Genomic DNA, 1,111,507 nt, shown 5'->3' with positions numbered 1-1,111,507 from the left:
TTTTTTGCCGCTATAATAAGAAATAATATACAAAAGACATTATTAAAAACCACTAGTATACAAAAAAAAAAATTTTGTTTTTATTGTATCCCTGTACTGCCGCCAGTAAAAGGGCGCAAGTAAAGGTGTGTAAAAGGGCGCCGCAATTGTCATTTGATTTTTATAAAACTATAAAAAAGATTTACAAAGATATTTACTGTACTCGTACATATAATAAAGTTTAAAAAAAATCATAATTCATGCTTATAAACACTTAAACGTTTCGCTTTTTTATCTTCAGAAGTACCTATAGAATACAAAAGGTATTGTTGCATGTTACCAGGCCGCGTAGCCAACGTGCCAATCGTTAACGCTCCGTAGCGTATCGTAGTCATATCTCTTTATCATTCTTCCATATAAGTGTAACAGTGACAGTTGCGTTTAATTCGCTGCGGAGCGTTGACGATTGGTACGTTGGCTACGCGGGCAGGCCATTTACGCCTTTTCTATTTTGGTTATTATCCTCGCAAGGGCCAAGAGGACTTATTCAGTTCGATGAAACTTAAATGATATTCAATTGGAACAGAGTTTTATTTGTTTTGTTTCGTTCAATTTTCACGCAAAATAAAATCATCCGTGCACTAAAGGTTCAAATTTCAGGGGCAAATTTAGAATATTTCATTTGTATGGCTGGGCCTTAGAAGGCTATGATAGATGCGTCGGATTTAAACTCGTTGTTGTAGTGACGGGCCAAATTGTAAAGGCGTAAGTTTATTACATCGATTATTTTTTGCATACACCATACATACTTATATGAACTGTTACGTTTTTTGACAAACTGGTTAGGTAAATGGGTTTTTTAAATAAACTTTTATTAAGAAACATGTGCACATGCACATAACTACTTCCTTTTCACTTATTGTAACTTCTTTTCTAAAACCAAACAGAAAATGCATTTTAACGTTGGTGAAAATAGGGGGAGGTGGGGGTGACACCGATAGTTAAGGAAATTATATAATTATTAATTATTTTGGATCGATATATTAACAAAAATATCGAAATCGCGCTATCATTTGGCACAAACTCGATAAGATCTAATCATTTTATTACTTATGAAATATATCAACAATTACTACAATTTAACAGATCCGATTCCAGCTCTTGTATGCGGGAGAAACTGACCCATAAATTTTTCATTTTGAATAGGTACAAACACAAAATATTTACTACCTATTATTTGTATCTCCTTGGATTTCACGGGCCTATAAATCCCGGTATTTTGATCCAATGAAGGCAAGCCAGAGTTGAAAGTCGTGCGGGTCCACTCCGACCGACGAAAACACGCCGGAGACGGATACCCTGACCGACTCTCGGGAGTACTCGGGTCCATAGGGTTGTTACTATGTAGCGCTTTCACCAAAAATTAAGCCTCAAATGCTTCAGGTTTTAAAAAAATGCAAAAAAAAGATAAAAGAGTTTTATTCTATTACAGCCAAAGTACTGATCCGATTTCTTTGTAATTTGGGTATGTTGTATATACAATTAAGGTCGTTTTCTGAACAAATATATATTGAATTATCTCTTGAAAAAGTAGTATAAATTTGAGTTGAAAATTTTCAGAAAAAATAAAAAATTACGTGCGAGACTGCGATAGCTATCAATTATATATATTTCATGTAGAATTTAATAATGTGTAACATTTTTTTTTTCAAAAATTAAATTCGGGATTAATAGTGTGAAAAACTCTAAATGAAATATGTAAATTTGATAACTGTCACAATCTCGCACGTAATTTTTTCATTTTCCTGAAAAAATTCAATTCAATTTTTTACTATTTTTTCAAGAGATAATTCGATTTTTTTTTAGAAAACGACCTTAATTGTTTATACAACATACCCAAATTACAAAGAAATCGGATTAGTACTTTGGCTGTTATTAATTTTTTTTTCTTTTTTTGGATTTTTTTTTAACCCTGAAGCATTTGAGGCTTAATTTTTGGTGAAAGCACTACATATATATATATATATAGGTTAATAATCTTGTAAAAGAAAATTGTATTTTTCGCTGCGGGCAGTTTGGCCATGCTTACCCGGCTAACCGGCTATACCCTTTGTCCCTAGTTGAAACGACCGAAAGTTGAATAAACTATATATTAAAATGAAGTACACAAAATCAGGAATTACATATGACAATATCATTCAAAATGGCCTCCTCTGGCCTTGACATAGGCCCTCAAACGACGAGGCCAGTCATCAATAGCGGCACGCACGATTGTCATGTCTAATTCCGTCACTGTCTATGGCCCGCTTGAGGGAGTCAACATTTGTGTGGGGTTTAGCACAGGCTTTCACCTCAATAAGGCATAATCCAGGGGGTTAAGGTCCGGGCTGGAGCACGGCCAGTCTTCGTGAGCAATAAAGTCAATTTTGTTCCTTCGAAACCAGGCTTGAGTTGTTTTTGCCTTATGTGCAGGAGCTGAGTCCTGTTGAAAGACCCATGGCTGGTTTTGAAATAGTGTGTGGCTTAAGGGCTTCACTATTGGTTCGAGAACGGTCTCCTGGTAAACTTTGGCCCCAGTTTTCACAGAAATGAACCTGAGTATGACACACCCAGCCAAATCATCACATAAGAGGGATAATGACTTCGTTGCACTCTCGGAACAGCCGCAATCGCCTCTTGACTGTTTTTTGCATACACTCTGTCATTTTGGCGGTTACAACATCCTTCAATGGTAAAAAAAATTTCATCTGTAAATAGTATTTTTCGGTGGCCATTTTGTGCGTACCGCTTCAATAGCACGTGACTTCTCTCTAGCCTCATAGTATTTAATCGTTCATTAAGCAAATGACCTTTTTGTCTGCGGTAAGCGTGTAGTCCAAGGTCTTCATTGATAACTATTTTTAGGGAGCTTCTCTTCACAGACATCTGTATTGCCAACAACTTTTGCTTCCGGATGGGGTTTCTTGCAATTCTCGCCTTTACTGCCTTTATTAGAGCTGGGGTCCGAACGGTGCGTGGTCTACCAGACCTCTTGCGGTCATCGAAGCTCTGAGTACTATAGTATCTATTAATTGTGCGATAAACAAATTGTTTGTTGATTTTTAGGTTTTCAAGCAACTTCAAAATCATGTTTGGCGAGTGCCTACATTTGTGCAACGCAATTACTGCGATATAATTCTCTTTTAGGCCCCAATTCATTATAGATACGACGAGATAAGCGTTATGTGTGGTATATAATTATAGCTCACAAATCCACCACAATATGTCATTTTTTATTTTTTCGGTAGCATTTGTTTTAACGGAAATAAAGTGGTTGCAAGTCGAGTAACAGAACTTAGTAACCAACTAGGTATTTTGCAAGAGTGGCGAAATATTTTTTTTATTTTAGTAAATAATAATAATAATAATAAGTCTAAGAATTAAGAGAAATAAAGGAAATAATAATAAACCCCCAGGGCAGCTTGTGGCGAGCTGAATGGGAAGTGACGTCCCTTGGGTCCCATGCCCCCGAGAGTCGGTCAGGCCCCTCTCTCCGGCTTGCCTTGATTGGCCGGCTGGAGTGAACACTGAGCAGGGGCCGCAGGACTCTCACCTCTGACTTGCCTTTACCGGCCGTCCAGAGTGGGGTGTCAGAGCTATATGCTCGCAGGGTGGAAGTGAAATATGCATTAGACGCGAGTTGGCACAGTGGCTGCTGACAGCCACTGGGTAGAAAGCGGCGCACACCTCTCCACACCCTGAGCCGCTCACGCAATGTTGTCCCCTTGTCGCTCTGTGCGAGCGGCCGTTTTCGGGGACCCATATTGTGAGTTGGCGAGTCACCACCTGTCCATTTTTTCGTGTTTTTTAACATATGATCAGGGCAGGTGCCATAGTCACCTCCATAGTCTCGGTTACCAGTCCACTGGCAACTCAACCCAATAGCCCGGTTTCTTTTTGTACCTTTTTCTTACAATAGTCCTACACTAACCGGGGCTTGTCCTTGGGTGCACTGCTATAGTGTGAACAGGGATAATCGTCGGTTGGTGTCACATTACTTTTAGAGTAAATTGTCTTATTACAAGGGGCCTCTACGTGTTGGCTTCGGCCCCACGCACGCCTTCAAAATGCCCGGGACCCCATGGTCCCGAGAATTTGTAAGAGACATACAAATAATAATAATAAAACTTCATTTTAAATAAAGGTGAACTTTATATGCCTCACTTAGTATAAATACAAAATAATAATACACTCCTTTTTAGTGCAGTCGTGTAAAAATACATTAGTATCATCTTTTCCGTAGTACCTTTGACGAGGGGATTATATAATTATTAAAGATTTACGTTATAAGGTTTCGGTTTTAGTTTAATCGTATTGCATTCTAAATATACGTGGTCATAAGGTCACAACACTAAGTAACACGAAACACTAATAGTTATACCAGATCTGTAGTTAAGAACAGCTTTTGTTATGATTGGTCATTAAACGTAGATACCTTCAAATTTGTCTGTTTATTAAGTTACGTAAATATGCTTTATCTTCCTGAAACTTTGCTACTACAGCTTACTCGTATAGCACAACACAACTTACTTTTAAACACCTTTACTAGTAGTAGCTCTAGTTTATCCAATACAAATTATTTCTTACTTGTCTTGCTATAAAATTAAATATATACATATAAATTTATATAACATACTTACTCCTTAATTACCCACTTAATCTTCACAGCTGTACTATTAGGTAACAATTTAAAACAATACAATATCAAGGACTCTATGCTTGCTAAGTAATATTTAACTCGTTAACAATAAGCCTAGCCTATCATTACAATCACTAACAACATTCATACCTCCATTATGAAAATTGGCTGTTGCGACAGCTATGTCCTAGATAACGGGTCGGCAAACAAATCGATCGATTGACGTCTAAATCGATAGGCTGACGAGTAAATCGATGTGAATTGCCAATTTAAGTATCCACTTTTGCAAATTTCTTAGGTAGACTAAAACGCAATGTTTGAAAGGAAAAAAAATGGGCCCTTCTCGCATTCGATTTACGAACTAAAAGTTACTGTTTTTCCCTAAATTGGCGATTGCGCATACTCGTAATCTACGGGTTTCAAATACCTGTCTGTGGTTAGTGGCGTTATATCGACACGTTATTAGCTAAATTAAACTTTTTTCCTACACAAGTCGTATTAACTTTGAAATGAATGTTACTTAACATAAATCTTTAATTTTTTTTTAAATAATAAACTACGTATTGAAATTTGTAATACTAAGAAAACTTAGAAATTAAAATGTAGAAAAGTAACGGGGATCCAGATTGTTTTGTCTAGTATACTTTAAGCAAAACCGGATGCTAATTGTCTTATTACCCTATTGTAAAAGAGCCTATGGATTGGATATGTCAATGATAAAAGTGACATTTTTGTTTGAAGAAACATCGATTTTGGCACTGGCATATAGAATAGATTTTCTTATATTCGTCAACACAAACAGTCAATAGACATACATAAAAGAGAACTTAGTGAGAATAAAGTGTCACGAAATAGACTTATCTCAGCATGTTGCTGGCGACTTCCAGCGCTGATCTTCCGATGAGACCATCAACATCATATCTAATCTATATCGTATCCTTATCGAATGTTTGACATATCTTACAGTTTGAATCGGGCCGATGGTCATCACATGATGATATTCAACATTATTACATATTAAATTTTAAATATATATATTTTTAAATATAATTTTTAATATTTGCGATGCTAGACTATTACTGGCATCCTTTTATCTGCCAAGTCGCCTAAATTTTTTTAGTACTAACGTCTTCGCACTGAATTTGTTTATTACCTACCCAATGCGGAGCAAAACAAGCCTTTTGTTAGGAGATTAATAAATTCTAATAACTACAAAACGGATGTATTATAAGCTTTAGGTAAACGTAATTCTCAGCATAGATAGCAACAGGACCTGACGGTAACTTGAGCGCCCCGGAACTGTTAACGGATCAATCATTCGGTTAACTTATATTAGAAGGTTATTACTATCACCAAACGCAATTTATGGAATTTTGCAACTTGTAAGATCGTCTTATTATTATATTGGAACGAAGTTCCTTCTCGAACGGTTGACGGATATTGGCTAGGTGAAAAAAAGTGTAAGATTTTTCCGTCACAGCCGCGTTGTTTAAATTCTTTAACAAACAATTTGACAGATTCGATTTGTAAATATTGTAACTCGGTATGCTTTTTCGCATTGACCAACCTGAGCTACCTACCACCTTTGTCATTATCAATTTGGCATAGCATGCTTAATTGACAGAAGGTTTACTAGTCATGCGTAGAATGGCCTTCTCATTTATTTATTTGGTTGTGTCGTCACATATGAACTCGAGTTAGATATAAGGAACTATCAAGGACTGCTATTAATTATAGTTCGTGTGGTTATGGACCACAAACTCTTAATTAGCTCAGGTTTGGCCGCCCATTGTATTTCTGAAGTCAATTTTAATATTACCCGCCTACAATTGCTTGATATATTGATCAGAGTTAACAAAGAAACTGAAGGAATTTCCAGATGAGCCGTAAGTGGTCAGTCATTTTATGATTCACATCTTCATTCAAATATAGTTAATAATAAACCTGGGTGGAAGCAAAGTCTAGTAAATAAAGAGTGTAAGTATATTAAAGCACTAATCGAAGTACCTAGTACCTACTACAGAATGACATTAAGGGAGAAAGCGTAGGTACCTATGTTCCTTAAATATACCCATTTGCCGTTTGATGTACTCTTGATTTATGACATTTGAGATGATAAATATTTAATCATCATATTATATTTATACATCATCATTTGCTTACCCTTTTCCCATCACTCGGGGTCGGCGCAGCGTGTCTTTTTCTACCATACCTCTCTGTCGTTCGTCTTCTCATCATATATAGTCATTATTCACCTGGTTTATTTTCATATCGTCTCTCACACAATCAATCCATCTTTCCTTAGTTTTCCTTTCCTCTTACATCCCTCCACATTCATTCCTAATATCTTTCGCGTCACATGGCTTTCATCTCTCTGAATCACAATACGTGTCCGTACCACCACAGTACCACGCTAGGCGATTTGATCTTAGTTTTTTTTGTTATGGGTGCAACTTTCAGGCTTCGTCTTATATATTCATTCCTTATTCGATCCATTATTTATACTTACCATTTCCATTCCCAAAATTAATGTGAACTTAAGTTGGCAACAAAAAAATCCGCTAATTCTGGCCTTCCCCGATGTAGGGGGGGGGGCAGCGGGCGAGAGGTAGTCCGATCCATCAGCGCTGTCACTTGCCATTAGAGGCCTGTGGGGATGGCAGCAGGAAAGTACAGTACAATTATTTGGATAGGTTATGACTATTGTTTGATTTGTTTGCCCCGCCATTTATGTTAACAGGAAGTAATATTGCAAAATCAGTTTTAAAAAACCAAATTTATTATTACAATTGCTAAACATTTGAATGAGTTTTCGAATTTGCATGATATTCGAAATCTTATGTATTTAACTGAAACAATTGAATCCCGACTTTACTAATGTAATACCACCACCAGTACATGTCATCTTCAGATTCAGACTTAAGCCACTGTCAATAGAGATGACAGCAGAGCATCATCTATTGGGCGTTAGCATGTCGAACGCTAGGACGTTTACCTTTCATACCTTGTAATCCACATGCAGTATTATTAAAAATACATACTGATATACTGATACATACCTACTATAAAAACATGGAATATGAATAATCAAAATCATACATGTTGCAAAATTTGCTCTACTAAGCATAATTTAGATATTAGTTCCCGTGCAGTAACCGCTAATGCAACCTCTTAGTAAAGTTTAATTTAACTCCGCCTTTAGGGGTCATGAGAAAGCTGGTCTGGTACTGAAACTTTTTCAGTGACTGACTACACGGCTCCACACGAAAAGTAGAGAGTAGCTTAACTAATCCAACACGAGACTGGAGTTGGGCAAAGCGCCAGCCTGGAAAATAAAGAAAATCGATCACGAAACTGGGGGACTGTGCACTTATTTTTTTAATTTATAAAGGAGGACACAAAACATTCACTATATTTTATGTAATTAAATTCTACAACAAGGCACTGTTGTATTATTTACTGGATCATCAAACTACATTCAGGTTTCAATAAACTCAATATATTATATTATTACGTACAATGCGGTCACTGTACAGCCGAGGTACCTTTTTTTTTTAATTTATTGAATAAACGAACAATTTACACTCTAGAATTTAATACAAAAAACCCATCGTAGGCAAAACCTTGAGGAGGTTTGTGTGCCGTTGGGGAGTTCAGAGAACAGAGAAAGAAAACATTGTAGGATTTTTAGTATAAGTAGCTTGTGTCGTTTGATGTCAATAAGTGCATTTTAATTACTTTTTTTATATGTTTACCATTTAAGTACTTTACACGAACATCTTCTGGCAAATCGTTTAATATTTTAGGTAATATATATGTATACAGCCTAGTGCCATATATGTTATTATATTTGGGTTTACAATATTTGTCTAACCTAACCTAACCGCCTAAACTAAACAATCCATACATTTGTAAGTTATTGCTCCGACTATTATACTTAGTGGACGGCGTACGAGCCCAAATCCAAAAAAACCCGCAAATCGATGTACAGTTTTGCCATTTAGCACACGCATACTAAAGGTTAAAACAATTTTTAGGGTTCCGTAGCCAAATGGTAAAAAACGGAACCCTTATAGAAACGGACAGACAGAACCCTGTCTGTCCGTTTATGTCACAGCCACTTTTTTCCGAAACTATAAGAGCTATACTGTTCAAACTTGGTAAGTAGATGTATTCTATGAGCATGATGAGCATTTAGATTTTTACACAAAAATAGAAAAAAATAACCGGCCAAGAGCATGTCGGGCCACGCTCAGTGTAGGGTTCCGTAGTTACTCTTCCGTCACAATAAGCTAAACTGGAGCTTAAAGTATAGTAAATTGTTAACCAAGGGATGAAACGGTACCTTTCACCCGAGTTAAACAAATAGGCAAATTTGCATAATCAGTACCTAATTAAAGTAAGTCTTTTTACTATGAAGGGAAAACTTTTTGCGATAACTCAAAAACAGCTAAACTGATCATGTCCGCTATAGTTTTCATTTAATGTCTTTCTTAAGCTCTACTTCCACGATTTTTTTCATATTTTTTGGACCTATGGTTCAAAAGTTAGAGGGGGGAGGGGCACATTTTTCTTTTTCTTTCGGAGCGATTATCTCCGAATTTATTCACTTTATCAAAAAATGTTTCTTGAAAACCCCTATTAGTTTTGAAAGACCCTTCCAACGATACCCCACACTCTAGGGTTGAAGCGAAACAAAAAATCACCCCCACTTTACGTGTAGGAGAGGTACCCTAAAAAAAATTTAATTTTTAGATTTTATTGTACGACTTTGTCGGCTTTATTGATTTATATATCCATGCCAAATTTCAGCTTTCTAGCACTAACGACCACGGAGCAAAGCCTCGGACAGACAGACAGACAGACAGACAGACAGACAGACAGACGGACATGGCGAAACTATAAGGGTTCCGTTTTATGCCATTTGGCTACGGAACCCTAAAAACGATAAATTTTGGGGGTTCCCCCTACTTAGAACTGAAACTCAAAAAATATTTTTTCATCAAACCCATACGAGTGGGGTATAATAAATATTATAGGACATTATAATATTTCTAAACTGAATAGTTTGCGCGAGAGACACTTCCAAAGTGGTAAAATGTGTCCCCCCCCCCCCGTAATTTCTAAAATAACAGAATGAAAAATATAAAAAAATATATGATATACATTGCCATGCAAACTTCCACCGAAAATTGGTTTGAACGAGATCGAGTAAGTAGTTTTTTTTTAATACGTCATAAAATAAAAAAATAAAAACATCAAACCAATACGTGTGGGGTATCTATGGATAGGTCTTCAAAAATGATATTTAGGTTTCTAATATAATTTTTTTCTAAACTGAATAGTTTGCGCGAGAGACACTTCCAAAGTGAAAAAATGTGTCCCCCCCCCTGTAACTTCTAAAATAATAGAATTAAAAATCTAAAAAAATATATGATATTATACATTACCATGCAAACTTCCACCGAAAATTGGTTTGAACGAGATCTAGTAAGTAGTTTTTTTTAATAAGTCATAAATGGTACGGAACCCTTCATGGGCGAGTCCGACTCTCACTTGGCCGCTTTTTTGACTTGCAGTTCTTTAATAAAAATCAACTTGGGAGGTATTGAGATTTTTTTTTGTATGGGATTATTTTTTTTAAAACTTATCGCGTCTGGTATCCTATGTAAGGCGATTCAAAAAATATACCATATCATTACATTTGAGCCATTTTTTAAATTATACTAACATAATTTTCAAAACTACATACTACAGCTACAACATTGTGCAATTTTTAGTTAGAGTTTCGTTATTTCTGACATTTGTATGCCGACCGGCGAAACATAGTGTTCAAATGTAATATACCTAAGACCTATTTATACCTGTTTTACAAATAAAGCATTCTGATCTGATTCGAAAAACATACCAAGTCTGGGTTCCTCCAGATACAATATGGCTGATTTTTATTTTGTACTGTTCAATATATCACAAATGATACGTGATATCCTATCTAGGCTCCAAGGAAGCAATTTTGAAAATAATTTCATTTAGATATTTTTTCAATTTTACAAAGCGACACAGCTTCAGTAAGTACCTATTTTACGAGACTTATGGAACTGTATTGCAGATACGGTACATATTAATCATAAATTGATACTAGTCCTAGCGGTACAGCCCGATATTCAGTTAAATGATGAAAATTGTGTTAAAAGTATGAAAATCGGTACAATTGATCTTTAGTTCATTTGAATCAATTTGACCCGTACAACCAAAAAATATAAAAATAAAAAAAGGAGAGGAGTTAGTCTAGTGTATCACCCGGTATAAGTATTTTTTTAAATATAGTTTATTCATGTAGGCCTAGCAAGAAGCACTTATGAATAGTAAGACAGGTATCTTAAGCTAATTATCAGAGCAATTTATTGATGTTAATATTTTTCCATAATAGTATTGAATTATTATACAGATCAAATTTAATACTAAGAATTTCACATAAGATCGTCAAACAAAAAAAATGTATAAAAAATACTAGTCTATGTATACAAAATATCTAGTGTAGAATAAATTCTAAATGTCAAACAAATAAAGTTAACAGGTAACAAGACTCCGCTGACCCGGACACCTGGAGAGGGCGAGAGAGGATCGAGCTGTGGGAAGAGCGTATGTGGGGCACCTGGATGGAAAACGTCCGTCCGTGCGTCCCAGAGTTGTAAAGTCGTACGGAAGTGTGACAGGGAGACAACACGTCGAACGTGGTTCGCGGTAGGCCCTCAGATACCGCTGGAGTGACGAAGCCCTAAAAGACCTGTCCGCCCTGGGCGTGAAGTAGCGCAAAATAGCGCAGAGTGACGTTTTCTTGTGTCATAGGCCAATACTTATACCTTTTTTGGGTCAAGGAACCGGTGAAGAAAAGTAAAAGTAAAGCAAAGTAAGTACGTACCAATACAATGTCTAGGTCCAAGTCCAAAGGACAAGTAAGCACACGAATGTCTCGATGCTACGTTTTCAGGTGAGAATCGGTCTGGGTCGAATACTGTAGGATCAGGATAGTTGTTAGGATCCATGTGCACCGCAGGAATTGGGATTATAAATATCTGTCCCTTTTTCACTGTCAAATCTGTGCCGGGTACTCTGTAGTCATTTAAAGCGCGTCGTCTAAGGTGATCTGTCACCGGATGAAGCCTCAATGTTTCGTCGAACACTTGACCCATATATTTGAGGTTGGAGACAGCTTCATACGTCAACTTTCCTTCGTTTTTTTTCAACACTTGCTTTATTTCTGTGACAACTTTTTCTTGGATACCTGGGTTCCTTGCTAAGTAGTGTAATATGTAAGACATCGTAAGAGCACTAGTTTGATAGCCTGCTGCATAAAATATAAACATCATACCGGCCATAATATCATCAGTTATGTCCACTGTCGTTTCAGCATCAGTTCCTTTAACTGGGAAAGAAATTTGTTTCGCTTTCCTAAGACTCAACATCAAATCTACAAAATCGTTCCTATCACTTGGATTACCATTCCTTTGAGATATGACATCTTTTGTTAAACGAAAGAAGAAATCACTTACTTCCTGGGATCCAATAGACAGTTTTAGACGTTTTAATATACCGGGATACATCATTTCGAGCTCAAGCCTGTAGTTAGTAGAAAAAATTTTAGGCTCAAGTTTTTCAAATATATCAAATTTACTATCAAATGTGTCAATATCAAGACCGAAGGCACAAGAGGTAATGCAACCTTGAGTATACTTTCTAACGATTCCATGAACTTCCTGATCCGGTTGTTCTTTCGATATTTTCTCAATATAGTCTATAAGTTTGTCCCCACGTTCCGTGATAAGATACATCATATTTTTTAGCTTTCGAGATGTGAAAATGGAGGTACAATGTTGTCGCAGTGCTCGCCAGGTATTGCCGTTGAAAGAGAACAGATTTGCATCAATTCCTTCCTCTGCGAAGTCCACGTCACGGTCCGTAAAGTTTTCAAAATCTTTTATTAAGATATGCTTTATGATCTCGACGTCTTTCACCAATAAAGTTGGAGACCTCATTCTAAATATTCCTAAGACTTTTTCATTCGGATATTTGTCATAAATGTCGGTATATACTTCAATGGCTGATCTTCTCTTTAATGCAAGGTCTTTTATGTTTCCGAAGAAAAATGTTGGCTCTGGCCCAGCAACATTTCTTTCTTTCCAGTAATTATTATATTTAGCGAAATGGTGGTAAAATAATGAAACGGCTACGATACATATTGCCAAAACCACCAACATCTCCTACGTGTAACTGATATTATAATACTAATCGAATTTAAATACGGTTATACATTCAGTCAGCACTCAGCAGTGAATATCATTCCTTATTTACTCAGATGCGAACTTGTAAATATATAAAGTATTCAAAGCAGTAACTTTGACGCCTGTTTACATAAATGTACCAAAATAAAAACACCTCGTCTTACTTTTAACGAGTAAATTCTTTATATATGTTCCATGTTGCGACTGCAACTTATTATTATATAAAAATCAATGCAGTAGCTAAACGCAGCCGTCGGGCTCGGCTAGTATTCGGAGGCTTTTTAAAAGCACCAATAGGAGCGCTCCACATAATCTGTATCGCGGCCAATTGGAAGCATTTAAATCTAAACTTTTTGTACTGATCAAATCAAATATTGCAAATCACTCTTTCATCATCCTCCATACTATCAGCACCCACTTTCTACATTGAACCGTTTTGGCAAGAACCCTTGTAAACCAGTACCTTTGGGAAGATTATACTTCACTTCATTATAAATCGAAGTTTTATTTAAGTCGTCGAGATCCTGACCTGCACGGCGGCTACATTCCACATAACCAAATGTTACTTTGTACTCAACTACGAAATACGGAAGGATTATGTTCGGGTACGTTTGTGTCATGTGTTGAGCAGAACTCAGTAATAAGCCGATTTTAGTGAGTGAATCAGAATAGAATTTAACCGAGATTATGACACTTGAATAAATGACTACATAAAACCTGTACTTTCAACGAGCCGTGCAGGTTTCATGTTTCGCGCACCTACACTGAATATCTCGTAGCTGGGCCCAACGCACGATAACATACATAGGTACAGTCACGTCTGAAAATATCGATACGAAAAATGTGCCAAAAATATGTATACACTACCAGTGGATCAGTTTTTCAAAAACACACAAATAAGGCCTGTACCGAAAAATAACTAAATTTCAAGTCGCTGTAATTTTGATTCTAAGTAAGATGACTACGGCATTCTTACCGCGATAAAAAGTCTTATTATTGACCGAAGCGTAGCGAAGGTCTAAGTTTTGACTCTGGCAATCTACTTTCGTATGTCCGGATGTTCTCCTCTACAGGTCGCAATTCTCAACCGATTCGCGTGAAATTTTGGTCAAGGAGACGGACAGTTGCGCAGACGAAAACGGGTGCGACGAAGGTGTGTAGGGGTCTATGTTTAAAAAATTTCGGAGAAGTTTTTCCACTTAGATTAATTTATCAACGGACGTCGCGGACAGAAGTTTAAACTTAAATGTATGTTAAATTAAATTTCCAAAATTATTTTACGAAAATGAATATCATAGCTGAAAGAGGGAAACTGTTGTCTCACATTTTTCCTGCCTGCTATCGCGGCCTACTATAGATCTTGCCTACAAAAATGCAGGGCACAAATTTACAGGAACACAGTGTTCCGACGATTTATTATAAATCTCCTGTTGATATTTTAAGAAAGCTATTCGATGTTGCAAAATGTGATTTAGCGAATTAAATTACCAAATCCTATAGAGAAAAAACACTACAGACTAAAGACTTTTCTAAAAGAAGTACCTAGTAGCTAGTAAGTGAAAATCTCTTACATTAGTAGCAAATGTAAACTTAAAAGTTCTCACTCCATACACGACCTTTTTACAGAATAATAATAATATTCATAATTTGTATGGGAAGTATCTTCTTCTTTCTTTTCATCCTGTTACCCCCTGCTGGGGTGTAGGGCTTGAACCATTTTCTTCCACTGACTCCGGTCCTGGGCAGCTTGGGTAACCTCCTCCCACCCCGTCCCCAATACACCCAACTCTTGCTCCACGGAACGGCGCCAAGTAGATTTAGGGCGACCATGTTTCCGTTTTCCGAGCATCTTCCAGCAGGTCAGGGCCACCTTGGATAGGTGGGTGTCAGGCTTCCTGAGGATATGCCCAATCCAATGCCATTTGCGCGTTTGGATGTCCTTATGTACGGGTGCTTGTCCGGCTATTCTCCATAAGTGAGCGTTTGTGATCCATTTAGGCCAAAAGATGTGCAGAATTTGCCTTAAGCATTTGTTCACAAACACTTGGAGTTTTGTCATTAGGTCTTTGCGGACAAACCAGGTTTCGCACCCGTACAGTAACACGGTCTTTACATTGGAATTGAAAATCCTCACTTTAGTTCTTCTCGTCAGGGTAGAGGAGTTCCACACAGGTTTAAGCTGGCTGAATGCGGCTCGGGCTTTGTTTATTCGTGTTTCAATGTCAGCTTCCGTTCCTCCACTCTGATCGACAATACTGCCCAGTTAACAAAAGCTAGCCACTTGTTCAATCTGATTTCCCTTGATCAGCATTGGGGTTGAATCGGTGGTGTTATGGCGCATTTACTTTGTTTTATTGTAGTTAATGCGCAATCCTTCCTTTTCAGCCTCTTCTGCTAGATCTTCTGCCTTGTCTTGGAGTTGCTCACGCGTGGTTGCTATAAGGCAGAGGTCATCTGCCAAGTCGATATCCTCGAGGTCGTTTTCAGATGTCCAAGGCAAGCGTCTTCGACCTCTGCTGGTAACCCTGCACATCACGTCGTCAAGCACCATCAGAAACAGCAGTGGAAAGCAAACAACCCTGCTTGACACCTGCTGTGACATCTATACTCTCAGTGAGTTTTCCCTTGTGAAGTACTCTACACGAAGATCCATGATAGAGTGCTTTGATAATGTTGATCAGCTTATCTGGCACACCGTTAAGCTTCAGAACCCTCCATATGCTTGCCCATTTTACCCTATCGAATGCTTTTTCAAAGTCAACGAATAGAGCAAAAACCTTATACTGCATCTCCCGACATTGTTCTAGGACCATTCGCAAGAGGTTGAATGTATGGGAAGTATGGTAAAACTTATTATTAGAGTCTGTGCGGAAAGAGAAAAGTCGTGAAATGTAAGGGAACCCATACATTCTACGCCTCTTCGCTTTAAACTCGTTTAAGTTTTAAACTCGCTTATGACTTAATACTTATTTAGATGAATTGTATTATAAATAAGTTCTAACAAAGCTCGCTTTAACTTATTATAAAAAATTGTTTTTTTTTTGGAGTGAGCACTTTAAGCTTTCTTATTTCTCTACTAGCGAGTAGCGACCCGCCCCTGCTTCACACGGGTTACACAAAACCTTAACAAATTATACATATAAAACTTCCCTTAAGAATCACTCTATTGATAGGCAAAAACCGCATGAAAATCCGTTCAGTCGTTTTTGAGTTTATCGCGAGCATAGAAACAAAGAAAGACAGACACGGCGGGGACTTTGTTTTTAAGATGTAGTGATAGTGATGGTACGATTAGCCTGTGAATCTTTAAAAGTCCAATTAACAAGTAAACAATAAGTACAACGGAGCCGTGAGTGCCGACACACCACTAAACTGTTGGTACAACTTTTGTCAGAGGACTCGCAAAGTTTTGATGGATTAGCGTCTCACAAAACAGCGAAATAAGCTAAGCGAGCGGAACTGTCGAGAACAGGAAAATGTGCTGGAACTACGACCAAACTTGACAACTAATGGTATACCTACATTATTTTGATAAAATATATTGCAAGAGAAAAATAACATATTATCTTGTCAAGCTCTTGTTTTCATTTGAGTTTCGCCTTCGGTAACTAACAAATCAAAAACTGATTGAAACACTCTCCTCTGAACGGAAATATCAGGTGCGCTTTCTAGCATTTCAGGTCGAAGTCAAAGAGGGGATTTTGGATTACTCAAACGCGTCAGATTAACATATGGGGGATACCCTGCAACTTACTGAGTACCTCTACATGAACTCTACATACAATTACAAACCTACCTGTACAAAACATGCGTGCGTATGCAGCTATTAAAATTACTTTAAACAAAATCGATAAGTAGTTAAAATTTACTCTACTGCATCAGGATAAAAATCTGGCGAGCTTGAGAATGAAAAAGTGATATTTTCATAGCCACAGCCGCTATTGCTATGCTATGCTAATGGTAAGATTAATTTAAACGAGGATGATACATATTTATAACTAAGTATGACGTACTAAACGAGACTTGGTGAGCCTAACTGTCTAAATATCCGCCAAGGACAGCAATGGGAGTAAAAAATATGGATGCCTATTTTTTTTTTCAGGATTTATTATTTTCGCAAAATACTTATCAACGTCCCAATTTCGTCAGGAAAAAAATAACGAAAATGTCAATCTTCAATATAGGTAGGAATAAAATATAATGCGGGCCTTGCCGATCCATCACGGCGCAGACAGATTTGGAGAACCTACTGTGCACGTGTACGTAATAATACGAAATTCGACATGGAATTCCGAGATACGTTATTTATAAAATTCGTCAGCTCCCTAGTTACACGTTTAGTTTTCTAACCAAAGTCACATCACATGTATTGTTTCTTGCCACAGCTATAGGTAGAAAAAAACGGCCACTAGTAAGGTAGGTTTGCTGCTGAGTTGGCATTTTACAGAGTCGTTAGATTAGATTCAACTGTAAGAAGGAATGAGCGATCTTTGTATTCACTTAGGCAGGTACCTACTATTTGAAATAAACCAGTACATAAACAAGGCCAATTGTCGCATACGGACCTACATATTTATAATATTATAGTGCGTACAGAGACGACTGAACTAATAATTGCGGCACTGGTATTGTATGTAATGTATACGAACCCAAGGTCAGAGACTGAATGAAGCACGAAAAGTGTAAAATACTTAGATACCTACTAAGTCAAAGTTATTAGCGCATCGAGCTCTTCCACATTAGGTTTTTTGGCTCAAGGACGCATGAGGACAAATACCTAGGTAGGTACTTACATAACAATTGAGAATAGATAAAATAAATACATGTATGCTGGTTTTCCTTAGGACTTCAGTTTTGACACAGTAAGTCAATAGGTGCGTGATAAAATAGCAGGGTAGTTAGTCGGTATGTTAGTATTGTATAGGTAATATTTGTAATGTAATTATCTATTAGGTACTTTTCAGAGATCACTTAGAGATGTAAACATTGGTTTCCTTCGACACATACAAGTACCTAATTATGTAGAAGTAAACACATTACATAATACGATTGCGGCTATTCCATTCTTGCGATAAAAACAAATATCGTGAGAAACAGCTATTTACCATCGTCCCCGAAATCTCAATTCCCGGGTCCCCACTACAATACACAAGTGGTCGCGATCCATCATTCTGTCGCCGCCGTCGCGGCGGGCCCGTAAGGGACGGCATTGTTTCCGCAGCTCAATGGACATGATTTGTGGATTTTTGGAAATTGTTTTTTCGGATTGACTTATCCATTTCGTGAAACTGTCACGAGATGACAGGTAAATAGCGTCTCCGTTAATGCAAGTAGCTGGCTAATATAATTATCAACTGAAGCGGCATACGCGGAAACTCGGTGGCGACAGCGGCAACTGACGGTTATATTCAATACGACATACTTACGACGCGTTGCGACAACAAAGACATACAAATAAGTACCTACGACATAGAAGACAAATAAAAATACAGCTATCACCTACTATCACGATTTGTAGATCTTTACCAATACACAGGGCTAGCTGCTGCCTGCGACTTCGTACGCGTGAATTTGTAAATAGGTTGGTGATTATAAATTTGGACCCGGGCACGTCCTTAAACTACGTCCAAAAGAGATATATAGGCATTGTGAATGTCTCGCTTTGTGTGGTAGGACACAGCCAGTGGATGTCATTCCAGATCTAGAGCAGAGCCCAACTGGGGAAGTACCTCCACGTTACAGAAAACAGCAGCCAAATAACACTAGACCCTACTCATAGTGTTGTGTTCCTGCCGGTGAGTAAGGTTGCCAGAGCTCAACGAGGGGGGGGGGGGCGAGTTTCGGGTGGGCAACGCGCATGTAACACCTCTGGAGTTGCAGGCGTACAAGGCTACGGAGACTGCTTACCGTCAGGCGAGTCGTATGCTTGTTTGCCACCGACATAGTATAAAAAATAAAAAATCTACATGAGCATAGAACATTATGCATAGAGCAAAATCGAATTTTGCTCACTGAGTGAGACAAAATAACATTCAAGTGACCTTTATATTCGAATGTCATTTCAACGTGCGGGGCCTAATACAAATTCGAAATATTTGGATTCTAATGTCTTTGTTCCTTTCACGTCATTAGCAAAAAGAAAGAGACAAAAATAAGTGCATACGTAATTTAACGGTATATTGACGGTTGATATTAGACCCCCGAAATAAGTCAGACCGTATCGTTCCAAAACACCCTACGAGTCCTCAATCATAATAATGAATTAATGAAATTAAAGTTTAAAATTTAATAAAAACACCATATTTTACGTATTTTATTATACCATCAAAACAATGAACTTAAAAAAAAACGCAATTGTTAGTAAATAATTCTACTTTTAACGATCTCTACTTTAGTTGACAAATTGTTGTATCCGCAATTCGGACCGTATCTTTTTAGGGTTTCGTAGTCACCTAGAAACCCTTATAGTTTCGCCATGTCCGTCTGTCCGTCCGTCCGCGTCTGTGCTCCGTGATAGTTAGTACTAGAAAGATGCAATTTGGCATGGATACATCAATCATGCATGGCAACAGAACCTCCCAATTTAAATGATATTTTTAGGATTCCTTACCCAGAGGGTAAAACCGGACCCTATTACTAAGACTCCACTGTCCGTCCGTTTGTCTGTATGTCACCAGGCTGTATCTCATAAACTGTTATTATAGTTAAGTGTCTGTTGCCGCTATAACAACATATACTAAAAAGTACAGAATCCTCGGCGGACAAGTTTGACTCGCACTTGTCTTTTTTTATATTTTTTGTGCATATAAGTGCAATAGTGATAAAGTTAATAATTTCGGAAATATTCGTCGAATTTCGTACTTTTTAGTATATTTGTTGTTATAGCGGCAACAGAAAATTTCAACTGTCTAACTATCTCGGTTCGTGAGATACGGCCTAGTGACAAACGGAATGACGGACAGACGGACGGACGGCCGGACAGTGGAGTCTTAGTAATATAGGGTCCCGTTTTACCCTTTGGGTACGGAACCCTAAAAACAGCTACGCTTATTCAAAACTCTGCTGGCTACACCTACTGCACTTACTTTAAGAGGCAAGACTAGTGGACATTTCTCCATACAAACGTAATAGACTGTTTCCTCCTTGGTGTTTGACCCGAGAGGGCCGAGAGCAATGATTTTTTTCAACGCATATATTATCAATATCTGTGTGGGACTGTTTTGCTGTATTTCATATTTTTGTTTTTTAAGCGCTAGAGAACTTCAAACATCGCAAAAATGGCCTAATTGACTGTGCCGCAAGAAAAGCACAGTATTTAAAACTGAATATCAATTAGCCCAAAAGGCAAAACAGTCCGACACAGATAATTTGATTGCCATTTACATGTCTTACTTTGGTTTAATTATTCTTTTACTTATTTTCGGTACAAAGTATCCGTTGGAATCTAATAGATCTACGAGATTGTAAAAAATATGATTAAACTTATCGTGTATAAGCATGCTTATCGAATCCAAGGTCAAATTCGGCATGATCCGGTTGGTTAAGTTTTGAATGAGGAAACAGTCGAGTACGATTTTTACGCAGGATTTTTCACCTAAGCTGTAGTTGTCCTTATCGCACTAATTTTAGGAGCCGCCAGCATCAGCGCGACAGAGATGTTCGCCTAAAATTGGCTTCAGCTGGCCTTTCCTGTTAAGAAGCTAAATACCAACGCAAATAATAAAGGTCGGTATTTACAACTTGAGTTCTCAAGACTGACAGTTTTATAAGTCTTCCCAGAAGAAGGGATAGAATGATAGCATGCTAGTGAAGATAAGACATAGGCGGGCAATGAAATCGAATATCAAATAATAAAAATAAATATTTGCACATTTTATTTAAATAGCGATTTAAACGGTAGGCATTACAGTTTCAATTTTCACTCTACATTACTTCGATGATGTTCATTTGTAGGTACAGGAAAGCTAGCAAAATGAATCCATCCGGTAAAGGAAATAATGGAACGACATGAACACAAATGGTCCATATGGCAGTCGGCATAGTTAAACCACGTTAAACTATGTAGTTCAAAGTGCCAGTAATGGTCTGAGCCCCGAGTAGTGTAAATTTATTCGATTTCGTGAAGTGAAGAACACGTTTGCGTTAAGTCCCATTTAGTATGGCATTTAGAAACAGCGTGCCAAGCGGAACGTTTTGGAAACTCAAAATCCCATACAAAATGAGACTTAACGCAAACGCGTACGTCACATTACGCCGTCAAATAAATTTACACTAGGGGTACTGATCGTTACTTACTTAGGTAATGGTCGTATAGGGAAACCTTTTTCCCCCAAAAGTTCCGCTAAAGGCCGTGCCGTTCCGATTAAAACTATTAACTACATGAAAAAGTAACAAATTGCAATTTGTTCTGTAAAATCGTCATTGATAGGTTCATAGGTTGAATTGAACTGTTTTAATTTTTCAGGTTTCCAATAGTTTTACAGGCTGTCATTATATAAAGTCCTAAAATTAAATCTTTCCACTTCCATGCAGTGCTTCTGCGGGCGGTGGTCCTTCAGGCCCCTCAGAGTCCTTTCTTCCTTTTTTAGCCACTGCAAAGAAAAAACATAAAATAATAAAGAACTCGGTAGGCACTTTATATACAAAGTAAGAATATTTACATATTTGTTTGACAATGGAGCAAAGCAGCGAAAAAAGTGTAATTTTGAGCGTGTCGAGCTGGCAAGTTTATTCAGCTCAAAACAGAATTGTAAATTTGGTGGTTTCGTGATATTGAGTCGACGTAGTCTCGTCAAGAAGGAAATATAGTCATTTGTTTTACAAGGGGGCAAAGTTGTTGTTTCACCGCTCGTGCTAATATTGATACCCGAGCAAGCAAAAGATTCCAAAATTGAACCACAAGCCTAGCGAGTGGTTCGAGAAGTGGAATTTTGAGCGTTTCGAGGGTTTCAAGGCACGAGGGTTAAACAAACTTCGTCCAAGTGAAACACAAAAATTTTCACCACACCAATGCGAGGAAAATAATAACTATGAAACACCAATAAAAATTAAACCAAATGACATCCAAAGGAACGTAATAAAAATTTGAAGACCGGTCCGGCCTAGTGGGTAGTGACCCTGCCTATGAAGCCGATGGTCCTGGGTTCGAATCCCGTGTTTTCTATGTATTTAAGTACCTATTTGTTTATTACATATATCGTTGTCTGATTACCCGCAACACAAGCCGTCTTGAGCTTACCGTGGGACTTAGTCAATCAGTGTAAGAATGTCCTATAATATTTATTTTATTTATTTATCATTCAAAATTATCATTTAACAGTCAAGTCTATTAGCTAATATAAGGAAACAACTCAAAATTAGCATCTGATTACTTTGCCCCACATGTTTCATTCGTTTTTGAACAATCAAGAGGGCCAGTTAGTGTGGTGAAAAAAGTTATACTTACTACATGCTTGTGCGGTGATACATTTGTTTTGGTAATTTCTGTAAAAACCATGTTTGCACCGGCATTGAGGTGTGCAACAATCTAGCTCGTTACATGGTTTTTTGTTCCATAAGTTTTCGCATTTTTCAGTCGGAGGACAAGTTGGAGGACACTCGTCAAATACTTCATTCTCTCCGGTACATGTGCGTGGAGCTGCAAAAAGTTTTAACCAATGTTTGAGATGACGTTGAGGGCGGTTAGTGGTTATGCCTATCAATTAATAGTAAATGATCCAGTAACTACCTACTTACGAACGTAAATCACGCCTATTTAGTGAGTCAAGACACACACACACATTACTGCATATATAAGTACTTACACCTTAAAGGTAGGTAACTAACCTAGACTTAAATGTTACTTGACATTAAGTAAAACTTACGACATTGGTCCTGGGTAGGTAAACATGAGCGGTTTGGTGCCCAGATGGTACCGTTAGCGCAGGAGTAACCTTCGACATCTCAGTCTTTGCAAGTACCTGGCTCCCCAGGAGTCCTGAGTCAAGACTCGCATGTTCTGAGATATTAAGCCAAACTTATGACATAGGCCCAATGATACGCATGAGCTGTTTGTTGCCCCGTTGTCGCCATTAGCGCGTGCCCTGGGTGCTTGCCAACGTGCCAATCGTTAACGCTCCGTAGCATACCGTAGTCATCTCTCTCTATCACTCTTCCATTGTAACGTAATACGTTACATGTTTAATAAATAGACCTTAAAACCTACTACTTATCTAATTAAAAATATATTTACAACTCTAAACTATATTACACACTAATATATACAACAATACTGTCTTAAAACTATGTATTTAGGATTATAAAACCATCTTCACGCTGATTAATTTGAATATGTCGCGCCATAGTTATTACATTCACTCACAATAATGTTCACATTCACATTCGCGAGTGCTTGAATGAAGTGCACTGATCGGTGCGCTGTGTCATCGCGCGCCGCCGCTCGCTCGTTCATTCGACATTCGTTATGATGGTCCAGGACAAGCCATCGCCTTTGTGTGTACAGGAGGGAATGCATAGTAGGTATATATAATGGCGGACGATTGGCCATAGTGGCGCGCAATCGGGAAGTTGTCGGATTTATGGGCGTAGCGTGGCCTGTGGTATTCACACAATCGCCCATTGTTTAGTTTGTAACCGGCCTTTTGACATTTGTTGTGGATTGTCAACATCCACCACAGTCTTTTGCGCCCTTTGTTGCGCTTACTTGTATATATCTTGTCATTCACCAAGACGCGTGCCTTGACTCGTATTGTCATGTTATTAAAGGTACGTCGGCGTCTAGTCAACTCTATGGCTGCCGCTCGAAGCAACGTTGGCGCAACTGCGCATCGACGCCATTTTCCATAGAGCTGAGTAGACCCGAAGAGGCATGCCTATCCACGGCTGAGGCCGAAGGTCGAGCTTTGGAAGGTTAGTGCTCAAACAAAGAACAATATTATAGTAGAAGTGTCTGAATTCGATGTCCGAAAGCCGAGCCCCGCGTAAATCTTAAGGCCTGGAGCGTCTGATCTGTACATACTTCCTAAAATTTCACAAGTATTGTCCAGGAGAGGCACGCCTACACGCGATCTGTGGGAGATTAGTGCTTAAACACAGAATAATGGTCAAAGTATCCGAAGGCCGAGCACCGCGTACGGCTGAAGGCCAGAAGCACCCGAGAGAGGCGCGCCTTTAGGTTCAAGCGCGAGTCAGACTGAAGAAAAAATGTGACTAGGCTGTATCTGGCATACAGCCGCAATGGTACTTGTACTATTGTTCCATGTTAGAACACTACATTCCAGAAACTCTCTCTTTTCACCCTTACGGGGTGATTTTGGGGTTGAAAACTATTGTATATCCTTCCCCATAACAAAAACTATCGGCATACCTCAACTAAATTCAGCGGTTATTGATTCCCCATACAAAATTCCACCCCCCTTTGTACCCCCTAGGGGCAAAAAATCTCAAGTTTTTTTAATTTTTTGATTGTTTGTGTACTAATACTATCCTACATACCAAATTTCAGCTTCTTAGGATATCAGGAAGTACCTACCCTAAGGATTTTGATGATCATCAATGAGTGAGTCAGTGACGAAATCGGGGTGTCGAAATCTTAAGTCTGAGAGCTATGCAATTGAAATTTTTATGCTTAATAAGTCCACTGTTGACATTATATCCAAAGAATTTTGTTTATCTGGTATAATCCAAACCCAAGTTTTTAGGGTTCAAAAAAACGACGAAGCGCTTCGATAAAAGGTAGGTAGTGGCCTGGATACAAAAGCCAACCATCGCGCCATAACACTTTCCGTTACATCTGGTTTTTGATACGACCGATTCGGGGTTTTCAAGATGGCTCACCCATTCACCATGGTTTCACGTACAAAAAAAAAAACAATATTAAAAATTGTGTGATGTACGGAACCCTTGAAACGCGAGTCCGACTCGCACTTGACCGGTTGTTTTCCCTCTGACAACTACGCTGTCTATGCCGCTAGCAAAATGGAAGTAGCATATTTGCAGCGATATTTGTACCTGAGTCATGGATGTTTTCTATGTATCTAAGTATTTATAAATATTAATACATTATGTATATCGTTGTCTAAGTACTCACAATACAAACCTACACATTTTCTTGTCGGATGACGAAGCGTGTGCGATCGATCTTGCACATTAATTAGGAGGATTTCGCTGCGAAACGGTCATCTTGACGGTCTACCATCTTCGAATCCACCGCGTCGTGTGAGGAAAACCGCCTCGCTATATTAGACGTAAAACCCCAACTACGCAAGGAAAGGCCTAAGCCCTCCTACGTGTACACATAGGTATAATACAACACGGCCGGTCAACTCTACAGCAGCTGTGAATGTGAAAGGGTGTTTAAGAGCAAGTTTTGCCTCGCCAGCCACATAAGAGCTCATAAGAGTTAACACCGTTGATTGCTGGTGTCGCCGTCATCGAAATCGATGTGAAGGACTATACGATGTAGGTGGGTATAGTAGTTTTTGCAGCTAACTAGCTGGGTGTACATTTTGTACATGTCAGTTTTGCTTTAGAGCGTATTAGAAACGAAAATTATAGTTTCAAATATTCGTATAATAAAATAAAATTAATAATTATTAAATTAGTAATAATGTTGTAATAATAACAATTAACTTGTTAATTGAATTCATTTATTTTTCTCAAATGTATGAATCTTCTATACTTATCTATATTGAAGTAAGTTACCTATATCAAAGAGAATTTGAAATAGAGGTGGATTGTCAAAGAAAACTGTGTAGCCACAGTAAATTTACTACAATCTTTCGACACATGATTAAAACTTTTAGAACGCCATTTGACTTTGATTCTTATTCTTTCACTGACGTGTGTTAAATTGATTAAAGATCAAAAAGTGGCGCCATCTAATAGATCAAAGGTAATGGCGGCATCGTTTCTAGCGGTGTCACCACAATCTTTAGCCTAAGCCCGGTTAGGTTAGGTTAGGCGCCACTTTTAGATATTTTTTAAAAACATTTATTTTCTTTCGGAGCGATTATTTCCTAAAATATTAACTATATCAAAAAGATGTTTCGGAGACCTTTATTCGTTTTAAAAGACCTAGCCAACAATACCCACACTATTGTCGAAGAAAAAAAATTTTTTTTCAAATATAATTTGTATGTAAGGTAGGTACCCTAAAAAGATTATTTTTAAGCTTTTATTTTACCGTTTATCTCCATGCTCCATGCATGGTTTATATATCCATGCCAAATTGTAGCTTTCTAGCTCTAACAATCACGGAGCAAAGCCGTTGATGGACGGACAGACGTACATGGCGAAACTATTAAGGGTTTCTATGTGACTACAAAAGCCTAAAAAAGCGACTTAATGCCATGTGGAATTCTCTACCAGCCAACCTTAGGGTAAAGCAGAAAAGATTATAGGCTACAAAGGAGATGAATTTACCTTAGTGATCAAACCTGTTTAACAAGGAAAAGTTTACTTATTACTGGGGTTATTGGGGGGTATTGTCCCAGTGCAGTTTTTATTGGACTGTCCGGTGCTTCATAAAAACTTTTTTAATTTATTTTGAAATATAAACAGTTTTTTCAAATATGTCTTACATAAATGAACTAAGAATAGGCCTAAAGCTTCCCACGTTACTAAGAAAAGTTAACAGTATAAAAGCAATTTCTTGTAGCCATTTAGTCAGTTCTATCCTAAATTAATTTCCACGCAACATTCTCAATTCATGAGGGAGCTTATTACACAAAACAATACACACACACACACACACACACACATTACACAAACAATACACGCATTTTTCCTATAGATATCGCATTTACATGCTGGCTATATTCATATCGCATTGGCTCGTAGCTCTCTTGCAAACATGTCTTCTCGCTTTTTAAAATATCCAGTCAGCGGCAGTAGTGCAGTCGGCAGTAATGTCGTGCTACAAATACTACGACAGTAGTGCAGCTGCGGTCGGGAATCCGTAAGTTACCTTAACAGACTTGCTTAGAGTGGTGGTCGACATTGGGTATCTTGCTGTAGGTTGTTTATACGTTGTGCTGTCTCGGGTTCAATGTCTTAATAAAATTATCCTAAAGCCTTCTAAATTCTAATTTGGATCGAAATAAATGTCAATTGACATGTCGTTTAGTTATCGATCATTTAAAGATTTTTCCAAGATCTTAAACGTGTCTTAATCATGCTTCGAATCGAGCCGTATGAAACTCCTTATATTGCGACTTGAGGACTTCGAGGAGGAAAAAATACTGAAAAGTCTGGCAAACCAAACAAACCGATGCGCACGAAGCATCTCGGTTAAACAGCTTTCAGGCCACTTTCGAACGTACACTGACATCAGAATGCACGAATATGAACCATTTTATTTAGTTATCTTGCGTCTCGCTTGCGCCAATACATGTAAGTAGTTCAAGCGAAATGCATGATAACTGAATGACATCTTTTAGATGGTAATAACACTAATAACATCACTGTACGTTCGGATCGGATTGGCCTGTGAGGCAAACATTGTTTAGTATGTCCATCTGTTCTACGCCGATTCTAAACTGATTTCCGTGAAATTTGGGTAGGTTCGATAATAGGGTGGTCCAAAAATATAAAGTAATGAAAATTCCTTCTCAATGTAGGTTTTTTATTCCAATATACGTAAAAAAGTATCCTTAGCAAAATTTTGAGCAATTAAACATCATTCAGAGGTCGCTATAAATGAAACAATTCTGCCATACAAAATTGCATGAAAATTATACCCATCAAACTTTGGAAATATCTTTAAGGACTCATTATACGTTTTATTCATTACTTATGTATAAGTACGTTAAAAATATGGTGGTCATTTTTTTTTACTTTTAGGTTATTTTGTATTTTTTTAATTGTATGAGGATATTGCAAATCACAAAATAATAGCGAGTACAGCGACCACTAATGATTGCAAATGAGTTTGGCATATAGATTACTATTCCATAATATAATACAGGAACTTATATTCGACAATTATATATGTTTGTCAATTTAGTTTTTATAAATACTTCTAAACAGTACAGACATACATTTATTCACTTTTAAGCTATGCTCGCGAGGTCTACAGCTCACAGAGCTACTAGTAATAATAATGTTTGTGGTAAGGTCGAAAATAAAATGGCTTAATCCAGACTGTTAATCACAGACTGCAACGCAGGAATGCAACGTTAAAATCTCTCGTAATGCGTGAGCACCTTGTATCTATAAATAAACACCTGTGAACACTGAATCGTCTCCATATCATCGTAATGTTTTGACATAAAATACTATTGGAATACAATATTTTTAATTGATGGTACTGAGTAAAAGGAAGAAACGTCTCATAGACTTTGTTTCATAGATGTGTTATTTTTTACACTCTATAATACTACGATATCCTCATGTGCACTTTATTTTTTTTCAAATAACACCTGGCCTAATATTTTACACTCTTTTTTTACGTAGTTACTAAAATGTACACGGTTCGTTTGGCCAACTTACTACGGAATCATTCTGCATTTTTACTTTTGTGGTTGCACAAATTGAATTGGGGTAATCGAACTGTATTTCTACGAGTAGTAAAAGCAGAGTAAAAGGGTTAGCAGTGCCTATTGGGTCAGGACAAATGTCCACCACATCAAATACCAATAACCTTGCCTGTTAGAAATTTTAGTTCACCAAATAAGGCATATTTGGTTCCGCTTTGAATCTTCATTAATAAATAATAACACAACATTTCCTAACAGATTTCTTTAATAACATTATCTAAATTCTCCATTCACAGTTCATACATTGCTCAGATACATCTCAGATTGCAGGAGGCAGTGAACGCCACATTTTGAAAATAAGTAAAAAATAAATAATAAAATATAATTATTTACAATAAAAGCCGCAGTGGAGTATGGTCGAGATTACCCGATTACTGGCTGGCTGCTTGAGATATTCTGAAAAAAAAAGGATCCTGTTATGTAGTCTGTAAACGTGTAGGTATTGAAGAAAAAATAATTTAATGCATTTGCAGAACCTTTACAACATGCTTTGGGGCATAACAAACACAAAATGAGCAATATATTTACCCCCTTATTTTAACAAATTGACAAACCTCTGGCTACTGCACTCACTTGTTCTGCAGCACGGCGGACACGGCGCCCACGACGCTGTCGGGGCGGGGCAGCGCGAGCAGCTCGAGGCTGCGCGTGTAGGGCATGGGCACGTGCAGGGGGAGTTGGCTACTGCACTCACTTGTTCTGCAGCACGGCGGACACGGCGCCCACGAAGCTGTCGGGGCGGGGCAGCGCGAGCAGCTCGAGGCTGCGCGTGTAGGGCATGGGCACGTGCAGGGGGAGTTGGCTACTGCACTCACTTGTTCTGCAGCACGGCGGACACGGCGCCCACGACGCTGTCGGGGCGGGGCAGCGCGAGCAGCTCGAGGCTGCGCGTGTAGGGCATGGGCACGTGCAGGGGGAGTTGGCTACTGCACTCACTTGTTCTGCAGCACGGCGGACACGGCGCCCACGACGCTGTCGGGGCGGGGCAGCGCGAGCAGCTCGAGGCTGCGCGTGTAGGGCATGGGCACGTGCAGGGGGAGTTGGCTACTGCACTCACTTGTTCTGCAGCACGGCGGACACGGCGCCCACGACGCTGTCGGGGCGGGGCAGCGCGAGCAGCTCGAGGCTGCGCGTGTAGGGCATGGGCACGTGCAGGGGGAGTTGGCTACTGCACTCACTTGTTCTGCAGCACGGCGGACACGGCGCCCACGACGCTGTCGGGGCGGGGCAGCGCGAGCAGCTCGAGGCTGCGCGTGTAGGGCATGGGCACGTGCAGGGGGAGTTGGCTACTGCACTCACTTGTTCTGCAGCACGGCGGACACGGCGCCCACGACGCTGTCGGGGCGGGGCAGCGCGAGCAGCTCGAGGCTGCGCGTGTAGGGCATGGGCACGTGCAGGGGGAGTTGGCTACTGCACTCACTTGTTCTGCAGCACGGCGGACACGGCGCCCACGACGCTGTCGGGGCGGGGCAGCGCGAGCAGCTCGAGGCTGCGCGTGTAGGGCATGGGCACGTGCAGGGGGAGTTGGCTACTGCACTCACTTGTTCTGCAGCACGGCGGACACGGCGCCCACGGCGCTGTCGGGGCGGGGCAGCGCGAGCAGCTCGAGGCTGCGCGTGTAGGGCATGGGCACGTGCAGGGGGAGTTGGCTACTGCACTCACTTGTTCTGCAGCACGGCGGACACGGCGCCCACGACGCTGTCGGGGCGGGGCAGCGCGAGCAGCTCGAGGCTGCGCGTGTAGGGCATGGGCACGTGCAGGGGGAGTTGGCTACTGCACTCACTTGTTCTGCAGCACGGCGGACACGGCGCCCACGACGCTGTCGGGGCGGGGCAGCGCGAGCAGCTCGAGGCTGCGCGTGTAGGGCATGGGCACGTGCAGGGGGAGTTGGCTACTGCACTCACTTGTTCTGCAGCACGGCGGACACGGCGCCCACGACGCTGTCGGGGCGGGGCAGCGCGAGCAGCTCGAGGCTGCGCGTGTAGGGCATGGGCACGTGCAGGGGGAGTTGGCTACTGCACTCACTTGTTCTGCAGCACGTCGGACACGGCGCCCACGACGCTGTCGGGGCGGGGCAGCGCGAGCAGCTCGAGGCTGCGCGTGTAGGGCATGGGCACGTGCAGGGGGAGTTGGCTACTGCACTCACTTGTTCTGCAGCACGGCGGACACGGCGCCCACGACGCTGTCGGGGCGGGGCAGCGCGAGCAGCTCGAGGCTGCGCGTGTAGGGCATGGGCACGTGCAGGGGGAGTTGGCTACTGCACTCACTTGTTCTGCAGCACGGCGGACACGGCGCCCACGACGCTGTCGGGGCGGGGCAGCGCGAGCAACTCGAGGCTGCGCGTGTAGGGCATGGGCACGTGCAGGGGGAGTTGGCTACTGCACTCACTTGTTCTGCAGCACGGCGGACACGGCGCCCACGACGCTGTCGGGGCGGGGCAGCGCGAGCAGCTCGAGGCTGCGCGTGTAGGGCATGGGCACGTGCAGGGGGAGTTGGCTACTGCACTCACTTGTTCTGCAGCACGGCGGACACGGCGCCCACGACGCTGTCGGGGCGGGGCAGCGCGAGCAGCTCGAGGCTGCGCGTGTAGGGCATGGGCACGTGCAGGGGGAGTTGGCTACTGCACTCACTTGTTCTGCAGCACGGCGGACACGGCGCCCACGACGCTGTCGGGGCGGGGCAGCGCGAGCAGCTCGAGGCTGCGCGTGTAGGGCATGGGCACGTGCAGGGGGAGTTGGCTACTGCACTCACTTGTTCTGCAGCACGGCGGACACGGCGCCCACGACGCTGTCGGGGCGGGGCAGCGCGAGCAGCTCGAGGCTGCGCGTGTAGGGCATGGGCACGTGCAGGGGGAGTTGGCTACTGCACTCACTTGTTCTGCAGCACGGCGGACACGGCGCCCACGACGCTGTCGGGGCGGGGCAGCGCGAGCAGCTCGAGGCTGCGCGTGTAGGGCATGGGCACGTGCAGGGGGAGTTGGCTACTGAACTCACTTGTTCTGCAGCACGGCGGACACGGCGCCCACGACGCTGTCGGGGCGGGGCAGCGCGAGCAGCTCGAGGCTGCGCGTGTAGGGCATGGGCACGTGCAGGGGGAGTTGGCTACTGCACTCACTTGTTCTGCAGCACGGCGGACACGGCGCCCACGACGCTGTCGGGGCGGGGCAGCGCGAGCAGCTCGAGGCTGCGCGTGTAGGGCATGGGCACGTGCAGGGGGAGTTGGCTACTGCACTCACTTGTTCTGCAGCACGTCGGACACGGCGCCCACGACGCTGTCGGGGTGGGGCAGCGCGAGCAGCTCGAGGCTGCGCGTGTAGGGCATGGGCACGTGCAGGGGGAGTTGGCTACTGCACTCACTTGTTCTGCAGCACGGCGGACACGGCGCCCACGACGCTGTCGGGGCGGGGCAGCGCGAGCAGCTCGAGGCTGCGCGTGTAGGGCATGGGCACGTGCAGGGGGAGTTGGCTACTGCACTCACTTGTTCTGCAGCACGGCGGACACGGCGCCCACGACGCTGTCGGGGCGGGGCAGCGCGAGCAGCTCGAGGCTGCGCGTGTAGGGCATGGGCACGTGCAGGGGGAGTTGGCTACTGCACTCACTTGTTCTGCAGCACGGCGGACACGGCGCCCACGGCGCTGTCGGGGCGGGGCAGCGCGAGCAGCTCGAGGCTGCGCGTGTAGGGCATGGGCACGTGCAGGGGGAGTTGGCTACTGCACTCACTTGTTCTGCAGCACGGCGGACACGGCGCCCACGACGCTGTCGGGGCGGGGCAGCGCGAGCAGCTCGAGGCTGCGCGTGTAGGGCATGGGCACGTCGGCGCCCGTCACGCGCCACGCCGGCGCGTCCAGCTCGAAGAACGTGGGCGACTCCATCACGCGCGCGCAGATCTCCGCGCCGATGCCTGCATATTATACCCAATAATAGAACATTACTACAGAGGCCGGGGCAACCCCATATTTCCCGCCGAGGTATGTATAGTGCTTTTCTCAAACATGCAATGAAATAAACAACAAAAAAAATCAAAGTTTTATTTTTAAAGAAATTATAAGTAAACAAGACGAACCGAAAACTAACGTGTGTATATTACTATTTCGCTATATTTTAACTCGGTTTGCATAGAAAACAGATACTTCATACATTTATATATATTATCATGTTAAAAGTAGTTAAGTAGAATTATTTACTGCGTAAGAATTGCGTAAATTTGTATAAGTTCATTGTTTTCATTGTATAATAAAATACGGTATTTATATTATTGGAACGATGCGGTCTGACTTATTTACCCCTTATATATTTATAAGGTTTATAATAGACCCCTATTATAAACCGTCAATATACCGTTGAATTACGTATGCATGTATTTTTGTCTTTCTTTTTGCTAATGACGTGAAAGGGACAAAGACAATAGAATCCAAATATTTCGAACTTCTATTAGGCCCCGCACGTTGAAATGTCATTCGAATATAAAATAAACAAAGGTCACTTGAATGTTATTGCGCAAATTAAATCTCAGTGAGCAAAATGCGATTTTGCTCACTGTTTTTAAGCAGCAAATTACCCTTGTTCGAGCTGCTGCTGACGTCAAAAATCATTGTCTGCCTGTCTCTTGCATATTCGAGCGATAGAGTAAAGCAGTTCGATGTAGGCGATAAGTTCCGGTAGACGTGATCGGCTCAGTCCCATTGGAGCCCAGCGGTTTCTTCGCCTACATCAGCAATGCGGGTTTTAGAGCGCAGAAGACAATGATATATTATTTACAGTACATATGGGGCTACTTTATAGCACTAGTGCGAGAAGTAGCATATTACGTTACTGTGTCGAACATTTAAAGGGCCATATGTACTGTAAAACGTTGTACGATACATGTGCGAATAGGTAATTCGCAACTCGTGTCGATTTAAAACACTCCCTTCGGTCGTGTTTTAATTTATCGCCACTCGTTTCGAATTTCCTATTTTTCGCACTTGTATCGTAATGTACTATTATATGAGTGAATAGTACTCTTATTAGTGAGTTACGTAATACACACCGCTTTGTGGCCAGCCCTGCTCGACGGTGACGAGGTGGTGCGTCTTGGCGACGGACTGCGCGATCGTGTCGAAGTCCAGCGGCCGCAGGGATCGCAGGTTGATCACTTCGCACTCCACACCTGAAACAAACTATCACTGGTTAGGTATTCGCATTTACTATTTTATGGGTACATCTCATTCATACATTGAGATATCAGGTTTAAAACGCAAAAAGGTATGAAAGGTATGCAAACACAGTGATAAGACGAGGACCAAATGACTTGCGTTGTTTTTTATTAGGTTTTAATTCTTTATTTCAGATCCATTTTATCCATATAATTGTTAGTATGGCTTATGGCTACGTTAGTAACTTAACTACTACATTATTTATTTCTAATTAATTCTACCCAAAATTTTTAGAAGGTACAATTCACCCTCACAACTATGACCTTGAGTATGCTGTTGTGACTGCCCCGCACCCGGCACAACAGAAACGCTATTCGATTACGTCTAATGGCATAGAAATCATCAGTTCGTTCCGCGGCGAACATCCCTGAAGCGCTGCAGTAACGAGGCAGTCCCAACAGCATTTTGAATTTGTACATTTTATATTGGTCTTGTACAGCACTATGAGTCAATGTCAAGTGCATGCAAGTACTTACTACTGGCAATTTACGTCATTCATAAAAGGCTTTAAAGGACGATATTTGCGACGTGCCAACTGACCTTTATTTTCTTTGCCGGCGTACACACTAGCGTGATGAAACGGCCTTCGTGCTCGACCTTTACATAAGGTTCCTAAAGGCGATTTTGCGAGCATGCTAACTCACCTTTGGTAACGAGTTTAGCGATAGCTTACAACGTGTTATCAGTGGCTTTGCCAGTGCATAACACCATGACACTAATGCCACCTTCACCTGCATGCTAACTGAGCTTTGATGGCGACATCAGCGGCGGCCTGCAGTGCGGTGTCGGTGGCTTAGCCAGCACATACCAGCATAATATCTAACTACTTTCAAGTTCGACCTTAACATATGGCGTTATTTGTGAACATGCAAGCTGACCTTTGGAGGCGAGCTCAGCGGCGGCCTGCAGCGCGGTGTCGGTGGCTTTGCCGGCGCACACCAGCGTAATGTGGCTTCCTTCACGCTCAATCTTAGCCTTGCCTGTAAATCAAAACATTTTTTCAATTCAATTCATGACTTACGGTCACCTAAAACCCCTCCCAAACCAAAATCTTGGATCCGAATCTGATAAATTCTACTGTAATTAGCTTTTGTTTTTAAAAGTTTGCTGTTCCATTAAAACATGGATCACTTTGTGCCTAATAACTGTTGTGGGCACTTTAGCGAAATGCGCCGGAAATGTATTTATGAAAATGGATTGAAAAATTCGCGGCCTGAATATTAAAAACAAAACAGAGGTTATTTAATTTATTTTTATTTTTCTACATAGTCCCCGTAGAGTTGAATGCACTTGTTCCATCTGGATTCCAGAGCCATTACACCACTTTTGAAGAAGCTTTCCTCGAGACCTTCAAAATAGGCATCCACCTCAGCTTGGACCTCGGCGTTGCTTGAAAATTTCATACCACCCATGTTTTTTTTTTTAAATTGGGGAACAGATGAAAGTCCGATGATGCTAAATCGGGTGAATAGGGTTGGTGGGGCAATAATTCAAATCCACATTTGGCAATTTGTGAACACGTGCATTGTCCTGATGGAAGATAACTTTCTTTGTCAACATTCCAGGTCTTTTTATCGCAATAATAGTCGGAATTTATAGTTTTACCTCTCTGGAGATAGTCAACCATTATTATTCCCTTTGCATCCCAGAAAACAGATGCCATGACTTTATTGGCCGACAAAATTGCTTTGGCTTTTTTGGGAGGCGGAGATCCAGGACGAACCCACTGCTTCGATTGCTGTTTGGTCTCTGGTGTATAGTGGTAGACCCACGTCTCGTCCATAGTTGCAAATCTGTCCAAAAAGTCTTGAGTATCGTATCGGCAGGTCACATTCACGTGAATTAGTACGGCGAGCGATTTTTTGTTCCACTCAAAGAAGCCTCGGGACCCATCTCGCCGACACCTTGGAAAAACCTAATTCGTTGAATATTTTGAGTTATTTCATAAGAGATGCCTACGATGTCAGCTATTTCCCGCACCTTTAATCGCCGGTCTTTCATTATCATTTCGCATATAATTGCCACATTGTCCGTGTCAGTCACCGTTGTTGGCCTCCCGGGACGAGGGTCATCTGCGATACTATATCGTCCACGTTTGAATTCAGCTGCCCATTTTTTCACCATCGTATATGATGGACAGGATTGCCCTAATGTACTTTGCATATCATCATAAATTTGCTTCGGAGTCAATCCTTTTTTATGCAGGTATTTAATCACAGCACGCTGCTCTAATTTCACTATTTTCACGATATCTACCGACACGTAACTTTAAATATGCCGTAAAATTGCTTTTGAATATAGACGACAATTGAAATTTCGCGGGAAGACAGTTGAATAATGACAGTTCAAAATGGCGGCAGAAAAAAGAAAAAAGTTTTTTTTTGGATTGGCCAGGCCGCGAATTTTTCAATCAACCCTCGTATCCACAAAATTTTCGGCCAAATGCAAGTTCACTTTGTACATTTAACTTACAGTTTATAAATGGTTTTCTAAGTTGAATTTCAACTTTTTTTTTAGTAAGCCCTAAATACCTCGGCTAAGATAGGAATTACCGGCTATGGGTTACTAAATCGGTCGTTCGGTATTTTATACCACATAATTAGCAATTATTACGAAACTGTTTCGTAGTTTGCCCTTACTTACCGAATGGTAAGACAAAATCTGGCGACAGTGCTTCGTCAGACATGGGGAACTGCATACCATACAAGATCTCGTCTTCTAGTACTACAACTGGGTCGGGGTCGCGAATAGCGGCTTTCAGGAGACCTGGGAAATAAATATTTTTAAATAAACTGATTATAATATTTATAACCAATTGATAGATAAATAGGACATATAATGGCAAAATAAAAATTCTCCGTTTCGACGTACTTAAGGCTTATAATGAAATTCCTCTTTTTAAACGATTTCAAAATTCCAAAAAGAAGGAAGTTCAGGTTCACAATTTGGTTGTTTTAATTTGGAAAATTATTTTATGATTTTATGATATTTTATGTCAAACTTTCAATAAGTATGTATTTCTCATAATATATGAGAAATCGAGGGAACGATTTTTTATTTCAATCTAAACACCAAGCATTTGCAATGAAACAGTGCTATTTGGTGAAATGGAACTGCCCATGATGACCGGAATGGAACTCCACATCAAGTTTTTTTGGTCTTGGGGCTAATTGTGATTGTTATGAGATGCACTATGGTTTTAAATAGGTAATTTTAAAGTGCATTTCAAACTGTTGTGTAGTTGGTTTATTTCTATTATTTTATTAAAGATTATAGAATGGTTATATGTTGTTAGGTTTGGCTGCTGCATTGTATGTTGTCTTGAAGTTACCTTTAGCGTCCTCGGCACTGTACGGCATGACGACCTTGAGGCCGGGGCAGTGGCTGAACCACGCGCCGAAGCACTGCGAGTGCTGCGCGGCCACGCCGGCCGCCGCGCCGTTGGGCCCGCGGAACACGATCGGCACCGGCACGTTGCCCGCTGACATGTAGAACGTTTTCGCGGCTGAGTTGATGATCTGGAAAAAATAGGGCAGTGTATTGATTAGACAGAACCACAAAGCTGTCAAGACAGGATAAGCTAGGCAAAACAGCTAAGACATTCGCGTTCGCCATAAAAGCAGGTGTATATCACAAGAATTCGACGTCGGAAAAACCCTCCACACACTCAAAGGAAAGTATCCCAAACAATGCCCCATGCGTTATCCAAATAAGGTGATGGTAATAAATGAAAACAGGAGATAGGTAGTTTATAAATCAATAAAAATCCATTGATGCGTATTCGGGTAAAAATGTAAGACCACTTGTTATTATAATTTAGAAAAAAAAAGAATTTCTCCAGACAAATAAAATTCATTTTCATTTTCTTTTGAATCACTTGCTATCACTATCAGTTATCAATATGTAGTTATTATATTACTGTTTTAGGTTGACCAAAGTTACAAGTTTATTTTTCAACAACTAATTTGGCAAAATTGAATTTATGTTAATGTAGCATGCCGAGCAGCATGATTTAGTCATACTTTCAGCAGTGTTAAAATAAGTGTCACTTAAAGACCACATGATTGAAAGAGACTGATACTGTCCTTATCACACTGTTATGTAGCCAAAGCGGCCATCATATCCATATACATGCACACACATTTAATAGTTCTAACTCACATGATCAATAGCCTGCATGGAAAAGTTAAAGGTCATGAACTCGCAGATGGGTTTGAGGCCAGCAAATGCAGCACCCACAGCCAGGCCAGCAAAGCCAGCCTCCGTGATGGGCGTATCCAGGACTCTTTTGTCTCCATACTTTTTCCATAGGCCTCTGTAATGAAAAGCTTAAGAATAAAATGCTTGTTTTCATTTCTTTCTTTTGTATTTATATTATATATTGGTAGGCTTGGGCTATTGTATGATTTTCATTCATAATGGGGTGAATCATCTTTCATCTTTTAGGGTAGATGTTGCTCAGCGCCTCCCTAAGGCGTATATGAAGGATAGGGTGGAAATATTTGCTGTCATGGTAAGTCTCGCTAGCTCAGTCAATAAAGCTGTTTGTCTCGGGAAGTTCAGACATTGACTACAATGAGCTCTACTTCTGACATACTTGACAAGCTATTGGATGGCCACTCTTTGCCAAAGTTAAACAATAAAATACCCCTTACATAGATCCTTTATATTTATAACAACCTACTCAACGTTAGCAACTTAGAAATGAATATATAAAGTATACACAAAATTCACTAAATACAATAATGTTTATTAGATAGGTAATCCATTTCTGTATGGTGTGTAAGTGGCATGGCATGTATCAATAATATTGAAATGTCATTTCTTCTTCTTCCTCGCGTTGTCTCAGCATTTTGCCACAGCTCATGGGAGCCTGGGATCCGCTTGGCAAGTAATCCTGAGAATTGGCATAGGCACTAGTTTTATGAAAGCGACTGCCATCTGACCCCAACCCAGGGAGTAAACTAGGCCTTATTGGGTTTAGTCCGGTTTCCTCACAATGTTTTCCTACACCGAAAAGTGACTGGTAAATATCAAATGATATTTTGTACATATGTTCCGAAAAACTCATTGGTACGAGCCGGGGCTTGAACCCATGACCTCCGGATTGCAAGGCGCACACTCCATTTTAAGTTTGTTTATTATTTAAATACTTGATCTAGTTTAGTTTTAGCCTTGTATTGTAAGGCCCCCATACAATACAAAGATTTTCTACTTTTAAGTTGAACCTTTTTGTACAGTAAATTGGTATTAATTTTGTTTGTTTGAGAAAGCAATGAAACAAAAGAAATTCTACTTTGTTTGGTTTATGAAAGGTACTAATCAGATTGCAACGGAGTGTACATTGTGATGCACATATTTCACTGTCTTGTCCATCGTAAAAGCGTAAAAATCGCATCTCACCTCTAGCATTATATTTTTACTTATTATTTTTATCCATCTGTGCACACATGTTTAGAGTTATAGTCCAGATCTGAACTGAAAGTTAATACTGTAATTTCTGCAATTGCCTATAAGTAGCTTGTTATGTGAGTCAGATAAATAAATAAAAACATAAAACCATCACATCATACTTACAAGGAAGTAACAACTGTAATTGAGTTTACTTTTTATTTTATTGAATAGGATATTCAGTTTAGACAACTGCTAATTTTGCAAACAATACAATTTTTCAATCATTTCTATGCTTTTTTCTGAATAGCATTTCTCATTATTAAATGGCAGACTTAATTTTGAATTTTATAAGGCCTTACAAACCATGTCCTTGAGCATGACATTAGTATAACCAGTCATTTCAAAAATTGCACGGCCTCTAGATAATAACATGAACTTGATCTGTCAACAAACTGGGTTACATAACATATCCCATCTCAATGAAACTACATATGTACTTTTATCTTTCCCCTAATAAAGTTAGTTCAATAAATGATAAAAAGCTTGGATGGAGCTCAATAATTATAAAAAACTTTCATTAAGCGACTTAATTTCACAAAGAAAACTTACCGAGTAACTTTGTATGCGCCATCATATTGAGCAACTTCTTCGCCCAAAACAAAGACTTTTTCGTCCCGTTCCATCTCCTCGTCAATGGCCTGGTTCAAGGCATCACGAACGGTCATAGGCTTTGCCGAAAGAGCCTTTGAAGTCGAAAAACTACGCCTCGAAAGGCGCCCGATCATTGCGAACAGTACCGGTGTAGATTTCAACGCCATTTTCAATTATAATTATTTATGATACACTTACTAGCTAAGCGTAAAACACTTATAAGCCCAGTTTGAGCTTTTCCAGTGGAAAAATATTTAAATTTATTTGAAAATAGTGTTAAAATCGAGACCGCACAAGTATCGAAGGATGAATGGAGGTCGAAATATGTGATGTTACTGTTCTCGCTGATGTCACATGGAAATGTCACTAAATTCGAACGAATAATATCACAAGATTCTTGACACGGTTGCGCAGTGATTGGTTGATACACTTTACTGACAATCACAACGATCAATTAAAACAAAGGGCTCGATTGTGTAGCACGTGTCAGTGTCAAGTTGACTTATAGTTTGTCGACCGTTTCCTGCGAGTGCCGTTTGAGAAGACTCTATCATACTCGTTTCATAAGGCCTCTACATACCTGGACATAAATCGATTGCGATTTTATATAATTGCTGGCTAAAGGTGCAAGATTTCAATCGATCTACCAAATGACGTAATGTAACGCAAAGAGCATATAATCACTACGTTTATGTAACGCAAATCGCAAGTAAGGAGTGTAGATTCAAACAATTTAATTCCGGGGTTGTTTCTAATTTTTTGAAACGCTTGTAATAAGTTATATATTAAGCAAACGTTGCCCTAAAATTTAACTTTTACCCTAAAACGGCTTTAAATATGTTAAATTAACAAAATATATTTTGGCCCATGCTTTCGCGCCCAAAACGCTCTTTGAAAATTGTATGACGTCACACAACACATAACTATAATTATGTACATACCAAAGAGTAAAGTAAGTATATAGGTACATATACACGTAACACCAAGGCCCCCCGTTATCTATTCGCTTTGTGCACGACTGTCACGCAACCTAGTGTCCGCAAGTCTAGGGGAAAACGTCAATTCACTACATCTTCTATAACGACTCCAAAACTAAACAGTACTGAACGTATTTTCATACGACTTTCATTTATCAATAGAGTGATTCTTGAGGTAGGTTGTTAAAGTTTTGTGTAAATTGGTTGAAATATAACGATGTTGTTGGAAAAAATCAGATAGTCCGGGAGTTGTGGGGTGAAATCGTCGGTCGCCGCTGATGACCGCTGGTGGCGATTCCGGCTGTCCTTGTCGCAAGCTTAGAACCGTTACCTTGAGTCATCCAACTTAGACCACGGATTTTCCACTTCACGGATGTGCACGGCGTCCTTCGGCTACACAACACTGATACTAAATATGTACTAATAATGTTACTTTGCTACTGATTTGGGTCAACGCGAATATAATAACGAGAATAGCGGAACGATGTGATCTAGTGGTAGGTTTGTGACACACTGGCTCTGTCAACTGTATGACAGGGCAACAGTTTATTTTTTGAATATTTGAATGTCAACTGTGGCATGGTGTTGCCACAATGAATACAGAAAGTATATTATTAAGGCGTAACTGAACATTCCGCCCACCAAAATACACTAGTATTTTGACTAAGCGAAAAAGAACAATGAAAGTGGAACGAGTGCGATAATATTAAAACTAAACGAGGAATGGACAACACAAATGTAGCGCACTAAAGTGACTACGCAGGTAGTGGACACAGCTTGACCACAGTTCGTTTGTACAACCTTGTGGCAGTGCGCACAGTAACCACACGACAGATCCGTCGGACCCGGGGTGTGTATCGATAATGCGACCCAGAGGCCACTTCATTGGGCTCGTCTGCTCGTTCACAACGAGCACAAGTGCGCCAACTTCGACGTTACGATGTCTGTCATGCCCCTTCATCCGCTGCTGGAGAGTATGCATATACTCCTTCGACCATTTGTTCCAGAAGTCCTGGTGTATCTTCTGAAGCAACTTCCAGCGTTGGAGAGGGTTAACCCGAACGTCTGAGAAGTCTTCCTCAGGCACGACCGATAAGGGTTCCGTGGTGAGGAAATGACCCGGTGTCAAGGCCGACAGGTCGTTGGGATCAGTGCTGAGTGGAGTAAAGCCTCGACTTGGGCTAAGATCGTCGAAAATTCCTCATATGTCAACCTTTGGTTCCCGACGACACGCGACAAGTGTGTTTTTACAGCCTTGATACCGGCCTCCGCGAGACCTGAGAAGTGAGGGCTGCCTGGCGGATTAAATTCGAATTTAATCTCGCTATGCGTAGCAGCATCTCCTACGAGACGTTGCAAAATGTTACTCGCACCGACGAAATTTTTCCCCTGGTCGGACACCAATCTATTACACCGACCACGACGTGCGACGAAGCGTCGAAGCGCGGCGAGAAACGCGTCTGAGGACAGTTCAGTGACGAGCTCCGTGTGTATAGCCTTTGTCGAGGTGCAGACGAAGACGCAAATATAAGCCTTGTAAGTTTTGTTTCCCCGTCCGCGACCCAGTCGAAAGGTCCTCCGAAGTCGATAGCAGCACTCAAGAACGCCTTGAGCTGAGCCAGCCGATAAGATGGCAAATCACCCATGAATGGCGCTGGAGCACCGAGTGGTCGGACACGGAAGCATTAACGTAAACTGCAAAAACTTATAATGAACTGTATAAACCGGCTTTTTACACTTTTTATGCAGTTAACTTGACAAAATATCGTTACGAACACGCTCGGAATACGTTCCCCTTGCCGTGGAGACGCCTGGGTGCTAGTGCGCGAAGGCAAAATCTTTTCTCAGGGAACTGGGGCGTCGTCTGCAGGAGAGGGGTCTTGCCACTCTTGACCCCAGCTCGGGGTCGTTCCTAGCGCAAAGGTTGTCTATCGCGGTTTAACGCGGAAACGCAGCAAGCGTGATGGGCACCTTAGCGTCGGGAGCGATGCGGAATGGGTTGTTCAAATAGTTTTTATATGTTGATGTAAGTTTAGTTTTATTCATATTCTAGTTAAGTTTATTGATAGATTATTTCTTACTAAAATATTTCTCAATGATTGTATTTTACCTACAAAATTACAGGTTATGATTTTTATTATCATACTTACCTTATATTTCTTGATCAAATGATCAGACTCGACGACGTCGAATCTATTGCAATGGAACAATCTGAACGCGAACATTATTGCCCTTGCAGGGCGTCACATGTATACCTTCTAAAATGTACCACCTTTAACAATTTATGTAATGTGACATGCAATAAATATTCATTCGTTAATTCATTCATATTATGTAGTATCCCCGTTCACATATTTATAATCTGTAGCCTAAAACTATTTAAGTTTTAAATCAAAATTACTCTTAGCTAGGGTTTGCAGCGCAAGTGCAAAATGGATCGTTGTGCAAACTTTACTGTACTACACTCTAACGTAGGAACCTATTTCGAAACGTCAATCTACATATTCAATGCGTACCTAGGTTAATCAGAGTTTTGTTTTAACCTACCTTGTTAAAAGAAACTACTGATGAATAGTGGTGCCTGTGCCCATTCAGACGGCAATTAATTTCCCTTGCTGGGTACATGACTTCTCTGATGTTCTAGACTTAAGACTAGAAACATTGGTCTACACATAGTGGCTCACACCACACTAGATCAATTAGAAGACTTTGCATAGGCCTTAAAATTTCCTTCACTTAAGACGAAAGTGGAGGACCCGCGGTAAATCACCTGTTCATACAAACGTAGTCCTCATTTTTCTTTCTGGATATTAACATTATTGAAAATATTTTGACACAGTTTGTTGTATATGAACAACAACTATGCCCTTACGTTTATTTTTTATTATTACAAGAGTTAGAAGCATTTAAAATCTTGTATGAAATTTGTTTGTCGCTCCTAATTTTTATAATAATACATAAATCTATAAAAACTCAAACGTACGCATAGCCATGGTTAATATACATCAAATTCTGTGAAAACATTTTCCAAAATGTCAGAGAGGAAAATGGGGACTACGTTTGTATGGAGAATCGGCCGTCCTCTTTCCGCTTAATAGCTAGTGTTAAACCTAAAATGATACCTTGGACAATAAGTTCCATAAAAAAAAACAATATAATCCTAAGTTAGTTTTGATCCATACCACTATCGGTTTGATAGCCGCTCGCAGCCTAAACCTATACCGGCTGTATACATCACCAAATCAATGCGCTCCATGCAAAATTCCAACGGGAAATGGAACGTAAAATAGACACTTTATTCAAATAATAAAAAGATTACGACTTCGCAATAACATTTATCTGAGAAAAAGCCTTGATTTTGCCACTAAACCATGTTTTATAGCGACACCAAATTACTTTTACCGGTGACGAAATTCGGAACTAACGGAAATCTATATATTTTCATGCTTTCCTTTAGATAGTAGCGACATTGTAGCAGTGTTGGCTAAGGCGGCGTCTGGAATACGTTGCGGTTAAGGCAAACAACCTATTCAATTTGGATTAATTGTGACCGTGAGGGTATATTAAGCGTGTGGTAATAGGACCCATTATTATCCTGGGGTTTACTGCTGGCTGCTTGCGTTTTATGCCTGTACAAGTACCTAACGTTTTGCCTTGCTTGTTTGAATTGAAAGGACGAGGCGGCTGGGTCGGGATAGGCATAGTTTAAAACAGAGGGCCTATCGCGAACTATGTTCGACGTGTTGCTGTTGCCTCTCTGTCGCACTCGTAAATTCGTAAGTAAGTGTGACAGGGAGGCAACACGTTGAACGTGGTTAGGCGTTGGTTGAGCTACACCCCCAATAGAGCGCCTACCGCGAACACCGAAGTTCGCAAATTACGGGCTTCTTTCTTTTTTACTCTAATTAAGGCGTAATAAGAGTGACAGAGAAAGATGCCCGCAATTTGCGAATTTTTGTGTTTGGTTATAGCCCAGATCTTTAGCAACTTACTATTTGTGATCATTTCCATAAGCAATAATATGAAACAAAAAAAATTAAGCTACTTCAGAACCGTAGTGCATCTAAGAAAAATCAGCCTAAAGAAGTAAAATAGTTACCTACTTATTGAAGAGAAGTTCCATTATAGTGTTCGGACCAGTACCCCTAGTGTAAATAAATTCGATTTCGAAACGTGACGTACGCAAACGCGTTTAGTCTCATTTTGTATTGGATTTAGAAAGAGCGCGCCAAGCGGGACGTTTTGGAAACTCAAAATCCTATACAAAATGAGACTTAACGCAAACGCGTTCGTCACGTTATGATGTCGATCAAATTTACACTAGGGGTACAGTTCTATTTCACCAAATATCACATGTAAGTGAAATACTAATGCTTGATTGTCAATCGACAATCGCGATTGATCAAGAACTTGTACTCTGGAAAACCCCACGAGTCATATTTTTTTATAAATTTGCCGTCTTTTTTTACTGACTGAAATGGCTTGCCAAATTATAGCAAGTTTTAAGTAAGAACCTTACCTATAAAGGGCTTATTACATCCATTTCTATTCAACAAGTATTTTGACACAATTTTTTGTATATCAATCACAGCTATGCCCCTACGTTTGATTTTTTTCCAATTTATAATCTTATACCTACCTTTAAACGAGCAATTCTTGTATATATATATATATATATATATATATATATATATATATATATATATATATATATATTTCTGTGATCTCAGAAACGGCTCTAACGATTTCGCTGAAATTTGGTATATGGGGGTTTTTGGGGGTATACAATCGATCTAGATTAGTCTTATCTTTGGGAAAACGCGTGTTTTCGAGTTTTCGTGCGTTTTTCTTTCGACGCAGAATATGGTCGCTAATTTCGTGTTGCCGGCCACTGTCCGTCTGGTCCAGCGGGTTAAGACGCGGACGGCTAGAAACGAGTGTCACGGGTTGGAATCTCGCCCGGTGATTAACTTTTGTTTTTTTTTTATATGTTCAAGTTTATATATATATTTTTAGGGTTCCGTAGCCAAATGGCAAAAAACGGAACCCTTATAGATTCGTCATGTATTGTCCGTCTGTCTGTCCGATTATGCCACAGCCACTTTTTTCCGAAACTATAAGAGCTATACTGTTCAAACTTAGTAAGTGGATGTATTCTATGAACCGCATTAAGATGTTCACACAAAAATAGAAAAAAAAAACAATAAATTTTGGGGGTTCCCCATACTTAGAACTGAAACTCAAAAAATCTTTTTTCATCAAACCCATACGTGTGGGGTAAGTATTAAAAATGATATTGAGGTTTCTAATATCATTTTTTTCTAAACTGAATAGTTTGCGCGAGAGACACTTCCAAAGTGGAAAAATGTGTCCCCCCCCCCCGTAACTTCTAAAATAACAGAATGAAAATCTAACAAAAATATATGATATACATTGCCATGCAAACTTCCACCGAAAATTGGTTTGAACGAGATCTAGTAAGTAGTTTTTTTTTAATACGTCATAAAATTTAAAAAAAAAATTTTTTCATCAGACCCATACGTGTGGGGTATAGGGATAGGTCTTCAAAAATGATATTTAGGTTTCTAATATCATTTTTTTCTAAACTGAATAGTTTGCGCGAGAGACACTTCCAAAGTGAAAAAAGTGTCCCCCCCCTGTAACTTCTAAAATAACATAATGAAAAATCTAAAAAAAAAATATGATATACATTACCATGCAAACTTCCACCGAAAATTGGTTTGAACGAGATCTAGTAAGTAGTTTTTTTTTACGTCATAAAATTAAAAAAAAAAATTTTTTTTCATCAAACCCATACGTGTGGGATATCGACGGATAGGTCTTCAAAAATGATATTTAGGTTTCTAATATCATTTTTTTCTAAACTGAATAGTTTGCGCGAGAGACACTTTCAAAGTGAAAAAAAGTGTGTCCCCCCCCCTGTAACTTCTAAAATAACATTATGAAAAATCAAAAAAAAAATATGATATACATTACCATGCAAACTTCCACCGAAAATTGGTTTGAACCAGATCTAGTAAGTAGTTTTTTTTAATACGTCATAAATGGTACGGAACCCTTCATGGGCGAGTCCGACTCGCACTTGGCCGCTTTTTTTAATTTTTATTGTTTTAGACAAGTTTAATTTAGTAAAAAAATGTAGTTAAGATTATCACCTATACACCACCATATTACAATAAATAGTTATAACCGAGCAAAGCTCGGTCGCCCAGGTATTTTTATTATTATAAAAGTAAGATCATTTAAAAATTTGTATGAAATCTGTCCTTCGCTCCTCTCCAAATTTTAAAAATAATTGAAAATTTAAAAATTTCAAACGTAGGGGCATAAGTAGCTATGGTTAATATACATCAGATTATGTAAAAATATTTTCCAAAATGTCAATATTAAGAGAGGAAAATTGGGACTACGTTTGTATCGAGAAACAGCCGCTCCCTTTCCTCTTAACTTAGACAAGACTTAAAAATGTATAATTAGGTCTACTTAAACCTACAATTAACCGTTTGAATACAAATGACGTTGTTATGGAAATATAATGGACCATATAAAAGCCCCTTGGAGCAACATAACCATCGTTTCGTAACCTGTTTAATGGATTCGTTTCAGGAAAAGAGAACATTTTGTTGGGCAGAGACCTCATTTTAAGGATTCCTTTCAGTCCGATTTTGTGCAAATTGGCTATAAATTGGTACTTATTTTGGGTATAGTATTATTTTTTGTAGCTAACAAAGTCCACAGCTGCATGCCAAAACATGTTTTCTACTCCGACGGCCCGATTTGAAGAATGAGATACGATAACGATAAGTTCTGGTTTAGATAATTTCTCATTTAGATATCGTTTGTATGTCGCATAATTGACAGAAGCAGCTCGATTCGGGAACCAATGTCACTTGGACGTTAGAAATATCGTAGATAGATGTTATTGGGATCATAGCGGAATCGAAATAAACGTCAATTTTGACATGTCGTTTAGTTATCGATCTTTTAAAGATCTTTCCAAGATTTTAAGCGTGTCTTAATCATTCTTCGAATCGGGCCGCGATTGTTTGCTAAACGTACCGGTTCACTCAAACGACGATTTTGCAAGCATTACAAAGACGGATTTAATATCGCGATCAGTATTCTTTTCTTCAGGTCGATGCATCACATATTCACTCTTGTGTTTAAGTATACATTATTTTGCTACTTTAAGAATGTATAGATATGGCAATATGTTAGAATTTTAAATTCGCGGATATACTCTTTACTCGGAGTAAATGGCTGCACTCCAGACGACATTCCAACAGCCCTCTTCTGCAGGTAACGGATATGATTTCAACAAGTATAATTCTAAAACCAGTTTGAGGAAATTATGACGTTTAAAATAAATCTTGCACAGCCTGTGCTACCTATCAAAAGCGCTGCCAACTTAGGTTGGTCTATCTAACTCTAGAAGTTAAACTATCAAAAAGTAGAACTTGATTACTAAGAAAATTATTGATTATTTTCAAGTAACGAAGTATTGCCAAAGGACAAATAAAAGTTGAATACGAGAAGTTTTATTTTTAGAAAAACAACTCATGAATGGCTTCTTTTTTACGGTTTTTCAGCTGGTAAGTACTACACTGCTTTTTTATTGTCAGTGCACCTTTGGCAATAATTTTAAACGACAAAATTTCATAGAAGTTCAAACTTTTAAAATAACACTCACAGTCTGTGCTATCAAAATCTCTGCCAACTTAGCTTGGTCTAATTTTACTCTGTAACTCGCCTTTGGAAACTGTCTGTAATGCGAAAACTTGGATTGTCTGATTCGGCTGAAACCTTACCCTGGCAACTAGGTACCTCGTTAGGTTAGCAATTAGCTTTGTTTTCCGGTCCTCGCACTATTTGTGCACGTGTGAACGTGTGCTCGCGCGTACCTAAAAGTGACATTTTTCCTTGTTCATAATGGGAGATTTTTGATCATAAGCATAGCAATGAAGATATTAACCTTTTGCGAATATATCTATACCGTTTTTTTTTCATTCAAACACAAAAAGCATCAGGTATATGAATACCTAGGCGTTTAATACCCCATAATTCATATTAGCACTCACTGAAATTCTTAACGCGAACAAACGAAACCCTTCCTAAATAAACAAGGCCCATACAGGTCATTAAATCTTTACGGCCGACCTTGGCCCACTTGCAACATCTGTAGGCTAATAAAACACTTGAGAAAACTTAGTGGCTGTGGAGATCGTTGTGAATGTATGTCAACGGGTAATAGACATAAGCGGTTTAATGGAAGCCCTGCCTTTTTGCAAAAGGGAAACGTTTTACAACCTTGGGTAAGCTAGCATAGGTACATCCCTGAATTTCAGGGCTTGGAAAAGCAATGTACGAGGGTCGGCTTGAAAGTTATTAGCTGTCCCGGCTTTACTCATCCGATTCGAATATTAATTGGATTGCGTTACTTATGTAATATTGAATTAAACGACAACGTCGAAAAAAAAGTTATGAATGCAGATATATTATATTTTAGACATGATGAACTATACAGGTTGTAACAAAAATAGTGGGGATCAGCTTAAAAAGTCCGAGAAAAAAAAAGAAAATATGTTTGGCCTTTGGGGTTGGCTGACTTGGACGACCTTCCTTAAAAAAAATCACGTCAAAAATGTTTTTCTTCTACTTTTTCCTAATCAGAACATGATATATATAGATCTATAGTTAGGTATATTTTATACAATAATTTATATTACCTGATTATATAAGGGGATGAATTAAAAGATATGAGAATGAGTTAAAAATAATCACGAACCAAAGTTACTTTGCAAAATACTCTACAACTTGTAATCCCAACAACGAATTAAACACTCACAATTTTGTGATCAATTAATCCGTTAATGTTTAGTATTCCACTAAACTGGGGTATCTTTCCGTAACGCCCTCTATACAGCATTTGTGTTCTCATTTGTGAGCCTTTACCAGTGTGCGGGTGCGTTTTATCAGAGATTCTGTTTATGGCATCGGTAATATACATAATATATTACCTCGCTTCAAGGACGAACCCTGCTACCAAATTCACAAAACTTCGTCTCGGTTATATGAGCTCATCGCCAGTATACCTTGCTCTCGAAACCTGTACCAACTATTCGAAAAGAAAGATCACATTACAACGAATTTCATAGGTAATAAATTTGGTAAACGTTATGGGTAACGTAACAACCATGACGCGGGATCCCATGTTATAGCGAAAAGCATTTCAAAATACCTTTAGTAACTAAATGCGTGGAAGTTAATATTGAAGTTTATAATGTTTTATACGGATACTGAGGAACTTTTGTAGGTATCCTTGCAAGAGGGGCTCAACTATACTGATTAAAATTATTTGGTTTGGCACAAAACGCACAATGTATAGAGTCTATGCGGAAAGAGAAGAGTCGTGGCAGAAACGGGAACTAAAATTATCTATTTTATATGGCAATGTGTCTGTCCGTCTCATTGAACTTTAACGGCTGAAAAAGAGTTCAGACAAAAAAAACTGAAATGAATGCGCTTAGCTCGCGCTTCGCGCTCGCTTGATCAATCAACAATACGAGATTTAAGTTAAAAAAAATACTAAATGTTACAATTCAGGGGATAGATCCAGGGGAGGATCCTCTCTCTCCCTGCTAGAAAGCTTAGTCAATCAAAAATAGGAAATTAAAGTGCAAAAAAATAAAAACAAAAAAGAATTCTATTTTCGGGTTTGGAACCCAGAACCTCGTCATTGCAAAGCGAGCGTATTCCAACTGAGCCACGAATGGATATATATGACATATTGAAATAAGGCTACTTATTCTCTAGTACAATCTAAATACGCTACGTTATGCTTCGGTCAAGAACGTGACTGGCATGGTGACAAATGACAAAGAGCCGACCATATATTACTCCTACAGCAGTGGCAGCATGGTTCCATTTTTATCACTTATCACTATGCCAGTCACTTTCGCGCTTACATACTTGTTAGAACGTGACAGGCATAGTGACAAATGATAAAGAGTCGACCATCTTAGCCCTACTGGTTTGTTATGCGGGCTATACTAAAACAACATTGACATAATATCTAATTAATGAAATAAGTTAGAAGGCGGCGTTATATTTCATACTTGGCAAAAGATAATCAAAATAGAACCCAATACATATCAGAAATAAGCGTACAGTGTATTTCGGAGCAACATTGAAATTTTTCTATCGCAAAATTGATAGAAAGACGATTAAAAACTCAAAAGCTATGAGTCAACTTGCAAATTTTATTAGCGTCTTGTCTTGTTCAAATACCAGAAAACCTATTTAGGTAAGGTCGGTACAGTACTCATATGTCTCGTATGTTTTATACAATTACGCATTATGTGTAGCGAAGAATGAAATACGATAGCGATAAGTTCTGGTTTCGATAAGTTTTCATTCAGATATCGTTTGTATGTTGTGTAATTGACAGAAGCAGTTCGATTCGGGCAACCAATGTCACTTTGACGCTAGAAATATCGTAGATAGATCTTATTGGGATCACAGCGGAATCGAAATAAACGTCAATTTTGACATGTTGTTTAGTTATCGATCTTTTAAAGATATTTCCAAGATCTTAAACGTCTCTTAATCATTCTTCGAATCGGGCTCGTAGTATTATGTAAAAACCTTATTGAGGCACATTTAATATTAAGGCATGTAATCTACATATATCAAGATATTTTACATGTCATACAGCGATGATTGTTAAGTATTGACTCAGACAAAATGTGTATTGACTCATGCAACGAAAATGTATAATAATATAATCAGTGAACAAAACTAACGAGCGCCAAGAAGTCCAGCTATAAAACCTATAAAACATACTCGCCCTAAACTTGTTATCGGACCATTTTATTATCGACAATGTAGTTGAGTAGGTATTCTAAGCTCATAAACCTCATCTGTATACAAGATGTAACAAAAATAGTGGAGATCCGTTTAAGACCATATTCAGTATTGTGTTGTGAGTAGGAAAAGTATGTACCTTTTTGGTACGGAAGCCTAAAACACTTACAGTATACATAATAGTTTTGCAGCACTAAAACCTACGTCTAGTTTAAGTTTGTGGTAATATCAAAAATACACACTTATAAGAATACATTTCATAAAAATACAAAATTCAGCAAAGAACTATACAGCGCTAAGTTTTGCATGGTTCCATTTAAAATGTTACCCTATAATGATTTTATTTTACTGAATGGAAGCTCCGTATTACTTTTGGTGGTACTTACATGTGACATATCTCTTTGTCATTTCACGAGGCAGCAAATGTGCTAAATCAAATAAGGGAGCGGGTCGTCAGCCTCAGCACTCGGCTTGCTAAGAGGCTTGTCATTAGGAACTTAGCTGCTGAAAGTTGGGAATACTGAATACAGTATAGCTACTTTGCGTACGTTTTATTATTTATTAGGACGGTGTCTATAAAATAAAGTTATATACCGCAAATTAATACAAGCTGCCAAGTGAGCTTTTTTATAAGATATATCATTGAAGACCTGATTCTCGCAGATTCTAGTGTTCTTGGGTTATTTTCTTTCAATTTGGAATCACTAGCATATTCAATCCTGGTGTTAAAAAAAATGTTCCAAAAATATATAAGTATGAAAATCGTAGTTTCCATTACGTCTTGCACATTGAAAAAATTGTTCACACTAAAACATGACACAATGGAATGGATACTTTGGGAAATCTTTTTTAATGGAAGGATTGAGAATGCTGTCGATTCTGAGTAGAATGAGCCCAAGAATATCCAGATATGTAAGGATCAGGTTTTCCATATTTAGGTATTTTAGAAAATGCCCAAATAATGCTGTGTTGTGTGTTTTATTACTGTAAAATTATATTTGATGTAATAAAGCACAGAATGTGTGTTAAGCACAGACGTTACATTTATGTATAATACATAATGAAAACATAATATTATATTATAATACAATTAACGCACAAAATTGCATTAAAAAATATCTCAATAATTTACTGTTTTAAACAGTAACTAGTTTACTAGTCAACGATGGTTTAAAAAATAAAAGAAATGTAAAATACAATGTTTTTTACGCTTTTTGTAAATGTTTTGGTAGGTATTCTCTAAATTAAAACAGAACTGTAGGTATTGAGTAAACAAAATGAACACGACCGTGTTGTTCGTTTTATTTTTATATTATTACGGACTTAATTAAAATGAAACGACTAAATATTATAAATCAGAAGCAATTACTCGATATTAATTTCCATCCAAGTAAATAAACAAATTCAGCACATCTGGCAGCTGGTCGTAGCGTAGCACGGTTATTAAATAGCAAGGTTGCGAGTTCCAATCCCGTGTGCGACCGAATTTCTCTTTTGTGACTTTTCTGTTTTTCTGTAATAGGTGGGGGTGCATCCATCCGCTGTTAAAATTAGACGCGCCTGTGCTAGAATGATTTAGATTATATTACAACGTTCGGGATAAGTTTTATCGTATTTGTTTAAAAAAATGCTTTCGAAATATAGGTACCTACTTCATATATCCATATCCTTTTATTACCATGTGCAGCATTACGCTTTGGAAGAAACCTTTTTTGTAGGTTGATTCCCGAGAGTTTGGTTTGACAATTGCCAAAATAATAAGAAAAGAGGAAGAATGTGTCATCGTGAGATCATATTTGATCACATCTTTCAAAAGGGAATAAAATTAATTTTGCTCATCGGTGCCTTTGTTATTGTTGATAACGATTGTCGCGTTATAAATTGGGAAAACCGCTCTTTGTCGCGGTTTTTCTTTCCGGGGAAGCATATTTTTACTATTGCGTTTAAGGACGCGGACTAAGGCGCCTACCACGAAACCCGGCTTAGTTCGTCCGGGATAGCTACCTACAGCACCGACGTCAGCCTGAACGTTGGGGGTGCCTATTGTGCTAACGCGGTGCATCATAGGCCTAAGCCTATTTTTTTCTACGCAGCTGTCTCTCTCAAGGGAAGTGTCCAATTATTATTTTTTTGATTAATACAACCAGATGAACTATTTTTAGCAAACACTCATTCAACGGTTTTTTTCTGTGTATTTTATACATTAAATTCTGTAATATTTTTATGCTATGTAGACTTTACTCCTGGCCGTTCCTTACTGGTACCAATAGGGAACAAGAAAGATTTAGCCAGTATTTTTTTCATTTCATAAGTTTTATTTCTGTGGCACGTTTCTTCTTAAAGTTAACTGGATGTATTTCTGATTTCGGTGGCAGATACTTTTTATTTATTACTTGTGTTTGATTTCCGTGGCACGTGTTAGATGGATAACATTTATAGGATTTGTATAATTTAGTGTGAATTAAATGTTTATCTGTAGATTCCTGCGGTGATCCCAATTTTTTTTAATGTTCTTTTTTTTATGTCTAAATTTAAAATAAACGTTTATTTCTCGTAGCGAGTAAACCAGTCTTTCTCTTATTTCTTGCTACACATGACAATATTTATTTGTTTTACAAGAGGGCAAAGTTGTTGTTTGACCTCTCGTGCTAATAATGATATTCGAACAAGCGAAAGACTCCAAAACTTGGAAAGTGAAATCATAAGCGTTGTGAGGGTTTCAGACACGAGCGTACAACAAACTTTGCTATCGAGTGTAACCGAGATTTTTTCACCACAACAACACGAATGAAATACTAGCTGTAAAACATTACAAAACAATCCAAATGAACGCTATTAAATATTTATGATAAAAAATCAAAAGTCAGTTCTACCAGCCAACACGAGGAAATAGCTCAAAATTTGTATGAAATTACTTTACCACTCTTGTGGATAAAATGAAACTTTTTCGTCAGTTTTGGAAAGGTTGAGAGAACTTATAGAAGCTGATATAGAGCGTTGGTAGCCTGGCGATAAGAGCTTGCGACTTTTAATTCGGAGGTCGCGGCAAACAGCTGGGACACAGCAAGGAGTATGACCTTTGGACCCGGGTATGAGAATGGTATATCGCTTTGTGTATGTAGTAGGGCACAGCGGATGTCATTCCAGATCTAGAGCAGTGCCCAATTGGGGAAGTACCTCCACCTTACAGAAAACCGCAGCCAAATAACACTAGACCCTACTCAAAGTGTTGTGTTCCTGCCGGTGAGCAAGGTTGCCAGAGCTCAACGAGGGTGCGGAGTGTTAGGGTCGGCAACGCGCATGTAACTCCTCTGGAGTTCCAAGCATACATACAGGCCGACAACGGAGACTGCTTACCATCAGGCGGGCCGTATGCTTGTTTGCCACCAACGTAGTATTAAAAAAAGAAGATAATATGTGCTGGTGTGGTGAAAAATGCTTTCTTGATCAAACGAGCGAGTGGAGCGAAGTTTCTTATATTCACCTTTGTACACCTGTCAGCAAGTGGTAACTGTTTCCCGAAAACCTAAAATTACCTAAAATATTGTGTTTTTAATATATAGGGAAAGTTTTTACCTAGGAAAAGGATTCCTGCTGTATACAGAACAGCGGTGGCAGTATTATGCTTCCATTTTTATCACTAGTCACTATGCTCATCAATTTCGCACTTACATACCTATACTTGTTAGAACGTGACAGGCATGTTGACAAATGGTAAAGAGCCGACCATCTTAGACCTACAGGAGAGTATACAGGGTTCTGTCTCTATAAATTAAGCACCGTATGGAGTTTGGAAGCGCCATCTGCAATTAGCTTTCATCGGCTTTTCCATTTCCATTATCAGTAATTTTAAACCTCCAAATCGACATCAGTCACAACAAAAAATCAGTAAGAGCGATTATTGATAGTTTATTTGATTAAATATTTACTTATTATATAATAATGAGGGCAATGAAACCCTTAAACCAAATAATATAAAAGAAACCCAATAAAAGTGTACCTATACTAATAAAATGTAATTTTCCTGAGCAAAGAATTTATTGTTCGGCAGTAAGACATGCCATGGGGAGGCACCAGCAAACAGACAATGTATTTTTACGATAGCAAATGTTTGCGATGTAACTCGTCTCCTTTGTGCTGGTAAACACGAGGAAATGTATGTCACATTTTACTGTATTTTAGACAACGTGGGATTGCTAATTAAGTCACTTTCATTATAAGTTTATTCTAGAAAGTGCTCAGTTTGAAAGGTTAATGCCCTAACAAACCCTTTTTATTTTTAACATTCTGGGCCAGTGTTTACACGGGTATTGTACCTTTATTAATAGAATACAGATGAATTATTTGCCTTTACCATTTGAAATATTTTTTCCTCTTTGATGTGATTCATAAGTATTGTATTTAAATTTATAAGAAAAAGCAATTTCATAAATGTAAATCACCAGCATATTTATTAAAATAAAAAGTTACTATATGTTAATTTTTTAAATTTAATATAACTAAATGCGAACGATTATCTGAATAAAATAAAATCTTAATTACTGGGGATATTAGTGATACAAAATCGTAGTATAAATAACACATAAATGTGTCTTTAATTACATATAAGGCTGTATACCAGAACTTAAATTAAGCTACTTCCTTAAAGACACCGGTAATCTAATTAACTCCATTTCGGGGATAATAAAAAAATCAATAAGGCCCCTATGAACGTGTACACTTGCACAAGGGCTTGTTTACATATTGATTAGTATTTAGTATGAGTTTAAGCATTTGCTACTAAACGCAAACTGTACTATCATTGAGTATATTGAATAGTAGGGTGAGTACTATCTCGGACGATTGACGGTCCAAATTATATTGATATGTCAAAGTTTTCAATTGTTTGGTTAAGTTAAATAGCATGTCCAAGTTACATATATATGCAGCATTTAATTTACCGCTACATATATTTATTACAAAAAAAATAACAATGAAATTCAATTAACTTAAATAAGCTATACCCCGAAGTTAAGGGCCTACTAAAGCCGCGAATACCGGTTCGTAAGCCATGCCCGCTAGCTTCCTCCCTCCCCGCTAGCACGCACACATGGAAGCGCTCCGCGGCGCACGTGAAGGTGAAAGCTCCGTCTAACGTTACAAAAGTTAACTACCTACTATTATACGCGGTCGGCCAGAAACATAAATTCGGAGAAAATAGAAAAAGATGGCGTTATTACTTGCTAATAGCAAATAAAAAATTATATTGTTGTAAATTGTAATAAACCTGAGACTACAATATAGCCAATTTTTATTATTGATTTTTGGAAGATGTTAAGAGTATAGTTAATCCCACCAAAAACATTCTGTAAAAAACTAGCCAAGTCTCGATGGAGCTGCTTGTTTATCTCTAAAAAGTAATGAAATCTAGACAAAGTCGTGCCAAGTCTAAGGTTCCTTACTGCGATTTCTTTATTATTATAGTTAATGTTGTGTGACTTGGCCGTTAAAGGGTACACAAGGGTACAAAACCACGTGCTCCATGACACCATTGCACCAAAAATTATTTCCAGTATAGACGGACTTCTATTAAAGATTAGAAGTCCGTCTGTACTGGAAATAATTTTTTATACTGTTTGTTTCAGCATCGCCTATTAACAGGGCTGGATTTAGGGGAGGGCAACCGGGGCTACTGCCCCGGGCCTCCACAAAAGAGGGGCCCCCACAATAGAGAATTCGGATAATTTACCATTTTATTTGGAAAAAATTTGGGGCCAGGGGGCCTCCACTCCTTTATTGCCCGAGGCCTCCAGACCTCTAAATCCGGCATTGTGCCTATACATAAGTATTGTTGAAATACGCAGCTTTATCAAGCCTACAATTGACTGGTTATTGAATCAACGTTTCCCAACTGGCAATTTTCCATCGACAATGAGTAGCAATATGAGTAGCGGTTCTGGCAACAGATTGGTTATACTGGCGTTTTTTGTTGAATTCTTAAAATCAAAAATGAGAATAAATCAGTCGGTATAAGATAATAAGTTAATATTTAGTTGCATGAAGTTTAAGACGAGATGAAAACCTTTACTTTAAAGTGGATTATGCTAGATGAAGATGTGTTTTATAAATAAATAAATAAATAAATAAATAAGCATTTGTGTTTCGACTGGTATCATATCTCTTATCATATAGTCAAGATACATATATCCGAAAATCACGTCTGTCTGTTTCCGGGGCTAGCCACTACCACGCTTCAAAGATCCCGTTATTTTTCGATGCAGGGCCTTAACGGAGTTAAAAAAATATACGGTTTATTATTATAGTCTTATTCGGGTCGGAAAAGTAAACGAAGTAGTTTCAATACAGTCCCGAATCCAGAAGGTCAAGTACGAGCCTTGGAAAGAATAATAAAAAACTTAATTTTCTCAAACATGGAAATTATATATTGGTGTATATTTTCATGTAAAGTAAAAGAGAAGAAAGAGTATTATAGTCTCGTCTTGGCAACACTTTACACGAAAATGTTTTTGGTGGGACTCTTCTTTTGTAAGTTTCTTATGCCAAATATTATATTGTTCATTTTTTCTTTCTTCTTCTGCGGTGAATTTCTTTCAAATCAGTGCCTGTTTTCATAGCCCACTTTCAATCTTTGCATCTCATAGTGAATGCAATCCCGACTCGGGATTGCAAATTCGAGATCCCGCGGGATTAGAAATATCAATCCCGCGGGATCCCGGAATTTTCGGGATCCCGAGTAGATTTAAAAAAAAGTAAAATTCGAATGAATTAAAACGATAATAACGGCATGTTTGTGATGGTGACGTTAATTAAAATAACGTATTAATAGACAGAAAACAAAAACCTTTATTCTTTAATATTATTAACCAAATCATCATCAGTTTTCCTTGGAAATTAACACAGGTAATCAAAACAATAAGTATAACTGTAATAAGAATCAAAACAACAAGGAATTAGAGAGTATTACAAGTGATTTTGAAAGTGACTTCTTAAAAAGCAAAGGGTATTAAGAGTGTTATCTGCTAAACGGCATCTTACATCCGTTGCAATGTACTCAGCTGCTGAGAATGCCCTCTCCGACTCAACACTGGTTGGCAACAGCGTGTCGAAGCAATTATATGAAAAAAGCAAAAATCTCCCCCTTGTTCCTCCACACTCAAATAAATCCATTTCCTTTTTTATGACAGCTCGGCTCGGCTCAGTCTAAGCTCGTGGATACACGTGTAAAGGGACTTTTAGATGCACGCAAATTTTGTTCTAATTCCTCTTTAAGTGACATATTAGTTTGTACAGCAGTAGCACGTAAATTCAAATCTTCTGCAATCATTGAAAGAGGCAAGTCATCTTCGTTTAATACTGCCGTATTAATCTCTGCTTAGTTCGGTTACATCGCTGACGACTGCCGCCCAATCCCGTCAATCCCAAACGGGATCCCGTCATATTATGCGTCGGGATTGATCTCGAAAAATTACACGGGATCTCGCGAGATCGGGATCCCGCGGGATCGGGATTGCATTCCCTAGCATCTCATCTCTTATTTTATCTACCTAGCATGAAATAAAGTTTGTATGGGGAAACCCATTCAAACTTCCATCCTATAAATCGTGAAATAAGTATTCGAACAAGGCGTCCCTACATCAATTTTCAGCCCTCTAGCATCAAAATTTCTGGAAGTCTTATATAAACTTCCTTCCCCTAGTTAAAGGGATTGGGGATTGGGGATAAAGGTTCCATATTTTGGGATTATTTTTGTTGTTTGTATACTAATACTAGCTTACATACCAAATTTCAGGAAGTATTTTGATGATGAGTAAGCGAGTGAGTCAGTGATGAAATGCGGGTTTTTTAGATATCAATAAAATCTAAAGTATGTATTTGAAATTTTTTATGTTCAGTAAGTCCACTATTGACATCATGAGAATTTTTGTTTATCTGGTATAATCTAAACTCAAGTTATGAGGGTTCAAAAAAACGACGAATTGCTTCGAAAAAAGGTAGGTAGAGTCAGACCAAGCTAAGTTGGCAGTGATTTTGATAGCCCAGACGGTGTAAGTGTTAACTAAACGTCATAATTTCAAAGAAGTTTGACGTTTAAATTAACACTTGGACCGTCTGGGCTATCAAAATCGCTGTCAACTTATCTTGGTCTGACTCTAAGGGCACTAGAGTCAGACCAAGATAAGTTGACAGCGATTTTGATGCCTCGCATTCTAGTTTGGTATTCTAGTCTTCTAGAGCCCCCTGATACAATATAAACATTTCCCAGGAAATACTTCTAAGAAAAATATAACATTAGGTACGGGAAGACCCGTTCAAGCCGTTATTTTGCAGGGAGTGGCCTGTATGAAACTTTATTACTTACTATAATTATGATATAATAATTATATGTATAATTGCTTAATGTTTTTTTTTTGCTTACATAAAATGGTTGGAAAATGTTTAAGTCTAAAGACGTGATTCCAATATTATGAGTGATTAAAACATTTAAATTTAAGCAGCATTACTTACATTTTTATCTTTTGTAAGATAGGAGCTACAATCTTCCCAGTTGCCTTAATCTGAACATTTTTTCTTGGTGACAAAAAATACCCAAGTGTAAAAGGATGATTACAAAGTGAAAATTGCCCTATTTTTAATTCCAGCTTTTCCCGTTCCAGACTGCCACACGAATATTGAATTACTATTACACCTTATATTAGAGTTATTCCATAAACGGAGTACGTAATGCAAATATTATATCATTAATTACGTAATACTGATATAATTGGTCTGAGGGCCATGTTTATTATCTGATATCAAGCTTGTGTGGCAGTTGGTTAGCAGTAGATATGTGTCAATATGTTAGCTGTGTTTGTTGTTGATTTATTTCCTATTGTGAGTGTATCTTAACTAATAAGTATACCTCGAGAATTATTTTTACCAGTAATTTTCGAATTATGCGTAAGTTCGAGGATTTTTAGTATTTTAGCAAAGAAGTTTGAAACTGGCTGTGTAACACGTAACAGTGGCGATTAGTTATTTATCAGTTACAGATGGAGGACAGTAGGTATTAATGAAAATATGTATCCAGGATAGTTCACATTATTGTCTCGCCAAGCGCGTTGTTCACTTCCAGACACGCCACACATAGCCAGTAAAAGTAATCTTGTCTATACCAGCGGTTGCAAAAGCAAAGTAGAAAAGGCTCCTTAAGATGTGCGATAGCCTTGAAACTGAACCGAAGTTGTTATCAGAAACATTCATTCCTTTCATTACCCAGCGGGTTTTCGAAGGTCGAAGAAGGCCGACGAAGGCCATTTGCATTGTTAAAAGATTCCGCAGCCGCCCAAATGCTTGAAGCATTTTTATTTGTATAGACATTCTAATAGCCGTCTAGCATATGCAATATATTACGTTATATCTTTCTATAGTAGCTTTTGCTTACGTAGGTTTAAAGCAATTTAAAGCATAGATTTTAAAATAAACTACATATATTATGTATATGTATACATGCTATAATATATAAATTTTCAGGTACCAAATCGGATAGCAAGATGAATTGGGCGTATTAAATTTTTTATACCTAATATAAATTCAAATTTTATTGAAACACCGAAATCCGCTTAAGGTATGTGATTAATCAAAGGATAATCCCTTTCATCTTTTTCTATTTTTATCTCATCCGAAAATATATACTCGTACTCGTCTTCAGGAATATTAAATATCAGACATCGCGTATACAGCGATTCAAAATCAGAGACATTGTGAGACATTTGATAGCACATACTTATAATATTTATCGTAGACATATATTGCAGCTTACAAAAGAGATCGAACATTAAGTACTTGTTAAAGGCCATTTTTTTTTGTCCAGATTAGAAATTTTATAACCTCAAAAGTAGTGGTAACTTTTTCCCCAAACTTACCTAAATCTGAATTCGAACTATGCGCTGAATTGTAAATATGTAAATGTAGGGTACCAAAGTATTTTTGATGGTCATTATAACTGTAGATTTGTAGCCAATGTAAAAGACCTCATTCAATTATAATAAAACTAGCTTTTTTAATACTTTTTTAGTACTTTTTTTTCTCTGTTTAGTTTTATCTGTATTATGTTAACCTGTTTATATGCAATAAAGTGACATACATACAAGCATGTATGCTAACGAATAAATAAAAAATTATTTATTTTATTTATTACATACTAGCTTCTGCCCGCGACTTCCTCTGCGTAGAATTATGACTAATTATGAATAACAAATATCCTATGTCCTTCCCCGGGCCTAAAACTATATTTAATTCAAATTTCGAAATTAACCTTTTTTTTATTTATTTAGAAAACAAACAGCCTTTTACAAATATGTCTAAAATAAATGAACTAAAAATAGGCCTAAAGCTTCCTACGTTACTAAGAAAACTATTACATAGAATTGTAAATTACGCATACACGTAAGTAAAGTAACAAAACATACAAAACTATGAAAAATTATGACTGGAACCAATTGATCAATTTCTAGAAAACAAAATTTGCCGAACTTTGTTCTTGAACACGGACAAACTATGAACAAAAATATATATATCGTTAAGAGATTCACATACTTCTTTCGTGAAACGTAGTCAGTCTGTCAGTGAAATTTTGGATACGAGGGTGGTAATTCCTGACAGACGCAGGCTAGGAAATCAAAGAACCGAGTTTACAAATATTCTTACGGAGTTACACACAATGTTATTCATCACACTTGCGAAGAAAAAACTAAATTTTAAGCTAAGCAATTCTTAAATACGGTGACATATCAAACATTCGTCTGCCATTTTGTAATTTCTTGACAGGTTAGGCATCGAAGGCACAGACCTATTCGGCAATCAGCTACGATTGTAAATTATGTAAAAAAACTTTAAACGGCTCTTAAATTAATCCAATTACATAATTTTAAACGTAAACAAAAATATAAAATTATAAACGTCAGTATTTTAAAAGTAAAACTCATTTATCCTGCTTTTTTGAACGAATAAGTAAAAAAAAAGGTATAACTCCCTAGGGAGTTGTCGCTTTTTTCACGTGTGATGAAAAAATATGTAAATATCACGGTCACACGCACTTGACTTTTTTCGTCGCTATTGTAAAAGTCAAGTGAGTGTAACGGTGATATTGAAATATGTCAAATTTCATCTAAATCGGTCAAGCATAAAAAGCCAGCCAGAGACAGTAGGGATACTAAGAATAGTAATATTAGGGATAATAGATATTAGTAGGGATTATGTGTAAAATCCAAACTTTCCGATATTAGATGCCTGAAAGTTTCGAAATTATCGGACCATGATTGGTACGAGTAACTGATTAAGTAATTAATATCGTCTTTTGGCAATAAAAGGTCTCGTTGGATCTCATCTCTGCTTTCAGGGTCAAAAAGCATTTTGTTCAATTAAAACCCGAATTTCTAGTAACACTAATATAATTATCATGATTTTTCCATTATATTTCTTTATTGTAGGAACATTGCGTTTATACACTTTATTTAAATTAGGCTTGGGTCTTTTGACGTGATAACGTCTTATAAATTCATGAACACCGGTAGCCTGCACGAAAAAGTGTCAAGAGCGACTCGAATTGTCGACTGCCAGCGTATTTCGTATCGGCTTGACTCCTTGGCGCAGCGTAGAGATTTTGTATCGCATGTATAACGGGGAATGCTCCGAGGAATTGATCGGATTAATCCCTGCCGCTTCTTTTTGCCATCGCGCCCTACGCGAAAACATTTCCATCCTCACCGCTTAGATGGTTGGCAGTCCTCAACTGTGCGTTTCTCCAGAAACTTCCTGCCTCGCACAGCTAAACTGTGGAATGAACTGTCGCCTGCGGACCGATACGACCTTCTAGAAAAGAGCGTACTCCCATCTTACGAGCCGGCAACGCACTTGCAACCCCTGTGGTGTTGCAGGTTTCCATGGGCGGCGGTAATCCCTTACCATCAGGTGACCCGTCTGCTCTTTTGCCTCCTGTATCATAAAAAAAAACTTTGTGGACAGATATCTATGGTAACGTTACGGCCGCGTTGTGGACAGATCTCCATGGTAACTCCTTCTTTGTATTATACAAAATAATGATAATTCAGTGATAATAATTCACGCCGGATCAGCTTCTCTCCCTATACCAAGCACAGGTCCGCTCGAGCATGAAATACTGCTGCCACCTATGGGACGGTTCCGCCAAATATAAGCTGGCGGCCCTGGACTCGATAGAGCGCCGGGCTCATAGACTTTTTGGCGATGACCCATCTATCAAGTCAAAATTACAGAGCCTTGAGCATCGCCGTCGAGTCGCTAGCCTATCGGTGTTCTATCGGATACATTTCGGGGAGTACGCACAGGAACTGCACGATCTGATCCCACCTTCCCCTTTCCATCATCGGACATCCAGGCATGGGGAGCGAATGCACCCGTTCGTGGTAAACATTCCATTTGTTCGCACTAAACGGTTTCCCTCCTCTTTTTTGTTACGGACGGCTAAAGAATGGAATGCGCTCCCGCCATCTGTATTCCCCGATAAATATGACCTCGGTCTCTTTAAAGCAAGAGTGAATAGGCTACTACTGAACCGGTGAGCGCCATCTTAGGCCCTGTCTTCACTTTCCATCAGGCGTGACTAGAGCCAAACGCCGATCAGTTTTTAATAAAAAAAAAGAATTCATAAATAAAAGTACCTATGCAATTTTTCATCAATGTTTTCTTATGACGTTAACACGCTAAACCGATTTTACAGACAACGATTTTTTTAAATACAATAAGAGAAACGATCGTACATACTATTCTAAGATAGGAACTCAAAATATATCAGCCAAACAACCAAAGTTCGTTGCACTCTGGTATATTAGGGTGTCGTCACAGATTTTATTACTGCCGACTACCTGGATGTTAATGGCCTTGGAGGCGTATTCTGATTATAATAACAGGTTACGAATTTGATCTGGATTTGTTATAGATATCATCTGTCAGAAAAGTGACGTTTCTGGTGGAAGAAATATCACTTTTAACACTGGCAGATTTGCCTTAACAAATCTAGATCAAATGTATGACCTGTTATTACAATCAGAATACGCCTCCTGGCTAATGTCACTAATCAGTGCTGTATGTTGATTTCGGACTTATCGCTCTTATGGTGGTGTTCCGTAATTACCTTCCTTATCTTTTAATGGATGAATACTTAAAATAGATTCGACTTTAAGGTGGCATGGCACTAGGATGGCGTAGTAGTAGTTATTTGCGCCTGACCCGAACGTTAGTTTCAGATTGATGTATTGTAGGTACTACATTATTTTCTTGTTTATCCGAGCCTATATAGGTAAAGGTAGGTTTAGGCTTTTAGGAAAAAAAAATGCAAAGTCAGAGCTGATTTTGCGATTTAATTGACTATAGAGGCTAATTAATTAAATCGTGTATCGAGTTCCATAGATTTGTAAAACATTTCGGTAGCAAACAAGCATACGGCACGCCTTGTGGTAAGCAGTATTTTTAAATAAATTGTTGCCTTTTCAAGAAGTTAATTTTTCCAACACATATTATTATTTCCCCTTACTCTGAACCTACTTCACCTTTACTTATTTTTAGGGTTCCGTAACCAAACGTAGGCAAAACAGAACTCTTATAATTTCGTCATGTCCGTCTGTCCGTATGTCACAGCCATTTTTAGGGTTCCGTAATAAGGTAATGGCAAAAAGATGTATTATATGAACCGCATTAAGATTTTTACACAAAAATAGAAAAAAAAAACAATAAATTTTGGGGGTTCCCCATACTTAGAACTGCAACTCAAAAAATCTTTTTTTAACAAACCCATACGTGTGGGGTATCTATGGATAGTTATTTAAAAATGATATTGAGGTTTCTAATATCATTTTTTTCTAAACTGAATAGATTGCGCGAGAGACACTTCCAAAGTGGTAAAATGTGTGCCCCCCCCCCCCCTGTAACCTCTAAAATAACAGAATGAAAAATCTAAAAAAATATATTTAATATACATTGCCATACAAACTTCCACCGAAAATTGGTTTGAACGAGATCTAGTAAGTAGTTTTTTTTAATACGTCATAAATGGTACGGAACCCTTCATGGGCGAGTCCGACTCGCACTTGGCCGCTTTTTCTTAAATATTATAAGCTAAGTATATTTGAATGAAATTTGGAACATGTAGGTGTATTGGCCGGGTGCAAAGGGCTTGGCGGGAAAGCAAAAACAATCGCAGCGCTTGATGTGGCCAAAAATGGCGAAAACCTTCGCGATGTTTCGGTACTTCTTAGTTCGTATGTTAGCGATAAACTCAAAAACTACTAAACGGATTTTCATGTGCTTTTCACTTATCAATAGAGTGATTATTAAGGAATATTAATATAATGTAATTTGTTAAGGTTTTGTGTAAACTGGTTGAACTGCTGACTAATGATGTCCTGTGCTAGGAGCTTTAATCGAAAACGTTGCCCAATCTCTTGCCAAGTCTCTCTTTTATTGGTCTACAAAAAAGTCCGCCATGGTATATATTTATCTTTTAAGGATAACTTACTATACCCATTCTTAACTTCAAAAAAAGATCTACCATCAGGTACCATCAGCCGGGCCGTATTCTTGTTTGCCACCGGCGTGGTATAAAAAAATAAATATAAAGAACGTAACGGCTACACATTTTATCTATCATATGGCAACACAGATTTATTGTACTAACATTATATGATGATAATTATAATAGTTGTTGACAGTTGTTGAAAGACCGTCAAAAGCATACTTTTAGCGCGTAGGGCCGATAGAGTTAGACCAAGCTAAGTTGGTAGCGATTTTGATACACCCTGTGCACGTGTTATTTTGAACGTCAATCTTCTATGAAATTATGAATTATCTCCTCAACTTCATTCTATCGTCTGGCAAGTCAAGCGTATGGCCGACAAACGAGATAACATAGTCGTAATGTAGATATAAGTTGCTGTTTAAAATCTATAAAAAGAAAAACGTTTTTATAATTGAAAGCATCATAGGTATTGCCTAGAAGAAGATCACGAGGTGTGCTATCAAAACATAATAAAAGTTACATTTTTTTTCCTTTAATTTGTAACAAAAGAACAACGAAGATAATTGACATAATAATATTGAATATACAGATAATTCTTACTATTTCCAGTAAAGCTAAAAACCAAATGTGCTTTACATTAGAAACGAATAGATTTCGAGCAGTAACCTGCATTATAAAAAAATAATTTTATAATGCAGGTTACTGCGTGTGCTTAATAGAATAATCTTTATTTTGTTGCGCTTATTATTCGTGAGCGCCTACAAAGTTGCCAACGCTAGGCGGCGCTGCCATCGTGCACCCGGCCAATTATGCACATTCTTTCATTTAGAAGTTAAATAAAAAATAGAAGGAAGCATTCCATAAATATGTAACTAAAATTGAAAAAAAATCAACGTGTGGAACATCATTGGATACTTGGATAGGTCTTTAAACAGAACTTTAAGGTTTCTCAATAAGTTTTTTATTAATTGAAAACTTTTGAAAATAGTCACGCGATAAGTCATAAAATCTGTCCCGTCTTCTAATTTTAAACCGAGCGTTCAAAAATTTTAGGAAAATATATATATAGGTAGCTTAATAAAACCTTTCCATGAAAATTGTTTAGAAATATTAATGAGTTCTAAGCTTACTTACACTTAGAAAAAAAAACAATTTAAAACAATTGAAATTGCATTAACGTTTAATGTTTTAGTATGCGCCTATAGAACAAAACAGTAAATTTTACTGTTTTGAGTAGCTAAAATGTAATCAAATGACTGTTCTTTATTTTCATCGTTTTTATTACAAGCTTTTATTTAGTTTCACCTGTCCCGTTGTCTGTCGGTCTGTAATCAAATCTTGCAAGTTAAATTTGACCCACTTCCCGGTTTCCAATGAAGCTGAAAATTTGCATACATACTCGTATGTAAGTCGGGTGACAATAGTATGGAACCATGGAGCTGATCTGATGATGGAGACATGAGGTAGCCACAGGAACTTTGTGATAAAACAACGCAATCTAATTGTGTTTGGGGTTTTTAGAATTGTCTGTCTGAGTATTAGTTGCCTGTGGAAAGAAAGGTACAGTCAGCGATAAAAGCTTGGACCATAAATGAAATTTTAGACAAAAACTTATTTCAATATATAGAAATTCTGAAACATTTAACGTTACTGTTTCGTATTTAACTGTATTTCAAACATTTGTTGATAATGTATAAAGCATCTGGGGGCACGGCAGTGCCCCCACCAAGTCGAGCAAAAAAAAAGCATCACGGCCGTACCATCCTTTTCTCGAAGCAATTCAGACCAATTTCGACCCCCTGTAACTTCGTTGTGGATAAAACTAGAAGACTGAAATTTTCAGTAACCATGCAGGCATTGTAAAGACACGGTATATTTCAAATTTCATTCAATTTGAACTAGTATTTTAAGAATTATAACGGGTCAAATTTCTTAATTTTGTCACTCACTGACTCACCGATCATCAAAATTCTAAGGCACTTCTAGCAGACCTAGAAGCTTCAAATTTGGAATATAAGTAGTGTTTGGTGTATGAATCAAGGAAAAACTAAAAAATCTAGAAAAGACCGCAAAGAAAATTAAGCCCATACAGCCAAGTCTTCAGTTAAATTGTTCAACATTGGCTTTATTCGTAACGATGTTTTATTTATGTTTTACGGCAGTTATTATTATTGCGTGCGAAGCCGCGGGTTTAAGCTAGTCCCATATAAATATAGGCGCATGGTAGTGCCCCTGCCAAATCGAGCAAAAAATGGGTATTCCCGTCATGAAAAAAAGTTCATAAGTCAGAGAGAGGGCTTTAAGAAAAATCGTTGCTGGTAGATATACATATATACAATAAGTAGAAGGTACCGAAAAGGAAAAAAGTAGAACTGTCTACAAAATACAAAAAGACATGAGATCCCATCAAAAACAATACTTGTCAAAAAAACTAAGTCTCGCAACTCAGTTGTTCTGCGGTAAAAAGTTGTGAGATCCATGTAATAGCAAGTCGGTTATTAATTTATTCAGTCTCTACTTAAGCGACTTTCTGTCTTAATACGTCCAGTCTCTAAGACCACGATCGTGGTCCATAACAATTGAAAATCAATTGTGTCTGGAATCTCCGTACTCGAAGCATTAAGTTGTTACGTAATAATTAACAGTATCTTATAGTGACGCATATCAATATTAAAATTCTTTAATGTTTTATATAAATATATTGAGACACAATTGATTTTCAATTGTTATGGACCACGATCGTGGTCTTAGAGACTGGACGTATTAAGACAGAAAGTCGCTTAAGTAGAGACTGAATAAATTAATAACCGACTTGGTATTACATGGATCTCACAACTTTTTACCGCAGAACAACTGAGTTGCGAGACTTGGTTTTTTTGACAAGTATTGTTTTTGAAGGGATTAAATTTTAATGAAAATCACTTAAATGTGTGCTCGATAGTACACATTTTTTTCAGTGTATTTCTCTATGATATTAATTACCATAAAACCTTACGACATTGTCCGCTTTTTGAGATCTTTTACCTTTCTTTTTAGTTTAGTGTTCCGTATTGTATACATTATTTATCTGTGGAACTCACACATTGACATACTTTTCTTTGTGTAAGTGAGAAGACTACAATGAAATTAAGTTTCAGTACTCTAGAACCTGGATCTTAAACAGGTTGACATAAAAAAGAAAGCAAAAAAAGCGAAATTGCCCACATTTGCATGCATTGTCTTAACTTTAGAATTATCAATTTTATGGTCATGACTCTGAAAGAATATAATTTAATAGGTATGGCAAAAAACTTATCGTATTGAAAATCTTCTTAATATTTCACCTCTAAGTAACATGTGGGCAAAGCCTTCAAAAAATTGTGAAACATTGATACAAATTCCTAAGTATGGTAGGGTTCTTAATATGTCAACATAACAAAATGAATATGGCATGTTTTGGGAGTTTTTATTTTTACTTTAAAATCTTTAAATACCGTTTGTGTGGAAAATGCCTACCCCTCAAGTCAATCTATCTATATATAAATGCGTGTGTAATTCCAGACTGACTCATCAACGCAGAGCTGAAACTACAAATGCTAGAAAGTTGAAATTTGCACATCACATTACATTTATAATGTGTGCAAGAGGTAAGAAGCGATTCTGGGAAATTCAATCCATATAGGGGCTTAAAAGGGGATGAAAGTTTGTATGGAGTTCAAGTTTTATTTCAAGCTAGGAACTTGATACTTTGTAGAAACGTAGTATATTAAAATAGAAGAAAACTCATTTGAGCGTTTAGAAAAGTAAGTAAGAAACTTCATAGTCACAACAACCAAATCTCATGTGTTGTATAACCATTAGACATCCCTACTGCTATCTTTTGCTGCATGATGCTCATGTAGAATCTCTCGCTCGTATAACCACCAACATACAAATCCACGCGTACGAAGTCGCGGGAAATAGCTATTGTAACATACGAGTGATAACCTTAAGGGTAGAATTGGGCTGGGAAAAATCGTAAAATGTCGTAGGTACCCAAATATGTTTATGGCATTGCCTATGACCATAATTATAAAAGTAATACAAATGAGGTGTTGAGATTTCGTCTACGTCGTTTGTAAACTGCATTAAAGTTACAATTAAAATTAGGTACATAGGTGTACCTACTTTCCTAGACCGATATCCTACCACCAAAGTTTTTAGGTCCTCTTTGGCCCACCAAATAACACATTCGCACTCACAGCCGGCTCACGCGTGATTAAAGTTTAAACGTGTAACTTGTGAACTTGTATGTGTTTTAACCAGGGCTATCATTTTGATGTCAACTTTTAGCCGATATTGTGTACTATCATTTAACAATAAAAAAAGTACAGGGCAATGACCTCGTTTTCGAAAAAAAAATGAAATGTGAAAAAAAGTAAATTTTTGATGACAATTTTTATCTTTGTTATTAATTATCGTGTAATTGTGGATAATTCTCTAAGTAACATTTATGCCCTAACTCATAAGCTATTGAATGATTATTATTATTTTTAATTGCGATAGGTAAATGGATAGATAATGAGACATTAACCAAGTGCAGTCGTGTTAGGCGCCATAAAACTTAGAAAGGGTGCACTTTTAAAATGGTTGAGAAAAAACATAGGTATAGGGGGTGATTTGTCGATAAAATCCATCGTACTATACGTGGTTAACGGCTCCACTATACATGCACAAACACATTGTATGCCTACTCGTACTACTTTCAGTTTCAAAACCCAAGACACGATATTACAGCAACTGCGTATGTGTTTCGTAACATTATTTATTATTATACGTTAATTTACAACTAAAACAAATAAATCGAACATATGCTAACACAAAACAACTTAAAACTAAAAACTAAATATCTCTCCCCCAAATCACTTCCTTCCGGCATGGTCGCAAGAACGCTGGCGGCGTTATCCCTCTGCACCGCCAGGCTTAGCCTCTGGGCAAAGAAAGCGCCAGCCCTATGATCGCCCGAGATGCCTATCAGCCGAACTGACACTTCTCTGACAAAATTTTTGGTGTCGGACGACCACGGGCCTAGCGTTTCCATTGCAAGCGCCGCAAACTCATACTCATTCGACAAGAACGCGTATTTGCGGCGCTTGGCGGTCTGGGCCTGGTCCACAGCAGTCCCAGGCTTCCGAGCCGACCCTTCCACGTAAGACGGAGCCAGCGTGTCAACGCAGGTGGCGTCCCACCTTATGTATGTATGTGTTTTGATTTAATTAGAAAACTAAACTCTTGTAAACAGTACTCGTTCACTAGAACTTTGTTTTTAAAATGATACTACGTGGTGAACTTCGCAGATCAAAGATTGCAACATTTTATTATAGCTACCTGTTTTGAATAATAAGTATGTAGTACAGAACTTATACTCTTTATGTGACTTACCTTAGGAACCTTAGGTTAACTAGTTAAGTAGGCCTATATGATTAATCTACATAAATAGTTAACCTAGTCCCTTGAATAGTCCCACGACTAACCGCATGTCAATGTGATTTGGTACACTGAGTTTGATGGCTTCTACTTTGATACTAAACCTGTCTAATTGTTTAACACTAAACTCGAAATGAAGCAGAATTCACGAGAGATTACGGAGAAGGGTTGTACTCATTTATTTTCTTAGAATCAAGGTCAAGGTTATACTGTAATCCTGTGACCCTAATCTCATTGAAAGGTTTTGACAGACCCTTTTGTACATCTTTTATTCAACGGGGTATTTTAATTGCAGGTCGGCAAAAGCTTGGTAAGGGCTTTGGCGTGAATTCGTTTGAATTAGTATTTTTATTCACAAAGCCAAATTAAACTTAATCTCATTTTTCCAAGATTGTCATACAAAAAGTAAAATAACAAATTAAAAAAATCTTTTTATTTCTTGCAGGTAGAATACGATGTCAGCATATATTGAAAGGAATATACATAATTATGGTAGCTAAAATGTCATTTTTACATGAGCTAAATTAAAATTACACACTAAGTAAGAAACTCTTCTCGGGTAAAGGCCCCCAGAGAGAGCCAGTTAGAACTGTCTTGTGCTAAGTCCACTTTGGGCCACAGATTATTGCAATGTCGTCCGACCATCGCATGTAAGGTCTTCCTTCTTTGCGTTTGCATATTAGTCCGGGCCACATAGTCATCAGGTTTGTCCATATTTTGTCTACTTCCATTTCAACTTTGCTGCATAATTTAGTGCGTCTACCACATTTGTTTTTTTCCTAATAGGTGTATGTTTAATTTTTTGTATTTTCTTTATATTTGTAATAATCCATGCTTCTCTGACAAGTTTTTATTTTGTTCTTTACATTATTCGAGAATTTCTAAGTTTGTGAACCATGTGTGATGGGAGCAGACACGTATACATATTAATTTCTCTTTTAAAATTAATCGGTAATTTACTTTCGAATACTTCTTTATGACTTCAAAATGTATTCCACGCAACCTATCCTTCTCTCTTCTCTCAATTGTTACTTCTGTCCCAATAAATTTGTTTGCCAAGGTAAATGATTTCATTTAGGTATGTACCCGAGACAGAATTGTTTCGATACCTGAAGTGGAATTTTACTGCTATTTGGCACGATTTTTGTCTTATTAAATTGATTTTAAGTCCTGTCTCTCTGCTAGCTGTCTGTAAAGTACGTATCATGTTATGTATTTCCGAGAACCTTTCAGAAACGTGCAGGATGATATCAACAAATCTAAGGTGGTGAAGATATTTGCCATTGAAGGCCTGTGCACATCGGGTGCATGTGCGTTGCGTGCACGTGCACGTGCGTGTTGTAATATACAGATCCATATTAGAGACGACACACCACTTGCGTGACGTGTGCGTGCGCGGCTCTAACATTTTAGTGCACTTTCAAGTCACTGATTGGTTCAAACTCAACCAATCTCAGGGCACCAAGTTCATTAAGTAATTTAATACGAAATTGTTCAATACATGAAACTTACAATATTACGAAGCTAGCTGAAGTTGAGAAACAACAAGAACAATTTTAACAAGGGCTCCTCATAAAACGACTTAATACTAAGTAACTAAACTGTATAAGCAATACTTGCAAAATGATTTACTTGCATATTAAACAATTTAGAGGAGGACATTTTAACATAAGCATAAACTTTGTATTAGCTCTAGTTTGGCCAGGGACTGTCAGGTCAATTCGAACGTGCACCTGACAACAAACCGATATTTCAATCACATTCGAATCATATCAGCAACGGTATCATGGTCGTGTTTTTGTCACTTGTCATATCATGCATCACTTTCACACTCACATATTTGTTAGAGCGTGACAGGTATGGTGACAAATGATAGACAGCCGTCCATCTTAGCCCTGCAGTTAGCTGTCATTTGCACGGGCCTATCGCTCGCACTAATACATGTACGGACAAGTCAGAGCAAAATGGAAGCGCGAAAGACAGGAAACTGATATTATTAATTTATTGTTTTAATAAAAGGAGAAAACATATAAGTACATAATCTAACATGTTTAGATATTTTGTTTAGATAAACATGTTAGTGGCCTCACTTGTTATCCGGATCCTATGTATGCCCTAACTGACTAAAAACTTAGGAACTTGAAACGTCGTAAAAAGGTATTTTATTGAAATACAATAAATATGTTAAACAATAATGGCCCTAAGTTAGACCCCTATGGTATACCAGTATTAGAATATTACACAAAAAAAGTAATATCAGCATTTAGAAAATGCATCCCGTAAGGGGGTTGAAAAGGGGTTGAAAGTTTGTATCAGGTGCAAATACTTTGAAACTTCTTAGAGAGACATAATATAAGAAAACAAGAAAAGTGATTTCAGCGTTTTTGAAAATTTGTCTCCAAACAGGGTGAAAAAGGGGTTAAAAATTTGTATTGGGATTGAAACTTTGTAAAATAAAATGGCATGTCATTAAAATACACGGAAAACAATTTCGACGTTCATGATAATTCATTCTCCAAGGGTTTGAAAAAAGGAGTTGAAAGTTTGTACCGGGTGCGAATACTTTTTGAGTGCGAGATTATGACAGAGAAATGTCATGCTTTGTAAAATTATTAACAAATTATAGATAGATAGATAGATAGATAAATCATTTATTTGGCAGCTGCAAAAACACACAATATAAAGTTTAAATCATCATAAAGAACACAAATTATTACAGGAACAAAATAAAAATAGCACAAAAGAAAATTGAGACAACAAAATAGGCATAATTAATAAACAATAAAATAAAATAAAAGTACCTACCTACATACTGTGTGCGTTGCAGCAGGACAAAAGGGTCACGGCTCAGTGATACTCTTCACCAGGGGTCGTACAAAAAGTGCGGATGACGTCAAACCACTTATAGGATGATTTCAAATAGTATTTTTGATTTTCATAAACAATTATCACTTATCATTTATCAACCTCTTTATTAAACGATATCGCCACTTGAAATGAGTAAGTACGTTTTTGACTGACACATTGTCAATCAGATGATCAATAAATTGACTTCGTTATTGTTTAGCTGTTGTCTTCACGATTATATTTAGCTAAAATTTATATTTACTAATGTATAAGAAAACGCTCTAAAATGTCATCTTTACTCGAATATTGTGGCAATTTTCCGTTTTTGGAGGTACGTGACAAACACTTATACTGCTCTTACTGTAACCAAGATATACCAACGAAGGTAAGCAATATTAAAAGACATTTGGAGACAACCATCCGACATGTTGGAAACGTAGAAAAAAAAGGGCAAAGTGAATTTAATATGAACCTTACAAATTTTATGATGTCAGCAAACATAACATCAAATTATCTTTTTTTTATTTTTACTAATCTTACCTACTGTTCCTACTTTTGACTATTAAACCTATTTATCTGAGGATCCCAAAGACTTTTCTAACTAATTTCAAATAATTATACATTATGGTAACAAGTTTCGTGAAATTTATTTTATTCACTACATCACCCTACCACCTGTATTATTAATTCCATGGATTAATTTACGATTATTTTGTTACTTCATTAATACTACTTTGTTACTACATGTCACACGGAAGTTTAAATACAAACTGAAACATCATCCTGTGTGCAAGATTACGTCATTTTTACGTCATCCGCACTTTTTGTCCGACCCCTGCTCTTCACTCTTTCGAGTAAAGCACTGGTTTTCTGCTGGAACCCAGGTCATAGCAGATGTATAAAATGAGGGTATGTGTGTGTTACATGTTTATAATATATAAGTCGTATGTGATAATAAATAAGTCGGCAGGGGTGTGAACAGTGTGTCTGCCTGCCATCTCCACCATATTAGATTCTGAAATCTGCGACCAAAAAGCCGTATGGAAGACCAGCGGTTTGTTTATCGAGGAGAATCTTTTTAAAACTATGTTTAAATTTTTTTTTTTTTTTTTACATGGATACATGGGTGACTTGCAATTTATAACACCGAAGAGAAGACAGGCAAGGTGTAAATGTCTGCGTGATACCATATTCAAAGTCGAAGACTTGTTCAAAAACGGCGTGATATGGCTCCTTGGAGGAATTGTGTAGCAATATCGATGACACGCATTTTGAACTCACTGTATTAGTCGACGAGTTTTCTGTTGCAGACGAGGCCCGTACACCACATCGCCGTAGTTCAACTTTGACAGTATGAGCGATTCGCATAAGGTCAAGCGAACTTTTTCGTTTAGAAGGTTTCTTACTTGATACAAAATTTTCAGTCTAAAAAAACAAGATTTGGCTAACTCTGCTACGTGTTTTTCAAACCTTAACTGGTTGCCCATTATTATACCAAGATTTCTAGCCTCTTCTACTCTCTCTATCAATGAGCCTCCCACCTTATGAACCCTACTGCTATCTTTTACTACACAGTGCTATATGCTCATGTAGAATATATAAGTAACAACAAACATACAAATCTACGTACACGAAGTTGCGGGCAACAGCTAATATTAAATATACGCGTGAATGCCAAATTCCTTCTCGGGGTCCGCAGAATTATTGCGTTTCGTGCTAACACCAGATGTCGTTACTGCATGTTTATGAGTTTGTGCACCTTGGTATTAACGTTTTGCTTTTTCGTCTGCCCTATAGGAAAGTTATATCGATTGCAATGGGGTTGGGGAAGCGTTTACCTATTATCACTTTTGCATATTTTCCTAGGGATTTGAAAAAATATGTTGTCTGGCAACTATACAACTACGTAAGTTAAGTACATCAATTTGTGTAGGTAGTTGTTATCTTTGCCTTTTATCCTAAAATATTAGTAATGAGAACTTTGTTGCCAAGAATTGAAGAAGTGATGTCTTATTTATATAAACGATAAATTGAGAAACTCAGAGCTGATACGGCATGGGTAATTATTATATTTTTATAGTTCGATGTCTTCTTAACAATAATCTTGTCCCTTAAATATACATTGTGTCCTGTCGCAACGTGACACTTATGCACGTATTCAATAATAATTATTATAAAACCTACGAAATACATCAATATTGTTTTTCTACTCATCGACTGTAATGGCTGAATTAAGATTTCGTATAGCAAACTATAATTGCGTACGTTTCATGTATGGGCTCCCAACTCAACTTTATAATTTCTCTCGATACGCTGTAGTCAACTATAATAGTACATTACGATACAAGTGCGAAAAATAGGAAATTCGAAACGAGTGGCGATAAATTAAAACACGACCGAAGGGAGTGTTTTAAATCGACACGAGTTGCGAATTACCTATTCGCACATGTATCGTACAACGTTTTACAGTACATATGGCCCTTTAAATGTTCGACACAGTAACGTAATATGCTACTTCTCGCACTAGTGCTATAAAGTAGCCCCATATGTACTGTAAAATAAATTGCCAATCACGTTCCGCTGCGCTCCCATAGAACGGGGGACGGGCGGACGGAGGCTCGTGCGTTTATTTATGTCTTTTTGTCTACTTATATACTCAGCAAGCTTCGTTGCCTAAACACGGTACTCGACTGAAAAGCTCTCTATTATATCACGATTGTATAAAATACTATTTTCTACTCACTCACTGTAATGGTTGAATTAAGATTTCGTATACCAAACTATAATTCCTGTATGGGCTCCCAACTCAACTATAATATTCATTTCGATACGCTGTAGTCAACTTTAAAAAAAATGACCAATCACGTGCCGCCGCGCTTCTATAGAAAAGACTAAACGGGCGCGGTGCGGGAGTATATAGTCGCGTGTTTATGTCTTTTGTACTACATTTTTGTCTCCTGAGATACTTACCAGCAGGCTTCATTACCTAAACACGGTAGTCGACTGAAAAACTATCTGTTATATCACGATTGTATAAAATACTATTCAACTTTGCTACATAATTACTTCTTTCAACACGATGTAACCATTTTCATATCAAGTAAGTGTGGACTGAACTCCAGAAAGTATCTTTTAACTGTGTATTGAGCAGGTCCAACAAAAAAGAGCACTAAACGACCCCTTCACAAGGTAAATTGCATTTTTCACAGTTTTCTTTTTCACAACCATGACTACGATAATACGACTTGTGCTCCATTTGACCTTTTCAAAATGAACTAATCTGTCTGCACATCTGTGGTCACAATCAGAATAATATTTGGTGAGCCCACATCCATTGCCCTGATTTGACAGTGACGCGGCTATTATCTTATGGGAGGATACTCGTGCGTTGTAAATTACTTGTATATTTCATTATTGCCATTTTGCAAAACTTAAATTTATCAACATGACGTACCTACGAGTACATTTTCAATAAATAAAAGAAAACTAGGTACCCCTGTAAAGTTCGTATTTGCAATTGCGTAATTTATGGTCTGTGGAGGTTCAATATCTAAGTTATAAATATCAAAGGCGACACTGGACATACCACAGTAGAAAAAGGTCTTAAATCGTTTTAATAGGAGACCAGTCTTCTACAACGATATTGCATTTTCTCTTTCATGATTCATGCTCCATTGCCCACTTGTCATCAGTATTTACTACCACTTGGTAATGAAAGACAAAACGAATAAAAGCCACCATCGAGTTGAATTGAAACCACGTTTCCTTTTCAACGTTATCGGTTAAAGTATTAGTCTGTCACGGTCCCGTTAATAATTGCATAAAACGTGCCGTATTTAAATTGTCGTCAATAAAATTTGGACCATTTATAGTGCATCCATGAATTGCTACCTAAACGGAGTAAAGCGGTACAGATGAGCCGTTTGTCTCGTAAGAAAGTGGATTCATTCGTCCATATCACATTACTAGTACTCACAAAGATTAGTTTTAATTTTAGTGGCATTGTCTCAAAAACTGATCACGATTGTCTCGTGGAACATGGCTTGTACTTTGAGAAAATTATAGAATGTTTTTTTTTTCTATTTTTTAAGACTTTTGTACTGTTCGGTGATTAACCTTGGGGTTACGACCGATCTACTTTTCAGGTGCTGGTCGTAGGTCGTTGCTGAAAACGACGCATGATTCGTTCTTGCAACGCCAGTCTAACATTAAATGCCGCCCCCGGGCCGTCTGCAGCTTGTACTGCTCCAGTCACTGGATCGTTGTTCCGCACGCGTTGCACGCCATTGATGATGTCTCGGCCGTTGGCTGGATGCCTTCGTTCAGGACATCGTTCGCGGTGCAACTTTAGAGCTCGGTGTGCGTTCCCTCTAGGTTCACCGTAAGAATCCTTTCTGTAGCTACTGTAGAATCATTTCACACAATTCGTGAATCGTAATTTGTTCTTGGCATTTTGGATTACTAATAATTTCTGTTTTGCTTTCTTGACATTGTCAACGTACCGTAACGTACAACGTAAATATTTTTATAATAATCAAATCGAGTCAGTGTGACTAGACTTAAATCGACCGGGATATGAACCCACACCGCAGATATGATGATATGAATCATTCAAAACTGTTTGAAGCAGTGTGGTCAATTTATGGTAGTTTGCGATAGTAATTACAAATAGGGTTTCAAAAATAAAGGCTATGGTCAATACACTAAGAAAAAGATATTAAGATTAGCTAAATCTCTCCCCATTTTCAAAAATCAGCTGAAACTATACTTTCTATCTCTACCTTAAGTTGCCATTTATATATTGTATATGTGTAAGTATAAATAAATATATATATATTGTATTATATTATATTGTATATTTATTAGTATATTAGGTAATGTTTTAATACTTATATAAGTAGTATGTGTGTTTGTATTTAATAGTCTCCATATTTAGCTCCTTGCACTACCTGTTGACTTTTGTATGAGTTCGAAATTTCCTGCTAAGGTTGTCTGGAAGAGATCGCTTTTTAGCGATAAGACCGCCTGTTGTTACCTGGTTCTATTTTCCTTTAAAATTCATTTGTAGTTTTACATGTATGTAAAATGTATAATTGTTGGTGCAATAAAGAATATTTACTTACTTACTTACTTACTTACTACTAGATAGGTACTACTGCAGATCTAAAGATACTGTCCAAATGCTCGGTACCAAGACATCTTACGACTGTATAGCGACAATAACGCAATGTGAAAATTTAAGCACTATGACCACTGTATAATAACTGTGGATACTTTAAGGAATCTTTGTTTTAGTTTTTTGCTTTAGTTACAGGCCCCACCCTGAATAAGTTTGCTTCTGCATATTATAATTTATTTATGTTACTGTGTCTCAGGTGAACAAAGTAGTTATTGAAATGTAAGAGTAGTTAAATATAATAATTAATCATGCTTTTATCTAAGGCAAGGAAAAGTAAAAAACAGCACATTAGCACTACTTTAATTACTTTTTTCTACTTGGGTTACTACTACTTTAATTCAGCTACGTTGAAACAAGACAAAACTAACAGGCCCGCCAATTCTAGTTTTAGTTGTTAGATCTGTTTTCAATATTACATTGACATGATACTGATCTGTCAGTGTCAAAAATGACGCTTTTGGTTGAAGAAATGTCACTTTTGATACTGACAGATCAGTATCATATTGGAAACAGATCTCATAAATAAAATTAGAATTGGCTTGAATATCTTTAGAATTATAATCAATTTAGAACGTATAAAGTTCTGAAAAATTAAATTAGAATGTAAACGAAAACTATTTTAGTGTGTCTACTGGAGAATAAACAACTCGATAAAAGGCCATGGCTACTCGTGTGTATAATTCAATTATTTTTATTATACAAAAGGGCAAGGTTCGCATGAAGGGGCTGCATCTCTTGCATCCAAGTATTTATATGTAAATAGGTAGATTAAGGGTGTTTGTAAAGTCTTACTTCCATTCAACAAGAATTAAGTAGGTAAGTTTATAAAGGAATAATTTGAAGGTAAAAGGCGTGGGTATAGACATTTAAAGGGCACGGAGGAATAATGTAAATAAAATTATCCACTCATGCGACTACAAAAACATCTAGGTATCTTTTTTAGGGTTCCGTACCAAAAAGGTACAAAAGGAACCCTTGTGTTGCGCTGCAACTCTGTCCGTCCGTCCGACCGTCTGTCTGTCTGTCTGTCTGTAACATCGCTAAATAGCTCGAGAACCACTTAAGCTATCAACAACAACGCTAACCCAGATACATTGAAAGTATTTTTTTTTTACTATGAGAAACGCCCAATATGAAGAAGGGGGCCAAATTTTAGACTAGATCAAGTTGGGTGTCATTTCAAAAAGCTCAAATTGTATATTCCAAAAAATATTTTCTTTTATTTTCATAGTAAAATAGTACATTACGATACAAGTGCGAAAAATAGGAAATTCGAAACGAGTGGCGATAAATTAAAACACGACCGAAGGGAGTGTTTTAAATCGACACGAGTTGCGAATTACCTATTCGCACATGTATCGTACAACGTTTTACAGTACATATGGCCCTTTAAATGTGCGACACAGTAACATAATATGCTACTTCTCGCACTAGTGCTATAAAGTAGCCCCATATGTACTGTAAAAGTATTTCTGAAGGAAAATGTGAAAATAAAAACCAACCGTCCACCCCTTTTATCTCCGAAGTTTACCATAGAAAAATTATGTTTTTTTACATAATCTTAACATTTACTATAAATTTTACAGAAGTAATACAATCAGACCTCTATCTTGATACCTTTTTTTAAATAAATAAAAAAAACATTCCCCAATTCAGTTTGCTATTTAATCAACTTTACGTGTGTTTAATACACTTGAAATTTCTACGAGATTACATTAAAGACACATTCTTTCAAATAAAAGATCAACTTTTGAAATCGGTTCATATAATAGACAATTTTCCTCGAAAAACCAACATACGTGCAAATATAGCGCAAATTAGTTAGACTGTTTGCCGATACATGGCGCTGTATACAATTATGCTTAATATAGGTACTTTTCATTTAAAGTCTTTCGACCTTAGGTATACATAGTTACAGGAGATAATTCAAAGTTTGTACGGAACCCTCGGTGCGCGAGTGAAACGAACTTGCACTTGACCGGTTTTTTATTTTTGCTGGTTTTTTTCTTATTTGTTTCATCAAACTGTTAAGAATATAATAGTTCAAAGCTAAAATACAGAGTTCTCCCAATGTAATAAGCACAATTTTATGTAGGTTGACCAAGATCATACATAATGAAATCCAAACGTTAACCTTTAAATGTATTTTAGTGCTTCGTTGAAGCCAAATTGTTCTATCTTTAGCCCGCGTAGCCAACATGCCAATCGTTGACGTTCCGTAGCGTAGCGTATCATATCTCTCTATCACTCAGATCACTCTTCATATTAGTGCGAAAGTGACAGTTGCGTTTCGTTCGCTACGGAGCTATTGGCAATGTTGGCTACGCGGGCAGATGTGCGCGCGGATGACCATTGAACGCCAGATCGCTGAAATTAAAAATTATGATGTATTAATCTATATTTATTCCTATTCTAAGCTTAGTCCTACAATTACAATTACTGTAAATGACAAAAAAGGTAAGTTTAGGTTAAGCGGGCCCTACGCGGGTAAGCTAAAACAACCGTCAATAAATCTACGATTTCATAGTACTAAAGTAGCGAGTATGCTGTCATTAGTTAGAAAATTTATCGAACTTCCATGTATAACATAGTTTTTTAAGTTTCCATTTAAAATCTTCACACAATAAAAGAAAAGCAAAGGGTCTGCTAAAACCCGCTTTGCCCTGACTTGGATTGGACCTAAAATGGGTTAGTGCTTTGAGCAAAACGGGTAGTTGTTGGTCAAAACAGGTATTTTAAAAATTATACTTATATTTAAGCTAAATATATAATCACAAAATTGTTACATAAACAATATACTATAATTCTCACTACCAATCGGTAACATGAAATGAAATTTAACGTCATTGAATGTCCCAAAAGTACTATCTTTTGGAATTTTGATTTGTGTGAGAAAAATAAATAATACTAAACTTAATATAAAAGTAATCTGCTAAGATATCTCACTAATCAGACTGTTGTCTGATTAGTGAGATATCTTAGCAGATTACTTTTATATTAAGTTTAGTATTATTTATTTTTAGATTTATGTTCTATAGTTTAGTTATATAGGTAATTGAATTTGTATAATATTGTAATAGACACGCATACTATTAAAACTAGGTAAAATACAATAAAGTAACTTGAACCTGTTAAAGATTTGCTTTAAAATCTCACACAAATCAAAATTCCAAAAGATAGTACTTTTGGGACATTCAATGACGTTAAATTTCATTTCATGTTACCGATTGGTAGTGAGAATTATAGTATATTGTTTATGTAACAATTTTGTGATTATATATTTAGCTTAAATATAAGTATAATTTTTAAAATACCTGTTTTGACCAACAACTACCCGTTTTGCTCAAAGCACTAACCCATTTTAGGTCCAATCCAAGTCAGGGCAAACTATAATAGGACACTTTATTATTTACAATAACAATATACATAATGGATATATACAGATGATTACTATAACTAGGTTAAATCTAAAATAGGCCCTTGAGGCATTGTACCAAGGATGCTGGCGGCATTTCCTCGTTGTATCGCAATACTGATACGTTGTGCGAAGAAGCCGCCAGCTCTTCGGTCACCAGTTACGTCAACCAGACGTTTCGCGATTTCTTCAAAAAACTTGTGCGCGCTGGGACCCCATGGACCTAGAGTTTCAACGCCAAATGGTACAAAATGGTACTCTCTACCGAGGCTCTTATATTTATTACGTTTCAAAATTTCGGCGCTTTCCGCCGCTGCGCCCGCTTTTACCTTAGTCCGTTGGAGGTGGGACGGTGCCAGTGTGTCTACGCAGGTAGCATCCCACACTAACATCCGTCCCAAGCTCCAAGGAACCAAGGACACCCCATCAGGCCTCTTGCCATCATCCCTGATAATGCCAGTCGGCTCAAGAAGAGCAGGGCCCTATTTAATAAACATTACAATCCAACAATTTTGTAAAAAAGTGACAAATTTGTTAAATTTTACTTACAAGTGCTGTTTAATAAACCCTACAAATAAGTAAAAAAATACAAATAAATAACTTACAATTTTCACATTTTTAAACGCTGTTTAATAAACGTTTACATATGTTAAAAATGCCTGTAGCTTTTGATGACAATATTGTGTTTACAAAATTGTAATGGTGAGATTGGTAAGGTACAATTTACATAAAATGTAAGCTTTTGCCACAAGTATTTAATAACCGAGGGTAGACTTCTTGCTTTTTAATTTATAATTTTATTAGGTATCTCACGCAATACATTTCATGTTGTGTTGAAGTTCTTGTCCAATTTTTATTAACAAATATTCGACGGTAGTCTTACATACTCGAAATTTTTCGTTAAACGTGAAATCTGTCACATTAAAAGCAAAATGTAATCCTTTTACGAAAAACTCTTCGTCTTCGTTCAATTACATATTCATTATCACTATCGTCACTATTGCTGTCACTACTCGTTGTTAGAACCATTTTTTATTCTTAATTAGATTGTCCGGCACACCTCATCAAGTTTTTACACATCATGAGAGCGCCTGTCAGAATTATACTACAATTTACAAAATATGTAAATTTGTAATTACTATTATGTGTTCAATAAAGTAGTTTTCCATACAAAATTGTAAAATTGTACCTGTGAAGTGAAAATGTTTATTGAACCAAATTATGTAATATTGTAGATATAATTGTACAATTATGTAAGTTTTCCACCATGACAAATTTGTAAGTCACATTTTTTATTAAACAGGAACTTGTAGACTTGTAACCTGTCACCTACAACTTACAATTTAAAATTTGTAACATTTATTAAACGGGGCCCAGGCACATTGTTGGTGGCAAGAGATCGGCGGATTATGTCATTAAGCGACGCATGTCTTGAAAAACGACCTGCACTTTTTTGACAAGATAATCCATGGTGTCCCAGTCGGTTCACGTCCGTGCCACAAGAGCATATATGTGGCACAACACTTATCTTGATATTTTGTTAACATGAAGGATTTGCCACACTGGATGCGTTCTGCGGGCTGAGGTCAGGTCAAATTGAACGCAGCTCGCATTATGTATGATCAACATTGTCGGTCAGGGCAGTCTGTCAGCGGTCCGGGCAGGGAAACCGGTCAGCGAACCGGGCGATGCGGGCAGGGCATCAGTATGACCTATATATTCAAGTCATAAAACATTGCAGGTCATTAAAAAAACAATCGTGTGTATAGGCAGAATATGAGCGGTTGTTATAACTGTTTCGCCTTTGGCTATTAGCTACGCTTATTCTTTAGTTCAGTGAGAGACGTCAAACGCCGAAAATGGCGAATAAAAGTTGTTCTAGGTCAATTTATCTTGGTATACATAAATCAATGTTATGAGCCCATGGCATTTTGAAATTTTGTGAAATTAGTGAAGTAGGCATTATGCAAATTAGGTGGAATAAGTCATCTCATTATAACAAACGATTCGGTAGACTTTATTTTTGGAAATTGTTGTGTTGTGTCTGTACAATGCAAGCATCGCACATTTCTCGCCTCAGCGTTAAAATTAAATATAATGACTTTATAATAATTGCTGTATTTGTGATTACGCCATACATCGATTTATGAATTAGTTTACGTTTATACGTGCTCCTAGCTAGTACTCATATACCTTGTTATCAATAAATACATATACCAAAATCAGTGTTTCCATCAAGACTACAATCAACCATCAAGAATCATATCAGCTCAGATGTACGACCCGTACAGTGTCAATTCATGCTGTTTTCAGTTAGAAGTAGATGTATGTAGGAAGTAGGAACGTCAAACTGACAGTGACCGCCGCCCGCCACCCGCTTGCTCGTCTGCCCGCCTCCCGCTGCCCGCCTACCTACCCGAACGCATCCTTCCGTTCCTTCCGCGTGCTCGCACGGTCACATCGCATATCTATACAAAATATATAGAGACCGACAATGTTGTTCATACATAATGCGGGCTGCGTTTAATTTGACCTGACCGCAGCCCGCAGAACGCATCCAGTGTGGCAAATCCTTGAACACCAGAAAACTTTAACATCATACAGCCAGGCGTCCGTCCTCTGCATAGTGCCGATTGCTGGGACCTAATTGAATTGAAACCCATTGGCGGTTGGTCTCTTTATCTCTTATGGCGCATGCATACATTCATAATACTGTTACATACAGCGATGTATAGGCACCTACCCGCCTTTGGCCTGGTTACCCTACCTATCTTTTAGGAAATATAATATTTTCTTTTTATGCCGTTTAGTACCTAACGTTTTGATGTTTATCGTTCCCCAACTCTTCCTCAATTGCTCAAAGGTTAACTGGAAGAGATCCCTGAAAAAGAGAAGTTCGCCTTTGTACAAATGACGTGTGTTTTTTACTGTTTTATGTTTCTTTTTGTACAATAAAGTCTTTTACTACTGCTACTAAAAAGTACGGAAGTAAAAATAGTAGTCGAATCCGGGGATTAATTGACTCAAGTAGATACTTATTCTTTTATCATTTTTATTTTTTATGTTTGGAAGTGGCTTCACCCTGTACAATGATTGGAATACTAGAGGCTTTTGTTTAATCAACCGTGTTAAAACTCGTGACCGTGTGCCCTTCGGGTATAAATATCGGAAAAGGTGCGGGGTTAAACATTATTTTTCAGATATTTATCCTAATAATTTTATTTGTTTACAAACTTTAGATTTATATACGAGGGTTGATTGAAAAATTCACGGCCTGGTCAATTTAAAAAAAAACTTTTTACTTTTATCTGCCGCCATTTTGAACTGTCATTATTGAACTGTCTTCCCGCGTAATTTCAATTGGTGTCTATATTTAAAAGCAATTTTACGGCATATTTAAAGTTACGTGTCGGTAGATATCGTGAAAATGGAGAAATTAGAGCAGCGTGCTGTGATTAAATACCTGCATAAAAAAGGATTGACACCGAAGCAAATTTATGATGATATGCAAAGTACATTAGGGCAATCCTGTCCATCATATACGATGGTGACAAAATGGGCAGCTGAATTCAAGCGTGGACGAGATAGTATCGCAGATGACCCTCGTCCCGGGAGGCCAACAACGGTGACTAACACGGACAATGTGGCAATTATATGCGAAATGATAATGAAAGACCGGCGATTAAAGGTGCGGGAAATAGCTGACATCGTAGGCATCTCTTATGAAAGAACTCAAAATATTATAGTCAACGAATTAGGTTTTACCAAGGTGTCGGCGAGATGGGTCCCGAGGCTTCTTTCAGTGGAACAAAAAATCGCTCGCCGTACTAATTCACGTGAATGTCTAGACCTGTATGAAGCCGATACTCAACACTTTTTGGACAGATTTGTAACTATGGACGAGACGTGGGTCCACCACTATACACCAGAGACCAAACAGCAATCGAAGCAGTGGCTTCGTCCTGGATCTCCGCCTCCCAAAAAAGCCAAAACAATTTTGTCGGCCAATAAAGTCATGGCATCTGTTTTCTGGGATGCAAAGAGAATAATAATGGTTGACTATCTCCAAAGAGGTAAAACTATAAATTCCGACTATTATTGCGAGTTATTACGCAGAATACGCGAGGCTCTGAAGACAAAAAGACCTGGAATGTTGACAAAGAATGTTATCTTCCATCCAGGACAATGCACGTGTTCACACGTCACTAAAATCGATGGCGGAGATTGCTAAATGTGGGTTTGAATTATTGCCCCACCCACCCTATTCACCCGATTTAGCACCATCGGACTTTCATCTGTTCCTCAATTTAAAAAAAACATATGGGTGGTTTGAAATTTTCAAGCAACGCCGAGGTCCAAGCTGAGGTGGATGCCTATTTTGAAGGTCTCGAGGAAAGCTTCTTCAAAAGTGGTGTAATGGCTCTGGAACCCAGATGAAACAAGTGCAATCAACTCGATGGGCACTATGTAGAAAAATAAAAATAAATTAAAAAAACCTGTGTATTGTTTTTAATATTCAGGCCGCGAATTTTTCAATCCACCCTCGTAGCTAATTGTAATGGTTTAATAAGTATTTTGTATTCTTCTGTACTAAACGCAAACCGTGCATCTGACCTGCCCGCGTAGCCAACGTGCATATCGTTCACGCTCCGTGGCGAACGAAACGCAACTGTCACAGTCGCACTAATATGGAAGAGTGATAGAGAGAGACGAGTACGCTACGCTACAGAGCGTTAACGATTGTAACGTTGGCTACGGGGCCTGTTGGGTTCTGTTAAGTCTGTTTGAATGCAATTCTCTGTCATAGAAAAAGTATTGTATGCAACTCTATACATAAATGCCGTATAACGTTTTTGACGTACGCCTCGCTTCTAATAAGTAATATATAACATTATTTTCGTTAAAGTATGATTTTTGTATTTAGGTAGGCTGAGGTAAAACGAATTTAATTTTGGTCACCGTGATTGTTTTATTTAGTTAAATGATTGACTTGTTTGCTTGCTCTAAATTAAATCCTAGTATTAGCTTAGGATTTGTTAGGGCCTAACTTTATGAATGTTGTACTACTGTAACTTTTTGATTAATGTGACGAAATAAAAGGAGCAAGGAGTTCGTCAGTGTTATGGATTAGATATTTTTTTGCTTTTCGTTTGAAATGAGTAAAACTACTACAAGATTTTTTCAGGCTTAAATCTGTTTTAAATAGTGTTTTTTGGCGAAAGAGAGTTAGTATCGTAAGTAATTTTTGTCCCTGTATTAATTTATTGAACAGATTTTTTTTTTTACGTAAGTATCACCCGCGCGGCATGTTTCTCTCTTCTGCGCCACGTGGCGGGACCAGTTACACTTATTGGCGGTCAGCTCTCGGTAACTCATAACCAAAACAAGATCGTTTTTCTTACTGAAATATTTATATTGTAAAATAAGTTACTCTAAAAATGTAATCTTTTTACGTTGAGAACACCATAGCTTGATTTCTGTGAGGCAATATAAATATAAAATTCCTTGAAAAGCTGTGCTATATTCCCAAATTATTTAGATACTTACTATCGTTTGTGCTACTGGCTCAAAGCGTTTTTCTACGCGTGTTTCTCAAGATGTGACTCCGAGGTCGATTAGAATCGTGTAATCAACCGACTTCCTTCTTTGTCGTACCTGTACTCACTTACACGGCTGCCGTCAGGTGCTTCACGGGTATGAAATAGGGTCATTGGGGAATAATTCAACTCTTAATTGCCTTAAGATGGGGATATTTATACTCCGTATCTTTAGGTATTTTAATAAAAGTAAACGAATAATTTTTACATTTTCGGGTAGTTATAACATTTATTGGATAACCAAATACAGAAACGCCTTCCCGGCCATAATTGTTTAAAAAAACCGCCTGGATCTGTCACTAAACGATCAGACTTTAACCTAAATTATTTAGTCATATTATGTTTTCATCTACCCTCAAAAAGTTTAAGTAACCATTTGAGGGTAGATTTTGTTTACTTTTATTTAAAAATCTAAAAATTCAGAGCATAAGTAAGCACATAATGTATTTTAGATTTTTGTATTTAGGAGTGAATTATTTTCGTTGGATTTTGATTATTACAAAGCTTAGTCAAATCTTACAAAAGAACATTTTATACAGTGATGACACATTTTATATAGGTGCTGTGCCTTTTTAAATATTTTATAGACTTATAACATTAATTTCGAGTTTTTGTCACAAATCTGGTTTTGAATATACCTCACTTTTGAAACCTAAATGCAGCAGGCCTCTGTAATTGAATCTTACAAAAATGAAAATACATACTTTGTTTCTAATATAAGTACTACGTATATGAAAAACACAAAGTACTCTAATTTTAATTCCAAAATAATCAAATTAAAGAAAAACGTACATTATTAAAAATCATTTCGATTAATTACGCTTGAAGCTTCATCATCAAATATAAGTAAGTATATAAAATTCCGTTATCGATACACTATCGAAACCACATATTCATCTATATAGGTATCGTTCAATAGTAAATATAGCCGATTCTTAACCCCAAGATCTAGATTAGCTTATCAGCCAAAATACCCTTCACAGTGATAGATGTTTGCGACACTACGAGGATTTACCCTCTAACTATATTCAAATCGTCGTCTAGACATACCATTTGTATGGGATTGTTTAATGTTATGTGAGATTTTCTAAAGCCTGGAGTCGCTTTTATGGTTTTATGCTAGATGTGCTAGGCAGTTTATTATCACCTATTTAAATAAATAAATATTCGGAGACAATTTTACACAGATTGACCTAGCCCCAAACTAAGTAAAGCTTGTACTATGGGTACTAGGTGTTTAACTTATTTGTGACTATAAATATGTAATTATTGTATATAATATTCTATATATTTGTTATCCTATTACTTCTATTTTTTTTAAGTAGGTAATTTATTTTTTTCGCCCTTTTTTATAATTTTATTGACTTTCCTCTCGTCTATTGTACTCAGTGCTATATTTGTCTACCATTCTTCATCAACTCTCATCTACTCAAAGGTTGACTGGAAGAAATCCCTTAAAGGGATAAGTTCGCCTTTGTACTGCTTATCCTGTGCCATATTTATATTTTGCCTTTTGTACAATAAAGAGTTTATACATACATACTAGGCGACGATATACATACGTATATCTATAAATACATACTTACATTATATAAATAGAAAACACCCATGAATCAGGAACAAATATCTGTATTCATTACCCGAATAAATGCCTTTACTGGGATTCGAACTCAGGACCACCGGCTTCATAGGCAGGGTACCAACTAGGCCACATTACGAATTATATTAGGTACTGTGCTCTCCCGCCGGTCACCACACATGTTTTTTTTTCTATTTGTCGTTGAATTGCGATTTGGAAGAAAACTTATAGGTAGGTTAATGCAAACTATTATCGATACTTAAGTATTGTTAAAAACTTGTAAAATCTAAAAAAAAAGAGCAGAATTGCCTGGAACTGGATAACTTTAACTTGGATGTTTTTAAATCGAGAGTGAATCGACATCTTTAAGGTAAGCGTGTTCCATCCTAAACCGCATCTGCACTTACCATCAGGTGAGATTGTGGTCAAATACTTAACTTAAAAAAAAAACTTAATGTAGGGTAAGGTCACATAAATGTCATGGTTTAGACTACCTAAAAGGATAATAATTAAAAACAGTTTTAAAATAAATAAAGAATGCGTATCAAATAAAATATTTATTTTGTTACAAAGTTTTTAGTTAATGGCCAATAGTTAACTACCTAGTTATTTCAATAGTGTTTAATAGTTAACGTTTAGTACCTTGTCTTTTTATAATTATTGTGGAAGTAATTCGTTTCTGTAATTATGCAATCCTTTTATTCTAAGTTTGCGTTAGTTTTTTGTTTATTTTCTTTGTATGGCTACTTTGATCCTACTTTTTGATGAGTATTGTTTTTTGTCACCTTCTATGTGACAAAAAACGCGTATAAGAAACCGGTGTAGTCTATGTTTACGTAAAACGAAAACCCCTTGTAGTTCTATGTTTATGTACTTTATATAATAGGTACTAATTTCATAATATCTACTGTATCAGATGAGAAGCTTGTTATGAAATGGATATTTGAGTAGTTAATCAAGCAGAAACTGCGTCGTGTCGTGACGACGCATGACACACATTGTACGACGCAGTTGCCGAATGGGTCAGAAATGCAAACAACGCTACTTTGTTTGGCTAGGCTTCTATTTCTCCTCCCCCCAATGTCTCTCAGTTTTAGGTAATACAATAATAACATCGGCAGAGTACTAAACATTACGTCAAAGTTTCATCTCTAAGATTATAAAATACCTGAATCATCTCTGATGAATTACTACGAAATACGCTCATAATTTGGTTGATCAAATTACAAAGCTTTACGATCATAAAAAACAATAAAGAGAGATATTTATCTTCATTTTCCGAAGTTTATGAATTTGTGGTACAAATCAGCAATGCTATTAATCATATAAATAAATACCTTACAAAACGTTATTGAAATAGTCTCTCATAACAGTCATAACGGAAATTAACTTTGTGCTCCTAATTATAAAAGTAAAAAAAATTTAAACATAATAAATTAAAATATTTTTAAGGATCACGGAAGTGAGGTAGACGAAAATACTAATAATTTATTGCAGGGGAGAATATTCGCTCGTTTATTTATCACCTATTTTATTATGCAAGCTTATCAATCACTTCGTCTCGCCTGTCGATGAGAGTGCGCGCCGGGTCAACGAACTCGATCTCAAACCTGTCATATATCGGTATGTCCCTATGTGCGTTAGAGGTTACATGTTATTGTTTAAATTAACCACATGGGGGATTATCAGAAAACTTACTAGCAGTCGGAAATTGCAAAACTATGAGGGTTCCTTATTGACTAAAGCGGCGACTAAATTGGTCATCTAAAGTTTATGTCGCTACAAGTATTCTTTATTTTACATTAGTTATGCATATGAAGCATAACTTAGTATGATTATAAGTGATTTTTGTTGCACAACCGTTTCGCCTTTGTAGTTTTGAATTGTATCTTATAATATCGCAACGGTATATGTGACTCTAACTTAAGATCGCAAAGCCAATATTGAATGGGACCCAGGGAAAACATGAGTTATCGAGGTATCGTGTGAAATATTGTTCAAAAATGACAAACCAAACAAATTTTCACTTATTAGTTTTAAGAAACATTGAACCTAAATATTCCGGACGGTACTCCAACATGATTCCTTTGGCGATTAATCTTTAGTTAAATCATTGTTCTCTTGCTTTTGCTAATGACTATGTAAGTTAGCACTTTACGAATAATAGATGTTAGTGATAAAATTAATGAATGAACCGATTATCTTAGCACCCCTGCATAAAAATACATATGTACGTGATATATAATCGTTTAGTTGACTATACATAGTATATACCTACTGAACGATTATAGCGTATTTTACGCTTATGAGCATAATGAGTTTTAGGTTTATGATCAAATATAATAGTTTTTGTTATTTTTGCTGTAAATAAGTTTTTATGTCACAAGTTGAATAAGCTGTATTAAATTTGTGTAATAATAAGAACTTAGTAATTTTATATCTTTTTTAATGTTATACATTATATAGGTTTAAATCAATTTGACCACCACACAAAACCTTCTATTTGACCACAAAACACAGAATAAATGCCGGACGTTAGCTTGTCTTACCATTAACACGTTCACTGTCCGCGAGAGCTACGCGCTACGAGCGTAGCCAATAACACGTGATTCCCGCCTTGTAGCAAAAAGCGCCTACGTACAGTCAACCCGCCTAGCGGTTCGTTGGCAGTGAATCTACTAAATCAGCCGTAGTGAAGAAGATACGAAAGTGAATGGTATACCGGTCATGAGAAGAATGCCATATAGAATGAAATATAATGTGGTGATACAAATTTCCTACAATTTCATGGCATAGAAGTTATAGCTCGAGATTTCCCCTCAATGCTCCGTTTGGATTGATCACCTTGCCACCACGCATTTACCCTCGTTAAAACTTGTTTCCATATTGACTCCGTGAAAACGCCTTTTCACTGGTTAAAACTGGTTTTCGCAAAGTGCCTTGGTGAAAATTATTTTCAACTAGAATCCATTTTTCAGTGTTTTGGAGAAACCTTTTTTCATTTATTGTTAAATAATCGTTTTTAGTGAACTCTAGTTTTGAAAAAACGATACACACAACACAAAAAAGTTTTTGTTTTCTATATTAACATGATAAAAAATATATAAACTCGGTTACGACGGACCCGGGTACGTCCTTAAACTACGTCCATAAGAGAGGTATGGGCATTGTGAATGTTGTCTAGCTTCGTGTGTTAGGGCACAGCACAGCGGATGTCATTCCAGATCTAGAGCAGAGCCTCTGGGGAAGTACCTCCACCTTACAGAAAACCGCAGCCAAATAAAACTAGACCCTACTCATAGTGTTGTGTTCCTGCTAGTGAGTAAGGTTGCCAGAGCTCAACGAGGGGAGGGAGGGTTATTAGGGTCGGCAACGCGCATGTAACTCCTCTGGAGTTGCACGCGTATATAGGCTACGGAGACTGCTTACCACCAGGCGGGCTGTTTGCTTGTTTGCCACCGACGTAGTATTAAAAAAAAACGCTCGAACGCCGTTGCCGCGGTAGGCTCGCTTCTCTAACTCGACTTCACGCGCTGTTTTGTTACGGTCAACTTAACACAATCCACCTCGCTTCGCTCCTTTCTTTTGACTTAAGCAGAATACTGTGAAAACTAGTAAAAACGCGTCTTCCCTAGTCAAAACAAGGTTTAACTAAAATTATTATATATTTTGGTAGCCTAATAACTAAGTCCCACTGCTGTGCAAAGGCTTCCCTCTCTTTCGTCCAAGCGTCTCGGTTTATGGCATCTAAAACGAATGATTACTACAATTAATTATGAATTATTAGTGAAAACTAGTTTTCACCAAGGTACTTTGCAAGAACTAGCTTCAACTGATAAATCTAATCTAATCTAAATATTTCGAACTTGTATTAGGCCCCGCAAGTTGAAATGACATTCGAATCGAAAGGTCACTTGAATGTTATTTTGTCTCACTCGGTGAGCAAAATGCGATTTTGCTCACTGTTTTTAAGCAGCAAATTACCCTTGTTCGAGCTGCTGACGTGAAAACTAGTTTTAACTAGGCAAAAGGCATTTTTACTAAAAATGGGTTTTTACGGTAACATTATAAAATATCACTGTTATTATTGCCAACTCTGTGTTTCTATGCACTTAATATAACGCGCTGACTGCATTCTGCGAGGCTTAAATTTGATTACAGGTCACTGTGATTAAAATTCATGAAATGCTAACAGTTTTCCATGCATTTGCGACCTTCTGAGCCTAAAGGCGTTAAATTGAAGAAAATAAACTCTATGACGTGTCGAATAGAGGTGATCTACAATCCTTAATATCGTTGGTTGGTATTCAGCCAAAATGCACATGCGTCGTTTCCGAGCGGGCCTACGCCGTAGAGGCTACGCTCAGACGGCGCTCGACCGCCGCTACACACGCGCGTAGACCCTCTACGACCCAACGCGCGAACACTTCGAAACTTTCGTATTTTTCTATGACATAGAATTTTCGTTAAGTGCTGTGAAGTTTCTTTACTGACGTTCGGTGTGTTTTATAAGATATGACTTAATTTAAAATATGGCTCCTTTAAGAATACCATCAGGTGATTTCTTTACGAACAATGTAAGCGAGTTCTTCAACTTCTCGACTCAGCATCCAAGTCACGAGACTCGCCACGGCCGACATAGGAATCACTCTCACCCACATCATTCAAAAAATCATATTGTGGACGTTCTATCAAATTCTATAATGGAAGTTTTAAATACTAAATTTGTGCCAGAGAATAGTGTGCTACCGGACCTGGAGCCGTTATCCAATCATATGGACATCGACCATCACCATCCATTGAAGATGAACATTACGATGAACAGGTCTGATTTCGGTGTAATGAATGAGGAGGTGATGTATCGCCACAACGGAATAATGACAGCAGTGTACTGTGCCGCGTATTTGCTCGTGTTCGTGGTTGGGTTGGTCGGGAACTGTTTCGTGATCGCGGTGGTGTACCGCTCGCCGCGGATGAGAACTGTCACCAACTTCTTTATCGTGAACTTGGCCGTGGCTGATATTCTGGTGATCGTGTTTTGTCTACCCGCTACGCTGATGTCCAACATTTTTGTTCGTGAGTATTCTTCATTATATTTTTTAACATTCGTTATTCATTTTTAGTATAAACAGTGTTGAATTTATTAGAAGTTTTCTTTTGCTATTTATAGTGTTTATTTTTGTTTTGTGTTCGAGTAGGTTTGTCGAACAGGCGCAAGGTAAATTAGAATACAAAATGACAAGGTAAGTTGTGTTTTTTTTCTTTAACTATTTACCCCAATCAGCACTAACCGCAAAACTACTACGCTAGCTACGTAACACTATGAGTGTAGCTTAGCAGAGTTAACCAACTGTTTTGCATAACTTGATAACGGGAATAAAAAAGATCAAGCGCAAAGACCTAACCATTTTTAGTCTTATTTTAGCTTTGCTCTCACGTAATAATATGTTAATTTGAAGCGTTTGACGAAATTTTTCCAATAATGGAGCATTTATTCTCGAATATTTTGTTCCGTTGCCAACAGGATATTAAATTGATTCATTTTTTGTGTAAATTGAAAATGATCATTTTTTTTAGCCCAACGAGATACTGACAGACCACGCGTAAAGCTATTTATAGTATGACTCTACAATATTTGAAAAATACTATTCATATTTAAAAAAATATGAATAGTATTTTTCAAATATTGTAGAGTTCCACTAGCAAAGGGCTTATTGAATTTCAACCCGGGGCTTTTTTATGACTTCTGCTTAGAGGAAGTTGCGGGTGGAGACTAGAATATTACATGGTTTATACAGGTATATAAAAACAAACATTTAGTACATTGTTTTGTGTTCATATTTTCACATTTGTAATTTCTTTTTAATAATGCTATGGTTAAAAAAGGTATTGTCAAGAGAGGCATTATCAAACCATTTATAATAAGTAATATGGACATACATATAGCGCTTGGGGCTCCACTCGTATTTACATACATTAAAGAGATTGCGTCGGGCTTGTCAGGGGCGGTTAGAAATAATTTCTACATTTATGTAAATGTTGTTACTAAGATTTAATTCCGTATGACATTACAATTTATTATTCAGTCTTCTCAAATACGGCGTATTAAATTTGGTGTACTAAATAAATACTAATTAAATACATTATTGCATATATTAAATTCAATATTTAGCGAGAGTATAATATTTAATAGAGAGAAGTGCTGGTCTAAACAAAGTTAAATTTATACATTAAAAGATTAGTTCACAATGTAAGTTGACAAGTTTTGTTACGTATTCTGGGTAAATATAATGTATACTAAATGAAGTACCTTCGAAACAGTGCAATCGACTTGCCGAAACAAAAGAGTTCTCATTTACGACTAGACAATCAAAGATGCGGTATGCCTTTGGGACAGAAAACCAATTAGTGTTATAGGTATATATAGGGTTACATGTAGTTTATAAATATAAATACTATATTTATAACGCTAAGTTAACGACTCGGTTTAATAACCGATTTCAGTCGTTTGAACATTGTGGTTTTTACAAGTTTTTCTTTAACTTGCCTTGTTATATATGTTAGTTAATGTGGGTGAAATCTTGGAAGTTAAATTACACCCACTGATTTCCGGTCGAGCAGAAATTTTGCATATATAATTATGTAAATCAGATGACAATGCAATATTGTGATGACATGGAGCTGATCAGATGATGGAGACAGGAGGTGGCCATGGGAACTCTGTGATAAAACAACGCAAACTATTTGTGTTTTGGGGTTATTATAATTGTCTTGATTAGTACTAGTTGCCTGATGAAAGAAAAGTACAGTCAGCTACAAAATCTTGTATCAAAAATGAAATTTTTGACATACAAACTTATGATATTAATTTTGATACACACTTTAGGTTTATTTAATTGTTTTTATACACTACATACTAACATTAACATTTATCACAAAAAGTCTAAATCGAATAATGTGTATTTTTTATTTTTAATAGGCAAGCGGGCATATAAAAATATGTCACAAAACATTCTGAAGCGTAATAAAAACAGGTCTAATTTGAAACTTAGTAATTGTTACACAAATCGATCTTGTCCCACAATAAGCTCAATAGGGTTTGTGTTGTTGGTGCTGAATGATCGTGTACTTGCGTAAAATATACTTAAATAAACAACGCAGCAACGCAACGCTGTCAGTGGCATGGGGATTTTTGGGCCGGCTACGATCCGGTGAGGGGACTTGGCCTAATTTAATTCAGTGTTAAGATTGACAAAGCCTGTTACGGTTTATATCATTTATTAGTTGGTGAAGCCTGTAGATGATTTGTTTTTGTAAGCACTTGACGAAGCCTGCGTTGCTGATCACGAACTATATGTAGACACAAATAAATACCAATATTATTTGTGATAAGTTACTGGTTAAATAAATACTTTTGTAAACTAAGAATATATTTAAAATCTCATAAAAACCTTTTTGGTCAGTGAACCAAATTGGAAAAACGGAATTTAGATTATTTTACAATTTGTAATAATCTTATAATAATCATGTTTCTTAACATTTTCTTTGCTTAAATGAACGGAGGATGTTAATTACAATGGACACTTACATACCGTTAAAGCACTCTAAGTGATGAGTTAGCCTGCATTTTCCACTAAAATCTACTAAAACGGTCGAAATGTGATTAAACTTCCAGTAACTTAGTTATATAGTAGAATTTAGTCTACTCGTAGTCTTGTTGGGAATTTCATATCCACGAACATGACTATTTATTGATATTTCGAGAAAACTCATTAAATGTCTTGTAATCACTTTCTTGATTTTTTACATTGTATTCGTGCCAAAAGGTAATGACAAAAACTGTAGTTACTTAGGTACGTTCTTTATTTACACCTTGTAAATAAAGAACATAAGTAGGTACATATGTTTAACGCCTTCCAAGATATAAAATAAAAAGGGTGTTAAAGAATATGACAGGTCGATTGAAACTGCTCCCTGGAGTGGAATTGTGAGATAGGCGAGTTGTTTGCATTGCATTGGTAGGTTTTTACTTGAATCAGGTTCATACTTTGTCGATTTGAGCCAATTAGATTCATTTATAACCATTTTATTACTGTACAGTGTGAGTGTAATATCCGGTTAAATGTTAAATTAAAAGTCCTAAATTAAAGTATAAAAATGCCTTACAGATAATTTTCAGCATGGATATATAGTAACACTAATAATAATTATTACATTTCTCTAGACCATTCCAAGTTTTATAGAGATGTTGCAGAAATGGTAAGAAAAATCTCGCAAATTGCAACAATAGTACCCTTACAGAACGGACGAAGTCCGTAATGAATTCAGTCTACAAGTAGCGAGATGGCGAGAGCGTTTTATGTGGTATGAATGGCAGACACACTTACAATCCTTCAATTGGACTATTGAGTATTTAAATGATAAAGTTTAATTCTTGTACAAAGTTTTATTCAATTTAAATTGTTCGTGCTCACTTATCAAATCTTGTTAAGTGAGCACGAGCAATTTAAAATAAAGACGACGTTGGGATTCCCGCTGCACCAGCATTACTGCTGCAGTATTGCAGCGCGACAATACTTCTGACTGCCGCCGCCAGAATTTTCGACAGCAGCATTTGCGGCAGCAAGGTCTCTATTGTTTCCCATATAATTTTAAGTTATAATGTATTGTTTGTTCACATTTTCGTTAGCCATAATTTGGTTACTCTCAGAAACGCGTAACTTTTTAGGATTGTCATTTAAAAAAATCTAACCTAACCTAACCTATCTATAGGATAACCTAAGGAAATTGAATTGAATTGAATTTATTTATTTCATAAACATCATATTACATAGATTTCCTTAAATTAGAAACTCTGCTTCCTAAATAGGTATAACCTGTACTTTAGGGTAAACAGCGCTCCTCCCCAAAAATTTAGTTGCAGGAAATGTTTTATTTATATTTTTAGATAAAAATTAATAAACTTTAGTATCATTAATACTGAGAAATTTAACTTATAAATCTAAACATGTGTATGTGTGTGTATGTGTATGTATGTGTGTGTTTGTGTGTGTATGCAAAAAGAGAAAATGAATATGCAGAAATGTTCAAAAGATAGTTAAGTAATTATGTTCATAATATCTTCAGTGTTTTCGTATTTTTGATGTAAAAGCCAGTCTGTAACAATATTTTTGCATTCTCTTTTAGTTTTGTCGTAAATATTTAGTGTTTTATTAAGTTTATTATAAATATTGAAAAGTTAACGGTTTCAGAGTTATGACTAATGATAATATGACTATCTTTACATTATGACTTTCAATAATTATGCCAAACAAAGGGATCCGGCGGCAGCAATCTAGTCGGCGGTAATGTCGCGCTGCGATGCTGCAGCAGTGATGCTGGTGCAGTCTGAATCCAAACGTCACCTTAAATTGTAAATCAACGTTACAAATCCAGTAATTCGATTAAATCGGTATCTGGTAAATATATAGGTAAATATAATATAGAATAGAATAGAATAGAATAGAATATTTTTTATTCGTAGACACAAACAAGACACATTAAATTACATGATATAACAAAAACAAAGGAAGAAGAATACTAACATAATAATACTCAAACAAGTATGGCATAACAGGAGTGGTGAACTATTGCTATGCAGAAGGAACAAAAACTTGTGGTAAGCGTAAGTAAAAGCGTACAAACTACAGGCAACTAGTATATAAGTACTAGTTAGTTAGTTTCTCAGGGCCTTTTCCGCAACTCGACATCCATTGTGCCTATTTTGCGTGAAAAACGGGGTAGCGCTACTCTAGCCACCCCAGCTCCTCTACAAAACCTAACAGTGTTTTCAGGTTGTTAAATACCTCTTTCAGTGTGTTCGGCGTTCCTAGGTATTTGTTCCTGTATACTTCTACCTGTTTGCATTCTAGAAGAATATGTTTTGCTGTTTTCTCCTCCTCCATGCACCCTCTGCATATGGGGCTGTCAGTCTTAGCTATATTATGCAGGTGTTTGTTTAGTGTGTTATGTACTGTAATTAATCCTACTATTTTGCGTACTTGTTGTCTGGGTGTTTTCAGTAGTGTTTTGGTGAGCTTGTAGTTCAGTTTCGGGAGGGTTTCTTTCGCTTGTCGTCATGTGTGCAATTTATACCAGTATTTATTGTGTAGTTCTTTGTGGTGTTTTTCCTGTTGATCCTTGGTTTCGGATATCCATTCGATTATGAGTGGGTTGGTTCCATGTCTTTGTTATGCTTTTTGAATGCTGCTAAAATTGGTCTTATCAAAAGCTCCCTCTATGTCGATAAAGGTGCCAAGGCAGGAGTTTTTCCTCTCTAGCGCATTCTCTATGTTGCTTACTACAGCGTGGAGAGCTAAGTCAGTTGATTTACCTTGACTGTTGGCGTGTTGGTTTGGGTGAATGTCTATGCTTTTTAAAGCCGTGTCCTTCAGTTCTCTGTCGCAGAGTCTTTCTAGCGTTTTTAGCATGAAGGATGTAAGGCTGATTGGTCTAAAGGACTTAGGGTCCGAGTAGTCTGTATTACCTGGTTTGGGTAGGAAAATTACCTTTACCTCCCTCCATTTTTGTGGTATATATGAAAATGAAAATAATGAAATTAATGAAAATAATATCTAAAGGCTATGCAGCTGCATAGTAGATTCGATTGATGTTTCATTAATTTATAGCCTCCACATTTTAGAAGGGCAGTATAAAGTCCGTCTATTCCAGGCGATTTGAAGTTATCAAAACTATTTACCGCCCAGGTCGTTTTGTTAATTTCTGTTATTTGTTCTGCTATTTTCCATTCGCTTGTAGTTGGATTATAGTTCATTGCTTGTTGTTCTGATTCCCGTTCATTTACTACTCTGCATCCTGGGAAGTGGGTCTCCGCCAGCAGCCTTTCTGTTTCTGCTGGGCAGTTGGTGGGGTGCCGTCTTGTCTTCTCAGGGTGCCTAGCAGTTGTCTTGGTTGGTCTGTAAGGATTTTCCTTGTTCTGTTTGCGTGAGTTACTGTACATATGTTGTCACAGAAGTTCGGCCATGAGGCCGATTTTCTCTATCTTATTCTTTTCTTGTAATCTGACTTAGCTGTTAGGTACTTGTCCCAGTCCTCATCAGCTCTTGTGTTCATCGCTCTGTTAAGTAATTTTCTCATTTTTGTTCTCATTCTTTCCAACTCCGGGACCCACCAGCTATTGTTGTTGTTTTTCTTCCTAGTTGATGGGGCCGAAAGCACATGCTTTCGAAACTGTTGGTTATGTTTTTATTAAGTGTGTTTACCTGTTCCTCTAACTCCATTGTGTCCTTGGGCCTGTGTGTTTGTGTGCTATTGTCTAGTTTACCTTCTAGGAGCTCCCGGTACGCCGGTATATCCGTGCGTCTCGAATTTCTACTGGGTGTCGGTGTGTGGATGTCGGCTGCCAGGTCATAACGAATCCATCTGTGGTCGGAGCAGGATAACTCGTCCGACACATGCCAGTTGGATACGTGTTGAGCTGCCGGTCCTGTGCTTAGAGTAATATCAATTATAGTTTTACATCTACGAATGACAAAAATTGGTTTAGATCCTGTGTTTAATATATAGGTTAGTAGACATAAGGTATTCAACGAGATCGTTACCTAATATAAGTACTGGTATAAAGGTGTAATACCTAATATTAGTCTAGTATTACTTAGTTATTAGTACGGTCTTTGGAAGATGTATGGAATGGACCTTAGGGCCCGGACACAAAAATAAATAATTATTTGTTCTTCCATTAATATTTAATTGTAAACAGATTATTAGAATAACTACCAACAACCAACCAACATCAATAGTGAAAGACCTTATTTATTATAACTTACACGTGTAACTTAAGGGTAGGAGAGTAACCCTTTTAATGCCTATTAACAGGGTAGGTACGTGTCTTCTGGGCAAATCAGTTTCTTTTTTCGAACTGTCACAACGATTAGCCTTCATTTGGCCACTATGGAATTTATACGAAAACAGAACATATTACTTTAAGTTCAAATTACATACTATTTTATAGTTCTATCTCAATGATTAAAAATAAATATTTTGAGTCAAAAAAACTGCTGTCAACATTTTTCTGATTCTTTATTTCGTGCATGAAGCGAAATAATGTATTTGAAATACAGGCTACATCAAATAATCATCATTAAAAAATGAGTATCTGGGTCATTTTCTGAGCGCGTTTTTTTTTTTGTGTCCGAGATGAAAGTCGAAAGGTAGCATCAGATAATACGTACCATTTTTTAGGGTCCCGTAGCCAAATGGCAAAAAACGGAACCCTTATGGTTTCGTCATGTCCATCTGTCTGTCCGTTTATAGTCTGGAGGCAACAGGCCTTTTTTGAGAAAAGTCGTCGATATCTCTTCTAAATACCTAAAACTGGTATGGTAAACATTAATTGCGGTAAACTTATAATTTAATGAGTTAGAAGCATGTTTTTTCAGTACTTATGCCATTCATGCATGGTAAAAAATCATATATTTTCAAATATTTTGTAAACGACTACAGCTATGACTACGGTTATTATGAAATAATAATAGTATGTTTAATGTTCTTTCAAACAACACATCACACGAATTAATTAATAAAATGTAACACAAGAAATAACGGAAAGTCGACGACGGTCGGCCGCCATTTATATGACGGTACGTAGTGACCCATTCAGAATAAAATTCATCATTACTTTGTTATGTAATATCATACACCAATAAAACGTATATATTTGGAAAGCTAATGAAATTTACCGTATATTTTGTCATAACATTAATTGCGGTAAACTTATAATTTAATGAGTTAGAAGCATGTTTTTTCAGTACTTATGCCATCCTTGCACGGTAAAAAATCATATATTTTCAAATATTTTGTAAACGACTACAGTCATGACTACAGTTATCAACAACAAATAATAGTACGTTTAATTATCTTTCAAACGACACCTCACACGAACCGATCGGTCCCATAGCACTCAAAATGTGAAAAAATATCAATGATGGTCGGTCGCCATCTGTCCCCTCCTTTATTTCGCTCTGTCCCCATCTCCATAAACTAAAACCAGTCAATTCATATTCTGGAGATAACGAGGAACACATCCATACCAGTTTTAGAAGAGATGTCTACGAAAATCGTGAAACAGACGACTTGTGGTTAATTTGACTATAATCGATTATGTCATAGCCACTTTTTTCCGAAACTATAAGAACTATACTGTTCAAACTTGGTAAGTAGATGTATTCTATGAACCGTATTAAGATTTTCACACAAAAATAGAAAAAAAAACAAAGTTTGTACAATGTTTGGGGGTTCCCCATACTTAAAACTGAAACTCAATTTTTTTTTTCAACAAACCCATACGTGTGGGGTGTCCATGGATAGGTCTTCAAAAATGATATTGAAGTTTCTAATATCATGTTTTTCTTAAAATATATATGATGTACATTACCATGCAAACTTCCACCGAAAATTGGTTTGAATGAGATCTAGTAAGTAGTTTTTTTAATACGCCATAAAAAAAAATCAAACCCATGCGTGTGGGGTATCTATGGATAGTTCTTCAAAAATAGAAAAAAAAAACAATAAAGTTTGGGGGTTCCCCATACTTAAAACTGAAACTCAATTTTTTTTTCAACAAACCCATACGTGTGGGGTGTCCATGGATAGGTCTTCAAAAATGATATTGAAGTTTCTAATATCATGTTTTTCTTAAAATATATATGATGTACATTACCATGCAAACTTCCACCGAAAATTGGTTTGAATGAGATCTAGTAAGTAAGTAGTTTTTTTTAATACGTCAAAAAAAAATCAAACCCATGCGTGTGGGGTATCTATGGATAGTTCTTCAAAAATGATATGAAGGTTTCTAATATTTTTTTTCTAAATTGAATAGTTTGCGCGAGAGACATTTCCAAAGTGGTAAAATGTGTCCCTTCCCTGTAACTTCTAAAATAACAGAATGATAAAACTAAAAAAAAATATATGATATACATTGCCATGCAAACTTCCACCGAAAAATGGTTTGAACGAGATCTAATAAGTAGTTTTTTCTTAATACGTCATAAATGGTACGGAACCCTTCATGGGCGAGTCCGACTCGCACTTGGCCGCTTTTTTCATAAAGAAGTCACACTTCCACGCCGAGGTCAATATAAATTCACAGAATAATTTGTTTTTAGAGCACACTTAAAAATACTTAAAGGCTCAAATTACTACTCCCGTGCCCTGTCCGGAATCTGTTTTTGAGAATAATGAGAATTCCTACTATCACGGACCATAAAACATTAACTTCTCTGTGGTAAATAACTCGTGATCTATGTTTAAATTTAATCGGAGATCGAAAGTAAATTATTGTCGAAAAATGTCAAAGCCAATCAACGTCACACGTGAAGCCGTGTCTCATACTGCACTTCCCTTTTCTTGTTCTGTCATAGATATGTCTTCTAACACATAATATAGGTAGGAATTTGACAAGTCACTGAAGTTTCTAGAAATTTACGACAGAACTATAAAAACGGGTAGGGCGACAATTTTTATCTAATTTCCATGGCCACAATAATGTATACATTTTAAATATATTTTCGTTATCGAGCACTAGTTTGACATAGCTCGTTTTTATCTTAACATTGAGGATAAAATAGAATTTCTGTAATATGTGCGTGCCTCGTTTTTTAGGCACGGGAATTTGAAATTATCATTTATTTTATTAATTAAATACTATTAATATGCATATTATATGTCTTTCAGCGTTATTTAAGTCATATATCGTGAACCAATTACAGCTGGGCTATGTATTATACGAATTTTAATGAATAAATAGTGAATATCACTATTTTATTAGTTCGCTGCAAATTCATGAATGCTAAATAATTCTACCGTTAAAGCTTACGATTCTAATACTTAGACTCATAAAATTACCAAACAATATAAATTATTCATAAATACCAGTGATAGACTACTCTTAAACAAACCTACAGAAAGGCTGTCCAAAATCATAAGTTTTATTAGTATGATGCTTTAAAAACATGAAGTAGGTCCTTAATAATCCTATAAGTTTATTATTTTACTATTGATCAATGATAAAACATAGTTTGAATAGGAATAATTCTTAGAAAACCAATTCCCTTACCAGCAACATGAAACATAAAAATTCCCGTGCCCGTATCGAATTTCCAAAATTAAATATATTTCAAAATTTCATGAAAAAGCAATATTGCCTTTATTTTATTTTTCTACAAATTATTACGTTAATATGTATTCTATTAAATCAATATTTCAAAATTACATGGAAATTAGAAAAAAAAAATGTTTTGGTGAAATTTACCTACCTACTTACCTAAATCAATCGGAGAAGTGTAAGTTGTGATTATAATGTGAGTGCATCAAATTCTTCTTTGCTTCTTGTTACTTACAGGCCCATTCAAATGTATACTGACATCAGAATATCTAAATGATGTCATTTAGTTATGGTGCTTGTCCGTAGCGAGATGCATGATACCTAAATTACATCATTTAGAAATCATTCTGCCAGTATACGATCGAATTGGTCTGTGTGCCCACACGCGGTAACCTAGATATATTTGTAGTAAACTTCGATTATTTACAAAAATAAAACTATTTTGAAGCTATAATACACATGGTACGTGTTTTGTTTTTAAGTCATCAAGTTTTTGACACAACCTTGAACTAAATTTTTCATAAGTAAACAGGGCTTTAGCAAGAAAAATAGATTAGGACGGCAATTAAAATTTACAATATATCCGTGCGTCTCGGTCGCGCCACTACATTTACGAACAAGAACGAGCATAATGCACGCGCGCCTGATATCATTCTGATTTTTGTAGTTTGGCAGTATAGGTCAGGCAACGAATGCTCAAAAAAGTTATAGAGGGATGCTTGGAACATAATTTTTGACTTCGTAACTTTGTTTGGACTAGTTAGGAGGTGATCATATCAAAAGTCCCCGGCCGTAGCCCTTGAGCCTTGAGTTTGAAGGTCCCATTTTTCGGTTTTTCGATTATGTATATCTCGGAAACTATGCGTTTTAGCGACTTATAAGAAATAGTGCTATTTTCGGTAGTATACTGCTTATGAACCGGATGGTCCTGGGTTCGAATCCCGGTAAGGGCATTTATTTGTTTGAAGAGCACAGATATTTGTTCCTGAGTCATGGGTGTGTTATATGTATTTAAGTTTTTATATATTACATATATCGTGGTCTATGAGTACTTACACAAGACAAACCTTATTAAGCTTACAGTGAGGCTTAGAAAATTTGTGTAAGAATGTCCTGTTTTATATTTATTTATTTTATAATATACCCTCTTTAAAATAAACCCTCTCAACCCTCTTATAGGAAGTATTTTCCAAATTACTAACATTATTTTAATTGTATTAAGTATAAAGTACCTATCTCGGAAGTAAAAAATAATTTCAGACCCCATTTTGTTAATTAAGGAATGAAAGGTCAGTCAGTCAGGATATATGCATTTGTATATGTATACATATAAAATATAGTACCTGGGCGACCGAGCTTTGCTCGGTTATAACTATTTATTGTAATATGGTGGTCTATAGGTGATAATCTTAACTACATTTTTTTACTAAATTAAACTTGTCTAAAACAATATAAATTAAAAAATTATATATAAACTTGAACATATAAAAAAAAACAAAAGTTATTCACCGGGCGAGATTCGAACCCGTAACACTCGTTTAGCAGTCCGCGTCTTAACCCGCTGGACCAGACGGACAGTGGCCGGTAACACGAAATTAGCGACCATATTCTGCGTCGAAAGAAAAACGCATGAAAACTCGAAAACACGCGTTTTCCCAAACATAAGACTAATCTAGATCGATTGTATACCCCCAAAAACCCCTATATACCAAATTTCAGCGAAAACGTTAGAGCCGTTTCCGAGATCACAGAAATATATATATTTTTTATATATACAAGAATTGCTCGTTTAAAGGTATAAGATATTGGGACCGTGCGAAGTGCGTGGTGGGGGTAAGTAAAGCGATCCCAGCGCATAAGGTGGTAAAAATTTGAACTAACTGCGGATAGCGTCTTTAACATTTCGTACAATTATATGGCTCGAAATGAAACTTTGATTTACGATTACTCCTGAAATATTCATTTAAATTGTATGGTGTAAGGGACCATTGTAATCTGTATGAAATGCTTAATATAACTAACGTATTTATTTTGATAATTGTTAATAATGTATCCATGTAAATAGCTTAGCAAATGCCACATATTACGTGATCTTTTTCTAGAAGTTAAGAATGGATATAGTAAGTTATCCTTAAAAGATAGACATTTCACATCGCGGACTTTTTTGTAGACCTATGAATGAGAAACAACCCCACCATACATTGTGTTGTTATAGCTCAAACGGATTAGGCAGCGTTTTCGATTAAAGCTCCTAGCCAGCGTGATTTTTTCCGACAACATCGTTATATTTCAAACAATTTACACAAAACCTTAACAAGTTATATACTTAAGCCTTCCTCAAGAATCACTCTATTGATAGATCAAAGTCGTATGAAAATCCGTTCAGTAGTTTTTAGTTTTGGAGTAGTTTTATAAGATGTAGTGAATTGACGTTTTCCCCTAGAATTGCGGACACTAGGTTGCGTGACAGTGGTGCACGCTCCCAATATCCATTATTTCACTTTTAAATGTAATGTCTTTAACCTTTTATGTGTGTGGTGGTCAAAAATTGCAGGCAGGGCAGAAAATAACGTTCTCGAAAATAAATGCAAAACGATGACTAAAATTCGGTCAAAATCCTTAAATATTACATACACAGACAACGGCTTTATGCTTTCTTAAAGAACACTCCTAAATACACTTAGCGACGATACACGAAAGCCGCGTTGTGGTGTAAATAAATATCATTATAATTAGTCTAACGATCTGTTAGGACGACTTCAAAGTCTAAACGAAATTTTCGAATAATTGTGCTCAAATGACTTTAATTCTAATGTCATTATACGAGGTACTGGCCCCAATTTGCTCACCTTTGTGAGAGACGTTAATTGTGAGTATTCACTTCACGTTGATAACATATTTTAACATCTTATTTTAGAAAGATACTCATTATTTACAAGACGAAAAAGCTTTTTGACGGTTGTTACTAATAAATTGGATGAATATCTTTATCAGTTAGTTATTTTATTTTATACTGTACAAGCTTCCTGTACCTATTATCATTCTCAGATATTCGCCTAAACTGGATTTTCATCAAATAACAGTGGATTTTATTGAAAGCAGTTTTAGGGCCGAAGCCAATATGACAATCGTTTATCGGCAAACACAAATATATCCACATACATACTGCTAAAATCATTACAATTGAAGAGATAAAATAAATTATCATTTGCAGTATGCTGATCAAAATAGATAGGTTTTAACGATGCCGTGAAAGTTGCCTGGAATTTCTTTGAGACGTATGAGTATAAATGTATTTATAATGTAGTCGTCACCATTCGATTTCAACAAGAAGTTAGCTGTCAAATGTAAATAAGAAATCACCATACAAACCAGATTCCTTACTAAACGTACCGCAGCTTTATATCCAGTTAATCTTTCAAAGAAACTCCTTGAACGTCTCATTCCCCGGTCTAGACGTAATATGTTAGTTTTTCTACCATTCGTCTACTGCATCCGTCCCGCTCAAACACAGCTGTTAAGTATATCTGTCGCGGGCCATTTGATGTGATGATGTCTTTCTTGCTCGATATTTATTGTTTTGTCATAGAAATTACATACAAGCAGATAATTAGAAGCTTTTTTAAATTTTTATGAATAAACCTACCTATTTAGTTTATCCATTTAGTTAGTGGTAAAATCATACGTCACGTCAGTGAATGTGAAATTTAATTGCTGTCAATAAGTTGGTGCCGTCAAGACACTTAGTAGCAGCATATAGGTTAATTTCAGACGATAACGGTCGACCGCTTCTCCATATAAATGTTGTCCCCATTTTCCTCCCTGGACATGTGATGTGTCCAAAGTGATGAACCGCTCAAATATCTAATTACGAGTTTGCTTTCTTATACCTCTGCACAGGTGCTTATTCGTTTATTTAGGTACTTTTTATAACAGATAAATGCAACGAAATTAGGGGAAATTTTCAATCAATCGGTTTAATTGATATTAACAATTTCAAAAGATTATAGTTAAATGGCTAACTTTAAAAGTATAGCGAAGTATATAAATCGAAGAACGTAAGTTGTCGTTATTACAAAAATAAAAATGTAAGTTACATCGAACTTATCGATGCAGGATATTATTATTTAAAAAAAAAAAATATTACTAAGATTCCCAAGCTACCTATAAATTGCGTCGTTAGGTACAGATACGTTTCGCTGGTTCCGCATCTCTACCAATAAAGAACAAGAGTTTATTGCAAGGCAATAAATGGTGGTTTACATTATAAAACGACGGGAAATAAGCTTTACAACTGCAATAACATTGATGAAAAGAGACTACTTTGACGACGAAAAGTTATTGGATGTGTCTGAGCTGAGCAAATAAATGGAATTAAAAATTACAAGTAGTACATCATTCGAAATAACATTAGACTCTAGAAGAACACAAGTAGAAATATTTTCTTCTCCGGAACCTATTTATTTACAATTAAGTTTTGAGTGTATTAATTAATTTTTACATTAGTGCAGATTTTTAAGACGCGGTTATTCAAGACTCCTGTCCTGAAAATGAAGGCAAGGCAATATTTACATAAAGAGGAATATTCTTAAATTTTCAGGATTCGACACATTAAATCACTGTTGTTGAAAGCTTATGTTACTAATAAGCGTAACAAGTAATCAATTTACAGCTACTTCAAACTTTACTCGACACAGTTACTTGATTATTATATAATTGAACATTAAAACCGCCACTTTGGTAGTTAAATAGTAACGGGTGACGTAGGATTACTATTGTTAGAAGCAATTTTATAGTCAGTTTTATAGGTACAGTTTAAAAATAAAGAGTAAAACAGCTGCAGCGTTGACGCGGACGAAGTCTTTGTCAATCTTCTTGATAAAATGAGCCACAGAATGAACGTTCTAATCGCGACGGCAATATGGCAACTACAGCACCGCGATTTAATTCTGATTCGACACAGAAGCTTAAAATTTACCAAATACTGAAAATAATATCCTACTCACACCCCCTGAAATGAAAAAGAAGCAAGATTTTAGTAGGTGACAAATCAATCATTCTCACCATGTCATCTGTTCTTGATCAATAAAGAATTACAAAAAATGTGAAACTAATTTTTCACCGGTTTTTGCTACCACACCTTTATTGCCGGGGATGGATTTGGGCTATAATTTATTATGTACATCTTAGGGCCGTATACCTACTTTTTTTGTGGGAAGCGTGGGACGGGATGCTGATTCTCATTTAACAATTTATTGCGGGTTTGATCTTGTTTTGACACGACCTTGAAGATCACTGACGCTGAACCTAGAATCGGCCTAGGTCGCTAGTTTTTTTGAATAATGAGCCTTAACCTCGAGACATTCGGCCATTCACTTTAAACTAGTTGTTAAAGATGTTGAAGTAGCGAAGTAAATTGAAAAGTCGTTTTTGAGTGAATAGAAAATAATTTAAAGACTAATTTATCTAGGATAAATACACCTACCAGTGGATAAATACACCTAGGTAGGTACCAGTATTTCACTTTTTATTATTTAAGCTATAAAATGTTCGAGTACTCAGACTGAATATAAAACAAAAGATTATGAGGTGTAACATCAAATTCCCATTTGATTTAGAAAATATTAACTCCTATACTTCAAAAGTTATTTAAAGTACCTGATTTAAGTAAGTGCTAAGTTACTGATGTTTTTTTCATCGCTGTGTCTTTGATTTTATTGACATTGATATACTTATTTTATGTTTTCGAAGTAATTTGTTGTGTACCTACGGTTCTTGCAATTTAGAAGATTAGAAGAGGAATGTAAGGAATGAAGAATCAATTGACACATGATACGGGTAGATAATGGAATAGAGTGCAAAACCTATCCTAAGTAAAAATGTACAAGACAATATTTAATAAAATAAATGTAATACAATAACATTTAAAAGTAATCATTATGTATGGTTTAATTTATTTCTCGACATTTAAGCGAGTAGATTTCCTGTTACTTATTCCGGAATTATAGATTCGTCAAATCTGAAACAAATTTTTACCTGACTGTTGAGAGAAGATTTTTTTTTGTTATTTATTTATCTGTAGGTTATATGTTTTATCTTAGGATCGTGAGATTTTTCAGTCCTATCCTGGTACGAGTATAGCGTCCTTCCGTTTCTCCTCAGCGCAGTCACACAAAGTGTACGGAAAATGCTCGTTATTAGTTCAAAAATTAATTTTGCAATTTAAGTTACTCAAAGATCGATAAATCTGTGCCACAAATGACTGCTATACTTTAAGATTTTTTTCGCTCCTCGTAGCAACTGTATATTTGAGTAAGGCGGATAACAACTTCCCGAGGGCCACTAATTCACTGAGCGACTTTGCATCTTATGTCGATTACCATACATTTATTTTTCAGTGATCTACCGCCAGCGTCAACGTCAGTCACGTTCGTTTAAAACGTATTTTTCGTGGGCGAGGCATTAGATGAAGTTTGTCTCTGCCGACCCTTCAGGCTTGTATTAAATTTTACTCACGTCTCTTTTCACTGAAGCTTGTAAAAACAGATTACAGACGAGATTTCTTTGTCTTAAAGATTTTTAAGCTTTGCTAGACAATTTGTCTTAGTCTAATAAGTGTATTCTAGAGAATAATTAATTGGCCATTCTATGAGAATAAACATGTACCCCATTTAATAAATTATTCGTTTTCACGTCATTTTCAGAAAATCAATTAATGCCTTACCTGCAATACCGTTCATTGCGATTACATTTATGTGTTATGCAAAGCAAACATAAAATTAGCCATGCTAAAAACGTACTTGTGTAATGTATATTAGAAACGAATTTCTTCACAAAAATATATCAGTATAGGTACACCATCTCGCTGTACATAATACATGAACAGGCTTTTGGCCAGCGAAAACAAAATACTTACTTGATTTCTTGAACTAATAAAAAAAATATTTTAACTGCATCAGCAGGACAATTTCGATGAAAATATCTATATAAAAACCCCTAATATAACACTAAAACTTAATAAAACATTAAAAACTTAGACAATAATGTAGAAAAACATCGAGGTTCCTAATAAAATAAATGAGTTCGTTCGCGAAATTGCATCTTTCATGAGACACTTTGTATCCCACTATGTATGTTTCCAAAACCGGAATAAAGACTTCACAACTTAGCCCATTTAACAGACGAAGTAAAAACGCATATAAATAATAGAAAAAAATGTTATATAGTCCTCCTCATCGTTTTCGATGACGGCGACCCCAAATAATCACATTATGGACGTTTTTTTTTTTTTATTAAAAAAACTGATCGGCGATTGGCTCTAGTCACACCTGATAGAAAGTGAAGACAGGGCCTAAGTTGGAGCTCACCGATTCAGTAGTAGCCTATTCACTCTTGCTTTAAAGAGACCGAGGTCATATTTATCAGGGAATACAGAGGGCGGGAGCGCATTCCATTCTTTAGCCGTCCGTAACAAAAAAGAGGAGGCAAACCGTTTAGTGCGAACAAATGGAATGTGTACCACGAACGAGTGCATTCGCTCCCCACGCCTGGAAGTCCGATGATGGAAAGGGGAAGGTGGGATCAGATCGTGCAGTTCCTGTGCACACTCCCCGAAACGTTGTCTAGCATGAGCCCTAATGTGGCTGGCCAGGCCGAACTTGCTCTTAAATACTCTATTGCACGCGTGACAATAAAGTTGGCCAGCTGCGTTGAACGTGTACACGTAGGAGGGCTTAGGTCTCTCTTTCCGTAACTGGCGTTTAAAGTCAGTTCCTATACAACTTCTGAACAACTCTCAGTAGCCTTCGGTTGTGTATCACCTGCCTAGATAGATACTCCCTATTGCCCTCTCTCTACGTTTTCCAAAAGTTAATTGGTAGGTATAACATGATATTAACATTTCAGGACAAATTCAGTAAAGTTTAATACACATATATGATGACATGCTTAAATAATATCTGATCAATCTAATGTCTTCAATTCACAATCATCGTCGCATTAAGTTTTATGAGATATTCTTATAAGTTTTTTTCAGAAAAAAGTTCAAAATTGAATCAATTTTCGATTGACTTCAAACGTTTATTCCCATCGTTATTCCCTTGCCGATAGCGTAATTACTAGTTGTCTATAAATTGGAATGTACAAGTCCCCTGTCAAGCGCACTATGTTCAGTGGCAGACAGGGCAGCGGGTCAACAGCATCTTTGAAATTGCCATGGGACTGACTTGTTGGTTAAGTAAACTTTGCTTTATTTACTCGTATTTTAATCTAGTAATTTAACAATCTGAGCTGCCGTAATTTAACAACTATTTCAATATAGGATCAGGAGGCGTATTCTGATTGTAATAACAGGTTATGCAGTTGATCTGGATTTGTTACGCATAAGATTTGCCAGTATCAAAGGTGACATTTCTTTCCATCCCTAACAAAGCAAGATTCGCCTCGCCTCCTTGTCTATGTTTTTAGCGATAACTGTTAGCATTCTTGTTATAGTGTATACACTACTACCGTAAACCCATGTTAAGTGAAAATGCAACCAGGTGCTTTGGTACCTAATAATTACTTTTTACTAGGTAATTGTTAACGTTTAATATTGTACAAATCTAAAAAAGTACTCTGACTAGGCGAGACTTTCTGCATCGGGGCTCGTAAGTGAAGAAAATTTTTTGATTTGAAATCAGTCTGAATAAGTGGTAAGAACAGATTTTTAGATCCCCATCTCTACATCTATTTATAAATCTACATAATGTCTGGTTAGGAAGCGTGATGTTGTCAATATTGACTGAGCTGTAAGTCCCACATATGGGTCGACAATTTCGATCTATCCGCCTCACTCGCAAAAACTCCGAAACTGGGCCGCCTTAATTGGTACTTGTTCCGCACCTGGCCATCAATCAGGTTTTTAGAACTAGTGTAGTAATTAGATACTTCCACAGTATAAGATAGGAGTTCTGGGATTTTATTAATTATTACTATCTAGAAGCACTGGTGGCCTAGCGGTAAGAGCATGTGACTTTCAATCCGGAGGTGGCGTTTTGAAACCTCAGCTCGTAACAATGAGTTTTTCGGAAGTCATGTATGAAATATAGGATGTTGTTTTTGCCAGTCGCTTTTCGCTGAAGGAAAACATCGTAAGGAAACTGAACTAATCACAATAAGGTCTAGTTTACCCTCTGGGTTAGAAGGTCAGATGGCAGTCGTTTCCGTAAAAACTAGTGCCTACGCCAATTCTTGGAATTAGTTGCTAAGCGGATCCCAGGCTCCCATCAGCCGTGTCAAAAAGCCGGAATAACGCGAGAAAGATGGATGGATAATGATGATGATTATTGTCTGGATGGATTCACGCATAAAGCTTACATATATAAACGCTCTAATAGAGCTTGACCTCGCAAATGCTTGTTGCGAGAAGCACTTAGTTAGATCCATTTGAATACCACAACTATAAATCAGAGAAACAGTTTCCAAGTTCAGAAGTGACATATATAACAAATTAATTAATTTGGTTTTCATTGCTTTTACACAGAAGTAATTAACGAGCGTCGGCTCAGGTTTATAATTATTAAAGGTGACATTACTGTGCTGCGGCGTTGTTGCCGCCGCTGTATAGGTAAATTTGCTTGATAATATGAGTGACTATGGCCGCCGCATAATTGTCCCGATTATGACTGTCACTCATCATCTATCAAGGATATTGACAGAAAGGGGCGGCATGAACGCAACAATAATGCAGCTACAGTTGACATCCGAATATGAACAAGCCTATATGGAAATTCACAAGTAATAAAATCGAGTTTTCTATTTATTCTAATTTAACTCATATAGAAAGTAAGATTATTTAATATTTGAATATAGCCATAATAATACCGCCCCAGTACGAAAATTAGGGAACAGCCGGTATTACGGCAGTTATGACCTGCCCCACTGGTCCACTGCTCGGCCGTTTACACCGCCCCTGCTATGTATGTCGGAACTTCCTCAGCAATTGGCCCAGTTTGACCAAATATTTGGCTAGTCTGAACTTTGTTGTAAAATATACGTAATAATACTAATAATATAAGAACTTCGATTCTTATTAATTATTATATATATTTTAATATTAACAAAGATCAATATACATATATATTAGTATATTCTCTCTTCTCTCTCATTCAGTATTACGATACAACTAGGAAATGCCGTCAGCATCCTTGGTACAATGCCTCAAGGGCCTATTTTGGATATAAGCTAGTTATAGTAATCCTCTGCACATATCCATTATGTATATTGTTATTGTAAATAAAGAATTTCAGTATATTTTCCTTTTTATGATTCTGTTTTGTATAATTTTCTATTTTGTGTTTATGCTTACGAATAAATTATTTATATTTTATTCTATTCTATATAAGTCCGTACAATCAATATACCTGTAGTTTTCCGTAAAGATTTAAAATAGGACGACATTGCTATGAACTTAAGTGTAAACAAAAGTGCCATTGTAAGTGGGCGAGTGTGAAGTCAGGTGTCTAATATGTTTGAGGGAACTTCTTCGGACTCGCCTTGGAAAATATCGGTGGTTTTGTTAAAAGATATTATGTGACACTAAAGCAGGTCACCTGTCAGTCCGGTAAGCGATTCTGTAAGGGTTTGCTTCTCACATCACAGCGTTTCGTCTGTATAATAATGTTTACGTTTTGTCTCTCTGTAAGACCTTTTAAGACTGGGATTTTGTAGTCCAAATAATTTTCGCAAAGTGCCCTGGTTTTGATTTGAAAAATTGTTCAAATATTTATTTCAGTGATAACTAGTTATGACTAGACTGTACATATAAAAAAAGTCTTTTTTCTAAGTTAACATTATAAAATATATAGAGTCAGTTCATCGGCATTCGGTTCAACAGTGTGTAGACACTTTTAAAATTTGGCTTGGCACTGAATTCGAACATATCAGTTGCTATCGCATATAAAAGGAATAATATTTTGTTAATCCTTTTTAAAGTTAGCTTCAATATTTTTTTAAATAGCCCTAGCTTTATAAGGCTTACTGCATTTTATCTTGGCTGTTCGATGTACTAGCAAAGCGGTTTTTTACGAAAGTAAAGTAGGTTGCCTCAATATTATTCACAGCAAAAGTGACTTGCCTTTTCTATTCAGCTCGCGCAGAGCTTTTAAGCGGTCATGGGTTCAATTCCCGGTCACCTACTTAGTAGTTTTGGCCCCAAATAAGTTAGGAACGGATATCCGTAATATCCCTTACGCGAAGGTTTGATTTCTTTGTCAAGTTTGTTTGGGTCGTACGTCTCTATGGGATTTTTAGAGCTTCCGTTTTGATAGCGCAATATGTTGACATACTCTAGTGGACGTTTCGATTTCACTCAAGTTATTTTTACTGTTTTGCAGACTTTCTATAACATCTTCTTAATAGAAGATGTTATAGATGTTGAGATCGACTCAATTTAGAATGAATGTATTGGCTACTTTACTGTTTTACATCTCAATTGGAATCTACGTGTCAATAGATTAACTTCGAACGTAGAGCTAAGAAAGTAAGCTTTAAAAAAATAATTAAAAATTTCACACACGAATCCATAATCAACTTAATACTACATTATAAAACGATAATTTTTAATTGAAATGATATTCCACTTAGTAGGTAGCCCATGTGCATACGGGATGCAGTTATGTATTGCAGAAATACCTGTGCTGCGCTACGAGCACACCTCTTGACCGGTCATCGACCGAAGGTACAAGCGGAACGAAAACTCCTAGTTTGACACTTTTGTTTTATTTCGTATCGTTAACTTTTATGGAGTTTGATTTAGTGGTTCTTCTGACTGAGCGTATATTTCTTCATATCTCGCCGTTCGTCTAATATTCTAGCTATTTAGATACGACTATGGACAATATTAAAATAATTATGTTGTATATTTTTATTTCTTTGATAGTTTAAATTCTAAGAAATATTAAATACGTTGCGATACCTAAATAATAAAAGATTATAATATATTTGTCATTTCTTTACGGGTAAAGATTTTCTTTTCGCGAGTCAAACTATCCATTCGTTATAAGCATTTCTCATTTTTATTGGGGTAATAATGTACCAGTGCTAATGATTAATTATATATGTCGATGTAATATCAGTAGGTACGACGCAATTTCTAAATCATAATAACAAATGTGACTCCTTGAAGTAAACATGATTAATTAAGAGTGGTAGCTCTTACTTTCTTTACTTTTCACTTATTCTTATCGCAACTATAAATATCCGATACGAGTATCTTATACTGACTCGAGTCATAATAACAATTTTAAAGTTACATAAAATAATAATCATGTTCGTTTTATTATAAACACAATTATAATATTTTAGCATTATATAACGATGATTACATAACGGTATGAATGTCATAACTTTATCGATATCAACTTAAGACGGAAAGGGACGGCCGCTTCTTCAAACAAACGTAGGCCCCATTTTCCTCTCTGGATTGGACATTAGCTACGCCTCTTTTAGAAGTTTGACTTTTTTAGATTTTTGTAAAAAATAAGAGCGAAAAACAGATTTTATATAAATTTTTAAATATTCCTAACTCTTATACTAATAAAAAAAAAAGAAAAAAATCAAACGTAGGGGCATAGCTGTGGTTAATATACAACAAATTGTATCAAAATATTTTCAATAATGTGAATATCCAGAGGGGAAAAAGAGGATTACGTTTGTACAAAAAGGCAATTTCTCCACTTTCGTCTCAAGTTTTAGTTGTCCTCGCAGTATTTAAACATCAGATCAAATTGCCCCCGTCAAATCGGTGTATGTTTATTAGTATTTACCTATAAATAGTCTGGCCTATCTATCACAAAGGCTTTGACTAAAAATTGTTAAATAGTTTAAAACTTATTTGACATTGGTTTACGAGGGATATAAAATCCTGAAATGTAAAAGTTGTAATAATACTCTAAGTAAACTCTCTCACTTCTGTACTTAACCGTACTTCCGCCAAGTATTCACACTACTCGTTGCTAGCTCAATCTTACGTTTTAAATCGTAAAGCTTAGTTTACAATAGCAAATTATAGTGGCTTATCGCTTGAGTAAACTGAAAGCCACACAGTTAATAGGAGTTCTAATAGAGTTACAACTGAAAATCAATCAATAGAGGTTCCCTCCTTTTATGTCGGAAGTATAATTGAGAAAATTGAATCTGTATTGTGGCCGGGAGTTAAAACGGGGGAGTTAACTTCTAGGTATATTATTTGTGAAACGTTAAACAAAGATGGTGGGACGGACGGAAAGTGTCGGTGAGTTTGTTTTAGGGCATTGACATTTTGTGAGGCAAATGAAACAGAAAATATAATCTTACATGCCCTTGTCTCATGTGTTAATAGCTGCTCCCTATATATATCACTCTGCTCTTTTTTATCGTGTAAAAATATTTCATCAGCTATGAAATCATTAAATTTTAACTTTGAATATCATAAAACATTAATATTTTGAAAGTAAGACCCACTTGAAGCTTGATTTTAAATAAATGTTTCTTATTAGTTCATGTGACTTTCATTAGAGTCATAATAATAAAAAAATACCACCCATATTTTTCTAGGGATTTTTTTCCTTTACTTCCGCTAAACTTGCGAGAAATACAACCCTTTATGAGCAAGTGTGGTGAAAAATATATGAAAATAAAATGGTTTATTTCGGATAATCGGTATCCAAGCCTAAAGGTTAGCTAACAAAAAAAATGCAAAAATGAAAAAATGTATAACAAAAACACAGACATAAAACTACTTACAAACATTTTTGGGTTACTTGTCCCTCGCTATACTCACATCAACCCAATATTTTATTAGCGGGCAGTCCAGACGCTCGGCCATACTGCCATACAGCTCAACAGCATCCTGAGGATGTTGTTGTATTGTAGACGTATTGAATTGTAGGCTCTTTGTGAAAATTTTACCCTTAGGCTGCACGTGTAAAATGTTTGACAATAAGCTTTAAAATACGTCAGTTTCACCTGTTCGTTACACCGTGCAAACCTGCGTGCAAAGTTTACAAAATGAAGGAAGGTAGATGAGATGGGGTGAGAATAACATATGACGATTAATATAGTGTTATTCTTGCCCCGTTGTTCGTCTTATCCAATATCACCTTATACTAATATTTTCTGGTAGGTACGTACCGAGTTGCGGTCAGCTTTTCTTATTCGTTTGACGAATTAATGACTAAAAACAAGCTTGATTAATCTGAAATATTTTTTTATAAGTAGGTAATCTAAATCTTGAACAAAAATAGCCTATTTACCTGGGACAAAAGTTGTATATGAGAAAAAATGTTACATTTCTTAATGGTCCATGAAAAAAAAATCTGAGTACCAAAAAATCCCACGGGACACGATCGCTGTTTGATTGAAGAAAGGAAAAACGTGATATTATTTTAAAAGGAACGTTTTTAGGGTTCCTTCCATACCCGAAGGTTGCAACAGGAGCCCTATTGCCGTCTGTTCACAGACACGAGATTATCACACAGCTAACAGATAGGAATGTCATATAATCAACTCACTATATGGCGTTGTGACAAGTAAGGGCTCTTACATTACCCGATACCCGAACCATTACACCGTATCATACCATGACCGTACTGTGAACGTATCAGGCATGGAATGATATGCGACGCGGGCTACTACGCCTACAAGAACGTGTCAACATTGTTTTATAACCGTGCATAACGTGTTTAGAGACCGTAGTAAACGCATCTCCGTAACATCCGTCTATAATACCTAGAGCATCCGTGTTTCATCCCCTTAGTACCCGCGTTTTATTCGCGAGAGCCACACTCAGAAAGAGTGAGAGACTAGTTATCAGACTGGCAAGAGCGAGCAACGGATACGGCAACGTGCTTATAACGGGCTTAGAACGATCACCATACGCGTTTATAACCCATATGCTCACCGTTTTGCCGTCTGCATACACCGATCCGGGAATCTCGCGTGCCGTGCACGGAGTGTTTCGGCACCGGCAAAATGTTCTTATCGACAATTTTGACGTTCCGTGCATGGCAAAGGTGTCGGTGACAAAGGGCTAGTGGGCATAGTCCCATACTTTTTAATTCAAAGCATATTATTACATTTTTGTCTGACACGTTCCTACTACGGTCACGATATGATACGGTGCAGTGAGCAGAGACCTTTAAGCTTATAACTACCTAACTAATTTGTAATAGTAACGTACTTTTTAACAATAAATAATCCATCCACGTAAATATTAATGACGATTATAATATAAATTCATGTAGATTAGTTTAGCATAATTTATAGTGTAATTTTATATTCTTCTTCTTCCTCGCGTTATCCCGGCAACGGCATATTGCCACGGCTCATGGGAGCCTGGGCTCCGCTTGATAACTAATCCCAAGATTTGGCGTAGGCACTAGTTTTTACGAAAGCGACTGTCATCTGACCTTCCAACCCAGAGGGTAAAACTAGGCCTTGTGGGGATTAGTCCGGTTTCCTGACGATGTTTTCCTTCACCGAAAAGCGACTGGTAAATATCAAATGATATTTCGTACATAAGTTCCGAAAAACTCATTGGTACGAGCCGGGGTTTGAACCTGCGACCTCCGGATTGCAAGTCGCACGCTCTTACCGCTAGGCCACCAGCGCTTTATCGTGTAATTTTATATTATGAGAATAAAAATCTAAATCATATATGCGCAGATCTGTTTTAAGTTTTCCAGTCGGTATAAAACGACCCGATGAAATAAGTATTACATATGATAAATATTTCTCAAGCGACCAGTCTTTTAAAAAAAAAGCGATGTAAAAAAGTAGGGTCGCTCTATGTCTGAGTATCAACTCGCACTTGGCCTTTTTTCAGCATAATGGATTATATTGATTTGATTACAGTAGTCTTAACGATTTGTATTTTTTTCTTCTCCCTGGCTGTCCTTGGCAAAGTCGTAGGCATCTAATCCTAAGGCAGACAACATCATATTATGTAACTTTTTACATCTTTATATTTTCGACGAGTATACCGAGTGATTCATGGGACTTGAGCAGGACTAAACGTACACACTCAGTAAATGTTAATGATAGCAATTTGATTATGAATAAAAATTGTCACAATTAAGTGAGATACGATTTCTAAAAAGTAGCCAGAGACTGATGGATGACATTCAATTTAATAATTGACATGGATAAAGCAAAGAATATCGGTATTTGATGAAAGTATTCGAATTGTAGGGTGTCCATGCATGTTGTCAATAAATTAAAACTTCTCCATCCGTCCATGTATACTAGAAAAAAATTGGTCATGAGCATGTCGGGCCATGCTCAGTGTAGGATTCCGTACCGATATATTAGTGAGTATCATGTACATTGCAAGCATGAGAGACTACCATCGCAGAGTTTTGTACGTCTTTTTAATAAGCAGAGAAGACTTTTGCAATAAGTCAAAAACACCTGGACGCTATAGTTTTCATTCAAAATAGTAATAAAGTTTTTGTTTTACGATTTTTTTTTAAATAATTTTGGAACCATGGTTCAAAAGTTAGAGGGGGGGACACATTTTTTTTTCTATCGGAGCGATTATTTCCGCAAATATTTACTTTATCAAAAATGGTTGTTAGAGACCCTTCTTCGTTTTGAAATACCTATCCAACGATACTCCATACCATGGCCCCCTCAGTTATAATAAGATTTGACCATGTAGGTACAGGGGGCTTTTACTCTCATTAAGACGTAATTCGAATGACAGAGAAAAATGCCCGCAATTGACGAACTTCGATTTTCGCGGTAAGCCCACAGGTAGGACTGTTATGAAATACTTATTATTAAATAATTAAGACTTCTATAACCGAATGTAATATGACATAAATTTTACCTATACCCAAATGAAATTATGAGGCCAAAAGTAATATCATTATATAGCCATTCAAATATTTTCATTCTTACAACTTTCTGCAACATAGGTATCCCAAAAACTACGAACACAATAAGAAGCAACCTTCACGTGAAGCCGTCTGAAAAAACCTCAGTGAGACACACATCACAGACTTAGGATTGCTAGAAACAGCAATGTGACATGCATAATGTAATTATATAAACAGTAACACAATCAGTTGCAGATTAAAAATATTATATGAAAACAGTGTAGTAATTTATTCGTCATGGTCTCACGGTATTAAAAAATATGATATACATAATATTTAAAACTACCTATCATGGGAAAGGGTATCAGAGATTTAAGGATGACTTCTTATTATAATTTCCTTTATTTATCTTTCTTCTTAAGTTGGGTTTTTTACAATATGTATAATGCAAAAGACATAAACATATTATCAGAGATAGAAATCACAACTATCCACGCCGTGTCCAAGATCACCGCCTTCTTCATCTGACCCTTGATCCAGCCACCTAGCGAGAGTCTCCCAGACTGTTCGCTAAAACGACCATCGGGACAATGATCGTCGAATCAACATGCCACTTATTATCCTTTATTAATACTTGTAAAGACTCTAAAGGAGAATATCTCCTGCAGTGCTGCATCACTAACTCAATAAGTGGGTAATTCTTAAATCGTTATTGTCCAGATGTTTTTTAAAAAATGAAAACATTTTTTTGACTTATAATTTGTTTCGAAAATAAACCTATCCATTAAGCATATTTTTCGTGCATTTAGATAGGTGCATATGAATTCATTCATAATTTCTCCACGCAATTTCGCAGCTCACTGTACATATAAGCAATAGTAATTAGATTATACTTATATGCTCGAAAACCCCTTTTCTTTCTCAATAGGCAATTTAAAGAACTGATGAAACTATTACTGATGAAAGTATCTTGTGAGTGAGTTCTTAATTAAGTAACTCTGGTAGAAAATTGTATTTCCAGTTATCTTGATTCTTGTTCCGCCCCATTTTTGATCTAGTTGGGCTTTGAATCGTCGTGTTTTTCATCTTTTCAGAGCTAGGCCTTTAGTACGAAGCTTTTGAATCTGTCGTTAAAAAGAAATATGCTTGGAGAAGGACATACGGTCAAGGCCTTAAGAAGTCCGAAGAGACTTGAAACCTACTGAATTAATTGACACACTTTTGCAATCGATTGATCTCTTCACGACAAACACGATGCTACTGATTTTATCATATTGGCAGATATGTAGGCACTTGTTAAGCCAAATCTCATTTCGCGAGCATACTACAAAGTAGGCGATTATATCATGGATAGGGATGTTTGGCAATGATAACGTCCTGTATTAGCAATCTAGTGCATCAAAGGGCGTGGCGTAATAGTTTTTCGGCCTGATTTTTAGGGTTCCGTAGTCAACTAGGAACCCTTATAGTTTCGCCATGTCCGTCTGTCCGTCTGTCTGTCTGTCTGTCTGTCTGTCTGTCTGTCTGTCTGTCTGTCTGTCCGAGGCTTTGTTAGTGCTAGAAAGCTGAAATTTGGCATGGATATATAAATCAATAAAGCCGACAAAGTCGTGCAATAAAATCTAAAAATATTTTTTTTTAGGGTACCTCCCCTACACGTAAAGTGGGGGTGAACATTTTTGTTTGCTTCAACCGTACAGTGTGGGATATCGTTGGAAAGGTCTTTCAAAACTAATAGGGGTCTTCAACAAACATTTCTTGATAAAGTGAATATATTCGGAGATAATTGCTCCGAAAGAAAAAAAAATGTGTTCCCCCCTTCTAACTTTTGAACCATAGGTCCAAGGTTAACAATCTACCATACTTTAAGCTCCAGTTTAGCTTATTGTGACGGAAGAGTAACTATGGAACCCTATTCTGAGCATGGCCCGACATGGCCGTTTTTTTTATTCAACATTCGCCTTTTCTTAATTTTGAATAAACGTACTGTAAGTGTACGATGCCACAAATCAAAAGCAAATTATAATCTGATTTTAAACGTTCAATTCTGCTTTCCGACTCGCGTTTGTTAATTAAATATTTTAGTGGAATCATTAATTAACTTTAAATATTAAGATTGTTTTAGCATATGAAGAGCATCTACGTGGTGACGGTGTCATTATACGCTGTGTCAAAGTCATTGCTCATTAACGATAACGACCCAAAACTTAATTTTCTGCTGTTTACTTTATGGCCAGAACTATTCTAATTGGCGTAACGGCCAAAGTTTTCTCTATTGACACGCGACGAGTTACCCAACTTGCCCAAGTTACGTGGTCTCTTGTTTGCAAGTCTAAAATAATGAAAAATTAGCAGCTTTTGAGAAAGAGCCATGCACCAATGACTGGAACTATCAAGTCGTCTTTATCATTTTATTTCATATAAATGACAGTGTACTTAGTACATACAAGTACAAGTAAATTTTATTTTTCATATCGCCTAAATAAACCTTATCATCTATGTTACTACCTATCTCACTAATATGGAAAAGTGATAGAGAGACACAAAGCAAGACTGTACGTTATGGAGGAGCGGGGCATCCTGATACAGGTTCATTCTCCTAAAAGAAAATCTTTTTTTTTTCAATTTTCAAAGCGTTTCGTTGTCGTAGCGCAAGCGATTGTCGCCTTGGTTACGCACCTCGTCAACGAATTAATTGTCGTGTTTGTCAAATTGCTTCATTCTGCTCGTTTCCCAAATTTGGCTCTGTACGTACTAACATTGACATCATATAAATAAATACACAAATTCACTAAGTCCCACAGTAAGCTCAATAAGGCTTTGTGCTGTGGGTATTTAGAAGGTAATTGTGGATTCTAATAGTAGATTGCAGAAAAATATGACTGCCCAATCCTTATCCACTGGATTGGACAAATCAGGCAGGTAGCACTCAGTCCCCCCATTTAAGTATGCGTAAATATTGTTAACTAACATAGCTTTTAAGTACATTTATAACTAACACTTTTCGAGTCTCAGTGCTTCGAAATAAATAATTTATTATCTTATACCTTTAAACGAGCAATTCTTGTATATATATTTCTGTGATCTCGGAAACGGCTCTAACGATTTCGCTGAAATTTGGTATATGGGGGTTTTTGGGGGTATACAATCTTTAGTATTAGACAAGGATATCTGTCTGCATAACTACCGTAACACCGTAAGTGACACTGGACAGTCAGTGTATTTGTGTAGTATCCGGTAAACGGTAAGAATGTCACGGTAGACGTGCAGTGTGATCATAATATTCATAATCTATATAATATAATCTGGGTGATCATAATTTGTAAATAAAAGATTATTTTATTTTTAAAAAGAAACAAAACTGCATTATACAATTTAAAATTCGCTTGTCTCGCTCGGGAACCGAACCTACTAAAAATTCAAAAAATAAAAATTCGCTCTTTTATTCCACTATCAATGTGAATTCAGCTAATTTTAATGTTAAAATTTCTCAAATTAACATCTAAAATCGAAAATTTTGTGCTCAAAAATATTTTTAGATTAGTGAATTGCAAAAAAATATTTAAAAAAAGTTTGTTTCTTTTTATAAATCAATAAAATGTTTCCTTTAGTAATGTTTAGTAATGAGCTAACTTAAGGGTTTAAGGTACTTTCCCTCCAGGGTCCATTTATTTTTGCCAACCTGCATATAAGGCATTTATTTTTGCAGTAGATACATGAGGGATATCGTAAGATTTGCGGCCGCAGTAGCACTGTTTTGTGACTTGCATGGCGTTTAGCATTTCACCTTGTCGTGGTCCATTTATGGGGACAATCTCAACGCAGCGCATCACAGCAAAGGACGCGTCTTTCTTTTTCGACAAGATTAAGATGTTTTCGGTTAGCTGAACTACGCATAAAAATTCATATAGCAAATGTTCATTTAACTAAACACGTAGTTCTTACTAGGTGCACACGTAGCACTTACTACGTAGGTACAAATAATGAATTACAATGAATCTAACATTACACCTACCATCAAAAATCCAAATGCTAATTGCGTACCTACCCTAGTATACCTGGTGATTCATAAGTCGTGTTTCTTAATCTGTATATTTAGTATTAACACTTGTACGAATGAATGTTAAAAAATCTCTCAACGTATTTTGTTATAATTAGTTAATATTTTTATTTTTAACTTACAGTTACTGAGTCTCGTGGTTACACTACCTTGTGACATAGAACTGTCACGAACTCATGGTATATTAATCGCATTATTTAATTCAACCTCTTTGTATTTGCTATTTTGCTGACTGGAACAGTTAAAAAGTAATATTGACAACGGCAAATTTCATAAGTCATAAGTGTCATAACATTTACGTTGTTTACAATGCAATAAAGTCATGTGACTAGTAGGGCAACCATGAATGTTGATAAATAGGAATATTTTTTGAAATAGTTAATTTATTAAGGAGCTAACTAGTTGTCATTTGAATTAACGTTCCGTGTTAGTTTAAGGAAGTTTTATTGGGAAATAATGAATGAGTGAATGAATGAGAAATACTTATTTCAGATTAATAAATTTTTTTTTGTTAAAAACATTGGTTAGTAAACAGTTTCAAAATACAATAAATTTAAATAATTTCATAAGCATGGAAGATGGGACGGGTGCTGGTGTGGGACGCCACATGTGTAGACACTCTAGCCCCGTCTCATCTCCACGGCACAACTGCAAAACCCGGCGCGGCGGCAGAGGCGGCCGAAAAATTAAAAAAGATCAAATATAGGGGTCTCGGCCCCCAATACGATTTCGTACCTTTTGGCGTCGAGACCCTTGGCCCGTGGGGTCCGAATGCATCTACACTATTTAAGGAATTAGCCAAAAAAATAGAAGACGCTACCGGTGATCGTAGAGCTGGCAGCTTCCTCGCACAGAGAATAAGTATTGCGATACAACGAGGAAATGCTGCCAGCATCTACGGCACCATGCCGCAGGGGGATAGTTTTTAATTATTGATTTTAAGATTAGTTTTATTTATTTTTAGATTTAGATTTTAAGTTTTATATGTATTATGTTGTTATTCCCAGATAAAATAAAGATTTGTTATCATAGGTGTACCCAAAAGGTACATAACATATACTATTAGTCAATAAAATATTTCATAAAATTATTCAATTGAATAAATATTTAGCATAATTAATTAAATTAAATTAAAAATAATAATAACCATAACACTATACATTACTTACTAAATACAATACATTCGTAACGTAATACAACTCGATATTGTATGATTTCATCCAAAAAAAAAATAGAATAGGGTCGTCCCTTCTCTTAGCAATGACTTTCAGGAAGCCGTTGGTGTTGTTCCATACCCTGTGCATCAAGGAGACGACTCGTTTACGGATTATTGTATAAAAACAATCCGTCCGTAATAAGGTTACTTTTTACGACTTAAGAATCAACCTGTATTAGTAGTAATTGAATTACTTTGTGTCTAACGGAATTACTTCACGTATTGTTATTGGCAAGGCAACCCACGCTCAAACGAATGGTCCAAAGAAGTTAGCCCATTCTTACTTATCCATACTTTTACGATCTATGGAGATGGTGTGTATGTGCCTAGTAATGGACTGATTTCGGCGCCTGGGCGATTAACATCGTCTTTGGAGGTCGAAATGTCGAGTTCATATATTATTATTTTTATCACATTAACGATAAAAAATATAAGAATGTTGTTTTACTTTCTATGAGTGAATACTTAAAAAAAACAACGGGTAATTAAACGTAACTAGACCGATTTCTCACTTACGTGAACTTAAATTACATCGACATCAATAAATAACATTGATTGATCTAAATATAAATCGAACATCATAGTTCAAATATCATATCCGGGCGAGATATTTCGGGATAACGTTTGAACATCATTCATTCAAGGTGTTAATTAGGAAAACGTGCCTGGAATATTTCTGTTATATTGAATTATAGGATCTCCTAAGTTCGTTTGTTTTCCGGGTTTCTTACGAGTAGGTACATGTATGAGATAGTCCTATTTATACTAATATACATCGGTATTATATTTTTTGTTAGTTTGACTTAATTTTTACTTAGAATTGGAAAAAAAGATTATGTCTAAATTTTCACCTATGCTTTAAACTGTGCCTCCACAGCACCTTGTAGCACAATTCTGGAGATGAGCCGGATCAACACAGTAAATTTTAATGTATCGTTCACCGATCACCGATCGTATTTAAGTTAAACAACCCCAACTTTTTAGTTTTCCTTTTTGACTGGTAGAAAATGCTTATTGGCATTAAGTCCGCCTGTTGTACTCTTTTTTATGTGCAATAAAGTTTAAATAAATGAATAAGTAGGTACCGTAACATGTGCCAACTTTGCTCCAGAATTTACTCCAAAATTCGAAATATAAATGATTGTATTGTAATAGGTTTAGATACAATGTGATATGCAATAAAGATTATGAGTATGAGTATGAGTATGCTGATTTAAAGTAGATCATCACTACTAACTAAATAATTTTGAAACACTTAAATGAGGTACATATGTATTCTTTAAACATTATTAGAAAACAATGCCTTGTGGGAAGCCAAGTAGGTGTAGGCACATTTTACGGTAAATATTTTATTTCTCTATAACCATGGTCAGCCTACGACAGCTAATTAATAATTATACTTTTCACGTCAGCAGCTGGAACAAGGGTAATTTGCTGCTTAAGAACAGTGAGCAAAATCGCATTTTGCTCACTGAGTGAGACAAAATAACATTCAAGTGACCTTCATATTCGAATGTCATTTCAACGTGCGGGGCCTAATACAAGTTCGAAGTATTTGGATTCTATTGTCTTTAGATAAGATACGATAAGATAAGACTTTTAACGATCTATACTATAGTTGACAAATAGTAGTATCCGCAATTCGGACCGTAACTTACAAAGTTTTATTTAACAAAAAAAGTTCACGATTTAACTGTCAATTGATTTTCGTTAATTCATTATTTTCGTATCATTTTATTGTAATTTCTTTCGTTTTGTTTTATTGCGGTAATTAAAGTTAATTCTTAGAATACCTTCAGAAAACATGAGTGAAATAGTGATGAAGACGGATTATATTTTTTCAGGTTGTATTTTTTGATGGCTGACTGACGTGAAAATTTTTGTGTACTACACGAGATCAAAGTTATTTACATCTCGTGCAATTTTGAGTCCCTTACCACGCGCAAGATTCTAAATTAGATTCACTCGCGACGCTCGTGAATCTACTATAGAATCTTTCGCTTGCACGGGACTCAAAACAAGCACTCGAAGAAATATCAAACTTTGCTCTCTTGTTGTACAAATAACTATTTATCTTTAATATTTACATGTTAATGACAGCACTTTTACTATGTAACTTAGAATTTACTGAATCTTTAGGGTCGATTAATATTTACATAGTATGGCAAATCGAAGAAGTGAATAAATCTATCAAAGGTAAAATGTAAATGTAAACTCAATTTTATTTACTTATAACGTGAATGATTATTATGATTTTATACGGAAATCAGCCTGAATATTAAAGCATAAAATACAGTTCGATAGTGGTACCTACCTACTGAGTAACAGACATCGGTTACGTTGTCAAAACTATGTATTTATTTTACAAATCTCGTAGTCTAGGTTATACAACAAAGACTCAAATTCAGGACCTCCCAGTATCATTAGGTCGATTAGACTTAAAGTGACACAATGACACGACATCTTCAGACCAGTCGCGTGGCAACACCGTGACCTGGTGACCTAGCCGCGGAGTGCTGTCAAGCACTGCGATAAGAGCGTTCTCAAGATGGGACGAACAGTTGTTTCAAAACCTCCTTTTGCCTTCGGAATATGCGAGAATGACGGACCATCAAGTTATTTGAAGGCTTAGTGTCCCACAATCCTGTTCATTTATGTCTACTACTCGGCTGTTGAGTCTCAGGACTCTCAGCCTATTAAATAAATATTACACATAATAATGATAACGTAGTAATAGTGACTAAAATAATGATCACAAAGCATATTCAAAGCTAACCTACATCCAAATTCACGAATCAATAAGGTTCCAAGAAAGTAAATACTGAAAAGAATCGATCGCTGCAGCAACGGAACCGGGTCAGTGGTTCAATGAACCACGTAACCTCGCCTTGCTAGTGCAGAATGTTGGAACCAACACACCAACGTGCTTCGCCAATCCGGAGTTTGCGTTAAACGATTATGATGCGTTTTCAGTGCTCATAATTGTGTCAGGAACCTTTTTTGCTGTTTATCAATCCTTTCCTGTAGTAATTGTTAAGGTGACATTCGGTTTGCAACTGCAGTAGCGTTACTTACTGCAGCAGCGTCACTGGTACAGTGTTAGTACTGCTACGGCAGCTGGCGGGCGGGTATATGGGGATGTAATTGTCAATGTCCTTAATAGTAACGGATTATGGCAAAACTAAGATTATTAAAGAAATTGACATCTTCTATTTTCCTTCACAGTCGCTATCCGAATGTAACATTTACACTTACTCAACGTCTACCTGTAAGCACTTATTTTGCTGATCAAATTAATATGGCTCTCTAAATCATTGCCTGCCGTTGCACCTATCTTGTCTCTGTCAAATGACTAGACATTATCGTATTACATTTTTTTAGGGTTCCGTAGCCAAATGGCATAAAACGGAACCCTTATAGTTTCGCCATGTCCGTCTGTCTGTCTGTCTGTCTGTCCGCGGCTTTGCTCCGTGGTCGTTAGTGCTAGAAAGCTGAAATTTGGCATGGATATATAAATCAATAAAGCCGACAAAGTAGTACAATAAAATCTAAAAATTTAATTTTTTTTAGGGTACCTCCCCTACACGTAAAGTGGGGGTGATTTTTTTTTTCGCTTCAACCCTAGAGTGTGGGGTAACGTTGGAAAGGTCTTTCAAAACTAATAGGGGTTTTCAAGAAACATTTTTTGATAAAGTGAAAAAATTCGGAGATAATCGCTCCAAAAGAAAAAAAAATTGTCCCCCCCCCCTCTAACTTTTGAACCATAGGTCCAAAAAATATGAAAAAAAATCGTGGAAGTAGAGCTTAAGAAAGACATTAAATGAAAACTATAGCGGACATGATCAGTTTAGCTGTTTTTGAGTTATCGCAAAAAGTTTTCCCTTCATAGTAAAAAGACTTACTTTAATTAGGTACTGATTATGCAAATTTGCCTATTTGTTTAACTCGGGTGAAAGGTACCGTTTCATCCCTTGGTTAACAATTTACTATACTTTAAGCTCCAGGTTAGCTTATTGTGACGGAAGAGTAACTACGGAACCCTACACTGAGCGTGGCCCGACATGCTCTTGGCCGGTTTTAACCAAATGAATGATTTGGTAATAGAAATACTTAAGGGGCTCCCCGCGGTTTTCATCGATTTTTGACAAGTTTTGAGTCGTTACTACTACAGATAGAATTACAAGACAAACAAACGGCTATCGGTTCTTCAATCTTTTGTCTTCATTCTGTACCCCTAGTATAAATTTAATCGACATCATAATGTGACGAACGCGTTTGCGTTAAGTCTCATTTTGTATAGGATTTTGAGTTTCCAAAACGTCCCGCTTGGCGCGCTCTTTCTAAATCACATACAAAATGAGACTAAACGCAAACTCGTACGTCACGTTTCGAAATCGAATTTATTTACACTAGGGGTACTGGTCTGCCGGATTTTGAAAGAAATTAATACTTGTTTTTTCATTATTGTTTTAAACATTGTCTAAAACACACTTTTTAGGGTTCCGTAACCAAATGGCAAAAAACGGAACCCTTATAGATTCGTCATGTCCGTCTGTCTGTCCGTTTATGTCACAGCCACTTTTTTCCGAAACTATAAGAGCTATACTGTTCAAACTCGGTAAGTAGATGTATTCTATGAACCGCATTAAGATTTTTACACAAAAATAGAAAAAAAAAACGATAAATTTTGGGGGTTCCCCATACTTAGAACTGAAACTCATTTTTTCATCAAACCCATACTCGTGGGGTATCTATGGATAGGTCTTCAAAAATGATATTTAGGTTTGTAATATCATTTTTTTCTAAACTGAATAGTTTGCGCGAGAGACACTTCCAAAGTGGAAAAATTTGCCCCCCCCCCCCCTGTAACTTCTAAAATAACAGAATGAAAAATCTAAAAAAATATATGATATACATTATGCAAACTTCCACCGAAAATTGGTTTGAACGAGATCTAGTAAGTAGTTTTTTTAATACGTCCTAAATGGTACGGAACCCTTCATGGGCGAGTCCAACTCGCACTTGGCCGCTTTTTTAGTTACTCGGTTGCTGTGAAGGATCTTACATATACGAAATATACATATCTTTCTTCTTCGTTCGTCTTTGACGTCTTTAAAAACAAGTCAGAGATTTAAATTTCAAACTAATTAACACAAAAGTTATGGCCAGAAAACCAGGTTTTGGCCTAAAATTGTTCAACTTTGATGCCAAATATCTCGAAGACAATGCACTTTGAAGTAAACATGGGATAGTATATCGCTTAAAACAGTTACTGTTAATATGATAAGCTACAAAAAACATTAGAAAACTAAGGGATTCAGATCGAAGGTCATTGGCGCCAGGGAGCCCTTTAATAATAATTCTACCAAGTAACACGTTGTCATAATGAAAGTTTCACGAATGTTGGTTAGCAAGTGAAATTTGGTCAATAAAACTTCGGCGAAAAGACAGAACACTGACTAATATTTATATATTAAATAGAAATAACGATTGAAGAGTGCGACAGTCATCTCTTAATCACTTTAAACCTGTTGTAACAATTTTTATTTTATTTTATACGAGTAAATAACAATATTCGTAATTACATTTATTTTTTAGCTCTTAAGATTAGCTAGAACATAAAATTAATCAGAATTTTTCTATTGGGAATTGTCTAATTAGTTAAGAGTTAGCTCTAGATTTGTATTCAACGTTTCAACATTTCTTGTACATCTAAAATGCGCGCCAGCTTTCGTGAATTTACCTGTATCTATTAGGCTACGGTCGTACTGCACACGCCGCACGCAGCCGACAACGTCCCGTCGCATGATGGAAGACGCTGGACGCAGCCGACAGCGGGTGTTTTGGTCGTTTTGAGACCGTAGCCGCAGCGGCAGTTTCCGAGAGTTTTTGTAGCGAAAGGACGTGTGTGTGTAGTATTACGATGGAAAAAACTCTAGCGTATTTACTGCTTAATGAGGAAGATGATGAGGACATTTTATTTATGATATCAAGGAAGCAAAAGAAAAAGAAGAACAATAGATTTAAAGCTTATCACGTGTATCGTACAAAATACTATTCGACTTTACTAACTCAATCAATAACTCGTCTTTTTCTTTCGTAAATTTCTCCATTTCGAGCTAGCGTCCAGCCGCAGCAATGCTCCAAAATGACTAAAGACGCGACGGCCAGCGGGCGGCTGCAGCGGGCGGCGGGGGGACGCCGCACGCAGCGAGCGAAAACGACCACTCCCGAGCATTCTCGAACACACCATTCAGACGCTGCGTGCGACGTGACGTTGTCGGCTGCGTGCGGCGTGTGCAGTACGACCGTAGCCTTAGATTTGGTGCACCAATTATCGAAAATGGTCTTAATTTATCAATGACAAACTTTAATCGTTTAAGTAAAACGATTTAGCCATAGTCACGCGTTACGAAAGTGTTCTTAAACGTAAAATTTATAGCTAAAAGATATAAAACATATATTTTAAAGAGAATTTTAAAACTCAATCTAAAATGTGTAAAAAGTACAATGTAAATTTTCAGCGGATCTTGTCACGTTGTCTTGACACGATTTGCATTAATCTAAATATATTTAGCGCACCTAGACATATTTTGGCGAACGTGTAGACTTAGGTACACAACTTACTATTACTTGGCGAAGATTTATTTACCTAACAAATATCGTAAATTATTATCTTTTAGATGCTTTATTCCTTACACTTATTAATTAGATTTAGATACAGTAAAAGTAAAATTGAGATGTAAAACCAAGTATATTTTAATCTAAGTAATCTTTCTACCTAAATAAGCCCCTTCTAGCTCGATACACTTAGCTAATGTTTCACTCCATTTATCCAACCACTAATAAAAGTAAAATGAAGATGTAATACCAAATGTATTCTAATCTGATTAATCAATGCGCCTAAATAGAGTTTCTATAGCTGGATACACTTAGCTAATGTGTCTCTCCGTTTATCCGACCATTATTTCGTTTTCATAACAGAAGGTGTCGCAGAAAGCAAATCGGGACTGGAACCTCAGGTGGCATGAGCTTTCTCTGCCAAAAATGTGGGAGGTCATGCCGCTCACGCATCGGCCTCCACAGTCACCAAACCCGTTGTCTAAACAGCAATGCTTAAATCGTCTGCAATAGACGCAAAGGCCTGTGATGATTTCGTTTTCATAAAAGATTCTGTAGATATTCTTAAATATTAACGACATCAATTAATTTTGTATCGGTGGAAAATTTTAGTCACCTTAGGCATTGATTAAAATTTGGGAAAGAATGGATGTCTCAGGAGGAGGGAAGAAGCGCATCTCTCAAATTACAAACACTAGGCGTGTGAACCATTGTGTGTGGTTATAGACGATAGGTACTATAAAAGCCAAAGATAAAAAATTAATATTGGCTCCTCTTTCTAAAATGATCAAAGGGTGCTAAATTCGTTTAAAAATAAAATTGTATTAAACGTCCATTGTAGATTTGTAGCTGATTTATACGTAGGTATATAACGTATAATGTGTATTAAACATAATTATGTTTAATATAATTTTATAATTATGTTTCTATGACTTGCTCTTTATATTCATGAACAAACATGCAGAGCTCAACTACATACAGGCAAGCATCCGTTAAATATAGTGATGTCTGAAAATACATGTTTCAGCAAAATGTTTACATTGTCTTCCATTAGGTTACATTCTGATTGCGACTGCAGCAGCATTGCTGATAGGTACACCGTTACTACTGAAGGCAGCTTTGCACTCGGGAAACTAAATTCTGCAAAACTACCCACATACAAAGTAATAATTTTACAGTCTGCCTACTGCCAAAGTTTTTACACGAGTGGTCTATGGGTCAGTTTTACGCAGCGGGCGTACAGAGCACTAAGGGTCGGTTGCACCAAACCGTCTGTCACCATTAAAGAGTTCGCTAAATTTTAGTGTATAGGAAGTTTTCTACTTCACTGCTGAGTTGTCGTTGATCAGTCTGCTAAATGTGGTTGGTACAACTGGGCCTAAGAGTGCAATATAATAACTCGTTCAGGGCCCTGTTGAGGCTCCCTCGCTATTGCAGCGCGTCAGGCATGTTTGCTCACGCGGCCGTCGACGATTTTTAAATAACGAATAGAATCACACACGCAAATACACACACACACACTTAGTCACTCACTAATTATCTCAAATTATTGGATTGTTATCTATTTCGTACACTAGTCACAGTACATAACTGGTTTTGCTCTATTATACAATAGTACATTACGATACAAGTGCGAAAAATAGGAAATTCGAAACGAGTGCCGATAAATTAAAACATGACCGAAAGGAGTGTTTTAATTCGACACGAGTTGCGAATTACCTATTCGCACAGTCCTGTAATTAGTTCATATAGCTCCAGTTTAAAGAACAAGCGAAATGGAGCAAAAACAGATTCGCATTTTTTTTAAACTATGGTATCTGAAGTTACATAAACTAATTACTCGTACAGGACTAGATATATCTTATTCCATTAGTATAAAGTTTCAGAGCAATCTAGCTAGTTGTTTTATGGAGAACCGAGCTTGCTGGGGACTCTTAACACGGTACTCAACTGAAAATCTCTCCATTATATTACGATTGTATAATGTTTATATGTATATATTTAGTTAATCATAAAGTGTAACTTTAACGGGTATCCATTAAATATCGTCGCTCGTTGAAGCTTCCAACTACCGCGATTACATAAGTTAACTCGATAGAAAATTGAATTGAGATCTCACTCAACGACTTGAGTGGGCGTATATTTCACTACATATTGAAGGCGAGATATGTCCAGATCGATTTCGTAGATTTTCGGTCTGATATTTAAGGATTTTAGCTAGCTAAGAACGGAATGTTGGAAAACTAGACCTTTTCCAAATGAAAGTGCCTTTTCTTACATTCCTAAAGCCAATTTTTGATTTTGAGTGGCGATCAATTCCAGTGTTGGACCAAATCTAGAAACAATTGACAATTTTTATTTTATTCTCTCGAATAAGAAAAAAATGGCTTTATTGTTATTAACCCGTAAATGCATGTTTTTTTGCCAATAGGCGAATCTTTATTGAAGTGTGTACTCTCTGATTTGTAATGTCTCAAAAAAATTACTATGAGTAGGTAACTTTCTGGTGGTGTAAATGGTATGTGAGTATTATAACTTTTTTAATAGGCACTTTTTGTCGGATTCCACGCATATAGTAAAAACGTGTTTTCCCTATTAAAAGCTAGTTTTCCTTATCGCCTCAGTGGAAACGCGCTTTCACTAATTAAAACTAGTATTCTTCGGAATACGGTGTTTCGACGCCTTATCGAAAACTAATTTTAAATAGTAAAGTCGGGTTTTTACGTCTGCGGGTAGGGTTCGGATTGTTATAAAGGTGAACTCACCAATACGCGGAGAAACTACCTTCTTTTAAATCATATTGATGATTCAGAAATATCAGCACGTAAAAAGAATCAAATAATCAACATTCATCATACAGCGCCATTTCTTAAAAATTACATATTTTGATTCTTAAATGAATTTCCATATTATTACTTAGTCATACATTAAAGTCGGTTGTATAACAAAAATTGCGATAGTTTGAAAATGTGGAGGACTTTTGTTCGTGCGTTGTCTTATTATTGCCTTGGATGTATTGCGGTGCGGTGCAGGGTTCAAGGTGACATTTCATCTTGCTACTTGGTAGTTAGGCCAGCCGGTCTGATAGCTCGCATTTGGGGTAAATAGAAGATACTCGCAAAATAGATTGTGCGTCCCTTATTTATACCCAACTCGTGCTTCGAACCCACTCAGGCACATGATACAATAATAACAATAATACGTAGGAAAGTGAAGACCCCATCGTCTACAATGTAGACATATTTCTTTTTTATTAGGTACCTACTACTTACTACTATGTAGACTCCATATAGTAGTATGTAGTACCTAATAAAAATACATCCTTTGACCAAATTACACATTCCTCGCCAGGCGTCGGTTTCAACTTTATGTAAGAATAAGGTATTATAATTTAAAAGCATTGTAATTAGCCTGGTTATCGTCTAAAGGCCCATTTGCTTATCTTGGCTCTAAATAACCGCCTACGTTTCTTGAAAACATTTTCTTAATCTACTTAGACTTAGAGTCCAAGAATTTCTCTTTACGCTTAACCAGAAGCAGTAGCTACCTATTCAATTATTCTAAAGGAAAAGTTTATCACAAGTGGATGCCCAAAAGACTTATCCTTTGATGCAATTAGGAAGTATTTTGAGGGTTGTAAAGTGGTGGATTGAAGAAAAAGTAAAGTTTTAAGGTTCATAAATAATTTACGTTAAGTTGTGTGTCGTTCATATCTCATCGTTTTACTGGTAGCAGTAAAATATTTTGAAAAGCTGACCTTGCTTTGATATTTGTATGATACGAATTTGATACGACTCGCAATGCATCTTGCTCGAGCTTATTGGAGCGCGGTATTATTATTCTAATATTTTTAATTTATTTGTACATTATATATTATATGATACCTACGACCTTTACAAGACTCGCGAGAACAAATGTCCGGAACGCCATCGTCCCGTGATGGGAAAGAGGTAATATTACTTATTCTGTGCCACTATGAACTACATATTTTAATATACAAGAGCTTCCATCGGCCATCGCGTTACTTCTATTATATTTGTAGGTAACACTTACTTTGCAACGTCAAAATTTCCTTAAACGTAAAAAACGTTATTGTAGCTGTTTCCTTTAACATACAATTCTTGATGATGTTTGTTTTAAATCTCCTTATGGCGCCGTAGGTTCGTGGTCTTCTCTCACTCTCACTGAGCGTAATCGTGAGCGAGATGGATGTGCGTTATCATATTTTTAGCTTTTGTGCATATATTTTTACAATTTTTTAAAGTGGGTTCTAGACCTATTTTCGTTATTGATTTTTATCGAGCGAAAGTAAAAAAAATCGAGATTCGACTCGCTGAAGTCCCTAGAGAAAATCTTCAAGATTGATCATTAAATTTTGGGCACCTGTATTTTTATCTAAAAACGCAGTACGAATTTTTCAGAACTTAAACTTTGGAACTTTGGTTTCGGGGCCTAAGTGCTCTCCAAGGCCTTATAGTTTCGGGCCCTGGATGTCATCTGAACCTTGAAACTTACTTTACTTTATTCACGGTTGTACCCTCCTGACGAAGCCTGCGTTGCGGATATGAATTTGTCATTATTTTATTAATGCTTGATTTTAATTAAATGACCTTGAAACTTATGTTTTGAAGTAAGAAGTTACCTGAAACGTTGTGTGTAAAAAAAAGACAGCACTAAGAGGTTTTGGTTTCGAGCTTGGAGTATTGTATTCTACCAAATGTAAAAACAGTAAATATCACACACACGCACACATACAATAACTAGCATCCACTGAGTGAAATGAGAACAACACACTCACAGTAGTTCATTTGCTTTATCATTTAATTTTCGCTCCCATGCCGCTCGTCTACAGTGGATGAAGTCCGCGTAGCCAACGTGCCAATCGTGCTCCGTAGCGAACGTAACGCAACTATCACTATCGCAATAATATAGAAGAGTGATAGAGAGAGATAACAACGATATGCTACGCTACTGACAGCACCTTAATAGGTTACATAGTTTCATCTATTTCGCGACCGCATTAATTAACCGTCGACGTAACGCTTTAAATAATTTTGTGTGATTGATTATAATATTTTTACTCAAATATGATACAGTGTAATTCATATCGTAATTCATGTCATAAGTCCTGATCAGAAATATATGTTTCTTACTCTGTATGTTTAGTATAAACACTTGTACGTAAGATTGTTAAAAAAATGTAAACGTATTATGTTTTAATTAATTAATATTTTAACTTACATTTAATTCCTGGTTACCTTACCTTGTTACATAGAACTATCGCGGACTCATGACATATTAATTACATTATTTAATTCAACCTCTTTGTATTTGCTATTTTGCGGACTGAAAACCTTTGACAACGACAAATTTCATAACATTACGTTGTCAACATTGCAATTAAGTCGCGTGACTAGTAGGGCGACCCTATTCATTTGAATTAGCGTTCCGCGTCAGTTTAAGGATTTTTTATCGGGAAATGTGGTTAATGTTCACGACTTAAGAATCACCCTTTATATAATTATTACCTTCAGTATCTTTTTTCAAACAAAATGTATATCTTCAGTAAGTGGTATTTAATAAATAAACTTGTAACAAAAAAATATTTTATGTAATTTAAGTTCGTAAGAGATTTACATTCAAGCGTAGCTATTAATTACTATTTTTACAACTACTATTATTTAACACATAACAAATGAAAAACAGACAATGCACTATGTAGTTTTCTTTTTACTGGTATTTTTTTCTAACCTGATATTAGGGGATCTGAGTGAAAAAGAAGCCGGCATGTTATACCACGGACACTTGGCATCTAATTGCCAAGCCATTTCTATAGCGATATCTCCGCCCCGAAAAGAAAAACTTGAACAAAATATGTGAAACGTATGTGTTATAATTATATATGTCTCAGGGTCGACATAAATAGGTGAAAATTTATAGATCTATGTGAAGCCATATTCCAGGAAAAATCAAGCGAGAAAATAGACCTTTAGTAATAAAATCATATAAAATATAAATAAAATTATTCATATATAAAGTACATACCTTGAACTTGCACGTGAAAAGATGCGAATCATAATAATAACACACGATAACAAAAACAAAGCGATTAAGTTGCCGTGACACAAACGTACTGGTAATTAGGGTGGAGATGCGGTTACTTTTGTTCTACAAAAGTAAATAATAACTTACTTCAATAACTTTCCTCTTTATTGTATTTAGTAGGTTGGGTCCTAGTGACTAATTTTAGTAAACATGCAGACCCGGATACGATCATGACTTTTTTGGATTTATGGCCTACGGGGGAATCACCGTGATTTCATTTTATTTATAGTATTATCATTTAGTTTTAAATATCTTTAATTAAGTATCTCTAACTGTTTCTGTTTCCTACAAGAGTTTATCTTATCCCAACTATATGCAATTTGTTACATGGCAAGTATTATAATATGATATGACAAATTTTGCCATATCTCTCTTCGAGTTTTTATAACAAAATGCATTATTAGAACAAGAAACTTCGACAGTTCTTCGGTGAAATCATCGTAGTTACATGGTCGCTTTTATCAGGAGCTTTTGGTAAAATAAAATTGTAGTATTTTCTCCGATTTTTTTTATACACGAGGACAAAAGTATCGGACATTTTTCAAAGAGCAAAAAATATTAAATTTCGTAATAAATTGAAAAGTAGGCACTCTTTTGTGAAAACGCCTACATTACATAATAAATCATAAGAAGTACCCCTTTAACAGCTAGGCGATGATATGACAAAAACTCCGAAAATACTCAAGGTCCGAGACCCTTTCACTGCCACTTTTAACCTTGTACCATGAAAGCGCTCAATTTGACAACGGGCATATCATCCCAAGGGTGGACCGCGGTTTATCCCTCGTCCGATTGACTGACCTTCGGAGTCTATTGTCCGTGGAATCATTGAAATATGATCAGCTGATAGGGTGTAGATATCTTCAATAGGAAATTACTGATGAATTGATAAGACGTTACGCAATTTAAAGGCGCCGGCCGAGATGATATTAGAATTACATTATAAATAATTATTCTTGGAGTTTATTATGTACTTATCCTAAATGTGAATGGTGCTTATAATCATGCATTGATCTTATTCGGCGTTTATAATTCGGTACCTATTGGTATTTATAAAGGTACAATTTAATTCGATTGTGCTTACCTACCTAAGAACTACGAGGTTGAAAATATACGGCTGTAGATTTTTAGGTAAGTTTGATAATTTAATGGTAGATTACCCTTGTTTACACAATAAAAAAAATACGTATTAGGAATATTTATTTTAACGTTGAAGCCTAATTTAAGAGAAATACTTTTTTATCTTTACATCAAAGACCATTTCATTATGTATTTCACGTTTCAAACTACAAAATAAAGTCAATGATATTTCGAAGACTCTAGTCTACGAGTATGTTCAGCCGTAATTTAAACTGATAGAAACAGACAGGGGTTGCCAACCTTTAACTAAACACTTAAAACTTTGCAAACCTGGCAATGAAACTTTTTGTACAATTTTAATGTATTTTTCGTCTTCACACTTGGAAATTTGATTAGAACAAAGTAATTGCATTTATCGGGGGAAATGATTTATTATGTTTATCGCCGTGGTTTCCATATTCTCGATAGGATTTCTATAATTTTATTATTTTATGGTTGCTATTGTGGGACTTTTATTATGATTCCATTGCAATTTTCGTTGTTGCAATTGGTGAGTACCTATGTGAATTGTCAAATTTTCTGGAAAGAAATGCGAAAAACTTTTGTGGGTATAATTGTCAGGGCTTAATTTCAGTTCTCAAAAATCGAGCACATGTAGGAATTTATAAGCGCAGTTACAATTTGTACCTGTAACCGCGGTCAGGCAAGTCCACCTTTATTTTCCGAAGTAATCAATATCAGACGCACCCAACTACAGGTCCCAATTTATAGTTTTATGCCGTAAGGCTATTATTTCTGCTCTGTCGTCGTAATGAGTAATAATTACTTAACAATGTTAAATACTGCTAGTTTTCAACCGTCTTCAATTTCATAGAAGGAGGAGGTTCTGTATTCGACTGTGGCTATGTTTTTTTACGTATGTACACCGATTACTCCGACACCCGTGCTCCGATTTGAGTAATTCTTTTTTTGTTTGAAAGAAGTTACCTCCAAGGTGGTCCCATTATATTTTTGGTTCTGATCTGAAGATGGAATCCACGGGGAATTGAGGGAAGTCCTCAATTTTTAAAGGCACATGTATGGTGATTAGACTGTATTCGTAAGCAACTCAAGCATTTCCTCTCGTAAACTACCAATTTGATGTAGTGCAACTGTAGCCTTACCACGAGTTTGACTCTATATATTGACTGACGTGTTCGTAACTTACTTTCTATACATCTCGCTCGCACTAATAGGATGCCAGTACGAGCGAGATGCATAGAAAATAAGTTACGCAGTATAAATATGTCAGTATCAAACTCGTGGTAAGTCTACTTACTGATTATGAAGACCACGTGCGATATGTGGAACTTACCTGTTATAATTGGGTGTACTTTTATTGTAATAATAGTAATTTATATATAAGCGCTGGTGGCCTAGCGGTAAGAGCGTGCGACTTGCAATCCGGAGGTCGCGGGTTCAAACCCCGGCTCGTACCAATGAGTTTTTCGGAACTTATGTACGAAATATCATTTGATATTTACCAGTCGCTTTTCGGTGAAGGAAAACATCGTGAGGAAACCGGACTAATCCCAACAAGGCCTAGTTTATCCTCTGGGTTGGAAGGTCTGATGGCAGTCGCTTTCGTAAAAACTAGTGCCTACGCCAAATCTTGGGATTAGTTGTCAAGCGGACCCCAGGCTCCCATGAGCCGTGGCAAATGCCGGGACAACGCGAGGAAGAAGAATAGTAATTTATATAAGTTTTTTTTTTAATAACTCTTGTTATTATTTATAATAAATGTAATGGGTGTATTATGATTTTTGATGTAGGCAGTGTTGGAAATAAGAGGTGAGGGGTAGGTGCGAGAGGTATGTGAGGTAGACGGTGGTGGTAAAGGTAGACGGGGGTTTGAGGTTGGGGTTTGGGCTTGACCAGTCGAGGGGGTGGTGATTTGATGGGTCGGAGACTAAGGGGTTGGGAGTTGAGGAATTGGGAGGTAGGAATTGAGTGTTCGGGGTTAGAAGTTGAGGAATTGGGGGTTAGGATTAGGAGTTAAAGGGTCTGGGGTTGTGGGGTCGGGGAATAGCGGTTAAAGGTTTAGTGTTGGTGGTTCAGGGTCAAGGGTTTCAGTGATCAGGGGCTGATGTGCTGTGAGGTTGAGTGATCGGAAGGTTGAGGGATTGGGCCAGTGGCGGGGCGGAGGATAGATTTAGAGTAGCGGCAGGAATGATTTCCCAGACGCACTCGAGGAAAATCCTGATTATTTATTAAAGTTAACGAATTTAGTGTTAAACATGATTGTGTTTTTCATTTATGCATCACGCGTTACTCGTAAGCTCTTAACAATGCCTTATAACCAAAAATGGAAAAAAAATCTTTTTACAAAAAAAAAAGTAAACCGAGTTCAAAAAGGATAAAATAAAATATTATCCTTTTTTAAGTATATGTGTTACCAAATTGTAACAATACATGTCAAAAATAATCAGCTTTATGTCTAAGCACATTACAACTGTAGTAATAGGTATTATAAACGGAAAATTAATTCTGTCTGTCTCTTTGTTACCTTTTCACGGCTAAATATCTGAATCGATTTAGGTGAAATTTGGCATAAAACAATTCCAGGACCGCCTGGAATTGTTTTATATTTTGAAATGAAGTTTCCTGGATAAGGGACTGAAAATAACTTAGTCTCAATTCCATACTTGCGTGCTATGAACAGTTCGAAAATTAGCTAATATAGCTCTTTAAAAATTACGACGGTAAATAAACGCATTGGATTTATACTTATATACCGACAAACATATGGTATGGACTGAGCTAAGAAGGTTCGACCGTGTGTTCCTAGGTACTTACCTACAGAAAGTATGTTCATTGCTGTCGTGTAAGGCAATCCAACGTATTGTATTTACATATTAATATAGCCGCATCCTTGTCGAATCGCACCAAAATCATGGTATGCTTCAAAGTTTGGCTTGGCACCGACTTCAAACATATCAGTTGGTAACACATATACTTAAAAAAGGATAATATTTTATTTTATCCTTTTTGATGTCGGTTTACTTTTTTTTGTAAAAAGTTTTTATTAAGTTATAGATAAGTAATTAAATAGTTACAAACAACCACTGTTTATTATGGAGGAGCGGGACTTCCAGACACAGGTATTTCTTATCTACTAGGAAGACCCAACCTTGTTGTCATAAATATGTGCATTTAACATTTATGAAATAAATCATTTTCATTTTCAAAGGGACATTTTTCATACTTAGGCACTCAAACGCAAACATAGCAAAACCTACAACAATATCAAAGCATACGGTATTATAAAGAGATTAATAATAATAAATTTTTCTTTATTTAGATAACTAGGATCCATTGGGGTTAGGTACATAGTGACTTAAAATCTATTGTTAATATTTAAAAATAAATAAATAAATTAAATTGAAATTCACATATTATAAATAAAGTAACTTAAAATTCACAATAAAATAACTAAATTAAATTAAAATTCAAATTAAAATTCACGCAAATTCACGCAATTAAACTACCCATGATCATTAATTTATTAATATCTTTGTGCATGGGAGAATCAGGCTTTCCTACAAACATTTTCAGGATGCCGTTAGAGCTGCTTCGCATCCTATTCACTAGCGAGGCAGTTCTTTTGCGTATGATGGCGTGAAAACCGTCTGTGCGCGCCTCCGAAAACATTTTTGAAGCACTACAGAAGCGGGGCAGCTTCAACAACGCCCGATAGCCGTTATTATATTGAATCCTCAGGGCACTGAGCGACTTCTGAGTGCAGTTGAACCACAGGCTGCTCGTATAGAAGCTCTGACAGAGCGCTTTAAATAGCGTGATTTTGACTTGATTCGAGTAACGAGCAAACCTGCGGGCCAACATGTTACTCCTCACCGCCAGCGCCCTGCGTTCTCTTTCAATATCTAAATGATCTTTAAGGTCGTCGGTTAGATAATGCCCAAGATATTTAAAACTAAAAACTCTCTGTAATGGTGCACCGTTGAGACAAATGACCGGCACATCAAGAGGCGGCATTTCCGGTCTCTTACCGGCGGCCTTAAAGATCATGTATTCACTTTTTTTTACATTATATTGTAATCCGTGACTGCTCGCATAGGATTCGCAAATACTCAGGAGCCTTCTCAGTGCCTTCACCGATGGGCTCAACAACACCATGTCGTCTGCGTAGGTAGCTGATGTTGTTTACACAGACACCGTCCACGTGACACCCCACATGCGTGTTGCTGAGCTCAGATATAAGCCGGTCCACATACAAATTAAAGAGCTTTGGCGAAGACAACCCTCCCTGTCTTACGCCGCACTCTAAACCGAACTCACACTCTGAACGAGCACCAGCCCATCGTACACTATTGCGCTGATTAGCGTACCAATACTGAAATATGCTAGTCAATTCCGTAGGTATATTCCTATCCCTCATCTTCTGCCATAAGACGTCGTATGAAACTAAGTCAAAGGCTTTAGAGAGGTCTAGGAAACATGCGTAGACAGTAGTGCTACGTTCAGTGTAATACCGGACAGCATGCTTAAGACTCAAAATGGCAGTTTCAGTTGAGAGGCCAGGTCTAAATCCAAATTGTCCGTCCTGAAATTGTAAGTAGTGGTCAAGTTGAGCGTTAAGCATGCTATCCAATACTTTGGCGAGTACAGTCATTTGCGAGAGAGATTAGTCTATAGTTGGTTTTGGTTTCACTATGGGTACAACAATGGTATTCATTAACTCCTCTGGTAAGTACGCATGGCTCAGACAAAATGAATAGAACATAGACAAAACTCTCGGCAAATGAATCCCTGCATATTTTAAGTGCTCGATACTGAGGCAGTCATTACCCGGGGATTTGCCTCTAGTCATGTCTCTAATAACGCTTGCTACTTGTTTAGCAGTGATATGAATTTTTGTCCTGTCATAACTAGTCTCAGCATCGATCACCTGTCGTGAAGGACCTAAAGGTAATTTCACTGTAAAATGCTTCCTAAATACTTCCGCAATTCCCTTAGGCTCACTTAGGCCTGCAACGCTCACGGGTAGGCTAGGCTTTATATTTAGCTTGTTTGTAGCTTTACAGAATTTAGTGAAGTTTTTAGTTTCCCTATGCGACGCAATGATGTCCATCTTAATTTGTTCTTGGTGTTTTAAGCACCACTTCAGTTTACTTTTAAATACTTTACGAGTTTCACACATTTCATCATATATTTTTCCTTTACTAGGTTTATTACAATAAAGCCACATTTTGTATTTAAGTCGAGCCTCCCCGTGCGCACTACGAACATGTTTATTCCAGCCACAGACACGTTTATCTCTTCTGGAACAGGTCACATTCGCCACATGAGTTTGAATAGCAGCATCAGACAAAATATGCACAATATTGTTATACATTTTATTTATTATAATCTTGTGTTCTTTACAATGGCAAAGAGCACCACAACAGTTAGTAAGTTCTCGAGGAAAATCTATATTCTTTAATTTACTGTTACATATATTATGATACATATCTATTTGCTCCTCATTCCTGACCCCCCAAATAACCTTACTACTTTCTTGCAAAAAATGGTTAGTTTTAGTTCCTATTATGTTAAAATTACACTCCACACTAAGAGGCAAATGGTCAGAACAATAAACGTTATAATCTATATAAATATGAGTCACAGTACTCCAGGCGCACTGTGTAACCACACAATGGTCCAGCCACCTTTTGCTTCCATGCGCGTCGCTTACAAAGGTATGGACATCAGAGTTTGATTTTAAAAATTCTAGGTCTGCACATAACCAAGATTGGTCCGTACAAAAGTTAAGCAACTCATTACAAAAAAGTTCACCTGGGTGAGCGTTGAGGTCACCCAAAATGTACACTGCCTCTATGTCACTACTTTCCACTATAGCACTGATTTCACTTAGGCACTCCGTGAAAATTGGTAGGTTATCTAACGACGCGGTCGGCATATACACGCTGAAAACTAAGATTGAACGTTCACCTAAGGTCGCTTTAATGGCCGATATACGAGAACTATTACATTCCAGAACTGAGACTGATTCGAACAGCCCCTTCCGCCACAGTAATGCCACTCCACCAAAGGGTCTGCCTCTCAGTACTCCTGTTGAGAGGTCAACGGCTGATTTTCCAAAATATTCAAAGTCTTGATCAATGGTTCCCAGAAATGGAATATCAAACGGAAGTAACCAATGTTCTTGGAGGGCAATAACATCCGACTTTTTACACAGATAACGTATATTTTCAATTGAAGTCTTTACTGACTTGCAATTAAAACTAGTAAACACAAGCCTTTGTTGTTTATTATGCGGACTTTCCATTAATTGTTATTGTTATTATTACTTTCCAGGCGAACCGAGCCGCGTACTTCTTTATCCTTGTGGATTCGTTTTGAAAAACGTCTGTATGTAACCCCCTTTAATACTATTGATTTTTTTTTTAAAACAATTCAATGATTTATTGAGGTGCAACAATGTTTACACTTTGTTAATAATTCGACTACATTGTTAAATAAAAACGTTAAAATCAAATCATTAATTTTTTTTTTGTCGAAGCAAGCAAAAGTACCTACAAACAGAAGTAACTCAATATAGGTTCCTGTAGTAAGATATTATGAAGATTAATTGTATTATTATGATTAAAATGTACTGACAAAATAAAACTAGACATGCTGAGCGTTGTAATTTGCTAATATGATAATAATACTTGCCATAATAAGAAGAAACCCTGTTCCAGACGCCAATTAATATTTAGGTAGCAGTAGCCTTAAAAAATCTTCTCACCCCCCTCTCAATCCTTCTCACCCCATTCGTCATCCACCTCTCCCCGCGAAACCTACTCACCCCGAATTACGGTACTGTGTTCAGTATTGTGTACTATGAAATATTACCTCGCCACCCACAAAACAACGAGATACATTTAAAAAATTTGACAATACAAAACTTGCGAAGTGTAAGGTTGCCGACTTGCCGTTTGAAATCTCGCGATGGAAAAATCTCATTATTTATTTGTTAGGATAATGAAAAGACGACTAAAAGCTAAAAAATATACTATAAATTCTATTAATAGAACATTATTACAGAGGCCGGGATGAAAGGGGTTGCCGGACGAATGCATATAGTTATGAGGCAGGCAACCTTTTTTCACGCCTAGGTATGTATAGTGCTTCTCTCAAACTAGCAATGAAATTAAAAACAACTATTATAATGCAGGTTCGAATATAGAAACCACCACGGCAGAGTTCGAGACGTTTATTGTCAAGAAAATCGCACCACAGTAAATATTACAGGAACAGTATGACAAGCGTTAGCTAAAACTAAGAAATTACAAAACTAAAAGAAATGAAATGAATGTATCACAGAAAATGTTGTGAAAACAGTACGGCAAGCTAGTACTAAAAGTAAGAAATAACAAACCTAAACAGTAAGCAACAAGCGTAAATTATTATTGTGCAAACATTAACATTAGACAAGGCTAGCGTTTAAGAAAACTAAAAGTTTACAATGAAAAATAATAGTGCAGAGCAAGCGAAACTAAAATAATGCTAAGCGTTTAGAAAATCAAACATATGCAAAACAAGTCAACAGAGTTTATGTTAAGATTTTAACTTTAACAAATAAGCGGCAAGCTAGAACTTAGCGTATGAAACTATTTAAAGGCACAACATAACAAAAGAGACTTATTAAATGTTACAACTTACGATTTACTTAACCTAACATGCATACGAAACGTAGTGCAATGCCAAAAAGATATCCCGTGCTACGGAAGTATCGATTAGCGCAACTACTCCTAAGTACAAAGTGTACGTCCTAGCAGTTAGATAAGTGCGTCGCGGCTGACTGGCACTGTACCGTGCTACGGAAGCAATACCGGGCGGTCGCGATGCTTTGCTCGTCAAGTCAGCTACTCCGTCCCATGTCAATGTGATCGGATCGCTGCGCGAGACAAACTGGGCGAGCCGGGGCCGCGCTGTGCCTTATAAAGGCCAGGCGCGGGCGACCGTGCGGGCTGCGCGCGCGCGGGGTAAGGCGGGTGCCTACGATACCGGGCGCATCAAATAGCACGTATGACTAATATTATTACTCCGCGCGGTGGTTTCTTTTACGTTGCATTACACTATTAAATAAGAAATATTGTTTTCAATTATTTTTTTCATTTCTGAATGTCATGATGCTGTGTTCCTATATCTGTGAAATGAAAATTAAAAAATAGTACTTAGTCGGCCTAGGCCTTTAATTTAATTGCCGGCTTCTTAGATGTGCTCCGCCCGAAACGAAATGTTTGAAGCCGAACAGAATGACAATATTTCATTGCATGCTTGAGAAAATGATATTGCGTAGAATTAAGATTGTGCGAGATTGCGAACAGGGAGAATCGCTAATGTGCACAAATAATGACTGTGCACAGTAGCGACTGTGATGAAATGCCGTTGTGTAGAATTCAGATTGTGCAGAATTGCGAAAAGGCTGAATCGCTAATGTGCACAAATAATGACTGTGCACAGTAGCGACTGTGGTGAAATGCCGTTGTGTAGAATTCAGATTGTGCAGAATTGCGAAAAGGCTGAATCGCTACTGTACACAAATAATGACTGTGCACAATAGCGAATGTGGTTAAATACTTACTGTGAGGAATTTAGACTGTGTAGAATTGCGAATAGGAAGAAATGATATTGGCATGAATGTCGATTAATTCAATGACAATAGTAAACTTAATAAGCATAAAAAAAATCAATTGCAGTGCTCATACTTTATATTTTATTAATATCTATAAAACACGATTTCGTCACTGACTCACTCACTCACTGATGATCATTAAAACCCTTAGGGAACTTCCTGAAGTCTTAGGAAGCGGAAATTTGGTATATACTCGTAAGATAATATTAGTACACAAAGAACAAAAAAATTCAAAAACTTTAAATTTTTAGCTCCTAAGGGGGTAAAAAGGAAGGCTCGAATTTTATAGGTATTGGGAATCAACAACCGCTGAACCGATTTAGTAGAAAGGTATGTAGATAGTTTTTGTTATGGGGAAGGATATAGAAAAGTTTTCAACCCCAAAATAACCCCGTAAGGGTGAAAGGGGAAGGAAAAGGGTGTTGGGAAAAAGCGGTTGAAGTTTGTATAAGGAATCATTAAAAAAAGCAGATTGTATTAAGTATGCCCCCAGATACGTATTTCAGGATTTTTAATAGTAAATCACCCCCAAGCCTATAAATTAGTGAATGAAAGATTGTCATAAGCAACTTACAAAAACAAGTGAAATCCCAACAAAAACATTTTCATGTAAAATGTTGACAAGACGAAACCATAACGCAAGCACTGTCATAAAGTTATTAGATCTCTTTTAGAGCCAAGCTTCTATTTCTACAAGCCCTAACTTCACAAACTCTACACCTTTGTTAAAATATGTGGCTTGGCCGTTTCGTTACAACAAGAAGTATTGTATAGTAAAAAATAATGAACAGTGAATATATTTTTCACCTTACGCCCACGGTAGCAAACCTGACAAGCCATATATTTTGACTAAGGTGGAGAGTTTATGAAGATGGGCCTTGTAGAGTTATATAGAAGCTTAGGTCTTCAAGAGATCGGATAACTTTTAGACAGTGTAAATTTTATGGTTTCGTCTTGGCAACATTTTACATGAAAATGTTTTTGATGGGATCGATATTATGCCAACCGGTGTTTGCGTTGAACCAATTTTTTAATAAAATATTTCTGCCATAAAATGTGATTTCTCTCGGTTAGTTTTGTAATAATTTTATTTATAACTAGCCTCGCGATATCATCAACATAGAAGTCTTTAAATTTTTAACCCTAAAACCCACTAAAATTTTAATATAAGAACTCAATTTAAAAAATCGATTTACTTTTGGACATTTTTCGAAATGAGGGTTTGCGAGGCCTGTAGGCTCACTATGTATTATAGAATAGAGTATTAAGCTCTTGAAACTTCTAGAGCATTTTTAGGTTAAATTAATCAATCTACCGAATTGGACAAATAATGATTTCATACGTAATTCCGTTTAAAAGGAACAAATAGGTAGGTTTCAGAAGTAACTGTCGTGTCGTCTTCTAGATAAGCTCTAAGGACTGCGACTTGTGAGATATCGGATCCAATATCGTAGAAGGCCGGGGCTTGTATTAATCTTGTGCAATGGTTTGAACGACGCGAAGGTTGCATCGGCTTATTGGAATTTCGGCTCGCTTGTCTGTCATTGAGGATGAATGATTAATGTTGTGGAAATTGAAGGAACATCAGTAAACGTACATATGTTAATATGGTTGGTAGCAAACAAGGAAGTAATAACTTCCTGCCGTTTGTAAAAGCAATATTACCATCATCTTTCTTAACATCTCACGCTTGTGGAATCACGACCTTTTTCTACTCATACTCGAGTCTGGTAAACAACCACTTATTTCGTGGAAACTTGGGAAAAGTTGTTTAAACAGGGACTAAACTTGCTTGACTAAATTAGTTAGGTAACTTTTACAACTAACATAAAACCTTTACAGAGAAATTAGGTATTTCATTGCCGAGTAATCAAAGTTTATGATTAAGGTTTTACTCAAGAAATTATATTTTAAAATTTATTTTCTATTTTGTCATAACACTCTTATTCATAAAATAAGTCTGTTTTTTTTCTTATTACGAAAACATTCCAGTGGTCGTAAGTTTTCTTTTCAAGATAAGATTATCTAGTGATTTATCGTTTGCTTTTGTATACGGGCTCAGCGTAATTAATTCATTAGTTACTCGGGTTGCTGCGCGGTTCTTGAGCTTTCTCCGTTTTTTGATCCGGGATTCAAAGCTAGCATGTGCGGAAAAAAAAAGTAAAAAAAAAAAAAACATTTTCATTTCTCATGCTCTGAAAGTGGGTCATTGTTGTTCTCCAAAGCGCAGAAAGTAATACGTTTCTGCACCAGAGCATTATACGTTCCAAGTACGTTTTTAGGGGTCCGTACCCAAAGGGTAAAACGGGACCCTATTACTAAGACTCCGCTGTCCGTCCCTCAGTCTGTCCGGTTGCCACCAATATAAACCATGACAGCTAGAAAGTTGAAATTTTCACAGATGATGTATTTCTGTTGCCGCTATAATAACAACAAATAATAAAAAGTACGGAACCCTCGGTGGGCGAGACCGACTCGCACTTGTCCGATTTTTTTATGTTAAACGCTTTAGATGGCATAACACATAAAAATATCCCGTAACTTATTGCATAATTATATTATATTAACTGGCGCGAATGACTATAAAATATCGGATTTTTTAAATATAATAATACTCGATAAAAGACACGTTTTCAATACTGATTTTTGCCGTGGAAATTCTGGCCTGTGATTTGTACATTTGAACTATTGAAGGAGCTTAGAAACTTCGCGTTGTTTCCAATCGCTATATGTCTGGCAATTTGCTTGGCGCCATTTCATATATTTTAAATATCACGCCCAGTCACGGGCGTAATCTAATCAGTTTGAAAATTTATTAAACGTTAAAAGCGCCATATGAAGATGACGGCACTTTCATGGATCGTAAAGAACATCGGAACATACTATCGCCAGAATTACGACAGAGTGCATAAAATATCTACTAAATTCAAATAGTTTTAGAGTTTTACAATCTTAGGGTAGTTTTTACGGTTTTTAGAACATGTAAAAAATATCAAAATTGCAATGCTATAAAACCCTGGTTTAAATAGTGACACACGATAATCAAAAAACATGGCAAGAGTGACAGCTAAGCGTTAAGGCCATAAAAGTAGCCCTAATATAATTAACACTTTTTAGTGATGGTTCCATTGTAGCTTATTACGAGGTGAGGCATTGGCAGTTAGCCTAGATATAGCGAAAGCGTCCGATCGGGTCTGGCATCGGGGTCTCCTGTCGAAGTTACCTAAGTTCACCGCTAAGAAAACCCCATTTACTGTGGCCCCGCATTTCCAAGGCACAGCCTTTACCATGTCAGGGAGTATTGGGATCCTCGGTGTCGACATCTCCAGTGACGTCCAATTCCGTAGCCACCTGGAAGGGAAGGCTGCGCTAGCATCCAAAAAACTCGGTGTGCTCAATAAAGCGAGGCGATATTTTACTCCGGGGCAAAGACTGCTGCTATATAAATAGCAAGTCAGACCCCATATGGAGTATTGCTGTCACCTTTGGGCAGGAGCACCTGCATGCCAGCTCGGACCCTTTGACTCAGTCTAAAGGCGCGCTGTGCGAATCGTTAACGATCCCAAACTCAGAAGCGGTATTGAACCTTTAAGGAGAGACTTTGCCTCCTTGTGTGTGTTCTACTGCTTGTACAATGGGCTGTGCTCTGAGGAATTTTTTGACATGATGCCAACGGCCACTTTCTATCACCGCACCGCTCGCCGTCGGCAGGGTGTTCATCCTCACACCTTAGAACCTAAATGGTCGCGTACTGTGCGGTTCAAGAGGAATTTCCTCCCGCGGACGCTCCGGCTGTGGAATAAGCTCCCTTCCGAGGTTTTCCCGTGGGTCTACAGTATGGGGTTCTTCAAAAAAGGAGTGTATAGGTTTTTAAAGGGTCGGCAACGCGCATGTAACACCTCTGGAGTTGCAGGCGTCCATAGGCTGCGGTAACTGCTTACCATCAGGCGGGCCGTATGCTTGTTTACCACCGTCGTGGTATAAAAAAAAAAGATACGTTGCTGCTATGAAAACACATCTTATCTTAACTCGGTTAGGCTAGGCGAGAAGTAGGGCGATGCGAGCCAATATTTTAGTTCCGCCACCCAATTTATCAGCCCATAGAGGAAATCACTTAGCCGCCTTAGGATTTGGGGACACTAGGTTATATATGGTAATTAAAATAATTGAGGTCTACTTTTACTGTTAATCAAATCTTTTATACCCTTAGGGGTCGAATTTCAAAGAATTCTTTGTCTCTATTTGTTTTTTTTTTTTATAATATTTAATTAATAATATTAGAATTTTATTTTCTAGTATTTTGTATTTTTTGTTCTAACACTAACTCAGTTAAATAAATATAATAATAATAGATATCTACACATAAACCGGTTTCTGCAGGCATTTGAGACTATTGTAGATAAATGGAAAGAGTCCTGGTCTATAGTTTAAATTTGGGTGGAAAATAAGACTGGGTTATTGCTAAGAATTCCAGACACCTGCTATAACATTGTGATATACAGTGTTATCGAGGCAGGCGGTGAATCGCCACTCCCTAGATGGGCACCTGATGATTAGATTAGATTAGATGGCCAGGCGCAACACCGGCGTGAGCGGCTCAGGGCTGTCGCGAGGTGTGCTGCGCTTTCTCCGAAGTTACTCGCGGCGTAATGCCAACCATTAACACTTCCACCCCTGAAGCATATAGCTAACGTCTCCCCTCTGGACGGTCCATTAAGGCAAGCCAGAGCTAAGAGTCCTATGGGTCCCCTTGGGGTTTCACTTCAACCGACGAAGACAGGCCGGAGACGGAGACCCTTACCGACTCTCTGGAGCACTCGGGCCCGTGGGGTCGTTACTCCTTAACAGCTCGCCACAAGCTGCCCTGCGGGCTTATTATTATTATTTGTATGTCGCTTACAAATTCTCGGGACCATGCGGTCCTGGGCATTTGGAAGGCGTGCGTGGGGCCGAAGCCCACACGTAGAAGCCACTTGTAATAAGACAATTTACTCTAAAAGTAATGTGACACCAACAGACGATTACCCCTGTTTGCACTATAGTAGTGCACCCAAGGACAAGCCCCGGTTAGTGTAAATAGGAGTATTATTGTAAGAAAAAGGTACAAAGAAAAACCGGGCTATTGGGTTGAGTAGCTAGTGGACTGGTAACCGAGACTATGGAGGAGACTATGACACCTGCCCTGATCATATGTTAAAAAACACAAAAAAAATGGACAGGTGATGACTCGCCAATTCACAATATGGGTCCCCGAAAACGGCCGCTCGCACAACATTGCGTGAGCGGCTCAGGGTGTGGAGAGGTATGCGCCGCTTTCTACCCAGTGGCTGTAAGCAGTCACTGTGCCAGCTCGCGTCTTATGCATATTTAACTTCCACCCTGCGAACATATAGCTCTGACACCCCACTCTGGACGGCCGGTAAAGGCAAACCAGAGGTGGGAGTCCTGCACAGGTAGCTTAATTTATAGCTGATACGTGCACATCAATGTCCTCCACTTGTGTTTTGTCCATTTCTAAAATGTTTATCGAGTCTGTTTTTAAAAGAGGTGTTAGTGCATTGATTACGGATTCGGGCGAGGAAACACTTTCACTACACGGTTAGACAGGAAGTCTAGGGTTGCTACTACTCTACGTCTGTGTCAGCTTCAGAGAATGTCCTCTCAGTCTGTGACACGAGTATTCCGAGTGAAAATATCACTCAATGCGGACACATTTGTAGTGTCCTGTAAGTATTTTGTATGTTTCTATTAAGTCACCGCGTTGCCTTCGCTACTCCAAGGTTGTCAAGCCCAATTCCTTTAACATATCTTCGTATGGTCGGTGGCGGAGAGATGAAACCAGTTTTGTTACTCTTCTTTAGAAATAGGTACAATTTTAATCAAACTTTTTCACAGCTCATTTGTCGTAAAAACGGCATAAACCCTTGTCTTCGTTTATCTTAAAAGTGAAATTTATGAATTTATGATAATTACTTTAATAGGTTTAGCAGGAATATTCGGACAATTCTGAAATGTTAATGGCAAATTTTATTTCTAAAACTTTAATTTAATTTGCCTGTGGCAAAAGTTTGGACAATAGGTATTTTAGGCCTTGAAGAGTGCTGGCTTATAGGCCCTGGAGGGAAAGTGCTTTAAAACCTTAAGTTAACTCATAGGAAACATTTTTTTTTATTTAAAAAAAGAAACAAAACTCCATTTACTCGTAATGATTTTATTTAATGCTCGCTATTTCATTCTATTAGTCGATACAGCTCATGTTAATATTAAAATATCTCCAAGAAACATTAGGTCTTATACTCGTCTGTCGTATGAAATAAGCATAAAATCAAATATTTAGTATTTTTGGAATTTTTGGTTGTGAATGCTTGTGAAGTACAGTGGCAGCCATTAGTATAGGTGGATTTGTAATTGAGTTGAAGATACAAAAAAAAAGTTATAACTATTGCTTACCTATTGATTTAAACGGTGCGCTCCTCAATATACCGTCCCTCTTTATAGTACACAACTACATGAAAGACAAGTTTTACTTAAGTTGTTTGTCGACACTTGAATCGGAATAATTTTGTTATAATTATCGTGTTTGGGACAGGGTAACAAAAAAGGGACAATGGCATTCAGAAACAGTTTACGTGTACCCAAGCCCTAATTCCGAGCCAAAGAAGCCAGGCGCGTATATCGTTACCGAAATTGTGTTACTCGAACAACGCTGAAAAAAGCGTGAACAGATTACTCACGATACGTCACACAGGCTCATGAAATGTATCATACTAGCATTTTTATTTGAAGAAACGTCACTTTGCACTTGGCACTGACATATGCGATCCATATCGTATCGATTTGACGTATCTTAAAGTTCGAATCGGGCAGTAGGATCTATATTAGAGGAGCCATCACTTATGGTTGAAATTTCTTTCTTGTGAAAAAGTAGATACAGTCATATTAATACGGGTTTGTTCAATGTACGTCAACTGTGTCTAAGCAAGATGTTTTACTTAATTACTTTGTCTCTAAGGCAATGGATGAGGGCCCATCAAGTGGATGTAATGATGCTTATAAGTAATAATGTGTTAACCCACATTCATTTTGTATGTCAACTCAAAAAAATGTATGCTTAAAGTGGGGTCTTATTGCTATATGATGTCGGTTGAGCTTGAGACATTATTGCTTATCAGAATCCCTATACAAATTAAAGCTTTTGATCGGATTGATCGCAATATTCTAATATTTAAGATTGACTTCATTGGTATATAGGTGATCTTTTAAGATTTGAACCAATCATACATAAAAAACGATCATGTTCGATACCGTATAACTTGCGCACCGAGGGTTCCGAACAAACAATTATGTCATGTTAAAATAATAAATAAAACTAACTACAGTTACATCAAATCAATGCGGCTTCACTAGTGGAGTAGGCACGATAGACGCTATCCATACTGTTCGAATCCTTCTTGAGAAATACAAGGGGCTGAAAAAGGACCTCCATCTAGTCTTTATAGATCTCGAAAAGGCATTCGATCGTGTCCCAAGAGAGCTAATATGGCAAGCGTTACGAGTACAACTAGTTCCTGAACACTACATCAAAATTCTTAAGGACATGTACTACAGTATCAAGACCAGAACTCTCTGTCCGGCTGGTATTGGCCCAGAATTTGAGTTGAATGTAGGGGTCCATCAGGGCTCTACTCTTAGCCCGCTGCTCTTTAACATAGTCATGAACTATGTCACTGAAGACCTTCAAAAACCTGCTCCCTGGTCTCTTTTATATGCTGATGACATAGTTCTCATAGCAGAAACATTGCCAGAAATCCAAACCGACTTAACGGTATGGTGCACAGCACTGGAGCGCAGAGGGTTACGAGTAAGTCGAAGCAAAACTGAATATATGTACTGCAACTTTTCCGGAAAAGTATCACCTACCAATGCGATGCAGCAACCATACCTTGACCACACTCCATTAAAGCAAGTTGATCACTTTAAATATCTAGGATCTGTCCTAACATCTACAGCCTCCATTGACAAAGATATCGAAAACCGCAAAGCGACTGCTTGGTTAAAGTGGAGATCTTTAACAGGAGTTCTGTGTGACGTAAAGATGCCTATAGAAGTCAAAGGAAACATATATAAGAGAGCAGTAAGACCAGCTTTAATGTATGGATCCGAATGCTGGGCCACGCGAAAATCTGACGAACAAAAACTCCATGTCACAGAAATGAAGATGCTAAGGTGGTCTGGCGGTGTAACGCTCAAAGATAGAGTCAGGAACGAGCACATAAGGGGAACTTTTAAAGTAGCGTGTATCACTGACAAACTCCAGGAAAATCGCCTACGATGGTACGGTCATGTCATGAGGCGAAATAAAGAGCACATGACAAGAGTCGTCATGGAAATCGAAGAACCAAAAAGAGGTCCAGGTCGCCGTCCGACGACCTGGATGGGAACCATTTCCAAGGATATGAAGACGACGGATTTAAAACCCGAAATTGCACAAAAACGCCCAGAATGGCGTCTTAGGACTAGGAGGGAGGGAGAAGAAGAAGATGTCATGTTAAAATAAATATGTACGAAAAGCTTTTGACCTGAAGTATACTAATTATAATTGTGAACAGTGCCATCTATCGGTAAATCGGCTAACTAATTTCTGCGACCTGTGTATAATGTTGTTTTTTGGGATAATTCTTTATTACGTGAACCGATTTAAAAAAATATATTTTATTAAAAAAATGGTATTTAAATGCAATCTAGTAGAAATTCCAAGTATAATAAAAACCCGCAAAGTAACTTAAATGGCAAATAAAAGTAGAAATCGTTTATTCATAATAGAAAAGTTATCAATTATATTTTTTATGTAATATTTATGATAATGTTATCGTTATGTAAGAAAATCATAATTTTTCTTTGGTAAACTTCAGAGATAAGAGGGGGGGGGGGGGGGTCATTTTTCCACTATTAAAAAAACCTGGTTTTTGAATATTCAATTGATTTTGAGCTCTTTCTAACGATATCCACTTTACCTAGTAAGTAGGCTTTAAAATTTCCCCTCTTAATATTGGGCATTTTCCATAATAAAAAATAAAAAAAATACTTTCAATATGTTTGGGTTAGCGTTGTTAATAACTGTTTTAAATTTCTAATTGATAGCGTAAGTAGTTCTCGAGATATTTAGCAATGCAATAAAATTGTTATTTAATAAAATATTTTATTTTAAGCTGTGTGAAAAGCATCACTTATCTAATTTCACTTGTTAAAAGCCGTGAAATTGCGGACTTATTTATTGTTTTTAGTAGATTTAGAGGAGCGGATGGTCCTAGTTTACCTAGTAAAACCTCTTTTACTGTTCCTACGAGGAGGTTTAGGCACTTTTGTCCCATTGGTATTAACCAGGCTTCCATTAAATATAGTAAAACTAGTTTTTTGGGCAGAACAGGCATCAGTTTAAAAAAAGTTTTACTTAATTTATGATTTAGATATATTATATTTAGCGATAGGATATCAGTAATATGAAAAAAGTAATTATTTTTTATGGGTGATACTTTTAGCGCAGGGTCAGGCTCGGCTTACTAAAGCTATACTAAAAGTATATATGTACATATATGTATATATTTTTAGTCTAATATAATTGGTCTCAATATAAACTCTTTCAATCCCCTTAGAAGAATTTTCCAAAACACGGAAATTATTTTATTGTATTTCCAGTATAATGGCTTTTTATAATTTCAAAATATTTCGTTAAAAACATATTTTCAACCCTATTTTATTCATCAAGGGATTAATTAAAGGATGAATGTTCAATAACTGAAATATCTTTTCTTGTTCTCTAAGAAATTTCAAGTCCCTCACTCAAATAACTAATAAAAATAATATAAAGATTATGATTTACACATAGATTGATTATCAAGAGTTATTTTACATTTACAATACGAGGCATATGCAGCCAAACACAAGATATGTACGTGGTTCTGCAACAAGTCTGCGGCCCCGATCAGCCGCTGACCCACTTTCCCGGCCAGGGACCGCTGAACCTGCCAGGACGCGAGCCGATGTTTACTATTCCTTACTTTAAACGTACACAACTCTTACATGTGTACATACAGCCACTGGAAATAGGTAGAGTAGATGACTGTGCTGTCACATTGTGAGTACGCTGCGTCTCAAGGCAATGTGCTTTTGTTTCTGGGATAAAAAAGAAGCCTGTCACACTTCCACTCATTGGTGCAATGTTAGAACTTATTTGTACCTCACAAAAATAAGCTTTAATTTGTACCCTTCCGAACTTGAATTTAAAATTATGATGAACTTTGATAAGATGTACCTATAAAAATCAGATGTACCTATAGAAAACTACCTAATAGAGAGCTTAAAATACGTCTTTACAATTAAATAATTTAGTCGTACCTTATCTTAATACATAATTATATTATGGTAACAGATCAAATCAAAGGTCACATATTGCTCATACGTTCGGCTCTGTATTAAGAATTAAGCATTTAGTTAACTTATAAAGAAAATTGCTCGACTACGTACTTGCTGCACTTATTTAAAATTATTAAGAAGATTGCGCAACAGACTGTGCAAGAGAGCATATTGTAATATTTTCTAAGATGTTTTCAATAAAGACTTCGTACCATAAGTTTATTTATCAAAATCTGGGTGATTTAGCTAGGTAGGGGCGGGCTGATGTAAGCTTATCTTGTCACTGAGTTAAAATACACAATTTACAATTTTTATTTATTTTTAATATATATAAAAGAGTTTCTTGCTTGCTACATTGGAACCACATTCAAACGGTTATTCTAAATATAATAACTATAACACAGATATTATTATGCTTATAACTGTTTAAGTATGTAAAAAGCTTACAGTACCTATATGAATATGGTACATATAGGTATTAAGTAAGTATTTGTTATTGTTCTGTTCCGTTTCTTACATAACTTATTATACTTACATAATATACTTAATCGATGGATATGGATAAAAGTTATGTTTTGGAGATAAAATAAACGCCTTAGTTTAGAAAAGACCAACATCTCTGTTAATATGTGCTAGGTATATTTATTGAAACGAATGTCTGCTAAAGGAACTTCTGTGAAATTTTACATGAACAAGTTTTTACAGCAAATAAGATTTCTGTTTTTGTAAGACGAATAAAATAACGCAAAACGTTTTGGTTTATTAAAATTTCAACTTGGTTTGGTATTTCTAAGTATTCACTTGAGACTTCTTCATAGCTTTGTTGCTGAATTGATATCAGATTACGTCATTTGGCGTATTAACAAATGGCGTATTAACATTTATAAGGATGAAATAATAATAAAAAAAGTATACATGCATACTAATTTCACAACTCATAAATCGTTACTCATTATGCGTGTGCCTTCGACAATCTCCACATGCTTAGGCAGTTGCGTATTACAAATAAAAAATAATTATTTCGTGTGTGAATTATCTTCATACCAACCAGGTATTAATCACTAACCTTAAGGGAGCCTTCCCTTAAGTTATTAATTTCTTTCTAGAAAATATAACTTTGCGAATTGTTTTATTTTGATTTATTTCAATCCCTTGGGTTTCAGTTATATGTAACTAGCTGTTGTCCACGACTTCGTTCGAGTGGGTTATTTCAGATGTTAGGTATGTTGGTTGTTGTTATGCTACTTAAATACTGTGCTGTGAAACATGACACTTTCAACCCTGTCTCAACCTGCTTTGAGACAGCAAAATAATGCCTTTTCACGATATTCCAAGACATTCACTTGAAAAAAAATACTCCTATTTATTCCCTTGTAAGACGATCTTTCAAAAACGCTTTAGTTTTTATGTTTATTTTTTTATAATGTGTTTTTTTATAAAGTTTCAAGTTCTTCACTCAAAATAATTTTTCGCCGCCTTAGGAGATTATTTAGAACGCTAAAATTACTTTTCTTGTTCTCTAATACTGCCTTTCTAAAAAGTTTAAAGACTCACTAAATACAATTCGTTTAAACCCTGAAATCAATTTTCTTCTGTTTTAGTAAAATCCCCGTCTAAGAATTTTCAAGTTCTCAGCTCAAAAATAAAACTTGTATCACATACAAACTTTCATCCCCCTTTTAACTCCCTTAGGGGTTGAATCTTTCAAATTCACGTCATAAATTTGTAGATAGTAGGTACCTACTTCGCTCCGTAGAAAACGAAATCTAGACACCTCTAAGTATTATTAAATAAGTATCAATAAGTAAAGCGTCATTAATTTCGGAATAATATTGTTAAAAAGCGCTCTTACTCTTCGGCACAAAAAGACGTCCGCCTCTAATCCGCAAAAACGAACCAGGCAGATGTACAAAGCTCCATAAATTACGCGAAAACAGTGTAAATTTTGGCAACATCGCGTGAACCCGCTATAAATTCCCTGGGGTGGCCAGCTCAAATGGCTGAAAAGCAATAAATAATATGTAGTGGGCGTCGGCGATATTGTATTTCCGCATAACCGGATTTCAAGGACAGGGCTCGCGGTCGTCCGGTTCCCGGGCAGTAGATACCTACGATATTGAAAAACGTAGGAAAAGAAATACAATGAATATTTGAATCGACATAAATTCTAATAATAAAATATACCTAAACACTGTTTTAGTTAAAACTTATATATCATTTTTGACAGCCATCTTGTTTTTCACATTTATTGGGTATGATTGTACAGTCAGCGTCAAATACTTTGTAGCAGTCAAAGTGGCCAAATAGTTCGGTACACCATACTAAATATATGGTGTACCGAACTATTTGGCCACTTTGACTGCTACAAAGTATTTGATGCTGACTGTACTTGTGTCGAAGTATTTTTCTTTATACAGTCATGATTTAAGTTTTTCTGGCTTAATGAAATGAAATTAAGTAATCATTTAATTCAGGCATAGCCCATTGTTCGTAATATGACAACCTTAAATATTAATGTTAAACATGACTATTACAATTTTGTAGAGCCTGCCATGCAACACGTATACTTAGGGCTAGGACAATACAATACCGGGTGAGCAATATATACACTTTGATAAACTAAAATTAATAGGTATGTTTTACTTAAATAGTCTTTTTCTTTTTAGACACTATATAACAAGAAATGTCACTTCTGACACTGACAGATCATATCGATAACAAATCTAGATCAAATTCATAACGTGTGATTACTATTAGAATGTGCCTCCATGTCATTCTTAATTTTAATCGATCATAGATTGTAATTCATAATATATAATATACATATACGAACATTGATTTAAATGTTACCTGTACTTGTTTGTAACAATCGGTTATTTTATTGGATGTCAACTTTCATGTCAAGGTTAAAAATATAGGTTATAAAAAACAAATCACAGGCAGCTGTATCATTAGACCCAAATCAGATTCATTATTAACTAAGTTAAATCGATACAGCCAAAACGGTTGCATTTCGCCTTACAAGGAAATCGCGACTCTACCTCGCCCGTCTACGATACAAAATTAATTGAAGACGTTCTGTCATTTCCAACTTTTGTATTGTAATGTGCCGTGATGGGACAAGGCCAACCGAAAGAGAAGAAATAGGTGGTATTTGTGAGTGTGAGTGAAAGGGAAGATTGCAAGGCTGCGGGTCACAGGTAGTACAGTGACCTGGCCCAGTTTTAGATGCAGGGCGGCGTGTAAATATTGATTTGGTGACCTGTGCCAACTTGTTGCTTGGGTTCTGTAAAGATGCTAGGTGTTCTGTTTTTTCATAAAGAATTTTTAATGACCTATACTTTCAATCGGAATTAGGCTATATTGCCAAATTCTATTCGATTTCTTTGCGGAAATAGTGACAACTATGTAGTTGGCTGATGAGAGTACCAAGGTATGAAATATAATACATCTTAAAACTTAATTTTACAAATCACATTATGGTTGCGATGCATTACGCAACCCCGCAGTATCAGGGAGCCTATGTATGTATGAGGAGGGAACTTACGTATTTTACAAACGGTATATACGATAAAAATGTTGGTAAGGGGGGCGCAACACTTGATTAACTAAATAAGTTGCTACAGTTGATAGACTGTTGGTGACGTGACTTATAAAATATCATTATTAATATTAATATAGGTGTACGATGGACAAAGATCACTGGTCAATCTCCAATTTTCTATTATCTTGTACTGACGCAATGATAATAATTAAATATAGCTAGTTGAATTTAGTGCCTACATAATTATTACCAAGCTGTTTTGTGTAGGTAGCCACGTACATTATGATATAATATTACTAAGTGCCTATTATGTATATAATAAAACCTGTTGTATTACACCTTACGCCTACTTATTCTCACAAGCGTAACTAACGGTGGATGAAATAGCATTAATACTTTTATAAGGCTCTGAAATATTGAAGCAAAAATAAACATCAATAAATTGATTTCATAAGTACCTACTATTTAATTTTCTAGATGAGATTAATTTAATACTTTTATTAGGGCAAAACTCTGTATTTTTCTTTAACTCTCACCCCTAAATTTCATCCTACCTACTAATATAATAATTAGTAAGTAATTACATAATTTGAGAATTTTTGTTACGTTTTTATTGCGATGTGTGATATTGATTTGGGTTGCTTAATATGTTCCATGACAATATATACCTATTTAATAATTTATGTGACTGCTACATAATAAAAAGCGTCATTTACGATAATATCGCCTTTGTTTAATTTCACAAATTTTCAAATAAACCTACCTTTATGTAGGTAAGTAGGTAGGTAAATTAATAAATATAGATTTAAAAAATCTAGTGTTGTCTACCTATATACGAGTAAGTACATCATTTTAAAGTTTGAGAGTAAAAAAATATCGCTTTTCTTTTACAAATTTTCAAACGTCGGTAGCGAAGCGATCCCTAAATATCAATTTTCAACTCACTTGCTCAAAACGACGTTTTTATTCCACCGATTTTTGGCTCATAATCCTAGATATTAAACACGCGTGCTTTTTCAGTATATTATAACACTCGTGCTTGTTCATTATATTATCCGTCTGAGTTGAGAAGGTAACTGATTGCTAATAATATGCATGGAAACGGAGACTTCTTAATTTGGTCGAGTAATACATTTTTTTTAACCAACTATTAGGTTTTAAATGTTAGTTCAAAGAGGTTTTATCACATCAAATATAATTTATAGATTAAATTATCTTGTAAATTTAGGTAATAATATTTTTATTGACAATAACAATATACATAATGGATATATACAGATGATTACTATAACTAGCTTATATCTAAAATAGGCCCTTGAGGCATTGTACCAAGGATGCTGGCGGAAATGCTGCTCATTGTAAATTATATTAATGACTATACAAAACATTTTATCAATTTGATATCCATCCGTCGAATACAAATACGAAAAAATTAGCTTTTTTACATTTTATAAATTTTTATAAATTGGCTGTTTGTCGATTTCGTACGCGTCTTTGCCTTGCGCGCGCATTGGAATCGTGCGTAAATAGAAAATAACGCGCCAGCCATTTTCCGTAATTGTCATAATATTTGAATAGTGTTGCATGTAGTTAGTTTAGTTTAGTTATAATATTGACGAAAATGACATTTTCAAGCATTGAAAATGAAGAATACATAAAATGGACGCTGCCAGTAATACTAGCTGAGAGCTGAGAAAGATAGCCTTTTTCCATCAAAATCGGGTGAAAAATAATTGGCGGCATATGAAACATTTATTCAATGGAAAATCAGCAAATACGCCCAGTCATTCTTGGAAAACGTGTTGGTAGCTTACTTCAATGAACGGCAAATAAGTGCCTTCAAGCTCAGCACGCTTTGGTGAAATTATTCGATGTTAAAACTGTAAGCCACCATTTTGAAAATTGTACTTTTACTGTTTTGACAAAAAAAGTATTGTTTTTTCCTCGCAAGTGTGTTGAAAAACGTCATAATGAAACCCGTGTGCATTGGTCATTACCCACATCGGCTTTCTTATTGCGCGCTCGCTTACAGCTCGCGCGCACAATATCGCCTCGTGTGTAATGACCAACTTAGGTGCCTAGTGCTAAGTACATGTTGCACCTTTCTCTCTCTATTTCTAATGCCACGATGATTTTGGCTCCACAATAGCAACGCCGAACCGACAACATAGATTGAACGCGTGTTGTTTTTGTTCGCAGCATGGGTGCTGGGATGGCTCATGTGCAAGACGGTGCCCTACGTGCAGGGCCTGTCTGTAGCCGCTTCCGTCTACAGCCTCGTCGCAGTCTCCCTAGACAGGTCAGTAGATTCAAGTCACTTCATTTATATATAAAGTATCTGGGTGCGCCTACTATTTATTATAGGTACAAATCTACATATAGGACGAAGATATATTTTGAGTCTTGTCATTTTAATCAGTTTATGTTTCCGATTCCGGCCACAGGACGGCAGACTCCCATCACAGACAGACAGTGTCATCATAAGTAGCATATTTTGAAATGCCTAGAATTAAAAAATACTACGGAGGCAGTATTTGAAAAAAAAAACTACTTACTACCCAAATCTATGTACATGCAACATGTTTTGGTAATGTAGTACGATCGACCACCTCAGTGTAGGCGAGCGCTCATATTATTCCATAGATTTGAACCTCTATACCTATACAATCGCTATACAGTTGCGTTTTAAAAGACACTGTTGCTTTGCCACGTACCTAACCGGGAGCTGACCACTCGCATACAAGAAACAATAGCTTTTGTTTAACAGATAAGGTTCTGAGTCCAAAAAAAATTAAAAAAAAATCAACTATACTAATAAGGGTTGAAACCACATCACGCTTAACAATATCGAAAATAAAACAGTCACATAAATATTTCGCAAAAATGTAAATGAAATGCTTTTTTGTGGAGGCAAGGAAAATTTTCTTGAAATAAAATGCAAAAAGCGAAATATACATTACAAGTATCAACCTTTTTTAACCAATGGTACCGATGTAAAGGGTATAACAATATTTGGATGGCGAAACTGCCTTTAACGAGAAAATGGTTTTCCTTTTGCTCGGATAATTATATTTATATGTGTTGTAATTTCACCAAATATCAGCCCCAAAATCGTCGTGATTATAGAGAAAAAAAAAAGGAAAAGCGTTTTTATTTATGATCTACTAAAGTAGTAGTTCAATTTTTTTGAAATTTGTATATATTATGTATATAACTAAGAACTTTTTACAAAAAAAAATTATTGCTATGAAATTTTATATTTAAGTAGGTAACGAAAATGATTTTTTAATATTACAAAAAAAAAAAATTACTTGTAAGGCGACACATACCAATATTAAATATTTTATGAACCATTTAACACTCTACCGCATATATTATTTCTAAAAAATATCACTTGGATCAACAGGTTGAAAAAAGCGAATTTGTAACCTCCCATACATAGGTTTCCCTTTACTGCGTACGTAGGTTACAATAACAGTAATTGAGGTAGTCTATGTACTGATAAATGTCCGTGAACCTTACTCGAACTTTCTTTATATATTATAATGGGTAGAAATAAAAACGGTGAAATATAACATCCTTCACATTACTACTAATAGCTCCCTATTAGCCTCAAATAACTACCTTCTAGCCCAGCGGGCGGGTATATAGTGACGCTGCGTGAGGGCATTTACATATTTGTGTGTTTATCACACATATTTATTCCTGATATATTGGTGTCACCATGCAAGTAAAGTAAAAACCCTTTTTTTTACTTAAATATAAAATTTCATAGTAATTTTTTTTTTGTAAAAAGTCCTTAGATATTTACATAATATATACAAATTTTAAAAAAATCGGGCTACTACTTTAGTAGATAATAAATAAAAACGATTTTCCTTTTTTTTATTATCTCAAAAATCACGACGATTTTGGGGCTGATATTTGGTGAAATTACAACATATATAAAGATAATTATCCGAGCAAAAGGAAAACCATTTTCTCGTCAAAGGCAGTTTCGCAATCCAAACACGGTTATACCCTTTCATACAGAGTCCTGCCCGGAGGCAATCATGACTGCAACCTACCCGAGCCCTTATTGTGAGAAATTGCGCGATTGTGTCCAACTTGCATTGTCCCGAAAAAAGCCGAAGGTCGCATCTGAAATGCGCCCTAAATCTTTGGGTCCTCGCACCTTGACCTGGTAGTGATAGACGCTATTATAATATATCGGTGCGTGTTGACAATTGAGCAGCCCCTGCATTCCAAGCTTTGACCTCGCGTGCCGAAAATTTATCAACGGGAACCTCGGATTAATTTAAAAATTTGATCGATGGACACCTTTTGCTGCAATTTATTAAACCAAGCTCCCGAAATGTTTTGTTAAATTCCGGACGGTTCAGGAAAAGATAACCATTTAAGGTTATAGATTTTATTTATTAAAAACACATATTTATTTACAAGTTTTTACTTGCTTATTTAAAGGTGTTGTAGGGGAAAGGGGAGTGAAACCAGATGGCGGGTAAACCAGATAGCTCTCTCTCTCTTTTTCACATCCTAACTGTCGCTGACTCGCTCTGGCAAGTTAGATGCTCGTACTTAGCGCAGACGGAGGACAGTCACTAAGCAATCTAAGCAGGCAAAGGTTGGATCGTGTTGTCTTTCGTTTAACAGTTGTGTTTTAGAAATAGAAATACAAAGGTGTATGATCTAATTTTATTACTATTTTTATCACCTATCAAATCAGTACCTGTTTGAGGATATGCATACTAATTATTTACGTCAAAACAGTGCCTGTTTAAGTAATAAAATAAAATAAATAAATTAAATATCATTTATTTTCAGGCAACTAAGGTCCATACATACATCCATAGTAATCTTTTTTATTTCCGTTCCTCACTTTAACCGTAAAACTTTTGATTTGTAAAAATAAAATGTATAGAAGTAGACGGGATATTCATGAAAGTTTAAGCTTAAGAAAGCTCGTAAATACTTAGACATGTCTTGTAAAATACACATGTACCATACCTATTTTGTCTTCCTTTAATAAAAATGTAAAATAGTGTTTAACATTTATGTATCCGGTTTCACCCGCATACGAGGGTTGAAATTGGATTAGAAAGAAATTGTATTGCAAAAGTTCGATTGTATCGAAAACACGAAACTTTTACTAGACCTATGCCGGTGTCGGTGGTTAGAAGGTTATCCATTAATTACACCCATTATATATGCGTAATTTGTACCTGAATGAGACAAAGAGCTTAACAAGATGATTGAGTACTTATATGAATCTAGCCAATTTACCTGAAAATTCATTTAAAGTGAGCACACATGTAAGGGTTGTCAACATTACACGTGTTAGCTTCTGGTGACGTTGGAAGCGCTTTATTTAAAGGTCATGACTCAGGATATGTTTTGGTTCATTGTTTAGACATTTCAAATTTCCTGCAAATTTTGTTTCTTCATGTCTGGTGGCTCAAGTTAAAGGAGTAATACATATCATTATTCATATTTGCGCCGTTTAGTGTCGAAACTCTGGGACCGTGCGAGGCCCCTATTCAAAGACCAGCGGGCTGACACGCTGGCAGCCACTTCGGCCAGAGACTAAATCTGGCCATCCAAAGAGGTAACGCTGCCAATCTTCTGGGCACCACAACACATGATAGCGATCTTGGGGGGCATTTTTTATTTGTAAGCTTATTAATATGTTTGTTAGAATACATGTACTTAGTTTAGTTTTATTGGTTAGTTAGTTTACTATCTCTAACAACTTGTCTGGCCTAGTGGGTAGTGATCCTGCCTATGAAGCCAATGGTCCCGGGTTCAAATCCTGGTAAGGGCTTTTATTTGTGTGTTGAGCATATACAGGGTGATTCATGAGACGTGAGCTGGACTAAGCCTACACAATCAGTAAATGTTAATAAATCGTTCACCATCATATTTAAGTAAAACAATCACGCTTTTTATTTGTTATTTAACTTTTTCTTAAGGACAAATTTTATTATCTACAATCATGGCCACCCTACAACACTTAATTAACAAAGATAAAACCTCTTTAACCGTTATGACAGCACTTTGATTATGAAGAAAATAAAATGTCACACTTGAGAGAGATACGATTTTATAAAAGTAACCACACTCTGTTGACATTCAATTTGTCACTTATTATCTGCTTATTATGGATAAAACAAAGAGAGTATAGACCATAAATATCGTTAATAAAATAAAACTCTTTTTTTTTGAACAGTAAAAATTAAATAAACGTTAATCTCACAAATACTGGTACGAAACAGTTGCTGATAATTTACCGAATATGCAGGCTTGATCCTGCTCACGTCTCCTGAATCATCCTGTATATATTTGTTCCTGAATAATGGGTGTTTTCTATGTGTTTAAGTTTTTAAAAGGGAGGCCGCTTATCATTTGGTGGACAATCGTTACCAAAGACATGGAACGGGCGCAGATCAACACCCAGTCAACCCAGGACAGGAAAACCTGGCGCCTTCGAACGAGGAAGGCCGACCCCAAGATAACGGGACAAAACAAAGAAGAAGAAGAAGTTGTCAAAGTACCCCTAACCCACAACACAAGACTTACCTATATGAAGCTTTCTGTGGGACTTAGTCAATTTGCGTTGGAATGTCTTAATACTTATTTTACTTATTTAATTTTATATTTTACCGTATAGTGTCATTTTATGTCCCCTTTATAGTACATTACGATACAAGTGCGAAAAATAGGAAATTCGAAACGAGTGACGATAAATTAAAACACGACCGAAGGGAGTGTTTTAAATCGACACGAGTTGCGAATTACCTATTCGCACATGTATCGTACAACATTTTACAGTACATATGGCCCTTCAAATGTTCGACATAGTAACGTAATATGCTAATTTTCGCACTAGTGCGGTAAAGTAGCACCATATGTACTGTAAAATATATTAAATAATTATTTATATTTTCACGGTGAAACCGAAAAGTGTAATGCAATATACAGTCTGTTACCAGTTAGTGTTTTTTTTTAAATACAGTATAGTAATATAGTTCTTTAACTTAACCAAGACCTTAATTTTAATAATTAAACTAAAATTCAGACTCGCACAAGGGGACTGTGGGGTGTAATTTTTGCACCTTTAAAAACTTGAAGAGATGTTTCCTATTCCTTTTTAATCTTATACACAGGTTTGTTACTAGTACTGAACATTCAACCAGTAATACGAGGAAGTACTTGACGCTGGTACCTGTCTGAAGCAGGGCTCGGAACCGGTTTATTTTTAAATCCCGAAATAGCTCAATATTTTTAATTATTTTATATTCTTTACGTAGGACTGGATCATGTATTTAGGCAACAACTTCGCATTAACAGATAATCCCATTAAAAATGAAATAATAAACCAAAGAACGAAAAAGAACGTAATAATACCGGTATTTTTTGCATGAAGAATAAACCGGTTCCGAGCCTTGGTCTGAAGTGCTCGAGAATCCTTTCTTCAACTTGCACTGGCACGATCCCTTTCATGGCCCTTTCAGGCTGACCAGGGGCGATTGGCCTATTCTCACGAACTCGATGAAAAGCCGCTGTTATCAATCGAGCATTGTGTGGATGTCGTCGACTCGGGGCTCGTCTCGTGTCTCGGCCACAGCTTGTAAGCTCCAAGAGGTAATCAATTTTAAACATAAGCGGCATGGTATAAGGTTTGTAACCAAATGAAAAACCGAACAAGAATGTAAACAGCAAGCGCGCGTCCCCTGCGAGCCCCTTTGACTCGTGCCCAAAAAATCGCTCCGGCCGCGAGCCCGGCGAGCGGCGAACCGAGCCACGAGAGAGCCACGAGCCCACCGTTTACATACGCATCTCGTGGCGCGGCTCGCGGCTCGGCTCGCTACTCGCTCGCGAATGTAAATGCGCCATCCAATAAAGCCGAGCTGTATTTCCAAGTGTTTCTAATTTATGTTTTTAAATTTGACTACCCGATTTTTGCCGATGTCAACACTTTTAAAATTGTCATGTCAAAATTTACAAAAAACTCTTTAAATGAAATCCTCCATACATGAACGCAATGATAAGGATGACAACGATTTTGTGATAGCTGTGTCAGTTTTTTACCGCATGTACAACGACATGCCTTGTACTTGCTTGTATAATATTATACCAAGAGCAGTATGGCTCTTCTATGCAATGGGCCATTATACTGGCCCACTAAGAGGGGGTAGTGGTCTCGGATGGCTTATGTCGGTTTTTCGTTCGCACATGAAAGGTAGTGAGCCAGCGGCGGTGCGTACGCATCTGTGGCCCATTCCATAGTGCGTGCTCTCAACCATCGCATGGCCATCTCGCTGGTCCAGCGTTGGGCAATCGTGTAGAGGAGCCATCACCATCGCATGGCCATCTCGCTGGTCCAGCGCTGGGTCATCGTGTAGAGGTGCCATTAGCAATATGAGTAACGACAATTACGTAGCACACCCACTACATTTAATTAATATACGGTTTCCATAAATGTAATTGTGCAGTTAATTCACATCATTATGATTTTCTAATTCACGAAAACAATTTCTAATCTATCATAATTATTACAATAAGTTTTAATAAATGCCCGCATGCATGTAACTCACTATATTTGCACAAGTTTTCTAAACCTCTGCAAGCAAGACCACAGCGCAGCGTAGGTTAATAATTTGGCAAGAGTACTAATGCATCAGAGGGTCGAATAATGATATGCAAATAGTTTTTATTAACCAGAAGAATTTACAGGGCAATGCAAAGTATATTATATATATTTAATACCTCAGTACACCGTGTGAACAGTATATGAGCTTAAACAAAAACAATTAATACCTCCATTTACTAAATACCTACAGCCGTGTGAAAGTGTTTACAGTCTATAAAAAGAAACAATTTTTTAACTGTTAAAACGAAAGGAGACTACCTCCCGACATCTCCTTTTCATACACACGTAGTCCCCATAGACCGCGAGCCAGGAACAGATTTTCATGACCAATCGCCTCCCGGGCGAAAACTCGTATAGTGGTTAATGGCTATGTATGACCTTTTGGACGTCAGCTGCCGTTCCGTTAGTGGGTTCAGGAATGAGAAAGCCACCGAAACCCGTAAAAAAATTGTCGTCGCCTCCCGTTTGATACTTTGTTAGATGATAGTTTAGATGCTATTGTTATTTAAAAAAACTCGCCTGCCGGTCATATCGCGATGGTAAGAGCGTTAGCTAGTCCCATGAACATGTAAAAAATAAGCGCTTTACCTTTTTATGACAGCAATAAGAAATCATGAAACGTTGTGTGTAGCATTTAATCAGGTGAAACGCCTGAAGCGTCATAAATGGATTAGGCAATTTACACATTACGTATACTTTGCGGACATGAAGTGGTAAGGCGCGTCTTTTTCACATGTACATTTTACAGCTGACGGTCTGTCCGCCGACGATCCGCTGACGCTGTTTTTTTTTTAAATTTAAAACACCATCTAAACTATCATCTGACAAAGTATCAGCCGGGAGGCGATGACTGACGAAATATGCTCCTGGCCCGCGGTCAACCATTTTCCTCTATGAATATTGACATTAAAGAAAATATTATTACACAATTTGATGTTGCAGCGAAATTGCATGAAGAAATTATGAACGAATTCATTGATAAAGTCGCCATGCACTTTTATTGATGACATAAGCCATAAAAGCTATACAAAGCTATGGTTAATGTACGTACATTGACCATACATAGCTTTGCCCCTTAATGATTTTATATGTTTATTATTATGATAGTTAGGAGCATTTAAACATTTGTAATTTGCAAACTTTTACTAACTTGGAATTACATCAGAACTTTAATAATATTTTTTTTAAATCAAGGAAAAGTTCATTTGTATAGAGAAGGAAACATCCACTATCATCTTAAAAAAATAATTTAGATATGCAGCCAACTGCAAAGAAGCGTAACGTGTTTACAAGATGTCATATTTTTAGTTTCCAAAAATACAAACATTCCACAATCAAGTAGAATGAATAAAGTTGCCTCTGCTTCTAATTTGAAGCTATCCAGAGATGTGATTTTAGCTGACTATTATACGCGTATTCCGGGGACGTGACTAACGTGACAAGTAATAATTATTACACCTAAAATATTTGGCCATGAGCCCAAGGATTGCACAAATCTGTGTGTAATGACTTTGATACAACCTTCGCTAAACCCTCTAATAGGCAACATTATGTCAATATTGGAGTTGAAATATTAGATAATGATCGAAAGCTTGTAACTTTCTGATTGATCTTCGACCATTCGAATAATATTAATTCCAATGGACGCAAAGTAATTGTTCAAGATTACGGATTATAGTTTCGGAGAAGCAATAATATGAAATTATGAATGCCTGTATAGTAATACATATTATTGAGCGTCTGACTTTAAACTCGTACTTTAATACGTGTCATAGGGCGCAGGTATAAATATTTACCTAGGTATCTATCAAATTTTATGAAAAAAGATAACAATTTTTTTTTTGTTCAAACCAGGGCAAAATAGTTGCAGTTTTTTTTATATTTTTTACTCTCCTTTAACTCTAAGTTATAAAATATTGAATAACTAAGTGTATAGAAATATTATTTTCACGTCAGCAGCTGGAACAAGGGTAATTTGCTGCTTACAAACAGTGAGCAAAATTGCATTTTACTTTTCACTGAGTGAGACAAAATAACATTCAAGTTACCTTTATATTCGAATGTCATTTCAACGTGTGGGGCCTAATTCAAGTTCAAATATTTGGATTCTATTGTCTTTGTCCATTTCACGTCATTAGCAAAAAGAAAGAGGCAAAAATAAGTGCATACGTAATTCAACGGTATATTGACGGTTTATATTAGACCCCCGAATTAGTTGGACTGCGTCGTTCCAAAACACTCTACGAGTCCTGAATCGTAATAATGAATTAATGAAATAAAAGTTTAAAATTTAATAAAAACACACTATTTTACGTATTTTATTATACAATCAAAACAATGAACTTAAAAAAATACACAATTGTTACGCAAAGTAAATAATTCTACTTTTAACGATGTTGACAAATAGTTGTGTCCGCAATTCGGACCGTATCTTACAAAGTTTTGTTTTACAAAAAAAAGTCTTCGATTGAACTGTCAATTGATGTTCGTTACTTCATTATTTCCGTATTATTTTATTGAAATTTCTTTCGTTTTGTTTGATTGAGGTAATTAAACTTAATTGTTAGAATACCTTAAGAAAACATGAGTGAATAGTGATGAAGACCGATTAGATGTTTTTGAGGTTGTATTTTTACCTTTCAAATATGTTCACACTGCAGTGCTGTCGTGCAAATAAGCACTCGAAGAAATATCAAACTTTGCTCTCTTGTTGTACAAATAACTATTCCCTCTATACTTTTTACCCAGAGAATTCGTGAAGAAACTTTTCCGCTGTTCTATAATTAATATAGATTTTTTTTTGACCGGGAATTTAGACGCCTTTGTTCCATTTGGCAAAGTGCCTTTTTTTAAAGTTATTGGTGAACCATTACGATTAGGCTTTCAAAACTGTATGAAATCTGCCTTCACAATACAGCATTCTGGAGGATAGCCCGATACTGAAATGGTGCTTTTGATCCGAGTTAAACACTCCACTTTTCATTTCAAATACTTGGAAAGTAAAATACATGCGGATTCAAAAAAAAGGCTTAGTATTTCATCCGTACTTCTTGAGGGTTCTTTGAATTAACAATTTAGGTAATAATATCGTTGTTTATGGAATGGTAAGTTAATTATCACATTGGAAACTGTACAACAGAACCATTTAAAATCAAATTTTCAATTGCTTATCGTAAAAAAAGAGAAAAAAAACGTACTTAAAATGTATGGTGCTCTAAAGCAGAAACGTATCATTCTCTGCACACTTTAGAACAACAAGGACCCACTTTCAGGGCATGAGTAATGAAAAGTATTAAAGACGTTGGATAGAAAATACAGTAACTAGTATAATCTGGGAAAATGCGTCTTTAATGTGTTGACGTATTTACCCAAACCTAATTATGAGATGTTGTAAATCATTTTCGTTGATCAAAAGACGGAGATAAAAGAAATGTTTAGAGGGGTTTTATTTTTACCTTTATCACTAACATACTTACCAGGTAAATTAATTAAATAGGTAGTTAATTTCCTAATGGCAGTGTACGGTCAAATTGGCCTGTAAGTTCTAAAATGGTTGACAACTCCATGTTACAAATGTTGCCCTTCAAGTAGTTCAGAGTTTATCTCTAGATGATGGGAGCTGTAGTAACTAACGTTGTTTATAAAAATAACCCAAATATACATAATAATCCTATACCTAGTGGCATTTACCCCGGATAATTTTCATTACATTTACCATATCTGGATATGGTAAATGAATATAATGGAATATTTGGATATTCCCCATAAAAAATGCTACCAAGAATAAATTAGTGGGTTCGTATAAGTAATATATATATAAATGGGTTTTGCATAAACTAGATTACCACAATTATGCACTTGTACAAATGCATGTAGGTACTCGTACTAAAATCATAAAATTAATATCCTGTAGTCATTAAATTGAAAAAAAAAAACAAGTATTAGATACAATTCTAAGGATTGACAGGGCTGGCTATGCTCGCGCCACCTGTTAAAAACTTCTACCGGCCAACCCCATTGGGTGTGGGCTCTACGTATACTAATAGCCAGTAAAAAAAGTCAGTTACGTGTTTTTCAATACACTCACATGTTTGTTTATATTCTGTATCGATGCGAAAATGCTGTCCAAGGACTATTCACCACTTCATAAATCCAAATCTCCACTTGCCAACCCCAATGGGACCAATAACATTCCTCCTTGGCATTTTCACTGCTTACTGAGTACTCAGCTTGCACAAATACCAATAAGTTTGGCCTCTAGTTCCGTAGAAACTATTAATAATCAGATATCACTCATATACTGGTTGGCCTGAGGCTAGTACTCGGTAAGTGATGAATATATTAGGAGTTACCATAATTCTGGTCACGTCTCTCATGGTTAGTTATAGTCCTACTGGCCTACTCGGATTCTTCACACGTAAACAATTAAATCATGGGAAATATGTGGACCAAGGGTAGCTCATCGATACGAGAAAGGTAAACTATTCGATTGGAATGTCACAACTAACAAATTAAAACGACGCGGTAAATTAATTTTAAAGCATTTCAAGATTAAAAATAGTTACTGAACTTATACTTAAACAAAACATGGTACCGACTTAATAGCCTGCTTGTTTTTAATTTTAAAATTAGTTAATAAGATGGTGTTACCTATATTTATACCTACCTATTTTAATGTGATGCATCGAGGATGAAATACTTCGTCTTATTTAAAAAAATGTATAACTTATTTACGGTAGAAGCATCCTAAACTTACAAACAATACATTTGATATTATTAGTAGGCTTAGCACAGGAACGTCGTGACAGAATCTCGCTTTCGAGTTAGACTACCCATACCTCTCTCAATAATACAGGTAAATAAATTGTGTGATGTTTGATGTGGCAAAGGTCACATAAAACATAACATAAATACAAATACAAATTACTTTTTACAGCTGTTCTTAAGTATAAGTGTTAGCTAGTAAAGAAGTCCACGATAACGATTCGAATAAAATGGATAAAAATATATTGAAATAAAAATATGAAAAAGCCGTTATCGAAAGCGTCGTCGTGTTTTTTTGTCATAAAATCAGAATAAATCTCATGTGTTGTGACCAGCCAACATTCTTGGGTAGACTTTCAGTAAAAATATTATTGACGTAAATTTAAAGTTTGTGATTTATTTTTACAAGTTTTTTCCTACTCCAGCACTCTTGTTTGTCAATGAAATGCTAGTGAGATCGAAATCTACTTCATAAGAAGCGCGGAGCGTGGCCCCGGTGGCGGAGGGCCCCGGTGCCCCTATCTATAGGATTCTAAAAGCAGTGTTCTTAGGAATATTATACAACTGTGCTTTTTTTAATTCTGACTTTTAGGCAAAGATGAAACCAATATTTATTTTAATTTCATTTATTTTGGGTGTTTGCTGTCTTACAAAAAATATTGTGTGCAAAATTCTCAGCCTGACTTTACAAAACTCAACTTCGTTTCCTTTTGTAACTTCGGCCCTTGAATTTTAACTACCCTTATAATGTACCTGTTGCACAAAATACTATTATTTAACTTGCCCTGTTAGTATGTTAGTGTGGGTCAAATCTTGGAAGCTAAATTCCCACTTCACGATTTCCAATTGAGCTGAAATGTTGTATATTATATATGTGAATTGGATGACAATACAATTTTATGATGACATGGTGCTGATCTGATGATGGAGACAGGAGGTGGCCTGTTGACCCTTGATACGTGTAGACGCATTTATTTCAGAATATTAATTTTGATTATCTAATTAGTGATTTTGATTATAGATTTAGCAAAAGGAAATATAATTGCACAAAAGTCAATAAACAACACACTAATGTTGTTTATTGACTTTTGTGCAGTTATATTGTGACTGTTGAATCTAGACTGTTTTTATTATCTCGAGGAACCCTTGAACTACTTAGCCATTACGATGCCTACAGATAATCTAACAATAATCTAATTATACAGACCATTCTGCGACAATCTTGGCTTTTAGTACTTTTAGTAAAGTCTTGCTATCTCTTTACTTATAGCAAATACTGACAAACGTCATGCTCTACGAGCACACTTAAAAGTTACTACTGAACAAGGACACTTGACACTGGCAAAATCATCATAAATTTGATGGTGTCCATGTTGTAAAAGAAAAAGGTTATAATTATATACCTGTATATATTTTTTCATAAAAGTTACGAGTGTTTCTTAAAAATGAAAACGCAGCCCATGGGTGAAAATTGCTAAAATATACTGAATGCAACAATATCCGCCAAGGCTTCTCAATGGAACCTTGAATTACGAATCAACCGTAACAGCGACTTAAGCAATATACGCAGCCTCAAAAACGTGACAAAATTTCCTCTCATGGCCGTTCGTATCTATCGCCCTAAAAATTACAAACGATGTATCATGCAAATCTCTCGCGACCGCTTTAACATAATATGCCTTGCAATTTCCTGAGTCCTGACACGACAAATCTCGACTGCGTCCTTGGCTGCGTTCTGGCACATTATACAGAATAGGCATGTTATGAAATATCTGCATGACTTTCAGCTTGCGTAATGGTTAGGCTAATTTGGTTTATTTCGGCTGTAGTAACATTTGTCTTGTTGTTTGATGAGCTTCGTTGGTTGCTCGCTTTTGCAAAAATAAGTTCGTAATAAGGCTTTTTTTGCAATCATACATTCTTCTATGTCTCGGAGACCCAGCCGTATTGCAAACAGCACAGAAATTTGTTTTTTACAATTGTCAAACGAATGAAATAAATGTGCAATTTCTTTGGGCAAATATTTGTGGCCAATATCTAACGCAAAAGTACTAAATTGAATAAAATGAAATATTCCTAATCTCCCTAGTTCTTAGTTCTTGCTTCCCTTGCTATGGTAATATTACAGGTGTACTGCGACGTCGACATGACGAATGGGGTGCGGTACGTCTGACCTTGACTGAGATTGCTTCCCTGCCATTGTCTCGGGCGAGTATGTAAATCAAAATTTGAATTAATGGCAAACAATCGAAACGGGACGGCAGTTGAAATGTTCAAAGGACTTTGTTAACTGTTTGGACTTTGAACAAGTCCTTAATGGAATGCAATACCTACGCTAAAATGTATCTAAAATCAACAATTAAATTCTATACAGGTATGTATTGAGTGGGTCCACACCCGTACGTAATTGTTTTCGTCATACGTATGACACATTATACTCCTGAAATCAACAAGGTTGTATCGGCGGTTAAAAGTGTAAACCTGCTAAATCCATTTTTGAAATGTATATTTTAACTTTAATGTCTATAAAAATAGGTAAGTACACATTTCTCTGTTTTCAAGAATGGATTTGGCAGGTCTACACTCGTAACCGACGGTATGACATAAATAGTGTTCATCTTTAAAAAAACCCAAAGTTTCTCCTTTACAAAAAAACTTTAAATTTATTTTTAAAGAAACAGTAGTTTAGATTTGTTTCATAGAAATTCAACTGAGAAAATATTGAATTTTATTTTTATTACGCATTAAAATAAATAGCTTACATTGTTTCTAAAATTACATTAATTTTCATTAGAGTATCCTAAAAGCTTTCATAATTTCCTGAAGTGAATTGGCCTCAACAGTTACTACCAACCCAAGGACAAACCTTTTACTTAACAACAAAACACCTATTTACAGGAGATCTCATGTGCCTATGGTGCCGTTAGGGACTCTATATCTGTGCGAAGGTTTAAGGGAGCAATCTTTTAGTGAATTTGAATGTTTAGGACCAAGGACGAGGGTTAAATGCATAGCTTTTGCGATAAGTGTACCTATGATAGTAAGTATATGTTACGATTATTTGCTTTATGGCAATTTTTGGCGTACCAATATATTTTTTATATTTGATGTGATCATACTCGTAACAGTGTATGCCTACCTAAATATTTAAATAATTACTTCACTTAATTTTCTGTATTTTCTGTATTTGCGCAAATAAGGTAAAATGTTTTGCCGATTTGAAAGTGACTAAGTATCATTCATAATATTATATTATGATCATAAATGTCGATGAGCATCTAGGATAACTGCATATCTTGATTATCAATGGGTATATACTTAGCTGGACAGCGAGCTGCAAGATTGCATGGACACATTATGAATGCATTCATTCATAAAGTGACCATGGAGTTTTACGGCTGGGTGTACAATTATCAAAGGTATCGATTAATCAGTTAACTTACATAGTTCATATTTAATCTAATTTAAACTAATGAGAGACAGATTTAGATTTTAGATATTTATTCTCATAATATAAATTTACACTATAAATTATGCTAAACTAATCTCATAATTTATATTGTGATCGTCATTAATATTTACATAATATTATTTAATAAAATGGATAATATTCAAAACATGTCCTAAAAATAATATTAAATCTTATGTCAACAATTTTATCATTTATGTCAAAACAAAGTACGGGAATAAAATAACTAAGTCCAAGTATCTCCGAATAATCATCATGTTCTAAAATAAAAGCCGCCAAGTGCGAGTCGGACTCGCCCATGAAGGGTTCCGTACCATTTATGACGTATTAAAAAACTACTTACTAGATCTCGTTCAAACCAATTTTCCGTGGAAGTTTGCATGGTAATGTATATGCATGTTTGACGACCGGTTTGGCCTAGTGGGTAGTGGCCCTGCCTACGAAACTGATGGTCCCGGGTTCAAATCCTGGTAAGGGCATTTATTCGTGTGATGAGCATGGATATTGGTTCCTGAATCATGGGTGTTTTCTATGTATTTAAGTATTTATAAATATTTATATATTATATATATCGTTGTCTAAGTACCCTCAACACAAGCCTTATTGAGCTTACTGTGGGACTTAGTCAATTTGTGTAATAATGTCCTATAATATTTATTTATTATATCATAAATTTTTTTTAGATTTTTCATTCTGTCATTTTAGAAGTTACAGGGGGGGGGGGGGACACACATTTTTCCACTTTGGAAGTGTCTCTCGCGCAAACTATTCAGTTTAGATAAAAAATGATATTAGAAACCTAAATATCATTTTTGAAGACCTATCCATAGATACCCCACACGTATGATGAAAAAAGATTTTTTGAGTTTCAGTTCTAAGTATGGGGAACCCCCAAAATTTATTGTTTTTTTTTTCTATTTTTGTGTAAAAATCTTAATGCGGTTCATAGAATACATCTACTTACCAAGTTTGAACAGTATAGCTCTTATAGTTTCGGAAAAAAGTGGCTGTGACATAATCGGACAGATAGACGGACATGACGAATCTATAAGGGTTCCGTTTTTTGCCATTTGGCTTCGGAACCCTAAAAACTAGATACAAATTACAAAAAAAAAACAAAAAACGAGAATATGTCAAATTTACACAATTCAATTCAATTCTTACTAACATTAAATCAATTTTACATTTACAATCTGTTAAAATTTGAGTCAATTAATTTCTAAGAAACAAAACGAACCTTGATTGATTTATGTTTGTTGTGTAAGGGATGGGTTGTTCCTCTCGTCAAGTTAACAACCCCTTTTATACACCTGTCAGCACGAGCTGAAGTAAACTCTTAGATTGGAATAGTTTGATAATGGCATTTGTCTGCTCCAAGAGCGTGTAAATCTCGTCCTTGCCTGTATAAGAACTTTGTTTATCTACACAGGATGTGTGTTTATAGTAGCGCATATCGCGGGAGAATGGCAAAATAAAGCGCCGGTCTTTTATCGTCTAACGATGTCAGAACCTGACGTTTGGTCTTGTGGTTATTGTCACGGTTGCGTAACAATAATAGGCGCGTAGTTCGATAACTATACAAAATTTATAATTAATGTGAAGAACAAGGATCTCATTAGGCTTAACCTTTCATAATTATGTGTGTGTTCGTCAAATATGTGGGTTCAAACCTCAGTTGTGCTCACAGAAAACCGCCTAGGGGTTGGTCTGTGCTTGTGCTCAGCTCTACAAAGCAGAAAGAAATCGTTCTCGAAAAAATGCAAAAAGATGACTTAAAAATTAAGTGAGGATCCTTATCATACACTCAAGAGGTTAATTGTTAATTTAGACACATATCGAAACAGTTCATTTTATACAACTCGACGTTTAACAAGACTATAAACCTACCTAAGTACCAACAATTAGTAATTAAAAGGTAAGAACCGCTCAGTAAATTAAAATCGAATCGTTTCAACTACATAATTCTAATCGGGGCTACCCTTAAAATCCATGAATTAAATGTGTAGGTACGATCCTTTCCCAAAGGCCAGTAAATCCAAAGTTAATTCAACAATGCTTCGTTCACGTCACATTTAACCAAAGGACCAAGGTTGTCAAAAATGTGTGTTACGTGTAGGGGTGTATTTTTGCCCAACCCCTTGGGGCTCGTTATTCGCCCATAGTAATTATCCTTGAAGCTTCCCGGAGGAGCAGCGCTACGCAATGGGTCCCTTACGATTATGTGTCTTCTGGAAGGTCATGGGTATGGTTTTGTTTAAAATATTTAAATGTTGCGACTCGTGTATTAAACTATATTTTACGATTTTCTTGTTCTACTTACGTTAGTTTTTTTTTATAAATAAATATTGGACAATCTTACACAAATCTACTTACTCCCGCGGTAAGCTAAACAAGGCTTGCGTTGTGGGCACTAGTTTATGATATACATTGTAATACGAGTATATACATTTATAAACACAGAAAACATCCATAACTCAGGAACTAATATTCGCAATTAACACACAAATATGATTCGAATCCGGGACCTCCAGCTTCGTAGAACTATATACCTACGTACCTATATACTTGCCTCCGCCCGTGACTTCATCTGCGTAGAGGTTGTTAAAAACTTTCAAACCCATTTTCTCCCCCTTACGGTTTAAATTTCATAAAATCCTTTCTTAACCGAGTTGGACAGTATCATACTAATTATTGATTGAAAGGTGTCAGTATTTACTCGTAATTTTGAAAGCGAATGCATTATTATAATTATGTATTCTTATGACAATAATTTTACTATATCAACTAATATATACTAAGCGCTGGTGGCCTAGCGGTAAGAGCGTGCTTGCAATCCGGAGGTCGCGGGTTCAAACCCCGGCTCGTACCAATGAGTTTTTCGGAACTTATGTACGAAATATCATTTGATATTTACCAGTCGCTTTTCGGTGAAGGAAAACATCGTGAGGAAACCGGACTAATCCCAACAAGGCCTAGTTTACCCTCTGGGTTGGAAGGTCAGATGGCAGTCGCTTTCGTAAAAACTAGTGCCTATGCCAAATCTTGGGATTAGTTGTCAAGCGGACCCCAGGTTCCCATGAGCCGTGGCAAAATGCCGGGACAACGCGAGGAAGAAGAGAATAATTTTACTATATCACAGAGACTGAAAATTATTTTTAATTTATTAACAATTTTAATTTAATCCTAAATTAAACGTAATAAACAAATTTAAGTAACAAGTATTGTTACTTGGTTGACCCGAATTCAAAAGCTAATTTGTTATTTTTCATGTTTCAATACCTCGTATTTTATACTTTATTAGAAGAGTAGCTCGGTTTATGTGTAGACTGCCTATCCATAAACCTGGCCCTGAATCTGAACTGACAGCCTTGTTTGTAATACTATCAAGTTCACAATTTGTTGATATAAGACACAACTTAGGTACACAAAAGCGAAGTGAAGCCATGGAATTTTTATACATAATGTTTTTGTTGAGTGTTTGAAATGAAACTTCGATTAAAAATAACTATTAACACATATTTCATATTTTTTTAACAAAGCAACGTGAAAACAAATTAGAGCATCAATTATTAACTACAACGATAGGCGATGTGTTCTTTCTGAATAAGTACTTGATTTTTCTGTTATTCTATAATGACGACCTGGGAGCCGATTTTTGAATTTCGAGCGCTCGATTTCGTCACCCTAAAATCTGTGGAAAACGGTGAATTGATATTTTTGTAATACGAGCAATAGAAATTGGTAATCTAGTGGTATTAACTACTCGTTTTCAATTCTATTAGTAAAATTTAAAGGCCTAGAAGTGGAGATATAATGAAGGCAGCCACAAAAAATCGAGCGCTCGAAATTAAAAAATCGGGCCCCAGCCTGGCCTAATTTTGTTTGATTCATGGGTGTGTTATACGTACTAAAATATTTATATATTAGGTACATTTGTCCTTATCTACGTACCCAAAACACAAGCCTTTTGAACTTGTCTACTGTGAAGCTTATTCATTTTGTGTAATAATTCAAATAAAAATCGTCCTATTTTTGTTTATTATAAATTTAAATCATGGCTATCATACAATATAAAATTATAAAACAAATAAAAAAACAAGTCGATCATATTTAATTAAATAGAAGTTTTGCCCTCTTAAATCTTTATCTCACATTTGATCCGCTTTTAATTGACACCATTAAAACAATGCTTATTTGTAGTGTGTGTGTGCTACACAGAATAATACATTTATATAGTTAACATATCTTCATAATTAAATATTCCTTTTAATTTATCTAAGTTAACGAAACAAATGGTCTATCAACTGTATTAATTTTGAGCTATTTAATTCGGGTACTTCCTCCTTAAAATTAATGATGAACAGCGATGATGGGCGCATGGTGCCTGACAACTGGTACAACGGGTGCGGCGTGGACGACCGGGACGGGGTGGACCAGTGGCGCTGCATGCACGATAGGGTGCCCGTGGTGCACCACGGAGCTCGTGTGAGACACTGCCACGGGGTGGGCCACCACAGGGGCCACGTGAGCAACAGGGACCACGGGTGCGATCACGCCGGCTTGCGCAACCGCAATAAAGGCGACAATAAGCGTCTGAAAACGTTATCCATATTATACACATATATATAACCTATCGTACAAATTGCGAAATCAATTTGAAAACTCAAACGACATTTCGACAGATTTGAAAGCATTAACTCAGTAAAAAATGGACCCTTTAAATCATTTGTCATGTCGTCTACCAGATTAAAAATTTGTCCTTTATATTTGACTTACGGGTGTCAGAAAATTTTGAATCAAAATTGTTTTTTTACCCGAAGTATTTTTCACCAAATATTTTTGATTATTGAGAGATTATAAAATAAGACTTTATCGCAAATTGAGTCAATATATCCGATGCTGATAAAATAACAACAAAATAAATAATCATTATAAAGCTAACCTTATTTTTTTTTCTATGAATTTACTTGAATTTCGCTTTAATAACAATAAAATATTATTAGTTCGTCGTCTGGTAGCCACATTATAAGCCTTTCTGTGCGACTGGGTTGACTTGTGGAAATTTATCAATATTTATTTATTTAATTAGTTGAGAATCTACTTGTTCAGCGAATCTTCAAAAAAATCTTCAGCGTTTCTCGGTTACAATATTTCCATATTATGGACATATTGTAACCGACACATCCGACAAAATCGTTTAAGAATCTCCAGGCAAAAATGTCGGTTGTACTATTTCTGAGGTTTCCTCAAGTATTTTCTTATTTTTACTTATGCACATTTTTAGAGTATCTAAAAATAGTAACTATTCCCAAATTTTATAAGTTAATATCATAATTTGTCAATTTTATAGAGTCAAAACCTGTTTGCAAAACTTTGATTGGCTCTGCTGGAAAGTAGTCATTTTGCAGATCCGACAGTGTTACTTGGGACCGTCGATAATATGAACACTGAAATCGTACATTTTGACAATTACGGTAGCAATTTCTAGAAGTAAAACTGTATAAATTCATTATGAAGTTTAAGTAAATTTTCCCAAGAAAAGTAGGTACGTGAACAAATAACACGATTTTTCTGTTCTCTCCTGTAAACTTTAGAAATTCTTTTAGCGTTAATTAATGTGCTTCATAATGAAATTGATTATAACCCAGTGTAAGATGACCATAAATAATGAACATAAAATTTTAGGACTAGTATGTTTCGATTTAATCGTAACTATTTATGCTGTTACATCTAATTTTAAATGGCTTTAACGCTAAACACTTTTTATATCAAACCTAATCGTGATGAGTGGCGGAAGAAAGGGGAGGCCTTTGCCCAGCAGTGGGACACTAATTAGGCTATTAATATATATATATATATATATATATATATATATATATATATATTATGTTTCAATTTAACATTAAGTCAAAGTACGTACGCATGTAATATTTTACTTTTGAAATTGCAGAAAAATCCCACGATTTTTTAAAGTTTAAATCTCTTTTAGATTAGTCACATAGTAACAATTGAAACTGACAACTTACTATTGGACAATTAACGTTATTAAAGAAGGTATAATCCCCAAGAATCTTTTTTGATTGACAAAGCTTTATTATCTTATTTACTTTAAAAAAAATGTTATATTGCATTCACAATAAGTACATTTTCACTAACTTTGAAATACTCGTCTTATCAGCGAACCAAATTGTTTTGAAAATAAGTAATTACATTTCTAACTTGAGAGAAGTTTCACCTGAGTTTGTTATTGAAGAATTTGATATCTTCAAGGTCACTTGAAATTGTTATGGAAACGTTAAATGTACTGGAAAGGAACGCAAGAATAATTTTCAAAACGCTGTGTCTTCACAAGCGTATACTTCGTTTACATATTTAGCTACGCTTATTTTAAGATTCTTTGATTTAGAATTACTAAGTCCATGCATACAGATGGATAGAAATGCGACATTAAAGGTAAAAAATGAATATTATTTATTAAAACAAATAAATTACAAGTATTATATCTACATATTATTATTTTCCCATATTAAAATTCATATAACTATAATTGAGTTAATCGGTATGCTAGTAATTTTTTAACTATAACGAATGTTAATGTATGAAGATATTTTTTTGTGACCATCAAAACACATGCACATTAATTAATGTCTCACCAGTTTGAACATTGTTAGGTTGTTTGTAGCTTAGATCTTCTAATGGAGACTGGACGGGGTAGGCTAAGACCTGTCCTTTTATAGCGCCTTCATGTCCTACGGTCTAGGCTATGCATCTAGTTGTAATAAATCTTGTTCGTTTGGCAATATGCAACGTGAGCGCACAATTGTATAGTCTGGACGTTTAATAATGGTTAGTGTTTTCATATGGCTGATTAATGATTAAACTTATTTAGGTAAGTACATCATTTACCTCTAATTCATGATTAATTTCTAACATAATTAATTTCAGGCACCAACCGATGTTTATTGAGTATAACTTGAAGTAAATAGCAAAACAAGATAATTTGTTTCTGTTTGTTGCTTACCTGTGCACATAAATCGCTTGAAGAGAAAGTGCGGGTAAAATGTTGCCAAGACGAAACCATAAGGCTCGCACATTCAAAAAGTTATTAGATCTCATGATGTAGAGTTTCTACTACAAAATCTACACCTTCGTTACTACAAGAACTGTTGAATGGCATAATATAATGTAATAATTTTTCACCATACGACCATGTGAAGGTAGCGAAACGGCCAAGCCACATATTATGACCAAGGTGAATTAGAAGCTTGGCTCTACATGAGATCTGATAACTTTTTGGCACTGCGAGCCTTATGGTTTCGTGTTGGAAACATTTTACATGAAAATGTTTTTGGTAGGATTTCACTTCTTTTTATAAGTTGATTATGACAATCTACCGTCCACTAATTTAAAGGGTCGGAGGTGCTTTACAAAAAAAATGAAATTATTTATAAAAAGGATATCAGTTTTCAGATTTCTAGCATCAAAATTTGCGTGTCTCCTACAAACTTTCATTCTTTACTTTAAAAGGTTGGAGGGTATAAGTTCCAAGTTTAAGATTTTTTTTTGTTATTTGTATACTAATAGTTGCTTACATACCAAATTTCAGCTTTCTAGGGCTTGAAGAATTTAGATGATCAGACGATCACGATGTGAGTGAGTGATAAATCGGGGTTTATTAGATATCAATAAAATCTAAAGTATAAGAGCTATGCAATAGAAAATGTATATGTATAATAAGTACATTATTAATATTATATCCCGAGAATTTTGTATATCTGGTTTATACCAGATACCCAAGTTATGAGGGTTGAAAAACGACGAAGCGCTTAGGTAGGTAGTAGTACCCTTGCGCTTCGCTCGACTCGTCTTGACGGGGGTACTACTGTGCCACCAGATTTCCCAGTTCAGTTCAGCAGTCTTCAAGATGTCCCGAAAAAACCCAAGAATTAAGAACCCGCTCCTTCGAGATTTTGAAGTGGGCAAAAACGCACGAACCATTTTAAAACACTATTTCTATACATTTAATGCCACCGTATGAGTCAGGTTTCGAGCCACGATCAACGCTAAATAAATGTGTTTAAATTACCGATAATCAATGTTTATTTAGATTTGATCACTGAAAGCAGTTTATGTAGCTACCTATTTTCATACTTTTTGCTAGGTGTATACAGAACTCATCTCGAAGTTAGCCTTACCCGTATAGGTGGGAGTTTTCAGAAAATAGTGTACTTACCTAATTAGAGTGATTAGTTAAGAAAAGTTAATCGCTGTCAGTTTTGTGACGACAATGAAGCGTGAAATCTCCATGGCAATCAACTTTTTGCCTTTTTTATATCGTAATATCCTTTTTTTTATACTACGTCAGTGTCAAACAAGCATATGGCCCTCCTGATGGTAAACGGTTACCGTAGCCTATGGACGCCTGCAACTCTAGAGGTGTTCCATGTGCGTTGCCGACCCTAACACCCCGCACCCTCGTTGAGTATCGCTTATAGTTTATGAAATGAATACCAAAACCAAGTTTTTATTGAAATTTAATGCTTAATTATCGTCACAAAAGTAATTAAGTTTTCTTAACAAGCCACGCTAATTGGATACACTATTTTCTGAAAACTCCCAGTACAGTAACCTTATTAAATTCTCCTTCAATTTTAAGTCTGTTAAAAATAGCAACAATAGTGTGAAGTTATGTTCCAACGAAATTGAGAAAAATAAACTGCAAGTATACCTATTTGCAGTATTTAAATATTAATATTTCAAATGTATTGTATAGTATTCCAAATGTCTTTTAAAAATTACTAAATCCACGCAAAAAGTAAGCGTAAGAAAAAAATTATTTAAAAAACAGGCACTATATTATTTAACATTTCCTGTGATGTTTATTTATTTATAAGGTGATACCGGAACGTTAATTTCCAATGCGGATGGTGGGCACATATCGAGCGAGCAAGGTTATGCTAAACATCCGGCAAATGCTAGGCAATAAAGGCAATTAAATACATAAAGGCCGGTAGCTAACAAAATAGCAAAATGGGCTCATTTTATATTTTATGCAACACTTTTTTTTACGGATTTTGACGACCGGTCTGGCCTAGTGAGTGACACCGATGGTTCAAATCCTGGTAAGGGCATTTATTTCTGTGTTTCTAAGTTGTGGATATTGTCTATGTATAAAATTACTACTGTTGCCTGCGACTTTGTACGCGTAGATTTTTATGTTGGTTTTTGTATAATCTGCATTAAAATGGTGAAGCAAAACATAGCCATTGGATAATAAATTGTGCAGCAAAAGCAAAGAGAATTTAAAATAGACGTGGATTTTCAGAGAAAATTTTGTAGCCAGAGTAAACTTACTGCTATTAATTGACGTATGATTAAAATTTTATAACTCCTATATTTTTTAACAACCCTTAGCCAATGCCCGGTGAGATGGCGCCACTTTTGGATATTTAACAAATTTAACACATATTAGTGAAAGAATAAGGGTCAAAGTCTAATGGCGTTCTAAAAGTGTAAATCATGTGTCGACAAAATGGCAGTAAATTTACTGTGGCTACAAAGTTTTCTTTAACAATCAACCTCTATTTCAAATTAGATTTGGCAAAAGATAGCATTAAGGTAATTTGTTAATTTGACAACACGATACATTTGTCTGTCACAATGTGTTTCTACTCAGTTTCTAATTCGTCACTCAAAAGAATGTTCTCGATACAAATACTCTCAACCCAAAACGATAAAATATTTTTTTATTGTATTACAGTAGAATAACTTTTTTTGAAATAAAGTAGGTCCCTCGTTTAAAACAAAAATATTTTCCAGCCCATTTTATTAAATAAGAGATTTATTAATTAAGGGATGCATCTTCAATAACTCTGATATTACTCTTCCTGTTTTAAAATATATTGTGATTTTCAAAGAAGTTTTAGGTCCCTCACTCAAAATACTATTTGTGCCAGATACAAACTTGCAACCCTTTTATAACTCCTTAGAGAATACATTTTTACAATCGCTGGGAAATATCCCTTGTGTGCATTTCTAATATTATGTCTCTACGGAGTTTCCATTTCCTTGCTCAAAAATTTGAGGGATGAGTTTTCATAAATGCTGAAACCATTTTACTTGTTATCTAATTTAGTGTTTAATTACAAAGTTTCATATTCCTTAGTACAAAAATGTTGCTCCCAATACAAATTTCCACCCCTCTTTTAACTCCTCAGGGGAAGAATTTTGAATAATATTGAAATTACTTTTCTTGTATTCCACTTACATCTTGTCTTCTATTATATTAACATGGTCTATCAATAACGGATTTATTTCATCGTGTTGAGATACATAAAAGCAAATTGTCTGCTTGAAAGTTCTATTATTTTACCGTCAATGAAAAGTAGGCCCAATTTACCTCGGTCTACCCTAATATTACTATGAAAACTACCGTTAATATATTTTCATGCCATTCGCAAATATCCTCGTTTCTCATAATTAACGTACTACTAAGTGCTAGTAGTTTGCCATAATTACATTTTGCAAGCCATTAACCGTGAACTATCAGCACTTGAGAATAGGGTTACTGAACTTCACTCCATTACTATTTAATATCTGGGAGACCGAGCTTTGCTCGGAAAACATTTAAAAACTCAAAAATGCGCGTGTTGCCAGAGATAAGACCTAGCTAGATCGATTGCTAGCCCCCGAAAACCCCCAAATGGCCCTAATATTATCATCGAAATCATTAGAGACGTTTTCGGGATCCCCGAAATATATAAATATTTATATATAAAAAAAGAATTGCTCGTTTAAAGATATAAGATAGATTTATAACTTGTTAAAACAGATTTTTGAAGTTTAAACTGTATATTCTAACTGGTACTGTCAGGCCAAAATAAGAGTAGATATAAATTGGTGTGTTAATAATCTATATAAGTATGCATATAGTCGCTTATTACCCAAAGTAGGTACAAGCTTAGTTCATTTGAGGCTAGGCCAATCTGTATATGGTTTTTGTAGAAAACCGAATTACTTTTTATATCACTTAGGTAAACCATCTTTTACCACTGTCAAATACATTTTTAGTAACTTTACGTTTATCAAATGAATTCTTCTTTGTTATCTTCGATACTTAATAGTAGTTTATGTATAGTAACTACTACACATTAAAAGGTATTAAAATACACGAGTGTGGGCGAACGAACGAACAAAGTGAATTTCTTAAAAGGATCACACGAGTGTTTCAATGCCTAATTAAGTACAATTACATACACTATTTTATCTACACACATATTATAAACTTTCTATGATATATTCACTAACCCAAATCAGCCAACGTTGGGGCATCGTTGCTCTCTTGGCGGAACTCGCGGATATGTGGTGGCGTCACCGAAATATTTTTATCGCTCATTTTATACGAAACTTTTTCTATAGTTACTTTAAAAACGACAAAAATATTTTCATTTTATACTTAAAACGAATTAAAAGATAAACTGTACGTCAAATGTGGCGTGAGTAAACAAAGCGATAGCTGGTTTCCTTCTCATATTATATTACTCCCAGCACTGTGCTGCCCCACCAGACATGATGACAGCATTTTACTCTGCCAAACCAGATCGAACATGTGCTCGTATTTTATTTCGCGAGAATACGGTAAACAATTGAATACATCTTCAAATGGCGAGCCAGAAAAGATAGCTTGAACCTTTATTGTAATAATATACAGGATAATTCATGAGACGTGAGCAGAACCAACCCTATACACACAATAAATGTTAATGGATCGTTCACTAACATATTTAAGTGAAACAGTCACACATTTTTCCTTTATTAACCGAGTTCAAGATTTCAAAAGGAGGAGGTTATCAATCCGGTGTATGTTTTTTTTGTTCTTTTTTTTAATGTTTGTTACTTCATAACTTCGTCATTTCTGAACCGATTTTGAAAAATATTTTTTTGCTTGAATCTATATATATATATACAGATTGGTCCCGTTTTTGTCAACCATGAGGAATCGAGGGAACTCTTCAAATGTGAAGAGCATACATATAGTGGATTTAATATTTTCATCAATAGATCAAGCATTTACATTTAAAAAGTGATATTTGATGAAGTGGAACTGCTGATGATGATTAGAATGGAACTCTTCAACGACGCATAGTTCACGTTTAGCGATTTGTCCTCTTCGCTGTGTTTGTGAAGCAAATTAGATTTTTAAGACAAATTTTTGTCAAGTTTGAGTTCTGACGATGGGCTCCAAGAGGCATCGAGGGAACTCCTCAAATGTTAAAGGCTCTTAGTATTTTCATCATCTAATCAAGCATTTACATTTGTAAAAGTGACATTTGATGAAGCGGAACTGCTGATGATGAACAGGATGGAACTCTTCAACGCCGCATAGTTCACGTTTGGCAATTTGTTCTCTTTGCATATTTGTGAAGCAGTTAGGTTTTCAAGGTACATTTTTGTCAAGCTTGAGTTTTGATTATGGATTCCATGAGGATACTTCTCAACTCTTTTAAGCAAACTTACAGCATTTTTTAATATTATTTCATGCATGGTGTAAAATAATATAGTCGAATGCTATTGAGGGTATTTTACCAGTCTTTTAAATTTCATTGTATGAAACCCAAAATCAACAATAATCTTTTTTTCACCGGTCTCCCTCATTGAAGTCGGTTTTTTTTCCTTAAAAATTATTTACCTTTCAATGCGCTACGAGTACAATAAAGGTCATTATATCAACTAATAAATAAAGACACAACCTCTTACTTCTTCAACAGTTTATAACAGAACTTTGATTATGAAGAAATGAAATGGTCACAATTGAGTGAGATACGATCTCACAAAAGTAACAGACTCTGATATTAGACTGACATTCAATTTGATATTAGTCACGGATAAAGCAAAGAGTATTTGACAAACGTAAGTATACTAAATGTTGATAGGAGGCGTGCATAAACTAGACGGCAGCACGGAAGCCCCCTTTATGTCAAGTTTCCATTTTTAGATTTAAAACACTAGATGGCAGATCCTATTATGCGAAATAAAGCCAGCGTGAAGTGTGCGGGGTAGCACCTGCTTATAGGATAAATTGTTTTCGCTTTCGATTCAGATCACGAGATGGCAGACCCAACAACACGCACAGTCTCTATTGACCATTCATCTTGTAAACAATTTAAACCTTTTTTTTACATTGAAAAAGAAAATAAACGTAGAAACAGTTGCTTAAGATTTACTGAATCATCTACGGATTCCTAATCACGTCTCCTCAATCAGCATATAAATCGTCTTCAAGGATGATTGTAGTTACTCGTCTGGATGGACTACTGGCAAATGTTGCTGCGCTGATGCGCCGACTAGTGCGTAGAAAGGGTGGTACTCTTTGTAATAGGTACACATGTTTGAATTATTATATTAAAATGAAACAATAATGTAACAATGTATTTATTATACTATCAAATTTTATCTACCGAATAAAGAATAATGGGTTTTCACTTTATACGCAACAGGTTGTACATAAGAATGGTGGTACGCTACTGGCACAGGGTGTACCACTGGCGCGACAATCGGTTCGTGGTAGGCGTAAGTCTCGTGGTACACGGGGACGTGGTGAACCACCGGCGGAGGAACATACGCTGATGCATGTATATGGATACCCGGAGACGGCGCTGCCGAGGCTAGCATTGCAACTGCGAGAATCTGAAAACCGAATTACTTATTATCTCACTTAGGTAAACCATCTTTTACCACTGTCAAATACATTTTTTGTAACTTTACGTTTATCAAATGAATTCTTCTTTGTTATCTTCGATACTTAATAGTAGTTTATGTATTGTAACTACTACATAATAAAATGCATTAAAATACACGAGTGTCGGCGAACGAACGAACAAAGTGAATTTCTTAAAAGGATCACATGAGTATTTCAATGCCTAATTATGTACAATTTACACTATTTTATCTACACATATTATAAACTTTCTATGATATATTCAATAACCCAAATCAGCCAACGTTGGGGCATCGTTGCTCTCTTGGCGGAACTCGCGGATATGTGGTGGCGCCACCGAAATATTTTTATCGCTCATTTTATACGAAACTTTTTCTATAGTTACTTTAAAAACGACAAAACATTTTTATTTTATACTTAAAACGAATTAAAAGATAAACTGTACGTCAAATGACGGTAAATGAAAACTTTTTTCACGCATGTCACGCATTCGTAGTTTGTTTTTTTTTATTTAGAGACAAACTAGACTCGCGGGCCTATTTCTGATCATTCAATACAAACTAACATGCGAGATATGTCAAAATTGTATGTAATTGACATTTCATTTCGAACAAAAAAGCATCTCGACTGATATTAGAATAGAGGTCAAACCGAATTCCTTTTTTTTTCAGAGATGCTCCAAATTTGAATGTCATAACTAAATCGATTTTGATGTAGTTATGAAGCAATTACAACATTATCACAGATAAGAAATTTGTTGTAACAAAACAGTTTATCGTAATGTTGGCCATTATTTACAGATTTTGAAGGCATCATAGAGGGTTTATGATAATTATTATGTGTGTAGATAAAATACCTAATGTAGAAGTAAACCCCTTCATGTACAGTCAGCATCAAAAGTAGCGGATCAAACAATGCGTCAAAATTATCTACCATTCTGTAATAGCTTAAAAAAAGTGATATTATGTAGATTAATTAAGACTGTAAAAGATATACTTTGACGTGAATTTTAGAGATTTATCGATATTTAGAAAACTTATCCGGTTTCATCCGCTAATTTTGATGGTGACTGTACAAATTATTTACTTACTAATTATTAAAAAAATCCCGTTCATTGAGTTATTATAACTATATATTATGACATGTAACCATGACAACTGTATACCTATGTTCAGGCATCGCAATCGCGACCAGTATCACGTGACCAAAACGTCGGAAGCGCCGTGAAATTCTTGGCGCTTACGCGTTTAGGTCGCGAGATTCACGTTCCGCATCCTGAGTTTGGAATTTTTGGTTTTCTGTGCCTGTTCTGTACGTAGTAAAAATAGTTCAATGATCCCGTTATGTTCCGTGCTGTGTTAGTGTCTGTTCGCTGACTTGATTTATAAAGGACAGCTTCAGCGCGTCATGTTACATATTTATAGCCTCATTAAGGAAAATCCAGGAACATGTGATTTAGATGGACTTAAACTGGAAACATAATAATTAGCTCGAGTATTTTAGCAACTAAATGAAAGAAAGTACCCTCTCGAGCACTGGTCATAAACTTCAAAACTTTACGTGGTAAGTGCTCTGGTAATGAGTCGCGTTTCAATAGCCGAATTCACCTATCGAGCTTTTTCAAATTAACTCAGTTTAAAAGGTTTATTCTTACCGAAGATCTTTAAAGAATTTCTCAGTACGTTTGTAATAATTTTGAGAGAAGGACTTGATGAAAAGCTGTCACCGGCTGTCGCTTTTTGTCGAATGCAAGTTTTAAAAAATACAGGTTGTAAATCCAATGCGGGCGATAAATTAAACCAGATATATAATTTATTCGTGTAATCAGTAGTTAGGTTAGTTAGGAAGTTTTTTTAAGTTACACTTAATTAGGAACCTGTAATTAATTTTTGAAATTTTACCGAGCAGAAATGTACTGCAAACATGACGAGACAATATGCTAACCACCGTTAAAATATTCCCCCGAATCGAATTTACACACTGTATTTTGGTTATCATTAGACGCATAATAAATTGAACTTTTTTTTTCGAAATATACCTATATAAAGGCCGTGGTAGGATAAGGGAACACCTTGTGCCTTATTAGTTTTTCTGACTGATTTTTTTTCGGATGATGTGCCACGCAAATAGTAGGTGCTATACAAAATTACACAGTTCGCCTCTTCTTATTTTTGAGTACCACGGGTAAAGCACAAAATACTCGTAATTCGTTCCATTGAAACGAAAATATTCAGACTTTTATTTAAAAATAAGAAGAGGCGAATGCTGAAATTTGACGACGTGGCACATCATCAGAAAAAAATTAGGCCGAAAAGCTATTAAGGCACAAGATGCCACGGTCTTTGGGATAGTTTTATTTTTTTGCACTAAAACTTTCATGTCCCTACTGAAGGTGACGTATCCTAACTAAATTTGTAGGTATTAAATAAATAATCTTACCACGAGCACTTTTATAGTTGACATGTTGTTCACAGACCTGAATTGAATGACACACGCTTGTATCACAGCCCTACCTATTTATAAGTTGTTTTCATAGACCTAAGGACAATAGAACTGACGTCAAGTTGACCCGTATTACCTGATGGACCATCTGTTATATTGACTGAGAGATATTTCCTTGTATAGCAATACCAATTAAGTCTATTGTTTCAGTCTTATTATCTGTGGAAGTTTACGTAATAAAGCATCTCATATCTAATTACGTAGGCACATAGGTTTTTGCTATCATTAAATTATCACTTTACATATATGAACTGTGTAAGATATGACCTACTTTAAGTGAAACTGCGTTGTCACAGAATAAAAGGACAACCTTCCTTAAAAGTAACGGACGGGACGTAGGATATATGCGGGCATCGCCTATAGTAGTAGTGACTCGATGGAACAATAGTTATTTGTGGCCCAAGGGAAGAAAAGTAGGACATTGCGTGCCGCGTGTAAAATTGTACCAAGCACGCGGAATGGAATGTCCTAAGATTCCTCCCGTGGTGCGCATACTATTTTTCTGTTCGACGGAGGCAGAAAGCGGCAACTTCATCTAGCGCAGCGGGAGCAAAGTTGACGCTTGCCGCCCGGAGGGCAGAAAACGCCATTGTTAACACTGTTCGATAGAAAGACTCCTTATCGTGTCATCCTAGCCTAGTCAGTAGAGACGTGACCTGCCTACGAAGCTGAATGGTCTGGGTCCGGGTCCCGGTAAGGGCATTTATTTGTGTGTATGGCGTATTGTATTCCTGAGTTATGGATGGTATTCAGATACATACTTATAAGCAGGGGTCGGACAAAAAGTGCGGATGACGTCAAACCACTTATAGGATGATTTCAAATAGTATTTTTGATTTTCATAAACAATTATCACGTATCATTTATCAACCTCTTTATTGACCTCTTTATTAAACGATATCGCCACTTGAAATGAGTAAGTACGTTTTTGACTGACACATTGTCAATCAGATGAACAATAAATTGACTTCGTTATTGTTTAGCTATTGTATCCTCACGATTATATTTAGCTAAAATTTATATTTACTAATGTATAAGAAAACGCTCTAAAATTTCATCTTTACTCGAATATTGTGGCAATTTTCCGTTTTTGGAGGTACGTGACAAACACGTATACTGCTAATCTTACCTACTGTTCCCACTTTTGACTATTAAACCTATTTATCTGAGGATCCCACAGACTTGTTCTAACTAATTTCAAATAATTATACCTTATGGTAACAAGTTTCATGAAATTTATTTTATTCACTACATCACCCTACCACCTGTATTATTAATTCCATTGATTTATTTACGATTATTTTGTTACTTCATTAATACTACTTTGTTACTACATGTCACACGGAAGTTTAAATACAAACTCAAACATCATCCTGTGTGCAAGATTAAGTACGTCATTTTTATGTCATCCGCACTTTTTGTCCGACCCCTGCTTATAAGTATGAATTTATCTGTTTAAATATCAAGAAGCTTTGTATATAGGACGGTCAGCGCGACACTGATACCTGCCTAAGATCTCTTGTTACTTGGAATTACGCAACAAGCCTGGTACGATTCACCAGCAGTACTGAACTACTGACTGTCTATGCCCTTTTGATTAGAAACGTGATAGCCTCACGCTGTATAGGTACAGTTAGCATCAAAAGTACCTGGCTGATAAAATAACGTTCCAAACGCAGCTGCCATCCTGCGGCTGCGGTCACATTTTATCACTTATTGTCACTATGCCTAGTATTTTGGAAAAAATATGAATTAACCTCTGAATTAAACCCCGCCAAGGTTTATTAAAACTAAGATTATTCGGGGAGCATAATTATGTTTTATTGTAACAGTTGTATGATACTTCTTATTTGTAACAGATATACATTTATGTCGTTATTCATAAACGTCTGTTAAATTTAAAATGCCTTTGATGATCGTTTGTCCCTTTCTGCAATATTGACATTTGTGTTTGTTAGAAAGTGGGAAAATTTAACAGAGATTTTCTAAGTTTTATGAATAATGGGTAACCCCGTTTGCAAATTTGTCAATAAATGATATGATTGTATTAATAATTGTATTTTTTCATCCACATATTTGCAAACTATCACACTTCTCGTATGGGCATAGATTAAGATAACACTTTTGATTTTTAATGTGCAGTTGCATAAACATCCATTAAACCAACAAACAACTAACCAAATCAAACTGTTTTACGTTTGGCGAAGCTTTAATTATAGATACATTGTATATTGTCATTTGTGAAAAAAAGGAGGTATTATATCGGAAGGAAGGAATATCTTCTACAAACTATCATACTTCTCGTATGGGCATATACTAAGGCTGATAGCACTTTTGAGTTTTAATTTCACTTCGAGTAAAAAACACCGATAAAATTGCATACCAACTTGACAAACATACTTTAGATTACTTGAACTTACGTCAAAAAAATTGACGCGCTGTTTGGTCATAGACTAAGGTTGATAGCACTTTTGATATTTAATTTTACTTCGGGTAAAAAATCACGGATAAAACAGCATACCAACATGACGAACAGAATTTGGACTACTTAACCTTGTAGATGTGTAGCGAAACCAACCGAAAGTTGCCGAAAATGGCCGATCGTCGTAAAATGAAGACTTATGAAAATTTCTTTAGCTGATTGTGAAGTAAATACACAGCGAAAACAGAAATTATTATGCTTTTGTTCTATTAACTACTATCTCATACTTAAACAATAGATTTGCATAGTTTTTTCTCATGATACGTGAGCCGTATTCGAGAAACGTAAAACGTCACCTAAATTCCAAAAAAATTGTAATGCGCCATCTCGCTCCGTCCTTCGTTTTATTTCCTTTCAAGCATTTTAAATTTTATATAGTAGATTAGAACATACACGTAACCGTCACCTTTCGCACGATTATAAAAGATAAAGCTAAAAGTGTATTAAACTAAGAACATACTAAACTAATGAATTTATTATCCCCAATGGAGACCAGAGCAAACAGCAGTTTTAGTTTTTACAAAAAGCCTATAAGTTTTATGCATGTTGTCCAAAAGTGCAGTTATGTGGGTAAAGTGCAGTTTTATGTAAAGCCGGGTGTGCGCGGACGACGCCTCAATGTCGCCCGGTGCGAGTAACGCGGTCACGAGCTCACGAGCGAATTCACTACAGGTACTCGCTTATTCACGTACTGGTAACATCTCAAATGTTAAGCTTATTCTGAAGAAAAAAATAAATGCTTACTTAACGTTTGTAAATACATTCAGATAATCAATGTATTATGTATTGAATGAATAACTAATGGAATATAAATAAATGACTGTTATCTTGTGTAAAACATGTAAAAGAAAGATTAATGTACATAGCTACCTACAAGTACAAGGTAGAAGGTATTTCAGTTTAACAATTGTATTTACCTGTATAAGAGAAAATTAGTTTTTACTTTCATAAAAAATCGCGGAGCAGTACTCAGTTTGCACGTATTATATTACAATATTTTAACGTGTTTGTATTTGTATGTACCAGTTACAGTACCTACATCGTTTTACTAGGCTTTTTGGGGTTCCGTATCTCAAAAGGATAAAAACGGAACCCTTATATGATCACTCGTGCGTCTGTCTGTCTTTTCCTCTGTCACAGCTTGTTTGCTCCGAAACTACAACAGCTACAGCGGACATGCAACGTAAATAAATGAATTCTAAAAATTGGGGCACATTTGGGGTGTAAATAAGAAAAAAAAGTTTTGCAAACTATATCTCAAATATATCAAAAATTGTGTGACATACGAAACCCTTGGAACGCGCGCACTTGACCGAGTTTTCTATATTATACGTTCTGAGAATTCGTTTCCTAGATTACTTAACATGAAATATGTGTACTTGTGTAGTAACTATTTCATTCGTAGAAACGGGACATCGTTTACTCGTGCCTAAAGAAGTAAATCCGCTCACGCATTTTTATACTTATGAAAATATCAAATGTCAAGAAAAATGAATAAAAAACGTGCTTAGAATTATTGTAATTTAGGTATAACCTCACGACAATGATAATATTTATATTCAAGTAGCAAAATATTGAGTATAATTCGAAATTTACCTGACTTTAGTAAGTGTATTCTTTAAGGCATATGCTCCTATGATTTATGTGGATATCTACAGAACGGCGTAATAAATATGGTATGTGATTAAAAGACAAATGTGAATGTCGTTACCTTGGCACCCGTTAGAGAAAACGACTGTTTAGCACTTGACTTGTGAGCAGTGACTTATTACATACTTTATTTACTAAAATAGCCTATTTAAAGTCTGTCAAGCCATTTCCGCCAGTAGAATAAGCGGCAAATTTAAAAATGTAGGTGAGTAAAGTTATCATCCCAAAATTTGAATTTTTCGCCTTTTTCTACTACAAAGTAGACCGGCTGTAATTGATACATTCCTCCATGCATTAAATAAGGGTTGGCTGAATTTTTATATGTTAATAGTGACACAATGTTCATGTTAAATTCATATTTTTGACCTCAAAAGCCAACCAAGTCAAATACTTATTAATTTTGATTAATAATTTGAATTTCTGATAATATTAATTTTGATTTAATAATTTGGAAACTTTTCTCTACTAAATATTTATTTGAAGGCAGAAGACACTAAGGAAAGTTTTAAGCAGATTAGTTTGCTCCTCAGTGGGTAATTATGCTCCAGCTGTTTTTATAATTATATTAAAACTACATCTAAACCACATTTAAGTGTTAAATACAAATACATGATAGATAAGGGAGATACATAAGATAATTTAAAAATTTAAGTTAAATTTCTAATTTTGGAGCAAAGAAGGCACATTTTACGGTAGAGTATCTCCCGAAGCAGTACCGTAGATGCTGCCAGCATAGAAGTTGATATTATTCTTATAATTTTTTTAACATACTATGTGAAGAAGGCCAGCGTTTAAATTGCAATATGCAGGAAATTTAATTTGGCAATACCTCGTCGACGAAGGAAGGCAACGCGAGGAAACCGGTCTATACCCTATGGGGTATGGGGGGGCCTACTTTCCATCCTGGGTGGGAAGGTCAGAATGCAGTCGATTTATATGTCGATTGATATATGTATAATTAGTGCCTGCGCCAAATTTTGGGATTAGACCTACGCGGACATTAAACTCCTTTAGGGATCAAAGGGAAAATCGCTTCTAAGGAATGTTATTCAGTGTTCCCGTGGGTATTCTTTATATATAGGTACGTGAGTGCTTCTTGAGTAAATTAACGTTTTATATTTACTTTAAAGTTTTTAAAACGTTACCAGTACTTAAATAATTCTATCATTTCATATTTATATCAGTTTCTTGATTACACATCACCTGGGTACATAAAATAAAATAAATTTGAATATTGTAAATTGCTTTATTTTTATATCACACATCCATTTTGAGTAGCTGTTACTATATTGCATCAACTTCCGTTTAAATTTACGTAGTTTAAATAAGTAATGTAAAATCCCGTACAAAACAAAAGGAACTCAACGCAATTTTGAACAAATCGACTTTTAACTTGCACCTTTTGTATTTTATCAATTAAATTAGTATAAGTTTGACATCTAAACGATTTATGAATGTTAGGTACTGTTAATAAATATAAATACTTTTTATTAAGTAAAACTCTCAAACTTTTTTTAAAACAATGGAATTATTGCTTAACTGGCAGCACATTTTGACACTAACTCTCGTTAAACTAAATTAATTCTTTATACGTACAATACAAATCTAATTCGTTATACAAATCCACGAGTTTAACACACCAAATTGGTCTAGTGTCAAAAAGGAGCGAATACTGTTACAGTTAAAAAACAATTCTGTAAAATTTTGCATACATATAAAAATTGCATATTGCTTAAGCGATACACGTACCTAATGAGGGCATTACATGACAATCGGCGCAAGTATTAGAACTTAGAAGAGAGGCGGTACAATTGGAGCGGCTGGTACAGGCAGGACGCGGTACGGCGAGTAAGGCAGCACCGGGTGGTGGTTCAGTAAGGTGCTGACATGAGACACCGCCACGGGGGCGGGGTAGTGAAGCGGCGCCGGGTACACGGGAGGATGGTACACCGGCGGGTGGTAAACGGCTGGCGGGTACACTACCACCGGCTTGGGGGCGGGAGCGGCCGACACTGCCGCTAGGACAGTAAGAATTGTAAACTGGAAAATAAACAATTATCAAATGTAAATATGAATGAGTTGGGGGTTACATTATGCGGGTCAAGATCAAGCGAGACTGTTATTGGAGGGTATCGCGTGAACTACCATTGTGGGGATCCTTGGGGGAAGCATTTGTCATTTGGCATTTGCATTTCGATTTCGATGATGAGGGTTATTGTTTATGTTATGCGGACTTATTATACTATTGTGTAAACATAAGTATTTAGGTATTTAGGTTCCTAGACAAAGAGTGAACATATTTAGGAAAAATATATATATCAAGGCAATTAAATTATATAATAAGATTCCAAATTACATAAAATCACTAGATATAAATAACTGTCAGAAAAAAATGTTTGATTGGTTACTTGAAATGTGTTTTTATTCCATTAACGAGTTCCTTAATTATTAATAAACTAATTATTTTAATGTTGTAATATAAGTTAAATTGCTGCATAAGTTGTATAAACTGTATTGTAACTGAAACCTGACTACTAATGTATTGTGCATTGGCACAAGTACAAATACAAAAAGTACAAATGTTTATTTCTTAGAATATGGTACAAAGATAGTCAATTCATAATAAGTGCGTAATATTCTGCCTCTATCGGCCTAGAAACATTATAAATTAGGTTGCTATACCTATATAAAATTATTGCTAACATGCATACCTATATATCATAATATTTACAGATCCAGTATTTATAATTCTTATAATTACCTACCTAAGTCAGACTTTGTACCATATTCTAAGAAATAAACATTTGTACTTGTATTTTTATTTAACAGTTTCAATTCAATATGAAGTCGCACTGCCAACATTTTATCGGCTTTTTCGACTGGTAGAAAATATTTTATAGTATTAGAACCGCCTTTCGTGCGATTTCTTTTCTTTTGTGCACGATTATACGTACGCACCGTATATGTCCTTTTGTAATTTTGTTGAATAGAAATCCGCAAAAGGGGAGGATTCTCAGAATAATACTGAAACGTAATATAAGTACTAACTCTCTCAGTCCTTTCTTTTGTTGCTTTCAATTGTATGTCCTTAAACTACGTCCAAAAGAAAGGTATGGGCACTGTGAATGTTATCTCGCTTTATGTGGTAGGTCAGATCTAGAGCAGAGCCCAACTGGGTAAGTACCTCCACCTTACAAAAAAACCGCAGCCAAATAACACTAGACTCATAGTGTTGTGTTCTTGCCGGTAAGGTTGCCAAAGCTCAACGAGGGTGCGGAGTGTAAAGGTCGGCTACACGCATGTAACATCTCTGGAGTTGCAGGCGTCCTCAGGCTACGGAGACTGATTACCATCAGGCGGACCGTATGCTTGTTTGCCACCACCGTAGTATATTAAAAAAAATGTGAAATTAGCTAAACTTAGAACAGCCTAATTTACTCACCAGACGATACATTTTTGCTACTTCTTTTTTCTTCAAACCAAAGAGCTATCGCGTTAGTGGCCAACTAACTTACTAGGCGCCATGTCTTCAATTTATAGTGTTCTAAGTATTTGAGTTACCAAACGACTTATGGCCAAGAATTTTCCTAATACTTCTCATATTATGTGAGGGCCAGTGAACATGCTTAATCAATTTCAAGAGACTATGCTTAAGTTAAATTTAATCGGGGCCTATTTAATTTTAAATATATTATAAAGTTTGTGTACTAGTATCACAGATAAATTGTTCCTGGGTATGGAAGTTTTCTATGTATTTAACTATTTATCTATATATATTTATTATATATATCATCGTCTAGTACCTACAACACAAGTTTTATTGAGCTTATGTGAGAATAGGTTGATTTGCGTAAGATTTATCTATGTCTGTTAAAACATTATGCTGCCTTTTAACGCATTATTACCTAAAAGGTTTCAAAACACCCACGCTACTTCAGAACTCCCACTATCAAGACTTTGATATATACTACAAGTCGTTTTTCTGTTGGTATTAGAAGCAGAGCTCCCGTTATAATTGAACGATACGCCTACATAAAACTAATAGCATTAAAGCACTGCAAGTATTCAAAATAACTATGATGAGGCTTTGTCTTAAGTCCAATAAAAATCTGTTGCAGAAATACTGAACATGAACAATGGAACACACAAGACACAAGCAGTGAATTTTCACCCTTGCTATTTATTATAATATTATTCACATAGCTTGGCTACGGTTACGGTGTACTGATGAGCTGTCGTCTCCTGGATTCGAGGTCTCCCTAAATTGTATTGAGATGACAGTCATCGTACCCAAGCTATGTGAAAAGTACAGATAGTGTGTATATACTTACAGAAACGGCCAATTATACATATATCACCTCCATGTTTTTATAGAAGTTTATTTTATATATACATATAATCATCTTCATTTTTTATTAGAGCCTTTTTTAGTATTATGCCTCTTTTAGTCTCCTATTGTTATTCACAGTATTTCATTACAGTGTTCATCATATGTTTATCTAAAATGACTAGTAGGATATGCAATTTACAAATTAATCTATATTGTTTACTCTATACATGTTCAAACAAAAAAACACAAAGGTGATATTTTGTTGGCCGTTACTGTATATACTTAAGTACTAAACGATGAAATGAATGTATCTTTTAACGACTACGTCGCTAAAACGCTATCGCAAATCTGTAAAGCGCCTTGTGCTTGAGCTCGTGTCATTTATAAACTAAATTATTCCATGAGGGGAGTAATTTAGTCTTGATGGGTAATGACAAAAACTGTAATAATGTAATGCGTGAATAAAATCTGTAAATTGTACGATAAAATATAATACAATACTTTTTTTTGCATGCCTCACACAGTTTACAATACATGTACAGAAACAAAAAAGACAATAAGATAGAGGTAACGACAGGCGCTCTTATAGTTTGAGAACAATCTCTTACAGAGAACCGAATAATTATCAATATAATAATTTTGGAGGAATATTTTTATGTTTTCCTTATTTAATGTTTTCTAAAGTACCAAGTGGTCACCCTACTCGCCCGTAGTAAGTCGGCGTCAGTTTTCCGTCAGCAACTCACTCTCGACATGATTCGCATGCCTCGACATAGAGTATGCACCGAAGACAGAGATTAATGCCGATGACAAATTACCAATCCTATGACATTTTACACAATGAATTTAATGTACATTTTGTTATTCTCTTAGAAAAAGCAGTAGGTATTCAACTATTACGCTTATTCACGTATTTACCTCATATTTAATAAATAAAATTTATTTTAAGCTTACAAACTAACAGTTTCTCATAAATTTCAACTTGAGATAGGTTACGTTTAAGAACGCTAAAGTTAGATAACGTCAAACGTTAAGATATTTTCACCCTAAAATGAACGCCATTACAAGTGTAATAAATCCTATTAAATCTCTTTAGAACATTTGCAGTAAACTTTTCCTTTAGCAGAGCTATTAAACCTGAAATCTGTTAATTTATGTGTCTCCTAGATCAGCTTATACGGGTCAGCAGGTCCTAATGTGCGGTTTATATGGGCCTTACTATCGTCAATTAATTGGATTTTTAATTACATACCTATTCCGGAAAAGTGCACTGAACTCGGAGTTACTAATGTAACGGGCGGGATAAATGTTATGGAGATTTTTACTGATAACGTGCTGTGAAATACAAATGATAATTTAGGTACCTATGTTATGTTAAGGTAACTATTTATGTACTTATACTCACAAATGTACCCTCTGTGCCCACGTCAACTGCAGCGAGTAAGGCGAGGTTGACATTAAACATAACAGATAACTATACTCGCAGAATCTGGCACGCGCAAGATGCGCTCGCGCCATGACCCGGCTCCTTAAAAGACACGCTATTTGTCTCAGCATTTATCTTGAATTATTTACTTTGCGATTTCTTTTCGTAATTTTAATCTGTCCCCTATCGTCCTGGCTTCAACATATTTTCATGTTTTGTAACTTTTGAACTACTATCCACAGATATGTAGAGAATTCGTCTCGTTTCATTACTATGCTTCCTTTTTAACCGACTTCAAGATTTCAAAAGGAGGAGGTAATCAATTCGGGTGTATTTTTTTTAAATGTTTGTTACTCCATAACTCCGTCATTTCTCAACCGATTTAAAAAAATATTTTTTTGTTTCAATTAATATATATACAGATTGGTCTCGTTTTTGTCAAAACTCAGTTCTGATGATGGGATCTATGAGGAATTGAGGGAACTCTTCAAATGTGAAAGGCATATATACAGTGATTTTTATATTTTCTTCAACAAATCAAGCATTTACATTAAAAAAAGTAACATTTGATGAAGTGGAACTGCTGATGATGATCAGAATGGAACTCTTCAACGACGCATAGTACACGTTTGGCGATTTGTCCTCTTCGCTGTGTTTGTTAAGTAAATTAGATTTTCAAGACAAATTTTTGTCAAGTTCGAGTTCTGATGATGGGGTCCATGAGGAATCGAGGGAACTCTTCAAATGTGAAAGGCATGCATATAGTGATTTTAGTATTTTCTTTAACAAATCGGGCATTTACATTTAAAAAGTGACATTTGATGAAGTGGAACTGCTGATGATGATCAGAATGGAACTCTTCAACGACGTATAGTACACGTTTGGCGATTTATTCTTTTCGCTGTGTTTGTTAAGCAAATTAGACTTTCAAGACAAATTTTTGTCAAGTTCGAGTTCTGAAGATGGGGTCCATGAGGAATCGAGGGAACTCCTCTAATATTAAAGGCATATATATAGTGATCTTAGTATTTTCATGAACAAATCAAGTATTTACATTTGTAGAAGTGACATTTGATGAAATGGAACTGCTGATGATGAACAGAAGGGAACTCATCAACGATGCATAGTTCACGTTTGGCAATTTGTTCTCTTTGCATGTTTGTCAAGCAGTTAATTTTCAAGGTATATTTGTATGTTTCTATCCTATTTCGTTTTTTTTTTTCAAATAATTATCTGGTGCTTTATTTCATGCATGGTGTGAAATAATTTATCTTAAATACAGTCAAATACCCTGTTGCCGATATCTTACCAGTCAACCATATTATTTATAGCTTCTTTCCATTCTGGTTGTCTTGCAGCTTCTTCAAATATGTCAGGTATTAGGTGTGTTAGGCATTTAGACAAATAACTATATTTGTTTCAAAATCACTTAAATACCTAGGGCGTTTAACTGCTCTCCCAGATCGTGTAGCTTCTTCTTGTCTTTCACCATTCATTACTTGGATCTCGCATGAATGCCTTCTTGCTTCGTCTATTTGCTGTGGTTCATTTTCTTTAGGTGGTTCTGTTTCTTCTTCTCTGATTTCTTGTCTTACTTGTTCTTCTATATATTACATTATCTTCTTCTTTTTCTTCTTTATATATTGTATCAGTCTCATCGAATATAAAATCTCGCGAAATTATGATGAAATTATCTTCTGGATTCCATAATCTATAACCTACACTGTTATAACCAACCATTCTTGTTTCTTTACCTCATTTACTTAATTTGTCCTTTCTTGGTATAATTGTGGCCCATGCTTTACAGCCAAAAACTCTTAGTTTTGATAGATCTGTTTCACCATATCTCATGTAACAGGGTGTCTCATAGTTTATTGCCCATGACGGAGATCTGTTAAGTTGATAAGCTGCACACTGAATTGCTTCACACCATAGAAATTTGGGCAGCTTAGTTTCTGCAAATAAAGTTCTTGTTTTGTCACACGGGGTACGATTTAGGCGTTCTGCGCAACCTGATTCTTGAGATGTGTAAGGTATCGTATATTGAAGGTTAATTCCTTTTCTTCTAAAAAAGTCTTTGATTTTATTTGCGGTGTATTCTGCACCATTATCAGTACGAATTCTTCTTACTTTATTACCTGTTTCGTTTTCTATTCTCAATATGTAGTTAATTAGCTTCTCTCATGCTTCTGATTTGTTAACAAGTGGGTATACCACACAGAAATGAGAATAATCATCAAGTATAGTCATGAAGTATTTTTCACCGTTTAGTCCACAGTCCTTGATGGGTCCTGCGATGTCTGAATGTAGCATCTCGGCGACATAGGTTGACTTCGGTCTTGGAGTTTGTTTGAAAGGTGCTCTGGTTGCTTTTCCTTCTAAGCAGGGGCTGCAAATTTTATTAGAAACTGGTCAATTCATCATACCTAGCGATTTCCTATTCAGATGACCAAGACGCTTATGCCAAAGAACATCACCAAGATCATTAACTTTACTTATGTTACAGGTTTCTTTGCATATGTTTGCACGTGACTTATAAAGTTTACCTTCTAGTATGCCTGCAATAAATGCATTATTTCCTTTAATAGTTACTCTATGATTATTAAATAGAATACTATATCCTGCCTCAGCTATCTTCTTGACTGACAGTAAGTTATACGAAATATTTTCGACAATCAATGCTTCTATATTTATTTTACGTTTTTCATTATATATTGTTTTAAATTTTCCTACTTTATTATACTCACCATTAGCAACTTATATTCTGACAGTTTTTTCTAATTTTCTGACGTTTGATATTTCATATGCAAATTTGCTACTTACAATGTGCTGAGTACATCCCGAATCAATAATAAATGTTATGTCATAGTCTTTGTCCTTTTCACTAGCACCACTTAACGCGATTTCACTTGCGATGAAGCTTATATCCTCTTCTATCATATCTTCTTCTGTTGTCAACAATGCTCCTTGACTCTGAAATCTGCCATTTCCTTTGCGAAGTCCTCGTCCTCGTCCTCTGCGACTCTGCCCGAAGAATCGTCCTAGTGGGCCGAATGAGTGGGCTCCTCTATATTCTCCTCTTGAGGTTTCTTGTTCTTTCTTGTTACAATTTTCATATTTTCCATTTGTTTTGCGTTGCTGGAATCTCGAACTAAATGCTGCTTCCGATTCTTGACTTGTGCCTTCCTCGTTAATTTTTGTTTCAGCATCCAAAATAAGGCAATCGCGGTCCGTAGGATCGCTTAAGGGGCAGTTAAAGAAGCTGTGGCTATCTGACCAGATTTAACTTATTTCTAACTATAAATATATAATTATTGTATATAATATAGGTATTATATATATTTGTTATACTATTACTATTTATTTTTTTCATTTAATTGTTTTTTTTTCGCCCTCTTTTATAATTTTATTGATTTTCCTCTAGTCTATTGTACTCAGTGCTATATTTGTCTACCATTCTTCATCAATTCTCATCTACTCAAAGGTTAACTGGAAGAAACCCCTTAAAGGGATAAGTTCGCCTTTGTACTGCTTATCCTGTTCCATATTTATATTTTGTCTTTTGTACAATAAAGAGTTTATACATTCATACATATAAAAGTCTAGCTTTGACAAAGTCAAAATTCAACTTCTTCTCAGTTGCCATTGTTTCGATTGACGTGATGACATGATCGTAATTCTTAGGTAATAACGATAATAGGTAGCATATTTGATCTTCTTCGTCTACTTTAACATCTATAGCGCTTAAGTCGCTAATTATTGAGCTAAATTTTATTAAATGCGCCTGTAGAGGCTCATTGCATTTCAATGTGATGAGTTTTCTTTTTAGATAAAATCTATTATACACGCTCTTTCTCTCAAATAAGTTTTCTAGTAATGTCATCATTTCATTCGCTGTTTCGCCGTTTTGAATTATTTCTATATATTTATCAGACACTGCTTGGGCTATGACGGAATTTGCTTTCGCGTTATCTTTTTTCTTCTTGGTCGTATCTATTTTCTCTTTTTCTAGATTAAGCACGTAGGCGATTTGTTTTTCTTCTAAAATTAGTTTTAATCGGAATTTCTATGTACTGAAATTACTATTTTCATTTAAAATCGGTAGTTGTGTTGACGAAATTGTTGTAGCGGTCGTCATTTTTCTTTTCTTGTTAAAATTTTCTTATTTTATTTCCATGAATCGTTACCCGAAATATATTTATTTTCTATCGATCGGCTACCATGTTGATGTTTACGGGTTATTTTGAATTAAAGATTTATGACTCCGCACTTGGTTTTATTTTGTAATATTTATATAAATCGTACATGCTTCTCTGTTAATTCGAGAATGGAGTGAGTGACGGCTGTTAGCTCATTCGTTTGTTTTATTCAATCATAGACTATAACCATAGACAATCTCAACATCCATATCGCTTATATTCTTCCTAATGCTTTAACACGAATTATAGGGTCATGTAATAACAAATATTACAAAACTAAAATACTATTGATAAATCAAATCGACCCGATATATTCCTATTGGCAAAATAGCACAATTTTAACAGCTTTATTATTACGTTGAGTAAGTATATTACGTTGTAAAATATTCTGTATCTTAGGTAAGTTTGTTTTGTCACATCGAGTTAAATTAATAGACTTGAATATTCTTGTCTAATAACATATTATATTGTTTTTTTTTGTTGTTCAATTTTTGAACATTAACTACAATTTAAGGTACCATTTTGTTTGATTATTGATCTCACCTACGACTCCTATGCGTCTGATTTGTAATAATGCAAAAAAAAAATTAAAAGTTATGGTGTTTTTTAAAACTTTCAATATTTCTCGAGATACTCGAGAAATCCTGGACGAGAATTCCCGTGCCTCGAGAAATAAAAAAATGTCGAGAAACCAGAAACCCTAGTTCAAAATTATACTTCTGACTTAATGATTACCTACGTAATTACTATGATGACATGTGATTTTAAAAGAAATATATTTTAATACAGGGTGGACAAATAAGAATGATACACTTTGTTTTTAAATTTTAATTACATTAAGTGGAAATTTTATTGAATATTTTTTCATAATTATATTATTCAGGGTTGGCAATTGTATACGGAAGATAATTTCTGCCAAATGTATACCACTAGCAGCAAGCAATTTTATCTCAAATGTTTCTGTTGTTTAAAACACGTTGTTTGCTCGATTAATTTTGAAAAAAAGTGACAGTGATTGGCACCCAAATTCTCCAAATTTTGTAGCTCTTGACTTATTTCTGTGGGGCTATCTAAAATAACGTGTCTATGCTAACGAGCTGATGAAATTTAAACAGTTAAAACAGACTATTCGACACAAATGTACTAAGATAATGCCAAAAATGTGCGAATAGATGCTGAACAATGGGATGATAAGGGCTTACATTTGCCGGCTGTTAGAGGTGGACATATGTCAGACATTATGTTTCGCATGAATTTGCCAACCCTGAAGAATATATATTTAAAACAATACCTAATAATTTTTGAACTTAATACAGTTAAAATTTAAAAACAAAATGTATACTTCTTATTTGCCCATCCTGTACTATTATCATCCGCCTATGATAGCGAAGAATAAGTTTGTCTTTACATCCCTTAAATCTTATTATTATTTAACCCTTATATGCAAAATTTCAACTAAATCTGATTAACGCGCTAAGGTTGTGCAATTTTTTTACATTGATTTTAATAGGATAAATGTACAAGCTTCATTAAATTGTTAACTGGCGTAGCGTTTTCGATCTAGAAGAAATTCTTCACATTGCTGTCTATACATGTAATTGCACGCGGGTCGTCATGCAGTTATTCAACTGATGCAACCAGGATCTTGGAATATTTAGATAACTTCTACATTTAACACCAAAATGATGCATTGGACAACATATTTAACTTACTGAAATTAAGTTCACGAATTTACACACCTACATTTTATGTATTTTATTAAAAGGCAGGTCAACGAGATAATTCACGGAGCTTTATGTGGCCGTTATTTGTACAAATGGCCCTCAGATATGACTACTGTTTCATATTACGAATGTGCTTTTTTATTAAGTAACAACAGTTTGCTAAAATTGCTCTTAAAAAAGGTTACTGACAGGCTTTCGTAACATATTTTCTCCCGTATTGGATTATTTATTTAAGTAATTTAATTTTTAACTTTTACGGTACGGTTAGGTACGGTCCAGTCCACAAACATCTTTACAAGTTTAAGTACTTTGAAACGGTGGCTAAAAATAAATTTACACGGCCTCATTGTCAGTATCTAAAAGGAGTGTAAATATATTTTTGGAACACTGGCTTATAAATAAATATACGTATGTTTCTGAACTCGCCTGTACCTCCTTTGCGTCTTTCGATCTATAAAAAAATTGTAGGTTTCAATAAAAGGTATCTTCAATTTCCCAAGAGAAATCGCCAAGGATTACGGTAACATATTTTAAAGAACTATCTTATATTGCTCACGAGTATTTTTGCCTTAAAAAGAGAAGTAGCCGGTTTCATATATTAAACGATTAAACGCGCTTGACTGTATTTTATTTACTTCTTATTATACTTGTGCGTAAGTATAAACAACAAACATAAATAATCGAGAGATTATTTTAAACAAACCTGTTATTGTCAATAAGTGTCGCTATTTGTTTGGGTTATTTCGTTAATAGTGGTATTGGCATGCTTGCTTACAAAATAAATGACGGTCAACATGAAATATAATAGTACTGTGTAAACTGATTTTTTATGAGGGTATTCTGTCCCACCCCATTTAAGAACCGTATTTGAAATTGGAAATATGCTATTCCAGTCTGAACTTATACTTTATGCGTAATGAGTTTTCTATCTACACAATTTATCTGCGTTTTGTACCTTAATAAAACCTAACAAATCGGATTTGGGATACAGGGCAACTTATTTTTCTCAAACTTGCAATGACATGCTGACATGGCATACTTCAAATTAGGTCCAGAAATACTACAATGCAGCAGAAATACTACAGTGCAATGAGTGAAGATGATATATAAAGGAATTTCACACAGCCTTACACACCTAGGCCTGTAAAGCAACCTTCTTTTCTCTTCAAACGTCCAATTGTGACACAACGTCTTGGCATTCAACCATTAAATATACATCAAATAGTAGTAGGTATATTTATTTTTAGCTGTACGAATAAAACAAATTGACTCCATTTTTTTTTAATTCATTTCAAGTTTGAGAAAAGCACTATACAAATCTCGGCGAGAAACGGGGTTGCCAGCCTCGTATCACTAACCGATTTTGCTTCGCTCGGCCGTCTACTTGGCATGCAACCCTTCGTTTTCCGGCCTCTATAGTAATGTAGTATTTATTCACCAAGAGCTAATTATATTATTGTTGTCATTTTTTCCAAAGTCTCTGGCAGGTAACAGTAATCTAGAACGATTCTCTGAACTAAATGATATTGACTTCTGTTACGTCAATTAACAGAAATGACATTTTATCGTTTCACTAAATTTCTGTTTACTGGTTGCTCCAGATTGATATAATTTATATATGCCTGATTAGGTGAAGCTAGTTTAGAATGTGCTTAGTAAAATTAAAGCATTTTAAATACGGCGATGTTTCATTCCATTGCAAGAAACCTTATAAGAGGAAACGTTTTATCGTGGGAAAATTTACCTACCTACCACATATTAGTTGACTAGTTTTTATTTTACCTCTGTTTAGTAAGGATTGAAAATTCACTCTAGTGTAAGGAGAAAATAAGCCAGGATATGTGTAACTTGGTTTGGCTAGGGAGATTCCGGTACATATAATATAGAGATTTTCTGAGGTTTTGTATTCTCACGGAGTGCCATCTAAAAAAATCAACAATATTGTATGTCATGTTTTGTACAAACGATTTTCAGATATTGGTTGGCGAAATTAAAAGAAATAGGTAATTTATGGAATGGCAATGCATACATGTTTTTATCCATCAATTGATTGTGATACTCGTGCACAAATCATTTAGAAAATATTGATAGTTTAATTTCACGATAGAAACTTTTTTCAGAAATAGAGTAGAACAATTAATATAATTATATATAAAGCGGTTTGCCTATATCAATACATTATGATTTTGATTGACCTCTCCTCAAGTTCCATAATTTAATTTATTCAAATTTCAAGTACGCATTGCAAAGTCATTGTCAGTTTCGGCCAGTATAAATACCCCGGTACTCTAACTATTTCTTAGACAACTTCTTAAGTTCGAGTAGTAAACTTCTTACAAGTAAAAAAAAAATCAATATGCAGAAACTCGTAAGTGTTTGTTGAATATTAAAAATTACACCATTATGTATCGCTAGACTTCGTGTCATCCACTATGACGCGCAGATTTGTCAAACCTAACCTTTAATAATATGACATTACGAATCAAGGTACACGTCTTCGTTAATGATACGATCTATAAAGTTATACTTGATAAAGATGATGAGGTTCTCGGCTGCTATTAATGTAACTACTGCTTCACAATCCTAAGTGTAGATAACGTTACTACTAGCTAAAGCTATATTTTTATGACTCATTGATCTGGTTATCGAATCAGTAATAGATAAAGTGAAAAATATACTTTTCACACTGTAGTTTTTTTGTTATGTCGTGGGTACCATGGGTTTCATGATTTTTTTATATGTTATGATTATTTTAGTGATGCAGTATTATTTATATGATATGATTATTTTAGATCGCTTTTACTGCCTTCCTGGCCTGCGCCGTCGCCGCTCCAGGGCTCTTAGTCGCCCACGAGGCTCCCGTTGTCCACTCCGTGCACGCCATCCCCGTGGTGGGCTCCAAGACCACCATCACCAAGAGCAGTCAGGTCGTAAACCACGGCAACCCCGTTGTGCACGCCGTTCACACCCCGGTCGTGCACGCTGCGCCCGTTGTGTCCGTACACTCTACTCCTATCGTCCACGCCGCACCCGTGGTGCACGCCGCTCCCGTTGTCCATGCCGTCCACGCCGCTCCCGTCGTGCACGCCGCTCCACTAGTCGTGAAGACTGCTCCCGCCGCCATCGCTCACAGCAGCTCAGTTGTTCACCACGGACATGTCGTCAAGTCCGTCCCCCTGATCGCTGTCCATCATTAATTAGATATTTAGAATAAAATACTTGATTAATTTAATTAATTAAATAAAATTAGATTATATTTTATTTTGTCGTTATTTCTTTATTGGATCACATAAATTTTCCGAAACAAAACAAGATATTTTATAACAGAGTTGATCAAATAGTATTTTGTGCAACAGTTACAGAAGGGTAAATAATTGAATTTTTAACTCAAAGGCTGAACAAGAACAGGCAAAAATGTAAGACCTAATAATTATGTACCGCTGCACATATTTTTGTTTCTAAGACAGCATCAAACAGCTCAAATGATAAAATAAATCGTAGCAGGTAAATACCTATACGATAGTAAATCAATTTTGTTTTGGTTTCTTCTAGGATCTAGCTAGCAGTTAGCATTTAAAAAAATACAACATTTGTACAATAATATTTACAAGGAAAAATAACTTTCGTTTGAGCTTTTATTATTCCAGTTAAATTTATGTACGAGGACATACTCGTGTAACGCGTCACGATGACTAATGAAAAGAAATTCATTGGATTAATAAGATTGCATATTCTGAAAATATGTGTTATCATGTTCAGCGGCGGTAGCACGGTCACTTTTTTATCGTCTGTCACCATGCCTGTCACGTTCTAAAAAAATTGTAAGTGCGAAAGTGACAGGCATAGTGACCGGCGATAAAAATGGAACCTCTGGTCTGTTCCTTTGTGTATTAGTTCTGTTAGAAGTATAATCCGTTGAACGTTTATTAGAGATTGGCATACAGTGTATATACAATCAACTGGTGTGTAATTAGCTAGACGGAGGTGCATATTACTTTTTTAGATATGGCCTAAATAATACATTCTACCAAAATAAAAGTGAATACTAAACTAAAACTATAAATAACTTTAAAGTCAAAAAATAAACAAATAATTATAAATATGAAAATACAAATATCTGTGTAACCGACCTAGTTAGTCCATAATGATTCACTTATTCCATACAATCTTGCCGTGAGAGATCTCATTTTTTTATTATTAAATCACCTGATAATAACAAAATATTTTTTTATGAAATCACTTTAATATAAGTAAATATGTCGTCTTTATCCGCTAGAGCAATCTTCCGGCAAGCATCATCATTATGACCTCATTAATGTTTCCTCTTTTGAAATCGAACCGTGTATATTTTTTGTTATAAAATAAATTTATTACTTCAACCTTTTAATAATTGGTTAAAAGGTATTTCCTACTTCTATGATAGTTTTTAAACTACCGACGCGGGCAAGCGATTGAAAGCCTCCCAATGGGACGTAGTTGATATAGCCTATGAATGGTTACAGTCCCCAGAGTGTTACATGTGTGATAAAAGCCTCGCGATCCTAGAATTTCCTAAATATTGCAATAAGTACGAACGAATAATTAGAACGAAATTTGAATAAAGGCAACTGGTATTATTAGATAGATATATAACCTGCGTTACCGTTTTTAGGTTTTTTGGTGTAATTAGTACAAAATAATGACCGACCACTAAGAACTTAAAAATACTTTAAATCAAAAGGAAAAACAGCTTTTGATTGGCCATACGTTTTCAAACGTGGCGTTGGCGAAGGGTGGAACGGATTTGTTAGCTAGAAAGGGAGTAGAATGAAGAGGTTTCGAAAATGAAAAAAAAAATGTTTTATATAAAATAGAGAAGATAATTTGGCATCTAATACAATACAACCTTGTGCTTAAACATTTAGGAGGGCAAGAAAATATTACAAAAAAGTGAAGGATATAATTGCTGCTATGTCCTACTAAGAAATCAAGAGAATGGTGATTACTCTACCGACAAAAATACAGCTCAATAGTTTTGGTAACGACGAACCGAATTGAAGATAATGATATAGTCATTTATGTTATTTACTCAAGTATGTCCTAATTTTAAAACACATAATATTCAATGAATATAGCATTAAACCATACTCTATAATTCTGAGTTCCCGATTTGCCAATTCTAGGCCTAACACTGTTTTAATCCGTGAAATATAAAAGTGAAAACTTAGAAACACTAGCGTATGTGACATTACAACAAAACACGCCTATCTGTTTGTATTTTTTGGTTTAAACTTGCGACTCGGACTCGTGATGGGAGGGTTCCCAAATATCAGATCATCACATATTTTTGAAATTAAAATTTAATACCGAGTCTCCATTAAGCGGTTTTTATTATTTGTTGTTATGCAGTATATTAAAAAAAATCCATTTCTTAGTGAGTTTGTGAAAGTGTAAAGTTAGCAATATGTAGGTAATAAAATGAAAGAAAGTAGTTTTAAAAAGTACTAAAGTATTTTATTCTAAATATCCGATTAATGATGGACAGCAATCAGGGGGACGGACTTGACAACATGTCCGTGGTGAACAACTGAGCTGCTGTGAGCGATGGCGGCGGGAGCGGTCTTCACGACAAGAGGAGCGGCGTGCACGACGGGAGCGGCGTGGACGGCATGGACAACGGGGGCGGCGTGCACCACGGGCGCGGCGTGGACAATGGGAGAAGAGTGCACGGACACAACGGGCGCAGCATGCACGACCGGGGTGTGGACGGTGTGCACGACAGGGCTGCCGTGGTTGACGACCTGGCTGCTCTTGGTGATGGTGGTCTTGGAGCCCACCACGGGGATGGCGTGCACGGAGTGGACGACGGGAGCCTCGTGGGCGACTAGGAGGCCGGGAGCGGCAGCGGCGCAAGCCAGGAAGGCGGTGAAAATGATCTGAAATAGTCAAATTAGAATAATGAATATACGAAATACTTGACTTTTTTTGTGTATGATTTGAAAGCAATTTGTACTCTCACGTATGTCACCCATATTAACCCATAATTATAATTTCATTAATTTAATTGATTGATTAAGCAACTCAACAATAAAATCAATCGTAGGTAGGTGTTTTCTGTTATTTTTACTTGTCCTACGATCAAATTGTGGCTTCTAATTTCTCAACAACGACTTGCTTTTTTTTTAAGTAACCCAGTATCTCAATCATTTTATATATTGGACACTTACGAGTTTCTGCATATTGATTTTTTAAGTTGTTAGTAGTTTACTACTCGAACTTTGGAAGTTGTCTATAACAATCAGGTAGAGCACCGAGGTATTTATACTGGCCGAAACTGACAATGACTGTGCAATGCGTACTTGAGCAGTGAATAAATTAAAGAGCTACGAGCTTTTGGAGAGGTCATTCATCAAGATACTACTTAAAGCATTCATAAGACCTTATGTTCCCGAGCAGTGCTGTATAAAAAAAGATCTTACATGACCCTACATAAGGATTTTATTTCATATAACTGTACATAAAATATACGAGCTACCAATATTTTTTGAGAAATTTGTTATGACCAAATTTGTGAAACTACACTTAATGGTGTACATTTACATAGCCATATATTAAAATCTAGTGATGCCCTTTTAAATGATTAACTAATTGCTTTATTAAAAAAAATACAAATCCGTGCATCATAATTCAATGCATCATAATTGTATTCGTACATCTTTGAAAAGTTTGAGAAAATACATTTACCATCATATACATTATTTTAACGAAATGATGTACTTAATATCGAGCCATATTTGAACGATAAATAAAAATATGTGAGGCTCGAGTTACTCCTAGGTATATTAAAAACGTAGGACCCTTCCGCCTAAAGTTGCCGCATCCATAAGCTATCATTAATTACCCGGTCTTGTACAAATAGCCCCAAGCTATTCTTAAAACATTGAATAAATACATAAACAAGCAGGCATTTCGGTCATGTAGGTTGATGCCAAGTTCAGAATAATTTCTCTTATGTAACTTGATTATAGTTTGTTTACAATAGACTACACTACCAATTTATATAAAGGGGTGACGAAAAGCAGAACTTTGAATACCACCTAGTAATGATTCGTTCGTTGTTGGATGAGAGCGACGGTTTCATCAGCAAATATAAGTTTGTGTTCTGGCAAAGAGCTTGCATTCGATTTGAGGTTAAGCTTTTGTTTTCCATTTTGTCAAGTCATGTTCAGTTGAGTAATAGTAGGAGATATGTTGTAAGGAATATCTACCCTCATCTGTTATTTATTTGTGACAAGAAATATCTCCTAGCTAAATTTGGTTAATTAGGCAACCATAAACCAACTGTTTAATAAGACAACCCATTACAGTTAAAATATATATAAAATAAGCTTACATTTAAAATATACGATTAAATAACAAAAAAGAGGAAGTAAAAAAAACTAATTTTCTGTCCGGTCGCAATTTTATGTGAACATTATCTGTCATTTATTTCTTATCACAAATATACAACAGATGAGGGTAGAAATTCCTTATAACGTATCTTAGACTATGATAGTTTATAGTATTTTTTATTGTTATTCCCAAAAGTATTGGCTGCATTTTGACTCTCTATTTGATGATATTATTAATTTTACAAGTACAGACCGCGTAGCCAACATGCCAATCGTTAACGCTACGTAGCGAAGCGTAGTCATTTCTCTTTATCACTCTTCCATATTAGCGCGACAGTGACAGTTGCGTTTCGTTCGCTACGCAGCGTTAACGATTGGCATGTTGGCTACGCGGGCCGGTTATATGACCTTGTATTTAACTATTTAGTTGCAATGTTAATAAGCCAAAAATAAGAAAACAAACAATGTTCATTAAGAAGATTTGGGCGACATGATTTATGAAACTTAAATTAAGTCTCAAATAACTCTGGCTTATTAATGTTGAGTAAGTCTTGACAGATCTAATCAAATCCAAGACATAATAAGCTTCACAAATCATCTGGCTCATTATTAATTAGTCCATTATATGTGACAGTAACATGATAAATAACGAATAATATTCTTGAGAAAATTAATGTTAAATATTAAGTTTTGCGGCCGCATTCAGAAAATAATATAAATCGTGTCATTCACGAAGACGCGTGCCTTGTCTCGTAATATCACGTTATTAAAGGTTAGACTTGACAAATCTACGCGTCAACGTGGATGACACGAACTATAATAGTTATAGTGCTACGGAAAACTGTAGAAATGAAATAAAATTTCAATCCAATAAAACTTTGAAAATACTTTACTTTTCGTTTGTAAGATCCATATTAGACTTCGGTAGTGTTGTATGGAGCCCTTACTTTCAGTGCCATAAATCTAGAATAGAGAAAGTCCAAAAGAAATTTATTAAAATACTCAACTATCGCAATTTTCGTATTAACTCAAGTTACCAGGAATCCCTACAACACTACCAACTTCTATCTCTAGAAAATAGACGCAAACTGACTGATACGACTACTTTATTCAAAATTATAAATAATTTTATCGATTCTCCTACTTTGCTATCTAAAATAAGGCTTTCGTGTAGTAATCGTCCAGCTCGCTCCTCACGTAAAAAATATCTATTTTCACCCCCCCACTTGAAGAAAAAATACACAAAAAATTGTTTTCTCTCCCGTGCGCCTGAAATGTATAATAATCAATTTTTGCATATAAACCCTTTTAATGTATCCACTTTAACTTTTAAAAACGAAATACGTAATTGCTTATTGAAATCCCCGATAATTTGAACATTGAATATTGTAAAACCTAAATGATATACATATATATGTGTGTGTGTGTTGTATCAGAAGGATAAAGATTGTAAGAAATCATTTAATATTTCCTATTTACTGTCATTTAATTACACTGTTAACCGGATTACTTCGGCAACTTAACTGACAGCGGAAGGCTTCCAATATAAATATATTATATACATATATGTATATAAAGAAATGCTGTAAACCTGTCTGTTGTGTTGCACGATCAATCTATTTACCACTCAGTATCAACTCCTATGTTTCCACAATATAACTTGAAAAATGTTTCGGCACTGTTTGTCTTCTCCGTAGTCCATTTATTGTATCTTTTCATGTAATGACTGTTTGTTGCCATAATAAAAAAAAAAAAAAAAAAAAAAATAAAAAAAAAATAAAAAAAAAAAAAATAAAAAATAAAATGGAATAAAGGCGAAACACAGTGGCAACACCAGGGGCCTATTTCTCGTACGTTACAAGTTCACAAGTCTACAAGCTTACATTTAAAATTTCATTGTACAAGTGTGTTTTAATTCTGTTTCTCGTAGGAATGATTACTACAAGTGCTACATGGTGCTTCATTACTAAGTGCTGAATTTAAGTGACAATCAATCTCATCAACTCGTCCTCAACAAAATGGCTGACTTGTGTTTTCGGAATATACAAGCGTATAATAATACAAGTAGTAATGAAAAGCGTTTCTCAAAAATATCAATTACAAGTGTAAACTCAAACTCAGTTTCGTCAGTCACTCTATGAATGTTTACAAGCTTCAGGGTGGGTCAGTTTTTTTTATAATACGGGTGAATTCGTTACAAAATTATTATGTTATTAGTCATTTACTGGTTCTTTCCCAATTATAATAATTTCATAGGAATGAGTTTACTGTTTTTTTTTTGGAGAATAAAAGCTAAATTTAAATAATATTACTGATTTTAACGAAGTGCATACAAAACTTACACGTTTGAGATCTTAAAAATGCAATATCTTCATTTATTTATTAATCGATTTTTACCAAAAACGCATATTAGCAGTTTATAGAGACTCCTCATTATTTCGTGATAAGTCACAAGCTACAAGTATAAAGTACAGCTTTTGAGAAACAAAATTACTATTTTAGTATATAATATCTACTAGTGTTTGTCAACTTGTGAAACAACAACACTTGTGAAAACTCTTTTAATATCCCCGCTCTTGTAACAATTATACATTTACGTGAAACGGAAACTTGTAAAAAATATTGAAATACAAGCGTTACCATAGATACACACTTGTATTACAAGACTTGTAACGTACGAGAAATAGGCCCCAGTTGACTTGTCATAACAGTCACTTTATGACATTTCAATGTAAACAATATTTCTGTGTTAGATTAAAACAAATTGCAGGTACCAAAATGAATACAAGAAAACGTAGTTGAACTTTTAGCTCAAGAAAATTATTAAAATCTGTACCTCTAGGGTAAATGTATTCGATGGCATAACGTGACATACGCGATTGCGTTAAGTCTAATTTTGTATGGGATTTTGAGTTTCCAAAACGTTCCGCTTGGGGCGCTGTTTCTAAATCCCATACTAAATGAGACTTAACGCAAACGCGTACGGCACGTCACGAAATCGAATAAATTTACACTAGGGGCTCAGGAGAAATGATTCGTGTAGTTTTGAAAATTGGTATTGTTTATACCTTGTGGTCTCCAGGTAAACATATTAAAAGTCTTCGAGGGTGGTGGTTGTGCAGAAGGTACCTTTTTCAGATTATTGCTCATATCTTGAATATCTGTACAAATAACGTTATTATTACTTCGGACAAATTTTTTACAAAATACAATATTTCCTACTTTGGTTATGTTTATTTTTACTCTACAATCAATACTTTAGGAGCTACAGGGTTAGTAAGTTAACGAAGAGAAAAAAAATAGTCGATTTAAGAAAACGTCGTCTTTTCGTAATTATTTTTTATGACTATTTTTGGTTTTATTTAGAATAAGCAAGCTTAGTCACATATTAACTAAAGATAAAAAACCGGCCAAGAGCATGTCGGGCCGTGCTCAGTGTAGGGTTCCGTAGTTACCCGTTCGTCAACGTACACTTTTTTGCAAAAACTCTAAAACGGTTTGACCGACCAGGTTCGCTATAGTTTTCCTTAAAAGTTTTTACTAAGCTTTACTTTCTCGATTTTTTTCATATTTTTTGGACCCATGGTTCAGAAGTTAGGGGAAGTAGAGGGGGAAACCTATTCTTTTTTTCTTTCAGAGCGGTTATTTCGGAAAATATTACGTTTATCAAAAAACGGTTTAGGAAGACCCGTATTCGTTTTAAAAGACCTATCCAACAACACCCCACATTATAGGGTTATTACCCACACCCCATATTTGGGTTAATTTTCTTGAGCTATCTGAAGATAACATTAAACTTGATTAAACGTGTTTTAACGCAGTTGGCCTCAATTTCAACACGTCTAATTGTGACCTGATTTAAAGATATGTATGAATAATCTGCTGATATGACAGGTAAGTATCCCATCATAAAGAACTTTATTTATTTTTCATACCAGCGGTAGCATCATGGTTCCATTTTTATCACTTGTCACTATGCCTATCACTTTCGCGCTTACATACTTGTTAGAACGGGACAGGCATGGTGACAAATGATAAAGAGCCAACCATCTTAGCCCTACAGACTGCAATGTCACCCTATAAGATGATCATATATTTCTGGTCGGGCTTTACCACTATATGTTATTTTTTAATACTAACGATATGAAATCATGTAAAGTAAACAATGAAAAGCGGTGACTGTACCTACCCCACTATGATATTTTAATATTTTTGAATGGTGAAGAAGGTATAAATGTTTCCTCAAATTACTAACTTTATCGTTTATTAACTGAGAGATTTTGCTTTCCAAGCATGAAAAATCTAACTGCAGTTTCTATAAATAGTTTATCTAGAATCTGTATGTTTACAATTACAGCAGTGAAGGTACCTTAACCTAAAGTGTAGTTATATATCGAGTAATAATACACAGCAGACGTGCGTGAAACTTAATATCCGACATATCTGCTCCGGTGAGCATTAATGACTTAATTTAAAGGCGAATTAACTCGACGTTTAATGTCGCTCAACGTTTATAACGCTCATGGATCGGTTCATGAAAATTGATCGAAAATCATCTATTTACATTTTGATAAATCAAACATATTTAGGGGGAGTCTGGGAAACATGCAATGGTCCTGAAAAGCTATCGTACGGTGATATTGGAGAGCTTATGAAATAAATATTTTGATTATAGGACTTTTTTAAATCTTCATTCATCATCATCATTTTTAGCTTCCAATCGCCCACTGCTGAGCATAGGCCTCTCTTCGTGTACGCCACTTATCCCGGTCCTGGGCTATTCGCATCCAGAAGTGTCCCGCAATTTTTGAAGGTCATCCACCCAACGAGCCAACTGACGCCAGGCGCTTCTTTCATCCGAAAGCGGCCACCAATCTGTCAACATTTTAGTCGTTTTTTTTAAATAAAATGTTTCAAGTGACCAAGTTTCCAGAACTCTCTAGACTTTGATATATTCTGAAATAGGTTTTGTGCAATATTATTTGATTTAGTACTACCGAGTTTTAATCGGACAATGCACAAACACCCAAAGGCTTAGTTTTAATTGATATAATGAAATGCAATCGTTCTTCTCTATAAACTTAAAAACGGACATCTGCACAATTGCATAGGGAGCGTGCATGATGATGATGCAACTGTACGAGTAGGAGGCAGCACAGAAGCCGTCAGATTTTTGGCGCGAGGCGTAAATGTGGTGTTTTTTGTTCCGATGTAGCCCACAAGGTGGCAGAACCTACTATGCACAAGAAAACACGTGACGTGTACATGTCCATGTTTATGGCTCCGATTCAGGCCACAAGATGGCAGACCCTCCAACGCGCACGGTCCCTATAGGCTGTCTCAATAAGAGTGTACGAGTTATCGTACATATGTGTCAATTCTGAAATTTGACAGCTGCCACCTATGATTGAACCGATTAATAATAAAACCGGCCAAGAGCATGTCGGGCCACGCTCAGTGTAGGGTTCCGTAGTTACTCTTCCGTCACAATTAGCTAAACTGGAGCTTAAAGTATAGTAAATTGTTAACCAAGGGATGAAACGGTACCTTTCACGCGAGTTAAACAAATAGGCAAATTTGCATAATCAGTACCTAATTAAAGTAAATCTTTTTACTATGGGAGCAACTTTTTGCGATAACTCAAAAACAGCTAAACTGATCATGTCCGCTATAGTTTTCATTTAATGTCTTTCTTAAGCTCTACTTCCACGATTTTTTTCATATTTTTTGGACCTATGGTTCAAAAGTTAGAGGGGGGGGACACATTTTTTTTCTCTTTCGGAGCGATTATCTCCGAATCTATTCACTTTATCAAAAAATGTTTGTTGAAGCAAAAAAAAATTCACCCCCACTTTACGTGTAGGGGAGGTACCCTCCAAAAAATTATTATTTTATATTTTATTGTACGACTTTGTCGCCTTTATTGATTTATATATCCATGCCGAATTTCAGCTTTCTAGCACTAACGACCACGGAGCAAAGCCTCGGACAGACAGACAGACAGACAGACAGACAGACAGACGGACATGGCGAAACTATAAGGGCGAAATATATAGTTGACTACGGAACCCTAAAAATGGAGCATTACACAAAAGAAGAACGTGTTATAATATAATCGTAAAAACGTCCATGAAATAATTCGTTAATTGCAGCAACATTTCCGGACCGAATCATCTCACGAAATTCAGATGTCAAATGGCCACCAAAATCATGTGATTTAAAACTCCATGCGATTTCTTTCTTTGGGATTTTGTGAAATCTCGGGTTTATGTAAATAAACCAAAAACTATTTCTGAGCTCAAAGCCAAGATCCATCGCGTTGTGAGATAGTCACATCTTTCTCCAAAAATCATCGAATATTTCATGAAAAGAAAGAATGGCCCGTCATCAGAGCCGTGGAGGCCATTTGCCAGATATTTTATTCCATATATAATCTGAATATGTCTTCTTTATAATGCAATATAATTATCACAAAAAAAAACGTGTTTTTATCCTTAAGCGAAAAAGTGCACTCTTATTGAGACACCCTTTATTTAACTCCCAGCACGGCAACACATTTCATTTTGAGAACAATAATAACTGCATCAATAAATTGCTCGGATACTCGTATTTAGATTAAGATGATATTTGTAAAATTTGACGATTTAAAATGCTTGTTGCTTGTTGCTAGGCCTATTTGAATAAAGAATATATCGACTTTGACTTTGACATTGACATACTCGTATTGTAGGGCTGCAGTAGAAACATGTTTTTGTTAAAAAATTCACTTAGATACAAGCTTTTGTCGCTGACTGTAACAGGTACTTTTCTTACCACAGGCAACTAATACTCATCGAGAATATTCTAAAAACCCAAAACAAAATTAGGTTGCGTTGTTTCATTATGAAGTTCCTATGGCCACCTCCTGTCTCCAGCGTCAGATGAGCTCGATGGTACCATAATATTGCGTTGCCATCCGACTTACATATGCATGAAAATTTTCAGCTCAATCGAAAAACGGGAAGCAGGTCAAATTTAGCTTCCATGATTTGACGCACATTAACAAAATAACATACATTCACACTAACAGGGCAAGTTAAATAATAAACTTGTAAAAAAGTTGGTATTGTTCATGCCAGACGGTTTATAAATGTAGGATTTTCAAATTATTAGGTTTTTGTGAGTAAACAACAAAGTTGTAAAGTTAAAAAAAGCTGACATAAACTAAAAATGCTACAAGGTCAAATGTCACGATACTAAAAGAGCAACTACGGATTTTATTTTAAAAGAGCAAACTAGAACGAGCTAAAACGATTTAGTATAACTATATACTGGTAGCAGTTTACTTAGAGAAACTTTATATTCCAGGCTGATGGTTTTTTCTCTCTAGTTTGCAATATTGACTACGGGTACCGAACAGCCCGCCCTAGGGGCAGGATCACTTCTATTGTATCCAACACTAGCTTTGATAGTTCATTCACACTTGTAGAAAGCAATTAAGTAGTAAAGACTTTATTAAATTTTACAATTACTTGACGTTGAATTGAATTATAGGTATTGTTTTGTTTAAGTAAACATTTTTTATTTTAATTTGAGGCCCAGTAGGTTCGTATTCTTCTCTTACTCTCACTTAGGGTAAGCGTGAGCAACATTAGATGTGCGTGCTCTGGACGGTAGATGTCTTTGTTTTAGAGTTTTTTTTTTTGGAGAGATGAAGTGCAAAAAGATCTTAGCGAACTCGGCGCCATCGACTGGACAGAAACGGCTTTGGACGAAAGAGAAGCATGGCGGTCTTTGGTGTCGGAGAAGATCTACTTCGGCTCGCTACGCCACAGCAGTAAGTAAGTATTTTTTGAAGAAGAATTATCAGAATTCGAATCGAATCAATGAACCCCAAGAGAAAATTCTCAATAAGGTTGCTAATTAAAATTTTTGTAGCCGTATTGTGATTTACAAAAGCGACGTTTAGGGTTTTGAAAGGCATATCAGTGGGTTCTATCTTAAGAACCATTATATGTTATTGTCGCTATAGCAACAAATAATATTATTAAAAATAAAATGAATAATAGATTTAACTAAAAATTGAGCAGGCAGGATATTCTAAATTAAAAACAGATAAAAACAAATATTAATTTATTAAAAACAAATTGTGCCTAAGCGCAAATCAATGGTGCACAGCAATTAAAGAAAGAGGTTCAGTCTTGTGAACAGTTGAGCTGTGATGAGATATAGCAGCGTCGCCAACCCTTCCTAAAACTGGAGAAGAGTGTACCACATGCACCGGTTGAGCGTGATGAGTCTCGAGTACATGAGTTTTCACTGGTACAGCGTGTACTAAAACCGAAGCCGTATGCACCACTGGTGCATGCACTACATGAGTGCTACCGTGATTTACAGATAATTGACTCTTGGTCACAGTTGTTTTCTTAGGTTCAGCATGCAAAATATGTACAGGCGAAGTATGCACTAATGGTACAGTGTTAACCAAATGCGTACTACCATGGTTTATGGACAAATTGCTCTTGGTTATTGTAGTTTTCTTGGGTTCGGCGTGCAAAATATGAATCGGGTGGACTGGTACCACTGGCACACTGTGAACTGCTGGTACGCTAGCAACCACGTCACCTCCATGATTGATTGCTACACTGCTTTGAGTGATAGTTGTTTTGGATGGCAGAGTAATGTGAACATCTTCGGCCACATACAATGGAGCAGCAGCCACACAGGTCAAAACAGCAAACAGCACCTAAGGATAACGTCATTATATTAATAATAATAAAACATTTGTATATATACACAATAGCAGTCTAAAACATTTTTCTGTGGTTGATCAATCAATACCAGATTTATGGTCAGTTATTCATACTGATCAACGACACAATTTTTTTAACGTTAGATTTTAAACTTAAAAATTTTAAACTTACTAAGAATTTCATTTTTGAAGTTGCAACTGATATGTCCAGAACAAGACTGATGGTGTATAATCACCAAGGCTTTTTATATATATACCGCGTCGAAAATTGCCAAATGCCCCAGTTTACGACTTATTGGGGCGCGTTCTTGAATTTCGCGAATCACACAAACCATTGCGACACAAGTAAGATTATTTGTTTTTTATACCTTGTATAGACAAAAACTATCAAATTGACATGTCAACCGATCGAACATGACGTACCCGTTATCGCAAACCGCAGCTTTGACATTCTAATTGACAGTTAGTGGCAGTTCAGTGAATTGTGCTTAATGGTTTTATTTTTTCTTGAAAACTTTTGCTTGTGTATATTTTACTGAAAGTACTTTTAGACCAAGCTAACTTGGCAGCGATTTTGATAGCACAGTGTTCAAGTTTTATTTTTAAAGTCATAATATCATAGCTCATCCATCATAGGTATCATAGGTCATCAATGGAGCGCAGTATTATTGGTGTCAAACTGACTGACAGAATCAGAAATTCCAACTCGCGCTTCAAAACCCAAGTAGCCGACATAGCCCAGACAGCCGCTTAGCTTAAATAAGACTGGGCCGGACACATCTGCCGTATGCCAAACGACTTGTAGGCCAAGCAAACTACCGAGTGGACACCAAACATAGTGCGACGTCACGGCAAACCTCGAAGGAAATGGCGGCACGATCTGGACGTCTATTGGAAGGATTGGCCTAATACTGTCATAGACTGAGATGCGTGAAATAAAGAGAGGGAGGCCTTTACTCAGCAGTGGGACACAACAGGCTAACATATAAAAAATAAAATAAAATATCATAGAAATATGCACACACAGTCTGTGCTATGAAAATCGCTGCCAATTTAACGTGGTATAACGCTAACATTTTTCACATGTATCATATACGGGTACGATGTACAATAAAAGTTATGGTAACTTAAATTATAAATATCGCCTTAATACATATATTGTTTTGTGTATAGCTTTTTTCTTTCAATTAATATTTACTACGTCTTGTTCATTTATTAGCTTCTGAAAACCAATTTGATTACACCTACGCATTTTTGGCGCTCGAAATTTTAGACTGTGATGGGATAAGGTCGTACTTGTAATCAATTTTACTGTATTTTTATAATAAGCAGAAATATTTCATCCCCTGGTCTCAATATTAAAAACAAATACTAAATTAATTAATTATCAACAAGCAGAAACGTCTGCGATCGATGCTATTAAGCTTGGAATAAATTTAAAAGTGGAAAAATTACTGCCTTGGGTGAGACTTGAACTAACGGCCTCTGGATCGATAATCCAGCGCTCTGCCATCTGAGCCACCAAGACCTCATCCATAGGCAGCAAACTTTCCCACCATCTCCGTCTGGGCCTATTAATATTTAGCTTAGAATAAATTTAAAAGTGGAAAAATTACTGCCTTGGATGAGACTTGAACTCACGGCCTCTGGATCGATACTCCAGCGCTCTGCCATCTGAGCCACCAAGGCCTCATCCATAGGCAGCAAATTTTCCCACCATATGGGTCTAGGGGATCCTAGCGACATCTACCGTAAGAACATTGTATTTCTTAGACGGCTACCGGAGTTCCAAGTTATATTGAAAATTCACCAGAGCGCTGGAATATATAGACCCATATGGAGGGAAAGTTTGCTGCCTATGGATGAGGCCTTGGTGGCTCAGATGGCTGAGCGCTGGAGTATCGATCCAGAGGCCGTGAGTTCAAGTCTCACCCAAGGCAGTAATTTTTCCACTTTAAAATTTATTCTAAGCTAAATATTAATAGGCCCAGACGGAGATGGCGGGACGACCTAGACACCTTCATCAGTAACTGGCCAGAAATAGCACAACATCGGAAGCTGTGGAGATCACGGGGAGAGGCTTTCGCCCAGCAGTGGGACACTATATCGAGCTAAGAATTTTTTTTTAAATAGACGATACTAAACCCCAAGCATTATTTTGAAAGAACTGAAACTTTTTAAGAATTCTCTCAAACTAGGTATATTGACATTTTCATTTTAATGTCTGGTGGAAGGTAAGCTTAAAATAATAGTCTATAATGTAGTTTGTATTGAACATTACCCATTTTAAAAGTGGAGCTTTATACGCTCGTGTGTCAGCAAGAGTGAAATATCTTATCTGCAGCCTTACCCGTTAGTTTTACTCGACTTTAAGAATGCCCGGCAATTGTTTTAAGAATTACGAGTAAAATTTAATGTAGTGTATCCTTATCCCCAAAGAATGCTTCAAGTAATAAATAACCTTGTATTATGTAAAGCTCAAAGCCCAAGTTTTTTAAATAATTAAAATATTCAATCAGTTTAAGTGCAAATTTTCTTTATAAAATCGTTTCATTTATTTTTTTAGTGTCAATTTGTAAAATTTCGTAAGGTTTAATCAGCAAAGTGTCCATCTAGCTAGATGGGTGATGGTCCTAAAGATTAAAACCAAGAGCGAGTCTTTCTGTTAGCCAACAGTTTAGACGTTACGTTCAGATAGACGCTCAGACAGATTATCTTACTCAGATAAGAACAAAACCCCGTCTGAGCCTAACTGACCTTCACCCGACCTGCCTGTTGTAACAGAACAAATAAAAAATAAAATCTTAAGTTTAATAAAAAAAACTGGCCTAGGGCATGTCATGCCATGCTTATTGTAGGGTTCCGTAGTTACCCGTTCGTCACAATAAATAATGTATAATGTATGCCTTTTGTGACGTATTTTGCTCCGCATTATAAAAAGGTTTTATTTATGGTTTAGTTTTCTTGTATTTTTTTTCTATTTGGTTTTAGAACTATGACACAGTAAAATAGAATAATTTAAAATGTATGTAACCATGGCAGTCTGAAAATATCGTCGTAACAGCAATGATCTATTAATTGTAATTCTTCTAGCACTTAAAATCACAGAGCAAAGCCTCGGATGGACAGACAGACGGACATGCCAAAACTCTTCTGAATTTCTTTCTAAAATTATCCGTAGTTGTAGTAGGTAGTATCTAAATTATGAATAAACAGAGTTTTTTCAACTGAAAATTTTAAATTATACATCTAGAATATAATATATATATAGGGCTCATTAAAATTATCCTCCTGCGCTTTTTCATTTTTTGTATTCGTTATTTGCAATGAAACATTGAATGGGTAAAATCTGAAACACGAGTACGAAGCTGAGCTCGTTAAAATGCGTTCGTAGATATTCTTTGTTCTTAATTATCCGTCTCAATTTGAATATGGTTCGTAAATCCTGAAGTACCCATAATTTATTTATTTAAACTTTATTGCACAAAATACAAAAAATTTAATCCAAATGGCGGACTTAATGCCTAATGGCATTCTCTACCAGTCAACCATCGGGCTAAACAGAGACATATGGAACAAAAATGGTGCAAGTAGAAATAAAGATGATATTTATTAGAACTATCAAAAACAACTGAAAAACTTGATACAATACATATAAAATACACAAATAAAATCTAAAATATATCGAAATATTTTAGATTTTATTTTATACATATTTTTTTTAATATTATACTTAATTTTTTACTATTATATTATTTATTTTAAAATGAAAAGGTTACCTAATTAACACTAGTTTTTCGCTTTAAATTAATGTAAAGAAATTTAGTAAATGAATAAAATGTGGAGGAAACGACATACAAAATATAAATTTAATGATATAACCCTTTACTAAAAAATTACTGGATGAATATAATTAAAGCATAATATGGAAATTCATTTTATTGTAAGTACCTATTTGTTGTAGGTGTGCATCACAATAATAGTAAAAATGCAAACTTCTAACTTTGATTAATAATAAAGGAAAATATACTGCATGGCAATAAATCAAAAACTAGTCAAGCGTAAATTGATCTTAAGGGAAAAATTAAAACATTATGAAAATTGTGTGATGGCAGCGAACCCTTATGGCGCTAGTTTAACTCACAGCAGTTTCTTCAGTTCGGCAGTTTCTTTTTTTATTTTAGCTTGCAGTTTTTTTTATCTACACGTAAGTTCCGATAAAAAATCTAAGAAACATTTAAACATCGCCAAATAAATTTACTCAACCTCTCAACCCAATAAAGGACGGTTGGCAACAGATGTTACAACAATTAAAAAACTGAGTTGTTTATAATTTTTAACAATCAAAAATATAATCTAACAATCAAGAAGTAATTGTATAAATGTAGACGTAGCCTTGTTGGGCGCTGGGCATAACACCTACAGAGAAGCTGAGTTAAACCTTGAAGTACAAAGGTCAGGGCACGATCATACACTATTTGTTGTATGCTGGATGTGTACTGAGGAAACTAACTTATATATGTTGTAATCGCGGATTTTAAAATAATTACTGACCTTTTTGTATTGCTAATTTAATTTAGCCAAAGTTCTAAATTAGTTGAAACTATTAATACCCGGAATGAAACGATCCCGTCGATGGACATCCGGCCATTAAAGCGACGTTGTTTCCAATTTCCTCTTATATTTAATTAAACTGTCGCTGTTCTAATATACTAACTGACTAAAAGCTTATGTAATACTTTAAAAGGGTTACGTATAGACCAGGATCTCTATAACGATGTCGTATACATAATTATTAGACCGCAGTTTGATTTCTGATTCTTGTAGTGGTGCTCCTAGACTACATTATACTTGAACAGTTTAACTCATCTTCTTTTTAATGAATTGCCATTATTCTATGTTGTCATTTTTATATTTAAAATTTAGACATTTTTTATACCGCGTCATTTTCCTTATAGACATTAATCGACTAATTAGTTGAGTAATCTGTGAAAAATTTGTGATGTTTTCGATGGCGAATGTATGAGAATTGTAAGGGGGAAATTCAAAGGGCTGTAACGGGTAACCTAACTTTTTAGCCTGCAACATCGGGTTTCTTCATGTCTAGGAAAACCACTAGAAGGATCAGAAGTCAAACTGCGGTTTTATAACTACACAGACGATACAGTGCTCCTCCTCCTCGTCTAGTACAAAAACAAGATTACGTTCAGAGTCCTCCTAGATTACGTTCACACTATTCCTGACATCTAAATCAAATTTATAAAAACGATTCTTATTAAGTAGATAATTATAATATACTTCGCAACATATATAAGTACGAGTACCAATAAAATTAATCAATATTCTCTTCTACCAGCTAAGCAGAAATATAAAAATTAAAATATAATAAAAACAATCGAATACGCTCACCTTGTTCAAACAAAAACATCATAAAATAAGGAAAATATCTCGAGAGGACATTGGCTTAACAAACATAATCTACTCGATCCGACTTGAAATGAAACCTGTTAATCTTTTTTTCCAGCTAAAGTTCTATAATGTTTGATCAAGAGTATTCAAGAGATTTCTAAAATAGGAGTTAAAGTAAAAAGAGTATTAAGAAATGAAGACGATAGTGTATCGAGTAGATATGGGGTATTTTCTATGTATAAGTATGTATTTATCTATATACGTATGTATATAGTTGCCTAGTACCCATAGTACAAGCTTTGCTTAGTTTGGGGCTTGGTCGATTTGTGTAAGAATGTCCCCAAATTTTATTTTTTTAGTAGCTTATTTTGTGTCCCACTGCTGGGTAAAATCCTCCCCTTTCTTCCGCCACTCATCACGGTTTGGTTCATGTTCCTGCCAGTCGCTGCAATTATTAATTAACAGCATAAACAATTATTAATTAAATCAATAATCGGCGCAATAATATTTCGGTTCTTATTCGGTTTCAGGTCTTATACGAGTAGTACCTCTTCGAAAATCTAGGGGTCTTGACATTGCCGGGCGAACACGTGTACCAGGTGGCGATATTAACTCACTTGAATTTACATTTGTTCAAAAAACGCGGCACGAACAAGAGTCATGCGCTTCGTAGTAACAAATTTAATTACCAACTTGTTACTCCTAAACACAAGCTTTCAAAGTCAGAGCGTTCCCCGTACATTATGGGCCCGTCCGTTTATAACAGACTACCCGCAGCGGTTAGAGATGCAGCATCCACCGATATATTTAAACGTAGACTGCGAAAGTGGCTACTAACTTTATCTTTGTACAGTGTCGATGAGTTTTTTAAACTTCCGTACACATAAGTTTCAATGTGCTTACACACTGTGTTAACTTATGTTTAGTGTAATAATCGCATTGAATAATAATCTGTATGAATAATTTGGTTTACTATTGTACCTATTATTATTGTCAAACCTTTTGATTTTGTGACTTGTAACTTTGGCGTTATAAATAAAGATTTGTATTTGTATTTGTAGTATATACTTAATACTATACATAATTAATAAAATCTCTACGGCTACCACCAGTTTGACACTGACATATTCACCAATATGCGAGTACGAGCGAGATGCATATAATAGTACATTATGATACAAGTGTGCTAAGTTGGTCATTACACACGAGGCGATATTGTGCGCGCGAGCTGCAAGCGAGCGCGTAATAAGAAAGCCGATGTGTGTAATGACCATAGCACACGCGTCTCATACGACGTTTTTCAACACACTTGCGAGGCAAAAAACAAAACGTATAACTTAGATTTATTTTGTCAATACAGTAAAAGTACGTACAATTTTCAAAATGGTGGCTTACAGTTTTAACATCGAATAATTGCACCAAAGCGTGCTGGGCTTGTAAGCACTTATTCACCAGTTCATTAAAATAAGCTACCAACACGTTTTCCAAGAAAGACTGAGCGTTTTTGCTGATTTTCCATTGAACAAAAGTTTCATATGCCGCCAATTATTTTTCAGCCGATTTTGATGGTAAAAGGCTATCATCGTTCTCGGCTCTTGACTCTATTAGTATTACTGGCAGCGTCAATTTTATGTGTTGTTCATTTCCAATGCTTGAAAATGACATTTTCGTCAATCATAAACTAAAAACATGCAAAACTATTCCAATTTTATGACAAATACGGAAAATGGCTGGCGCCTTATTTTTTTACGCACGATACCAATGCGCGCGCAAGGCAAAGGCGCAAACGAAATCAACACACAGCCAATTGAAAAATGTAAAATAGCTAATATTTTCTTATTTCTATTCGACCGATGGAGATCAAATTGATAAAATGTTATGTTTATTCATTAATGAAATTTACGAGATAATTTAATCTATAAATTATGTTTGGTGTGATAAAACCTCTTTGAACTAACATTTGAAAAACCTAATAGTTGGTTAAAAAAAAATGTATTACTCAACCAAATTAAGAAGGCTCCGTTTCCATGCATATTATTAGCAATCAGCTACCTTCTTAATTCAGTCGGATATTATAATGAAAAAGCACGAGTGTTATTATATAAGTACTGAAAAAGCACGCATGTTTAATTTCTAGGATTACGAGCCAAAAATCGTTGGAATAAAAACGTCGTTTTGAGCAAGTGTGTTGAAAAGTAAGTTACGCACACGTTAGCGGATATGTAAGTTTGATGCATTGCAGTGTAAGATCGTAGTAAGGCTACACGTCATAAAAGTTAAAAAAAAAACTTTTTTAAGTTAACAAAACATAAAAAATCAAGGTAAATTTGTAAAATATTATAAACGAAATATCATTATTTTTTCAACTTAAAATAAATAACGTGATAAATAACGCGATTGACCTAAATAATAATCCCGCAGAAGTACCTGAATACAACTATTTTTATTGAATTGAACTTGTAGCAGATGAAACCTTGGCATTCTAATTTATGCGACCTAAGGAACGATTCTAAGCTTTACATATTTACCATGTTGTTTTCATTGTCATTTATAAATAAGATGATGAAATTAGGCATACTATTGCATGAATACGATTAAAATAGATAAAATATAACTATAGCGGATTATTATTATTACTGTACTTGTGAAAAGCGTAATGGAACATACATTTTTGTTAAACACATTCGTTGAAAGTTCAGTAATAAGAGTGCTTGAACATGCACTGACATACTTACTTGTGATCAGATATTTGTGAGCACCTTGTTTGCTTCAATATATTATATAAACAGCTTATGTGCCGAACTAATAAACTATGAATTATTAGTAAAATAACTACAGTAGTTTAGAACTAGGATAAAAGTGATCTTATATAGTAGTCAAGGCTTGCGTATGTAGTAGTAAGCAAATCTACTTGCCTGTAAAATTGTTGTTGGGTGTAAATTATTCTTATAATATTATTTTTAACTATGTATGTATGTGGAATATATTTATACTGGTTCAGGTTATACTCACAATAATATAAAGTGAGCTTTATGCAGAAAACGTTGTTTAAGATTTTAAATTATTAAATACTAACAAAACTTCCGTGAGACACAGACATATTATAGTACATTTACGATACAAGTGCGAAAAATAGGGAATTCGAAACGAGTGGCGATAAATTAAAACACGACCGATAAATTAAATAGACACGAGTTGCGAATTACCTATTCGCACATGTATAGTACAACGTTTTACAGTACATATGGCAATTTAAACGTTTGACACAGTAACGTAATATGCTAATTTTCGCACTAGTGTGGTAAAGTAGCACCATTTGTACTGTAAAATATGTTCTCTCGGTACTGAGTGAAACATGTCGAGCGTTTTCGACTTAAAGTACGCGAGTGACCTGTTTTAACATACTTAAAATCTTACATACTATGCATAGATAGCTATTATATTAATGTACAAATAATAATTTCTAAACATTTATCACCCATACTGAAGTATTACCTACATATATTATTTATTTAATATTTGCGCTGCGAAAGGATAATGTGTGAGTAAGAAACAAAATAGACCGCTAGTATGACAAAATAAGATTTGTACACAATATTATTTTTATAAGCAGTATCGCGTGCATATGATTACTCCTTACATAATCTGTAATAACAAGATTTAAGGCCAATGTCACGTTCAACGTCATTTACTTTTAACACGACCGTCTGACAAATTGTGGCGCCAAATTGTTCGAACGCGGCGGTTTGCTTTCAAGTACTACTATCCTAAACTGCTGCTGCTTGAAATTTAAACTTTATGCCTCCCAAATACCGCTTAACTTACTATAACACTATGCAATTAAATACGAGTCTCATATACGAACCAACTGGAATAATGGAAATTAAACTTTCTCACTGTATTCCGGTGTCCGTAACCAATGCTTATGAACTTCATTGAATGTATCTTAAGGTTAATAATTCAATGTACCTTACCGTTTTAATAACCAGTAAAACTGCAATTCGTTGGTGAGTACGTATATACTCCATTTACATTGATTGATGTATTTTACCCGTAAATGGAATTTGGGTTAATTATAGTGTGCAGTGTCGAAGGGTCTAATTAACTGAATATATTTATTTTGCGAACATACAAGGACCACACCATCAGGCATATTAAAACAAAACTCATATTTTGGTGTCTGGAAAAGTATTATTTAAATTAATTCGATATATAAAGTACGAGCAATCAGCAACCGTGCATATATTTTTTATTGGCACCTGCCTACTAGTACCTATAAAAGGTACTTTAGGTAAGCTTTAATCGTGACTTGTTCATTAATGTAGGGCAATGATTGAATTCTGCCGATTAATGTTAATTTTAGAATAAATCGTCATAAATTAGTTAAAAGTTATAACAATTAAATGTAAGTAGGTCATTGGTTATGTCTCAAAATGAAGCTTCAAACATAAATTAAATGCACTCAAAGGGTACAGGTACGTAATTGATTGGTCTGAAATGTAATATGCTTATCAAAGTTGCGCGACCTCTTATAACTTTATTTTTACAATAATAAAGTAATTGACATGGCTTATTTTAGCGCAATCATATATATTAGGCTTTTATAACTATATTGTTTCAAACGAGATATAGTAAGTAAGTAAGTAAGTAAATATTCTTTATTGTGCACCATACATTTAAAAATAGACAGGAAATGAAAAAACGCGTAAAAGTTAGGTAACAACAGGCGGTCTTATCGCTAAGAAGCGATCTCTTCCAGACAACCTTTGGGTAGCAGGAAACTATGAACTTACAACATTGAACGGGTAGTGCCGATATACATATAATTCAACAAAATGAAGACGCAAACAATATAATACATACCTACATACTAATAAAATAAATACATATATACATACATACATTATATATTATACAATCATAAATAAAGGCAAGTTAAGGCAGCGAAAGGTAAAAAAGGAAGGAAAGGAAGGAAGGAAGGTAAGGATATACCAATAGCAATAACATATCTGTAGCAGGAGATTAGCCTCTAGGGTAAGACACTTATAGGGAAAATGTAGAAGAAAGGTGCTCATTTTTTAAGTGTCCTAAATAGAGCAAAATTATTAAATAGCTATGATAATTCTATACAATGTGTAAATCCCATACGGGCCAGTGCCCGTACCTCCTTTGTCAAATAACAGTAAAAACTTCTTAATTCATGATTACACGGGTAAATTCTAGTACTCAGACATATAATTTACCCGTGTAATCATGCATTAAGAAGTTTTTTAAAGTTATACTTAATTAGGACCCCGTAATTCATTTTTGAAAATTTACCGAGCAGCAGTGTACTGCAAACATTACGAGACATAAAATTACATGACATTATGAGATATGAGTTTTTTTATAGTAGGGAACTGACAACAAGCGTTGACGCTTGAAAATTACTATAAAATGCTCGTATCTCGTAATTCGATTATTGCTTAATATTGCGGACTGTACTATTTTGTATGGTTAATGTTTTCATTGTATTTCTAAGCAAAAGTTATCTCAATATACTTCTTAGGTTTTAAACGGTGGTTACGTTTAATAGTTTGCCTATATTGAATATGATTTTAATAATGGTTGTCGTCCAACCCCGGCCATTGTCCTTGAACCCCCACTGGGTGTAGTGGTGAATTGATGCTCTATATTGTCGACACATTGAGGTAGCTAGTTAAAATAAGTTTTAATTAGTGACTCGAAAATGTACACTCATTAAGCAGAGTTTGGCTTCGTACCTTGTTAAACCTGATATACTGAAACCTTTGGAAAGATACCAGGAATATATATTACAAGTAGGTAAACACAGTGAGCTTGCAATGTCCTGTCGTTCAATTTGTAAGTGCACATTTCGCATAATTGCGAAATTAAAGTAAAAAGCATGCTTGGTTAGCTATCTGATTCATTATCGTTCAGTTATTTTATCAAAATTTTATAATGTACCTAATAATCCTGTACTTTTTTTAATGTCCTTGTTGTGTCTGGTAGCGGAGCTATATCAAATTAATCACATTGCACCTCATTATCGTGATAAGCTACAAGACTGCAGGTCGTGGCACGTCAAGGCAGATCAGTTTTGTCGGTAGCAAAATAACTAAGTAAATAAGAGAAATAACCCTCCTTTCGGTAGTCATGTGGTCCTATACATTTGATACTTATACACTCAACGGTTCATTGGCTCGCTTGCAGCGATTTCGTCTCAAATATCAAAATCTCTCTCCATTCAAATTCAACAACAAAAGATTGAGAATAGAGGGCCGCATAGCGCTACACAACCGAGTAGCATTTCTTTTAATAAGTTTAATATAAATTTAATAAGTCATATAGGCAATTCAATTATCAAATAACAGTAATGTGTTTGTTACGCAATTTTAATTTAAAATGGAAGTAAAACTTATTGGAATTGTTAGTTTCATTTTGCGTGAATAAAATATCTAATGATAAAGAGGCTAGTAAATAATATATCTATTGAATTACATTTTTAAAAACCCCCTACGCTATCATCTGACTCGCGCTGTCCTGGCTTTTTGCCACGGCTAATGGGAGCCTGGGGTCCGCTTGGCAATTAATCCCGAGAAATGACGTAGGCACTAGTTTTTACGAAAGCGACTGCCATCTGACATTCCAGCTTTTGCCGTTTTGGAAAGTCAAAAATCTCATACAAAATGACACTTAACGCAAACGCGTACGTCACGTTTCGCTGTCGAAAATATTTACACTAGGGGTACAGTATTCCCAAATGCTTTCATTGCACTTTGGTACCTATGATAGCGCTTATATGTGTGAGATTTTATACTAACAAATCTAAAATGCAATAATAGTGCATAGCTGACGAGGCACGCGGTGCAGTTATTATCTTTCTTATTTATTAACCTCTGGTATTATTATAAATTTGTTTGCAACATTATCAAAACATGGGTAATATTTGCATACGGCCTCCGTTACGGCCCTTCAACTACCGGTTCCGCTTGTTTGTAATACACTGCGTATGATTAATTTACGATAACACTATGTATTAGGTACCTAATGGTATGTAATCGACGGTAACACTATGTTTTGGTAGCAAATAGACACGAGCAAAAACCACGGTGCTTCAATAAAATTAAGAGTAATACATGTTGTTCTAGTTTTACAAGAACAACATGTAATTTTACTAAATAAAACACTTCTGGCCTAAAAATTGCTACACAGCCTTTATTAACCGAAGCGTAGCGAAGGTCTCCGTTGTAAATCAGGCATTTTGCTTTCGTATGTCCGTATTTTCTCCTCTACCGGTACAAATTCTAGTGAAATTTTGTAACCAGATTCTATGATTATATAGTTTTTTTAGTCGATCCAGTTTTTGGAAAATTTTCAAGATGTAGAAATTGAAATGAAAGATGTGGCATAATAGTACATTACTACAGAACCCGGGACGAAAGGGGTTGCCGGCCGAAGACATATAGTAGACGGCCGAACGAAGCGAGACCGGATAGGTCTGAGGCCGGCAACCCCATATTTCCCGCCGAGGTACGTATATGTATAGTACTTTTCTCAAACATGCAATGAAATAAACAACAAAAAAATCAAAGTTTTATTTCTAAATAAATTATAAGTAAACAAGACAAAAACTAAAACTAACGTGTGTATATTAGGTACTATTTCGCTATATTTTAACTCTGTTTTAATAGAAAACAGATACTTAGGTACTTCATACATTTATATTTATTATCATGTTACTTCAAAAAAGTACGAAAGCACGTGTCTGAACGAACCTTTACAATTGAGAAAATTAAATTATAACCTCTTCTCAATCTCAATAATCAATCAGAACTCAATAGCAATAGGTACTTGTCGCTAGATATGTAGATAAACTAAACTTTATATATATTAAGCGTTGTAGTCTAAACTGTCGAGTTAAAGTTTAAAATACTAATAAGTTTTTGGCAAAAATTTCATTTTTGGTACAAGCTTTTATCGCTGACTGTACTTTTCTTTCCACAAGTAACTAATACTCATCGAGACAATTCTAAAAACCCCAAACACAATTAGGTTACGTTGTTTTATCACAGAGTTCCTATGGCCACCTCCTGTCTCCATCATCAGATCATCTCGATGGTATTCCATTGTCACCCGACTTACAGATGCATACAAATTTTCAGCTTCATCGGAAACCGGGAAGTGGGTCAAATTTAACTTGCAAGATTTAATTACAAACAGACAACGGTCAGGTGAAAGTAAATAAAAGCTTGTAATAAAATACAATGCATTTCGGGTTAAAAGATGCTTGTAGAGTACAATTCCCACAATGTTGAAGACTTTTTAGTTTCTGCCAGTTCTTTAAAATATGGCAAAACACGTGTTCTGAGAAACTGCGGGCTTTTTTTTTGGTTTTCCAATTTATAAAATTGTCATAAGTAACCATATATTTCGCCTTTGATTTTACCGGCAGCAAGTTCTGTATAGCCAATTCTGCTTCGGCTCTTAATTTAGGTGAGGTGCAATCAATAATCCGAACTCATATTAAATTATTTATAACAAATAAGATTACAAATAACAAAATTAAATCCGATAAAACAGAATTACAGCGAAAAATTATCAAGTTTCCCGCCAAACCTTTTTTTTTCTATACGGTGAGAGACATGTTTGAGTAGACATTTTTATCGCTACCTAATATTTAGTTGAAATATTAATATTTCAATGTGTATATGTATAGTTAAGAAATTTTTTTTATAATAATGAGTTATTTGTTTTGTTCATGTGGATTTATTATATAAATAAAACTGCACTAAGTACATACCAACTCGTTTATTGTTTTTTTTTAATACGCATAGTGGCAGAATGTCATGATCCCTGTGCCACAAATTTATGAGGAATGGAAATTAAAAAAGAGGACTTTGCCGGCCTATGCCTGCAAGACTATATGAAATTCCATTTACGACCTCTTGTCCTAGCCGCACCTGAAACGTAATACTTCGCAGCCTATTATAAGGATCATAACATCAATATTTCATTACATGTTTGAGAAAAGGACTCAATAGCGTTTTTGGCGCTTAAGACCATTGCGAGTTCCCTGCGATAACGATTCAGCGAATAATTTTTTACTTTTACATTTTCTAAGCTTAACGCGAGGTCTACCTACAGTTCACAGAGCCACTATTAGTGCAGCGTATTTTAGTTTTATTGTATGCCATTCTGACATTTCTGACACAGAATAGGAGGTCTCCGAGAAAGTGGGCGCAAGCGAAAGGGCCCTTATTTTGGGCCTATAATAAAGAAGGCACTAATATGCACGTATATAGGTAGGTTGCTACGTTGCTAGTTATTACTCTAAGCCAATTATATTCAACAGTTATATATTAATTGAAACATTCTCATGAAATCGTATTAGAGCCCAGCATTATTATAATTGTAATAGCTTAATTTAACGAAAACCATTGTTTGGAAGTATTACACTACGGGGTTAATTGTCACACCTTTTGAACCTTGGTTCCTGTATCTAAGCATTAATTAACCAATTACACATAGGTTGACCTCTAAGTTTAGGTTATACTAACTTAGTCAATTTATACTTAATTATTTTTTTAATTTCTGAAAATCTCTAGACACTCGCATAAGAAGGCACTCACTGTGTTTCAACAAAAAAACGTTGAAAAGACAAATAATAAGTAAAAAAAACTGAATCCGCGGCACTTACATTGCAATAATAAAAATCACTTAACCGTAGGTCTTAGACCTGGGAAACCAATAATAAACTAATATGACTGGGTTATCTGACATATGTGTATGGTTTGTCCTTTACGATAAGATTTATTTTTCATCTTGGAAAAAAAGAAGATAAGCCTAGGTTTAGTAGAATTGTTGAGGAAATCCGGTAAAATACCTTCATACACGTGTTTGAGAGACCGAAAAATATTTACCTCTTAAGGAGAGTATGTCTGTTATTTCGAGCTTTTGCAGGATACAGTTTGGAATTACAGAAATACGAAATTACATTGTACTTTGCTGGCTCGCTCACTCATGCCAACGCGTTTTCAAATATCGTTGGTGTACTTGTTCCAAATACCATTGATGTTGTACAGTCAAATTTAAAGTAAATAAAAGTGTTCAATAGTTTTCGGGGTATGTTTACAGTTTCTGAAAATTGAGCACGTCATGTCGGAATATATAAGTGCAGCGACGTTATTTTAGTTATCGATTAAGGACCAAAATGTATTTTCAAATGAGCAATGGTATTTATAACTATTGTAATTAGATTGGAAACTTTAATCAAAATTATGGACAAATACGACGCACGTATTAAAAGATGGATACTAGTAATTTTAATGGTTGAATAACGGCCCAAATCAAATCGGACCGTAATTTTGTAACCGTTTAGACAATCAGTTCAAAACTGACAATATTCAGATTTCAGGTTCGCTGTGTAGGTAATCATGGAAACATGAAACGAAGCACAATGTAAGTGTCTAAATTTAGCTTTGCTGCCTATTCAACATTGTTATTCTAAGATATATTAGGACAGGTCACAATATATTGAATACTTTTGAATATCTCAGAGTCCCACGGAAGTTTCATATCCAGGTTGTTTTTTTTAATGACCTGCAATAATTTACAGGGTAAACATATAGACCACACTGAGCAACTTATACTACGGGACCAACCCCGAAATCGCGTAAAAATTGTTTAGTGCAAGTCATTAAAAAACACCTTGTATATTCAAATTTATTTTCTTTGGATTTTAATTAGATCTTTAAACTTATGGTTAGTAAGTAAGGTAAAGTGGTTTTCAAGACACTTTGTAGATATTCTGATCCGTCTGTACTAATTTTCAATGATACCTAATTCGTCGTAAATATACTTTTGTGTTAATGAGTTAGAAATGTTTATACGAATAATCTTATAAGTATTTTTTCTCAGATTATAATTATCAGGTCTAGATACGATATGAATCATTTTTGTTTGAAGAAACGTCAATTTTGATACTGACATATCAGATCCATGTCGTATCTAGAACTAATATTTTACGTATCTTAAAGTTCGAATCGGGCCGTAGGTGCCATATCGTTTTATTTAGAGACAATTTTATTAAGTGTTTTTGTAAATTTATTCACGTGTATACAGCATTTCATATTTTTCTACGTGTACCCATTAAACACATACATATCTTGAATTAAAAGTAAAAAGTGTAAAGGCATTTGAACCCGACGGCCATTTTGTATTTGGGATCAATCTGCCCAGCCATAAAATAGGTTATAAATAATAGAGCTGCTGCTTAAACCGTTATTTGCCAGTAATTTGCATAACCCCAAAGGGTCGGAAAATCGTAACAAAAAGTTTAATTTCAACTTCTTATTGTGTCTTTTATGCTCCTGTTTCGTAGGCAACTGGGCAACCGAGATAGCAGGACTATTTTTTTTTGGGATTTTGTAAAACGATAATGCCTTGAACGCTGCCTTCGAACCAGACGAACCAATTATTTCGCAAGACTGACTAGTTACTTACGCCCAGTTGGTCTAATTTTTTTTCCAGTTAATATCCTAGTTGTTATTTAACTTTCAAAGAACGTGGTTTAGCTCCTAATTAAGAAGAATGTGAATGCAAAATATAGGTAGCTATTATCTTATAGCTTTAAACGAGCAATTCTATATATTTTTTTAATCTCTCTATATTTTTTATATATTTTGGGGATCTCGGAAACGGCTCTAACGATTTCGATGAAATTTGCTATATGGGGGGTAATTCCACGAGACTGTAACGTCAGATACCAATTCTTTCGTGTGTTCTTACATTAATTAAGCAAATTTAAGTGTCTGTATGTCTGGCGTAGCCCTATAAGTAGATATCTGCATACTACAATAAAATCTAAAAAAAAAATATTTTAGATTTTATTGTACGACTTTGTCGGCTTTATTGATTTATATATCCATGCCAAATTTCAGCTTTCTAGCACTAACGACCACGGAGCAAAGCCTCGGACAGACAGACAGACAGACGGATATGGCGAAACTATAAGGGTTCCTAGTTGACTACGGAACCCTAAAAAGGGTTCGAAAATAAGGTGGCAAAGCAAAATAGGAAATCAGTAAAAGTAACAAATATTAAAAAACATTATGGATACACATATAGTTATAAAGATAAACCATGTTACATTTTGTCCAAAAAATGCTAGTACCAGTTTTCAAATAAACAGCACTGATTAACTTTACATGTTTTCAACAAACTTATTTTTCTTTTATTTGTTTCAGATTCCTTGCCATCTGGTGGCCTTTGAAATGCCAAATCACCAAGCGCCGTGCACGTCTAATGATCGTGTTCATCTGGATCTTCGCCGTCCTGGTCACCACTCCTTGGGTCTTCTTTTTCGATCTGGTGGTGGTGTTTGAAGACAATCCTCATGTTCTCCTGTGTCTCGACGTTTGGCCGAATCCCTTGAGCGAAATCCTATACTTTGTGATCGGAAATCTAATTTTTTGTTATATCTTACCAATGCTTCTCATTACCATGTGCTACATACTCATCTGGATTAAAGTCTGGAGAAGATCTATCCCAACGGATACCCAAGACGCTCACATGGAAAACATGCAGCAGAAATCCAAAGTAAAGGTCGTAAAAATGCTTGTCGCCGTTGTGATTCTGTTCGTTTTGTCCTGGTTCCCGCTTTACCTCATATTCGCAAGAATAAAACTTGGCGGACCAATTCAAAAGTGGGAAGAAGAAATGTTCCCTGTTGTAACACCACTCGCACAGTGGCTGGGATCATCAAATTCTTGCATCAATCCCATCTTATACGCGTTCTTCAATAAAAAATATAGAAAGGGATTTGTTGCTATTATCAAAAGTAGAAAATGTTGCGGCAGATTACGTTACTATGAAACTATTGCGTTGCAATCATCGAGTACGTCAACGAGAAAGTCATGGCATTACAACAATAACAATCATCCATCAATAACACGAAGATCACCACCCGTTGACAAGAATGCTGTATCGTTCATATTCAACCACACGGGAGTATAAGATAGATGTAAGCTGTTGTTCTGGAACCAGTCTGCAACGCCATCATGTTGGCACGCGCTGTGTTGGCGCATCGTACCTATCAGCATATCGAAAAATACGACTTATGTTAAGTAAAGTTTTGAGTTCGGCAGTTTGATGTTGTCCGTGCTGGTGACTACTCCATAACATACTCGTAGGTAACAAGAACATAATCAGTTGATGTTTTAGTACTGTGTAACTTTTATACGTAAGTCGTCTAAAGTATAAAGTGTTAAGAAGATTATTTTTACACTGATTGTACTTTTGTATCGCGGAAACTGCGAAACGCACATATAGCACAAAGTGTTAAAAATATGTATAAAAATAATATTATAAAGCTGTTTATGCTTACATTCATAGTCGAGGACCCATAAATTGATATTTTTTTCAACGTGATTTTACTTTAGAATTTGTAGGCACCTGGTAAATAAAAGACGTTATTACTCGTATCTGATTTGTTTCATGAGATAATTCTTATATAATCACCCTAAAATTTATTTCAATACGTATAGTCGTATAACATATAAATGACACTAAATTAATAGTTAATATTGCAGTACAAATACTGGTAGAAAATAAGTTTTGGAAAGTGGTTGGTAATAATAAAATATTAAAGTAAATACGAATATAACAAATTTCGTAGTATGTTAATGAATATTTCAACGTAATAATTAATTAAGCGACATTATACTAGTATGTTAGTCAATACAATTTAAAATATTGAATAAAAGATTCACTTTTAATTTCTTTGAAACTTGTATCGCTAAATATTTTAAATTTACGAATCAATGTTTGTGTTGCAGTTATATACATTATTTTTTATTTATGTAGTATTGCTATAATTCATTATACCTTTTAGTCTAAAAGTTATAATATTTTATTTTAATCACAAGGTAGTCAAACGTTGTAATTGTTTTTATTTAATATAAAATGCATGGTGATAAATTAGTAACAATAAATGAGAAGTACTCTGATCAGTACCTACTTAAAATGACTAAGGTACTTTTGCGATGACGACTAATCACGTTATGACGACTAATTTTGAACATGTAATATATGCACAAATAACCAGTTCAATAACTTGACTTCTATAACATATAACTTCTTTAAGCGTTTAATTGTAAATAGTAGATTTATAATGAGGGTCATCAAAATCTTGGAAAGGCTTTGAAAATATTGAAAGATATAGCGAAACGAATCCTCCGTGTTGAAAAAAATTTATTTATTAAGTTACCTGTCTCCAAGTTCCAAAAATTAAATTTTAATTATGAACTAGATTTTTTTTATACTATGTCGGTGGCAAACAAGTATACGGCCTGCCTGGTGGTAAGCAGTCTCCGTAGCCTATGGACGCCTGTAACTCCACTCTGCATCCTCGTTGAGCTCTGGCAACTTTACTTACCGGCAGGAACACAACACTATGAGTGGAGGTACTTCCCCAGTTGGGCTCCGCTCTAGATCTGGAATGACATCCGCTATGCTATGCCCTACCACAAAAACCGAGATGACATTCATAATACCCACAGAGGTGCACGGAACTACGTCAAAAAGAGAGCTTTTGGACGTAGTTTAAGGACATACCCGGGTCCATTTTAATTTAATTTCACTTTTCTTTCCTATTTTCGAAACCTTCGCTATTTTTATGATCCATGACGTAGACTCAGGGCTTCGCCCTTAAGCCGCTTAGAATGCACAAAATAAAATAAATAATATTAAATGCCTTTGAGAATTAAATAAATCTCAAAGTTTATATAAGTACCTATACGTAAAATTATGCGATATTTTTATTCCTCATGGCGCCTTACGTAAGTTGACTTAGTTGATAGTATAAATAAAGCTGTTAAAAAGTAAACTTGTTCTGGGTTAACCAACAAACAGGATTGTTTTCGATTATATGTGAATAATATATATGCAGAACATATTTTCTAGGGTAGGTAATTAAAACGCTTTCCTTGTTACACATTTGAGCGAAAACCTCAAAAGTAAATTTGGGCATAAAAACTGTTCATACAAAATTCACTCTCTTCTTCACTTCACTTCTCTTACGTGTACCTACCCTAAGTTACTTGATTTAAAAGACCTGAGCAAGATTAACCCTATGCATTCAGTAGATTATAAGTTATATTTTATAACAACGGTTTGGAACCAATATTACTAGGTATGATAAACCTTTTTTTTAGTTAATTGAAAATGAGTACATGCTTAAATATGTTCGTCAAATGCCGATAGTCTTTGCTTCATCCATAACAAGTGTCAAGTTGAATTTCATCAGACACTGTTTACTTTTGAAAAGTTGTATCTCACTCAACTGTGAAAAAATATTTTCTTCATAATCAACGTGCTGTCATAACGGTTAAATATGTTTTTCACGTCAGCAGTTCGAACAAGGGTAATTTGCTGCTTAAAAACAGTGAGCAAAATCGCATTTTGCTCACTGAGTGAGACAAAATAACATTCAAGTGACCTTTATATTCGAATGTCATTTCAACGTGCGGGGCCAATACAAGTTCGAAGTATTTGGATTGTATTGTCTTTGTCCCTTTCACGTCATTTTCAAAAAGAAAGAGACAAAAAAAGTGCATAGGTAATTCAACGGTATATTGACGGTTTATAATAGACCCCCCAAATAAGTCAGACCGCATCGTTCCAAAATACCCTACGAGTCTTCATTCGTAATAATTAATTAATGAAATAAACGTTTAAAATTTAATAAAAACACCATATTTTACGTATTTTATTATACAATCAAAACAATGAACTTATAAAAATTTACGCATTTGTTACGCAGTAAATAATTCTACTTAACTACTTTTGACGATCTCTTTAATATAGTTGACAAATAGTAGTATCCGCAATTCGGACCGTATCTTACAAAGTTTTTTTTTACACAAAAAAAGTTTTCGTTTGAACTGTCAATTGATGTTCGTTAATTCATTATTTTCGTATTATTTTATAGAAATTTCTTTCGTTTTGTTTTATTGCGGTAATTAAAGTTAATTGTTAGAATACCTTCAGAAAACATGAGTGAAATAGCGATGAAGACGGATTACAATTTTTTCAGGTTTTATTTTTTGATGGCTGACTGACGTGAAAAATTTTGTGTACTACACGAGATCAAAGTTATTTACATCTGGTGCGCTTAAGAGGCCCTTACTACGCTCAAAATTCTAAATTAGATTCACGAGCGTAGCGAGTCTATTATAGAATCTTTCGCTTGTACGGGACTCAAAACAAACACTCGAAGAAATATCAAACTTTGCTCTCTTGTTGTACAAATAACTATTATCTTAATTATACCTCACGCGCCGAATGTTGATTCTTATTACAGTTCTTCCAATTCCCTTTTGGTTAGACTAAATTAAAAAAAATAATTAAAGAAACATGTATTTACCGTATTTTTATTCCTTAAATGTTAATATGTTTCTAAATAAATTAATGTGCTAGACTTCCAAAAAATTAATTCATACATTTTACGTGACAGGTACTCCATATTAAAATGAACTATCATAGATAACAAAAAGGTAAAAAAACATTAAAAGAGTATATTTTTTACACTTAAATCCACGGGAGATGAACCATTAATATTTACTGAATGGGGTTGGTCAGCCTGCTCGCGTCTTGTGAATCACTCTGTATAAGTCACTCTGTGTAAGAAGACGCGTTTTAAATACCAACTTATTTCTGTTACTTAATGATACCAATTGGATATTACCTCTTGGCAGGCCGCCGATGTCAGCCAGTCAGAACACGGCGGCCTCACTTATTTCGAATTTAAACTAACAAAGTGTGGCAATTATATCATTAATGTCTTATTTTGAAAATATAATATGAAAATTTGACGTTTATAATGACACCCCTCACTTTGTTTTGTTCAAGTCGTTGAAAAGTTAGCTTAGGCGGCCTCTAGACGATTAAAGGTTGCGCAGAACAGACTGTCAAGTTGCCTGTAAGAGTTGGCAAAAAATATATACATATACTCTTTACTAGGTATATTATGAAAGTTACCACAACAATAAATCATTGTAGCTTCATGTTTGGTAGGTACTTTAAAACTTGGGTCTTCTCAAAGAAATGACTACTTGTTACATACTTACTAATGAATATCGTAATGTATTTATAAAGTTTTCAAATATAATCATAAAAAAAAATCATAACATGAATAAAAATATTTGAGTCGTTATTAAGAAACTTATAACAGTTGATAACAAGAAATATAGTGAGTGAGAAGATGCTGGCAAACATTGTCTGAATTTGTCTAAAAAAGTACATTCAAAGTATCATTATTAATAATTATGATGTTTTACTGTTATCTATTATTGTAAAAACACACCTTAAGTTATCTAAATTATTAAAATATTGTTTATTGTATGGCTTTAATTTCGTTAATTGTAAATTTATGTATGTATGTGCGTGTCTATGTGATGTACTATATCATTGACAAAGTCGACGCTTGGAAGACTGAATTACTTGCATTATTCCTTGTAAAGGATTTGTAATATAATAAATGGATTATAAATTCAGCTATTTTTATAAGCATTAAAAAATAAACCACAGCTCATATTTTTTTCAATATCTGGATAAATTATACCATTTACTTATTAAAACTAATCATTATTTCCATTCCTTTATAGATATGATTTGCAGCAAAATAAATGAAGCGAAAATAAACGTGAAAAAATTTAAGTTTCATATAAATTCTCCTAGGTATAGGTATAATACACTGACGTATGATGAGTATGAAATATGTAACTATTTACGATATATGTATCTCAACTACCATTGACCTTTATTCGCTGACATAAACTATTACATTTAATAAGCAATAAGTTTATAAAAGTTTAAAGGTTTATAAACTACCAAATTACCTACTACATAATACGTAACTGTGTATAACATACTTATGTACCTACATTATTTTAGTTGAGGTATGAATGAATGTAGGATAATCACGGGAGCATAAATACTTTGTCATCAATGTTTTGTATTCACATTAATTAAGGTTTGGCCACATATGTTGCGCGACACCAGCGGGAGGCGTTAATTGCGTGATGCGTGCGGTTACTCATAACACATCCGCATCGCGCTGGCTTTGCGCGCCTTGCCCGCCCGTGGACGCTCGCAGCGTGCGTTTCGTGGACGAGGCGTTTCCGTTTATTCAATTTGCCCCTTACCACGCATCACGCACACTGTGCGTCCCGCTGATGCCACACAGCCTCTGTGGCGTAGCCTTCACAGTTATAGAAATGATACATTTCACTACTAATATTTATAAAATAATTGTAAATAACAACATAATCATGTTTGACATTTAATAGTTATGAACAATAATCGTAGTGGATTTATAAATTATGTTGAATGATGCATTTCTGTATCATATTGCTGTTCCTTGTTTGCAGTGTTTGGTGTTAGAGATAGTTAATATACAAATAAATTGTGAGATTCCTATTATTTCATTTAAATGTTTAGGGTAAACATAAGTTTTAGTAAATCATATAAATGAATGTTCCCTTTTCAATGGCAAAACTGTAAATTTATTCGAAATAATAGTTTGATGTTTTATAAATATTAAAATGTTATTTCCTTGGAATTTAGCTGTAACAATTATAGTTATGTAGGCCACACTATGTTGACGGCTTGTAGTTTAGTAGTTAGATAATGATTGTAAAAATTGTAACATAAATTTAATTGTAAAACGACAAGTAGAATATCGATGTTTAAGCAATGTTAATTAGGGAATTTTTTAGGGATTTTAATATTTTATCGAACATTTTTACCGATTTATGCCCCTCGTCATATATTTGGTTATAGTTGAATTATTACAAAGCGAAAGTAGTAAAAGCAATTTTAAAAAGCAATAGTTTTTTTGGCTTTGTTTTTTACATTTGTATTGTTTTTATAAATATAACACTAACTTAGATGTTATAATTTTTTTATATTTTTAAAATAGGTATGTATTGAATATTTTGTAGACTGAAACAATGTAATTTCAGTCATTAATAATAGCATTAACATTTTTTTCAAAATCAACCCTATTTATAATGTCATGATTTCTGGCAATCCCGTTTTCTGGTTGGGTTGATATGTTCGTGTAGGATTATCATTTTAACCACCGTGCATTCAATAAAAAATTTCAATCTATTTATTTATAGAATAATAATTTTACACGTCACATTATCATAATTGAAATTATACTGTATATTATATGTAAAACAATAATTTAATATTATCAATAAAATTCATAGGTATATTCCGCTTGCACTCATATATTTGTGCGAGGAATACGCGCCGATATTTAAATCAAATAACATTATCAATAGTTTGAGTATGACTTAATTGCCTTTTTAATTCGTTAGTTTAATAGATAGTGGGTTTGCCAGTAAGTATGACATTTTCAATTCTGTGTACAACTCCACATATCAAAAAAGTTTTACATCCTTGTTTACAACTTTTAAACAATTTAGAAGGTATTATACAAAATTTTGTATTTTTATTGCATCTTAACAACGATTTGCATTATAAACATTTTTTCTACCTTCGTTTCGGAGTCCATCATAAGGGAAACGACGTTTAAAAAGCCATTTATGATAGTTTAAAATGTAAGGGAGAGACATTTTTACTATTTTCAATTTTTTATTATTCATTTTTACTGTATTAACTTTATTTCATTTAGTCATATTATATTTACAGTTTGTTTGTAATAATAATAATATTAATATTAGCCACATTTTATAGGATTAAGAATTGAAATTATGAAACCTTGAAAATAACAATACTACTGGAAAATGTGCACAAAAGTATAGGTAGTTGAAGTTTATTTAACTGCTTGCTCTGCATTGGGATTAAGAAAATAGATATTCATATAATTATTTACAAAAGTACAAAGTTCAACACAAATTAAAATATTAATTAATTTCTTAAATCTTATGATTGTTTTATTTGTGAGGCTGAATGCACGACTAGGTAAGTACTTAAAATCGCATTTAGTAATCTGCGTCATTTGAAAGTTTCTTAGCCGTTTTCACTTGTTATCTTTGGTTAATATTGGTCCCCGTACTTCTAAGCCCTCACTTAATTCATTACGTACCTAAATTTAAATATTTATGTATTTCTTGGAGGTTTTCGTTACATGTTTGCTGATTATGACGTAATGTCATTATGTAAATCTTGTAAACTCACTTGGACAATCCAGGTTTTAACTTTAAATGATGAGAAGATAATTTAGAACATCTAAATCAACATTTATTTTTTTATCAATACCTACCCATACGTATCTAACACTGTCGAACAGTTTGAAACGATGTCTGGCCTAAATGTTTAAAGGAGTAACATTGCGAGTAGGTACTTTGCTGTAATTCCTGTGTGGATCTAGAGTCGAAACTGTTTTCATATAGGATAGACCTTACTCACGGGTGGATGGATACTAATGTATAGTTCTATCGATACCAACCTACCGGGAGTAAGGCACTTCCTACTTACTCTACTAATTTCCTGACAGCAGAAACTATTGTACTTAAATAAATTGTAAAACTTTAACTAAGCATTTTATTGACCTAATTTTTATTTCCTTCCTTTCTTGTTCTAACTTTTCCACAGTAAGTTGGTGAATGAATATAAAACCCAGCTCCCAATATAAGATATATTACAATTTATTTTATTTTCTTTGTTATCAACCGGCATGGGACTGAAGATTAAAGCTATATAAACGCCTCCTTTAGAAATCTACTTGAATGACCATATTCTTGACTTGAGAAGTTGTTTTTCAACTTCAACAAAAGTAACACAAAGAAAGGGTTGCAGTTAAGGTGTCAACACAGGGAGGTTACATTGCGTGCGCACTTAGGGATCATGAGGTGAGTTATGTGCTTGGTAACAATCATCATGACATCAAAAGGTAAACAACTTCGTCTGTCAACTCAATACCTTAACCTTAGGCGGGGTTAACAGATACCCTGGGGCAAGGTAAACACTTGTAGGCAAAATAAACAGAGATATTTAAAATATTGAAAACTACATTAAATGATAATACTAAAAATAAAACTGTTGCATAAATAAAATTAACTTAAAATACTTCGTAATACTATAGAGGCCGGGAAACGAAGGGTGTAGCGAGGTTAGGGATACGCGGCCGCAACCCCGTTTCTCGCTGAGATTTGTATAGAATACGCATTTTAATACGCAAAATTGTCATAATATTGTGGGTAATTGAAACGGGAATTAGAAATACATAATAAAATAGTAGTTTATGTGACTGCTACATAATATAACCGGCCAAGAGCATGTCGGGCCACGCTCAGTGTAGGGTTCCGTAGTAACTCTTCCGTCACAATAAGCTAAACTGGAGCTTAAAGTATAGTAAATTGTTAACCAAGGGATGAAACGGTACCTTTCACCTGAGTTAAACAAATTGGCAAATTTGCATAATCAGTACCTAATTAAAATAAGTCTTTTTACTATGAAGGGAAAACTTTTTGCGATAACTCAAAATCAGCTTAACTGATCATGTCCGCTATAGTTTTCATTTAATGTCTTTTTTAAGCTCTACTTCCACGATTTTTTTCATATTTTTTGGACCTATGGTTCAAAAGTTAGAGGGGGGGGGACACATTTTTTTTTTCATTCGGAGCGATTATCTCCGAATATATTCACTCTATCAAAAAATGTTTCTTGAAAACCCCTATTCGTTTTGAAAGACCTTTCCAACGATACCCCACACTCTAGGGTTGAAGCGAAAAAAAAATTTCACCCCCACTTTACGTGTAGGGGAGGTACCCTAAAAAAAAATATTTTTTTAGATTTTATTTTACGACTTTGTCGGCTTTATTGATTTATATATCCATGCCAAATTTCAGCTTTCTAGCACTAACGACCACGGAGCAAAGCCTCGGACAGACAGACAGACAGACAGACAGACAGACAGACAGACAGACGGACATGGCGAAACTATAAGGGTTCCGTTTTATGCCATTTGGCTACGGAACCCTAAAAAGGCATTAAAATACACGAGTGTGGGTTTAAGAAACGAACGAAGTGAGTTTCTTAAAAAGATCACACAAGTGTTTTAATGCCTAATTATGTACAGTTACATACACTATTTTATCTACACATATATTATAAATTTTCTATGAAATATTCACTAACCCAAATTACAGCCGCCGTATCGGGCCAAATCGTTGCTCTCTTGGCTATAGTTACCTTAAAAACAACAAAACATATTCATTTTATACTTAAAACTAATTAAAAGATAAACTGTACATCAATAGCGGTAAATGAAAACTTTTTTCACGCATGTAGTTTTTTTTAATTCAAAGACAAACTAGAGTTGGGGGCCTATTTCCGTATCATTCGATACAAACTAACATGCCAGATATGTCAAAATTGTATGCAATTGAGATTTCATTTCGAACAAAGAGGCATCTCGACTGATGTTATAATATAGGTCAAATCGAATTGCTTTTTTTTTAGAGATATTCCAAATTTGAATGTATAACCAAATCGATTTTTATGTAGCAATGAAGCTATAACTACATTATCACAGATAAGAAATTTGTTGTAACAAAATAGTGTATCGTAATTTTGGCCATTATTTACGGATTTTGAAGGCATCATAGAGGGTTTATGATAACACATATCATAAACCCTCTATGGTGCCTTCAATATCTACACACGTAGATAAAGACATTTAATTGTTCTTTTCCGCAATTCAATACATTTCATTGAAATAATGCGTAAGGAGGATACTTAAATCGGTTAAGATACATTTTCTACAGATATAGCAACAAAAGCGTTGCCGTTGTCAATGTCTTTATGGCATTGACATAAGGTTTAACTTGACCTGAACGTTTTTCACTAAGGAACTATATTCTCTTTGGGTCTCATTTAAGCGATCTGCAAAAAAATCTAATTTTAATGAATAAATATATATATTTAATTAGCCAATATGTATATTTAGTCAGCAACTTATGGTTAGCAAGTATTTCTAAACCAGTTCACAATTAATGTCATACTGAGCTGCGCTAAATTGATTTGGTTGGCAAATTAATCAATTGAGCGACAGTAAGCAATCCACCATTAATCAAATTTTGATAAGCAAACAGTGGGTAAGCGGATTAATACATTTTGGATTACAATTTACCTGATCCGCAAAAACTGATAACCTGAAAACTCTCAAAATTCCCGTTTTTTCGTGATTTTTCGTGATTCAAAAAGGAGATGTTGCTACATTGCTACTGCACTACAAGTTTTATAAGTAGGTACATTTGTTTTATAGAGAATTTATTTATACGACTTAGTTTTGAATTATTTATTTAGGAAATGTGATGTGTGAATATTGGATATTCATATATACTTGTAGTAAAAGTAACTTTTTTTTATTATCATTATCTTCTTGTGCAATTTGTACTGTAAACTTATATATTTACCTATATAGGTATGTTATTCAATTTTCTATGCTTCATACAACGCTTTTCTATCAAACTTGCCGGATAAGTCGTAAAAACCATGCGTAAACATCTACAGTCACGTATCTTAATGTAACACCTTGAATGTAATCGTTACAACTTAACACATTAAATAAACGTTACATGTCTAAAATATCGAGGCATTACTATCGTACGTGATAAGAGTACTTAAAATATCTAAATGATAACTTATAACACTTATAATCCTACGGATTCTATAACTAAGGTCTCTTTGTAACGAAGTTTAGAAAATAATTATTTTTTCCTATTTCAAGGACACGACAAAGACACTATAGGTGCAGTAGGTTTGGAAAAATTAGAAAATGGATTTTTAAATTTTTGCTCGATAGAATAAATTACGAACATACGTCTAAAATGCACTTGAAATAAAATCTTTTTACAAAAAAAAGTAAACCGACTTTAAAAAGGATAAAACAAAATATTATCCTTTTTTAAATATATGTGTTACCAACTGATATGTTTGAAGTCGGTGCCAAGCCAAACTTTGAAGCATACCATGATTTTGGTGCGATTCGATAAGAATGCGGCTATATAAATATGTAAATACAATACGTTGGATACAGACAGACAGAATGAATTTTTCGTTTATAATACATATTACTACAGTTGTAATGTGTGTAGACATAAAGCTGATTATTTTTGACATGCATTGTTACAATTTGGCTTGGCACCGAATTCAAACATATCCGTTGGTAACACATATACTTAAAAAAGGATAATATTTTATTTTATCCTTCTTGAAGTCGGTTTACTTTTTATTGTAAAAAGAATTTATTTTTCCATTTTTAGTTATAAGCCATTGTTAAGAGCTTACAAGTAACGCGTGACACGTAAATGAAAAACACAATCATGTGTAACACTAAATTCGTTAACTTTAATAAATAATTAGGATTTCCCTCGAGTGCGTCTGGGAAATCATTCCTGTCACTACTCTAAATCTATCGTCCGCCCCGCCACTGGCCCAATCCCTCAACCTTCCGATCATTCAACCCCACAGCACATCAACCCCTGATCACTGAAACCCTTGACCCTGAACCACCAACACCAAACTTTCAACCGCTATTCCCCGACCCCTCAACCCCAGACCCTTTAACTCCTAATCCTAACCCCCAATTCCTCAACTTCCAACCCCCGACCACTCAACTCCTACCTCACGATTCCTCAACTGCCAACCCCTTAGTCTCCGACCCATCAATCAAGCCCAAACCCCTCAAACCCCTACCTCAGACCCCCATCTACCTACACCACCCCCGTCTACCTCACATACCACTTACACCTACCCCTCACCTCTTATTGCCAACACTGCCTACATCAAACATGGCTACATACACCCATTACATTTATTTATATTATCATATACAACTTAAATAATAAAAGTTATTCCAAAAACAACTTATATAAATCACTATTATATTAACAAAAAAATTCACCCAATTATAACAGGTAAGTTCCACATATCGCCCGTGGTCTTCATAATCAATAAGTAGACTTACAGCGAGTTTGACTGACTGACATATTTACTATAGCGTTACTTATTTTCTATGCATCTCGTATAGAAAGTAAGTTACGAACACGTCTGTTAATATGTAGAGTCAAACTCGTGGTAAAGCTACAGTTGCACTGCATCAAATTAGTAGTTTACGAGAGGAAATGCTTGAGTTGCTTAAGAATACAGTCAAATCACCATACATGTGTCTTTAAAAATTGAGGAGTTCCCTCAATTCCTCGTGGATTCCATCATCAGATCAGAACTAAAAATATTATGGGACCACATTGGAGGTGACTCCTTTCAAACAAAAAAATAATTACTCAAATCGGAGCACGGGTGTCGGAGTAATCGGTGAACATATTACATTAAAAAAAATCATCATCATTGTCATCAAAAAATCATCATCATCAGATCCACTTCATCAATTTGATGGTTTTTGAGAGAAAATGCTCGGTTTGCTTAAGAAAACACCCAAATCACCATACACGTGCCTTTAAAAAATGAGGAGTTCCCTCAACTCCTCATGGATTCCATCATCAGATCAGAACCCAATCAAAATGGGATCAACTTGGAGGTAACTCCTTTCAAACAAAAAAAGAATTACTTACTCAAAACGGAGCACGGGTGTCGGAGTAATCGGTGAACATATTACATTTAAATAAATCATCATCATTATCATCAAAAAATCATCATCATAAGATCCACTTGATCAAGTTGATGGTTTTTGAGAGAAAATGCTCGGTTTGCTTAAGAAAGCACCCAAATCACCCTACACGTGCCTTTAAAAAATGAGGAGCTCCCTCAACTCCTCATGGATTCCATCATCAGATCAGAACCCAATTAAAATAGGACCAACATGGAGGTAACTCCTTTCAAACAAAAAAAGAATCACTCAAATCGGACTACAGGTGTCGAAGTAATCGGTGTACATACATAAAATAAAAATAGCCACAACCGAATACAGAACCTCAGTTAAAAATAATGATGAATTTTACACAAAAGCTAAACGTATGAAAAATATTTTTAAAATGAGCAATATTACGCCTGAAGCAACTCAGCGATTACTTTTTTATTTTTAAAACACTCAAAATAATAAAATAAAATTCTAGAACATGATATCCCAACGCTCAGTGAGAGTGAGAGAAGAACACTAACATGCTGCACCTTAAAAGGACGTAATTGTGCGTTATGTACATTTTTTGTTTTAAAAAGCAAAAAGAACACTTCTGATGCAAATAAGGCTAATAAAAATATTAGTACTAAACTAAAACCCACATAATCTGAGCATCATGTTTTAGCACTATTCATTAAGTTTACAATCGTTTTTAACTTATAACTTCTATTACCTACATGCATTTATTAGTAAATGAAAATAAACTGATTTATGAAAATTTAAATAAATTATATTTACTTATAAAACAAAAGCTATGTATGAGGCTATGTATGTAGTTTTAAAATACCGAATATACCTATTTCTTATAAATATTTTGGATTCTTTAAGAGATTCTGAATGTGTTGTGTAATATGTCAACTTTGTCGATATATTTTAATTATAGAATGTTCGAATTTTCCTTCATTAAACTTTGTAAGTACGTGCTTAAGTTTGGTATACCAATCAGGTGGAAAGACAGTTTCCTCGTCTTTCACCAAGTCACTGGCCTTAGCGACGTTACAGTTATAATGACATCACTTACAGAAAATTATGATGTCTGTCACGGCTCATTTTGTAAAAGAGAGACGTATCTCTCGGGCCGTAGCCCGATTCGAACTTTAAGATACGTCAAATATTAGGTCTAGATACGATATGGATAGGATATGTCAGAATCAAATGTGACGTTTTGCTTTGACTGCAATGTTGGCGTGCAGTTCCCATACAAGTTGCAGTCGGGTTGCAGTCCTTTTGTACCGGCCCTTACAGTTCTATCCGTTTATTAAATATAAATTGTTTAAAAATAAATCCTGTCTTCGTATTTCTAATAATTACCTGCTGCTTTATTTCGTACACGGTGACAATTACAGAAAATGAAGGAAGGTATGAAGGTTTTTGTGTAATTGTGTTTTTATTTCTATGTACAATAAAGTATATACATACATACAAGCCTTTTTGGCTTACCGTGGGACTTAGTTTTCTGTAAGAATGTCCCTTTAATATTAAAGGGACATTAAAGGGATATTTTTTTATTATTTTTTTATATTACAAGCATACGAGAGTACCTTCGCAGCGCTTAGTACGGCTTTATTATCGATTATTCTGAAGATTTTGAAATTCTCAAAAACGGTTAGACCGATCATGTTCGCTACAGTTTTAATTTAAAGTTTTTACTAAGCTTTTGTTTTACGATTTTTTTCATATTTTTAGGACCCATGTGACCCACTCCATCATTTCGGAGCGATTATTTCTTAAAATATTAACTTTATCAAAAAATTGTTGCAGGAAACCCGTAATCGTTTTAAAAGACCTATACAACGATACCCCACAATATTGAGTCAAAACAAAAAAAAAAAACATTAAGGAGATGCACAAAAAAAAATTATTTTTTCATTTTTTCCGTTCTGTTGCCATGTATCCATGCCAAATTGCAGCTCTCTAGCCCTAACGTTCACAGAGCAAAGCCGAGGACGGCGAAACCATAAAAATAATGAATAGTGAATACATTTTTCACCTTACGCCCTTGCGACGGTAGCGCGTGCACAATCACATTTCAATAGCGTGAGAGCATGTAATCACATACAAAATATTACATAATCTCACACTAAACGCATATACCGTTTCCATTCCGTCGTAACTCGTGGGCACATACTACATAGCAATATAGGTAACATCTAATTATTTAAATATGTGTTTGCATTGTGAGGGTTGGAAAATAACATAATAATTATTAATCTGCACGTATTCGCCGTTCACGTACGTACCTAGAGTAGCTACACGTATTGCGCATGATAAGAACATACTTATTTTTATAGACAGTACCTACGTAATTTGGATAGCCCAGCGAAGCTTTATCTGAGAGTTCTGAGACCATTAATTTATATTCCAAACTTTGCAAAGTATCTAACTTTAGCAATCTCATGTTTGCTGGTTATGTTAAACGGATACTGAATTAGCTCATAGTCTACTGAGCTTGGATAAATTTTACGTAAGTAGATAAACGGATCCCGAGTCTCAGGAGAATTTGATAACTACAGAGATCGATTATTCTGGCGCTTAGAAAACTTGCTGATGCACTGTTAACTTTATGCAGCCAATTAATATACCTTAGGCCCATATAACCCTACAGATTTTAACCCCGCATTCTTGAAGGCATAAAGAGCAAAAAATGTACTATGACTTTTGGTCGAATTCGTCATTTTTTTTAATTAACAGATACATTTTGAAAGTTTCCTTTAAAAGTTTAATGTTTGTCAGTACATAGTTATGTCTAAATAAAGGCACATAGTGGCAGCGTCGGAGCCAAAAAGGCGTTTTCACTGAGTTTTTACAGAAACAAATTTTCGCAAGAATTGTCATTATCTCTAAAACAAAACCGATTTCAGAAAACTTTGACATACATCTTTAAAATCCATCCAGTTGGGCCCACGGTGTACACTTTGGTACCGGGTATTATGCTTAAATAAATCCAACGTGTAATAAAGGATGCCGACTGTATAAATGATGTTGTTAGATAAATGTTTATCAGTACGTAGATACTATGCGAGGTAGATAAATATGTATGTATTGTCACAATATTGAGTCAAAACAAAAAAAAAAATCATTAAGGAGATGCACTAAAAAAAATATTTTTAAATTTTTGCAGTTGCAGCAGTTTCTATGGAACTAACCTGATTTCCCTGTTATTCGGGAATTGAATAAATGAATGAATAATATTTGTTCACACATTTTGGATGATCAAAGGTTGAAGGACGTTTTCGAGATGTTAAGTATTATAGCGCCGAAGCTATGATTTCTTATTGAATCCTCTTGCAAGAAGCCGCTATGGCATATTTTATTAAGTTTTTCATGTACTTACCTAAATAACAATTTTCTATTAGAAGCAATTCTGTCTGCAGCTCGTGCCATATTTTTAACATTTTCGTTATTCCTTAAGTGCAGCAGGAAGTAGTCGTAAAGTCGGTCGTAAATTTTCCGACCATTGGTGAAACCGCTAAAAGTGCTACTTTTAAGCATTGGGATAAAGCTTTTATATAAATTGTATGTAGTCTGATAGCCATTGTGTAGGTGTAGAAGGATAATACGATCACGCTGATGCAATTATCTAACGGGTATTCGTATTTCACTGTACCTTGTTAATATAATGGTCTATTGTTAGTAACTGAAAACCAAGTATACATTTATTTTACATAACTGGTGACCGAAGAGCTGGCGTCTCCCTCGAACGACGTGTCTTTATTGCGATACAACGAGGAAATGCCGCCAGCATCCTTGGTAGAATGCCTGAAGGGCCCATTTTAGATTTAAGCTAGTTATAATAATCCTCTATTTATATCCATTATGTATATAGTTATTATAAATTTATTTTTATGTATTTATGTGTGTGTAGGTATAATTGTTTAATCGGAATTCAATTACGTTCTGCTAAAGGCCCTGAAATCCTAGGTAAATAAAAGCGGCTCGACTCAATGCCACAGCCTTGCACCGATGACCTAAAAACGGCGCGGTGGCTACTAATGTGGGTAGAATCTTATTCTATTAAAATGCCTAAATTAAATCTTATTTATTTCCTATGTAACCGTAACGACAGATTATATTTTAAACAGAAGCAAGATGGTTCAAAAAGTATTACTTTAAAGGATGACTCACGCTAGACCGGGCCGGGGCAGGGTCGGAGCTTCCAGCGCTTCGTTTCACCACGAACGAAGCACCACGTGATCAGTGTGCTCACCGATCAGCCGTCTTTGAAAATGACGTGTCGGACGCCCCGGCCCACGCCCGGGCCGGTCTAGCGTGAGTCACCCTTATATATCAAAATATGTCAATAGTGTCCGCCCCGTGCCCGTGTGCATAGATTATTATGATGAAACCTGTTTTCAGTAACTTCGTACATGCCGTTTATCTGGCATAGATCCTTAATGGATCGTTTGTCCGATTAATAGAGCAGACCAAACTATAGTATAGATAAGACACGCCGAATTTCTTTATAATGCTCACAATTTGTCATGGTGAAATGTTTTAAAAATTTACAGAGCTCACTGAACTGAGAAATAGATTTCTGCTGTAAATATCCATCAATCGTTCAGTCTTGTATCTAAATCCTATAAGTTGTTATTGGGAGCCTGGATCTGAACAGTCGATACTATCTGGACAGCGCAGGCTTGCTTCGGCTGTGACCTTCACACACTTGCAATTCTTGCATGAACTGCATCACAGCTGACCCGGCAAGGCCGTGGCCTAAAACGATGTATTTCCTGTTGCATTCCTGTGTGGACATATGCTATTTCACTTGCTGGTTCAATATATTCCTAATGGAGTCACTAACTGATAAAAACAATACTTTTTGCTCACGAGATTTAGATATACTCGTACACAGGTTTAATAGGTGGTCACTGTTTTTTAACCCTGGCAATGTTTTGAAAACTTACAACGGAACGTTGAGAAAATTTATGATAAGCAAATATGAGAGAATTGCGTATCATTTGATAACTAACCTAAACTAATATTTAGATTCAGTTTATTTTTACAATCATTAATAATTTAACACATATTTTAAATTCAAATTAAATGTGTACTTTTCAAAGTTTAGTGTCCAATTTGTTGATGGAATGTGCGTTATTATGGAATAATAAAGGTGAATTGCTTTGTTTACACTGTTTTACAGCGGGCTGTACCTAGTTAAAAAAAAAGAACGTGAAAAAATATTTTTAGAAATCGTTTAAATAACGTTCATATTAAAGATATAAAGAATAAAGTATCTTTAAAAACTTACATGGAAGTCAGACAATTATTATCTAACAATCTTTTACAATTAGGATGTTTGTAACGACAGTAAATAAGGCAGCATTGATCGGGTTAGTGGCAGATGTGCGCTGCGCCCTAGTTTCGGTGCAGCGGTTCAAGGGCGATGCACGGGCACGGGCCACGGCACAGCTTTCAATCAATACGGCGTGCCAAACTGGAGATAATCGTTTTAATTACGTCGATGCTGTCACAGGGATAATATATACAGAATGTTTATATCCGAATCTGATACTATCACTTCTTAGTACAGCACACAAATTTTGTTAATAATATAACTTCAGTAAAACGTTATTTGTACGTTTTATATATTTATTTATTCAGGTAGGTAAATAAGATTACACACTCAAGACGAGTCACTTACTGGAAATTTCTCCACAAACTGACCCGATTAAATTGCTACTCATGAGAGATAAATTTTATTGTAAAACTTGTAATTTAAGGATTAATAATTGAATACTCATTACCAGACCTCCTCGTACTCGTAGTCCGGATGTGTGCCGTTAAGCCCGCGACCCAGTTTTGATGCAGCGGTTCACGGCCAACGTCACCCGCTTTCAGAAACTTACCAAGAAAAACTAGAAATCACATGTTTTCTTTCTTAGGTCTATCGAGGCGGTTGGTGACTAGTTATGGTTGATCATATGGATTAAATTTTGGCTGCTTGAAACTGATTTGTATTATTTTTAGAAATAAAAATCGGCTATTCTTTATTCTCTTCTGCTTCTTTACTCTCATCTTCGGTTTCCTCACGATGTTAGGAAATAGCACAAACCCACAACAAATATTATAAACGATAATTGACGATTGCACTTCCGCCGCATTAAAAAAAGCAGAATTCCTTTAAAAAGAAGTGGAAAATTCTAAAATAACAAGAATCTCGAGCGTATTGAGAGCTTTATGTCCTCTCCCAACTAGGGTTAATTTTGCTATTTTAATAATATTTCATATAAAATAAAAATATGCATTGTGGATATATGTCCACGGTTTGCAACCATTTCTTCATACATATTTAACGTTAGTTACCTTCCCGCTACTTAGAACTTATAAATACTATATGTAGGTACTGTGATTCCGTATTGGGTGCCAGTGCCCTAGTTTTTGTGCAGCAGTTCATGGCCAACGTCCAACCGCTAAGGACTCGATACGGCATTGCATAGCTTGCGGTATTTATTTTAAATATAAAGAATTAATTATGATATATATATTTTAGTACTTTTATTTGTTTATTTTATACGTATTGTATCAAGTTTTTCAGTTGTTTTCGATAGTTGTAATGAATATCATCTTTCTTTCTCTTTGCACCATTTTTACTTGTCTCTGTTAGCCCGATGGTTGACTGATAGAGAATGCCATTAGGCATTAAGTCCGCCATTTGTAAACCCAAGGAAACTTTTACAAGTCTGTAGACGCTTTCCTGATCGATGTAAAAGAAAACGTTATATAACCTTTTTATCTTCCTATCATCTTATATTTCGATCCCAATAGGTGTCTACGACGCTCGATTAACTACACATTTACCATCGCCGGCTCGCCAGCTACAATATTACTAAAATAAAAATACATTGAAGAGGACATTGAACTATTACTACGTATAGAACCGGCACAGAGAACCAGTATTTTGCGCCATGAGTTGTGTTGTCAGCCGACAATGGAACTATGAAAGCGGTGCATGAAGTTCACGGCGCTAACTACGTTTTGGTGGCGTGGTACAAGTTGCGATTGCAACAATTGTTTGGAATGGCTTCTCTCTAGTAATAATAACTAAATCTTAAAGGACAGATTTAAAAAATTACCTAAAAATGCCTTTTATATTATAGCTCTGAAAAAAAAATGGGTAACTGGTTATTTATGTAGATACATAAATGGCAGCGTTTAACCTGAAATAAAACTCATAATAAAATATTTACCTCAATGGAAGGCTGGAAGCTTGATAATTGAGAAAACATATCTCTTTTCGTCGAATTATCACCAGTTTAGTGCTTTATTTGACTTTTGTTTCCAGCGACAGTGGCAGCACCTGGTGGACCGCGCCATTTATACACTAGGTAAAAGACATAACGGTTTGTCATTGGCTCAATTTCACCAGGCAGAAATGGAATGAAAGCTTCCAGTGAGGTACCTATGTAAGTATTTTAATACATGCCTATGCGTTTTATTACAGGTAAACCGCTGCTATTAAATTAATTGACCGTCACTGGAAGCTTTAAAATTTAGACCTTTTTGTTATCGCCTGGTGTCGCCACACATTAAAATACTGAAATATCAATTTCAATTATTTTATTTTTCAAACACAACTTTACACTTAGATAAGATAAGATAAGATAAGATAATTCTTTATTGTACAACCGTGTTACAGAGGTGTTATTTAATTACATGTGTAAGTTTCAACGGTAACCCAATTCGGGTATACAATATACACTTAAAACTAACTTAAAAGTAAGAAACACATTTCCGTTAAAAACATCATATCAATCTATACAGAGTATACGGTATCATGACGAATATAATTCAAAGAAATCCTTTAGAGAGTAGAATTCATTCTTAATAAGCCATTTTTTTAAACTACGTATAAATTCCATGTCATCTAACATTTTTAATTCATCTGGAAGCTGATTAAAGACTCGAATCGCAGTAATATATGTGCTTTTATCGTAAGTTTTATTTCTGACTAGAGGCAGTTTTAAATTGTACTTATATTGAGAGCGAAGGTTATCGCGGAGGGAAGCTAATGTTGTAAAGTAATTCTTGTTACTCTTAAGAAATTTACAGAGTTCGTATATATATATATCAGTTAAAGTTAGAAAACCTTTGTTCTTGAAAACATTTCTCAGTGATTGTCCGTGGTTAATACGATAGAGACTTAGTATTTGAAATGTAATGATTTATATTAACTTACTATAATTTATTTATGTATTTATTTTAGTTGTATAATGTTGCCTAAACGATTAGGTACAATGATTACAGCCAGGCACAGTATTTGAAAAATCAAATGTATTTAACTATATTATTTATATCAATAACCGTAATACCTATAAAGGATTAAACAATTGTGTGACATTTGTAGAAGGAGTACTTGTTCTTGCTACCTCTATAAAATAGCTGGAAATGTGTTAGCTGATTGCCAGTTTCTATAATGCCATCAAGGGAATGATTTTCTCACCAACTTTTTTAAGCTTCAGCTGATCTAATCTAGGTACCTGAATCAGCTGCTTTTTCCCTTCTTAAAACAAAGTTTTTATCCATGCTGCGGCAGAAGTGTCATGAGCAAATTAAATGTCATTACATCGATAATTTAGAAGTGATATGGTTCCTTCTATCCAAAAAAGGGGATTTAGCATACTATTTGTTTACAGTTGGCGCATTCGGCAAATCTAACCTTTAATAACATGGCATTACGAGTCAAGGCACGCGTCGTCGTGAATGACACGATCTATATTAGGATCACCACCAGAAGATACAATTCACATACTATAATGTACATACTAAAATATAACATTTATGTTAAAACTCCAACTAGGAGCTTAGTATTAATTAGAATGAGTACAAATTATACTAATTATCAAAACAGGGACTCCCTGTGGTCGCATAACAACTTTTGTCATATTTTTAATTGCCATTTATTTTTTTTTTTATTGATATTTAGGACAACAGCCGTAAATAAAAGTTTTACATATGAGTGATTACATAACAGATGGCCAATGGAAGTTATCCACTAATTACATTTTACTTAGAATAACGTAAGTCATATCTAGGTATTATTATAATAAACAGTTTAAAAAAGACAGTGTGCTCATCATTAATTATGAGTTTATGATTCTATACAAATATATAAATTTTAGCCAAGACGGATACGTCAACAAGTTCGAGACGTAAAGATCTGATGTAACTTTATTATACGTATGTAAAAATATTGTTAATTTTATTTAAGTGCATATGCCTCAATAAATCTGCAGTTCATAGTTTTTTTTTTAGTATGTCAATATTACACAATTGTATGACTTTACACCAGTTGATTAGAAATATTAAACATAAATTAAAAAGAAGAGTTGCATGTTAATACTCATAGAAGTACAGTAAATTTAATGCATAAATATACATAATTGTGTGTGTCCGACGGACAGGCCAAATAGACTGGTGAATAATTTAATCTTAATTTTACTTTTATTTGTATTTTTCAGAAAGTGTCTTGTAGATATTGATCATATATTTATTCTTAGATCCGAGAAAGGGGTCCGCAGAATAGAATTCCATGTAATATAAGCGAGGGATACGAGATAACACTGCATTGTCACCATACTTAGTCACGTGAAAAGGAACATGAAATAGGGCGGTATGTCTAGTGCGACGCGACGCTTTGGGGCTCGAAATGATAGACCAGATAACAGTTCTGGGCAATCGATGCGACCATTAATTATATCAAAGAGAAACCTCATGTCTGAAAGTTTACGTCTGTCTTCTAGTGTTAAGAGATTATATTGTCGACATTTATCAGTGTAGGAGGTAGATGCTATAGTTTTATTGAATTTGTGATTTAACACTTTATACATAAAATTGTCATAAGTCATAAAAAAAATTAGTCAGAATTTTTCCTGAGCATAACTGAGTTTTTGTCATAAATGAGTTATGTCATAATCTTTAGTCATAAATTTTATTCGCATAATATTTTAGATTAAATACATGACAACTGCTATGTAGGTATGTCATCAAATATTATGGCGAAAAATGTATGACACAATATAATATGACTTTTCATTTGTATGCGCAATGATGATTAGGACACATATGTTGTTATGCATATCAAAGATATGACTTAAACTTTTATGCAACCCAATATAGACCCATCAAAACACTTATCTAATACTAAGAATAAATTTTCCGCACAAAAGTAGCTAAGCCGAGTTAGTCAACAGATATTAATTTGTTTTAAATGAGGCTTCACTGTCGATGTCGTGAAACACATCCAATTTTATTATTTTACTAAATACATACACATTATTAGCATGCTAGTTGTATAGTCGAGCCAAGCGAAGCAAAGGGGAGTGAGCTACTAGGTTAGTCCAACTACTACGACGCTCATAGAGTAAGGCACAAGGGTAACGATAACGTGGCAAACGAGACGGTACTTTCAGCCCTATCTGACTAACCATATCCAATAATATGCATGCAATCAAACTTGTCGTTTAGAAGTTTGTGCAAGAACATTAGTTCCAGCATAATACGCCTACTACTAAGAGAAATTAGTTTAAATTGTTTAAGTCTATAAGTCTAGTGTTATATACATGGCTGTCTGTTCTACAGCGATAAGCAAGATATCTAGTAAGCCCTTTTTGCAACCGTGCAATCCTTTCAATATGTATTTCAAAACTAGGATTCCAGATAGGGCTACAGTATTCTAATTTACTCCCTACAAAACAATCAAAAAAGGTCACTATTGTAGAACATTCCTTAAACTCTCTAGCACATTTTAACTCAAACCCTAGATATTTAAAGGCAGCATTTTATTGCCTTATGTATGTGACTTACAAAGCGTAGTCTGTTGTCCATTGTGACACCCATTCAGTCATTTCCTTGACTGGGGAAGATGCTAACCCTATCGACGTGTCGGAGATATTTTTCCGCACGTTCCTCAAAGCAAGTGGACTTGCTAGCGCTCGGGCTTCGAAATCTGCTCGCCAGAACAATATCTTCGAGCGAGGCACTACCACCAGAAATATCCCGGTCGATTGATTCAAGTGCCCGTGCCCGGAATACTGAACGCGTCGTGTTACACCGCTTGATGTCTCTCAGGTCTCGGGGTACATAATTGTGTACCAGGTGGGCTATTGCCGAGATGAATAGATCTACCACCGGTAGTTCCAACTTTGCAGAAACTGTCTCCACGCAAGGGCAGTAAGTACCATTCCGGCGGTAGGCAACAAAGCGATAAGTGATCGGCTTGACAATTATACTTCCCCGGTGTATAATGTACGCTGAAATGTATTTGATTTTGATCTACATAGAACGTTTAGAATCCGATGGGTTATATTTACCATTTCCTTAGATTGGCTACGGCCGTCCTGTTGTCGCATTGTATAAGCATTGAACTGTGATGCAACAGGTGAGTTACGCTCACCTCTCTTGAAGAACATGAAGGATAGCTAACATTTCCTTCTGATTATCGAATTTAAACTGACGTGAGACATACTAACATTAAACTAATTCTACGGATTCCACTCAACGTGTTTTTGTCACTCGCGCGTGAACGCTGCTCGCGCTGTTAGTGCTTGAGAAAGGAGACCTAGGCTCTCCGAAACATGTCGCGCGAGTGACTAAAAACACGTGAGTAGAATCCGTAGAGTTAGTTTAATTTCCTTCTGATTACAATAAAGGTTCTGTTCTTCTCGTGACCAAGCTCCCGAAAGAGCTAGGTCGTTCAACTACGCCGCCCAAGCTTGATCCGATGCATCAGTTGTTAGAAAATTGGTAGGGGGGAGGGTGATATAGAGTTTTTGACAGACAATTTTGTACCTACCAATTGCATTCGCTCGACATACTTTCCGTATCGGGAATGATGTGGTCGATAGGTCTGGCAGGGAGTTTAGAAACATTAGAGTCATCGATGATTGAGCGGACCCCTTGGAACGACAAAACTTGCGAAATTCAGAGATCCTACTATTCTCTGATTGTTTTTCAAGGTCAGTCTTCATTGAATAAGAACTTCTTCTAGTTTGTGATGAAGTTGCTTTTTCTTTTGATAAGGATTGTAAGTTGTCCCTAGTTTTACGAAATTTACTTTCTGTCCGAGACTTATGAGGGTTCAAATAGTGATTTTGACATGATCTCGTAGTATGGCTTCATTTTGATGGGCAATCAGAAAATCGTCTAGGTAAACCACAATTCTGGTAATCCATTGTTGCCGCAAGGTTTGAGCTACCCAATTTGTGAGTATTGAGGACATTTTCGGAGATGTGCTTAGCCCGAACGGCAAGCACCTCATTTCTAGCAATTCTCCGTTGTAAACTAGGCGTAGAAAGCGTCTGTGTGCCTCGCCTACTTTCACGTGAAAGTTCGCTTGGCATATATCGACCTTGCACATCCAGTCGTTTGGTTGGAGGAAGTCAGGAATCCAATGCCTGTTTATAAGGTTTTGTTATAAGTATAAGTTCCACGGTTAGCTTGTGTTGTTGGTAATTAGACAAAGATATATATAATATATAAATATTTACAAATACTTAAATACATAGAACACACCTATTACTCGGGAACAAATATTTATGCGAAATAAATGCACTTACCAGGATTTGAACCCCATTACACCACCATTACACCATTGGCTTCATAGGGAGGGTCACTACCTACTAGGCCAGACAGGTCGTCAAACTTATATTACCGTTTGGCGAACTGCTCAAAAAGAATCCTCTGTAATCGTTTAGCGCATTCAAGTTGAAAATTGGTCGAGCTGATCCGTCCGGTTTGGGCACAAGGAAAAAAGGAGAAACTAGGATTAGGACGGTTGCGCTACACTTGGAACACCTTTAGCTTTCATTTTGTGTACAATTGATACAGGGACCAAATTGGTGTGAAACGGGCTCGATTACCTTTAATGCTATTTCTGGTGCTCTCATTTCCTTCCACTGTGTAAGGAAGTACACTAACCGACCTGCTTGAAACGGTTTCGAGTCACGGTTTCTGCCGTTTATGATTTACCTTTATAACCTCTACCGAAATTTCCTCGTCCTTTCGTATTTACCTCAAATTTCGGACCACGAGCCTCAATTTTGAAACAACCCTCTTCCACTCCACTCCACTCAACTTCCACTCCTTCCTCCACTCCTCCTCCTTTCTTCCACTTGTGTGGTAAGCGAGATGATTATGTGAAGGTTGAGTTACTCACGGGTAAGTCGGTTGTTGACAATGACATACACCCCGCGAGGGTGCGTTATTAACTTGTTACAGGTTTATGGCGGCTGTTAGGCTGATTTGCTTTGCTAATAGTATTATGTTTAAGAGGCCAAAACGTATTTCGAACTCCTTCTGCCTTTACAAGAGCTGATATGAAAGGACCAGCATCAAAAAGGTTAGTTGTGGGAGGGGGATTTTGTTTACTAATGCGTTGACAAGTGGTTCTTTAATTAGGATTGTAATGGCCTCTCTGCACATTTCAATAGCTTTTTTAATAATATAGCTTCCAGTGACGGTCAAGTTATATAATAAACATATTTAGTACCATTTTGTTTCAAAATTTATTTTTGCGTGGCAGTAAAATTTTAAATGGTCGATAATGCGAATGTAACATCGCCAGAGTTGGGCTACAGTAAGTGCTTGCCATCAGGCTGGTTGTATGCGAGCACATGGTATTAAAAATACTTCTATACATTTATTTTTGTTTTATTTCAAATCCGTTTAGATCAAGAATTTCCGTTACCCGTGTGAGCAAATCACTGAGGGCGTGTTGACCTCTTGTAACCCCAAGCGTGGGCTTGGGATTTCCTTTCGGATATCAAAGCGTTTATTTTAGTTACCGTGTTTCAAGAGGCTGTTAATATAGGTAGGTACAGATACTAGTGTGTAAAAGAACTGAACTTGAAGTACCTACTGGGTACAGGGATGTGAAATTGATCACTTATGGCGTTATTCATAAAATCGTTACAAGCCTCAATTAGTTATCTATCGTTTGCTTTATTATTAAACATAAATTAACTAATTGTGCCTTCCAAACTTTTATGAATAAGGTAACACTCTAGAATTAATACTTAAAAAGTCTTGAAACAAAAAGTTCGGAATTTTATTTTTTGCTATGATTGTTTAATTAGCTATCTAAAGCAAAATTGTCTCTACAAGTATTTGAGACATAGTAATAATTGTTAATTGTCTTTTAAATTCCAATAAAACCTCGTTCTTCCAGATAAATTGTCAGGAAGAGATAGATAGGTGACACAGGTAGCAATTACAGACGGCCTAGATGCAATAGCTGACCCCGTTACCTAGATTCCAAGGCTCGTACATCCTGGATGTAAACAGGGACGAACCAACTTTATTATTTCTCTCTAGGTACCTACCGTAAACTAATAGAGTACCAATCCAAACTTATAGTAAAGGTACAATAAAAAAGAAAAAAAAAGAAAGGAAGGTATAGGTAGGTAGGTAGGTTAGGTAGTAACCTAACGTTTCGGTTGAGAGTTATAGTAACATTGTTTTTAATTTTTGTAAATGGATTAAAAATGAGATTTTATTAATTATTAAAGTATCAATTCGAACGATTAAAATATGTATTGTCGACATTACATACAGTCAACAACAGCAACGACAACAATGTCGCCAACATTTTAATACGTAGCTATCTATATATAGCTAATTGGGTTGTTGCGTGGTAAAACCTAAATTGTATTTTTGTATAATTTTACAGCCAATTACAATTATTTTCTCTAATGACTTTATTGATTCGAATCCTGATTACTTGACTTTCACTCGATAGGATAAAAATACGAGCATAGGTATAAAACGCACTTAAAAAATTGTAACAAAAGCTAAAAATATGAAAATTGCTTAAGTTATGCACAATTTTATTTTTGAGGGAACTGGTCGATTACTTTTTTCGTTATAATTTACAACCTACAACAAAATTAAATTCTAAAACATGATATCCGCGGTCCCGAGCACGCTCATCCATCTCGCTCAGTCTTACGGTCAGTGAGAGTGAGAGAGGAGCGTGTTCTTCTCTTAAGGTTTGTGAACCTACGTAGACTTAACTAGCATTAAATCATAACACCACTATAACTTGTTTCATAGTAACTCGACATTTAGAAATAAGTATTCGTATTATTTTGACGTGTAGCAAACTTAGATAATATTAGAATTGTATATTTTTTATTTAATGTAATTTTTACGCAGCTCTATTTATTTTGAATGTTATAACTAGTTAGATATTTATTTCTTGGAAAATTATTACCTAGGTACTTGAATTTATATGTATATATACATATATATATACTACGACAGTGGCAAATTAGTATACGGCCCGCCTGATGGTAACATGGTAAGCAGGTTTTACTTGGGTGAAGTTGGGCACCAACGATGAAGTTAGGGTTCCCTACGGTAGAAATGTTTGTCAACCCTTATTTTCAATTAATTTTGACATTAGTAACGGGATTTGAACTTAAAGTGGTTATACATATATTTTTTCGTTTTGTTTATAATATTGGGTTTGGTATAATTATATTGATGAATTAAATAATATGAGAAAAACAAATGTGTTCAATCAGAGACCCGGACGCCTCTTCAAACTTTCTTATCATTCGCACGCATTTCGCTTGTACTTGTTCTTATATGTATTGGCGCGAGCTCGGCGTACTGGCAAATAATAACAAAATTACATAATTTCAACGGCATTAAGATATCAAAATGTATGTAACATATTAGAAAAAAATCATTTATTAACATCATAATTTGTACAAACATTTGACACAAAGTTGTATCAATAGTTGTGTACATCATAATTTGTTAAGCTTTACAACGCAAATTTTCGTTAGAGTCAAATTTCGACCTCTTGTTTCGTAATTTGCTAATGAAGTAGCGAAATTAGATTAGCAATCTTTTGCTAAGTAACCATAACTTAAGGTGCAGTAGGTTCAGAAAACGGATTTAAAAAAGTCATAGCGCTTTCTTGGATAAGATCTAATACGGCTGCCATAAATTTAATTAGCAATCTTGAGCCCTATCTCTAAGGACTTCAGTGATTCGATTCCTGAATTTTTAACTTTCACTCGATAGAAACAATCACGAACATAAGTCTAAAATGTACTCTAAAAAATATAATAAATTTGCACAAAAACTACATGAAATAATTTCTAAAATTAAGCTTGAGGGAACCCAGCGATTACTTTTTTCATTTTTAAAACGCACCAAAAACTAAAATTAAAAAATATGATAACCGCGCTCCCGGGCACGCACTTCCATCTCGCTCACACTTATGATCAGTGAGAGTGAGAGAAGAACACGAACTTACTCCGCCTTAAATACTTACTAAATTTTTACATATAAATTTAAATACATGGATTTATTTACTGACTAGGTCCATAATTTAACTTTTTAATAATAATTAATTACTTGATCCTTCTCGACAATGGAAATGAATCTATTGAATCTCTTCTTGCCATATGTCTAAGTCACACACCCAAATTTATATCCAAGTAACTTGCATAATAGATCGAGAGGTCAGTACGGAGCCAGTACTCGCGCGAGTACTATGCTAGGCCCGGCGCACTTGACCTACTTATGTGTCCCAGATTTAACAATATGCAACACTTTATAAGCATCGTTAAAAAGTCTTATGGAAGCTCTCGAAGCTTTAAACTTTTAAATCCGGGTGCTTTAGGGAATTTTAAAAGGACCAGGTAAAAGTAAATAAGTATTTAGTGTTAGGTTCCGTTTTTTGAGTTTTAAGATAATTTTTGGAGGATAGATATTAAGGGAGGACTAAAAATTACTGTAGTTTCTATGTTGAATTTTCACACATTTTAACCAAGGGCCATGAAAAAATTCACACAAAAACTAAACTATATTTGCAAGAACGACTCCAACCAAACCCTCAAAAGGATAAAGTTGGCTCGATAAAAAAAAACTGGACAAGTGCGAGTTGGACTCGCCCAGCGAGGGTTCCGTACTTTTTAGTATCTATTTTTTGTTATAGCGGCAGAAATACATCATTTGTGAAAAAACTGTTTAGCTATCAATCACGGTTCATGAGATAAAGACAGACGGACGGACAGTAGAGTCTTAGTAATAGGGTCCCGTTTTACCCTTTGGGTACGGAACCCTAAAAATCACGAGAACCTCTCTAATTTTAATTTATATTCGATTGTACAGTCGAGTACACAGATATCTTTACAACCCAACATTTCAAATATATGTCAACGCGACCTTAAAGTCAGTGTCATAGAGGCGTGTAAATATATTATTGGCATGTTGGCTTGTAAAGACGTTGGTGACGTCGACTGTACAGTCAGCATCATTTGACCGACCGGTCAGGCCTAGTGGGTAGTGACCCTGCCTGTGAAGCCGATGGTCCCGGGTTCGAATTCCGGTAAGGGCATTTATTTGTGTGATGAACACAGATATTCAAAGGGTAGTTATAGTTTAGGCTGTACCTAATTAACACGCTCTCATAGGTTTTGTACAGAAAAGACGAGTTTTATTTTTCCATATAAATAATAATAATACAGCAAGCAATGATCAAAACTTATTAGTTTTAACTCACAACTTCGCATGTAATGACGCGACGTCACAGCTGCCACAAGTGCCTATACATAGTGTACAAAATACATTACCGGTCAAAAAAAAAATCTAAAATTAATTATGTTCTAATAGTTCAGCTAAAATAAAATAAATCTTTCAGAATTGTTTAATAGCACTAAACCCTACTTCTAGTTTAAGTTTTCGGTTAGGTATATCAAAAAACACACTGTATACGTATGTATTTATCTATATACGTATGGAAATATGTAAATACATACTTATATACGTATTATGTAGTGTATCATCTTAGAAAACACACATTAAAATAATTTCCAGAAACTGCTTTGATTTGTTTCTAACAATTTAATATATCGTCTTCTTATTATCAGAGATTTATTGTGTACATTTGACATATTCGACAAGTAAATATTAATATATGTATGTTAGCGTTTGAATAAGGCACAGTAATTTAAAACCCCGAAGTAAAAAGACGGGTGTCATACTTTCAACGCCAATGTCTGTGTCTCTCTGTGGCATCATAGCTCTCAAACGGATGGACCGATTTTGATGCGGTTGTTTTACGTGAAAGTTTTATGTTCAATTTCATATTCTTTCAAGAGACTCGTTAAACTTTTCTTTTTATCTGTTTCATAATATCTTCATCTGTTTCATTTTCTCTATAGCTGGAATTGTTACGTGTATATTAATATGTGTATTTATATTTATTTTAAACGTATTTTTTTTCTTTGTATTATTATTCTCACTTACATAGGTACCTGAACTCAAGAAAAATATGGAACGGACGTTTTTTACGAGACGAGAACGAATGCAACTTTCAAATTAACAAATCCAGTCACGGACTTCTGTCCGTCCGTCCGTCTGTATGTGTTTGCTAGTAGAAATATGATCATCTATTAGTTATCTCACTAAGCATAACTTAAATACATCAGCATATACATAAGTTGTGTGAACAGTAGCAAACAAAACAGACTTGAATAAGAAATACGGCCTAGGATAACAACAAAGTGCGTAACGCAAGGGTCAAGCAGAAATTGATTGCGAATGAAAATTGGACTGTGCGATCACATCTTCAACCCAGACAAATAAATAAGAGAAGCCTCTATTGTTTCTCATAAAATTTAGCATGGAACGTGATTTGAAAACATGTATTTTTCGTTGCGATGTGACTTGATACCTAAAAGGAGTGTACAACGCACATGTTTGCTCCTGTTTCTCTTTTCGTTTCAGTAAAAACATGCGTAGGTGTTTACATTTTCATAATTTAATATTGCTACAAAAAATATTCATACCAAATAGGTACCATTCTCCCTTATTACGAAATTTTAACATCGTTACGTTTTACTCAGTTCGCTAGTTATCAGTGTATATCTTATTCGTCGCTAACTCTATACAATAATGAATTGAATTTAGCGTAAGGCTATCGCTTGATACCGATTTTTGTTAGATAAAAGCGCTAAAACGTTGTAGATTTTACGCAATATCTCTTGATATGCGATTCTATTTTGGTTGTATAAAGATTTTGGTGTTCGATTACGTTGGAGTTGAATTGCTTCTCAACGATATTGCAGTGGATTTTATGAAATGATATACTCAAGCTTGATCCTTTTGAATACCTACTGTTTTCCAAATTCTATAATGAAAATTAAGCTATTTTGACGTTCATTTGGTAGGTACTCTACTAAAAGAAATGCGATATCAAACACAATAAAAATACGAGTACGAACAGGGTAATAAAATTATGAATAACATTTGCGACAACTTGTCTGGCCTAGTCGGTAGTGACACTGCCTATGAAGCCGATGGTTCCGGGTTCAAATACTTCAAATCCGGGTATGGGCATTTATTCGTGAGATGAGCACGGATATGTTCCTGAGTCATGGGTATTTTCTATGTATTTAACTATTTATATGTTTATTATATCGTTTTTAAGTACTCAAAACACAAGCCTTATTGAGCTTATTGTGGGACTTAGTCAATTTGTGTGAAATAATGTCCTATAATATTTATTAATTTAAATAATTTCACATTATACTTACTGAATATTTATACATATACGGACTTCAAAATAACAAAGGTTTTTGTATTAAAGGGTTTAAGTTTTATAGCAGGGCTATAACCGCGAAAATCGAAATTCGTCAATTGCGGGCATTTTTCTCTGTCACTCTAATTACGTCTTAGACAGAGTAAAAGAGAAAGATCCCCGCAATTTGCGAATTTCGATTTTCGCGGTAGGCCCTCTGGTCCCCTTTTTTTAACCGGACTACGGTTAAATTCGATTAAAAATATCGACTTCTTTCAAAGTCGGTTAATAGGGAGTATTACTACAATGTACTGCCGCCAGAGTGCAGCATTAGCACCTTCCGTCAACCGTAGAGTAACTTATACATACTGTGCCTTAAACTGTTTTTGACAAGTGTTCACAGATAATAAAGATAGTTTATTATTCAAGTAGGCATATAATAATGCGTTTATGAACGTCAAATAAAACTACACCGGCTCTAACCCTACACCTCTGACCCGAGAAGATTTAAATACCCCCTCAATTGGAGGAGGGTATCCCAATATGGACCGGCAAGAAACTCGGCGGGACACATCTTTTCAAAACATTACATCTTATAATTATCATAAAAAAAATATGACAATGATGCATCAAGGCGGTTTGTTTACAAAGGGCTTACCGGGAAACGCGAAAATTGATTTAGCTACCTGCCTCTTCATCGCTCGAATATGCAAGAGTGATAGAGAGGTTAGATAACGAAATTTCGTGATAGACCCTCAGAATGTGAGGGATTGTGGTATTGGCGCCCCCTACGCAGAGTTTCGCGTAATATTTCCTATTAGCCCCATGTGAGCCGTTTCATAACAAAACTATTCCAATGACACCTCACTCACACTACGCACCGCAACGCACTCCATCTCCATCTGCTCATGCATACGGATAAATAAATCTTTTAAGCAATTCGTTTTAATATGAAAATTTTGATATTGCTCGTTCATGAACTGACATTGATGACAGCATTATAGACTTTTGATACATAATTATGCTAGAGTCTATGCGGAAAGAGAAGAGTCGTGGAATGTATGGGCCCAATACATTTTACGACTCTTCTCCTTCCGAACAGACTCTAACCGGCTAGACCCCACTGGCAACCAAGCTTGCGGCCGAGATGACCTTGATAGTTTCCAACCGTGTAGAAAATGTAGATGGTGGTTTTCCACTAAATTATATTGCATCCCGACCAAGGTCGGAAGTATTTTCGGGCGTCAGAAGCGTAGCAAAATATTTTTCTTTTAATGATTACCGATACCGAAAACTCTTTTTAAGGTTCCGTGGCTAAAAAGGAATAAAACAACTCGTGCGTCAGTCAGTTCAATCCTAAAATGTCAGTGAAAAATCTCATATCACGCATAATCCCATTTCTAATATTTAGTAAGATCTATCAAAAGATATCACTTTTCTAAATATCCGTCCATGGACTTTTATGTAATCACGAAATAATCATGATATGGGTAATTTTAGTTCCCAATCCGTCGTTTCTAGCGCAAGATCAGCGCTAAATCTGTCAACGGTATACTCAATACCGAGTAGCTTAATGGCTTATTTTCTCTAAAAATTGATATTGTTCAAACCCTTCTTCAAGACATTTCACGCCAAAAAAACATTGTTCGAAATTCTGTGATGCAACCTAATAGTCTACCTTAATACCATTCAGTTTCTAGCTCACCTGGAAGTGGGTGAGTTTTTTGACCTAAAAGTCTTATTTAACCTAATAATTATCAATATATGTTTTTTCAATCGAATTATCAATCAATTTTCAGTTATCAGATATTTTCCTCCATATAAACCTATTAGTCTACTTTGATGCCAAATATCAAGTTGCTAGGTCATCTGGAAGTGGGTTAGGTTATTGACCAATAAATTCAAAAATTCTTATTTAATCTAATAATTATCAATTCATGTCTTTTTCCTTTCAATTATCAATCAACTTCAGTTTTTAGATTTTTTTCCTCTATATACACCTAATAATCTATCTTGATGCCAAATATTAAGTTTCTGGGTCATCTGGAAGTGGGTTAGGTTTTTGATCTACATATAAGTCTTAATTTAATTTAATAATTATCAATATATGATTATTTCCATGGAATTATCAATGAATTAATCAGTTTTTTTTATATACACTTAATAGACTACCTTGATGCCAAATATCAAGTTTCTAGGTCGTCTAGAAGTGGGTTTGGTTTTTGACAGGTTTTTGATTTACAAGTCAGTCAGTCGCAAAAATGCCGGTTTTTAGGGTTCCGTAGCCAAATGGCACAAAATGGAACCCTTATAGTTTCGCCATGTCCGTCTGTCTGTCTGTCTGTCCGAGGCTTTGCTCCGTGGTCGTTACTGCTAGAAAGCTGAAATTTGGCATGGATATATAAATCAATAAAGCCGACAAAGTCGTACAATAAAATTAAAAATTTTTAGGGTACCTCCCCTACACGTAAAGTGGGGGTGAATTTTTTTTTTCGCTTCAACCCTAGAGTGTGGGGTATCGTTAGAAAGGTCTTTCAAAACTAATAGGGGTTTACACGAAACATTTTTTGATAAAGTGAATATATTCGGAGATAATCGCTCCGAAAGAAAAAAAAAATGTGTCCCCCCCCCCTCTAACTTTTGAACCATAGGTCCAAAAAATATGAAAAAAATCGTGGAAGTAGAGCTTATGAAAGACATTAAATGAAAGTATAGCGGACATGATCAGTTCAGCTGTTTTTGAGTTATCGCAAAAAGTTTTCCCTTCATAGTAAAAAGACTTACTTTAATTAGGTACTGATTATGCAAATTTGCCTATTTGTTTAACTCGGGTGAAAGGTACCGTGTCATCCCTTGGTTAACAATTTACTATACTTTAAGCTCCAGTTTAGCTTATTGTGACGGAAGAGTAACTACGGAGCCCTACACTGAGCGTGGCCCGACATGCTCTTGGCCGGTTATTAATCATTAATTTATCAATAACCGATTGAGCTACGTCTATTATGTTTTGTATTCTAGACAAGTTAACGGGGTAAGGGAGTTCTTGTAATATTACACACGGTTACTGCGCCGCCAGTTCCTTTTTCTTTGAACTTGGCTAAACACGCTACCGCGTGTCTAAAACTTCTAAGTTGACGTAAAAAAAGGTACGATCGTTTATGCCGCAAAAACGTATATTTGGATACTCTTAAATCTCTTCTTCTTCCTCGTGTTATCCCGGAATTTTGCCACGGCTCACGGGAGCCTGGGGTCCGCTTAGCAAGTATTCCCAATTACGAAGTTATTAATTACGAAAGCGACTGCCATCTGACCTTCCGACCCAGAGGGTAAACTATAGACCTTATTGGTATTAGTCCGGTTACCTCACGATATTTTCCTTCACCGAAAAGCGACTGGTAAATATCAAATGATATTTCGTACATAAGTTCCGAAAAACTCATTGCCGTTCCGAAAAACACACGAGCCGGAGTTTGAGCCCGCAACCTCCGGATTGAAAGTCACACGCTCTTTCCGCTAGACCACCAGCGCTTATCGCTTTGACATTCTCAAAAGAAATCAAAATTTATAGGGTACTTTCAGTTGACCTTAAACTATGAAATTTGGCAAGTAATATCGTCTTATACCACAAGTACAGGAAAATTCTGAAAACTATACATTTGAACCTACTTACCTACCTACTTTGTACGGAGACTCGGTGGGCGAGTCCGACTCGCACTCTTCTGGGTTTTTTTCTTTCGAAGCGATTATTTCTATAAATATTAATTTTACCAAAAAATGTTTGTTACAGACCCCTCCAATTCGTGTTAATGGACTTATCCCACGACACTTCAAACTAACAAAAAAAACTGGTTTTTATTTTTATAATTTACAAATGTCATTCGTAATAAGTCAAAAGAATATAAATCATTACAGATTTACGAACTGTAACTTATTTATTGTTAAATAAATCGGTGTGCGGCTCTTCATAAAAGGAGTGTACATGTTTTTAAACGGTGACGGTTTGTAAGTATCCATAGGTTACGGTAGCCGCATATAATCAGGCGAGATGTATGCTTCTTTGCCACCGAGTTGTTATAAAACCGGTAATGACGCAGTATCTGTAATGTTTAGACGACCGGTTTGGCCTAGTGGGTAGTGACCCTGCCTACGAAGCTGATGGTCCCGGGTTCGAATCCTGGTAAGGGCATGTATTTGTGTGATGAGCATGGATATTTGTTCCTGAGTCATGGGTGTTTTCTATGTATTTAAGTATTTATAAATATTTATATATTATATATATCGTTGTCTAAGTACCTCAACACAAGCCTTATTGAGCTTACTGTGGGACTTAGTCAATTTGTGTAATAATGTCCTATAATATTTATTTATTTATTTATTTATTTATCTGTGGTCCCATCATCATCATCGTCTCCTAGCCGTTTTCGGCCACAGCAACTGCTTTCTACCGCTGAGAGTGTCGCTGGTGCGCTCTCAGGTGACTGACGTAGCCAATCTTAGCAGCGAATGTGCGGCCACACTCACTGCAGGTCAGCACCCCTCCGACGTAATTATATGTTATGGCCATAGGTGGTCTGGCCTTTAGCTCGTCACGCTTATCGTCAAGTTCTGTGCGTCGCCTGGCTTCGAAGTCACGCACCTGCGTCTGCACAATATGCCTCCACTGTGGACGGTCACCAGCTAGACTCTCCCATGTTGTTGTCTCTATATGAGCTCTCTTCATATGCCGCTTCAACACATCTTTGAACCGCAGAAACTGGCCGCCTCGCTTTCGCTTACCATTTTGCAGTTCGCAGTGGATGCGTTTCGCGACTCGGTCCTGGGACATCCGGGTCTGGTCCCATACACCACTTGTAGAAGGATGATAAAGACAAAAGTAAGTTGAATGCGAAAAAATCATATTTTAATTTAATTATTTAGAATTTATCATCCAAATCGGAAAGAAAAAATACGTATAGTATGTACGAGTACTTAATGTGCTTTCAAAGTTGGAGCTTATCTACACCCATGTTGAAACATCATTATTTATTCAACGCCCATGTGGATACTTACTAACACGCAATAATGTGTACATGAGCGCGACAGAATACTGATTATATTAAATTCAATTGGTATCATATTGAAAGCTCTCCCCGTTACGCCTTTTGCGTTCCAACCTAATTCATATCGGAAAAATTAAAACAGCTGCTGGAACCATCTGTTAGAAGTTTATCGGTAGTATACCGACTGGTAGCGGGGAGCAGATATTACAATAATGTATATTAAAGACATTGTGGGGCAGTAAATCGTGTCATTATTAAAGACGCGTGCCTTTTTACATTTGACAAATCTGCGCATCATGTGGATGACACGACCTATAAACGTTCCAATTCCAACTTATTTGGTATAGCGCCACATAGAAGCTATTAGCCGGTGCGGATTCGGAATACCACCCAAAAACTTTTTATTTGAAGCATTAAAAAATACTAAAAAATAACAATGATATCCTGAGCCTGCGACCTGAACTCACGGCGCCATAATATTTCTACGCAAGAATCGCTTACAGAAACTCTTGTCGCTGGCAGTTGTCCACAAAGGTCGACACCCCCGAATATTCATTAGCTAACTGCTATCGGTGTTTTTTCTCGTCTTCAATTAAGACTAGCCTTTTAATATTATGTTCTAATTTTCAGTTTGCCAACTTCAAATTTCAAGCTTCAGGTGAACACAGAATCATTTCGAAACACGTGTCTTATTAAGAGGCTGTCAACACCCAATGTCCTTGAAATTGATGTTACTTAAACAGTTTTTTAAGAAAGACTATTTGTTTTAGTCAAGTAAGAAAAATATATGTTCAAATTAATTATATTTCAAAGACCGTGGTTGTACTCGATACATGATTGAACGAAATCGGCTCGATAGAAAATAATTGCAAATATTGGTCTTAAAATCACAATTAAACGGTTTTATGTCTTTATTGCTTTTACTTATGGGTCTGCAATTAAAATCACAATTTCAAAACATTTATATCTAAACCGTGGTTGAGTAAAATATTACACTAATAATCCACTTTTTTTTATTTAAATATTTTTCTTATTATTCCCTTGCCCAGGCCCAGTAACATGCGACAGTGCTATCTCATTTACTCCGATACAAATAGACAGTGTGCGCGCTTTAGGTATTGACAGCCTCTTAATTTTTTGTTAAAATTATCTATTAATGACGTGCTAATAAAGTTGATACCTACTACGTGAAAACCGGCCAAGTGCGAGTATGGCTCACGCAACATGGGTTCCTTACCATCACACAATTTCTTACAATTGTTAAGTATAGGCCTCACATCACTTACTTTTAGTGATCGACCGAAACATGTTATTTTGCCGAAACCGAAACCGAACCTTTTATAAAAAAAAAGTCCTTAAAAAGTCGAAAAAATGTTAGTAAGCCCGTTTTTTTCTAAAATTAATATCTCGCCGACCTATAATTACAGGTTTCTACTTTCAAAGATTTATCACAATGAAATTTCAGCACAGTTACAGAGGTTCTGTTTGAAAATTTAACTACCCTATAAAGTGAAAAAAAATAAACATTATTTGTAACACAAAGTTAGCGATTTTTTAATGGTGGTATAAAATAAAACAAATTTATTATTAAAATATGATGCTCATATATTATGTTTATTTATTTTCAGTTACTTACATTTTAATTATACTCACAAATATCACAATCAGTTAGCCTCGAATGGCTAATTCAAATATAATGATAACGACCTGTTACACAGTTTACAGGCAGCTTTCGAAACGTCAGCTGTAGATTTCTCAAAAAATTGCCAAATCGGATGTCTTTCCTTTTGTGACATTTTTTACCTAAAACAATAAAATTATTCATTAATTAAAACAATTTATTTTATCGGATTAATCGCGTTTACTATTAATTATGTGTACAACCAAACCCAGAAGCCCAACACTAACCCTAAGCGTACGTTACTCGTAAATCGTCAAAATACCTACTCACACCATTACATTACTCGCAACATTACATTAACATTACACGTCTATATTAAATGTAAATTAATAACTATTCACCTTTCATTTTATTGCATAGGCAGGTACCTACAATCGTTATTACATTACACGTACACGCAACTAAGATGAATTTTAAACTTTAATGAAGCAGGTACTTAACCTTGGCACTTACACCTTTAAAATTAAATATATTCGTCAATAGGTTAGCAAACTATTAAAATAAAGCGTTAAATATTAACTATGACATGACGAATTCACAACAAAAACAAACTAAAATACTTGATCAAACTACTTACCATTATTCGCGGAACAAACACAACACGTATTGACACGTCTACACGAGCAAAGCGCACTGATTTAGGTAGTTGCCGGCGGAGTCAGGCGAGCGACGCCATATTGCCAGCCGTGCCGAGCGCGCCCGACGTTAGCCGAGCGCGACCCGAAGGTACGATGTTGTAAGTTTCGGCGCGGCCGAAGGGTTCGGCCGTTTTTGGCCGAAACCGAAACTCGGGCCGAAACTTGATTTTTTGGCCGAAACTGGCCGAAACTGAAACCGAAACCGAAATTTCGGTCGGACACTACTTACTTTATTATAATGTTAAAGAATAGTAAGTAAATGCTACCTATAATTCTCTTTGAATAGGTCCTAGATAGTATGTATATTTCCACATACTACAGTACATAGGTATTACATATTCCACGAATTAATTAAATTACGAATACAGAGAGATACCTATCTAGAGAATTCTTAAAATTTTAGTACATTAACATATTTCAATCAGATCGTTGTTCTCCATTATTGTGGCAAACTTTGACATTTACAGCTTATTTATCGTATCTAAACCGCGTAGTTTACATAAAGTTGTATTTAATAGAACTTTCCTTCGAAACTAGATGGCTACAGGTACTTATGTTATTACAGGTTATTGTTGTTGTTTGTTCAATTAACAGGTAGATAACTAGAGTATTTATGCTTATTTAGTCTATAATTATCAATCTTAGTACAGTTAACACACCAAAAGTCTACTACCCTGGAATGCTTTTTTTTCAAAATGGGTTATATCTCTACAGTTCGCGTTCATAAGTTTCTGTCACAATCTAATTGTCCTACATACAGAGACATGTATATAAAAAAATAATAAAAAAATAAAATATAAGGATTATTTTTACGCAGCGACCTTGCCCCACAGTAATCCCAATTAGTCTTGTGTTATGAGAACTAGACGACGATATACATATATAATATATAGTTATATAAAAATACTTATATATGTTACTGTAAAAGCCCGAAGTGCGGTAAAACCTAGGATATACCGGTAAGACCTAGGTTTTACCGATGCCGATCGGTAAAAGCCCGAAATGTGATATAATTATTGTTCACTTCGGGCTTTTACCGACATGGATTTGGTAAATACTAGGTCTTACCACGGCGACCGGTAAAGGTTGAATCATGCACTGGTTCTTGACATAATTAGATGAAAATCTTGTATCAGTGTAAGGGGCGTTACATGTAGCGCCATTTAGAGTGATGCTTCGTATTGTTTCGGCTATTTTACTAGTCATATAGATCTAGGTCTTTCGGTTTTGCTGAAGGTGAGAGTGAACTTTACTCACTGCAAATTCGAATGCCGTGAGCAGGGATGTAGAAGTCCTGAGAGTAGAGTAATGTACAGTGTGTTACATACGCTCTGTAAGCAATATGCCCAGTTGGTGGCATATTGCTTACAGAGCGAACCGCGAGAGAATTTTCGGGCTGTAGCTAGCCGCTGTAATGGGTAACAGAAACGAGTTCCGTATGTGCTTCGCTTTCCAGATGACTAGGGTGCACTGCATAATGCAGAGATTATCGTATCGCGAACGATTTGCATCTTAACTAGGTACCAAGGTTTAGGTATAGTTTACAGTAAAAACAAATTAGGTATCTATTAATAGTTCTCGCTTGTTAAAGCGATCAAATGACACCCAGACGCTTTCAATTAAATCAGCTCTCTCTCAGATCAGAGTTAAAGAGAAAAATAAAAATAAGAACTCTCTTAAGATGTGTGGAGAGTAACGGCGCAAGTTGCCATACTCTATTTCGCTCTCCCTGTTAATGGTAGGCACTGGCGCGAGGAATGAAAAGCAGGAGTAAACTTGACAATGAAACTTTTATTTTAACTTTCGGATACAGGGTCGAGTTAAACCGATCGCGTCTAGCAGCGGACTGCCGCCGGCGCATAGCAACGTAGTGCACATTACTTGCATAACATGTCATACAATTTTGAACCTTAAGTATTAGTAACTAAGTATGTATTTAACATGGCAACTTTTCCTTAAAAATAAACTTTAACTAGTTACATATGTACCTATAGTGAGCGCATCGCTAACACTCCCCACCCCAGTGCTGACTCAGCACTCTAAACTTACGGGAATAGGAGCGATGCGAGCCGCGGACCTCCGGTAAGTCCCGGTAGCCGTCCTCACCTCCACTAAACGGATCCGTCCGTCTGCGCCAGGAATTACCTGCGTGATCAATCCCTTCGGCCACATATTGCGGGGAGAGTTGGGATCTACCACCAGAACGAGGTCCCCTACTTTTAGCGGCTTCCGCTCCTCTAGCCATTTTGTCCTAGGCACGAGGGTGGGTAAGATTTCTCTTAGCCACCTCTGCCAGAATATGTCAGCGAGCCTCTGCGCCTTCCGCCATAGTTTTCTCAAGTAGAGATCAGAATCATCGAACTCTCCTACAAGAGGGAGTCGCGATGATGACCCTAAAAGGAAATGATTAGGAGTAAGAGACTCACCGTCAGCAGGATCGACAGACACGTGCACCAATGGACGACCGTTGACCATGTTCTCAACTTCTGCCATTAATGTGGTCAAAACTTCGTCCCTTGGTGCTCGTTCTTTTAAAACGACTTTGAGAGCCGCCTTTACTGAACGTATTAAACGTTCCCACGCCCCACCCCAATGGGGGCTGGCGGGGGGAATAAAAGTCCAATCCATGTTGTTATTAACCCCCTCAGCTTTTAGAACGTCCATATCTAGCGCCTCCATTGACCGACGCAACTCTGTGTCGGCGCCCCTCAGATTAGTACCGTTGTCCGAGTACAGATGGCGCGGCCAGCCGCGCCGCGCCGCCATGCGTCGCAACGCCATGATAAGCGAGTCGGTTGTAAGGGAGGCAACCAGCTCGATATGAATCGCCCGCACTGTGAGGCATGTGAATAGAACACCATATCTTTTCTCTCTGCGGCGACCCACCGCGACCTCCATTGGCCCAAAAAGGTCCAACCCACAGTGAAAAAAGGGTCGCTGATGGTGTTCTATTCTGGCCTGTGGTAAATCGCCCATGCGAGGTACCTGAGGTTTGCTCTTCATTATCCTGCACAGCATGCACCTTGACGTCACGAGTTTTACAGTAGGTCGAAGTCTAAGTACCCAATACCTTTGCTTTATTTCGTTTACCACCATCTCCTGACTTCCGTGGGCCGCTTTCACATGGTAATGCCGGACGATTAAGCGTGCTACCTGATGACGGCCGTCCAGGATCACGGGTCTCTTGACGTCCAGAGGCACATCTGATGCGGCGTCAATGCGCCCGCCCACGCGAAGTAGTTCATGTTCGTCTAAAATGGGTGATAATTTTAATAACTTACTTGCGCGATGTAAAGCCCCGTGCGCCTTAATTCTGGCTAAGTCTTCCCCAAAAGACTCGTTTTGCGCGTGTTTTAGTAAAAGTATCTCAGCGCGCTCCATCATTGCGCAATCGATCTCGACCGCCTGACCTTTGCACCTAGCGATGAACTTTAGCACTGCCGCCGTGGCACGGGTGAGACGAAGCCACGAAGAGAAGCGCTGTGGGTCCGGCACTGGTATGCATGCAGGTTCGTCACGCACCTGGACGACTGCTACGCATTCCCCTGTCTCCTCCTCGTTACAGGTCGGTATTATATCCTTTGGCCATAGACTTTCGTCAGCGTATAAAAAAGAAGGACCTTTAAACCACTCGCTCTGTAGGGCTAGATCAAACGAGTCCCGCGTCGCTAAATCGGCAACATTTAGTTTCGTAGGAATGTACCGCCACTCGTCAACGCGGGTAAGGTCGTCAATCTCCCCCAAGCGATTTGCTTCAAAGGCCTTATACGTACGATTTTTGTTGAGAATCCAATGTAATACAGTTGAGGAGTCACACCAGAAGTAACGCCTCGTTGACGTCAGTTTGTGCTCCCTTCCAATTGCATTGGCTAGTCTTGCAGACAACAATGCAGCTTGCAGCTCAGCCTTCGGTATAGTCAGCTGTTTTATCGGCATAACTTTGCTTTTGCTGGCAATAAATGCAACATAAATAGTGCCGTTATCCTCCCAGCGCCAATAGCCCACAGCTGACATCGCCTGAGAAGATGCATCGCTAAAAAAATGCATTTGTAAATTATTATAATATGAGTACTTACTACTCGATGCGGTCGTAGCAGATGTAGATGCCGCTACGCCCTCGTAGCATTTCGTAGCACTGTGCGTAGGTGCGTGGGTCGCAGGGGGAGAGGTAGGTGCCGTTGCGACGAGATCCACACAATCTTGCATTTCGCTCGCACGCGCTGTAGCCGATTGGCTGTCCCTTACCGCATTGCGCGCGGCTGTGCAGTACCACCTAGGTATACGGATATCTTTAATTACCTTCAAAAGGTCGACCCATTTACGCCACTTGTGATAAATTTGGTCTGGAATGTAATCCTCCCAATCCACCTGTAAGCGCCAAGCCTCTTGAAGCATAATTCGGCCTTGAATCGTGAAGGGTGCTAAAAAACCTAGTACATCAAATATTGACATAATTACTCTTAACATTAAACGTTTCGTAGGCCTATTCTCACCTTCAAGTACGTCGCTCGGTATACGTTTTAATGACAGATCGAAGCCCAATATGTCATCAGCAGGGTACCAAATGAGACCTAAGGTACGCTCGCTCTCATGTTGCTGGCCGACTTTGAACCTTACAGCAGCAGTGCCTAAGGTCTCCTTTGGCACGCTGTTTAAAACTGCGACGCTGTTGCTCGTCCAATTTCTTATTTCAAAGCCGCCCGCCCTGTGGATATAACTGACATTTTTTACCATTTCGATCGCTGTCGCCTCGTCGGGCAGGCTGTCGATGTAGTCGTCCATGTAGTGCGAGTTGACGATGGCATCGACGGCGGCGGGAAATGACGATTCAAATCGCTGGGCGTTTTTATTTTTTACAAATTGCGCGACAAATGGAGCACAATTTGCGCCGAAAATAAGTGACGTCATCGCGTACGTCTTCATATTTTCTGTGGGGTTGTTTCTCCACAGAAACCTCAGCGCGTCCTGGTCATCTTGATGGATCTTGACTCTCAAGAACATGTCTCTAATGTCACCTGTTACTGCAATTGGATGTTCCCGAAAGCGCAGCATTATACCTAAAAGTGATGACAATAGGTCGGGTCCTGTGAGCAAATAATCGTTCAGGGAGCTACCACTTACCTGACTTGCAGCATCAAAGACCAGACGAAGTTTTTGCTTATCGGGGTTGTCTACGCCGAAATGAGGTAAGTAATAAGTCTTCGGCGTGACCTCGGTGTTAATTAGTTCCATAGCGTAATCATTTTTTAACAAATGATTGACCCTTTCACGGTACCTTTCGGCGAAACCTGGATTCTTACCCATTTTGCGCTCAATACCCTTCATCCTGGTAAGCGCGTTTGGGCGGGAGTCGGGCATGGGGCGGTGTTCGTCCTTCCACGGAAGGCCGACGTACCAACGCCCATCGATGAGCTCGGCGGAGCGCTCCAGCTGCGCGACGGCGCGGGCGTCGTCGGCCTTTTGCCGCACGTGCGTCGTCACGCCCATGGAATCTAGCAAAAATGAGCGCCTAACATCTTCGTGGATTTCCCTTAGGAGGCACTCATCTGATGTGGTATCGTGATCTGCTCCGCTATCTGCAATAAAAAGGTTAGTATGCACAGCGACAGATGGCGGGCCCCTGGACGGACGGACAGTCCGCGGCACGCACACTTTCCCATGGACACTCCAGCCGAGGCGGGTGAGTGTAGCTGATGGCTTATTATATTTGCCCTCCCGTATTTGAATAGGTATTACAACATGTAAGTTATCTTGACCTAATAATAATTCAGGTTCTGAATCAGCGGTGCAAAATTTATGTTTTATATCAGCTAAGTGAGAGTAATTAACTAATTTTAAAACAGACAATGTTTGTATTGGCAAACTCAATTCTTCAACACAACGCAATTTAACATTATAAACCTTATTGTCCATACCTTTAAGGTCGACATTCACTTTTGTCGATTTGTACTCAAGTTCGTTATCTTTAAACGCACCGTGAACTCGCAATGTCTGTGAATTACCACGTAGACCGACGCGTCGCGCGAGATTAGCACTTATTAACGAGACGGAAGATCCATCGTCCAATAGCGCGGTGCTATTTACCATACCGTTAGGTCCCTGTACACGCACTGGTACTACTTTTAACAACACTCTGCTGTCGGTCGCTTTTATATGAGTTAAAGTTTCCGTCACTGGCTTGAACGCGGGATCGCGCGGCGCGGCTTCTTTTATCGCGGTACTATTATTCGGTACACTTGCACTCGGCAGCGGTGCGGGCGCCGCCGTGACGTCACGCGCACTGTTGTTTACCGGATAATGTAGTAGGCGATGATGTGGAGCTCCGCAGCCGTCCTTGTCGCACGCAGGGGCCTTGCAAGTATCGCGTTCATGCTTGGAGATAATGCATTTGTAGCATAAACCATGTTTTTTTACATGTTGCCATCGTATTTTTCGCAACGCCTTCTTAAATGGTTTGCATTCCGTTATCTTATGCACAGCTGTTCGGCAAAATAAACATTTTAAATCGCCTTCTTCAGTTTGTAGTAAAACAGTTTGTGTACGGGAAGAATAATGTTCGCTAGATTTGTTTTTATACATATCGCTGCGCGTAGTTGTTAAAAAACTTGCAGTTGTAGAAATCTTTAATGCTTCGTCATTAAGAAAATCCGATAGAATGACTAACCTCGATTTCTGGGCATCTTGGAGAAGTTTAAAACTGTAGTCCGACCATTTGGAGATAAGCACAGTGGGCAGCTTGGATAGGATGATGGAGACGATATTCATGCCATGTAGGTACTCCTCGCGTCCTACTGCTCGCACAGCTTCTACGAAATTTTGAACCTTCACTGCGAACATAACTATATCCTTATGATATTCGAGTTGCAAAGGCTGTAGCTTCTTGATGTCTTGCAGAACACGAGAAATGATGCTGTCGGGGTTTCCAAAACGTAGCTCCAAGGTCGACATTACCCGGTCGGGCGACGTGGCGCTGATAAATAATGCAGTGACAGCATCACGTGCGGCTCCTTTAAGACATTTACGAAGCCTCCATAAATTTTCTTTATCTGTAAATCTACAGACCTCAGTAGACTCCTGGTACGCCTGTTTGAACTGAAGCCATTCTAATTGGTCACCAGAAAATTCAGGTAGGTCCTTAGGCGTGCTAATGCGGCTGAGTAAACTGGCGTTAGGCACTTGATTGCTAGCGGTCGATAGGTCTTTTAGTGCGCCGGCTAATAATTGCACTGTTTGGTTGAGCGCACTGACGGTACCTTCGGGCGCAGGCGGCGCTGCCGGCATGAAGCCATCGGCGGCGGCGCGCGGCGCTAAGCTAGACGCTGGCCTCGGCTGAGCTTGCTCGGTGAATGCAGAGGGTATCACAGGTGCAGGCATCTGTGCTGGAACTGAAATGTGCAGCGCGTCCGTTGTGACTCCATTGTCGAGGGCTTGCTGCTCCTCAGGTAGTTCCGTGTGGATGCTTTGGTGCTCAACCCACGCATTGATATCTTTGCGAAGAGGTGCATTGCCATCGAATTGTGAACTGTATTCTTCTAGGTCCTCTTCGTCACTATTAAGAGCTGCAAGTTGCGCGTCTAAGGTTTTATTAATTAGATCCATTTGAATCGCAGCCTTTTCCTTTGCGGCGTCCAAAATTAATTGCTTTCGCCTGGCTTCTTTAGAGGCTGACGATCTTCGTGAGCCCTTGCTGCTCGGGACGACACCCACATGTGACGCGGCAGGCTTTATGTCGGGAATTGGCTTAAATTGCTGCATTGGTTCCGACTTTATGCTGCTTGTCGCATTTAATTTGTATTGTAGAAACTTCTTGACCATCGGATCCAAAGGTTTCTCGATTTTTTCGGGCGTAGTTTCATTGCACGGCGGTATAACCTCACTTTTTCTTTGTTCTTGCTCGCGCGACATGTGTTCCGCGTGCTCCCGACGTGCCTTCGCACTACGCGTTTCCATTTTTGAAGGCGTTCGGTGTATCGGCATTATCCGGTTCGAAGACCACTTTGTTAATGGTAGGCACTGGCGCGAGGAATGAAAAGCAGGAGTAAACTTGACAATGAAACTTTTATTTTAACTTTCGGATACAGGGTCGAGTTAAACCGATCGCGTCTAGCAGCGGACTGCCGCCGGCGCATAGCAACGTAGTGCACATTACTTGCATAACATGTCATACAATTTTGAACCTTAAGTATTAGTAACTAAGTATGTATTTAACATGGCAACTTTTCCTTAAAAATAAACTTTAACTAGTTACATATGTACCTATAGTGAGCGCATCGCTAACACTCCCAATTGCCACCTCCACCCAAAACTTTATAACGGGGCAGTCGAGGTGCTCAACCAACACCTTGAGTAAACTGTTGCTGCTGCCGCGCACCCGTCTCAGCATGGAGGCGATTCTTTTCCGCCTGGTGGCAAAAAGTCATCTACTTGCGCCTCAGCGAACATGCCGGACGCGCTGCAGTGCTTCGGCAGCCGCAACAGCATCCTCAAGATGTTATTATATTGAACGCGCAATGCGCTATAGGCTCGTTGTGTAAACTTCACCCACAGGCTGCACGTGTAGAAAGTCTGACAGTGAACTCTAAAGAGCGTCAATTTTACTGATGTGTTACACCGTGCGAACCTGCGGGCAAGCATATTGCCTCTCACTGCCATCGCTCTTTTCTCCCTTTCCAGATCCAGATCGTCATTCAATTCAGTTGTAAGCATATGCTCCAGATACTTAAAGCGATCTACAACTTTTAGGGGTACGCCACACAACATGATCCTCGGCTCTGTAGACGAGTTATACTTACTTATAACAAGCTGACTTTGGGCCGTATTGTATTTTAGACCATGCTGCCCGGCGTATTCCTCACAAATATTGATGAGCTGTCGTACCGCGTCAGCCGAAGGCCCCAGCAACGCCATGTTGTCAGCCTAACTTATATTATTAAAACACACATCACTTGTATGGCAACCGACATGTGCCCTGCTGAGTGCCTCGATCAACTCGTTGAGATTGTAGAGGTTGAAAAGGAGAGGGGATGTTAGCCCTCCCTGTCTCACTCCACATTGTAGTTTGTACTCGTCAGACTCGTCTCCCGCCCATCTCAGTCGGTTGACCTGGCTGTTGTACCAATGTTTAAGCAACGCGACATATTCAATGGAATCTCCCGTTTTTGTAAGCTTGTACCATAGCTTGTCGTACACAACCAGGTGAAACGCCTTTGACAAGTCCAGAAAGCACGCATAGATCGGCATGTTCCTGTCCTTGTAGTACCTACCTGACAGCTTGCTTAAGACACAAAATCGCAGATACCTATAGTAATCGTACCAATAGTTCCTAGGGACACAGAGGCCTCCACATCAGCTGTCCACGCGTGCTTAAAGACGTGCGCGGCGCTTAAAGACGTTCCTGGCTAACCAGGAACGGCCCTCGGTACGACCAACTAGCATGACAGGGGAGTACCAACATACCACGGAACCAGACAGGCTTATTTTTCTCCCTTACGAACCACTACCATGACCCATGCTTGGCAAAAGGTTTTTTACTTAAAATAAAATTATTTAATTGAAAGCATTTGGGTGTCATTTGATTACCCAGCCATAGTCGCTTCAACAGGCGAGAACTATTAATAGATACCTAATTTGTTTTTACTGTAAACTATACCATTTTGGTACCTAGTCAAGATGCCAATCGTTCGCGATATGATAATCTCTGCATTATGCAGTGCACCCTAGTCATCTGGAAAGCGAAGCACATATGGAACGCGTTTCTGTTACCCATTACAGCGGCTAGCTACAGCCCGAAAATTCCCACCAACTGGGCATATTGCTTACAAAGGGTATGTGACACACTGTACATTACTCTGCTCTCAGGACTTCTACATCCCTGTTCACGGCGTTCGAATTTGCAGTGAGTAGAGTTCACTCTCACCTTCAGCAAAACCGAAAGACCTAGATCTATATGACTAGTAAAATAGCCGAAACAATACGAAGCATCACTTTAAATGGCGCTACATGTAACGCCCCTTACACTGATACAAGATTTTCATTTAATAATGTCAAGAACCAGTGCATGATTCAACCTTTACCGGTCGACGTGGTAAGACCTAGGATTTACCAAATCCATGTCGGTAAAAGCCCGAAGTGAACAATAATTATATCACATTTCGGGCTTTTACCGATCGGCATCGGTAAAACCTAGGTCTTACCGGCATATCCTAGGTTTTACCGTACTTCGGGCTTTTACAGTAACATATACATAGAAAACACCCATAAATCAGGAACTAATATTTGAGATAAACACACAAATAAATGCACTTACCAGGATTCGAACCCGGGATCTCCTGTTTATCATACCTTTTTATTGAGTTATTAGAGAATGGTAGATCCTTTGACGTGTAGTCTGATCTGCTATTTTTGATGCTGACTGTACCTAGCTAGTATTTGTACCTAGTGTACAATTAATTAATAATTTGAATCGGTTTCTTCTTATACTGTGGCACGCAAATACCTATAATAAAAATACTATTAATTAACGGCAATAGAATCTCAAACACCGCATTCGGTTGAGTTTTTAGCTTCACATTGAGTAATTAAATGTTCCCTTCATGCATTTAGACAAGGCCGTTCAACCGTTTATACTTGGTCGAGCGTTATGTATTAATCGCCTAAGGGCTTGATTTGCCGCTCGACGCTCCACGCACCGCTTGCGTCTAGTTCACGGCCTTAAGGTAAATAAATGCCTTAAGTACATGGAGAGGGGGCATTGGCAGCAGCTTCAATTCACTTCGTTAATCATGAGTGGTTTGATATAATTAGCATAGCCGTTAATGTTTAGGTATGTAATGAGTGTATTAAATGTGGTGATAAAACAACGTAAACGTGCCGTAGGCGGCATGTTGGTTGCATTCAGTAGACAGCGGGTTGGAAGAATGTCTGAGGGCTCCTCTACAGGGGACTGAGGGGTCCCTTGGACTGGCCTGCGCTGGGTCATCGTATAGAGGAGCCATGAGACAGCTTGGCCTGAGACCACCTTTCCGTACTAGAATACTAAAAAAGACTTCCAAATATCGATGTACGTATCCATACAGATACAGATACAGATACTGTGTGATACGTGTCTGTTTCGTGACTCGCTTGTTTACAGTCTAATCTCCGGGTATTCATATGTATAATCCAAGAGGCCAATTCAAAAGTCGCCTGTGCGTCTCGCTCGCGCCACACATGTACGGACAAGTACGAGCGAAATGCATACGCGACTGACATCATTTAGATATCATTTTGATGCCATAACGTAAGTTTGAATTGACCTCCTAGCCTCCAGTTGTGGGTGTTAGCATTTGTTTAAAAACCTTTGATAGTGTTGCACTTGATGAGGCATACAATTTAGTTGCTGCCTAAAAACCAACAGCCCTGACCACTTTATATACCTACTTGATGTCATGATAAACCTTCAAAATTTAACAATTTTTAATTATTCATATTCTAATAATAATAAATGCATTAATATGCAGACACAGTTGAACATATTACAAGTTCTTAACATTTGTTTTTGCGAATTAGCTCAAATTAATTCAGCCAGTCCACCACAAGTACCACAGTCCAGCTCATGTCTCCAGTTCATTCAGTTAGTATATTTCATCACTACGACTATGCCGACTACCAAATACCACGAATCTAAGGAACTAGGCCATGCCCCAGTGGCAGCCGGACGTCGATACACCTACATAGCTCAGCTAGTATCTCCTCCATTTCCTGGCGACACTAAAGGCCTAAGCTGTGTAGAATTTAGTTTCTGTATTTTAGATTCCATTTTTTTTATTACAACTCACTAGCGATACAAAATGCATTTAAGCTAAAAATAGGTAATTTACGTAGACACAAATGGCTAAAAACGTGTTAGCAAGCAAATTCTGATTCTCAAGATAATTATGACTTCAAATCAATATCAAAATAAATAAATATTATAGGACATTATTACACAAATTGGCTAAGTCCTGCGGTAAGCTCAATAAGGCTTGTGTAGGTACAAAATAAGAGTTGGAATGCGCCTGTTTAAAAACCTGAAATATATATATTTTTTTTTTATTCAGAAACAATCATTAAAATTTATGATATATCGATATGCATCTTCAGTATGTACAATGTGAAACATTACCAGAAAACTTGTATCTTTATCTTATTTCAGCCTAATTGTGGAAAAATAATAAACTTTGCAAAGATAATGGTTTGAAGTTACATAATGTCTCATGGAAAATATCTATTGTTTGAAATATTTCGTCATGAAGCCTGCACGCTCTTCTAATGAAAACGTCGTTTGCATGAAGAACGACTACGGGGGATATGAAAGAAGGATATTTTTCTTCAAGTTCGGTCTAAAAGTCAGGGTACTCTAAAATAAAGTGAGTGTAGTGACGAAGGGGCACAGATTATGTTATCAATAATTTTGTACTGAATCAAGACATCAATACTAGAACATAATAACGACAAAATAAGTACTACACTTATTTTGTCGTTTCATGGAGTAGGTAAATAAATGAGTAACACTCTTGTATAATTATGAGGGACGAATAGCTTTGCGATCCTAACGAAATAACGGTACGTTTTCTATGAAGTTTCCATTTCGGGAGAAAACGGTTTCCACTAACTAAATATTTAACACATTAGGCACTTTGATTTAGATGTCGATCGCTTTATATATTTCATCATACTAACTGGTAAAAACCCTCTTCGTTGTTCAAAAACTAATGAGAAAGTTGCATTTTATCCACACGAGGGGCAAATTAATCAGATCAGATGCAAATTTTGAGTTGTTTCTTATGTTAGCTGGTGGAATTGAATTTTTAACCGACTTCCAGAGGTCAAATTGTTTTTTTTTTTTTAATGTTTGTTATTCCATAACTCCGTTATTTCTGAACCGATTTTAAAAATTGTTTTTTTGTTTGAATTTATATATATACAGATTGATCCCGTTTTTGTCAAAACTCAATTCTGATGATGGAATCCATGAGGAATCGAGGGAACTCTTCAAATGTAAAAGGCATACATATAGTGATTTTTGTATTTTCTGTAACAAATTAAGTAGTTATATTTGAAAAAGTGACATTTGATGAAGTGAAACTGCTGATGATGATTAGAATGGAACTCTGCAACGACGCATAGTACACGTTTGGCGATTTCTCCTCTTCGCTGTGTTTGTCAAGTAAATTAAATTTTCAAAACAATTTTTGTCAAGTTCGAGTTCTGACGATGGGGTCCATGAGGAATCGAGGGAACTCTTCAAATATGAAAGTCATACATATAGTGATTTTTGTATTTTCTTTGATAAATCAAGCAATTACATTTAAAACAGTGACATTTGATTAAGTGGAACTGCTGATGATGATCAGAATGGAACTCTTCAACGACGGATAGTAGGTACACCTTTGGCGATTTCTCCTCTTCGCTTTGTTTGTTAAGTAAATTAGATTTTCAAGACAAATTTTTGTCAGGTTCGAGTTCTGACGATGGGGTCCATGAGGAATCGAGTGAACTCTTCAAATATGAAAGGCATACATATAGTGTTTTTTGTATTTTCTTTAACAAATCATGCATTTACATTTTAAAAAGTAATATTTGATGAAGTGGAACTGCTGATGATGATCAGAATGTTACTCTGCAACGACGCATAGTACACGTTTGGCGATTTGTCCTCCTCGCTGTGTTTGTTAAGCAAATTAGATTTTCAAGACAATTTTTTGTCATGTTCGAGTTCTGACGATGGGGTCCATGAGGACTCGAGGGAACTCCTCAAATGTTAAAGGCATATATGTAGTGATTTTAGTATTTTCATGAACAAATCAAGTATTTACATTTGTAGAAGTGACATTTGATGAAGTGGAACTGCTGATGATGAAAAGAACGGAACTCTTCAATGATGCATAGTTCACGTTTGGCAATTTGTTCTTTGGCAGAGCAGCAGCAAGCAGTTAGGTTTTCCAGGCACATTTTTATATTTCTATCCTATTTAGTTTTTCTATCTGGTACTTTATTTCATGCATGGTGTGAAATAATTTATCTTAAATACAGTCGAATACCCTATTGCGGGTATCTTACCAGTGGGTGCAGTGGCAAAAAAAAAAAAACATGTTATAGGTAAAAAACTTAACTAAGTCACCTGTTGTATGTAGTTGTGACGTGTTCGAATAGACAATACATGTTTAAAAGACACACACAAACAAAACAAACGTCTATTCGAACACGTCACAACTACATACAACTGGTGACTTACTTAAGTTTTTTACCTATACCTCCTTTTCTACATAATTAGTCTTTTTAATTTCATTGTATATAATCTAAAATCAACAATAATCGTTCTTTCACCGGTCTCCCTCAATGAAGTCGGTTTTTTTTCTTAAAAATTATAAACGATGATTTTGAAAGATACATTTTTATTACGTTTTGATTTGTTTAGATTTTTTTGGTATTTCATAGTTAATACTTTCCTCGCGTTGGTTTGTTTAACCGCTCGTGCTAATATTGATACCCGAGGAAGCGAAAGATTCCAAATTTGAACCATGAGCGTAGCGAGTAGCGCGAAACAAATAACTATTATAAGTTCATAGATTTGCTTTAAAAAATTGTGTTACAAATTTTGGAAAAAAGGAAAACCTATAAACCTAGTAACATTGTATCAATAACATACTACAAAATCATGGAGAATGGAAAATATATAAAAGTGTAAAAAACATTTTCCATTTTCGCATGGACGAGTACGTGGTATACTTCCCTCTTAAGTAAGTCCTTGGAAGGCAGGTACTGGCTACCAATGCCCAAAATAAGACATTTTATGTTAGTAGCCTGAGATATAAATCACGTAAGAAACTTTGACATAACCTTGATATGATCCTGTCATAAGCAGACTTATAAGTTCGTGTAATTAATGGGTCTTCTTATCGATAAGTATCTTATCCAAGGCTTGTTAACTTCCCTAGAACGATAGAACCTCTTATTGTTGTTGCGGATGCGTGCGCCAAGGTGCTTCTACATACTTATATGTGTGCAGTTACTAACAAAGAACCGGCCAAGTGCGAGTCGGACTAGCATTCCAAAAAAAATGAAAACTGGAATTGATTGTAATATAAACAAAGTATGAAAGTACAGGTAAATTATATATCCATACTAATTAAGTAAAGTGATAGTGAAGTGACAGTAAAGTTTACCTTTAGTGGAGTGAAGGTGAAGCGAAAGTGAAAAAGATGTGAATTGATATGTTAGTGAAGTGACCTATAACAATAATCATAATAATTAAAATTATGACAATAATCAGTCCTTACTGATGGTGATGAACGGATCCATTACGCACGTAAAATTACAATCCAATTTAACCATAAGTTAATTGACGCAATACTCCATATGCTTGGCATATGCTATTACTATCCACAAATCACAAGGCCTTAGTCTTGACAGCGCTCTTCTTTATACAGGCTCCTGAATATTTAGCAAAGAGCAGACTGACGTAGCACGATAGAGTTAAAACTTTACACAGAGTATATCTTATCAATCTAGATCCAAGTCAAATCAAGGCACAAGAAAGTTTTATAGTAGAATACAAGTAATACATCCGCCTAGGCACGTTATACCGCCCCGATTTGGCCAAAATAAAAATAAACAGAAAACGTGTTATACTTAAATATTGCAGAATGAATGGGCAATTTCATCGTAATATTTTGAAGGTACAAGAATATATTATATAGAAAATAACACAAAAAAGAAAACTATACAGCGTAAACGTAGAAAACAGAGTAATTTCATAAATAATATATATGTATATATATAAAAAAAATATTCAAAATCGGTCAGGAAATGATAAATTAATAGTAAAATAAGAACAATTTGATAATGACAAATTGACTGTTTTCCCAGGCATATTTATATTAGAGATTGTCTGAGAAACCTGGGTCTCTTGTATATTATCTTCAGTTGTTTTGATGGTAATTTTTGTAAATTCTATGCTTCGGCATGCGCCGCATATTCCAAATATAAGGACAACCTGAAACATCATAATTTAGTTTTATTTACGATTTATTTTAATTTTAGTTGTAATTTTATATACAATGAATGAATTAATTAATAATTATAATAACAACTTTTGTATATAAATAGGCACCTATATTTTGATTTTTTATTCATATTCTATATTAAACACACTTTAGTTGCTAAATATATTTCATCGGGAGCGTCGTTTAAGAATCTCTCAACCTCTTCAGTAGTGAAAATCTTTCATTTCTTGCTTTTAATGTTTTCCAGTCGTCTTTTTAAAAATTCTAACAAGTTCGTAAAATTCTTCAAATAAACTTGATGTTTGTTATGAATAGTTGATTTAGGCATGGAATATGTGCTCCAAAGTGTAGATGTAATGTCTTCGATATTTCTGCGAAATATGCCAGAAACACGGTTTTGCGACAGCGACTTTACTTTCTTAGCGCTTCTCCAGTTTATAAAGTGGTCGTATGCCTTCGTGTATCTCTCCTTAGAACATTCCGGTAACAAACTATCGATCGCCGTTTTTGCCTCTACTTTTATCGATTCGGGAGTTGAATTAATTTCTTCGTCGCTGGAATCGCACGATAAATCCATTTTTAATTAGAACTGAACAATTTTCTTGTTTTATCCGTTATTCCCGCCTTTTCTATGATTTTGTTTCCAATTAAAAAGTTTCAGTGTAATGGGCTCTACTCTATATACAACAAACAAAACACATGCAACAAATCGCAAACGATTTTTGATACAATCCCGATAAATTCGGTACGAATTCATTCTATAAAACCAATTATTCAATCATTTCATTCATTCAATTGCTAAATTGTCTATGGTTTCAGACATTTTAATGCCTATTTTTTTAAAGAAACAGAATGTGATAGCAATAGTTATATGTACCGCCTTAAATGAATGAAAGTACAGACACTGGGTCTATTTTAGTTTATTTTATATGGCATATGCTTGCTCATCATAACTTAAAAAAATACCATAGGGTGGAAAAAGCTATTTTTCACCCGGCTATCTGCTCATGAAAATCACACTTTTCGAATAGGAGAAATGAAAAATGATTTCGTTCATTAAAGCATGAAAAAGTAAAGTATAACAATAAGTCCTACACATAATGCATCGTACATGAGTGCAATAAACGAATATGAATATAAAATGAGCGGGATTGCCTCTTACTTTTTAATTTTTACTCTTTTGTTCTAAAACTCAACAGTCAACGGCTTTACTCATACAGCCAATGAAACTGTTTTAGACAAATTAAATATGAAATAAAAATAGAATAAGTAAAATAAGCAAATTTTAGCTCATTTATATGAATAGTGCCAAATAACTTTAACAACCCATTTAATGTCGTAATAACGTTTAACTATCCAAGTTTCCAAGTACGTCTACTTACTATGAAGGTGAAACTTTTTGCGATAACTCAAAAACAGCTAGACAGATCATGTCCGGTATAGTTTTAATTTAATGTATTTTTTAAGCTCTACTTCCACGATTTTTTTCATATTTTTTGGACCTATGGTTCAAAAGTTAGAGTTAGACATTTTTTTCTTTCGGAGCGATTATCTCCGAATATATTCACTTTATCAAAAAATGTTTGTTGAAGACCCCTATTAGTTTTGAAATACCTTTCCAAAGATATCCCACACTGTAGGGCAAAAAAACACCGCCACTTTACGTGTAGGGAAGGTTAAAAAAAAATAATTTTTCAGATTATATTGTACGACTTTGTCGTCTTTATTGATTTAAATGTCCATGCCAAATTTGATCTTTCTAGCACTAACGACCACGGAGCAAAGCCTCGGACAGACAGACAGACAGAAGGACATGGCGAAACTATAAGGGTTCCTAGTTGACTACGGAACCCTAAAAAATAGTTTAATACAGTTTTTTAAGACACAAATATGGTGGTTTGTGTGGAGATGGGAAAGCAAGTGTAGGGAGCTGAAGGCTCCAGCGATATGTGTCGTAAGGATGCGGAGCTGTGATTGGGTAATACCTATATACTTCTCACGCAATATTTAGGTGTTATGATAGGGTGCGGCCTGATACAATGCAAATATGTACTCTGTGTGATAGAATTAGAGTAAACGTATAATAAAGTAGTAAATGCAGCATATTTAGGGAATTTGCCTGTTACATAATATGACAAACTAAAAAAACTTCATGAACTTTGGAGACCACACTTTGTTTAGAGCTATTTCGATTTAGGTACTAAATATTATCTATTCAGTCTTCGGCATTAACAAAATTCTTTCACGCGTAAAGTTTTAAAGGTTTTCCCCTTTTGCGAGTAGGTTCTTTAAAATTTGATAAGGTTTCAGAAATCAATCTGTTTATCTCGGAGGCTTGATAGAGTTCGATAAACGTGCAAGTCCCGAGTTCATTGTCTGGTAAACAAACGAGCCTACAAACTAAACATCTCGATACACAAGTATCCTTTCAGTAATGGATTTGGATCTACACTGAAATAAACACTGTTGGGATAATTTGTGAATGAGATTTCAATCGCCAGATAAACATTATGAAACCGTTAATTATAGCTAATATACCTAATAGTATATTATGATACAAGTGTCCTACGTTGGTAATTACACACGAGGCGATATTGTGCGTGCGATCGAGCTGGAAGCGAGAGAAAGAATCAGAAATCCAATGAGTGTCATGACCATCGTAGCACACCTGAATCCTGAATCACAATGTTTTTTTTTTCAAAGGATAAAGGTAGCAGTGGTCAGCTTTTTAATAAAATTTCTTCGTACAAAATCATCTAATTGGAGTCAGACCAAGCTAACTCGGCAGCGATTTTGATAGCACAGACTATGCAAGTGTTATTATAAACGTCATTAGTTTATAGAAGCTTGACGTTTTAAAAAATACTTGCACGGTCCATGCTAGCAAAATCGCTGCCAGTTAGCTTGGTCTGACTCTAATTGGCTCACAAATTGACCAAATAGAATGATTGCTGTTCAAGAATTTATTTCACATACTTTACCTGATTTTGGTAAAGAATGAAACGTTATAATATTATGAAATGGTGTTTTCGTCAATTATCGGCCCCCTATGTACCCATGGTCAGCCTTTAAATACCCAAAGTCCAGCCATAACGTTTTAGTGTTTTGCGATCTCAATTTCTAGTGGTCAGCCACATTACAAAATAACTTAAAGAATGGCTGGCTACTAAGGATTTAATTTATTTTAATCAGATAAACTCATAATTAGGACATTTCATTTAAAAATAATAAAAAAATACTTAAATCCTTTGGTCAGCCTCCCCGGCTAAATTCTAGGTTTACGACCGACCCCAACCCAGAAGTCAGCCAGGGTAAGCAGAATATAAGATTTTTTACAAAAAGTAGTTCCCAGTAGTCAGCCGCCGTCTTAAAAATGTTAGTTTAATATGGATTTATATTTATTTTTAACTTTTTTCAGATAGTATTAATTATACATATTTAGGAGTCGAAAAGGTTTAAAAAGAAATAATAATATTTTGGCTACTTACGTGTTGTCTATAAAAAAAGTCACCTATCATAGAAGATAAAACTGCAGGTTTAAAAATTATACAACTGTTCAACCAATGATTTATAATATTCCTATAAAAGTAATTTAACTATTCCTATAAGACTAATTGTAACATTTCATTAATTGAAAAACAAAACACATTAGGTAAACATGATAAAACTTCATTAAACTCAAATTAAAAACCAAGGAATACAAAAATGGCCCTAAGTCTTGATCGCGTAGTAGGGTGCCCAGAAGGCTGGCCGCATTACCCCTCTGGATAGTAATGGTAATCTGCTGAGCGAAAAATGCTGCGCAAGGGTGTCTGTGCATGTAGCAACCCAAACAAGAGGCCGGCCCATACTCCAAGGCACCAACGTAATTCTGTCAAGCCTATCGCCATCGACCCTAGCCAAACGATAGGCCTTAAGGACCGCTGGCACCTTGGCACTGACAAGGGCCATTCGGATGACGTCGTTGATACTGGCGTGCCGAAGCATCCTCCCACTCCCAGCACTCTAGCAACATGAAAGGCCGTGATGCTCCGTACTGGCACCGGTGAGGCACGTTTGTTGATGCGTGTACCTACTTGTAACATGACAATTACATACTTTAATAATTACAACCAATAATAGGCAAGAAAAGCTGACCACTGGAACTTGTAACCAATATTTGAAAAAAGAATGAATAACTGATTAACAACTTCTTTCTTATAATAAGAGAAATTGTAGTATTTGTATCTTTGTCTGTTTATAGATTCAAAACTCGTTATTTTGACTTGATAAAGTATAAAAACAATCACCACGAACCTTCACGGCTGTATCCGGCCGCAATCATAGCTCATTTCCATCACAATGGAAACCTGGGCCTGGGCAATCAAACCCGAGCTATCACGCTCTTAGCCCGACCACCAATATTGACGATTGCATTTACCCGAGCCAACGACCGATGGTTAAACAATACAAAAGCTTGAGATGTTTTAACTACTTCCAAAATTATAAAGATACTTTTTAGGGTTCCTGACATAAAGAATGAATATTGAAATCCTATTAACTAAGGCCTGAACCGTTAGGAATCTGCCAAATTGAAAATGGTTGTATTGGGGTGGGGCAATTTTCAAAAGAGTAAGGCCTGTAATGCAAAAAAAACTGTAAATTTCAAGCCGCTGTATTTTGTTTCTAAGCAAGATGACTACGGTTTTCTTACCGCGATAAAAAAAAATATTATTACATTATATATTGCAATATAAATAATTCTGGTTTTACGCTGTTCGACTTTCTTACATGCCTGATTTCGAAACAATTAAAATTACCTCGAAATTTCGTGCGTTTCATAATAAATAACTAATTTAGTATGTTGTCTCTTGAACAGAGGCCTCGAAGCGGCAGATCTCTAGGAACAAGTGACCCTGGACCCATCACAAAGATTGCTAATAGAATTTGCGAAAACGAAGCATACCTGTCATAATTATCGTAAAAACTGGGGTAGATATGCGGCTAAAATGCAACGAAGTACGATGAAAGTCACTTCAGTTCTTTGTAAGAAGGTTAGGATAGCTAAAGTTACAGAAAATGTGTGTTACTTAAGTCTAGGCCAAGTCGAACATCATACAATTCCCTTCGTACAAAATTCGCATTTGGTAGTTGACATAGAATAGAGTAAGAGCTCCAAACGTCCTGCAGTGCCGTTCTCTCAATTATTATTGGGCACAAAAGTGTATTAAATGAGACGAATGAAACAGCCAAAAAACATTAACAATTCCAGCAGGTGATGGGCTGATGCAGGCAAATATGAAAAACGGGTCCGTAAAAAGCTGCCACTGATTGTGCTAGGAAAAAGCTGCTTAACACTCCTATAGAAAAATTAATAAATAAAAAACTGACAATTATCTAAATTAAAACTTGCTTTTTATTGTAGTTATTCTAAAAACCTTAGTTTGTTCTTAATCACATCAGTTTATTTCATTTGAAGTTTACAGTTTTTTTCGGTACACCCCTTATATATAGTTCAAAAGGCTAAAATTACAAGTACATTGAACGAACAGTATTGCTATGTGTAGATTTACATTACGAGTATATATAAATGTTATAAAATAAAATAATAAAATACTAATGTTATACCAACTTGGTCTGACTCAGCACTATATTCATTGTTATTAAAAATCCCTCCTTACACAATCGTTACGTTACGAATCCACATCGGGTTCCGTTGATTTGGCATGGCAGAACTGTTGGTTTCGACGAATATAAAAATGAAAGAAAGCGTCTGTTTGTAATGGGAAGTAATAAAATGAACACTGTAAAGGGAAACATAAACAAACGACGAACAGTTGCGCCCCAACCACCACTACTAACGCCATCTAGCAGGGAGTAGCAGAAACAACCCTCCGACGAGGACCTACTGGCAGCCTCCAACGACGAATAGTGAACCTAGTAGTAACCGAATATCCCGGTAGATATCGCTTATACGGCTCCGCGCTATTCGTAGATCGCGGTGTTAAGATTTTTCCTGATTTGGTTAGGTCCGCCGACCGAAAATAATTTTGTATCGAATCTTAGGCAAAGATTATTGCTACCTATAGCCCCCTGCTTCCCCGGTGGAACTACGCGCTATAGCTAGTTATCGTCTTTGATAAACGTGCTTCCGTTCCGGCCTCTTACTCCTTGCCGGTTGGGGAACGCGTCGTGTTCGTCATCGTTGTACTACGCTGAATATAAGTCTATTCATTACGACGCATCTGGTTTCCCTTCTCTCCCCGCATGCACCCCCGCTACATCTGGCGCCCAACGTTAGGCGTAGCGAGCTCACGCACTCATTGCTGGAGGTGCCGTCGTAACCTATGAAGGAAGAAGGAAATCCGGAGGTGTCCACACCGCCATCCAAGTCTGTCTCACCGAAGCGCAGATCTTCAGGGCCCAGACTAGTAACCAAACCAGCGCGGGCAGTACGGAAACCGAGGAAGCCCGCGAATATGGCAGTGTCACTGACGGAGGAACAGTTTGAACGTATGATGGCAGCCATGGCACCGAAGCCTGGGTCCCTGACACGCTGCACACTCACATACGACGGAACGAAGGAAACCGACGTCGTGGAGGCATTTTTGGCTGCCGTCAACACGTATAAACGAGCTGAGCGCATATCGGATGAAGACGCCCTCACAGGGCTTCCACTCCTCCTTAAGGGTGCCGCAGCGACATGGTGGCAGGGTATGCGAGACAAGATCGTCACATGGGACGACTTCCAAGAGCGCCTGCGTAGGACCTTCGCACCTAAGAAGCCGGCGTACCTCATATGCATGGAGATTACGAGCGTCAAACAAAAAACCGATGAGACAACAGAGGCTTTCGTGTCTAAAAAGCGGATGCTGTTTTCACTACTACCGCGCCCAGAATTACTAGAGACCCAGCAGCTGGACCTCATTTACGGTCTCCTAATGCCGTATATTCAAGAGAAGGTCCCGAGAACGTCGTTCACTACGTATGACAAGTTTCTGGAGGATGCGGTAGCTGCAGAGCGACTGCGGGACACCTGGAAAAATGGCAACCCCACCTCTGCCTCGACTGCTGCCTCGACTGCTGCTTCAGCGTCATCTGCGTTGCCGGAGGCTGCGCACGTTCCAGTCTCTTCGCAAAGAAAACCGAGACAACGCTGCCGGTACTGCAAGCTGCCCGGCCATTCACTGGAAGAATGCCGGAGGAAGCAAAAGGCGGATGAACATGCCAAGGCCACGTCCAACGCACCTGCTGGCACCGATAAGCAGACATCAGCACCACCGAGTTCCTCTTCCGCCGCTCTCGTAGCACCCAAGTTTTCTTGCTATGGGTGTGGCGCTCCCGGAGTCGTCCGAAGCAACTGCTCTACATGTCACAAGACGAGGGGAAGCGCCTCTATTGGAACCAGCTTTAGTGCACTCGGTGTGCAACTGGATACCCGTGAGAGGCCGCTAGTTTTCATCTCGACCAAAGGGAAAACAGAGGGAGCCCTAGTGGACACAGGTGCCAAATCGAGCCTCGCGTCTCCAGAATTGTTCCGCCACCTACGGCAGGCAGGGTGTACCTTCGCTTCGCAACGAGCCATCGTCACACTGGGTGATGGGATACCCCAGTCGCGACCCGTCCTGACGACTGTCGTCGACGTCGAGCTGGGGGGCCGAACAATCCCGACTATGTTCCTAGCCCTACCAGAATCCAGATCACACCGAACACTCTTAGGAGTAGGCTTCATCCAGGATGGACTCATAGTCCTGGATCTGCCTCAATTCACCTGGCATTTTAAGGGTGAGGAAATGAATCCGAACGAACTGTACAGCGAAGACTTCGCCACTTTTGGACCAGCACCTGCATATCAACCTACCGTATGGGAGATTCCGGCAAAGCCCGAAGCAAGCCGAACGGGTCAAGACAACCAGATCTATGGACCTCTATACAGGATTGATCTTGCGCCAACTAAAAGGAAAACTTATGACGAAAGAAACGTCATAACCTTCGACGGGCATCGCCTGGTAGAAGAAGCTCTCTTTGACGATGCGTGCCGTCAAATAGAAGAACAAACAGTTACGTTGTCGCCTGATTCCGCGAACTTATTTCCAGACTCGTCGATCTGCGCATTCGACGCTGCTCCGGATTCCGCCTCCGAGGAGAAGGTGCAAGCACTCATCGAGGCCAATGCAAGCGTTTTTGTGCCAAACGGAAAACCGACGACTCAGACGGAACACATTATAGACACTGGCACCCATGGTCCCGTTGCGGTACCCCCGTATCGTCTTTCACCTACTAAGACGCAAGTCCTGCGGGAAGAGGTTACCAAGATGCTGGCCGAAGGAATAATATCGCCATGTACCTCACCCTGGTCGGCCCCGGTAGTACTTGTCCCCAAAAAAGATGGCACCACCAGAGTTTGTGTGGACTACCGACAGCTGAACTCCATTACCACTCCGGACAACTACCCTCTGCCACGCATTGACGACCTACTACACACTGCCAAGCGAACTCCGTTTATGTCCACACTCGACCTCAAGTCCGGCTACTGGCAGATCAAAGTAAGGGAAGAGGACCAGCCTAAAACTTGCTGCATCACTCCGTTCGGGACATACGCCTTCAATCGCATGCCATTCGGGTTACGAAACGCCCCGGCGACATTTCAGCGCCTCATGGACCGATTCCGCATCCAGCTAAGCAACATCAAGCTGATAGTTTATCTGGATGATCTCATCGTCTTGTCCCCGACCTTAGAGGCTCACTTATCTGACCTGCAGGAGGTTTTCTCCCTGCTAAAAGAATACAACCTTACAGTCAATAAAGAGAAGTGCCGGTTCTGCTGCGCCAAGGTCAAGTATCTAGGCCACTACATAACGCCCTCAGGTCTGGAAACTGACCCCGACAAAGTAAGCGCCATTACCAGCTTACCGCCACCACGCAGCATGAAGCACTTGCTCTCGTTCCTCCAAATGTGCTCCTGGTACAGGAGATTCATCCCGAACTTTGCCAAAATAGCCGAGCCACTAACTCGACTCACGAAGAAAAACATGAAGTGGGACTGGAAGGAAGCGCAAGACCACGCCTTCAATAAGCTACGGGAGCTCCTGGCGACAAGTCCTGTGCTCGCCCAAGCCGACGAAACCAGACCGTACCTAATCAAAACAGACGCCAGTAGCTATGCTATCGGAGCCGTCCTGGTGCAGGGGGAGCAAGAGGACGAGCACCCGGTGGAATACGCCAGCCGCCTACTGAAATCTGCAGAGCGAAACTACACCACCACAGAGCGGGAAGCCTTGGCGGTAGTATGGGCCGTGGGCAAATTCCGAGGGTACATAGACGGGTGCCATACCACCGTGCTGACAGACCACCAAGCTCTTAGGTGGTTGATGTCCTTGAAATCCCCCACTGGTCGACTAGCAAGATGGGCTCTGCAGTTACAGGCTCAAGACCTCACTATTAAATATATAAAGGGAAGAACTAACGTAGTTGCAGACGCTTTGTCACGACCACACTGCGACCCGGGAGCCGCAGAAGAATGCGGAATATGCGCAGTGGCGGTCGACATACCAACAGTGCCCGCAGAGGAGATTCGGAGCAAGCAGGGGCATGACGAATCGCTTGCCAAAATAACCTCAGCGTTAGAGAGTGGTAACGAGGAAGATGCCAAGTATTGGTCTAAGAAGGGGTATTACCTAAGCAATGGGCTGCTATATCGTTACAACCCCTTTGCTGATAACGAAGATGGACAACTGGTCGTACCCGTAGCGGAACAGAAGAATATCATCGTTGTCTATCATGATCAGCCCACGGCCGGCCATTACGGGGCACAGAAAACGATTGACCGCATAACCAGACGTTATTACTGGAAAGGGATGCGTACGCAAATCGAAGCCTATGTCAAGAATTGCATACAATGCCAGCGATATAAACCCTCTAATGCTAAGCCTGCCGGTCTAGTCCAGACAACGGCGATCAATCAGCGCTTTGAGGTCATCGCCTTTGACCTCTTCGGACCATTACCAGAAACCAAGGAGGGCTACCACTGGATCCTTATAGTGGAAGATGTCGCAACCCGTTGGGTAGAGCTGTTCCCCCTAAAGCAAGCCAGCGCGGAAGAGTGCACGAATACCTTGCTAAACGAGGTAATTCTGAGATACGGCACGCCGCGCCGATTCATAAGCGACAACGGAACCCAGTTCGTTAGCCATGTCATGCAGTTAATGACTCACTGCCTGAAGATCCACCATGGTTTCACGCCGCTCTACCACCCAGAAGCCAATCCTGTGGAGAGAAGGAACAGGGATCTAAAGGTACAGCTAGCGATCCTAGTGGAAAACGATCATACCACCTGGGCAGCCATGCTTCCAAGCGTGAGGTTCGCTATGAACACCGCCTGCAATGCTACGGGTCATACACCTGCGTACCTGACGTTTGCGAGGGAACTACGTACGCCTGACGATGTGCAGCACGATTTTAAGCACATCATACAGAACGAAAGCTTTTTACCGGAAATAACCCCTAGACTGCTACTAATAGCTGACACTCTTGAAAAGGCTAGGGAAGTGCAGGAGATGACCGAGGAAAGGCGCAAAGAGCACTTGGACCAGAAACGGAGAGCGTGCCCAAAGTACCAGCCAGGCGATTTGGTGATGGTTGAACTACATCCGTTAAGCAAAGCTAGCTTAGGTTATAGCGCCAAGTTCGCTCCTCGACGAGATGGACCGTACGTGGTCAAATAGCGACACGGACCAAGTTCATTCCAGCTTACAAGCCCTAGGGACCAGAACCGCATCATCGGGGTATACCACGCCTCCGCCCTCCAACCCTATAAAGGAACTGACCCTGCGGAGCTACCAGAGCCGGTACGGCCGATTCGCAAAAGAGGAAGACCACGCAAAGAAAACGGAACGCGGTTCTCTTCGTCGGGTCGCCTTCAGGAACCGAGGGGGAGTCTGTAAAGGGAAACATAAACAAACGACGAACAGTTGCGCCCCAACCACCACTACTAACGCCATCTAGCAGGGAGTAGCAGAAACAACCCTCCGACGAGGACCTACTGGCAGCCTCCAACGACGAATAGTGAACCTAGTAGTAACCGAATATCCCGGTAGATGTCGCTTATACGGCTCCGCGCTATTCGTAGATCGCGGTGTTAAGATTTTTCCTGATTTGGTTAGGTCCGCCGACCGAAAATAATTTTGTATCGAATCTTAGGCAAAGATTATTGCTACCTATAGCCCCCTGCTTCCCCGGTGGAACTACGCGCTATAGCTAGTTATCGTCTTTGATAAACGTGCTTCCGTTCCGGCCTCTTACTCCTTGCCGGTTGGGGAACGCGTCGTGTTCGTCATCGTTGTACTACGCTGAATATAAGTCTATTCATTACGACGCATCTGGTTTCCCTTCTCTCCCCGCATGCACCCCCGCTACAACACCCGTTTTAAAAAATGATTTGCATAAAAATACCCATTAAATCAAAAGGTCGCCAAAATGTCAAGGGCATCTAAAACCGAATCAGAGCATCAACGTGGTCTTGTCTGTTCTACCCCTAGAGAGCAATTGCGAAAACAAAGGCATGGAGGGAAGGCGACCAGCAAGCCGAAGCTGCGGAGCCGAGTGTTAGTGACCGTGCTTCGTCACGCGAGGGCGGAAGGGCTGCTCTTCCGCAGCACCGGAGCTACCCACATCCAACAGCTTCATGTAGTCATAAATTACGAAACATTTGGCAAATTTATTTCTGCCAAAATAATCGGCTTACAAACATATATGACTCTTGCAAGTATACAAAACTTTTCTATGCCATAAGATTTTACACTTGTAGTAGTTTATGCTTAATAGCGAATTATGAAAAAATAAATTATTACAAATAAAATTATGTTAAATGAAACATGTCTCAATTTCGGCATAAATTGTATGTCAAAAGATACTTCGATCAATAAAAATTATGCGTAGAGTACGTATGCGCAACTATCCAGTACCGAGTGAGTTTATGCTAACAGTGTATTATGCCTGAAGTTATTATGCAGATTACAAACAAAATACGCCAGAGATAGGGGAACAATCCACACCATTTAACACTATGATATCAACGTTCTATGTCATACTTGTTCCCTTAATACAAGGCGGTATAGAAAAGCCATCTTCCCTATTAAAGTTTGGATATTTCTTAATCTCATTGGCCTTACGCAACAAATTCACTACACAAGAAATCATTCAATAATCTTAAATTTATCATACGCTATCTGTTAACATAGTTTTAATTCACGATTAGGGGAGAGTGGGGGCTTTACGGCGGGTATTTTGAAACAGTGAGATAAATAGTACTCCTAATTGCACAAAAACACCCCAGGTGTTTTCAAGTTTACAAAAAATACAATCATGAGTGATAGATATTAAATACTTGGGGTAATCAGGAACTAGGGAAGTGAGAATGTTTCCTATTGTCCCTTGCATTCTTAATTACTCCTATTAGATACTAATTGAAAGATCAATATTTTGTTATTTTGCTAATTGTTATGTATTTGCCTTTAGGTAAAAAAGAAACTAGAAAAGTAATACTAGATTGAAAATCTTCAGTGTTTCCATTTCCCCCGTGTACCGTTTCCAATTACTCCATACGGTTTCGGGTAAATAAGAACGGAAATGTTTTTAATTTCGTCCAAATTTAAAAACATTTTTTTATTAAATTAGGTAGACAAATAACCAAACTAACGGTAAGTGATAAAAATGGTTCGGATTGTACCATTTTTATATCTTTTTATAGCGTTTGAAATTAAGTGTTCCCAATCCCCCCACTTCCCCTAACTATCGCAATAACCAAAGGCAATATTATTATTATGTTACTATCTTTTTAATAAAGTTAAGGAATTCTAAGGATAAACATCTATTAGCATCGATATTAATATATTTCCAAGCAAGTGAACGCCCTAACGAAATGAGTTTTGTCTTTGTATAACCACAAAGTCAAATATTCAACACGTCTTGATACTGGTGTGCATGATCATAACTTCCCACCGTCTCCGGGTCATCGCTCTGCAAGATGAATCCCGAAACTTCCTTAATTTGCTTAGTCAACGTTGGAAAAGTCCTTGTTTGTTAAAGAAAATTAGATTTATTCCCGTCCTGGTGTTTCCGAGTACTATGATAAAAAAATTGGTTGGAGGCGTGAGATTGAGTTAATGTACAAATGTTCGTAATGATTGTTGTTGGCTGTTTCAATTACGACTTCGTTGAGCCTCACTTTATTAAGTTCATAAGTCGTTTTGTAACTTAATGTTCAGGAATTTAGTTCCGCAGAGAAGGCGCTATGTAAATTTTGTTAAATGAAATTCAATTTGGTGTGCTAATGACATCTGTGATGCAGAGGCATACAAAATTTTATAGTCACGTGTAATGGATAGGTGTGGGAAAATAATTAGAACGAGAGATTTTTTTTATACCACAACGGTGGCAAACAAGCATACGGCCCACCTGATGGTAAGCAGTCACCGTAGCCTATGGACGCCTGCAACATCAGAGGTATTACATGCGCGTACATTACAAATGGTATGAGAGTCAATGTTAAACAACAAAGAGAATGACAAGATAACGGTCTGGGTGACAGAGAGCAACAAACAGAGGTAGGTAATGACGCCTGTGAAGGAAGAGACATGATCAAAAAACCCAAATATTGGATGGAAAAAATGTATGGAAGAAAGATAGGGAAAGGATATTGACATTTTGGCCGACATCCTAGTTAGTGTTAATAATAGGCCTTTTCATCTATGTCAGATATTTACAGCAACATCCTGGTAACGACACTTGCTGTATGTCCTATACGAGAGATGATGACGAGATGAGAGATAATGATGATTGATGTTAAAAAATATAAATATTTCAAACAAATAAATGAAACAGACAAAGTAATATTATGCAAAATATTTATTATATTGTTGTATATGAAGGTTCTTTCATAACATGGCAAAAATATTTTTTTTTAACAATTGAGGCTAAGTCAATTACATGCATAAAAATAATAAATGTAAAATAAGTTTTCGGTTTGTTGGAAGCTACCAAATAAATTCAGAAATAAAATTACACAAACGAAACGAATTGCAGGATTAGCTTCAAATAAAGATAATAATTTATTCAGTAGATGTGTCGAATATAAGTAGTGGAAATAAAACATTTCATCTTAATTAATGGCGAGCTTTTTATCAGGTTCCTTGGATAACTTTTCTACAATATGTTCCGCAGAAAATCATTTCATTTTAATTTATTTATATTCATCCATTTTAATATCTATAAGCTTACTGAAAGGAAAATATAATTATTATTTTTGCATTTTACAATACGTTTATACATAAATTGCTGCTCTTCTTATTTAATAAATTCTCCTGTCAAGACCAAAAAATATAGATTAATATTAATTATTTTAAAACTCTCTCTCTCTCTCCGCAGCATTATTATTCCCATCTGATTGTGGGGTCTGCTTTCCTTATCATTTCTTTCCACTTCGCGCGATCGGACGTGTCGTCCACAGTAACGTCGCAGGCACTCATGTCTTTTGCTATGGTATCTGTCCATCTCATCTTGGGTCTTCCTCTTCCTCGGGACCCAGCGATGTTCAGACCCATAGCAACATTCCCGATGAAATCAGGAGGTCTTCTCTTTACGTGTCCAAACCATCTCAGTCGACTCTCTTGAAGTTTATCAGCGATATTACGTACTCAGAGGCTACCTCGAACGTACTCGTTGCGAATCTTGTCGAGTCTCGTTATTATTTTCAAACATAAAGTCTTAACGCAATGGTAAGAACTAGATTTAAAAATCGGTTCGAATCCATCTAAGCGACAAAGTGTTACAGTGCCACAATAAATGTCATATTTTCATATAAATTTGACGCTAAGAATAGAATCGAAATCACTTATTCAGACAACGAGTAAATGAAACAGAAATAAGGAAGTGAACCCGAAATGGTCTCCACTCAGCGATGCAGCTCGTACAAGTAGCGTGCTCAACGGCTCTGGTTTCTGTGGAGCCAGCGGTGGCGTGTGGGGCAATAGTACATTAAGATACAAGTGCGAAAAATAGGAAATTCGAAACGAGTGGCGATAAATTAAAACACGACCGAAGGGAGTGTTTTAAATCGACACGAGTTGCGAAATATCTATTCGCACATGTATCGTACAACGTTTTACAGTACATGTGGCCCTTTAAATGTTTGACACAGTAACGTAATATGCTTATTTGCACACTAGTGCGCTAAAGTAGCACCATATGTACTGTAATTAAATATTATGATATATACCTAATTGGCTATAGTCAAATTGACCGCCCAAATCTTTGTCATTGGAAAGTCTGTGCAGATTTAACTTGATTATAAGTTTGACTAGGCTTTCAGGTTCTGAAAACATTGTTATTATTATAATTACTGTGGGCACTAACACACACTTTCAACTTTTGTCACTAAGCAGTAAGCATCTGAGGATCGAATGTTTTGTTTAATATTATGTAAAGCATAAATAACTTAATATGGAAGATTAAATATCGCAGAGATGTCTTGTTTATAATTCGACGAACCAGAAGTTAGTCAGATGAGAGACTGTTAAATATTTATCAAAATAAATATTATGTAGATCCTGCGTACGTTACCGAACCATCATTCAACTTTTACGCGCGATACTTCAAAGGTCCTTAGCCTCATGTGTCAAGAACGGGGATTCGATATTAGCGGAATAGATATCGGAGATATTGTAGAGCCTTTCGAATACAAAGTGCTGCCTAGAGGCACGAACGTGATGTTTGGGACTTTTTATGCTACATATACTTAGAAATGTGCAATAGTACATTTCGACGCTAGTGCGGAAAGAATGACATTTCCGCACGTGTATCGAACGACGTTTTTTTAATACAGTTGAGAAAAAAGAAGAAAAATAATAAGTATTTTTTTATGCATTTTCTATAAGGCAGAAACAATTGTAAATATAAAACGATTATTTGTGTATCTTATATTTAAATTGTATAAAAATAAAATCGAATGTTGCCTTTGGAAACTTAAAACATTCTTGCAGTAAGAAAAAACGCCTCTGCTTTGACAGGCGTTTCGGCAGCTATTCCGTTCCATTCAGACAACTTATTAAGAACGTTTTTTCAATATTCAATATTAAAAAATAAACGTGTTATAATGATGAAGAGGTAAGTAATAAAATATGAAATATGCTTATATTATTATTTTTACATTTACAGTTGATTTTTATGTTGATTACGACTCTTAAAGGAAACTAACATGAATTAGAACAAGTGGAAAAGTAAAAAGCACTAGTTCGCGAAAACCAACTTTCCGCACACTAAACAGCTACGAAAAGTAGCACTTTTTGAGCAACTGTATTAAAAAGATATTATTGAAATTTATTTGATAAGTGTTAACTGGATACACACGTATAGCCTGACAAGATTCTACTTATTTGGCCTTCCCCATGTTAGGGATTAGGGGGAAGAACTACTTTTTGACAACAGACGTTGAAAGTCGAATACTTATCTTCTTGTTTAAATTGAAGTTTTCGAAATTATGCTGAAAGAGATTCCCAAAGTTGCAAGAAAAAATATTTACATCAGAACAAAATCTTGCCAGGCTTAAAAAAAAGTTTGTAAAAATAAAAGTTTAACTGTTAGCCCACTGCTGGACAAAGACCTCTTCTGTGGCTCGCCACTGAGCGTAGTTCTAAGCTATTCGCCTCTAATCTCTGCCCGTTGCCATGCGAATACCGTCGCTCTTCTTAACTGTAGAATGTCCTACGCTGTGTGTGCCCATAAAACAAATAGTCTCCATTTAAGACTTAGTCGTTGGTTCTATGGTATTTGTGATCTGCGTACATTCTCGCCCGCTTGCTTATTCGCTGAGCTATTTTGGTAGCCTTGGTTTTTTTAGTAATAACTCTTCTATTCTAAAACCTTTTTACTTAAAATTGGTCCCTAAAAATAAAAAAAATGTTTTTATGATTTCCAAGCTATGTATCAAGACCGCCGTAGCATTTTTAGGTATGGGCGGAGTATATCGGGGTGCTTGCTAATTGTAAAGCTTGATATTATATTTTTCACGTTTATAATATTAGTACAGGTGTATTGTGATTTTTAGACATTAATGCTAATTATTATTCACTGGTAGCATTGTAACTATGTGGCTTGGCACCGACTTCAAACATATCCGTTACTAACGCATATACTTAATGTAGTATAATACTTTATTTTACCCATTTAGAAGTCAGTTTTCGTTTTTTTGTAGCTTTTTTTATGTTTTTTTAATATGTATAGGTAATCTTTTGTATCTAAGTAACAAAATAAAATTGATCTACACGTACATTAAAAAATAAAATAATGCCGCCCTCCTATTGGCTAACAGTGGAATAAGAAAGCCCTCAAAAAACCCCTGTGTTACTCAATAAGTTCGTGAAAAAATCTCAGCTCCCTCCAGCTATTTACCGCAAGCAGAGAAGAAAACGTATTAAGGATTAAAATTTCTTCACCAAAAAAAGTGTAATAAATCAATCTTCACATTTTTATTCTAGCGATGTATGTCAATACCGGCGTGCATGCAAGGTGCCCTGTGCAGTGACGCGCCAAGTAGTAAACTTCAGTCTACCGCCGACCCTGCAGGTATTGACAGGTGCATACATAAAATGCATAGGTACGATACTATGTTTCACAATTCAGTTTCCTCGAATGTTGATGTTAATTATTGTACAAACTAATAATTGTAAAAGAGTAATTCTCAAAAAAGGGGCACTTTAACCCTAATATACTTACTTTACTCTTTAATCTTAACACAGGTTATTTACACCGATCAATGTGGTCGATGACAGCAACGAGTTTTTGAATGTATGCTTGTTTATTCTTTTTCGTGTGAAACAAAATATGTTTACAGATAAACAAAAACAATTTTTATAGACGCCAAGCGATTCTTTCTATTTAAATTCAATTCTTGTATTTAAAAAAAATAAAGAGTACCACTTTTCACTGTAACCTGTCTTGTCCAAATGCATCACTCTTCCAGTTTTAGTTTTGTAGATTTTATAAGCACCAATTTATGTTAATAAAATATCATGGTATGTAATAACATAAACAATAGCTTTTAATACGTATGTTGCGCGAGTCTTATATCTTATATATTATTAACAGAAGCGTAGCGAAGGTCTACGTTTTGACTCAGGCAATTTGCTTTCGTATATCCGGATGTTCTACTCTACAGGTCGCAATTCTCAACTGATTCGCGTGAAATTTTGTGACCATATTCTATGATTACTTAAATAGATTTTTTTTGTCGATCCAGTTTATGGATTTTTTTTATAATGGCGGAGCCATGGTACGTCGCGCCTAGTTTTTTCCTTGTGAGACCTGTTTACAGAGTGATTTGCGAAAAATTCAGATATTTTAGAACGCCGGTTTTTAGATATTTAGGTTTTACTCGAGAATAAGTAGCCTAATTTCACCATGCCTCATATGTCCATTCGTGGCTCAGTTGGAATACAATACACTCGTTTTGCAATGATGAGGTTCCGGATTCCAACCCCAAACAATGTTTTTTTTTTGCACTTTAATTTCCTATTTCTGATTGTCTAAGCTTTGTAGCAGGGAGAGGGAGGTCCCTGGATCTATCCCCTGAATAAATTAATAACTTTTAGTATTTTTTTAGCATTTAAATTTCGTATTGTTGATTGATCAAGCGAGCGCGAAGCGCGAGCGAAGCGTATTCGTTTCAGTTTTTTTGTCTGAACACTCTAAATAATCAATTAAATACTACGTACTTTTTCCTAATCAGAACATGATACCGAATATGCTCTGAAACGAATTCCGACTATTATGTTCACCTTGTATAATAAAATCTTCTTAGTAAGTTAAAGGCAGAGTCGCTCAATTGAATATTGGGTTACACAGGGTGTTTATTTAGTCACCTGCAATAATTTACGGGGTGAATATATAGGCCATACTGAGCAACTTTTAGACCAACCCCGAAATCGCGATTTTTTTTTTAGCTATTTCATACATTTCGGCTGTCTGACCTTGACATTTTCTATGGGAGAGTTTTTTTTTTTTGGAATTTCCAAGTTGAAAGTTTTAGTCTTTAAAAGCAGTGTGTCAATCAGTCCTCTATAGAATGTAAATTCTTTGTTGTTTCCTCATGTTAACCGGTTGAATGGACTTAGGTGATGGCTTTTAATTTAACAGTCATTTTTTAAAAGCATTAATGTAGATATAAAGATACTGTTTTACAGCTAGTGTATGCCTCTCGTTGGTGTGGTGAAAATGACTCGTTTGTGTTTCACCAGGACAGAAAAGTTTGTTCACCTATTATGCCTTGAGACCCTTGCAATGCTCAAGATTCCATATTTTTAACACTCGCTACGCTTGTGTTCATGTGCGGCGTTACTAAACAGATTAACCAAAAAATGAGAGAGTTGCAAGGATCGTAACGTCAGAATGGATTGTAAGTCCTACCTACTAAAAAGTATTTTGTATTTTGAAAATAGAAAAAAGGTCCTAAAAACTATTTCAAATAAAATAGGTACAAAATAGTTTTCTTCAAAAGGTATTTAATACAAAATAAGTATTTTGCATTTTGTATTTGCATTTTAAATACATATTTCAAATAAGTCACATCTCTGGCCACCGCTATGACCAGCCCATGACTACGCCATTACTAAACACATGACGGCGATGACCAACCCTATGACCACAACATGACCAACCCAAATGACCACCCCATGACCAAAAGCATGACTATAGTAAACCGTCACTGTCATTTTTCTAATTTCTATCATTCGTATACTAAAAATACCTTTCATTGTCTTAAGTCAAAATCATCATCAAAAGCCCAGTTCCAGTCCAAGTCAAAGTGAGTTCTCTTAGAACCTATTGTTTTACATTTGAAGGTTACTTTTTAATGAGACAGTTGTCTGTTAAAAACAGAATACGGGGGGTTAAGGATGTCCTATACTTACCTTATTAATTTCGTTTTTCAAATAATAATTAACTTTTACTATACCTTACGTTTTACTAAAGTACTGAAGTTTAAGGTGACTTTCGAACCAAACTTAGGTATATAAAAAAGCTAAAAAAAATGAGACAAGGTTTGGCAATATCAAAAGAGACCTGTCTAAATTTAGCGTGGCATTTATCGTAAATGGAGCCGGCAGGTGGCAGATTTTCCAAATATTTCCGGTTTCGGTTACTGGCCTCATTTTCGGGTTCTTCGCTAGACTTCGTATTTTTCGGGTCTTTTATTCGAAATTTTATTTATCATGCAATTTACGCATTACTAAAAAATATACTATATATATACTATCTGCATAGACTAAATTTTTTACAAATTCCTAAATATTTTTACCATTAAACGTACGCTTGTCAGTGGTCGGTGTATTGTATGTGCTAAGTGCATAGTGGAGAATACAAACGAGATTAACACACGGCAAAGGAATAATATGAACTTTCCTTAGACGACACCGACATTTTCATGCTATTTCAAAGCTGTCAACTGTCAGATAACTAATGGGTCCCATAACTAATGTGTTCCACCGTCAATGCCGTTGTCATGTTCAGAGCAAATAAAAAAAAAATCGTACATATTACATCACATTTATTACCCCGAACTACATTCTAGGTTTTGAATGTAACACCTGAGATGAAATACTTACGACGTACATAGATGTTTCATTCGGGGGATTGATGATCGATAAAGGTATACATATAGTTATATATTATGATCAGGACCCGTACATTTCATGCCGTTGACGGAAAAATGACGCCACACTGCATAGCGTATGATTCCAATTAGTATTTTCGTGATAATTAATCATTTGTCTACCTCTTTAGTTAACTGATATAGATACTTGACAATCAGTACAGAAACGTCTGACTTTCATTTTATTGCCAATCAACTAAATAAAAGATTATAGGTCATTAAATAATACGTACTTTTGATATTTGATATTGTATTTTACGAGTACATTAAAAGTATTTATTTTTCTACGTGTCAACAGGTAAGTTATCTAAATTTGTAATGAGAAAAAAACTTCCTGTAAATGTACGGGCCCTGATTATGATAGTATAATCTATCATAATCAGGACCCGTACATTTGTACGGTACTCCGTGTACTAACAAATTCCTTTTAAACAAATTTGACATAAGAAGCAATATGTAAGAGAAGGTGATTTATACCTAATGTGACTAAGGTCGATCATCAAAGTAATTCGTTTTATCGCCGAGCTTAAAGATTTTCAATTAAAGTTTCTTACCTCACATCGCCCGAAAAAAAGAACCCTATGAGCACACTATATGTTACACCTCTTCATTCGTGTTGCGTTTGCCTCTTGTAAGATTTCGTTAACACAATTTATCATCTTACAGGTAGCAATATCTGGCTCGAGTCGGAAACGCGTGACAGACGGACGCGTCGACGTAAAGCAGCTGCGGCCGACGACCTCCTGTTCATATTCATATTTCGGCGCTTGTTCGTATTGGGATGCAGAAAAAATATAAAGGTGTGATTAGAACACTTCTAATGGACCAGTCAGGTCAGGATATAAGGTCAAAATACATCTTCATCGTCGCACTACTACTAGCGCTAGTTATAAGTAATTGAAGTAGTCATTCCAGGCACATCTTTAGTAGCGAGTTCTTACTCATTTGTAAATAAAAACTGTAACAAGTGCTCTTGATGCAGTTGGTCCCTTATAGATATTTGATCCTGTACGAGTCCAGTACAAGATGGTAAAGCAGTATATAATTTTAAACGCGTTATACAAATTAGGCATTGCTGACTCTTGAAATATTTCTAACGTCATTCCGTGTTATCTTCTAATCTGAATAGACAAGTCTCTCCGGAATTTAGTGATAGTGATAAAGTGGTATACCTACTGCTTTTACTCCCTCCACGGTTAGGCAACGACCGAGTATAAGCAGGACTAAATATAGCCAGGCCCATTCAAACTGACTAAAGGATATCAGTTATATGCTTAGTTTTATTCCCTTCAATAAATGTACATAGTTTGTCAACCTGATTTCAGATCGCCTATTAGGATATATGTTTTTTTTTTCATTTACGAATAAATTATATTTTTAGCTAAAGCAAGAATAAACCATTACGTTTAAATATTTAATGTCAAGCTACATAATTAGGCATAAATTAGATTATTGTCAGTGGAATTTTGTGACCATATACATCCGACCACTTTAAAAGTAAACCAAATAAAATATTTAGGTACTTATTTGATTATTTTAAACGTACTAATATAATGAAGTAAATTAATAAGTAGGTACACAACGCTGTCTACGCCTACGGCGTCGGTCCGGGGTGGCACCTAGTTTAATTTAGTGGTTAAAATTAAGAGATCCTGTTGCGGTTTACATCATTTGTTAGTTGGTGACGAAGCCTGTAGCTAATTCGTTTTTTGTTCACTTCAAGCCTGCTTTGCTCATTATGGAGTATGGATTGATGACTTGTTTATTAATAAATAAATGTTAAATAGTACATTAAATAAATAAACATTATTATTATTTATTTTATTTATTATTTATTACGAGCCTATTGTGTCCCACTGCTGGGCAAAGGCCTCCCCCCTCTTCTTCCACTCATCTCGGTTTTGAGCTACGACATTATTACACAAATTGACTAAGTCCCACAGTAAGCTCAATAAGGCTTGTGTTGAGGGTACTTGGACAACGATATAATATATATATATATATATATATATAATATATATAAATATTTCTAAATAATTAAATACATAGAAAACACCCATGACTCTGGAACAAATATTCATGCTCATCACACGAATAAATGCCCTTACCAGGATTTGAACCCGGGACATTAAAGGTATATTTCATTGAATAGAGAAAAAGAGGTGGCCAAATGATGTGTAAAAATATATCTGCCTATGACCTACAACTAAATATTATATATGTACATAGTTTTTTTACTTATGTTTTTGTTACACGTCCACGACGTAGTAGAGATAAAAAAATAAAACAAAAGCTCGAATGCGTAATAAAGACATTCACTAGCCGAATAATATTTGTCTTCGTGCAAATAAAACATGTTGTTGTTGTCTTAGGTCGCTTTTGTGCTTGGGTATTAAATCTACTAGTTTTTGGGCTACAAATCCCTGCATATGACTTTTGCCCTTAGCATACAATGCTAAAACCCTGGCAATGTTTAAGAAATATTTATGAAAGTTGTTTAAACATAATTTTTCTCTGAAAGTAGGTTATAAATTATCGCACTTTACCTTTTTTAAACACCTTGTCTGAGAAAACATTGGAGGGCAGTCTAGTTTTTTCAATATATCGTATAAAGACAAACTAAAGATTTTTAGGTTTTTTCTTTAATTATTTAGACAATGAGAAGCATTTAGAAGTTTAGAATTTACTATGGAATAAGTACTAGTAATACTTTACCTTTAATGTACTATTTTTTTTTAGGGTTCGTACTGAAACTACCTATCGAAAGGAAAAAAATGGAACACTTATAGGATTTTTGTTATCCGTCTGACTGTCCGTCCGTTCATCCGTCTGTCTGGTCAAGACCCTTCATCTCGGGAACGCGATGAGGTATCGTGTTGAAATTAAAACTGTGAAAAAATCAAACTTCTAAATGAAGATACTAAATATACGACTAGTTATGCCACAAAAAACGTATAATATATGATTATATTACGTATATTCAACATTCTCAAGAGAATCAAAATTTATAGGGTACTTTTCGTTGACCTAGAACTATGAAATTTGGCAAGTAATATCAATAATGGCATGGAAAAATCAGAAAATTATAAATGTGTAAAAATTAAAACAAAAATAGTTTTTCAACACACTTTTTCAAAACGGCGTTTTTAATCCACCGATTTTCGGCTCATAATCCTAGATATTAAACACGCGTGCTTTTTCAGTATATTATAACACTCGTGCTTTTTCATTATACTATCTGACTGAGTTAAGAAGGTAACTGATTCCTAATAACATGCATGGAAACGGAGCGTTCTTAATTTGGTCGAGTTATCTTTTTTTTTACCAACTATTAGGTTCCAAATGTTAGTTCAAAGAGGTTTTATCACACCAAACATAATTTATAGATTAAATTATCTCGTAAATTACAATAATGAATAAACATAACATTTTATCGATTTGATCTCCATCCGTCAAATAGAAATACGAAAATATTAACTTTTTACATTTTTTCAATTGGCTGTTTGTCGATTTCGTTCGCGCCTTTGCCTTGCGCGCGCATTGGAATCGTGCGTAATAAAATAACGCGCCAGCCATTTTCCGTATTTGTCATAAAATTTGAATAGTTTTGCATGTTTTTAGTTTATATATTGACGAAAGTGTCATTTTCAAGCATTGAAAATGCAGAACACATAAAATTGTCGCTGCCAGTAGATAATACTAATAGAGGCAAGAGCCGAGAACGATCGCCTTTTACCATCAAAATCGGGTGAAAAATAACTGGCGGCATTTTAAACTTTTATTCAATGGAAAATCAGCAAAAGCGCTCGGTCTTTCTTGGAAAACGTTTTGCTAGCCTACTTCAATGAACTGGCGAATAAGTGTGTTGAAAAACGTCGTATGAAACGCGTGTGCATTGGTCATTACCCACATCGGCTTTCTTATTGCGCGCTCGCTTACAGCTCGCGCGCACAATATCGCCAGCTTCGCACACTTGTATCATAATGTACTTAAATACGCCACTCTCGGTGGGCGAGTCAGAGTCGTACTTATCCGATTTTTTTTTACTTTTTTTCTACATTTTATGGTAGATATTTTATTGCTCATGTGTTGCCGACCGAAAAGTCCAAACGATGTATGGCACAAATCTAACAAACGCACATTAACACACAAGTCGGGACGCACACGTTGTGCTAAATAAATATTTTTACGTAATACGAACACGTACCACTCTTACGTATAATTACTTATCAACTAATATTCCTTTACCTTATTTTTTCTTCATATCAGCCAGGTTTATTTTCTGACCTAGTTACCTACTAACAAATATTTTGTTAAGTACTGCTCCCTAGATGATCTTTTTTATATATTACAGAATTTGATAGGTATATAATAGTATTTTATGCAACAGTTGTATAAGAAGGGTCAAAAAAAGCGAGTGGCGTGAGTTACAATGTGAGCCGGAGCCGAAGGCGCAGGCGAACATTGTAAAGGAATACGCCACGAGCATTTTTTGACCTACTTATACAACGTTGCATACAATATTTTTCCTACGAGTCAACAAAAATAAATCTTAATTTAGGTAAACAAATTACAGCAAAAGTATATAGCCAAGACGCGCGAGTATACCTTGTTACGCGCCCAGCCCGCCCCGGGCCGCGGCCGGCCGGTCAGCGACACCTCGTAACTCATGAGGCCCTGGTACTTGCTACTTGCTAAATTAAATTTTTGGACAGTTTTTTCTCAATTTTGGCCACCGTAGCCTACGGAGACTAACAAGCAACGCTAAGCGGTCTTCGTAGTCTATGGGTGTTGCTATATTACGGGTGTCACATGCGTGTTTCTGACTTATGAAGTAATTATTTTTACTATGCAACCAAATGAATATTCTGTAAGTTGGCAGCAATGCACTTAGTTTAAAACTGTATTCGTTTTGGTTTTGTTAGGTTGGTAGCCATTAATCGCAGTAACGTTATAGCGATTAAAAGCACAAGAGCTATTATGAGGAATAGACAATATAGACTTTTCTTGAAACCTTTTATGTATGTTCTTATATTCGTGTTAATGAATGCATAAATGACAGATAGCAGTAGAGGAGTAGGAAAAATACAATAACGCATAAATGCCGAGAAACTAAAAGGTGCATGAAGCTCTTTAAACGGTCAAGTTATAAAACACATGACAGATGGCTAAGCATTATCTACCTATTACAAGTAGGTATGAGGGGAATGAAAATTTTTTATAAGCTTAGTATTTAAATGCAGGACTCATGATAAGTTAGTGCTTACCCACTAATGGAAAAAATGTCCTAGCTTTAGGGTTTTGTAGTAAAACATAAACCTAGTTTCGCCATCCCTCTGTCTGTTGGTCCTTTCGACCTTAGCAATGCCCAGTGACCTTCATTGAAAGCTGTAATTTATTTTTCGACAAAAAGTAAAATAAAATTTTCAAAGTGGTTTTAGGTAACTTGTCTTAGTCGTATTTAAAGCGGAAATTAAGTTTTGATTTCTTTTCAACCCCTTTTATCCCCATAAATAATATTTATTATAATATTTAGAAGAATCCTTTAAAAACTAAATGGTTCTTCCAAAACCTATGTGGGACTTACGAGTATTTAATTTTTTATTAAGTTTTGTGTATAACTCAATGTATGACGAATGGTAAATTACAAAATTGATTCATTTGAATCAAAGACTAAAAATATAAATTGACGTCATTTAGCCATTTTATACTCTTACTCGCTTTTACCTGCGGCTTCGTCTGCGTGAAGTTAGTAATTTGGGTAGCTTATTTTTTTATCCAATTTGCTTCTTATTGATTCCTTATACAAAATCCTTATTTGAGACACAATTATAACGCCTTGAAAAAGTGTAAAGGCTGATTGCCTTTACACTTTTTCAATTTGATAATCCAATGGATGCATAAATTATCTCACATTCGGGTTGGAAGTGAGATAAAAACTATTCTATGTTCTTCCCGGGGACTCAAACTATCTCTATAATACCAAATTACGACGAAATCGGTTCAGCGATTTAAGCGTGATGAAGTGACAGACAGACGGACATACAAACACACTTTTGCATTTATAATATTAGTATTACATAGTGATTGTTAAAAATCCTCCGAAAACTACTTTGAGTTATTTATGATCCTTGTATATTTTTAATCTATTTTCACGCTGTCGTTTTTCGACGGGGCAACACGATATCTTTCAAACTCTTTTCTTACAAATTTGTTGGCAAGTTATTATCGGATGGGTCGTTCAACCCTATGGTTGTAATGTAAACAAAACATGCCAAAATAAGGATTGCTAGTGTAGGAAGATTAGTAACGCTCTGTGAGCAGACATTCAACTGTCAACAATTATATTACCTGTCAAATAATATGAATGGCTTCTCGCATGTTACCATTTTTCTCACGCTGCGACAACTTGAATTTATTCTAGGGCGCACTTTGCACAGTCTTATAACCATGAAGTAAGTAAAACAAACATTATTTTTCACCGCAACAGCTCGTAAATGCTCTATATATTTTTCAGAAACTGATGAGAAATATTAATTTTATCCACAAGAGTAGCAAAGTAATGCAAATTATGAGTTGTTTCCTCCTGTTAGCTGAAGCAATGATTTTGAATGATTAATATTTAATAGCATTTATTTGGATTTGATTAATAATGTGTTATAGGTAGTATTTAATATTTTCCTCGCGTTGGTGTAGTGCAAAATGTTGTGTTTCACTCGGCAACAAAGTAGAGGCAGCAAAAAAATAGGTAGTTATTTGTTTTACAAAGGGGCAAAGTTTTTGTTTAAACTCTCGTGCTTGTATTAATACTCGAGCAAGCGAAAGATCCTTAAATTGAAGCACGAGCGTAGCGAGTGGTTTGAAAAATGGAATCTTGAGCGTTGCGAGGGTTTCAAGGCACGTTAGTTAAACAAATTTTGCCACCGAGTGAACGACAAAAAATTTCACCACACCACACAAGGAAAATCCTAACTGTAAAATATCAAATAAAATCAAAGCCAAACAATTCAAAATGAAATCATTAAATATTTATCATTCAGGATCATCCTAAGTCAATTCTACCAGCCAACATAAGGAAACAACTCAAACTTTGCATTTGATTACATTGCCCCACATGTAGATAAAATGCAACTTTCTCATCAGTTTTGGAACAATCAACAGTTGGTGAAAATAAATATTAAACTAGCGCGCAGTATAATACCGTTTGAGATATTTTCTGATAAATATAAGGTAACAGTTGTTTTTATTTAATTAACAACAAACGTCTTGCAGCATTTAACTATTAGTGCACTATACCTGACGCGGTCAATGATGATCCCTATGACAGTTCCTCGAATTCGCTTTTGGATAGACATAATTTAAAGAATAATTGTAGAAATAAGTTTTTACCGTATTTTTATTACCTAATTGTCATATTTCTAAATAAAATAAAAACTTCTTCTTCGCCGCGTCAAGTATAATAGTCTAAGCAATATTTAGATTAAAATTAAATAATCAAAATGATAGTATCAACTGAGATCTATTTACGTCCGAATGTAAAAGTGGACATTTTGGCATCGAGTCAGCAATCCGATTACAATAAATGACGGCAATGGGAAGTTTAGATTGAAAGATAAGGGTATTGTTTTCTTTATGGAAGTTTCATTTTACCATTAAATATAATATTTTTATATCAGTTAAGCAACATTGTATTCACTAGTCTAATATTTATTTATTTATTTTTACCTATTCGTTAATTAATAGCGATGATTCTTATTCTATGGTATTTTATTTTAAATTAGGTATACATGATACGCAAATATACCAGATATCGAGGACCATACAAGCTCTCTACTGGACCTCCTGCTGACCACACGTCCGGACGGATATTCCGTTTCAGTGAACGCGCCTCTCGGTTCATCCGATCACTGTCTCGTCCAGACTCGGGTACCATGCGCGCGGCCCGATCCACCACGGCCAACTAGCTCGCGACGCGTGTGGCAGTATAAGTCAGCAGATTGGGATGGATTGCGTGAATTCTACGCGTCGTACCCGTGGAGGCAGCTCTGTTTCACATCAGAAGATCCTGACTCCTGCGCAGCCAGTGTCGCCGAGACAATACTGATGGGAATGGATTGTTTCATTCCCAACTCGGTAATAGCTGCGGGAGCGAAGAGACGTCCTTGGTTTAATCGGCCCTGTAAAGAAGCTACAGTTCGCAAGCAAGCCGCCTACAGGGCTTGGACCAAGGCCGTAGCTAATAAGGATCCGAACGTTTCTGATGTGAAACGCAAATTAAACGCTGCCTCGAGGTCCAGTAAGAGAGCCATTGCCAGGGCTAAATACGATTTCGTCGGCAGAATTGGTGAGAAACTAGCGGGCTACCCCACTGGGAGTCGCGCGTTCTGGTCGCTTGCCAAAGCTGCCGAGGGAAATTTTTGTCAGTCGTCCTTACCACCACTGCGGAAAGCTGATGGTGATCTGGCCCATAGTGCAAAGGAGAAAGCCGATCTTCTTGGTACTCTCTTTGCCTCAAACTCGACCCTGAGCGACGACGGTAGCGCCGTGCCGCCCACCATCCCGCGGTGCGTATACTCCATGCCAGAGATCTCATTCACGCAGAGGGATATTCGGCGGGAGTTGCTATCGCTGGACGTTCATAAGTCGAGCGGGCCAGACGGCATACCAGCGATTGTACTTAAGCAGTGTGCTCCTGAGTTGTGTCCCGTGTTGGCGCGCCTTTTCACACTCTCTAGCAAGAAACGGCATGTTCCATCTTCGTGGAAGACGGCCCTTGTGCACCCTGTGCCTAAAAAGGGCGACAGATCGGACCCATCGAATTACAGGCCTATCGCTATTACCTCTCTTCTCTCAAAGGTCATGGAGCGTATAATTAACGCAAAGCTCCTGAGATACCTAGAAGAACACGACCTGATCAGCGACCGCCAGTATGGTTTCCGCCACGGTCGCTCGACTGGTGATCTTCTAGTGTATCTCACACACCGCTGGGCTTCGGCCATTGAGAGTCAAGGTGAGGCATTGGCAGTTAGCCTAGATATAGCGAAGGCGTTCGATCGGGTCTGCCATAGGGGTATCCTATCGAAGTTACCATCTTATGGACTGCCGGAGGGACTATGCAAATGGATCGCTAGCTTTTTGTCCGGCAGACGCATACGAGCCGTAGTAGACGGAAGCTGCTCCGATAGCATGGACATTAACGCTGGCGTTCCGCAAGGTTCTGTGCTATCCCCAACGCTGTTTTTGCTGCACATCAATGACATGTTGTCTAACGACGACATTCATTGCTATGCGGACGACAGTACTGGGGATGCCTATTACACAGGCCGTGCCAATATCCCTCGTTCTGTGGTGCTGGAGAGTCGTGAAAAGCTTGTGTCGGACATTGAGAGCACTCTATCCAGAGTTTCGGTGTGGGGTCGGGACAATCTAGTCCGATTCAACCCCACCAAGACAAAAGTTTGCGCGTTTACCGCTAAGAAAACCCCATTTACTGTGGTCCCACAGTTCCAAGGCTCAGTTCTTACCATATCAGGGAGTATTGGGATCCTCGGTGTCGACATTTCCAGTGACGTCCAATTCCGTAGCCACCTGGAAGGAAAGGCTGCGCTGGCATCCAAAAAACTGGGTGTGCTCAATAAAGCGAGGCGATACTTTACTCCGGGGCAAAGACTGCTGCTTTATAAATCGCAAGTCAGACCCCATATGGAGTATTGCTGTCACCTTTGGGCGGGAGCACCTGCATGCCAGCTTGGACCATTCGACTCAGTCCAAAGGCGCGCTGTACGAATCGTCGACGATCCCAAACTCACAAGCGGTATTGAACCTTTAAGTCTAAGGAGAGACTTTGCCTCCTTGTGTGTGTTCTACCGCTTGTACAATGGGCTGTGCTCTGAAGAATTGTTTGACATGATGCCAACGGCCGCTTTCTATCACCGCACCGCTCGCCATCGGCAGGGTGTTCATCCTCACACCCTAGAACCTAAATGGTCGCGTACTGTGCGGTTTAAGAGGAATTTCCTCCCGCGAACGCTTCGGCTGTGGAATGAGCTTCCTGCCGAGGTTTTCCCGAGGGGCTACAGTATGGGGTTCTTCAAAAAAGGAGTGTACAGGTTTTTAAAGGGTCGGCAACGCGCATGTGATGCCTCTGGTGTTGCAGGCGTCCATAGGCTACGGTGACTGCTTACCATCAGGCGGGCCGTATGCTTGTTTGCCACCGTCGTGGTATAAAAAAAAAAATACTTTACTTTAATACTTTGCTATTAATGCAAATACTATGTTATAAGTTTAACATGTGTGTGTGTCTTATTGTGGAATCGTATTGCCGAAACAAACGTTTCCTGACTTCACCGACAGTGTTCTTAACTACCCTAAGTTTGGTAATAATGGGAAGTATTAGAACAAATTAAATAATTTTACCTAAATATTTAATGTCTTATTTCAAGTAGAAACCTACTACATATATAAATTATAAGCTTAGATGCTGGTTAGATTCCAGCCCTGGGCAGTGGGCACTGAAGGCCTTGGCCACTTTTTCTTCGTATAGTATATGACATTTATTTTCGGTTTGATAAAAATGGGTTTGGCTTTTTAAATCCTGATACCTTCCAAAGTCATTGCAAGTACCTAGTGATGCTGCAGCAACTCCTGAAATCTGCAAGATACCCAACTTCTCACTAAGTTACATCAACAATCGTATTTAAGCTCACAGCAATGTTCTCAATGAATAACATATAAAATCTCCTCTCAAATTACGAAGAAAAAACACTTTTCGCCAGTTCGTTTTTCATTCAGATACAGAGTTCACTAACCCGGCCATTTAACTACTGATAAGCATCTTATCACATTACATAGAAAGTCTTTTACCCCAAGGGTCATAAAACGTCATAAACCTAAAAAAGAGACCGTAAATTAATATAGGAGCCGTCCTATTAAATTATATGGCTACCTATAAACATGGCAGTTCCTTGTGGCCACTTGATTACGATTACAAAGAATGGCAGTTTGCTTTAAGGTAGTAAATAAGATTTTGACTACAATAACATTGTTTACAGTACATATGGTGCTACTTTACCGCACTAGTGCGAAAATTAGCATATTACGTTACTGTGTCGAACATTTAAAGAGCCATATGTACTGTAAAACGTTGTACGATACATGTGCGAATAGGTAATTCGCAACTCGTGTCGATTTAAAACAATCCCTTCGATCGTGTTTTAATTTATCGCCACTCGTTTCGTATTTCCTATTTTTCGCACTTGTATCGTAATGTACTATTCAAACATGGATCAGAACAACTTAAACGTAACATTTGTGGGCATAGACTGCGAAGCTGTTCATGTTTCTGGCGCTTATGAGTCGCGCTGGCAATGCAGCTACATACAACATTGGCGGCCTAAGGCCAGCAAAACGGTAACGAACTTGTACATTACGTGCATACCACTGCTCCACTAGAGTATGCACAACAGGGACGAGAAAAAGTAAAACGTGTCAATAATAAGAGATATAAGTAAAGATCAGTCCAAATTGTCATTTAAGTAATATGTGTCTATTACATATTTCGATTGTTGTTTAAATTGAGACTCTTTTTGATATTTAAAATATAGACATGTGGGACTGAACATAACACAATACTCCATCTGCCCGCCTGTACTCAGAATATACGTACATAATGTTCTACACAGGCATTTTACCATCCCACTTTAGAGCATTAATTGAAAGCTTATGCGAGCTTTCTGGCCCCAGCTGAGTTGGGTCTATTTTTAGCCGAAACACCTGACAAAGCCCGTTTGATAATAATGTAGACAATGGAGAAGGCTCATATCCTAAGCGAGATGACTTTATTAAACAAAGCTTTTACTGGCAGATACATGTATGCGTGTTGAAAACGAATTACGAGTATATTTAATTATTTAATAATGTTGAATGCTGAAGACAAGGTATGTTAAATTATAACATAATCAACGTAGGCATTCAATACATTTTCCTACTTTGAACACATCAAGGACCGATCTAAAAAATATTGGCTGATGTATTTTCAAGAGGTGTTGTTAGAACTCAATCAAGCTACATAATAGTTAAACTTATTACCTAACTCATTATTGCATTTAACATCATCATATTCATAATGGTATCTAACTGAATATAAACAAACTAATTTTATAATGTAGGTAAAAAAACATTTACCTTGTTTCACATTCAATTTTAATAGGTTTATCAAAAGCAAATAAATCAAACTTTGCATCTAATATCAATTTGGCTCATGTGATCGCCTTATATCAGCAGTAAAACATAAATTTCATAGGGATGAGGGCTCCAAATATCGGAGGGGTCTAACGGCCCGTAAAATTTGAATGTACTTGCCCGACTATGTCACCAGATAAATGAGCTTCACTTTGACCTTGTATCACGTTTCGTGGTTTTACTACTTTGGCGTATGTAGTACTTTTACGTACATCAAATGAGACATTATTTCAGAAAGCAATATCCATGAATATTCATGATATAGGCTCAAATAAATGGAATCGTTAAAAGGACTTCCTACGACAAATTAATGTCCAAAAATGACATGTTGGCAAGTGGTTATTGTCATCAACGTTCATAAATTCCACACTTACGTAGCTTACGCAGTTTCTCGTTTGAATAAACCAGCTTACGACATTGCATAAATTGTTCCACAAATTTAATGTAACAACTTTAATTAATGTACCATGGTTGATAATAAACGATTTTATTCTATTCTATTCAAAATTTATTAACTCAGCGCCTGTATATTATTTATACAACATTAAAATACTGTTTGCTAAGACATTTCTTGCAGGCGCTTAGTTGTTTATTGTTATGATGTCGTATTTAAATATATTACATTCAAAACATGAGAGACTGTGTAACATAAGTTAAAGTAGAACTATTATTTGATGTTATATGTGTAAGTACATTTATCTCTGCAGCTTACTGTACTTACGAGTAGGTATATGGTCATTCACAGACGCGTGGCTAAACTCGTATTATTCTGTTAATAAAGGTTAAATTTGACAAATTTGCGCGTCATCCTCGTAATAAAATCCTCAAAGGCTATATTATTTAAATCCACGTAAAGTAATGGATGGGAAATGACACTGACGGAATCCTATGGGGGCAAGGGAAAGGTAGTGGCTTGTTAGCCCTAGTGGTACGATTTTAAAGCGTGTCTATTCAGTCCCTGCTTCTGTCCCTGATGTTACCTCCGTCAAAAGAGTATTGACCTCGCGAATGGGGCACAGTGACCGCGCGGCGAGCAGGACTAGTCCCGTCCCGTAGGCTGAACAAGGGCCGGATAAGCTGGGACACAATTAATGACTCTTCTTAATGTCTCAAATTTAAAATAAACAAGCTAATTTTGTCTTAAAAGTTTATAGAAACGTTTAGTTACTACCAAGATGGTAAACTCTATAGAAAGATTGATAGATTCTCGCTAAAAGTAAAACCATTCACTTTTAATAGGGCTAACGCACGTTTTAATTAAAAGCCAATGCCGTTATAGTATTTTATGCATCAGTTGTATAAGAAGGGTCAAAAAAGGCGAGTGGCGTGAGTTACAATGTGAGCCGGAGCCGAAGGCGTAGGCGAACATTGTAAAGGAATACGCCACGAGCATTTTTTGACCTACTTATACAACGTTGCATACAATATTTTTCCTACGAGTCAACAAAAATAAATCTTAATTTAGGTAAACAAATTACAGCAAAAGTATATAGCCAAGATGCGCGAGCATACCTTGTTACGCGCCCGGCCCGCCTCGGGCCGCGGCCGGCCGGTCGGCGACACCTCCTCGTAACTCATGAGGCCCTGGTACTTGCTACTTGCTAAATTAATTTTTTGGACAGTTTTTTCTCAATTTTGGCCACCGTAGCCTACGGAGACTAACAAGCAACGCTAAGCGGTCTTCGTAGTCTATGGGTGTTGCTATATTACGGTCACATGCGTGTTTCTGACTTATGAAGTAATTATTTTTAGTATGCAACCAAATGAATATTTTGTAAATTGGCATCAATGCACTTAGTTTAAAACTGTATTCGTTTTGGTTTTGTTAGGTTGGTAGCCATTAATCGCAGTAACATTATAGCTTATAAAAGCACAAGAGCTTTTATGAGGAATAGACAATATAGACTTTTCTTGAAATCTTTTATGTATGTTCTTATATTCGTGTTAATGAATGCATAAATAACAGATAACAGTAGAGGAGTAGGAAAAAAAATTAACATGGAAGCTAAATTATATTTTTATCACACTTGCTCGAAAAAAATCTTATTTCATGCAGGTGTACTGAAGGACAAAGGTCTATATTGTTCACGGGGGAGTTATGGATTGTAAAAAAAGCTATAACTCCCTAGAGAGTTATAACTTTTTTATTGTGTCATTTATTCATACAAACCAAGTAGCATAAATGAGTTTTACTTTTAAAATACTGACGTTTATAATTTAATGTTTTTGTTTAAGTTTATAATTATTTAATTAGATTAAACAGCCGTTTCAAATATTTTTACATAATTTTCAATCGTGGCTGAATGTCGAATGTATACTTACTCGTAACATAAATGTAGTATTGCAAGAACAGTAGAAATTAAATTAAAAAATAGTTCGAATTGAATTTTAATATTCGCGGTAGCCGTTCTTACGTTATTATGGTTATTCGATAATATGTTTTTTTTATAGTACGTATAAATAAGCGAAATTTATTTCGTATTGGTCTAGTCTAGTGTCACACGTCTAAAATTCCTCTAATGTTAATGTATTGTTCTTCACCAAATCTATGTCCACACCAACACCATTTTAAAATAATATTAGCTTCAAACAATTATATCTACCTACATTAAAAGATTAAAACCTCGACAAAATACCATTCTACAAAGTTTCAGCTTAGAACAATAAAAAAGGATCATATTTAATAAGTGGAGCTTAATGAGTGTTAGAAGTTCAGACTTGTGGATTTAGATAAGTTTTTAGCTTCGTTTTTTTATAGTTTTGTAGGTACCTATCGAAGTGCTATTTAATGGTAAATGTATAGCCAAACGTGTAATAGAAAATAGTAAAACTAGATAATAATAGTACATTACTATAGAGGCCGGGAAACGTAGGGTTGCAGGCCAAGTAGATATAGACCAACCCCGTTTCTCGCCGAGATTTGTATAGTGCTTTTCTCAAACTTGCAATTAAAATAAAAAATGTAGTTAATTTGTTTTGTGGCGACCTACTCGGCTCGCCACTCTACCAGCGGTGCCCGGCTCGCGGACTCGCCGTTGCTTAGCAACGAATATGCCCAACAACGGTGATTTGTTGTGCATATTCGTTGCTAAGCAACGGTAGCGTACCTATATTTGTTGATGATGTCGTGTCACAATTTGACGTTAAAAAACAAAAGAAGGTTGCTTTACAGTCCTAGGTGTGTAAGGCTGTATGAAATTCCTTTACATATCATCTTCACTCATCGCACCTGATATGTAGTATTTCTGGACCTAATTTGACGTAAGTCATGTCATCATTTCATAGCAAGTTTGAGAAAAATATGTTATCGTAATATTTGTATATGTTATAAATAATAAATAAATAAATAAATATGATAGGACATTATCACACAAATTGACTAAGTCCCACAGTAAGCTCAATAAGGCTTGTATTGAGGGTACTTAGACAACGATATATATAATATTTAAATATGTATAAATACTTAAATACATAGGAAACACCCATGACTCAGGAACAAATTTCCATGCTCATCACACGAATAAATGCCCTTACCAGGATTTGAACCCGGGACCATCAGCTTCGTAGGCAGGGTCACTACCCACTAGGCCAAACCGGTCGTCAAAATGATAAGTTAGCATTATACAAACATTGTAATTGAAAAATATGTAAGTATATAAAAAATACTGTAAAATTTGAACGTCAACTTAAAATATTAAAAGAAATGTGTAATCCCCTTTATTTACCCGTATTACAAAGTTAAATAAAGAAACACAAACATAAGAATAGAGTAGGACACAGCAGTTGGGCATCTCACCCAAATCAAGAAACAAAAGATATGAAGGATGAGAGAAAGACATTTGTATGAAGGATAAAAGTACGAGAGGCATAAATGCGAGAACTAGTACGAAAGAGAGATCCCGTAAAAATAGGCTCCGAACATGTTGGAGGAAGGAGTTAAAAAAAAAAAAACAATATTATACGTAATATTATTATATTGACAATTTCAAATGAAAGGGGTCGTTATACCTTATTGTATTTTTAATGAAATGATAAGCAAAAAGGCAAAAAGACAGTGTTTAACCCGACAAACTACATATTTTTATCCCGGAATTTATTATTTAATAGAGTGAAAAGGAGCTTGAAAGTTAGTACGGATGATGAATGAGGGGGGGGGGGGAGGGACGGAGGGTTTAACGGGTTTTATGCGAATGAAATTCCGGGAACAGGCTATTTTATTACATATCCTACGGAGTTCCTTCACCTCAACTAACAAAATGTGTGTTTAAAGTTCTTCGTTTGGGATTTGTTTACATAATTGTTAGTAGTGTGGTGTACCTACACCTACAAGTCGGCGTATCCGCAAAACGGTCGGCAAATATTGCCTGCCCCGCTTATCGTTATATATTGCCACGATTCTTTATACTGCCACAATAACTTCGCTCATCGGTCCATTTACTAACCTTAGTTACAGCTTAGCTCAAAAAAGATATGTTGTTAGCAGAAATAGAATTATAGTGATCCAAACTTAAAAAATATAAAAATTAGTCATAAGTGATTTGTTCCTTGGAACGCTTTTAATTCCAAAGTAACAGATTTTATAAATTTTCCTAAAAACATAAGTGAAATCGCCCTCATCGTGATAAGTTACCGGAGTCCGCGAACTGGCGGCATTCGTCGCCTATAGTATCAACTTACCATTAGGAGTGCCTCTGATCTCTACCTTTTTATTATCCGTTCGTTTCCTATAGATAAAATTACATCCCCTTGTTCCTAAAATTCCACTCTAAAACAAAATCCAACATGTTTTTGCGCTTTCAATTATTTTTAAAATGAACTAAATCGTATTTAAAGACGATGGATTCATTGTGATGTTTGTGTCTTATACTAAATTTGTAATTTTTCGATATGACCGCATAACCCATGGGTAGTTAGTTTAGGGTTTAATGAACACATTTTCATAGGTTTTATAAAAAACAGACGACTTTTATTTTTCCATATAAAATAATTCAGCAAACAATGTATTACTACTTAGTTTTAACTCAAAACGTCGCATTTAATGAATCGACGTCACAACTGTCACTAAGGCTGAAGAGCCTGTGATGTACGAAATACATTGCCGCTCGAAAAATTATCAAAAATTAATTATGCTCTAGTAGTTGAGACTAAATTTAAAAAAAAGTTTTTAGAATCGTTTCATAGCACTAAAATCTACGTCTAGTTTACGTATGCGGTTATATCAAAAATACACACTTCTTAATTTGTAAATAGCTGATTTGAACCTGCTGCTTGCATTTCTGTTGTCCACATTGTTATTGCTGTATTGACTCGAATGGGCTATGAGATGCGAAGCTTTATTGTCTTCAGACGATAAATTATTTTTACTAAAATTGCCAATAAAAAATGTATTAAGCAAATGTCCTTGAAATTGATGTTACTTAAACAGTTTTTTAAGAAAGACTATTTGTTTTAGTCAAGTAAGAAAAATATATGTTCATATTAATTATATTTCAAAGACCGTGGTTTTACTCGATACACGATTGAACGAAATCGGCTCGATAGAAAATAATTGCAAAGATTGGTCTTAAAATTGTTTTGACTTATGGGTCTGCAATTAGAATCATAATTTCAAAACATTTATATCTAAACCGTGGTTGAGTAAAATATTACACTAATAATCCACTTTTTTTATTTAAATATTTTTCTTATTATTCCCTTGCCCAGGCCCAGTAACATGCGACAGTGCTATCTCATTTACTCCGATACAAATAGACAGTGTGCGCGCTTTAGGTATTGACAGCCTCTTAATATGTTGGTTAACTTCAAAAATACTTTTTATATTTTTTTGTATTCATGATTTATGGCCTACATTAAGTGACACATCATGATGCTTATTAATGTGACCACAAAAACCTACTACAAATTAATTCGAATTTAATGACATTTCAATTTTGTATTCCGTTGTCAATGCATCCTCATTTTCTACTAATGGCCACAACGTCGTGTTGTGATCTTTCATAAGTCAGAACCTATACCTAGGTACCTTATATTTATTGATTTCGTAATAATAAGCGGCTCGTCACAAGAATTTATTGATTTAACCCATTTTGAACAACATGTTAGCTTGAATTTCGCTGAATCGCAGTGATAATCGAAACTATGTTATTATTAATTGTAAGTCTTTCCATATCTCGGGACCATGGGGTCCCGGACCTTTGGGAGGCATGCGTGGGGCCGAAGCTAACATAGCAGAGGCCTTTTAAGACAAGTTTGATGTCATATAGAACGTCTGCTGGAACCCATTCATGGGTACAGCAATAGATACCCGTGAACTGGTCTCGGCAGGCATTGGGCCATATTGCAACAAAAATAGAAAGAGTTCAGGGCTTTAGTTAAAGTTTGGCTAGAGCTTTAAAATAATGCTATTTTAAAGAGGTCCGAACTACTGCCATAACAATGCTAACGCACGTTATCGAGGCAGGCGGTGACTTGCCGCTGACTAGATAGACCTCTGAAACTGCCGTCGTAAAGACGACCAGGAGCAACACCGGTGTGAGCGGCTCAGGGGTGTCGAGAGGAGTGCGCCGCTTCCTACCCAGCGGCTGTTAACAGCCACTGTGCCAACTCGCGTCTGCCTTGAGGACTTATGACAAGTGCTAATATAATATTAATATTATTATAATTCATTATTATTATTAATGAACTTGTTAAGTTTTAAAAAATAAATTCAATAAATTATAAAAAATAAATATAATACTAATATATTGTAACAGCCTTTTTAGTGTAGGAGTTTTCCAATATCATTTTAGTGCGAAACATTCTGATTCAGATTGTGTGATCCGAAAAGCGCTGATTCGCAAATTCTTATCAGAAAATCCGAACTGACGATTTGCGTAAATCATCGCAATACAGCGGGCGCCGACCCCGACGCGTATTCAGATTTTAGCAGCGCAACGTCGATCTCATTCAGAGCATGAATTCCGAAAAAAATCCGGAATATCAGACCGATTTATACAATATTTGAAAACAAGGATTAAAGTGGACTAAAGTCTAAATGCCGTTTAATTTAAAAAAAAATACGTATATTTAGTTAAATAAAACTGTTCTATTAGTGTTCTGTCTAGATTACGTTAAAAACTTGTATGTGTATAACAAAACATGAAAATTGGACCATTTTCATTGTTATTTAACAGATTTTACATTTAAAAAGTTTTCTAAATGGTCATCTTCATTAGCGGTATTGAGAATATCTTTCGTTAGTACGAATTTAATGCACCGAGACGAATGTCATGTTGTCATAATATTTCTTAAATCTGAATATGCCTGCCCGTTGACAAATACCAGCATACATCTGTGTATTACGATTAGGCATAGGAAATGGGTTTGCGATGTTTTTACGGTTGTGTGCATTTGAACGGTAAAAATAACGCAATAATGAAATACGATAACGTAGAGAGAGGCGCCGTCATTGATACATGAATATTAATAAAGATTGATTATCAAATCAAAATTTTAGATTCCATTTTCTTAAAAAAACAAATAGTACCTATATAAAAGCAGCACAATGCAGTGCAACTTTATTACCAATGAATGACATAGTTTGATTCTACGTTTTTTACGTTAGTGTGATGAGTATATGGCAACATCAAAATTGCAGCCTTTGAAAGCAGAGAAGTGAATCGAAATGTGTCATCGGGAAGTTAATGCGATCTAATTCAAATAATTCTTGTTTTTATTTGGAAATTATGTAGAACGTTGAATAATTTCATTGCATTAAGTATGTTTTATGAGAGTTAGATTTGGGTGGTTTCCAAATTGTAACCCTTAATTTAATGATAAAATTACAAACAATCAAACTCATAATCGAAAATGTGAAATACTGAGTTCTATATTATATTCGTTGATCATTAGGAGATCGTAGCCGCAAGAGTGATGCGACAGTATATGATAGACGCGCCCTTGAGATAGACTAGGTACCCGTCTTTATCTCACACTCACTGTATTAATTACAGAGGGATAGGTAGTCTATTATCTTACGGATACTGTCGCGCCACTCCTGTGCCAGGCTTGCAGGTAGAAATAAGCAGTCAGGATCAGATGAAATTAAGAGTAGTTCTTAGTTAGTAATATCGCGGGAAACAGGAAGTTCATTCAAGTGGTAAATGGTCTTTCTACTTCCTATTAGAAATCTGAGTTCAATATAGAGTAGACGTATACAGAGTAGTCACTATTCAATCATAATTGTTGGATAATATCAATTTAAATATACCTATCTGTGTAATTTAAGTATAATTTAACATTTTATTCTCCTTCTCTCGCTGCCACCCTTTGCCTGTTTGCGTATACCTATGTAATTCCTACAACGTCGAAGGCTCATATTTCCTGTTATCAAAAAATTACTAACTCCTTGGCGCTGCGTAGAGATGTATAGTTTCTATTTTTCTCCGTGAGCTTCTACGGATTATCGTCTTATCTATTGTTTAAAAACCGCAAAGGCGCGTGCCACTATGAAAAAATGGTCAAGCCGCATAGGTAGCGTTTATTGAATTACTACTCTATTGAGCACGGAATAAGATTCATTATCAACTAATACAGAATTCTAACATAATAGCTGTCTGATCTCTATTGGTGCGTCTAAGGTAGGCGACTAAACGCTCTCAAACCAGCTTAACTTGTGACACTGCGATCCGAAACAAAGATACGTATTCGAAGACCTCGCTTGCACTGGTAATGCGAGCGCACGGCTAGCTAGCGCCAAGGAAGCAATGTTATGTTTCTCGAGGAGCAGGTAAAAAACAGGGCCGGATTTTCACACAAATATATTTGGGTGGTTTTACGAAATAACGCTAACTCTTCAGACTTCTAACAAACTGACACTGTTTGTATGGTTTGCTTGAAAGAGTTAGCGTGATTTGACTCTAAACGATATGCATATTTTGTTTTATATTTATTTATTTTATGCATACACTATTATGTATATGTTACTTATTTTTTTTGTTGACTCATAATATAAAATTGTATAAATGTTTTACTAAATGTGTACTCTATTGTAAATAATATCTTTATTTTAGTGTACATAATTATACCCTTATACCCTTGCTCTGCATTTTTTATCACATGTGTAACGGTGAATTCGGTTGTTCTGTGCCTTCGATGAACCTGTCAAAGAATGACAATATGACGGACGAATGTTTGAAATGTCACCATGTTTAAGAATTATTTTTCTTGAAATTTCGATTTTTCTTCGCAAGTGTGATGAAAAGCATCGTGTATAACTCCGGGGGTAAGAACATTGTTAGGTACTCGAGTCTTTAATTCACTCCAGCCTGCGGCTGTCGTGAATATATAGACTTTCGTACTATATTTCAGTTACCCCCCCCTCGTTGCACAATGTACTATTGTTTCACCTAATTGCAAAGCAGTAAGTACAAGCAAGCGTAAACTTATAATTTACTGTACTTATCTTTAATTTCTAAAATATCATCATTTTACTTAAAGGAAACATTATTTTATTTTTTTAAAGAAACATTTTCCATCCAGGGCCCATTAATTTTTCCACCCTATATGTATAGTTCGGAAAATAAAATAAAGAATTCAGTGGATGCAAGCAATATGTAATCAATAAGCCACTGATTATTTTAGTTTTTAGTCAATTGCAATTAAATTAATAAAACAATGGTAATAATCAAAAAAATATTTATACCTTAAAACTTATTTGATAGGTATTTACAGTATCAAACATTTTTACATAGAAATTATATTAACAAAGAATGTTACATTAAAGGTGGTTCAGGATAGTAGGTATGTTTACAAGTCTTCAGTCACACCAAATGGCACTCTTTAAATAACAGGAAATCATAAATTTTCAACAAAGGTTTTAACATGATAATAGCATCATTCAATGAACACTATTGTGTATTTGTATTTTGTGTAGCGCTTTTTCATTTCTTTAAAAATTACCGAAACTCAAATGGAGTTCTGTACCCCTAGTGTAAATTTAATGGACATCATAACGTGACGAACGCGTTTGCGTTAAGTCTCATTTTGTATAGGATTTTGAGTTTCCAAAACGTCCCGCTTGGCGCGCTCTTTCTAAATCCAATACAAAATGAGACTAAACGCAAACGCGTACGTCACGTTTCGAAATCGAATTTATTTACACTAGGGGTACTGGTTCGTAGTATGGTTACATTCGGATTTAGACTGCACCAGAGCGTAACCTCCAATCCGGATGTAACCTTTATCGTTAACACTTTGTCGTGCAGTCTCTTTTTTCGCGTCTTCTTTAGTTATTTAGGTAGGTACTATGTAAATAATCTCTTAGAAGTTATTCTCATTTAAATTATCCATCGAATTGACAAGAAATACAGTAATAAATAGAAGATAAAAATCCTTGCAAAACAATAGATTTGACATTGCTTCAACAATGTAAAGTATTGCGTATTCGTAGCAAGTAAAGCTCACGGTTACACAAATGTCTCCAAAGACACGAATAACCTGTAGTTATAGCACTTTGGCAACAGTAAAAAATTTCACATTATCATATCACAAATTCAATTTCAGCACCAATAGTCTGTCTATAACTTCACTATAAAGGCCTTGCAAACATTAGTCTTTCACTGCCTTGCCGTCTAATTATCTCCGCCGCAGCTGGCGTTGCCACAAAAACTGCAGCTTGTCCTCCTAATTCCATAAACTTCCCCCTTTTAGCCTTACTCGGTCTTCTGTCGATTCTCGTATCGAAAACGTCATCATCACTTTGATCGTAATCTATCATTGGTTCATTTAAAGCTTCTTTTCTTTTGAAACTTTTATTCATAAAATATGACTGAGGGAGATTAGATACGTTGGGCGACGATATCTGCCTCGTCATTCTGCTATTTGCAGACATTCTCTCAAATGGTGGATAGAGTCTTTGCATGTTTTCTGAAAACGACTGTCGTCCATAATTTGTTCTTCGTTGTTGGAAGGGCTGATGGCCAAAAGATGCCCGACGAGGAAACCTTTGATCAGATTCTGGCCGCAAATCCCGATGGTAAGGTTTTCGCTCTTGGTTATGGTTGGATTTTAAGGAGTCTTCATAACTGCACCTGTAAATTCATCAATGATTAATATAAGTAATACATATAAATTTTATGAATTGCTTGTATCTGTGAAAATGTTAATTTCGATATTAATTCATTCTACCACCAATATTACTAGGTAGGAATGGTTTTGATTTACTTTTAACTTACTCTTCATTCATAGTTTTAAGGTCGTACGTTTAGAAGTTTTAAGGCCGTACGTTTAAAATTAATAAATAACTGACCAGCGATGTAATGAACCTTGTTCGAAATGAACCTTTCTTAGAATAATGAATAAGTTTTTGGCAAAAAATTCATTTTTGGTGCAAGCTTTTATCGCTGACTGTACTTTTCTTTCCACAAGTCACTAATACTCATCGAGACAATTCTAAAAACCCCAAACACAATTAGGTTACGTTGTTTTATCACAGAATTCCTATGGCCACCTCCTGTCTCCATCATCAGATCATCTCGATGGTACCATAATATTGCATTGTCACCCGACTTACATATGTTTGCAAATTTTCATCTTCATCGGAAACCGGGAAGTGGGTCAAATTTAACGTGCAAGATTTGATTACAAACAGACAACGGTCAGGTGAAAGTAAATAAAAGCTTGTAAAAACTGAATTTATTCAATTTAAGATAAAAGTTTACATAATTATATATTATTATTACAGTAGGGCTAAGATGGTCGCTTTTTTATCATCTGTCATCATGCTTGTCACGTTCTAACAAGTCGTAAGTGCGAAAGTGACGCATGACATGACAAGTGATAAAAAGCGACCATGATAATGCCGCTGGATACATTATATTTTACAATAAAGTTTATTATGTCCATTAGTATGAATTGTTTTTGAAACTTCAAATACCTCGCCAAAAATAAGTTTAAAACCCCCAAACAAACCAAAATTTATCCACAAGACTTACTTGTATAAGCAGAAAGATAGACACCCAGCCTAATATAAATTTGTACAGCACCATAAAAAAAGTCATGAATGTTACGTATCTCTTTAGGATCGCTTCATAAAGGAATTAGGTATACAAATGATACAAATAATAGAAACATTACATACCCACTGCTTTCCTCCGATGTGTGGACACTGGATTGGCCACATGGACACCGTACAGCTTCGGCGATTCCAGAGTCTTGTCCACTAGAATTTACTGACGTTATCGAGTTGTCATGACCTTTCCTAGGTGAATGATGTGTGTGTTAAATATGTTAATTATGGAATGGAATTTGGTAATGATAATTATAGAGAACCTATAATGTATTGCCAATCTATAACGCTTAGAACGAACTAAAATGGAAATTTCAGGCATCTCAATAAACCTAGGTGCTATTATCAATTTGTTTTCGTTTTTAGTTAGATTATGTTTGTTATGATTGCACAATGTTAATGTTTAGTATATTTGTGAATTTTCAAAATAGGTTAATATGTCCATTTTAAAATAATAAGCACATCAGCAAATTCAATACTCTTACCTTTTTTGGAGCGGTCGTTGGTTGTACTTGATACAGAGTTTCTCGTGTTTTTGATTAAAATCCGAAGTATGTTCACCAAATTGATTTTTTATACATTTTTGGTGGGCTTTTCCAAATTCTTCTACAGTGTTTCCGTGGGGACATATTTTTTTAGTAACGTTGTGATTGATGACGTCTATATACGAGTCTGCCTCGCTGATTGATTGGTGAAGTTCCTGACACTGGTTTCCTCCAGATGGAAAGAGACCTCCGTATTTAGTTAGGTGCTCAGTGGAGAAAGCGTTAAGACGTTGCTGGGAATATGGTTTGTGACGATTTCTGTTAGGGCAAAGATAGAAGAAGAGTCAATCAAAAGAAGAATATGGTTATCAACAAAAGATTGTAAAAAGTTACGTGCAAAAAGGAATGAAAAATAAAAGACGTGCACGTACAGTAAATAGTAACGAAGATTATGCAGTTCGAAATTAACAAAGACAGTTTCTTTTCATCGGTTGATTTATTCTTAAAACAGTTGGTTTTAAAAAGGTAAGTAAAATAAATTACAAGTACAATCAACAAAGATTAACAACTACCAAATGTATCACAATAGTTATAACAACCATGCACTAGGAATAGAGTTAAGCTATAAATATATCTATATAAAGTAATGTGTCACATGCTTTCGTTTGTGGTGATGACGATGTCTGAAAAGGTAAGGTAAAAAATGAAACTTCGCTTACCTCTTGGTGTAGCTAGAATCAAATTCAATGCGTTAAAGTGTTCTAGTCAGGAAGGCATGAGTGACGTTACAATTTTGTATGCAAAAGACATAAAATTAGAAGTTATGAGGGAACAGATGAACATACATACATACCCACATACATACCGGTCAGAATCATAACCCTCCTTTGGCTTTTCCGTAGTCGGGGAATAAAGTTACATCAGGTTTTTTTTAATAAACTATGCCCTTGAAGTACTAGGAAAGTGTTTTTAGAAACAATTTAGGCTAAATGGCGTTTCAGTATAATTATATTCACGCCTTAATGTTATTATTAGGTAAAAAAAACTTTTTTTGTAATAATTTATTAAATTGGTTGTATTTAACAGGCAGGTGGCAGTGTTAATGGGTAATTCGACCGAAATGAGAATGGGATTGGTAAGTACAGTTAGCGCACATAATAATAATTATATTCATTGGTAAATCAATGCTACCTTGTTAAATGTGAATATAAAAAGTATTTAATGGTTTCGGTTTCACACCATGTTGGTGGCAAATAAGCTACAGCCCGCCTGATGGTTAGCGGTCACTGTAGCTTATGGACGCTTGCAGCATGCGCGTTGCCGACCCTTATAAACCTTTATTTTGCGTGTACATACAGTTCTGACGACGACACGATGTTGTTATGTTATGATTGGTATGTTTTCGTTTTATTTCTGATAGTTTAATATAGCATTTGTATTTTGATTATTTAATGTAATTTTTTCACTGTTTGTCGACCAGTCAGGTTCAAATCCTGGTAAGGGCATTTAATTTTGTGATGAGCACGGATATTTTTTTCCTCAGTCATGGGTGTTTTATATGTATTTAAGTATACCTATATTATATCGTTGTCTAAGTACCTACAACACAAGCTATAAGCTATATAAGCTTTACTGAGGGACTTGGTCAATTTGTGTTATAATGAACTATAACATTTATTTATTTATGTTATATCTTTTTTCCCTAGTTTTAGAACGACACTGATTGTGAAATAAGTAACTTCATTTATCTGCGCCCTCTACCACTGACAGTTACAATTTATGTTATATGACTTATATGTGTTGTATCCCATTCTAATATCGGTTTATATTATTTTCAACCAACGATAAAAAAGAAAAACACGGTCCCAATATTTTTAAATCAATTATTTATAAAATAAGTATAAATTGCCATTTATCGCTACTATTAAGTACCTATATAATATTAATAAATTATACGTAAAAAAAAAAACAAAAACAACAAATTAAAGCCTTTTACGTATCAATCTACTCCACTAAAGCAAAGATTCAATGCTAAAACGTTTTTCGTACGACAAGTTTTGATAACAAAATTTTGCTAACAAGTGGTAAAACACGATAATAGACATATTACCTTCTGCTTCTTAAACATTTTATAGCAATCGTTGTTGTAAGGGTTGCCGCAAAAACAATGCAACCAAGTGCGACTGCGCTTATTTCCATAGTTCCAAGTAGCCTTGCGCCTCTTGGTTGTGCCATGGAGGCATCTCCTACTTCGAGTATTTTAAAACCAGCAAGATTCTGGCGCAATTCGGGACCTCTTTTTAATAATGACCTGAACAAATGTGTTGGCGTTAGAAACTTACAAAGAAACACACTTTAAAATGTTACATTAACAGTTAATAATATTGAATCAATATCAAGTATTAAAAAATACTTACGTTTGGAGGACATCCATATCAATGATTGTATTTGACATTGGGTCAATAGCATAAATGAACATATCAGTGCTGTAAAAAATCACAATACATTAGGTAAGTCTCTTTAGGACATTCTCACTATTTTCATTAAGTAAATAATATTGCAAACGTAACTCACGCGTATCCATCCATAGCGACTCTATTATTAGTTTCCAGACGCCTGATTCTTACGTCATAACCAGTCATAGTCGTCAAAGTCCTAGTTATATTTTCGATTTCTTTTTCAACTTCCATTGGCTTGCCACCGAGCACAAGTAGCAGTTGTTTGTTGTCATCAAGAACATACACCTAAATCGAGTTGATATGTAAATTGTAAAATATATGACCAGAGGTATGGTACGTAAATTTTATGCCTTCACGTTGTCTTTAAATTGATACTTACAAACACATTAGCAATAGCAGATTTTCCATCATCGGCGCCTTTCTTATCTGTGGCTTTAACATCAAATCCAAAGACACGCCCTGCGTCTCGTGCAAATGCGGCTACAGCACGTACGCGACCTGTTACTGGATCAATAGCAAATCGCTGCGATTGCTCGTTGAGTATCTGGTAGCGAATGTCGGCATTAGCCCCAAGATCAGCATCTGTTGCCTGGATAAATTAAGTTAAAACAAATAATTAAATAATTATGTGAAATGAAGGTATATAGAGTTTATAAATTAAGCCTGTAACTAAATATTTTTACCTGTAACTGTATAACTTGATAACCAAATGCTGCTGTTGTAGGTATCGCAGTCACCATTGGTCGGCCTCCATTAATAAACTTCGGCGCATTGTCATTTACATCTTTAATTCTTAAAATTACTTTCACATCGAATTTACTCATACCCTCCAATACGTCATCCGATACGGGATATATCATATGGGGAAGCTCCCTACTTATCTTTTGTCTTTCAGCTCTGATTATAATCTCATAAACGTCTCTTACTTCACGATCCGGACTTTTCACTAAATACAAAGTGCCATTTCTTGGATCTATTACAAATGTTCTTTTAACATCTGAATCATTCTCATTTAGAATAAAGTATTTCATTTTAAAATTCTCATAAAACTCTGTTAGATTAAGAGTAAGCAGTTCTACTGGAGTTCTAGTATTTTCTTCTATTTCTAGTTCGTAGTAACGTGAAATAAACACTGGTTTATCAGATACTTCTACATCGTCGGGGACATCTGTTACAGTGAGCATTAAAATAGCTGTTGAGCTTAAACTAGGCGAGCCTAAATCAGATGCTATTATCGTGACATTATGAACTGATTGACTTTCATAATCGAGCCTGCCAGTTGTAGTAATAATTCCTTCTTTTGAATCTATAGCAAAAAGACTTAATTTATTTTTCCGTTGAGGTAGACTGTATAGGATTAAACCATTCCCATTGCCAATGAAATCTGAGTCGTTTGCATATACTCTTGCAACTGTAGATCCTATTGGAGCGTTTTCTTCTAATGTCGCTTTGTATACAGGTATCATCATTACGGATTCAAAGTTATGATTTGTCAATTCCCCGGCTTCAGGGTGTTTCCACTCTAGCAAATCATCGTACGCAAAAAACTTTGGTGCATTATCATTCACATCTAATACTTGAACTTCAACGCTTACAGATGATGAAAGCTTTTTTTCTGGCCCATTATCTCTTGCTACGACAGTTAATATATATTTATCTTCTCGTTCCCTGTCAAGTTCACCATGAACACTAAAAACACCGCTAAGGGGAGCAATTTCAAAGGGCAAATCTTTACTGGACGGTTCTATATAATACGTTAAATTTGCATTTTGACCAAAGTCTGCATCTGTTGCATCAATTTTTCCTAATATTCTCCTTGTGTATTGCGCTTCTTCAACATTGAAATTGTACCATGATTTTTTGAACATTGGGAAATGATCGTTAACATCTTTAATGAAAAATCGTATTGCAATATGATCGCTTAAACCTCCACCATCAATAGCCGATATGTTTAATCTGAATTCAGATTCTGGTGGTAGTGCCCTTGCAACTATAATATGGCCATGTCTTTCATTGATCACAAAGTATCGTTTTACGTTCATTGCATTAGATGATATGACATACGGAGGCATAAAAACTTCCGAAATAAACTCATATCTTAATTGTCCATTAACTCCACTATCCATATCAACAGCATTAACTTTCAGAATTGTGGAACCGATGGCAACATTTTCTGGAACAGAGAACATAGAGCCAACTGCATTAATAAATGTAAATTTATTTCTTGGTTTAGCCTCAACGTTAATAATTACTCCACTGAGTTCATTCTTTTTTTCACGATATATTTTGATATCCGTCTTTTCATCGACTTCAAGCAGGTCAATGTTCTCCCCTACAGGTATTGTAATGTGATTGTATTTTGGTTCACAATCATTTTCATCTATAACTGTTATAGTTAATTTAGCTTCAGAGCTTAAACTTCCTTTATCTCTTGCTACTATTTTTAGAAGATACACACTTTTTTCTTCTCTATCTAGTTTGCTTCCAACATACGATACAACGCCAGAATTTTCATCGACGTCAAACAATTCATGCCCATCCCCAAACAATGTATACATAAATTCTGCATTCAATCCTGCATCCGCGTCACTTGCTTTAATTTTGTCGGTCATTTTAACTTCTGTGCCTTTTTTAGCGTTTTCAGTTATAAATCCTTCATAAACAAGAGAATCAAATATTGGCGGGTTATCGTTTTCATCAGTTACGTGTATATTGACTTGATAAATGCCAGCCCCAGATATCATACCCTTATTAAATTCTGCAATAACAGTCATTCTATACACCTCTCTTTTTTCTCTATCGAGAGGTTTTTGGGCATATATTGTACCATCATGTCCTGGAAAAAAAGAACTCATCTGAAAACTTGCAGCCACAGGATACACCTCTAAATTTAATTTAATTTTGGAACATCTTATATGTATAATTACCTATAGCGATATCATCGCTAATGTCTTGGTGGTTAGCTATAATGAAATGAATATTGCCTGTTACGTTGACAGGTAAATTGCTTATATTTACAGGAAATATTTGTCCAATTGTAGCTCCAGCAATATTTTCTTTGACATGAAACACAAGCGGAGAATTAGCGCCCCTAAAAAAATAAACATTGTTGTTATTGTGTTTAAAAATGTCATCATTAAAATGGGCCTATAAGTGAATTCCTATTACTTTAATAATACTCCTCTTTCGTCGTGCACATCAACAACATGAACTGTTGTATTTGTGGTAATCGTTACGTTAGCACTTTCTTGTGTTGCTACTGCTTCAAAATCATACATTGGTCGATTAAACCGTGACAGTTCTTCAATTACAGTTATTACGCCTGAACTTTCTTCTACTGCAAAAGGTACTGAAAACAAATGAAATAATTTAAGTTCAAAGTCTCGGATAGTGTACAGGCTTTGAAAGCCTATATTAAAAATGGAGTGTTAAGTGAGTGTTGTGAACTTTGCGTAAACCAATCGGCAGGCGTTTACAGTACATGGAACAATTTTAATTGTCATCGCTCACTTCAAATACGAGCTCTGTACAAGTTACACCTTTTTTTTATTAAATTAATTTTGCATCTATATGGGCATTTGATTTACACCATCATATCCTCTAAAGATATGACAGATAGTATTTCAGTTCTTATCATAGATAAAATACACACCTCCATCTTCATATCCATGTAGTAAGTCATAAGAAACATCAGTCTTTTCCATCGCTTCATTTATGCGTATTTGTCCTACACTAGTGCCAATACCGACATTAGATCCAACCCAAAATTCATATGGAGCTCCTATAAAACCTGGTTTATCGGGCTTTGTTCCTGTAAATCAGAATAATTATTAAGTAAGGTTACAGGTAAGTGTGGCATAGGGATAATTGTGGCTGGGCTTCATATTGAGGCCTGTTTACACATTAATTTGCTACTTACTACTTGCGTTTAGTGGCAATTAAAACACTAATTAAAGGGAAAATAGGCGTTAATGTGAAAACCTTATCTCTTTTTCAAGAAAATTGCATAATATAATAAAATATGTGTACGTAAAAAATCATAACGATATGAAAATAAATGCAACACTTGTGTCAGAAAACGTACCCTTACTTGACTTTATAACGTCGATTGTAACAACAGCTAACGAATATCTTCTTTCACTGGGGTTAGCTGGCTGGTCCGAAGCTTCAATAAATAAAGCGTGCCTGCCTTCAGTGACTGGTGTTTCAGCTAAACTAATTACACCGGTTTCCGCATCTACTTGAAATGGTGATGTTATTGTTAAATTACTGGTTCTCTGGAGGTCAAACAATATCATTCCATTTCGTCCCAAATCTGGATCAACTGCTTTTACTTTTCCAATATATGTCCCAACGTTAGAATTAGACTTTATCACAAATTCGTATAAATTGCTAGGCACAAAAACAGGATTGTTATCGTTTGCATCTAACAAAGTCACTTCGACCGTAACATATGACATTAACTGATGCAGGTCTTCAAAATATTCCACGTTTTCATTTTTTGTACCCGTTTTATCAGGAAATATATATGTTGTTTTATCTCTATAAGCTGATCGAGGTGTTGTTTGAGTTCGTCTATATTTTGATAATCTTTGTTTATCTAAAAATGTACCCACAACACTTGGGCTCTTTTCTTTAGCATATACCTTCATTTTCAACGATGAATGTCTTTCTCTATCTAGAACAGTCTGAAAACAATTTTTTTCACTTAATTGTTTTTATAGTATAAACTTACGCTCTACTAGAAAAAAATGTAGGAAGAGTACCTGATTTCGAACAGTTAGCCACCCAGTTCGGGGGTCGATAACAAACGCTCCTTCAGGATCGCTAAGTTGATATGTAAATTCTCCGTTATCTCCCTGATCTTTATCTGTTGCCATTACTTGAAGTACACTGAACCCTGTGAATAATTAAAATTTGTAACTAGTGAAAAAAAAAATTAAAGTTACTTATAACATATTTACAAACAGAATAAAGTAACTAAAACAACTTTGAAACTAAATCGGTGGTTTTCTATACAAAATATATAAACAAAAATTTTCTGGTGGTGGGTTATACCGACCAGAACTATTCACAATTCACAACGTGGTTATAAGCTATACCAAACTAGTCAACGTTTGAACAGAAAATACATATTAGAACCTAAGGATTGACTTATACATGCTATTTAAAACAAACTGTACTTGATTTCTGCAATTGACATAATAACGCGGGCCTAGTCGCACCAGTGAAAGACTAACCGTACCACCACCACCACCACACCGTTTTCTAATTCCTATTGTACAAAAGAAGATATTATGTCGTGCGAATTGCGACTTGACATATAGTCTTCCTAGCCGCACATATACCTACGGAAAGAACACTTTTTTACCATTGGGAAGATTTTCCACGATGCTTATATTATAGAAGTCCACTTCAAACTCCGGTAGGTTATCGTTTAAGTCAATTACTTCAACTTCAACTCTAGCTTGGGCAGTTTTTAGCGGATTATCTACCTGGGCAGCTTGGATTTGCATCACGAACGTATTTCCTAAAACAAACACATTTACTATTTTATCAGCCGACTTCTAGCTATTTTACTCAAAGCCTCCTTAATATAACACCCCTCTTTTGCGCTGGGGGTTAAAAATGATGTACAATACAACTCGAAACTTTGTTGAAGTATAAAACTGATGTAGTATAAAATAGTGTAGAATACTCAGTTGTACCACTCGCAGCAAAGCATTTTACAGGGTAAATTTACTATGATGATCGTGATCATGATAAATAAAGTATTTATAAAGTCATATTGCGATGTCTGTGTTGTTTGTTGTGTGGTCAAAGCTTTTTTTTTCCACTAAGAGTATTCGAGCACCTGATAATCCACTTTCAGCATCCAAATCAATTTCTTTGTCAAGGAATAGTGTTCCGTTGATGATATTTAGTGAAAACAGTTTTCTTTCGTTCCCGGAGACTAAATCGTAGCGAACCGGTGCCTTGACGCCGAGATCTTGATCAAACGCACGAATCGGATCGTCGAAGATAAGTTCCCTGTGTATGCGTTTATCCTGTGAAATAAGAATAAAATATCTAAGCAAAATATACATGAAACCTAAATGTAAACGAAATTCAAACGTATCAAAAATATGGATTGAATCTTAAAATAATATACAATTGCATTAATTCATTTCACGGTTTGGCTTAAAGTGCTTCAAATTGTGAATTAATAAATGTCCTATAATTTGAGGTCTCGGACCGGGTTGTAAAAGGGGATTAGATTAAGCAGTCCCAATATGTACCCTCCCGGTATGAATTAGATGTGAATTCTGAATACGAATTGGCTATCAAGAAAATTTTCCACTCAAACTATGATAATTTTCGATGACGTTTTTGGGATTTTATATATTGTCAATATTAAGTTATTGCGTTAATTCTGGATTGAATGGAAGAATGCGGTACATTAGATAGATAGATAGATAGATAGCATTTATTGGTAAAAAATAATATTTTACATGTCAAGTAGCAAAAAAATACATTAGTTTTATTTAAAAGTAATTACATTACTAAAAATTACATTTTATAAGTTATTAAGTTTTCAGGTAAACCCATTTCACATATAATAATAATATATTTAAGGAAGTACCTACTTTAATCAAAAAAAAGTCATATACTTGTAGACATGGATAAAATTAACAAGAAAGTATGTCATATTATATAATTGTGGTACAGTATTAATTTATATCGTTACAAATAGGTACAAATGCAATTACAATTGAAAAAATCAGTCTACATGTTGGTTGTTCCCTGTGAGGAATTCGTCAATAGTGTAATAAGCTTTTTCTATGAGTAGCTTTTTTAAATTACGCGTAAATATTTGGTCACTGGCAGAATCAACTATTGGTTTGGGTAGTGAATTATATAATTTAGGTCCCATGACACCGAGCGACTTTCCAAACTTTGCTAGCCTGTACCTTGGAACAAGTAACAGGTTTTGTCGGCGAGTACTTCTAACAGAAGCTCGATTGAGAATTATATGATTAAGCATATTTTCCCTTACATGTGTGCAAGCAGTTTGTATATAAATACTTGGTAACGTGAGTATTTTATGTTTTTTGAATAATTCTTGTGCCGGGTAATCTAAGGGTTTGTTATCAATTAGGCGTACTGCGCGTTTTTGTAATTTAAAAAGTTTGTTTCGGTCGGCTGCTGTTCCCCATAGGTCCACGCCTTGAATAAGTATGGAATGAAAATAGCCATAGTAAGCCTTTTTCAGGTTTTCAGTTGAAAGGCTGTTCACAAGCCTGGAGAGTGCGTAATTGGCCGAGGCCAGTTTGTCGCAGCGCGCGTCAATGTGCGCACTCCACGTCAGGCCAGCGTCAATAATGAAGCCTAGGTACTTCACTTGACTTACTTGAGGGACCATTACATCATTTACTTGTATATTTAACCCATCAGTAGAAGTAGTGCGTAGCTGGAAGTGAATTAAATTGGTTTTTTTCGATGTTCAAAAGCATGCCGTTGGCTGTAAACCATTTGGTTACTTCGAGCATTGCTTTGTTCACATTATGTTCCAAATTTGTTACATTTTCGGCATTAACAATGACACAAGTGTCGTCTGCAAACATGACATACTCAAGCTCGGGGCAGGCTATTGTAATATCGTTTACTAGAATTAAAAAAAGATTATTCCCCATGGTGGACCCCTGAGGAACAGAACAACCGCCGATAGTTTCAGGTTTAGATTTTGAATTTAAAACGTAGGTTGTTTGTTTTCGATTTGTTAAAAACGAATCAATTGTGTCATATATTTTGCCTTTAAAACCGTAGCGTTCGAGCTTCCTAAGTAGCAGCGAGTGGTCAATCATCTCGAAGGCGCGCGAGAGGTCACAGAATATTGCTGCGACTTGCCGCCCCCCCTCGAGGTGCGTGAGCACCCGCTCCACCAGGTCACGCGCCGCGTGCGTTGTTGAGCGCCCCGCTTGGTATGCAAATTGCTGTTTGTTCAATAAATTGTTTGAAACGAAGTGTTTCATTATCTGGAGACTTAACATGTATTCAAAAACTTTAGAAATTATAGGTATTAACGATATGGGTCGAAAACATTTAGGTAGATGCATTTCACCTTTACCTTTGTAGATTGGTTGAATCTTTACTAATTTTAGGACATCGGGATACACACCTACATTAATGCATTTATTAAACATATTAAGTAATATCGAAATAACAACAGGCGGAAGATAATCAAGAACATGTGTCGACATTTCATTGATATCTTTTGATTGTTTTCGTTTGATGTTTTTAAGTGCGCTTATTATATCTGACAATGTGAAGTTTTCGAAATGAAACGTTGGGGATAGCGATATAAGGTGTCGTTCTAAGTACGCGAGAGCGGTGTTTACACAGGGCTTTGTATTGTTATCGCTCGTGTGCGCGTAGTACCGGTTTAGCTGGTCGGCCGCAGAGGATGCGCGCGCGCCTTCGCATTCGCCAGCCGACACGCTCACGAGAACATCAATCGCACTACTTTTGTCTTTTTTAGATTTACACGTCTCGGACGAAATGACACGCCAGACGCGGCGGCTCATGTCCTCTTGGCTGTTGGATATCTGATTGTTAATATATTCGCTTCGCGCATCTTTTAACGCAGTCCAAAATTTTGATTCTAACAATAGTAGGTTATTACAAAGTTGCTCGGTGGCATTAGGGGTTTGTGTTAATTTGGTTTTTATTCTACCAATGTCGTAGCGTAACTGACGAATATTGTCATTGACCCATACATTTACATTGTGTCTTATTTGAGTTTTTTTTAATGGAAAATAAATGTTAAAGTAATGTTTTATTACATTTACTAAAAGTTCAATTGTTTTTGCAGGACATTGACATTTGTTTAAAAAGGAGTCCCAGTCATAAGAGTCTAAGCCGAGATAGAAATTTTTGATATTTTGTTGGGAAAATATACGTTTAAATGTATGCGTGCAAGTTGTTATTTTAGGAATTTTTAATGTCACACATGTACTTAAATGATCGGAAACATGGAAATCCTCACAGGTCATATTACATATATCTACTTTAGGTACATTTGTGTAGACATGGTCAATACATGTTTTAGACAATTTAGATATTCTAGTTGGAGTAGTTACTAATTGTATGTAACCAAACTGTTTAATTGTATACAACAAATTTTTGGAATTATTGCATGTAGTTAACAAATCGATATTTATATCACCCACAACGATCACTTTATAATTTTGAAGGGCAGGTAGGCTTAATAGTTGGGATAATTTAGTAAAGAAAATGGGTACGTCACCGTTTGGAGGTCTGTACACACACACCACAATCAGGTTCAGGCCAACGCATTCAACTGCACAGGTTTCGAATTGGGACTCTTCGGACAGGCTGCAGACTTCATTTCGCACGATGGTCACTAGTCCCGACTTGACGTAGATGCAGGCACCTCCTCCCAGCTTGGTGGTTCTGCAGTACTGGGCGCGTAGCTCGTAGTTCAGGATGTTGACGGATGTTATCTGTGTCGTCTGGAGCCAGTGCTCTGTCAGGCACAGTACGTCGATCTGGTCTTGCTGGAGTTGCAATTCGCATTCCAATTTAGATGTTTTATTTCCGAGGCGGTTAATGTTCTGGTGCACTACACGTATGTAAGTGGGTATGTCCGCGATTTTTATTGTTGATTTTTTATTAGGGAGATTTCTTCTCCCTCGGGCGGAGAAAGGGCTGCCATTCTGAAATGCTTGTATTAAGAGGCCATACATCTGTATTTAAGAAGTCTTCATACACGGCTATTGGAATGCCAATTTTGAACGAATTATACGTGTCGTGCTTTGATTTTATTAATTCGACTGTGAATTGAACATCATCACGAATTGTTTTTAAGTGTTTGATAACACTGTCAGGGGATGTGTCTTTTTCAAAGTAACATCCGTGAAAATACTTCAATACCTGAACTCCGCCTATTTCTGTGTTCTTAGCTGTGCCTTTAATAGTTAGAGATGGCTTATAGTTGCGTCGGCGGTGATGACGGGTTTGAAATGTGTGCCAGTCATTTTCGTTGTTATCAAATTTATTTACTGTAGTTAAGTCTATGTTCTCGTCATTTGACTGGGGTAGGTCATATATTATGTCTTGAGTCAAGGAATGTGGTTCATTTTGGTCAATTTTGATATAATTGTCTTGTTTAGTCTCAAGTTTCGTGTTGGCGGAGGGTGGTTGGGCGAGCTCCGTCTTGGCTGTGCGCCTGTTTGTCTCTCGCTTCGGCGGTGGCTTTCGTTGAGCTGCGAGTCGTTCCTTAGAACGGGTTGCAGCGCTGCGTACAGGCCGGGTGGGAGCGTGCGTAAGAGCGGGACGGCTAGTAGGCGTTGAGGCATTGCTCGATGCACCGGGAGTCGATGTTACACTGGTCTGGTTCTTCGGGCCAGCGGGCTTTGTTGGTTTAATTTGTTGATTTGTAGGTCCTTCACTTTTTGTCACAGTTGAAACGGTTTTTAGATCACTTATTTCGTTTGATATATCGTCTAGTTTCTTAAATATAGATGTGATTTTTTGTTCAATAGGTTGTAAAACACTTTGAAGAATGTTTTTTATTAGTTCACTGTCAATTTTCGACATTTTAAATATTTTTTGCAATAATCGTTTGCGTTAAAGTAACTGTGACGCGCCGCCTACTGCGCAAGACTGACGATATAGTGTATTTTTTTTTAAATCCAAACGTGATTCTTAATTAGTCTTTAGTTACGCGATGCGAAATATCATCATATAATAAAAAAAACCTAGATATATTAAAGGTTAAACTTGGTATTGAAAGTATGTAAGCACGCAGATAAATTTCAAGATGATTATTGAGGAGCTTTTTATTGATGTTTATTGTATTTTGAGCTACTAACATTACCCATATTAAGAGTCGCCAGTACAGAGCCGCCGTATTTACCTTTTCATACAGTTGAAGTTACGCTCTCATTTTATAAGGACATGATGGAATAACATGAAACTTGGCATGCACATTGAAGTAACATTTATGCCTAAAGTTCGCTTTCCTTGTAGTGCTAGCGGTATGCCAAAAAACGCTGCAAATTGTGTTAAAAGCATGAAAATCGGTACGATTGATCTTTAGGCCATTTAAATCAATTTGACCCGTAAAACCAAAAAAAATGAAGAGGAGTTATGACGTCATCTTTGTATGGAAAAAAACATGTTCAGAAACCTATCGGGTGTGGTATTAAATGAAAGGGCTTTTTGAGCCAAATCTAAAAATATACCACTTCAATACATTTCAGTATTTATTTTTATTAGATTTAAAATACCTACCAAGTTTGGACTTCTCCAGATACGATACCGTTCATTTTTTTTTTGTAAATATCCTCAAATTATACCTAGTGATTACATTTTAGTTTTTTTTTTAAATTTTCATTATTAACAAGTCTTCTGTAACAGTTAGACTGTTTAGTTAAAAGTAATCTAGAATCCGTCCTAAATATTCAGCTAAGCGAATAGTCTTGGACCCCAGGATCCCTTACCATCCGGCATGGTGGGTTAGTGATTCGCAAAATTTCCAGTGTGGAGTTACCAGCATTTTTATCGTACCTCATCCAGTCTCATAGGAAAAATCCTATGAACAAACTGTGAAGCTACGGGCTTGGCTGACGCCAAAAATGCTTGGTTATTTTGCTTGCCCCGGTCAAAATTTTCCCGAACACACGAACACACATTTTATGTAAATCTCTATCTTCCTTACTAAACCAATCCGACACTTCATCACACATCTTCATCTTCATCTTCATCGATTAATCGACACTGAGGGACGAGCCAGATTCCTAGCTGCAGGAACCAGGGAAGCAGGATACTGGCTCCATGCGTTTTTTTTTTTTTCGCTCCGCAAGTTTTATATATTTCCTTTAGTTTCCGTATTAAGTTTATTCAATTCCCTCTCGTTCATAAATCATGTTTACCGCCTTTAATTATATAATTATTAATACAGTGTACCTACTATTGCTTTTCAATACGTTTATTATGTAGGTAGATAATAATATATAAATTTAATTACTATTTCTTTTCATTTCAAAATCGATTTTACCTAATCGCGTTAGAAAATTGCAGTGTATATCACTAATCGTACATTGGAGAGCAAAAAATAACAAATTACCGATGAAAGGAAATACCAGGATTAATAGCTCCAACTTTATTTGTGGTGTTTGAACAATTAATTATTGAAGAAAAATTATAAATAATATGATAATAAAGCCTGACCAGTAATATATGATCACGCGCTATATTGCGGAATTTCATTGGAACTAATTTTTTCATACTAAACTGAACTGTCACCCCATACATGAGAATAGCAGCGCCCTCTTGACAATGATCATATATTTCTGGTCGGGCTTTAAAAAAAATATTGAAGAAATCGTCATTCATTTTGAAATCTGACGTTTCACGCGAAAAACGGTCGGGAGCCGATTGATGTTTGCGGCGAGCATAGGAGCCGCGCGGCGACTTTTTTGCATGCACCGGGACATACACTCTTTCCTTCTATCTCGATATAGTTCTGTGGGAAATACATATTTTCAAAATTGTTTTCTTGGGGTTAGGTAGGAGGATATAACTTGTTATTAGTATTATTTGAGATATATTTTATATAAAAAAATTGAACGATATTGTATCTGGAAGAGCCCAAACTTGGAGTTTTGATAATTATAATTTTTCTAATTTTTAAAATGTGACTGAAATATAACGATGATATATATTTATTTTGAGAATTGTCTTAAAAGCCCTTTCATTTGAAACCATACACTATCGGTTTCTGAACAAAAAAAAAACCATACAAAAAAAAAGATGTCGTCATTACTCCTGTCCTTTTTTTTCTTTTTTCTACGGTTCAAATTAATCGATCGTACCGATTTTCATATTTTCAACACCATTTGCAGCATTTTATAGACAGTACCAAATAAAAAAAATGGCGTTATTCATAAACGCGTTACTGGTCTGAATTAGCTATGAATCGTTTGTCGTTATCTGTCATTTTGTCTTATATATTTGTATGTTTTACATAATTTAACTAAATCAGGCCCGTAAAATTTTTAACTAAGGGGGATAGGCAATATACATCAAATTATATAAAAATATTTTCCATAATGTCAATATCCAGAGAGAAAAATGGGGACTACGTTTGTATGGAGAAGCGGCCGTCCCCTTTCCTCTTAATATTTAATTGTCCGTCTCTAAACAATCAGCCAATTTAAATCGAAAAAGTTTTAATAATTTCATGTTTCAGTCCCATTTTTCAATTAGTATAACTTACAAAGAAAGGATAAAACTCTGGTATTTGAGTTTTGTAGACATCTTGAGTGAATTTAGGCGGCAAGTCATCGTTGTCTTGGACTGTAACGTGAACTGTCGCATTTGTGCTTCTGGCTGGAGAACCGCGGTCCTGAAAAATTAAACAAATATATATTATTATTTTATTTGCAATTGACTTACTGACTTCATTAATTCTACAACGCACAACCAGGTAAGTAGAGGCGATGTGGCAAAAATATGATTCAATGTGACAACATTTCAAAAAGTATGGTTTAATCCCAAAATATAGAATACGAGTATATTCCTCAGTTAAAATATCTTTAAAATTGCGTAATGTCCGGTAAATCGTATGAAATAAATTAGATATTTCATCTCAAAAACCAAATCAGTTTGCTAGTGAAAAAGTCGTTTTTGACTTTTAACATAAATACAATATATAATTATGGTCCTCGTGTTACTTATGTTAATATTCCTAAAAAAACTAGTACTGTAGCAGGTAGGTAATACTAGTACAAGTATTTTAATAGTGACTGCGTCAAAATTATTACACGGGGCAGGCAATTATTATATTTCTAATTTTACGAGTATTTGATCTTTACAGTTTCAAACAAAGAAATTAAAAAGTAAGTAAAGATTAAATAAGTGCTCTTGAATTAGTGAGCGTTTGGCGAGACTCCAATGCAAATAGCTCTAAAGTCCAGCCCTGCGTTATTTTCAAACTGTTTTCAATGAACCTCTTTCGTCTTTAAGTATAATAAGATTATATTAATTGAAGTATTTTTTTCTTGGTTACAAAAATAAATAAATAGAGTGGATGCGTTCGAATTTGTAAGTATTAAATAAATAAGAAAATATTGGTTTTCTCTCACTGGTCTCGAGTTAAGAATAATGACACTTGTTTGTTGTATACCAATTAATATATCAGTCTCAATGTCTCACGATAGTTGATACTTAAATAATTAATGGCAGTCTTAGATTGACATGAGATTTCACAAGGTGTTTAGCAGAATACTTAGTAAGGAGCAATGTTTATACCAAATAGTTTTTTTATTTTATGTGTTTACTAACCGATGCAGTGATTACTATGTTGAATTCCTTATCACCGGCATCATAATCCACAGGCCTCCGCAACACGAGGGCCGGTTTGTGCGAGCTCTCGAGGCCGAAGTGGCCGGCCTCGTCACCGGCGCTGATCGTGTACTGCACGTCGGAGTTGGGAGTGTTCGGCTTGTCGCGGTCGAACGCGTGGATGCCCTTGAAGATTGTGAGGCCTAAAAAAATATATTTCTTACAAGAGTCAATGTTTTTATGCAATTGACAGAAGGGCCGTTAATCAACCTGCATTAAAGTGACTTGCGGTTGATTGCGGTTTATAATGCAGAGCGCTGCCGTAGTTGAAACCGATTCACTCACAATTTTCAATACCTAAATCATAACTCCTCGGATAAACTCATCCAGGAAACGCTGAAATTTCGTTACAAATAATAAAATTAAACAAAAGGATTTCATTCGGTTTCTGAGAATATCCACCAAACGAAGTCGCTTTTGAGCACTACAGAAATGAGTGCTAGAGGTTTCTGGAATGGAATGGTATGGTCTCGGTTTTTGCTTGCTGTTGAAAGTATTTTGATTTGATCTTTGAAATGGGTCACACCCATGATTTGTTTGAAATCGGAAACTCTTTACAATACTTCTTGTAGCAAACAATATTAAGAGGCAGCTAACGCTAAATTGTTGTATTTATTTTTTATTTAACTACTTAATTATTGAATTACTACACATTTTTACAAAGACAATTGCTATGATAAAATTCACTCGGAAACTAAACTAGATTATATTTGCCTAAGCAAATCCTTACTCAATTGCAAAAAATCACGAAACAATGAGCATGACTAATTTTCATTTTATTTCAATTGTAAGTATTGTTACCCTGCATACCACAGCAGTATAATTTAAGTATAAAATAGCTAATGATGTAGACGAGGGACGCGATGAGCAAAATTTTAAACAAAAGTATATTTTCAGAGTCATACAAGTAATAACGGTGAAACCCGCGCGATGCTCATACCTCCCGTCGCAAGTTTTGCACGGCGCGCCACATTTTTTGTTCCCTTCTAATTTTCTGGCATACGCTCCATCTTAATCGTATTATATTAGGTCATAAATTTTGGGATATAGTTATAACGTATTACCAATAGGCGTTAGTTCATCAACAGTAACACGGTATGGCGTGTCCAGGAATTTTGGTGAATTGTCGTTGACATCTTCGATGTAAACCGTCACCGACAAGTATGCGGATATCTGCAAATGAAAATTAGCTAGCTTTAGTACCAAAAAAAATGATATAAAGATATAAAACAGCAACATTCTTAGCACAACCAGCTGGGCTAAGATGGTCGGCTCTTTATCATTTGTCACCATGCCTGTCACGTTCTAACAAATATGTAAGCGCGAAAGTGACGGATATAGTGACAAGTGATAAAAATGGAACCATAATACCGCCGCAGTAGAGCTAAGATGGTCGGCTCTTCATCATTTGTCACCATGACTGTCACGTTCTAACAAGTATGTAAGTGCGAAAGTGACGAGCATAGTGACAAGTGATAAAAATGGAACCATACTGCTAACGCTGTAGGGCTAAGATGGTCGGCTCTTTATCATTTGTCACCCTGCCTGTCACGTTCTAACAAGTATATAAGCGCGAAAGTGACGGGCATAGTGACAAGTTATAAAAGTGGAACCAAGCTGCCACAGCAGCAAGCGTATTATTGTTACTTTATAATGCATGATATGATACAACATACGTCACTTTTTGACACAGTGAATAGTAAGTGAAGGTCGAATGGTAACGCCATACTTATATATTATCATGACATGCCATAAGCGCGGCTAAAATACGCGTGCGGGTGTTATGAAAACGTTTATTCTTATAATAACATGGACAATACTAGGAAGAAACAGATTATGTTAGCTATAGGCAAAACTCCTAATTACGATTCCTACTGGAAACGTATCGCAACATGTCAAATTAATTTTGAATATATTTGAGTGTTTAAAAAAACGTTATAGTTCTAGGAGATAAAATAAAGTTCAGCTCAAGGTACAAGTCTAGCGGCTTCGTATAAACAGCTCTTCAGGAGCATAAAAATGATCCACGGCAAAATGGGTTAAGGTCGGAAGCGGTATCACAGAGGTATAGAGAAAATCAGTACGGAAAAACAAAAATACAACATATAACTCACTTATTTACTTTTCATTGCACAACCTCAAAATACACAATAAGGTTGCGTTGTTCTATCATAGAGTAGGTACCTTTTTCCTAGATTAGATTAGTACTTGAAATCTCACTCGAACAAAACTTAACAAAAGACAAATACTCAACAAGGCACCAATCATCACGGTGTAAAAAGAACATTCTAACACTCACATTAGACGTCAGAGGGCTTACCGCGAACCACGTTCGACGTGTTGCCACCCTGTCACACTTACGTACGAATTTACAAGTGCGACAGAGAGGTAACACGTCGAACGTGGTTCGCGGTAGGCCCTCAGATGTCGAGTGATTTTGCAAACACTGATGTCACAGCCGGTAGCCGATAATAATGTACAATTCGTCAATATTTTGAATGCAATCTTAAAGTAATGAATAAATTAACCGTAATTTAAACACACAGATTAAAAATTATAGTCAAGTTTACCGAAACGTGATTATAATTTTTAATCTGTACGTTCTTAAAAATGACGCTCCATCTTTTTGTGTTAATTGTTACGTTATTTTTACTCTGCGAATCTATACTTAATAATTGAGTTTTGGTATCTTCCGTAGAAATTACTTCATTCGTATCTTTGGATTGGGCTTTACTATAATACAATACACGATTAATTGTGTTATACGGTGTTTAATTATCATCTAATCTAATTTGTGTCGTCTAATTAATACATTTATCTATACGTCACTTATTCATAATTTCGGTTTTTCATAATGCGAAACATTTCAGAACACTGTTCCTTTTGCTGTATTTACTGTCGCAAAGAAGAGGTAACTTCACTGGTAGAAACTTTTTGCCGCGCCGTTTAACTCACAAAACGTTTTATGAATCATATTTTCCGACACATTCAGTTCTATTTCTACGACTTTATGGTTTACATTTATCTGCACCTTGATAGCTAGTTTTAGCAAAAAAGCCCAACGGTTGGATTAACTTATCTTTTCATTACTAGTCGTTTTCATTATGACAGATATAGCCGTAAGTAAGAAAGGTGTACTTTGTCCCAGTTTTCTGAAGAAGATTTTAATTGTCCTTTTGGCCTTCGTTGTTAATAGTTCCATTTCCAACGAAAGTGATTGGTAGAAAAGAGGTCATCCTTGATGCTGTTATCTTTGTAACAAAGTATTTTGTTTAATTAAAAAGTTGTATTGTGGTAGTATAGGAATAGGATATATCAAGGAAGTATATTTATACATGAAATTATATTGCATATTTCCAGTTTCTCTTTCCAAAACAAAATAAAATATTCAATAAAGTTACTACCTAATAATAGTTATAATATTTATCGACTTGTGAAACAATGAAAATTAACTAATATTATTTAGGCTTTTTGTTCTTGCTAATTGCATTAGATACCTTTGACCTTACCTGACGTTTACCTGGAATTGACACAAGAATTTGGATAAGTCTAACATTGTTATCCTATAGTTTTATTCGTAAAAACAACTATGTTATTATATTAACTAAGTAAACGATAAATAATTGTTTTAGTAACTATCAGCCTTCTGTGTACGCGTTGATCAAATCAAATCGTGACAGAAAGGATAAAATCTTATAAATAATCATGAGCACTTGTGTAAGATTTTACTCTAACACTGTATTTTATTCACTATACGAGTATACACTCGGCGTCACGGAAATCGCACACCCACGCGGATTTTCGTTTCAAGCCGTTATAAACCTTATGTTGTTGGAGGTAAAGTATAAGTGTGTGGGTTCATTTTAAAGAGGATTTAACCCTTCATTAAAAAAAAATGCAACAGTTACTGAAGAGTAAAAAAGGTATGTGATGTTGTTATATTATGTTGTTATGTTATGTCGCAAACCATATTATTTGTTTGGATACGACTAAGTAGAGCTCTGTTTTCATTGGTATATCACATTACGTGGTTAAGGTGCAGTAGGCTCAGTGAACGGAGTTTTTGAAAAGTTATAGCGCTTTTTCAAATCACAAATTAATTAGCAATCTTGAATCCTTTCTCTAGGGACTTCGGCGATTAGAATCCTGAGTTTTTGACTTTCGCTTGATGGAAAAAAATCACGAATAAAGGTCTAAAATGTATTTTAAAAATGATAATAAATTTTGCACAAAAACGAAAAATATTAAATATTATTTCTGAAAATAACTTGAGGCCAACTCAGCGATTAGTTATTTATTATTAAAACACACAAATAATTAAAATTCAAAACCATGATATCCGCGGTCCCGAGCATGCACATCCATCTCGCTTACGCTTACGCTCAGTGAGAGCGAGAGAAGAACTCGAATCTATTGGGCCTTAAAAGAGCACATTTTCAAACGGTGAGAAAAACTACCAAAGTCAATTTTGCAAGGCGTAGCTAAGTTAGAAAACAGTGTTTTGTACTTGAGAGCTGCTAGATGTAAACGTACCTACATTACTAAAGCTTTTCTAATGTCATTGGCGATCTTTGTTTACGCTAAAACTTATAGCCTTACCACGACTGCCTTGGCAGTGTCAAACTGACGTGTCGCTAACGTCTACGTAACTAATATGCGAGTACCTACAAGTGAGACGCATATAAAAGTGAGTTAAGCACACGCTAGCGAATATGTCGTAGTCAAACTGATGGTTGCCGTATAGCTATATAGAGCACAGTGCTTGATAGGACATTGTACTAGATTAGGATTTGGTATAAATATGTAGTACCGACGAGTAAGTTCGAAAACCACGAATTTTTACAAGACCTTTAAGTCTATTTTCTGAAACAGCTTAAGGTACCCTGTCGGTGATTAGAAGGTTGTCCATTAATTATCGGACACCCGGTATATGCATTCAAATTTATGAAAATTATTAAGTTATTAACATTTCGATGTTTCAAGTTAGACACGGGCTTTATTAGACTTGGGCTTAGGGCCTGTTTCACAATGTCCAAAGTTTTGGATAGCTAACTAACAAAGAAATTAACTGCCAGATGAAAATATCTAAAGTTGTAAAGGAGTTCGTGTCATCCTCGATGAAGCGCAGATTTGTCAAATCTAACCTTTAATAACATGACAAAACGAGTCAAGGCACGCGTTGTCGTGAATTAGTTAAATGTGGTTAAATGAGACGATCATTTATTTTCACCACACCAACCAAACGTTGCATTTTATCCACTTGTGGGGCAAAGTAATCAGATGCAAATTGTTAGTTGTCCTTATGGTATACATGGTAGAATTTACTTATAAATAATGATTTTGAATGATACATTTTTGATTACATTCATTTGTATTTGATTTGGTTTGATGTTTTTGGTACCTATTTCATTCATAGTTAGTATTTTCAACATGTTGGCGTGGTGAAAAATTTTGTGATTCATTGGGAGGCAAAGCTTGCTTAACCCTCGACACACTCAAAATTCCAGGTCGCGTCAGGTCACGTGACCGTCAGTCGCGTCAGGTCACGTGACCGTCAGTCGTGTCAGGTCACGTGACCGTCAGATTGAAAATTCGTTAGACGGACACGTGACATCATGGTGACGTGCAAATTGAATGTCATCGAAGCCTGGTTACTTTTGAAAAATCGTATCTCATTCAAGTGTGACATTTTATTTTCTCCATAATTAAAGTGTCAAGTGTCATAACGGTTAAAGAGGTTTAATCTTTGTTAATTGAGTTGTATTATATCTTTGTGTTGTTGGGTGTCCATGATTGTAGATACTCAAATTGTTTCTTACCAAAAAGTTAAATAACAGAAAAGAAGCGTGATTGTTTTACTTAATATTATGATGGTGAACGATTCATTAATATTTACTGATTGTGTCGGTTGTAGTCCTGCTCACGTCTCATGAATTACTCTGTGTATGTTATATATTAACACTAAAATTCGCATTTCAAAATATCTTCCACACTCAAATTTATTTACGTAGGTAGGTACGAGTATAATAGAGAATTATCTCTTTTTTATAAAACTGCTACTCAATTTCTCCAAAATATCAAAAATGCACAACGTTAATATTCAAGTTTTCACTTCTGCCGGCACTCCCGGAGTGCAACCCGTTGTTTTTTTTAATACTACGACGGTGGCAAACAAGCATACCCGCCTTATGGCAAGCCTGAGCTATGGTAAGCATTCACCGTAGCTTATGCACGCCTGCAAGGCAGGTTTTATTTCATAACATAAGTAAATATAAAACATTTCAGTTTTGAATCATGACATACTTTATTGTTGGCAAATATATTTTTATTTAAGATGCTTAATATTACTTTACTTTCTTTTTTATTTTATCTCAGAATCTTGAAGGTGCTCAGAATATGAATATCGAATGTAAATAACAATACATCAGAACGATCCAAGTGCAAATTATGCAAATAATGTCGGTAAAGACGAGTTCACACAGTTCATCGCCTCCACTCAAGTTTATGGTGAGACCTTTACACTGCCACAGATTTACGAGATTGTATCGCGCACGACTTTTACGTTCTTCTATTTTTAGACATTTTTGGTTTCACAGACCGGAAAAATACAAGTGCTATTATCATTGTACTCTTGTACAGGGTTTTATTTAGTTTCGTCTTTACTGGTGTCTTCATAATCGACCCATTTTTAGGGTTTCGTAGTCACCTAGAAACCCTTATAGTTTCGCCATGTCCATCTGTCCATCCGTCCTCGGCTTTGCTCCGTGATCGTTAGTGCTACAGAGCTGCAATTAAGCATGGAATCAAAATGGTAAAATAAAAACTTAAAAAATATATTTACAGTACATATGGGGCTACTTTATAGCACTAGTGCGAGAAGTAGCATATTATGTTACTGTGTCGAACATTTAAAGGGCCATATGTACTGTAAAACGTTGTACGATACATGTGCGAATAGGTAATTCGCAACTCGTGTCGATTTAAAACACTCCCTTCGGTCGTGTTTTAATTTATCGCCACTCGTTTCGAATTTCCTATTTTTCGCACTTGTATCGTAATGTACTATTTTAGGTACCTCCCAGACAAAATGTTTTTTTTTTGTTTTGACCCTATAGAGTAACGTTGGATAGGTATTTGAAAACGAATACGCGTGTACAACAACCATTTTTTGATAAAGTTAATATTTTAGGAAATAATCGCTCCGAAAGACAAAAAATGTGTCCCCCCCCCCTCTAACATTTGAACCATGGGTCAAAAAAATATGAAAAAAATCGTGAAACAAAAGCTTAGTTTATAATTTCAATAAAACTAAAAACAATAAAACTATAGCGAACATGATCGGTCTAGCCGTTTTTGAGTTATTGCAAAAATCTTCTCGTCTTAGTAAAAAGATGTAAGTACAAAGCGCTGCGAAGGTACTTCCTTATGCTTGTTATTTACATGATATTTATTTATTAATAGCCCTCGTTCGGCCTGTTCTGACAGAATGGTAACTACGAAATCTTTGAAAATGTGCATACCAATGTCTGGTGACAATGTTTAATTATCATAATTATTCAAATATCAAATATCAAACATTTATTCAGCAAATAGGCCACAGGGGCACTTTTACATGTCCATTTTTACAAACAAAAATTAAAAAAAAACAATTACAAATATCGAATCTATGAAATAATAAATACTTTATTAGAGATGTACTTATACTGTCTCTAAATGTCAAACAACACAAAAAAAAACTATGATAAAAAAATAAAACCATAAAATACTAAAATTCTTTAGAGATGTATAAGTCTCTAAGTGTCAGAGATAAAATATAAAAAATATATTAAATTATCCTTAGAGATGTAGAGGGTCGCCAAGGCTTGAATTCTTATATAAATAATTAAAAGACAAAAAAAATAAAACAGACAAGAACCGAATGAAGTGTCTCACGTTAATGTCACTCAAAAGTAAAGTTACATACTTTAACATAACCTGTACTCCGTGTAAGCTTAAACAGACCGGTCTCCACAAACAGCACCCGTTCACGAGTATGACGTGTATCTCAGCCAGCCATATTCATTGACTTTTTTCTCTCTCTGCACCAATTGTAAGTGTCTCTGTTTGGCCCTATGGTTGACTGGTAGAGAATGCCATTTGGCATTAAGTCCGCCATTTGTGCAATAAAGTTGTAATAAATAAATAAATAATATACTCGTAGAGAATCCGATGTTGGTCGATGGTTGGTGTGTCCGACTGAAATTTACTAGGTATTTGATACTATATAAAACGACCCGATTCGAAAATTAAGACACGTCTAAAATTTCCTAAAGATACGATATGGATTGGATATCTCAGTGTCAAAAGTGGCGTTTTGTTTTAAGAAACTTCACTTTTGACACAGACATAGGTATCTAATCCATACAGTATCTTTAGCAAATGTTTGACGCATCCTAAAGTTCGAATCGGGCCGATAGTCTTAATAACATTTTCCAAAAATTAACAAAGCACTTAGTTAAATGTTACAAAATACGATAAGTTTCTGGACACATTTTAGAAATGTTTTGTAACAATCTACGCAATAGAAGCTGATCTTAAAAGTTTTTTTTTTAATTTATATGGAAACCAATCAGTCATAAAAACATATCAATAAACGGACAGACAGACGGACAAGACGAATCTATAAGGGTTCCGTTTTTTTGCCATTTGGCTACGGAACCCTAAAAATGCAATACAAATGATGTACCACTACAAAAGGAAAATACAACAAAAAGATCTGGAGGTTCATAAATTCTAAATTATGTGAACTGAAATAAATATAGTTATAGCTAATGCAAATTTTTGTATCGGATAGAAAAATAACTGATATCTGTGCTTATGTACTAAAACAACTTACGTTTAACTATATTTTTTAGACTAGCCAACGAACACAAATATGGATGCCTCAAGGTGACTACGACCGCTCTGTCAAGCTAAGAAGAAGAACGACTTTGAAAGTAATCTACTTCGAATAGATGTTTATTATAGTAACTAGGAACTCGTCTGAAAAAGGTATACCTGGAATAGTTTTTAACTGAAAAACTAATACGAAACAGCGATCGAGGGCGTAAGGGGGTGATGCGGACACAGATTATTAACTGTCCTAGTCTACTAAGATTAGCAACAGAAAGTAGCTAATCTTAGTAGACTAGGACAGTTAATAATATTTTTTAGAATTTTAAACAAAAACATAACGTCTAAGTATATCCTGTATAAGCACCTGTTCTATAACTTAACGATTTTAAGAAAATGTTTTGAATTTCAGTATTATTATATTTCCTTGGATTTCACGGGCCTATAAATCCCGGTCTTTTGATAGGCTTGCGTGGGGATATAGATCCAACACGTAGAGGCCCCTTGGAGAGCTTTAATGTCATGTAGAACGCCTGCTGGAACCCGTTCACAGGCGCAACAATAGACACCCATGAACCGGTCGCAGCAGGCATTGGGACTATTGTAGTAAAAATGAACAGTATAACAGTCTATGGATTGAAGTTTGGGAGGACAATGAGACTGGGTTATTGCAAAGACGTCCGGACACCTGCCATACCAATGTTTCCACTAGTTATCAAGGCAGGCGGTGACTCGCCGCCCACTAGATGGGCCCCTGAAAATGCCATCGTGAAGACGACCAGGAGCAACACCGGTGTGAGCGGCTCAGGGGTGTCGAGAGGTGTACGCCGCTTTCTACCCAGTGGCTGATAACAGCCACTGTGCCAACTCGCGTCTTATGCAAGTTTTCACTTCCACCCTTGGAGCATTTAGCTCTAACGACTCCTCTCTGGACGGCCAATGAAGGCAAGCCAGAGCTGAGAGTCCTGCGGGTCCCCTTGGGGTCCACTCCGACCGACGAAGACACGCCGGAGACGGAGACCCTGACCGACTCTCGGGAGTACTCGGGTCCGTGGGGTCGTTACTCCCCAACAGCTCGCCACAAGCTAATTATATTATTATTAATATTATTATAATTATATTATTATTAATATTATTATTTATTATTAATAATAGTATGTATCGTATTCATGTAGACTTAGTAGGTACTTGATTGCTACCAACCCCGTCTGCAGCACATTATCGTCAATCAACCCACATTAGGGCCCACATCACTTTACCACTCAGACCCGGATTCACTAAATTAAAATCAGGCTAGATTTGGGAGTTAACTAAATTGTACGAGGTAATTTGGAATACCGTTATTTTGCAATAGCTAAAAACAAATTGTAATTGTGTATACATTGGATTAGTATTCGTTACCCTTACGTGTTACGAAATATGCTGTAATTTGCAAGCAAGTTAGCGCAAATTGTAAATTGAAATCCTCCAAAAATTCAGGCAGTGAAAAATATTATACCTTCTCATAAAATTGAAATATAACGTAATACTGTTTGCAGCAACACGATAAATAGAGCATGATTAATTCATTTTATTTGTTGTTAACGTTGTTTACGGACACTATGTAGAGTTAATAAATTCTACATTATATTTTGACATTTTGTATGTTAAGGTCAAAATTTGAAAGCTTTTCGATAAGCACAGTCGTCCTCCGGATAATATTTTGTAACCATTAGATGCGTTTTTTCACGAGTTAAATGTATCTTAGTTGTTTCGAAATACTAATACCTAACTAATTTGGAGTTAACGCATTGGTGGGATTGGATTATTCAATGCTAAAAAGGAGGCTTAATGCGTCCATCACAGTGATACCTTAAGGCTCAGCTGAATCTGGTCTACCTACACCTGATTAAGATAAATTTCAAAACTTGCTTTAATAAGACCAGGCTTAGATCTACATATTTTAGCATATCAAAGGTAGAGATAGTCCGAGCTAATTTCAGTCGCATTAAGTAAGTAATCTTAGTGACACTTATCCAACAATAATTATGTCGTTCACAAATTCAAGGTAAACAAAACGAGTTGAGATAAAATGTTATACTTGTTGCCTGCGATTTTGTTTACTTGAAAAATTATCGTAGTTATTTTAATTCTACTAAATAAATAGTCTATAGAGGAAGTTTGAAGTCTTCCACAATTTATTTTCGTGAACATACATAGGGGCAAATCGGTAATCCATGAGCGAATAACTCGCGAACGCGAAGCGGCGCGGGTGAATTCAATCCTTTGATACCTACGGAAGTGTCCTACGTGGGCGATCTCGTTGTGAACGCGAATGCCGTTGGCACGCCGCGCCGCGCCGCACCGAGTTTTTCGCTAACGTAAGCCACTGCGAGGACCTCTTTCATTGGCCTTCGTTTGGTTTGTACTGAACGCATCACCAATACGCCACGAGCCAAAAATACATTGACAAAGAATTTTTAGGAATATTTATGTTACTTACACGTCTTTACAAACATTTAATCAAAAAGAAAAATATTCTCCTTCTCTTTAGCTTTGATAGGCAAACGCGCACGTTTTTTTATGATATAGGAGGCAAACGTGCAGCGATTCATCTGCATCTGATGGTAAACAATAAAATTACCGTCGCCCATTTATGAATAATATGATTGAATATAATTTAATGTGAATTCCTACTTAGCTTATTTTTTTTATGTAACTTAGTTTTGGCCAATATTTATTATTTGAATATATTTGTTAGCATGTTGGCACTACATAGATATAAGAAGTAAGGCGATTTATAACGAAGCATAATTTGAACGAGTCTCGCTGTCTCCAAATGTCCCCTACCACATCATTAAAGGCGCGGCCAGACAACCAACTCACGCACTGTGATTGGCCAAACCGCGCGGTGTAGGAGCCTAGAGCGGCGGCACTAGAAGGAGGACAATTCGATAGAGCTATCGATATTTTATATGTTCAGAACATGACCTTAGAGTTTTACCATTTTTGTTTTAAGTAATAATTGCCATTAACTTAATTTATATTCCTTTAAATATTTGACCTTATTTGCGAGCTAAGAATTTTAAGGTACGTGTAAGGTATATTAGATTGATCCATAAGTTCTCCACAAAGTTTTTTACTGATAAAATGTAATACAAAGTTTTTAATAAATAAATAAAAAACATGTACCATGATGCGAAAGCTTGTTTATGCTAAACTCATCAAATTGGTTTAAATTTTAGTCATTATTTAATGTAATGTTTGTTTAAATTGTTTACTTTGGGCTTGTCGTTAGACGCGAGCGCTCGCCTGGATTGTACTTCACAAAACGGAGTAAAAATCAGTGTTACATTAAAAAAATTGTTTCAGTTTATTATAGCATATTTCTTCACCAATTGAAAGCAATTCCAGCATGTTACATAGAGTTATGAAGAACTGCGAAAGCAAATTATAGTAAATTATATTGTAATTATAATGCACCATTAAATAAGCTTTTAAATCATATGTACTTACGAATAATAAGGAAACAGTAATCATAATTATCAGTAAAAATCTTTCTGATAGAACTTTTGGATCGACTAAGTATACAATATACTATTATTTTAAACATATTTATATTCAATCGTTATATGTGTCAGTGCATCTGGAAAGGTACCTAGTCACGACATTTAGTTCCCGAGTTACATGAGTTTTTGTGGAAGTTGGTGAAAAAGTGCCAAAATGGGTTTGTGTTATAATTAGGTTATTTACATCCTAAGGAACACGTGTGTATAAGAATATCAGTAAAATTATGTTTTTTTAGTATATTTCTCCGACTATAAAGTTTAGTAGTCAGGGTACCTTGTCACGCCATGTCTTAAAAGCCTTTAAATTTTGAATAATTTTGTCAATATTTCCATCGCGGGTAGTAACTACCTCTTTCTAAGATAGGGTATAGGATCGATCTATAGCAAAATAATTGTTTGAACAAAAAAAAAATACTTAATGTTTTTTTATAAGAAAACATTCAACTTGCATGACTCTTGTATGAAATAACTATTTATTTTAATTTAATACGTTTGCCATTACTTCGATCAGAGATGCTGAAGGTGAAGGTGCCGAGGGGCTGGGGGATGGGGCGGGGAAGGGGAATGTGACGCGACTCGTGCGCCGCGCGCCGTGCGCGATATTAGTCTGCAGTCGGCTGCCGTTGTGTTATATTAAAAAAATCCAATAATTCTATCATTACAGACCTCGACATTACATTTACTTATTTTATTTTGTTTTGTACTAAAACAAAGTATTTTGATTTAAATAACCATGCCCGGAATATTTCACCAAGCCTATTTCATCGATATCGATACAGAATTGCACCTTCACTATCGTGTGTTGTCCATGCTGAGGATAGATTGAGGGAAAATACCGATTAGGTATATTTCTCCTACTAAAACCACACCAAGGTCGCGTCACGAGGTGTATAATAATTAATTTGTTGATCTCGAATTTAGTCAATGAAAAATTGAGCCGTGATTTTAGTTGTTTGACGTTTAATTAGTATTATAATATTGATCGAAAGACTGATAAATCATAAATTAGGTGCAGTTATGTACACAATTGAGTTATTTTTTCTAGTTTTACTCCATTTATGTAAGATAATGACTTAGCGTGACAAGGTACCCAGTTTAGTAAAATGCTAAACTTTATCTCTTACACGACTAAAACAGAAGTTTTTATAAATAAGAATACATTTATTTCCGCTATAATTATCCTAAATAACATTTTGTTACAGATATTTCTTGCATTATAGGTACTAAAATAGTGATCTTCGAGTTTAAGTTACTAAAGTTTAGTAAATGTCGTGACAAGGTACCCTAGTTACGTTTCCATACAAAAGTTTCAACCGAGTCACTAAACTTTATTGTTAAAAAAAACTGCTTTAACACCATTTCTATTATACCATTGTGGTACACCACGCTCGATACCATTTGATCTTGTGATATAGCATGAATTTACTAATTATTTTGTTGATTTTTAATATTATTAGTGATCTTTTTTGTAATTGTTAAAAATGCGGTAATTATTAAATTTCTTTATGATTATGGAGTTTTCTTTCATTCAATTGTCCCAAAATGCCATAGAATATGTAACTATGATGAGAAACTAACAGTTTTAATCTCATTATTTTATGAATTGGGTATAATTAACACTTTCGTGTTTCTTCCACCCTACATGTTCTGTGTGACACCCTGGCATGTTCAACCTAAGGAATCAGAATAATTAACATGTATTTTTAGACAATTCACCTTTATTATCATTCTTTAACATCCAAAGATTATGATTATACCCTTCACTATGTAACTTCGAAGTAGAAGTGTGTTTTTTGCCACTATAAACTTTAAATGCAATTTTCTCAACTTGTGCATTTCGGAAGTCGTAAATTCAAAAATTTATATAAAAATAGTGGTTCCACCTACAGTCATTATTCTTTTTTGTATTGATAGCAAATTTCATCTACTTTTTGGAACTATGCATAACTCAATACCTGCAACAAGGTACTTTTCCATGTGCACTGACACATATAAATGAGGCGAAGTGTAATAGGAAATGATCTTGAAAATGATCCGAACAGATAACACTTTTCTCGCTCGGAAACCAGTTAGGGCCTCTACCTGTAGCATCTATCTATTTTTCTTTAATACTGAAATTTTTCGGGAAACTGAAAAAAAAATGCAATCATGAACATATTTGATTATACCTAGTGCAGTTATTCGAGTCGTTGCTAAGAACCTGAATAAAATATACTTATAGGTATAAACTATAATGTAATAAATAAATTGTACTTAATTAAAACAGTTTATTTTTAGACGTACCTATTCGATTTTTAATCCAAATTAATAAGTATTAAATTAAACATTAAGTGCATATAAAATAATTGTAAAATTTTACTTGAAAAATGATTAATTTCATACACACTATATCCAAACATTTTTATCGATAACGCTCAAAGATCAATTATGCACGAGCACCACTCTATTTCGCGGCGTCAATGAAGGGAGCGGTTGCCGGTCGTACAGTCAGCATCAAAAGTAGCGGATGAAACAACGCTCCAAAACTATGTGATATTCCGTATAACTTTTCCAAATGTTAGATATTTATCTAAAATTCCCGTTCAAAAATAAATCTTTTACAGTCTTAGTTGTTCTATATTAAAGACATCACTTTTTGTTAAGCAGATACTTATGAAGCGTTATTTGAGCCGCTACTTTTGATGTTGACTGTACCAAGAAACAATAATGCCCCTGTGAATATCGTTAGCGGTTTAATGCATTGCGCCGTTGCTTAGGATACTACAAATAATTTTCCATGCAAAAGCGTCAATGTAGAATGCTTAGACAAATTGCCACGCGTTTGTATGACAACATGGTCTGACTCAGAAAAATCTTATGTCACTGGATTTATTTGTTAAAATGTGTGCTTTTATTGACTAATACGTGAAAAAAAAAATGTACTCACATGTGGTATGTAACTCCATGATTCTTATAGTTATTGGAAGCACTCCTATTTCAACATAAAACAACGCTATAATTCGGCATTTCAATAAAATTGACGCGCACATTGTTTAATATGTTTAATGACAACTAATTTGCTACTGTCTTATGGCGGGCCGGTATGGCCACGATGTGGCCATGTCGCGGCGACACGCGCCACGCCTCCGTCAGCCATCTAATACCTTCTATGATCTGAGGTACTCACAGTCGTCTACTCGTCTCCCGCGTCCGGAACAGCGCCATTCGCCTTTGTTTGATCCAAACTGAATGCGACATAACTATATTATTCTGTCAGACCACGTTGACCACTATTCTATCCTTTGCAGCCAGTCTGTAAAGTTATAAAATCTAATTAAAAGTACTTACTAAGTCGTCTCCCGCGTCGTAGTCGCATCCCAGCCGGAACTTGACGACGTTCTGCGGCGAGTCGCTGTCGACCAGCGCGTCGACCGGCTGCGCGAGCACAACCGCCACGTGCGTCCGGTTCACGTCGCGGTAAGTGAATAATGCGGCATCCTCCTCCCGGTCTACGGGCTGCAGGCTGAGGTTTTTTCTGAAAGGATGAGACAAGCTGTTGAGTCATTTGATATGAAAAAGACATTCTGTCTTTTATCCACGACGATCATAAATAGGTCCTACATAAGGTGACCTTCGTTTGCCTCAGAATAGCCAAACTTACTTAAACAATACATTTCTAACAACATACCAAAAACAACCTACGTAATTTAGTCGGGTTCTTTGTTGCCTACCAAGTTTTGGTTTGGTGGGTACACTGCTTGCGTGACGTGTGCGTACACGGCTCCAACCAAAACACAGGGCACACGTGCACGTACGCTCACGCAATCGGTGTGCTCTGGTCTTAGAACTTCAAGATCTTTTCAAATAAGGTTGACTTATCTTGCAGCCTTCTTTTTTCCACACCCTAATAGGTACTTTTATTTTAGAAAGTTTTCCGATCATTTGTTTTATTCGTGAATTTTATTATTTCATATCATAACAAAGTTTAATCTTAAGTTACTTAGTAATTGGATACCTAATATCGAGTTTGTTGGGAAAAATATTGACTTTGAGTATAATTTGTTCCAATTTCTTGTTTGTTTGGATAACTTACCTACCCACACATCAAAGTTGTTTACAAGTGGTGGGTAGTGGTTCCGTTGGTGGTTACACTATAAAGAGAGATACGAGTACTCATCAAAGACTATAATGAATAGTAAGTACTAGAGTGTGCGGAAAGAGAAAAGTCATACAATGTATTGGTTCCCTTATATTCCACGACTTATCTCTTTCCGCAGATACTCTTATAGGAGACACTCATCGTCCTCGTTAATAAGGAGATATTGAAAACCTCTTTGGTCGACTTTATTGACCCGAACATTACGCTGCCGTATAGAAGAAAAAATGCTGCAATGTCAATCTGTCATCATCAAAACAAAACAATAACCTACATAAAATTGTAAGTACCTATAATATTGTCATATTGCTGTGAAAAACTAGTAAAGTGAAGTGAAATGCATAATTCACATATTTGTTTTAACAACTTATCAGTGCGTGTCAGAGCTCCCGAAAATAAAGTTTAGGACTTGGACGCAGGCTACCTTTATTATTTATGATTCCTGTGGGGCAATGAGGTGGATTCCCGACGCAAACAAAAGTAAAACTGGTAAATTCCTAACTCTGTTGTACTGGGACTTATGAAACCTCAGCTAAAAAAATCAAAAAAAATCAAAATTTGTGCCGAAGGTCAAAATTTGTGGTGAAAGTGTGTACGGTCAGGTCAAGTTGACAAACATCTTGACACGCCATCAAAGTTCCAAAAATATATTTCAAAGACCATATAATAATATTATTGTCAGTGTCTCAGAGTCATGTAAGTAAATAGATTTTTGAAACGTTGAAGACATCTGTATTCAGCTGCAAAAAAATGTATCGAGAGAATCGTCTCATAAATGTGGTACTACAGTTATTACACTGGAATAAGATGCTATGGGACATAATTATTTTTGAGTAAGGTGTGTACACCCATATTTTTACACTTGACTGTACATCAAATTTAGCTTGAGGTTCTAAATATTACAGCCTACATTTCTTTAGTAGGAGCTACTTACTGCAGCTAAACTCGTAAAATATCTAACATATTATAACATCTCCGTTACTCGGGTCAAAGTATAATCCTTATGGAAATAACAAAAAAAAACGGTATAATATGAACCGTCCATTTTTTTTACCTAGACCATGGACTAATTAATCTACTAGACACTTTGTGGTTTGTTGACTATTTTATCTACAGCGACATCTAACGGATTGTGTGCAGGCTAATATTCAGAGAAGAAAGCGAGTGCCAACCGTGGTTGCATATTCTGTTCTGGTGGCCTAGCGCTTCAATGGATCACGACTAGATGGCGCTTAACATAAACCTTTGCTAGTCATCAGATTGAGCTAAAATAAGTTTATTCGAAATGAACGTGGTTTATTATTATATTGTATTATATTTGTCTCCTTGTTAAATTTAGATATTAAATCATCATTGATAATCCATTACCATAAACACAGTCCGCAGTCGTCATAATATTACAAAAAAATAAATGAATGCGGGAAACTCTGTGCACGCGTACAATACGAGTACCTAATACAGGCTCGCGGTCGCGCTCGTTACATCGTTGACAAAAAAGAAAATTAATCAGTCGAAAAAAAAACCGCCCAGCAGGCTCCGCAATTTTGCCTTTATGATGAATATTTATTCGATTTTTACTTAATTCCTGAGAGTGTGGACTATATTCGTTTTGTGCTTAAGCTTCAAGGACATCAGTGTAGTGACAGAAACCAGCTTTATTTGTTTAGTTGATGTGTGTGTTTTATTTGAATCTGAACATTGAAGCGGAAAACGGGATAAGTGCATTAAGTATGTAAGTATGTATCTTTCATTGCAATATTTAATTGATAATGTGACTTATCTTATGATTATACGTTATACGGCCTTTAGATAAGTTACTTATACTATACACTCGTACGTATAAGTTTTATCAAGGTCTTTTTTTTGTTGCCGTATCCAGTCGCCATCAGATATATCGGAGGGGCCCAGGTGCTCACAAATATCGGAACACGTCTCTACTCTCTATGTCAAGGCGTTACAGTGCGTGGTCAGGGGGCCTACCGCGAAAACCGAAATTCGTCAATTGCGGGCATTTTCTCTGTCACTCCAAATACGACTTAGTGAGAGTAAAAAAGAAAGATCCCCGCAATTTGCGAACATCGGTTTTCGCGGTAGGCCCCCAGATATTTTTGAGCACCTTGACCGCTCCGATATATCTGATGGCGACTGTCCAATGTTCCTTTTCTTTTCTGAGTAAGTACCTATGCAAATTTGTTAAACAGATTTAAGGATATTGAATAAATATGGCTAGGAAAACAGTCAATTTGTCATTATCAAATTGCTCTAATTTTACTTAAATTTTATTATTAAACAAATATAAATTTTTAATTTTTAGTAAGTAGTGGTTCTTTCTTTGGTTTAATAAATTAGTTTTATGAAATGAAATTGTGGTCTTTTACTTTCCTCATAGTCGATATGAAAAGTAGAGTGTTTAACTCGGTTGAAAGTGACCCATTTCACCATTCGAACTTATTCGAAATATCTTAGGTGAAATGGGTCACTTTCAACCCTTGGTTAACAATCTACTATTTATCCACATGTGGGGCTAAGTAATCAGATGCAAATGTTGAGCTGTTTCCTTTTGTTAGCTGGTAGAATTGACTTTTAAATTATATTTTATTATTACGTTTATTTGGATTTGATTTGATTTCTGTGGTATTTCATAGTTACTATTTTCCTCGCGTTGGTGTGGTGAAAATTTTTGTGTTTCTCTCGGAGGCAGTTTGTTTAACTCTCGTGTCTTGAAACTCTCGCAACGCTCCAGATTTAATTTCGGAATCTTTCGCTTGCTCGGGTATCAATATTAGCAGGAGCGGATAAACAACAACTTTGCCCCCTTGTAAAACAAATAACTATTACATAATCTAATGTGTTTTAATCAAAGCTAGCGCTCGGGCCTCGGGCCGTTTGATTTTTGAATTTTTTTCAATATTATAAGAATTAGGAGCATTTAATTTTTTTTATGAAACCTGGTTTTCGCTCCTTAACTACCTTACATATAGAATAATAAAGAAAAAAAACGAAAAAAATCAAACATTTTATTATTTAAAAATATCAATATTCACGGTTACCCTAAAATTAACTCAGTTAATAGGTACCTAAAAACAGTATAGGGTGACAAGCTAAGATGCCAATACTTTGCTCCTACGCCGTAGTGAACGAAACGCTAATGTCTCTGTCGCACCTATTTGAAAGAGTGATAGAAATACATTTACCGTTTCGTTCACTACGGCGCCAGGGGGTAGCCAAGATGATAATCGCTTGCAGAAAATGCAGAGAACGAAAGGAAACGCTAAAATTAATGTAAGTAAATAATGTATGGAAATGATAGGGTTTCGACTGTTATCTTGGCTAGGCCCCCAGGTACTCTAATCATATTTAGTTCTTAGCAACTTTGTGGTATTTACTTTTTTATAAATAAAATTCGAAATTCGAACCTTAGCCCTGTTTTATCAGTGTCTGTCAAACGAACATATTCGCGAACGTCTGCGTAACTTACTTTCTATACATCTCACTCGCACTAATATGCTAGTATGAGCGAGAAAAGTTTTTCTCGCTCATACTAGCATATCAGTGCGAGTAAGATGTTGCCAGCGAATATATAATTTACGGTTTCATCGTCCATAATTACGCTTAATATGGTAACATATGTAACTGTAATATTACATGAATGCAACTTTCTTCGACATAAACTTTATTATGCATCGTTATGCATAATTAAATGATTTATGTGTCCATCACTACGTAATAAAAGCTTTTTTAATAGTGTTACATAATATTGGATTAGAGAGACATATTTGATCTAGGTTATGCATACGGTTGGATGAATTTGATATTTAAAATAAGAATGGATTTCAGATTATTAGATTGCGTCATGATGATACACAAACGCATGTAATAGTACCGTTGAAAGTAGTTTTTTGACCTCGCCTCCCGAATGTGTTCAGATCAGATCTTTGTTTTTTTCGGCATTTTCTCTCCTTTAGTGATACCGGGTGTAAATGGTAAACTTTTTCTGCTTAAGGAGGTCAATCGTCGCATTTGGCAAAGACTAATTCAAATTTACCGAGAAACGTATTAATCGATGACAATCTGAACGATGATTATGATCGGATTTACTAGTTTTAGTTTGCTGGCTCCACCCGCGTGGCATTCGGTCTGTCATTTTCTTCCGATAGCGCGCAACATCTGTGGATGTTAAAAATAAATGTAAGAAGGTGGGGGTAATATCAATAATTTGGGACTAATTGAGAGACCGCGCGAAAAAAAAAACCCGATCTTAGTACGTATCAGATTCTAGAAATGTGGTGTAAATCGTTAAATAATAACCATTTGCAGAAATCGCGAAGCGTTTGGTTGACGTAACTGGTGACCGAAGAGCTGGCGGCTTCTTCGTACAACGTATCAGTATTGCGATACAACGAAGAAATGCCGCCAGCATCCTTGGTACAATGCCTCAAGGGCCTATTTTAGATTTAAGCTAGTTATAGTAATCCTCTATATATATCCATTATATATACATTGTTATTGTAAATAAATGTTTTGGCGTTTTTCTTGTAACCATAGTTTAGGCCTGAATATTGGCAACCTTCAATATTTATTCAACCGTTTCAGTTTTGTACCAGGGTAATGATGAGTCATACTTTTATTCAAGGGTAATGAAGAATTTGTCATCACGGGTTAGTTAGTTAGTTACTGCTTCTGGGCATTTTCCGCAAATCGACAACCATCGTGCCTATTTTGCGTGAAACGAGGTAACGCTACTCAACCACCCCAGCTCCTCCACGAAGCCTAGCAAAGTTTTCAGGTTGCTAACTGCCTCTCCTAGTGTGCACGGAGTCCCTAGGTATTTGTTCCTGTATACTTCTACCTGTTTGCAGTCTAGGAGAATATGTTTTGTTGTTTCTTCTTCTTCCATGCACGCTCTGCACAGGGGGCTGTCTGTTTTACCCATATTGTGTAGGTGTTTGTTACGTGTGTTATGTTGTGTAATTAATCCTATTATTTTACGTAGTAGGTGTCCAGGTGTTTTCAGTAGTATTTTGGTGAGCTTGTGGTTCAGTTCCGGTAAAATATCCTTGGTCTGCCTGCATGTGTCCATTTTATTCCAGTATTTATTGTGGAGTTGTCTGTGATGTAGGTCTAGCTGGTTGTGTATATAGGATATTGGTAGGGGTATGATGGGCTCGGGTCTATATGCCGGCGTTTCTGAACCTTTCCTGGCCAGTTCGTCCGCTCCATCGTTTCCTCTTGATCCACTATGCCCCTTTATCCATTGAATTGTTACTTTGTTGCCTTCTTTGCTCACTTCCGTGAGGCTTCGATGACATTCGAGTATGAGCTCTGAATTAAGTTTGTCGCTGCATAGCGCTTGTAGTACTGATTTACTGTCTGACAGTATTAGTATATTTTCGTGTTTCACTTGTCGTCTTGTTATAGCACTGCAAGCTTCTATTATTCCTACACATTTAGCTTGGAATACCGTGTTATATTCTCCCAGGGGTTTTGAGATGTGTATGTTCAGGTCCTCCGAGAAGACACCACATCCTGTCCCTTCATATGTTTTTGAGCCATCTGTGAATATTCTTAGGTTTGTTTGGTCTAACCCTTCTTTCGGATCTTCTGTTAATGATATGGCGTATTCTTTCCAGAAGATCATAGTTTTTAGTGTTTTGTCGATGGGCGCCTCCAGCATGGGTAGTTTTGAGATCATATTTTCATAGATCTTCTTGTGCGATGAGCTGAAGGATGTCCATAGGTTTAGCTTTTTCAACCGGAGAGCCGTGGCAGCCGCTCCTTTCTGTTTGTATATGTGTAATGGTAGGAATCCTATCATTATTTCTAGCGCCGCAGTCGGAATAGTTCTCATACAGCCCGTCGCAGCCACACATGCTAGTCTTTGTGTTTCATCGCGGGTTAACATCGGATCGAGAAAAATAAAACGCTCCGAATGATCAGATAATAATAAGGTATTCAAAAGCATATCTATCCGAATTATAATCTCCTCGGACGTATATAAATTGCAGCCATTAATAACTAAAAACTTAAAAGTTGTGATCAAATGTTTATTTTTTTTTGTATTTTTGCATCCGATCTTGACCCACATACGAGAATTTGGTATGTCTGTGGCTCTCAAATTTTGACGTATATAGAAACATTATCCTATGTAATACACGAATACATCATACACTGCTAAAATAAAAATCTTTTTCTTTTGAATTACCGTCCTCGAAAAAAAATAATTAAGGTATGTTGGGATAAGAACGGATCGGGTCAAGATCGGTTAATTCAATTTTCTACTAAACTAGAAGAGATTTTCGATTGCTGGCAACACACCTGCCTAGGCCATCTTGTTGCGTTGCTGTTTACTATAAAAACAGAATTATTACAGTCATAAAAATTTAAATTTTGAGAATCACTGCTGTATTTTTAAATGGGTAAAGATGCTTTCCAATCTGTCCACAGCAGTCCTAGGTCTGTTTTTATTGAATTAATTTAACCCTTAAATGCATAGTGTTGCCAAATGTCTACAAAGCATTAGACAGCTCACAGATTTAAAAAATGTACTTAATGATAATTTTTAGTCCTTTATTATTATTTTGATCGTGTAAATGAATACAGTTTCAGATGTTTTATTCAAATCTGCGCAGTTTTTTAGTTTTAAAAAATTAGATTAGTTTGGACGACATGGCGGAAAATTGAAAAAAAAATCTCGAAAAGTAGGTGATTTTTAGTATGTGATTTAGGCGGTTTTTTTCGGGGTTTGCAATTATTTTATATTTAAAATCATTATCATAAGTATGTCACAAATAGTGTACCTTTCTGATATCTCTTACTGAAAGTTATATATTAACATAAATATGATTTAGCCTATATAAATTCTAACACTGAATTAGCAGTAAAATCGATGTTTTATTATTTTTCCCAGATCAAATATCAAATATCAAACATTTATTCAGCAAATAGGCCACAGGGGCACTTTTACATGTCCATTTTTACAAACAATAAATTAAAAAAAAAACAATTACAAATATCGAATCTATGAAATAATAAATACTTTATTAGAGATGTATACTGTCTCTAAATGTCAAATTACACAAAAAAAACTATGATAAAAAAATAAAACCATAAAATACTAAAATTCTTTAGAGATGTATAAGTCTCTAAGTGTCAGAGATAAAATATAAAAATATATATTAAATTATCCTTAGAGATGTAGAGGGTCGCCAAGGCTTGAATTCTTATATAAATAATTAAAAGACAAAAAAATTAAAACAGACAAGAACCGAATGAAGTGTCTCACGTTAATGTCACTCAAAAGTAAAGTTACATACTTTAACATAACCTGTACCCCGCGTAAGCTTAAACAGACCGGTCTCCACAAACAGCACCCGTTCACGAGTATGACGTGTATCTCAGCCATCGCCTCCCTCAACCTTCATTCGGGAAAGTGGCGACCCGATCAACGACGCCACCGTAAGTAAAGACTTTTAAGCGAGCATGACATGTTCAAGCTGCCGGGTTGTATTAATATAAATATAATAAAAAAAATTGTGAGATACAACATTTGTGCTTGTAAGTTACATTAAAGACGGAATAGCGCCACATAAACGCGACTACATATTATTCATAAGGAGTGCCTACCTATAAAACTAAATTATAAATTTAAATTGACTCAGTAAACACCACCAGAATCAGTAAACAATTATGTAACACATATATTAATTTCAGGCAAAAAGAAAAAATCATGCATTTTTATCGTTAACCCTTAAGGTTAACGATAAACCTTTAAAACGAAATTTTACATTAACTAAATCACAAAAACAACCACAGTTTCATCGCAATACACGACACAAATTACAGGGCGAAACCTACTCTATGTAATAGGAGGTTGAGCACTCTACGCCCAGTTTTACGTAGATCGTGCGTGGCTAAAAGTCGTTTACGGGTCGGAGAGCCTACCGCGAACAACGAACTTTTGTTATCTGCCTCTCTATCGCTCTTATAAATTGGATTGATAAAGAGGCAGATAAAGGAAAACAGAATGTCGCCATAGACCCTCAGTAGTTGCTTAAAAGCGCAGACAGTATAGCGCTAGTCAGTGGTCACTAAGTACGCACTACGGACGACGTTAGAATCAAAACCAGAGAGCCAACCGCGAAACACGAAAATCTTAATTTCGTTACGCCTCTTTATCGCTTTGATATGGAAGAGTGATGGAGAGTCAATTTCGATTTTCGTGTTTGCGGTCGGCCATTAGACTCCGAAAACGACAGCGTTGATTGGGTGCCATAAATCTTTGCTGGCTAAGTAAAAAAAAACACAGACGTCTACCACTAAGTAAGTATCTAATATAACTCTTAATTTACATAACAAATAAGTAATAAAATAAACGTTGGGAGAAAGTGCTTAAGTACCTATTACAAAGCTATTAGTGATAAATTTCCTGATAGTAATGAAACCATAGACTAATATCTCACAGACACGACATTATGAAGCATTTACAGAGATCGCAATAACCACATAATTATGTTATTATGGGCGCTATTTAAAATGTAAACCATTAAGGAGCGCCTAGCTTAGCACTTATTTCCAATCTTGGATCATACACCATATGAATTAAGTTCCGGCGGTTCCGCAATGCATCGCAGCCATAACGTGATTTGTAATATTAAGATATATTGTTTATAAATATGTACGCTAGTTTTAAGGTATTTATGGGCCACTAGTTTCCTGAAACAATAACATTTGATACATACATATACTAATTAAAGAAATGATATGGACCAATGTGGGGTCATGGGGTGTCATAAAACCATATAATGTTCCTTCTAATGGGGAAGTAATCTGCCTGCGACTCAAACAATAGAGAAACCGCAAGCTTGATGCAACTGATAACTGCAATGTTCACTTAAGAGGCTGTCAACACCCAATGTCCTTGAAATTGATGTTACTTAAACAGTTTTTTAAGAAAGACTATTTGTTTTAGTCAAGTAAGAAAAATATATGTTCATATTAATTATATTTCAAAGACCGTGGTTGTACTCGATACATGATTGAACGAAATCGGCTCGATAGAAAATAATTGCAAAGTTTGGTCTTAAAATCACAATTAAACGGTTTTATGTCTTTATTGTTATGATTATGACTTATGGGTCTGCAATTAAAATCACAATTTCAAAACATTTATATCTAAACCGCTGTTGAGTAAAATATTACACTAATAATCCACTTTTTTTTATTTAAATATTTTTCTTATTATTCTCTTGCCCAGGCCCAGTAACATGCGACAATGCTATCTCATTTACTCCGATACAAATAGACAGTGTGCGCGCTTTAGGTATTGACAGCCTCTTAAACAACTATATACCCACAAAAGTACAATAAATATTGTTATAAATATACTCCAAGGCACATATTAGATTATCTTGTTTGAGTGGAACATCGTATTTCATTGAAAGCCCTCGTCATCCACTGTTGAAGGTTCTGATGTGATGTCTTTAGTATGATACGCCCATGATTCCCGACAGGTGGTCTACCAACTATCTGCACTAATTGACCGAGCGTTAACGATGGTCCCCATTTCACCTTGGAAAAAAAAAATGCTTTCGTATGTCCAGATGTTCTCATCTACAGGTCGCAATTATTAACCGATTCTAGTGAAATTTAAACACTCAGCCTAAACCTCGTACTGTCCGTCCGTCTGTCGTGCTGTCACTGTCAGAGATCATGAAGTATTGCCCTATATTTCATGATCTGTAATAGTCAGTTGAAATGTTGACAGAGTTTATTATCGCAATAGTATAGCAGTAAGTAAGAAACATAAAATAAATTAAACAAAAATAAATCAAACATATGAAACTTCATTTTCCATGGTCTGACACGCACTTAACCGGATTTTATATTACAATATAAGCAACTGAAGCTTTCATTTCTACAAATCTCCATATTAATATCCTTAGCAGAATTTTCTTGAGCAATAACAAGAAATAGACGGAAACACTACAACTGTCGTTAGAAACATACATATTTATATATAAAGTATCAGTTATGCTGCAATCCAGGTTGTTGACAAATACGACAACGTAACAAGTTGATATAAGGAAGCTACGCGGAATAGGAAATGCATAATATTATAAGTTTTATGATGGATTGTCGCTGATTGAAGCCTGGGGTATAGATGAACACCGCATCGGTAGATACGTGCGATGAGTTATTAGACGGTTTCTAAAGCCTACCACTTATTTCAGGTGATTGGTAGTTAAAGAAGTTACTCTGCGATTTTCTAGTGGAAGATAGCTAAGTTTTGGGATTAAAACTAGTTTACATATAACTTTACTTTAAAGTCCTGTAGGTTTTCTTCTCTCGCTCTCACTGAGCGTAAGCGTTGAAGTGAACACAGACAGCTGGATATAGACTGAATTATATATTTTTTTAAACCTACCCATACCAATACATATTTATGAATATACTACATCTCCCTCTTAATGAATTGATGAAGTAATCTAATTATTACAAGTTTTAACCGATTTGGATTACAGTAATTATGCTAGTCCTTACAGTATATAATTATAGCTAGTATATTTTATGAAGAGCCTTGATTTTCACTTTTATTATTATGTTATCAAAGTCTAATTTCGCTAAACAGCTTACCTTCGTGAGATGCAGTATCTATAATCTTAATCTTACATATTGGCCGCACAGTTATGAACATAACATACTAATTTATAATGTTTATGAATATACTACAAGCGTGACAGAGATGGTTGCGCGCGTTAGGGACCGAGGTTTTATAAATTTATATTGTTGTAAGTTTTAACAAAAAAGTAATCAATTATTTCCCTCTAAAATATAATTGTGCATTTTTAGAAACAATTTTCATATGTTTAGCTTTTGTGCATAAATTGTTGTTGTTACCTACTTTTTTTAAAGTTTGACCTAAATGTTTATATTTTCCTTTTAATTCGCTTCGTTTACTTTAAAGTGCAAATAGATCTCATCTTATTTAGGTTTGTTGATAATTTTAAGTATTTTAATATAAAAATGTCGAGTTTATAGCAGGCGTATCTATAGGCATGCACTATTAACTAAAATGACGTGTCTATTAATTTAATGTACACTAGTTAAACAAGAAACTTGGTAAAGTTATATGCGTGGTTACGCTCGTTGAGCGTCTGTGACCGCAAATTACCAAACATCAGTCAGTACCAACTAGTGACGTCCAAATTGAGCACAAGCATATTAATTTGACAGAAATATTGCCATTATATTTGAAAAGTACTTACTAAATGTTGGGCTCGGCTCAGTAGATACATTCAAGATTTTACGATCTACATAAGTACTAGAAGAGTTTAGTATGTTACTTGTTAAACTAGCTAGTAACAGTGCATATAGCTACTTATTTCTAGAGTGTAGTTACCTTTCTATTTAAATCTGTTAACAATGTTCAAGTTTTTTACATCCGAACACGCCCGATCGGCTAAAATCACGCAAGCCTGCTCAGAACGTTGTCTACTATAAAAACAGGCTTAACTAGGGGCAGCATCATAATGAACTTTTTCATGGCCCGCTTGACGAGTATCAGTTTTTCACATTGCAGCCACTAACCCCATTCAGACTTAACCCTAACGCAACATACTGGTTTAAGACCGTTATCGTATATGATATTACGATAACTACTTTCGCAGTGTAAATTCTGCTTATATGTATAGATTCTATGTTATGATAGTTTAAAGTCAAGGTAATTGGTAGTTTTTTTAGCCCAGGAATGCCGCGACAATATCTAACGGTAGCCTATCTTGCGGGTGAGATACTTTCGCGGTTCTCCTGTTCTAATTTTTTACGTTAGGTTTCTTCTTGTCTTCAGTAATCAAGACAATAAAAATGTAAAGTATTTAAATCTTGCAGCTCATTAAAAAAGTAAATGCTGAAAATTTTAAAATCAAATTTAAGAGTTATCGTTTTATCGTTGATTATGGTATACTGGTATAGGTTCAATACGTTTTTCTGTTCATTGAATCAAAATATGAGATTATTACTTACGACCTTTCCTATTATAATTCATGACATCTTAAATAATTATAATTTCATACTTTTACAATACCACATACCACGAATTTCAATGAGGCCATTGTTCTCAAAGATGCAGCAAGCGACCAACTCCCATTGTAATTCAAAACACATACTTACCAATACGAATCCAAATCCATGTCAATTAAGAAGAAAAATGGCTCATGTTGTCCTAAAGCTAAATACAAAGCATGAGAACTCGTATTGCTAGAGTAATAAAGATTAGACTAGTTATATACAGCCCGGTATGGAGATGGTAATCCGAATATCTCGATCCTTTCTCACGACAAAGGACTCGTGAAGTAAATTCTAAGCAAACTAGACCCTAAAATGAAGATGGTAAATTTCGTAATGCACTTGTATATACACAGAATTAGGTCAGTTTTGCAAGCGGTCATTAAGATTTGTGACGGATTTGTTGTCCAGTCTAACTTAGTCCTAATGGGTTTTGGATTGCTATATAGGTACATTGTTGGGGTGTAGGGGGGAGTAGTCACGCGGGTTCAGGTGTGCGGCGCTGAGCCAGCGGGCTCACTCCCTCAAGTCTATCATACGCGTCCCCGTCGTCTATGGCTCTGCCGCCGCAGGCCATGGACGAACCCATCCCACTTGTGGGGTGGGTCGCACACCCTGGTAATGCTGGTGGTCGGTCGGGCGTCGCACGTTCCATCTGCCCCGGACCACCAGTAGCCGAGTATGAAGGCGACGTCATAACCCACGAGGACCTAAAAACCCGAAGGGGGTATGACACACTCTGGAGTTTCCTGTAGAACATGGCTGGCAATTTGGTTTCGATCTAATTGGCAGCTATGCTTTATGGATCTCCCGGTTCCGCTTAGGGAGTAGGTGACCTAGGCGGACTACACTCACCTACCTGCGTTTGTCCTGCGCAGTAGAGCGCCGTCAGCGGGGATGCAGGAGTCCTAGGGGCCGAGGCCCGCAGGGGGTCGGGGTTAGTTATCCCCTGTGGGCCAATATGCCCTTTTTGGTCCGAATTTCCGGCGAAACGGTGGCCCTGCAACTAGCCACTGCAGGGTAATGGACACGCGTCCCGTACGGTCGAGGTGGTACGGTCCGCAGGCGAGGTGTGGGGAGGGGCGTCCTCTGGGAGGATGCCTGGGGCTCGGCCATGCTGACGGGGCAAGGGCGCGTGGAACCACTGGAGGAGATGGGATCGTCTCTTCCAGCCACGTGTCTGCAGCTCCCGATGTCGCGCAGGAGAACCAACTCAACACACCTATACCTCTTGGGTATTCCTGGTGTCCAAAGTGACATCCCCAAAGGTGCGGGCTCCATGGAGGGTGGGAAGCTCGAGAGGTGAAAACAAGCAAAAGGAACAATGGATAAACCAAGATCCCAAACCCCAACACCGGAGGGAGACGGAGCAGCTTCGGCTGTACCGGGAACCTCCACCCAACACACCACACCACAGGGTCAAGGAGCTGTTTCGACAGTTCCTCCCTCCTTAACACGTGCCTACAGGGAGGCACAAGCAACCCTGGCAGGCAACAACACACACGATGGTGGAGCTGTTCCGACAGTTCCGCCACACACCACACCACACAAAACACACACACACCGTGGCGGCGCAGTCTCGACAGTACCGCCATGCAAGGGACAGTCCGCACCAGGTGGGAGAGCCGCCGGGAAACCGAAGGCACGTAAACCTGATGCGTTGACGCCCAAAGCAGCAGGCCCGGTGCTCCAGAGTACTGCGCCTCCACTACCGACACCGGGGACATCCAAGGGTGCCATACCGAAGGGAGGGAAACCCCCCGCCAAGGTAAAGCGCACCCAGCCCCTACTACCAACACCGGGGACATCCACGGGTACCATTCCAACGGGAGGGAAACCCCCCGTATCGGAAAAGCGTACCCGGCCCCTACCTCCAGCACCGGGGACATCCAGGGGTGCTGTTCCAACAGGGGGAAAACCCCCTGTTACGGAGCAGGACCCGGTGATTGAACCGGTGCAGGTGGTGTTGGACCCTATCTCTGCCCAGCTGGAGGCTGGCTGGACCGTACACGAGTCCAGGAAGGCGCGGAAGCGAAAGCCCGGTAAACGGGCTGAACTTCCTGTGCCCCCGCCTCCACCTGTTACAGCCGCGGCTAAGCCGCACAAGCGTAACAGGAAGCAACGGCAGAGATACAGAAGGGCCCAAGCGGCCCTGAACAACACCGCCCCGGAGCCCCAACAAGGCGCCCCTGGAAAGGATGGGGAGCGGGCAGCAGCTGGCCCACCAGCAGCAAACCGCGCCCCCCTCCAGGGGAAAGGGGCGAAAGGAACCAGGGCCGAGGGTGGGAGTAACCAAGGGGCCCGGTCGTCTGCCAAGAGGGCTCGTCTTGACGAGACCATATCCCCCAGGGGCGAGCCTAAGAGGCAGAAGACTGGACCGCGAGGTGAAACCCCCCATGCCGACTATGCGGAGGCTGCAAAGGCGGACCTACTGATGGCAGTGACCACTGCCACCTCGGGACACCTGAGCCCGCAACAGTCGGAGGAGGTCCAGAGGCAACTGCTAGCCCTGCTCTCACAGGAGGCAAAGCAGCCGACCGAAAGCCTTCCCGCGGGACCGATCTTCAGGGGCAAGCCTACCTGGGCTAATGGCTCCTTGAGATTGTGGTGCGAGGATCAGGCTACGCTAGCATGGCTCAAGCGCAGCGTGGCCACCATCACCCTCGATAAGGGGGAGAAGGTGGTGGTCAGGCGCCTCAGCGAGGTGCCAAAGCGAGTACGATGCGGCATCCTGTTCCCGGGCGTCTGGAAGGACTTTGGCGAAGTAGGCCGAGCCCTTCGGTACCAGAACCCGTGGGCGGAAATAGACCGCTGGCTACTCAACCGGCGCGAGGTGCAGGGAACGGAAACGTTCGCTGTCGTCAGCGTGCCGGAGACAGTGGTGCAACCCTTGGTGGACCGCGGGCGCCGACTTGGCTTTATGCTGGGGTCGGTGTACGTGAAGTTCGAGGGGGCACGAGGAAAATTCAGGGAGCAGCCGCCCCCTGTTAGCACTGTCGCCACTGGTGGCGAAGCCGCTGCACCGTCCGAGCCCATGGACACTTCCGGGGCGACGCAGGAACCCATGGACGAAGTCCAGGTGCCTGAGTCGCAAGCTCCAGCACAACCTCCCTCCGTCTCCGAGGAGAACGAAGAAGAACTTCTTCGTGACTCCTCGGAGAGTGAGGGGGAATGCGCGCAGGGGCTAGGGAAGTTGGCCATCGACAAGGAGGAGGAGGAGCCGATGTCGGCGGAGGAGGGTGATCCTTGTGAAGGAACTCCCTTCGCCCATTGGTAAATTCCTCCAAGCCAACCTCCACCACAGCGAAACGGCGACGGCGCAGATCCGGAAGTGGTTGGAGGACAACACAACAGCCGTAATTCTGATCCAGGAGCCGTGGGTCAGAAGGGGCTCTGTCTGCGGACTCCGCAACTTAGGAGGTAAGCTAACAGTCTACTCGGGCCCGGACAACCCCCGGGCTTGCATCTACACAACCAATAACATACATGCGCAACCTCTAACGAGCTTCTGTTCCAGAGACCTGTGCGCTATAAAACTGCACGGGGCGCAAGACTCCAGCCTGCAGGAGGTGGTAGTAGCCTCTGTGTATATGCCGGAGGCTGAAGAACCACCACCGCACGACATGGCAAGGCTGGTCAACTACTGCGAAGAGGCAGGGCTCGAGCTCATCGTGGCCACCGACTCGAACGCGCATCACCCCCTATGGGGGATGGAAGCAGGTAACGAGAGAGGTAAGAAGCTCGTCGAGTACCTATTCACTACAAACCTCAACCTCCTTAACACAGGTTCAGAACCGACATTTGTAAACAGACGCAGCAGGACAATCATTGACCTGACCCTAGCAACCGAAAAAGCATCGAGACTAATCTCGGGCTGGCATGTATCGAAGGAGGTATCGTGCTCAGACCACAAGTGGATTCGATTTGACATTCAGGTAGAAACACAAGCAGCAGTGCCCAGGCGGAACCCACGCAAGATGAATCGTGACCTTTACACGGTGCGATTGTCTACAACATTGAAACAGCTGGAGGGTCCCCCTAGAATAGAAGGCACAGCGGGCATAGAGGAACAGGTAAGCATTCTCACGAGCACCATTCTGGATTGCTACCATCAAGCATGCCCCTTATCGACCCCACCGACCAGAAGCAGAGGGAAAAACAACTGGTGGGGACCTGAGCTGGAGAGACTCAGGGGCAAGATGAGGAGGCAACTGAACAGAGCTATGAACACAGGCGCTGACGAGGACTGGGACAACTATAAGTCCACCAAGGCCAAGTACAAAAAACGTCTCAGGTACAGAAGCACAAACTCTTGGCGCAAATTCTGTACAGACATCGAGACCACCACGCAGGCCAACAGGGTAAGGAAGGTCCTCTCTACCAACTCGACCATAACCTTAGGATCCCTGCGTAAGCCAGACAACTCTCTCACAAACTCACCGGAGGAGGCGGAACGGGTCCTAGTGCAAACGCACTTCCCGGACTGCGTGATATCGCACCCAGTAAGTTGGAACGAGATGGAGACAACCACCCCGACGGAAGGCGAGTGGCTACAGACATATGAGGTAATCAGCCCGCAGCGCACGCAGTGGGCCCTAAACAGCTTTGACTCCTTCAAATCTCCAGGTATGGATGGGATCTTCCCTGCGCTTCTTAAATGGGGCGGGAAGCATCTCACTCTGAAGCTGACCATCGTTCTGCGCGCCTGTCTGGCACACAGATACGTGCCGAAGCAATGGAGGGAGGTCAAGGTTATCTTCATACCGAAACCAGGTAAAAGCGACTACTCGGACCCCAAATCCTTCAGGCCCATCAGTCTGACCTCTTTCATGCTGAAAACATTAGAGAGGTTGTGTGACAGGTACCTTAGGGAGAGGGTGCTAATTAATGTGCCCTTGCATCCAAACCAACATGCCTATAGCCCTGGCAAATCTACAGAATCGGCACTTCATGCAGTGGTAAGTAAGATTGAGGTGGCGATCAAGAACAGATCCATGTGCTTAGGAACCTTCATAGACATAGAAGGGGCTTTCGACAGGACCAGGTTCAGCAGCATTACAGCAGCACTGGTAAGACATGGCGCGAATGCAGTTATGACAGAATGGATAAACAACATGTTGAGCCAGCGAACCATCAAACTCGGGACGGGCGAAACACAACAAGCATTAGTGGCAAAAGGATGCCCCCAAGGAGGAGTCCTATCACCACTACTATGGAACCTGGTGGTGAATGACCTGATCACCACACTAAACAACAATCACTATTACACAATCGGCTATGCTGACGATATAGTGATACTGACGAGCGGCAATCATTCAGGTACGGTATGCGATGTTACCCGCTCTGCACTAGCCATCGTGGAGCGCTGGTGTATTAACAACGAACTCTCAGTCAATCCCAACAAAACTGAGCTGGTTATGTTCACCAACAAACGCAACTTGGGAAACTTCTGCCTTCCCAAACTGTTCAACACTGAACTCCAACTATCTGCAGAGGTAAAGTATTTAGGGGTAATACTTGACAGCAAATTGAATTGGAGTAATCACTTAAACGGCAAAATTGACAAAGCCACGGTCGTATTCTGGCAATGTCGTAGAATGGTGGGTAGAACCTGGGGGCTAACCCCCAAGATCACTCTATGGCTTTACCAGGCAGTCATACGACCAATAATAAGCTACGGTGCAATAGTTTGGTGGCCACGCACCAAACTATCCACAGTTGAAGCTAAACTACAACGACTCCAGAGGTTGGCCTGTTTGGCGACTACGGGCTGCATGAGGACAACACCAACCGCGGCCCTGGAAGCTTTACTGGGCCTGCCGCCGCTGCACCTCTTTATACAACAGGAAGCGCTAGCTTCGGCGGTACGTCTCAAAAAATCGAATCTCTGGAGACCACCCAGGGTACCACACACCGAGATCCTCTACGAGGCGATAGGTAAGGAACCGCTAATAGAAGCGGTGACTGACAGGATACCCAGGCAATACATCTTCGACAAGAAATACAAGATACAGTTACACGAAGAACCTCGTGAAGGACTTAACCCGAGAGAGCTGAGAATCTTCACGGATGGATCAAAGACAAGGTCAGGCACTGGCGCGGGAGTATTCTCAGAGGACCTAAACATACATATCTCAACACCACTAGGCGCCCACAACACAGTCTTCCAGGCGGAATGTATGGGCATCATAATGGCAGCACACGCAATCGTCTCAAGGAAAGTAGAGGACTACCCCATCCGCATACTCTCCGACAGTCGGTCAGTACTGCAAGCTCTGCAAAGTTATACTTTGACCTCAGGGCTAATCTACGAATGCCACAAGGCTCTGTCAGAGGTAAGCACCACCACCAGCGTAACTCTGCAGTGGATTAAGGGACACAGCAACTCGCGAGGGAACGATGCAGCCGACATATTGGCGAGAGGTGGCTCGGAACTGAGGGTGGCAGGACCGGAGCCAATCATACCTCTGCCTTATGCCTGGCTCCGGAACATGCTGAGACGCAACACCAAGGTAAAACACCAACAGTACTGGTCTAACCTAGGCACGTGCAGGCAGGCGAAGGAGGCCCTCCCGACAATCGACCCCGGTTTGTCGAGGAGGCTGAGACAGCTGAAGAGGCCACAGCTCCGGCTTTTGACTGGGGCCATAACCGGCCACGCCCCACTAAACAAACACCTATTAACCCTACGTGTTACAGATAGCCCCCTCTGCAGAGCGTGCATGGAGGAGGAGGAGACAGCCGCCCACGTCATTCTTGAATGCCCAGGGGTGGCAGAATACCGGGCACAATACCTCGGTTCCCCGGGCTCTCTCCCAGAAGTCGTCGGCAACATCAAGGGTCTGCTAGGCTTCCTGGTAGAGTTGGGTTGGCAGGAGTAGTGCCGTCAACCCACCATCACGCAAAATAGGCGCGAATTGCGACGTCGAGTTGCGGAAACCCAGCCCGCGAATACGAATAACGAATAACGAATAGGTACATTGTTTTGTCTTGACCAATATCTATTTATCATCACGTACTTGACCGACATATTTGTTTAGATACATCAAAAAATACCATCACCATATTTCATTAACTTGTAACACTGATATACAAGATACATTAGGTCTATTTTATAATAATCCAGAACTAACCTTGGATGAACTTCCACTTTTAAAACTTCATCACCCACTTGTAGATTCTCCGGTATTCTGACAAATTTCAGATACTCGCCAACGGGGTAGAAATTGCAACCTGAAACAATGAAGATTTTATACATAATCGTCTTTCTACACACATTCTAATATATCAATAGAGATTCTCCCATACCTACAATAACCAAATACCCTGATATGTCTAGCGACGTTAGAATAGGCCATTGAAAGCGTTGTGTGAAAATATTTCGCAAGTATCTGGACCCGTTCGAATTGTGTTAGGATGGGAATAGGTCCATTGTCTCGTTGATACTATTGTCACTTAGCCACTGATTTACTTATTTGGCCTTGTAGTTATCCCTATCTTCTTATAGACAATTCCTATTGGGGTTACGGTTTTGGTTTAAATTCTTCTTTACGACTAGGTTTAATAAGAACATAAGTCGAATTAATTCTATGTCATGAGTATTTTAATACGGCTCAATATTAATATATAAATATTAAAAATAAAACGAGAAACTTTGTTTCTCATATACTTAGATAACAAAGTTTCCAATTGCTATACTTACTTTAAATTAAATAAATAAAGATAATTGATTTATACAGGATGATTCAGGAGACGTGAGCAGGATCAAGCCTGCATATTCGGTAAATTATCAGCAACTGTTTCGTACCAGTATTTGTAAGATTAACGTTAATTTAATTTTTACTGTTCAAAAAAAAGAGTTTTATTTTATTTACGATATTTATGGACACCCTCTTTGTTTTATCCATAATAAGTGACAAATTGAATGTCATCGGAGTCTGGTTACTTTCATAAAATCGTATCTCACTCAAGTGTGACATTTTATTTTCTTCATAATCAAAGTGCTGTCATAACGGTTAAAGAGGTTTTATCTTTGTTAATTAAGTGTTGTAGGGTGTCCATGATTGTAGATAATCAAATTTGTCTTTAAGAAAAAGTTAAATAACAGATAAAAAGCGTGATTGTTTTACTTAAATATGATGATGAACGATTCATTAACATTTACTGATTGTGTAGGCTTAGTCCAGCTCACGTCTCATGAATCACCCTGTATTTTGATACATCTTTTCCAAATTGGAGTAAGTCCGAGGATCCGATCGTTTTCTTCGTCGGTTATAATTCCAAATTTGCATACTCATTTTTACTGCATACTCATTCATCATCATCATCATCAAGGGCTCTTAAACTAGTCAATACAACATAACATCGTGAAGAAACCGGAACCTTGGACTAATAATACTACGGACGTAGTTTTGGTAATACACAACTAGGATTCCATCATCCACCAATTGTCTTCTACTTACGCGCGACACACACACATTGAGCTATCATCCACCAGTCTGCCGTCAGTCGGATCTAGACGTCTCATTGGAGTGAATTGTAGAAAGAAAAAAAATGCAGGCATGCGTGGTTAAATGTTGTAAAAAATGTTCCAAGCGGAAGAAAAAAAGAGACAGAATAACTGTTCATAGGTAAGTTATTAGTTTATTACGTTAACGTGCGTAAAATCAAGTTATTTCATGCAAAACAGGAGTGTGGCCAGTAAGTTCAATAGGATAATTTCCTGAAAATTAGGATAACTAATGCCCTTCTTATTAAATCATTATGTATATAGAGACTAATTAGGTAAATGGCTAAATTATTGTTTGTGCATTTCAAAAAACATGGTTATGGTAATTTCCCGCGAATAAGGAGATTAAAAAAAGCGGCCAAGTGCGAGTCGGACTCGCGCATGAAGGGTTCCGTACAATTTAAGACGTATTAAAAAAAATCTTCTTATTAGATCTTGTTCAACATTTTCCCACTTTGGACACACATTTTACCACTTTGGAAGTGTCTCTCGCGGAAACTATTCAGTTTAGAAAAAAATGATATTAGGAACCTAAATATCATTTTTGAAGACCTATTCATAGATACCCCACACGTATATGTTTAATGAAAAAATTTTTTTTTTAATTTTATGACGTATTAAAAAAAACTACTTACTAGATCTCGTTCAAACCAATTTTCGGTGGAAGTTTGCATGGTAATGTATATTATATATTTTTTTTAGATTTTTCATTCTGTTATTTTAGAAGTTACAGGGGGGGGGGGGGACACTTTTTTTCACTTTGGAAGGTTCTCTCGCGCAAACTATTCAGTTTAGAAAAAAATGATATTAGAAACCTTAATATCATTTTTGAAGACCTATCCATAGATACCCCACACGTATGGGTATGATGAAATAATTTTTTTTTTTTTAATTTCATGACGTATTAAAAAAAAAACTACTTACTAGATCTCGTTCAAACCAATTTTCGGTGGAAGTTTGCATGGCAATGTATATCATATATTTTTTTTAGATTTTTCATTCCGTTATTTTAGAAGTTACAGGGGGGGGGGACACACTTTTTTTCACTTTGGAAGTGTCTCTCGCGCAAACTATTCAGTTTAGAAAAAATGATATTAGAAACCTAAATATCATTTTTGAAGACCTATCCATAGATACCCCACACGTATGGGTCTGATGAAAAAAAATTTTTTTTTTAAATTTTATGACGTATTAAAAAAAAACTACTTACTAGATCTCGTTCAAACTAATTTTCGGTGGAAGTTTGCATGGCAATGTATATCATATATTTTTTTTAGATTTTTCATTCTGTTATTTTAGAAATTACGGGGGGGGGGGACACACATTTTTCCACTTTGGAAGTGTCTCTCGCGCAAACTATTCAGTTTAGAAAAAAATTATATTAGAAACCTCAATATCATTTTTAAAGACCTATCCATAGATACCCCACACGTATGGGTTTGATGAAAAAAGATTTTTTGAGTTTCAGTTCTAAGTATGGGGAGCCCCCAAAATTTATTGTTTTTTTTCCTATTTTTGTGTAAACATCCTAATGCGGTTCACAGAATACATCTACTTACCAAGTTTGAACAGTATAGCTCTTATAGTTTCGGAAAAAAGTGGCTGTGACAGAATCGGACAGACAGACGGACATGACGAATCTATAAGGGTTCCGTTTTTTGCCATTTGGCTACGGAACCTTGAAGACCTATTCATAGATACCCCACACGTATATGTTTAATGAAAAAAATTTTTTTTTAATTTTATGACGTATTAAAAAAAAACTACTTACTAGATCTCGTTCAAACCAATTTTCGGTGGAAGTTTGCATGGTAATGTATATTATATATTTTTTTTAGATTTTTCATTCTGTTATTTTAGAAGTTACAGGGGGGGGGGACACACTTTTTTTCACTTTGGAAGGTTCTCTCGCGCAAACTATTCAGTTTAGAAAAAAATGATATTAGAAACCTTAATATCATTTTTGAAGACCTATCCATAGATACCCCACACGTATGGGTATGATGAAATAATTTTTTTTTTTTTAATTTCATGACGTATTAAAAAAAAACTACTTACTAGATCTCGTTCAAACCAATTTTCGGTGGAAGTTTGCATGGCAATGTATATCATATATTTTTTTTAGATTTTTCATTCCGTTATTTTAGAAGTTACAGGGGGGGGGGGACACACTTTTTTTCACTTTGGAAGTGTCTCTCGCGCAAACTATTCAGTTTAGAAAAAAATGATATTAGAAACCTAAATATCATTTTTGAAGACCTATCCATAGATACCCCACACGTATGGGTCTGATGAAAAAAAATTTTTTTTTTAAATTTTATGACGTATTAAAAAAAAACTACTTACTAGATCTCGTTCAAACTAATTTTCGGTGGAAGTTTGCATGGCAATGTATATCATATATTTTTTTTAGATTTTTCATTCTGTTATTTTAGAAATTACGGGGGGGGGGCACACATTTTTCCACTTTGGAAGTGTCTCTCGCGCAAACTATTCAGTTTAGAAAAAAATTATATTAAAAACCTCAATATCATTTTTAAAGACCTATCCATAGATACCCCACACGTATGGGTTTGATGAAAAAAGATTTTTTGAGTTTCAGTTCTAAGTATGGGGAGCCCCCAAAATTTATTGTTTTTTTTCTATTTTTGTGTAAACATCCTAATGCGGTTCACAGAATACATCTACTTACCAAGTTTGAACAGTATAGCTCTTATAGTTTCGGAAAAAAGTGGCTGTGACAGAATCGGACAGACAGACGGACATGACGAATCTATAAGGGTTCCGTTTTTTGCCATTTGGCTACGGAACCCTAAAAACGCTTTGATTCCACGCTTTGACAGTGCTGTTTTTTATTTAAAAATAACTCGCCTACACGCACGCTTTCAACCGTCCGCCATTGCATTGTCACAGTTTGTCATACTCGTAAGTCAAATTCTTTCTGTCAATTTTAACTCTATGACCGGAACACTAACTTTTGGACCCGGGTACGTCCTTAAACTACGTCCAAAAGAGAGGTATGGGCATTGTGAATATCATCTCGCTTTGTGTGGTAGGGCACAACCAGTGGATGTCATTCCAGATCTAGAGCAGAGCCCAACTGGGGAAGTACCTCCACCTTACAGAAAACAGCAGCCAAATAACACTAGACCCTACTCATAGTGTTGGATATGGGTCAGCGAATCTATGTAAATTTAGTGCCTCAGAGTCAGACAATAATTGGGGTGCATAAGCTTGCCGAGTGGACTTTGGACTTAGTATGCTAATATGCTTCGGGAGATTGTGCTAAGATGAGGATATTTGAATAAATATTTGTATTTGGTTTTAAATTTATGATGCAATGTTATAGTTTGCGATCAATTATTTTGCAGTGTCCAAACTGAGCGATCTTCAAACAAATACCTATTGCATCCGTTCACTAAATTTACATAGATTCGCTGACCCATATCCAACGTTGAGATTTTATTACCTCTCAGAACTAGAGCCCAAGTTTGCGCAAGTCAACGGACAGTCAACAGAGGTTCCGCGACAAATCTGGTGACGACACCGGTTATGGCGAATTTCCCATCGGCATCGAGTTTCCCAACCCTTAAACCTAATGGCTTTATTACCAATTCAGCTTCGGGATGTGCAATCATTGTTTGCATTAGCAGTTTCTCTTTTCACTATTTGACAGCGAGCCATTGCAAGTGACTCACTTTCTTATGATGATTTATTTGGCAATTCGTTTTTGTTCCCTCGAAACTTAAACGTATGGTAGTATTAAACTCGCCTAATTAGCCTTGAGAAAATCGCAGGCGTCCGCCGTAAATACTTTTGAAGTCACCCTGACTCTACTTCAATAGAAACGTCTAGCAATATTCCAATTATATATTAGGTACAGCATAATGATGCTATAGTACACGAAACTAAGAACTCGTATGTTTTAAGTAGCTTCAATAACTAGAGCGGTATACATAGGTACTCGTAGTTGATACACTATCGTATGCCGTTTTCCAGGGCTAGCTTATATTTATTCTATTACTTATGGCCCGATCCGAACTTTAAGATACGTCAAAACATTTCCTAAAGATACGATATGGATTCGATATGTCACTGTCAAAAGTGACGTTTTTGTTTGAACAAATGTCACATTTGACACTGACTTATCTAATCCATATCGTATCTTTAGCAAATGTTTGACGTATTTTAAAGTTTAAACCGGGTCGTTAGACATATTAACCATAAATAAAAACGATACCCAAGACACATAAATAAAATAAATACGATTACTAATTTCAAACTGGTTTGTCACTTCAAAATTTCTCTTCGTAGAATGTTTTGGATTTTTATTCTTGATAAATACGGGAAATGACGCAACCCACGCCATAATCGATTTGACACTGATTTAACTCACTGTTTTGTTGCAGGATTATTAACAATTTAGTCAGCGGATTAGCTACTTTCATTTTCTATTTAATTCAGTTGATAGAAAAGGCATAAAACCCGTATTGTAGAATAAAATATAGTAATTACTTTATATAACGTACATTACGAGTATCTCATAGAAAGTACTTTTCATAGGTACAATTTATAACAAAGGCATATATTTTGTATTAATTATAGAATTCCGAATAAAGAAAGTAAACGAACAAAGAAAAGCGAAACTTATTTTAATTATAATTGATGACTACAGTTAATCTCACTGTTCATTTAAATGATATAATGATTACAGGTGATATGGATTGTAGTAAGAATGACTTTGATAATTTCCCACGATCGGCTTAAATTGTACTGGTAGCGACATATTACGTCACGTTAACTGGAAAGGCATCTAACGTCGAGCTTCAAACAAAAGGTACACAATTAGGGATTGCAAACCGGATTGATTTTCAATCCGGCCGGATTTTGGCCATAACCCGGCCGGATCCGGCCGGACCGGATCCGATTTGGTATAGGGATATCAAAGTTAATTAAATGACATATTTTTATAGTTTTTTGCGTAATACGTATTCCTAAATCTATAATTTGAAGTTAATAAATAACTTCTTAACAATAAAATAACCCTTAGTAGTAAAAAGTGTGACATTGTCAATATCACTTAAAAACCAAAATATGAAATTGGTCATTTATTATATATAACCATTCACAAGTGCTCAAATTTTCGTTTACAATTATAAATTTGATTAGTTTCCAAAGCCCGGTAATGGGATGTGAGGTGGGAATTGGAACTCCTTGAAAAGACAAGGTTTTGTAACTGTTCCTTGATTGAATTCTTTGTAACGTTGACATCCATTCTAGTAAGAAAATAAGATATTTTACTATTAACCAAAATGATATTAAATTTTCCCTCATTTTTTGCCCAAGAAAGTAGTAGATTGTATGATTTAAAAAAATTAACTTTTTTTTTAATTTACAGAAAATTATATTGGTCAAATTATAGGGAATGGAACACGACACGAAGATCTCATACGAAAAATAATAGAGCGTAGGATTGAAATCTATCGCGGAAAGGGACTCCCTAAGAAAGCTTGGCTAGACGTACAGTAGCATGTACCATGAAGGAAATTGCATAAGATTGGATGAAATTGTAAATACAAAAGATTCTCTCTCAAATTTGAATAGAAAATAAACAATATTTTATCATATATATATATATATAAAATCGAAGCAAACTAAAGATTATCAATGTTATCATTTCATTTCATACATTCATTTTCAATACAAACTTACAATCATATATTCATTCACACATGTAACACAGATTGATTAGCCCAATTCTAGTCGGTTGAGTACCGCCGACTTAATCCTGCTCATTTGTTTACTTTTAATCTCCTATCACAACATTATGACACTCTTTTCTTCTCTTTAGCATAAATTACAAATGCCTTCCATGGCATCTCCATCGTTTAATTTTTCCTTCAATTACAGTATTTATGTAATCGTCGTATCGTGCCACCAACATGAAAGGCAACTTCTGTTCCCAGTCATCGTCATAATAAATATATTTTTATTTAACAAAATTTAAACTTTTTCATTCGTTTTATGCTCTGTTCAACTTCATACCTCTCATCCGTCGCCTTTTCCTCATCTAAACCGCACAGTGCGTGCCGTATTTAGGCGTTCTTTTTATTTGACCGGATCCGGTCCAGATCCGGTGATTTTTACCGGATCCGGTAGCTCCTGAAAAGTGCCGGATCTGGCCGGATTACCGGATCCGCCGGACCGGATTGCAATCCCTATACACAATATCGTATTAGTTAACGTGCATCGATGTGATATTGAGTTATGTGGTTCCTTTAAGTTAACATTTAACAACTAATCGATTATAATTTATAATATACATTCTCATTAGTAGCAGGCGTATTCTAGTTTTGTTATGGATATGGTCTGTAATGATTTTCCAACTAGAAACGTCACTTTTTACACTGGAAGAACACATCTGTAACAAATGAAGATCAAAGACACCTGTTATTCTAATCAGAATACGCTTCTAGGTTATTTCAACTTTTGCAGTCTAAGAACAAAATATCTTAAGAATTTGTGTCAAAAATAGTACAATGTCTTAATGTCAATTTAATTTCAAAATTGGAAAAAGAGACTTATAATGGTTGATCACACTGACGCCAATACATGTGTCTAGGAAATTGATTGAAATCGATAGCGATCACCACTCTCGCACATTACTTTACGCAGACGACCGGAAGCTCATACGTTGCATAAATAACTCCACGGACTGTTACCTATCCTCCTAAGTCCCAGCTTTTTTTAAACGTACATAATAAATATTTGCTGTCAGCCCTGAACAGATTTTACCTTGTAGCATCAAAATTAGAAAAGTTTTAGGTTTGGGATCATTTTTATGTGTATGTACGGTATGTAAAGAGCGCGATAACATAAATTAAACCGTCCTATCTTTTGTACAAATAAATGTGATGATGATGTCCTCCCAGACGTATCCGTCGACGGCGACATCCTGATAAGTTATTTTTATTTTTTTTATTAATATTGTTTTTAAATATTATTTATTAACTATTACGCGCATGGGCGCGAGCGTGACTTGCAAATCCAAATTTAGTCTTAAAAGTTCGGCTGCACGGAGCACAGTAGAGCTGTCCAGATGAGTTGTATGTATAGTTGTAGGAGGGCTTGGGCCGCGTTTTTCGGAGCTGACGTTTGGCGTCAAGATCTTCAAGCCGGGTGCGTTCAAAGTTGTCAAGACCCGTACTGACAGCAGCTCGCCAGTCTGATCTCCTAGTCGCAAGCTCCTCCCACGACTCGCAAGATATGCCGGTGGCCAACAGATGGCGTTTTACGACACGAAAAAAATAAATGTACATGTAAATGTACATTGGGCTCGAGTTACATCTCGGGTCTTACATTTAGTAAAGAAAAATAATAGGCAGATATCAGAGACACGCTTGTTTTAATTATAATATTATATAAAAAATAAATTAGAAACAATGTTTCTATAAAATTTCAGCATAAACTGCAATAGAAAAAATAAATTCTTATAAAATTATCAGTCCTTTCTTCTTTATTCAGTAATCACATGACAGTTCTCAACAATTATTCCTAAAAACATACTTATCAAAATGTTTAGCTTAATTAGAATCAAATGTGTAACATACTTGAATGTCAAACCAAAAACAAAACTTTTCATTGGTACGCTTAGCAAAAAAATAAAAGTCTTCTTTTATAATTCAATATTGAGATCCATTATTAAACATAATTATGAAACCAACGTATTAGTTTTTAATCTTGCTTATTTAGCATTTCAAAATGAGATCAAAATTACTTGAAATAGTATACATTATTGATGAAATAACATATAGCAATTGCGATTAGATGTACAACACATCTAACACATCTTCCGATGAAGAACTACTCGAAGTTTCGAAATCCATTCGATTAACAGGAACGAAATAGTCATCTGTACCATCATCATCATAATCACCATCGTCGTCGTCATATTCGGAATTGTCAAGACATTCAAGTATATCTTGATCTTTCAGAACTGCAATAAACATCAGAAAACATTAAAATCGTCAAAAAAATAAACTTGTAATTGAGTCTAGAAGTGCAAAAAATTGTACAAAAACATTTTTCTGTCGAGCAATACGTCTATTTACTTTCAATCCTTAAAAGTATCCATTTATTTTAAGTTTCCATCTTTAATTTACACGCTGTTCACAAAACGACAGTAAAAACAACAAATATTCGCAAGATTTATTAAGATTAAACTTACCTTTACGTCGTGCACCCGCCATTGTTAAATTTTCACTCGAGTGGTTTTAACAGCTATGTCTACTTTGATAGTTGACAGCTGCCAAATGATTAAAAAGAGTATTTAACAACTCTATGGATTGTCGGAATACTCCCGCGATTCAAATTTGAAATCGGGGCAACTAAACATTTTGTACCGAAATATGTACTATCGGTGTTTATTACTATAGTAATTTACTCAATGCTAGGACTGAAGGGTGACTTTTATTATGTACAAAATTTGGTACCGCAGGACTTAGGAGGCTATTACAGCAAGATATTGATTCTCTGCTCTGCTGGAGTAAAAAAAAATGTGCATACAGATGCAGGGAAGAAATAAATTGTACTTTATCGGCTCGCACGCAGCTGTCTTCCTAAGTTTCCAGGCAAAATTATCGATCTTATTTAAATATACTGTTATTGTTATAAACTCAACACTGGATAATAATTTATCCAATTACTGTTAGTGCCACGTATTTGAAGCAAAATTATATATTCTATTTCCGCTCATTTAAATTACAAATCTGACCCTAGCCTTAATGATTACACAATAATTACATTAGTTACTGTAAACTAGAACTCTTCACTGTTTTAGATCGTTATAAGTTATACTTGAATGGAACCCTAACACCAATCATGCTATCACACTGATCGCAACAGAGCAGACAGAGAGGTTCTCATAACTCCCATAATACCGGTGGCCTGTAGATGGATCAAAGATAAAATACCGCAACTTTTACTCAGAGTAACACAGCGAGTTCACTTGTCACATGATTGAGAAAACATTTCAACTTGACAGCTCCGCGACTTCACAAAAGGCTTTTTACGTGTGACATTTTTTTAAAGTAGGTAATGACAACGATATAAAATACAATGGATATTATACTTATAGTTTAGTTTTTTTTTTTTTTTAATACTACGTCGGTGGCAAACAAGCATACGGCCTGCCTGATGGTAAGCAGTCTCCGTAGCCTATGTACACCTGCAACTCCAGAGGAGTTACATGCGCGTTGCCGACCCTAACCCCACCCCCCTCGTTGAGCTCTGGCAACCTTACTCACCGGCAGGAACACAACACTATGAGTAGGGTCTAGTGTTATTTGGCTGCGGTTTTCTGTAAGGTGGAGGTACTTCCCCAGTTGGGCTCTGCTCTAGATCTGGAATGACATCTGCTGTGCTGTGCCCTACCACACAAGGCGAGATGACATTCACATTGCCCATACCTCTCTTTTGGACGTAGTTTAAGGACATACCCGGGTCATATACCCGGGTGCATACAATCTACGAATACAATGCAATACAACTACATTTTTATAAAAAAGGAAACGTTATTCAATTAAATAACTTGTTACTACTTGTTTATCTTTTTTTATCATGACAATCCAGACTAATATTATAAATGCGAAAGTGTGTCTATTACTTCTTCACTCTTAAACCGCTCAACTGATTTCGATAAAATTTGGTATATTTTGGGTCCCGGGAAAGGACATAGGGTAGGTTTTATCCCAGAAATCATCTCTTAAGGGGGTGAAAAGGAGGATGGAAGTTTGTCTGGGGAATCAATAAATTCTTAAGCAGAGAATTAAAAAAAATACTAATTCCACGCAGACGAAGTCGCGGGCAAAAGCTACTAGTCGTAATTTCTGCTTGTTCTGTTCTGTACCTTCGGGGTATATGGAATATATGTCGCTTATGTGCACTATATTTATTTCCAAGTTTTATATCAAGGACGACGTTATTATAAGCTGTGAGTTGTACAACCGCGAAGAATCACAATTACTCAAGCTCTAAAACTATACCAGGAATCTAATCTTCCGTTCACAAGTCTTCGGGTACAGTCGACTTCCAAAAATATAATACATATATAATAGATAAAGAAGAGCTCCCTAATATCTGAACAGATTAGACGGTCAAACATATTAATTAAAATTTTATTCCAATTACTAAGTCACACACGAGTCTTAATGGTGCGTTTTATGACAGTAATAATAAACCCATGAATAAATTAATAAATATAATCAATGATCGGTACTCATGGTAGGAATGGAAAGAAGTCATGATAAGAATCGCGGCATTCAATGATCCCGCACCTCGCAGCTCAATAGCGCTTATCAAAGCGTAGTTTACATTCTAAGCACGCTTTATTATAGTCTAGAAACAGGCCATAACGGTTTCAAGGGCTTTCTACAAATTACATTGTAAGAGAGAAATACCAAAAATTGCTTGTTGCAAAATATGTTTGAGAATAAGATTATCAGTACAATAAGAAGGCACACAACCTATCCGGCATTAAATGAAAAAAAAAAAAAACTTTAAACATAAACAGAAATATTTAATTATAAACGTCAGTATGTTAAAAGTAAAACTCATTTACGCTACTTGGTTTGTATGAATTAGTGACATGATTTAAAAAAAGGTATAACTCCTTAGGGAGTTATAGCTTTTTTTCACAATCCACAACTCCCGCGGGAACAATGTAGGCCTTTGTCCTTCAATACACCTTCATGAAATAAGATATTTTTCACCACACCAACTGGTAAAGGCCCTCTTGTTTGTTTAAAAACTAATGAGAAAGTTGCATTTTATCCACATGTGGCGCAAAGTAATCAGATGCAAATTTTGAGTCGTTTCCTGATGTTAGCTGGTAGAATTGACTTTTAAATGATGATTTTAGATGATAAATTTTTAATTAAGTTCATTTGGATTTAATTTTGTTTGATTTTTTTTTGGTATTTCATAGTTAGTAGTTTTACTCGGAGGCAAAGTTTGTTTAACCCTCGTGCCTTGAAACCCTCGCAACGCTCAAGATTCCACTTCTCGAACCACTCGCTACGCTCGTGGTTCAATTTTGGAATCTTTCGCTTACTCGGGTATCAATATTAGCACGAGCGGTTAAACAACAACTTTGCTTCTTTGTAAAACAAATAACTATTTCGAGCAAGTGTGATGAAAAATATAATTCTAAATATAGCATCCACTAACAATATGTGAGGAAGCGTCCGCGGGCTCGTCACTGCCCCAGTGTATCTTTAAACTTTCTTTATTGTCAATAGAGATCACCGCAGGGTGCCGTCAACTGGGGTGTTATCATATTGACATGTAGGACGTTTACCTTACAAATAACTAAAGTCAAACCAAGATAACTTTTGGACCCGGGTACGTCCTTAAACTACGTCCAAAAGAGAGGTATGGGCATTGTGAATGTCATCTCGCTTTGTGTGGTAGGGCACAGCCAGCGGATGTCATTCCAGATCTAGAGCAGAGCCCAACTGGGGAAGTACCTCCAGCTTACAGAATACCGCAGCTAAATAACACTAGACCCTACTCATAGTGTTGTGTTCCTGCCGGTGGGTAAGGTTGCCAGAGCTCAACGAGGGGGGGGGGGGGGATGCTAGGGTCGGCAACGCGCATGTTACTACTCTGGAGTTGCAGGCGTACATAGGCTACGGAGACTGCTTACCATCAGACGGGCCGTATGCTTGTTTGCCACCGACGTAGTATAAAAAAAAAGGTTGGCAGCGTTTTTGATAGCCCAGACGGTGCACGAGTTATTTTAAACGTGAAACTTCTATGAAATTATGACGTTTACCACTTGCACTGTTTGGGCTATCAAAATCGCTGCCAACTTATGTTGGTCTGACTCTACTACCTATGCCGAAAATAAAAATATTTGCAATTAAAAATGAATTTCACTTTTTTATCTGAGATATCGAACTTAAATCAGTTATAATTTAGAAAGTGATTAGTGGATTTGATTCTTATAATTACACCATTGGTGTATTGTGGGAAGTAAAAGTTAAATTAGCGTGACTGTACATTCTCACGTTTTACATATTAGTAAAACCTTGAATGTTACTCTCGTATTGTATTGGAATTTAAGTAAGCTGTGCTGAAATAAAAAGTGGGTTGTGATAGTAAGGGGTCATCCATTAATTTTATTACATCGCACGTTTAGGGGGCGGGAGGGGGTCAAGAAAATGTGACATGTTGTGAGAAGGGGGACGGGGAAGTCACAAACTTTGTAACGTCACTTTAACATTATCAAGCTGCGTAGACAAGATGCCAATGGTTCACGCTCCGTAGTTATCTCTCTCTATCACTCTTCCATATTTGTGCGACACAGACAGTTGAGTTTCGTTCGCTACAGAGCGTTAACGGTTGGCATCTTGTCCACGCAGCCAAGTAACCGAATCTTTTCTTAAAAAAATTATTCTTTAAGTTAAATAACGAGTTTTGGAACGATAATCGCGGTTTATATTAGTTTAATTTTATTTCCTAATCGGTTTTGCGTTATAAAACTTATAAATTACTAATATTTCTTTTAGCAAAAATAAAACTACTCAGTTGTTGCCATAATGAGATAATCTTATAGATTTTTCTACTAAACATAAGTTGTAAGTTGAATTCATTGCAATGAAAGTGAGGATGGAAAGCAACGTGCGCAACTAAGTTTAAATTTTGCTAGTGACGCCATCGACATTATCTTTGTGCCCCATTCAAATTTAAATTTTGACATCAAAATGATATCATTTTCTCTTGCGTCTCGATCGCGTCAATACAAGTACGAGTGAAATGCACGCGCGAATGATAACTAAATGACATTATTTAGATGTAAAAATGTAAGTTTGAATTGGCCTCTTTATCATTAATTCACGATTACTGATTCACTTCGTTTTCTAATCTGGCGAGAGTTTTAATGTACCTACCTAAGAACGCTTAACTAACTAGGCTGATAACGCTAAAGTAGCCGATACATCAATATTTAAGAAAGCATATTTTGCTGATCCTTGATGCCTAATCTGATATTTAAGGGAACAGTTAATGACAATTATATTCCAGGATATTTATTGATATTAGATAAAGCTTATTTATTATTAGAACCAGCCGAAGCTTCCATGTAGTTTTTATACACTTTACGGTCCACCACCTACCTGTTGAAAAACATAAAGACGGAGCTTTTGGAGCCTTTCTTGTAACATCGTAGTAGGTACATATTTGACTTTCGCTGGTTTTTCGCTGTCAGTTTCGGTTTGACAAGTAGGCGTTAGAATAGTATTTACTTATTAATATTAGTAGGTATGATATGATATGATGCTATTTGAAGCAACAACCAGTCAATCTCTGATACCAATTAGGTGAACATTTTAATCTCTTGGTCGATTATTGATCAATTAAGCTGGCATTGGCATTGGTGGGTGACTATTTTGTTTTTGGAAAAGTCCTACAGCTCGTATACACTCATTGATATTAATTGGCACTAGATACTTGTACTGGTAGCTACTTATGTTGACTTGTGTGTACATATAATTAGGAACGTTTTACAACGTCACGTGCAGCTGATATCCCACTACTCTATAATCATACATGAGATTGACAGTTAACGCGCTGGCTAAGTGTGGATGAAAAACTGAAAGATGACATTGTAAGTATAAAGGGAATCGTTTTTTTTTTGCAACATTTTAAATTATGGGAAAAAAATTAGATAAGTATAAAAGTAAAGTTGGTTCTTTCTTGTCATAACAGCACACACTATTGATTGCACCTGGTAGTCCTTAAGATTGCTATTGTCATGAGAGAAGTTTAATGGTGTTTTGTGACAAAAGAATACTAGGTCCGTGCACGCCGACGCGAAGCTAGCTGTGATAAACATGAATCGGTCAATGAACTCCAAGTTAGATCCTCGGTCATCTCCCGCATTCCCTTAAACTTGCTTTCTATAATGTTTACATAATGTGATTTCTCCAAGGTCGACTGCGCGGACCGGTCGCAGGCGCATGACCTACGCCGGTTTCGATTTCTACGGCTCCATTAGAAAATGTTAGTTTTGATTGGGATCTTAATCGATTTCTTGAAATCACGACCCTGCTTATATTCTATAATTAAATGTTTACTATGCGAGGAGGCCAGCTATGTCGTTAGAAATTTGCATTTGTAGGTACACTTTGTATTGCCATCTATTTTGAAAATAATAATTAATCACAATAAAGCGTTTAAAATAAATATACCTATCATAAAGAGAGATATTAAGAAATTTGTAAACAGTATTATAAGAACCAATTACTTACTTACTGAAAACACTTTATTGCACATTTAAATTTGCAATTTGTACACATACTAATTGGATTTGTACATTGGTATTAAGCTAAGTTAGATGCTTACTTGATTTATGATAAGGGTTGTTAATTCCGCTAATGTTTGAGCAACTGAAAAACGCTAACATTACAAGACCTCCAAACTTTATAACGTAAACTTAGTGTCGTAATGTAAGGCGCTCAGTACCCCTAGTGTAAATTTATTCGATAACGAAACATGACGTACGCGTTTGCGTTAAGTGTCATTTTGAGTTTCCAAAACGTTCCGTTTGGTGCGCTGTGTCTAAATCCCATACTAAATGAGACTTAACGCAAACGCGTATGTCACGTTTCGAAATCGAATAAATTTACATTAGGGGCTCTATTACGTTTGCTTTTGGTCTTTGATGGTATATCTGGCTGGCTGGATGGATAGATTCGTTAGGTTACATCAGATGCCTGATGGCCAAACTGACCAGAAATACTACGTGGGGCTCCGTCGACTCAGGGAACGAGGCAAAGATTTTCACGTTTCACGATACGCCTAGGATTTTTACGATCTGCTTGATCTTACGATCGGCGGGCGACGTATCTAATGCGCGAGTATTAAAGGACGACTGGTAATTAACAAGGTACATTAACGGCCCGATTCGAACTTTAAGATAGATCGAATATATCCGATGTATCATTAGCAATTTTTGACGTATCTTAAAGTCGAATTGGGCCGTAAGTATTTTATACTGTGGCGTGTCTGAAAGGATTCAACACACACGCTATAGTTTACCATTACTGCCGACATAAAATCTCAAAATAATGTTTGCACATTACATTGAGTAGCACCAACGCTTTAAAAGTAGTTGGGTTTTTACTTTTTATATTTTGTTATTTAAAAGTTACTCGCGAATGTACATATATCACACATTTGATAAACCCCACGAATTCTTATTTTGCAATGAAAAAGTGGGTTCAAGTTCAATAACACTTGTTTTTATGAAAAAATAAGGCACTTACTTCATTTCACTTTTGTTGATAAAAAAGCAAAAGAAACGGATTGAAAAGAAACGTGAGTTACGAAACTCTAAGAACACGTTTGGTCGCAATCGGATAACATCTTAGCATATTATAAAATGTTACATTTCTATGAAAACCGAAAGTGGACTAACTAGTCGGTCGGAATAGATGAGTTTATTATAATTATAGATATTATGCGTATGTTTCGTGACCAGTATTGAACTTCTATCAGAAATTACTTTATGATGATGAGTACCTGTTGACCAACATATTATGAAAAATAATAATAAATTGTGTATTAATGAACATGACAAACGTAAGTGAAATCCGGGAACTTGAAGTTGTAGGCCATGATTGTATTTTGTGGGTCATCAACTTATCAGTTCTGGTCGCTTGATTTATCATGTTTTTGAAGTATACTTAGTCTATCTATATAAAACTGGGTCAAAAACTCGGGAAAACGCGTGTCGCTGTGAACATTATATGAAGTATAAGTTAACGATTTGGGGTACATTATACTAAGACATCATAACATAGCTCTTAAGAAATATAAAGTTTGAACATGCCTATAATGCAAGAAAATAAGGCTTTAAAGTCCATTTGTTTTATGATGTTTACAGGAAACACACATAACCTTAACTAACAAGTACTACAAAAGCTTTTGACCTAACTTCAAATACAATGGGCCCTATAAAGATAACAGGAAGTACATAAACTTTATAAATGATTCCTGTTCATAGTTGGTTTTTATCAGCCGTGATGAATGGAACGCGGAACCCAATGAAGTTTACGGTTTTTGCCACGAGTCACAATAATTCCCACGACAGATGTGAAGACGCGCCAGTTTATTGCTATGGGTGAGGAAATAATAATGACTACCCGTGTTACAAAGTAGGTAAAAATAAATATAATGGTTTAATTGCGAAACCTACTAGGTACATCATACATTTTATTTATTAGTTTCTTAACACAGTTAGGATTCTTATTTTTTTAAATAAAAGCTTTTTTAAGTACAAAATTACATTCTGAAGTGGATCTTATAGTATTTGTGTGGGTAACTGGGACAACAAACAGTCATATTCAATGATCTTATCTGTAAAGTGTGTTTAAGGAAAGCTCGGAGAAAGGGTTGCAAAGAAATAGAAAATCGAATTACATACCTAAGTACCTTATAAGTTACGCGCATATAATGGCATTTCCTGATTTTAAACGCTTGCTGAATTTATAAAAAGTTGTCAATACTCAAAGTTGTCGATACGTACATAAATTGTTTGTTATTAAGTTTTTTGGACACATAGTGGCGTGATTTTGTAAGCTGGTAAGGTAAGCTGTACGCAAGCGTATAAAAAGCGTAAAATAAGAATACGCATTTGTACAATTGTTGCAAATCACTCGGGTATATATACACGAAACCGGCTAGGCTAAGAGGAGACGAACTTATAAATTGTAGTTTATATTTAATTTTTACACGTTTTAATTAAGGGAATAAACCATGAAAAAATGCACATGGAAACTAGACTATATTTGCATGGGCCGAATTCAACCAAAAGGTTAAAGTTGACTCTATAGAAAAAAACTCGTTAACTTTCAGTAGCCTTACCACGCCTGCCTTATTAGCGTAAATCGGGGTTTTTGGTGCGGGAATGTTTTCGTGTATTTATAACTTTGTTTATTGTAAAATTATTACCGAACTATGAATTAAAAATAGACAGTAAGCTCCAAATGCCCTTAGAAATATTAATATAGCACTAATATGCAAGTACGCGCGAGATGCATAGAAAGTAAGTTACGCAGACGTAGCGAGTATGTCAGTGTCAAACTGGTGGTAGCCGTGCCTATCTTGTATGTCGTTACCCTGCTAACCATAGCAGTATAATGTTGGTATAAAATAGGTTGTACATACCCTAGTATTCTTAGGGTAATTGAGATAAAAGGCAAACTTCCTTTGTGACGACCATATCTTCTGTCACAATTTCGCGCAGCACGCCATATCTTTTATTTCTTCCTAATATCCTGGCTTTCCGACCCTTCTTAAACACCGGGTGTGTACAGCAAGCTGCTAAATAACATGGACATGTGAATGGCATACAGCTGGGTGTACAAATTGTTATGAAAAATCCCATAAGTAGCTGTAGATATAGTTATTCAAATAAATCTTAGCAGCTAACCCATTAGTTCGTATTTAATACGTATTTTCTCATGGCTTAACTATTAACAACCAACCAACAATAGCTGGTTTCACTTAAACTTTATTCTCTTTCCAAATGATCCAAAATATTGGGAACAGATTGCTAAAAAATGGACAGTGATTTAGTATTGCGCCCACTAAGAGATTTATTTTAAATATACACGAAATAGATGTTTTGATAGTTCACGTGTTATACAAAATAAACACACAATAATTTCGAGACTTTTTACATATATTAAACCCATAATAAGCTGGCACATATTTTATGTTCCACGGGTAAAGGATCTTATGGGAGCTAGGCTAGCGCGCGTCCGCTATTAGCAACGACGCTCCAATTGCCTTTATCTGTGGAACGTCACATTGTTGGTATTAACTACATACAACTTTCTATTGATTAAATTTTTTAAATAGATATGTCCCGCTCAGTAATTTGCCAAGCGCGTAGGACTAAGCGAATGTTATAAATAAGTACAGAATATTTCGTAAAATATACAAATAAAGCTAAAGACTTGCTTACTGACTTGGTGACTAACATCATTGAGTACTATAAGACACGCAACGCAGTGCCGACATGTGGTGAACGCACACGCACATTAAATGCTCTAGACACATGGTCAGTAGCAAAGCAGCATAGCTGCAGTTCCGACTTGTTGAGGCCAATGGCCCGATCTAGCGGTATGGGGATACTGTAGGTCCGTGAATATCGATGGATCATTTCTTTATTTCATATCATGTTGTACTTTTATAAGCTTAGTTTACTTAAGAGGGAAGAATAGCTTTGCGATCCTAACGAAATAACGGTTAACTTTTTCTATGAAATTCCATTTTGAGAGAAAATGGTTTCCTCTTTAAGATTTAGTAATCTTAACAAATGATTTTTATTTTGATGTCTATCGTTCATATTCTAGGTTTCGATTTAAAATAAGTATATAATTTTATTTGTTTTGCAAATTTTGAAAAAAAAACTACTAAAAATTCATGGAGAATGGAAAATATTTAGAATTGGAAAAAGTTTTCTCTTTTTGTATGGACGAGCACGTGGTATACTTCCCTCTTATAATATAAATTAATAGTGAGGTAAAGCGACGTTTACAATCGTAGTTAACGTGGCTCGCTTTCGATTGACGCGAGGACAGATCATCGAGTCATATTAATTTTATTGACTGTTTGATTCGCGTATTTTTAGTCACTCGCGCGATATGTACTTACGAGTAGGTCACCAATTTCAAACAACCTTGTTGGTTCACGTTAACAGGGCGCGTTAAAGTACAACATTTTTAATACGTTTTCGTGTCACTCCAACCTCGTTATTATATAAGGAGGCGTCTTTGCAGTTGCACAAGTAAGCATAAACTAAAATTCGGTTAAAAATCAGAACTTGTTTGTAGGTACGAGTATATATTACCGGACGTATACTTTCTGAGCAAACAAGTTACATTAAGTAACGCTTCCGTTTAAATATTCTATCTCCTTTAAAACTTAAATAGGTAAATCAGAGCCTTCAGATCAAATTTCCGGTCGATACCTTCCTTTGACAAGCGCGAAACACACGGATCGATGTAATATTGCAAGACATTCATTACTCGTATAACTTTAAAGAGTATAGAAATTGACTAGTTTTCACTGACTTTACTTATAATGAAGAAGGTTGTTGTTATGACAATACTTTGTTGCTTACCAGTAAATTTTACGGGGTAAAATAAATATACGATCATATTAGCGCGGCCAAAGTCCTCAAAAAAATCTGAACTCGCAGATACCTTTGAGGGCATCACCAGTATAATACATCACGGCTATAACACCTCACACATGCCCCGCGCTTAGTACGCTATTGTCACAGAATAAATAATATGTAGTACTACGTACTATTGGTTCTTTACATTTATTGTGCGGAAGGTAACATATGTTGTAAGTTGATACTAACAAATATGGACTATATTAATTGTCTGCGAATAAATAATTTATATTTTTTTTTTTTTTTTTTTTTAATTTTATTTATTATTTTAATTACAAACTTTTGAGACGCTCCATTTGCAAGGCGCCGCCTTACGACCCCGTGTGATCTGTTCATCAGAAACGGAAAAACTTGGTGCGCTTTATTGCACGCTACCAGCTTTCGTTGCTGCGCAGACACCGAGATTATATGGTTAGCGACCTTTATGAGCTTTCCCTACTTCCTCTTTTCCTTGAACTGTTTATCGTTGGTGTTAGTTTAAAAGTGCTTAAACATCAAATCCGTGATTTGATATGTAAAGTAATTATTGAAAATAATAGGTATTTTGAATATTACGACTTGCGGAAAATTTCTGCTATTTGCAAGATAAACTTTTTAAATTTGTGAACTAGAGAGAAATTTTACAAAGGGTTCTCCGGGTGACATAAACTATGGAATTCTATGCGAAGCACTTTAAATATTTTTGTATCATTTAATTATTGAGTATCAGTTTTCTTTTACCGGTCGTGTTAGCTAATGTGCGCTAATAGGTGCAGGTTCTGCCCTTCACTGAACCATTGCAAAAGCGGCTAGAATTTAGATCACAATTTTAATACTGGTTTTGAATGAATAGATAGAGAATTGCATGCTTATCGATTTTACTCACCTAGATTTAAATGTACTTACAGGTAAATATAACATAGCTGGACATTAATACATGCTAATATCATCATCTACCTCGCGTTGTACCGGCATTTTGCCACGGCTCATGGGAGCCTGTTAGATTTAGATAAAGTAATGTGTATACACTTTATTACTTATATATGAACTTGTTTAATACTGGCTTACGATGATATAGCATGTCTATGATAATATATTTGAATTTTATATTTCGCCTAATGTTCAAATTTTGTCTGCTTGACATCATCATGTCTCTTGATCTGTTTATTTACGCTGAGATACACGTTATTCAATATATATATTAATATGCTTAAATAGTGCCGTATTATTTAACCACTGAGCGCTCAGGGAGCTCCGCTTCAGAGCCAGGGGTCCGCTTCACAACTAATCCCAAGAATCGGCGTAGGCACTAGACGAAAGCGATTGCCATTTGACCTTCCAACCCAGAGGGCAAACTAAGCCTTGTTGGGATTTGTCCGGTTTCCTCACGATGTTTTCCTTCCCCGAAAAACGTCGTCAAATGATATTTCGTAAATAAATAAAAAAAAACTCATTGGTATGAGCCGGGTTTGAAGCCGCTTTTTATTTCTAATTGTGTATTTAAACTTCTTTTCTAAAGCTAAATTTATCTCTTTACAGGTTGGAACTCAAGGAATTTTATAACGGATGAAACAGGTAAATCTAACCGCATCCACGAACACTATTACCTATTATTATTATAGTCTTGCAAGATAAAATTATTAAGAAAACTATAAACATGTTTGTGTAGGTGTTTAGTACATATATCTGAGAAATTAAGTGTACATGCTTGAAACGAAAAAGCTTATCAGCTTAAGGCCTTGTCCATTAAAAACAAATTATGAACTCTCTGATAGTCATGAATGCTATTCACTTGCATTGCCCTTTAAATAATATAATTTTACTTATTTAGTTTTATCCGCAGAAGCCAATACCTAAAATTGTTTTAAAGATATTCAAATTATAAATGAATAACTCATAAGTAACATTCTGATACATAAATTCGTAATGTGGTTAGAACTTATAAGTTGAATCAAGTTCATTATATTATCCGGACTTTAGTTATTATTTAGGTACAAATAATAAAATACAAACTAAAATGAATCGCCAAAATGACGAAATTACGGTATATATATATATATATATGTATATGTGTAATACATACATAATAAATGATAATAAATAAATAAATATTATAGAATATTATTACACAAATTGACTAACTCCCACAGTAAGCTCAATAAGGCTTGTGTTGAGGGAATTTAGACAACGATATATATAATATATAAATATTTATAAATACTTAAATACATAGAAAACACCCATGACTCAGGAACAAATAACCATACTCATCACACGAATAAATGCCCTTACCAGGATTTCAACCTGGGACCATCGGCTTCGTAGGCAGGGTCACTACCCACTAGGCCAGACCAGGTGGGTCGGTCGGCAGGCCAGGTCGGTCGGATGTAATATATGGGTATAAATAACTCTTTGTAAATGAACTGGCCTTGACTGCTCAGCTTATGGCTGAAGAGAACTCAAAACTCCCATGGATTTCTCTAAGCCAAGCAAATTAATTAGCCGAGAAAACTAAAGGCGATGTCATCGCCGACATTACGGCATACAAAACTAGGCTAAACTACATCATCATAACACGTGATCTAGCAAATATAAACCTTATTGGCAAGAATTTAAGCACTACAACAACTGCAAAATATAATGCTTATAATGCAAAGTTACAAGAATTTTAAGTTAGCCGAATGTCAACTTTATGATGAAGTGTTTAAGACAGAGCTAAACGCGATTCCATTATACGAATTGGAGCTTAACTCGGTCGTGGGATGCCTTACTTGCTTTGAACAATACTCAAGAAATGCTTATAAACGCTGTTTCCGATTTCTTTTACGTTTATTTGTTTGTCATAATGTTTACAATTGAATTTCCTAGTTTTCATAAAGCACTCGATTTGTTACGTATGCTGTGTAACATTTGATCCGTCTCTATTAATTTATAGTCAAATGATTTTACATACATACATACATATAATCACGCCTATTTCCCGAAGGGGTAGGCAGAGACCACGGATTTCCACTTGCTACGATCCTGACATACCTCTATCGCTTCCTTCACTTTCATGACATTCCTCATACACATATGATTAATTCCTCATATGATTTTGTATGATCATATAAGAACGGTTCGATTAATTTATATGAAAAATCAAAAATATTATAATCAACGCACATTGAGTATTCTTAATTTTATAAGAAATTTATATAGTAACGCCAGCTGATACTTAATTATGCATATGTCATTTCTTTAGATAGTTTTAACGCCCTTGTAATACAAAAGGTTTATGGCGTTATTCATAAACATTTGTCAAATCTAAAACAACGTTGATATTCGTGATTTTGACATTTCAATTAGTTAGAAAGAGACAAAATTTTACGGAGGTTCGCAAGAGGTTGCTAAGTTTTATGAATCAGGGGGCTACTTTCTAAGATCTACTAAATATGTAGTGACAAAGTCAGGATCTCAGGATCGACTTCTAAGCCGAAGGAAAATTGAACATCTATTTGATTTCTTCTAAATTACAACCATTCTTCCATTGATCTAGATTTAAGAGCCTAATTAGCTTAGTGTTACGATGATCAAAACACAATTACTACCTACTTACTTAAAACACTGCGTAAAGCTTAAAGTCTTAAAAAAGATATAAAGGAGAAAGTACACATACTAAATTGGAAGTGACCTTGTTGTGCATTACTTTCAATTTCGAGCTATCATTTCTGAGACAATATGTTTCATTTCCTAAAATGTGAATGTAGGAGACGACTGTCGATAATAAAAAAGTGTAGGTCATATTGGTAAAGTAAATATAATATAGACTGTCTACATTTTTTTACCGAACGAGGAAGCTATCAACAAGATTTTACTTGCTACACAAATACTCAAATTCGAAACTTCTATTTGTCTGCCATTAACATGTTATGTATTTGATAAATTTGATTTGAATTTGTTATGAATTCTTGATCCAGAAAACTGACAGATCGTAGCCATAACAAATCCAAATCAACATATTAACCTATTATTTATCAGAATACGCCTCCCTGTCTGTGTCTATTACGTCATTAGCAATATTAACATCGCAATTTAACCAGTAGCATAGAAAATTATTATAAGGCTTTGACGTGATTATTAACATCTACAGATTATGCAGTCCTACATCAGTCTACAAAAATAAACAACAACTCATACGCTGAAATCTGTAAAGTAATGGCTGCAATGCACCACAACAAAATAGTTAAGGAGTCAATGCAAAGCTGCACTTCAGAATCGTGTAAAACAAAACCTGCACTACAAAAATAAATAAAAACTATAACAGATGTACGTGTGACGCCGTCAAGGTGAGGTTTTCGAGTTGAGAGTGAAGAATCGTGTGATTTTAAGATAAGGGTGAAACTGTTACCGTGTAACGGGACACGACAATTTAATTTTGTATAATGTCGTGCTGAGAACCTGTAATTCGTGAACACTAGTATTGTAGCATGCGAAATATTGCTTAATTTTAAGAAAATAGTTGCGGTAAAAATGAATATTTTCTTTCATGTAAATCCAAAAAGCATTTGTGCAAAGAATAGTATAAAAAAAATTAAGTTGCAGAGGTCGGGAAAGGGCAATTCGTGGATGAGTTTCGATTTTCCGACAAAGAAGACGAATTCACGAATTGCTCTTGCTGCCGCGGCATATATAGTGCTTTTCTCCAAACGTGCGTGGAAATCAAGTAAAATAATCATAATTTAAACATCAACCAGCACTCAAATCGAACCTTCACATCAAAAACGTCAAAAACAATTTCCCTCTTTAATTATTTTTTAAAAATTAAAGGCACAACTATTCTGCCATTCACTACCATTCAATATTCACTCCCATTCAATATTCACTCATTCAATATAATTATGCAATATAAGCTGTATTTGCACGCATAAGATCCTTAAAAAAATATAAAAGTTACATAGTCTTGGATTTTATTAAGCAATATTCGCACGATCTTACACGACGGTTTTACACGACACGACTCTATCCTATAGCTTGAAATGAAACTGACTGGGTCGTGTAGACGCAGCCTGCGGCTGTATTAATTGGCTGTTTGCGTTTGTCTTAGTGGATACATGTTTTTAAAAAGTAAAAAACAATACAGTAATAACTTTCCCGTCCGCTAAAACACGACAATAATGGTTTGAATGTTTTTAATTTGAGTTAGACCATAACGAAGAACTTCCCGTACTATTTTCGCTACAATAAGGTAAACATTTCCGAGCATATTGGAGAAATAGTACATTATTGGAGAGGCCGGGAAATGGCAATTCGTGGATGAGTTTCGATTTTGTTGGACGACGCGTAGCCAAGTCAATCTAAAAGCGATTGCCAAGTCAATCTATTTATTTAAAACATAAAAGATTTTTAATATTGATATGGTCTCTATGAGATATTGTTAGGTTAGCTAATTACTTAATAACTTAAAACAGAAGGTCCTTTAAGTAGGGGACTGAATTAACCGATTTGGTATTACATGGATTGATGGATTTCACAACTTTTTACAAGTTATGTTTTTGATGACATTAAATATTCAATTAAAATTTTGGAAAAAAAATATGTTGAATTTTCAACATGTCAAAGAATGTAATGTTAAAATCTTATTTTAAAGTTTTTTTTTTTCAACAAGTTAGAGGGTTAATTAACACATTTTTCTCGAAGTTTCGTGCATACCTACTTATTGTAAATACTTTTTTTTAATTGGTGTAAAAATATTTCGCCTGGTGGAGCCCTTCTTATATACAAACATAATATGATCACGTCATAAAAGTTAAGACTTAGGTAGTTAATGCTGGGCATTTTCCGCAAGTCGACAACCAATGTGGATGTGCCTATTTTGCGTAAAAACGAGGTAGCGCTACTCTAGCCACTCCAGCTTCTCCACGAAACCTGGCAGTGTCTTCAGGTTGCTAACTGCCTCCTTTAGTATGCACGGAGTCCCTAGGTGTTTGTTCCTGTATATTTCTACCTGTGTATAGTCTAGGCGAATACGTTTCGCTGTTTCCTCTTCTTCCATGCACGCTCTGCATATGGGGCTGTCTGTTTTACCCATATTATGCAGGTGTTTGTTTGTGTCTTGAGTGTTTTCAGTAGTATTTTGGGGAGCTTGTAGTTTTGTTCCGGTAGAATATCTTTGGTCTGCTTACATGTGTTCCAGTACTTATTGCGCAGTATATATTTAAATAATAGTGAAAATTAAAAAAAAATAAAACAATATTAAAACCAAAGTATTAATTTTTATAATCTTTTATAACGTGAACTTGTTAAGCATGTGTATAAAAGAAGGGCATTACGAAACTGAACAAAAATAATACTATGATTTAACCTTTTTTTAGTTTACAATAAAGAATAAGGAAATAAGAGAAATTTTTGTTAATTAACTTGCCTAACTAAGTTTTTAGATTTCATTCCAACGGCAATATGTTAAGTGTTCAGAATATGCCTTAATTGATGTTTTTTTTTATTCAACAATTAGTACATTTAAAAAATATTTCATGTGACATACTTGCATCTTACGCCACGCACGTATACCTGTAATGACTCACGGATACCTGATTAATGGAGATACAGTTCTGCAAGTGAAGATTTTATTATTGGAATTATCATCCTTTTTAATAATATTCAATTTCATAAATATAAAAAAAAAATGTGATATGGAAAAAAGAAATGACGTCTTTATTCCGCCTTTTTGTCTATAACTTTTGTTTTTTTTTGTGCGAATAAAAGCCCTTTGAGACACAATTTGCTATACATTATTCCGAATCCATCGAGGTATCACACGTATTCTAAGGAGTAGTATCCCTACTTCCCACCATTTTGAACTTGTCGACTAGATTATAGCGCCAAATATGTGCAGTGTTTAAATATAATAGGAACGAATGCAGGCAACTGCACAAAATTGGCGCATGATGTATTACATGTCTAGCGATTAACTGATTGAAATCTCCATGCTCTGAATAATATTAAATCGTGTCGTCTGTAACTGGGCACGCAGCGAGTGTGTTCCACTTTTAACTCACTGGTCTTCGTAGTTATTTTAGTTTTTACAGTACATATGGTGCTACTTTACCGCACTAGTGCGAAAATGAGCATATTACGTTACTGTGTCGAACATTCAAAGGGCCATATGTACTGTAAAACGTTGTACGATACATGTGCGAATAGGTAATTCGCAACACGTGTCGATTTAGAACACTCCCTTCGGTCGTGTTTTAATTTATCGCCACTCGTTTCGAATTTCCTATTTTTCGCACTTGTATCGTAATGTACTATTAACATACAGTTATGTGGTTTTTGACATATATGTATTACCTATCTACCTAACTATAGGTACCTGCAGTTTTACCTTGCCATCAATTTGACTACATTGTTACTATACGAGTAAGTTTCTGTCCTCTAGTAGTTTTTTATTCGCGATTTTTTTTGTTTTTTTTTTTTTTATATTATACCTAATTTGTCTAATTGATATTTCCTAATATATCCTTATATAATATCCTCGACTATAAAGTTTCTAGACTACAAACTTCGGGTAATTAATGGAAAACAAAGTTGGAAATCTGTAAATTCTACTAACGAGTGTTTGGAGTGTAAAGTGACTTTATTTATTATTGTCTTGCAATATTTTACATATAACTTATACATTAATAATTTTATTAACATCAAGCTTATTTTTTCCCACATGTCGCCTATTATGTAACTGATAATTTGACTGTAACTGATATTTTGGTTCATAGAGATACTACAAATGAGTACATTTTGTTCGCAAGATGAATACACTTGCATTTCACTCCGGTTTAGATCTGCGTACTCGTATAGTAGAGCTAAACGCCAGGTGATTATATCGAATATAGTTTGCTATACTTATTGAACACACTTAAGCACCATCGACATACAGCGTCATTACCGGGTAGCAGTCAAGATTCCTATTGAACGATTAACAATTATGATACAATAAACTTCGCTATCAGATGGCCAGACATACAGGAACATTTGTTATCATTGACCAAACTCCGAGGGATGAATATGTAGGTCATACTGAACAACTTTTACTATGGGGCCAACCACGAAATCCCGAAAATTATTGTACTAAAAGTTATTTGAACGGAGAATGTAAGTTCAACAAAATAAGCTTACTCAACCAGACAGTGAAAATATATTATGATAGGCCTCTCATTCCTTTTGATGCAGAGTAAAGAAGAATAGTATTACCTTATAATTTCAGTTGCGTAGGTTCACTTTCCATCATGATTTTGAAATTACACGCACGTTTTAAATAGCATTCCTTTTATCAACTCCGACGAGTCTTATACTCGTCAGATCTACGACAACATTACCATACATGGATTTCAAAACAATTGCGAATGCGTAGTCGTGCAACAATTAATTACAAATACAGTGCAAATTTTCTAGAAACAATAAAGTAGACATTAGAATAAAAGAAACTTTAACTCTCAGTGTTTTAGCTAAATACGAATTCGGGCTGAAACTAATAACCAATAACAATAAACTGCCAAAGAAAGTTACGGTCATTCTAAGTGTTTCAAGAGATGTATTACTGACACACTCCCAACTTTCATGTAATAAATTAACATATGTTGAATATGTACTGTCTATTCTTGTCAATTACTTAAGTAAAATGTCGTTCCTACTAATATTCTTACAGCGGCACTGAGAAACCTCCACAAAGCTGCGAGGCGTAGCGCAGCGCATATGTTTTGTAAGTAACTTATCTTAATATACAGTCCGGCGCGGTCAATCTTTTATTTTAAATGGCATTATCTCACAATCAGTTTAAAGTAGAGTAAAATGTTAATAATTTGGTGAACGCTGCAGTGGTGGTGAAAGCGCGGGAAAGCGAGCGACCTTCTGCCCCGGTGTGTCAATAATTTGATCGTAATAACTTAATTAACTTTACCTCTGACAATTTTTGTGCATAAGTGCACGAAGATTTGTACCCGACTAGGTACAAAAAAGCTAAAAGGAAACCTTGACTAAGTAGTCTATTGTATAGTATGAGGGTAATAAATGTTTGTTGTGTATCTAGACGAAACCACCGTAGGGCCGAAATTACGAAGCCGACTTTTATGAACGAGCTGTCTATCGATTCATTTTTGCGGTTAGAGTGACATAGGATTCTTGTTATTCATTGATATAAAATTACATGCGCGTTGCCGACCCTTTAAAAACCTGTACACTCCGTTTTAGGGTTCCGTAGCCAAATGGCAAAAAAACGGAACCCTTATTTGAAGAACCCCATACTGTATACCCTCGGGAGAATACTACTACTATACTATTGTTGTATAGCCAAAATTATTTATGATCGATATCTGTAAAACATCTTTAGTTTTGATTGTAATAAACACATATAGCACGTAAAGAGTAATATATTAAGGTATCTGTAAAATAATAATAAGGTAACAGAATGCAGTTACAATGAGAATTTCATATTTGAAAGTTCCGTTCGTATCGACGTTCCTTCTAAGATGCCATTTTACAACATTATTACGTAAAAAGCTAAAGACATAATAAAGCGCATAGTTAAGTTTTATTAAATGTTAAAAGCCAGTAGAGTATAAAAATAAATGTAGGTATGTTTAAAAGCATTGCGTCTATGAAATAAGGTTCAGAATAGATCATAAATACATTGAGACGTGACCATATTATATGTCCAGTGAAATGTACCGGGTAATTTGACATCATTTGCGCAACATGCAACATAAGAGTGACGTGTTAATATATCATTTATTCGCATGTTTGTATATGTCACGTAGGATTATAAACTTTATTACCGTTTTAAAAGTTGTAGACCGTATATAACTGTACCTGTTTATTTAGGTCAACTTGCGATGGCTAATTATACCTCCTCTAGTGTAAATAAAGTACTTACTGATGAAACGCAGCTAATATTACGAGATGATTATGTCAGTTTTGGTGTTAGTAATACTAATTTTGTGTTAGTAAATATGTCGAATGTCGGATATTTCCCGACGATCACAATATATTTAAATATATATGTAGACGGCTGATAGTAAGATCAGGCAGATCGTGAAATTCCTAGCCTTATAGTAAAACTAGGAAAATCATTGCCTCTTTCCCTGTCGGCGTCGACTGCAAACTGTTCAGGGCTCCTATTTCTGGACAATTTGCCCTTTTGGGCATCTGAAGCAAGCTAACGAACCTATCCTATTTATTGATTTAATGGTGACTACCGTCAAAACATTACACGGTAACGATCTGCCTGATTTAACGATCGGCCGCCGACATATACTTATAACGCTTAGAATTATTAGTATAGGTGATACTCACAGTTAGTCCTCTGCAGCAGAGCCGCTGCACATATCACCAGCAGCGCCCGCGCACACATCGTGTTGACTCGTTACACAGACTCTCTCACACACGATTTAGCCATGGCTTTGATCTACTCATTGCTTTTCCGAGTTCTGTAACAAACAAAATAAATTATTAAATCATTGATTCTTTCGTTATTTAAGTAGTTAAATTATGAATTAATATTCTGAGAAAAAACCGGCCAAATGCGGTTTTGACTCGCGTTAACGTGCCGTATTATATAATTATAGATAAACATTTTGTCAACAAACCGGATACCTGGTATAAGTATCATTTTATTTAGATGTAAAAGCATAATATCCACTATATTTTATGCAAATGATCATTTATCTTATCCTTATTCTACATATAACCCAAAGGCCTCAAGCCATTCACACAGGTTAGGCACAGGCAGGCAACAGCCGACCATTGTGGTATATAGTCGTGAGCATTTATCCTACATTATTATTACACTTGCGAGTATTTCCTGGCGCAGTAATGGCAATAATCGATCGTTCCCATAGTCGCAACAAAGCCTGAGGGAGCGCGCGGGTAACGGGGCTCGGTCCCCGTTACTCGACGGTTCATTGGGCAAATTAATTATACTTGCAGAGCTTTTTCTGGCTTTTAGAGCATGTTCGTTACTGAATCTAGTTATATTAAACATCTCAAAAAAATTGTTGTCTTATGGTACTCCAGAGTACCATGAGCTAACTCAATTTTTTTTTCTTCCGTTTAGAAATTAATATATTTTGTAAAATATACGAGAAAACTCGCTTTTTTATTACGATGCTTTTACGTCGTCCGGTGTTTGTGCGTTTGCCTGTAAGCTGTGGCTTACGTACTCGTATTTGCGGTGACGGAGCAATATTATAGTTGCATCAAGGTTCAATTTTGTATAATTAATAGATGAAAGCAAATTTTTTCAGCTAAATATCCATGTGAAGTTAATTTAAGGCACCAAAATTTACACGTAGCATAATTTAAACAAGAAAAAAATTATAACAGCATGATTTCAGGGCACGAAACTTTAACTAGGCATTCGTAAACTTTATTGCAATGCTTAATACAATCAACATCACTTTCTAAATGATTGTTAGATACAGTATTTATTAAATTAAGCACACAGTTATTGATAGTGAGCCGTAAATATAACTCGTGTACAAATACTTAAATACCTAGAAAACATCCATGACAAAGGAAAAAATATCTGTGCTTATCACACAAATAGATGCCCTTGTCGGGATTCGAACCCAGGACCATCGGCTTATAGGCAGGGCCACTACCCACTAGGCAAGACCGGTCGTCGAACACTACCCCACTATATATTACTACTTATAGAGGCTTCAACTATCTTTCTTCCGTCCCGTGTGCAGAGACGTCTTTTTGCTCCGCCATCTTCTTCATAATTTTTATACTACGTCATTTTATAATAATATTTATTTAACTCTTTTACTTTTCGAGCTATGCATATGTAGTGCACGATAATACTCATGTCTGGTTCGAGACCGCATGAGGATACTAAAAATAAGTAAACTTTAGTAACGTCACATTCTATATTGCCGGTGTACAATGTAAGTGCTTGTAACGCATGCACTTTTTGTTTCTAACTCATCGTGAAACAATCGTGGATACTTACTTAGTAGTCTACCATTATACGTATTCGTTGTTATATGAACGTAATTATGTGTATCAAAAAATGTTTCTTTTACATTAATTCGACTGCATAATCATTTCCTCGAGCCAAATATGGCAGAAAATGTTACAATTAACAATTACCGAGACTGATTCCACACTAGCGCTACCGTTTGATGTGTATTTCATTACTGACGATATTTATGATTATAATCGCGGGTAACCAAATAATGTAGAGAGAAACACGATTGTTAGTGAATCAATAGATTTGTTAGTTGTGCGTCCAATACGTAGTTTGTACAAGTGATATTTCAATTCGCATTTCGTCCAACACGTATTTGGTCAAACATGCATTTCATCCAATGCGCATTATACAGTGTGGAAAGATAAGTCGGGCCCTGGAGGGAAACTAGCTTAAATCCTTAAGCTGGCTCATTTTACTTAAAGGAGACATTCCTTTATTTTTAAAAAGAAACAAAACTGCATTCAAAGATTTTCTAAAACTCGCTAGCCTCGCCCGGGACTCGAACCAACTAAAATTAAAAAAAACAAACACTCCCTATTTTATTATACTAATCGATAGTATTATTATTCAGGATAACACTTCTCTAACAAATATTTGGTTACTGTTCCCTTTCAACAAGTAAAAGACACGTTCTCTTATCCATTCTGTGTTCGTGAAACGAACAATCAGGTCAGGTTTTCGTTTAATGTTTGGCGTGGAATCAAAAGTAATATGGTTGTTTTGGTGCCCATTTACGAAGGACATCTGAATGCCGCAAAATACATTGAAATATTGGAGCTTCTACAAAATCAATTAAACCTTCTACCGGAAGAGGAACGAAATAATATCATTTTTCAACAACCTGCCCACAACAGCAGCATTGCCAGGGCTTACGTAAATGAAAATTTCAATGCCTGGACAGGTACAAACAGGGCGATTAGATGGCCTGCAAGAAGTCCAGACCTGACGCTCATGGACTTCTTTTTATGGGGTCATGTAAAAATACAGTAAAAAATGTTATTTATGAAATTTGCTATGAAACCGTTCAAGAGCTAATGGTTGCGGTGGAAAATGTTATTAGGGGCATACACCACAACACTTTCCTGATGGCTACAAGAAATGAATTTCAACGGCGACTAATTTTGTGTAGCCGGAACGTCATTTCGAACAATTTATCAGTTAATTAATTTAAGTGTAACAAATTGATAGTAAAATTGTTAGATTTAACGACCATTTTTATTTTTATGACCAAATGTTTGTTAGAGAAATTTTATCCTGAATAATAATACTATCGATTAGTATAATAAAATAGGGAATGATTGTTTTTTTAATTTTAGTTGGTTCGAGTCCCGGGCGCGGCAAGCGAGTTTTAGAAAATCTTTGAATGCAGTTTTGTTACTTTAAAAAAATAAAAGAATGTCTTCTTTAAGTAAAATGAGCCAGCTTAAGGATTTAAGCTAGTTTCCCTCCAGGGCCCGACTTATCTTTCCACACTGTATATCCAGTGTACACTATACAATTTCAGTGCCTGTGCCTTAATTATTCCTAAATTAATTGCTTCGTTTACCGTTAATCAACACATATCAACGATTTTCGGCTTCATTATATCACTCAAGTTAAGTTTTGGACCCGGGTATGTCCTTAAACTACGTCCACAAGAGAGGTATGGGCATTGTGAATGTCATCTCGCTCTGGTGGTAGGGCACAGCACAGCGGATGTCATTCCAGATCTAGAGCAGAGCCGAACTGGGGAAGTACCTCCACCTTACAGAAAATCGCAGCCAAATAAAACTAGACCCTACTCATAGTGTTATGTTCCTGCCGGTGAGTAAGGTTGCCAGAGCTCAACGAGGGTGGGAGGGGGTTAGGGTCGGCAACGCGCATGTAACTCCTCTGGAGTTGCAGGCATACATAGGCTACGGATACTGCTTACCATCAGGCAGGCCGTATGCTTGTTTGCCACTGACGTAGTATAAAAAAAAAGTCAAGTTATTTTAAATGTACATACTAATTGTATATGAAACTTCTTTCATGTGGAATTTCATTTTTTTATATTATGCTAGGTTTGTGGTCAAGTTGGGTATAATTTTCATGTAAATCAAGGATGCTTTATTCATATCAGCTATTTATTTAATATCTAAAGTTTGGATAAAAAAAAAAACAGAAATTCTATGTTGAATTTTTTTCGGCAGTGAAAAATCCAACTTCTCCACGTAATCTAAAGGATACATATATACCGCGGGCCAGGATCATATTTCGTCAGTCATCGTCTTCTGGCTGATACTTTGTCAGATAGTTTAGATGCTGTTTTAAACTAAAAAAACCGCCAGTCGGTTCTATCGCGGTGGAATGACCGTCAGCTGTAAAATGAACATGTAAACAATATGCGCCATAAAGCAAATGCCATGTAGCAAAAGTAAAGGAATAGGCCGAAAACCGTAAATTTGTATGTTACATTACAAAACAATTACTTTTTGCGATTATACATATTTGGAGTTTGTAAACTAACCACGATCTATGTAGAACAGCTTTCCAGTGGCATAGTTAAGTTTGTCCCTCAGTACAGTTTATCCTTTAGTTAAAGAATCTGAAATCGCAACTATTCACAGGTAGGTTTGTATGGCACCCTCGGTGCGCGAGTCCGACTCGCACTTGAACGGTAATTTACTTGCACACTTTATATGCGCAAATTTCAAATTTAAGGAGGAAAAGCTCAAAGGAGAACTGTAAAAAACTTTATGCGCCCTAAACATATCACTGTTTTTGATAAATTGTAAGTAGGTATAAAAAACTTTTACATACACCTGTAATCAGAAATAATACCTTAACGTTTAAGGTACAGCATAATCAAATACAAAAAAAAACGAATTATTACCAGGCCATACGATTAAATTAATACCCATAATAAAATTGTGGTTAAGCATGACTGTAAGTACGTAATGAATTTCCACAAAATATTTATTGGTACCAACGCTAATAATACGCCCAATTTCAATTTACGGTACACGATAGTAATGAATTGCATAAATAGAGAAAAAAGAGTGTTACAGTAATGCTACCTAGTGTTATTAAATCTAACAAAACTATGCGTCAGATAATCTGAATTACATTAGTACTGTTGTCTTACTGTTTATATAATTGTGATAAATTTATTATGCGCTGCGTCGTGTGGTAAATGAATGAAATTCAACAGCCTTTTATTTATCTTCATAAAACAAATTCTGTATGACTCTAAGCACTGGTGGCCAAGGGGTAAGGGGCGCAGATCGCGGGCTCAAACCCCGGCTCGTATCAATGAGTTTTTCGGAACTTGTGTACGAAGTATCATTTGATATTTACCAGTCACTTTTCGGTGAAGGAAGACACAAGATGAAGATGATGAGGCAGTTCTAATTTTTTTTTAATACAAAGTATAACTTACCTATATTTTGTTTTATTCCATTCATGATTTCAAAACTCCAACTGTTAAAAGGCAACACATAGGTAATTTCTTCATACAAACCTACTCGACTGTTTCCTCCGTGATTTTTTAAGCTAGAGCAAGGATTTTTTTCAACTCAGATTATTATTATTAATATCTGTGTCGAACTGTTTTGCTTTTTCTGATATTTTTGTTTCTTACGGCACCAGTGCACTTCAAATATTCGCAAAAGCGGTCTAATTTACTAAGCCCAAAGAGAAGCATGGTATTCAAAACTGTCATCAATTAGTCTAAAAAGCAAAAGAGTCAGACACAGATAATTTCATTACCATTTAAAATTTCGTTGCATTTGGTTATGTTTTGGAGGAGGAAACAGTAGAGTACGAAACATCGTTTTTTGAAATTTTTATGCAGGATTTTTCACCTAACCTGGCGTTGCCCTTATTGCACTATTGCACGGATATATTCACCTAAAATATTTAAATCTCAGCTCCCGTATCTTCTTCAGTTATTGATTCACTGACTGACAATTATGTTTGCTAACACTGAATATGCACAAAAATTAATGATTGGAATTTTAAGAAAATAAAAATACTATTTAACATTTTAGATTTACTATTGCGTGATTAACGGCACAAAAAGAGATAAAAGTATGAGGTAATTATAATTTTGCATTCTGCGGTCGGTACGTGGCGGAAAAAATTGCGCACGTTTCTTCAAACCGAGCAATACACTTACATACCGTGCTTGTTTTTCGTCATCATTAACTTATAAATTCAACGGACTTATAACCACTTGCTTTTTGCCTGAAAGTTGATTGAAGTACTGCTCGTCAGCCAATGGTCTTAGAAATAGAATTCAATTGCTTAACGCAAATTTTCTTTTAGTCGTACTTACTAGATAGGTACATTTCTTGGACCGTAAGAGCAAAAAGTTAATTTCGCTACCCGCGCTGTAATAAAATTGAGTCACTCAAATTAAAATCGGGAGCCAAATAGTATTTGTGTATTAAGGGCGGTAAACAAGACTTTATTAACGCGTGTGAACCGAATCCAGAAGTGAAGGCGAGGCACACACAATGTTTTTCATCATATTTGTGAGGAAAATGAAGGGAAATAAATAAAACTTCTCCCTAATTTCGGACGTACATTACAGCCCTCGAAATTAAGGATTTACGGACCGCATCGCCTAGCAATTGGGATGAAAAAATAGTTTGCAGCCATAGGTCGAAATTTATGATTTATGGACCACAACGCCTACTAGTAATGACACCTTTTACGAGTAAGTGTGATGAAAATATAAAATGTAATTTGACCCTGTTGTAATATTGTCATACAAATAGTTGGAATAATATTTGTCAATAACATAAATCTATCAATTATTTTTTGCTGCTCTCGAGGTGGTGTGACCACGCAACAGGTTTACATTCCTAGGTAATCTTGGTGTTCTAATAACTAGATCGATATCTCGTTCTACCTGGGCCTGCAAGTAAGATTAGTCTGTTTCTTAAGGACAGTTAACCTAAGTCGTCGCCGTTCTGGATCTCGGTCTTGTAACGGACACTGTCTGATATCGTTAAGAACTGTTTATTTATTAGTAACTTACAACCCTATTTGGTTATAGGTGCCTTCTATAAATATGTCACTGTAAAATTTCAAGCACCCGTCGGTTCACAATCTCGCAAGTTATATTATAGACTGACGATAGGGAGATTACAAACTAACCTAATCTAAGATAGATGTGAACTAACGGTTTTATAATCTTACTCTGTCGTATACAAAGTGTTTTTTTTTGTCTCAAGCTATAACAGTGAGCAATAACACGGATGGCTACAAGTGTTTAGTTTCTAAGTTCTTTGTTGATTAATTTATGGTCTTCATAAAGAGTTTTACTTCACCAAATGGGGCGGTAAGAATATTTTAAGTTGGTCCAGCCGTCATCGAGAAATCAGGTACATAATGTAAAATAAACTCCATTTTAATGTCTGTTAAAAAAGAGCCATTTCAATAAAATAATGAAGTAGTTCAAATTATGAATATATCAATTATGATTTTTTTTCATGTAAATCATAGCATAGAAATTAATTTCCATTTATTTTACTGGGGAGAGATTAAAAAAAAACACTCAACTGTGCATACTTAGTTAAATAGCGTCCATAGGCTACGGAGACCGCTTACCATCAGGCGGGCCGTATGCTTGTTTGCCACCGACGTAGTATAAAATAATAGCATTGAAATGTATTATTAACCCTAACTCGGTTAAAATCTTATCTCGCTATCTACTATTTAATATCATTGAGCGGCTATTTTGTTTACTTTTTTGCGGTCTTGTAGAAATTGTATTAGTATCGGAACTTTCACTGTTATTAAGTGAAATGCTGTTTTATCCGAGAACATAAATGAATGCTAATGGATTAAGTATCGTGCCCTGTGTGACGCCATTCGAAATTTGGCAGCAAACCAGTTTTGGGCTGATATTGGTTTGGATAAATTCTGAACCGTTATTATAAATAAAATTGAATTTAGTAGATGTATGATCTTAATAAAGGTAAATTAACCCTATGTTAATGGTAACTCTTATAGGTGTACAATGTTAACGACATTGACAAGATTTTTTCTAATAAGAACTTTTAAAGTTGTTTCAGAAAAACTCTTACTTTGACCTACATTACAAATATAGCTAAAAAAAGTAATAAATAGAGACTCCTTTTAATCCTTTTTAAGCATACTTTATTTTAAACGTACACATATATGTATCTATTTTATTTATTTTGAGGTATTGCACTTAAAAATGGGGATGTGTTTTGTTTATAAATATATTTTCACCACACCAACTCGCAAAGGTAGTCTTGATTGTTCAAAAAATGATGAGAGAATTTTATTCACATGTATGGCAAAGTCATTTGATGCTAATTTTGTGTTGTATCCTTATGTTATGTAGGCAGGTAGAATTGACTTTTAAATGATGATTTTGAATGATAAATATTTAATAACGTTCATTTGGAATTTTTTTTGTTTGATGTTTTGCAGTTCCTCGTGTTGGTGTGGTGAAAAATATTCTGTATCACTCGGTGGTACAATTTGTTTAACTATCCTGGCTTGATACCCTCGCAACGCTCAATATTCCACTTTTTGAATTTTATTTTAATTTTATGTTCTTTCGCTTGCTCGGGTATCAATATTAGCACGAGCGGTTATACAGCAACTTTGCGCCCTTGTAAAACAAATAACTAGTCAAAAAATTCTATTTTTGGCTCGAACTGTCTACAATACCTAAAGGTGTTATGTTATTGGTAAGGTTCCGTAATAAACAACTAAAAATTGTAAAATATGATATAAATACCCTTTTAGTTTCGTCATGTATGTCCGTCTGCCCGCCTTACTATCCATCCGTATGTCCTAGCAATTTGATACGGAAATTATGAGTATGTATAGTGCATAATAGGTACGGTATAATAGGTGCAAAATTGACTTGTTTGAAAGCATGTTATTAAAAAACACCGAATATAAAACAACATAACAAACATGAAATAGTTTTAAGAACCGTTTTATAATCTGATTATGTGTTTCTTCAGAAACAATCGCCAATGGTCTAAATAAGTTTTATTTTCTCTTAACTTTTAGTTCCCTCCATTTTACGTAGTTCAACACGCACTCGCTCAGTGTTTTTGTTTATGTTGTTTCATTATTTCTTATTGTAATGGAGTTCCTATAATTATTATATGAAACTAAATTTTCTCACCATCACACAAAAATTCATCCAAAAATCAACACAGCACTTAAAATCCCACACAACGTTTGAATTTGTCGACGCTTATGTTGCCGACACGGTCGTCGAAAGCACTTTCACCGGCGTGCGCGGGCATCAGCGGCTGGAGCCACACTGCGCGGACGCTGCCCACACCATGGCGTCCCAACCATCTTCATGGTTTATGATTTAGCAATATTGCACAGGCTTTTTTGTAACTGAGCCTTCATAGGTCTCACTGGGGTACTCCTCTTACCATAGCGCCAATAATTCACGAAGACACCGATATGGGCTCACTGTCTCAACTGCTCTTACCGTAGCGATTATACCATTTTCATGGTTTAATTTATGGTTTGATGATACTTGTCGTTTACGCATCGATGATTTGATAGGTGGGATGCTTAGTGAATAGAGACTAATTAATTTGCACGACCCAATTCAGCAAATTGGTTTTGTTGCAATATTTGGTATTCCATGATGTAAGTGCTAAAAAAAATCAAATTGATCAATTGTTAAATCATAATGATTTATTTATAAAAAAACGTCGACGGATAATAACTTACTTGCTTCTGTGTTTGTAAGATTCTGTGTTTCTTCTGTTTCTACTTCGCAATTTTACTATAGTTGAAATATATAAAAATATTACGCATAGCAAAAAAAAATCAAGTCCTTAGTGTGGCACAATTAACTACGATTCTATTAACTTTCTACATTTTATAACAAAAAGCTGTTATGCACTAAGTGTTATGTGAAAAATATTGATTTCATATATTTTAATTGACCATGGAAAGAACATGAGTGAGTCAAATAAATGAGTTTGGTAGGTTCTGCAGAAATATACGTAGGTACAATATCAATGTTCAATTTTATATTAGTAGCTAAGGTAAATACCTCAAATGACTATGAGGTTTGTTCATTGAGCCAATTAAAGGATTTTATACTTTATTGAAATGTAATTTTAAGAGAAAAAAAAAATGCCATTAAGTAACGTATGGTAACGTTATCATTCGGTGACTTTTTATCTCAAAACAACCAGAGCGCGAATCGAATTATCGCCTTATAGACTTTCTACAGAAAATTCGCTGAAATTAAAGGAAATCTGTTAATTATACAGACTGTAAGTAATTAAAATACAGGATAATTTTATATTAACGATAGATATTGACGTACCTACGCACAGTATTGTTATATTGCAAAGAGTAATACTGCAGAAACTCGAAAAGCTCATTATATTAAGAAGAATATTAAATTTGGCGTTTCCTGCAGCAGTAACTCAAGTTAAAACTTTACGCATCCTTAAAACCCAAAATAAATTAACGTTTACGTGTGTGTTACGTAATATTCTTTTTTTTATACTACGTCGGTGGTAAACAAGCATACGGCCCGCCTGATGGTAAGCAGTCTCCGTAGGCTATGTACGCTTGCAACTCCAGAGGAGTTACATGCGCGTTGCCGTCCCTAACACTCTGCACCCTCGTTGAGCTCTGGCAACCTTAATCACCGGCATGAGGCTCGATATATTCCCAAAAAAATAAGTCTACATCAAGATGACGTTATTACATTTTCTTACACGAAGCTATTAACACTCCCGTTACCAGTCCATCACGTAAAACGGCTGCAGAACCACGTCGCGCACGGCCGCAGCCTGCGGTCACCAATGTTTATCAAGCCTCAACCGTAACAACGGTTGTTCTCCAAATCTCTGCAAATTATAGTGATGCGCCGCGGCCTGAAGTAATAGAGATCGCTGGCTTTGATATCTTGCAAATAATAGAGAGAGTTTAAGAGCTATTGAGAAACAACGTGTAGTGTAGACTTGCTTGTAAAATAAGCTGGATATAAAAATGAAGCTCAAGCAAAAGCCTAACTGAAAGTTCAATTATTTAAACCCTGGACAACTTAGATATTTACAGTCGCCTGAAAATCGCCTGCAAATAGTATACAACGATCACTTCTGTCCTTAGTGTCCGTGTATTTATTTTTAAATATATGTACTTCTTTAACTATGCGTCAAAAATATATACCGTTCTCAAGTAGGTTAACAAAAAGAGATATATTTCCATATGTAGAATAAAAAGACTGTGACAGATATCCCTATTTGGGAAAGCTTACCAGGGTGGCAGATACTTTTGGCTTTTTAGGGTTCCGTACCAAAAAGGTACAAAAGGAATCCTTATGGTGCGACTCTGTCCGTCCGTCTGTCTGTCACATCGCTAAATATCTCGAGAACTACTTAAGCTATCGATTTCTAAGGGTCTAGCAGGCTAAGGAAGGAGAAGTGGCCCCTGTGACGAACAACGCTAACCCAAACATATTGAAAGTATTATTATTTTATTTTATTTTTAATAACTATGGGAAATGCCCAATAAAGAAGAGGCTGGCAAAATTTCAAAGTCTAGTGACTAGGTCAAATGGGGTATTTGAAAGAGCTCAAATTGACCATTCCAAAACTTTTTTTTATTATTTTTTAGTAGTGGAAAAAAAAAAACGATTAATTAATTAAAATGTGAAATGTGAGTTAATGAATATTGAAAAACTAAATGTTTAAAAGATTGATTCTTGATAAACAAAAAAGAAATCGATTATGTTACGTAATTAATTATGTGTCCAAGATAATATCAAACCAGAGGTGTTAGAAAACTCATTTGCTTAAATGATTTTTTTAAATGTAAGCAAAGTAACGGAAGTCGTATGTTTGACGAGATTTTGAACATGATTATAAAAGCTAAGGCCATACTCATTGATATGAGGCCGAAATTGCCTAACTTTGATAAGAAGGTGATCCTCAGTAACAAAATTCGGTTTTCTGGCATAAACAAGTGATTGACATGATTAAAACATTGACATATGTACTACTGATGAGTACCTAAACGTCATAAAAATACTAATAGTACATTATTGTACAAATCCCTTATCTCCCTCTTTTAGTTGTTGGCAATGTATGTAAGTTAAGTAAATATTCTTAATTGCTCCACATACAAAACAAATTCAAGCAAGATTTACAATATAAATAAAAGTAGCAACAGGCGGTCTTATCGCTGTAAGCGATCTTTTGCAGACAACCTTAGAGTAGCAGGCTAAGAAAAACAAGACTTTTAAAACAGGTAGCGCACGAATAAATGTATACATATTATATTAATGTACTTAGTTATAGCCTAATGCACCTGCGTCATAGAAACTAATCGGTCGAATCGTTTGTTTCATTCCAAAATGGGCACAATAGGCCCCTTCTAAAACAAGTTTCGATCAGAATTAACGAAGAAAAACCGAATACCCTTATATGGCTTATATAAGTATACCACAAGTGCATTAGGTGCCTGTAAATATCTATAATATAGTGTAATATAATGGACATTATATGCACAACCACATTGCGTAAGCGACGCCACTGATGACGTCGCTTGATGCAACGCTGATGTCCACGCCGTTACTGATGGCATCCACAATTCCACATGTAGATACGGCGGTCGGAAATTACGAATTCGTTTTAATTGACTTCCCGCAAACACTACGTTGGTGATAAAAAGGATTATTTACGGATCATTATGCTGGTGGATATGCGGTTGTAACCTGTAAATACTTGTCTGCTTGCACAGACTTGTCACATGATTTATAGCTCTTTTCTATTTTTGACATTATTTGTAGTTCTATAAAATTTCTTTGTTGACATTCTTTAATATTTTATTGTGCGCATATCTAACAGGAAGAGTGCGAAAGCTAATATATATATTTAAAAATGTGAGACATATCGCTGATAATAAAACGTATTTATTTTGCATTGTGTCAATCGCTAATATCGTACTGTATCTCAGCTTGGGGAGGTGCTCCCAAAATAACTCTTATACATCTGGAAAGAGCACAACGCTTCGTACCTAAAGTTATGCACTCTCTGCCTTTCTTAACTCCTACAGAATACTTATATAAAACTGCAGAAGTCCTATCAGTAAGACAACTATTTATTCTAAGCGTCCTCAAATACCACTCAACACTTGACTATAATAGACAACATGTAAGAAATAATTGTCGTAGAGCGTTCTATGTTGGGAAAAGATCCAAAAAATTTAACACAGCTTTTAGCAGAATATTCTTTGATGTCAATGTACCGTACAACGCACGCACGCAAGAACGCACGCACGCACGCACGCACGCACGCACGCACGCACGTAAGCACGCAAGCACGCACGCACGCACGCACGCACACACACACACACACACACACACACACACACACACATACACACACACACACACACACTTACACATGTTGAGATATATAAGTTAAATTTTTCAGTATTAATGATGATACTAAATGTTTTTCAGTTTTTATCTAAAAATGTATAAATAAAACAACTGCAACTAAATTTTTAGGGAGGAGCGCTGTTTACCCTAAAGTACAGGTTATACCTATTTAGGAAGCAGTCTCTAATTTAAGTAAATCTATGTAATTTGATGTTTATGAAAATAAATTCATTCAAAAAATGTATTGTTTTTGTGAGTTATCTTTTTTGTAATTGATTTTAGTAATGAAGCATGAATTACCTTAGACCTGTGCATGTTTACTTAATTTTATATATAAACAAATTCGTACGCCAAGCGGCACAACATAGTATTCGCAATATGCTTTACTTTTAAGACCAATAAAATGTACTAAGTTATAACGAATAAATACATTAATCAATCAAATGAGCGTGTTATATTTATGTTGTTATGATATTTGGATTTAATTATTTTTAACCGGCTTTAATGCATATTTCAAAATAAGGAGGTTATCAGTTCGGTAGTATGTTCTGTGTATCTTTATATTTAAGAATCAAGGAAACCCTTGAAATCGTATAGGCATATATGTAGCGAATTTTTTATTTTCCATGCCATTTGATAAAGTGATTATACAGTGGAACTGCTGATAAAGACAGAATGGACCTCTGTTCTTTCAGTTCACGGTGTTTCCCATCAAACACAACTACCTACATTCAACGCTACTATACTTTTATTTGCATCTACCTACATGTACTCGTACACTAATGTGACCTAGGTAATAGGTGGTCTATCTGCCTTTTATACCTTCCTGTATAAAAGGCAGATAGATCATTCGAGTAATGAGTGACAACACAAGTTCCACGACACGTGCTTGCTTAGATTACTATGTATACGAGTACGTACTTGATATTAGTTTTATGATAGGTTAAAAAAATGGTACTAAATACTTATTACATGTTAACGTTATTCTTAACTTTATGACGACCGATCTGGCCTAGTGGGTAGTGACCCTGCCTATGAAGCCGATAGTCCCGGGTTCAAATCCTGGTAAGGACATTTATTCGTGTGATGAGTCATGGGTGTTTTCTATGTATTGAGGTATTTATAAATGTTTATATATTATATATATCGTTGTCTAAGTACCCTCAACACAAGCCTTATTGAGCTTATTGTGGGACATAGTCAATTTGTGTAATAATGTACTGTAATATTTATATATTTATGTAATTATGTAGGTGCGTTTCAGTTCACCATTGAAAGTTCATTTTAATAAAAATTAATGAAAATTACCTTCAATATCTCCGAATCCTTGTCTTCCGGTAAAGTAATTAGTGCAAAAGTTTTTGGACTTCCCTAAATACTTTTATACCCACCAGTGTTTTTTGGTAAGATCTCCTGAATTGATTTCGATAAATAGACTGACCTGTATCGATACCAACAAAACACAATACCAAAAGGAACAATTGAATTAAATTGACTATTGGTTTTGAATTAGTGTTATATCTACTATCTATTCTAGGTACTGCTTCTTGTGTCGAATGATGGTTCCATTGTGTGCTTTCCTTTGGAGTCTAGTACTATTCTATTCTTTTCTAAATAACAAAAGCCAGAATACAACGTGATTAAATAATTTAATGTATAATTTATAACATTTATGGTTACAATAAATGGTATTTTGAAGAACATTTTAATTGAGTATGATTTCTCGGTGCTAGGCTTAGCTCTCATAAATTATATAGGCAACTATAGCTTATTACAGTTATAACTATTTATGTCTAATTGTTGATTAATATGTAACTACCTGGCTTCTTTATTGTAGGTATACATAAATTACAGTAACTGTCGATAATATAATCTTTCTATGATTTTCAAAAAGGGAGAAGGTAAAAAAATATATCCAAGAGGGGGACTTTTTAAAATTTATTCATGTATTAAAAATTTATTCTCTCGTGTTACACAAAAGGTTTTATATTTTACTATCACAAAGGGTGAATAAGTGTATAAAACATTTTAAATGGCGGTCAAATTAATTAACTAGGTACGGTTTTTTTTATATAGTCCAGTAGTAAATGAATTATAAATAATGTACCTCTAGGTATAGACATATTTTAAATCTTATTTTTAGCTTCTATACCGTTAAGATTTATTTATTAATTCATGTATTCATAATTATTATGACACCCCAATGCAGACATGTTTTGTTTAATCGTCTAAATAAATAAAAATGAGGAACGCGTAGGTACATAAAAACACATTTCTGGTTGAAGAAATGTCACTTTTGACTACGGATATCCATAACTAATCCAGATCTAATCCATAACCTGTTATTAAAATCAGAATATACCTGTTATAGTCATTGATGATGTTATTGATATACATTTGTGTATACCTACTTGTATTAGTGACTGTTACTATACAACATGGCCACATAAGTATTTAAACGCGGCAGTAAATTTTTCTGCGCTTTGCCTGCCGTGTAATTATTACATTTTATAACAAATCAGGCCCCTAATAGAAAAACGAATGATTTAACAACACTGGTATAATTCTAATTTAATGAATCAAATGAGACATCACTTAATTTCAAGCATCTAATTTCTATAGATATTAGATAGCTACCTTACATATGTCTGACATAGATACATGAAAATAAAATGTTATAACATCACTTTGGCGTCTCATTTTTTTAGGATGCCTGTTACACGAAATGTATGACCTCTCCTCGTATGTATGGCACAGTGTCGAAAAATCATACCCAGTTTTGTTACATTCAAATTTTATTCGATATTTTTAGACTTCTTCACGCATGTTGAGTTGAACATAAAAGCTGTGACACACCAACACGGCGTAAAAGTTTATACCTGCAATAAAAATGGAAGTCATAAGTTCACTCCTACTTTTACAAAATAAAACAGTTGTTAAATAGCTTAAGTTACATAAAAGGCGATTCCTATTACAAGACCAAGCGGAAGCATCCGAAAGGTTCAGTGAACTTGTCTAATTGTTAACTTAATATCATGACACAGCCTTGCATTTTTTGATCTAAGGCTTCGGCTATTAGAACTTGGTTACCAATTAAAATAATAGGTACTACAGACTTTTAACATTTCCACGAATAGAAGATTACAATAAACTTTTGACCTAGCACTTTGACATACAATTTGATTCTACTTATATATGCGCCTGAATTCCTGATACTACCCGAGGTCAGAGCGGTTTATGAGCGACAGTCAGCAGCAATACTAATGGCGAGTGACCAAACGTAGAAGTTCGATATAAATTCCCTGTCGGATGGATTTTTCCGAAATTTTCAACAATCATATATTCATCGTTAAACCAATTTACGTGAAACATTAATAAATTTTACATTTATAATCGAGTAACTTTGTCGTCTTTTGTAATGGAGTTCGTTTGCGTCAAAACCGGTAGTTCTGATTTTTTGCAGATTTGTTTATGATGTTGACTCAATGAATAATACAAATTTGTGACCTCGAGTACCGAACGCAACTTTGTCAAAAAACTAAAAAATCGCGAAAATTTCGGTTTTTTTTATTTATGTGGGCGATTATAACCTCAAACGACTAGTTTTTAGGGTTCCGTAGCCAAATGGCAAAAAACGGAACCCTTATTGATATTACCTTCTCGGGATATTTTTAAGGTAGACTAAATTTGGAAAAAAAACCGATTAGAATTGCCAATCTAATCTAATAACCTAATAGTTTCCGAGATAAAGCCTTTCCTCGATTTTTGAGAAAGTTGCGTTCGGCGCTCAAACTCACAAACTTGGATTTGAAATTGGGCCAATATCATAAACAAGTCTGCAAAAAATCAGAACTACCGAATTTGACGCAAACGATAATTGAGAAAGTTACTTTGTTTGGTAACTAATATTACTAATATGAAAAAAAAAATACTTACAGAGGTAGACCCCTTCAGTCAAGAGCGTCTTCACACCCCAGTACTTCCAATTGAGGAAGAAAGTGAACGTGGAAAGTATCATGAATACTGTCCACATGATGTAGTATGCTTTAATAATGCCTTTCCGTTCCTGAAAGCAAAACGATATACAGCTGTGATTTCAAAATTTCTTGCAGTGTTACACTATTACGTATAATGCGTACCTATTTGATCATTGCTTATTGTTAATGGGCGGCTGACAGATGCAAATTACGTAATAATAATTCCGAACGATATACGTAATATCGATATGACTACAGTGGATTTAGAAAAAGAGAACCTAATTGCAAAAATGAAATAGACAGTCGTAATTTTTTTCTATATTAGACATTTTCAGTTCTACTTTTATAGTTAACTATCCACTTATATAGGCAAAATGACCTCTCTACATCTGCAGATGTAAGAGGTGTGTATTCATTAAGTGATACTTCAACATTATTTGGAACTTAATCACTCTCACTCACAGGATGTAGCAAGATAGCCTTTCAAAAATTGACCCCAGATATTTTTGCTGAAAACGATTACCAGGTGATGCCACGTGAGGAGACAATATTTCATACACATTTTAACCCTCTACTGGCCACTGGAACCTCACGGCATCCATTTAACCCGAAAACGTTTTTATTTATTTTTTCTTAAACTATGTAACTATCGGATTTCATATTTTCTACAAATATTACTTTAACCTAAAGGAATTGTTAAAAAAATAAGAGCCTTCTAAGCCTTTTCCTTCCATTCCACCATTTTTTTTTAATGTGAACCAACATCTCATCTACATCATATTCAAGTTTCATCAACCTAATAAAGGTGGAACACTGCGTAAAAAAAGTAAGTTTTAGTAGGTACTACTGACCTACATGGATAAATACATTGCATAAAAATGTTTTTTTTTTTCTTCTAATAATATCTATTGCAAGCTTTACGGGTTACATGAAAGAAGGTACCAAGGAAATTTTTCGCAGTGTTTCACATTTACTAGGTTGATGAAACTTGAATATTATGTAGATGAGATGTTGGTTCACATAAAAAAAATGATGTTAGTACGATAACCGAACTTGTTATACAGGCTGCAATGTTTTTTAATTTATTTTTTTTCAAGAAGGAAAAGGTTTAGAAGGCTCTTATTTTTTTCAACAATACCTAAAGGTATAAGGTAAGGTTGAAGTAATATTTGTACGGAATATGAAATCCGTCCGGTACATAGTTTAGGAGAAAATAAATAAAAACGTTATATGGTTAAATGGATGCCGTGAGGTTCCAGTGGGCAGTAAAGGGTTAAAAATTTGTATGAAATATTGTCTCCTCACAGGGTGGCGGGTAATAATTTGAACAAAAATTTCTGGGGGCAATTTTTCAAAGGCTATCCTACTACATCCTTTATAAAATTAGCTATAGATTCATTAATATATCGAAGAATATAGAAATAAATAAAAAATATTATTACTGTTACTGAGTGATTTAATATAGTTACTATATTTTCTTACTCGTTAAGGATTATGGAATATGTCATAAACTGTTGATTACATATTCCTCCTCTACACTCATTTATTAACTAATCCGCTGTAACAACAACCACAAGACGAAAAGAACCAAATGAACAAGTCATTACTTGCAACCGTGCCTACCCGGCGATCTCAACACCTAGTATTTGATAAGTAGGTAGGTAATTGGCTTAAAATGTGGGTACGAAAGCAATCAAAATCACAAAAAAGTCACACCAACCGGGCGATGCACCCAACGGGGTGGCTTAGAAACGATAAATTCAAATTCACCAATGATAACTCATTGCCCAGCATCAGTCTCGGCTCGATGTTTGGCCGAGAATGCCAAGACCGAGACCGAGATTTCGGTCGGACCTTACATAAACATCTCTTTATTTAGAATTTTATACGATAACATTATGCTGACGATACACAACATGAAAATTTATATAATTTAGTGGGGTATTGGTACTCCTATTAGGTATTATCAATTCTGTATAAAATACTAGCTCCTGCCTGCGACTTTGTCTGCGTGTAACGGTACCTAATTATGATCGATAAAAAATATTTTTATGTCCCCCGGGTCTCAATTTATCTCCATACTAAATTTCATCTAAATCGGTTCAGCGCTTTAGTTACGAAGAGGCAACAGAGAGACGGTTATTTGCACATTTATAAATTTTATAATCGAAGGGGTGGTAATCAAGGATTCACTTATTGAGTTGTTACATAATTTTTTTGCCACTTCAGAATTTTCTTGATATTTTTAGTAGTCTCGGGAATAGTCTAGAATAAATGTAGTATGTAGTAGAATTTCTCGAATCTTTCACGTGGGGCATTCGAAAAAATGGACCAACATCATCTTCGAGCGATTTACTTATATGAACACAAATTGGGAACCAGTTCGAGGGAAACTGCAAATAAGATTAACACTGCTTTTGACCCAAACACTACTACCGATCGCACAGTACGAAATTGGTTCCAGCGCTTTAATGAAGGAGACACAAGTCTAATAGACATTCCTCATACTGGCCGCCCCGTCACTTTTGACGAAGAAGCATTGCGGCGCGAGCTTGAGTTGCATCCGGATTCCACCACCAGGGATTTAGAGAAAACTCTGAACTAACACTACACTACCATAGATCACCATCTGCAGTCGATGGGTTACCGTAAAGTTTTGTCAAGATGGATGCCTCATGTTTTGACCGATGCTCAACGTGCATTACGTGTCAACATTTGTGAAATCCTGCTGCTGCGCCCCCAAAGAAAGAGCTTCTTGGAATCAATCATCACTGGAGATGAGTCCTGGGTCTTGTATTAGAACGTTACACGAAAAGCATTTTGGATGCCTTCCGATAAACGGCCACCAACACAGCCGAAAAGCAGTGCGCATGGCCAGAAACTTCTCCTGTCAGTTTTCTGGGATTCGCAAGGAATGTTGGTGTGGGAGTTACTGGAGCACCATTAGACTATCAATGCCAACGTGAATCAACTACAAAAGTTGGCGAACGCTGTTAGAGAAAAAAGGCCAAAACGTCTTGCAGTATCATTACTTCATGATAATGCACGACCACATACGGCGAAAATAACCTGTAAATTTCCTTATAGCCCAGATCTAGCACCTTCCGACTATCATCTTTTTCGGGCTTTGAAACAGCATCTTCGTAAAAAAAAATCGAAAATTCTGGCGACTTAAAACATTACCTTGCCAACTTCTTTGCCTCTCAGCCACTATCATTTTGGGCCAAGGGTATTGAAATTTTGCCTAGCAGATGGTCACATGTTCTAGATAATTATGGTGATTATATTGTCGATTGATTGTTTCAATAAATAAATATTACAAAATAAATAGGCTTATTTAAAAGTGGGAAAATAATTATGCAACAACCCTATAGATTACATACATGCATTTATATGTCAAACATAACAAAATGATTGTTTCGTACCATTATCACGCCAATGACGAAAAACACGTCGAACAAAAGCTTAGCCAGGAACATGAACACCAATACAACTGCGATTGCGTACAGTCCGCTGAGCTCGGCATCTAGTAAGATTGCTCCACCTGCTTCGCCTGCTTCGCCGTCCTTGAACAATCCTAGTTCAATGGCTGTATCTCTTTGCAAAGTGCGAATTTCAACAGCAGCCACTATCATTATCACGAAGAGGCAAAACGACAAGAACTGAAAATAAAATTTTTAGTTTTTCTAAAAAAATTCGTGAACATTAAAACCTTCAAAAGTCCCAAGAAATAAAAGTAACAACAACAGGTATTTCAAAATGTAGGTTGTGCTTGACAGATGGTTTTATTTTTTCATATTCTAGATAAAAAAGTTAAAAAACCCACCAATCGTATGATGTTTGTAATGTCGGTTGTGTAATTAATAATTATTACAACAAGATAGAAAAAAATATTAATAAAAAACTACCTTGTCAAGCTCAAAATTAACTGTGCGTGTGCGGTTGTTTTATGCGGTAAACTCAGCATTTTACATTTTTGATAATCTTATCAACAACAGAGAAAATTTGTTATTTGTTTGAGTGCTCATTTTGAGCCCCGTGCAAGCGAAAGGTTCTATAATCTAATGTATGTGTGATCGCATGAGCCTTACGATGCGATCTCCGCACAAAACAACCGAACGGTTTTATTTAAATTATAATATTAATTCGGTATGGTTTTTCTTTTCATTCTGGAGAAAAGGTAATCGGCTTTTTGCATTTTGTTTTTATATAGAGGCTAGTAAATAATGAAGGCCGACGATCACCGTTCTCTGCGTACCCCATCACTATTGTAGCTGTTTACTAGATTTCCATTTAATTTTTTTGTGTGTCAATTTTAGTAGTATAGTACCATTGATGTTATATTTCTTTCAACTTAAGCAAGTATTAAGTAGGCATTTTTATGAGTATTTTAATAATCAAGAACTGTGTTTACCAAAGTAGTCACCTATTATTATTGCGGTTCTAATGTGTTCATTTGTCCCTATGCTGGGCAAACCCTTCATCTTTCACTCGACCCGGTTTTAGGCTTCATCTGGCTAGTCTTTCAAAGTGGAATTATCGTCGAGGTCTGCTGAATCCCCGGTTTGACTCGCGGGGTTATCTTGGCCCTCAAGTCATTCAGCAATGTGGAAGATATGACCAGCCCCAGAAACACTTTAACTTGCCCGCTTTTCGAGTTACATATGTTTGAGTTTTAAAGAGTAGCGCGCAGCGTTGTGTTCTGTATGTGATCCCTCAGTTTCACACCTAATATGCTACGCTTCATAGCTCTCTGGTAAACCCCGACATTTTACATTTAGCTACCAAAAGATACTATAGTATAAAGTAGACTTTTCAGTGAAATTGTATTACTTACAGCATTGATACATCCTAATATAATATTTCCAGTCTGCAAATCAAAAAAACAACAACATCTTTCCAAACGTGGGAGACCCATTGTAGCTGAAAACAGAAATTTAGTTTTAATTCACCCTCAAAATACAGAACACGCTTACAATTATCAATATAAAACTACAATTAAATTGACTAAGTACATCATAATTAAATACAATAAAACTGAAAATCGAGTCCTTTAAATTTAAACAAAATTACTACACAAAATAGTACTCGATTTTTAGTCAATGCCAATTGTAAATTGTTTGTTAACAGTCTTACTTCACCAAATGTTGCTTTCCGAGAGGAAATACAGTACTTACTGAGAAAAAATACTTGGATTTTATTAATTGTGTAATTGTGTTTACTATAACAGAATTCTTAAAATTAATTAAAAAATACATTCATACTGAAGCGGCTGTAACTGTTTGCCTTCAATATATATTTACAACTTATTAGCTATGCTAGTAAAAATCACGGATCTCCCCTATTATGGTATAACCGTTTAAAAAGTACGCTGGTACTATTCTACACAGTGTTCTTTTTTTAAACTCCGTTCACTTCGGGGTATATGGCTAAGTACATTGAAGGAAAATGAATGGCATAGTTAATTATTATTTTTTCGTAAACAGTAACTAATAGCGTTGTTATAACACTGACATTCTATTTAAAGACCCCAAACAATTGAAAACTATGACATATCAATGACATTTCGAATATCGATCGTCCGAGATAGTACTTGCGTTACGTAGCAAATGTATAAACTCATACTAAACACTAATCAATATGTAAGCAGGCCCTAAGGCAAGTGCATATGCTCGTAGGGCCCTTATCAGATAAAAATAAATCATTATCCAAATTAGAGTACCGGTTTCTCTGATAAAGTAACTTAATTTTAGCTCAGAACGCACCCTTAAAATATGTGAACGCACTTTAAAAAAATACCGTGTATAAGAAAAGATAAAGTAGAAAAAAATCCTCTTGTACATACAAATTAATAATGCTTAAAAATAATCCTCTTAGAATAATTCTAAGAGATTTTTCTTATAATAGAGCATGGTTTCTTTTGAAGGATAATAAAAATGCTTTTAAACCATATTGAAATACTCATTATTTTTTTAATATTATAGGGATATTAAAATATACATACTTACGTGACAAATTATTAATTCCCTACTTTAAATCACTTTCACTGTTCACCAAACACTGCGAGGCTGCGGCGACACCGAAGGGAACAATTGTAACTACTACCATATCTTCAGTAGGACAAAGATTAAACATATATATACTGCCTAAAAGTTTATAAAGTTTTTATATTAAAGAAAAAAATAGAAAAATTAAGACGAAAGTACGCGCCTTTTCATACAAACGTAGTCCTCATTTTCCTCTCTGGATATTTACATTATTGAAAATATTTTTGCCCAATTAGATGTATTTTGATCATAGCTATACCTGACTGTTTTATTTTTATCCCTTAAACCTGTTTTTCGCTCCTAACTCTTATAATTTATAAAAAAATTGAAAAAAATCAAACCGACCGTCACAGCTATGACTAAAATACATCAAATTGTGTAAAGATATTTTCCATTATGTCAATATCAAGGGAGGAAAATGAGGACTACGTTTGTATGGATAATCGATCGTCAACTTTCCTCTTAACGCTTTCGGCAGGACTTGAACCCGCGACCTCTGGAATTCGTGCATCGCTATTAACCAACTGAGCTACGGAAGCCGATCAGAAATTCGCAAATCTTTCCATTCCTTCTTTTATGTATACATATGCCTTGGGGTAGCGTAAAGCGACATCTACCGAAATACTATTCAATCTTTTAACGGCACCGGAGTCTCAAATTGCACTGAGAATTCATCAGTAACTATGTGCTATCTAATACTAAACCATTTTTTTATCAAGCAGGTTCGTCTGCGAGCGATACTATAAATATTTATATTAAAGGAAACAATGCCATACCACCACCGCCCCAGTGCGTTAGTGTCAGAATTTATGACTAGACTTGGTATATTACACACCGTGGGCTGTACTGGTAATACCAGATAAATTTTAACCACGCATTCCTGAGGTCGTAAGGAGCAAAAAATGTCGAGAAAAAAAAAATCTTTACACGACGCTTTATTTCTTTTTACATCTTGGAGAAAAAAAAACATTACATCGAATAAGTAAAGTTTTCTTTAATTTACCTATATCTGTCAGGTAAGTTACCTATAGGTAAGTCTAAACCAAGTCACATAGTGGCAGCGGCGCAGCCAGAAAGGCGTTTTAAGCGTTTTAGGCGTCACGAAGTTAGTGCTTCTGAGTATTTTCCGCAAGTCGACAACCATTGTGGCACTATTTTGTGTGGAACGAGTAGAGGTAGCGCTACTACCTATATAACCACCCTAGCTCCTCCACGAAGCCCAGCAAAGTTTTTAGGTTGCTTACTGCCTCTTTTACTATGCACAGAGTTCCTAGGCATTTGCACCTGTATACTTCTACCTGTTTACAGTCTAGGAGAATGTGTTTTGCTGCTTCCTCTTCTTCCATGCACGCTCTGCACATGAGGCTGTCTGTTTTACCCATATGTGTAGGTGTTTGTAGTTTTATTTTGGTGAGCTTGTAGTTTAGTTCCGATAAATATCCTTGGTCTAGCATGTGTCCATTTCATTCTAGTACTTAGTGTGCAGTTGTCTGTTAAGTAGGTCTAGCTGTAGGGTTGTGTATGTAAGATATTGGTAGGCTCGGTTTTATATGTCGGTATTTCTGAAGCCAGTTCATGCACCGCATCGTTTCCTCTTAATCCACTATGCCCCTTCATCCATTGAACTGTTACTTTGTTGCTTCTTTGTTCAGTGAGGCTTCGATGACATTCGAGTCGTTAAGGTTTGTTTGGTCTAGTTCTTTTTTCTGTTCTGTTCTGTCTGGTCTAGTTCTTTAAGTTATTTGATGGCACGCAAAGGAACAAAAATTTTAAGATTCCAATATCTTCCTTCTGAACGTTTTTATTCTTTGCCATATTAGGCGACAAGGAGTCTGCAAAATAAGTCGATACGCTGGGCGCTAGAATGGCGTCCTTTCTGACGCAGATCCTCTAGGTCTGCCAATATATAAAAAAAATCTCTAGCGGTCGACTATACAAGAAAAAAATAAGTAAAATTTAATTCAATGGTATTCAAAAATAGAATTTTATTTATTTTGTTTTAAAATCGAACGAAAAGAATGGACGGGGAGACAGGGGTAATAATGACTTTATTTATAATTATTTATGTACGACTCACTGAGTACGAGGCTTTCGTCTACTAGAGAGTTAATTAGTGTCTTTAAAAAAAGTTTTTTTTTGTTTATACGAGTCAGTTGACTTTTACTGGGTAGAGCTTTCAAATAGACACGATATTTATTTCAAAATACAAAAGACATAGTACAAACAGATTAAACTTTATTTAATATTTAATAACATGTTATGGTTTTATAATTAAATAGTTTACCATAAATGTAACAGCTGTACATAATTGAATTCTTCATTTACCCTATTATTTATATACCTGCCTATAATATTAATCATATATAGCTACTAATATGATTTTTTGTGTTATACTTTTTAAAATATATCCTTGGATATTCTATAGTTATAAACGGTTAACTCTGAGTTTATAAAAACTACCCCGATTTAATGTTTTTTTTTATCATTTAGATATAACCTAAACTTTAAACAATACACCTAATAAAAGCAATATTAGAAATAATATACCATAGCTAAAATAGTATAGATGTATATGTTGTGTTAACTATTTGAGGAGTGTCTTTTCAGAAGGGCTTATTTCCATTTTTCTTTTTTTATTACTATCAATTCAGTTCTAAAATTACGCATTTCATCATGATTTAAGTTCTAAAATGTATCTTCTTCCTCTTCTCTAAAAAAGGGTTCAAATTTCGAAGTTCGGATCGAAAGGGCTTATTTCATCCTTTTATGTGTGATTGCACTTTGGTTATCTTCTGATTCCGTACATACGTAATAATACGTTGTTAACATGTTTATTCAATATAAAGGTTTATTTTAACCAAATAAATCATCAAAAATTGCACTTTGTATTGCACGATGATACTGACAGATGGTCATGACGGAATTATAAGGGTTCCGAATTGCCACTTTTGCTACGGAACCCAAAAAACAGACTTATATGTAATTCGCATCCAAGTCCTATATAATAATGATTGTCACAACAACTACCTACATTACTATTCATAATTGACACGGTATTTTAAACTTCTTCGCGCATATTAAGCTGCACATAAAAGCTGTGACACACCAACATAGCGTACACGTTTATACCTGGAAATAAAGTAATCAATCAGTTCATTCTATATAATTTTGTAAGTATTTTCATCAGAGCTAAAGGTGTAATATATCACCAGACCAGCTCGTTAAAATTCTATTTATAGCTACTTCAACAAATGATGAGAAAGTTGCATTTTATCCACATGTGTGGCAAAGTAATCTGATGCTAATGTTGAATTGTAGTTTGCTCATTGGCTGATAGAATTGAATTTGAGTGATTGATTTGATAACGTTCATACATTTTGTAATATTCCTCGCTTTGGTGTGGTGAAAAATTCTGTGTTTCACTCGGGAGCACAGTTATTGTGCCTTGAAACGCAAAACTCAAGATTCCACTATTTCAATTTTAGAATCTGCTCGAGAAGTAAAGTAATATTAGTACGAAGGGATAAACAACAACTTTGTAAAACAAATACATAACTTTTTATAATTGTATATTCAAAAAACTAAAGCCCAAAGGTCCACTGTTGTAACTGTGACCTTAGGTTTTCTATAAACTACTAACGAAGGAGACAAAAGAAAAAAAAACCAATTTAGGTAGGTACACTTAAACGCTTGTGCTTTGGACTCAATTCGCAGATGGAGTAGGAATAAGTGTTGTTAACATAGGGCTTTACTGCTCTTTAATAGCATAGTCATTCAAATAATGTTCGTGGTAATTACACGTACACGTTTTTGCAAAGCTCTCACATGACAGAAGGTAAAAGTCAAAGCTTGTTGTAGTCCGTTAACTTCTGACATTTCTTGATTTTACAAATATTATCAGCTACGAGTAGTATTAAAATGCAAGTCAGCAGGTTACACCTGACGTCTGACTTATGTAAGTAAGTACGTACCTAAAGTAAATTTTTACGTACATGTAAACGATAACCGATTTAATAACGAATACAATGCAAACTTACTGAGGTAGATCACTTCAGTGATGATTGTCTTCACACCCCAATACTCGCAATTGAGGAAGAAAGTGAACATAGAAAGTAACATGAATACGGTCCACATGATGAAGTAGGCTTTGATAATGCCTTTCCGTTCCTAAAAAAAAATAACTATGGTAGTATAATAAATATAATTATATTTACTAAATACCCTGCATTAGATGAGACTAGACTAGATGATAGAAAATAATGATGAACATATAAAGTTATCGAAATAGAAAAATATTAGGGTACATTTTTATTTATTAATCCTATTTGCAGAACAGTACTAGCTTTCAATATATTCGTCTATGCCTGTTTTTTTTTGCATTAGAAAAAAGTAAACAAACTTGACTAGACTTTTTATCAAAAACCGCTTTTATAAAAAGCAAATATTACTTAGGAAACCGAAAGAGCTTAAATATATGCTATAATACATTTGTTACATATTTGCTGTGACTTATTGTTCAAGTGTTTTTCAATAAAAATACATGTCAAGATTGTTTACGATGTTTCTAATGCTAAACACGAGGTATGCATAATACAGCGAAGTTTTCTAGCAAAATAACTTCCATCTCTGATTAAAAGGGACCTAGTGTATAGTTAAGCTTTAAAAAAAAATATTTCGATAAATTGAGAGACTTCTATTTTATGCTTTGTTACATTAGCATTAATTGGACTTAATTAATCACTTAATAAGTAATATGTTTATAACCAAAGTAACAGTACCATTATCACGCCGATGATGAAAAACACGTCGAATAGGAGCTTCGCCAGAAACATGAGCACCAATATAATTGACATAGCGTACAGTCCGCTGAGCCTGGCATCGATTTCGATTGCTTCGACGCTTTTAAATATTTCCAATTCCTTTGCCGTATCTTTTTCCATGGCGCCAAATTCACATGCAGCCACTATCATAGCCACGAATAGGCAAAATGATAAGAACTGAAAAAAATAAATTTATGAACTTACTATAGCTATTTCAGTTTATTTGGATTACAAGGGGGCAAAGTTGTGCTTTGACCTCTCATGCTAATATTGATACCCGAGCCAGTGAAAGATTTCAAAATTATACTACAAGCAGTACGAGTGGTTCGAAAAGTGGAATCTTGAACACGCACGAGGGTTAAATAAACTTTGCTACCGAGTGAAACACACATGTAGCCAATTCAATATTCACAATATTTGTCAAGTTAATAATTACTATGCCACTATTAATGATGGGTAAAATGCAACTTGGTTATCAGTTTTTGAAGAAGAAAGATTTTTATGTTGTTGTGATGAAAAAATAATTACTTTAATACCCCCCTGATAGTTAAAATGTATTTTTTGGAGACACAAGCTAATGTGAAAGTGACAGACTATAATTATATCTAAAATAACGATCAGCGTTTATGGAATCAGAACACGCCTGTGTTCTGATTTGGTTATGAATTCTTTAATTTATCAATTAGTATGTGCGAATATGAAGCTCTTCAGTTTTGTAATTATTAAAGAAATACTAGCTTCATAAACGAGGACAACATATGTACACTGTCCAGTGGGGATACTTAATACTTACAGCATTAATACATCCCAATATGATATTCCCAGTCTTCAAGTCAAAGAAGCAGCAACATTTTTCAAAACGCGGGAGTCCCATTGTTGCTGAAAAATCAAATAGCGGCTTAATTTATTCATATAAATAGAAATGTAATAGACGTTAGGTACAAATCTTTCTACTTGAACGATTAAATCTAGTCATCATTAGATTTATTTATGTAATATTTAATCACCCGACTAGGTACAATTTTACTAATTTAAAAGGCTTATTTAAATAGTTACGTGTAATAATATTGTTTCGTTTTTTTAGAATTACAAAACGGGTGAACAATCTTGAAGTGTCTTTTTATTGAAAAACGCTTTCAAAAAAGTAATAACTTACTTATGACATGAAACTAGAAGAATGTAAATCATCGTATATGCTATATAATTGTTCCATACTTGTTGTGGCTTATTTTTCAAAAGTGATTTTTAATAAAAGACACGTCAAGATCGCTCGGCTTTCCTTCTTTCTAATGCTAAAAAACGAAGTATTGTGGAAGGATTTTTTTTCTGAAGATCTATTCTTTAAACGAAATAAATTTAACTTACAAAAAAAAATATGCTTATATATGTATATTAGTGTAAAAATAAAAGCTGTAATTAAAATTCGACATGTAAACGTTTTTTATGTCCAACAACTTATTTTGGCCTCTAAAACTTAAAATATGAAGATTAGACACACTTGCGAAATGACTAATTTCGTAGTTTAAATCACATTCACTGATCACCGCACACTGCACTGGGTCGCTGCAACGGCGACGCTTGCAACAATTTAACTTCTGCAACGGACAAAGATTATACATATGTACGAGTAAGGAGCAATTTTATTCTGCCTAAAAACATATTTGGGGCAGGGTAGTGCCCCCGCCAAGACGACCCAAGCGAAGCACTACCTGCCTATTCTCGAAGCGCTACATCGTTTTTTTGAACCCTCATAGCTTGGGTTAAAATTATCCCAGATGAAAAATAAATCTTGATATATGATGTCAATAGTGGACCTATTAAACATAAAAAGTTTTAATTGCATACTTTAGATTTTAATTAGATAGATAGATTTTAAATTTTATCTTAGATGCTAGAGGTGCTGAAAATTGATACACGGACTTCATGTTATAAATAATCAAATAAATATTTCAGGATTTTTAGTAAATCACCCCCCAACCATAAATAATCAAATAAATATTTCAGGATTTTTAGTAAATCACCCCCACACTTTAAATTAGGGGACGGAACGACGAACACTACACAGTCAAAAAATGTGTCTTAGCCGTCTCGCTACGCTAAAAGTGAGTTGGCTCTACATGAGATATAACAATTTTTTGATAGTGCGAGCCATATGTTCTCGTCTTGGCAACATTTTTAAACGAAAATGTTTTTGGTGGGATTTACTTTTATAAATATTAAGTACGAGTAAATAAGTTGTCTTCAATATCACCTTTTTAGGCAAAACCCCATCACTGATATACTGATCTGACATCACTGACAGTCATAAGTTATTTGGTCTTTTCGAAAGACTAGTTATGCATTGAATGGACGTTTCCCTCTTGATTTTTTATTCTTCTTTGCCATAGCGCCATGGAGTCTGCAAAATGAGTCGATACGATACGCGAGGCGCTAGGATGTCGCCCATTCAGATTCACTAGGAACTGCGTAACACACACATAAGTTTATGGGTCACACATACACAGAAGAAAAATTGTGTCTCCGTTTTTGATACAAGCTGTAAGTATAGGCCATTGTAAAGCTACATGTCACCTTGCATTAAATAAGGGTTGGCTAATTTATATTTCAGTTAATTAGAATTAAATGTAGGAGGTAAAAGTTAAGACAAAAATATTATTTAGAACCAAAGGTTAATCTAATAATAGATACTTGAAAACTAACAGCACAGATTGCTCCGGTAAATAGACTCGACACCTACCTCGCCCCCGATTTATTAGCCCATTTTTTTTTATTGGTATTCAGGACAACAACAGCCGTATATATACAATTTACATAGGTATTTTTACATGGTATTAGGCAAATAACAGTTATCCGTTGGTTGCAAAATAATATACAAATATATTATTAGTAAAACAAAGTAATTAATATTTAAAGTGAAACTGTGCAAGCCCACAGTAACAGTAACAGTACGTGATAATCAACATGAAAATTGAAGTTAGAGGTAGGTACACATGCTTGCATAAAGTTAATAGGTGTGCATGAACGTTAATAGTTGTTTTAATTTATTTATATTGCACTTGTAAATAATTTAAGTGATCACGCTTTTACCCAAAGACCACTATTTAGCGCTCCTGTAAAGTAACTGTTTTACTTACTACATTTTATGTAATGTGCTTGGTTAGGGACCATCCCTTGCATAAGATACCAAAATATGTTTTAAGCCAAGACGCCAATGATGAGTACTCCTACAGTATAATATAGGATAACATTTACAACAGTATTTGGTAAATCTTTAGAATCTATTAAAACACTAAATAGTTATTATATTCACCTTTTTTTGTTAAGTAATATATCTAATACGTCATTTTTAAACTTATTTTTAGGGCCATTAAAAGGATACGTTGAGTTAAGTTCTTGATTGTAAAGATGGGGAATGCGAGATAGTACGGCATTTGCGCCGTAGTTAGTGGAGTGTAGTGGGAGTGGGACTTGAAAAAGGGTGGTATACCTGGTGCGACGTTTAGGAACCCGAAATAATATGCCAGACAGTAGCTCAGGGCAATCAAGACGGTTTCGAACGATATCAAAAAGGAGGTTCATGTCTGCCAACTTCCGTCTATTTTCAAGTGTAAGAAGATTGTATTCATGGCAGCTGTTAGAATAAGAAGCAAATTAATTATTAAATTTGTAATTTAAATGGTTAATAAACTTTTTCTGGACTCGTTCTATGCAGTCTTTGTGGGTGGCATAGCAGACTGACCAAACAGGGGAAGCGTACTCAAGAACGCAGCGTACAGCGTATTTAATAGCTACATTCCTCCTTGCATTAGATTAGGGTCTGCATGTTTTTTATTAATGTTACTAGTGACTAAATGTTGGAAGTTTCTGACCTTGACAGCCCACCGACACCATAAGCCATGAAATTTTCGGATCTTTTGATCTTGTCTATTGTCTCTACTTAAAACTTGTATTACCTTCGACAAAAGTTACTCAGTTTTAAACAGAGCTGTGCATCAAATTGAATCCGATTTGGTCTACATACATAGACATAGACCTTATAGGTCTTGCAATACAGGTAACCTCAAAGTTGCTTGATTTTTTCAATATTAGTAGTATATGATACCTGATTAAACGTAGTTCAGACCTGGTAACTAGAACCGGCTTTTAATATTTTGTTACCTACGCATGGTACCCAGTCCGCAAATAGTTTCAAAGAGACAATTTTCTGAGTAATGACGTCATCAATTTCTTGTTGCCTTATTACAAACAGTCCGAATTGCATCCAAACAGTTGAGAAACAAATAAAATATTGGTGTTTTTCAATAGTTTATTTTTAATACAATCCTATTTTCTTCAGGGTGGCATGAAACTTAGAAAAGTTATTGAGCGTAGAAGCTACCCGAGATGATTCCGTTTCTTAACTCTCGAGTGTACATGACTACATACAATTAGAGCCAACGTACCTACATTATAATCTCCCCCTCTGAATAACTAATAGACATCTATAGTTGTTCAAAAGCATTCTTCGGAACGCTATTAACATGAAATGTTATGTATTACCGACGTCGAATAACGTGGTAATGTGTTAACGTGTTCAGCCGACTTGAAAAATTTATTAAGAACAAATGTTTCTTTCTAAAATTTATGTTTAATTATAAAAGTGCTCCATTATATGTTTTAACGAGCGTTCCAATCCAAGTATTTCTTTTGTCAAATGAAGAAATTCTGACACAATTACAGGGCACTATAATTGAGTTTTTGGCACCCTGTTTTATCTTTTGAGTTTTGTGTAGGCAACAAAGCATTGATTTTGGGTCGCTAACTCGCGATGGCGTTAACAAAATAAAAGAACAACCATATCTAAATTAAGCAACAAATAATTCGGCTGAATTATCGGAACATCAAACAAATTGCATCATTTTAAGAAGACGCTATGAAATGATAGGAAACAAACTATTAGTTTGGAACGGAATGGGTGCTGATTCGTCAAGCTTTCATAACGTAACAACTTAATAAATATTGGCACAGCAAAGGGGGCCATATGAAAAATATTTGTTTTAACGAATTTAAAATAGAAGGGTAAGTTTGTAGTATAGGTAAAAAGTCTATCTAGCCTACATTCAGAATTAAAAACGTTGGTATAGTCACTTTACTTCATTTTTTGAGCATTATAAAAAGGGTAAACAAACTTGATATGTCTTTTTATTGAAAATGCTATTAAAATAATATTAAATATTATTTGTTATATTAGGCAAAAGTCCGCCTATTGTACGTTATACTTGTAATTGTGCAGTAAAGTTTAAAATAAATAAATAAAATAAAGTAAGTATTACTTATGAAAACCAAAAGAATGTAAATGATCATATATGCTAGAATGTGTACTATTTCCAGACTAGCATGTTCTTATCTATAAAAAAATATTAATTTATAATATATGAAGTATCATTTCGATTCCATGTGAATATATTCGTATTTTGCAAACAGTATTTCTTTTAGGAATGCCAAACTAAACCTACCTTAAATTTATAGCTACCGTAATTTTTTGAGGCCTTACTAGGAACGAGGACGGCCGCTTCTCCATACAAACGTAGTCTTCATATTCCTCTCTGGATATTGACATAATGAAAAATATATTTACATAAGATGGTGTTATAGTAACCATGGCTATGCCCTACGTTTGACTTTTTTAGATTTCTTGATTATTGCAAAAAACCGGAGAAACAGAGTTCATACATTTTTTTAATGCCTCTAACTCATGTAATATTTAAAAAACCTAAAAAAAAACAAATTAGAGGCATAGCTGCTGTTGATGATATACAACAATTTCTGTGTCAAAATATTTTCAATAATGTTAATATCCAGAGAGGAAAATAAGGACCACGTTTGTATAAATAGGCAATTTCGCGCGGATGTGCACTTTCGTCTTAATAATCATATTTCGACACGTACGGTAACTATTAGGCAATTATATAATGACTCTCCGACGAAAGGGCTTCGTCTAAATCAATATCAACTCTAAAATTTGCCACGGTTTTGAGACTTCGGAGCGGATTGTACTGGTACTTCTTCCGATATTGGACGCGCTTAGATTGCTTGTAACAATTGTGAAACAACACTATTTTTTATACCACATCGGTGGTAAACAAGCTTACGGCCGCTTAATGGTAAGCGGTTACTGTAATTTATGGACATGTGCAACTGTAGGGGGTATCATCAGCATATCACCAGTTTGAAGTAGGCACATGCCCTACTTTTTCTTTAATTTATTGTATATAATGAATTATTTATACCATTACTAAGTATATATGTAATTGCAATTATATAAGGTGCTAACAAATTTGTTGCCAATATTTTTACAGCTGATAGTACTCGGCTCCTATGTGGCTACCACCAGTTCGGCACTGACATAAACACTATCGAGAACGTAGCTTACTTTCTATGCAGCTCCCTCGTACTCGCATATAAGTGCGAGCGAGATGTATAGAAAGCAAATTACGTTCTCGATAGCGTAGATATATGTCAGTTTTGACACTGTCAGTGATTCATGGTACTATATAATAGGTTTCATGATGTTTTTTTGGAGATAATTGGAAAACAAATTAGCTACGCAAAAACACCCTGTTAATGAGATAATTAAATGAGACGTCACTGAACAGATTCTAGAACCTCTTTTACCTAACTCTTAACTGGTGACAATGACATTTAAGACAAACAATTATTGACATGACAGAAAGTGTTAAATATCTTGTCAGTTAATTGCACATGATGATTATTATTAGATAGGTTAATTATTTTTTAAATCGGTAAATGAAAACAAAAAATGTGAAAAGTTGTCTCAATTTATATTTAGAATTAATTGTTTTAATGTAATGCTCTCTCTTAAAATATCGCTTACTTATTTGTTAGCACCTTATTTATCCAATATTATCTTACTCATTTTCGTAAATTTATTAAATTATTTTCTAGACTTAACATTACTTAAAATATAATTAGGTAGAAAACAATATTCTACTCGTTAATTACAAAAGGGCATGATAGCATGTCTGGATCGGGAGATAAATAAAAAAAGTAGGCTAAAACTATCTTTGCAATTAAAAGACAATAAAATTGCAAAAGCAATCTGCCATCTTGGGAAACGATGGAAGTGAGTACTGTGGCGTTTCCGGGAAGTCGAAACTTGATAATAGTTGTTAACACTTATAACATAGCGTTGCGTCGGAAACTATCGTAGATATGTTTTACGCAGATTAACTTTTAGGTTAATACTGTAATCCAAGGTTGGAAGCTGAACTGAGGGCCTCGTTGTACTCATAGTCATAAACTGAGGCTTTGTAAAATAAGTAGATACAAGATTATGAATTCAGAATAGATAGTAAGCTCAAAATGTGCTTAGAAATGTTAAAAGAGTTTCTGTTTTTACAATTTTTACCTATATTTCGGCTAATGTAAAGCATTCCTAAAACACGAGGTATGCCCATAATAAAAACAAATCATGATGGAACCTCCGTATGACCACTTCAGAGTAATTTTGTAGAAGTTTCAACTGTGAGCTTAATTTTTAGCTGTCTATTTAGGGCTTAGGGACTCTCCAAAGAAAATCAACAAAATGTGAGAGATGAGATAGTATATATGTATGTAAACAGTTTATTGTTCACGAGACAGGTGGAAATTATTATTAGTTCAAAACTTAATCTGATGATCTCGTAAATGGTCAAGTCTATTACTGTCTGACTGCACATATGTGCCAAAATATCCTCTGCGTTCATATTTAAGATTCCTGAACACCCGTTGCATCTTAAACCCATTAGCTTCTACTTCAGTTACGTCGTTTCATCCTATTAAATTGTAACCGAAACACTTTCCGCTTGACTATTGTACACTTAGCACGAAACTGTCCATTTAATTGAACAATCACTTGCTGTGTAATCCACTCGTTAGACATTTATTCAGTTCAATAGACATATTGAAGTGACCAAATGTTGCATTAGCTTTCACTTATGTAGGTATGTCGTAATTTGAGTTGGGAGGTGGATGTACAATTGGATAATTTCGCAATATTTGTCAATATTCATCTTTTAAGGGTAAAAGTGGCCTCTAATTTAATTATGAAAACAAATTATATAATGTAATTAAATGTTGCATATAGCGTTGTTGTAACTTGGACATTACATTCAATTAAACCAAACAATTGAAAACTGTGACGTATCAATGTTATTTCGAACATCAATCGTCCGAGATAGTATTTACGTTTAGTAGCAAATGTACACACTCGTACTAAACACTAATCAATATGTAAACAGGCCATACACAAGTGCATACGCTCGTAAGGGCCTTAGAAGATAAAAATAAATTATTGATTATCTCCGAAATTGAGATAATTAGCATACCGGTATCTTTGAGAAAATTACTTAATTTAAGCTCAGGAATGCACCCTTGAAATTAACGGAAATAAAAAAAACACGGTGTATATTTATAGACTTAATAGTTATATTATTATATACATGTATGTATATGTATTTTGTATTTTTTTTATTGTTGTTGAAATAGCACCGCCCTCAATCTCTCTGCTTTGCCTAAAGGCTGACTGGTAGAGAATTCCTTGTGCCATGAAGTCCGCCTCTTGCATTCTAAGATTTTGATTTTGTGCAATACATACATACATACATATAATCACGCCTATTTCCCGATGGGGTAGGCAGAGACCACGGATTTCCACTTGCTACGATCCTGACATACCTCTTTCGCTTCCTTCACTTAAAAAATAAAAGATAAATAAAGCAAATAAAATAAAGTATAAATTAATTAATTAATACATATTCAGGGTGTACGAAACATTTATAAAAAGCTACCTAACCTGTAAATTGGTTGTCCCGATTAACAATATTTAAAGAGATACCTACCCACATTGCTTGGGGTTTTTTACCCAATACCTATCGTAATATACCTACGAGTATCCTCTATTGAGCACATTGACAATTTGTGACTTATATGGAAACATGTTTTTTTTCTAAAACTTATAATTACTAAATAAGTTGTTTCTAATAATAGTAACCAAAACCAATTACTATAATTTCTAAGAAAAACGTCTGTGACTTGTTACATAGGTACAGACAGACATGAGGAAACTATAGTGTTAATTTTGGCTACGTAACCTTAAAATAACAAACCATGTTATTTTTCTTGAAAAATAAGACTCTCTCTATTTAGTTGTTTATGCCATCTATTGGAAGGTTCTATCACTAGCTTCTATAATTCAACGTAAATAACCGGATGAGTTCTTACCATGTTGTGCTCTTAACAGTTACTACGTGTTTTAATAGATGGCGCTATTTTTAAATTTATTTATTAGAGGAACCCTTAAGTTTTTTAACGGGGATAAAGAAAGAATGTTTGAATATAATAATAAAATAAATATGTATTTAGAAAAGAATATGGTTAATTATAAAGTATGTGTGTCAAGGTATAAAATATCGACACGGACGAAGCGCCAAATATATGTATTGTATACATATTTTTGTCAATTTGTCTTCACTCACACTCTTTATAACTAACCATATTCTCTTCTAAATACTGACTATACATACTCGATAACTAAGCCCTTCCTCTTCGTCGACGCCGTGAGTAAACAGTTAGATCAGGGGTTCCCAATCTTTTTCAACATGCGGCGCAGTTACAAATTTAGTATTTTGCAACGGCGCCCTTGTAAATTTAAAATCACGGTCGAAAAAGAGTGACACGACGCTATATTATTTATCGATGCGAGCGCCCAAATAGGTACCCGCGAATATTTGTGGTTTCGGATAATGATAGAACTCACGGCGCCCCTCTTTACTTTCTACGGCGCACCAGGGCGCCGCGGCGCACACTTTGGGAACCCCTGAGTTACATAGTAATACTACTAGGTGGCGCATTTTCCTTATGTAATTATAAAGCTTTAAGTATTTTGAAATTTTACATTTGTATGTTAGCTACATTTTCGTTTAATAATTTCACATTATCGTAACAACCTGCTCTTCACATTTTACTTTATCTATGCATATATTATTAATTTTAAACAGAATACATTGAAATAGTGACTTGCCGCTAGATGACACTTTTTAAAACCACACTAGCTAACGAAGTTTCTCTGTAGAATCATGTTGTCCACATGTTCGTCACTTGTGCGAAATGATAGTTTTGATATCATATAAGTATCGTTCTCAGATAGGGAGGTAACGAATGTATGAAGAAAATGAAAAAAGCCAAGAACAAAACATGCGATGACACTATTACGGCCTCATCCTTAGGCCACAAAACAATCTCAAAAGAACTTGGAGTATTCATTGATACCCATTTCAGAAGGTACGAGAAATCATTCTAAGCAATTGAATTCGCTGTAGCCTTTATATTAGGTATTGAACAAAATATGTTTCGCAGATCCCGTTCAATTTCTTTGCAACATTCCTCGTCCGAAGCACCTACAACACAAATAATAAATAACGATCTTAATCAAGACAATGACGATGCATCAATACAAAAGCGTCCATTAGTTTTTAAAACTTTGGAAATATTAAAACAAAAACAAGAAAATGTAATTGATTTAACTAAGGACTAACCGACAATAAACGTACATAATTAATTTCAAAAAATCATTGGTGTTGTCATTATAATATAATTTAGTTTAAACTTATTTGTATCTATGGAATTTTTATTAATATTTCAGTGATAAAAAATTGTGTCAGTGAAGGAAAATAATATTTTGATTGTCGGTTTGACTTGAGTTGCTTATTTAGTATTCGTTAGCTAAAGTTATTGCATAATATTGTTTTTACAAGATCAGGTACTTACATACAATTTGACGACTTGTCTGGCCTAGTGGGTAGTGTCCTAGTGACCCTGCCTATGAAGGTGATGGTCCCTGGTTCAAATCTTGGTAAGGGCATTTATTCGTGTTATGTGCACAGATATTTGTTCCTGAGTCATGAACTCATGACATGACCCATGGGTGTTTTTGTATGATTTTAAGTATTTGAGATATTTATATATTATATACAATGTGTCTCTACTCTCTGGATATTGACTGAGATTCCGAGTAGAGTTCCTTCTCAGGAAGGTTCTAATATGGTAAATTAATATTATTAATTAATTAATATTAATTTGATTAGATAAACATTAATATTTTTTTAAAGTTAAATTAAATCAAATAAATCATCAATAAATAGGAGCATACTGTAAAAGTCGTTCACAATGACGATAAGATTAAAGTGACACTAGTGACATGACATAGGTACTCTTTAATTAGCTTGTGTCTTTGAAACTTTGTATATAGGTTAGAAATACCCTAGTCGACACGTTCTATTCCATCCATCCAGTATCCAGAGGGTAGAGACACGTTGTATATCGTTGGCTAATTACCCACGACACAAGCTTATTGAGCTAACTGTGGGACGTAGTAAATTTGTGTAATAATATCCTATAATATTTAATTATTTAGTTAAACGTGTTTTGTTTGCCACATAAATTACATAATTTGAAATATATTTCCTGAGCTAACGAAAATAATTTCATTACAATATATGCAATCTGTAATTTTCCTATACACATTAATACAGAACCAGTTTCTTTCCTTATTATTATTATTGTAAATAACTTATTTACCCAGAACCCCCGTAGAGGTAAATCTCAATTTCTGCGAATCATTGAATAAATTGCGTCTTAATCTCACCCCTTGACGTTGATTGATCTGCACCTTAACTAGCTCTTGTATATAATCACATCCCACGTGGAATCCCACGTACCTAGGTATATCCTCTGATTTGATATTGTCAGACAATCCTGTTTATCCCTTAGGTACAGTAGGTGCAGCCTATCTTGTCTTATGGCGTCCATGGCGGATTTCTGGATAGGTGATAGTTTTGGAAAGTAAGTTATGCAGTCGGTCCGGGATGATTCTTATGAACTTTTATTTTATTTACCCCACATTTTCCCTTTGAAATGTAAATGGCAAATGAATGAAATGTAATGAATAGATATTTAATATAGACACATTCTATAACTGGATTAGTAAAATGCAAGTTTGTTTGCTTTAGCTCATATAATGAAATCGAGTGACAAAGTGCTTTGGTCTCGGACCGTCTAGAACGCAAAATTACTAGTGTAATATTTTGCCTATATCCCTTTTAGTCTACATCGCAAACGGTCTAGAACACAAAATGACCACTTATAGGTAGGTTAGGTTAGTTAGTTATCTTTTAATGGCCGAAGGCTAAACCGCACAGAAATAGGAGCCCCGCGGTAGCGGGGCTCCGTCGACATCACTAACGTAAAGGTAAATCGACGATACGTAGATAAATAAAGGTCTAAATAATTGTAGTCATTTTGTGTTCTAGACCGTTTGCGATGTAGACTAAAAGGGATATAGGCAAAATATTACACTAGTTATTTAGTGTTCTAGACAGTCCGAGACCAACCCGACAAAGTTGATGTGGTTAGAGGCAAGAATTTTATATTCAGCAAGCTTCTGCCCACGACTACACCCGTGAAGTATTCGTTAATCTCTATTCATCTCATTTGCATCCCTAATAGCACATCCTTAGAGGATAACCTTCATGAATCATGATAAAAAGTATTACAGGCTATTTAAAAGATAACGCACTTACAACCTCTCTGGTGTTGCAGGTGTCCATGGGTGGCGGTAATCGCTTACCATCAGGTGATCCGTCTGCTCGTTTGCCTCCTCTATCATAAAAAATTGTTTAGTCATTTTTGCGTGAAGGAGAAATTTTCGTATATCCAAACATAACATTTTCATATGTATAATATTAACAGGTTTCTTATATCGAGCATAATGCAGTTGATACAAGATTACATTCGGCATCAATTGAAATCAATTTCGTATTAGCTGCACATAGAAGTCTTAACTTAATACATTACATTTCAACATGAATTTCATCCGTCGTCATTGACACATAGTTATCCAACTACGTAAGGGGTAGAAGCCGTGCTATTCCAAAATTTACCTAATTAGCGACCGTTAAAACTCCAATTACACGACCGACTGATGTACGGGCAAATTGCTTTCGGCACTAATCTGCAGATTTAAATGTTTAAAACTTGAAGGATGGCAATTTATTAAATAGAAGTTGGTTTTAAAATTAATTTAATGGGAAGGGACATGGATAGTGCTTACACACATTGTATATAAATGTATAATTGATATTATGAATTATGATATCGATTTAATTGCACTTGTTCATACTCGTACCATCTTAATCTTATGAAACGCTTTTTGTTATTACAATTATTATGTATTTTCTTTTTTGAGTCATATGAAAGAAGATATGCAGACTCTTACCTGCAGGCAAACTGTAATGTAAATACAGTTTTGCAGGGATCTGTTTAAATTTATGCTCTGTATGGTTTGCTAATAATTCTAATAATTAATAAATAAACAAAATAAAGGTTAGCCGCCATTGTGTTTGGCCCTCACTCTTGGCTGGTTTGTCTCTTCTTAAAACTATTTTTAAAATATTCTCCGAATAAAGAAAAATGGTTCCGTTGTAGGACTATCCAGAGGTGATTTAATATGTAACTATGTACAAATGTTTTACCTACTAATGTGTTTCGGTATTGCGTTCTCGTGTAAACAAACACTTTGCAGTCATCGCTGAAAGCAATGCCGTGTCGTGTAGAGTGCAGAAACAATTAAATTTTCGCTTTCTTTTCTCGGTGGTAATACTTTTCATGGGCCGAGTGTACACTGCTATTGACAAAACTTATTTTTTTTTTTTTAATTTATAAGTTAAAATAAGGACACGTTGATTAGCTGCATAAGGTACATTAATATGACAGACAGTTTAGAAAAGCTATATGTTTGTGTATAAATGGTACCTAATAATTATAATTCTAACAAAATAGCATAATAATAATAATAAATTCATTTATTTCGACCAATTTAGGATCATATTACATTTAAATTATTTTTAATATAATAATTTAAATGTAATATGATCCTAAATTGGTCGAAATAAATGAATTTATTATTATACGTAAGATTAAAGTTTAACTTAAACTAAATTAAATTAATTTAAGTCATATATACTCATATTTTAACTTAGTCTAGAGAGGCTTGGACACCAGTACGTGAATGATATGACAGTGATTCAGGCACTGGCAGTCAAACCTCTCCGCAAACACCCTCAAGATGCCGTTGGAACTAGCCCGCACTCTGCGCACCAGGAATGTGCAGCGTTTCCTCATTGTAGTGTAGATACAGTCTGTCCTGGCCTCCGCGAACATCCCCGACGCACTACAAAACCGAGGTAATCCCATCAGCACCCTGAAAGCGTTGTTATACTGTATACGAAGAGCGTTGTACTGTTTTTGCGTATAGCACGCCCACAGACTAGAAGTGTAAAAGGTTGTACAGAATGCTCTAAAAAGAATCTTTTTCACCTTTAGAGCAACTAACAAATCTGCGGGCCCCCATATTCGCTCTAACACACAACGCTCTCCGTTCCCTTTCAATGCCAGCATCGTCTTTCAAGTCAGACGTTACTACATGCCCAAGGTATTTGAATTGGTTCACCCTATTCAGTGGAGTTCCGTTTAACTTAATAGGTAGTACTGGTGGCAGTTATTTCCCTCTAACTTGAAAGACCATGCATTCACTCTTCTTGACATTATACGTCAATGACTGAGTGCATATTTCTCACATGTATTTAAGCTTCGCCAGACCACAAGGTGCGGCACTCAGCAGCACCATATCGTCTGCATAGCTAATATTATTCTGACAAGTATCGCCAATGTGGCATCCAATAGTAGTACTGCTAAGCTCCTCTAAAAGCTCATTGACATACAGGTTGAAGAGCTTGGGCGAGGTCACTCCTCCCTGTCTCACCCCACACTCCAACCTGTATGGCTCCGAATAAGTGCTCGACCATCGTACTACATTCCTCTGGTTAAGGTACCAGTATTTAAATATTCTACGCAGCTCAACCGGCATTTTCGTATTCTTTAACTTCCGCCAGAGGACATCGTAGTTGACGAGGTCAAACGCCTTCGTATGTGGAGAAAGCATGCATAAATATACGTGCCTCTCTCTGTGTAGTGCTTGACAGTTTCCTTAAGACACAATATGGCGGTTTCCGTAGATAGTCCAGGCCGGAAGGCGAATTGATTTTGATGTATATCGAGGTATTTGTCCAATTGTGTACTAAGCAAACTACCACTTTAGCTACCACTTTCGCTAGCGAGATCGGTCTGTAATTGGTTTTATCACTTACATCACCACCCTTATCCTTGACAATTGGTACTACCACAGTCCTCATCATTGCCTCAGGTAAGTACGCGTGACTAATGCAGAGGTTGTACAACAGAGCGAGCACCCTCGCCAAGTGAGGGCCAGCATACCTCAGGTGTTCAATACTGAGGCCATCGGGACCAGGAGATTATCCACATGCCATATATTTTAATACCGCGGTAACATCTTTCGCTGTAAATCTAAGTTTGATCTCCTGGTCACTCAACTCCTCCTCCAGTAATGAACACTTCAACCTTAAGGGTGAAGCCACAGGATAAAGGATAAATATAATAATAATACGAATAGTAATTTAACCATCCTCAATTAGCCATTAGTATTTGTACTTGTAAGATTTGGGAATACCTCCGTACACCAATCATCATACAGTTAGTTATTTGTTTTAAAACCCCTCGTCCTAATTTTGATACCAGAGCAAGCGCAAGATTCAAAAATTGAACCACAAGCATAGCGAGTGTTTCGAAAAGTGGAATCTTGAACGTTGCGAAGGCGTTGTCGGTTAAACAAACTTTGCTACCGAGCAAATCACAACATTTAGCGATGAAAATATTTACTGTAAAACATTAAAAAAACTTTTTTTTTTATTTATCATTCAAAATCATCACTTAAAGAATTCAATCCACCAGCCAACATGAGAAAACAACTCAAAAACCTGCATCGAATAGTTTTGCCACTCTTGTTGATAATTTTTTTATTATAATGTTTTTATCTAAACTTTAACATTTTAACTATTATGGAATACAGTATTTTGTTTCTTTCATGTAAAAATACGGCAGTGTGACGTTACCTTTACTCAAGCAGCGTAATGTTTCACTAGCACTGACCCCTGCCCTGCCTGACGTACACTTCACTTTTGAATGTTACAGTTTACACACGGCCCAAATGATTGCATTTGTGATAGTTGACTTGTTACTTGTAAGTTTTTTTTTGTTGGTTATGATACTTATGATGTTGGTTAAGTGTACAGTTTGAAATGGTATTAAAACTTGTTTTGCATTTTTTTTTAAGTCTTTTTAATCCGTTCTAACGTATAGAAATTTAAGTGAAATATGTCGTTTCAAAGTTATTAGTATTAATGAATTGTTGTTATGGTTGTTACAACAGGATGTGCTTTTGTCGAACAAACTTTTTGAGAGTAAACTAAATTATAGTTGTACGATGTCAAGTATTCAAATAGGTACTTTATTGCGATTTGGTTTTTTTTAGGTCAGTTCTATATTGGCAAGTGACGATGCGTATTTTGCTAACGGATGGATACCCGTTCCCAGGTCATTTGTGTTCAACCAAATGAGTAAAAGTTATACTGGAACAAGAGACTGGAAACCATTTCAAGGCATTGATCATAGTAACATCGATTATGTCAAGGAAGATGCCATCCAAATAATAGCTCCAGAGCAAGAACGAACATTGCCGAATGAGAAAATCGTTAATGCATGGCCACCATCCGCAGTAGCTGCTGCAATACCTACACCAAGTGACAATTTAAGCCAAAGAGGTAAGCGTTGTATTACGAGTGTGTTGTAAAATACGAAGCAGTTATAATGTTAAGAAAATATGTATAATTAATTTATTTTCAGCTACGACAGAATTAAATAAAAACGAAAACCAAATACTGCTGAAATCAAAACCGAGCGATGAATTTAATAAAAGGTCGGTAAAAAGTAACATAAATCGAAGGGCATCAAAGTTAATTTGGGATGCCAGCTCGACCAAGAATTTGATTTTGAATGCTCCGACTACGCCACAACCAGTTATCAAAAGAGCGGAGACGGAAAATTCAATAAATTACAGAAATGTAACTAGTGACAATTACGAAGTAACGGAACCGTCAAATGTGCAGGAATTGGAACTAGAAGCGTATGACGTACGTAATGAATATACAAATAAGTTCGTTCATCTTCTTTCAAAATATAGTATCAAAAATGTTGACAGGTTGAACAATTATGCGAAATCTGTGCTGCGTCAAAAGAAAATGCTATATCCATCATCTAACGTATCTCCGGTATCTTTGATACCAGTCCGCTACAATAGTTTGAATCATCTCCCAGTGGATCCATTGCTAGCAGTTTTGCTTTCAAATTATGGATTCTACCTGCATGGATTTTATGGGTTGCAAAATAACTACAAGAATTTGTATGGATATTCCGCTTCTAATAATATCCATAATAATAAACCCTTTGGTTCATATAAGATTTACTCTGATACTGATTCTTCAAATTGAGTGTTCGTTTAGCTGTGTTGTGATTTATTGTAATTTATGTCCAGGGATATGTATATATTTTTGTACATACCTGTACCCCTAGTGTAAATTTAGTCGATAGCGAAACGTGACGTACGCGTTTGCGTTAAGTCTCATTTTGTATGGGTTTTTGAACAGCGCGCCAAGCGGGACGTTTTGGAAAGTCAAAAATATCATACAAAATGACACTTAACGCAAACGTGTACGTCACGTTTCGCTGTCGAAAATATTTACACTAGGGGTACTGATTAGATAAAATTATGTAGCATAATGTTAGTTAATAATGTTTATTTTGGAAGGCTAAAAGCACTTTATATTCTTAGGTATTTTTCGCTTTATATTCGCACCAATATAAGGTACAATATCATTTTGATAATGCATCGCCGAATTTCGTTTTTTAGACTTCTGTTTGTGCTGTTGATGACCGAAATAAATAAAGTAAAACCTTGTCCAATTTTCATAATATCCCGGCCGTACCCTGTCCAACCTAATATCTCTTAAAAAAGGGGAAAAAAGTTGTTAATTTTTAAGCCAACGAGCTGAGCTGGCCCTAGTGGCTTTAGGATTTGGAGAGAATCCAAGTGGCCTAACCCGACAGTTTCACGGGCTCTCTGAAAAGTGGCCTTTGTTGGCAACTCTTTTACTTTTAGTTTTTTGGCCATAATTATTAAACCCAGCTTCTTTAGTTGGCAGCGTAAACCGGAGATTGCTCTAATTTCCTTATTTACAAGTTTGATTAATTTAAACGGCCGTAAATACTAGCTCTAAATGTAAAAACTAATAGTTTTTTTTTCAGTCAGTAACTAAGCGCTGTCTCTCCAACAAACCGCATAAGCAGTTTGGAGAGTAACTTTAAAATTGATTATGTATATGTGCCTTTGAAAAATTTAAGAGCCCAGCTATTGTCGGTGGATAGTAATTATTATATTAATTAAATCTGAGAGAACATTTTGCCAGTCTAGGTCAACCTCGTCATCAGTACTATAGTCTGTTCTTTAACTTTCGGAAAAGATTGTTTGTAATTTTATATCTGAAAATGTAGCTGGAGGCGTTCTTCTGATTGAAATAACAGGTTATGAATTTGATCTGGATTTAAATATTTTTTAGAATCAGGAGTTACATTGCGGGAATTCGTGTTATTTAAAATGAAAATATAGCTTTGCTAATCCATGAAAATAATAACGTGCCAATCAATCATTGCTAATCCGTTATATTTACCTACATACTTGCATGCAATTAATGTTACCATCCTTCTACCGCTAAAATAAATAACAAACCACAACAAACCACTACCAAACCACCTAAAAACTTATAACAAACCACCAAAAGTACAAAAACTCGACACGTGTCTTGCCTCTCTACTTACGAGGCATCAAAGCAAGCCACGTCCATCAGCCAAGCCATTGCTCTTCCAAGAGTACCTACCTATTACACGGTAAACTCGAATTACGTAGTCGAGCCCTATGTAATGGACGCTCTTAATAAATTGTAAAATTTGTCTAGATTCAAATTTCATAGCACCCCACCATAAGCAGTATGGGATGGATGAAAATAATAATTAAAATTCGTATCGAATCGCAATTAGATTGCAATTTAATTAAGTCAAGCAGAATGATAACCAAGCAGATGCCTGGTTTATTCATGTGCACATCCCAACACGCTCAATAAACTGCTGATAAAACTCCACCACACTCGCCCCGTTTACTTTTAGTCGTGCCCAAGCCATGACCGACATATTTTTATTTTTTATTTGGTATTTAGGGTTCAACTTTAAACTGTTTGTTTAAATTTTATCAAACACGCTCGAAAATGATACGAGCATATTGTTTACAAATCGACCAAGTGCCAAATTTATATCTTTACATATTTAAGAAGTTAAAACACGGCTGACAATAATAAGAAGAGAGAATATAAGTAGTCCGCTACGTTAACTTGATAATTCCCATAATGCACATAGTCATACAAAATCGCAAAACCTATGGAGAGTACACTCGTACATACAGCCAACAAACTCCCTCCTCAAGCGTAACAATTTTCTAACATCATTTATTTTTGGTCTTAGGCTAGGTCATTTATAATATGAATATAAAAGTAAAATATAAAAACACTTACAAAACAATACAAAATACATATAAACACATTATAAAAAACCTAACCTAGGGTGCCGCCAGCAGCGGGGCAGGGCCCAAGCTACCGGTGGTCAGGGCCGCAGAGAGAGGAACCGGCGGACTATCCGCGCCGTGTCCAAGATCACCGCCTTCTGCATCTGACCCTTAATCCAACCACCTAGCGAGAGTCTCTCAAGGTGTTGGTCGAGACTCTTCGCTATGAGACCATTCGTTGAAACGACTATCGGGACAATGATCGTCGAATCAACATCCCACATGGCGGTTATCTCGTGAGCCAAGTCTAGGTACTTACTGGACTTGTCCTTCTCGTCTTTCACGAGATTCTCATCATGGGGGATGGTGATGTCGACGAGCACGGCCCGGCGTTGCGATCGATCTATTATCACGATGTCAGGCTTATTGGCTACAATAGTCCTGTCAGTAATAATAGATCGATCCCAATCATTTATTTATTATTAGGGATAGAAGGAAAGAACTTAAAAATTTAAAACGCGTTTACTCGCTCGGCTTCGCACGCTGCTAACCTAAGGGCATCAGCACACGGCATGTAAGCGTAAGAGACGCGTAAGCGCGTTGAACGAGAACCCTACGAGCACGTACAAGTTCAAATAAGTTCCTGCACGAAGCGTCGTCGTAGTTAAGCGTATGAGATTTCTCTCGTCATGACGACAGGCGTAAAAAACAAAACTTCTGTCATGATCAAACAATAATAAATCTTCATGTGACGAGAGAGTATGATCGTCGATACATTCGCCGAAAACATCTGACACCAGTAACGCCATGATTTTTTAACTAATAGGATTTCACTCATAACACTGCCGCGCCGCCGCTGGCCGCGTACCCAACGTGAATATCGTTCGTGCTCCGTGGCGAACGAAACGCAACTGTTACAGTCGCACTAATATGGAAGAGTGATAGAAATAGCTACGATACGCTACGGAGCGTGAACGATTGTAACGTTGGCTACGCGGCCGGCTCGTACTCGTAACGTTTTTACGATACCCTTACGCGACGCCTGAGCCGACGCTCCTAACTCGCTTTGCTCGTCGTTGCACCTATCTTTCGACGCTAGGAGTTTACCGTGAAAACTAGTTTTTTAACTAGTTAAAACACCTTTGCACTGGTCATGTTGAATAATTAGTGAAAAGTAGTTTTCACCAAGGGACTTTGCGAAAACTATTTTTGACTGGAAAATCCCAGCTAACACTAATTTTCACCGAGGCCTTATGGAAAACGGGTTTTCACCAAGACGATACGGAAAGCTAGTGTTAACTAGGGAAAACGCGTTTTCACTAAAAACGGGTCTTTACGGTAGGTAACAGTGAGAAAATGAACCATTTAGTAAATGGAAGGTTATGCATTAGATTCATACCTGTAGCTTTTTTTTTTCATATTCCGCCAAGTTGTATGTTCAAACCTACAAATCGATTCTATAAGTTTATATGTCAAATCTTGCTACCAGATGAGTTATGTTATGGTTGACAACGGCCTCCTTTTATTCTAAGAACGTGCTAAAGTCTATCTACCTACCAGCTGCTGTGATCGAAAAACTATTCATATTGGTAAATTTTTGTTGTTCATTGCCACACTATTTATTAAGAACATATAAGTTCGAAATCAACATTCGTGTACATACATAATTAGTAATTATAAAATGTTCATTGCGCCAGTTTTTAGTGATATTTGCCGACCTATTATTATAGGCGAATCCTGCCAGTCCGACTCCTCAAGGAATCCTATCAAACCGCTCTGCTGCATTCCAGCACCACGTGAGAGGCTGTTTCTTCTATCTCCATGCACCCTCGGAATAGGCGACTGTCTGTATAACACCTGATATACTCGTTGATTAAAAAGATATTTGTCAATGACCTGTCATGACACTGGTTTCCACGATTAGCAACTAAGTAACGAATATATATAATATCAAATAATATCTAATTATTTTAGATGAAGGTAAGCTAAGCAATAGAAATTATATAATAGCATGAAATAGTAAATATCGTTAACGCTTTGAAAATTCTTAATTTAGCGAGCCAGAATTTTATATCGCTGATTTTGTAACTTAGGACAAACATAGCAAACTTATTTCTTCCTCTTCGGTGAAAACTTGAGATTTCTTTCTTTTATGGCTCTGGAAGTTGCGCTGTGGCCGACTTTAATGAGTTTGATGAATCGTTTATATGTGGTCGTTACGTTCGTTAGCTGAAAAACTCTAGGACAAAGAACTTTTACTAAAGGTTGATATTGAATAAATTTAATTGAGCTAAAATTTGATTCCCTCATTTTTTAATGAAGTAGAATTTTGGTTTGAAAATGTAATTATATAGAAACAAGTATGCTGAATTGCAAATAGTGTAGTGTCTTCTTATTTGAAGTCAATAAATAATAACAATGTTACTTTGATTTTCATCAATCAACACTTAAAATTCTAAAAGATCCAGGTAATCCAAGGTACTCTTCATTACATTTATTATTTCTCCTTAGGTTTTCATCAGTACATGCATGTCTCATTTCCATCATGTGCAATATATGACTTTCTGAAGAAAGCTCTTCAATATTTTCATCTGAAAATCAAAGTTGTATCTTTTATATATGCATGTTTTAAGTATAATAAATTATTTTTGTAAATAGTAAACTAATGGTTAATATAAATACTACCGAAGAGTTCCAACATAGATTTCTGCTCCCCCCCTAAGTATTTTGGTAGCAAGCATTTAGGGAAAACTTCATGTAATGATTCTGGCGATTTTACAACATTGATCCTTTGAGCAATTTTAGCACTAATAAACTGCTTCACAATTTTTACAAGTGCATCAATTGTTTTAGAAGAAGATATTAGGTATATACCCTTTATTCTTATTCCGTAGCCGTCCTGAAATGAACAAGTTACTTGTTTATGTGAAATACACTTTTATTGCTGACTGTACTTCTCCTTATTTGCATGTCTATCAAGTAATTTTTGAGACCCTTCTAATGAACCTTAACGTCGATGTATTTGTCTGTTTACATCGAGAACTTATTTTAACCAAAGGAATCTACCTTTCGACTGCATCATCAGATCTGCTCCATTTTAAGTATGAACGAGGGTGCTAAGTGTTAGGATCAGCAACACGCAAGTAACTCCTATGAAGTTGCGGCGGTACATAGGCTACGGAGACTGCTTACCATCAGACGGGCTGTATGCTTGTTTGTCACTGACGTAGTTTACATTGTTTTTGCATATTATCGCATTGTCATCGGAATTACGGATTCAGACACCGGGTAGTGGTTCTAATTTAAGTTACGAGATTTGAAGCATATACTTACACACACGCATATATATCATATACGCATTTACGCAGTGAAGCTAAATAAAAGTCAATCTAAAAATGCTTTGCAATTTTAATATCTGCCTTATAGATCGTAATGCTTATCGCATTCAATATAACAAAAACAAATTGGTTTATAAACTACAATAAAATACTTACAATAATTACTGTGAGGATATTACGGAAGTCACTCAACTTCAAATTAATCCTTTATATTAATGTCGTTGAGATCCACAACTAAGTAGTAACCTTGAGCATAATCATGCAGTTTTAAATATACAGTTAACTGCAATATAATGTCAATTGTAAAATATTATCAGTTTATGTGTTATTAATAAAATTAGATCGTCGATTTTCTTAAGCGTCTGGGCCCCCTCGTAAAGTTGCAGATATATATGTAATATAAACAGGAAATTAATCATCATTTGAAAGAACTCAAATTGTACATTCCAAAACATTTTCTTTTTCATAGTGAAAATCTACGAAATTTCCCAACGAAAAATTATGAAATTTTTACATATCCGTAATAGTTTTCATAAATATTATCACACCTATAAGTGTGAAAGGGAAAATATAATCACACCTCCATCCTGGTAACTTTTATAATTATTCAATTATACTTGAAATTCGTTTAAGATTACACTAAAACTACCTTTTATCAAATAAAATGAAAATTATTTAAATCGGTACACATTTGATACAGAATTATCCTTAAAAAACCAACATACATATAGGTCGTGCAAATTAGTTAGCTAATTGCTGATAGATGGCGCTGTACACAATTTTGCTTAGTACCCATACTTCTGGTGAAGTATTTCGTAATTAAAGTTAAGTATTAAGTAAATTTTGTCACTTTTAAATATATCCCATTGCGAATACTCATAAAATTCATACACATATAAGCGGCTGGAAACGCGAATGAGACTTCTAGAATCGCATGCTCTAAGGTGCCCGGCCATGGCGCTTTACCGTCGTAGTACTAAGCGTAGTATTAAACGAACATCTATAAACTTGGAAAAATATTAAAACAGCTAGAGCTAGATAGACTCCGAGTTTGCCACGTGGTTCGCGTATCCGGCAGACCGGAAAATACAGGTGCGCTAGTACGAGTACAGTGCCGCCATCCTCTTTTTGCTTATTGGGTCATGCCAGCTGATTTGATTGACGTTTGTTTTGACAAATAATTTGGAAGGTAACTGTTTTAGCATTTTAGAACTGGGTTTATTTTTTAGAAAACTTAAGTGACATTCAGATGACGACTGTAGGAGCATTAACTATTATTTTAGTGACGTCAGTCATATGACCTGGCTATGACTTACGATTTACATATTCACGTCGTAAAAAAACCTTGTTCAAATCAAATACGGAAAGGACTGTCTGTGTATGATTTTCCTTGATCCTGGATCTCTTATTAATAAATTCGCGTAATGACAGGGGAAATACGAATTTTTTAAGTTACTGGGGAACTTCTCCTGAATATTTATGTCCTTGGAATTAATATTTCCGCTTCGTGGAAGGAGAAATTTTTCTGCACGTAAAATTTTGCCGCGGCCGAGTGGATATGACGTCCGACTTTCAATGCGGAGGTCGCGGGTTCAAATCCTGGCTCGTACCAATGAGTTTTTCGAAACTTATGTATGAAATATCATTTGATATTTACGACTAGCTAAGTAAGCGCTGGTGGCCTAGCGGTAAGAGCGTGCGACTTGCAATCCGGAGGTCGCGGGTTCAAACCCCGGCTCGTACCAATGAGTTTTTCGGAACTTATGTACGAAATATCATTTGATATTTACCAGTCGTTTTTCGGTGAAGGAAAACATCGTGAGCAAACCGGACTAATCCCAACAAGGCCTAGTTTATCCTCTGGGTTGGAAGGTCTGATGGCAGTCGCTTTCGTAAAAACTAGTGCCTACGCCAAATCTTGGGATTAGTTGTCAAGCGGACCCCAGGCTCCCATGAGCCGTGGCAAATGCCGGGACAACGCGAGGAAGAAGAAGAAGAAGATTTACGACTAGCTTTTCTGTGAAGGAAAACATTGTGAGCAAACCTGCATACATCTGCGAAGAAATTCAAAGGTGTATGTGAAGTCCCCAATCCACATTGGGCTAGCGTGGGGACTATAGCCCGAGCCCTCTCGCGCATGAGAAGAGGCCTGTGCCCAGCAGTGGGACGTATATAGGCTGAATTATTATTATTAAAAAATTTGCCATGTAAAAGAAAAGTACCTTTTTTGCATGAAACTGAACGGATATTTTCACTTAAAAGTGTAGCATTTTTTTGCACTTTTCATATAGTTTGGGGTTACTCATAATTACGAGGAATATCGATTTAAAACGGAAAAAAGTGTCTCAATAAAATTACAGTTTTGTGACACATTTTCACATAATACATTTTGTATGGACCGTTACAAAACTTGACACCCAAAATCTGTATGAAAGACTAGTGAAAGTTTTTCTTCTTCCAATCAATAGTCTTACAGACTTGAAAAACTCTATCTCTCTATTCTGTGAATAGTCCTCGTGATTCTGAGTTGAAATAAACAAAACATTTATAGTTTTTCGTTTTTATAAACTCAAACGACGCTAATAAAAATGAAATAATAAGGACGTTCGAAAACTGTAGCCCTGGTATCAGAATCATAGAAAAAGACTCTCTACCTCCTAGGCGCACCTGTTTTCGACTACGCTATTCCAGAATTTATCAACAGAAATATTGATATCCAGCGAGGAAACGCGACCAGTGTTATGGGCTCATTACCAAATGGCAGCGGCGTAGCAGATATCTGTAGATATAATTTAGACCCCATAGGTTAACAAAGGTTTACTTTAGTTTTAGTTTCAATTTGTAAACGTGTGTATTACTGTGATTTATTTAATTGTATACTTTTCGTACACTTTTTTCTAAAAAAATCTCAAAAATTACAGTCCCTATTCGTTAAGAATGTACAGTAGAAATATTCGCCATTGCTTAGGTACCTATTTAACCTAGCAATACAATTCACTGAAACTTTATGCGAAGATTAAACTGAAAGTTTTTATAATAGAGAAAGTTGAACTAATTAGCCCGCCACTGTTTATTTTAATGCGTGTTGTAACTCTTTCCGATCACGCGTACTTCATTGGGATAAGATTACCCTGAAGTGCACACTGCTTATTCCGGTCTTCCAATGGCTTTTATGTCTGACGAGTTTAGTTATTCGGAGATTTTGTATGAAATTCATGAGGTAGGTACCCATCGGGATTAAGTTTTTTAACTACGGAGGGATGTCAGAAACTGATATACAGTTTTTTGCCAAAGTCTTTTATTAACTGCGCAACTGCGATGTAAACTTTAGACATCACTCTTGAATGCGTGCTTCTCTAAGATCATCCATTAAAGAACTACAAAAGAAAATTGAAAATTTAAGAATAATTTTATGATTAGTCTTTATTATGAAAATATAACTGGAGCTTATTGTAAATCTATTGCTGGCTGAGCCCACAATCAAAATCTTTATAAATAAATAATAATAATTCAGCCTATATACGTCCCACGGCTGGGCACAGGCCTCCTCTCATGTGCGAGAGGGCTCGGGCTATAGTCCCCACGCTAGACCAATGCGGATTGGGGACTTCACATACACCTATGAATTTCTTCGCAGATGTATGCAGGTGGTTTCCTCACGATGTTTTCTTTTACCGAAAAGCTGGTGGTAAATATCAAATAACATTTCGTACATAAGTTCCAAAAAACTCATTGGTACGAGCCAGGATTTGAACCCGCGACCTCCGGATTGAAAGTCGAACGTCATATCCACTTGGCCACCACCGCTTCTCAATACCGTTTAAAATAGTGACACGAAAAACTTTTGGGTCGAAATTGGAATAACGCTCGACGTACAATTTTCAAATTGTCACAATTAACGAACAAATGGCATGTATTTTCCTCAAAATAATTATAAAGAGTTATATTTTCATAAATAATATGCCTCTTTTTGTTATATAATCTCTAAGAAGTCTTTTCTGAGAAGTTTTAGTGTTGCCCTCGTACTAGACTTTATTATGTCTACATACTCGTATACTCGTAAAGCTATGTATTAGCTTTAGCTTAGTGCCGAAACTCTCAAACCTTATCGAATTACTTATTACGAGCGCGCGACACTCTGCAAAATGGATCTCATTTGCGAACTAGTAAATATTTCGGTCACAGCACTCTCGAAACAGTAAATAAAAATGTTCAATCAAAACCCCACATTTTGTATGGGATTTAGAAACAGCGCGCCAAGCGGGACGTTTTATGAACTCAAAATCCCATAGAAAATAAGACTTAACGCAAACGCGTACGTCACGTTACGCTATCAAATAAATACACTAGCAGCTCAGATTAGGTAACGTGTAATAGTACATTACGATACAAGTGCGAAAAATAGGAAATTCGAAACGAGTGGCGATAAATTAAAACACGACCGAAGGGAGTGTTTTAAATCGACACGAGTTGCGAATTACCTATTTGCACATGTATCGTACAACGTTTTACAGTACATATGGCCCTTTAAATGTTCGACACAGTAACGTAATAATATGCTAATTTTCGCACTAGTGCGGTAAAGTAGTACCATATGTACTGTAAATATATATACTTAGTACCTAAGTTATTATATAGAAGGTAGTTACATATAGTGTGTACATACCTGTGTACTGTATTAGTTAAATTTACCATTTAAAATGTCATGTTTAACACACAGCCAAATATCGTTTTAAATTTTCATTATAATCGTAATTTTTATCACCATCTTTTCTAACAGTTCAAGTCACGCAGGTATAAAACTAAGTAGTCACTGCATGATTTAGATTATATCACCGCCCGTCGCAATTTCATATTGCTCACATTGCTTTGACTCAAAATTATCCCTAATCATTTTCGAATTTTCATTTACATTGCTGTACTGTCTCAATTCTGTAGACTTATGCGAGACTAATTCCCGTCGCTTGGCCAATTAATTTGTTAATTAGCCGATCGCAGCGCCACCCACGGCGTAAGAGCATTATTAAGATTGCATTAGAGTGCCTCCGCTAAATGACAGTCGCATGGTCTCGTTTTGAAGAGAATAATGTCTGCTGATTTAATCAATCGTGATTTGAAGATGATATAAAATGATTTATTCATAAATTGAACTGGATGAAGATATTACAAAGATTGCTGCCTATGCAGTCCATTTTATTATCGTAAGCTCGGAAAATGGTTGCCGGAATCAGTCACGACTAATTTCCCAATCGCCATAATTATCATTAAGTATACATATAAAAAATCTACAACATGTCAATTTGATCTTGAGTTTTAGTCAGTGATGAAAAAAATACAAGCCTCTTAGGCGCCTTTAAAGAAATAAGCGGCAATGACGCAGAGTCGCGCGAAATACATTGCTTTACATACTCCCGCAATACTGTATAAATTATTTACTCGTAGTATACTCTCGATGCAATATGGTTGCGTTTATGCCACTGTTGCAGCTATTGCCACCTTTACGAATGATCTCTTTGACGACCTGTTTGGCCTAGTGGATAGTGACCCTGCATATGAAGCCGATGGTCCTGGGTTTTTTATGAGGTCACAGTTACTACCCCTACCATTTTTGCGCTTGTCATCTCATATATTTTTATTTAGGCACCATACTGAATCCATTGATGCCATATATCAACATATCCGAGAAGACTTATGACCAAATTCTAGAAGATTTTTGGATCAATGAACGATCCTAAATACTTATTATTTTACTAAACTTTGTGTACCTACCTTTCACAGTTATTAACTTTTTTTAAACTACGCCAAATACTTAAAGTTCCGTTTTCTTTCATTTTAGTCACATTTTATCCAACCCTTGGTCAGCAGATGAATCTCCAGCGTAAGGGGAATTATGTACGCTGACAATAGCCGTACTAAATAAATGACCGTATGTACGATAGACGTCAAAAATATATTATGTGCTCTTCTGCACCTTATTCCATTGTAACAAGACGATCAATGCGTGCATATCTTTTACGCCGTGCAGTGCTTCGCTGTAAACATAAGGATGTCGGGTGGCCAAAGTAAACGAAGTCGGTTTTGGGATCTGGATCGACTGACTTTGATAGTTAAGACTACGTAATTGGGGGTTGGATTGTGAGATTTCCTTAATGTTTTATAAGGACTGGAGACTGGGAAGGACTGTTATTTCGCAGTGTTATTTTCGTAAAGAATGATCTTTTTATTATTATTTCAATACGTAAAAAAATTATGAGGGTGGGGGAGGTTGTTGGGGATAAACATTAAGGCTTTCATTTATGTAATTACATTTAACTTCAAGGTAATCAAGGTCGGTATTTTTAATTATATGATAGTTGTATTTTATCCTAGCGAGGCGTAAGCCGGTGTAAAGGCATTTCCCACTTGTGGGCGATATGATTTGTCAACATCGTCATAACTTTGTATAAAGGGGACCACATACTTAGTTATCTCGATACACTCTCACATGTTGTATTACCAAAGCTAATCGATCGATCGCGTCATATTTGCTTTCTGCTTTCTTGAAAATAGCGGTAAATTTAGTTACGTCGATGTTGCCGGTTTGGTCGCTAAGTTACAATGCCTTGCCATGCCAGTAGAATACTGTGACTTTTACGTTCAGGCAAGCTAAATTCTTGAGCTCTTCTATGATTCCAGCCCAGTGGTAGTGTTGATGCGCCGCGGCCATGACTGCTCACTACTGGTTAGCTTGATGAACGCTTGGTCAGCGAGCGGAACAACATCCCTGGACATAATTCACAATAAACTAGCCTACGCCACGGCGTCGTCTGCCATAGGGCTATTAGCTGATCGTAAATCCATATTAAAAGTGCATTCGGTGCACTCGCTGATTTATAGTGCAGTGCACAGGGTGATTTAAGATAGACAAAATACGTGCGTTGGTACTTTTTGAAATGGAAATTTAATGTTTGGGCTAGTAATACTTCGAGTTTCAACAGGCTAATTTATATCTTTATCACTCATTTTGTATAAAATATTCCAATCAGTGATCTATATTCATTGTTCTTGAGTGTATTTGAATAATGTTCAGTATTGCCCACTGTTAATTATGCTAAATTTATTTCAGTATAAATACTGTATTGTGTTTACAAGCTGGAATATTAAATATGAGACAACGTATTTTCCAGCAGTGTTGGCCGAAACGTTAATGCAATTAAAAATTATTGGCAATTATAAATTGAGCCGTATACTGTAACCGTCCGTTACGGTTACGGTTCAATTTATAATGGTTAATTGCAATTAACGTTCGGCCAACACTGTTTTCCAGCTTCATTGCTAAGTTTGAACTAAGCATCGTAATTTCTCTTACGGAACCTTTTCCGTGCGAATAAAACTCGGATTTGTCCAGTGTTTTAACCTGGGTAGCAGACATGCCAGGTCGTGGCCGCCAGACCGGATAATGCCGATTAAGGCGTTTTTATCCGGCTTTGAGCAGTGTTTGTTAACCTATTACACTGGTTTGTACGTTTTTTCAGTCGTAATTGAATTTGATTTACCTGCGTTTTGATTGGATTGAAAGGGAGAGTCGTTGTTTTTATTTGCCAAATCTGATAGAGGTACGAACACTCGGGTTTCGAAAATAAACAAGATTATACAACAGCTCGTAAAGAAGCAAATCAATAAGAGTTATGGTGATATATTTTAAAAGATAGGTTCCGTCAAATTGTTGCCGTACCGTACCGTCACTTTGCTTTCACTCGTGAGAGTTGTTGGGATAATTCATAAGTTATGTCACACGTCATTGGAGAGGGAGGCGGTCAACTAAGTGTAACTTCGTAAAGTTTTGATTTACACACTACTTCTCTACTCGAGAAATTCGGACAACGCTACCAAGGGCGGATTTTATCTAGATTACTACATATAAGATATTTAAATAAACAGAATTCTGTATTGTGAATTGGCCAATCGAAATCCTAAAACTTCGCCCTCACTAAATTGGACATGTGGGTCAACGCGGGAAAGGAAATGAATCGAATTTCCGATGAAGGACACCCCAACGAATGACATTTATGTATGTATCCGCTGACCATGTACCCTAGAGGGATTCAGATCTATTTCTATTTAGCCAGTAAAATTATAGCTTTCTATATAATACTATATATTTACAAAGTTTAGCAGGGTCTCAGTTTGTTATATTATATGTGATGATGTTCTAGCACCAATGGTCACTGAGCTTAGCCGTGGTCGGATGGACAGACCAGCAGACAAGTAGACATAGCAAATCAATAAAGCTTTTCTAAAAAATATTTGACAAATAATACAAAACAAAATTAAGAACTATAAAGTTTCAAAATTTTACCTGGCCACGGATTTATTCCGTATTTACCTACTTTTTTTTCCAACAGGCCATCGAAATGGAACGATTGACATCTCATTTAAAATACAGAAGTAATAAGTAAAGTTGTTTCAAATACATTCATTTGTCAATTTAACGTAAAGCCACCCAAATACACGTACACAATAACTACTCTAAACTTATAACTTTATGATCTGGTTTCTAAGATTGAAAGATGACTTGACTATTTGATCCTGCAATACAAAACAAACAAAAAGTTTAGGTTAATCAAACACTGAAGTAATCCAGGTGTTTAGATTTAATTAACATAAAAGGCTAAACCTCGAAGATGTTTTGGAAATTAAATGAAATGTGATGTAATAAAATCTTGTTTCCCTACGTCCCAGGTACCATATAAATTACGTTTACACCTAAGTCAGTGTCAACACGGACAAGAAAATTCAAAATTGTTTTGCAAAATATGCAATCCAATGACCGCTTGCAACACAAAACGAATTTTACTTCATAATAAAAACCCGCAATGTAGACGCGTCATCGAGACAGTATAAAGAAGAAACAGGGTTGTAGGAAGCAGGACAAGGGTGACTCTACTTGGTATAAACTCAGGAATTTTAATTTACCCTTGTTAGAGACATGTTTAGAGACACCCTGCACTGCGTGTCCCGTTACACAGGGGAATGATGGCTACAATAATGTCAGCTGAACTGTGAAAGCGGATAGTTTTGTCCCGAAGAATTTAAACAGTCGTGTGTTCACTGTATTCTTGTGGTTTAAAATAAGAAAATGCGTGACTAATTGAAAACAAGGCGGAACTTTTCACTATACTTTAAGATTCTTAGTTGAGGTGTAAAAGTATGACTGTTATTTTTTCCGTGTAAACTGAAGCATAATTTTTTAACGAGTAAAGTTGTAGATTTATAATTTCAGTGTTTCAAGATTTCTAAAAAACAGAATTCCTTGTTGAAAAAAAGAGAACCCTGTGTACAGATGTAGTGCATAATTATTTTCTATCGTATTTTCACAGAGTCTTACAAACGAGACTTATTTAAGTCAGTCTCGGTACAAAAAGTACTGACATTGACTGAACTAGCATGACAAATATGAACGTTTCCGAGAAAATATAATGGAAAACAATTATGTACCATATCTGTAAGATAGTCGTAATCTCAATGTACTACTGTCTAGATGTTAAGAATGGTGGAGAAGAGAATCCTCGGTGCAAGACAAATGTAGGAAGATTGACTTTTGAATTTACATTTTTATCCCTAGCTACCCCCTGACATTAGTCTTCATGTAAAACAGGTTTAATCGCTGATTGGGGACAATACATGCAATATAAATGCAAATTATTTGAATGTCTTATTGCAACGACAGTATTTTTTTGTACTTGAGAGATTCTTTTGTTCTATTTGAAAAGGTATATAGATTCGAAAAGTATTCAATTACGTAATTATTTATATTTTTTATGATTTTAGTCTAAACTTTTATGATTTAGTATAAAATATCAGGTACATACATTTTGCCATGTATATTTTCAAGTAAATATCCTCATCTGTAAACAGTGGAATATTTGAAGTTAACTATGTAACAAAAAACATCCGGAACCAGCATCCGCGCCCGTTCATCAAGTTCGGAAGGGTACTCGAGCAATCGACACAACGAGAAGGGCAGTTAACCGACTTCCTTTCCCGAGGGATCGCACGCGCAGGCCCCAGTCCCGCGCCGTGCCCAAACCGGGCCACACGAACTTCTGACCTTCCAAGGTTCAGCCATTACTGACCTGAACACTCATTACGAAACCTCATTAGTGACGGAACATGATTGGCAATTTTATGTCGAGCTGACAACAATTGCTTGAACAGTAATGGATATAGCGTTAAAGCCTAAATGTGAGTGTAATTAGATCAGTTTATTAGAATCATTCGATTGTCACGATGGCATACCCTAACAAAAGAACTGAAATCGATAGAAACGCTCTAAACAGTGTTGTGCTATGGTGTTTGTGCGTGTTTGCTCTGATTATTAGTGGCTACAGCTTGTACAGACAGCATATTTTGGAACAAAAACTGATGGCACTGGAAGAACAAAATTGGGAGCTGAGGAGTTGGGTGCAGAAGCGGGAAAAGTCCAGAGAAACAGTCAAAATTGAACCAGATAAGCTGCTGAAAAGAGAAACCAGGGATGCTAACGATTGCATCTGTCCTGCAGGTAACCTTTTACTGCGCCAGCTAAATTATTAATAATAGTATCGAGATAAATTACATGTTATATATTACCATACCATAAGTATTTAAGGTGCTAACAAATTACCTACCGATATTTTTACAGCTGATAGTACATCGCTCCTGAAGTGTATTTAAGTATGAAACATATGATAGGCTTTATGATGTTTTTTGTAGAAAATTACACACTGCCACCATAAACACACTGTTAATGAAATAATTAGATGAGACCTAATTGGACAGATTCTAGAACCTCTTTTACCTAACACTTAACTGGCCACTTCACGTCTATAAATCAAATGACATGCTGACAATGACATTTAAGACAAACAACTGTGCCGTTTTCCTCAAAATAATAACTAAAGCATAGAAGCCGGGCAAAAATGCTTCGCAAACATGTATACCCGTCCTTTACTTCCTTACGAATTAGATAATGTGCCGAAAAGAGATGCATATATGTTTGTTATTCCTCATTTACGTAGGGTGTCACAAGTTTTGTGCTTTGCTATGGATGTTCTGTGTCGACTTTTCATATCGAAAAATTATGCGCTTATGTGCTATGTTTAAAAAAATATCACGAAATCGGTACATTACTAATGGTAACAAGATATACAAGGCAGTATACATATTACATATACATCATCAGAGATGTACGAGATACCCTGTAAATTATCTAACATACAAGATACTAGTAAGTCAAATATTTAATATCAGCACGTTTTCCAACAATCTTTCAGGAACAGCAGAAATATAATTAAAATTCTGCAATATGACCGGTGAAATTCCGCGAAATCTTTCAACTAATAAAAACGACTATGTAAAGTTGGCACATATTCACACTCTACTGTGAAATAACAGACATATATTTAATTTGGCTGTATTATATAGTACATCCAATTAGATCCATTTGACATTTTGCTTTGTTCATTTTAGTGACAATCCTAGAAAAAACGAAAGTTATAGCGAATTTTTTTCTTATTCACTCATAGGCTAAATGTAATAGTGTATTATGAATAAGATATATTTAACCGAGCTCTTATTTTTGCCCGGCTTCTATGCTTTAGTTATTATTCTGAGGCGTTTTCAACCAAACGGGTACTCATTGTCGGTTATCTGTAATACGCTATTTCCATGAAGCTTTTTAGTTGAAAACGTCACAATTGTTGACATGACAATCATGACAAAGTGTTAAAAACATCTTGTCAGTTAAATGCACTTTGATGATTATTTTTACATTTAATTATAATTCATTAATTTTGTTCAATAAATGAAAACAAAAAAATTATATATATATGAAAAGCGTTCTTAATTTCTATTTAATGTTAATTGTTTTATATTGAAGTACCATCTCTTAAAATATTGGTATCTAATTTGTTTTAAACTTAAACAATTCATAAATATAGTCAAGATTCTAGTTTAAACCTTAGCTGTTCAGGCTAAAAATATATTCTTCAGCGGAGTTATTTATAGTCCAAGTGTCTTCAAACACTTGAGAACCATGTTTCTGAATATTTCATTCAGAGAGTTGTTGCAATAAAATGTTCATATTGACTGGGTTAACAGAAAAATGATGACACATTGAATATTCCTCTATAAATGTCATTTAAGCTTTGTATCACTTTTTGTAGTCAATTGAAATTTCGATGAAGGTGAGAATTTATCGGCTTTTCATTACAGCCAGTTACAGAGCTATGTTTAGCTCTAATTCTCTTCGATACGAGTACTGCCGCTACATCAATGCTTCCATCGCGCGGCTCGACCACTTTATAATATCCGGCCATAAACTCAATTGGGCAGCTCTCGTATGCACCCGAAAAACAACCTTCCCACAACAAACAGAGGACCCACATTGTCTTCCGCGAGGAAGTCCCTGCCTAATACTACGACGAGACAAATTGTAATGCTCTATTGTCACAACCATTAGACGTAATGGTTCAATAAGGAGTATTGAAAACGCTCTTTCAGTGCGTGAGGCCTACAAATCAGCTTTTATCCAATTTAGGCGCAGGGCCGTGTGAAGGGATGTTGACCTGTAGCGGATATTGAAAATGGCCCTTCAAATTGCTGTAAAGATCAGCTATCGGCAGCACATTGGTTATTTCCGTTTCAAAAGTCCAATAAAATATCTTCTTAATAATAAATAGATTAAGATTGGATGTGATAAACAATCGAAACGTCTTGAGTATTTTGAAAATTGGAATGCCAATTCGTCTGGGATTTGTTAATTGGATGTCATTGCTTTAAGACGGATAAAGGTTTTAATTATTTGAACTTTTCAAACCATGCAAATTTTCCCTTGGAAATTGAATGAAAATCGTCAAGAAGATTCACTAGAATTTACGCCTCGGCTGCGTTGCTTACGGTAAAGAGATTCGAATCTTGCGAAATCGAAATGCTGATTGGTATTTAATTTTTCATCAACAATATACTTGCGTCCTTTATTCGGCGTAAGGTTTGATTATGCAATGTAACAATGACTTAATAATAAAATATATATTGTAATATTTAACTTCTAATTATGGTGTCTAATATGATAAAGCTAAATATCCTTTAAAAAAGTATGTAAAGATAAAAAATATAAAAGATTTGTCCTGTTTATTTATTTATTTCATTGTTATTTATTTTGTTATATCATAGTTATCTTGAATCTTTTATTTCGTTCGTTGTGCTTTCATATAAAAATATACACCATAGTCACGTGCTGAAATATACACGTGCTGAACTCGTCGGCCCAATATATCCTGTGTAATTGTTTCCTTTACCACATGCTTCTGCTGTTATTGCTGAACTTCATCGATAGGTATCACTGTATATAGTAGGATCTTTCTTTTTAGTTCAGTAGCAAGGTCACAATTTATTAAGTATGAATTTATTGCCTAAGTACGTACTTATTTTCTATTTTAATACCAAATGAGACTAATAAGTTTTAAGAACCTTTATAGAATAGAAGAACTTGTTATGATTATAACCCAATTAAAGATTACGAGTTAAATAATTACTGAATAAAACTTCAATTTCGTGTGTAGCCCAAAACGACTAACATGTCCCAAAAAGCAGTATACTTAGCACCTAATGCCAAAATCGCCAAACAGTAGCTTATTGTGCCAAACCTTATTTTTCTACAATCCGTAATTAGTAGCATAGCTTAATTTGAAATGTATTAATATTGTCAGTACTTTGTTATACCTACGCGAATTATTCACTTACACATAAAGGTTTAAATTGGAAACAGGCCATCAAGAATCAATATTTTATTCACTTGGACGTACAAATGTTTATAAAACCCATACAACGTTAATATCCATGGAACTTGTGTCCCAAACTTAATTTAACTCGCAAACGTAAACTTCAACATGACCTTTTACTGCCCTGTGAAATTGCGGAGTTTAAAGTTAAACAACTTGTTTAGGACAATTTTATGTTTCAAGTAGTTACTTAAGAACTTGGCTGTAAGTTTGGCTGTAAGTGGTGTAAATGGCTGAACTTTGAGACTATTTGATTTCTTGGCTTCTTAAGCTAAAATTAATTCAAATTTGTAATTGCCTAATAATCAGTATAAGTCGATGTGTGCGTAGGAAGTATGCTGACAGAATCGGACTGGTGGTCACATTGAATGTGTGGGAAATTTTGAGTGATATGGTGTTAAATATTTGAGTAATCAAAAAACCTTTCTTTTTAAGTTTGTCGTCTTTAAAAGTATTAACTTTATTTTTTTGTATATGAGTAATGTATAACATAAGTAAGTTGGCAACTGTTGGTCTATGAAATTAATTCTTAAAAAAGTTATATTAATATACATTATAAAAATTTCGTGATTTGTCTGACAGACACTAAAGTAAGTGAGTGACATAATTGTTCCGTGATAATATTGATAATAATATTATGAGATATTGGTCATTAACTATAAAAGAGCCCATATCGTGTTGCGCATTCTTATGAGTATATTAATTTAAAAATAATACGGTGCTTTGGCACTGTGAGTCAAATAAATCGTTTACGTCTCATTTATTTTTTACAAGTATGCTTAAGACACTGAATCTGTCAAAACGGTTTAAAAATAAGTACATTAACTGTTCGGTTCACTGAATTGTTGGTCCATTTCATTATCGCAAAAAAGAAGACGCTTAAGGCGCAAAATTTCCACTCTAACTCACTTTAATTTACGAAAATATTTAATTTATATATAAAAAATCCTTTAGTATCCGGTATAATTACCCTCGCGTAACAAGGTTTACTGAAAAATTATACGCCTAATAAATTAATGGAAACAGAGGGCTCACCTTTGTAAGCGAAAATGTTTCCATAGAACTTGGAAACATTTGTGTTATTTAACTAATAATAATCGTATCAAGTGATCATAAAAGTAATCGCCGTCAAAGTAATTAGGTAAAGAGAAACAGGGATTTTATTTCTGACGCCTCGGAAAGCCAAAGCCTTTGGAACTTAACTGATAAGAAAATTCGATTTTTTGCTTTCCTATTAAACTTTGTATAAATGCTTATATTGCTAGAATAAAATTACAACACATAAATAACTTATCATATAATTAGGTAAAAGCGAACACGTCTAAAAAATGGCGTATCGAAACATAACATGGAAATATGCCCGTTTTAAGGGTCGGCATTATTTGCTCGAAGGTGTACGGAACGTTACCTGAGCAACGTCAAATTAATATTACTCTTATTTATGTTATACCAACATCTCAATATAATTATATATTGTTTTATTAAAAACTAATATTTTCAACTGCATTTAAACTATCAAAATATGCCCTTAAATGTATGAATAAATAAAAAAAAAAAATATAATGTAGATAATGTTTGCTTGTGAAACTTGAGACTTCTTGTGTGTTTGTTCCGGTGTCCTACTTGTTCATAATTTATTACCGATGCACATTCCTGAAACAAAATCTAGGTATGGCAGTACCCGAATACCTGTGACTGTCACTCACCCGTACATTTCGTACCTATCTACTTATGTAATAAATACCGAACGCGCTATTATTTATTTCACTTGAGGCCACTTGCACGTTTCAGGGTTAGCCAACTAACTCGGAGTTAATTGTTTAAACTCAGAGTTAACAGTATAGTTTAACACTGTATAAACGGTTAAATCCGAGTAAGTTGTCTAACCCTGGAACGCGCAAGTACATTCGCGATTTATACTCATGAAAATCATGATACAATTCTGACCCTTTTCCTTAGGAAACGTATAAAGTTAGACCAAGCTAAGTTGTCAGCGATTTTGATAGCAGAGACGATGCAAGTGTTATTTTAAACGTCATAATCTCATAGAAGTGTGACGTTTAAAATAATTTTATTTTATTAACACATTATCCACATCTTCAGTTGTTTGCCATATTCGCAATAGATTTACGACAGTAGCTGCATGTTACTTGACAAATGAGATGTGCTTGCTTAAGATATAGAAATACCAAAATTTAAGTCTTCATTTTGCTTCATGCACGAACTCAATATTCTAAGCGCTAAAGTTTCATTTCGCTCGTTTCTTAATTTGCAAGCTGTAGATATAAAACAGTAAGAATACGAGAGCTCTTATAAATTCATCCGTCAACTGCAAAATAATGAGGCAGCGAATGAATGATTATTTGAATGCCTTTCTTGTTTTTCAGATATTTCAATTCAATTTCATCCTTGCTGAATTTAAAAGGACTGACTGTACGAGTGTACGATGTACGTGTATGGATATATGTATGTTGCTCTTGTATATGATCATTCAAATAAGTGTCATAGTATGTGTGCTTAATTTTTTATGCTAAACAAATGGGGGCCAAACCTAATTGATAAGTTGATAACATTTCGAATTTTTTTATAAGGCAAAAAATGCCATCGCGTCTAAAAATATTGTCAAACCGATAATCACTGGAAAGGTAGATTGCAACCAAGAGCAGCAAGTCCCATATGCTGGTTCGACCAGGTTTCGAAGTATCAGCTTTAGTACTCTGACATTGGGGACCTTTTACATCTCCAGATATAATGTGTTTTTAACCATAGAGACTATACATCTCTATTGTATTGTAGTAATTGTTTATTTTAAGATTATAATGTAATGTTTACCCAGGTATTGGCTGTTGTATTTATAAATGTTGTTATGTATTTTTCATGTCACTATATGATGTTACTATAAATGTTGTATTGACTTTTAAAAGAGCCCTTGAGGCCTACTTGCAGAATAAATTTTTGAATTTTGACATTTAGGTGCCGATGCGATAGGCTAATATCCATCGGCCCGATTCGAAGAATGATTAAGACACCTTTAAGATCTTGGAAAGATCTTTAAAAGATCGATAACTAAACGACATGTCAAAATTTACGTTTATTTCGATTCCGCTGTGATCCCAATAAGATCTATCTACGATATTTCTAACGACAAAGTGACATTGGTTGCCCGCATCGAGCTGCTTCTGTTACTTATAAGACATACAAACTATATCTAAATGAGAATTTATTTAGATAAGTGCTGGTTTAGACCAGAACTTATCGTTATAGTATCTCTTTCTTCGAATCGGGCCGCATGAAGATAAAGACTGCAATAAATGAAAAAGACCAGCTATTACAACGCTTTCATTGAAGTCATGATCCTGAGCAATTAATGAAAAACTGACTAAAGTCCCATTTAGACGGTTCAAGAACTTGCATGCAATATTCGACAGGTACATTGCTAACTACAGAGTACGTGAAAATCATTGTCTCGTTCCCTAAGTACGGAGCTCCGTCCTATTTCTGGAAATGCATCTGAAGCAACCTAACGGACCTATCGTACCTATCGTTTAGTTTAATCTGACTACCGTCAAAACATTCAGGAATTTTTCGATCTGGCGGATATTAAGATCGGCCGCCAACAGATCGACCAAATACCGCTATGTTACTAAATTTGCATGCAAGTTCTTGAATCGTCAAAATGGGGCTTTAAGGACTAAGTAACGTGTGCAATTTAAATTAATTATATCTGTGACCTGACTAATTAAAAAAACTAACTTTGCACCGACTTGAACAGAACAAAGTGAGTAGGTGTCATTATAAACGTCATATTTTCATATAAATTTGACATTAATTGTGACATCCCGCCCTTTGTATTTGCTAATGCATTAAGAGTTCGTTTGGTCAGACTCTATTCATGTATTGTTATTTGTTACGTCCATTTGACGTAGTAAGACTTGTACCGGTGCCGCTATGTTAAAAAAATAGGTATAACTAATATAGCCATTTAAATTTACTTTTTAAATACTTACGATTGCGGTTATAAATATTTTATTAATTTATGTACCTACACACACAAAAATATAAGTAGGCATAGGACGTTACCTACATTTATTTAAATGCTCGTAGTTTTCTACTAGCGTCACGTTGAATATTACCAGAATCATTCGTACCAGTTATTATCCATACAAATATGTTTTTAATGGGAACAAGTAAGTATGAACGTCTATTTAAGAAATAAATTGGCTCTCGAGAGCGGTTTTCTGGAAGTTTATAAGAGTTGATATGCAGTGATTTATTGGTTTAGTTTTATTCCGTTTAAATCGTTGGAGTTCGTGTTTAAAGTTTCCTTAAGAGTTCATGATATAGTTGTGTATAACAAATAAGTACTGCCTTAGGGTCACGCTTAAACTAAAAACTATCAAAGCTATTATAATTATGTACACTCACATACCTACTGTAAATATTAGAATAGAATTATTTTAATTTGTAAACACAAACGATTTTTGAGGATTTTTCTCAGCCTTTTAAAGAGTTAATGATGACATGACCATACTTTGTCATTGCAAATGCCATGGTGAGTTAGCTTGGTCCTATTCTACACGCGTTTTGAGATGATGGCACTTTTTGATTTTGACTACGTATATAATCTAATCAATCAGATTGATTGTCGTATGTTGCCCGTTATAGATAGCCCATAGAGTCGCCCATTGTTAGAGAGAATAACGGGAAGCGATTAAGGGATGCTACAGGAGATCCTCGCGCGTGCAGTTTTCTCGCGCAAACTCGCTATTACGATATAGTGCGGGAATGCTGCCTTCGTGATGGCTGATGGGTAGTTTGCCAGGAGGCCAAACGCCAGGAGGTGAAACAGGACCCTAAGACTGTGCTGTCCGTCCGTCTGTCTGTATGTCCGTCTGTCACCAGACTGTATCTCATGAACCGTGATAGCTCGACAGTTGAAATTTTTACAGATGATGTATTTCTGTTGCGGCTATAACAACAAATACTAAAAAGTACGGAACCCTCGGTGGGCGAGTCTGACTCGCACTTGTCCGGTTTTTTTTACTTGGGTTTAGTGATATTAGTTCTATTTTATAAATTATTCTTGTACCTTAAATTTAGTTTCTATGTACATTATTGAATAATAAATGTTTACTTTATTTATTTAAAAAAGGAAATTACTTAATATTTTCGTTTATACGTTTCAACTCACATGTTTTTTTATATACGGCAAAGTAGAAAAGTGAAGGGCAAGTTTCATACTTAGCGATTTAAATCCAGTTTCTAGAGGAGAGCTCATCAAAATAAGCAATAAATTTCTAATATGTTCATTATTCATAGTTCCTAATTTTTCTTAGCTAAATACAATTGCGATAAGTGACAAAGCCAGTCGCTGCAATACAATACTTATGTATGTCATTTTTTTTACTTAAAATCAACCTAATTCTGTTAATACATAAGACATCCTTGGAAACAATATTAGATTTGTACTTATATTAATATTTTATTCAACGAAACTTGCATTTATTTGCTTGTAAAATAAATATCAAAGAAACTAGTCCGAAGGCACACATTTGGGTAACAAAATGTGGGCAAAACTGCATAATTTGTAGCCCTGTGTCTTTTTCTTGATTGGATTTTTAATCGTTGTAGAGAAAAAAAATACATTTATCGTATAAAAGACCTCTTTATCTTAAAATGTACATTAATTTTATTATTTGTTGTACAGTACAGTCAAATAGGTAGTGAAGGCCAAATATGTATATCACAATGGACCTTTGTTGCCATAGAAATAAGGACGTGTCCCCCGATATATTTATTTTGGCCGACACTGTCTATTTGTCTATTTTTTTTTTTCAAATATAGTTGTACAGCATAAGAGTATATACTAAGTCACTGTAAAACTACAAACAAATTAAAAACAAAAATAGGTGTATAAGTAATAATATTATGTACAATTACTAATTAGGCATCGACTGTTTCTAGGCAACTTACCACACTAAGATATAACAAGAGCACATTCAAACTGTTGAAGGACATGCATCCATCCTCTCATGGTACCTCAACAATTCATCTCGCACTTCGCTCCACCTGCCAGCAAATAAATCACACTCGGGCGCTGATGCTAAGAGCGCATTCAGGAGGGGTAAAGGGCGAACAAGTGGGGATTTTCTATGAGACACGGTTCGCGAAATCGGGCCTACAAGTAGACCATGGTCACGAGTCCGGAAATTGACTTTGGTCGGCGTAGGGACAAAAAGACGCAGTAATTGCGCCACCAGTTCGGCACAGTCCGATTCACCTCGCAGCTTAAAATTAAAGCTCAAAATTTCGTCTTACCTCCAAAGAGTTCAAGCCTAAAGAACCTAGTAAGTATTTTGTTGGGTATATATAAACGGGTAATACCCGAATATTTTTTTATACATATAGGAGAAATACTTTTTGCACTCCAAAAGCAAGACGTAGCATACCTCATTAGGATTCCAAACAATGGCAGCTGACTCAAGCTTGCTTCTGACTAAAGATGTGTACAGAAGCTTTATAGTACCAGAGTCCTGAAAATCTCTCGCGGTCCTAATAATAAACTCTTATAGCAGTCACGAGCTAGCGATAACATGTGTTCATGGAAGTTTAGGTGGGTATCAAGAATGATTCTAAGATCCCGAATAGTGTTGACCCGGGATAATAGTTCCGATCCTAGATGATATTCGTAGTATAATGGATGACGAACCCTACTGAAAGTCATGACGGCACACTTAGTGGCATTAAATGAAAACTTATTTTTATGTCTTATATCATATCATATAATATTATATCACTTATTCAGCAATAGTCATAGTTTGTCATTTATATACTTAATTATTAAATCAATTTTATTTATAAGTATAACTTAATTATTAAGTTTTAGAGTCAAATAAAAATAAAAAATGATATCCATCCGCATTTCAGTATTTATAATGTATATTTTCTAACATAAAAGAGAATTTCTTGCCAAAAAATATTCATCATTTATTACGCATCTATTTCCACTAACATTAATGTTAACTTTATTTTTAAGATTTTTCTTGTTATTTTACTAACACAGTCTTGTAGACAAAAATATGGATACTTGGTGTCTGAATTAAATATTTTCATTTTCATTTTTTCATTTCATTTAAAATTAAGCCATGCCACACGTCAGTTTTGTGAACTGTCAATGTGCCTGTTCTTTGTATCCAACATTTTGTTGTCAAGTTTGGTACCTTAATGTCAAAAATATATATATATATATATATATATATATATATCTCTGAAGACTAGAAATATCATCTAAATGTTTTTTGTGAATTTGCGATGAAATTAAACAAACAAATGCCAACAATTCCGCCTAAGTCATGCAAATGCAGTACTTGAAGAAGCTATCCAATTTGGAACCAAATCCCTCAGGATACTGATGCACCACAGTTTTAATTTGAACGCCAGAATATTCAAAATTACGTCGTATTTTCTTTTTGTTTAAGTTCAAGTTTAAGCTAAGTTTTTGAGTTTCGTATTCCAGAAAAGTTAAATATGTGTTTAAGTAATATATATTGAGCTTCAAGCTATCTCACGAAATGTTAGGAAAAGTAAGGTATAAACAAAATTAAAGGAAACAAGTAACTGCTGGATTATGATTTCAGTTTCAGAAAAGGGAAAAAGCTGGTTAACGTAATGTAGTGTCTAGTAAGTCATTATAAAATAAAATAAACTGTGGCCCTAGTGAAAAAGGGTACAAGTCTCTGGCAGTTTAGGTGTATAAGGGCATAAGTGTTACGTGGAACTTACACCCCTTTACACCTGCGCTGCCAGAGACTTGTACCCTTTTTCACTAGGGCCACAGTATTAGAGTTGTGACACTTGCGATGAATAAAAACTTAACTTGATTTAAAATCAATTGTAGGTTTCTATCGTTATCTGAAGTGCATTTTTTTTCGTTGCCAGGAAAATGATAAAAATATACTGTGAGAATGTTTCGTTTGCCCGTGGCTCAAAATTAGAATTCGAAGCAAAAACGACGTTTGACCTCTAGTTGCACAAGTATAACTTACCTACAACAAGCATTCACGTGAAACTCTATAATCAAGATACTTTAAAACACCAGTTTTTACATTTTACTTATCCTACATCCATGGATTTTAAGTAATTTGGGCACTCTGTTGTCAGAAACATAATTTTACATTGTAATGACCATTATCTTATACCTTTAAACAAGCAATGCTTGTATATATATTTCCGGGATCTCGGAAACGGCTCTAACGATTTTGCTGAAATTTGGTATATGAGGGTTTTTGGGGGTAAACAATCGATCTAGATTAGTCTTATGTTTGGGAAAACGCGTGTTTTCGAGTTTTCATGCGTTTTTCTTTCGACGCAGAATATGGTCGCTAATTTCGTGTTACCGGCCACTGTCCGTCTGGTCCAGCGGGTTAAGACGCAGACGGCTAGAAACGAGTGTTACGGGTTCGAATCTCGCCCGGTGATTAATTTTTTTTTTATATGTTCAAGTTTATATATAATTTTTGAATTTTTATTGTTTTAGACAAGTTTAATTTAGTAAAAAAATGTAGTTAAGATTATCACCTATACACCACCATATTACAATAAATAGTTATAACCGAGCAAAGCTCGGTCGCCCAGGTACTGTATACATATGAGGTCACAAATTAAATTATCTTAATGAAAATATTTTTACTTGTGTTGTTTTAAGTAGAACCGTTATTAATAGGTATAAGTAAATTATAAACTGAAATAAATGTCATTTTTAAAAGAAAAAGTGAGAGGCCTACAGGTGCCCAAGGCTGGAATCGAACCAGCGTCCTACAGATTGCAGAGATGCCGCGATTGCAGAGGACGCTGGTACGATTCCAGCCTTGGTCACTTTTTCTTTATTATACGACATATATTTCAGTTTACCGTATGAATGTATTCATTGTTATTGCAATTAAACATTTTGTTTCTTCCATATGATTTTACCTGCTATTTCCAGTACAGAAAGATCCATATCTAGAACCAAAGCGCAAATTTTTAAAGGCCAAGGAAGACTGGCCGCGTAGCAAGTAAATAATAGGTTCAGTGGGTAGCGGTTACCAGTTAAAACGTATTGTGCTGCAGATAAGGTGAATATTTGAATATGGTTAGATGTCTGGGAGTTAGGGAGTAAGGCTACGCGGGAACGTAAGATAATATAGCGATTTTGTTATGCATATCTACAATTATTTTGTAATATAAAATAACGCTACATGACAGACGTAAAGCGGGTTGCAACCGTAATAAATCGGCAATCGTAATAAAGATTGCATAAATCTCATTGAATGAGAATTTACCTCTGGATTGAGTTATATTAAAGCGGTATATGTCTGTACCTATGTCAATTGTGGTTGTTGTTCCAAGTGGGTTTTAGTATTTTTTAATAAAAATCTGTTCAATACGACGTGAGTTACTGTATTTATTTTTAGGGCTTACAAGCCCTACTGGAGGCTACAGCCTAGGTCTATCGAGTCTAATTTCATTGTGGTTTTATTATAATTTAGAATCATAGATTTAATCCCTATATTCAAATTATTAATAGTATATGACATAAAGAGATAACATTAGAACAGCATATGAATAGGTTAATATATGTATAGGCTTATTTTATAGGTAGGAACCTATAATAGTACTTATTCAGTTCAATGAAATTTAAATAATTTTCAACAGAGCTACATTTGTTTTGTACGAGGGCCACATTGACATTTTTACGTTACTTTTGAAAAAAAAAAACAATTTATAACCATAATAATACATTTACTGCTTCTGAAAGTACCTTACAGTCTATGCACATATTGACTCGCTCGATCTATTTTTGTGGGCCTACTGTCACCTTCAAAGACTCATTCACTGAACTGTTGCCTTTTTTTCGGATCGAAGCAGTAAATCCAGGTTTATTCTCCTGTAACGATTTTGTATACAGCATTAGAACGCCCTTGCTTATACTTAAGCAGCATTTTTCGGCACCAGTCAACACGTGCCTGTTTTTGGACTAAAGTTTATTTGTGATTAATCTACCGACAACAAAGTTTCCTGACTTTTCAATATTCTTTTAAAATAGTTTGTATTTGATTCATACCTATCCCCAATCGTCCTCAAGGGATCCCTTTCTTTCCCATATTCTTATTGTTCCGAATTTCGATAGTCAGAAATTGATATCCATATAATTAAAGAACATAAAGATCAATAGTCATAATTTTTGCTAAGCATAACGTTTAATAGTTCGAACATTATCATTCTATAATATTAAATACTATAATCGCAAAAGTTATAAAATTGATTAGTATAACATTCTAAGGCCTATGCATTATTATTCAGAAATATTTTAAGGCATACATTTTAACGGACTAATGGTTATTATTCATATAGTTTTAATTACTAAAGTGAATTACGTCTAAGAAATCATATCTATACCACTTTATACACCTACATATATTTACTCAGAAAAGTTTAAAGACATACTTTTGAAGGTGCTTCTTTTTATAATTATGCCTTTCGATAATGTCTTGTTAAAATTATGCTGTAAAATAAGAATAAAATAAACTTATGTATTTAGATAGGTTCGTTAGTTACTTTGTGTTCCTCAGAGTGAAAATAGGAGTCCCGTGAAGCGAGGTTTCCTCGACTCGTTAGCGGCACAAAATGCATTAGTAAGCTACATTACATGAAATTTAGGAAACGGCATGGTAGTCAGTAAGCCAAACAAAAAAAATACCTTTTCCCCAGGTAGGTTCGTTAGTTACCTTGTGTCCCTCAAAGCGAAAACAGGAGTCCCGCGAAGCGGGGCTCCGTCAGCTCGTTGGCGGCACGAAATGGATTAATAATCTACACGAAAAATAGGAAACGGCGCAAAAGTCAGTAAGCCAAACAAAACAAAAACCTGTTTCGTCAGGTAGGTTCGTTAGTTACCTTGTGTCCCTCAGAGCGAAAACAGAAGTCCCGCGAAGCGGGGCTCCGTCAACTCGTTGGCGGCACGAAATGGATTAATAAGTTACATGACATATAGGAAACGGAGGTAAAGTCAGTAAGCCAAACAAAAAATCATGTTTCCTCAGGTAGGTTCGTTAGTTACCTTGTGTCCCTCAGAGCGAAAATAGGAGTCCCGCGAAGCGGGGCTCCGTCGACTCGTTGGCGGCACGAAATGGATTAATAAGTTACATGAAATATGGGTAACGGACGTAAAGTCAGTAAGCCAAACAAAAAATCATGTTTCCCCAGGTAGGTTCGTTAGTTACCTTGTGTCCCTCAGAGCGAAAATAGGAGTCCCGCGAAGCGGGGCTCCGTCGACTCGTTGGCGGCATGAAATGTATTAATAAGTTACATGAAATATAGGAAACGGAGGTAAAGTCAGTAAGCCAAACAAAAAATCATGTTTCCCCAGGTAGGTTCGTTAATTACCTTGTGTCCCTCAGAGCGAAAATAGGAGTCCCGCGAAGCGGGGCTCCGTCGACTCGTTGGCGGCACGAAATGTATTAATAAGTTACATGAAATATAGGAAACGGAGGTAAAGTCAGTAAGCCAAACAAAAAATCATGTTTCCCCAGGTAGGTTCGTTAGTTACCTTGTGTCCCTCAGAGCGAAAATAGGAGTCCCGCGAAGCGGGGCTCTGTCGACTCGTTGGCGGCACGAAATGGATTAATAAGTTACATGAAATATAGGAAACGGAGGTAAAGTCAGTAAGCCAAACAAAAAATCATGTTTCCCCAGGTAGGTTCGTTAGTTACCTTGTGTCCCTCAGAGCGAAAATAGGAGTCGACTCCATGCTACATAAAAAATAGCATGTAATAAGCTACATGAAAAATCTTATAAATTATAATTATTACGAGTGTTTTTTATTGAATGCGACATTATGAAGTCTGGCAACACCAGAACATTGAATTGTATTAGTAACTAATCAAGTGAATATCGATCATTATACCTTGCGAAAATAGACCTTACGCCAATTATTATAAACAAGTTTATTACCTTCTACATTATGTAATGATATAGAATCTGAGCTTTGAATATTATGACCGACTAATATTATGACTAACAATAATGATGACCTGCAAAAATTGGATCTACAATTCATGTCGTTTAATTTTATGACTATTAACAATATGACTAATAAAAATTATGGTAGAAAACGTTATGGACTGAGAAAATCGGAACTAAAAATTTATGGGAACCAATAGAGACCCCGTCCTCAAATTTCGACATAGGTGATTCGTCGGTTTTCTTCAATCAGTCGACTCACAGCAGCCACGTTTTCTTCAGTGACCGCGATCGACGGTCGATTTTTACGAAAGTCATCATTAAGAGTAACACGGCTTCTACTAAGTTCAGCATACCAACGTCTCACGGTGCTCAGGTGTGGTTCTTCAAGCTCAAATGCATTTCGAAGGCGAGCACTACACTCTTGCGGAGTAAGGGAACTTTCAAAATTATACAAAATCATAGCTCTAAAAATTTTTCGAGTAAAAGCCATGTTTAATGTAAGTTATTTACTCTGACAAGCCATTAAAAGAAACACGATCAATTTTCCGCCAAAATTTATCACATTCCAAAAACAAAACCTTGTTTTGTTAAATATACGATTTTTATTTAAATGTTTACGGTTGGCTAGTAGTGCAAAACATTCAGTGTGGCCTATGTTTCGTTCGAATATTGAACAAAAGTAAATCAATTTGACTTCTATCATAATATGTTAGATATCACTTGTAAATTTTTGATTTTTTCATTCAAAGTCAATATATTCTTCATTCAAATAGGCCTAGCAACAAGAACTTTTAAATTGTCAAATTTTACAAATATCATCTTAATCTAAATATTAGCGCAATTTATTGATGCAGTTAGTATACTTATTATTGATCTAAAAAAACATTGAATTATTATAGATATGTCAAACTTAATAATAACAATTTCACAAAAGGATCGTCAAACACCAAAATTTGTATTGCTGGACCTTAGGCCTGATATTTAAAAAAAAACCCGTTATCTAATCGCGCTACTCCTGTTGTTTATACCGACCATAGCCTGAATACGGTCAAATGCTCTTAGATCCACACCATCGCTCAAAAAAGCACTTTAAATTCACGGCATATGATGCAAGTTTGTGTAAAAGCGTCAGATGCATGCTAATTCCCAAGTCGGATCTACTACGAGTTTTGGACTATCTCCTCTAGACGGTTAGACGGTCATTTTAGTTTCAATTCTCAGTGGGATTAGATGCTTTATATTATAAATGTGCAGAGGAATGTTCGCGAATGTTGCAAACTTTAGAAAAAGCGATAAAAGTTTAATATTTATACGTTTAGATATATGAACGTGCTACGTAGGATATCATTTCTGAAAATACAAAATTACATAAAGTTTAGGTTACTGGTAGCCAAGCAGGCAACAATGGTCCTATAATCAAGCCCAACATTTCTTAAGTCGTATTTCAGGCCAACTTTACATTTCCTTAAATTATTTTCTCAAATTTGAAGGGTTCCGCTAACAAGCGATTAATTTGGCGTTGAATTGCAAATGGGGCCTCGGATTAAAATATTGAATTCGCCAGTAAATAATAAATATTCTGCATACAATTAACATTTCATTTATTTTTCAATGTTTAAGAATTTGAGGATTCTGCCGACGGTAAAATTTCATATTTTTAGCAAACTGAAAATATGAAGTAATAAATAAAATAAATTATAGATAATAATATTATATAATTGTATAAGATAGTTTACGATCAATCAAAATTATTCTCGATTCGTAAATAATATGTAGTAAAATTTTATTTGCGTACTTACCTATCTAAGCGGTATATGATAATATATTCTGACATATAAAAAAGCTCTAATTAACTTTTTCCCTTTTACGTGCTTACTAATGCGAGCTCGTCCGCAAACGATTATAACGTCATCTAGAATGCACTGCACGATTCGCATAACGTGCCGGACTTAAAAACGTGGAGAAAATATTAAAACAAGTTAGAAACAAGAAAAAATACTGTACCTTTATATGCGTGGTAGCATAATATTGTAAGTGAATAAATGAATGAATGAATGAATGAATGAATGAATTATGCTTTTATCCGAAACACATATACACAACAATATTAAAATAGGCTTAAATCTAGGTAACTAAATTAGAAATTACAGTGCTGCGGGGTGGTGGTTCCAGAAAAGGATAACACTCAGCATGTGTCGGAGCACATGAGTAGTGTTACCGCGCTGATTTTCAGTGTACCCATTGACACGTAAAACAAACACAAAACAACACGGAACATAAAAACAGAACCGAAGCAGAATAGGTAGATATTACTGCAATGTTCTGCCGCCAGAGAGCAGCACTATCACATCACTTAAAGAGTAACTTATACATACTAAGCCTTAAACATTTTTTTGAGAAGTTCTTACTATGACATTGATACATCAAAGCGGTTTGTTTACAGAGGTCTACAGTGAAACACGATAATCGAAATTTCGTTATCTGGCCTCTTTATCGTTCGAATATGCAAGAGTGATAGAGAGACAGCTAGATAACGAAATTTCGATTTTCGTGTTTCATGGTAAGCCCTCAGAATGTGGTATTGGCGCCATCTACGCAGAGTTTTGCGTAATATCCCCTATACTTACAACAGAATGTGTAGTTGACATTGTAATTTTAGTAGTACCTATGTCATATTTTAGGGATAGGAAAAAGGAGACAGGGTGTTTCGCAACATTTGGCTTAGTTTATTAATAATATTGATTCCGCATAGTATCCTAGTTTTTACTATACCTATGTTTACTATATACAGAACAACTCTTACAAGGGAAATAATTAAAAAAGAAAAAAAACTTATGCGATAGTGGTTAAAATTAGTAATTAAAGACTTTGTTTACTTTCTATTACTTTGACGACCGGTCTGGCCTAGTGGGTAGTGACCCTGCCTACGAAGCCGATGGTCTCGGGTTCAAATCCTGGTAAGGGCATTTATTCGTGTGATGAGCATGGATATTTGTTCCTGAGTCATGGGTGTTTTCTATGTATTTAAGTATTTATAAATATTTATATATTATATATATCGTTGTGTAAGTACCCTCAACACAAGCCTTATTGAGCTTACTGTGGGACTTAGTCAATTTGTGTAAAAATGTCCTATAATATTTATTTATTTATTTATTACTACCAATTTAAACTTTTATTTAAAAAGTTGTAAAAGTACTTTGGAAAGGTATTTATTTGATGGTGGCGCCGACGTTCCTACAACTATTTTTTAGATGTTTCTTATTAAAACTGTAAGCGATTTCCAATATATCTAAAATAATATTATAACGTATATCTATCGTCCAAAAGGGCAGGGATGTCAATAAATCTGAAAAAGATGGCCCATTACACCAATCCATAATGGATCCTATCTCATAGTCTATTTAGCTCCTTTATTTTTTCAGGGTTCTGCCTGGCCTACAGCCTATGTATTACACAATTAAAATTGTTAGCACTTAGTTGTTTCTAAATTATATATTTTTATTTTAAAGTAAAACAATTTCTGAATATGGTACTAGATTAAACAACACAACAATACAACAGACAATAATAAATGAATCATCACTAGCCTAACCTAACCTTACCTGACTTTGTTTGATGTGAATAATTATTATATATAATATAGTTCCAGGGTTCCATGCTCTGAGGGTGTTCGCATCCGCTATCGCATGGACGGAAACATTTTCAACCTGGCCAGGTTTAAAGCACGTACAAAAGTCTCATACACAGTGATCACAGAGATCATGTATGCAGACGACTTGTGCTTTGTGACTGAGTCAGACAGCTCATGTCCAGTTTCGACGAGTCCTGTCGCAGGTTTGGGCTCAAGATCAGTGTCAAGAAGACTGAGGTGATGTCGCTGGACGTTGTCAGTCAACAGACACTGGTCGTTAGACTCGGCGAGGACCAGCTGAAGCAGGTAGACAAGTTCCGCTACCTGGGGAGCACATTAACATCCAAGTGCGACCTTGATGCTGAAATTAACAGCAGGATCGGGGCTGCGGCTGCAGCTTTTGGCAAGTTAGATCACAAGGTTCTCAGCTCACACGACTTAGAACTGGCAGTATATCTGTTTATATGGCAGTCGTGCTGCCTAACCTTCTATACTCCGCCGAAACGTGGACCGTTTATCGCCGCCATATTCGCATGCTGGACCGATTCCACCTCAGATGCCTACGCAAAATACTGAAGATCCGATGGTCTGATCGTGTTCGGAATACCGAAGTGCTGCGTAGAGCAAATGTGGGTGGTATCGAGGTATACCTCATGCGACGTCAGCTTCGTTGGTGCGGTCACGTTTCACGGATGAACGACCAGCGTGTGGCTAGGCGCATCTTTTATTCTGAGCTTGAGGAGGGCAAGCGGAAACAGGGTGGCCAATTCCTCAGGTACAAAGATATGCTTAAGCGGCACATGAAAAAGTGTCGTATAGAGCCCTCGAGATGGGAGCAGCAGGCAGCCATACGAATGGAGTGGCGGGCCACTATAAATGCCATAGTAGGTGATTTCGAAGCTCGTCGGCGCTCAGAGCTGGATGCCAAGCGCGACGATATAAAAGCCAGACCACCCGCGGCTATGCACTATAATTACGCAAATGGTGTGCTCACATGCCCGCAATGTTCGCGGACTTTTGGTAGCAAGATCGGCTACATCAGTCACTTGCGAGCACACCAGAGACAGCAACGGAGTTGATAGCAGTCACCGTGGCCGAATCGGCTGTGGAGTTATTATTATTAGTTCCAGGGTCCAACCCCGAAATTGTGAAAAACATTGGCTGCCCCATCTCGCAAAATATTGCCGGTAATTTAAAAAAATACCAAGAGTATGTCGGGCGACGCTCAGTGTAGGGTTCCGTAGTTACCCGTCCGTCAAAATAGGTTACCTGGAATGAGGACTATAAGTGGGTGTCCTGTACATAACAAGCAAAAGGGCGTACCTTTGTAGCACTTTTACTAAGAAGAGAGAACCGATCTTGTTCGCTATAATTTTCCTTGAGAGTCTTTACTAAGCTTTGCTTTCACTTTTTTTTTTCTGAGCGATCATTTCCTAAAATATGTTTATCAAAAAATGGTTCTACACCTACCTCACTAATGGTTACCTTACCTACACCTTGTACCTAAGATGGACTACTTACCTACCTAATACATATTTGTACCTATGAACTGCTGTAAAAAGTAATGAAATAAACGTATTTGTATTGTATTGTATTGTTCTTTAAGACCACTATTCGTTTTAAGACCTAGACAACGACACCCCACGACATAGGGTTGAAGTGAAAAAAAAAAATAACTCCTACTCTACGTGTAGTGGAAGTACCTAACCTAAAATTTGTTGTTTTCTAGATTTTATTTTACCTCATTGTCGGCATAATTGACTTATATTATATCCATGCCGATTTGCAGCTCTGAAGACCACCGAGCAAAGCTGCGGACGGACAGTCGGACATAGCGAAAATATAAGGGTTCCTAGTTGACTACGGAACCCTAAAAATAATTTGTATATCGTTTTCATTAATATAATGTTTTCCAAACTAACAGGCCAATTAGAATATGCACCCACTGACATAAAACCGACATTAGAATGATATTGGAAATATATCAGTTAGCGTGTGATTAGTGTGGGCTTCTCGCTTGCACTAATACTTGTGCTGACAAGTCTGAGCGAAATAAACGCGCGAATGACAGCTAGCTGGTATGACTCCAATATATCATTCTAATATCGGTTTGATGTCAGTGCACGTTGGAATTGGCCTATAAGATGTCCTTGATATGAATGATATAATTTCAGAGTATTTATTATGCAAGAGTCAGACCAAGTTTAGTTGTGGCAGCGATTTTAAAAGCCCAGAAAGTGCAAGTGTTAAGTAAACGTCATAATTTCATAGATTTTTGACGTTTAAAATAACACTTGCACCGTCTGGGCTATCAAAATCGATGTCAACTTATCTTGGTCTGACTCTACAAGTATTAGGCTACAACATGTTTTTTACTCTCTCAAATGTGACGTGCATCTTATAAATTGCAAACAAAAGTAAAAACCGTTAATTTGGTGGATTGCATGGGGTCAGAAGCAATAAAGCGAATAATATCATCGACGTGAGATTTACGGTTCTGAACCGTTTCGACACTGTTCCAATAAACGTTTAACTTTTGTAGGGTCCCTTTAGGAAGTTGGTTGACTGGAAAAGTTGATTCTTGAGTGACAAACCGCATGTTCCACCATAGGTTATATTATATCCTACCTTCCGAGTTCTTGAAGATAATGCATGTTACTTTAAAAATATAAACTAACTGAATGTAAGGTCTAACCATGTGTAAATTCTGCTCAATACGTCGTTGCTGAAATTCTAAATTTGATTAGTTATACATTGTATTTTTTAAGTAAAATAAGTATGATCCTAATGATTTTCACCAAAATGTAACTAAAATATATATATATCATAGCAAACAAAATTCCTCCTAATACATCTAGCTAATAAATCTTATAATTACATTTCCCACAGAACCCTTCAAGTTTCTAAACATTCCTTGTTCCCATTTTTATGTGTGGTGCAAAAAGTAGCGGGGCGCAGGAGGGTCCAAGATATATCGCGCAATAAAGCGCGCCATAACTGTCGTCCGCCTACCTTGACGGTAAATTGCTGGCCGTTTTTGTACAGAGTAATTACTGTAGAAGCAAGGAAAAGTAAAAATTTAGACGAATATGAGTTACCCGGCCTTCGGCTCGGTCTCTACAGTTCACGTTAAACTAAAGTTAATACCTACCGATGTAGTATTTCTTACCTCAACGGATTAAGGTACAGACATGAAACAAATCTTTGTTCTCGATCATAAAGATACATGCTTACACGGCCTCAGTAACGTGCCTCTATTTATCCCGGCCGGTTTCTTCAGTTACCTTTATGCCTAGATTGCCTTTGTCAATGGACCAAACATGTACAAATTGGGAAATTCTGGCCTACCAAAAAACGCCGCTAAATAGCACCAAATTTACGACGCAATAAAAACGATATCACGCTATATTGCACATCTAAAAACAAAGTGCAGCCGAGCAAAAAGACAACACAAGAAATTATTGTATCTTAACAAAATAAATGGGGCAAGTAGTGGAGATACGCCCCCTCCCTGCTTGAATGTTAGGCCGGGAGCCAAAAATCTTACTAAACTTGTAGATAAAGTTCAGAATAAATCCGAAACAAAAACGTGGTTTGCAAACGTAAAACGTGGCAGGAGTTTCCAGCACAAGTACATTTTAATAGAACTCCTCACGGGCTGAGCACAAATGAACATGGCTTTGGGTATTCCTCTAAAAAAAGAAATAAAGAAAAAAAAATGTATGTATTTATTTTTCCCTGCCATATTTTTGGTTTCAAATATTACTTAAGTTCTTGAAAATAAAATTTGTTATTGATTTCTTGTTATGGGTGGCAAAATGGTATATTGTTAAATTGTACAGCTAAATAAAATTAAAAAATACCTACAAATATCTACGATAAATATATAAAAGGAATTCTGTTCCATCTCCTGGTTGCGTCATCGTCAAGGCTATCTCTATCGCTCGACTTTTATCAGTATTTTCATCCGATATTATTTCACGGGCTGCTATTGCACCCCATCTCAACTAAATGATGCTATGAGATTGGATCCTGAAGGGATGCTATTTTTCAAGTGGAAATTTTACATGAAATATTCATTTATAGTGCAGTTTGGAGGTACCCTGAAAATTTAAAAGGTGCTTTAGAAATTTGAATCTTGTGTATGTTTACATGTTAGGTCAAAATGTCTTTAACTTTAATTTATCTTACAACTACTCTATAATTTTTTGGATTTTTCATTGTCATGGGTTCGGTAAAAATATATTTAGGTACAACTAGCCTCTGCTTGCAATTATGTCTGATCTTCAGGTAACTATTATGTTCCAAGATTTATCCCGTTTTACAAACATCTAAACTTTCAAACATTTTACAATATTAGAAGGAGAAATAAACTCGCTTTTACTTCCCTCCCAATACATTTTAATTAAATGCTAAGAACTTTGTTTTTTAACTGTAGCTGATCTTGCTTATTCCGTTAAGGTTACGATTGTCAGGGTAACGCTTAATTATGTCCAATTTGGACTTGACAAAGTGGATTTTTATTAAATCTTCACGACTGTTTAGAATTAAATACTTACAATAAACCGAGTCGCAATAGGTAAAGCGAGCCGTTAAGTCGACACCCCACCGCGGACCACCGGCGCGGGGTCGCTGGTTCAATTCTGACACGGTTCGGGCGGAACTGTCACGTTTGACACGTGCCAGTTAAATAAATGTACACCTTATATTCATTGTTTTGATTAAAGTTTTCTAATACCAACATGAACCGCTAGCTGCACGGCGACAATTTCATACTTAAGTAGGAACGAGCACGAAACTCGGTAACGCTGGGAATCAACGCGATAGATTAAGTGGCAGACATAAGAGACTACAAGATTTATAAAATAAATAATAGTATAAAACATATTAATTATTCTTTTCGATTCTTAGTTATGATTATCGTTGTAAATGTGTTGCGACGATTTTTTTGTAAATGCATTTTATTTTGACATGTACAATATAATGTACATTTTCAATGAGAAATAATATATATAATAATCGAATCTAACCAAAAATATAATCAATAATCAATAATAAGCATAATAATCTAATCTAATACAGACTACTTGGTAGTATCGACTTTTATTCAATAGCCACTTAAGTAAGGCGACGTGCGGATTCAGACTTCACCAGCATTACTTCTGCATTATTTCAGTACGTCACTACTGCAGACTGCATTACTGCTGGAAATGTTAAAATTCCGTGCAGCAAAATTGATTTTGATATTTGCGGCAGTAACGTCGCGATGCAAAACTGATGTAGTTATGCTGGGTGCAGTTTCAATCTGAACGTCACATTTACCCTTAATAACCAAGACGAATCAGGGTAATGGGTTATAGGTATTCATATTGTTACATTTTATTAGAATTTTAACATTAAATACTCAAAGAACCTTCATGATTTAGGAAGGTATTCCAATATTATCATAGACAGAGCCTGTTCGGCAACTTAATCCAAGGAATTGACAAGGCAAAATGAAATGTAATAAAATGACAATAAAGGCGACTTCATACAATCTTGGGAAATTTAAAATAATACGATTTCCAACCAATTGTAAGAACAGCTAAAACCACAAACCGAATACTGTTTGTTAAGAAAACCGGCGATTATCATAAAGCACGAGTCAGCAAGCAATCCAATCCGATGGAAAGATTGAGCGCGCTGTTTCTACGGGCAAAGCTCCAACCGCCAACAGCCTTGCGGCAAACCTACTTTTCGTTTTGATACCTACTTCAGACTGTTGGTTAAATAAGATGATGTCACTGACATATCCGATCCATATCTAGACCTACTCGTACTAGACAAGATATGGATATTTGATGTATTCGAATCGGGCCGTAACGTTCTTTAAACTTCCTATTTTTCAAATTTAACATTATCTTCAATTTACGCTCTCATCAGTGTAAATGACGTTGCTTGTCACGCTTTAAATGTAACAAATTTCGCAATACATTAAGTCTTAGACTAAACTTTAAAGAGTTCTAAAAATCAAATTATTATTATAACGAGCCCATTGTGTCCCACTGCTGGGCAAAGGCCTCCCCCCTCTAAACACAATGTTATTTTTAAAAGTCGCTGAACAAATGTTGGTCAGTTTGAGGAGTTCAGCTTAGGATTTTTTTTGCTCCCGTTACCCGGTATTAATACTATTAAAAACTGGATCTTTACCATGTAGATTTATTTTATGAGCTTTCGATGGTCGGCTCTCTCTTTTGGCGCATTATTTCATCCGCTACTATTGATACTGACTGTACATTACTTGTGAAGTAACAATTACTTCCATTGTTATTTATTATCAATTTAGCAATATAGGCATGATTGAAACATTTATTTACTTTTCATCACACTTGCTCGAAAAAGGTCTTATTTCATGCAGGTATACTGAAGGACAAAGGTATGTATTGTTCCCGGGGGAGTTATAGTATAAGTAGGTATAAATGAGTTTTATTTTAAAAATACTGACGTTTATAATTTATTTTTATTGTCCAAGGGACAACAGTGGCACAGTTTGTTTGAAGAGACGTTGTATGCCATTCTATTAACATGCTTAGTAGGGGGCCCATTATGGACATTGGTTATAACGACCACAAAAACGCAAGTTTGATACATTTAAGTACCATAAAATCAGTATTTCAATGAACGTTTGTCCCCTGGACAACTAATCGTAACCATGGCAACGAGTGACGCTAAAAAGTTGATTCTCCCAAATAATAATTTGATTAATATAATAGCCGTTTTTTATATTTTTCTTGAATTTTTAATCGTGGCTGAATGCCGGATAGGTCTGTGCCTTCGATGCCTAACCAAAGAATGACAATATAGCGAAATGTTTGAAACGTCACCGTGTTTAAGAATTATTTCGCTTAAAATTTTGTATTTTCTTCGTAAGTGTGATGAGAAACATTATTTGTAACTCCAGTAAGGTACGAATATTGCCATCTCGAGTCCTAATGCACTCCATCCTGTGGCTGTCTTGCATCTAAAGACCTCGGTTGCAAAAAAAATCTTACCCGCCTCGTTGTACAATGTACCATTACTAATTTTGGTTTATGCGGTACTATGCTGAGCGGGGATCCTATTTTTTATGCCTGCATGCCTTCTTTTTTTATGTACTATCTATGCTGTGGCTATGCAAATTGCCAACCAAGTTCAAGACTCGTTAATCAAATACACTCAAAATCATTAAAATGTACGTGTCTTTAAATTTACGTTTCCTTTTAAAAGTAACGTGACCCACGTTTGCTTTTACCAAAAGGTTTATTAAATTTAACTTCTTTACCTATCTCCGAAAGGCTAATTATAAACATGTGCTCGCTAAATGATTAAATTTATTTTGAGTTCGTTAATCCAGTTATCTGCTCCCCACCTAGCGTTGGTAACTTTATTTCGGTAATTTTTGGGTCAGGGTCCTGCTTAGAATTAAAAGCTTAGTCTTGTCTGACCTAGTAATTGGACGTTTGCTTAATTAGTCTGAATTGAATGAAGTTTTTTTACGTCTCTAATTTACGGTACGTACCTATTTAAAAGCGTATTTTTACACCGTGTATTCTTAAATTGTTACCTGTAGGTAATTCATTTGATATTAGGCAGCGACATGTCAAAAATTAAATGGTAAAGAATTGTAGGTTGTTCACCAAGGGATGAAAGGCACTCATTTGTCGAGGTAGTTTGGCCAATAGTCCCAGACTGAAATGATACCTTTCACTTAAGTGAAACACTCTACTTTTCATTTCGAATACATGTGTATTAAAAAAAACCGGCCAAATGCGAGTCGGACTCGCACAGGAAGGGTTCCGTACCATTATCTATAAAAACGATTACCCATCCAAGTACTGACCCCGCACGACGTTACTTAACTTCGGTGATTGGATGAGAACCTCGAGATTGGAAAGAAATATTTATTTTATTCTGTTTTTAGTAATTGTTGTTATAGCGGCAACAGAAATACATAATCTGTAGAAATTTCAACTGGCTAACTATCACGGTTCATGAGATACAGCCTGGTGACAGACGGACGGACGGACGGACGGACAGCGGAGTCTCAGTAATAGGGTCCCGTTTGACCCTTTGGGTACGGAACTCTACAAACATGACTAAGTATAAATGTACACAGTACTTCTTAAGGGTACTTTCAATTAACAATTTAGGTAAATTATCGTTATTTATAGAATGGGGAGTTAATTATCAGAATGGAAATTATAAAAGAATTCCATTTAATATCAAATTTTAATTGCTTATCGTAATATAAATAAAAAAAGTACTGGTAAAGTTAAATGTTATAATGCAGAAACGTATCACTTTCTGCACACTTTTTAGAACAACAACTTACCCACTTTCAGAGCGTGAGAAATAAAAACGTTTGTAAACATTTTACCTATAAGGCAAACAAGAAATTTAACATGATTCTAAAATGTAAGGCTACACGAAATCCCCTGACAGGCATTTTTCACAAGTCAGTTCCAGTAGGTATCTAAAGAAATCCGGATTATTCCGGTTATTGTCGAGATAGCGGTCGAGACACCGTGAAGACAAATCGCCGCGACACGTGGCGACGCCCTTCCCAACACTCGCTGTAACGCCCGTGGACTCGACTCACACAGTTTTGAATAATTATTTGGGATGTTAGTGAAAAATAAACTGAAACTAGGAACTCAGGAAAGTGTTGATGGAAAAAAAAAAACATTTGATCAAATAAAATTATTCCAGGAAAAAAAAACCACAAAAGTATGCCTGTTTCGCTTATTTAAATAAATGCGAAGTCGAAACCACATACCTATATATATACATATATATGTATATATCACATCATATCTATCAAGTGTTATCTATTCTTTGTAAGTTTGGTGTGGATTGTTCTGTAGTTAGTTACATACTGTTGTTGCGTACTATTTATAAATCAAGTTTCAAAATTGCCCGAATTTCATGAAACGATCAAATTTAGTACAGAAAGTATCCCGAAAAATATTGATTACAATTTCATACAAAAGTAAGTGACTAATAAAAAAACATGGAAAAATTGCATTTGATATGGTCAAATACATCGGCATCAACAGGACATCACGAACTGACATTACGAGAAAAACTAGCGTAATATGAGTTGGTGCGAATTGGTCGCAGGTGCGTTTTACGAGCGTGCGATATTGCATGCATCGCGCTTTGCAACTCGTGTGCTCACGGCTTTAGTCGCAGATTTGAGAGCTAGAAGTGAGAAAACTGCTAGGTTATTGTTACAAGTTGACAGTTGTTTGGAGTGTAGTTCTGAGCTCTCGTTGAAATTGAAATATTCCATTCGAATAGGTGCTATTAAATTGCTGTTGCTGAATTACAATTGGAATATTAAAAAATAGTACCTATAATATTTTAAGTTCACGCTCGAGGACTTTTCAGCAAGGTGTTAATAACACTGTATCCAAATAAATAAATATTACAGGACATTATTACACAAATTGATTAAGTCCCACAGTAAGCTCAATAATTAAATAATATATGTAGACACATAAAATATCTTCTCACAGGTAAGTAGAATAAAAATGTAAGAGTTGTCTTTTACAACTGTTCGACTACTTTTTTACGAGCCCTTGAAGAATACATTTTTTTAATTTTGAAAGACTAGCTTTTTCATATGCAGCTGTTAAAATTGATAGATCCAGAGGAATATGTTTAAAATCGTGTATACCAGGTGTGTTCGAAATATGTTGCAGGAATTCAATTCAATTCTTTATTACAGATCTTTTAATAATATTTTTTTTGTTTTTTTAGTTGCTTTTATCATTTTGAAATTTATTAAAGGAAAAACTGAAATCTGATATGGCTGAAGAATATGAGTACTAATTTAATTTTATCGTTAAAGGTAACGTGATTGGAATAAAATTATACAAAATAAAATATGATACCAAATAAAAGGACCCCAAAACAGTTTTTTTTTGTATTTGAAAAATAAGTTTCTGATATAAACGCAAATGCATTATACCGTTCGCATAATATTTCAGCATTAGTAAGGTCGGCAGTTAATGTGGTAAGCGCAGTCTGCTGCCGGAGATAGCTGGCTTACGACAGTTACGAATATAAGTAAGTACTTTACTGTACACCGGCCTATATATAAATAATGCGATAACACGTTTTTTTTTTTGCGTAACAACCCAGAATGTTGTTGATAATAACGGCTGGTGGTGTTTTGTAATGCGCCCTATTTTTGTCGTTCTGAATATCATAAGTATATAAAGGACAGAAGTTTATGTAAATAAACATTCTTATTTGTCGGCAATGTGCTCGAGTATCTACTGCTTTTTAACACTGGATGTCAAGCCATTTTTAAGCAATGTAATATAATTTTCGTACCAAGGTACTTGCTTAAAAATGTAGCGAACCTACAAAAAATATAAGGCAAAAAACCTAATCGATTTAAACTCACACCTCATTTCAGACCAATCCCCCAAACTTCATGCAAACTCTTCGGCACCTATCAAAGTTTTTTCGCAAGAAATGCGTACGGCCGTAAACACGTGTCGAACTTTGCTGATGACACTTAAATGGATTTTTGAACCGAGCCTTTCTTTGTGTGGAATAGAAATCGTGACGTACTTTTTCCATCATGTTTTATTTATATTTTGAAAACATATAGCCTTTTACTGTACGTTTTGTAGTATAGTAAAAGGTACTGAAAGGCACTCACTATGCATACTCTTAGTGTTTGATCCTTTCGCATTTTCTCAAAGGTTAGCTGGAAGAGATCCCTTTTAGGGATAAGTTCGCCTTTGTACATAACATTTGTTGTTCTTGTTTAATTTTGTCTTTTTTATGTTAACCTGTTTATGTGCAATAAAGTGACATACATACATACATATATACGCAAGAATCGCAAGAGACATTGCAAACCTGACACTGCCATATTATCATTTTTTAAATAAAGGGTTCGAATCAGCGGTAGCAGCATGGTTGCATTTTTATAGCTTGTCACTATGCCTGTCACTTTCGCACTTACTCGCTTGTTAGAACGTGATAGGCATGGTGACAGGCGATAATAATGCGACCGTGCTTCAGACGCAGATTTTTTTACATACATTGTGTCTGACAACTCTTTGTTGATGATGAGAAATCGTGATTAATGTTAAAAAGACATTTACGTAAAGCTGTTTTTTTTTCATGATCAATTTTTTTAACCTGGAGGAATCAAAAAAAACACTGAAATTATTTGCACTTATTTTACGCACGATGTTTTGTAATACCATTCTATTCTATCTGTGAGATATTTTGTTTAACAGATTCATTGCTTACCTATACTAAAAACCTAAATTTCTAACAAAACTGGGCGCTTAGATTTGTTACCGACTCAATCATCTTAATACCATACCCAATCCATATGAACTTTAGGTATCTGTTGCGATGCATCAAAAAGCTGCTATCAATGACTTTAAAAAAAGTTGAATTTTCTTACTCTCTATTATTTCCCATAAATTTTGAAGTAATTATGTATTGTTTGTCCGCATTTTCGTTAGCCATAATTTGGTGTTTTCTCAGAAACGCGTAACTTTTCAGGATTGCCATAAAATAAACATAACCTAACCTAACCTATCTATAGCATAACCTACGGAAATTCCTGAAAAGTAAAAGGCTTAGTCTTATGACTTATGATAATATGACTATCATTACATTATGATTTTTAATAATTATGCCAAACAAAGGGATTCGACAGGTAGTAATAGGACAGAAGTGGTATTGCATATGATCCAAATTTAAACGAGTTAATCTATGAGTATTCACTACTGACAATCTTTTACAATTGTTAAAATAAATATTATAGGTTAGTACCTACTAGGTAACATTAGTTGGTATGTTACCTAACAAATGAAACTTATACTTAATGGCTCTCTTACATTACAACAATTGTGTACCCTGTATTCCAGTAACCTGATATACTTACACTTTTGCTAGTTCTGTAAAATACTCTGTGTTAGTCTGGCATATCGCATATCACTTAAAGTGCTTGCTTGCACGTTTGTAAGTTAAGACTGTGTGGGTTTCATTTCTTTTGTATCCTGCATTTTCTGCATATTGATAATATTGACATTGAGACAACAAAATAGGGAATATGGAATAATTAATGAAAAATAAAATAAAATAAATGTACCTACCTACATAATTACTGTGTGTGTTGCAGCAGGACAAAAGGGTCACGGCTCAGTGATACTCTTCACTCTTTCAAGTAAAGCACTGGTTTTCTGCCGGAACCCAAGGTCACAACAGATGTACTTTAAATAAAATGAGGGTATGTGTGTGTTACATGTTTTATTTAATAAATATGTACATATATTATATAATACTGAGATAATAGATGAGTCGGCAAGGGTGTGAACAGTGTGTAGGCCTCCTAGTCAATCACTTTCCGAATACGCCCCCAGTTCACTGAATAATCCTAGTTGCAGTAATATCCTAATATCAATACAATTTATATATCCCAAACTACCGAGTCACAAAGCTCGCTCGTAAACATTTAACAGCCAATCACAGCGTGGCAATTAATGAGTGACGGAGACAGCGTTTGTTGACTTGGGATAATTGACCCGATGTTTGCCGAGTGCCTGTTTTATTGACTAGGGCTGTCACAACGCGTGTGTCAAAATGAGTCAGGGCAGGGTTGACTTAATTGTTGGGAAGTCACTGTTTTCCATCTATATTTACTTACGTTACGCTACAGTGGTGTCTTATTAAATAGACATATATCGATTTTACCCGATTTTAAAAATAGGATCATTCCTATTTCTAAACTCGAGAAAAATCCCATGTTTTCCCTCGAATAACGAAACTTCAAAAGTCTCGAAAAATATGTACATTTTGTATGTATAATCACGCCTATTTCCCGGTGGGGTAGGCAGAGACCACGGATTTCCACTTGCTACGATCCTGACATACCTCTTTCGCTTCCTTCACTTTCATAACATTCCTTATAAACGACCTGGCCTTTCTTCAGGATTTCCTCGATTTGATCAGAGAAAGTCCGCCGAGGTCTACCCCTTCCAGCTCCCTCTTCTACTTCTCCCTTATACACTCTCTTTGTTAACCTTCTTTCAGTCATTCTTTCCACGTGTCCAAACTATCTCAACAAGCCAAAAAGCTAAAAAAAAATGCTCGGTAAACCTGTAATATAATAGTTTTTGTTTTACAAAGAGAGCAAACTTGTTATTTAACTCCTTGTGCTAATATTGATTCCCGAGCAAGAGAAAGACTCAAAAATTGGTTGTAAAGTGAAATCTTGAGCGTTGCGAAGGTTTCAAGACACGAGAGTTAAATAAATTTTGCTACCTAGAGAGACACCAACGCAAGGAAAAAACATTAGAGATCAAATCCACCAGCCAACATGAGGAACCAACTCAAAATTTGCATTAAGTCACTTTGTCAAGGTGTTTCGGCAGGAAAAGCCTTGACAGACTTATTTATATATCCCTGAAATGAGGGTTCATACCTAACGATTGGAATTGGTTTCATGGTGGTATCAGATGGATATGTAGGGGTACCGATGGTGACCTTGCTTACTTAATCTCGTCTGTCAAGATGTTTCGGCAGAAAAACCATTGGTAGACTTATATATTCCTGAAATGAGGGTTCTAAGCTCCCGACTGGAATTGGTTTCATGGTGGTATTAGATGGGTATATTTTGGGTTCCCCATGCTCACCTTTGAGAGCGTCTGCCAAGTAAATTTCTAACTGCTGCCATAAGTATTATTTCGGTATCAGATGGGTTCAATCAGCTACCCTTTTTCGCACCGGAAGTGGCCTTCTTTTTTGTAATTTCAGCATGTCCCGCCGTGGCAGACAATCAAATTCGGACTGAGCGTCACTTTTATAAAAAACCATTGAGCATTTCATAGCGGTATCAAATCGGTACGAAATTTTGCAGTCGGCTCTTCTACCAAAAAGTCGTCGCGTAGGTATATGTTTATCCATAACATACACACGACCCAGTTCGAAGAATGAGATACGATAACGATAAGTTCTGGTTTAAATAAGTTCTCATTTAGATATCGTTTCTACGTCGTATAATTGACAGAAGCAGCTCGATTCGGGCAACCAATGTCACTTTGACGTTAGAAGTATCGGAGATAGATCTTATTGGGATCACAGCGGAATCGAAATAAACGTCAATTTTGACATGTCGTTTATTTATTGATCTTTTAAAGATCTTTCCAAGATCTTAAACGTGTCTTAATCATTCTTCGAATCGGTCCGACGGTGCTTTTTTAAAATTCCGTTATCTTCGGGGTGTGGCAAAGTACATTTAATTTTAAGAGCAATTCTTAGCTGTGCAACTTTTCAAATTTTGATTTTTTTAAGCTATGTTTCTATCGCGCTGCGGTGGGCGGGAGTGCGTGCGTGGGATAAGGACAACTGCAGCTCGGACTAAAATTCTCACGCAAAAAACTGTAAAATCGAGGTTTCGCTCTCGACTGTTTCCTTCTCCAAAACGCAACTAATCAGTATGAAATTTTGGAAAATGCAAGAGGAAGAAATAATGTATGCCGGTATGTTTTGATTTTTTGGATATTGGTTATCATATTTGTATACTGCGCCTTTTTTTGAAGCCAATTCAATTGAGCCGTTTTTGCGATTTTGGAGGCGCTGTAAGTTTCTTCAAAATAAAATAGTCCAAAAAAGCAAAACATACCGAGCGGCACAGATATTGATGATATTGATCTGATTAGAAAAAAATCATTGCTCTAGGTTAAAAAGTCGAGTCGAGAGCGTTTGTATGAAAAAATGGCAACTAGGCATTCCTCTTAAGGAAAAAATGAAATGAATGGCATACTCGTACTTAATTTTTTTTCGGTAAAAGTAATTACATAATAGCTTTGTTGTAACACGAACATTGTATTTAAATCCACCAAACATATATATAACATTTCGAATATCGATCGTCCGAGACAGTACCTACTTGCGTTTAGTAGCGAATGTATAAACTCCTACTTTACTTAGCAATATGTAAGCAGGCCCTAAGGCAAATGTAGCAAACGGTCGTAGGGGCCTTATCAAATAAAAATAAATCAATTCAATTCAATTCAAATATATTTTATTCATGTAGGCCTAGCAACAAGCACTTATGAATAGTAAGACAGTATTACATATAATTATCTTAATCTAATTATCAGAGCAATTTATTGATGTTGTAAATATTATTCCATATATAATACTAATGAATATAATTCATAGATCAAATTTAATACTAAAACTTTCACAAAATACAGTCATACAAAAAAAAAATGTAAAATCATTGATTGATCTTCAAAATAGAGTTAATTAGAATATCAGTTTCATTGAGAAAGTTACTTAATATATAAGTATGCTCAGGAATGAACCCTTGATATTAACGGACTTTAAAAAACACCGTGTTTTTAGTATTTTTTCCTAAACTGAATAGATTGCGCGAGAGACACTTCCAAAGTGGTAAAATGTGTACCCCCCTCCCCCCCCTGTAACTTCTAAAATAAGAGAATGATAAACCTAAAAAAAATATATGATGTACATTACCATGCAAACTTCCACCGAAAATTGGTTTGAACGAGATCTAGTAAGGAGTTCTTTTTTAATACCAAAATTAAAAATATTTTTTTTTTCATCAAACCCATACGTGTGGGGTATCTATGGATAGGTCTTCAAAAATGATATTGAGGTTTCTAATATCATTTTTTTCTAAACTGAATAGTTTGCGCGAGAGACACTTCCAAAGTGGTAAAATGTGTCCCCTCCCTCCCTGTAACTTCTAAAATAACAGAATGATAAAACTAAAAAAAAATAATGATATACATTACCATGCAAACTTCCACCGAAAATTGGTTTGAACGAGATAGTAAGTAGTTTTTTTTTTAATACGTCATAAATGGTACGGAACCCTTCATGGGCGAGTCCGACTCGCACTTGGCCGCTTTTTATTGTGTACTGGTCTTACTACGGATATTTTTAGCGCGTCCGGAAAGATCTCTTCTGAAAATTATTGGTTTATTAAGAGCGTGTATGGAATAGCTAAATTAATGGCACAATTTTTTATAACAGTGGGAGGAATTTTATCAATGCCGGAGGATAGTTTATTTTTTAGATTCTTTATTATTGAAATTCTTTCATCAGGTTCTATAGGCCTTAAGAAAAACGAGGTATTTACTGCGTTATTTATGGGGATTTTTTTCGTATAGGTAGAGTGGGCATTTGCAATGGAGGAGAAAAACGTATTGAAGATATTTGCCAGTAATTTAGGATCATTTTCTAGGCTACCATCAGCCTTTTTAATTTAAATGTTATGACAAATGACAATTTAATTTGTTTTTATTTGTCTCTCTATTTTGTATTTGACCAATTCATTTAGTTTCGTTTTGGGCTTTTTCAAATTATTGTTTATTATAGAGTTTTTTGCAGTTGTACATGGCTTTCCGTAGAGTTTTACAGTACGTTTTATAGTGTTTTCTTAACACCTCACTTTTTGACTGTGACACGAGTAACTTTAGGAGTCTTTTGTTACGGCAGGAGGTCTTTAGCCCTTTTGTTAAGTCTGATTTTTTGGGTTTAATAACAGTTTTTTCTGGGTGATGGCTTGTGATATATTTATAATGATTGTTTCTGTTGGTCTATGTTGTTTTGGGTTGCTCGTACCTCGCTTTGTGTGTCTCTTTTTGGATTCTCGATGCTTTCGTCTGTGTTCTGGTCCAGCTTTGGCTGAGCTTCAATTTCGTTATTTACGGGGCTGTTATGTATGACACTATTTTGGCCATGTTTGACAATTTGGGCATATCCATTCTGCTTTTAATTGTAACTGATGTTCTCTGTACACTGTCGATGTTATATTAACGCAGCTGTAGTGGTACCACCCTTTGCATTTGGTGCAAAAAAGACGCTCCATCCTATCTACTCTATCATCACAGCCTGGACAAATCATTTTTAAAGTTCTCACGGTTAATTGTTTTATCACATAAAGCTGTCTTCGTAAACTCAATAGTAATTTGAACGTAGCTTTGCGCTATTTTGATATGGCAACACTTATGGTGCCTGTCAGGTTAGGTTGGCGCACTGTCAGTGTCAGTACTGTCAGTCGTAACTCCAATACCGGTATTTATTTTTTGAAATATGTTGTGAATGGAAAGTTGCGGTTCAAAATTAGTGAAGTAACGGTTAAATAGTTCTTCTCACCGTTCTGTTTTGTGTCCAGTGTGCGCCGGTTGGAATGTTTGACACATTAAATCCATAGTAGGTGTAGCACTGCTCTCGTTCGTCACAAATTCTTCTCGTTTATCAAGTTTTATACGAATTTAGATATAATAAATTAACGTAGCTCTTGTATGCAATGTTTACATGGCTCGGGTTGCCAGGCTCCAGTGTGGGTTCCCTTCCATTATTTTTTGAACATGTAAACTGCTTCATTGAGAGCAAACGCACATTCACCTTAACGAACTGCTAACTACCATACGGTCTATCATTTGCATCACTAATTAAATTAACTTAGACCGCATTGTCTTGTTTGAACTAACTAACATAGTGCATTGAAAACTAAAGCTTAGCTAAGCTTGTGATAAAATTTCAACCTTAATTCAAGTAACCTACTTCTTTGTTTAAAAAAAAACTAAATCGTTAAGAAAACTGCCTGGTGCGAGTCGTTCTCGTGAACCGAGACTGTGTACTATCACACATTTTTTAAACCTTTGAACTTTCATAAAAACTGACTATTATTGTTTTTTTTTCAGTATGTGTTTCTTCATTATCAGACCAAATTTGACTTTACTATTCTTAGAGATTATGTTTCGTACACTGAAATACATCTAGGACTTCTAAACTATGCTGCCTACTTATATTTGAAAGTACTGTTTAGGTTGTTTATCTGCGTAAGTGCGTAGGTGAGCCCACGGATTTAATGAACGATACAATGATTCTCCGTATACATAACAACATAAATTAATATTTATGAAGCCTTAATACGAATGATACCGTATACTTATTTGAATTTTCAACTCTGTTTTTTTCTTGATTGAACGAGTTGTAACTGTTAAATTGCTCATTCCAATTTATATAGTTTCCCGTGTTAATACATTACCATATCTGTCATTGTCATTTATTGTATATTTATTTTTAATCATTAATTTGTATAGTGCCTTAGATTTTAATGTAATGGTATACAAATGCGTAATTAACGATAAAAAAACTGTAACATTACCTTATCGAATTACCTTAGGCCTTACCTTCTACTATATGTATGCTATGTAACCAAAGTTTGATATACATTTACACAGTACGAGTAATGGTAATGTTGAAGGATGCGGCCTGGCCTTGAATGAGACTGCAGTCGGCTACTGTTAAATACTGAGAACTTACAATCTTTTAAAAATATATCACGGGCTACCATCGCAACACAAATTTAAACTCTATTCATAAAAACACTGTCATCTCATAAAAATCTTTCATTAAAATCCTCATACATCAAATAAATGCTTGAAATTAAATTATTGTACATTGTGTATTCACTTATACTTATATATTTGTGTACCACTGTTTATCTCGAATTCTTTTCAATAATTATTACATACAACAATACGTAGGTAGATAAAACAAAAATGACGTCAGAAGGGAGGTTAAAATCTAGAAAAATCGGGGTGCAACAAATAGACTTAAGTATGAAAACTCAAAAATCGTTAATGTTTCCTTAACAGTAGTACCAAAGTGTGTCTCGGGAAAACAAGTAAAAATTCCTCTAAGCCGTATTTTCTTTTGTGACTGAATGAGCATAAAGCCCTAGTAATTAATCGAGTGACCGCAGCACTTGCCCTAACGAGCTTATTAAGGTGGTGTACACAGAGTGCATGTAATCTTTTTTGTGTTAAATTAATAACGTATATACAACACATATGTAAGTAATGGTAGGATGTAGATTATTCTTTTTCTTTTTAATTGTGTCCTTATTAAGAGTTTCTTTTTGACAATAATAAGGATTCATGTAAATTGATGAAATAAAGAAATCTTAATCTATGTCATTATCTTTACGTAATTATTAATAATCATATAATAACTCATAACATCATTCATCGGCAAAGCCCTTCTCTACTTTTACTATGTACAGAAAACAAGAAACTAAAATTGTTTGATATTCAGTTAAAGTAACCACAGTCATCAAGTAGCCTTTTTATATTTGGCGAACTTGGAGTGCCTTTTAAATACCCTTCCATTACTCTTAAAGCTGCACAGGAACCATTGCCAAAAAAAACGTTTTACTAACCAGACATTCCGTGATGAGTCAGGCCAAGTTCGAAAATAAATCTGAGCGAAGCTTCATCCTTTAAGTCAATTTTTGTTACCCGACAACCTACTTTCCTCAGTGAAATTTGGAATTCGTTTTGTACTAATTATAGTAGATACAATGTGGTTCATTATAATAATGTACTATTGCCGTATATTGTTTGCTTTTGAAAACTGCGTATTTATTGTGGAGCCCTGCGTATAAAGATACAGAGTGATAAAGAATATAATTATTTAACAAATGTAAACTGCGAGTTCAAAAACGCCTTAACATTTGGAACTACGAGAGATATTAAAATTTATTCTTAAACTATATTAAGGACTTAAAACATATCATAATACTTTGAAATTTTTAATTCAAATTTATAAAACTTTCATCCAAATTTTGCGATTGAGTCAAATATATTCTAAATAGTTTCTAGTTTTCTAGATAGTTTCGTACATTGACTCGCCTGTTGCTATTTATATTGCACGCGCATAATTATATATGGCTGCCCCATCTGGATAGCTTTACCACACATATTGGTAAAAAAAACTTGGCCTATTTTTTACATTCGTATTTTGGTGAGATCGAACTTTACTCTTCGCCCCTCTTGCTGCGCCCCGTCTCCGCAGTGCACTGTGTCTAATTAAAACTCATTCCTGTGCAGTCATTTAAATATTTAATTGCACCGCCTCCGACCGACGTGAGTGAATTAAAAATCTGTGTGATCACAGTAGGATAACGAGGTACCGCACAATTGAAAGTATTATTTGAAGTAGATCGTGATGGCATAATTACTCGAGGACGATATACATATTAATAATAATTTAATACTACTACTTTATTTTTAAGAGAAAAAAGATAAATAAAGGATTTAATACTACTACTAGTTACGGTATTACATATACCTAATGATAATTACCCATATACGTCGACGTTCGAATGAACAAATTAATCTTGTTTACATGTACCTAGATAGTAAATTCCTTTTATTTCTTAAATAGTTTTTTTTTAATCATATCAGCGGGAAAACATCATCTGTTGCATATGCTTCCCACAAGGATCTACACTACGACAGCAACATTCGGATTGCAACTGCGGCAACGTTAATTTCCTTGATTGAATGAAATGGTGCCTTTCACCCATGTTAAATAATAATAATTAAATTAAAATATAGTCAATATTTTATTTCCTTGATATAAGTCGATGACGGATTGAAAGATTTTTCATGGAAATTGTGTGATATAACTCGCATCAACGGTGCAGCAATAAAGTTGCAACAATAACGCGTACAGAAAACCTACAGGTTGCTGCTGCAATCGCTATCCAAATGTCACCTTATGGTTGTTTCGCTTGTAGGACTTTTGACTGTGATAGTTTATAATAGATGATGCATTCAAAGATTTTTTTTATTATAAAACCTATGTTTAACCTTAGCTGAATAATAAATTCAATCTGAATCTCATTCAAAGTCAAAACAAAACAAAAAAATACTTAGTTATTTCAATTTTATCTTGGCTATCCTATCCATCCTCCACTTCAACCCACATACTAATACAAATGCCTACGCGGATGCCTGTGCGTTAAGATAAGATTTACTTAACAGGGAACACACCATCCCTTCCGCAACATCAACCCCGGGCGGTATAAAAACACATTGCCAAGCCGAAATCCGGAAAAATCCGGATATGTCCGGCAAGAGCCGCGCGGAACTGGTTATTTCCTATCTTGAGATTAAGATGACCAACCCATCTCTTTCTCACAAGAGGGTACTACGAGAGGGAACGTTGAGGAATTATTAAGCGGGGAGTATAGTTTTGGCCGCCGGATTTGCCAGTGGACAATAATGAGAACCTATGGTGCAATTTAGAATATTTATTACATTAAATTTCCCTGATTAATTTATTTTGAAAGTGCATTCGTTTCTTTTAGATGAATCGAAATACTATATAGGTATGAAATGAAAATAATTTAGATCAACTTAGGTAAACTTAGATATTAGACGTAACTAATCGTTGATATTCATATTCTTTATTTGTATCGATCATACATTGTCATAGATGTCATTTACACTATTATATACAACAATGGGTTATACGAAAATAATCATCCCCCAATCAATTGTGTTCTAATAGGTACATACAAGCATCTCAATTGGAGTAAAAGAGAAAAAATCCCGAAATTTACTAACTTCTGTGGTCGCGGTAGGCCCTCAGGGCTGCCCTCTAGGCCTCTTTTTCATTCGAATGTAGAGGAAACACAGTCTCAAAAAGGCATATACATATTTAGCAGTTTATTCTTAGTATTCTAATAAGTAGGTTCCTGTATACCAAGTTTTATTTACACAAAGCCCCCTTTATAACGACCAGAGGCAACCGAATCTAGAAAGCCATTATATTTTTATGGACCATAATAAAATATTGTGAAAACATCTAAAACCGAATAAACCACACACACAGACCGACCCTCGAATCAATTTTATTACATACGAGGATATCACATCAACACTTGAGTCTGATTAAATGGGGGTAGGCTCGTTAGGCTCTGCGGAAATTTGTTCTGCCCGCCTCTTCCAGATTTCTGGGCAAATAGTGTCGATTATGGGGATAGTCGTTATGGGGTCTGGCCGTTATGGGAAGCACAGGGTTGCCGATGGGAATATACGATGCTTTGTGTCCTTCGGGAGCTTCGCGTGTTTTATCTAATTTAGCGAAATTGAACATTAATAAATACAATAAAGTATTTATAATTTATAATATGGGAGTTATTCGTTATAAGGAACTTGTGTTTCATATTTCAAGTTATTTGTATCATATGTGGTTAGATTATACACTAATATCATAACTACAGAGTTGGTATCGCACGTGTGTTCCTTTGGAAGATAACATAGACTTTGGTATCATCTTAATTTTTTATGATTGTTTTCAAACCTTTAAACCAACTATGACGATTCCTGATCGTCCAAACTTCTGTTGGTATTTATTTTCTAGTTCTTAGCTGCTAAAATAAATATGTCTCATTACTGTCGTTTAAATTACTATTATTAATATAATTATAGTAATCTTTGAACAACTTCATAGTCTTTACAACGTTTTGGAGTTGCTAGCCCTACGCTATGGGGGTTCGAGCTCTCATTGATTCGGGCAGTTTTGTGCACGCGGCGTTTTTCAAAGGGTTTGCTTTCGCTCGGAATTTTAAACAGTGCCGTTTGTTTGCGAAGCTTTTTGTCTACCAGTCCGGAGTCGATGTTTTTGTTATTGAAGTCGATTCAAATATAATGAAGCTTTACGCTTGATAACAGGCTACTCAGGACAAGTGGTTGCAGTAGTCTGAATTACATATCGAATATTTACCTCTTAAATGCTTATGGCGATGGTGTTATTCGTAAATCCTTGTCAAGTTCAACATTAGGTAAGTTCGGACAAAGAAATTAAAAAAAAAAACAATGAATTAAGATTGAATTTGAATTGCATTGCATACAGTCATGACTACTTAACATATATTTTTTTGGCCAAAGCTATACTTTTAGTAAAGAAAAAGCGCAGTTTTACCTGTTTTCCTAAAAGGAAGTTTCAACATCGTATTAATTGATTTAGTAGGTACGTTCGGTTGGCTTATCGTCATAATTATCCTCCGCCGTATCTATAATCGCCGCTTGACGGCCCTAATAAACATAAAACGCCTTTAACTGCTGAAGGGCGAGACAATTGCCTTCTCATGGTGGTAAAGTGGGTTTCGATTAATTGTACGACCCGGGTCAGATCAGGTAACGAGCAACGCCTTTCATGGACTTAAGTACCTACTGATTATATTTTTAATAGGTAGTAAAAGATTTAAACAAAATATCTGTCTATCTTCTATCATAATCAGTATTTAAAACTATGCATCTATGATAACCTGAGACAGACATAATTGAGAAACATTATGTGGTCATTCAAAATACCTTCGTTATTTTTTAAAATATTTTTCTATCAGCTTTTTTCCCGATGGAAAGAGATGGTATATAATATGCATTGAGGGTGAGACTGTTTATTTCTATTGGCACACAAATAAATATTCCCATTTGTCACTCAAACGGTTTGACCGATTTGCCATTTTGGGTGATGCATTTATGATGCACCGGCGATGGTTTTTACGTAGTTTTTGATTCACGAGATACCGCTAATATCATTGTCTGAAGATTTTTAATTCAATACTTTAGGCGTGCTGTGTTCGTGCGAAATCGCGATCAAAGGATAGTGTTTTTTTTTTATCTCATGATATAAGAGGCAAACGAGCAGACGAATTGTTACTGCTACCTGTTTTTATTAGCTATATAAACATACCTCCTTAGTAACGGTTAGACAAAGAACCAGCTTAGCTAACACGCTCATTACTCGAGTGGGTTTAACGTCTGCTATAAAATTTTAAGCTCATTTCAATAACAATAACTCTGTGGGAAATCCAGTTGAAGCGCCTTAATGGTTTTTATATTTACTTTAAACTGGGATGGCAGACCATGGACTTCATATGGGATATAATTTCATTACCTTTACACGACACATAAAACTGTAATTAAAACGACAAAGATAAACTAATGTTTTCTTTTTAACCGTAACTTTATACATCCAGCTTCGAGGTCGATTCCGATTTAACAATTTGTAACAGTTTTGATCTTGTTTTGATATAACCTTGACGAGAGCTCATCTTGACTGTTACGAACGAAATACACTCAAATTCCTGTCATTAGGAATGTCCCTCGCGCTTATTGTTGCGCGTGAGATGCAATGTGAGTCGTGTCATCATGACAAGATCAAAGCCACCCAAAACAAATTGGTTAGTCATAATCTGCTTCTTGGGCAGTGGCATTAATTGTATTGGTTGATTTCAGGTCATGTATTTGGTCTTAACTCTTTACTCTTAACCTTGTAGAAAGAAATAAACGAAAACTTGAATAATTTTGTACGTTTCAAACATTTTTAACCGTACGAAGATACCTACTCCAACCAGAAAAGTAGTAGTAGTTTCTAAATAAAGAAAAGAAAATAAAAATAAATAATAGTTAGGTAAATAATTCGATTAATTTGATAACTGCCTTAAATATTTATTATATAATCGAAAAATATAAAAGGTGACCATAGCTTTTAGTTACCTATATACTTATGCAGATATGACCCTTGTACAAATATTCCTGCTGTATATTTAAGTACTCTCCTTTAATTGAAAAAAAAAAGAAAAGAAAAAAAGCGTATTTATAATAATTCGTATTCAGTACAAAAGATTAGCTGCAGCAGATTAGTCGTCCAAAAAAAAGAGTCCAATCTCATAAAACTTTTTATAAAATGACAATGATTCGCTGTAATCCAGCCCATAACCAACCCATTAAGCCCTCCAATATGTATATAGGTAATGATTTATGTTCAAAATGCCGCGGCGCGATTTTGCCGCGCGATAAATAACGCGACACGTGTTTGCGGTATGCAAATTTGAGTGTCCCCGTTGATTTATAAATTACCCGACTGCCGAGAGCTAGAAGCGGATACCTACATGCTTCATATATTTGTACTGGAATTGGCTGTGGTTCATGGGTAAAGAGATTAGTGTCGATCAGCCTAAATCGAGCGTGCACCTGACATCCAAACTATATTTTAATCATATTGGAAGCATATTTAGCCGTCATTCGCGCGCTCTTTTCGTTCGGACTTGTCCGTACTCTTGTACCGCCCGCGCGAATGACGGCTACTAATATGATTCCAATATTGTTTTGATGTCAAGTGCACGTTGGAAGTGGCCTTTAAGTTTTATTTAAAAAAAATAGTGTCTTAAGTATCGTTTCGTGTAAAAATAAATATACGCCGTAATCTGTTGTTTGATATATTGAGTAATAGGGTGATAAATTGATTAAAGGTTTCCCATTATTATAACCTAATTTTTTTTTTTTGTATATTTTTATCGTAATTACTAATGAACATATGGAACTCTAGTAAAGAGAAACTTATAATATATAAGTAGCAATAATATAAAATACTCTTTTTCTACTCCTCAACTGTAATGATTATAAAACATTTCGTATTACCAACTATAATTGCGTATTTTCATGTATACTCAACTATAAGATTAATTTCGATACGCTGTAGTGAACTATAAAAAACTGACAAGTCACGTGCCGACGTGCCGCCGCGCTCCCAGAGAAAAGACTAAATGGGAAAACGGGCGCGGAGCAGCGGGCGGGAGTCGCGCGTTTATATCTTTTGTACTACATTATTGTCTACGGAGATACTTACCAATTTTCATTAATTATTTAGCTTTTATTATAGTATTGTATACAATAGTGATATAATCAAGTTTTTCAATCTCTTACCTTACTTAGGTAACTCAGCAAGCCTCGTTGCCTAAACACGGTACTCGACTGAAATATTCTCTATTATATTACGATTTTATAAAATACTTCTATAAATCTAAATAATTTTGCGTGTGATTCTTGAAATATTTATATTTCTTACTGGCCGGTCCTGGCGACTGCCGAAGCTGCATGAAGGACTCTTCACGGCAAATCATTCCTGCTCAACAGAAAAACAAATTTCATATATGTAGGTAACTTTTGTTTCTTTTAGTAAAAAAATATTAATTAATCAGCTATCATTCTCCCTTTTCTATAAATGAAAATATATTAACGATCGTAACAAAGTTATTAAATTATTTAAATTTATATATCATGTCTAGCAACTACCCGGTTATGACACGAGTTAAGCACCGGTGTAGTAAAAAGGTAGGTAATTCCGCGAACCGGGACAATCGTCCGGGGATCACTTCGATGTTAACCGCTTTTTAGAATAACCGCTGAATTTGGTCATATACATATGTTGTAAATGTCGAAATATGTTGCCTTATCGATCATTTCTTTGAAAAATAAAATGAAATTTGTTATTTATGTATCTTATGTATTTTCTAATATGTTTGAAAATTTGATATTTGAATGTAAATTGCTCAATGTTTGTACGAGGCCTTCTACATATATTTATAATAAGCCCCAGGTTCAAGAATTAAAACAATATAAAACCAATCGAATTAATTTGCTATTTGTTCGTAATGAGGTACAGTCAGCAAAACTAGTAGCTTAGCACTCCTGCATACAGATGTGTATGCATATGCCATGCTAATAAATAGCTTTGCTGACTGTACATACATATAAAATATACAATGAATAACGTAAATAAAATACAATAAGAGAAAGTTTACATCACAAATATATAACATATATGTCATAAGCTTAGAAACGAAGAGAGTACACGAAAATAAGGTGAATATTGAGGGACTGCTCCCTCGACACAACCTATCAGGTTTTAATTTGACGTCGAAATTGAGCAAAAGGCTGCTTTAATCATGAAATTTATGAGCAATAATAGTATATCTTATACCTTTAAATGAGCAATTCTTGTATATATATATTTCGGGGATCTCGGAAACGGCTCTAAGTGTATTAAGGGCGGTAAACGGACAAGTGATAATTTAAAGCCCGAAGCCGAAGACGAGTGGCATTTCAAACATTCATTCTTTCAAATTAAATATTTGTAAACATATACAAAAAAAATAAATATAAACGTCACTATTTTAAAAGCAAAACTCATTTATACCAACTTGAAAAACTATTATGCCCAATATGGCCATGGGCTTAATGAAAAAAAAAATCATAATATAGCTCATTCAACCTCAGTAGGTATGGTAACATACAATAACACCGTTTACGAGCAAGTGTGATTAAAATACAGAAATTACTTTTATATCTAAGTGTATAAATAAGTCTTCTCCTATCTATCCATTCTTATTGGTTCAAATATGTTGTTCTCCATGTCCATCAATGCCAAAAAGACAGTCGTATTAGTGCAGGGCAGTGCGGAAACACCCAGAATACTGGTGGATGGCACCGCTCTGGAAGTCGTCAATAAGTTTTGCTACCTTGGGTCGACTGTGTCAAACAATCTCTCGCTTGATGCAGAGATCGATATTCGTATTGGCAAAGCAGCGACCATGTTCGGGAGGCTACGTTCAAGGGTATGGTGTAACAAACACCTCACTGTTAGAACCAAGATGATAGTATACCAGACTTGCGTTCTAAGTATACTCTTGTACGGAGCAGAAACCTGGACGACGTATGCAAAACAGGAGCGACGGCTCAACACTTTTCACATGCGCTGTCTACGCAACATTTTAGGCATAACTTGGCAGGACAAAGTGACAAATCAGAGGGTTCTTGAAAAAGCGCAGCTGCCCAGTCTTGCCGCTCTTCTCAAACAGAGACGCTTGCGGTGGCTGGGGCATGTGCACCGGATGGAATCCTTTAGAATACCTCGACGTGTCTTGCTTGGTGCAGTTGCGTATGCTAAAAGGAACGTTGGAAGACCGATGCTGCGCTTTAAAGACTGTGTTAAGCGAGACATGTCAGCATTTGAAATCGACCACCATGCCTGGGAAACTTTAGCTGAAGACCGTGATGGATGGCGCAAGAGTGTTGTGGAGGGGAGAAAGCTATGCGACCAAGCCTGGTTTACTACGTTAGATAGCAGAAGGTGTCGCAGAAAGCAAATCGGGACTGGAACCTCAGGTGGCATGAGCTTTTTCTGCCAAAAATGTGGGAGGTCGTGCCGCTCACGCATCGGCCTCCACAGTCACCAAACCCGCTGTCTAAACAGCAATGCTTAAATCGTCTGCAATAGACGCAAAGGCCTGTGATGAAATATGTCAAGAGACTCATTTACTCAACTCATTATTTTTAAAGTATTTTCTAGGAAGGGAATTGAAACGAATGAATGAAAGCTCAAGTAGCTTTCACTCCATTAGGTCCTTGGATGCTTTCAGAGAATGAAACTATGGTACACGCAACTTTTTTCAATCTCTTTTCATTACGGTGTGTACTGAGGGCTTATTCCTCGTGAAAATGTATATTTTCCCTATAGACAAGGTGACCGCTATACCCAGTTTTAGCGGAAATAAATGCGCAGTGTACAATCGTATTTTTTCTACTTACACTTTTAGATTATGTTTTCATAGATCAACTGGCCTTTTTTGTATATTTATAAATAATACCTTCACAATATTATTTCACAATTGTCTTTTTTATGCCATTAGGGTTACATTGGGCAATATGTGAAGTCCCCCGGGCAAAGGTACCTTATGACGGAGGGTTAATATTTTCAAGTCCTGAAAACCCGCAAATCCCTTCGGTCACTTGTAAAAAAATGTGTGTAATTTCAAGTAACTCAGCGTGCAAACTTTACGTAAAGCACTTACTAGGAAATCTGTAGCATCATGTTAATAATACTTAAGTCTTCAGCAAATCGCTCCGCAGGAGTTCCATGCGTTCCGCTTGCACTCAGCTAGTACACCCATAGAGACTACAGTGAATCACAGAGGTCATTAGAGCCAATCAAATAAAGTGGATCCCGGGGGAGCGTACTAGCGGCCGTGCTTAGTGACAACAACTCCGAACTATATATGTAGAACTTTTTTTTTAATAAAAAAAAAACAACTATTTATTGAATATGTAAACCTATTTATATCGGGACTATTTACAATAGTTGTCACTGTTATTTAAAAATAAAGGGAAATAAGGTATTGACATATTTTAATTACAAGGATAATTCGGGATTCACTTTCAATAGTACCCCAGTAGCAGCGTCATCCTGACAACGGGTGCTGATTTGAGAACGAGTCTGAAAGGATTATTTTGCTAAAAGAATTTTCTTCAGTGTCACTAACTCTGGTTTCCACAACACTTTGATAATTTGTAACTGCTTTAGGTGAGAACGGCATCAGCAGAAAAAAATCACGTTTTTAAAAACCTTTAATCATTAAAGGGTGTAAAAAAAAATTATGCATTAAAGTTTAATGCATTATATGCGATGAGACTGCAGTCTCATCGCATATTACGTATAAGCTAATAAGAAAACACAATTATTTATTCACATTGTGGAAATTGGTTTGTTGGTTTATAACTTTATATTTATCAAATAATAATCAATACAATATATCTCCAGCAATGTTCCGATAAAAGACATTCCCTCAAGTAAATTTTATTATTTCATATTTTCTGTCGGCGGGGAGCGGAGGTGGTCCCACGAGTGTAGTGATTATGAAGGGCTGTAATGCGGAAATATTACATTTTACCCCCGACGCACTTTAGGTTAAGCCGTACTTACACTTGCGCAATTCGGTGTTTAGTATGTTAAATTGTGCTTTTACTTAAAAAAAAAAGATGTAATGCGGGTTTCGAGTCGTAGTCACATTGGTGTCCCATTTTAAAAACTGATATTCTAAATTGGTTTTGCTGTCGAAATTCTTTTCTTATAAGGGTTATAGTTATTGTGCAAACGGGATAATTGCCTGGCGTTGTTCCTCGATCAATGCAAAAGGATTTCCTTATATAATGATCCATTTTCATTGGTCTTGAGTTTAGGCAATATCCAATTAATTACCAATAATAGTAAACTGATCTTATCCGTCAGGGTTATTTTTGAACTGAATGTTTTTAATTAAGAGCGTCAGCTTTTTTATTACCTACTATTTTAGTGGCGCTGTCTTGTGTCGGAGGCCAAGTCTCATTTTGGGTCGCTGAGCCAACGGAGTAAGTAAGTAAGTACTTGCAAATCGTATGAATTATTTTTTATCGATACTATAAAATATCTACATCTGAGATTGATTTAAGTCATTTTGACAAAAGTTTAAAATTACATTTCGTGCCTATTATTCAGTTGCTGTTATTATTTTCAGGATTATAATGTTTTATATATTACACAACGATGGTCTGATTATCGATATCCGCTTATAATTAAAGTAACTTTCATTTGCTCTCGTACTACTTAATATAAAACTGGCATTGCCCCCGTCCGTCAGATTGAATACCCCGGTCGTATCCCGCATATGACAAATGATTAATTTGGTAAATTGTGTAAAGGTTCCTTTATCTTGCAGGGAGATTCGTCGTCTTAATGCGCACAGTGCTTAGCGGCGAGAGCACATGTTATTTGCGAAGTGTAATATGCTAAAGTATAAATAAGAAAATTTCCGCTCTGTGATTACTGAATATACCTATGACATTCAAAAAAGGGTCGTTCATCATATCAGCCAAAAGACGTTTCTTGCAAGACATAGGCTTTCCCAAAGGTATCTTCGCATTGACTCCCCCATTGCATTCGCATTGACATTGATGGTCCCGGGTTCAAATCCTGGTAAGGGCATTTATTCGTGTGTTGAGTATGGATATATGTTCCTGAGTCATGGATGCTTTCTATGTATTTAAGTATTTATAAATATTTATATATTATATATATCATTGTCTAAGTACCCTCAACACAAGCCTTATTGAGCTTACCGTGGGACTTAGTCAATTTGTGTAATAATGTCCTATAATATTTATTTATTTATTTTATTTATTTATTTATTGACTGGTCGTGCTCTGCTATCACCTAAAGGTTCCTTGCGATCTAGATCAAATTGTAGGCCTAACCTTAACTTTCTTTGTACAATACGGTTTCTGGTTTTGAAGTCGCCAGTCAGCGACCGACCGTCGGTTCTACCTACTACCTACCTATGATCAATGGGCACTGGTATTTAAGTTGGCAACTCTCTTCGCTGTATATAACGATTTGGATCTTCTCATCTCTAAATTGGTCTTGCTTGCTTAATTTCAGGTTGAGTGACTTTGAGCCTTTTAATGGTCTTGTACCGTATGTTATCACTGTAAACTTAGCACACGAGCGTCGTGATAGTATCTCGCCCGCGAGATAAACTACCAGTACCCACATTTTTCTAAGACCATTTTGGCATAGCAGCATAGGATTTTGTAGCTGCCCTCAGTGCCTCATTACATATATTATATGTGAAGAGGGCTATCGGAAATCAATTCAGCGAGTGATCTTTTTGAAGTTTGCTCTTGTAAATTGGCTTAGTTGAAATAATTGTTCCAAATATAAGTAGTTCTAGTACGAAGTGATCTTTCAGGCTAAACAAGGCAAAGCAATAACCGAAAGAAACAAAACCCGCTACCAACAAACCAAGGTTCTCGTTAAAACTCACCTGTTTGTTCGGAACCATTGAAAGTATTGGGTTAGCAAATTTAATTTTGTAGCACCCGAAAACCTCAATGCTCCAGTATTGGACAGTTTTAAAAACATTTTGTGTTTTCAATTTGTTAGGTTTTGGCGTCAGTGTTTTTCTATTAGTTTTGTGGGAGACAGATTTGGTTTTAAAATTCTTATATCCTATTAGTTAAATATACTCACCAAAAATATTTTCATGTAAAATATTGCCAAAACGAAACCAGAAGGCTCGCAATGTCAAAAAGTAATCAGATCACATGTAGAGCCAAGCTTCTAACTCTACAAACCCTAACTTCACCAACTCTACACCTTGGTTAAAAATGTGTGACTATCGGCTCGATTCGAAACATGAGATACGATAACGATAAGTTCTCATTTAGATATCATTTGTATGTCGTATAACTGACAGAAACAGCTCGATTTGGGCAACCAATGTCACTTTGACGTTAAAAATATCTTATTGGGATCACAGCGGAATCGAAATAAACGTCAATTTTGACATGTCGTTTAGTTATCGATCTTTTAAAGATCCTTCCAAGATCTTAAACGTGTCTTAATCATTCTTGGAATCGGGCCGTTGGCTGTTACGTTACTACAAGAACTATTGTCAGAAAAGTAATGAACAGGGGATACATTTTTCATCTTACGCGCATGAGATGGTAGCGAAACGGCCAAGCCACTATTTGATGATCAACAGTGAGTGAGTGAGTGACGAAATCGGGGGTTTTTTAGATATCAATAAAATCTAAAGAATAAAAGTTATGCAATTGGCTACTTGACAGTTTTTTGTAAATTATGTCTATCGATCTTGATTTTCCTGTTGATCAAATGTCTTCATAAGTCTTTATAGAACTCATTCTATAAAGACATGCATTTAAGCAACACAAATGTCAGAAATTAGTTATGAGTCTGACCCTCGCACTCGACGATTGAAACACCTTAGTCGACGTCACATTAGTGCTTGCCTGAAATAAAACCAATGTATTAGTCTGTCCTAAATGTTCGGATAATCAAGTAAATTGCTAATTGCTATTTTGACACGCGATTTTAGCGTTTATGTATATAGTTGTCATACAATTTATTTTTCAATAAAATGTAGGGAATCGAATAGTATCATTTTCTTTTTGATAGTTAATAAATATTTTTTTTTGTGACTGGAGCTTTGTATTGTTTTTAGGTTCCGTACCCAAAGGGTCAAACGGGACTTCGCTGTCCGTCCGTCCGTCCGTCCGTCTGTCACCAGGCTGTATCTTATGAACCGTGATAGCTAGACAGTTGAAATTTTCACAGTTGATGTATTTCTGTTGCCGCTATAACAACAAATACTAAAAACAGAATACAATAAATATTTAAGGGGGGCTCCCATACAACAAACATTTTTTTTTTCCGTTTTTATAAATAATGGTACGGAATGGTGGGCGAGTCCGACTCGCACTTGCCCGGTTTTTTTAAATCTCAATATGGCTTTTTAAATTCCACTTTTTTTGTAATGGATGGCTCATTTTCTATCAATTTAGTTAAATTTTGTTATAATATTCAACATGTGTCAAGTACCCATCTGAAACTTCTTATGTTTAATAAGTCCACCATTGACATGATATCCTGAGAATTTGGCTTATCTGGTATAAACCAAAGCGCTTCAATAAAAGGTAGGTAGTGCCCTTACGTTTCGCTTGGCTTGTCTTCTCAGATATGTTCGATTACTATATTTACTATTTAGTCTTGTATGAATATCTAAATTTCCAAACGGAGTTTTAAAAAATGGATTATATTCTTTCTAGGCACAACATTAGCACAAAGCACAACAGAGTACTTGAAGTTTTGCAAGCGGCTGATCTTTCTTAAATCAAACCATGGATATACAATAAAATGCCGCATTGTTCCGCAAACCGCAATCCCAGAAGATACGTAAGACACTTTGCTACGTGCACATTATAGACTACAGTTAGCCACTTATTCAGCATACACTCCACGTCTTTCTATTTACCTAAGAGAGCCGTCCGCCGCTGCGCCTCAACCTGCGGTCAGCAAGTGAGGTCAAAAATATATTTCAGTATTTTTTATAACGTTTTAGATCGGGAGTTGATCATAGTAAATTGTTGAGTTTTTTTTACTGATGCGCCTTACAAAATATTTTGTACACAGTGACCAGTGACAATTATTAAAGTTGCTTATAATCTGTTTTCAATCGATTTGAAAGTTTCGAAGTCATAGCTTTTTAATTAGATGGAATCTACGATTTTGTATAAATAAACTGACATTTACAACTGTTTTTTATGTGACAATTATTTTACTTGCTTAAGCTAATCCTCGCATATGATCCGCGAGACTTTGTTTACTTATGCATAACTTGCTTATTGAAACTTTTATGAAATTCTGTATACAATAATTTCTGTTCTTTTATAGTAAAGTGTTTGCTTAGTTGCTGGTGTTAACATGTCATTATGATTATTATTTATAGTTCATTCACTAGTTTATTATTTACACTTGTTGATATAAATTGGTTGTTCACATTTGTGTATGTTGTTGTTATTACATCAATTTATCTTTACTTGCCCATGGCGCCGTACTGCAATTTTGAATGCACACTTTCCGCATAATTATTTTGCAATATTTGGCAAACGTTTCATTGGTGGATATACCGACTAGTAAAATGTCAATAGTAGATTGTTAACCAAGGATTGTTAACCATTTCAATCTCGAACTATTGAAACTACCTCGACAAAAATGGGTGCCTTTCACCCGAGTTAAATACTCTACTTTTCATTTCAAATACGAGAACAGTAAAATACATATGCATTGAAAAGCACGCCTAATTATAAACTTCAGTAGTATTTTTTTAGTGGAATTGGGTGAATCAACTTTTTTGTTTTGTTATCCTGTCCCGTTGTCCAAGGGACAACAGTGGCACAGTTTGTTTGAAGAGACGTTGTATGCTGTTCTATTAACATGCTTAGTAGGGGGCCCATTATGGACATTGGTTATAACGACCACAAAAACGCAAGTTTGATACATTTAAGTACCATAAAATCAGTATTTAAACTTTTGTCCCCTGGATAACTAATCGTAACCATGGCAACGAGTGACGCTAAAAAGTTGATTCTCCCAATTTCAATAAATAGTTTATGTAAAAATATCGTTATTCATGGAATGGGGAGTTAATTATCAGAATTTAAACTGTACGACAAATCCATTTAAAACCATAATTTTAATTTCTTATCGTAAAAAAGAGAAAAAAAAACGTACTTAGAAATTTTAGTGAGCTCTAGAGCAGAAACGTATCATTTTTTGCACACTTTTTGGAACAACAACGACCCACTTTCAGAGTATTAGGAATGAAATTTAGCTTTCGTTATTTTTTCTTTTAATTTCGTTGTTCAGTTATATTTCTTCAAAGCGTGGACATTATGTGAGTATAATTATGGTCTCTACCATACTAGGGTCACATGGATGTGACGGGCTGTTTTTCAATTTAATCGAATCCATACTTGAAGTCGCGCTAGTACCTATGGAAGAATAGTACATTTCGTTGCTAGTGTAGTGTAGAGAACGACGTTTTTTAATACAGTTGCGAAAAAATAAGTAAAACAACAAGAACTTTTTTTATGCATGTTCTATAAGACAGAAACAATTGTAAATATAAAATATTATACTATCATTACCTAAGTATCGTTATTTACGATTATTTGTGTATCGTATATTTAAATTGTATGAAAACAATATCGAATGTTGCCTTTGGAAACTTAAAACATTCTTGTGGTAAGAAAAAACGCCTTTGCTTTGACAGGCGTTTCGGCAGCTATTCCGTTCCATTCAGAAAACTTATTAAGAACGGTTTTTCAATATTAAAAAATAAACGTGTTAAAATGATGAAGAAGTAAGTAATAAAATATGAAATATGCTTACATTTATTATTTTTACATTAACAGTAGGTTTTTATGTTGATTACGACTTTTAAAGGAAACTAACATTAATATTCATCAATAAGTAGTTCGCGAAATCCAACTTTCCGCACGCTAAATAGCTACGTAAAGTAGCACTTTTTGATCAACTGTATTAAAAATTTGTTTTTCTGTTAGTTTTTTGAGTCTTACGTATGTCTTTAGTCATTTATTGCTTAGAGTAAGTAAATAGTAGATTGTTAACCAAGGGTGCAAAGTGAACCACATCACCCGAGATGTGAGGGTGAGATGGTTACTTTTACCCGAGTTAGACACTATTTTTCATTTTGACTATGAGGAAAGTCAAACACAAACAAGAAATGTAGATTATGCATAACTCATAAACTGCAGGAATTGGTACCATTTACATTTTGATCGGAAAAAAATCTAAAACCGGATTTTAGAGTGGATTGTCTATATTCAATCTTAAATTGGGATGTGTCTGAAATGGCCTTAAAGTATACGCGCATTATTTTATAACCAATATTTTAAACATTCATCGTGATTTTATATGGATTTTTTTAACAAATATTTTCTTAATATGCAATGCCATTGACATTTAATTTCGATAAACTTGGTATGAAAATGCGGAAGCTAAAATGAGGGCTTTAAACTGAACAATATGGAATATATGGCTGTTAGCCGTAGCTCGATGTACAAATACATCACTACATCACTATGCCATGTACTAGAACGAACGCCTACCCTATAATTTATTTCGCCTTGTATGACGACTGACTGACTGTTTAGGTACCGATAATTTAAATAATTTATTTGTTATTGTAGTTTTTAATTGATTAATAATTATAGCGTTATTATAGCGTTTAATTTTTTCCTTATTATTTGTTATTATTTTTTCCTGCACCAACATACACAAATGTCTCTGTTTGACCCAATGGTTGACTGGTAGAGAATGCCTTTTGGCATTAAGTTCGCCATTTGTACATTTTTCTTTATGTGTGCAATAAAGTTTAAATAAATAAATAAATAAATATAGCCTTATGATATTTACTTGACACTTTTGTACTTAAATATATATAATTTTGTACTTTAGCGTGTAGCTACACTCTCTAGGAAATGTTTCCATGGAAGACCAGCGTCGAGATCCTTAGCTGGTATCTTGACATTAAGCTGAGTGGAGACCTTTTCAGTGACGCTTAATAATAAATTGATTCTGTCGTCTCATGTATTACCTATACTTAAGCGTTTTCTGAATAAATTTCTTCTATTCTATTCTATTCTAAATAAAAAAAATTACTTTCCACCCTAGGGTGGGAAATGCGATTTTCCACCCAGCTATCAGCCTATGAAAGTTGAACTATCCGATTAGGACAGATGAAAAATATTTTTTCTGAAACGTTTCCGACTAAAATATCTACCAAGCTTCTCCACCTTATATTGCAACACTCCTTATTAAATTAACCTTATTCAATAACCACTTCCTCTCTGCGTTTGCGCCGGGCGTGCCACTCCATATTTCACTCGCCTGATAAATACATCAACTTAATAACTGGCCTGAAGTAATTATAAATAACACTATGACAAATCATATTTCTCAATACAACGTGTAATTTTGTAGTTAATTTAAATGTCGCATGCAGTTTATAAGGATATAAGTCAAGTGTACCTACTATTAATTCTGAGTAGTATTACATTTCATAATATGTATTTAGAATACATCTTATATTAACTAGTAGTAGATTATTTTTCGTAATATTAGATTTTGAACCAAGAGATGAAAGGCACCAATTCCTTACGAGGAATAGTGTGGTATGGCGATATTCCGAGTCAGAATGGATTAGATAGTTTTCACCCGAGTTAAACACTCTACTTTTCATTTGGTATACGAGAAAAGTAAGACATTTATTCGAAACGTGACTAATCTATATAAAAAAAAAATGTATTATTCTTTAGGGTACTTTCAAATAACAATTTAGGTAAAAGTGTCGTTATTTGTGTAGTTCGAAGTTAAATATCAGAATGGACGATCTGTTCGGTCTAGTCGGTAGTGATAGTCTAGCTAGTGTAGATATATCACTGTCTAAGTACCTACTACACAAGATTTGTTAAGATTACTGTGGGACTTACAAGGAAAGGTACCCAACTGTCCGGTTCCGATTTGATTTATATTTATGTAAGTTATAGAGTAGTCTAAAATAACAGACACGTATTTTTATTAGCTTCCCAAACTCAACCTATTGGGAGAAATTTTCCTCTAAAGTACTAAAAGTTACTAAATCTAACTCCTACAGAAAGTGATGCTCAAGCAACTTGCTAGTTAATGGCTGGTTTGAGTATATGTTTGAAAGCAGCAAAAAAAATAATGAGCACGTGTTTTGTTATATAGGCTAAAACTCATTTTTTCCTAAAAAAATCGACATTCGAAGTTTTATAATATCTTATCGCTAAAGTTACACATAAAGACGGGTGTTTTTTTAGGAAAACTTCAGTTTAAGCAGATATAACAAAACACGTGTACATTATTTTTTCCTGTTCTCAAACAAGCCATAAACTAGCAAGTTGCTTGAGCATTACTTTCTATAGGAGTTAGAAGATTTAGTAACTTGTTAGTACTTTGAAGGATAATTTCTCCCAATAGGTTGAGTTTGAGCAGCTAAAAAAAATACGTGTCCGTTATTTTAGACTAGGTACTCTATAACATATATAAATATAAATCAAACTCAGAACCGGACATTGTTAGTAAATTTGTATAATAATGTCCTATAATATTTATTTTATTTATTAATTTATCATTGAAAATTATCCATTTGTAACAGAATTTTCATTGCTAATCGAAAAATTAAATAAAACGTACTTGGAAAGTAAAACGCCCTGGGGCTGAAACGTTTCACTTTCAACCCGCTTCATATATAAACAGCCAATTTCAGAAACCATGGGAAATCAAAAACGTATATTGAACCTTTACACGTAAGCACACATCGGCTTTTAGGGGGCAAAATTATCTGAATGATAGGGTGGAAGTTCCTATAAACTAAATTATCGATGCTCATAACTAGTGATCGTTCCAAGTTTTTTTGTAGAAATATAATTTTGTGAAAAATATAGAAATGAAATAAAATCATAGCTCAATTCTCTTCTTTTTTATGTTGAAAGGGTAGCCAGTACACATAACCTAGCGGTCATTTAAATTTTGCTATGTGTAAACTTATTCTAATGCTAAATACCTATGTTAAAACGGGTCATTCACGTATTTTAAGTCGAAAACATATTTAATATGTCTGTGTCTCACGGAAGTTTTGTTAATCCAATGCCTTGACAATAGAGGCATGTTCATGTATTTGTGAGCACTTTGGCCGCATATAGTATAATATTAGAAAAAAAACAATTACTCAGCTTAATGCTAGAGTTTAAATTTTAGATTTCCGATAAAATCTTTGAAAGTTCTGCATAAAATCCTAAAAAGCGCTAACAGTTCTTCATACAATGCGCTCATACTAAATGCAAAACCCAGACCGTTGTTTTTTTAATCGAGGTGTTTGCGCAATAACAAAAATTCCAGTTTCACAGTACATAGTACTGCGCAGTATTGAATAGGGAAAGCCATTTGTGACTCAGACCAAATTAAGTGAATAACTGCAGCGTGTAGATATACTAATGTATCTGTCGATAGTCTCGATTATAACAAAACTAGTTTTCTTAACTTAATTTTGAATTTACAGTTGCTTAGTTTAAACGCATTCGATAAAATTGTCGGGCTGTTCATTATTAAACCGTCAAACAAACTAGTAATTTGGTTGATAAATGCAAAGGAGATACAAGTTACTTAGAATTGACATTTTCGGAGCACTTATAGTATTATGGTTATGTTTATTATTATTAGATTTGATTCGTTTGCTTTCCAATATTGGTTTTGCAAAGGTAAGCAAGTAGAAAAATATTGTGTGTATAAAAAAAAAAGAATCACCTAGGAGCGATGAAACAAAGCATAGGTAATACTCAATCGTCTGTCGCATGTATGCAAATATTTTACAATAATACATGTAGGCGTTTGTTTAACAAGGAATATCGAGCAGCGAGTGATTCATAATTCATAAATCCGCGAGCTTAATTTTGCTGTACTAAAAAAGCGCTTTTTTATTTTATAATAAGTATTAACAAACTCCGAGTTGCATCCGCAGTGTCTATCGTGTTCTGGTTTGCTAAGCCGTGAAATGGCATAATTTCTCAAATTACCATACCCACAAACCGTACAACCATTAGCAGCAAACTACATTCAATTACCAATATCGCAAACAATAACTCTTGTCTGCAGACCTGCGCGCACGCAATTACAATATATCAAACACACGGACACGCGGACACGTTGCGTACTAGTTAGATTATTCGGCTTTGCATCTAATTTCTAATTCTTATAACGTAATAATTTATTGGTATGATTGTTTCTGATTTCTCTAAATATTTTTCGAGAATGTAATTTTGCTGCGTCTTTTCTATATGATGTATGTATGATATAGGTAGGCACCTCATAAACGTGCAAACACGTACGTGTACGTACGTGTAGTGTACGTGTGTAGTTAAGCAAAGATCAGAGAGAAAAGATCCCGTCCCCACCCTGGACGCCATAAATCGCGTTCAAATTGATTCGGATTGCATAAGTTATCTCTAATCACAAGCAAATTTGCAATTTGATATCTTTACACTAAAACGTTGAATTTAATAACAAAACCAAAGCACCCTTAACGCGTCGTTTTCAGATTAATTATTGATTATAATTAAATCACACGATCTTCAAATTTATAAGCCGACGACATAACCGGTAATAATTAACCAATTTGTGTCGTTGACAAGAGGAGAGAGGATAAATTAATGTATGAATTATAAATGGGTACGTTGATGAGCCTGATGTACGCAAGTTTGATTTAACCGATGGGACCAAGTGAAATTCTATCCTTAGTTGATTGAATTATATTTGCAGGGCGAAACTATAGAAAAATAAAAGTACTACCGATTATTTAACTATTTATCACTATTTTTTACTTCTCATGCTCTGAAAGTGGGTCATTGTTGCTCTATGAATCGTGAAGAAATTGATACGTTGCTGCACTGGAGCATTTTACATTGCAAAGTCCGTTTTTTTATTTATTTTTAACGATAAGCGATTAATGTTTGGTTTAAATGGATTTGTTGCACACTTTCCATTCTATCAATAATGATACTTTTACTAGTAAGTTTATATTTAGTCATGTTTTGTTAATACACATGTATTTTACTTTATTCCTCGTATTCGAAATGAAGAGTAGAGTGTTTAACTTGGACAGAAATGAGTGCTTTTCATCCCTGTTTTAACAATCTACAATTTTAAAACGGAGTAGATATTTACAGTGTATCTATTTGTTTTGTTGAGTCTCTGACATTTTGGCACTATTGCAAATGCCATTTTTACGAACAACAACTTAACACCACGTTCATGGTAATTACACCATATTTATTTGTATTTTTTGTAGTTATTATGTAAATAAATAAATAAAAAGTCATTTATTATACATAAATGTGTGTAAGTGATCTATGTTAGTTTGAATATTTTTAACAACCTGTTTCTATATTATCTATACGCAAAATTCAAGATCATTAAAAAAATAGTTTTACTGCCTCAACTAAACTTGCCAACCAAAGCTGCTACGCCGTTTCTCTTTATGTGTGTGAATATAAAATATGAGAAATAATAATTTTATTTGGTTTTTTTCTCTAAACTGAAACGAAACTAGGAAAAATCTGTGAACATGAAAGCATCACGTATCAATCGTCAACTACCCTCTGCTTTTACCCTTTTACCACACGTTTAATAAAACGCGTGTTGTCGCTGCGTCATAAATCGTTGCGCCGAAAGTTTAGCATTTTCCGCGCACGACGTATGCGCCATGAATAAGGCATGAGGCAATTATCCTGAAGGGGCGTAGACTAACCGATAAACAGAACAGAGTGGTCTAGATTTAATGTAGATACAATTCCTAGTTTGCTTCTAATTTGGTCCATAACAATTACCAACTGAGTTACTACTCCAGTCTCATATTTTTATTTATAAACTTTTCTAAATCTACGTGTTTACTGATCGTTTAGCCTTTTGCTTGCGATATTTTCGCCAAATATGTTTACATTTAGGAAATTTTCAAAAACATTTGATGTTCATGCTGTCCGTTTTGCAGTTAAACGCATATTGACACTGGCTATGGGCAATTTTTAAGTTATGTGTATCTCATTAAAATTATTTTTATAAAATTATTAGAACTTAACACTACTTTCCCATAAATGTACGTCTAGTATCTAACTAATCTTTGACCAATACTTAATGTCCCTGTGACTGCGGAGCAATCTAATGGTTCAGAGCTTTAACAACTAGTTCATGGGGCAAGCTTAGCCAGCTCGATCTAGAACTTATTTCACAAGCATTATCGAGCGCATCTCAGAAGTACCAGTATAAGTGTGACATTCGGTTTCAAATGCATGTTACGAATCTTGAGGTCAAAATATATTAGGGAAAGTATAAAGCAAATATGGAAGGTTTTATGAATTAGGTGGCCAGATCTCTTAGTTCATTCTATTCAGGATTAGAAAATCGAAGTTGTGACTAAAATTCGGAGAGATTTGCAGTTGGACGTCATAGATTCCGGGTGTGGTTTTGTGAATTTATGCGACATACAAATTCGCTTTAATTAAGCTAGTCGAAGGTTTAAAAGCCAAAGTTTTATTTTACTTTATAAGAAGCTAAAGCAAATAAGTTGAGTACTTTATGTGAGCCAGATATACGAATAATTATTTTATTGCGTGACTACTAGTTACAATTTAAAGGGTTACTTCGTACGTCTTACTCTGTTTCGTAGTAATAATAAAAATAAGGGTGCTCGGAAAATTAAACCAAATACGTGATATAGCGGCATAATCAAAAAGCAATCTTCTCCGGAATCCTTAAGAAAATGAATTTGAATATAAATAGCCCGTTTCGTGACGTGTGCTCCTTATAAGAGTTTTTGCATAAGTTATGTAGGTAGGTACCTTTCGCTTATTCTAGCAGTTTTCTTTGAAAACATGTATGGTTCGATTAAGGCTACATCATTGTTTTGTACATGGGAGTAATCTAAAGTCTCGTTTAAAATATTGCAAAGAAGAAGTAGAAACGCATTTAATGAGGTAGCTTTTGATTGTTGTTAAACTATGATCATAATAGTTATTTATCATACAAGTGCGAAAAACGTGTATCGAACAGTTTACAGTACATATGACCCTTCAAATTTTCGACATAGTTACATAATGTACTAATTTACGCACTAGTATGGAAAAGTAGCACCATATGTACTGTAAAATTTATTTTCACATTAACATTATAAGCTACCTCTGCGTATCTACCGGATTATTTTACAGCGATTATTTTTAATGAGATTTTGTTATTTTTGTAAACATGAAAGATTCAACGAAATAGGTACAAGCAATGTATTTTTTTATTCGCAAGATATGTTTAGTACCTAAAGAATAAGAATGGCCATTAATGTCTAATGTTGTTTTTATGGCACACAAATTCATAAATATCTACACAGCTTCAGCAGCCAACAAAATGCTGGGAATTGTTTTTGCTCGTTCTGATGATTACCTTAAAGCCTTTAGATATGGAAATGTTAATCTTATTAATTACATGTAGTTTACCAAACGGAGATCTCGCGATGCACTATGCGAGTGAAAATTGGATTAGCAATTACTCAAGATGTAGTTTTAGATTTTTTTCCTTTCTAGTGCTCAAAAAAAAAGATGTAGGTCATTGTTGTTTATAAAGTGTGAAGGTAAGTTATAGGTTTCTGCTCTAAAGCATTTTACTTTCCAGGTACGTTTTTTAAATTTTATTTTACGATAAGCAATTAAAATTTGGTCCCATTCTGATATTTATCTCTCATTCCATCCTTTGAAAGGCACCATTATTCTATCGAGTTTCTATTGAAATATAGCGTGATTACCTGCCTTCCAAAGATTACATACATACATACATATAATCACGCCTATTTCCCGAAGGGGTAGGCAGAGACCACGGATTTCCACTTGCTACGATCCTGACATACCTCTTTAGCTTCCTTCACTTTCATGACATTCCTCATACACGCTCGTTGGTTTAGGGTGCTCTTGACTTTCTTCAGGAGTTCCCCGATTTGATCAGAGAAAGTCCGCCGAGTTCTACCCCTTCCAGCTCCCTCTTCTACTTCTCCCTTATACACTCTCTTTGTTAACCTTCTTTCACTCATTCTTTCCACGTGTCCAAACCATCTCAACATACCTTTCTCAATTTTTGTCACTACATCTTCGTTCAGTCCACACTTTTCCCTTATCACACTGTTCCTAATTCTATCTTGTAATTTTACACCACACACACTTCTCAAAGCTCTCATTTCCACTGCATTCACTTGACTCTGATGTTTCTTCTGCCATACCCAACTTTCGCTACCATACATAAGTGTAGGCACCAACACCTCTCTATGCACAACCAACCGTGCTTTTAGCGACACCTTCTGGCTGCTCATAAAAGCGTTGAGTGCCCCATTCACACGATTTCCAGCATTCACTCTCCTTTCAATGTCTTCATCACGTTTACCGTCCCTAGTGAACAAGATTCCCAGATACACAAACTCTTTCACTTGTTCAACTCTTTCTATACCAATCAAACTTCACAGTTTGTCATACTTTCTCCCTTTTCAAATACCATTATTTCCAAAGATTATTCGGTAAATAATTGAAATATCTGATGGTGTAGTATTTTTGTTTAGAGATCTACGTTTTTTTCCTCAAACTGACTAACCTATAATCTTATATATATATACAATATATCGTATCAGTAAAGTATTAACAATGCTTCTGTGCCACCAATGAAGATTCAAGCACCCGGATCATAACTATTTTGAGTACTGCAATAAATCATTCTTATTCTTATAACTGAAATGTGTACGTACCATCAAGTGGGTCTTGTGCTTGTTTGCCATCAACGTGATATTAAAATAACTTGCGCAAAATACGTCTAACGCATCTACCTGACAGTCCATCTAGCAGCATAGTTCGGTATCTTGGTAATTAGGGACACCTGAGTCAGATAAACGCCTTTAATTACCTCCCCCTACCACTTTCACAACCTTTGTACCTCCTCACCACCTCGCGCGCCTGATTGCAGCGTTTTAAGATTACGCAGACTTTAAGCGTTTTCGGAAGACCTGAAAACATTAAATATTATTGGTTATTATATGTTGCTACAGCTGTTTTAAATTTTATTGATAGCTAAGATATGAATTTTCTAGTTAATTACCTCGATTATTGTGATTGTTCAAACCAACTTATTTTAGTGTATTGTCAGAAAAAGTTAAAGAATAGGTATTTAAGAAGTATAAATTATAAAGCGGTGGTGGCCGAGTGGCATCCGACTTTCAATCCGGAGGTCGCGGGTTCAAATCCTGGCTCGTACCAATGAGTTTTTCGGAACTTATGTACGAAATATCATTTGATATTTACCACTAGCTTTTCGGTGAAGGAAAACATCCTGTATACATCTGCGTAGAAATTCATAGGTGTATGTGAAGTCCCCAATCCGCATTGGGCTAGCGTGGGGACTATAGCCCGAGCCCTCTCGCGCACGAGAGGAGGCCTGTGCCCAGCATTAGGACGTATACATATAGGCTGAATTATTATTATTGTATCTCCTTGGATTTCACGGGCCAATAAATCCCGGTCTTTTGATAGGCTTGCGCGGGGATATACATCCAACACCTCGATATGAACTTTAAAATATGCTTTATCAGCATTAACATCTGATATATTTTACTGTATGTTCTTTTTTCTTTCGAACTTTGAGACCTCAATTATTCTGGGCGCTAATGAACTAAGTGTTTCCGAACCTAGGGTCTATTTTAATGGCTTCTATGTATTTTCATTTTCAATTGTGTTTTTTTTTTCTCACTTTGTACGCATGTGTGTGTGCGTCAGTGTTAGCATTTTTTAAAATATACTTTGTAATTACTTGTGAGTTCCTGTAATTGGCTCTCTGTATTAATCTTGTTGTTCTATTGTAAGTTTAAAGCTGTTGGTTCTCCTGAACATAAATAAATAAATAAATAAACACGTAGAGGCCTCTTGGAGAGCTTTAATGTCATTTAGAATGCCTGCTGGAACCCGTTCACGGGCGCAACAATAGACACCCAATGAACCGGTCGCAACAGGCATTGGGACTATTGTAGTAAAGTGAACAGTATAAGGGTCTATGGATTGAAGTTTAGGAGGACAATGAGACGACTGGGTTATTGCAAAGACGTCAGGACACCTGCCATAACAATGTTTTCACTAGTTATCGAGGCAGGCGGTGACTCGCCGCCCATTAGATGGGCCCCTGAAAATGCCCTCGTGAAGCTACACTGGCGTGAGCGGCTCAGGGGTGTCGAGAGGTGTACGCCGCTTTCTACCCAGTGGCTGATAACAGCCACTGTGCCAACTCGCGTCTTATGCAAGTTTTCACTTCCACCCCTGGAGCTTATAGCTCTAACGACTCCACTCTGGCCGGCCGGCTAAGGCAAGCCAGAGGCAGAGAATCCTGTCCCACCCACCCTCCTTGCGGGTAACAGAACTCCCCAGGAGCACTCGGGTACGTGAGGTCGCTACTCCCCTCTCTCCGCTCCCCGCTCGCCACAAGCTGCCCAGCGTTGACTGATTGGACTGGTAAAACCAGCGGGCGATGGGGTCGTCACATCCCTACGCCTTTTCACATCCCTACGCCTTTAATTATTATTATTTAATTATACTATTACCTAAATTGAGTCTTATTTTAATGTAATCTTATAATCAATTTATACCTCTTTTAAGGAGATTTCTAACGTTAAAAGAACGTTTATTGAAAACAACTACAAAGTATAAATAAAGGCATTTTAATCATCTTTCCCCTAAATTCGCAGATTGACGAAAAACCCAAGTTGCTCCAAAAAAACTTTAATTACAACGTGTTTCCTTGTTTTTTTTTTCACTCTCACGTTAACCACAAATTACGTTAGGGAGCATTTATGAGATAGATTATTCTATCAGACGGAAGGTTTTTATATAAAATATATATATATATATATATATTTAGCTCTTCCAAAACTCCAATTTTACCGTAGGTAGTACTTATATTTGATAAGTTTCTTTAATATTGATTCTAGATTTTCTAGGAGTGTAAGATAGATGCTCCCATGGCATCATATATGAGTATTATAGCTTTTACTTAAAATTTGCACCCCATTCGACGTATAAAAAGAGTAAATATGCAGTAACTAGCACTTCTAACGTGCTCGGCCGCACGTGAGGTATGTATCTAGTTATAAAAATATTTAATAAAGTGAATGCAAATATTTAAAAGAATTTATTCCAATCCCTTAATTTAGAAACGTTTAGTACCTAAATACAATTACTGTTGCGTAAACGTTAACTGTTGAAAATTGGATTGGAATTGGATTCAAGTACATAAATATTTCCGATTATGAGTAATCTCGTTGTTCCTCTCTGCCCATAATATTTACAGAGAGTGGGAAAACAAAACAACAAGCGCACCCGTAACTGCTGTCAGTATAAATAAATATATTTAAGTAATGTAACGTTTTCCACACAATACTTAAGCCGCCGCACTCATATTGTTTTAGAAAATTTTCTGTTAAGTATACTTTTGTAACCTTATTCAGTCTGCTAAACTTATTAGTTTGTTCACACGTTATCAATATTATAAGTCGGGGGCGAGCTAAATAGGGTATTGAGTCCATTTACAGGAGCAGCCTGTGTTGTTAGAAATTTCTTCAGCTATTATTAGACTGACCTTTTGTTCCGAATAATATTTTTATGAACAGTCTTAATTTTTACCTCCTACGTTTGATTTTACGTTCCGAAAATGTTTTAAGCCTTCAAGTTAAAATAATATAGACCAAATTTGTTGACGATCGGTCTAGCCTAGTGGGTAGTGACCCTGTCTATGATGCCGATGGTCCTGGGTTCGAATCCCCGTAAGGGCATGTATTTGTGTGATGAGCACAGATATTTGTTCCTGAGTCATGATGTTTTCTATGTATTTAAGTATTTGTATATTATAAATAAATATCGTTGTTGTCTGAGTACCCACAACACAAGCCTTCTTGAGTTTACCTTGGGACATGGTCAATTTGTGTGAGAATGTCCCTATAATATTTATTTATATTTAAATATAAATACCTAAACAGAACATCACGCATATAAACATACCTACCCTATATCTCGCGTGTTCCGCGCCATTGGCGTTTCCAGCCATCGACTCGGTTACAAAATATTGCCGTTTTGTATCTTAATACAGTTTACACTCGCAACTTCAACACACTTTCATAAAGCAGTAAGCTACTAAGGAATTTATGTTCATACGAATCTAACACTAAGCATGCTAAGCGTGAAAACGAGAATGATAGCAGTTTCTATCGAATTATTTTTGTTTAAATAATATACAAACTAGTATATACAAATTTCTTGATTTTACCTATAAATTATGTCGGATAATAATACATATGCTAGAAAAGTCAGCCCCAAATGGTTTCAAGTCAAGGTGTAAAATACGAACTTCGATATACCTAATAACTATGTTGAATAATGAAGGTTTTTCAAACTCGACCCGAAACCAAAGAAACAGTGTAGGTAATATTTTCATCCAAATCTTCATAATTCCTCAAAAGGCCGACCTTTCTATATTTCGTTAGTTCCTTTTTATGCAAAAAGATCCAATTTCGGGTCTCAATCGGGATAATACGAGGAATGATCCGAATTGAATTCGTTTTGCGACAAGCGAGGCTTAGGCCTCGACGAGCGTCCAAAGGGCTGGAGGATACAATTCAGCGTTTTCTTGCTCCGTTAGCCTCCTACGATTTTTATTAAATTTGCCGCGACAGTGCGTTCGAAGATGAAGGTGGTGTTGTAGACAGACTTTGGTACTGTATCGAAACTAATACATTACTCCCCAAGGATAGTCAAAACGACAAGTAAGTTGAACATAAGTAAGTTACATAATTCATACGTTATAGTACCTACTGGAGGGCTATTCGAACTTTATAATCTTGTCGGTTATGGTAAGGTTATGATCTTCAACCAGAAATGTCATTGTGACAGCTGCTATTCGTTTTCCCTTCCCATACATACTTAAGTTATTTAAAAATTACGTTTTAATAGGTACATCGTTCATCGAATAAAACGAAACGTACTTAGGTGTAAACAACATATTTATATTGTATAGCCGTACATTAGTTATCTTGAATTTTTTCTTTATTATTGTAATGAAAAACCTTTATTTTACAAATACAAAAATCGAACATGGATCCTGCTAGGGTGAAACAAACGCTTTTTTACTGGAATAATAGAAACTAAACTAAACTAGCCCACTATAACACCATTGGACACTATTGCGCACTTTGCTTGATTGCCTCCGAAAAAAAAACTAAATTAGCTCACTATAACACTATTGTAGTGCTCTACGATTCACACAATATTAAGTTGCTTTACCTTATAATTTATTCCTTACTCCTCGCCAGTAAGACTCGGGACATCGCTACGATCGAATATCTCCATCCGCGGCTGACCCTTTGTCTCCGGATTATTTCGTTATGTTGCGTTCGTGTGGTCATGGCCCGAATGTCGACGAATCCCTTGAATTTCTTGATAACGTCATAAGGAACTAAGTTTGTGCTGAAATGGTCTATACTGAAGTAAATATTTATCTTAGTAATTGTATACGTATCAACTTACAGATATGACATTTTGTCTTGTACTTCTGAATACAATCAACTCATGAAACCAAAAATCCACGAAATTAAAGTAACTATACATAGAATTTCCATAACACTATTTAAATTAAACAAGCCCTTTAAGGGTGACAAAAACCGAGTCCGATTTTTGTTGCAAATGAGGATCGTATCGTTAATTACGAAGACAAGTAAAATTGGTATCATTTATGTTAACATATTATGCCACTGAAAAATATTAAACTATGCAATTCTTGTATCTTTAAATATTGGTTCCTTTCTGACAATGAAAGTATTACTTTTGTTAGATTATGTGCAATAATGTAAGCGTAGTACAATTGGAAACGATACCGGTAGCAAGCCGAGTATCGCAAAGCATCCGCAATAATCGCGGATATCTGACGCTCTAGATACCGATGTATCAAGATCAATAAGGGAAACCCATACGCCGATGCTCATTTCCTTGCAAAATTCGTGTAGGGCGTCACGTATTTGAGCCTGTTTTGTTAGCATAGCTTAAACGCCAAAAAAGAGTATTATAGAGTAGTGTAAGAGTATTATTAGAGTTATTACTGTCAGTGTATACTGACCGTAATAAAACTTATTTTTATATGTTAACACATGCGTTATCAGCGTGCTAAAATCACCACTGCGACCAAACTGCCACCTAGAAATGCGACCTATAGAGGAGAACATCCGGACATACGAAAGCATTTTTGTCCAAGCTGAAACGGAGGACTTCGCTAATGCTCGGTCAATAATCTATTTATCTCATCACACATAATTAGTTTGAACTTGATAAGCATTGTTGTTGCGACGCCAAGCCGCTAAATACCTACTGGTTGCAATCGGTGGCATGCAATCTGATCTAACGTGTTGTTCACCAAGTGAGAGCATCGGAAATCAGAAAGTCATGGCGCGATGTGATTCGTGCAAAACTTAGGGCCTATAAGTACATATATTGTAATTCACAACCTGACATTCCGTGAAGATAAAATATATGATTTAAGCAGTTTTCAGAAAACCGGAATATCCTTGTCATTTATTTTTACTGCCTTGGCTTTTATTATTTTTGCTAGATTATATGTCTTTGCATAGTATGTATACGCGCATAACTGTAGTCCCTGAAGGTTTTTAATGGTTTGTGAGTACCTATAGTCAACAGTGAGACGGATGGATTTCACTTTGTGGAGCTAATGCATTCGGGGCCGATGCACTACGAGTGATAAGTGAATTGTCCCGCAAAAGTGACATGTTTGTTTGGGATTTGATGTATTGCAGGAATCATCAATACTTGGTTTCTTTAAAATGTCTAGTCAGTATAGTTGACTGACGCCTGAAAATAATACGAGTAGATTGTTAACCAAGGGATGATATATACTATATGAATAAACTTCAGTAGTAATAAATAAAGTAACTTGAAGCTTACGTCAGTAGTACTAATAAAGAAATATCTTAAGATTACTTCTTGGATACTTTCAATTAAAAATGTAGGTAAAATTATTGTTATTTATAGTTAATTATCAGAATGGAAATTGTACAACAAATCCATTTAAACCCATGATTTTAATTGCTTATCGTAAAATGAAAAAAAAAATACTTAGAATGTACAGTGCTCTTGAGCAGAAACGTATCATTTTCTGCACACTTTTTAGAACAACAACGATCCCCTTTCAGAGAATGAGAAAAGAAAAGTCATGACAAGGATAAATAATATTAGTAAGCTCTAGGAAATCTTATGAAATCAATATATAACAGCTTTACAATTTGCTTAGCAACTTTGCTTGTAATGCGAGTTTATTACGCAAGCGGAGACAATTTGAATACATTTTTTCAAGCGTAAACAACAATGTAGGTTGTAGAAATTCCATATTAATACATGCTCTAAAGGTTTAAAAATGATCTCATGTTTCTTTCATTTGCAGGTAAATAATAAAGACACCTATAACATCGAGTTATAAACAAGTAAGTAAACAAACATAATTAAAGTGATTGCGGCGAGGTAACAGCTATTTCATAATGTAGGTATATGCGGTATACATATAAACGCATATATACCGGATCGAGAGAGGTAAATTTTGTTAAAATTCAAAGTGGGAGAATCAATAAGCCCTCCAAGGTTGAGATAGCTCGATTTGCTTAAACGATAGACAAACTATATGAATAGAAATATTTAAAAAAAAAACTTTTATCCATGTAATGTTAGCCTGACACGATTTTATTTATGAGGTCGCTGCAAACAGCTTCAATTTCAATTTCAATTTTATTTATTTCATGTAGTACGTCATGTATAGTAAAATAAAATCTCAGTGCCCGTCATGTCAACGACCAATTTCAAAAGATTGTTTATTAGAATGCTGCGCAATCCTTCGTCCTTTATTAATGTAAATATTTTATTGTTTTAAAAACATTTTTCTTGCAACTTTGGAAATCTTTTTTGGTAAATTTTCGTCTTGTTTACATCGGGACTTCGATGACTTTCAACGTCTGCTAGTCAAGAGTACTCCTTACCAGAAATAAATTCTGAAAATCCGCAATAGAATCTTGTCAGGCTATAATTGAATGAATATCTTTTTGGAGTTTACTCCTTATTTATTGTTATTCATATGTGTCCCCCAGAATGGAAATCTTATTAGGAGTTTTATAGAAGCGTTAACAAACAGCGCTATGTTTTTCTGCCTACAGACCGTGTAGCCAACAACATAGTTAACGCTCCGTAGGGAACGAAACGCAACTGTCACTGTCGCACTAATATATAAGAGCAATAGAGAGAGATACTACGCTACGCTACGAAGCGTTAACGATTGGCATGTTGCCTACGCGGGTAGGACAGCTTGACGACTCATTGACTAGGCGAGGATTATTTGTGCCCAGCGCAGCGAGGCAATGTCTATTCAAATGTTGAAACAACTTGTTTTGAATGTCCGCGTGTTGAATACTGTGGCGATATATGAGCATCATACTTTTACCCCGTAAGCTTTCACCAGTTCCAGTTTCACTAGATCTATTTGTCGCACAGTCAGATCGCAAACATTTGGAAAGTCAACAAAGACAATCCCTGCTTTAGCCGGTGTTGCGTGTTTGCTCTCGTTTGAATGAACCAATGATTAGTGTTCGATTTGTTCGAGGCAATACCGTATAAATTAAAGTATTTAAAAATCTCCGGCAAGCTTGACCGAATTTCACCTTCCCATACAAACGAAGATTCGTTATAATTTTAAAACTACGTCTTGGATTGTAATAGAACTTTGCATATATAACGGCATGAGGTAGATTTAGTCCTGTAATTAGTTTATATAGCTCTAACTTACAAAACAAACGAAAGAGAGCAAAAACAAATTTTGTATGAAATACTTAAATTCGCTGTATTTTTTTAATAATGGTATCTAAAGCTAAATAAACTAATTACAGGACTAGATATACCTTATCTTATTACCTACGTTATATTACCTTAGTTTCAGAGAAATCTAGCTAGTCATTTTAAAATGAGAGCGTAACTACGTTTATATGGAGAATCGAGCTTGCTGGAGACCCTTAATTAACAATATAACCACAAAATGTGTTTGTTAATCCTTGACATTATTGTACATTTAACCTGTAGAAAAATGAACAAAAATGTCCTTCTGAAAAGAACCGTTCAATACTCTACGTCTACATGGTATCGTCTTTCCTCGCTCGCACAACTGTTCTGTGGTTTAAGGAAAACTACCACTCTGTCATTTCGCAACTCAAATTGAACGTTTTTTATTTAAATTACTTTGGAACGCATCGTCTATTTTGTTGGACCGCTTGTGTTTGTACGCACCATTGGACAGCGATGGGGGATAAATAAATAGTTAATTTATTTGTAAGTACAAGTATGATAATTCGAAAAGGGTTCCGTTTTATTACAATGAATTTCTTCTCACATTGTGCTTACCTGTATCCTTACCACGAAATAGACGTGACATTGACATATCATCTAGCGACTGCTTAAACTACCTAACTAAAAAAACCCCACAATGCATGCCCCGCGTACTGACATTGGTGCAAGCAAGATACACTGAGTTGACACAGTCGCTAGCGTTTAAGGCTGCGTAAAACTTATGGTGAGGGTATTAATTTTTTTTATTTAACACCACATTGAAAAATGTTCACAGGCAATGCTACAAAACATTACAAGCCTTAAAATGAAACTTAAGTAGGCACAAATTAATGTTTACATGTAGATATAAAAAACTTTTAAAATTATGATGCTAAAAAGAAGCGAACCATGCTGCATGCATGAGCTGCATGTGTTGCAGCAGGCTTACCTACTACAACGCTGGTTTTCAGGCCGACCCTTCGTAGTCGTACAATACGAATTTGCTTGCTGCTTGTCGGAAACTGTATGGCTGTTTTAGTTTGTGTAGAAAATAATATAGGTTTGCATATATACTCGTATATTTATGTTTGTGGATATATTTATAAGATTATACTGTATGATACTATGACATATGTGAAGGTAGGTTTAATGTTTAGGCTAAATAAATACGTTGGGTAATAAAGTATATATTGAGGAAATAAATAACATGAATGTAATAATTTTACTAAAAGTAGGTACCGAGATTAACAAAGTTGAATGGCGCATAAGAACGATTTCGACCACTACAGATACGACGGTAGCGGGCTTTGAAATTCTAGAAGTTGTTGTTTGAGTTTTAATTTAAAAGTACTAATTGTAATCTTAGACATTGAGCTGAAAACCGTTGTATTAATACTGAAAATTTAATGAGTTACTTAGAGATGACTCAGTGACAGAAAAGATTTATTGTTTGAAAATCTCTTTTACAATTTAATGAGGTACAATTTATTTCAGTGGGATGATGATAAGTTGTTTAGGAATGCTGGCTGTTTGAAAATTGTATGTCATCCGTTTTTATAATTTTAACTAAAAAAAAATCGTATTAGAATATTATACAACTTTCAATGTGCCCTCAGTCGACAAAAAGTTTATACTAAAGGTATATGAATATAAAAAGGTCACATATCAGCAGATTCAGACAACCTTGACTACCAAACCTTAACCAAATAAGACAAGTAAAAAAAGTCCTCATGTACGCGTATTACGTCAGAAAACATGAAAAACAAAATCGCTGAAAGCCCAAATATTCATTAAAAAAGTGGCTAACGAAAAATGGGCCGTGTACTTTTCAGGATCATCCTATAGTATAGAAAATGTGTACGCATTGTCAGAAATAGTTTCATATCTATTACAGTTTTTGAGGTTATAGAAACTTTATGACCTAAATATGACGGTATGACCTAAATAATATTGTGTCTAAAGATTTTGTTTCCACTATGTGGGTTAATGCTACAGTGATAGAGTCAAACCTAAATAAGTTGGCAGCGATTTTAACAGCCCAGACAGTGCAAGAGTTACTCTAAACGTCAAATTTCTATGAAACTATGACGTTTACTTTAACACTTGCACAGGCTGGGCTATCGAAATCGTTACCAACTTACCTTAGTCTGACTCTAGGTCCGTTACACGGCAGCGAGTTAACTTTCCGCGAAACTTTGTAAACGTACTTTAAAAGATTACATAATAAAAAATGTAGTTATTGTTTGCGAAAAATACAAAACTGACGGCTGTTTGTGCTCGGTACCCTAAAGAACAAATAATATTTTCATTGAAAATACGGCGTTTCACGAACAATTTCACTTGCTTTTGATGTGAGGGCAGCGGGGCGGGAAATGAGGAAAATATAGCGTTGCCGCGTGATCTGGCGGCCACTTCATCGTTGTCGTTGATGTTGAACGCAACTACAAAGTCAGATGTGGGGTTTGTGTTTCATGCTATTTTATTTCAGTTTTCAATAATTATTATAATTATTATATTAATATATATTTAATATAAATTTTAATTAATATTAATAATAATAATATAATAAATAATATTTTTTAGTCGACACCGGCAAAGACTAAACTCCGGGAAAGAGCGAACGGTAAACGTCCGAATATGTGTATCTTGTTTTTTTTCGCCGTAGCCTCAAAGCTACGAAGCCATTTTTAATTTCACTTATCAACGGATATTCAACTATTTAATTATTTAGAATTAAATAAAATTCATATCTAATATTAACGTTATCTACGTAGAACTTTTTATTGATATAAAAGCTCATTTATTTGCTTCATGTGTTATCGTTAGCGATCAGAGAAGTCGAGCAGGAAATAGGTTATAGACTGAATCAATGGTTATTTTGACGGCCTTTTGAACAAATGAAGGTTTTGACGAGAAAAGCTCTTATGTCCTGTGTTAGGACCACCTGTTGTTTACCTGTATTGTTTTCATTTATTGAGGTGTTAAATAAAGAGTACTTGTATTGTATTATGTCACCGAGTCACATACGGCCATTTTGAATAACTAATTCTAATAGAGAGTAATCTTATAGGTAATTATAGCATCATTTTTTTTTAAACAAGGTTTAGGACAAATATAAACATGGATATTTTGTAGAGAAAATTTATATGCAAGTTTCCACTTAGAAACTTGCTGTTCAGATTAGGGATTATTACTCAATGTTCTTAATTGTAGTCGACCGTTTTATTTAACATTTACGTCATTCATTGGCATCTATTTCATAAGTCATAGAAACCGAAACTATGTATTTAAGTATAATAAGGTTTGTGCTAAAAACGTGCAGAAAAAAATAACGAAAACATTTCAAGAGATTTTGCAAGTTTTGAAATCCTTTTTGGCACATTCTACTAAAACATAATAGTATATACGTATTCTCGTATGTATGTAGCAAACGACATAAAACATGAAATGTTACGTTTAAAATGGGCCCCTGAAAATAAAATTGTCAAGAGTTTTCGCTTTAGGAATACTTTTGAAAACCCTTTTAATTTCCTGTTCATTTAAAACACACCCGGTTCATTTGCAAAATCTGTTTATGACAAGACTGACACATTTTATTTGCATCAGTCGAATATTTTATAGGAAAAATTATATTTTAGGCCAAAATATGGACAAATTGCCTGGACGGTTTCAAAGCGGTGAAGAAATTAATTCATTTATAACCAAGGCATTTACATATATACTAAGACTTAATTTTTTTAAACACTTACCTACTGTAAAGTAGATTTAACGACTAAAAGCGTTATTTACTTATGTATTTAATATTTTACGTTATAGACTGACATTGACACACATATACATTCTATAAACTTAAAACTGAACACTATGTAGGCGACAAAACGGCGTGGCCCTATTGATCTTGTGTGAAGAACTAGAGCAGAGCCCAACTGGGGAAGTACTTCCACCTTACAGAAAACTGCAGCCAAATAACACTAGACCCTACTCATAGTGTTGTGCCTACTCATAGTGTCCTGCCGGTGAGTAAGGTTGCCAGAGCTCAACGAGGGTGCGGAGTGTTAGGGTCGGCAACGTGCATGTAACTCCTCTGGAGCTGGAGATGCAGGCGTACATAAGCTACGAAGACTGCTTACCATCAGGCGGGCCGTATGCTTGTTTGCCACCGACGTAGTATAAAAAATGAAGAATTCGGCAGTTAGCCCCGAAACTTCCGAAGCATGATACCCTTCAGCCAGAAGTCGATGCACATCGGTCAGACAGTCGGTCGATGATCCTCTGCAACGGTCGCGTTTCGCGCACCACAAAAGAGTTGAAGTGCACGTGGCCACTAAGTACTCAAATTTGTAAGAATTTTTTTTTAAGTGGGAAACTCCATACATGTAACTAATTGTCACAAAAAAATCTGGAACCACCAACGTGTTACATCATTAAATGGGTCTTGAAAAAATCGCAATTTAACGGGGAAATGCGGCCAGCCTACTGGGCACACTGCCTGCTGGTGGCGAGTTTAGAGGGTGCTTTTAGGGTTCCAAAGGGTAGCCAAATGGCAAAAAACGGAACCCTTATAGATTCGTCATGTCCGTCTGTCTGTCCGTTTATGTCACAGCCACTTTTTTCCGAAACTATAAGAGCTATACTGTTCAAACTTGGTAAGTAGATGTATTCTATGAACCGCATTAAGATGTTCACACAAAAATAGAAAAAAAAACAATAAATTTTGGGGGTTCCCCTTAGAACTGAAACTCAAAAAATCTTTTTTCATCAAACCCATACGTGTGGCGTATCTATGGATAGGTCTTCAAAAACGATATTAAGGTTTCTACTATCATTTTTTTTCTAAACTGAATAGTTTCATGGGCGAGTCCGACTCGCACTTGCCGGTTTTTATTTGTAGGGTTTTTTGTTATGTATACTTTTAGACTAAGTTGACGGTGCCTGTTGCAGATTTTACCGTTGTATTGTATTGTGACGACGCCTGTAGCTGATTCGGAGTTTGTGTTCACCTGACGAAGCCTGCGTTGCGGATATACAATTATGGTCCCTGAATAAATGTATTCTTACTTGAATGTTGCTAATTTTTTTTAATTTTTTTTTATATATGAATACTTTTGGAAAAAACCTCTTTCTAAAGGCCGATATAATGTTTATCCCTCTTTAACATTCAAACCAAAGTTCAAAAAAATATGAAAAAATATCAGGATTTTAGCCGTAGCCGTAGGTCGAGCCATTTTTGAGTTTTCTTTAAAAAAACCCTTAATAAAAGGTCAAGTGCAGCGAAAACACGCACTTTTGCGCGACATGCAGTTTTTTTAATATATATATCACGTTGGTGGCAAACAAGCATACAGCCCGCCTGATGGTAAGCAGTAACCGTAGCCTATGGACGCCTGCAACTCCAGAGGTGTTACATGCGCGTTGCTGACCCTTTAAAACCTGTACACTCCTCTTTTGAAGAATGCCATACTGTATACCCTCGGGAAAACCTCGGCAGGGAGCTCATTCCACAGCCGGAGGAAATTCCTCTTAAACCGCAGAGTGCGCGACCATTTAGGCTCTAGGGTATAAGGATGAACACCCTGCCGACGGCGACTGGTGCGGTGATAGAAAGTGGCCGTTGGCATCATGTCAAACAATTCTTCAGAGTACAGCCCATTGTACAAGCGGTAGAACACACACAAGGAGGCAAAGTCTCTCCTTAGACTTAAAGGTTCAATGCCGCTTGTGAATTTGGGATCGTCGACGATTCGTACAGCGCGCTTTTGGACTGAGTCGAAGGGTCCAAGCTGGCATCCAGGTGCTCCTGCCCAAAGGTGACAGCAGTACTCCATGTGGGGTCTGACTTGCGATTTATATAGTAGCAGTCTTTGCCCCGGAGTAAAGTATCGCCTCGCTTTATTGAGCACAGCGAGTTTTTTTGGATGCAAGCTTAGCTGTCCCTTCCAGGTGGCTACGAAATTGGACGTCATTGGAAATGTCGACACCAAGGATCCCAATACTCCCTGACATGGTAAGAGCTGTGCCTTGGAACTGTGGGACCACAGTAAATGGGGTTTCCTTAGCTGGAAACGCGCAAACTTGTGTCTTGGTGGGGTTGAATCGGACTAAATTGTCCCGACCACACACCGAAACTCTGGATAGAGTGCTCTCAATATCGGACACAAGCTTTTCACGGCTCTCCAGCACCTCAGAACGAGGGATGTTGGCACGGTCTGTGTAATAGGCATCCCCAGTACTGTCGTCCGCATAGCAATTAATGTCGCCGATAGATAACATGTCATTGATGTGCAACAAAAACAGCGTTGGGGATAGCACAGAGCCTTGTGGAACGCCATCGTTAATGTCCATGCTATCGGAGCAGCTACCGTCTACTACGGCACGTATGCATCTGCCAGACAAAAAGCTAGCAATCCATTTGCACAGTCCTTCGGGAAGTCCATAAGATGGCAACTTCGACAGGAGATCGCGATCCCAGACCCGATCGAACGCCTTCGCTATATCCAGGCTAACTGCCAATGCCTCACCTTGACTCTCAATGGTCGAAGCCCAGCGGTGTGTGAGATACACTAGAAGATCGAACGACCGTGGCGAAAGCCATACTGGCGGTCGCTGATCAGATCGTGTTCTTCTAGGTATCTCAGGAGCTTTGCATTAATTATAGGCTCCATGACCTTAGAGAGAAGGGAGGTAATAGCGATAGACCTGTATATTGATTTAAACCAACAAGATTTTCGTTCATAGTATAAACGTAAGATTACGCGATTAAGTCCCGTATTCGTTTTAAAACAATGATAGACCTGTAATTCGATGGGTCCGATCTATCGCCCTTTTTAGGCATAAGGTGCACAAGGGCCGTCATCCACGAAGATGGAACATGCCGTTTGGTGCTAGAAAGTGTGAAAAGGCGCGCTAACACGGGACACATCTCGGGAGCATACTGCTTGAGTACAACTGCTGGTATACCGTCTGGCCCGCTCGACTTATGAACGTTTATGGATAGCAACTCCCGCCGAATATCCCTCTGCGTGATCGAAATTTCTGGTATACAGTATGCGCACTGCGGGATGGTGGGCGGCACGGCACTACCGTCGTCGTTCATGGTCGAGATCGAGGCAAAAAGAGTACCTAGAAGATCGGCTTTCTCTTTTGCACTATGGGCCAGATCACCATCAGTTTTTCGCAGTGGTGGTAAAGACGATTGACAAAAATTTCCCTCGGCAGCCTTGGCAAATGACCAAAATGCGCGACTTCCAGTGGGGTAGCCCGCTAGCTTCTCACCAATTCTGCCGACGAAATCGTACTTAGCCCTGGCAATGCCTTTCTTACTGGACCTCAAGGCAGCGTTTAATTTGCGTTTCACATCAGAGACGTTCGGATCCTTATTAGCTACAACCTTGGTCCAAGCCTTGTACGCAGCCTGCTTGCGAACTGTAGCTTCTTTTCAGGGCTAATTAAACCAAGGACGTCTCTTTGCTCCCGCAGCTATTACTGAGTTGGGAATGAAACTCCATTCCCACTAGTATTGTCTCAGCGACACTGGATGCGCAGGAGTCAGGATCATCTGATGTGAAACAGAGCTGCCTCCACGGGTACGACGCGTAGAATTCACGCAGTCCGTTCCAGTCTGCTGACTTATATTGCCACACACGTCGCGAGCTGGTTGGCCGTGGTGGATCGGTCTGCGCGCAGGGTGTCAGTGTCTGGACGAGGCAGTGATCGGACGAACCGAGAGGTGCGTTCACTGAGACGGAATATTCGTCCGGACGTGTGGTCAGCAGGAGATCCAGTAGCGAGCTCGTATGATCCTCGATATCTAGTATTATCATGGGAGAATGTACCAGTTGCGGGAATCCATAGGCCAGGGAAAATACTTGAGCAGACCTCTCCGCGTGGTCGGTGGACAGGGAACCAAGCCACTCAACTTGGTGGGCGTTGAAATCCCCTAAAATCACCAGTTCTGCGCAAGGGTACTGCTCCAGGATTCTGTCAGTCGTCAATTGTAGGTGTTCGAAGAGCCGGGTTGTCTCCGTGTTTCCGCCATGAGACCTGTACAGGCACGCGTAGACACGAGTGTGGCACACACGCACCCACAGAACATGGAGGCGGCGACAGCAGACATTGTGCAGGGCAAACATGCATACACCAGCGTGTCTCATGAACTTGTGTTCGAGTGTATAGCCGGGATATAACAGGTATGAAGTGTCCGCCGGGCAGGATATCTGCGTATCCGTCAGAAATACGATGGTCGGCTGCGCAAATTCCAGGTGGTAATGGACTGCGCTCAAATTTTTGTGCAGTCCCCTGATGTTGCAAAAGACTACTTGCGTGGAAAAGGATGCCGCTGAGAAACCATTTCTTTTTCTAATTTTGCTTGCCATTTTTTGGTGATGAGTGTACAAAGAGGGTTCGGGGTGTTGACGGCTTAAAGGACAAGACAACGGAACAGATCTGTCAAAGGGATATATGCGGCATGATGCATGGATGCAGCATGTGCGGTTTACAGGCGCGGCGTAGGGAAGGGCCCCCGGTCCCCTCCTGTTGCAGCAGCCGGGTCCACTCCGGTCTGCTTCTCCGGCACGACTACTACAACAGGGATTTTACGTGAGGTTGATGGTTCAGTCTCCCAGGGCGGAAATTAAGTGATCCCTGGGTTCGGGAACCCTACTGACCTGCGGATGGCCAGCAGACAGCCGCTTCACCGGGTCTCCCTGATAGCCGCACCTGTACTCCGCGTCCATACAAACCAAAGGCAGTATCATAAGTTCCGTAGGTCCCTCGTTGTCAACACACAGCACCCTCGCTGACCTCTGGCAACCTTACTCACCGGCAGGAAAATAACACTATGAGTAGGGTCTAGTGCTATTTGGCTGCGGTTTTCTGTAAGGTTAAGGTAACCCCAGTTGGACTCTGTTCAGGATTTGGAATGACATCCGCTGTGCTGTGCCCTACCACACAAGGCCAGATGACATTCACAGTGCCCATACTTATCTTTTGGACGTAGTTTAAGGACATACTCGGGTGCATGCAGTTATAAAGAACATCGATAGAAGTCCCATATTTTTAATATTACCTTCATATTATCACAAATTGCCTCTAATTAATGATTACTCTTTTTTATTATGTAAATATTGTTAATATACGTTGACACTCTTCAATAAAAAAAAACAATTTAGTTCTTAAATCTCCCTTGTATTAATATTTTATTAGAAATCGTTTTATTCACTAAATGAGTAAATAAGAGTATTTATCGGACCCCACCTCTACCCATCCCTAAGTGGCACGATCGAAGTTGGAACACCATCAACGTATAGTAACCGGTCTTCTGGTGTACATATTCCCCCAATTCACCAGCCGTGGCGGTGTAATGAAGTCGCGAGCCATACAGCGTCTTACTCGGTGTAGCAATCCGGAAGCCAGAATTAGCCGGTTCGGCGATACCACACTGAGTCTTACGAGGCGCCATTCTTGACACCAGTCTGAAATCCTCCTCATCCACATTGGCACCAAGCTTCTCCTTGGGAGCCGCTCGCTCTTTAGTACCTACCCTTTAACGGCACACTAACATTTAGTACCTATACCTACTCACTTATATCATGCTAGTTGGCTAAATGAAAATATCATTTCATTAACGGTAATATGAGTAAATATGATTGCTACATAAAAGTAGGGCTAAATACCAACGCATTCACTGAGAGCACCCAAGCACGCGGCCAAACATGACCTCACGTAATGATTTGTGTCTGTCACGCGGTTGGGTCACACTTATCATGTACCGACATTATTTTAATTTATAGAGACATTGCTCAGCTGGAAGTAACTCTAACTCATGTTCTATGAATATTACAAAACTAACTTAAAATATGCTAGCAAATATGAATTTGTCATGAGACCAGTATTTTTGTATGAGCATTTGTTTTAAAACTTGGGCTCAATTTAATTGGGTTTGTGACCATTATGTACGAGTACAATAGCAACTTTCATGTAAAGTGGCGGTGTTATCAGTTAACTAATAAATATAAAGTTATAACGAAAACTGTAATCATGAATGAACGTAAGTTTAATGAAACTTGTTAGTCGATGTCATCTTTTAATTACCCTGTAATAAAATAAAAGCCTCCGTAATATTTGTACGCATACTATGTTAATATATATATATATATATATATATATATATATATATTTACTACAAAACGATAAGATACAGTTTTATGAAATAAGGAAGAAGTAAAAAAAAAAAAAACATTTTTTTATTTGGTAACGTTCTCCGTTTCGGCAGCCGGTTAAAAATATACCCGAATCACCTAACCATAAACGAATCAATTACTTAACACATACTCGTATATGTATACGTATTCGTATCAGGGATAGGAACCGGTTTTTTGCAAAAACTACGAATTAATAATAATATATTTCGGAAAAACGAAAAAATACCGTTTTCCATCCCATACAAAAAAACACCGGTTTCCGATCCCTGACTCGTATTTCTAATGGTAAACTCATAATATTGGGCGTTGCCGTCGTAGTGGAAAATGGATTTCCGAACTGACTTACTCGTAGAGAGGTTATATAGGAAACTCGAAATGTTTTGATTTTACCATTGCACCAATCACTATTCGACTACCTACCGGTACCTTATCGTTCATTTTACCATCAATGTATCATCTAGTTCGGTAGTATCACACAGAGTGCGGTCAGTAAATCACGCAATGAATGGAGAAGATACAACCGAGTGCTATTGTAGCGGAGTGATTTACTGCGCGCCTGTGGTTTATCGCGGATGAAGTATGTTTTTCTTCTCTATTCGTGAATTAAGTGATGTTGGTACGTCTGTATGTTGGCGCAAAGTGCTTTCTTATTTTACTCGTACATATGAATTTTATGTTTGTTGATAAATATACTTAACAGATAGCATACGCTCGTTTGAAGAACCTTAAGTTAACATTTAGTTACAGTACAGTACCCCTAGTGTAAATAAATTCGATTTTGAAACGTGACGTACGCGTTTGCGTTTAGTCTCATTTTGTATTGGATTTAGAAAGAGCGCGCCAAGCGGGACGTTTTGGAAACTCAAAATCCTATACAAAATGAGACTTAATGCAAACGCGTTCGTCACGTTATGATGTCGATCAAAACTACACTAGGGGTACGGAACCCCTAGTGTAAATTTATTCGATAGCGTGACGTGACGAACGCGTATTCGTTAAGTCTAATTTTGTATGGAATTTAGAAACAGCGCGCCAAGCGGTACGTTTTGGAAACTCAAAATCCCATACAAAATGAGACTTAACGCAAACGCGTACGTCACGTTTCGCTATCGAATAAATTTACACTAGGGGTAACAGTACTGTCGCTTCGTTGAATAAGTAGTAAATTTAATGTGTTTGCTAGAGCAAGGGACCACTAGCAACTAATGTAAATGTTTTGTATAATAATAATATTGATTTGATATGTCAATTGCTCATTTGCGAATAAGAAAAAGTGAATCTACTCAAAATAATACAATTCTTTTAATCTTTATCCCTTCTGAAAAATAAACCTATGTACCTACGCTCAACAATATAAGGTAAAAAATTATTCACATACAAAAGTTCTTATTGAGGAGAATCTTTACTGCTATCTACTGCAAAAACGGCAGAAATCATGCAGAATAATATTTCGTAGAAACTGGGATATCGCTAGCACAAGCAATATCGTGTATCTTCGCTAAATCTGAAAAAGCGCTCTGTACCCGCAACCGTCGACGCACTCGTAAACTTATATTTCGTAAATATGAGGTTAGTTTTCTTCCAAACAATAAAGCGGTAGCTACACCCGCATACAAAATAGAGTATTATTTTAGTACTTATGGTTATGATGGCTACAGAAAATACTGTTATTTTGGTTTTGTAAGCTATCTACAACTTTTAGAAATTTTGTAAGAAATAGTACACTGGTTAGATCATGTTGCTTATTTTTATGAAATAGTAGATTGTGTCACATATTTACGACGTGGGCGTACATTGAATTCTGAACGAGACGAATTATTGTATGATTAAATCCCGAGCGTAGCGGAAGGTCCTAAATTAGACTCCTGAGCGTAGTGAGGAATTCAAGTGTTAACACCCAAGGTGGAAAAAAATTTGCTACCATGTGACACATACTGCTTTTCATTCTGCTAGGAGGAAATTATTATGTTTCAAAATATTATTAAAGCTAAAAAAATAGTATGAAAAAAGTAAAAAAAATGTGTCATAGAACAAAAAAGTGTTACCTTGATCGCTCCTAGCAGGGAAGAAAAGTGCCACTTCGATCCCTCAAAGCAGGAAAGAAAAAGTATTTTTCCGAATAGGCTTAACTATTCAGAAAACGGCTTTTTCTTCCCTGCCGGAGGCATCAACGTGGCATTTTTTTGCATTATTTTTCTGTTCTAGGGCACTATTTTTGTTTTTGATCGGATACTATTGTTTTTAGCTTCAGTTGTCTGAAAATGAAGATTTTTTTTATTCCTTCATTTCATTAAAGCCCAATTACCTATCTCGTGGGTATCTTATTATTGTATTTAAAAACTTGCTTTAAATATCTTCCTTATTATGTGGGCGCAAGTTTCTTTTTTTTTCTGTACACTGTTTCTGTCCTATTGGATTCATAGGGTTCCAACAAATATCAGCATTTGTTGGAGTATGAGCATAGGCTCATCTCCCGACTATCTAGAAAATAAAGACCTATTTTTTTGGTGTTACTTAAGTCCTCTCCGTATTTTCTTTGTCATAAATACTATCTTGGCATTATTTTCACTATAGCGACCGTCGAAAAAGAATCTGGCGCTGCCTGTGGCACGATCTGTAGCGCGATATTACCGCGGTCGAAACGTGGCATAACATAAGCACCGCCAAGTTGTATAAAATAAAGTCTTGGCGCGTCCGCAGTTACGGTAACACAGACAAACCGACAGTAAAGCGCGGTTATTGGAATACAAATGCGTAAAACGTTGCGCAGTCTGTGAAAACGCCTTTTTTGTGCTGCTATAAAATGTTATAACGCTGTTTTAGAGATCTGTGGTGAAATTGTTCTTTCTAACATATCATTTCTTTATAATTAAGAACAAAACTTTTTGTGGAGTTCATAACTGATTGTTTTGTGGTTAAGCAAGGACGTTGCCAGCTACAACTTCTCTCGCTAGAGTTCAAGTATTACTTAAATATTAAATAAATATTATAGGACATTATTACACAAATTGACTAAGTCCCACAGTAAGCTCAATAAGGCTTGTGTTGAGGGTACTTAGACAACGATATAATATATAATATATAAATATTTATAAATACTTAAATACATAGAAAACATCCATGACTCAGGAACAAATATCCATGCTCATCACCCGAATAAATGCCCTTACCAGGATTTGAACCCGGGACCATCAGCTTCGTAGGCAGGGTCACTACCCACTAGACCAAACCGGTCGTCAAAACACACAATATATGCCCTTCCGATATGCCCTGTCTTCGGCGATATCAAATTTCACACGTACCTTATTAGGTATTTACATTTCTTTTTATCTCAAGATTTGTTTAATCCCACCTGCCAAAACCTCTGCTTGACTTTTGAGAAATATATCTCTGTCAAAAGAACAAAGAATACACAACATCTCATTAAAGGTTATGTGTTATACGGAACCGTTCTAAAAATACCTCATTAACATATAGAGCTATAATAATCCCCCCAAAAGGCTCATGCTTGTACTGTTCACGTTTTACCATATTTTTTTGGAACGATGAGTTAATACTGATGTACAGTCAGCTGCAAAATTATTTGACAAGACAAGTATTATATATAGTCTGCCAGTAATCTGCCATTAGTACAAAAGTTATGAAACAGACAGGGCCGAAGGTTTATAAAAAAAAACCGAACAAGTGCGAGTCGGATTCACCCAACGGGGGTTCCGTACAATTTGTTTATTTATTTTTTACAAATTTATAGTTTTCAGATTTATCCCTGTATTTATAGTGTAAGACGATATTACTTGCTAAATTTCCTAGTTCTAGGTCAACGAGAAGTGCCCTATAAACTTTGATTCCTTCAGAGTTTCGAAATATACGTTTATTGTGGCATAAACGGACGTATCTTTTTTACGTTCACTTAGATGTTTGATTTTTACATATCTTCAAGGGAATGTAGATCTGAGTATTTGGTTTTAATTTCAACTCGATACCTCCACGCGTTTCCGAGATAAAAGGTCTTGAGAGTCAGACAGACGAACGTACAGGCGTACGGATAACAAATGATCCTATAAGGGCTCCGCTTTTTCCTTTTGAGGTACAGAACCTTAAAAATAAGAATTATTAGCAGATAATTTTGAAGTGTTGCCTTTACTGAATTTTTCATTATAATACTATTTAATTTTAAATACCTACTGTTGTAGCTGACCGTACCTAATAGGGGTCACAAAACCGGTTTCACCGAAACCGAAAAAACCGGAAAAACCGGGTTTTTCGTCGATTGAGAAAACCGGCTTTCAAATTTGAAAAAACCGGTTTTTCGAGTTTTTCGGTTTTACACTTAAATACTTGATAGTTGTAAGTATTACTTTGATTATCAGTTTATTACTACTTATAACTTCTTCTTTTATTTGTAATTTCTACTTTTTAGTTTATCAGTAAATATAGAACATATAATTGAATTAATAAAAATTAGCTAATTGCCATACCCTACGTATAGTGATGATACATTAGACATTCTCTCTATCCTAAGATCCCATTATCAATTCGTAAAGAAAAACCAAAAATAATCGCTTGCCTTGATAGTTGATTTAGCCTACCAATTAGTAAAGTTATTAGCAATAGTCTAATACTAGCAGTCGAACTTTTTATTGTACGAACCACAAGGTAAATGCAAACTATGAAAAATTGAAAATTATATGTGTGCAAACAAATGTGAACTTATCCCTGAACATATCTCTATATGTGGGTTATTATAATGATTTATTCTTAATTGCCTGGCTGAAAGAAGGCGAGAAGAGGGATCATAATTACATTTTTTTTTTTCACTGATCTCCAATTTAGTAACTTAACCTATGAAAACAATTAATATTGATCTCAAATGTTAAGTGTATTTAATAAGTATTTACTTTCGTAAAAGGAATATACGATGTTTTGCGTTTTGTCTTATTATGATAACTATTTGTAGTAAATTTTGCGTTCCAGAAGTGCATGGAGGTTATTATTTTAGTTATTTTGTTTTTAATTTTTGTTCCTAATAATTATAAGATATAAAAAAGGTTTTATATCCATTGTTAAATGACTGAATATTAAAGTTTAAATTCATAAAATGCAGTTTTTTTCACTTTTTATATGTAAAACCGAAAAATCACCGAAAACCCGGTTTTGTAATCTACAAAAACCGAAAAACCGGTTTTCAAAAATACTAGCGGTTTTGTGACCCCTAGTACCTAAGTTAACCAAGTTACGAGTAGGTACATATTATAGGTATAGATGAAATTGGTACCGCATTACTTTGTTGATTGCATCAACGTTGTATTTAAGAAAACACGTCAAGGTAAAACAAAAGCAACTTAAAAGGCTATAAAATGAAGTAAGATATTTTATGCAAAATGTACCTACATAATAAGGGTTCTTAAAATTTAAGGGTCGAAGTTGCACAACGCGGCGTAGCCGAGTCTTGTGATAAAATACAGAAAAAAAAAAGATCGAATTACCGTTGTATACAATTTGTTTTATATGAAATAATTTACTTTAGTAAAAATGGCGTTACTATAAAAAAATATTTTTATTTCAGAATATTAAAATTCCATAAAATATTTATTTATTTTTATTGCACAATACATCACAAACGGCGGACTTAATGCTTTAAGGCATTCTCTACCAGTCAACCAGTGGGTTAAACCAGAAAGATTAAGTAGATGCAGTGTCTTTTAAAGTAAATAAATTGTAAAATATTGTAAGTACCATGTCATTATCGCTACATGTTAGTAAGTACATTCAAACTAAAATAAAATTGACTAGAATGTTACAAAATATAACACAATTTACTGTAGTTACTATACTACTGTAAGTGTGTTGTTGTAACTACTCATATTTACTGTTGTTGTTACTATGCCTCTCATAAAAAAGTAACAATGAATTAAGTATATATGGCACTTATACCAAAATAATACAAGTATTTAATGCTGCTGTCATTCATTTATTGAGAGCATGTAGTTTCTAAGTAGAAAAACATATCTGAAATTCCCAGTCTGCAAATCAAATATGCTCAGCGCAGGAAACGCATTAGCAGGGGAAGAGCTTCAAGAGCATTTGTCACGAAAAGTAAAATTTTAAAATTTCAGTGAAAACGTTTGCATTGCGTTTTCTAACGAAAAAGGTACAAAACATAGTATAATATTAAAGCCCGAGGATTGAGGATTAAAAAAATGCCTATAATGTTGTTACAGACCATGATACTATATTCTACCTTTAGGCGTAACTATCGGAAACATAAGGGATAGCTTTTGATTTCGATTGTGTCTGTAATAATATTACAAACAAGTACTTCTCGTAGTATTACTTAGCATTCTGAAAAATAAAGGAACACGAAGATAGGATCTTATTTTACGAAACATAATTGTGTTTGTAAATCTTGTAGCAGAAGGTCTTGCTTCATATTTACAACGCGAGCATTTGCTTGGGTCATAAATTCGACACATTGTTCTCCAGCTCTTTCTCGAAACCTTAACTTATCCCTGAATACGAATTAGTTTAACGATTTGAATCTTGCTCTGGTACACAAATTTGTTAACAACACTAACATCAACTCAGAAATTTAAATCAAATGCAACAACTACAAACAATGATAGAACAATATTTTAGACTTTGGACTTTTATCATGGTTTTGAAGGTTACGTAACAGAAAATGGAACATAACAAATTTAAAAGCGGAAGTGTTTGCATACGTTTCTGCTTAATACAAAATTAATTAAAGATAAAGATAGTTTATTTTTCAAGTAGACATTGCAATGTGCTTATATAATCAGAGCTATCAGAAATGAAACCTCTGACGACATGTTTGATCGCCGACTTAAAAAACTGCTATTATCGATGTCACTGCAGATACTTTAGTAAAAGACTACAATAAACAAAACAAATATTAATATTTTATTTTAAAATTGACTTTAAATTGAATTGACGTATTTTATTATTGCAAGTACTGAGTTTTTGACATTGCCCTATGACTTTTTGACATTATTTTAACTATGAAACCCTAGTATTACATGCAATATTGACATTACATATTTAAATTAAGTAAATTTAGGACATTTCAATTTTTAGTTTAATCATTTTATTTCTTTTTGTTGGCATTATGGTTTTTATGATTATCTTGTTTCTTGTTTTTTGCTAATTATTGTTGTTGACGATCTTTTATTATTACTTTTAATAACATGTAATTTCTAATTAAAAATAAATATGTCTAATATAATCTGATCTTTATGAACGTCAAATAAAGTTACACCCTAAACATCAGCCAGAGAAGATGTAAGTCCCTCCTCAATTGGAGGAGGGTATCCCAATATGGGATCCCGACCCGAGTGTCAACCTAGAGAAGCTCATAGCCTCATCTGACCAGATCCGCACTGGTATTAGCTCCAGAAATTTCACGGCCCTCGACGCCGCCAGAGAAAAAATGAAGAAAAGATGAAGAAAGATAGTACGAGAGAAAATGATGCAAAAGGGAGGTTTCGATTCGACCCTCAATACTGAGGAATACGACGCAAGGAGGAGGATCACCGGCAACAAATGCGGCGGGACACATCTTTTGAAAACATTACATGTTACAATTAATATGCAGTTATATTAAAAAATACATTATAGAAATGTAAATATAAAATAATTCCGTCCCGATTACAATGTAAGGTTACAATGTAGACACTTTATAATAAAAATACTTTATATAATATTTAATTTAGAGAAAGAGACTTGACAAACATGAGAAACTAGGATGTGTGTGAACACGCGCGTGAGTGAGTATTATGTGTGTGTGATTCTGTGTGCTTACGGGCGTGTGTGACTGATTATTTTAGTATAAACTGTTATATAAAACTGTGTATCTTGAGGTAGTCAAATAAAAGTATACGATCAATTTGTACATTTTCGGGTAATTATAACATTTATTGGTTAACTTACCAAATACAAAACCACCACACCACCACCTCACTACACCACTGTTAGATATCTTGTACAACGAAGTAAGTATATGTTTGAATTAGTTTTCCGATGTCACATAAGTACGGTAAAATAAAATTATTGTACTCGTAGATCGAATAACAGAATACGAGTACTAACATCAATTTGTTCAATTAATTAGGATACGCAGCATAATACAGCAATACATGTACAAACTATTGCTGACTATACACGTACGGTAGGAGCAATTGCAAATCTAGTTTTTGCTATTTTCCGCTACGTCGATATTTCCAGAAACAGGTTCACGGTAGCAAATCATAATCCTATTGTTTCACAAGATATAGTGAAGCATGTATGTAAAAGGCGTTACCGGAACGATTTATCTAGCCCCCAAGGGTAATGCTGAGCTTTGCTCCAATATGGGCTCTTATCGAATACCGAGGTCAAAACGGCATAAGTGACAAAACCATAAAAACATTCAAAATATAATTCACTACGAGTATAAAACTAGAGGTGACTCAAATTTACGAAACCTAAGTTGTATGAATCATCTTTAGTTTACGCTTTTTTGTTTCTTCGTTTGATGCGATGAAGCTATCAGAGGGCGTGTGTATCTCGTATATTAACTGCCTATAGTGATTTATATATTATCATAATGGTCCGCCCTCTAGCTCGATATTTATATTTCCCATGGGGTTTTATGGAGGATCGAAGCTATTTTGTTTTAGATCAATTTAAAAAGTAGGATGATTTTCGGAAGCAACGCTGAAAATGCTGGTAGTTTATTAAACTTAATTTTTTGTTTCCGTACCCAAAATGTGCCACGGTCCCGCTGTCCGTCGATCTGTCAACGGGTTGAATTCCTTGAAACTGAAAGAGCGTGAATTTCTGTTGTCGCTGTGTGTAACAACAAATAATAAAACATAAACATAAATACATACAAAGTTCGAATTCGAAAATACATATAAATCGAATCTTTATTCAATTACTTTTCTGCCAAGAGTTTTTGTAATAATTTTAATTACCTTAGGTACCTTAATATAATGTGATAATATGTTTTTCAACACACTTGCTCAAAATAACGTTTTTATTCCACCGATTTTTGACCGCGTGCTTTGTCAGCACATTATAACACTCGTGCTTTTTCATTACATTATCAGACTGAGTTAAGAAGGTAACTGATTGCTAATAATATGTTAGTTTGATCGAGTAATACATTTTTAAAAATCAATTATTAGGTTTCAAATGTTAGTTCGAAGAGGTTTTATCACACCAAACATAATATATAGATTAAATTATCTCGTAAATTACATTAATGAATAAACATAACTTTTTTTTATCGATTTGATCTCCATCCATCGAATAGAAATATGAAAATATTAGCTTTTTAAATTTTCTTAATTATCGATTTCGTTCGCGCCTTTGCGCTTTGCCTTGCGCGCGCATTGGAATTGTGCGTAAAAAAAATAACGCGCCAGCCATTTTCCGTACCTATTTGTCATAAAATTGGAAAAGGTTTGCATGTTTTTAGTTTATATATTGACGAAAATGTCATTTTCAAGCATTGAAAATGAAGGACACATAAAATTGATGCTACCAGTAATACTAATAGAGGCAAGAGCCGAGAATGATAGCCTTTTACCATCAAAATCGGGTGAAAAGTAATTGCCTGCATATGAAACTTTTATTCAATGGAAAATCAGCAAAAACGCCCAGTCTTTCTTGGAAAACATGTTGGTAGCTTACTTCAATAAACTGGCGAATAAGTGCCTACAAGCCCAGCACGCTTTGGTGCAATTATTCGATTTTAAACTGTAAGCCACCATTTTGAAAATTGTACTTTTACTGTTTTGACAAAAAAAATAATAATTTATAAGTTTTATTTTTTCCTCGCAAGTGTGTTGAAAAACGTGGTATGAAACGCGTGTGCATTGGTCATTACTCACATCGGCTTTCTTATTGCGCGCTCGCTTACAGCTCGCGCGCACAATATCGCCTCGTGTGTAATGACCAACTTAGCACACTTGTATCATAATGTACTAATATTAAACTTACCTAAGCAGAAGGCCAATCAAACTGTACTTACGATTGATTTAACCTCTACAATGTTCTTCATACTTTTCATTCATCTACAACAACAACATAATCACAATAAATAAGGCAGTATAAAAGGTTATTTTCTAAATGAAAAAAAAATGCGACGTAATAACCCAGGTCTCAATACTCGCTGTTGTAAGGATAAATTGGAAGAAGAGCTGGTGGCGTTTATAGTTATTTACACTCGTAGAATAAATTATGAAAACTTACGAGTACCCCTGTTAGTTTAAGCCCTGCGATCTCCCATACCTAACGTCGTTTATTCAGCTTACGTGGTACTAGATCGATTTTGTAAGGTTTTTATGTACCTATACGAAAAAGTACTTATTGAAACTTAAAATCATCAGTAATAGTGACTACAAGATTGTTTTCCGGTTCTTTTTTGAAGCAAATATAAAGTAGCATTGATATATCGCTGACATGTGTACTGGCCTGTGTGGGTGTTTTCATCATGAAATTCAAATTTGCTTGTAGCCATTGTGTTGGAAGATTTATTTCATGTGTTGAGTCGTATTGGCCATCTATATTTAGTAGATAATTGCCACCGATATGTTTTTAGCCATTTTTAAGAGCGATATAAAAATTTTATTAATCCAAATTTCATAAACGACGAATAGTTGCTACTACAAAATATTACAGTTATATTTTGCAAAAACTGAATAAAATGGAATGCTTAATATTCTTTTAAATAAAATAAAAAACTGGTCAAAATCCCAATGCTCCACTACGAGTATAAGTAATTACATTCATAACATTACACAATTTACTTGAGTAAATAAACACTAGCATCGATATTAATTTCTATAGGCACAGTCGTAAAAGCGTCTGGATTCAAGTAATGCAAATAGTATTTGGACAGAGCTGATGCCTGGCAAGTAAAATTATTTACACAGCACTTACACAATTACACATGAATATTGTTTGATCACACAAGGGTCCATACTAATAATAGCGATTATATAAATAGTGAACTCTTCAATCCTTATGACCATGTAACGAGACAACTTAAGTAAGGACACACTTGTGATGGCCACAGAAACAGCGAGAGATTAACAAAATTTAACTAGTAAGTAGTACTTATTAATTACCATCACACTCATGATGGTAAATAATAAGTACTACTTACTAGTTGTATACTTGGTATTGCTTGGATTGTCATTATTTTTAATAAGTATCTTGTCTTTCATGTAGCTGTATTTTTGATACGACCGCATAACCAAAGGGAGTTCGTTTAGGCTTTAATGAACACACTTTCATAGGTTTTATAAAAACAGACGACTATTATTTTTCCATATAAAATAATTCAGCAAGCAAAGTATCACTACTTTGTTTTACTGAACTGAATGAAAGTGAATTGAACTCAAAACGTCACATTCAATGACGCGACGTCACAACTATCACAAGTGACCATGATGTACGAAATACATTGCCGCTCGAAATATTTTCAAAAAATAATTATGCTCTGGTAGTTAAGATTAAATTAAATTTTTGGTTATATCACAAACACACACTGTATACTCGTAGTATTTATTGTAACTATGACCATTGCGACACGGAGGTTGGTTGTACTTAACTTAACGTAACGGCTGCAGTGTTGACGCGGGTGATGTCACTGTTAATCTCGTTGATAAAATGCGTGACGACTTGTATGTAAGTCTAAAATTTTGAAAAATAAGTAGATTACAGGAAAATTTTTGAGAATATCAAGTTTAGTCTTTGTAGTTTAGTACCAAAATATCTTAAGAAGGTACGGAACCTTCTATTATGTGTGATTCGAACGGACTTGACCGATTATTTAGTATGATTGACTAGTGTCTTCAGCTATAAATAAACAGAATATTTGAATAATATTTGCATGTGGCGCTTACACATATACGTTCGAGCAAAGTGCCAAGGGCATAATATCATATTTTAACGTTTCTAAATAAATCTATGCATCTCTGCCTATCGCCCGCTGCCTGGCCCCGCACGCGCAATGGGTTCGATTCTCGCGGCGAGTAAATATTTGAAGTGTGCGGCTCACGTAAACTGTCTGTATGTGCGGGGCTAGTATTGATCAGGCAAATACCGTGGCTTTGCTTCCACGCGCACTAAATCGAGAAAAATAAACTTGGAAACTATAAAGTATAATTTGGTCGAGATTGCGGCAGGCTAATATTAATATTATGTCGTAGTGTAGTAACGTAACTACCAATATATATAAAACATTTTTATGGAGTCGCAGTAAGCACTTATATCAGACCGGCTCAAAAAAGTTCGTGTTAACGAGGTTTTGTCTGATAGCGGGTATCAACTGAGAGAGGTTTTTGTAGGTTACTAGCTTTAGCCCGCGGCTTGGCCCGCGTAAACCAATAAAAAGATGTATGTTTGTCCGCGATTATTAGATTTAGAATCATGTTCTGAAATATGCATGAAGTATTCCACAACTTTATACTTGTTAAAGTATATGTACTTCCTTATGAACAACATAAATTTTTAGCCATGTTTGAAAGTGGTAGCAATAGAACCAAACTTTGAGGTGAACTTACACGGGAGCACGCCACATAGAACTGACCGTGGGAGAAACAGTCCTGTCGTAGTATCTATTAGGATAACGCGGGTCTCGTTCCATACCTCAAAAACAAAAAAATAACCCTTATAGGATCACGTGTGCCTGTCAATCAATCTGTTACAACCAATTTGCTGCGAAACTACTGGACCGATTGAATTGCAATTTGGCAAAAATACTTTCAACATTTTTCATGTCCACAATATTAAATTTTAAAATTATTCAATGCCATTTTTAGACTTTGTCACCATATTTCCTCCTTTTAGGGGTTGAATTCTCAAAAAACCTGAAACACGTGTTCTCATTTATCGTTAGGAATACTCTTGTAAAGTTTCGAATAAAATAGTCTAACTAATCTCGTTTCCCCATACAAACTTTGGACCCCCATTTCACCTTCTTAGGGGGTGAATTGTGAAAAATCCTTTCTTAGTGCACCCCTAGACCTTGAAAAGAACCTACGTGCCAAATTTCGAATCTCTAAAACCAGTGGTTTAGGCTGCGCGTTGATATGTCAGTCAGTCAGTCAGTCAGTAAGTTTCTTCTTTTATATATTTAGATGTGTTTGCGTTGAAGAGGTTTTGATTTGTTTTAAATCATTTCGAGTTACAGGTAAAGCCGACAAACAATTGTATTATAGAGGTAAACATGTAGAGTAAGTACTAGTTTTATTGTTTTCTTTGAGTCATCTGTAGATGTTTTTCGTACCAAAAAGGTACAAAAGGAACTCTTATGGCCAGGTGCGACTCTGTCGATCTGACACATTGCTAAATATCTCGAGAATTACTTAAGCTATCGATTTGAAATTTGGCACAGTTACGAACAGCGCCAACCCAGACGCAAAGAAAGTATTATTTTTTAATTAACTATGGAAAATGTCCACTATGAAGAGTGGGTAAAATTTCGAAGTCTAGTAACTAGTTCAAGTGAAGTGGTCATTTGAAGATTGGACATGCCAAAACATTATTTTTTTCATAGAGAAAAATAATGATTAATTTTAAAAAATGTGAAAAAATACCATTCCCTAACGTACCATAAGGGTATCTCCGAAGTTTAGTACTGAACGGAATCCGCGGTGCGCGAGTTAAACTGACTCGCACTTGACCGGTTTTTTTTTGTTAATAACTTTACGTCGAACTCGATTTTTCTAATTACGGAGGTAAAAATTGTACTGGTAATTGGAATTACCGTGAAGGGAATCGTTGGATACTTTACCTTAACGAGATTAAGTATTTTGAGTACTTAGTAGAGGTTTTAGGCTTTAAAGGGAAAATAATATCATTTTATTTCGTGTCAATGAGTATTTCGCCTTATCGAGTTTCGAGTTATCGAGGTTCCACTGTTTATAATACATTGTCAGGTAACAGAACAAAACTCACTGCATGCAAACAATAATCAAACAAACAAAGACCTTGTTTTGGTACTAAGTACAGTCAGCAGGAGAAGTTGCTAAGCAGGCGAGGAGTTCAAAATGAAATGAACACAACTTTATTGTTAAGAGAATAAGAGTGTGTAAAGTTCATTTTAAAAGCAGTGCTGACTTCCTGTTTAGGATGCCCGATTTATATATTTAATATTATTTATTGACAAAAATAAGTAGATAACGTAATCATTTAAGGAAGGAAGATTTGTAATAATTTCAAACTGTAAAAACAAAGGACAAATCCAAATACTACAACTAAAATAAATAAATAAATAGAAGAATGTTACTAAACGTAACTTTAAGTAAAACACTTTGAGAAAGTTACACGGGCAGTAAAGGTTACTTGATCTAACCTATAACTCCTCCCACGCCGCCCACCTCTTAATTACCGCAGGATTGAACCTGCACCATAAACCACAATCACTCGCCACCGCACGCAGACACAATATTTAAACAAGTAGTGAACTGTATTGTTCGAGGACAGGAGATTATTTTGATATGGTAAATTATTTGGCATTATATTTCGTTTATTTGACATCACTGCTTATACGCTGATGACGTCTGTATTTTATATCACAGTTCTATGAAAAGGTGTTAATAGAAAATAAATTATAAAACTGAAAATCATAACTATAGTTAACAATATATTTATTTATTTATTGAGAAGTTCTACAGCGTTTACAATGAATAATATACAAAAAAACATGAATATTTATAAGCATAGCCAATAACAGAACTCCCTGGAATTTACACAAAATAAAATATCATATATGCAATTTTGCTCTATATCTATTAACTTGCTTATTGAAATAGTAGATTGTGTCAAAAGTCACAAGGGAGAATAATGACATTCTTACGGCGTGGGCGTACATTAAATCCTGAACGAATCGAAGGATTCTAAATAGAATTTCTGCGCGTATTGAGAGATTCAACAGTTAACGCCCAAGGTGGAAATAATTATGCTACCATGTGACACTTACTGCTTTTTACATCACCTATGAGCAAATTATTATGTTTCAAAATTTAATCCTAAAAAATTGTATGGATTATGTGCGGTAATAAAAAAATGGAATTGAGGAAGTGCATATTATTTTCATGTTTAATTGCGTTGACATTTTATTTATACTGGCAATAATGTCCGACGTAAAAAGAAAATCAGGACGACCACGAAAGCGATGGAGCGACGACATAGTAGCCACGGCCGGTCAAAGATGGCTAAATAAGGCAAAGGACAGAGACGAATGGAACAAATTGGAGGAGGCCATTACCCAATAAAGTGGGGTTCCTATCAACTTTTAGTTTGAAAGAAAAAAAAAACATTAAATTAAGTTGAAATATACTAACCATAATAAGTTTAATTAATAGTATGTACCTAAATGATACCAAGTGTGTAAGTAGTTGATAAGAAAATAAAGAGGCTTTTTATTATTATTATTATTATATGCAATTTTGCTCTATAAATTCTATTAACTTGCTTATTGAAATAGTAGATCGTGTCAAAAGTCACAAGGGAGAATAATGACATTCTTACGGCGTGGGCGTACATTAAATCCTGAACGAATCGAAGGATTCTAAATAGAATTTCTGCGCGTAGTGAGAGATTCAACAGTTAACGCCCAAGGTGGAAATAATTATGCTACCATGTGACACTTACTGCTTTTTACATCACCTATGAGCAAATTATTATGTTTCAAAATTTAATCCTAAAAAATTGTATGGATTACGTGCGGTAATAAAAAAATGGAATTGAGGAAGTGCATATTATTTTCATGTTTAATTGCGTTGACATTTTATTTATACTGGCAATAATGTGTCCTAGAATAGAAAAGTGCCCTCCTAGAAGGAAAAAAAGCCGTTTTCCGAATAAGTGATGTGAAAACATTTTTTTACTTGTTTGATGTGCTGTAAATTTTAACAGCAGAACACTGCTTTACCTAAATTGACACTGCACTTGACACTGCTATTTTTCACAAATATATCCCGCGCTATCATCAAAACAACTGGAATATGGCTGCGGTACAAAATGACCGGGTCACCGCCCACGCCGCGCCCGCGCAGCAGCCAGCGCATTGTTGCACCTCACAATAGTGGGGTCAGTGCCGGCCCTGATTGTCTGCTGGTCATTTTACATGACAAGGGCATGGGATACATTCGCCAGGTTTCGATATTTGCTCTTTATAATAACAATATGTAATTGGTATTTTACTTGTTTTTTTTTAAATTAAATAGGTAATGTACATGTAGTCGGCGGACAATTAATGTTGTAGTAACGTAAATATAGGCGGCCGATCGTAAGATCAGGCAGATCGTAAGATCAGGCAGATCGTAATGTTCCTTGTGTAATGTTTTGACGGTAGTCACATTAAACCATTATATATGTAGTAGGTAGGATAGGTTTGTTAGGTTGCTTCAGATATCCTAATGGTAAACTGTTCAAAAACAGGAGGTAGCGGGCTCCGTCGTCTCAAGGAATGAGACAGATTTTCACGTTCCAAGATATGCCTAGAAATTTCACGATCTGCCTATTCTTTTGATCGGCCGCCGAGATATATAAGCTAATATATATATATGAGTATTTCATTAGACACAGCCTTGTAGGATGAATGTCTTAGCGTCAGCTGGTGGCGAGGGCGTCAAAATGCAGTTAACAGCCGCTGCTGTTGACCACGAAGAGGGGTTTTTGTTCAAGAAACTTTGAGAGCTCAGCTAACTATCGCTGACGAAACTAATGCGTACTGTAATTTATATAGGTACATACAGTCTGTTACCGGCAAACGGGCTTTTATTAAAGAAGAGTAAAGTAACATAGTTCTTTAACTTAAACATGACTTTAATTTAATTAATATACTAAAATTCAGACTTAATAAACATTCTAGCAAAAGTTAAATTGCCAGCAATGTACAGCAAAGTAAATTGACAAGTAAGTGTAAGTGACAACACTTCATACTTTGATTATTATGACTTTTAACGTCATCAAGATTACCTATCTCAAGAGTTAGCGATACCAGTACCCCTAGTGTAAATAAATTCGATTTCGAAACGTGACGTACGCGTTTGCGTTTAGTCTCATTTTGTATTGGATTTAGAAAGAGCGCGCCAAGCGGGACGTTTTGGAAACTCAAAATCCTATACAAAATGAGACTTAACGCAAACGCGTTCGTCACGTTATGATGTCGATCAAATTTACACTAGGGGTACTGTATTAATACCTACACTTAAGATAATTACGGCAAATTAAAAGCATTGGTCTCATTGATAAACACTTTATTACTGACTAAATAAAACTTAAATATACACGCCGCATTTTAATTAAATAAATTCTCACATATACACTCGTTCTGACATATTGAACTCTGTGTTCAATATGTCAGCCATCGTGATTACGACACAATTCATAATTATCGTCTCCTGATTGAATTACGAATTGTTTCAAAATCCGTATTTTCCTCCAGTTTACGAAAAGCTGCTGTAATTTTGTTTTTCATAAAATCTGCAGTTTCACTATCGGTAGCATACACTTCATTTTTGATAGCAACCCAGAAAAAAAAATCCAGAGGGGTTAGAACAGGGCTCCTGGGTGGCCAGTGCCTGTGCCCAATGCGTCTGATCCATCGTTGGCCGAAAATCTCGTTCAACCTTTCCGGCACAACTATGGTTGAATGTGCGGGAGCCCCGTCCAGCTGATACCATGCTTCGCGATGATCCTCTTCTGGAAGTGTATTTAAATAGTACACGAATGGACCATTTATTAAATCTAAAAACCTGTTGTGGTGAATAGCTGTCCACACGTTAATTGTCCACCGGTACTGATGGGCAGTCTCTCGGAACACATGGGAATTGTTTTCTTTATCTTCCCAGTAATGTGTGTTTCTGCGGTTCCACATTCCGTTTCGAGATAAAGTCCTTCGTAAGTCGTCGGTCCATATTACTTTTTGTTGAAAATCGTTTTCTTCTTCGCAATTTTATAAAAACCAGTCGCAGTAATATTGCCTTATTGGCAAATCCCTAGGGAGTAATTTTTGAACCTTTAAAAACTTGAAAGGATGTTTACGATTCCTTTTTAAAATCTTGTGCAAAGTTTTGCTGCTATTACCGAACATTCGACCAGCAACACGAGTACTTGACGTTGGGACCTGCCTAAAGTGCTCGATAATCCTTTCTTCTGCTTGCACTGGCACGATCCTGTTCATGGCCCTTTCAGGCTGACCAGGGACAATCGGCCTATTATCACGAACTCGCTGAAGAGGCCCTGTTATCACTCGAGCGTTGTGAAGATGTCATCTATTCGGGAACCGTTCTCGATAAATCCTTAAGGCACGAGCTCAATTTCCGCGTGTTTCACCGTAAATTAAAAGCATTTCAGATAATTCTTGTGCATCGTAAGCCATTTTACAGGGATACAAATACCAGTTGTGATATTTTTTTTTGGTTTGTAATTGGATAATCCGCCGTCAACTTTTTTGAAATTATCATGTCAAAGTTTACAGAAAACTCTTTAATCAATATATTTAACCCTCCACACATGGACGCAATGATAAGGACGACAATAATTTTGTGATAGTTGTCTCAATTTTATACCCCCGTACCACGACATGCCTTGTACCATGCGTTAGCGATATGAGTAACGGCAATTACGTAGTACACCCACTACATTGAATGTGCGGATTTCGGAATTTTAGTTGAGCAGTTAATTCACATAATTATAATTTGCTAATAACCGAAAACGATTGCTAATGGATCATATTATTATCAGTTTTAATAAATGCCCACATGCCGGTAACACACTGTATATTTTGCAATGCAATATAGAAATTAAGCAATTTAGAGAACTTCAAGGTTTGAAGTTAAAAATTGTAGTCGATGCTTCAGATTATTCAAGACATTGATTAGTACCAATGTGTTTTATAAATACACAAGACATAAGTATTAAGTACCCTGAAGGCCTATTCAGATACTACTTTCTTGTGATCAATCTGTTACGGATATGATAACTACAACAAATTGATAATAAGAAAATTTCTTACTCTAATTATGTTAGGATTGAGATACTCTTCTTATTTAATAACCATCTGAATAGATCTTCTTTTTGTCATACTCTGCTTTAGAGCATCGAAAAACATGTAAGACTCTTGTACCAATAATTATGTACCTACGATAATTATTTATAAAATCTTCATCAGTAATCCTCTCCTCAGTATGAATTTATCTTTGAGTTTGAAGGCATTATTTAACCACTAAACACTTTAAAGCCACATCTTACGATGAATTTCTTCAAACACTTCCACGTACAGAAGATACTTAAGAGCAGAACCTACAATGCAACAAAAAACCACAAAAGCAACAAAAATTTTCTATATCAATAAAACTAAATCACAAAGGCACGTGTTTGGAGATACGAAATAAACGAACGCACCACAACGAGCTCGGCAAATTTACACTGCACTCCACTCGCAACACTGACTGTTTCACTCATACTCCTTTACAAATTAAACACGCAGCCGGGGACAGAAAACACATGCAAATTCAGTCTGTAAATGAATCGCTCTAAAGCCTGATTTAAAATTACAAAGTTGCAATTTTAAATTTGTTTTTTGAATTCACTTCTCCAAATTCGGTAACTATTACTTTACTAACAAATGTGAGCTTTATTTACATGGTGGTAAAAACGATTATGACAGCAAGATTAGGGATTGAGGCGTGGGCAGGACTTAAAGGGTGAACGAGAAATTTATGAAGTGCTCGCATGTAAATGATGAGTTTTGGTTTTCATTTTTCTTGACTATCGCATTGTTTGTTTATCGCCTCTGTTTGTTACTTAATAATGAATATACCGTCATTTTCATTATTTAATTATTTGTGTAATTTTTATCGAATTATAAATAGAACATACAACCGTAATGCTTACGTCCTATGTTTTAATTACTGGACACACGAATTATTAAAAAAAAAAAACATACTTCAGCGTGATGCGACAGTGATATGATAATAGATTAAATTAATTTAATATTTTCAAGATACCAAATCATATCTCAGTATTATTATTTATTAAAACCCTTTCCTTGACAACGTATCTTACAAGATACATAATTTTACACGCTCTTTAAGTATTTTTCGTAAAGCATTTTTACTCTATCAAGCGTAAATGATGCTTGAACTCGCGAGTTTTTAAACTTGTCAAAGTATATAAGGTTAACGAAAGTAGTATTGTAATAACAGATCGTTTTTAATATTACAGATACGAAATGGTTTTTTGAAACTCAATGCAGTAACTAGGGTAAAGTAAGAATAAGCCCAGTTAGTGAAGTTCAATAAAACTATCTCGGGAACGCTCGGACGGCGATATTCGATAGCGCCAGAAGTTTCGTAATGAACCGATGCAAGGAGAAAGAGCTGAGCTGCAAATATTACTTCTGTGAGATGAAGTTTTATATATGTGCTGTAGAACCCGTTCATCAACCTCGCGGCTACGCGCCGCATGGCGCGAAAATTTTAAATATTGCTTTGCTGCCCGACGGGTTAAGGGACGACGCTATATTGCGTATCACAGGAGAAACATGTTTGATGACATGTCTCTTTCAGTAAAATGATTTTCTAAAAAGTAAGAATAAAAATTTAATCATCAAATTGGGTTCATGAAATAAAAAGCATGTCAATCAAATCAATCACGTGATGGATAATTATTGAGATTGAGCAACCTGTTCATATTTTTACGTATCTTAGCAGTGGTTTCAAATCAGAGATAAAGACATGTTACCTATTAATCGCCCGAAGTCTCATTTTGCGCCGCGACTCGAGCTAATGTTAACAACAGCGTTGCGTGTCTTACCAAGAATTATAAGTTCCACTGTTTCATAAGCCCCTGTTTGTTTAATAGTCCAGGCAGATTAAATGCCCTAATAGGTACTTAGTTTGGAATCTAGTTTAAGGGCTGGTTAAATCCCGAGCACGTTAATTTGATTACAGATTAAAATTCACGTATAGGTATGTAGCGTAGAAATAGAACCTTGAGTGACTATAACGTCAGTGAATATTTAAAGCATTATACTAGAAAAGGAAAATATATAATTTTAATATTAAGTATTTATATAAACCGTTTAAATAAAGCATGTTTGCAAAAATTTCTACTTAATTTCCCTATTCAAGCGCAAGCATTACAATAATGAATTAACTACTTACATAAAATACTTTTATATAAATATTGCGGTTATAAAACTACATTTTAAAAAGTTTATTTTAAAATTAAATAGTAAACTCATTGATCAAAAATAAGCCTGCCACATTCATATTATGTACCAGAAATAGCAGCTCAATTACTGTGGGACCAAACCGATGGCCGGTTTCCTTTGTTTGCACTCAGTGAATTATACAAGCTGTGGGGTAGTTTGGACTTAACGTTTTATACATGAAAATGCACGTATTTTTCATGCTACTCAGTTTGTGAAATGCAATAACGCACTGATTTTGAATCGCAAAACTGCTCGTTTAATGTATTTAGTGTTTATATTATAAATATATAGCGTGTATTTTTAATACGACTGCATATTCAGACGATAGTTAAGTAGTTTAGGCTTTAATGAACACAGTTTCATAGGTTTTATAAAAAAATAGATGACTTTAGTATTTCCATATAAAATAATTCAGCTAGCAATGTATCACTACTTTGCTTAAACTCAAAATGTCGCATTTAACGACGCGACGTTACAACTGTCACAAGTATCTATGATGTAAGAAATACATTGCTGCCCTAAAAATGTTCAATAAGCGTTCATGCTCTGGTAGTTAAGACTAAATTAAAAAATCTTTAAGGGTTGTTTTATAGCACTAAAACCTATGTCTTGTTTAAGTTTGCGTTTATTTATATCAAAAATACATACTGTATACTTAGTTTAATGAAATTTTAAATAATACTAGATAGGTACACACTGTAATTAAAAAAAAAAAACATGTGGATAATGTATGCAAAAAAGTTAACAAATTCATATTTGTACTATGGCGACTTAAAGAAATCGTTTCAAAAAACAGCCCTTATAACATACCATGCCTATATTAAAACGGTATTCTTCTATGGGGAAACTCAGTGGAAGTAGATCGAATTCAAAAAAATTGCATACGGGTGATTTGTTGCAAAAATCGAAGAGAACATTGCCGATCTATTTTTACTGAGTAAAAACTGCTAACACTCCCATGTCTGTATATATATTTAAGGCAGCTGTATTTCTAAAACAAAATTTATAACTTTTCCATCATTTAATAATTTGACGAATAGATCACTCAGGCAATATCAAATGACACTACCTCCCTGCAAGTTAAAACTAAGAAAGAAAAGTGCCTACTATAATGTATGTGTGCATACTAAATGTATAAGAATTTTCAATAATATTCCCGCATCTATTAAGACACTTCCAGATATATAGTTTAAAAATAAGTTTAAAAACATATTATCTAACGCATGCTTCTATAAGGTTTACGAATATTTTAGCTATACATTTTATTAATTATTTATATTATTTTATATCCATTTTCACATGCCATATGGCAGAAAATATTAGGGGTCAACTATGTAGATGTTTATAACATCTACTGTACTATACCATATGGTCTTGTGAATAGACTTTCATTCATTCATTCATAATAATGGCAATACCGTGGTCATTGAATCATAGTAATGATAAAACAGAACGAATTTATTCGTTTTTGATTGAAGTCAATATCACTAAATAGCTTTACATCTCTAACTTTAAAGAAAAAGCTAAGGTAAGAAAAACATCATCAGTCGTCCATATTTAGTCATATACATGTATTTCAATAAATTTACCGTATTACTTGACTCCCGTCAAACGTTCATTATTCTGTTCTCAAATCTCATTATTAACAACTTAACGATCACTTGTATTACTGTCATTAGAGACTGTATCACAGGCGTTTCTGGATGTAATCACTACTGTTCACCAAGCGCATAATATCTAGCCAGCGTAAGTGTAAATTTAAATTTTGTATTACCTATGTGTCATCGAAGATCATTCATACAGTGGTTACCCCGAGACTTGCTTAATAACGGACACGATGGCAATAAGAGCCCTGCATTTCTTATGCAGGGGTGGCGCTGACAGTTTCATAAGGGTTGCAGGGATTGTTTCATAATTATCGGGTTGTTCTTTTGAAAGGGCTGTGTCCCTTTTGTTGTGTTGTACGAGCCGGGGTTTTAAAATTATTATTGTGACAGAATCCAGTCTGGTAATTGAAAATCGGTAGCATACAATCTGAGGAAACTAAATAGTGAAAACCTAAGATTCCTCGAGCTTTTAGCTTTGAGGAATAGAAAAAACCTTGAGAAATACTGTTAACCAAGTGCTGAAAACAATATCTCATGTCTTTCATTACGTACCAATATTTGCTGATGAAGTAAATACGAAATTATATTGAAAATCCATATTGCTAAAAATTTGAAGAAATCCTTATACTTTTTTATCAGCTGTGACCCGAATAAGCATCATTATATTTACGCTTGTAGCGACAAATTTGTCAAGTTCATTGATCCGGACTATTAGGGCAGTCGTCCACAATGCGGCATCCGTTCTCGGAAGGCGGATGTCGTGGATTGCCTCTCACAGATTCCGCATTATATAGCATTTACGGAGATTCCACTTACTCTTACACAAATTTGTCGTACATGTTTACGCTAGAATTTAGTTTTTGGATGTTTGTAATAATTGTAATTTAGGTCGTTAAAGTGGACGTAACGCAACTGGATTTCACAGTTGTGCTCTAATACAGAATTATACGTCTCTCGCTTGATGGACACGATCCATGTAAAATGATTACATGTAATATTAGGGTTGAAAGTTTGGTTGTGTAAGTACAAAATGCTCAGTAGCCAAGAGAAAAAATAACAAACTCACTGCGCAACTATACCGCAAGAATCGTCTGAAATAAGAAGTGCTTTACGAGTAGTAGGTACTAGGTACTTATGGGACCGCCAATTTGTATATATCGCGTATTGCGACATGACCCGCGCATTCGATTTATGTAATCACGAGGTCTTAGCGGGGAAACTCCACCATGCCGGCATTCGCGGTACAACACATAGACTTATGATCGATTTTCTAAAACAGCGAAAGCAGGTGGTGGCCTTGAACCGCGGCCAGGCACAATCGGAGTACGGGGGGGTCGACATTTGGTGTACCTCAAGGATCGTCGCTTGCTTTCCGATACAGGTTGACGACCTTCCTGCTAACGTACTAGGTTATATGTAAGGTTGGAAACCTTCATAGGCTCTTGATAGATAACTGGCAACGATTATTTGAATTCAGAACTATCGACCTGCTGAAGGAATAAAGATCTGCAGGCGATTTCATTCAGAAAGTCACAAGCATCTGAGTTAGTCGATATTGATGTTATTCGTTGTTGAAGAAAAAAGATCAGAATATATTATCAGAAACATAACAAAGGACATCAAGCGAATGCAAAACTGGTTCTCCCTCAATGGCCTAGTCCTTAACCTTGTAAAACACAAGTATTGGACATAAACTTAGGTGGTGGCCATTATCAATTCACATTAACCACACACACATAGAACAAGTTCAACACACAAAATTCCTGGGGCTGATCCCAAACTCCGCCCTCAAATGGAACCAACACACAGACAACTTTTGTAAGAAGCTCTCCGGTGCATGCTTCACTTTGGGAAAGCTCGATCACGTACTACCTTACAAGGTATAGGTACGCTAGACCTACTTCTCATTCTTCCATTCTAAAATGTGCTATGGCTTGGAACTATGGGGCACAGCGGCAGAAAACGTGCCCTAAGAATAATAGCTAGAGCTGCACCAGGTACGTCAGCTAAACATCTATTCGCAGACATGAAGATACTCACATTACCCACACAATTCATATTCACGATAGCTAAACACGTACACACCCACAAACACACTTTTGCTACCAACAAACTCACACGCACCCGTTTAGGAAGCACTGCTACCAGCACCCCACAGACTAAGCAAGTCTTCGAGGACCATGCATGTCTTAAGTCCTAAAATGTATAATGCGCTGCCTAATGACATCAAAATATTAGATAGTAACAATATGTTTATTAGCATTATTGATAAGACTTTATACTAAAGTTGACATTATGTTGTTGTTATGTTAAATTTTAATACCATACTATAACTATGTGCAGACATGATATTTTTAAAAATCTTGACACAATATTTCAATTGTAATTTTATATTAATGAACAAAATGATTATTGTAATTTTAATTATAGACATACTTCCTTATTACTGTCAATTGTGTGATGATAATAATATATTTTCTGATGTTGACATGTAATATTTTAAGAATAATATAAATAAATGAGTATGAGTATCACAGGTGGTTTAGTATGCTCCGTCTAGAGAGCAGTCAAGTGATCTGTGGCGGATGTACACGAGACTATTCTTGTAATGGACTCCGTCCATTAGCCATAGATTTATGTCTCGTCTAGACGCTGGCCAATTGATCTCATCTCTTGCGTTTATAAAGAAAACATGGCTTTATTGGGAAAACGTATTGTGTTACAACTTTATATCCCATTTCATGTAGGTGGTATGAGAAAGTGCTCTATAAATACAGTTTAACATTATTATTTCATAGACAAATATAAACAACATTTAAATTTATTTTACTTATTTGTGAATCGAAACTGTTTAAATTTTAACCATAAAAAAAGAAAACAAATGGGTTATCATCACAAAAGTATCGCAAATCAAAGTCTGCATTTTTCATGCAGACTTTGATTTGCGTAACTTTAATTTGAGAACTCCCATTTTCAAATTTAAAGTAAAATCGGTCCATAAATTAAGGTATGTGATAAATTAGTCCTGTGGTAATTTGTGACCTTTTGTTTGATATTCTCTCATCCGGACTGCATGGATGTATCCTGAATCAAGTCAACAATGATGCCAAAGAACTAAAAGTGACTTAACATTTCATGTCTCTTTATGCTCTAATACTGTACCCCTAGTGTAAATTTAGTCGATAGCGAAACGTGACGTACGCGTTTGCGTTAAGTCTCATTTTGTATGGGTTTTTGACAACGCGCCAAGCGGGACGTTTTGGAAAGTCAAAAATCTCATACAAAATGAGTCGAAAATATTTACACTAGGGGTACTGATTTAGATGGTCTGCAACCTTTCGGTCAGGGCGGTTTCAGATTAGTGTTTGTTACGAGCGTTTAAGCTCGTTTTTAGAAGCGCGCGTAGGAGCATATACGCTCGCGTTCCATTCGTACAAGTGTTATCGCGCTAATAAGCTCGTACAAGCTCGTGCCGTGCGAGCTGCTACGCACTGGTTCGAGCGCACACGCCGGTGTGAGCTGGCGTACGAGCGTAAAAATACGCTGGTCTGAAACTGCTCTAACCACTCCGTAGTCATAGTAAACCACTGGTGGTTGGAAAAAATAAAATGTATAAATTTAGCAAACATAAAACTGTCTATAAATTCCGCGAATTAGTGCTCTTCCAGATTATATACGGTTTTTTTTTATGACTACAAGGTACTATAGGTAAAAAAGTTAGCTGAAGCCCCTCTTACATGTAGTTGTGTAGAGTTTGCAAAAACGTGTTATATACATTACTTAGAAGTGACAACTATTTATCTTTAACCTTTATGAAAAATATTTTTTTTTAACAATGTTGGAATTCAATGAAAATAAGGGTTTGCGAAACTAAATAGTTTTTATGGTATGTATGTATTTAAATTTTAGGATGTTATTTAATTTGATTTAATTTAATTTTAATTTTATTTAATTCTTATTAAATATAGAATTAAGTACTAAACAGCCATGAAGGCCAATGATACAAGTTATTCGAAGTTATACTAAAATTATGATGTAATGTTAGTTCAGGCGAAGTTATGTACTTACCTACTAAAGGCCAATTTAGGGTACTAATTTTCGCCAACCCTTATTTTCAATGAATTACAACATTGATATTTAATGAGTTAGATCAAAAAAAATTTTTATTTATGAGTAAATAATTAATCTGCAAACCTTACTTCATATTACAAATCTTAATATGGATCTAAATATGGAGTCCAAGTCTGTCAATACACATATTACTCACACAAGCGAAATGGGCTTAAGCTAAGTTTTTTCCTACACAATGTTACGTTATTTTTATGAATATGAGTACTAGCCAATTAGGTACTTTAATTTGAAGAAAATGTTATACATTTCAAGATTTTACCTTCAACAGTTTAGGCTGTAATAGTAATCGGAAATGGGATCGGCGAAACTATTATATATATCTACTTGATTTTACTACTTTTTAAATTATCAAAAAGTTAACCCATATACGTTCGTTTTCGACCCACTGGTAAAAACTCGCTCTTACTCATTAAAATGTTTATGAGATAATTCTAAACTCAACAAGTTAATATTAGTTCTTGGCATATTTCATATCCGAGTTCATAAAACAATATCATTTATACCGATTCGCTTTGTAGTAGTAGTTTTTCATCAAATTATTTTTTGTCAACCATAAAAGCTTAATCAAAAATTACATAGTAAATTTGTGTTTTTAAAAACATACCGTGGATTTTCATATCCAGCAGCGTTAAGGTTGCACACAGCGCGTCCGGGGTCTATCCGCCGGAACTGCCCCGTTACGGCGGCACCGTTATTTGTTCACCGTTGTCACCCCTGTTGGCCCTGTTGCTACGCTGCGAGTCTTCCTCTAATTGCTCTTTTGGCAATTACTGATTTTACTTGTCCGCGTCTTAAAATATTCTGTACTCAAATTGTGTTAAACTAGTTTCGTGACTATGGTGACTTAAATAACTTTCTAACCTACCTACTTCTAAATTCCAAAAATAGGAGTTTCTCAATTCGGTTTCATGTTTTTTTTATGTGTTACCTCAGAAATCCGTAATTTTTCAGCTGATTTATTAAAAATAGATTTTTTTATTACAATTATATACCTACAGTTAGGTCCCATTTTTGTCAAAATCTATTACTGATGATGCGATTCATGAAGAATCGAGGTAACTCCTGAATTAGGCACGCATATATATGTGGTGGACTGCTGATGGCCGAGGACGGAACACCTCAACGACACGTACTTTACATGTGGCGATTTCTGTTTCTTCTTCGTTAAGTTCGTTCAGCAAACTGGAATACAATGTGTTTGTACACGTATAGTGGAGGCGGACTCGTGTAACTTGTGAACTGTTTTAACTAGCGCTATCATTTTGATGTCAACTTTTAGTTGGTATCCTGTATTATCATTTAACAATAAAAGAGTACAGGTCAACCACCTGTAAAATGTAAAAAAAGTAAATTTTTTAAGATTTATTCTTTTTGATGAATTATTCTATTTGTTATTAATTCTCGAGTAATTCTTTGTGACATTTATGGTTGAAATTTATGCCCAAATCCATAATTCATAAGCTATCGAATGATATGTTTCCTTTAAATATGCGACATGTATTTTACATCTTGGTGCCAATTGTAATTGTTATGAGATTTTCTATAATTGTAAATAATTTGAATGACATTTGAAAATGTTTTGAGAAGTCAGAGTCATCATCAAACCTGATTTGATAATCCGACCGAGTGTGATATGAAATAACTGACAGTACCACTTTACAAACTACATGTACTTAAATATTGCTGCTAGAATTACAAAAGTGTGCTCAGTGAATCAGTAACAAAATAGGTAAATAAAAAAAACTGTTTCTTCCGCGTTTGACATACTCGTATAGGGCTGGCAATGCTGGTATAATACTAATAGTAACTGGGCTTATAACTTTACTCAAATTTTATGATTTTAAATATATTCTGAAAGTAATTTGAAAGACTGTTTAAAAAATATTATTATATAATATTATTTAATAATGTAGTATAAAAACAAAAAATAAAAATATTATACATTCCTTATCAAAGGTCAAATTACAGCAATTGTGACCTTTTCAAGCTGGCTCAATTCGCCTGATTATATATTATTACTCTGAGTGCTCGTATAAATTAGACATTGCTTGTTTACACATTTAATATTTTCTCATCTCATAAATCTCACAGCAATTATTTTGTGTCGCCACTATGACAGCAATTTTATAAATTCAAATTTAGCTAATAGAGGCTGGGTTGTAATTTATCGCACAAAAGTGGCTCGTTAAATATTTCGCAAATTGGTGTACGGACACGATTCAATTACTTTGCAATAGTTTATCATATTATATTATAGATAGGTTTTATTTGCCAGAAGCTCATAAATTAAATATATTATCCCAACATCATTCAATCGGAAACCATATTTTAGAGTTTGATTACAACGATTTTGTTACACCGCCAATGATCATAATATTTGGTGACCTGGTCAAATGATAGTATCATAACACAAATGGAAAAAATACATTAGTATTAAATCCGGGTATATTCTCCATCAAATAAATTTGAGTAAACAAGTTATTCACAAATATCGGTACTTCAGTGAATTCTTTATATTACAAATGTTTATGCGGCAACTGTACATTAAAACCGCATTTCCACCCGTGAAGCCTCAATTCATTTTGGCAGTACTCGCACGCACCAATTAGTATTATCGAGATGCATGCGAATTATATAGATTTTGAAAGGCCTCCGTGGGATGTCATTCGCGATAACATGGCTACTGAAGGAGGATATATGGACTATACGAGTATGTTAGTGAAAAACGATACTCTGTGATCGGTTACTCATTTTTTGCACCAGGCGGCTCGTATAGTAACTCCTGAGCTTAATACCTACCATTTTTAATAAATTCAAGTTACTATTCGTGCCATTACACACGATAAGGTTGAACGACCCAGCGCGCAGATACCGCAGGATTAAGATGCGGCCCACTTCCCGTAAATTAGCCCTTATCAGGACATTTTTCAACAATTATGCGCTCCCGGGTAAGAAGTTGGGACCAGGGGTAATTTGTTGTGGTTTTATTTAATTAGCTGTTCACTTAAATTTGTTTTTGGCTAATTTCGAATCTCGATGTGCGGGTTTCTTTTTGATTTCCCCGATCGAGGTGCACGAGTAAAGTCGCGGACAGGGTCCAGAAAAGCTAAAGACGCAACAGCAGGAGAAACGACTTCGATACTGTTAGGAAACCAAAATACATAATTTAAAGTCAACATCGGTGAAGACGGATAAGTAATTTTGTATTAATAATAATTTATATTAAGTATATTATTTAATTCAAAATATGTATATATTTTTTCATCTTTGCTGAAACTAATTATTTATGTAAATTAAAACGTATCAACCCTATAGCGCTACGCATTTCCGTGCGCCAAAACACTTCCCGTACTTGAAGCTTCCCGGATCTTAACACTTACACTAGCCAAGCTAATGTGGTCTCTCGTTAACATTCATACAAATGAGCATCAAATATCAGCTTATATTGGTCTCTATATACTAAGCAGACGCAAGCACGGAAATTTTCGGTAAATGTAATTTTACTAAAAGTGATATAGTGTGATTAAATTAGTTAAGATACAAGATTGGATTCCATGCTCCCTTTTTTACCTTGTAAAACTTTGGCATAAAAACCTAGTTCCTAACTACTAAACATAGGCACCAAACAAAACAAGTAGACTAGGTGGATACTTTTAAATAATGTTTGACATGGATATACATTACTGTCAAGTTTTAAATCTATAAATGGACGAATAAAATGTACACTTAAAATATGTTTATAGTGCCAAGTGCTCGGTGACTATTTTTCCCAATAATTAAAAAAAAAACGATATCAGCATTTAAAACTACAATGAATGTAGTCGGTGAATGTGAATAATATCGTTCTATTGAAGCTATGCCATTCCAATCATTCATCGCCCACTTATTGAATTCACTCATTCAATGCGATAGTGATAAATCTCATTCATTCACTTCACCACCAGATAAATACGTTCTCCGGGAACAAAGCGACAGCCCATAATACCGCATAATACTGCATAATGCCGTATAATCCCGAATAATTCAAGCGAAACTTCGCCTGTACAAATCCAGTATCGGTTGATACTATTGCCAGAGTCAAAAGACATTTCCATTTTAGTGTAGCCATCCGTACGGATGTTAAGCTAAGGTGTACTAGGTTCACTGGAACAAAACTATAAATTAAGCAAAATATGAGGCGCAAATGAAGCTTGCCAGTCCTGGATTTTAAATGGTGCATTTTTTAATACTGAACATGCACATTTCACGACTGAAAGCGTTCTGTGACTAATGACGTCAACTTTAGCACTATTTAAGTCACACGAACCCAGTCGTTGACATTCAATCGAGGTTACGCTTTCATTTTTAAAAATAAATTCTTAAATACCATGAAATTTGACATGAACATTCAAGTGACATATTGTGTCTAGGTATAAATCGTGTGCACGACGACGCGTGCCTTGACTCGTATTGTCTTGTTATTAAGGTTAAAATTTTACAAATCTGCACGTCATCGTGGATGACACAAACTATCCCTGTTTTCGTTACTAGTAATTGTACCACTACCTAATTACCAAGAAACTATAGCAAGTTGAAGTTTTACTTACAAAGTATCGTACTAGCTCTATTTTCTTTACTTAACTAGACCCGACATAGATATCTATTACGTAAATTCATGCCAAGTTTCATGTAATTTAAACGTGTCGTGTTAAGAGGAAATGTAGCCGCATACAAACGTAGTCTCCATTTTCCTCTATGCCCCGACGTTTGACTTTTATCGTGTTTTTTTTTATATTCTTAACATAAGTGTATAGCTGTGGTTGCTATACAACAAATTGTGTCAAAATATTTTCAATAGTGTTAAAAGGAAAAAGGAGAACTTAGTTTGTATGAAGAGGCCATTTCGTGTGGGTTGTCTACTTCTGTCTTAAAATAAGGGCATATCATCGATTGTATGGGAGCGGCTTTTTAGCGGCTGGTTCGTGTGACTTTTAAACGAATTGAAGTTTTAAATTTCTTGTTATTACACCTCTTCTGCTCATGGCTGTCTTTATACAGATAGGGCACACGTATGTACAGCAGATTGTATGTGTATATGTTTTTTGGCCCAAAACAGGTAAAGTAAATAATTAGGTACATATTTGGAATTATAGTTACCTTACCAGCCGCTAAAATGTTCCTTTAATACCTTCAAAAATTTTCAGTTAAACGATTCGTCGAAACGTTTCAAGCCGCCAGGGTTTCTGTGCTTAGAATTAGATTAGAAAGATGGATGGAATCGTTCCCGAAAAGCGATTAAGCCTTTGACCTTTTAAGGCCTTCTTATACTTAAATTCAATTTGGCTACAAATAGGAATTTTTAAATCATATTATTTTACTTAGTGTTTATTTTAGTCAGCATACTAAGATTATTCCTAGATTAATTCACAAATGCTTAACATTTAATCATTTACCTTTTTAATTCCGCGTTGGGCTTAGAACGCACCGCATTTGTTTCTTGCGTTTTCAGTCTAATTTCTTGCGGTTTCAGACTTGCAAGTGCGTGCGCTTATGAAGCATGCCTAACAGTTTTTGTGATTCTGAAACTACAAGAAATTAATCGCAGGGTGTTTCTTCTAAGCGTTACTGGCAGATAGTACGAGTACCTACTTATTTAGCCTGTTTCCGGTGTAACTATATATTAGTTGCTGAGTTTCCCATGAATTGTAGAATTAGTAGGCACCTGCCTACTAGGTATAATGAGATACCGGGTATATGCTTGATATATAAAAAAAAAAGTATTTTTGGTTATTTTTAAGTTAGTATTCTGGAAATATGGTATTATCCGAACGAGTGGTTTCATATTTAGGTTTTTGTCCCAGTATGACGCCATCGCTGCTTAAATACAGTCACCCTGTCACCTTCTACAGAAATGTCGTTTGTATCATAACCGACTTCCAAATTTCGATATAAAGACTAAATTCCAACCATTTGAGAACAATGGTTGGAATATTGTTGTTTTTTAGGTATGTGCCCTGATTTCTCGAAGACTATTTGGAAAATATTTTTTGTTTAAAACAATTTATTAGTTACCTACTTTTTTAGTGATCTCACTTTTGTAATTCTAGCAGCAATATTAAGTAGTAAGTAAAGTGGGTGTGTTTTTTCATATAAGTACCGACATTCCCTATTATTTCTCAATTGGCTTTATTATTTTGAAGCGGCATTTTCCACGAAACCCCTGCAGTAACCATTCTACTGCACTACTAAATATAATAAATATAAATGTTAACGTATTTTCAGTGCGAGATGTTTTTATTCCCAATACTTAATATAACTGAGAGATATGTAATTTCCAAGCTGTTACAAATTTTAGGCTTGCTGATGAATGAGATTTTATTACAGCAATGTGTTTAAATTCTTACTTAAAACATAAATCTGTTTTGAGCCTAAAATTTACATATGCAGTAACTATAATTGCTGAAGACATGATCTGAAGATAGGGATCGTATAAAAAGTGGGAAAGTGCGGAATAGGCGTTTCGCGAAAAAACCTTGCGGCCGAATGGTGGGGGGAAACTCAGATTTATTTCCGCACTCGTCCCTTGAGGGGTCCCTTATCGACTTGCCTCATGTTGATGTATGACCCTTGCTAGGAAAATCTGCTTAAAGATATTTCATTTAGATTATCCACTAGTATTCGAATTGGATTAATTGCTTGTAGGGGATTTGTGCCCTAATTATAAGCAATGTTGTTTGTGGAGAACGAGACTAGGTAGAGAATCGTAGCGAGAGAAAAGTCCCTAATTTTCCTTAATTAGATCAATTGGTGACATGGTAAAGATATTTTTTCTGAACATTTGGGTTTGAACTTACCTAACTATAAGGCTGATATCTACACTTATACAATCAAAGGGATAGAACACTGGTTTAAGACAATAAGAATAAAGGGTGATATACAAAATATATAAAACATAAAATTTCTAATATGTAAATGTCTAGTCTACGCCTAAATTTTTTTTTCTGATTTTAATGTTACAAAATTAATGTGATTTACATTAACCTGATTGTGTTAAAAATTGACATACATGCCACACGTTGCTCCAAAATACGTAGGATAATTCCAAGATAGATGCCCCAGTGGGATAGATGCCTCGATTTTAATTTCCATTAGTAGTAGAACTGTGGGACTAAAACTCAACTACATAATAGCAAGCCTCAGTTCCACTGTGAACGCAAGAGCAAGCGTTTCATCCATGAGTGCCAAAACCATGCGCGGCTAGACTTTGAAGCGCGTTAAAAAAAATTGTAAGTACATACCTACATACAAATTTGTTTTCGAATAACTTTTTGTCTCGATTATAATTCTTGTTTTTTACTAATTGATTTAAGTGCACTAAAGCTTAGGCTGCATGGATTAATATATTATCTTCTAATTTTAATATTACATACTTTGTTTTTTTAAATGGCATCCATCCTCTGCGAACAGTACACGGTGTAACAAGAGGAAACCGAAAGTGTATTTATTCCTGATCACCTTTAGAGATTAAAATGTCATATAAACTTCTATGGATTTCTAGTTTCAGAGTTAACACCAATTAAAAAAAACACCTTCTTATTGTATCTTAGTGCAAAATGCCTTTTTGATGGCGATGATGCCATTATGGTACGTAGTCTAAATATCCTTATTGATAGATGTCGTTTTATATACAACCCGGACCCGGGTATATCCTTAAACTACGTCCAAAAGAGAGGTATGGGCAATGTGAATGTCATCTCGCCTTGTGTGGTAGGGCACAGCACAACAGATGTCATTCCAGATCTAGAGCAGAGCCCAACTGGGGAAGTACTTCCACCTTACAGAAAACCGCAGCCAAATAACACTTGACCCTACTCATAGTGTTGTGTTCCTGCCGGTGAGTAAGGTTGCCAGAGCTCAACGAGGGGGGTGGGGTTAGGGTCGGCAACGCGCATGTAACTCCTCTGGAGTTGCAGGTGTACATAGGCTACGGAGACTGCTTACCATCAGGTAGGCCGTATGCTTGTTTGCCACCGACGTAGTATTAAAAAAAAATGTACAAATACAAAGAAAAAAAAATATTTTTTGTTTTATATTACATTTTTTCCTTCTTTTGGCCTGGCCTCAGAAGTGCGGGGTTAAAATCTTTCGGGTTCCTCGTGTTACACGGTGTGTAGTTGCCCTGTTTTTGATGGCCATAAATGCCCTAAGGGCATCAATCGTTAACTTGTTTCTGATAATTTTTATGTTGTAGAATGGCTCGTAAATATAAGAGGAAACAGAAGGTTGTCCCGCGTAGCATCGCTTGGTCTGAAGAAGGCAGGAAATGAAGAAGGGAGAGAAAGGAATCAAAGAAATTACCGGAACATGTGGAATACCATCTACGAGTAGAACACTACTACAACGTTTTTGAAATTATAAATATAAAAGACTGATAACTTTTAATTTAGCTAGTTTGCGACGAGTCGTCTTAATACATGTGTAAAAGTCATTATAAGATGGTTTTTACTAGGAAGTCACTATGGAAATTGAGGTTCAATTAACTATCAAAATTTAATTACAAAAAGCAGTACAGATGGAAATGAAACGAAATAAAAAAAATTGAAGAATCTAAGTTTCGTCGTAGACTGTTTACCAATATTTATTTACTACTGGTACTCGTAGAAGCATGGCAGTTTAAACATTATTTATTTATATCTCCATATCATAACCTCCTTATAATATATTCAGACACGATAAGCTAATGGTCTATATTAACAAACATGTATCCGTGGGTGCATCGTAATTTTCACTTTAATGTATAGATGACCGATACCTAAATTACATTAAAAAAACATCTGAGAAACAAAGAAATTCGATTTGACCGCTATTCTAATGTCAGTCGAGATGACGTTTTATTCAAAATGAAGTGCCAGTTGCAAAAAAAATTGACAAATGTCGCATGTTACTTGATATCGAACGATATGGTAGGCGGCCCCGAATAGATTGTCTCAGAATTAAAAAAAAAAAAGTCGGATGCGTGACATGCGCTAACAAGTTTGCATTACTGCCATTTGACTTTCAGTTTGTATTTTAATTAGTTTGTAAGTATAAAATTACTTTGTTTTGTTGAAGTTTGTAACTGAAGTGTATGAAACTGTACATAGCTAGGCATTAAAATACTGGTGTGATCCTTATATCGTCGCTGGGCCTGCAAAAGTCGCTATGTGTTTTATACCAATTTTTCAGGAGCAACAAAAAACAAGTTTTCTCAGTATGCATTGAAAGCAAGTAAAAAAGAAAAAAAAGGGTAACAGAGTTTTATTTTTTACGTAATTTAAGAATATTTTTAAAATTACATAATGGAAAGCAAATTTTATATTTCAAAAAAAAACTTAATTTTGCACATAGCGACAAATATTTGGGTTCCAAAATAACCTCCATGTGCATAATTAGTACATAGCGACTTCAAATTGTTGCTGAGGCACTCTGAATTGTGCTTCAAATTGCACATAGTTATTTTTGCAAAGAGGACGCTCAGGTAATAAAACAGAATATAAAATAGGCAAAAAAATGTAATTAAATAAAAATGGTCTTCTCCACATTCCTTAAATTAAATTAATCAATTGCACTTAACAAAAAAGTAATCTTGAACTGTATGTTCATTATCGACCTACTCAAAATTTACTTAAAATATCTAAATTTTAACTTGTTCAAAAGTAAGAGAAACAGACCTAATGAGATCCTTAAAAACAAAATATAAAACAAGCTCAAATTTATTTCTTCTTAAAAAAACTTACTTAATCGTCGATATAATAATAATTACTACAAAATTAAAATTAAATAACTTGAGATCAGAATTAATGAGGTAAATTATCATAGAAAGAATGATAGTCTCGGTGCATGTATTTTTTTAGACTTTGTAAATGGTTAAATTTAGTATTGTCGATTTTAACAGGAGAGTTGTACAGTCTTATCACTTCCTTATTTTCAGAGGTGGGATTTCTTCTTTGTGGTAAAGTGGTCCAGTCATCTGAGTGACGGAGCTTGTATTTTACGTCGCCGTCGACATAGAGCAGCCCTCTTATGTCTGTTACAGTTGGATCACCGATTTTCTTACCAGGCCTTATACTATTCGTTAGTTAAGTTGTTAAGTACCAAAAAGTTATGATTCTAAACAAACATCATTTAAACACACCTTAAGCTTAACTGATACCCTTTGACATGCAGATGCGGCCGCGGAAATAACATTTATTATTAAAAAGTATTTATGAAAACCGATTACCACCGTATTAACCGAGAATTAAAGAAAAAACTCAGTACTAAACCAAACATTTCCACCAGTAGTCATTTTTAACTCTAATCAGTAATATTTAATATTAACAGCACTTCCTTTTACTTAAATAAATAGTTAAATTACTTACCCCGTCACACTTTACTCGCATTAACACATTAACTTATTAAATAATCACGATCTTAACTAAAACGATGTTGCCACAAGAAACGCCAAAACATCAATGAACACTTTACTTTAATAAATACGCATGTGTCAGTTCATCGGATCCTAACGCGAAGTGCGACAGGTCATAACTTGTACTAAAATGTCGCTATGTGCCGAAAATCACATCGCAGGCGCAAACGACCCGATCAAACTAGTACGAATAATTTGCTATGTGCTTCAAAGCACATAGCGAATTATTCGTACACATATCGGCCACAATTTTGCTTTAATAGTATTATACCGATGACACAGTTATGTGATTACTGAAACTTAGCTATTTTCTAAGGCACTTTTAATGTATGAACTTCACATGCTTATTTTTAGCATGGCCAGAAATAATAATGTTAGCTTATCGCTGTTTTTGGACCATATGAGTATTGACGTAAGGTTCAAAATGGTGCCAAAAACGAAAAAATGAAAAAATGCACATAGCGACTTTTGCAGGCCCAGCGACGATATGCAACTCATTTCATTCGTTTCATAAACCCACACTCATATTTTAATGCCTTGTATTATGTATCAGTTCTATAAACTAATAAACCTATTATAAAAAACAACGTTGCATACTAAACTTGTACTGGAGCAGCATTATCAGTTTTATTTCAAAGTGAGTTAAGGAATTTGTCGGACTGAATCACTATCCGCATCTGCTCGCTATGGAGTAATTCTAAAACTTTCTGCATTCAAGAACTGGTCAGTAACGGCGGCTCTACAAATATGTATCTTAATCTATTCAAGACAGGGTTCAGTGCATTAAAAGTCCACAACGTTGGTTCAGAGTAGGCCAAAACTTTGCTAAGGGTGCAAAAAACTTTCAAAGCCAAAAAGGGTTCACTGTCATTAACTTTCGTAAAAAAGATGACTATCGTAAAAAAATAATATATTTTTAATATCTTCCTTATTCCTTCCTTATATACACGTGCAGCAAAAAACGTTTAATTTTAAATTGTTTAATATCATTGAAATAGTCTAGGTTTATGTTTACAACTAGAACTAATGGAGGTAGGATAATCGATATTAAAATAATAATAATAAAATATTTAAATTTATTTCGTTACACATTACCAGTTACTCATTACCTTTGGTAGATGGCGTTGCGTAGGATCGCTCCATGATTTTTTATGAATAACGAGTTATTTTTATTTATTTGCCAAATCCTTCCTTTTTGGGAATTTAACTAATTAGTGTAGTGTTGTTTGGAACATGTTTCCAAAAACTACATATACATCTTACGTGTAACGCAGGGTGAGCGTATTTGTATTCTGAGTTGTCAGTTGTCATTTTCATATCGGAGGACATGCAGTGAAGGACGAATTCGATTTCTTCCATGGACTCCATCAGTTCCATGGCCAGTGAACCACCTTGTTCTAAATCGTGGCTTAAACAGCTTAATCGTAAGTGATTTTCTTGATCTACGAAACAAATTGTTTGGGATGTGTTCAGTGCTAATTGTTTTTTTTTTCAGGGATATAACTTTTTCTTATCATAACCTCTGAGGGCCCCATGCATAGACATTACTGCATTACACGCGGGCTTCTTGTCTGCATTGGGTAAGTTGCTCAACCTCCTTTCAAGATTTTAACCCTCGTCGATGATCCGCAAAGCCATGTACTTACTGTTTGTATACCCCATTTTATTTACCATGGCGGGATACACAAAACTTACGGTTGACTGGTAGGTAATGCCATTAGGCATTAAGTCCGCCATGTGAATATTTTTTTGGATATTGCGCAATAAAGTTTAAAAATTATTCCAATATATAAATACAATTGTATGGGCTAGTGTTCTGTCCACGATGCTCGAAGGTGTTATCTGTTGTCCATAACTAGTCTTTTATCTCCTCTTGTTTCTTTTCTTAGCTAATATTGGACAAGCTTAGAACTTTTTGCTCTACGTTTCGTTTTACAAACTTTAACAAAGCCGTGTACGGAGATAAATAAGTTTGGGTTTTTTAATATATTGTGACACAAGGGAGCAAAATGACATTAGCTACTATTAACGACGTGGGTATACATTGAATCCTGAACGAAGCGAACGGAATTACAAAATTAGAAGCGTAGCGAGGGTCGAGGTCTAAAATAGAATCCTGAGCGTCGTGAGGTATTCAAGTGTACGCCACGATTTATATTCATTTTTATTCACTACAACGGCCTTAATCGCGTAAAATCATGTTTAAATTTATCTCCGAGCCTCCGGCATTTCGAGGATGGCGTTGTTCTCGTAGATGGAGAAGACTGGCTAAAGTTGACATTCAACATCTACTAGCCCTGCGAGTTTTTCAAACTACCCGCACTTGGTCTTGTTTATGAACTAGAACGTTTTGCTCACAAAGGATGTCACCGGGTTGACACGACACTCGCCATGTTCGGTTTTCCAACCTGCGCTATTTAGTATATTTTAGGAAAACAAATATCGCAGGTTGAAAAACGAAAGAGGTGATATCAACTTTAGCCAGTCTGCTCCGAGACCACGGGGACAACGCCGCCCTCTAAACGTCGGAGGTAAATTTAAAACATAATTTTACGCGATTAAGTCCCGTCGTACTAAATAATAATGGAAATAATTTTGATATCATGTGACACATACTGCTTTTCACATAACCTTTGAAGAAATTAATATGTATCAAAATATTATTTAGACAGTAAAAATAGTATGCACGTTATCAATTGTAAAGAAATTGTAATCGACAATGTGCATACTATTTGCATATTTCACTGTGTTAATATTTTATACTAATAAGAAACTGTCCTAGACCAGAAAAGTGCCACTTTGTTCACATCTAACAAGGCACATAAAGCAATTTTTCGAATACTTGATGGAAAAAAAAGATTCAGTGTTTACATAATCTTAACTGTTGTATATTACCTGTGTCATGCGTTTCACGAAATCAAATCAATCGACTTCAAAATGAGCTTAGTGGTTTCGTCGCTGCGGCGAAATACACGACACAAACCCGTTTTTATTTTATACTACGTCGATGGCAAACAAGCATAAGGCCCGCCTGACCAAAACACACATACACACATGTACTTGTATGTGTTACATATGGACTTGGGTAAAAGTACCCAATAAGAACTGGGTGGAAGCAAAAAAATCTGAATGAATTAAATAAATACATATCGAAAGATTTTTAAATATTTGGACCGGCTGAGGTGAATGTTTATACGTTACTAGAAAAGACAAATTCTAAAACACCAAATCTAAATGTAAAGTAGGAAATATGCAAAATAACGTGGCTTTACGTGCCAAAAATGCCAATGCTCTCAGGGCTCGATTACTTCGAAGACATTCTAAAAGACGCCGTTTAAGCCAAATTGCTCGGCCTACGACACGACTCCATTTGCAAATTAGACAACAACTTGCATACTTATGAAACGATATTTTAACGCTACCAGGAAATTACAAAAAATGTTTTAAGATGATGATCACAAGACGAGATTTATTTTGCTTTTATTATTAGATTTAAACATAATAATATGAGGTGAAGTAAGTTCCTTTAAGAATGAATAACTTTGTAAACTTTATTGACATCATTTAATCTGTAATCTTTCCAAATATTGAACTGTTTTTTATTCAAAACTTACAAATATATATTGTTTAATCGTGTAGTATTAAAATTAAGAAAGTGCCCTGTCTGCACTAAGCTAATAGTAATATTAAAAACTTACAAAACATTTAAGGAACAATAAGATCCAATGTCGATTGTTCATTCATTTATTTAGAATTATTTCATTTATTTATATATTGTTTCTTTAATTACGTTTTCAAAATTATACGTCCGATAACCGTAATCAGTACAAACGAATTAGTGAAGCCGAAATGATATCTGACCCGTCCGACGCCAATCAATCAACCTGATCCCGCTAAACACCGCATTCTGATCTCCAAGCGCCAAAATAGCTTCACAAAAATGAACCTAACGTCAAAACCGATAAGGTTTTTATAGCTTTGATACTTATAGACACGTTTAGTTTTCACATTGACGTGATTAATGAAATAGATCGAGCGGTACACGGGAAAGTGTCTAATCGGTACATTGATGTATAGGCCGAAATAATGGCGGCACAAAGGAAATAAAAACGTTTATATAATGAAGATCGCTCAATGGTGACATTTGATACTAATGGGTCTTTATGTTTCTTCGTGCTCAGCTTTATGGATACCATACATAATACACAACAACATTTCAGTTTTTAGGGTTTTGTACCCGAAGGATGACAATATTATTGATCGTGTCATTCACGACTATACATGCCTAGTCGTATTGTCGTGTTATTAATCTAACCTTTAAAGGTTATATTTGAAAAATCTGCGCGTCATCGTGGCTGACACGAACTATACTATATCTACAGTCATATGTAGGTCTATCTTTCTGTCCCACTTTATTATAATAAAATATCTGGATAACTGTAACAAATGATTGACGACTAAAATGTTGAAACAATTTGTCCAAGAAGGTGAAATGTCTCATGTTCTATCAAAAGCAAAATGTTTGCGTCATTGATACCGTGATGAATAAATAATATGTCATGTAAGATATGTCAGTGTCAAAAGTGCCGTTTCTTTAAACGAAAATGTCACTATTGACACTGATATATCCAACCAATGTCGTATCATTAGGAAATTTTTGACGTATCTTAAAGTTTGAATCGGGCTGTAAGACATTTTATACCATAGTTTGGAACCATAGTAATGATGTCTTAATCGACAAACTTTAGAGCAAAAATGGTCTATTTAGCGACAGATATAATATTGTAAATTGGTTAATTGCAATTTAATCGTACCAAAGTATACATTTTGTAATAATTATTGGATTGCGATTGTATAGCGTAGGATTAAATTGTGTAGGTGTGACTTCACACGGCGCCGAATGCATTAAGGTAAGCGTCCACACATCAATCAGTATCACAGGGCAGGTTAAATAATCGTATTATATTTCAATGCACGTCATGGAGTTTTAATGTATCAATTTTATTTAATCCGTTCAAACAGTTGTAGTAATCTTATTAAGCGAATAAGCTCACTTTGGTGTTTATTAAAAATATAAGTATAAAATACCTACTATGCACAACACAAAAATATTAAAATGTAGGAAGGTGTGGTTGATTTCCTACTCTGTGCCTCTTATTTATTATTGTCATACTCGTATTGTGTTGTGCCATCGTGTGCCTCATATTATTGTCATATTGTGCCATCGGCAATTTCTCAAAACTTTTCGAGTTATACAACTAAAACGATGCCAATAAGTTCCTTTCAGTTGGGAAATCAGAGGCAGTAGTTGTTTTCGTTTAAGGCCCCGTAGATTCGTGTTCTTCTCTCACTCTCAATGAGCGTAAGCGTGAGTGAGATGGATGTGCGTGCTCGGGACCGCGTATATCACGTTTTTGAATTTTAATTTGTTGTAAGTCTTAAAAACAAAACAGTAATCAATGAGTTCCCTCAAAATTAAAATTGCACATTTTTAGACGAAAAAAAATTAGACCTATGTTCGTGATTTTTTTTCTAGTGAAAGCAAAAAATCAGGAGTCAAATCGATGAAGTCTCAGAGAAAATCCTCAAGATTGCTAATTAAATTTTTGGGTGTTGTGATCTAAAGCGGTATGACTTACCAAAAATTCCGCTTGCTGAACCTAGGGCACCTTTAACAGCACTGTGATGTCCTTTGGGACAGTTCTAAGATGTATTAACGATAACATTTTAGTTTTCATAAGGCTAATTTTCGTTTCTTTATAAGGGCTGTAGTAGTACACGCTTACCCTTATCGAGGGATATTACGCTACGGGATTGATGGATGGAGCGGAGCGCCTTTATCAACTATTTACGAAACTATTAAAGCCTCCAACAAAAACATCTCCGCATTCGCCGACGCATTAACAAGAGAGGTATTTGCATAAATTTGCGTTAAGTTAATGGGGTCCCCTGACAAGTTTAATCTTGTCTTTAGAATTTATTGCCGTCTACTGTCGACTGCAACCTCCTGGCCTTTGCATTGGCTGAATAAATATTGGGCTTTACTCTAAACCCAGCAGTCAGAGCAATAATTTTGGGAACTCACGTAGGGTGAATGGTGAAATTACGAGAATTCAAATACGTACATTTGAAAAGAACGGATGCAAACGGTACGGAATTATTCCCATGCCTCTGAAACATGAATTCTGAGGAGAGATTAAAAGTTTCACTAGAAAATGTTTTTCTCAAATATGTTCGGCAAGGTTCAGTTTGCTGGAAAACTAATTGACAAAGAGTTTCTGGTCAATCATAAGTTAAAAAGTAAAACAAAATAGGCTCGATTTCCGCGAAAAAAAAGTTACGTGATCTATGGCCGAGCGCAAAAAAATGGATATGTCAAAACAAATTTCTTTGTTTTTTTTTGTTGTCAAATTCAAATTGACAGAAAATCGTAACCGCCATTTGTGCGTTTCTCCTGCTAAAAATATCTGTTTTACCAAAAAAAAAATCGTTAAATGCTATGTGGTGTAATGTTTTGGTTGCATATAAGACAATGTGTGTGTAGTATGCCATTATTTATAACAGTTATTGTTTTTTGTATATTATTCGTTCTGAAAGTGTGGTTCGTATTTTGACCTCTGCCCGTTCGGGATCCTATGTATGTGGCCACTGCTTGTCCTGCCTTAGATACATGTAAAATGCCCTTATTGACATGATATTTAAGGATTACCCCCATTACTATGAATGAATCGATTTTATTATAAGTAACTTTAGTTTTCCAACTTGATACTTCCACGCGTTCCCGAGATAAAGGGTCTTGACAGACAGACGGACGGGCGGACAAAATAGCGATCGTATATGTGTTTCGTTTTTTTTCCTTTTGAGGTACGGAACCCTAAAAACGTCAGTTTTATTTATTTAAACCTTTTGGAAACAAACGGGCAAAAACAATACACAAAGTAAATCAGGTTACACATACACATTCACAAGCCCCACAGTTTCCACTAATGAATAATAACAATTATGTTGCTCAGAAACTAACACCAATACAATTAATAACATGCAAAATTCAAATTGATAAAAAAAATTTTAGCATTAGAAAGTTCTCCGCAGAAGTAAGCTTGTGGTTCCAAATCGAGCACTTTTTGCGATAATGATACAAGATAATTTAGATATTTTTAACAATTAAAGAAATTGATAAAACTGCACTGCACTGACAAAACTGCATCTAATGCTAAAAAAAACAAAGTATACCTATTTCTTGCATTCGTAGTACGCCCAAAGTTAATTGCAAAAGGTTCGTTTTATAACTCTGCAATTTCCCATACAGTACAATTCAGTCCATGTTGTATAATAAAGTAAGACAAATTACGACTGTTGTGTTGGGTAAAGATAAGCGGTGAGTGCCAGTCGCGACTAAGACGGCTGGAAACGTTTTCTTGATGCGAAAAGTTACAGGAAATTTTCTATGAGAGGAAATCCGCTGACCGTTGAGTTAAAAGCTTATGTGTACTAAGTCATGAGAGATTGATCATTTTTTAAATGTTAAGCATGTTTTTTTTATATGCATGTGACAAACATTTTAAGGTTATTGAATTTCAAACCCGGACGAATAATGCAGTCCACTTCTTGCAATTTTTCTTTTTTTTTGTAGATTTACAGAGTTTGTATTACAATATTGTACATATTAGTTCCAACGTGTACAACAGTTATAAATTCAGTGTTATTTTGTTATGAAAATATAAAAACCTGATTGAATCCCAGTTTTATGACCATTTCTCATAACTTCTTCCAAACGTTGTCTAGCAACTCGCAATTGTATCGCGGGTCGTAAGCTCGACCCCTGAACTGAGCTGCACCGGGCAACTTTACAAGCCGCTGGATACTTCAAATGTGAAAACTTCTAAACTACCCCCTTCCTAATCGTGTTTCCACTTGTTTTGAAAGGTGAATGTTGGGTTATTTTGTTAAAAATCATTATACACATGCTAAACTTCTTTCCGTTTTGCTCTATGGTTGACTGGTAGAGAATGCTTTAAGGCATTAAGTCCGCCATTTGCACTTATTTTTATTGTGCAATAAAGTTTAAATAAATAATTAAATAAACCTTGTTTAAATTTATTTAGACTCCAGAAGAAAACACGTGTTATTATAATCAGCAGCAGAAGTAGCTTCGTCGCTGATAGTCGGTTTATGCAGCCGGGCAGTTTATTTGAGAAAAGTCTGTTCTTCGCTATATTTCGCTGTCTTCCTAAAATCTCGAAATCTTATCCTGGGTTTATTAACCAACTTGGAGATTTCAAAAGGAGGAGGTTATTAACCGACTTCAAGATTTGAAAAGGAGGAGGTTATCAATTCGGTGTGTATGCTTTTTTTAAATGTTTGTTACTTCATAACTCCGTCATTTCTGAACCGATTTAAAAAAAAAAATTGTTTGAATCTATATATATACAGATTGGTCCCGTTTTTGTCAAAACTCAGTTCTGATGATGGGATCTATGAGGAATCGAGGGAACTCTTCAAATGTAAACTGCATACATATAGTGATTTTTGTATTTTCATCAACAAATCAAGCATTTACATTTAAAAAGTGACATTTGATGAAGTGGAACTGCTGATGATGATCAGAATGAAACTCTTCAACGACGTATAGTTCAAGTTTGGCGATTTGTCCTCTTCGCTGTGTTTATGAAACAAATTCCATTTTTAAGACGAATTTTTTTCAAGTTTGAGTTCTGACGGTGGGGTCCATGAGGCATCGAGGGAACTCCTCAAATGTTCAAGGCATATATATAGTGATCTTAGTATTTTCATCATCAAATCAAGCATTTACATTTGTAGATGTGACATTTGATGAAGCGAAACTGCTGATGATGAACAGAATGGAACTCTTCAACGCCGCATAGTTCACGTTTGGCAATTTGCTCTCTTCGCATGTTTGTGAAGCAATTAGGTTTTCAAGGTACATCTTTGTCAAGCTTGTTTTGACGATGGATTCCACGAGGAATTGAGAGTACTTCTCAACTCTTTTAAGCAAATTTGTAGCCATTTTTAATATTATTTCATGCATGGTGTGAAATAATTTATTTTTCAATATAGTCGAATACCCTATTGCGGGTATTATACCAGTCTTTTTAATTTCATTGTATGAAATCCAAAATCAACAATAATCTTTCTTGCACCGGTCTCCGGATCATTGAAGTTTGATTATTTTGATATTCGTCTAAGTCCACACGTAGCGCAGGCCTGTGCCAAACTACAGGTACACTGGTACACACTTATAAGTACTAAAGGCGTGTCATAGATCAGGCTTGCCGCGACGCTACTGCGGCGTCTGTAATCTAAAGATTAAGCTGATTAATGAAAAATTCTATAAATTGTGATATCGACATATATAATGATAGCATAGCAGTAATAAAAAATAAATTAATTAGACACTTCATGGGTGACAATAATTCTGGCGCAGGACAAGGCTCGGTGCATTGTTGAATATGTACTCACAGGATTTAACTACTTTTTCTTTTTTTAATTTATTTTTTGTAAAAATGAATCATATATATATATAGATCTGTTCTTATGCTGTAGGAACTGTATGTGTATGTGTAAATTAAGATGGGCAAAAACTTTTTATAATTTATTGTATTTTTATAAGTGAGAACCTGTAATTGGCTCTGTAATTCTATTGGAAGTTCTAGATATATATAGCGCTGTTGGTTTTCCATGTACTAAAATAAAATAAAATAAAATAAAATAATGCAAACCAGGCAGTTAAATTAAATGGCATTAGATGAATTACCTGGTAATTTTGGTTTGCAGTACTAATTATGTTTATATTTGCATTAAATTAAAACAGGATACATTAAAGCCATTGATGCTAGTATCGCCTTATGAGCACATTAGTAAGGCAATAAATTTTACTAGGTATTATATAAAACGCAGACGTGGCTACGTTTAAATGGAAAAGTGATTACTACTTGAAACGTATTTTTTATCAAAGTACTGGATCCTGTAATAGCAACTTCTAACACAGACCATCAACCAGGCGGTTTTCTGTGTTATGATTAATATAATATGACACATTTTATTTTGCTATTCAAATTACACTAAATAGAAATATTTACTGTGAGTGAGTTGGAATTTCGTTATATCTAAGCTGTTGAAGTACATCGTCTCTAAAATAATGGCAGGAATCAAACGTCGTCGTCTAGAAACTGAACCCTCTGCTTGACACTTCAGCTCTCTTAAGAACTGGAACTGATATTAATTCACCACGGAAAGCACTAGACTCGCGGTTGTGCGGTCGCTTTGATATGCGTTACCAACACACCATACGTTACAGAAATGTCACTTAATTGCAAACCGCAAGTACTACTGTTTGCTTATAACCGACAACGAATTGCTTAAGCTGTGTATTACGGACGACCAATTTTGTACTGAATGAAAATTTACACGGGTAGGTAATTTCATATTTAAATATCTTATTTTTATGAGAAATCAAGTGATATTATTGACCGAAGCGTTAGCGAAGGTTAAAACGGAAACCTTCGGGCCTTTTGCTTTCATATGTCCGGATGTTCTCCTCTAAAGGTCACAATTCTTAACCGATTCTCGTGAAATTTACTGATTTTTGCGTCGAAAATTTTTCGACATGCAGAAATTTGCATAAAGGACTAAAGCGCCAATAGCGTCTATGACACTTATGACTATTGTGAGTTCACTGTGATAACGACTCAATGAACTAAGAAGTATTTTTCGCTTTAACAATTTTTAAACTTAACGCGAGGTCCTCATAGAACCACTAGTTAACCTGCTTATTTGTCAAAACAACCAATCTAGTTACTGTTTGTCATTGTCATTGATCACTTTAAGTTAGGATTCAACCATAAATAAATATTTTATGTATTGAAATTATACAGCATGTATTTTTGATACGACCGCATAATAAAACACCAGTTAGTTTAGACTTTAATGAACAAACTTTCATAGATTTTATAAAAAAAATGACCGACTTTTATTTTTCCCTATAAATAAATTAAGCAAGCATTGTATCACTACTTTATTTTAACTCACAACGCAACGTCATAACTGTCACAAGTGACCATGATGTACGAAATACATTGCCGCTCGAAAAAAAAAATTATGATACTCTGGTACGTAGTTGTGACTAGATTAAAAAATCGTTTTATAGCATTAAAAATTACGTCTAGTTTAATTTTTTCAAACAATCAAGCATACGGCCCGCCTGATAGTAAGCAGTCTCCGTAGCCTATGCTATGTGGTTTGCGGTTATATCAATTTCTTGAATGAATGAATTCCTTTTGATGGTCACCCTCTCATATTCTTAGTATTCTGTACGTATTCGTGAGTGAATAATGTTATATTCGTATAACTTAGCTTGAGGTTGTTAGGCGATTGATTTAATCACAGATGTATACTCGTGATAATATACATTGTCATTGTAACCAGTATTGAATTTCAAATATAATAACTTCAATGATATTAATTAAATTGTTTTACATGAGTTATCTTATTGTGTATTAAAAATATTTTGCTGCTCCTTAGATATGAATAATTATAATAGGTCTGAAATGAAACAAATTTGATTACATAGTGTGTGAAGTGTGTCAATAAAAAAGGACACAGTAAAAAATCAAATTCGTTTATTACCTAGAATGGGTTAGACTGAGAAATTTAATTAAGATTAATAAAGTTAGTTATATATTTAATATGATGGCGTCGAATAAAACCTTTTATTCCATTCATGACTTACGACAAATTCTCAGATCGATTGTAGCATCAAAGTTTACATATTTGTCTATGTACCTACCCCTATTGTGCAAAGCAGCACCTGAATAACAGCTTAATAAATATTAGGTGGTTTGTATAACACGTATTGTTTTGAAACTAAAATAGCCCAAAATTGTGTCAAGTAATTTATTTCAACAATGACTCAACTGTGCCCCGCTCTCAGTAGCCGCATTACCCTTTTCTTTTACTTCTTCATCCCTTTGTGATGGTATAAAACACGGGGTTGATTCTATTGTGCAGTTATCCCAGGGCTTTCACAATGGGCCTAAAAACTGTCGACCCTTGGAACCCGTCCCGGTGCCAACATATGATTTATGCACATGCTGTTGGAACAATTTGCGTCCGGCGGTCAATGATAAGTTAAATTTGACCCACTTCCTAGTTTTCAATTGAGTTGAAATAGAGCATCTATTTTACGTCTATGACGATGCAAAGTTATCAAACTGTGGACAAAAACACTGACATAAAAGGATTTTTATTTATTTATTAAAAACTGATCGGCGATTGGCTCTAGTCACACCTGATGGAAAGTGAAGACAGGGCCTAAGATGGAGCTCACCGGTTCAGTAGTAACCTATTCACTCTTGCTTTAAAGAGACCGAGGTCATATTTATCAGGGAATACAGAGTACGGGAGCGCATCCCCTTCTTTAGCCGTCCGTAACAAAAAAGAGGAGGCTTCATTCTTAAGCACTAAAGCAGTCAAACCGAAGGTCCACATAAATCAATTTTATGATCCTTCACCGAACACCACAATTTATAACGCCAGAACCGTTCTTTTCGTTTAAACGCAAATTTTTGGCGGGATTCATTCACAAGTCATTCAATGAACGTCGTGCAAAGGAAGCTTATAATGAACTGTAAAGTATTCAATAGTACATTATATTGCAGAGGCCGGTAAAGGGCAATTCGCGGATGAGTTTTGATTTTGAAGACGAATCCACGAATCGCTGTTCCTGTCGAGGTACTGAATAATAGTGAATACACCTTTAACTTTTTTTTAAATAATGAGATGAGAGGGAATGTTTTTGATGTGAAGGTTGGATTTGAGTGATGGCTGATGCTTAAATTATGATAATTTTACCTTATTTCCTCGCATGTTTGAAGAATAAGTCCTTTTTAAGGTTATACTTTGCAAAATAGCAATAGTCTGAAATCACGTAATTGTATTACTTAATTATGGTAAATTTGACAGAAAAGAATTGACAATCATACTTTCCAGATTACTTTCAAGCATCTGAACCCCTAGTGTAAATTTATTCGATAGCGTTACGTGACGTACGCGTTTGCGTTAAGTCTCATTTTGTATGGAATTTAGAAACAGCGCGCCAAGCGGGACGTTTTGGAAACTCAAAATCCCATACAAAATGAGACTTAACGCAAACGCGTACGTCACGTTTCGCTATCGAATAAATTTACACTAGGGGTACTGAAAACAATATAAATACGTATATATTTAGGTACATTTCACACATTTGCTGTGAAATGATGAAAAGTACAAATATTGTAACAAAATTTGTGGACCTCTAACGGAAATCCCCTTTTCCATAAGAGCACGAAAGCTTGTTTACGAAGCTTTTTGGCATAAAAACATTTCACAAACATGTAGATATCGGCTTCCGTCGACATTTAGGATATTTCTTTACAGAAAAAAATACTGCAAAGCCTTCGTAAAGCAAAACGAAGCACAATGCTAACGTTTCAACATCATCAAAGTAATTTTTAAGTATAAATAGGTGTTTTGTGTGTGTACGTTTTATGCATAGCCTTTACACCGATAACACAGAAAACCGCATATAGAAGCCTAATATTGTCCATTTTGTTCGCGACGCAAATCACCAAACCGTGAGGTGCGGGACGGGTGCTCACGGCATTGCGATTGGCCGTTCCAAACATGGCGCGCTGTCACGTGTATGCGTAGGGATGGGATATGTTCATTACGGGAAGTGGTACTGGTATCAGTGATACCGTAATTTATCGTGGTAATATATTTTGGTAAAATTGTTATCAATAAAGTGTACAGAAAAAAATACTTAATAAAATAAAAACAATACAATGTTTAATTAAGTACTTTAAAAATGTATCTAAAAGATTTAGTTTGCATATTAATGGGATAAGACTTTAAACATAAAATAATAAGAGTCCCAGAAAATATATATGATATTGAATACTCGATGTTGCATACATTTTGTGGTGAAATTCACATTCATGATTCATTTACACAGGATGTACAGTCAAGTGTTAAAATTTGGGTGTACACATCTTACTCAAAAATATGTCCCATAGCATCTTACTTCAGTGTAATAAGAGCGTAGTACCATATTTATAAGACGATAGATATAACTCGTTTATTTGCATTTCTCTCGCTAATAATTGCTGTTATAATGAAAATCGTGTTCATACATTTTATTATAAAAATAAAACAATCAATGAGTTTTTTTTAACGTGTAATCAATATTCAAAAGTATAATTTTCACACAATATATACATATCACAAACCAACCCGAGACCTGACTGCTCACCAAGAGGTTTCTTAAAAAATCCACACAACATATGCATATCACAAACCAACACCGAGTGCCCTCACACATCTTCGAAGTTCATCATCAAGTCCATCTTGTGAAACTAGACCGTACAGTATACTAATGGCCGTATACTAAAGTGACGTTTTTGGTTAACTAAATGTCACTTTTGACACTGAAAGATTGGTATTGTATCGCTGTGACATATTATACTCATTATTAATATACGGCTGTAAGATGTTCGCAATGCAAATTTTCTTGATTTATAAATGAATCATGTTTTAGAATTTCAAAAATATACGTATGTTTATACCTCGTCACATTAGTGGCAATCGCAGCCTTTGGACGTTTGCTACTAGGAGAATGTCACATGGGCGTTCCCGTCTCTAAAAGCCTGCTAAAAATTGGATTTTTTATTTCATTTCTTATTTTGATAATGATCATTCTACTAAGATAAACTACCAACTAAATAACTAAACTACATATTAATTATTCTCAATAAAAATTAAAAAAGAGTCACAGTTTTCTGTTATATTTTTTAAAATAACACATTATGGTACGAACGAAAGCGCGAACTTTCCGCAACTGATGAAACCATCATCGTCACATCACTATTCGTTTACGTGAAAGGGATAGCACATTGCATTTTCAAGTTGACGAAAACGGACGGGCGTACTTCGTTCCCGCTCAGTACAACCATATTTTCCAGTATAACATGAACCCCGCGGACAAGGAACAATTTTCAACAAAATAATGAATTTGACTTACCTATGGAATGGTATTCCATCTGTTTTGTATCTGGAAGTCTTAGACGACTTGCCACGCCTATTTTACGCTGCAAATACCATTATTAGGGAACGAATTCAAATTACGATTTATTTTCGTACAGACGGGCACACTGCTAACAGCTCGTAAATTTGGGCGCAAGTAATCGGAGCGGCGCGCGTGCTATCTTATATGGTCCTCTAAAAACCATACGGAAAGTGAGGTGACTGCGAGTCGTCCTATAAGCTCAATCTATAGGGGTTTGTCTGTGTAACATAAACAATTTTAAACTTAAAATTCTTTTATACTACGTTTGAGGCAAAGAATTACTTCGCATGGCCCGATGCGAACTTTAAGATAATACGTCAAATATTAAAGTTAGTTATTAAAGTTCGAATCCGGCCGAAATTCTCTAAAATAGTTCCGTGAGTGTGAGGATAAAAAAGATAAAAGTAAAGTCCAAAGTAAATAGTTTTATTTTTGCACTCAGACGAATTAGCCAAACTGTTTCAACCCAAGCAGCGCTACTCGCTTATAATAGCTACGTTACTTCACTCTTGCGATATGGACTTGTAGTTTGGGAAAACTGTATTGAGAAGGTCGCAATATTTATAACACAGAAGCGTTGTATCAGAGCCATATTTGGCATAAACTATATGGGCTAATGCCGCATTTATTTTATAGAAAACAACGTTACTCACTTTCCCTAGTATGTATATTTTCGAAATGTGTGTTTTTGTACACAAGTATAAATACCTACTTGTTTGTGGAATTCCAAACCATGGGTCCCCGCGCGACAAGACCACAGTATAAGTTTACTTTAGATAAACCTTCTGTTAATTTGGCACTTTCCTCGAGAAAGTCGTATATTATGTGTATTCGCATTTATAATAAATTACTTGACATTTTTAAGAATAATAATTGCTTGGCTAATGCCGAGATGTTTTTATAGTATTAATAATATATATAATAGTGTTAAATTAAATTAAAGTGAATCATGTCTCTAGAGTATAAAGAGGAGGCCCGGGCAAGGGGGGGGGGGGGGGGGTCGTCAAAAATCTTCTAAAATATCACATGCAGCCCCCTGACAGGGGACCAATACGAGTATCCGTAATAAATACACAAATAAATGTCCTTACCAGGATTTGAAGCCGGAACCTTCAAGAGTTTCATAGGCAGGGTCACTACCGAGTCTACCAACAAGTTAAGAGGGCGTTAGAATGTATTAATTATACAATGAGCTACGCATTTGCATGGAGAAATTACATATATATATCTCTATACATCTACAAAAAAAAAAAACAAAAAACTTAAAAGCAATCTCTCAAACAAAATATAGTGACAAACATGATGCAAACCCGCCACAACAAGCTTCATGGTACATTTGTCATATACATGTGTTCGTTTCTTATCTTTTTATTTATAAGTATAAGCTATTCATTGCCTTTTCAAACATTAATCAAAACCTACGCGGCTAATTAAAAATCAAAAGCTTGGAAATGACTATAAAATAACACAATCATTACCAATCATTACACACCGGCAACAAGACCTTATGTTTCTTCGATTAACATAATCGAATCTGTTAATAAAAAAACTTACATATGACTATTATTTGCCTGAATCGGGTTTTATTACATGGACCTACGTTTTAATTTTAGATGAAAGTTTTAAAACTGTTATAACGTTTGATTATTGAGGTATCTTTTAACGTAATCGTTACCACTCTCATTAAGTTTCTTCACACGAATAGCTTTTATTTTGTTTTTATGTCTTCATTATACGATTCAATTTTTGTTAATGATATTTATAAATATGATTCGAAAGTAAAAGGGAAGTGTTTTATTTGACGATTGTTTCCCTTTAATAACCGTATCCTATTGAACTACTATTTACCCATAAATAATGGGAAGAATGTATGTAAAAATATAACGCAAATATGTCGCGCCTTCTTTTTGGGGTTTCGTACCAAAATGGTCCAAAGGGAACCCTTATGTTGAGACTCTGTCCGTCCGTCTGTCTCTTTGTCTGTCACATCGCTAAATATATCAAGAACGACTTAAGCTATTAATTTGAAATAGTTATGAACAACGTTTACCCAGACACATTGAAAAAAAATAAAAACTATTTATTTAAGACAAGTGACAATTGAAAGTATTTTTTTTATTAACTATGGAAATTTACTACTGAAAAGGGAGCAAAATTTCAAATACTAGTAACTAGATTAAGTGGGTATCACGTGAAAGAGCACAAATTATACATTCCGAAAAAAAGATTCCGAAAATTGTAAATTTCTTAGTAAAAAGAAATGATTTATGAAGGAAAATAAGAATAAAATTACCATTAATACATAAATTCAAAGTTTGTATGGAACCCTCGGTGCGCGAGTAAAATGCTCGCACGTGACCGGTTTTTTATTCTTCTTCTTCAAAACCTATTAAATGACTGACGTGAACTTACATCTGTCTGACTCACACGGAACGTCAGCCCAAAATATTTTCTTCTTGCCGTATAAGTAACGATCAGATAATAATTTACATATTATACAAATAAAATAATAACTGTATATTCCAACAAAATGATCCCCCACGCGTGTCCCGCGCTATGCGCCGCGAGATGAATGGCTCCTTAATAGTTTTAAATAACTAATAAATACCAAATTATCCGCCTCTTTGGTATTTGCGTGGTATAAGTTTATCTATTTATTACACAAATCTTGTGTAAGTTATCTATTTTAATGGCTTCGTGATTATAAATACGAATACTCGTACTTAATGATTCCTTAGAACACTCAATCTGCTTCATAAGCTTGGAATAGGTAAGAAGTGATTTAGTTCATAGTTAAAAACTTAAAGGGTTCCCTATACACGATATTAAACGTTATTTGGTGCAGGTATCATTAATTACTCTCAAGTGGGGTAACTGGGCTAATTTAAATTATGGATCGTTGCATCTTCTATTAGTCTCCTCCTCAGATACATTAGTACGTGGGCCCGTACGTGGGAGCCACACCATTTCACTGATTGACACTTTTTAAAATGGCCGCTGAGTTAATGACGTAACATTAGGGTTATCACGGTTAAAACGTATCGCTTTCTACAGTTGTTTTTCTCGTATGTTGTAAAGAATATTAAGTATCCAAATGGTTGAAATTAAATGAGATATCACTAGTCATGACGACGATAATGTCTTAATGGATCAATTTATTAACGCACGGGGACAGAACTCGTTGCTTATCCAGTGCGTTGCATACTGATTTATACATAACTAGAGTCTGTGCGGAATGAGAGGAGTCGTAGAATGTATGGGTTCCCTCACATTCCACGACTCTTTCCGCACAGAATCGACCGTACAACATGGTCAAAAAATTTCACGGGACTGGAATTTTCATTTCACGTCTTTGTAGTGTCGTATGCTCACATGACCGCGTTTTAAACATATAGGTTTATAAAAACAGGTAGTTCTCCACCAGGTAGTCAAATTATCAAAGAACTGGGCTGCAGGGAGAAAACGAGTAGTTCGATATTGTTACGATCTCCAGATATGAGAAACCGACTAAAAAGATATGTTTTGTTTAATTTTCTCTAAGTGACCTACTTAGATATCTTATTATTATTTATAAATTGTAAATAAAGAAATGCAAAAGTAAAGATTATTGTCGGAACCCGTGCAAGCTTCCAAGCTTACCCACTCCGTTTTAGATATATCTCTTAAACGTACATTTGTTGTAGTTTCTGAATTAACTATCCAATAATCGGTATGTCGGCAGCAGATCGGGCAGATCGAGATGTGCCTAGGTATATCATAAAACGCTTTTTATGATCAGACTATGATACGATATGCCTTATAAAAAAGGCGGCAGATCGATAAGAGAAATGTATTCGTCGATGACGGGCTGCGTGTCCGCCAGTTCACAAAAACATATTAATGATGATTATATATTTTCAGAATGATAAATACAATAGTTTAAATATCACATTGAAAACTTGACTTAATATTTGTTCCTAGGTTAGACCAAGACTTGGCAGCGATTTTGATAGCCCAGAGCAAGTGTCGAGTAAACGTTATAATTTTATACAAGTTTGACGTTTAAAATAACCCGTGCACTGGACGTGGTTAAATGTCTTCCGGTTCGAGCGCTACATTGATAGTCACGCCTCGCGATAATTGCTTTGTTTTTTGCTCATTAATATTGTTTACAGTGTAATATAGATTTCAGTGTTGAGACTACTAGGCTCAAATGGGACTGGGCCAGTTACGTCTGCCGCATGCATCCAGACAGATGGGCTAGTGTAGCTACCAAGTAGATGCCACAAGAAGGGCGCGGACGCGGCAGGCCCAGGCGGAGATGGCGGGACGACTTGGATATATTTCTCAACGACTGGCAGGAGGAGGCACTAAATCGGGGGTTGTGGAATACTAGGGGAGAGGCCTTTGCCCAGAAGTGGGACACCATAATAGGCTAGTATAATAATAATAAAAAGTGTAATAGCGATAGCTTATTTATACAGTAAACTAAACTGGTAGTATGCAGTGAATGGAGAATTAATCTTGAAACGCGTTTAACCACCATTTTGGAGTCAACGGCCGGTGGTCTACGTGCCCTTTGTAAAGTCCAGCTATCGCTTTACAAGAGCTGATAAAATCACCGTTCACTGTCTTGTAGTAACCGTACAATTTTAGTCGTATTTAAAGCTCCTAAGACACCGACCGATACCGGCGTTGATACCGGCGAAATAGTCCCATTGGACATAATTTTAAAAAAGAAGAAGAAGGTAGTTAAATTATGTAGGTAACTATTTGCTTATTTCATAAATATTTTATCTTATTCTTATCAATTGTTTTCATTTGCTACAATTTAGGACAAACTACATAATCGATATGCCTAAATGTTGAGGTTTGCATGTAATGGCTGGTGGTGGTTAGTCAGATTATGAACTGGCGGTGTTTCATGATCTGCCTAGGAACATTACACCTTGAGATTTGCACGATATGGCTGGTGGTCCCAAGGTAGAATGGCAGCGTTTCATGATGTGCCTGGGAATATCATACACTACTTATTCGATATGTCTAAAGTTTAAACGTCGCAAGGGAAATAGTCAAACCTTGAGCTTTGAACGACATGGCTGTTAGTCGCCAGTTAGTTTCATGATAACTATGTCTATGAATATCTCGATCCCCCGTTTTGACGATCTGCTGCCGACATATATATGACCAATCGATGAAGTAGGTACTGAATGTTTGTTTTTTTATTCGAATTGGAGCTCTGTAAACTTTTGCAAATTTCCACGTCGCATAGTTTGAAAATAAGTCGTCCAAACTTTGGACTCAAAGACCTTTAATGAGCTTATTGGAAAAAGAGTAGTTCTACATACTTTACATTTTAATACTAAATACACTCGGTAATTTTTAGATTGTCTCTAAAAATTGATGCCCATGATTTTTGTGACCCAGACTTTCAGTTTTATCCGAACATGTTTATGAGATGATGATTAAGGTTATTTCATAGGATTCAGCTTATAAGCGCCCATAAAAAGCGAATAAACGAGTACGTGTGTTAAAAATAACAGTTCTATTAGTTAATTCATTGTAAAAAATTAAAATTAAAGTTAAATCACTGATATAAGGCAACCACGAAAGTTGGTAAAAGTACCCATCATTTGTTAGAGATAAAGGCGCTAATAGAAGTTCTCCCAAAGTAAAGGGTTGTAGGTAATTTGATTTCGGCGTGAAGTTTGTCCGAAAGGGTGTTGTTCAAGCGGCAATTTTGGCAACTTGAACTTTGCCCCGAGTTGGTGGTTCAGAATTTACGGAGCTTAGGCAACTTTTTGCTGTGAAACGCCTTGTTGTGTTGTGTAGTTGGTTATTTTGAACTTAAAATACTTAATTACTTAGTAAGTATGTGTTTAATTAAGAATCCAAGAACCAAAGAGCCAAATATATAATATGTATAAGAATTATATTCAGTTATACGATAGTTTTCAGTTTTTAATTCCCGAGTCTTTCCGAGTATTCAAAAAACCGCCGTTGTTACGTTTGCCAAAGAATCGATTGCAATTTATTTGAGTAGACTCATTGTCCCATCATGCCAACAGCTACAAAATAGGTGTAATTCATCGGAACCACGGATTACGTCTATAAGCCGGTAACCAGTGTAAACCGCCGATACGACGTATTGTGCGAGCGGCGCTCGGACACGCGTTGTGGGTCCATTATCACAGTTTACGGTTTTATTTCGCCCACCATTATCGATTGACATTATAGTTAGAATATCAAATAATGTTTTTTGTAGAGAATCTTTTCATCCAAAATTCAGTCAATGATACAAATTTCGTAATGATGACTAATTTATAGACTTTCGATGGCTGTTCATTACGAGAACGCTCAAGAAACTGAAAATTTTTCATAGATAACCCTGGCCGTCTTATCTGATCACCATCTGCGAGATTTCTACATATGGTCTTCCACTTGGGTAGTAGCTACAATTTATTTTGTTGTCGTACCGTTTTTTGGAAAATGTTCAAATTGGTGGAAATTGGCATAAAGAACTTAAGTGCCATTACAGTCTATAGTCTATGGCACTTAAGAAAATTGTGAGTACGCTCTGGGAATGACTCAACAAAGTAAGTATATTTTTGTTTTTAAATGTTTTTAGCTTATTGATTTTATCGCGAGGTTTACAGCTCACAGAGCCACTAGTTAATAGTATTTATATCCCATTTAAAATTTAAATTTTAGTCAGCAAATGAAAAGCTATAAATTTTGCGTATTCCAATTTCACCAAATTGCATCTAATTCGCCGTCCAATTTGGTGTGAATTCGTATTGATTCGGTTTTGTCGGACAATGAGCAGTCGTCGTTTGTTCGGCTTATTTGCTGTCGGTGGTGGAATGGGGCGCAATTAACGTAGGACGGTTCCGCGGGATATAGTCCAATAAAATCTACTGCGAGTGCCAAACTTCAGTTTAGCTGTTGATAGAACTTGGTGAAGTGACAAACGTAAAGCTGCCATATACCTAATGTTATATACCCACGCGAGCCATGTATTAGCAGTGAGCACTTAAAGCAAAACTAAATTAAAAAGTGACTTGCTAGAGAGGGACCTGTCCGCATATTCTTGCAGGAGTATGTGTAAACAGTATTGCTCTTATAATGGAAACATACAATACCATTGGCATTATACTGTGTAAACGTGATTCTTGCTTTTCACTTACAAGTAGGTATTATTTTTGACTGATACGCATACGCTCATTACATTTCTAAATGTTTTTGTCCGTCTGTTACCCTTTCACCGCTAAGCTACTAAGCCGATTTTCATGAAATTATGCATGAACATAGATTTAACTTCGGAAATGAAAATAATTGCTTACTTTAAAATAGTTTGGGGGTAAGAGGGCATATTTTCACATATCGTGAATCTGTATCATCACAGACAGATTCCTATACCTGCTTATCTGCTCATTCATTCAGTCTCAACGTTCTGCATGTTCGTGGGATTGTAAAGTTTCATTCTTCTAAAGTAACAGCAATCCACATAATAAATCTCCGCGCAACCCTCTCAAAACTTTGTCGATTCCAAAGAACATCAAAGCAAATTACATTGTTTACCGGCAGCGTCGTTGGCACTTAACACCGCCAGCACCCCGGCTGCAGCGCCCTCTAACGAAGCCGCATCTCATGCACACAAATTACACACAATTACTAGCTGCACCACCACCAATAAAACCAGACCTCCCCACCCTCTACAATTACAAACAAACGCAGACGACAAAAGAAATCAACAGTAACGTATCAAAGATCACGTTATATAAGCCGTCGGCACTAGCTTTTGTAATGTCGATGAGGTAAATTAAACTTAAAGTGTTGTTTGTAAAGTTGTCATTTGTTTGCAACTGAGCACCGTGGATTCAGTCGGAGCAATACAAATTGATCCCATCAGAGACATCGGCTCTTGGTACTACCCCGTTTAAGAACGCTACAATGCTTGAATAGTTCCTGAAATCTCACTATTTATTAGAACATTACAGCAGAGTCTAGTGAGACAGTCTTTTGCAATAATTTTACATAGAGTTGAAGGGAATTTTTAATAAGTGCAATAATTTTCACAACCAGTACCTAATAAAAAAAATCACGTTTACAATAGGTTTACATACCAAACGACAATCCGCAAATTAATTAAGGTAAGTACCTATTCAATCTGCTTTACTAAAGGTTGACTAGCTTAAAATGCTGCCCTAAGTTAGCGTTTTTTACGGAATCTTTTCTTTTAGAAACATCTTAAAGTATCCTAAGGAAATGTTTTCATTAAAATTACTTATCAATCATGAATAACTACAGCAGTAGTAGTACCTTACTTTTACCATCTGGTTCCATAAGCAGCTTTAATATACAGCTACGTAGTAGCATTTCTCCTGCTGCGTAGTAAAAACGGCTTCTTTCTGATTTCTCTAGCGGTCGAAGATTATTTCTGCGGATGTATCCGAAACAAGCTCTTGTTGATTCAGACTGATGTATAGTGGATTTGACTCTGAGCCGAGATTAGCTATGATTTGTTGCATGATACTGAATACCGATGGATTGCTTCCTTATGCACTAAATAGTTAACACGCAACTGTATTTAAATATTGATAACTTTAAACTATAACCCTATTTTTACCCTACGCCTATACCTAATGAAATATATTTCTGTATAACGTCTTTATTATATCACCAAAAATTAAGTAATACAAAAAATATAAAAACATTCAAAAAGCAACAAATCAGACACATGACTAGCATACAATATCAAAATTAACTTAAATAATCAAACTCATATATAATTCATCTATCAACCCCTAACGAATTAACACAGACAACAAATCGAAAACAAATTCAATCAGCATTGTATTCAAATTGGTGGATAATTCCAAGTGTCAGCGTTTCGTTGTTCGTCGTGTCGATCAAATTGTGATACGATCTGTCGTGATCGTCAGAGAGAATACGGGTGACGCGATCGCGAGTTGTAAACCAAAGTGGGAAAGATTTGTCGGTGTTCCAAAAATATACTGGAGCAAATACGTTATGGAGCCACTGTAAACCAACTCGTAAATGATTTTATATTTTGTTTAAAATATTTTACTGACCTAAAATTTATTTTAAAAACATTATTAATCGATGGATATCTGATAGAACGGCTTATTTTAGTTCTGGCAGCAATGTTACACAAATAGAATCGTTTTGTTGGATGAAGCAGCTTCGCTGTTTCTTATCATTTCTGTGACATCAGCTTATCTCGCCACATAAATTATTGACAATTTGCTGATGGTAGATAAACTGTCTGTTTCGACAATTTGTCACGTCGATCCGTTGATTGTAATTCGTTTTAAATCCGGGGGAAAGTAAAGTTTGTTTAAAATGCTACTGTCAGTAAAAAGCTTAAGCAAGTAAAAGTAAAACAAAATAAACATGTTTTTGAATCTGCAACTCAAGCTCTTTCATATGCTTTACTATCCCATAAAATCAATAAAATACCACTAAAACTAACATTTAATTGTACATTGTACAACGAGGAGGGTAAGTGAAATATTGTACAAGAGTATATATTCACGACAGCCGCAGATACTTACGAAGAAAAAACTAAATTTTTCGAACATTCGTCCGCCATATTATCATGTTATAGCTCTTTTTCATAATCCATAACTCCCGGGGGAATAATATAGGCCTTTGTCCTTCAGTAAACCCGCATGAAATGAGATCTTTTTCGAGCTAGTGTGATAAAAAAAAATTAAATTTGTGTATTGTAATTGAACATACATACTAAGAGTATTACTCGCAACCTAACAAAATTATAACATGGATCTGATAGTTGTACGGATTCCATTCTTCGCAGCACGCTGCAGGCATGTAGTAGTGTGGCATCGTTCAGGTTATTTAATCCCAAGCAATAATTAATCTGTCTTCTAACTACTGCAATATCAAGCATAATTAGCTTGTTTTCACTGACGAGAAAAACAATTCTTTATGGCTCTTTTTGTTCAATGCACATTAGCAAATGTACCTATTTATACTTATGTTATATTTATATATATACGCATTATTTTATGGTTATTTTTCTATCTATGTATATATGTGTCAATGTGTATTCAAAACGTGCATTTCATTAATTTCAGTGATTGTACACTTTTGTTTGTGTTTGTCATTCATTCATCGTTACTTCTGTTCTACTCATTTCCTCAAAGGTTAATTGGAAGAGATCCCATACAGGGATAAGTTCGCCTTTGTTGTATTTAATTGACTCTGTAACTGTGTTTTTCGTGTTTTTATTTCTGTGTTCAATAAAGTATGTTCATACTAGTAGATGTGTGAGCTGTAGACCTTGCAAACCCCCATGGCTCCGCTTTTTTTGAACATTCCAAAACCTGAATCAACAATAGTACATTACGATACAAGTGCGAAAAATAGGAAATTCGAAACGAGTGGCGATAAATTAAAACACGACCGAAGGGAGTGTTTTAAATCGACACGAGTTGCGAATTACCTATTCGCACATGTATCGTACAACGTTTTACAGTACATATGGCCCTTTAAATGTTCGACACAGTAACGTAATATGCTACTTCTCGCACTAGTGCTATAAAGTAGCCCCATATGTACTGTAAAATATATTTCAACGTGTCCGGACATACAAAACCATTTTTACCCATGCCGAATCGAAGACTGGCTTCACTCGGTCGGTAATGAAGTAAAATCATCATCATCATCATATCAGCCCTTTATCGCCCACTACTGAGCATAATAGGCCTCTCTTCCAGTACGCCACTTATCCCGGTCCTGAGCTAATCTCATCCAGAACTGACCCGCAATCTTCCGAATCATACATAGGTCAAGCTCGTTACGGTTAAATCAAAATCAGACGTAAAATGTCTTGCTTATGCTTAGTCTAATCTAACATCTACTGTGAAGCCAGGTTTTGCTCGTGCGTGCTCTATCGAATCGGGACATCAAGATGGAGATAATAACGACACAATTATAGTACGAGTATTGTGATTGAAAATGCTGATTTAATTGTTTAGGCTAGGGATGCTGGTGGATGAAATCAATAATACCGGTAAATATTGGACGAATTCTCAGGTACTAACTACTGCATGAATAATTACTTACTAACTCGTAAGTAGGCACCTATTTTATTAAGTAGCCCATTTTGATCTGAAATAGTTTTGTAAATTACTAACTAACTAATTATGTATTACCTAAACGAGTACCACGCAAAGGCCACGAAGCTTGCCAATAGTATATATTACAGATTCGTGTATGGACTCTGTCAAATAAACACGCGACGAGGGAAGCCAATACCTATGGCAAAAAGTGAGGTTTGCGGTAAGAGAACACAGTCCGCCATTACCATTTGTAACGCGGCGCAGGAGTTAAGGCTTCGTTTGTTTTTTTTTCGAACTTAAAAGTAGATAATTGTACTGTAGTCTTTTTATTTATTTATTTTGATTTTATTGTACAGTAAAAAATATACAAAAGACGGACTTAATGCCACACGACATATTTTTCTAAAATCTAAAATTGTATCAGGCATCAGGTAAGCGTAGTACTTACAAGGAAAGGTACCCAACTTTCCGGTTCCGATTTGATTTATATTTATATATGTTATAGAGCAGTCTAAAATAACGGACACGTATTTTTTCTTGCTGCCCAAACTCAACCTATTGGGAGAAATTGTCCTCCAAAAAAGTACTAAAAAGTTACTAAATCTTCTAACTCCTATAGAAAGTGATGCTCAAGCAACTTGCTATATAGTTAATGGCTTGTTTGAGTATATGTTTGAGAACAGGAAAAAATAATGTACACGTGTTTTGTTATATCTGCTTAAACTCAAGTTTTCCTAAAAAAACACCCGTCTTTATGTGTAGCGATAAGATATTATAAAACTTCGAATGTCGATTTATTTAGGAAAAAATGAGTTTTAGTCAATATAACAAAACACGTGCTCATTATTTTTTGCTGCTTTCAAACATATACTCAAACCAGCCATTAACTAGCAAGTTGCTTGAGCATCACTTTCTATAGGAGTTAGAAGATTTAGTAATTTTTTAGTACTTTGGAGGACAATTTCTCCCAACAGGTTGAGTTTGGGGAGCTAAAAAAAATACGTGTCCGTTATTTAAGACTACTTTATAACATATATAAATATAAATCAAATCGGAACCGGGCAGTTGGGTACCTTTCCTTGTTAGTAAATATACTTGTCTATTGTGATTTATACGTATGTTAACGTACTTACGTGTAATTACTCATTTTATTATAACCTAACATTTACTAACAAACGTGGCAGTGGGCTAGCAGCGCAGTTTGTGATGGGGCTGGTCGATCAATGGAATTTAATAAAAGAATATTTTTTAGCTGGTATTTATTATTATTTATGGAATAGAGAACGCCAATAAACGTTTTTAGGAGTTTTCAATATCGCTTAAAGACCGCGGGCCAGGAGTATATTTCGTCAGTCATCAGATGATAGTTTAGATGTTGCTTTAATTTAAAAAAAATCGTCAGCTGGTTGTATCGCGATGGAAAGACCGTCAGCTGTAAAATGAACATGTAAAAAATATGCGCCTTACCACTTTATATGCGGCAAAGTATGCGTAATGTGTAAATTGCGTAATCCGCTGATGGCTTTTCAGGCGTTACGCCTGATGAAATACTACATGCAAAGTTTCATGATATGTTTTTGCTATCATAAAAAGGTATAGCGCTTATTTTTTACATGTTCATGCGACCAGATGATGTTCTTAACACCGCGATATAACCGGCTGCCGATTTTTTTAACTAACAATAGCATCTGGACTATCATTTGACAAAGTATCAAACGGGAGGCGATGACAATTTTTTTTGTTTTAAGTGTTTCGGTGGCTGTCATTCCTCTACCTACCAACTGAGCGGCAGCTGACGTCCACGAGAGTTCATCATACCTAGCCGTTAACCACTACACGAGTTTTCCTAGCTCGCGGTCTATTATTAATTATAGTGCAGACGTTCGTTACTCAAAAGACATTCCAAAATTATGTTAAAAAGTCTATTTTTTTCAAGGCAAGTTGAACATATTGTATGTGACATTTGTTACTTGAGAACAATCTGCTGATTTTTAATACGAAAAACAAAAAAAATGTCTGATGATGTTTTGTCTCAAATATTTAAATGTATCGACTTCAGCTATATGTCACTATCTTGGTATTACAAAGCGGAATTTCTTGAACTCAAATGTGCTCAATATGCCCCGCAACTTCATATAAAGTGTATTTCAATAGAAATTACAAATAATGTAAACAAATATGACAGATTTTGTTCGCATTTGACATGTAACCTAACATTTTAACGAAGGCTATTTTACCAGAATAAATATCATATATTTTAAGTAGAAATGTATACATAAAAGATTTACGTGTATAAACTGTTGATAGGATCATGATTTTCCTAACAGATTGCGAGATTACGAAATAATGAAAGTAAATTGGATTCTTTACATTATTCGCAATTTCAATTGAACTCCACTTTGTTTAGTTTATTTTATTTCCAACTAGGACTCGTCCGCATAGACGTTGTTAAGCCACAAAACCTCCCGTTAACTTGAAAAAAGGATGGAATTCCATTATATATATAAAATATCCTATAGGTAATACTTCAAAATAATGTTTACTCGTAAAAAAATCATCGAATCCCGTTTAGCCGTTTTTGGTCAGGGAGAAACAATCATCCAAAGATACTTAACTTTCACATTTACATAAAAAAATAGTAGGACATTACTCGTAATGGCAAGATATATTACTTACATCATGTCATCGCAATATATTTAGCGTATCCAGAAAACAAACTTTGAATAAAAACACCCCAATGAATCATAGGTGTAGTGTATTCTTATTAATATACAGTCAACTGAATGCTCCCATTGGTTATCTTGGCGTAAAGTATCGACATCACCCAATGTGTATTCAAAGACAAACGGCTCAATCCTCATGTTTGTACAGGATGCTGTGTTTTCCTTTGTTTGCATAGGGTGTTTAGTTTGACAGGAGAATAAAATGTGTGATCAACGTTTTGAAGGGTTACTGAGATGGGGCTGAAGCTGTTATTCCAATTTATTAAGCGTTAACTGAAGAAATTATTACGGCGTGTAAACCACAACTTATCTCGTTGGAATTTTCGCATTAGATACTATTTTACGCATCCATCTTTGTAATTTAGTTTTGGACTAAATGTTTCGCTGATTATCTCTTATTTCTTGTACATATTTATATTATTTTATTTCAAATAAGAACATTGCTGAAATTGTAGACTTAATATTGTATATGGCTATTATATATGTATATAGTAATAATATTTTACAAGAATATACATAATTATTTCGGCTTAGTCCATCGAGGTTTAATTTCAAAAATATTTTTCAGCAATGAATTATGTCTGAAAGTCGTTGCAGATGCAAATCTTGGGCTGACGAAGAGTTAATATGTTAATCAGGTTCAATTTAATTGTTTGCAAAACAAAAGAAGTTTGCGAAACGTAAGTGGTTAATGTGGTAAAGAGAAATGATTTAAATTACAAAGCAGAATGAAGATGGAGAATAAGTCTGGTTTGTGCCTTGGTATTTTGAAAATGTATACACTCGTTTTTAATTAAACTCTGGAATAAGAGATATATTGACGAATTCGAATTGACAATTATAATATGAATGTACAACTGTACAATATGTGTATAAGATTACGCGAACAAAAAAAATGTGTCTAGTAAATAAAGTAATTGGTAAATTGGTATTGGTGATTGTCATTTTAGTTTTTAGAATTATAAGTCCGACCTGTACTGTGACCAAACAATGCCCGCTAGTATGATTTCCTTAGCTCCTATTTCATCATGTGTTCAAGTTAAATCCAGCATGAATTCCAAACGGAACCCCCTGTGAAACGGAACCGGTCTACGAGGGTGCTGCAATATGCGGTGTTCAGCTTAACGTGTTGCACACGAATAACATTCTGATCATTCAGATGTGATCTGTGAGCTGTTTAAAAATATGTTACAAGAGAAAATAATAACATTATGCTTAATTTTATGACAATAATAATAATTATTATTAATTAATTAATAACATGGTTCTTATTTAAGTAATTTAGCTGAGTGCAAATTTAGATACCAATACGTATGCCTATAGCTGTTCTAGTCACTGGTGCTTGCATAGTACCTAAAGAAGCAAATCTAAGATTTTCTTATGCTCGAAAATCATTTGAATTGTTCCAAGTAAAGCCTTAACAATACTGCTTCGTTGAGCAACCAAAATATGTAGACTGGAGTTTGTCCATATCTAAATACAAACACACCTCATTTACACGTAATTCCATTTCCTTACCCCTTTGAGGATTGCAGTCCCTATCACCCTTTAAATTTTACATTAAGATCCCGTCCACAGGCCCGATTGTTTGCCCAAACATTACACGACACATGCTACCATGAATTATGGGCCGTTATATACCAATACACTGTATAAGTATATTATATGCAGCACGGGAAGGTACGATTAGCAATAAGCAAGTAAACTTCTATGGCAAAGAGCTGCTGACTATGGGGCATTCAGTCCGATTATTTTATTCAACGTTTGGAATAATAACACCCGTACATTCCAAAAATATTAACTGTCCGCGGCGCCATTTGCACATTTCCAACGTTGACGATTTTTTCCATACCACATTTCAGTTTTAGTAATGCTCTGAAGGCATTGCAGACTGAATCATTCACATTTCTGGGAAATAATTTAAGTAATCCCCACGTTGAGTGCTGATGTTGAGACATTACGCTAGCAGATGGCATAGTTGGGTTCATTTAGCTCTCAAGCTATTTGTCATAGAAGCGATGATGGCCGTTATTTAGTACAGTTTCTGACGGATTTATGCGTTTGGGAAATATGCGGGGGCGACTAGTTTCGTGAGGACTAATTTACATGCTATTTATAATACAATTAACACATTACAAGCGGCTTTATTTTAAAACTTCTGGCGAATCCATTTAATTTTTATAGGCTTTTAATACTATTACTATAAGGGTGAATTCTATCTTATTGCGTCTAGTAAATATCTTTTTTTACTAGCCTCTGGTAATAACTATACTAAACTGCTTTATATACTTCTGCTTTATCGATGTAAATGGTCCTCGTAGCAATAGCTTCAATTGGAAAAACGCAATCTCAGCTCATTTGATGCTCTGAAAATTGCAGTCTTTTTCATTCTGAAACTTGATGATAAATGGAAGTTTGGTTTCACGCCACAAAGTTGGATAAAGCATTTTATATATGAATCTTTATCTGGTTGTAAGTTAATTAACTTTTTCTATGAAATTATGTAATTTATGTCCATAATCTTTCTTAACTCTGATTTAAATAAATCATGGAGGACTAATAATAATGTGATATTTTTTTAATAAAACCAAATGAATTGCCTGATGTAGTATTTAGCTGTAATTACGACAACAAGATTAGATCACAGCACGCGCGAGCTATGGTCCGTTTTATGGAAATTTGTATGTTAGGTATAATACGCACGTGAGCATCTTTTTAACTCATTTGAATAGACAGACACTTCCACTCGTATTACAAACTGTAAGTCTAGATGAAACGGGCCCCTCTTGAATTCTATGTGTGACAAAATAATTTGTTTTATTTTCTTGTCTCGGTTTCTAGCGGTGCTAAGTTGCCAATGCTTTAGAAGCCACCATCGGATGTCTATTTTTGTAACTGTTCATTTAGCTCTTATACCTAAATACATACGCTTTTTGTGAAAAGATAAATTACACTTCAAAGGATCAGTAGCCTTAATAACGCAGCTAGAGCAATTAAAAAGGTACTTAGCTTCCGTATGACTGTTCTATTAAAAGAAGCACTCCTCTTGACTTTTCCCGAGAACAACATTCAGTTCATTAAAACCTTTTTCTACTAATAATTTGGGTACCGATATTATATTATTTGACCTATTATCCACTAATTTCGAAATTTCGCCACACACAGACAGTTGGCACGCAAACTTAGTCTCAAGCGCACATGAATGAGGGGTCTGATAAAAGAAATTCCGCCGAGATCAAACGGAGGGAAATAAATTGTCGGAAGCGTTGCCCCCGACTTGGCGAGCTAAGAAATAACAGTTCACGCAATTAGACACGCATTTGTTATTGCGAGTTTATACATATTATATAAACACTTGTTTTATTTTTTGAAAAATATTCTAAGTAAATAAATCAGTTGAAAACAAAAAAAAAACAGATTATGTATGTAGAAAATAAGGCGTTTTCGAGACCGTTTTCTTTTTACTATATAAGAACTATTCGCGAACGAGAACGTTTCCGATACACAACGAAGAACGTTCTCGAGAACTCTTAATGTGTGTAACTGTGCACTCTTTTAGAATGTACTCAACCTACTTTTGAAGAGACTACATATTTTATTTTTGTAGAACTTTTTAATTGGGTATTCTCCACTTTTTGTCTTTCTCAGTGTGCCACCCGTACCTTTTTACTGTACCTTCTGACTTCTACTTATCTGTGCCAGTCCTTGGGCAGTGAGCAAGAAATCTTTCGGCAAATCGGATCTCCTCTGTTGGGATGTTCGCATGACGTTTTATTATTCGCTACCTCAGCTTTATCTATCATTGTCACACGCCCACAACGCCGTTAACGTATTCGTATTGTCCTTTTTATTAACTTTTTTAACAGGGGCGTGTTTGTGTGTGAGTGCATAGTAGGTATATCATACAAGTAACCTAGTGGATATGTGTGCGTGTGAGGGTGCGCAGTCGATGCGTTTAGGCTGTCAGCGCTTATTTTTATTTCCCTCAGTTTATGTGCACTATTAGTCTGTGGGCTGGTCACGTCTGCCGAATGAGTTGTAGGACAAAGTCACTACAGAATGGGAGACCGAAAATTCGAATCGGGGATATGGCAGACCTCACCGGCGATAACGGGATGAACTGGACTCCTTCTTAAAGGAGTGGCCAGACGCAGCACTGGACAGAGATCAGTGGAGAGATTGGGAAGAGGCCTTTGCCCAACAATGGGGCACGACAGGCTCCAAATTAGTCTATTATCAAAACCTTTTCATTATCGAATCGTACCTAATCCCTCATTATTTTATGATACTTTAAACTTATTAAATAACTAGTTAATGTTTAAAGACCAAACTAGTTAGTGAATAAGTACAATACTACGAGTATCTACTGAAAAATTAGCAAAAATATTTTGTTGTTTTATCGATCGCTAAATGCTCTGCGGGTCCAATACAACGATGCCTTCAGGGTGCTGTTGCGGCTGCCGCGATACTGTAGCGCGTCCGGGATGTTTGCGGATGCGAGCGTGGACGGTTTCCATGCCACGCTCCGCAAGCGTTGCGCCACGATGCTTAGCAGGGTGCGTGACAGCCGCCACAGCCTCCTGGCCACAGTGGCAAATAGATGGGACAGTGGCCTTTTGAGGCACTGGTCCTCCCTGCATGTCAGTTTTAACAGGAAATTTAATTTAATGTAATGCTAGTTATTATTTATTAATATTTAATTTTAATTTTTTATTTATTCAAGTCTAATAGTATTTAATTTATATAATTGTATGTTAATGTTATTTAATTTTAGTTCTAATTAATTAACTTTATAAATTATGGATTGTCAATTGTCTGAAATATTTTTTTTTTTTATAAGCGGTGGTGGCCGAGTGGATATGACGTCCGACTTTCAATCCGAAGGTCGCGGGTTCAAATCCTGGCTCGTACTAATAAGTTTTTCGGAACTTATGTACGAAATATCATTTGATATTTACCCCTAGCTTTTCGGTGAAAGAAAACATCGAGAGGAAACCTGCATACATCTGCGAAGAAATTCACTGGTGTATGTGAAGTCCCCAATCCGCATTGGGCTAGCGTGGGGACTATAGCCCGAGCCCTCTCGCACATAAGAGGAGGCCTGTGCCCAGCAGTGGGACGTATATAGGCTGAATTATTATTATGTTATGTTATTATTTTTAAACCGTTTAATAATTACAAAAGAAAGAAAGGCGGCATGTTATTATCAAATTAGGGAATATTATTTCTTCTCTTTCCGGGAGACTCAAACTAAGATTAAACATTTTCATCAAAACATGTACATTTTCCTATTCACCAGGATCCTAATTACTTTCCACAGGAAAGTACCTATACAACATAAAACAACATAAAGGGGGAGTTATCTTTGCCCACATGAACAGGCGCGGACAAAGTCCGCGTAGTGCAGTGGATGGTTAGCGTACTAAATAATGGTAAAATGGGGTCCGTATGTTTTTCTAGGTAGCTACTTATTTTAACTGCGAATAAATTCGATGTATGATGTGTGTGTCTATATATGTACGAAGTGAGTAATTGCACATAAACATTAATTCTCAAAAAAAATGTCTGCGGTCTAATACTTGCCGCGATCCATACAAAATGTACGAAAAGAGTCGTGTCAATTAGACCCAACCACAGACATATTGTCAGAGACTTACTCAAAATAGCAATTAAAAATAGGCAAGACCATCTTTGAAAAAGACGAATTTACCCTTAAAAGAGATATTTCCAGCGGATCATATATATATAGAATATTATTTATTGGCACACCTCTGTAAAAGATACAGCTTAAAGAAAAACAATTGATTAATGATACAGGCAGACAACAGGCGGTCTTATCGCTAAAGAGCGATGTCTTCCAGACAACCTTTGGGTGGCGGAAACAAAAGAATTAATCGAAAAAGTCTGAGTTACCACGTACTTATTTATGTACCTGTGATGAACGAATAAAGAATAGAATAGAATTGAATTGAATTGAAAAGAGTAAGTGTTGCAAATAACGTTATGAAGCCTACTTTCATACACACAATTTAGCCACACAGTCACACACACACACACACACATATAATAAGCACTATGTATATATTATTTACAGAACATATGGTGCTACTTTGCCGCATGCATTCCCGAATGAGCACATTCCGTGCATAATTATGTCGAAACTTTAAAGAGCCATATGTACTGTAAAATGTTGTACGATACACGTGCGAATAGGTAATTCGCAACTCGTGTCGATTTAAAACACTCCCTTCGGTCGTGTTTTAATTGATCACCACTCGTTACGATTTTCCTACTTTCTGCACTTGTATCGTAAATACTTTTTAACTGTATTACACGAAACGGAAATCTTAACATAATAAAGACGGAATTAATGGTAATAGGCATTATTTGCCAATCTATAGGAAAACTGGCATTGAAAACTATGTACGATTTTATCCTATAACTGGAAATAATGTAGCTATAATATAATAATAACATTATTAGTATTCCTTCTTCCACTATACAATTCTTTCTTCCACACCACATCCATTCAGTATTATTTCGCTCTGTTGAGAGATTCATTAATAAAAACTTAAATATCTCATACCAATAAGCAGCTAAAGTTTTGTATTTGTTACTGAAAACAGTTTTCAACGGTATCAACTAACTTTATTGACTCCAGAACCCTAAAAGTCATCGCATTATCAGCGTTGTGCTCCATTAACTTTTAATCAGATTAATTTTCATCACAATAAATGCAGGATGGACGACGGAGATAAAGTAATTCATTACGAACAAATTTGACTCTTTGTCACTAATTCATTTTGTAAATAATATAAATACATATTGAGTGTTGTTGCGAAATATCTCTTTAAAATCATGGAATTATGATATCTTGCACTTTTGTATTATTTTTTAATCACAAAATTATCAACAGTAGAAGTATCATCCGTATAACTAGGAAACAAATCAAATTATTTTATTAATTATTGTTTGATTTGCATTTTTAAATATACACACTACTATTATATAAATTATAAACTGAAATAGATGTCATGCACTAAAGAAAAAATCTCCCTTATTATCTTATGACTTTATTTTGTAATTTTTGAGCTTTTATTTTCGCAGGAATGCTGCAGACATACTTGAAACAGATTCACAAATTTTTAAATTGTGTAACTAAGGTATCTATTAGTGAATCAATTTTATTGAAATTGTTTAGTAGATACGTAACATTTAAGGATTATTCTTGTTGTGTATTTTTAAGTTTTGTAAGCGCAAAAAAAAAACATGTTTAACTGACATTAATTTGATATTTTATCGAAACAAATGTTGAAACAATGAATTAATACACAATTACAAATTTAATTTATTCTATTTCCTTCTTAAATCAATTTGTTAACTAATTTAACAATATCAATTTACGAACTGATATTATAACTAGGCAGTAATTAAATCGAGCCTTACTTCATATTGATTCCTTGAGGTAAGGTGGCGACGATAATTACATTATAATAATGGGTTAATTTGGTTTATACGAGTGATTAACACATTTCACTTAGATGCTCCTTGTTATGATCATGACAGATGAATTTAATCAGGATTTCATAAAAAAACATGTGATAACAATAAGTGTTAGGGCAATAAAAGTAGGTGATCTATGATGGTCACATAAATATGCTTGCATGTTATGCGTCTTGCGGAAAACGTTTTGTACCAAGAAAGTAAAATTAGTTTTAACTAATAAAATAGTAAATTTTAGCCCAAAGCTCTTTAGAGTAAGTGACAACTTGTCATGCATCTTCAACAAAGTTTATAATTATTATCACCTAACTGCGCCCAAGTTTTCCATTACCGTTTAAACTTACAAAGAAACTTATATGCGTGTGTGTCACGATAACAACTTGAGGAAATTAAGGCGATCCACAAACGTCGCGCGCAACTCTTCGTGGACCGGTATATGGAGAGCTTTTGCCTCTTTGAGCTCCAGATGTAGATATACATCATAAAGATATATCAATGGAGACAACAATTTTCATACCATAATACCTATTAAGTCGTCAAACGACCAAACATTGCAAAATATCCTATCAACGCACTAAGTACTATTAATAGGGTTGTTTGGCAGAATTGTATCCCAATAAATTCTTATGGATTATAAGAACATGTTAAACTACCTCTAATGAGCATATTTTTGTAAATATTGAATTTAAAATATCTTTTAACACAGTCACGTGACCCAAGTCGAAACGACATTGAAGATTCTGATGACGTCACAACTCTCGGTTTGACAGTTCGATCAACCAACCTCAGTACAAAATTTAATACTCAAGCCGTAGCCATTTTGGTGGTGGGCAAGCGGTGTATGTGTGCGTATAGGTAAATGTGTGTGAACAAACCTTGGTGTTACGTGTGTATGTACATAGTTGTGTCAAATCGTAAACTGTGACGTCACACAATTTTCATACAGCGTTTAGGGCGCGAAAGCATCTATCCAAATTGTTAATTTAACATATTTAAAGCCGTTTTTAGGGTAAAAGTTGAATTTTAGGACAACGTTTGGTTAAACGTTTTACAAGCGTTTCAAAAAATTGGAAACAACCCTATCATCCCCAAATAAGAAAGTACTACAGGCGTAAGTGAGTTATGATAAATAAATACATCCAAAATATTACTCTACCTTTTAAAAGGTTACACATAACCTTTATACATATACATCCAACAGGAAACTATTGTAAGATATATCGAAAATGGACGAATGGCATGTGTATAATGAAGTCCACATTGATTTTCTCGCGAAAAGTTTTAAAGTGGTTAGATATCTAGGAAAAAATTGCTTTTTCATTCCAGACCTATCTTTTTTAATGATCGACAAATATACGGTTGGTAACACTTAGGAATTCATATAATTAAAAGTACTTTGGAGTCAATTCAGGCTTGCCTTAGTTATTATCTTCGCTGGCCAGACACTACCACTTTTGCGATTTATAGTCAAATATGCAAGAATTATATATATATATATATATATATATATATATATATATATATATATATATATATATATATATATATAGTAGAAACTGGTACATTTTCTGTACTAAAATGACTTTCTGTGTGTCCCTTTTCCCACGTGTAAGTTAGAATTTTTAAAATGTTAAACACGTTTCTTGTTTCGACTCCAGTCTAACAAAAACAAATGTTTGAAGAAATAAAAAATATGAAATTCAAGAATCTCAAAAGAAATAGCAACAACTTTATTAACAGCATTTTTTGTTTATGTAGACAGTTTTGTTTATAAGTCTACAGAAAATCATTTAATATAATAATTATTGATTTTATTTTATTTTAAATAAAAATTAAGGTGTTATGACCTTATGACTAGTATTTACATTTTTCAGTGATGTGGCTTTTCTACAGCAGTGTGTAATAGACAAAAGGTCGCAGCTCTTGTTGGATGGCACCAAATTTTCTACCAGTTGTTACCACACCGTCCTAAACACACACCGCGATAATTTGTTCTAACTCCGCAACTTCCTGATTCGCTGTTTCTTTATCACTATATCAAGGGACTTTCGGGTTGGTTATTTCTGGAGAGATCAGTTGTGCACGTTTGATACTATACACTCAAGGCTCACTTTGTAACAACACATTCTAGGAAAATTACTCGTCTCATTACTCTGGAGTGCATTACTTTATAAAACATGTTTATTTTTGATCCACCTAGGTGATATTATAATTGAAACTCTTAGAACTTCTTAAATTGCCAGATTCAATATGTAAAAAATCTACTTAGTTTTATTAATCTAAGTTAAAAATTTAAAAAGGTTGAAATTTTGCGTAGAGGAACATAACCCCAGTTGTAAAAACTTTCGGCAAAAAATCCTTTTTGGTACAAACGTTTATAGCTGACAGCATTTCGTTTTCCACAGGCAACTAATACTCATCGAGGCAATTCTAAAAACACCAAACACAATTAGGTTGCGTTGTTTTATCACAGAGTTCCCATGGCCACCTCTTGTCTCCATCATCAAATCAGCTCGATGGTACCATAATATTTCATTGTCACCCGACATATGTAATGTATGCAAAATTTCAGCTCAAGCGGAAAATGGGAAGTGGGTCAAATTTACGAGTAGCTCCCAAGATTTGACCTTCACAAAAATACATACATACTAACAGGGCAAGTTAGATATATACTTAATCTTATTAATCTACGTTAAAATTTTAAAAAGGTTGGAGTTTTGGGTATAGGAACAAAACCCTAAAAGTAATAAGTTTTCGGCAAAAGAATCATTTTTGGTACAAACTTTTATCGCTGACTGCACTTTTCCTTCCACAGGCAACTAATACTACCAAACACAAGTAGGTTGCGTTGTTTTATCACAGAGTTCCCATGGCCACCTCCTGTCTCCATCATCAGATCAGCTCGTTGGTACCATAATATTCCATTGTCAGCCGACATATGTAATGTATGCAAAATTTCAGCTGAATCGGAAACTGCGAAGTGGATCAAATTTAGCTCCCCAGATTTGACCTACACAAACATACAATACATACTAACAGTTAAATAAAAGCTTGTAAAAATATAATAAAGCTTATGATTTTAATCAAATTCAAATTACAAGAACTTTAATGATACTTATTTTAACACCTTACTGTTTCTATTTGTGGTAAATAAAGATGAATATATGGGGGTTGAAAGCATAATAAGAAACCATTTTGCCTAAAACTTTGTTAACAATGGCATTGTACTAATTACACACAACTTTTCAATTTCCAGCACAATGGAGTCTGTCACGTCCATCACGACGTAAATATTAATAATTCATGCACTTCAGAACTTTATGAAAGAAGCCGCATAATTATCTAGAACGACGGGAATCGAATGCAATTAAGTTATTTCTTCAGATGAAAGTAGTTAGCGAGAGGGTCAACTTCATTGTTTCTGAAAGCCAGGACATTAGAAAAAGATAAAAGATATGGCGCACCACGTGAAGCTTGCGAGGGATGGTTTGGCGGATGCGCGGGTTTTAACGATTTGTAACTCTGAAAGTGAAGTATACTTGATTAAAATTTTGGTAGTCAAATCTCTTAGCTATACTAAAACTATACTAAACCTAACCTAACTTTGCTATACTAAAATTATATTGCTGTGGTATGCAGGGTAACGTGGCTGGAGTCTCCCATGCATCTTTCAAATATAGTTTCCATGTGATTTTTTTCATGGCGTTAATTAGCCCTTGATTAAAACGTACAAAAATAATTATAAAAACTACAATTTTGCGTTAGCAGTTAAGTAAGATCGTTCAAGTAACACTTTTAAAAATTTAATTTTTTGGTATGTAATAAGCACATGGTTTTGTTTCAGGTATGTTTCAAGAATAGCGATATTAATTTGATACATCTATCATCTTCAAGATCAGCTAAAGCAAACAACAATGGCACTGAATTTTGAAAATAATACTGATAAGTAAATATTAGTTATGACTGGAAGCCCACGGTACTTATTGAAAAGGAGTCCATATTTTTATCGAATTTTGATCTCAATAGTAGAAATAATATTTAAAATTTTAGGGTTATCTTAAAGTAAAAATACTCAACACTAATTACAAAACTACTTATTTCGTAGCGGTAGGTATCATAAGTAAATGTATCATCGTCAAAATGAGGTCGTAGTTATATTCACCGCAACAGGCGCCAACTTCAGGAGCTATATGTGTGATTTATCACTGTTGTGACTGCTTGTGTATGTGGCCAATTCTAACTTCAACATCAGAATGATATCTGAAAGATGTCATTTAGTTATCGTACGTCTCGCTCGCGCCAATACATCTACGAGAGGAATGCACGATTACTAAATGACATCAATCAGATATTGGCCTCATTGGCCTCTGAGACTTGGTGCCTTCTTAGCTTTACTAAGAAACTACAGCAAACTATATCATAAATATATTATGATATATCTTGCTGAAGTAGTTTGATAAGAGTATATAAACAAAAAGTTCGCTGTTTGACTTAAATATTTTAAATTCGACTAACCATATTTCCCAGAAAATATACATATGTCAACTGCAGCATCATCACTGCTGCGGTGTTGACGAGAGAGATTACACTCTCAATTTGCTTCAGATTTACAGTAATACCGCCCGTGTGAAGGATCCAGCAGTAACGTTGCAAGGACCTCTTACTATAGTTGTGCCGTTCTCGAGAACGTTCCCTGTTTTATATGTATAACGTTCTCGCTCAAATATATTCCCCTGAATAAACGGAGAATGTTCTCGAAAATGCTATAACTCTACCTCTAACCCATACTTGTATTGAATAGACTCAGTTGTCCATGGTGTATTCTGACTGACGGTGCTAAGATAAATCTAGAAAAGAAACTACGGCCTAATTGTAAAATTCATTTTCTACTTCTGTCTTCCGCACTTGCAGTACATTATTGAGAAGTTTTAAAAGAAATTTTAAACAGTCATAAATCATGTACAGCTTTCAACAAATGAATCGCAGTTTTAATTTTAACAAAACCATTTATCTTTAAGTATCTTTGGCGTCGGAAACAATTAGACGGGGGACGAGGGCAGAAAGGCGAGTGATTAAAACATCACGCGTGGATGAGGACTGTTTGAAGGGCCTGGGTCAAGCACAGTGGAACTATTGCTACTTCAGTATGATAAAAGAATTCTTCAAAAGTTATAACACCTAGTCAAAAAAAGTTCGATTTTCAAGATTTAAATACGAAATTCGTTTAACGGTGACAAAATTTCCAGTTTAGAGTTAAAAATTAATTTAGTACGTAGTTTTTTTTATACGTCATAAATGGTACGGAACCCTTCATGGGCGAGTCCGACTCGCACTTGGCCGCTTTTTTGTCATCATCACAGGAGCATAAGAGATTCATGAATCCCACAGTTTCATACCTATGACTATTTTTATAGTCACATGTATGTCATACTGTTTTTGAAATGGTTAATGTGAGGGCTCCAAACTACATCCCCATCGGAATTTGAAATTCAGATCTGAACGGTCTGTCTAATTGCTATCGGTTCACTCTTCGCATGCTGATGTCGGGTTATATGAGTGTTATAACTTAAGATGAGATTAATAAATTTGAGAGTTGGATAATTTATTGGATTGACGACCGGTTTGGCCTAGTGGGTAGTGACCCTGCCTACGAAGCTGATGGTCCCGGGTTCAAATCCTGGTAAGGACATTTATTCGTGTGATGAACATGGATATTTGTTCCTGAGTCATGGGTGTTTTCTATGTATTTAAGTATTTATAAATATTTATATATTATATATATCGTTGTCTAAGTACCCTCAACACAAGCCTTATTGAGCTTACTGTGGGACTTAGTCGATTTGTGTAATAATGTCCTATAGTAGTTATTGGATTCCTTAAAAAAAATTTTACAAGGGGTCTAGTTGTTAACTCCTCGTACTAATATTGATACCAAACCAGATGAAATATTCCAAAATTGAACCACAAGCGTAGCGAGTGGCTCGAAAAGTGAATCATTGAGCGTTGCGAGGGTTACAAGGTTGAACAAACTGCTACCGAGTGAAACACAATCATTTTCATAAATTCTAAATGTAAAACATTACAAATTAAATCCAAATAACCGCTATTAAATATTTATCATTCAAAATCACTTAAAAGTCACATTGGGAAAAAAGTCACATAGGCAACATGAGGAAATAACTCAAAATTTGCATCAAATTAATTGCCACTCTTGTCCTAAATTGCTACTTTCTCATAAATTTTTGAAGAAGGTGAGCTTTTCCGAACTGATGTGGTGACTTATTTCTATTTAAAATTATCTATATCAGACGGCAGGAACATATTAACCTGAAATCATTAAGAGGAAATACCAGCTGAGCCCCGTCTCAGATTTGAGAATTTTAAGTAAATATCTCCGTCGCGCTGACGGGGCGGCTCCTAAAATTAGTGCGATAAGGACAACTAGCTTAGGCGAAAAACTCTGAGTAAAAGTCTTAGAAATCGAGGTTTCTTCTCCATAACATAACCAATCGTTATATAAATTTTGGGAACGGAATGAGGAAGAAATTATCTGTGTCTGACTGATTTGATTTTTGCGTTTATTGTTGCCGATTTTGTATGGTGGCGTCTATTTACGGTCCAAAAAAGCAAAGTACGGACACACTTACTGGCAATATTGAGCTCACAAAAAAACTATTAATAAGGGCCGAATTCGAGAGAGAAAAATATCAAGAATGTTTGTATGGAAAAATGAGCACTTAAGGTTTCCTCTTAAGGTGAAATGTTGTAACTCAAACTTAGTTTTTTTTACAGCACGACGGTGGCAAAGAAGCATACGGCCCGCCTTAAAGTCACCAAAGTAAGAAAAAAAAGCGAAGTAAGCAGTCACCGCCGCCTATGGACGCCTGTAACTCCAGACGTGTTACCAGCGCATTGCCAACCCTTTTAAACCCTTTAGTAATCAAAAAAGGATCATTAAATTCCTTACATTAAAATAATAACCCGTGAAGTTGCTTAAACCGCAACAACAACAAACATATTCAGCAAAATTAAGAAACTTACGGTCGACCTACACTTCGACTCAAAGTAGGGACAAGTTACTAGCAGCGAGTGGCATGCAGCTAGAGGCAAGTAGCAAGTTGCCAATGGGTGGCTGGGCTGCCATAATTCACACAGAATAGGAAGTGGCTCAATTTACGCTCCCTACTTGCCTGTAAAGAACGGAAATGTTCAAATTTTGTTTCTGGAACACAAGTTTTTTACTTATTTCGGTCGACATAAACCTGGAATTTATTTATTTATTGAATAAGTTACATTTGTGTACCATCGTCTGTAATAGAATATTTAGAGCAAGTGTGCAGCTTTTTATTCAAAACTTGCATAACAATGTATAAACAAAATAAGAAAACATCAAATAAAAAAATAGGAGTTGAACTCAACACTCACACTCAGGATGGACACGATAATGATATATTGATCGATAATAAAGAATGACAAAAAGTTAAAGTCTAGTAAGTACTTAGTACCCTAAGGTTGTCGGGAAGGAATTGCTCACGGCGATAAGAGCGCCTGTTGCTACCTTTATTTACAATGTAAATCTGTTATTGAATATTTCTTTTGTGGTGCAATAAAGTATATTTACTAACTTAGTACCCATAAGAAGGGTATATAGTATAGGTATTGTTTTTTTTACTGTTCAATGATTCAGTAAAATTGATGTAAAGGAAGTGAAGTAAATTTAATATTCATACAATATAGAAGGTTCAGGAATGGAAAATACATTAAAGTGACTATGTTGGGTTTTATGGCAACAACTTTTACGATTGTTCGGGACACAAGTAGGCACCATGCGGCTCCGGATTTCCCCTGGTAGTCGTTCCCCGTAATCGCAGTACAAAGTTTTAGTTTTACTTTATTCACGACTAAGAACCAAGTTAGCGAATCCTATTCAATTATTTAAGAGTTCAGTGGATTAAATTAAAAAAAAAGCTATCAACGCGAGGGTAAAACTGCGTTTGACGAAGTAGAAAAGTTTAAATTAAATTCAAACAAGACTGGGATCCGCACACGCTCTCTGGTAAATAACGACAAACTAGTTTTAATTGCTATCATTTATCCGCTATTTGTCCGGCTGCAGATTTCCTGGTTATAACATATTAATGAAGAGAGATCGTTAAACTCACAAGTACACTTAATCTGCTCGGATGCTTGATATTTAGTGTTTGTTTTTATGAATTTAAATTAACCTGCGGTCGCCAGAGACAGCTTTAACACTGAAATTAAACTTCAAGCGACCATTAAGCAACTGATACAGGCTTGAGGCGTATAGTGCGTTTTTTTTTAAATGCTTTTGATGCGCTCTTATCACTGCTATCTATTATTTTTACTCTATGGTTTATTACGAAGGTCGGGTTGGGACTTTATGCCGGCGCTTGCGGCTGCCACTCCGTTTTTAATGACTCTATTAAAGAGATTAATAGGGTCTATCGTTTAAAAAACATCTCTCCTTTTTCTTTTCGTACAAATTTAATTAATGTTTGATACAGATCTCGTAGGCGCGTTGATGTTTAGGGTTATGTTTATTCGTTTACCATTTTATTTCTTATTGAAATATGATATTTCAATCGTTAGCTTTATATCAGTCTTTGATCTTAAGAAAATTGTTGTTTTTATGTAGGTAACCAACCGATAAAGATACGAATTCAGTTTTACTGGAATTTCGTTATTGCTTTTCCGTCAATTAATTATATGTACTTATCGATTAAAATTCCGGATAGTAAATTTTAAAATATAAAAATAGCTAAATATCTTATAAACTATCTGTGATACGGTAAAACGTTTTATTTTTTACCGTATTCACATTATATTACCGGATATGCCACACGTATGTCCTTGGAGCCAACCAACAAATCTTTTTTGGAAAAACTGTATTACTTACCCTACTTCGAACGTTTAACTCGCAATGACGTCTACTTACCCAAAGCAAAACAGTTTAGTATCGATCAGTCTGATCACAGCAAGCTAAACGGATTGATCATCCTTGCCGTCCCTATCTACATTACCGCATGCTCATTACATGTATCTATCCTGTTCATTCTTAATAGTAAAGAAGGAGAGGAAGCCATCGCTTGTCGTATTTGGTTGCTATACGAAGGTTTGTATTACGAGGCGGGTCCCCTCGGTCCTTCTACATGAGCTACCACCCAATTTGGCGTCGTGCGCCTGCAGGTTTTTGCACGCATTCCCTTAATAAGGGACTTCAGACGTACGTAATGCTATCTAGTGAATGCGTTGCTATTTAGATGGAAAATATCTTGGGTTTACCAGATTAGCTGCTGTTCAAGTTCGCCCAAATGGAAACCGTTTTATTATAAACAGATCAAATTTTTATATTTTCTATATTATTTGCCATCGTCTGTGATATCTAACCATTTAATATTACCTCTAAGGCAAATTGGAGCGGTATTAAGACTGTTACAATACGTAAGATAGATTAGATAGAGATTATTTATATATTATTATTTGTTGGCACATTTCGTTCGCACCAATATGTAATAACATAAGAATATAATTTGCAAAATGCTCTTATATAACTTATGAGTATTTTATGTATGTGCACCTCCTAGTTTTAAGTTAGTTCTAAGAAATGCTTGCTGTGCCCTAACAGGGTTCTTTGTGAGCCTACCCTACCTAATGTTACACCTATTTTGTACCACATAATATTATGCAATAAATGAATTATGAATTAATAATATAATATATAAAATAAAAGCGATTCACCAGATGCCAGATGAGTAAATGTCAATGATACAGATTAACATAAAGTTGTATGTTCAAATCAACGGCCTCTAGAACAAGATCCCTAAAATCAGGAGTTTATGATCATCTATGTATTAAGCATTTTAGTTCCAAAACATAGCACTAAGCATTAGTTAGCTTTGCGATATGGTAGAGTATATGAATTTTACTGTAAAAATGTGAAATTCATTTTATGTTGGCTTACATAACCCGCAATGCATCCCGTACCCCGCTCCCATCAACTTAGGTAAGTATATTTTGAGGGTAAATTAGTACAAGCGAGATGCACTCCGAGGACTTAATCAAATTTATATGAGATTTATAAACTTCTAAGAGCTTTTGTCGATTTTTTAAAAAACACTCAAAAATATTTATCCAAATAATAATATATACGTTTTATTCATATAACTGAGTCCCGTCCCGCGTGTCGTCTTAAGCTGAACTTGCTCCAGCCGTCAGTGGCGCTCCGTCAGCCGAGTCGGGAGCACGTCCGTACGCCGCGCTACATTCAACCCACGATCTTAAATACGATCGCACTAAAGCGATTCACGATATTCATCGCAAACTCTTCAGTCCTATGTTATTTATGTGCCGCATCTAGTGTTTTCGTTTATCCATATTTGTGTTCTGTGTGTTTTGTTTTATTTGAAATCGAAGGTACGCAAGTACCGGACGCAACTATTGTGATACAATGTCCATTCAACGGCCGTTAACGTGGTGAAGATGCCTCTAATAGACCATAACTCCATTTCATGAGGGTACATTGAGCAGCATGATTTTAAAGATAGGAGGGAAGCCTCCCGCAAAAGCACCGGCACCTGCTAAGGTGGAGAAAGAAGTGAAGAAGACGAAATGTGATGACAAATGTCCAGGAGATCCTTGGATGTACTGTGTGGTGTTATGGTGTGCGTGTGCCATGAGCCTGATATCGAGCGGGTATAGTCTGTACAAGCAGCAGGGCCTGCAGGAGAGGTTGGCAGTGTTGGAAGAGCAGCACTTTGCGTTAAGGAGTGCGGTGCTGGAGCCGCAGCAGCCGCTGGTGGAGAGGTTACGGCGGGAGGTGCTAGCGCGGCCGCCGCCTAACTGGAGGGCGAGGAGGAGCATCAGAGATTATGGACAGTGTGGATGCCCAGCAGGTAAAACAGTTCCTCTATAATAATCTTAATTTTATCTAGGCAGGTAGATCTGTAACAGGTACATTAGTTACTTTGATAAAACATTGTACCTGCCTAGTAAGGTTTACCCAACAGACCGAATTAGGTAAGTAGGCACTGTAACAGTATAAAAGTTCAAAGTTTTTCTTGACGACGGCATTTTTCCGAATAGAGCTTAATAGATGTTCCTGATTTTATGTATCCTCAACTAAAAGGTCGGTCAAATTAAACAAACTGCAATGCAGTTTGGCAGATAAATACCTAAATTATGATCTTTCTTGTACCTAATATTTTTTGGATTCCATAAATAAAAATAAAATAAAAACATCCTCTAATTGGTACTTCAAATTCAACATTTTTGTTACTATCAATATTTATAACCGTAATTGTATGCTGACATAACTAATTACAGGGAAGGCTCCTATTTTTAATTCTTTCTTCCGATATAGGTAGATAAGGACGGAACACATAAGTATGCATACCCTCGGTATATGTCTGTCCTTCTGTCACTGGCTCTTTTCGTTTAGAGTCAGACCAAGATAAGTTGACAGCAATTTTGACAGCCTAGACAGTTTAAGTATTATCTAAAACGTCAAACTTATATGAAATTAGTAATAATAATTTACTTAACACTTGCACAAGCTGGGCTATCAAAATCGCTGCCAACTTAGCTTGGTCTGACTCTAGTACTATGTTGATTTAGGTAAGTATATTATGTTGTTAGTAAAAAAAAATTAAGCTTCGTTGTTTTTTTTAAATTATTATTAATTAAACATACCGTACACAACGAATTTGTTATATCAAATTTGTAGATTGCAATTAAGTATAGGATAACTCTTCAATTCATATGTAGTTACTCATTGTGGCGTTATTGAAACACCCTAGAGCGATTGGCACAGGGAAATCAAATTACTGCGTCATTATTCTATCTATATATTTTCATTGGAAATTAGTCGCAATTTACAAATTTCCTGTCATTGTTTGACATGTTAATCGTTCCTATTTCCAACATGACAGTAGAAACTACCTATTTAAGTAAAACACACCCATCGGTAAAAGGGCATGACCACTTTATGAAGGATTTCACTTCATAATAATGTGTCCTATAGTCCATTCAATTTTGCAGCTCGCTGTACATGCGTAGGTTGAAATTATAATTCCCAAGTGAAAGAATAAGTCATAAGTATAAGTGACGCTACACCACTTGCGTGACGTGTGCGTGCACGGCTCAAACATTTTAGTGCACGCGCACGTGTTTTTCTACGGTCTACGCACACGCAGCCGGTGTGCTCTGGCCTTTATATTCGGGTAAAAATACGAACTGCTTCAGACGGTTTCTTTTTACCACCCTTTTAATACATTTCATTCATCGCTGCAATTCAAAGTCAGCCGTCTTTAATTTTCTCCTCCACCAAACTTCGGTCAACTAACAAAGCATGTAACTAACACTCGCGGAGGCTGGAAAGCTATTAAATTTTTTTCTCGCCACAACTCCAAGTTAATCCGGGGTTGAAAGCTGTCACCCGGGCGTCTGATCGAAAAAATGATAAACGCGGAGGGTGACACTCGCGAGGGTTACGAGTTTTGGACTTCACAGCAGGGAAGTAAGTACCCGAATGGTAGAATGAAAAAATGTACAAGATACGGTCTGAAATTGACTGTCTCTGAGTGTTAACAGTGTTATTAAGGTTTTTAGATTCGATAATATGATGTTCCGAATATTTCAATAATTAAATGCTCTAGCAAATTACATGAAGGTACTGGGGTAGATAAATTACACATAATAGGTGATAAATAAAAAAACAGCTAACAAAAGCTATGTTAACTAACACTATTTATCTTAAATTGTTCCTTTCCTATTGTCATCTACTCCAAAAGAGTCAATGATACTACTAGCAGGGTAGCATTGACTAGGGATGCTGCGGAGATTTTTAGACATCGGATGCGGAAATTGAAAGTTTCACATCCGCGGATGCGGATATCAAGAAGAGGGACATAAAAAAGTCAATTTTAACATTATAGTAATAAAAAAAACGAAACTTGGTATTTGAACAAGAAAATAGGTTATATATTCGCTATGTGCACGACTGTCACGCAACCTAGCATCCGCAAGTCTAGGGGAAAATGACAATGCACTACATCTGATAAAACTACTCCAAAACTAAAAACTACTTAACAGATTTTCATACAACTTTCATGTATCAATAGAGTGATTCTTGAGGAAGGTTTAGGTATATAACTTGTTAAAGTATTGTGTAAATTGTTTGAAATGTAACGATGTTGTTAGAAAAAATCACGCTAGCTAGGAGCTTTAATCGAAAACGCTGCCTAATCCGTTTGAGTTATACCTACACAATGTATGCTGGGGTTGTCTCTCTTTCATGGGTCTACAAAAAAAGTCCGTGATGTTGAATGTCTATCTTTTAAGGATAACATACTATACCCATTCTTAACTTCTAGAAAAATATCACATAGTATGTGGCATTTGCAAAGCTACTTACACGGATACAGTATTAATCATTATCAAATTAAATACGTTAGTTATATTAAGCATTTCATACAGATTACAATACACCATACAATTTAAATGACTATTTTAGGAGAAATCGTAAATTAAAGTTTTATTACGAGCCATATAACTTGTACGAAATGTTAAGATGCTATCCGCAGTTAGTTCTAATTTTTACCACCTAATGCGCTGGGATCGCTTTACTTACCCCCACCATGCACTTCGCACGGTCCCAATAATAAACAGTGACTTGGCAGACTATTCTGGATCTAGACGATTACATTATACGTGAAATAACTATTTTCATTCGAAACACTTGCTCAAAACGACGTCCTCCAATTTTTGGCTCATAATAGATATTAAAACACGCGTGCTTTTTCAGTATATTATCCGACTGAGTTAAGAAGGTAACTGATTGCTAATAGTATGCATCGAAACAGAGCCTTCTTAATTTGGTCGAGTAATACATTTTTTTTAAACCAACTTCAAATGTTCGTTCAAAGAGGTTTTATCACACCAAACATAATTTATAGATTAAATTATCTAATATTAATGAACAAACATAATATTTTATCGATTTGATCTCCATCCGTCGAATAGAAATACGAAAATATTAGCTTTTTACATTTTTTTCATTGACTGTTTGTCGATTTCATTCGTTCCTTTGCCTTGCTCGCGCATTGGAATCGTGTTTTAAAAATATAACGCGCCAGCCATTTTCCGTATTTGTCATAAAATTGGAATAGTTTTGCATGTTTTTAGTTTATATATTGACGAAAATGTCATTTTAAAGCATTGAAAATGAAGAACACATAAAATTGACGCTGCCAGTAATACTAATAGAGGCAAGAGCCGAAAACGATAGCCTTTTACCATCAAAATCGGGTGAAAAATAATTGGCGGCATATAGAACTTTTATTCAATGGAAAATCAGCAAAAACGCCCAGTGTTTCTTGGAAAACGTGTTGGTAGCTTACTTCAATGAACTGGCGAATAAGAGCCTACACGCCCAGCACGCGTTGGTGCACTTAATGGATGTTTAAACTGTATAGTTTTCAAAATGGTGGCTTTTAAAAATTGTACTTTTACTGTTTTGACAAAAGAAAAACGAATTTATAAGTTTTGTTTTTTTCTCGCAAGTTTGTTGGAAAACGTCGTATGAAACGCGTGTGTATAGGTCATTACCCACATCGGCTTTATATACAATATCGCCTCGTGTGTAATGACCAACTTAGCACACTTGTATCATAATGTAATTACTGAACTATACTTGTAAATAGATACATATTATAATACAATACTTGTAATAGTTCTACACTATTCAAATAATAAATAAATATATCCAAATAAAAATAACTGAGATGTCTGTTTTTTCTTGCACCGCCACTGGTGAACAAGTTGAACTGATCCGGGTGCATAGAATAATGGTGTTTTTTTATGAAGTATTTGTATTCTTCCAGTAATATGATAATACATTGAGCTTTTTCACGATCATGTCGTTCTTGTATAAAATAAGTTCAAATCGCACTTTGCGCTGGCGCTGCCATTGGTTTTATAAATTCACTTGAAGCAAGACACTTACAACAAAACTGAATATTCGCAATTAACAATATCTATTCATAACGAAATTACCTACATAATTGCCCGCTTACCGACTTGTTCTACATCCGCATTAAGCTTCGCATAGATTTGATGCGGATGCGGATCTTGAAAATAAGCGAAAGTTCCGCGGTTGCTGATGCGGATGCGAATATTCGTAACATCCCTGCATTGCACGCAAGTGCGATTTGTTGAACCAATACTTTAAAATAATAAGTAGTACATAACGATACATACGAACTGCGAAAAATAGGAATTACGATACATGTGCGAATTATCTATTCGCACATGTATCGTACAACCTTTTACAGTACATACAATAAAATAAATAAAACATACACAATAATAGGCCCTTTAATTTTTGACATAGTTATGTAATGTGCTAATTTTCGCACTAGTGCGGTATATGTACTGTCAAATAGATTTCAGCCTGTATATTAGCACAATATATGTGTTACACGAAAATAAACGCTCCTTTATTTAAACTTATAAGAACTTTGCACAATCCTCATATACTTTATGTTCGTAAACTGTGGGTAATCTTAGTAGTACAGCTTATTGGAGCTTGAGCTTACAATCGAAAACTTTTAACGATAAGATGTTGATTGTACGATTTGCGAGCTTTAGAAATAGGAAAGCAATATATTTGCGAAAATTTTGTTATTGCAATTTGATTTAGTGTTCCTGGTCTCTATTTCGGATCAAGTTAGCTGACGGGCCTGCCTTACCTTTATAGTTGTAAAGTTATAGGTTTAAGATTGCGTGGAAATTTCACCAGGTGCCGGCTATTTTGAATGATTGGTGGCTAAAGTGCAGCATGAAGTATAATCGTTCAATTGCGGAGAGCATTTAAGGTTGAAATTCATTCCATATTATTTTCCTAAATACTAATTCATTCTGCGTAGTGACGCAGATGAATGATTTGTTGATGTGCGTCTTCTTGGTGCGGTCGCGAATGCAAAACGTAACATTAGGAGGCCAGTGCTTCGCTTTAAAGATTGCGCAAAGAGGGACATGATTGCCTTCCATATCGACCACCGAGACTGAGAGAGGCAGAACACGGGTCGCAAGTTTTGTGATGAGACCTGGTTCGCAGCACTCGCTGACAAGAGGCAAAAACGACGACAAGGCGTCTCGGTACCGTTTTCGCAATTTTCCCTTGTTAGGTCTGTGGTAGACCATGTCAGTCTCACATCGGTCTATTCAGCCACCAAAAACGGTGTCTCTCCGGCGTTACACCATAAATCGTCTGCAATAGACGCAAAAGCCAATGATGATGATGTGATGTGCTTGATAAGAGAAGTGTCTCTTAGTATAGAAAAGCTAAACAAAATACATGACTAATACAGAACCGTATTTGTGTAAATAATGTTAAGTGAATTTTCAGCAATTCGAATTTTCCATTTAGTGCAGTCAGCATCAAATAGTTAGTGGCAGCTAAAGTGGAAAAATATATCGCGACATCCTTTTTCGCTGGCAAGAAAGATGTGTTATAAAATATGTGGCCCTTTTGGCCGTCACTTGCTTTGAAGTTGACTGTACGAGTCAGCGCAAAAGTACTTAACAATACCTATGTTTCCATTACAGCATTTAATCAATACATGGTGTATTGCATTTAATAAAACCAGTGTTCAACAATACATACCTATACGTTTAGTACACGCAATATTGCAGAGCTCAAAATCGCATGAGAGAATAAACATTTATACAAACAAATAAACGGTCACCATGTAATTTCCAATTAATGTCGTAAATAATGTGAGAACCAAATAAAAGAGTGGCGATATCGCAGGCGATAAAATGTCGCGTGCGACTGACGCGGTCGCCCTCGTTGTTTATTTGGATTATTGGAAGCTTAGCGGGGTCAGGCTGAGCGCATACATGCGATTGAAGTGACAATTTTGTATTTAGTTAGGTACTCTTAGTCGGTTCTTCGAGATACCATAGAAAACCTTGGCAGGTACTCAAACGGTTGGCTAAAGTTGATTAGGAAAACACCCCTTTGTTGTATACATCAATTCATTTATATTCTAATTGTAATATTACGATAATCTGTTCATCGTCGCTTAATATACTTATTCGACTGGTGGTTAACTATTTAATGTGCAAATAATTATTTTTGTAACCATAGACCAACCAATTGGATACATAAATAATAGTACATTACGATACAAGTGCGAAAAATAGGAAATTTGAAACGAGTGGCGATAAATTAAAGCACGACCGAAGGGAGTGTTTTAAATCGACATGAGTTGCGAATTTCCTATTCGCACATGTGTCGTACAACGTTTTACAGTACATATGGCCCTTTAAATGTTCGACACAGTAACGTAATATGCTAATTTTCGCACTAGTGCTATAAAGTAGCATCATATGTACTGTAAACCTAATTTTAAACAGTCATAATTAAGACGGATAACTGCGTTAGTTTTAACCGCGTTTGGTTGTAAACAGGCCTGCCGCATGGAAGTACAATTGTAAGTACGTATTTCGGGGGTTGAACGGATCATTGACGTCATCATTGTAACTGTCGCTAATGGTGACGATCCTGACAACAACTCGTTAGCCTCTATTCTATTAGATCCCTTGGTTGCCCGACGGAACATTATTAGGCTTTATTGATTAACCTTGTTAAATTAATAAAACTGTTGAGAGTTTTGGTCTAATTTATTGGTTCCAAGATAACTATTACATATAAATATAATTTCTAAATATGAAAGAAAAACATCTAACACTGTCTACATTGTTACATTTTGTCCCTTTCTCACAAACAAAAATATCAAAATGACAAACAAGGACAAATGATTATCAACGGCTTGTTAGACTTGACAAACATTAATAACGCCAAAAATCTACCCCTTTTTCGCGAATAACCTAATACAGTAGACTTCTATTTAAAAGCTTTGAAAACGTGTCGAACTCCGTTCTCCAGTTACAGACTTATTCTATTATCAAACCCTTCAACAAAACCATGTCATTCCCACAGCTTAATCGCTATTCCATGACCATCTGCCAGTTCAATTGATAAGTGGTCACTATTGTTAGTTACCACTCGTATAATGGTTATTTTTGTCCCATCGCCCACGTAACTTGAAATCGATGAACTGGTCATATAACACGGAATGGGAGGCGTTTACTTGAATGATTCAGCGTAAATTGTGTTGCGTGCTATTTCTATTTTCGTACTGGGAACTTACGTGGGGACACTGCTTTTAATAATAGTGTTATTGCATTTTGTAAATTTCATAGAGTTAGTCATACTATTTTAACTGACATGGGATTTAAAAAAACCACCTTTTGATACAAAATAATATAATAATCTTAGTGGCTTTTTATAGTACATTGTGCGACCCCCTCGTTAGTGAAATTTTGGAAACGATAGCCTCAGGAATACCCGAGATTACAATATTCTTACCCCCGGAGCTACACACAATGTTTTTCATCACACTTGCTCAGAAAAAACTAAGTAATATATTATAATTTAGGCATCGAAGGCACAGACCTATTCGGCACTCAGCCACGATTGAAAATTGTGTAAAAATATTTGAAACGGTTATTAAAGTAATCAAATTAAATCGTGTTAAATATAAATAAAAATATTAAATTATAAACGTCAGTATCAGGGATCGGAAACCGGTATTTTTTGTATGGGAACGAAAACGGTATTTTTTCGTTCTTTGTTAATTACTTCATTTCTAATTAGGCAATCTAATAATACGAAGTCGTTATCTGAAAACACAACTGAGTCCTACATTTAGAGTATAAAATAAACCGAAATATATGGTTATTTCGATGTTTTTGCAAAAAACCGGTTCCGATCCCTGGTCAGTATTTTAAAAGTTAAGCTTATTTACTTCCTTCTACTAAATTCCTTGTTTTGTATGAATTAGTGACATAATGTTAAACAAAGGTATAACTCTTTAGGGAGTACATTTTTTTTTTACAATCCGTAACTCCCATGGGTACAATGTAGGCCTATGTCCTTCAGTAGACCTGCATGAAATACGATCTTTTTCGAGCAAGTGTGATGAAAAAAACATAAATATGAAAATTACATGCTGATGTTAGAAAGTAGTAGTTCTTACTGAAAAAATATTAATGAAATTAGTTACTAATTAAGATATTCTTTAATTTGAATCTTAAAATAGTTAGGGTTAAAGCTGTTACAGAGCTAAGCCATGCGGACATACGGACAGACATGGCGAAACGAAATGGCCCTTCAAAATACATACGAATGTATTAATTTATAATAACTACCTATGTACTTAAGTATCTTCTAAACAGACTAAGAAAACAGCTTTTTATTTTAATAACACGTACGGCTGAAAGGAAGCGCTACCTTACCTATAGTATAATATAGACAACCAGTCTAATTATATGGTTTTGTTCCACCGGCGCTAGTTCGCACCATTGTTCTGCAACTTGGTGTCTAACTTAATCTCGTCTGGTAGTTATGCCTGGATTCTAGATTTTGGATGTAAATGGTATTACTATGAAATCAATCGTCTTGAAACTATGACTAGCTAACTGTATGAGATAGATAAAAGTACTCGTATACATATATTGTTCAGCGGAGATATAGTGGCTGATTCAGTTGTTGCTGGGCGAAGAATAGAAAGCCGTATTGATGGTCACATATTATAGTTTATTATATAAAAATAAGCATGATCATTACTATTATTATATTATTATTTTTCTACTAAGAGGTTGACTGGAAGAGATCCCGTATAGCGATTAGTTTGCCTTTGTTTGTAACTATGTTTCTCGTATTTGTTCCTCTATGTACAATAAAGAAAATACATATATACATACATTATGTTATAAGCTACGAGCACAAAATTGATATGTATGTTATGTTATATGGTTTACATAGCAGCCAATTAAATTAAAAACGAGAGCATGGAACAATTAATAAAATGAGTTCAATTGTGTTGAATATGCTAACATATATTTATAGAAAAAAAGTAGGTGTATTATGATGAAGAAAGGTACACAAAAAACACGCGAACCCAATTAAGATGATCTTGAAAACACGCAAGCTCATATTCGTGCAAAATTGCTCCCGGCCTGAGGGAAATATTTCATGTTACGCCTTCCCTGATACCTTGAGTAACTATTTGCTGAACAGAATTATGTTTGCCCCCACAGGGCCAGGCTAACAATTCCGATGGCTAATCAAAACAAAGCAAGGGTTCAGATATTGTACCAAAGATCTATATTGATCACTGGTCCTTAAATTAATTTTGCCCAGTTCAAAGATTACACATTTATTTAACTAGCCACTGTTTATTAGATAGGTGCTGACTGCTGAGATGTGTTTTTATTTTCTAATTACTTAAAATAACGAATCATCGGCACCATCAGGTTCACTTAGCTCTTTAAACAAAAGCCTAGTAAAGTTTTTTTTCCCGATTACGGGTTATGATTTGACACAAGTATATTGTTACATATTTCATATCTTACACCGAAGTATGCTGAGAATATATGGTATTTAAACCAAATTAACATTTGGATTGGACCAAATTAAAAAAAAAATAGTTCCAAACAATAGTCCGTACACATTCAAACTAGAACAACTTAAAGAACGTGAGTGATCCGTTTTTATTAATTTAATTAGTCAACAATAAAATAATAATAATACCTACATTAATTTTTATAAACTACAAATCTCATCCATGCCCACATACCACATAAGAGAAAACTTCCAAACTCTCCAAATGAATACGTAAGCAACATCGATTATCTGTAACTTCTTTCGACCCTGGGATAGTTTCAGCCAAAAGTTGTTTATTAATTTAGAATTTCATTTTGATCTTGCGAACTTGGTAATTTTGTTAGCATCGGGTTTGGTAGGTATTGCCTTCGCTAGATGTTTCGGCATTAGTGTGGTTTTGCTTCAGTCAACAAGATTGTCGAGATGCTTAATGATGACTGGTGTCCATAATTTTATCACTTGAAATAAAAATAAGCTTGCTATTAGAGACAGTTTTATGTCCATAAAGTACAAAAGTCATTGGTGGGGCAAAACCATTCATTTTATAACAAGGTACCTGAAGATGCTTGAACTTGACCCTTTCCAGCTTAGTTACTTGAAAAAGTCTTTGATGTCGAATGTTTATTACAAAGTCGAGGACTAGTCCAAACCAGAACCTATGACAACATCGGGTAGCAATTAAATCATTGTATTAAGTATGTCGAGGAGACTAGAATAAGTTGTTACTTATGTTCACACAGTTGAAGTGAGAACGCATATTAAATATATTAGCACCGGTCGGTATCTTCTTGGGGCTGTAGTGTAGAGTTAGAACCGGTGGTAGTTTTTGACATGACAAGTGCGTTGTAATATGCCTTTATTGAAGAATAAAGACTCTCACTAAGCATTGCGTTTTATTATTATGTTTTATTTATTAAATTAAACATGTATACTTAAGTACTTTATAAATAAATCTTAGTTAGGTACTTAATCAAAAATCGGTTACAGAAGTGTTTAAATTGAGTATGTTAATTCCATGTTAAACGAATACAAACGTATTTTTGGAAGCTCGCCTTTGAGACCCTACACTAAAGCATGCAGTACTATCCTTAAACTACTTACATTCCCAATTTTAATGTACATGTCAATGTCTCAATTAATCAATTACGAGCTAGGATCTGTGTGGGTCGTCAAAAGAAAACCTCGGGTCAAACGCCTAATTGTCTGTTTGCTCGATGGAGACGTCGTTCAGGCCCTATTCACATGCAAATAAATACATGAGCAACACAAGCGATTACAAAACCTACTCACAACGTTTTAAGATCCTTATTTGATTAAAATAAAACATTTCAAGTAAAGGGAGAAATAAATTGAGCAAATTGTGGGACTTTTTCTGTAGATTTATTTCGATTCTAATTGGAGTGTACGTTGTTTCAATTTAGATCGCGCCTGTAAACAAATGCGGGTAGATTTCAATTGCTTTACTTGATTGGACACATATTCTGCTTCTTACGGGTTGCTTACTGGACGGATGTTCTATGATCGGCTTGTATACCCGATATTAAACTTAACGTATAAGGAGAAGAAATCAGTTTTAAATAAAATAGGCTTATTTCATTGATTATTGAATATTACCATGATACCATATTCATGTACACACATAGATATGACATTAAATATAGAATATACACGAATAATCTTGATGACTTTAATAATGGAAAAAAAGTCTTAAAAACATACATACAGTTTGAAAGTAAATCGTCGATTTCCTTAGTCCGCTAAAACATTTCCATTTACTTTTAAGTTCCATTTCTCCACTTCATTAAACCGGGATTGATTTAGAGTACAGTAAATCTCTAAGAGCTCCGATGTGGTGAAAACAATCAGAGAAATGGGCTGTTGGTTAAATTAAACGTGACCGTTGACAGGACGGATGGCGCCGATCCATTAGGAGGCGGGAATCGAACCCGGGCCCCAGTCGGCACGTAATGATCTGTTTCGCTTAGCTATCTCTGTAAATTCTCTTTGTGCCCCAACTTACACCTATTATAAGTTATTATGTTCTAAATAAATGCTTGAAGTGAATAATATCTTGTCCCAGTTTCAACGATCAGTTCTTATTGCATAAGTAGTCCAAGGATTATTTGATGAAGATTGCAGTGCTACGACGTCGTTTCCTTGAATAAAGTCCTACTGTTATCAATTAATGAAGAAAATAAAGCACTTGTGACGATTTTGCAGTTTTCTCTTAGTAATCGGACTTTTCGCTTGTTATGTAAGGGTATGTTATATATGAATGTAGTTGTAGTTGTAATATGATTGACTATTATAAAATATTAGCCGCTCATTGATTAATAAATTATATCAAAGTCATCATCTTAGTATGATGTTGTTCTATCTACCTTTACAGCATATGCAAACTTGTTCGAAACTATAATCTTATGGAAACTATAGCGTTAAATCTACGCGGTTATCCTAGCGGCCTTAAGACAGGTCCCTGAGGAACACCAGAAGCCTCGCTGGCGTAAGTTACGCTTGAACTCTGGAATCAGACGCAAGGCTTAAGCGAATAGCTTAATTATAAAGTTTCTGAGTAAACTATCAAAAATTTCAGTGAATAAAAAATTGTAAACTTACACGTTGAATATGTTTAAAATCCTTTATTTACAGAAACATTCTTTTGGAGTTAAACGGCTTCTACCCATGTTTTTATTATATTTTATCAAACTCTACATTTATTAAACAACACTACATAGATATTCACTGAGTTTAGATCGAGTCCTTTCATTGGTTTAGACGTCTTTTCTATGTTGTCTATTCCGACACCCAGAAAGCCGACTCAAGAGTGGTGTTACAAAGAGGGTAGGAAGTTGACGGAAGCTGCGTATTTACCCAGCAAGGGCTCTAGGGTGTTTGGCTTGAGATAAAAGAATTGAAAGTAAAACAGGGGTAGATCAAAGAGTGTGAATTTGTTCAATTTTCTTATTGAATGCCTATCTCAATTTGTTTAAAATACATTGTGGTTGTGGAAATGTAATGTACTTTGATGTTCAGTTTCACTTTAATGCCTTAGGCTTCACTGATTTCTGATGAATTAAAAACCGGCCAAGTGCAAGTCGGACTCGCGCACCGAGGGTTCCGTACAAACCTGTAGGTATATATTATTATATGATGTAACAAAAATTTACGGTTTTCGCAATTTTTCCTTTATCTGTCCTATAAGACGTTGCTTCGTAACAAATTTCAAGATTCTGAGTTCATGGGAAGTACCCTGTAGGTTTTGATTCCCTTGCGAGTGTCGAAAATTTGCGGCATGAACGGCTGTATCTTTGACTTAGAAGTTTGATTTTTTCACAGCTCCAAGGGACTGTAGAGCTGAGTATTTGATATCTCCACGCGTTCCTAAGAAAAAGGGTCTTGAAATACAGACAGACGGACGAATGGACAACAAAGTGATCCTATAAGGGTTCCGTTTTTTCCTTTCGAGGTACGGAATCCTAAAAATGAGCACCCTTAGCTGCAATATTTTCGTACAAATACATTTAAAGCAAAGTTCGGGTTTAAAGGTAACAATAATAAAAGTTGATAAAACAAATACATGCACATTATCAAATAAATAAAGATCAGTACCCCTAGTGTAACTTTGATCGATATTATAACGTGACGAACGCGTTTGCGTTAAGTCTCATTTTGTATAGGATTTTGAGTTTCCAAAACGTCCCGCTTGGCGCGCTCTTTCGAAATCCAATACAAAATGAGACTAAACGCAAACGCGTACGTCAAGTTTGGAAATCGAATTTATTTACACTAGGGGTACTGTACCTCTAGTGTAAATAAATTCGATTTCCAAACGTGACGTACGCGTTTGCGTTTAGTCTCATTTTGTATTGGATTTCGAAAGAGCGCGCCAAGCGGGACGTTTTGGAACCTCAAAATCCTATACAAAATGAGACTTAACGCAAACGCGTTCGTCACGTTATGATGTCGATCAAAGTTACACTAGGGGTACTGATCGAACTTATTCAGCGGATGATTGTCGATCTATAGGTTAACTCGTAAAAATATTATTCGTTAAGATGTGCAGTAAAGTTCATTTTACGCTATCGCCCTGTTCTACGACTTAGTTCCAAATCTCTAGGCGATGTTAATGGCGTCTAATTGATACGCCACGCGAACTAACAGAATCGCTGACTTACTAATACTTGACTAATTTTGGAACAGCGGCGAGGGAATGTGTTCGTGATGCCTCCGAATTTATAAGAATTTGTGGCGTTAATGGTTTACCAAAAGGCAAGAAATAGACTTTTAAAAATGTCGACGTAAGGAGTGGATTTATTGTAAATTTTAAGTAAATATTAAGCCGAAAAAATTGGTCCGAATAATGCAGCAATAATTTATTAATTGCATTTAGACATGACACGCAAACATCGCAACGCGCTATTACTTGTAACTGCATAAACGCATATGAAAATGCACACATTATCTCGGGTTAAAGTTAAACTTGCTTAAAGGGGCACAGTCGTGCAGTTATGCTAATTTGTTTACTTGTTTCGATAGGCGAGAGAATCACATGAATGCTTGCAATTAATGTCAGAAATGTTTACCTGTTTGGAGATACAACTGGATATAATACTTCCCGACTACCTACTCAGAAACGCTATTTGGCTGATTACTTTTATCTTAATCGAATTAAAGCTCTAGTGAGTCATGTGAACACTAAAATTTAATTGTCGTGTTTCACTTCAAAAGTGTGGACACTTGAAAAGACATTAGTGTGGACAACGCGCTGTGGAGTGACTAGAATTAAATATGTTTGTAAACTCTTAAACTAAAATATTATAAATTTCTGTATCAAAAAATATAATCCAATCACATATCAATTTCTTTATCAATAAACCGTTCGGTAACAATACAGTTATTCCCGTAAAGAGTTAAACGAAATTCCAACGCTTAACAAACCAATCATAACCCAGGTAAAACAAACAAGCCAGCCGGTTTACGCCGTCTTGACAATCGGAGTTTACTGTTTCAATTAGATAGGTTTTTAAAGAGGCGTGAGCTTTCACAGGATGGTCAAACAAAGACATTTCCTTGTGTTAATATTCACGTTTTTAAATACCTACTCATGGTGTTTACATGCCTTGTAAGGGTCTGCGCCCACTAGAAGCAGCAGTGCAGACGCTTTTTTTAGACTAATAATAATCAAATATGTTAAATACAATATTAAACTAACATAATTAATTTTCTTATTAAAGTTCAGGTACCTTAAACGAGAAAATCATTATTTATTTTTTATTTTATTTTTTTCCCATATAGGTATACAAGATACACTTATGTCCGTCAATGTACATTATTGTTACTTATCAGTATGTAGTAATTAACACTTATACATATTTAGTATCTACTCTTTACGTTACAATGTCACATCACAATCTTCCCACACATTTTTATCTGTTAAATAATCTGATACTTTATAGTAGGCTTTCTTAGTTAAATTGGTTTTTATAACTCTTTTAAACATATGGTATGGTAAATCTGTTATGTAACTAGGTATTTTGTTGTAAAAATGGATCGATTGATTACATTATCTATAATGTTTTAAAACTAAGTATTAAATAACAGTAAAAAATATAGTTAAAGTCTAGTTCTGCTCAATTGTGCATTTAAACTTTGGCTAGCAATAACAGGAAATGAAAGTGTTCCAATACACATCTATTGAAATTTCGGATCATCTATGCTGTGGGCAGTGAGACGTGGGCTGGTCGTAGTTGAGCGTTCAGTCCATCACAATACCACGCGTGATAATTAGTAACATTTTTGCTCCCGTAAATAGTAACGTCTTGTTCGTCTTTTAAAACAAACGAGTTTTTGTGCAGGTGGATAACGCTCAACCCTAGTTTTTAACGTCGACACTATTGAGTATAATTTTAATGTAAATTTTTCTTTTATGATGTCCCACTAGACGCTAAAACTTTTCCGCGTACCCACCGATGTGGTGCGTGTTGGATTTGAAATTTGTAAGTACCCATGCTCCGCCTAATAGTAAGCGGTCTTGTGGATATCAACCTGCCTGTGGACTTCTAAGGGCTTCGTAACTTCTCTCTCTCTCTTAATAGTATACTAGAAGTCTTGATCCATTTTTTGAAAAACTTGATAGTCCTTTTGGGTGAACCTATGAGTATGACAAAGCACTATTATTTTCTTTGCCGACAGCGACAGTAGGTACACTTTTTCGTAAGCTTACTGAATGCTTAGGTTTATCAGTAATCGATCGCATCGTTTGACCTTGCATTGGTTAGGTAGCCCTGAAGGTCGCTGGGTCATTGTTCGCGTTTCGTTAATATGAATATAACTAATACTAAAGAAAACTGATAAGCAATTGGTCACTATTTTAACAACGAATAAATTGTAAGTGATTATAGCCGTAGCTCGCTACGTACATACGTCCACTTAATTTTTTTTTTTTCATATTTTATGAAAGTTCAAAAGACTCCAAATCTTGACTAGAATGAGAGAATACCTTAATGTTTTGGACCATTTGTATGTGTAATTTATTTTCCTATAGGTTTAATTATATGTGACACAATGTATGAGTAAAAGAGATGTACTGAATTACTCATCCCTAAAGCCCTTCAACTTGTTATTCGTAATTTACCTTACTAGTAAATAGATCCCGTTAGTAACTATAGGTAAGCTGTACATCATTTGTAAAGGAGCTTTATTCTAAATAGTGCATTCGACAGATCAAAATTATAAGGAACACGTTGTGAGTCCGCCGCACTGATATTCGTATCCATTTACAAATTGAAATATATATTCACGTAGAAAATATGTAATAGAATTGCTAATAAGCGACCTAAATCTAGCTCAAAATAATGCTCTGACTTTGTCTCAGCGGGTTGAGGTTATTTTCTATGATGGCAGCAACTGTGATGAAGCCATGTGCTGGGGATATGAGGTATGTTGTAGATTTTTCTTTTTCTGTAATAATTTCATGTGTTGACACAAATTGGAATTGCGTAAAATCAATGGTACATACAAGCTTACTATAAACTTAAATATATCTAAATTATTATGAATAAATAGTTCATTATCAGCAACCCAAGCTTCGTCAAGTGAACAAATAACAAATCATTGGAATTGTATTTATATTGAATGTTTACTTCTGAATACGGCAAAAGCTAAGTCAATTAACACGCGAGCTTCTCAAGCTCAATGCTCGATGAAGTCGTTAGCTGTGTTGATATTTCTTATTTGTACATTTAACTTTAACTTGCGTTTAACGGTATGCTCGTTGCTCGCTAGATAGGAAAAACTGAATTGAGTGGTTTGATTAAGTATTGATACGTCGGTCTACTAACTTGAAGCTTTTTTTCTATTTCAATGAGTTGTGATAATGTTATTCCTAACGGATATGGCTGCGGACGGGTACTATAAGTCCACCCCTTCTCATCCTTATATTAAGAGGGTTACCAAATTTAAGTAAACATTCTCCTCTACGTAAGAAAAACGCGAGTTTAAAGTAAATCAGTGAAAGATCAGATGAATCAGATAAGGATTGGCTATTATTGTTATCCAGTTATTTTGCATTATTCAAATACATAATATTCTCGTCCTATAGACAGATACTATAAATGGTCTCTAAGTAATATACTTAGAGACCATTTATAGTATCTGTCTAGGCGCATTTTAACTACTTAACCACTCGTGTTATTTGTTAGTCATGCAATCACACCCGCTTAAAGTTTCGAGAACATAATATAAAACTATAAATAGTAAGTAACGAATCTAAAATTAAAATGCGACCCCGAGTCACTTTACTGCCTTTGACTTTTAAATCTTCGAGCCAATAACTTACACATTTATACAGTTTTATTATTCTTAACACAATAAACAACTGAGGTTGTAAACAAACAATCAGACATGATATAACTCAGCATTAAAACCGTCCTTATTACCACTACGTAACGGCTAACTTCTACATTAGGTCTTAAAGTTCAGTACTCTGAAATCAGTCTTATGTCCAAAGAATAAGCTGCATATAAGAATGTATTACGATGTGAAGTCAAGCGTGTTAAGTGTAGCCCGTATTGTAATGGGCCCTTTTATTTTTATTGCCTTTTTACTGAGACAATATGCGAAGGACAATGATGATGTATCCTGTACTTAAGAAAAAGCATTTCTTTCTCACACGAACACTGGAATTAATGTAGGTACGTATAACATATTATGTAAGACATAATGCTCATAATATATACATCCACATACAAGAAAATAAATAACATGTTACCGACTATTTTGTGACATTGAGTTTGTCAAAAACTTAGCAATTCTGTCACTTTTTCAAGTCACATTCGACCTATTATTTTGTTTATCATATATAAAACACCTATGTATGTTCATCATATGTATATTCGGCGCCGTTAACCATTTTTTTTAATATCACGTTAATTGATGATATAATTGGCTTCTTTAATGTGTTTATTTTACTGGACATTCACCTCTACTTAGCTTCTACTTTAAGCTCTATTATATTCTCAAAAACAACTGCTTAGGATTTGTAAGTACCTCAGACACATTAATTGCTCCATCCATCATGACGTTCCCGTAGTGTCATCTATAATCAGACAGCACACAATAAATAGCTAATGACTCTTTGTTAGCGCATGATGAATTATCCGGGTAAAAAATCTATTACAAGGGGACAATCAGAAGGATCAGTGCGGATTACTCTGTTATGATAATGCTTAAACAGAATAACATAGAACAATATTCATTGGTTTCGATACAATAGCTTTAGAAGTAATCTAACTATTGAATGTTTAGTTTTGGCACAATTGGTAGGTACAGTCAGCATCAAAAGTAGCGGATCAAACAAGGTTTCAAAAGTATCTACCATTCTGAAACAGCTTAACAAAATGTGGTGGTTCTATATGTAGAAAAATTAAGACGGGAAAAGATATACTTCTGAATGTAAATTTTAGAGATTTATCTATATTTGGATAAGTTATCCGGAATATCAGATACTTTTGGTGCGTTGTTTCATCCGCTACTATTGATGCTGACTGTACCTGTACCATACAACTATGTAGGTACATAGCATTTTTTTTCGGGTCCTACAAATATTATGATTAACTTGTAAATATTTATAATCTGATATCTGTTCGTGCTGCTCTTCTACAGAGAGTAAAAGAGCAGCAACAGCAGCAATAGCAGGAGCAGCAGAGAGCAAGTAGGAAAGTCAATGAAGTTTAAAGTCTTTAATAGTAAATTGTTAACTAAGGTATGAAAGCCACCTATTTTTGTCGAGATATTTTGGGCACACGCAGTGAGAGCACCAATAGTCCGAGACTGAAATGGTGCCTTTCACCCGAGTTTTTTTATACAACGTCGGTGGCAAACAAGTATACACACAATGACCTCTCTTTTGGACGTAGTTTAAGGACGTACCCGGGTCAGGTAGTATTTATTGAGGGTTCAGTTAACAATGTAATGGTGAGTTAATTATCAGAATAGAAATTGTACAATAATTTTTTTTTTTTTTTTTTTTATACCACGACGGTGGCAAACAAGCATACGGCCCGCCTGATGGTAAGCAGTCACCGCAGCCTATGGACGCCTGCAACACCAGAGGCATTACATGCGCGTTGCCGACCCTTTAAAAACCTGTACACTCCTTTTTTGAAGAACCCCATACTGTAGCCCCTCGGGAAAACCTCGGCAGGAAGCTGATTCCACAGCCGAAGCGTTCGCGGGAGGAAATTCCTCTTAAACCGCACAGTACGCGACCATTTAGGTTCTAGGGTGTGAGGATGAACACCCTGCCGACGGCGAGCGGTGCGGTGATAGAAAGCGGCCGTTGGCATCATGTCAAACAATTCTTCAGAGCACAGCCCATTGTACAAGCGGTAGAACACACACAAGGAGGCAAAGTCTCTCCTTAGACTTAAAGGTTCAATACCGCTTGTGAGTTTGGGATCGTCGACGATTCGTACAGCGCGCCTTTGGACTGAGTCGAATGGTCCAAGCTGGCATGCAGGTGCTCCTGCCCAAAGGTGACAGCAATACTCCATATGGGGTCTGACTTGCGATTTATAAAGCAGCAGTCTTTGCCCCGGAGTAAAGTATCGCCTCGCTTTATTGAGCACACCCAGTTTTTTGGATGCCAGCGCAGCCTTTCCTTCCAGGTGGCTACGGAATTGGACGTCACTGGAAATGTCGACACCGAGGATCCCAATACTCCCTGATATGGTAAGGACTGAGCCCTGGAACTGTGGGACCACAGTAAATGGGGTTTTCTTAGCGGTAAACGCGCAAACTTGTGTCTTGGTGGGGTTGAATCGGACTAGATTGTCCCGACCCCACACCGAAACTCTGGATAGAGTGCTCTCAATGTCCGACACAAGCTTTTCACGACTCTCCAGCACCACAGAACGAGGGATATTGGCACGGCCTGTGTAATAGGCATCCCCAGTACTGTCGTCCGCATAGCAATGAATGTCGTCGTTAGACAACATGTCATTGATGTGCAGCAAAAACAGCGTTGGGGATAGCACAGAACCTTGCGGAACGCCAGCGTTAATGTCCATGCTATCGGAGCAGCTTCCGTCTACTACGGCTCGTATGCGTCTGCCGGACAAAAAGCTAGCGATCCATTTGCATAGTCCCTCCGGCAGTCCATAAGATGGTAACTTCGATAGGAGACCCCTATGCCAGACCCGATCGAACGCCTTCGCTATATCTAGGCTAACTGCCAATGCCTCACCTTGACTCTCAATGGCCGAAGCCCAGCGGTGTGTGAGATACACTAGAAGATCACCAGTCGAGCGACCGTGGCGGAAACCATACTGGCGGTCGCTGATCAGGTCGTGTTCTTCTAGGTATCTCAGGAGCTTTGCGTTAATTATACGCTCCATGACCTTTGAGAGAAGAGAGGTAATAGCGATAGGCCTGTAATTCGATGGGTCCGATCTGTCGCCCTTTTTAGGCACAGGGTGCACAAGGGCCGTCTTCCACGAAGATGGAACATGCCGTTTCTTGCTAGAGAGTGTGAAAAGGCGCGCCAACACGGGACACAACTCAGGAGCACACTGCTTAAGTACAATCGCTGGTATGCCGTCTGGCCCGCTCGACTTATGAACGTCCAGCGATAGCAACTCCCGCCGAATATCCCTCTGCGTGAATGAGATCTCTGGCATGGAGTATACGCACCGCGGGATGGTGGGCGGCACGGCGCTACCGTCGTCGCTCAGGGTCGAGTTTGAGGCAAAGAGAGTACCAAGAAGATCGGCTTTCTCCTTTGCACTATGGGCCAGATCACCATCAGCTTTCCGCAGTGGTGGTAAGGACGACTGACAAAAATTTCCCTCGGCAGCTTTGGCAAGCGACCAGAACGCGCGACTCCCAGTGGGGTAGCCCGCTAGTTTCTCACCAATTCTGCCGACGAAATCGTATTTAGCCCTGGCAATGGCTCTCTTACTGGACCTCGAGGCAGCGTTTAATTTGCGTTTCACATCAGAAACGTTCGGATCCTTATTAGCTACGGCCTTGGTCCAAGCCCTGTAAGCGGCTTGCTTGCGAACTGTAGCTTCTTTACAGGGCCGATTAAACCAAGGACGTCTCTTCGCTCCCGCAGCTATTACTGAGTTGGGAATGAAACAATCCATTCCCATCAGTATTGTCTCGGCGACATTGGCTGCGCAGGAGTCAGGATCTTCTGATGTGAAACAGAGCTGCCTCCACGGGTACGACGCGTAGAATTCACGCAATCCATCCCAATCTGCTGACTTATACTGCCACACGCGTCGCGAGCTAGTTGGCCGTGGTGGATCGGGCCGCGCGCATGGTACCCGAGTCTGGACGAGACAGTGATCGGATGAACCGAGAGGCGCGTTCACTGAAACGGAATATCCGTCCGGACGTGTGGTCAGCAGGAGGTCCAGTAGAGAGCTTGTATGGTCCTCGATATCTGGTATTCTCGTGGGAGAACGTACCAGTTGCGAGAGTCCATAGGCCAGAGAAAATTCGTGAGCAGACCTTCCCGCGTGGTCAGTGGACCGGGAACCAAGCCACTCAATGTGGTGGGCGTTAAAGTCCCCCAAAATCACGAGCTCTGCGGAAGGGTACTGCTCGAGAAGTCTGTCAGCCGTTAATTGTAGGTGCTCGAAGAGCCGAGTCGTCTCCGTGTTGCCGCTGTGAGACCTGTACAGGCACGCGTAGACACGAGTGTGGCCGCTGTAGTCCACACGCACCCAAAGAACCGACAGGTCCCTGTCTTCATAGGCATGAAGGCGGCGACAGCAGACATCCTGCCGGGCGTACATACACACACCGGCGTGTCTCATGAACTTGTGTTCCAGTGTATAGCCGGGGTACAATAGGTATGAAATGTCCGCCGGGCAGGATATCTGTGTCTCCGTTAGAAAAAGAATGGTCGGCTGCGCAGATTCTAGGTGGTGATGGACTGCGCTTAAATTTGAATGCAGTCCCCTGATATTACAGAAATCCACTTGCGTGGAAGGGGATGCCGCCGAGAAACCGTTTCTTTTTTTAATCTTATTTGCCATTTTTTTTTTGTGTACAATGACGATTCGGCGTGTTGACGGCTTAGAGGACAAGAGAATGGAACAAATCTGCCAAAAGGTTATGTAGGGTATTGCGGTCCACAGGCGCGGCGTACGGAAGGGCCCCCGGTCCCCCCCTGTTACAGCAGCCGGGTCCACTCCGGTCTCCTTCTCCGGCACGACTACTACAACAGGGATTTTGCGCGAGGTTGGTAGTTCAGCCTCCCAGGGCGGAGATTAAGTAGTCCCTGGGTTCGGGAACCCTACTGACCTGCGGGCGGCCAGCGGACAGCCGTTTCACCGGGTCTCCCTGATAGCCGCGCCTGTACTCCGCGCCCACACATACCAATTGCAGTATTAGGAGTTCTGTAGGTCCCCCGTCGTCAACACGCCACATCCTCGTTGAGCTCTGGCAACCTTACTCACCGGCAGGAACACAACACTATGAGTAGGGTCTAGTGTTATTTGGCTGCGATTTTCTGTAAGGAGGAGGTACTTCCCCAGTTGGGCTCTGCTCTGGAATAGAAGTGGCATCCGCTGAACTGTGCCCTACCACACAAAGCTGGATGACAATTACTGTGCCCATACCTCTCTTTTGGACGTAGTTTAAGGACATACCCGGGTCCAAAAATACATTTCAACCCAAAATTTAAATTGTAATAATTGCTCATCGTAATAAAAGAGAAAAAAAATGTACTTAGAAAGTACAGTGCTCTAGAAACGTACCATTTTCTGCACATATTTTAGAACAACGACGACCTTTCATGCATGAGAAATGAAAAATATGTATGCAGCTTCTTTAAGGGAAATTGTTTTGTGTAATGTTAACGTGCATCTTGAGGTAAATGCATATTTAGGTTTTATCTTATCACTAAGGAAGAAAAAAATAAATGTGATAAATGCGGTTTGGAGTTGACTGTGAGCCATATTTTAGTTGAGTGTTTAGCATATAAGAAAGAAAAAGATATCTGTAAGTTGCCTAACACCTTAAGTGATTGTTTAAATAATGGATATTTACATGTACTCAGGTTTATAAAATTAATCGATATATATAAAAAATTGTAATTCTCTTGTGGTCGCTAATGACCTTTGTTGTTAAAAAGCGACCTTAAATAAATTAAAAAAAAAAAAAAAAAAAAAAAACGTTACAATGGGCTTTACAAAGATTTAGTTTCCCTGTTTTCCCACGGACCTCCAAATAGCAATAACCGTTTCGAATGTTTATTTTCGTTGGTCACCGAATGGGGCATAAAGCACCCGAAGCCGTTGACCCCGTGAATCACGCCCTACAAAAAACCGGGGGTGCGGTCAACCCTTTTGCTTTATAATCGTATAGCAGTTCTAATCGGGCCTATATGCAGATTGGTTTGCGAGTAATTGGGTAATAATAAAATGTTTTTACCAGTTAAGATCTAATTGTGTTTTTGTTTTGTTATTTAGCCTCCAAGGTATTGGTTTCAGACTGGCGGGTCGAAACTCTTTTATTGCGTTATACTCGTACTATATTTTTTATCTACGTCGACGTCGGGTGAACATCTAATATGTTACGTATTTTTCGCAGTACGCTTGATATGAACTTGCCCAGTAGCCATTATATGCATCTGCTCCTGCTCTCTTTGGAGGCATAGTTTGATATAACCCAATTTTAAAGGTATTCAAATGGATTACACGTATTCATAGTTGTCATGGTGTATTGAAAGAACACACGCTATGGCTGACTCAAAACCCTAAATTAAGCGGTTCACAGTTGATTGCACAACCTGCAACGCAGCTGTTCGCACACGCGTCGTAGGTATCCAGGGTTGAATATTTTATATTTCCTGTTATTAGGTAACTTAGTAAGAAGCAGTCAATTAACCTAATCAGTGTACTATTTTATTACTGCACTATAGAGTAGCTGCACAAGTCCGATTTTGCAATACACATTCTATAATAAAGAAAAAATCATATATACACATTATCACGCAATTATATGGCTGTAATAATCTAGTTTTTTTTATTTTATTAACAATAAAATGTGTGATTATTTATGACTTTCTTTAATTCTACTGACATGAAATATTAGTCACTTTTATATGTATATATATATATATATATATATATATATATATATAATTTATCGCTGAATTTTATAGGATAGGACTGAGAGCTGAGAGTAAGTGTATTTATGAGTAATAATATTTGGATTGAAAACTGTAATCGTCAGGACAGGATGTTAGGGCGGCAACACTACTGCCAAGTAATAGCCATAACGTTTTGTCAGCCATGTGTCAAATGCAATTTGGCATGGTGTCAAATGAAATACTCGTGCATTAGGTTAACGACACAAAGCAAAAATTACAATGCTGATAGTTGACACATTGCCAAAATTGACACAGCTTAGTAGTTAAAAGCTTTGTCTACGCTTTTCATTATCATAAAATGTTTCAATAGTTAGGCTTTCCCCCACGAACTTAAACTTATTGGTATTTATATTTATAACGTTACGTTACGTATTTACGTACGTAAGTAATATACGTAATATATGTATGCTTTCATTTGTATACTTACTTACTGCTGTGGCGCAGCGACCCGAAGTGGATCTTGGCCTCCGACACCAAAGACCGCCATACTTCTCTGTCCAAAGCCGTTTCTGTCCAGTCGACGGCGCCGAGGTGTCCGAGTTTGTATGAAAACAAATAATAGTAATAATATGGAAAAAAGGCAACTTCGTCAGACAAGTTTGAAGATTGGTTCAGATTTAATGTATTTTTACATAAAAATCTCCAAATTTAATGTATTTTTAACCATAGAGACTATACATCTCTATTGTATTGTAGTAATTATTTATTTTAAGATTATCATAATGTAATGTTTACCCAGGTATTGGCTGTTGTATTTATAAATGTTGTTATGTCTTTTTCATGTCACTATAATGTTTTACTGACTTTTAAAAGAGTCCTTGAGGCCTACTTGCAGATAAATTTTTTGAATTTTGTAATTTTGAATTTTGGTTAAATTATGTATCCCAATATAGTTTATTAAATTACCATGTATAGTAAAATATATAGTTATCGTTGGACCGTAACGCATGCTAACAATATTCATGTTTGTTACAGGTACCTATGTTTAAAAAAAATATATCTGCAATTCGTACGTATTCAATAAAATACAATAGGCAGCGTGCTGCAAATTAACAAGTAGTATTTATTCAGTAGGCAGGTACGTTTAATATCCTAAGATAAAAAAGACATCCAAAACCTGTTACATCACAACAATTTTTTTTTTTTCAATTTTGTTAAGTCTATTGATAAAATTGTACGGTGACCATACCAAACACATCGGTTACGCATATATTATGCCCAATGAGCCGTAACGTCACGTCTATTCAATGCTATTAGTTTTTAACAAGTTATTTGTGCATGTTACTCTCTCCATAGTTGTAAATAAGCGAAATTCTGCTTCTATGTTTTTGTACTCTTCAATTTTGGTTTGGTTACGGTTCAACGACGCTCAGCTAGACGCTAGACAGGAGTGTGGCGAATCAAATGCATCTAATGGATGAACTATCGTGTCACACAATACTAGAAGCGTAAAAGACATTACTCGTTCGTTGTCGCAATTGGTTTTACAATGCATAATACTAACAATTACTAGATATTATACTAAAAATGTACGAGTATAGTGCCTACGACTTAAGTGTCGGATAGTAATTTCAATCATTTCAAACGTGCAATTAGGGCCAGTTGCACCCACCACATTTAGCGGACTGATCAACGTCAGAGAGCAGTGAGGTATGAAACATCCCATACAATAAAATTTAGCGAACGCTTTAACGGTGACAGACAGTTTGGTGCAACCGACCCTAAATCTTGTTAATAGTACTTACCTACGATAAAATTAACAAATTGTATATATAATATAAACCTGTTAGTTAACTGCGAAGCTAGTTTTCAACTACATTTTTATGGTCTGGTAAGTATAGTTTAGAATTGCAATAATTTTTCATTTCACCAACGTAAACTAACCTAAAGTCAGACCAAGATAAGTTGGCAGTGATTTTGACAGCCCATACTGTCGCGAACGTATTGCGAACCGGCTAATATTTGCCAACATCATGGAGTAGATGGCGCTAGTAGTCACGTTTAAGTTAAGTAACCGCTTCTAGATTATTGGGATTTTTAGGCTGAAGTTGAGAGGGTAGATGAGAACGACAGTAGGAAAAAGGAGGTTGTGTGCGAACAAATCTACGGCGGAGTGATATTTGCTTTTAGATCAAGTCAAGGACGTTCTTATGGTGTTATTAGAATAATGATGTGTCTCTTGTACATTGTGACCAACGTTATCAGTACTCAGAGTGAACAGTGATCCAGTGAGGCTAATATGAACTTAAGGTAAACTTTGTGTGAGGAAAGGGGTCGCTATAAGGGGAGGTTTGGAGGCGACTATTAAGCTCAAGAAACCAGGTGGATAATCATGTGAAACTCATTTACATGCAGGTAATAAAGTCGGACACCAGCACAACTCATATCGTCATCTCACTAACGTCCAGGCCTCGTATAGGTATGTAGTATGTTTACATATCGCTTTCCAGTATCCGTAAAAGCATTAGCTCATTCGATGGGTAATAAGTATGGTGAGCTTGACGACACATACAGTGCAAGTGTTATTTTAAAAGTCACTTCTACGAAATTATGGCGTTTACTTAACATTTGCACAGGCCGGGCTATTAAAATCACTGCCAACTTATCTAGGTCTAACTCTATTAGAAATTTCAAATTTACGGCAGAGTTTATAGTGAGCTAAAATTTTAAAACCATCACGATTTGATTACGATAGCACTATAAAATCTCGTTTATTATAGCTCAGCATCAAGAGCCAACTAAAATATGAAGTAAACTCCATTCAAAGTGCAGTTTATCCTCTAAAATGGCTCCGACTGCCCGCGCCGCAGATGTAAATAGTCCTTATCCATTTTATTGTCAAGCACACAATACCAGCTTTTTGCTCGATAAATACTAGAGCTTGGCAGAACTTTGCTAAAATGCACTTTAGTGGCTTTGGCTGATCGTTAGTTTTAATGCATAGCTTTTGTAAGAATAAGTCGTTAGAATGCCAAAAGTGCTTTTATAAAATACAGTCACAACTATTAAACCATACAATAAAACGGAATCTAACAGAAATAATAACTATAGGTTGATATTGATAGAAGCTTATTTTTCTCGATAATCGGAGAACTTGTGAATCATCCACGTTTTATATACATACGAAGTTATAAAAATGAAATCAGCTGAGCTCCTTCTCAAATTTGGGAATTTAAGGTAAATATCTACATCGCGCTGAAATTGGGGGCGGCTCCTATAGTTAGTGCGATAAGGACAACTGCAGATTAGGCGAAAAACCCTGCGTGACAATCTCAGATATTAAGGTTTCGTTCTCGACATTTTCCTCCTCCAAAACTTAACCAATTGTAATCATAAACAAATTTTGGGAACGAAATGACAAATAAATTATCTGTGTCTTACCGTTTTGATTTTTGCGTTTATGGTTGCCGATTTTGTAACATGCTAGGCGTCTGTTTACGGGGCATATCATATAATTTTTTTATTCATTTTAGCGCTGTTTGAAGTAACCTTAGTTCTTATAAAAAAAGAATATAAAAAAAATGCAAAACGTACAGACACAAGTAATGGTAATATTGAACTCATATAAAAAAAATATTCATCTAGGATCAAAATCAAGAAAGAGAAAATGTCGAGAATGTCTGTATGGAAAAATTACCACTAATGTTTCGTCTTAATGCAATATCAACAACTGCTACTTCATTTTCTCACCGGATATTGATTCAGGATCATGGAAATCCGTAAATATAAAATCAATTTTATATCCTAAGCAGAAGTGATGTAAGTAGGAATAATAATGTTCCAGAATACAGTTTACTTGCCCCCTTGTAACGAGATATTAACTCAATTACGTGAAGCGAGGGGATCCGAATTTGATTTGCTTTTGAAGAGAAAAACGATGTTAAAAACGCGATAATTGAAAGAGAGCCGCTAAATAGTGCCCTTGAGCTGTTTTGATGTCAAAATGTTTCGAAATTTTACTTAGTTGTTACTTCTATTTATTTTCAGTTTGTGTCTAATCGGTTGTAAAAAAATCTTTCTGGAGTAAACGTATTACTATTTTTGTCTAAAAGATATAGTTTACACTCACAGCACGCAACAAAATCGCATTTTCACCCGCCGTCTCCCATTTTCCGAATATCGGGGCGACATGTCAGCTTCCCTTTCACACCGCGGGACGTTTATTGCCCGCGGACCCTGCGGGGGGCAGGGAGGGCTAGAGCGGGGGGAGTGGGAGTCGCGTCGAGATAACACGACCTTTGTTTGCTTGAATATTAATGAATGTGTTTGAATTTTGCTTTTTCGAGGATACGTAGCTTCATTGGGTGGCGTGTAGCAGTCAGTTTAAAGGGAGAAGTTCAAAGTTGCTATGCATTTCAAAATGTTGACTTTAACGTTTTCATTCGTTTGGAGAATGTTATTGTATGATTAAAATTATCTTCACCGTTGGGTAAATTTATATCTAAACCGTAACCTGATTTTAAGAAAATTTTGTAATGTTGAAAGCCATCGTTGTCAATATCATCATCATCAGGATTTTTATAAGAATGCCGACCAAGTAACGCGTTACTATATTTTGCTCCAAATTTACTTTGAATTGATTAACAATAATGTACAGTATAAATAACACATAAAGTTAACAGCAACCTATGCAGACGTAAACCTGTGTCTGAGGGTTGTCATTTATTTTTCCTTTAATTTAATTTCTAACTCACGTTCAATGTAGTATAAAGTAATTTGCAAAGGACCAATTTTATACAAGATAAACAAAAAAAAAACATCAAAGGGCCTTCTTAAAAGAGCTTTATACTCGCACATTATAAACACGTTTTCAATTTGTCGGTTTGTCTGCAAAGTTTGTTTAGGTATTCAAATATTATGAATAAATTAACATTTCATTAAAATAGCGTACAAATGATAAAATACGGCGAGGAAAAATATTAAGCCCACGAATATTTATTGTTATTGGTGTTCCTTGATGCTACCATACTTAATGAAAGTATTTCTGATTCCTAATAGAAATAATAATTTTGCAACATGTAACGTTTTACGGCAATTTGAGAACTTGCATGAATAATACATATTATATTATGTTTGTTTATTAAACTCATTCAACAACACCAAATTAATGTACAGCGGTGGCAGTATGGTTCCATCATCACTTGTCACTATGCCCGTCACTTTCGCGCTTAAATACTTGTTAGAAAGAACGTGACAGACATGGTGACAAATGATAAAGAGCCGACCATCTTAGCCCTACAGGTACATATGTACTTATATGAAATCTAACGTTTTTGAAAGTTTTTAGGGCAGGGCCATTTGAAACACTTGAATTTCACAAGACATTTCTTAAACAACAGCATACGCCTAAACTAGAGTACCTTTCACACCATAAACAAAGTTAGTGTTTGCCGTTTCTATTTTTGGTAAATAAACACAAGCGTAAATGAAGCGTCAGCGAATGTGATGACAGCTGCGAAATTTGGCGTCACGGCTACGCCTCGTTGATGCTCTTCAAAGTTTGTCTCTAACTAATAACTAAAACAGGACGCGACTGGTTTCAGATGGGGATGCTGCAAATGCGTCTTAAGAGTCACGTACGGGGTACAGGTCATGCGTATCCATATAAAAAATCATATAAGTTGTCTTTGAAAATGTTAAAAATTAAACGTACTACTGCAGTTGTAAATGATTTACTGTCTAAAGTAAATAGCATTTAGACTGCATTATTTTACTATTATTTACGTAGGTATGGTATACACTATATGCTTGGATACTCCTGACATGAATGTTGAAATAACTGCGGTTGAATTGGCAATAATACTAGAATTAGCCAGCCACAAACTTGTTATTAGTGGTGCAAATGATAAATATATTATTACCGTGTGGGATGACGAATTGGGTAACCAGCGCCATTTGATACGTATTAAATATTTTCATTACAGGTAAAGAATATTTTAACTAATAAGGTGAAGCATTATTATTCACTGTAGCAGATTTTAAGTACTATATCGCGTGGAGAAAAGGACAGGTACGTACTTGTACCTTATTTTATCCTAAGTACTACTACTTACTTATAGGTAATTCTTATGGGATGCAAACCATCAGCGATACATATCTACAAATGTTAAAAATTTTAAACAGTGGGTAATATTCCTTATTTGTCTGTCCAGTACCTGATATGTCAGATAGACGAACTAAAGATTGGAGGAAATAAGATGACTATGAACAAGATACCTAGGTTTGATTTGTTTTTTTACGTAGTCACACTACTATATATAAATTATAAACTGAAATAGATACCATATACTAAATAAATAAAAAGTGACCAAGTCCACCAGTGGTCGAAGCGGAAATTGAACCCGAACAACGAACTGGTGGACTTGGCCACATTTTCTGTTGTGTATGTTATCTATTTCAGTTTATAAGATATCTAGATAGCTGCCAATAGACTGCTAACCCTGTTCTGGTCAGTTTCTCGTTACATTCAAAATCATATCTAAATAGCTCGGCAATTAATTGTCGGCTGGTGGTCCCGGGTTCATTTCCGAGTGGAAGCGGTTAATTTCTGGCGACGTTAGGGCCCTTTAATTTCCGGCAATCACCTGTCAGTGGGGAGTTTTGACGCCATTTTGCATGTGCGCTTCCGGTTTGGTAATTACTATCGAGTTGAATTAGGTTAAGTAGGTAGTGTGTGTGATAAAGTAAGGGTTAAAAACGGAGTGATAGATTGTGTAGGCGAGGTACTCACGTATTTTTTATTATTATACGTAACTTCAATAAATACTTATGGGTAAAGTGCAAAATACCCCTTTTCTCATAATATGTCAGTTTTTAATTGATATAAAAACTTAATAACCAAAAATTATACCTCCTATAAACGTAGTAATTTGATAATTGAATTAATTAAATTAAAAAATATCACAGTTTAGTTTTTAGCTTTTAAAACCTTGAATGGCTTAGTATTTGATATTGGTAGGCGCTGTCAGAATCTTTTACATTCTAGAAACAAAAACTACGAGTGGTTCGATGAAGACACTGAGTTGAACGACCAATGAAATTTAAATAAAAGGCGTTAAGTTATAAATATTATGATCATACTCGTATTGCGGCAATAAACCAACCAATAAAATTATTATTTTATTCGGGTTTAGTTTCACTCTGCTTTAAAATAATATTACTTCACACCGGAGTTAGGTACCCGGCATTTTATAAGTAAGGTCTTAACTACAGTTTATATGAGTAAAATCGTTCCTTTTTCCTTTAGTCCGAAAAGTTGAAGATGATCATAAACTCGTTATTGAAGTGTGATGATTGAGGTTGTAATTTATGAAAATTTCCTATTACACTGTTGTATCATATGTTATTCTTCATAACTATTTGAAAATTAGTGTAATTGTGCCTATAAAATGCTGGATTTAAATTTTGGATTGAAATAAATACTTTTACGCCAACTATGCTGTGAAGTTTATTTTTTTGTGCATATATGTAGATTCAAATTGACAGTAGTTTGACCCTTCGTTTAGAATCCCTTTATGTAGAAGTGCATTATCTATACTCTCCAAAATCCCTAGACAACGAGTCTTGCATCCACAAGGGACATTATGAAGTTAACATTATCTCAAATGTCAGTTAGTACGGTATAGGAGGCGAATGTGACGTGTAAAAAGCCCAGAAACATGGCTGCTGAATAAATGATTCGACCTGATTTGATTACGGTAGCAAAGTGACTGCTCAGCTTCGGGACGGGAGCACTGCTGGCGCACGTTGTTCAGTTTACTTTGTGAAAACAAAACTATTCAGCGATTACCTAACTGTTTTGGCTATTTTAAGAAGAATCTTTGCCTCCGATTATACGTTTTGTTAAAATGATTTGACTATACTTTCTGCCTACTTTAAGATCACCATGAATGCCATTGTTGCTAGAAGATCCTGTATATTAATCTAGTCTGACGAAGAGCCGCGTCATTATTAAATAATAAAACCATGCGAAGCAAGTGAGTTTAAAAGTTATTCTGATTGTTCGTTTTTTAGGGTTCCGTAGTCAACTAGGAACCCTTATAGTTTCGCCATGTCCGTCTGTCTGTCTGTCTGTCCGAGGCTTTGCTCCGTGGTCGTTAGTGCTAGAAAGCTGAAATTCGGCATGGATATATAAATCAATAAAGCCGACAAAGTGGTACAATAAAATCTAAAAATTTAATTTTTTTGAGGGTACCTCCCCTACACGTAAAGTGGGGATGAATTTTTTTTTTGCTTCAACTCTACAGTGTGGGGTATCGTTGGAAAGGTCTTTCAAAACAAATAGGGGTCTTCAAAAAACATTTTTTGATAAAGTGTATATATTCGGAGATAATCGCTCCGAAAGAAAAAGAAAATGTCCCCTTTAACTTTTGAACCATAAGCACAAAAAATATGAAAAAAATCGTGGAAGTAGAGCTTAAAAAAGAAATTAAATGAAAACTATAGCGGACATGATTAGTTTAGCTGTTTTTGAGTTATCGCAAAAAGTTTCCCCTTCATAGTAAAAAGACTTACTTTAATTAGGTACTGATTATGCAAATTTGCCTATTTGTTTAACTCGCGTGAAAGGTACCGTTTCGTCCCTTGGTTAACAATTTACTATACTTTAAGCTCCAGTTTAGCTTATTGTGCCGGAAGAGTAACTACGGAACCCTACACTGAGCGTAGCCCGACATGCTCTTGGCCGGTTTTTTATAATGTTGATCCGTTTGAATTCAAGCTATAAGCTATACACACATTTCAAAACTGCAAAAAAATTCAAAATTGAAAAATATATTCTGCAAGTAGGCTTCAGGGGCTCTTTTACAAGTCAATACAACATATATAGTACGAGTAACATCATATAGTGACATGAAAAATACATAACAACATTTATAAATACAACAGCCAATACCTGGGTAAACATCATTATATTAATCTTAAAATAAATAAGTACTACAATACAATAGAGATGTATAATCACTATGGTTAAAAATACATCTGGAGATGTAAAAGGTCCCCAATGTCAGAGTACTAATACTAATAAGATTTGGAGGTGTAAAGACTCTCCAAGTGTCAAAATAAAATTTATACTAAATAAATAAATCGCGTCTGGACTGTTAAGCTAGCAGTCTCATAAACTAATGCTACAGAATACATAACTAGTATGTACCAAGTCAAGAATATTATACAATATTACAGAGACGTATAGTCTCCACGGTTTATACATTAAGTTTGGAGATGTATAAGGTCCCCACGGTCTGAGAAAGATAATAATAATGACATTAATAAGATGATAATATTTTATTGGTTTATTATCTGGCAAAATCTTGTACTTGAGTCCTTTGGACCATGAGAGAAGCCTTTTGCTCTGCATTTGGACTTTAATGTTGATGGTTAAAAAAATATAAATTTGGAACTTTCTCTATAGCGAGGTCTATAGCGAATTAGAGCTATTATCATCATTTGGCCTCTGCGTCTGCGATAGACTCAAATGATATGATAGCGAATTTAATTTAGTGCCTTTATTTACGGTCACGGCTAACTCTACCTACGTTCTCTACTTCTTTTTAGATTACAATATCACTGATTAGCCAAATCCCCACCTTTCACGAATAAATGTGTCTTTCTTTAGAAACCACATTGTGCTTTAATGTTTCACTTAGTTCTAAATGGAGCCTTCATTTAGTTTACCAGCAACCCAAAGTATATTCATATATATTCGAGCTAAGCCGGTGCACGGTGCACATGCAAATGGCTGTCTGTTTTCACTTATCCAATTTACGCTCGAGGCGCGCGCCGCGTGTTAATTGAGTCCATGCTTGTTTTGTATGGATTAACCTTGTACGTGACCTTTGAAAATTGCGATATCTTTAGACGATAATAGCTTGGTTCGGAAAATTAAGCAAGATTAATGCAAGGGGTGATTGCAGTTTTTTATGTATACACCCCGACAGGAGAGGGGTTTTAAAAGTTTAACACGTGTTTCTGACATCGTAGTTCCTAAACAGGTGAATTGATTTAAGTACGGTTGTTAAGAGAGGGTATGGGGTACTGGTAATGGTCTTAGGTTTTAGTTGACTAGATTGCGCTGTACTAATTAATGTATCTTGGTTTTTTGTCGTATGTTTTCAATCATCCAATATAAAACAACAAAAATAAAACTTAAAATTTATGCAGTAGATAGTTATATTTTCAAGAATTCAACAAAGCACGCTAATGTTTTCCCCAAAAATAATAAAAACAGTCGTACATTTTGGATCCTGATTATATTTCGACGACCGGTCTAGCCTAATGGGTAGTCACCCTGCCTATGAAGCTGATGGTCCCGGGTTCGAATCCCGGTAAGGGCATTTATTTGTGTGATGAACACAGATATTTGTTCCTGAGTCATTCTATGTATATAAGTATGTATTTATCTATATACATATGTATATCTTCGACGGCCTTATCTCCGAAGATATTAAAGTTCTCGCGGGAGTCAGACAAGGCTGCCTACTATCTCCATTGCTGTTCATCATCGTGTTGGACGGAATTATGCACAGCGTAAATGATGGTAAACGTCGAGGCATAGAGTGGGGGTTAACCGGTCAGCTGGATAACCTAGACTACGCTGATGACATCTGCCTGCTTAGTAACAAACACGCAGATATGCAAGCGAAACTAGACGACTTACAGCAAGAGGCTAGGACTGATGGGCTAAAAATCAAATCCCGGAAGATCCATGAAATGCGTACGAAGGGGGGAAACTCGCTAGCGCTGAATCTTGGCGCTGGGCAGATAGAGCTAGTTGATAAATTTACCTAGCTACCTGGACAGCGTTGTGTCAAAAACCCGAGGAACTGAAGAGGACATCGCTTTTAGGATAACCAAAGCTAAGGCAACCTTCGCACAGCTTCGTCCTATATGGTGGTCTCGAAAACTGACGAGAAGAGTAAAATTGAAAATTTTCCGATCGAACGTGAAAACCACGCTGCTATATGAATGCGAGAAGTGGAGGGTCACGCGGCGGATTCAAGTGTTTGTTAACCGGTGCCTTCGACAGATTCTCGGGATATACTGGCCCTAGAGAATATCTATGAAGTTCTCAAGCAAAAGGTACCACATTGTCGCTTACCATAAGGACGAAATTTGCTCGTATCTTTATACGAATAACCTGTCAGAGCGTACTAATGGCAAGCGACAACGTAATGAACGCCTATTACCTGGATCGGTCACATTCTTAGAAGGGATCCCGACCCCATCCCTAGGCAAGCCCTAGAATGGACCCCGCAAGGCAAGAGAGGATTAGGTCGTCCCAAACATCCTGGCGACGCTGAGTGGCATCCGAGTTGACAGCAATCTGGCTATAATGGCCAGGGGCGAAGCACGCAGCCCAAGACAAAACGAGATGGCGGCGCACTGTGGACGCCCTCTGCTCCACCTAGGGGACGTAGGACTTTAAGTCAAGTAAGTCAAAATCGTCCCCTAGTACCCATAGTACAAGCTTTTCTTAGTTTGGGGTGGTTTGGGCCGAGGTCGATCTGTGTAAGATTGTCCCCAAATATTTTATTTTTATTTAGGAAATTTCAATACCTACCATATAGTTACACAGGGTGAAGACTTTTTATCCCGAAACCTTTCTCCCCGTAAACACCGCGACGCGTAATATGACAGTATTCAGCGAGTATTTATGCGCGCTTCGCTTCCGGGTCATTTATCCCCTCGCTCATCCTGCAATAAAAGTACGACGTCACTGACGGAAATAATAATGCTGTCAACTATGGGGTTACATTTTTTGTCGCGCTTTACGATGCCGCGATGGAAGATGAGCGATAAGATCCAATAACAGTGAATGTAATGGTGGATGAGTCTTGAATAATATTATAGAATTAATAGTGAAGAGGGTTTGAAGATTTAAGAAACGTGCTATATCATTAATGTATTTTTTTAAAACTATTATGTAACCTTATTCCCCTATGTACTTGTATGTGGCAATAAATGATTCTTATTCTTATTCTTAAATGTCACTAGTATGCCGCAAAATGCCCTTTTAATAGGAAGATTAGTATTATTGTAGGCACCAGTTATACATGGGTATATCTAATAAAAATAATTTAGTCTATAGTACTGAAAAGGAAAATAATTTACTATTACATAATTTCACCTAATAAGAATTATATTACTCGCACTAGAGCTGTGTAATAGTCGCAATGAACATAACGAGCATCACAGTCATGTCATGTGATGTGCTACATTTTCATAACAAGCAAATTATCGAATTGCCTGTGACGCTTGACTTTGAACTGTGGGTCAGAGTCAGAGGCCTGGGTTTATTACATGTTACATTTTACCTTTCTTTGTATTAATTAAATGCGTGGGTGAAAAACTGTTTTGGTAGGAGTTGCGTTATACGTTTTTCCTGTGGACATCATATATGTAGTACCTAACAGAGTCGGACCAAGCTAACTCAGACCCGACTTTGACGTGACAAAGTATGGAAATAGCATAATAAAGGTTTGACGGTGTCATAACAATTTCACCCTTTGCTATTGCAAAATCTGTGCAGCTACCTGGTCTGACTCTACGGATGCTGAACCTCTTGAATCTGCAGTAAAATTCTTTAACACATCTTTTGCACATTTTATTTCGATAATCTTGTGTGAATAGAACAAAGTGCTGTATTATAGTAGCAGCATCTGGCATAGATCGCATAGCGCGCGTTGGCCGCGAGCCAGCGGCGTCGTCACCAACGTCGTTAGCTCGATATCCGCAGGAAACACTATACTATCACTGCCTTACTGTGCGGCCGTTACAAGGAGTCAAGTGATTATTGTCGAGTTACGGGTAATGTTGCTCTTGGCGGTACCACGTGTCTCGTTACGCTTTTTACATAACTCCTGGCACTGAAGCCAGCAAAAGGCGGTACATGTAATTATGCTTATACGATTATAAAATATAAGATAACCATTTGTTTTAGTCAGATTTCATTATGCTGTTTAAAACGGTGAACATATTTTATTTCACATTTAACCATTTCTTTTCTTGATTCATGGTTTCTGAAAATGTTATCGTGTATCGTGTATGTATAAGTTTTTGTTATAAAAATAATAAGGTTTCAGAAAAAAGCGTTTTGCCTTGAGATAAAATATCTACGATAAAGAAGGCTCGCGCGAGACTGATATACCTTACTAAATTATAAAATGCCCCTGCACCAACTAAATGTTTCAGTTTAACCCATGCTTTACTGGTAGAGAATGCCTGTACTTTCTTGTACCTATTGTGCAATAATGTTTAAATAAATAAAATACATAATACTATTCTATACTTTGTTATCGTTGGACTATATATTATATACATTTTACTTTCTACTATTAATAAAATCTATAGGCGAATTAAGCATAGTCATTAAAATCTCCTTAGCATCTTTAAACTTTGCATCGGTTTCACACCGTCTGTCGACAAAGCCTAAGAGGAACCTATAACGTTGCGCGAGGGCGTCGAGTGCTAGTCTAGACGCCCTAACTCGAGCCTCCAATAGGTTTAACACCTTTGAGCGCACGATGTAACACCATTTTTCACCACCAGCTTGAAAAGATTGTATGCATGAACCTTATACTAATATATGTAACTTTGCTCTCGTTGTATATACTTATTGATCGTTTTTTTTCTCATTTCATTTAAACTCACGTTAAAAATGTATTGATACAGTCGATGTCAATAATATACCTACATGTATACAAGGAAAAATATGTGTACTTAAGCATATTTTCAACGTTAACTGTACCACCTACACAATTTTGTGTTGTTTGCACCTACACTGTGAACATAAATCGCAGTGACGCCTATTACCTAGTAAATCACGTCGAGATAATAAGGGGCGATACGAGATGAAATCTTAAACGGAGTGTACTTGAGTAAGAAGGCTGACTGTTTCGTTTAAACTGACGCACGTCTTAATGGGTTTGCAGGCAAATTAAGTAAGGTTTAACATGATTGTTTTTGTTACCTTAATTTGAAACGGCGTTGTGGCGTGTGGTGTGAGACGTTAGTTGAAAAATATACGTACATTTTAGATGAAATGAGTAAATGAACTCCTGATCAGATATACTACGAATGTTTTTTTGGGCTCAAACCTGCTGTTAAAGAAAAGGCATTATTTCTTTTGTGCACCGCGATGGCTACCTATTTTTTATTAGTGAGTCCATTTAAAAGACAATTTTAGCGTTTTACTTATATGGTTCAAATTCATGTAACATTTTTTGAGGCCAAAGCCAAGGCCACGTTCATGTGCTTATACTCGTTTTTATACGTCCTTTTCTTCCTCGCTTTGTTCCGATATTTTGCCACGGCTCATGGGAGCCTGGAGTCTGCTTGGCAACTAATCCCTATGGGGATTGGCGTAGGCACTAGTTTTTATGAAAGCGACTGCCATCTCTGACCTTCCAACCCAGAGGGTAAACTAGGCCTTCTTGGGATTACGATCACGTTGTTTTTCTTCACCGAAAATCGACTGGTAAATATCACATGATATTTCGTACATAAGTTTCGAAAAACTCGTTGATACGAGCCGGGGTTTGAATCCGCGACCTCCGGATTAAAAGTCGCACGCTCTTACCGCTAGGCCACCATCGCTTTTATACGTATAAAATTAATTTATCAAGTTAATATTATGGAACATAATAAACTTGACATCACCAGTGAAATTCATTATCTTGACTTATTAGTTCAGCCGAATCTTCTATTGAACGTTATATTAATATTATGATTTTAATATTACGCCAAAATTAAAATTTATTTATGACAACAAACGCTTTCTAAATAGTCTGTGAGAAAGCCCGTGGCTTCCATATTAAATCTGTCGAGTTAATACAGTAGGTACAGTAGGTACCGCTATTATTTTATTCAATATTATCTATTATTGTTTTACAAGCCATAATTTTAAGTCTTCATACAAAATCAATTTACTAAGCCATTTAAATTTAGTTGCTTTCAGTTCTAAATTTAGATAAACCCGTGACGAAAATCTCGATGTAATTCACAGATTATCTGGACAACACAGCCAAAATGAAACAATTATCTAAATTAGTTTAGTTACAGTACGGATGGTTGAACTTTTATCGTGTATGTGCGCCGTGCGTCACTCTCGCACTTATAACGCGTCACTCACGTATTTTCAGTAGAAAAACGCTCGACATGTTTAAATACATACCGAGGACTCCATGTCGTTTTTAATATATTTTATATGTCTGTGTCTCACGAAAGTTTCATTACTCTCTTCCTTACATTAGAAAGTGACGGCTACGTTCACATACGATAAATTTAGCACGGGCAGCACGGTTAATATAGGCCATCTGTATCGCATAATATCACTACACCTTATACAACAGTCCCCCGCCGCGTCTGTGTCTACCTGTCTGTATGTCTGTATATTTGCGATAAACTCAAAAACTACTGAGCGGATTTTCATGCGGTTGCCATCTATCAATAGAGTGATTCTTGAGGAAGGTTAAGGTGTATAATTTCACGACAATTTTGATGACCGATCTGGTCTAGTAGGTAGTGACCCTGACTATGAAGCCGATGGTTCCGGGTTCAAATCCTGGTAAGGGCATATATTCGTGTGATGAACATGGATATTTGTTCCTGAGTCATGGGTGTTTTCTATGTATTTAAGTATTTATAAATATTTATATATTATATATGTCGTTGTCTAAGTACCCTCAACACAAGCCTTATTGAGCTTACTGTGGGACTTAGTCAATTTGTGTAATAATGTCCTATAATAATATAAAAAATAAAAATTTCAGAGTGTACATTTCTCTATGCAAACGTACTCGACTGTTTCTTCCGTGGTTTTTAAGCTAAAGCAATGATTTTTTCAACACAGATTTATGAATAATATCTGTGTCGGACTGTTTTGCTTTTTTTGATATTTTTGTTTCTTAAGGCGCTAGTGCCGCTAGTAGACTTCAAATATTCGCAGAAACGGCCTAATTTACTGGGTCGCAAGGAGAAGCATGGCATTAAAAACTGACACATCAATTAGCCTAAAAAGCGATACAGTCCGACACAGATAATTTCATTACCGTTTAGATCTCAATATTTCGTTACATTTGGTTAAGTTTTGTTGGAGAAAATCGTCGAGTACTAAACATTTGAGATTTTCACGCGGGTTTTTTTCGCCTAACCTAGCGTTGTCATTATCGGACTAGTTTTAGGAGCCACCTAAAGCATCTCAGCTCCCGTACCTATCCTCTTAAGGTATATCCATGTGAAGTTGGGGCGAATTGCTAGTATACCCCATTTCATTTACCATGGCGGGATTCCACTTGAGACGGTCATTAGGCGTAAACAATACGAGTAGTGACAATCACCCGTAAAACGTTTTTTGCGGCGTCATTTCTTACATGTTGGCTTTGAAGAACAGAGCTCGTAAAGCAATTGTTAAACATTAGATTAATATTATGGTTCTCTTTGTGCAGTTCCAAGTGGAATCCCGCCATGGTAAATGAAATGGGGCTCCTAAATAATAGCCATTACGTTTGGCAATATTTCTACTTTAACTGTTTTACAGCTTTAGCCAGTAATGGAGGCCACTAGCCAATAGCTGGCATATTTCCAGTCGAATCGAATTAACCTTCAGTAGGTAGTCATGTTCTCTCTTGGCCATAAAACTTGCCCTTCCGCGCCAAGATTGATAAACGAGAGTTAAGTATAATATCGCTTACCACCACCGCAATAGCGGTAATTAAAATGTTAATAGTTTCTGATGCCACGTCTCTGCCGAGGCCCTCATGAATATTGAGCGTTAAGGTTCCGTAGCCACAGATTAATTAAATATAGTTCACATTAATTTGATATACATTTTATGATAGAGTTCTAATTACCTATGTTGAGTATCTTCTTGCGGCCGTTATACTAACAATACGTCTAAAACGTATACTTCTGTTAAGTTTGGTCTTAAAGTTTTCAGCTATATGGCTGCCCTATATTATATACTCGCCGCAAAACTAAGTGGCGAGTCAGGTCATAATGCTATCTCATTCACTCTTGGTTGATCTTAACAAGAGTAAAGGAGATAGCATTATGTTCTCAGTCGCCAGTGAGTTTTGCGGCATGTATAGCTTAAAAAATCCTAGCTTGGAATAAGGCCCATGTAAGGCCCGGCCCACCTTTTTTTTATTATAAACACAAAATAGAAGTATGAATTTTAAGAAAAAAACAAGATCATGTGTTTAATTATTTATTGAATCATTGACGTATTAAGAGTAGCTTTAGCTTAGAACACAATATTTAATATGAACTGTAACCGTTTTCGTAAAAAGGATCCAATATTTTAAAGTTGGCTTTGTTAGATATTGGGCCTTTCATGAGTCAGGTACCGTACCGTATCTGTTTTATGAAGGTGTTTATATGTGAGACTAAATATTTCTAATATTTACAATAATACATAAAGAATCTGTGGATGGATTGGGTTTAATTAAAAGCGGCTGAGTAGATGCCAAATAATGACAAGTAAAAAAAGTTCAGTATAACGTTTAGTTTTAAATTATTGTGAACAACCGTCTGATAAATCCAAATTTAAAAACACTGCAAATCTTTACTCGTGGCAAACGTAGATCCAAAAATGTTTAGTTATTCTTGGCCATCGATCAATATTATCTTAATAGTTACAAGGTTAATTACAGTGGACGAGAGTGGCAGTTAACTGCGAGTAATTGAAACCGTACATCTTTGATACGCCGCGGCATACAATTACCGCGGTAATAAGCTACTGGGTGAAAACTCCTTTATTTTTGCAGCAACTGGCTATAAAATGCCGTGTAACTGGATGTTTTATGAGAATTCTTATGGCAATATCGTTATTTTGCTCCCTTTGCGTTATTACTATGAATTAATTTTGTTACGTCGCCAACAATTTATGGAAAATCTGCACGCGTAGCAACTATTTTACCGTGATGAAATTTATGTCATGTCATAACGAATAACGGTACAGTAATTAGGTAGCGCTATTTAATCACATTTTAAAACGTTTATATTTTTATCTTATTATTACGTATTTCTTTATCAATCATGGAAAAATGGTATTCTGGACATTTGGGAGGCGTGCGCGGAGCTCAAGCCAGCACGTAGAGCTCTTTTGACACTTTAATAGGTGTAAGGGGTACACCGAGCGGATGATGCCTTTGACCGTGTAATGGGACGCATCACGCAGAGGCAGCACCCTCTAGGATGTACAGACTATTGAGAGGTCCTTTAATCCTTTACAACATCCTAATTGCCCCCGAGTACCACTAAAAAGAATAATATTTGCAAGTACACCCATCCGCAAAACTGCATAACCACTTCTTGAATGAATTCACTCATGATATGTCCATATCCATACAGTTTTATAGCTCGCTGTGTAGGTACCTTAATTATGATGTATTTAAATTACTCAAACGTCTAAATAATATTCTGCGCATCAAGACGATTTCAATCATCTAGCCCTTAACTGAGATGATAATCAAGTTAAAAGACCTATCTAACGAAATCAAATCGCTCAAACCTGTCCCGCTAACTCACTATTAAGTTGTCACAACCAGGATACCTTTCTACCTACCTTCGATATATCAATCCGCGACATCTGATAACGATTATAATGAAACTGGGGATCGGGTGATTCTATGAAATATAATAATAGAAGAAGCATGAATTTTACAGAAATATATAACCTTTATACCTGTGTGGTTTGTAGCCATTGATGGCTACCACATTGGTCACAATTACAAGCACGGACAATAGCGAAATATAACTCGTGTTTGCTTACACGCACAAACCTGGTTATAACAAACTTACTTTCTACTCCACTTAGTCGTATATACTTACGTTACTTACTATATTTAGTCGTATTTTAGTATGGTCATTTTCGTTTTAAGTTATAAATTTAATGCTTACAGTAATTTTGTAACTATCTATCTAACTATTACTCCATAAATCTTAATATTCCTATAATTATGTTTTTAAGTTCCAGAGATTTCTGACGTCCGCCGTCTTATCAGACAATCAATTAAAAAAAGATTTCTTATGAAAACTAGAAGGATTCACCCAACTACGAGACCACACACGAAAGACAAGACCGCAATGCGTCTCCATTTTGTATCGAAGATCTGATTCGTAGAATTGCAAAAGGTAGAATTTAATAAAGTATTGTTAATTATTTTCATCAGAAGACTATTGAATATCTATTTCGATATTTCTGCATTTGGGACGTAGTGATAAAAATTAATAAAACTTAACGGGCGAATTTAGTAAAATTATGTTTTATACCTTTCTTACAAATACATAAGTCAAAATGACAGATAAAGACAAACGATTCAATGCAAATTCAGGCCAGTAACGCGTTTATGAATAACGTCATACTATAACTACATTCTTTGGTGGCGTTCGAATCTCAAATTGATTAGTAATTACGTATTCTAACATCGTAACGCGCGAGTTACTTACGTTAATGTTACGATATGAAGCCGTATTAATATTATTTAACGACTAGTGTAGATGTGGAGATATGCGTAATGTTTTCAGTAATTAATCTTCATTCCCTGGGGCCCGCCTTCTTCGATAAAATTAGTAAATTAAATTTATATAGATGTGAAGATATAGTAAAGTGTGATAATGTATAATTCTGATTTACGGCTGTTTCACCTCGCTTCACCTATGGTATAAACACGGAGAAATATTAAGTAAGTTACGTTCATTTAAATCTGACAGTATGAGACGCAAGATATTTTTTGAGATCAATGGCTGCTCTTGTCATGATATTATATGTATGCATATCGTTTTGGATAATAAGAACAAAAGCAGAATCCTCATGTCCGTATGACAAGTAAATAAACATCACGGATTGTAGGTGTAGAATGTAGATCCAGGCGTTATCGGGAGAGACAGGGCCACTTCGGCCTGATATCAATATTCCGGGCTATTTCTTACAAGATCCGACGTAAATTTGTTGGATACCGTCAGTGGATAACGTTAAAGCAAGACGTTGCTTTCCTCTATATTTTTTATCTGTTTGAAAACTGATCTTGTCCAAAATACATTTGCGTAGGCATTTGACTCGGCTATCAAATGTCTTATTTACCTATACATACAATAGAAAGCTATGTTTTGTTTCTACAATAGCTTTGAAAGACAAGTTAAACACTTTTCGAGTATATTACGATGACAATGATCAAACAAAATATTATATAAAACGTCCTACTAGGACAAGGCTTTGCTCTTAGTTGAGATAAGCGATACTGATCGACGAAATGCCTGAACCGGGTCGTCTAGGTTTCCGATGTTTTATAAATATGTTTGTGGAGAAATACAATGTAAAAAAATGTTCAACAACTGTTTAGAGACCTAAAAAAATATTTAAACCCCACAGTTTTAATTTCAAATTATCTTATTCTCTTCTATTTTAAGCTATGTACTTCAAATAAAGTTTACTTTAGACCCAAATGTCGTATAATTTCATTAAATTCACGGCTTTGTAATGAAATTTGACGCAAGTAAATCCTTTTAGGTAAACGGCTTTATTAAATTTGTTACAACCCTTTCAGCCTTATTTCCTTTGACATCTACTTATAAGGTATTACATAGTTGTTTAAACCAAATTATTCAAAAAATTATGATTATATGACTTTTCCTATTAAATAATTTTGTATACTTGGGTGATTATGACCTTAATTGTACCCCACCATCCCTAGCCTAAATACGAACCACTACTGATCGCCTGATCCTGTCATTGTGTAAGGTTAATTAGATATGCAAATTTACTCAATATTTTTTTGTCATATCAGTTGACTGAAAGTGAAAGAAACATTAAAGAACGAAACTAATTAAAATTTAAACATAGTTTAATACAAGAAAGTGGTTACCCTTATTACATCATGCACGTTAATAGTCTAATAAAAGCTCAATGAAAGACACGCGACTAAAGTAAACAGAGATCAGATTTCGCCCTTCATCATATTGTTTACACTACAGTTTTTGTCCTCCTCCCACAACGGGCAGGCTAATAAAAACGCTACCGACTCGCAGACTTCGGTGAGACAAAAAACAGACAAATGATGTCTTGAAAGGTTTTTGTTCGTGTTGTTGGATAATTTTTGTTTTGAAAATAAAGATGGACGTTGTTATTTTAAGAATGATATTTTAGATAAAAAACCGGATAAGTGCGAGTCGGACTACTACCGAGGATTCCGTACTTTTTAGTATTTGTTGTTATAGCGGCAACAGAAATACATCATCTGTGAAAATTGCGAATATTTTTTTTTATACTACGTCGGTGGCAAACAAGCATACGGCCCGCCTGATAGTAAGCGGTCTCCGTAGCCTATGTACGCCTGCAACTCCAGAGGCGTTACATGCGCGTTGCCGACCCTATACCCACCCTCCCCTCGTTGAGTCCGTTAATATCACGGTTCATGAGATACAGCCTGGTGACAGACAGACAGTCGGACGGACCGATAGCGGAGTCTAACTAATAGGGTCCCGTTTTACCCTTTGAGTACGGAACCCTAAAAAAGTAATTTGAATTATGAAGGAGTTTGCGTAATTTTCATATTGAAGCACGTGAATAATAAAGTAGTATTTTCGTTTGTAAATTATAATCACGTATGATTCTCCTTAAGTTGCAGTAGGTTCATAAAACCGAGCTATTAAAAAGTCGTAGCGCTTTCTTGGAGCACAATATGGCTGCCATGAATTTGATTAGCAATCTTGAGAACTTTCTTGAGGGACTGTATTGATTCGAATCCTGAGTTTTTTACAAATATAAAATTTGATACAAATTATGCACAATAGCTAAAAATATTAAAATTATATATAATATTAATTGCTCCAAAAATAGGCATTATCATGTTTGAGAGAACGTATCGATTACTTTTTTATTTTATGCACTTCCATCTCGGTCATGCTTACGTCAGTGAGAATGAGAGAAGAACACAAACTTGCTGGGCCTTAAGCGTGGTCTAATAACTTAAAGCTTTCTATGAGTACCTACTATATAGTTTTAATTTATTTTACAATTGTTTACTATCAATACATGTCATTTTCTTGTTATGTAGATATGACGTCGGTAGGCAATCAAAAATATTACAAGACACCATAACAAAAAAACATCGCCGACAATACTAACATTACTAACGCTCTTACCTCCCAAGTACCCTTAAACGACTTTTGCTATAAAGGTGCAGCCCGCGGGCTTCCAGTTTCTCAGTATGACATCCAACCTATACATTGTAGGGGCAAAACAATAGGGGCTGATAATAATCTCAAACTGGGACCGTAGTATGGTGGAAGCCAGCTGCCCAAAATAGCAAACCTCTATGCGTAAATGCTTACTAAAATCTTATTGTGACTGTTCATGTCCGCAAGAGTCCGCAGAACCAACTGGATTAGGAATAGCGAACTGCACTCTAGAACTGGTATCTCGGATGTCGGTATGAGTGATGAAAAAGGGCAAGCCTTTGCCCAGCGGTGGAACAAATTATAGATTGCGTAAAAAGTATATCAATAAACAGAAACAACTTTATCGAGTTGTTATACTGGAATATATGTCTTTTCGACTCATAAATATTAGTTTTCCCACTACGATATATGCACACAAATCATCACACTCAAAAAATATGTTTTCACAAAACGACTCACTTTCTCTTAAACAAAATTATCGTCATTTTTATAAATAAGTCGTTATTATTATTTATTTGTTTTGGGGGTATAATAGTTTCCATAGGTCACAGCGTGTGGTCCACCTCGGTGGTCCGATCGGTAGGGGGTGCGTTGCAAAGACGTTTCATTTTTTTGTAGAAAATAGGTTTTTGATTACTTTCATTTATTCGTGCTTATATGATGTCTAGTTTACCGTATGGCATACTTAGAGCTACTCACATTGATACTGATGTTATAATTATTTATATATTATTAATATGGAAATATGTATTCAATGCGTAAAAAAATAACATGGATAAAAAAAAAGTTAGAAAATTATTTATGGACTCGTAACTCTAAATTGGGTTTTTGGCTAACTATTTATTTATAAACCAAACGATAACCAAACATGTCACGTAAACTTTAAATCAACATTATTCTCCTTACACACGTCATGTTATGAAAATCACAACTAGTTTGGAAGCAATTCGCTTGCTATCTGCAGGCACTAAAATAACTATTTTCCCCTTGGGATCAATATAATCCCTTTCTTTAGTTTATCTCAAGTTCCACCCCTCACAAACATTGCAACGCCCTTTACAAAGATGATCCTAAAACTTTGGCAATACAGCGTAATGTTTCTCTTGGTACAGTTGGTACGACAATACCGGATACTGTTTATTGATTAGCATCCTAGTAAACGTGAATTGAGCATTCAGTAATAAAACAGTTCATTACAGTATCTTTATTAGAAACTATGACGTCATCGACATTCCGATCTTTAGATGCAGTAACAACTTCATTAAGACTGCGTGTTTAAACTAAATTGATCTATATTATATTGGAAATAAGGTTGGTTATTCACTGGAAAAACAATTGGAGTTAATGGAGTTCTTATGATAGTTTAGCTTTGACACAGTTCTCGATCCACAGTTCAGGAAGTGTCAAGTGCAATTAGCGTGCATTTTAATTTATTGGCTTTCTATTGTAATGCGCTTTAAATAATTTGTGTGATATAATCCTTTTACGACTTTGTTACGCATAGTGGTGCATCATTAATGAATAAAGTCTTTTTAATATCATAACTTCGATTATCTTATTTAATTATTATTGCTACAATTACAGTACATTTATTAAACTTTTACTTAACTTACACCCATAAATCGTATAATAACACAAATATTGTTTCAAATATGTAAATAAAGCATTAATTAGCTTTATGGCACAGCTTTGTTAAAAATCAATACGGTAAGCAGGGCTCAGGACTTAATCCGATTATCTATTTTTAAAAGGATCACGTAGGTATTAAGTTTGTTTTATTTTAGTGCCACCTTGGCCTCCGAATTATTTTATATTCCTTTTAGTCTTATTAACGCAAAATAGATCAAGATTCAAAATTAGATTTTTTTACTATCATTTGCGGATGATGTTCTCATTTCCATCTATCTACCGGGCAAACATTTTATTCCACTGTGATTCGGTAGCTAGTTTAATTTTCTTAGTAAATATCAAGTAAAACATAAGTGGGTATATTTCCCGGATTTCCACCAATACACTCCGTACTCTTGTCACATCATGAACATGCGAGTATTGTCACACCAGGACAACACAAATAGCCACAATTAGTTAATTGTCCATCGCGTGTCGTGTTTCGTTTGCTAACGGGCTTCTATTTTCTGTAATTGCTCGGAATGTGACATATTTTGTTCGATTGAACGAATGTTACCTGTAATCGTAACCATTAATTATTAAATAATTGTTACACGACCATCGTCACGTTATGGACCTATTCTTTACCATAGTTATATTATATATCAAAGCAGATATCCTGCTATTTATAATTCTAAAAACTTTTTATTCCTTTTTTACCGTAAACATAGACCGGTAACTCGCGAGTGATACAAAACATCACAATACACTTCGATATCAATATCTAAGAGTAGACTACAAGTTACGGTTGACGACGGTATCTGGACTAAACAAAAGTTTGGTGTTTGGTGAATCCAAGAGTAAAGCGTTATCTTAAAGTTAGAAACATGTCGAAGGACTTGATTTATTCTTGGGTGTTCAAGTTACTGTCAATATAACATAAGATCTCCTGTAAGTAATTGACAGATAACAGGTAATTGCACATTATTTATCATATTCAATTAATTGTAGCAACACCTGCGTCATGTCAGCGCAAGTATAACTTTATATTTTGTATCTTTGTGTGCATTCGCATTTAAGAAAACCGCAATTAAAACAAAAGCTCTTCTTGATTAAATAGTCTCTGTATACTCGTATTTGTATGTATTTCATATTTGTAAACGAAACTTATTATAAACTCCAATACACTCTAAGCTATTTATAGTAACTATTTATACCCGTATGTATATGATTCTAATGTATTTCTTCTGTCGCTAAGTAAATGTACATCCATCATGTGGGATCATCCACTGCGTATATTTTTATTTATCGCCACGGCTCTGGAGAGTAAAAAAGAAATTTCATTACTTTCCGCTAAAAGATTTCATTTACTTTCAGGTCGACGAAATTTAATATTGTTTTTGAAACGATTGGTCGGCGGTGTCGTCCGATTTTTAATATCATATTGAGTTGGGCGCGAAAAGGGGCTAACATTGTTTTGCTGAAAAAAAGTTTAATCGATCTCACGCGATTGACAGCTGACGAACGTTATTGTGTATTTAAAAAAAAAAATACAACAAATATTTAATGTTCTGGACACATTTATATCATATAACAGTATAACTTGTAAAATTAAAAAAAGTCACTTGTGTCAGCATAACTGTTTCTAAAATGTACTTTTCCATAAAATACTTGTACTTCTCACGTCTAAGTTTTGTTTCTACGCTCACGTTGCGTGTTCAAATATATTTTAGTGTACAACATATTTTTTGTCGCTGCATCTCATTGAACTGTTCACCATGTTTATATATTCTTTTTTATGTCACCACAAACACTCACAATGTTGTTTCTTATGTTTCAGGTATGTGACAATGTCTACAACTTCATCCGACGGTATGGTTAAAAAAATTAGAAACCTGTCAATGTATTCTTGTTCTGGCAAACAATGACATGACAATCTAACAACATTGTTTTGCTTTGGCACCGTTAAACTTTAAACTTTATTACCGTTGTAATAAAACTGCGTGGTTTAAAATTAGGTTGAAAACAATGTTTTATAGAAGTGTAGTTCGTTGTTTAAAAGAAAGGGTTCCATGACGTTGTTAATTGTTTAAATATAAAATTATTGCAAAGACAGCAGCTGTCTGCTGCTATCAACATTAAAAGTTGCATTTTATTAAATACTAATACACTTTACATCGTTCCGCCAAATATAAATATATAGAAAAAAAATGGATTGCTTGTACCGAGATACTAAAATAGTTGGAAGGTTCACTACAATAGTATATTTCATCAGATAAAACTATGTTTTTGGGTCTTTATCTCTGCCATATATAAATAAGTTTTTATCTCAAAAGGGACCCTAAAAGATAGTAACAACAAGTTTGTTGCATTTGATTGCTTTCAAGCCCGACAAAAAGACTTGTTAAACTTGTCGAACAGACTGTCGGATATGTTCCATTTATGTATGAGTAGGAGGGTATCAATGGGATTGAAAATTGATTTTGTTATCGCCGAGATATTAAAATAGGCAGCGGGTGTTGTATTTATCCGGGTATTCACCGACCACAAAGCCGGTGACTAACCTAACCTATAAGTATAAGCAGGTCACTCAAGTAATATTATATGGATACGCTCATCTATTCATTTCTCACACAAGCACCGTGCAGTAAGTATTAACCCGACTGAAAAAGATAGTATCGATATTATGTGAAATTTACGGGCCGTTCGGTTGATATTGCGATAGGTAGGCTGGTATCGAATGTAAGTACGAGTACTGTAGTACAAGAATAGAATATTCCGTATATAATGTCAGTAGATTAAGGTAAAGCAATCACAGTGCCTCATCTAACATTATTAGCTATTTGCTCTTCTTTTACTCTTATGCAATATAAATAAATATTATAGGACATTATTACACAAATGGACTAAATCCCAGAGTAAGCTCAATAAGGCTTGTGTTGAGGGTATTTAGACAACGATATATATAATATATAAATATTTACAAATACTTAAATACATAGAAAACACCCATGACTCGGGAACAAATATCCATGCTCATCACACGAATAAATGCCCTTACCAGGATCTTATCTTTTGATTTTTATTGCCAAACACTAATTAGTTATTAGAGGGTTTTATGTAACTTAACAAGTACCAGTGTCCGTAAGCGTAGACATTACTTACGTAGGAACTTCACGTTTAGTATGTATTGTAATACCATAGAGAATACGTTATGCTGTAATTCTGTTACTGGAAATAACCGCGGTGCTGTTAGTTGAAAATTATTGCAATGTTTTTATTTTGCGTCTATTGCGTTCTCATGGACTTTTATTGCTGTTGTTTACAAATTTATTAAAACATATTGCAGTGTAAAATGTAGAACTTATTTCAAACATGAAACAAGCTTTTAAAACGAAAGATATCATATAATTTTACATCGATCATGATATTCATGATAAATAATCAAAGTACTAAACTTAAGTAGTTTCTAATCCAGAAGGCCTATTATTTCGTAGCTGGTTTTGGATGAATAACTCGACGATGTATGATTAATACTAATAAACGAATACGAACATTAATTCTTATACGACACCAGCAAACTAGAGTTGTTGCAGAAAGTAGTATTAAAATCGGCCAAGTGCGAGTCGGACTCGCACAGGAAGAGTTCCGTACCATTATGTATAAAAACGGTCACCCATCCAAGTACTGACCCTTTTTTTTTTTTTTCTTTTTTTTTCTAGGGGGGAAAATGCATTCCGCATACCACCCGGGTGCGGGGGGTGACCCGAGTGGTTATGTGGGACTCCCGTCTAGGCTAATGAGGCCCACGGTATACCCACTAAAAACCCCCCATATGCCACCTCGCCGCCTTATTGGTGGGGTTACGGGAACACTCGCGTACTCATCCGCGACCCCACCGGCGGCAGCCGCCCGCGAGCGGCTCCTTCGCGGATGCCCGAAGGCCCTTCACGCGAGGCGCGCCAGATGGTTCGACGCGCCTTCCTCCTCGGCCTCCGTCCTGCAGTGTAGCGGACCCCCCCGAGCCCGCTACAAGGAGGCCACGGGCGCCAGAAAACTCCCCAGCGCCCGGCGGCAGATGAGGTCCATGGTTCTGCCGCAAACCACAACTCGGCTGCAGAGGACAGGGAGAACGGCACACCGTAACACCGACACTCCTCTTCCTCTGCAGCCCCACCAACGCCGCTACAGCGGAACGGCCCCGCCAAGGTCGCAGGGGATAGGGAGAGTGGCGCATCGTGATACCATCACGCCTCTTCCCCTGCGATCCCACCTCGGCCGTCGAGGATAGGGAGAACGGCTAACCGCAATACCGACACTCCTCTTCCTCAACGGTCCACCTCCAACGCGTCACAAGCGGGCTTATCAAGCCCACTTGGAGCGTCCTCCTCGGGCCAGCCAGCACCTCAAACAGGCCGGCCCTGGTTGCCTCTTCGCTTCACCGTGGGAGACCAAGCCACGGCTACTAAGCCCCTCCACCACGACAAGGTGGGCAACCCGCGGGGGGATCCAAGTACTGACCCCGTCCAACGTTGCTTAACTTCAGTGATTGGATAAGAACCTCGAGATTGGAAAGAAATATTTATTTTATTCTGTTTTTAGTATTTGTTGTTATAGCGGCAACAGAAATAAATAATCTGTAGAAATTTCAACTGGCTAACTATCACACTTCATGAGATACAGCCTGGTGACAGACGGACGGACGGACGGATAGCGGAGTCTCAGTAATAGGGACCCGTTTGACCCTTTGTGTACGGAACCCTTAAAACACAATCATTTAATGTGACATAAATTTGATTTTATAATTTTTTGTGATTTACCAACCGAAATTTTAACCCTATAGTCCGCCAGCATTGTGCACAGTACCTATGTTCTGTGGCAGGTTTTGCGTCGTCTGGCAGGCTGCTTTTTACGACTCATAAACAACTGGAGTTGTGTCTTGTTCTTCTTCAGTAACTTTGTTTTGCATTTTTTCTTCAGAAAGCATTAATATTTTTTATAACTTCATTATTATTATTTTTTACTGAATGGATTTGTTTGGTCTTTTGCTCAACAATTTGCTATTGTGTAGACAGAGGTTTTACTCTTTTACATTCTGAAGCAATTAACGCGCGACGTGAGGCAACACATTGATAAAAACAATGGGAAAGACAGCTTTGAATTTAAAGGTTATAGTCTAAATGCGACAGCAGTACTACAGCAATCAGTACTAAGTTTTAAGATCATAGTCGTAGCCAAGATGACAATCGTTAAACCACAAACTCCAATCGAAAAGTAAAAATGTATCGGAATGACAGATGCGACGAATAGTTAATTGTAAATTTTCAGACCTTGTTTAAGTTTCGATTCGAGTTTCCTACAAAACGATTATCACTCTAGATATATGTCCCGATAAGACAAAAAATCATCGGATAAAATTGTGGCACATAACATTTATGGTTACATTACAACTACCCACGTGCATAGGCAGCCTTCTGGCACAAAGGAGTATTAAATCTGACCTTTATGTAAAGTATGTGTATTTTTTTTCGTTCGTTCATATTTGCTTCATAAGGGAAGTTTTTGCATGCACTGTATTGTATGTCATTGAATTTTTTACTGTTAACCCTTCTTCTTTCATACTACTCTTTGCACCATTACTATATGTACAAATATAAATAGTTTTATAATGAAACTCGTCAAGATTGATTAGTAATAGACATACATAGCCAAATTGTAGAATAAGAGTGAATAATTCACATCGTCCTTTAGTACAAAAGCATGTTTGTAAAAACTGTCTTATGCATGGGCGCATCTTAACACAACGAAAAGAGCTAAAGAAATCAAACAAAATTGTTTTTGAATTGAACATCTCCCCCTTTGCTTAATATTAAAATAATATCAGTAAAGGGAGTAAAAGTTGCAGTTACTTAGCTGATGAATTGCTTACTTTTTATCGTTCGACGTTCCCTCGTATTATACAGGACGCAAAACAACTCTGCGTAAAACTTTAACTTCTCCTAAAAGTTGTCGACACTGTTAGCAAATATCAAAACATTCCTCTTAGTGAATATAAGTCTTGTTTCTTAATTATTAAGGTTCAAATCTGAATAGCCAAAAATGTAATTTTATGCTTAAATTTCGTTTGCAGCTGTTGTAATTCTATTTACAAGGGTATTGTAGACAATTTCTTTCTTTAGTCGTGAAGTTTTGTAAGCGAGCGATGTTCGCAGAGAGATGTTTCTTGCTGTCTGTGGATTATGGAAATTATGACAAAATGTCTTGCAGATACCATTATTTTATGCGCTGTCTAAAACCACTTAAAGTCAGAAACGTTTCGGTAAGTCCATAGTACGAGTAGGTTCAAAGCGTAATTGTTTGATCAAACTGTGTTTTTAGACCCGAGTTGAATTGTCTCAAAAGCACAATATTGACGTTATGTGAACAGCAAATTGAGTCTTTGTGCTAGTTTATGTAACTTTACCGCGCTATTGTATAAAATATTTCCAGTGAAATGTCCATGTAGGTAGGTAATATCGGTTTATAACTGAAGAGTGTATGCGATTCTGATACTTATGTAACTACATTTTCTTGACTAATATCTACGACTAGTTAAGGACGTGTCTGCGGATGATAATTATTTGTCACGGTCTAAAGTAACGTACCTATAATTAATATTAAATCTGTTTTTTCGCTTCATGGGTCAAAAACGTTTGAGAAAAGCCATCTTCTGTAGACAATATATAAAAATGCAGCAACGATGGTATCATCATAAAAAATTGCTTTTGATTCTTGTAATTTAGCGATGTCTACAAAAAAAACGTGAACAAGCAAAGCATCCAATACAATGAGACCCTTATGAAGCTTTAAGAACTAGAGTCTGGCTACCGAAATATTACACAAATTTTTAGCGGGAAATTAAAAAAATCTTAGGCTGGTCACACTTTGTGTAGTAGGAATTATAGTTTTGATACTAGAACATATTTTTGATTTTCTGTGCACACGTAAGGTACCTAAGAAAATCAGTTAAATATACGTTGACGTGCACTTAAAGTCAGCTCACATAATTTCTACCATTATGTAAAATACAAAGACATAATATAGACATGTTTCGCCAAGATATTTCTATATATTTATATTGTTAAATCAAATTACTACTGACCAGACTTTACAGATTTCTTCTAAATATTGGTTTTCAGTAACTCGTTACGTTCCAATGTTTGGATTTTATTGATATTTTCCAGGGGGCCTACCGCGAAAACCGAAATTCTCAAATTGCGGGGATCTTTCTCTTTTACTCTCACTAAGACGTACCTAATTAGAGTGACAGAGAAAAATACGCGCAATTGGCGAACTTCTATTTTCACGGTTATACATAGCCCAGAACTTCCAGTTTATCCGTTTTTTTACACACTTGTCCTGTTCATGAGATTCAGGTGTTAATCAATTCACGTACTTACTTAAAGTTATAGGCAAATGTTAGAACTAGTACTTAATGTATTAAAATAGTAATAGAACACTAGCCTACTAAATTGTTTACGACTTGTAAACATAGTAGCTTTTCGTTATACAACGCTTCACGTCAATTTGCACATTGTGGTAATTATTTACGAGCTTAAATAATAGTTTGCGGACCCCACTCGGTATAGTCATTATTAATATTATTTAAAATAAACCCCTTATAATCCGCGAACAATTTGAATGAATGACATAAATTGACAACAGCCTTTCGGTTTTTTTTTTAATCATAGACAATTGGTGATACAACAAGGAAAAACTGTCAACAATATTTGGCTAGCCAGACTCTATTCACTGAGATAGAGCTGTTGGTATCACAATGACAAAATAAATCAAGTTTCAATACTATAATTCCAAATCTATTAATTTATTTTTAAGCGTTTTAATTTATGAATACCTTCTTTGATACACAATCAGTTGCCTCTTTCTTAGTATGATTTTGATTACTTTTTATTTTCTTCATTTTCGTTTCCATACCGATTTTTTAGATTTCTTGTCGTTATATTATACTAACATATAATAATTACATTTGTACCGGTGGCCTTACTCTTCTTAGGCATATTTATTAATCAGCCTGTCACATCAACTTAAGTGAGCACTTACTGCACGATTATTAATACAATTTGTAGCAGCGCACGCGACGCTTCCGAAACATTTTGAACACGCGAAATATTTTGTTCGCGAGACAGGGGTTATATTTAATATATTTGTCACATCTAAGCTTGATACAAGACTTGGTATTATATGTTATCCTCTTAGTTGTTTTATTTTTTAAAATAGTGATTTAGTGAACAGAAAATCTCAAAGTCACATACATGGTGATGGCTGTGATGAGTTTTCGTATATGGTCCCGATGATAAATTAATTGTGACTATGAAAGCCTCGCCCTATTCATTTGTTGCTTAATTTCTTATAATATAAATATAATGTTTGTCGTTTCATATTATTTGTAGAATTTTAGCAGTTTGTATACTAAATTCACAAAAACTGACATACAAACCACAACAGCTCCTGATTTCTGGCACAGAACACAATACCCGCAGCAGAGGAACGTGTTACGGTAACAATGAGTATGTTTGCGTGGCTCAAACAAGTTTTTTGAAATTTCACTTCTGCGTTTGCATTATTTGTCCTTATTGATTTCAAACGGGTATATAACATAACTATAGTTTCATAACTCTTGAAAATATTAAAATAGTACCATCAAGATTAATATTTTAGTTGAGTATAAAACCGTGTAGGCCAGGTACCTATAAATGGTATAAATAAATTATATGTATATGCGCAACTCATTACCTAGTTGGTAACTAAATTCTGTTACTGCAATAATCTTTATCTACATAAAATATACGAACGAAAGTTGAATAAACTATATATTAAAATGAAGTACACAAAATCAGGAATTACATATGACAATATCATTCAAAATGGCCTCCTCTGACTTTGACACAGGCCCTCAAACGACGAGGCCAGTCATCAATAGCGGCACACACGATTGTCATGTCTAATTCCGTCACTCTCTTAACTATGGCCCGCTTGAGGGAGTCAAGATTTGTGTGGGGCTAAGCACAGGCTTTCTCCTCAATAAGCTGCCATATGGCATAATCCAGGGGGTTAAGCTCCGGGCTGGAGGACGGCCAGTCTTCGTGGGCAATAAAGTCAATTTTGTTCCTTCGAATCCAGGCTTGAGTTGTTTTTGCCTTATGTGCAGGAGCTGAATCCTGTTGAAAGACCCATGGCTGGTCTTGAAATAAGGTGTGGCTTAAGGGCTTCACTCAATAGTGAAGCCTAAGGGCTTAGCCACACCTTATTTCAACGGTTTCGAGAACGGTTTCCTGGTAAACTTTGGCCCCAGTTTTCACACCTTTTTCACAGAAATGAACTTGTGTTAGCCCTGAGTATGACACACCCAGCAAAATCATCACATAAGAGGGATGATGGCCTCGCTGCACTCTCGGAACAGCCGCAATCGCCTCTTGACTGTTTTTTGCATACACTCTGTCATTCTGGCGGTTACATTCTTCAATGGTAAACATTTTTTCATCTATATATAGTATTTTTCGGTGGCCATTTTGTGCATACCGCTTCAATAGCACGCGACTTCTCTCTAGCCTTATAGTATTTAATCGTCCATTAAGCAAACCTTTTTGTCTGCGGTAATCGTGTAGTCCAAGGTCTTCATTGATAACTTTTTTTAGGGAGCTTCTCTTCACAGACATCTGTATTGCCAACAAATTTTGCTTCTGGACGGCGTTTCTCGCAATTCTCGCCTTCACTGCCTTTATTAGAGCTGGTGTCCGAACGGTGCGTGGTCTTCCAGACCTCTTACGGTCTTCGAAGCTCTGAGTACTATTGTAACTATTAATTGTGCGATAAACAAATTGTTTGTTGATTTTTAGGTTTTCAAGCAACTTCAAAATCGTGTTTGGCGGGTATCCACATTTGTGCAACGCAATTACAACGAGATAAGCGTTGTGTGGTATATAATTATAGCACACAAATCCACCACATTATGTCATTTTTTATTTTGTCGGTAGCATTTGTTTTAACGGAAATAAAGAGGTTGCAAATCGAGTAACAGAACTTAGTAACCAACTTGGTAATTCATATTCTTCATACATGTAGGTTTTACAATTTTATTACATTAATACAACTTGCTCAATCATCAAATACGAATGGCATAAAAATTACTTTTTCATCACACTTGCTCGAAAAAGATCTTATTTCATGCAGGTGTACTGAAGGACAAAGGCCTATTTTGTTACCACGGGAGTTATGGATTGTGAAAAAGAAAGCTATAACGCCCTAGGGAGTTATATATATTTTTAATTTATTTTGTCAGTTATTCCTACAAACCAAGTGAGTTTTACTTTAAAAATACTGACGTTTATAATTTAATATTTTTGTATATGTTTAAAATTATTTAATTTGATTAATTTAACAGCTGTAAAAATATTTTTACATAATTTTCAATCGTGGCTGAATGCCGAACAAGTATGTGCCTTCGATGCCTAACCTGTCATTGACGTGTCACCTATTTAAAAATTATTTCGCTTAATATTAGTTTTTTCTTCGCAAATGTGATGAAAATCATTAATTTAACAGCTGTAAAAATATTTATACATAATTTTCAATCGTGGCTGAATGCCGAACAAGTCTGTGCCTTCGATGCCTAACCTGTCATTGACGTGTCACCTATTTAAAAATTATTTCGCTTAATATTTAGTTTTTTCTTCGCAAATGTGATGAAAATCATTTTGTGTAACTCGGGGGGGGGGGGGGGAAGTATTCAGGTCAAATGATTACTTACCCTCCTCGTTGCACAATGTACTTTTAAACAAAACCAATACTCTGACAATGAAATTTAGTTTTGCCTGTTTGATTTTGATTTGACTTTGTATACCTCTATAAATAAACAATAAATAATAAAATAAAAATAAAAATACTTTTATTCAGTAACTATGATTTGGTATACAGTAGCTGTGCTGGTGCCTCTTTGTAAGTATTTAAGATACTTGTGTTAAGAGAACACCGCTCTTCCACAGGATGTTTTGCTTACAATATAACATGTTCGTATAGGTACATATATTATCTTTCATTTTATATTGCATTTTAGCATTTTACTTAATAAAAACATGACAATGAAACTCATTTTACGTTTTTATTTCATTTTAAATTTGTATGCCTCTAAAACAACCTTTATAATTAAAACAACTTTGTATTTTGAAAATGCTACCTGGGGTTTGTGAAAAAATAAGTGATTATTCTTATAATACTCGTATGAAATCCGCATTGACAAATTCTTAAATATAATTTGCAAAATACTTAAACGTACCTATAAAGCATTTGACAAGTTGACAGATAGATACTACCAACGGTACAAGCAATATTTGATTACAGAATGACTTTTGTCAAACGCCAGCCCGCTTGCACACAAGTATATGAGACAATACGTCGACACGGTCGGCTTAAGAGAAATTCAACTCTATTCTAAACATGATGCCTGCCGACTGCCTGGCGATTGTTAGAAACTTTGTTGTGTCAATATTTGTTGATAAGTGCGCAGCCTTTTGTTGACCCTCGCGTCTTTGACATAACGGGATGGGATGGATGCATTGTCTTCAGTAAAACTATGCAAAACTTAGGTTGGGTGGCTAATTTGGCAAAATAATTTGTAGCTTGCAAATTGTGTTTTCATATTACTGAAATATAACGTTAATTATTATTTATAGTATTTTTATAAAGGAATATGTTTAGTTTGTTTATCGTTTATGGCAACGATAAAATCACCGTTCCTACTCATTTTTTCAATAAATTATAAATACATATAATGGCCGAGTCAAATATTTTTTGAAGTTACCTATAATTTGAAGGGTAGTTGATCATACCGAGCACTGTTTGGTTAAAGCTATACTTAAAAATTAGGAAAAACAGGGAAAGCTTTTTTGAATTTGCAAGACTGACGAATAATTCAGTAAATCATAACAATTTAGTTACATACAATGCAATATAAATGTTAAAGATACATTCATATTGCATTGTATATAACTTAATTGTTATGAATTTCTATATACATCAATGCGTTGCGTTTTTAAACAGCAGCGGTTGTGCCAAATGTGCTCTGAATTAAACAGATACTGCGAATAAGGCCTATGAAGCCGATGGTCCTGGGTTCGAATCCCGGTAAACGCGTTTATTTCTGTGATGAGCACAGATATTTTTTTCCTGAGCCTGGAAGTTTTTTTTATATACTACGTCGGTGGTGAACAAGCATACGGCCCGCCTCATGGTAAGCAGTCTCCGTAGCCTATGTACGCCTGCAACTCTAGAGGAGTTACATGCGCGTTGCCTACCCTAACACTCCGCACTCTCGTTGAGCTCTGGCAACCTTACTCACCGGCAGGAACACAACACTATGAGTAGGGTCTAGTGTTATTTGGCTGCGGTTTTCTGTAAGGTGGAAGTACTTCCCCAGTTGGGCTCTGCTCTAGATCTGGAATGACATCCACTGTGCTGTGCCCTACCACACAAAGCGAGATGACATTCACAATGCCCATACCTCTCTTTTGGCCGTAGTTTAAGGACGTACCCGGGTCGAAAAACTAGTTTTCTATGTATTTAAGTGTTTATTATATATACCTATATATCGTTTTCTGAGTACCCACAACACAAGCCTTCTTGTAATCTTGGCTTACCGTTGGACTTAGTCAATTTATGAGAATGTCCCTATAATATTTATTTATTTATAAGGACGTGATGATATAGTTTCACACATCTATTTAGATATTCTGTACCAAAGCCTTTTCTCTCTCGTCCTTTTATTACAGGAGCTTTTAAAACAATATTCATAAAAGTGCTGAACACGTTATCATCGTACGACAAAGGCAATTGGTGAGTTTTACTGGTTGTAAAGTTTTATCCGTCATCTGCTTGGGTTTATTGACTCGCTCGTAGAACAGAAGGGTCTCATATACTAACAATTTATTGTGATGGTTAGAACCTAATATTGACGGTAATAGGTAATTTGCGAGAAAAAGTTTAGGAAAGGAGCTTTTTAAAGGAGATACCGTCAAAAAAGTTTAGCAGTTTGGCTGCTGTCTTATTGAATCAACTTGAAGTCTACTGTTAACTTATATATTGTGTTTTCAGTCATCGGTCGGTTGCTTTGGTTCTAATAACTCAAATAGGTAGACAAACGGTTAGGTACTCTGACAAAGTTTCTTACCGGTTTTGTCTTAGGGAGTGGGTACCTACTTTTTAGGGTTCCGTAGCCAAATGGCAAAAAATGGAACCCTTATAGATTCGTCATGTCCGTCTGTCTGTCCGATTCTGTCACAGCCACTTTTTTCCGAAACTATAAAAGCTATACTGTTCAAACTTGGTAAGTAGATGTATTCTATGAACCGCATTATGATGTTTACACAAAAATAGAAAAAAAACAATAAATTTTGGGGGTTCCCCATACTTAGAACTGAAACTCAAAAAATCTTTTTTCATCAAACCCATACGTGTGGGGTATCTATGGATAGGTCTTTAAAAATGATATTGAGGTTTCTAATATCATTTTTTTCTAAACTGAATAGTTTGCGCGAGAGACACTTCCAAAGTGGTAAAAAGTGTGTCCCCCCCCGTAACTTCTAAAAGAACAGAATGAAAAATCAAAAAAAAATATATGATATACATTGCCATGCAAACTTACACCGAAAATTGGTTCGAACGAGATCTAGTAAGTAGTTTTTTTTATACGTCTTAAAATAAAAAATAAAAAAATTTCATCAAACTCATACGTGTGGGGTATCTATGGATAGGTCTTCAAAAATGATATTTAGGTTCCTAATATAATTTTTTTCTAAACTGAATAGTTTGCGCGAGAGACACTTCCAAAGTGGTAAAATGTGTGTCCAAAGTGGTAAAATGTTGAACAAGATCTAGTAAGTAGATTTTTTTTTAATACGTCTTAAATGGTACGGAACCCTTCATGCGCGGGTCCGACTCGCACTTGGCCGCTTTTTAACGACGCCGCTGGATGATTAATAAACCAGTGTTTGTTATATTTCATGACGAAAAATGATTTAGATTTCGTTCATTAATTGGTTTTTCACCTCAGCAGCTCGAACCAGGATGCTTTGATACTTAAAAACAGTACCTAAAATTCTATTTTGCTCACTGAGTGAGACAAAACATGTCAAAGTGCGAAGTGTAATGAATACCAACCAGAATTGGTATGGGTGAGTGGGTGTTTGAGTGAATTGTACGGGTGAATGGGTGTTTGGGTTAACGAGTGTTGGGTATTTGGATCTTTGGCTAAATGGGTGTAAGTAAGTGAGTACATATTCTTTATTGTGCACCATGAAGTTAAAAATACACAGAATACAAAATACAAGTTTAAGATTAGTTAACAACAGGCAATCTTTTCGCTAAAAAGCGATTAAGGTGTTTTCATTGGTGAAATGTGTTAATGGTTGTATAGGTGTATGAGTGCATGTTTATACTTATCTATATAAATAAATATTTTTTTAGGACATTATTACTAAAATTGACAAAGTCCCACAGTAAGCTCCATAAGGCTTTTGTTGTAGGTAGGTACTGTACTTAGACAACGATAAATATAATTTATACATATTTATAAATACTTAAATATATAAAAAACACCCATGACTAATCTGATCTCTATGTTCTTAATGAGGTGAAAAGTAGTAGGTATGTGCTACTCAAGATTTTTTTTGTGCTTTGTACCTTAGAGTCCTTCGCTGCGCTCAAGATTCTTAATTAGAATATTATAAAATCTTTCGCTTCCTTAGGACTCAAAATTAGCACTCGTAGCAAAAATTAACTTTGCGCTCTTATTGTACAAATAACTATTTATTAAGTACCTATAATTAATTTACTAGGATCTGGCACTATGGACGGTATATCTTCTTAACTTTCTATTCTACAACTGCACGGAGGATGCAAGTGAATTACTATAAGGAACATCCTTCATCAACTGCTAACTGAAGTAACTCGCGTAACACAATTTGATAAAACTCGATCCATCTGGACTCGGGAAGTTATGAACAAACTCGTCCGTCAGTTAATCACACCGTTTGCTCCATGATTTTTCATCCTTTTTCCACTATACCTTTCAGTGGGCATAGTAGCTAGCCTATAAATATGATGTTCTTATCTCTAAAAGGTGACCTTGTGTTGCAGCTGCATTATTGAGGCGGTATTACTGTTGCTACCTTGACGCGGGTGCTGGCACAGTTAATTATTTAGATAAAATGACGGTTTGACCGTGCGAATCGTGACAGTAATGCCGCGGCGAAAGTCTCAATTAGTTAAGAGGCCGTTATCGATTTTAGTCGCAAAAACGTCAAATAGATAGGTTTAGTCGATGAAATTGTACACCTTTTGTTAACTATTAGAAATAACAAGTACTGGTTTATATGTCTTGTAATCTTTAATTTTAATAAATTAATTTTTTGAAAAGATACTCAATTAGTAATTTTTTTTTTTCGGATTGACGTTTAGGTAAACGCGCGTAAAGCAATGATTTTGTCGATCTAATTTGTAAATTTCGCGTTTTTATATCTAAATTTATTTCTAGATTTGAAGCAATTTAATGTTAGATATTTTTTATTTATTAGCCGCTTTTGTACAATGGGCTGTGCTCCTAAGAAATATTTGACATGATGGCAACGGCCGCTTTCCATCACCGCACTGTGGGCTGAAATTCGGCTCTCATTGACATAGAAACCCAAGTTGTTATTTATTTTTTTTTTTGACTGAAATAGGTTTTTCCCAGCATTGATATGATTATGATGAACGAAAAATGTCGAGTTACGATTTTTTTTTCAAATAAATGTATGGAGCAGGAACAAAAAATCAAAATATCTCAAGAACCGCAACAAATACGGTAATATCCTCGCAAATGGTCCATTTCAATGAAAAAATCTTAAAAAGTTGACTTTGGTTTTTAAGATTTTTTCATTGAAATACTGGGTATGTTTATGCTAAGTTATAAGTTTCAGACGATTTGAGTTGAAAATAGTATTTATGTTTTTTTTTTTATGTATGGAGGCGGAACAAAAAATCAATATATCTCAAGAACCGCAACAATTTGAAAAAAATTCGTAACTCATCATTTTTCATTCCAAATCGTCTAAAATTCATAGGTTACCATAACAATGCTAGGTAAAACCTATTTAAATAAAAAAACATAAATAAAACAACTTCGGTTTCTATGTCAATGAGAGCCAAATTTCAGCCCACAGTTCGCCGTCGGCAGGGTGTTCATCCTCACACCCTAGAACCTGAATGGTCGCGTACTGTGCGGTTTAAGAGAAATTTCCTCCCGCGGACGCTTCGGCTGTGGAATGAGCTACCTGCCGTGGTTTTCCCGAAGAGCTAAAGCATGGGGTTCTTCAAAAATCTAGTATACAGGTTTTTAAAAGGTCGAAAACGCGCATGTAATATCTCTCCTCTAGCTGACCTTATTTTTTAAAATACTCTCAAATACATTTCCTTTATCACAAAAATAATTACTAACTCATTATAATTTGTCAGGTAATAGTCTTGTTCGACTTTATTACTCCAGCCGTTATTGATCTTGTAAAAAGCAATAACATAAGCAATTTCGAATTAAATTTATAGCATTTAAAATGATCTTGTAAATGTCATAGTTGATCGGATAGAAAGTGTCATGACGGTTATTTGAGTAGAAACTACTACGTCTTAAGTGCCTATTAAAGTCTCGGTGGGTTGTTAAAACAACAACCTATATTGTAGATAATGATACATTGTAGCCTTTGTTTTAGTAAAATCAACATTCTCAATGAGCGTTTCTTATAAAAAATGTCACTTTCATTTATTTTGAATTTTTGTTATTTAAAAATGTCCCAGAGTTTTTTTTCTATTGTGTTACCATTTACAGATATACTTTGTATGACGGTAACAAAAAGGAAAGTTTAAAATATGTATGGAAATTTTGGGACACTTTTTTCTCCTATAAGGATGAAAAGGGCTTGCGATCCTGACTAGAAATAACACACAAGTGGCAAAAAATTTACATTAAAAAAATGCCATTAAAAGTAATGCTCTCATACTAAAGGCAAAATATCTTGAGAAACAAAAAAATACCATTTTTCTACTCTAGCACTTCTATTTGTCGATTATATGACTGCCAGTGGGATCAAAATTAACTACATTGGGAGCGCGGCGCGTGGGGGGCGGAGGCCCTAGGGTCATAACAGCAGTTTTGTAGGAATATTCATTAGTAGATTACGATAGAAATGCAAAAAGTAGGAAATTCGCAACGCGTGGGGATAAAGTTTCGCCTTGCTTATACACTTTAAAGTTAAGGTTCTCGCTTAGCCCCCAGACAACACTCACGAGTCTCACGACCTCGAACGCTGTTTGACAATCGATGTATTTTCACATTTATGTTTGCTAATAACTGGATTCCACGAAATCATGCTTTCTGACATAAAATACCTAGTTCACGTACATTCTATAAATACTTCATGATGTTTATTGTTTTCGTTCAAAAATAAATAAATAAAATAACACACATCGTAACTTTTTATTGGCAATAACTGCGGCAGTTAGGAGGACACTATCTCGTTACTTAGAATCGGTTGCGATTGTATCGATGGGATACGCGTTGGATAATTTATCGATGGATAAAGAATTGGGACCCCAGTTTTGCAGAGTTTGACAACTATTTCAAATATAAACGATCATATAAATATTATGAGTCGTTGATGTTTTGTTCTAATATTCACTATTCAGGTTCATCATGTGGAATATTGAGATTACGAACACAGGCAAGAATATATAATGTTGTGTATCAACCGGAATATATGCGTCACTTGAGGTAAATGCGCCTTTTAAAGATTTCTTCTAAATTGAACATTTTAGAACTATTGCAACCCTGTATGTTCGAAGTATGGTCACCGAACTTTAAATGAATACGACTATAAGAGTTATATTATTTTGCGTTTCGAAGAATTCTTCAAGGACGCATTAACACAAGTGACGCTTTTATCCCGGGTGACATTTCGGGGCCTCATGGCACACTCTTCTCCTATTAGGTTTGGAATATCTCGTGATTCTGAGTAGTTTAAACATAAAAAAAACAACAGTCTGTATAACTTTAAACAAAATGCCTTCCTATTATAATTTTGCTTCTTGCATATTATTTCATTTGTAGCGACTACGTGGCCGTAATGTCAGTATGTAATTCATGTACCTGTTTAGTAGTATAAGGCGCTTAATTTTACCCCCTACAATATGTCTCAACAGTAAGCCGTTTGCCCTTTAACTGACATTATTCACTGTTACGGTGAAACTTCACCGAACTTTCGGTACTTGCCAACAAAAACATCGTAACGTCCCCTCCTAGCGAGTTATAAACAGACGGACAGTTAAAATCGCAGTAACCCTTCGGCGCTATCAATTTTCTAATGCAGTTAACGTCAAGTACTGTCTCGTGGTTAAATGTACAGTCCTACGGGTATTTCAAACTAAACTCTCATTTTTAATAAAATAAATGAAATAAATATTTGTTTGTATTTAGCCAACTAAATGGAAAATTAATTTAAATACTGAATTTGCAGAACTGCTCGTATATAAATTCCAAGTCTTTTAAGCTTCAAGTCGAGTCCTTTATTATAAGTCTTTTTTAGAGCAACTCAAAAGGAGTCATGCCTTCGAATAAAAACTCCGTCAACAATTTAGAAGATTTTATCTCAATAACATTAAGGCAAATAGGAGTTTTGTATGTCAAAGCCATGAATTTTGTGTAAACACAATGAGTTTTGTTGTTTTTTGTAACTTTTTTAGAGTTCTCTGAAGCGGACTCAAGTCCCTACAAAAGAGTCGGGGTCTCTACAAGTTATAAAGAACTCGAGTTTGTACTTAATTATAAGAGTCTTGTCTCAACTAAACTGAACTGAAATCTAATCTGAAACGAGTCTTAAAGCCGAGGATTTTAAGGACTCGAGTCTTTATTAACAGGCCGCGTAGCCAACGTGCAAATCGCTTTCGCTCCGTAGCGATCGAAACGCAACTGTCACTGTCGCACTAATATGGAAGAGTGGTAGAGAGACACAAAGCGTTTCGTTGTCGTAGCGATAATTGTCACCTTGGCTAGGCCGGCAGTACTCTGTAGTTTCTATACCTACGGAAATTTCCATAGAAAATGATCCGATTTCATGGTTTTAAGCGTAGTTGCTCTTTTTACCACGATTGTATTATAAACTATTACTACTCACTACCTATTTTTCTTATTTTCTGTGTGAATTAATATATGTAATAAATAATTCATGAATGTATTTGTTACTGCGAATGCATTTGTTTCGGTCATGCAGATTACAAAAAACTCTTTTTCTATACTGTCACCGTCCCGCCCGTCGTCCGATGCGGGCGTCCTACTTGCACTTCACTTTATTTATTTACATGCCTACATATGTAAGGATATAGGATAGTTAGATGCCATTATAATTTCAAATATGAACATGAGTGTACGGCATTGCATTTCTATAAATAAAATCATAGGAAGCCGCGTATTGAGCGGCAGACAGACAGTAATTTCACGGCCATACATTTCGAAATTGTTTCTCAATAATTAATTTAACCACATATTCTTATACAGTACTTATCTTTTCTTGTGCTGTATAACCCAGGATTTTTTATAATAATTTAGGTACATATTTTTAGATTCCAACAATTGTTATTATTGAAATTAAAATACACTTTGGAGTTTATAACACTTTGGTATGTAATTACTTACGGAAAAATTAGTTTGTTAACTTAATTTTTCTAAACCTGAATGCCCCCTACTAGGTACCTATAGTTTGGTAAAATCAAATCTAGCACTACACTTTTGTAGCCTTTATCAAAACATAGTGTTAAAAAACAGTATAAAAGGTCTCAATCGCATGTGTTATTGTCCATAACACACATAAATACTATCGGAAAACGATTTGGACTCAGACGGCCGGGTAAAACAAAGGAAAGTTTTTATAACACCCGCGATTGCCGTTATCCGGAGATGTACAATCGCAGAAACAAGTACATACAAAGTTATGGTTTAACGCTATAGGAGGGCAGCCATTGTGAAAAGTCCTGGTTTAGTATTTAATAACATACCTACTTAGATGTTTTTGGAAAAGTTCGTGAAGATGAATAGTTTTTTTTATTGATCTCGTTGCATTTTTTTTTATCTTACAAGATATATGTTAATGATTTAATGTCTCTAGCCTATACTTTAAACTTTTAAAAGTAAGTTCCATGGTAGTCGTTATTCACGTGGCTACCCTACGGAAGAAGGCAAGAATATTGTAATTATTTATAATCTACAAAGCATTGTGACGAAACAATCCGTTAGTGGCACCGGTTCGCGGCCGGATCGTGTTTCATAAATCAAAAACACTTAAACGCCAGCTTCCGTCGCTTTAATAACATCGTCACGTTTTATTTTTATCGGCTCTTTTATCTGTCATCTCGTAGGGAATAAAAAATGGATTATGAATAGCGAATGTGTGAAAGAAATATAATATGGTTATGTTTCAAAAACAACTGTGAAAGGGTACAGTAACTTCAAACAGATGCTTTTCTACAGACACACTATGTGGATATTTCACGGTATATAGTTATCGTTTTAGTAATGACCGTCTTGTTTAGACTTTTCTACATACTTAGGTAACATTTTTTTACAATATCCTATACTTATTTAGCTAAAAATCCTAAATAACGAACATGTCTTGCCAATTGTTGCAGGACAAAGGTATACGAGTATGTATACCTACCTGCTACCTGTATAGTGGTTATTTGAAAAATCTATTTTTATAAATTTACAGAAACTAAGTTAGATAATCTATTAACAATGTGTTTAAAACTGACATTTCACACTTGTCTATTTCTTAAGGAAATTGTTTTAAATTTCTACCCGAACTGTACTTAGAAGTGCCGAGTCAAAATGTGGAGTTGTAAAATTTTGGTCACGATTCAGCCCGTCGCGTCCCGGGCTCGAGCCTCCAGCCGGGGAGCGCAGAGCCCCCAGGGACTTGTACAGACTGCGGGATACACGTCGCTTGATTGCACACTTCATTACTGTACTGACTCAAATATTCATTAATGCGTCTAAGCGCTTAACTTTGGTAGGGTCTTGGTTGTTTTCCTGTATTTAACGTCTTTTGTCAGATCTTAAGAAGTCTCTATGAATAAGATTGCTGATGTACCTTTTTTTTTGGTTGGCCCCATAGTAAAATTGATTGCGTATTCATCTCCCAGAGTTTAGATTAGCATTGAAAAGACATTATTAGGCGTTGAAAAAAAAAACGTGTTTAAAAAAGTCAAAAGTCATATATATCTTATAGCTCAAGAAAATTAAATAAAATCAGGAGAAATAATTATTCGTGTGGTTTTGAAAATTGGTATAGTTATACCTTTTGGTCTCCAGATAAACATACTCAAAGTCAGATTTTTTCTCATATCTTGAATAACTGTACAAATAGTAGTATAATTGCAATTGGTAATTTGTGAGTTTTGCTTGTCATCTGACGATATGCGCTTCCATTTATTTAAAATAAAAATAAATATGAAAGCTCTAATAATTGTTCGTATTTATAATATTCAATATTAATAAATAATAAAGGAGAACCACTTCTTTTATTTTCAAATATTTTCTGTCGTTAGATACATAGCTCTAGTTTAGACATCGTTCGCTCTAGACATCGTTTTTATTTCATCATCTGACTTAACTAACAAGTATTTATGAGCGCTAATATGACGTCAATTAATACAGAATCTCATGATTATTGATGAACAATATTAGCATCATGATATGTCTTGTTACAGGTACGATTTACATTCTGTATGAGGACTTTATTATCTTCGCGCTGCAGTATCGCAAAAACAACGAATCTTCATATTTGGAATGACGAGGTTGGTTGCAATGTTAATCCCACGCATGCGTTGTTGCGTTAAAAAAAATCTATGATAAACCTATATTCCTTCGCTTTACAAGACCATCAGAGCTTGCAGAACATATGAAAGGCTACTGTATTACTTAAGTAAGACCCCGCGCTTAAGTTTGTAAATTGTTGTCCGTCTTTGACGTTTCTTGTAGTATGCTGTTTATTATCTTATTAAAGCATCGTATTGATTTTATCAGACTGAAGTAGTTATATTGTCAATGCATACACAATATGTATTGAGTTTGTTCATGAAATATTCAAGCCAACTATATGGCATTTCAAGGAGACAGGTTTTAATCTTGATAACTTTACTTGGTTTTATACAAAAAGTGCTTAATTTTCATGAGAAAAATGCTTAGCACGTTGAATATAATTTATTCACAGTAGAGGTACAATTAATCAGGTTTCTGCTTTAATGCTGCTCCATGTGAGTTATTTTGATTTGATCTGTGACCACAGTAAACGTTGCTTAGTAGTAGCAAAGAGACTTGATTGTAATAGAGAGATAAAGTCTAAGTAAAAAACGTGCCCCTTAGTTCGACATCCAATACAGATGGCGCTGTACTGCGTCATATGTTTTGCAATCACTGAATTGTCAAACGTCAACTCTTTACAATCAGGTTTACTGCAAAATGTATGAAGCTGTACAGCGTCATCTCGGTTACCTGTCAAATTCGAAGCACGAAATTGTCTTAGATTTTATGCATCTTAGGTACTCAATCAATGTATCTTTGTAGACCATGGAATTGGTACATTTTACCTAACACCAAATGAGGTAGTTCTGTTTTTTAATATGTTGGTAGTGATTAAATGGTAATAACAAATCCAAGTTTTCGACCTCGAAAGCCCTTGGGATCATTGCAAAGTACATGAAAATCCATTAAATTTTAGGATTTTTTTCAGTTTTTGTAAAAGTTTTCCACCAAGAACCGGAGTTAAGGCAAAAGTCACTATGTCCACTTTTAAGAAGATGATATTTGCAATTAATTGACTATAATTTAGTCTTAGTAAGCTAAATAGTTTCTAAGATACGGCTTTTCAAAGGCTTGCAAAATTTTGAACTAACTGTTAAAAAAAGGTTGTACCAGCACTTGTGGTTGCAGGAAAGCAGGACTCAAATGCTCAGCTGTTTGCAACTACAGCAATGGTCAATCCTGCGAGAATATACAGGACCGGAGATGTGTGCCGACATTGAAAAACCATTCATTGATAATCTACCATCAAACGACAATTTCGACCGGCCTGATCAGGTCGACGAAGAAGTGCTACCATACACGCTGGCCCCATAAGGAGTGCTGTGGATCCAAAGGACAAGCCTGGTCCATCAAAGATATACAAGAGATACGAGTTATAACAATTTTCATCGCTGTACTGTATATTATACACACAATGATCCGAAGGGCTTTCGAGGTGGAAAACTTGGATTTGTTATTACTATTTCATCACTACTAATATATATAAAAAATAGAACTACCTCATTTGATGTAAGGCAACACCTCTTTTTTGGTATGATTTCCATGTATTTGGTAGTAGTAAGAATTTATATTAGTTAAACGTGATCTTTCTTGCACTCTAAAACGTATGCGAATTTGAAGCATTGTTGCATATTGATACTTAGGATTAAAGAAGAATAAAATATACAATTATAGATTTTCTGAATACCCTCAGCATACGAAAAAACTATGCAGAAGTGAGCATAAAAGGTAGCCTTTAAATTAAAACCTTTTCGCGAGAATTGAACCCTGAACTGCAAGGAAACGAAAACATATGTAAATAATAAAACCAGTGGTCAAAGAAATTACAGGGCGGCGTGTAGAGATAAATTACAGTCTAGCTGCCAACTGCTGAAATAGAAAGCAGTTGCAAAGAATCCCAATTAAATGCTTTAGAATTTAGCCTGTAATTAAACAAAACAAGAAGTTTTGATGACTATGATCGAGGTATTCATTACATCAGCCTTGATATTTTGAACACATTTTACGCTGTGTGAGTGCGATATTCTATTCTATTCCCTTCTAATTATATTAACAATTTTAATTAATTACGTAATATAAAATTTTGAAATAATTTAGAACCAATACACCGCCTAGTTACTGAAATCTAAGTCGTTAAACAAAATAAAGCATTGAATGAGGATTTGCGGAAACTTTTATAAACTTCATCAAAGTATTCTAATTAATTAAGATCTTATGTCAGAATCCGCGAAGCCAGAAAGTTTCATTAACTTGGAACCTCGGACCAGTTTTATGCTTCCAAAATTTAGTTTTATACAAATTTTATTAAGTATTTATAGAGCCAAAGACAGTATAATTAAATATAATGAAAATATATTTTAACTAATTTGACATTATGTTTTTGTCGAGTTCATATTAAAACTAAAATAATGAACTAAGAGCAATGAAGACATTGTATAAAAAAAATCTAAATCTAAGTATTCATTGCAAGTGTCTATAGGTTAGAAAATATGCGAAGTACAAGTACACAATGATTATTTCTGCGGCAAACATACCTTTTATAAAAGAAAATTTGCATTAGTTAGAACTAGAGGAATATCAATTATGAAGTCTAAATAGTCCCAATGGTTTTAATCCCTGACAGGTATCGTGTCTGATGATGCCATGAGTGCAATCGCATCTCTAATTCCACACCGTTCCGGGCCGTTCTGTCTCATTACACGCACGCTGCGCTAAACGTGGTGCCGCAAATTAAAGCGTTTAAGTGCATTAGCAACACCCGGCCTATGAAACCTCGGTGATTCAATCGATACCTCGTAATTATTGGTAATTTCACTCGATATATTTATAATGATTAGCGGTTGAGGAGCCAGATAAGGCAGTCATTAGATTTCATTGAAGACGAGACTGATTTTTGTACCTTTTCTACACAAAGGGATTGCAACAGTCATGGCTTCTTGACTCATGATACAATTGTATTATTCTCCATGAAAGTTCTGTTGTGAAAGCTTGATTAAGAATGAACTACACAACATAGTTATTATATATTTTATAACCCCTTTCTTGGCAATGTATAGGTTGTATCTTTTGTATTTTTTGGAGAGCGATTTTTTAGGGTTCCGTACCCAAAGGGTAAAACGGGACCCCATTACTAAGACTCCGCTGTCCGTCCGTCCGTCCGTCTGTCACCGGGCTGTATCTCATGAACCGTGATAGCTAGACAGTTGAAATTTTCACAGATGATGTATTTCTGTTGCGGCTATAACAACAAATACTAAAAAGTACGGAACCCTCGGTGGGCGAGTCCGACTCGCATTTGTTCTGTTTTCTCTCTATCATGCGTAAGCGAGGCTGATTATCTTATTCCTTGATAAAAAGTATTAAAGCTGAAAACTTTTTCTATATGTAATAAGTATCAAATATGTCAGTAACATTTACCCTTGCAGGAACGGTTTTTAAAGTACAACATATTGACGTGTTTTATTCCTAGCACCTATTCAAAATACCGGTTATTTTTGTTTGATACTTAATAGAAACCACCCCTAGTTTTAAATGCATTACATTCACACTATCAACAGCGATAGCATCTCCCCTACGATCTTTTCACTCAGAACACAAAAAGGCAAAACAAGCTGAGTCGATGACGCTGCGCTTGCGAAGAATATCGCATTACGTCGCGAAATGGAGCGTTTGAAGATGTGTGAGAAAGTGCAGTATGTTACTTACTGCGAGTACGCATCGTGTTAGTTAGACAAATGATTCAACCGTGAAATACTCGTAGTGACGAACATTCTTGTACCTTTTGATGGTGGTAGTGTTTTTTTTAACATTTATCAATATTCACATTATATAAAAGTTAAAGACACACAAGTTTCTGAAGCAGGTTTTTTACCTATTCTAATTCATCGTTTAAAAATCACACTTGAAACGAATAGTATGTTTATAACAGAATCCTAACAGCTTATTTTTTCGGTATCCACACATCTATTGTACGAGATGAACTAACAAGGTGGCTATTTTCGAACACCTCGACAGATGTGAGAATGTGACGTGCAAAAAAACACACGACACTTTCAAGCGAGTCAATGGAATTGAAAAGTTTTTGTAGCTATTTGAGAATGTGGTATATTTTTCCCCTGTGAAGATACTGATCTTAGTAGGCCTATTACAGACGACACGAGAAGAATAAAACATATTTGGATCACTAATATGTTTAATATTCATGAGATTCGTACTTAATTAAAATTAATTAACATTAAATTACTACTGCCAAGATCCAAATAAATAAAATAAGTCTGCAGTGTAAAGCGAGACCTACATGCACGTTAGTTTAACCACAAAGCCTGTCGTTGTTTATGTTTTATATACAAATTATTGGTGTCAAAAAAGCTTAGTTTATATTTCTGTTGTTTTTTTTTTTTATATTATTTAACGGTTGTATTTAGGTTTCTTTGGCAGCGCACACATATGGATAATGCTGCGGCCTGTCACCATGGCTATCACTTTCTAACAAGTATGTAGGTACTTAAGTGGATAGAGTGACGAATGGTAAGATAGAGAGATAGAGAGAGGATGGGTGATTAATTTTCATCGTCTAGATGAAAATGATTCAACCATCATCTTCGTATAGTTGTTTAACTGTGTAGCTTCGATGAAAAGTGATATACTCGTATCCTAATTTATGTTATTTGAACATAATTATAGAAACACAACGATATGTTATATTACACTGACTTACTTTTACGATTTTAACACATCATAACTTATTTACGAAAACGGGACTTAATCGCGTAGGAATATCTGCCGGTTGAAAAACTAAACATCGTGAGTTCTGTGTCGACCGAGTGAAATCCCTAGTGTGCAAAACGTACAAGTTGATAGGTAATTAAGACCAAGTGTGGGTAGTTCGGAAAATTCATGCAGCTAGATGATTTTGATGTCAACTTTAGCCAGTCTTCTCCGAGACCACGCCGGCGACAATGCCGGTCTCAAAACGTCGGAGGTAATTTTAAAACTTAATTATACGCGATTATGTCCCGTTATTGTAAATAATAAAATCGATTTTATTATTTTATCCAATTTCAAAATTTGCTGCTTAGCTGGGTGGTGTAACTATCACTTTCGCTTAATAGAAATAAAGCACTAAATAACTTAATAAATAGGCCATTCTAAACATATGAATAGTTCACTGGCTGATTCCAGACTTAGATATGGTATGCTCGCGTGACCATTAACAGCAAGTCAGCACAACAAGGCGAAGTGAACCAGCCGCATTTACAAGCATTTATGGCGGTTCGCAGGCGGGTGACACCGCGTGTCGGCTTGCGTCAATCACTCGATAATTTACGAGCGCTCGACAATGCCGGTTTTAGGATTACCGACTCTGGTTCCGAAAAAGGTGTTTATTTTTTGACAGCTTTCAAGCGCTCTTTAATAAGATTGAATTTGAGATGAAATTATTTTCTGCAAAAAAGTGTAGGTACACACCTACATTAAAAGTCCTAGTTGTTTTGCAGAACGTATAATATATTACATTTGAGGTGCGATATTTTTTATCTATGGGATTATTATCATCAGCCCAAAGACCAAGATACGTTTTATGTTAACATTATTTTTTAGATTCGAATGGGATAAATTATATAGATTTCGTGCGAAACGAGAAAAAAAGTGAATAGTGTTCTTACAATACATGTCCTCTATTTCCTGTCCCAAGTACTCCATTACAACTCAGAAGACTCTATTACGCATTGTCACCTCCACAATTGATAAGGTATCCCCATTGTCAGTCTCGCGGGACCAATAAGTAGCACACAATTTTCTGCCCAGCTTAGTTCCACGGTCGGCTGCATTTCGAATCGCGTTTCACACATTTCGTTTTCTATCGGATTTAAGAATACCTGTGATATAGAGCCCTCGTTTCGCGGGACTTATTCTTATAGCTTTTCCAGTATTCACAATCGTAGGCCAAAACTGTTTTTATCACCTCGTTTTTTCTGGTTTTGTAAGTGATTAAAATTAGTTTATTAGTGTATTAATTCCTTGTGAAATAATATTGTATTATAATGATTATTGATTCCTATTACTCGTATACCTATGTTAAGCAAGCTTATTGTCAATCTATTTGAATCTTTCAGCTATCAGTGATCACCAAACTGGGAGTTACCATTTAATTTCTCCAATTAATCACTTGCAACTAACGTTATCTCGTATAGCATCCATATCTTTCGCTTCGGATCGAGGGGCATAAATTAATTGCTGCTTACTTACAGTTTAGGTCGTAAATCTAACGGAGTTTACTGCCACTTTCACCAGATCGGCCCAAGCTGTCTAGATTTGTTTCGTAATTCAGTAGTTTGCTTTTGTCTTGCTCTTATTGCAGAAATGAATCGTCCTGATTAAAATAACTAATAAGTTACTGAAATGTTGTATAAAACATGATTAAAAATTATAATAATTAGTCTTTAAATCATTATACACAGAATAATTTTTTAAACGGAACAATAGTTTGTAAGTGCAGTTTAACATTATGTACAGCCTCACCATTCTCATCAAGTTGGAAAGATGCATCAAGCGAAGATTAGGTTCCGTTAGCACCGGTAGTGTTAGTCTAACACAACCGCTATTTACTCGGACGACCTCTTGCCCATTTCAATTTTCCTCGAACCGGATCATAAACGTTGAGATGAAAGGGTCCCGTATGTCAGCACTTGGCTCTAATCACGTCGTTGGAGTCGTAAAGTTTTACCGTGCCAGTGCCAGCTGACACGTGCTCGACACGTCCTAAGATCGACACATTGCGTGCCACTGCTTTCGTTTGAATGTGAAAGTGCGTTGTCAGATAAATTGAATACGCGGGTGTTGGTTGGTTGGTCGTTCTGTCAGCGATCGTCCTTTTATTCGGAGGAAGTTCACTATTAAGGGATCGTACCTCAATCTATCGTTCGCTTCCTCGTCCACGCTGGAACTTGACACAGCTTATTTGTCATTTTGCTACATTAATAATACGTCAATACCTATCCATATAGCACCACAGTGGGTGATAAATTATTAGTAGGTATACTTTACAAGTACGTATACGTCACGTAAATATATCAATCTTAGCCTCATCGGAATATATAATAAAATGCAACAAAATTTATGTTATAATTGTTACTTGCAAGACAAAATAAATCAATTACTAATACAAACTTTATCACAACATCGTTCATAAATGTTTATATTTCAAGTATTCTGGCATGAATCATATTCAATGGCAACTAAATGCTCGTAGAATCACAATAGAGGTGCCATAACTCACAAACTTGTGCGCGACAATGTGGCAGGCCAATACTGGTTTTGACAACACCAAAAAACATCCCATTCAGTCGTACTCCCTTTGTTGCTTTTTCTGTTGAACCATCTGGTTTCACCCTAATTACAACTTTAACCTCACTTACTACAGCTTTTAGTTCCATGGCAGATTTATTTTTGTATTAGATGTGAACAGGTGTCAAGTGTCTGTCCGTCTGCTTGTCTATTGTGGGTTGTCTTCGACTCTCGAGTAATGTGACACCCTTTTGTTTAGCTGAGTTTGCTTATTGCATACTTGTTTGATGAAGAATTTATTTGAACAATATTTGTATAGTATCTTACTATCGGTTATTAACAGTGATTATTCTACGGTTGTAATTTGAGAAAAGTACCTAAATAAAGTCATAACATCTCTTCGTCTGCTCGTTTGCCTCCTATATCATTGTACATATTTTGCAAACAAATGAAAACTGATATTAATCACGGCAAAGTTACTTTTAAAAGCTTTTGGAACAATGAGATCCCATTTGAGGAGTGGAAAACACTTTTAAAATGAAAATCATATAGACACGCTGTACTTTAAAATATGTACCTACAATTATTACGGATCTTATTTATTTCCCCGTTTCAATGATATTGAGCAGAATCCGGTATACTCGTATAGTATCAAATGAGAAACTAGTACTGGATTGAAGTCACGCCTCCTGCAACCACAGTGTGTCGGTATCGCACATCCGACACGAAATCGAACCCGACTGACGGCAGGAAATAGGCTGCCTTTCACCTCTCGCTCTCCTGGCACTTCTACTAGTGTGGCGGAATGTGACGGATTATTAAAAAAACTTACACTTTAATACAAACGCGTACGTAAAAAAAAATTGATAATGTCGAGCAGAGATGTCACGAATATTCGGCAACTATTCGGTAGTTGGCCTGTTCGGCCATTTTGCGGAATATTCGGTATTCAGTCGAATATTCCGTACTATTCGGCCGCCTACCGGCCGTACTATTACACTTACTTATTAAGAAAATGTACTTATTGAAAGTGCAGTCTAAACAATTATATTTAACATTTAAATCGTATTCTTGTTAAATTATTAATAATGAAATGTTTTTTTGAGATTTTTTTGCTTGCAAATAATTCTTTTTACATCCTAGCAGTGGGGCGACACTCCTCCTCTCGGCTTTTCTTGTCTCCTTTTGGCTCAGCATTGCTCCGAGCAATTATTAGGGTTGGCATGACTTGACGTCCCTATACGTGCACGACCACAGATAAGATAATGACTTGAATTTTGACAACCCTAAATGGCCGAAAGGGATAGTGCCATACATTAGAAAGTGACAGTATAATTCGTCCCTGAATCGCTGTCAAACTCCGATTTTGTAGGAAGTGTCATGACGGTAGTACTATTATTTATTCTGTGATCATAGGCTAGATGCACTTGACTTTTTAACTTCATACACCGTTAATGAGCAACGAAACTTGCCTCTTAACAAAAATTGTTTTTTGTATGTTGTGTTGTAGGCGACCAATTTTTATAATAAATGTGACTCAAAATAGTACACATGTGGTATTCGGCCAAAGTCACTATTCGTGGCATCTCTAGTTTCGAGCTACCTTCAGCTAGCAAGGCTTTGATTGAAGTCTGCATTTGCAAATATAATCAAGTTTCCGTGTGTGTGTTTTTTTATTAAAATGTGTTATAGTTCAATATAAAATCACAATTTTACGTTAAACCCCTCTTACTATGTTTGTTAAATACTTCAAAAAATCATAAATACTCGGACGTATGTACAGGAACGCCAATAGCGATCGAATATTAAGGCAATGCGACTCACATACGTTGATATTATACATACCTATTACAAAGATTTGTCTGTACCTATACTTCACTAACTTTGTATAATATTATTAGCATGTAACCATAACTTGCCAAAATATCCAATTCCTCGCTTAAACCAACTTATCCCGGCATTAACTATTTCACATGTAAGTTAATTCAATACGAAGCTCTTTGAAGGGAATCAGTTAAACAAGGGGATGATATTTTACCGCCCTCGGGACATATTAATCCCTGTTAAGTAGTATAAATTATTCAGCTTACTTGAGTAGGATAAGAAATAGTCTAAAGACAGCGCCACCAGTGCAGCGGAGTCAGATAAAATGAGGCCACTTCAAACTACATTCCGATATCAAAATGATGTCATTTTGAGAATTCGTGCGTGCATTTCGATTGTACGCCAAAAGATTTGTGATAACATTTTGATATCGGAATGTAAGTTCGAATTGGCGTCAATGACTGAAATTTGCGTAAACGTGCATACTTTATGGAGGTATTTAAACTTCTTGCCAATCATAAGTGGTGGCTGTGGACGCAAACTTGAGATTGGGAAAAACAATAGAGTCAGACCAAGATAAGTTAGCAGCGATTTTGATAGCCCAGACGGTGCAAGTGTCATGTTAACATCATAATTCCATAGAAGTTTGACGTTTAAAATAACCCGTGCGACGTCTAGGCTATTAAAAATGGTTTGACTCATTAAAAATGGTGTTTCATGGCGTTAATCTTCCACACTAAGATTTCTAAGTGTTTCTTATGGCCACATTTATAAATTACTTAATTACTGGACTAATCGATGCCTGTATAACTGAAGATATGAGCGAGATGACAGATTTTATGTCAGTGAGTTATACATCTCACTGACATAACATCTGTCATAATAATGCGTTATGATTTTTTTAGTATTTCTACTACAAAGTAACAACTATTACGTCACATGTGTAAGTAGTTACTAAGTTCGTTTTAGTTTGAGTTTAGGACTTTTGACCGGTAAAAATTCGCGTATACATATAATAGTACATTACGATACAAGTGCGAAAAATAGGAAATTCGAAACGAGTGGCGATAAATTAAAACACGACCGAAGGGAGTGTTTTAAATCGACACGAGTTGCGAATTACCTATTCGCACATGTATCGTACAACGTTTTACAGTACATATAGCCCTTTAAATGTTCGACACAGCAACGTAATATGCTAATTTTCGCACTAGTGCGGTAAAGTAGCACCATATGTACTGTAAAATAAATAAATAAATAACAATGTGCTACGTTGTATTTCGTGCTATCGCTGCGTAGAAAACGTGTCCTTAGCTGTTTGAAAGCCTTTGTGTTTCGCGGGTTTTTCAGAATAAATGAATATTTTGCATGCAAAGTGGTATTATTTTATTTTGTTCCATTGGTTAAAAATTTAAATTCCTATGTTAGCAAATAATGCATGTTTCATGATGTACTTAGTTTAGATATACAAAGTAATTTATAATGAAGGTGATTACATTTATGAAGGTGGGACGACCGGTCTAGCCTAGTGGGTAGTGATAGTGACCCTGTCTATGAAGCCGATGGTCCTGAATTCGAATTCCGGTAAGGGCATTTATTTGTGTGATGAGCACATAATAATATAATGGAGTACCAATGAGAATAGCTATTGACTGATAACTATTGCTGAAATAAAGATGTTTGGTGTAGGTACCTATATACTATGATTGGCCCGTACAAATGTTTTATTACCGATTAATGCTTGCGATGCGATGCGAATAAAACTTGAATATCATTCTGAACCCTATTGGGGAAAAGGCGAGCCACCATTTTTTATTACAACGGCCATATTGTATAAGAAAACGTACACAATACGCTTTGAAATCCCTTCCGACAATCCTCCTTTGAGCTCGAATTTCGAGTAATCTCCGTAAAGGTGCTAAGATCAAATGCTAAGATCCTGCAGGATTTGGTTGTCTACCCGAAGGTATCAGTTATTCACTGCGCGCAGTAAATACCTACCATGGTCGGACCGGTAAATAAATATTAATTATGATTGAAAAATAAATGTACATTGATATGCATTGTGGTCAACCTCTGGAAATAAACAAAAACTTTAATGTGTGCATACAACTTCATAATTCACAAGATGAATAACGTAATACAATTAACAAACAATTAAAATGCTTGGAATATAAGTTCTTCAAAAATCGTACCAATTTTGTTGTTAAATAAAAACGTATATGTGGATATCTAGATGGTATGTATGTCAACAATGCAAAGGCAGTTTAAACTGTAATTTTATAAATAAAACCTAGCACCATTCAATAATGCATGATATTGCATGTATGCCGACAGGTAAGTATTATAAGTATTCTGGTTTGAAATATCTTGTTGCAAATTTCAAAGCAATCTAACTTGAAACAGAACAATAAACAATTCTCAACTCAGTCATAGTCTCTGTGTCGGACAATAAGCTTAGATATTCATCACTGCGACTGGGCGAGTGTACATAATCATGTTAGTACCGTTGTTCGGCTAGCATTGCAGTTGCACTACGACTAACTTCCCAAATAGGTCAATGAAATATGGCTACCTAGAATATTAAAACAAATTGTTTGTGATATACAGCGAGCTACAAAAACGCATACCCACTTTGCGATTGAATTCCAATCATAAAGTGGGTATGGACTTTGAAGCTGTGTGTACAGAGTGACTAAGATGTTCACAATCATGTCCATACGTTTATGCTCGTGATACTTCTATTTATTTGACTTATTAAGATAATCTTTTCCGTAATAATGCAGGGAAATATTGATGTAAATCATTATGTTATGCAATGGCGAGTCGTGCCAGCAATGGATATTCAATTATTTATACAACTTTATATTTAGGCCGGCAAAGTAGGCTTGAGTCGCACGTCTCGTACTACGCCCCAGTCTGACACTGCCCATACAGGAATATGTACATGTGTTTTTATTTTATTTTATATTTTTAGGATATGCGATTAATATTAGTATTAGACAATACTTTAAAGGAGTAATAAACATTGAAATTCTTACTCCCATAAGACCCCTTCCCAAACAAAGGGGACATGATAAAAACAATTTGAAATTTGAGTCCCGTCACATAATTACTTAAGTAGTACAGAAGACATTTGGGATAATGTAAGCCATCGAGGAAATTACACATTCACTGCAGCGCTGACGGACCGAGGTGCAATCTCACTAATGGAGGGCCTAATAAAATTAGCCGCTTCATGGCGTCCGGAACCGCGGTGCGCCTCCGCCGTGGGCAAATAAGGAAGCGGTGAAGTTTGTGGTTTGGTAACAAAGCGGGGCTTGAACGTTGGTTAAAATTTTAAATGATAAACCTACAAGACTCATAAGCACAGAATTCTCAAAAGACTTATCCAGAATATTTTCCTTATCTAACAGTCAGCTACGGTGATGCCAACTTGCAACAAGCTCAATCTCTGCCTTGCTTAGATCAGTATAATTTATTATGATTCATCACTGCGACTTCATCTTCGTTCTTCGCTAAGTTAAAAATATAATTCATAATGGGATCACGAAAAAAAAAATTAAACGGAAAGACAGGGTTATTGGAACACCGTTCCAAAGGCTAGAAATTCATAGCTATTAGGTTGTAAAGTAACCTGTAACCATACAATAAAGTTACCCAGCACTCAATAAAACCTCTGGTCAATTCCAAACTCGGAACCACTTAGCAATAAGTCCGGGCTTGTAACCACTAAACCACACCTTAGAATATTCAAAGACCCACCCTTCTCTGTCTGGAATTAGCATGATCACTTAACCGCCTGGTTTTGCATATTCACGATTCGTGCTAGGGCAATTGGATCCAAGAATGCACTGGGTGGAATCTTGGTTTCAGAAATTCTATTGGAATTCTGTGCAGTACAAAATAATACATATACATATAGGTATCAAAATCGAAATCAACTGCACTTGAGTAGAGAAGGTAACTCCTTACTTCATTTATTATATTTTATACTATGTAAAGACCACTGCTGCTTTTTAACTATTAGAAAAAGTTACACATTAGTATATAGGTACATTGCATTAATAGTACTTACATGTATATTTAGCATTAAGACCGGTGTGGAAATCAAGAGTATAATACATCCGTATGAAGCCGTTTCAGTCCTACCTAAACTATCCTTCATTTTCTACATATATTATAATAAGTACTTAGTATAAAGAGGGGCAATTTTGACAAAATTACTTACACAGATATTTCTGGTTATGAAGAAATTGTCACGGTGGAAATTATGCATGTATATTCTCCATATGAATAATATGAAGAGTAGTATATGTCCAATAAAGGTGCAATGCGAACTACTCGCTATCCGTCACTGAGTTTACGGGCGCCACGGTAAACGGATCGATTACGCGGTACCACCATGGTACATAAGTACTAACTGTTGTTTTTGATTTAACCACCCCGTGGGTTTAATCGGAGTCCATACCCTACATGAAATATACTTAGCACGATCACATATTTAGTTTTAAAATGGAATGCTCTAGATCACACTCAAAACTAACTAACCCTTCTGTCTACCCGCCAAACCAACCGCAAACTCATTACTATCCTCAGTCCCTGAACGCCTTAAGAAACCCCGAGATCCGTTAAAACCTCTAAGTCCTTAACCCTTACGTAGGCTAACTACCCGCACTTGCCTATTATAAATTCAATTACAGGCTTTACGCATAATACGGATAGAGCCACCGCCAAACCACCTGGCCCGGCCCTTCCGCCCTAATAATATTATGACAATATGCCACAGCTGTAGATTCTCGATAGTTCCACATGTTAGATATGTATGAATAATATAATCGGTCTTAAAAACTGATAAAATCCTCTTTTTTGCGTTATCATCATGCCAAACTCAAAATAGTGTTCTTCTTGTACCTACCCATAAAACTTTTTTTACTTGGAATTGGAAGAGCCCCTTTCAAAAATACTTTCGAGGGCAATTCGAGTTTTAGTTATACGATCTGTTTCCAATATGATACTGATCTGTCAGTCTCAAAAGTGACATTTATTCAACCAAAAAGTCACACGTTATTTGAAATGGCAAAAACATCAAGTTTTTGTATTAATGCTATTAAAACGTCACGTAGAAAAATAAGACATGGAGCCCATAATAATTATTTCCAATGCCCAATTAATAGTCGCTATTCGGTCGGAATCCGGCCTATCCCTAATAAGGCTTAATTCTCCTTTGGGTTTAAAATTAAGATGGCAATTGCTTTTCTAAAAACTAGTTCCAATCATCTGAGTCTGGTTGCGTTCAGTATTATATCTTACTCAATGAAGAATGAATGAATTAATGACAAATGAAAATATCAACACTATACTGCGTGTACTATATAGACGAAGATTTTAGTCGTACGAAAGAAATTTTAATTGACTGTTAACTACAACATCATAATTGATTTTTGTTTTTTTTTCGAGCGGCAATGTATTTCGAACATCGTGATATCGTGTGATGTGTTTTGATGTCGCGTCATTAATACGACGTTTTGAGTTAAAACGAAGTAGTGATACATTGCTTGCTGAATTATTTTATATGGATAAATAAAAGTCGTCTATTTTTATGGTTCCGTAGTCAACTAGGAACCCTTACAGTTTCGCAATGTCCGTCTGTCCGTCTGTCTGTCTGCCTGTCTATATTGCCAGAGTATATAAATCAGTTACGCCGACAAAGTCGTAAAATAAAAACTAGAAAAATGTTGTTTTTTAGGTTGGCTTTCCATAAACGAAAAGTGGAGATGAATTTTTTCGCTTCAACCCTAATAGTATGGGGTGTCGTTGGACAGGTATTTCAAAACGAATATGGGTTTTCGTTGCTCCGTTTGTGTCTAGCTTTTGAACCAAAAAAATTAAAGACATTTAAGAAAAACTACAGCGAACCTGATCGATTCACCAATTTTTAAGTTTTTGCAAAAAGTCTACTTTGACGGACGGGTAACTACGGAACCCTACACTGAGCATGGCCTGACATGCTCTTGTCTGGTTTTTATAAAACCAATGAAAGTGTGTTCATAAAAGCTTATACTAACTATACTCTTTGATTATGTGGTTGTATCAAAAATACACGCTGTATAAATACGAGGTTCACTGTCCGCGCAAGCTACGATCTACGCGTGTAGCCGATAACGTATATTTTCCGCTTTGTAGCTACAAGCGCCTACAAATAGAATATCCGGCAGTGAATGTGTTAAATAAAACCGGTCATTTGTATTGATACGAATACGTGGTAAATTTGGATATAATCTAATACAGAGGATGAATACAAAGTAACTAGAGCACAGTAATGTTCTTTCAATCATATGTAGGATATAGTCAAAACAATATTTAAATATTCACTTCGTACGGGACAAAAGAGTAAAAAAAAAACGAGTTTCTTCTCTGTTAAAAAACAGTTAAATGCCAGTGATTTATAAAAGCGGATAATCTCTCTGTCGCAAAAAATATACTATATATTTATAATCCCTATTGTCGCTCAGTTACAGTGAGTATGTGGCAGTGTAATAATTCAGATGGATTTAAGTCCCATGATAGGCCTATCTGAATGGGTCCATCCTCCTCTTCATTTCTTTAACATATAAATAATGCCTCCGAAATGAATTCCTTTACAACCTCCTTGGGTGTCCTTTTGTTGCTGACAAAGCCTGAAATATTTTATGAAAGGCCAGTGGACATATTACGGGCACTCGGGTGGAGTCGAGTAAAATCGGATGTTCTTGTAATCTGACCCGGGTCTTAATAGGCTGGCAATCCGCTACTTAATAGCCTAAAGCACTTATAAGATGACTTTTGGTTGGATCAGTTACACAAAATTTTTCTTTAAGTTGCAATTTCCATATGTATTCCATATATATATATATATATATATATATATATATATATATTTCAAAATTTTCTGGAAATAGCGATGATATCTGGCATACTTCGGCATGCAATTCAATATTATGACCAATGGCTCGACTCATACCGTCTTTTACATGAATTTAGTTTTCCGTTTGTTTTACTTATACTGCTACGAGTAGCGATAATGTACCTCTAGTGTAACTTTGATCGACATCATAACGTGACGAACGCGTTTGCGTTAAGTCTCATTTTGTATAGGATTTTGAGGTTCCAAAACGTCCCGCTTGGCGCGCTCTTTCGAAATCCAATACAAAATGAGACTAAACGCAAACGCGTACGTCACGTTTGGAAATCGAATTTATTTACACTAGAGGTACTGATCTGATGTTGGATACCGAGGGAGAATATATATGACTTTATTGACAAACCCCACCTCATTGAACTTTAAAAAAAAACTACAGTCGGTAATAAAAGCTTGTGTTTAATGCCTTTTTCTAACAAAATACTTATTTTTTACTATTAATAAACTGATTCAAATATATGAATTCATTTTTTAGTTATACATAAATATAGAGAGATATAGATATAAATAATACTCTTTATTGACACGCCTTAGTAAAAGGGTGCAGCTTGTAGAAAAGTAATTGATATTATATTGACAAGGTTATTTTTAGATTCAACAAACTACATTTCAGCGCACACACAAAAACATTATAAGTTTAATTATTTGCATGTTTATGAGTTGTAAAAATGTTAAATGATAAGTAATAACTTGAGTTTATATCACACAGGATTACATAAAGCTTCAAATTAAAGTTTTAAAATAGAACTCTATTTTAAACGCTCTGTGGTGGAAAATCGTTATAGTTTTAGTCTGGATCCTCGACACCGCATCATTGCCCAGGTAGCAAACTGACGTCAGTGACGCACAATTGACGTCATTTATAGGTCATAACAAGGTCAGTACTCTATTCGTCGAGAGTAGACGTTTCACTGACGTCTATTTAAGGTCATTATTAGGACGTACCATTTTGGACACAAAATTGACGTTTCACTGACGTCTATTTGGGGTCACTATCAGGACGTACTTTCTTTGTCACAAAATTGACGTTTCACTGACGTCTATATGGGGTCACTATCAGGACGTACCTTTTTAGTCACAAATTTGACGTTTTACTGACGTCTATTTGGGGTCACTATCAGGACGTACCTTTTTAGTCACAAATTTGACGTTTTACTGACGTCTATTTGGGGACACTATCAGGACGTACTTTCTTTGTCACAAAATTGACGTTTCACTGACGTCTATTTGGGGTCACTATCAGGACGTACTTTCTTTGTCACAAAATTGACGTTTCACTGACGTCTATATGGGGTCACTATCAGGACGTACCTTTTTAGTCACAAATTTGACGTTTTACTGACGTCTATTTGGGGTCACTATCAGGACGTACCTTTTTAGTCACAGATTTGACGTTTTACTGACGTCTATTTGGGGACACTATCAGGACGTACTTTTTTTATCACAAAATTGACGTTTCACGTACGTCTATTTGGGGTCACTATCAGGACGTACTTTCTTTGACACAAAATTGACGTTCTACTGACGTCTATTTGGGGTCACTATCGGGACGTACCTTTTTAGTCACAAATTTGACGTTTTACTGACGTCTATTTGGAGTCGCTATCAAGACGTACTTTTTTTGTCACAAAAATTACGCTTCACAGACGTCTATTTGGGATCACTATCAGGACGTACCTTTTTAGTCACAAATTTGACGTTTTACTGACGTCTATTTAGGGGTCACTAATACGACGTACTTTCTTTGTTTTAAAATTGACTTTTATTTGGGGTCACTATCAGGACATACCAGCTTAGTCACAAAATGGACGCTTCACTGACGTCTATTTGGGGTCACTATAAGGACGTTTTTTTTAGTCACAAAATTGCCGTTCTACTGACGTCTGTATGGGGTCACTATCAGGACGTACCTTCTTAAGTCATTAAATTGACGTGTCACTGACGTCTAATTGGGGTTGTAATATAATGGTAATTGGGGAATCTTTTGTAAAAACAAGAGACTTAGCAACACTGCCGTGTTGAAACAGCGATTGCAGCGGCGTCACAACAACGTTATTAATTTTCGAACAACGAGTCAAAGACATGCAGGCCTACCGCGAAAAACGAAATTCGCAAATTGAGGGGATCTTTCTCTTTTACTCTCACTAAGACGTCATTAGAGTGACAGAGAAAAATGCCCGCAATTGACGAACGTCGATTTTCGCGGCTATTGCCCTGTTTCACTAAACGTGATTCTTAATATTAGCGTAGTAACTTCTTATAGAAATTTACATCTATTTGGGGTCTCTGTTAGTAGGACGTACCATTTTAGTCACAAAATTGACGTTCTATTGACGTCTATTTGGGGTTACTATCAAGACGTATGTAACCGACAAAATAACGCGTTTCGTTTCTTGATACCAATTTGTCAATCTTGTATTGTAAAATATTTATAAAGTAAAAAAAAACATTTCCGTTTGTTTCGGTAACTCTAAAGTTGTTATACAGTATTTTTTTTATAGATTTTATAATTAATAACACCAAAACAAGCTTAAAATTGTTATTTTTAGAAACATCAGAAGTTGGAACGGAACGAAATTCTGACATTTTGATTGCAGTGTCATGTGTCATGTATCGTTTCCCTCCTTTTCCGTTTGCCCGGTCTGTTGTGTTGTATCGCGTCCGTGGGTGCTGTGCAATTCGAGACTCTTAAAGGTATATTTTAGTTTTATCACATGATAAACACATACTCAGTGATGAGTACATACTCAGTGATACAATTCAGTGATCAAGACGGCGGATCAATATCCATTGTAAAGAATCAGTGGATTACGCCAAGGCGTCGGGAGGTATTTTGGCCACCCGTCAAGGGATCTAAAGCTTTTGAAAAGGTGTTGGCGGATACCAAAACACCGGATGAGAAATGGAAACGATACGCCATCCAAAGAGTTTTTTGTGAGACTGGTACGTATATCAATGCGATAGTATCATTGAAACTACAAGCGTACCGGATAGGTATAATAACCGGCATAGCCTCGTAACGTCGTAAGTAGCCGGGTCCACTCCACACAGAGCGAGCATACGCGCGAGGATATTGCCTCGTGCTTATGGTCGCTGCGTGGACCCGGCTAGTCCCGTGTTTTTAGGAAGCAGGAGTTATAACTGCCGAATCTACTATTTATGAAGTACAAACTAGTACGTTTTTTAATTTAATACCCAAGTTTTAATACCTATGTGTTTCTTAGCGAGTGTCAGGATGACAGGACCATATATTTATAACGAATGTTACTCCAAGTTTTAGTACCTTTTTAGGGTTCCTTACCATAAAAGTACTAAAGGAACCCTTATGGTGCCACTCTGTCTGTCCGTCCGTCCGTCCGTCTCTCACATTGATAAATATCTCGAGAACTACTTAAGCTATCGATTTGAAATTTGGAATAGTCATGAAGAACGCTAACCCTAACACTTTGAAAGTATTATTCTTTAAATTTATTTTTATTAATTGTGAAAAATGCCAAATACATTTCAAAGTCCAGTTACTAGGTCAAGTGGGATATCGTTTGAAAGAGCTCAAATTGTAAATTATGAAATTTTTACATAACGTTAACATTATTGTAAACGTTACAAGAAAAATATAGTCACTACTTTATCTTGATAACTTTTTTTTAATTATCAAAAAACATTTCAAATTTTTATTTGCAATTTAACCCCCTTTACAAGTGTTTATTATACATGAAATTTCTATGACATTACAAATTTCAAAAACTTTCTTTCAAATAAAACAAAAATTGTTCAATTCGGTTCACATGATAAAGATTTATCCCCGAAAAACCAATGTACATATTATTTAAGGTCGCGAAAATTAGATAGCCAATTGGCGATAGATGGCGCTGTACATAATAATGCTTACAATTAGTTTACTTCTGATCAAAAGTCTTTCGTGTTTATAGTAACATGTAACATGTGTTTAAGCCAAAAATATTTACTTTTAAACTAATTTTCGGGCCCGGTTCACATTGACTGGCTGCACCACTTAAACCACTTTGCACGTGCAAAGTTTATTCTAGCTGTAACTTTTTTATGGTAAGGCAAAATAAAATAAGAAGAATAATTATGAAAGGTACAAATTAGGTACTAAATCTTTGTCAAAAGTTGGATTCTATCAATGTAACCCCTACAACTAGGGGGAACTGGACTTGGTCCTATCAACCTGACGTCAGAATGGCTGACCACTTTATTTTCAATATTTAGAGATTTTAAGTTAAGTACAAATTTTTCGATGTCAGGTATCAAATAGTACAAAAAATTGACACTCAACGAATTGTACACAGACAAATTGGTTTTTATACGATTTCAGAGAAATACCAACCCGTTATTTTATGATCTGCAGTATAGTTAAGTTTGTGAATGTTTTTGTAATAAGAAATATTTACAGGTAGCCTACTTCAAGAGCCTTGGTGGACAGGGCGTTAATAATAAAGTATCTAGAGTTATGAAAGTTGCATTGTCTGACTCTATGGCAAGCAAGTACAACTTTTACGGTAAAAGATCAGACAAGAAGCCATTTGCAGAACTACGTCTCCGGGCGTGTGCAAAACCATTCGATGTAGAAGGAACCCACCATCAATTACAATGTCACTACCAGCAAGCTTGTTGTGGATCAGACTCTGGTGAAAACAAATTCGGATTTTAGAAGAAATCCAAAGTGGCGGCCGTGTTTACAATCTTTGACTACGAATTCATATAAGGGTATCTTTCGGATCCTCAGATGTAATTTGTTATCGTGACTAGATCAAATTTTCCGTCGGACGTACCGTTTTTGAACTACAAGAAAAAAACTTTAAAATAGCAAAAAAAGTTCCACAACTTCTGGAATGGAGCAAACTCGGATTACACAAATTTAGGATCAAATAAAGACGATTTGACTGGCCTCTTAAAATACTTAAAAAGTACCTTGTTAATATGTAGTTTATATGTTATTATTAAACTACTAGTTCCTTGATGTACATTTGGGGTTTTTTATTTTTCTTGCCCCCGTTCAGCATCGCGTCGCATGCAATTGACAAATAGTCGTCATTGGGATGTAACGGTTGCTTAATGATAATGAGTTTAGTTAATGAATTGGCAAAATATTTCGTATGTGCAATATATCAATTGAATCTTCAATAAACGAATGATAACTGGCTTAAATCGAAGTCCCATTGACGTCTATTGTATTTGCCAATTGAACGTCATTTTGTCGTTAATAGGACTTCTTTTGAAGACGTCGTAGTATCTTGCATACATCACAGCAGGGTAATAACGTAATACTGCGTACGTACGTTAGGACGATCCAAATGTCATTCATTGTGTAGAAAAATTACATTTGGATCGCCTCAACGTACATACGAAATTTTACGTAATTGCCCTACAGGAGACGTCTATATTACGTTACTAAAAGACGTCCTACTAACGACGTTAAAAGACGTCCATATTACGTTACTATTGAACGTCCTACCAACGACGTTGGAAGACGTCTAAATTACGTTACTAAAAGACGTCCTACTAACGACGTTAAAAGACGTCCATATTACGTTACTATTGAACGTCCTACCAACGACGTTGGAAGACGTCTATATTACGTTACTATTGGACGTCCTACCAACGACGTTGGTAGACGTCCATATTACGTTACTATTAGACGTCCAATACGACGTCGTTAGAGACGTCGTGAGGCTATGACATATGTTCGTCATTTCGAACGTCTGTACGACGAAAGTAGCGACGTCATTAACGTCTGAAATGACCGTGAATGGACGTCGTGACGACGAAAAATTGCTACCTGGGTGATAGGGTTGTCTCTAAATGCGAAACAAGTTTATGAACTGTAAATTCCCCATATTTTGGTAAAGTAATGCAGCTTTAAGACAAGTAATCGATATTATATTGACAAGGTTATGTTTAGATTCCTCAAACTACATTTCAGCGCACAGGCGAGAACATTATAAGTGTATTTATTCGCATGTTTATGAGTTGTAAAAATTTTATATGATAAGTAATGACTTGAGTTCATATCACAAAGAATTTCATAAAGCCACAGATTAAAGTTTTAAAAATAGAACTCCATTTTAAACGCTCTGTGGTGGAAAATCGTTATAGTTTTAGTCTGGATCCTCGACACCGCATCATTGATAGGGTTGTCTCGAAATGCGAAACAAGTTTATGAACTGTAAATTACCTATATTTTGATAAGGGTCCCTCCATGACACTGATGCAGTCACTGTTCTTGTAAATATAAATATAAGAATAGGTACTTACGTATAATATGTAGTTAAATATTTTGTGCATAAAATCACTTCATGCATTTAAAGGTCATTGTAATTTATTTTTATTGTTGGTACTACATCAACTTCCGCCTAGCGGGTCGCTGGCTGTGAATTTGTTAATAACGGCCTATAAACAACTTACTTAATCGTTTTTAATTAAACATCTCAATACAAACTTAACTTCAGATCTGTAACAGCTTCAAACAATTACCAGCGTATAAGCACTAGTAGATTGAATAACACTTTTTTGTGGCGATTATTATATAATTTCTATTGAATTATTACAGCTGCCAACCCTATCAGCCAGACGTCAAACGTCTTCGATCACACTGAAGCATCTACTCGTAAAATTGCGACAAAATTTCATGACTCGAGAGATTTTATCAGCTTTACTACAGTTTTATTTCGCGTCTGCAGACGCTTGTTAATTTATTAAAGTTATGGGTTGTGATTTTGATTTAAATAAAATACCATGAAAATATTGTAATATAAATTGAAGATGATAATTATTTTAAAATGTAGGTACAGTGGGGTATTAAGAAACTATGCACCTTTAAATTGAATATTAAATACCTATGTATATCGTATTCAATATTTGCCAATATTAAGTAGGATATTCAATAGGTACCGAATTCCAGTCTGAAATTGAAAAAAAAAAGATTAAAATGAACATAATTATAAAATGAACATCGTGTTTAATAGTTCAGCTTATCTATTCATCTTATCCAGTTTCAAAACAAACTTTTACATGACTTCATAAGATTACTAAGATGATCCGACAGATCTTGTCTCCCTACATTGTTTAAGACTTCAATTAAAGTAATTTAGATGTTTTGTTCCCTTCACAAGAAGCTAAGTACCATAACCATGCGTAGTTGTTAATTGTGTCATTAATCATTCAGTTGTAAGCACGAGGGCCGTTACCCCGTCGCTACACGTAAGACAATAAGTGGGTAGTTTACGGAGCCGCCGGATTTCCAGCGTATCCCGTTTCGCGTGCTTTGTGTAACGGAGCGAGTGCGAGCGGACAACAGATAACTGAAGCCGATCCGCGAAAAACGAAAATCCAAATTTCCCTATCTGCCTCTAGAATATGCGAGAGCGATACAGAAGTAGACTATAACGAAATTTTGACTTTCATTTTACGCAGTAGGCCCTCTGATTTTTGTCATGTATGCGTGCACAAGCGTGTGGTTGTTTCAAGAAAGGATGGACATCGAGGCCTATTCATATGTACTAACTTTTATTATTTTGATCTTGTTATGAATGACATTACTCACAGAGCATCTCACGTGCATCAGGAAGCGAAAGCGAGATATCTAATGACTCGTATTCTAGAACATTTCGCTTGCACCAATCAGGTGAGCTATCGGTAGTCGCCGGTTGAAGAAAGCAATTTTTAAAACGCCTTTTCGTTATTAGCTTGAAAAAGTACTGTTTTTAATTAATTAAGAATATAAAAAAGGCAACAGGTATTCAATACAACATCGCTGCAATTGAAACTCCAACTTACCTCTACAGCCTTATCGGGTTGTGAACAAAGCTCGAGGGAGCTTTCATATGATAACTAAAGGGCAAACTCACACAATGGGGCTTACTGTCTAAAAAGATACTGATGCTGTGCTTAGCCATTGTCTGCTTCTTTACAGGCAATCTAAATGAGAGGAAATAAAACTAATGGAACTGGAGGCAAAATAAATCCACTGTGAAGAGTAGTTCTAAAAATGTTCAAAATATATTTATTATAGGTACAGTTGCCGTCGCCACAAGTTATATCGGAGCGGCCGAGGTATTAACAATCAAAATAATAATATTAAAAATATTTTATTAGGTACCTAAAGGTTGTCTGGAATCTGGAAGAGATCGCTCTGTAGCTATAAGGCCGCCTGTTGTTTACCTTTATCTTTATGTATTATATGTTTCCATGTACAATTGTAAATGTAATCTGAGGTTGTGCAATAAAGAGGTTTTGTATTGTATTGTTTATTCAGTAATACCAAACAGTTTACAATATGCAGGTTGGTGTCTCTTTTTAAGTATCAAGATACCTGTGTTAAGAGATAACAGCGACAACTATCTGAACAAATCCACTATTATCAATACGTTAAAGAGTATGTTCAGATATGTTTGATCACCTTGGCCGCACGGATATATCTGATGGCAATCATAGTCAAAGTTACCTAGTTTACTCTTTACACCTTTATTTTTTTTATTTTATTTCTTAGGAAAACGTTACAGCTAATGTAACAAAATAGGTTTCGAAATAAAAACAGTAAGCCAATTACAAGGGTAGTCAATCCACAGGTAGAATATGCCATTTATACTTGATAAACTCCGTATAGCGCAATTAGGAAAAGGTAATGAATGCAAACCTAAATAAATATGACATTTGCTGTCTATAAATCGTTGTTAAGAATTTAATGAGAACATTCTGGTGCTACATCTTTGACATTTTTTTTATCTGCCATGATTTTACCAGTTAATTAGTACTACTTTCTTAGTACTGCTGCGAAAGAAAACGTGACTAACCCGATATGCGCCCGTTTAAATGTTAGAAAAGCAATCAGCTCAGTCCGAATGAACGTGGCCGTTTATTGTGTTGACCGTAGACTGGAGGTTAGCAGAATTACTGCTGTACGCCACCTCTAAGGGGATTAAGTCTGTAATACGCGCTTCAATTAGACTTCATTCATGGAGGCTTAAGCGCTAAATACGCGGAGTTGCGCAAGACAACCTGCAACATTGCAAAAGGCACCTCTACTGTAGTGTCTTGCACTGCAACCCATCTTTAGGTTTCTGAGAAATAACGGCCCGATTCGAAGAGTGAAAGACGATAACGATAAGTTCTGGTTTAGATAAGTTCTCATTTAGATATCGTTTATATGTCGTATAATTGACAGAAGCAGCTCGATTAGGCCAACCAATGTCACTTTGACGTTAGAAATATTGTCGATATATGAATATATCTTATTGGGATCACATCGGAATCGAAATAAACGTCAATTTTGACATGTCGTTTAGCTATCGATCTTTTCAAGATCTTAAACGTGTCTTAATTATTCTTCGAATCGGGCCGTGACAAAGTCATTTGTAAGCTTGAACACGAATTACATACTTAAAATTTCATAAGTATAGTATCATATATAACCTAACCTAACAAATCAACCCGTTTCTACTGTTACATATTAAAGATACCGAACTTTATTGTTTATAAGAATTCTAACATCGCAATTAAATTTATGCTGGAGCATTCCTAATAGATTTTTTGATTCACTCATGGTAGGTTTAGGTCACAGTCACAGAACTCACAGAGGCATAGTATTAATATCGGTTTAATAGAATAATCTTTAAGAAAAAAACCGACCTCAATGAGGGAGACCGGTGTAAGAACGATTATTGTTGATTTTGGATTTCATATAATGAAATTAAAAAGACAGCGTACTACGCCTAATTATGTAGAAAAGGAGGTAACATGTTTTTTTGTCACTGCACCCACTTAACACATTTCAGATTTGCCCAATGGTTGATTGGTAAGATACCCGCAATAGGGTATTCGACTGTATTTTAGAGAAATTATTTTATACCATGCATGGATAGAAATATAAAAATGTGCATTGAAAACCTAACTGCTTGACAAAAATGCAAAGAGAACAAATCGCCAAACGTGAACTATGCAACATTGAAGAGTTCCGTGTTGTTCATCATCAGCAGTTCCACTTCATCAACTGTCACTTTTTTAATGTAAATGCTTGATTTTTAAATACAAAAATCACTATATCTATACCTTTCACATTTGAAGAGTTCCCTGGATTCCTCATGGATCCCAACATCAGAACTGAGTTTTGACAAAAACGGGACCAATCTGTATATATATAATAATTCAAACAAAAAAATAGTTTTGAAAATCAGTTCAGAAATGACGGAGTTATGGAGTAAAAAACATACAACCGAATTGATAACCTCCTCCTTTTGAAATCGTGAAGTCGGTTAAAAAAGGTTTAAAATTGTAAATAAAAATATCACCGGAGAGTTATTAAAATATTTTGTCAAAAAGTGCCAAAATATCAGCCAAATGTACCACATCTGTCTATTTCCCCACACCGACCCGGCTTCTACGCTGCTTCTATCCTGCTTTATGGCCTTAATTAATTCCTTCCCTTTCCTTACTACAATATCAATATTTCTCCTTCTCGCTTACATCCGTAATTAATGGGTTTTAGTATCCTACATTATTGAGCTATCTTTTTGTTTTGTCCTTAATTGTTTCCAGAAGCTTAACTTTTTTATGGGTTCGCCGTTTCATTTGAGCTAGTACTTAGATATGTGTGTGTGGTAACATTTAATATTTATTGTGAATGCCCCAGTATTGGACACCATAAATCCAAAAATTACCATAGTGATTGTAACCTTTATTGATAAAAATTAAGATTTAACGTGTCAACTGTGCAGTCGATCTTGACCTTATGCAATAAATATTAAAGTTCAATAATGTATGGCACTTTGTTGTATTAAACAGAAATGATTGTGATCATTTACTTATGTACGTATTCGACAGGAGTATTTATATACAGGACAAAAACGGGACAGGTAAAAATACGCAACGCGATTCATGAATATGGTAACAGTTCCTATACGTCCCATACGTCCCTTGTATGGTAATCCTAAATATTCAAAGGTGGCGCCAAATTTAGATCAGTTTTGATGTAATCCTAACCAGGCAATAATGACATACATTCTAACTACAAATCATTCCAGAAAGTAAAATATTGGTAACTAATTTGTTGCTTTAAAAAAACATAGCAGCTGACTGGTAGAGCACGGTAAATATTTGTAATGGCTGTAATTATTTGTAGAAATAGTCATTATTAAAGTGATATATCGTGCTGTTGAAATTAACTCGTTACCACTTGATCTAGATACGGCATCATTCGATTGAACGTTTAATAACCCGTTCATATTTATATATACTTTAATCGGAACATTTATTATATCTCGAGCTGTCTCTAACTTAAATATAAACAAATATTTCATCTGCAGTAAAGTGTATTGTGAAGGCTATTATTATCTAGAGCAGCTAAAACAAGATGGTTAATTAACATTACCGGACTAATAAACCTAATATGTATTTCTAAGACGTTTATAATTCAACTAAAAGACGCTGACACATACTTAAATGTATTGTTATTCTATTTATATTGCTGAAAATAATAATAATTTTATTCAAAATTATGCGTTTCGAAACTTTTTCCACTGTGTTGATTTAGAATATTTAGATACTATAGTCTGGTAATGGATAGATTTTTAAAGTAGTAAAGTACACCTGCAGTTACACTACCCTTACCTACAATGGAAGCTGCTACAAGAATAAACATCAACAACTATTTTTTCATACAATAAACATAGTGTTGTATGTATTTTTTCTTACAATGAACATATTGTAAGAAACAATGGTTATTGTTGTTTCTTTTTGCTGTATAATGTAATTATAGTGATAGATAAAGTGTGATTTATTAACGATATGTTACTTGTTCTCCATGTCTATGTATTCTAGATTTATGAACAGTTTGTATTAAATTTTTAAAAATACAGTAAATGTCATACTCAGATTTAGGATCCAATGCAAAGTCAATTCTGTTCCCTAAAGTTAGAAACATCCGTGAAACAAAGGCGCCCAATTTTGATACAGGCTTAAACAACATTGGTAACATTTTTGATCCATTAAATTCATTTCATTTCATTTCATTTCATTTCATTTCGTTTATTTATAAACACAACATATTTACACGTCAAACAGTTCAATTAATCGCTTTACGTTATACATATATCACTTTATCTTAAGATAATTAATTACATTGGTAGAAATACACTTAGGTTAAGTTATTTTTAAAATAAGCCCACCAAAAAATAGGAGGTTGACAACCAGTTGGAATTCACAACCAGATTTTTAGCTCCAGTATCCTTAAATTCCGTATACCAAACAGCAGAGATATTTTCATCCAAATGGACAATTAATAGTCAGTAACTACTCTGTGACAGTCTGCTGCTCGCGAAGGCAGTTATTAGCGCGCTAGCCGGCCGGACGGCTGGCACCCTCTCAGAGTCGTGATGATATCGTTATTATGAAGACGTTCCAGACGCTGTCCACGCCTTACTCATGTTTTCCATGTTTGGTGCAAGTAATGAAATTAAGATATGACAATTATATACAAGACTCCTGTTTTGTCCTAATGTCAAAAGTGGTTTATAGCCTGCGTATGATTATATGATGATGTGGATAACGTTTGTTCAAATGCAGAGAATAATCCTTTCATTCAAATTATTTATTACACTTGTATCACAAATCGTTATAGATCCTTGTTCTAGGTCAAAGGGGGAAGTGTGAACTTCTGTAGAGTCGGACCTAACTGAAGGGGGACCTATAATTTCATCAATATTGATCAACCGATTTCGATATTTTTATTAGGACGCAAATCCTATCGGCTAATATAACTATAAAAACATGTACAGTAGGGTTCAAAAGTGCATGGACAAGTTTTGAATGAAATCATTCATAAATTGTTTATGCAATTCTGAACCTGATGGTAAACACAGAGGTATCATAAAAATAGTGGTGATAGGTTTAAGATATTCAGTATCGTGCTATGATTAGGAAAAAGTAGAAGAAAATTTTTTTGACGTGAATTTTTTTTCTATGGGTCAGGGTATCTAAGTCAGCCAACCCTCCATACAAAGGACCAAAAAATTATCGCGTCAACATTTTTTTAATTCTTTTCCAATACACACACTATTACACGATACTGAATGTGTCGTTAAACGGATCCCCACTATTTTTATTACACCTCTGTGTTGTCTATGTTTTTGCCGTTATCATAATAATTTCAAATAAGTATTTTATAGTCTGTTCGGAAAGAGAAGAGTCTTGGAATGTATTGAGCCCCATACATTCCACGACTCTTCTCTTTCCGCACAGACTCTAACATCATTCTACTGTATACGGCAAGTTTTTTACTTGTGCCCTGTCTGTCAAGCCTAGCGCGGTGTCTAAGACGAAACTTTGTTTTATTTACCTAATAGTTCCCGTCCTGATTACCGTCTTCCAGATTATGCTCATAATTACTCGGAAATTTAATACGAGTATAAGCTTCTGCAACCTGTTTAGCCAGCTACCTGCAACATAGTCACTATCTGACCAATTTTGTGAAAAGTAACGACGTTAACGACGATAACGTAAATTTTGCTGAGTATGAGTATTAAAAAAACAATATGCTAAATTCTATATTTTAACAGTATAACTAAAGTTAATTCTTGAACTTTCAATATTAAATGTGTACAAACCAACATAGATAAGTATTTGCTACGGTAATGGCTTTATAATAAATATTATTTAAACAGCTAAGTTAAACCGCTGCTGTAGAAGTCAGTGAAAGGAAGCTTAATCGACATTTAACGACAGATACTAATGCCCGATAACAATTTTCAATATAACGTTGTTAAAGAAGTTTATTGATGATGAATGAAGTAAATGATGTTTTTTTTTCTATTTCCTTAGGTTTTGATTTCATACAAAGAAAAAATATGCATGAGGATTTAAATAGAATAAATGTAGGTGTATTGTAGAAGGATTTGCTTTCCCTAATATTAAAGAAACGAATGTGATATTTGAAAAACAAGAAGCCTTTGCATCTATTGTTTAATCTCAACGTTAGGTCTAATCGTCCCCATATAATGAAACCGCCAGTAGCCGCCGTCAATATAATTACAACAATTTCACGACTGACACTCAAGGTAAGCTACAACTAGTACCAGGACATTCCTGACAACCCTAATACGTTGCACCTTACGGCAGGAGTAAAGAAACGGGAAAGAGTGACTGCTTCATGGATACATAGGTGTGCTGGTAAAGGCAAACTGCGCGAGTTTTTGTTATTCCAGGTTTATCGATTTACTGTAATCATAATCAGTCAGCAGTAGATAAAGTGACAAAGAAAAAAAAAATGCACAAGAGTCTAGTGTCAAAGTTACTCTTAAATTGTGTATATTTTTCATTGCTGCTCACGTATATAAAACTTAAAATGCGCTTCGTTTAATATATGAATTAAAAATTTACATGGTTCATGTTTTTAATACTTATATGGTACCAACTTCTATGTTTGAACAATCCACGGGTAATCCTTAAAAGCCTAATCTAGCCTAGTATTCTCACATCACGGTTTTAAGAACAAATGTCCTTCACCAGCTGAACAAGTATGTAGAAAAAGGAATTAAACTGAGCTCCGGCTCTTTTCGGTTTCTTTATTCCTGTAGCAATACTGTTACAGCTAGCCTCAGCTTTCATGTTTTGCGCGCCGCCGCATGCATCACGAGGGTTGCCGCCTGCCAGATATGATCAATCGGATTTTAAAAATAAAATGGATGCTGCTTTAGTGATGGGTTAATTACAATTGATTGATGTTCATATTTTGTTGTTTATTTTTAGGTCAAGAAAATCTCGGTTAATGGAATTTACCATTTGAATGAGAAATATGAGTACATTGAATAGGTATTAGGTACGATGTACCTATAAGATATTAACTGAGATGAAAGCAAAAGTTGCACACATTAAATTACAAACTGACCAACAGAAGTCGTTGATTTTTAAGCGCCATTGTTTTTATGCGTAAGTTTTTTTTAATAGAATGAGACATTCGACCCTTCGTGTACGTCTTTAACCTAAAATTATGCAACCTTCTTAATGCTTCGTATTTATAGGTTCAGCTCGGTGTAGTGATGCGCAAAACACTTCACTGGGTTGAAAAGTTTGATTTATATCTTTCGCGCGCGGAGATATATATCACTAATTTCGCTCAGTGGATCTGTATGTTCACGAGTGAGTAGAGAAAGTTTTCAATCAATCAGATACACACAGCCATAAGTGCGACCAAGATAGCGAATCACGCGATACGATCCCGCCAGGTTTTCCCGGCACCCTCCGAATTCTTCCGAATCGCTCCGAAGCCGTTATTTTCATTTTTCGCATCGTCTCACTCGTTTGGCTCGGCGGGCTCATTAGAATCGTGAGTGGTAAAGAGCGAGCAAGTAACACTGAGATATCGACGGTCCCAAGTAACACTGTCGGATCTACAAAATCGTCATTTTCGTTTTATTGCATTAATGATCTTAAAACATCCAAATTTATAATATAACATTTTCAGAATTTTACATTTTTCTCTATTTTCCGAAATAATATGTCACAAGAATGTCGTATCTTACACAGCGTCCGGTTTACAATGTGAGATGTCGCGTTGCAACAATGTTAGCGGGTGCGCGGGTAGGGCGACGCGGTCGTTTGTGCCAGTACCCACAATATTGTATGGATAAGCGCAGACTTCGCGAACTCCTCGGCACATATTTAAAAAAGCCAAGATTTTTTGATGTTTTAAATCATTATGGCAAGTAATCGGTCCAAACGGATGTTACAATCAGTTTTGGCTGCAGGCAGTGAAAATATTCCACGAAAAAAGAAGAAACAAAATGCCGTGAGTTCAAGTCACATCCTTTTTTCTGAAGATAATATGGGTAAGTACAATGTCACTAAAGTATAAATATTACAATATTTGTTTATTGTTTAAAAATACCATACGTGGTGTTTCTTGTGGTTTATTTAGATTGTTTTTGACTAGGTTGGTGTGCCCATACTATAATGTCGGTTATGGTAGTTGCGACAATATTCATTGGATTATGACAATTTATTGTGTTGTATGTGGTACTTCCGACATTGTTACATGGAACAAAATTATAACTTATGTCGTAAATAGCATATCCGACGTTATTTCATGGATATAAAATTACTGCTTATGTTCTATGTTACACTACCTTCATTATTTACGGAAAATTAATTACTATTTAGGTCGTAAGTTACACACACATCATTATATGAGTTACTGAGTGACTTAAATCTTCAGTGAGTTGAAGAGTGAGTGCGTTCAATCAAAATCTAACTCGTGAACGACACATGTCTAGTAATGTTTCCTTTTGTTTACGGTCAATGGTTTTTACATTATTATCTATACATTTCGTTGTCTGTTTTAATAGTGAATCACCTCTGAACTGAAACAGTACCCCGCAAGGGGCACTAACCCCTTGTCCAACCTTAATTGAGCCGTCGTTACACGTCACAGGGCGCGTGCATTACGCACTTTACTTAATTACCTAATGGCTTACAGGGGTCTTATTCCAATTATTTACCGAGCATGGACATGTCAAAGACTTAGATGAACCAGTGTATGAGCGCTTTCCATTTACAAAACAAAGTCATGAATTTTGAGGTCACGTTATATTGGTAGCCTGATAACTCGATTCTGCTACGCTCGCGGCAGCAAAGAGAATGCACAGCCAGAGCACAAGTTTGAGATGACGGCTTGATTTAGGATGCCCTAAGAATATTGACGAAATGGGCGGCATCGTAGTGGTTTCTTAGCTATGGGTAAGCATTTGCTAGTTAATGTTTCCATTGAAGGTTTGATAAATGAAACGTTGAATGAGAGACCATTATTCAGTGTACGTGTATGTATTTTACGTCTCCCGCAGTCATAAGCAGTGATTACCGTTAGAAATCAGACTTCCTTGCCTGAGGAAGTAGTTAACTTCTGTATACGTCAGGAGGAAATAGTAAAAGGGGCTTTATGTCCTATGATTTCTCTCTTGCTTTCATATTGTGAAGAATTTCTAGACCATTACGTTTCTGCGTATAAACCTTACTATTTTTGCGGGGTCGGATTCGAATCTGATGCATTCCTTCTATTTAATGACGAATGAGCAATAGATACCATGATTTTCTTAAAATGATTATGTATATTTATATCGTGTTCTAATTATTCGTTATCTTTTTTCAGGTAAGCACGCAAGAAAACGCTGAGTAGTTACACTGTTTTATGTAGGTAGGTTATAAATACCTAAACTAACAAATTTCATACATGATATGGTAAGGACCTATAGATATAAGGCAGTACTGGCTTTTGGCGTAAATTGTGCGTAGTTTTTTGGAAAGGTTTGTATTGTAGGCACCGGATCAAGCAAACTAAGATTTATGGTGGACAATATCTAGATCCATGCTTTTATTGGACGATACATTCATGTCAGCACCAATACTGTATTAATCCTGCTGGCAACTGCCAATGCTGAGCTCGCAAATTGCCCCTTACAATGATTAAGTACAGCCAGGCGAGTAACATGCTTGTAACTTGCGCGAGTGCCTGTTTAAGCCAGTCGACCAACAAACATGCAAATAACTGTGCTCGACTACAAACCTAGGTTAAGTTGTCAAGGAATGGTGGCATATATTTGTTAGCTATGTATTACAGTACTACAGGATGTACCCTGTGTTTATCTGTAAATGTAATTCGTTTTTAATATTGAATACAGCCCGAGCTTGAATATGACATGATCGTTTTCTTTAAAAGTTGAGGGAGGTGATGGCTGAGATAGGCGTCGTAGTCGTTAATTATTTAGGTGCTGTTTATTGTATCGTATAATTGCTGATGATTTATAGGTTTACGAGTGCTTTTATGTAAAATCCATCTGGATGTATTGTGTAAATGTGCCCTTGTGGCCTATTTGCTAAATGAATGTTTGAGTTTGAATTGAGTCCAAGAGTCTATAAAGTTATTAAGGCAATCATGTAAAATATGAGAAAAAAATAAAACACTGAAAACACTTCTATGCATCAACATAATAACAACTTCCATGGAAATAGTGTATGAAATTGCCTCAACCGTAGTCGCGGTCAAATATTTGAGCGTCAATTCAATTAGCGGCATGTGCACTCCGCCAATTGTTTGCGTGCCCATGCGCCCATAGCTCCTAAACTACTCGCAAGACGATACTCTAAATATACTCCTTTATACTATAAGTACTTGTTGACGGAAGAACAGACTCTGAAAGCTAAGGTACTTCTTAACAATGGTACAATTATTTTTACTTTGTTATGATAGACTAAAAGTAGGAATGTCAACTTTCCTCCGAAAAGAATTGTGCCTACTTTAAGCGTTAACTTGTATTTATGTATGCCTATATTTAATGTTCGGTACCGCTGCCTCATGTGCACTGAGCTTTTAGAAACATGTATATGTATGGTCAAACAAACAATGCTTATCATGTATTTAAAAATTAAAAAGAAATAAGAAATATATGGGGTTCAAAAATACGTTTCCGATACCATGGAGAAATTACTAAGTTTATTTAGAGTAAACTCCATACATAGATAAATTCCCATTTGTAATAACTTTAGGCGAGATATTTAATTGTGTAAATAATCTTAATATGTAGGTATATTGCCGAATATTTAAACTATAAAGCTTCCAAATTCTCACAGCAAGATTCGGGCACAAACGTAAGGCTCTGGCTCTCTGATCCCCGCCGTTCAGGATACATTAAAAATTCAGCAAAAATCCCTTTGTGAAACCCAACTCGCGCCTGTATTTTAAAAGAGCTATTAATTAAATCCTATCGAAAAGTAAACTGCTTGGCTTATTTTTGTTTCTGCAGATACCTTTAAAATATATTTGCATAGAGAAATAAAATAAATAAGCGGTGGTGGCCGAGTGGATATGACGTTCGATTTTCAATCCGAAGGTCGCGGGTTCAATGAGTTTTTCGGAACTTATGTACGAAATATCATTATAATATCATATTTACCACTAGCTTTTCGGTGAAGGAAAACATCGTGAGGAAACCTGCATACATCTGCGGAGAAATTCAAAGGTGTATGTGAAGTCCCCAATCCGTAGGGCTAGCGTGGGGACTATAGCCCATGCCCTCGCGCACTTGAGAGGAGGCATGTGCCCAGCAGTGGGACGTATAATAGGCTGAATTATTTATTTAAGCTTAGAGTGTTCACTTCATACAGTATGGCTTATCGTAATAATTATTAATGTGTATAACTAATGCAGAAATGAAGGAAAGTAAATATGTATCTACCTATAAGCATATAGTATGATATTTTAGTACCCACAACACAAGCCTAATTGAACGGTGGGACCAGGTCAATATCTGTAAAATTGTTCCCAAATACTTATTATATTTTTTAATCCATTATTTACTTACTTATTTGATTGGTTATAAAACAAACGAAAATTTAGTTTAAAAGACGCAAATAATTGCTTGAATGTGTATATCATTTTTGTTGGCAGTGCATCTGTCATAATTATGTCAGTGATCCTACCGACTCAATAATAATATTAATTTGCTAGAAAACTTGATACCTCACACCCTCACCAACCTGACCGCCATTAGCCAGGATACCCGATCGTACAAATTACTGATTATGCCCACTAGTGTTTATTATTGGACTGGACAAAGACGTATCACGTTGCTGAGTAATTGCCATATTGGCAGAAACTCGAACCCGGAAAGAATCGGTTAGGTTAGAAAGGAAAGGAACGTAAGAAAACAAGGAATTTCGAAGTCCTCAGACAATGTTTCAAGTTTAAACATTTTTTTGTAAGTAATATAGGTATACAGAATGACTTCGAGAATATCATTAAAAATAACAAGACATGATTTTATGATAATGTATCAAGAGGTGAACTTAATTAAGTTGATATTAAATTTCTATCTACGATATTTATTTGAATTGTAAACTGAAGTGTCACTGCCTGACTGTCATAAGTAAATAAATAATCTCCCTCAGGTTTAGGGTCACTCTGCATATTGAGTGACGGTAACAAAAAAAATAGTACATTATTGTAGAGGCCGTGAAAGGGCAATTCGTGGATGAGTTTCGATTTGAAGAAGACGAATCCACGAATTGCTGTTCCTGCCGAGGGAAATATAGTGCTTTTCTCCAAACTTGCCAGGAAATCAGGTAAAATAATCATAATTTAACCATCATCATATCGAACCTTCACATAAAAAACGTCAATAACAATTTCCCTCTTTAATTATTTTTTAAAGGCACAACTATTCAGCCATTCAGTACCATTCAAATATTAGCTCATTCAATATAATTGTGCAATATGAGCTGCATTTGCATGCATGAGATCCTTAAAACAATATAAAAGTTGTATTAGTCTTTGATTTTAATAAGCAATATTCGCACGATCATACACGACGGTCTTACACGACACGACTCTATCATATAGCTTGAAATGATGCTGATTGCGTTGTGTAGACGTAGCCCGCGGCTATATTAATTTGGCTGTTTGCGTTTTTCTTAGTGGATATATGTTTTTAAAAAGTAAAAAACAATACAGTAATAACTTCCTGTCCGCTAAAACACGGCAACAATGGTTTGGAATTTTTAAATTTGAGTTTGACCATAACGAAGAACTTCCCATACTATTTTCGCTACAATAAGGTGAACATTTCCGAGCATATTGGAGAAAAAATAATTACTAGCACACATATTTTTATGGGTAATTAAAGTGAAATGTAGGTATAATTATGTAAAAATGTATAGGTACTTGAAAATCACAACTAAATTGACCAATAAAACAGTGCGTTCGAAGTGTCATTAAACTTGTTAACTAGCTGGTTAACCGATACAGACATTTATGGCTAACCGTTAAAAACTACTCCAGTTTTTATAACTTCTTTCTCACGCATTTTATTTTTCTAAATTATTTCAAGCTGAGCGTTAATGATACCATAAGATATGGTTTATTTAGTAGGTGTTACTAATAGAGAAAGTTTTAAATAAAATAACATAGACATATAAATAGAACAACAATAAAACAAACAGTATGGTTTGTCACATCATAATAGCGAAAATGAATTTACAGGGTGGACAAATAAGAATGATACACTTTGTTTTTAAATTTTAATTACATTAAGTGGAAATTTTATTAAATATTTTTTCATAAATATATTATTCAGGGTTGGCAATTTCATACGGAAGATAATTTCTGCCAAATGTCAGATATCAAATACCACTAGCAGCAAGCAATTTTATCTCAAATGTTTCTGTTGTTTAAAACACGTTGTTTGCTCGATTAATTTTGAAAAAAAGTGACAGTGATTGGCAACCAAATTCTCCAAATTTTGTAGCTCTTGACTTATTTCTGTGGGCCTATCTAATATTACGTGTCTATGCTAACGAGCTGATGAAATTTAAACAGTTAAAACCGACTATTCGACACAAATGTACTAAGATAATGCCAAAAATGTGCGAATAGATGCTGAACATTGGGATGATAAGGGCTTACATTTGCCTGCTGTTAGAGGTGGACATATGTCAGACATTATGTTTCGCATGAATTTGCCAACCCTGAAGAACATATTTTTAAAACAATACCTAATAATTTGTGAACTTAATACAGTTAAAATTTAAAAACAAAATGTATACTTCTTATTTGGCCACCCCCTGTATTTGTGTAAATATTGTAAACTTTCATACGTTTTCCTGCTTGCAATTCCTTTAAGATCATTATTCGTATTGAGATACTTTTTAAAATTCCAAAACTTTTACAGAAAAATAATATAATCACTGTGCAATCATCCAAAAGTCAACCTATTTCCATTTCAGGCTTTGCTTTATACTTACTATGGCGTGGTTTCACATTTCCCTATTAAGGCTTCGAAAATTTATCATCTTTCGTGTTTTTGTATAGTTTCACGTGTTAACATAACTTAACGCTAATCAGTACAAGAATCACATTTGGCTAATTCAAGGTGGCTGTAACTTTTTTCAAGGTGGTGGATAAGGCAGCAGCAATTAGGCACTGGCGCGATAACTGCAACTGTCAGACTATCACTTTTGTGGTGACCGATGCAAGGGACAAACTTTTAACGGAAAAAGTAAGGGTGACATGAACCTTTTGAACTGTCTTCTTCTTCTTCATGTACCATCTTTCCGTTCTGCTAGCTTCCACCACTCTTATACATTTCTCGTCCATGACATTCTTCTTCTGCCGCACCCTCGTTTACCTCCAATTTTACCTTCAATCATCAGTCATAGTAAATCGTATGTTCTATTTCTGTATATATATTTCTTTATCTGTATCTGTTTTATACTGTAGCAAATAATATTGAGGTAGCATAGGGAATATTAAAAATGGTAATATTACGGCCTATTTTTAAAAAAACGTACAACGAAACATTTATTGTTTTAACATTAATTTCAAAACTTCTAGAAAAGAGCGCACTCCCATCCTAAAGCCGACAACGCACTTACTTCCTCTCTAGTGTTGCGGGTGTCCATACGCGACAGTAATTGGTAATTGCTTACCTACCATCAGGCAATTTGTCTGCTCGTTTGCCTCCTATATCATAAAAAAAATACGTTGTCAGATTAGTATTCACATTAGGTGTTTGATATTCTGATACGAATAAAAACATTTAGGTACCTACCTAATGCACGGAAGAAAAATCCGCTTTGTAAGACGCTTTACGCCACGCGACATGTTTCCGGTCAGTTCAGGCTTTGATCAGGATAGCGCGCCGGATGCAGCCGCAAACGATTCCTGCCCTGCCCTACATAGCCGGCCGGTAGCTTTGAGCTTTTAGTATATCTCTCGTTACCCGCTAGGACCCTGCTGCTAGTTGTTTGTAGCATGGTGTAAAAAATCAGGATCAGCGGTTTAATTTGAAATAAAGACTTTACTTACTTATCCCGTCGCTACGGACTCAACCAAAACATGAGCACCTCAATTGCTTACACATACCTGTTCGAGTATTGTTTGATAAAACCCAAAATAATTACAACAGTAATCTCTGGTTGTAATTTAAGGACAGGAAACAATCTTTTACACCTTGGTCACGCAGACTTAAGCTTCGACAGGGGAAGTGGGTATTCCGACACTTTTGTGTTATTATCATAATACATGGTGTAGAGTTGTAGACACCATCATCTATTTGGTAGGACATACGGCCGGATTCGAATTTTAAGATACGTCAAATATTAGTTCTAAGGTATTTCTTCAAACAAAAACGTCACTTTAGACACTGACATACCTTCATAATCGGATGATTCATATCGTATTTAGATCTAGTATTTGACGTATTTTAAAGTTCGAATTGGGCCGATAGTAATTTTCATTTAATGAAATATTATTATGGTAAATGAATTGGGAAGTTAAATTATTTTATGACGATTTTGTTTATCAAAGTGTAGGGATTCAAATAATAAATAAAAGTAATAAGCGATTACATTATATTCTAACTCACCCGTGAATACTAACAGCTCACTACAGAAACTTTATACTTTGGAAAACAAACTTTTTGATAAGTTAAATCAACTTTTTACGGCTTTGTCCCCGATTCCATTATCTTTTGACCCTTTTGCAGATTAATTCATAATTAATGCGATTTCATTAAGCTGTTTCGGTCAGGTTTTTATTAAATTATAGTCCATCAAGAATAATTGGATATTTACTGCTTCGTTAATAAACGTCTGGCGCCCGCGAAGTTTATGAGTTGTATTGTCGTTAAAATCCAAAACAGGTATTTCTTTTTCGATCTGTATTTAAATTACTACCTGCAAGTGGGCAAGGTAAACTTTCTCTGGAACAAAAATATATAAACGTAACTACTTAAAAAAAGTACCCTCATAGATTTAGCACATACAAATATTAATGGCACCAAAAAAATGTTGTATTATTATTGTTAATGGCAAAATATTGCCAGTATTTAAAAAGTGATGTTACATTGCATTCATAAGATATACGTCTCATTTCGTGCCACTTTCATATAGGGGTGTTTACTATATGTATATTTAAGTTAAGTCACTGGAGAACACTTACCCCCTGATTCATAAAATTTTACGAGCCTGAATTAGTTAAATTATGTTTTATCCCTTTCTTACAAACACATTAGTCAAAATGACAGATAAAGACAAACGATTCATAGCTAATTCGGGCTTGAAATACGTTTATGAATAACGCCGTTAGTTATTAAGTTCATTGTTACTACCTTCATTTTTCTATTTAGCTATAATTTATAGTTGTCTTGAAGATAGTAATAGTACTTCTAGGTAATTATTTATTAAATAAATCGTACGTTGTGCAACGAGGGGGGCAATATTCTTACCCCCGGAGTTACACACAATGTTTTTCATCACACTTGTAAGAAAAAACTAAATTTTAAGCGAAATAAGAAATAGATAATAAGGGAAGATTGCATGTTTCATTAAGTAAAATGTAAAAGTCAAATGTAATTTGTTTTACAAGGTTTTTAGTTATTTGACCACGTTTTTTGTTTTTTGTGACTTTGTTTAGTTTAGTTTTAGTATAATTTAGTTTATATTTAATTTATATTGGAAAGGGATAGTTAATGAGATATAAATTTCGACCAATATGCAATAAAATCACACACAACTCTTTGAAAAATCATTTGGTGTCAGTCGTTTCAGAGGAGATGGGTCGGATGGCGATAAATCAACGTTTGTGTGATATGAGCGTTTATGCGCCGTATGTCATGCAGTGACGGGGGAAAGGTTGGAGCGCACTGGGAGAAAATTACCTACCTCCTTTTCATCTTATACCTATGGCTTTTTAGAGAAAGATCCTCACACCTCGTTACAGGGTAAGTATCAGTATACTAACAGGCCAATTCGAACGTATACTAACATCAGAATGATATTTAAATCATGTTATTTACTTATCGTGCATTTCGTTCGTGCGTACATGTAGAAACTGAGCTTATGTTGCATGGTTAACATAATTATAAAGTAAAATAAATAAATTATTTTAAAAAAGCGAGAGATGTGACGATTACACAATAAACAGTGCGATTGCAAACTACCCGCCGACCGCACTCCGTTGATGGCTGTCGCGGCGGCGGGTCGGGTGCAGAGTACATGTGTTTCATTTAACCACCTAGTACGCAACGGAGTTTCGACGTCACACAGGTATCCAAGAATTATAAGTAGGTTGGAATTTTCCCTTTCAAGGATACACATGAAAACCTTGGCCAAGCGTGGTTACTTTTCTAGCAAATGAAAAAAATAGGGGGCGTAGTGGAGACAACTTGAATTAAATATGAATTTAAATCAGATTTTTAAGCATTTCTATGTATTAAAATGTAAGTTACACGACTGAAGAATGTTCTGTATGAGTTATACGAAATTACGAACCGAAATTAAAATCATCAATCAATTACATACATAAAACTTGGCCTGAACATTTATGTAACTTATATAAATGTCTGATATTGATATTAGTTTATGTTGCTAAAATTGTGTACACATAGCGCAAGTAGAAATATTGTATGTAAAACTTGTCATCACCATCCTCTAAGCGTTGGTCCAGTACTGTGACGGGGTCTGCTTTCTTGCTTTTCTCCTTGCACTTCGCTCTATCCTGGACGTCGTTTTCCGCTAACCCACAGGCTTTTAAATCTTTGGCGATGACTTTGCGCCACCGTTGCCTGCCTTGCTTTTCTTGTTGCCTTAGTGTATGTAAAATTTGTACTCGCTTTATTTTCTTTGTAAGTATTACGATTTTTAGCAATGAAAATTAATGTCGGACATAGATGAATGTTCATTCCAAGTTTCATGTAATTTTAGCATGAGAGCTTAACTTCGATTGTATAGGGGCGGATAATGTTTTAGTGTTCTCGAGAATTTTAAAAACCTCATTGTAGTATATGCCATCCTTTATAAATTAAACACTAATTTATTTTTTTCGAAAAACTAACAAAGTTAACAAAAACGAAAAATTATCTAGTTAGTCAGGGAAGTAGAAAAAATGGGTCACTATCAAATTTACCTTATCGCTAAAGGATAATATAGCTGAAATGTCTGGATTGTGTTGTCTTTGTAACTACATAGACATGAATGCTAAATGCCTCTTTGGCAAAACGTCTGGATCTTAGAACGTAACAATTTAAAATGATCTAGCAGCAAAACATCTTTATCTTCGAATGTCTTTATTTCTTAATAGACACAAATGCTAAATGGTCCAGTAGCAACACGTTTGTATCTTAGAACGTCTTAATTAGTAAACAGACATGTACGCTAAACAGTCAAGAAGCAAAAAGTCTGGATTGTGTAATGTTTTATTGCTAAATGGAATAAACGTCAAGTGACCCATTAGCATAACGTCTGGATTTCAAATGTTAAGTATTATGATATGACACTTGAGAATGAAAACCTTGTCGCACAATCTCTATTATTTACATCCTGGCCACTTCACCGTAATAAGTCTTAATCCAAAGTTAACACAAGTTAACAGTAAAGGAATTACTTCAAATTTTATTTTTAAGTGTGATGGGATAAACCAATGTTTTAGGGGGTATGCGTTACTAACAAATAAAAATGACAGAATATCCATATTAATACCATAACTTATAAGCCTAGCTTTAACTGTTACATATTTATAAATTATGACAGATTAAATTTCCAGACGTTTTGCTACTAACTCGTTCTGTGTTCATGTCAATCAAATATTTTTACTTTCGACGAATTGGGAATTCTTATTATATAGACTATTTACGTTTCATGACGTTTTGCTATTAACTCGTTCTGGGTTTATGTAAATTAACTAATTTCATTTTCGGCTCATTAGATATTCTAATCATATGGACTATTTATATTTTCAGACGTTTGGCTACTTATTCATTATAATTCTTAGCCATCCAGCTAAACTGTCTTTTTGCTGACTGAGTATTCTACTTTCATATCGTCGCAGCTGAATTGACTATATGCTGACTGTGTATTTAAATTTTATGTCATCTAGCTGAAATGGTCGTTTAACGATAAGGTCAATTTGATAGTGACCCGAAAAAATTATGCACTCTCAGAAAGTAAAAGAAATCTTTAAGAGCAATTCCTAGCTGTGCAACTTTTCAAATCTCGAATTTTTGAAGCTATGTTTCTGTCGCGCTGCGGTGGGCGGGAGCGGGAGTTATCTAAGTGTGAGTGCGCGCACACAGACGCGAGACTCGAACGCTCGCTCATTGCGCGCCGTTCCGTCGACATCGCCCGCGAGCCGGACGGAATTTATCCTGCGCTGCCCGACCGACGCAAGTTGTTTTTGTTGTTATCACAATCACATAATATTGTTTTTCATTTTTATATTATACTGTATCTATTAATTACTATATAGGTAAACACTGCAAAAAAGAATGATGTCCCTGCTTCGGTCGTCGTCGTACAGTCAAGTGCAAAAATATGTATCGAAAGAATCGTCAATATGGTACTACGCTCTTATTACACTGGAATAAGATGCTATGGGACATATTTTTGAGTAAGATGTGTACACCCATATTTTTACACTTGACTGTACCTATCCGTATCAGTAAGTTGGGAGTGATCATGGTGTGTTGTGAAATTTTGTAAGTAGGTATAAATATTTGTTTAAACTACAATCTATTTAACTTGTAGTACGATGGGGCTAAACTTGATGACAATGACAATCTGGGTAATGCCGGACAATTTTGGGACCAATTGAGAGAACTCGTGAAAAAATGTTTTTTCGAGATCTCAGCACGTGATAGATTCTTGAAGTACGGAGCGAATCGTTAAATAATAACCGTAGATTCGGCCTGAATTTTGGTATTCTTCAATATAGAACGGTTAGGGTAACGAGTGTTTTGCCATCAAGGGAGAACATCGAATGGTGAAAAAAAGTTGCTTCTAATGGAAAGAGAATAAGGTATCATAAAGAAATAGATCCGGTGTCTGCCCTTCTCCATTGTATATAAATTACATTACAGCCACCAATAATTACAAACTTAAAAGTTGTCAACGAAAGTTTTTTTTTTCGTATTTTTGTATCCGATCTTAACCCTGATACAAAAATTGGTAAAATTGTGGATCTCAAACTTTGATACCTATGTCATACCTCATAAGGCAATTTGATAAGTAAACAATGTGCTAAGAAACCTCTTATTGTAAGGTTTACTCGAAGTAATAAATTAAGAAAAACTACTAAAATAATAGATAGGTTTCGAAGTTTTGACAATTTAAGATCTCGTGATCTGTACAGGTTTAGTGAAAGTGTAAATGTATTGTTTATTGAAAGGAATGTATAACTTATACTGGAATATATTAAGTACTTAAGTAGGAGGGACAAAAATCAAAATAAAAAATAATCGTGCCCAATCATTTTTAATGAAGGTCGCCAAAAAAATAAGAATCAAACTTAAAAATCAAAAAGACTAAGTAGTTCTTTAAAAAGGTATGAGGTATGAAGTATGGAAAATAAGTAAAATTGCGATTTTATTGGTTTAATTTTGCAATGATGTATATAATATATAGTTGATATATAATCTTTTTTTTTATATAAAATGTAAGGATCGTATGTAAAGAGTAAAGTAAATATATAGGAAAAGAGAGCCCTCTTGAAGCATTTTAAGGAAACTAATTTCGAAGCCCTATCTCTATTTTGTATCCGAAACTAGCTATGTATGTATGCGTGCACATCTACATATGCATCCGTACGTTCGTATCCGAAAAATTGCTCATTTTCATTTGCTATCTATTTTACTCGATTTTGTAATAAAATTCAACATGTATCATCATCCCTATACAATATAAATACTCTTTATTGCACACCTCAATAAAAGAAAACAATACGAAAGAAAACAGAAACATAAGCACAGGTAAACAACATGCGGTCTTATCGCTAAAAAGCGATCTCTTCCAGGCAACCTTTGGGTTGCGGAAATTAAAAAAATTACATTGTCAGTAAGTAAGTGTACATATACATACAACTGGATGGTACTGGATAAAAATAATGGTACGAAAGTGTGATCATTGATCAAGAAAACAATAAATGTGATAATTAAGTAGGTCAGTAGGTAAATTGAAGAAAATTTAAAGTTTGACAATCACTGCTGTTTTAAATAGGTAAAGATCGGATTGTTTCTTTCCGACCTTTACCTGGATGGGTCACGATCGGATATCGGTCTACAGCAGTGCTAGGTCTGTTAACACAATTACAAAAAGAAACACAGTTTCATCACATCATCATCACAGGCCTTTGCGTCTATTGCAGACGATTTAAGCATTGCTGTTTAGACAGCGGGTTTGGTGACTGTGGAGGCCGATGCGTGAGCGGCACGACCTCCCACATTTTTGGCAGAAAAAGCTCATGCCACCTGAGGTTCCAGTCCCGATTTGCTTTCTGCGACACCTTCTGCTATCTAACGTAGTAAACCAGGCTTGGTCGCATAGCTTTCTCCCCTCCACAACACGCTTGCGCCATCCATCACGGTCTTCAGCTAAAGTTTCCCAGGCATGGTGGTCGATTTCAAATGCTGACATGTCTCGCTTAACACAGACTTTAAAGCGCAGCATCGGTCTTCCAACGTTCCTTTTAGCATACGCAACTGCACCAAGCAAGACACGTCGAGGTATTCTAAAGGATTCCATCCGGTGCACATGCCCCAGCCACCGCAAGCGTCTCTGTTTGAGAAGAGCGGCAAGACTGGGCAGCTGCGCTTTTTCAAGAACCCTCTGATTTGTCACTTTGTCCTGCCAAGTTATGCCTAAAATGTTGCGTAGACAGCGCATGTGAAAAGTGTTGAGCCGTCGCTCCTGTTTTGCATACGTCGTCCAGGTTTCTGCTCCGTACAAGAGTATACTTAGAACGCAAGTCTGGTATACTATCATCTTGGTTCTAACAGTGAGGTGTTTGTTACACCATACCCTTGAACGTAGCCTCCCGAACATGGTCGCTGCTTTGCCAATACGAATATCGATCTCTGCATCAAGCGAGAGATTGTTTGACACAGTCGACCCAAGGTAGCAAAACTTATTGACGACTTCCAGAGCGGTGCCATCCACCAGTATTCTGGGTGTTTCCGCACTGCCCTGCACTAATACGACTGTCTTTTTGGCATTGATGGACATGGAGAACAAAGTGCATGCCCGGGAAAACCTGTCCATGATGTTTTGTAAATCAGCTGCAGAGTTTGCCACAAATGCCGCATCGTCAGCAAACAAGAGACTGTCGACGAAGAAGTCCTCGCGGTGTTTTGCTGATTTGAGGAGAGAGATGTTGTATAACTTCCCGTCGTTTCTTGTATGCAAATGCACCCCCTGTTGGTTATTACTAAAAGCAGCCTTTAAAAGTAGTGAGAAGAAAATACCAAACAGTGTGGGTGCCAAAACGCAGCCTTGGCGTACACCCCTCCTCATTTCAAATTGCTGGGATATTTTGCTGTCATAAACCACAGTGCCTTTCATGTCATCATGAAAGGATTTGACTAGATGGAAAAGTTTAGGTGGACAACCAATATTCTCAAGTGCCCTATATAGTCCCTCTCTGCTGACAGTGTCAAAAGCCTTATTGAGATCTACGAAGGCTACAAACAGAGGTGTGTTCTGCTCTCTACACTTTTCCTGTAGCTGACGAAGTGAGAAAACCATATCTACAGTGGAACGCTGGGGACGGAAACCACATTGTGACTCCGGATATACACGATTTGCAAGTTTTTGGAGTCTCCCGAGTACTACACGTCCAAACAACTTGCCAACTATACTCAAAAGGGAAATGCCGCGGTAGTTGTTACAATCACCGCGATCTCCTTTCCCTTTGTATAATGTGATGATATTGGCATCGCGCATATCCTGAGGAATGTGTCCCGCTTCCCAGTATTTACAAAGCAGATTATGCAGAACAGGCGTCATGCACTCGAGTTTTATTAGTTCAGCCTGTGTTCCATCGTTGCCGGGACTCTTGCCGCCCTTAAGCTGCTTAACTGCCGTGACGAACTCCTCTATAGTGGGCAAGGAATCTAATTCTGTCCAAGTTGATAGTTTGGGCATGCTCTGAGCAGCCTCTAGCTGGATATTGACTGGACAAGAATAGAGACCTGTATAATGTTCTACCCAACGTTCTAGTTGACGGGATTCATCACAATACGCAAAATAAATTATAGGGCGAATTCAAATTCGCGAAATTTACCTTGCTCTCTGTGATTGCGCATAGCACAAGCCCGACTCCTTGAGCAACGCGGGGACACTGGCAGTCGAGGTGCAATGAAATGGCATCTTACACAATGTTGCCAACATTAAAAAATAAAGCCAAATTAGGGAGAAATGAATGTCCTACGTTCTTCACCCGCATCCGGTATTTACCCAACATACCTTAATCATTGAACCGCCGCATTTCAAAATGGCCCTTATTTTGATATCGGCTAGCCGTAATGTAATACGGCGGATTATACAATACGACTGCGATACTTATAAGTATATAAATCCCCTCGTCAATGTAATTGCATTAAATTTGCCATCTAGTGGCAAACATCAAAGTAGTTATCTTTTACTTGTGACGCACAAGTGTGAGCAAAGTAAAATACTAAGTATATTTCTAAAAAAAATTGCCTTGTTTATTGTGATTATGCTGTTGGCATTTTTATACTGTGTACTACTTTTATATAGTATTATTTCAGGCTGGACAACTTAAAGGCTAAATATTTTATCTAATATATGTCTAAATAGTATGATTAAAACAGTGTACCAACATTAAGCGATTGTAACAATAATGACAGTTATTGAAATCCCGCCAAAAGCCATACTTTTGGCGGGTAAAGTAGATTTGCATTATCTGTGACACTTACTTCACTCTGTCTGTCAAGGGAGAAACAATTTGTAAGAGCATTGATAAGATATTATTGTAAAAGTTGCTGATCAAAACCTCTGAAGAAGAACTACGTTTTCATATTTAAAGCGTCATACGTATCCCCTGAAAGAGGCTCACGAGGTGGGCTTTCAATTCAGAAGCCGGGATGAGTTGGAGCAGCTTGCTTTGAAACCGACGCCCGCCGACTTGGGAAATACACTATTTCTATAAATTTGGAGCCAAGGTCAGAGAATTCCATTTATTTTCGCCTGTTTTCACTGTGTTTTGGCAGTCAAAGGAGTTATTGCTGACTAACAAAGCTGGGAGTTGGAGAAAGTGATAACTGTATACGAATAATTAACCTATTTTAACAAACTTTTTTTACTAACTGACGTCCGTGATGCATATAAGAAAATAAGACATCGTCGCTTGTTTTGTGTCGTGAAATATCCTATCAAGAGCATGTTTCATGTGGTTAGCGTTTGTTCGTGTGCATTTTTTTTTTTTGGTGATTGTGATGCTTATAGTAACTAGCTGTACTAGCACCTAGTGACTAATGTGTGATTAGCTTCTTATGAGCGTTTGATGGTGAACGGAAATAAATTTCAAGGAGCGATAGGAATTGTTGTCTCATAATATAGCATTAGATATTGACTTTAACAATTTATGAAGACTGTCAGTTTGTTCATAATTGTTACTGTTGCATTTCACTCTAAATGACTGGCCTAACTGTCATTCCATTTGTATATTTAATTTTTATTGTCAGTCTTTAATAGTAAATCTGAAAATGGGAAGATCTCATAGTCATAGTAAAAAGCGTGATAGAAAGAGTAAGAGAAAGTCAAGAGTTAGCTCTGACACACACAGTAGACATGTGAGTAGGTCTGATGATAGGACACACACACATAAAAATAAGAGTACAGAGTGTTGTAATGATTGTTCATCTCATTCCCATAGCTGTTGCCAAATGTCTAAGAATAGGACAAGTTCAGAGTCATACCGTTCTATGACTCGTACACCACCATTCTTCTTGGGGTCAAATAACTTCCCAGTCTCCCATAGTGTGGTGCCAGAATTTGACCCTAGTGATAATAGCCAAACTATACTTACCTGGTTGAACAAAGTGAATGAATGTGCCCAGATATATCATTGGGATGACCGACAGATTTGTCATTATGCCATACCAAAATTAAGCGGTTTAGCCAAGAAATGGTACCAAGGACTGCCATCCGTTCTATTTACATGGCCTGAATGGACAGAGAAATTAAAAACAGCTTTTCTTATTAATGAAAATTATGGAGAACTTTTGTCAAACATGCTGAAACTTCGTTGTAAGATTGGACAGCCTTTAGAAAATTATTACTATGATAAAATGGCATTAGTAAATAAGTGTGAGATATCCGGTAAAAAGGCTGTAGGCTGCATAATCCAAGGTATAGATGATAAATTTGTTAGAATGAGTGCCGGCGCATGCATGTTTGAAAATCCAGAACAATTACTGAATTACTTGCGCACCGTTTCTCTAACTGATTCAAATAATCATATATACAGTAAGAATACGCCATCAAACAAAGCTGTACATGGCCAAAATAAAACCAATGATTCACTCACACAACCCCTAACTTGTTTCAATTGTAATGATGTTGGACATATTAGCACTAGGTGTACTAAACCTCTGAAAAAATGTACTTACTGTTTCAAGCTAGGCCATGACTTAAAAGATTGCCGTAAAAAGGCTGGTTCTGGTTACAGTAATGATAGAGAAGAGCATAATTTAAATGAAAAATAATAATAACGACAATATTATTCATTAAAAATATTTTATCCTTGTGGGGCTGTCTTCAGAAATTTGTTAGTGTGTAAGGAGGAAAGTAGTGACTGTAGAAGTAGACAATGTCTGATAAGTATTTAAAATTTTAATTATACCTGTAATACATGATCCTACTAGAATGTCACATCTAGTGATTTGGAGTGAAAAATAATAGATAATTTACCATCAAAGGAAGTTATATATGTTGAAGATGTTATTAAATAGAAAAATAATAATGATGATACATGTGAGAAGTGGTTAACAATTTGAAGGTTTCTTAATTGTAATTTTAAAGCAGTAAAGTTCTAGAATTTCAATGCTCATAAAACTAATATTTATGATAATAACTTGGAGCACAAGAGACTTACATGAATGTTACATATTACTGTTTAAGACACTATCTGTTTCGATTTATCTGTTTGTTAAAATTGTGAATAGATCACTACCAGAGAAAAACGTGATATACTTATGTACTTGTGAAAAATGTACATAACTGTTACATATTATTAAGTCAGCTTGAAATCTTATGATCAGACACATTCATAGCAACTTGTTATAGAGTGAAATAGAGAGACTTGTTATACTTTTAAGAAATATGTACTTATCCATGATTAAAGTGAGTCATTGCAGGTGAAAAGGTGCATTGACATAGTAAATGAGTAACAGTAAGTTACTGACATGTAAATCCGTGTACTGATGTAGTAAATGAGCAATAGTGAGTCAATGACATGTGAATCTTTTTATTAATGTATTAAATGAGTAATAATGAGTCAATGGCATGAGAGTTCATGTATTGAAGTATTAAGTGAATAACATTGAGTCAATGACATGTAAATCCATGTATTGATATAATAGGTGAGAAACAGTGAGTCAATGACATGTGAGTCCATGTATTGATGTATTAAGTGAATAACAGTGAGTCAATGACATGTAAATCCATGTATTGATGTAATAAGTGAGAAACAGTGAGTCAATGACATGTCAAACCATGTATTGATCTAGTTTATAAGAGAACAGTGAGTCAATATCATGCGAATGCATGTATTGATCTAGTTTATAAGTAACAGTGAGTCAATATCATGTGAATGCATGTATTGATGTAGTTTATAAGAGTGAGTCATTGCAGGTATTGAAGGAAATGCCTGAAATGATGTAGTATACTTAACTGTGTAAGTTAACCTTGATTATTTGTTTTGTTGTGCATTAAACGTAATGTTGATTATTTATGTTTACCCTTTTAAAACGCAGTGTCGCGTTTTACGCCAGGATTGGCCGACTGTTGGCATTTTTATACTGTGTACTACTTTTATATAGTATTATTTCAGGCTGGACAACTTAAAGGCTAAATATTTTATCTAATATATGTCTAAATAGTATGATTAAAACAGTGTACCAACATTAAGCGATTGTAACAATAATGACAGTTATTGAAATCCCGCCAAAAGCCATACTTTTGGCGGGTAAAGTAGATTTGCATTATCTGTGACACTTACTTCACTCTGTCTGTCAAGGGAGAAACAATTTGTAAGAGCATTGATAAGATATTATTGTAAAAGTTGCTGATCAAAACCTCTGAAGAAGAACTACGTTTTCATATTTAAAGCGTCATACGTATCCCCTGAAAGAGGCTCACGAGGTGGGCTTTCAATGCGTAGTAAAAGAACATGTGATTATTAAATTATAATACGAAAAGTGGTCAAATCGCAAAATGCTGTCGTTTTATTTAAAATAATGAAATAATCAGACCAGTTACGAAAGTACCGGGAAATCCTGGTTTTTTAAAACAGTACCGGTTCTGCAATCCCTAATAAGGATGTTATGCCCATCACTATTCCTTCTGTGTACGTATATTTAGAAACTGTCTCCGCCTCCAATTCGTGCGATAAGGACAACTGCAGCCCGGACTGAAATTCACACGCAAAAAACTCAAAAATCGAGGTTTCGCTCTCGACTGTTTCCTCCTCCAAAACGCAATCAATCTTTATGAAATTTTGGAAACTGCAAGAGGAAGAAATAATCTATGCCGCTATGTTTTGATTTTTTGGATATTTTTTGTCATATTTGTATACTGTGCCTTTTTTTACAACGAATTCAATTGAGCCGTTTTTGCGATTTTCGAGGCGCTGTATCTTTCTTCAAAATAAAATAATCCAAAAAAGCAAAACATAGCGGCACAGATATTGATGATATTGATCTTATTTGAAAAAATCACTGCTCTAGGTTAAAAATCCAGGGAGGAATCAGTCGAGAGCGTTTGTATGGGAAAATCGCAACTAGGAATTCCTCTTAATTATAACCTAGGTATCTATAATTTGTATCATCACTTTTGGGTCCAAAAGTTCAAAGTGATCGCGATGACCTTGAGCACCAATGATATCTATCCATTTCGGCGACCGATCTCCAATAAAACGTAAATCATCAGAACTAACTTTTTAAAAGTAAGTAATCATGGTTTGATCATTATACATATCTATTGATTTTATATAAGTACACAATGTTGCGCAATATAGCTCCTGGTGTCCCCACTCTATAATATACAAATGAAATTATTTTACGAGCGACTCCGTCCGGAGTGCGTAAAAACTTTATTGACATTAAACCCTGATCCACGACGCGACAGCATTCCAGCGCTTTCACAAACCCTCAGGCCTCACAGAACCGCATAGTGGCTACGATGAAAAGTGCGTTATGATACTCTTGAAATAATTCATAAAATAAATCGATTACTTACTTAGCACTAACAGCACACGTTGCCAACAGAAGGACAATTATGGAGGGCAAATATAAGTACAAGCTCTATTCAAAATATGCTCTAAATTTCATGATTATTCTACAAAATTTCGCTCTTTGACTTTTTCTTCTAATTTTTTCACACTCAACATAAAGATCGTCATTTCAGCGATTAGTGACAAGCTTTATAACACGTAGTCATTCTTTTCTGTTGGCTGTCTTCTTGCCACATTCGTGTGCCGACCTATAAACTGCAAATAGACACCGACTATACTTTTCTATGGTGTTTTATGACACTTATGACATGTCGATTTCGAAATTATTAATTAACTGACTCTAATATTCAAAAGGAGGGGTTCTCAATTCGCTTGAATGTTTTTTTTTATTAGCCAGGTTGAACTTAATATGATCTTTTTTCTTCCGCACTGTGTTCCGATACTGAAAATCGCAATTCGCAAGGAATCGATAGAATGCTTAAATGTTCAGATTGGCTTGTTCTAAGTCGATCACCATTTACACATCGGGAATTACTACGTAGATATTCAATTATATTTCCAAGCATAACTTAGTATTAAATAATACCTGTGCCACAATTGGGATGAGTTAATACAGCTGGCGATTTGGGCTGCTCAGCGCTCCGGTCACGTCGGGGATTAATGCCTGAGGGAGGGGATGATTTGTGACACCGCGATAACGGACTGCTATCGGAGATAATTGTATAATAGCTATGGCATAGTAACGCAAGGTATGTGCAAAAGGGAGCAACTTAATTAAGTTGTTGAGTCAAGAGAGTTTCCTGTAAATAACAATCAGGAACTTGTGTACGAGTACACTTTGTTGATGAACACTTGGATCATAGATGATAAAATCCGCATAGAACTCAACGTATTTCAGTCATTAGATCATTTTAAAGAAGTAAACGAGACATTGGTGACCGCCTATTGTATTTGGACTTTGACAATTCATTTTTGCTCGGGGACGTGATCTAGTTTTATATATATCCACGATGACTCGCAGATTTGTCAAATCTAACCTTTAATAACATGACATTACGAGTCAAGGCAAACGTCGTCGTGAATGACACAATCTATAATTTTATAATTGCTATGGCGTAATACAGGGTAAAAGGTCAGCCGTAAATGTGTCTGGCGACTTTATCAATGAATTCATTCATCATTTTTCCATGGAATTTAGCAGCTCACTGTACGACAGGCATGTTTGAGAAATGAAGGGTATTGCGAGAAATTTTCATGTGTCAGTTTACCAACATCATAAGCATCAGCCTGTATCAGGTTAACCTTCTCCCCTGGCACACCACTGAGATTGATTCTCTCCTTTTCAGTAGAAATCACTGCACACTACGTATTGAACATCATCTCTCGTAGTTAGTTAAAGTAACTCCAAAGTAAGGCACACATAATAAAAAAAACTTTAAAATCGTACAGATTTTTGTTACAGGTACAAATACGCACTTGAACTTATAAGTAAACATAAATAAAATAGGTAAGACGATTTTTTAAGAAATCCTTATTTGCTACAAATTAAATTAGGAAGTGGAGCGGTCGAGGGGAAATATGTCCTTCCCATTAATCTCCTAGTCTTAGTAATTAACCACTAGCTCACATTTTCTATTTACTATTTCACATGTTGAATGAGCTCATTGATCAAGATTACCTCGTGGCTACCGTCCCGTTTGCGTCGATGGACAACCACTACACGAGGATTAAACTCTGAATAATAAAACCAGTTCTATTACTTCACGCCAAGATTCAAATTAGCTTGTAGCTTTCTGCAGTTTAGATGGAACATCTTCTATTAGTTTAGTAGTCTTTATATAGTGGTATTAAGAGTGACTTTTGGTTGTAAATGGATGTATGGCATTAATCCTTATATGTAGGGTTTTGTGAATGGGGTTTCTTATAAGGTACCGACAATGCTTTAGAAATTAGGCAGATGATATCTTGGAGTAAATTTAGGTCTCTGAACCCGAAACGTCACATAAAAATATTATGATCACTTAGGATTACAATACAGCATTTTTTTTTCGAACTGGTGATACGAACATATTTCTAGAGTACGACATTTTCCAATTGTAGAAAAAAAGTCCTAGGGTAAATTTAACTTCGCAAAATGACACTTTGTTATAGAAGAACAAGAGTTGGGAACGGAACTTCTAAAGGTCCCCTAAAAAAATAAGTTAACGTCGTCACGTTTTCCTATACAATAAAACATGGCAAAGATAACGTTGAAATATTCAAATCGGAGACGCGTTGACAAATTGGCGGTGATAAAAGTTTTTACAACTTTCCTCGCGTATAATTCGAATTCAGTCGGCGAACTATCGCGATAAATCGTGGGGGTACGGCCCTCTGCACACGGCAACTTTTGTGGCGGTGCAAGCCTATGTTCAGATCATTGATATAGGCAACTAACACTAAACTGTTCTCCGGTACCATCTATCGGTTTAAGAATAGAATAAAATGGTTAAGAAACCCTTCATTTGACCCTTCATTTGATGTTAATAGTTATTTGCATTATATTACTTCTTCTAAACTGATAAATAAATCGCTTCTTCCATTGCAATATTCTACCTAGATGCCAAAACAAACGACGCAAGTCTTGGGAAAATAAATCACACGATGGGTGGCGAACGCCTTGCATAATATTGTACGATCCCTTGCGATATGGTAAAGTAATATATGTAAACTTAAGGTCGTCTTGGTCGATGTCAATACGGTTGTAAAACTTGGGAATGACTAGATCACAAAACATATGAAAAAATCACCTGTCAGCGCAACGATGCTTCAGAACGTAGAACTTTCAAATATTATAAATGCGATATACACTTGTACCTATTGCGTTAATTAAATACCTACATAATAGCCTATTTCGTCTAGAAAACTTGTTGAGTTTTGCATTTTATTACTCTTAGAAACTACAACGGTGTTGTCTCTCATTTGTTAGAAAATGACACGATGTGACTAAGAGAGAAGTAATCATTTTATGAAGCTCTTTTCACCGTCGTTGAGTTAACTCGAGCATCTGTACTCAACGCACATTGTTGAAGAATCCTTATTATAATTAGCCTTTATCCGCTTGGATGGTTTCTGAAATCATAAGCGAGCACGTTGTGTAATTAAAATTTAATGTAATAATATTATTAGTACACAATTATGCCCAATCAAAAATAAAATTAGACTAACACACATGACGCATTGCTATGAATTTTGCTAAAATGTAAAAAAAACCTACGCAATTAATATGATGAAACGATTTTGATAAAATATATATATAGTCCTCCACATCGATTTTGATGACGGCGACCTTAGCAATCAAGGGTTTTTCCTCTTATGAGCTCTTATGTGGCTGGCCAGGCCAAACTTGCTCTTAAACACCCTTTCACATTCACAACAGTATAGTTGACCGGCCGTGTTGTATGTATACACATAGGAGGGCTTAGGTCTATCCTTGCGTAGTTGGCGTTTTACGTCTAATGTAGCGAGGCGGTTTTCCTCAAACGACTTGGTAGATTCGAAGATGGTAGATCGCCAAGATGACCGTTTCGCAGCGAGCTCCTCCCAACGTGCATTATCGATCGCACACGCCTTTAGGTGGCGCTTTAGCACGTCCTTATATCGAAGGTGTTGACCGCCCTGCTTCCGCTTTCCCTCTGCTAATTCTGAGTAGAATATAGCTTTAGGCAAGCGGCGATCGTCTATTCGGAAAACATGCCCACACCATCTGAGCTGACGCTGCATCAATAGCGCCTCCATGCCGTACATCCCGGAGCGACGCAGAACTTCAGAGTTTGGTATACGGTCCTGCCACTTAATCCTAAGTATAGTATACTGTCTAGTAAAGCGATGATAAGCGCTGGTGGCCTAGCGGTAAGAGCGTGCGACTTGCAATCCGGAGGTCGCGGGTTCAAACCCCGGCTCGTACCAATGAGTTTTTCGGAACTTATGTACGAAATATCATTCGATATTTACCAGTTGCTTTTCGGTGAAGGAAAACATCGTGAGGAAACCGGACTAATCCCAACAAGGCCTAGTTTACCCTCTGGGTTGGAAGGTCAGATGGCAGTCGCTTTCGTAAAAACTAGTGCCTACGCCAAATCTTGAGATTAGTTGTCAAGCGGACCCCAGGCTCCCATGAGCCGTGGCAAAATGCCGGGACAACGCGAGGAAGAAGAAGGAGTATACTGTCTAGTCTTTTGATATCTGGCTTGTACAGGCACCATGTTTCTGCGCCATATAGAAGGACTGGGATTATTAGGGCCTTATAGACGCTTATCTTTGTCTCAAGCTTGATATCATGGGACCTCCAGACACGATCAGTAAGTCGCCCGAAATTGGCAGCGGCACTAGCAATGCGAGATGGTATTTCTGAAGCCAGGGTGTTGTCATGTCGTATAGTGCTCCCAAGATATTTAAAATGATAGACTGCATCTAGTGGTTTCCCATCTAGATACAGCGGTGTTGAATCAGACTTAGCTCCCCGGGGTGGTTGTTTGAGGATTTGCGTCTTGGAAACACTTATTACCAGGCCGAATTGTTGACAAGAGCGGTTCAATGCGTCTACGTAGCTTTGGGCTACGTAGCGTTATTGATAAAATATATTAAGTATAAGAACCAGCACTACAAAACCCGCTTTAAAAAAAAACGCATCAAAATCGGTCTACCCGTTTGTGAGCTGCGGTGCTACAGACAGACCACATATTTGCTTCGCCCGCCACTCATTTTGCGTTGGGGGTTAAAAATACGATGTTGCAAAATATCCACTAGGTTACTACTATACATAATTTCGAAATAAAACGTTCGCTTGGGATCAAAGTGACCACGTGGCTCTTAAGCCCATATTTAACTCTTTTTATTCAAAGGCCACTTCGATCGAAAATGAACTTTTGGTCTCGGGGAACATCACCCACAGATTTTTTAACGCCGTCTGTACGTAATTGTTTTCACTTTTAAATAATTAAATTATATTAGTAAAATGATGAAGTAATTTAGTGTAGTACTGGATTAAGTACTTTTGCACTATATTTACAAAAAATACAGCCTTAAATACGACTTTTAAACAGTGATTTGTATCCCTGTTGAGTCGACTGACAAATAGACTGCTATCAAATCCATTCCTCGTTTTACGTTTAAATCTCGTAAGTCAGTCATAATTCTGTCTTTTGTCCGTTGATCAGCCTTCAGCAATTACGACTGATCATACAAAAGAGGCTCTTACGTGCAGGCGGTAAGGCACGGGACCCAACGGGTTGGCACAAAGCGGAATATTGTGGAGAATATTGCGGCGTCGCGCGGAATTTCGCGCAATGTGTTAATTAAGCGCTGAGTATTGTTTATGTGTAATGTTGGTAATTTTGACTGTATTGTGCTGTTTTAATTGTAACTGCGATGTATACTGATACAGGTACCTAAGCAAAAGCGTTACATAAAGCATTGAAATTACAAAAATCAATACTAGGTAGGTACAATTTGGTTATTAGTTAATACGATTCTAAACATGAGAATACCGGCGGTGACTTATTTTTGTTGTCTTGCCTTTTTGTCCTGCCAAACTACTAGTACCTACACAAGTTTAGTATAAATATTTTGATCACAAAAGTTAAAATACTTTCGGGTTCGGGTACCTACATTCCATCTACACCACGCGGAAAGTGTTGTAAAGATGATTGTTTTCTAGAATATTCCTAAATGTATAATACTCATAAGTAGGTATATTTTAAGTTTCAATGCGTTGTAGTCGCGACTTTACTTTTTATTACGAAGCCACCATTCATGTGTAAGGCAGTGGACTATCAGCGTCAAGGGACGGAAGATTACTCATTCAAGAGTGACTTCAATTATACTTACTAATTTAAGAATTGATAAAGGATATATTGTGATAAAAAAAAGATATCAAAAATTCTAAGAAAAAACTGAAGGAAAAGGGTACATACTATTTTACATCCATAATGGTGACTAAGTTTAATGCAGTTGTTTCGGGTTGCACCACATACAGCGAACTGCAAAATTGCATGGACAAATTATAAATGAAATTCATTCGTAAAGTGACCATGCACTTTGGCAACTGAATGTACAATTAACAGACTGACAAGGAAGGGTACCCAACTGTCCGTCTCCGATTTGATTCATTTTGATATATGTTATAGAGTAGTCTAAAATAACGGACACGTATTTTTTTTTAGCTGCTCAAACTCAACCTATTGGGAGAAATTGTCCTCCAAAGTACTAAAAGTTACTAAATCTTCTAACTCCTATAGAAAGTAATGCTCAAGCAACTTGCTAGTTAATGGCTGGTTTGAGTGTATGTTTGAAAGCAGCAAAAAATAATAAGCACGTGTTTTGTTATATCGGCTAAAACTAATTTTTTCCTTAAAAAAATCGACATTGATTCGAAGTTTTATAATATCTTATCACTATAATAATAATAATAAAATGCTTTATTGCACACTACAAAATAAAAATGGTACAAAGTATTTAAAGGTATAAATATGTAGGTAACAACAGGCGGACTTATCGCTAAACAGCGATCTCTTCCAGACAACCTTCAGATAGAGAAATGGCGAACGTAATCAAGGTAACGGGTGGTGCAAAAATAGAATAAAATACTAAAATAAAATACATATACTACAAATATTTAATATATATAGGTATACTACATTTATTACTATAAACAATATATAAATAACAAATAAATATTTAAATAAATGACAAAGGAAAAGCCATACAAATAACGAAGAATTTCAAGAATAACAACTACATTTATGAAAGAGACAAGTAATGTTCTTTTAATCGGTTTTTAAAAATAGAGAGCGATTTAGCACGTTTGATGTCAACGGGCAGAGCATTCCACAGCCGGACAGCGCGAAAACTGAAAGAGTTAATGTAAAATTTCGAAGAGGAAGGAGGGGGAACTAGTAACAGATTTTGAGAGCATCTGATAGAGAAAAGAAATTTAAACCGAGTTTTAAGATAACAAGGAGTATTGGGGTGAAACAGAGTGGCATACAGAAGGGAGAGAATATGTGCGTTGCGACGGAAACGAATAGGTAGCCACTTAAGCTTTGAACGAAAGCTTGAAATATGATCAAATTTGCGCAATCCAAAAATAAATCTAATGCAAACATTTTGAAGTCGATCGAGTTTGTTCAATTGCTCTTCAGTAAGGTCTAAATAGCAGATATCTGCATAATATAAAATAGGCAGAAGGAGAGACTGAGCAAGCGCAATTTTAGTGGCGAGAGGCAAGAAGTTACGAAGGCGACGTAGGGAACCAACTGTAGCAAAGATCTTCCTGCTCACCTCGCTGATCTGCTGAGACCAAGAAAGAGTTCGATCTATTATCACGCCAAGATTTTTAACCTGGTTAGAAAAGGGAATGAGTACCCCATCGAATAAAACACCAGGTAAACTTTCGAAATCGACTCTTGCTATGCTTCTCGGGCTGCCAATGATAATAACTTGAGTTTTGGACGGATTAACATTTAAACCATAGCAAGAGCTCCATTCAGAAATGCATTCTAAGTCGGTGTTAATGGAATGAACAACAAGGGGTAAATCGTCAAGCAGGCCTTGGGAGTAGATTTGGAGGTCGTCGGAATAGAGATGATAAGAAGAAAGGAGATTAGAAGTAATAGAATTTATGAAAATTGAAAAGAGTAAAGGGGACAGCACGGCACCCTGCCACCGTACTGCACCAAGATGAAAATAAAGAGTTATCAGCTTTAACCCGTTGCCGGCGACCATCCAAGTAGCTGTGAAACCACTTAACTGCTGCAGGAGAAACATTGAGAGAACGCAATACCCCCAACAAGATGTCAAAGTCAACGGTATTGAATGCGTTGCTAAAATCTAACCACGTCAATACCGTTAGCTTCCGGTTATCCATGCCAGAACGGATATCATCGGAAATCTTTACTAGTGCGGTGACCGTGCTGTGACCGGAACGAAACCCTGACTGGAAAGGATTAAACAATGAGTTTTTATTTAGAAAAGAAGTTAATTGCGACTGTACAAGCCGCTCTAAAACCTTTGAGAGGAATGGAAGAATGGATATAGGTCTAAAATCAGAGAAGGAAGAAGGATTGGACTTTTTTGGAAGGGGAATAATGTCAGCGTCTTTCCAGGAGTTCGAAAAGCTACATAGAGAAATTGAATTATTAAAGATATTGGTGATAATGGGAAGAAGAAGGTCTAGTAAAGGGAGTATCACTATAGTTACACATAAAGACGGGTGTTTTTTTTAGGAAAACTTGAGTTTAAGCAGATATTTTTTCCTGCTCTCAAACATATACTCAAACAAGCCATTAACTAGCAAGTTGCTTGAGCATCACTTTCTATAGGAGTTAGAAGATTTAGTAACTTTTTAGTACTTTGGAGGACAATTACTCCCAATAAGTTGAGTTTGGGCAACTAAAAAAAATACGTGTCCGTTATTTTAGACTACTCTATAACATATATAAATATATTAAATATAAATCAAATCGGAGTCGGACAGTTGGGTACCCTTCCTTGTGAGTAATGAAGCTGCTACCTGTACCTATCTATAGGTACCTACTATGAAACCTCTCATTTCTTTATAAGTTTATAATAAAGTTTTAGCGGACGTTATTACGATTAAGATCTGCAGCAAGCTCGGTTCTCCATACAAACGTGGTAACGCTCTCCTTTTAAAACAACTAGCTAGATTGCTCTGAAACTTTGTACCTACTTACAATAAGATAAGGTATATCTATGCCTGCATTTAGCGTATGTAGCTTCAGATACCATAGTTAAAAAATACAGTGAATTTTAAATTTAAGTTTTTCATACAAAAATTGTTTTTGCTCTATTTCCTTTTTTAGAAACTAATTACAGGGATAGATATACTTCATGTCATTGTATGTGCAAAGTTTCATTACAATCCAACACGTAGTTTTAAAATGAGAACGTAACTCCGTTTGAATGGAAAGGTGAAGTTGGGCCGAGCTCGCTGCGGACTCTTAACAGATGCTTTTGTCATGTAACAGGTACTTAAAATTTGGAAGAGGATGGTTGTTGAAATAAAACAATTTCCCTTAAGCAATCATAATATATATTTCAAAGTATAGATAGCCAACTTAATAAAGTTTTTGTAATCAAAGTCACGATTACACAATTTTCACAGAAATGAAACTAAGCATTAATGTAAGCGTAGCATTCATAGTTAATAAGGTCAAACACCCACATCACCTCAGCGCATCGCGTCTGGCAATTGGTGAGGCCACTTATCGAATCACAAAGTCCGCAATTAGCGGAGTAATAGCCGAGCAGAATGTAATTGATTGACGAGTGACATCCGACGAAAAACATAATTGCTATTTTCCGCCGTTGAAACTGAAGCTATGTTAACAAGGCATGTCCAATTGTCCAATGTTATAGGTCAGATAAATGCTTATAATTAACTCTTTTTGCTAATATTTTAGATAAAGTAACAGTCTTCCGGATGACATGAATATACCCAGCTGATGCTCATTAAATCTTTTTGGCATACTCGTATTGTCTGTTTTAATATGTTTCTCCTGAATAGTAAAGTTTTTGATGGCGACAGCAGCTGCATTACTACCTACTGCAGAAAATGGTTTATGTTACCTACTTTAACTTTCCATGATTTCGCGTTTTTGCCGTTGTTGCAGCGATTAGAACCTTCAAACCGTCTCTAAATTTTATCAAGGATATTTATAGTGACTACGTACGTTGCGACAGTAAGGTTGTAACAGTAACTTTTGCGGTTGCAATCCGAATGTCATTAGAGTAGATTAAAACCAGCCAGCAAAGTAGAGATTGTCTGCTAAGTAGTTAAAAACATAAAAGCGGTTAAGTACTTGTATCCAACTCAATGAAGTATTTTTCTTTTCTAGAATTATAACATCAAAAAGATATTAAATTTAGTTCCCCTATTTTAACAAAATTTAACTAGCATCATAAAGAACAACTATTAATCTTACACATCATACTTAACTGCGCGTGACCAGTAATAACTGTCATTAATTACTTAATTAACAATTTGATTGCTTCAATTACAGTGACACTCGTCAGTCATGGTTAGGTGAAAGAAGAAATTACGGATAAAAATGAGATATTCATATAATCATGACTCACGGTGATATATGTGAAAACATATATTTACGTGACTCATGATTATTTTGACCTTTTATGGTTTACCTTAAGAGGAAAAGGGACGGTCGCTTCTCCATACAAACTCATTTTCCTCTCTGGATAGTGACATTATAGAAAATATTTTTACATAATTTGATGTACCTATATTATTAGCCATAACTATGCTACGTTTGACTTTTTTTAGATTTTTTGATTATTGTAAAAATTTGGTCCGAAAAACAGATTTCATACAAATTTTTAAATGCTTTAACTCTTATAATAATTAAAAATTCGAAAAAATCAAACGTAGAGGCACAGCTGTAGGGTATATACAACAAATGATATCAAAATATTTTCAATAATATCAATATCCAGAGAGGAAAATGAGGACTACGTTTGTATGAAAAGGCGATTTCCCATAGGTCCTCCATTTTCGTTTTGAATGAATGAATGAATGATGCTTTTATTCGAAACACACATACACAACAACATTAAAATAGACTTAAATCTAGGTAAAGTAGAAGTTACAGTTGCGGGTGGTTCCAGAAAAGGATAACACTCAGCATGTGTCGCAGCACATCAGTAGTGTTGCGACGCTGATTTTCAGTGTACCCATTGACACGTAAAACAACACAAAACAACACAGAACATAAAAACAGAACCGAAGCAGAATACAACATAATGTGCAGTTAACATTGATTTTAATGACATAACGTAATTTTTTTATTCTTAAAATGTTTATTATAATGACTTACACATAGTTCGCTAGATAATACCATCTAAATTAGTATAATTGTGGCAACAACAAGCGGAGCTAACTAGAGCTGAATGGCATAAATAACTGTAATCCGGGATTATGACCAGAGTCGCGTGAAATTAACCAGCTAGACATGAAGACAAGAGCGTTGACCTGACCAAGGATTGTAATGTTTATTAGTTATGTAATATAGGGGGTATACGTATAACACAATGCATTGTCAGAATTTATGAATTACGTTTTCGTAAAAACAGAAGGCCCATGGCAAATCACATTGTATAATTTAAACACAATGTTTTAAACAAATTAAAGTCAAAAAATTACACAAACGGTAATTCCCACTTTTAGAGTTTCGCATCTGTAGGACAGCCAACTAAATTAATAAAATTTTAAACGAGAAAGAGTCCAGGTCAGGATAGTTAAAAAACTTAAAAATTAAGGGAATCGGTTTAAAACTTTGTAAATCATTTGTATGAAAAGTGAAAAGACACGGAGAGCAGGAATCCGACTCGCACTTAGCCGGTTTTATTTATTTGGGACTAATTAAGAGACTGTAAATAGTGACTTACCTTGCTGACATTACTTTGGAGTGTTTAGACCCTTAAAGCCTAATTTACACCTTGACTTAAGTGGATAACTCGTCCATATCTCCCACTCACGCCGATTATTGTGACAGCATAAGCTGCCCCCCTCAGATCAAGGGGATCATTATAATCGTGCTTTACGGCCCGCGCGTGACGGTGTCATATTTTTATTGGTGTCAAATTATAAGCCTTTACGGGAGTTCTGGTCGTTAGTCAGGAATAATGATGATAGACAATAGTTTTGTTGAATACTTTATTATTATGACCTCTCCATAAGTACTTACTTAACTGTTTTTAAAGTTACATACAAGTACCTCATCGCTAGGTGAGAAACTATGATTAGGGCATACTTCATCACGTACTTATTCATTGAATAAATTTGAATTTATTTGTAAGTACTTACTTTATTCATTATAGGTAAATTAATGTCATATACTGAAAAGTTTACAATTTTTAGAAATAATAACGTGTTGTCAAAATATCTATTTACTCACCACATACCTAGGTATTCTTAAAAAAAACTGCAAAACGAGAGACTTTCCAGTATCTACGGCCACTCGTATATTTTTAATATCTCTACTGAATATGACCTCTGCATTTAATTGCTCTTGGCCGTTTCGTTCACTAAGAAGCCATCTTTGTTAAAATGGCAAATGGCAAAATGCACCCTAAAGCTCCAGCTTCAAAGTATTATTTCAAACAAATGGTGTAGGATTTTAATCTGGACTTTGAGGTAGTTTTTGCCGCTCGGAGATGGCAAAGGATTAAATGTTTCTATTACGCTTTGTCAAAGAACTGAAAATTAACGAACAAAGCGAAGTTTTTTTTTATAAATCTTTTGGAAAGTTTCCTATTTGGTAAAATTCGGTTTTAATTGGTTCATTGGAGTAATAAAAAATGATTATTACAGACTTAAAGCTGTTGAAAATAATGAAATTAATTATAATATCAATATTTTGTTTGTTCCAGGTATGTCCCAAACGAGGGTAACTACATGTGTAAGTTAACTTAATTTACAACGTGTAAAAAAAGCGCTGAAGCGCGCTGTTTCTTTTTAATGCTGGGATCTTTAATAATAAAAAGCCTTCATTTTATCTGCGGTAACTGAAAATTAGATTCATCAATAACATTGTCGTCGCAACAGCGAACTGTATATTAAAGCTCAGCGGTGTCATTCCAGTCGCTCATCTAGCACGGGCGAGGAAACGGCTCACATCAACTATGTAGTATATGTACACTTTCTCAGCGCGTAGTTGTTAGAAATTGTAAGGTCCGTTTACACACCTTCGCCCGAAAATACGACACGCCTGTGCTAGTGCTAGCAATTGGAATACACGACGAGCCGAGATCGAAGACGGATGACGCACAAGTGTCTGCCGCCCTCTATAGTCAAGCTATCTATTCCATCGTACCGAGACAAAAGTCATATCTCCTAACGAGTCTTATACTGACTTAATACCTTTATATGTGTAACATAGCATTACTTATAGTATAGGAGGCGCGGGTTATTGATGACGTAGGAGACGAGGTAACGCGACGTGAACGTTTGTCACGAACGCAAATGATCGTTGGCTCATGGCTGATGTGACACGGCTTAGGGTTTAACTTGCCGAAATTAATTCCGTCTTTAACTAAAACAGTGTTAGACGAGTTTAATAAATATAGGGAACGAAAAATTACACCAGCTTATTTTTTTTGGTAAAAGATCATTTTAAATTAGGGACACAACTACACGTCAGTATTTATCTTATACCACTATATACGGATCCTTATTCAAACTTATTCAATTTCGTCGCAACTACTTCACCAACGTAATTGTACAAACAAAATGCATCTCATTTCAGTGGTACAAGGGCGGAGCGCTCGCGTCGATATGTTTAGCTTTTTAATAAAACCCGCCCGCTTGCACACTCGCATGTATTTCTGCAATCCATCCTCTGCGCTGTTTGATTTCGGGAATAAATTGAACACGGTTAAGTACAAGGTGTGTTTGTTTACTTGAATTAAACCGAGGTTTCTAGTCGTGATTTAGATATTTTTAAAATCTTCGTCAGGAATCCACATATGTATATTAAAAATATTTTTTTTTAGTCCAAAAAAACATTTCTGGTACAAGTTTTCATCGCTGACTGTACTTTTATTTCAATTCTTCTCTATTCTTATTACGACAATTCTCACAACCTCAAACACACGAGGTTGCATTATTTAATCAAAAAGTTCCTATGGCCGCCTCCAGTCTCCCATCATCAGATTAACTCGAAGTACCATAATATTGCATTGTTACCCAATTCGCATAAGTTTGTGAAGCTCAATCGAATAATGGTAAGTTGATCTAATTTTGCTTGCACTATTTGTTTACAGACATACATACAACGGAATAGGCGAAATGAAGTAAAAGCTTGAAACAAAAATAAAACTCTTCCATATGGATATTGCATATCTGTTACTTCATAAATATAAGAAAAATTTAATAACCTTAGCACGCTAGTAGTTCTTTGGCAGCGTTTTCGCAAAAACGTTACAGTGTATTTATACTGTGTAATTGATGTAGATGTATTATATAAAATCTCTTCATTACTAACGTGTAATCACTGCTTGTGTAATCAGTGCCTTTCTACCTTGCGTTCATCGTCAAAATAATGACATCGACTTAATCCCAATCTCCCCTCAATACTAAGCCGAATAGCCAATTATTGTGCGCAAACTTAGGCTTTCAGTGGCCCTATTGTCTATACTGTAACAAAGTTCACACGTGACTGAATTCAGTGTGTAGGATCATATTAGTAGTCACTTGGCTAGACTGATAAGACCATTAATATGATTTATCAGATAAGTAATACTTTGTAAATCAATTGGATTAGGTGCAAATCCAGCAACGATAATATTTACCTACTAGTAAGGTATTTATCCCCTGGTGCTCGACATGTTAATGTCCAAAAGATGACACCTCTATTTGACAATAACTAAAGTTTAAAGATGACATGTAGGTACCTGCCGGGAAAGTGGCGAACACTTCGTCACTTACTTCGTCGTCTACTTTGCTTGGTCAAAAAAAAAGATATCTTTAGTGCCGACATTTGTTTCCATTTGCACTCGTTTTTTAAGTTCATTTTTCAAGTGCGTATGCTCATCTACAAGCCGTGCCATATTGCCACATATGTAATTTACAAAATCCTTTTTTATTGCGAAACGATATTTTTTCAACCCGGATCGTTACTGTCAGTTCACCACCTGCATAGATAACTTTGTTTTATATTCCAAATTCCAAATTCCAAATTATTTATTTGTTAAACATAGGTATGTACAACAGTAGGTCTTAAATTTATAATAAAGTATCACTATGCTACGCCACATGGCATACAAATAGCTACAGAGGACATGTAGCACGCATTTACAAACTAAATCTATGGTGAATAATGAAGACATGACATACAATATAACACTACATATTAAAGGGTAATAAAATTTCCTGAGTCTGACAAAAAATCTTGTATTGAGTAGTACGCTTTAGTTATTAAGAAATCATACAACATTTTTTTAAATTTCTTTAAATCATTAATTTTTAAAATCTCTTTTGGCAGTTTATTGTAAATTCTTGGTGCCATTCCAAAAAAGCTTTTTGCTAGTAATGCTGTTTTACATGACCTAGAGTTTATTTTATATTGTTGGCGATAACTATTGAAATAGGAGAACTGGTTAGGGTTATACTTAATGTATAATGCGACTTCGTATATATAAAGACAGGGAAGGGTGAGAATATTTAACTTAATGAAGTAGGGTTTACATGATTCTGTGTTTTGTATACCACATACTGATCGTAAGCATTTTTTTTGAGCTCTAAATACTAATTCTCTATCAGTACCATTACCCCAAAATATAACCCCGTACCTCAAAGTTGATGTAACGTGAGCGTTATAAGAGATTAAAACAGTCGACTGATTTACTACTTTTCGTAAATTATGCAAGGCAAATGAATATTTGTTTAACTTTTTACAAACGTTATCTATATGGTTGTTCCAACTTAAAGTACGATCTAAACTTAGCCCTAAAAAAGTTGTTGCATCCGTCTCCTCAATGTCTTGGTCTTTGTATGTAATTTTTAAATCAGAAATAAGTTCTTTTCGCTGTTTAAAGGTCATTATTTTGGTTTTATTTAAATTGATAGATAGATTATTTTTCTGTAGCCAATCAATTATTAGTTCTATTGTTTTGTTGACGTGTGGTTCAAATGATGATGGGTTTTCGCTAGTAAAAATCACTGTACTATCATCTGCAAATAGAACTATCTTATCTGTGATTGCTTCTGGCAGATCATTAATGTAGATTAAAAAGAGGAGCGGGCCTAAGACACTTCCTTGGGGGACGCCAGAATTTATTTGTTTTAAGTCTGAAGAAAACGTGACTTCTTTCTTAGACTTAACACAAATTCGAGTTATCTGTGTGACTTGCTCTCGATTCATCAAGTAGGATTGTAGTAGATTGTAGGTATTTCCGCGGATACCATAATTATATAGTTTTGATAATAAGATTTTATGATCTACAAAATCAAAAGCTTTTGTTAAATCCATATACAATGCTGTAACAGGCACTTTTTTATCTAACTGTGTCGTAATTGTATTGAGTAGATCATAAATGGCCATATTTATGGATTTATTTTTGCGGAAACCTTTTTGCTCGTCAGCAAAAAGGTTATGTGTTTCAAAAAAGCTACTTAAATTGAGATAGATTACTTTTTCTATTATCTTGGAGAAAATAGGAATCAATGCCACTGGTCTGTAATTATTTATATCTTGTTTGTCTCCTTTTTTATACATAGGTCGAACGATGGTCGTTTTTAATTTGTCCGGAAATATTCCATGTTCGATACACATGTTAATAATATAACTAAGCGGTGTTGCAATAATTTCTGAAACTGTTTTAATTATTTTTGTGCTTATCCCGTCGTTTCCTGTACTATTGGTGTTTTTCAGAGAGTTGATAATTATTCTTATGTCATCTGGATTTGTTGGCTTCATAAAAATCGAATTAATAGAAGTGTACGTCAATGTCGTGTTACTTATGGTAGTTGAATCAACACCTATTGTATTGAGATGAACATAGTGGTTATTGAATGCCTGTGCTATATCTTTAGGGTCAGTTATAATTTTTCCATTCAAGTTGATTTCTGAAATGTTATCTTTTATGTGTTTCATTTTTGAACTATTTATAATATTCCAAGTGGCTTTAGACTTATTTGATGAATTTTTTATATAGAAATTATTTTGAGATTTTTTTGTGAGCAACATTATTTTTTTAAGTTTTTTAGAGTAGTGTTTAAATTCATTTTTATTGTCAGTGGTTGGCTGGTGTCTACTTTTCCATAATAATTCTCTTTTCTTTTTACAGCATTTCCGTATGCCACGGGTGATCCATTTTGGATTAGTCGAGGAAGATATTTTGCATTTTAGAAAGGGAAAACATAAGTCGTAAAAGAGTGAAAATTGTTCGTTAAAATAATTAAAGGCTTCATTTGGGTCATGAGACATGTAAACTTCATTAAAGTTAAGGACATTTAAGCATTCCGTAAACTTAACAATATTCTCTTTGCTCATATCCCTTTTGGGACTAAACCAATGTGACAGCAGACACGTTGGTTTTACCGGACATTTTATTAGTTGGGCCGTGTGGTCTGAAAGGGCAAGTTCTATGACCTGTGCTTTCCCTCCACGAACGTTGTGTATGATATTGTCAATACAGGTATTGCTTTGTAGTCTTGTAGGCTTCGTTATACCGAAACGAAGGTTGTAACCAGATATAAGATCAATAAAATCAATTGAGTGTTTCGTCCGCTTTAAAGTATCAATATTGAAATCACCGCAAATTATGATTTTTTTCTTATTATCAGAAATGCGGCTAAGTATATTACCTAATTTGCTCAAAAAAATGTCTACATCAGAAGCGTTGTATGTAGGAATTCTATATATACAAATAACGATTACGTTGCTTTCTGTAAGCTCGATCGCAGAACATTCAAATAAGCGTGAAACCGAAGTGTCTGAAATATCGGTGAGCACTTTGTATTTATGTATATTTCTGACCAATATACAAGAACCACCATTTCTACTATTTCTAGAGTTATATGCTGCCAGTACATAATTGTCTATAGTTAGTTGGTTTTCATCTCCTTGTTTCATATTATGCTCAGTGATACAGATTACATCAATTGGCTGTTTAGATATAGATAACTCATGCAAATTTACAGATAGTGCGTTAGCTTTATTAATTAGACCGTTAATGTTCTGATGAAGTACATGTATATGTTTATACACGAAAAAAAGTATTATGGTCACATTGAACACAAATGTTACTATTATGGTACTTATCCGCTGTTGGTGTACTAGTCGGTACGTTGTTCACGTTGTCCGTAGATGCTGGTATCGCTGGCGTGCTGAACTGTTGTTTGTCACGGGGAAAATGTGTCGACATATTATCCTCTGGTGAGCCCATATTTACAGGAGATTGTTTAATTTCCTCGACCATTCTTTCAATATTTTTGAGTATGCATTCCATTCCCATATCTGTGATCTTGCCTGAGCGGAATGAGAACATGTTTAACGATAGTTCAAAATTTGAATCTAAGAAGTATGCATAATTATTTTCTTGGATGTCTTGATTTAAGAGTGTATTAAATAACTCAATTCTATAATTATATATTGGAGCACCACAAATGTAAGTAGGTGTGCAGACTATTACATTCGTATGAGTTATTTTTTCTAATGCAAGCTTTACTTTTTGCACTAGTGCTGACTGATCATATTCTTGAGATATCTTAAAATCTTCTTCTCCAATTATTAAAATGAAGTAGTCTTGTAATGTGTACCCTTGAAGATGATCGTACACGTTAGCTACGAGTTCTTTAATTCCACCGCCAGGAGTTGTAATATGTAAGCACTGATATGTATGAAATATATTTAGCATGCTATTCAAGATTTTCCTACTTTTCCTGCTACTGATGGAACTAATGACGCATATTCGGTTTTTTGTGCTTTCTTTGTTCTTGGTTGTGTGTTGATTTTTATTCTCGGGTGTGCTGTAGTCTGTCTGTTCTATAGTACCCCTCGGTGTTTAAGAAGGCCCTGCACGGAGGCCCCAGGGGGCTGTGTGGACGCCGGTGATGGAGACGTGAGGATTGGCTAATCTTTTATGTGCGAGGGGAGGCGGCTGCCTCACAAATGTTTCTGGTTCTTGTCCGACAAAGATTAGATACGCAGTTAATGATGTTCAGTCGTACTGCGCAATAAAAAATACCTTCTGTAGCTACATCAAAGGTATCATCAAACAACATTAAGCACATAAATATAGAAAACACCTTAATAGGTATGTATTATAAATAAATAATAAATAAATATTATAGGACATTATTACACAATTTTATTTTATATTATTAGTAGTAGTAGTATTATATAGTATATTAGAACTGGTCTCAGAGGAACAATAGTATAGAAGTGACCGGGGGAGGGGGGAGATGACCATGCATGTTTGTCTGTTAAGTAGTCCTCGACTCTGTAATAAGCGTTCAACATCAATGACTTTTTTCAGTAATTCTTAAGAGCTGGCAAGGGTAATCAAGTAAATTACTGGATATTTCGCTAATTAACAAATAAATTAACTGCCAGATAAAACTTCATACAAAACTTAGCACGTTATCTACCAGTTAAGCTTATTTGATGATTGTGAAATGCCAACGATGACTTTATTCGTCAGATAAGTGGCAAGTAGCTTATTCAGGACTTTACTTGGACATTGTGAAATAGGCCCTTAATTACGTACCTAGGTGGATTTTGGCATGGAGGAATGTTAAAATGTATTTAATTTCGTCGCATTGCGTATAATCTGTCCCTCCAGGCTAAACATGTGACCTACCTACTCGTTTTGAGAAGCTAGTACTACTGCTTGATGTAAGTATAATGTAAGTCTGTCTAATAAGTAAACGTGACTAATATAATATATCCTTGACAATTATTTAGTAAGAAGTTTATTTACCTTAAGGGTTATTGGTACAGGGTGGGCAAATAAGAGTGATACACTTTGTTTTTAAATTTTTATTATATAAAGTTCCAAATTTATGAAATATTTTTTCATACGTTTATTCAGGGTTGGCAATTTTATACGGAGACAATTTCTGCCAAATGTCTACCTCTAGCAGTAAGCAATTTTTTCTCAAATGTTTGTGTTTAAAACACGTTGTTTGCTCGACTAATTTCAAAAAACAGTGACAGTGATTGGCACCCAAATTGTGCAGCTCCTAACTTATTTCTGCAGGGCTATCTAAGATTACGTGTATACAAATACAAATACAAAATACAAAATTCTTTATTTCCTTAAAAAACACATGGCCATGATTTAGGGGATGGAGCCGCCCGGTAAGCAAAGAATTGCCTGTGTTGGGCGGCACCGCTCTTCCCTACGTTAACAACAAAACAACAAGTAAATTATTTATACAACATATGAAAACCTAAAAATCTAAAAATATAATTTCTAAATATTTAATATGCTTACAAATTAAGTAATCAATTTGAAGACTTATTTTATTGTATTATAAATATAACTAACTTAAATATGAAAGTAGCTGTACATACATGTGTGTGTGTGTGTGTGTGTGTGTGTGTGTGTGTGTGTGTGTGTGTGTGCGTGTATGTGTACGTATGTATGATAGACTATTCTGTCCGATTGGCAATTTGTTTTGTTTTTTTAGTATTTTGAGATTAGTAGTTTTTCCGTTTCCTCGTACGATTTCGTTTTTAGCCACTCAGTAAGGAGCATTTTGCAATCTCGGTGTGACTTTGAGTGGATGTCAAGTTCTTTATTAATTTTATTATATAAGTAGGCAGACTTTGCGTTAAATTGCGACCTGGCAAAGTGTGATCTTGTACGTGAGGTTTTAGCTACATGGATAATACGTCTATTATTTTTGTAGTTAGGGTTGTATGGTAATAATTTATGTGTTTTTAGTATTGTTTGTAGTACCTATATATAATTTCCTAACCGAAAGTAAGCCACTATTTTGGAATAGCAAGTCAGTGGGGAATGTAATTTTTTTGAAAAACATGACCTTTATCACTGCACGTTGAGCTCGTTCCAGGTCAATGAGACGACTTTTTGCTGCGCCTCCCCACACAGGTATACAATACATTATTATAGATTGTACCAGAGAGATATAAATTTCATTTAAAATGTTGCGGGAGTTGGTTAATGTTGTGCTCACTTTACATGGGACAATGTGTATATGCTAAGAAGATAATGAAATTTAAACAGTTAAAACCGACCATCCGACACAAGTTTACTGAGATAATAAAATATGGTGAAAATTACGATGATGAGGGCTCACATTTGCCTGCTATTAGTGGTGGACATATGTCAGACATTATGTTCCGTATGTATTTGCCGTGCTGAATAATATATTTTTGAAACAATACTTAATAATCTTTGAACTAAAGTATACTTAGTTAAAATTTAAAAACAAAATATATACTTTTTATATATTATTTATCTAGTAGTATTAATCAGACATTTATTAAAGAAATGCGTCAGATATTTCTCCGAAATTGGCGAAAGTTTTCATCCAACCTAGGTATTTGGTACAGAAAAGTTGAGCAACTTCATCCATCTTTAATGAAGTTAATTAAAGACTAACAAATATAATTCGTGAATAGACTTTAATTGTCCATAACTTTCCTTAAAGAAGCATTCCATGTTAATCATTTTGAAATATCTATACTTATAGATATAGATCATGTCATTCACGACGACGCGTGCCTTGATTCGTAATATCATGTTATTAAAGGTTAGATTTTATAAATCTGCGCATCATGGGTGACATGAAGTTAAACCTAGTATGTATTTAAACTGTCGTGTTTTTTTTTTGATATTTTATTTTGACACGATGGTCTTACTCTTGAACCACCACATTATTATGCTAAAAAATCTCGAGGTTTAGTTGTAATGTGCGCAGACGGAGACAATTTATGAGCAATTAACCAGGCTTCGCCCGCGGCATCCCCATAATGTGCCCCCTCGCCCCCCACTGTGCCCGCGGCTCGGACAAACATTGGCTTAGTTGGGAAAAACGCGCAGCTTCGTTAATGATGACTTCATTATTGCCTGTCCCTGGTCCCTGCCGCCGAACCGAAGCATGCGCGTATTTGATTAAAAAAAATCGAACCTTAATTGGAACAACTATGTACACTTACTATTACCACACATAGTAAATTTAATAGCAGTTTTAATGCAGATGCAGCGTTAAACAGATCTGTATGCCCAATTCTAGCTGAAACAATCAAGTAATAAGTATAAACTCTTTTTAAAAACTCCTTCAATTCAACTATGCTCCACCGAAATGGCTACAAAAATTACGATCTCTATTACTTAATATTTAGTAGGGTAAATGCCCGAAACAATGAATTGTATTTCTTATTTTGACGACCGGTTTGGCCTAGTGGGTAGTGACCCTGCCTACGAAGCTGATGGTCCCGGGTTCAAATCCTGGTAAAGGCATTTGTTCGTGTGATGAGCATGGATATTTGTTCCTTAGTCATGGGTGTTTTCTATGTATTTAAGTATTTATAAATATTTATATATGATATATATCGTTGTCTAAGTACCCTCAACACAAGCCTTATTGAGCTTACTGTGGGACTTAGTCAATTTGTGTAATAATGTCCTATACATCATCATCATCATCATCATCATATCAGCCTTTTATCGCCCACTGCTGAGCATAGGCCTCTCTTCTAGTACGCCACTTATCCCGGTCCCGAGCCAATCTCATCCAGAAGTGACCCGCAGTCTTCCGAATGACGTCCACCCAACAAGCCAACGGACGCCAGTCCTATAATATTTATTTATTTAGATACAAAGATAAGATACATGAATAAGCTAAGCGTAATGTTGACATATCTTTAAGTTCGAATTGGGCCGTATTCCCTGCGCATAACAAGGTAAATATCACAGTTTAACTGCACCGAACTACACACGCTACACGACTGATTAATAAGTATGCTATCGGCTGCGGCGTAGCTTTCATTGAAACATTTACTCGAAGCTAAAGCATACACATTCGTTCGTTCATTCAGTCAAATATAAAATGGGCCAAAATAATGTTAATTATAGTTAAAAGTGACAAATATTTGTTTGTCATTTTGCTAATATTCATTGAAGTAATGAATAGATAAAAAATATTAAGTAAATAATTTAAACATTATAATTATTATTTAACATGAAATAGGTAGTTTTATAAAACTTGATTTTAAAAAAAGCGACTATTAGCTCTGTAATTCGCATGACTTAATTAAACATAATCTATCACCAACTCCCTTGGAAGTTTAATCAGCTGCCATTTATGTGAACTGTTTGAAATAACATTTTTAAGTAACATATATCCTACACCTAACTACTGTGATTTGATGAAAACCGATTTTAACCGATGAATGAGATAAATTTATCGCAGTTCTCTACAGTAAAGCAAACATAATCAATCCTGAAAAACACGTGAAACCTTAAGGAATTACATACGGCCATACCAACCCATTCATTCAACCTTTCCCCAAGTGTATTCAACTCACTAATCCTTTCCTTATTCGCTGAATTATTTTTCCTACATAAGACCGTCGGCAATTTCCTCTTTTTCTTCTTAGTCTTAAAGCCGTTAACACCGGCTCTGAATTGGTTGCCGCCAAGTAAATGTTTGAACTACTTGTTTGAAAATTCTTGGCAGCGGCCAGGTCGCGTCAGTGAGGAGGGCCCTTTACGATGAAAAGGGGAAAGTTATATTAAAAGAGCTGAAAAGGAAAGCTTATGAATGAAAGCGTTAATCTGGAGCTTTTAGCAACTAAGCTACCCGGTGATGCTGGGTATCAAATACTCGCTTTATTTGACTTATGATTTGGCAACTAGTTTTGTGAACCGATTACTCCTTGAAAATATTTTGGAGTGTAGTGGATAAGGACGAGTAAAAAATCAAAGCGGTTTACGAAATAATAATACTGCTATTCATCACACTTGCTCATAAAGCATGGTATTTCACTAAAATATAGCATCATCATCATCATTGGCCACACCATCTGTTGTAGATGCTTGTTGCGGCGCTTGTGGGTTTATGGGGCTGGGCATCGCCGTTGGTGGCTATAAAGTCCTATAGCAGCGCGACATTTCTTTCCACATCGATCGCATACAAATCGTGAGTTCGCAGGAGGTGGTAGAGCACGACGAAGACTTTTCTGCTTAAGGTGCTCCAGCCAGTCATCGTCGTGCTTTGATATTCCGACGTTAATGACGCGATGCCATTCCGGTCTCATTTCGGCGCGTTTCTCCCAACCGTCGGTCCGAATGCCAAAACTGTCCATGTCCCGCTTGCAGGAGTCCTTAAAACGTAGAGTTGGACGCCCAACAGGTCTTTTTACGTCCGCTATCTGACCCAGCATTACTTGGCGTGGTAATCTCTCACTTATTTTCCTAGATTTTCTTTTATTAGGTCAGTAATATGCCATTGAAGATAGACATCCTCACTAGCAAGTGCTCCGCCAGACAAATGAGACTCGAGTGTTACGCAATCGTAATTGTGATGAATTCAGAAATTGAATTTCCGTCTCACGTTATTGCTCCAATTACTACTACGTCTAGGATCAGACATCCGACACCTACGCACATTAGGGTTGTCGCATATATAATTTATGATCTCTTTGTTAATAGGTAATTATTTTTTATTAATTTACTGCCTTTGCCCTGAAGATGGAAATTGTAATGAACCTTCACCAATTATGATTATATCATCATGTATGATCATATCAATTGATTTTTTTTTTACATTTGTTAACTATTAGTAACCTCTTTTTAGGATTCCGTACCTCAAGATGAAAAAACGGAACTCTTATGAGATCACTTTGTTGTCTGTACGTCCGTCTGTCAGTCTGTCAAGACCCTTTATATTGGGAACGCGTCGACGTATCGAGTTGAAGTTTTAACCATTAAGTACTCAGGTCTGCGGTCCCTTGAAGTTGTGTTCTAATCTAACTTCTAGCTTAACGTAAAAAAAGATACGGCCGATTATGCCGCAAAAAACATATAATTCGACAGTCTCCAGGGAATCAAAATTTACCAAGTTGTCCAAGAACTATGACATTTTGTAAGTAATATCGTCTTACAATCTTAAAATCCAAAAAAAAAAATTTGTAAAAAAAAAATTGAAATATCTTAAATTTGTACGGAACCCTCGGTGGGCGAGTCCCACTCGCACTTCGGTCTTTTTCATTTTGGATTTATTAGCTTACATGATACAATACATTAGGTATATGCTATTAAATTAATGAATAAACGTGCATTCATGTCTCACTAAAGCGCTATTTTATAACAACACAAATTTGGAAACAGCCCTAGCCATGATAATCTAGGTCACTAGATAAACTCGAACCCAGACATCACAGAGAGCTAGAGTTAAATGGAAAAATCAAAGAGAATTAGTAATAACGCCGTCTTTTGTTTGGTTTCAGTACAATAATATGAAGGTAATATGATTATTTGAGGCTCGTAGACCAATTCTAACTTACATTCCGATGTCATTTTGATATCGCCCGTGTGTCTCGCTCGCGCCAATACCTGTACGAACAAGTACGAGTGAAATACACTAGCGAATGATAGTAAAATGACATCGTTTTTATTTCAGAATGCAAGGTTAAAGTAGCCTCTCGGACTTTAAGGTGTTTATTATTATTATTTTTAATTTAATTACTCAAACGGTACATGCTTACAGACAAAATTTACAATATTGCCAAACTGTAACCAGTTCGTTGGCGAATGAAGCGCTAAATTAATCCGCGCTTTACTTTTATACGCAGGTACTATTACAAAGGTGTAAATTTAGTCACTGCAATAATTTATGATGTGATTTAGGTTATACTGAGCAACTGTTACTATGGGGCTAGCACCGAAATCATGAAAAATAAATTAGCTGGACTGAGGTTGACATTTTCTATGGAAGAGAAAATTTTATGTTTCGTGATTTCGGGGTTGACCCCATAATAAAAATAGCTCAGTATGACCAATTTTATTTTCTTGCTTATTTAATAAACTGCATGTAACTCCTCTGGAGTCGCGGGCGTACATAGGCTGCGGAGACTGCTTACCGTCGGGCGGGCCGTATGCTTGTTTGCCACCGACGTAGTATAAAAAAAACTCAAGTAGCAACGGACCGCGATGACCATTTTATTTTAAGAACCGGACCCCTGATAAATGTAATTGGTGACCTATATATTCACACCGTAAATTATTGCAGATGACTAAATTTACACTATGTATAACGTGATAAATGTTAAGTTAAACAGTTTTTACACTTTTATTATGTATGGTGAAATTGGTGAATATAGTAATTTATTTCCGACATTAATTAATATGTAATTAATGCCCCAGGAGTCCACCGTATGAGCCGCCCAGGTGTTCATTGAAATAGCGACGTGAGCAGAATCTATAGACGAGACGTCGTGGCGTAAACGCATGCCTACTCGTAGTTAGCGCTGTCTACAGCTCGATGCACTACTAATGCAATTTGAGTTCTATTATACAATACAATGCAAAGGAAGAAAACTGGCTTCATCAAGTACTTGTCAAGTGCATAGGTAAATAGAAATATTAAAAGTATTACCTACATCAGATATTCTCAAGAAAAATGATTTTTAAACAAGACAATGCTGTCTACCAATATTAGCAATAAGTTATTTATAGCTGGAATACCTAAGTCTAGAAAACGTAAGTCTCATAATATTACGGTTTTTTTTATACCACGTCGGGGGCATTCAAACATGCGGCCCGTCTCATCAGGTGGTCCATATGCTTGTAGTAAGTACTCACCGTAGACTATAAAAGCCTGCAACTCCAGGTGATAGAAAGAGGCAGTGGGCATCATGTCAAACACTTCTTCAATACCTAAATTAATTCCTAAATTTTCTTATTAATAAATAAAGAAATGAATACAGGTTGTGTTTATGCATTTATAGTTCATAATCTATTACTTTAAAAGAATACTGTTTTAGCTCCCTTCTATATTTCGCACACCTTTTTACCCTGATCCGATTGTCTGGCGTCTGTGTCGAGACTCGTTGATAATATGTTTAGGCTCGAGTACAGGTGACTGCGCAGCCCACACCTCTTTAGTCTGGGGCTAATTTTATTTGTGAGGGTGATGACGTGCTAGTCCTTCATCAATATCTAACCAATTAAAACCGACCACCTCCATACAAAAACGCTTTTCTTGTGTACCTCTATTGTAAATGGGACTAAATCTCTGAATATTATTTTTACGTTTACATTTTGTGCGTATTGTAATACATATTTGTATAGGATTTGTGTGCATATGAAAGCGATAAAGAAAGTTTTCAAAATTATAAATAGTTGTAGCTAATTGGCAACGCAGTCCATGGGTTATGACCGCACAAAATGGAGACAAATTACATGTAGTCGTGGCTCTCCGCAATGAGGGCAGGAGAATGGAAAAGGTAACAATTTTCAAACACAACATCAGTGTCATTCCATGACATTCTCACGGCGTATGGGGCTTGTCCGTCTTTTCTATTTACTACATTCTGATGATACTTAATGTGACGTTGTTATTAAAGGTCGAACTTATATGTATGCAGAAGGGATTTTCTGTCGCCTGTGTTGAAACTAGGTGATAATGCATTTAGGTTAGGGCACCTCTTTAGTTTAGGCTACGCCTGATTGTTGAGGATGAGGTGACTTAGAAGTTTTGCCTTTTTTTGTTGATACGAATTGCATGTTTATTTCACCAGACACTTAAAAAAGTAAACATCATCGTCTATACCTATCAATGGTGTTCAGATTAATACGCAGTGAATAAATAACTATCTGAAAGAAATTTCGAATTAACTTGTTAGAGTCGTAGTCACTTTTATAATAGTATTATGATCACATGTGTCTGAATTGTTTTTCGCAAATGCCAAAAAACTAAATAAAAAAAACGAATTAAAGCTTCATGTTACATCAACTCTTCACCTCCACCTGCGGTCAATTACATGACGCATTCTATTAACACGCGTCCGACGTGGCCTGTCATATCGCGCGGGTTGACAGCAAGCTATAATTAGGGAAATAGCATTAGCAACAAGCAAAGTCTTAGCACCGCCCACTAGATGCGAACCCCATAGCTGAAACCTGTTATTACAGCAAAAGCATATTTTCAACGGTTCACAGTTAAGTTTATAATTAATGCAGACTATGATTCGTGCCTATCATACAACACGTAAAATTTTAGTGGTGTATATACCACTATTCAGATTTTTGAAGTGAAAACTTCTTTAGCGGCGCTGTGCACTTTTTGTGATGGGGAAAAAATATTAAACACGCGTCAGGTGTCACGTGACCGTCAGATTGAAAATTCGTAAGACGGACACGTGACATCATGGTGACGTGCAAATTGAATGTCATCGAAGCTTGGTTACTTTTGAAAAATCGTATCTCATTCGAGTATGACATTTTATTTTCTTCATAATCAAACTGCTGTCATAACGGTTAAAGAGGTTTAATCATTGTTAAGTGTGCTGTATTGTATCTATGTGTTGTTGGGTGTACATGATTGTAGATACTCAAACTTTTCCTTACCAAAAAGTTAAATAACAGAAAAGAAGCGTGATTGTTTTACTTAATATGATAGTGAACGATTCATTAACATTTACTGATTGTGTAGGCAGCAGTCCTGCTCACGTCTCATGAATTACTCTGTATATGTTATATATTAACACAAAAATTCGCATTTCAAAATATATTTCGCACTCAAATTTATTTACGTAGGTATAATAGAGAATTATCTCTTTTTATACAACTGTTACTCAGTACAAAATATCAAAAATGCACAACGTTAATATTCAAGTTGTCACTTCTGCCGGCACTCCCGGAATGCAACCCATTGTTTTTTTTTTTTAATAGTTTTGATATTGTTAGGAACTTTGCCACGACTCGTAATCACGTACAAATGTAAAGACAAAAGCAAGTATTTCCAATAACAAGATTGATTTTTTCGCAAAGATATTTGGTACTCTTTTGTGTAGAATTTAATAAGCTTAAATGTTGTCTTACACCATATTTTCCTAGATAACGTAGATTTTGAGTAAAATGCGAATTTCTCCAGGATGGTACACATGTTCCAAGATGTATGCGATTCTTCGAGGTCCCCAAATGTCAAATGATGTGGACATGAAAAAGGGGCCTTTTATTTACATACTCGTACATACCAAATTTCAGGACTGTTTCAGAAATTTCGAGGTTTGTTCTATTCCGATTGTGCTACTTCCAGCTAATATGGTAACAGAATATGACGTAATACTCGTATTACTATCAGTCCAGACTGCGGCGAGTCGTCGCCCACGCCTGACTGTTCCCGCGGCTATATCTGTCTGTCACGCGTCTAATTGCATGGCTCCCTAAAACGGTTTAAAAATGGAAACGAATTAGTTGTTTTAGGAAACGACGTTATTTATAGGGATATTTGTTGTATTGCTGTCTGAACTAAGTAAGGTCACTTGAAAGGTGTGAACGTTTGATCTTTCATGTAGAACTATCGTACCTTAGATAAAAACAACCGTTTATTTCAAACCACTGATCCATAACGACTAATTAGTATAAACTTAAAACTATGGCAATTGGAGTTAGTGAAAAATTAGAACAATAGTTTATTTTTGTGAATATCCAGTGTTTAAGTTTATTCAGATGCATGTACACGTATTTCCCAACATTACAAAAAGCTGATTCTTATGTAATATCGAAAACTGTCAACATATCAGCTAAGTGCCATAGTTTTAAAATTTTCTTACTGAACCTTTAGTATCTCCGTTTATTTCTTACGACACAAAGTTGACAATCATGTTTAAATAATTTTAAACTAAGACGTACTTGCCCATTTCAGCAATGATGTAAAAGTTGAAATGGAAATAGGAATACTTGTTTCTCAATATTATTCGATGAAGAGTTTACTTTACCATTTAATGTTTTGAAATCATATCTTCAAAACAAACTTGTGTTTCAAAGTTTAAGACGGCTAGTAAATATTAAAGGCGGAAGTCGGGGTGCAATATCCGTGATTGCACATTTCCGTTTCGGCCTCGGTGCTCGGCGCTCGGGTCTCGGCGAACGCTCATGAATTCGAAAATCACGGCTGGTGAGGTTTCTGTTTATGTGTTCATAAAAATTTATGACGGGAGTTGAGGATGAAGTCGTAAACGAACTGTGGATTCCGCGAATAAATAAGTAAATACACAGTATAAGGTATGATTTAAAAGAGTACCAAACTTTTTCATGGTATCTTTTGCGTAAATTAAGTTCTCAAAAGTTATTCATAAATCTCGAATAGGTTTCGTACCCGACGCGTGCCAATTGTTAGCTAACCCTGATGCGCTTACTAACCACATTACTAAAGCCTCCGCTGTCCGTCATCCTGTCCAATCGTCCATCTTCTGTATTCTCGACAACAATCGTAGGTAAACAGTTGATATTTTCTCAGTATACTTCTTTCTTTCAACTTGCACTATATTAATGATAAAAGTAAAATTAAGATTTAGTGGGGAATTAAAATTAATTTAATTAAATTCAAAGGTGTATGTGAAGTCCCCAATCCGCATTGGGCTAGCGTGGGGACTATAGCCCGAGCCCTCTCGCGCATGAGAGGAGGCCTGTGCCCAGCAGTGGGACGTATATAGGCTGAATTATTATTATTATTATTAATTAAAATTCCATAAAAGAACCAAATGGTTTTAAATTTCGTTTTACCTCTATAGCGGTTTACAACATCAAACTAGATGCGATAAAAACAAAAACCGGTTGTAAACATCTAGGTATACTCGTATGTGATAGTACGGTCCTTAGGACGCGAGACCGATTTGGGCGGTTTTTTTATTTGATTTAACCAACTACAAATATTTTCTTATTTTTATAATTAAATTGCCCAAAGGTCCGTTCCAGGCAAAATTTGGCAAAAAAGGCAAAATTTGGAAAGACAGAATCAGAATTTACAAATTCATAAGAAAATATGTCCCATTTGTCACTTCAAACAAAAAATAGCACAGATGTTCCCTTCGCTACATTAGGAACAGCATTAAAAATACAGTCATCTGTAACATGTTGCTAAAATATATGAAGACAAGAAACAAATGCATCAAGTTAATTTAAAATATGATGAAATAAAATGTACATTTTCTAGGGTGAGGGCCTTTACCCCGTGGAGTAAAATGCGCATAAACATCTCAACGTTCATTAAAAATGTAAGTTGAACCCCTAGATATAGCTCCGAGCAAATCAAAAATTGAAACAACATACCCAGAACATACCAATTTATAAAACATGGCGACATTTATATGGACGACTTGGATGCGTGCCTTGAATTTCAAACGGCGTTTGATTTTGTAAGTTTTGATCAGCACTTTACAAGCAGTAATGTAGATATATTACTTTTACAGTTATTTTTGAATCTCCCAAAAATCCCTTTGGGTTATCGTTTACCAAGGCGATTCGAACTTTATAATAATAAAAAAAACCATAAATAGTATATTATGTATAGGGCAGTTTTACACAGATCGACCTATAATCCCACAGTAAGCTCAATAAGCCTTGTGTGGTGGGTGGGTATATACTAGACAACTAATACATAATGTATAGTATTTTCAATTTTCATTAACAAATCAAGTATTAGAGAAATAGATAAAATACATTTAATTGGGCATTATAAAAATAAACTAACTTATCTATTAAATAAAACTAAATTAAAACTAAAAACTAATACTAAATAAAATTAAAATATGTCTAAAAAATTTGGCCCCTTTGGCATGGTGCCAAGGATGCTGGCAGCATTTCCCCGCTGTATAGCGATGTTAATACGTTGTGCGAGAAAGCTGCCAGCTCTTCGGTCACCTGTGAAGTCGACCAGCCTTTTAGATAGTTCTTTAAAAAGTTGTATAGTTATATATAATACATAGAAAACATCCATAACTCAGGAGCAAATATTTTTTCCTTACATAAAATACATGTCTATAATCTTGTTATGAAATGTTTATGGATATGATCTATCAGCTGTCAACCAACAGTGACATTTCTGTAGGTATTTTATATGTCACTCGGGCTGTGAGCTATAGATATCTCGAGCATAACTTAAAACTGAATAAATGTAAGACTCCGCCATTTTGAAAAAAATCCAAAAACTGAATCGACAAATAAAACTGTTTTGATCATCGAACCTGCTCAGAACACTTCACGAGAATCGTTTGAGAATGCGACCTGTAAAGGAGAACATCTAGACATACGAAAGCATTTTTACCAAAGTTGGAATGGAGACCTTCGCTAACGCTCGGCTTTTGTAGTGGTGAACTATATTTCACCTTGCATTATTTCGTTTTTAAACAAAGTATCACACTAAAGAAGAAACTCATTCAACAGTTCAACACTAACGCTACGATCAAAAGTCGCCGACGTCGCATGTTGAGATTGAACGGCGCCGATCGGTGTCGGCGATGCACTTGTATTCACAATGAGTCTAGAGGAAGAATGCCGAGCACGGTGTTTGCAGCCGCAGTATCGACATTTTATAAGGTACGGACGGACGTTATGTAGTCATAAATGTATAGGTATACGAATATCTCAGATTGTGAAATACATTGTAGCTTGACGTATAGTTGGAGACGTGCCTGGCCGTTGTGAATGAAGCACTCGAATTGCCCACGCTGAGGCATTTGGCGAACAGCCAATTGTTGACCATATGAAAACGTTTTCCACTGAATACATGTTTTTGGCACTTGTGAATCATGCTTAACGAGAATATGGAGGCGATTTTATCATTACGACAGTACAAAATGATTTTAGTCTTATATCTTAACAGGTAGGTTAAGTTTTGATGTGAGCATTCAAGTTCAAGTTTTATGTAAATACGTACTTACTAAAAAAAGAAACAATATGGAAATCAACGACAAACTAATTACACTTGTTATCCGTCCGGTGGACAAATCCTGAACTGTCGGCTGACGGGTGACAGCAATCCCGTTTGAATCGGAATGCGGGGTCCAATCGAACGCCTGTCGCACCCTTGGCAAAAAGAAGCTCTTTTTGAAGCAAGCAAGAAGCAATGGTGCTAAAAGAATGTTTAAAGAGAAATACCATTTAAATTACTTTTAAGGATTGATGAAAGTTGTTTAGTTTTATTTTTGTAAATAACTTGTGTATCAAAACTCCAAAGGAGTGAATATAATTTTTATTTTATTCCCATATATAATAGTCCCATGTTACGTAAACTTTTATCGCAATCGTAAATAATAAATAAAAGTATTTAGTAGTGCCATCGCGTTCCGCACTTGGTTAACTTGTAGTTAATTGAACTTTATTAAATTAAGTTTTCTAAATATGATGTACACTAAACGACTGTCTACTGGACTTTAATCGTGTTATGTAAATATTCAAAGTGTCCGGGCGGCCCTCACGGCGAGTCTGCGGCCGGCGACGTGACCCGCCTGCCAACCGCCCCAATGAAGACGCGTTATTTACTCCACTGACCCCTATAAAAAGAAATGTTTCTCCAGGATTGCGTCCCTGCCCCCCTTGGTTGATTCTTGAATTTTAAACAGTGCCACCAAACGCTTCTCCTACTGATTTCAGGATCGAAGGAGAATACTTAATGTGTGACGCGGACGTGTGACGAAACTACAATATTGAATTGTAAATGCGGACGTATGGGCTTACTCGATGTTGAGATGTCGGGATCTAAAGGACCGTCTTGACGCTTTCACGAGTGATGAGTCTTTATAATATATGTACATTTATTTTACCTTTGTAAGAACCAGGCGTAGTTCATTCCGCATTTTACGTTGTACAGCTATGAGTACATGGCACTGAATGAACTAGTTTGATAGTTGCTATCAAGATAAAAATATTTGAAGAAGTTTATGCAAAAAATCTTAAAGACAGTTTTCTATCTGCCGAGTGCTTTTGATACAAACACGACGTAAGACCAATTTTATGGCTAAACGTGAAAATTAGGTAATCCTTCAGTAAGTACTTAAATACTTGCTAGCTAAATGTTTTTATTACGTAGAATAATCTTTCCAGTGCAATAATGAATATGTTTAATCTGACAGATGTATCATAAATCATGTGTTATGAATTATGTTATTATTATTATTCCCCTTCATCAAATATTTCTTTAATTGTAAATTATGACGTTTGTGGAGTAAGTATAAAAAAAAACAGTCCAATGTATACGCTATCAAATGGAAAAAAAAACTGTACATAATAAATAAAACTGATAATTAATTTATCACCCACTTACATACATGACACATATTTAATAACAATATTTAACATATAAATGTAAGTCCATTTGGATGCATTAAAATTAGTGAATCGCTGTAGTGCTGCAATCTGTCAAAGGCAGGAGAGGGTTCATTTATAACGGGTAAGGGGTCCGATCCTTGTGGGGTTACCGCGGAGTATATTCTGAATGCGCCGTGCACAGTTACCATTTATATTTGAATGTTAAGTTACTCGGATTTTATTGGACGGACTGGGATTTCTTTATCTAATGTGAAACGTGATTTTAATTTTGCTGGTATGATTATCTGCTCAAAATTATTTCGATGTTTTGCTCACTATCACAATTAAAACAAAGTGAGATGTTTTCTTAGGTTGCCCAGTTTGTAGCAAAAAAAAATGTTGTAAAACTAAGACATACATTTGTTAATTTCTGAATACAAATTGGTACACTAACAAAATAAGGGTAAAACAATAATTAATCAAAGATCTCGTTAAAAGCATTTTAAACATTCAATACAGACAGTATCGCTTTAATAAATCACAGTCTAATCTTTAACCATTTGCATAGCGATTGATTGCATCGTTCGTATAATTGCGATCCGAATCAATAAAGCTTAGTGTTAACCGTTAATTCCGATTTTATTATTGTATTTATCGTACTGTTACTTGTATTAACCAAAAGATTTATTCTGTAGGAAAATAACTACAGGATAAAATAATTAGAAAAGCTTAACATCAAATCACGGCATACAAACGGTTACCTATCATAATGTCGAAATTCGTTACTCCGAATATTATTAGCCCGAAAACGTTTCCCTTTTTTCCACTTCGCGTAATTATTTAACAATCAGCATAATATTGATTTTGCTAATAAAATTTAAAAAATGCACTTATAGTTTTATTTACCCATCTACTAGAGTAACAGTTTTTTTCCGCAGGGTCGCAGTTCTAACCTAACCTAACCCACTTTTCTAGTGCCAGTTTGTTTCCGCGGGGTCGCAGTTCTAACCTAACCTAACGCACTTTTCTAGTGCCAGTTTGTTTCCGCTAGGTCGCAGTTCTAACCTAACCTAACCCACTTTTCTAGCGCCAGTTTGTTTCCGCGGGGTCGCAGTTCTAACCTAACCTAACCCACTTTTCTAGCGCCAGTTTGTCTCCGCGGGGTCGCAATTCTAACCTAACCTAACCCACTTTTCTAGTGCCAGTTTGTTTCCGCTAGGTCGCAGTTCTAACCTAACCTAACCCACTTTTCTAGTGCCAGTTTGTTTCCGCGGGGTCGCAGTTCTAACCTAACCTAACCCACTTTTCTAGCGCCAGTTTGTTTCCGCGGTGTCGCAGTTCTAACCTAACCTAACCCACTTTTCTAGCGCCAGTTTGTTTCCGCGGGGTCGCAGTTCTAACCTAACCTAACCCACTTTTCGTGCCAGTTTTTTTCCGCGGAGTCGCAGTTGTAACCTACTTAACCCACTGTTCTAGCACGAGAGTCGCAAAAACCAAATCATAACACAAAAAAGCGACAAGCAACAAATTTCCAAATGCCGGGAATAATTAATAAAATCTGTTGCAATTTTTTTTATGGCAGTCGGTGTAATGATATTAGGGGAAATGAAATTTAGGTGTAACGTAGCATCGGAATTATGAAAAGTGGGGTAACAAATCAGTTGTCAAACAATAAAGTTGGCAAACGTTCTTCGGGCTATTGAGTTTCGGGAAAACGTTAATTCGGGGAAACAAACCGGCGGCGTTTCGTAAGTATGGTAAACAAAGCAGATGGATTTTAAAAAATCGGGGAACTGTTTTCGGACAAGTGAAAATCGGACAAGTCAGTTTCGGAAGATCGATAGGTTACCCATACAAACAGAATGTGAGGCCCATTTCTGGGATTTTACTGGTCTTACAAGTGTGGAGTCTTTCTTAAACCTATACTAATTGACGGTTTAATTAAACGTAAACATAATGCTGCTTTGGAATACTTAGGTACGCCTCTGCAGTTCGCTTGTATTGGGTGCCTGGGTTTACTTACGGTGCGACGGCATCAGCGGGACACGTGGAGAATTATGATAAATATTGTTACATCAACATAATATACATCTTTCGAAATAAGTAGGTTTTGCCGTCAGTTTTATGAGTCGTAAAAGCATCGACGTTGGCTTTCGCGGCGGGAATAAATATTTGTCGTAATGTTCCGTTTTCGCAACTGAGCTTTCGCTCTGCACAACTGTTAAGTGAATATTATACGACTGTTTCCCAGTAGGTTACTGCTTGATGCACCAAATTAAGTAACATGAGTAAGTTGAGAAAACTATGTAACAAATACAAATGTTTCGCCGTTTTGTTGAACGGTGACAACGCATTAATTAATTGATGAAAATTAAGATAGCAATTATTTTTTTCTCAGACTGACATTTAGGGTTAATTTAAAAAAATCAGTCAACCCCCAAATATAGATATGGAATATTTCTTCTTCCGATTAATGTGTAGAGGTACTTACGTAATTTATTGTTGTTTTGTTAATTTGTAACCAATGCATTATGATTATTTGATCATGTACATTTATTATGTATAAATTATGCAAGTACCAAAAATTTATACTTAGGTAAGTGAAGTGCAGTTTGGACATCCATCGTCGGCTAAATATTGTATAAATCGTGACCAGGAGCAAGCCGGATAGCTAATTGTTGTTTATACTATTGCCGGACCGTGACAATAACTAGCTTGACCTATTGCAGCCTACGACTTTGAGTCATTCAGTAGCTTACCGAACGTAGGTGAATCGAACAGTCAGGTGTTCCAGTATATAGTGCACTATTCGATCACTTGTAAGGGATCCGGAGCTTACTTATTGGTTTCTCTAAGCGTTTGACTCGCATTTCCTCGGAAGGCTTTGAGAATAGACCTATTGTAGCCGATTGCAAGCGGAGACTATTGCTAGCCTTTAACTGTTATGAAGCTGGACCAGAGGCGTGAACGTGACTGACCAAACTTTTATTAGCATCGCAATTGGCGTACCTAACTAGACATTGTAGTTGAAGTGCCAATTGAAACCCAATATTACCTAGTGACTTGGTGGGTAGGTATTTATTATCTTAGTAATTTTTGAAGCTGTAACTGTACTTTATTCCCACCTATGTGTTATATTAAGTAACCAGATAAGTACCGTACCGTATACATATATACGGTAAACCTGTCAAGGAATTCAGAGTTTGAAAGCTTCAAATTACTTCAAATTACTAAGATAATAAATACCTACGTCTAAATGTCAGATGTTCTAATAAGTAATCAGAGATGACGTAAAGTTTTTGTCCTGTCCAAAATTAAACAGTCAGCAAACGCCCCGATGCGGGATTTGTTTCAAGTTGTCCCTCGGAGACTAATGGACCGTCAGGAGTGCATCGCGACGCTAACGAATTCATCGCTCACTCGCCTTTTTATCGCCTTCTTGTTTATAGTTCTTCTTGCAACTGGGTTTGTGAAAGATTATTATGTGCACAATTAGATTTGAAACAGGAGTTCTTTGTTAGATATTGCCTTTACGAGCGAAGCCAGTTGAAAGCCAGACCACCTTGCGGCAATAATATATAATTAAGTACATAAATGGTGTGCTCTCATGCCAGCAATATTCGCGAACATTAACAAACAGATACTTAGGCTGCGTCGGCCACTTCCGAGTATATCAGCGACTGTAGCGGAGTTGATAACAGTCGCCGTGACCGTATCGTATCGCCGTAGTCTTTTACAAAAACGAAGATACTAAAATTTCCTTTACGCATTCTTCAATATACAAGATATCGGCATTTAAGTGAAAAATGGTACGATATTACCACTCCATACGATCTACGCGACCACATAGGACATAATGACGTGCTACTAGACATCACATCGCTATGTGCAGATATTGCTTTAGGTTTAGACAAAGCGACGAAAAATAGTAAGATTGACTACCGTGTCTTGCAATGGCAGAACAATAAATTACAGATTCATATTTGTTTTTACCGTATTTTTGTATTAAAATTTAGTAGGAGTTATATACGGAACCTGAAAGATGTAAATCTTTTTCCATTCGCACTGCACTTGTCATCGTACTAATCCGCGCATTAAGGGATAAAGTATGGCGCGCTTAACCCAGTCCACCCTAATACGGCTGATTTCTTGAATATATTTCGCCCATTACTCAAGTCAGACTGCACTGCGCGACGATTCCTTGAATCTAAATTAAGAACTTTATTGATGAGAGAGGTTACGAGTTAAGAACAAGACTTTAGATTGAAATCGATTGCATAGATACCTACGTATTTAGTCCAGTCTATAATTACTGTGGCCAGTTGAAGCTTAGGTATTCTAAAGGAGGTAGTTCTTTAGCATAATCATTTTTGGTTGTACAGCCATACTATAGGATTATAATAATTGTGATCCTTACAGGAGAAAGGCATGGTAGTGATGTTACAGTAAGAACCTGTGAATTGACGATAATATGCATACTAAACGATACCATTTTGCAGTTTCGTAAGTACACTTACCTATTTTACGGTTAAGTGACAATACATATGAAACAATAGGAAATTAAAAACAAAACATTTGATACCGAAAATAAAAGATCCTGCACAGAATTTCGATAAACACCCGATAACGAACACTTCCACCGCAAACAGAGTCGGCCCAATTCGAACAATGCTTAATCTTATAAGCATTATTCGAATTGGGCCGAGTGTCACATGAAAGCGAAACCTTACCCACCGATATTAGTAACAAACAAGCGAAGGTCGCACACAAATCTGCGTACCCGAAACAACTGTGGTGACGCGACCGCAGCGTTTGACCCAACGTTTGCCAAACGCTGCGAACTTTCACATTGTTTTGTATTAGTTACAATAACAGTTTGGTGTTTTGCATTATTTTAGGGAAGTGCTGCGTTGAACAGTCTTCGAAGTAATTTCTAAACTTAACACTGAGCGTTTGTTTTAGTAAACACGTTTCATCGTAGAATGTTTACAAAATATAAACAAGTACTTGAACGATAGAGGCAAATTCTGGAGTGCAAGTTTTGTCAATTATGCGAAGTAAGTTACATTTACGTAATTAGAAAATATGATAACAAATATTGTTACATAAATACATGATATTTTAAAAAATTTAACACGTCGAATATTTCGATACAGGTAAATTTTTAATTACATATGTTATCAAAATAATTTTACTAATTGAAACTGTTGTTTTAAGTAGAAGTTACAACACATATATTGATTGAAACATTTTTATATGAATTGTCAAGTTCGACTCATTTACACATTACCCGTGATTAAAAATCTTAAAAATACAAGAAACATATAAGGTGTATGTGTAAATTCGACATTCTATCAAATTATTAACAATTGGCTGTTGCCGACAGGCAATACTTGTTGGGGGGCAAAAAACATGCAACACTAACAAAAAAATACAAGCAGAGCACTAAACAGAATGATCCATTTGATAGCCGTCGGGATGCGCACACGCGACGACGACAATCGTCTTATTGGCGCGGACAAACATAAATCAGCTGGTCGGCAATAAACATTAAGGAGTCATACTTATATTTGGATTACAACTGTTCCATACGCGCTGTTTTGTCTGCGTCCGTCCTATTAAAGAACGAGATATCTTCATAGTACCTATAGTCACAGACTGACAGTGAGGTTTCTTTTTTTTATGATATAGGTGGCAAACGAGTAGACGAATCGCCAGATGTAAGCGATTACCGTCGCCCGTGGACACCTGCAACACCAGAGCTCTTTTCTTGAAGTTTTAAAGGTCGTTTTGGCCCGAAATACATTTACATACATACAAAGGCGAACGTTGAAATTTGTAACATGATTGTTTTAGTTAATATCTTTATTAATATATGACACGCAGCTCTAGAGTAGATAAATGAAGCCCTATATCATTTATCTACTCTATAAAAAATAATGACAGTTTTATGCGGTGTGCAGCGTAAGACAGATTTTTTATTCTTTATCCTTGTAGCAGAATTTTTAATTGTGTATCTAGATTTCAACACACACAACGATTTGTGCCATATCTTACGTGCCTAAAACGCCTAAATGGATTCAGAACGACCATCGAAAACACCTTTCCGTTGCAAACCAGATAGTTCAGCGACTGTTCGCCGGATAAAAAGGCGACGAGTGCCATCGTCTTGGATGTCTGCCAGCACCCCGCGCCTCCTGTCTTCGACTCGCCGAAATTGCTTATTAGTTTTTGTCGAGTATCAAATTTCGACTAATAGCTTTTAGTTTATTGGTTTGTCTTTTACTACAATGGTAAACGTGGTTTTATTAAATTTCTTCTAATAGGTACATGTTATTTCGAAAACACACAGCCTCAAAACAAAGTGTTTTTTACAAAATTACACTATCACAAAGTTGCTAAAGATTTAGTCTTAGAATAATTCTATTAATCGAAGTGACACTCACCACTTTTTAGTCATAATCCTAAATTGGTTTTATGATTCGATTTTTGTTATTTACTTATCTAATTCCTTTTCTGCTCGTTAAGTGTATCTTTAATTTAGTTACTTATTACTAAATAGTCAACATTTAAACAATTAAGTCAATTACCCCGATAATAACAAGTAGCGACTGTAAGGCCGCGGACTGGACGCACGCGGCGCGTGGAGCGGGGCGCTGTTATCTGCACCATCCTAAATCCAGACCTTACCTTACAGACCTTTTATCAGTCGCCACAATGCTCTACCACATAGTCATGTCCTTTAATTTATCACTGCGACTATGCGACATTTATAACGCCGGAGATTTTCAAAGGCTAAAGCAATAAAAGCATTGTACTCAAAGCCTAGAGCTGCACTGCGCCACGCGGCATGCTCCGCAGTCAGATGCCACTGCAGTTTTGGGGCAGAACTTACTTTATTTTCTTTTTATGTGGTTTTATAGTTGTCAAATGTGCACTATGCTCACGTCGGAAACGTGGAAGAATTATGATACATAGACGATATTAATATTTCAAAAATATTATTTAGAATATAGGCATAGGTTTTCCTTGAGTGAACTATAAGTTTAATGTTTTAGTTTATAAATACATACTATAATTATAATTGTTATTATAATTTGATTGACATAATTTTACTATCTAAATAAAACAAATGTATTAAGCTATTTAACGAATCAAGTTACGAGTTTTCAAACCAACGTGCAATAAGGAGCCTGTTTGATTAACTGGATCGTCAAAATCAATTTATTTCCAACTCTGTTTTTATGAGTCGGTTCATTCTTGCCTCAAGTAGCCTATAAATATAGTCAGTATCAATTGAATGTATTTGCGTGATTTTGAATAAGGTTCAAAAAGATTTATGTGCCATTTGTATATTGGCAAATCAACTAGTTATTAAATTTAAATTAATTTGTACGAGTTAGTAGATACATATTTATTAACAAATCGTAAATCAACTGTTACTGTCGTATTCGCACAATTGTCGAACCAAAACTACTATAAACATTTCGATTGTATAAAGTTTATTGACTTAGTAAATCAAGATGTAATCAATACGAACAAGACACTTTATAATAAAATAATTCCTGGTTTTGACATAAACATTATAATACTGCCTAGCCGCTACTAAAGACTTGTATGTGAATACATATTTAGAACCTGCAAATGTTGAATGTATACATAGGTTACTGTAAACTTTTCAACATTGCGTACCATACAACACATTGCCTAGCTTAAAAAAAATGCTAATAATGACCCACGGTAGGTGTTGAGGAAGTCTGCGTAGTATTAAAGGAAAGAAAAAATGTTTCATTCAGCTATTCATTAAAGCCAAAGAAAAGGGTTAGACTAAGAAAACTTTCATTTTAAATATAGTAAATCAAGATATTATTATTTTCAACAAAATTATTTTAAAAATAAACATTTATCATTAGGTACATATGTCTTACAAATTATGAACAAATTTTCTATAGTGATATAAGTAGGTACATAGTTACTAAAATTGCCGTTATATAGGTACATAGAGTCTGTTCGGAAAGAGAAGAGTCGTGGAATGTATTGGCTCCCATAAATTCCACGACTCTTCTCTTTCCGAACAGACTCTATATTATAACTAACTTCCCTGTGAATTATTAACACAGGAATGATTAAGAGTATAACAGGAGCATGAGCTATTGCGTTTAGTTGAGCGCAGCGGTCGAGTCAGGGGACAGAGGGCAGACATCGGTAGTTATGCAGATTAGATAAATGGGGATTTAGATGCGTCTCAGAACGTGTTTACTCATTAAAGAAGGAAAATTATTTGTGATCGAAACCTTCAGCGAATATCACGTTATAGGTAAGATTACAATATGTATACATTTTGTTATGACTTGCTAGCATGAGTTGCGTTTTCGCGCGCGACTCCATACTTCTAGCGCGACTTCAAGTAGGGACACGTGCGCGAGAACGCAAGTCATGCTAGCCGGTAGTTCACTTATATTTTCTCCTCTTGATTCCTATTTCATCGATTACAACTTGTGATCATTGGTTTTGATAACCGCACTCGTTTTCCCGCATTACGCCTCAGAATTTTAGTACCTGTACGATATGATCAACTCTAAAATGTAGGCGATCTAACAATGGCGTCCACTCAAGCCCGTGCGACATCACGCGATTACACGCTACACGTGTACACGGGTACTCGACAGCGCTAGTTTCATTGCGCATTAATATGCGTACATGACTAATGTGTATGGTACTTATAATGTTAATAGCCATTCAATTGCTCTTGGATAAAGCTATGGACATTATGAAAACTTTAGTTTTAATGTAGATAAGTAATTCGTATATAATAAATGTGGCAGGGCTAGACGGCCTTTTTTCATAAAAAAGGCCTAATTATATAAATATTTAGTGATAAACAATTTAAATAAAAAAGCGGCCAAGTGCGAGTCGGACTCGCCCATGAAGGGTTCCGTACCATTTATGACGTATTACAAAAAAAACAAGTAGTTTTTTTATGTATAGTATGGGTTTGATGAAAAGAGATTTTTCATTCTGTTATTTTAGAAGTTACAGGGGGAAGGACACACATTTTTTCACTTTGGAAGTGTCTCTCGCGCAAACTATTCAGTTTAGAAAAAAATGATATTAGGAACCTAAATATCATTTTTGAAGACCTATCCATAGATATCCCACACGCATGGGTTTGATGAAAAAAAATATTTTTTTTTTAATTTTATGACGTATTAAAAAACAACTACTTACTAGATCTCGTTCAAACCAATTTTCGGTGGAAGTTTGCATGGTAATGTATATTATATATTTTTTTTAGATTTTTCATTCTGTTATTTTAGAAGTTACAGGGGGGGACATAATTTTTTTCACTTTGGAAGTGTCTCTCGCGCAAACTATTCAGTTTAGAAAAAAATTATATTAGAAACCTAAATATCATTTTTGAAGACCTATCTACAGATACCCCACACGTATGGGTTTGATGAAATTTTTTTTTTTTAATTGTATGACTTATTTAAAAAAAACTACTTACTAGATCTCGTTCAAACCAATTTTCAGTGAAAGTTTGCATGGCAATGTATATCATATATTTTTTATGATTCTTCATTCTGTTATTTTAGAAGTTACGGGGGGGGGGGGGGGGGGGACAAACATTTTACCACTTTGGAGGTGTCTCTCGCGCAAACTATTCAGTTTAGAAAAATAATAATTTAGAAACCTCAATATCATTTTTAAAGACCTATCCATAGATACCTCACACGTATGGGTTTGATGAAAAAAGATTTTTTGAGTTTCAGTTCTAAGTATGGGGAACCCCCAAAATTTATTGTTTCTTTTTTTCTATTTTTGTGTAAAAATCTTAAGGTGGTTCATAGAATACATCTACTTACCAAGTTTGAACAGTATAGCTCTTACAGTTTCGGAAAAAAGTGGCTGTGACATAATCGGACAGACAGACGGACATGACGAATCTATAAGGGTTCCGTTTTTTGCCATTTGGCTACGGAACCCTAAAAACTTACTCAGAACCATATTATATATAATATATTTATAGTGTTTATAAAACTATATCATAAATATGAGTGGTTTCGTTGTCATCAGAACAATCCAACAAATCTTAATGTGACTCAAACATAAGTTAGCTAAGCCAAATATTATTACTTACCTTCTACTTATTTTGGTCTGCCATTTCTGTGAAACAAAACATTAACATTTTCCTTGTAATTTCTTGGACACAAAGTTCGGCAGTTGGCTGCTCTACTTAAACACTGCCTTCGTGATCTTAAGCTCCTTATCTGTTCTGTTATGCCCAATTTACATTAATACTTACTAAAAAATAATTATACTCATTAGATAATAACATGATTAGTGATTAGTTGTATTAGCCTACGTCTTCAATTGACTGGCGCCAACCGGGGACCAAGTTGTTTCAAAATGGAGAAAATGATTATGTGTTTGGTGTTTATTCTGATAAACACCAAAGGTATATAATTAGAATTATTCTTAAACTTGAACACGCTTGTTTATGTTCCCTTAAAATATCTTATGATACCTAAACAAACAAGAAGTAGAAGGTATCCAAGTTCGCATAAGATTCCTTGGCTAAGTATAAAATGGATACCGGCGCCTCGGGCAAAGAGACTTAAATACTAGTTAATTATACTGTTTCTTTGTGTTGCGGAGCTACTTTTGAGGGAAATTTGCTTATAAAATGACTAGAATTGCAGTAAATATAGCGCTTGTTTTGTTTGCTAATTCAAAACAGACGCTGTTTCTGGGACTACTTATTGTCAACCAAGTTATAATATCTGTCGTTATTTAATCAATTTATCAGCATAAAGATTTAAAACGCCATAGATTAAGTAATACTTGTAAATAGTTAGGTACTATAAAATCATAAACTGAAATAGATGGTATATACGAAAAAAGTGACCGAAGCCTCCAGTGCCGAGGCTAAGGTCGAACCAGCGTCTACTGCATTCGCGGTATATATTTTTATATAATTGGATGTGATTGCTAATAGTTACTGTGGAATCACTTTAAAATTAAAATAGCGCTTCTCTTACTAAAATAGGAGCAAGCTTTTTTTAGTTATAATTTTGCTGCGCGGTAAGTACGTCTAGCTTACTGGCTGCCAACGGGCATGGCGCGCATGCATGTAAAGCAGAGGATTTGCGGCTTACGCCAGCCGCCGTGCGCCAGACGCTGCTTATGGTGCTAACCTAATCAGACACTTATGCATATGAGCGCATGTCTAAATTCCTACTTACTAGTATAATGCTGCGTATAGACTAATGAAATACAATGCTCTGGCTTCCTTATCTTGCAAGAGCTAACATTATATTTTAAAAGTATAATGGTAAAAAAGTACAGTCAGCATCAATGGACGAAACAACGTTCCCAAAATATCTGCCATTGTAACGTGTCTGTCACAGTCTAATTATGCTACATACGGAGACATAGTTATGTCTTTTTTAATACAGTTGCTCAAAAAGTGCTACTTTGCGTAGCTGTTTAGCTTGCGGAAAGTTGGATTTCGCGAAGTAGTGCTTTTTACTTTTCCACTTGACTACTTATTGATGAGTGTTAATGTGAGTTTCCTTTAAAAGTCGTAATCAACATAAAAACCTACTGTAATCAATAGAAATCATTACAAAAAAAACTTAAATAAATCAGTACTATTACAAGAAAAAAAATAAGCGCCACTATACAAACACAAACTTAATAGTACATTACGATACAAGCACGAACAATAGGAAATTCGAAACGAGTGGCGATAAATTAAAACACGACCGAAGGGAGTGTTTTAAATCGACACGAGTTGCGATTTACCTATTCGCACATGTGTCGTACAACGTTTTACAGTACATATGACCCTTTAAATGTTCGACACAGTAACGTAATATGCTAATTTTCGCACTAGTGCGGTAAAGTAGCACCATATGTACTGTAATAGTACATTATGATAGAAGTGTGCTAAGTTGGTCATTACACACGAGGCGATGTTGTGCGCGCGAGCTGTAAGCGAGCGCGCAATAAGAAAGCCGATGTGGGTAATGACCAATGCACACGCGTTTCATACGACGTTTTTCAACACACTTGCGAGGAAAAAACAAACTTTTTTTGTCAGAACAGTGTCAAAAAGTAAAATTTTCAAAATGGTGGCTTACAGTTTTAACATCAAATAATTGCACCAAAGCGTGCTGGACTTGTAGGCTCTTAGTCGCCAGTTCATTGAAGTAAGCTACCAACACGTTTTCCAAGAAAGACTGGGCGTTTTTTCCTGATTTCCCATCGAATAAAAGTTTCATATGCCGCCAATTATTTTTCACCTGATTTTAATAGAAAAAGGCTATCTTTCTCGGCTCTTGCCTCTATTAGTATTACTGTCAATTTTATGTGTTCTTCATTTTCAATGCTTGAAAATGCCATTTTCGTCAATATTTAAACTAAAACCATGCAAAACTATTCCAATATTATGACAAATACGGAAAATGGCTGGCGCGTTATTTTTTTTTACGCACGGTTCCAATGCGCGCGCAATTAAATAAATGTAAAATAGCTAATATTTTCGTATTTCTATTCGACGGGTGGATATCAAATCGATAAAATGTCATGTTTAGTCATTAATGTAATTTACATGATAATTTAATCTATAAATTATGTTTGGTGTGATAAAACCTCTTTGAACTAACATTTGAAACCTAATAGTTGGTTAAAAAAAAATGTATTACTCGACCAAATTATGAAGTCTCCGTTTATATGCATATTATTAGCAATCAGTTACCTTCTTAACTCGGTCGGATAATATAATGAAAAAGCACGAGTGTTATAATATACTGAAAAAGCACGGGTGTTTAATATCTAGGATTATGAGCCAAAAATCGGTGGAATAAAAACGTCGTTTTGAGCAAGTAAAGCCCGTCCTGTGACATGCCTTGTCCAAAAGTCCCCATCACACTCGCAGCGTTGCCACGCTGTAAAGCGATGGAGACCTGTTGGACAAGTCAAGACCCAGAACGGGGATCATTCCCCCTCTCCCTCAGCCGCCGACCCAGTTCCCTGAACAATTCGGACGCCTCGCTGCACCAGGGTCCGGCTGTTTCGACAGCAATGGGCACCAAACTTACCTACCTAACCTACTGTTAATGTAAAAATAATAAATATAAGCATATTTCATATTTTATTACTTACATCGCATCATCATTATAACACGTTTATTTTTAATATTGAATATTGAAAAACCGTTCTTAACAAGTTGTCTGAATGGAACGGAATAGCTGCCGAAACGCCTGTCAAAACAGAGGCAGTTTTTCTTACCGCAAATTCTTGCGGTTTTAAGTTTCCAAAGGCAACATTCGATATCGTTTTCATACAATTTAAATATATGATAAACAAATAATCGTAAATAAAGATACTTAGGTAATAATAGTATAATATTTTATATTTACAATTGTTTGTGTCTTATAGAACATGCATAAAAAATACTTCTCGTTTTACTTATTTTTTCGCAACTGTATTAAAAAACGTCGTTCGCTACACGTGCGGAAATGTCATTTTTAATTCCGCACTAGCATCGAAATGTACTATTTGCTAAACTATTACTTCTAACGCGTAGTAAGATTCGCTACTTTTGATGCTGATTCTATGACTGTCTCACATAAATGTGATGTATTTTTTAGTTTCTTTTGATTAGCACATGATTTCCAAAGTTTCCAAATTAGTGATATAAGTACAAGTCTCGAACTTTTAGTGCGATGACGTAAAAATGACGTCAGGATGATTGGTTAAATAAATAGTACATTACGATACAGGTACGAAAAATAGTAAATTCGAAACGTGAGGCGATAAATTATTACACGACCGAAGGGAGTGTTTTAAATCGAACCGAATTGCGAATAACCTATTCGCACATGTATCCAGAAACGTTTTACAGTACATAGGGCCCTTTCAATTTTCTTAAAATAGTTAATAAGTAGGTAATGTGCGAAATATCCATGACCATATAATATATATATGTAATAGTACATTACGATGCTAGTGCGGAAATTATATCATTACTTGAAATTATGTCAAGAATGACATTTCCGCACGTGTATTGAACGACGTTTTTTAATACAGTTGCGAAAAAATAAGAAAACAACAAGTACTTTTTTTATGCATGTTCTATAAGACAGAAACTGTAAATATAAAATATTATACTATTATTACCAAAGTATCGTTATTTACGATTATTTGTGTATCGTATATTTAAAAACAATATCGAATGTTGCCTTCTTAAAACTGCGTTGCGTGCTTTGACAGGCGTTTCGGCAGCTATTCCGTTCCATTCAGACAACATATTAAGAACGGTTTTTCAATATTCAATATTAAAAAATAAACGTGTTATAATGATAAGATATACATATATGGTAAGTAATAAAATATGAAATATGCTTATATTCATTATTTTTACATTAACAGTAGCTTTTATGTTGATTACGACTTTTAAAGGAAACTAACATTAACACTTCATCAATAAGTAGTCATGAATTGGAACAAGTGGACAAGTAAAAAGCACTAGTTCGCGAAATCCAACTTTCCGCACGCTAAACAGCTACGTAAAGTAGCACCTTTTGAGCAACTGTATTAAAAATTAGTTTTACGAAACTTGCTACTGTAAGGTACGATTATTTAATAAACGTGTGTTTATAAGCACACTGTTTTGTAACATTGTAAAAATAGATGTATTATAATCATATGTTACTTATATATTGATATTATTGTGAAATTTTGCAAATATCGAATGACATAGACGTTATGTACAGCTCATTTCAAATGGCGATATGGTTTAACTAAAGAGATTGATAAGAGAAATTTATTTACGAAAAAGACTATTTGAAATCACCTATGCATTGTATGGTTTCACGTTATCGGCACTAAAAGTTCGAGCTTTGCATTCTATATAATTTTCGCTAATATGAAATTTTTAAGCGTGGTTAAGGTGACGCATCGTTAAACAATAAAATGTTAAAATGCGGCGTTTTGCTTGCTTGCTTCCCGAAACCCACGCTCATCCCAATTCTTCGCGCGTATAGTGAATTTGCTTTTGTGCTAGCTAAGTCTATGTATAAGGTCCTATGCGGCAAACCTGGTTATACTGTTCAGAGTAAAAAAAAGAATTAAACGAAAAATCACAACCACAGAGTGTGTGTTTAGACTAATCTACATGGAAAATTTAGAGGCTTGAATCTGTCCCATTTGCCTGTACAATGAAAATGTTTGTATAAAATGAGGCATATTTGATACGATTATCTCTGCTATAAAAGTTAACCAATCATGTAACGGCAACTACAGAAATGAAGTCGATGCCATGAATAAACCAGTGCCCCTAGTGTACATTTATTCGATAGCGAAACGTGACGTACGCGTTTGCGTTCAGTCTTATTTTGTATGGGATTAAGAGTTTCCAAAACGTCCCGCTTGGCGCGCTGTTTCTAAATCCCATACAAAAAGAGATTTAACGCAAACGCGTACGTCATGTTTCGCTATCGAATAAATTTACACTAGGGGTACAGTTCACCAAATAATACTTTCATGAGTTTTGTAATTGTTGAGATAAAGAAGATACCTGACGCCAAAATTTACAATGCGTCGTCTTAATCGGATTTAGGTAAATAATCCTTAATTAATCTCTTCTAATATCATAATGCGGATGTGCTCTGTCTGTCTGTCACCACTTCACGCTTAAATGATTGAACCGCTTACGATAAAATTTTGTACGTAGGTATATAATCTGAAACCTGGGAAAGATCATATAATGGTTCTACAATTATTTAAGGATAAATTAACCCTCAAGGAATTGGAAAGGTGAGTGAATTTTACCATGGAAGTACCTACTAATTCTACACATAAGTATTAAGTCGCGGGCTGAAAATACATTTGCTAAGTGAATGCTGAAAATTCGACGTTGCATGAGCATTTTGGATCTGCAGCGATGGCGAATAGCTTACATATGTAAAACACAAGATTTCTGTTTGCACACCAATACTACTCGTTTGGCGAACACAATACATATTTATGGTTGAAAATTACATAATATTCCCTCAGAATATAAGTAGCCTCTTCTTCTTCTTTGTCCGTCCCTCATTACTGAGGATCGTGACCACTTGGTTTTGCACCACCTGTGATTTGTCTCCATCGGTCTCGATCTCCCGTAGCCCTCGCCGCTTAATGGAGTTTGCCTGAGGTAGCCTTCTTAACTTGATCGGACCATCTAGTTAGTGGGGGCCCTGCGGTCTTTCGCCTTCCAATTTTCCGAGCACTACCACTTTCTTCCAAACTTTCATCACTTCTACGCATAATATCGCCAAATTAGGATAGCAACCGATGTTGGCATATGGTGGACAGGCGTTTTTTGATGGCGTGATAAGTAGCCTACAACAGGATTATACACATCAATTCAACAACTACAATCAACAATCCCAAGAAATCTGAAAACTAGCTTAGCTTCGCAGTTAGTTTCAAAAACGCCAAGAAAACCCCATCAACTGCAACAAGTAAATTACTTATAGTAACGTAAAAAAGTGCGTTTAACACGTCATATTATTTTTCTTCTAGGTACGAGTATGACATTAGAATTTAGCACAAACATATGAAATCCCATTAAAAAAATATAACTTAAATATACGAATAAAATTGGGTTTTTTGTGTAACTTGAAAGAAACGAAAAACCTAAGGTAAATTGCATCTAGAGAATATTGTTGTTATAATTATTTTACTATGATTTTTATATGACGTAGTCACATTTAAAATTGCTGACATGTTTCGCTAAGCAGCACGTAGAATATTAAATTGCTACTGTCAACTTTTATCTAGTTCACAATCCGAGTCATTAGTCGCGAGGTTACCCGTCATATTCAAATACAGCTAAATCCAGCAGCGTCCCGCCGTTTAGCGTAAAGCCTCACGTCCTTCCATAATCTGCGTGGCTTTAAGGTTCCTTTGAATTAAGCGTGACTTAAACTTTTTTGGTAACTTAGAAACATGAATAATTTTTAAAGATAAGCGGCCAAGATCTGTAAAATACAAAATTATCTTAAGTACCTACCCTTAAGTAAAGTAAAAAAAATATAATTGCATTTCGTGATCACCAATCAGCGTGAGCCGCTAACACTGATTTGTGCTCACTATCAAGGTCGATTTAGAATAAAATATAAAATTGCTAAAACAGAATTGGCCTTATATATTAATTATGTCCTACCATGTACCTTTTGCCGGTTTTAAAAGACTTTCAAGTTTATTCTTCTGAATCCGCTGGTTCTATCTTGACCATTCTCCCCCGTCATTTGCATACATTTACATGATAATTCTGCGTGGGGTACACTGCCGACGAGTCCTCTGTGTTGACTGATAAGGTTTGAGTCAACATACCTATTTAATTTTACCTAACAATTGCTCTTTTTAAAATTTTGCGCAATTTATTATAAAAATATTTTATTTTGCCCGACATAGCACTCGTTACTCTAAATACTCGTTTTTTTTTTTCAAACTAATCTCTTAGATTTTACTAATACAGACACTTGATTTTATTTTTTAAAGCCTGCTTGAAATTATTCATATAAATCTAACACTGAGAAGTCAAATCTTGACATAAAATTCGCATCAGAATTCAGTATGCACGCTCTATTACTCATCCCTATTCGTGCATAGAAGATTGGATGTCTGCCTTCCAGCAACTTCAGATCTTTATTACAAGCAACCGTCTCTCTCATAAGGGATTTTTCTTGACTGGTTGGTTTGCTTACGGTAGTTACGGTTTTCGATTGGCATCCCTAGATGGAACATTGTACATTTTATCCCAGTACTTAACTAAGCGAAATAGACATTTTAGTGAATTATAGTCATGTAGTTCATATGTTATCACATAATCGCTATCTGAAAATGTACGTTTCTTATTATACGAGCATGGCCAGGACTGAGACAAATAATCCCGGCATATGACACGACAGCTGACTAGGGAGAGGAGTTGCATATACACTACATGACTTTTTTCATTTCATTCATTCACTATCGTGTACAGTACGTTTTTGCCAGTACGAGGGTCTGAGAGATGTTAGCTGCTCCGGCTCAACTCAGGAGATTTGAATATTATATACCATTCTGTGCCATATTTCAATACTAAATACGTACATGAAAAAAATAGTTTCTTTAGGTATTATATTTTTATACTTAAACTATTTCATATGGATTTAGAAATTACATAGAAAAAAATAGAAATTGTGTTGTTGTTGACCCGAATTTAGTATTCGATTCTTTAAAATCGAACTTAATTTTCCCGGGATCAATTACTAAATGATTTTATATATCAAAATACATACCCGAATTTTTTTGTTTTAAGTAAATAACTTATTGTCAATAATTTTTAAGTCATAATTATGTTTACTCAATCAAAACCCTTTAGATGTAAAAAACGGCCCAGATTCACAATCAGCAGCACCCAATGTTTTTAACAAGTTATGTAGCACACAATAGAGTCTTAAGAACTGATCATGACACGTCAATGAAAAATATTTAAAAAAAAAGTTTTCTCAAATTAAATTTATAACACCTCAATAAGTAAGTACTGAAGGATACCTCGTAATGAAATATATAATGTTCAAATCGCATTGTAGAGCCGGAGCAGTTAACAACTTTCGTACAGCCTTTTTTAATTTGGATATTATATTATTTTAACATTTTTATGCAACTTGTTGTTGCTGTTCTAAGATAAGATAAATGTATTTGTGTAGATTAAATGCGAAATGTCGATGTCGTGAGATAAAACTTCTTTAAATGGTCCTTCAACCATTGCTAATACAAATGCCGTTTTATTTATTTGTACTACTTGAAACGATTGCGCCTTATTTGTGATTTATTTCGCTAGCTAAAGAGTAATTGTTTTACATTTCCTTTGAACAATAGATTTTATTGGTCTTATTTCAGCTGTACCCGTACTATGTCGAACCACGATTTTACTGACGATATTCACGGCCAGGCCACGACTCCCCGGGGTCAGGATTGTATTGACTGCGATTGTTTGCGCCATTTGCATCTCATTACACGTGCATTTGCATTTGATTCATTTCGCTTTCTCTTTGCAAATAAATGATGTGTTTGTTTGTATTTACTTTTGACTGTATATTTGAAAAGCTATAATTATTCATGACTACATTCTTTTAAGATTACATGATTGCAACCACGAATACAGAAATATATATGGCACCCGCATTTTACCATCCTCACATTGTGTTGGTTAAATTAAAATTAATTAGTGCAACGTGTTCATGTAAATCGAGAATTACATTAAGCCTCTCTCGTGCTAAATGAAGTCATGAACTATTTGACAGTGGCTTCCGTTCTGCACTATTAGGGGACCCTAATTGGACATAATTTAGATAGAATCAAGAGCAATTTGGTTTGCAAATTGTCTGGTTTTATTTTATCTGCACTGTCCCCAGTGATTTAGGTTCGATAACATAGCTATTAGCAATAGAAACGACATGAGATAACGTAATAGAATAGATACTATTTTACTGTAATTACCACAGTGTTAACAAGACTTCCGTTGAGTTTTAATCTATTCAAGTATAGCCTCTGATGATTAATTTATTATTGATATTTTACTAAGTATAGATCCAAATAAAACCTAAGGTTATATATGTACCTATATATTTATAAACTCGTACGAAAATGATCTTATCTTCAATTTCATATCAATTTATAATATCTTATTTCTTGCTTCAGGTACAGTACCAGTTATCATCAGCGCAGGTAACGAGGCGCGTCACGCGTCTCCGCTTCGCTGTCGTGCTTGTCACCTGTCACTCTTGTCGCGCGCGCCTAATCCATCACGGGTGTCGCCGCCGGTGACAGTCGTTAGGGCGAGCACTGGACAATGTCAGGCAATTATGAAGACAATGGTGGGGATACCGGCGTCTGGATGAAAAAGTTTGAGCTGAAAGAGTCGGGGAAAATAAACTTCTGGGGTGAAGCTCGTTATGTTAAAAGATTCTTTGGTTATTTCAGAAATTACGCAGTTCATTATTTTATCAGCGTTCATAATTTTAACTCTACAATTATAAAATATAAGAACGTTTCTGACCCATATTTTTAAAAGAATGACGCAAATATTACGTTAATCCTTCTTCTTATTCTTCCAGAGGTCTTAAATATACCTACAATTAGTTAGTCAGCTTTCACTTGTAATACAATAAAATAAACACAGATGAGATCACAAATCCTCATTAGCTGACCGTTAGTCAGCCTGCGTAGTCCACACCGTGGCGCACGATTTGTCACCATTACGGGTGAATGTACCGCTCGCCAGCCCTATCGGGTCCTGCAGAGCCTATCTCCTGGAAATGCGGACGTTGGCCACTGTAAGTTAATAAAAGAAATTTGATACCAATTCTAATAAGATTATCGCAGATATAATATTTATCATAATTAACTAGAAATCTCGACAAACTGTAGAAGACAAATAAAATCATTTATGCGACTTGGTTTGTATGAATAAGTGACATAATTAAAAAAATAAAGGTATAACTTTGCCTTGCCTAAAGGTTGACTGGTAGAGAATGCCTTACGGCATTAAGCTCGCCTATTGTACACTATTGTGTGTGTTTTCTTATGTGAATAAAGATTAAATAAAATAAATAAATAAATAACTAGGTAGTTGTAGCTTTTTTCACAATCAATAACTCCCGCAGGAACAAAAGGCTTTTGTCCTTCAGTACACCTGCATGAAATAAGATCTTTTTCAAGCAAGTGTGATGAACAAATATTTAATGAATTAGGAATAAGAATTGACATTCTCCAATCATGAATAACAAGTGTTTGTTACTTTACTACTTTAGAACGTTTTCGGCATCGCTTCTTTATACTATATTATATTAATACTAGACAGATGAATCGAAATTAGACGACAATGGAATGAGAATGGATGGATGGTCTCTTTTACTTAAAAGTACAGTCAGCGTCAAATACTTCGTAGCAGTCAAAGTGGTCAAATAGTTCGGTACACCATACTAAATATATGGTGTACCGAATTATTTGGCTACCTTGGATGCTACAAAGTATTTGACGCTGACTGTACACGAAAATCGATGAGAAAAAAATTTGGATTCTGACCCACGAAAATAGACAAACACCAATGAGATCAGGGTTTTTTTATGAAATAATTCGGTCATGGTCGTGTGTTCAGTCTGTGGCTGTGGATGGATTTGGCCAGAAAATGCCAGTGGAGATCTCGTATGTCTCCATACATGTCAAGTCTTTCCGTCGGTATGTTCGGCGCAGCGTGCTTGCGCGGCGCTAGTTAATTATAGGTATCTGGCCTAAGAGTTGGGCACACATGAATAACTAGCATCAATGTGATGAATAACAGCAGAGATAAAATAAAACTTTTCCCAATTTAAACTAATGTTCATGATGTTGTACTTCAAAATATAATTCCTTATTGAGATATTATAGTAAGAGGTGTAATGGACTAGGTAAATATTATAGTAAGAGGTATTATAGCTAGCAGCAGAAACTAGCAAGGTGATGTAGAGACATCACTAGTAAATTACAGCATTGTATTGTTATGTTATTAATACAATCGATTGAAAAGTTTATGTTTAAATCGTAAGAAATCAAGTTGGTTTTATTGAAGATAAGATTAGTGATTTAATTATTATTCTTAATCACAGTATTTTTGGCCCCACTCTTACCTAGCATGTGCCGTACGTCGCGACGGAAATATACAGCCCGGTTAATTACATACCTGGAGAGATAGCAATGTGTAGCGGCCATTAGAGAAGGGAGTTGGGGTGCGCTAACCGTGTACCAGAAAAGCGTGTTTTACCTGGTTACGGAAATTAAAACAATTACATAGGTAACCTTACTAAAAAAAACGAAATGTCTATCTGCACATTCCGACCTACAGGGGACTTTTTTTGTAGCACGATTTTTTTTATATATTTATGTAGCCCAATCTCTTATAAGAGGAAGTATATGCTTAGAAATGAGATGTACGAGTATTAGGCTGTAGTGTATTAAGCTGTAGTCTGATGAAACATTAAAAGTTGTAATATTTATTATGTTCGCACGCGTACTTTTTATGTACCTATGTATTATATACACATTACTAAATTTAAATCATGAATAAGGTAAAGATATTGTACGCGTCTAGACGCATTTGATACTAACCAAATTAAACCTCAATGTCAATACAACCTACAACACTAATTGTAACGGATTCGAACATAGATAGACGCACCTATCGGAAATCGGGAGGCATATTAATCGCTGATTAGTACGACACGGCTTCTCTATTAGCCCCCCCCCCCCCCCCCCCCCCCCCCAAATGATGGTCATTAGCGAAACACAGCGATATGGATCATTCGAGTCATTTGCTGTAGCGCGAGTAACATAGCGAGAATAAGTTTATAAATATGAAAAAGTTTTCAAGAAATTTACAAATTCATCTCACGCAAATACTTAAGGATTTTTTTTTTCACCGCACCAGGTCTTAAAGGCTCACTTAGTCATTTTATTGTTGGAAAATAATGAGAAAGTTGCATTTTATCCTCAACAGTGGTAAAGTAATTGTGATGCAAATTTTGAGTCGTTTCCTCGTGTTGACTGGAGAATTGACTTTTAAGTGATGATTTCTATGATAAATATTTAAAAGCTTTCATCAAATCCTCATTTTATGTATAATGTTTCAGTTAGTATTTCCTCGCGCCGGTGTGGTGAAAAACGTTGTTTACCTAAATGGCAAATTTACTTTCTTAACCCTAGTGCCTTGAAACCTTCGCAACGCTCAAGATTCCAGTATTCGAACCACTCGCTAAGCTCGTCGTTCAATTTTGCAATCTTTCGCTTATTCGGGTATCAATATAGCTCGAGGGGTCGAACAACTGCCTCGTAAAACAAATAACAATTGTTTGAATAATTAAAATTTTATTTGGGTGCAAATGTAGTATGTGTGTGCTATCCTGAAGGTTCAATGAATATATGTAACCCAACGTAGAATTATTAGTTATCATCATATCACAAATATTCACAAGCAGTAAGTTTTCCAAAAAGAAAGATGTTTTTATTTAAAATGGTTTGGAATTAAAATGGTTTTATTGTTTCAACGCTAATGGACATTAAATCAGTCCCCAAACTAACTTTTAAAACGACTGATAAAGCGGAGAGGGACCTGAGCGAAGCCGTGAACAAAAGCTAGTTAATTATGAAAGTCCCAACAACACCGTGGCGCCCATACCGCCCGCCAATTACCGAAGTGCACCGCATTCATCCAACTTACTCGTATTATGACTCGCTTAATTTATACAGTTACTCTTAACACATTAATATTCTTATAATACAGTATAACTTTATTCTATAACTAATGTTTTGGATAGGTATCTAGTTAGAAACTATACATGCATATTAGCATATTTTACCGTAACCTAAAATAATCTAAAATATTTTATATTCCCAAAACACACGAAATTTAATTTAAACTGTCTTGTCAGACGACCTTTAGGGCTCTAGGGTATGTCCTTTTTAATCACTTTTTGATTGAAATTCTTCAGAATATTTTCTTTTTGGATAATTAAATTTGCTACTTTTACAATTTTTTTGAATCTTTAACAGAAATCACTATTCGTAACCTAAGTAATATCGTTAACTAATATTAAAGATACTAGGTACCTGTTATCATTATAACAGGTATTCATACGAAATGTGCGAATAATGAATTATCCTTATTCGCACATTTCGTATGAATACCTGTTATATTTATATTAATGTCATTGTCCTTTTGAGATAAGTATACAAAAAAACCATGTTAGGAAATATTTACCTTGACAGGTATATAAGTATTTGCCCACTCAATATTCTAATTAAACGCTCAAGCATCCATAATTAGGTACATTTAGTATTAATTAAATTAAAATTAAATATAGTTTTTTTTTTAACTTAAAACATCAACGCAATGTATAGCAAAGTAAATATGGCCACATCTTACTCCGTAACAGCCCAGCCTCGCATATTAAACTATTATTAGTAACAACAAGACGACTCGCTCATCCATCACGCACAGTGCTTATTCTGGTGCTGTTTAGTCTGCAGTGTTTGTGCACCGTGCTAAGTTTACTGCAACCAATTGTTCCCCATAATTTCTTGAATGCTGCTTGTTCAAGTTGACGAAGCTTTACTAGAATACGAGCTAAGTTAATATTTGAATTTTAGTCATGGCGCAACGTTAGGTATATGCAGTTTGCTTCTCACAATAAAGGGTAGTAATTTTCAGGCTGTTTTGCATGAAATCACCCTAGTAAGAACCGCGTCTTTTTTTGTTTATATACTTACTATGTTCTTAGTTAAAGAACACCTCTGAACCTAGTCCGCATGCATCGCCCTACTCGGTTTCTCTCGTTCATGGGGAAAATTATGAACAAATACCTATGCTGTACGAATGGTTCTACAAATCAGGATGTACACATTCTAGTAATATACTCAATTTACTAACAACAAGTAGGTTTTATCCCATAGTATTATGAGCTATTATTATAATATGTAGCCTTCTTTAAAGCGCCCCGGGATGTTTAGTTTAGTTGCGTTTACATCTGCGCCAGCGGCGCTACTGGCGATTACACATACGCATTCTATAACCTCGCCAAGGAGAACAAATTATACCTTGCAGTTCACTGCTGATATGTCCAGAGCTTAGTTAATGTTATTAAACTAAAATGGTTGATATCATTTTCGTCATATACGTGGATAATCACGAACGATGTCTTTCTACAGAGACGTCTAAGTGTCAAATTTACTTAATAAGTACAAGAATATTTACGAAGAAAAGCCTACATTTACATATTTTTTTCGTTTACACATAAAAGTCTATGATTTATTCATTTTTTCCCAGAAAATAGTCGGCATAAACAACCTCCAAATTAGGCGTAATCCAGTCCGGAACCTCGGTTCTTAATATCGCATTAAGACATGTTATTTGATGTACGCGGAGGCGTAGGACCACACTTGACGAATTAATGTAAGCCGGGTATAATAATAACACGCGCCAGTTTATTCTGTAATGGATTATAATTCATCACAGCGGCTATAAACATGCTGGCCCGTCCCGGAACACGCGATCTCTATCGCTCCTGCTAATTCACCAGCAATTTCATTAGATATAGGGCTTATAATTGCGTGTAGTATGACGGGTGGTGATGTATACGGCAGGTTGGAGGCTGCACTTGTTCACAGATGTGCGGTTTATTGGCAGCTGGGCTGAATCTTAATGATGTGCTTCTCGTGTTCAGCGTTTAATGCTTTAAACATGAATTATGATCGGCAAATTGCAGATAAAATAATGCCGATATAATGGAGATAACCTAGTGAGATAAAATACCAGAAACGTAAAGTAAGGTATACTTAAGTAGTTTAATGAATTCCATCCCTAAAGTGGGTATATATGCACTATTGCAGCTCACTGAACGTACTGAGTTTAATTTATACTAGGAACTGTCGTATCCTTAGACTTGTTTGTAATTGTGTTAAATATAACGCGATGCGATCTACTCGTTCCTACGTGCAATGTCACTGTCAATTTCTTTGATGAAATTAATGGTGGATTGAAGGTTCTAACCACGACAGTTAAGGATGACTCACGTTCAAACGGCCTGGATCCGGGCCGAGTCATCCGAGACTTCGTTTTCTATGGAAAGCATAACGTTGTCACCGGTTACCGGTCATAAAACGTCGGTTGCCTTGGCCCGGACCCGGGCCACTCTAGCGTGACACATCCTTTATACCGCAACCGAATGTCACCTTATCGATCATTTCGAAAGGTTATTAAAATCCATTCTAAAACGGGTGCACTATATTTTTTATAATTACTTTTCATATATTATAGATTGATATATCTTTCTTAAGAAAAACGTAATAAATGGCATACTACCGCGTTACCTAATTAACAGCATACATGATGTTATTATTGGTATAATGGTCATAAGTTTACTTCGTCTAATATACATTGCCATAATTATTACATACTCTAAAGTATATTATTTCTTTAACAAGTGACATCACATAATTATTTTTTGGCATAATTAGTTGCATTGCAAGACATAAATGGGTTAAGTTAAGTTTGTACTGCGACTCCGCGCAAACGAATAACTACCTAGCAAAAGGTGGGTTAGGTTAGATTAAAACTTCGACCCCCGTAGAATAAAATACCTCGCAAAAAAGTGGTTTAGGTAAGGTTTGAACTGCGGCCCCCGCAAAATCGAAAACCTTGAATAAATAGGTTAGGTTGGGTTAGGTGGGATGATAATCTATACTTAATTATTATACGGCCTGCGTACTACTCGTTATACAAATTATGTAAGACTTTACGTTATCATTAAATGAAACACGACAAAAGATGTTATACCTACAATATATGTTATTTTAACTTGATAAAATTGTATAAAATATTACGTTATACGAAATATAATATAACAAAAGTCATTATAAAACATGTCTATATACTACATGAAATCAAAATAATTATAACAAAAGAAAGGTATAATAAAAATTACATTATAACATACAATAATATATCAAATGGCATTTTAACAAATGTGTGATAGTGTTTTTAAAATTATGTTAAGCAATTACACATCCTTCTAAAACAAATTTACATTTTGTTTCAAGGATTGTTTAAATAACCTAATAAATATTTATTTTCGTAGCATCTTTGAGTTAAATCCTATTAGATATTATGTACAGATGTAGTGAATAATCCTTTCCCGCCGTATTTTTTCGGAATCGTTCGTATTTTTCATGTTACTTTAATCAACCTCAGTACTTTTTGTATCGAGACTGAAATAGCATTATCTAATTTTTCATCCCACTGACATGGCACATGTTTGGCGCGCGCGATAGGTAATAAGTACGTGGGATGCAAACAAGACCGGGTTCCAACCGAGTGCCTTTATGTCTAGGTACCGATGCCGTGCACACAGGAGAATCGGATTAGACTTTTAGAAGGAAAATATATTTTTTTCATTTGGAAGTTCCGCATTGGTCTCATTTTTGACAAAAGCAGTCTGATCTGAGTCTGAGTCTGATGATAGGATCTATGAGGAACTGAGAGCACTCCTCAATTCTTACAGGTCATCAATCATTTACAATCCAAAAAGTGATAATTAATGAAATGGAACTAGTTATGAAGACCAGAACAGAACCCTTTAACGATTTGTATGGCGCGTATTTCATGTTAGGCGATATGTCTTCTTCGTTAAGTTTATTAAGCAAGTAAGGTTATTTAGGAAATATTTGTTTCTAGTTCAGGTTCCAATATCGGAATCTGGAATAAAGATTACTTGAGGGTACTCCGTAATTATCTTGTTTGGTTAAATTTTGTAACTTGTCTCCGACATATTGTTTTTTTTGTCGCGTTCTTTCTTGATATCATTTGTTGTTGCGTCTTTTGCTGCTTTTCTCATTAACTTTGCGCCAAATAAAAGATCATTTCAAAATGAAGGGTCATCCAATTACGGCTTAATAATTTCAAGGAATTATTGTCTCACCTTTTTATTGACATGAACGCTACGAGAATATCCGAGACGGAAACAATTATTCCCATATTTTTCAACGGTTGACGAACCAGATCAAATCTTTAAAGCCTTTATTTTACTGAAGTGTCAATTACCAAGAGTCGGTGGGCGCGCGTGTAGGCGGCCTTATCGGCAGGGCGCGTACGCGCATACAAATTGACGCATTATGAAAGCGATTGTAATCTTAACGATGCGCTCAATGAAGCTATATTGAAATTTCATCTGAAGATAGGTTGAAAAGTATTAGTAACGTGAATGTTCACTTACAACCAAAACCTTTTATATTTAATCTGAATTGCTGTTGTAGGTACTAGCATAATTAATTAAACAAATATAGGAGAAGATGACTTACTGTTACGGCGTGTATTTACCTGTGATCCACAAAGATAGGAAGGACTCTAAGCTATTTTTTGTAGTACATTAAGTTTAAATATTGAAATATTATTACAAGTTTATTTGTTGCAGTCTCCTAACTAATAACATACAAAATGAGATGGACAGAAAAAACAGCGTTGTGATCCCCGGAAAATCAAGTTGCCTTTACATTAGATAGCGCAATTGTTTACCGTGATTGTCAAATTACAAATTATATCCTAAGATTTTTTCTAGTCTACCTATACATATTATATTCAATTGGGTCATCATTGTTCTTAAACATAAATAATAAGATGGTTTAATTACTCGTAAGTCCTTTGTAAGTAAATTGGCAAGTGCACGAATAAAAATAATTATGTACATTGAATAAGTATTCAAACTTATGTGAGTTTACTGCATCAGAAAAAAATCAATATTTTTTATTATCTCTTGAACATGGAGTCCATTACAGAATTACCATTCGATACGCGATCGACATGGGTGGCCGCTACCAGCCAGAAAAACGCGTAGGTTAGTTGATATTATTGATTGAAATATTATGCACTCGCATGCAATAAATAAAGTTCATTTCTACATTGTGATAATGGATTATCGATAGTTGATTATCATTTTTTAAAGTCTCCAAAAAATAAATTTTATTATTCATGTCGTTGAATTCCCAAATAATAAAGCAGGTAATAACATACGTGGACGTTGTTTTCGGGAAACTAATTTAATTTGAAGTAGTAAAGTATATTGGCGCCGGACGCTGGTGTCGGCTTGGTCAACTAATTGAAAAAGTTTGCGTCTCGACGCGACAGGGTCGTGGCGGTCGCGCGTGTAGAGCGCCCTTAATGAAAACTAATAATAATTGTCTACAAGCTATTCGATTGTTACCCAATTCACAATTCGTTGCCAAATCATTTTGAAGATAACGAGGGTAATGAATTGTCTACTTGGGCCTCGATGTAGTCTGGCGCCTACCGTGGGAAGAGAAAATGGCATACCTTCGTAAAACTAGTGATGCAACGATTAGGAATTATCCGTACGTATTCACCGAATATTAAAAAAGTAATCGTTCTAATTAATAGAATCAGGCGTTACTTTGCGGAAATCCATGCTAATTAAAGCAAGAAATATTACTTTGCTAATCGCGGATTAGCAAAGTAATATTTCTTGTTTTAAAGTAAGTCATATATGTAGTCATGAAATAGAATAATTAAGTTTCATAATCTTTTACATGGAAAGCTGCAGAGTCGCGAGTTTAAACTTTCACTCAGGGAAGTCAGTCCCACATTACCCTGATTTTGTTTTGCTCCGGCAATAATACAATCTGTATTGGTAGGTTTTATTATATTTTTTGTTTGGTGTGAATATTCGCTGAAATGATAAATTCTCAGAATCAAATCTAATTCAAATAAAACAGATTAAGTTTAGCGAGTTAACGCGCGTGCGATAAAAGTTTTAAACTGAAAAATGGTTCTCGTAAAATTTAATATTCTGGTGCTTTTTTTTGAAAAATCGCGGGCTGTAAAAAAGTGGAATCGGAGTAAGCCGTAATAATTTATGTAGAGCTGTTAGGCGAATGAAACGCTACGGATTTCGCGGATCGCGACGTATTTTATTTTAAACGGCGTCGCGCCGTTTAATTGGATCCGCGCACATCGGACCGAGCCGGTCCGACGCGGCATCGGCAGCGGTCTGTTGTGGCGGGCTGGTTGTCACTTGACGATATGAGCGGAGTAGTTACAGTAGGTACCTAAATACTGTGGAAACTATTTTCGTGCCTGGTTTTGTTTTAGTTTTGTATCAAGCAGAAACGTCTGCGAACGATGCAATTAAGCTTAGAATAAATTTAAAAGTGGAAAACGATAATAACCTATTAGGGTCTATAACTCTATATTGCATCGAACTTTGACCTCACACCGTTGCCACCGCTTTACGCGTAGTCTCAGGTACAGATCATCTAATTACTAGATGGAGTAGGTATATGCCGACTTTTTAAGGTTCCGTAGTTAACTAGGAACTCTTATAGTTTCGCCATGTCCGGATGTACGATATAATAACGAAAAATTAAATTTATGATATGATATGAATATTGTTCGTTTATAAATTAATTTATTTGTTAAACATTTATTAGTGACCTAATGTATAATAAATTATAAGAATTATTTCTGACCTGGTATATTTTAGATAAATTAATAATTTACACACATATCATAAACTCTCTATGATGCCTTCAAAATCCGTAAATCCGTAAAACTGTTTTGTTACAACAAATTTCTTATCTGTGATGATGTTGTAATTGCTTCATAACTACATCAAAATCGATTAACCAAATCGATACGTTCAAATTTGAAAATCTCTGAAGAAAAAAAAAAACAATTCGAATTGCCCTCTATTCTAATATCAATCGAGATGCCTTTTTGTTCGAAATGTCAATTGCATACAATTTTGACATATCTCGCATTTTACTTTGTAGCGAATGATATGGAAATGTTGGGGGTCCAACTCTAGTTTGTCTCTGAATTAAAAAAAAACTACGAATGCGTGACAAGCGTGAAAAAGTATTTTCAATTACCGCCATTTGACGTACAGTTTATCTTTTAATTAGTTTTAAGTATAAAATGAATATGTTTTGTTGTTTTTAAAGTAACTATAGCAAAAGGTGCGTCTATATATAATGAGCGATAAAAATATTTCGGTGACGCCACCACATATCTGCGAGTTCCGCCAAGAGTGCAACGATGCCCAACGTTGGCTGTAATTTGTGTTAATGAATATATCATAGAAAGTTTATAATATGTGTGTAGATAAAATAGTGTATGTAACTGTACATACTCGTAATTAGGCATTAAAACACTCGTGTGATTATATATTTATTATAAATTATTATCGGGTAATGGCTAATTACATTAAAGGATACTGAATGGCGTAGTTAAATGTATTCTTTTTCTTTTTTTATTTCTTTTTTTTTCTTTTTTCGTAAAGAGTAATATATGCTGCATAACATAGCGTTGTTGTAACGTGGGCATGCTGTTCAACTTAACCAAATAACTGAAAACTTTGTCATGTCAATAATAGTAAATATCAATTCGAACATCGTTCATCCGAAACCGAGATAGTACTTGCGTTAAGTAGCAAATGCATAAACTCATACTAATCACTAATCAATGTGTCAAGTGTGGGTGTGTGTGTGTGTGTCTGTGTACACGTTCATGGGGCCTTAATTTATTAGATAAAAATAAATTTTTCATATCTCCAAAATGGAGTTAATGAGATTACCGGTGTCTTTGAGAAAGTAACTTAATTTAAGCTCAAATATGCACCTTTAATAATAAAACTTCTGTGAGACACACATATTACATATGTTACAACGGGTCACCCACGTATTTTAATACCGTCAAATACGCTCGATATGTCACCGAGTCATCGGGAGTGGAGGGCTGCGGCCCGCCAGTCTGCGCCGGTTCGCTAACGCAAGCTCCTAACGACACTCCTCGGAATGGAGTGAAACATGTCGAGCGTTTTCGACTTAAACTACGTGAGTGACCCGTTGTAACATATGTAATATGTTAGATATGCACCCTTAAAATAAAGGGAGTTTAAAAAAGGCACCGTGTATGTCTTATTTGAAATTTATGCAATAAAGAATTGTGAATTATGATATATTAAATAGTTATACTTGTATAGATCGTGTCATTCACGACGATGCGAGCCTTGACTCGTATTTTCATGTTAATAAAGGTTAGATTTGACAAACCTGCGCGTCATCGTGGATGACACGAACTAACTACTTTACAGGCATAGAAAGAGTCCTCTTTAAGCCCGTGGTTTAAAAAGACAAGGGAACGTGATTTCTTATAGTCAACTTTAAATACCATGTAGTTAATTTATCTTGCGCAATTTACTAAAAGTTTTGAAAGGTTAAGTACAAACTCCAATCTTATAAAGCGTACGTACACATAATAAACCCGGCGTTAAAATAATAATAGTTTATTTATGTCTGAAAGTTTCCCGCGAAGATGGGAGCTGCGCTCAAAGTAACGTGTTTTCTTTCCTGAGATTAAAGTTAGGTATTGATTATTTAGAATGGCATTGATAACATAGTTATAGTAGTCTATATAATCCAAGACCTCCCCATTAAACGTCGGGATGCTAACTACTTATTTATCCATAGCCCAGTTGTTTGGTTGCGGTTGGTTTCTGTGTAACCACTATGTAACCAACATTGATATTACTCTTCAGATAACTACGATTGCTTGTAAGTACTTAAGCAGAACCCTACCACACTAAATGACACAGTTATTAAAGTAGTTGTAGTGATGCTGTAGTTTTTTAAGAGGGCAGCGGAAGACCTATACATTTGCAGCTAAAACAAAATGTAGTACATTGCTCTCCAAACACCATATAAATATTGATAGTATTGACGACTGCCTTAGCGGCGACAAATGTCGGTACTCGACGCTGTGTGCTCCACCGCGCTTTCTTTGCACTCCATTGCCCATGTCCATTGCAGTAAATAAGTATTTAGACTTTGTAGTACTACTAGTAGTACATGTAAACAAGAAAAAAATAAACAAATTGGATTACGTCACGTTATAATGTGTAAGATGCATTGAAGTAACTTCGATAACGAAATAATTCTGAAAATCTCTAATATCTACAAAACAATAAACACTTCATTTATTGGCAACATGTACGCTACTGCAGTGCTTACCAAGTCATCTTGCTTCCCGTTGTTACAGTAGAAAGTGCTGAAACTACGTTAGTAGATATAAGTGATTTTTAAAATTACCCCGCTTTCTCAATCACTATCAGCAATTTAAATATTTCGGTACTGCCGTTACCAATAACGCTAATCCTAATAGGTTGATTTGGAAGATCAGATAGCATTCGCAGTCGTAAAAACTAGTCCCTACGCCTGTTACTGGAATTCGTTGCAGAACTGAGCCAGAAACAGCCATCCAGCTTTTATTTATTTATTTAAAACTTTATTGCACAAAAGAAAAACTTAATGTACAAAAGCCAAACTTTTATTTTAAAACATCAAAAAATATTTTTTACACAGTCTGGTTTGTTACATTAAAGTAAGCATGCAAATTATTCATGTTTTCAGAAATTTTATTTAGATTTACAAAATTACCAAAAGAATTTCAGTAATGACACCGCTTTAAGCAACAAACGGCCAGATAAGAGAAGCTTATAATATGTCGCTCTGGGGGTCAGTAAATCTTGGCATAGTACACTGATGAAAAGATCTTTCACTTTGGACAACGAAATCGTACATGCCATACCTGCCTGCAGGGCGATATGAATTTTATAATCTTGTAATGACACGGTTATGGATCAGTCAATTGTAATTAGTGAAGTTTTTGGTTAAAGAACTTTATCTATTACCCCGCTAACTTTGCTTCTCTGTTTGGCCTAAAGGTTGACTGGTAGAGAATATAATAAATAAATAAATGTGTGTACGTGTGTGTGTGTATAACGACGTTTCGTTTCGTTTTCTGCATACAATTGTCCTATTGGCTAATCCCCCTGGACTAAAATAAAAAAAATGATTTTATTTTACCCGACTGATAATTTTCTAAGAACTTGCATCACATTAAACATTTGGTAGGACCAACTGGTAATTTTGTTATACATCAAAACAGCCGCTTTAGTAAAAAAGTGGCTCCTTGCGCACTCGCTGTTCTAGCTTGCAGCGCAGCACAGTCGGAGACAAATGTCGCCGCTCCATTCCTCACATCTCGTCCCCTGCCGGCGGCTCTCTAATGAGTAAATTGTTGTCCGCGCGGAATTTAATATACTGCCCTTCCCTGTCTTGCCTTGTCCTACCCTGTCCCCACCCTCTCCCAGGACTTACTTTGAGAATTTGCTACAAAAATGTTTTATGCCCTCGGATTTTTCTTCACGAAGGACAAGCTTCTTCATTTAGGACGTCGCGCGTCGCGGAATAAATTGTCGACATCTGTAATAAGTCATCCTTTATATTTCGTCTTAGTAATTTTGCAAAAATGCGTATTTTGAACTCCTCTTCAAAACATGTTATATTAATATACATTTTTTTTATCCTAAAAGGGATCTAAGAAACGCATTCGGGCTTCAGTTCAATTTCTCTCAAAGGTGCATTTACTTGCAATAGCGTTGGATGGAAGTTACCCGTATCGCGGCGAATAGGGGGTGAGGAAAGGGATGGGAAAGGGGTTCAGTCGAGCGAGTAAAGCTGTACAAAAAGAGTAGCACATACATATGAAGTTAGTAATCGTATCTGCCGACGGCCCGGTAAGAACAAATGGATTGGACAGGCGGAGCGCGTTACAGAGGACGTTATGTTATAAGCTAATAGCGGTTTAATCAAGAAAGACATGGAGCGATTACAAAGTCCTACAGATTAACAACTTGTACTGGGACTGCCGCCGGCATGTATTATATAATGTACGCTGACATTCACGTGATAAAGCAAATAACACTTTTCAACACAGCTTGATTGAATGTGACAGCCATTAGGCTTTCACGTTGAGATGAACGACCCTCTTATCCGCCTTGGTGGCAGTTGAAGCCCCTGTCCTCATGTGGTTATAAAATGATGATCAGATTGCTATAATGGGAATAATGGGACTTATTCGACATAGTAGCTCAGTACGGTAATGCGGGCGTGCCTCATTATGTTCACATTTCTCACAAGTATTCACGAAAGTGGACGGAATAATAAGTGGGCATGCAATTAAAACTGCATGAGGCCGTGCACTTGACGAGGGACAGAAGCCTATGGATTCTCCATACCTACGAATTTGTTATTAAAAAATAAAATAAATAAATATTATATATATATATATATATACACATCATAATTATCATAAATAATCCGCTGCTACGTGTCCCCTCTCGTCAGCCAAAAAATACTTAATTAATTCTAATGACATTATGCTTTGGCCAGAGTATACATACAGGTAGGTTGTAAAACTAGAATATATTTTCGCTGCGGCTTGTCACTCGCGACAGCCTAGTAGGTGTTCGTTCGCTCGATCGCGCGCCGACGCGTCTACGTCTACTAGTTGCATGCTATCGGCAGAAACCGCGCGTGTACGCGATTATTACAGCACGGCGGGATTATTACAGCTTAGTCGAGGTGGAGGTGTTGTGTTCCATTGGCCACTTTCCGACTTGATCATCATAGGCATGTTCGCATTTGCAATATGACTTCGAAATTTCGATATTTTTTTATGCCGGCTCATTCAAATACTTACCAATGGCAGGTTTCAATGTAACAAGATTAAAATCCTTGTCCATAGGTACCTAAAGTAGGTAGTAAGTAATAGATTATTTTTATAAGTTAAGTAAAAGCGTGTAAAAACTGCCCATTCGTTTATTACTGTGTACTTATTCTGTACTATCTTAGGGATGGGCAGACTGAATGTTTGTAGAAATAAATACCAGATAAATCTTTGCGATTGTCTGCACGTATTTATAATCGGGCGTGGCCCTAAACAGTCCTGTCAGGTTCTGGGAAGAGCGTCCCGTCTCGGATGCTGTGGCTCTTTTACTTTGCTGCTTGCGGCTGTCGACGGGCAGCCGTTTAGTCGGCCCGATGACAGACGGGCAATTGAAAAGAACAAACAATCTTGTTGATTGTAGCCAGTTGATGTGTTGTACAGTGTTATACGACAGGATATATGTATACTTATAAATTAGCAAGTCTCACTTGAAGGTAGAAATGACAGTTAATTTCTCAAAAGCTTCAAACTCAAATCGACGCTCAGTCTGAGGAAGAAGAACATAATCGAAATAGCTTAAAACGATTTAAAAATTACAAATAAAAAAATACAGGCGAGCGACTGGTATCTGTTATGCTTACTTACTGCAGTATCTTGCTTCAGTAGGTACACTTGCTTTAGTCGGGGGCAAGCCGATAAATAATACAGACCGGTAATGGACGCCCCGAGCAAGTGTCCCGTGGGACTTATATGAACATGATGGATTATAAGAGGTATTAACTGAAACATCGAGTTAAACGGATTAAGAATATTCTGAATCGTTCCGTTTTATGCTCGTACTAACACGGATTGTGATGTGACATGCAACTATGCATAGCTTTCGAGAGCAACAGATTGCATTCAACCGTCTGTCGGTGTTATTTCTCAGTTTATCTCGGAGGAAATTGGATTTAGGCCACAAACTTCACACGAGAGGACTTAATAGACATACTGCTATTTATAGTTGTAGAATAGACAAAACCACGAATACCTGGAATTTCAAGGAGACAAATTCTACCACAAAGTGGAACAGGCATTCTAGGCACGGAAGTAAATTTGTATTACAGTTAGCTGCGATAGCATCAAAATTATCAACACATAATTACCGATGTCTCTATTTGTAGTTCAGTAGTGGCAGATAAGTAGTTTTACGTGTTGTTATATGCAGCTTACCTACTTTAATATACAGGATGTTTATTTAGTCACGTGCAATAATTCACGGAGTGAATATACACCGTTGGCCAATTAAACCCGAAAGATTTTATCCACGCATTCTTGAGGTTATAAAAAGTAAAAATGTTATATGTGTTTTGGCCAAATTCGCCAAAAAAGGAAAAAATCTTTTTTGCCGAAAAAAAAAATTGTTTTGCGTTTTCTTTACACGACGCGTAATTTATTTTTACACCTTGGTGAAAAAAAATCATTACAATGAGTAAGGAAAGTTATACTATACTTTAAAACTTCAATGTCTGTCACAGTGGCAACGTCACAGCTAAAAAGGCGTTATTCACTAAGTTATGCAGAAACAACTTTTCACAAATATTGTCATTCTCTCTTATCTAAAACAAGATCGATTTCAGGAAACTTTGTATGACATTTTAGTCTCTAAATTTGGTCAAAAATACACCTTTAAAATCTGTCTGTGGGTTTTATTGGCCCTTGGTGTAGGTCATACTGAGCAACTTTTACTACGGGACCAAACCCGAAATCGCGAAAAAAAATTGGCTGTTTCATACATTTTTGCTGTCTGACCTTGACATAGTATGGGAGAGTAATTTTTTTTTCGCGATTTTGTGGTTGGTCCCATAGTAAGAGTTGCTCAGTATGAAATAAACTCCCTGTATTTGTTTTGTTTAATAGGAACATTTTATTTTATGAGTTAGACTAACCAATATTTTACAAATTCTTTCTGAAAAAGTTAATTTTTAGTTATATAAACCCCGTCTGGCAATGTTGGCGAAACACTTCTTAGAACCAGCGTTCTACTTAAGTGAAGACAATTTATCATGCTCCTAAGATCATCCTTTTACAAGTTACTTGCGCACTTAATCTGAAACTCAGCTCGAAAAATACACTGATATTGTTGTTATCGTTCTTTTCTGTCATAAATCTTAGTTTTTCCCAGCAGCGTTGTTTGCGGACTTATGCATTTTCATTAGCTTTCCAAAGAAGAATTTCATTCAATCCTTTTTAGTGTATTTGCGTATTTCCAATTTGCAAATGTACTGCAGTACTTCCTTATCTGAAATCGAAGCTGCCAATTTATCTGATAGCTTTCTTGGCTGTTCATGACTCTCTATTATTTGTACAATTCTAATGTGAAGTACTTATAAACTAACAAGCACTTTATCATAAATACCATTTTAATAAAACTGTTCAGAGAATAGATATGATATTCAAAATGGGATTAATCATGTAAATAATTAAATATCTTTGTTTTCACAACACACTTTGTAACATGAAATTGTCGAGGATAAGACTGGCTTTAACGCAAGGTGCGTCCATAACTTACAACGACAACAAAGCCATTGGGATTATGAAAAGGTTTGATATCACGTTGTTGTCATATTACTGTCTCGTTCGTATGCCGAACAATGGAGCGAGCGCGCAGCGTAGTCGGAATAACCCATTTACCACCGGATATCTGACAGAATAGCTGTTACGTAATACAGTGAGCGCTAGCTTTAGTAACTTGCAGATCCATATTTCACAATGAAATTATATGTTATGACAAATATATATGACACATATGAGTATTAGCTTCGCCGCAATTTAGATCTACTGCTACCTGAATCACACTTTCTTTGCATACTATAAGAAAAGCAGAATCATATCGCAATTAAAATATATAATAGTCTAGAAATATAAATTAAGGATTCCCGTAATGTTAAGGAGTTCAGTACAAATCTTAAGACGTATTTAATAAGTAGACCATTCTATAACCTGGACGAATACTTTGGTAAGATATTTGATTAATGTAGACGGATAATCACACTCATTTTATTGTAATTTTTATTGTTTTGGACAGTTATAATTATTTGTTGAAATTTCTGATATGTTGTATTAATTTATTGTTATTATTCATTATTAATTTTGTGTTATTGATTAATTTTATTACCAAAAATTTTTGAGATGTATTTATATATATATTTTTTTTTGTTTAAATTTGATTTGATTTGATACTGTGTATCCACTACTGCATGGATTTTTCCTTATGAGCAATAAAGATGTTGAGTATTCTCATTTTTATGCAAAATACATTTCTCTTTCTTTGCGAGATGCTGCAAGATTTATTCGGTTCATGTCAATGCTTCCCTCCCGCTAGAATCTAGTTTTCTAAAACAAGTAAAAAAGGTAATAAAAAGTGTAGTAAACAAGGTAATCTTTCTATCATTACATGCTAAATTTGATTATTTTTATTATATTTTTATTTAATTAATTAAAAGCAGCCCCCGAGTTAAACCGTGAAAATATAACGCACAGACAAGACAGACACAGAGAAGACAGGATTACTTTCTGGTATAAGCATAGGATTCGGTCTGTGTCGATCCCCCTCACTTTTAGTTAAAGAAGCGTATTATGCGGATTGTAATAACCGATTCTACATTTGATACACGTCAAAGGTTTACATGCCCAAATCAGAAATAATTTAAACTTCAATAGCTTAAAAGGGATCAGACAGTTACTTTCGCATTAGTAGTTTAAAATAGAATTCTGAGCCCCTAGTGTAAATTTATTCGATTTCTAAATGTGACGTACGCGTTTGCGTTAAGTCTCATTTAGTATGAGACTAAATGAGAACTCATTTAGTATATCAGTGTAATAAAAGGAAAATCCTATAAAATCCCATAAAAACAAGTATTACTGGACCATTCACAGTCACGCTGTTCCGTAGACACATGAATCAAGAGGATAAACTCATCTCCCCACGATTTATAACCTCTTTTATTTAAATACATTGTTGCGTATCGTTTCTCGCGCGATTTGAGTTTCCGCGCGTCTGGTCGCGGCGGGGCGGGCGCCGCTCAATGGCGTACCTACCATTCAAATCGAGTACCATATAAAATACTGAATAGTTTATAAATTGTCAGTAAACACAAATCTGTATAATCCAAACACATATTTTACTATTATCTAACTTAGAAAAAATCTAGGAGAGTCGAAGTCAACCTAATCTGAAGAAAGCTTCATTTTCGCACGGCGGTGCGTTGTGTTGGGCAGATTCTTAACTAGTTTTAGTTTTGTTATTCGAACTGTCACTTTAGTATCTGGTACATAAAAACAAGTTTGGTAACCTCTGGGTAGAAGTTGAAATGGCAGTCAGTTCCGTGAAAACTAGTGCCTGCGCTAATTCACAGCATTGGGTTTCCGAGCCGACACGAGGCTCCCTTTAGTGAACTAGGGCAAAATATACTGTCGTACTGTAATTACGTGACAGTGTTGTCAAGTCCTACTCTTTTATTTCCACACAGACTATCAAACGTTTGGTACATTTAACGGACGTTTATCCGTAACGCCATAAGATTTTAATTTTAATAAACTGAACAACATAGGTTATTGTTTTGTGAAACCAAACGTAAAGTCACAATTTTCTTCCTTCCTCAACAGTTTCGGAGTTCTCCATCATTATTAGTGGGATATTTCCATTTCCAACTTTAAAAAAAAAACTATAAAAGTAAGCAATCTATATTCTTGCATTTTATAAATAACTAGGCATTAAAAAATAGGCAAAGGTACTACACAGTTGAATCGTTGCCAAATGCCAGAGCTGGGTTGCCAGTGAATCATGCATACATCATTACATGTTTACCTATATAAACATGCGTATAAATAAAGTAAAAAGTATACTCATCATAACTAGGCAATACATGGTGATTCATGAGACGTGAGCAGGACTAAGCCTACACAATCAGTGAATGTTAATGAATCGTTCACCGTCATATTTAAGTAAAACAATCACGCTTTTTTCTGTTATCTAACTTTTTTAAGGACAAATTGATTATCTACAATCATGGACACCCTACAACATTTAATTAACAAAGATAAAACCCCTTTAACCGTTATGACAGCAGTTTGATTATGAAGAAAATAAAATGTCACACTTGAATGAGATACGATTTTTCAAAAGTAACCAGACTCCGATGAGATTCAATCTGTCATTTGTTATGGATGAAACAAAGAGGGGTAACCATAAATGTCGTACTTAAAAGAAATAAAAAAAAATTGAACAGTAAAAATTAAATTAACGTTTATCTTACAAATACTGGTACGAAACAGTTGCTTATAACTTACTGAATACGCAGGCTTGATCCTGCTCACGTCTACTGAATACTGAAATACAGGATTTATATAAATATTACCTATAGTAGGATGATATACTAAAACGGAAACTATTTGAATCATTTAACCGGTATACCGGTATGTAGTTCTAAAACGTGCCCGGTACGGCCTAGAACAAATAAACATATAAGTACCTAATAGGTAAGTTCCAGTGTGACCAATACAAAAACTAAAATTGCCTAATCAGAAAAACATTTGTATTTGAAGGTTTATATTATATTTAAACTCTATTTATAAGACAAAATAAAGAACAGAGCAAAACAGTATTCAAACAAAAGAGATATGCAGGATAGATCATAAACAATCCCTAACTGCTTTTTGTGTGGTCCTCGCGAATAAAAGGATATTGAACTGGCCCTCCGCCAAATATAAAATGCTTCTCGTCCTTTTCACGTGATACGCATATGAAAGGGGTGAAGAATAATGATTGTATAAATATAACGAGGAACAAATGTGTATTATATTTATGGCATGTATATATAATAAAATTTGTAATTTTGCCGTCCACTCTATGAGTGTCGGATTGAACGTCTTAATCGCGGCAGTAATGCGGCGGCGAATGTCACTAATAGTATTATAAAGGAACATCAACGCCGCAGCAGTAATGTAGCAGCTGTAGTCGATATCTGAATGCCACCTTTCGTCAATTTTACGTCGATTTCGATAACTTGTGACATTTATGAATGCCTAATTTAGACAGTATTTGCTTATTGAAATTATTTACAGATTGTTTTAGTTCAAAACAATATACGTGCACTCTACTTTTACCAGCCAGTCGTTACTTTATTTACATGATAATATACTTATGTTTTGAAGGAAAAGGAGTTCATATTTGTATCATGTGTTTTCTTCAGTGTGTGTTTGCCTCATTTCTTATAATGCACATATAAGGTTTCAGTGATATTTATGCTTTTTATCTGCTTAATTTGATTAAATTTATGAAAAATCACACATTTTGCGGCAATATGTAAGACTTTCAAAGGTGCTCTAACCAATTATTTCGATGTCGATAGTAATTAGTAATAGTAAGAGCACAAATACTCGTAGTTACAGAAAATACTCTAGATCTGAATTAATTATAAGTTTAATAAATAACACCCTTTTTGATGTCGATTTAAATATTGCCGCAATCATTTCGATCTCTGATTACAAATGCAATCATGCCTATTGATCTATGTTTATAACTAGCTCATTTATTACAAGTAGTGCCAACCGCAGCTAATGTGATTTACGCATTCCCAGGGTATGACATATCCTGTTTCCATAACGCACTGATGTCGGACGAAGGAGCGTAAATATGTCCCTGTTAATTTATAAGTGCCGGGCATCTGTTATGAGTGTTGTATTTATTAGTATACTTAAAATGAAAAACACCGTTATTTAAAGTTGCATGTCTCATTTTGTCTCAGAGCGTGGAAGCAAGTAATTATTCAAAAATGAAAGCGTTGTGAATCAAATGATAATACTTACTTACTCCGTTGGCTCAGCGACCCAAAATGAGACTTGGCCTCCGACACAAGACAGCGCCACTTTTCTCGGTCCTGTGCGACCTCTCGCCAATTGTCGACTCGAAGCTCGCGCAGATCCGCCTCCACCATGTCGCTCCAGCGATACCTAGGGCGTCCGATAGGACGTCCTCCTGCTAGGCGACCCAGGTACGCTCTTTTTACGTTCTGATCTTCGTCCATTCTCTCAAGGGGGTGGAGTCTGTGGGCTTTACTTTCTCCCATGATGTTAGGTTCAGCCACTAGGTCTTCAATCTCACGGTTCTTAAGGACTGTCCAACTTCCATCCGGTCTTCGTTTAAATAAATAAGATACATGCGAAATAATACTCATTTAATATTTGTATCAGCTTGTGTCAAGGTTTATATGTGACATTAGTAGTAGCCAGGATTTTTTTAAAGTTTATATAGGATATAAGTATAATTGATATATTTTGATGTTGTAGACTTCCGATTTGCCATAATACAATGTTTACCTATAAATTACGCATTATTCAGATTGTGTTGTCTGTACAATATCCAGCTTCTGACACAGTTAAAGCCTGCCATATCACACCCTTCGGGCAAATCCCATTCTCTTTGACCAGTACCCATGGTGATACAACCCTTAGAGTGAAATGGCCTGAAGACTAGTTTGAGATGAAAGTATCTCGGACCTCGTGGAAACCCACGTCAACGAAATACAGGATACTTGAGAGAAATAAAGCCTTTAATCTATTATTTGCTTACTTATTCATTTTTAATTGAAGCAACAGATTATATACCGTCAGCAACAAAAATAGCTTGTGAGGTGTTTAAAATCTTATTTCCTTAATAGTAAAGTTGTGTTTCATTAATTGTCTACAGTTCGACCGCTTAGCAACTTCTGCTACTGTATGTGATATCTACCTTTACCGTGTGTTTAAAGATTGTGAAAGAGAATCTTTCAACTGTAAATTACTTAACACATTTTTAAATGATATTACCCTCGGTGGAAAAATACGGAAACAGTACCTAGGTAATAGGATGATAATTGTTCATAGGCACACGATTATAGGGTTCAGTCCTTACTCCTAAGTAGAGAACGGACGAACGCCGATCTGTCAATGAACGATAATTTAAGAACTGCATAGGTAGCGTCGTAAATTGTTCATAGGTACTTTTGCTACATGTTGATATTGTTTTGTATAAATGAATATGATATACAAGTATGGTACAATATCTAACATAATACCTTAAACTTAATTACAACTAAAAGCATTCTTTCTACTTCTATGAAGAAGCAATGGCGACATTGGAGAATTTAAATACAGAAGAGTTCCTGATTTTTTATAAATTCCAGTCACTTTTCTGTTTCTTTTTTCGAAAACAAATACAATTTACCGATTATACTTCCGCAGACGTATAATGGGCCGTAACAAACGGTAGCGGGTTCGATTCCAGACATTTGCATGCTAATGCTGCACTCGCATTCCGTTTGTTTGTTATTCTGTGTGACGGCGGCTGGGCGGATAGTGATGGTCTGATGGTGGATTACGGGTTAACTACACGCAATTCACATTTATTATGGCTGAATAGTTTTATAAGGTGCCATTTTGATAGCATCGAACATGATGCCATAAAAGCGCATATAATTTGTATGCGCATAAAACATAAAGACATATTTCAGTAGTAGGTATATCTACTTATTTTTATGATGGGTAAGCCCAAAGAAATATATAAAGGTTCAACACGACTACATTTAAAATGTTTCTAAAGCACCAAATACAAAACTCGAAACTCGTATTAACATATTGATAATAAACCTAGAGTACGCTTATTTAACGAACGAACATGAATAATTCTTCTAATCGAAGTGTATTTTTGAAACTTTATCTCTTCAGAATCAACTGTCCTAATTCAACAAATTATTCCGCACTACAAGTAAATATGCGGATTATAGACACGTCGCTACGGTAGGTAAGACAGAATAGTCCGATATGTAAAACAGCCGTGGAAGCGCTACGGAAAGTTACTCTCCAATAACTATTGACGACTTCCCATACGGAATATTTTATCATTTTATGAATATTCCCTGTTCAACACTCACTTTGCTCAGCTGCGGTGAGTTGAAATTAACATTTAACGAATATTCACTGGAAATCATTAAAACAATCATGTTCTTGAATATTTTATGGAAAAAATACGCCTGTTTTAAAAACCAATAACTAACTTTATAAAAACTTGAAAAAATAATGCAAACCTTGCTTAGTTCCACGGATTAAAAGGTAGGTACACACCTACCTGATAAATCTTCGCAAGGTAATAAATTGTTAATTACCTACGTATTCAGCGTGGCTAAAGCATGCCTGACCTGCGGTCATCGTGTACGGTGCATCGCATCGCATTAACCTAAGAAACCCAATCTACAGGTTATTTACCGACGTCTAAACATAACTGATTTATATGAACGCAGTAATAAATGTCATCACAATCTGAGATTATTGCACGATTTAAATCAAAATGAATTAGTTCCCTTAAAGGACAAGATTAACGATTTTAACTATTTTGAATTTATTATGTTCATACTAAAATTGGTTTGCTCATTTGTTTGTTGGAACGAATAGTTCTACTTACAAAAAATCGGATGTAAATACCAAAGATCTACATATATTTTAAGGAAAGCACAATATGTGTCGAAAAGAAAATTGACGACAGTAAGCGCAAATTTAAATTGCTCGATACATGGTTCACGTCATTAATCTACGTCTCAAAATGCTCCTGAATTTGGAAATATTCTTTTGGCAAGACCGCCACGCCGCGATATTGCTCGCTTTCGTGACCGCAAAATACGTCGTCAGAGGTACATACTCCGCGGTTAGGGCTATATTAAGATTCCCCCCTCCCCCGCTTCCTCTCAGTCCCCAGAACGCAATTTTTCCGAATACTTTATGCTAATGTTTACCGATACGGCATTAAGCCCCCTTTCATTACGACGCCCAGATAAATTTCAATTGAATTTTCTCTGAAAACAATCTGTTAGGGCAAATTGAGAAGTTCGGCGCTCGTTTGCATAAAATAATAATAATGAAATCGGTTGAGCAACCTTAGCGAGTCCTATGTATGTATTTTGATGAGTCACTCACTCTCTCACCTGTAAGTATATCGATGGGGAGAACGCAAAATTCTTGTATTCTAAAAAAAAATTCATAAATATTGATTCTGTTGTCTGTTGCATTGACTATAATTTCTACATATTAATTCAATGCTTTTGTTTCAGGTACTGTATCTGGTTTGTCAAAATAATAGGAGTTATTTGTATGTGAGTAATTGTAACTACATATTTTATAATATACTTTTGTCGATATATGTACCTATAGATTTTTTGCGCATGAGAGGCCCTGTATCCAGCAGTGGGACGTATATAGGCTGAATTATTATTATTTGTATGCCTTTCCCATCACGGAACAATGGTGTTGGACCTTTGGCAGGCGTGCGCGGAGCCGAAGCCTACATGTAGAGACCCTTTTGACACTTTAATGAAATGTAAGGGCTACACCGAGCGGATGTTGCCCTTTACCCGTGTCATGGGACGCACGCAGAGGCAGCACCCGCCAGGGTGTAAGGACTATTTGAGAGTTGATGGAATCTAAAATGAACTGGGCTATTGGGTGAAAGCGATGGACCAAATACTGGGCTATGGGATAAAAAACCGGACACCTGCCTAATAAAACGATATTAAATTTTATTTCCGACAGACGGTGATTCGCCCCCACAAGATGGGCCCCCACAAAAAGCAACATCTAGGATGGCTCAAGGGCAACACCGGTGTAAGCGGTGTTGAGAGGTGTACGCCGCTTTCTACCCGGTGGCTGCTAGCAGCCACTGTGCCAACTTGCGTCTTATGCATGTTTCACTGCAAGCCGGCCGGCCAAGGCAAGCCTAGCCAAGCGGCCAAGAGGCAGAGAATCCTGTCCCACCCACTCTCCTTCGGGTGACAGAACTCCCCAGGAGCACTCGGGTACCTAGGGTCGCTACTCCCCAATAGCTCGCCACAAGCTGTCCTGCGTTGACTGATTGCACTGGTAAAACCAGCGGGCGATGGGGTCGTCGCATCCCTACGCATGAACATTATTATTATTATTGTAGATATTGACACACAGGTTTACTTTTACACCTGGTTAGGGCATTTTTTTGTGTGTTTAATAGATATTTGTTTATGAGTTGTGGAATTTTTGCTGTGTATCGTTGTTTAGTATGAATTCACCTTATTTGAGCTTGCTGTGGGACTAGGTCAGATTTTTGTAAGATTATCCAGTATTTATGATTAGTACGATCATGACAATATTACTAATATAAAGATTTTTTCCTTACAACGCAATAACCTGTACATCATCTTTGAAAACATGTAATAAACCGTTTATTTATAAAGTAGCAATATCCTGAGAGCTTAGCACTGTCCCTCCTACAATAAATAACATCACTACATTTATCAGAGCGCTGTAAATAAAACGACAGACGTAGTGTCCCATTCAATGCTTATTAGTGAGTGTATGAATTATGTATGTGGGGCGGTTATATGCGTACGTCAGCGGATGAGTGATTGGTCCACGGGACATCTATTTGATGAACCAACGGTCGATTATCATAGATATTTTATGCTTAATGCAATAATTTATTTTCGGATCAATTAACAGCTTATATCAATACATGTAAATAAATAAAGACCACTAGATGAGAAAATACGCCCTGGCGTAAAACTCTGACTTCGAACTCCGGTTTATATGACCACTTTTTTCCACCGAAATGATCTTTGCGATCTATCTACTTATAAGTATGTATATAATAGCTTCTACTCGTGAATCCGTCCTCGCATTAGTTTGTGTATGTGAGTGTATGTCTCACAAATGTTCCAAAAGCTACGCTTGAGCTTAAATATTTCTAACTGCAACATGCTAATTCCCAAGTATTATTACAAATTAATTGTCCGCCGTTGAAATTGTAACAAGTTACCACTAGTTCCCCTTCGCTAGTAATATCCCAACGGAACAACAATAAAAACTTGCGGAAGCAATATGAACCGAGCAAGTTTGCAAAATTTACCAAATTAGCTTCAAGTGTAATACGTTTTTCTATGAAACTTTCGCCGAGCTAGCTTAAACTTTGTGCTCATTTATTTATGGTCGGTTTCTCTTTGAGGTGGTAAGTAAGGCAGGGTGTCGGGTGCGTTACTCGCTAATAGACAACGCGGTGGTTATTTGAAAACTTTCCCGATCGCCCCTCCCCTGCCCCTCGCACCCTGTGAACCCTGCTTACCTCTCCTGTAACAAACTGCAACTTTTCTACAAGATCTTTAGAAACGGGCAAAGCTTCACATACATTGATTTAGTATACATTTTAAGGGTTTCCCACCCTAAGGAAGGCTCATGGAACTCAAATACTAAAGCTCCACTGTCTATTTATCTATTGCCGCTTTGTGTTGATGTGATCTATAGGTATTTTTTTAGATCTGTCGGGGGCAGGGGTGGGGGGGGGGGGGGGTTCGGTCAGCCCTCAGGCTAAAATAGGTCGCTCAAATTTATAATGTGTACCTTTAAATGTACCTTTTGCCGATATAAGAACAAATAATACGAGTATATAAATAAATATTATAGGACCTTATTACACAAATTGACTAAAGTCCCACAGTAAACTCAATAAGGCTTGTGTTGTGGGTACTTAGACAACGATATATGTAATATATAAATATTTATAAATTCTTAAATACATAGAAAACACCCATGACTCAGGAACAAATATCCGTGCTCATCACACGAATAAAGGATTTGAACCCGGGACCATCGGCTTCATAGACAGGGTCACTACCAACTAGGCTAGACCGGTCGTCAAAAAAAAAATATATATATGTCGTCTGGGATAACCGGCGTCTTTTCTGTGGACATTACAAAAGTTAACGAATCGGATACTTATTTTCTAAGACTTTCTTCACACAATATATCTAAGAAACAGAAGGTATTAAAATGCCTATAGGGATAAAGTACGAAAATTAAGCTTTAAGAGCACATCAACGTGCTCACTAGCGCCACTGGAAAATAATTGTGATTATTTTAATTTAACGATAGATATTTCAAAAAGGGGGCCGCTACGTACTGTATTTTGTATTTAAGTACCTTCTGAATACATCAAACTAGTTTCTATGATGCTGGATTTGTCGATCTATGAACTGAAACCAAAAACGGCCGTTTTAACTTTGGACGCCTAGATTGACGAATCCAGCAACGTAAAAACTATTCTGATGTATTCAAAAGGTACTTAAATACTACATACAGTACGTAGCGGCCCCCTTTTTTTAATATCTATCGTTAAATTTAAATAATCACAATTATTTAGCAGTGACGCTAGTGAGCACGTTGATGGGCTCTTAAAGTTTATTTTATGATGTCCACAGGAAAGAGGAGTAACTAGAAATGTAGTTTTATTGTTTCGGTTGTATATCCATAAGCTCTGTTTAAAATAAATGTATTTTACTTAAATAAATGTAAAAAACAATAAAATTATATTTCGTTACGTTTTGGTAAAGTTCAATGTTTTGTTATACTTTTGTGAGAATTTGCCTCTTTTTTCTTCTATCAATTTCGAATCAATTTCCATAATTTGTATTATTAATTAATTTGAATAAATACAGCTACACATGTAATTTCCATTAACTGATTCTCCTAATTTAATCTGCCCAGCTTAATTGCCTTGAGAAGACTATTAGTTGCCTTATGAAATTTTATTTGACGTTGATCCTAATTACTTATGTACAGTGATCGGAATAGACAGAGTATAATATACCTAAACATGGTGGAACAAAGTCATAAAGTGGAGACTGCCTTGCAATAAAAATATCCGGGACTTAAGTCCCGGAAACGTACTAAGTAAATAAAATTGTTATAAATACGGTAAAAAACATTGCATTCCTTGTTTTTGTAGAATACAATCAATATGCGTAAAATATAACAACCAACTGTTTTGGCAAACGAGGCCCCAAAACCCTTGTTTTCATGTTCTGTTTTTCACGTTACGTTCAAAACGCTTAGGGGCCCCTTTTTTCTTTTCAGCAGTATATATAGAAAGTTACAAAAAAAGCGGCCAAGTGCGAGTCGGACTCGCCCATGAAGGGTTCCGTACCATTTATGACGTATTTAAAAAACTACTTACTAGATCTGGTTCAAACCAATTTTCGGTGGAAGTTTGCATGGCAATGTATATCATATATTTTTTTTAGATTTTTCATTCTGTTATTTTAGAAGTTATGGGGGGGGGGGACACATTTTTCCACTTTGAAAGTGTCTCTCGCGCAAACTATTCAGTTTAGAAAAAAATGATATTAGAAACCTCAATATCATTTTTAAAGACCTATCCATAGATACCCCACACGTATGGGTTTGATGAAAAAAGATTTTTTGAGTTTCAGTTCTAAGTATGGGGAACCCCTAAAATTTATTGTTTTTTTTCTATTTTTGTGTAAACATCTTAATGCGGTTCATAGAATACATCTACTTACCAAGTTTGAACAGTATAGCTCTTATAGTTTCGGAAAAAAGAGGCTGTAACATAATCGGACAGACAGACGGACATGACGAATCTATAAGGGTTCCGTTTTTTGCCATTTGGCTACGGAACCCTAAAAATTGTCGTTTTATTGTATTTATTGTATTGGACAAAAACGAGGAATGCATTGCTTTTTACCGTGTTTATAACAATTTTATTTACTTGATATATTTCCGGGACTTGCGAAAAAAATGTTATCGCAAGGCAGTCTCCACTTTATGACTTTGTTTTACCAAGTTTAAGTAAATACCTAAACTATAGGCAAACTATGAATGTACTCTGCCTTATATAGGTATTTTACCGTAAAATCCAGTTTTAAGTGAAAACGAGTTTTCCCTAGTTAAAAGTTGAACATATAAGATAAAATATTGACATTACTGAATAACTTGGTAAAATAGTAACCGTTATGTTTCGTTTATAAGGTAAATCTACACCACACAAAGCGGTAATGTAATTTTCACCTATCTACTACATCCTGGCATATCGATTATCGTAAACCGATTTTATTGAAAGAATATAGAACGGGATTACTTTCCTTAATTTATACATAATCTTCAAATGATGTCCGCACGTGCAATGCAGATCAACGCGCAACTCAAACTCCATTCATCTCTCGGCATCACATAATGCAACGACAGCTTTATGGTCCTTATACCAGCGTCTTATTACCGGGCTATAAAGTACAATGTCCATCATCACAATCTTCGCAGAAATTCGTTTGGTACAGACCAGAAAAATGAGCTCTATTGTGTACACTAAGAGTCACGCTTTCCTTGAACTAAATAGTATGACTCATTTAGGATAACATTCAGGCGCTATGCCGTAAAGTATGCTTTTGCATGTGACGTTTGATTTAAATTGCTTAACATACATAACACGTCTGCCTTCATGTTGTGTAGCTGTAGCCTTACGAAGCACGACACTAAATCTTTTTGAAATTATCAAGTTAAAGTGTATATTATTGAAGTCTTTTAAAAGTGTTAATCAGTTAAGATTTTCCGTTTTTGACCTAAAACGGCATCCAACACATTTAAATGTACTTAGTTTGGTTTTAAAACTTAGGGTACTTTTCAGTGACACGTTAATTTTTTACTGCCATCCAACGAGTGGGTTTGGTAAAACCAGTTGCAATTTTGGCAATACCAATCATGAAATATATGTTTAAAGAATGATAAACGATCCAGCTTTTGTTTTATACAAGATTCAACCATGTAAAAAAAGAAAATAAATAAATAGGGATCAAAATCACCTTGAACAGGTTGTGTAGTTTTTGCATGTTTTTTTTTTACTTTTTTTCGAATATTACATAGAATTATGCAAAACTGAGACAGCAAATTACGTTAAATTATATTGTATGAAATTCAGCATAAAATAACCTTTCAATGCATATGAATAATAAGGGATATGTACCTATAGCTTTTTTATCAGCCAAAACCTTTTTGACGGAATTTATGACCTGACTAAGTACATATGACATACACTAAATAAGTCCTTATCATATTCTAACGAATTCTACTATCATGCTTAATATATAGTACATTACGGTACAAGTGGGTAAAGTAGGGAATTCGCAGCGAGTGGCAATAAATTAAAACACGACCGACGATCATTATTTGCACGTGTATCGTACAACCTTTACAGTTCATAATATGGCCTTTTAAATTTTCGACATTTGCACGTAAATATTTACGATACTTCACTAACAATAATAATTCTATTTTCTTCGTTTCATTAGATCTTAATCAATAAACAAGCTAATGAGAATCTTCTTCTGCCACAAGTTGAACATCGACGACCTTTAATCAACGTAAGTGCGACTAAATTCGGCATCAACTTTTTTTTAAATTCTACACTTTACAAAGATTCGCGCCCCATCTAATCCTCTTTGTCTTTATATAAAATTGCAAAACTCCTAAACGCAGTTAAGCCCCCACCCTCTCTTGATTGCAAATAAATACCATTCACACACCCTCCACTTGGAGATAATTTCGTTTGCAGAGTGTTTTCCGGGTTGCCCGCGGAAAAACGACTTTTTAAGACGCGAGACGCGTAAATACACAACGTGTTGGTATAAATTTACCGTGTTTTGTAAAATTACACAGGGTTGTTGGAAGCAGAAAAATGTTCAAAGGTTACTTTGTTACTTAATGCACATATCGTCGGTGCGAATTTAAAAATCGCTATGTGTTTTTTAGCTACTTTTCAGGAGACGAAAAAAACTGTTTATTTCTCTGTACGTAACATATTTGTTACACCCGTATTTTTTTATAAATTATTAATAGTTTTTACATAGTAAACATGAAGAAAACAAATAGTTTCTTTAAAAAAAATTTAGTACAGGAATTGAAAACCAGAATTTGGCTACATAGCGATTTAAGTTTGGGTCACTTAAAATAGTCATGTGCGAAATTGATACATAGCGATTTGTTAGCAACATTTTGTAGCACAGGAGATGTTACATAGCGGATATTGTAATGAGTTAATACAAGTTTTGTTTATTGATTTCTATTATTTTAGAGTATTTTAGTTATTAATTACAAGTTAAGTTTTCCTTTTTTACTTAAAACATTAATTTTATCATTAGTATCAGAACAAATGAAAGATATATGTATACTCAAACTAGAGGAATAAATCCAGATACCTGGTACGTATATATTTATATATATATATTTTTTAAGAAATCTCGTATTCTTGTTTATAGGAAGGGAGGCGAATAGGGGAATTTTCTGTAATACTCGAGCGTGGCAGTTTAAGATATGAGAGATACCTTAGACCTAATAGAACAAGCTTGTAAAGTATTTAGCTCTATATGTAGTGACGCGCGCCTAGGATAGACGATCAGATTAGTAAAAAAAATCGATAGTCTGAAATACTCGAGCGCGTCAGATTAAGATATTGGGGGTTGATATTAGTGTTTTAAGACTAAATTTAACTAATCTGACGATAACTCCTTGACGCCGCCGAGTTATAGGGTCGCGAACTTGTAAAAAAAAACGTTAATCCGGCATTCTCGAGCGCGATTTTTTATTTTTTTATTTTGAAGAATATAATCTAAAACTTACTAAAAATACAAAATCTGCCAGTTTCCGCATAACCGGAAGTGTGGAGGAGCCATTTCGTCTTCCGAAAAACGCGTTGCGGCATATAAGTCGCGAACGATACATTTTACAAAAAAAAAAAGTTTAAATAAACAAAAAAGCTAATTTTATTTTACACATAAAAGGTCTCTTTACATTTTTGTCCAAAGTTAAAACTTTTTGACTTGAAGCATCATAAAAACTCAAACTCCCGGTTTTTTGAGTATATCTCGAAAACTGAGGGTGTTAAAAAAATTGATATGAAATAACGATGATTAAATTATGTGACTTTTATTATATCTCAATTTTTTTTTCTAAAGCTACTCGACAATTTTCGTGGACTCGGAAAAAGTTACGCGTATCTGTATACAAAAGTATTATTAACATGTACAGTTTCATGTATGTATATTATTCAATAGCCTGTTGTTCCTCAAATTGTTTTTTGGACGTACCGTAAGCAAAACGAAGTGAAGAATTGAAGCAAAAAAGAGGAATTTGCCATAAACATGGAATACAATTTTTATATAATTTCATTTTTTTATACAATAAATAATACAATTCGTACTACATTTCATCTACATTTACGTTGGTTGCATCTATCGCTTTATTGTCATTCTTAAAATCCCCGTTTTATCAAGGAGAAAGAAAGGAAAAAAAAGAAACCAAAAAACCTTTTTCGGTCAGATTAAGAGAACCCACCAACATTTTTGTCAGATTAAGAAAATATGCTTTCAGGATACTGAGATAAACCTCCCCTATGAAAATTGACGCGCTCGAATATTTCAAAAAAACTTTTTTTTTTTGCATTTTCAAAAATTCATCGTAACTTATCGTCACGCCAAAATCGTCAGTTTTTTTAAAGGGAGCTTCTTTGGGGCCTACTTAACACCCCTTCCGAAAATCTGACGCGCTCGAGTAAATTTTTTTTTTTTGCATTTTCGACTACATTATATTCTTACCCCCACCACGCAAACCGGCAGATTAGTATACCGTTGTTATCAGAGGCACTTGGGGCATACATAGTATGAATATCTGACGCGCTTGAGAATGCCCAAGTAACTGTTTTTTTTTTAACATTTTTGAAAAACCGTACACGCCAAACCCACCGCTAAAATGGTTTTTACCATACGAGCTGGACAAATAAATAATTTTGTATTTTGTATTTTGAGCTTTTCTTTTCGAAATTATTTTATCTTTCGATTTTGATAGGTCTCGACGGCGCCGTTGAATTACGCCATTTAGCTACCTCGCCTCCCTAACTATTAAAATCGTTGAACAAATCACACAATTTTTTTGTATTTAATAATAATATTATTATAAGAACTCAAGTTGATTACGATTGTATATGACACCGTAAGATTGTGCACCCGTTAGTTTATAATCTAACGTAGGTTAGGTTAGGTTAGTTTGTAATCTTATTACCGTCCTAGTGATATTATAAACTGACGAGTGTTTAAAATTTTACGGTGACATCTACACATTAAGATTATCGTAAAAGTAATAATGGTACTCTTTGTAGTTGTTATGTTTTTAATTATTGCTGTGCAAGCCACTATATTTCGCTCGATCAATTTTTGGACGAGTATGATATAGTACCTAGCTTACCGGTTAATTCGCTTCATTTTATTCATGTCTTCGTAGTGGTAAGAGCTTGAATGTGGCGGTGTGTCGCATTTTGCATTAATCAGGCCTAATACTCAAGAAACTGCCTGGCACAGTTTCGTAATTAAAAAAAAAGTGTATATTATACCTAAATTTACCTAATAAGAAAATAATAAGACAATGGCTACTAGTTATAGTTATAGACTTGCAGATTCTAGAATCATTTCACAAAATCCTTAAATTTATTGTAAAAAGAACCATCTCGCATTAAGCATTGGTGCCAGGATGCCATATCTCACATACATACACACAGAATCTGATCTGGTACATATTTGTTGGTAAGTGATTCAATCACTGGTCAGTTAGAAATAGCTTTAGAAAATTAGAAAGCTATATCACTGGCTATTTTATACCAAAATTATATTGCTGTGATACACAGGCTAACGATATAGTAAATTAGACTCATTTTTGTAGTTTTTTTCTCTATTGAGCCACTTTTACCCTTTTAAGGTTTTGTTAGAGTTTGCACTAGCAAATATAGTCTACATTCCTTGTGTTTTTAAGGCATTTGCCTTGATAGAAACATATGACAATTTAATATAAAAACAACGATTTCCTTAGCCCCCACTTAACACAAGTAACTTTGGAAGCTATGACTAACATATTGCTCGAAATCGAATGCATAAACCCGAACCGCCTCAATCCATCTCAAACTCATCCTGCAAGTGAAGGAGTGAGCAAACTCAGCCACTACGCCTGATCATGCAATTTGCAAATTTATCGTAATAACATACAGTTCAATGTTCAGTGCAGAGAAGTTTCGTTTTGGAAGCGATCTCACTTGGAACTCCACATCTTCAGTAAATCTCTCAAATTAAGTTGCCCCCTCCATATCATCCGCGCATGCAAATATGTGCAGACAGACGCAGTGGTCTGCCCACCTTAACGACACAATAGGCGAGCTAAAATGTTCGCTATTGCGTGGTATTACAAGGGACGTCGGCAGCAAATGGACGAGTGTTCCTGATGGCAGTCCCGTCGGGAGGCGCTTTACAAAAATCGCGGAAACAAGGAATATAATGGTTTACCATAGCATTCTTCGTGGTATATCTGCATGAAGTGTTGAATGTGTGGATAAGTTCATTTCTCTCCAGTATTTATTACATTGTGTATTAAGGGCGGTAAACAAGAATTAACACGTGTTCGTAATTCTTGTACCGCCTGTGGCACATACAATATTTTTCATCACACTTGTGAGAAATAAATTTTAGGGGAAATAGATAATTATTAAATAAAGTGACATTTCAAACATTCGTCCACCATATTATTGTCATTTTTGATAGATCAGGCATAGGCATCGAAGGCACAGAAATTCCGACAGATCTATCCTGCATTCATCCACGATTTAAAATTGTGGAAAAATATTAAGAGGCTATTAAATTAATAAAATTAAGTATTTTGAACTTACAAAAAAAAAGTACATATTTTGTTAAACTCATTTATACCTCCTTGCGTAGAAAAATGAGTAGATGATAGAAAAAAAAGGTAATGCCCAATATGCCCATGTGCATAATGAAATAAAAAAACCGGTGAAGTGCGAGTTCGTATTACTCGCGCACCGAGGGTTCCGTACAAACTTTGAATTATCTCGTGTAACTATAAAGGCGAAAGACTTTTGAACAGAAGTACCTATACTAAGTATAATTGTGTACAAATGCACGTATGTTGGTTTTTCGAGGATAATATTGTCTATCATGTGAACCGATTTCAGAAATTGTTCTTTTATTTGAAAAAGGGTGTATTATAGAAATTTAAAGTGTAATAAGCACACGTAAAGTTGGTTAAATTGCAAAGTGAATTTGGAAAGATTTTTTGTTAATAAAAAAAAATGCAAGATAGAGGTCTGATTATATTTTTCCTGTAAAGTTTATAGTAATGTTAATATCATGTAAAAACTTCGGAGATAAGGGGGGGGGGACGGTATTTTTTTTCACATTTTCCTTCATAAATCAATTATTTTTCTCTATGAAAAATAAAATAAAAAATGTTTTGGAATGTACAATTTGAGCTCTTTCAAATGATAGCCTAGTCACTAGACTTTGAAATTTTGCCCCCTCTTCATATTGGGCATTTTCCATAGTTAATAAAAATAAAATAACAAATTAATACTTTCAATGTGTCTGGATTAGTGTTGTACATAACTATTCTTAAATTCAAATCAATAGCTTAAGTGGTTCTCGAGATATTTAGCGATGAGACAGACGGACGGACGGACAGAGTCGCACCATGAGGGTTCCTTTTGTACCTTTTTAGCACGAAACCCTAAAAAGTTATTACGCCCGTGGGCATAATATAGCTCATTCCATCTCAGTATGCTGGCATACAATAACGAGCAAGCGTATGAGAATTATATTATAGTCTATTGTTTATGTTCTTGCTTTTTTGAGTAATGTTCTACTTCATATAATAATAAAAATAAATAAATAAATATTATAGGACATTCTTACACAGATTGACTAAGCCCCACAGTAAGCTCAAGAAGGCTTGTAATAAGTATATAATATATATAAATACTTAAATACATAGAAAACACCCATGGCTCAGGAACAAATATTTGTACTCATCACACAACTAAATGCCCTTACCGGGATTCGAACCCGGGACCATTGGCTTCATAGGCAGGGTCACTACCCACTAGGCCAGACCGGTCGTCATATGGAGAGACAGAGGGCGGCTGTATCCAAGTGGCCAAGCAAGACAAGAGTTATTCTGCCAATTGTGATAGCAACTTGACTATCTATAAGTGTAATAAAATAATTAGTCATTTTACTTTTTGATTTTAAACGTCGTTGAAACTTGCGTTTAATGAGTGCTATGCTTATGAAGCCACCTGACGCTAGTATGAAACTATCAAATTTCACAGTTGGTGACGAACTGTACCTGATTCAAAATGATTCTTGATCACTCATGACTATAAAATTCAAAAGGTATATTACATACATGTCCACATATAGACAGAACTGACGCAGTACGCTGCTGCATCGTGGTAAAAACTCGCACGAAGTTTTTACCCCCGTCTGAGATGCTTATTGCTTGCAGTTTACTACTCGTTTATATAGCACTGGTGTTTGTTGCTAAAGTTTCTTTAATTTTAAAACAACTTTGCTGTGTTTTTGCTCTGAACAAGGTATTGTGGTGCTTTTAGTTTATTTATAATTGGCTAACTGCATCTTTCAGTTCAAACTGCAGAGCTGAAAGTTTAGTGTTTAGAGATCAAACATTAGGTAGTCATAAAATATTAAACAAACCAAGAAAAACCTATGGATAGTTCAAATTTATCAATAACATGTCTCGGTTTTAAATCTCCTTATTCGGGTGGTTCGGTGGTTGATCATTTTTAAACTTCCCAGAATATAAACTGTACAATATAGAGCATAAAAGCTAAGTATATAACATCGCTATATTTTTAATTCCATTTTATTTGTAAATTATGTTTTATGTATTTTAGTTAGAGCCCTACGCACTTTCTCTCCGCTTAGCGTTAAGATTTTTAGTATATACCTCACGGCATTAAGTTCGCCTTTTGTACATACGTTAAAGTATTGTTTTGTGCTACTTATCACAGGATACTTACTTAACGCTAAGTACCTAATTGTACAAATGTATACCTAAGCATCTATTGTCCATTGTTTAGATCGATCTCTACTCGTTATACTCACTTCACGATGCTGCGCTACAGGATTTCTATCGGTACAGGTCAATGAACTCGGTGTTATCTTAGAAAATACTAGAGAAAATGATGGTAAAGAGCTCTATTATAGGCGAAAGCCCGCATCCAATATCTATTTCACTTCAGTAGGTAACCATTTCGTGAGCATGGGAGTTCAGTAATACTGGATTAAACTCTAAATTTGGCAATACCCTATTTGACGAACACCTAATTGAAAGAAAAACAAAACATTATTCCATAAAATCTTGATTTTTAAAACTTTTCCATTTGCTATTTTACGTTAAACTGTTCCTTTTTTTTATCACACTGATTTTTTTACTAACTGTTGTTGTATTGTTCTTTCCAATAATCCTAAGCATTACGCCGTATCGACATAGTTTCAGTTTGAGAAAAAAATATTCCAACGCCGTGGGAAAATGGAGATAGGTACCTACCGGTTAGCGAAACAATAGTAACCTTTCGTTCATCACATACATTGTTTGATACATCTTCAGATTTATTTATGCTAAAGTACGTATTACATTTTACTTGTAACAAATAAATTGATAACCATGTACTTACGGCCTGATTCGAAGAACGAGATACGATAAGATCTGGTTTAGATAAGTTCTCATTTAGGTTTGTATGTTGTATTATTGACAGAAGCAGCTCGATTCGGGCAACTAATGTCACTTTGACGCCAGAAATATCGTAGATAGATATTATTGGGATCACAGCGGAATCAAAATCAACGTTAATTTTGACATGTCGTTTAGTTATCGATCTTTTAAAGATCTTAAACGTGACTTAATCATTCTTCGAATCGGGCCGTGAGTTTTTATTGCAATATGAGAGACTGTAGTCTCGAGTTTTAACTTTTTGGTCTTACTGTCACAGAAACTGATTTTGAATTGTGGTTTACTTTTATTCCCCGATTGAATACCACGCAAGCATGTTCGAAAGAGTACATTTCACCAAGTTTCAACAACTCTGTACTCCGTGACGGCCGTCGCGAGCTTCACCTGCCGGCCGCGAGCTATCCCTAATGAGTCGTCTTGTATTCAGCGCGCGGCAAGACTCCCCCTCCCCCCCACCCCCCACTCCAACCCCCCACTATCATCCACCACCGTATTGTCTCTCGAATTACCGAAGCCAATTCACATGTCCCTTTTTATACGCTATTGGTTTACCGGACAGATTCGATTTTGGCGAGACTTAACCGGTCGTAAATTATGTAAAAACAAAGTTATGTAGGTATGTATAATTTTCTCGCTATTTAGTAACGTTGAAATGACGTCAATTAGACTAAATAAATAAATATTAATCAAAGCAAATAGACGTATTTTTTATCTAAAATGGTCCGGAACGTTTTCTCTTGATCATTTTTATTTCGCTTTTCAAAGCTCTACAATGTCATTTATTTAAATATGTACTCAATTACATTTGAAATTAGTATATGTTTGAGTGAGTAAGTGTTATTCGGAAAAACACCTATTGCTATTTGTTTTACTTTGCAGGTTTTGCAGCATGTAATTTAGTTGTCTAAATGTCCGTTGGTAATAAGCAACGTCCGGAGGAGAACCAGGTGTGAGAGTATTGAATAAATAATGTCAAGATCACATTGTTTCTACAGCGGGAACCTCATTTGTCATATCTATTAAGCATCGCGGGTTACTTTGTTTTTTTTACCCGTTTGGCTTAGACAGAAGGCTCTTTTCTTTTAACAAAAGTAAGGGGAGTTTCAATTTTGTAAAATAGTTTCTTAATATATGCATATTGTGTCTTCCGATTTTGTCAAACGGCATAAGTGATTAAGGAAGGAGTATATTTTTAGTTGTAGTTGGGGACATGTGTTTCATTTGACTACATCAAACTCCGTTTTCATCGTTAAACAAAGTAGGTTTATTTAAAAATTGATAGTATCAGGTTAAGGCAAATCGAATGATAATGACCAGGGCTCGAACAAATCATGCCGATGACGTCAAGCCACTCATAGGATAATTTCAAATAGTATTTTTATTTTTCATACATAGATGTTTCTCAGAGCGTTTCAACCGCTGTCAGTCAGATCAGTTTTATTCAAGACATCACCCTGATTGTTCATTTTTGTTCCCACAGATTTATTGTAATTAATTTTAAATAATCGTAACTTGCGGCATAGAGAAATTGTTAATCCCTAATAGAGTGCTCACTCCATAGCAACCAAAAAGTTACGCTAATTTCCTATTTACAACAAGTTCTAAGCGAGCTTTGCCAAAACCCTTTATTTATAAAATTCAAGCTCTATATATACATATACTCGTAATATTGTAAGTGAGATAAAAACTTGCAAATATCAAGTTTTACTAAAATTTATTAATAATCTCCATACATTTTGAGATTACTTGTTGTTTAATATGCTCGTTTTAAATCTATCCGCGGGTGTTTCTCAGAGCGTTTCAACCGCTGACTGTCTCCTGTTTATGTTGAAGTTCCCCAAGATTGGTATACCATTTTTGATTACGGTAAACTAGTACCTTTCTTAATTAAAATAATCAAAACTGACCCACCGATCTTCTAGAACATCATCATAAATGTGAGAAACGCCCATGGAGTGAGTAAGTTTGGTTATAGCTCTATGCTTACAGTAACAAGTTTCGTGAGATTATTTTATTCAAGACATCAGCCTGTCACCGAAATTCCATGGAATTATTTACGATTATTTTGTTAGTTAGTGCGACATGTCACACGGTGGTTTAAATACAAAGATCATCCTGTGTGCAAAATTACGTCACTTTTGCCCCATCCGCATGATTTGTTCGAGCCCTGATGACTCACGTTAAAATTTGTGAAGCTGTTTGGACTACAGCTTTAGACTGATAAAACTTGTTTGTCAGTGAGGTAAAACACTGGCATTATATATATTCCTTTATCGTACGAGTAATTTACACAAAGTACAGTCAATACGCAAATTGCTAGGCCATGTCAGACGTTAGCGCGGGGCACGTAGCGAATCTCCGCTAGTTTCGTATTCAGCTCACTCTTGACACTTCGGCAGGGATCAGCGTGACGCGTGTCGCACCTCGGCGCTAGTGTAGACACAGTATGTTACCGCAGATTACGTAACATAACAGTCAGGCTGCTTTAAAATGTTTCTGACAAAAAAATCTGCTCTTTTGTTTTTTTGACTTCAGGACCTAATCTATAATTGCATTTTTTTTAATTCTGTCTAACTGAAATGTCTGTAGGTATGTATATCTTTTGATATAAGTTAAATATTATCGAAAACAGAACTTAGTAACTTCTAAATAAACGCAAGAGTAGATGGGATATATGTAGTTTGAAAAGTGGCTCAAAAAGAGTACTCTAATTACGAATAACGGCGTGCAGCGTGTTTGTCAACTACCCGATCTCATTGTTTTTGTGCGTTCGGCACGTGTAAAGTAAACCAATTTAAAACCGCGTTTTTGACGTTATGGAAATTTATGTAAAATACGAAATATAAGTATCACAATTTTATATGAAACTGAAAAATCTTCTCTAGAGCCATTTAATCCATGTAAATACATATGGACATGTAATGGTCACTAAAGTAACATTACTTTCAGGTTTAGTACGTTAAACTCAACATTTGTGTCAACATGCCCCATGTTTACGAGTACGTTGAGCGCTTTACATTAATTACTTTCTTCTGTTATAATAAATCTATGAAATGGGGGTTGTTTAATACATCTAGTATGGTCGGTTTTGACTTACTTTCTGTGATGAAAGATAAACAGGCAATTTGCTTCCTATGAGTGCGCGAAAACTCGGCAAAATTAAAATATACGGTGTAACATAAAGAAATCGAAAGGTTTTAACAGTGTATTCCTGATCACATTTAGAGACTTGTCATATAAACTTTTCTGGATTTCGCCTAGTTTCAGAGTTCATACCTCTTCTTCTTCTTCTTCCTCGCGTTGCCACGGCTCATGGGAACCTGGGGTCCGCTTGACAACTAATCCCAAGATTTGGCGTAGGCACTAGTTTTTACGAAAGCGACAGCCATCTGACCTTCCAACCCAGAGGGTACATTAGGCCTTGTTGGGATTAGTTCGGTTTCCTCACGATGTTTTCCTTCACCGAAAAGCGACTGGTAAATATCAAATGATATTTCGTACATAAGTTCCGAAAAACTCATTGGTACAAGCTTGGGTTTGAACCCGCGACCTCCGGATTGCAAGTCGCACGCTCTTACCGCTAGGCGCTTTTTTTTTCAGAGTTCATACAAAAAAAATCTTCCTTAGTGCAAAACGCCCTGTTTTAATGGCGATGAGGCCATTACGGGACGTAGTCTAAATATCCTTATTGATAGATGTCAAAAAGTGACAAGTAATCCAAAAATTTGAATAAAAAACATTTTTTTTGGCGTATGTTACTTAACTCTAATACTCATATAACATTTTTTCCTTGTTTTGGTTTCAGAATTGTGTGGTTAAAAGTCTTTCGGGTTCCTTGTGTTGCACTTTGTATGTGTAATCGTTATTTTGTTTTTACAAACCCTTATATTACGAATTTCATCTAAATCGTTATACTTACAAGATATTATATAGGTATACAAATATAGCTAGTTTTATATTTAAGTTTACTTTATTAGTGTCAAATTTATCGCTATGTCTTACTTTGGCATTCCTATATTATGTTGCAAAAAAATCTAGTAGGTATTTAGTACCGTATTATTAGGTATGTCGAACCTCACAGCATTTTAAATACACGAGTGTATTAACGACTTCATAGCTGCGTTGTTGTGCCGTTGTGCCGCTTAGCTCTTCAGTTATTCTGCCGGGGCTTGCATTCTACCATTAACTAACCAACTAATCGCCTCAAATAAACCAGCATACGTAATGAAATAATGATATTCGCTGAAAGACGTCTACTCCTAATACCCAATTGATCATGTTTTCTAGATACACATAATTGTAAGTAGGTGACCTGTAGACGGACGAGTAACGCATTTTTTTTTACTTGGTTGCCATTTTTGGAGGGTAAAGAAGAAAAAAAAGTTTAGCAAACTATATCAAGTGACATATCAAATGAACGAACTTATGATAAGGATTAAATTTTGTTTTAATTTCAAAATAAATAATTTAAAAGTTATTTAAAACTTTTCCTAATTTAGATAATATCTCCTAAACTATAGGCTGCGGGGACTGCGGACTGCGGAATCAGGCGGACCGTATGCTTAAGGTGGAGGTACTCCCCCAATTGGGCTCTGCTCTAGATCTGGAATACCATCCGCTGTGCTGTGCCCTACCACACAAAGCGAGATGATATTCACAATGCCCATACCTCTCTTTAGGACGTAGTTTAAGGACGTACCCGGGTCCAGCAAAACTGACGAAATCAGGGCTTTTCGGAAAGATTAACGAAAAAAAATTGTATCCCCCAAAGGGCGGAAATTTGGTTGAAAGTTAAAGACCTCTAAATTCAAATGTATGGCGGAAGTAAATTTTTAAATATAAAAACAAGTATAGTTATGAAGTCGTCGGCGGTTAGACTTACGCTAGTCCTCACGACTTTTACGCTCGCTAGCGCCCAGTACCTGTAAGTGATGGGAATTCAGGTTTTGGCTCCCGTGCTCCCGACCCTCGTATTTGAAAGGGAAATCCGTTCAGTTTTTGTCGGTGGGATAACACAAGCAATATGCTACGTGACAGATTAAGATAGCTTTACTTTCAGAATAGTGTCGGTTTGATACAGAAAACATAAAACAAATATGTAGGTATCAGTTTTGAGTCAAAAATCTAGATCCCGGTTTGGTCAAACCGAAATAATTAAATACTTAATTTTTATTTGTATATTGATGACTGAACTCTTTGCTTGTTTTGACGAATGAATGATCACACTCAATAATATACTATGTATGTTGGTTTTTTTGTTACTTGATCACAAAAACCGGTTCAACGGATTTGGAGGAACGCAGGCAAATTTATGTGTTAAACAGGTATACTTATTACCCTGAAAACCATTCCCTATTGCAGGTAGAGATCCGTATGCAACTACGGGTGTGATTTCAAAGCATAATCTATCCTGAGGGGTAGGTAATATTTAAAACAATTTTTAACATTGATTACCTACAAAATATTAAATATCACTCATGGCTCTATTTTTATGAAACGATAGCTTCAAATATAACACGTAACACGTCCAAATTATGTACATATACCTGTATATATGTGATGTCGTCCCTTTCTTAATAAACAATCCGCTGGTGTGACACCTACAGGCACATTGTTGTCACTCTCGCTGCAGCAGTCGGCATTAGCAAGTCAAAGTCTGTAACCGACCGCAGCTACTTACATCTGGCTCGAGTGGATAAAGGAAACAAATCGGTCAGTCTGTTCGAGTTCGAATTTATATCACATAAGCCTGCTAGTCTACCTTGCTCATATGTATTTTTTAGACTGAATCCGTCACTAAATCAAGGTATTTTATGCAATGGAGCTCGCTCGCTCGTGATCGCTCTTCATTATTCCATTTTCTTTTTTAATATGATCACCTGAGGACTCAGAACTTGATTTTTGAAATCGTCGGTAATATACGACTTCCGTTTTTCACACTTTATCTCAAAAAGTAAACACGGCGCGATGAGTTGTCATAATCAAACGCCTAAATCTGTCAGCGACAGCTGAGTTATCGGCGAGAACGCTCCCTGCGACGCGTGATATGTTATTCGGGGTCAAAATATGCGGGATATGATAACCACGACAATCCCGCGTGTGAGCGGGCGGGGGTGGTTGTAGCTAGTGATGTGTGTATCTGGGAAATACTCCCGTGTCACGGGAAAATTGGTGGAAAAACTGCCCATCCCTTCCGAATCCTTGCTGCAGAACTCCATGGTTGGCACAAGTGGGTGCGTTTCACTCTATATGAAATCTAATGATATATTATTGGTCGATATAACGATCAAGGAACATAATGTATAAAATACATACCTACATGCGAATGACATATTCTTGTCAGGTATAAATAGCTCTCATGAGGTATAACAGGCATTTGATATAAGATTCTTCAACCTAACGCTAAGGTAAAGATAAAGATAATTTTATTGTCAAAATCTGTTAAAGGTACTCGTACGTACCTTATAATAACTTTCGATGTTACATTCACTAGCTCTTATGTTTTATAGATAAGTATATTATTTGATATTAGAGCGTATATAAAGTCAAGTTTGGAATAGGTTAGGTGGTTAGGTGTCCCTATGTCTAAAGAAGAAGGGGTCGCGGGAGGCTCGCATAACAAAAACGAGCAGGTACAACCGCTATTTTAAGTTGCGTAGATTCGTCAGTTACCTTTTCTTTCTCAGAGTGGGAAACAGAAGCTCCGCAAAGCGAAATAAAAAAGAAATTTTTTTCAGTCATTTAAAAACGATATGGTGCTGCGTGAGTACGAAGCTCCAATAAAAGCTTACTTGGGCGTAGCCTTACATTGTTTTGACACAATTGACGTACTCTTGCAGGAGTAAGTTCGAATATATGTAGCTGTGATAATTAAGTCCTCTAAATTAAAAATAAATTATTGAAAGAGAAAACTCATGTTAGATCCAGGATTAGTAAATTAAAGTTGCGAGTATTAGAAATATTTATAATAAGATTCGGACATACAATTCAGTTTTAAACACACACATTGCCGACTGTACGTGGTACTATATTATTTTGTTGTCATCTCTATTATATATACCATCTTGCAAGGTTTTAAAACGATACGGCTATTAACTTGAAGTAGGTTAAAACGGACTTACAATGATTACATTGACACAAAATAAGTAAATGTAGACGTTCATAAAAGTTTAGTTGGTACTGAATATTTCATTGTTAGATGAATAATCTCTATAACGGGATTGTCCGCCTTGCACATCCCTAGATGTAACATTCCGCACGCTCCGCAAATGCGGACACGCGTTGGGAGAGTTCGCGAAACGTTTCTGTTACTTTGTTGCCGGAATACGAATGCCGGGTTTTGGGATTTAGCTATCAAAGATTAAACTCTTAAGCTTTGTACAAAGTTATTTCAGCGTTCTCGTGTGCGAGAGACAACTAATTATGATAAGCAAAACCAAAATAAACATTATCTATATTCCAGCCAAGAAAACCTTAATTTATTAGCTGACTTAAAAAAGAGGAGGTAGGAATTTATCGGGATCTATCTGCCTATGTATGTGTTGCCACTAACAGAGTTTACTGAATTATCCTGCATAAACTGAAATTTATAAAATATGTGCAATGTAACTTATCAGTATCAATAATAACATGCACGTTTAAGATAGCGAGTATTTAACATACTAATGACTTCCCGCTAACCCCGGTTCAAATACATTTTGGCTACTGAAATGAACCCTCTCCAATAAATAAGGAAGTTGATGCAATAATTATAAAGTATCTGCTATCAGTCGGCGACAGCGTTATCGGCCGAGCCGCACATCGCGAGGGCTCGGCTCTTTATGACATTGCGGCACGCGAGGCGACGCGAATGATTAGTCGCAAGTTGATGATTAAAAATTACATACTTAAATCCTTTTCTTGTCTCAATTTTTTTTAAATATTTGTGGACATTCTTACAAAGATCGATCTAGCCCCAAACTAAGCAAAACTTGTACTATGGGTACTAGGCGACGATATACATACGTATATAGATAAATACATTTTTATATACATAGAAAATAGCCATGACTCTGGAACAAATATCTGTGTTCATACAAATAAATGCCCTTACCGGGATTCGAACCCAGGACCATCGGCTTCATAGGCCACTACCCACTAGGCCAGACCGGTTGTCAATTAGTTTGTATGAATTATATGATACTCGTATTTTGAGTCTTGATTTTTATCATTTTCACCAAGAACGTGTGTTTAGATAACACCACTTAAAGCTACGCGTGGTAGTTCATAAATAGCATACTTAAATTTTTTTACGCTCTTTTTGCTTTTATTTCTGAAACAAAATTATTAGGACAAGTGAGTATCAAAGTAACAGAATTCATACTTTGTTGTATGTGCGAGATAAAGGGCTAAAAAGCTAATATATATAAGGTTGAAAAGCTGAGTACTTAAAATTTCTCGAAAGCAAGCATCGATTTGCATGGATTTTTAAATTGTAGCAAATATCTTAACTTATTTTTAAATTTAGTTTGTTTCACATCATAAAATAGTTCTTAACGGTGTTTATTTTATAGTTTCTTATGACTACTTTAATTTGTTTTGCCTTACTCCGCTGAATTCAAAGCAGCAGACCATGTAAAACCATTTGTATTCACAAAGTGTAGGATTTAATAAATTCTTAGAATACTAAAATTTCTACCTGTGTTTATACTAAATTTTCTAACGAAGCTTGTTACCTGAATATCAAAAACAACCCGGCACTTAGCTTTCAGCGCTAAAATAGAGTTTGTTTTTTGATGCTTCTCGAATATTCAGCATATAAATAAATAAGTTTCACTACCTGGCACATACAGAAATAACGATATGGATAATTTTTTTTTGTAAAGTTTTACATTTTTCATCTATAATCAGAAGCATAGACTTTTTTCTTTTGTTAACCCTTTTGGATACGCAGTTAGGATTTACGCATTGTGAAATAATAAAACAAAATATATCCTGCCTGTGTAAATAAATTATCTTATATCTTCCCTTTTATCTTGGACTGTCAAATGTCACCTCTTCAACTAAACGACCTGGACGTTTTCCCACGAGGTTGATACGCTTGGCATACGAGGAAGTAGAAGCTTTGTAAAGGGGTCAAAATAAGATCATTGTTATTAAGGTAATGCAATCCCGCATGAGGAATTCAATCCCGGTATTCTGCTGGATTGACAGTTAACAGTCCCAATATTAATCCCGCAGATTGCATGCGGGATCCTGGTATTTCGGAATCCTGGTTACCCGGTATTGCATTCCCTGGTTATAACAACTCTGTTTCGACAGGAGATTTTTATCATCTCCTTTTCTCCACCACTTTAGCTTTATTCGCTGTCGTGATCTGCCGTTAAAATTCAGCTTAAAAAAGATAAAACAAGAGATCTAGATCTGAAAGCTAGCAACATAGTTAAGATCAAGGTCTGAAAATTTTCTAGCAACATGCTTTTACCATCCCATTGACTTAAATAATAAATTGTTACTAAATCAGGAATTCATCTAACTTTAAAATAGGATGTTATTTATGCGAAACTCTGCTTCCCAAGCTAACAATACATTAGACAAGACATATCTACTTATACATACACATATCAGAGAGTTCCCCATAGAGCAGAATATTTAATGCAGTATTGCAACTTGGATTCCTGGAGCGAGTTAGTGCGGCGGCAGGGGGTTATCCTCGTAGGGGAAAGTTTCTGTACTGCGCGTGTTGTTCGTGCCTCCAGCCGTGCAGCCTGAAAGTGTAAAGTAAACCACTAGGTAAGATTGGCTTATGGAAAATTGGAAATACAATTACTATTACATTACTAAATAATTAAAAATCTTAAGTAATATACGTTTAAATGCTTTCTTATATAAATTCACAGAAAAACCGAAATATTAATTTGGACTAAAATGCATAAGGAAAAGTTCATACGAAATGAAAAGATAAGGGACGCTTCCTTAAGATTAGTATAAAATACACAGTACATTGTATACAATACATTGATCATTATAAGAATCAAAAGAAAAATTTGCTGGTATATTTTGAAAAGCCGATTATAATCGAATTTCCTTTTTACGTTTTCTATATTCCAAAACGAACATATTATATCATGCAATCACTGAATCTCGTGAAAATTCAATTTTTATTCGTGAATTCAATATTCGGAGCAAAACATCTGCGACAACAGTTGCTGGCGCGAACTGTCCCGTGTGAGCACAATGTGGCGTGGCCATGACACGTTCAAACTTTGCACTACTGCCACTAAATACCTAGTTTTATAAAAACTCACACTTTTTAAAATGAACACTGAAAGAACGAGTTAGCAACATCGAATTACGAAACTTGGTGAAAATAATTTATAAACATTTTTTTGTTTGCATAGTGTTGAAGTCCAGGCTCTAAAACCTCGTTTTAGATGTCTTATTCAACAAGTAATGTAGATCGACTCTTGGTTATTTGGAAATCTACGACAATTTTTCTAACAGTAACAGCAAAAGCTAAAGCAAAGTCGCGAGATTGTTTGGTACAAATATTAAAATGATCATGCGCAATTTAGCGTCTGTCTTGTCCTATTAAATGATAGCCATATTTAATGCTTGTGTCTTCTGTTCACTAATAACGAGTGGCCTTATGTCTTCTCCGATAGCACATTTGCTACCAGAAGTTCGTCTGCCCTCTGTGACCTGGTTCTCAGTTATACTGACGTGACAATAAACATCTCGCGGGTCGCTTATGAGCGATGTCTCCGATTAACCAGGGCTGATATTCACCATCATTAGCAAGCATTTTATCTAAGGATGTCCAGTATAAGTTTGACGTCCAATTAAGCTCAGATGTTCAAAATAATAGGTCAAGTTATAAAAGGAGTTCTTACAGCCGTGTAAATGTTTGGTAAATGATACAGCTACTCTAGAAGCGAGAGGACGAAAGCGGGTGCAAGGGGGAGGGCATCAGTCACACCGAACGACCGTCTGTCAGGGGTATCTGGAGGCTGCAGGCCGCCGATAACGACTCGCTGTCTTGAAGAAACTTTACATTGTCGGCAGTAGTTTGTCCTGGAAATTGTCTTAAACTTATTTAAGCAGATTTTGAGATTTTGAGAATAAATGAATGATAAATTAATAATCTTAAATGCAATTAATCAGTTTCCAAACAAACTTGCAACCCTTAAATATATTATTTCAAAGTGATATTTGTTTTAAAAATAAGGCTTAATTAAACAATACATTATTAGGTAGGCATTGTACGGTGAGTAAATAAGTAATGTGTTTATTATTATAACGTTATAGAACTCGATTTATAATGATGATATAGAATTTAAGTTCAAAGGGTAACGGTAAAATTTGCACAAATTCGTGGTAAAAATTTCAATTGCTACACATAATTCATTAACGGTGGTTTCCCACAGTCGAAATGAACAAATAATCTAACATTTATATTCATACGAGATATATAGACGGTAAATAGTTGGTGAGCAACCAGTGGAGAACGTTCGTGCATAAAGTTGTCAGGTACGTTATGGGTGTGCTTCGCTAACTGCTTGAGCTATGATAGCTCGAGGTGATGTCGAGTTATGCGTATTGAAATCTCATACGAGACGGTTTCAATAGACGTTCTTTATGACTACCCTAAAGGTATTTCTAACGCGTTATGCGTTTACGTGTAGATAATTGTAACTGCATGTGATTCGTTATTTTATAACTATTGCATGTAGGTATTTTATTAATCTCCAAAGCTCCTCCTCCAAGTTAATTGTTAACTCCAGTGGCAAAATATACTATAAACGGGCCCATAATTAAGATCGATAATACCAGACAGGCAGAGCTGGTTTCAAACAAAACAGTCAACAAAAAGACAATGATCACTATATAGATTTCAGTGCCTTTCTCCGTAACCGTCAGTGGCCACAGCGGCAAAGCACGGCACGACCCGGTGGCCCCGCTTCAGCACTAATCGTTGACTTATTGCCGGAAGCGCCTGATTTAACGTCGTCACGGCCCCTTCCGACGCGCGGTTTGTCATTTCTGGGGCGGAGGGCGTCGATAGATAGCGCTGATTAAAGCTCCAAATTATTACATCTCGCATATATTAAGCACTTTGTATTAAGGAAAAGGAAATCTTTATGAGCCTGCAATTATGATATAGTGTGCTAATAGGCACAAAGCCTTGATGATTCAGTGATTTGCTTTGTGAGTGAGTTGCATCTATTAAAAGGGTCGTTCTGCCTTCTTCATATATTGGATGATGAAATTGAATTGTATTAGTAGTTTCATATAAATATCTTTTAATCTGAATTGCCAAAACTATATAGGCGGGATAGGTCAACTGCTGTCCTGTTCAGCACCATTATTAGTGGTACAATTTACTGGGTCTTGGTCCTGCATTTCGCCTCTTCTGCAAAGTGCGTGCGCATGACATTTTTATAGCGAGAACAACATTCTTTCTTCTTTTTTAATAAAGTACATTTTTTTACCTTGGTATTTTATTCGTATTTAAGTTGAGACTTGTGCATTGTGCATGAAACGTTGTGGCTATTTAACAGTAAAAGTATCTTCTTAACACAAACTTGGGTTAAAAGTGTTTCGTTATAAAACTTATAAATAGCTGTTGCGGATACAATTAATAATTTTAATTCGGAGCACCACCTCATAGTTAGTGCGGTTAATTGGGCGCAGATGGCGCTGCCGTCTCTTCTTGTCACCGGTTATTAATGATGCTTTCTGATGATCCGTGTCACTGTATTTTTTATTTCTGGATGGGTTGTTAAATTAATAGTTATATAGTATGGAACATAATGATTTACAAACGACAGGATTTAAAGAAACGAACTCAAAAATATCGTGAAACCACTACCTACCAACTTTATTGTATTCGAGAGACAAAATGATAAGAGATTTTTGTATTCGTTAGAATCGGAAAAATTACAAGGTTTATTCTAGATTGAGGTGATTTCATAGTTATTAATATATTTTCAATGTCGAATAACGACAAAAACATTACACAAATGAGCACATAAAGCACTGGCTCCGGCAACAGGTCGACCACCCCAGTTGTAATCTGGTAACAAATGAGCGCACTTGTATCGATGCGCCGGATCATGGCATAAATCAGATTAGAGCGGTAATGTGACGGGCAGGCAAACAAAAGAGGAATCCTCCTGATATAGTGTAGGACGAATAAGGAATATCTTTTGAGCTAACATAAACTTCACTAAACTAAACCTTTAGTTTAGTGCAGTTTATGTTAGCTCAATATTAACGTGTGATATCAAACATTTAATACATTTGATAATATTATGATCGTTTTAACCCTTCCGCCCAATAGTTTGTGGACCTAGAAATATTTTGCTCCAATATGATTGTACAAAATATTCGTTTTATTGTAGGAAAAACAGTAAGAATGCAATTGTATTGTATGAAAACTCAAATACAATCGGCCGGTAAAAAAAATGATAATGGCAATAAAACTAAATATGATAATTACGGGACAAACAACGGGACTTAATCGCGTATTAAGTTTTAAATTTACATTCCACAGTCCTTAAGAGAAACTCGCGCGGCTAGAAGATGTTGATGTCAACTTTAGCCGGTCTTCTCCGAGACCACGGGGAAATGGGGGGGGGGGTGAATTTAAAACTTAATTTTTTTTGTATTAGTTAATAATGTGTAAAAAATCGTGAAAGTTTAAATCAGTGTAATATGTGATAAATCAGAATTTTGAATATACTTACCTATGTATAATTATGTATTATTTGAACCTGTGTTCTAATATTTTTTTATTCGTAAAATATATTATAAATAAGAAAATATTTGGTACTCTTCGATTAGCGCAGTCCCTCAAAGCCGTAGTTATCAGGGCAGGGCCCGGGTGGTCTCGCGTCATGCGTTACCGATTGAACATCTATCCGAAGCTTTTTACGCCAAACAAAAATGAAATCTTCATAACTGGCTTAAGGTCGGCAGTCAATTGTGGGGAAAGCATGTGAAATTACGAGATATTGATATGTGGCCCTGTGATCTATGAGATATCATTCTATGGTTTTATTATAGTAATGAAGCGTGTGAATAACTAAAATGATATTAATAATGCTTGTAGCGTCCGCTACCACAAAAAAGACACGAATTAAATATTTCGAATGAAAAGGCTTTGAATACGTATATATTTACTCTAACAATGGGATTATTAGCTTTGTTGTGTACATTCATTAAGCAAACAAAAATTATGAAGTTATTGACTACAATGTAGAAATTTTGAGTTAGATGCTTAGATCTTTATTTCAATTTATTTGAAAAAATATGTACTTATGTGTATATTACTTGATCTTTACTTTATACATTTAAAAATATTTTTCGTTACGGTTTTATTTGGGACGCACTCAAAAGATTTTAAAATATTAAAATTTGAAGAATTTCCTCAGGAAACGGCAGTCGGTTCCGCTTTCCCGTCGGTAAGGAGCATGATTTGTGACATTCCCCTCTATTCTATGCGACAGAGAGGAAAAAAAACGTTGATACCTACCTACCAATAGACCTTTTTAGATTATTTTTTGCGGAATTACATTCAACTGCTATCTTTGAAGAAGATAGATCACGACAGCGAGTAAAAACTTTAGACATGCTTTTACATTGTGTTAATTTTGACCATAATTTTTCACGTGTGGAAAAACCATGTTTAAATGTACTTTTGTTTTTTACCTACAAATACTTTAAAACATCCCATCTAAAACCACAATTATCATGACAGAACACGAAGGCTCCAATCTCTTTAACTTTTTTAATCAAACCGCGCGCACCATTAGCATGACAATACGCGTCACTCGCACCTGGCCCATCACCAGCGGTACCCGCCATATCCTTTTAAGCAATACATACCTTATTTCTTATTACATAAGATTAGCGAGAACTGCAAAAGTCACGCTCAATAGACCAGCTTAACATTGCCATCCGATTACAGGAATGCAAACCCAAAGTTAATGTAGAACGGTTGGCACAGGACGCGAAGGATCTTGTAGGTTTGATGGATGCGAGTGCTTGCGCGCGATGCATGCAAATGTCCACGAACGACGCTATTAGTGCAATAACAACTAAACTCTCGTTATACTTATCTCACAACTTTTGCATAATGAATTGCGTTTGTTTAATGTCTTCGTCGAGTTGTTCTCGTGTCTGGTTAATAGCTCTAAAGTTCAACGATTTTATATCTTACATTTTGCGAATGAGTCACATTATTGATGATAAAGACGTTTTAAGTATTTCTAATTTATTTTTACTAGTCCATGTCATCATGCATACTAATTACTTACCAGGACTTGATAAGATTATAATAATCATGTGATATTGGTGTGTTATAATATGACACGCAGCAACATATAAGCTCGAGCGAGTTGCACTGATATCAATATTATTTCAATACCAAATCAATTATTACCTTATATGTATATGTATTATTATATTGTTAAAATTTGACCATGCCATATTTTGTTTTGTAGCAGCAAGGCGGTTTGCAGTAAGGCCATGTTTTGCTTTCCTTTCCTTCCTTCGCGATACAATCGGAATCAGAACTAAATACGAGTAAAAGATAAAAAAGCATAGAAAACAAAAGCCACACACTTTGTCGTTCTTTTCTGTACTTATATCCCGATGTTAATACAACTTACAATGCCTTTTGTACAATCGTTTGAAGCATATAGTAGACCAAGAAATACCTATCGAACAGGCGGGTTTCCGGGCTGGTCGCAGCTGTGCGGATCAGGTTCTCGCACTCACCAGCCATATAGAAGCGGGTTTCCAGAGAAATCAGAAAACCCTTGCAGCGTTCGTGGACCTGAGCGCGGCGTACGACGCGGTCTGGACAGATGGCCTTTTACACAAGTTTAGCGAAATAATTCCATCGGCAAAAATCCTCCGGTTTCTCAAAAGCATGCTGGGCCCACGTAAAATTAAGGTTAGACAGGGAAAGTCGATTTAGACTTTTGAAGAATGGACTTCCTCAAGGGTCGTTCTTGGCTCCTCTCCTGTTTAATATATATACCCGTGATATACCTGCTACAAAATGCGACAAATTTTTGTATGCTGACGACTTGGTTCTCACAGTTCAAACTAAGAACTTCGAAAATGGGGAAATGGTACTGACGCAAGACTTACAAACTCTTAACGAGTATTACTCAAAATGAAGACTCTGCCCAAACCCCACAAAAACCGAAGTAGCTGCCTTCCACCTTTCTAACAGCCAAGCACGAAGAGAAGTAGACGTTACTTTTTGCGGGAAAAAACTCCAACATAATTTCTACCCGAAGTACCTGGGGGTAACCCTCAACCGATCTCTGACTTACAAGCGCCACCTGGAGAATCTAGGTCAGAAATTAAAAACTAGGGTTAACCTTATTAATAATCTCGCAGGAGCAACCTGGGGAGCACGAGGCCGTATCCTGCGCACCACTAGCCTGGCCCTTGTCTACCCAACAGCAGAGTATTGTGCCGCAGTGTGGTATAAAAGCGCACACACAAGTAAAGTCGATGTCCAATTTAATCAAGCTATGCGTACAATAACGGGCTTCCTAATACCAACGCCTACACATTGGCATCCTGTTCTTTCTCATATTGCGCCGCCAGAAATACGCAGAACACACGCTGCCTCGAGGGAATGGGAGAAATCTCAGAAAGGCATGCTTCCCATCAGCAAAACACTTGATCACCTTCCCAATGCACGTCTCAGATCTCGTAGACCTATCTGGTCAGATCCCCAAATCATAGGCCCAGAACGCTTCTGTGTTAACTTACAATGGACGAAGAGCTGGAACACGTATAATACACAGTCACAAATTTCCATCGCTGATATACTCCCAACAAAAGAACCACCCGGGCTTGATAAGACACGAAAAATATGGGTTACACTGAATAGAATAAGGACCGATGTCAGCTGCGCTGCAACCATAATCTCCATAAATGGGGCTATAAGCCCTCACCAAACTGCGACTGTGGCGTGCCAGACCAGACAACCATGCACATCGTGGAGGAATGCCCCATGAGATGTTTTTCTGGAGGCATGAAAGAACTGCACGCGATAACTGCGGATGCCAGGGAATGGCTATCAAACTTAGACCTTAAACTTTGACTATAATGTTACTTTTGTAAACTTGATTTGTATTTTATTTTTCCAATAAAGCCATACGATAATAATTAATACAACGAATAATAAAAATACATCGTATAATGAGCTTCGGTTGACGCGACCGATTCTTCGTGTCCCGACGGTGACACGTGCGACACGTGTCCGTTGTGATGCAAATGTGCCACGATATCGGGGGCGGACCCGACACGCTCAGTATTGCTGAAGCACCTGTTGGCTCGCGATACAATCAAAATAGCGCAATAATAAACACATAAGGAGGAATTTATTTAAAAGCAGAAATTTTCCCTTAACTTTTTTGGAAACAAAAGCGCCACTAAAGAAAAGAAGAGATTTTTAAATCCGTTAAGAAAGTACATATAACTCGATACCAAACTTGTAACCATGTACCAAATCGGTATGACGAAGGCGAAAGTAGGTTTAAATATATTTTCTATTTCCGCACTAGTGCGAGAATGAGTACTTTCCGTGCCTACGTCGAAAGTTTAAAGAGATATGTACTGTAATACGATACTCTTGCGAATTACCTATTCGTATCGTAAATAATACTGCCGTGAATTACTTCATAAATATGTACGGTCACTGTAATAGATTTGCTATAGGTAAATAATGTCTTCAATTCAGCTGCACAAGCAATGCATATTGGAACATTATGTTAGTACCCTTTTGTAGTCCATCGCAGGCGTGATGTGAGAGGTGATAAGGCCGGTATTGTTCGAGGCGTGCTGCCTGATCTATATCCGATGTATCATTCGACGCGCAACATTAGTAAATGAAAGGACTTATATCGGGCTGTCTGATCGGAACATGTTAGCTGTCATGTAAATCGTTTTGGACCAGTACCAATTTAAATGCATTTTGATTCCGTCTAAATACTTCTATGTACTTCTTACAGCTCATTCCGTGTCATCCATAATAAGATGTGTTTGGCATCTAGACTGATTGATCTACATATTACTGGTATTTTTTGGTATGTTAGGCTCTTTTTATAATATAATAAGTTTGCCGACCCCTGTGCTAGCTTATATACTTGTATTTTTTCAATAACATTAAAAATTATTTAATTTACTTATTTGTTCTTTCTTTAATTACTCCACTGACATAGGTACTTCTTTTAAATCTGTTTTTCATAAGAAATGTCAAGCAATCATTATCACATTAGATAGGTTCATTACACATTCTCCAACCTACTGCCTTACCTACTTTAAAACTTTATTGAATTTCACCTTGTCTCGACTTTTATGTTAAAACCATTAAGTTAAACGTTCAATGTTAGATTTGCTGGTATTCATATTGATTTAATTTCATGTTAACGTTTACATTTAATTTCCAAGAACAGCATCAACATGATATTGTTTACGCTTCCCGCATCGCATGATCAGTTCGTATTGATCTTGCCATGCGGGCCATTATGTTCATGCTTATATAAAGGAAAAGGAAGTCTTAGCGTTTTGCAACGATTGCAGGAAGAAAATAATAGGTACACTTATAAAGTAAATGATAACAGGTCTTTTTTCCTAAGTTTTCTCTTTTCATTCATTTTATGTATGTAAACTTGGTTAAAACATTGTAAATCTTTATCTATTTTGTTCCAGGTAATATAATTCGAGGTATTCGTGACGTACGTAAGTATGTAGTAAGTAATAAGGTTTCTAATTCGAGAAACAGAAACTGTTAAACCCACCAATTTTAATTAAAGTCTAGTAGATATTTTTTTGTATAATGGAAATATAGCTACAAGAATAAGTTACACCAAGCTACTAAGAGGATCTCAATTATATAAAAAAATATCTGCATACATTTATCATGAACCCTCTATGATACTTTCAAAATCCACAAATAATGGCCGGCATAAACTGTTAAAACATAAATATACCTTATGACCATTATACCAATAGTAACATTATATACGCCGTTAATTAGGTAAGGTAAAAATTTCGTATAAAATGAGCGATAAAGATATTCCTGAGACGCCACCGATCCGAGAGTTCCGCCAGAGAGAAACGATGCCCCAATGCTGGCTGTAACACGTGGTTAGTGCGCATACATCATAGAGAGAATGTAATATGCGTGTAGATAAAAAAAGTGTATGCACCTGTATATAATTAAGCATTAAAACACTCGTGTGTTCCTTTTAAGTAACTCTAGTGAGTTACTTAAAAGGAACAACAGAAGCGTATGTAATTGTTCGGTCTTGGCATGTATGAGGACACGAGTGAAACGCATCATAGCTATTTGCACACTGATTTATTGACAGTAGGCCTACCGCGGGGTGCGCGGGCGCAGCCGCTGCGAACCATACGTACTATCCCTCCATCTTTATTTAACAATACCTTAAATATTTCTTAAAATCTAAATTAAGTCTAGCTTGCCGCGGTGGCAAGGGTTTTAGGGCATTCGTGTCTTGAGGGTCTGAGTTCCCGGGCTTTAACTGTGTCGTCATTAATATCGTTGGCTATGAACCACTGAGTCATCCGATTCTTGTAGGTTCTCCACTCCTGGGTTTCATGATTAAAAACCGAAATTTACCCAAATGTACCAGCCGTCGCCGCCAATTTGGTATGTATGAGGACACGAGTGAAACGCACCGTAGCTATTTGCACACTGATTTTTTGACGCGAGATGCGCGGGCGCAGCCGCTGATAACCATACGTACTAGGTCTTAAACTCACACTCGTATTTTCGTACCTTTTATTATGTATCAGTCACATAAACTACTACATAATAAAACTACACTAAATTAAATAATATTATAATACTATAACCCAAACTAAGCAACTATATATGTAACCGTAATCCAGAAAAATAACGATCTGTGAGCGGAAGCGATGGGACGGGGCGACAAATAGTAAGGTGCTGTCGTTTCGTTGCTGTCACCGCGCGCGAGGTGACACGGACTCCGATAAATTAGCCGCCCGGGTGTCGGGCCACTGAAACAAGACGCCTTATTAGCGAGCCTACGGGACCCTGCTACTAAGCCTAAGGGAATCTGCGATTGTTTAATTTCATGCGAGCGTATGTAAATTGAAATCAGTATTAACTAAGAAGATCCAATTACCTATTTGATATTGGAGAAATGGGACGCAGAAAGATGATGACATGACGTCGCCCGCGCCGCTGTTACAGCGCCAGGACTCGCAGCGATTCCGATAAATGACTCTGGAAGTCAGGTGTGAAACATTATGCCTTATAAGTGAGAATTAAGGCAGATATAATGGTACTCGCATTGATAAAAGTATATAACCAAATTAAACTTGAATTAGTTATGATTTAATGTTATTATTTGGTTTAATTATACAAGTAAAAAGAGACTTGTTGACGCATGTTTTTTGTCTGAGTGGCCACGCTCCATATAACAACTCATTTCAACATCTGAATACTAAATGGGATGTAGGTATAGGAGAACATTAATATTTTTGAGGTACTATTTGAGAAAGGACCGCTAACGAAGGACTATTTGAAAAAATATTACACGTGCTCTAATCTTACTGCGTTTTGCGTGGAGGCATCATGCATCCCTGCCTTATTAGATAAGATTTACCCTGGAATATTGATATTTCATTTTCTTGGTTTATGTGCCTATGGACATCTTGGGAAATCGAGAAGGGAGCTCCACAAATAGGGGGATTGTTGCTTATTTAATATTAAATCGATATTGTATTGTTTGTCGTTTTCCGAACTTGCTGTCCAGTTCGCATTATATTGTTCGAATCCGAAGTTCCTTTTTTAACGTATTGGCGTGCCAAACTAGTATATCATATAAACTGAGTATTGCAAGTGATCAATCTGACAATCACCTAAGCAATTTGCCATTGACCTGTTCGGAAGCATGGCAGACATACTGTCAACAAACAACAATTCACTTAACTCTGCACGGCAATAACTCATTCACCACACAAAAATAGCTGGAAAGCCCTCGCGGTCTCTCTAGTGTTGAATGAAGAGCTCTGCGACGGTACCAAACCATTTAAAACCTTGTGTATGTGTTACTTAAAGTCCTTTGGTAAATTTTATGTGAATTCATTTACTCGCTTACCGAGTGTTGATTAATTACAGTGCATGGCACGCCACCGTTGAGCGGTAGTTACAAATGCACTTTTAATTATAGCACTGACCTGATTTAGACTACACGAGAAAAATTAAATATTATATTTGTTTTATTCAACCTACCTACTCGTAAGTTGCAATCATTTGACAGGAGATGACAAACTTGAATAAACGATTGCGTTTAATGCATACTTAATATATACCTACAATAAACAATATCCTTTGACGACAGGATGAAGTAGATCCATATTACTTGAGTGAAATGTTTTTAGCCGTCTACTGAATTATTGTATTCGTGACATGCCATCGAGATATGACAATAATTTGACCGCTGCGACTCACGACCGATGGCGATACCACTAATGAGGCCCTCTGGCATTGTTTCCTTCATATTTACGCCTTCAATGCACTTCTTAAGTATTATGCATTGAGAAATGCGATGCGATCTTTCTCTTTGCACGTCCTTTTCATACAGACCAGGCATATCGATAAAAATATTGAGTAAAAAATATTGGTAAGTATTTAAGTTCGGTTGGAACAATAATTTTCTCTTTATAATTTATTTGATTTTCTGACACTGCCTTCTAAATGTACAACTACTTAAATATATATGTATAATGAAAACTTGGTCCTATAAAATTATACTGAACGCGTGGGTTACCGTTTGTTGACTTTTGAGACACAACAACACATTTAGTGGAACAAAAAAAAACAGAAACCATTAATTTATATCATTCATAGCCTTGTCATAATCTGGATATAAACGTTCTTTGGTGTCAAGTGACAACTCTCGTCTTTGCCACCCTTTTATTCTTGGGTGACTGGCACTTACGGATGAAGGACCAACTTCCCGTGTTGACGATTAATTTCCTTACATTACCATACCGGGTATCCGCACCCTGGATGGCATTGTTTTAAGGGATCCCGATACTTTATGCTTTAGGAATTATTTGCATTACGATGACGTGATGGTTTATGCCTTAGAGTCTTTGGATACTTTGAGATGACTCTGCGTTTATTAATATAATTAAACAGGATCGAATAATTACAATTCACGAGAAGTCTACAATAATTGACACAATTATCTAGTGGTCGGCTTGCGTGGACTATATTGCGCTATCATTGCGTTGCCGCTATTTAATAATTTAATAAACTGCCTAGGTACCTGTTAAATGCCAAAAATATGAATATATCTTTAAGCGTTTAATTGGACACAAATAAAGGAGCAACACTAACAATAGGTATTGGTTAATAATCTTTAAATCCTATCCCATATCGTTAGCCCACTGTAGATTAGGTACCTCTGCAAAATTAAAGATAGTGACTATTGGGCATCAAAAATGAGATTATCGGCCATGCATGGAGTAAACCACAAACCATCATTTAGCTGTCCTTCGAGATACTGATATCGGTGGATGTAGGACCACCGCGGGGATAATTGCGCTGCACTGCACGACTGCACCCGGCTCGATGCACTAAAGCACTTAATATTTTGACCTACCGCGGCGAAGGTAATGGCAGATCATCAAATTAAGCGTCAAATATCTTTCAATCGAAACACTTTAATTGATTTCACCGGTTTTCTTTTAATACAATATATTAACTTACATTATATTAATACACAGTTGACATTTGAGAAATAACAAACAGTCATAAAATTGCGGTCTGCTGGAGTTAATTATGGAAATAAGCATCCGATCATCGATTATCCTAGTTCATTAGATGATTGTAAATAAAAATTCTAAATTTATCATATTTGTGGTAACATTGTTTTTAAATATAAGACTAGCCAGCTTGTGACTAATTTTTTTTTTAGAATATACTTAGTACCCACCTACTGCTTGGTACTCCTCGAATTCTGCTGGGTGATGTTAACAAGTTTCTTGGATTTTTGACACGAGGTTGTCTGGTAGAATAGAAACTGCTTTTTAGAGATGAGACCGCTTGCGGCCTGCCTCTATAATTAAACATTTTTTTTCTGTATTGTTGCTTTACTTGAGGAGTTCTACAATTATAACTATTCTATCTATCTACTTGCGTCTTCTGAAGTTTATCGTTTCCATTACCAAAAGATTTGGGAGCTCGTTCCGAATACTTGGCAAACTTACTTCTAAGATAATATCAACGCTTAAGTGGATATGAGGAAAGTTATTTAGTATACGTATACATAATCTTACCATGCGAAAACTGCCAGGGATATACTTTATATACTTTATAACAGAACAAATGCATACATACATAATCTTATTCTTACTACGCCATCATGAATCTTGTTACTTTTGAATTTATAAGTGGATATAATATAATATTAATAGAATCTTCCAATTTATGAGTGGGATATACATAAAATTTTAGTTAACACAAATAATGATCTCATAATAATAAATGTGGTGATAAGTATTCATATTCAAAATATACTGATAAGTATTCATTTATATACCTAATATGCTTAAATAGTGTCCTGTATTAAATTTGTTTTACCAAATGTTTGCCGGTATATCGCCAGCTATTTAATGATTCACAGAGAAAAAATGTTGTGCCTAGCGGCTTAAATTAAGACATCCGCGCTTCTTCATCTTGCTTATCTCTGACAAGATGGACGTGTGCCCCAACAATCTTTGTTTTTTACAGGACTGCTTGTAACTATTAAATAGGACTTTGCTCAAATATCCGATCGTGCATCACCCCTCAATCCAGCCAAACATCCAAAGGTTATTTTTAACAAACCACTTCGTGTAGGACGTGTCAAAATTACCTGAACGCTTGCGGTAAGAGCCTCAAATTAAGTGCTTCCCTTAATGATAGCCAACAAAAACTCGTCGCGGAGTTGGTAATTTGAGGTATTATATTAATAATGTAGGAAGATTTATAGTTAACATTTCAAGATCGCCGCTTTTACGACTACAGAAACAAAGCGGTTTTATTCTCATAATTAAACATGCCGTCTCCGAGATTATGAAACTTGTTTATTTTCTGCGAGAAGTCTGCTTTTCGCAAATGCAGTTAGAGGAGCGTGGCTTAATTCGGAGTATCAGGCATCTCCGTTGCTTCCTTTCTTCGTAGCTCCTGCTTGGAATATTTCTATCGCTTTAATTACAGTTCCGTTTCTGTAAATACCGTCGATTCCAATGATACTGGTATTTTCTTTATTTACGGAAGTTCTCCTTCATTTTAATTGCAAGGCATTTTCTTGGGCCCCGTCGAGCGGGATTAAAAACCAAACGCTTCTAATTACCCTAGTAGCCCCGGCCCCGAGCAGGTCGGCTCGACACGGGGCGCGTCTAATCAACCCCGTACAGCTGCCGGCAAACACCCAAACGGCTCTAATTGTCTTCCGCGCGCGGGAATTATACTCCTTCCAAAATAGTAAACATTCAGCAGATAGGATCGACGATCCTTATGCAGGTAGCACAGGCAGACTAGAAGTTTGACGATAATTGTTTCGTTTGTTTCCTTGGAAATGATCGACGAGATTTATTCAAATAACTAGTTAAATGTGTCGAATTCCTATATCTTCACGTGGGGCCCAGCCCTTATTAGGAATTGAATACACGTATGTTTAATTTTTCAAAACATTAAAAATGCTTTTCTACATTTTATGTAATTTTAACTACCTACCTTATATATTTTTTATTTTCGGTTGCTTTTCAATTATATTTTTTTCCAAAAATTTTCAATGTTATCAAATTTGAAACACCTTGCGGTGAGAATTAACAAAGCCACTGTAAAAACCAAACTGAAATAGAAAAAGCTTTGAACGAGAGCTCTCGAGGTAACCTCCGACTCGCACTCGACACCCGACACTCGCGCTGAGAGTGCTCGCGACACTGCGACACTCAAATTAGAGCTGCGAGAGTGGGCAAAGAAATCGCGCTCGACAAGAGTGCGTAGCGGGTAATCTAGTGTTTCGTTTTAGATGCCTCTTCTTTCTGACACATCTGAGTCTCTTATTACAGTCGTACCTATTCCAAATTTATTTATACTACGTCGGTGGCAAACAAGCATACGGTCCGCCGGATGGTAAGCAGTCTCCGTCCTGCAACTCCAGAGATGTTACATACGCAATGCCGACCCTAACGTTCCGCACCCTCATTGAGCTCTGCCAATCTTATTCACCGGCAGGGACACAACACTATGAGTAGGGTCTAGTCTTATTTCCTAATTTTCGTATGGGATACAAAAATATCTCGTTGTATATCAAATCATATACATGGCTCGTAAACTATCATTCTTTTAAATGCGCAATTCACGTAACTACCAAAGTCCTCCGTTTCATATAAATCATGATCTGATAAAACCACTATGTATCTCCATCCCATCTTCCCCCGACACTATGCCGGTTGCGAGTTGTATTGAGACGTAGTCGCGTGGGAACGGGCATTGTCCCACCGACAATGGGCCAGGCCAGGAAGCCATCCATCGCGCCATCGCGGCTGCTTTGGCACTGACAAGTTACTTCACCAAGGTAACCAGAGGTTCGAATTTTGTCTTGTGCCTTATTTACTAAAACATACGATGCGTGGTTAAGCACGTTAAAGCGATAAATATATTTATTTCGTGCTACAAATTAATTACCGAAATGAGAATACTTAGTCTTAATACTTTTATTGTGTGCAAATTTGGTGCAAAACATCTTTACTTTTTATTTTTGTTTATACTTCAAATGTAATCGTGTTTGTACAACTCAAATCATAAAGCAATAGAAAGTTTACCTAGAGGGTTCCCACTGAGTGACCGTAGCTCGCATATCGCATAGGTATATAGATACCTATACCCCTAATACCCACCTTACTCTAGTGTTTGTAAACGGAACGTTTAACTCAAAGAAAATAATGATAGCGTTAAAAACGTCAGGATGCACAAAAACGTAAATTACATATAATTTAGTCAAGAAAATTACGAAAGAAATTTAGGGGCTCTCATAGTAATTGGATTTGATGTTATGGCGTTATTAAAGTGTTAATTAGTGTTTAATGGTGTCCGTAGAGAAGGAGCTAGAAAGGGATTAAGGAACCAGTAGACTTCTGTATGATTAATTTTTTTTAACTGATATTAAGACAATTGCCTCTATATTTTAATAACAGGAAGGTAATAGTAAGAACACCTATATAAACGTGAATGCAACATGTACTTTTCGCTAGTTGACCATGTATCAAGGTTTGCTCTATCGATTAAGGTAACTCTGGGACTTGATATGGAGTCATACAAGTCACTCGCCAACCAGAAGCGAACCAAAGTTAGAGATAACATTACAGTCGGATGCCCTCGGGCTTTGTGCTCAGCTGTTATTTTATGACTTCATTAATAATGCATAGCGTTTTATGATCGTCCTTTTAGTTTGATCCATGAATTTGTGCATTTTGATTAATTTAGCGGCTCACTTTTAGTGCGGCAAGTAATATTGGATTGATGAATAATAGAATACACAATTTTTAGTAATTAATTAAGTACTTCCCTGCTTACTTGTCGAGTGATAACATCTTATGAAAGAGCAGACCATCGAACATATCTTCCAACGCTGTCCACTCCACTCATATCCTGGGCCTGCTGAGGACCTGAACACCGTGACACCTGACTTGGTTGCCTGGCGTAGCAACCTCAAGGCTACACTCTGATTGCCCTTAATGTATATAATAATGCAATACGAATTACGATTAAATAAATAAATCATATGAAAAAATTCATAAAATTTTAAATTAAGTACTTAAATTTCCAACAGTTATTGATCACGCTCCACCCCACGTTCCCTCGCGACAATCATCACCTCCAGCACAATACCTCATCTTGATTCCACCCGCGCTCTCAAAAACAAGATTACCGCGCAGTTCGGCCGCTTAGAGCAAACTCGGTTTTGGGCCATATTTTTACCGCTAAACTCGATAATCAAAATTCAGTGATGGGCGGTAATGGCTCAATAATATGGTGGTGATTTGTAGTCCTCCCCTTTCCCCGCAGGTGCTCCAATTACCAAATTGAACATTGGATTATAATTTTATTATCCGTAACAGCGTCTGGCTTTTCTAGCGATTTATGTTAGCTCCGGCGCCGCGCTACTTCAAACACTGGTTAAATCCTAAAAGCGAAGCCTCTATTTTAGTGGCTTGTTTTAAATTCTTTATAAATATTAATGTTCGTGAATTCGGATTAATTCGAAGCTTCTTACCTTAACTGACTTTCACTTAAAATGATTTTATTCAGTGTTAGTACCTTACTGGAATGATTGTATCGCTCCGTCGATAGTCGCTCAGCACATATCTTTAGTATGTTAGTATCTATTTGGGTGATTCTTAAATTGTTTCCAGTTTTTTTTTTCATTACAAGTTTTTATTTATTTTTCACATATTGGTACTTAAATCAAACGTACTTACATACAAAAAGCAAATGTTTGATGCATATATGACCAAGTTTAATACCCTCTGGAAAATAAATAAAATGAGTAGGTACATAATCACGGTTATGACAAAGTGTTCCTCAGACGTGACATTTCGGCATTTTGGAGGCCAAATCCACTATTTAGATTTATATAATAATTTTGACCACATCAGTCACTCCCATCTAATGACAACTCATACGTAGAAATCTGTCAAACTATAAAGGCTGTAGAGCGTGACCAAGGTTCAAGGTTTTGATCTAAATTACATTTATTTGATATTACTCACTGCGTCGTTAGTTGCTCATTGCGTGTTAACTGAATTTAAGCTTATGAATTAACTAATTTCATCTTAATGTTGTACTTCATCAAACATTGGTGGTAAATTTTGATGGCGGCACGTGTTGTAATTCTAAAACATATTGGTCTCGAAACCACAGTTCGGATCGTATCCACGACTTAGTAAGTCGCCGGCCCTTCGTTTCCTCGGCTAGCTTCGTTTTCTGATTCGCTCTAGTACCTAATATAAATTGCTTAAATTAAAAAGCTATCAACCGTAGAATAGACCCCTCTACAAGAAACGAGGGGTAACTGATGGCGCTGTCTATTTTGCGAATGAAATTAGTATATTGAAAAATGCGCACAAGTATTTGTGCTATAAGGGTACTAGTTGCAGGATAATTGTTTAATTAGCATGAATTCTGGAAAAATATAATTGCGAAAATAGTATAACGAAATTGAAATATTGCGTTACGCCGACAAAAGTAGTCTGATGTGAAATAAAATACAGAGTAACGACATCTTAATTGGCGACAAAAAATACAGTATCTTTTAGCTTTTTTTGTTCAAATGTACGCTTTATTCATCGCGTAAGCCCAATAGAAGAAGCATCGCGTAAACCAGTAAATTTGACATATAGGGGAAAGAGAGAGAAAACTAGACAGCGGGTAAAACCAGACCTCTCTAATTTTAACAATTGCTGACTCGCTCTGGTAAGTGAGATAGCACCGGCGGAGGACGCTCAATAAGCGTGCAAAGGGTGGAACATGTTGTCATTCTGTTAACGGGTGTTGCTGCAAAAATAGCAAAATCACGTATCAAATTATTTTCCCTTTCAAAATATACACTCTAATGAAGTACGTAAAAACAGTGCATATTTGAATAATATTTCCATTTTTGCTCTCAATTTTGGTATCCGGTTTCTGCCGCATACGAGGTTTGCTTAATTTTTTTTAAATGGCAACAATAATATTGTCAAAGTGACATATATTGTAAAATATGACAAACGCCACTATTAGATAAGTATAAGCGGAATATTTCAAAGTTGCCATGTAGATAAATGATGATAAAACTATGAAAAGTAATTTGAGTCAGATACATTTTATTATGATTGGTTAATTTAAAAAAAAAATAAGACTAAGGGGGGAGTGATTTTCGGTACTAAAGTATATGTGCTATATAAAATTTCATAGATTAGTATGCCGTAATAATTATGATACAAGTAGCATGAATATGCAGCTAAAAAAGTAATGATTTATGATATTGCGACTTGCGACTAACAGGCAAATTCGAACGTATACTGACATTAGAATTATATTTGAATCATTTTATTTAGTTATCGTGCATCTCTCGCCCACGTTAATTCATGAACGGACAAGTATGAGCGAAATGCACGATATTTCAATAGCATCAGTTAGATGTTCTAATATCGGTGTACATAGTACACATTAGAGTTGACTTGTGATTATGATTTTATTAATGACTAATAAAATCATAATCACAAGCTGGAGTTTATGGAGTATACGACATTATAACAGTATTTTAGCCGATACTTATTGTTAAAATTATACTAACTCCCACCTTTCTAATGGCAAAATTGCTCTGACAAACTGTCAGGCGTTCATAATTTATCCTCTCTCTGTATGTGTCACATTCGACACTACACGTGTGCTAAGATAGAAAGCCGTTTTTAATTTTTACTCCTGTAATACTCCACAACACTCATCAAGGAAGTTCTGTAAAACCACCCATGACCCGATTATAGTCCATTACTACAACTGTGGTCCACAGGTTCGTAATACGTAAGTATCAAAACAAACAGTTTTTTATTTATTTGTTTGAGTTATTTTTCTCATTTATGAAAATATTCTGCACCAGAACTACACACCTACTCGTAAACGTAGATATTAATTTTGGACTTGGGAGATTTTGATTTTAGTGTCTTGCATGCGATTCGCATACAATTTTGTTCAGAGATATTTTTTCATCAAAGCCAAATTAACGCAATATGTATTGAACTATAACAATTACAAATTTACAAGTATCATTATTATTTAATCGCCCTATACAAGTAGACACGGTGTTTATACTTTTTTTTTCGCCAATTTCTGTAGGGGCTCTACATTAATCAAACAGAGTCTACTTGCTCATTTTTATACTTATATATATATAAAAATGTATCGGACTATGGTCTAATTCCATCAACTATCCGATACCCCTACGGTTAGCTTAACATTTACAGATCGCATTATAAAGTAAACGCGTGTTTATATAGGTACAGTTTTGCTAATAATTTTGTTTTTAGGTTGGAATGAGTATGTTTTTAATCGAAAGTTTTTTAAAACTGTAACCTAAAAGTCAAGACGATCCTCAATTGCTGCCAGATCAGCGCACAGCCGCGTGTATCGGGAATGTTCAATATTTAATTAAAGCTCGTTTTTGGGGCGAATCTCCCTTCGCCCACCCCTCTGCAGCCCCGCGACTAAAAACAATTAAATTTCATCGCAAACAATCGGAAGTTGGAATGAACCTGTAAGAAAAATTGCAAAATCTATTGCAACTACCGACATACAATGCGTGTGGAACGAAGCGAGTCGAATTTGGGCTGACAATGTGACAAGATTAATTAAAAATCAAATCAAATCATTTTTTTTAATTGCTCCGTTTATATTTAATTCAATTAAATTCAATTTTAATAACGTAAGTTACATGTCAATTTAGTTATATTTACATCTTATGTCTATTTTATATCAATAACAATAAGTATTTCATTTAAATAATCACATAACATTATTTTGATTCGTATATTCAACTAATGAGTAGATAATGATAAACTTACTTTTGTTTGAACTACTGAAAAATATAGTTATTGGCTATTTTTTTATCTTGTTACCTCAAAGTATTTTTATTTGATAACATACATAGAATATATTCATATAAATGTATGCCTGCATTCATATTGTAACTGGTGAATAATCTCTTTATACTTTCAGGTAGAAGAAGCATCATTATATCATGTGTAGATAGAGTTAAACATATATATAGGTCACTCAAAGAGCAATGGAGAGAGCTATGCTTGGAGTTTCCCTGCGTGATAGAATCAGAAATGAGGAGATCCGCAGGAGAACCAAAGTTTTCGACATAGCTCAGAGAATTGGCAGTGGGCGGGCCACATTGCTCGCAGAACCGATTGCCGATGGGGCAGAAAGGTTCTTGAGTGGCGACCACGTACCGGAAGACGCAGCGTGGGAAGGCCCCAGACTAGATGGACCGACGATCTGGTTAAAGTCGCGGGAAACCGTTTTGGTTGAGGACAGCGAATAACCGTTCGTTGTGGAGATCCTTGGGGGAGGCCTTTGTTCACCAGTTGACGTCTTTCGGCTGAGATGATGATGATGATGATGATATATATATATATACATTCAACTATATAATACATTTTGAAATGTATTCAGTTCTCTCGTTTGTTAGGGTTCCGTAGCCAAATGGCAAAAAACGGAACCCTTATAGATTCGTCATGTCCGTCTGTCTGTCCGATTCTGTCACAGCCACTTTTTTCCGAAACTATAAAAGCTATACTGTTCAAACTTGGTAAGTAGATGTATTCTATGAACCGCATTATGATGTTTACACAAAAATGGAAAAAAAACAATAAATTTTGGGGGTTCCCCATACTTAGAACTGAAACTCAAAAAATCTTTTTTCATCAAACCCATACGTGTGGGGTATCTATGGACAGGTCTTTAAAAATGATATTGAGGTTTCTAATATATTTTTTTTCTAAACTGAATAGTTTGCTCGAGAGACACTTCCAAAGTGGTAAAAAGTGTGTCCCCCCCCGTAACTTCTAAAATTTCAGAATGAAAAATCTAAAAAAAATATATGATATACATTGCCATGCAAACTTCCACCGAAAATTGGTTCGAACGAGATCTAGTAAGTAGTTTTTTTTAATACGTCATAAAAATAAAAAAATAAATTTTTTTTTTTTCATCAAACCCATATGTGTGGGGTATCTAAGGATAGGTCTTCAAAAATGATATTTAGGTTTCTAATATCATTTTTTTCTAAACTGAATAGTTTGCGCGAGAGACACTTCCAAAGTGAAAAAAAGTGTGTCCCCCCCCCTGTAACTTCTAAAATAACGGAATGAAAAATCTAAAAAAAATATATGATATACATTACCATGCAAACTTCCAACGAAAATTGGTTTGAACCAGATCTAGTAAGTAGTTTTTTTAATACGTCATAAATGGTACGGAACCCTTCATGGGCGAGTCCGACTCGCACTTGGCCGCTTTTTAGACGTTAAATTGTTGTAACGGACCGTTCGTTTTGTTTTGTACCCAACTAGACTTCGTACCAATTTCCCAACTGCTTCTAAACCTTGTAAAATCGGTTTCAATCGAAGAAACTGCATCGTAAATAACCGTGTAACGACTTTCCACACGCCTTAAATTGGACAGGACGTTGCAAATGTTGTATTCTATTCTGAACAAAACCCCTTTATTTGGTTGCAGTTAGGTCACCGCAAGGCCTGCATTCCTATTGGTAACCAAGCGGTTAGCCTCAAGCAAACTATTGTAAATAAGTGAAATCTTAAACCAGTATTAACTGATAAGTCCTAACTACGTACAATAGTACATTGTGCAACGAGGGGGGTAAGTGAAATTTTACGAGGGTGGAAATTAAAGACCCGAGTTTGCAATATTCTTACCCCTCGAGTTACACACAATGTTTTTCATCACAATTGCGAAGAAAAAACTAAGTTTTAAGCAAAATAATTCTTAGATACGGTGAAATAATTTCTTGATAGGTTAGGCATCGAAGGCACATTCGGCATTCAGTCACGATTGTAAATATTTTAAACGGCTGTTAAATTAATCAAACTAAATAATTTTAAACATAAACAAAAATATTAAATTATAAACGTCAGTATTTTAAATGTAAAACTCATTTATGCTACTTGGTTTGTATGAATAAGTGACATATGTAATAACTCCCGCGGGAACAAAATATAGGCCTTTGTCCTTCAGTACACCTGCATGAAAAAAGATCTTTTTTCGAGCAAGTGTGATGAAAAAACTCTAACTTCTGCAGACTAGTAAATGGCTCCTATAAGAAAATTAACGATTCTTTACAGAATACAGAATTGAGTATCCACACATTTCCTCAAAACTGAGTATTGACTCATTGACATCATTATATATGTAGCGCCAATTTTGATTATTTGTACCTGCCGTTTGAATTCACTGCTTGAGGCATCCCGAAACTCAAACATATCCGAAGCGTCAAGTGAAGCCTTCTAGATTATACTGGTTCCCAAAGGACGGTGGGAATATCAGCTAGCACCATCTGATAACGTTCGTTCGCGTGTTGCTCTCTAATTATGCCGAGTAGCTAGTTGGCCATCGAGATATTGTTTCTAGGTGACCGCGATAACGATCTACATGTTTATCGTCACTTCCAACTAGTTTAGGCTGTAAATCGTTCTTAAGGAGTTGGATTAATTTATGAATAGCATAATATTCAGGAAGCTTACCTATTATGTTCTAAAACTGCATATCAATGGCTCATAACGAAATATTTTTCCTACACCAACTTTAATGAGTTGTGCCCATTAATTGATTGGGTGCGAATGCCATTTGGCATTAAGATAAGATAAAGATATAGTAGATTATGTGACTGTTTTATCTACACACATATTATAAACTTTCCATGATATATTCCCTAACCCAAATTACAACCAACGTTGGGGTATCGTTGCTCTCTTGGCGGAACTCGCGGATAGGTATGTGGTGGCGTCACCGAAATATTTTTATGTACTCATTTTACACGAATCTTTTGCTATAGTTACTTTAAAAACAACAAAACAAATTCATTTTATACTTAAAACTAATTAAAAGATAAACTGTACGTCAAATGGCGGTAAATGAAAGTGTTTTTTTATATGGAAGATAGAGGCAAGGAATAGAATCTCCATAGGCAGAACTATTGCAAAAGTGACCAGCTGTCAGCTATAATTAATAGTTCCAAATCTTTCCAGAGTAGCGCTAGAGTAGCTAAGAACCTCAGCGTTATTGACGGAGTGAAGTGCGCTGTCTATGATTAGATTTTATTCTCAAGTATTCTAGGTATTGTAGCGCCACCTATTTATGGTATTTTTGTGGGACACTTTTTGGTATATGGAGACTATATTCCTTAACTTTACCTTCCATATTTTTTTACGTATATCAAGCATCCGTAGTTTTTTTTAATTCGAAGACAAACTAGAGTCGTGGGCCTATTTCCGTATCATTCGATACAAACGATCATGCGAGAGAGAAAAGGCATCTCGACTGATACGAGTATTAGAAATCGAATTGCTTTTTTTTCAGAGATGTTCCAAATTTGAATGTCATTACCAAATCGATATAGTTATGAAGCAATTACAACACTATCACAGATAAGAAATTTGATATTAAAAAAAAATCAGTTTATAGTAATTTTGGCCATTATTTACGGATTTTGAAGGCTTCATAGAGGGTTTATGATGTGTGTGTAGATAAAGAAAGTTTATTATTCAAGTAGGCATATTACAATGCGCTTATGAACGTCCAATAAAGCTACACCGGCTCTAACCCTGCACCTCTGACCCGAGAAGATTTAAATCCCCCCTCAATTGGAGGAGGGTATCCCAATATGGACAGGCAAGAAACTCGGCGGGACACATCTTTTCAAAACATTACATCTTATAATTAACATGCATAAGAAAAAATAGAATTTAGATTACTATTGAAATCATACAATTACTTTTGTTTATTTGATTACAAAATATATATGTAAGTACATGAAATCATACAAACACGTAGCTCTTTCAGAAAACATCAAATTCTTACAAAAGGAAAACAAAATGAAATAAATAAAGAAATGAGAATATACATTATATAAATCTGACTGATTGCTATGAAATACCTATATAAAATATTTGATGTGCTTCCTTACCTGAGCTGTGTCACCTATAACTCTACACATAATACAATGATTTTAATTGCTACTTGTTTTTATTACAGTTTCTGGTTTGGACCATGCATGTTTGTCTGGCAAGTAGTCCTAAACTCTGTAATAAGCCTTCAACATCAATGACTTTTTTAAAGTAATTCTTAAAGAGCTGGCAAAAGTAATCTTAAAGCATCCTCTGGTAAATTATTGTTATAAAAATGAATGCATTGCCCAAAGTATGACTTTTGTTCTTTGCGGACACAAAACTTTCTGATAGAAAGCTTATTATATAGCATTAAAATAATCCACAATTTACCTACGTATACAAGCATTTATTTACACATTACTTAAATGCATCGTCAGTAGTTATGGTATGTTTAAAAATAAATAGTTTATTGATTGCCAGCCATTTTGAATTAGTCGTTTGGAAATAAGGGTAACATTGTTTGCCTTTCTCAACATAAATCTTGGACTAACTAACTCGTACATGGTAACATTCCATGGCAACACATGCTTGCCGCGTGTCGGGACATTCCTGACGCGTCAGTATATTTGGTTACGTAATTATACGTACCTATACTGTGTGGGGTCACTCACAGGCAGTACAGCTAAGCCACTGTGGTAGATGTTTATGAACATATTATATATGATGCACTAATATGTATTTAGGTATGCAAAGGAGTTATAAATTATGGGTCAATATTGATCTTGCAATCTTTGTGAGCTAAGGTCTACGGAGAATCAAAATGGAAGCGACTCCAAACTTCAAATTCAGATAAATCCGACTGTTAGATTTTGAGATTTTGATATGAGAAGGGAAGGTAAGGTATAAGGGTAGATATTTCCTAAGAGAGTAGAGTGAATTTAACTGAGTTTGAAGATAAGCGACTCAATTGAAAAAAATTACCGATATTTTTTTTTAAATACTGTTTCTATAAAACTGTTTTCTTTATTACTTCGTAATAAATGCACAAAAAATCACTATTAGCCGCTTCACTTTTTCAGTATCTGATTTTTTTTGTGTATCAGGCCAATTCAAGTTTTAGTTATTCGATCTTTTTCCAATATGATACTGATCTGTCAATGTCATGTCGGAGACAGATCGAATAACTAAAACTCGAATAGCCTTTGTGCTTGTATTGTGTGTTTAGATACTTGATATTGTTTTTCGTTTTTGTGTGTTTAGTTAGTTAGTCATTTTTGAATTTCTGTAATCTATAGAGTGGAGTGCTCAATATGACTGACAAAAACAGAACTTTTATTTAGTATTGTGTTTAGTATTGGTAAATAAGGTCAACAGAGATTTTGAGTCTTTGGCAATGGGCATACTCTATGTTGACCGTAACGGATCAAGATGTTTCGCAGTGAAACCTGGAATAGGTTAACTTTACACCTATATTTCGGACTTATAAGCAAATATCGTGGTGAAACTACGAGTATGCTGTTTGTTGACTATTAACGAGTTTTAAAACTATATAAATCTTCAAAAAAAAATACAAATAATATACTTTAGGTGTACTTGATTCTCGTTTACTTTGATTTGAATTTACGAGTACGAGTTAAACACCAATCGCATTCTACGCTCTACGACTAACAAAGCGTACCTACCTACAATTTACATGTACGTATATGCGTACAGCCAGTAAAATGCGTCAGGAATCGTAAAACCGTTCGCTGTCCGTACTTTAAACTAAATTAAACCATCATAAAGCGTCCCCGGTCCCCATAAAGGCCGGGGCCGCGAGCGCCAGCAATTTTCGTTGCATCTGTTTGTTTTCAAAGAGTTATGCTGATCCATGTTCATTGCGATACATGCCGATAATTTTGTATGCCACATCTTATATACAAATAATTTGAGAGATCTGCGTTGTCATAATTAATATGAAAACCTTATAGGAATCGTCATCGGTCATACACTTTTCGTTTATGTTATTTTACCCAGTGATTTGTCGAATCCGATCGACTGTTCGCTCAGGTGAATAGAAAAGGTTTCATTTTTTCCCATGTTATGGGAAAACCAATTGTATAGTAGCCTTCATACATATCGAAGCGGTCATGGTGTTCAGAGGCACCTATCTGAACAAAGCCTTTGTTATCTAAACCTTTAACTGCATGTTCAGATATTTTTGAGTACTTCGGCAGCTCCGATATATCTGATGGTGATTGAAATGGCAACATATGGTGTGTTAAATATCAGACATGTCTTTATAATGTAAATATTTTTCAGTTTCTATCATGTCATTTACCGTATAAAATATTTTTCAAGCTTTGTCTCTTCAACATTCTTCACGTTCACTGAATCTTCACAGTCTATTGCGTTCCTTACATGCATTGAATTCCGCGAATACTAGAAAATTTAATATTATGAGGTAAAAACAAGAATGGAAAGCCGGTGACACGCCGGTTCCGTCGTAGAGGCGTAGCAACGTGGTTTACAGGCCGTAGCGGGCGACGACCCCGCTAGCCTCTTTATTATCGCGATTATGCTCGGTAAAGGATATTATTTGTCGAGTGTTATTGTTGCTCCCCGCTCGAGGGGCCCAGGGGGTGTTTGTTTAGATTTCATTACGGGCAGAGAGCGGCGCGCGGGCGCAAACAGCTGGGAATACAACCGCGTAACGTACCCTTGCATGGACCGAGTTCATCATAGAATAATGCTTTAAAAGTGTTTGAGCTTTCCGAAAGATTTTATCTAATTATGCAAATTTTATTCTTGACATTAGAATTTCAAATGAAATAAAATAAACATTTAGTGTTTTATTTTATGAAAATCAGCCTTTAAATGCTTTTTACTTTAGTAAATTTTATTTTTATTCTTTATTTAACTGCAGTTTCGCATTAATAACATCGCTTTGTATTGTCTAAATATAGACCAAGGGAATACACCAAGTAAAGACAAAACTAAAATAAAGCCGTAAATCCTGTGCAAACTGCTTAAAAAGCGACTGAAGCACACAGTATTTACATATGCACAAGATTACTGTTGCACAATAAATGTTAAAAAGAACTGTTTGAATCGACTGGACGAGCGCATTTGTGCACATTAACTGATTCACACAGTGCAGAAAAAGCTGTCAAAAAGATATTTTTTTTATCACATACCGTATAGGTCATCTTTATGCACAATAGATCGAATGTGGATATGATAGTCGAGCGATACAGATACGTTTTCGAAAAGGTGCACACATAATTAATTTTATGTATAGACACCGTCACGATTAAAAATGAATTACGTACAGGATGAGTACAGGTATCCCTATTAAAATATCACTAAGCATATTTGTAAGCAATATTTAAGTACCTATCTATATATATAGGAACCAACACCTGATGAAAGGTAATCTTCCGATTTCAATCAAGAGGAAAATGCGTACTTCCAGTTCTCACCTAAGGTGCACAGACTTGGCCTTTGTCTAAAGCTCAGGAGTCCAAACTCAGGGTTTACCAATGAGCCATGGAGCGTAGCATATTAGGTATCAAGTTGGTGAATCGACTCCAGAACACTAGGCTGCGTTCAAGACCCAAATCGTCACTGTAACTCGCAAGAGTCGGAAGGCGGCCAAGCTAAAATGGGACTGGGATGGCCACGGCACGTTTGCCGAATACCTTTTGAGTTGTGGGGCCAAACCACTACGCAGGAAAACTAGAATCCAGATTCGGGACTGGACTCCTTTTTGAAGGAGTTGCCAGACACAGCCCTGGAAAGAAATCAGTGGAGCAATTGGGGGGAGGCCTTTGCCCGACATTGGAATACGACAGGCTCTAAAGTTAAATTAAAACTGTTCTGATCGTAATTTCGTCCACGGGTGTAATTACCCGAACTCTGCACACCTTCTTCATTAATAAGCGATATTACGTAAACTAAGGCAAAAACCCTTCAAGAGAAGAAGGCACTCCCATCTTAAAGGCCGGCAACGCACTTACAACCCCTCTGGTGTTGCAGGTGTCCATGGGCGGCGGTAATTGCTTACCATCAGGTAATCCGTCTGCTCGTTTGCCTCCTGTATCATAAAAAAAAAGTTGAATATACAGATTCCATTCCGTCACAAATCGAACAGCAATAAACTTTTTTTTACTACTCACCCCAATTGGGTACTATACACTATTTTCTGAAAACTTCCCTATACATGTTTTCCTTTTTATAATAAATTAGCTGAAGAGATTTTTATACAAAATTTTATGGTATTTAAATATATTGTTTAGGCATACTTAGTTTATCTAGTGAACTAGAAATTAGGTATGTTTGTAGAGAAAATAATATTTTTCACTTTCCTTAAAGTATGGAATTTGGGCTAATAAATCCTTATGAGATTTAGCATATGAATTGTTCATCAATTAAAATTATGCCTGTATGAAACCGTACTTTTATATGAATTCTTTATAGTGAATTTCCTCTCGGGAAGATAAGTAAGTATTTAATGTGATCATATAGCTTGTAGTCGGCAGTTACATGTCACCGTCACTCGGCCACGGGAAAATCATGTCGGCCGTCGCACCCCGCACACCCCCGTGACGACGGTCAGGCGGTAAGAACTCAGGCCCATATTCACAATGCCCCATTCTGATAAATTGCTGGGGTTTAGAGGCCCAGATTAGGAAACTCCTTTTTTTAGTTGCTCATACCACCAAACTCCAATCCGATTAGTTGCAGGATCATTTTTTTCACAAGGCTTATCTAATATCACACGTTTTGTACTAGTAGCTGTAGACCTCGCGATAAGCTTAAAAAAGTTAAAAATATAAAATGCTTCGCTGCGTTCATTTATTACAGCGAATTAACAATGGTCTTAAGCGCCATATACCTTAATAGCGCTTCGAGAATCCGTTGAGAAATGCGACCTGTAGAGAAAACAGCCGAATATAAGAAAGTACTTTTGCCCAAGTTTCTTTTTTTAATTAGGAACGACCTTTGAATACAAAATCCCTGTAGGACATATTCCTTTTATTAAATTATATTCGTAACTGAACATTGGATTTTAATCAACCAGTATGAAGTGGCCCTTTACGATGCCTCTGCTCTGGCGTGCGGCATTGCGGTCCGGAGTAGAGTAGGTATCTACTGGCACGGGCATATAAAAACATGTTGTTATTCCGTCTCGCCAGCTCTCGATCATCCGGAAAAACGGTTTCCGGGCCTTACCGCTGAAACTCGCAGGGATCCCTTCCTTATGTTTTAAAGTCTTTTTTAATTGTGTTCAGGAAGGCAAGAACCTAATTGATACATAAAATGATAAAAGTACTTTCTTATATGTGTGCACCTTGATCCAGTGATCAAGAAGGGTAATCACAGATGTTATATTAAGTGTTATATTCACTTATGTTTTTATTTAACTTGATATCTTATCATTAAAACTTAAAATTATGGCTCGGTCATATCGCCAAGCCATATTAGCTCGTAGTTTGTCAGTGTCTGTCGGCATGCAGCAAAAATTCTCTGCATTCTCAATACTCGGTCATCATTCTTGTTGCGAAATACATTTTTTTTTCTACTTCTAACATTAAAACTACCTTCTATAAGTAAACCCGAACGCTGAATTTCAGCGCCGTGGTAGGGCTGAAGCCTCGATGTTCTCCTCCTGCACCCCGTGCCCCGCTCCGCGACACTCAATTTGTCCGCAAATCAAATCAAATTTAGTGGACACCTTCCCATCCCCGCACGACCCGCTTCCGCCCGCACCAATTGCTCGGCCGGGCACGCCGTTGGCATGTACTCCGTCAAAAGAAAATCCTTTGGGCAATTTACGGATTTCGATTTTGAATCTCGACCGTATATCACTATAAGGAAGTTGCCGTCATTTGTTGATTTGTAATAAATAAAAAATGTTGTAATTTAGAAACTTTATTTAAACACAAAATATTGAAGTTCGGCTGGCAAATACACCAAGTCGTGTCAGGTTGCCATGCACCTGACAATATAATCAATGACACATAGGGTACCTAATAAATGATTTCTTTATTTCACACAACTTTTGGTTTAACGTATACATTCATGTTTCTGGAAGAATTTCTGTTTTCTTTTTCCCATGACTGTTTACAACAATTTGCATTTTACAACATTTTTATGAATATTTTATAAGAAAGAAAGAAAAGAAGAAGAAAGATATTTTATTATTCAAGTAGACATATTACATTGCGCTTATAGGTAAATATTATAGGACATTATTACACAAATTGACCAAGTCCCACAGTAAGCTCAATAAGGCTTGTGTTGAGGGTACTAAGACAAAGAGAGATATATATATATATATATAATATATATAAATATTTATAAATACTTAAATACTTACATAGAAAACACCCATGACTCAGGAACAAATATCCATGCTCATCACACGAATAAATGCCCTTACCAGGATTTGAACCCGGGACCATCAGCTTCTTAGGCAGGGTCACTACCCACTAGGCCAAACCGGTCGTCAGATATCTTATGAACGTCAAATAAAGCTACACCGGCTCTAACCCTACACCTCTGACCCGAGAAGATTTAAATGCCCCCGCAATTGGAGGAGGATATCCCAATATGGACCGGCAAGAAACTTGGCGGGACACATCTTTTCAAAACATTATATCTTATTATTATTACGTACATTTTTTTTTTTCATGAATTAAATAAGAAAAAATATAATTTAGATTAATATAGAAATCATGCAATTACATACAGTAGCTACTTTTCTTTATTTTTTCTTTATAGTAAAATTATCAAATAAATGCTAAATTTATATGTACTCCTAGTAGCTAAGCCATGTTTTTATACATCAGTCATTATCAAGTCGCATAGCAGAGAAGCATCTACTTTCTGAAACATAAATGCGGTCAAACAGCCGACATGTCATCTGTCGAACGATCCACTTACCCAGTCACAATCACAACGCAAACATAAAAGCTCACCTAACGTCAAATCTGCATGTTAATTAGGCCGACGTTAAGTTGAGTGGACGCCATCGACAAGCGCATGTAGACGGCACTCGATCAAACGGAATTATTTAAATTTAAGTGATTATTAATCGCTATTTGGTAAAAAATCCTTATTCTCATTGCTGATAGATGCCCCCTTATGAGGGACATATTAATTAAATATATGACATAGATAGTGGCAGATTAGTTATATCGTTCCGTTTTTTGTGTAATATTTTCTCCACCACAGCATAGTTTTCCTATTTTTTTTTATCAACAACCCAAAGGAGGAAAACAAAAAAACTTATATTTTTTATGTGCCTGATTTTTCTATTCTGGCATGAACCACTAGCACATATGCACACTAGCTAACATTTTGCAATCTGGTAAAGAGGTTGTTCTAAATTCGTGATTCGAATTAGAGCCATTCCAGCACGCCAGCGGTGTGACCGCGGCACCTGACCGAGTGACCATTAACCGGCGGAGAGAGAGAGCACTCTACATTGACGTTCAACAACCAAGTGACGCCACGCACGTTCGGTGACACCACAGCCAGTGCCTTTCTTATTTATTGCTTCGTGATTCATATACAGTGAAATCACAATAGGTTACGGAAGAATTTAAGTAAAAGGAAGTAGTTCTGTTTATAAAAACAATTAAATTAAGTTTTGGATAAATTAGGTACCTACCTTATATGTACATGCACTAAAATGTGTATTCCCATCTGTTTTTGTACATTTTTTTTTCATTTCAGTTCATTCCCATCTGTGTACGTATTTGTTAGTCTTCTATTTGGTGGAAGAAAATAAAACCAGCATAACCATAAAAAATACAGTTCCTCCCCTGTGTTGGAATGTCACCTGATAATTACTTATTAAAAACCCGTGCCTTCGCTAATTCTTCAGATTAGATTGCTAATAACACACCCCAGGCTCTTGTCGAACGCAACCGGGAAAGCGCTAAAACGAGATGTTTCCATCTCATTTTGACGCTTTTTTACTGCATAATATATGTGATGTGAATGACCCCTTTATATTCTTGGTCAAGAAGTCTAAGTCAATTTAATTTTGAGAAACTTAACGTTTGGCTTAATTCCCTGTGTTTGTATTTTTCAGGTCCACCTGGACCTCCAGGCAAGCGAGGAAAGAAGGGCAAGAAGGGCGACACTGGGGAGGCAGGGCCGCCGGTAAGTAAATGAAGCGGTAAACTTAACAAAACACTAAAGTACTATTGAAAACATATTGAGCTATCACCACGAGTGCTGGTAAAGGGATTGAAACATCGGGCTTTATTTTAAATTGTTTTCTTTTTATGAATCGCGGTAACTTAACAATTAGTTATTTAGAGGATACGTATTTTATTTGTAATTTTCTACCGCCCGTAGTGTGACAATCAAGGATACTTCAAAAATGTAAGGAACGATCAGGCCAATTCGAACGTACACTGACATCAGAGCCCCTAGTGTACATATATTCGATTTCATGACACGACGTACGCGTTTGTGTTAAGTCTCATTTAGTATGGGATTTAGAAACAGCGCGCCACGCGGAATGTTTTGAAAACTCAAAATGCAATACAAAATGAGACTTAACGCAAACGCGTACGTCACGTTACGCCATCGAATAAATTTACATTAGGGGTACAGAATAATATTTATTCCTCAGTTAGCTATCGCGCGTCTTGCCTGCGCCAATATAAGTACGGACAAGTACCAGCGAAATGCGCAATAATTAAATAACATAATTCAAATATCATTCTGTACCGTCGAATTGTCCTGATAGGTTTGTTAGTGTATTTCGTCTTTCATACCAAAGATTAACTAATTTTGTGAGATGTTAAAAGTAATAAGAAACCATGCCCTTGAGTTTCACATCTAAAAAAATGGTGCTGTGCCGTGTCATACCTATTATTAACAGAATTGTCCACTTTTGATAACCGGCTACTGCAAAATGCACGGAACCTTACAACGCCACCTTCATTATTTGTCAAATTCAAAGTACGATTTTTTAGACTTCATACATAGAGTTGGTTCCTTTGAGTCTTCTGCTTTAATACTCGACTCAGTTTTTCAGACTGTTATAATTAAGACGAAACTCGAGTTATTTTCAACTTATTAGAGACCCGAGTCTTTTGTAGAGACTTGAGTCCTTTTCGGAGAACTTGTAATTTTATTACAAATAACTTCGAAATGCGTTGTCTTTATGTAAAATTCATGGATGTACATAACATAAATCATACCCCCATATAATAACGCCTATTTCCTTTACTGTTGCTTTGGTAAAACCTATAAAATTGTTAACTGAGTCTTTATTCGGAGACTCGAGTCCTTTTGAGTTGCGCTTAAAAAAGACTCAATAAAGGACTCGACTCGGGACTTAAAAGACTCAAAAGTTTTTCAAGCTCTGAGTCTCGTAAAAACAAGTCGAGATCTGCAATTTAGACTCAAAAGACTCGAGTTCCTACCAACACTATTCATACATCCAAGACAATCAATGACTCTATGTTCTATTTGTACGTTATTTGTAGTTAAATATTAATGTGTTATCACATTTTATCAAGGTTCGGCCTTATAGGGAGAGTGACACCGTGCACCGGTTAGAATTGGAAGTCATAATTTTAATAATTGCTAATTGATGACAGAAACTAGACGTAACCACTAGTTTTGTTTGACTTAATGGTTTACTATTAGAGATTATCTTAAGAATTTAAGTCTGTTATATGTGCATTTTAAGTAAATATAATAAGTAACATCGTTTTAATATAATAATATCATCTATTCCTATTAATAATTTGTAGCGATTACACTGAAACATAATATAGGTCGTCATTTTAGAGAAGGCGCTCTAATTTTTGAGGCAAGTGTTGATCATCATAGGCATGACTTTTTTACGTTTTTTTTGCTTAAGTTTGTTTTCTTTCATTTGCAGGGTGTAACGGGAGCACCTGGGAAGAATGGATTCCCGGTATTTATTTTGTTTTACGTTATTCAATGGATACTTTTGTTCTTTAAAATCATTTCTGTAAATATGTGCCATCTGATCTGTGCAATCATTATCTACCCATACTTTATCAGAATCTATTGTCTAAAATCCTTCATAATATCTCTCTGATTACAAAAACGACAAGACATTTATTTACTCCTGTTTGAAATCCGCACATAGAATGTTAAAATCTTGGTAAGCTCAATAGATATGGCAAGTTTTAAACTTCAAAGTAATGTTAAGATCATTTTTAGAATTTCTAACAGTATATGTGCGAAACACATCAAGGCACGAATTCTATTTTCTGAGCCTTGTCACATCCCACGGCAACATTCTTATTTCTTATTTCACTTTCGATGTGCGGTGTCTGTACCGGTGTGACGTTTCAGGGGAGCAAGGGCGAGAAGGGAGAACGAGGCTTCATGGTAAGCCCAGACCCCGGTGTGGCCCCTAGCATCTCCTTCCATCTATTACTAACACTTTTAAACCTATTTCTACATCTTACAACCCATGTAGTGCAAATGTATCTACGCTTTTTTACACTTATTTAACTAACGTCAGAGACAATTTGAAATAGAGGTGGATTGTAAAAGAAAACTAAGCAGTCAAAGTAAATTTACTGCCATCTTTCGACACACGATTAAAACTTTTAGGACCCGATTTGACTTTTATCCTTATTCTTTCACTGATATGTATTAAATTAGTTAAACATCAAAAAGTGGCGCCATCTAATAGATCAAAGGCCAAAGATATGGCGACATCGTTTCGAGCGATGGCGCCATAACATTTAAATTGTGCCAGGTAAGATAGCGCCACTTTTTGATATTTAACACATATCAAAGAAATAATAAGGATCAAAGTCAAATGGCGTTTTAAAAGTTTTAATCATTTTTTTTTTACGAAGAATCGTTTGAAGTTATTATGACCGACCAGAGTATGACTTCATATTTCGGTGGTATTAAACTGGCCTGCCTCTACATTTAACTTTATTTTATCATTACACATGAACGTTAGGGAATATCGTGAGTTAAGTTTGTTTTACTTATTAATTTACATAAATTGTTTGATCTGTTTAATAATTAATGTGAAATAAAGGAGCGTTTTTTCCTCAAGTAATATAAATATAAATAGGAGTGAGTAGGTAAACAAAAAAAGGTCCCCAATCAGGCTAACCCAAAAGTCTCATTAGCAAAGTTTGTCCCAACCACTCCCGGGTTTCCTTGTAATGGAACAGTTATGCCTTGTTCAAAGAACTCTCGTGAGTAGCCTTTGCAGCGAGGAACTAAAGCGCGTCGAAGCGAGTCGCGGACTTGGATTAATTACTCCGAGCCATTGTGAATATGATCATGCTTATGATTCTAGACGATAATGTATTGTATGTAATTATCAAAATTATGTTAAACCTAAACTCTTTATCTTTTCGACTTTTATTTTATCTTAAAATAGCGTAGATATTTATTATACATGTAAAAGTAACTCTATCTGTTACCTCTTCACATTTGAACTGCTCAACTGATTTAGTGAAAATTTCGTATGGAAATAGTTTGAGGCCCGGAGAAACCATAGGATAGTTTTATCAATCGTCGTTGAATGATGATGACAGCATTTCACGCAGACGAAGTCGCGAGCAGAAGCTAGTTAGAACCTATAAATTAAAACAATCGAAAAAAGAGTCGACTTTGCACAACTTCGAAATAATCCTCGCATTACACTAGGTCTACACTGGCCATTAAGTACACACACGGTCACAGAGCCCGCTAACAAACGGGTTGATGTCCCTACATACTTTAAGTTGCAACCCACAGGTTACAACCGAATCATCACATGTCCTCTAAATACGCAAAATAATTTTCATGGAATTTATTGACCAGTCGGCCGGGAAAACCGTAGCATGAACAACAAAATATTGCGAATTGCTCTGTGGACTTATAAAATTTTACGATTTGCTATTCCCGTCCTTAGTAGCAAATTGTTATTATGACTGCTCCGTAATTTTACATTGAAAAAAAGTCTATATTATATTTTTATTACATATATAAAAGGAGGAGGTATTTTGTAAAAAAAAATAGTTTACCATATAAATGATTTTCAAAGCTGTCAAAGCAAATCTCATTCGCTGATGCATGGAATTTTTTTGTGAGTGAGCATCTACTTGAAACTTGTAGGGTATCAAAACAGTTAATAGAGACCAGTCGAATCCGGCGTGAAGATCGGGATTGGAAATTGGATGCTGCACAGGCGATATTGATGTCCTGTGCAGTATTTAAAAGTCAGCTGTCCTAGACTAGGGCACCGAGCTTTCGGCTATATCGTTAGATTTCTTACTGTTACTACCCTTCGAGTGCATAACCTTACACGAACCAATAATCGTGATCCCTAAATGCATGGATGTCAGGGATCTTGGAGTTACACTTACACTGGTTAGTCAGAGGAGGTCGCTTGGTAAGTGATCGATATAAAAGCCCTGACGATAACATGTCATTGAGAGGATTGTGATTCTATTCTCGTCGTGCGGCGCTAACTAGCCGGCCCCTGATGTTGACAGACGAGTTGATTTGCACCCTTCGGCATTTGCACCTAACAAGGAAACTGCAGAATCGTGACTTTGTCTGTCTGGTTTACTTTCTTGATTTGTAAAATTATGTTTAGTGAAAGTTTGTAAAGTACGTAGTATTTTTCTTTAGGCACTATGCAATGCCGATACGGAATAATAATAAGTATGTAGTTAGCACTATTTATTTCTTCGGAAAAATAGTTTTAATTAAGGAAAACGCGTTTCACTAATCGTTTCTAAATCGTTTAAAAATTAACATTATTATTAAAAACTTGGCAAAAAATAACTTCGTTATTAGAATCGTTATAAACACGGTTAACTAACTATTCGGAGGCGCAGAAAGCATAAAAAGGTTAAATACGGCGTCGTCTAAACAACATATTTCCTTTGGCAGTTTTTTTTTATTTGAATAAAAAAAAGATTACAAAAACTACTTATCTGCCAAACTGCAGTACAGTTCGTTGACAGGAAAACCTCTTCTTGTGTTCTTCTTGAGATATTTGTGTTCCTAAGATAAATTGAAGAAGTGGAGCCACCCAGATTGTTGATGCAGGTGGGGGTTGGGGTTCAGCGTCGGCGACGTCTGAGGTTAATGTTTAAGTTTAGCTTCTAAGTTAAGTTTGGTATCATTTTTAACTAAATCAAATATGTAGACGTAGACTTAATCTAAATCGGTTGAGCAGTTATTCATTCCCCATATAAACCTACACCTCCCTTTTCAGTTTTAAGAGATAAACTTTGGGACAAAAACTACCCCATGTTTTTCCCGGGATTCAAACTATCTCTATATATATCAAATTTTATAAATATCGGTTCAGCGATTATTGGTTCCCCAAACAAATTTCCACCTCTCTTTTCACACCCCCTTAAGGGATCACATTTGGGATAAAAATGCTCCTATGTTCTTCCCCAGGACTCAAACTATCTCTATACCAAATTTTAACTGAATTTGTTCAGCGATTTTATAGCGTGAAGAGGAATTAAAAAAAAATCTTATTTTATATATTTTTACTTCGGAATGGTGTCAATATGATACCATAAATACCAAACTTGGCCTAGTAGCTTAAATGATATAGATATCAAGATAAAATTTATAAGTCTAGAAATGTATTTTGTAACACTACAACTAAAGATCGCTTAAAATCGTGTACCTTCCTTACAAATTGACGCCCTAAATCACAGCATGCTGTATGTCTCTAATCTTACACCTCTTCTACTCATTCTTTTTAATTGTGTGGGTCTTTGTAGTGATTTCTGAAATGGTATTAACAGCTTTGTATACAAGCAAATATGTTGGCGTCTGTAGTAATGATTATGTGTTTGTTTACAGGGCCCCATTGGGCTGGACGGGCCAAAAGGAGACCCGGTGAGTGTTTTCTGCCATGCTTTTTTTTACTTTTTAATACGAGTATAACGTCTCATCTAAAGAGGCGACATAATTAATGATACGAGTAATATAAAGAAACTATATAGAGATTATATATTTTTCTAATTTGTAGTCTGGCGAGACATTTCGTCAGTACAAAAGGTGGCAAATTTTAAAAATGTTGGCCAGGAAGTTCACCAATAGAACATTTTGGTTTGCCAGATTATACCAGAAAAAATATAATGAATTTGACACATCCTTATATAGAAAAAGTATAAAAAGGTGGCAAATTTTTAAAATGTACGCCAGGAGGGTTCACCAATAAAAAATTGGAATTTCGCTCTTGTCTTTTTTTATTTAGCAACTGATAATATTGGTTTGCCAGACACCAGAAAAAAATATAATGGATTGACAAACATATTTATATGTAAGACTTTCGAATGATATTCCGTACATAAGGTCCGAAGAAAGTCATTAGTACGAGCCAGGATTTGATTTGCTACCTCCGGGTTGAGAGTCAGGCGTCAGATCTACTCTGCCACCACTGCTACAGGACCGGACGTAAAAAAAATAAACCTGTCATTTGTTTTTTTCAGGGGCGGCCCGGGGACAAAGGACAGAAGGGCGAGCACGGAAGCCCTGGGTTCGACGTGTTCTCTGCCATTAAGGTAAGACATCTAACTATTACTATAGGTGTATCCTATAAATTTTGATTTGAAGTATACTTACCTAAGAAGTAATTTTATAGAATCATAAATAGACCAGATGCTGTGTAAGTGATCCGACGGAAGTCCGTTTCATTTGATATTATGAGAATGGATTGAAGATCCTCATCCTAAAATCTTTTTGTGAAACATGTAAAAAGGTCGTAGTATTTCATTACAAAAATAAATAGATATTTTTCCTGAAACGATAACGCCGCAGCTTCGGTCTTACGGATTTGTCTTTTGAAGTTTTTTTCTTTATGGCATTGTTCAAGAACTTACTTGACACTTAATAATTATTGAATAAGGCGATGACTATAATGCGAGACTGTCAAATTAAAATTACAACGTTGAACATTGCGCGCTTTGCAGGGCGTGAAGCGCTCCGTCGACAACTATAAGATCAGTCCGTACACCACTGCGGAGATCATAGCTGTTAAGGTACCAGCCTACTCGTAGTAGCGGTTCACCGTAGACGCTTGTGTTTTGTTTTTTTCGGTGACCGCTCTTGGTGTTGTTTTTTTTTTAAGTTGCGCTTCGTGTGTGATTTTTAGCAGCTCAAATTTGATCATGTCGGTGTAATGACCTCCAATGCAGATCTATTAACTAGAGTTTTGATATAAAATTTATACCACAACACGGTTGCATGCAAAATAGGCAAATATTATAAGTTATTAAATATCGTAACTTTAAATTAATTATTTGTTCAACAAATATTGCCTTTGAAACGTATTGTGGAATATTCTAGTGAGTATTGTACTATTGTCAAATATTGCAACAGAACTTCATAAAACGATATTTGGAGTACCTATCTCAAAAGCGTCTTAACCTCGGCCCGTGTTGAAAGACGTATTCTAGCATTGCGAGTATGATACAAAATTATGGAGATGATTGCATTTCAGTTTCTCTTTTAAACATAACGATTCATGAATATAGGTGTCTAGACTTTAATATTCTTTAGTTAGCTAGTGTTTGTGCTTTGTGTGTACTGATGCGCTTGCGTCGTAGGGGCTGCAAGCGGCTGGGCACAACGTCTCCGCCAATACCATCATACAGCTAAAGGTCAGTGCGCCTACGCTTCTCAATCTTATTATTAGGAAACTACCCAACAAATTAACACATAATGGGTGAGCGATAAGATATTTCTTATTTACTAACACTTAAATATTTTTCTACTAATTAATAAACGTAGATCATGAACATTTGATAATATCTGCTATATATACTAAACTTGTCCATTCCATCTATATCTAGAAATGAAAACCAAAATTCTTGCTAAACTAGCATTTATCATCTGCAAAATCTATAAGAAGCAAATCGCGACGACATTGTACTGTTTTTCTCGCAATCGTCAAATTTATAACGCGATTACTTTATTTCTTGCCTTGGCTTTCTGAAATGTCTGCCTGCTTAAAATGCATGAACTGTCTTTTAATTTATTACATAATTTAAACTAGCTATAATTACTTCCTACTTGACAGTGTTTTCAAAACTCTTGAAATAAGTTAACCACTTGTTATATAAATAAGTATGTATTTCATTTTATATTGTTCAAGTATTTACGTATTTATTACAGCATTTATTTCTAATACAAATATACGTTGACGTGAGTGACGTCGCAACTCGACGAATTATTTTACAAGGAAAAATAAATATCATAAAACAATGAAAGCTATACAGGTTGTAATCGTTAAGTGTAGCCAGGCGATTATTCCGTAAATATAACAGATATCAGAAAAATTCAAATTGATATCGAAGTGCCTTATGAGTAAAATTACATTAATAACTTTTTTTAATAAAAGCAGAAATATCTCAAACATTAACTTCAAACCCTCCCATACATTTAGTATGCCGTTCGTAATTACAAATTTAATATAATTTATTATTTGAAATAAATGTTAGGTTTATTATTTCATAAACATTACAGTTTATTCGTGCAAATAATGAATCTCAAGCAGGTTTAATTTTAGACGTTCTTTGAGGGGTGAGTCGTCGTACTAAATGTATGGGAGCATTTAAACTTAATGTTTTTAATATTTCTGATTTTATAAAAAAAAAACTGTTATTTTACTCATTGGGTAACGCACTTTCGATATCAATTTGAAGTTTTCTGATATCTGTTATATTTACGGAATTATTGCCTGGCTTAACGATTACACCCTATAGGTACTGACTTCCCTTTTGAATATGTGGTCGTACCTATTGAAAGTACACGCTGTATACTACGAGGGTGGCCTACAAGGCTGAAGATTCAAAATTGGTATCTCGACGTGTGACTTTTATTTTATTAAGAACAAAATAATAAATTGTCATTTAATCTCTCAAGAAAAGAAATACATTGACTACGTGTTGTTATATTTTTTGTTTTTGATATAATATTGGTATTCTTTATCGTACTTTTTTCATTCATTTACATGAATTATAACATAAGTATTAACATTCTCGGCTGCCATATTACAGGGAGAACCTGGGGAGCCGGGGCCGCCGGGACCTCCAGGCGGGGCGGGTCCCGAAGGCCTGCCGGGCCACGACGGGCGCGCGGGGCCTGCGGGGCCTACCGGGGCCCCCGGCGTACCGGGCCCGGCCGGGCCCGCTGGACCCACCGGACCACCGGGTCCAAGCGGACCGCAGGGGCCTAAGGTAGTTATTTACAATATTTACGTATGATATTCTGAACTTATGAAACGTATTTTCCACAAACGGGCTACGTTAAACTTGTGTAATCAAGCTTTCAAGTTTGTTATGTTAGGTGGAAATTCATTTAATTTAGGTTATCCATTTTAGTATAAGCTAAGGAGTGGAATTCACTTCCTGCAAATCTATTACCAGTCCACTATAGTTTGGATCTTTTTAAATCGAGAGTGAATAGACATCTTTTATGTAAGCATGTTCCATCCTAGACTGCATCGGCACTTACCATCAGGTGAGATTGTGGTCAAATGCTTACCTTTTCGTAATAAAAAAAAAAAATGAAAATAGTATAGCATTGTTGTCGCTGCACTGTAGCAAATATAGTTACTAATTGACAATAGCGTGTAATTAGAAGCTGTAAACGGTTTGACTACGAGGCTGAAGATTCGAGTATCAAGAGGCTGATACGAAGATTATATTGGTATCTCTTCAGGTGGCATATACCTGTAGTTTTAAAATTGTTAGAATTTTAATTTTCTATTAAATTAAATTAATTTCAAATTGGTATAATAATGACACCTTATCAAATTGTTAACACCAAAGAGAATTTGAAATAGGGGCGGATTGTCAAATTAAACTTTGTAGCCACAGTAAATTTACTGCCATCTTTCAACACATGATTAAAACTTTTAGAACGCCATTTGCACTGATATGTGTTTTTGTATGGCGGCGTCGCTCTAAATATCATCATTTTGGCGTATGCGAACAATTGTTTTGGAATTGATTTTTGTAACATATATATATTACAATTTCGTAAGATATATTATTGATTGTGGTTATAAATAACCACTACATTTGAAATATCAACAGCAGGCAAAGCGCGTACCACTTATGTTTAAATTAAGATAACTGTATTTAGCAAAAGAGTTTTAGAAACATTCAATTCTTTATATTATAAGAGTGATTTCTTATTGCATTTCGCCATAGCTACTAAGTATAAGATCATATTCTTAAAGTAGTACAGAGACCCACAAATATAACGATATGTAGTGGAATACCTAACTGCAAGTAACTAGTTAATTCTAGTATTTCGTTATCAAGGCTATTAGTTGTCGTCGTATACCAATACACTATTTTTGTGGACATTGTGGGGAATGTTTTGTGAGGCAGAGATATAACATTAATGCACTACATTGATTAATTATCTGCCTCTATGTACAGTACAGATTTGAAACAAAGAAGAAGAAAGAACAAAGACAATTGCCCGTTGTTTAACCCCGCGTGACCTTATACGCAAACTTCTAATTTATCAGTGAAGGCGGTTATCGTAATTACTATTTTATACCTTCATTATCTGCTGGGAGCATAATTTACTAAACGTTATAGTTTCTTAAGTTTGTGTAATTATAGGTAGGTAGGTACATGTTACCTAACATGATTAAATACATTCGTTTAATCAAAGTGTCTGGTTTGCTGAAAAATATAAACATTTTGTGTTTTATCGAGGTTCTAAATGATAAACTATTTGACATTCGTTTTTCAGGGTGATAGAGGAGACAAAGGAGAACGTGGTTTCACGACAACGCTGAAGGGCGACGCTTTCCCCACCGGCATCATCGAGGGTCCTCCCGGCCCGCCTGGACCGCCTGGTAACATATCCATATATTATTCAGGTAGAGTGCATGTGTAGCTCATCTCAGCTGACTGCGGTCGTCTGATACTAAAACTTAGTCGGTATATTTTTTGAGTACCTACACAATTTTTTCAAACATCAGTATTTTAAAATTTTGTACTCGAAAATGTTGCTCGTGCTGTTTTAGTTTAAGAATACCGACTTACTTAGTACAACCAGCACCACTCAAAACCAAATAATACATTAACAACTTGCAAACTTTAACTAAATGTGTTGAGAGCGCTTGGTGACGCAATCAAATTAATCCTTTATGGTGTGGAGCCGAAAACAAGTTCATAGTTTAATAATCTTGTAATTAGTAGCAGTAGCTATTGATTTGCATGAAATTCAAGAAACACAATTCAGGCTTTCAATTTGTAATAAGATTCCACTTGTTATTGTCTATGTAGCTCGATGCAATAGGCCCCGCACTAGTAGTAAATGTCGTTGTAGAGTATAGGACAGACGGAGAAAAAGGAACGAAGATATGAGCGCGTAGGTTTGTGGGTATGATGATGGCGCGTGTGTACAGGCGCGGAGGGCGCTCGCGGCGAGAGAGGAGAGTCGGGCGCACCGGGGCCGGCCGGGCCGCCCGGCGACAAGGGCGCTCGCGGCAAGCGCGGCAAGCGGGTAACTACCGCGCGGCTCCCTGCGCGTGCCGGGGCCGCGCCGCATGCGCCATGCCCCACCGGCGATGGGGTACAAGCTCGCCTGTTGTCGTCATCGTCGCGTCAGCGACGCATGTTATCCCCAGTACCATTGGCACAGTCATCTAAATCTTCCGTAGCCACGACTTACTTCGGATGAACGCGTCCAATTCGATAATATCAAAAACGAACATATATTGGGGCTGCTATATGGACAACTAATGTTACGAAAGTTAAAATAATTAATACGTTTGTTTAGTTCAGTCCTATTCGGAGCTTGTATCCGCATTGCCCTTAAATATTTTATGAGATGAGAGCACCGCTACTACATACCTATATTTCGGAAGCAAATTAGTGTATAGAAAAGGCTGTCTTACTACTCGTACTTCTTCTCCTCTGTTTACTATGCTGTCCAGTAGCTTAATGCACGCGCACGCTGCACGCTGCACGTTATTTCTTCGATTAAGCTTTGGCGAGGACGTAATTAATGGTACAAATGATAACTAATTAATGCAGTTGTAGTACTTAGTTTTTGGTGTAGTCGCTTTTGTGTTACTGACACCACCCAGCGTCGCTTCACGCCGAGTGTACAGTGGAGATGGTGAGTTACATTTCAAAAGATGCAAGTCTTCCTAACTTTGTTCACTGATCTGATCTGTTTCACAACTTAACCTGCCTACATACTTAATCTTGAAGCTGCTTGTTAATCAGAGACGTGGAAAGATGCCAATCCCTGAGTGAAGTCAAAGTAAATAAAAAAATAAAATTATAGAATACTATACCTACAGATCTATTATCTTACGTACGTAAATTTATCACATCTCTGGTAGCGCAGCCAAAGTAACTTAAAAACATGTTTTTTTTATATATATATTTCTGTCTTTTATCTACGAGAAAATTTTACAGACCCATTCCGACAGTCTCATTTAACAAATTGAGTTCTCGACCGATTTAAACTCGTCAAGACTCATTATACGAGTCGCGTACTCGCTTAGGTTGACCCTGATTTTATGCTCAGCAATACTGATAATTTGCGATAGTGGTTCACATTTTTACGACTCAGTTTTGGCACTTCTAGATATTATTTTTTCAATTCATTTTAATTTGTCAAACAACTACCAACCAAAACTGCTTTTTTTTCAACTTCCGATTTCATCTTCCGTATTGTCTTTTATCTTGTGCATTATCTTAAATATACTTCGAACTTCCAGGGAAAAGCGGTGAAGCAGGTCCACGTGGTCCTCCTGGACTTGACGGTCTCAACGGGGAGGCAGGCGTACAAGGGCCTCCAGGAAAACCAGTAAGTTTCTTCTTTATTATATTGACATTTTATTTTTCTTAGCAAATGCCATGGGCATTCTGATATAAGCACTAGGGGTAGATGCAATCCAGTATATATTTCTTAGTGTGGGTATGCAAATAGAACAAGCCTGAAATAAACGAGGTACTTAAGGAAACCGTATTCCGTTTTTTTTCAACACCCTCATTATAGAGAGCTGACCTCAACAATTTACAAAACAACGAAACCCTCTTGTTATTTGTTATAGTTACTATTTTTTTAAATCCAATTGTACAGTCACCATCAGATATATCGGAGCGGCGAAATATCTGAACACGCACTCTTACGCCTACATAATAGAGACGTGTTCAGATATCTGTGAGCACCTGTGAGACTGTATCTGCGTTATTAGACGACTGGATTGACACCTCATTCATAAAGCAGTGTGGACTAATTGGCCCATTTGACCAATAAGGGCAAGCGGTTTGTCATCGGATAGGTTATTTTAAGTTGTAAAACTTTTAATATGGCAGGTAGTCCCAAATCTTTGTGTGAAAAAGTAGAATTTTTTTTTTCGATACTAAGTTCCTGTGTCGCAGATCATGAAGGTTTTATTATTATCGATGATTTTGTGTCATGCCATTTTAGTTTTTTATTCGTAGTTTCGACGCTAAGGTACAACTCATACTAAAGGTGCAAAGTAATTTCCCAAATTTACCTGTACCTATACAATACACACACTAAAAATCCTTACCATTCCTTTTTCCGCATTAGTAAAACGAAGTTGGATAAAACTTAGGTAAAACTGCTGTGATGCTCTCTGAGGTCTACAGATTGCTGATCTTCAATAGATTTAAAAATCCTTTGATGGTCGAATTAGAAGAAGATGGTTGAATTAGTCAATCAATAAATATAATTATACTTTTGTTTTATCCGAGTGTTCCATGATATCACTCACACACTTTTATTCATACTATGTAATATATGCATAATTTAGTGTTAAATTGCTCTTTGTCATGAGAATTCACCATCTATCTCAACATAAATTCCTAAATCGTAATTTTTAAAGCAGAGACGCGTTACACATAATGTTCGTACATATATACTGTTGATTTTTGTACATATACTTTCGGGTCACTGTTGCTATCTCTATTGCACGCGCATAAATATACATATTGCTGTCCCACCCATAATGCCGGTTGTGGCAGTTGTCAATGTCACTGTATGAGCTTGATAGCAATATAATTATGCGCGTGCAGTTGAGATAACGACATTCAATGAATGAAAATCTATGTAGAAAGCGTCTCTTCTTTATTATACATATACTTTTTCAGGGCGAGATCGGTCCAAAGGGTGAAAAGGGTGACTACGGCGACATGGGCTCACCGGGCATGCTGGGCGCACCTGGGTTGCCCGGACCTCCTGGATATCCAGGCCTTAAAGGCGACAAAGGAGATAAGGGTGACTCGGTGAGATTCATGTTTTTTTTCTGGAACTATTATCACCAAGTTATAAATTGTCCTTAAAATTACCAAACATAACGGGGAATTCTTCGACAGTGTCTCATCACTTAATGGATATCAATTAAAAAGCTCCATGGAAACTAGAGATTCGTTTAAATAAATAAATAAAAACTGTTATTTCAGACTAAAGGTCCAAGGTTAGTAAACATTCAAATCAAACCCTATTACTAGTGTTAGTACAATATAAAAAGTATATAGAACTAAAATTAAAAACTAATCAGTGGCCGCATGCAGTCCCTGCCAACGATTGCGCATGAGGCCATTTTCGCGTTCCATAAACACGCTCAGAATGCTGTTGGGGCTGCCGCACAGACGACGCATCAGTGAGGCGCACCTCTTGCTCATTATCGCCGCAAAGCTGTCAGGTGTGCCTCCTCGAACATACCAAAGGCACTGCAAAATCGCGGCTTTTAAACATCAGATTGAATTACAAAGTGCACTTAATGAAATATTACCATAGGCATTAAACTACAATGAAAGCAAAAGAGTCACATAGGTACAAGCATTTTAAGCAAGTATATTAAAATCAAGCGCCATCTTGTCATGTCTAGTCTAGAAAAAGAAGAAGAAGCTTTTCAAATTGTAATAAATAAACACTTTGCTGAGAAAAATACAGAGAAAGAGAAACTGAAATAAATGTCATATACTAAGAAAAAGTGACTAAGGCCTCCAGTGCCCTAGGCTGGAATCGAACCAGCGTCCTCTGCTATCGCGGCAGATGCCTGAGTCACTCGGCCACCGGGGTCACGGCGGCATTGGTAGAATTTTTCCAAGTATGTATATGCATTTCTTACTGAAGGCTTACGGCGCCACCTAGCCATCCCTAAGGTAGAACAGTATGGTTCATACCTTCTAACTGGATCCACTCAGGTGATACCGAGCTAGTGAGAGAAATGCGATCCCTGCGGTCGTGTTTTAATTTATCGCCACTCGTTGCGAATTTCCTATTCTTCGCACTTGTATCGTAATTTAATGTACTATTATACATTTGCTTTTAACGTGATAACGTCTTATAAATCGATGAACACCGGAAGCATGCACGAAAAAGTGTCACGTTGTGGACAGATATCCATGGTAACGTTGTAAGCAATATGCAATTTTTCATCAATGTTTTCTTATGACGTTATCACGCAAAATTATCGTCTGTAAACCGACTTTACCAACAACCATATAGTTTTTTAACCTTGATTTGTTATTACAAGCAACATGTCATCGGGTGGACTATTTCTAATAACTACTTTATTTGGTTTTGTGTTAAGGTCAATACACTAGCTTTACTCGTAAAAGACCTAAAATGATTTTGATATTGTAATTACCTACTTCAGTGTTACTGTAAAATTCTACTTTATCTAATCTGCCTACTGTAAAACAATGCGTTAATGTAAAAAATATTAAGTTGTCGCTGTATTGTTTCTATTTTCGGTATCTCTGGCGCGATGCGAACGGCGGCTACATTAGAAGTACAGAAAGCTGAGGAGACGACAGGTAACTATCGACTCTGATATACCAAGACTCGGTATTATAATCATCCATTGTAGCATTATAATATTCTATTGTTCCAAATAATAATGTACTCACTAATGTGGAAGGTACAGTCAGTATCAAATAAATAGTGACGGTCAAAGTGGCCAAATATATTGGAGCACGTCCTTATTTCTATGGTAACAAATAAAATAAATAAATAAATATTATAGGGACATTCTTACACAAATTGACTAAGTCCCGCGGTAAGCCAAGGAGGCTTGTGTTGTGGGTAGTCTGACAATCATATATATAATATACAAATACTTAAATACATAAAAAATACTCGTGACTCAGGAACAAATATCTGTGCTCATCACACAAATAAATGTCCTTACCGGGATTGGAACCCAAGACCATCGGCTTTATAGGCAGGGTCACTACCCACTAGGCCAGATCTGTCGTCAAAGGTATGTTATAATGTTATAATTGACCACTTTGGCTGTCAGTACCTATTTTATGCTGATTATACCAGGATAAATCAAACTAGGATGTACTACAGACTACAGAGTTGTAGACCGTAGAGGAGGAGGCTGATGGTCCCGGGTTCAAATCCTGGTAAGGGCATTTATTCGTGTGATGAGCATGGATTTTGTTCCTGAGTCATGGGTGTTTTCTATGTATTTAAGTATTTATAAATATTTATATATTATATATATCGTTGTCTAAGTACCCTCAACACAAGCCTTATTGAGCTTACTGTGGGATTTAGTCAATTTGTGTAATAATGTCCTATAATATTTATTTATTTTATTATTTATTTATTTATTATTTATTTTAAGAAACGCTCAATTAAGTACTACACAAATAAGGATTTATATGGCAGGTAATTAAGCTGTGTTACATTATATTTGGCCACTCCGGGCGTCACTATGTATTCCATGCGGACTGTACAACATTTGGGTATCCGACGTATCTTTATAATACCGAAACCATTTTTTTAATAACCCATTAACTGTTAATCTTATAGCCACTGTTGAACTTGCAGGGAGACGGCACCGGATACGAGCTGTACGGACATGAAATTGTGAGTAAAATATATTACATTGAAACCATTATATGTAGTATAAATTGTATAATTTATGTATATTTCACACAAAACATAATTCTATACGCTGTTAGATAACGACGTTTAGAATTATTTTTACATTGACTATATTGTGCGAATAAAATTAGATATCAGCTTTACCTAACTGGATAATTATTATTGTGAACAAGAGGAATTATTAAAAAAAAAAAAAAAAAAAAACAAAAAAAACCCTCCCGCTTACATATTTTTTTCAATCAATCAATCATAATTTATTCACAACAACATATATGGTACATGGGATGTAACAATAAAGACATAGAACCTTAATACGTTCGGCCGTTAGGCATGTGAAAATTAGTTTTGGGATAACCTAACTACTTATTTTAGTGCATGCTTTGAAATTGTCTTTTCACTAGCTTTCATTGTTTTCACCCATATTGCTATGGTAAGAAAACAAAACAACCCCAGCCCCCACCCCCACCCCCCTTTTTCATTTGCGGGCGCCATTTTCAAAATTTATATAATAATAATATAGCCTATGTCACTGCCACAATTCTGACCAATTCAACGACATCTCATAAGTCACACACCGTCCAATAGGTGTACCTACTCACAAATAACAAAAAAGTATGTATACTTACGTGATAATATTTGTGATTGTGCCTGTCAGTCCTCTTTGGCCTCTTGCGTCAATTTAGAGCAGATAAACACATTTGTCTCCGTTATCATGGGTTTTTTGCTATTGATACTCACATTTACAAAGAAATATGTGTGGAAATGTACTCACAAAACGAGTTAAATATGTATATGTGATCAATTTAAGTAAGAACTTTATTTGACCTTCATATTCGTACATGCATCTTATAAGTACAAATGGCATTCAAAAATGTCTTGGTTAAAGATCTAGTTTAAAAACTTTATTGTTATTATTTCTACACGAACATTGCCTTCCCCTACCTCTTTCTACTAAACTAGGAAACCCTGGAATAAACATATCGATTTGAAGCAGAGATTTATTAATTATATAAGATATCTCAGTAAACATCATTGCCTGTGTTTGACAGCGAAAGAACATGGCGCTGTACGGCGCCATATGTTTTTGGTAACCGAATTCTCAAACTTCAATTTTTAACAACCGATTTACCTCATAGTGTATGGAGCCGTACAGCGCCATATACGTCAGCTGTCTGTATGCATTTAATACGATCATCTAATCATAATTAATTAACAGAAAATAGACCACTACTTAAGTACAGAGTATGTATAATTACTTACAGAAATATAAATTTTTTACCTGTTTTTTTTATTTGGACATTTTACGGCAGATATATTTTTTTTTACTTTGTATAACCCTTTTATTGTTTGTTTACATTGTCATTAATGGTGTCAACTAAAACGCACCGCAGGGAGACGGTATCGAACTTCATGTTGAAGTTTGAACTTCCGCCTGGTTACAAATAAACAAGACACAAAACGCATGCGTTGTCATTCACAACGGCCATTATTGTAATAATTACTAGGTTTCGGACTCTTGGGTGATTTCTGTTTTTACTTACCTACATCGTTTATAAACATATTTGGCCACAGTTCAAAGCTGACGCGATAACTATATTGGTTTGCCTTAAGGCTCATTTAGACGGTGCGAGAACTCGCATACGAGTTTCTTTCCATTGCGGTGTTTGATTAGTCGGCTGAATTGGATGTAACCAATAATCCTCAATGTAACTAAAATCGCATACGAGTTCGCGCGCCGTCTAAATCAGCCCTTAGAAAACCTGATGATTTCCGTATTCATATTTTTAATCAGACAGAATTTTTTTCGCTTTTTAACACTACTCGATTAAACGAGACTATCTATTATCATGCTGTTACGTGGACAAGTACGCCCATCACATTCGTACAAACAGCAACACCCTTAACTGTCCATCCGACCTTATGCCTTTTGTAATAAGGTCCACCGATGGACAGTTAACAGTGTGGGCGATGGTACAGTATAGTCGGTTAACGATCGGTTTGTGTTGCAGATGATGGGCCCGCCGGGCGCGCCGGGGCCGGCGGGGCTGCCCGGCGTGGCGGGCCCGCCCGGCATCAAGGGCGACAAGGGCGAGCCGGGCGTGCGGGGCAAGACCGTAACTATGCTTACATTGTTCACATCGCACAGGGAGAAGCCAAGCGAAGCATGTCATACTAGTTATATAAATATACAGTTATGTAAAAAAATCTGCAAGCTCAAGATAAATGACATGGGACAAACCAAGGGTCAACAGGGGTGTTCATTCTCATACGTATTCTAGAACCTCATTAGGTTGCGCATTATGTGATGTAAGAGGATTTCCTCCCGCGGACGCTCCGGTTGTGGAATGATCTCCCAGCCGAATGCCGAGGTTTTCCAGGGGGTCTAGATTATGGGGTTCTTAAAAGAATGCGTGTACAGGTTTATAACAATTATAACGTAACGCAACTAGGCAACGCGCATGTGCAGGCCACGGTGACAGCTTACTATCAGGCGGGTCGTATGCTTGTTTGCCACCGACGTGCTATAAAAAAAGCTACGCTGCCTGGGGACAAGGGGTGCCCTCTGACGAGATATCCAAGTACGGTCCATGAAAATGGCACGCCGCAGGCCGCACCGCATCCCTAGTCTAGCCACGAGTACGAGTATTGGTAGCAAAAGCAATAAAGGACGATACAGACGAAGCATCCGGCCGTATGCTTATAAATATATTTCATAATACATATTATAACATTTATTGTGTAGGTTTTCTATTAGAAAAATACCTATCCCTTTTGAAATGTCTAATTTCTCAAATGTACAATACAATCATCCGTCGCCCTCCTATTAGTCACAATTTACTCAAAGCAATGTCCAATTATGACCAACGCTAAATTAATGCAATGCAATGTTAAATTAACAGTTTTGATGAATTGGACGACCGGTTTGGCTTAGTGGGTAGTGACCCTGCCTACGAAGCTGATGGTCCCGGGTTCAAATCCTGGTAAGGGCAATTATTCGTGTGATGAGCATGGATATTTGTTCCTGAGTCATGGGTGTTTTCTATGTATTTAAGTATTTATAAATTATATGTATCGTTGTCTAAGTACCCTCAACATAAGCCTTATTGAGCTTACTGCGGGACTTAGTCAATTTGTGTAATAATGTCCTATAATATTTATTTATTTATTTAATTATCCAAATCATCTATGACCACGTCGAAACTTAAAATTATATTGCGGGAAAAATTGACGCTAAAAAGTTATACAGTTAAGAATATACTAATGAATCTTTCAAGGAAAATTAACATAACTAACATGCCAAGTTAGTTATGAGATCATGACTGTGTAAGTTTTTCGGCAAAAATTTACAGTTAATTAGTGATTCTCAGAACTGTTGTAATTTATTATGTACCTACTGCAATATTATGTATTTATTTTGTAGGGAGATAGAGGAGAAAAAGGTGACGCGGGACCTATGGGATTACCAGTGAGTGTTAACTTTTGCAAATATCAAATATTTAAATGATCTCAATATGTTATAGTTATAACAATAGCAATATTTTATCAATAACTCTAGATTTCTAGAGAACATGTAAAAAAGCGTCATATTAAACGAGTCATTTAATATTACGTGTACAGTCAGCATCAAAAGTAGCGGATCAAATAACGCATAATTATAAGTATCTACCATTCTATAACAGCTTAAACAAAAGTGAGTCTTTAATATAAAACAACTAAGACTGTAAAAGAAAAATTTTTGAACGCGAATTTTAGAAAATTATCTACAATTGTAAGATTAATACGGAATATCAGATACTTTTGGCCCGTTGTTTCATCCGCTACTTTTGATGCTGACCGTACGTGTACAATCCGAATAATGCGGAATGCGTGGTTAAAAATAAAATCTATCGGGTTACTCGAGCGTGCCCACGGTGTATACTAGTTGAAATTATAATAAAGTACCTACTTAATAATTTTTTGAAACATATTTATTTACAATAACAATATACATAATGGATATATACAGATGATTACTATAACTAGTTTATATCTAAAATAGGCCCTTGAGGCATTGTACCAAGAATGCTGGCGGCATTTCCTCGTTGTATCGCAATACTGATACGTTGTGCGAGGAAGCCGCCAGCTCATCGGTCACCAGTTACGTCAACCAGACGTTTCGCGATTTCTCCAAAAAATTTGCGCGCGCTGGGACCCCATGGACCTAGAGTTTCAACGCCAAATGGTACAAAATGGTACTCTCTACCGAGGCTCTTATATTTATTAAGTTTCAAAATTTAGGCGCTTTCCGCCGCTGCACCCGCTTTTACATTATTAAATAACCTTAATAATTGTACCAGACAAGTATATATTTCATTGTATCTAATAACGATTATTATCAACTGTTTGCGTCATTGATATTTTATAATACGATTGTAAATAAATGAAAAGAGATGATTGATTAGAAAGTATTTTTAAACTACATAAACTTTAATGTTGCATTTTTTTTGTTTTCTAGGGTCCAGTTGGACTACCAGGCGAGCCAGGCGAGCCAGGCCGGCCAGGCGACTTAGGCCCTAGAGTAAGTTTCATATGCTCAGCTAGTAAATACTTGATAAACCACTAACACAACTCACTCGTTTGCACTAAATATTATTAATGGTTGGGAAAATGGATTGCAACGGCAGCATGTTTAGTTTATCGCTGTGAAGCAAATAGGAACGCTGTGAACTAGATAATTATTCCCCGCTTTATCAAGTTTTAACCGTCATTATACTGGTAAAAACCGTCACGTTTCCCAAGTATCACCGACGTACTTTATATATATATATATCTAGTGCTGAACCGTTACCGTGAATATCAGAAACTGGTATTTTCTCGATAACATTCCCAGTACTAAGGGAGGTTTCAGTGCAGTTGCACTATTAACAACTTAGTGTAGGTATTCCTATTTGATCCACATCTACGATGTCATTGGATTTCGGGACTAAAATAGCTTCCTATTTTAGCTTCACAGTAATTAAAGATATTTTGATACGAATAACGCGGTTTGACGCTTACCCAACATTAGCACCTGGCCTTAATAACTATAATCGTACGGTCCACTGTGACATAATTCTATAGGGCTAAAAAATCAAAAAATAAAAGAAAAAATGCGCCAATGACTGTGTGCTAGTGTTGGGTGAAGCTTACCGTAGTGTGGCGTGGTACTAACCCGGGGGTATGGCCACTACAGGAGAACCGGTGGCCACCTGACTTCACCTTCACGTAGTGATGCCGCGCCGCTCCGCCCGCGCGCCGCTGTCCCGCTCGCGCTCGTCACCTGCGCCGCTGTAAATTGTAATATTTGTACGTACGTTGTATGTAGTTTTAAGCTAGATGTAAGCGACGTTACCAAATTTAGCGTAAGTGTTACAGACCTGTGTAAAAGATAATATTTTTGACATTGTGCCGTGCGTTACACATCGAGCTAGCTTTAGGTTCCGGAAGCAATGCGTCAGAATCAACTTTATCTTCAGTTTGAGGCTTAAATCTTTATAATTATTTATGCAGTTTTATATTTTATATGTACTCTAAAGAGATTCAAACGAATTAGGGAGGAGAGTTCAAATAAATATTTTATTTTTATGATATGACAATCCCCGATTACGCCATTATAAAAAATAAAATTATCAATCAAACAGTAAGGGTCATTATGCCAAATAAAAGCAAATATGAGAACCGTAATTATAAAATACTTATTTCATTTTTTAGGGTTCCGTAGCCAAATGGGAAAAAACGGAACCTTTATGGATTCGTCATGTCTGTCTGTCTGTCTGTGCGTATGACACAGCCACTTTTTTCCGAAACTATAAGAACTATACTGTTGAAACTTGGTGGTAGATGTATTCTGTAACTTCTAAAATAAGAGAATGATAAAACTAAAAAAAAATATATGATGTACATTACGATGCAAACTTCCGCCGAAAATTGGTTTGAACGAGATCTAGTAGATAAGTAGTTTTTTTTTAATACGTTATAGTTGGTAACCCTTCATGGGCGAGTCCGACTCGCACTTCGCCGCTTTTTTAATATTTGTTCATTTGAGTCCTCAGAACACAGCAATTCAACACACACTAGCGCAGCAAGTAAATCTGTAGGCGCTATTTGACTGTTCATTATATGTATGTATTGTTAAAAATTTTCTTCGATTTTGCACATGTTCAGTGTTCCGACCAACCAACCGTCAGACCGAGGTACTAAATAATCAACTACTTACATTATACTACAACAGCTGATAAACATCTGTGAGAGATATGCCGTGACATATGGACTCAAGTACAATGAAACAAAAAGCGAGCTCCTGGTGTTTAAGGCCGGGAAGAAGATATATAAAAAGGTTCCACCTGTAACGCTAAACGGCAAGCTGCTTGTGAGGGTTACAAAATTCAAGTACTTGGGTCACTGGGTCACGGACGATCTCACAGATGATTTAGATATGGAGAGGGAACGGAGAGCGCTGGCCGTGCGCTGCAATATGCTGGCACGCAGGTTCGCAAGATGTACTAATGAAGTTAAAATAACATTATTCAAAGCTTATTGTCAGTCCATGTACACTTGCGCCCTGTGGACCAGATATACGCAGAAATCGTACAGTGCTCTCCGGGTCCAGTATAACAATGCCTTCAGGGTGCTGATGGGGCTGAATAAATATTGTAGTGCATCGGGAATGTTTGCGGAAGCTCGAACGGATTGTTTTTATACAATAATCCGTAAACGTGTTGCCTCCCTGATGCACAGGATATGGAACAGCACCAACAGCATCCTGAAAGCCATTGCCGAGAGATGGGACAATCCTATCTTATTTTTCTGGGTGAGAAAACACATGCTGTCGAGTTTTATCACCCGGAAAATATTGTTATAGGATTATTTATGTTTTATTAATTTAAATTTAAATTTATTAATTTATTGATAGTCATCATTGTTTACTAACCATTTTTCTACATGTGTAACTACTAACAAAAATATGGATTTGAAAAAGTCTGAAATAAAAATAAATTAATTCATTAATTCATTATTCTACTCTCTAAATACTTAACTTCTATTTATCTTGATTTTGGCTATACCATCGCCCACACTGTTAACTGCCCATGGGTGGACCTTACTACAAAAGGCATAAGATTTACCGATGGAGAGTTAAGAGTGTTGCTGTTTATACACTTGCAGACTTGCACCAATGCCAACTAACAAGTGGTAATAATATTCATATGAATTGGCGCGCTGGTGTGAGTCGACCAAGTTTCATGTCTACAAGATGTAACAAAAATAGTGGGGATCCGTTTAAGGGCATATTCGGTTTCATGTTCTGTTTAGGAAAAAAGTAGAATAAAAAAAATGATGAGGGGATTTTTTTTTCTTGGGCCAGGTCATCCAAATCGGCTAACCTTCGATACAAAGGCCAACTTTTTCTTCTACTTTTGCCTAATCAGAACACGATACCAAATATGCTCTTAAACGGATACCCTCGTTTTGTTATGCCTTGTATACACATTAATTTCCTGATTATTTTGTCTCTTCATTATAGTTAATAAGATAAGTAGGTAATCAATGTACCTTATACCAAACAATTATGTACATAGTTATAATCAGAGTGAATATTTTTAAAAGTTAGAAATATTTTTTGTATATAGAGGAAACGAAACGGTTTGTGCCGTACTTATCTCTTAATACCTCACTAAGACTGCACTGCGCATGACTTCAGTGTCAACTCTGCCTCGCTTGGCATTAAAGCACTAATAACTTGTTTAACAACCAGTAAGAGCTCCGTCAACAAAGTTTTGTACGGAGCTCTAAAATGTACCAACTGCACATATGCTAACTGCGGCAGAAGTAGGCACACTGCAAATCGTGTCGCTTTGTATGGATTAGTGTGAATGCGTACTATATTATATTACAATGCGCCACTGCATACCTGATGGATACCTTTTTGCTATACGATCATTATTCATGCGACGTTTCAGTTACCCACGTCATATAATTTGTCATTATAACTAAAGTTGCCCTCAGAATCAGGCGAACTAAATTAACAAGTCAATGTGCACAAATGATACCACAGTTTGGCCATTGCTGTTCATATCGATATTTTCAATAAAGTTTGAATTAGAGAATATCGCTAGAATTCACTGCAGTGCTAGGGGCGCTACTCTTGTGCAGTCAGTTCAATTGTAACTTTAAGTATTTTTTTAATTTATTTTACAAATGTTATCATTAAATCACCAATTTTACATTCATGATGACAACCGAGCTCTAGAAATAAACAACTCGCTCACAAATCTGCATACTAACATCGAAATTTGGCATTTTCGCGTCCACACTTCTTGATCGGCAACGTCATAATCTTACAATCGAATCAACCACTTTGCTCGTGACGTTCATAAATCTAAATCCTTTTCTGACCCCTTTATATCTTAATATTCGATGTAATTTTATCGACATATACTCATGACTATGTTTTCTTTGTTATTCCTGGTATAATTTTCTCTGTCAATCTCATGCCAATTTAGTTCGCCTGATTCTGGAGGCAAGTTTATAGAATAACTATAAGTATACATTACATACCCATGTGGCCTAGTTAATTTCCAATAGCGAATGTCATACATTTTGTCGTAATAGACCGTATCCCGACAATGATCACTAAGAAACAGACGTACACTCGTTTATATAATAAATATGACTAATAGTTGCAATGTGCGCAGTTTTGTATATATACCTACGTATTATTCTTAAAAAGATGTGTTGTATGCGCAGAGACAATTTGATGGTACGAGCAAAAAAGTTAGCGCAACTCAGCCAATATACACCGTGTCCAATAAGTTCGAATACAAACTTTTAGCACTTGCTGTATAGACATACGGATCGCTGGATATAAAATTCTTATTTTAATTTAAAAAGTATATTGACATAAACATAGTACTATAATTTCATGAGTCACGTATTTTTAGTTTGGCTTGAATACACGATGAAGTACGTTCGTGAAGAAATTATTAGAAAATTCCTTAAAGGCGACAGGCCATGTGCTATATTCAAGGCGTTACAACCGCATGGAATTAAACGGAATCTGGTTTATACTACTATAAAAAGGTATAAAGAGATCTCTTCTACAGAGGACAGGAAAAGATCCGGTCGGCCCCGCTCAGCTAGAACTGAAAAAGTGGTAAAGGCTATAAGAGAGCGAATTCGGCGGAAAAAACACCGATCTATTAGAAAATTAGCTGCTGATCTGAAAATTTCCAGGGGATCTGTACATAATATATTGAAAAAAGATCTTGGATGTCATGCTTATAAAAAACGAAAAGTACATGGCATTTCAGATGCAACCAAGAAAAAGAGAGTAGAAAGATGTAGCACCATACTTTCTTGGCACGCAGGTGACGAATTTGTTTTCTCAGACGAGAAACTCTTTGTGTTAGAGCAGCCTCATAACGCCCAGAACGACCGGTTGTGGGCAGCACGGATAGAAGACATTCCAGAGTATGAAAAGAATGTGCCTAGGTTCCAGAGCTCACCATCAGTGATGGTTTGGGGTGCTCTTTGTAAGAGGGGCAAACTGCCTCTAGTTTTTATTGATAAAGGCGTCAAAATCAATGCGGCATACTATAAATCGGAGGTTTTGGAGAAAAATGTTGCCCCAAATTTAAAAAATATGTTTGCAGACGATTATTATGTTTTCCAACAAGACGGAGCTCCGTCGCATACGGCAAACGCTGTTCAAGCTTGGTGCAAGGCTAATTTGACCGATTTTTTGCCGAAAACTGAATGGCCACCAAGTTCTCCAGATTTAAACGTACTAGATTATTTCGTATGGTCATACATGCTCTCGAAACTAAATAATTATAAAGTCGCAAACCTGAGCCATTTTAAAAAGGTTATCATGCAAATATGGGACGATATGCCGATGGATGCGGTGCGTGCCGCTTGTGACTCTTTTGAGAAACGTTTGAAACTTGTAAAAAAAGTTAAAGGTGGAGTTATTCCAAAACATTTGTTGTAAATATTGTATATAAATGTGGCTTTCATTTAATATAATTTTCATAACATAAACTACGCGTAAATTTATTTTATTAAGGATCATAACTGTATTCGAACTTATTGGACACGGTGTAAATTGTAGTCGTTTAAGTAAACATTCATCATATCTTCTCATTATAATATTGTAACTATTCTATTTACCTATCTTTTAATATCCTTTACATGTGCTATCTAAGTATGTATGAAAATAGTTCGCCCAATGTGTATTGTAGCGAACAATCTGTTGTAAGGTCTAATTGTGGAAGTTGTGAGGCGTTTGCCGTGTATGGTGTGTAACAATAGGTACTTAGTAAGCAAAGCGTCCCCGCGCCACGCCGCTGCCGCCGCTTAGTAGGTACCCACTTGACACTTAAAATATCTTAACATACAATAGACAACTGGACAAAACTAAGGGCCACTTGCACGATCCAGGGTTAGCCACTAACTCCGAGTTAACCGTTGACACAGGGTTAAATTGTACTGGTATAATTGACAAAATATAATTTGCACCGATTGGTCATAAAATTTTATCTTAATGAATACAAAAGGACAAAAGAGGTGTGAAGTGCTTTTCCGCACGTCGGATCCATACAGCGGGAATAACTAGTTATGATACTTTGTGTTTCTGGGATAATATCGACACGTTATTAGCTAAATCAACCTTTTTTTCGACACAAATCGTATTTAATTTGAAATTAATGTTTCTTTACATACATTTTTTTTTTTTTTTTATATAATAGACTACGAATTAAAAAGGTGGAATACTAGGTAAACTTAGAAATTAATATGTACAAAAGTAACTAGGATCAAGATTGTTTTGTTACCCTATTGTAAAAGAGCCATTAGCGATGACATTCAACGGTGCAACTAATGCAATTTCCTCGACCATAATTTAGCAGTACAATTTAACCCTGTGTTAAAGGTCAACTCCGAGTTAGTGGCTAAATCTGGATGGTAAATGTGGCCCTAAGAGGGTTATTTTTTAATATTATTACCGAACCTAACCTGCTCCCTTTTCAAAAAGATTTGGTTTACTTCAATTACATAAAGATTGGTTTAAAACACAAGCTTTAGCGGCGCGCGGCGGCAGCAGGGTGGTGACGGCGTGCGACCGCGTATACCCGGGTGTTACCGTCCCGAGGGGCCGGCGCCTCGCGCACCGCGCACCGCGCGCGTCGCGCCCCTCAACTCTCCTAATGTTATGTACTTTAATGTTGACTTGTACGTACGTATTCACCTTTATCTATTTATCGAGCATTTTCCTATTATATTCCATTGCCATTTTGTATGCTGTTGTAATAACAAATAATTATATCTAATGACGAAATGTACAAATCATATCTAATAGTTGTTAAGGATAAGCGCATACATATGGAGCACTCCGCTCGCCGCTCGAGGTTTCCTACCTCTAATCTAAGTGTATATCTTCTAAAGTTCTTCATATAAATACTCCTTCCTATCTATGTATTCTATTCTAATGGGGGTACCTCCTAATCTATAAGCCTACTCTTAAGGATTTAGTTTTTTTATGAGAATTGAAAGTTGTCATTTGTACCATACGTCACGAGAGCATAAGAATATTGTTGTTTACAAATTATTTTGAGGAAAATAAATATTTGCATGCTATGCATACCAGTCTTTCTCTTCTGCCTTCCATCCTGATTGTGAATGAGCTACCTACGGCTATCTATCTGGCGACCTTCCTCGTTCCGTCGCATGTCGCTGTAACTGCACCCACGCCTGACCACCATAAGAGAAGCGTTGATTTGACCGGTGCGTTGTTCCGCAGGGCCCGCCTGGACTCGACGGTATGAAGGTGAGTATCCCGACGATTCACTTTACGCTCCTCCGCTACATACATTCAACAAAATTCACCTCACTCATTTGTAAATAACAGCATTGAAACAAGCTTTAGTAATATCGCTAAGACATTCATAATCTTATTATTTGTAAGCGCTTGATTGTTGAGAGGAGCGCGCGTGTAAGTGACGAGTGCTTGTCCTGTGCAGGGCGCGCAGGGCGAGCCGGGCAGCAAGGGAGAACGCGGTGACCCGGGGCTGCCGGTACGTGTAGAAGCTGCTTCCGCAAAATACTTGCTTCGCATCCCTAATAGTGCACTAACAACACTGATCGACTAATACACTGATGCGCACTTAACAATTTTCAGGGCACGGATGGCATTCCAGGACAAGAGGTTAGTTGGCGGGTATGTAGTGATGTGATGTAGTATGCGTATGTAGCGCTAACATGTTGTTTCGCTCGCAGGGCCCGAAGGGCGACAAAGGATATAAAGGAGAACCCGTAAGTGCAGGAACGAATCTTGGCCTTCCACAATTTTCTGCTTCCTGCATCCACTGTTTCGGATTTCCATCGACATGTCTCTAATTTTCCGAGTTAAAATCTCATTTGCATGGCTTCACTAACACGGTGTGCATCAATACAACGTAATGTATAATAATAATAGAGACCTCGTAGAAGTGGTTCTCGGTTTCGTTTCTGCTAAGTGAGTTCTACTTAAACGGAATCGAAAACGCAGCCAGTGTCTGGGGTTCGGCCCGTTTCTTTACTATAGAAAGCAAGGCAGTCTTAGGTATTCATGTCCAATGAAAGAGAATTAAGCGAAGTTGCTGTGTACGAAGATGTTGGTGGATATATCGGCTGCCCTGCATGCATGAGGGTCGAGCGCTGGTGGCGAGGTGTCAGTGGAACAACGTATTGTAACGCGGTATTATTGTGCAGGGTCCAGCAGGGAAGCGCGGGCGCAAAGGAGACAAAGGTGATAAGGGCGAGCAAGGTGTGCCAGGACTGGACGCGCCGTGCCCGCTTGGGCCCGACGGTTTACCGTTACCAGGATGTGGATGGCGACCCGCCAAGGTAAACCACGCTTACACAACTCAGCAGGTACCTACTGCGTGCCAATACTACTATAGTAGTGTACTTAACCTAATAGTGTTTGGTTACTAAATTAATTAATTATGGGTGGGGTCCATTCACGCTCAATGTACGAGGGGTGATCCAAAAGTAATGATAATTAAATTATTTTAGTGGATGCAAACAGTAAAGCGAGGCGGTTCCTGTCCACTTAATAATTTTTTTTTTAAAGAATATAGATCTGTTACTGAGATAGATCCATTTATTCGTGAGTTGTCGAAAAAAATGCGTGGGAATGGAGAAAACTAAAGTGAGCACCGTTACTAAGTACTTCTGTTTGAAAAAAATGTGTACCAACCAAACAAATTTAGCGGGACCTTGGGGGACCCTACTTCCCCGTATTCTACAGTTGCACGCTGGTGCAAGCAGTTTAACCTGAGTCGAACATCAACTAACTTACTAAAGAAAACGACAAAAAAATCACGATCTCGTGTTAGCAGATAGAAGGATACCTATCAGGCATCTAGATGAACTCACGAGGACCTCTTGTGGTAGTATTCAACCTTAACGCATGAATTACACATGAAAAATGTCTCCGCTCGTTGGGTGCCTAGAATGTTAACGGCCGAACAAAAGACCCCCCTACAAGGCCGATATTGCAGCGGCAGCCATACGTCATGCAGGGTTCAAATTGCCAGAAAGCCGCCCATATTTGACAGATCTAGCCCCCATCGTCTTTTATCCCTTTCCACGGCTGAAGGAGCATCTAAGAAGCACCAAATTTTTGAATTATAGCGAAGCAATGGCTTCTTGAAGGCATTTTTTAAGGGTCAACAAAACATTTTTTTTCCATGTGAGTAAGCTTTCTAAAAGACTAAATTGAAAAATAAAATATGTTTTTAAACATGTGATGTTTTTCATACTGATTATCATTACTTTTGGATCACCCTCGTATTAAAGAAAACATACTTAAAACTAGGTACTGGTACAGTATTTAAATTGAGACTTGACAAGCTAAAGCAAATTAAAACCGACACTAAGGAGATTCCAAAAATACTAAGAATACATCTTAGATCTCGTTTTGCCGCCGACTACATATATATATTCCTGTTAATACGTTGTTGTATCCTTTTATAGGTAGTTCAGTACAAAGGCTATTTCAGTGACAAGGAATATGTTTTATGAGTGACGTAATACAAAACGCTTATTGTAATTTCCTCAACAATTTAGCAAATGAAACTGCATTTTAAGAAGCTAAAGCAGGGATACGTCAGTAGAGAGTAGAAGCTTCCTTCATATGACTTTATTTACATTTTATAAATCATTTGATATAGTAACTAATAACTAAAAATAAATACTTAGCTTACAACATGTGGGTTTTATCCAATTAAGATTCCTATCTCAATTAGTAGTTGCCAAGAAACAAAAAAATTACATAACGTATAATATTTTCAGACATAAGCCAGAGATCGGACAAATTTGCGTCATTGCTCGCAATAATGTGGACATGACTCAAATATGTAAACATTTAATTAATTTCTTACTTGACTTAAATTTTAATTCCTAGTCAATAAATACAAAAGTTTGTTAAAGTATAGATTTATTAACGAAAATAATCAGTATTTTTTCCAAAATTTCTGCTGTCAGTCTATTTCTTTTTACATCAAAAATAAACTTAAGTGCTGAAAAACTTCGCTCGCACTCCACTGATGTTAATGGGGCAAACTTAAGTAGTTTTATCTATATTTTCTGTTCTTTGTTTAGTTTATCCCGATTTTGAGGTTATCGCCCACAACTTAGACCGGAAATAAACTCTGAATTATACTTGAATAATAATATTCCTATAAAACTACTTAAGTTTGCCCCATTAACATCAGTGGAGTGCGAGCGGAGTTTTTCAGCACTTAAGTATATTTTTGATGTAAAAAGAAATAGACTGACTTGACTGTAGAAAATTTTGAAAAAATACTGATCATTTTCTTAATAAATCTATACTTTAACAAACTTTTGTATTTATTGACTAGGAATTAAAATTTAAGTCAAGTAAGAAATTAATTAAATGATGACATATTTGATTAATTTTGGAGTCATGTCCACATTATTGCGAGCAATGACGCAAATTTGTCCGATCTCTGGACATAACATACTAGCTTACATTCCCATCTAATGAATTACTCTTTGTTGTACGTTAATGCATGCAATGTTTGAGCATAACAATAATAATTATGTAGTGGGTAGTTGAGTGCATGTGTGGTGTGGCAGGAGTCCGTGGCGGCGCTACCTCGGGAGCCAGGCGAAGAGGGCGCGGGAGGGGGAGGGCCGGGGGACGTGGGGGAAGAATCAGAGGAAGAGCCTGGCGAAGAGTACGATGTGCGCGAGGATGAGCTTGATGCGCCCCGAGATTACGACGACTACACCGACAATGCGCATCTCGCCCTGCACCATGACTGAACCCCTTAACCCTTAACCACTTTTTCATCTAACACCCGATTTCACCTTAGACTCGATCGATCTCCTGCTAGTGGCGTTGGGCGTACATACCTACATTAGGTACATTACTCATAGGTACCTAATATTGTAATTTTTTCCTTATCGTGATTACTAATTCCGCGTTGTTATTTTATCCACTTTTTTGAGAACTGTAATAAGTTTCGGGAAGTAGGTTTTACAAATTATTATAATTGTGTGCACATGATATTCTGTGAATTTTTAACGGCATAATAAATTGTACTCATTTTATTTCGACCAATTAGAATTCTATATGACTCGGCTAATACTGATAACGTGGGTGAGTAATTTGACTTTAATTTACCTAAATGCAAATGTAGGTCCACCTACACAGCTTTACGAGTATAAAGAAGAAAAGAAGAGATCAACGTTATTGTTGGTATCATCTTGAGAGATGACGCGCTACTCGGGAAATTCATGACGGAATCGCGGTTAACATTATTAATTATTATTAACATTTAAAAGCCATTCACTGGCTATCGTTCTTTTACAGTTAGAAATTAGTCATGTCAGCTGAACTTTTCTAAACAAACAAGTTTTTTACGCTTTATTGTATGCATATGATTTATTTAGACTACCTATTTTTTGTTTGGCATATTCTGCTGCTTAGGTATATATCATGTAAGAAGTATAGGTACGTATGTGTCGCACGACTTAATATACATACTTATAACCTTCATCATCATAATGTATCCCAATTTATTTATCGATTCCCTAATTTTATTTTAAATCGAAAACATAATAACTGAAAAGCAATTTGTTAAGAATGCAAACATTATAACTTTCCTTGTTGCGATAAATTGCTTTGATATTACCAATTATGACTTATTTGGTAATAATTTATTTTTTAGGTACCTATTACGTGTTATTATGCCTAGACGATTTTTTATCAAATTGTGTACATTGTTAAATTTATAAATATCGACTCGATCCGATTGAATGTTTAATGCGGTTATGATTAGCTACTAATATCGATACTGGTGACAGAGTGGCGAACAAAATGTGGCAAATAATTTATATGTATATTTATCAAGTGTGGGTATATAGGTACACCGAGTTCAAAATTGCAAGGTCACTTTGTGAACGGATTTAATGTGTCTAAGGCCGGGGTCGTTTTCACCCGCCGCCCGCGGCCGACAGCGGCCCGCCGCCGCGGCGGTGTCCCCAACGCGGCGGGCGAAAACGACCACTCCCGAGCATTCCCGAACATACCATTCAGACGCCGCGGGCGGCGGGCCGCTGTCGGCCGCGGGCGGCGGGTGAAAACGACCCCGGCCTAAGCACTTTTGAATGTGGCTGTATTGATATACATATTATGTAGGTATTTCATACTGGTACGCAGTTAAGCTGCCTGATAAGTCAATCCCGATAACGTATCAGTTAATTTAAAACCACATTTTGAGATGTTGCTAAAAACAACGGTTATGGTTCATCCAGTCAACTGCGCATATGTACGCGGTGTAAATGAGATAAAGTCATATTATTAGGAGTATTAAATAATTCAATTGTCCGGGGTCATACGAAGGGTCCGATGGGTCCACTTGGAGCTCCCTAGTATCCGTATGGATATAAGTCTCGCCTCGGGTTCCTTTTATGGTCGGATCTGAAAAGTCCACATTGATACTTGTTTACCAGTAATTTCATGAACAATGTGGGCATATATACCATTAATTTTCGTATTGTCAAGGCAAAAGCATTGCCCAATAAAGAATGATCGAAATTAATGTTTCATGAGACTAACGGCCTGATTCGAAGAATACGATACGATAACGATAAGTTCTGGTTTAGATAAGTTTCATTTGGATATCATTTGTATGTCGTATAATTGACAGAAGCGGCTCGATTTGGGCAACCAATGTCACTTTAACGTTAGAAGTATCGTTTTAGATCTTATTGGGATCACAGCGGAATAGAAACAAACATCAATTTTGACATGTCGTTTAGCTATCGATTTTTAAAGACCTTTCCAAGATCTTAAACGTGTCTTAATCATTCTTCGGATCGGGCCGTTTGTCTTTATTAGATGTGTTCCAAGTAGCGTTCGATCGTTTCGATACTATTTTATGTAGGTAGCTCTTATAGTTTAATCTTAATCGTCATTCAAGTATTAAGAGTTTGTAACATTAAATGAAATCCGTAGGCCGTATAATACATGTAGGCGAATCGTAGATCTGCACATAAGCTAGGGGATTATCCCGCCAGTACTATCTTCTATTCCAAAATTTTTCCTTCTCTTGAAAAATGTTTCCTTCTAATATCGCATTATGTCATCTACTTTCTATTTCCCAATGGTGTTACGGTACGCTTCCCCCTCAAACTGAGATTCACGACCACCTCATGGTAAGCCACATGCATGTTTGACACATATTATAATTAATACGAGTAATAATCTTAACACACTAATTACGGAGGAAGAAATAAACGCATATCAACATTTTATCTTTTCATTCAGGAAAATTTGGTTATAATTACTAACATATGTGTATACAGTGTTTTTAATCACGTAGGTATGTATATACCTAATCATTTCGTTGCACGAATGTTCATTGTAATACTGGAGCTCAGAGTAGTTTAAATTAAAATCCACCCCAGAATATAATATGTTGAAAGGCAAATCTCAAACAACCTAAAAAACTTATAGACCGATTCGAGTTTTAGTTATTAGATCCGTTTTCGATATGATGTTGATCTGTCAGTGCCAATAGATCACTTCCAAAACGTCAGATTTTGGTTAAATAAATTCAGTTCAGCTCAGTGATCCAGAGATTCTTTCCACATAATCTTAATTTCAGCTCTGGATGTGATGATATTATATCGGAAACAGATCGAAAAAATATACTTGAATTGGTCTATTAGTCTTTATCGTCCTAGCCCGCCGTAAGTGTTATTAAAGTAAGGCAAAACAATGAAGAAAAAGAAACACCCGAATAACCTGCACATGACCTACATCCACAAAATTGACAAAATTATCAATGTCGTGTTCGAGCTAATAAAACAATATTTTAGACTTAGGTTTAAAATATTCGAAGTGCGGGGTAAGGTTCCGTAGTCAACTAGGTAGGTACCCTTACAGTTTCGCCATGTCCGTCTGTTTGTCCATCCGAGGCTGTGTTTCATGATCTAGTGTGGCATGCATGTATAAATCAATCATGCCGACAAAGTGGTAAAATACAAGCTATACTAGCCGCTAGCCGCAATACCAAATGGCGACTGAAGTCATTATGCCATCTCTTTCACTCTTGGTTGGTCTTAACAAGGGAAAAGGTGATAGCATTATGATCTCAGTCGCCAATATAGGTCTTTCAAAACGAGTAGGGGTCAAACACCATTACGTATAAACTTAATATTCTACGTAGGTATACCTGTAAGTATTTATCCTTATTTTTACGCATTTTACTTTGTTTACGTTGCTTTTTCTCTGGGCAGTGTGCAATATTTATTTCAGCACAGTTTTGATTTGATTAAACTAAGATCAAAATATAAACAAGATAGATCGAACATATAAGATAATAAATAATCAAAGTTCGATGGTTATACCAAGGTATGGTTTGTAGCAAAACAAATAAATAATTCCGTACACTTTTTTAAGAAAGTAAGTAAAACACGAATTAATTAATTTCGAGTGAAAAGCTGCTTTGTAGAAAAAAAAAAAAAAAAAAAAAAATCGCCTAATTGCAGTATTTACGGAACATTGAGAATTACTAATTGGGGTCCATCAAATTAGATCCAAAAAAAGCGCTTTGCGGAATTAATTTCCAGCAAGCTGGAAATCGTTTTACTACCTTTGTTTAAAAACATTTATTGGGAAACATACAGCACATAATAAAACAAAATGGTAAAAACAAATCTAAATTAAAATATATCTAAATAAGGCCCCCGCGGCATTGTGCCAAAGATGCTGGCAGCATTCCCTCGCTGAATGGCAATACTTATGCGCTGCGAGAGAAAGCTGCCAGCTCTCTGGTCACCGGTAGAATCTATGAGCCTTTTACTCATTTCCTTAAATAGTATCTTGGCGCTTGGACCCCACGGCCCTAGTGTCTCGACTCCAAACGCCACAAAGTGGTATTGGGGGCCGAGACTTCGATATTTGGAAACCTTTTTGGTTTCAGCCGCCTCGGCAGCCTCGGCAAAGATGGGACGGTGCCAGTGTATCGACGCATGTGGCGTCCCAGACTAGCACTCGACCCATCTTCCATGGGACCAGGGTCATACCGTCCGGTCTCTTGCCATCGTCCCTCGAAACGCCATTTGGTTCTACTCATAATTGCGTGTAATCCGAGTTGGCGCAATCCTATTAAGTGGGCATAAATTTTGGGCGCCTTAGCAGATACATCTTCTCTTTGGATTACAAAACCATTCGATGTAGAAGGAACCCATCATCAATTACAATGGCCCTACCAGCAAGGTTTGGTTGATCAGCCACTGGTGAAAAGGCATTTCACCTCAATAAAATATTGTGAAGAAATATTCCCGGTTTCTAACTTTTCATTTCAGCTGTACCACTAAACCAAATTTGAAGTTTTAGATGCTCATTTGACGCAGAATTTAACCCTCTCTAAAATTGAACATAATTACATTTTCCATCGGTAGTATTCGGTAGGTAGTTCCGTTTTCGAGCCACTAGCAAAAATAAATCGGAAAAAAAGAGGAAAATGTATGCATACCTCGACTGTGGGATTGCGCAAACTCGAATTCCACGCACTTTTGACCAAAAATTAAGGTATTAAAACGATTTCCAGCTTGCTATAAATTAATTATTCGAAAATATCTAATTTGATGGGCCTATGTATAATATAAACCTGTTAAAATGTCAGCACATTCCATTTCACTCTAATAATATATGATTTAGTATTCCGAAGCCGTACGACTTACAGTCCGATACGTAAGCTAGTAACCAGTAAAAAGCTATAAACAGGTTGTTGTTGTTGTTGCGTTGCGACCGGCCAACAGCGAGGAAAATATTTTTGACGGGCGATGAGAGAGGGATCGCTTTACTCGCAGTGTAGTGCGAGTAAAGCAATTCTTTTTAGAATTTAAATTGCAATTAGGAACACTGTTTATAAACATTTCGTCGTATATAATTAAAAAAAATACATAAGTTGTACTCTGAATTTATATTTCAACAATCGAGATGCAAATGCAGATCTACTCTGTAGAAAGATGCAAGCCTGGCGAGTATTTTTTTTAATCTCTAGGCGGGTGTAGCTGGTATCTCCAGGCGAGTAATATAATACGTAAGTTACGTGAAGGGAAACTGCATCCATAGACAAATAAGTATAAGCAGACTAGCTAAGCGAGTCAAGCGTCACTCTGCGACACGTTTAGCTTCGCCGTTGGTGGGAACAGCTGGCGATCGGCCATTTACATGTACCTATGTCTATTTTATGTATACGGGATATATTTACTCACATATAAACATACTTTTCTTCCGCATATAAATATTTGATCGCTACGCTTTTATTTCTGCAGTTTGGATTTTTTTCTGCTCTCCGTACCGGGTGTCAAGTCGATCATTGATACTAATGTTTTCATATCTCTAAAATTATGAAGGCACATAAAAGTTTTTCTTGGAAGGAATACAGGCAAAACCAATCCACACTGGAACATTGCCAAGAAAAACAGGAAAATATTTTTGTTGATAGTTCAAACATCGACTTTAAAAAGGACACGTGTCCTTTTTAAAGTCACGTACGTGTACCCACGACAACAGTAGTCTACTTACTTTTAGAGGACACGCTGTTTTTATAGGCACTTCTGATAATTAGGAACATACGTAGGCGTCGTAAATTGTGGCGGGCGTCAGCTATAAAAATGTTGCCTATGTCTATGTTGATAATGTTCCCTAATTCCCAAAAGCCGTTTGGGTTTATTTTAATGAAGTAGCTTATATATTATCAATTATACCTATATTCAGGTATCTATGAATCTACATAGAATACCTACCTTACCGTAATTTATGTTACTAAGAGTTCTAAGTTCTAATTCATATTTAAAAGCTTCCGACGTAAGCTGATATCATGACAACGTGACTTCGGTGACGTTGTACGAGTAAAGTCAAACACCAAAACTAGATGTCTTATCGACAACAATAGGCATCAAAAGATTAAAACTGGAGAGAAACGTTACTGATATTATGTGTCTTTAAATTGACTAAGTACCTACCTACACTTTTTTCTAACAGGAGGCACTTTTGCAGTGGGTACGACGACGGCTTGATGTCGACAACGACCTTCACCCTTGAACGCGACGACATGTCTGTTCGGACCAGCAGGGGCCGGCGCGATCCGACACGAATCAATGCGATTCTCCGTGAATGAAAATGAAACCATAAATCATCAAGAGAACTGCTATTACTTTGTTTTAAAGTTTAATTGATTCGAGGGTGTATTTTGCTTCAAAGGCTTTAGTATTATATTTTTTACTCATTGGGGATAGTGCAGTACCGCGTAACTAACAAAGTCGGTAGATTTGCAAATTCAAACAACGTAACAAGTAAATTGGAACTTTCTGCATTTGTTAGTTACGCGGTATTGTAGTATTCCTGACGAATTGTGCAAAAAATACAATGACATAACGTCGTCATTCGGTTTTTTATTTGTATATTTTTGAGTTTTATTTTTACACCAAAGTGTTTGGCTTTACTGTGTAAAGAATGAAACATGTTTAAACTATTCCAGAAAGCTGCAAACACAAAAACACGTTGCATGGACATTAAACCGCGAACAAGGCCCAATCCCAATGTATGCACATTTGTAACATGCTACGTAATAATCAACTGTCTCACTGTTTCCATAAAAAGTCCGTAGCATAAAATTTATGGTTCGGGTGTGTGAGCGTAAAATCAAAAAGTAATATTATCAAATTCGTCAATATAAAAGTACACCTTTTTGCGGATATGGGTTCAATAAGAAATAGGTGGTACAGCCGTGAACCAAATTGATGTTTATGACCCAAGGTTATGTATGTCCTTGTCACATAAATGGGGAAAAAAAACTCCAAAAAAGAAATTATTTCATATTGCCAATTTTCCATCAGACGCTAAGATAAGTCTGTTTATTAAGTAGGAAAATTTATTTACAGTACATATGGTGCTACTTTACCGCACTAGTGCGAAAATTAGCATATTACGTTACTGTGTCGAACATTTAAAGGGCCATATGTACTGTGAAACGTTGTACGATACATGTGCGAATAGGTAATTCGCAACTCGTGTCGATTTAAAGCACTCCCTTCGGTCGTGTTTTAATTTATCGCCACTCGTTTCGAATTTCCTATTTTTCGCACTTGTATCGTAATGTACTATTACGGTACATAATTAAGGTGCTGCTGTATAGCACTAGTGCGATAATTAACGCATTACGTGCCTAATATGTCGAAAATTTAAAGGACCATATTATGTACCGTAAAACGTTGTGATACACGGGCGAATAGGTAATTGGCAACTGATGTCGAATTAAAACACTCCCTTCGGTCATGTTCTCGTGTTTTAATTTATACCCACTCATTGCAAATTTCCTTTTTCGCACGTATATCGTAGTGCTCTATTATAAGTACCTAATATGACTCAGGAACAAATATTTGTGTCCATCACACAAATAAATGCCCTTACCGGGATTCGAACCCGGGACCATTGGCTTCATAGGCTTCATAGTCGTCATGAGTTAATGTCTTATGATTTGCGGAATGACTGGGTAATAAAAACAAAATACAAATTTGAGCAAACTTTTTTGCACTGAATGTCTAAAGAACAGACCGAGACCAGCAGCTTAACCCTAAAGGCTGTCCGGGATAAAAACCGATCTTTGTCAGCCATGAAGGTGTTAGTCGAAGCTCATTCGATATTATGTAACTTTAGGTCGAAAACGCCATCACGAACTTATGGAACTAATGATACGTGACAGAAAAATTATATTGAAATACATTGGGTAATGTTCGTTTTCGTCTACCAAGGTGATCTTTTTATGTTTATTATTGAAACAAAAATTCCCAGTATATTACGGCAGGTTCTTTTTATGTGTAATACCTAAGTACCTAACCTGTATTTAGATAAAAGACTGTAATATAGTATTAATTAATGAAATGCCGCACATGTCATGAAACCTAAAAAAATAAGTATTCGAATGAATGGTGCAATGTAACTGAATCGGTCTCCATTCAGGGCATATGTGGCTTCTCTTTAACCAAATAAGTTTAGTGTTGTATTATTATCAAAAGCCACATGGCGTCAATACTGAGAATGGAGTCTATTTAACAAGCATCAATTTGAAAAAAAAATTGATTCATATATTAACCTAATGTAGTTACATTAGGTTCCATCAGATGATGGAATTAAGGAAGCCTAACAGACTTAGTGTTCTCATTTAAACTGTTAAATATCAGAACAAATTTAATATAGTGGACATTCGGGTGAATTAGCTACCAACATTGACAGTTACTAAACTTACTAATGAATACTGATTTAGGTACATACTGTAATATAAAACGTTTTAACTAAAGGCAATACGGATAAATGTGGCTGCGGTAAAGTGTGACTGGCATTCATACCGGGGCTTGTTTGCACATTGTGTTTTTTGCGAGTTCATACATTTGCCACTAAAGGAAACTATATATGAACTCGTTATAAATGGAAACAGGCCCCAACGTGAAGGCCAGCCATACTTACTCCGCAGCCACACTTATCCGTATTGACCTTATGACATAGTAAACTTAATTAGATATTTTTAGTTTTATTCCTTGGGGTGTAGTTGGATGTGATCAATTTGATTTGATTTGTTGTAAATAGTCCCCGCTCTTATCGCTATTCACAGATGAATGCGGGTAACTCTGTAATGTGTTCTGACGTTAGAAACTATACGTTACTAAATAAGTAAATAATTCGTTTTGTATTGATTTGTACTTCATCTGTAAATAAATCGAATTAGTATCAAGTTTACTTTTCCATTGTTTTATTTTACTAACAATACTTTTCTACCATTAAGCATATAATCGTACCCACCTACCTCTTAGCATTGTAATGGTATAACCTTATACCTACCAGGTTAAACTGAAACATTATATTCAAATCAGCTGTGGAAAGAAATAATTATTTGGCGACATATTGGGAACAATTTGGTCAAGGAGGTCACTCTTATCGGAGCCTGAGACTCACTGCCGTATTCGAACATTGCTTCTATACCCTAATTCATAATTATATTCCATCAAATCTACTAAGAAATGTCACTGTCACAATGACATCTGTCAACGTCAGTATGACGGACCAGATGTCGCCAACCTTTTTGGAATCATAAAAAACATTATTACGAACATAATAAAACCGTTTTTGTCTGGAATACAGAAATTACGTCAAAATATATGACCAAAACCCGGTTTCGGTCACTCCATTTTCTATACCTTTAATGAAACGCTGCCAACTACATAAATAAAGGGTTTTTGTTAAATGTGTTGCCTATACTTCGACTCTTATAGATATTTGATATGTACAAAATTAAATATTTATTCACTATACGTACAAAATTACGCACTTAATCTTTAAGCACTTATAATTTATACAGTACAAGCCTTGCTCAGTTGGGGACAAGAGTATTTTTAAAACATGCTGGGTACGATGACAGGTGTCATCTCCATACAATTTATAATCTTAAAATGCCACATCTCGCAAAATTGTATTAAGATGACATCTATTCTGTTCTGATTACCCTTTCTGTTTGAAAAATACTATAATTAACAGAAGTCAGATGCCGAATGAAGTGGCAACTTGACTTGACAAGTGAGTGTCATGGCCGCCATAAATCATAACGGCGCATTACACTATCCTGTAGTTGTCGTTTATGAATTTACGTTTTAAGGTATAGTAATAATACTAATAATACACACATCTTAAGACGATAATGTTATTGTATTAAAACGGAATACGAAATGTTGTTTAGACCTGAAGTATTGCCATCTCAAAACGAACATTTCTACCTCAAAATAGTTTAAATTCAATACTAATTAAAGGGACTGCTTTTTCAATAAGTCTGATTATTTGAACTAAGCATTTAAATGTATTATTTCAAATTAGTAGTAAATTATTTACTTACGTGCATTCTTTCGCCAATAACATATTTACTATTTATGGAACGTTTCATTTTACTGGCAACACAGTGGTAGATTTTGATGGAATTTAATTATGAATCAGGGTATAAGAGATCACTGCAGTCATAGATCTAAAGTAAGGATAAGTGCCTGCATACAATTCTGACCGAACATTCTCGTTAAGCAAAACACGGCACCATCTGTTGTATACTGCGTAAACTACGTGGCCGATGGTTAGATTCTGTCAAGTAGTCCTCGACTCTGTAATAACATCAATGACTTTTTTAAGTAATTCTTAAGAGCTGGCAAGGATAATCTTAAAGCATCGTCAGGTAACTTGTTATAAAAATGAATGAATGTATATAAAAATGAATGCATTGTCCAACGAATAATGGATGCGGATGCGATACGGCGAAAACAGAGGCGCATATTAAAATAGACTGCACTCTCGCCTCCAAAAAACGTGCCGAGCGAGATAGCTCGAGGGAGTTCTTTAACGAAGATGGTAGAAAACAAAATATATCAAACAAATATTTAAGCAAGTAATTTAATCGTGTTTAGAAGAATATATAATAATATAAATATTTTGATAGAGTTACAATCATTACGTTGCCAATAACCTAGGAAACAAATTAAACTTGAAACGTAAGTAGTTTTTAGTGTTCCGTACAAAGCTGTTCACGGAACACTTATGGAATCACTTCGGTTTTGCAAACTGGTTAAATGCGGTTTTCTCAGAGACCGTTTGATGGAGACAGCTAAAAGGGTCTAGCCGCAATCCTATAGTGAAACTGCCCCTGGCTGAACCTGTAACCTACAGACGCCTTAAGTCGAATGGCCTGCATTTGTAAGACATTTTTACCTTGTTGCCACAAATAGATTTTTATGAAAAAAATATATTTCATACAATATTGTATTGTGCATTAAAAACCTAAAAATTGAGGTTGTCGCCCTCTTGTAAATAATAATAAAAAAATATTTTTTTAGGCCTTTGTAAATAAGTTAGAACCTTGTTTTTTTTGTTTTTTAAATGTATTGCTATTAGTGCCATGTATAATCCAAATTTCAAAGAAATCTAACCATTAGTTTAGCTTAGAAAAATTAAAAAAGATTTTATATATTTTTGTTTATTTATCCAAACCAAGGGGATTCCAGGCTTGAAATATTGTAAAATGATATCTTATAATAAGACCAATTAACGCTTCTAAGAAAGGTATACATTTCAGCCAGGGGCAGTTTCACTATAGGATTGCGGCTAGACCCTTTAGAACAGTTACAGCAATTAGCGCCACTATTATTATAAATAACTCAAAACTGCTTATTTCTTATTTTAGGGGGTTGAGAGGGGTAAGCTTAATTTATTTTTTATTTGTAAGAATCGTGTTTGTTTGGGTACCATTAGAAAGCTTGCAATTTCAGCCGATTTCAATTTGAGCCGATAAGCTGATTTTCAGTTCATTTTACGAGCAGTAGTTACGATAAAAAATGCATTTAAAGTTGAAAGTTTTCATACAAAAAATGTATCCTCTGTCCTGGCGATTTTCGCAAAAACTATAGATAACTGGAAGCTAAGCAGACAATAACCAACTAAAATGAGCATGGAGATGGCGGGAAAATTATCAGGATAACATTATCTTTAATAGTTTTTGACTGCAGCCTGATCTTAGGTTACTTAGGGAATCAATACTTAGTAAGTCTCTACTTTACAGTGGTTGACCTATATACCTCTAAATGCAACTTTATTTGAACAAAACTAGGTTCAAAATTGGAACAGGATTTTTTTACATGTTTAAGTCATTTAGTAAATTGGTTATTGGCATTAACATGAGCATAGAGTTACTAAATCACAGATTTTTAGTTAATCTAATATTTATTTAATAGTGTTAATGGTTTCAAATGTTGACTATAACCTGACAGTTCAGTATCTGATTAGTCAAATTACTGTTAAGTGAACCTGGATAAGGGATGTGTTATGAACAGATAGGAACCTAATATTCATCAACTTTCGGGCGTTGTCCCGGCCTTTTGCCATGGCTGATGGGAGTCTGGGGTCCGCTTGGCAACTAATCCAAAGAATTGGCATAGGAACTAGTTTTTACGAAAGCGACTTCCATCTGACCTTTCAACCCATAGGGTAAACTAGGCCTTATTGGGATTAGTCCGGTTTTCTCACGATGTTTTCCTTCACCGAAAAGCGACTGGTAAATATCAAATGACATTTCGTACCTACATAAGTCCCGAAAAACTCATTGGTACGGGCCGGGGTTTGAACCCGCGACCTCCGGATTGTAAGTCGCATGCTCTAATCTAACCGCTAAGCCACCAGCGCTTCCCCTAGGAACCTAATATTGCAAATGGTAATTTTCATTCATGACAATAATAGAAACCCGTTTTTAGTGAAACCGTTTTTTCACAAGTAAAACTAGTTTTCTGAAACGCATGTTCACTAGTTGCAACTCGGATTTTTCAGTCAAAACTAGTTGACGCAAAGTACATTGGTGAAAACTAGGAAGTTTTCACTAATTATTCCAACTTAATATCAGTTAAAACTTATTTTGACCGGGAAAAAGCATTTGTACAGTCAGCGTCAAATACTTCGTAGCAGTCAAAGTGGCCAAATAGTTCGGTACACCATATATTTAGTATGCTACAAACTATTTGACGCTGACTGTACTAGGTGAAAATATTTTCACGGTATTCTGCCAGAGTTAAAAGATGCAGAGGCCACTAACATTTTGAATGTGACATTACGTTCGTGGCTACAGGCAGACTCAAGTCAATTCGCTCAATATAAATGTCTCAATTAGATAAAATTATTTTTTTCTTATTGCTACATTCATTCCTTTAATTAAGTACTTCGGTAAAAATTTAATAGCCACTTTTTGTGTCACAATTACTGATTCTCCATTTCGAGTTGTGTCCAGTCTAAAGCCTGACAACAGTTTATTTAACCCTGAGATACCGTGTCGCTGCAAACAGCTTACGTATGGCAATAATGTGCGTATGTCATGTAATAGTCGGGGTAGTAGGCATTGGCTTCATTTTGATACTCGTATAATGTCAAAACATTACTTACAGAGAATTCGGTTCTTTCGATTTACCTATTCGTTCATTCGTTGTATATATTCATAGTTTTCTGACTCTGACGAAGTCTGATTTTCATCAGATGTTGTGTCGCTTTCAGGACCACCAACCTCGATTATAAAACGTTCAGTCTCCAATTCGATTATAGGATCTTTATTCCTATAAGTAATCGTCTTAAATTTTTTTACATGGTCACAGCAGTTCCTCCAATTTTCTTGAGTTACATCCTATAAGATAACAATTTATTACAATTTTAAATCATTAATGATATAGACTGAATTCAAAATAATTTACATAACTAAATTCTAAACATTAAAATAAGTTTAATACCTGAAAACTATTTTTAACAAGCTTTAGATAAGCCTTATTATCGATAGACACATTTTTAGTTGCCACTTTAGCTTTTACAATGACCCAAATCATCTGAATAGGGTTTAAATCACAGTGATATGGCGGTAATCTTATCACTTTGTGTCCGTATAAACCTTAAATGAAATATTAAAGTTTAAACCAAACAACTAACCAGTTCAATACAACCGCACTATAAAATGTCAATACCGGTCATGTCAACAACCAACTTAAAAACAGGAAGCTGGCAACACTGGCCGGGAGCAAACGTCAAATTAGCTCTGCGTATTAAAATAATTATTTAAAACGTTATAATGTAATAATTAAGAAGTTTTGGTGATAATTAGAAAGTTCACATCGCAATTGAAGTAGAACATCGTTATCCTTCTAATGTAACATATGAAGAAAATATTGACGACAGAAAACAAGGCAACTGTCAACGGCGTAACGTTCCAAATTTAAAATTACACCGTATTTGCCTGTATTTTACCGCAGATTTTTACAGATGAGTATTGTTTTCATAATTTATAAGCCTAGTTTTTTGTTTATTTGTCTAGAATTATTATTTGTCAAACTTTATTTTGTGCTACCTTTATATGTTTTGTGAAGAACTTGGTTTGTAACATAACAGGATTCTAACATATCAAAATATCTTAATTCATTTTTAAATCACTTCAAGAACAATAAAATTATACCCTGTGGTAATGAGTGAACTTGCAAGATAGTGAATTATAAAGTTTACTCTTTGCAATCTTACTTAGAAATTAAGTCAGTGGAGTTATTTTTACTTTATTTTAGTCATTATATTTTGTTAGAAGCATTGAAATTCATTACATTTTCTGGCTCAGATATCTCACATTATGAATATGTTTACAGCAAAAACCACTAAAATGACTACACGCAAGGATGTCTTGGTGGCTAAAGTGCAACAATTACAAAAAGACCTCAAAGAAGCCGCTGTGTTGAATACAAAACTCCTCCAAGAGCAGGAAGAGAGTGAACAGGAATTTGAGCGTGTTGTTCGAACAAATACAACTCTCAAAAGTCAGCTTGCAAATCAGGATATTGAATTTGAGGACATGCAAGGGCAGCGGGATGAACTTCAGGCTGCTGTTGACCGGTTCCAGCAATGCCAGGAGATACACGAGCAGGCATTGCAACGCATTCAGGACCTGGAACAACAGCTGGAGGAGTCAGAGTCAAAAAATATTTGCAAGTATTGCTCCGGCCAGTCCGGACCGCCTAACAATAATTTAAGTATTTTTGCTGAATTTAATAGTTTTGAACTAGATTTAGATAATGAAAACACAGGTAGCTCCCCTATGGTAGGAACTGTAGGTTTTACAAGTTCTGTGCCCATAGAGGGCAGCAGTGATAGTATAATTACACTGAAAGGCTCCAAGAAAATAAAAAAATATTTAAAATTAAGTAGATTCATAAAAAGATCAAAACTTTTAGTAAAACGCAATAATTCAGTATTCAAGACACTACAATCTAAATGTAATAGTGTCGCCTTGAGTGTTGAACTTCTAAATTGTCAATACAAATTAGACCGAACAGTAGAAGAGTTGAATCATCAATCCGATGAATTAAATAAATTGGAATTAAAGTTAAAAGACCTCAATAATAGAGACGAACTATCAAGTAAAGCATTACAGGAATACATAGCCTTTATGAATAATGTTCTAGAACCGGGCAGCGGCTACCCTCTGCGCATGGACTCGCCGCGGCCTCCGACGCGCCCCGTGGCACCGGAGTCGCCCGCGCTGCGCGCCGTCCTGGCCGCACCGTGCTCGCCAGCGCTGCGCGCCCTCTTCGCCTCGCGCGCTTCCCTCGCACCCGAGCTGCGCCGCAGTCCCGAGCCTGCCCCCAGCCCCGTGGACACGACGCCACTGCAGCCATCATCACCGCCGAGCCTTATTGAGCGGGCGTGCCTTGTCGAGCTGGCTCCGTCGCCGCCGAGCCTTGTCAAGCTGGCTTTGTCGCTGCTGACCTATGTCGAGCCAGCTCCGACGCCGCTGCCCTTCGTGGAGCCGGCGGCCTCGCTGCCGAGCCTCGTGGTGCCGGCGGCCTCGCTGCCGAGCCTCGTGGTGCCGGCGGCCCCGCCGCCGAGCCTCGTGGAGCCGGCGGCCTCGCTGCCGAGCCTCGTGGTGCCGGCGGCCCCGCCGCCGAGCCTCGTGGTGCCGGCGGCCCCGCCGCCGAGCCTCGTGGTGCCGGCGGCCCCGCCGCCGAGCCTCGTGGAGCCGGCGGCCCCGCCGCCGTGCCCCCCGGCAGGCCGCGCGCCCGCGCCGCCCGCCCCGGCTCGGGCGCCGCCCCCGCGCCGCGCCCCGAGCCCTCGCGGCGGCCCCCGCCGCACCATCCTATACTCTGACGAGGTGGGCTCCGGCCTTGGCGCGCTGCTGGCGGAGCGCTTGTCGCAGGGCGTCCTCAACAACTGTCACCCGGGGACCTCCGCCGATCGACTGATAGAATGTATTTCTACAGGCGAGTTTGACCGCGCCTCCACGCTTATTGTTTTCTTAGGGAATAGTATAGACTGTACTAAGCGAGATATTTTAAAATTATCCGCTACGCTGTCGGCGATTGACCAGAGAGAGGTTGCAAAAATAATTATCTGTGCGCTCCCATATAGAATGTCGAGCAAGGTCAATAAAAGGGTATTTCACTACAATTCTTTATTGTATAACCTTTCCTTGTACAGTAGTACGATTTCGTATTTTGATACGAATAAATTTATACAAGATTTTGTTATGTCCCATAAAAGAACCTACCTACCCAGAAGATGTCTAGTAGAGTGTGCTAACCTGTTAGCATATAATATTGAAGACCCCGTCGTGGCTAGCGCGGCGTCTAATAGCCTTAAGTCACGTAGTATTTTACGCCTTGGTAGCGTAGGTTTTGAGATGGAGCCGTCTGGAGATTTGAATTTAAACTAACCGCTACGACAACGTGTGCACCAGCCGGCTCCGTTCCTATTGATCACTGCGATGCTAGTATGTTTAGTAAAACCGATTTATTGAACTTAGTTCACCAAAATATCCAAGGATTTGCCTGTAAGGAACTTGAAATTGATTTGTTTTTACAGTCCGATAATATTGACGTTCTCTGTATTACTGAACACTGGCTTAAAGGTCATGAGTTTATGTTTAATTTCAATAATCATAATATAGTAAGTTCTTTTTTTAGGAAATCCTGCAATCGCGGCGGGTCATTGATAATGGTGAAACATAATTTAAAAAGTAAGGAACGTAGAGACATTGTTGACATGTCTGTGGAACGGCATATAGAACTTTCCTGTGTTGAGTTGGAACAATTTATAATTGTATGCGTGTACAGGCCCCCATCGGCGGACTATAACTTATTTGAATCGGTCATAGATGAAGTACTTAGTAGTATTTTTAGAACTCCGAAAAATATAATTGTGTGTGGCGATTTTAATATTAACTTACTTGAAAATTCGCCATTTTGTGGAAGGTTATTAAATACTTTTAAATCCTTCAATTTAGTCAATGTATTTTGTGAGCCTACTCGAATCACAGCAACCAGTGCTACATGTATAGATAACATCTTTAGTAACAAGGATGCGATTAGTAAATCTGTTATTAACAACCTAAGTTCTGATCACTGTGGATTAAAAGCGTCTTTCAGCGGGAAAACTAAAGAAATTCCTCAAGATACCATGTGCAGGCCGATTTCCGAAAAGCGCCTAGATTTATTCAATCGTAAAATCACTAAACAATTATGTTGTCTTTCATGTAATCAGGATAACCCTGACTGTTTGAGTTCCGAGTTGTTTAACTGTATTAAAACGGAATTTGATGCCTGTTTCATTCAGAAGAAGGTGCAAGGCAAGGCCAAGACTAAATTTTGCGACTGGGCTACGCCGGATATACACGAGAAAAGACGCCGACTATACGACTTGTATGATTTAAAAGCAACTGATAAAAGGCCGGAATTTCTGGAGTACGTTAAGAATTTTTCTAAATCTTTTAAGATTATGTGCGTCGCCGCTAAAGCTGATTATTTGTCCAAAAAGATCCTAAGTTCTAGTGATAAAGTTAAAACTGTATGGCAAGTAATCGGCAATGAAACTGGAAAACGTAAGATGAAGGATCCGCACTACACCGTACGAATTGCTGACACTTTAGTAAGTTCTGACCGTGAAGTGGCAGATCATTTTGAGCGGTTTTTCTCGAATATACCGGTAGAAACAACAAAGTCTCTTAATTCATCGCCAGACGTCGCTGAAGAAATTTTGAAGACAAATGTGGCGGAATGTACAGAAATTTTCAAATTTTCGTATGTCACTCCGAACATAGTTCTTAAGACTTTTAGGTCATTAAATATAAAGAAAACAGAAGACCTATGGGGTCTGTCAGTCAAAGTATTACATTCCATTATTGAATCGATTGCACCATACTTAGCTGAGATTTTCAACAGATGCATTGATGCTGGAATTTTTCCAGATATTATGAAACATAGCAAAATTATCCCGTTGTTTAAATCAGGAACAAGAACCGACTCCACAAACTTTAGACCTATTTCAATACTACCGGCATTAAGCAAAGTGTTCGAGAAACTTATTCTAAATCAACTATCGTCACATTTCAACAGAAATAAACTGCTTGATAGCAATCAATTTGGTTTTACCAGAGGTCGATCAACTACTGACGCCGGTGTGGTACTTCTAAAACACATCTTTGACGCTTGGGAAAAAGCTCAAGATGCTATTGGAATTTTCTGTGATCTGTCGAAGGCATTTGATTGCGTTGATCACGAAAATTTAAAGAGAAAATTAAGCCACTATGGGATAAAAGCTAGTGCCCTTGACCTTGTCTCATCGTACCTTTCGAATAGAACTCAGCGAGTAGTTATTAATGGAACTCAATCGGCTGGGTCCCCGGTAGCCCTCGGAGTGCCGCAAGGTTCAATTCTTGGTCCCTTCCTGTTTTTGGTATACATCAATGACCTACCAAAAGTTGTGCAAGAAAGACATGATATAGTGTTGTTTGCAGATGACACTTCCCTTATATTTAAAGTGAACAGAAAGGAAAATAGATTCGAGAGCATTAATGACGCGCTATCTACCGTATTAAACTGGTTTACGGCAAACAATTTGCTTTTGAACGCAAAGAAAACCAAATGCATCAAATTTACGCTACCTAACGTCAAGCAGGTAAATAACAGCAAGATTAAAATAAAAGGTGATACGCTGGAATTTGAAGATCGAACTGTTTTCCTGGGAGTCACTTTAGACTCAAAACTGCAATGGCATGCACATATAGCCACTTTAGCCGGCAAACTTAGTTCAGCAGCCTATGCAGTGAGGAGAATCGGACAGCTAACAAACGTAGAGACGGCCAGGCTGGTATACTTTAGTTACTTCCATAGTGTTATGTCGTATGGAATTCTGTTGTGGGGAAAAGCGGCAGACATTCAGACAATATTTGTACTGCAAAAGCGAGCTGTACGTTCCATCTATGGACTGGGCGCTCGAGTATCCCTAAGAGAGAAATTTAAAGATGCAAGCATTCTTACCGTTGCATCTCAATACATACTTGAGAATATTATGTATGTTCGGAAAAACATTAACGAATTCAAGCTTAACAGTGATATCCATAACTATAACACAAGAAACAAGCATAAACTTGCTGTGCCCGCCCACCGCCTCCGTAAGGTTAGTACGTCTTTCGTCGGGAACTGTACACGTTTTTATAACAAAGTTCCCACTGATATAGTGAATTTGCCTCTTAACAAATTTAAGTCACACGTTAAGAGCTCTTTGTTAAGTAAGGCGTATTATGCTGTGAATGATTTCATAGATGATAAGGATGCCTTTAAGCCAGTAGCTTGATCTTGATAGTATGATAAAAATGTCAGTAATAGTGTTTTCGTTTTCTTCCTGTGAAATAACCATACTAGCGTCCAGTAGAACTGACACAAGAGAACATCATGTTCTCGTTTGATTGTATTATTTTAGTTTTGGACACTTAGAGACCTTATACACCTCTAAGATTTTATTTTATTTTAAATTTTATTTTAAATTTCATTTTATTTTAATACCTATTTTAATGATTTGGACACTTAGAGACCTGTACATCTCTAAGTCAATTTAAATTTATAATTTAGTTTTATAGGTAAGCACTCCTTATGAATAATATGTAGTCGCGTTTATGTGGCGCTATGCCGTCTTTAATGTAACTTACAAGCACAAATGTTGTATCTCACATTTTTTTTTATTATATTTATATTAATACAACCCGGCAGCTTGAACATGTCATGCTCGCTTAAAAGTCTTTACTTACGGTGGCGTCGTTGATCGGGTCGCCACTTTCCCGAATGAAGGTTGAGGGAGGCGATGGCTGAGATACACGTCATACTCGTGAACGGGTGCTGTTTGTGGAGACCGGTCTGTTTAAGCTTACACGGGGTACAGGTTATGTTAAAGTATGTAACTTTACTTTTGAGTGACATTAACGTGAGACACTTCATTCGGTTCTTGTCTGTTTTAATTTTTTTGTCTTTTAATTATTTATATAAGAATTCAAGCCTTGGCGACCCTCTACATCTCTAAGGATAATTTAATATATATTTTTATATTTTATCTCTGACACTTAGAGACTTATCTCTAAAGAATTTTAGTATTTTATGGTTTTATTTTTTTATCATAGTTTTTTTTTGTGTAATTTGACATTTAGAGACAGTATACATCTCTAATAAAGTATTTATTATTTCATAGATTCGATATTTGTAATTGTTTTTTTTTTTTAATTTATTGTTTGTAAAAATGGACATGTAAAAGTGCCCCTGTGGCCTATTTGCTGAATAAATGTTTGATATTTGATATTTGATATTATTTATTGGAATGCTATATAATCCTTCGTCTTTTTTAAGCTGTAAGTATTTGATTACATTCACTACAATTTTTTTCGCATCTTTGGAAGTTTTTTTTTTAGCATTTTGTAATAAAACCGTTTATATTTGAATATATTTGTAGATATTTTCTGTTTGTTTACATCGGTGATATTCGATGACATCCAACCTTCGTTTTCAAAGAGTACTTGTTGCCAGTAAAAGAAATTGAAGTACCATTGAAAATCCGCAAAATGGCGAGGGTCAAATAAACTGTTGTCAGGCTTTACAAATTTCAAATACAACAATTGCGACTTGTAAAGCCCGACCAGTAATATATGATCACACGCCATATTGCGGAATTTCATTGGAACTAAATTTTTCATACTAAACTGAACTGTCACCCTATACATGAGAATAACAGCGCCCTCTTGTGTTAATAATACTGTACGTAAAGCGTACAAAATATTAAGCATAATCGATCAGAAAGTTGATTGTAGGTATTTTTTCTACAAAAATACATTAATCCTAAAAGTTATGATACGGCACGTCGGCTATCCATTTATGCAAGGAGTAATTGTGGATTTTATGATCATTTTAAAATAAATAGAATGTATTTAATGTGTACAAAATATATAGTACAATTTAAACATAATTTCTATTGCTATTTTAATAAGAAAAAACATGCTAGCGAAAGTCTTCGTCTCGTTGTTTTGCTGCGAAGGAAGAATAGTTTACATGCTTTGTTATTATAATAAAATTATTTATAAAGGGTACTGAATCTAAAGCATATAAGAACAATATTTTATCGTTTTTTATCAATAAAACCGACATTTATATTATTATTAGTTCATAGTGTGTTACCATAGATTAGAGTAATAGTTGGAGGTAGAATACGTTTATATAAGTACATAAGTAGATAACTGTGGTTTTGGTACTTTGTATGTGCTACCATCTAGTAGCCAAATAGTTCGGTACACCATTAATATATTATGGTGTACCGAACTATTTGGCCACTTTGACTGCTACAAAGTATTTGACGCTGACTGTACAATACGCACCTATGACAATGTATGTTCAATACAAATAAAGAATATGAATATTGCCGTACAATTCTAGCTTGCAATTATCCTCACATGGGTAGTAATACAGAAATACAAAATTTGTCACTGGAAATTAGTGCTACATCGTCCATAAATTTATTCGCATTAGTATAACTACTAGGTAATTGATTGGGGATTATGATTAAATTGGGCATTTCCTGTGTAATAATGTTAAGATTTTTTTTGTATGTCCTTACTAGGTCGTCCGTATCTTTGTCCGTATTTACGCGCTCCCCTTACGATATTCGTTTAGTTAAAATACTTCCGTCGAGAGGGCTGGCCGCAACTTGCCCCGCGATAAGCCCGATATTAAAATAATAATTCGCGCGACAGAATCATATTACGATTGTGCATAATGTAAATATTTTATTCTACTGTTTGTCTAAAAAAGATTAATCTTAATGTGGTAGTAATTATGGTAATACTAATACGTCAAAATATGAATCAAGTAAAAGGAAAATTTAGGTATAAGTAGTCACTTTGATAAATAGGAAAACATATTTGTTATAAAGACTCGATATCTCTTTAATAGTAGTGTATGTGACTGTTACATAATAAAAGGCATTAAAATACACGAGTGTGGGTTTAAGAAACGAACCAAGTGAGTTTCTTATAAATATCACACGAGTGTTTTATTGCCTAATTATGTACAGTTACATACACTATTTTATCTACACACATAATATAAACTTTCTACGAAATATTCACTAACCCAAATTACAGCCTCCGTTAGGGCATCGTTGCCAAATCAATTCTCTCTTGGCGGAACTCGCAGATATGTGGTGGCGTCACCGAAATATTTTTATCGCTCATTTTACACGCATCTTTTGCTATAGTTACTTTAAAAACAACAAAACATATTCATTTTTTATTTAAAACTAATTAAAAGATAAACTGCACGTCAAATGTAGGTAAATGAATACTTTTTTCACGAATGTAGTTTTTTTTTTAATTTAGAGACGAACTAGTGAAACTAGAGTCGGGGGCCTATTTCCGTATCATTCGATACAAATTAACATGCGAGATATGTCAAAATTGTATGCAATTGACATTTCATTTCGAACAAATTTATATTTTAGTGTATGTATATTTGTTATTTGTTCTGTGTATATACTTATCGTGTATTTATACATTATATTAGGTATATAGTTCCGTATTAGATTATTTTTAATTTTATTCTGTTTGACCCTGTATCAACTCAATCTTTTGGTTTCACCCATGGTTGACTGGTAAAGAATGCCTCCTGGCATTAAGTCCGCCATTTGTACTTTCATGTATTGTGCATTTTTTTTAATAAATAAATACCTTAAATATCTCAGCATTAGGATATATGAAAATGTATAATTATGTTGGCGGCTGATCGTAAAATCCGCCAGGTCATGAAATTTCTAAGCATATACAGAAACATATTGACATATTCCTAATTTTTATAGTTTTATAAGTTCTGACATTATATATTTTATTATAATTTATTTATTTATTAGAAAATTGTTTTGGTTATCGATGAGCAAATTACCGTGTATTATGTGTGTGTACGAGTATTATAATATAATACGAGGGTTGCTGCGAGGGTAAATATTATGTTATTGTGTTTATGTTAGACTATTTTAATGTATAATTTCAAATGCGATGTACTAATTGCTTTTGAATAAATGAAATGAAATGAACGCCGTTATTTCAAGCTATCAATATGTGGCATAACTTTTATAGAAAACTAGCAACCCGCCCCAGCTTCGCACGGTTACAGTTAAACCTTTTCTCAAGAATCACTCTATTGATAGGTGAAAATCGCATGAAAATCCGTTTAGTAGTTTTTGAGTTTATCGCGAACATATAGACAGGCAGACGCAGCGGGCGACTTTGTTTTATAAGGTGTAGTGATGTGAAGTGGCATTCTTTCATAGACGGGATAACACCTTGAATGGAATTTACAAGTGCCACATCATGCAGTTTCCAAAATGGCGCTTTGTCCGTGAACGTGTCCAACATAACCCTCCAGATGGTCGTTGACGGCGTGCGCGGCGCGCCTGTGCGCGTCGAGTGCGGCATGCCGACCGGCTTCGTGTTCGGTCCCGTCGCGTCAGCTATATCATGCATGTTAATAGTATGTGTAATGTGGTTCACAACTGTAACATCTATATGTACGCGGACGACACATGCCTACTGTATGCGGATAAAGACTTGACTGTAATAGAAAATAAAATACAAGAGGATTTTACTAACATCATTAAATGGGCACATGACAATGGAATTGTTATCAACATAAATAAAACCAAATGTTTGCACGTGCGATCCGAACAAATTTATATTATATTACAGTAGACAAGTTAATCGGCCGCCACGCATAATTGGCCACACGTACGAGTGCCTGCACAGCGCATTACAGAACTGTGAGTGTGAGAGTATCGAGGTTGTGTCAGAGTACAGGTATCTGGGCTTATTAATAGATTACAATTTTTCTTGGAAAAGTCATGTCAACAAGTTATGAGAAAAATTAACAACTGTACTAGTAAAACTACATCAGTTAAAATATGTATTGGATAGGGCCACGATGTTTACCTTATACTATGCGCTGGCAAACTCTCTGTTTTCTTATGCTCTGGCATGCTATGGTAGGACATTTAAAACTTATCTAAACAGTATTAAATCATTACAGATACGCTTTATTACATTTTTTTTTATGAAATTGGCTTTAGTGTGTATAGTAACAATTACCACCGAAGTGACTTCATCCACCTGATGACTCTTTTAAAAATCGCCAATATTTCCTCATTTTGTAACTTGTGCGAGTTACTATGCGTCGCGTAATGAGTGCAGTGATTGTATTAGTGTTGCTTGCAAGCTTGGAATGTGCTAGAAGTTACAATCGTAAAAACCCGCCGGCCGTTTGCCCCCAAAACAGTACCTGTCATTATTTACAAGACGACTCTACTGATCACTTGTTTCGCTACTTATTGAATGGTGAGTAAATGCCGAGTTTGTAGCTAATTATCATATTAATCAGTGAAGAAAATAATCATATTCATATTGATATTCACATGTCGATTCAAAATATTTAGCGTCGCTGACGTCTGAGGTTAATGATTCTTTAAGTTCTAAGTCAAGTGTGGTATCATATTCAACTAAATCACATATTTCATCTAAATCGGTTGAGCGAGCGGTTATTGATTCCCCATACAAACCTACACCTCCCTTCTCACTTTGGGATAAAAACTATCCTATGTTCTTCCCCGGGTATCAAACTATCTCTGTACCAATTTTTTAACTAAGTTAGTTGAGCGATTTTAGCGTGAAGAGGAATTAAAAACAGTTTTTTTTTTCATATTTTATATGTTTTTACTTCGGCGTGGTGTCAATATGATACTATAAGCTATATATGAATCCAGCATCCCCGATTTATACGAAAACGATACCAAACTTGATCTAGTAGCTTAAATGAGATAGATGAAATATAATAAAATAATATAAAACGATTCCTATAAACCTAGAATATATTATGCTCAAGCGATCGACACCAAAATCAAAGTTATTTGTTAAAATTTAGTTAGTGGAAAACGTTTTCTCAGGATATGGAATTTCATAGAAAAATTACCGTTATTACGCTAAGATCGCAAAGCAATTCTTCCCTCTTAAGGCAAAAATTAGTGGTTAAAATTTGACAGTAATGTAGATGGCGATGGCGCTGAATGGCTCAACTCGGGGCCCGATTTTCTGTTAGACCTTATAAAGTCAAAGAATCTTTGGTTGGTGTACCTAGTAGATCTGTGTAAATTGTCCTGAAAAGATTTATAGTTTTAGGAGGGTACCTTTACTTCCAAATTAATATAAATGAGCGTTTCTTAAAAAATGCCACTCATTAATATATTTTTATTTTTTTAAATAATTTTGTGTTATTTGTACTCGTAATCTCGTGATTAGGAGCTCGTGCTCTTTCGATCCTAATGGGATAAATGGGGATTTTCCTATTGTATTACCATTTCCCCAAAACTTTGTATGGCGGTAACAAAAAGGAAAGTTTGAAAAAAGTCTGGAAATATTGGGACACTTTTTTTCTCCTATGATGGAAAGAGCTCGCGATCACAAACGTTGCAAAAAAGCATTTCTTAATTATGTATGGTTCCCTATTTGGAGTTTTCATAGGAGGAACTAGAAATATTGGAAAAAATAAAAATGTGTTTTTTCTACTTTTCGATTTGAAATTACAAAATAACCGTAAATGCCAAGTACATCATATGTTAGGCCGATTTGTAGAAAATTTCAAGGAGTACTGTTATGTATTAACCATGTGCCCCTCCCCTTGATCGAAGTTAACTTCTCCACATTCTACTAATATGCTACTATTGAGACAGTTTTGCTCCTTAGTGTACTTATAATAATGTTTACTTTCCGTTGCAGGATCTAAACGTATAAATATAGAATACACGGGATCAGATAAATATTTCCTGGAGTGCGAAGAGATTATCACATTAGCCGACAACTTACCAGTTCTGGTTGAACATGATAATGTGGAAGAAGTTGAAATTCGCAACTGTAAAGCCAACCAGAATACGTCATATTACGACATATTCAAACTATGGCATATCACTCTGACTAAGACACTACGGCTCACTGAACAAGCCGCGGAACCTAGATTACAGGAACATCATCTGCGTAATCTGCAAATATACAAACTCATTATTGTCGCCAAAAGCTCTAAAAACCCACCGCGCCCGTCACAAGATTTCCTTAGCGGTGTTACAGAACTACGTACGTTAATGCTTAACAATGTAGTTCCGGATGTGCAAGCATTTATGCAGTTCCCTGTAAAGCTAGAGACCCTAATACTAAAGTGCGCGCAAGTGCCAGCTGCGGTCAGAAAGCTAGGAAACGGCAGCGCTTGGCTGGAGCAGTTACCCTCATTGAAAACTCTGTCCATTCAAGAGAGCTCCATTCACGGAGCCGAGCCTTTAACTCTACCTAAATTTAAGGTATCGTTACGAAACTTGACAAATCTAGAATTAATAGGTGTACCGCTTAATTCAAGCAGCTTAACTGGGAAGTTAAATGGCTCATCTATTAAAAGTCTTGATCTCCAGTATTGTGGGTTGACTAACCTATCATATGCCATGTTTGAGGGAGCAAATCTTACCAAACTTAGGATACAGCATCAAAAGTTGACCGTACCAATGCCAAGGTGCGTACACATTAAGCAATGTGAGCGTCAATTTCACTGTTCTCCTTATTTACATAGTGTAAACTCAACAAACAAAAAGAGACGTGCCCTCAAATAAAAGGCCATACTGGATTCGTATCAAAAATTAATAAGTTACGTATGTTTCAGAGGCGTGTTTTCACCGCTGCAGTGGCTGGCGGACCTGGACCTATCACACAACAACTTGGACGGTGCTTCCCTTCTAGATGCAGTGTTTACGCTGCCACGTATGCAGAAGCTAGTAGCCAGTCACAACCCTCTGGGCTCGCTGTGTGGTGATGCTGATGATAACATAAATAATTCTCCTGAACGTGAGATACCTATCAGTGCCTAACATCATGTACCTAGTCCATGCTATAAGTTATACATGTGCATATAAATAACCAACTTGGTGAAGCATATAGTTAAGACGACTGGTGGTAAACCACCATCATAGTGCTCACATTTTTTTTAAAGAATATAGAATACAGTTAGAATTCAATTGGACTGGAACAGATAGTTTTTAACGCGAACTATAGAGATTTATTTTTATTTAGAAAAGGATGTCAGATGCTTTTGGAGCGTTGTTTGCTTAATCCCCTACTGTTGGTGCTGACTACCTACGCCTACGGCCAAATGGCAGGAATAGTTATTTGTACAACAAGAGAGCAAAGTTTGATATTTCTTCGAGTGCTTGTTTTGAGTCCCGTGCAAGCGAAAGATTCTATAATAGATTCACGAGCGTAGCGAATGAATCTAATTTAGAATCTTGAGCGTAGTAAGGGACTCAAAAGCGCACGAGATGTAAATAACTTTGATCTCGTGTAGTACACAAAATTTTTCACGTCAGTCAGCCATCAAAAAATACAACCTGAAAAAATGTAAGTAATCCAGACGGACAGATCACTATTTCACTCATGTTCTCTAAAGGTATTCTAACAATTAACTTTAATTACCGCAATAAAACAAAACGAAAGAAATTTCAATAAAATAATACAAAAATAATGAATTAACGAACATCAATTGACAGTTCAATCGACAACTTTTTTTTGTAAAAAAAAAAACTGTAATATCCGGTCCGAATTGCCGATACTACTATTTGTCAACTATAGTAGAGATCGTTAAAAGTAGTTAAGTAGAATTATTTACTGCGTAACAATTGCGTAAATTTGTATAAGTTCATTGTTTTGATTGTATAATAAAATACGTAAAATATGGTGTTTTTATTAAATTTTAAACTTTTATTTCATTAATTAATTATTACGAATGAAGACTCGTAGGGTGTTTTGGAACGATGCGGTCTGACTTATTTCGGGGGTCTATTATAAACCATCAATGTACCGTTGAATTACGTATGCACTTTTTTTGTCTCTTTCTTTTTGCTAATGACGTGAAAGGGATAAAGACAATAGAATACAAATATTTCGAACTTGTATTAGGCCCCGCACGTTGAATGACATTCGAATCTAAAGGTCACTTGAATGTTATTTTGTCTCACTCGGTGAGCAAAATGCGATTTTGCTCACTGTTTTTAAGCAGCAAATTACCCTTGTTCGAGCTGATGACGTGAAAAATAAATATTCCATCTGTGTTCTAGACGTCCGAGTTTACGATTTTTGCTCATGTGAATGTCAAGTCATTGAGAGCCTAAGCTTTGCTTAAGAGCCAGGAAATTAGAAAGAAACAAAAAATTTGGCGCACCGCGCGAAACTTGTGGCGGAATATTTCGGATTCGTGCGGGTTTGGACGTTTTTCGTCAATATTTCTAAAACTACCTACTTGTGTTTGAAATTTTGCTAGTCAAATCCTTCGGCCATATCATTTAGCTATGTTGCCCTGAAACGCTGACCTGGCGAACTATGTACCGCCTAACCGTCAATGAATATCGTGTTACCTTTTAGCTGAACTTAATTTAGGTTATATATTAAAACAAAAATATTACTTTGTTAATCTACGAAAAGATATCGTGCTAGTCAATCAGTGCCAACCCGTTATACTTACTTGCGTATTTTTTACACGCAATTAATTAATTAATATAGGTTTTATAGCTGACCCGGTGATCCTTGTACAGTCAGCATCAAAAGTAACGGATCAAATAACGCTTCATAAGTATCTACCATTCTGTAACAGCTTAACAAAAAGGGATGTATTTAATATAGAACAACTAAGACTGTAAAATATATACTTTTGAATGTGAAATTTAGAAATTTATCTACGTTTGGAGAAGTTATCCGGAATATCAGATACTTTTGGCGCATTGTTTCATCCGCTACTTTTGATGCTGACTGTACCGCTTAACAGTCATTGAATGTCGTGTTACCTTTTAGGTGAACTTAATTTAGGTTTTTAAAGCTGACTCGGCGAACTTCGTATCGCCTAACAGTCAATGAATGTTTACATTTCGATTCTATGTACCTATACATAGAATACCTGGGTGGGTACCTATCCTAATTTATATATTTAGTAAATTTGAAATACGCGATACAAAACCGGCCCTGTGCGTGTCGGACCACGCATAAAGGATAACTCACGCTAGACCGGGCCGTGGCCAGGCCGCAGCTTCCGGGGCGCTTCATTTTCTATGAAAAGCACCACGTGGCCACCGATCAGGCGTCATAGAAAATGACGTGTCGGACGCCTCGGCCCGGGCTCGGGCCGGTCTAGCGTGAGTCATCTTTAAGGAAGGGTTCCGTAGCTGTAGATCAGCATACATGAACTAGTACGCTACGGATTCGAGTTCTGGTACGAGAATTGGTGTATAATGTGACGAGTACAAACATTTTATTTCCCGAAAAGTGAGTGATGTTTTTTATGTATGTGTATATTTAAGTAGCTGATTTCGAAGCTCGTCGGCGCTTAGAGCTGGACGCCAAGCGCGACGATATAAAAGCCAGACCACCCGCGGCTATGCACTATAATTACGAAAATGGTGTGCTCACATGCCCGCAATGTTCGCGAACTTTTGGTAGCAAGATCGGCTACATCAGTCACTTGCGAGCACACCAGAGACAGCAACGGAGTTGATAGCAGTCGCCGTGGCCGAATCGGCCGTGGAGTTTTTATTATTTAAGTAACTACCATATAAATAATTACGTATATCGTCGCCTAGAATCTTTAGTATGAACTCATATAAACTTTGCTCAGGTAGGCCTAGTTCAATCTGTGTAATGTAGTTTTAAATGGAGCATTGATGCATCACGACGGCTAGTTTACAGATTAGAAGACCTGCCGCGAAACCCGAAAATCGAAATTTCGTTATCTGCCACTATCCCTCGAATATGCAAAAGTCTCTATCGAGAGGCAGATAACGCAATTTGCGTTATATTTTCTATTTCCTCTTAAAATAAACCTGAACATTCAAACCAGGTACCACATTCGAACATTCAAACCTAACTAGGTTGACAGTTTATAATGCACATTGTACAATAGGGTTGTTTCCATCTACAAATCTTAGGGCAGAATTGTATCCCAATAAATTCATTTGGATTATAAGAACATGTTAAATTACTTTTAGGGGACCTGTAATGACCATATTTTTGTAAATATTGAATTTAAAATATCTTTTGGCACACGTCACGTGACCAAACTCGAAACGTCTTTGAAGATTCTGATGACGTCACAACTCTCGGATTGACACTGTTGACAGTTAGGCGATAAACGACAAATGTCAGTTGACAGTTCGTATCTTCTACGTGTGTATGTAGTTATGTGTCAAACCGTAAACTGTGACGTCACACAATTTTCAAAGAGCGTTTTGGGCGCGAAAGCGTCTGTCAAAATATATTTTGGTAATTTAACATATTTAAAGCCGTTTTTAGTATAAAAGTTGAATTTTAGGGCAACTTTTAGTTAATATAGAACGCAATACAAGCGTTTTTCAAAAATTGGAAACAACCCTATTATTTACATATTAAATGACTCTTCATTTCTCTTGATAATTTTTTCTTGTTATGATAATATGTACATGAAGTAATACAGCAGAATCTAATATTTTAGGTACAGCAAAGTGGCCGAAGTCGCTGCAATATTTGAATTTGATCAATACGAAAGCAACCCGAATTTGCCCAGAATGGGTCGAAAACGACGAGCTGATGACGATTGAACTTCAAAAAAACAACATTGGAGATCTTACTGTGAGTTTATTCATGATATGTACAGTGGGTAATCTCAGCAACAGAATCAGTGGGCTCAAATCCTGGAAGGGCATTTGTGACGTTTTTATCTAAAAGTTACCAATTGTCGGTTGTTGATAAGGTTTATTTCAGATTGAAGCTGTATGGAAATAGCGTCTTATTGGAAACGGAAAATAAGTATTTTGTTTGAAAATGATACATTTATTCGAGTGATGAACACGGATATTTGTTCCTGAGTCATGGGGGTTTTCTGTGTAGGTATATAAGTACCTATATATAGTAGTCATATACATAAGTATTTATACAGTGGAACCCAGTGTGGAACCTCAATAGCAGGAGTCTCAAGGGAAAAGCCAGAGCTCGTGTTAACGCGGTTTCGTCTTATACAGGGCATAGACTTGAGTGCTCAGGTAGAACTAAGGAGTTCAAGACCCGATATTTATACACTAGTGGCTCTGTAAGCCGTAGACTTTGCGATAAGCTTAAAAAACCGGTCGCGCGAGTTGGACTCGCGTTACAAGGGTTCCGTACTTCACAATTTTTTTAACAATGGTTTATCTCTTCAAGTGGCGCTATGCCATTTATGAGTTGTTGGAATTTTGATTTTGTTTCAATTAATCGAATTTCAAATTTAAATGACGTAATCGGTCGGGAGCCGATGGCCTACCACTCCAAAGGTTATTTTTGTACGTGAAACGTCTTGAAAACCTTAAATGGGTCGGATCAAAAACCAGATATAAGTAACGGAACGGTGTTATCGCACGTTGGCTTATATGTATTTCTGAAACTATAATAGCTATATGCATTGTTTTTATATCGATGTTTAGGAAAGAAGATCACAAGAAAAAAATTACCCTCCCATAGAAAATGGACCAGCTAAAATGTATGAAACAACCAAAATTATTTTTTCGCGATTTCGGGATTGGTTTTATAGTAATAGTTGCTCAGTATAAACCCAAAACCTCCCTGGCAACGGGAATGCACATATTATTGGTCACCTTGCATACTATTTTTATTTCAAATATAAAATGTACATAATGACAATATTTCAAATAATGTTTAACGTACCTAAGGATTCTTTAATTTTGATGATGAATATTATTATACCAATTGTAATTAAAATACGATGTTACATAGGTATTTATCCTCGTAAGGTCCACCATACAAAATTATCGTATTAACTTGGTCCCTGGCGTATAGTAAATTGAGATCAATTTCTGTTGTTAAAGTAATGAAACAATAGTACATTATGATACAAGTGTGCTAATTTGGTCATTACACACGAGGCGATATTCATAAGAAAGCCGATGTGTGTAATGACCATAGCACACGCGTTTCATACGACGTTTTTCAACACACTTGCGAGGAAAAAACAAAACTTATAAATTCGATTTTTTTTTGTCAAAACAGTAAAAGTACAATTTTCAAAATGGTGGCCTACAGTTTTAACATCGTATAATTGCACCAAGGCGTGTTGGTTTGTAGGCACTTATTCGCCAGTTCATTGAAGTAAGCTACGAACACGTTTTCCAAGAAAGACTAGACGTTTTTGCTGATTTTCCATTGAATAAAAGTTTCATATGCCGCCAATTAATTTTCACCCAATTTTGATGGAAAAAGGCTATCGTTCTCGGCTCTTGCCTCTATTACTATTTACTGGCAGCGTCGATTTTATGTGTTCTACATTTTCAATACTTGAAAATCACATTTTCGTCAATATATAAACTAAAAACATTACTAACTATTCCAATTTTATGACAAATACGGAAAATGGCTGGCGAGTTTTTAGGTATTTGGTTTATGTATTACTTTGATTAAACCGAGTGTACTTACATTCTGATGGACTTTGGAACTTATGACTCTTATGAGGTCAGTTAAGTTATCTAAAACCCGCAATATGATTTAAAATGACACAAGAAAGGCCATACACGCAAAAAGGCCAAACTTTGCGGCAGTTACGACTTTGTTAAAAAAAAGGTTTTTGAAAAAACTCATTAATGGCTCACCCGATCGTGTTCATAATAATTTTCATGGAAAGTATTTGTTACGCCATATTTTATGATTTATTTCGACATTTTTGCACGCTTGGTTCAAAGGTAAAATGGAATAAGTATTTTAGATTTTCGGAGCGATTATTTCCAAAACTATACACTGCTATCAAAAATAGCTCTTAGCAACAATATTTTTTTTAAACCTAACAAATGAGGTGCCACTTGTTTAATTTTTGGAAATAAAACTTTTTACTCTTCTATGTATATAATTTTATAAAATTTTACTTCTACGAGTGAAAAGGCTGTGTCATACGGACGTATATGAGGTTCCCATAAGGGTTTTTGCCATTTCGGCTACGGAACTCTAAAAAAACAGACATTATGGAAAATCGATACAAGTTTTTGTTGTACAAAAAATGTTTATTTGTCGAATTCAGAATCATACAAAGTACATATTGTTAGGTCATATGTTACTCGTATTTGATAAAATTTTATTTTTGGGTTCGCAGTTGTAAATTTCAACGTGTTTTACTGATAGCAGAGATAGCAGTGCCTGTTCGTTGGGGCAATAGTTCTAACCTAACCTACATGCATCAGCACATCACAATTAACAGAACTATTTTATTGGGGTCGCAATTCTCACCTCATCTTAACTAAATTTATTGTTCTACGTGTCTTAATTCGTATGCCTTATTTAAGTATTTTTTTCGAAATGAATGTTTTTGTTTCTATCTATATTCTATGATCTATTTTTATAAATATTGTAAGTCACGTGTTGATATTAGTATTCCGTACCAAATAAGTTTATAATGAAAATTAATGTTTAACTTTTAGCGCGCTCTATATCATATCATGATCATCACCCCTAATAGGTTATTTAAATTTACACAGAGTATTATTTCTTCCGTCAGAACAACAAATGCCGATAAAAAACGTATCTTCTTGTTTTCTGATACCTACCTAAACATTAAATAAAAATATATTAAATAATAATATAATTAATTGTGGCGAGCTGTTGGGGAGTAACGACCCCACGGACCCGAGTACTCCCGAGAGTCGGTCAGGGTTTCCGTCTCCGGCGTGTCTTCGTCGGTCGGAGTGGACCCCAAGGGGACCCGCAGGACTCTCAGCTCTGGCTTGCCTTCATTGGCCGTCCAGAGAGGAGTCGTTAGAGCTAAATGCTCCAGGGGTGGAAGTGAAAACTTGCATAAGACGCGAGTTGGCACAGTGGCTGTTATCAGCCACTGGGTAGAAAGCGGCGTACACCTCTTGACACCCCTGAGCCGCTCACACCGGTGTTGCTCCTGGTCGTCTTCACGACGGCATTTTCAGGGGCCCATCTAGTGGGCGGCGAGTCACCGCCTGCCTCGATAACTAGTGGAAACATTGTTATGGCAGGTGTCCGGACGTCTTTGCAATAACCCAGTCTCATTGTCCTCCCAAACTTCAATCCATAGACCGTTATACTGTTCATTTTTACTACAATAGTCCCAATGCCTGCTGCGACCGGTTCATGGGTGTCTATTGTTGCGCCTGTGAACGGGTTCCAGCAGGCGTTCTACATGACATTAAAGCTCTCCAAGGGGCCTCTACGTGTTGGATCTATATCCCCACGCAAGCCTATCAAAAGACCGGGATTTATAGGCCCGTGAAATCCAAGGAGATATAATAATAAATATATAAGCGCTTGGTCGAATTTGTTAATAGTGTTTAATTTTATTTTATTGTTTTTTGCCAGATTAGGGGAGACCGAGGTGAGTTAAAGTGGTTCGATTTTTATACATAAAACAATAGATAGATGCGCACATATTTATGTAGTAATAGTGTGTAATGACTTAATAGAAACGCAATTATTTTTTGTATAGAAATCGAACCACCTAAACACAAAGATAAGTTGACACAGCGTCCATATCTCGCAAACTATAGACGCTAGAAGTGTTATAAAGACTCGTAAGAAAAAAAATGGTTTATTTTCTATTCTAACCCACTTCAATTATGAAGTATGAACGTGGTCTAGACCTCAGATGGGCAGTTGGGGTTTTTTAGTGGTTAGAGCTAAAATATTGTCAAAAGTAAGTTTCTCGACATTTTATCAGTTTTGTCATTTTTTCGATATAATAATATGTTTAGAGCATCCTGGCAGTGATTTTTATCATATATTTGGACTTATCAGTGGTTAAAGTTAAGTCCATGTTTCGTAAACTGAAAGTGCAAAAAATGTAGGTAAACATCTGGAAAATAGAAGGGCGAGGTATGTTGAAACACATTGTTGCAACTTACCTCGTCAATTTTTTGTTCGAGATTGTCAGAGGCTATTCATTGCTGAAGAAGTGATTCTAAGTTAGAACGTGGAGCGTAGCGAGGGACTCAAAAACACGATATGTTAAGAGACTGTTGAAATCATATTTTTCAATTTTATTTTAGCACTTTGGTTACCATTTAAAGCTAATTAAAAAATAGAAACTCACTGACAACTAGTTTACTCGACATCAAATATTGATTAATGTAGCATATTTTAATCTGCTAAAGAAGAAATTGTAAACTAAAATTCTAAATTGTGCTGCGGTTACCGGTGAAAATGTTTTACCGACGCTAGTTTGCTATTTATTGTTTAAATTCATAAATTATATATATGTGTGTCAACCTAGCTTAGTACCTGTTTCAAGTTACCTCAGTATTAGGAGAGTTGAAAGAGACTGGATTGATGCACAAAACAAATGTTTTTAAATAGTTCTAAGTACACTATGGTATTTCTGTTCTGGGTATAAGATTTCGTTAATCTAGATTTTAATACAACAGAGTTATGACCAAAAAAGTAAAATTTGTTTCAACTCTCCTTGGTCTCCCCTAAGAATGAGTACAGTCATGGTATTAAATATCGACACGGACAAAGTGACAAAAATCTGTGTACACGACCTTATTGCCTGTGTTTTAAGGTAGTGTATACATATTTTTGACAATTTTTACGTGTATATACTTAATATCTTTACTGTACATAATCAAACTATGTTAAAGATTTGTAAAATAAAAAAAATCACTAATGATTATTGCGTGATTTTTATATTGCAGTACAAAGATCTGATTATGAAAAGAGCTATTAGCGGGCCATCGTCACAGCCGGTGGTGTTAAACCTGTCCGACAATCCCAATTTAGGTATTGTCGTAATATCGAGCACCGATAACCTACAATGCCACAACGACTCTGCTCTAAAAGACTCTAACAATCGAACGGTAAGTAGAAAGGCTACATACATGTCTAAAAGAAACATACTCTTACTTTATAGAAAAAAACTAGGGCGTTCGCTAAATGGTGCGGATGCACAGAGCGGACGCACGCACGCGGGTGCCATTGTATAGGTAAAATCCGCCGCATTTTCATACTATTTGCGTCAACCCGCTCACACGCTCTATGTACCCGCGCCAGCAAGCGGACCCCCTTATTATGACTTATTATGTTTTTATAACACTTTTATTTCGGGTGAGAAAAGCTCATACTAAAATAATACTTATACCTAGTTGGTTACTAAGTTCTGTTACTCGATTTGCAACCTCTTTATTTCCGTTAAAACAAATGCTACCGAAAAAATTAAAAATGACTTAATGTGATGGATTTGTGAGCTATAATTATATACCACACATAACGCTTATCTCGTCGTAATGAATTGGGGCCTAAAAGGGAATCGTATCGCAGTAATTGCGTTGCACAAATGTGGGCACCCGCCAAACATGATTTTGAAGTTGCTTGAAAACCTAAAAATCAACAAACAATTTGTTTATCGCACAATTAATAGATACAATAGTACTCAGAGCTTCGATGACCGCAAGAGGTCTGGAAGACAATGCACCGTTCGGACCCCAGCTCTAATAAAGGCAGTGAAGGCGAGAATTGCAAGAAACCCCGTCCGGAAGCAAAAGTTGTTGCTGAAGCTCCCTAAAAAAATTATCATTGAAGACCTTGGACTACACGCTTACCGCAGACAAAAAGGTCATTTGCTTAATGGACGATTAAAGACTATGAGGCTAGAGAGAAGTCGCGTGCTATTGAAGCGGTACGCACAAAATGGCCACCGAAAAATACTATTTACAGATGAAAAAAAATTTACCATTGAAGAATGTAGTAACCGCCAGAATGACAGAGTGTATGCAAAAAACAGTCAAGAGGCGATTGCGGCTATTCCGAGAGTGCAACGAGGCCATCATCCCTCTTATGTGATGATGGCTGGGTGTGTCATACTCAGGGCTAAGCATAAGCAAGCCTGGTTTCGAAGGAACAAAATTGACTTTATTGCCCACGAAGACTGGGGGTCCGGGCTGGATTATTCCATATGGCAGGTTATTGAGAAGAAAGCCTGTGCTAAACTCCACACAAATCTTGACTCCCTCAAGCGGGCCATAGTGAAGACAGTGACGGAATTAGACATGACAATCGTGCGTGCCGCTATTGATGACTGGCCTCGTCGTTTGAGGCCCTGTGTCAAGGCCAGAGGAGGCTATTTTGAATGATATTGTAATATATAATTCCTGATTTTGTGTACTTCATTTTAATATATATTTTAACATATTATTCAACTTTCGTTCGTATATTTTATGTAGATAAAGATTATTGCCGTAACATAATTTAGTAACCAACTAGGTAACTTTTGCGTACTTATCTCCATTCTAAATAATAAATATTTTTATCAAGTCTTAGTTATGTCCTCCTTAATAATTTGGCAACGTCCACAATACTTTGTATTTTTTTCATAACCAGACAGAATTATTGCTACTATTGAGCTCTGATAAGGTTTGAACTCACGACCTTCGTGTTCTCTGTCGATTTAAGGGTTAAAGTAATTTTTATTCAATAAATATCTTTTAGTCGTTGTTCTCAAAGAGGAAAATGGGGGCTGCGTTTGTAGATATTCCTATGAGTTGTACTTTCGTCTTAAAGGCCGCACAACGCATTTACAATACAGGGGGTTTCACGTGTCCATGAGCGACGGTAATCGCTTACCATCAGGCGATTTGTTTGCTCGTTTGCCTCCTATATCATTAAAATATCTTCTATCCAAATCGATATAGTCTGTATTATTGGTCATTGCATGCAGTAATTGATGTACCTAAATATTTTACCCTTGAAATTCTGATGTGGTAGGGAGCGAAAGTAACATCCCTACTTAATTTTTTTTATAATGAAAAACATTTATTTTGCTATACGCTTGATCTGGGGGCACGGTAGTGTCCCCGCCAAGACGAGCAAAGCGAAGCGCAAGGGTACTACCTACCTTTTCTCGAAGCGCTTCGTCGTTTTTTTGAACCCAACTTGGATTTTGATTATACCAGATAAACAAAATTCTCGGGATATAATGTCTCGGGAAATAAATTTCAATTGCATAGCTCTCATATCTTAAATTTTATTCATATCTAAAAAACCGGATTTCGTCACTGACTCACTCACTCATTGATGATCATCAAAACCCTTTGGGTAATTCCTGAACTTCAAAGAGGCTGAAATTTGGTATGTAGGTTAGTATTAGTACACAAAAACAAAAAAATCTAAAACTTGAAAAAAGGGGGATGGAAGTTTGTATGGTACCAATAACCGCAGAATCCATTTAGTTGAAATTTGGTATGTAGAGAGTTTTTGCTATGGGGAAAGATATAGAATATTTTTCAACCCCAAAATCACCCCGTAAGGGTAAGAAGAGGGAGGAAAAGGGCGTTAGGGGGAAAAGGGGGTTGTAGTTTGTATGGGGAATCGGTAAAAAAGCAGATTTTATAAAAAATGCCCCCAGATACGTATTTTAAGATTTTTAATAATAAATCACCCCCAACCCTTTAAATTAGGGGATGGAAGATTGTCATAAGCGACTTACAAAAAGAAGTGAAATCCCTTCAAAAACATGTTCATGTTAAATGATGCCAATGATAGTGAATTAATTTTTCACCATACGCCCATGTGACGGTAGGTATGGTTTCGTCTTGGAAACATTTTACATAAAAATGATTTTGATGGGATTAAGTAAGTAAGATACAACTCATAGGAATATCTTTACTACAGACGCAGCTTAACGCGTTCACTGTACCCATACAAAATGATATGACAAAGTCACACCTCCAAGTGTGCTTCCAGTTTGAAGTTGTCAGCCCATAGAGTACGCACTCCTGAAAAAAAGCTTCATGTCCCCACATTGGTGGGCACCCAGGCATTGAACGTATTAACACTAGCTGCAGATACATCATGTATACTTATCTCAATAAATAAAGTTCAGTATTTCATTATGGTTCAGTCTTGGTTAAAGCATTTAAGAAAGAAACGAAATGTGTTTTTCTTACAGCGAGTAAAGGTGAAACTTATAGCAAGAGATGTTAGGTGTCGTGATCGTGGCGGGTATTTACTGCATAAGGCTCTTAGTGATTGCCCACTGTGGTTGGTGCCTAGCGATAGCGGTAGCAGCCCCAATACCGAAAGTTTATGCCCGTACAACAGTGATTGCTTACCAGGTACAAAGTATTAAGAACACAAATACAACTGTTGTTATCGATCTTAAGATAGAATCATATACTAGCAAACTCTTGTGAGTCATTCATACACTAATAACGATAATATGTCAGTAAAACCGTAAGATCATTAATTTATCACACTTGCTTACAAAGCGTGGTATTCCACTCGGGTGTAGCGGGAATAACAGAGCCGTTTATTCCCTGGGAACTATAGACTTTTTTTAATAATCTCATCCATATATTTTTTATTTCAAGCGTTATATAGTTTTACTTTGAGTTTTGATGATTAGAAAAAAAAATTATAACTCTTTATATTTTTTAATTTTCTTTTTCTGTCATGTTTCGTGCCAAATAGGTCTGCCTTTCAGGACTTTTCGTCAAGAAAATAAAGTGAAAGACAATATTTGTAAATTTTACTGTACTTACTGGCTACGAACTTTATTATTTCTTTAAAAGTGAGATGGATTACAATATGTATAACTTTGAAGCCATGAATGTTATCATACGCACAAAGTAAAAATGCATAATAAATTTAATATAAGTGTCAAGCTAATCAGATGCTTCAAATGCCGGGTATTCTTCGCAGAATGTAATTGTTCCAAGCGGCTGCGCGACAATGCAACAGTTGTGGAATGTTGGGAGGCCCTGCCGCCGGATCCTCGGTGGCCGCCGTCAAGCCGGGACTTCCCGCTGGTGCTGTACGCGGCGCCCGGCACGCTGGCTGCCGTGCCGGCCAACATCGACGTGCTGCTGGAGCTACACGCACCCAATAACAGCATCAGCACACTTGATGGCGGGGATATAGCTGATACGCTTGTCGTTAGTTTTTCAATCAGTAATATTTATTGCAGCATATTTTTCTCTTCGATTTTATTATTCTGCCAAAAAAGCATCAATATTTTACACCTAGTATTATATTCGCGTTGGTGTGTTAAAAAATGTGTTTCACTTGGTAGCAAAATTTGTTTAGCCTCTGTCTGTAACCCTTCACAACTTTCAAGATTGGAAATGGATAAATAACAACTTTGGCCTATTGTAAAACAAATGAGTATTTTTTGTTCGTTTTTGTAAGCTTATTACTAAATTAGTTGGATTAGAAATATAAATTATTACGTTATAAGTTTTAGTTGGAACTCTTTTATTACTTATAATTTTCCATCTTATTTTAAAGAAGTAGAAGTATTATTAAGAATCAAAAAAAGTGACTCATATGTTTACAGTTTTTTTTAACTATTAAGTATTAAACTTGTGTTGTTTTCCAGGAATTAAATGTTAGCTACAACAACATTCGGCATATCTCGAAGGATGCGGCTCTGAAGCTGAGCGCTGAAGGCAAAATCCGCTCTGTCGGACTCAAAGGCAACCGTCTTGATTGTTTCTGCTCCGACGTGCCAGCTTTCGAGCTTCTAGCGAGTAGCAAAGCGGTATATAATTTTACTTCTTTATGTGTAATTACCTGATTTTTCACACGGATGAATAGCGTCCTTGATGTTTTCATTATACAGCTGAATAAATAAATAAATATTTGGGGACTAGTTTTCGACCCCAGGGGTAGCCTAGCCCGAAATTAAATAAATCTTGTTTCCATTACACGTTGCTTATAAATAATTTTCCATTGATAATTTAATTAAAAATTGATTTTGTTATTTTAAAATTATTTATATGACTAACACATTTGTTAACGCTGTTACAGGTGCGTGATTGGAAAGAAACTTTATGCGCTGATAATATTCACGTAATGGAAAAAATGAAAAGTGGGCTATGTTTTCCAACCTTGTACCTAGCACTAGGCTTGGCATGTTTACTACTATTTGTGTTAGCAATTGGATTGGTATTTCACTTTTGCAAACTACAAATAAGACAATTTTTTTTCAAATTAAATTGTTGCCATCGCTATATCTTTAGAGTTCACGATGACATTGAAAAGAAAAAAGATGTTTTTTTATCATATTGCCACGAAAATCTAGCGCAAATGAATATTATAAAAAATTATCTAGAAGAACGAGGTTATTCTACAATAGAACATAATCGTGATTTTGGACCAGGCGATCCTATATTAAGTCAAATCGAAGACTCAGTGCAGCAAGCGCGTCGAACTCTTGTGCTTGTTTCAAATCATTTTATGCAGTCCAAGTGGATGGAACATGAGTTTCGCTACGCACATGAACATGCGTTGAAGTATCAGACATCTAAAGTGGTAGTCGTTCTTTACAACTTAAGTACAGAGGCGAGGGAAATGCTGCCACCTAATTTAAGGTACTATATTAAATACCACACTTACATTAATTGGCATGAAGAACATTTTTGGGCAAACTTGTCCAAGATCCTTGGGACTCCTAAATTTCAGATCGTCGACCTTAACATAGCGTAACCTTTTGGATTTCTTTCAGGAAAATATTGAATTTTGTACCTATAGGTAGAGCTGACAATGTGCTGAGAACGCTACAAGTGTATAGAGTTTTTTTTTACTGTTTGCTCTAGAAATGAGATATAGATAGACAAGGCTTTAGAACAGTTAAACAAAGTTAATGTATTTTAGTAAGTATGACCACAGATAAAGTGTTTAATGGTATTTGGGAGCTTCATTAGCGAAACTTTGTTGAACTTTTAATTTAAATTTTATCTATAAGTCATCGTAGGCATAATATTCTCTGCACGTCTAGTAAGTACGTGTTGCCGCAACTCGTGTGACTTCATATTATGTCAAATCGCGGAAAATCGTGTTCGATGTGGTACTGATGCTCTGTAATTTGACCATCGCAACTTAAGGATTTGCCGCGGACAACATTTAATTTTTCCAAAGTGACTTAAAGTAAATTAACATTAGCAAATTCAGGTTTGCTGAATACATATAAAAAAAGAAATAGGATATTAGATATTTAATATTTAATGGTTTTCTTGACACATCTTTTTACAAGTTTTTTACTTAATTTGTACTGTAAAACATTTCACGGTCAATTTTTACTTTAAGCATCCGATTGAGCGGAGCGTATGTAAATATGTTTACATGACATTACAGAAATATAATGCGTCGTGCAACTAAGATTAAACATGTTAACAATAGCACATAATAAAATAAGATATAATAACAGTGTACACAAAATAAAACAATATTACATTACACTCGAGGGCCTGGCATCCATCACCTCACAGAACCTCAAACATTTATTTCTCACACTCGCCCACCGCAATGCAATCAGATCGCACTCCCTTGCTGACGCCAAGAGCGCATTAAGTAGTGAGAGAGCGCGGGGCAGTGGCGAGTTCCTACGCGACACAGTCTGAGCAGCCGGGACAGCAAGAACGCGTCTTCGAGGCCTGAGAGCTAATTTGGGGACGTCTGGAACAAACAGTCGCACTAGGCGGCTTACTAGTTCAGGACAATCCGACTCGACACGCAGTAACTAATAAACTAAAGGTCCGTCTGACCTCTAATGAATTGTATCCGAGGGTACCTAACAGATACTTTGTCGGGTAGAGGAATGGGTAGTCCCCATAGATTTCCTTGTACAAAAACCTTGGGAAAGTTTTTTGCAGTTTCTCCAGCGTTAAGGCATAAGTTCATTCATACGGTAACCACACGATCGACGAAGCCTCCAACTTGCCTTTAGGGGTATTGTGTATTCTTAATTACTGTAACCATAAATCAGTATATTAATTTTATTGTCCTAGTTGTTCCCCAACTTTTTGTCTTTGTCACATAGTTTAGTTTCATACTGTAAGTTTCGGCTCAGCCGCAAGGTTTGCCGATATTTGGCCGAAACAGAAACTACGACCGAAACATTATTTTTGGTCGAAAATGGCCGAAACCGAAACCAAACCTTCGTTCCGACACTAGTTCGCTTCCGAGATAACTCAATACTGTGTGAATCATTTAACAACGTTTATGAAAATTACTCTTATGATCATTTGAATATAATTTGTATTAATCAAGATTTTGAGTAAACTTATGATATCACTTTTTTCGGTATTATGTTTTAATACAAGATTAGTAAATAAATAGTGTTAAGTATAAAAGTTTTGCCCTTCTTCACAGGTTTTAATCAACTCATTTTATGTTAAAACATATGTTCTTTCGCTTATCACAACCAAAGAGCATAAAATCACTACGTTCTAAGAGACGGAACTTCATACTACGTACTTCAATCAATTTTACGTGTTATGGCTCCATCAAGGTGTTGATGATTGATCACAACGTTTGTTGTGACAGACGACAGACAACTCTTCGTGCCAAAAGTTTCTGACGGGCTTTCAGTAAAAACTGTCATTATAACTAATATTACAATTACCTAATGTTAGTACACTGTATTAGCCATACTATTTTATTAACATCCAAGCAAAACTGCGTTGACATATACTAGATAAAATATTTAGCCGTTACGTTGGTAAGTCTGGAATAATACTATTTGATATAAAAGCCTTATTTCTAGCTCGATGTTGGAAATATGTAAAGTTTACTATTACTGTTTCGTCCAGTATTATTGCAGTTTACCATTTATCAGCGCTATCGTGACCTATTTTCATCGTAAATATGATTTTAAAGCAAAGAACGTGAACAAAAGAACGGAATAGTATGGGAATTGACAGTAACACACATAGCAGTAGCATTTTTGCCATATTTGACCACATCAAGCGCTGTGATCGTTCCGGCTTCCCCACCACCCGCTTTGCACGCTTTCAATAGAGGACGATGGAAAATATAATCATTATGACATTTTAATTAAAAAAAATTGTAAAACTTGTGGTTTTATTTCTATCCTAAGATGTGAATTCCAATATATCCAAATATATACTATGGTTCAATCAAACTACAACATATAAAATAGCAGTCCGACTATTAATTTTTTCTTAATTTCGTTCTTATAAGCGACTTGCTGGAAGCTGACCTGGAAGTCAAATGAAATAAACCATAACTTAATTTCAAAGAATATCACCTTGACTTACATAATCAATCATCATCTATGTAATTTCCAATAGGAACATAAGTACTTAAAATTAGTTTCAAACTTCCTTTAATGATTTCTCAAAAGTGCAATTTTAACATGTGTAGTGTAGGTATGTTTTTTAGGGTTCCGTACCCAAAGGGTCAAACGGGAGACTCCGCTGTCCGTCCGTCCGTCCGTCTGTCACCCGGCTGTATCTCATGAACCATGATAGCCAGTAGAAGTTGAAACAGATTATGTATTTCTGATGCCGCTATAAGAACAAATACTAAAAACAGAATAAAATAAATATTTCTTTCCAATCTCGAGGTTCTCATCCAATCACCGAAGTTAAGCAACGTCGGGCGGGGTCAGTACTTGGATGGGTGACCGTTTTTATAGATAATGGTACGGAACCCTTCCTGTGCGAGTCCGACTCGCACTTGGCCGGTTTTTTAAATATGGGTACGGGTCATGACTCTTTTTGTATTAGATAGCTCATTCAACGTAGATATATCTATACTTAACTCAATACCTGCCATAAGGACCCTTTAGGCATGGACAGCGACATATGATTACAATGGATTGACTTTATGTAACAGCAATGCTACAGCAAGCAGAATTTGGGTTAACCAATGAGTATTTATGGTAGGACAGATGAAGATTCCAAGAAAAATCGTGCCTATGGGTTTGACAGCTGTATTAGATGACGCTGTACGGTGCCATATATTGTTATGTTGGTGTGCATGTGAAAGGTCAATACTATAGGCAATCAGTGTTACGACATAATGCACGAAGCCGCATAGATCATCTACATTAGCTACCAAATCCTAAGAACGAGTAATCAAGTAATCAAATTTAACTATATTAAGTTCAAAGATTATCAAGTAGTGTTTTAAAAATATGTTATTAAGGGTTGGCAAATACATGCAGAATACATTATCTGACAAATAACACTAACAGCTGGCAAATGTGAGCACTTATCATCGCAATTTTCAGCATATTTTCACACAATTTCGGCGTTGTCTTAGTAAATTTGTGTCGGTTTTAACTGTTTAAATTACATCAGCAGGAACTGAAAAATTTGGGGAATTACCCAAATTTTTTAATTCCCCAAAATTTTCAGTTCACCACGCCACGCCAGTTCATCACTGTCACTGTTTCTCGAAATCAATCTAGCAGACAACAACCAATGCTTTGGAAAAATATTAAGAACATTACTTATACTAATAAAACAAACAGGGCAAATATATCACTGTCTAATCTGAAATCTTCTCCGTTAGAGTCTGCGAATTTCATTAACGATTACTTTATAAATATTGGTAATTAATTGGCTCAGTGTATACAACCAACGGCGAATGAGCTTAACAATTACCTGCGAAATATACCTGGCCAAAGTAATTCCTTTGTACTTACGCAAACAGATGATGTTCTTAAAAATGGCAATGCCCGAAATAGTGTCCGTAATAACATACTTTGTTAATACATGCTTTAACATGGGATCGTTTCCGGTCCCCCTCCCCTCAAACAGGCAATTATCACACCGATATATAAGGATGGGGCGAGAGACAACGTTGGTAATTATAGGCCAATCTTAGTGCTCCCTGCAATTTCAAAGATCATAGAAAACTTATCAATACTAGGCTTCTTAACTACTTAAATAAATTTAATATAATATCTTCTTCACAATTTGGCTTCAGGCAAGGGATTTCAACTGAGGATGCTGTAACTAGCCTCTGCTTGCAAATAGTTGAACAAATAGACAGACGTGAGAAGTGCATGACGGTCTTCTTAGATTTAAAAAAGGCATTCGACACTGTCTCTCTCCCCATCCTTTTACATAAATTGGAAAAAGTTGGAGTAAGAGGAACCCCACTGGCTCTATTCGAAGATTACCTTAAAAATAGAAGTCAGTAAACTAAATTAGAAAATTATATAAGTAAAGCCCAAGAAGTGACCTGTGGTGTTCCTCAAGGTAGCGTACTCTGTTCGACGCTTTTTCTCGTTTATATCAATGATTTGTGTAATATGCAATTAAAAAATGCTAAAATTTACTCTTATGCCGATGACACAGCCAGGGATCGGAACCGGTTTTTTTGAAAAACTTTGAAATAAACATATATTTCGGTTTATTTTATACTCCAAATATAGGACTCGGTTGTGTTTTTTGATAACGACTTCGTATTATTAGATTGCCCAATTAGAAATGAAATAATTAACAAAGAACGAAAAAATACCGTTTTCGTTCCCATACAAAAAATACCGGTTTCCGATCCCTGGACACAGCTGTTACTTTTACTGGTAAAACATGGGATGATGTAAAAGCTAATGCTGAAGAGGGATTACAGCAAATAGGAAAGTACCTTAACAATAATATCTTCTTCTTCTTCTTTAGCCCTTCTCTACCCTTCGGGTGTAGGCCTCCTTCATTTTATGCCACTCGTCACGGTTCTGTGCTACCTGGAGTCACTTCTTCCCCGCAGTCCTTTTGATGTCGTTGTCCCAACGCATCTGGGGTCTACTTTGAGGACGTTCCTCCCCCCATGGTCGCCACTCCAGTAGACGTTTGCTCCACGAATCGGTTTTCGTGCTATATGACCAGCCCATTCCCACTTCAATCTGGCTACGCGTTTTACAACATCGGTGACCTTGCTCTTCTGTCTCAGCCACTCATTAGTTTTATGGTCTATCAATGTGACTAATTTCCTCTCTCCCATCTTATCTCTTCCCAACTAATTTTCTCTCTAGCGCCCGTTGGACAACGCTTAACTTATGTAGTATGTCCTTGGTGAAGACCCAGGTTTCAGCTCCATAAGTGAGAACTGGCAGGATACATTGGTCAAATATGCGGGCTTTTTGTTTGGCCTTAAATTTAATTTGAAGGCAAACTCTAAATTCGAATAGGCTGCCCAGGCTAGTCGTACGCGTCTGTTGATCTCATTGGTTTGGTTCCTCTTTCCGGTCACTATCTCTTGTCCCAAATATACGTATTTATCGACAGTTTCGATGGCGGAACTGTCAACTGTGATATTCGCCTTGACTTCCGTATTGGTCATAACTTTTGTCTTGTCTAGATTCATTTCCAGGCCACACCGTATGGAAGCATCACTGAGTTCTTGGATCATGCATTGAAGTTCAGCAGGATCATTGGCCAATAAAACAATGTCGTCAGCAAACCGCAAGTTATTTAAGCGACAACCCAATATATTCAATCCACGATTTTCCCAGTTGAGGCTTTATAAGATATCCTCTAGCACCAGAGTAAACAATTTTGGTGAGAGCGTGTCTCCTTGTCGTACGCCTTTCTTAATCCTAACTGGCTCAGTCAGTGGGGGTAGGTTGACTTTTAAGGTGGCTCTCTTGTACATATTTTCAATTAGAGCAATATATCGGTAATCTATACGAGCATTTTGTAAAGATTCTAAGACCGACCATGTTTCAACACTGTCAGATGCGTTTTTTGTAGTCTATAAATGCTAACCACAATGGCATTTGATATTCAGTCATCTTTTCTATAATGATTCTCATCGACAATATATGATCCAATGTGCTGTGACTACTTTTAAATCCGGCTTGCTCCACTGGTTGGTATGAGTCAAGTTTGTATAGGTGTGAGAGTTACCTTTTTTATAAAGTAAGATGACCATGGCACAATTCAAAATCTCGGATATATTTTGCTCCTCCGAGCATTTGTTAAAAGCCGTTTTAAGTAGCTCTCTTACTCTATAATATATACTTACCCTTAATACTGATAAAACCAATTATATATGTTTTGGCATCTACAATGATTCTCAGCCAAATGAAGACTTTACCATCAAAATCCACAGCTGTTGCAATACCCCTAGCGAAACTGTACCTGTCCTAATATCAAAAAGGTAACAACCACCAAATATACCTAGATTTCTAGACCAGCGCCTCTCCTGGTATCCACACCTCGAACATGTTTCTGGACGACTACGTAAACTGACTTGGATTTTCAAAACATTAATAGAGGTTGTGCCAAGAACGAACTCTGAATCAAAGATATCCAGTAGAGACCTTTTAAAAGAAATGTATATATATTTGGTTCAATCAGTGTTAAGATATTGCATACCGGTTTGGGGAGGGGCAGCAAAAACCAAATATATTCAGATAGAACGTTCACAGCGTGGCTTGATTAAAGTAATGTATTTTGAAAAAACGAAGATTCTCCACAGAAATACTGTACACCATAATCTAACATCCTAACTGTTAGGCAACTATATATAATGTCCACAGTTTTTAAAGTACATATTTAGATCCTTGCCATATGATTCTAGTACAGAAAATAGAAGAAGGAAAGATGTTGTTGTGAATAATAAGACTAGAACCATATTTGCAAGAAGACAATTTGACAAATTAGGTAGTGACAAATAATAAATAGGTAGGTATCTATTGAGATGTATGGAAAAAATTACCAGCACCGTAAAACAGGTATTCCAAAATGGCTTCAGGGAAAAAATTATCATGAGACGGAGCGACAAACACACACACACACACACACACACACACACACGCACGCACGCACGCACGCACGCACACACTCCTATCCTAAACATTATCAGGAATACACTGTTAAAATCTGTCGAAGTCGAAGAATGTCGAAGAATTAGATTTAAACAGATACTTTTGAACGCGAACTGTACCGAACTACCGACATATCCCTATTTTGTAAATACATAAATAATATTAAACCTTGTGTGATAATCAAAACATTTTTATTTTTATTAATATAAATAGTACATCGGAATATTCGCACTTCCACCAGAAAATGATTTCATAAATTGTTTCGAGTTGAGTAGTACGTGGTACGAGTGAATAGCAATGACGAAGGTTCGTCTAATTGAAGTTTGATTAAACTCTATGTACCTCAATCTAATTATAGTTCACTTACCTCGGCAGCATGAGTTACTATCTCTAGGGTACCAATTTCTAGATAAAGATTCTCAAAAAATATTTATACCCATCTCAAAGAAGTTCCTGTAAAAACCCATCAAGCTTCAGTAACTATGTTTCAAAAAGAGGAACTACCCCCAAATCCCAACTACAACCAATTTTTTTATAAAATTACATAACTTGAAAATGAACACAAGGTTTAGTAAATAGTAGGATGAGTCACTAAGTCTAAAGAGATGATTAATAAGTACCTAATCTTAGAGTGGCTGGAACTGTTAATCATCAAATAAATCAAGATTACAAAATCAAGGACAACCAAAGTGCATTTAGTAGCTTCGAAAAAAACTACGGTTGAGCTGTGGCTAGGGATTACAAACCGGCAAACCAATTTTGTTTTTCACAGTTAAAAACCGGTTTTCAAAGCCCTTAACCGATGACTAACCGAAATGGAGACGAGCCCATAAAATATGCAGATAAAAGTGTCAAGGTTAATGATTTTTGAGTATTACGTAATGATATTATATTTTTAATTTCTTTGTGATCCATAAACCACACAAGGCAGTATGTCAGCTTGTAGAACTAATTCATCCTTTTTAGGGTTCCGTAGCCAAATGGCAAAAAACGGAACCCTTATAGATTCGTCATGTCCGCGCGCGTCTGTCTGTCCGATTCTGTCACAGCCACTTTTTTCCGAAACTATAAAAGCTATACTGTTCAAACTTGGTAAGTAGATGTATTCTATGAACCGCATTATGATGTTTACACAAAAATAGAAAAAAAACAATAAATTTTGGGGGTTCCCCATACTTAGAACTGAAACTCAAAAAATCTTTTTTCATCAAACCCATACGTGTGGGGTATCTATGGATAGGTCTTTAAAAATGATATTGAGGTTTCTAATATCATTTTTTTCTAAACTGAATAGCTTGCGCGAGAGACACTTCCAAAGTGGTAAAAAGTGTGTCCCCCCCCCCCCCCCCGTAACTTCTAAAATAACAGAATGAAAAATCTAAAAAAAATATATGATATACATTGCCATGCAAACTTCCACCGAAAATTGGTTCGAACGAGATCTAGTAAGTAGTTTTTTTTTAATACGTCATAAAAATTAAAAAAAATTTTTTTTTTCATCAAAACCATACGTGTGGGGTATCTAGGGATAGGTCTTCAAAAATCATATTTAGGTTTCTAATATCATTTTTTTCTAAACTGAATAGTTTGCGCGAGAGACACTTCCAAAGTGAAAAAATGTGTGCCCCCCCTGTAACTTCTAAAATAACAGAATGAAAAATCTAAAAAAAATATATGATATACATTACCATGCAAACTTCCACCGAAAATTGGTTTGAACCAGATCTAATAAGTAGTTTTTTTTAATACGTCATAAATGGTACGGAACCCTTCATGGGCGAGTCCGACTCGCACTTGGCCGCTTTTTCTTTTAAGTTTCCTGTTACCCTGTCAAGACCTGACAATATCGTTTCAATAATAGTTTAGTTCAAAGTATCCGTGATGAAACAAACAACAGTTAAACTGTGTTGACTAGGCATCACAGACATAATAAAGAGCCAAGCCAACGTTTGTTGATAGGAATCTAAATAGTCAGTTACGTATAAAATATAAAATACATATATTACCTGAATTAATAATTTAACTTGATAATAATAACATTGATATTTGATTTACATACCAATAAGACTCATTCAGGAGTTGACGAACACACGTTACAAATTGATTATAAGTGTAAAGTTAAGTTGGACGGAATGCAAATTATAGCGCCTGATAATATTGAAGAGCAAACACGCATCAATGCATGTACACAAAATGTCAGTCCCTACTAGCGCCAATACATGACACGACATACCTAATTGAATCTTATGTACTTGCTTATTTTTTATTTAAACAAGTTAATCGCGTTAATTATTTACAACAAGTTAATATATGAAAAACCCCTTAAAAATGTATGTTTAGACTATTTGTCAAAAAAGAAACAGTTTATAACCGGTTAACCGGTTTTAGGATATTATTTTCGGTTAACACCCGGTTTTCAATTAATCCCGGATATGAATTTCCTATCTGTGACACTGTTTCAAAAGTTAAATAGAAGAGTAAAGACACAGGTCAGGAGATTTCTTCCCTGCCTGCGTAGCATAGTTCAACCAAAACTCATTTGAAAAATTCTTAGAAATCTAATTTGCAATATTGCCAATGCCACGCGCAGCATAATATATGTGTGATTATATGACATTAAATATACATACACTGAATACCTAATCTATCACCATCATCATATATATCGCTATCTATCATCTATTAACTCTGAAGTTAGTCCAGTCCAGGCCGGGCTATCAGCCACCACATGCCGTCTACATTAGTGTACCTATTCACTCTCGCCAGTACGTTCGGATCGGTTGCCGCTCACACACTTCACTCCACCTACATCAATTTCAAGAAGCGGGGGAAATCCAACGACATATGACTCTCAAGGAAAAATAAGACATAAAACGAAGAGAACAGTCGTTTGTTTTTACAGCGAAGCGCTTTGTTATTACTAGAGTGAAGCGTTTGATGAAAACGAAGATAAGTCGTTTTTGTAAATATCCTAAAGTATCAAAGTAGATAACAGTGCGCAGTGCTATAAATTTCTGTGATGTGTGATTTGTGTGCATAGCGATGTGGTACATACTAGGATTGTTAGCTCTCCTGGCGAGTGTTAGAGCTGGGCTAGTACCTCGGGTGCCCCGGGACACTCATCTTCAGTACCCTGTCTGCCACCCGTCCTCCGTCCAGTGTAATGAAATACATCATTTTAAAAACGAAAACGTATACAAAGTTAACGGTAAGATTTTTTTTTTTAATTCAACGGAATCTTATTAATAGTTTGTCCGTACGTATGTCCGTCTGTCAGCGGGCTGTCTCAAGAACCGTACTAGGTAGACAATTCTGAGAGTGTATTGATCTAGCTGCTCGTGTAACAAAAAAGCCCGGCCAAATGCGTGTCTAACCATGCATAATGGATCCGTATGTAAAAATAGCATATAAAAAGCCATACCTGCAAGCAAAAGAGCGGCACTAGCGTCTTCACAGCATTTGCATCTTTTTAATTAAAAGGAAGAAAAGTTTTTTTGTAAAAACCTGAATAATGTCGATGTCGAAATTTTAAGGGGTTCCGTTTTTGCCATTTCTGCTACGGATCCCTAAAGAGAATTGAAATTTTGAGCTTGTATTGTTCCCACTGCTTCTGTAAGAACAAAAAAGCCTGGCCAAGTGCTAGTCTAACCAAGCATATATACTGGAGGGTTCGGCACCTACTGAATCAATAGTGACAAGCCTACAGCTGTACAAAACAAGGGTGTATCTTCGCAGTACTTACGTCTTTTATTACAAACTTTTATTTAGTTTCACATGTCCCGTTGTCTGTAATCAAATGTTGCAAATTAAATTTGACCCACTTCCCGGTTTCCGATGAAGCTGAAAATTTGCATACATATGTAAGTCGGGTGACAATGCAATATTATGGTACCATCGAGATGATCTGATGATGGAGACAGGATGTGGCAATAGGAACTCTGTGATAAAACAACGTAAACCTAATTGTGTTTGGGGTTTTTTGAATTGTCTCGATGAGTATTAGTTGCTTGTGGAAAGAAAAGTACAGTCAGCGATAATAAGCTTGTACCAAAAATGAAATTTTTGCCAAAAAATATTTATTTTAAAAAGTTTATTGGCTCGACCAAGCCAACCTAACAATATTTTCTTAGTCCATTTTTAAGGTTCCGTAGTCAACTAAGAACGCATGTAGTTTCACCATGTCCGTCTGTCTCTTCGTCGGCGGATTTGCTTCGTGACCGTTAGTGCTAGAAAGCTGCAATTTGGCAACATTTTTTTCCCTCCTTAGGCGCAGCCAAACAAATGCAAAATGTAAAAATTGCCACTGAAATGAAATGAAACGAAGATATTTTCGAAAATATTCGCTCCGAAAGAATAAAAATTGTGTCATCCCCCTCTAACTCAATTAATAAAAAACCATCATCAATTAATCATTTTGCATCACAAAATTTGCTAAAATTCTTCCCTCAGGATACCACCTAATAGCCCCCGTTCAAGGCAGCCTATAAGCGGGTAACTACGGATAGGAACCTTACACTGAACATGGTGGTTTTGGCCGGTTTTTATTAATTGTAAAGAAAACTCTGTTTCATGTCTCATGAGTCATGTCAATAGTAAATACTCGTAGTATCAGAAACATGTGTAGAGGTACGCCATCTGTGGTCACTTTTTAAAATTACACAACGAATCACCCAAATGTACAAGTAATACTTTTAATTCAACGGAATCTTATTAATAGTTTGTCCGTACGTATGTCCGTCTGTCAGCGGGCTGTCTCAAGAACCGTACTAGGTAGACAATTCTGAGAGTGTATTGATCTAGCTGCTCGTGTAACAAAAAAGCCCGGCCAAATGCGTGTCTAACCATGCATAATGGATCCGTATGTAAAAATAGCATATAAAAAGCCATACCTGCAAGCAAAAGAGCGGCACTAGCGTCTTCACAGCATTTGCATCTTTTTAATTAAAAGGAAGAAAAGTTTTTTTGTAAAAACCTGAATAATGTCGATGTCGAAATTTTAAGGGGTTCCGTTTTTGCCATTTCTGCTACGGATCCCTAAAGAGAATTGAAATTTTGAGCTTGTATTGTTCCCACTGCTTCTGTAAGAACAAAAAAGCCTGGCCAAGTGCTAGTCTAACCAAGCATATATACTGGAGGGTTCGGCACCTACTGAATCAATAGTGACAAGCCTACAGCTGTACAAAACAAGGGTGTATCTTCGCAGTACTTACGTCTTTTATTACAAACTTTTATTTAGTTTCACATGTCCCGTTGTCTGTAATCAAATCTTGCAAATTAAATTTGACCCACTTCCCGGTTTCCGATGAAGCTGAAAATTTGCATACATATGTAAGTCGGGTGACAATGCAATATTATGGTACCATCGAGATGATCTGATGATGGAGACAGGATGTGGCAATAGGAACTCTGTGATAAAACAACGTATACCTAATTGTGTTTGGGGTTTTTTGAATTGTCTCGATGAGTATTAGTTGCTTGTGGAAAGAAAAGTACAGTCAGCGATAAAAAGCTTGTACCAAAAATGAAATTTTTGCCAAAAAATATTTATTTTAAAAAGTTTATTGGCTCGACCAAGCCAACCTAACAATATTTTCTTAGTCCATTTTTAAGGTTCCGTAGTCAACTAAGAACGCATATAGTTTCACCATGTCCATCTGTCTCTTCGTCGGCGGATTTGCTTCGTGACCGTTAGTGCTAGAAAGCTGCAATTTGGCAACATTTTTTTCCCTCCTTAGGCGCAGCCAAACAAATGCAAAATGTAAAAATTGCCACTGAAATGAAATGAAACGAAGATATTTTCGAAAATATTCGCTCCGAAAGAATAAAAATTGTGTCATCCCCCTCTAACTCAATTAATAAAAAACCATCATCAATTAATCATTTTGCATCACAAAATTTGCTAAAATTCTTCCCTCAGGATACCACCTAATAGCCCCCGTTCAAGGCAGCCTATAAGCGGGTAACTACGGATAGGAACCTTACACTGAACATGGTGGTTTTGGCCGGTTTTTATTAATTGTAAAGAAAACTCTGTTTCATGTCTCATGAGTCATGTCAATAGTAAATACTCGTAGTATCAGAAACATGTGTAGAGGTACGCCATCTGTGGTCACTTTTTAAAATTACACAACGAATCACCCAAATGTACAAGTAATACCTAAGTAAATGTTTCTGATATCCCCCACATTAGTTTTTTTTAATTTTTTAATAAAAATAGATTTGGCCTCTTTATAATCTCTACTGTTTTATTTTATGTGTAGATTACCTGGGTAATTACCCAAAATTTTCAAAAGAATATTCATAGTCATTATACATATCTACTCAACACCGTGCTTGAGGCACACCCGGAGTGTGACTTGTTTGTGAGTGCAATCGGACGACTGATGACTGATGACTGAGTGTAAGAGAGTGTGAGTGAGTGAGTGTATACCTGTAAGTAGTATTATATAATGTGATTATGTAGATACTTTTGTACTCAATGTTTACTGTCTCCCAATTTGTGCCGCTGTGGCTTTAGCTGTTAAGGTACAATTGTAAACTGAATAAATAAACAATAAACAATACAGTGTGTAAATCCAATACGGGCGATAAATTAAATCAGATATAAATTTATCCGTGGAACAATGGTTCAAAAGCTTCTTAACTAATGAGTTAAGAAGCTTTTTTTTTAAGTTACACTTAATTATGACCCCGTAATAATTTTTGAAAATTTACCGAGCAGCAATGTACTGCAAATATTACGAGACATAATATGACGTGACATTACGAGATAAGGGCTTTTTATAGTACCGTAAAACGCTGCAACTTTGCCTGGATTTGGACGTTTTTTTCTTATATCTGTGAACCTATTTTTCATTATGAGTTTCATGAGTATTAGTCGGAAAACATACCCTATGCCTTACCAGATAAGACTCAAATCTCATTACCTAATCATACTGTATTCCCGATTTACAAGCAATCAAAGTGTCAGGCAAAGTTGTAGGCCTAAGACGTAACTTTGCCTAGACGGATATCTCAATAAATAATGTGTTGCTATTTGCAATAATATTTACTCTTGTGCATGAGACATTATGCTTGTCCCTGACAGTCAAATTATGGCCATAAGCTTAATACTTTTTTTTTCACATCCAATAGGTAAAGTTGTAGCAGGTTTAGGGATTGCAATCCGGTCCGGCGGATCCGGTAATCCGGCCGGATCCGGCACTTTTCGGGAGCTACCGGATCCGGTAAAAATCACCGGATCCGGACCGGATCCGGTAAAATAAAAATAATGCCTAAATACAGCACGCGCTGTGCGTTTTAGAAGAAGAAAGGGTGAGGGATGAGAGGTATGAAGTTGAACAGAACAGAAAACTAACGAAAAAGTTTAAATTTGGTGCGATAAAAATATATTTATTATGACGATGACTGGGAACAGGAGAGGATTTATTCTTCTTTCATATCGGTGGCACGATATGACGATTATATAAATACTGTAATAGAAGGAAAAATTAAAGCGTGGAGATGCCATGGAAGGCATTTTTAATTTATGCTAAAGAGAAGGTTAATGTTAAAAAGGTTATCTTTTGCCTTTAAAATTTCATCCAATCTTATGCAGTTTCCTTATCTCCTGGTACGTGCTACTCTACGTCTAGCCAATTCTTTATTTGATCCATGTAACTTTTCTTAGGAAGTCCCTTTCCGCGATGTTTTTTTATCCTACACTCTATTATTTTTACCGCATGAGATCATCGTGTCGTGTCTCGTTCCCTATAATTTTACCAATATACTTTTCTGTAAATTATAATTTTTTTAAATATATATTACAGTTTACTACTTTCTCGGAGAAAAAATTAGAACAAGGTAATATTGGAGCGCGTTAAAAGTAAAATATCTTCTTTTGTTACTAGAATGGATGTCAACGTTACAAAGAATTCAATCAGAGAACAGTTGCAAAAACTTGTCCTTTCAAGAAGTTTCATTTTCCACCCCACATCCCATCATCAGGTTTTAGAAACTAATAAAATTTATAATTGTAAACGAAAATTTGAGCACTTGCAAATAGTTAAATATAATAAAAAACCGATTTAAAATTTTGTTTTTAAAGTAATATTCACATTGTATTTGTAACACTTTTTACTACTAAGTTCTATTTTATTGTTAAGAAGTTATTTATTAACTTCAAATTATAGATTTAGGAATACGTATTACGCAAAAAACTATAAAAATATGTTATTTAATTAACTTAAATATTCCTATACCAATCCGGATCCGGTCCGGCCGGATCCGGCCGGATCAGGGCCAAAATCCGGCCGGATCCGGCCGGATTGAAAATCAATCCGGTTTGCAATCCCTAAGCAGGTTCCACAAACTTTCTATGCAAAAATATCGTTAACTGTAGGGTTGTGCCAAAAAAATATTATTATTAAAAAAATCTATTTATATTGTTAGTTACAAAATAATCAACAAACAAATGTAATATATTGTTGTTTGATTTCTTTTTCTTTTAGTATTTAATAATTTGAACTTATTTTAATTTTTTATTACAAGTACATTGCAGATACACTATTTTGCTAATTTTCAGTGCATTATTATAGTGTAAAGTTCTATTTCATTGTAAAGTTCTAATCACCCATCACCTTTGAACTCCAATTGTAATCGACCTGACACCTGACAACCCAGATTTCGATAAGAAAGATAACTGCAAGACAAATCAAATGAGAGAGACCGAAAATAGAAGTTGCTATTTTCGGTCTCCATCATCAGACCATCTCGATGGTACCATAAACATTGCATTGTCACCCAAGTTACATAAGTATGTCAAACACCTCAATTGGTCGCTAATAAGTGGTTGAAAATTGATTGTAAACATACAACATAATTATAATACAATAAATATACAATTGCAAGTAACTACAATAAAAATATAATAACAGATAAGCAATAAGTTTTTTTTTATAATTTTCATTTTAATACCCATAAGTTTTTTTTGTTAACGTTAGTTTATTATTGCATTGTCAGCAGATTTACATAGGTACCCACACAGAAAGTCGGTGAAAATCGACTTGCAAAATTTGACTTAAACAAACAAACATTGCAAGTTAATAAAAAGCTTGTTATAAATAAACTAATTTAAGCAGTTTAGGCAAGCTTATTTTCACTCTTTTCTGTACATTTATAAAATTCAGCTAGTGACAGCCCTAGACCCAGGCAAAATTGTGTCATTCAAGTTTCCAAAACACTGCCCAATATTGCCTAGTACGTTATTATGCTGAAATCATGTCCTTTTCTTGAAAATATTAAACTTACGGGAAATAGACAGTCTTTACTTACCCTGGGACGTTACCACTTCTCAAAAAACACCTTTTTCGTAGATAAAAATTCAAAAGTTGCGAGACACTAAAAAAATGTTGCCACTCACGCCGACTTATGATACGTAACTGGCGGAGCAACAATGGAGTTACCATTGTAAAAATATGAAATATGTATTGCCAGAATAATGAAAATTACTATCAAATGGTAAAAAACAAGAAAAAACTAAGCAAATTCGAGAGATCGTAATTGAAATGAAATAGGCAAAATTGAGCTTAAATGGCAAAGTTGCAGCATTTTACACTTAAAAATTATTATTTTGTAACAGAATTATTTTGTATGGTTAAAATGTTCATAATATCTCTAAAGCAAAATTTATCCTAATATACATACTTCTTAGGTTCTATGCTAACCACTGTTTAAATATTCACCCGTATTGAATTTACACACTGTATTATAAGATTGTTATCTATTTCAGGTCATGAGCTAATCATAGACTTTCTGGATGGAATTTATTTTAAAATGCGGTGCGATAGTGAAAGCAAATATTCCTCGATGTTATTGGATGACCCCGAAATGCCTGCTTTCTCATGGCCAGTGACAGTAGAAGTAGCATCACTCAACCAGTGCCTGATTCCTCAAGATACATACTACGCTGCTCTGAAAGCGTTTAATGTCACTGTTACGAAAACACTGAGGCTGAGGTTGCCCGCAGATTCTAAGCTGGAGGTTCATCACTTGAGGGGTCTACAAATAATCAACCTCGAGATTAGTGCAGTGCATTCTTTAAAACCGCCGCGCCCTTCTTTTAACTTCCTAGATGAGGTAGCGGGACTGCGGATACTGAAACTTACTGATATTGTTCCGGAGCCAGAAGCTCTTAACCGATTGCCGACATCGCTTGAGATCCTTAAAATTATAAATGCGAGATTGCCTGCTGCAGAGCGCGTGCTTCGGAACGACAACAACAATACCCGACATTGGCTCGAGCGCCTACACTCACTGCAATATCTACTTCTATCAGACTCCTCAGCGATTGTAAAAAACTATTCAGGAAATATATTTACGCTGCCGCAACTATCCTCGCTGCCCAACCTGGTTAGCATGAGTCTATACTACATGCCATTGCAATCAAAGAGGCTTAATAATTGGCTTACAAACTCGACACTAAAATATCTTACACTGCAATCCTGTGAATTGACAGAGCTTCCAAAATCCATGTTCAAAGGAGCACATCTAACTAACATTACGGTCGCCTACAACAAACTTGAATCTTTACCATTGTAAGTCTAGCACTGCTCATGGGCAAGTGTTACTTGTTATGTTTTTTTTTAATATTTACATTTAAAAAAATACTGTAGTCTAATCCTGAAATGTTTCAGAGGGCTGTTCACTCCGCTAAAGGACAGCTTGCAAGAGCTTGACTTATCGCACAACAAGTTAGACAAAGCGACGATCGTGAATTCGGTGAAGCAGTTGGAGAAGCTGGTGACCTTGAAGGCCAACAATAACCCTTTGGGATCGCTGTGTGGAGATACCAATATCATTAAAGCTTCCCGTAAGATTATCCTTCAATTAAGTTTATATCAAATATTTATTTATTTTAATTAAAGTCTTCTTCTTCCTCGCGTTGTCGCGGTATTTTTGCCACGGCTCATGGAAGCCTAAAAACCTATAACAATAAAGGAACGAATCAGCTGTTCGTACAGAAATTATAATACGTAAGCAACAGCGAGTGCTTTGTAAATAAAGGTATTACTGTAGCTGTTCTCATGATTTCACACTTTTTCGAAATCGTAAAAATGGTTAAGGCCTTAATAAACTACCAGACCTTATACGAGTATGCTACCTTTGTACTCAATTTATCTTTTAATTGTAGTACAAAATCTGACGCATGAACAAATTTAATGTATTTCATTTGTTTAATGATCTAAAGTAAAAAAAACTCCATTAGCTGAAGTTTTAGAAAATCTGTACTTAATTAATAGCGATATAAAGCTATTTGAAGTTATGTAGGCCTCATTACCGTCTGGTACCTTAGTGAAAACGGATTTTCACTTAAAACATTTTTTTTACGTTAGCATTTCCACTTACAGCTTATTTGTTTGTATAGGATCATCAAAGTTGCCCTCGTCGCTACGCCGGCTTGAGTTGAAGAACACTGGCGCAACACGTATCTGTTCTGATTGGATCAGTAATGTGTTTGGACTTATGGACATCGACCTTAGTAACAACCATATTACTGAAATCACGGTTAGTAATACTAAAAAATTAAAATACAATCTCGATTGATATGAGTCCAGTACGATAGCTTGTGTCCTATCCGTCAGGTAAGTTCGAATGAGTTTTAAAGCAGGCCCTCGAATTCCCACATGGTCGAGCTGCCTTAATAGTACTTTATGACAAACACAGTAAAAAGCCTTGGATAAATCTATAAAGAGCCCAATAGACGTCGTTTTTTTTTGTACATCTGTCCATAATTGCTGCAAAAAATTAAATATGGCTAATGTCGTATTTTTTCCTTTTTGAAACCCTAGCTGATTTTTATTTAAAATATTATATTTTTTATAGAATGACAGTATTCTACTCAAAATAACTTTTTGAAATATTTTAGAAAAATTTGGCAACAATGCAACAGGTCTATAATTATTGACGTCTTGTTTAGAACCTTTTTTATGCAAGGGTTTTATTAGCGCCCTTTTTAAATCATCAGGAAAAACTCCACTCACCAAAGTTAAGTTTATAATAATATGAACCAAGGGTCGCGCAATATATTCGACACTTGCTTTAATTAACCTCATTGGAATTTGGTCATGTCCCATGTTGTCGTTGGAGTTGTTAATTCGAGTGCGCCATCTCACGTTCTTGAAGGATACTTTCCTAATTTGCCTTCGGGGATTCAACATTTTTTTTAACACACGATAAAGGAATTATTACATGTCAAACGAATATTGCATTGGCGGTAATGAAAGTAATCGTCGAATACAATCGGTCCCCCGATGTCGAAATCCCAGAATATTACTTATTTGACTCACATTCCCGGGGATCCAAAGGTTATGTTGCACCTAACCGAGCTTCGATGTTGATGAAGTTTGCTAATCAAGGTGATTTATGTCAACCTCTTGCAGTCGCACTACAGGTTAGAGGCCATCGAGATATGCAGTATAGTATCACAGCTGTAAATGCAACACCTTCGGTCATCCAAAATGCATCGCCAGTACTGAATGAACAACACGACACTCAGATAGTTAACGACGGTGATCTGAATAGCAGTGATCCTGTGCACGAAGGACACGCGTTTGCTACTACAGCTCTAATGCCGATTGATACTAATATACCAGCCAAGCCAGCCAGCCAGTTCTTTCGAACGCTAATACCGTAGAACACGCTACGCACGCTAGTACCCATTTCACCATCGGACTACCAGACAATCGGCACTTCGGCATCGCTTCATGGTAGGTATTCCACAAATACGCACGAAGCGTTTCGCTTCATCATTCCTTATGCGAACTGCCAAGGAGTGGAATGCCCTGCCCGAGTCTGTGTTTCCGTATGAGTACAATCTGAATCTCTTCAAGGCTAGAGTAAATAGGTATCTCATAGGTAAGCGTGCTCCACCGTAGACCGCATCATCAATAAAAAAAAAAAAAGAGAGACCCATACCTATCTACGAGCTCAAACGGAAAACTGCGCGCCCCGTCAGCGTTTTGAGAGAGCAAAGAGCGGAAGAGCTAGTGTGCATAAGGTTATTCCCAGATGGTTGAAATGGGCTTAGGGAACAAAGGCCCGTTCCAATAACATCACTCGATTACTACTAAATTCGAGTGATGAGCAATGACAAACGGTTCCAACTTAACGAATATATATTTTACGCCCTCTCGGTAGTAGAACTTTACAAGGCTCAACAAAATGTTTCAGTCTGTGGCCGGTTGCGTCAGGATGTAGCTGAAAGCTTTTTAGTGGGTATACCGTGGGCCTCATTAGCCTAGACGGGAGTCCCACATAACCACTCGGGTCATCCCCCGCACCCGGGTGGTATGCGGAATGCATTTTCCCCCCTGGAAAAAAAAAAAAAAGGATGTAGCTGAGCCCACAGATGTTGTACAAAATGTGCACCTGGTAATGCACAAAGCGTTTATGGATCTTCTTGTCATGGTGAAAAATTTAGGTCCTCCTCATTAGTACTCTTTCGTGTAACGATTTAAATTGGCCCGACATGCTAAAGGCCCTGCTAGTTGCCGATGGCCGACTAAATTTTTCTTTTTTGAAGATTTGACCTTCCTCGAAAAGCAGCACCTTGTTGAGTCCTACCCAGTTACGTTATCAAGACAATTTATGTTGCGCCTAAACACTTTGTATACTAGGCTAAGAAGAGAAGAGGATCCGATTTTAGGAAAGAAAATTATTGATTTTTGGTGGCGCATAGAATTCCAGCTACGAGGTAGACCTCACGTTCACATGGTTTTGTGGTGTGCTGACATGCCGGCTTTTGACACCCCTGAAGGAATTCAGTTGCTGGATCGTGTTGTAACGTGTGAAGTAGTCGTTCAATTGCAAACACATCGACACACTCAAACCTGTTATAAAAATAACTGAAACGTTTGTAGATTCGCTTTCCCGAGACCAGGGTCTGAAAGCACTACAATCTTAGACGACGTGCAAGTAGTGAGAAATGGTAGAAGATTTTATATTTTAAAGAGAACAGATTCGGAAACCATTATAAACTGCTACAATTCTAGATTATTAAAACTGTGGCGTGCCAATATTGATCTTCAACCTTGCGGGTCAGTTTTAGGTGTGGCGTACTACATCTCAAATTATATCTCGGAAGCTGAACGCGCAGAGGTCTCTAGGTCAATAAGGCAAGCTATAAGCGCTGTAAGAGACCGCGGTGGAAGCAACTTAGGACGGCTGGTTTTTGCTATCCGAAACGCAATCTTGTCTCACAAAGAAGTATCTGCTAACGAATGTGCGTTTCGTTTGTGCCATTTAAAATTAAGGGATAGCTCTTCTAATTTCCGGGGGCCCTTGTGGATACAATTCGACCCATAGGGATATTTTATGTAGTTGCCCCCTAAGGAAAGACCCATTAGCTACTCAAGAGCTTTCGACAATACACCCACAGAGACCATACTTAATGGTATGAAATCAAAGGGTGTTGACGAAACCACCACCAGATGGGTACATAGCATGCTCTCGAACAGAGTAGCCACTCTGACCCTCAATACTATAGAGCATGAATTTTATACCACAAAAGGGTGCCCACAAGGAGGCGTTCTTTCCCCTCTATTATGGACCCTGGCAGTGGACCAACTTCTTGCAATTATGTCAGGCCAAGACTATGACACACAAGGATATGCCGACGACCTTGTAGTCATCATCAAAGGCCCTTGCCTCCACACAATATCAAACCTAATGCAAGGAGCTCTAAACACAATATTCAAATGGTGTAGAGAAAATGACTTGTCCATTAATCCGAGCAAGACTGTAATAGTACCATTCACAAGGAAACGAAAGCTCGAAAAGCTCACAGAACCAAGACTTAATGGACAAATAATACCATTCTCAGACGAGGTCAAGTACCTAGGGGTCACTTTCGACCAAAAGTTAACTTGGAACCCTCACCTAAGAAATATTATACAAAAAGCGAAAATGGCCATGTGGTCATGCTGTCGAATGGCAGGAGCAAGATGGGGCATAAGACCCAAAATTGCTATGTGGTTATACACAGCGGTTGTGAGGCCCATAATTACCTACGCCTCCGCAGTCTGGTGTAACAAAACCAACCAAAAGACGGCAATAGAAACTCTAAACAGCCTGCAGCGCACGGCATGTTTAACAGCAACAGGCGCCTTCTCCTCGACACCAGGGGCGGCCCTAGACGCACTGCTGGATATTATACCACTCCACTTGCAGGTGCAAAAGGAGGCTAAGCAGTGCGTCTACAGAATATGCACGCTAAACAGGCCAAAATGGCGCTCTCAAGCATTAACCAAACTAAAGGCCTGGGTTTTTGCAAATAGAACCCTTAGCATGCCCACCGATGACACGCACACTGAATGTCAGTTTAATAAACTGTACACAGTAGAAATACCTCCTAGAGACAAATGGACCAACAACCAAATGTTCGTCGAAGAGGGAAGTCATATTTGGTACACGGATGGTTCCAAGAAAGGCATTGATGTAGGATGTGGGATCTATGGTGAGAGACCTAAGCTCAGAGCCAGCGTCAGCATGGGCACACAGGCCTCAATCTTCCAGGCTGAAGTCTACGCCATCAACAAATGTGCGGAGATTAACCTGGATAAAAACCTACGACACCAACATATCTACATCAACTCAGACAGCCAGGCTGCTCTGCTGGCACTAGAATCCCTTGAGTCAAACTCAAAACTAGTCCAGAACTGTAAAACAAACCTCAATGCACTGGCAAACTCCAACAAAGTCACACTTAGATGGGTACCAGGGCACTCCGACATTAACGGAAACGAAGAAGCGGACGAACTTGCTAGAAAGGGCGCAGACACACCCCTGGTCGGCCCAGAACCGTTCTGTGGAATCACAAAACGGGATGCATATTCACTGCTCAGCAATTTAGAAAAAATAAGGGCAAACGATTGGTGGAAGTTCGTAAAAGGACAAGAACACTCGAAAGCTCTAATCAAAGGGTTCAACAGCAAAAATGCTAGGGAGCTTCTAGGGCTCAAAAGACACAAAGCCTGCGCGGTGACCAGAATTTTGACTGGACACTGTAAATTGAACAAACACATGTTTCAAATCGGAAAGAAACAAGACGCGACATGCAGGTTCTGCCATGAGTCAGAGGAGACTGCAATGCACATTCTCTGCTCCTGTGGACCACTAATGTCAAAAAGAAGTACCCACCTAGGGCGGCACGTATTGCAACCCTATGAGGTACAGAACATTACGGCCCAAAGAATCTGGAATTTCCTGGATTCAACGGGCATCAGTAATGAACTTTAAAGGGCTGTCACAATAGACCAATGCCTGGTCGACGTGGCATTCAAAGGCCCACAAACTACAATAATAATAATAATAATACTCAAGAGCTTTTTTGACCATTTCCATGTGCCGGATGATGGAGCTTATGGGTAGCCTTTTGAATTCCTTTGGTTCCAGATAGCCTGCTCCAAAGTCCTTCATTCTTTGTCTGGCAAGGGCGTGACATTCACACATTAGGTGTGTTACTGTCTCTTCCTCTTCACCACACATTCGACAATCGGTGTTGTCGGAGTGTCCCATCCTGGCCAAAACCCCTTTGACCCCATAATGGCCCGTAAACACCCCTGTTATAATTTGGAGTTGTTTCCTGCTAAGTTTCCATAGCTTTTTGCTCCAACCGGAGTCTACTCCTTGTATGAAAAGCTTTGAGTGCTTTAGACCCGTCAGACTGTCCCATTCTTTTTGGTGTCTGGTCTTAGTGTGGTCTTTGATAACCATTATAATGGTTCTAATGGTTCCCTGTGAGAGCCCCACGAATGATTCCGGACCTATGTGGTCACTTACGGATCCGGCTCTGGCAAGTTCATCTGCATTTTCATTGCCTATGAATCCCCCGTGCCCTGGAATCCATACCAGTTGCACTCTATTTTGTCTTCCAAGATTGTTCAGAGCTTGGACACCATTGTATACCAGTCTAGAGTCCACTCTGGGCGCCATGAGCGCCTTGAGTGCAGCCTGACTGTCGCTGAATATATAGATATACTTCCCTTGGGTTTGCCTAACTATATTCTCATGCACACAGGCAATTATAGCGTACGTCTCGGCTTGGAAGACAGTAGCGTAATTACCCATGCTTATGCTACAACTAATGTCATTTGCATAAATGCCTGCCCCCGTAGCAGATACTGTCTTGGACCCGTCTGTTTACCATATGATGTCGTTTTCATCCGAATTTGGTGTTTGAAGACCTTCGGTCCATTCAGCCATTGTTGGAACTTTAACTTCAAAATTCTTACGGAACACAAACTTGGGTTGCATCTTATCGCAGCCCATATTCGTTATCCTTTCCATGAAATTGTCACATTCCATGTTTGTGTGTTTAGTCTTTGACTTGCTATCGCTCCATTGGCCTGTTAGAGCCAGCCTGTGTAGCGATTTCCGCGCCTCATATTGTATCACCAGATGTAGCGGCGGGAGGTCTAGCAGTACCTCCCGGTAATAGCCATGCATGCTGTTCTCTGTATTTTTATAAGGGTTTCCCTGCATGTGCTCTTTAGTGTCCTTGGCCACCATGCCAGGCATCCGTACAAAATGATAGGTCTTACCATCATGGTATAGATCCATCTTAGTACCTTTGGGTTTAAATCCCATGTTTTCCCATATGCCGTTCTACACATTCCAAACACTCTCAGCGCCTTGGTTGTGATAAGCTCGACATGCTTCCTCCAGTTTAGTTCTGTATCTAGTGTTACACCTAGATATTTCACTTCATCGGACATTTCCAGTACCCTTCCATAAAGCTTCAGTTGCTCCATGGCACTAAGGGTTTTTTTCCAGGTAAACGGTATTATCACTGTTTTGCCTAGGTTGATAGAGAGTTGATGGCTGTTGCACCATCTCTCCACTTGCTTCAGTGCTGTATTCATGATTCCTGGTACTGTTCCCGGGAATTTCAGAAGAATCACTAAATCATCTGCATACCCTACCGTGTATGTTGGGCCTTTGTTAAGTTCTTCCACCAGTGAGTTCACTACCAGACTCCAGAGAGTCGGTGAGAGAACTCCACCTTGTGGGCATCCCTTCGTGGCCGTTGCTAATATTTCATCTCCCATAAGGGATGATTTCATTAGTTGGCTATTTAGCATAGTACCGATCCATCTGCAAATTGTCGGTTCTATGCCGTATTTAGATGCTGCAGTATTGATTGCCTGATACGTGGTGCGGTCAAAAGCCCCCTCCACGTCTATAAAAGTGGCCAAGCATAGTTCCTTATTTTCTATTGCCTGTTCCGCTCTGGCTGTCACCAGGTGTAGTGCTGTTTCAGTTGATTTACCTGGCTGATACGCACACTGCAATTGGTGCAGTGGATGTCTCTTAAGAGGACCATCCCTTATGTGTCTGTCTACCAGTTTCTCCAGTGTTTTAAGGAAAAATGATGACAGACTTATCGGCCTGTACGATTTGGCTTCTGTGTAATCTCTAATCTGTCTTGCCTGGTTTAGGCAAGTATGTCACTTTTACCATCCTCTAGACACGTGGCACGTATCCAAAGGCTATGCACGCTCTGTACAGTCTACCTAAGTGTGGTATTAGTACATTGGCACCCTCTTGTAGTAAGTATGGGGTAGATTCCATCTGGTCCCGGGGATAGCTCACGTAAATGTGTTGTCGTAAACATTTGCGCGCCTGAACAATGATACCGAATGCTTAGAGGTGAGTTTGCGATTGAGTACGAGGTTGCCTCTACTAGAAACGACACAGAGGAGGATGAACAAGATGCTGACGCCTATGATGCTGAGGATGAGGACGTGTCTAGTCGTCGATACATTACTTTATTAGACAACGTAGGTAGGATGAGAAAGCGGACACGTCCAGCTATACTCCGAATGCGTTATTATACGCTGGCCTCAGACCCAGAAGCATATTACTTAACTACTCATTGGTCTTGACTCATATTCCATTATTCCGAGCAGAGGAAGAGTTGTTGGATGGTTTTAATACTGCAAAAGAAGTTTTCTGGCCCAAAAAGGAGGTTTTGATGCCGAAACTATGGTGCGGTGGGAAACTGAAATCCAGCAAACTATAAGCCGCATTGTGGCAGAAAACTTGGCAGCAGGGACCGTTGAAGAGCAAAATGATGACGCAAATGACAACAATGACGTTCGGCCACATACGCATACTTGACGACGGCGGTCATAATATTATGATTGACGACGTCGAAGATGAGCCAACTGACAAAGGCATGCCAGACAACCAGTTTGAAACAGCTGTAGCTTCGTTGAACATGAGTCAACGACAACTGTTTAAAAAAAAATCTCTAAAGTTATTGGACGTGTCAAATTCTGATCCGTTACTAGTTTTTGTTACTGGGGGAGCTGGCATCGGGAAAATATTTACCTTAAAAGTTATGGCTAGGCATCGGAATTTTTTATCGCACCGTAAGACTAATAGCGAGCTATACACGGTGCTCACGAGGAACCCGACAGATATTAACCACGTATTTCTGAGGCCAAAAGAAGGAAAAAAAATTATATGAGTTTCACTAAATTTCGCCAAAAAAAAATTTTTTTTTTGTTTTTGTTTTTTCAAATTTTATACGTATTATACATAAAAAGTTAATGTTATGGTAAAACTGGCACTGAAAATATTTTTTTTACGATTTTTTTTTTTGGTAAAACTAGTTCTTGCAAAGGTTACATGTCACTTTTTGTCCAGTTTTATTAAAACAGTATATTTACACATTGAATTACATAAAAACAAAATGTGGTCATAAAATTATATTCCCCAAAAGTGTGGATTGTTCCCTATACCTTAACATATAATATACTCTTTTTTACAGTACAGCGACTTGGAGATGAAAAGAACATTACGCGGCACTGTACGAGTCAACTTGACAAAGAATAATTTGCTAAAAATTGATGTTTCGCGCAGTGATCACCAACAATGTCAACAACAACCGTTGTCACGCCTTCCTGACGATCCCAGTATTATAACGGTAATATTATACAATTATGGCTTAGTTTTAAAAAGATACTTAAAGCCGAAAATATCGATTTACTACTGTACTTAAAGGGAAATAGGTAGTTATGTAATTTCCAACAAACCATGACACGACAAAAACGTAGAATATTTAGTTTAAGAATATACCGGGTGTGGCCTGTAACACGAGCAAAGAACTTAAACATAGATTATACTACTCAAGAGATCACACTTTTGTTCAATAACTTTAAAAAATTATGACGTCTTTATTATACTTCCTACTTTATATAAAAATAAATAAGTTTAATTGACGTTGCTTGTATCGCTTTAAACATAACAAAATTAGCAATACATTGCGTCTTCGAATAAACTTTAAAGTGTGCTAAAAAACAAAATACACGTTAATTTTAAAAGTATTTGAACTCATGTTGGTCAGTATGCGAATTATAGCGTACTATTTTTTTTTCTCGTATTACAGGCCTCATCCGTTACCGATATCCCTAATCCCTACCAATTAACACAATTGTAACTAACTCTCTCTGTCAGTGACACTGCTTTACGCTTAAACCTCTGAACCTATTTATAAGAAAGGGTCTAGCCGCAATCCTATAGTGAAACTGCCCCTGGCTGAAATGTATACCTTTCTTAGAAGGGTTAATTGGTCTTATTATAAGATATCATTTTACAATATTTCAAGCCTGGAATCCCCTTGGTTTGGATAAAAAAACAAAAATATATAAAATCTTTTTTAATTTTTCTTAGCTAAACTAATGGTTAGATTTCTTTGAAATTCGGATTATACATGGCACTAATAACAATACATTTTCAAAAAAAAATCTAGGTTCAAACTTATTTACAAAGGCCTAAAAAAATATTTTTTTTTTGTTTAAATTTTTTTATTATTATTTACAAGAGGGCGACAACCTCAATTTTTAGGTATTTAATGCACAATACAATATTGTATGAAATATATTTTTTTCATAAAAATCCATTTGTGGCAACAAGGTAAAAATGTCTTACTAATGCAGGCCATTCGACTTAAGGCGTCTGTAGGTTACACATTGGGCCAACGTACTTGGCTCATTGTGTACTTCCGCCTTTACAACCATTTAGTAGGTATTAACGAGCAGCAGCTAGTCGAGCAGAAAAATTGTTTACACTAAGTATATATTTTTTAATGCAGTATTGCGTATTTCATAATAGGAATGTTTACGTAGTAGTTGTTTACGTACAGCAATGGTAGATTACATACCGAGGCCAATAAAATAATAATAACTTTTTTTTCCATAGTGATAAACACATTTTCCTTCATCATTTTTATGAAGGAAAATGTGAAAAAGCAATACCATCCCCCCCCCCCCCCCCCCTTTATCTCCGAAGTTTACCGAAGAAAAATTATGTATTTAGTAGATTGTTAACCAAGGGTGGAAAGTGAACCACATCACCCGAAATACCCAATAGTTCGAGGGTGAGATTGTAACTTTTACCCGAGTTAAATACTCTACTTTTCATTTCGACTATGAGGAAACTCAAACACAAAAAAAATTGATTTATTATAGATATATTTCTTTAGAACAAATTATTAACAGATACATACTTATAGCGATAGGTAAACGACAATGAAATTAAATTAGTTAAAGTTTACAGAGAGAATTGAACGATTCGAAAAAGACAAATTAATAGGACATAATGACCGTCGTTTAAGAATCTCGCAACCTCTTTAGCAGTGAAAATATTTAATTTCTTGCTTTTAAAGTTTTCCGATCGTCTTTTTAAAAATGCTAACAAGTTCGCAAAATTCTTCAAATCAACTTGATGCTTGTTATCTTCGATATTTCTGCGAAATATGCCAGAAACACGGTTCACGAGAGCGACTTTACTTTCTTAGCGCTTCTCCAGTTTATAAAGTGGTCGTATGCCTTTATGTCTCCTTAGAACATTCCGGTAACAAACTATCGATAGCCGTTTTCGCCTCTACTTTTATCTATTCGGGAGTAGAATTAATTTCTTCGTCGCTGTAATCGCACGATAAATCCTTTATTATTCAGAACTGAACTATTCTCTTGTTTTATCCGTTATTCCCGCCTTTTCTATGATTTTGTTTCCAATTAAAAAGTTTCAGTGTAGCGGGCTCTACTCTATAGACAAATAAAATACATGCAACAAATCGCAAACGATTTTTGATACAATCCCGATAAATTGGGTACGAATTCAGTCTATGAAACCCATTATTTAATCATTTCATTATTTCAATTGCTAGATTGTCTATGGTTTCAGACATTTGAATACCTATTTTTAAGAGAAAGAAAGAGATAGCAATAGGTGTCTGTACCACCATGAATGAGTGGAATAGTAGAATGATTTAAATAGCTTTTTTCAAGAGACAGAAAGAGATAGCAATAGGTATCTGTACCGCCTTAAATGAATGGAGGTATAGACACTGGGTCTATTTTATATAGCATACGCTGGCTCATCATAACTTAAAAAAAAATACTTTCCACCCTATGGTGGGAAAAGCTATTTTCCACCCGGCTATCTGCTCATGAAAATCACACTTTCCGAACAGGAGAGATGAAAAAAATATTTATTTCATAATATTAACATTACTATAACTTTTACAGGAGAAATGTAATCAGATATCTATCTTGATAACTTTTTTTAATTAACATAAAACATTTCCGAATTCAGTTTACAATTTAACTAACTTTGTTTATTGTCATTGATATTTTACAGCGCGCACCAGTCGAGCTAGAACTTGATAAGTTGCCGTGTGATTGCAATGCGTACTGGCTACGTGAGGTTCTGCGCAGTTGTTCGCTTCTAAAGTTAAAAGAAGACGTCGAATGTTTGCCAGATCCCACACCCCTCCACACCAAGCTCCTGCAATATCGTCCTGACGAAATTTCCTGTCCGTACACCGGTGAATGCTTACCAGGTAATCAATGGTTTCGATGATTTAAGAATTAACGATACCGGTCCGGACCGAGGCGTCCGACAGTTCGTTTTCTATGATGGGCGCTCGGTGATCGCTTTGGCGGTCGCTATCGGCGCTATGGAAAGGAAAGTCTCGGACGACTCGGCCCGGCCCCGGACTGTTTTAGCGTGAGTCATCCTTTAGATATGGTATGATCCCATTTTACCAATAATCAGGTCAACTCAGTTATTTAATGCAATTATTTCACACAATTATGTGAGAAGTTGCAATTTACCCTTGTTATCTATGAATAGGTATATTCTTACAGGTTATTACCTGATAGCACGACGCAAAGGAGGGGTTATATCAAATTAGTATTTGTATGTATGCAATGTATGTTTATTCCTTTGTGGCACTCCAGAAACCAAACGTGTCTATCTATTTTGCTGATTCTTAAGGTGACACTCGGATGTCAACCTAAGCTGCATTACTGTTGCGATATTACTGCTGCAGCATCAACGCCGCCACATATAGCAGCGCGGCGGCATTGATGCCGCGGCAGTAATGTAGCAACAGTAATACAGCTGCAGTTGACATCCAAATTGCATCTTCACGTCTATCGATTTGTTGTAATTGCCTGAATTTCAAGAAATATATGATAGTAATATAAACCAAACAATATGGTGACAGCTATCATTTCATTGGGATTTGAAAATCAGCTTTAGGTTTCGTTGATAATTTTTTATTTTGAATACCTAACTAAATGGTTAAGCTATTAAAAGTTGACTATTTACTATTACATTTTCCTAGTATTTTTTTACGTTGTCGGGTTTTTGTTATAAAAAATATATTTATTTCAGACCTTGATCCATATAGTTTAGTTTTAGTTTTCCTTACTCTAAAAAATATATTATTATAGTAATAACTTAAAATTAAATTCAATTATCAGCATGTACACATACATAATACCTACATATTATATACTTTATAAAATGTTTCATTCCTCTTTGGAATTCGATTAAAATGTAATATATATGAATGTCATATGTGTAATACAGTATGGCGCTTTGCGCAGTTCATCGCTTGTGTTGCGTAGATTTGCTACACGCAACGCTAGTTTTATAGTACTAGCAGAAAGCCGAAGACTTGCTACATGACGCATTCAGTGTATTAATAAACATATACTAACACACTAGGGATATAGCACATTTTTTATATAATTCTGTTTCCGATTCAATGAACTATAATATTTGCCCGCAGAGTGTTCGTGCAAAAACCGGCCGCGCGACAACGCAACAGTAGTGTTCTGCACCGGCGCTCTGCCGCAGGGTCGTCCCTGGCCACTACTAGCGACCCCTGACTTCCCGTTAGCGTTGCATGTAGCACCGGGAACGCTGGCCGCCGTACCAAATATCACACTTGTGGAGTTGCACGCACCCAACAACAACATCACCAAGCTGGCCGATGAAGATATACCTTCTACCATACGAGTTAGTATATGCATTTTTAATCAACTTCAAAAGGAAGATGTTATCACTTATCAATTCGTCATGATATTTTTTTTTTGCTATTTTAAATTATGGATACCGGATTTAATGCATAACCTTCTAACCACCGATAGCACTTTAGGCTGGTCCAGAAAATGGACTGTGGTCTAGTAAAAGTTTTGAGCTTTTCAAGATAATGGAACTTTTCTATCTTTTTAACCGACTTCAAGACTTCAAAAAGAGGAGGAGGAGGACACATTTTTCCACTTTGGAAGTGTCTCTCGCGCAAACTATTCAGTTTAGAAAAAATGATATTAGAGACCTCAATATCATTTTTAAAGACCTATCCATAGATACCCCTGGGGTATTACCCCACACGTATGGGTTTGATGAAAAAAAATTTTTTGAGTTTCAGTTCTAAGTATGGGGAACCCCCAAAATTTATTGTTTTTTTTCTATTTTTGTGTAAACATCTAAATGCGGTTCATAGAATACATCTACTTACCAAGTTTGAACAGTATAGCTCTTATAGTTTCGGAAAAAAGTGGCTGTGACATAATCGCACAGACAGACGAACATGACGAATCTATAAGGGTTCCGTTTTTTGCCATTTGGCTACGGAACCCTAAAAAGTGATATTTGATGAAGTGAAAATGCTGATGATGATCAGAATTGAACTCTTCAACGACGCATATTTCCCGCTTGGGGATTTGTCGTCTTCGTTATGTTTGTTAGGTAAATTAGGTTTTTAAGACAAATGTTTGTCAAGCTCGATACCTGATTGTAGAATTAATGAGAAATCGAGGGAACTCTTCAAATGTGAAAGGCATACATACACTGATTTTTGTATTTTAATCAACAAATCAAGCATTTACATTTTAACAAGTGACATTTGATGAATTGTAACTGCTGATGCTGATAAGAATGGAACTCTTCAACAATGCATAGTTCCCGCTTGGCGATTTGTCGTCTTCGTTATGTTTGTTAGGCAAATTAGGTTTTCAAGACACATTTTTGTCAAGCTCGAGATCTGATGGTAGAATCTATGAGGAATTGAGGAAACTCCTCAAATGTTAAAGGCATACATGTAGTGATTATTGTATTTTCTTTAACAAATCAAGCATTTACATTGAAAAATGAGTGACATTTGATGAAGTGGAACTGCTGATGATGATCAGAATGGAATTCTTCAACGGCGCTTAGTTTACGTTTGGCGATTTGTCCTCTTCGCTGTGTTTGTTAAGCTAATTAAATTTTTGAGACAATTTTGTTAATTTCATTGTATATGTAATCCAAAATCAACACTAATCTTTCTTTCACCGGTCTCCCTCATTGAAATCGGTTATTTTTCTTAATTTTTTTTTTAATAGACAGCACTCTACTAAAAGTTCGACTAGGACAATCCTAAGGTGCCCTGTCGGTGGGAAGAAGGTTAACCATTACCGGACCGGACCGGATAATCGGACACCCGGTACCTATATTCTTTAAAGTATGTTCCTTAATTTCGCCAACACAGATTAACGGAATCCGATTTAGTCCTTGTAGTATCACAATCCGGAAGAGGCCTTATAGTGATTTGAATATTTTTTGTAGTAACTCGTGCATTTGCTCATGGAAAGCATTATTTGATCAAGTTTAACGCCTGATGAAGAAATCAACAGGACTTTGTATTAAAACTCTGCATACGTCTATCTTTAGAGTTCTCGTAATTTACTTATTAACTTTGACCGGGGACAATAGAATCAAGTGCGAGCCAGTTTTCCCGAATTTCGTCTTTGTGTCAACACCTACGGTGAAAGACTTATTTTAAGAATCAAATGGTGCGTAAAGTTGTCCCGTGTAGGCGAGGTATTAAAATTTCCCTAACTTATTTTTGGCAGTGTTTTACGATTAAAATATCCCACTTAGGTAACTCATTTTAAGTATAAATTACAATACTACATTTTTTTTTATTGGCATCTATAGTTTTTACAACAGTAAATCAGTCTTTAGGAATTTTCTAATAAATATCATTGTATTTTTTTAGGTGCTAGACGTGCGTAACAACAACATTTCGCATATCTCACTGAACGCGGCGAAGCGTCTTGCCCGAATTAAAAATGTCTCAGTGTATCTCTCCGGAAACCCTCTTGCCTGCAAATGCAACGACGTACCTGCCTTCAGTCATCTGAACTTAGTGGTAATTATAGATTTCTATTTATGTAATATGACCATCGAGATCTTTTCTGAAAGAAAGCGTAAAACGTGGCATTCATGTAACTGTTCCAAGTATGAAAATATGCATCTGGAAACAAGTCGGCAACTGGTTATTTCCCTTCCTCCTTATTTTTTTTAATAAATCAAATTGGTTTTATAGATAAAAAGAATACACACTTCTTAAAAGTTTCTAATACATTTGAACGTATCCACAGGGAGACGGAGATTGGAATTCAACACAATGCGTCGACATGAGTTTAGCTTCAGGAAAAACCGAACGTGATCTCTGTCCTAGTCCACTACCGAAAGTTTTCGCCGTTGTCTTCCCATTACTACTGATAGCGATCGCAGGTCTAACAGTTTACCTTATGTTGCCACGTATCAAGCAGTTTATGTTTAGATACGATCTGTGGTCTAACTGGATTCTTAGGGAGTGTGATGATACCAATGACCCGGAAAAAACAGAAGATGCGTTCCTTTCATATGCTATTGGAGACTTAAAACTACTTAAAGAATTAAAATATGGGTTAGAAAAGCTCGGATATTCTACAATAGAACACCAAAGTGATTGGCAGCCAGGTGACTCTGTGTTAGAGCAGATTGAGACATCGGTGCGAAAAGCTCGTCGTACAATTCTCCTTGTCACCGATAACTTCGCTGAATCTGAATGGACTCCGTTGGAGTTTCGTATTGCCCACCATCATGCATTAAAGACTCGAACCAAGCGGGTGCTGATCATTTATTGCGGATTAAAGAAACTGAAAATGTTGCCATTGGATTTACAAATTTATTTACAAAACCACACTTACTTAGAATGGGATGACCCTAAATTTTGGCTCAAGCTTCGCCGATTCATGCCACCGCCGCGTCAAGAATTTGTGCAATCAAGACCCGAAGATTTAAATCCACCTTCGCCGTTAATGCAACAAAATTTTCCGCTTCTCGAGCAGATCCCACAGAAGCCTCAACTGGCAGTACCGGTACTTTCTAATAATACCGTCCCTTCTGCCTGTTAAGGTTTAGGCATTTAATGATAAACCATTACCTATATATTAGAGATATATTGGTGGAGACTCGAAAATAGACATATACTTGTGTACTCGAATACATAAGAGCGTAAACCGTAGTGGAACAAAATTGCTCCACTCCATTATTGCGGTTATCGTCCTTATTCTCACGAGTCTACCCCTAACTTATGGCTGTTATTACTGCGCGCCGATTCTAGGGTGTAAAAACTGTGTATGCCCGAGATCATAATTCATATCATAATCAATTCCTTGGAACCAATACGCTGTCTGTAGTTATGTTACTGTAGGTATTATATGGACAAAAAATCCTAATGCTATTGCGTCTGTAAGCAATGTCGTTTTATCAACCACGGGTCCCTTAAGTGTTACTTATATAAGTAAAACCATTTAAACAAATAACCTAATTCGGCCCTAGTTTTTATGAAATTAAAACTTAGTATCTTTTTGTGAAAAATCTCTAACTTTGTAAAATTTCAATATTTTTTTATCTCGAATATTAAATGATAATTAAAGTACGTTTTAAATTTAAAAAAAATGCTCTCGAAGTATGATCTTTCCAGGTCAAAACAATACGAGCTAAGTGCCATATATTTTATTATTTTGTTTAATTTTAAGTAAGCCCTCGGTTTAAGTTTAAGGCAAGTCATTTTCGTTATAATAAATATGGGTTCATAAGTAGGTATTTGATTATACTGTAGAGGCTTTAGAATTCTATCTACTATAGTATAAATATTAAATAACGAATTTAAGGCGCGGTGTATAGTAAAATGCGCTATTTTTAAATCGATATTTACAGGCTTGTACAAGGATTTCATCGATTATTTTCTAGTATGTATAACTTCAGTCTTTGAACTAGCCGTATGCTTGTCAGAAACACGATGGCTCATCTTTTTCTCGATAGATTTTTGCTTTGAAAATATGCTTAAAACTGTATTTATTTCGATATTTTAGAAGTACTATGATGAATATCAATATGAAATTTACTTCATTCAATAGCTTTTAAGTAACTCTAACATTTTGCTTGTCAGTTTATCGATGCGTTAAATTTTTCATTCATAATTATGAATTCAACATTTTGTCTACTAAACGTTACCCTGCGCGGCAATACCGTCAGTACGCCAGTACGCCCGTGACCACTGTCAGCGTCGGACCTGTGCTAGTTTAGCGGACGTTACATAAAATGGATAATCACACTATAAATACACAAATATGTTATACACACAATGTTTTCATCACTCTTACCAAGAAAAAACTAATTTTTAAGCTAATTGATTCTTAAATACGGTGACATTTCAGACATCCGTCCGTCATATTATCTTTTTTGACAAGTTTTACACACGCACCTGTCCGGCATACAGCCACGATTAACCAAATGATGAAATGGTGCCTTGCACCCGAGTTAAACACTCTACTTTTCATTTTTAATACGAGTAAGGTAAAATACATGTACATTTTAAAAAACATTGCTAAGTATAAAATTCAGTAGTATTTATTTCGTGAGGGGTACCTACTTTTAATTATCAATTTAGGTAAAATAATATTTTAAATGGCTATTACAGTAATAATCAAATTGAATACCTATTTTTAAACGTAAACAAATAAAATTAATCCGCTTGTTTAATTTATATAAGTCATTATATTAGAACAGCTTCATTTTTAACACATACAGGATGCAGGAGACTGGATTTAAATAGTGCTTATTGAAAGGTACCATTTCACGTTTTTGTGGAAGTGCTCAAATGGCTGTAATAGTTTATGTTATAAGTGTTGAATTTGTTTGGTATTTCTGGTTTATTAACTTTCATATGGTTTACACTTAAGACTTTATTTACAACATTTATCAACTATTTTATTTTGTAAGGTGAGCAGGAGTGATATTTACCCTTCAAATTCCATTCAAAATTTTGCAAGTACTCGGTTCGGAAGTTCGTATATATTTGTACCTCTCGCCAATATTTTTATTTCACTGGTTAATTATTCTGTAAATTCAAGAATGTCACTAAATTCCATTTTTGATAATGTTAAACATAAAGTCCTTTGTAAAAGTTTGGTATAATACTTTTATACCATGCTATTTCTATTTTGTATGAAATGAAAACTGGTGACATTTTATTTCTTTTTTCAAGTATAAATTTCGATGACACTCTGCCGTCAATTTCAGGTCTCAGCCAATTTTACCTTCTTCTTTAAAACCTTGGACCTTGTTATGTCTTTGTGATATGCTTTTACTATTTTTCCTGCCAATACAAAATATAAGTGGAAAAATCGATCGAAAGTTTCGCAAAATATATTTTCTTCATTTTTGCATTAGGGTGCTTATGTGTAATATGTATATATTAAAATAGTTTATTTTGAAATGAATCACTAGTCAAGGCCTATAGTATATCCCTTCAAGTGGCAGAAGCCAAAACGTAAAAAGTAGTCACGTGGCGGGGCCCCGTCGGGTGTTCAGCGCGGATTTAGAGAATATTACAAATTCAACTATTTAAGCTTATCTATGTATAAAAGTATATATTGAAGCATATATCGTTAGAATAAGCACTAAATATGCTATTCGAATAGAACAATTAAATTATTGTCTTCTTCTTCTTGGTCCCTCAATGCTGAGGATCGTGACATCATGGCCTTCTGTTGAAGTTGTCCTTGTTGTTGTTAAATTATTGTAATGTTTATGCATTTCGCCACATGCACCTAACTAATCAAATCTAGCAACAGTGACAGTTTTCCAGTTTCCTTATTAAAAATGACTACCACCACAAAACAAAGTTATGATTGGAGGTAATTGTTAATTAATTTTCTACGTAGGGCTTAAAATTCAAAGGTTAAGTCATAAAAAGTGCCCGTGAGGAAACGGAATTTTTTTAACCACGTATTCCTGAGGTCATAAGAAGAATTTCATGTACAAGTTTAAGTCAATTCCGCAAAAATAAAATGTTTTTTTTTTGTATGTTTTTAAACATATTAAGTTCATGTTCTTGGAAAATTTATGGATTAATATAAATTAGTAATTTTTTTTTCGTAAAAACTAGACTATTCAAATGGTACCTTGTGACTTTGATATCTGTCAAGAAGGTAGTCTACTAGGTCCCAAAGTGGCGACTGGCGACATAGCCATCAAAAAGGCGTTATGCACTAAAACACAACGAAAAATATTTTTTTAAATTGGTATTAACTCTGAAACTAGGCGAATTAAAAAAGTTTATATGACATTTTTGCCTCTAAATACGATCCGGAATATACTGTTAAAATCTTTCCGTTTCCTCGAGGGTACCGTGTATTTACAAAATAACCTCTTTAAAAATCAAGACAGAGCTCGACCTAGGCGTTCGATCCCGGATGAACGGTCCTTAGCAACCAAGCGTTAACAAGTGTGTGTATGTATGCTTTCCTTGTCTAACTTGCTAGCTACTTTTGGGCGCTAGAAGAGCGTAAATATACTTCAAAGCCTTTAATTTTGCAACTAAATATGGCAACACCTCACTAACCACCCTCTGTTGGCCGATAGCTTTCTGGCTATCGCATCGACCCGTGAGTGGTGGGCCACCACTTGAAGGGATAAATAACATAGTTGACGATAAAATAATTTTGTTCATCGGAAATTTTTGTATGTTAATTAACTTTACGGAACAGGTCTTAACTGTACTTCTTTCCAAAGGAAAATAATACTCATTAAGACAATTCTAACAACCTCAAACAAACGCAATTTGGTTGCGATATTTTGACACAGAGTTCCTATGGCCACCTCCTCTCTCATGCATCAGATCAGCTCGATGGTACCATAATATTTCATTGTCACCCTACTTACATATGTATGCAGATTTTCAACTTCATCTGAAACCTCAGTGGGTCAAATATACTTGTAATATTTGATTACAGACAGAGTAGACAGACAACAGACTGATTCTTTATTAGACATTAATTAAAGTCAGTCAATTATACTCATTACTATATAACTTCGAAGTAGTAGTAGTAGTAGTATAAGTGCATTTTTGCCATTATAAACTTTAAATAATAAATAATAATAGCAGTTTTCTCGACTTTTGCATTTAAAATTTATAATCGTCTTCATTGTCGTCAATTCAAAAAATAATATAGAAATAGTCGTTACAGTTAGAGTCATGGTTCTTTTTTGAGAAGATAGCATAATTTATCTACTTTTTGGAGCTACATATGCTTGTACATACCTTATGCTTATGTTTTCAGTTATCTCAATACCAGCAAAAACATGCTACCTTTTTACGTTCACTTCCACAAATTACTTAGCTTTGCTAGTATTCTTCCTTTTTTCACTACTTGCCCGAAATTGACTTCTATTGCATTTTTAAGGTCAACTAAGTTTTGAATAGGTATCTATATATGATTTAAACCAGACAGTTGTAACTTTTGTCTGAATTAGTAAGTAATATTATTTCGACACAAAACGATTTGGTATCATTTTACTAGGTTCTTAATTTGCCGCGGTATACTCTAGTATTATATATAATTATCAAATTTTTAATTTCATTAAGTTTAAATCATAATCAATATAAATTTCCGGAAAAGATCCCAGAACTAACAAACCAGAATACGGATGGCGTCAGAATAAGGACGTAGGCTTGCTGCGAGCGCGGCGCGCGGGGCGCCCGCCTGCCTGCTTTACCACTTCGTCTGCTTCACCCCCTCAAAAACCTAAAATCTGTCTATAAGAGCGCCTTAATGTGAAACAGCAAATGTCCAGTAGGTACATACTTATGCGATCGAATCAAAAGGACTTACGGATGTTTGCATTATGCGTTGCCTATTAAAACTCCGACATGCCACATGCTCTCAATAGGTTTCTACTCTCACTTACCGGACATTACACTATTACAACATTATCATACTGCTTTAGCGTCAAAATTGTATCCAGATTTTTTGAAATCTGTTATATCGTAAAATTTACTTAAATTATAGCTGTGTATTGTATTTATATTTACTTAACAACTCTGGAGTATATATGCAGTATGCACTACTCTAGAGTTGTGGGACAAACCCATTGAATAATGAGCTACTATGGCGGCTTTTAAAATAAAGTGTAAAAGGCTCCGCATTTTTATACTATAATTTTTATTTTTTTATAGAATAATATTACTATGAATATACAACAGTATAATACAAAGTGGCCGAGTCGTTTCATTATTTTTCCAATATTTTAAAGATACCTATCTATATCATATTATAAGTACATTATGATACAAGTGTGCTAAGTTGGTCATTACACACGAGGCAATATTGTGCGCGCGAGCTGTAAGCGAGCACGCAATAAGAAAGCCGATGTGGGAAATGACCAATGCACACGCATTTCATACGACGTTTTTCAACACACTTGCGAGGAAAAAACAAAACTTATAAATTAGATTTTTTTGTCAAAACAGTATAAGTACAATTTTCAAAATGGCTTACAGTTTTAACATCGAATAATTGCACCAAAGCGTGCTGGGCTTGTAGGCATTTATTCGCCAGTTCATTGAACTAAGCTACCAACACGTTTTCCAAGAAAGACTGGGCGTTTTTGCTGATTTTCCACTGAATAAAAGCTTCATATGCCACCAATTATTTTTCATCCCCTTTTGATGGTAAAAAGCTATCGTTCTCGGCTCTTGTCTCTATTAGTATTACTGGCAGCGTCAATTTTATGTGTTCTTCATTTTCAATGCTGGAAAATGACATTTTCGTCAACATATAAACTAAAAACATGCAAAACTATTCCAATTTTATGACAAATACGGAAAATGGCTGGCGCGTTTTTTTTTACGCACGATTCCAATACGCGCGCGAGTCAAAGGCGCGAACGAAGACAAACAGCCAATTAAAAAAATGTAACAAAGCTAATATTTTCGTATTTCTATTCGACGGATGGAGATCAAATCGATAATAGGTATGTTATGTTTATTCATTAATGTACCTAATTTACGAGATAACTTAATCTATAAATTATGTTTGGTGTGATAAAACCTCTTTGAATTAATATTTGAAACCTAATAGTTGGTTTAAAAAATGTATTACTCGACCAAATTGAGAAGGCTCCGTTTCCATGCATATTATTAGCAATCAGTTACCTTCCTAACTCAGTCGAATAATATAATGAAAAAGCACGAGTGTTATAATATACGGAAAAAGCACGCGTGTGTAATATATAGGATTATGAGCCAAAAATTGGTGGAATAAAAACGTCGTTTTGAGCAAGTGTGTTGAAATAGTTATTTGTTTTACAAGGGGCAAAGTTATTGTTTAAACGCTCGTCCTAATATTGACACCCGAGCAAGCGAGAGATTCCAAAATTGAACCACGAGCGTAGCGAGTGGCTCTAGAAGTGGAATCTTGAGCGTTGCGAGGGCTTCAAGGCACGAGGGTTAAACAAACTTTGCCTTCGAGTGAAACACATCATCTTTCACCACACCGACGCGAGGAAAATAATAACTATGAAATACCAAAAAAAAAAACAAATCAAATCCAAATGAACGTAATTATATATACGGAAAAAGCACGCGTGTTTAATATTCTAAACTAGAAGTGGAATCTTGAGCGTTGCGAGGGTTAAACGAACTTTGCCTCCGAGTGAAACACAACATTTTTCACCACACCGACGCGAGGAAAATAATAACTATGAAATACCAATAAAAACACAAACCAAATCAAATCCAAATTAACGTAATTAAATATTTATCATCCAAAATCATCATTTAAAAGTCAATTTTACCAGCTAACTCATGTTAGCTGGTGAAATTGACTTTTAAATGATGTTTTTGATTGGTGTGTTGGAAACGACTCAAAATTTGCATCTGATTACTTTGCCCCACGTGTGGATAAAACGCAAGTTTCTCATTAGTTTTTGAACAATCAAGAGGGCCTTTACCAGTTGGTGTGGTGAAAAAGTACAGTAGTAGAGTAAGAAGGGTCAATAATAAATAAATTTTATACGATAATATGTCAACTAGTAAATCTTACTACTTAATAACGACAAGTGTATTGTACCTAGATGGCCAAGCATCTGTACGAGTAAGTAACCCTGATAGACTATAAAAAAATACGAATAAGTGTTATTTATGTATCATAAAAGTTCTAACGAATTGTTTGTAAGAGAGAGAGAGATAAATTTTAAGAGAGATCCACAGGGTACATAGTATTAATTAACAGTTATGTTAACAATATTGGACCCACAGTGAAGTTGGTCCAGGACATCGCACCTACCACGGAAGAACCATACATAGTATATCTCTCTCTCAGTCTATCTGTTCGCGGCAACGAGGCAAGCCGTCGCGTCGCTCACCTCGCATCTACATAGTTACGACAAAAAACAATCTTGCTACAAGGAAAAATACCCGTATAACGTGAGCGCTCATTAGTGCTATGTGCTAAACATGTTCTGTGGTTAGTGGTTAGCTTATTAAAACAAGTATGACTGGATCTTAAGTCGTATTAATTGGGAAAGCAACTTGGCTCTACGTATGATTGTTGACTGTGTGCACCGTGATGCTTTGGGTGCTTGGGTTCGTGGGGTTCGTTGTCAATGTTGGAGCCGCGAGCATCCGTGACTCCTTCGAAGGTGCTGTATGCCGTCCTTTCACTAAGTGTAATAAGACTGGCCACGGACGTGAGGATATCACATATACAGTTAACGGTAAGTGAAATCACTAGTTGAGGATATGATATTCATACTACTAGGTACTGTACTTAAGTATTTCGAGCAGGCAGTAAAATGACACATCGGTGACGCCAATATAAAGGAAGCGTTTATTTACCTTCTTATGGAGTTGAAATTGTTAATGTAAATAGTAAGAGTGTGTTAGAAAGGATTAAACTTATTTATTTTATGTTATTATAATAATTGCCTTTTATGTTTTGAAATCGTTACTAAAATCTCACAAATATGTATATCCAACAACTCATTTGGTTTTCCTAAATAAGCGTAAACTATAAAAGATACCTGTAAAATCCAAGTGTGAATATTGTCCGACACAAAGGAAAAACCCCGACGTAATAGTAAACAATTAATCGATGCAGTGCATAGATATTGCAAATAAAACTTGAGGTTAGGCTTGCAAGCAAAAATCTTAGCAGTGGATATTCATATAAATATAACAAATAAATATTACTTAATTTTGTTATGACCGTTTATAAACATATGTTTGCAAGTCACCTTGCAAAGTCGTCCTATAAGAAGGCCTGTTCGAACTTTATTAATAGGATATTGATAAAATATCTCTCAGTAATATTTCCATGCCGCATCAATATAACGTATGTATAGGTATATGTGCGGGTAAGATGAACCGATGTTAAAATATCAATATCAAATAACATATGGTAAATAGAGTTCGAATTGGTCTTAAATACCGGAAACACTTAGACAGTTAAGTCTTAATGTTTAAAATGAAATATTACGTAAGTAGATAATTTCTAATTTATGTAGAATTTGGTAATTCATTGAGATACTATGTTATTTTCCAGGCCATGCAGTAATGTTAGATTTCCTAGAAGGACATCATTTTAGACTGAGATGTGACAGTAACCTCAGTGATGGCGCCTTGTTACTATCGGATGACTCTGAAATGCCGGTTATGACACGGCATGTCACCGTGGAGGAAGCTGTATTCAACCAGTGCGTGATTCCTCATAGCACATACTACGATACATTGAAGGCCTTTAATGTCACTGTGACCAAAACACTTCTTTTAAAACTGCCAGCAGAACCTAGATTGGAAATCCGTCACTTACAGGGCTTGCAAATAACCAACCTTGAAATTACTGCAGTCGATTCAACGAAACCGCCGCGTCCTTCGTTTGACTTCCTAGATGAAGTACCTGGATTGCGGTCGCTCAAGCTTACCGATGTGGTACTGGAACCAAAAGCACTCAACCGATTACCAACCTCACTTCAGATCCTCAACATTGTAAATGCGAGGCTTCCCAACGCAGAACGTGCGTTACGTAACGTCAGCAGCAGTGCGCCGCGTTGGGTCGAACGACTGCTTTCGCTACGTGCTTTGTACCTAGCGGAATCCTCGGCGAGTTTAGCCGAGTCTCCAGGGGCAACACTCACTCCACCACAACTGACATCACTAACTAACCTGACAAACGTGGCTCTAAGCTACGTGCCGCTGGATACACGGCTTGATAGTGGGCTGACTAGTTGGCTTAAAGGTTCTAATCTTAAGGAACTGCGACTGCAATCATGTGGGCTGACAGAACTGCCAAGCTCAATGTTTGAGGGCGCGAACATAACAAAAGTTATCCTTACCTACAATAGCCTCACGTCTTTACCAAAGTAAGTAATTTCAAAAGGTAGACATCCGAATGCTCGTCAAGGTTCCAGTAGGTACATGTCATCTTTAAGCTATAGAGATGACAACAAGGTGTCATCTATTGGGCAATTAGATAGCATTTATTTATTTATTTAATATAGGAATTCTTAATTGTAGTCGAAGCCCCAAAAAAAATTAATAGAGTTTGACTATTAGGTTATTAGTCTCTTGTTATGTAACTTAAAGTTGGTAATTAATGACTACTCGTCCAATGTAACATGTCGAGCACTGGAACGTTTACCTTATTTTAAATTATTACTTATAGTTTTCACCTCAGTAGCTCCAACAAAGGTATTTTAATTAAGTTTTTACTTTTCTTTTGTATTCATATTATATTACTCATTTTATGTCACTCATAATACCCTCTTAAAATAAACTATGAAATTCCAATAATTCATGGGCAGTTAAATGAAACCAAGAACCAATTCTATAAAAATATTTCAGTGGCGTGTTCTTTCCGCTGCAGTGGCTACGCGAGCTGGACTTGTCAAACAATAGGCTGAGTGGAGCAACTCTTGCCCAATCTGTGGCGCCTCTGACGCGGCTACAGGCGCTGAAGGCCAATAACAACCCCCTGGGCTCGCTATGTGGCGGAGCTCGTAATATGTTTATACGATGTAAGTTCTCAACCATCTAAAATACTCGTATCTGGTCAGTCATCTTGTGAAGTCTTGGATTATTAAATTTACGATAAAGGTGGAGATTTCTGGATGTATAATAAACATTTAAAAAAAAAAAACTTATTTCTTAACCACCTATTTTCTAATTATTGATTATTCCTTGTTATTGTTGTGGTATGACAGTAAAACTTAGCATAAAAATGTTTTAGAGGTTGATCATTTAATACCTAAAGTGGCATACAATGCCTGTCTTATCAGGAGGATGATTCGAGCTTATAATATTTTTATGAAATATGTATGGATATGATGTTATTTGAAAGCTGTCAATGTTGATTTAACCAGGGTTCCCCTATCTTTGGCATATTTTTTTAGGGTTCCGTACCAAAAGGTCAAACGGGACCCTATTACAGAGACTCCGCTGTCCGTCAGTCAGTCCGTCCGTCTGTCACCAGGCTGTATCTCATGAACCGTGATAGTTAGCCAGTTGAAATTTCTACAGATTATGTACTTCTGTTCCCGCTATAACAACAAATACTAAAAACAGAATAAAAATAAATATTTCTTTACAATCTCGAGGTTATCATCCAATCACCGAAGTTAAGCAACGTAGGGCCCGCCCCCGGACGGAGATTCTTGTGAATTGCGAAACATTCGGCTTGCTGTATTTTCTCATAATTTCATTTCGCCAAATGAACACATACACACACAAAACACTTTTCTGGCAACAGTTCTTTTTCATGGAGGTCCTAGTTCTAACCTAACCTAACCCACTTTTGGGCAACAGGTTTTTCTCGTGAGGTCGTATTTCAAACCTTTTTTTTTACGCATTATTTATGTTCGAAAGTTTCCGACAGCAGGCGTGACTAGTGCCATTTTGCCATCCGTTGCCCCCACCAAATTTGTCCGAGGGGGGATACACCAAGGTTTCGCCACAACCCCTACACTCACGCCACATTCCGTTAAGACCTGCATTAGCAGGTCCTGAGCGCGAACGCAGTTGTTCGCGTTCGTTTGTAGTAGTTCATGGTGTAGCAGCATCACAATCCATGATGGTGTTTGCACTGTCATTAGCCACTCGGGCGGTCAACATGTTCAGCCTCGGGGTCCTAACGGGGTCTTTACTGCCCTTGGTCGGTGGAGGTTTACATGATAGTCCCCTCATAAAATGTCCAGCCGGTCGTTTAGCGTGGTGGCACACCGCGCAGAAAGACTTTTCCGCGGGGTAATGTAATGTAAACATTCACCTAAAACCTATTATGCTAAACAGCTTATGCCAATAACGTCTCGGACAATTAAACAAACGCAAAATAAAATTATACATACCAAAACTCTGCCAAGATAATTATAGTTTATTTAATATTCGTACTGATTGAGTGTTTTTTTAACTTAGTTAAAGCATGGTTTATTTTATTTTTATATCAAATGTACTATTTTGAAATTATAAATTAAACTGGCTGAATTATTTACAATTTGTTGACAGTATACGCAAACTTGCCTCAGACCTTGCGTCGGCTGGAATTACGAAGTACGCACGCAACTCGCATCTGCTATGATTGGACCTTTAACAACGAACTTATGCATATAGATCTCAGTTATAACGAAATAGGCGATCTGACGGTAAGTTTTTAAATTTTATAGAACAAAACTACTAATAAGTATTATCTGATGTTTACCAACTTCTTCGACGTAGCCAGAAGTTGAGTTCTTACCCACCTACTCGTTTAATTATAACCACAGAAAACATATCAGGCAACTTTGTAAGTAAGAAGTATATCTTCTATCTTGTGGTTTAAGAAATTATCGTTATGATCTTGTTTTCAGTAGTTAGGTACTGGACTGCCAATATGCTCAAACGGCAACAGAAAGATAGTGTACATTTCATTTGTAAAGTGTCTAGTATGATGCGGGACGATACATTCCGCATATAGAGAATTTCATTAGAATAATGCTGCATCAATTATCTATAGGAACCTTACTTATTATTGCTAATCGAGTTGGTAAAGCTTACGGCTTACGTCACTTACGTGCTATTATTGTTGATGCAGTAAACTGAGCATTCATATACCTTAATGTAATGGCGTAAGGTTTACGTCCAGTAAGGTGTATTGCTATAAGAACCCACGCTTTATTTTGATACTAGTAGCGAGTTGATGGATCATGGGAGGGATGAGGAAAATGCTAAATACTATATAAAACTCGTATAGTTACTATTAATGCACCCAACTAAAGTAATAATTTAAGTATAAAAAACATACTCGTAGTTTAAACCAACCGTAGTTAAAACATACTAGTCCCAGCGGTTGATATGTGCCATTTCTAATTAAGTGTGGATTTTTTTTAACAAAACAAACTTATTTAAGTTCTGAAATGTTATCACGTCACATAGAATTTTAGTCATACCTGTCAATCAATATTATTCATCTGAATTGGAGGGAGCATCAAGCCACTAATTGGAAGATATAGCGCGCCACGCAAAACTTGCGACGGAACAAGGTCATCGAGCGGGTTTTAACTTTTGACCACAATTACTTATAAGTACCTACTTTGAAAAAAGTTCAAATTTTTAATTTAAAGTTTCGCTCGTCACCTCTCGGCTATTATACCTACTAGCCTTTTTACCCTAAAATTATACTGCTATGATGGTAATTATACATACTTAAAATTATATGAAAATACACATGATTTCGCAATTTGTGTCCATTGAGCCTACTTACTACATTAGTTGTAAGGTTTTGGTCAAATGTAATCTAGTTTCTACATCAATTTTTTCTTGGCATTTGCCCTTAATTTGAATGTAAAAGATATATAAAAACAACAAATTTGAGAGTCCGTCTGCCTATAAACAACGATGCGCAAGCGCTGCGCCGCCGCGACGCTCCGAAGGGTGCGCGACAGCCGCCACAGTCTCCTGGCCGTCGTGGCAGGGAGATGGGACAGTGCATTAATTAGGCACTGGACCTCCCAACATCTTAGTTTAGGTACTAACATAGTAATTTAAGTATATTTGTAACTAACAAAATATGGATTGTGTCGTCCGAAATAAATGATTTTTATTTTTATTTATAAACGCCACAGATAAATAATACAAGCCACATGTTAATACTAATTGCCATTATAGAAAGTTAACGAAAATGGTAGATTCGTTAATTATCCACGGGCGTCACAATTCTATCGGCCAAGGAAAAATACCTTATCTACACTTCGAAAGTCTACCATGAGTTAGAAATGAAACTTCGAAAGCTTAAAAGACAGAAATCTAAAAATTGGTGACATTATGCATTATCGTATTTGGTACAGATTTACATCAAAATCTCAATTTTGTCAAATTTGCAGATATGTTAGTTAAGCATGGGGGCGACGATATTACTTTTATTTACATAACGTTTCCTTCATAACAATGTGTCATAATCTTTAATTTATTTTTTTATATTTAAATACGTACTACGTGCGTATAATATCCTGACTCCTGACTGACTCATCCACGCAGAGCCGAAACTCCGAAACTACAAAAGTTATAAAGTTGACGTTTGCACATTAGGTTACATTCTATCCAAAATAAGAAGCAATTTTGAAAAAATAAAAAGGGGCGAAAATTTTTATGGGGTTTCTAGTCTTATTTTAACCTAGAGCTTGAAATTTTGCACCATGTCAAAACACATAAATAAACGTAAATACAGCGTTTTTGAAAATTCACTCCCTTGTCAGCAAGTCGTACAATTAGAAAACAAGAAAGATATTTCAGTGTTTTTTTTTATTTTTATTTATCCCTTAAATTATTAACCCTAGTGATATTTATTGCTGTAAATACAGTGTTCAATGTTAATGTAAAGTATCCAACATAAAAAAATTACGCGTACGAAGTTACGGGCAACAATTAAATAACCAAACCTTAACAAAAAAAGTACAATACATTGATGTAATGTTTCAGTTTATATTAAATAAGAAGTTTTCAATAAAAACGGTTTCAACGACGGTATTCTTAAATATAATCAATATACCAATAAATCCGGTGTAATATAAATGAATTTTAAAAAACACACACCAAAAAATATTTTAACTATTTATATGGAAAGTAATTAAATGAACAGCTGATTGAACAATGATTTTGCTAGCAATAAATAAAAATCAAGCTACAAATCTTATTCAGCAAATAATTCAATAACGGTCAACATTATAAACAATATCAATCTGCTTCTGTCATAATTTATCTGCTTATAAATATTTGAGCTGCAAAATTATTATTTGGTCAGGAAGATGTAAAAATTGGTTCGTAGAAAAAACATGTCTCTAAGCAGTTTAATTCAAACGTAGGCATATGAAAGGAATGGTAATCTGTACCCCTAGTGTAAATTTAATCGACATCATAATGTGACGAACGCGTTTGCGTTAAATCTCATTTTGTATAGGATTTTGAGTTTCCAAAACGTCCCGCTTGGCGCGCTCTTTCTAAATCACATACAAAATGAGTCTAAACGCAAACGCGTACGTCACGTTTCGAAATCGAATTTATTTACACTAGTGTAGTGTAGTGTAGTGTAGAGTGGAAATGACGTCCGACTTTCAATCCTGTCGCGGGTTCAAATCCTGGCTCGTACTAATGAGTTTTTCGGAACTTATGTACGAAATATCATTTGATATTTACCACTAGCTTTTCGGTGAAGGAAAACATCGTGAGGAAACCTGCAATACATCTGCGAAGAAATTCAAAGGTGTATGTGAAGTCCCCAATCCGCATCGGGCTAGCGTGGGGACTATAGCCCGAGCCCTCTCGCACATGAGAGGAGGCCTGTGCCCAGCAGTGGGACGTATATAGGCTGAATTATTATTATTATTATTATCTGTCTTTACTTTATCTCGGGACCATGGGGTCCCGGACATTTGGAAGGCGTGCGTGGGGCCGAAGCCAACACGTAGAGGCCCTTTGTAATAGACAATTTACTAAATGTGATGTGACACCAACCGACGATTATCCCTGTATGCACTATAGCAATGCACCCAAGGATAAACCCCTGTTAGTGTGGGGCTATTGTAAAAAAATACAGGGCTATTGGGTTGAAATACTAGTGGACTGATAGCCGGGACTATGAAGAAGACTATGGCACCTGCCCTAATCATATGTTAAAAACATGAAAAAAAAAGTGGGCAGGTGGTGACTCGCCAACTCACAATATGGGTCCCCGAAAACGGCCGCTCGCACGGAGCGACAAGGGGACAACATTACATGAGTGGCTCAGGGTGTGGAGAGGTGTGCGCCGCTTTCTACCCAAGCCACTGTGCCAACTCGCGTCTTATGCATATTTCACTTCCACCCTGCGAGCATATAGCTCTGACACCCCACTCTGGACGGCCGGTAAAGGCAAGCCAGAGGTGAGAGTCCTGCGGCCCCTGCTCAGTGTTCACTCCAGCCGGCCAATCAAGGCAAGCCGGAGAGAGGGGCCTGGCCGACTCTCGGGGGTATGGGACCCAAGGGACGTCACTTCCCATTCAGCTCGCCACAAGCTGCCCTGGGGGCTTATTATTATTATTATTAGGGGTACTGATATAATAAGGTGACTAACGTTTGATTTGAAAAATAGGCACAGTTGCAGGCGGAGTGAAATCAACCCACGTGACAATATATCACCACCACCAAAATCTCAAGGTTACCAAAATGTCAAGGTCATCTAAAACCGAATCAGTGCACCCCACTATCCACGTGGTCTTGTCTGTCCTACCCCCGTGCAAGGGCTGCTCTTCCGCAGCGCCGGAACTACCCAGATCCAACAGCTTCACCCCGCCACAGTTGCGTCCCGGCCACTTCACCCCTCACTCCAACAAAGAGCTAGTTGCGCCCATTTTGTGAATGGGCAGTAAGTTTTTTGAACGACAAAATGAAAGGGAAGTAATCAAATGAAGGCCAATATTATTTTTGATTAAAAAATCAGCTGGTTAGCAAAAGGGGTATGTTCGGTTGGTTGCTGATCAACAGTTTTTCAAGTAACCAATTTTTGCGTATCAGCTAAATTGTAATCCAAAATGAAATAATCCGCTTACCCACTGATTGCTTATCAAAATTTGATTAATGGTGGATCGCTTACTGCCGATTAAATAATTAATCTGCAAATTATTAATTAACCAAATCAATTTAGAGCAGCTCAGTGTGACACTTATTGCGAACTGGTTTAGAAATACTTGCTAACCATAAGTTGCTGACCGAGTATACATTTTGGCAGACCAAATATATATTTTTGTTCAACAAAAAAGGAATATTTTGCAGATCGATTAAATGACACCCTATTTATATTAAGGCACAGGCATCTATAACTTCAGCCTCTATTAGTTAGGAACTGGGATAACATACGTACTAGAATATTTTTTGTGAATTAGCAAAACTAAAAGTCTAAGAATTTTCACACCTACTAAATCTTTCGAGTAAATAAATATTTGATAATTTGCAGTACGACGAGCTAGAAATGAAGAGAAACTTGCACAAGACGGCAGGAGAGCCGGTTTGGCTCAACCTGAGCAACAATTTGTTGCGCTTTATCGAAGTGTTACCTAGTGATGTGAAGCAATGCATTCAAGACGCATCCTCAACACCCGGCGATACCAATGTTCTTGCGGTAATGTAAAATAATGGCATCAGACCATTGAATTCTTACATAAAACCACAATCAGAGTCTGTCTGTCTGTTATGTCAATGTTTAACACTGAAATAAGGGGGCATCAATTATTTGCGTGAGGTGGTGTTTTCAATTATTGGAGCTAAAATATGGCTTTACATGTTACAGCGAGTACCAGTGCAGTTAAAGTTGAATGCGCTGACCTGCGACTGCGGCGCGTACTGGCTGCGTGAGGCTCTGCGTGTTTGCTCAATGTTGGAGCTGGTAGACGACGTTCCATGCGACTCGGTACCTGTGCCCACACGCGCTACGCTGCTCGCTCACGGACCCGATGATATTCTCTGCCCGTATGAAGGCTTCTGTTTGCCAGGTATGATCTTCATTAGGTGTAACCAAATCACTATGGAGATCCTGAACGTACCGTTCGACTCTATTGCCATGCCCGCACACGTTAATCTACTCACTTTTAAATAAACTATGAAGACTTCTATTTACTACTCATAATCTTAATTACGCGTATGCAAATCCTTCGTCGTCGCCATTAATCCTTAGGTTTGAGCTGAATGACGATGTTCATTTCCTCCTATTTTTTTATATTATGTATTATAATCACAGATCCATCGACGGTGAGTTGACACCACGTTGACACCTTTTTTAGGGTTCCGTACCGAAAAGGTTCAAAAGGATTTATTATGGTGCGACTCTGTTCGTCCGTCTGTCTGGCACATTGCTAAATAACATTCTAATAATAATAACAACATAAACATGAATAACATAATAATAGGTGGAAAAGTACTTAAGCTATCGATTTAAAATTTGGAAGACGGTATCATTTGAAAGAGCTTCATTTGAACATTACAATTATAGTTTCTATTTTTCTCCGTGAGCTTCTACGGATTATCGTCTTATCTATTGTTTAAAAACCGCAAAGGCGCGTGCCACTATGAAAAAATGGTCAAGCCGCATAGGTAGCGTTTATTGAATTACTACTCTATTGAGCACGGAATAAGATTCATTATGAACTAATACAGAATTCTAACAGAATAGCTGTCTGATCTCTATTGGTGCGTCTAAGGTAGGCGACTAAACGCTCTCAAACCAGCTTAACTTGTGACACTGCGATCCGAAACAAAGATACGTATTCGAAGACCTCGCTTGCACTGGTAATGCGAGCGCACGGCTAGCTAGCGCCAAGGAAGCAATGTTATGTTTCTCGAGGAGCAGGTAAAAAACAGGGCCGGATTTTCACACAAATATATTTGGGTGGTTTTACGTTCTTTAATTTAAAGAGATAAAACATAACACTATTTAAATACTAGGTACACATCTAACAGAATGGGTTTGTGTAATTACAATAATAACGAGATATACTCATTTTGATAATCAACTGTTTAAACAGTTGTTTGCTAATTTTAAACTTTAAATAGGCTAATTTTAAATAAACAATAAAACAATGGTAAAATAGTAATAAATATGTATATCCATTTAACAATCCCGTACTACTAATGTTAAAATAGACCTATATGTTATAATTATGTACACTAAAATAAAGATATTATTTACAATAGAGTACACATTTAGTAAAACATTTATACAAATTTATATTATGAGTCAACAAAAAAATAAGTAACATATACATAATAGTGTATGCATAAAATAAATAAATATAAAACAATATATGCATATCGTTTAGAGTCAAATCACGCTAACTCTTTCATGCAAACCATACAAACAGTGTCAGTTTGTTAGAAGTCTGAAGAGTTAGCGTTATTTCGTAAAACCACCCAAATATATTTGTGTGAAAATCCGGCCCTGTTTTTTACCTGCTCCTCGAGAAACATAACATTGCTTCCTTGGCGCTAGCTAGCCGTATGGGTTTACTACCCCACACGTATGGGTTTGATGAAAAAAAATTTTTTTTTTTAATTTTTATGACGTATTTAAAAAAAACTACTTACTAGATCTCGTTCAAACCAATTTTCGGTGGAAGTTTGCATTGTAATGTATATCATATATTTTTTTCCAGACTTTTCAGTCTGTTATTTTAGAATTTACAGGGGGGGGACACATTTTTTTACTTTGGAAGTGTCTCTCGCGCAAACTATTCAGTTTAGAATAAAAAAATGATATTAGAAACCTAAATATCATTTTTGAAGACCTATCTATAATATCATTTGATATTTACCACTAGCTTTTCGGTGAAGGAAAACATCGTGAGGAAACCTGCATGCATCTGCGAAGAAATTCAAAGGTGTATGTGAAGTCCCCAATCCGCATTGGGCTAGCGTGGGGACTATAGCCCGAGCCCTCTCGCGCATGAGAGGAGGCCTGTGCCCAGCAGTGGGACGTATATAGGCTGAATTATTATTATTTATTATTATCTATAGATAACCCATACGTATGGGTTTGATGAAAAAAAATTTTTTTTTAATTTTATGACGTATTAAAAAAAAACTAAGTACTTACTAGATCTCGTTCAAACCAATTTTTAAGATATCCGTTTATATGGCAGTCGTGCTGCCTAACCTTCTATACTCCGCTGAAACGTGGACCGTTTATCGCCGCCATATTCGCATGCTGGACCGATTCCACCTCAGATGCCTACGCAAAATACTGAAGATCCGATGGTCTGATCGTGTTCGGAATACCGAAGTGCTGCGTAGAGCAAATGTGGGTGGTATCGAGGTATACCTCATGCGACGTCAGCTTCGTTGGTGCGGTCACGTTTCACGGATGAACGACCAGCGTGTGGCTAGGCGCATCTTTTATTCTGAGCTTGAGGAGGGCAAGCGGAAACAGGGTGGCCAATTCCTCAGGTACAAAGATGTGCTTAAGCGGCACATGAAAAAGTGTCGTATAGAGCCCTCGCGATGGGAGCAGCAGGCAGCCATACGAATGGAGTGGCGGGCTACTATAAATGCCAAAGTAGCTGATTTCGAAGCTCGTCGGCGCTTAGAGCTGGACGCCAAGCGCGACGATATAAAAGCCAGACCACCCGCGGCTATGCACTATAATTACGAAAATGGTGTGCTCACATGCCCGCAATGTTCGCGAACTTTTGGTAGCAAGATCGGCTACATCAGTCACTTGCGAGCACACCAGAGACAGCAACGGAGTTGATAGCAGTCGCCGTGGCCGAATCGGCCGTGGAGTTATTATTATATTATAATTTTTTTTAGATTTTTCATTCTGTTATTTTAGAAGTTACGGGACACACACACACACACACACACACACACACACACACACATATATATTACCACTTTGGAAGTGTCTCTCGCGCAAACTATTCAGTTTAGAAAAAAAATGATATTAGAAACCTCAATATCATTTTTAAAGACCTATCCATAGATACCCCACACGTATGGGTTTGATGAAAAGAGATTTTTTGAGTTTCAGTTCTAAGTATGGGGAACCCCCAAAATTTATTGTTTTTTTTTTCTATTTTTGTGTAAAAATCTTAATGCATCATTAATGCATTGTTCATAGAATACATCTACTTACCAAGTTTGAACAGTATAGCTCTTATAGTTTCCGAAAAAAGTGGCTGTGACATAATCGGACAGACAGACGGACATGACGAATCTATAAGGGTTCCGTTTTTTGCCATTTGGCTACGGAACCCTAAAAATCGTGCAATAACAAAAATGAAATAAAATAAAATGTATGTCAAATACAATCAAATCCCATTACTTAAATCATTATTTAAAAAATCATTAATACTATAAAAACATTGCTGTATTAGCCAAGCGTGGACTTGTGATTTAAATATATTCACATTATTAAACTTATACTGTGTTCTGGTCGCGCGGGGACCCATAGTTTGGAATTCCACAAACATGTATTTATACTTATGTACGAAAACACACACTTTGAAAATGTACGAGTACATACTAGGGAAAGTGAGTATGATTTTTTTTGTAAAATAAGTGCGACATGAGCCTATATACCTAGTTTATGCCAAATATGGCTCTGATACAACGCTTCTGTGTTATAAATATTGCGTCTGTCAATACAGTTTCCCCAAACTACAAGTCCATAACGAGAGAATTAACGTAGCCATTATAAGCGAGTAGCGCTGCTTGGGTCGAAACAGTTTCGCTAATTCGTCTAAGTGCAAAAATAAGTGATCGCAGTACGATATCGTATATAGACGGATGTACGATCATCGTACATCCAAAAAGAGAAAACGTTTTTCCACTTCGAAATATTTTCCATTCTCCATGTTATTGACACAGTAAAAAACTAGGTTTATTAGGTTTTCCTTTTGTTTTTAATGTTTGAAAAAAAAAATATATATATATATTTTAATGAAACCTATAAACCTAGAATATTTATTTTAATGTCAATCGCTTTAGCATAATATATATTGCGATCTTATATTATGCTGAAGCGATTGACATTAAAATCAAAGTGATTGGTTAAGATTTAGTTAATGGAAAACGTTTTCTCCCGAAATGGAATTTCATAGAAAAAATACCGCGCATTATTTCGCTAGGATCGCAAAGCTATTCTTCCCTCCTAAATTTGAACTGTTGATTGAAAACGATGGTGTTTTAGTCTGTTTTCTCATCGAAATTATATTTTACAGAGTGTTCGTGCGAAAAACGCCCACGCGATAACGCAACGGTGGTTCGGTGCACGGGCACGTTGCCGCAGGCGCCTCGCTGGCCGCCGGCCGCACGGGAGTTTCCGCTGGCGCTACATGTTGGACCCGGCGCACTAGACGCCGTGCCACGCCTCGCACTCGTCGAGCTTCATGCTCCCAACAACAACATCACCAACATTGACGAAACGGACATATCTGATACCCTACGCGTTAGTACAGATTTGTATATGTATTTATTTATTATGTAACTTTATTTCGACGACCGCTACTCCATACAAATTTAGCCACATTTTACTCTCTAGACAAATATTAATTATGGAAAATATTTATATATAATTTGATGCATAGTTCATCATAAATATGACACTTTGCCGATTTTATGACGATTTAAGAGCGAAAGACAAATTACATACAATTTTCGGAAACGCCAACTCATATACTTAGGGCCATTTGCACCATCCCACTAACCCGGGGTTAACCGGTTAAGCCGTTTGCCCAGTGTCAAATTGTACTGGTAACCATGGAAACTCCAGGTTTAACCGGTTAACCCCTGGTTAGTGTTTGGTGCAAGTGGCCTTATATGTATAATTTAAAAATCAAAACAAAATCAAAGTGAAGGGTCATAGCTGTAGTTAATATTGTACCTCAAATTTTATAAAAATATTTTCTAGGTATGATGTTGATATCCAGAGAGGAAAATGGGGACTACGTTTGTATGGAGATGCGGCTGTCCACTTTCCACTTAAAATGTTCTTCATAGTCAAAGAAACGTTCGTTGGAAAATGTCGTATGCTGTTTTGTTATTATCGACGGGACAAGCGTGCCAAATTAAACCACGGTGACAATGATGATGTAATGTTGAGTTAATTTTATGGGCAATTGATATATTATTATGCGCAATCACCTGAAATGCGTTATCAAATAGATGAAAGGAACTAAGATTTGACCAGCATTTGACGCAGCGTAGGCATGGTGACGATATCGTGTCGTACATGTTGCGATCTTTGCTGTGCTAATGGTGGGCCAGTTTCTTTTGAGCAGCAGCTGTGGAGATTCCTTCTGGGTCCGTAAACCCAATATTTTTGTCTGTACTATGACTAAATTATTTTTGTTTGCAGGTATTAGACGTGCGTAATAACAGTATTGCACACGTCACACTAGCCGCGGCGCAATTGCTTAGTGGTGAGCATGCCGCAGGGAAGAACCGATCTGTGTTACTCGCCGGCAATCGGTTAGCCTGCAGTTGTGGCGATGCACCTGCATTTAACCTCCTAAAACGTGTGGTATGTAAATCAAATCAATCATCAATTACAATACTGGTTATTTACAATTTGATATTACTATGTCTGTTAACATGCCAGTAACACCTAAAATAAGGTTTGCTTTATATGGATGTATCCTTGTCTACAGGTACTTGATTGGGATACAACACAGTGCATGGATCAGAGTTATGTTTCTTTGAAAACGAAAAACGAGCTGTGTGCCAGTGTTCTGCTGCCGATACTGTTCGGTGTAGCGGTGCCATTATTGACGTTGGTAGTGGCAGGTTTAATATTGCAACGTCTATTGCCACGAGTCAAGCAACTTTTGTTTAAACGTAACTTATGTCTCCGCTGGATTCTCAGTGCTAATGACAAAGTTAACGACCCGGACAAGACTCATGATGTATTCCTATCATACGCTTATGACGATCTTGAAAGGCTTAATGAACTAAAGAGTGGATTGGAGAAACTTGGGTACTCTACAATAGAACACTGTCGTGATTGGCAACCGGGGGACGCTGTGATGGAACAGATTGCTCGCTCGGTGCTGTGTGCTCGGCGCACACTCTTGCTAGTTTCAGATAACTATGCCAAATCTAAGTGGGCACTAGAAGAGTTCCATGCTGCCCATGCACATGCGATGGAGCGCCGAACAGCACGTGTGCTAATAGTCCGTTGCGGTTTGAATAAACCTGAAGTACTGCCTTCGGACCTACAACTTTACCTTTATAATAATACATACCTCGCTTGGGAAGACCCTAAATTTTGGTATAAGCTGTATCACGTCATGCCTCCTCTGCGTGAACAATCCAAATCCATGCAATTAATGCTTCACAATATAAATCCTCCGTCTGCATGTTTGAAAGAAGATATAAAAACTAAAGCTTCATTTCCAGAGAATAAACCGTTTGAATCTCAGTTTGCAGTCGTTCGACAGTCTGATACTGTCCCCTGTGCCTGTTGAGAACAAAAGCCATCTTATTACCTATACGAATAATATGATTTTGTAAATAAATACTATACGAGCCTAGTAGTACTGATAGTATTTCAACTTCAACTTTACTGTCAGAGGAATATTTAATGCCTCAATTTTAGATTAAGGCGTTTACAACTGTGAAATAGATCGGCGTATGAAACTGAATAGATGAGAATTAATTAGTTAGCATTGGATTACCCAGCCATCAATATAAGTAATTTGCTGTATTATAAACAAATCATCATCCTGTGATCCTCTCATTTGCGTCTATTGCAGACGATTTAAGCATTGCTGTTTATACAACGGGTTTGGTGACTGTGGAGGCCGATGCGTGAGCGGCACGACCTCCCACATTTTTGGCAGAGAAAGCTCATGCCACCTGAGGTTCCAGTTACGATTTGCTTTCTGCGACATAAACAAATACTATCAGATAAATCCAGTGAATTGTGAAAATTCTTAGTCAACAAGTGATTGGGAACGCTACATATCGGCAGCGAATTTGTTGTTTTTTTTTTAATGGTTATTAAACATGTTTTAATATAATGTACATTTTTTATCCAAAGTTATTGCCGCCGCGTCGTGTAAATATTTTCGGCCAATTGACACCACGACTTATAAATAATTTATAATATTATAGGTGACTTGTACTTGCCTTTAGAGACCTACGGCCCGATTTGAACTTTAAGATACGTCAAATATTATGTCTCGATACGATATTCACCGAAAAGCGACTGGTAATTATAAAATTATATTTCGTAAGTAAGTACATAAGACCCCAAAAACGTATTGATTAGTATTAATACGAGCAGGAGATTAAACGACCCAATAAAAGTCGGTCAGAATGTTATAAGCAAGTCTACCGACTGTATGTGCGGGAGTACACTGCGCTGAAAAAACCGACCCACGGCTTTAGTTCAGTTTTTTTTAAATAAAATGCTTTCTGTCTATCGGGACAATTTAGCTGGTATCAAGGTAGTGATATCAAGGTTGCAATCCGAGATTCCGAAATTTCTAAATTTCGGAATCTCGGACGAATGTTCCGATATTACAATTCCGGAATTGAGACCACTGAATATCGAAAATTCCGGAATTTGATATAAGTATTCAATTTTATTACGTTTACTACTGAAAATCGTTAAGAAACTTCTCCATGCTGGTGTTATTAGCCGTCTCTGACAAAAGTCTGAAGTCTAGCAGCATTATCCATGCAACATGCCGCATTAACCATCGATTTTACCTATGATACTAGACTGCGTGTTTTAGCATTAGAAAGAATGTGAGCGATATTGACATGTCTTTTAATTAAAAAAACGCGTTTGAAAAATAAGTCGTTTTTCAATAAAAAGACACGTCAACATTACATTGTTTACCTTTTTTCTAATGCTAAAAACGAAGTATAAAGCAAAGCCGTACAAATGTACGGATTATGTAAGTATAAATATACTTGCCCAGAATCCTACCTATACGTAACATATAATTTAAAATTTATAAATATTTGGATCTTTTATTCATATATTCAGAAAGAAGTTGCCTTAAAGATTTCGGATCCTGTAGCAGCACATATTATATTCTGAATTAGGAACTAGTAAGGAAAGAACCAAACTTGAAAAGCGTAACGTTTAAGTATGTTTTGCATGAAGTACGAGTATATCAGCCATTACAGTTATTATTTTACATTTCATAAAAAACAATTAAATCAGGGTTTATTTTTCTCATCCCGCTGTAATGAAGCGCTAATAAAATAATTTAGCCCATTTGGTTAGCTGAATCTTTAATACATAGAACACAACCTTAATTCAGGAACAAATAATCGTTATAAACAGAATAAATTCCCTTACCGAGATCGGAGCCCCAGGACCTTCATCTTCGTAAACAGAGCCACTACCTACTAGGCTATGCGCCCGTTATTTTTTGACATTATATAAAATTAGGCATCAAATGGTTTGCTAGCATCCGTAGTTTCCCCGAATAAATACGCCGTAACATTGAACTGAATAAAAGTGACTATAGTAATAAGGTGCTAAAATAAGAGAAGCACAGAGTGCACTACTCAATTTATTAATATTTCTCGACAACTAATACTTCAAATTAATTTCCAGTGAAACAATACTTTATTTAATAAACTTCAAATACAAGAATTTCACATTTTTTTGTTGTTTTTATCAAAAAATCTAATAATAATTCCGGAATTCCGAAATTGGCTCCGGAATTAGGGCTTACCTAATTCCGGAGCCAATTTCGGAATTCCGGAATTGAGGCCCAATATTGAAAATCAGTTCTGGAATTGGAAACCGTGAGATATGGCAAGCCCTAATTAATTAGGGCGGTAAACAAGAATTTACGATCAAGTGTTTTGACGACCGGTCTGGCCTAGTGGGTAGTGACCCTGCCTATGAAGCCGATCGGATGCCTGATGGTCCTGGGTTAGAATCCCGGCAAGGGCATTTATTTGTGTGATGAGCACAGATTTTGTTCCTGAGTCATGGATGTTTTCGATGTATTTAAGTATTTGTATATTATAGTATCCACAACATAAGAAGGCTTATGGTAAACATAAGAATAGTTTATCGTGGGACTTAGTCAATTTGTTTAAGAATGTCCCTATAATGTTTATTTATTTATTTAAGTGTTAATTTTAAGCCCGAAGCCGAAGACGAGAAAATGCTTCTTTTGACACTCGAGATCAACAAATCAAGATCAAATTCAGATTAGGATACGCTCTTGCAGTCTATAAACCACTAGAGTCTACAATTAGCAGGAAGTTAGTAAACATATTGACCTATAGAATAATGGTTTCAAATACTTCCTTATTAAACAAAAACACGCTGCATAACTATATCATAACAAGTAATTAGATCTCACGTAAGTAGAGAATCTGAATTAAGCTCATAGTCAAGACAAAAGGCGATAATATTATTAATTTTTCTCGAAACATAACTCATCAAGTGTATTACCCCGCTGATAACAAAAATAAAACTACGCAAACTTTAACTATTGTGTCAAGTATAATTATTTAATGTTTTGTCTTTCCTGTACTCGCGATAACAGTGTCCTGGAGGCGTGCGCGGAGCCGAAGCCAACACGTGGAGGGCCTTCCGATAAGTTGATGAAAATGTAAAGATTACACGGCCTGTGTCAATGGAAGCAAGCGTAGGCAGAAATCGACAAATGTAAAAATATTAAGGTGTCCTAGGTTCAGAGAACAGAGTTTTTGAAAAATCGTTCCGTGGTTTTAGATCACAATGCGGTTTCCAAAAATTAGATTACCAATTTTGAGGGTTTGTGTGACTTCATCGATTCGAATCCTGATTTGTTGACTTACGCGCTAGACATATGGTCTAAAACGCACTTTAAAAATTTGTAACAATTTATGCACAAAATGCTAAAAATATGAAAATTGCTTCTAAAAATGCGCAATCATTTTTGAGTGAACTTATCGATAACTTTTTCTTGTTAAAACTTACAACAAATTTAAATTAAAAATTATGATATCCGCGGTCCTGAGCACGCACATCCGTCTCGCTCACGCTTACGCTCAGTGACAGTGAGAGAAGAACACGGATCTACGGAACCTAAAGGCGCCGCCGTGAGCTCAGGTTCTTCTATCACTCTCACTAAGCATTAGTGTGAGCGAGACGACTATGCATGTCCACGATCGCGGATATCATTACCGTAACTCGTAAGGTCTAGTTACTGGTGTATGTTGCAGTGTTTTTTTCTGCGGTTGTTGGTTTTGTAAATTTACCGTAATAACACTAATTTCACGTTATTTTTGAAAATGGGAACAATTACAGATAGTATTGAAAGCGAAAGTCGACTCATTTTAATGACAGCTCGTTACATGGCGGCCATTATGACCCTTTTGTAAAAAATAGTGTAAAAGTTAGTTTTAACAAAAAAAAAGTAATCGATGAGTTGGTATAAAAATAAAATTGCGCATTTTTAGCAGCAATTATCATATATTTAGCTGTTGTTGTTATAAAAAAAAATGAATGGTGCATTCTAGACCTATGTTGGTATAAAAATAAAATTGCGCATTTTAGCAACAATTATCACATTATTTAGCTGTTGTTGTTATTAAAAAAAAATAATGGTGCATTTTCGATCGAAAGTTGTTTAATCAGATTTCGAATCGAGGAGGTTGCCTAATAGAGAAAGGCCTCAACATTGCTATTCATATTTTTTTCTCAATAATAATAAAATTGTTGCAATCGAAACGCTTTTTTAGATCTTATGATTAAAAAACGATTCGATTTTTCAAAAACTCTGCTGGCTCAAGCGCTATTATTGTTTGTCCTTGTCATGGTCGCACTTTTTATTTCTGCCTACTTCTAAAATGTCCTTTGTCAAAAAAATCTAAATAATTTATTTGGTAGGTATCTAACTGGATTTATACAAACCTCCTGGTAAGAATAGCAACACTTGTGAGGAGGTACCGCTCCTTCCAAACGGAGTGTTTCAGTATATACTTACATTATTATTTTAAAAGGTACATGATGATATTTTAACTATAACTACATATAGCTAATTTATATAAATATTTATTACAATGCAATATTCCAAGTCACAACGAACACACGCGTTACAATGAATCCGACCAAATTACGTTTTAGGCGCTTGTTTATTAACTGTACAAAACAGGAAAAAAAATATTTACTTAATTTACATCTGCAAACTAGTCAGATGGTGATACCTCCAATTCGTATTGGACTAGCGTGAACAGTACATCGATATTTGGCAAAACCTTACTGTATAATGATATGAAGCCTGTGCTCAGCACTGCCGTGCAATACTTATATTGCAAAAAATCGTTTTCGAGATTAATGCAAAAAACAGGGCCCTTATTCGACATGCTAAAAGTGACGTTTCGTGTTGATTTCCATTTGATGTGAGAAATATTGTGACTTGTCGAATTGCTATTATCACCACCTGTCAGTGAACAATATCCACACTAGAGGCGGGACGTTGTACCGGAATAGTTTTTGGAACAGGTTATTTGTAATAGACTACTTTTAGCTTGTCGAGTATTTAAAAGTACGGACTTTGATTTCTGAAATAAAACAAATATGAAACTTTTATCACCTCGTACCTCCATTCTTACCGTTACTTTAGGTAAAATAAAATTTTGTTAACAGATGGTCGTCTGGGTGTCTGTTGTATCTAAAAATAATGTAATAATATATAACAAAAATATGACAATAGATTCATAGACTTCACTCAAAACGTCACCATATTTCCGACCCTTACCGAAATAATAAGTCGATATTTGTATAAATAATCCTTATTTGTAAGACGCCTAAGCACGGCAAATACGTACACTGCCTATTGGGGGTCATACTCGTAAAACTGGTATTTTAGACGTACTTTTGGTACGAGTAACAGAGACGTACTTTTGGTACGCAGTCCCAGCTCTAGTCAGGATTCTAGTTGTTAAATATAAGCGTGTCGAATACGTATTAGTTAACTATCAAATGAAATTAGATCAACGGTAGACTTTTTTGTCGATGGGTATGGCTGCCATGTTTGGATTTATGACATTTAAAAGGGGATCCTAAGGCAGAGAGTAGTTTTACCTGTACGATTTTGATTCTTCTACTGGACGCAAGATGGAGTTAGCTGCCAAATTCCGATCAGGCTGACGCAACTAGGAAGAAAAAAGTTTTGTATGGAATTTGTTTCGCAAATCATTGCCAACGAAGAAAAAGAAAACGTCAGTGCTATTTATTCTGTCAAGTTTACATCAGGTAACTGTCAGCCTAATTGCTTTGTTTGTTTTGAAGGCTTCAATGTTTTGTTCGGGTATTTCGTGTAATTTCTTTATTATTTAGTGCAAAAATCGAAAATAGTCAACCGTGATCAGAGTAAAGCGAGTTTGTTACAATGCCAGCGAGAAAACGGTTTACTAAGTGTGAAATATGTGGCAAGCGAGCCACTCGAGAAAATCACGAAAAAAGGGATTTTATGGCGAAATTTCCCTTGGATGAAGACTGGTAAGTATTGCTTTAGATACTTTTGACCTTATTTTGGGTCAGCAGGCTATAAACACATCGAAAATTAGATATTTTACATTATTTTTCGTTGTGAACTAGGGATGTACTATAACTATCGATAACTGTAGTTTTATTTGTATATCAGTGTAAATAATTAAATTAAATATGTGAAATTTCCTTAGAACTAGCATGCAATATGACCATAATTAATTCGTCGAAGATTAATAATGCATAAATTATCTATTACTTATGCATTAATGGTCATTAGTTAACATATTTTTTTTATCTAGTGATTATTTAATATATTAACCTAAAATGTAAGAAAATTAATCTTTGTTTTACTTTTACAAACTGACTTAGTACTAAATTATGAATGGCACGTGTTGTGGGTACTTAGACAACGATATATATATATATACCCACAACACATGCCATTCATACTTTAGTACTAAGTCAGTTTGTGCAATAATGTATATATATATATGTACATAGACCTAATTTATAAGTATTTATAAATACATAGAAAATACCCATGTCTCAGGAACAAATATTCATGCTTATGACACTAATAAATGCCCGTTCCAGGATTTGAACCGGGGACCATCGGCTTCATAGGCAGGGTCGCTGCCAACAAGGCCAGACTCGTTCTCATGATTAACAGACATATAAATACATAAAAAGTTAAAGCATTGATAAAGGGTTGTTGATAACTGGATGCCGAAAAACATGATTTATAGATGCATATTAGCGCGAAATAATCAGTTGATCATCTCATTAGCAAACACATGGAATATAAACTGTAGATAAAGTCATGTTTTTCCAAGGCTGTATGTTTTCAGATGCAGGCAGTGGGCCAAATTTGTTGGGAACGAAGACCTGATACATCTTCCCATAGAAAAGTTACATTTATTCAAACATGTATGTGCACATCATTATGAAAATCAAGCATTTAATAAAATAAAAAAACACGACTTAAAAACTGTATTAAAATAATTCGGGTCCACATTAAGCCCGACCAGATAGTAGTCCAATTAAGAACTATCCACTATATAACATACAACTTAAATGTGGACTCGATGCTAACCTGATTTCGAGTACAAAATTTGTAGACAGGAGCCTATGTTTCAACCCTCCCCATTTTATCGATATCGATAAGAATCGTAAGCGTGTAGCGTACTACACTATTTAAATCGCTTATGTTGGTACTATGGTTCTTTGACAGTTCTTTGTCGTACATTTTGGTAATGATTTGCGAAACAAACTGATTCCACTCGCTAGAATGGAAGTCCCGTCTCTTAAAACGTAGTGATTATATGCTCTTTGACAATGACATGCAGTTGCGTCGATGTAGATCTATCATAAAAACGTACATGTGACGCATGTGACAATTGTCCAGGATGAAAGAAATATCTTGACAATTAACATAAAGCAATACAATACCACAAAATGTCAACAAGAAAACAGATTTATTATAAAAATACAAATTATATACAAAGCTTCATTTTAAAACCAATGGTCGTGGGTTCTAACCCCGGCTCTTAACAATGTGCATCTTGTAACATGTACCGATTGCTTTTCAGTAAAGTAAAATATATTATCATGAGGAAGATGGAGTAGCCCCAATAAGGTATATTTTCCCCTCTGGGTTAGAAGGTCAGATAGTAGTGAGACAGGGAGATATAGTGAAGAATGCGGAAAAACAAGCATTTATTGTGTTGCTAGGCTAGTTCTTTTTTTCAAAATTTGAAAACGAACGCAACAGCATGATCAAAGCCCCCTGTGAGTCAGAATCTGTTAAATTCAAGCTTAAGACGAAACAGGAGCTGAGCCCGTACACAAATTTGAGATTTTTAGGTAAAAGGTAAAAAATATCGCCGTCGCGCTGACGAGTGTGGCACCCCGTACCTAGCTAGAGACTATCCCTTGTGTGTGTACCAACAAACTAAATTTTAGACAAATATGATACGTCTTCTTCTTCTTTGTCGTTGTACTCTTTGCAGAGCGTCGTGGTCAACTGCTGATATCAGGCGCAGATGTTGCTTGCCGTACGATTTCTCGCCATTTTTCGCGGTTGGGGGCCATTCTGGCAAATGCGTTCAGGGGACCCTTCATGGCAGATTTGATTTGGTCAGTCCATCGCATAGGTGGCCTTTTGCGCGGTCTTTTTCCGTTTGCTCTACCCTGCACCACTAGACGCTCTATGGAGTCGTTGTTCCTCCTCGAGACGTGACCGAAAAAACTGAGTATGCGGGTCTTTACGAAAGTCGAAAGGCGCTGCTTGATACGGAGTTCTTTAAGGATGGAGACATTAGTCCGAAACTCGGTCCAGGATATCCCCAGCATTTTCCTGCAGCACCATTTTTCTAGGGCGTCTATCGTCTTTTCCTCTGTCTTTCGGATAGTCCAGGTCTCCGCAGCGTATAAGAATATAGGAAAAACGAGGACCCGTACAAGCCGAACCTTCGTGGTGTTTGTGACGTTTCGGTGATACGTAGCCTATACGTAAAAACTAGCCAAGACAAATCCTTTATAATTTCAGGATTTTCTACACAGCACAGAACATGGCACCCATATAGATCTCAATTCCGTTGTCGGCGAGTCAACAACGACACATATTCTTAATATTGAACTTAATTGGCTCTCATTTCACATTTATGTTTTAAATTAATTATAGGCATAGACATACCATATCCTATTGTAAGTACAAAGTTTCAGAGCAATCTAGCAAGTCATTTTAAAATGAGAGCGTAACTACATTTGTATGGAGAACCGAATTTGCTGCGGACGCACAATGTAGCATAATCGGATTAGGACCTACCTCGAAATCTCTGTAACAGTCATGAAATTTATTATGTATATAAATTAAAGGCCCCTTTTTCATGCCCAAACCATTTAACATTTGGGGACCTCGAGGAATCCGAGCCATCTTGGAAAATGTGTACCATCAACACAACAGTCAACATTAAAACTTATTAAATTCTACACAAAAAAGTCCTCGATATCTTTGCAGAACAATACATCTTGTTATAGAGAATACTTGCTGAATCTAAGTTTAACGCTTATACACTTCCAGGGGACATTCTCTTAAAAGGAAACTCGGAGGAATATGAATTCTATTTTTAACTATACATTTGTACGTGGTCTACCCCAATATTAACATTTTACTCTACTGTGACTAAACCAGAAAGAAGGGTTATGGGTGTAAGTACTGATGATTCAGTTCACCCAGTAGCTAGGTATTAGGATACTGGACGGATTTTTTTAAATGACGTATCGTTAGATTCCTCTTGCCGATTCTTGATTTCACAACCTACTTTTACATGTTCTATTAAGAGCCCTTAATCCTTGGAGCGTTCTCAGATTTCACGAAATAACGCTCGATAGATGGCGTTGGCGCTCGGTACGCGAGCGCCGGCAACGCGACGCGCGTTTCAATGCAGACTAGAATAATCTTGATAGTTTTCAATATAATTTCAAGCAACATTCATTTTAGTGTCATATGATATCATATGGGCACTCTTTATTTTATTGTATATGCACAGTAGTTTTTTTTTATGTACACTACTACTAAGTGTACAGACTACAGAGTGACTATAACCCTTGCTCTTTATTCTGTCTCTTTCACACCAATGGAAAATGAAGAAGTTAGTAAATGACTGCAGGTATAAATAAAGTATATTAGTGCGATAGAGAGACAGATAGTGTTTCGTTGTCGTATCGTAAACGATTGGCATGTTGGCCACACACTTGCTTAGTGCCTAGCCAAAATACCAATCGTTTGCGTATATTAGTGCGATAGAGAGAGAGTAGTGTTTCGTTGTCGTATCGTAAACGATTGGCATGTTGGCTACGCACCCATGATACCTAGCCAAGAAGCCAATCGATTGCGCATATTAGTGCGATAGAGAGACAGATAGTGTTTCCTTGTCGTATCGTAAACGTTTGGCATGTTGGCTACGCACCCATGCTGCCCAGCCAAGATGCCACTCGTTTGTGCATATTAGTACGAGAGAGAGACAGATAGTGTTTCGTTGTCGTATCGATTGGCATGGTGGCTACGCACCCATGCTGCCTAGTCAAGATGCCAATCGTTTGCGCACATTAGTGCTATAGAGTTTCAGTGTTATTTGAAATCACGTTAGGGTTTGTATTATTATTTTTGACCCGAATGAAGTCCATCCAGGTTCTTATGATGGAGTCAGGAGTTGGTCACCAGAACTCCTAATCTACTCATTATAATTCCATCGTGCTTGGGCTCAAAAGATTTGCCCTGACGAACACCATCGATCTAGATGAGGTCCAGGGTCTCATGACGGAGTCAGGTGTTGGTCACCAGAACTCCCCAGAACTCCTAATTTACTCATCATAACTCCATCGAGTTTGGGCTCAATAGATTTACCCTGATGAGCACCATCAATCTAGATGAAGTCCAGGGTCTCATGATGGAGTCAGGAGTAGGTCACTAGAACTCCTAATCTACTCATTATAATTCCATCGTATTTGAGCTAAATAGATTTGCCCTGACGAGTACCATCGATCTAAATGAAGTCCAGGGTCTCATGATGGAGTCACGAGTTGGTCACCAGAACTCCTAATCTACTCATTATAATTCCATCGTGTTTGGGCTCAAAAGATTTGCCCTGACGAGTACCATCGATCTAGATGAAGTCCAGGGTCTCATGATGGAGTCAGGAGTTGGTCACCATAATTCCTAATCTACTCATCATAACTCCATCGTGTTTGGGCTCAATAGATTTGCCCTCACGAGCACCATCAATCTAGATGATGTTCAGGGTCTCATGATGGAGTCAGGAGTTGGTCACTAGAACTCCTAATCTACTCATTATAATTCCATCGTGTTTGGGCTCAAAAGATTTGCCCTGACGAGTACCATCGATCTAGATGAAGTCCAGGGTCTCATGATGGAGTCAGGAGTTGGTCACCAGAACTCCTAATCTACTCATTATAATTCCATCGTGTTTGGGCTCAAAAGATTTGCCCTGACGAGTATCATCGATCTAGATGAAGTCCAGGGTCTCATGATGGAGTCAGGAGTTGGTCACCATAATTCCTAATCTACTCATCATAACTCTATCGTGTTTGGGCTCAATAGATTTGCCCTCACGAGCACCATCAATCTAGATGATGTTCAGGGTCTCATGATAGAGTCAGGAGTTGGTCCCTAGAACTCCTAATCTACTCATTATAATTCCATCGTGTTTGGGCTCAAAAGATTTGCCCTGACGAGTACCATCGATCTAGATGAAGTCCAGGGTCTCATGATGGAGTCAGGAGTAGGTCACCATAATTCCTAATCTACTCATCATAACTCCATCGTGTTTGGGCTCAATAGATTTGCCCTCACGAGCACCATCAATCTAGATGATGTTCAGGGTCTCATGATGGAGTCAGGAGTTGGTCACTAGAACTCCTAATCTACTCATTATAATTCCATCGTGTTTGGGCTCAAAAGATTTGCCCTGACGAGTACCATCGATCTAGATGAAGTCCAGGGTCTCATGATGGAGTCAGGAGTAGGTCAACATAATTCCTAATCTACTCATCATAACTCCATCGTGTTTGGGCTCAATAGATTTGCCCTCACGAGCACCATCAATCTAGATGATGTTCAGGGTCTCATGATGGAGTCAGGAGTTGGTCACTAGAACTCCTAATCTACTCATTATAATTCCATCGTGTTTGGGCTCAAAAGATTTGCCCTGACGAGTACCATCGATCTAGATGAAGTCCAGGGTCTCATGATGGAGTTAGGAGTTGGTCACCAGAACTCGTAATCTATTTATCATAACTCCAACGTGTTTGGGCTCAATAGATTTACTCCGACAAGCACCATCAAATTACCATTATGGTGAATAGATTAGGAGTTCTGGTGACCAACTACTGAGTCCATCATGAGACCCTCGACTTAATCTAGATCGATGGTACTCGTCAGGGCAAATCTTTTGAGCCCAAACACGATGGAGTTATGATGAATAGACTAGGAGTTCTGGTGATCAACTCCTGAGTCCATCATGAGACCCTGGACCTGATCTAGATTGATGATGCTCGTCAGGGCAACTCTATTGAGCCCAAACACGATGGAGTTATGATGAGTAGATTAGGAGTTCTGGTGACCAACTCCTGACTCCATCATGAGACCCTGGACCTCATCTAGATCGATGGTGCTCATCAGGGCAAATCTTTTGAGCCCAAACACGTTGGAATTATAATGAGTAGATTAGGAGTTCTAGTGACCAACTCCTGACTCCATCATGAGACCCTGGACTTTATCTAGATTGATGATGCTCGTCAGGGCAAATCTATTGAGCCCGAACACGATGAGGTTATGATGAGTAGTTTAGGAGTTCTGGTGACCAACTCCTGACTCCATCATGAGACCCTGGGCCTCATCTAGATCGATGGTGTTCATCAGGGCAAATCTATTGAGCCCAAACACGATGGAGTTATGATGAGTAGATTAGGAGTTCTGGTGACCAGCTCCTGACTCCATCATGAGACCCTGGACCTCATCTAGATTGATGGTGCTCGTCAGGGCAACTCTATTGAACCCAAACACGATGGAGTTATGATGAGTAGATTAGGAGTTCTGGTGACCAGCTCCTGACTCCATCATGAGACCCTGGACCTCATCTAGATTGAAGGTGCTCGTCAGGGCAACTCTGTTGAGCCCAAACACGATGGAATTATAATGAGTAGATTAGGAGTTCTAGTGACCAACTCCTGACTCCATCATGAGACCCTGGACCTCATCTAGATCGATGGTGTTCGTCAGGGCAAATCTTTTGAGCCCAAACACGATGGGATTATAATTAGTAGATTAGGAGTTCTGGTGACCAACTCCTGACTCCATCATGAGAACTTGGACTTCATCCGGGTCAAAAATAATAATGCAAACCCTAACGTAATTTCAAGTGAAAATGAGTTTTTCAGAAAATCGCAGCCAAATAACACTAGACCTTACTCATAGTGTTGTGTTCCTGCCGGTGAGTAAGGTTGCCAGAGCTCAACGAGGGGCGGGAGGGGGTTAGGGTCGGCAACGCGCATGTAACTCCTCTGGAGTTGCAGGCGTACATATGCGGGCCGTATGCTTGTTTGCCACCGACTTAGTATTAAAAAAAAAGTAACACTGAAAATCCATCAATAAGCGAGTCTGTTAGGCATACTGTAAAAAATGAACTTTTATTAAGATTTTCTAATCGCAGTATATAGCACTTCTCGGAACTCCGTAGCTGATTACGATCGCAACGAATGCCTGACAATCGAGCACAGGTCCGTCCTCTAAGCGCGCTCCGCGCGGACTGAGAGCGGGGCGTCGCTGCTGCGTGATTTATACGTGTTTTAAAAAAATATAAATTTACGGCAATGTAGGTCCCATAGTTACGATTTTTTTTTTATAGGTTAACATAAAGTTACAGTTTGCTATAATATTATTTTTAAAGCAAAATATGCGTACAATTTGCGGAAAAAAAATATAATAAAACCCTGTTTTCGTCAAAAAAATGAAGAAAACTCGGAAGGTATTTTATCAGTTTTTTCAAATGAATCTTCGATTGTTCATCATTCCAGCCCCTCGTACGAGATATGTTGAATCAAATTGTAGTCATTCATGTACCAAATGATTCTTGTTTACAGCAAAATTGAGAACCGAAACGCCACATCTCACTGGAAAATTTGGAAAAGACTCCCAAAAAAACTCATTAAAAAAGAGGTTTAAAAGAGAAAATGAAAATTTGAACTGTTGGAGCCGCTAGTTTAGGAAACGATTATTTAAGTACGTTACCAGTTTTTGAATAAATACTAATAGTTACGTCGTAATCTTGAATGAAAAAGGAAGAATTTTACAAAATACGCTCGTCTGTAGGAATAAGGACTCTTAAAGAAAAATCAATACAGCCGCCTTGAGAGGACTCCGAATATTAAATCATATTTTTCTTCTAGCGCCTAAACTATTGAGCGGAGTACAGTAAAACAGACATCAGTAGATCCACAGTTAGTATACAAGTGCTATGCAATACAAAGTTACTAAAATTAACGGAAGAAAAAAGTTTAGGGCTAAATAATACGTCATTTAAAAAATCCGTCCAGTATCCTAAGCTACAGGGTGTCCTGAATCCTCAGTACTTATACCCATAACCCTACTTTCTGGTTAAGTTGCAGTCAAGTAAAATATTGATATTGGGGTAGATTATGTACAAATGTATAGTTAAAAGTGGAATTTTTATTCTTCCAAGTTTCCTATTAAGAGAATATCCCATGAAAGGGTATAAGGGCTAAATCTGGGTTTAGCAAGTATTTTTTAAAGCAAGATCATTTTTTTTCGCAAAGATGTCTCAAACTATTTTATGTAGAATTTTATAAGCTTGAATGTTGCCTTACACGATTATTGAATAAAGAACGTAGATTTAGAGTAAAACGCGAATTTCTCCTGGATGTTCCACATTTTCCAAGATGGCTGCGGTTCCTCGAGGTCCCCAAATGTCAAATGGTGTGGGCATGAAAAAGGGGCCTTTAAGGGGCGTATATACATACCAAATTTCATGACTGTTCAGACATTTCGAGTTTGGTCCTAATCCGACTGTGCTAATGCCACTATGTACGTAAACTGTAACTGTACTGCGGACTCAACCTTCACGTTATAATTTTTGAAGTATTAACGTTGACATAGTAACGAAAATAATAAACACGTCAATTGAAGTAAACAATATTATTATATGCAAGAAAATTTTGCAAAATAGGTAAATTAATGATTAATATGTAAAACACCATTAATTATTGAATTAAAATTATGATTTTGTGTTAAAAAATATGAGACCAATTATACAGCCCGATTACACGGGCTACATATTAAAAATGATTATCATGGAAACAGTAAATATACACAGGTGAACAAAGTTATAGTAAAATAGGTGTATAATTTCAGAGCTTGCCTGGCCCACCTGTACCACCTACCATGACCACGGCCGTCTCCTACTATTATTTTTTTCTAATACCTATGGCCTTACTAGCGAATAGTATTCCATGTTCTTGATCCAGAATTGAAACCCTTAACTACATATTTGTGGCACTTGGGGTTGAATTTGAAACTCTAGGGCACTAGCGTGGCTCTATGAGAGCGCCTTATATAGGCTTCTGGTGACCAGAGGATCAGCATTGTTAACCAGCGCGGAAATGCACCCAGCCTTCTGGGCACCCTACCGAGCGACCAGAATATAGGGCAAATATTTTATGTATACGTTTTTGACTTAAGTGTTTTTATCATGTTTTATATTTAAACTTACAGATGTCGAACTACCAGCAAAGTTTTTGAAGAGGTGTAGTTTTTATATTTCCTGGTACCAAACTGATACAGGAAATTGGAACATCAGTAAATAATCTACACCGAAGACAATGAAATATAGTCACATAATACTTTAATGTTTTATTTTATTAAAGAAATCGGTAAAAAAATGTGTTAACTGAAAAAGATAAATTTTATTTTATTTGTAGTTGAATAACAAAATATGTATTTAATCTCCTTTTAACATAGGAATTCTCTTTGTGTAGGTACATATAAATAATAGGTACTTAGGTCTTGGTAAGTAATATAGACAGTACAGTAGGTCTTATCTTAATAATTTGATATCTCATACATGCGTTCCGATATATCTGATGGCGACTGTACATACAATGGGGTCGCGTATACGAGTACAAAGAGCATTAAAATAGTTGTTGATAGACCAAGTGAGCGAGCTACTATGGTACCTATCTTTATATCAATTTTATGCATTATGTAATAGCGCAATACAGAATTTTTTTATGACAAATGAAGTATTATTTTTATAGTAATAAAGGTTATTCATGAACCATCTCGTAATTTAAAAAAAAACGGACTTTATCTCTAAATCATATGCCTTATATTTACAGATGTGTTAGGTTACAACTTGGTTCGTGAACGTGGTTTAGAAGCAACTTGAGACTGGGTGCGGAGTAAATTGCATCAATTTTTTTTACAATTTTGAGCGTTTATAGGAGAATATGTGGAGCGAGCATTATTCGACGTGTAGGTGTGGGTTCAACAAAAAGACCGCATGTCAATAGTCACTTTTTAATTGATTGACGTTGTCAGGTACAGTTTCACTACTCGCCGCCGCATTGTTCATAGCGCATTACTTATCCTATCGAATACAAGATGTCGCTGATTCCTGTAAACTTATGTTTAAAAAAAAAGACGCTTTACTCTATGCCATATATTGTAGGAAAGGAAGGGTATTCCCTGTCGTACGTCAAAAAATCCAAGATGGTGCCCAAGCCCATGGACAAAAAAGTCTAGCAATAAAATCAACACTTGTCAAAATTTGACATTAGCAATCCACAGTCAGGTGACAATCAAATCAAACCGAACCACTTCGAGTTCAGAGCCATTTCAAACTATATAGTAGTAATAAACAAAGTTGATTTTTGTTTGATTATTTTTTCTATGAATGAGTTTTGATTGTTCCAAATGATAATATCCACAGTTGATAGAATCAACACTTGATACAATCAACATGCGATAGAATCAAGTGTTGATTTGATGTGGACGCGAAATTTGACAGTTGTGCATCTCGAATAAGGCCCCAGCTTAAAAGTGATTTATGTTTGGCGATGCAATAATAGTTTAGATTTTTTTGCAGACAAACGAAGTATTCGAAACACTCAAAAACACATACTACAGTCTATCCTGAAAAAAAAAATATTAGGCTTTTTCCCAATTCTGAGTTTGACCTGCGCTCCCAGGCAGACTTAAACATTTAACTAATAAAGTCCGACTACTGCACGCGTTTTGTATATCCTTTTAGATAATTTTAGCTACTTACGAAGTAACAGAGCCTCATCTACTGTGATTTAGCTAGTAAATATTTATTAGTTACAACATAAAATATACAAGTTTGTAACGCCTATACACGTCCCACTGCTGGGCACAGGCCTCCTCTCATGTGCGAGAGGGCTCGGGCTATAGTCCCCACGCTAGCCCAATGCGGATTGGGGACTTCACATACACCTTTGAATTTCTTCGCAGATGTATACAGGTTTCCTCACGATGTTTTCCTTCACCGAAAAGCTAGTGGTAAATATCAAATGATATTTCGTACATAAGTTCCGAAAAACTCATTGGTACGAGCCAGGATTTGAACCCGCGACCTCCGGATTGAAAGTCGGACGGACGGAAGCGGTGGTGGCCGAGTGGATATGGCTAATTTAAATCCTTTGATAAAGCTATCTTGACATCCAAACCGAGTATGATTTCTGAAGTTCGGGCATAATTAGGTTAGGTACACTTATAGCTCGAAGGTCAAAAAGTTTATTCCTATCCAAATAAAGCAAGCAAATCAGACTACATAATATAGTTTTATTAACCTTTTGGCTGCCGAACTTCGTCCGCAAAGACGGTCACTCGCATGCCAAAGCAAATTTTAAGTAAACTTACTTACTTACTCCTCTGGCGCAGCGACCCAAAGTGTGTCTTGGCCTCCAACACTACTGCTCGCCACTGATCCCGGTCCTGTGCAGTTTTTCGCCAGTCTTCAACCTGTTTTTTGTTGTTTGTGTGTTGTTGCCTGTCTGTGTTTTTAAGTAAACAACTACCTAATTAAATGTCTAGGGATTGCGAATAGTGATATGCCTATTTACAACTGGTGGTAAGTCTTTTCAATTTAACTTTTTTCTTAACCAACATTAATTTATTGTCGCTATGTTAAAAATACACATAAATTTACACACGACAATATTTAAAATATCTGGGCTTTATCAGAAAAAACAACAACTAAACAATATCGATTCATGACCGCACGCACTAGGCTGTGGCTTTACGAGAAGTTTTTTATACAAGACAACGGCGCTCGTGGATTGCCTGGAGTGCAGACCGACAAGTACTGTTTTCGTGCGGATTAAATAATAATAGCCTCTAGGTCAACAGCGTAGGGCGTAAGCACTTGTCGGTAAGTAAAATGAATTAGTGAAACGTAAAGGAGCCCACTGATTAACAGTCCGCCGGACGGTATCGGCTTGTCAGTTAGAACAAAAAGTTAACAGTTCCGAACCACTGACAGGCCGATACAGTCCGGCGGACTGTTAATCAGTGGGCCCCCTCGCATCATGGGTCGATAATGGTATTCGCGGTAGGCCCTCAGTTTTGGGGAAAATTACACGTGGGTTGAATTTTCAACGGGTGAAGGATAAATATATTGGTATGCAAATAAATCTCTCTCTCTCTCTCTCTCTCTCTCTCTCTCTCTCTCTCTCTCTAATATTTTGTAAGTAATTAAATACCCAAACAAACTTACCCTAAACATTACAATCTTCTGAATGATTCGGAACTACGGTAGCCGTTTAAGAGGGAAGAATAGCTTTTCGAATCTTATTTATTTAATAACGGTATCTTATTTATTTAGTAACGGTTATTCTTCTAGGAAATTCCATTTCGGGAGAAAACGTTTTCCACTAACTAAATCTTAACAAATCACTTTGATTTTGATGTCGATCGCTTCAGCATAATATATTCTAGGGTTATAGGTTTAGCTTTTTCGAAAAAATAAAATATTTTTGATTGAGAATTACAAAAAAAGAAAAAACCTATATAACTACTTTTTTATTGTGTTAATAACATACTAAAAATCATGGAAAATGGAAAATATTTAGAAGTGGAAAAACGTATCTTTTTGTATGGACGATCACGTGGTATACTTAACCCTCATAAGAAGTAACTCTTACGGTAGATGTTGCTTGGCGGATTGCGCCTAAGGCCTATATGAAGAAAATGATGGAAATTCTTATTAGACGGTGAATGCTGTCATGGGGTAAATCTCGGTAGCTCAGTTGTTAGAGCAAAGGCTGGAAGTTAGTATCCCGGAGTCGTGAAAACGGTGTATTTTTTTTTAACTTAAAACCTTTATTTGTAAACTCATTCATTTTATTAAGGAACTAGTGACCCGCCCCGGCTACGCACGGTTTACAAAAAACCCCTAACCAATTGCATACCTAAACCTTTCTCTAGAATCACTCTATTGATAGGTGAAAACCGTATGAAAATCCGTTAAGTAGTTTTTGAGTTTATTGCGAACATACATACGTACAAACAGACCGACGCGGCGGGGGCTTGGTATTTTTATAAGGTGTTGATAGTGATGTGAATCTTACCAGAATAAATCATGTGTCAAAGAATGTGGAATCTTTAATGTAAGTATTTAAACTTCATAGTCTTCTTTCATTTTAGTAATGTAACTAGTATGCCCAAGTATCAAATTCCTTTGACTCTTGTAAGGTGCGCTCCGGCTTAACCCGATTGGTGACATTGACATTATAATCAGTATTATTGCAAGATCTGTAGGGGCTAGTCGCTGCCGCTCTGTTAAGTGAAACCGCAAACAAACTATAATCAACGCGACTTCAACAGGAAAACGTGCAATTTTATTATATATATTTCTATACAACTATAATTATTACTATAATGTGACACTATAAATGTGATTATTATCGATGCCATGTTTGATCTGTGTGCATCGCGATGAAAAACTTATGGAACAAGCTGCTAGTCCAGGTAGTGGTGCTAGTATACTTGGCAAGAACGTCTGAATCGGAGACTGTGCTGATGCACCCAAAGTGCAAGACTACCGCCAACTGCCGAGAACGCCCAAATCAATCTGGGACAACATTTTATTACTATGTCAAAGGATCAAGAGGACATAACGGTAAGGAGGGTCCAGTATTCTCACCGAACGGATTTGTTGGGATGCACCTGGATGTAGCAAACAGCCCGGCCGGCTAGACTCAGGCCAAGATAAGTTGGCAGCGATTTTGACAGCCTAGACAGTGCAGGTGTTATTTTAACTTAGTTTACAGCTTCAAGGGACTGTAGAACTGAGTAGGTATATGATTTTAATTTCAACTCTAATACCTCCAGGCGTTCCCGAGACAAAGGGTCTTAACATACAGACGGAGCACAAAGTGATCCTATAAAGGGACCATTTTTAGGGCGCCATAGTCAACTAGCCATGTCCGTCTGTCTGTCTGTCCGTATGCCCGTCCGCGGCTTTGCTCCGTAATCGTTAGGCTGGTACGAATATATAAATAATTTACGCCAACTAAGTAAAATAAAAACTAAAAAAAAAATTCTTTTTAGGTGGCTCCCCTACACGAAAAGTGGGGTAGATGTTTTTTCGCTTCAACCCTAAAGTGTGGGGTGTCGTTGGATAGGTCTTTCAAAACGGATATGGGTCTATAATATATGGGATAACAACCAATTTTTTAGTTTTTGTAATAGTCTATTTTGACTTACGGGTAACTACGAAACCCTGCACTGAGTATGGTCAGACATGCTCTTGGTCGTTTTTTTTTCCTTTTGAGGTACGGAACCCTAAAATAACAAATTATATAAATAAGTAGTTTGGTAGTTTAATTTTTTTTCCATACCCCAGCCGAGCAGCAAGTAAAAGTGGAAATGAAGAAAAATGCATTGTCGTTATGTTGCAACTGCCGTCCTGGTGATCACGAGCTGGCGATCGACGATCCTGCTTTGCCGGCAATGCCGCGGCCCACAGACATAAAAACCTTAGAAATTGTCGGTTGTTTAGTTCCAAACGTATCGTACAACGATGCAATAGGAGCACTTAACATAAAATTTTCATGTAACGATTGTGTTCTAACATTGTCTGACTTACCTGCGGAACCACGCCTAGAAGGCTACCATCTGAAAGGATTGGTAATAAATAAGCTTACAATAACTGCTTTATCCGAAAAACCAGCCACGCGCCCTAAGAAGGATTTCCTAAATGGATTGAAAGAATTGAAAAATCTAGAGCTTGAAGGCGTGGAACTTGAGGAGGAGATTCAAACACTTCTACCAAAATCACTTGAAACACTATTGCTGTTTAACACCCACCTGCTGCTGCCGCCCGTAAATGCAACGGAAACGCAATACAATCAAAGTCACTGGCTGCAGCGGCTGCCAACTTTGAAGTATCTTAGACTAGTCGAAAAAAACACAAGGGTACTGAAAAGACCTGTGGTACTGCCACCACTGGCCTCTTTTCCCAAACTAACTACCTTGTTATTGAAGGATATTCTGCTAGCACCAATGCCTGATAATGTAAACTGGCTGAAAGACTCGCATCTGCAAAATCTCATAATTATGGATTGTGGACTAGAAAAGCTACCGCATGATTTCTTCAAAGGTGCCAATATAACTAGAATTTACCTTAAGAACACAACATTGGGATCATTGCCAGAGTAAGTACCTATCTATAAAATCCTGACAAATAAATTAAATGTATGTCCTTAAAACTTCGTTTGCACTACTACAGTTAACTTGAGTAGTCGAAACGTACCCCTGCTTGCCCATGTTTCGTTGGCCGGTGGAAAGACTCTTCGTGAACTTAGCCCCCGAATTCTCGGAATTAGCTTATGGTTGTGAATAATTTAGTTTTATAGCTTCTTATTTCTCATTGTCACCCGACTCAAGGTATGCAAATTTTCAGCCCAATCGGAAATCGGGAAGTGGGTCAAATTTAGCTTCCAAGATTTGACCCATACTAATAGGACAAGTTAAATAAAAGCTTGTAAAAAGGAGGTAGGTCCTCAATTTGTTTCTATGTTTTTTTACGTCTGTTACTCCGTCATCTCTCGACCTATTTTGAAAATTCTTTTTTGATTGAAAGTATATTAACATACAGATTAGTTCCATTTTGATAATGGGATTTATGACAAATCTTAAAGGCATTATATATAATGATTTTTGTAATTTCATCAACATATCAAGCATTTACATCAAAAAAAGGTGACATTTCATGAAGTGGAACTGCCGATGATGCCCAGAACGGAACTCTTAAATGACGCATAGTTCACGTTTGGCGATGTGTCATTTTGGTTGTGTTTGTTGAGCAAGTTAGGTTTTTAAGCCTCATTTTTATTAAGCTTGAGTCCGAATGATGGGATCCGTGAGGAAACGAGGGAACTCCTTAGATCTCTTATGTCTTAAATTACATACGGTAATATCTGTATTTTCATCAACAAATCAAGCATTTACAATTAAAAAGTGATATTTGATGAAGTGGAATTACTGATGATAATCAGGACGGAACTCAACGACGCATAGTTGACGTTTGGAGAGTTGTTCTCTTCGTTATGTTGGCTAAGCAAGCTAGGTTTTCAAGCCACATTTTTGTCAAGCTTGAATTTTGATGATGGATTCTATAAGGAATTGAGGGAACTCCTGAACTTTTTATAAGCATAGGTACTTATAGCAATTTTCTGTCCAGAAATCAATAATTTTGAGCACTATTTAAATTAGGTGAAATGAAACTGCTCATGAAGACCACGGACCACCACACAGAACTCCTCTACGACAAAAGATTTTTGAAAGGCTAATTATAATTGTTATGAGATGCAATATCGTTGTAAATAACTAAATGGCATTTCAAACTATTTTGAAAAGTCATTAATTTTCTATATAAGATGACCTATTATTAAAACAGTTATTATTATAAATTAAGGCCATTTCGGAAGACATTCACTATTAGATGCAAGCGACTGGTCTGGTAGAGAGTAGTATCATAACCAACCAATAATATTTTTTCAATAATCTTAATTCAGCTTCTGTAATCTTTCAGTGACGTGTTTGCTCCTCTAGAAACAAGTTTACATGAATTAGACCTTTCACACAACCAGCTGAAAGGACGAGACCTGGTGCGCGCCGTACAGTCGCTGAACCAGCTTAAGATTCTGAAGGTCAACAACAACCCTCTGGGCTCGCTGTGTGGATCTGGCCAGTATTATTATAAGGGTAAGTAACTTAAAAATAAGAATTATGCTTAAAAGTAGACAATAAAAACAGACTGCATGGAAATCACTATATAGTAATCTGATTTCCATGAACTTGTACGATAAACTTGTGACAAGTTAGACCGAATTCTGATAAATTATAATCGCTTTATTCTTTGTTTCTGTAAATATCGCCGTGTGCCTGCTACACTGCCACATCTCAAAAAACCGTTTTTTCGAGAAATCGCGTCTCAAAGTTGTGAGAGTATAGTTCAGGGTGTTTAATAGGATCTTACTCCTTTAGTTTTAGGTCTATGAATTTAAAATTTAGCTTTTTTTACTCGGAATGATATAACCCTCCTTATGACCACGCCACTTTTTAAAAGAAAATGTATATTTTTAAGACACAAGGCCCGAAAGACAGGTATTTAGAGTTGTGGCCGTATTGCGGAAACGTTTTTAAAAGATTTTGGGATGCGGCCAAATTTAAACACAAAATTATTGGATAAAGGTTACCATGCAAATATAAATAAAAACACCAAAATAGTTAAAATCCCTTTATTTTATCAACTTTGATAGGAACAAGATCACTGTACGCGATAACATGTGTAACTATAGTTTGTCAAAGGGCTATCTCATTTCAAACATAGACAGAGGGAGTCATACTATCTTTGTCTTACACTAGTACTAGCATCCAAAAGAAAAGGATGAGTATAGTTTTTATTGTTCTTATTTACTGACAAATTGGTTTGACCAACTATAGCTTATAATCAGCAACATTATACCATGGCATTACCAAATAATATTAATTGTTTAAAGGTTCTTTATAAAATTTGAACAAATAAAACTTCTTTAAGAACATTGCAGGCAATTTATTTATTATAATGTATTCAGTAAGTTAATTCTTACAAGTAGATAACTTCTTATAAGTAATCAGTTCAAGAAATAACGAATATCACAATGTATTTCAACTTAACAGTAATAAAAAATGCGTTGTTATAGAAAATATTTCTCTAAAGAATTTTAGTATTTTATGGTTTTATTTTTTTATCATAGTTTTTTTTGTGTAATTTGACATTTAGAGACAGTATACATCTCTAATAAAGTATTTATTATTTCATAGATTCGATATTTGTAATTGTTTTTTTTTTTTAATTTATTGTTTGTAAAAATGGACATGTAAAAGTGCCCCTGTGGCCTATTTGCTGAATAAATGTTTGATATTTGATATTTGATATTTTGTTTTCGTTACTTTAGTAGAATCAACGTATGTAATAATCAGTCTTCTTTAAGTAGACTTACAAAATACAAAGGTAGTAAATTGCTGTATATTTTCCTTTTAAAGGCCAATACACAATACACATGAATAACGTAACTACTGGACACTAAACTTAATCATAGGTAATCAGTTCAAGAAATAACGAATATCACAATGTATCACAACTTAGCACTAATAAAAAAAGCGTTGTAATACAAAATATTTTTTATTCGTTACTTTAGTAGAATCAACGTATGTAATAATCAGTCTGTAATAGTTCATCAATGCATTGTGTATATTGCGAGTGACTTTCGGAAAAATTAAAATCGCTTATAGTTGGTGGTGAATCTTGTAGGGCTCGAGCAGCGTCCAATAATAGTCTTCCACGTCCTTTGAACATGTCTTTCATTAGGTCATAATCAAGACCGGAAAAACTTCTGTGTTCTGGTGAATCCTTCGCTTTTGACAAAGGTGTCACACGAGAGAGACTGTCCGACCGAGGTGGCATTACGTGTGTTAGCAGATCTACTCGTAGTCCTCGAAATTTTAGATCTAAAACAAGCAAACATATAAAACATAGCTATATCTAGTTTCTATCATTCTTCATAAAAGCATTTTAATTGAAATAAATTGAATAGCTAGGACACACACCGAAAAAAACATTAAACACAGTCATTACCACGAAAATGCCTTTACCATTATCAAATAAGTAAATAGTAAATGTAAACATATCAAAGTAACGACTTTCCAAGTGATTTAATTTTTGGCGCCAAAGTCCACAAAATAAAAGCAGTTATTATAATATTTAACAAAATTCCAATATTATGACACCATCCCGAATACAACCATCCCGACCACAGTTAGTAATTTACCTCACACAATAAAATCGGTTGCATATTACTGACAGTAAAGCGTGCTATAGAATTAGACACACCATAATATTATATACAATAAACTATTAGTTAAATACATACACACTCTTCGAAAACATGCTCAATGCTTATCTTTCTTCAGACGGGTAAAAATATGAATTAGGTTCACGACCCTCACTGATGAGCCATATTGAAACGCACTTGTAAGAAAACAAAGTTGAGATTTGCTTAATCATTTTGTTGCGTTGTGGTAGTTTCGGTAGCGAGCTGGTAATTTTGTAATAATAAGTGTAATACTTACTGCTTTGACACAACCAATTGCCGTTTGTTTCTTTTATATTTATAGTGATTCATCGTAACTATCACTAAACTAATTATTATTTTCTAGGACGCAACTCAAAAGCTTCATTTAATACGTGTGCTATATAGCCACAACTCAAAAGGGCCGTCAGGTTCACGTGCGAACGCCGCGGGAGCAGGCAAGTGGCTGTATTGCAGGGAATCTTCTGACAATTTATGGTCAAATCCATAAGGCCACTTGTGAGAAAAAGGCTCTTAAAGACCTTTTCTGCTATGGCTCTCGAAAGAAGGTCGTAAATTGAACAATTTTGAATACGAATCTGCAATAATCCAGAAAATTAAAAATTTTGAATTGTGGCCGTATAGCAGGCACACGGCGATATGTCAGTCATCACGGCCATCGTAGCCCCAGTGGCTCTCTATTCGTCAATCAACGGCGTAACGTTAAACACATTTTAAGCAAATTTGTTAATGTAGATAAATGTAGAACAGGAGCGGTATTCGACATGCTAAAAGTGACGTTTCGTGTTGATTTCCATTTGATGTGGGAAATATTGTGACTTGTCGAATTGCTACCAACACCATCTGTCAGTGAACAATATCCACAATAGAGGCGGGGCGTTGTACCGGAATAGTTTTTGGAACAGGTTTTTTGTAATAGACTTCTTTTTACTTTTTACTTTTAGCTTGTCGAGTATTTAAAAGTACGGACTTTGATTTCTGAAATAAAACAAATATGAAACTTTCATCACCTCGTACCTCCTTTCTTTTCTTACCGTTACTTTAAACAAAATAAAATTTTGTCAACAGACGGTCGTCTGGGTGTTTGTTTTATCTAAAAATAATGTAATAATATATAATAAAAAATATGTCAATAGATTCATAGCCTTCACTTAAAACGTCACGATATTTCCGATCCCTACCGAAATAATAAGACGCCTAAGCACGGCAAATACGTAAACTGCCTATTGGGGGTCGTACTCGTAAAACTCGTATTTTAGACGTACTCTTGGTACCAGTAACAGAGACGTACTTTACTACTGAGTTAACATTTTATTTACAATAACAATATACATAATGGACTCGTATACAGAGGATTACTATAACTAGCTTATATCTAAAATAGGCCCTTGAGGCATTTTGTACCAAGGATGCTGGCGGCACTTCCTCGTTGTATCGTACTAGTACATACGTTGTGCGAGGAAGCCGCCCCCTCTAAAGTCACCAGTTACGTCAACCAGACGCTTCGCGATTTCTGCAAAAAACTTGCGCGCGCTGGGACCCCATAGATCTAGAGTTTCAACACCAAATGGTACGAAATGGTACTCTCTACCGAGGCTCTTATTAGGGTTCCGTAGCCAAATGGCAAAAAACGTAACCCTTATAGATTCGCCATGTCAGTCTGTCTGTCCGATTATGTCACTTGAGAGATGTCATATGAGATTTAAGAACTAAATTGTTATTTATTGAAGAGTGTTAATATACGTTAACACTCTTCAATAAATAACAATTTTGTTCTGAGTTAATGAGAGGCAATTTGTAATAATATATGTAGCTATCAATTTTGTTTTTAATAAGTAAGTAATTAGTTTAAGGAGGGAAGGTATTTACTTTAAAAATATGGGACTTAATTTCTATCGATGTTCTAGATAACTTACGACCTTTTATTAAGGGTTTTTAAAGAAAACTGAAAAATTGTTCAACCGATCATGTTAAAAGTATTTTTTATACAGTTGCTCAAAAAGTGCTGTTTTATGTAGCTGTTTAGCGTGCGGAAAGTTGGATTTCGCGAACTAGTGCTATTTACTTTTCCACGTATTCCAATTCATGACTGCTTATTGATGAGTGTTAATGTTAGTTTCCTTTAAAAGTCGTAAACAACATATCTTATGTTAATGTTAATGTAAAAATAATAAATTTAAGCATATTTTACATATTATTACTTACCTCTTCATCATTATAACACGTTTATTTTTTAATATTGAATATTGAAAAACCATTCTTAATAAGTTGTCTGAATGGAACGGAATAGCTGCCGAAACGCCTGTCAAAGCAGAGGTATTTTTTCTCACCGCAAGAATGTTTTAAGTTTCCAAAGGTAACATTCGATATTGTTTTCATACAATTTAAATATACGATACACAAATAATCGTAAATAACGATACTTAGGTAATAATAGTATAATATTTTATATTTACAATTGTTTCAGACTTATAGTACATGCATAAAAAAAGTACTTGTTGTTTTTCTTATTTTTTCGCAACTATATTAAAAAACGTCGTTCGCTACACGTGCGGAAATGTACTAGTACTCTATTCTACGGCTAATCTCCTGATTTTTTTTGAACTTTGCCTTAAAATAGCATAACAATATTTTTATTCTTAAGTCCGACTCACGCTTGACTGCAGATTTCTAATAGGTTTTCCTGTTATATTTAGGTAAAGAATTACTTTGAGTATTTTTTTCTTAATTTTAGCCCCAGTAGTTTCGATTTTTGTCTATTTTCTTGAATAACTTCTAAATTACTTATTTTAAAATTAAAAAAATATATATTTCAGCCCTTTCATTCGGTATTATTTAAACCGATTTAGTTTGCAGTACTTTGTTATATAATTATCTCATTTACCCCCCAAATGTCCCCCCTATGTTTAAAATTATTATTTTTAAGTTCAAATAAAACTAAACTAAACATTAAAATAATCGTAAAGTTTCATGTTACTGCATTGCTAAGCCAAAAATGGCTTGTTTAAAGCCAGAATTCGGACTAATGCACTATTTAGGTATGTTATAATATTGTACATATTATGTTACATTAATGTTATCCTAATGATATCCTTTATAAAATATATTCATGGTTATTATGGCATGGCTAGTGCTACAGCCGCTGAACAAGATAACTTTTAAATATAAGTAGTACCTTCATGTAGATCTTATAATTTTTTTACCTACCTTTTTCCTTCACTTAATATTAATAGCTCAAACTAAGGCATAATCAATGTTTAAATGTATTAAATTTTCTATTTGGTTGGTGGTTTGGTGGCTGACTATTTATGTAGGTAGGTAGTATGTTTTTGTTGATAATTAGGTGAATATGTTACTTTCCTTAACTCTAATTTAGTAGGTATGTTCAATGTATTGTGAATTTATTTAACCACGTAACTACAAAAGTTTTGCTCTTTGATTCGTTGTTAAACGCTGGAAGTCTGTATTGAAAGATAAAATGGTAATAACTAAATGAGACCGTTGACTAAAGGTACAAAAATATTAAAGTTCGTCGATCCTGTCATACTTCATCAGTACAAAAGTTTCTAATTAATGATTTGTATTGTTTTTACTTCAGTTGAATCCGGGTTGCCAAAGAATCTGCGACGCTTGGAACTGCGCAACACTAATGCGACGCGCATTTGCAGTGATTGGACCGAGAATGAATATCTCACTGAAATATTTCTGGACAAGAATAACATCAAATTTTTATGGGTAAGTAAACAGAAAATCGTAGATACGGCCCGATTCGAAGAATGATTAAGACACGTTTAAGATCTTGAGATCTTTAAAAGATCGATACCTAACTAAACGACATTTTAAAATTGACGTTTATTTCGATTCCACCGTGATCCCCGTAAGATCTATCTACGATATTTCTAACATCAAAGTGACATTGGTTGCCCAAATCGAGCTGCTTCTGTCAATTATACGATATACAAACGATATCTAAATGAGAACTTATCTAAACCAGAACTTCTCGTTATCGTATCTCATTCTTCGAATCGGGCCGTTAGACACGATAGGAGAAAATAATGAGCCTTGAATAAATATACTAGTTTTAGCTATTTTATTCACTAACGCGTATTAAATAGAGTAAAAAGTATAAACAACTGTTCACTTGGTGAGTTGTGTAAACTAGTTTTAAACGGAGGAAATAGAAAACACAACAAGAGACGTTAGTGGCAGGTTATTTAATATATTTATAGATGATTGTAGTAGGGGTATACTTACATACTTCATGATTGTGATGATAAAGCAATAACATAATTATAAATATATACATTTTATGGGACATTCTTACACAAATCGACCAAGCCCCATAGTTAAGCTCATTAAGATTATAGATAAATTCTTAAAATAATTGTTAAAATGTTTTATTTACAATAATATTTTACCGTGTTACTATAACTAGCTTAGATCTAAAATAGGCTTTTGAAGCATTGTACCAAGGATACTGGCGGCATTTCCTCGTTGTTGCGAGGAAGCCGCCAGCTCTTCGGTCACCAGTTACGTCAACCAGACGCTTCGCGATTTCTGCAAAAACCTTGTGCGTGCTAGGACCCCATGGATCTAGAGTCTTAACTCTAAATAGTACAAAATACTTAAATACATAGAAAACATCCATAGCTCAGGAACAAATATGTGTGACACACAAATAAATGCAGTTACCAGGATTTGAACCCTTGACCTCCTCCTCTCAATAGTATAGTATAAATACTCTATATTTGATAAATAATTATAAGTCGATTACTGTTTATTTAAATGACTAATTTATTTGTTCGTTCGTATAAGTTTGACGTTATTTATTGATCTTTGTCAATGGCGAATACGCCATTATCAACGATGCTCCTATAGAAATACAACTCTGCGCTACGCAGTACGGCGTCCCCTTCGACAAATTAAAGATCCAGGTTTCATAGATAACGTTACAATTAATTCAATTTACAATTAATGAGATAAATTTCATCCACACGTTAATTTCTCGTAAATTATTTATTATTTGCACTTGCACAGGTTTTAATATTTTAGATCACTTTTAAGGCACTCTATATTTATTTATACTATACTATTTCTAGTGTTTTTATTAGTATTTAACTCTTAAAAACATTTTGGTGGAAACTACTGGGAAAAAAATCTCACCTTTTACCAGTGGTAATTATAAGTACTAGTCGCTCCTACTCAATGACTCGCGAAGGTCCAAAAGTGGAAGGTCCAGTGATATTGGGCTCAAAATATATAGCAAAATTCCTAATGACATTAAACTTACAGAAAGCGATTCAATATACGCACGAATATTTCATTATTTAGGAACTGTAAACTTTGACCTGTATATTTTTATCTAGAATTTTATATAGGTAACTAGCATAATTTCAAATGTATCTGTGTGACCTGTAAAGTATTTTTTTGCCAATAAAGAAACTGAACTGAACTGAACTGAAGGTGTCTACCTACGCAATTTTTTTTTATTTTATACCATGACGGTGGCAAACAAGTATACGGCCCGCCTGATGGTAAGCAGTCACCGTAGCCTATGGACGCCTGCAACACCAGAGGCATTACATGCGCGTTGCCGACCCTTAAAATTATCACATTAGAATTAAGAATTACAGATTACCGACTGATTGGCTGCAGTAAATTAATGTTAATTAATCTTTATGTTTATTACAGTACAGTAATTTGAAAATGAAACGTGCTGAAAATAAGCCAGTAATTCTTAGTATGAAAAATAATGGCAATAACAACAACCCATTGAAAATTTTCATCAACAAAAGCGACTTCAACGAATGTCGAAACGAAAGTTTATCTCAAAATGGTGGAACTCGTAAGGTAAAGCAACAATATTTTTAGACTAAGAATTAAGTAAAAGAGCCTACTGAACAGAATTCGATTTTATGTTAATACAGCCTATTACCGGGTGGAATGTTGTATTAAAAAACAAATAACATATTATTTAAAATAACATTTTATTTATAATTTTATTATGCATATTTCAAGTTGTATAAGTATTAAAATTCTATACAAAAACAAACGTCAACACCAAAAGTTACTTAAGGTAGTTTCTAGATTTGTTTTATTAAAAATAAATGACATTGATAATGACTATTCTGTACCCAAAGGGTGACAATCAGAACATAGTCATAACTAAGTAACTGCTTTGGCTCAGCAATCCAAAAAGAATCTTGGCCTCCGAAACGACAGAACGCCACCTGTTCCGATCCAGCGCGGTTTCTTGCCATGAATTGGCATTCAGCCGACGACGCAGGTCCGCCTCCATGACATCACACCAGCGGTACCTGGGGCGCCCGATCGGTCGACGGCCGGTTGGTCGCCCCAAGTACGCTTCCTTGACTGCGCGATCCTCCCCCATTCTGAATAGGTGACCAAGCCAGCGAAGTCTGTGGGATTTAGTTACGCCGATGATATTGGGCTCAGCCACCAACTCCTCGATCTCGGCATTTTTCCGGATCCTCCAGGAGCCGTCGTCACTTCGGACAGGTCCCAGGATCTTCCTGAGCACTTTTCTTTCCGCTATCAGGAGCTGACTTTCCTCTTACAAGTCAACATTAATAAATAGCATCAAATTACTATACAGTAAAATAAACAATTGAGTTACATCACAGTAAAATAACATTAAAATTTTCAATTGATACAAAGTCAAGTCACAAATTCATTGAAATTATTAATTAAACATCAAGATGCCGGTGGTTTTCTCTTTTAACTTTTAATTTTCCGTTTCAGCGCGTACAAGTCAAACTAATATTGAACTCGTTGGCATGCGACTGTAATGCGTACTGGCTTCGGGAGTTGCTGCGCAGTTGCTCGTTATTTACGCCAGAGGAGCCTAATCGTGTAAATTGCACGACGCCATCTGGAGTAGCAGTGCTACTTGCCCACGACCGTGGACGCTTGACTTGCTCGTACAATGGTCCCTGCCCTAAAGGTATTAATAAGTTTAGCTTTAATATGCCTTACAATACTGTATGATAGGTTTATCACAAAATGTTCGTAGTACATGATCAAGTCTAGTCAAATCAGAATAAATAAAATATTATATTATGTGAAAGACACGTAAATTGATCGTATTAGACATACCTATATTTATAACGATTTTTAAAATTATATCCATAACGTGTATGAAGTTTAATTTTGAATTAAATGTCCTGTTGACTTGCATAAATTTATTAATAAATCTTGTCCATAAATCATAATGGCAAAAATAGTATTATAAGTGATGACTGCAAGGTTGTAAAAAAAAAAAAACAATTTGTAGGCTATTAGACGGCGACGTGCTGCTTTTGATTTGAGCATTAGATTTGGATTAGCTGTAAGGGATAATTTACTAAATAATCTATTGTATGTTCTTTGCAGGATGTTCGTGCGCAAAACGGCAGCCCGACAATGCTACGGTGGTGCGGTGTGCGGGTCCGCTGCCGCTGGTTCCAAGCTGGCCGCCGGCTGCACCTGGCTACCCGGTAGCGCTGCACGTTGCGCCCGGGACGCTGGCTGCCGTGCCGCGCCTCAATCTCCTAGAACTGCATGCCCCTAATAACAAAATAACCAACATTGATAAAGAGGACATACCTGATACCTTGCGTGTTAGTAACAAATTATATCTGTAACCACTTGACTCAACGCCCAGATTCTTTACTATGCGAATGATTGTGAAATTTGACAGTTCCTCGTATTGCACTGCGTATATGGTAGGTAGGTACATGCTACCATATACGCACCCCTTACATACAAATATGTTAGCATGGATGCCAAGCTAATAGCTTTGCTGACTGTATGTATCTACTTGTACTTAGTCTACAGTAAATGCGGGTTGGCCTGCTTTGTATTACCTATTTAAGATTTTCTCTTAGTTTGACCGGTCTGGCCTAGTAAGCAGTGACCCTGCCTATGAAGCCGATGGTCCCGGGTTCAAATCCTGGTAAGGGCATTTATTCGTGTGATGAGCACGGATATTTGTTCCTGAGTCATGGGTGTTTTCTATGTATTTAAGTATTTATAAATATTTGTATATTATATATATCGTTGTCTAAGTACCCCCAACACAAGCCTTATTGAGCTTACCGTGGGACTTAGTCAATTTGTGTAATAATGTTCTATAATATTTATTTATTATTATTTATCATTTTTTTTTATCTTAGTTAAGATCAGTTCTCTTGTCTTACCAAGAACCGTTCAGGGACCGGATATGAGCATCCAACCCTTTCTTGTATTAGTCAAGTCTTGACTTTGATATATTTTGACTGAAGAGTTACGCAGCCCTCCCTACCCCATCATCTGAGTACTTTTACTCCGTCATAGAAGATTACTGTAGTACCTACACTAGACCCTACTCATAGTGTTGTGTTCCTGCCGGTGAGTAAGGTTGCCAGAGCTCAACGAGGGGGAGGGGGGTTTAGGGTCGGCAACGCGCATGTAACTCCTCTGGAGTTGCAGGCGAACATAGGCTACGGAAACTGCTTACCATCAGGCGGCCCGTATGCTTGTTTGCCACCGACGTAGTATGAAAAAAAAGTCATAGACTTTATCAATATTAACATATATTATTAGTCTGTGCACTACATTTTTAGGGTTCCGTACCTCAAAAGGAAAAAAACGTTACCTTTATAGGATCACTCGTGCGTCTATCTGTCCGTCTGTCCGTCTGTCACAGCCTATTTGCTCCGAAACTACTGGACCAATGTGGTACATATATGTGAATCTGTGACCCAAAGCCGCACATGTAACTTAAATAAATGAATCTCAAATATAGGGGCCTCTTTAGAGGGGTAAACGAGAAAATTAAAAAGCGGCCAAGTGCGAGTCGGACTCGCCCACCAAAAATTGGTTTGAACGAGATCTAGTAAGTAGTTTTTTTAATACGTCATAAATGGTACGGAACCCTTCATGGGCGAGTCCGACTCGCACTTGGCCGCTTTTATCATTCTTGCTTACAAGGCATGGCATTTCATTCAGGCGTAGCGATATACCTAAATATTGTTTACATTACCTTTATGTATGAATGTCCTAAAATATTTTAATTATTTATTATTTATTACCTATGTTACTCGTTTCGTTGAATGTATTTTAATGTACCGCGAATCAATGATTATCCATTGAGCTTAATTATATTTCATACCATGTAAAAAAAATATACTTATATTAAAACGCAGATCCTCGACGTGCGCAACAACAGCATCGCGCACATCACATCGAGCGCAGCCGAGAAACTCCTGAGCCTCAGTAAAAATGTCGACTACAAGGTGTTGCTCGGCGGCAACCCGCTTGCCTGTGAGTGCGAAGACGAATACGCGATTGCGACGCTTCAACGTGCTAAGGTATATCTCAAGCCGAGCCAACACCAAAGAATAGATAATAGTAAATATCTAATTTACTGCCAATACTGCCAAAACGAAAGATTATACGCAATAGGGAATATAGAGGGATAACTTACTTTTAGTAGTTATTGTGACCCAAATATTTTGACTTTCTGCTTATTTAAAATTTTCCTTAAGTTTTGCTTATTTTTTCTAATTATTAGGAGTGTGTATTTATACACTTGAGTTATAGTTTCTAGAGTAGCTTTGAATAATTAGGTACTTATTCTCGCTTCCTTCATTGCGTTACATTTGTAGCTGTACTTGTTTGTTCTTTTACTTGCAGATAACGGATTGGAATACGACCCAGTGTGTTGACCGTTACTATGTTATCGATAAGAGGAAACTATGTAATGATGAAATGCTTCCGACATTGCTGGGAGTCATAGGCGCTTTGTTTATTCTGACATTAGCAGCACTATCTTTTCTCTGTTTACGGCCGCGCATTAATCAGTTCCTCTTTAACCATGGTATGTGCTTAAAATATGTACTGAACGTTAAAGATGACGCTGAGGATCCTATAAAAACACACGACGTGTTCATATCGTATTCTCATAAAGATTTGGAGTTCGCCAAAAAATTGATTGAAAAACTTGAGAGCTACGGCAACACTACCATAGAACACTGCCGTGATTGGCTTCCAGGAGAATCAGTAATTCAGCAGATTACTGACTCCGTAATGAGCGCAAGGCGAACTCTGCTGCTTGTGTCCGATAACTATGCTGAATCTAAGTGGGCTTTAGAAGAATTCCATGCCGCTCATGCACATGCTATGGAGCACGGCTCAGCTCGAGTGATAGTAGTACTATGTGATTTACAATCGGTTAAGAAATTACCGGAAGAACTTCAACTTTATCTTAAACATAACACGTACCTTGACTGGAGCGATCGTTACTTCTGGGATAAGCTGTGTCGAGTCATGCCCCAGCCACGGGTTGTCCCGCCGCCTGTTATAGAGCAATCATTACATGATAAAGCAGTTCGACCTTCTGTTAAAGGGCAAGAAATTATTGCCGCTCCTGCCTTGTTGTTATCACGGTTATCTTTGGATAAAGACCTGCCACTATCTAAGCTGGTACTAGTCGCACCCGTACAGAAATCTCACGATGGCCCGCATGAGTCGTCAGAGGAGGCTTCGCCAGTTACCCCAGTGGTAACAGAGCCCCCACCACTTGGTATCAATCACAGACATCGGTAGTGTCAATATATTATATTAACTCTTCCGTAGAATATTCAATAGGGCTTACCAGCGACTCAGCTTGTTAGCAAAACCATTCCCCAACTTAGGTAATTATTATCTCGGAACGATAGAAAGTAATTAGTAACATTTAGTTTCCATTATGATTATATAAAATTTTAAAGTAAATTTCGTAAGGCATTAAGTAGTTAATTTGTAGATAAGACTTACCTATAAACCGACGGAGTTGGAGCGTACCTGACTGAAGTCTCATCTCTCCTGGCGACCTTAGGCATACTCGTATCTATCTTTAAATGCCTTTGATTTGAATACCTATGTGTTAAGGTTAACTCTAGCTTCGATTATCATAATTTATAGATTAGTTTCTAGATAATTCCTTTCTTTCTTTAAACAGGTATGCCATTCAAAATGAGCAGCCTAAGATATCGATTCTATGGTTAAAATCTCAATTTAACTTATTGTTGTAATATAACAAGTGCGAGCAAGATGCCATAAATGATTTTGCGCAAACGATCGTTTCATATCAAGGTCTGGTTTTGACACAGATTGCATACATATATTAATATCTGAATAAAAAGAGAGAGTAAAAATTCAGGACTTGGCGTTCCAATTAGCAGAACAGCGAAGCAACGCTGCGAGTGTGATGGGGACTTTTGGACAAGGCATGTCACAGGACGGGCTTTAGTTAGGTTAGTTAAATAATTTTAAGTTTGTGTTTGTATAGTGGTGCTTTTTTTTTTCTTGTAATAGTAGAGTTTTATTTAAGTTGTTTTTGTAATGATTGCTATTGATTATGTGTGATTTAATTTGTTCTAATTAAATGCCTATTCACTTTAGAAATTAATTTAAAAACATTGACATTAAAATTAGCAGAATGTTTAAAGTGCCCAATTCTACTGCAGTCCTTACATATAGGAATGTGAATAACTGAGATATTTACGATGTTTTCGACACCCACGACGATTTTTGAGCAGGTCAAGAGTTATCTATAAAACTACAATAGCTTGGCTGTTAGGTTTACTACTACTGTGTAGGTACAGAACATGAGATGCGAGATTTATGTGGTCATTGTTCTCTTTACACGGGTAAAAGTTATCATTTAAGTAATTAAAGTAATTGATTAATCAAATGAGATGTTTATGTGGGGTTTTGTCTTATTACCTAGTTCATGAGGATTTCCCTTAATCATTATCTCCGAGTAACAATAGTTCGTGGAAACAATAGTAATTTTCTAAATTAGCGTCATGGGATTTGTGGGTTTAATGATAATGATAGCAAGCGTTGGGGTAATAAGATCTTTCCTCGTTGTTTTTATTACAAAGTTTCAAAATTAATTGTTAATACCCGGGCAATAAAATATAATGCGTAATAAAAATAAGTTTAGTAGGGTCTTTGTCATGAATGTTCCATTTATTTTTATCGGAGTAGGCATAACTTGCGCCGGCGAGGTGTTATCATACGACCCTAGTATGCGAAATAACCAACGGTTCGGTCACAAGGACACGAATCCGCGCGCTACGGCGGTGTGCAAATGAGACATCGATATAAATATGTATAGCGCTGTCTCGCTCATACAGCGGATCCGCGTCCGAGTCACCGAAGCATAAGGCAGTTGTCCATGCGGCGACTAAAAAACAACTGGTGGCGTTAGACCATTTTCTGTAAACTCCTTTTACTCCTATTCACAATTAGAAAGACTAATTTAAGTTTCCGAGCGTATGATTATGTTTAAATAAGTTGCATTTATAAATCGTTGATGATAGGATAGGATCGTTGATGGCCTTCGAAGAAAAAAACGCGCTCATCACTAATCGTTGCCGATCGGACACCTGCCTAAACCACCGACAGATCTCAAAAGAGGTTATTAACCAATAGCCCTCATTACAAGCCGTCGTCCAAAACACGTAACTCAATTATTTGAAGTATTTGTTTGGACGACCGGTCTGGCCTAGTGGGTAGCGACCCTGCCTATGAAGCCGATGGTCTCAGCTTCAAATCCTGGTAAGGGCATTTATTCGTGTGATGAGCATAGATATTTGTTCCTGAGCCATGGATGTTTTCTATGTATTTAATAATACTATAAATATGTTTATTTTATAATATATCGTTTTCTGAATACCCGCAACACAAGCTTTATTGAGCTTACCGTAGGACTTAGTCAATTTGTGTAATAATGTCCTATAATATTTATTTATTTATTTATTTGTGTGTTTCTATTAATAATGATGGTATCATCGTCCTGTCCACACTGTTACCTGACAATACAGCTTCTTAATATACTTAATAATTATCTCATTGTCAATACATAAAAGTCTACCTGGTCAATTGGTCAGTTAAGAAGTGTTACTATTAGCAAAGATACATTGATTGAGAATGTATGATGCGTAAAATCGAAGACAATTTCGTGCTTCGAATTTGACAGGTAAACCAGATGACGCTGTACAGTAGGGTTAAGATGGTCGGCTCTTTGTCACTTGTCACCATGACTGTCACTTTCTAACAAGTATGTCAGCGCAAAAGTGACGGGCATAGTGAAAAGTGATAAAAATGGAACCATGCTGCTACCGCAGCTCCATACATTCCGCGGAAACGTAACTCTGATTGTCAAAAGTTGACATTTGACAGTTCAGTGACCACAAAACATACAACGCATTACAGCGCCATCTGTTTTGTATGTAAAAATAGGGAGCACGTTTTGTTTTTAGACCTGACCTCTCTATTACAATAATTTATCTTTGCTATTAATACTAAAATTAATACAACTAAAATTTTAAGGACAATTCCTTTTTATGCATATTCGGCCCAGTAAGTTTAGCTTAGATTATCCTAATAATAATAGTACAATGTAGTCGTCACGTAAGAAAAGATTTATTTTTATTTTATAGTTCAACACAAATCGTTGTGATACTTATATGCGATATCACTATTGGGGGGCGATTTTTGAATTTCGAGCGCTCGATTTCGTCACTCAAAAATCTGTAGAAAACGGCGACATGATATTTTTGAAGTAGAAGCGATAGAAATTGGGAATCCAGTGGAATTTACCACTCGTTTTCTATTCTATTAGTAGAATTTAAATGCCTAGTAGTGGAGATATTATTAAAGGGAGAACACGAAATCGATAGATCGAAATCCAAAAATCGGCCCCCTGGTCTCGCTCAAAAACTGAGTGAAAAAAACCTTTGTGCATCACGATGTTTGTACGTTACTCATTGTTAATGTTGTCCTTCGATAAATCCACATTTCAATAACCTTAGTTTGTTGACTAAATTATTTTTCAAGGACCAGCTTTCGGAACCATACATAAGAATTGGGACGATGTAACATTTAACTATTCGTCACCCCAGTTTTATTTATTTAAGTATTTATATATTTTACTTTATTTAGTTATATATTTATTATATATATATCTATTTATCATGTTAATATGTAGGTGTATTTATTTACTTGTAAAAAACCCTGTCAGCAAAAATGATGTTCATGTTTACATGATAATAAATGATTGTCACAATTTGATTTTAATGTCAATGTGTTTAGCGTACTCACTGTCTGCATAATACTAGTAGGTATTTTACAATATTTGTTGTGGTTTATCATAAAAAGTACCTCTAAGATTTTTTAAAATTAGATTTATACTTTAATGTACGTAGTATAAGCTTTAAATATTCTTCTAAAGTGCCATTGCCGAATTAGCAATCTTGTGAGAGTGTTCATGTTTTGTTTCATTTAGCGTCTTTACTCGTAGCCCTTCAATTCACGTTTATTTCTGTTCTAAGGTAATTTTTTCATTCCCTTGTAATTGTGGTTTTGTTTCATTCCTCTTGTCGATCTTTCAATTCCCTGATAGCTAAAATGTAAATTGATATAATTATGTAATAAATGGACCAAAAGTTATACCTACTCGTTTGATGGGCTTATTAACATCCATATTTTATTAAAACTTGGCCAATTTTTGTATACAAATAAAAATAATTTCTGGTACCCAGTACAATATAATAATACATTTTATTGTAGGGTCATTCTTAGTTAAGAGGTAATTGCTTGTATAGTAAATGCGGCACGACATAAATGTCTTGATCTAATTATAATTTATTTTTAATTGTTTAATTTTTTTTTAAAACAACTCTTCTATATATACCTGCAAGGTCACCAGTCATATTTTTAATTTTTTTACTGAAAGGCTGTACTTTTTCTATGTAATTACAGAGAGTAGTCTCTCCCCTGGGCTATAACCGCGCTATAACCCCTGATCTCTTAAAAAACAAGAAAAAAATGAGAATTTGACCAGCCACCGTACAGATTCGAGCAAATTAAAATGTAATGATTCGTTTAAACCAGTATTTATATCTCCAGTGAATATTTTTGAAAATTATGTGTCAGAGGAAAAACGCCAGGGGAGAGAATTTTCATGTGACAACTGATATAATTGTAAAATTATTTATTGTAAATAAATAAAAAAGTATTATTATAATCTATGCGTACATTATTTTAAAAATATAAATAAAACAAAGAATTAAAATAAATCATTTTCAAATAAAACTGACCAGGGTAGATACCATTTTTAGTGAACAGTATCGATAATTACAGATGTCTTAAGCAAAATGACTGGCAATCAGAGCAAAAAGATGATCATTGCTGGATTGGCTGTTAGTTTATAGTCAAATGCATCGCGATTATGATTAAAATTGGCATATTATAAATCATAATTACAATATTTTAAGAAAAAGGAATTTGTATGTTTGAAGCGCCATTGTAAAAAAACTAAATTGATTAATGGATTTAAATTAACTGCCCATGAAGTAAATGCAATCGATTAAGGGATACTAACTTTTTTTTTAAAACAAAAGTATGAATATGTATCATAGACATCGTTAATACCTCTTAACTGAGAATCATCCTATACCAAATTGCAGTTACAAACCTTTATGTTAATTTGTCATTTGATCATTTCATTTCCTAAGTGTTGGTTTTTAGTTTTTTTCTTATAAAGCTATATTTAATTTTTTGGAGAACGGTTTTCTAATTATCAAGAAATCTAATATAAATATAAATACGGTAGGTAGACGGTTATATGAAAAATGGCCTTCTGTTCAGTGTTTGTTCTCTTAAACCTAAATGAACAATTTATGATATAGGTATAAGTTTTATTGTACCTAGGTATGCAAATCTAATAAACGATTCTTTTGACTTATTGTTTTACTGTACACTTATTTCAATGTTTAGAGAGCACTTCGTCGCAAAGGAGACCATCCAATAATAAATAACAACAATTTATGGTAGGTACGTTATTTTTTTATGCCCATTGCATAATAGACACTGGGCCGATGTTATCCCATCTAATATAAGGGACGCGACGCAGCTATGCAGGCGAGATAACAAAACGATTGATTCTAATACAATAACAACTATGTTCCATAATTGGCCTATGTATCTGTTAGCCCAATGTCTATATTAGGCATACGAATTCCAAAGGCCTTAAATTTTTAGTATTACAAAGAACTCGGCAGATTTGAGTTGAGGATTATTATTGGGCTCTTTATTCGGTTTAAAAATAAAATAGTTTCAACTACCTTAGCGCGAACATCATTTACTATTATGTATTACTAATCATTTATTTACCTACATGAAAGTTTTACAGCGATGTTGATAGCCCAGACGATGCTAGTGTTATTTTAAACGTCAAACTTCTTTGGGATTATGACGTTCAAATAACAGTTGCACCGTCTGAGCTATCAAAATCGCTGCCAACTTAGTTTAGTCTAACTCTACCTGACTTAAAACCTCTTACTTACTGCTGCGGAATTCTTACAAATTATAAATAAACGAACTAGGTTATATTCATCGTTACATTTATGAAATCATTTTATCTCCCCCTGTCTTGGCGAAGCAGTCAAGATACTTGTGAACTTGACACGCACGGTCAACCTGTATTTTTGTTCCCTCACTGAATCCGAGACAGTATCCTACCAATACCACCAATACCAAGTTATCAGTTGCCGGTGGCCGACTGTGGTACTATGAAATGCGGCTGCGCTTGCGTTCAGGTGGCGCCACGTCCAACTGCTAAGTCGCGTATCCGTGATGCCCCCTCCTCCGTCCCAACCCTCACCAGCCATAGCCAGGCCAGTACCATTCTCGCGTCGACCCACGTTCGACGAGTCTTTGCGATAAGTATAATACGCCCCGCTATCTACGACAGTAAAAACTTTGCTCATTGTTTATATGCGAGTGGAATCTTAATTGGCAGCGATCTCTTTCTACGTGTCCTGTGTTTGGATAGTGATTGAAGCCTCATAAGGAATTTGTTAGTGAGAAGAGAGCACGAGAGCGTGACAAGGTCCGGGGGACAATCTCCGGCACAGCAGCTGATTGCGGTATTCTCATGAGAAAATTGGCGCATTCGAGCGTCGAAGGTTTGTTTTACATTCTGTCGCAATAATAGTCGCGTAACAATCTACCTATACATTAAGTAAATGCGTTGCTTTGTTAGTACGAGTTTGTTTAGGTACATTTTTTAACAAAATAACCATTAAATTTGCCGTTTCTGTTTGTCAAGTGCGTTCTTCAAAATATAGTACATACATATTAATATTAGATGGAATCTCCGAACAAGTATATACTTTTATAGTTTCGTTGCTATCCTACCAAGTGGGCCTCACTTCCTAGCGCGTGGTATTTTATTTCGACAGACGCGTTGCTTGATTGTGTGCACGATTCGCAGAACCGGTCGACGGTCGAGTGACGATAGCTTTGCTGCGGGATCTAAAAAAACAGTAACGTTCATAAAACTCGTAAGGAGATAAAACCTTTTTAATTTGCATGGTGTATGGCGCTGGCGTCCATCACAAGGCTCGATTAATATAGATCCGTAAATACAAAGAGATAGAGCATTCGTCTCTTTCTAAAACTGCATCGAGGTGCTTGAAAAGAAAAAAAAAGTCACCATATGAATAACACGACACTAATAACGATATTTCATTTGAAGCAAATTACAAAAAACGTTCAGATAAGTAAACTTGCAATGTTTTCAGGCTTGAAAGATGAGACAATGACAGTCAAGGGCATAGATAGTTCTACATTTATACAAAAACAATGTATGTATTGCTAAATAGTGTAAATACGGTTGACCTTGTAGTATTCTAACAACAACATACCTAATATTTTTACACCATATATATATCTAGTTTGCTATTTTTTGTATTTAAGTTTTATTTATAAAATTAAGTGAAAAAAAACTATTATGGGGAAATCCCTTAAATATGGCTCACCAAATAATTAGAATTTCATGATTAGGCACTAATTACCTATGTTTACTATTAGCACAGGTTACATAAAGAAAAGCAAAACGCTTGCAGATACATACATATATTAATGAGTCTACATTCCACTGCTCGTTACGCACGATCGATATATTTATTTTGTAAAACCATTTGTTTGGTATTTTAAAAAGTTCATTCGTGTTTACGGTTTTTATCCTAGCAACAATGACATTCTCATGGCCAATTTGGACTTGGGAAACTTCCCAAGCCCAAATTGGCCATCTTTAACTATAGATCTTAAAGTCGCCCATCGCCCCAGTTTATTCGTTGTAGTTACTGTTGGATAAAAAACTCTTATCCGCCCCAATCATGGAAATTTTAAAGGCGAACTATTTTTGAAATTTAACTGATGACTAGAAAAGTTGTACAATAGGTAAGTTACAGGTAATTTTACTGGTACAGTCAGCATCAAAAGTAGCGGATCAAATTAGGCTTCATAAGTATCTACCATTCTGTAACAGCTTAACAAAAAGTGATGTGTTTAATATAGAACAACAAAGATTGTAAAAGATATACTTTTGATCGCGAATTCTAGAAATTTATCTATATTTGGAAAAGTTATCCGGGATATCAGATACTTTTGGCGCGTTGTTTCATCCGCTACTTTTGATGCTGACTGTACTACCGCATGGCGTGTCAAAAGTTGAATGTCCAGTGGGCCTAAACAAGATGACAGTCGTTCGCAAAGATACAAAACGAAACGCAATCTGTCTCTATCACACATTAGTGCGACAGAGTTAATAGCGTTTCGTTTCGTTTTCTGTAAACTGATGTCTTGGGTAGGCCTTCTGTTCTACACGACTGCCCAAAAAGGAGTGTATTGTTTTCAGGATTCATGTTTGTTAGCGGTTTCAACATACCTATTATAATTACCAAATTAAAACTGTTTTTTTTCTCCAATCATGGATAAAAAAGCTCTGGCTCCAGTGATGGTTACCCAATACTGGATGGTAAATCCCACGTTCCACAGTTTACGAATAAAAAAGCTGCTTTTATTTATTTATTTATTTCATTATGCATTAATTTAACGCGGCCCCTCTGTTTATGGTGAAATGTTGCCAATGTATAAAAAGTGATAGTGATGTAACACAGTTTTTTTTAGGAATTGTGTTTTATATCCTATAATTGGTTATTATTCTATAATTCAATACTTATACTAAAGCATAATCGTATTTGATCCATATATTAGTAAACTTGTAACTCAATAAGGATAGTTACCAATTAAAAAAACAGTGTCGTGCAGCAAAATAGGGATTATTTAAATACATAGTAATAATTTAGAGCCTACGTTAATTAATGTTCTGTTAGACGGATACAAAACGACAAAATTGAACATACGGAACCGAAATATTTAAGTAATCTAAGTTTTAATTTCTACTTACAATAAAACCACAAACTACTTGCTTTTGGTAGCTGTGGTTAAGAGTCATCTCATCGCACTTATTAAATATTACTTATTACCTAGGCCTATAGAGTTTCAAAGCAAGAGCTTATCTAACGTATAAAGTTATCAGTTATAAATTATAACGGTTATTTCCACTAGTTACCACCAAAATTGTGTAGTATTTATAACAATTAAAAATACTTTATAACAATTTAAATATGGAGTGTTGTATATACAGAGAGTGTTGTATAAAATATTGGACCCTGGTACGTCCTTAAACTACATCCAAAAGCGAGGTATGGGCATTGTGAATGTCATCTCGCTTTGTGTGATAGGGCACAACATTACACAGCGGATGCCATTCCAGATCTAGAGCAGAGCCCAACTGAGGAAGTACCTCCTTACAGAAAACTGCAGCCAAATAACACTAGACCCTACTCATAGTGTTGTGTTCCTGCCGGTAAGTAAAGTTGCCAGAGCTCAACGAGGGTGCGGACTGGTAGGGTCGGCAACGGGCATGTAACTTCTCAGGAGTTGCAGGCGTACATAGGCTACGGAGACTGCTTACCACCAGGCGGGCCGTATGCTTGTTTGCCACCGAAGTAGTATTAAAAAATAGTTACAGGTGAAGTAGAGTTTCAGTAAACTGTTCTTAAACTGAACAAAAATATTCAATTTAGTTTGAGTACAAAATATACACCCAGGTTCAGCAAGATTAGTTTTACACAATTTCGATTTGTTTTACAAACCTCAGCTGCTGACGCCTGAAAATTCTTTGTATGGAGTCCGGTATAAAAACCAACAAACCTAAGCTACGTTATGTCGTTCTATTATAATATAATACAGAGCTGAGATATTATATTATGTATATTTTAGTCAAAGCGATTTGATGGTAACTAGCGGGAATAGGCCAACAAAACGGCCTCGCTGAACCATTTTCCTATAGCTATTTTATAGTATGTATCTAAAAACATTTTTTTTTCAGGACTACATACCTAATCACCGCAGTCGCAATATGAGAAATATGGGATGATGGATTTGGAGAAGACTTTGGTATGTATGGTGGTATTGCTGACGCTGGCCGCGAGTCAGAGCAATGGGCCGTGTCCCTCCGTAGCGTCAGGTGGCGCTCAGATCGAGCTAACATGCCTTCTTCCGAGTGGCACAGAGATAGAGCTCGATTGGCGTGCTCGTAAATATGTCACGCTCGAATGTGACGGCAAGGGCAGCTTTGCATGCGCCGAATTACCGAAAGTATCGTCAATGTCGGCACCACCAACGAGGGCTATGCTCAAAAATTGCGTGCTGCCTATCAACGAGTCACTTAATTGCACATTGCAAACTCTTGGCGCACCCGCAGCCACTTCGCTTACTCTGCGTGGCATCGCAGCTAACCATCTCACATTTGAACATGTCTACGGGTTGGTAAACCTATCTACGCTCACGCTAGTTGGCTCAAGTTTTACACATCTTCCGACAGCCGCTTTAGCGGCCCTGCCAGCATTGCGAAAATTAACAGTGCGTGAAGCGCGCTTGCACCTAACCTCTGTTTCTCTATCGGGAGTATCGGGACTGGAATATCTGGAACTCTCCGCGAGTGATATTAAAGAGCTTAATGCAAGTGTCTTTCGAGGACTGGAGTCGCTGCACACTCTAAATTTGTGGGGTAATGAACTACGTGCATTACAGTCTGGCACTTTAGTAGGACTACACGCGTTAGATACTTTAGATCTGAGCTCTAACCCTTTGCAATCATTGGGTGATGGAGTGTTAGCGGCAGCGGAAAACCTGAGGGTGTTGCGACTGGTAGATACAGAGTTATCCCAATTAGATGAGTCGGCATTGCGTAATCTAAACTCGCTTGAGGAATTGGTAGTGCTAGATGTAAGAAAACCACTGAAGGTGGGTTCACGCTCATTGGCGCTGCCGGAGTTACGCCTGGTAGAATTGGAGCGGTGCAAGTTGTCGATGCTACCTGGTGATACTCTATCAGGCGCACGTTCGTTACGTTCGCTATCTTTGTCACACAACGCATTAGAAACGCTACCGCCAGAACTATTGCGCGACTCCGTAGAGTTGCGCGCACTTAATCTTAGCCACAACGCCCTGAAATCTTTGACACCGGCACTGTTTCAGCCGCTATGGCGTCTGGAAGAGCTGAACCTTGACGACAATCAACTTGAAGAATTTTCAGAGTAAGTCATTATTGACATTTATATTAGTAGTCTCGTGTATTACTCAAATTGCTTTGGTATACAAAAATATGATGCATGTTTATACAAAACGTAATAAAATGATATACGACGATAAAGGTGTTTGAACTAGATTAGGCGAGCACTAAAATAAATATGTGATTGAATGAAAATATAACTGGCACGATTCCAAAGCCGCTAGAAAATCTAATCTTATCTTAAAATCTAACTCATAAATTATTCACGTTAATGATCAGTCTTATCAGTTACTTTAAATATTTGCAGTGATATGTTCGAGACTCTGGGTGTCTTGCGTTCGCTGTCGGCTCGCAACAACCGCTTGCGCGTGCTCTCACCCACCGCGTTCCGAGGTGCGCGTTCGCTGCAGTACTTAGATTTATCTCACAACGAGCTAACATTGCGGTCCGCTGACACCATAGAAACGCCAATAGACGGCTACATGGACTTTACGGATGGACGGTCATCGCCCATGAATGAGCTATTAGCGATGCAGCACTTGGATCTTGGACACAACCTTATCCAGGAAGTATTCTATGACTGGCGTAACGCCATGTTAAATCTAAAACTGCTCAATTTAACAAATAATCGCTTCGAGTTTCTGGAGGTAAGCAACAATTTAATAACCATTTTGTCATCGCCATAATTATATTTACTACTAGGAATCCGATTCGACCAGACTGTAAAATTAACAGTAACAGACCAAAAGGTGGCATATTAATCATACCTAACAGTAGCGATACCATATCCACGTCACTTTCTGTCACATACCACATTCTATTTTGGGTATTTTTGTTAATGGCTAGTAATTATATTTAGTAATTATTTTCCGTCATTAAAAATACGTGTTATGGTATATAAGTACATTGTATTTTGAAATAACAAAAAGCTCATACTACGGTATATCGTTGTAATATCAGGTGATGCAAATTCATCATAATAGTTAAAATTAAAATAATTTATTTTTTCAGAATCCTGACATAAACTTCCTTAGTCAAGACGTGATAGTTGACTTCAGATATAACCAAATAACCACGATTCAGGTCTCAGAAAGAGAGCTAGAAGCTCGCGTAGATGATGATGAAAGTAATGCAGGAAGTGGTCGTTTGTTAGTCGACGGGAACCCATTTAATTGCGACTGTTTTACGTACTCGCTATTACGATTTCTCAACAGTCCGAGTTACAAGCATATATACCCGGTACTGACGCTTGATGCTGCCATTTGTGTCTCACCGCCTGCACTAGCAAATACTACAGTCCGTGCGGCGCCTCTCGATAAACTTACGTGCGAGCTGCCCTCACCCAAGTGCCCAGACAACTGCAACTGCACCTTGCATCCTGCCTACAAAGCAATCAAGCTTGATTGTATCGATCCACCTGTAAATATCCCTGCGCCGTATGAATTCGGTTTTGGACTCAACCGTACTGTTCTGCGTCTACAACGTGCGCCTCTGTCACTCAATCTATCGTTACCAGTGCACGAACTCATACTTTCTGGACTGGATCTAAAGGTGCCTCCTCCAGGACCTGCTCCGCCCGAACTAAAGCTACTTGATCTCACCAATAACCTACTGACAGAGGTGCCACCGGCATCGGCATTAGGCTACAATCTACGCCTAGCTCGCAACCCTATCGCATGTGACTGTGCACACTCTGCGGACCTAGTAGCTCTACATAAATCAGCAGCTCGAGTAAGCGATTATAATATCACAACGTGCGCGCACGGCGGTCTCTTGCAACTAAACTCGGACGCGAATTTGTTATGTGCTAGAACTAAAGCAGCATGGGCGGCAGGAATTGGTGGAACATTGGCACTGCTAGGTGTTCTAGCTACCGTTGTGGCCATTCTATGGCTGCGGTACCAGAATGAGATCAAGGTGTATCTTTTCGCACGCGGCTGGTGTGGCTGCCTCACGCGATCGGCTAAAGAAGCACCTGCCAAGTACGATGCGTTCTTGTCATTTTCACACAAGGATGAAGAATTAGTGGTCCATAAGTTAGTGCCAGAGCTGGAGAAAAGAGGTTATCGGCTTTGCGTACACTACCGAGACTGGGCGCCGGGCGAGTCTATTGCGGAGCATGTGTCACGTTCGGTGCTTGAAGCCAGGCGCACATTAGTAGTGGCATCGCCTGGATTTTTGACTTCTGAATGGGCTCGAGCGGAGTTCCGGGCAGCACATGCACGTGCGCTTAGAGAGGGCCGCGCTCGTGTGATAGTTATATTGCTGGGAGAATTGCCAACTCCCGACGCTAATGCGCAAGAAGACGATTTGCGCACTTACCTCCGTACAAACACCTATCTAAAATGGGGCGACCCGTGGTTTTGGCAGAAGTTGCAGTACGCGTTGCCGCATCGCCCTCTTGGAGATAACAAAGAAGCTCTACCAGTTCCATCCAGGACTATCTCGGCAGATGCTCTTCGTGCTGCTCTAGCAGTTCATCTGGAACCTAAAGATAAGTTATCAAGTGGACTTCAACCACGACTGTTGCCCCCACCAGCATTATAGCGTTAAGTGTTAGAGTAAATAAAAAATCGCAAAGTTTATACTGAAGAAATATTATGGACGTAATAGTATTGTTAGTTAAAAAAATGAATCTTTAAATGCTTTATCGGCATTCTTTATACTTAAGTGATAACACTGATAAACGGGTGAAAGTGTAGCTGAAAATAAGACATTCTAGTCAAGAATCTGTTAACCTAAGTACACATTATTTTACTATGATATTAAACGTAATCTCTTTTTTTATATCTAACTGTCGTGTGTATTTTAAGTCAACTCCTCTCAAAGATCCTATTCTAAATTACATGCTTTCGCCGTCAAAGATACTTATACCATGAATATCAAATAACATCATTAGGATTGTCAAAATCACATCTCGTCATATTATAGTCACATTCAAGTCGCGCTTAGTATTTTGCGTTACTTATTAGGTAGTTAGGTACTATTTAGGTACCCTACATATCTATTTGTATCATTTTTAGGGTTCCGTAGCCAAATGGCAAAAAACGGAACCCTTATAGATTCGTCATGTCCGTCTGTCTGTCAGATTATGTCACCGCCACTTTTTTCCGAAACTATAAGAGCTATACTGTTCAAACTTTGTAAGTAGATGTATTATATGAACCGCATTAGGATTTTTACACAAAAATAGAAAAAAAAAACAAAAAATTTTGGGGGTTCCCCATACTTAAAACTGAAACTCAAAAAATCTTTTTTCATCAAACCCATACGTGTAGGGTATCTATGGAGAGGTCTTTAAAAATGATATTGAGGTTTCTAAAATCATTTTTTTCTAAACTGAATAGTTTACGCGAGAGACACTTCCAAAGTGGTAAAATGTGTACCCCCCGCCCCCCCCCCCCCCGTAACTTCTAAAATAACAGAATGAAAATCTAAAAAAAATATATGATATACATTACCATGCAAACTTCCACCGAAAATTGGTTTGAACGAGATCTAGTAAGTAGTTTTTTTTAATACGTCATAAATGGTACGGAACCCTTCATGGGCGAGTCCGACTCGCACTTGGCCGCTTTTTTTTAAATACGTCATAAAAAAATATAAAAAAAAATCATCAAACCCATACGTGTGGGGTATCTATGGATAGGTCTTCAACGCTTCGCACGGGTAGCAAAGGGTAATATTTTATATGCCTATTTTCTTTCTAACCGCCTTCAGAAAAAAATAAGGTTCTCAGTTTGACCCGTATGTTTCAGAAAAGTGTTTGTTATATTCTAGAGAAGGTTTTAGTATACATGGATGGTTTGAAAAAAGAATTTGACCCGACAGGTGGCGCTGCTATCGGTATATTGTCAAGTTTGATTTGCTGAAACCGATGTAGATGAAATTTTGTGTGTATATTTCAACGGGTTCCTAAATGGTTTGAAAACACCATTGGCCCCGGTAGATGGTACTGGTCGGTATATTTTTATTCCTGGAAACATATTGAACGACCTAATTTAATAGACTAGACATGGATTTAGGTTTTAAATCTATGTTCATGTAATCAACTTCCAACTAGGAGTGGGAGTGTGAGTGTGACTAGTTTTACCCTCTGGGTTGGAAGGTCAGATGGCAGTCGCTTTCGTAAAAACTAGTGCCGACGCCAAATCTTGGGATAAGATGTCAAGCGGACCCCAGGCTCCCATGAGCCGTAGCAATATGCAAGCCCGGACAACGCTAGGAAGAAGAAGAATATAGTTTAAGTTGTGGGAAAGGTGATATGATTATATAATCGTTTTCATCCTCGAAATTATCACATATAAGAGTGTAAACTGGAGGTATAAAGGGAATCAATAATTTCTTACGACTTTTATCTTTTAACTTTTTGTAAGAAATAAATAATGTTTAAAAGCATTTTTGACCAATTAGGTAGTCATTTAGGGGGTGAAATTTACAAATTCCACGCAGCCGAAGTCGCGGGCAAACGCCTGGTATCTATATATTCATAATTATAACCCTAGGCAAACTAAATCTTAGTTACAATAATACGACGAAACATAATATCTAAACCTAATAACTATTTACAAATCATATAGCAGCGAAACATCATCATCGCGCTTATTGTCGAGGTTGGCCATTGCTAACACAAGTAATAGCCCAAAACTAAATGTAGAACCTAACTATAAACAAACTCAAAACGTCACTAAAAATTAAAAAATAAATAATTAAAAAGATAATAAAAAACGTAAAATAAATGAAGTACTTATTCTCATAATTATCATCAAATTTAGTGATCATGATATCACTCAAAAAAAAAATTGAAAAAAAAGCAAAACTAAATTAACTTAATTTCATATCTATTTAAAAAAAAGGGAACCGCCTTTAAAAAAACTAACCCACTGGAAAGCACAAAATAATTTGTATATACCCCTTGTCCACGTGTCCAGTCTCTATCCCGTCGTAAAGCAATTTTCTGCCAAAAAGTAATTAATACCTCATAATAAAAAAAAATATAACCATCCTGGTAATTACTTACCTAGTTTTTGAAGGCGGTGCCAAGGCAGAACCCCACTGCTGCTCACTTTGTCGCGCATGGTCGAGCTACGCTTAAAAAACGCTTCGTATCATACTTCCACAGCAGTAGGTAAGTACACGAAAACCCTACGCATGGAATGACGTCACTGAAAGAAGAGGCAGGGGTAGCAGTCGCGTTCACGAATCCAGTCACTTTTAGTGCAGCAACTATAGTTATAGTAAAGTATATTTTAACAATAGCATGGGTATGGTGACAGATGTCATCTCCATGTAATATTTAACCTTGAAATGCAAAATCTCGCAAATTAGTGCTGAGATTATATTCGTCACCGTACCCATGCTGCCATGCTATTTGAAAAATACTATTGGCCCGATACGAACTTTAAGAGGAAAGGGGACGGCCACTTCACCATACAAACGTAGTCCCCATTTTTCTCTCCAGATATTGACATTAACGAATATATTCTTACACAAATTGATGTATATTAACCATAGCTATGCCCCTGCGTTTGACTTTTTTCAATTTTATGATTATTGTAAAAATTAGGAGCGAAAAACATTGTTATACAAATTTTAAAATGCTTGTAACTTTTATAATAATTATAACTTCAAGAAAACCCAAAAGTAAGGGCATAGCCCTATGGTTGAATATTTTCAATGATGTTAATATCCAGAGAGGAAAATGAGGACTACGTTTGTATGAAAAGGCCATTTCGCACGGGTCCTCCACTTTCGTCATAAGACAATGTTTGATATTTAACTAATTTAACTCATATCAGTGTTTGTTAATAAGGATCAAAGTCCAATGGCGTTCTAAAAGTTTTCATTATGTGTCGAAAGATGGCATTAAACTTACGTCGCTATAAAGTTTTCTTTAACAAAATTTGAAATTAGTACCTGAGCGAAGAGCGCAATCTAGTGAGAAGTTATTGCACAAAGACACGCACAATGTATTAGATATTGTATTCAGCGCCATCTCACATCGAACTGACGAAGTAGTATGCCACTAATTAGACTACGAGGGTTACAAAGTGTAATGTGAGGCCGCATATCGCCGCCATATATCACTAGATGGCGCTAGTATTTTACATAGAAGTTGGCGATAACATAAGTAAGAATTTTATCTAGGTGGCGCTACTAGGCACGAATTGCAACCTTTTTGCAATTTGCAAATTGTACTGATGGATGAGCCAACCCCTGTCTGTCAGTAGTAGGGTCAGCAGGTAAATACCCGACAATAAGCATTGCACATCAGTCTTTAGAAAGAGAATATTGGATACAACGAGAGAGAAAGAGACAACGCTTTACGAAGCCGAAATTCCGCTTTTCTGCCGTCCTATCCCTAAAACCTATCTAACCCACAAATTATAGTTTTGAGATATGGGCAAAAAACGTTCAAACCAATATCTCTAGAAAATGTGTACATTTATTCGGGATTTCTTTTATGCAAAAATTAAAACTAAATTTATGCTTACTGTTTTTGAAGATCATTTTCTCAAATATTATTTTATTAATTAGAAAATCACAATTTTGTGCTTTAGTATTGCAAATAATTACTAAAATATGAACGATATTACTCCTAAAACACCGTTAAGTATACTTTAGCCGTTCTTTAGAATTGAATAATATATAAAAAATATCTAAATAACGGCCAAAGTCAATTTACGTGTTTATAGTATCGTAATTGTGAATTGTGTAATAAACAAAACATAGCTTAATAACCGCAAAGGTACTGAACAATTTTATAGTATTGTATCTGTTAAAATATTACCTAGAAAACATCTATAATACACACGTTATTGGATTGTGACCGTTTTTTAGCTATGTAATGACCCTACATATTGAAGTAATATGTATGCGTTCCTATTCTAAAACCCCGTTAAATGACGAATGCTCACTAGGTTTAAGTCGTGGAAATATTTGCATTTTTTTTTTATAAAATCACGTTGATCAGCATTATACTACTAAGTTTATAGAGTTACTTATTGTTAAATGAATAAATCACACCTGTATCGTATATGTATTTATTTGCATTCAAAAATAAAATTTAAACGTAAAAAATACTGACATATCAGTCTTCAGCTTTGTACAATTTTACGCGAAGGAGTAAAAACGAAAATTGTGTCAGTCTCAAATATTTGTTAGATGTAGGCGTAGATTACTAACCATTGTAAGGTAGGTATCAGGTGATCCATGTAAGGCCCAGTACCTAATAAAGACCACTTTTGAAAATGCGCCCCCCGCGCTTTGATTGCCAGTTCAAAAACCTAGTAAGGCTAAATGACCACACTAAAATCTATTAGTTCTCAGATTCCTACTAGTTTTTTATATGGGATTTGTGACTTCCTGAGTTTTACGATGGTAAAAGGTAACTCAACATGCTACTTACTAGGTTTAGAGGCATCGAAATCTGTAGTAATTATGCCGAATTTGGAGCAGTTGTCTCTGTAATCGGTGAGGACTTACTAGTTGGATACACATAAGATAAAAAACGAATTTACAGAAATGTGTTACCTACTTTAGCATCTGCCTTTAACATCCTTCGCATAAATATAAAGCTAAGTGTCATGAATTACGGAATCACTGCAGTACAATATGCGGAGATGATCAAAGGCTTCAAATTCATAATTTTGTTGAATTTGGGGACCATCTAAAGTTTGGTAGTTTCTTAAGTTACTTGGAGTTGGAACCATCAAAAAGGTGAATTAATGACTTCTTTGGTCTCGACTCCCTTAATCTGGACTTCTTTTCTTCTGAAAAATTTTCTCGGTAAGTAGGATATCCTAAACTTTCCTTCTAATGCATCAACCTAACTTTTTTTCAAATACTTCAACTTCTGACTATCCTTCTTCCTCCCTTGATCAATTCACTGATAGTGCCCTTAGAAAGGACGTAATGTTCATCACGTCTAATGCCGTTGGAGTCGACAATCTGAGCCAAAACTCTAATTGACCTTATTAATCATATCATCATATGTATTTCTTCTTATATTTTCCCGTCGCTTTAATAAGATACCGCTATTACTTATTCCTTTGCTAAAAAGTCCAATTCCTCCTTCTTCTTAGACTACCGCTCTATTTATTTCCATTTCTTCCTTTCCTCTCTAAAGTTCTTGAGTGTCTTTTGTACATCAACAGGTTTTGAATAGACATGCGCTGACAAATCCATATAAACCAAACCCGGTTACCCCACACGGCACTGCACTTCACCGCTCTTGTAAAAATTACTGCATAAATACGTCCAAATATGGTATATCAGGGTGTTATCGTTCTTGGATTTCGGTAATGCTTTCAACACGAGTGACTTCGACATCTTACTAGGCATATTGCGTTCTCTTAATGTATCTCCTGTGACAGATATCTAGTTCCATAGTTATTAAGTAGGGCGTCAACATCATATAAAGGTGGATTCCTCTTGATCTTCATTTTTCTTGCAAAGAACGGCGCAGCGTGTTGTTTCCTGTTTTATTTCATAACTGTATAAACTCTAAAAAATTATATTTTCTTCTTCTATCACTTTAAACATACCGTCAAGGCTCTTTTACTCATCTAACATAGACTATCTGCAACATGAACACGAACACTAATTTAGAAAGCATTTTGATTTGGACTTACACGTTACGGTCTCAAGGTAAATCCATTGAAATTCAAGTTATAGTGATAGGTACATAAATCAAAGCGTTCTTCCAGGGTTGATTTTAATACTCTACTGGCCATTGTTTTTAACTGTACCTATTTAGATTCCCTTGTCTCTAGGTATGCTAAATCTAAGCCTGTATTCTGAATATCGTATAACGCATAAAAGAAATAACAATTATAAATTATTCCTTATTTCATTACTTATTTATGTAGTCTAAAAGATGTGTAGGAAAATACAAATTCTAAGATAGTTAAAATCTAATCTTAGTGTGCCTAAATCCTTAATATAAAGAGATATTTAACACTTACGTTCGCATACCGGACATTTTTGACATAAACATGCATCCATTACTCACCAACGAAAACAGACAACTTACTGCGCGCGCGCCGCATTGAAAAACTGTCTGTCCTACGTAATAAAATTTAAGGGAATATGTTTTATACTTAGCGGGGTTTTAGCGTAGCATTGTTAGTTGGCCATGTTTAACTGTTGTATTATTATTTTTTTTCTCAAACATAATTACCCGTTAAGAAAACTAAATAGGTTTTAGTGGTGTATTTGTAATATGGATCGCAATAAAAGTCTTTTAAACACACAGTTAAAGAACGTTAGCCATGTTTAAGCGTAGTAACTGTTTTTTTGTATAGTATTTATTATAAAAAAGTGTACGTGATAAAACATAATAATAGGGTTAAATGGCTTTAATGGAAATTTATAAAGTTTTTCCAAGTAAATGTGTTTTAGCTTTGTATGTTGTAAAAGATTAATTAAAATAAACAACTGGCTAAGCGCTTTTATATTACTTATAGAAGAATAATGTGGGTTTGCGATTTTATAGTATCGAGAAGTATCATATTATAATGCAGTTAGCGTGTTAGGTCGAGTCTGTATCTCCGTAACTACAAATGATAAAAATATGATTCCAAGACCAGTCGATAGAGAATTTTTTCCTGTCTTAGAATATTCATCCAAACGAAAACTGGTAATATGCAGCTTTGATAGGTTTTAGTGATAGGACGGCAGTTTTATTGTAGGTATTCATAAATCCGCAAGCGGTTGTGCTAAGGCTAATGTAGATACTTATATAGGGCTCGAGCCAAAAAGTGAATATATCATACAAAATAAATCAATCTGCTGACTAAACTTTTTATTCCTTGAACATGTTAAATATGTCAGTATATTTATTTTATATTATATAGTGTATGTAGCATAAGGTGTATGATTTAATTACCTATAGGTAAGCTGACAGATGTATAGGTAGCTATCAAAATGTTTATACTTAGAAGCCTTGATAAGTTCACCTTGTTTAGTTAAAGTCAATATATTTTACACAGTTACTTATTCAGCGAGCACATGCCAGGAGCGTGGGAGCTCCACTCGAACCCTACCGTCTGGTTGTCCTTGGTTACTCCCAAGGCATACCAAACCACTCGTCTCGGATACACTTGCATAACGTATCGCCTTAAGATCCATAATAACTATGCGTAATCACAGATCATATATACTTTTTTATTCTGCGCGACTTGAACGATAGGAACAGCACTCTGTCGATATGTTATCTCCGCCGGCGACGACTGGGCGCTTTTCTGTCAACAGGCACAACTCCATGACCGTTATATATACACTTTAATTTATACCTTATTACAAAGTTATAAGGCTCATGTGACCGGCAAATATGCCATGTGTTATCTTAGGCCACTAATAGGTGCCAATGTCAAATGATGTCTCTGTGAATACTTCGGTTAAAAAACCCGAAGGCTTTTGGCATTCCAAGATAACATAGATAAGGAGTGTGTTTCAAAACATGTTATGTCTTAAATACTTAAAAAGAGGCAGCATGCATATTGAAGTGTCACTTTAAGTTACTGAATAAATTTAATTTAATTTTTATTATTTATTTATTATTGATACTTGGTTTGGGCTCATTTCACATATGCATACATATATGCCTTATACATATATATAAGGCTGGATATTGCTAGGTAGATATATATAAGGTTAGATTTACAAGTCTTAGTCGTGCGACAAGATGCTACTTATCATTATTTTTATTCAAATCAACAGTTGGGCAATGTCTATTCTGCAACTCTCAGCATAGCAGTTCATATCTAGGTATTATGGTTTCCAAGACACAGGCAAACCGACGCCTGTTTGGGAACCACTGTCAAATATTCTTTCTAATGTAATGTTTTTTTGCCTCAATAAACCCTCAATATACTTTTTTCATTTGCATATAAAAATAGAACAATTGCATACCTAGGCGTCTACAGTCAGTCCACATGTACCGGTCCTAATTCCATGGATAAGCTTTGCATACCATACCGAAATACCTATGTCAATCATGTGTACGGTGGCATGTTTTTAATACACTAATTCGTCCAATTAAAATAATAATAGAGAACAATATCACATAAAAACCTTTTTGACGCTACGCCGGCATGTTGGAGTTAACATACAAGTGTCGGGCGCCGAGCTTGGTTGAAAATAAAACAGTTTTGCTTTCAAGATAGTGCCTAATAATTAAAAGGGACGTCATCTGAGCCGAGCTTCCATGGAGATAAAAAAAAGCGGAGTATAAGTCACATGTATTTTTTTTTTATATCGACACTCCATGGCATTTTTATTTTTGTGTATAATTCTATTCAGTAGCTATCCTCTAAATAGCAAGTCTAATTGAGAACCTATTAAGAGGATAAGCCACGGCGGTTTCTCCATACAAAGTAGTTCCTTATTCTCAATTTCCTCTCTGGATATTGCCATTATGTTTTTTTTAATACATATTTTGATTTATAGGCGCTACGCCATACAACAACACGAAATCAAACCATAGCTACGCCCCTAACGCCCATATTTTAGGTTTATTCCGTTTTTTTTTGTGTAAAAATTAGGAGCAAAAAACAGATTTCATATAACTTTTATAATAATTACAGATTCGAAAAATATATAAATATATAGGGACAAAAGTAGCTGTGGTTTACAACAAACTGTGTCAAAATATTTTTAATAATGTTAATATATCTCTCTGCCTTCCTTGAGGTTGACTGGTAGAGAATACCTTTTGGCATTAAGTCCGCCTTTTGTACGATAAGTTTTCTTTGCAATAAAGTTTAAATAAATATATAAATATCCAGTGAGGAGAAACAGTAAGGCCCAGATTCACTGTGGGATGTTATTCTTATCTTATTCCTGCTGTATTTAGTACAGTGTGGACGAACTGACGGAGTGCCGTCATCTCCGCTTCTTTCCCTCTCTCGAGGCGGCCACACTTTATCACATTATACACGGTGTGTCTTACGAACATGTGGACACATGTCTCCCTTTTTATTCCTACACGATTATGTCCACGGCGAGTTCAAAGAGTTTTTAATTTGACACACTTTATGGCTTTGTCTCGCCACTCTGGACATTTTGATGGCTCTGGAATATTAAAATACGTCCCGAGTAGATAGAAGTTATTAATTAAGCTACCAAAGAGTATTAAGCGACGTTTGGTGCGCTGCGCTACTGGTAATTGAAGGGGGGTGAGTGAGATGCGGTTTTCGTTGGGTAGAAATTGAATAATTATTAATTAAATTTTGTGATTGGCTTTGACTGTAATGGAGGGAATATACATTTTATAAAATTTACCAATTTTAATCAATAGCAACCAGCCACCATCAGTTTGGTAAATCGGAGTTGACAAAAATATGGTTTTTAATAAAAGAGTTCTATCATATTTGATGATGACACCCAATATAATTATGGTTGATAAGATAGTATAACACTGCACTATGCATTCGGTTCAGTTTTGAAGTGCTCAATGATCATGGGCTTGTGCAGTAATCACGCGACTGATCACGTTGGGGGAGGTCGGGTATACCACATGAGATATAGATACTTTTTCTCGGTTTCGTTAAACATAAATCTTCACTTAACACTTCAAAATAGCGAGTCTATTTTATGAAATTTGAGCGCGTCTAATAAATATATCATCACATTCAGAACGAAAAAAAAATAAGAATAATAAACAAAAAGAATAATAGACATTATCTTAAAATTATGTTGAATGAAAACATTTCAAAAAAAATACACGTGAAGTTATTGGGGGTAGCCACCAAGAACCTCACCAAAATCGCCAAGGGGGAGGGAGATATTTCAAAATAAGTAGCAGAAAAAGCTTCGCGGGTTTGCATCTTCTGTATATTTGAGCCGCTAGAGTTGTTTAATTTTCTATATCTAAGCTCGTTAAATAAAGATAAAAAAAAAAAAAAATCTATACTTATTATTGGTGTTTCAGTGTATTTAACAATAAAACACGTGCTAAATAAGAAACATTGTTTATGATATGATAATCATTTTTCACTTACGATTACCTATTCAATAACAAATTAAAAGTATAATGTTGGGTACACTAAAGTAAACATTGACTAAGTACAACAATAGGTAAGCTACTATATTGAACCGGAACAGCCGCATTGTGTGACTTTACTACTTATTCGAGTAGTTTTTCTAAATAACCTCCTATCGACTTCAGCATTCCTGACATTTTAATAGGTGATAAAGTTTCTTTATTATAATCGTGTTCCCGGACGATAATGTTTACGATGCTTTGTGCTAGCGACGGAAGTTACGAACACATCGCTACTCGGGTTTCGGCGTACGCCAGTCAACTACGACTTTTCCAGTGAGATCAATATGCAGCTGTACAGTGAAAAAAAACTGTCAAAGTAGAGCATACATACTGATAAAAAAAAACGAGCGAATTGCAGGTAAAAGCAAGTGGCAACGTGCCGAAATCAGCCATGATTATTAAGGGGTGGCAATTTAAAAAAAAAGTAGTTAAAGTTAACATTTTATCATCAAGTCGCTTCTTAAATACAGTTTATCCTTAGTGATATCATAAAAAATAATGCTCATCATTTCTTTACATTATGGCATGATAAAACGGTTCATTATAAGCCTATTTATCTTTCTGGTTGATCGGACTACCATAAGCTATGCACGTAAACACGCCTAAGCATGCTTGTAATAAATAAAATTGCCTGCGACATAGGAAAAAATGTAAATGCTTGTTTTATGTTATTAGAACCAATAGAGCTAGAGTCAGACCAAGATTATGGTGTCAGCGATTTTGATAGCCCAGCTTGTGCAAGTGTTAAGTAAACGTTATACTAATTTCATTGAAGTTCGATGTTTAAAATAACACATATCTTGGTCTGACTTTAGCTGAAAGATCATATAATCGAAATCGTAAACACCAGTGCGCATTTTAAGCAGTAAGTAAATGGAGTATGTAGTTACTAGTAATATTTCATATTATAATTGACTGTAATCATAATAATTTGTATTCTATCATTTCTATCTGATGCACAAATCTGGAAAATTACTATCACAACTTTAGGTAGCTTTAATTATACTACCGTTGTCCAACAACATCAGCCATTAGAAGCGTGGTACAGTCAGCATCAATAGGAGCGGATGAAACAACGCGCCAAAAGTATCTGATATTCCGGATAACTTTTCCAAATATAGATGAATCTCTAAAATTCACATTCAAAAATATATCTTTTATAGTCTTAATTGTTCTACATATAGAACCATCAAATTTTGCTAAGCTGTTACAGAATGGTAGATACTTTTGACACCTTGTTTGATCCACTACTTTTGATGCTGACTGTACTTTTCACTAGTTCACACCTTTTTCGACATATTCAGTATTTAGGCTTATTAACTGCCCCATTCTAGCTCAACAACACATAATGCATAAAATAACGGCCCGATTCGAAGAATGATTAAGACACGTTTAAGATCTTGGAAAGATCTTTAAAGGACCGATAACTAAACGATATGTCAAAATTGACGTTTATTTCGATTCCGCTGTGATCCCAATAAGATCTATCTACGATATTCCCAACGTCAAAGTGACATTGGTTGCCCGAATCGAGCTGCTTCTGCCAATTATACGACATACAAACGATATCTAAATGAGAACTTATCTAAACCAGAACTTATCGTTATCGTATCTCATTCTTCTAATCGGGCCGTAAGTTTAATTAATTACCTTTTGACTGCTACTTATAAGTTTAGTATTGCATGTTTTAAATATTAAATATTGGTTGTTTAGGATTAGACTATGTATAATTATTTCTTAATTTAGGTCTTTCATGTTATACTTAGGTACTCTATACATTTTTATGCTTGTACCTATTGCTCTTTTGACATGAAATCATTATTTATGGGAATATGAATAAAAATAGTAAATTTTGACATCGTAATTATTATTCTAGTCTATTTTATTTTAAATTTGATATGTTAATTTATAAATTATTTTTGTATTCAATATTTCAGCTAATTTTTATTTTACTATGAATCTTGAATTCATTGTTATTATGTCAATATTATAAATTTTTTATTTTTCTTATTATGTTTGGATTTGGTTTTAATGTACTTACTAACCCCTAGCTATAACGATGGTACTAACAATGTTTTATGGAATTCTTATGGTTCTGATATTTTTTATGTTATTATTTATAACAGTCCCGGCGACTGTAGCACGGTCACATTTTTATCACCTTTCACCGTGCCTGTTACGTTCTAAGAAGTAGGTATGTAAGTGCGAAAGTGACAGGCATAGTGACAAGTGATAAAAATGCAAGCCACCGCAGGTCACGGTTTTTTTATTGTCATACGAATATTAACTTTCATGAATTACCATGACATCTATCCCCGTCAAATACAGATTAATTTCCTGTCACCTGACCCCTACGCATCTATAACAGCCTAACACTAACGGTAGCTTGAAATTAGATTTCTCATTTGCCGCTCGGGATGCTGTATCGTTTGTCACCGGGTGACACTTCATCATGTGAGGTGTCCGGCCCATCCAGGCTCTTTGGACTGGAAACGTATGACAGGCCGTCGTGGATTTTTTCATGCAACGTTGGAAGTGAAAAATTGTTGATGAAAAGAGTCGGGAGTGTTATGTTAAAATGTGTCTTAGTCTCCGGCAAACGTTACGTGCTAAAATGTTGAAGTTTTCTAATACGTTTTTATTTATTTATTTATTAAATCACAATCATCTACGGCCCGACAGTATACTATACAGTATATAACTTATACTATACTTATACACTCCTTTGGCTCTTCTGAGTTTGGTGTCGCTAAGATTAATATTTAGTGACTTCATTATTCACATCAGTATTTGTCTCTTACCTTCGTTCCGCACACATTCCACTAATACATAATAAGTTGTGACACTGTACCTATGTACAGGCGAGGGCAAGGATATCTTTACAATTGAGTGTTACAAAAATATCTTTAAAGTCTTTCTGTAAAGTTGTTGTTTAACCGGTCGTGCTAATATTGATACGCGATCGAGCGAAAGATTGAAAAATTGAATCTTGAGCGTTGCGAGTATTTCAAAGCAAGAGGGTTAAACAAAGTTTGT

The 1,111,507-nt window shown here is 36.2% G+C and overlaps 21 protein-coding genes and 4 long non-coding RNA genes across 57 annotated transcripts; 9 read left to right on the top strand and 16 right to left on the bottom strand.

Moving 5' to 3' along the window:
- Nucleotides 1-7,708: 7,708 nt before the first annotated feature.
- LOC133516114 (cytochrome P450 6B5-like) lies at nucleotides 7,709-13,129 on the bottom strand. Its single transcript, XM_061848841.1, has 2 exons — nucleotides 11,580-13,129; nucleotides 7,709-7,982 (listed from the first exon to the last, which is right to left on the bottom strand). The coding sequence occupies exons 1-2, from the start codon at nucleotides 12,913-12,915 to the stop codon at nucleotides 7,816-7,818; spliced, it is 1,503 nt and encodes a 500-aa protein (XP_061704825.1). The 5' UTR covers nucleotides 12,916-13,129; the 3' UTR covers nucleotides 7,709-7,815.
- A 7,658-nt stretch (nucleotides 13,130-20,787) lies between these two features.
- Nucleotides 20,788-23,790, bottom strand: LOC133516109 (uncharacterized). Its single transcript, XR_009799176.1, has 2 exons — nucleotides 22,385-23,790; nucleotides 20,788-21,530 (listed from the first exon to the last, which is right to left on the bottom strand). It is a non-coding gene; the product is annotated as an uncharacterized LOC133516109 (long non-coding RNA).
- A 4,872-nt stretch (nucleotides 23,791-28,662) lies between these two features.
- LOC133516112 (uncharacterized) lies at nucleotides 28,663-29,142 on the bottom strand. Its single transcript, XR_009799177.1, has 2 exons — nucleotides 29,049-29,142; nucleotides 28,663-28,871 (listed from the first exon to the last, which is right to left on the bottom strand). It is a non-coding gene; the product is annotated as an uncharacterized LOC133516112 (long non-coding RNA).
- A 2,927-nt stretch (nucleotides 29,143-32,069) lies between these two features.
- Nucleotides 32,070-40,114, bottom strand: LOC133516633 (pyruvate dehydrogenase E1 component subunit beta, mitochondrial). The gene is made up of 8 exons (XM_061849650.1): nucleotides 39,673-40,114; nucleotides 37,831-37,984; nucleotides 37,001-37,187; nucleotides 36,313-36,435; nucleotides 34,548-34,649; nucleotides 33,504-33,623; nucleotides 32,195-32,375; nucleotides 32,070-32,142 (listed from the first exon to the last, which is right to left on the bottom strand). Exons 1-8 carry the CDS (start codon nucleotides 39,879-39,881, stop codon nucleotides 32,070-32,072), a joined length of 1,149 nt encoding a protein of 382 aa, XP_061705634.1. The 5' UTR covers nucleotides 39,882-40,114.
- On the bottom strand, nucleotides 38,399-39,666 carry LOC133516113 (uncharacterized). Its single transcript, XR_009799178.1, has 2 exons — nucleotides 39,247-39,666; nucleotides 38,399-38,566 (listed from the first exon to the last, which is right to left on the bottom strand). It is a non-coding gene; the product is annotated as an uncharacterized LOC133516113 (long non-coding RNA).
- Nucleotides 40,115-94,341: 54,227 nt separating the features above from the next.
- LOC133516135 (neuropeptide SIFamide receptor-like) lies at nucleotides 94,342-247,829 on the top strand. Its single transcript, XM_061848907.1, has 3 exons — nucleotides 94,342-95,243; nucleotides 166,090-166,189; nucleotides 246,562-247,829. The coding sequence occupies exons 1-3, from the start codon at nucleotides 94,700-94,702 to the stop codon at nucleotides 247,328-247,330; spliced, it is 1,413 nt and encodes a 470-aa protein (XP_061704891.1). The 5' UTR covers nucleotides 94,342-94,699; the 3' UTR covers nucleotides 247,331-247,829.
- On the bottom strand, nucleotides 184,862-187,561 carry LOC133516107 (A-kinase anchor protein 14-like). Its single transcript, XM_061848839.1, has 2 exons — nucleotides 187,427-187,561; nucleotides 184,862-185,366 (listed from the first exon to the last, which is right to left on the bottom strand). Exons 1-2 carry the CDS (start codon nucleotides 187,436-187,438, stop codon nucleotides 185,124-185,126), a joined length of 255 nt encoding a protein of 84 aa, XP_061704823.1. The 5' UTR covers nucleotides 187,439-187,561; the 3' UTR covers nucleotides 184,862-185,123.
- Nucleotides 187,915-216,064, top strand: LOC133516105 (A-kinase anchor protein 14-like). Of its 2 annotated transcripts, none has more exons than XM_061848836.1 (2): nucleotides 187,915-189,895; nucleotides 215,596-216,064. In XM_061848836.1, exons 1-2 carry the CDS (start codon nucleotides 189,881-189,883, stop codon nucleotides 215,998-216,000), a joined length of 420 nt encoding a protein of 139 aa, XP_061704820.1. In that variant the 5' UTR covers nucleotides 187,915-189,880; the 3' UTR covers nucleotides 216,001-216,064. The 2 variants fall into 2 exon arrangements, with proteins under 2 accessions (XP_061704820.1, XP_061704821.1); XM_061848837.1 differs by lacking the exon at nucleotides 187,915-189,895 and adding an exon at nucleotides 214,045-215,171.
- On the bottom strand, nucleotides 194,189-197,759 carry LOC133516108 (uncharacterized). Its single transcript, XR_009799175.1, has 2 exons — nucleotides 196,930-197,759; nucleotides 194,189-194,459 (listed from the first exon to the last, which is right to left on the bottom strand). It is a non-coding gene; the product is annotated as an uncharacterized LOC133516108 (long non-coding RNA).
- LOC133516104 (uncharacterized) lies at nucleotides 202,357-204,715 on the bottom strand. Its single transcript, XM_061848835.1, has 2 exons — nucleotides 204,567-204,715; nucleotides 202,357-203,164 (listed from the first exon to the last, which is right to left on the bottom strand). The coding sequence occupies exons 1-2, from the start codon at nucleotides 204,576-204,578 to the stop codon at nucleotides 202,916-202,918; spliced, it is 261 nt and encodes an 86-aa protein (XP_061704819.1). The 5' UTR covers nucleotides 204,579-204,715; the 3' UTR covers nucleotides 202,357-202,915.
- Nucleotides 218,275-219,128, bottom strand: LOC133516106 (A-kinase anchor protein 14-like). The gene is made up of 2 exons (XM_061848838.1): nucleotides 219,010-219,128; nucleotides 218,275-218,718 (listed from the first exon to the last, which is right to left on the bottom strand). Exons 1-2 carry the CDS (start codon nucleotides 219,019-219,021, stop codon nucleotides 218,314-218,316), a joined length of 417 nt encoding a protein of 138 aa, XP_061704822.1. The 5' UTR covers nucleotides 219,022-219,128; the 3' UTR covers nucleotides 218,275-218,313.
- On the bottom strand, nucleotides 222,799-230,689 carry LOC133516103 (uncharacterized). 2 transcript variants are annotated; one of them, XM_061848834.1, is made up of 3 exons: nucleotides 229,077-230,688; nucleotides 228,652-228,898; nucleotides 222,799-223,334 (listed from the first exon to the last, which is right to left on the bottom strand). In XM_061848834.1, the coding sequence occupies exons 1-3, from the start codon at nucleotides 229,086-229,088 to the stop codon at nucleotides 223,195-223,197; spliced, it is 399 nt and encodes a 132-aa protein (XP_061704818.1). In that variant the 5' UTR covers nucleotides 229,089-230,688; the 3' UTR covers nucleotides 222,799-223,194. The 2 variants fall into 2 exon arrangements, with proteins under 2 accessions (XP_061704818.1, XP_061704816.1); XM_061848832.1 differs by lacking the exon at nucleotides 222,799-223,334 and having other exon boundaries at nucleotides 228,271-228,898; nucleotides 229,077-230,689.
- Nucleotides 247,830-288,651: 40,822 nt separating the features above from the next.
- Nucleotides 288,652-292,572, bottom strand: LOC133516102 (uncharacterized). The gene has a single exon (XM_061848831.1). The coding sequence runs from the start codon at nucleotides 292,365-292,367 to the stop codon at nucleotides 288,912-288,914; it is 3,456 nt and encodes a 1,151-aa protein (XP_061704815.1). The 5' UTR covers nucleotides 292,368-292,572; the 3' UTR covers nucleotides 288,652-288,911.
- Nucleotides 292,573-345,486: 52,914 nt separating this feature from the next.
- On the bottom strand, nucleotides 345,487-441,393 carry LOC133516128 (cadherin-89D). Of its 7 annotated transcripts, none has more exons than XM_061848872.1 (22): nucleotides 440,724-440,913; nucleotides 431,902-432,035; nucleotides 400,975-401,074; nucleotides 380,971-381,157; nucleotides 366,289-366,397; nucleotides 365,165-365,367; nucleotides 364,098-364,226; nucleotides 356,670-356,862; nucleotides 356,187-356,345; nucleotides 355,582-355,715; nucleotides 354,906-355,503; nucleotides 354,468-354,626; nucleotides 353,984-354,164; nucleotides 353,743-353,906; nucleotides 351,499-353,651; nucleotides 351,195-351,404; nucleotides 350,931-351,100; nucleotides 350,774-350,842; nucleotides 350,467-350,667; nucleotides 348,357-348,674; nucleotides 347,944-348,063; nucleotides 345,487-346,894 (listed from the first exon to the last, which is right to left on the bottom strand). In XM_061848872.1, the coding sequence occupies exons 2-22, from the start codon at nucleotides 431,957-431,959 to the stop codon at nucleotides 346,393-346,395; spliced, it is 6,117 nt and encodes a 2,038-aa protein (XP_061704856.1). In that variant the 5' UTR covers nucleotides 431,960-432,035; nucleotides 440,724-440,913; the 3' UTR covers nucleotides 345,487-346,392. The 7 variants fall into 7 exon arrangements, with proteins under 7 accessions (XP_061704856.1, XP_061704855.1, XP_061704857.1 ...); XM_061848871.1 differs by having other exon boundaries at nucleotides 354,900-355,503; nucleotides 440,724-440,911; XM_061848873.1 differs by having other exon boundaries at nucleotides 347,944-348,024; nucleotides 354,900-355,503; nucleotides 440,724-440,910.
- Nucleotides 441,394-445,844: 4,451 nt separating this feature from the next.
- Nucleotides 445,845-456,070, bottom strand: LOC133516132 (uncharacterized). Of its 3 annotated transcripts, XM_061848900.1 has the most exons (5): nucleotides 454,954-456,070; nucleotides 453,783-453,868; nucleotides 452,371-452,607; nucleotides 448,905-449,034; nucleotides 445,845-447,847 (listed from the first exon to the last, which is right to left on the bottom strand). In XM_061848900.1, the coding sequence occupies exons 2-5, from the start codon at nucleotides 453,861-453,863 to the stop codon at nucleotides 447,777-447,779; spliced, it is 519 nt and encodes a 172-aa protein (XP_061704884.1). In that variant the 5' UTR covers nucleotides 453,864-453,868; nucleotides 454,954-456,070; the 3' UTR covers nucleotides 445,845-447,776. The 3 variants fall into 3 exon arrangements, with proteins under 3 accessions (XP_061704884.1, XP_061704885.1, XP_061704886.1); XM_061848901.1 differs by lacking the exon at nucleotides 454,954-456,070 and having other exon boundaries at nucleotides 447,531-447,847; nucleotides 453,783-454,914; XM_061848902.1 differs by having other exon boundaries at nucleotides 447,719-449,034.
- A 26-nt stretch (nucleotides 456,071-456,096) lies between these two features.
- LOC133516133 (uncharacterized) lies at nucleotides 456,097-466,117 on the bottom strand. The gene is made up of 4 exons (XM_061848903.1): nucleotides 460,606-466,117; nucleotides 459,771-459,989; nucleotides 459,030-459,159; nucleotides 456,097-458,121 (listed from the first exon to the last, which is right to left on the bottom strand). The coding sequence occupies exons 1-4, from the start codon at nucleotides 460,684-460,686 to the stop codon at nucleotides 458,051-458,053; spliced, it is 501 nt and encodes a 166-aa protein (XP_061704887.1). The 5' UTR covers nucleotides 460,687-466,117; the 3' UTR covers nucleotides 456,097-458,050.
- Nucleotides 466,118-474,501: 8,384 nt separating this feature from the next.
- LOC133516101 (uncharacterized) lies at nucleotides 474,502-477,377 on the top strand. The gene is made up of 2 exons (XM_061848830.1): nucleotides 474,502-476,584; nucleotides 476,667-477,377. Exons 1-2 carry the CDS (start codon nucleotides 476,377-476,379, stop codon nucleotides 477,308-477,310), a joined length of 852 nt encoding a protein of 283 aa, XP_061704814.1. The 5' UTR covers nucleotides 474,502-476,376; the 3' UTR covers nucleotides 477,311-477,377.
- Nucleotides 477,378-480,972: 3,595 nt separating this feature from the next.
- Nucleotides 480,973-489,474, bottom strand: LOC133516632 (uncharacterized). The gene is made up of 3 exons (XM_061849649.1): nucleotides 489,403-489,474; nucleotides 482,116-482,365; nucleotides 480,973-482,021 (listed from the first exon to the last, which is right to left on the bottom strand). Exons 1-3 carry the CDS (start codon nucleotides 489,472-489,474, stop codon nucleotides 481,867-481,869), a joined length of 477 nt encoding a protein of 158 aa, XP_061705633.1. The 3' UTR covers nucleotides 480,973-481,866.
- A 3,212-nt stretch (nucleotides 489,475-492,686) lies between these two features.
- Nucleotides 492,687-958,267, top strand: LOC133516130 (collagen alpha chain CG42342). 20 transcript variants are annotated; one of them, XM_061848894.1, is made up of 23 exons: nucleotides 492,688-493,311; nucleotides 917,123-917,193; nucleotides 918,935-918,970; nucleotides 919,378-919,413; nucleotides 922,873-922,908; nucleotides 923,505-923,576; nucleotides 923,985-924,053; nucleotides 926,073-926,252; nucleotides 927,787-927,892; nucleotides 929,774-929,862; nucleotides 931,176-931,310; nucleotides 932,823-932,849; nucleotides 933,865-933,912; nucleotides 935,940-936,044; nucleotides 937,352-937,396; nucleotides 938,426-938,488; nucleotides 945,743-945,769; nucleotides 945,963-946,016; nucleotides 946,121-946,147; nucleotides 946,219-946,254; nucleotides 946,693-946,827; nucleotides 949,087-949,389; nucleotides 955,532-958,267. In XM_061848894.1, the coding sequence occupies exons 1-22, from the start codon at nucleotides 493,038-493,040 to the stop codon at nucleotides 949,273-949,275; spliced, it is 1,860 nt and encodes a 619-aa protein (XP_061704878.1). In that variant the 5' UTR covers nucleotides 492,688-493,037; the 3' UTR covers nucleotides 949,276-949,389; nucleotides 955,532-958,267. The 20 variants fall into 20 exon arrangements, with proteins under 20 accessions (XP_061704880.1, XP_061704878.1, XP_061704864.1 ...); XM_061848880.1 differs by lacking the exon at nucleotides 492,688-493,311 and adding an exon at nucleotides 658,105-659,525 and having other exon boundaries at nucleotides 933,874-933,912; XM_061848879.1 differs by lacking the exon at nucleotides 492,688-493,311 and adding an exon at nucleotides 658,114-659,525.
- On the bottom strand, nucleotides 571,142-572,949 carry LOC133515918 (uncharacterized). Its single transcript, XM_061848563.1, has 2 exons — nucleotides 572,089-572,949; nucleotides 571,142-571,988 (listed from the first exon to the last, which is right to left on the bottom strand). The coding sequence occupies exons 1-2, from the start codon at nucleotides 572,947-572,949 to the stop codon at nucleotides 571,326-571,328; spliced, it is 1,524 nt and encodes a 507-aa protein (XP_061704547.1). The 3' UTR covers nucleotides 571,142-571,325.
- Nucleotides 958,268-972,925: 14,658 nt separating the features above from the next.
- Nucleotides 972,926-992,539, top strand: LOC133516099 (protein toll-like). The gene is made up of 9 exons (XM_061848829.1): nucleotides 972,926-973,757; nucleotides 975,192-975,969; nucleotides 976,117-976,298; nucleotides 979,963-980,099; nucleotides 985,160-985,321; nucleotides 988,408-988,573; nucleotides 989,160-989,392; nucleotides 989,836-989,997; nucleotides 990,267-992,539. Exons 1-9 carry the CDS (start codon nucleotides 973,592-973,594, stop codon nucleotides 990,942-990,944), a joined length of 2,664 nt encoding a protein of 887 aa, XP_061704813.1. The 5' UTR covers nucleotides 972,926-973,591; the 3' UTR covers nucleotides 990,945-992,539.
- A 7,633-nt stretch (nucleotides 992,540-1,000,172) lies between these two features.
- Nucleotides 1,000,173-1,026,130, top strand: LOC133516098 (protein toll-like). 2 transcript variants are annotated; one of them, XM_061848827.1, is made up of 9 exons: nucleotides 1,000,380-1,001,248; nucleotides 1,007,810-1,008,614; nucleotides 1,008,714-1,008,889; nucleotides 1,009,445-1,009,584; nucleotides 1,017,854-1,018,009; nucleotides 1,020,727-1,020,928; nucleotides 1,022,168-1,022,397; nucleotides 1,024,421-1,024,573; nucleotides 1,024,806-1,026,130. In XM_061848827.1, exons 1-9 carry the CDS (start codon nucleotides 1,001,083-1,001,085, stop codon nucleotides 1,025,604-1,025,606), a joined length of 2,829 nt encoding a protein of 942 aa, XP_061704811.1. In that variant the 5' UTR covers nucleotides 1,000,380-1,001,082; the 3' UTR covers nucleotides 1,025,607-1,026,130. The 2 variants fall into 2 exon arrangements, with proteins under 2 accessions (XP_061704812.1, XP_061704811.1); XM_061848828.1 differs by lacking the exon at nucleotides 1,017,854-1,018,009 and having other exon boundaries at nucleotides 1,000,173-1,001,248.
- Nucleotides 1,026,131-1,032,862: 6,732 nt separating this feature from the next.
- Nucleotides 1,032,863-1,049,550, top strand: LOC133516096 (protein toll-like). The gene is made up of 9 exons (XM_061848825.1): nucleotides 1,032,863-1,033,257; nucleotides 1,034,085-1,034,901; nucleotides 1,035,383-1,035,555; nucleotides 1,037,039-1,037,175; nucleotides 1,041,996-1,042,160; nucleotides 1,042,329-1,042,530; nucleotides 1,046,752-1,046,978; nucleotides 1,047,888-1,048,052; nucleotides 1,048,180-1,049,550. Exons 1-9 carry the CDS (start codon nucleotides 1,033,110-1,033,112, stop codon nucleotides 1,048,993-1,048,995), a joined length of 2,850 nt encoding a protein of 949 aa, XP_061704809.1. The 5' UTR covers nucleotides 1,032,863-1,033,109; the 3' UTR covers nucleotides 1,048,996-1,049,550.
- An 18,069-nt stretch (nucleotides 1,049,551-1,067,619) lies between these two features.
- Nucleotides 1,067,620-1,089,737, top strand: LOC133516095 (protein toll-like). 3 transcript variants are annotated; one of them, XM_061848824.1, is made up of 9 exons: nucleotides 1,067,621-1,068,435; nucleotides 1,069,451-1,070,261; nucleotides 1,071,641-1,071,813; nucleotides 1,077,562-1,077,698; nucleotides 1,079,655-1,079,813; nucleotides 1,080,726-1,080,927; nucleotides 1,081,356-1,081,582; nucleotides 1,083,149-1,083,313; nucleotides 1,083,639-1,089,737. In XM_061848824.1, the coding sequence occupies exons 2-9, from the start codon at nucleotides 1,069,474-1,069,476 to the stop codon at nucleotides 1,084,548-1,084,550; spliced, it is 2,763 nt and encodes a 920-aa protein (XP_061704808.1). In that variant the 5' UTR covers nucleotides 1,067,621-1,068,435; nucleotides 1,069,451-1,069,473; the 3' UTR covers nucleotides 1,084,551-1,089,737. The 3 variants fall into 3 exon arrangements, with proteins under 3 accessions (XP_061704806.1, XP_061704808.1, XP_061704805.1); XM_061848821.1 differs by having other exon boundaries at nucleotides 1,067,621-1,068,724; XM_061848822.1 differs by lacking the exon at nucleotides 1,079,655-1,079,813 and having other exon boundaries at nucleotides 1,067,620-1,068,724.
- Nucleotides 1,089,738-1,090,668: 931 nt separating this feature from the next.
- On the top strand, nucleotides 1,090,669-1,098,210 carry LOC133516094 (protein toll-like). The gene is made up of 4 exons (XM_061848820.1): nucleotides 1,090,669-1,090,963; nucleotides 1,094,239-1,095,448; nucleotides 1,095,731-1,096,070; nucleotides 1,096,435-1,098,210. Exons 2-4 carry the CDS (start codon nucleotides 1,094,283-1,094,285, stop codon nucleotides 1,097,968-1,097,970), a joined length of 3,042 nt encoding a protein of 1,013 aa, XP_061704804.1. The 5' UTR covers nucleotides 1,090,669-1,090,963; nucleotides 1,094,239-1,094,282; the 3' UTR covers nucleotides 1,097,971-1,098,210.
- The last annotated feature ends 13,297 nt before the right edge of the window (nucleotides 1,098,211-1,111,507 follow it).

The sequence above is a fragment of the Cydia pomonella genome, chromosome 3, assembly GCF_033807575.1.
Source record: "Cydia pomonella isolate Wapato2018A chromosome 3, ilCydPomo1, whole genome shotgun sequence".
Taxonomy (NCBI): domain Eukaryota; kingdom Metazoa; phylum Arthropoda; class Insecta; order Lepidoptera; family Tortricidae; genus Cydia; species Cydia pomonella.
The sequence above is the reverse complement of the archived record's forward strand: the minus strand, read 5'-3'. Positions and strand labels throughout refer to the sequence as shown.

Coding starts and splice junctions, on each gene's coding strand:
- LOC133515918 (XM_061848563.1), bottom strand. CDS start 572,949: ATGGCAAGCAAAATTAGAAAAAGAAATGGTTTCTCAGCGGCATCCTTT. Junction 571,989..572,088: donor GTGTCGCTGAGACAATACTA/GTGGGAATGGAG, acceptor GTTCGCAAGCAG/GCTGCGTACAAGGCTTGGAC.
- LOC133516114 (XM_061848841.1), bottom strand. CDS start 12,915: ATGTTGGTGGTTTTGGCAATATGTATCGTAGCCGTTTCATTATTTTAC. Junction 7,983..11,579: donor TGGACCTAGACATTGTATTG/GTACGTACTTAC, acceptor TTTATTTTCCAG/GCTGGCGCTTTGCCCAACTC.
- LOC133516095 (XM_061848821.1), top strand. CDS start 1,068,541: ATGAAAAACTTATGGAACAAGCTGCTAGTCCAGGTAGTGGTGCTAGTA. Junction 1,079,814..1,080,725: donor AAAATGGTGGAACTCGTAAG/GTAAAGCAACAA, acceptor TTTCCGTTTCAG/CGCGTACAAGTCAAACTAAT. Junction 1,080,928..1,081,355: donor CAATGGTCCCTGCCCTAAAG/GTATTAATAAGT, acceptor TGTTCTTTGCAG/GATGTTCGTGCGCAAAACGG.
- LOC133516094 (XM_061848820.1), top strand. CDS start 1,094,283: ATGATGGATTTGGAGAAGACTTTGGTATGTATGGTGGTATTGCTGACG. Junction 1,095,449..1,095,730: donor CAACTTGAAGAATTTTCAGA/GTAAGTCATTAT, acceptor AAATATTTGCAG/TGATATGTTCGAGACTCTGG. Junction 1,096,071..1,096,434: donor ATCGCTTCGAGTTTCTGGAG/GTAAGCAACAAT, acceptor TTATTTTTTCAG/AATCCTGACATAAACTTCCT.
- LOC133516632 (XM_061849649.1), bottom strand. CDS start 489,474: ATGGCCGCGGCGCATCAACACTACCACTGGGCTGGAATCATAGAAGAG. Junction 482,366..489,402: donor AGAATTTAGCTTGCCTGAAC/GTAAAAGTCACA, acceptor CAGCAATAAAAG/TGTATTTCACATAAACAAGT. Junction 482,022..482,115: donor ATCTATGTTGGAACTCTTCG/GTAGTATTTATA, acceptor TTTGATTTTCAG/ATGAAAATATTGAAGAGCTT.
- LOC133516102 (XM_061848831.1), bottom strand. CDS start 292,367: ATGGGCGTGACGACGCACGTGCGGCAAAAGGCCGACGACGCCCGCGCC.
- LOC133516128 (XM_061848871.1), bottom strand. CDS start 431,959: ATGTGTGCGCGGGCGCTGCTGGTGATATGTGCAGCGGCTCTGCTGCAG. Junction 364,227..365,164: donor ACATAGTAATCACTGCATCG/GTTAGTAAACAC, acceptor TTAATTTTTCAG/GACCGCGGTTCTCCAGCCAG. Junction 355,504..355,581: donor GGCTAACTGTTCGAAATCAG/GTACTCTTCCTA, acceptor AATTGTTTTCAG/ACTGTTCTAGATAGAGAAAG.
- LOC133516633 (XM_061849650.1), bottom strand. CDS start 39,881: ATGGCGTTGAAATCTACACCGGTACTGTTCGCAATGATCGGGCGCCTT. Junction 37,985..39,672: donor GGCGCATACAAAGTTACTCG/GTAAGTTTTCTT, acceptor TTTTCATTACAG/AGGCCTATGGAAAAAGTATG. Junction 34,650..36,312: donor AGATTTTGTCTTACCATTCG/GTAAGTAAGGGC, acceptor TTTGATTTACAG/GCAAGGCTAAGATTGAGCGT.
- LOC133516101 (XM_061848830.1), top strand. CDS start 476,377: ATGAGTAAAAGTTATACTGGAACAAGAGACTGGAAACCATTTCAAGGC. Junction 476,585..476,666: donor TGACAATTTAAGCCAAAGAG/GTAAGCGTTGTA, acceptor ATTTATTTTCAG/CTACGACAGAATTAAATAAA.
- LOC133516132 (XM_061848900.1), bottom strand. CDS start 453,863: ATGGGTCTCCCACGTTTGGAAAGATGTTGTTGTTTTTTTGATTTGCAG. Junction 452,608..453,782: donor TATTAGGATGTATCAATGCT/GTAAGTAATACA, acceptor TTTTATTTTCAG/TTCTTGTCGTTTTGCCTCTT. Junction 449,035..452,370: donor TCGTCATTGGCGTGATAATG/GTACGAAACAAT, acceptor TTTTGCTTTCAG/GAACGGAAAGGCATTATTAA.
- LOC133516133 (XM_061848903.1), bottom strand. CDS start 460,686: ATGGGACTCCCGCGTTTTGAAAAATGTTGCTGCTTCTTTGACTTGAAG. Junction 459,990..460,605: donor TATTGGGATGTATTAATGCT/GTAAGTATTAAG, acceptor TATTTTTTTCAG/TTCTTATCATTTTGCCTATT. Junction 459,160..459,770: donor TCATCATCGGCGTGATAATG/GTACTGTTACTT, acceptor ATTTTTTTTTAG/GAACGGAAAGGCATTATCAA.
- LOC133516135 (XM_061848907.1), top strand. CDS start 94,700: ATGGCTCCTTTAAGAATACCATCAGGTGATTTCTTTACGAACAATGTA. Junction 95,244..166,089: donor GATGTCCAACATTTTTGTTC/GTGAGTATTCTT, acceptor TTTTGTTCGCAG/CATGGGTGCTGGGATGGCTC. Junction 166,190..246,561: donor GTCGCAGTCTCCCTAGACAG/GTCAGTAGATTC, acceptor TATTTGTTTCAG/ATTCCTTGCCATCTGGTGGC.
- LOC133516130 (XM_061848879.1), top strand. CDS start 659,162: ATGATTTTAAAGATAGGAGGGAAGCCTCCCGCAAAAGCACCGGCACCT. Junction 931,311..932,822: donor AAGGAGATAAGGGTGACTCG/GTGAGATTCATG, acceptor CGGCTACATTAG/AAGTACAGAAAGCTGAGGAG. Junction 945,770..945,962: donor CTGGACTCGACGGTATGAAG/GTGAGTATCCCG, acceptor TGTCCTGTGCAG/GGCGCGCAGGGCGAGCCGGG.
- LOC133516099 (XM_061848829.1), top strand. CDS start 973,592: ATGCGTCGCGTAATGAGTGCAGTGATTGTATTAGTGTTGCTTGCAAGC. Junction 973,758..975,191: donor GTTTCGCTACTTATTGAATG/GTGAGTAAATGC, acceptor TTTCCGTTGCAG/GATCTAAACGTATAAATATA. Junction 985,322..988,407: donor AAGACTCTAACAATCGAACG/GTAAGTAGAAAG, acceptor TTTTTCTTACAG/CGAGTAAAGGTGAAACTTAT.
- LOC133516096 (XM_061848825.1), top strand. CDS start 1,033,110: ATGCTTTGGGTGCTTGGGTTCGTGGGGTTCGTTGTCAATGTTGGAGCC. Junction 1,033,258..1,034,084: donor TATCACATATACAGTTAACG/GTAAGTGAAATC, acceptor GTTATTTTCCAG/GCCATGCAGTAATGTTAGAT. Junction 1,042,161..1,042,328: donor GCGATACCAATGTTCTTGCG/GTAATGTAAAAT, acceptor TACATGTTACAG/CGAGTACCAGTGCAGTTAAA.
- LOC133516098 (XM_061848827.1), top strand. CDS start 1,001,083: ATGTGGTACATACTAGGATTGTTAGCTCTCCTGGCGAGTGTTAGAGCT. Junction 1,018,010..1,020,726: donor ACGATCCCAGTATTATAACG/GTAATATTATAC, acceptor GATATTTTACAG/CGCGCACCAGTCGAGCTAGA. Junction 1,022,398..1,024,420: donor ATATACCTTCTACCATACGA/GTTAGTATATGC, acceptor GTATTTTTTTAG/GTGCTAGACGTGCGTAACAA.